A 1,153,433-nucleotide genomic window follows, 5' to 3' on the forward strand; every position below is an offset into this window, starting at 1 on the left:
CCATCTTTTATGACCCAAGCTAAAATGCCCAACCCACAGGAATACCACTATTTATATATTTTCTCTCATCTGTGCCCTCGAGTCAATAGTCTAGGCTATTCACCAGAACCGTTTACCTCTAAAAGTGAATTTACCCTAAACATAAAAGGACTTCTACCTCCGCTCGTGTCCTTACCAACTTTGACAATACTAGACAATACTTCGACGATACTAAACAATGCTCAATGCCCTCCCTCACACCCACAGTTGCTGTTAGACAGGGTCAATACTTACACTCTGTGGTCTGCTGGCGCTGCTCAGCTGCCAACTCCTCCTCAAGGCGCTTATTTCCCCATCCTGGTTTGCTTGGACTACTCGCTGACTTCGGGCAGGATGATTTCCATGGAGCTCCTTACAACCTTTTCACAAGCACGCATTTTCCTGTCTTCTCGAAATATGCGAGGGTCCTGCAGCCTCTCGGGTTCGGTGGCAGAGGACCCCCAGGTATGCCAGAGGGACACTTGAAGTCAGTGGAGTTGGAGGGCCCAACTCCCCCCCCCCCCCCAGGATGCACAGATGACTCAGTCAACAGCAAGTTCAAACTGCGGTTTATTACAGGCAAAACCAACAAGTATCAGCACAGGAACAGAGAATATCCATGCACATCTCGCTCTTCCTCGGCTTGCAGGGTGGTTTTACTACCCAACGGTGTCAGCATGTTGTCACAACTTGACCCCCTCTGCAGAAAATCTGCTGGGCCAAGGGATTGGGTATTGAGTATGTTATAACCTGTACATGACATTATAGATGTTGTTCTACTGGCCCTCGCATGTCAGTTGGCTGGCCTATTCCATCCCCAAGTTACTTACTGTTGCAATGTTGTGGTCTTACCATTGGTTCTTGCCTGTTGCTACCCACACCTAGGGTACTAAACTATGATTGGCTAGAGCTGACGTCCCCAGGCCTGGGATCTGAAAAGATTCTCAGCTCCTCACTGTGTACCTCTTCGAGGTAATAAGAATGACTATGGGCCTCATTACGAGTCTGGCGGTAGCCGTGCTGGTAAAACCGGCAGGCTGCCGCCGGACTCGTGTATTTTTTTCGGCGCCTGGCTTCATGGAAACACTGGGGGATTACGACCCCGGTGTTCCTGGAAGTCGGGCACCAGAAAATGTTTAATTCCCATTCCCATTTGAGTCCCATAGGACTCAATGGGAATGGGGATGACGGAAGCACCGGCACTGTTATTGTTCCGGTGCTTCCGTGAAAGTCTGCGAGCGGCTGCCGTCCCGCCCGCCAGGTCAGAACTGGCAGGCGGGGAGGCAGCCTCCCGCAGACTCGGAGTGTGCTGGTCCGGTAACAACAGTGCCGGTAGGCTTACCAGCACCGTTCCTACTGGACCGGCACACTCGTAATGAGGCCCTATGTGTCTGCATTGTAACTTGTGTGTGTACCACCTTAACTTATGAGAGTGCTCTGCTGATCAGCGCAACATGTGTTACATGTTGTTGCATATTTGTTGCGGCCCGTGTCTGGCTGCCTGGGACCAGCTCTCCTTTCCCACCGATGTCCATTGTCTGCTTCGGCCGTGTCACGTGTTCAGAGAACCACAAATTTGAGCTCTGCAGCTCTGAATTATGAGGATATATTGGTAGTTTCTGCAGCTGGTCCCTTTGCCATCTGGGGATCGAATTGTCATCCGTATCGCTTGACCTTGGCTGCGGGTCCGTTATCACATGTCTTGCTCTCTGGCCATCCTGAATTAGATCAGCTTGTCTCTTGCTCAGAGGCCTGAGGCATGCTGTAATTTTCCTAAACCTTATAATGCGGTTTCTACAGTGTTCATGCTATGCTACATTTCCATAGGTTAGTCACACTTTGCTCTGTCAGGTCCCATAGGTGCTCCTGCAGTTCCCTAGGGTTATTTGCATGTAAGCATCTGCAAGCTCTGCTCGGGATCTCTCGTTTCTTATGGTTTCTGCATTGCTGCGTTTGGCTAATGGCAAAATAATAAAAGCAATGACAGTATGTCCTCTAACTATAGAACTATACGGTCATGTTCTTCATGTATTCAAGTGCGTGTTTGTGTCCCGAAGTGCGGATGGCACGTGTGCTTCATTTCTAACGCTGCTACGTCGTGGTGTCTCTATCGACTTCAGCAACATGGCTTTGTGGTGTTTAGTTCGAGGTGTCCATACAGGTGTCTTTAATCATAGCTTGTGGCTCTTCATCCACACATGGATAGATCTGTATGTCCCTTGATCAGTATGGCTGGCTGAGGGGATACCTCTTGACATACTTATCAATCATGGGTCCGTTGGGAATTCATCCAAAATAGAATGGGTGATTGCAGTGTTTCCTGGCCTTCTTTCTTGTCATGAACTTAGTAGGAGGGGATGTGGGTGGGGGTGGTGGTGGTGACGGTGGCGGTGGCGGTGGCGGTGGCGGTGGCATGCTTCCTTATCCCTCATCACACTCTACAAAAGATCAGGGCTAATTTGACTGGTTCTTTAGATATTTTTTGATTGTACTCCACTATAAAAGGATCAGGTATGGGCACACAATCTGTTTGAGACGCAAAGTCCAATGCACGTATACACTTATGACGGGACTCCATAGATCATGGAATAATAGGAATTGTACTTTCTTTGGACTGTGCCTTTGCTTTCACCAAACAATCTTGGGCATGTGGGTCTGAAGCTGTAGACATTGAACCTTGACTGGCTTGACAAGCCATATCCATGGCATTAAAAAATGACTATGACCAGATCTTTTTGATTGCCGCAATGTATTTATTTTTTATGTTTCTTTTTCTTTTACACTGCTGATGATTGCCATTGTCATTTGAATGTTTACTTTTTGACTTGGGATTTTTATTGGTGCTGACTTCGGGAGGAGGAATGGATCGCTCTAGAGATGTGGCACAGACTGGTTGTAAAAGTCCAGATGTAGCTACAAGAACTGAGTTGGGTACTGCACATGAAATTTGTGCCAACCTTGCAAGTGCCTCCATTGTTGATAGTGATAATGGGGTATCGTCCAAGCTGCCCTGCTGAAACCCCTGAGTAGTAGGACCAATTCTGGTGACTGAGGGTTCAACCAAGTTCTTCATAGTCTCCATGTTGCCTTTAATCAAGGATAGTTGTTGATTCACATGCTGCACATCGCCCTGTAACGCAGACGAGACGGAGGCTTGGAGAGACTTGTCTGCCTTCATAATATTTAGATCATCCAAAATAATAGAATTCAAGGCAGACTTAAGCCCAACAAGAATTAATTTGCATCCCCCTACTTCTTTCGTAAATTCCAATAGGGTGCAGGAATGAGTGAAACCCTCTTCCTTTAAAAGGTCAAAGACATTAACTAGAGAGGTCAGAACAAAATTCAACAATGTTGAATGGGATTAATCAACTTGAGCCTGGGGTGCCTCTTCAGGTGGCAAAAAACTGTCCCCTCTTTCAAAGCAGTCTCTCTTTTGAAGCACTTCGCAGCACGTCAACGATCTCTGCAATGACTGTCTTATTAGATGATAGAATAGGACTTGTCGGACATCCATTCATGCAAAAAGGTAATATTTCGGTAATTTTGGTCACATCTATATTGGGCAAAGAATTTCCAGATGATTTGTGTGCCATTGAGGCTATTAACTGTCACATCCCTGGAGTATCACACAACTCCTTCCTAGCCACGAAAGCCAAATGCAGTTGACCCCTCCCACCTAGGTTGGCATGGGGGTCCTGATCCTTGGTATACACAGGCACCTTGAGGCAGCCAAAGGGGGGAAGAGGGTTAGGGAGAAGTTTTGGATAGGTAAGGGGTGTTGGGGCCACCGGAAAGAGGGTTAGGAAAATTGCATGAGGATAGGTACAGGGAACATAAGGGAAAAGACTGCATGTACATATACCTGAACCAACTTATCTCTCAGAACTAAACAAGTAGACCCTTCTTAGTTAGGATCTTACCTGACTGCTGTATACCTAATACCACTTGAAGTAGCAACACATATAAGCACATGTAACATTATTGATGGCCATAAACAACGTGTAGCAACAACACAAGATGAAAAGATGTAACACAATGAAACACATAACTTCTGCCAGCCTGGCATACTCCAGATATGCTTTCAGAATCTCCTGCCATGTCTGTCTGTAAGCGTTCATTCCCACATTGACATAATGATTTCATGTAGACAAATAATGAACACAAGAAGCAAGCAGCCACAAACAACACTGTCATTCCCTATATTACCTAACCACGTCTTGCGTGTACCACAGTTTACTGAGCGTTCTTGCTTTGCATGCTGCGGCATGCACTGCATATGCTCATGAGCCCCTGAGCCGGAGCCTGCATGTGCCCCACTCTGTGGAACGGGAGAGAGCGTAATATCAACAGAACAAATGGTGATTCTGCACCCAAACAAGATCCATGCCCACTTGACACTTGATACTAGCACCTCCCAAGGCAATGTAGATTCGGCTTTGGCAGCCACACTGCCGTGTGTGCATTGCTGCCCTTAAGGGCATGCGCTCTGTAAGCATCTTCACCGCCCGGTCTTCCAATATTCAGCGTAAGCCGCTCCAATCCCTCATGAGGGATAGAGCGCTGCAATTCATAGCTGGGGCCCGGTTCCTCCTGAATCATCAGCACGCCATAGCAGCGTTCCTCCTCCGACCCATGCCTGCATACAGCAATCACCAACAAGCAGCATGGCCTGGGGAGAGGCTTATGTAATCACGTAATTGACACACCTGCTCCAACTGCCACATGCTTCATGGGAAATGTAGTCTTGTGCTCATTTCCCTTGTAGTAGCTCTACACTACTTTCTAATGGGCAAAGCCCTTCTTTTCCTCACATTACCCCGTCCTCTAATGCCCTTCCCAGGACCCGGCTTACCAGGATGGGATAGATGAAACAGTCTTACCAGATGGTCTGGATGTACTGCCTCAGCGGGTTCCGAAGAATCGTCCTCAGGGCTGCACCCCACCCAAGATATCAGATACCACAGTTTCGACGCACGCCACTTGGAGTCCAAAATGTGTTGTACTTTAAACTCTTCCTGACCGTTCTTCATCACCCCCGGAGCCTTTCTTGTCACCACACCAGGAGCTGCAGGTTTAACCAAAGAAATGTGAAATACTGGATGAATCCACATAAGAGAAGGCGATACACACAATAGTATAAGGCCCAATGACCCGGGCAAAAACTTTCGAGACCCAAACAGTTTAATGTGCTGTGTAGATAGCCACACATGATCCCCCACCACATACTTAGGACTTAGTTGTCTCTTGTGATCTGCTTGTCTATTATAATTCACCTTGGCCCTATCCAGATTTTGGCTTACCTTCTCACGTATTTCAAGAAGCTCCCGTGAGCATTCTGACACTGCCGGAATCCTGTTGAATTTAGGAATTTCTTCTGGTAGCATTCGGCAATCTTGCCCATATATACAGTAGTGAGGCGACATTCCCAAAGAGTCATGCTTTAGCATTATTATAACAAAACTCTCTGCCAACCAGAGAGATCGAACCCAGGAGGTCTTGCCTTCGGACAAAAAACATATGAGGTATTGCTCCATTGTCTGATTTACCCTTTCGGTCTGCCCATCTGTTTGCGGATGGTAACTGGTAGAACACACAGAAGATTGCAAGTAATTTGCAGAAGGCACGCCAAAACCGAGAGGTGAATTGAGACCCCCGGTCGGATACTATGGTCCTTGGTAACCCCTGTAATCTCACTATGTGCTGCAAGAATAAATATGCCAGGGAACTCGCGCTTGGAATTCCATCTCATGGTATAAAGTGAGCCTATTTTGTCAGATAGTCCACTACAACCAAAATTGTGTCACAATTCTCATCCCGAGGCAACTCAGTGACAAAGTCCACAGACACACATTCCCAAGGATCCCGGGGCATAGCTAATGGCTGCAACAATCCTGCCTTTTTCCAATGGTCTGCCTTAGAACGTACACATCTCACACCTTGCCACATAGTCCTCTACCTGAGTGGCCCACCCCTCTCACCAAAAGTATCTTTGCACCATATCTTGGGTCTTCCTGATTCCCACATGTCCTGCCATGGGAGAATTATAGCACCAAAACAACACCTTCTTCCTCAGTGTCTCAGTAGAGAGGAACAACTTCCCTTCATGATAAGCCAAATTTTCTCAAATGACTCTGTCCTTTCCCATTTTCACCCATTCTGACCACCCCTCCTTTTGGAAATTCTGGCGTATCTCTCCAAGCACCACCTGTGTTACTGCCCCACAATCTTTTCTACTGGACTGACGCTACGCTCCACTTGACACTGCCCTCCCACATTTTCCTGCCTGGACAATGCATCAGCTTTACCGTTGCTCCTACCCGGCCTATATGTGACCACAAAATCAAACTTTTCAAAGAATTGGGCCCATCTCATTGCCGGGACCTCAAATTTCTCGCAGACCTAAGATACTGTAAATTCTTATGATCAGTGATAACCAGTACTGGGAGGCAAGCTCCCATTAAATAGTGGCGCCATTCCAAAAAAGCCTCTCTGATTGCCAACAGTTCCTTATCCATGATGGCATAATTTTGTTCACATGTTGTCAACTTAGGAGAAAAGTAAGCTACAGGGTCTATAATGCCTTCTCCATCTACCTGAGACAGGATTGCCCCTACAGCCAAATTGGAGGCATCATTTTCTACCTGAAACTGCTTCTCCAAATTGGGATGGCATATTATAGGGGTCTCTGTAAATGCTGTCTTTAATCTTTTAAATGCCTCCTCCTCCTGATCCCAGTGGAACTTGGTTGATTTTTTCAACAGTCTAGTAATGGGAGTAATTATAGCAGAAACATTGTTTATTAATCTCCAGTAGTAATTAGCAAACCCAAAAACTATTTAATGTCTTTCACACATTGGGGAGTCGGCCATTTGGTAACTGCCTGTACCTTCTTGTCATCCATAACCACTCCTGCCGGTGTCAAAATGAAACCCAAAAATTCCACTCTAGTGACATGAAACTCACACTTTCCTAATTTAGCAAATAAATGGTACTCGTGTAGTCTCGCTGACACTGCCTTAACATGGTGTTAGTGCTGTTCCAAAAATCAAAATATCATCTCTGTACACAATTGCAAACAAGTCCAAATATTCCTGCAACACCTCCTGCATGAAATGCTGAAAGGCCGCTGGGGCGTTGCACAAACCAAACGGCATTACCAAATATACCAAACTTTGTATGGAAAGACGTCTTCAATTCATCCCCCTCCTTCACCCTGATGAGATGGTACGCTCCCCTTAAATCCAATGTGGTATACATTTTAGCCATCTTGACCTGTTCTAATAGGACAAAAATTAATGGTAATGGGAACCGATTCTTAATGGTTATCTGATTCAATGCTCTGTAGTCGATGCACGTCCTTAAGGTACCCTCCTTCTTCGGTACGAAAAACAAGGGAGATGACACCGGAGATGTAGAGGTTCTTGTAAATCCACAGGCCAACATCTCATCTAGATATTCCGGCAAATGCTGCGTCTCATTTTCAGACAGGGCATACACCCGGCTACATGGTAACCTAGCCTGTTTTTCCAATTCAATCACACAGTCGTATGGCCTATGGGGTGGTAACTGTGAAGCACCACCCTTGTCAAAAACCTTAGCAAATTCCTGATATCTTCCTGGCAGGGTAGTAGCCACCGCCCCTACCTGAACTGACTGGGGTACTCCTTCCACCAAATATGTAGTAGGTCCTCCAATGCCTGTCAAATGCGATGCACACAAATCATCTTCAAAAGTCAAAGTCCTTCCTTGCCAATCTATGCAAGGATTGTGTGTAACCAACCAAGGCATTCCCAAAATCACCCCAAACTGGGGCGCCGCAATCAAATAAAACGTGATCTCCTCCTCATGACCCTCACCACACCACATCCTTAGCTCTTGAGTCTGCATGGTAATCGGACCGGAAGTCAAACAACAACCATCCACTGCCTGCACCAACTCACTCTCCTTGATTCTGGTGAGAATTCCTAACTTGGTAGCCATGCAATACCTATGAAATTCCCTGTGGCCCCCGAATCCACCATTGCCGATAACATTTCCCTACTGTTGGCAAAAATCAAGGTCACCAAGAGGTAGATATGGGGAGTCTTCACCTGCATGGTATTGGCCACTATAGGCGGGAACTCTGTCTCCTGCTGGCTCAGTATAGTTGTTCCCCTACTTAATGAGCCCCTTCTTTTCCTGCCTCCACCTTCTTCCTGTCCCCCATGGGTGCAGGCATATTTTGGCAATTCCTGATATAATGCCCTGCCTTCTCACAACACAAGCACAAATTACCCGACTTCCTCTCCTCCGTTTCTTCAGCAGTAAGGGGACCCCGATCACTACCTATCTGATGGGTTCGCCCTGATCCCCACCAGCACTGCCTCCTACCTCTCTACTTTGATTTACATGCACAAAAGGGGTTATATCTGTCTTCCTCCTTTCATCCCTGTGCTTGCTCAGACGATGATCTAATCGCAGAGCCAAATCAATGAGTGCACTACATGACTCTGGTTGGGGTTCCACATGTGTGATAGCATCATTCAGCTCGTCCTTTCATCCTTGATAGAACAACACTGCTTGCTCAGGTTTCGGCCAGGCCGCCTCAACTACCAAACGATTAAATTGTGTCACATAAGTGACCAAATCCTTCGTACCCTGTCTCAGTGCTAATAACTCCTTATCCTGAGCCAATGATAGATTACGCCTGTCAAATAGCCTTGCAAATTCCACTGAAAACCCTGCCCAATCATACAAGATAGGCTCATCCTTTTGAACTGGATAGCTCAGCCCTTTAAGATGATAAGCAATTACCTTGGAGATGGATGGGGATGCAGATTTTTAGTCATACATCAATAATCAAAACAACTCAGGTAATTGGCAAAAGGAAGACTGTTTTAATATCAATTATCTAAAACAGGGAGAATAACGAACATCAACAAATTTGCTCGATCCTCTTACTCAATGCATTCTAGAAGAAACTGAGAATTTATACACAAAACTCGTCATTAATGACGTTGACCTGTGTCACTACCAACGTCATCCTACGTGGCAAACTACAAAAACCTAAGAGTATGGGTGATTGGCTCGGAGTGAACATCTAAGTATACGATCCATACTAGTCTGAAAAAAGGGCGAATATGTGATTGGTTACTTAACATCAGGTGGGATAACTAAGCCCTCCCCTAAAAATGACCACTATGAACGTCACAAAATACACAACGTCCCATTGGTTTACACAACTATAGGACCCCTAATTATGCGGTCCGTTACAATTGGTTGGCACTCTAACCTCCGTCAGAACTTTTCCATCTACGTCTTGCAGCATGCAGGCTGGCCATCCAGGTGCAGGTGAGCTCGCTTTAACTATCGCTTCCCACCAATTAGCATATCAATCCATGATCACCTCAGTGGTCTGTCAATTAGGCTTTGAAGCTCGCCCTTGAGATTTTTCTTAGCTCGAAGAAATTCAGGGAGTGAAGGCTCGCTCTGCCCTCATGCGTAGGTGTGACCATCTTGCTCGTCCAACTTCATCCTTCCATGTGACTAGAGACCACAGAATCTAGTTTCTAGTGCATTTTAATACTATTTTTTAATAGACCTCTGACGTCTTCTCTCTCAGGTTCATGCCTTCTGAACAGGAGTTCTGTTCTTTGACACGATTTGTATCCAATGTCAGTTTACTCCAGTTTGATAAGACCTTGGCTTCTTTGGCTCATCCTGCCTTGTCTGCTGAGATTCACTTTATAATTCAATTTGCTTTTTAACTGTGACACACGGAAAATGAGGCTTTCTCGGCCTTCTTCCTAAAGTAAAGCCCTGCTATGATGCCTAGTGGAAACATCCATCCTTTACTTGTCCATATGCCTATATATGTATTTGCACTTGCTGCAATCTAGTCACTATAAAGCCAGCCTTAAGATTACTTTGTCTGCTTTTGTTTCTTTTGCATCTATACACGTGTAACACAGCTTAATGTCTTCATCTGTTCTGTGACATAAGCTTCTTCACCTTGACCCCAAGATGTCACTTATCCTTGATACTTTCTTGATGCCTTATAGAATATCTGCACTCTCTGGTCTCTGCATCTCTTCTCGGCATGTCAGCTCAGCTCTGTGTGACGTTTACTTAGCGATGGTTGGTGACGTCACCATTCGTCTTGACCCTTCAGTTGCTCTGCTTCTTCAGGAATCTCATTTAAACAACCATCATATTTCCTCGTATGCAAGTATGGTTTCCTCAATGGGAATCTTGCCTCTAGGAATCCTTTTTGCCTTTGTCCTTTCAACTGCTCTGTGTATGTCACATACTCTGGTTTCCAACATACAGACAATAGGGGTGGAACGGTTGCGGTGAGGGCACTTGGCTCCTCCTCTACACTCCCCCATCTGGGCGATTTATCAACCACTCTCTCATCATCCTTTACATCTAGACAGTTCTGAAGAAAAGCTTCTTTGGGAACCATATCTTTATGACACCCTTCAGGCATCTGGCTGTTTTCATATGCTCCTCTTTGTTCCATGTCATGAGACTGCATTGTCCATTTGGACTGCAATAGATCCATCACCCCACATACTACTTATGATTCTTTGGATACAGGAACTTCGTTCCCTTGGGTGGATGAATACTGGCCTTCACAAAGTCTCTGATTTCTTCATCCGTCAGATCTTTGGCTTTCCATCCTGGTTCAACATTGATCATGATCTTCATCCCTATGGCTTTCTTTGCTGTCTTCTTGCATTGTGAGATTATTAACTTGATTACACAGAATCCAAGTCATATCATCACTATTAGGGTGTAACGCTCACCTGGCTCCCATGGAGGCGCTGGTCTGGTCTGGGTTGCTGTGGCCTCTTCAAGCGTGATGTGCAGAATTCGGACCACCGATTGAACAGGACCCCCAAATCTTGCTTGTCTGGCCCGTAGGAATATCCTTCTGCAGATGAGAAAGGGGATTAACTGTCTGCTTAATAATGTGCTTGCTCCCCACTTTCCCCCTTCGTTCTCCTCTGACTTCCTCCAAAACCCCCGGTTTAAGCTCACCTTATGGTTTGGAAGGATGAACTCTCCATCCTGCTTCTGATGCAGGGGCGCGCATTCGTCCAGTTACTTCACTGGTTTTCAGAATGGCGCTGGCAAATCCACTTGACTTTACTGAGCGATACGCCGTAAGTAGGAAGATGCAAAAGTTCAAGTGTGAGCCTCCTTTTATGTTGTCTTTTTCTGTCCTTTATTTCAGGTGCAGAACAAAGGCGATGCATTGAGGGGTTAAATTGCCGGGGTAAAATCAGGTGAGTCGGTGATGAGGGCGACCCCTCTAAATGTCTTTATAATTCCCCAGTAATGTCTTTTGTCCTTTCCCCATAGGGGCCGGGCCCAGAGATGTGGCGCCGACCCGAGATGTGGAATGGCTCACCAAGAATAGCCGGTAAGTAATATGGCTGAAAATCCGGCTTTCCTCTTGTGTTCCCTGGCTCACCTTTTGTCTCTTCTTCTCTCCCTTAGGTGCGGTGCAGAGATGTGGCGACCGGCACTGAGAGCCGCGATGGAGCCAGGCGGCGTCTCGGGAACAGGTGAGTGAAGCGCGGCGCTGCAGCGAGCAACGCGGTGCTTTTAAATGGAAGTCTTCCTTCAGGAATGCTGGCGTGAAGATTCCGGATGCAGGTAAGAAGGTTGAAATAGTTCTTGGTTTTCACCTTTCTCTTCTCTTATTCTCTTACAGGTGTTCCAGGTTCGAGGCAGGCATGGCTGGAGTCCAGGTGCAGGAGCAGACACGGTGAGCGTTCAGCTGCTGGGATGCAGAACAACGTGAAGCACGTGTGGCTGTCCGGGTGTGGCTTAAATAGCCTTGGAAGAAGTTCCAGGTGAGTATTCTTCCACAGCCCCACCCAAGTAACAAAATAGTTCCCTCAGAAAAATAGTCCCTCCTAAGCCTCATTTGGCTTGGTTCTTCATGCAGCATGGTCTGCATCAGGTGAGTGTGCAGCATGGTCTGCTTCAGGTAAGTGCACCAAACACTTCCCTTTATGAGCCTGGCGCCTATGGCGCCAGGACTGATGTCCAACATGAGCCTGGCGCCAACTGCGCCAGGACAGAGTCCAAAGAGCCCCTATAAAGGGCTGCTGGGCTTTTACCCGGGGGCGTGATGCCTGCTCCCGGGGGTGCTGGGCCTGGCGCTCCGGGGGTAGGCATCATGACATATAGGGCTCCAAGGAACTTGAAAATGTCTGCCATCCATTGTGGAACCCAAGAAAAGAGTGATCTAAACCAGCTGGCATCAGCAATGTCTTCAACTTCGTCTATCATCTGACCGTGGAGCTTCGTCAGCATGTCTATTGCCTGTCAAGGTTACATTCTTGTCATCATGAGAAGGTATAAATGTGCAACATGATTCTTCAATTTTTGCACAAACACCTCCATCCATAGCTGTAATCGTATCCAAGACATATCTATTCTGAAGAGTCATCAGTCGTATGGCTCACCTCTCTTCTCTGATTGCATTGAACCCCTTTATGGTAGTGTTGATCGTTTGTAGCAATTCCCATCTGGTAATCTGCACCCATTTCGTATTTTCTCCAACCTGGATCCTCGGCATGAAAATTGTCGTGAACACTGATGAGGTCTGGCTGAACAGCCTGTGCTCATATGGAATACCATCAAAAGCTTCTGATTTTTGCTGAAAAATAGTTCTCCCTCTTCATTCTTCTCATCAGCTCCACAGGTCTCTTCTTCCTCAGGTGAGCATCTGCTTTTGGAAAACTGTCAAGGTGTAAGTCACTTTTTGGAATCACCAATGCTGGATCATGGATATTTACTGTGGAACACATTCCTCCCCAGTCTGCAGACAATCTTATATAAACTCTGGCTCCAGATACCAAATAGTGATCCATGATCACTGAAGTACCAATGCTCATTCTTGGTGCATCAAAAATTCTATCACAGTTCTTATTCTCTCCAACTTTTCTTGTACCATTGTTTCTAAAGAACAGCTTTGTTTTCTCCAATGGTACTATCTGCAAGGGTCCTCCTCTGTCTTCGACCCAGGTTAGTAACTTGGCAATGCTCTTCCACAGGGGCTTGCATAGCACCTTTGCATTGCAAACAGTCGATTCAGGACGATCATACACCATCCATGTTCTGCAGATAACCATTCCTTCTTCCCATCCAACTGGTGATAACACTGATCCCCAGATCTGCATTTGGCCTCTCTTCTTCCATATGCGAATTTCTGATGCAGATTTTCCTGGACTCTCCAGTCTTTTGTTTACCTCCCATCTAATTCCGGCTTCTTTACTCCAGGCTTTTCGTATCTTATCACATGATTCTTTGTGTGAGCTCTGTTTCTTGTCTTTGTGTCTTGGATGTAGTCATCTTCATTTGGATCCGTCCATTAAGTTGCCCATTTGAGGTAGGCATCTGGGCCCATGAACTGGCCTCTTGTTTTGCAAAGTGCTATGTGTGAAAGACAATGAGCTGTCAGAACATCTATTTCAATAGCTAGGAAGATCTTGGATTTTTCCCATACTTTAAGGCAGGAGTGCACACACAAAGCATTCCTCCTTCGAAGTCTTCTTCCAACTTCCTTCATATGTTGGTACCATATTTTATTTCCCAGGTGAGCTGTACTGTCCAGGTAATCATTCAGTTCGAAATCATCCTGTTTGGTACTTCTTTTAGGCCTCTTTCTTCTCATGTGACTTTCCATAATCATTTCATGAAGTGTGTTAACATAATTCCTTCTAGCTGGATCAATTATAGGATCACCTATCCGTGCTCCCTGAGTAGGAGAAAGTTCAGATAGTTTCATCCTCTCAACATACCATTTAGGCAAGAAAATGTCTCAAAGAATCTCCATGTATTATTGTTTTTTAGGAATCATCCTTGGGTCATTTATCAGAGGACCAGGTGTAATTGCATGCATTACTTGTGTAGGCTCACCTTCTATCAGCCCCTTTTCCTGCCTCTCTCTTTCGTCCAAGGAGAGTCTCTAAGACACTTCTTGCATGTGAATGATTGTTAGTGACACTTATCTCAATTTCAGACAATTTGTCATCTTTCTTTGGAACAGGAATAACTACATAGGGTCTTGGCTGCCTAGTAGTTGCCACAATCGTACTTTCCTCCTGCTCAGGAAGATTCACAGGAGTCTTAGCTCCATGTACATCAATGTAGTACGATGTGCGTACTGTGAGTGAAAGCAGTATGATTATGAACAAAATGCAAGCGTAAATAATACATAGGACATCTTACCTCACCGATTTTGCGGACAACGTGAACGTCTCTCTATATCTGGCATAATTATGTTACTACTGATACTTCACATCTTTATTGCCTAAGGAAAAAAAGTAACTTTAATAAATCAGAATTATGTACTGCTTCTGGAAGCTGCTATCTTGACTCAGCAACTTCTCCTCGATCAGCTGTCTGCTTACTGGATACCAAGAATCAAACTCCTCAATGTTTCCCTTGAACCAGTCTTTAACCAGATGAAACGTGGATGCCTCTCCAGCAGGAAGAAAACCAACTTCAGTAAGTCTAGATAAGTTCAATGACATACACCAGTTCCCAGTCGATTCCTCGAATCTGCCTTAGACCAGATGACATGATGAATTTCTTTCAGCATGAAACAAAAGTTCTGTCTGACCAGCAACCTCTCGATCTGTCCCTCAAAGGAAAGTTTCACTCGGACCTCAAAGTTCTAGCAGAATAAGCATTTACTTGCAAAATGACGCCTCTCAAGGTTTCATTTAGCACTGCATTGTTTCTCGGATCCCCTAGGAATGTATCTACATCCGTGTGTCTTCCAAGAAGATGTGGGTATTCTTCAATCAGATGATAAAAAAACCACACTGACCAGTCTGTGTGCGTCATCAGCGGATAGGGGCATTTGTCCTTTCCTCACTATACTCTGGTAGCTGCAGAATTTGCTCGATAATTGCTGTGAGCAACCTCCTTACAATGGGACCATTCTTAGGAACTTGCAGAAAAACATGTACGCTAGTAGTTCTCCCCATGATAGCTGGATAAGTTCGCAGAATGAAGAGAAAAACTTCAGATATGATCCTTGAAATGTTGTCATTGGGAATCACCATGGGCAAATCCAAACAAGAACTCAGTGAGAAATGAATCAGGGTACTGTACCCTCTTGCAATTGTTGAAAATGAACTCAGAATTTGCCATATTTCTCTTCTTATCAAGGCTTAAAACATGCCTCAGTCCAAAGTCAACAAGCTCCTGTGGCTTTAAGAACAAAAGATCTTCCCTTAACTCTGAAATGACTGCACAGAGTGTTCGAATCAGCTTCCCTTAATTCTTTTATAAATGGCTAAACGAGTGTCCCGAAATAAGCCACAGTCCGATTAAATCTTTTCTTTTACTCAACAGCCTCTGTGTCCTTCTTCCTCGTCATAGACCTTGTCTGCATTTTCTGAGGTTCTTCCCCGATGCTTGCATCCGAAGAGGGTGGGGCAGAGGGGTTTCTCCAGTGTAAACTTTGACGTCGCCTAAAAAAGTCCAAGCGCGTTTGCCTTGCACTCTGACTGCAGATGGCGTGACGTCTTCCACAATGAAAGGGCCGTTAAATCTGGGCTCGTGCCACTTCCTTGTGAAATTGCGGATTAGAACCGCATCTCCAGGGAATAATTTGGGAAGGCAAAGTTCTTGAACGCCACTTGTTGACGCATCTCCTTCTGTGTTCTGTACTGCCCCACACCCTTTTCATCGTAGCTGACCTGAAATGAAGAAATACTTTGAGTCATAGACATAAGATAATCACCTAGCTTCATTCCTAACAGTTCTGCTGTTGGCTGACCATCACTTCTAACTCTGGATGGAGGCATGAGCGGTGTCCTCATCTGTCTCCCTGTCACTATCTCATGGGGGGCGAGATTGTGGTCCGAACCTGGTTGGTTCCTCAATGCATATAATGCCAGTGGTATGCAATGCAACCACCCTTTCTTCAAGGTAAGCTTCAACTTGGCTATACTCTCTTTAATCAAGCAGTTCACAGATCCCATTTCCTTGTGGATGATAGGCCGAAGAAAGTTTGTGCTTTATACCAAGCAACAAGCTGATCTGCTCAAATGTTTGATTCACAAAATGTGGGCCATTGACTGATCTCATTAATTCACATACTCCCCATCTAGGAAATACTTCCTGCACTAAAAATGTGGCTGCACAGGTAGAGTCTGGGTGTATTCACTGACCAGCCTCAATCCATCGTGAAAAGGGACAAACTACTACAATCATGTATCTATATCTATTACATACTTGCAGCATGTCGGCATAGTCGATATCCAAGTTCTGAAAGGGGCCATTGAGTCTCAGAATCACTCCCCTAACTGTGCGCAGTGTGTGCCCAGCCGTGTATTTTTGACACACGATGCAGTTCACTACATAGAACGCACCATGCACTAACAAATTTGGTACAAACCAATCCTCTGCAATAGTTGCAGCGAGGTTCACCCTAGGTGTGTGCGCAGGGTAGTGTAGCTGTTCCAGCGCCACCCTTAATAAGGCTACAGGCATCATTGGTTTACCAATGCTGTCTTATCACCACAATGCTTCAGAGGGGTTTAAAGAACACCCTCTTCACGTTCATAAATCCTTCTCATCTTGAGGTGCTTCCCCCTGGACCTCCATTAATTGTGTCTTTGACAAATCACTATATCTTTCAGACACGTTCATCATTACAACTATTTTCTCACTTACATCAGGCGTATCAAGTGTCGTTACATTTTCGGAACATGCAGTGAGTTTTGCTTCATTGTCTGCTGCTTGGTTTCTGCGTGAGATAATGTCTGACCTTTTAGTATGTGCTGTGCATTTAACGACTGTGATGGCTACTGGGAGTTGCAGTGCCTTAATAAGCCTGTCCAATAATGCAGCGTGCTGCACTGACGTGCTATCTGCTCAGAGGTAGCCCCTCCTTTTCCAACGTGCTAACCCTGCATGCACCATTGACGTCATATAATCAATTTCAAATAGGAGATGTGCCAACTGAACAAATGAATGGAACCTAGAATATTTGTATCAAAAGTAAGAAAAGAAATACATTATCAAATCTGTTAGTAGCTATTAAAAAAACAAAGATTTTGAGAAGAAAAATCAAATGTGCTATCAATTTGAAACAGAGGAATAAAGATATCAGGAAAATGTTCCACTTTCAAGTTTTTACACATCTTTGGAGAAGTCTAAAGCCAAAATCTAGATATGTTGTACAGTGTTTTTTACTTTTTAAAGAAAAAGTAATAATTAAACAATAATTGCATATGAAAAGAAAATTGTTCAATTTTGTATTGAATTATCTTAAGAAATTACTTAATGTGACTACACCATTCCATAGAAATATATAAACAGTTTGTGTACTTTTTTGTAAGTTCTGCACAAAAATAATAATGTTCAAAAACAGATCAAGATGCTACAGAGAATTGATGACTGTGAAGTTTGTGAAAAAAAAGGACTTTGGGGACACTCTCTAGCTTGTCTTGATAAATGAAGATGTAAGAGTCAGTTCCATCATATGTGGATGCTGACTGCACATTATACTAAAATGAGATACCTTCTATTTAAACTATATGAGTGCAAAACACCAGGTATGTCTCTTGCACTTCTGAACGGAACTGTAGAAAGTTTAGTTTCTCCACCGCAAATGATAAATATAATGGATTTAAAAGATTACGTGTACGAAGATGAAAAACTTACAGGAAGGGGAAATGATGATTCTATACTTTCAAAGGATCTGAATGTTATGTCAGTCTTGAAGAAAACATAAAAATCAAAGTGAGCATTTGATCTAGTGAACCACAAAATTCTATTACAAGACCATTCCTCCACAACCCGCTTCTCTACCAAAGCCATAGCCTGGATCGAATCCTTCCTATCTGATCACACAATGAGAGTCTTCTCCAATATAGTGGCTGCCGCGCCAGCCCCAGTCCCTTGTGGCGTGCCGTTTGACCTTTTGGATGAACTAGGCGTTTCCTACACCAATTATGAGGATGATACGCAGATCCTCTTGTCTATCTCTGGGAATCACAACAAGGACACCAACGCCCTCAACAAAATCTACCAAATCATCCAAACATGGATGGCACAACATGAACTTTGTCTAAACGACAACAAAACAGAACTCCTGTTGGTAGGGACCCAATCCCGACCCAACAAATTGGATGCCAACTACAAATCCTTCTCTATAGACGGGAACTCCATCACCGTCCTGAAGGAAGTGAAAACGCTAGGGGTCTCTAGATTCCTCACTCTCCCTAACTAGACAAATCAATGCAACGGCCTCTGTAGCGGCATATACTGCTGAACGTAGTAATGCCCGCAGACCATTCCTAGCGACAGATAGCTGCATCACACTAGCCAGATTCCTCATACTATCCAGACTAGACTACTGCAATGCCCTCTTCGCGGGCTCCTCCACAAGCAACATCAAAAAATGACAAGTCATCCAGAATAATGCCCTGCGAGCAGCACTAAACATCTCTAAGAAAGAACACATCTCTGCAGCCAGACGGAATGTCCATTGACCCCCCTGTACAAGACTGCATCAGATTCAAAACCCTGTCCATCATGCACAAATGTCCAACTAACATGGCCCCAAATTACCTCTCTAACACTCTAGCAAAACCCCAACCCAACAGACCCACTTGGGCATCTACCTCACACCTCCTCACTACGCCCAAATTCAAAAGAGCTAAAGCAGGGAGACGCAGCTTCCCAGTTGTGGCCGCTAAACAATGGAATGCCTTCCCCTTGTCCCTCAGATCTGACCCCTCCCACTGGTCCTTCCTAAAAAAACTCAAAACCTGGCTCTTCACACAAGACCTATAGACCACAATGCATCCTATCTTCATTCTCAGTGCCTATTGTTGCTTGTTTTCATGTATGTACTGTTACCAGCACCCAGATCTTAGGGTTCAGTGCGCTTTACAAATTCCAAATAAATAAATGAAATACACAGTATAAAAAAGTATTGCAATGTTTGAGTTGTCTTCTACTGAAAGACTTTGACATTGCTTGCGTATCTTGCCAACATACTTTTTATAAGTCTCAAGTGCAACTGGGGTACATTTTGGAGAAAATTAAGCAGTGTAGAAGATGTTTGGAAAGAACTCTATCTGTGTTAGTAGAAGAATGATTTGACACAAGTGAGGCACTTTCTGTTTGTAGACCCTGTGTTGTGTTTTATAATCCAAGAAGTTTCTTGAACAACATGGTAGGGCCTGATATCCCTGTCATGGTTCAAAAATTGAACATGTTTAAAGTGAGTTCATGGCAGAATGTTCATCCTTTCCAGGTTATTGTTGGTTTGGAAACAAAGATGTCAAACCTGCCTAAAAAAATCAATAGTGCAGGTTGTGAGATGCAAAGTTGTGTATTTAACTCTCAAATTAGAAGAAAATGTCAACACTCTAGGAGTGAAGCGTACCATTGCAGATTCGTTGTTTGATTTAGTAAATGGTGTTGCCACAAAAGATAAGAACATTTGGCAACAGCTTATAGATATTGAGAAGGTGAAAAATGCATTGGCGCTTTTATTGAAGCACAATGATTTATACAAAGGCAGTCTGACTGTACCAGACTTATCTATGCTTGATGTTGAGTCAACAACCAAAAGCAGTGAAGGTCAGTGCCAACATCTATCTGTTACAGAAGGGAATAGTTTGTATGAACATTACACTTTTCATCCTCTACACTCATGTGAAGTCATAGGCAACAGTTTAGAATTGTGTCAAATGAAAGCAAAGCAAGGTGCACCAATTGTGTCTGGGAAAAGATGTTAGAAGCTTGTTGTTTCTCTGTTTTTTCCTACTGGAACAGGAACAGGAGGTTAATTAGATGATCAGAAGGTTCCAATTTCTTCTTCAGAATCTCGTACACAAATGTATTCTGAAGATTCCCGATTCTGCACAAATGTGGAATATATTATTCACTTAGTGTATGAAAGTGAATTTTCAACATTGTTACATTGTTGCTCATATGTCATGACCCTTGCCCCTGGCCATCACTGGCAAGTCAGCCTTCCAGATAGGGCCAGGTCAAAGGCCTTAAAACCTCATCCAAGACTCTCTTGCAGTCAGTCCTGGCGCCTTTGGCCTCACTTGTGTCAAATCATTCTTCTACAAACACAGATAGAGTTCTTTCCAAACATCTTCTTCACTGCGTTTAATTGTCTCCAAAATGTACCTCAGTTGCACTTGAGACTTATAAAAAGTATGTTGACAAGATACGCAAGCAATGTCAGGTCTTTCAGTAGAAGACAACTCAAACATTGCAATACTTTTTTATACTGTTTATTTCATTTATTTATTTGGAATTTGTAAAGCACACCGAACCCTAAGATCTGGGCGCTGGTAACAGTACATACATGAAAACAAGCAACAATAGGCAGTGAGAATGAAGATAGGATGCATTGTGGTCTATAGGTCTTGTGTGAAGAGCTAAGTTTTGAGTTTTTTTTAGGAAGGACCAGTGGGAGGGGTTGGATCTGAGGGACAAGGGGAAGGCATTCCATTGTTTAGCGGCCACAACTGGAAAGCTGCGTCTCCCTGCTTCAGCTCTTTTGAATTTGGGCATAGTGAGGAGGTGTGAGGTAGATGCCCGAGTGGGTCTGTTGGGTTGGGGTTTGGCTAGAGTGTTAGAGAGGTACTTTGGGGCCATGTTAGTTAGACATTTGTGCATGATGGACAGGGTTTTGAATCTGATGCAGTCTTGTACACGGGGTCAATGGACATTCCGTCTGGCTGCAGAGATGTGTTCTTTCTTAGAGATGTTTAGTGCTGCTCGCAGGGCATTATTCTGGATGACTTGTCATTTTTTGATGTTGCTTGTGGAGGAGCCCGCGAAGAGGGCATTGCAGTAGTTTAGCCTTTGGCGCCAGGCCAGGCCAACCATCATGAAGACCAACATTAGAATGGGACTACTTAACTTGGGTGGGTTCAGCCAGGGGAGTTGCTAGGTCTGGAAAAGACCCGGGGCTACGCTGATGTCGGAACTGTTGGGACTGGGGGCTAGCTAGTCTTTTGGCTGTAGCGCCTGAGATTCTATCTGGGGCTACAACCAAAAGATCAGGGGCTATAGCCCCCTTCGCCCCCCCCCCCCCTAGCAACGCCCCTGGGTTCAGCCAACATGGAGGCACACACACATAGCTCAGTTACAAGGAACTGAGATATGCGGTCTAGTCTTTTGGGTGTGGCAGGCCTGGGACTATTTTACCTGGACTACTTTACCTGAGACTATTTAAACCACACCCAAACAGCAGAACATGCTTTGTGATATTTTGCTGTGGGCAGCGTAACGCTCACTGTGTCCAGTTCTTTGATGCTAGCTTACCTGAAACCAAGGACCTGCAGAGAGAGAAAGAACACTACGAAACTTACCTGGAACAGTATCCTGTCTTCAATCCATCGCTGACTTCAGTTCCACTCACCTGAAGGTACGAACTCCATCAGCCGGCACCGCATGCATCCTGGAATACCATAACCTTGAAAGAGGAGAAAGAAAGACAGCATTAGTAAGTGTTTACTCAAGTTTCCTCCTGAATGAAGAAAGCCATCAATTCTTACCTGGGTAGTCATCTCCTGGTCAGTATCATTGCTTGAACATTACGGCGCTCGGCGAGAAACATTGCAACCTGCAAGGAGAGAAAAGACACAGGTTAGCAATATAAAAGTAGAAACAGTGCCGCACATCGCGCATTACTCACCGGACAGCATCGCGCACACCACGCTTTCACCTACCGGCCCATGCAAATACCTTTCCATACCTAAAAGGAAACAAGCAAGACCTTATTATTCGAACTAAGAGGAACATAAGAACTGCATATAAAGACTGTAAAGCAGCAAACCTACAGAGTTGCAGCAGGCCTGGATTCCCACAGGGGCTTGCACCAGTGAAGTAACTTGGTCGCTGCTCGCCATACACATCTACGCACCCGTGCCACGAGGAGCAGGATGGAGAATCCACCTTTTACGATATTAAGACCCATCTTTAACCAGAGGCATTACCAAGGGACCAGGAGAGGGTTTGAGAGTACAAATCATCCAACCAGGGCTGGCATCCCTGTGGATACCAGGTGAGCGTAACAGAACACAAAGCCTCAATAACATTATCCACCTGGGCGTCATGGAGACTTCAGAGACTGACCAGTTAGTTCAGTTGTTCGGACAATTACGCGCTGAAGTACATTCAGCCAGGCAAGAAACCAACGCTCTTAGGAGGGATTTGATTGTTACTAAGGATCGTACCGACGAAATAAGTAGACAATTGCTCCATTCACAAGCAGGACAGACCCCATTGCCTGGAAACATTCCGCCAGCACCTGTACCAACTTCTTCCACCAATCATGTACAAATAAACCTTCCTGGGGCAGCTCCTTTAGCTCCACCTGAACGATTTACAGGGGACCCCAAGAAGTACGCAACATTCATGAACCAGTGTCGTCTTAATTTCCTTTGCAGACCTGGGGCTTTTCCTAACGACAAAGCGCGGGTTGCTTTTGTCTTGTCATATCTGAGTGGCAGTGCTGCGGATTGGTCGTACCATTGGTAAGTCAGAATAACCCTTTGTTACATGACTTTGGGGGTTTCCAGATAGAAATGGAAAAACTCTTTGCTCGTCATACCCAAGGCCAAGCATTAGACAACAAACCTTTGTCACTCTGTCAAGGAAGTCAAGACTTGCTTACATATATAGCAACATTTAACAGACTAATCGGTGAAGCTGGGTGGCCTGAGAAAAAAAGGCCCACACTATTTCATCGGGGTCTACGAGGGGAACTAAAGGATGTCCTTGCTCAAGTGGTTAACCCACCTAAAGACTGTGGTGAATTCATCAACAATGTGGTGCAATTAGATCACAGATTACAAGACCGAAAAGCAGACCGGATAAGGTTAGACACTCGGGCTGTGTATGTCCGGTCAAAGGATAATGTTCCACGTACATTGGAAAACATGGTAGAACCCATGCAAATCGGAGGTGTACAGCCCCCTTTAACTAAAACTGAAAGAGGCAAGAGAAGACAACAGCAATTATGCTTATATTGTGTAAAATCAGGCCACTTCCTCAAAGAATGTTAAAGAATGTCCAGCGAAACCACCAAGGAGAACTGTTGGAGCCACAGAGAAGAAAGATAATAACAAGGAGTCGGAAACTACCAAGCCCGGCAAGCATAGAGGTCCGCTTGTCGAGCGAGAAGGATGAGCCACAGAACTCACACTTTGCATTACCAGTAATTTTGATCAATCACCAACAACCGTCTCGGATGCATGCTGTTGAAGCATACATAGGGCCTCATTCCGAGTACGGCGCTAACCAATGGCGCTATTAACGCCTTGGTTGACGCCGTACCCGGACCGGCAGCGCCTTGGTGGTTGGCGGAATTACCGCCCCATTCCAAGGTTGGCGGGGCGGTAATTCCCCAATCCCCATTTACCCTTCCCCATTCCCATTCTTGCCCCATAGGGCATAATGGGAGTGGGGAAGGCGTCAATTACGCCACCGTAAATTACGGTGGCGTAATTAACATCAAGGTCCCTTAGCGCCATGGTATTTAACGCCTGCTAAAAGCAGGTGTTAAAAGCACCATGGCGCTAAGGGAACTCGGAGTATGGCGGTAAGGGATTACCGCCACCGCTCTCGTTAGCGGTGGCCGCTATCCCTTACCGCCATACTCGGAATGAGGCCCATAGACAGCGGAGCAGTTGGGAATTATGTACACCAAGATCTGGCAGCAGAGATGGGGCTTCCCTTATGCTCTAAGTCGACAACTGAAAAAGTTACTACTGTTGATGGGACAGAAATAGCTTCAGCACCAGTAACCCAAAGTACAGCAGCACTAACCCTACTGTGCCAGGATGTACACTGAGAATCTATTGCATTCGATCTCATCAGAGCTCCTCAGTTTCGACTAATCTTAGGGATGCCATGGTTGGTAGCTCACAACCCTCTAATAGATTGGCGTGCCAAGAAGTTGGCCTTTTCCGATGATTGTGCTCGCACCTGTTATTACCAAGAAAAGGGGAAAACAGACTTATGTACATCTGCTACTCCCAGTACCGCGGCAATTGTACTAGGTGTGACTAGTACTCTACCAAATGAATACCAAGATTTTTTAAGATGTGTTCCAGAAAGAACAAGCCAATACACGACCACCGCACAGGCACTACGATTGTCAGATCGACCTCATACCTGGTGCGCAAATTCCTTGTGGTCGAATCTATGCCCTTACTGAACCAGAAAACCTCCATTTGACATCTTATCTTGATCAGTACCTGGCAAATGGATTTATCCGCCCATCTAAATCACCAGCACCCAGTCCCTTATTCTTCGTACCAAAGAAGGAAGGAGATTTGAGGACTTGCATCGACTATCGTGCATTAAACCAGATCACAGTAAAAAAACGTTATCCACTGCCCCTTATTCCCGAATTGTTGGATCAAGTCAAAGACGCACAAATCTGTACCAAACTGGACCTTAGGGGGGCGTACCATCTTGTTCGAGTGAAGAAAGGAGACGAATGGAAAACCGCCTTTCGTGCCAAATACGGCTTCTAGGAATATCAGGTAATGCCTTTTGGACTTTGCAACGCTCCTGCTGCATTCCAGTACTTTATGAATTATGTTTTGCGGGAGTTAATCGACGTTTGCGCCCTGGTTTACATTGATGACATCTTAGTGTATTCTGCTACAAAAGAAGACCATATCAGGTATGTCCGCTCCGTTCTTACTAAACTCTGCCAACATAAACTGTATGCTAAACTCGAAAAATGCTCTTTTCATGTCACAGAAGTGGAGTTCCTCGGTTTTATCCTCACACCAAAAGGTATCAGAATGGATAGGCACATGGTAGATGCCATTCTTAACTGGCCGTCACCAACTTCATTTAAAGGAATCCAGAGTATGTTGGGCTTTGCAAACATTTACCGCCGATTCATCACAGATTTTTCCAAAATAGTGCATCCAATTACATCACTATTGAGAAAAAACAATAAAAAGTTCCATTGGACCAAAGAAGCAGAGAAGGCCTTTCAAGAATTTGAGAAAAAATTCACTTCTGCTCCAGTTCTACAGCATCCTCGCCCAGACCTCCCTTATATAGTTGAAACAGATTCCTCTAGCATGGCTATGGGAGCTGTTCTATCACAAAGGGACCCAGGGACTGGCCAGTTACACCCTGTGGCCTTCTGGTCACGAAAATTCTCACCTCCCGAACTCGACTATGCTATCACAGACAAAGAACTCTTGGCTGTAAAATCAGCTTTCAAGGCATGGCGACACTCTCCTTGGTGCTAGACATACTGTCACGGTCATAACTGATCATCGAAACCTGCAATACCTAAAAACAGCAAAGGCTCAATCATCCCGTCAACTGCAGTGGGCACTTTTCTTCTCTGAATATGACTATGTGATCACCTACCGGCCAGGAGTACAAAACGGAAAGGCTGACGCCTTGTCCCGCATGGGTGTTGATGAAAAGGTATACATAACTCCAGATCCAGTAGCCATCATTCCAGAAGACAAACTCCTGGGACTTACGACAATGTTGAAACAGGGTGAACTCCAAAACAAGATCCAACTCTTAATGGATCACACTTTCTCACAAGAGTGGTGTACTCAAGGAGAACATTACACCATTAAAGATCAGTTACCATATTTTAGGAACCGTCTATACTTGCCAAGTAAAGATTTACAAGAGCAGGTTATTTCAGGGTATCAACACTCCCTGATTGAAGGGCATCCTGGAATTGCCAAAACTCTAGCTAAAGTAAAACAAAACTATTGGTGGCCCACATGGCATAAAGACATCATACAATGTATTCAATCTTGTGGTGTGTGTGCACAAAACAAGTCCCAAAAGCAGAAACCAGCTGGTCTTCAACCATTGTAAATTCCTCCCGCAGCATGGCACACACTGTCCTTTGATTTCATTACAGATCTACCTCCCAGTCAAGGATTCAACACCATCTTAGTAGTTGTAGACTTGTTCTCTAAAATGACACACTTTATTCCTTTTAAGGGTCTTCCAAATGCATCCAATTTAGCAAAAGTATTCCTAGAGGAAATCGTACGGCTACATGGCTTTCCATCGGTCTTGATCTCCGATCGAGGTAGTCAGTTCATATCCAACTTCTGGAGGAAATGCTATTCAATGGCCCAAATTGACATTCGACTATCCACAAGTCACCATCCTCAAACAGATGGCCAAACAGAAAGAACAAAACAAACCCTCGAGCAATACTTACGTTGCATGTTACATCAAGTGGAAAGAAATTGGAAGGACTTGTTATGGATAGCTGAGTATGCCTATAGTAATTCATTACACACCAGCAGTGGACAAACCCCTTTCTACACTATATATGGTAGATATCCACGTACTTCAGAATTGGATCTCCCAACGCCTTTGGAAATGCCAGCGGTTAAAACCCTACATATGACTATTTCCCAGGCCTTGAAAGAAGCAGCAGAACATTTATTCCAAGCCAAGAACAGACAAAAGAAATTTGCGGACCAACATCGTAGTAAAGCCCCTGACTATCAAATTGGAGACAAGGTCTTGTTAGCATCAAAATATGTGCCCATAAAAGGGACTCAGACCTTTTGCCCCCGATATCTGGGACCTTATTCTATTGAATCCATAATAAATCCAGTGGCAGTTAAATTAGCCCTACCACCCACTATGCAGATTCATCCTGTGTTTCACGTATCACTCCTGAAACCAGTACAACCCGGTACTCGGGTTACAATACCACCAAAACCAGTATTAGTTAACGGAGAACCAGAGTTTGAAGTAAAGGATATCCTAGACTCAAAATACACCAGATCCAAACTATACTACTTAGTTGATTGGAAGGGATACGCCCCTCAAGACATATATAGCCGGTCAAGTGGCACAGCGAGTAGAGCGCTCGCTTTGACATCAGTGCAGAGCCTGCAAATGCAGGTTCGAATCCCGGCAGCGCCAAACTCAGCGTTTCATCCTTCCGAGGTCGATAAATGAGCACCACACACCGTGGGTAATAATAAGCAGCGCTCAGATACCTGAGGGTTCGTAGCGCTATATAAATGCCAAATTATTATTATTAATTATTATTATATCATGGGAACCTAGTGAATACATCCATGCACCTCGCTTAATTAAAATGTTCCATCGGAATTACCTAGCCAAACGAGGACCAGGCAGAAGTGCCACCGTGAGAGGGGCCTTGGGGGGGGTGCTGTCATGACTCTTGCCCCTGGCCCTCACTGGCAAGTCAGCCTTCCAGTTAGGGCCAGGTCAAAGGCCTTAAAACCTCATCCAAGACTCTCTTGGAGTCAGTCCTGGCGCCTTTGGCGCCAGGCTCATAACCATCATGAAGACCAACATTAGAATGGGACTATTTACTTGGGACTACTTAACTTGGGTGGGTTCAGCCAACATGGAGGCACACACATAGCTCAGATACAAGGAACTGAGCTATGCGGTCTAGTCTTTTGGGTGTGGCAGGCCTGGGACTATTTTATCTGGACTACTTTACCTGAGACTATTTAAACCACACCCAAACAGCAGAACATGCTTTGCGTTATTCTGCTGTGCGCAGCGTAACGCTCACTGTGTCCAGTTCTTTGATGCCAGCTTACCTGAAACTAAGGACCTGCAGAGAGAGAAAAAGAACACTACGAAACTTACCTGGAACAGTAATCCTGTCTTCAATCCATCGCTGACTTCAGTTCCACTCACCTGAAGGTACTAACCCCATCATCCGGCACCGCATGCATCCTGGAATACCATAACCTGGAAAGAGTAGAAAGAAAGACGGCATTAGTAAGCGTTTACTCATGTTTCCTCCCGAAAGAAGAAAGCCACACAATTCTTACTTGGGTAGTCATCTCCTGGTCAGTATCATTGCTTGAACAATATGGCGCTCAGCGAGAAACATCGCAACCTGCAAGGAGAGAAAAGACACAGGTTAGCAATATAAACGGAGAAACAGTGCCACACATCGCGTATTACTCACCGGTCAACAGCATCGCGCACACCGCGCGTTCACCTATCGGCCCATGCTCATCTTCAAACTGCATGACCACACCAAAATACCTTTCCATACCTAAAAGGAAAGAAGCAAGACATTATTCGAACTAAGAGGAACATAACAACCGCATATAAAGACTGTAAAGCAGCAAACCTACGGAGTCACAGCAGGCCTGGATTCCCACAGGGGCTTGCACCAGTGAAGTAACTTGGTCGCTGCTCGCCCCCACATCTACGCGCCCCTGCCACGAGGAGCAGGACAGAGAATCCACCCTTTATAATATTAAGACCCATGTTTAACCAGAGGCATTACCAAGGGACCGGGAGAGGGTTCGAGAGTGCAAATCATCCAACCAGGGCTGGGTGGAGTCCCCGCGGATACCAGGTGAGCGTAACATCATACACTTCCGACCGGAACTAGATTTCAAAATCCTTCTGCATGTGAGATGCTGCAACAGGTGAAATGAAGTTTTAGAGGGTAAACTTAGCAATATTCTTGCAACAATGAGAGGAACCAAGGAATATTGGTATATGAGACACTCAGAAGTTAAATGCATGATCAGGATCTTGGGCCCTCCAACTTGGTTTGTGGCTTTAAGTTGTGCTGAGTATGGTTGGGATGATCTTGCAGAGTGGATTTGTGAAAGTAATCCACAGAAAGAAGACATAGAACACATGACACCAGGATAATTGTGTTGCATTGACTCTGTAAGTGTCTCGCTGTTCTTTCATCACAGATTATTAGCCATGTTACACTTTATATGTAATCAAGAAAATGGTCCACTAGGAACTGTGGAAGATTTCTTTTGGAGGAAAGAGTACGAGGCACGTGGGGCTTAACATATACATATGCTATTGTGGATTAAAGATGCTCATTGGTTTGGTCAAGAAAGTGATGGCTGTGTGATCGAGTTTATAGAAAAATATGTTACTTGTACCATTCCTGCTCAGCATGTGAATTCTGATCTACGGAACAAGGTGGAAAGATTTCAATGGCACTCATGTGATAAGTACTGTCAGAGAAAATACTAAAGTAAAGACAAGTGCTACACTCAGTGCAGATTTGGCTTTCCAAGGCTTGTGACACTTGTTGGTCGAGTGAATAGTTTGATGTCATCTGTTTGACACCATGTTACTGGCAAGTCACAGAGAAATACCTGTCATTTAAAAAGTGATAAGGAATGCCAATTCATTAATAATTACAGACCATTAATTGTTCAACTTTGAAATCCCGATACTAATGTACAGTATATTGCTGATGATACAACAGCTGTTGCTCATTATGTTACAGCATACATGATAAAAGCTGAAATGAGCAATGTAGCTGAGGTATGAGCAGACTTATCAGCAGATAAGTCTTAGTAAAAAACATCTAAGCTTCAGTCTGAAGATGCTCTCACATAGAGAGTGTGGTAGCTGCGAAGCTGCAGATCGACTATCTAGTTTGCCTCTGTTTGGATGTAGCATTAATGTACTTTGGTTAAGTCTTGGCCAAGCTAGTACTAGAATTCGGGAACTGAAGCCTTTGAGTGAATTTCAGCAGTTAGCTGAAACAGTACCTGACAATACAGAGATTCAGAAAACCAACTTGATTGATACATATTATCCAAATCGATCGGTAGAGTTGGAGGATCTTTGTTTATATGAAGCAGCAGAACGCTACTCATATTGAAATACTGACGCAAGCAGTGACAGAGGATGGTTTAAAGTACATGGATGTACTGGTTGTCTAGTGAGACATGAGAAGGCAAGTCTCATCAACCACATGAAACTGTCTTGCCAAACTGCAAAGAAAAAAACATTGGGCCTCATAAGTTTGCCAGTCCGGAAACAAGGGTGCCGGTACGCTCACGGGCACCCTTGTTTCCGGACTGGCAAACTACAAGTCTGCCTGCCAGAGCTGCTGTGCCCAACAGGTCTGACCCTGCCGGGCACAGCAGCCACGGTAGGCAAACTTGTCACGGCAGTACTGGCACCATTGTTAACAGTGCTGGTGCTCCTGTGTCCTCCCTCCCATGGGAATGGGGATTAACAAAATTACTGGCACCTGACTTCCCGGTCGCCAGACTTGGAATAGCTCGGTGGCACCGCGAAGTCAGGCGCTGGTAATTTTTTACGGGTCTGGCAGCAACCCGCCGGTAGCACCGGCAGAGCTACAGCCAGATTCGTAATGAGGCCCATATTTCAGTATTGTTTGTTCCCATGGCGTGCAGAGAGGGATTTGCTTTGAAGTTTTAAAACTTTTTAAGAATCATTGTTTTGCTAAAAAATAGCTTACTTACATATGCAAAGTTTGAGCAGTACTTGGAGTTACTGGAGAAAGAAATAAGTCAAGAAGAACTTTTGGCAGCTGAATTGACGAAAGAGACTTCTGCACCAGGAAGTCAAAATGTGCTTGGTGAGCCAATTATTGAAACTGTAGTTGAGCTTGCCATGGAAGAAGTAGAAAGGGAAATGCAGCAAACTAAAGTTGCAGATGCAAATTATGATGAAATAGTTAGTAAACAAAAGTTTATAATAAAATCAAAGATTCTTGCATGTTTTACAGCATGACAAGCATGATTGTTCTTTTTTCCAATACAAACGTCTGTTGATGTATATTAGTGGACCAGCAGAAACAGGTACATCTTTAATTCATGCAATAAGAGTTGTATGTAACTGATTTCTTTTTGCCATGTATTGTAGCTGCTCTAACAGGTTTAGCGGCATTCATTGTAGGAGGTGTTACTTTACATCAACTGTTGAAACTACCAGTGGATCATGACAACAAACTAGAGTATCAAAAACCTGTATAAAGTGTAGCACAGGAAGTAGGAAAAGTTGTAAGAACATTTTTCGAATGTCAATCTGAAATTAAGCAGGTGGAAATCAACCATTTTATCAAAATACACACGAAGATAGTCAAGAATTTGTAATTACTGTTGTCAATTTATTACTGCAGGAAACTGTTAGTGTAGATAGATATGTAGGAAATAGTTATTAGTGGAATCATATGTCTCCACAATGTAAGAAATATTATACTACTCAGGATATTTCTGAAAGATTTGTATATGTTCCCATCCCTGATCAGAAAAGTGTAATGGTTTCTGATCTTCTAACTAAAACATTCCATGACATGTAAGACTGTTCTAGTTTTTAATAAGTATGTATTGATTATGTTTCAAAAAAACAGTGTAGATGGTAGGAAAATTAACACGTCATCAATGAATTTTGTAATTAGTCAAGTTTCTATTAGTAAGAAAAGTTTTAAGACGTGTGCAATTATTGTTCATGAGGGGTCATTCATTCACTGTGGTCATTTCACAAAATGGGTGCGTACAGAAGTAGATTGACTTGTCTGTAATGACTCTATCATCACACACCAACCTAGATTGCCAAGGGGTTTAAAGAATGCTTACTTACTGCTGTTAGAACCAAAGTTTTAAAATGTGTTTTATATTTTTTGTGAATATAAACATTCAAAATAAAACTTTGAAAGGAACAATAGGCTAATAAGTGTTTTTTTATAAGGTAGAAGGTAGATCATTTCTAGGATGTATTTTAAAATCAGTATGAAATAAATATAGAGATAACATTCTGAAGATTGCATAAATTAGGATAGAAAACCCCATTTTGCAATCTTCTACTTCTGTTTTATTGTGTAAAACAGTGTATATTTTAATATATACAACTGTTCTATATGCGTACTAGGTTACATAAGTGGTTCCATGTACATTATTTTGAGCGTTAGGGAGTGTAGAAGCTCATGATTGTTTACATCTGAAACAAGTAAACAGTAGGATGTAGATACAAAAAAAAGTAAAGTGCAATGTTTCTAAAATAAATGACATCTAACTACTAATAAGAATTTTAGGGAAGGATTTCGATATTGTGTCTTAATTCTTGTGTGTATAGGTGGCCAAAATAAGGATAAACATCAACATTTTTAAGAAGTATTAGAATTAAATAAAAAAATGACAATAGCTTAGTTTATGTATTAGTTTGTTTAATGTGTAAAGATCTTCTATTTGCAGTGTGTACGTTTTCAGAAAAGTTGTACAATGTGTTGTGTCATTATTTCAAAAAGCAAAAAGCGTGTGCTGCAAACTCTCATCTCAGAACAGGTTATCATGCCATGTTCAGAACAGGTTATCATGCCATGTTGTTTCTGGAGAGGAGCGCCTGCTACCTTTTTGGAAATATTTGCAAGGAACTTGGGGTTGGTCACCCTGAGTTACCTGGGGGCAACCAGACGTGGACTCCCTGCTCACTGTGCTTAGAGAGGCACAGCTTCACCTCACTGATGAGGCCCAACAAGGCTGAAACACGTTTATGGAGTTGCTGTTGGTACTCTTGTTCAGAGAGGAATTGCCATAGCATTTCGGTGCTGGACTGCCCATGTGGGTGGGACAAAGACTGATATGCAAATGGATATTTTCCATCTGTGAAAGGTACAGTGAGCAAAAAGCGTGTGCTGAAAACTCACATCTCAGAACATCTCAGAACAGGTTATCATGCCATGTTCTTTCTGCTACCTTTTTTGAAGTGCTAAGTCATTACACTGTGCACTTTTTCGTTTTTTATAGTAATTCATACAAAATTGTCATTAGCTTCTTAAGTGTGTTGGTGGCGGCCAAAAGAAGGATGCACACCAATTTGAAAAGTATTCTAATGGCAATGTAGAGATAATTATTAGATTTTAAAATGAACTTTGATTTCTTTAAGAAAAAGTATTCCACAGTGCACAACTACTAAATAACAATTCCCATTTTTTTTTAAATTTCAAATATAATGTGTAGATTTTGAAATGTCATTATTAACTTCTTATGTGTGCATGTTGCCAAACAAAGGACACACACAGATTTCACAAAAAGTATGGAAATTATATTTGTTAGGTTCTTAGTGTAGCTTGTGGTAAGTGTTAATACATCTACACACACACGTTTTTATTGTCTACCTATTATTTGAAATATTGGAGTGACTAGACGTAAAAAAGATTTATAATCAAAATAATGTTACAATGTTGGCACGTCTTCATACATTTATTTGTAAAACTGAAGACACCCTTAGGTTATATGTCTTGGTTTCCTGGTTAAGGTTGGATACATTAATCTGCAAATTTTACATTTAATATTACATAATATTACGTATTACATAATGTTTGCATAAAATGGAAACAGAGCTTCATTGTAGGGAAATGCCTTTATAGGTGCACAAACTATTGACATTGTGGGCAATTCTATTTAGAATTTGCTGATGCAAAACCAGGTTCGTAGCTACCTAAATGGTTAGTGCAGTTGAGATAACCATGCAGCATTTATTTTCTCCTTGAAACGGTTATTCTTGCCACATTTCCTGCCCTCCCGTCCCCCATTGTTAGCCCCCTACTTCCTTGTATCTCTGCTTCCCTCACTGTGCACTTCCCCCTACAATTTATAAAGTGCTCTGTTGCTTACTGATGCTAGGTCTGTGCTCATTAAATACCCCAATAATATTAATAATAACCCATGGATGGAGGATCTACTGATGCAGGCGTAAGACAGAGGAGCTCATGTTTGTGGTGGCGTAATGTGAATGGAAGGCATAACAGCCTTGAGTAAGGCTTTAACGCCTTCCATTCATACCACGCCACATTGTCATTCATTTGCATGGTGGAGAGGAGGGGCAGAACACAAATTGTGCTTCTACCACCTCCTTCCTCGCCACCATACAAATGCACAAGCATTTGCACCTGCATGGATTTTCATGCTGGAGAAAATACTAGAGATCACTATGGGGTCCGCCTGCTTTATGCAGCAGCGTAAAGCAGGCGGACCCCATAGCGATCCATTGTAAACGCTGCCTGCCATGCTCTCATGGCATGCAGCATTTACAATTACAATTAAACTGAGCCAGACATGCTTGCCTGTTGGGCTGGGTTTGATTGTAATTGTGAACATTGCTTACCATGCACGCATGGTAAGCCATGTTCCCAATTGAAACCCTGCCCAGTTTAATTGTAATTGTGAGCGCCGCTTGACATGTGTGCAAGGCAAGCAGTGCTCACAGTGAAAAGTAAATTCTGCCTGGCATACTTACATACCAGGCAGCGTTTACTCACTTTACACTGTGGAGTGAAAAAGTGCAGGGCAAAAGGCGGCGCACACACATGTGCTGTCTTTTGCCCTGCACTTTTGCACTCTGCAGTGCAAATGACAAAAATGTGGTGCTGGGGAGACGCCTACGTGTATGTCAACACGTAACGGCTCTCTGCCACCAAATTACTCATTTGTATAAAATGAGCTGAAAGAATGATTTAATCTAAGGCCAGTACACTTAGCCTATATGCCTGGCTATTGAGAGGTTGAGGTATGAGGAGTGCAGGCTTGCCAAACAGGTTCTTGGTGTGATGCTCTCTTCAAGGTGCCCCTGCGCCAAGTTTATCTATGCTAGCCGCTGGTGCAAGTTTCCAAGTTGATGCTGTGATAAGGGTATTGATCCGTTGTTATGCCCCATCAGCACATTTCTTGAGTTTCTTCTTTTCTTGGCTAAGTCAGGATTTAATGTTGGAACCATTAAGGGTTTTCTGGCCACACTCCATTTTTAAAAGAATGCTCAAATTGATGCTGTTTACTGGTCCCTTTGGACCTTCAGTTTATTAAAGGTTTAACCAATGCTTTCCCTCCAAATCCATCTGTTTTACACCTTGGGAACTAAACCTGGTACCAGCATATCTTATGGCGGCTCCTTTCAAAGGCTTTGCATTCTTCTTCATTGCGCATTCTGTTTTTCAAGATAGCCTTCCTTGTGACCTTAAATGTGGCCAGGAGGGTTTCACAACTCTAAGCCTTGTCAATTATCCTCCATGTTTGCAATTCTTCAAAGACAAAGTGACATCACGTTTAAAGGCCTCATATTTACTGAAGGTAAACAAAATATCCCTCTTAGTCTTCTTTTCACCGCCTCATCCTTCCAAGATGGGCTCTGAAATTCCATTTCCTCACAACAAACAAATATTCCCTTGCTGATCTGCTGTCCATTGTGCTGGCTGACTGGCTGGCACCAGGAAGAAAAAAACATTTTATCTGCAGACCATCTTGCGATGGATTGTGCAATGCATAAAAACATGCTATGAGATGCAGTGAGCAACCACCGGTGAAATGTTGGGGGCGGGGGGGGGACAATATTGCCATATGCATCTTTTTGGATTTCATTGTCGAAGTGATTTACCTTGCAAAAGTATTGGGAAGTCTCAGTTGCACAGTAAACTTGTCGCGTACAGTGATAGCTTTGTTGCATCCCGCAGGAAGGAACAAAGGAGGTGTCTCCTGTAGGAAGGAGGGATTCAGTGAGGACTGTTTCTGCTTTAGGAACAATGTGTCTTTGAGATCATCTTTTTTGGAAAGCATGAATGCAGGTGACATCAAACTCCATAGACAGCCAACAGAAGGATTGATGGGCTCTAGGAGTTTTCTTGGAATTCCCTGTATTCCTCAGGCAAGATAACCGTGGCAAGGGCTCCAATAGTACCTGCCACATCCAAAATGGCCTGACACGGACCGAGAGGTTGTGGAGAGCGTGTAGTACATTGGCTAAGAAAGTGCAGTGAGTGGAATTCCAAAGTCCCTTTACACCATTCCAGCGACGGATTGTGGAAACATAGCCAGGGTAGACCTAGAATGAGATGGTACTGTGGTGCTGTGATGACATCAAAGGAAATAGTCGCTACGTGACATCCATTGGTGGTCATCTGTACATCGATGGCCTGTTCAGTATCCAACCCAGAAAGCAGCGTTGTGCCATCCACTGCATTAACGAGTTCAGGACAGGACTTGGAGATAAACGGCACTCCCTTATCTTTGTCAAAGACGGAATCAATGTAATTTCCCATGGCCCCAGAATCCACAATGGCTTGGGCTGTCCATGTCTCCCCAGTAGGCATCGTAAAAAAAGTAACTGGGACAGAAAAGGGGCTTGAATAACAAGAGTCGGAAGGTGCTACACCCGGCAACTGGATTCCACTCATTGCCAGGCTTTGGCATTTCCCTGCTTCTTGACAGCCTTTTTTGGGCATGACTGCAGGAAGTGTTCGGGAGACCCACAATAGAAACATAGGTTGTTTATTCTTTGTGATTCCCTTTCATTGGATTAGAGGGCACCGGTCAAAGCCCCGATTTGCATGGGTTCTCCATTCCCAACAGGCAGGGATGGAACGGCCTGGGGTGACGATGATTGAACCCAGTGTTCGCCCCTTCTTTCTGTTTTCCGTGCATCGATCTGCAAGACAAGATCCAAAAGTTCCAGGAAAACAGTGGAAACGACAGGAACCGTGGACAATGTGTCTTTCAATTAATCTGAAAGCCTCTTGTAAAATAAAACAGCTCGCTTCTCATCCGGCCAACCTGTTTCAGATACCAACTGATGGAACTTGGCTACATATGAGAGTAGGGATGATTTACCTTGTTGGAGGTTTAACAACTCCAGATCAGTGGTCTGGGTCCGATAACGTGTATCAAAAACCCTCCCTACGGCCATGATAAGGGCATCACAGTCATACAATAAATGACTCCCTTGTTCTAACAAGGGGTTTGCCCAAATTGCTGCCGTACCGCCTAAGAATGACAATACAAAGGCCGCTTTGGTTGTGGAATCGGGGAACGATGCCGGCCTACACATGAAATGCAGGCAGCATTGATTAATAAACGTACCAAAGGTTTTAGGGTCTCCCGTAAAACGTTCGGGTGGAGCCAACGGAAACTGCGCAGACATATACACAGTTCCTGAATCCTGCCTAGATGCCTCTGAGCTAGGACCGGCTGCCGATATCGGGGGGAGCTCACCTGGCAGCTGCATACCGGATTGCAGGTCAGCAATTTGCCTCTGCGTGGCTGAATGAGCAGAAACCATATCCGTCCTAAGGTCTGCAACCAACTGGGCCAATCAATGTGGTCAGGGGGTCCGTTGTGTCAATTTCAGGCTTCTGATTTTGTCAGAACTACCTCTGCCACGTCAAATCCTAAATTGGGTCCAGATTCTTGAACTAGTAGTGTAGAGGAAGAGTTCTTCCTAATAATGTACCACTCTGCCGAATAACAACAGCAGAGCAATCAATTAAAAGAAAGACGTGGAGGCACACCACTGGAACGCCGCTGACAGCAAAGGAAAATACCAGTTAGTAACACAAAAGGCAGCAATAATACGTACACACTAGAATCAACAATGCTCACCTTAGCAAACCCAAACCAGGTAGTAATACAAGCAGTTGTAGTGGTCAGTAGTCTCCCCTCTAAGATAAAGAAATAACAACCTTAGTAACACGTATATGCTGTCTCTATCTAGGCTGATAATAAAGGAAGACTAAAACCTACCCACGTGGATGGAATGTTCTGGTATCAGGGTATGATGATTCTTCTGGAGAGTAGATATAATGTCTAAGTTCCAAGGATACTTTTCCAGAGAACCATATTCCTGACGGCACGAGTACGTCTAGGTAATAGTCCAAACCAAATCCGAAATGTCTAAACAATCCAGGAAGTAAACCTACACGCGCCGGCCCTCGGACACCTGGTCTTGACTTGAAGAATGGATCCGATAAGGTAGGACAGAGAAGACACGGTTCTTTACTTGAAGGCAGACGTACCAGCACAAGACGAGAAGATTCATGGAGCAGCAAGGGTCCAAAAGCGTAGACAAGAAACAATCCGTAAACAGGCTGAGGTTGGCAACAGGCGGTAGCAACTAATCCAAAGGGCAACACAAGAATGTCCAATACGCAGGCAGAGGTCAAAAAACGAGCGGGCAGTGATTAAGCAGAAGGGCGTAGCAAACGAAGGTTGGGTAACAAGCAGAGGGTCAGTAAGCCAGGAAATCCAAGAACAAGATCCAATATATGCAGACTACTGTAACCAGAAGCAAGTACTGACGGGTGAATGAACCCTTTAAACATTTGAGGCAACGTTACGCCGTAAAACATCTGAGGCAACGTTGCGCCGTGACATCAAGTTCCGGTTCCTCCTGCTCGCCCCGCCTGCGTTCCAGCGTCTCCTAGGCAACCACCAGCTGGAACGCAACGCGCACTTGCGGGCTAAAGCACTAGCAGGGAACCATGTAGCAGCCCATAACGGGGGTCTCTTGGCAGTATGATGAAAGCGTTTCTTTTTTAAGAATGAAGGGGAATGTGACATGGTCTGTGCCACAGCATTAGAGATTGTGTTCCTGACACTTTCATTCTTTCTAGAAGCTGGGAACTTTTCCTGTATGAAGGATGGCTAGCACAGGATTTATTTAGGGGAAGTACAACTGGCCACATCATTTTTAAGCCTATGAGGTAGCTTGGCAAGTTAAGCACTTCCCTTACACATTTCTATGTAACATAGAGAACACAGTTTTGAAAGCCCCCCCAAGTCAATTCAGCCCTTTGCCAGGTGAGTTCTATACATTTTCTTGAGCTAAAATGACTGTTAACATTACCAGACTTACAGGTGGGAAGAAACCACCTGCAGGGTCTCCTACACAAAAAGGGTGTTTATAATCTAGTAGTAGCGAACCTCTCAAAACAATATAGTTCTCTGGAATTAGCGCATGAGTACGTATCCCCCCATCTATCCAGCTGGAAAGTCCTGAGTACTGTCACGTGGATACAAATGTTCCCCCTCCCAGACAGGATGGGCTGAAGTAGTTGGCCCTGGAATGCAGAGCCTTACACCTTGATTGCAGGATGGGCTCAGTGGGTCAGAGCACCCATAGCAAGTTGTTCACCTCAAATAGCGGATTGCTCCAATTAAACAGAAAAGGGACAAAGGATTTAACAAAGAAACAGAGCCTCCCGTTTCTGAAAGCCGATGGATTCAGGGCTGTGCCCAGGGACATGGGGTATGTCAATATAATCTCTAGGACTGAATGGTTTTCACTTATTGGCATATGGATTGAGATCCATACCAGCACCACCCTTAATTAAGAGTGGGTGCATTCATGAGAATTGCATGTGGATGCCTACATCAAAACCCCAGAATTTCAAAGACTCAAGACAGGAAATTATCTGTTAATTGCTTCCTGGACCCTTTCTGAAGGCCTCACGTTGAGGTTGTTGAGTTCACCAGATCATCCATTCTTCGACCTCTCTGAGGCATGAACTCTGAGTGATTTTGGATGCTAGGCCAATGCAGTAACTGGCCTATTACTGCAAAGGCTCCTTTGAAGATTAAGTGTTCTGTATTCATGCACAATTAGTCCTTGTTCTTTCTCGGGAGGGGGCTCATCCAAAGATAATGTGTACACTCTGTCTCCACATATAACTCCTTGTATCAATCAACGCTCCCTCAGTGGGACACCTCCCTCCACCTTCTTTGCCTGCTCTGCTCTGTGCCCACCCCTTCCCATGACCCCCTTTTATAGCCATCAGCATCACTCTCCCTGCACTTCCCCAGTCCAGTGTAGCTGAGCAGTTAGGCTCTCAGAACGGCATAACTTTATTATCGTAACATTCTTGCTGCATTAGCTGACATGACAACATTGAGGCTGTGAGCATTTTATGGGCTATTGGTTTAGGAACACCGTGGGAGGAACAATCGAAGTGAAAACAAGGAAACCCGCACTGCACAGAAAAACCGGGTCTTGTGAGAATCCCCAAAGCATTTCTTTTTATTCCTTCATTTCCCTGAACAGTTTCTGAATGGGCAGGCTACTCGTCTCATGCAGTTATTTGTAGGATTCAGAACTTGGGACAATTTTCTTTCAACACAAGGGTGAGTTGATGTGTGGGCTGTGGCCAAGGACAGCTTGTCTCTCTTCTGCCTCAATCTTGCATCTGACTGGCACTGGCTTTCTCTTTCTGACTTGGTGGCCTAGCACTTTGGTAAGCCAGCAGCTTGCACCTGTGTGCCATCAGACAGTGCTGGGTGAGCCTGCCCAGCTCCCAAACATTTGTATCTATTTTACCTGGGGCAGACTCACGTCATGGCAGGCCACTGTGCGGCATGCTGTGTGCTGATTTTGTAAAGTAACAGTTAGCAGCAGGCAGTCAAGGCCTAAGTAACACAGTCACCATAAGTCAATATAGACAGTATCATGCTGAAAGAAACATAAGGAGATTTGGATAGGTTCATCATCAAAACAGTGTTATTGCCAGAGCAGCACAGGACTTCAGTTCAGATTAATGTCTGTGTGCCAGTGTCATTACACAATATGAGGGAGGGGCTGTAAGGCCTTCTGAAAGCCTTTCCCAAGCTACTCAAAGAAGTGTGTACTGCACCACAGAGTCGGAAGCTGATCTTGCCAATCATGCATGTGCATTGCGCGTGACGAACTGATCATGCTGCCACAGGGGCACACCATGTACTGCACTAGGTGAATCAAACTTGAAATCTTTCAGCAAGCTTTGAAACAAGGGAGTGACACCTGGCCCCAGAGTCCAAACATGTCAGCCACCACTGTGCACAGCCAGTAACATTATCATGTGTAAGCCAATGGCAAACGCATCTTTTTCTTTTGTTGCTGGGGTCGGGCGGGGGGCACATGACAGCAAGTGAACATCTTTAGTAGCAGAGCATTGATATCTCCCAAGAATGAACGCACGTGACCATGCATAGTGAGGGAGCCCCAAATAATGTTGGGAGATTACCGCCTGAGAACAATTTTCAAATAATGTGTTGACATTTGGAATTTTACAGCACAATTTTTTACAAAAAGGGAGTTAAAGCCCATACAAGTTACAATTGGTTCTCTATGAAGGTAACAAACGGAAAATGCAGCACATAGCTAATTGAGGCTGGGTTGGGGGGGGCCTCAAACAAGGGGTGTGGTCTACAGAGTAATGGGCATTGCCAAAAAGGGGAGCCACATACGCCAAACAGTAAATCATGAGGTCCTGCAAACTTGCATTTTGTGTCACTCATCATGGTCCCAAGTGGTCTGGTTTGCATAAAGTCTGAATATTGTAAATAACACTCTTGTCAATCTGGAAAAATGAATACCCTTCATTTGAATGATAGACGTAACTTGATGGCCGTGGGCCAACCGTCTTATGCACCGAATTTTAGAAATATAGACTGTTATGCTAGACCAACAAGCGGCCATTTTAAACGTAGCAGAATCGCCATTTTGCTTGTTAACCATTGCTCATTGCTTTCTGTCTAAAAACTGCTTTGCAGCTTTCAATTTTTGCGGATTCTTCTTACTCTGCTCAACTGTTAACATTGTTGTCTGAATATGAAAGGACAAGGTGGGGGGACTGAAGAGTGCTGAACTTCTCATGAGTAGCCCAGAAAGGAATGCCCACGCTCCCTCTCCGTAGACTTGGGAGGAAGCTGGAGGGCATTTAATCACTTCACAGCTGCCAGCCAGTCTCGTACAATGGTAGAATATGTTAGAATAATACAGTTAAAGGCTTGAATTATGCTTCTCTTACGGCCCCCCTTCGCAAAACCCCTTAGAACGTGTCGGCTCCCAGGACACGAATAGTACCTCATAGATAGCAAAGCTTGGAATGTGGCTCTTCCCCCGTGTGCAGATTGCTTCCAAGAACAGAACCACCGTGTTCTAAAAGATCCCTCCGCACTTTCTAAATTGCACATTGTTACTAGAATAGACATCGAAAGCATTATGATCGTCATACTCGTCGGATATGTCCATCGTCATCCCGAGTTCAAAGGAACTTAATACAGAGGGGTGTTGAACATGACTTTGCTGATTGTATGATATGCATTTTGTATATATGTAACTGATGTACGTAATTCACTCTCTTGCGTCCCTCGAGGTCTAGGAAACTCAAATCGCGGGGCGTGAGATCAGAATTGACGAATTGATACTATCTTTTGCTTGCAATAACCCTAGCATTGGGATTTTGAAACCTCGTGTCTGGCGCATCTTTTCGTGTATGGTCATTGCCTTGTTTCCATAGCATGAGGGACCCCTAGGGGCCCCTTTCAAGATGGTACCCGAATAGGGACCCTCCCCCACTTGCCCCATCGTATACGTTGTTACGGAGTAAAGGCGGAAGAACGGCGAGGACGGGACGGTCGAGCCGGGATCAAGAAGTGTACGGGGCGCCCTGTAGAAGAGAGGAGAGATTCCTTCCGCAGATCTGCACACATCTGATCCCTGATCGACGTACCGGGCCAGAGGGCAAAGGAGGCGAGGGTCCCGAGACGAGGCAGAAACCAGAGAAGCGCAGACACGACGTGGGGAGAGGGTGCTTTAGAACAGGTGACTTGTTTTATCAGGTGAGTCATTCCCCGATTCAAAGAGAACCCTGATTTTTGGTAGAGTGTTGATTTTGCAAACTCAAACGTCCAGGTAAAGTTGGCTAACCAAAGGGGAAGGTTAAAGAAACATGCCTTGAGTACTGTCCACTTTAGCGGGGCTTTTCAGCTGCACCGCCTGGGGGAACGTCGGCTTATGATATGTATGCGAAATATGGTGTGGGTGTGATAATATTTTGTGAAATTTGGCATAGGCAAACTAGAAAGCAACCCAACCATCAGTGGCCGGTTAATGGTAGTTTTGAGATGGGGAGGATAGATAACCTAGAGAGGGTGCTGATTAGAAAGAAAGCGCGACCTGCAGCTTTTGAGACCGTCAAAGATTGGAGGAGGGAAGCGATGCTCCGATTTAAGGAGTAGAGAGAAGCATGCTCGTAGGCATAAAACGAAGCTTGAGATAGCAGAAGAGAAGGAAGAGGAGGAGTGGACTGAGAGTCTAAGACGGGAAGGGAGACGGGACCGGATGAACATAGACAGAATATACCCGCAGCGGGAACTACACATAGCAGATTAATTAGTGGAACATTTGTTAACTAACACGGGTCGAGGCCCAAAACCAGAATCGAAACCAAACACGCCAGCAGTGACTGCGCGGGCCCAACCAATAGCTCTCATACCCTCTCCCGTAGCCCAAGCACTTCCCCTCACGCAAGCATTAACTCAAGCCCCACCCACAGCTCGAGCCCTCCCACAAGCGCAGACCGCGGACACACAATTTCCCAGCACCCAGCAAGGCCCTTCACAGTTGCCACCTGTGTCACTTGTCCCATCCGTACCTCCCGCTTTAGAGACAGATTCAGCACCATCCGCCCCTCCCGAAGTCGAGATTGAGACTGGGGAGGCGAGAGGCGGGGCTGAAGGAACAGGATTTGGACGGGTAACTCGAAGCGCGATCAGCAAAGAGAGAAAGATTGAATTACGGCAAGAGGCAGAAATGTACATAGAAGGAAATGACGAGACGGCAGCATTGGCCTCATTGTATGGGTACCGAAGAAGAGACGAGAGAAAGGTAGTGTTGGAATGCATGGGGGAAATTCTGGTGGGAGAGTGGAAAAAGATACTTGGGAATTTACCACCACAGCGGTTGTTAGATTTGAATAAGTTAGCACGTAGTGAGCAAAGAGATGAGGATGTAAGAGAACATGTTCACAAACTGATTGAAGTAAAGAATGAAATGGAAGACAGATATGCTGAAATGTTTGCTACACCTGAGTATAGTAGAGAGTTTATTAAGAAAGGTAGGAAGGAGGCGTCAAGGTTGAGTATGAAAAAATCATGGTCGAGAGTTTTTCCAGGTAGTACAAAGCATTTGCCGATACCGGGACAGATAGGCGATAAACAAAGATTGCAGGTAAGGGTAGGGGAAACAATGCGATGGATGTCGAACAAAAGAACGTCAGTAAAAGAAGTAAGTGAGATATGTAATGGGTACCCATTGGAGATGAGGAAGGAAGCGATGCAAACAATAGTAATGGTGTTGCTGCAGCAGGTCATTGGATACAATAGAGGTAGAGGTAATGCACAAGGCCGGGGAAATTTGAATAATATGCACGGGGTGTCATTGGGAGTAAATCAATGTGCAAACTGTAAGGAGGAAGGACACTGGCGAGCGCAATGCCCGCACCTACAGAATAGAGGTGGGTTTGGTCAGAGAAGGCCTCATAGAGGACATCAGGGGTCAAACGGCCCAAGCAGAAGTAACATGCAGCAGCAGCAGGGATATACCAATGGAGGTACTCAAACCCAATCATATGGCCAAAACCAAGCACAGCAGAACCAGACATTGAACCAAAGCATTTCAAACCAAAATCAGGGCGGGCAGGGCCAACAGAGAAATGATCAGAGTGGAGGACATCGAGGGGGAAATGGGAATATTTTTGATACACAACCAAACACGTATTATAGCAGTAGCGGTGACTACACATCGGACGATGTGTTATTTTCGCGATAGGACAGCCCACGACAGGGGTCGGAACCAGTATCTATTCCCGTGAATCAGAGAGGACCCTACGTAGAAATGAGAGTCGGGAATAAGGAACACCGTTTCCTTGTAGATACAGGGGCACAGAAGTGTTCGTTAGACCACCACTTGTTTCCGGAGATACCACTGTCGGGGCAAAAGAATGTTTCTGTAGGGTTCGCAGGTACACCAGTAATTAACCCCATGTCCGAAGCTGTCCCAATTACAATAGGACCATTTACGGAACAGTGTCCATTTCTTTTGACAGAGAATTGTGGAGAGAACTTGCTAGGATTAAATTTGTTGAGAAAATTGGGGGGAGTCATACATTGTATGGCAGACAGGGTGTTCCTCACGATGTGGCCTCACGATGCACCAGTGACGGAATTTATGTCAAAAGAGTTTCCAGAAGAGCTAAGTAGAGTACCAACCTGTCTGTGGGCAATGCATGATAATGATGTAGGATGCTTGAAAATAGAGCTAGCAAAAATAACTTTGAAAGAAGGTGTAACACTACCACGAATTCCCCAGTATAAGATTTCTGTTGAAGGTGAGAAGGGATTGAAAAGCATTGCTACTGACCTGGTGAGATTGGGGGTGGTTGAGGAAATTGCAGGAAGCACGTGCAACAGCCCGATTCTTCCAGTTTACAAGAAAGGAGGCAATGAAGTACCCTATCGTTTCATAATTGATCTGCGCGCATTAAACAAAGTGGTAGACCCACAATTCCCTTTGGTCCCAGATGTCACAACAATACTGACAATGATACCGGCCACTGCAGAATACTTTAGTGTAGTTGATTTGAAGAACGCATTCTTTAGCATTCCAGTGGATAAGAGCAGTAGATATCTGTTCGCGTTCACTCTAGGAGGTCGATCATTCACATTCACACGCATTCCACAAGGATACACAGAAAGCCCGAGCATTTACAGCAGAGCGCTAAAAGAGCAGCTAGACATGCTAGAACTACCCGAAGGTTGCGTACTCTTGCAGTACATAGATGACTTGTTATTAGCTGCTGACACGAAAGAGATCTGCAAAGAAAGTACTGTATTACTCTTGACACATTTAGCGACCCATGGTCATAAGGCAAGTTTGAAGAAATTCCAGTATAATCAAAAGGAGGTGTTTTATTTGGGATACCTACTTTCGAAAGAAGGGAGAAGATTAACACCAGAACGCATAGAAATTATTTCTAGTATGCCTATTCCAAAAACTCAAAAAGGAGTGAGAGCTGTAATAGGCATGGCCTCTTATTGCCGTGTAACGCTCACCTGACTCCCACGGAGGCGCTGGTCTAGTCTAGGTTGCTGTGGCCTCTTCGAGCGTGATGCGCAGAACTTGGAACACCGACTGAACAGGACCCTTAAATCTTGCTTGTCTGGCCCGTAGGAATATCCTTCTGCAGATGAGAAAGGGGATTAACAGTCTGCAGAATAGTGTGCTCGCTCCCCCCTTCCCCCCTTCGTTCTTCTCTAACTTCCTCCGAAATCCCTGGTTGAAGCTCACCTTATGGTTTGAAAGGATGAACTCTCCATCCTGCTTCTGGTGCAGGGGCGCGTGTTTGTCCAGTTACTTCACTGGTTTTCAGAATGGCGCTGGCAAAATCCACTTGACTTTTCCGAGCGGAATGCCGTAAGTATGAAGATTACAAAAGTTCAAGTGTTGAGCCTCCTTTTCTGTTGCCTTCCTAACCTGTGATCTGTCCTTTATTTCAGGTGCAGAATGAAGGCGATGCGTTGAGGGATTGACTTGCCGATGGTAAACTCAGGTGAGTTAGCGATGGGGGCGATCCCTCTTAATGTCTTTATATTCCTCCAGTATGTCTTTTATCCTTTCCCCATAGGGGCCGGGGTGCGGTACCTGCCAACATAGCGGCGCCGACCCGAAATGAGGAATGATCCACCAACAGAAGACCGGTAAGTGTTATGGCGGAAAATGAGGCTTTCCTCATATGTTCCTTCTGCTCACCTTTTGTCTCTTCTTCTCTCCCCTAGGCGCAGAGATGTGGCGACCGGTGCAGACAGCCGCGGTGGAGCCAGAAGAACTCCCGAGGACAGGTGAGTGAAGCGCGGCGCTGCTGCGAGCATCGCGGTGCTTTTAAATGAAAGTCTTTTCTCAGGAACGCTGGCGTGAAGGTTCCGGATGCAGGTAAGAAGTTTGATAAAATTCTTGGTTTTCACCTTTCTCTTCTCTTCTTTCCTTACAGGTTTTCCAGGATTGAGGCGGGCGTGGCTGGAGACCAGATGCAGGAGCAGACACGGTGAGCGTTCAGCTGCTTGGATGCAGAACAACGCGAAGCGTGAGCTACTGTCTGGGCGTGGCTTAAATAGCCCCCAAAGTAGTTCCAGGTAAGTATCCTTCCCTGGCCACGCCCGAGTGGCAAAATAGTCCCAATGAAAAAATAGTCCCTTTCAGGTCTCAGGGAGGCCTGAATCTTGCAGCATGGTCTGCTGCAGGTAAGTGCACAAAACACCTTCCTTTATGAGCCTGGTGCCTATGGCGCCAGGACTGATGTCCAACAGGAGCCTGGCGCCAAAGGCGCCAGGACAGAGTCCAAAGAGCCCCTGTAAGGGGCCGCTGGGCTTTTACCCGGGGGCATGATGCCTGCTCCCGGGGGTGCTGGGCCTGGCCTGGTGCTCCGGGGGTAGGCATCATGACAGCACTCCCCCCCAAGGCCCCTCCCAAGGTTGTTCCCTCTGGAGGTTTTGGTTTGTTTGGGAAATTCCGATGGAACCTTTTTACCAGCCGAGGTGCATGTTCGTGGTCGCTGGGTTCCCAAGACCTTTCCTGAGGCCCGTACCGTTTCCAATCAATTAGATAGAAAAGTTTTGATTTTGAGATCTTAGAATCCAAAATGTTCTTCACCTCGAATTCAGGCTCCCCATATATCTGGATTGGTTCTGGTGGCTTTATTAATCTGGTTCCTGGTTGTACTGGTTTCAAAAGTGACCCATGAAAAATGGGGTGAATCCGCATGTTAGCTGGTAGATCGAGCTTGACTGCCACTGGGTTAATTATAGCTTTGATCGAGTAAGGGCCCAAATACCTTGGATTAAAAGTTCGAGGTCCCTTGAGCAATAAGTGTTTGGTAGCCAACCATACTTGATCCCCTATTTGGTATGGAGGCGCCTCACTCCGATGCAGATCCGCATTCTTTTTGTATTTCCCTTTCGCTTGTTGCAAATGTGCAGTTGCATCCTTGAAGGCTTGAGTTATCGTGGAATGCAAATGGTCCACTGCGGGCATTTCAAGGCTCAGAGGTGAGTCCAGGTCTGAAGTACGAGGGTGATGTCCATATAGGGTATAAAAGGGGCTTTGTCCAGTTCCAAAGTGTACCGAGTAATTGTATGCATATTCGGCCACCCATAAAATATCCTTCCAATTACCCTCCGATTGGTGCAACATACATCGTAGGTATTGTTCAAGGGTCTGGTTCGTTCTCTCCGTCTGACCATCGGTCTGTGGGTGGTGGCTAGTTGAGAGTCTTATGTCGATTTGTGCCAGTTGACAACACTTCCTCCAAAAATGAGAAATAAACTGGCTTCCCCTGTCGGAGACTAGTATGGACAGGAATCCATGCAAACGGATGATATTTTCGAGGAATTCCTTGGCTAGGACAGAAGCTGAAGGTAATCCTTTCAACGGAATAAAATGGGCCATCTTGGAAAATAAATCCACCACAACCAGAATAGTATTGTATCCATTACAAGGGGGCAGGTCCGTGATAAAATCTAGTGACAAGGTGTGCCAAGGGGCTGGTGGAATGTCTAAAGGCTGAAGAAGACCGGTGGGTTTTGTCTTTTGGCCTTTGTTTTGGGTGGAAACTCCACAGGACATCACAAAAGATTTAATATCCTTTCGCCAGGACGGCCACCAGAATTGTCGTTTAATTTATTTCCTCAGTTTTGGCAATGACAGGATATCCTTCCATCAGGGTATCATGATGATGGGAAATAACCAGTTCTTGCAATTCCTTTTCTGGCAGAAATAAGCGTCCTTGGAAGAAAGGTAGGCCATCGTTGACCGAAAGGTAAGACCCTCTTTGGATCCAATCCTGCAAGGCTGTAGAGTCCAGGAGTTGTTTTACCCGTGCTTGAATGTCTTCAAGGGTTTGTAAAGAGGTTTTCCCCAAAATTCTTTGTTCGGGAATTATCGGCACAGGTTCTGAGTTTGGGCCTCATTACGACTCAGGCGGTAAGGGGTTTACGGTGGCGTAAACAGCGCCGACCCTTACCGCCTGAGTACGAGGTCCCTTAGCGCCATGGAGGTTTTAACACCTGCTTTTAGCAGGTGTTAAAATCCATGGCGCTAAGGGACCATGGAGTTAATTACGCCACCGTAATTTACGGTGGCGTAATTAACGCCTTCCCCACTCCCATTATGCCCTATGGGGCAAAAATGGGAATGGGGAAGGGTAAATGGGGATTGGGGACTTACCGCCCCGCCGACCTCGGAATGGGGCGGTAAGTCCGCCTACCACCATGGCGTAAACATAGTTTACGCCATGGTGGTAAAGTCACGGCCCAGGCGGTAACTTACCGCCTGGGTCGTAATGAGTGTGTCTATTTCTCCCATTCCTATTTGAGATAGTGCGTCCGCTTTGCCATTCTTACAGCCGGGGCGGTAAGTGATTACAAAATCGAACTCAGCAAAGAAGAAAGCCTATCGGAGCTGACGTGACGATTGAGCCTTGGCAGTTTTTAAATATTGTAAGTTTCAGTGATCAGTGATCACGGTGATGGTATGCCTGGCGCCAAGAAGATAATGCCGCCAAGCCTTAAAGGCAGACTTAATGGCTAATAATTCCTTGTCGGTGATTGCATAATTTACCTCAGGCGGCGAGAACTTTCTGGACCAAAATGCTACGGGGTGCAGTTGGTTGGTTTCAGGGTCTCTCTGAGACAGGACAGCTCCCATGGCTAAACTGGACGCGTCGGTTTCGACTATATATGGGAGATCGGGACGCGGGTGCTTCAAAATAGGTGCGGACGTGAATTTAGCTTTCAATTCCTGAAAGGCCTGTTCGGCTTCCTGGGTCCATTCGAAGCGTTTATTTTTCCGCAAGAGTGCAGTGATGGGTTGTACCACACGTGAAAATTCCAGGATAAATCTGCGATAAAAATTGGCAAAACCAAGCATGCTTTGGACACCTTTCACCGAACTAGGTGATGGCCATTTGAGGATGGCATCCACTTTTCGTGAGTCCATTCGGACCCCTTTAGGTGTCAGGATGAATCCAAGAAACTCAACCTCGGTGGTATGGAAAACTCACTTTTCCAGCTTTGCAAACAGTTTGTGCTGGCGCAATTTTTCAAGGACGGCCCTGACATGTTTTTTGTGATCAGATTCCGAAGAGGAGTACACAAGAATGTCACCGATATATACGACAACACAAACATCGATGAGTTCCCGAAGGACATCGTTCATGAAGAATTGGAAGGCAGCAGGCGCGTTGCACAACCCGAAAGGCATCACCTGGTATTCGAATAATCCATATTTTGTACGGAAGGCCGTTTTCCATTCGTCGCCTTCTTTTACTCGCACCAGATGATAAGCCCCCCGGAGATCTAACTTGGTGTAAACGCAAGCGTCCTTCACCTGGTCAAGGAGTTCAGGGATCAGAGGCAGAGGGTAACGGTTTTTAACAGTTATCTGGTTCAATGCGCGGTAGTCGATACAAGTTCTAATGTCGCCTTCTTTTTTGGGCACGAAGAACAAAGCCGAGGATGCCGGAGACTTTGACGGGCGAATGAAACCATTGGCTAGGTATTGATCTAAATATTGTCTCAAATGCAGATTCTCAGGTTCAGTAAGGGCATAAATCCTGCTACAAGGGGGTTGTGCACCGGGCACCAGATCGATTTGGCAATCGTACGTTCTTTGGGGAGGTAACGTGTTGGCCTGTTCCTTTTGGAAGACGTCCTGATAGTCTTGGTATTCCGGAGATAGTTGCATGTCGACAGAGGTTACAGACGCTAGACTAATCTTCAGATTTTCTGGGTAGCAGGTTTGTGCACAATCCGGGAAGGTTATTCTCATCGCTCGCCAATCAATTCGAGGATTATGTGTTTTTAACCAAGGGATTCCGAGAATAACCTGAAACTGTGGAGCCTTGATTACATCAAACACAACTGCCTCCCGATGGCCGTCCGGACCTATAAGTGTCACCTCAGCAGTGGAATGTGTTACCGGTCCTGAGGCAATTTCGGTTCCATCGACTGTGGTGATGACATCTTTGCTGGTTTTAGGACGCAGAGGGAGGTTAATCCTAGAGACCAATTCACGATCCACATAATTTCCTATAGCCCCACTATCGATGTATGCCTTTATTGCATGCAACCGCTTAGGCTGTTCCGGATCTACGAGGACCATTGGCACAATGAAATGCGAGGTCTGAGAGTTAGTTTTCAAGCTCGGCAAGCGGACCCCTACGCTTGTCGGGCGTGGTCGTTTCCCGAAACAGAGTCTTCATGGTTTTTATCAGCGGCTCCTACCACCTTCTTGGGCGGTTTTGCCGGGCAATCTCGTAGAAAGTGTCCAGAGGACCCACAATAAAGACATAATTGCATCTGCCGTCTTCTTTCACGTTCCTTTTGAGTTAGAGGTCCTTTAACCCCTCCGATTTGCATTGGCTCAGAGGCTTCAGCCCCCTTGAGGTTAGCGTGGGTCTTGACCAACACCCGGGTCTCAAACTTGGACCGATCTGCTTTTATGTTTTGCAGTCTGTGATCCAATTGGACCACTAAGTCTATATATTCTGTGCATTCTTGGGGCGGATTTACAACTTGGGCCAGGACATCTTTAAGTTCTCCGCGTAGACCTCGATAAAATAATGTGATTCTTTTATCCTCTGGCCACCCAGTTTCCACAATTAGTCTATTAAAGGTTGCAATGTAGGATAGGAGGTCCTGATTGCCCTGTCGCAGAGATAGGAGTTCGTCATCCAGAGCCTGCCCCTGAGAGTGTCGAGCAAATAACCTTTCCATGCTTGCTTGAAATCCTTGAAAATCACAGAGAATCGGGTCATCTTGAGTAACCAGTGGAACTGACCAATCGGCAGCACAGCCGCTGAGATATGACAATACAAAGGCTACCTTGGTCTGGTCATTAGGGAAGGCCCCAGGTCTGCATAGGAAGTGCAAACGACACTGATTCATGAATACGGCGAATCGTTTGGGGTCCCCAGCAAAGCGTTCGGTGGGGCCAGCGGCAAGTTTCCAGGTAGATTAATCTGCACAGGGTTACTGGGAACCACAGGAGCGGGGTTCCCCCCGGAACCGGGTAGAGGAGTGTGTCCAACTTGACCTTGCAAAAACTGTCTAGCCAGGTCATCAGTTCTTTCCTTTGATACAATCACTTCCCTCCTGAGAGCATTAGTCTCTTGACGAGCGGCGTGTACTTCGGCCCGTAATTCCCCCAGTAGTTGGGCCAACTGATCAGTCTCAGAAGTTTCCATAGCGCCTGGGTGGGAATTTGTAGGAAGGCTTCGCGTTCTGTAATGCTCACCTGACTCCCACGGAGGCGCTGGTCTAGTCTGGTTTGCTGTGGCCTCTTCGAGCGTGATGCGCAGAACTCGGAACACCGACTGAACAGGACCCTTAAATCTTGCTTGTCTGGCCCGTAGGAATATCCTTCTGCAGATGAGAAAGGGGATTAACAGTCTGCAGAATAGTGTGCTTGCTCCCCCCTTCCCCCCTTCGTTCTTCTCTAACTTCCTCCGAAATCCCCGGTTGAAGCTCACCTTATGGTTTGAAAGGATGAAATCTCCATCCTGCTTCTGGTGCAGCGGCGCGTGTTTGTCCAGTTACTTCACTGGTTTTCAGAATGGCGCTGGCAAAATCCACTTGACTTTTCCGAGCGGAATGCCGTAAGTATGAAGATTACAAAAGTTCAAGTGTTGAGCCTCATTTTCTGTTGCCTTCCTAACCTGTGATCTGTCCTTTATTTCAGGTGCAGAATGAAGGCGATGCGTTGAGGGATTGACTTGCCGATGGTAAACTCAGGTGAGTTAGCGATGGGGCGATCCCTCTTAATGTCTTTATATTCCTCCAGTAATGTCTTTTGTCCTTTCCCCATAGGGGCCGGGGTGCGGTACCTGCCAACGTAGCGCAGCCGACCAGAAATGAGGAATAATCCACCAACAGAAGACCGGTAAGTGTTATGGCGGAAAATTAGGCTTTCCTCATATGTTCCTTCTGCTCACCTTTTGTCTCTTCTTCTCTCCCCTAGGCGCAGAGATGTGGCGACCGGTGCAGGCAGTCGCGGTGGAGCAAGAAGAACTCCTGAGGACAGGTGAGTGAAGCGCGGCGCTGCAGCGAGCAACGCAGTGCTTTTAAATGAAAGTCTTTTCTCAGGAACGGTGGCGTGAAGGTTCTGGATGCAGGTAAGAAGTTTGATAAAATTCTTGGTTTTCACCTTTCTCTTCTCTTCTTTCCTTACAGGTTTTCCAGGATCGAGGCGGGCGTGGCTGGAGACCAGATGCAGGAGCAGACACGGTGAGCGTTCAGCTGCTTGGATGCAGAACAACGCGAAGCGTGAGCTACTGTCTGGGCGTGGCTTAAATAGCCCCCAAACTAGTTCCAGGTAAGTATCCTTCCCTGGCCACGCCCGAGTGGCAAAATAGTCACAATGAAAAAATAGTCCCTTTCAGGTCTCAGGGAGGCCTGAATCTTGCAGCATGGTCTGCATCAGGTAAGTGCACAAAACACCTTCCTTTATGAGCCTGGCGCCTATGGCGCCAGGACTGGTGTCCAACATGAGCCTGGCGCCAAAGGCGCCAGGACAGAGTCCAAATAGCTTGCAGCATGGTCTGCATCAGGTAAGTGCACAAAACACCTTCCTTTATGAGCCTGGCGCCTATGGCGCCAGGACTGATGTCCAACATGAGACTGGCGCCAAACGCGCCAGGACAGAGTCCAAAGAGCCCCTATAAGGGTCCGCTGGGCTTTAACCCGGGGGCATGATGCCTGCTCCTGGGGGTGCTGGGCCTGGCCTGGTGCTCCGGGGGTAGGCATCATGACATGCCGGCAGTGGATCAGTAATTTTGCGTTGATTGTGAAGCCGATGATAAAGTTGACAAAAAAGTATGCAGAGATGCCTTTACAGTGGGATGAGGAATGTCAGAAAGCGTTTGAGCAATTGAAAGCTGCATTGTGTGCTGCACCAGTTTTAGGCACTCCTAACTATAAAAAGATCTTCAGACTATTTGTGAGTGAGAGTGAAGGATGTGCATTGGTGGTTTTGACACAGGAACAAGGTGGAAGAAATAGGCCGTGTGGCTATTTTTCTTGCGCGTTGGGCCCTGTAGCGCGCGCACTACCACGATGTTTGCGATCCGTCGCAGCGGCTGCTGCGTCAGTGAAACAAACGGAAGGAATGGTATTGGGGCACACTTTAATTCTGATGGTGCCACATGCTATAGACGTTCTATTATATAGGACGCAGACGCAACATCTCACCTCAGCTAGACTGACAAGATATAAGCTCATCTTGTTTGCACCCCACATCCAAATTATGAGGTGTAGCGCATTGAATCCTGCAGAATTAATGCCACTGCCATAGCAGAAATTGGTGACAACGAATCACCACCCCATGATTTTTTAATGATCACTGAAGAAGAAACAAAGGGAAGGATTGATTTGAGTGATATCCCGCAAAAAGAGCCAGATGGGGAGTTATTTTGTGATGGCTCTTGTTTTAAATTACCTGATGGCACATCAACGGCTGCATACGCAATTACTACCCTAAAGAGAGTTGTAGAGAGCAGAAGGATCCCCTACAATTCAGCACAAGCCGCAGAAATAATAGCACTGACCCAAGCCTGTGAACTCTGAGAATCTGAACGTAAATATTTATACTGACAGCCAGTACGCCTTTGGCGTGGTTCACAATTTTGGCCGACTTTGGGCTGAGAGGGGTTTCTTGACATCACATGGAGCCAGGATTCAGCATGGCCCTTTGATTGTGCGATTGTTTTCTGCGCTCACGTTTCCAAAACGCCTAGCTATAGTAAAGTGCGAGGCGCATAAGAAAGTAATATGCAGAGTGGGAGAGAGAAACGCGTTTGCAGACAGGATTGCGAAGCAAACAGCCACAGATTTGGGGAATAAAATGATGACAGTACAGACTGAGGAAGTACCTTGTATGATAGAGAATGGAGTTGCCACAGTCAAAGAAATGCAGGCTGAGGCCACGACCGAAGAGATTCAGGGGTGGGCTAAGGGCTCTGCTGAGTTAGATTTGGAAGGATGTTGGGTGGACAAGGAAACAAAGAACTGGATGTTGCCAAATTGTTACGTAACTGCAATGGTTATAATGGCTCATAGCCCTACCCACATTTGCGCAAAGAAAATGGTACAGCATTTATCCACAGTATGGAAAAATGAGCACATAAAAAAGAATGCAGAAAGGCTAGTGCAGAATTGTATCACATGCCTGCAACACAATGTAGGAAAGGGAACCGTGACTCCAGCAGGTAGTTTCGGCCAACCCTCTATGCCGTTTGAGGTAATCCATTTTGATTTCATAGAAATGGAAAGGTGCCAGAATTACAAGTACGTGTTAGTGGTAATCTGCATTCAGCAAGTGGGTGGAGGCATATCCTTTAAAAGACTGTACTGCCATGTCCACAGCAAAAGTAATGCTGAAGGAGTATTTCTCCCGGTTTGGGTTGCCTCGTGTCCTGTGGTCAGACAATGGCCCCCACTTTGTGGGCGCAGTAGTGCTACAGATCTGTGCAGGTCTGCAAATAGAGAAGCGGTTCCACAGTTCCAGGCATCCCAGTTCTGCTGGGCTTGTGGAGAGACACAATGGAATCCTGAAGTCAAAGATAGCGAAAATGTGCGCAAGTTGATTTGGGTGGATGCGGTGTCCAGTCATTTGGTCGAATTAAAACTGGTCGAATGACATTTGGTCGACGCAATTTGGTCGAAAACCAAATGGTCGAATTTTTTTTTTAATTATATATTTATTTTTCGGGTTTTTGTTTTTTTAAAAAAAGGGTTTTTTAGAAAAAAAAGGGGGTTGGCGGGGGGACCCCCCCCCCCCAAAAAAAAGGAGTGAAAATAAAAAATAAAAAAAATTCGACCATTTGGTTTTCGACCAAATTGGTTCGACCATTTGTCTGGTCGACCAATTTTTTTTCGACCAAATGTCTGGTAACCATGGATGCCATTACCCCTAGCGCTGTTGTGTATGCGCACGTCTGTGCAGGCTAAAACTGGGCTCTCCCCTTATGAGATTATAATGGGGAGACCAGCAAATGTATGGTGCGCACCGCAGCCTAGAAAATGATGTGAGGTCGAGCATCCTATGTTAAGCACTTACTGTGGACTTTTAATACAAAAGTTGCGTTTGATTCATCAGCAGGTGCAGGAGGCGTTGCCGATGCGATATACAGGACCAGGACACTCACTGGAGCCTGGGAGCTGGGTGCTAATCAAGAACTTTGAACGGAAGACAGCACTAGCACCCAGGTGGCGTGGCCCCTATCAAGTACTTTTGGCAACACAGACGGCCATCCGAGTGGACATGCTACCCATGCCAAAAGGTTCCCAGCGTCACTGAAAACTTTGCCTGATCCAGACGATGAGAAAAAGACAACGGTCTCGGAAACGAAAGAAACTATTGCCAGTCCAGCGCCACAGCATCAGCCTGAGCGAGAAGTGAAAGTTGAAAACAAAGCGCAAACGAGAAGTGAAACTCGAAACAGAGTTTGAGGAGGCTGCCAGTAAGGGGGAAGGGCGAAAAGTGACCCAACGTTGCTCAGTGGAAACAACATCACTGCCGAGTGACACAAACCCTGCATTGCAAACACGAGCAGAAACAACGCGTGTACCCCTTTGGCGCCCACCAGTTCTCGCAAATGCACCAAATCCAGAGAAAGAAACTACATCATTGCCACGACGCCCATCGCTGCCCATCATTGTGCCACAGGCTGACACTGGAAATACAAGGGCACTATTCACGGATCATACAATAGCAGGAGTGAATCGATACAACCTGCGACAGGCAAAGTGATCCACAGATCTTTGGTGCTTTTCTTTTTGGCCTTTGGTTATACTCATGGATGGAGTAGGAACCAGGGGCGTAGAGGAGAGAAGTGTGAGAATTGTGCAAGTCGGACAATTCAAAACTAACGGCTCCTCGGTGCGCTTATAGAGTACCTGTGTCCTAAGCCAGAGCGGGACAAGCTGGATGCACATGGTACTCTATCAATAAAGAACTGTTCAGAAATCGTCTGAGCAGTGGGAGAAAGAACAACTAATCTTGCTCGGTAGTGGATAAATGATCCAGGCTGTGAAAAGACTGGGAGAATTGAACTGTGACATTTTTCGTTGAACTTTTCTGGCATCAAGAACGAGAGACATTCACGGCGAACTTCGCCAGCAAGAAGAAGGACGATGAAGAACAAGTCAAGACCGGTTTCAGCCTCCTCCTGCACCCCTGCTGAAAAGATAATAGATTTAGAGACTGTAAATTTAGGGAAAAAGCATGATGAGAAGAATAAGGTACTAATTTGGACATTGGTCCTATGTTTCTTAAGTATGATGGTATCAACAATAACAGCTATTACATTATGGTTCCTGGAGTACGTACACCCATTAGAAACACTTTTGCCAAAAACAGCTACTGAAAGCCCGGTTCATGTAATCACTGATACTTTGTCCCCAGTGGAAGAAAGACATAGAGAAGGATACGACAACAATACATTGTTGCTCATCATGAACATGACCCATGCGGTGTTAAAGAAAAAAGATTGCTGGGTTTGCGCCCATTTACCACAGCACGGTGGGAAAGGGATAGGCTGGTATGCACAACCATTGCCATTGATTTATTCCTGTGAAGTAACGTTAAGTGAAATGTTCTTTGGGAAATGGAACAAGAGTAATACGGGTCAGCTAGATGAGACCAATATGAATGAATTTGAGGAGGTAATCATGAGACCTGTGGGTTGTTCCATATTCCAAAAACCTTGCGTATTTGCACTAGAACCCGTGAGAAAGAATACACGAAAAATAACAAGACTACATAGATTACATAGGCAGAATAGATCAACCCCTCCAGCAGAAAGAGCATCAGTAATGACATTTCGGATGAGGGATGAATGGAACAAAGATGCTGTGCCCCTTGCCTATGCAGTGGATCACAGCCCCAAAATTGCTCCCCTATGTTTACAGAAAAAGGGTTCCTATAAAGTACGAACGTTTAGTAACTGCCTAAACACAGTGGTTTTAAAACATGAAATAGAACCCGTGTACGTGGGAGACCCTGTTTATTTTATATGTGGAGAAAAAGCATATCCATGGTTACCTAGGAATTGGGGAGGTACATGCTACCTAGGTCTACTGCTTCCAGGAGTGTTCCTCTTGGAGACAGCAGAAGTAGCCAGACGAACAAAAGGTAGAACTCAAAGGAGTAGTGAGGATGGAATGATAGCAATGGATATAGCCAAATCATTTATACCGTTCTTGTCCCAAATAGAAAACTCTTACAATATAAGAAAACTGTCTGGAATATTACAAAAAACAATAGATTCCACAACGGATATTTTATTGAATATGACGTTAGAAGAAAAAGGAATAAGACTGATGGCACTTCAGAACAGGATGGCTCTCGATATAATATTAGTTGATCGTGGGGGAGTTTGCAAGCTCGTAAAAACTGCATGCTGTGTGTATATCGATGATTACTCCCCTACGATATTTAAAGCAATTCGGAAATTGCATGTCATAAGTTCCACACTCTCTGCTGAAGCAGGGGGTTGGGGGAATAGAATCCTGGTTATGGGGATTATTGCGGTCTTGGGGATGGAAGTTAATTTCAATACTAATGATGGTACTTGGGATATTCATAACATGCTTTTGTTGCATACAATGCTTACCAATAATATGCACTGAAATAACTGATGGATGTACTAAGGGATGTATGCACATGGTGTTGAGAGGAAAACAAACGCATGGCCGGAAAAACAGAGACACTGAGGAAACAAAAATAGTAAAACAATTCATGGCGATAGACATTAATGATAGAGATGATTCAGATGCAGATACCCCAGACTCCTCCTCAGAAGAGGAGGATACAATGAATAAATAAGACATTTGGCACATGGCCAAAAGGAGGGTTTGTCAATCTGGAAAAATTAATACCCTTCATTTGAATGATAGACGTAACTTGATGGCCGTGGGCCAACCATCTTATGCACAGAATTTTAGAAATATAGACTGTTATGCTTGACCAACAAGCGGCCATTTTAAACGTAGCAGAATCGCCATTTTGCTTGTTAACCATTGCTCATTGCTTTCTGTCTAAAAACTGCTTTGCAGCTTGCAATTCTTACGGATTCTGCTTACTCTGCTCAACTGTTAACATTGTTGTCTGAATATGAAAGGACAAGGTCGGGGGACTGAAGAGTTTGCTGAACTTCTCATGAGTAGCCCAGAAAGGAATGCCCACGCTCCCTCTCTGTAGCCTTGGGAGGAAGCTGGAGGGCATTTAATCACTTCACAGCTGCCAGCCAGTCTCGTACGATGGTAGAATATGTTAGAATAATACAGTTAAAGGCTTGAATTATGCTTCTCTTACGGCCCCCCTTCGCAAAACCCCTTAGAACTTGTCGGTTCCCAGGACACGAATAGTACCTCATAGATAGCAAAGCTTGGAATGTGGCTCTTGCCCCGTGTGCAGATTGCTTCCAAGAACAGAACCACCGTGTTCTAAAAGATCCCTCCGCACTTTCTGAATTGCACATTGTTACTAGAATAGACATCGAAAGCATTATGATCGTCATACGCGTCGGATATGTCCATCGTCATCCCGAGTTCAAAGGAACTTAATACAGAGGGGTGTTGAACATGACTTTGCTGATTGTATGATATGCATTTTGTATATATGTAACTGATGTATGTAATTCGCTCTCTTGCGTCCCTCGAGGTCTAGGAAACTCACGTCGCGGGGCGTGAGATCAGAATTGACCAATTGATACTATCTTTTGCTTGCAATAAACCCTAGCATTGGGATTTTGAAACCTCGTGTCTGGCGCATCTTTTCGTGTATGGTCATTGCCTTGTTTCCATAGCACGAGGGACCCCTAGGGGCCCCTTTCACTCTGGCCCAATTTGCAAATATATTGCTGTATGTAAATAAAACACTACACTACTCAGTGTATAAACAACTCAATCAGTCAGGCACATTTTGTTCAAAGTGGTAATTGTAGCCAGGTATTGGCATTTACATGCTGTTGGGTAGCCTGCATGCAATTTTACATTGTTACAGAATGAAGTGTAAAATGAAATAGTAAATGTAGGTACCTTCACTTTCATTTTACTCTCAGTTTTGTAAGATAATACAAAGGTTGCCGGCAAATGACAAAACCCAGGCAGATTCCATAGGAATCCACTAGTTTTAAGCCTGCATGAACTTTTCATGCAGGCTTAACACCAGGTGGTTTTTCAGGCTGAGTGGGCATGAAGAGCAGGAAAGGTATTTCCCCCTCATGCCTCCCATGCTGCCTGTAAAAGATTTGAAAAAATGCTTCAGGGTGCTAAAAGATGTGTAAAGACTGGCGTCAGCATTTTATGCCTGGTTTTATTACACTTATTTTACTGCCCCACAGCTTTTACAAATAACCCTAGTAGGTAAATAACCCTAATTCTGTAAATAAATCACCACTGACGAAAGGTGAGAGGGACAGTTAGGACCTTGCTGCTTTCCATAAAATTAAAGAGCATTTCAGGAACATAAGAATAACCACAGCGTTTTAAGTTTGGCAAATATGTCTATGGTTTGGTTTGGTTTATTATTTATATAGCACGCACCGCCCTCAGGCATCTTGGCGCTCATCATAAGAAAGTGGTTACAGTAAGTGCAGTAAAGACAGTAGCATACCTGGTGTACAAAGGCCAGGGAAGTGCAGTTGATTACATTGAGATACAAAATAGGCACAATGTGTAACATATACTTGGATAAACTCACCTCGTGTTATGGGGAGCTACCACAGGTACATCTATGATAGTGATTTTAGCGGAATTGTTTCTGCGCACATAATGGGCACAGGTTTTGGTGTACATTTCATTCACAACACTCATCCTCACAGTAACATGTCTACAAACCATGGCCATCTATATTTTGGACAGTTTTTGCTCTTAGTTGTGTTGTTTGGACTCACCTGCTAAAGTTACAGCCGTGCCTATATGAATTCCGGAAGCTCTTTTTTACCCGGTTACCTTGCGCTGGTCATTAGATTGATTGGTATCTACACAAAAGATTTTACTTCAGTGTGGTTTTATTTAGTGTTTACAAGTGGTTAGCCGACACGTGTTTCAACCCCCTAGGGTTCTTTTCAAGGCTAGATATTTAATTGTTGTGCAACATCTTATGGATCATGAGTCAGACGTTTCCTGCTGGCCTGCTGGGGGCTATGTGCTGGTTAGCAGTGCACTGTGGTAGTGTACTGTGGTAATTAGTGGGGGAAAGATGGGTGGAATATTTGGGGTGATCGAAGGTAGTGCTTCATATTTTGGGGGTGTCAGGATAACTTTAACCTCCTTGTAGTTGTGGCCATGATGAGATGGCATAAAAGGAAATCCCAGAAGGTCTTTGGGCCTCATTACGAGGCTGCCAGAGAAACTGTTGGCAGGTTGCAGGTTTCCGGCAACCCCGTAAAAGCTGTACCGCCGCCTGATATCCCGATGTCACCGGGATATCACAAGTGGCAGCGGTAACGATTACTCCCCATTTTCATGGAGTCCCATAGGGCTCCATGGAAATGGGGTCACTGAAGCACTGGCACCGTTTCTAATGGTGCTGGTGCTTGAGTGACAAGTGTCAGTAAGGCCCTGAATTCCCGGTTGGTCAGGTCTGCCGGGAGTTCCGTGACCCTACTGGCATTGTTGTGGTATGGTGGTCTGGAAAGGGTGCCGACATGTTGCTACTTACACCCTTATTCGCTGAGTTTGCTCGGCCGGAAGACAAGCAGTTACTTCTGCTTTACCGAGGTGTGCCCTTTAGTGTAGATTTACCGAGCTGCTTTGTGGACCTATGTGCATACTTTCCCAAAACATTATCGCTTGGATTCCCTTGTTGGAGAAGTTGCTAGGGTTGGGAGGTCAGTGTTCAAAAACATCCACCTGTGCATGTTGATGATATCACTTTCAGCACATCGATTCAACGGTGGAACTGCACACTGCCACCTGGTTGATGTTAAAATCATACTGGTTGTATCTGTGCTGGAGTTCAAGGAGGAAGCATCTATGGAAAGAATTACCCATACATCAGAAAGGACATTACTTCACAGTGGGGGCAGGTGAATTGTATTCTTGAAGAGCTGTGAATATTTCCCACAAATCTGTGTGAGAGACTGAGTGAGGGAGCCTGAAATGAGCACGAGGGAATTACCCGCTGCACAACAGTTTTCAAAATATTCGGCACAATTGTGCATTTTGCAGCCCTATTTTTGTGGGAAATTGGGTACAAAGCTATATAATTTATAATTTGTTCAGTAGGGTAACACATTAAAAAAAATCCTATAGCTGCCAGATCACCAAGAGTACAGAGGAGCATTTCCCAACACTTTTCCATGATGCCTTTGCCCACAATATATTCCTGTATTCTGCCAGTGTGAGAAGACATTTTCATACCGGCTGTGGCAGTCATCCCCTTGTGAATAAATTCCTGCATGCAGGCTGCTCCTTTATGTTTCTGTGTGCCCCACGTTAACAACACATTCATGTTTGCTTTGCCCTTTTAGCCAGTAATGTCATTGCAAGTAAACATCTTCATGATGGCTGCCCCAATATGTGCCAGCATTTTGACCCTCACTGTCGGCACCGCCTTCACTTACGAAGCACCCAAGCTTCCAGCATCCGGTCATTTGTGGCTTAACTGTTCGCCCGCATTCATTCACTGAAAACATTCAGGCGCATTCGTTCAATCGCACCTTCTCCCACATTCATTCACTTGCAGTTTCAATGGTCCCTGTTATCCATCCCGCATACACTCTCAGGGTAATTCATAGAATTTCGCAGAAAAGTGTCGCAAGCGGCTGGCGCAGAGTGTCCGCGTGCGATTGTCTGCGCCAGGCACGTGCGCTAAAACCGATTTCCGCGCACAGCGTATTCATGGATTTTAGGCTCCCAAACCAGCCGTGGCGCAGAGTATCGCAGCGACCCTGCAGCAGCGCCAGTAACGCCCCCAAGAACGCCCTCGCGCAAGGAAAAGCCATCAAAATCGCTAAATCATCGCAAAGGGCTGCGCTAACCCTGGACCAGTTTACAGGGCTGCCAAACAAGGAATGCAAAGCGGGTAACGTGCATTTCAGGGGTACGCGTGAAGTTATACACGCGATTAGCCAGGGTACGTGTATTTCAGGGGTGCGCGGGAAGTTCCACACGCGAATAGCCTGGGCGTGTGTTTTTCAGGGGTGCGCGGGAAGTTTTACACGCGATTTCAGCAGGGTACGTGTATTTCAGGGGTGCGCGGGAAGTTCCACACGCGAATAGCCTGGGCGCGTGTATTTCAGGGGTGCGCGGGAAGTTTTACACGCGATTTCAGCAGGGTACGTGTATTTCAGGGGTGCGCGGGAAGTTCCACACGCGATTAGGCTGGGTGGGTCCTCACAGGTGTTACCTGTACACCCTCGACGGCCCCTGCAGGCAGCCCACAAAACAGGGGACTACCCTGCACACCTGCTCATGTCCCCCTGCACCCCACCCCCCAGCAGTGCAGGGGCAGCCTCCAGCAGGCCCCCACCCAAGTCTCCCACCACCCTCACCCCCCAGCAGTGCAGGGGCACCCTCCACCAGGCCCCCACTCATGTCTCCCACCACCCCCACCCCCCAGCATCCAGGGGCACTCTCCACCAGGCCCCCACTCATGTCTTCCACCACCCCACCCCCCAGCAGTGCAGGGGCACCCTCCACCAGGCCCCCACCCATGTCTCCCACCACCCCCACCCCCCGCCACCAGGGGCAGCCTCCAGCAGGCCCCCACCCAAGTCTCCCACCACCCCCACCCCCCACCATCCAGGGGCACCCTCCACCAGGCCCCCACTCATGTCTCCCACCCCCCCCACCCCCCACCATCCAGGGGCACCCTCCACCAGGCCCCCACTCATGTCTCCCAGCGTGCTACGTGTATTTCAGGGGTGCACGGGAAGTTCCACACGCGAATAGCCTGGGCGCGTGTATTTCAGGGGTGCGCTGGAAGTTTTACACGCGATTTCAGCAGGGTACGTGTATTTCAGGGGTGCGCGGGAAGTTCCACACGCGAATAGCCGGGGCGCGTGTATTTCAGGGGTGCGCGGGAAGTTTTACACGCGATTTCAGCAGGGTACGTGTATTTCAGGGGTGCGCGGGAAGTTCCACACGCGAATAGCCTGGGCGCGTGTATTTCAGGGGTGCGCGGGAAGTTCCACACGCGAATAGCCTGGGTGCGTGTATTTCAGGGGTGCGCGGGAAGTTCCACACGTGAATAGCCTGGGCGCGTGTATTTCAGGGGTGCGCGGGAAGTTCCACACGCGATTAGGCTGGCTGGGTCCTCACAGGTGTTCCCTGTACACCCTCGACGGCCCCTGCAGGCAGCCCACAAAACAGGGGACTACCCTGCACACCTGCTCATGTCCCCCTGCATCCCCACCCCCCAGCAGTGCAGGGGCAGCCTCCACCAGGCCCCCACCCATGTCTCCCACCACCCCCACCCCCCAGCAGTGCAGGGGCACCCTCCACCAGGCCCCCACTCATGTCTCCCACCACCCCCACCCCCCAGCATCCAGGGGCACTCTCCACCAGGCCCCCACTCATGTCTCCCACCACCCCACCCCCCAGCAGTGCAGGGGCACCCTCCACCAGGCCCCCACCCATGTCTCCCACCACCTCCACCCCCCAGCCACCAGGGGCAGCCTCCACCAGGCCCCCACTCATGTCTCCCACCACCCCCACCCCCCACCATCCAGGGGCACCCTCCACCAGGCCCCCACTCATGTCTCCCACCACCCCCACCCCCCACCATCCAGGGGCACCCTCCACCAGGCCCCCACTCATGTCTCCCAGCGTGCTACGTGTATTTCAGGGGTGCGCGGGAAGTTCCACACGCGATTTCAGCAGGGTACATGTATTTCAGGGGTGCGCGGGAAGTTCCACACGCGAATAGCCTGGGCGCGTGTATTTCAGGGGTGCGCGGGAAGTTTTACACGCGATTTCAGCAGGGTACGTGTATTTCAGGGGTGCGCGGGAAGTTCCACACGCGAATAGCCTGGGCGCGTGTAATTCAAGGGTGCGCAGGAAGTTTTACACGCGATTTCAGCAGGTACGTATATTTCAGGGGTGCGCAGGAAGTTCCACACGCGAATAGCCTGGGCGCGTGTATTTCAGGGGTGCTCGGGAAGTTTTACACGCGATTTCAGCAGGGTACGTGTATTTCAGGGGTGCGCGCGAAGTTCCACACGCGAATAGCCGGGCGCGTGTATTTCAGGGGTGCGTGGGAAGTTTTACACGCGATTTCAGCAGGGTACGTGTATTTCAGGGGTGCGCGCGAAGTTCCACACGCGAATAGCCGGGGCGCGTGTATTTCAGGGGTGCGCGGGAAGTTTTACACGCGATTTCAGCAGGGTACGTGTATTTCAGGGGTGCGCGGGAAGTTCCACACGCGAATAGCCTGGGCGCGTGTATTTCAGGGGTGCGCGGGAAGTTTTACACGCGATTTCAGCAGGGTACGTGTATTTCAGGGGTGCGCGGGAAGTTCCACACGCGATTAGGCTGGGTGGGTCCTCACAGGTGTTCCCTGTACACCCTCGACGGCCCCTGCAGGCAGCACACAAAACAGGGGACTACCCTGCACACCTGCTCATGTCCCCCTGCACCCCCACCCCCCAGCAGTGCAGGGGCAGCCTCCACCAGGCCCCCACCCATGTCTCCCACCACCCCCACCCCCCAGCAGTGCAGGGGCACCCTCCACCAGGCCCCCACTCATGTCTCCCACCACCCCCACCCCCCAGCAGTGCAGGGGCACCCTCCACCAGGCCCCCACTCATGTCTCCCACCACCACCACCCCCCAGCATCCAGGGGCACTCTCCACCAGGCCCCCACTCATGTCTCCCACCACCCCCACCCCCCAGCAGTGCAGGGGCACCCTCCACCAGGCCCCCACTCATGTCTCACACCACCCCCACCCCCCAGCAGTGCAGGGGCACCCTCCACCAGGCCCCCACCCATGTCTCCCACCACCCCCACCCCCCAGCCACCAGGGGCAGCCTCCACCAGGCCCCCACTCATGTCTCCCACCACCCCCACCCCCCACCATCCAGGGGCACCCTCCACCAGGCCCCCACTCATGTCTCCCACCACCCCCACCCCACCCCCCACCATCCAGGGGCACCCTCCACCAGGCCCCCACTCATGTCTCCCAGCGTGCTACGTGTATTTCAGGGGTGCGCGGGAAGTTCCACACGCAAATAGCCTGGGCGCATGTATTTCAGGGGTGCGCGGGAAGTTTTACACGCGATTTCAGCAGGGTACGTGTATTTCAGGGGTGCGCGGGAAGTTCCACACGCGAATAGCCTGGGTGCGTGTATTTCAGGGGTGCGCGGGAAGTTTTACACGCGATTTCAGCAGGGTACGTGTATTTCAGGGGTGCGCGGGAAGTTCCACACGCGAATAGCCGGGGCGCGTGTATTTCAGGGGTGCGCGGGAAGTTTTACACGCGATTTCAGCAAGGTACGTGTATTTCAGGGATGCGCGGGAAGTTCCACACGCGAATAGCCTGGGCGCGTGTATTTCAGGGGTGCGCGGGAAGTTCCACACGCGAATAGCCTGGGCGCGTGTATTTCAGGGGTGCGCGGGAAGTTTTACACGCGATTTCAGCAGGGTACGTGTATTTCAGGGGTGCGCGGGAAGTTCCACACACGATTAGGCTGGGTGGGTCCTCACAGGTGTTCCCTGTACACCCTCGACGGCCCCTGCAGGCAGCCCACAAAACAGGGACTACCCTGCACACCTGCTCATGTCCCCCTGCACCCCCACCCCCCGCAGTGCAGGGGCAGCCTCCACCAGGCCCCCACTCATGTCTACCACCACCCCCACCCCCCAGCAGTGCAGGGGCACCCTCCACCAGGCCCCCACTCATGTCTCCCACCACACCCACCCCCCAGCATCCAGGGGCACCCTCCACCAGGCCCCCACCCATGTCTCCCACCACCCCCACCATCCAGCCACCAGGGGCAGCCTCCACCAGGCCCCCACTCATGTCTCCCAGCGTGCTACGTGTATTTCAGGGGTGCGCGGGAAGTTCCACACGCGAATAGCCTGGGCGCGTGTATTTCAGGGGTGCGTGGGAAGTTTTACACGCGATTTCAGCAGGGTACGTGTATTTCAGGGGTGCGCGGGAAGTTCCACACGCGAGTGGATAGCCTGCGCGCGTGTATTTCAGGGGTGCGCGGGAAGTTTTACACGCGATTTCAGCAGGGTACGTGTATTTCAGGGGTGCGCGGGAAGGTCCACACGCGAATAGCCTACGCGCGTGTATTTCAGGGGTGCGCGGGAAGTTCCACAGGCAAATAGCCTGGGCGCGTGTATTTCAGGGGTGCGCGGGAAGTTCCACACGCGATTTCAGCAGGGTACGTGTATTTCAGGGGTGCGCGGAAAGTTCCACACGCGATTAGACTGGGTGGGTCCTCACAGGTGTTCCCTGTACACCCTCGACGGCCCCTGCAGGCAGCCCACAAAACAGGGGACTACCCTGCACACCTGCTCATGTCCCCCTGCACCCCCACCCCCCAGCAGTGCAGGGGCAGCCTCCACCAGACCCCCACCCATGTCTCCCACCACCCCCACCCCCCAGCAGTGCAGGGGCACCCTCCACCAGGCCCCCACTCATGTCTCCCACCACCCCCAACCCCCAGCAGTGCAGGGGCACCCTCCACCAGGCCCCCACCCATGTCTCCCACCACCCCCACCCCCCAGCCACCAGGGGCAGCCTCCGCCAGGCCCCCACTCATGTCTCCCACCACCCCCACCCCCCACCATCCAGGGGCACCCTCCACCAGGCCCCCACTCATGTCTCCCACCACCCCCACCACCCACCATCCAGGGGCACCCTCCACCAGGCCCCCACTCATGTCTCCCAGCGTGCTACATGTATTTCAGGGGTGCGCGGGAAGTTCCACACGCGAATAGCCTGGGCGCGTGTATTTCAGGGGTGCGCGGGAAGTTTTACACGCGATTTCAGCAGGGTACGTGTATTTCAGGGGTGCGCGGGAAGTTCCACAAGCGAATAGCCTGGGCGCGTGTATTTCAGGGGTGCGCGGGAAGTTTTACACGCGATTTCAGCAGGGTACGTGTATTTCAGGGGTGCGCGGGAAGTTCCACACGCGAATAGCCTGGGCGAGTGTATTTCAGGGGTGCGCGGGAAGTTTTACATGCAATTTCAGCAGGGTACGTGTATTTCAGGGGTGCGCGGGAAGTTCCACACGCGAATAGCCTGGGCGCGTGTATTTCAGGGGTGCGCGGGAAGTTCCACACGCGAATAGCCTGGGCGCGTGTATTTCAGAGGTGCGCGGGAAGTTTTACACGCGATTTCAGCAGGGTACGTGTATTTCAGGGGTGCGCGGGAAGTTCCACACGCAATTAGGCTGGGTGGGTCCTCACAGGTGTTCCCTGTACACCCTCGACGGCCCCTGCAGGCAGCCCACAAAACAGGGGACTACCCTGCACACCTGCTCATGTCCCCCTGCACCCCCACCCCCCAGCAGTGCAGGGGCAGCCTCCAGCAGGCCCCCACTCATGTCTACCACCACCCCCACCCCCCAGCAGTGCAGGGGCACCCTCCACCAAGCCCCCACTCATGTCTCCCACCACCCCCACCCCCCAGCATCCAGGGGCACTCTCCACCAGGTCCCCACTCATGTCTCCCACCACCCCCACACCCCAGCAGTGCAGGGGCACCCTCCACCAGGCCCCCACCCATGTCTCCCACCACCCGCACCCCCCAGCCACCAGGGGCAGCCTCCACCAGGCCCCCACTCATGTCTCCCACCACCCCCAACCCCCACCATCCAGGGGCACCCTCCACCAGGCCCCCACTCATGTCTCCCACCACCCCCACCCCCCACCATCCAGGGGCACCCTCCACCAGGCCCCCACTCATGTCTCCCAGCGTGCTACGTGTATTTCAGGGGTGCGCGGGAAGTTCCACACGCGAATAGCCGGGGCGCGTGTATTTCAGGGGTGCGCGTGAAGTTTTACACGCGATTTCAGCAGGGTACGTGTATTTCAGGGGTGCGCGCGAAGTTCCACACGCGAATAGCCGGGGCGCGTGTATTTCAGGGGTGCGCGGGAAGTTCCACACGCGATTAGCCTGGGCGTGTGTATTTCAGGGGTGCGCGGGAAGTTCCACATGCGAATAGCCTGGGCGCGTGTATTTCAGGGGTGCGCGGGAAGTTTTACACGCGATTTCAGCAGGGTATGTGTATTTCAGGGGTGCGCGGGAAGTTTTACACGCGATTTCAGCAGGGTACGTGTATTTCAGGGGTGCGCGGGAAGTTCCACACGCGAATAGCCGGGGCGCGTGTATTTCAGGGGTGCGCGGGAAGTTCCACACGCGAATAGCCTGGGCGCGTGTATTTCAGGGGTGCGCGGGAAGTTCCACACGCGAATAGCCTGGGCGCGTGTATTTCAGGGGTGCGCGGGAAGTTCCACACGCGATTAGGCTGGGTGGGTCCTCACAGGTGTTCCCTGTACACCCTCGACGGCCCCTGCAGGCAGCCCACAAAACAGGGGACTACCCTGCACACCTGCTCATGTCCCCCTGCACCCCCACCCCCCAGCAGTGTAGGGGCAGCCTCCACCAGGCCCCCACCCATGTCTCCCACCACCCCCACCCCCCAGCCACCAGGGGCACCCTCCACCAGACCCCCACTCATGTCTCCCACCACCCCCACCCCCCAGCAGTGCAGGGGCAGCCTCCACCAGGCCCCCACTCATGTCTACCACCACCCCCACCCCCCAGCAGTGCAGGGGCACCCTCCACCAGGCCCCCACTCATGTCTACCACCACCCCCACCCCCCAGCCACCAGGGGCACCCTCCACCAGGCCCCCACTCATGTCTCCCACCACCCGCACCCCCCAGCAGTGCAGGGGCAGCCTCCACCAGGCCCCCACTCATGTCTACCACCACCCCCACCCCCCAGCAGTGCAGGGGCATCCTCCACCAGGCCCCCACTCATGTCTACCACCACCCCCACCCCCCAGCAGTGCAGGGGCAGCAGGCAGTCAGGCAGCAGCAGATGGCAGATGGGAGCGTGCTCGGGGCTCTGGGGGGCAGTAGTTCGGCCTTCCGGGCAGGAGCGTGGTATTCCGTGTGCTTACGCGTGGCCAGCTTGGTACGGAGTGATTTGGCACGTGAAAATCCTGCACGTTAGCGTGAAAACCGAGGAAAGGCCCTAAGCGCGTCAGCACGCATACGCGATTCTATTGGACCAAAGGCCCTCAGCGCGTAAGCGCGTCTGTGACGTGACCCGCACGGGTGTTTCCCACACAGCACGTGATGACAGAGCACACGTGGAAAGACTGCACGTCAGAGTGTAATCGCGTGTGATTGGTGGAAATGGCCCTACACGCAGAAGTGACAAAGCGTGTAATTGGTGGAAATGGCCCTAGCGCGTACACGCCGCGTAAGTGACGGTGGACGTGTGGGCCTGTATAAAAGGCACGCGTAGAACACCATTTCCTTGTACATGCTTTTCGTGGAGAGCGAGTGGGTGAATTCTGTACTTCTTGTCGTTTCACACGCGATTTACTTCACGGCGTTTCAAGTTCGTATTCCCTGTTACCTCTGACAGCTTTTTCTCTTTTTTCTCTTTTACTGGTTTACCTGGGCCTGTTCCCTCAAACAGTGCTCCCTTCTACTGTTGTCCTGTCTCCTCAGACAGCGTACAAATCTTCTTTTGGCGGGGGTGTTGCCAACCAAACGCGCTCCTTTTTCACGCTCTTTTACCTGGCAGACGGTGAGTCACGCACGTATCTAACATCTGTGCTTGCCCCGTGTGTAGCCTACCCCTTCAGAGGTCATTCTAGGCTGCGTGTGACACGCATACGTTCATTCTTGTGTTACTGGGTGCCACAGCGTAGTGCAGGTTTTTCTTTCTGCACACGTGGTCTAGGAGGGGTTGCGTGCACGTCATCTCCCTTTTTTGGGGCTCCTGTGCGTAGCGTGACCCGTCATCTTTCCCCAGGGGTTACAATCAGCCTTGCAAGAGCACTAGGGTCCAATTACCATCTGGTACCCAACCCCTTTGACCCCCAATTGCCCAGGACAATATTTTACAGCCACTCCCATACGCACATTAACATCAGTGCCATGGCTGGGAGGCGAGGATTCCGTAAGGGTGGCAAAGGTGGAAGAGCTACAAGTGGTGGCCGTGGTGGATCCGGTAGGGGACGTGGTCGTTACTTGCAGGGTGAGCCTGTCCCCCATGTGTGGAGGACCAGTCAAGGGCACCCATAATTCCCCCCCCCTCCTGTTGAGGCTGATGTGGCTGACACCATCCATGCTCAGCCCTTGTTGGACCAGCCCATTGTGGCACCAGACCTGGCTGACTCCATGGCTGACTTCCAGGTCAGCAGGCCTATGACACGTGCGCTGGTGCACGTTGATGTCACCATGCCACGTGCATCTGGGGCAGCAAGGTCATCTGCTGCACCAAGTAGGCAGGGCGGAGAGGCTGCAGGGGCAGCTGCGGCTCCATCCACCCCAGCCCTCACACACCCAGCCCAGACAGTGTCGGTCCTAGTCCATGCTGCTGACATTCCCCCTGACACCATCACACTAGAGCCAATGCCTGCACCAACTCCCATGCTGAGTGTGCAATCCCACACTCCTGATACAGAGTCCACCAGGGCTCCTGCCCCTAGTGTCCAGAGCGGCGCAGGACACTCAGGATCACCACCACCTTCCAAGCGGAAGAGGAAGAGTGCTCGTCCGACACAGGCTGATGCCCCAGACACGGCTACACAGTCCGGCCCATCCAGGAAGCCCAGCTTCACGGATGACGAACTGAATGCACTTGTCGAGTATGTGTCCGCACATGACAACGAGATGGTCATTGTTGCAGGATCCAAGACCACACCTGCACAACGCCAGGCACACTGGCAGACCGTTGCGGACATCGTAAGTGCCCTTGGAATCGTGAGGCGCACAGCCAATGATTGCTATAAGCGCTGGAATGACCTAAAGCGCAGGGCAAAGAGTAAGCTGGCCTCAAGTCATGCCGCCACTCTAGTGACTGGAGGTGGGTCTCCAGTAGTAGACATGGAACTCACTCCACATGAGTCAGTCGCTGGGACCTACGTCACGGAGGAACAGATCCAAGGCGTGGGAGATCTGGCTGATTACGAGGCATTGTCCGGTGAGTGCACATGCATGTGTGTGTCATCCATGTGCATGGTGTGTGTGAGGGCTTCTGTTTGTGTGACAGGTGAGAGTGTGTGCGCCTGAGTCGTATGGGTCAGCCATGTGCTTCATGCAATACATCCTGCGCAGCTGCATTTGGCCATAGCAGTATCCCTTCTGCCAACAGTAGACATCTAGCCCAACTGCACGCCAGTTGCCCTTGAAGTGTCACCTTGCCACAACATTGTTGCTTGATTTTTCACTGTTCATTTAGTCAGATTGTTTGCATTCCACCACTATTACTAGGCATGTCGCAGTCCTCTAGTCACATGTCTGACATGGCTATGGTAAAGTGGAGTGACTTTGTTACCTGGATATCATTTGTACAAACATGTCCCTGTGCAATTGCACCATTTCGGACTGGCAGCTCCAGGTGAAGAATCTGACCTGTTTGAATTAGAAAAGCTATTACATGCGGGAACTGGACTGAATGAATAGGTGCTGCCCTCCTCTCCATCTTCACTCAATAGCAATGGTACATGCCATCTGTGTGATGGCATGTGTGTTTCACCTGCCAATCACAGGCCAATGTGTGATGCCACTGCCAGGCAGCATGCAGAAAATGTGTTCATCTTCCATCTTGGTGTCATCAGTGTGTGCCATTTGCCTGCCCTTCATACGCAGTGAGGGTGCATGCATGGGAGGGTTTTAGTCATGTGGGACATGTGTCAAACAAGTACTGGTTCTCTTGCTTCTCAGCCCTCATTGTGTGCCATGGTGCTAATGCCTGTTTCTATTTCTTTGTTTTAATGTCTTTGCAGGGGAAGACGCACCTGATACTGCTGGGGTTGTGGAAATGGTGCAGACCCAGGAGGGGTCCGAGGGCCGACCAACCACCAGTGAGGGACGTGGTGTGGTGGTGGGTGAGAACCCACAAGTGCTGCAGGTCCTGCTCTCAAGGGGTGTCTCTGGCTGCACCTCCCCCGAGCTGTACTCAGGTGTTGATTCGGATGAGACCTACGTGCCGTCGCAGGTGAGTGTTCCAGGGAGGGATTCCGTTCTGTCTCACCCACCTGCACCAGGGTCAGAACCCTCAATGGGGATGTCAGTGTTGGCAGCTACGCCTTTGGTGGTTACGGATGCAGGGTCACACTCCGCGACATCTGATCCTGTTCCTGGGCCAGCAGATCAGAGGGGGAATGCAGTCCTGCAGCCTCAGGCAGTGCCGGCACAGCAAGGCGCAGTTCGCCTTGCCCCAGACAGGTGTGGTGCCCGCCGACGTGGTGGCCGTACGCCACCTGGCAATACCGCATGGGAGCAATCCATTTACGGTATGGCAACCCAACAGGCAGCATCATCCGAGATGATGGCTCAGGCCATGGATAGGGTGGCCACTTCCATTGTCCCCCCTGAAAGGCTGATGGAGCGACTAGAGCAGGCAACCGACTCCATCTGCCAGTCACACAGGGAGGTCCAACAGGGACAGGCGGGCGGCACTGGTGACTCTGCAGGAGGCCATCTCCATTGAGTCCCAGGGCCACAGGGAAGCCCTGAGGCAGGAGCTCCTTCACCTCAGGACGACTCTTGTTGAGCTTGAGGCTTCAACACACCAAAGGACAGAACAGCAGCTGGAGCGTCTCACCCGTACGCTCTCAGCTGAGATGCAGGCAACGAGGGCGGAGGTCCGGGCATCCCGTGAGTTGTTGCATGGGGACCTCCGCACACTCATCCTCCAGAACCAGACCTACCACACCCGCATGCTTGCAGCCATGGAGGAGCAGACTAGGGCCTTGCGTGGGCTGCCTCCCATAGTGCAACCACCTCCGGATGCAGCTGCACAGGGTGATAATAGCGACAGCAGTGATACTCCCACAATAGGGTAGCCGTGTGGGCCATGAGCCCATGGAGGTGTATTTTTTTCCCAGGATCCACGCAGGTGGGTTCTGGTGTGCATCCTGTCCTCGGACCTCCTGGGTGGCCTCCCCAACCCCCCCGGGCCCTTCAATGGCCATTTTTGATTTTTTTTTATTTTTATTTTTATTTATTTTATACCCTATTTTTTTGGGACGATTTGTTGGCTTCCGTGGTTCCTGTGGGCATACGCTGCATTGTGGCTGGGCACAGGCAGGCTTGTAATGTATTTGGTTCAGATGCTTGGGTTTGAGTCACACACACCCCTCCTGCTTCCCGTTTCCATGGGCTTGCAAAGGGTGTGCCCAAGTGACAGTGAATTACACAGTGACGTTGGACTCCCATGAGCTGTGTGGGCAGTCTGTAGTCAATACTGTGTATACATTCCTAGTGCATATTGCTGTTGTGTTGTACACTGCATGTTGCATTGATGTGTAACTCATCTTCTGTGTCTACCTCCCAATTTGCAGGTCCCTTCCTCATGCCTACACAAGGACCTCTAGTCTGGAGATGTGGTCCATGTTGGCAGCAGTGCACCTACAACTCTACATGGCGCCAACACTGCACAGTTGGTAGTGGTGGGAGTGCAGGCATTTTCAGGTGGTGAGACTACTAATATTTAACATTAGTGATGTCATGTTAATGGTAGTATGTGCTCAAGTTTGTTGTTGGTCCGGCATTACTGTGAGCATTTCAGGTGTTGCAAGTATCTAATAGGGACACTGTACATTGTGACACTAGTGTCATGTTGTGTGGATTACTTTGTTTACCTGCAAATAGCATGACATGGCACGGTGTGTGGTGTGGCGGTGCTGGGGTTGGGTTGGCTGACATGGCACTGCCCTCTTGTTGCATTTTGCAAGTGGGTATTCATTTTAGCTGCTTGAATGTGCAACTTCACAAAACTGCATTGGTGGTGTCTGTGTGGGTAGGGATGCACACATTGTGACACTTCCAGGTGAACAATCTCAGGCTGATATGGTTTTCACGGTTCTTTCTCCAGACATTCAGGGTCAGTGTCAGGTTGAGTCATCATTGATTGTCAGATGGAATGTGGCAGGGCAGTGTGCACTCCACAGGGGTGTGATTTCTATGTGAAGTAATTAGCCACTAGCTGTGTACGGGCTGCCTCCCCCCGTGCCCTTTCCCCTCCCATGCGCAGCGGCTGTGCATGTGGTTGGGGATGGGGGGGCACCACCATGTCCACGGCCAGGCCCCGGCGTGTTGCAACGTTGTGCAGGACACATGCTGCCACTATGATCCTGCACACTACTGGGGGAGCGTACAACAGCTGCCCGCCAGAACGGTCAAGGGAGCAAAAGCGTGACTTCAGCACTCCGAATGTGCGCTCCACTATGCCCCGGGTTGTAATGTGGCCTGCGTTATATCTTACCTGGGGTGGCGTGGTGGGGTTCCGAATTGGCGTCATCATGTGGGGGCTGAGAAAGTAGGCACTGTCCCCTGTGGAGGTAGTGATTGGTATCATTGGTGGGGTTGTGACCTTGCTCAGTATCTGACATGCATGCTTGTGCAGTGGCATTCATACTCACCAAGCAGCCATGTATCGCCATGCCGCCCAGCTTCTAGGTCCCGGCTTAGGGTGGACATTCGGTAAATGAAGCTGTCGTGGGTGGACCCGGGATAGTTGGCATATACTGAGGTGATGATCCCCTTGGCATTACATACTACCTGCACGTTGATGGAATGCCAGTGCTTGCGGTTCCTATAGATGCGCTCAGATGCCCTGGGGGGACGTAGAGCCACATGGGTGCAGTCGATGGCACCTAGCACTTTGGGGAATCGTGCCACAGCGTAGAAATCCAGGGCGGCAGCATGCCTTTCTGCAGGGGTTCTGGGCAGGTATATGTGCCTGCGGACTGATGGGCGTGCAGTGATGATGTTCAAGAACTGGTGTGGGCAGCGTGACTGGGTGGCCTGTGATACACCACCCACAATGGCACTTGTCCGCTGAAATGATCCAGTGGCTAAGAAGTGAAGTACATTGAGGACCTTCTCCAGGGGGCTGAGTGCTTGGGAGCACAGGGTGGGTGATGTGAGGTCATCCTCCCACTAACTCACCAGGTCCAGTATGATGTGTGGTGGAAACCTGTACCTCCCATGCACCTGGTCATCAGGCATCCCGAAAAGGCTGGTTCTGGGTGTGAATATTCTGGCCCTGACTATCCTCCTCCTCCTCCTTTGGTAGGCCACGCCCACTGCTGCTAGGAACGGTATGTTCATCCTGGGTCTGAGCTTGTTATTTTTTTAGCGCGCAAATTAATGCGTCGCGCGTGTTGTAGGCGAGCGTGTGACCCGCGCACCCCTGAAATCCAGTACCCAGTCCAATAGCGTCCCGCACACACCGGTATGTGTCCGCGCACACCTGATATACACGTACATAGGACAATCGCGTGTACGCGCACTTTTGTCCAATTACACGCGATGACACCCTGACGTGCTGTCCAATTACACGCAATGAGACTCTGCCGTGCTGTCCAATTGCACGCGATGACACTCTGACGTGCAGTCTTTCCACGTGTGCTCTGTCATCATGTGCTGTGTGGGAAACACCCGTGCGGGTCACATCACAGACGCGCTTACGCGCTGAGGGCCTTTGGTCCAATAGATTCGCGTATGCGTGCTGACGCACTTACGCGCTAAGGGCCTTTCCTCGGTTTTCACGCTGACGTGCAGGATTTTCACGTGCCAAATCACTCCGTACCAAGCTGGCCACGCGTAAGCACACGGAAGACCACGCTCCTGCCAGAAGGCCAGACTACTGCCGCCCAGAGCACGCTCCCACCTGCCATCTGCTGCTGCCTGACTGCCTGCTGCCCACGTGCACTGCCATTTGCTGCCTGCGCATCAGCCAGGGGTGCTGTTGCTGTGACCACCCCTGCTGGAACCGAAGACTCCCGACTGGAATTCCATCGCTCCACAGCCCAGCCCCAGGACCCAGTTGCCCACCCACTCCTGCCTCTGGGGTTGTCATGTCGGGGCAAACACCATCTGTGACCACTGACAACCCCCGGCCAGAGAGGCAGAGGGGCACCAGCTTCAGTGCCACCGAAGTTGGTGTCCTGGTGGAGCAAGTCCTGGGGCAGTATGATGCCCTCTCCGGAAGTTCCCGCGGCGACAAGGAAGGACGGACTCGGATCTGGACTGACATCGTGACTGCCATCAACGCGGAGGGGGTGGCAGTCCGGGACTTACAACATGTCAGGAAGCGCTGGGAGGACTTCAGGTCCAGGACCCTGAACAAGGCCCGGCGCCTCTTGAAGGCAGCGGATGCCAAGGGGCGCCGGGGCTACTTGTCGGAAGAACAGATGGGGGTCCTGGAACGCATATCCCCAGCCCTCCACGTCCAGGTCCTAGAGAAGCAGACCCGTCTGGAGTCGAGCGGTGAGTGTACATGCATCCTGATTGTGAGCAGTGCGTGTGGTGATTATTCGGCATTGTGCCGGTTGCACATCTGTTTGTATGGGGTCGAGTATGGGTGGGGGTGTACAGGGCCGTGACACATGCGAGGGCTGTAATGTGGGAGACATGGATGGTGCTTGTGTGTGTGGGCTTGCATGGCAAATGCAGTTGTGCGTGCACACATGTTTGGATGAATGTGTATGTAAGTAGACATGTCCGTGATGTCAGGCATGTATGTTGTTTTCGGCTGCATGTATGAGCACTGTGTACATGTGCATGTATGTGTATTTGTCAAGGGTGCAACAGTGATGCAACATGGATGCATGTGACAGCGGTATGTGGAAGCCTGATTGGCAGATGTGACATGGATGCCCGTCTGAACAGTGCAACACTTGGCAGAGGTGTAGACATGCATGCAAGTGTGGTGCTGTGTGTACATGTGTGGTGCACTTCCTGTGTTGCATGTGATGTCTGGCTCCCCTTTGGCTGCTGATGCTGTTGTATGTGTAGGGATGGTGGTGGCAGTTGCGATATGGCTGTGGTATGGCTCATGTGTGTGAGTTTCAATGACATGTGTGTTGGGGATTGTGATGACATGTCTGAGGTTTGCCAATGCCACTCATGTGCAACTGTCATGCGTGTATGTGTCCATTGTACAGTGCCCTGATGCCTGTGTTTTGTTTCTCCCTGTCTGCAGCGTCAACTGATGAAGAGGGCGGAGAAGGTGCTGTGGAGCACAGCGCCGGGGATCCGACCGCCAGCCGGAGACGCAAGGCCCGGCTCCCCTCCCGTGTTGTCATCTGGTCGGGGAGTGAGGAGTCCGGTGCCGCGTCCCAGGCCGCAGCTGCCGGGAGGAGGTCCAAGAGGCGGAGGTTGCAGTTGGACTCCTCGGCAGCAGAAGGGGCAGCTGGGACCCCACAGGGCCCAACAGGGGAAGATGGCACAGAGTCATCCAGGTTGGTGGGGGGTTTGGTGGAGGAGGGGGCCGTGCAAGCACCAGAGACGGGGTCTGTTGGTGGGGATCCCACTGGTGCTAGTGGTGCAGTGCAGGACCAGGCACAGGAGGCAGCACAGGCGGCCTTGGAGGTGCCTGTGTGCAATCCTGTCCCCGATCCTGTCCCTGCATCATCTTGCACCAGCAGGGATGCCTACGTCCAGACCCATTTTCAGGCAGGGGATGAGCTGACGTCAACTGGCCTTCCTCTGCCTGCGGACGTGGCCATCCAGGTCTGGGTTGAGCCTGTCCTGGCTGGTGTGGCGTTGCGTCAACGGGCCACGCGAGGTGACCTGCAGTCTTTTCATGGAGAGACTGCACGTCATCTCGAATGGCTCGTTGACCACGTCAGCCTGCTGGGACAGGTCACCCAGGCCGATTCCTCCATCTGATGGGGCTTGCTCTAACCCCCTCCGCAACTGGACCCCCTACGCGCCAGTCGTCCTCTGTGCCATCTTCCCACCCATCAGTCACCTGGGTGCCCTGTGGAGCTGCCTCTGACGGTGCGGCCAGGCTGGTGGAGGAGGCATCCCTGCCACAGTCGGGAGTCGGAGGTCCAGCAGGGGTGGCCACATCAACAACTGCACCCCAGCCGGCGAAGAATGTGCAGGCAGCAGGAGGCAGTGCACGGGCAGAGGCAGAGCAGCAGCAGCAGCAACATGGTGGGAGACATGAAGGCTCGGGGCTTTCGACATCGAGGGGCAGGCATCGGCCGGAGGGCAGGGGGACCCAGGACAGAGAGTGTCTTCCGTGTGGCAGCGGTTGGGCCACGCCTTAGGTGCGGAGCGGCGGCGGGCGGAAGAGGCGCGGCTCACAATGGTCAGGGCGGAGAACTCCATGCGGAGGGCCCTGAGGCGGGCCGAGTGCCTCGAGGCAATCCGCAGGGGGTTTGAGGAGGACACGACGTCGTCCCTGCGGACCTCGGGGCCATGGAACTGGACCGCCTCCGGGACATCGAACAGAAGTTCGATGATGCCCTGGCCCGGGACACCACGGAGTGAGCCGCTGGACTTGCCCGCCGCCTTTGTATATAGTTCTTTAGTTTTAGATTTCCTTTCTTTCTTATTATGATTTGGAGTCGACGGACACTGCTCCACTTTTTGTATATAGTTGATTTTTAGGTAGGTTTTTTAGTAGGTTTCCTTTGTTCAGTTGGGCTCATGGACCCTTGGTAGTTTTTTACATAGTTCTTTATTGCATGGAGATTTTTTAACTTTTGACTTTGGGCAAATATTTTTTGGATTCTAATTTTCAGTTTTGTGTTTTTATACGGACATGCAGCTTCTTTTTTCTCATTCACATTGTAGTTTGTTTTCTTTCTTTAGCATTCTTTATTTTTTTCAATACAATTTTGTTCCGATACTTCACTGTGTGGTATCATCTCATTGGTTTCATGCATGTCATGTTGTGTGTTTTCCCATTCAATTGCAACCATTGTGTGTGACGGACATGGGTTCATTAGCTTAATGAACATTGGGGGTGTAACATGTGATTTCCATTTCCATGTGGGTGAATGGGTTACTTGGTAGGGCTTTTTGGCTGTTGAGGCTGTCCATTACGCACATGATTGGGGATTGTGAGGACCTGGTGGGTGGGGGTGGTTAGAGACATGAGTGGGGGCCTGGTGGAGGGTGCCCCTGGATGGTGGGGGGTGGGGGTGGTGGGAGACATGAGTGGGGGCCTGGTGGAGGGTGCCCCTGGTGACTGGGGGGGTGGGGGTGGTGGGAGACATGGGTGGGGGCCTGGTGGAGGCTGCCCCTGGTGGCGGGGGGGTGGGGGTGATAGGGGACATGAGTGGGGGCCTGGTGGAGGCTGCCCCTGCACTGCTGGGGGGTGGGGGTGGTGGGAGACATGGGTGGGGGCCTGGTGGAGGGTGCCCATGGTGGCTGGGGGGTGGGGGTGGTGGGAGACATGAGTGGGGGCCTGGTGGGGGCTGCCCCTGCACTGCTGGGGGGTGGGGGTGGTGGGAGACATGAGTGGAGGCCTAGTGGAGGGTGCACCTGGTGGCTGGTGGTGGTGGGAGACATGGGTGGGGGCCTGGTGGAGGCTGCCCCTGCACTGCTGGGGGGTGGGGGTGGTGGGACACATGGATGGGGGCCTGTTGGAGGGTGCCCCTGGTGGCGGGGGGGGTGGGGGTGATAGGGGACATGAGTGGGGGCCTGGTGGAGGCTGCCCCTGCACTGCTGGGGGGTGGGGGTGGTGGGAGACATGGGTGGGGGCCTGGTGGAGGGTGCCCCTGGTGGCTTGGGGGTGGTGGGAGACATGAGTGAGGGCCTGGCGGAGGGTGCCCCTGCACTGCTGGGGGGTGGGGGTGGTGGGAGACATGAGTGGGGGCCTGGTGGAGGCTGCCCCTGCACTGCTGGGGGGTGGGGGTGGTGGGAGACATGAGTGGGGGCCTGGTGGAGGGTGCCCCTGGTGGCTGGGGGGTGGGGGTGGTGGGAGACATGGGTGGCGGCCTGGTGGAGGGTGCCCCTGGTGGCTGGGGGGTGGGGGTGGTGGGAGACATGAGTGGGGGCCTGGTGGAGGGTGCCCCTGCACTGCTGGGGGGTGGGGGTGGTGGTAGACATGAGTGGGGGCCTGGTGGAGGCTGCCCCTGCACTGCTGGGGGGTGGGGGTGGTGGGAGACATGAGTGGGGGCCTGGTGGAGGCTGCCCCTGCACTGCTGGGGGGTGGGGGTGGTGGGAGACATGAGTGGGGGCCTGATGGAGGCTGCCCATGGTGGCAGGGGGTGGGGTTGGTGGGAGACATGAGTGGGGGCCTGGTGGAGGCTGCCCATGGTGGCAGGGGAGTGGGGGTGGTGGGAGACATGCATTGTTGATCAGTAGTGCAAGGTGACATGTGGGTTGGCTGGGGGGTATGCCCATGGTGGATGGGCTGCCTGCGGGACATGAGCATGGGTGCAGGGTAGTCCCCCGTGGTGTGGGCTGCCTGCAGGGTCCGTGGAGGTTGTGGAGCGTACACCTGGGAGGGCCCACACGGCCAATTCACGTGTGCTACTCCCCAGAACCCCTGAAATACACGTACCCTGCTGAAATCGCGTGTGGAAATTCCCGCGCACCCCTGAAATACACGTACCCTGCTCGCACTGGGCCAATCGCGTGTGGAACTTCCCGCGCACCCCTGAAATACACGTACCCTGCTGGAATCGCGTGTGGAACTTCCCGCGCACCCCTGAAATCCACGTACCCGGCCAAATCGCGTGTGAGACTTCCCGCGCACCCCGGTATACACGCACACGTATTTTTTGTCAGCGGGTGTCCGTGTTTGTGGGTACCCCTTTGCAGGTCATTTGTCCTGGAGGGCCACAGTATAGGACATTCATCATGGCAGTATATAGGTGCTATTTGTTGGCGCACCTTTTGGCGCACATTTCTTACAGCCGCAGAGACGCTACCGCCTGCTTTCTTGTGGCGGTCGTGTTTGTGCCTGTGCGCTGGTTTGAGCGTGCGCTTTTTTGCCCTATTCTATTCCATGAATACGTGTTGTAGGCGAGCGTGTGGGCGTTCCGCGCACTTGTGCCCTGTACTTCCCCCGTGACGCCCACGTTTTGGCAAGTTGTTCCCCATTCCCAGTGTTACGCCCGTGTTCCGCCTATTTTTGTTGCGTGCGCCGCGCTATATGCGAATTTCGCTGTGGCCTGTGCGATTTTCGCTGTGACCTGGCGCACGCTGTTAGATGGCCTGTGCGCCAACGTGCGCCACACACTTTTTTATCGCACATCCGCTGGTTTTCTCGCGCACGGACTTCCATGAATCGACGTGCGCTGCTTTTCGTGCGATTTTCGCACTTGCACTGCGATTTTCGCTATTCCACTGCGATTCGCACGTTTTTGCCCACTTGCGCTGCGCTAATTATTCCATGAATCGGCCTGTCTATGCATACACCTACACCCGTATACATATACACACACACGCACGCACGCACGCACGCACGCACGCGGTTTATGATTATTTGCTCACCTGGTCCTCCTCTGTAATTACATCTACTGTAAACCACTGACATTTTCAAGCCACTTGACTTGGTTTATCTTTACATATTCTTTCTTTTGTATCACAAGATTTGGTTTTAGACTATTTGTTGTCAAGCAACCTTGGTTCTAATTTGTCCTATACCCCCCACGTTTGTATCTGTGTCTTCTTTAGTGATGTTAGCATACATCATCCAATGTCCTATTGTTACTGAAGGAAACTTGAGGTGGATTGCAAAGCAGTGTTTTGATGCAACTTCATACCGTTGATGGCGAACAGGGAGGGCATTCAAAGGACCACACTGATAGATATCCTATTCCTTTTCTTGGCAACCTGTACCAGTTTATGATAAGGACATATTTTGCCAGTAGCACTATTTGCATTGTGTTATGTTTTTTTTCTTTTGGCCTATGTAGCGTTTTCTAGAGAACAATTAATGAAAGTAATTACCGATGGTAAATTGTAGGTGAGTGCGGAAAGCAGAGTTGGATAGGTCAGCTGGAAATAAGAGTGAATTGCAGAATCACAGAGGCAGACAATAAAGTGTGAGTGACAAGTGGAGTGCTCTCAGGGGTGAGATAAAATGTTAGTACTAAAGGAAGGTACTAGGTCATACGAGGAACTCTTCATACGAAGGGCTCTATATAATTGGGCTAAAAAGTGAAATAATTAAAGAGTAGGATATGTGTAGGCTGTTGAGCTCAATCATTTAAAGGGAAAGCATGACTGTATTAAGACACTTTAAGGGGGAAGTGGATGTCAGATTTGGGAATAAGCAACAGAAGGAAATAGTGGTTCACGAGCAGGCACTGCCATATCTGGTTTGGATTAATCTCTTGATTGGGACATGGCATGGCCATGACAACTTGAAAAATCAGTGCATGAAAGCCAGTTGGACTCATTACAAGTTTTCCGGTGCGGGATAAGTGCAGGTAAATGTGGTAATTCTGTGACCAGCATTTTTACCGCACTGCAACACTACAAGTTTGCCTTTGGGGGTCATCGATTTACTTCCAGCCAAGAGCTGAAGGTAAATCAGTGGCCCTCACCGGCAAAAAACTGCTGGTATTACCGGCACCAGTAATATCGGAAATCCCCTCCATGAAATGGGGATTTACTTTCCGCCACCTGTAATATCGTGGAAATTCCTGGATATGAGGCGGTAGAAACGGTAGGTCAGTTTGCCGGTATCCCGCCGGAATTACTGGTGGGATCCGGCAAATTTTTAATGAGGCCCAGTGTCACTTAAAGTGTAGCTATAGGTTTTGTGAAGGTTAGACCAGAGTTAAAACTGATGCCAAGGCTGTAGACCACAGAGGAGTCACTGACATCAAAAGGAGACATACAAAGTCAGCTCTCCAGGGACACATTCTCTCAAGATACATCTCTGTAACCTTCTCATCCATCTCAGCAAATTAACCAAAAGCACCTAGAAACATCCTGGTGAGAAACTGAATAAACAATCTATCAGCATCTACCAAGTGCACATTATAACAAAACATTTCTCATTGTGATCGACCTGTTGGCTGTGTCCCAGATCTTTTTTTGATAAAACATTTTTATTGTATTTTGTGACATGACCAAAGCGGCCACCGAATCAGGGGCCAAGCTCAAAAAACAACAAAAAAAGAGGGGACAACAAATTAAAAGCACTCCAGTACAGCATCTTCAGTCACATGTTTACATAGTATTATAGTATCTCTCATCGCCATGGGTCACGGGCTATCCGTCCCAGCCACCTTCTGTTCATGTGGAGGCCACCACTGCATCAGGACGTCAAGGCCCAGTTTCTTCCCATTTCCCCCATATCTTGGATGCTTTATTCGGGCATCCTCTTGCGCCATAGACACGGTGCTCCGTCATGGCACATGAGTCCATGTCGAGTATCCATTGTTCCAGTGTCGGAGGGTCAGTCACTCCCCATTTTGTCACAATGTTGCGTTTCACTAGGGCCATCGCAGTGTTCAATAGCAGTTTTTCCCATTTATTAGATTCAGACATGTCCGGTACACCCAATATTAAGACCTTCGGATCTAGTTCAATAGGACAAGTAAGGGCTCTGGACAATTCCGTACAGCATGCAGTCCAATAGTCACGGATCCGAGGGCATGTCCAGAGGATATGATAGAAGGTGCCTTCCTCCTCTCCACAGCGGAAACAGTTCGGACTCACTGCCCTCTTCCAGCCATATAAGAGAGTTTGAGGGTAGTACACCCTATGCAGGATTTTAAGTTGCACCAGTCTAAGTCTGGAGGAGATGGCTGCCTCCCGTGGGTGCATTAGGACCTGGATTCAGTCCTCAGGGTCTATTTCCCCACCTCCTTTTCCCATTTGGCCTTTAATCCCAATAGCTCGGGGGTTGCGAAGGAGGTGATAGCATTATAGAGAGTTGATGTACATTTGCTGGGGATATACTCGGGTATCATATTGCGTTCTATCGGAGTGTAGTGGGGGATTGAATCACCTGGGCGTATATGGGTTCGGAGGGCATGGATCAATTGCGGGAAGTGATCTCGCTCGGTGTTGGGCAGTTGGAATCCACCCTGCATGTCTTCAAATGAGGTTAGTTTCCCAACTTTTAGGATATCTTCAATTCTAAGGATTCCCGCTCTTACCCAGCACGGACATGGTTCAAGTTTCTCGATTTCCTTCAGATTGTTGTTGTGCCATAGGGGTTGTGCTGCTATTTTATTCTCCCACCCAACAAACACATGTGCCTGTCTCCAAATCATAGTAGTGTGGGCCTTAATTGTGAGCGGGGGGGGCCTACCCGGAGATTGGTACAGCTCCTGCAGCAGGTCCGCACCCTGCATGGGTTCCACTTGTGCCCTAATGTGAGGTAGCGCCCGGTCCCCGTGGAGCAAGTCAAGACCGGTTTCAGCCTCCTCCTGCACCCCTGCTGAAAAGATAATAGATTTAGAGACTGTAAATTTAGGGAAAAAGCATAATGAGAAGAATAAGGTACTAATTTGGACATTGGTCCTATGTTTCTTAAGTATGATGGTATCAACAATAACAGCTATTACATTATGGTTCCTGGAGTACGTACACCCATTAGAAACACTTTTGCCAAAGGTAGCGCCCGGTCCCCTTGGAGCAGGTCATTGACCACCGAGAGTTGTGAAGCCCAATAGTAAGTCTGGAGACGGGGTAAGCCTATCCCACCCTCCCAGACTGACCTCTGCAAGGTACTTAGTGCAATGCGTGAGAGGCCTCCCCCCAGATGAGTTCCCTAAGGAGGGTTTCTATACAATTGAATTCAGGGGCAGGGATCGCAAGCGGGGCATTCTGCAAAACATAGAGGAATCTTGGTAGTGACATCATTTTAAAGAGTGCGGCTCTCCCCATGAGAGTCAGAGGGAGGAGTTTCCAGTGGTGGACGTCGTTGACCAGCCTATCCATGATCGGCTGGAGGTTGTGTCTTGCATATCTAGTGAGGTCAGGTGTTACCCAGATCCCCAAATATTTAAGCCCTGGCGTTCAAGCCGGTATGGACAATTCGGTAACTCGGTCTGCTCCCCCCCTTCACTGAAACATTACGGATTTCTTCCAATTAATTTTCAACCCACTGAATTCTCCGTAAGTGACGAGTATTTGAGTTACTATGGGGCAGCTCCGAACTGGATCAGCCAGGTATAATAGAAGATCGTCTGCATAAAGAGATATGGGGTCTTCATGCCCTTCGGGCCACTTAAATCCCTTCCATGCCCCGCTTTGACGAAGCCACAGTGCCAATGGTTCAATGGCAAGGGCGAAGAGGAGAGGGGAAAGGGGACAGCCCTGCCGCATGCCTCAACCTAAGGGAAAGGCTCTGGAGGTTCATCAGTTCACTTTAACTTCTGCCCGGATGTTTGTATAAAGCAATTTTACCCAACCTAGGAAGCTTTCTCCAAATCCAATTCGGGCCATGATTTTCAAAAAAAAATCCCAACGGACAGTATCAAATGCCTTCTCAAAATCTATTGCCAGCAGTGCTAATGGGGTATCGAGGATGGGGCCCTGTTCTAGCGCCAGGTGGAGTCGGCGTAGATTCATCCTGGTTGATTTATGAGGCATAAAGCCACACTGGTCTGGATGTATAAGTGTATCCGCTAGCAGTTGCAATCGGTTAGCCAAGAGCTTGGCCAGGACCTTGGCTTCGCCATTGATTAGCGAGATCGGCCTATAAGACGCACATTTCTCTTGGGGTTTACCCGGCTTGGGGATCACCACTATGGTGGCTTTACATAGGTCGTCCAGGAGGGAGCCCCGCTCTAGCATGGCCAGCAGCATCTGATGCAGGGGAGGTGCTACGTTTTTACCTCCCAGTTTCTGCCATATTTCTATGGGGAATCCGTTTGGGCCCGGGGTCTTCCCCGGCTGCAGCTATTCCAGGGCTTCTACCAGCTCGGCCTCAGAAAGATCAGAGTCCAGCATCTCGCGTTACTGCGCCGATAGAGTGGGGAGCACCACTTCATCAAGAAGGGTCCGGTCCAGCGGTAGCTCCGGGGCATGGTATAGTTCAGCATAAAATTGGGCGAAGGCTTCTGCTATTTCGGCGTCTGACCGACAGATCTCACCCTGCGGGGTGATGATCTCACGGACCGAGCGCCGACCCTCATCCCTCCTCTCAAGCCAAGCCAGCAGCTTACCGGCTTTATCCCCAAGCTCGTATATCCGGGCTCTGGATTCCCAGTGGGCCTCTTTGGCGTTGTCTAACATAAGGTTTCGGAGGCATTCACTGGCGCGTTGAAGGGACACGTGGGTCTGTGGGGTAGGGTCTAGGGTATGCTCATTCTCTCTGTGGGTTACCTCCTCCTCTGCCTCAGCTATCTTCCGGAGCCTCTCCTTTCTTTGGTTCGCTGTCCAAGAGATTTTCTCTCTCCGCAGCACGGCCTTGTAGGCCTCCCACAGCACCATCGGGTCGGTTTCATCAGAACCGTTAATCTCGAAGTACTCGGTTGAGACCTCCATAAGGCGGTCCACCAAATCCGAGCTGCCTAAATAGTAAGTGTTCAATCGCCACGTTCTAGGGGGGGCCGTTCCCTGCAGTCACTTTTCCACCAGGAGAGGCGAGAAGTCCAAAACCCCCCGGGGGAGCAAGTCTGCCGAGAGCATATTAGACAGGTCTGTGTGTAGAACAAATAGGTAATCAAGCCTGGAAAGGGAGCCATGGGCCCCGGAGTGGAACGAATAGCCTCTGGTTCCCGGGTACAGTTCCTGCCATACATCACCAAGACCCAGGGCAGACACAAAGTTAAACAGCTTCATGGGGAGGTTCGGGTTGCGTTGTCTAAGGTGCGAGCGATCTAGGGTGTTACACATGAAGTCATTGAAATCGCCTCCCAGGAACCACATGTCCGATTGGTGCCTACCCATCAAGGAGGTTAGGTCATCAAGGAGTTCCTGCCCCAGCCCAGGTGGGGAATAAATGGAAACCCCAGATCTTTGACTATTCCCGCCTCCTTGAATGTCTGCCTATCATGCAGCACTTTAGGCTGGATCATGGACTGATACCGCTTGCACTTTATGGGATTCCCACAATCTAGTGCAATCTTTCTTCACAAAACCTTGAAAGGAATGTCCATGCCAACCCTTCGTTAAAGAGCCATGTATGTGCTGGTGCCTAGTCCTGCTTGCTATACTTTAAGACACCACCCATCCTTTGTCTGCTGTAACTTTCATGAATGCCTTCTGTTCACCTGGCCAAAATATGCTAAAATCATGAACCTCATTCTTCTGCAGAAATCTTGTTTTCATATCCACTGAATTACATAATATAGTAACGAGATTTCTTCCCAAACTTTCTAATTGGAACCATGTCTCGCCTGCTGTCCAGAAACTCCATTTGCTTCTGGTGACCTATTGAATGAAACGCAAAGCCCTCAGGATAACAAATCATCCTCAATGTTATGTAAGGTCCTCATCATGCAATTCCAAGATGTGCCATTATGACGCCCACCAAGCCCCCGCCTGGCTATATTTTCCATTTCGGAGTTTCAGTTTCTTTCTGGAGAGCACAAGTTGGCAGTAGAGCCTTCTGAACCAGCACTCTTGTGGAACCATCTTTAATTGTAGAAAGCTATCAACTTTGGTATTTTGGCTGGATCTTGTTATTACTATCAAGGACTCAATGAAGACTTCAGGTCTCAGTGGGTTGAGGAGCATTAGTCCTTCGATTAATGGCAAGAGGTGTATGTCTGCCTTCAAATCCCATGAATCTTGATTGTTTGTTTTTAATTTTGTTTAATTTAGAATGCTCTTTTGATCACAAAAGAACGCTCAATAGATAAGAATTCAGATTTGAGAAGAAGCAGTGAGCTTCTTACAATGGGGCGGGTTTGAGTGACATTCTGACCAGGTTGTGGAAGGGAATAAATGGAACAGTCACCGGGGACAATACGTAAGTAGACATACATAGATTAAGGACAATGCACATTGGACATTCTTAAGTGCAGGTAGTCATTAATACCAGCTGTGCTCAGGATGTAACCATGATGGGTGAAGTGCTGCATGTAGGCAGAGGAAGTTAGGAACAGAGGCAGGCTAGAGGAGAGGGAAAACTGTTAGCTGCCAGGCAGATGAGAGGTAGGTTAGGAGGATAACACAGAGGTAAGAAGGTAGGCTTTTAGTTTGGTTTTGAACAAATCTTTGTGGACTGTTTCTGTTTTTCGGATGCCCGGTGGAAGAGAATTCCATGCAAGTGGAGCAAGAAGAGCAAAGGAGCTGGATCAAGAGGAAGAACAGGGAAGGCAAGGAGCCACAAGGGTAGCGAGGATGCAGAGCACAGATTTTGCGAAAGGCACAGTGAGAAAAAGCAGTGGCTGCGAACTCTCAAGTGGTTAATAACCACTGAACAGGTTATCACGCCTTGTTCTATCGAGAGAGGGGCGCCCGCTACCTTTGTAAAGCAGATTTTGCGAAGGCTTGCAGAGGTGGATAGATACAGTGGTTTCTTGCCATGGACAGATTTGTGAACCACGATAAGAAATTGAAACCTAACTTTGTTTTGCATCTTTAGCCATCCAGCCTGATGACGATTCAAGGAAGTAGGTGTGAAGTGAGGGAGTTCAAAGAGAGTCCTGGTAGAAAAATGAATGATCTTGTTGAAAGGACAGAAAGTGTAGCTGGGGGAGACCAGAGGATTCTGGCAGAGTAGTCCAGTTTAGAGAAGACAAAAGTGGTCAAGAGATGCTTGGCAGTGTTGAAAGGAAGAAGGTGCCTGATTGTCCAAATATTTAGGAGGTTGAGGCGAGTTGCTGTTCCAGTTTTGAAGATGAGGGTAGAGAAGGTGTGAGAAGGGTCATTGAGGATGCTGAGATTTCTAGCTGAAGAAGAGTAGGTGAGAGTCTCAGTTAGGAACAGGATAGGCAGAGGAAGAGATGAGGGAGAGCTTTTGGCCAGGAAGAAGGGCACCTCTGTTTTGGTAGAATTTAACATCAGAGAGTGTAAAGCCATCCAATATTTAATGGCAGAGAGACAGTTGGAAACTTTGATAGAGAGTTCAGAGGAGGGTTCAGAAAGAGAGAAGATCTGGTTGTCGTCCATGAAGAGTTGGTACAAGAACTCAAAGGAGGAGATTAGTGCCCCAAGAGAAGAGGTGTAGAGTGTAAAGAGGAGCGGACCCAAGAAAGAGCCTTGAGGAACACCAACATTTAGAGGAGTGAGTTGAGAGGTGTTTCTCCTGAAGACATAGAATTGGCGAGGTGCTAGGTAGGATTCAATACAGGCAAGGGCTTGATCACGAATCCCAAGAAGAAAGAGAATATTAAGGAGATCAAAGTGATTGACAGTGCCAAAGGCAGCAGACTTTGTGGGGCTTAAAGGCATTATAGAAGGATGTTGGTCATAGGTTGCATCAGCAGAGTATTAAGGTTAACTGTTGAGTTAATTGGGGCTTGAGAAAGGAAAGTGATGGGAACACAAACACACATGAAAATATATTTGCTTATCTCAAATCAAACCCGGAAAACCAGAAAAGCACAAGGTTCAAAGCTTCTTCAAGACGTTCAAAGGTTTCTGAAACCAAAAAGGTAATCCTGCCTATTTAAGTCAGGGAGTGAGGGGTGTTTTGCTTCATATTAGCATTTTATAACAATGCTCAATGCTAAGCCTTTTTCTTTCCTGGATGAAAAAATGACCAAGAATAACTTACCCTTTACCTGAATTATTGAAAATAAATGTTGGTTCTGATGCTGCAGAATCTCTTGATCATAGACAAAGTACTTGAAAAGTGTTAATGAGAAAAGGAAATAAAACAACAAAATATGTAGTGATTGTCAGCGTTGGTCTTGGAGCAGAAGAGAACAAGCCAACTGTAGGAGCCTGATGGACATTACACAAGATCAGGGACTGTATTGAAAGGCAGAAACTGATATAGTTTTTCTTACTTTTTTAAAACAAATTTGTATTGTTTTTATTTAACATGGTAACATATAGACTGACATTCCAATGTACAACTTTGCCTTAAAAGGTTAAGTCTGTTTGTCCCCCGCTCCCCCAAACCCCCCCTCCCGCCTACTTGCATCTAGTAGCACAAATATTTTGCAACTGAATTTTACTGCGTCCCTTATTTTCAATACCTTACACTGTCTTGCCTACCCACTCAACTAGTATCATCATACCCGGTGCCAGTTATATCCATTAATATCTTTCTCTAAGCCTCCAACCCTGTATTGCTCTGTTCCGGGTTATGACTAGCTGCTTCTTGCCAGGCCACAGTCTCTGCGTTCATCCATTTCAGGAGATCCGCCCACCACCCATGTGTCGCAGGCCCCTTATGTGCTTTCCACCCCATCGCTATCCTACATTTTGCCAGTATATATGCCAGGTCCTTTAGCTTATTCACGTGTCTAGCTTTCTTGGGTCTTGCAAAGCCACCCAACAGGCAGGCTTTTGGTGATCCAATGTCTAAGGTGATACCTGCCCGTGCTAACACTTGGGCTATCTCGTCCCAAAATTGTCTGATTTTCCCACAGGCCCAGAACATATGAACTAGATCTGCATTAATTAATCCACATTTTGGGCAGGATTGTGCTGCCGCGTGCTGAACTTCGCTATTGTTCCAGGGGTCAAATATTCCCTATGTGTCACATACAATTTGATCCGCTGTAATCTGGCATTTCTGGACACCTTCTTGTGATAAGCCATAGCCCTGCCCCACATTTCATCTGACAATTGTTCTGTCTGACCTGCTCCATCCCACATCCCAGCCTGTCCATCAATAGCTTGTATATCCTTGAAACCTCATGTCCCCCCTCTAAAATGTCATACAGCATCTCTAGCTTTTCATCCTCTTGTGACTCCCCCTCTACCGTAAGCCATTTCAACCTAATTTGGGTTAGCAGGTGGGAGCATCTGAGATGTTGTCCCAGGTGTAGCCCAGGGTCTGCCACCAGTTCACTGAAGTCTAGTGGCATCCCTTCCTTCAGCACATCTCCCACTGTTGCCATTCCCCTGGGTTCCCAATACTTCTCTATTCACTATACAGTGTGACCAGTGGGATCTGTGGAGAATATGGTTCCACCCTCCCTAGCAGCTTGCAGGCCCATCGCCATACCTCCCATCCCAGCTTCAATAGTTGATGCGAGCAAGATTCGCAAGGTGCAGTTGTCCATGCCACTTCTTTGAGAAAGTACGGGGCTGCCGCTGCTTGCAGCAACCGTGACTCCTGTGATGGTTCATCTGTCCGCCATTTGGTCATAAATTGTAGTTGGCTAGCAACAAAATATACCTCGAAATTGGGCACCCTTATCCCTCTCTGCTCGTACGGGTTGTACGGGTTGTGCAGCTTCTGTAACGCCACTCTGCATCTCGAGTCACGCCACAGGAAGCTCCTACACTTTCCGTTCAACCTCCCAAAAAACAGTTTTCGGGATATCGTGCAGGACATTGACAAAACAGTGAAAGAGTCTCGGTAGCACAACCATCTTAAGCAGGGCTGCTCTACCCATCATCGACAATAGCAGCCTGGCCCAGAAAGACGGGCCTCATTACACGGTAGGCGGTGAGCCATGGCGCTATTAGCGCCATGGCTCATGCCGGTAAAATACCGGCACCGCCTTGGCGGAAAGGGGATTTACCGCCCCATTCCAAGGTTGGAGGGGCGGTAAATCCCCTTTCCGCCATTGCCCTTTCCCATTCCCATTTCTTCCCCATAGGGCTCTATGGAAATGGGGAAGGCGCTAATTACGGCACCGCAATTTTGCGGTGCCGTAATTAGCTCCGAGGTCCCTTAGCGGGTTGGATTTTAACGCCTGCAAGAAGCAGGCGTTAAATCCTCCAACCCGCAAAGGGACCTCGTAGTACGGCGGTAAGGGTTAACGGTCACCGTTGCCATTAACGGTGACCGTTAACCCTTACCGCCTTCCGTGTAATGAGGCAGTTCTCTATCTTGTCCTCTACTCTCTGTGTATTCTGCATGTGCTCGGTCTTTGGGTCATGGTCTGTATCTACCCCCAGGTACCTGAAGAAAAGTGATACAGTTGTCGAAGCTTTTCAGGTAATGGAACTTGAAGGTGAATGAGTGATTGAAGAGCAAAAGTGATAGTCGATAACAGAGAAGTAACCTTGTGAAGTTATTTGTTGTGACAATGTTTAGCATAACGGGTAATAAGTGAAATATTTAGTATTTTTGTCTAGTTTTTTATTTTCCTTCAACTTTTCAACATAATTCAGAGGTGAACTCAATTCAGTTTAAATATCTCTAAAAGCTCAATGACAAAAAGTAACAACTTGAACACAACATAGCAATGCCAATGCCAGTTCTAACCTTTTTGCGGTTGTCTTTCATTGTAGTCCTACTCTGCAGGACTACAATCATGCCACCTTTTGGGCTCCAAGAAGGTGAGTCTATCACAGACATCAGAATGGATGGCAAAGACATTCTACCATATGTGGATCTTAACACGCATGTTGAGCTCGTCTGCTAGGGAGCTGTAGTCCACAAAATCTGCCCTAGTTGGAGACTAATGTACTCTACCTCCTAACAATTGTTCCCATTTAATTAAGCTGGAATTGTCATCATGTTGTTGAGTTCCTTCACGTATTTTGCCCTGCCTTTATTCAGTGTGCCTGAAGGTGTGACGGTTTTATACAGATCCCATTCATTTGGTATAAGCAACTCTGTATATTGTTGGTTCTCCTAATGTCTGCTATGCGTTGCACTGCGCTGCAATGGCATGTGATGGACAAGAACTACCTGACTATGGCATAACCATCTCCAAGCGGAGTGCTTGTACCGGGTAGATTGCTCTCATACTTACAGGACATGGGTTATTGAGAGCAGCGTTGTCTTCTATGGTGTAAAGCTGGTTTTCTGTACCCCCCCCCCATTTGGCGGGTGCAGAACCACCATAGTTTGATACATTAAAAAACATTAAAAAGCACACTTTTCTTAAAGCAGTTCTGAAACATAATGCAGCTTGGAATTTAAATGTGAATCGGAGCGTTCACTCTTAAGCACAGCGCATGGCTTGTTTTTCAGCAAGGAACATTTGCCACACAAAAATGCATCCACCACAGACCCGGACGGCTCTTAGCTGTGTAGGCAGCAAGATAGTTGTCTGAAATTGTCCAAAATATCCAGATCAGTGCATTGTATATACACATGAGCTTCCCAAGCATTAGCAACCTCAAGGTATTGCACACTAACAAGTTTTTTTGATATCTCTTCAATTCATCTTCTTTGATGGAATGTCCTTCGAAGAGGCTTGAAGGCATGCCCATGTAGTCCTTTCCTAATGATCTCTGTAGTTGAGTTCCCAATTCAGAGGGACCCTACCAGAGACAAGCCGAGTAGTTTCTCCTCTACACTGCTAATTTCTGGGTATTCCCTGCTATGTTCCATGCTATCAGAGCCTTCATAGCAGCCAGAATCTCTAGGACCGTCATCCTTGTGTTCCGAGGTCAAGGGGCGGCTCTCTGAACTGCTGCTCCCATCTTCAGTTTCGCTTCCGGCTGCAATACACAAATCAGAACAGCATTATATTATGGACTTTGAACCTTATGATGTTCAAAGAACTACATTGCTCCAAGCCTTGATGACGTAGGGTTAAACATGACAAGTGCAATGAAAGTGCAAGGCAAAAAGATAAAGCACTTTTAAAATGTCTGTTTGAGATAGACAAAGAAGATTGGATACAGAACAATGGGCAAGGAGACACACATTGTCAATTCTAATGGAAAGCAAACCATGAAACACAAAGAAGCAGAAGAAGAAAAAGTGTTATTTATTTGCAAACAACCACAGATGTCTTGCTTGGAGATATGGTCGAAGCCAAATCCATCAAATTTTTCCGGCCCAATTTGGTAGCAAAATATATGTGGTGGGTGGGTAAGGGTCGTAATTAAGGTGGGTCTCCCCCCACATATATTTGCGGCCACATGGCTTAAAAGATAAATAAATCGAGGACACCAGGGCCCGGGCCATTTGGGGGAGGGGCTCCTCACATTGAGAGCATCGAAGAAGTGACGATCAACACAGGGCTGCGGGGAGAACCGTGGGGAACCAAGAAGGTGGAGGCACCCCCCCTCACTAACACATAGATGGCCAGAAGGACTGGAAGGGGCTCCCCCATCTGGACAACGACTCTGGGGATTTTCGGAAAGGTGGGATAGCCAAGATACCGACCGCACAAATTGGGCATGGGCCCCCCGAGGCACAGGATAAAGGAAAGAGACCCCCCCTGGGGAAATAAATTAAGAAGTCATCAACCCGGCCTAATACGAGAATCAGCGGCGAGGAGAAGACCCCCCAGCAAGGAAGGGGAACCAGGGAACCAACCAACTGGCGGCTAAGCAAACGCGTGCCCCACCTAAAGGGGACCCCACAATCATACTACGGGGGAGGGACCATACCCCCCTAAGAGGGGTAGAGCCCTGCAGGAGGGTCTGGCTACTCCCAGCCAGCCAAGCTAAGAAGAGCAAACAAATTGGAGCACAATTCACTTGAGAGCAGTCAGGGGTGAGGCCCCCGAGGGGAGAAGACACTACATAAGGAGACGACAAGGTAAAAGTGGCAGGGGGAGAGGTGAGGAGAGGTGTACCCCCCACTCCCGTACACCCTGGGGGCACAAGGTCCCATTGGAAGGGCTGATTGGGGTGGGGGCCTCCGGGACTAACCCCTGGACCGGGTGCCCACACAGAGGAAACACCAACAACGGGGGGCACAGACCTGAGAGTCAACGCAAGACCTGGCGATAGTGGGCCGGCCTTAGCCTCAAGGATGGGAAGAGGGGTAAAAAACACACAAGCCACCCCATTCTGCTACAAGGACCAGGCGGTCCCGGGTGGCGACCTTTAAGGACAGCATAACAGGAAAGAGACGGTACTCGGGCCCTCAGAACAGAGGGACCTGATCCCCACCTACAACCTGTGCATCAGGAAAAGGCGAAGTGGAGGCCTCCATCCCCGGGCCCCCAGTGATATCCAGTGAATCCGGCAAAGGTGAGGGCCCCCAGGAACCACCAATGGGGCGTGTGCCCACCTTGGTGGGAGCCAAATCATCGAAGAACCTCACAGTGAGGGCAGTGTGCGGATAGGGATGGGAGTTGCCAAACCCGGGAGGAGGCGGGAGGAACCACCCCGCACAGCTGGCCCCCGCACACGAAAGGCAGAAATAGCATACACAACGAAGCTGAATGAAACGGAAGGCACCCCTTCAGGAATTCCGCTTCCAAGAAGTCACAGGGCACTGAGGCAATCCGGTCCCAGGAAGAAAAATGGATCAGACTGGGCAAAAAGCAGAAGACTACATGTCCACAAAAAGAGATATTGCAACCATACTGCAAGAAATAAGAGACATCGGGCACAGGCTTGCGAAAATGGTCCAGAGACTGGACAAGGTAGAGGAGAGGCTACACAAGTCGTCAGTCAACATCTTGGAAATGCAGATTGACACCAGACTGTCCGTCCTGAAAAAGAAGGATGAGGAGAGGGCCTTGCAAATGGATGATTTCGAGAACAGGGAAAGGAGAAACAATCTGTGGTTCTTTGGCCTTCCAGAGGGGGAGGGGGGAGATGGAGAGGGACATATGTTGAATGGTAAAAGATGTAATTTGCCTTCTGTTTGGGAACGAGGTAACAACTGACCCTATGATAAACAGGGCACATAGGGCAGGGGGCCGAGCGGGGTGCCCTCGCTCCATCCTGGTGCGCTTTCACTACTACGCAGAAAAGACAAACATTTTGGAGGAGGCCAGGACGGCAACACCATCACATACAATAATGCAAGAATATCGATCTGCCAAGACCTTTCTGCGGTTACCCTGGCCAGACGATGTCTGTGTAACCCGCTGACACAAAGCCTACCTGAAAAGGGGATCTGGTATTGTTGGGTTTACCCCTTCTCGCTGTCCTTCGAATACATGGGCCAAATATCACGGCTGGTCACCGAAGACGACATCAAGGGGGCAATCCGAGAGTACTTGCACCCTACAGGGAACCAGAGACAGCCCACCGGGGAAGCTGTGGGAACAAGAAACGAGAAAGGAAACACGAGGGACAGGATGCGGATCCTGGGATAGAGAAAATTTAAGAAACTGAACACCCCCTCACCACCCCACAACGACAGTCCAGGAAGCTCCAACGGGCGAAGATGGACACGGCCTGGGCAAAGGGAACAGTCCCAGGACAGGACCAGGAGATGGCTCACACCCCAGGTTAACAGCAAGTATGGGGGGACTCATCGAAGGGGGATATGCTATAAAAGCGACAATCACAATGGGTGGGTCAGGGGGGTAGAGGGGATCCAAGACCGGGGGGGGGACATGGGTGCTCTACATATGAGGTGTGTATAAAGAAGGGCCCTGAAGAAGTGGGCGCACTGGTGGTCCAGTCAAGTTCAAGGAATGGTCGAACTCGTTGGCTGGGTGCAGAGGGAGGTGGGTGGGGGGAGACAGAGGGAAGGAACTATGGGCAGTTGGGGATAGGCTCTACCTGGGGTGAGGGGGCCAAGGGGGAGGGGGAAAGAGGGAGAACAGAGTTAGTGGTTCTGAGAACACAGCAGGCCCCAGCGGCATGACAATGGCAAGGTGAAACAGGTCACGGGGACCTCCCATGAATACATAACGAAGGTGGGGAAGGAGACAGACCCATACCATGCAATGGCTGATCAACTGCCCGTCCTGGAAATAGATTCCCTAAATGTCAGGGGGATGAACTCTCCTACAAAGAGATCTCTCCTATGCAGAGAATTCTAGCGTGCACAATTAGACCTGCTTTTCCTCCAGGAAACCCATTGGGAGAAGGGAAAAGAACTGGGCATTCAAGGGGGAGGGATAGGGGAAGTGTTGCATGCCTCCTATAAAACCAAAAAAAGGGAAGTGGCGATTGTAATGGCTAACGATCTGGGGTTCAAAACGGAGGCCTCAATTAAGGACCCGGAAGGCCGATATCTGTTCATTAGAGGAGGTCTACAGGGAATCCCAATTACTCTGGCAGTGATGTATGGCCCGAATGAGGGTGAAGCAACATTTTGGGAGGAAGTAGGGGAGACATTGAGATTTTTTACGGAGGGCACCCTCAGAGTGGCAGGGTAGTTCAATATGGTAATAGACCCCTCGAGAGACAGGAAGAGGATGACAACACAGATATCCAAATCAATAGACGACCCCGCAGCCCGGAGTTTCTGCAAAATTAACCACGAGTTGGGCCTAGAGGATACGCTCCCTAGCTCAGCCATAGGAGATCCCCCATACACATATTACTCAAAAACAGACACAAAACATTTTCAAGGACAGACTACATCCTGGTGGATGGTGCCTTACTGGCCCACACACAGAACCTAAGGGTGGATCCGGTCCTCTGGTCTGATCATGACCTGGGGAGGGTCACACTGATGGGAGGTTGGCGTCGCCGACAAATGGGGAGGACACTGTCTGTTGAAGGACACTGTAACAGCCCAAACGGTGCTAGAAAACATAACACAATACTTTGAGTTGAATGGAGGTAAGCCCACACATCCTATTGGACACATTTAAGTCTACCATTCGGGGGGGGTCCTAATAAAAGTAGGGGCACAAAAAAAAGTAAAGGGGCAACCAGGAAAAGATTCTACGAGAGAGGATAGCAGAAGTACAACCGGGACGAACACTGGGTGGGTCCATCATCCCAGACCAAGCCGTGGCCCTAGACCAGTATAAAACCCTACTTAAGGATCTACTTTTGAGCAAGACCGAAAAGAACCTACTGTTCCGCAAACAAAAATACTCCGAAAAAGGGGATAGGGTGGATAGAATACTGGCTTGGAAACTGAGGGAGCCCCAGAAAAGCGAAATGGTCAAAGCCACGAAAACTGACAAAGGAGCACTGAGATATGACACCCCGGGGGGCCTTTAAGCAGTACTATGAAAAGTTCTACAAATCAGAATTTAATGGAAATGAAGCCCTCATAGAAGACTTCCTACCCAAGCTATCCATACCGGCTCTCGCGCAGGACAATGCGGAAAGATTAGAGGCACCGATATCAGAGGAGGAAATAGTTCAGGTAATAAAGGCAATGAGGGGGGTTACAGCAGCAGGGGAGGATGGGTTTTCGGTGAAGTTCTACAAACTATATCGCTCCACTCTGGCCCCACATCTAGCCATGGTTTTTAACGCAATTCTCCATGGCGACATCTTGCCTGAAACAATGATGGGAGCCATTATGGTGGTCCTACCAAAAGAGGGTAAAGACCCAACGGAATGCTCTTCTTACCGCCCAATATCTCTGCTAAACATAGATGTTAAGATCCTGGCAAAGGTACTCAGGAGGAGGTTGGAGGGGATTATGCTCACGCTTGTCCACGGGGGCCAAGTGGGCTTCATTAAAGGGTGCCAGGAGTCGGATAATATCCAGAAGATCATTGACCTGATCCACTATGCACTGCACAGGAGACTGAACTCAATCCCAGCCAGCTTTCCCTTACTCGGAGGAAGCCTTCGACAGAGTGGAATGGAGGTATATGATGCTGCTTCTACAAAAAATTGTATTTGGGGAACACATGAGAAAATGGGTGGGCACTCTGTACAGTGCCCCTGAGGCGAGAGTGCAGGTGAATGGGGAACTTACGACCCCCTTCAGCCTCTCACAAGGCACAAACAGGGAAGCCCTTTGTCCCCTTTAATATACGCTCTTACGATGGAACCCCTGGTGATAGCTGTGAGGAACCACCCGGGAATACAGTGGTTTCTAAGGGGTGAGGCAGAATTCAAACTTTCTCTTTTCGCAGACGACATCTTGGGATATCTAGTGTACACCCTCACGACGCTCCCGGCCCTTTTGTCATTTATCGATAATTTTGGGGCCTTTTCAGGCTTGAGAATTAAGAAATCCAAATCCAAGCTCCTACCTCTCTGAAGGACCCGGTTCTAGACCCTATGAACAGTCTCTTAGGGTTCAGGGTCAAGAAAATAGCACTCCAATATCTGGGAGTACCCATTACCAGAAGCCTACCGATTCTAGCAACAGCCAACTATCACCCGTTGCTATACACCATTAAATTAGATTTGAAACAGTGGGGCAACATAATCCTATTATGGTATGGCCGAATGACGGAGGTAAAGATGAATATCCTGCCGAGATTACTGTACTTGTTCACTGCCCTCCCCACGAAGGTCCATGAAGCTACCTTTGAAGAACTCCAGACAGCAGTGCCAAGATTTATCTGGCAAGGCAAGACCCTGAGGACCAAGAGATGCACTCTAAACCTCCCCAGGGAGGAGGGGGCTTTGGCCTACCCGATTTCCATCTATATTATAAAGCTGCCCAGCTTTGAGTGTTACTGGAACATATGCGGGACGAAATGGGTACAAACTGGACCTATTTAGAGGATATGGACATGCACCCGGCCAAGGTGAGGGACCTCCTGTGGGCACCCCATAAGGACATTCCATGAAGACTACTCGACCACCCCACTGTAGGAGTATTGTGGTCCCTGTGGAGCGGGGGCGCATATTCAGAGAATCTCTCAACATGGCCCTCCCTGATGGTCTTGCTCTGGGGCCCCGTGATAAAACTGGGGGACAGAGGTTTCCTGAACACGCAAAATTGGTCAGAGAAAGGTCTGGAAAGGGTGGGACAGCTATTCCAAGGGGGGAATTCCAAACGTATAAGGGAGTGGTAGAGGCCTTGGGAGACGGCGGGATCACAGTTTTCGAATACCTCAGACTGAAGGGAAGCCTTTGCGACCGGAAGGGCGACCGGAAGTGGGGGGAGAAATTCAACAGACCGTTAACCCCTTTCCAGAATGTACTAGACTCAGCTAGTGGCAGGAAAGGGATGGTGTCCAAATTGTACAAAATTATGAATACTAGTGACAAAAAAGATAGGCAGGGTTGCCAACAGTACTGCAATGACCTGGTGGGGGAGGAACTCTCAGAGGAAGTGTGGGGCAAAATATGCAAGATTGCTTTTCACAGGAACCTCTTTATGGACGCTATAGAGCACACTTTCAAAATGCTCCAGGGATGGCATAGAGACCCCCTCAGGATCTCTAAGATGTTTGCGGGGGCTTCCCCACGGTGCCTGAAGGTGTGTGGCCAGGTGGGATCGAGAGGGCATATGTGGTGGCACGGTCCACGGTACAGGGATATTGGGAAGACCTACGGGGGTGGATCACTGACGTCATAGCGGAATCACTCCTGCAGGACCTGCTGACAATGCTATTGGGGATACCACTGAGATCAAGGTCAAGGTTGATCGATGTCGATGTCTATGGTCATTTCCAGTGGGCTTGCTATTTTGCTGTGTTAGCAAAGGGGGCCGTGATGCATTGTGGGAAGTATCTTGTAAGGACATTGAAGGGGAAACTCGTACACCCATTGTTGATTCTTTGGAGTGCCTGAGATAGGAATTACATATGACTAAAGATGGCAACCTATTTTGCTATCATTGAGTATTTAGTTAAGGAGTACACTATATCTAGAAGGAACTCTAAGTCAAAGAGGGAAGGCGGCAGGTCTTCCATCTGTAAAGGATCAAGAAAATCCAAGGGCAAACAGGTCTTGCCCTGGTAGGAGAGCATCAAGGCTATAGAGCTCCTGACATGTCAAAATCAAGAAGTGTCCTGGCACACTTAAAACTCCCCTGAGACTGTCAGTGTTTTAGACAACACTGGTGTGACCTCCCAAGATCCTTGTACACTAGATCAGGGACTGGCTATCAGTCTCAGGGTGCTAGGTCTGCTTAAATAAAGGCCCTTCACTGGGCTGGATTTAGCTCTTCTACCCTACCGCGGATGTCTTAGAATCTCTTCTTTTGAGTTGGTTCAAGTCAAACTCTTCTGGTTGCTAGCTACTAGTACTCCCCTCTTACCTGTCTCTTAATGGGGAAGGCACTGAGGTGACCTCCATGTGCCACTTGCAAACGCTGGACGTCACTGGAATGGTTGGCAAAGCACAGATGTGTCCTTCATGTGCCACTTGCAAACCCTGGACCTTACTTGAATGGGTGGCAAGAACCACTAAAACAACATGTACATGCTGTACTCCATCAACATTTTTTTGCTCACTTTAAGTGTGGCTGTACCTCCATTCTTACAGGTGTATATTTTGGGTTACTCATAATCGTGTACTCCATAACATTTTGTAAAATCTTATCTTTGCGTCTGGCCTCCATCAAAGTCTCCTCTGACACCGTTGACACATACAATACCCACAACAGTAACTGCTTCCTCCTCGTCCTTCCTATCGCCCTAATAGTCACAGTCTGGCAATGGTATCTGTGATAAGCTATCAATCTTAACATTCAAATAAGTAGATATGTAATCCACACCATATACAAACACATGCAATCTTTCTGCGAACACTTTAAGCCTTGCTGACAGATTTTCGGAGCCACCTCCGTATGTAGTATAAAATAAATTCAGCCCCACAAACATAACTTTTAATACACAGGCCATAACCCCCCTTTCCATGGCCATATAGGGCCATTGTATGCTTCATAATGTAAGTAAAGTGAGTACAGGTTCCTTGTCTCAAGCACACTGTAACAAGGTAGCCTCCGGCCCACTTGCACTAACTTTCATCTACCATTCACATATATTGTAGATGCGTCATATAGATCTGCAAGGCAAGTGTCACTGTTGCAGCTTTTATATAGAATCAAAACACTAAGGGCCTAATTTACAGAACTTTTTCCAATGGGAACGTGGCATTGTAAAACTCTTTTGTAAATCAGGCCGTAGTTGTTTCTGTCATCCCTTTCGTAGGTTACATTTTCTTTTTTTTAGCAATGTCCTGAAATGTTCAGAGGTAGATGAGCTGTGTGGACATTTTCCATAATATGCACACAACCCAGCTAATTATATAATTTCTTCCCTGATTGCAGATTTAGGAGCACCTCGGAGAGCCCTGACCAGGCCAGCTGTAGACTTCCCTCCTTTTCCTGCAATAGAATGCCCGGAACATTCTATTGATCTCCTTCAGAATACTCACCCTTCAGTGTGATGAATATAATCAGCACGATTGATTCTGGGTGCAAGGGACTCTGATGGTATGTGGGCCCAAAGGACAGGGTAGTGAAAACCTTTCTTTGCACACTCTGGTAACAATGTTTTGTATTTCTTATGTTATTAGGATTTCAACCGTGCACCACTGCCATTTGCATGGTCTCCGGCGCTCAGATGCATCTACAAGAGAGTGGGTGGGGTTGGGTAGTTGGGGGCAGAGGAAAGTTGAGATTGCAGTGGTGCTTTCGATAGAGGTTGAAGAACGGAAGCACGCAGAGCTCTATGTGTTTGTGAGTTTTCTAGGTGTGAGGAGTGGGAGGCATCAGCAGCTTTGTGTCCTGAGGGGCAGCCTCGTGCCTATAATGTGAGACTGTGTTCACCAGGGGCTGAGTATGTCAGTTGTAGTTAGAGGTCTATGGTTGCGATTATCAAAGTCTAGGGAGCAGATCTTTTTTAAAGCTGTATATGAAAGGCTGCATTTGTATTTATGTGGTGAGTATCTGGAAAGAAATTGAGGTTTAGTCATAAGGTGGGTAGAGATGATGTGGTTTCCGATGTGCTTTACATTATTGACCTTGCTGTCACTTGTCTTATGGTGAGAGGAGTTTGGCTTTAATGGTTGATGGGTGTAGATGTCCTGTTTTGAGGTATAGAGATTCAGATATTCAGGGAGACAGGGAAGGTGTTCTCTTACAGTATTTGTGGTGCCTTGAACTGATTTTTCTAGTTTTGATCAGTTTCTGAGTGTCATGCAATGTGTTCTATGCAGAGCATTCGGGAGCTTGTATGGCATTCCCTTAGGTTTTACCTGTGCACGGAAGTCAAACTACTGATAAATGTTTGCTGGGCTTGGTGGCTCCTGGAAGAACTGTCTGTCTGTTAATTTCATGTTTTCCTTTAGGGTGTAGATTTCCATTGGTAGTGCATTCCAGTTTTTGTCCACAACACCGGAAATAGCAGAAACCACTGTTTCTTTTTCTGGAAAATCCTTTCGTTTATAATAGTATCTGTATACTTGACCTTAGGTCTCTGGCTTGTTGGTAGAGTGAGATGCTGTTTTGGAGGAAATAGGCAGCTGGACCTTCAAGTGCTTTGCGGGAAGTGCAGAGGGTCTTGACATGGATTTTTATTTAGTCGTAGCCAGATAAGCGATCTGAGAGTTGGGGTTTTGTGCTTCCTCCTGTTGAGCCTGAGTAGTTGTATAGGTGATGTGTTTTGGATACCGTGACTTTATTTGTGAGACAGTCCGGCATACCTAGGTAAATGCTGTTGCGTAGTCAATTCTTGAGACAATCAGCCAATAATCTGTGTGCAAAAGAGTCATTTGTCAAAAAGAGTGGAGATGGTGGAAGCACTTTTTGACTATTGCGTTGACTTGAGGGTCCAGAGTCAGTCTGTTCTCTGTTAACATGCATGGCTACTTTAGGTGATTTAGGGTAGTTACTCTTTTCTGAAGTCAAGGTGATGTTTTAGAAGTGGCGTGAGACGAGATTATCATTATTTCTGTTTTGTCCGGGTTGACCTAAAGTCAAAAATGATCGACAATGGTCAGATTGCACTACTCTTGCTGCTTGACTTGTCGGCAGCTTTTGACTTGGTTGATCACGAGCTGCTGATTAATATACTTACTACAATTGGAAAATATTCTGATAATGTGGTTTAGATCCTTTTTGGGGGCTAGAAAAGCGAAAGTCATTAAAAATGACTATCAATCCTCCTCTGTACTCCTGAATTGCGGTGTTCTGCAAGGATCCTGCCTCTCCACCCTGTTATGTAATATTTATATTATGTTTTTATGTGACCTTTTGGAAAGTCCGGGCGTTCAATTTGCTAATGAGGCTGATGACACCCAGATTATCATCATTAATCTGTCTTCGAAGTACACTCATTTTTGGAGTGTACTTGGAAGACATGAAAAGAGTCCATCAAGATTTTTGGCATTGCAGTCATGGATGGCAACTAATTCTTTAGCATTAAGCAACAAGAAAACTGAGTTACTGATCATTGGAACTAATGCAAGGCTAAAGAAGATGGACCCGCAGTACAGTCAATTTATGACTGCAGGTAATGTAATTCATGTGGCAGAGCACGTTAAAACGCTGGGAGTCTATCTTTCATCAAACAAGAATCTAGCACACCTGAGCTCATCATGTGCATATATGACCAGATTGCTGTGGCAGATACGCCCATACATATCAGATCAGAATAGGGCACACAACTTGACTACTGCAATAGTTTGTTAGTTGGTACCTCACAGCACAACATGAAGAGATTGCAAACTGCCCAGAATGGAGAAGTCAGTGCAGTCGGTGGGCTGGAGAAGTGAGTGCATTTATCGGGGGCTTGGCGGAAGCTACATTTGCTTCCTGTGGAGCAGAGTGCGGTACAAAGCAAATTCTCTTGTATACAAATGTCTGTCGTGTTTGTGCCCCGTGCATCTTAGCTCTTGAATCTTGAGCTTTGTGCTCTCAAAAGGATGCACACCTGGTATGTCCATGCTTTCAGCTAAAAAGGTGTGGCGGCATCGGCTTTGATGTATGGGCTTTGATGTTGTGGCATGCACTGCCCTTGTTCCTTAGGATGAGTCCCTCACTGGTCCTTTTTAAGGAAAATGTAAAGACCTACTTCTTTCATAAGGGTAAAGACTAAGAAATTGCTGGTCTTTAGAGTTTGACTCTATGTTTTGATATCTGTCTTGTCAATGCTCAGAGGCCTTTGGGTGTGTGGCACTATAAACAAAATAGAAAGATAGATTAGGTGGGTGGTCGTCATCCTGGTGTTTCTGTTGTTAGTCATGTTGTATATGATTTACATTTCATCCGCATAGTTGTAACAGGTGAGCCCAAAAGATTTTGTCATCCTCATCAAAAGGGTCATATAGATGTAGAAGAGGTGGGGAGAGAGGCTGGATCACTGGCGGACTCCATCGGTAACAAGTTGTGGTTTGGACCTGATCTGCCTGTTAGGAATAATCTCAACCATTGTAGCGTTATGTTGTGGAGAATTGTTTCTTCAAACCTTCTCATTAGTGTACTGTGGTTAATCGTGTCAAAAGGGGGAGAGATGTTGAGGAGTACGAGTGTTGTGGTGATGTCGTCATGTGAGGTTGTCCCAAATGGAAATGAGAGACGATTTGGTGCCTCACATAGGTCTAAAATCAACTTGTGAACAATCCTTTCAGTTATAAGACTCTACATGTTCCAGGATTTGGCTGTACATGTAGCTCTCTAGCATTTTGGCTGGGTCTGGTATTTTTGAGATAGGACGAAAGTTGGAGGGGTCGTCTGGGTCTCCAGCTGTTTTTATAAGAAATGGTTTTATGTAGGCAAGATTTCTTGTACAATTCCTCTTTCAATTAATCGAATTGCAAAAGTAGAAGGATGGTGTTTCCTTGTTAAGGATCGCTTTGTAGATATTCAGGGCTCAAGTATTCATTGGCGACACGGCTATGTTGCTAGGTTTCACCAATAATTTGAAGTCTGGTTCAGGTATTGATTTAAAGCTGTTCATTGGTAGGCTGAATGACATTGAACATAGTTTGAATTTTGCTTCCAATTCAATTCCTTATCGCTTTGTTGAAGGATTGCTGTATGCTTAGTGATTTGCTTCTGAAAAGGCTGGTGATATTGTGGCATAGTTTTTGTATGGGTGAACATACTTTGCTGCATAGAGCAGGGTTTTTCATGTCATTAATGATTTATTTAACATATTTCTCTGGACGAGGCGCATAATTGATTAGGTCGAAATAGTATAATTTGTTTGTTTTAAGGATTTCTGCTTTGTAGTGACAGATCTGTCTTTGGTAGCCGACCGTGCCCTGTGGGGTGTAGTGTTTCCACCATGTTTTTTCAATGTTCGAAGGGAGGTGTGAAACATTTGGCTAAGGTCTTTTTTATGAGTAGGTGATGGCCTTTAACTGGGAGGAAGTTGTATAGTGCTTGGGTTATCCAGTTTTCTAGTGTCACTAAAATGAAGTAAGGTTTCCAGATCATTGGGGTTGGGATTGGCCTCTTCCAGAATTTGTTGGAGTTCCTCCAGGTTTAGTTTTACAGCTTCTCGTAGAGGTAGTTGAATGAATGGGCAGTCAGCACTTTGGCCTGGGATGGCAAACTGTATCAAGATCTTTACATATTACCTAAATAAAGGGAGTTAGTTATTATGCTTTCTTCACAAAATATTGCATCAACGATACGGCCATCAGAAGACGTTTGTTTGAGATAAAAGCTGACTTTGTGGGAGGTTAAGCTTTTGGGTGCTAATTTTGATCGATCCTCGAACCAAATGTTGAAGATGTTCATGTGGTGTGAAGTTGAGAATCAGAGGTGTTCCTTGTGCGCCACAGAGATACCGCTGCCTCTTTTGCTGTTCCAGTTGGCTAGGATGTGCTTGAGGTTGGCCTGGATGCGTTCATGTGTTAGTACCTTTCAGTCATCTGACAACCAGGTTTGCCGTAAGGGATGACAGTCAACCCATATGGATACATTCAGGCAGCGTACATTGATGCAAAATGAAGTCACTCCATTGGGCTTCCACATAACTTCAAATGGTGACTTCTACTAGGATTGAGGAGACTGGTTGATATACTCACCAAACAAGTTGCATAATAAACCTTGATCCATACTCAGCTGGTACTGCATTCTCCTCATGCTATAAGAAATAGGTAGGGCCCACTGTTGCAACTTTATTAGGTGTACAGATGCATCCCATTTTCATAAACCCTCCTTGAAGGCCTTAACAGTTGAGAAAGAATCTCAAACAGACAGAGCCAATAACATGAGTGGGAGCATTTAAGACCTATTACAGGCTCACACTGTAACACATCAGCCTAGCTCGCTGCCCCTCCGTATCCCAATCATGTTCTCTACCGAAGCAGCACATCTCATATTGAATAGATTCCTTTTCCTACACAAGTATAACCTGTATTTTCTGCTAATTCCCTTTAAATCCCCTGCCCTCAAAAGGTTTTCATGGTAATAATCTTTTTTACCACCAAAATATATAGAAGTGAACGAAAGCGCAAATGGTGATACAAATCTCATAGGACATTTCTTGACATAAACATTTCAGTCTATTTCTCTTCTGCTGATTAAGGATATAGAGAAAACTACACTTGGCTGCCAGAGGTTCACTCTTACTGTCGTAATCCAACAACAATTCGGCTGCAGTGAGTAGTTTGGCGCTGTGCTGGGGATCTGTGATGTTCAGTTCTTTTAAGTGGGTTTCACTCAGGTCCTTGAAATCTTCCAAAGTCTGGTAGCCATTCAGTAAGAGTGTGGATATGTGCTCCTGTGTCAAAGCAGGAAAAAGCAGAGCATTACCAACACAAGAATGCATTATAGGTACTATTAAAAGGCCACTATAGATTTGCAAACTTTACATCTCAGCTGTTAACACCAATTCTTTCATGTGTTTTGCTATACGTGTGTCTCCCCAGGAGCAACTGTATAATTTTGGCGATTGCTGTGCAGTGCAGTCCCTCAATATCACAGTAAACAGACCATGTATGCACAACAGGTATACCCAAAGTTGAACTGTCTTGGTCAATATGAGTATTTTGAGCAATCTACAACAATGAGAATCTATCATGTGCTAGTTCTCAATTAATGAGGATAGGGAAATATTTCAAATGTTGCAGGAGTTTGAGATGAGGCCCACAAATATCTGTTTAAAACTGAAAGTAATGTAATAAAACAATGCACCAGAAATCCGAAACCCTAATCCCTTTAAAAAAAAGAAAAAAAACATTCTAGCATCCCTCTGTAGAAAGATGTATTGCTGATTCCCTGAATATGACCAGGTGGCGCCTCTGTCATATGATGTAATGTTATAGTTGACATATTAGACATTTCATGCAACACATACAATTTGACAGAAAATCATGAATGGCTGACACATTCCTCGATGGCAGTGACTTCTTGTTATCGAAACATTCCTTCATAGTTTTAATGTCATCTAGTTCCCCAAACAAAGCTTTCAGATAAACCCCAAAGTACTCAGAAGAAAATATGGTTTCCTTTTTTAATTAATCATCGATTTCCAGCATGCGGCGATCATTCTGTGTAAAGCACTTGAGTTATTGAACATCACCCTTCCCCAAGAAGTTAACATGGCAGGCTGTTAACAAGAAGCCAGCAATGCTAAATTGTAAAAAAACATTTTTCTTTGATATTACCTGTGAATATCAAACCCGATGCAACCCGGAATTCCAATGGGACCGTTGCTGCTCAAGATAGACTACACTCTCATGGTGGAAGAGAAGGCAACAGATTCCAGCGTCTATTTAAAAGAGTTGAACTCCATAGGCCCTACTGATAGTCAAAGTAATGAAATTACTTTCAGTTTGTTCCCTGTTTTGCAAGATTTTAAGGGCAAATGACTGTGTAAATCGGGTTAGCTGTCTCATGCGATGAGGCCACTTATCTGAAATATCTTAGGAAATCAGTGCATATGTTAGGATATTGGAATGGGTGAACTCCATTCAGGGCAAATAAAACACACCCCAAAACAAGATTCATACAATTATTTGTATTGGATTTGTTGACAGATGAGAGAAACCTCATTTTAATAATTCCAAAATATAACAATCTCCACCCCACATGCTTGGCAAAAAAGCAAACTGTTTTGTAAAAATATTTTTTTTATTTAAAAATAGAAAATGGTTTCAATTCAGATGATTCCCACCTCGCAATACATGAAAATGTCCCTGAACCACGGCTGTTGAATTCAGACTTTCACTAAACATAAACAATGTGCAGTGCAGGCTGACTGTATTTATCTTTCTAATCAGAATTAATAAACCACGAAGAACCGAAATTACATGATATATTCTAACATAGCAACAGCATTTAAGTCATTGTGTGAATGATTATTCTGAAGAATATATTGGTACAATATTTTCACTCACTTTGAATGACAAGTGCATCAATTACAAAATCCTTTAAAATATGTGCAAATCTGATAATTGAACATACAATCGCAATGTAGCCTTTTTTAATTCACTTAAAAATTGTTCTTTGGAAAAGTCACTATGTAGAAAATATGCTTCTCAAGAATATGGGGCCAAAGTACTGACTTATGGTCAGACCCCTTAATATCTATGATGCATTTAGGTCAAGACCAATTAAATGGTTGGTTTTACAGAACATTTGTTTCTGAGACAAGTGAAAGTGGAACAAACCTGATTTAAACCAAAGGTTTCCTGGATCCTATTCCTCCTATTCAAGGCCCTGCCCATCAGCCTATGGACTATGTAGAGAGATGATCATTCAGGACATGTAATTAGACTTTTCACAGTGCTGAAGATCAGAAATCTGCTTGCTAGCCAGGGATTGCATATTCAATGAGACCCTATCGCTTGCAACCACCTGGGAACTAAGTTCACTACATCATGATCACATTAGAAAAGGAATACACCTTTTAAGAAACACATGGAATTGTCATTTTGACTTACATTTTTAAGTCTTTGCTATAAAACAGGACAGGGGCGGAGCACACACGTTTGGGCCTCCATTGTCTTGAACTCTGTAGGGCTAAATCAAGTAGAAATCAGAGAAGCAATTCACTCCCTTTCTAGGCACTGTATCTGGGTACTAGAGCCCCCCTGCTCTGTTCCAATTTAGATCAGGTCTTCATGCCATATCTCCAAATCCAGATCTGCTTTAGTTTCCATATCTCTGTACCCCTTCTGTGTCTCCCTCTCACCTTCTGTCTGTTTGGAACTCTTTTTCTGAAACTCAAAGTGTATGGTTGTTGGTATGGAATTTCTTATCTGAATGTATTGAATGCTTTCCCAGTCACATATATAGCCCTCTAACATTCCCAGAGCAGAGTTAGTCTGAGGTGAGATCATTTCTTTTGGTTCAATGCTATAATTGGGCAATCTACCGACAGCACTATTAATAGGTTAGCCTTCCATTTGGTAAGGGTATTGAGAAGTAATGCAGCCCGCTTCTGCCTTTTTGGAAGGTCAAATACTTAATTGACCCACACCCTTTGAAAGTACACATTTGCAGAGATATCACATGCATATTCTTGCCAAAGTATCTAAATTCCATAACAAGGGGGATAGTCACATCTTTCTCACTGGCTGCCGGTGAAGCAGAGAATCCATTTCAAGTCTTTATGCATTGTCCACCGGGCTATTCATGCCCAGGGTGCTGAATTTCTACAGACTAAATTCACTAGATATATACCGGTTCGGGATCTCCGTTCTGCGAGCTCTAACCAGTTGATCGTTCCTAGAGCTTATCGGAAAAGGCTCGGCGGCAGAGCATTTTCTATTGCCGCGCCCAAACTGTGCAACAGTCTCCCCCCCGGTACTGAAAGCCATTGCCGACCATCTTGGTTTTAGGAGAGCTCTGAAAACCTAACTGTTCTAAGCTTTGGTCTTCCATTGGTTCTCTCTTGGCTGAGCAGCCTCCTTTTCTAGTTCCATGATGCCTCTGGGTGACCGTGAGCTTTACAAATTGCAATAACATAACATAAAAACATTTCTGTGATGCAAAAATGTGGAAATATTTCATTTAACTGTGTGTGCATAAACGTGCTCTGATTCCTATGCTATTCTAGAGAATTTTTATAAGGCGCCAACTCGCCCGCAGGCCACAGAGCGCTCACAGACAATACAAACACAGAACACAAATAGGGAAACCATGGCAGTGAACTGCAGTAAAGGAAAAAAGGGGGTAGAGGAAGAAAAGATGACCTAGGTTCCTCCACCATCAAACAGGTACGTTTTCAAAGCTTTCCTGAACTGGGCAGTCGACGGAAGCTGTCTAAAAAAATGGAGCAGATCATTCCAGACCTATGGGCCCCAGGCCCCAGGCATTTAAGCTCAGGTCTCCAAATCTCTTGAGTTTAAAACGCAGTTGCACTAATAGGTCCTTGTTATTGAACCACAGCGTTCCACTTTGAGGCTGTCTCGTAATTCGGGGCCAAGATAGCTAGGAGCAATACCTGCGAGGCATAATACACCAGACAAGATGTTTTAAAGTGAATCTTCTGATGGACAGGAAGCCAGTGTAGTTTCTTGCAGGCATTGGAGACAGTCTCTACGCCCTATGCCGCATACAGCTCTGACAGTCCCATTCTAAATAGTCTGCAATTTCTTCACGTTTGCTTGTGAGGTGCCAACTAGTAGCCCATAACACTAATCAAGCCTAGAAGTAATGGTAGCTGTGTCTATCAAGGCCCTATTTCCTACTGCCAAATATGGCGGTATCTGCCATAGCAGTTGTACCATGTAGGTACAGCTAGAGCTTAGGTAGGAAACATGTTTGTTAAAGTTTAAGTTGCATTTACATTATATATAATAGTAGAGCGGTTTCTGCCCTTTAGTTAAGGTGAGTCAGACTCCCATAGAAAACCTGAATAAAGAATTGCTAATAACTTTTGACTCATGCGGCAGATGTGGCACAAATTCTGAAGCCAATTAGGGACATGTGGGCCCCTTTGGACTGCAATGTTTGGAAAAGATTCATTAAAAAATGTTATTAAGAAAAAAACCAAAATATTCAATTTGCGGGCACTTCCCATTCATTTTTCTATAGACAAAGAAGGTACATTTTTGCTGTACCCCACAGTCTAAACCGCTGGATGAACTAGACCATGTTCAAAACAACTTGGGCACAAAGTGTTGACTTGACGCCTTTTTGTGGTTTGGAGTTATTCCGTCTAGAAGTTTTTTAAATATTTAATGGAGAAAGGGGTGCCCCTTCTCCAAAATTGATAGCTATATCTTGGATAAACAGCCACCATCTTTTTTTTTTCTCAATGCAAGAACATGAAATGCCATCAGTCTAGAAGTGGGGGGGGGTTGCATAAGAGGAAACCAAGTGAAATTTGAGAGCTGGAAGGGGTCTAGACACTGAGTTTGAAACACCAAGCTTTTCTGTTATCTCGGCTATATCCATCAATAGCTGACATTTCATCGCAAACTTTATTACGGAACCTGGCGTATGTTGTGGGGGGAATGCGAGAGGGCAGGCGGAGGTGAGGATGCCCTCATGGGTGTGTGGGGAGCAGGCACAGAGGAGGGGGACACTTAGTGAGTACCTCGGGGGGCAGGAAAGCATTTTCTTACAACGATGTTTCCAATATTCGTGGCTAAAATATGACTACCGATAGCTGAGAGTATCTGTAGTTCTGCATCCAGAGCTATAGAAAAAAGCTTTTGTTAAAAGATATAGATTTTTACAGATACATTGATGTTGGGGTGAAAAAGCACAGCCCACTGACATGATAGGCATACAGGCACCCATCCATGCAGTAACCAGGATTGATCCTGCTTAGCTTCAAAGCAAGGAAGAGGCCCGGGCCCCCTCAGGCCATGTTGCCTAATAAATGAGCTCACGTTACAAGATCACTTAGAGCAGCTGGCCCTTTCCTTGCTTTGAAGCTAAGCAGGGTCCGTCCCAGTTACTGAACAGATGGGAGACAGTTCACAGTCCCGGATGCTGTGTGTTTTCTTAGTTTTAAATATCTTATAACACACTTTGGAAAACTATTCCCACATGACAAAAACCACTCTGTGCTAGAATTAGAGGCCCTGGCCATCAAATGGGCCATCACCCATCTAAGAAAATATCTCCTAGGAAGGAAGTTCACACTTGTCACAGATCATTCTTCATTAGTGTGGATAAGCCAATGAAAGGTCTCGAGCCCTTGAGTCATGCGATGGTTCCTAGGCCTGTAACCCTACTGTTTCACTGTGGAGCACCGAAAAGGTAAAGACCAGAGGAACCTCGATTTCCATTCCCTGTGAAACAGATGCAGCTACATTTCATAGGGGAAGGACACGTGAGAAACCAGACGGTGTCTCACCAACTAGTCTCCAGGGACCTGTCATCAGGGGAGTTGCTAGGTCTGGAAAAGACCCGGGGCTAAGCTGATGTCGTTACAGTTGGGACTGGGGGCTAGCTAGTCTTTTGGCTGTAGCTCCTGAGATTCTATCCGGGGCTACAACCAAAAGATCAGGGGCTATAGCCCCCTTAGCCCCCCCTAGCAACGCCCCTGCCTGTCATTCAGGTGGCCAGGACACGTCCATCGCTTTTGGATCTAGTTCGTGGGGTGGACCAGTGTGGGTGTGGGACACTGGATGGTGAGACGCCCTATCCCCTTCCCTATAACACCTTTACCCCATCCTACCAGGTAGGATATTTAGGAACTCTACCCCCGCCCTTTTACAATACAAACCCTTTCACATGTACAGCTTGCTATGGGAGAAAACAGACTAACACCCGAGCAGTATACCTGACGTGTCCCAATACATTGGTCAGGCGAGGTCAGGCAATTACTGACCATCACACACACCTGACTTCCATTAACCTTCCCCAAACAGACAAAAGGCGGAGCATGAGAGCACACTCTGAGCGAGGCAAAGCACATGAGAAAACAGCAGTTTTGAGATGGCAGCCGGACGAAAGGAGAAGGCAAAACAGAAGGGGATCACAAGCAGGGAATTTCCCTTGACCTTTTCAACAAGGAACCGTTACTTTCTAGAAACCTCGAGAATACAAAGTGTAATACTAGGAAACCAGGCAGAAGAATCCTGCATAGTGTGTCACAGAAAGCCGGGGTCCTCCCGCGTCAATAATCAAGGCAGGGAGAAGCAGCAGCAGCTCCAAGAACAACGCAGCATCAGTGAAATCAACACAGCCAGTGAGTTGGGGAGACCAATACAAGACCGATCTGTGTTGTAGCCAAGGTTGCAAGCAGCAACATTGTATGGCGAGCACTGGAACGAACATTGTTAAAACTCGGGTGACAAGAGATGCAAGTAAAGTTGAACTGCTGATGAGTGATGGAACTTTAAAGCAAGATACAATTCTTTTGACGGAGTGGTCCGGCACCATGTGGATGCTCAATCGAGGGTCTCTGTGAGCTTAGTAGATATATTTGGTCCGAGCCCACGAGGGGAGAACAATTTAAGGTTTTGTGTTAAAGTGGTTCTGGGCCTGGCAGAGGAGGACCAAGGTGAACAGAAAATCACCTGAGAAGTTGTACATGTGAAATCCTAAGAAGAACAGTACTTTATTGTTTGTTGTGTTGCATCAGGCCTCTGAAATAAGAGACTTTGAATAACAAAGAGACTTTGGCACAGAAGGCCCTGATGTTGAGGTTTTGAACTGCATCCTCGTGCTAGAGAAGCCAGAGAGTTTGCTAAGCTCGAGTGTGCCGCATTGTCCCTTGCTGAAACGTGGGGAAGGGAAGTCAACAGCTTGAATATCCTGACGTATAATTTCTTGAACACTTTTCTTCTGCATGACATTGTTTCCTGCAGTATTTGTACTTAGATGTAAGGATTGTCAATAGGTTTATTAGTATAGACCCTTTTATTTTGACAGACTCGACTATGACTGCGTTATTATTATTTGATGGTGTCAGCTTGCTCCCATGTTTAGATTTAGGATTAGATAGGTGATTTCCAAACCCAATGGACGTTCAATAAACACCATTGAACTGTGATCACGTGTGTCTGTCTTACTGTTTGATATCATGCCTTCCTTACAAGAGCCATGGCCTTCAGCCATGGCTAGTGTTGCCATGGTTTATTACATGGCACACGCAAGACAGGGATCTTTCACCCAACCTCCACAAACACCCTGTGTCACAATGGGCTAGGAACCAGGTCGGTATGTATCAATAAGATGTTTATGAATGTATTATTTAATGTCAAATGAGAATAAACAGCTTACATCAGCCAACAATATTGTGGCAACACAAAAACAAAATATCCTTTTTGATGAAGCAGTATAATGAATGAGATAACTCAAAATTCACAGTAACAACGATTTCCTTTTGCTTCTTTCACCACTACAATCAAAGAACAAAACCCACCAAGAAAATGAATGTAAACAAACAGGAAAGTACATGCGCACAAAATGACGTTTGAGTCCCAGCAACCCTCACCTTCCCTGCTCCCCAAACATCCATTTGGGTTGTCAGTTTTAGATGGAAGGCAGTGGCAAGGAGTGGGAACACAAGGGAAAAATCGGATTCGGGATACAGTTCACAGAAACAATATGGGTAGCAAGCAAAGAATGGGAAAATGTGTTTTACGCGCGGAATGGAAGAATGGGGTTTTTAATTATTTATTACAACTGCTTATGGGAAAGAATAGAAAGACATGGAATTCATTTGCTTATACTTAGAAAGACAGGCTTGGCTTTTAGAGAATACTAGTCAGCACACAAGGGGAAAATCTGTTTTAGGATATTGAACACATGGGAAATGGGAAAGAAAAGGCAAATGGAAATTCGTTTTTTTTTACCTCACAATGTGGAAAGAGGAACCGAAGGGGAAAATCATTGTTTTGGGATGTTGAGCACAATTTCAATGGGAAAGAAAATGCAAATGGAATTTGTTTTTACTGATGCTTAAAATGACAGGCAAGCTCTGGGAAATGGGGTAGCTCGTAAAAGGAAAATCGGTTTTGGGTTAGGATGACAGATGCAATGGGAAACTACAGCTGCAGATGGACATTCATTTAGCAAGGCACAAATGAAACACAGGGACAAATTTGTTTCTCAGATCACAATGGGATTAATTCTTTTGGGCAACACTTTATGACTATACCTGTTCACAATACACTGGGAAAAGATGGTTGGCTTCGAATTCCAACAATACAAATCCGGTGAAATAAATGGCAAAATTAATTGATTTGCTTAGAAAAATACACTAAGGATTTACACAGGCAAATGGGGATTCTTCAATGGGGCAATGACTTAAAATGCACAGACAAACAGGGGAGGGTATTTTCAATGGGAAACTCTCTAAGGCAATGGAGGTCTGGACTGGACATCAGGGAGAGTGAGAGCACCACTGCTGGGATCAGCCAATGGGGGCAGTCAAGGATTTCCTCTTTCCTCCAAGGGATCCCAAGTCAGATACTAAGTCTACTGGGTCCTCTCCAAGATTAGGCCTCACTGTTAATGCTGAGATGTTTCTCCAGATTTCGGCAGCAGCACACCTCAGGGGTTAGTGGCAAGTCTCCTGATCTGTGAGAGGGGATTGGTGGAGTGTCACTAGTCCACTCCCATCTGTGTGCTGATAGGTCCAGAAAATGTGGGAGTGCTTTGGGACACCAGGGGAGGAGACCCCTCCATCATCTTACTTTGACAGGGGGGCTTGGTCTGGTTCGGGGACATAGAAATCTCACTGCATGACAAGTGCCCTTAATCTCCATGTTTTGACAAATATGAATGCATTTTTGAAACCTATATTTTGCTGTGACTCACATGAGCCTCATCGTGTGTCTGTAGGTCACTCATGTGCAGAGCTACAGTTTTTCCTCATTTACTTCAGCATTATATCAGTGAACACTATGGCCGTTGGTGGGTGGCATATGAATCATATTTTGCATTTTGTAATCAACCTTTCATCTCTCTCACATAAACAAGGAGGGCCATATTACATTTTCTTAAATAACATGGGTTGCGTAGGTCCCACAAGCATCATTTTGGGATGCCCAGAAGGAATGAGTGGACATATTTCCAGAGATCCCACAACGACTAGTGTGGGGGTAAATATTGTTGATTTTACACAATGAAAACCATTTCTCCCATTTTACACACTGGACCAGCCAAAGCCACTCCTTGGCACTGGCCCCCACCCTTGCAAGTCCCTGTTGCTGGCTGTGATGTCAAGAGGGGTTCTGGGTTGAGATTAGGTTACACATTCCAAGGGCTAATGACCAGCTAATGCATGTTTTATTGCAGCCTGTTTGACCTGGGCCATAAAAGCTGGAGAGCAGACCTGACCTTATCTTGTCCACACCGTGAATTCAATCTCTAAGCCTCATATTCTTTGTGTATTTAAGTTACAGGCCTCGCCTCTCTAGGTTTCCAGGACAACCAAGGAAGGAATTCAGTTTCACATTTGAAGAAATCACAACAAAGAAAAATTCCCCCTCTTTATCCAAAATTGACTTTTAACTCACATTTCACTTTAAAATGAACTCTTAAAAGGCACACCATTTTAACATAAAGGTGTTCCCTGCATACAATGTTTAAATAAGGGCATCATAATTTCATTTTTAAAGGCTTTGGTGCACGTCTAGCTTTGCAGCTTGTCACTTTGGAGGCAACATTGAAATGTAATTTTAGTTGATTTCAGCAGTGAAAGGCCTTCATTTTACTGCAGCGCTTTAAACCTAGTTCAACATCTTAGTATGGCAGAAACCAAGTTCATATTTTGAAAGACTTGTGGACACTTTGATTAACATTATTTTAGTTTAAAGGGAAAAAACTAATATTCATGCATTTGTTTCTTTCACTGTAAAAAATAGTTCATTTTGCTGCGAAGGCTTGAAAACACAATGGAGGTCATTACGACCCAGGCAGTAAGTACACCAACTTTACCACCATGGTGTAAACTACGTTTACACCATGGTGGATGGTGGATTTACAGCCCCATTCCAAGGTGAGTGGGGCGGTAAATCCCCATTTCCCATTTACCCTTCCCCATTCCCATTTTTGCCCCATAGGGCATAATGGGAGTGGGGAAGGCGCTAATTACGGCACCGTAAATTACGGTGCCGTAATTAGCACCAAGGCGGTTTAGCGCCATGGATTTTAACGGCTGCTAAAAGCAGCCGTTAAAATTGGAATCAGGCGTTAAGGGTTAACAACGGCGTTAACCCTTAACGCCAGAGTTGTAATGAGGCCCAAACTCTGCATTTTCCTTTAATATTCTGGGCACTGCTGTTTCTAAGAATGTTACTTCAACTCTCGAGTAATTTGGCAAACCTTGCCACATGTCTTTCCAATATGCCAGGCAGTTGGCATCCTTAAGTGTCTTGGCGACTTGAGGCCCAGTTTCACTCCGTTTCGCTTTGATTTCATAGCCTAATTTTCCACATTATTTTAGCGCAGGCCTTTAACTTAGGGGAATGTCCCCCACTGACTCTGGCCTTTTAGTTATGGCATCCACGGGCTATTTCACCCCACAGTGTCCACGGCCTTTGGCCGTGCTCACTGTATATTTTCAAACATTAACAGACTCCCAGCCATGGCTTAATAGCGGTCTGATAGTGTTCTAAAATATACAGTGGGCACGGCCAAAGGCCATGACTAGCTGTTCTAAAATATACAGTGGGCGTGGAGGAAGAGCGTGCCCACTGGCCATGGCTAGTGTGACCACTGTATATTCCACAAAACTAACTAGCCACTAGATATGGCCTTTGGCCATGGCCGGTGGACATGCCCTTCGGCCATCCCCCATGTATATTCTAACACATTAATGGGCAGCTGCCATGGCCTTCTGCCCTGGCTAGTGTCTATGGCCTTCGACCGTGCTCACTGTACATTTTCCAACACTAACGGACCAATAACCATGGCCTAATAGTGGTCTGGCTGTGTTCTAAAACATACTGAGGGAACGGCCATGGCCAAAGGCCATGGCTAGTGGTCTGGTAGAGTTTTAAAATGGACAGTTCGCAAAGCCTGCCATCTTGTATACATAAAGGTCAAAATCAGTCTGTGATTGATGAACGTTTGTGAGTGATAGGTTGCACGTTTTTTTAAATATAGAGTGGGCATGGCAAACGCCATGGCTAGTGGTCTTGTAGTGTTTTAAAATGAAATGCACAGTGCACACTGTTAAAGGCCATGGCTAGTGGTCTGGTAGTATTCTAAAATATTTAGTGGGCACTGCCAAATGGCGTGGACTTGGCCATGGCAGAATAAAATCTATGGAACAACACCCTTGGAATTCAAGGAAAACACTTTAGTTGCAGGGACGTTAAGGTGAGAACTTAACGCAAAAAAAACCTCTGAAGTTCAGCTAAAGCCACATTAACTTCGTACCCCCTTGTTATGCAGCCTATGACCCTAATGATGACATCACAGATGACATCCCTGTTGACATCACTGGTGTCATCACTATGTCATTTTTAAAACATCAACTCCTGATTAGTTTATAGGCAGCTCTAAATGTTATGTGTAACTGGTTTAAATGTGTACTTTTTTCTTTCTTCTCACCCAAGCAGGCGTTGTGATGGAAATGCACCTAAGGGCCATACATCTGCTGATTAATGTCCATTGCCACAGGTGACAGTAGAATACTAATCTGTCTACTTAATGGGTGTCTAAGTGGCAGGTAGAATCTGGTTCCCTATCCTGTAGCAAAAGAGGCTGCCATTCTCTTGACTTTTTCTGAGATGACCGGTTGAATGATACTATCCAAGCATTTTCAATTAAAACCAACATGTGATCCTGCATTATTCTCATTTTGGAACCATTTTGGAGGGGTGCTTCGATGGAATGGTGCAGGGAGGGCGGTGGCGTGAAGGGGCTTTTTGCCACACAGTGGACAGGAGTAATTCTAAAGGGGGCATGAGTTAAGTTTACCCGACAATAAGTCTGTGGAAATTAATAGAGTGACAGTCTCAGTTAAACGGTTCACATTGTTTCTTGGGATTCAAGCACTACTATTAAACATAAATATTGATATCTCACTGGGGTAATCATATAGCATTGGTGATAAGTAGGTTGAGTAATTTCTTCGAGTTTGTAGGTGTTGGAAATTGTCTGGAGTTCTTGAGTTCACTGGTGCGTTTTTTTCTGCTAAGGTGTTCTAACGCTCGTTTTTCCTTCTGAGTTCAATTAGAGCGTTGTTGAACCAGGGGTTGCTGCGTTTGGGTTTTGGAAGTTTAGATCTGAGAGGGTCTACTTCCTCAATGGATGTTTTCAGACTGTTGTGGTAGTGCAGTGATATATTGTCAGGATTGTCGTCAACTGCTGGATGTGTATTGAGTAATTTGATCAGAATGGGGGTTAAATTTTCTGGTGTCAGTTTTCGTGCGTTTCTCAAGGGAATGGAGGTGGCTGGACTAGGATCATTAATCGTGATTATGTTGAACGTAATTAGTAAGTGGTCAGTCCAAGATATCTCTATGATATCTTCAAGTGTGATTATAGCATTCAATGTTAGTATCCAATCTAGGATTCTACCTTTTGTATGGGTTGGGGTGTTGACAATTTGTATAAATCGCATTTCTAGGAATGTGTTATCGAAGGCTGTGGCTTTATGGTCTGATATGTCGTTGTAGCCCAAGTTAATGTCTCCTAGGAGGATGAATTTAGGTTTAAGGAGAGGGGTGATGAGTAGAGGTAGGTCAATATCAGGGTTGTTGGTTGAGCTGGGCGCTCTGCACACTATTAGAAGATTGATGGTGGTTTTGGGGTCAGTGGTTAGTTTTAGGGATTAGTTTGTATCCTGTTAAGAATTCTGTCTTGCATTCTCTGAATTGAAGGTTGTTTTTGGCGATGATGGCAACACCTCCGCCAGTGGCTTCATGGTGGTCGGCTCTGAGTATGGTGTATTCAAGAGGGGCGTTTGAATTTGTGGTGCTTGTGGACGGGGTAAGATGTCACCCTGTGTTTTTTGGGTTATATTAATACGTTTGGGATGTGGAGGAGTGGAGATGCCGGAAGGCTTGTGGGTACTGAGCGGTTTGATGCTTGTTAGTGGCGGTATGGTGTGAGTCTTGGTGATTGCTGGACAGTAGTGTGTGCGAGAGGAGAGTCTTGCTTTCCTTTTAGCTCCTAATATGGATTTTGATAGTATGAGAGTGTTCTGAATTCTTGATGATAGACATGAATGACGTAATGCGCCTAATAGAGGCAAGTGGGGTGTTGTTTAACAGAGGTTTCATACCTGCTCTACAGAGTATAATCAGCCCTTCATACCTGCTCTACTCTACAGAGTGCAGTCTGTAGTTATACCTGCTCTACAGAGTGCAGCCTGCCCTCACGCCTTATCCCCAGAAGTTTTCTGCACCTCACATCTGCAATACAAAGTGCAGGCTAGCCCCCAAATGTGTTATATGGGGTGTGGACTGCCCCCTTACACCTGCACCGGAAAGTGCAGTCTATCCCCCACACCTGTTCTACACAGTGCAGTCAGTCCCTGACATGTGCAACACCTCGTCATGTTGCTTGACTTTTCATGGACCCTTTTCATTTATTTTTCTGTTCTTTGTCAGTATTTCTTTGCTCTACTCTCTCTCTCTCTCTATTGTGTCTTGTTGTTTTCTGCTATCAGATCTTACATTGTACCAACCCATTCATTTTATAAAGCGCCTTGGCGTAAGGCTCTATTGAAACAAATAAACAAACAACACACTTGCACTTTAGAGTGCAGTGTTCCCAAACACCTGATTCGCACAGTGCAGTCTGACCTCACAAACACTCTGAAGCCTAGAGCGCTCCTTAAACATGTTCTCGTGAATGCAGTCCTGTCTTCTCTCACACTGGCTTTACATAGTGCATTGTACCCCAACCTTGTAACCTATAGATTGCTGTCTACTCTCCCCCTACACCACTGAATGTGACGTGTTCTCTTTCTCTTACTATGCAGTGTTGTCAGCCCCTCACAACCGCGCCCTATAGTGTAGTGTGTCGCCCAACTCTGCTACACAAAATTCAGCTTGCTACTCACATCTGCAGTACAAAGAGCAGTTTATCCCTCAGACATATTCTAGGGAGTGCAGTCAGAGTGCAATGTGTTCCCGAACCTGATCTACAAAGTACAGTTTACCACTCCCCTGTGCTCTGCAGATTGCAGTCCACCTTCACACTAGCTCTAAAGAGCCAGATGGCCCTCACATCTGCTCTACAGTCCAAAGTGTTACACTCACCTGCTGTACAGAGTGCAGTCTACCACTCACACCTGTTCTACAGAGTGCATCTGCCCTCACATCTACTCTACACAGTGCAGCATGTCCCCAAACCTGCTCTACAGTAGTCTACCACTCACATCCGCTCTTCGGAGTACAGGTGCCTCTCACACTGGCTCTTCGAGTTGCCTGCACTCATGCCTACTCTACAGAGTGCAGTCTGCCCACTGTATGGGGCAAATTCTGCTCCTCACTCTGCTCTTGAGTGCAGCCTGCCCTTACAAATGCTCTGCGGTGTGGTCTGAGCAGTCTAGCCCAAAACCAATTGTGCAGGGTGCAGTCTACCCCTACAACCGCACTACAAGTGTAGTTTATCCCGTAAACCGGTTGCACAGAGTGCAGTCTGCTCTTACACTTTTGCTACAGAGTCCAGTCGGCCTTCACGTCTACTATGGACTTTAGCCTAATGCTCACATCTGCCCTGCAGAGTGCAGTTGACCTCTTTTGTCTGCTCCTTACACCTGTGCTAAATGTGACACTCTGCTCCTCAAACCTGCTGCTCGGAATGCAGATTGACCCTTATACCACTGTGCAGCATGCAGTCTGCACTGCCCTCAAACCTAGAGAGTACAGCTTTTTTTTTTTAGCAACTACGGTATAGAGTGTAGTCTGACGCCCACACCACAGACTTCAGTGCACTTTCTCGCACTACCACTACAGGGTGCAGTGCGCATTCACAAGTGCAGTCGGCAGTGCCCATCACACCTGCAATGTGCGTGCAGCCCGTCCTTTACACCTGTGCCACAGAGTGCAGCCTGCCCCCACAACTGCACTAGCCACCTAACACTCTCTTGATACACACTGCGGTCTGCCCATCGTATCTGTGCCACAGAGTGTGCAGGCTGCTCCCGGGAGCCTGCTCTTCCACGGAGTGTAGCCCCTTGTGCAGAGCACCATTTTTTACTCTGTTCTAAGGAGTCACCGCTATTAAACCATAACCACAATTGATCTCTTTACCCCCCCCTTCTGCCTGGGGGTGGAGGCTCCAAGCTGGCTGCCGCCACACCACACAGAGTAGCCCCATCCTGCTCAACCCACGGGGCCGTGTGATGCTCCCATCCCACGGCCATGGAATCCCAGGGACGGATGACGGTACTGAGCCTGGCGCTGGGGTGGGGCTGGTCTCGCTGGCGGCTAGCGCTGCTCATCAACTCCATCTGCAGTGACCACTGGTACCGTTGCTTTACTTACTTGGTCAGCACTCGGCAGTAGTCAGCACGTCACTGTCCTCGGTCACCTGTCCTGCGTGCAAGGTTGCACCAGGGATGGCGCTATCACTAATGTTACAATATGTAACATGAGTGCAGCATTCACTGACTCATATAATTCCATTGAGTCAATGACTGGTCGAGGGGGCACGTGCAGTGCTTGGTGGCATGCTAATGTGCGTTGCGCAGGTTCCAGCGGTGCTACCACGCCCATGCCACTCCTGACCCTGACCCGACCTCAAGACCTAACCTTCACAGTCGGCGGCACCTGGTCTGCTGCTGCTGCAGGCCTGCAGACAGTGTAACAACAGCAGGACCGGTGCCATTCACTACAGGCAAGGCAGTAATTAGTGTGGCGCTGTTAAAGCAGCATTTTGACGCTCTAACATTTCCAACGTATAGGCAAGCGCCCAACCTTGCCTAGTGATAGCACCGGCCCTGCTCTCTGGCTCGTGGATCAAAGAGAGTCACCACACTCATTAGTATCGAAGCCTCTGTCTCAGCAGGCTTTCCCTCCTGCAAACGATATGCCTCATGCACAATTAGCTGGGGTACGGATTTGTCGGGAGGCACTTAATCAGTGATGGAGACCTTGAACAAATCCTCTCATGTCCTAATATCCTACTGTAGATGGGAATCCCTGCACCCTCACATTTTCCTCCTTGTCTTGTTTTCGGGATACTTAATCCTGATGTCTGCCTCCACAATATTCTTCACAGCACAATAACTCTACAGTGAAAACCTGTAGATCCTCTAATTTCACAAGTGCCTCCACCACTTTTGCAGTTTCCTTGCCACATCCATTAAAAAGCTGTGCATCTGTATAATCCTCTCTGCAGCTCACTCAAGGTACACTCAGATGTGTTTTGCTTGGTCTCAATGCCGTCCAATCTTTTAATGAGAACTTCAATGGGCTTAGGAGCAGCTTATCTTCTGACATGAGCTCCTGGCCAGGTTATGCCTCGCCACCTCTGTTGACTTAGCACTCCCAGTCCCTCGCTGTTGGCAAAAGGTTCCAGGAGGTCTATTTACCACTGCCAATCAGCCACTCAAACAAACCTCCTCTCCTTTGAACCTGTTTGTTCACTTTAGGGTTTGGGGCTTGTGGAAAGAGATTGTAACAAGCAACGCAAACTCACTATGCCCCACTTGTGATGCTATTCTCCCACATCATTATAGTTTGCTAACATTGGGTATACAACACACCCTCAGCTTTCAGGCATCACACCAGCCACATTCTTTAGCACTAGAGCCTTCTGCACCTGACAGTGCCACACCTCCACCCATCAACGCTATCAGGACCGGTTAGCCGGTTTACCATTTATGGTGTACATTCCATGTACTGAAGCCAACCGTGCCATTCCTGTGTGTCGTTTGTCATAGAAAAGTACTCAGCAGGAGTGAGTCTTGGCAGGGAAAAATACTTTCTTCTAACTATGAGGAATTGCTTGAGAGCCATTTAGGTGAGCCAATCACTGGCAGCCACTCATAAAGGATGGGATACCATATTCTTGATTGGGTCAGAGAAACTACTCCGACTGTGGAGCAGTGCTAGACTGTGCTTGAGACACACGCTCTCTATTGAACAGCTGTCTCTGCACCTCCACTTATGTTCTATTTCAGTTCATTAGAGCTCTAAGTTAGGTAGTTGCTTCCTGTTTCCCACCAGTAAATAATTCATATGTTCATATTTGCCATCCCCGTTCAAAGAAGACCACATCACTATTTGCAGTTCTCTAAACGGGTTATAAAAAGTACAGCAACCGTTGTTGGTTCCTTGTTATATATTGTCTGAGTCTCTTTGCGTTTTTACGAGTCTCTCTGCTCCTTTTAGTTTTCCTTTGCCTTGCCCCTACCTTGATCGATAATTTTAGTCTGAAGCCAGGACACAACCTTTTACACTTCAAGGTGACCCTTTTAGTGTTAGCAATGAAAACCATGATCCAATTAGGATGCTTTGCATGCTCTATATTGTGATGCCATCTTTATGGTAGTCTGTTGTAGTTAATAGATTCCTTCAGTTGGTGGAGATTTTTATGCTTGGTATTTTTTCAGGCCCTCTGCTAAATATCTAGCTACAGTGGTAAGTACTAACCATGTATGTTTGTAAATATTTACATTTACTTTCTGTATGATGTTACCTGTATGCCAAAACCGGACTGCAGCCTTTAAGCGCAGTACTGGGACTAAGTGCCCAACCCTTGCTGCTCAGGGTAGTCCTGTTTACAAGACTTGACCGTTGCCCCTGAGCTACATTCCCTTTGCTTCCCTTCCCTTCTGTTCCTTTCCCTTCCCTCTTCTTCCATTCAGCCAGAAAATAAAACTACCGTATCTTTGTATCTGTTAGGGTATGAAGTTGAACTTGCATATTTCAAGATGTTTATACGTTAGTGTAGAGGAGCAGCCAAATGCCACTGCAGGAAGCACCGCCCCCTACTGCCTGTATGTTGGAAGCCTAAAACTGCACAATTCTTGACACCAGTAGTTGTGAACATAATGCAACGAGTGTTCGAGAAAAGGTATCCGTTCATAAAGCCATACCAGATGTATGCCTGAAGAGATGACAATCTCTTGGAAGAGGTCCTTGAAGGAATATGAAAACAAGAGAAGAAGAAGCTGGTGATGTTACAAGAAGTGAGAGTGACACACTAAGTAAATAAGAAGAAGAAGATGTATGGACCTTATAGCAACTGATGACGAAATAAGGAATTGAGTGAACGTTCCTATGCAGAAAAGAAGATTGCATGTGTGTGTGTGATGAACTGCAGAAAATGCAAGCCGTTCAATGAATATACAGATGTAGCAACGCAAGTAGACTAAGTAATCATAATAGCAGACTATACGTAGTGAATAGACTGCAGGCGAAGCCGCCATTATATGTGTAGAAACTGGACATCAGTGTCACAAATTTAGTAAACTCTTACCCCCGGAGCAAGAAGGATCGAAAACTGTGTCGCAGCAAAGAATTAACTGGGAGCATGGAAGAAGCGGGAAGGGCTTTCTATCCTCAAAGAACAGTGAACGTGAGAAGCTGAGTCATCCCTTATTAAGGTGCAAGGAAAGAACACCATGAGTGCAAGTTTGTTCATTAAAGACAATTAAATGCTATAAAATGGGCCAAATTGTGATCTCCTGTCACGCGAGCCAAGGATGGAAATAGGAGTTGGGCATGCAGGCCAGAACTGTGATAACTGTGTACCCATACTCCTTTATATTCCCAGAGAAGAGAATCTTCTGCAAGGCAAAATTCAAAGACAGTCTGCATGGCAGAAGGCATGGACGATGAGAGATGTGGGGCTAATTGGGCGGGGAGGTGAAGTCAAGTTCACCCCCTGGCATCTGGGGTATGAGCTTATGTGCTGCTAGTGAGCAGAATGTTCCAGACATGGTACAAGCATGCCAACACATTGTGGCGGGCCATATAACGAAGGGCCTTATAGTATTCTGTGTGCATACGTGTTGAGGGTGACTTGCACTAGAGGCAGGCTTAAATTGTCCGCCTGCCAGTAGATGCCCTACTACAACTCACCCCCATATATAAAGTATACTTAGATATTCCCTTTGAGCCAACCACAATCCCTCATAGGTTTTTCTTATTTGCCACAAAGTATGACATCACTTACGATTAATTTTTAGTATATAAATGTGTTTTTTATGTGAAATGAACTGAGAGCTCGAGCGAACGTCCGTCGATGTCCATTGTAACTCCCTGTTTTAGACAATTGACATTAAAACAGTTAAGTTGGACTTTGCCAACTCCCTGAGTCGGTCTGAATTTTTGGTGTAAGAGTTACTCTGCATATCATCCTTTGCATGACCTGTTACTGATTAAAGACCTTATGTTCATTAGGCAGATGCTAGAAAAGACCAAAAATCTTAGCAAATGTCATCATAATGATATGTAGCCACCCCTTTAGTATGGTGGCTAAAATACATTTTAAAAGTATATTTTATTGGTCATTTTCTGAAAGTTACGTGAGATCTGGGCTCCTATCGACCTACTCAGTTTTGTATTATTACATGCCAGGGTTGCTTTTGCATAGCAGGAAATAGTTCATAGTAATTTCAAAATACTTACTTAAAATAGATCGAAATGAATACATTCTAAAGAAAAGGGAAGTGCACATTCTTCCTCAATGTAAACTAATAATGATGTTTGGCAAAGGAAACGTACCACTTTTTAGGATACGTGTCCTTGATTTTTTACTTTTATAAACAAACTAGCAGGAATAGCCCTTCTCAAAACGGGGTCTGTAGACAGACAAGCTAACATGGATCCTGTAGGTCACTGTTCTGATTCGCTTATCACTTGCAGTAAACTTCACTGAGAATGGGTGCGTGTGGCTGTCTGACAAACCCCGGAGTAGACATTGAGGGAAGGCGAGAGTTGGTGTGCTGCTGCATACTGGGACCTTCTATGCTCTCTCCCCATCTGCTGCCTCACCCTGGCGTGGTGCAGTTTGTTGTGGTGCACTGCAGTGCAAATATCTTGGAAACCATGCATTCGAGGGCCTGGACCTTGAGTTTTGTTCCTTGTGTCAGGACCGGTCCTTCTACGACCACATTGATGCTTCGTCGATTTCAGGCCACCATCTCATGTGTGAAGGTGCTGAAATCCAGGGAAAGGGGCGGGGTGTCCAAATGTCATGCAGCTAGTAATGTCCGGAGAGTCCAAACAAGTAACTATGCAGAATTTGGAGCAGATTGGTGAAACGGTGTGGTATTGTATAAGGAACAATGCTTCGCCAAACAACAAACACAGAAAGAAATTTTGACTTGTGCTGAAATCTGGGGAAAGGGGCAGAGTGTCCAAATGTCATATAGCCAGTAATGCTCGGAGGGTCCTAATAGGTAACTATGCAAAGTTCAGTGCAGATTGGAGAAACAGTGTGGAATTTTATGCAGAACATCGCTTTGTCAAGCCACAAACCCACAAACAAAGGCTGGCTTTGAAGTACAACTCATGGTTACCCTCTTGAGGCACACACCCTGCACTTGCCCATTTATCTGATGCCCTACAGCGTGTGATTCATGGGCGGTGGTTGGCTCTGCCCCGGAAATCCTCAGCACATGCTCTAATTGACAGATACTCATAATGTCTGTGATGAGCTCATCTTTTTGGTTGAAAAGGGTACCATATAAACATTGCAGAGAGGCTTGCATGAGGCCATGAGTGCAACTCGACAGTATGGCCACGGGCAACAACAAACAGAGGCTAGCACTTGCTCTTCTGTGCTCTCCCTCCACGGTTGCCTGTACCAATGAGAGATGGTGAAATGGAATAGAGGGTGTGGGGCTTCACAGTAGCTGCGCATATCTGTGTGAGTCAAGGAAGCACTGCTTTTGCGGAAGAACAACCGTACCCACTTCTTATTTGAACAGATCTATACATTATTAATTTCCAGATCTGGATGTTTTGATTGAGCATGCCCACTGTCTTTGTGTCTATATAGATCCCTGCCTGCCCATCTACATTATTTCTTATTATCTTTTTAAAAGCTTATCATGGTGGGGCCATGGAATTGCCCAGAACCGAGATGGTTTGTCTTCTTCGTACTCTAGGGAGTTATTATGTCAATTTCCAGCGGTTTGGTGACCCTTCTTGGTCACTTAGTGTGTCGGCTGGTGTGCAGGAACTATGCTGGAGTAAAAAGAGATATTTTATAAAAGGAAGATGGAACTAGCTGCTGTGCTCTTTGGGAGGATACAATGGTGGCAGCAGCCAAAAATGCAAATTGACGAGATGGGGAGATCTCGCAGGGCCTTCCCCACCATGGTACAAACTTGTTGCGAGAGGCCCTGTTGGTAAACCCAACCTCGGGAAGTATGAGGTTTGAAGGGTAGTCAAAGTTGCCCCTCCTCTACAGTGCTTCCTCTTCCAGATCAGGGTGGAGGATACGCTCTCCAGCATAGTTGGGGCCTTCCCAGGACAAGGCCACGTAACCAACGCTGCTTCGGGTGGACCAAGCTAAATCGGAGGTACCCAGACAGTAAACAGAGCTTCCTTTGACTGCTGCTTGCAATGCATGATGGAAAGAGACACTGAGTAAAAGCTTTAAAAATAAATCACTGTCCTCTCAGTTTGCAGGTGGTTGAGAGCCCCGTTCTACACCTGTATTCCTCCTCTTGTCCCTGTGATGGCAAAGTGTGTGTCTCATGGCACCATCCTTACCCCACAAGACTGCAAGTGATGGAGGAACCATCAGACGAGCAGTTTGACCAAGAGGTGCAAACATCTCTATCACATAGAGTTTGTGATCACTCTATTCCTACTCATGAACCTACTGGGAAAGCACCTCACTGCAAAGTAGGCATATCCATTATTCTTTACTGAACGCAGCCTTCTTGAAGTTTATACCACTTGCACAAATCTCCCTCCTTTATGGGCTTAATCACCACCATCTTGGTAACTCTGTGTGTTACCATAGCCCTTTACTACACACATAAATACATTGGAGAAGCCCTTGCTCTTTCAATACCTCATCCTCATGTTCTGCTGGAAAGCGGATTGATTGCTGTGTATCACATCGTAGATTAAAATGTGTCCGTCATGACTCTCCGCAAAACCAAAGAGCAAAAAGACCAAAAGGATCAACAGGAAGGTGGTTCTCAACAACATCACATATTCAGCTCTATCAAAGACATGCTAGTCCCCTAGAAAGACTCCAAACATGATGCTCCAAACTATGTCAGTGTTACCCTTGTGGCGTAGATCCATGACCCTCTGACTACTGGGATGAATCAGACCTAATTACTAAAGGTGATATTTTCCTCCTCCTCAGCGAGCAGAAGCAGCATATAGGTGCCACTGGGCAATTTATCCAAGATAATCCAAGAACTGGAAACAAATGTCATGGCAATGGAGAAACAAATGTACGAAGTTGAGATTTAAATTTGAACTCATGCCTATTAACAAGCGGTTTTAAAATGTTGAGTCTCACAGCAAGAGACGATCCGTCAACTATCCGAAAACAGGACGATAGCGAGAATAAAATGAGGCACAATAACATTTGGATTGGGAGAATGCCTCCTGAGGTACCATGGAGAAATTCAAAGAGTACATGTAAGACCTCTTTTTAGAAATACTTGGCAGAAAACTTGGGGTAGACCAACATTAAATTATACTCATAGGGTATTTTTTAAACTCAACAGGCAAAGAAACTGACTCTGGGCATGTTCACTTGGATCCATTTATTTCGTTTTAAAGAATTTATAATCTTCAAAATACGAGGGGTGAACTCTGTGGGATGTCTCAACCCACTCATCCAAGCCCTGCAACATTGCTGAGCATTGCTGGCAGCAGAAACATCAGAATGGCCACTGGAAAGCATGCTGCTCGCTCAAAATCACCAGAAAATGTGCAGGGAAAACCTGAAAAACAGGCCACTATCCACTTTTGCCTATCTTAGTGAGCACAGGAGACCACTGCCGAAAACCACCATTGGGCTACCCACAAGGTAGCATGAAACCACTTGGAAATAGCAATGCTGATTGCAAAAGAAACAGAGCTAGTTTCCAAAAAAATCAGTTTTCTTGATTGTCAAAAATTGCTAAAATCATGGATCACAAAACCACCAAAAAGATCCAACCTTCTTGTTGGGTGCTCCACATTACTCTACTGCAAGAATCCACATCAATACAATATCAGCAAAGAATCATATGCTATTAGAGAAACATCCCCTTTTAAAGATACTGATGGAAAGACAGCTGTCAAAAATGGGTGTAGTACCGTTGCTCACCTCTACCAGAAATCCGGCGTTTTAAAACCAGTTCTTTGTAAAGTTGAACATGGAACCCCAAACTATGCCAAAGAAAGACTTGCTAAGGGGTGGAGACAATTTAAAACTATATTCTAAAATGACTTGAAGGAAGCAATTGTTTAATGTATGTATTAAAAATGTGGGTTATATTGTAAGAAAAAAACAATTTGTAGACATTGGTTGCAGAGTTAAAACGTTTCCCACACTGGGATCAAACAGATTCCACACCTTTTCCCTAGACAAAAGAAGCTTCCTTCTGCCCTTGGCCAAGAGATTGACAGATTGGTGTGAACAGGAACTAGCCAAGGCACCCTGGCATGTTGCTCTCAGTCAAGACAATGGTGGCTTTGGGATGAATAGGGATATGCTGATTTGGGTGTGACTGGTCAACAACTGCTCTGGGAGAGACAGGACATGTGACCTCTGAATCAAGCCAGATCTGGGGGTGGATACAAACCATTGTGGATTCAGGTAGCCTAGCAAATATATGTTTTATAAAATTGCGTCTAACAAAGTGTACCAAGCTGACAAAAATATGAAACTTTGGGATTCTTAAAATGAAAAGTTCACTCACAATTTAAGACTAAGCTGGACGCTGTGTGATGTTCTGAGACCAAACCCCTGAATGTATTAATATTGCAGCTTCAGTGTTGTTGCTATGAACATAAGAATTTACAGTAATATGCCCAGAGAGGATCTGCATGCATGTGTAAAATTTGGTGCAGAACCAATATTGGGAAACCCACCAAAAGCACGAATAAGTTGTCATTTCTGAACTAAAGCTCTTAGGAAGATCAGAGTTGGACAAGAATGTACCTTAAGTACTTTGTGATGTGTATATGTATTATGAACAAGTTTTGCACCTTGGAAATATGTTTGTTATGAAAAATTGATTTTCTAAGTAAAAGCAAAGGGGAGTTTCTTCCCTAGATTGTAAATGGCAGCCTCATGACACGCTGATCCTTTCTCCAGTCAGGGGATAGGAAATCCTCTAACCTATCAAATCCTTAGAGGGTTGGGCATAGAGAATCAGCCTACCTACCCACTTTGGAAACCCATAAATAGAGACTGCTTAGGACAGATAAGACACACTTTTTCCCACTACTCAACGATTCCTGTGAAGCACTCTGCCAGACCAGATCCAGACAATATCCAGACAGAGACTCCAGACTCCAGATCTAGATCCGGAGACCAGAACTCTAGAACCCAAATTCTAGAACCTTGAAGCAGAGAGGCCTCAACTAAAAGCTGAATCCTTTTCAGCAGGCTTCAGAATCTTTTGCAAACCTGATTCTCACATTCAACAGCCGGGCTGAGCTGTCTGCATCTAGCTAAGAACCCTGTGCTAGAACCGAGGTCCAGACCCAGAAAGCAGTGCTGTAATCCAAGACCCGTCAGATCCAGTTCAAGAGGCTGCAGACCGCCGTGCAGTGCTGAACGCAGAACCCAGTTGGCCTGAGACCTGTCCGGTGGCGAGAGTGAAGCCAAACCCCTTGACGAGATCTTTGACAAGGCCCATTCCATTCCCAAGCCTAGGAGTGAGTATCTCATCTAGAACTGTCCATAACCAATCTCTTAGTTTAAAGTAATACTCTTTTATCCATTTCAACCTGTCCAGAACTGCATTATAGAATCTTGTGTCCATCCTGTTGATTCCAAATCTGTAACGCGCAATCTGTCATTTGAAATCTTGACTTTATTTCAGAAAATCTACCTTCACAAAATCCTCTGTAACTTTCGAACCGCACGTCCTAGAAGCGAAATTTAACTAATTTTAAAGCTAAAATCCTAAGCTTTTGAACAAACCCAAAACGACATTCCAATACAGAATTGTTTTTCCGTAATCGCAATTTACGCACGCAGAAAAATTGCAGCGAATTGCAATTTGGCTCAATTTGATTTTCTGTCAAAATGGCTGTTTCTTGCTTTCCACTGCTGAATTTCATTTTCAATCTGATAATCATTCATGAATCATTGCTAGTGTTGATCTGAACCAATCCAAAGTAACTATCACTTATTGTGAATATCCTTTAGTGGATTAAAATCATTTTAGCATATTTTTCCATCCATTGCAATGACATTCAAAAGCGTTTTGACCTGTGTTTTAAAATAATACCTGTTTTCTCTAAGCTTGCTGGGGCGAACTAGAATTGAACTGCATTCTTGATTGTATTCCTGAAACCTGTGTGCCCTCATTTCCATCTCTTCATATTGCATAGGGGGGGAGTGAGTAGTCACAGGGGGAAAAGTGACCATATTATCTTTTGATTGAAATCCTATCAAGTTTATTTCTGTGTTGCATTCTTTCCCATTATTGCATTTCCTTGAATTACATAAAGTATTCTCTGCTACAGTATCCTCCATATTCATACTTCTAAGTGATTAAAGAGAGTGTTAATTTTGTAATATTACCCATTGTTGATTACCATCCATATTCATAAGCGTGCTATTCAGATATTATTTTGTTCATAAAAGTGTGATATATATATTTTGTTTAATTGTTCAAATAATCCTTTTAATTTGCAAAACAAACCTACTTCTTGGCTCAGTGAGGTCAGGGGGATTCAAAGAGAGGGCCATTATATAAGGGTTCATCATCCAGATTTAAAGAACTTTGACATAAAAATATATAAATAAGGGCTTCCATTGGGCATCCCAGACTAGGCATTGACTTAGTTGGAGTGCTGCATAGTAGTCACTTACAACTCCATTCCATTTAGAGATGCTTACATTCTGTTGTTTCAAGACTTGGCCCTCTCGAGTATTACTAAAATAAAAGAAATGTGTTCTACCATGGCCTGATTGAGAGACATCAACCACCTCAAAGACTGAAGCTAAATCAATACTGGACCTTAGACAAGTTGCTTCGGACAAGGCTGATTCAGGGGCTTCAAAGACTGGTCACTCATCATAGACCCAACACCACTCTTGGGAATGGCAAAAAGGTCTAGACTGCGTTCTGCAACCCATGTAGGATCTCAGGAACCTGGGGGTAGCGGGTGACGGCTAATAACTCTGAGTGGGATTTTCCTCTTATTTTGATAGTGATGTTTATAATCATCAGTGTTTCAGTTGCATTTGATATGTTATGCTTTAGCCTCATTGTAAGAGGACTACTCACTTGCATGCTTGTTTCTAGGTTTACGTATTTTCTGCCCAATCGAATTAGGTTGTATTTCACCACTACAGAAATTAATATTCTACTTAGTAGCATTATCTCGCTTTTGCTCGTAATTGTCATGCTTATGATATATTCAGGTTTTAGGCCTTTACACCCCCCTCCTTTTACTTATATAGTGTTGGACATAGAGCTGTCTATGTTACTGATCAACTTCACCCAAAGGCATGTTTATGTCCTGTGGCAATTGTTTCCCCCAGCCTTGGGGTGCATTGGAAGTTATGAGTGGTGGGTTTCTCTCATTCAATGGCTTTCTGTTGGATGTGTTTTTTTATGTTCAATATTGTAGTTTATTGTTTGTTTTTATTGATTTGCAGGGATAATATAATACACAATTCGATATGGATTGGTCTGTACAGATCAGACTGTGAGGTGGTTGTAATGAGCTCTGGGTGGTTCCATGTCATTTCCATGAAGTACATTATTTCATGGGAAATTACTTTGACAGTTTACATCGAAATAAATTGTGTTATGTGGGACCCCCCCAAATTCCTGTTCCCCCTTCACTACAACCCTTACCCCAACCCCTGCCCACCCTCTCTTACCGCTTAACCGACAAATAAATACATTTCGATGTAAACTGTTGAAGTAATTTCAACAAAGTAAATTTCCATAAAGTAATTTACTTAGTGGAAATAACGTGAGACCCTCTGGGTTGGGACTAATGCCCTTCACACTTTGAAACTGCAAAATAGAAATGGTGGTTTTGCCCATAATGCCAGTAACCAATGCCATGTCACTGTAAGGAAACATGTCCATACTGGCTGAATCAATGTAGGACAGTATGCCTATGTAAGAACACTCACCATGTTGGCGTTGCTCATAATGCCAGTACAAAATGCCATGCTGGGCTTCTGGGGCTGGTGGGAGTTCCCTGAACAATAAAATGGTTTTGCGGTGGGGAGGGCGGTGATGGGGTAAAGAATTAGGAGTTCTGAAAGTATCCCATGAAATAGAGGATGGAGGGGAAGGGGAGCAAGATGCTATTGTGTTGTCATGCTGCAGCAGGCAAGCCAGCTCATGACCTGTGACACTACACCATGGAAATGTATCAATCACTGTTTTTTTTTTACTATACTACCGCTTTGATATTTCAATAAATATTGTTTGTAAATAATCAAGTACTGCAGCCCACTGTTAAGGTCAATGTGTATGTGATCTCCCTTCTTCCGATGGCATAAAGAGGCATGTAATGCCATTTCAACTACCTTTGTCTTCCGAGGAAACAATGCCGCTGTTTTCTGTGCACATACAGCAAGCACATAGTTATGCTATCGAGGCCCTTTATGCGATTGCTCAGCTTGAAGACATGATAGCTTGCTGCCAGACGGCCTTGCCTGCATGCTGTACCAACCTGCAGGTTTATGCGTTCCAGAAGCTCTTGTAAGGTCTTGGGCTTTGGTCGCCGATTTTTTCCCTGCGTGCGGATTTTCTTGGGCTGTTCCTGCTCCTCTGGCACAATGTCCACGTAGATGAATTTAAAAGAGCCCATCTTGTTGTTCAGCAAACCTGTCCAGGTGCCAACGGGGGGCTTCTCAATAATATCTATGAGGTCCCCTTTCTGTCAGACAAAGACAATAAGTGAGATTTGGGGGTCACTATGGCAGGCCATTAGGGACACAATTAATTAATAAATATATACATATAAACTGCATAGTGAAATGCCTTTATTACATACTGAGATGCATACATTATATACTTACATATATGTGCTGCACAATGAAATATATATATTTCATACTAGGATGTACATACATTTCATAAGGAGGCATACATTATATATTTAAATATAAACTCTGCTCATTGAAATACATACATTTTATAGTGAGATGTTTATACAGTGTATTAAAATGTATACATTAGATGTTGAACGATATACGCACATGCACTGCACACCGAGATACATATATTGCATAATGAGATATGTATTCTGTTTATTGAGAGATGCTTGCAATATATATTGAAATATGTATGTGGGTGCTGGGACAGGCCTTTAAAGTGCCCATCATAGTGAAGTGACAGAAAATACAAGCATGCCCATCCCTGTTTGAGGAATAGACATGTAGGTGGAACAGCAGCTGTTCATACCGCTACTGTTCCACCTAAAATGAAATATTCATTTGACGAGGTCAGGAATGACCCTGTTATGCAGTGTGCATTCCCCTGCACCTGTTGCAAACAGGAACAGGGGAATGTGTTGTTTTCCTGTGCATCCCATTTCTAATTTAGGGTGTGCATTGAAATACGCAGAAACGCCCCCTTATTTAAGCAAACGCACACAGGGTTGTATAGGGCATGTGAATGTTCACATCTCTGATGCACACTTTGACAATGGGGTGCAATCTGTTTTGGGAGGAAATTATGAAATTCATTAATGCATATCAACACTTGGGCTAAAATTCAGAGAATCTTCCGCATTGCATTTTGAGATACATACATTAGACATAGAAATCCATCCTTAGCAGCTTGAACTAAATGTATTTATTTATTTTATTTTTACATTTGTATAGCGCACAAACAGCCCTTAGGCATCGAGGCACTGTTACTTGTGGAGTACTTAGTTACAGGGTACGTACGGCTGGGAAATGCATTTACATGTTGTTCATTGATACATTAGGATACATTGTCAATTTATAAATACATTTTGAAGTTTGTCAAGCGATGCAGGTGATTATGGGGTGCGTCGTTTTCATGGCTTTGCGGAATGACATGAGAGATACCTCGCCTGGAAGGGTAGGAGGTAGGGCATTCCAGTGTGAAGGTGCGAGGTAGGGGAAGCTAGCGCCCCCTGCTCTGGCTCTCTTTACGATGGGCACACAAAGCATGTTGGCGTAGGGAGTTCTACATTGCATTCTACACCAAGCTATAGGCGTTATATAGTGAGATGTGTATGCTGAATGTATACACAGTATACTGAAAGGCATACATGATATAACGTGACATTGCGTGTGCTTTTTGTAGCATATGGTATAGTGCTTGCTACATACATACATGGTAAATACATGAGGCAGGACTGATTCGCACCTGCCTTTGCAGTGCCACTTCCCACGTTGCACCCCGGCACGCTGCCTGCCCACAGAAACGACACTCTGTGTATCGGAGTATCAGGCACACTGCTGCAGCCAATACTTAGTTATGCATGGGGGCTGGGCTGCAGAATATTGCACTGCTTTCTTGGCCATCCCAAACTGGGGAGGTTACTGATATAAATTAGGTTACAGGTGCATGTTTTCAGCCTGCGCACTCTACAGTGCAAGATTTGTGTTGCATACAGATGTGCAGCCAGGTTTGTGTGAGTCGTGCCAAAAGTAGTGTTTGGCATCCTAAGAAATAGTTCCCAAAAAAGCAAATATGTCAATACACAAAGGGGAGATCCGAACGTAGAGAAGATGGTTGGCTGTGGGGAGAGAAGGGCGCCACGCCTTGACAGAAGGTGAAACCAGCAGGGCCAGTCCTGAAGATGTCATGTTTATGAAATGTATCGTTATACCCTGTGAATGTTTTCAAATAAATGTGGCTGCCATGGGAGTCAGTGGTATACTCATTGGGTGTATGGCTGGGAAGCACATTCTTTTAGGCCACACCCTTTTTTTAAAAAATATGGCACTGGGCACAATAGTGGGGCAGATTTACATCTTTACTTGCATTTTACAGAGAAAAGCACCGATCTCTTGAAATGAAGATGTGCGCATGCTCTGTATGTGCTTCATGCACGCACATCTAGGAGAATTAGTTTAGTATTTTTGCACACCATATTATTGTGAATGAAAAACCATGCTTCTACACCCACAACAGGAGGCGCCTTACTATCTTTACTGTGTCAAATCCAATAGGAAAAGTAGCCTCTGAGCCCCAAAGGTGTCTTCCGGAAAAAACAGGTAAACACACACTTACCCTGAGCTTGAGGGAGTCCTTGTCATAAGGACTAGGGGTGAAGTCTGTGTGGACCCGAGCTTTGCCACAGAATGGCCCAGTATACGGAATGCTTGTTTCTTCCAACCTCAGGCTGTCTCTGTTACTGGTCGTGTATGTTGGACTGTACAGCTCACTGCCTGTGGAGAGAAAGGTGATTACTATGACAGGGCTTTCATAACAGGGGCTACAGAGTACAACCTTCGTTCACAGAACAGTACAGAAAGCATAGCACAGCGTCTGACCAGCAAATGTGGATACCAAACAGCAAATTAAATACAGACCGGGACAAACATAGGAGAACAGCAGCAATAAGTAAGAATGGGGCAAGACCATGGGCCTCCTTACAGAACTTTGCACCTTATGGTGTAACTTCTTCGATCTGTGCTTTGTTTTCCAGGCCTGTTAATCTGTATTGTTTTACTATACATGTGTCAATACATACGTGAATACAAAAATGTTGAACTGTATTAGCACGGTATTCCCTCAAAAAAGAATGATAAAATAACGAGGGCAAAAACGCAGTTTTTAAAATCAAATATTTTGCAAAAAATAGATGGGGGGTTAGGTAAGGGATTACATTAAGTTATGGGTAATGTAGGGTGCGGGGGGTGCGGGAGGTCTCCCCCTCACAATAAAAATTTAAAAAGTCCCAAAAACAAAAAGACATTTTTGAAATTCGAGTGAAAATAAATTGGTGTTTTTGGCCTCGTTTTCAATTCGGTATTTTAACGTAGCATCCATTAGCACTAGGGCAAAAGTTTGACCTAATGCTAACTCATGCAAAATTGCGCTTGCACCTGTGCAAAGGTTCTGTAATGGGGCACCCAGTTGGCTCTCTTTTTAGGTCTATTTTCTGTCCTGTTGAGCCATAACCTACAAAATGAATAAAATTCTTGAAAAATATTAATTTACAATGAAATATGATTTCATAATGAATGGCACATGCCAATGTTTTTTGGGATTTGGAATTAAAATAGAATCGCTCGTGGGGGCGCTATTCATCACTGTGATGTGAGCCTCGGTGGGGCTAGGCCACGCTGCAGCCCGCTGGTTGCTGCGCGTAAAAGCAAACACACACAGAGACTGCTCTGTCACGGTCCGGAGCAGGAACTGCCGTCATGGTGCGTCCCGCCTCCCATTTATTTACTCATCCACGTGACCCTTGTCACGTGGACATCACATCCCTCCTCAACTTTGGATAAACAAACTAAACATTTGAACATCAAACAATAGCCACACGCCGCCCTTGGGGGATGTGGCGACAAAGTTGTCTCAGACAGTTCAGTGGATCTTCTTTCGTTGTTCAGCCTCCTTTGCACACGTAGATGCCATTCAGTACATATCCTTGAAGTCTGGCGGACGGCACTAGTCGCTTCCGGAGTGAGTAGTGTTCTCCTCGGTCCCTGTAGTGTGTTGGGGGTGTGGCTGCGGTCCTCTCTTCTTCTTGTTGGTCTGGGCCTTCCCATCTCGGGTTCTCACCTGGCCTTTCCTTGGAGCTGGGGATGGCTTCCTTTGAAAGATCGGCACTTGTGGGGCTGGCTTCTACGTTCCTTTCTTCCCACAGATCTTGCAGGACTTTTTGGAAGTGTGAGACATTTCTGGTCACTGTCTCTTGTCCTCGGGTGGCCAATGCAAGGCCATGTTCCCGGTGCAATATTGTCCACGGTGCTGACTCATAGGGTAGTGACATCTTTCCTTCGTGGGTCCTGTTTTTCACCAGTACTGTGTCTCCTATCTGGAGCTCACTGGGTGTGGCCCTTCTGACTTCGTCTTCCTTGCCTTGTGTCTGCCTCTTCTGGTTTCTACCTCTTCCAGGTCTACCTGTGGAGGTTTCCAGGAGGGCTGTTGGGGCAAACTTCCTTGGATGGGTACCCCAAACATCATGGCTGCTGGGCTGGCACGGGTGGGTGAATGAGGGTTCAGCCGGTAGGCCCAGAGGAATCTGTAGAGCTTCGGGAGCGTCCACGGCTTTTGTCCTTGGCAATGCTTACAGTTTTGTTGATTGAGGCCATGAATCTCTCATCGTCCCGGTTAGCTTGTGGCCAGTACGGGGTAATGTGGTGATGGGGTATTCCTAGACTATCTACGAAAGTTCTGAACCCTTTGCTTGTGAAAGGTGGCCCATTGTCGCTTCGGATCAATGAGGGTATGCCATGTGTCGTGATCATCTTTTCCAGAGCTGTGGTCACTGATGTGGCGTCTGTGGAGGTGATCAGGGTACCCTACCGGGTGTGTTCATCGATTGCTACAAGTAGGTACATTTCATTTGTGCAGAAGTCGATACTTATGATGGCGTCCCACCTGTAGTCGCTCCGGAAGGGGGGGGACACTCCATGGGTTCCGGTAGCCCTGGCAGGCGTGTGGACAAGCAAGCCATGCATGCTTCTACGAGTGCTATTACTTTGCATTGCCTGTGCGGAAGCCATATGCAGGACTTGAGAAATGCTTGCGTTTTCACTATCCCCTGGTGCCCCTCGTGCGACAGTCTGAGGGCTCTCTCATGGAGGGAGGCAGGTATTAAGATTCAATGTCCTTTCAGAATTAGGCCATCTAGTGAGATGGATAGTTTGTGGCGTAACTTTGGGTCTCACCCTAAATTACTAGGGTAATCCAGACGTGGACCCCTTGCTCACTATTCTTAGAGAGGCACAGCTACACCCTACTGATGAGGTTCAACCAGACTGAAACACGTGTCTGGGGTTGCTGTTGGTACTCTTGTTCAGAGGAGAATTGCCTAGCATTTCGGTGTTGGACTGCCCCAGGGCAGGACAAAGACTGATATGTTTGGGATATTTCTCCTCTGTGAAAGATAGTGAGCTAAAGACTCTGGGTAAGGCTCTTGTAACCAGGATTTATGTCTGGCAGAGAGTCCCCCAGGACCCCCCTTGTTATTTGCATAGCCCAAAAAGAGCCTGTATGAGGTCTTGAGCTGGGGCTGTTTCCCATGTAACCACTGTCAGGAAAGTACATTTTCCATTCGCCTGATAGGGTTGCTGCCTTTGCAAGTTGTAGACACGGATCCGTGTGCGTTTTGACCTGGATTTCTTCGACCTTCATTGTTCTGGGCCTGGCACATGCGATAATTTGGCACACATGTTCTTCCGTCACTTTTGCGGCTTCATGTTCGGTGGTGGTGGTCGGGCGAGGGTGTCATGATAGGTAGTCTGCCGGATTGTCAGCGCCTGCTCGGTATTGGAAGTTTGGACGTCTAGGTCAAATTGTTGTAGTTGCAGTAGCCAGCGCTCGATCCTGGCCGGGGGGAGGTGTTGTGTGGATGCTCCGAAGATAGGGATGAGTGGTTTGTGGTCTGTCATCACCTTCACCCGGTGCCCTAGGATGTACACATGGAAGTGTTTGCACCCCAGATGATCGCCAACGCCTCCTTTTCAATGTGGGTGTAGTTTCTTACTGTTGGTGTGAGCGCCCTGCTCGCAAAAGCAATAGTGAAGACTGTTCCTTCTTTGTCTTTCTGTGTTAACACTGCCCCTAACCCCAAGGGACTAGCGTCGACAAGTAGTTCTGTTGTGCGGGATATGTCAAAGAATGCCATGGTGGCGTCCCCGGAGAGGGAGTCCTTTATCTTCATGAACGCTTGTTCTTGTTCCGTGCCCCATTCCCAGGGGGCTTTGGCTTTCGTAAGTTCGCGCAGGGGGCGGCGGAGGTGGCTAGGTCTGGAATGAAACGACCACAGTAGGTGGCCATGCCTAGAAAGCTGCGGACGTCCGTCGCCGTGGTTGGGGCTTGCGCTTGCTTGATGTCGCTGACTTTGCTTGTGTCGGGTGACACTCCATGCTCGTTGAACACGTAGCCAAAGAACCTCAGTGATCGTTTCCCAAATTCCCTGAGTCCTCTAGTCGTTGAAGGGTCGCTGCCAGTCATTTTGTGTGTTCAGCTTCCGTCCTGCCGTAGACTAGGATATTGTCGCTGAGGTTCGTCACTCCTGGTAGATCTTGTAGGACCTTTCGTATTTCGTGTTGAAAGACCTCTGCTGTCCTGACGAGATGCCGAAGTTGAGGCAGCGGTAGCGTCAGAGACCCAGGTGTGAGGAAAACGTGGTAATGTACCAAGAGTCTTTTGCCAGGCAGATCTGGTGGTAGCCCGATCGGAGGTCAAGCTTGCTGAAGATGGTTGCCCCCGTTAGATGAACAATCAGTTCATCTATAGTTGGCGTGATGTGTCTCTTTCGCCCTATTGCGGCATTGGGGAGTCGCATGTCAATGCATATGCGGACGGCATTGGGTTGCTTCGGTTTGGCTGTGACCACCATTGGTGAGACCCATGGGGTGGGCCCTGAGGTTTTCTCAATGATTGCAGATCCTCTAGTTTCTTGAGTTCTACTTTTACTGCAGCTCTCATGTGCAACGGTACTCTCCTGTGACGCACCGCCCGTGGCTCGATGGTGGGGTCAATTCGAAGCTTCACTGGCCTGCCTTTGAGACAGCCGATTCCTGTGAAGAGGTGTTTGTGCTTCACCAACAGGTATTCTATGTCCACTGATTGTACTGCGAGGTTGAACTGGATGAACTCTAGGCGTTGTGCAGCTGAGCAGTGTCTCTATGCCGGCCTCTACTATGTGGATGTGGGTTCTGCAGCTGATCCCCCGGTGGGAGAGGGTTGTCTTGAAGTAGCCCGCATGGGGAGGGGCTTCTTGCAGCAGTAGGCGTAGAGCAGGACTGAGCACCATGGAAGCATGGGTTTTGGGTCAAGTTTGTTGAATTTAGACGACGGCATGACGTTCACAGTGGCTCCTGTGTCAATCATCATCGTTACTGGGACTTCCCCTACTAGTATGGTGCACTGTCGTGACCAGGTCCCGTTTGGTTGATTCTCTCTTCCGGGCTTGACAGCCGAGATCATGTGTACTTTCTCTCTTCTGTGGTTGCAGTGCTTGTCAGTGTGGCTCGGAGATAGTTCCCTGCTGGACTGCTCCTCTTCGCTTCTGAAACTGTCGGTGTTGTCATTGTCAATGGCTCGGGCCCATCCACTTCTGCCGTTGCATTGTCTTGTGTAGTGAGTAGTCTTTAGGTTGTCTGGAACTCAGGCACACCGATGCGTAGTGTTTGAGTTTTCCACATTTGTGGCACGTGGTGCCATATGCTGGGCATGGGTTGCTCCTGCCGCCGTGCTGCCCTCTGCACCAAATGCAGTCCTTCGGCCAGGTGATGGGTTGGCTTTGTCGGGGTCTCTGTTGGCTCAGGACGTTGATTGTCGTGGTGTCGTTCCTTGTCAGCTCTGTATCCAGTGGTAGGCGGCTAATGATTTTCTCCATCTCAGTTGCGTGTTCGTCCGTCTGCTCTCGTAGTCGTCCCATGGACAGGATGGTGTCTAGTGGAATGTCTGTTTACGCAAGAATTGTGCGTCTGAGTTTTTCAGATGACAAACCGTGTATGACTTGCTGTCTTACTGAGAATTCGTCATTTAGGAAGTCGCAGGTTAGCGCCCTTTCTCTCAGGCAGCTGTGGAAGTCGTCTATGCTCTCCCGCGGGCATGGCCTGGCTTGGCTCATTTTGAATCTCTCAAAGTCGGCGCTGTCTTTGGGCTTGAATTTTTTTGTAAGTACATCTTTCGCTGTCTCATAATCATCCGACGTCCCACGGTTTGGTAGGGCGTTGAATATGCGGAGTGCCATTGTGCCCAGGTTGAGCATGAGGAATGCTCTCTTCATGTCTTCACTGTCGATTTGTCGTGTGAGGAGGCAGAGTTCGAATTGTTGCATCCACAACTCCCATCGGAGGCCAGTGCGTGGTCCAAAGGGTTGGAAAGGCTGCATAAACATCCCTTGGGTTGTGTCTAGCAACGTGCTGGTGTCAGGGTTGCGGCCTTGTAGCCTTTGCGGGGTTGCAACATCATCCGTCCTGTCGTGGTGGGCCTGGGTCCGTGGTCACTGTGCTCCTTTGTCTCAGCACTCTGCTAATGTCTTCGCTGTTGTGGGTGTGCAGCAACAGTGGCCTGATGTCTGTGGCACTTCCTTGGACAGTGGGCCTATTGCTGGCAAAGCTGGAGTTGGTGCGTGGTGTTATTGGCATGACAGATGCGTTGCTGGTGATTTGCCTTATGCCCTCTTCCGGGGCAGTCCTTGCTGGGCTGGTGTGCCAGGGTTTGAGTTGCCTTGTGGGGATGGCGTCTTTGCTGTGCTTGCAGGGCACGTGCTTGCAGGGCATGTACACATGTCTCCTAACTGCTGGCCATGTGACACAGGGTGAGAGCGTGAGCCTGTGGGCGTGTGACTGCTGCTGTTGTGCACGGCTCACTTACTGTAATGCCTTACTGTAATGCAGTCGCCAGTGTGATGTGAGCCCCGGCGGGGCTAGGCCATGCTGCAGGCTGCTTGCGCTGCGCGCAAAGCAAACATACACAGAGACTGTTCTGTCACGGGCCGGAGTGGGAACTGCCGTCTTGGCGTGCCATGCCTACCATTTATTGTCACGTGGATATCACAATCACTTCCCATTAGCGCCACGTCTAGGGTGAACCTTTGGAATATAAATCCCTCTGAACTATCCTCCATATAATAGCAGGGGCTAAATTATCCCCCCTGATGTTCTAATATTCAAAGCACCTGCGGTTCTAAAGACTGACCAATGTGAGGGTGAGACTCAGAATGGGCAGCAGAAGCTCGGGGCACTGCTAGGACTACCAGAACTGAGGCAGATGCCTGGAACGAGAGAGGTGCTAGGAGTGGACAAACTATGGAGACCCCTGCAAGGTGAGGATGTGATAGTGGGGAAAGCAAACCATTCCCAATCAGATACAAAAACGATCCACTGCCAGTGGCGTAAAGGTGCAAAGATAGAAACAATCATGGGCTGACGCGAAATGAAGTGAAATGACTTTCACCAAAATGCCTTGGGTAGCGCAAGTGACATCACACACCGGATGACATCACGGGATGTCATATGACATTTGATCTCAATGCCATGACATGATACTTAACTCGTTGTTAGCATCTAAAGTGACGGACAGGTATATAAACACACACAACCTTACATTTCATGAAATATCAAAGACATCAGACTTTTTTCAGATACAACATTTTAAGAATGGAGCAGCCTTAATGTGCCGGGGGGGGGGGGGGGTCATGTAATGACAGGGCTAGACACAATAGAACCAACATAAGCCAGGGACACTGCCATGCATATGCTACTTTAGCCTCATATGGCAATGTATTGCCAACTTATACCAATTATTACTGCACATGTGAGGTCTGGTAATCATATGCCAAGTGAAACCCCACATTCCCGGGTGCTGCCATAGTATAGAGTGGCTATTGCAGCCTTTGAGGATACTGCCACCCCATGTGTGTTATAGCCTAACATCCTATGTATGGGCAGAATATGTAAGTTACAGCTGTATATATCCAGCTGCTTCTTTCATATGTAAAGTGCATCTTTGAATATCCAGTAATCCCACCCATTATCAGTTAATGACTCATACACCTTTTATGGGATACGGTCAGAGGAAATGCCAACTGACACAAAACCCCACACACTGTATTAGGTAACAAAGAATCCTTTATTTCTTCTTTTTGATCACAGAAAGACTTTCATCATAATATTAAGGTCACGTTTGTAGAGGCAATATAATCAATCAAATTTTAAATCAAAAGTTCATACACAAACTGAAAGGGAATACATGGATGGTTCATCATCACCACACCATTGTACTACTATATGGCGCTGACCGTATATGTTATTAACCATACATGTCTGAGCTATATGGTAAGTGGCATATATGGTTGAGTAGACCTTGCTAGGATTCAAACCTATGACTGGCAGAACACACATGGACCCCAGCAGTGAGCACTTAACCCACTGAGCTATCTTACCAGCTATTTATCCTTAAATGTGCATACCACAGCATTTGGTAATGCATTAGCTATGGGGGTTACATTTCTTATTAACATAACACTTATTATCACGGTGCTTAGAAGAAGCAAGGTTTATATCATGGCACACTAGTAAACCTACAAATAGTATTGCTATATTCATTTAGAAATGTCTTGCGAGGTTGGTGGGTAGATGTCCTCATAAATGTTCCTTTTTAACTTCACAATTGATTCTACACATATTGTGTCGCAAATGGATAGCTCTGAGAGTTACATCTTATGGCTTTTTTCTATTCCTGCTGTAAAATGTGGTGTAAAATGTGTTGTTTCGACCTGGGGATGGGAACAGCTCCCATGCATCACTCAGTGTGGGAATCTCTGCCACCGTAGAAAAAATCAAAAGTTGTCCCACATTAATATATGCACAGTAAGCAAACATATCTTAAAGTGAAATATACACATGTAGTTTAGAAGAAAGTGCAGAGGTACAAATGACTTGTATAGAAATGTTTTGTAACTTTGCTCATGGTATCATTGGCCATCAATTTACAATTGAAAGTGTCATAAATAGGCATGCCAAGGTATATATAGCGTGTTACAGTTTCAAATGCGAATCCCCTCAATTTTCAATGAAACATTTCTAGTTCTAATCTCTTTCTTGCATTAATAACCATGATTTTAGTTTTCCCCAGCTTAATAAGTAATCTATTCAATTTAGAGTAGTCTGGAAGAGCGTTTAAGCTGCGCAGAAGTACGGTCTATAATGGCTGTGTCGTCTGCAAAGGACAACCAACCAATGGATTGGCTTCCAATTTTATGGGGAACATTGTGGCAATTGTTTAGTGAGTCATCTAGGTCTGATAAGTACAAATTAAATAACACCAGGGCCAAAGTGCACCCCTGTTTTAAGCCATCATTTGTTGGGATAGATTAATTCTTATCTGAACCATGGTGTCCGAGTACAGTGCCATTAATTATCAAGTGAGAATAGTAGGGTCAAGTCCCCAACTGTGACATGTTAGCCGTGGTCTATGTCTCGAAAGACTTCGTGTAGTATATGTAGCAGATATATAAAGCTTCTCTTTTTATAGAATGTGCAGCACAGTTATTGGAAATTGGCCTCTCTCACTTTATTTTTCCAGTGTTGATTATGTTTGTTTTTAAACTGCTTGTATTTATAGGATGATGTGAAGTATGTATTATGTCATGTGCTTGTATCTTCCTTTTGGTTAATGATATATTTACCAATAAACCTAAATAAAAATAGAAAAACTACAATAACAAAGTATAAAAGGTGCTCACCTTTTAAACCCAACAATATATAATGAAGTATTCCAAGGAAAACAAAATCCAAACAGGAGACCTGTGCTTTGATGACACTTCTATGTGGTCTTGTGGGTGAGCGTCTGCACTGGAAACATGACGATCTGGGGAGAAATCCTAGTAGCTGATTGCTTAATCCATTAACTTTTTTTAATATAGCATTTAATTAAATATCCTCTCGATTCTAAGCACTATACCAATAGTTTTTTTTGCCCAAGGCAATCACTCTCCATTTCATATTTTCGGGCGGCTTCAGGGACTAATTGCCTATTGGGATAAGACATTCTAATGTGCAAGCTTGGCCCCTGTCAAAGGTTAGTGTTAAACCGTGATCTTTTCACAATACGAAAATGCATAAACAATCAAAAGTACATTCCATAGGACTACCCCTTATACACACACACTCTCCCTTCTCGACAATAGGCAGACAGGCAAGTGTTTTGGGCCACATTAGTGTACCGGGGAAGGGCGTTCCCCTTGCAGTCAGTTTATGAAGTGTCTTATTGCCCTCCCCCTGTATCAGGGAGGAGTAATTCCTATGGCGGTGTCCCGTGGTGTTGTTATGTCCTGGCATCTCTAAGGGCCCATTAGCTATGCTATCTGAGTATGTGTGTTTCATTGGTGTTTGCTGCAGACCACATCCCTATGATAGCAACTTATGACAAGCCAGCAACTATTCCACATGCTGAGAAAATGCGTGGAAACGGTAGTGGTGGATGGCCTAGGATCCTCGCAGAAGTGCAAGTATTGAAAAGAAGGCTTTGCCTTTGTATTTTGTCGCCATGCAGCTACACTGCACAACAGAGAGAAAACAAAGATTCTATGCATGGCTGTGGTTGTCCTTGGAAAGAAGAGTTATTATCAGTTGGTTATGGCATGCTTGTCCCGTAAGGGTGCGAGGCTACCAAATATATGGACCATCATATGTTAGAGGTTATGAAAAGTTACAGTTCAAATAAAAGGTCACCATCCCTGTTCAAATGGTCCTGAACCAGTTAAGAAACATCGAGTGCAACATTAAATTCCCTGCAAAAATTCTTAACTAAAGTATTAACAGAAAATTGCAGATATATGAGCGTGAACGAAGGCTATACACGATCAAGGTGCTTTGCTGTTCACAGCCATTTCAACCTGAATCATGGATTCATAGCTTATTTTGGTTGGTACAGAGGGAGATTGAAATGCATAGTAGCACACTTAGCAGGTGTGTCAGCCAATCAGGTTACTAACCTGGGCTGAATCCAACGACCCAGGCTCGGGTTTGGTGCAACCTGAGCGCCTTACGCATCCGCCGGCCATTTTCCCTTAAGCTCCCCGACACCGCTCCAAACCCACCCTCCACTTACCAGCGGCTGCCATGGCCTTGCCACCTCTGCGGCTCTCCGCTCCAAACCTCACGCTCCTGCCTGTCATGGAAATGGAAGAGGGGCTCCGTATGGATCCCCGCCCTCTATTTCTGTGGCCGACATGTTGATGTGTTTGTAAGAAACAATGGGTCGAGTCACTGGGAACTATTGTTTCTCACAAATACATTGCTCTTAGCACCCCAAGGATTGGCCTCGGGGTGCAAATAGCAATAATCACCCATTCGGGGGGTTTCACTGGCTGGTAACGGCACAGGGCCTGGTGTTAAGGGCCTCGCTTCGCTCTGGCCTGCAACTTAGGCCCTGGGCAATCATCAGCTGGTGAAGCCCACCAGAAGGGTGCTTGTTGATTAATTAAACTCGTTCTGTGAATTTTGTTAACCATTTATAGACAGAATATAACAGTATGAAATAACTTCAATGCAAAATCTTCCTGAAAAGCTTGGCGCCAGTGGAAACTTTTTTTGAAAAGGAGGAAGCATGAGACATCCATTTGCAATATGAACAAAAAAAAATGTACCTGAACTCCACAGGGTACATAAAAAAATAGGTTCTCACTTCTGTGAATTGGTAGGACCTGTGAAAATATCCATACTAATCTGCATGAAGAGAATTTACAAGCGTGTGAATTCAAGGGTTTGCACGTAAGGTAGCATGCCATTCAGGTTCCCTGCCTCAATAGAAGTGCATCCCTGATTGGCTTAGCACATCCCCATGAGGTAATTGTATTTACACAAATCAGGCTTGACACAAATGAAAATTGAATCCATGCAATAGTCAATTGTGGCCCCATCTATGTCCCCCACTGCGGGCAGATGCTGCCATTCACGACATATGAACTACTAACAAAAATATTAACTTCTACCCTTTTGACATGGGGAGAAGAAACTCATAAAAAGTCCCTGAAATCACATATGTCTTGGGCTCCCTGGCACATGGCCATGGGCAAATTAATATTTGGCATCATTTGCTCACTCACCTAACCCATATTTTGTTTGTAGGTTTTCTGTATTGAGATGTGCAAGCATTCTCATAACAACATCCATGCTTCCTTTGTGCATCCAAACCTCTGCACCATTTGCACAAACCTCTGTGGGCCCCATGAACCAAGTTGACCGTGTCTATCAAACGGTCTTCATAACAAAATTATCCTTTACTATGCAGACCATAAATTATAGTGGATGAGTACTCACATGGTTCCTGCTAACTGGGAGTAAACTATCTGTTTATAAAACTTAACCTGAAATGAACTAACTGCCTACATACAGCTTGCCATTCCCATTGGGTGGGTATACAAAGACACGCCTGCTAGGCTGGCACCATTCTCATGGAGGTGTGTAAGGAATGAGAAAGTCAGGTCACAATCTAAGGGCAACTTCATCACTCACTCACCGCTGGATGCCTGTCGACTCACAGGAGTGTGAGGGTTTTCCTCAGAATTACCAAACCACAGGAGCATCCTCTCACTTGAGTGCCCATCGAGGTTGTCATCCAGTGATATTGGGGAGGCAGAGCCCTGTTCCGTATACTCCCCCTGTCCCTGGAGAAAGGACAAGAGAAAAGGCAAGTGTTAAGATGTCATAACATTCCTCTGAAACTCTTTTCAAGTCTACACTGTTAGGTTCTATTAAAAGGCTCCAGAAAATCCTTTTACAAATGGTAATGACTGCATGAGGGCTACATGTACCTATGTGGGAAAATAACCGTTTCTTTCTGGGTAGGCATGACCATGACTACTCTGTGTTGAATACAATAATATGAGAATGTTACGAGAGGCGTTGGGTTGTCTCCATTGGATAGATCATTCTCTCACAAATCCCAAATGTGCCAAAATAATGTTATGGACTTTATAACACAGAGCAAGGAGTGGACATCTACCGCCCATAAACATCTAAAGCGAAAAGCAAAATGCTACACTCAGATATCAGAATAGTGCCTAAATGCAATTAGTTGCAAATCAAAGAGGGAAAAGAATGCTGTGAAACACAAATCCACATTGTATTAACAACTCAGAATAGCACGCAACTGTAAGAAAAAACTGATAGTTTGCCTAACTACACATATTTATAAAAAGCACATCTAACTAAATATTACATGCATTTTACCACGTTTGATACTGATGACAGATGGAATATACTATTCTCAACGCACCGCATGTCAGTTTACATAGCAATCAAGAATTTCCTAGATACTGTTTTTGAAGGTCAATGAAGACCACCCATATGAAAACTAACTTAATATGTCGACTGTAAAAACAAAAGTCATGATGAATTTTAACGCAATTGTACACACTCATTTTGAAATTGTCAAAGTCAAGGCATGATGTAAATGAGGATATGGACATTTTTTTGATTTCTTTTTCTTTTTCTTTCATTTTATTTCCTTTTTTGTAAAAAAAATGGTTTGTATATTTTATATAAAAATTCTTATTGTAAAAGTTGATTTTTCAGTTATAAACAATAAAAAAAAAAATAATAAGCACATTTTGGAAAAACAGACATTCACAAGAATTGACAATATACAAAGGCCTTCTTTTAGTTAAACAGTGCTGAGTAAGAGCCAACGCCTATTTTGGCAAAACAAGATAACATGGCTGAAACTCCTGGTTGCAAGCAATCACTGTGAAACTTGCATGGCAGATGTAGAATAATGAATTACGCATGTGTCAATTATGAAAGCTACGTAGACAAAGAAGACGGAAGACATTACAACACACGTGGGCATTTTAGGAGCACAAATGACCAGGGGCAAACACGCATGACGTGGCTTACAAGGGAATTCCAAAATGCTAATTTAAAATGCTAATCTAATGGGATATGTATGACCAGAAAGACGTGTCCATTTTCCTGGCCATTGCACAAGCATTATGTGCTTCTTATGAAACCACCTTGGCTTAATTTAAGAAACATAAACCTAACTGCCCAAGCTATGGACTGGTACTTACTTTGGCACAGGCAGAATAATTATAATCTCATACATCAAACCAAGCTGTCATGTACCAATAATGAAACGCATGTGCTTGAGTCACATGGGATTACTCCCCACTTTCCCAATTAATCCATCATCTCCTATCAGTCCGGCCATAAGCCAAAGGGTCCCATCTGTAGTTGACCATGTAGCCTGCTCTCTGTTCTGTGACATTTAAGGGAGTGTAAGCACACCACTATCTTAATTCGAAGTTTAATGAATAGCCCTTGTTTCCGACTTCTGAATCACATGTGAGGAGACCGCAAATTTGTCCATTTTGGCCTCTTATTTACTGTTATTTGATTTAATTTATACTGGGTGTTCTTGCTTCTCGGCCTCGAGAGACTTGCTCACTCTACCTTGTCTGGAATGTATACACTTTTAATTATCCAATACTTGGCTCTTGCAGATGTTTTCTTCTTCTTTAATCTAAGAGAAATATGTTTTACGTACATGGCTTATCCGTCTGCCTTCCTTGTGCCTTGCATTTATTCCTTAAAATAATATCCTTGTTCCCAGACCAACATTGACTCCTCTTTATTTTGCACAAAATACGGTGTGCCCACCACCTCCTGACTCTGCAACCCTTGTCTGTCTCTGAGGTAGCTGGATTAATAAGAGCCGGCATCCATCTTCCCATCATGGCCGTCCCAGCCATGTCCTATTTTCCGCTATAGCAAGCCTCTCTATGTCTCATCTATCTTGTGTTACTGCATATTTACACTTATTGATCAGCGAGTTATTTATTTATTTTATTTATAACATTTATAGCAGCGCACCAAACCCTAAGGCATCAAGGCGCTAGTTACATAGTTGTAGCAGGGAGCAGGCAGTACATATAGGACAAAAAGTGACAGTTACATGAATCAATCTACAGACTTAAATGCATCCATTGCAGAAAATGCGCTATTCAAATGGGTTACTGTACATGGTGTTTTGTAGTGCCATGTGCAAGCGTCTCCTGTGCGAACAGAAATGTTTTGAGGTTCTTACGGAATACCCAGTACAATGTTTCAGTACTAAGATAGAGGAGAAGGGCGTTCCAGTTCTCAGAAGCAATGACCAGAAAGCTCACACTCCCGGATCTTTTATGCCTGAATCTTTGGGTGACCAGTTTGTCCATGTGAATTGACCTTGTGGGTCTGGTTGAATTGAACTTTTGGAATTTCGGCGAGAGGTACCCAGGGGCAGTATTGGCTAGGCATTTGTGCGTGATAGCCAGGTTCTTGAAGATAATACGTTGTCTGATAGGAAGCCAAAGTGCTTTTCTTCTGGCCATGGAGATATGCTCACATCTTGGGATATTCAGGGTAGTCCTGAGAGCATTATTTTGGATGACCTGGAGTTTGTTAAGTTTCTTACTGGAGATGCCCACAAAAAGGGCTCTATAGTAGCCTAGCCTAGACCCTATCAAGGCACAGGCGATGTTCAGGCAACTATCCGCTGAAAGGAAAGGTCTGCAGACATTAATCAGTTTCGAATGTGGGCAGAGGCTGATGCAATAACATTGACCTGTATGTTTAAAGAAAGTGTGGAGTCGAGATAGATGCATAAGGTTCTGACAGAGCTTGAGACTGGTATCGTGGTACCATTAATGGTAAAGGACTTGTATTTGGGGTCAAGTTTGTTGAGTGTAGTTTGTGAACCGGTCAAAAGTAATTCTGCCTTTTCATCATTGAGACATAATGAGTTAGCGACCATCCAAGCGTGGATAGTTAGGTAGATGGAGTTCAGTATGTTAGAGTCAAGCGTGTAGTTGCCCGTGAGGGGAAACAGTGTATCCACGTATCATCTGCATAGTTCATCTAGGAGATGCCCAAGTCATCTAGTGTTTTGCATAGGGGCTTGGTAAATATATTGTTGAGTGTGGCAGAGATACATGAGTCTTGTGAGACACCACGGGAGGTGGGTACAGGAGGGGCTGCCGCTATATCTGAGAAGACTCTAGAACATCTATTGGATAAAAGAGGAGGCATGGTTTGAGACGTGGGCTTCTGTGGTCAGATATCGGCACAGTGTTTGATGGTCCACAAGGTCAAAGGCTGCTGACAGCATCTTTGACTTTGTCAATTTGAGTTTTTAGTAGGTCTAAGAGGGGGCAGTTTCATTTCCATGGTCTGGTCTAAAGCCAGATTGTCTTAGGCCAATGAGGTTGCTATCCTAGAGGAATGCCTGAATTTGGATGTATTCTATCCTGTCAAGTATTTTCTTCAAGAATGGGACAGTAGGGATATGGTGATAGTTTGTGGGGATGTCAGGGTCAAGTGAGGGTTTTTCTAGCAAAGGGAGGACTCAGGCATCCTTTAGATTAGTTGCGACAGTGTTCGAGGTGAAGGAGGCTTTTGTCAGTGATGTAATGAAGGGAGATAGTGCTTCTGCACAGTCTTTGATCACAGAAGATGGGCAGATGTCTCCTTGACATCTTGACAGGTTTTAGGCCTTGATGATTTGTAAGGTCTCGGTTACTTGCAGAGGTTTGAAGTTAAAGACTGGCAGGGCAGCAGCTACCTTCCCTGTGAGGTCAATGGCCAATGTTTCTATTTTTAATGCAATTTTGTTCAGGAGCAAGGTCAGTTTCACCAGCAGATCGTTTTGGACATTGATGCACCATGTACTGTCATTAGGGCAGCTCAGGGCACAAGGCATGGGCGTTTCTAATTCCTGTAGAATGGTGAATAGCTCACGGGAGCTGAAGCTGGCCTTAGTGATTCTGTCGTTATAAGTGGATTTTTTGACTAGGAGGAGAGCTTTCTTGTAAGATTTGGCTATGGTGTTGAAGGTTGTTTTGTTCACTGCAGAAGGGTAGTTTAATCATGTCATTTCTGCCTCTCCTTATTTATTTATTTATTTATTCATATTTGTAGAGCGCGCAGCAGCCCGGGGGCATCATGGTGCTTGTTACAGACAGTTTTCTTAGTTACAGAAGATTGAAAAACAGATGCAGTTTACAGTACAGGCAGTAAGAGAGTAAAGCAATCAAAGATTAGACGAAGACAGAGGTTTTGACTTTTTTTCAAAATGCGAGGAGTGAGTTTTCTGTTCTGATGTCAGTGGGTAGTGCGTTCCATAACTTGGTTGCAATGTATGGGAAGCCTAGCCCGTCAGCTTTAGACCTGTTGATGCGTGGGATGTGAAGTTGGTTAGTGTAGTGAGTCCTAATGGGCTGTGTGGCTTGGACCTAGATAACGTTTCTGACAGATAGGATGGTGCTGAGAGAGTGAGGCATTTGTGGGTGAGGGTGAGGATTTTGAAAGTGATGTGCTCTTTAACTGGGAGCCAATCAGCTGTCTGTCTGGTCTGGAATATATGTTCACTTTTGGGCATGCTCAATGCTGCTCGTAGCGCATTGTTCTGTGTGATTTGGAGTCAGTATAGGTTTTTTTCAGATGTGCCTGCTAGAAGGGCATTACAATAGTCTAATTTGGCACCAATGGTGGCTCTTGCTATTGATAGACAGTTAGGCTTGGATAGGTCTGGTTTTATGGCGTTTATGAGCTTGGTGGTGTGTGCTGAGGCAGAGGTGATGGCGCTGACCTGCCTAGTCATGGATAGTGTGGAGTCTATGTAGACCCCTAAGGTCTTCACGTAGAGACAGGAATAATTGTATTATCAATGGAGAAATTAGAGTAATGCTTGTCGAGTTTGTCTAGTGTGACTTTTTGACCTAATATGATGATTTCAGTCTTTTCCCCATTGAGGCAGAGGCCATTTGTAGCCATCCAGGCCTGGATGGTAGAGTATATTAGGTGAATTGCTTCTGAGTCTTTGTTATACAATCCGGTGAGTGGGAGGAGTACCTGGGTATCATCAGCGTAGTTAGTATGCGCGATACCGAGTGCGTCGAGCTTGTCGAAAAGGGGCTTTGAGAACAAGTTGTCTAGTGTGGGTGATGTGCACGAGCCCTGTGGGACTCCGCAATGGATGGTGGTAGGGGCTGAGTTGGCTATGTTAGAAAATACCTTAATTGCCCTGCCTTCCAGGATGGAGGTGACCCAGAGAGTTGCTCCTTTAGAGAAGTTAGCCGAATGGGTAAGGTGTGATATGAGAGTCTTGTGGTCTACTAAGTCGAAAGCAGCAGAGAGGTCTAGGAGTAGCAGTAGGGCTGGCTTTCCGTTATCCATGATTTGGGTGATCTGATATTTTAGATTCACAGGTGCTGTTTCCGTGCTGTGTCCTTTGCGGAAGCCAGATTGTCTGGATCCGAGGATGGAGTGAGCTTCAAGGAAGTGTTGAATCTGGCTATATGCGGCTTTATCCAAAATCTTAAGGAGGAAGGGCACAGTGGTTATGGGTCGGTAGTTGTTGGGCTGTAGGGGGTCTAGAGTAGGTCTTTTTAGAAGGGGGCGAACCCATGCCTCTTTTAGGCTGGCAGGGATGATGCCTGATCTGAAGGAGGCATTGATGAAGGCTGTCAGGAGCGGTACGAGCAGGTCGGCACATTCCTTGATGAGCTTAGGTGGACATATGTCCCCTTTGCACATGGAGGGTTTTAGGTTTTTGAGGAGGTTGATAACTTCTAGTTCAGTGATGTCACAGAAAGAGAAGAGGGGTTTGGAGAGGTTGGTTCGAGAAGGAGTGGAGGTTGTTTGATTGGGTCCATGGTGATGAAGTAGGGTTTTGCAGTGATCCTGGATTTTTCTTTGAAGGAGATCGATTTTGTTTAACATGGCATATTGAATACTGGCACACCAGGCTTCATCTTTGATGATCTCATCTGGTGTGTTAGGAGGTGAGATGAGCTCATTGAAGATGGCGAAGATTTCCTTAGATTGTGAGTTGCCATTTGAAATGCGGATATTAAAGGAGTTAGCTTTGGCTTTGGTGATGTCGGATTTGTATTGGCGGGAGATTAAGTTGCAGTAGTTTTTTGCAGTGTCGCTGGGGTTAGATTGCCAGTTTCTTAGTGCCTCCCTTTTACGGGAGCCAAGGGACTGTAGTTCTTCTGTGAACCAGGAGTTGGCGTGCAAGGACTTTTTTTCTTTTTTACTTTCAAGTGGTGCTATTGAGTTGATGGCTTTGGTGAGGGTGTCTTTGTATAAGTCTGCGAAGGTGTTGGGATCATTGGAGAAGGGGGGCTAGTGCTGGTCGTTCAGGTATGGGCAGAGGTTCTCCTGGTGAGTTTCTTGGAGCTTCCTACTTTTGCTGCAGGGGCAGGGGTGAGGGTTTTGCAGTTAGCGGCGATGGGAAGGGAGAATTCAATACAGTTGTGGTCGGTCCATGGCATGGCTGTATTGGATGTGATGGTGGTGAGGCAGTTATGGTCTGCAACCCAGTCTGGAGTGCGGCCTTTTGGAGTGTGTGGGGCTTGAGACTTTTTGTGTGAAACCTAGGTCAAGGAGTTCCTTGGCGAGAGATACAGCAGCTTTGTCTTTGGTGTCATTGAACCCTAGGTTTAGGCATGGGCGTAATTTTAGGGGGGGACAGGGGTGTTTGTCCCCCCCAACTTTCATGGCACACATTTTGTCCCCATTCATTTGACTGGGGCACCTTTTCTTCAGATAGCATGTCCCCCCCAACATTTTCAGCAAAGTTACTCCACTGGGTTTAGGTCTCCAAGTAGTAGAGTCTTGATGGAGCTTTTTAGGTTGTCACTGAGTAAATGGATAAGGTGTCCCTGAAAGTCTGAAGGGAGACCTGGGGGGCGGTAAAGCACGTGGATGTTGATGGTGCTATTAGGGGACAGCGTGAGCTCAGCGGACAGAATGTCAGAGTTGCTGGCCGGGGGGGTTTGTTAGTTTGTTTGTTTGTTTATTTCTAAGGCACACCAGATCCAAGGGTATCAGGGCACAACAGTTACAGGATATGCAAAGCTTAGGTTCACCAGTTACACAATAAAGTAATTACAGGGCATAGACAGATCAAATATATACATTATTACACAGTGGAACTATTACATGCAGAAAAATCAGATATATACAATAGGTGAGAACCTTGTCTAAAGCAAGGTGCTCGCATGGAAGGGGCTAAATATCGGAAGACTTGAGCCAATTTATATAGTTGAGTCGGAATTTCAGGTACGGTTGATTTACTCTGATGGTATGTGGTAGGGAGTTCCATAGTTGGGCAGCTTTGACGGGGAAGTTACAGCCGCCAACCTTTGAGAGCTTAAATCTGGGGATAGGGAGACAGTTGGAATTGGAAAGTCTTGTGGGTCTATTAGAAGTTCTCCTATGGAATCTATCCATTAGATAGATGTGGGCTGCGTTGTTTAGTGCTTTGTGGGTGAGGGAAGCGGTTTTGAGCTGAATTTTGTTGAAGGTCGAGAGCCTATTATTTTAGCGCCTAATTATAGTTATGTGTGATTTTCCAGCCACAGCGAGAGCCGCTCTTAAGGCGTTGTTTTGGAGGATTTGTATCCTCTGGATGATCAATTTGTTGGCCCTGACATAGAAAGCATTGCAATAATCGAGTTTGGAGAGTATAAGGGCTCTTGCCAGGATAATGCAATTTTCGTTAGAGAGAAAGGGTTTACCAGTTCTAATGATCTTGCAAGTGTAGGCTGTGGCAGATGCCATGGCGTTTACTTGCTTGGTCAAAGAGAGGGTAGAATCAATGTAGAAGCCAAGGGTCTTAACCTCCTCCGCAACCTTGATGAGGTTGCCATCAATTAGGAAGGAGGAGTAGACCTGGTCTAATTTCTTGACTGATGAGTCTGAGAGGGAGTGTATCTTTTGAGATGAGTGCTACTCCGCCTCCTAGGCAAGCTAGTCTGTCTTGTCTGAGGATGGTGTAACCTGGTGGGTGAGAAAGGGCGACAGTTTTTGTGATGGATAGTAGGTCGAGGTTGACATTAGTTAGAAGATTGTGTATTTTTATGGCATGGGCTGGGATGCAGCGAACATTAAAGAGCGCACATTTGATAAGTGGTGTAAGTGAGGTTTTGGTCTCTACGGTAATGGGTGTAGTGGCTGAGTCAGAGGTGAACGGTGTGGGCAGGATGAGTGGCCTACTCGGGTGAGAGGGTGTAAATTTAGGTATGATAGGGCGTTCGATGTGTGGGGTGTATCTGAGGGTGGAGCGGGAGCCTAATCGTAGATTTCTAGATGCCGTAGGTGTAGGTAGACAGCTGTGTTCTAGAGGATGAGTTCGGGCTCTGAGTCTGTTAAGTCTGGTAGCTGTAGAGGGGCACTGCAGCAGGCATGATGTGACTGTATGCAGGTGGTGAGGCTGATGTGTGTGAATGGAGGTGGACGTAGTGGCGTGGCGAGAGAGTGCTGGAGTGGTGTAATGTGGTGGTGGTTGTGTGCAGGTGGGTTTGGGGTCAGTTGTGATGGGAAAGAATGCAGAGAGAGTGAGAAGGAGTGCAAGCACAGTGGGTGTGATGGGGGAGCTGAGGTCCTTGCTAGTGACATTTGACAACATGGTGTGCCTGGGTTAGAACAGCAGGCAGTAGTGTGGCCTGGCGAGTGCTAGGTAGCACCATATAGTGATGTATAGGAAGGCAGTAAACACTTTACATTTAGCAATCAGGACTATAGTTAACAATTATAACAGGTGGTAATGCGACCTAGGCAGGGCTACAGCGCTAAGCAATCAACACTATAAATGGCAATTATCACAGGTGGTAGTATGACCTAGGCAGGCAGCGCAATATAACGGCGTAGGGATGGGCAGCAGCAAATGTGATCATTCATATGGTGGTCAGGAGGTGTACATAAAATATGGCAGTGAGATACTTAGCAGTATATATTTAGAAATAGGCTAAGTTGAAGAAGTGGCAGTTAGGTAAGGGAGGATACAATTTGGAATGTCTGTACAAAACAGGCAATAGCAGTGGTCTGGCATTCGAGAAAGATATCTAACACTGCGTGTCTAAGTAGGCTGTTTTACTCTATAGCAGCACAGTGCAACAACTAAAACAGTTGTCTTGGTAGAATTAGGCTATTTCCGTGTTGGAGTAATCGATATAAAGAGGATGTAATATAATGGGTCGATGGTCGTACACTTCTGGCGTGACAGACAGCTGCTGTTTACCAGCCGAAATGGATAAGCGACATAAGATATTAGACTTTGGTTAGGCTCACAGCGGTGAATAACATACAGATTACAGTGGGAGATAGTCCTGGCCAGTTACTTGAGAAGGGCGTTCATATAGTTCTGAACAGGTGGTAGGAGGACGTTCCAAGGAATGTATGCGCTAGGCAGTTCTATGTGGTACCTGGAGTTTAAGCGAGCCAATGTGGGACGAGGGAGGGATGGCGGGAGTCTCCTCGCAGCTCTGACACGGCGGTAGGCAGGCTGTTGACAGGTGTGGGCCTTATTATGCGGGCCTTAGAGAAGAAGGGCCGGCTCTCGCCATCCGGTGATGATGCCGTGCACAAATAGATTCAGGTGGCCAATCAGGGGCCATATCTCAGCGAGTAGGTTGCTTAGGCAACCCTGCTAACAATGATGCACGCGGCCATTCACGATCGGCACTCGTGTCAGGTAATTGCGGTAGCTCACCCTGTAAATCAGGAGCATCTGGAGAGGTTGAATGGCTTCCTGGGCAGGCTTTGCAGAGAGCGACGAAGGTGCTTAGTCGATGGGTCGTCTCGGGTGCTTGTAATCAGAGGGCCACTACGATGGACCTCATGGCAGCGCTTCTGTAGAGATTGATGGGTCGAGTAATTTCCTGCCCTCACCAGGCGACTAGACGGGCTAAGCACTTTTAGGCGTAGGGCTCTGAGGTGAGGGGTGAACCAGGAATTGCATTGTGATATGGGGTTGGCTTTGTGCAAAGTGAGTGGGGCTATCGTGTTGATTGTAGCCATTGAGGTGTTAAACAAAGTCACCAGGGTGGTTGGGTCTGTCGTCATAGGTGGAGGAGAGGTAATGATGTGTAGGAGTGGTAGGATGCTGGAAGCAGTTATGTTTTTGGAGTTCCGCAGTAGCATAAGGGTTTGCTTGGCTGCACCGGTGGAGCTTGGGCTGGGCGTAGGATTAGTGAAGGTTATGGTCATATGGTCTGACCATGGGCAGGGTGCATTGGAGATGATAGAGATGTTACAATTTGATTCAGCTTGCCAATCAAGGGTCTGAAACTTAGAGTGCGTCAGGTTCAAGATACTTTGGTGAAGCCTGAAGCAGTCAAGACATTCTCTAGCGATGAGGGCATGGGCATAATTTTCATCATTTAGAGTTTAGAGTTAGAGTTTAGGCCCCCTAGGAGAAGGGTCTTGGATAAGGGTTTGGTATTTGTGGCAATGATGTGCAAGATTTCCTCTTCAAAGGATAGCGGGGGTCCTCGGGCTCTGTAGATAAGGTGAATCATCAGTGAACTGGTGTGGGAGAGGGTCCACTTAGTTGACAGTAATTCTCCTGAGGACATGGGTGATACGTTGATTTCTCTGATGGCTAGCATATTTATAATAGCCACTCCGCCACCTCTGCAGTTATGCCTCTCCTTCCTAAAGATTGTGTAGTTAGGTGGTATGGCTAGGGAGAGGGTTGGGCCTGATTCTGGATGCAACCAGGTTTCAGTGATAGCTAGTAGATCCAGTGCAGATGCATTAATGAGGTCTTGGATCTCTACAGTGTGTTCCGGCAAGGATATGGCATTAATCAGTGCTCATCATAGGGTATGTGTTGTTGAAGTTGTTAGCGTGGTGCTGTATTTAGGGGAGGGTGGAGTCCCTGGGTATGTGGAGAACGTTGTTTGCATAGTTCCTGTGGAGGGTGGTTTGCTAGTTGTTGTTTCAATATTGTGGTTTGGGGTGGAGTAACGCACTTCAGAGCCTGATTGGAACTGGTACGAACAGGGATTCATGGATAGTCTGGTGATCGTTGGCAGGAGGGCATTACCATTACTTTCCATAAGGGGGAGGAGGGTGATCTTCAGGACATTTTGGGACGCTGCCAGGAGACCAACTCACTAATAATACACACACAAGACCAAATAATATTCTTAAAAATAAACGAGTCCACCTGACTCCCGTGATTATAATAGGGACCTAAACAACAAAACGTCAAACAATGGGGCCACACAAACATCCTCCTTATTCCCAAACATGTATAATTTCTACCAAGAGCAGAATGCAGTGGAATTGGAAACATATGATTGTGAGAATATGGATTTGAGAATGGAGAATGCAGGCACCCTCTCTGTATCAACTTGTAAAAAAAATGTTAAAAAATTGTAAAAAACGCTATCACTCCTACTGACAGATGATTTTGGGGTACCATGAGCATGCTTTGCTCAGGTCCCACTACACCCAATATTATCATCAACAGCTAATCAGCCTGTTTGCATGGGAATAACAGCTAAGGGTATGTACGAACATAGTAAGGCATTCAATTGAGCAAATGGGACTTCTAAACTTGAACCCTGTTCATGTGACAAACACATGGTTCCATGACCAAATGTAAACATCATTGAAGCGACTCAAATCAGATTAACATACAGCGCGGACTCAACAGTACACAGAGCCACAGACGGACGAGATCGAATGCAGGGTCCACAAAGCACACCCACAAGTTAAAAAGTCACGGCCTTTCTGGGTACTTATACCCTAAGCATAAACCAAAACGATGCAAGAGAAGATTTCTCTCCATCTTCACCATTAATGCTAATGTGTACCTAGTTTAAACATTAAACATAGATAACGTGTTACAGCCAGTGCTGGTCATTGGGCCGGCTCTCGCCGGAGCTGAGATCCGGCACCAGATGCATAGCCGGATCTCGGGAACTGGCCAGAGTCAGCCGCCCAAGCCCATGGACCGCGCTGGAAAACTTAAAAAAGAAAAAAAAATCACCTGCGACTGCTTCATTGCCTTTTATGACGGCTTTGGCACTGGTGTGTAATGTACAATGCTTGCTACATGTACAACTGATTCCTTTCAGTTGTACATGTAGCGAGCATTGTGCATTACACACCAGTGCCAAAGCTGGCGGTAAAAGGCAATGCTGCTGTCGCGGGCGCTTTTTTCTTTTTTTAATATTTTTTAAATATTCCTGCTTTGCTGGATGTCCACTGCGAGCCTCGCCCCCTCTAGACCACACCCACTCGGTCACCGCCCCCACGCCAACTCCTCCCCCACCCCGACCCTTGTGTTGTGGGATCCCCCACCACATTTTTTCCATTTTCACCACTCGTTAGAGCAGTAATATCATATCATATCATATCATATACCTAAATTCTGGAACAGAGATTGTCGGCAACATAATTGCTTTCACACCTTGCATGATTAACGTTAAAAGGATGCAAGAGAGGCTTTCTCTTCATTCTTACCATGAATACTAAATGACTAGTAAAAAGTTAAACATGAATAATGTGTTGCAGTCATACTTACATTTGCAAACAATTGACTGCCGGAAATGTAATTGCCTCTGCACCCTAAACAATTAACATAAAGTCAACAAACTGCACGGCAAAACAAGGGGATATAAACCTCTCACATGCTCAAGCGCACTTCACAAATCTCTGAATTCAAATACCAATTAACCAGGTCCCTGCCCCCAGTCACTGGGAACCTAACCCAACTGCCAGGGAGAATAAATAAGACAACACTCTCAAGGGGCACGGCGATAAAGATAGCACTCACAAAGATATTTGAGACCTAGATCACAAAAACAAAAGAAAGAAGGGAACTAACAAATCAATAGTTTCCCTACTTTTGAACCACGATTTACCACGAATTAACTACCAGTAGGAAATTAAATCACAGGATCCTGCAATATAGAAACCACTCACAAATAGTCACCATGAAACGCATGCAGCGGGCAAAACACAGGAGAACACTCACTAGGACAAGCCCACGCCATAACCAATCGACTACTAAATATATGGCAAACAAAATCAATAAAAATCAATTAAATGCTCAACAGGGCTTATATGAATATCGCACCTAAACTAAACAGTTACACTAATCCAAGCTCATTGTCTTAAACCACAGGGGTTGACATAAGCAGCTACAGACAAGAGTGACACATGCCAGAAGATGGATTGCAAGCAGGTGCAGCCATCCGACCTCTAATCAGTACCCCAGAATAGTGAATTGTCACTCGATACTAAAGGTAAGCATCTTGTTTACATCTCAATGACTGAGCAATCAGTTAATACCTTAAATGCATGGTGCTTCTTTCCTGTGCACCAGCAGCTAAGACTAACTGAACCTCTCCAATCCCTAACTCCTCAGAACTACGGAAGTTTGTTCATTCAGGAAATACAAGAAAAGAAAAAAAAAACAATTTCTGAAAACAATAAAATGTATGTGTGTCATATCAAAGAAATGTATGCATAAAATGTAAATATGAATCAAATTGACACACCAAACAAATTATCAAGTGCCTTGACAAAGTCCAAGGAAGGGAGAAACAATAGCACGTGCAGAGAAATGTGGGCACAAATGTATTTAAGAATGATGTAATTTCACCTAAAAAGTCACTATGAGTACACGTTCAATAATGAGTAACACTAAATTAAGCATTTTGCCTTTCTATGTTTAATGTGAAATCAACTGATTTAACACGTAACATTGTATAGAAACACCAACAAGTGTGTACCTCACAATCATTACAATATTGGGAACCTGTGAGGACAGCCGATCTGAATGTGCATAGGAACATAGGAAACCCTGCCCCCTCTTTACGCACAGAAAGTTGGTGCCAGAGGACCGTTGAAGTCTAGAGGGAGAGTAGTTAGTAGGAGAAAGTTGCAGATAGTGTGGTCCCAAGCCCCAGACAGCCTTGTGGATGATGCAGAGGGAGAATTGAATCCATACTGCAACTGGGAGCCAGTGATGAGTGTTTAGGGCAGAAGAGATGTGGTTCCTGGGCTAAAGGCCAAGGATACGTCTTGCTGCCCTATTCTGGATTAGCTGGAGGTGGTGTAAAGTGGAAGAAGGTAGATTGAGGAGAAGGATATTGCAGGAGTCAGGTCTAGAGAGAACCAGGGCTCGGGTAACATTGAGCTTCTGGGGGAAAGTGAGAAAAGGGAGAATTCCTTTGAGAAGGAAGAGTTGAAAGTGAGACTTCCTGTGTCCTGAGTGTGAGGGAGGAAGGAGAGATGAGACGAATATGACTCCAAGGTTTCTGGCTTCAGAAGAAGGAGCCGGGGGAGAACCCATAGAGGATGGCCAGAGTAAGGGGAAAAATGAGGGAGGAGGGGTCCTCAGTGGGAGTGATCTCAGTCTTGCTGGCATTGAGGCAGACATCGTTTGAAGTACACCAGGACTGGATGCCAGATAGGCAGTCAGGGATGATGGAAGATGTAAGAGGGTCAGCAGGGAGTTTGAAAAAGAGTTGTGTGTCATCTGCATAGCACTGGAAGTTGGCAGAGAAGAAGGAAATGAGGAGTGCTAGCTGAGCAAGGTAAGTGTTAAAGAGCCAAGGGGAGAGGTTTGAGCCCCGGGGTACACCACAGGTGGTGAAGGAAGTAAGTGAGGAGAAGGTGCCCAAAATGACTTCGGACGAATGGCCAGTTAGGAAGGAGGTAAGCCAGTTAAGTCGTCTAATGAGGATGAATGGTAAACCGTATCGAAGGCAGATGAGAGATTGAGTAGGATGAGGAGAGCTGGAGAGTTGGAGTCCAGAGATGCAAGCAGTTGTTCACAGGAGTTCAGAAGAGCAGTTTCCGTGCCTCTGGATGCTCAAAACCCAGATTGATGGTTGTGGAGAACACCAACAAGTTCAATGTGTGACGTAAGTTTTGGAAAGACGAGCTTCTCCAGCAGTTTGCCAAGGAAGGAGGTGATAGAAATAGGGCAGTAGTTGGCTGGACAAGTACGGTCTTCTGAAGGTTTTCTCAGGAGAGGAGCACAAGGGAGTGCTTGAGGGAGGATGGGAAAGATCCAGTGGCAAAAGAGTGGTTGCAGATATCAGAAAGTGCAGTGGCAAGAGAGTCAATGTTGTCCTTGATGGTTCTGGAGGAGGAAGCGGAAACCTGTTTTGAAGAGACCTTCATGGAGCAGACAACTCGCTGACTTCTTCCGCTGTGACAGGTGACAAGGAATAGAGAGAGGAAGAAGGAGGGTGAGAAGCCGTACGAGGCGAGGGAGTGACAGAGGGATTGGGCATGAGGGTAGCAAGGGTGCTCATGATGTCCAGAGTTTTCGTGGTAAAGTGTGTGGGCAGTGCATTGCAGAAGGCCTGGGATGGAAGAGAAGAGGAGGAGAGTGCAGAAGGGGTGGCTAGTTGCCTGCAGATTCTAAAGAGTTCAGCCGTGTTGTTGGATGCACCTAATACCTGTGCCTGGATGTGGGCCTTTTTCCTGGCACAGAAGGAGAGTCTGTATTGCTTTTGGAGCAGGAGGCAGGCCAGTTTGTCAGAGATTGAACCTGAGGTTAGCCACTTCTGTTCCACAGCTCTACACTCGCGTTTCAGGGCTGCAAGTTCTCAGTCGTACCAGGTGTTACGTTTGGAGGCGGTTTCAGGCAGATCCTCATGACAGGGGCAAGTATGTCAAGGGTCTTGGTAACGGCCAAATGGAGGTTACTGAGAGCAGAGTCGTGGTAGAGTCTGGGGGTGGGGGAGAAGGAGGGATGAAGGTGGATGCGAAGGCAGCATCTGACACTCGTTTCATCAGGCAGATGTTTGTTAACCAAGTTAGGGCTTTTGGAGGGGCAGTCAAAGGGCCAAGGGGACCCAGGTGCGAGGAGAGGAGAGAATGGTCTGACCAAGAGGGTGGAGTGATCAGAGGGGGGGAGAGAGAAGACTGAATGAATGAAGGCATCCAGAGTGTGTGCAGCTGAGCGGGTTAGGCCAGAAGAGAGAATGGCGAGGGGTAGTGATGTGCAGAGGTCAAGGAAGAGAGTGGATGCTCTGACAGGGGAGTCAGTTGGATGTTGAAATCACCCATGAGGAGGAGATTAGAGGTGGTTGAGATTAGGGCGGAACAGAAATCAGCCCATTCAGAGAGGAACAGGGTGGTAGTGCCAGGAGGCCTGTGGATGGTAGCAATAGTCAGAGAGGAGAGAGATATGACCAGCTTGCAAACCAGGCTCTCAAATGAAGAGTAGGGATGGGTCGGTATGATGGAAGAAGGAACCCACTCAGGGAATATTAAGGCAACCCCACCGCCAGCAATCACAGTGAGGTAGGGGCTTGGAGATGATCTTGATGCCATCAGGGAGAAGGGAGTCAAACGCAGTGGCTGAGCTAGCATTGAACCATGTCTCGGTAAGAGCGAGAATGTCGAAATCAGTGTCTTCAAGAAGGATGCAGTTCCGTCCAACCTAATGCCAGTTCCACTGCTTCCCCTAGCCCCCAGACTTCCAAAAGTAATGTGGCTTTAAACACACTGTGTCACTGTCTCCAGTAGCCTGTGTTTGAATAAAGGGAGGTCTTATATTGCTCACAGTTTTTGGGATTTTTGGCCATGATCTTTTCATGCAGTAATCTCAGGGTCATGGCAGTATTTGGGCGTTGCTGCTTACTTGCGGTAAAACCTGTAGATTTTCAGAAATACTTTATTAATTATTTCGGAAAATATGCATGTCACCTCACATTCATTAATTTCTGCTACAGTACTTTGTAGAATAATGTACGGTAGGGTGACACCGATTGGGGGATCAGCAAAGTGCTCATACACCGCAATTGGCATACCAAAAGAGGATGTATTTTGTATGCAACACTGGTGTAGGAGTAAAGGTATGAACAACCAAGTCTTCATTAACTGTTTAATGGGTCCAAGGGAAATTTAACTAGTGCCACTGTAGTCTGAGGTAAAGACCATAGTCCTGGGTCTCAAAGTTCTGTTATTTAGTAGTTTGAGGTCAGGGCAAACTCTCCTCACTGATGTCTCTGAGTCACATATGTGGGGTCTCCAGAACACCACCTAGCAGCTGCTAGCATATGGGGCACTCTGGCATTGCTCATTCAGCTGGTCGAGGACAGTCTTTTTTCCCCATCATCCAAGGACGATGTAGCCACAGGATTGGTGAACCCTGCCGGCTCTGGTTCTGCAGAAACCCACTTAGTCTTAGGTTTTTTGTTGTGCTGGTTCCACCATAATCAAGAATAGGGATCTTGGCTAGCCTATTATTCTCACATGTACTACTTAATTCTGCTTGGGCCTTCAGTCTTGGCTCTTGCCAGTCACCGGTTTTAGGCCAACAAGGCTCTCAGCTCTCGTGGCCCTGCTAAATTGGCTGGTCTCCAGCTCAGGTCCCACTAGTATAGCCTTCGTCATCCTTTCCAGTCAGTGGTCTTCTTGGCTTGGCCAATGCTAACAAATATTACTGGACCTCACTTCCATCTTCCTCCAGCACCGGTCTCTGGGCCTTATTACAACCCTGGCGGTAGCCGTGCCTTATCAACAGTGCCTGTGCATCCAAAATGCTCTGCATCCAAAATGCTGTGCTCGCGAGTGCCTTCATTGAACCAGGTCAGACCTGGCGGAATGAAAGGCACCCACAAGGACAACTTGGAGTTTGACGGTCCGGATACAACGGTACCGGTAAGCTTACTGGTACTGTGTATCCGGACCGGCAAACTCGTAATGAGGCCCTCTGTCTCCAACTCTCCTGTGATAACTTCCTTATTCCTTATTCCTTTGCTCGCCACTACCCACCTCATCAAGCTTCTCTGTCCCTCTTCCAAAGCCTTCCTTCTCAGCCTCTTTCCTCACTTTTCCACTCTCTGGGTCTTACCCTCCTCCAACACATTCCTTTCTGTCATATTTCCTCCTACCTCTGCTGTTTTAGGGCCTCATTACACGGAAGGCGGTGATGGTTAACGGCCACCGTTAATGGTAACGGTGACCGTTAACCATTACCGCCTTACTACGAGGTCCCTTAGCGGGTTGGTGCTTTAACGCCTGCTTTTTGCAGGCGTTAAAAACCAACCCGCTAAGGGACCTCGGAGCTAGTTACGGCACCGCAAAATTGCGGTGCTGTAATTAGCGCCTTCCCCATTCCCATAGAGCCCTATGGGGCAGAAATGGGAATGGAGAAGGGCAATGGCGGAAGGGGGATTTACCGCGCCACCAACCTTGGAATGGGGCGGTAAATCCCCTTTCCGCCAAGGCGGTGCCGGTAATTTACCGGCATGGTCCAGGGTGCTAATAGCACCCTGGATCACCGCCTTCCGTGTAATGAGGCCCTTAGTCTTTTCCTTCTCCAACATCCATTCTCCTCCTAGCTCGCTCTGCATTCCTCTAAATTGCCAAACTCCTACATATTTGCCAAATCCCAGACTCCTTTTAGTCTTCTGATCTGCCAGTATTTGCAGTTTGAAGGGCAATAGAGAAGACACTTGTGATTGGCTATTAGCCCACTGTGGGATTGCACGAGGGCCACATATCTCACCCTGTGCCCATGTGTGAATGCTAGTGTTTGAATTCCCAATTGCCAATCCACATTTCCTACGGCCATGGGTTTAAAAGGGGTGTCCATCGTCTTTGAATTGGGTTGCCCTTTCATGACGGACACCAGATTCTGCAATGGCTCCGAAAAATTGTGTGTGTTTGGATTATCTCCCTTGGATTGTATTCAGTGTTTGATTTCAATTTCCATTATCATGAAAACCAGGTGATCTTGCGGTCATGGTGCAAATCAATATATACACTCATTTGCCTTCTCTCCATGTGAAGCCGGATGATGGGATTGCAAAGTTAGTTTGTTAATCGGAAGCACTGGAGATGCTCAGATTGGACTAAGTCTGTCTGGTGACTAATGGCCCAAATAATAGGGTTTAGAATTAGGAGAGGCTTGCTAACACCGCAAGGTGACCCTCGCCTCACTACCAGACTTCAAAAATAAAAATGAATCGCAAGGATTGGTAATTACAATTCTGTGAATGAAATGGCTTCAGAACGTTCCTATATTATTAATGACTATGGGTGAGAGAGATACAGACGTACAATTTAACGAATCACAAAGGTCCAGATATACCTGGCTTGGTAATTGTGGTACAAGTGATGGTCCAAGCTCTAGATGCTATTTGTGCTGTAAGCGACCAGGAGCAATACATTTATATAAGCAAAGGAAAGACCTTACAATGCACAGAGCAACAAATTGTGTCCAAATTCAAAAGTACATGCATTTATTATTGTGAAGACAATTGGACATTTCATTTGTTTTTAAACATATGCGTAATCAATAACATTGCATACATTTTGCAAATAGTGTAAAATACATAAACATGACTATGAACAAAGATATGTGATGCTGACATGCATTCCAAAAAGGGAGGACATGAAATAAGCCACAGCTATGTGTAGATATTCAAGATAGAATCCTCACTCTTTAAAGGAGTTTTTTTTAAACCAGCACTGCCACTGAAAAGAGTCCAGGCTGTCAATACCGGTGGCATATCACAACATTCCAAAAGTTGATGAATTGAAGAACAAAATAATTTGTTCTGGTAAAATCTTAGTTTCTAAGAAGTTGTATTTTGATGAGTCTACTTAAGCACTTTCGGTTTCGGCTACCAGGAATAATTCCTTCTGAACCAAGCCTTCATCAGGACGCCATGACCACATATATGGTCTTTTGGAGGTTAGATAATTCATTGTTCATGTTAGGTAGTGCTCCAAATGGCTGCAGACAACATGTTTGCAGCAGTGATTGTGGATCTTCAGCATGAACCACCCATCCTTAGTTAGCAATTGAGAGACACTATTTGTTCAATGGTGTGGCTATGCAATCAAAAGTGAAGGGACATAAGTGCCTCTGATATCACTGTGTCAAAGAAGGGACATGTGCTGTATCAGCTAGTGATACAATGTAACAGGCAATGTCACGTTGGTAATTGTGCCACCATTTGGAATCGATGTTTGTGTCTTGTGCAAAGTTTTCCTCTGATTTACCGGTATGTTGTGAATATGTCATGGTCATGAAGTCAGGGGCACGGGCATGCAGGGATCGCATGCACAGGAGGCCTGGGTGGACACTGTCGAGTCGTCTTTGGTGCCAGACTCATGAACAAAAGTAAACAATAACATCCATTTAACACCGAAAAGCTTTTATTATGGACATAGCACTTCAGATGCACTAACCTTGAACATTCCATCCATTAAGCAGCCCCAAGTGTATTCTTGGGTGTGGCTGCTAATGGATTGCCTTCGCACGTGCTCACTCTCTAGGAGTGGCAGGGTGTGGCTGGTAAGCCGGCCCTAATGGGCGTACCCACGATCTCAGCTATATAAGCTGCCCCGATCCTCAAGACAGACGCTTCGCGTTATTCTGCACTTGCAAGCAGCGTAATGCTCACCGTCGCCTGAGGTCAGTCTTACCTTTGAAGATCCTGCTTCATGGACATCCTGCTTCCTGCCAGCATACTTACCAACTGGGGGAAGCTGTTCTTACCTGTACATCTCTTGGGCGAACCAAGTATCCATCTTTACACTTTCCGGAACGCCAAAATCTTCATCTTGGCACTGCAGGACGACACGCTCCATCATCGACAGCAGCACCTGCAAGGAAAAACAGAAGACAAGGTTAGACATCGAAATAATTGTCAGTTTAAGGTTGCGCTTCGCCATACTTCACGCTTTTCCTTAAACCATCCCTTACCTGCTGTCGAACATTGCGGTAGCATCCATCTTCCATCCGGCCGCGTCTCGCGTCTCACGTCTCACAGCTGCATTGAGGCCGCATTTCCATCTAAGAGACGAAAACAGAATTGAGACATTATTGCAGGCATAAATAGGAGCAACATATAAAGACATTAAACACAACGAACAGCATCACAAGAGCTCAAGAAAGACTTAACAATCATAAGGAGAAGCATAGTCACAGCTGGACTGGACTAATCCTTATCAGGGATCAGTGAAGGAACTAGATCCCATTCAACGCGCCCTTGCCAGAATTAGCAGGACAGAGAGCTTATCTTCCATAATTCACAGGAGCAGTATCACCACGTACCACCGCTCACAGCTTTTCTACTGAGGGAGAGGCCTGAAGGGGGTGATTCAAGTTCAGGGAGGGCTGCAACCGTGCCCCAACTCCTCCGCAGAGACCAGGTGAGCATAACAGGATATGTACCCACTAGCCAGACACTTGCACTGTGCTGCACCAAAATGCCTTCATCACACAGGGAGCAACTAGAATGCTTGTTTCACATTGCAAACATCTAAATTAAAGGAAAAGGCACAGAAGGGCACATTTATCAATGCATCACCAAACATGCCGATTTTTCTTAAAATATTGTGAGCTCTCTGAAGCACTTATTTCTGTAACTTTTACTAAGCATTTGTGTTTACGGAACGCCAAAATCTTCATCTTGGCACTGCAGGACGACACGCTCCATCATCGACAGCAGCACCTGCAAGGAAAAACAGAAGACAAGGTTAGACATCGAAATAATTGTCAGTTTAAGGTTGCGCTTCGCCATACTTCACGCTTTTCCTTAAACCATCCCTTACCTGCTGTCGAACATTGCGGTAGCATCCATCTTCCATCCGGCCGCGTCTCGCGTCTCACGCCTCACTGCTGCATTGAGGCCGCATTTCCATCTAAGGGACGAAAACAGAATTGAGACATTATTGCAGGCATAAATAGGAGCAACATATAAAGACATTAAACACAACGAACAGCATCACAAGAGCTCAAGAAAGACTTAACAATCATAAGGAGAAGCATAGTCACAGCTGGACTGGACTAATCCTTATCAGGGATCAGTGAAGGAACTAGATCCCATTCAACGCGCCCTTGCCAGAATTAGCAGGACAGAGATCTTATCTTCCATAATTCACAGGAGCAGTATCACCACGTACCACCGCTCACAGCTTTTCTACTGAGGGAGAGGCCTGAAGGGGGTGATTCAAGTTCAGGGAGGGCTGCAACCGTGCCCCAACTCCTCCGCAGAGACCAGGTGAGCATAACAGGATATGTACCCACTAGCCAGACACTTGCACTGTGCTGCACCAAAATGCCTTTATCACACAGGGAGCAACTAGAATGCTTGTTTTACATTGCAAACATCTAAATTAAAGGAAAAGGCACAGAAGGGCACATTTATCAATGCATCACCAAACATGCCGATTTTTCTTAAAATATTGTGAGCTCTCTGAAGCACTTATTTCTGTAACTTTTACTAAGCATTTGTGTTTAAGCCACTCCAGTTAAGGTCTTAGAGAATGTACATACTGAAGTTATGTATTAAAGCATAACAAAGATCAGATGTAGGTCTGGTGCACTGCACTTATCCTGTCAAGGGTTTTGACCCATGTTGAACCAATAGACTGGGTAGATGTGGGGATGAGCTGTCGCCGCCCATCATTCCATCCCAGAGTCCAGGAGAACTGCGCAGTTGTGTGCACACCAAAATAATCGGCTGACCAGCCACCCACCAGTGCGAGCGTGCTGGGCCAGAAGAGCCATGGGTGAAATGGGGTGCCAAAGAGAAAAACAGCAGTGCCTGTTAGCTAAAAATCACTTTAAAAATCACCCTTTGTTTCTCTGAATGCAAGCTCGAATGCCCATTTCAAACATTGCGAGATATCCAAAAATCTCACTGAACACCAGCAGACATGTGGCAGAATGAATTCTTGCGTGCCTACTAAATCTGGAAAGATGAAGAGCCCAAAACAATGTTTATAACAAAACTGGCTGAGCTGTGGATGTCAGCAGCTTAATCGAAATTGGATTTAAAACCACTAAAATCGAAATGTTTAAATTAAATGAGTGACCTACTTTTGAGTGTCACATAGTTTGCAACTGTTAAATGTCATGGTTTTGGACTTAGAATCAGCATTCTAGCTGCATGTGTAAAAATTGTAAGTTTGATTTAAACTGGGAACAAACAGGACATTTAGCTGAAGCTTGGCTTAAAGAAATTGAATTCTGGCTGACAACTACCCACAACAGGAGTTGAACTGGCTCAACAACTCTTCCCAGGCCTGGCTGCATCCTGCTGCCCCCACCAAAAGGAGATCACACCTCTCTCTGATTGAATTAAGGGAGGGGTACCTGCAGACTGCAGGAAATTGAACAAAGCCCTGTCCTGGACTCAGGCGAATGTTATATTGGGAGGGTCGTAAATGGCTTCCTCTTGGGAGAAACTGGGAGGAGCAGTGCCTGTGAGAGCCAGCTGAGCTTGGGGGAAGTGGATAAACCAGTTATTCCACCATGTGATGTGGGAAACCACACCCCTTTGGGGCCAGAGCATGATTTTAAAAAGATGGATAATTCACAGTGCGTACTTGTCAAAATTATATAAATAACATAATCATTCTTGTGATTTTTCTGTGCACATTTTAAGAGGTGTTAGGACCCTGTGGTATGTCTTGGGGATAGTAGCGGAAAAAAAGGTTGTTACTCCAAATGTATGCATGTTAAAAATCTGACACTTTACCATCTGAAACCCATATCCCTGGTGCACATTTGTGTAAAATCTGGAAAGGTTTAGAGGTTGTTATCTGAATGAAAAGGGGAGAATTCTGTCATAAGTGGACACGGCATCGTGCAAAGACAGGGATCGGATGGTTTGGTGCTACAGAAAATATGTTAACTGGACCCATAATATTAGAAAAATGGTACATAGATAAATATGTGTTTGGGTCAGAAATAGATTTGTGTGCAATTTGACAAGGGGAGGTTCCTCTGAACATAAAACCTACAGCATCACTCTGACAATCCATTTCCTTCCCCCAATCATGGGAGAGGGGAGAATTGGGCCAATGACTAGTAGAGAGGGGCAGGCTTAGTTATGACCAACGCACACACCCACTTTCTAAAGACATAAAAAGGAACATTGAAACCCAGGTAGGGACATTCACTTTCCACTTTCTTGCGGGACGCTTTGCCGGGAGACTTCAGACTTCACATCCAGAGATCCAGACTTCAAATCCATCAATCTCCAGAACCTGTAGCAGAAATTAACTCCAGAATTTGTAGCAGAGAGGCCTGAATCCACAAGCTGAATCCTCTTCAGCAGGCCTCAAAACCAACCAAAGTATTCAACAGCTGGGCGAGCTGTTTGAATTTTTTGCCAAGAACTTTTGCAAGAACCTGTAGCAGTATCCAGAAAGCAGTGCTGTATCCAGAACCAGAGAGAACCACAAACCAGACCGTTGTGAGCAGAACCGGTGCTTGACAGACCCAGAGAGCAGAGCTGACCCAGATAGCTGGGACTTCAGAACCACCCGCCGGAAGTCCCGTCCAACCTGACCAGACCTTGACGGCTTATTTCAAAAATATAGTGTGAGTACTCACTGTGCCAAAACCAATCTCTTAGTTTAAAATAATCTAATCCAAACTATTTTAGCCTATTAGAACTGCCTCCTAGAATTGTGTCATTCTGTCATCTATAAAACTGAAAACTGTCATCTGTCATTCTGAGCTTTAAAATTTCAAATCCGAAAAACAACCTTGACTAAATCGGCCATATCTCCGGAACCGTTTGTGCTAGGAGCGAGTTTTAACTGTCATCTTAAAGCTAAGATTCTAGGCTCTGCAAAGGACCTAGAACCGACTTGCTACTCCTTATAGGGCCTCCGTAATTACGCTCGACGCACGTGATTAAATTTGCAGCGATTTGACATTTTGCACAATTTCAGCCACGTGTAAAAATCAGCAGCTCCTTGCTTTCCTTTGCTAAAATTCATTTTAACCTGCTAGTTACTCATAGAGCATTGCTAAAGTGATCCTGAACTAATATAAACTAGATATCACCTACCCTGAACCCCCTATAGGGAATTAAAAGCCTTTTTAGCATATTTTTCACTTAATTGCAACCACATCAAAGTATCTTGCCTGTGTTAAAACTCATACCTGTTTTCCTCTAAGCTTGCTAGGGGGGAACTGAATTATATTTGATTGCATTCCTGAGAACTGTGTGTCTTCTTTCCATCTCCTTATATTGCATAAAGCGGGGAGTGAATTGTCAAGGAAAAATGATTACATTGTCTTTTGTTGAAGCCATATCAAGTTATTTTCTGTACTGCATTTCATTCACCATTGCGTTTCCTTGAACCATATAAAGCATTCTTTCCCACCTCATTCTTCTGTTCCTATTCATAAGTAACCAAGAACTGTGCTACTGTAGGATTACCTCTTGCTGATTACTGCTCATATTCACAAGTGTACTATCCATTATCAATTTATTTATAGAAGTGTGATATATATATATATATTGTTTAATTTTTCAAATAAACCTTTTAAATTTGCAAAACAAGCCTACTTCTTGGCTCACTGGGGTCAAGGGGGATTCTAAGAGAGGGGTGTTATACAAGGGTTCATCATTCAGATTATAACTTGCCATAAAAATACATAAATAAGGTCTTCCCTTGGGCATCCCAGACAAGGCACTGACTTAGTGGGATTGCTTGATTGGAGTCACTTACAGAGTTGGGGCTCGTAGCCGGGATATTCTGGATTAGATTTACCACTTGTGCAGCTTAATACAGTGTGTCAACTGACCGGATACACATATCCGGTTAGATCACCGCGCTGTTTTACACTGTGAAAGCACCCCTCAAAGGAACGCTCTAAGGAAACGGTCTGTTTCGCAAAATAAAATACAAACTTATGTAAGTCAGGAAGGAACTCAAATTCCAGAATGACGACACTGGTAGACATCAAAATAGCCAGAGAGCACTTCTTACATAAGCTATTTGTGAGAGGTGAATGGACTGAGCAGGGCCAGTATGCGTGGTTGCAGGCAATCACACGACAGGTCACTGCAACTGGGTTAGATATCTGGAGAGATCAGGGTCCCTAACATGTGGCCCTGGGTGAACTATACATGGCTCCTAAAGCTAAAGATGAACACGACAAGATGGTTAGGATTGCGGCATATTTGTATCTATATATGGGAGCCATGGAGGACAAATGTGCTGAAGGCCAAGATCTGGCCAATAGGCAACAGATCGCGTTAGAGAAGGCCCAATCTGACCTGGTCTCTTCTGAGCAGAGGATGCACAGAAGCCAGGAGTCAGAAAATGAGAGCAGACAGTATCTCATTAAAATCAAAGAGGACATGTGTATCCTGCAACAGGAAAAGTCTGACCGGGATACCAGATTTCTGGCCTTGCAGAAGGAGTACCAAGAAGGTTTGGACTCCCTACTGCAGATCAAGAAAAAGCTGGAGCAACTATTAGATTTCAATAGGGCATGTGCTGAGCAGGTAGTCACCCTGCAAAGCCACCTAGATAGGGAAAAGGCAGAGAGCAATACACTGATCCTGAAAGACCTGGATACCCAGTCAGAGTTTGATCAGGAGGGCCAGAAAGCTGGTGCCCTTCAAAGGCAAAGGGATGACCTGGCGGCACAGATGCAGACTCTTAGTCAGGAAAGGGACACCTTAGGCCAGGAAGTCTGCCATTTAAAAAGAAAAACTGAAGAAAATCACTTGGCCCTCCAGGGGCTGGGCTGGGTGAACTCCAAAAAGAGCATCAGAACATGTTAGAGCACACCAGGAGGGTGGAAGAGGCTCTGGCAAGAAAGGAGCAGGCCAGTAGGGATGGGACTCAGGAGGTAACCCTCCTACAGCAAAGACTGGCCCAGTACTCCAGGACCAATCAGGAGGCACAGAGAGAGAATGAGGCTCTCTGCCAGCACAATGATAGGCTCCAGAAACAGGTAGCCATGGAGGAGAGAATGATAGAGTCTAGCAAGGCCTTAATTTAGGAACTGAAAGCACAGGCTCTTGCATTGCAACAGGGAGCAGGGGCTGATAGAGATGAGGTTCGCTGGGAAAGGGAAACGCCTGAGCATAACCTCAGGAGCCCTAGTACCAGAGGCCTTCATCTCTCCCAGTCCCTGGACTCTGCCACCCCCATGTCCCCTGGCGCACATGAGCACAGGGCCATAGGGATGGCAGATTACTATCCAGCCAAAAGGATGGGGGTCATACGCCAGTACCACCCAGGAATGGATGGGCAGGCATCCGGGTATGGGCACCTAAGTACAGTGCAATTTAGTGGGGAACCCCAGGAGAGTAGGCCCACTAAGGGCATCCTGAAAACCTCTGCCCAGTTAGGTCAGTGGGGGGGGGGGTACCCATTAAATCCTGGTAGCAAGGAGGGATCTGAAGACTCCTCTGAGCGTCACAGGACACAGGAGACCAGGTCCCCACATTCTGCCAGCTATTCCTAGGCTCGCAGAATCCGGGAAAACCTGGAAGATCAGACGAGCAGCTCTGGGAGCAGTGCTTCTGAATCAGAGGATGAATGGACCAGGGTTACCCGAACCAAAAAGGCCAATAAGGTGAAAAGGGCCTTGCTTAAGGACCCCTTAAAACAGATTAAGGCAATCAGGAGTGTTATCACGCCTTATCATAAGAACGCCAAGTATTCTGTTTGGGAACACTTGGAGCTCTATGAGCAAATGATGGAAACTTTCCATTTGAAGGACAGCAGTAGCTGCATCCAGTACGTCAAATGGACATTCTCCCCTGAATACTCCAGTTTCTTTGCGGGGCTGGAGAACCAAAACCATTCAAGATGGTCCACATATAGGGCGGCCATCTTGAAACATTTTTCTGTACATAGAAATCCCCAAGAGGCTCGCAAGGCAGCCTACAATTTGCAATGTGGGGAGGATCAGGCCCCACAAGAATTTGTGCAAGAATTGAAGCGTGCCTTTGCGCAGACCACCAAAAGGGTGCGCACAGACAGCAAAGAGTTTGTCAATACTTTTTTCCATGCCTTGCCCAAATACATCATGACCCAGCTAGTGAGAGATTTTCACGAGAAGAGGTCACTAGACTGGGTCATTGAACAGGCTACCCGGATCTATGAGGTGCAGAAGCCCATAGAAAATAAAAATAATGCGCAGAAAAACCCCAAAACCAACAGCACCCCTGCTGCTGCCAAGGTGGCAGAGGTAAAGGTTGCCCCCGTTTTAGATTTGGGGGGGATCCGGCCAAGCACATAACCCAGGGAATTTCCCTCCTAACTTTCCCCAGGAGGGCAGAAATTCACCAAACCCTGGGCAGAATTTTTTCCCCAGGTATCCACCCAACTTCCAGCCCCAAGACCAGGTCCAAAACATGGCCCGGGATCTGGGTCACATGCTGAGGGCGCAACAGAACCCTCAGATGGGCATGCCGGTACAGAACGCCCCAAACTCTGGACCTGAACAATGACGGGGGCAGCACCCCGATAACCCACCGGTTCCCAGGGAGGTGGCACAAAGGGAAGGGGGGTGTAAAGCCTTGGAGGAAGCTTCCTTCCTCACTTGTAAACAGCCCCTGGAAACCCAGGAACCGGAAACAAAATCTCCTGCCCCTGAAAGTCTGCCTCCAAAGGAGCAGAGGGGGGGTAGGAGAAACAAAGTACCCAAACAGGCCCATTTTGTGGAGGAGGTACAGATCTTCCAATCTGAGGGAGAGGGATCCTCAGAGGATCCTGGGAAAAGGATCTTCTCCTTTAGAGATGGGGGAACTCCTCCCAAAGAAAAATGGGTCCCAAGGGATTCCAATCCAGACTGGGGAGATATGGAGACTGAGCTAACGCTGCCCATCATCTCATCCCAGAACCCACAATACCGAAATCCCCTGGTTCAAACCCATCCTGGTGACTGCCTCCAAAAAGGGGTGGGGGCGGCCCAGAACCAGAACCAGGGGAACCCACAATGGCTCTGATCTCCAGTTGCCAACTTTTTCTTTTAGATTCCCAAGGCTCTCCACAGAATTCTGCCCAAATTTCTTCTCTTGCAATGTCCAAAACCAGAAAATTGGCCCACCAGTTGTCCAAAAATGTGCATTATCTGTGCCCCCTTGAGGAGAAGGAGGGAAGATATTATGCCCCGGTACAAGTACAGGGGCAGGGTACAATTTCAGCGCTGGTGGACACTGGATCTCAAGCTACCCTTCTGTCCAAAAGGGCCTTTGATGAACTAAATGCAGGAAGGGGGGAGAATTACCGTATTCCTCTCACCTCTCTTCCTGGACAACTGCAGAACTTTGACGGGAAGGAAATTCCTGTCGAGGGGACTGCAGATTTGGACATCAAAATTGGGCGACACAAGGTGAAACACCCGCTCATAGTAGTGACTCCAGAGGGCACCCCTTTTTTACTAGGGAATGACCTCCTGAGAAGGTTGTCACCCCTAATAGATTGTGTAAACAAGGTCCTCTGGACCCAGACTAGCCGACCAATAAAATTAAAACAGAGTGTCAACCATGTTAGTTTAAAAGGCACCTGCCACATGGTTGAACACAAATCTGACCAAGTAGAATTTCACTTCCAGAACAACCAAATTCCAGACGTGACAGTAATAGCAGTAGGACAACAGACTGGTGGTGGGGGGTCCTCTCTATTTCTGAAAATCAACCTTCCTTCCAGTTTAAGGTGGTATTCCACACTGGAAGGAAACACTCTGAAATTATTTACCAATCCACAATCAGACACTCCCACTCCTATAGTCCAGAAAGATGTGAAATCAGCTCAGAGCCTGGCTGATATTCAGCAAATTGGAGATCAGTTGTTCATCCCTGTTCAGTTAAATGATGGGAAGGACTCTGTTCTCGCTTGCGTGTGTGTGAACAACGGTAAGAGTTTCATCAGCGAAGCCATGTTCTGCCAACTCCCGAAAGATCCAGCCATTCCCACATTCAAACTGATAGATAAATGGGAAATGGACCTTGGAGCACCCAATTCCAAACATCTCCTGCCAAGCAGGTGTATGCTCAAAATCTCCATTGGCAACAAAAGCATAGTCGATAATTCTTGGGTCGTGCGAGACGTCACTGCCGCCTTTTACTTAGGCAGTGACATTCTCAATCGCTTTGCCATTAGTTTGGACCTAATAAACTTCAAAGCTTGGTCCCGATTAGCGAATAATCCCATGGGCTTTGATGATTCAGAAAAAGCATTTAGGTCAGCTCAATTGCTACCTAAAGTAGTTGAAATTCAGATTAAAGAGGAAGTCACCATCCCAGAAAGGACCCGACAATTCTCCCTGGAAGTGAAATTTAAAAAAGGACAAAAATTGAAAAACCCTGATGCTTATATTCATCTAAAGGCTTCTCTCCAACAGCAAGGGTTAGGGGTAAACCCAACACCATTAGTCAACATAGAACATGACACCATTCCAATAGAGGTGGATAACAGCGACTTACAGAGTATTACTCTAGCCGCAGGCACCATCATTGGAATGGCGGTTGATGACCGACATTTCTCCATTGATTTAGGAAATGAACTGTTAGGACAAATCCCCAAGGACTGTTTTGACAGTGACAGTGATGACAATACAACACCAGACAGGATTTTCACCCGGCATGAGGGGAACTTCCTGGTGTACACTTCTTGCCCTTATGGTAAGGAAGATGTGACTTGGACTTCAGGAGGGATGAGGTGATGTTCCAGGTCCATGAGGGCTGCCTTTCCCACCTGAAGCCTCCAGTCCAAATCAGCACTCTGACAAGGGACTTCTCCACCCAGCTGGAGGAGGCCGCTGAGATAGCAAAACCAGAAGTCTTTCCAGGCTTCAGGCAGATGGTGGAAGAGAGAGTCAACCTAGCTGATGCCTGCGTGACTCTGGAACAGAAGCAAAAGTTGAAACAAGTTTTCTTGGATTTCCAAGATCTCTTTGCGGTAGACTCATATGACTGTGGTCGCACCGACATCCACACCACAACAATTCCGACGGACCCTGGAATGACTCCAGAGTTTGTGAAGCAATATCGTTTGTCTCTCGCATCCATGGAGTCCCTTACTGAAATAATTAAGAACCTTGAGTCCCGGGGAATAATCCGTCCAGTACACAGCACCTTCAATAATCCGGTGCTGGGAATATTGAAGCCAAACGGCCAGTGGAGACTCTGCGCCGACCTTAGGGAGCTCAACAAACGGGTCCATACTTCCCGATGGCCTCTGCCCTACATTGACCAAGGGCTGGCCCAGATTCAGGGGTCACAGGTATTCACAGCAATAGACCTGACCAATGGATACTGGACTGTGTCTGTCAGTAGGGAGGACCAATACAAACTGGCTTTTACCTTTGGGGGCCAGCAGTACACATGGACCCGGACTCCCTTCGGATACCTCAACTCCGGCAATGAATTCAACATTTTCCTACATAAGGCCATGCCCGACCTGGGTGCGAGGGGTAACCTGGCTTATGTAGATGATGTCCTCATCAAAAGTTCATCTGTGGAGGAACACATAGCGGAGATCTGTTATGTTCTGACACAGTTGAGGGCCGCCGGAGCAAAACATTCCTTTCAGAAAGCACAGTGGTGTAGAACCCTTGTTAATTTCTTGGGGCATGAGATTACTCCTCAGGGTCTCTGTCCCCAGGAAAAGAAAGTGGAAGCACTCCAGAAACTGAAGGATCCCACAACTCTGCGGGAACTAAGGAGCCTCCTTGGACTGACTAATTACAGCAGAAAGTTAATTGAGGGCTACGCAGAGATCACTAGACCCCTGATTCATCTCTTGAAGGGGGAGGTCAAGTGGGAATGGGGTTCAGAACAATACAAGGCAGTAAAACAACTCAAGAGAAGCCTCTCACAAGCGCCTTGCCTAGCTTACCCTGTCAGAATCAAGGAGTTCTTCCTGGAGACGGGGTTCTCTAATACGTTCTTGACGGCAGTATTATACCAAATGCATGACAAGGTCAATAAAGTAATCTCCTATGCGAGCAAAACGTTATCCTCTGTGGAGGAAAAATTCAACTATTGTGAGAAGGCACTCCTGGCAACGGTGTGGGCATTGAAGAATTACCGCCCTTTTATCCAGGGGGAACACATCATAGTGGAGACTCCACACCAGCCTCTGCAATATCTCCAAAGTGACAGAATCCGGGCCGGAAATGTGAGTAATTCCTGAATTACTTCCTGGATTCTGTCAATGCAAGGCTTTCTTGTGGAGGTCAGATATGGCCAAAACAAGAAGAGTCCCCTCGCGCAAGGCCTGGCTGACTTGCATGATTGTGCCAGAGAAAACTGTCTCGAGGACGAAAGTCTAAAAATCAAGGACAACATGGAGGCATACCTTAATTCCCCACACAAAGTCTTTGAAGAAGACAAGTGTGAGGGAATGCCCACTGTCTATGTGGATGGATGCTCTTACCATGTTGACAACAACGGGGAAAAAGAACTTGTGGCCGGCGTAGGGAACGCATGGGTGAATGAGTCCCCAGAACCCTCCGCTGGTTACAAAATTGGTCCCTGAAGTAGTCAGGTGGCAGAATTGATGGCTGTGCATCAAGCTATCCTTACTGTTGTCCAACATCAACTTCACGAACTGGTCATAATCACAGATTCGGATTATGTATGGAACGGGTTCGTGGAGCACCTGGTTAATTGGAAAACCAGAGGCATGTTATGTGCTAATAACAAACCCTTGAAACATGGGAAGTTAATTCAAAACATTGATGATCTGGTCACCTCGAATGGGATGACCATCTACTGGCAAAAGATCAAGGGTCATTCAAAAGTAGAGGGACCAGACAAAACTGGAAATGACTTAGCTGATCAGCTGGCCAAAACCGGGGCCATCCAAGGGGAGCTAATAGAAATAGAGTCCCTGTTGGGGGAAATCCAGGTCACTGCTATCACCAGGTCCCAGACAAATGCTCACAATGATCTTTCAACTGCCCAATGGAGTAAGGAGACCCCTGATGCTGATTTAATTACAGCTCAGAAGGGGGATCCTATCATTGGTAAGTTTTACCAACACCTTGAGGACCCTGAGAACTTTCCCCTGACGGATACCGATTACATTGGGAAAGAGGACCTAAGAGTGTTGATGAAATGTCCAAAAAGGTTCCGAAACCAAAACGGTTTGTTGGTAAGGAAATCCCAAGCTGGCCATGATCAGTGGGTCGTCCCTACCTCATTCCGAAGCCTGATGTTAAGTCACGCCCATGATGCGGCCACCGCCGGTCATAGGGGGTTTCACACAACACTGGAAATCTTAAGAGAGGTTGCATACTGGCCACACATGGGGCAGGACCTCGACCAATACTTGAAGGGGTGTCTTGTGTGTGCACAATTTCAGCCATCATCCCTCACACACCGTGCGCCTCTCCAAAAGAGGGGGATGACACTGCCATGGTCAGATTTGCAAATCGACTTTGTAGGCCCTGTAATTCGCTTGTCTAGAGGAAACAAGTACATGTTGACCGTCACATGCTTGTTTACCAAGTGGGTGGAATGTCTCCCGGCCCCAAACTGCAAGGCAGAAACAGCAGCTGCCCTGATGATTAACCACATCTTTTCCCGTTTTGGTCTACCTCAAAGGATTGAGTCAGACAGAGGTAGCCATATCACCAGCGAGGTAATGACAAAGATGTGGGAGATACTGGGGGTCAAAAGGAAGTTACATATTGCTTACCGGCCAGCTTCCTCTGGGGCAGTAGCACGCTACAACCAAACCATTGTGAGCATCTTAAAAAAGTTTGTGGCAGATTCTGGGCCAAGTTGGGATATCCGACTACCTCTGGTCCTAATGGCCATCAGATCTACCCCTTCATCTGCAACTAAAATGTCACCATTTGAGTTGATGACCGGATGCAAGATGGTGCTTCCCCTGCATTTGCTCTACAGGACCCAAGAGCAGACGTTGATAAATGCCTCCACAACTCATGAGTATGTGGAGAATTTAAGGAAACACCTTCAACATGCTTTTGCCTATGCTCAGCGGAATCTAGAAAGATCAGCTGATAGCATGAAAACCCACTACGACCTGAAAACCACCAGGAAAGTATACGAGGTGGGGGACCGGGTCTATCTATACAATTTCCAAAGGAACCAGGCCAAACAGCGAAAATTTTGCCTACATGGAAGGGATCGTTTGAAATTATAGACAAGATCTCCCCTGTAGCGTATAAAATCCGCATCCCCAAAGGTAGTCTGGCGGAAGGGGAAGACAAGTGGGTATATATAAATCAGCTAAAGTGTTGCCATCCCAGGCACACTCTGCAGCAACTGGAGGAGTCCTCTGCAATACCAGAGGGGACCGCTCCAGATTAATTCAGTTCCCATCTTAAAATATCCCACATATAGTCTCTAAAAATGTTTCATGATGATATCTTGTTTTTCAAAATAAGAATGCTATGATCTATTCTCGTGATTTATAAAATGTATATGTCGCCCCACTATATCAATAGTGGTGGAAAAATGTCTATGAATAGGTATTGCCGCTTTTGCTTTGTCGTCCTAGGAGAAAGAAAACCTGGATACTGGCCAAGGAGGACGACCGGGGACCGGGAGCAAAGATCCGAGGGGCCCGGGGTACCGCCCAATATTCCCATCAGGACCGGCGAGGAGAACCGATCGATCAAACTGGGTGGAGGAAAAGATGCTGAACTGTGCCATCTACAGAATTGGAAGAAGATAATGCGGACATACCAGCTCAGGGCTCAAAACATCCTTTGCACCTGACTTCCCCTCGACTCAATCAAAGCGCAGTCGGGCGGGGGGGTTTGTCAAGGGTTTTGACCCATGTTGAACCAATAGACTGGGTAGATGTGGGGATGAGCTGTCGCCGCCCATCATTCCATCCCAGAGTCCAGGAGGACTGCGCAGTTGTGCGCACACAAAATAATCGGCTGACCTGCCACCCACCAGTGCGAGCGTGCTGGGTCAGAAGAGCCATGGGTGAAATGGGGTGCCAAAGAGAAAAACAGTAGTGCCTGTTAGCTAAAAATCACTTTAAAAATCACCCTTTGTTTCTCTGAATGCAAGCTCAAAATGCCCATTTCAAACATTGCGAGATATCCAAAAATCTCACTGAACACCAGCAGACATGTGGCAGAATGAATTCTTGCGTGCCTACTAAATCTGGAAAGATGAAGAGCCCAAAACAATGTTTATAACAAAACTGGCTGAGCTGTGGATGTCAGCAGCTTAATCGAAATTGGATTTAAAACCACTAAAATCGAAATGTTTAAATTTAATGAGTGACCTACTTTTGAGTGTCACATAGTTTGCAACTGTTAAATGTCATGGTTTTGAACTTAGAATCAGCATTCTAGCTGCATGTGTAAAAATTGTAAGTTTGATTTAAACTGGGAACAAACAGGACATTTAGCTGAAGCTTGGCTTAAAGAAATTGAATTCTGCCTGAAAACTACCCCCGACAGGAGTTGAACTGGCTCAACAACTCTTCCCAGGCCTAGCTGCATCCTGCTGCCCCCACCAAAAGGAGATCACACCTCTCTGATTGAATTAAGGGAGGGGTACCTGCAGACTGCAGGAAATTGAACAAAGCCCTGTCCTGGACTCAGGCAAATGTTATATTGGGGGGGTCGTAAATGGCTTCCTCTTGGGAGAAACTGGGAGGAGCAGTGCCTGTGAGAGCCAGCTGAGCTTGGGGGAAGTGCATAAACCAGTTATTCCACCATATGATGTGGGAAACCACACCCCTTTGGGGCCAGAGCATGATTGTAAAAAGATGGATAATTCACAGTGTGGACTTGTCAAAATTATATAAATAACATAATCATTCTTGTGATTTTTTTGTGCACATTTGAAGAGGTGTTAGGACCCTGTGGTATGTCTTTGGGATAGTAGCGGAAAAAAAGGTTGTTACTCCAAATGTATGAATGTTAAAAATCTGACACTTTATCATCTGAAACCCATATCCCTGGTGCACATTTGTGTAAAATCTGGAAAAGTTTAGAGGTCGTTATCTGGATGAAAAGGGGAGAATTCTGTCATAAGTGGACACGACTTCGTACAAAGACAGGGATCGGATGGTTTGGTGCTACAGAAAATATGTTAACTGGACCTATAATATTAGAAAAATGGTACATAGATAAATATGTGTTTGGGTCAGAAATAGATTTGTGTGCAATTTGACAAGGGGAGGTTCCTCTGACCATAAAACCTACAGCATCACTCTGACAATCCATTTCCTTCCCCCAATCATGGGAGAGGGGAGAATTGGGCCAATGACAAGTAGAGAGGGGCAGGCTTAGTTATGACCAATGCACACACCCACTTCTAAAGACATAAAAAGGAACATTGAAACCCAGGTAGGGACATTCACTTTCCACTTTCTTGCCGGACACTTTGCCGGGAGACTTCAGACTTCACATCCATAGATCCAGACTTCAAATCCATCAATCTCCAGAACCTGTAGCAGAAATTAACTCCAGAATTTGTAGCAGAGAGGCCTGAATCCACAAGCTGAATCCTCTTCAGCAGGCCTCAAAACCAACCAAACTATTCAACAGCCGGGCGAGCTGTTTGCATTTTTTGCCAAGAACTTTTGCAAGAACCTGTAGCAGTATCCAGAAAGCAGTGCTGTATCCGGAACAAGAGAGAACCACAAACCAGACCGTTGTGAGCAGAACCGGTGCTTGACAGACCCAGAGAGCAGAGCTGACCCAGATAGCCGGGACTTCAGAACCACCCGCCGGAAGTCCCGTCCAACCTGACCAGACTTGGGGATAGTAGCGGAAAAAAAGGTTGTTACTCCAAATGTATGCATGTTAAAAATCTGACACTTTATCATCTGAAACCCATATCCCTGGTGCACATTTGTGTAAAATCTGGAAAGGTTTAGAGGTCGTTATCTGGATGAAAAGGGGAGAATTCTGTCATAAGTGGACACGACATCGTACAAAGACAGGGATCGGACGGTTTGGTGCTACAGAAAATATGTTAACTGGACCTATAATATTAGAAAAATAGTACATAGATAAATATGTGTTTGGGTCAGAAATAGATTTGTGTGCAATTTGACAAGCGGAGGTTCCTCTGACCATAAAACCTACAGCATCACTCTGACAATCCATTTCCTTCCCCCAATCGTGGGAGAGGGGAGAATTGGGCCAATGACAAGTAGAGAGGGGCAGGCTTAGTTATGACCAATGCACACACCCACTTTCTAAATACATAAAAAGGAACATTGAAACCCAGGAAGGGACATTCACTTTCCACTTTCTTGCGGGACACTTTGCTGGGAGACTTCAGACTTCACATCCAGAGATCCAGACTTCAAATCCATCAATCTCCAGAACCTGTAGCAGAAATTAACTCCAGAATTTGTAGCAGAGAGGCCTGAATCCACAAGCTGAATCCTCTTCAGCAGGCCTCAAAACCAACCAAACTATTCAACAGCCGGGCGAGCTGTTTGCATTTTTTGCCAAGAACTTTTGCAAGAACCTGTAGCAGTATCCAGAAAGCAGTGCTGTATCCGGAACAAGAGAGAACCACAAACCAGACCGTTGTGAGCAGAACCGGTGCTTGACAGACCCAGAGAGCAGAGCTGACCCAGATAGCTGGGACTTCAGAACCACCCGTCGGAAGTCCCGTCCAACCTGACCAGACCTTGACGGCTTATTTCAAAAATATAGTGTGAGTACTCACTGTGCCAAAACCAATCTCTTAGTTTAAAATAATCTAATCCAAACTATTTTAGCCTATTAGAACTGCCTCCTAGAATCGTGTCATTCTGTCATCTTTAAAACTGAAAACTGTCATCTGTCATTCTGAGCTTTAAAATTCCAAATCCGAAAAACTACCTTGACTAAATCGGCCGTATCTCCGGAACCGTTTGGAGCGAGTTTTAACTGTCATCTTAAAGCTAAGATTCTAGGCTTTCCAACGAACCTAGAACCGACTTGCTACTCCTTATAGGGCCTCTGTAATTACGCTCGACGCACGCGATTAAATTTGCAGCGATTTGACATTTTGCACAATTTCAGCCACGTGTAAAAATCAGCAGCTCCTTGCTTTCCTTTGCTAAAATTCGTTTTAACCTGCTAGTTACTCATAGAGCATTGCTAAAGTGAGCCTGAACTAATATAAACTAGATATCACCCACCCTGAACCCCCTATAGGGAATTAAAAGCCTTTTTAGCATATTTTTCACTTATTTGCAACCACATCAAAGTATCTTGCCTGTGTTAAAACTCATACCTGTTTTCCTCTAAGCTTGCTAGGGGGGAATTGAATTATATTTGATTGCATTCCTGAGAACTGTGTGTCTTCTTTCCATCTCCTTATATTGCATAAAGGGGGGGAGTGAATTGTCAAGGAAAAGTGATTACATTGGGCCTCATTACGACCCTTGCGGAAATGGAAAAATGATGGCGGAAATGCAATACCGCCATCGAACACCGCTCGTTGCGATCATGACCCGTCACCGTAAAGTACGATGCCATTAGCGACACCGCAGTGAACGGCAACGCTAACTGCACCAAGTACGCGCATGCGCGCCTTGCAAAACCGGAATCACCGCCATGGCGCAACGGTACGCGAATTCTGACCCTAGCGGACATGTACTGAACGCCATCAAGCACGTCGTAAAGTACCATTCCGCCATGGCGAGAAATACGGCAACGCGAACCAACCGTAAATGGCCCACTGAGTGCCTGTACTCCACTCCCTGGCCTCATTGCACAACTCCTGGCAGGCGCAATGTACTCACACTATGCAACCAGTGAAATCCACAATTCACCCATGCATGCCAACGTAGAAAAGCATGCAGGGGCTCAAAGCGCCCCGTGAGTGGGCATCCATGTACGGCATGTCACCATAGCCGTACTGACGCAGCACAGGCATGTGAAGGTACAACACATCAAAATGAAAATCAAGAACACATGACACAAAACAACAGTAGTCCCCCATCGCATGCCACCAGCGCAAGGCAACATCCAAAACAGCATCCTGAGGGGGATTGCACCAGCCCTGTACTCATGCCAGTAAACAAACCAACCATCAGCAGAAGCATGTACCACACAAGTCGGCAGAGTGACTGAGCAGCCAGGCTCATCCCAAGAGGGGCCGATGGGAGCTGCAGGGCACAGATGGCATCAATACAGAAGCCATTCCAATGGACATGACCCCAGTCCCCCTCCAACAAACGCACGCAAACACAGTCACCTGTGACCAGCCACATTCTGAACAACCCATCATTCCACCAATCGACCTGGCTGACAGGCACCAGTCGGCCAAAAGCCAATCCCCCGCCCCTGAACAGCACATCATGTAAACAGTCACAATGGCAGCCTCTATCCGTGACCATACTGTGCTACGTAGGCAAACGCGGCCAGTACTGTACCACACAACTCAACTCAGAAGGCGGAACACAATGCAGATCATCACGCAATACATACCGCCACAAAGCGAAAATCGCCACATCACCTGCAAAGAACAACGCAACACGACAAATATCGGAATACAATTTAAATGCACATCCAAATGACAAAGGCCCCACAGCAATTTGCAAAATAACACCAAAACAACCATCATCACCGAGGGCTGCATCTGCAATAATTGACCGGCTTCCACTTGTGTGACGCCCTGTACCATCATGGCACACAGGGCTTACATCAACGTTCCAAAAGGCAACATGGAAGCGGCAAGAACCGCAGGTCCGTCCCATGAGGCAGGCACTAGTCGAGCTGAAAGGCCGAAATGTTGCACCTAGCCACCAGTACAGCGTAAGGGCATGTGGCCCATTGGCGATCGTCCCATATGATCGAAATGGTGCTCCACTGATTCACCCGAAGCTGCAGGAGTCGAGAGTAAAAACCATCTGGAGGAGTGGCGTAGAGATGGCATCTGCAATAGGGCAGGAGATACCTGTCACCCAAAAGAAACACAAATCAACCGATTGCATTACGGGACTCATGATGCATTACAATCTTCATTCAACACACCAAATCCACACCCATATGCATGCTAGCCCACTCCAAAGGAATATACACACCCCTAAATCAGTATCGAATCACAACGAAACCAATCGAGCTAAATACACCATTGGCAACGTCGGTTACTGTGCATGCGTCCGTCAAGATAGAACCCATGACATGGGATTAGTAACGTGCCTAGACACAAGTGTATGAAGGCGCGTCGAGACAGGGAGGATCCGACAAGGGCAGATAGACGTATGTCCCACTATGGCAGCCTTGCATCACATAACGCAGGGGAAGGGGAGTGAACCAAAAAACCCATGTACATGGCAGACCCTAAACGGATTCATCAGTCCATGCATCCACACATCATTCCCTCATCCCGCAATGAAAACGCATGAATATTCACTCACATAATATGTGAAACTTCCATCGAGTCTGTGCGTAATGCAGTCCGCAAAAACCACTGTGCCCCTGGCCGGATCTGTAGTGTTGTGAAGCAAGATGGATTTGGGAACGTCCTGCCTTATCGTCCACTACGCTATTGCGCATCCCATTCAATTCATATCATTCATTGCCTGCTCGTTATGGGCCATGTCCCAAGGACATTCTACAATAGAACGTTACATTTCCAGCCAGACCTGTGGGCGTATCCTCGCCGCTACTTCAAAACCCAAAATGCTGGCCTTCGAATTCCTCACTTGCAACATTACGTCGAAAAGGCTTCTGTGAACGCTTGCATTCACAATTACATCAATGTAGTGCGGCTGTGTGTCATGATGCTAACTGGCTGCAATCACAAATGGGACGCCACGCCCGTCGGTGAATTACGTTACTGTGCTGCATGAGGGTCGGCCATCGATCGAGCCCTACATACCACTGACTCTTCACAGGTATGTAAGCGGCTGCAATCATAGCATGTGTAACAATGGGAGCATAGCATGAAGATCAGTCAAAGTACATCACACTGCCATCGGGATTAGATACATGATTCAAATCCCAAGATGCCATGCGGCCAAATGCAGCCTTACGTGCGGGACGTGCTCGACCAGAAGGGATTGCATCTGCCACAGATTCATTCAATCAGCACAGGTGGAGGCCATACAGGCCGACAGCACATATATTGCAGACCCAAACCCCTCCCACAACCACTCCCACTCCAAAATGCTACCGGCAGGACTAGCGATGTTGGGCCTGGGGTACCAGATAGCACTGCAAGTGCTACAACTACAAGAAGACGACGAACAACAACAGGTACAACAACCGGGCGCACAGGGGAGACGGAGGAGAAGGAGGAGGAGGAGGGCAAGGCAGGGTCAGCAAGGCCCACAAGCACTGCCACTACCACCACGCAGGCGGCCCGCAATCCCACGCCTCCGAGCCGATCCGTTCAACCTCACTGCTGAGCAGATCCACACCCTCTACCGTTTGGACCGGGACACCATAATCGCCATTGTGGACATGACACATGCTGACCTCGTGAGCATGATAGATAGCCCAACCGCCATCCCACCCCTACTGAAGGTGGTGTCTGCACTCCACTTCCTGGCCACAGGCACCTACCAGCACACAGTGGGACAGTTGCATGGCATTTCACAGCCACTGTTCTCACGGACCCTCTTCCAAGTGCACGATGCCCTCCTGAAGCACGCCGACGACCACATCACACTACCACGCACGTACCAGGAGATTACCAACGCTAAAGTGGGATTCCATGCACTTGGCGGCATCCCGGGTTGCATTGGTGCCATCGACTGCACCCATGTTGAATTGGTTGTCCCACATGCCATGGAGGTCCAGTACCGCAACCGGAAACAATTTCATTCAATCAATGTGCAAATGGTGTGTGACTCCAACAAGATCTTTACGCATTGTTGTGCCAGATTTCCAGGATCTACCCATGATTCTATGGTCCTGAGGAACACAAGAATACCACGCTACATGGAGCGACACGCAGGGCACAGATCCTGGCTACTCGGTGAGTCTCATTCCATGCATGACATCGTGGCCCATTTGATGCGTCAATGACCTTGCAGGGGGGGGGGGGGGCTACTTAGCACTATCATTCCACTGACACCCTTTATTCGTCTCATACAGGTGATGCCGGGTATCCACTGAAGAGATGGCTCCTTACACCAATCCGGAACCCACAGGACGAGCATGAGGAGGACTACAACCATGCCCACTCACGTACCCGTGTGGTCATTGAACAGGCATTCGGCCTACTGAAGGCTCGTTTCCGCAGCCTCAGCAGGTCTGGCGGGGCACTCATATACAGCCATGAGAAGGTTTCTAAGATGGTCATGGCATGAGTCATGCTGCACAACATGTGCATACGTAGGAATGTGCCCATGCCCCCTGACGCTGTACTGCATGCACCTGAAGATGATGATGATGATGAGGGTGGGGATGTGGAGGCACCTCAAGGAGTCCATGAGGCACAGGATACACGTGCAATCCGACAGAGCATCATAGATGCATGCTTCTAGCAACCACGCATGGTGCCTATTACACGGAAAGGGGACCTGTGGCACTGTGTGTGTGTAGTACAGGCACATTGTGGACTGTACGCCTATGAAGGCCTCGTACGCAAATATCAATGTCCACACATGTCATTGGATGATAATGAGGTGCTGTATTGTTAATGTGATTTGATTTATACACCCTATGGACCCGCCACCCAGTGAAGCCCAACACACCCCCTCCACCCTACTACCTCCCCCCCCAACACCAGTGTCCAAATATGCATGCTGTCCGTGGGTAGACGCTATTGCAAGCCCCCTCTACGGGTATCAGGGGCACCCCTGCCCGTGGAGCGCAGGTTCCTGCCAGATCTGCGTTGGGGGCTGCCCTGGACGGAACTTGCCACGGATGATGTCTCTGCCTGCTCGCGTCCATGCATGTCTCTGAGGGTTTGTGAGAGCTCCGAGAGCACACGGCGCACAGCAGCAAGTTCAGCACAAACGTCTTTGGACGTCGCATGCAGTTCCCCCCTCAGGCTCTCGGTGCTTTTCTCCATTTGTGCTCTCAGGCTCTCGGTGCTTTTCTCCATTTGTGCTCTCAGGCTCTCGGTGCTTCTCTCCATTTCTCCCCTGAGGCTCTCACTACTTTTCTCTATTTGTGCCCTGAGTGTCTCGGTGGATGTTTCCATGGCTGCCCTGGAACCCCCGCATTCATTTGCATGGTCCTTGAGTAGCGTGGACGCTTCCTGCTGTTGCTCGATCAGCAGGTCGAGGGACTGTTGCCTCTGCTGGGCCATGGACATTTGCGGTGGTGTGACAGGGGGGCTGCTCAACACATGTTGCCTTGGCACAGGACTTGTGGGGGTTGGCCAGTCGTCGTCTTCAGGGTGCCCCTGCGTGGTTTCGTCATGGTGTAGGGGATGGAACATGCAGGGGGATTGGGAAAGGTCATGGATGGTACCTACGTCGCCAGCACTGTTTTCCGTGTCGGAGCATGCTGGCATGACAGCTGTGTCACCTATGGTGCTGCTACCACCAGAGGCAGTGCCATCAGATACGTTCTTTGGGGGGACCTGTGGTGCTGGGGTTGTGGACTTGCTGGCTGCTGGGGTGCCTGTTGCAGTCCCCTCCAGTGTGCTGCCACTTGATTCCTGCTGCTGCCGTGTCTTGATCCTTGCACCTGAGGTGGAGGCTCTTGGGACGTTGGTCCTGGCCCTCTTTGCAGGCGTGCTGGTAGGGGTGTCCTGCAGCTCGTCGTTGGTATCGGACCCTGTGGTGGAGTAAAGAGGGGCGAGCGTTAGTTATGGGTCTGTCGGATTTGGAATGGCAACGTATCAATTGCATTGGGGTGGTACATGAGGCTGATTTGGGACTGGGCCTTGGAGGTGGTCTCATTTTCGTGTGGATTGAGGATGCATTCATTTGGCTGCCTGCAGTTAGGGGGTGCATGCTGCACATGTAGGGGTTGTTTATGGCTTCTTGATTGATTTGTTTGTTCATTCTGACTTTTAGAGGGCGCTGTCAGGGCAAAGTATGTATTGCACTATGGGGTCACATGGTACTGCACATGTTCGTGGTTTGTGGATTTCGCATTGTTTCTCTTGGCCAACCTACCTGATTCTCCGGATGTCGGCACTCCTTTCTCCATCCCTCCGACTCCCTCTATGCTCTCCATTCCTATGGTGGAGGCGCAGATTTCCTCCCAGGGGGTCAACTTGATGGGCGACTCTGAACCCCCCCCGGTAGCTGTGGCGATGTTCCTGTTCGCAGAAAGTATGCTGCGTACGCGGATCCGCAGGTCGTCCCACCGCTTGCGACATTGCTGTGGCGTGCGGGGTGTTGTCCCCACCGCACTTACGCGCTGTGCCACCAGGGCCCATATGGCCTTCTTGTTGGCAAGGGCCGTCCTGGTCATTTGACTGGAGAAGACGACGGCGGAATTTTCCTGTAGGGTCTCGGTGAGCACGGTCAGTTCCTCTCGGGAGAAGTGTACCTGCCGCTTGCGGTCACACGCTTTCTTGGCTACCTTTCCCATATTTATTTTTTTAACTGGGGTTGCTAACGGGTTGGGATGTGTGTCAGGGTCGGATTTTTTATGGTTGTGTTGGGATTCGGATTTTATAGTTGTGCGGCGTGCTGTTTCCCGTTCCGGCCACATGCTTTTACTTCCGTTTCCGTATATTTACGGTGGCCGTAATTTGCGGTGCACGCTCGTTACGGTGACCGCTCATTACGGTGACCGCTAAGATGGGTGGCGGTATTGCACCTGGTGCAGCGTACGGCGGCGGTAAGGGCCGTTTTGGGGTCATTTCCGCCATCGCAGCCTTTCGGATTCCGCCATGGCGTAATGCTCGTGCCCGATGGGTCGTGATTGGCCGCACTTTGCTCCTTCGTGCAATGGCGGAAACGCTATTTACGCTGTTGCGGTCCGGTCAGTCACTTTCCGCAAGGGTCGTAATGAGGCCCATTGTCTTTTGTTGAAGCCATATCAAGTTATTTTCTGTACTGCATTTCATTCATCATTGCGTTTCCGTGAACCATATAAAGCATTCTTTCCCACCTCAATCTTCTGTTCCTATTCATAAGTAACCAAGAACTGTGCTACTGTAGGATTACCTCTTGCTGATTACTGCTCATATTCACAAGTGTACTATCCATTATCAATTTATTTATAGAAGTGTGATATATATATATATATATATATATATATATACATATATATATATATATATATATATATATATATATATTGTTTAATTTTTCAAATAAACCTTTTAAATTTGCAAAACAAGCCTACTTCTTGGCTCAGTGGGGTCAAGGGGGATTCTAAGAGAGGGGTGTTATACAAGGGTTCATCATTCAGATTATAACTTGCCATAAAAATACATAAATAAGGGCTTCCCTTGGGCATCCCAGACAAGGCACTGACTTATTGGGATTGCTTGATTGGAGTCACTTACAATCCGCTTTGGTGTATAGAATATGTAGGACGGTGATGGCCATACATTTAGATGTTTATTCGACATATTTAAATCAGCTTTCAGGGAGCTTTCATTGCAGAGGATGGGGAGGGAAATTGGTATTTCCTGCAAAACTGCTCAGGTCTAGTGAAGGTAGCATGATTTTACAGATGGCTCAAGGAATACTTTGAGTCTCAGAGACGGTTCAAGGGCTTTTATCACAAGATTGCTTTTGGACCTAGGGCAATACCTCTCTCTCATTTAGAAAGCACCAACCCACCCTAGCACAGACGTCTCTACTCTCTGAGTTAGCATATACAGTCTATTGAACCCCTACTGCCTAAGTTCAGACTTATACTAAAGATGTGATTTGCTTTAGTAGAAGAAGCAGTTCTCGAAGAAATGGTTTCTGGATTCAAACAAGCTGGGCATCAAGCATTCAATGGTCTATCTTGGCTTTTTAGTAACCGACACCCCAAACAATCTACAAGCTTGGAATTACTATCTTATGAAAATTAAACAAAGTATTATCCAAATGCGATTTGTCCATCGAAAGTTTGGCGCTTTTTCAAGTTTACCGACTTTTAGGTATTATAAACAAAAAGTCATGCCAAAAATTTCCTATGGCTTAGAATTCTTGTTTATATCAGGTAGAATGGACCTGAATAAATTAGAAGTAAGAGGTATGACTTATTGCCTACCAAAATGTGTCCCATTACCCGCTTTGCGGTCTGTTGGTTTCCAGTCACTACAAAGTGTTATTGAATGGGGATGTCTTTCTCTTTATCGAAATCTTATAAGAGAAAATGGGGTCACCTTGTACTCTGATTTGGGGTGTCATTTGAAACAAGATATATACAAATCTACCTCCCTCATTAAACTATTGGTCATTTTCAAACAACTACTAAAAAAGGTGGGAGTAACACAGTGTACGTTATTAAATAATTCCAAAAAAGTTAAACAATTACTCCAGAATGTAGATTGGGATAACACAATTCAAAAACTGACTAATTTTAGATTATACGCCCATATGGTTTCACACTTTAAAAGTATGGGTTCTCGGAACCATATCTCATCCGCTTTCCTAATAAAACCAGGAGAAATGCGTTCATGAGATTCCGCTTTAACGTACTGCTTACTGGTGAAGTTTTAATAGCACGTGATAAACTACTGGCTCCTAATATTGTATGTAGACATTGCAAGGAGGAAGGTGGCATAGAATCATCGAGACATCTTTTGATAGAGTGTTCAGCCTTATCCTTAACTCGTCCATGATACTTCAGTCGCTTTGTAATGGAATCGAATAGTGTGGATCTTGAACTACTATGGAAGCGGATGTTATATAATAACAAGACGTCTCTGCAATTGGCGGTTGTTAGATTCTTAAAGGTAGAATGTGAGTTAGTCTAGTTCTCATACATCATGTGAATTATCTTAGTGAATAGATATTCGTTGATTGACAAAATGTATTATATACAATTTTAATTCTGTTGAAATTTTGCTAAATTGTGACTTCCTTATGAATTAGGTTCTTTTTGATTGTTTAGTAATGTTTTATGTAAATTTATGGGAGAATTGTGGTTGTGTTTTTGCTTTCTGTATCTGTGTAATTTTCTGTTTCGTATATTTTGTAAAGGTTTTTTAAAAACCATATACAAATAAATTAAATAATATACTAAAGATGGAAACCTAAAGGCTAAATACCTTATCTGTCCAACCTCCCTCAAGGACTTCCTATACAGACCCTACACTATCCATTGGTTAGTTATCTAACAAGGGATAATGGGTTTCGCTTTTCAGACACTGCCTGATTCAGCCTTCTTCCTATCATGCCCATGTACACCTCTACCTTTGACTTCATGATGTTTCTCTCCTATTACTCTCCTCCCTCCAAATCCATCCACGTCTTCTTCTTCTACTCCCTGTGTCTGCCTCCTCTGTACCTCAATGTGTCTCACTACTTCAAAGCATTGCCTCCACCCATCAATGTTATTATACTCTCCCCTACACTACTGCTCCCTCCTCCACATTACTACCCTCTCCTCCATGCTACCACTATGCTCCACCCACTCTTCAAAACAGGCACCCTACCCATCAGTCACACAAGCACTACAAATTCGCTCTTTACACTCCCTCTTCTAATTACACTCACCAGCCTTTCAGGTAAACTTACAGTGCAGTACGACTTGCACTCACTAACCAATGTCTCACCTGCTCTAGAAATAACCTCTGTAATCCACTCCACTGTCCTTCCTCCTGCCGGTCTCTTGGTCTGCCACCTCCTCCTCCTCAGACCTCACCAGAGCAACCCACAAAGTTCTGCTTTCTTGGGTATGTTTTAACTGCCCCCTATCCTCTGATTGGTCTGCTGTCCTTGGTCCTGTCTTCCTCTTCCACAAGGTGTTACAAACAACAACGTTTACATATAGTGTTTTACGCTGGCCAACTTTCTGTGCATGGGGCCACCATGGGATAACAATGGTGGTTTGGTTTGTACAGTGTTCAAGTTCAGGGGGAGCGTCTGGCCTGGCTGTCGCTAAGGTAAGTCCAGTCTTTATTTGGGCTGGTTTTATTTAATTTTATTACTGGTGTTCGAGGTGAGCTGCACCTGTCTCGGTCCTGAGTGGGCTGAGGCTGGCATGCAGGGTGTGGTATTGCTAGCCACCGTGTTGGAGCTCAGGCTCCTGCTTCTGTTGCATCTCTTCCTGCAGCGCCACCTGTACGCCACTCGTGTAGGTTTTATGATGGTGGAGCAGGGCCTCTAGCTCTTTTCAAGTTAGCTCTCCCTCTCAGTCGGAGTATACAGAATGTTTTGCATGGGGCGCTGATGATTCTATGTCTTGTGGGTGGTCTTCTTTTGTAGTTTGTGTTTTGCTAGAATAGAAAGATAATACTTGGTCAGCACCTGGATTCAAAGGTATGGGGTGATGCAAATTACTACTGCACATATATAAGTTGGCATGTGGGTAGGGGACAGGAAATGGGGCCCGACCAAACTGTCACTGACCCCATCTGGGGTAGGACAGTCCCTGGATACCTCCATGGTAGGCCTCCCACCCTGGCTGAGAGGGGTTCCCATCCCCATTGGCAAGGTCATGGTACCGATCTTGTCACAAATAATGAAAAGAAAAGTATACATCTGCTTAAGAGACAGGGTGGTTTGTAAGCGCTTGCTAAATAAAAAAGTCTCAATCTTGTCAGCCAGGTATAGCAGCTAGAAACAGCCTGACTTATTGTGCGCTGGTATTGCAGAGATGGATACGTGAATGTTTGTGTGTCCATGATGAAGGGTGTGGTTTCTATACCCTTCAGCACATTGACACATTGGTGGCAGGTGCAAACAATTATTGGCAAAGCCTATCGTTTTTGGCATTTGCAGCTTATTGCATTTACCATTTGGGAGTTGTGCTGCAGAATGGTGGTGTGGCAGGGCTGTGTGGAGTAGAGGTGTGGTGGTTGGGGAAGTAAAGGTGTGGAGGCATGAAATGGTGGTGTGATGCCATGGAGTGTTGGCATAGAATGGTATTAAGGTGTGGTATCAAGGTGTGGTATCAGGAATGATATGGAGTTGAGAGGGGGGTGCAGTGGGAGTTTGAAATGGGGTGTTGAGTTGAGGTGTAAGTATGTGGAGGTTTGAGGGTGGTGTGATGCTGTGGTGTGGTCAGGGAATGTGGAGTGCTGTGGTGGCATGGAGAGGTGGCATGAAGTAGTGTTGTGGAGAAGTTATGGTGGTGTGGAGTGGTTGTGTGAAGTGATGGTCTGGAGCCAGGGTCTCTAACCAGTAGATTGTGAGCCACTGCTAGCTCTCCTGACGGTTCCCAGTAGCTCCTCGCATCAGACACCAACATGAGCAATGTGTGTTTTTTGTTGTTGTCTGAAGTGCATGTGCCTCTTCCCCTGCCTCTCCTCTTCCTGCAAAGCAAACAGTACAAATAAAACTGTGTGCACAGTGAGAGGAGGGGCTGCATCTGGGCTTGAAAGGCTGGGGGCAGTGTCCCAACAAGGGATTAACTATCAACAACAAAAGTAAATGGGAAATGTGTGTTCTGACCATTGTCACCAAGAGGTGCAAATGATGGCTGAGTGGAAAAGGAAGGGTCCATACATCTGCATGCCAACTGAAACAAAGATGTGCATGTGATAGGTTCAGTCTCACTGTGTTTCTGTAGATTTATTTCAGTTAGCATTAATTTGTATGCTGGTAATTGAAGGCTTTCAATCAGAATGGGTAAAATAAAGATACAGCTGTAATCGTTTTTGCTCAGTGTGTGTGTGCGCATGCATGTGTATGTGCGGATAGAAAATCTGTATGAGTCCCAGCTTGCAAGAAAAAAAGAACATCTAGCAGTACTTGTTGCTCTTTATGGTAAAACTGTGAATTATTTTTTTTATTTGAAGATACTGAAATCTCTGTTTTAAGGCAGTAGTGCCCCTCTTGAATTCAAGGTTAAGATGGAATTTTATGTGATATGGAGGAACCCACCTCTATGTGTGTTCCAATACAAAAAGCTAACAGCCATTTTAAATTTAAGTACATTTGGACAACTACCTGCTGCACTGCATTCTGGTGCTTGGCCACTTACATTTATAAAACTAAACAGGAATGTACAATGGCATGAGCTATCAATGGCAGGACTTAAAAAACTGAATTTGAGAGTTCTGTATCAGACTATGTTTTACGAAACAAGAGTACAAATTAAGAAATTGAGGTGAAAAGTGAGCAGTGGGTTGTATGTATATATTTTGATATGTTTAGGATTTATATAGCTTACACCTAGTTACTAAGTAACAGAACACTGTACAAAACAGGGTGGTGAATACAGGGAGAGAACCCTGAGGAGAGCCATGGGATTGGAGAGCAATTAATTAGGTTGATCCCCTTTGGCTATGCACACAAGCCATGAGATCTAGAGAACCTGTGGGGAACCTGTATGCATATGTTCAAATTCTGGCTGGGGATGTTCAGCCTTTCAATATTGGGTTGAAATGGCCAATTGATGTAGACTGTTTTTGCTAAAATATTTGGGCAAAAGAACCTACAATTTAGAAGCAATTCTCTAACACATGGAACATTTCAATTGATGCCTGGTCACCAACAGTCCGTGGGGTATGCCAGCACTGCCACCGTAAAAAACATGTTGATGCCATTGCAAACAGTATGTCATAATTGTCATTTTAAACCATGTTTGCGATGTTGGAGCTCTCAATACGTCAGAGAGCTGTACTTGCAAGCCAGGCATGGCCAGTTGGTCATGCACCAGAATGACATACATGATTCTTGTAGGGAGGGACAGCGCTCCTGTGACTGTTTTGTGATGCTGAGTGCTTCATAAAGAGCACATGGGTGGCAGGTTGCCACCCATTATGAATAGGCAATTCCTCGCTACAACCATACTCTCTTTGGTCAAAATGTTAATATAATGACTCACATATTGTTTAGTTGGGTTGGTATAAGGTTCATGCACGTTTTAAGTCATCGCTATGAAACTGAATGTTATTTACACTTTCTTTGAATCTATATTCATCACACGATTTCCACATGTTCATCCAACAAAAGGCAAAAGATATACCATTCCTATCCAGAGTGGGAAACATATTTTTTTCTTCCAGCATAAAAATAAAATGTGTATCTTTGCCCAAGTCACAGTGGGAAAAAAAGAGTAATGTTGAGAGGCATTTTGCATAATACACACAAAGTATGAAAATAATTTGCCCAACGGAAGCTGCATGAGATCTTAAAAAGTAGTGTTTGGAAGGGATGGTATCAACAGTAAAACAGACACAAGTGTTTATTGAACTTTAACAAGGGTGTGATAAACACCCATCTAAACCTCAACCTACAGATGGGCGCAAGCTACGACCATCAAATAATAATAATGCAGCCCTAGTGTCGTCAAAATAAGAAGGCCTAAACTAAAAAAGAAACTATTTCCAATCCTTACTGCTAAACATACATACTGAGGGGTGTTCATAAAAAAGAAAGAAGTGTTCACAAAATGACATGTCAGGATGTTCAGGCTGTTGGCCTCTCTTCCACCACGTTATCAGCATGGGAAAAGGTGGTTCACTCAAGCAAAACAGACACTTTTTCAGCACAAGGACACAGTTCCATTACCAGCATCAGGCCCTTCTGTGATGCAAGTCTCTTAGCTTTTCCAAAGTCTCTTGACTCAGAGGGCCTTATGTACAAGAACAAAATAAACATAAAGTTCCTCTTCTCTTTCAAGTGTTCACCCTAGATCCCCCTCAACCGGGCTCATTTCCCTTTTTATATCACAGTCGGTATCTTGGATCCCCCTCTTACGGACTCAGATCCCCCTCTTCCTATGTTCAGAGAATACTATTTCACCGCAGACCCACCTCAGCCGGGCTCAGATCCTCTAGCACAATCAGTGTTCCTCTGCCGGGCTCAGGCCAATTGTAGCACGTATTCAACTATCGAAGACTTTCGAATGTGCACAGGATTTAGCTTGACCCGTTGCAGGACCATTTGATCTCAAATTTCCCCTTTTAATAGTTGCCAATTAATTGGATATCTGACAGAGACCTTTGAGTGAGCACACACGGAACGCTGGACCACTCTGTCTATGGTATTTTATTTGCCCTCCCAAAGTTCAATCACTCCTCTGGTTTTCCATTATGTTTGCGTACTTCATCACATACGTTTCACACACTATTCTCTTTAGATTTCTTCATACAATGTTGCCGATTGCAACCTTGGTTTTAACACAGGCTGGTGGGGTAACAGTCTCTCCGACTAACCTGCTGTGATGTCTTTACTGGCGCTGCTTTGTTGTAGGAGCCAAGGACAGTACCACGGTGGAAACCACTCCTCCGTGCCTTGGTTATCGATGCGGGAGAGCCCAGGGCACCTCTGACACACAATGCAGGTTTGTTCAGCTTTAGTTCCTGGTCTTAGGTTTCTTACTTTCCAAGGTTTGTGAAAGTAATGGTCTGAAAAGGTCAGGGGCACTTCCCTCCTTGCAACCCTCTCTGGTCTCACTGTCTTTCTCCTCGTATTAAACTGCCATCTGGGAACGGCTGTTTCCTTGTGTTGTAGAGGAGCAGTTGAATGCCTCTGCAGGAAGTCCCAGCCTCATTATTCCTATATGCTGGAAACCAGAAGTCGTGACATGCACGACACCAGTGATTGTGCGAATTTCACAGAGAGCCTTCGAGAAAAGGTATCCATTAAGAAGACCATATATGATGTACCCCCGAAGAGATGACAATCTCCTGGAAGAAGTCCCAAAGGAATATGAAAATGAGAGAAAGAAAAGCTGGTGACATCACAAGAAGTAACCATGACGCACTGAGAAGGGTGGTCGAAGAAGAAGATGCATAGCCTTATAGAATCTGATGACGAAATAAAGAATCGAGTAAGCTTTCATATGCGGAATGAAGATTGCACGTGTAAAAAGCACTGCAGAAAACACAAGTCATTTTATAACTATACAGATGCAGCAACGCAAGTAGACTAAGCAATCATAAGGCTGGCTACATGTAGTGAATAGACTACAGGCAGTGCCGCCGTTATATAGATTCTGGATATTCGAGGTCACAACTTTAGTAAGTTCAAACTCATGGAGAAAGAAGGATTAATGGCTATGTGTGTGTCACAGCAAAGCATTAGTTGAAGAACAAAGAGAAACCGAGAAGGGCTGTCTGGCCTGGTATCAAAGGCTGAAGCGGCCAAGAACTGGTTATCTATTCTTAAAACCAGTAATTGTGGGAAGCTGAACCAAGATACAGAGAAAGAACACCATGGTTGCCAAGTTATTCATTTAAGACAATTAAAGGCTATAAAATGGGCCAATTCACGGTCTCCAGTCACGTGAGCTGTGGATGAAAACAGAAGGTGGGCATGCTGCACCAGACAGAAGAAAGCGTGTGCTCACACTCCCCTGTATTCCCAGGAGCGAGAAGCTACTACAAGGCCAAGTTCAAAGACAATTTTATGGCAGAAGGCATGAGCAATGAGAGATCTGGGGCTAATTGGGTGAGGGGGCAAGGTCAATTCCAACCACTGACACCTGGGGTACCATCTTACGTGCTGCAAGTGAGTTGAATGTTCTAGAAGGGTACAAGCATAATAACCAATTGTAGAAGTCCATACAATGAAGGCCTTATAGTTTTAGAGCCAATGGCATACTGTGTATCTTATAACTGATAAAGATGACTTGCACTAGGGATGGGCATAAACTGTTCCAGTCACAACCCGATCCCTTATAGAAAGTATACTTAGATGTTCCCCTTAAACCAACCACAATTCCCTGTAGGTTTTTCTTAGTTTGCCATGTAGTATGACATCACGTAATATGAATTTTTAGTATATAAGCATTGTTTTTCATGAAATGCATTGATCGAGCTTGTGCGACATCTCTTGATGTCCGTTGTAACTCCCAGTTTTAGAAAATTGATAATGAAACAGTCGGGAGAGACTTTTTGCCAACTTCCTGAGTCAGTTTTATTATTTGGTGTTAGAGTTATTGTGCATCCCATCCATCGTATGATGTGTTACCTAATTTAAGGACCATAAGGGTTCACTTGGTAGCATGTCGGATGGTTGGAAATAAGATCAGCTGACCTGTACACTCCAGAGTTTTGGACGATTGAACATCTTTCGCCATCTAGCCGGAAGATCGCTGGGCTTCCTGTAGAGAGCGGCCAATATAGAATTCTTGAAAGAAAAATCGATACGGTGGGCAGGGTCCCTCTTTGACGAAATCCCTACCTGGCTTCCACAGGTGCTTTGCAGACGGAAGGTGAAAATGGTCGATTGGAGGAGGAGTCGATACTAAAGGCTACGAGCTAAACAAGCGAATGGTGAGTAGATTGAGGGGATGGCAAAATAAGGGAACGGTGTTGTGGTAATTTAGAAAGTAACGGAAGATTAACAGGAAGTAATTAAAGTAATGAGAAAGTAACAAGAGATGTTTATTGTGTAATGAGAAAGGGAAGTTCCTAAGATTCCTAACTGAAGGGGTTTAGAAGAACTTGTCTCACAGTCTGATCAGAGTAAAATGGGCTACGTGCAGGACAGGTCCGCATAAGGAGAAAAGTTAAACTCTGTAACCCGCGTATTGATTAGGGGCAAGATGATGAGGGTGATCACCAATGGTTAAATGTAAAAAGTCGACTGGTTTGTCTGTCTGATTATATGTCTGTGTTGAAAAAAGGTGTTGAAGAGCAACATACATGTGAGAACATTTTCCTCCATAGCTTTTCCCACTCAGTTTTCTCTATTTCCCTGCCCAGTATGCTTTGCCACCTTCCCATATACGCCCATTGCGGCCTAGGGGTTGCGTCATCCAGGATCTTGTAGAGCTGCGAGATGAGGCCCTTCAAGCCATCATTGGTCATCAAGAATTTCTCAAAAGGAGTTGGCGGTCTGATGGCCGCTTCCCTGTTCGCGGGGTGTAGGAGCCAATGCCGCAATTGAGAGTATCTCAGCCTTTCGCCCTCCCCCACTGCAAAGTCACTTTTGCACTCCACGAAAGTGCTAATTTCCCCTCCTACGAACATGTCTCGCACCCACTGGCAGCCTCCCTCTCGCCATTTCCTGAATGCCCCTGCCTCCAGCCCGGGAGTAAAGTCCTTATTATTAAAGATAGGAGTAAATAGGGATGGATAAGTTGTGATTTCCTTACTTTGGACCAGTCTGTCCCAATTGTCCGCGACCAACCTGGTGATAGAGCTCAAGTACATATGGCCTGGCCGATGGTGTTTGGGTAGCCACAGGACCTCCCCCAATGCATGCTGCGTGACTGCTCTGTCCATCTTGACCCAGTGTTTTCCCTCCCCTTCCCGAAGCCATTCCCTAATCACCCTTAGCTGGGCCGCCTCGTAGTATTGACGGAAGTTGGGAAGTGCTAGTCCTCCATCCCTTCTTGGCGCCATAAGCAGCTGTCTGCTGACCCTTGCCCTTTTCCCCTCCCATATAAAATCGTTCGTTATCGGCCAGAGCTCCTTAAAGAAGCTGGCCGGTGCGGCCTGGGGGATAGCCTGGAAGAAGTAAAGGAGTCTCGGGAGAGTAACCATTTTTATTGCCTCCAGCCTCCCCAGCCAGGAAAACCGGAGGTTCCTCCACTTAATGAGATCCTTTTTGATTCTCTGCAAGAGAGGGGGATAGTTCGCCCCATACCACCCCCTAAGAGCCAGAGTGATTCTCACCCCCAGGTATGTGATTGCGCCGGGCGCCAGGCAAACGGCGTTGACATTCTTAATTGCTCCCTCTCCTCCCTTGCCAGCGTCAGGTCCATTAATTCGGACTTGTGCATGTTAATGCGCAGACCGGATGCTTCGCCAAAGTCCTCTAATAATAGCCTGCATCGCTCACTCGACTCTATGGGGTTGGTCAGGGCGAGCAGCATATCGTCTGCGAAGGCCGCTACCTTGTGCTGTCTCCCCCCAAACGGAATCCCCTGAATCCCTTCCGATTCCCGAATTACCTGTAGGAGGGGTTCTAGGTAGATCGCATAGAGCAGGGGCGATAAGGGACAACCCTGCTTTGTGCCCTGTTGGAGTTGGAACGCTCTAGATAGGGTTCCGTTGACCACCACCCTCGCCCGAGGCCCCTCATAGTTCGCCTTAACCATCTGAAGATAAGCGCCTCCCAGCCCCATTTTTTCCATGACCCTGAAGAGGAAGCACCACTCCACCCGGTCGAACGCTTTTTCCGCGTCTAGGGAAAGCAGCACTGAAGGGGTACCGGTCTTATCTGCTTTTTCCACTAGATGGGCCACCCTTCTGATATTATCCGCAGTCTGCCTCCCCTTCACAAATCCCGCCTGATCCTGGTGGATCAGGTCCGGGAGGAGCCCCTCAAGCCTGTTCGCTAGAATTTTAGTGTATATTCTTGCGTCCACATTAATAAGTGCTATTGGCCTGTAGGAGGATCTCTCGAGAGGGACCTTGCCCGCCTTCAGAATCAGAGAGATCTTGGCTACTTTCATATATGGAGTGATATGCCCGCTACCTTTAAAGGAGTTGAAGAGGTAGGTCAACTGTGGTACCAACACCCCCGCAAAGGTCTTGGAGAAAGACGCTGAGTACCCATCCGTGCCCGGGGCTTTCCCTGCGGGTAGCTTCCGGATGACCCCCCTCACTTCCTCCTCCGTTATGTCTTGCTGAAGACTGGATTGGGCCTCCTCCTCTAGTGTGCGCAAGTTAACGTCTTGCAAGAATTTTTCCTGGGCCTGGTCGCAGGGGTGCTGCGATGTATATAAGGTCTCGTAAAATTCAGCCATGGCCTCTCGAATGTCTTCTGTTCGAGTGACCCTGCCCCCCATATCTGAGTTCAACGCTGTGATTGTATTCCTTGAGGCGGCTCCCCGAACGAGGCGGGCCAGCAGTACATCGGCCTTGTTCCCCTTAGCATAGAATTTTTGCCGCACGAAGAGTAGGGCTCCCTCTGCTTCTTTAGTATGGAGGACCCCTAGCTGTCCCACCGCCCTTCTATAGTCCCTCTGATTGGACCTACTGGGATTCGTTGCCACCCTACCCCTCGCCTCCTCGACCTCTGCCTTCAGCGGGGACTCCAGTGCCTGGAGCTGTTTCTGTCTTTGTGCCTTGGCTGCTATGATTTCTCCCCTCATCGTAGCCTTAAATGCATCCCATCTTATACCCTCTCCCGTGTCCCCTCTCTTGTTGCTATTAAAGAACTCTCTCATCTCGCCCTCGATCTCCTCCCTTACCAAAGGATCTCTCAGCAAGTGTTCCAGGTATTTCCAGCCCCGTAGTCCCCCTCTCCTCACTCCCAGTTCCAGCTGCATTGACAATATTTTGTGATCAGCTATTCCCATGGGCCCCACCTCCACCTCCTTAACTCTACCCACCAGGTTGGCCGAGACCGAGATATGGTCTATTCTAGATTGTGTCCCGTGGACTTCGGAGAGAAAGGTGTAGCCGTCTGCATCCCCCTTCAGTTCCCTCCAGACATCTCTCATACCCATGTTCGCCACTTTATCCCTTAGTTCAGCCGAGGCCACAGCCCCACCACCTCGATTCCTAGGTGCTCCTGATCTATCCTTAGCTTTGTCCCATGCAATGTTAAGGTCGCCCATTATAACTATCTGGCCCCTTGCCCAGTCGCCTATTCTCCCCATAAGGTCGCGGAGGAAGGGGTCTTGCCCCGTGTTAGGCGCGTAAATAACCCCTATTGTGAAAAACTCCTCAGCGATTTTGCCTTTCACAAGTACAAACCTACCCTCTTTATCTTTTAGGGTGTCCTCCATGCGAAAATTCTCAGTGCCTCTGATAGCCAACGCCACCCCCCCCTGCTTTCGTGGGCCCGGACGCCTGAAATACCTGGTCGAACCCTCTCAGCCTCAGGCGGCTCAGATCTTTACAGAGTAGATGCGTTTCTTGCAGCCACAGAAAGTCTGGTTTACTCCGCTTCGTGAATTGCTCCAACTTTTTTCTTTTCAGTGGAGTATTGAGGCCCCTGACGTTATGTGTTACCCATTTGAATTGTGAATAAACTGGCACTCTCGCCTATCATGACCCTTTGTCCCATACTCTCCTCCCCCTGTTTGCACCCCTCTAGTTCCTCTGGAGCGTGAACCACTTTTATTTCACCCCTTGGACAGCACCTGAGAAGAACCCCCCTCCAAACCCCCTTCCGGCCGCCCCTTTCCCAACCCCTGGTGACCTTAACGCTAGGTCTTCCCGCCTCCCTCCCTTCCTCTCTAGGCTCCCTTGCTCTTAGAGATCCCATGATGTTTGCTTGCAGCTCCTTCTCTCCTCCTTGTGTTCCAATACAACCTTTTTATTGTCCACCACCCCCTAAAATCAATCGAACATCAAGTCAGTCCTCCTTGACCCTGAGACTCTCCTCCTCTGCTGGCTCCATTGCCCCCCCGGGGGGCCTTCGCCGTGCGGGTCTCCTCCTTTTCCCCTCGCCTGCCATCGACCATTCCCATGGCCTGGGTCGTACTCCGCCGCCTGCCTCATGCGAGCCATTCGGGACCGCCACCCTCCGGCCCTCGTGCAAGTCCCGATCTAGGTCCAATTGGAGTATGTCCGCCCCCTCCTGCATCGCGGTTATCCGCCTCTGGGAACCGGCTCATTCGAAGACTAGGCCGAAGGGCAAGGTCCATTTGTACCTGATCCCCTTTTCCTTTTGTTTTTGCGGTGAGTGGTCCCCATTGTCGCCTTTTGAGCAGAGTGCTGCTAGCCAGGTCTTGGTACAGTTCGATGCGTTGGTCGTTGAAGGTGATCGGCTCTTTTTGTCTGGCGGCCCTGAGAACTGCTTCTTTTTGAGCATATCTTGTAAATGCGGCTAATACATCCCGCGGCCTGGACTTAGGGTTCTTGTTGAGGAATCCCACCCTGTGGACCCTGTCCAGCTCGATCCGATCAGGCGAGGGCTCCCCCAGCAGCTCTGCATTTATCCCTTGAACCGTCTCCTTCAGGTCCCTATCTTATATCGTCTCTGGCAGAAATTTCAGCCTGATGTTGATCCTTCGGGACCTGTTTTCCATGTCTTCCATTCTAATTTCCAAGTTCCGCGTTGCCATGTCGAGCCTCTCGATCGCTTCGCTGTTCTCCGTGGCTTCCCTGCCTACCTCTTGCAGGCCTTTTTTCACTATATCAGTTCTCTCCCCCTGCTGAGTCACTTCTTGTTTGATTTCCGCCATTGCTTGATTAATGTCCGAGCGGATCAACTGAAATTGTTCTTGAAATGTCTTCCCCAGTGACGCTTGAAGTGAGAGCAGCTCCCCGCGCAAGTCCTGCCGCGAGATCGATCCGGCCGCTTCCGAGGTCTCCGTGTGCTCCTGCTCCACGGTTCCCCCCTGTGTGGTCCCTCGGCCATCAGCTGCATCCTTGCTTGCCCACAGAGTTATAATGTGGCTGGGGGCCTTCCCTTGGGGTTGTCTGCCTTTGTTCCCCTTGCTTTTGTTTTTGGCTGCCATGGTTGCGGGACCAGGGCCCCGTCTGCCCCTTCTCCTGAGTCCGCTACCGACCAGGCTAGGCCAACCTTGTGCCAGGGGGAGCATGTCTCAGCCTTGATCACTACCGTTTCTCGGCGCGTGGGCGCGCTCCGTACTATGCTGGGGGGGGGGAGCAGGTGTTGGGCCCGGGCGCCCCGGTGTCTCAGCGTGTGGCCAGGGCCACAATGAGGTGGGGGGCAGATGTTAGTCCCGGGCGCCCCGTTCCGTGCTGTCCCCGGGGGAGCGATCTTCAGTCCCAGACACTGCCGTAGGTGGAGGACCCTCCGTGCCTCGAGTAGAGGCCCCCCTCCGCAGCTGTGCCCGACCCGAGGGGCCAATGTGAACCGGGTCCCGCACCCCCCGCCGCTTACTGCCTTTTGGTGCTGCGCCTCCAGCCACCATCAGTTCAGGCCGCTCCACTGCCTAGTCCGGTGTCGGCGTTCGCCTGAGGCCCCGCTGGTGGGCGTCGCCGTGTTTCGTCTGCCGGCCGCGCAGCTCCCAAGGGCCGCCGATTTCCCTCCTCCTTGCGGCCGGATCCGACTGCCGCGGCCCCCGGGGGGCGCGGAGACGCGCCGATCGCCTCGCCCCCGCTGGTTGGTGAGGAGGTGCCCAATACAACGGGGGCTCCGACCGCTCCCCCGGTACTGCTCTGCTTCTTCCACTGCCTGGGGGGGAGCGGGAGCGGGGACTCCGTTCCCTTCCCGCCTTTGTACGCAGGGACCCTCAGGCCCGCGGGATTCAAGTGTATGCCGGGTTGACAAACTCTGCTGCTATCCACGGCTGCCCCCAAGCGCGGGGGCGTTCAAACCGCCCAGGCTCTCCGCTCTTTAACACGTAGGGGGTGGTGGAACCGCCAAAATAAGTTGAAGGGACAGGAGCGCCGTTGACACACGTCTACCTGGTGTCGGCGGCCATCTTGGAATAATCATAAAGCAGATATTTGATAAAATGCAGATTTGCATTTGGACTGTAACTAACCATGGTCACTCTTTATAGATATTATTGGAGGAGTGTGAATCTTTGCCAGGAGTAACAGGAATGTTTGAAAATGAACTTTAGAAATATAATTAAATATCTCGATTATGCTTAAACGACAACATTTGGTTAAGAATTGGAAACGTGAACAGTATCCCGATTCTTTTTTACTGAATATTTGTTTGGCTGAGTTTAGTTTGGTCCTCACAGAAATTGATGTGCATCGTCTATATATTTGCTATTTTTGTGTTCATTCTTCAAACTTATCCTGCTCTTGTCAGAAGAGATGTGGACATCCACACTTTCTTACAAGATCCCAAAAATGGCCCTCTAATCAGAAGATTGCTTTAGTAATTGCTCTACTATTGCTATAGTAGAGCAATTACTACAGTTACGAAATATTTTACAGTTACCAGAGTAAGGTGTTTTTTCCTTCCTTAAATTGCAGTAAAAATGAGAAATGTTGAAGCTCATGTAGTTTTGGAGAATGAACAAGCTCACGAGATTCCAGAGTGGCATACGTAGTGGGGATTAATATGTTGGATTGCGATATACATATGCACAGTTATGTTTTGTGTCCTTCTGTTTCTCGTGACTTGTTTATTATTTTGATCCAAAAAAGGCAGAAGTCCCTTTGATTCTCCCCACTCCAGGGACTAATGTTGATTTACCCATTAGCAAGGAGTCAAAACCCTTTGTGTTGTCTCCCCAGAGCAAAGCTACTTTAGAGTTGTTTCCATGGGCTGCTAACATTTTGAGAGGGAGACACAGGAGAAATATAGAGGAAACCAATGATGCGATAGACACTTATCTAGATAGTAGAGCACACTTGGGTAATAACCACATGAGAAAGGTGGGAGAAAGAACATCTAAGGAGAGTTGCTACATTTGTGCTCTCATACCTTATGCTAAGGGGTCTTCCAAATTACTCATAGCCACAGAGGTATCAGTGCAAAAAAGCCCATTGCCTGACGCATCTCGCACTTTGCCAGATAAGAGGACAGTTCCAAGGGAAAACAGCATCCTTGGTGTGGATAAATAAAGAGACATCTCCAAGAGAAGATAATTATGTGCAAGATCTAAAGACAAGAGGGAAACCAGAAACATGCCATCGGATAATTAGATATGAACAGCCTGAAATGGGTGGAGTAGGGATCAGGATGGAAGAAACAAGATGCTAAATTGTCAAAGCAAGAACAAAGAAGTGATACAGAGATTTTGGGAAAGAGTTCAGTTGCAAATCAGAGGAACAGTGCTGACCACAGATGGATGGGTTGATGGCCTGATTGTATGCAAAGCAGCAGCATTAACTCAACAGTACAAACCAATTATAGACACTGTGGAAAATGAATGCAAGAATCAATGGTCAAACGTTATGAAGTTGCTGACATGGGTTGATGACAAATAAGGACTAATACAGATAATACCTTTAAAAAGTGAATCCTTGTGTTTCAGAAATAATGGTACGAGGAAAGTTGGAGAGAATCACAGGTGTGGTCGAATGTTGGATGTGCCAGGAATGAAAGATGGAACATTAGTCTTGATGGACCATTATTGGGCTTGTGGGCCCAGAGCCTACATGAAGCTGCCCAAGGACTGGGGAGGGATGAGGGATTCCAAAAGCAGATGCCCACTTGAGGAAGAGAAGATCACTCAAATTCCCCAATTGAACAAGGGGGGCGAATTATTTCTCAACTAAATCGATAGAAGCTTTTGATGCAATTCCATATGAGCACAGACTGTTCAGCAAAACTGCATCAATCTTCACGACTATCTTTATGCCTGGGAACCAGATGATGGACAATGCAAAGTGGTTGCAAATGACTCACTGGGAGCTCCTGCAGACGATCAATACCACCATAAAGGGATTCAATGCGATCAAGAACAGATATGTCCTTGATATGATCACAGCAATGGATGTAGGAGTTTGCCCCAAAATCGGGCCATTGTGTTGCACGGTCATACCTTCTCACGATGACGAGAATAGGACCTTGACAGAGGCCATAACGTTGCTGACGAATCTGCACGATCAGATGAAAGAGGAGACAGAAGACATTGCGGATGATAGCTGTTTCGCGTCCATATTCTCATGGGTTCCACAATGAATGGCGATCAGTTTCAAGCTTTTGGAGAAATACTGGTGATGAAGATGTTTGGATTCTGTGTGATCAGGATAATAATTACACAGTGCAAGAAGACCGCAAAGAAATCAGTAGGAATGAAGATCATGATCGATGTCGAGTCAGGGTTTGGGCACAAGGAATTGACAGATGAAGAGATCAGAAGATATATAAAGGCCAGCATTTTAGCACCTGAGGGAACGAAGTTCCTTCATCCAAGAAACCACAAGAAGTATGTGGTGCGATGGGTCTACTGCAGTCCGAATGACCAGTGCAGCTACATGACCTGGAGTGTTGATGAACATGTAAAATCATCAGGGTCCCTAAAGGGAGTGGTGAAAATCTGGACTCCGAAGAAGCTCTTCTTCAAGAGATGATGTCTGGACGTGAAGATCGATGAAGGTGTGGTTGATGGATCCACCAGAGCGGGGAGTATAGAGGAGCAGTTGAATGCCTCTGCAGGAAGTCCCGACCCCATTCCTCCTATATGCTGGAAACCAGAAGTCGTGACATGCATGATACCAGTGATTGTGCCAATTTCACGGAGAGCCTTCGAGAAAAGGTATCAATTAAGAAGACCCTATATGATGTACTCCCGAAGAGATGACAATCTCCTGGAAGAAGTCCCCGAAGGAATATGAAAATGAGAGAAAGAAAAGCTGGTGACATCACAAGAAGTAAGCGTGACGCACTGAGAAAGGTGGTCAAAGAAGAAGATGCATAGAGCTTATAGAATCTGGTGACAAAATAAAGAATCAAGTAAGCTTTCATATGTGGAATGAAGATTGCATGTGTAAAGAGCACTGTAGAAAAAAAGTCATTTTATAACTGTACAGATGCAGCAACGCAAGTAGACTAAGTAATCATAAGGCTGGCTATATGTAGTGAATAGACTGTTGGTGGTGCCTCCATTATATAGATTCTGGACACTTGAGGTCACAACATTAGTAAGTTCAAACTCATGGAGAAAGAAGGATTAATGGCTATGCATGTGTCGCACCAAAGAATTAGTTGAAGAACAAAGAGAGACCGAGAAGGGCTGTCTGACCTGGTCTCAAAGGCTGAAGCAGCCAAGAACTGGTTATCTATTCTTAAAAGCAGTAATTGTAGGAAGTTGAACCAAGGTGCAGAGAAAGAACACCATGGTTGCCAAGTTCTTCATTTAAGCGAATTAAAGGCTATAAAATGGGCCGATTCACGGTCTCCAGTCATGTGAGCTGTGGATGAAAACAGCAGGTGGGCATGCTGCACCAGACAGAAGATAGTGTCTGTTCACAGTCCCATGTATTCCCAGGAGCGAGAAGCTACTACAAGGCCAAGTTCAAAGACAATTTTATGGCAGAAGGCATGAGCGATGAGAGATCTGGGGCTAATTGGGTGGGGAGTCACGGTCAAGTCCATCCACTGGCACATGGCGTACCAGTTTACGTGTTGCTAGTGAGTCAAATGTTCTGGAAGGGTACAAGCGTGCCAACCATTTGTAGAAGTCCATACAACAAAGGGCCTTATAATTTTAGAGCCAATGGCATACTGTGTATCTTATAACTGATAAAGATGACTTGCACTAGGGGTGGGCATAAGTTGTCCACCTGACTATAGAGACCCAATCACACCCTGATGCCTTATAGAAAATATACTTAGATGTTCCCCTTAAACCAACCACAATTCCCTGTAGGTTTTTCTTAGTTTGCCACGTAGTGTGAAGTCACGTATGATGAACTTTTAGTATATAAGAGTTGTTTTCATGCAATGCATTAAGCGAGCATGTGCGACGTCTGTTGATGTCCGTTGTAACTCCCTGTTTTAGAAAATTGATAATAAAACAGTCGGGAGAGACATTTTGTCAACTTCCTGAGACGGTCTTATTATTTGGTGTTAGAGTTATTCTGCATCCCATCCATCGTACGATGTGTTACCTAATTTAAGGACCATAAGGGTTCTGTGTGCCGTGCTCAGAATGTGCTTTCATGCTCCACCTTTTATACGTGCGGGGAAGTGTGATGGAAATCAGGTGTGTGTAATGATCAGTAATTGCCTGATGTTGCCTGACCATTGTATTGGGGCATGTCAGTATGGGGCTCTGGTGTTAGTCTGTTTTCGGTCACAGTGAGCTGTCTGTGAGAAAGTGGTTGTGTCGTGTAAGGGGCGGGGGGTGAGTTCCTAGGTATCCTACCTGGTAGGATGGGAAAGGGTGTTATAGGAAAGGGGATAACACGTCTCACATTACAGTGTCTCCCTTACACTCCCTGAAGACCCCTCAACCAGGTGATCCTCCCGCACTGGCCCACCCCCAGGAACTGAATCCAAATGCGGTTGCCGTGTCCTGGTCAAATGGATGACAGGCCCCCGGGGTCTAGCGGGTGAGACACCTTCTGTTTCTCACAGTAGGTAGACTTAATATGGCAATGCAAATGCTGTTACAGGAGCATCCTTCTAAGTTGCTAATTATTTGATGAAAAATAAATGCAGTTTTACAGATGGTGCAATTGTGAAGGGTGCATTGGCTCCCGTGGCTGAGTCTGTCGTAAGATATTTGAAAAACTGTCCTGCATTTATGTCTGCCATGTTAGGTGTGCAGTTAGGTGATGATACTATGGCAAGCAGGGTATCTGCACTATCAGCTAATGTTGACACCTATCTCTGCCAATCTGCCCTTTTCAGACATGAACATCCTGAAATAAAAACTTTGATCCTTTGTGGCAGCATGGGAGTGCTGTTGCTGTTTCAAGCTACACACCTGATTACTGAGCACTGGTGGATGGCATGCAGTGTCAGCCTTCACATTGAATGTCTCGACTGGTTTTGTATATTCTGATATTCTTGACAGTCTTTATGAGACAGCTACTAATAAACAATTATGAAATAAAGATGTTTCTGAAGTTATTAACATCATGGTAAAAGCATATGTTGTTCCTTTTTTGTTGTTCCTTTTTTATATAAAGATCAAATAAACGGCCCAAAGAAATCCTGGTACAAATTCTCAAACTTATGGATATCACCACCCCAGTACCTCTCACCAGTAGCTCACACTTATTGACCTCAAGTAGCTCTTGCTAATGTAAAGGTTGGAGACCACTGGTCTGGAGAATTAGAGTGGAGGCTAGTGGTTTGGTGCTTGGAGATGTGGAGGTGTAGGAGTGTGGAGGGATAGGTGTGTGGTGGAAGTGGGGTGTGATGGTGTGGAGTGGTGTGGAATGGTGGTGTGGAGGTGTGCTGTGCAGTGGTAGTGTGGTGTGTGAAGTCAGAGTATAGACGTGTAAGGCTGTGGATGTGTGGTGATAGTGTTGAGTGATGATGTGGAGTGCATGGCTAGTGTGGAAAGGTGTGGCAGCATGGAGTATTATGGACAGTAAAGTGGTATAGAGGTGTCCATGTGGACGGGGTGTGGGGCGGTGTATTTGAATAAGTGTTGGTGATGTTGACTGATGTGGTGCTGTTGATCGGCATGGTTGTGATGTAGGGTGGTTTTGTGGAGCGGGTGGTATAGAGGTGGGAAGGAGTAGAGGTTTGGTGGTGGCCTTGGAGTCAAGTGGTGGTGTGGAGTGGTTGGGAGTAGCATGGTTTTGTGGGCTGGTGGTGTTGTGTGGTGGTGTAGCAAAGTGGAGGAACAGGGATCGTGGAGTAGTAGGAATGTGGCAGTGTGGTGGTGTGGACTGCTGGTGTAGAGTGGTGGTGTGGTGTAGGGTGGTGGTATGGAGAAGGGGTGTGATGGATGGATGGGAGGTGTTAGGATGTGGAGGTGTAGGGATGTTGTGGTGGTGGTGTGGTGATGTATAGGCATGCTGTAGAGTTGTGAAGGCATTGAGTGGTGTGGCTGTGTGGAGTAGGTGTGTGTTGTTTGGGGGTGTAAGAGTTTAGGGGTGTGGTGGTGGTCTAGATTGGTGGTATTGAGTAGTGGTGTGGGGATATGGAGTGGTGTGGTGTGGAAGTGTGGAGTGAGGTGTTGGTGAACGCCAGACAGCAGAATATCCCTACTTGGCACCCTGCTTCCCTACCCCCTACTTGCTGTCAAGAGATGGGAGAAACAAAAAAAAACAATCTCTTAGCCATCTCTACTTTTGTAAATGTGGCTTTTACACATTATTATAGTTAGGGTTACCCCTTCATTAAGTGTAATCTGTCGCCCTGATGAAATAAGAACCCACAATTGGCTTCCTTTTTCCCTTCCTTAGAAGCAAACGAGTGGCCCATAATGAGTGTTCACTGGGACCGGGTTTCTTTAAGCTGTGTGTTGATCTGTACCAGTGGCGTAACACAAAATGTGGGCCCCCCCTGCGAGCCATGCTGAGGGCCATCCCCAACTCTGCAACAAATCACGGGTTGCGCCACACTGTGGGCCGGCCTAGATTAGGAGAAAGATGTACACTTGTGTTTTAATGCATTATACAGCACACTTTCTGAGAACAATTGGCTAAAAGGCCAGAGCGTTTGCAATTGTTTTGCAGGATAACACCAATGTTATGTTATGTTATGTTAAAGGTACTTATATAGCGCACCGTCACCAACAGAATTGTTCCCCAGGCGCTCTTGTGGATCTGTAAACAGGAAGGGTGGGTAGGGTTAGTTGGGAGGAGGGGAGCAGGAGAGTGAGAGAAGTGATGTGCTGTTGGCAGCTTCAGCTCGGTATACACTGAGTGCTGGGCTTTGGTGCTAGTTTCGGATCGGGCGAGACCTCGAGTGCTGTAGGTGATGATTATGTGTTGTTGATGCAGTGTGGTAAAGTGCATGCAGATTGCTGGGAGAGAGATGGTTGTGTGGCTTTGTGTGGTTTAAGTATGGAGACGATTGAGGGTTGGGTTAGTGGGTCTGTGTCCTGATTCAAGTACTTCTGATTCAGTTAGAGTTGTATCCTTGTTGGTCGGGTTGATGCTGGTTCCTCGTGGGCCGACTTGCTTTGTTGGTGCTGCGCTGACCCCGCTGTTTCATAGTGATTATTGTTTGGATTTGATATTCTTCGGGTGTGGGACTGGGATAGTAATATCTATTCTCTTGTTATCTAGTGTGACACTGGTCAGTTGGTCAGTTGAGCTTTTGAATGGTTCAGGGTCGGAGTGGTGTTGGTGTGGCGTTCTAGTCAGGGGAGTTGCTAGGTCTGGAAAAGATCCGGGGCTAAGCTAATATCCAGGCTGTCAGGACTCGGGGCTAGCTAGTCTTTTGGCTGTAGCTCCTGAGCTTCTATCCGGGGCTACAGCCAAAAGATCCGGGGCTATAGCCCTCTCAGCCCCCCCCCCCTAGCAACGCCCCTGGTTCTAGTGCTTCCGTCTTGGTGAGCCTGTGTATCCGGTCGTTCGTTTCCTCCTGTCATGACTGTCTTTCTGTTGGTTCTTTGGTTTCTGTGGGGTGAACATCCTTTGGGCTGTTGTTTAGTTGTAGTTTGTGTGATGGGGCATTGTGCTTCCCGCTGTGTAGTCCAATACATGCAAGTCACCAAAAGTGCACAGGAACATGAATGCTTTCATTAATATAATGCTTTGCTATTTAAAAATGCCATGCCACAATGATAACCTGTCCAGCTGGCTGCACAGTGTAGACCAGTCTATTCACGTAATAATATATTACAGAAAAGCATGGCAGGCCATATTTAAACACACCTAGACTGGTTGCACCAAAATGCCAGTCGAAGCAATAACACTTATCATGGTGATTTTATTACACAAGAAAAATATACAATGCTGCAGTAAGAAATGGCTAGACTGGCAAAACACAAATGCCAGTCTAGCCAGGTAATTACACTTAGCAGGACTGCTTCATCAGAGATGCACAGTTAAAAAAAAGTCAAGCAAAATTAAGAAATTACTAGACTGGCTGCACCAAAATGCCTCTCGAGCCACTAATACCACATAGCAAGCCTGCTTAGCCTGGACATGGATGGCCATTATGATTTTTCACACAATCCCTATCCCACCGCAAACCCGCCTCCACAAATCCCCTCTCCCTCCCACCCCCTACCTCAACCCCCAAAATCAGCTTCTCGGCCCAGAATTACCTCCACGTCCCTTTTCCTTGTCCCAATGCTTACATATGAGGCTCCTTGCCTCATAGTTAAGTACTGGAATGAGGAAAAGTGGGACTAGGAGTAATGAGGATTACAGGTAACCAAGCAGGCATTACCTCTATGTCCTTCAACATCATCCCAGTACTTGTGTATGAATCAAAGTGCCTCATACACAAGTACTGGGACGAGGAAGACTAGGGCTATGAGTAATGAAGATTACGAATAAGTAACCACGGGATTAAAAACAAGTAGTGGCACAACACCATTGAGCTGGCTGGGCTTCAGCCCTCCTCCCTTGACCTTTTGGGCTATGTTGACTCCTCGACCTGGCTGACCTACAGAGCAGTTGCTTGACAGAACAGGACACAGATGTTAAACGGCACCTGGGTTTCGCTGTTAACAAAGGCCCAGCAATTACTAACGCAAAGCATTTCACTGTTAGTACCTGCATTCAAATGCATAATTCTTTAGGCAATTTAAATCTTAATGAGAGTTTAGTACTTGCATGCCAGGGAAGTGATTGGAAGGGTAGGGAGGGGACAGGAGATCACTTATTCTCACAACAGTCCATAAGTGGGTGCTTTAAGTTAACCGCTTGGAACATTGAATCTGCACTAGAATAGTCTCATTAGAATTCATAAAGAAGTTAGATGCTGAACACAAATAAGTTTGCCCCCTCCCCACCGCCCGCAAATTTAGCACCACTCCCAACACTTGAAGGGTTAGCACACCCCCTCTGAAATGTAGGTTTCCTTGCGCCCTTGAACACAAGCACACACACCATTCAACACACACACGCACACCCAACCACCCATACATTTAAGTGTGTACCTTTTCACCATACAGGCACACCCAGGCAGCCACCCATACATTTAAGTGTACACCCTTTCACCATACAGGCACATGCAGGCAGCCACCCGTACATTTAAGTGTGCACCTTTTCACCATACACTCACACAGGCAGCCACCTATAAATTTAAGTGTGCACCTTTTCATCATTCAGGCACACCCAGTCAGCCACCCATACATTTAATGGTGTACCCTTTCACCATATACTCGACACGCACACCCAGCTACCCATACATGTAATTGTGTACCCTTTACCATACACTCACACTCGCAGCCACCTATACATTTAAATATGCACCCTTTCATCATACACTCAACACACACTCCCAGCCACCCATACATTTAATTGTGCACCCTTTTACCATACACTCACAAAGGCAACCACCTGTGCATTTGAGTGTGCACCTTTTCACCATACACTTGCACACATCATGGGGTCGAGGGGAGCCCTATTACTTCAAAAAGAAATGGTTTCTTTTTGAAGTCAATCCGACTTCATAAAGAAACTATTTCTGTTAAGGACCGAAACATAATGGAAATAATGTATTTATGAAGGCAGAGTGACTTAAAAAAGAAACTATTTCTTATTTAAGTAATAGAGTTCCCCCACCCCATGACATGGAGGCCTCCAGCCTAGAGGCTTCAATGTCATGGGGTGGGGGGAGCCCTCAGACTTCAAGAAGAAAGTTTCTTTTTGTAGTCACTCTGCTTGCATACAGAAATAATGTATTTATGAAGGCAGAGTGACTAAAAAAAATATATACTTTTTTAGTCTCAGGAGCCCCTCCCCCCCAACCCCACCCCCACCCCCTGCAGGCCATGTGGAGGCGCCCCCCCCCCCCCACTGCCAGTGATCTGTACTATAATAGGTGGATGCATTTTATTTATTTATTTATTCCACGCTGTAGCCCACAGGCATCAGGGCGCCCACAGAGAGTAAAAGACAACACATGAAGCATGGGACGTGGCAGAGGAAGTGGCATGCATGCGTTCACATTGTGTATGTTTGGAAACAGTGGCTGATGAAGTGACTCAGAAGTAAAAAAAAAAAAACAAAGCCCATAAATACTTCACAGCTGGAATTCCTGCCTTGTTTTCTTGTTATCAAAAGCAGCATGGCCTTGACCTTCCCCTGCCCTTCTGACCTGTGCGCTGGCCTCATATTGGATGCCGTGACCGTACCATCAAGACCAAACCAAGGAAGGCATTCTATGGAAGATCATTGCTGCCCATCCCTACTCCACCCCCTGTCCCCAACGGTTGTGCTGGAATGGGAAGGTCAGAAATAGTGGTGAGGTAAGGAAAATCCCACTCTCACAGCTGGGCTGCCCAACCCCCACCACAAAGAGCGTCCCAAACAGAATGCTGAAACGAGCGTGTGCATTGGAATACGGCTAGAAGGGAGATGGGAAATGAGGAGGGACGCAAAGCTTGTGGATGTGGTTTGGTTATTTCTCCACCCACTGACTGCTCATGGTCGTACTAATCCATATGGCCATTCCCACCTACTTTGCCGCTCAATACACATCCTCCTAGGATCTCTTTGATCTAGCTTTACCAATCAGTGCCATCAAACTTGGGGTCACAGAATCTGCCAGTGTTATTGCAAAACAGTCTTCTGAAAGTGAATGCCTTAATTGTAGCTCTCATCGCGCTATGTGATGAAAATGTCTTAACCAAGTGTGCCTTCGGGCACTTGATTTATAAGCATTAGCTGTGTCCTCCACTGAAGTCCTTTTAAAAACAAGCACTGGCAAAGCCAATAGTTTTGGATTGTACATAGCAATTAGTTCTGCATTTACCTGACAGTGCTATTATATGCCCAGATACCAACACCATTTCAGGGACATCATTTAGGGGTCACCAGAGGTCGCAATTTTCTTTCTTTTATTTAAAATTCAAGCTACTGGCTTTGGCCAGCACCATGTGGCTCTTTACTTCTGGAGTGGCTGGCTTTCTTGTTCAGGCCCCTTAAAAAAAGAACAGGAGTGCCACAAGTCAAACACTCTCAGCACTGACCCTAAATAAGAAAGAGTAGGAATACCAAATACTGTGTCTTTCTGGAATTCTATACAATAATTGCTAGACTCATTAAAGGTTAATTTCCGGCACACTTCACGGGGTGAGAATTTATACAAGGGGTCCAGACAGCACATCTTTGCGCTACAGTCCAGCCCCTACGGAAATGTTCACAGCAATGTTTTGCAAGTGAAACGAACGCATTATCTGCGAGCCTGTTATTTGGCTCTCTGTGTCATGCATGATTTCAGGATGTTGATCGAGGCCTTCTAGTTGAAACAAACATTGGTAAGACATTTTGTTGGCCCAAGAGGCCTTTGCCCTCATGGCAGCTTGCCATTAGATCTAAAACAGAGGGGGGTCTGAGAAACTCTCTACCAGCACGAACACAGCCCATTGACTTGTTCTTGGGTGGATGGCCCCTGGGAGAGTCTCAACCAAGTCTTTCCCAGACCCCCCTCTGTTTTGCATACTAAGTAACTTTGGGTCTCACCCTACGTTCCCAGGGGAATCCAGACGTGGAGCCCTTGCTCGCTGCTCTTAGAGAGGCACAGCTTCACCTCACTGATGATGCCCAACTAGGCTGAAACACGTGTATGGGGTTGCCGTGGTACTCTTGTTCAGAGGAGAGTTGCCTAGCATTTTGGTGCTGGACTGCCCCTGGGTAGGACAAAGACTGATATGCAGGGAAAGTTCTTCTCTGTGAAAAGAACAGTGAGCTAAAGACTTGGTTGAGACTCTCCCAGGGGCCATCCACCCAAGAGCAAGTCAATGGGCTGTGTTCATGCTGTTAGAGAGTTTCTCAGACCCCCTCTGGTTTGCTATTAGATCTATACTGCAGAATTTAGACAGAGACGGAGCTTTCAAAAACAGTGGCTTGGTATACATATATTTCGATGTTGCTGTAGTTGCTAAGGCTGGCAGCGTCCAATGAGTATTTCCAAGGATAGCTATTGCTAGCGCTGCATTTAACCCCTTAGGTGGCAAGGACGAGTATGCTCGTCCTTTTTGCATAGACTTGCACAATAGCCTGGCAGTTACTGTATCGTATTTGACAACATTTCCTTTATTATGCCAAGCCAGGTTGCTTTCTTGGGACTAAATAACTCGGGCCATGGCTGTAGATGTTGGGTCTGCTTTGTAATGGCTCGGTTTCCTTGATGCTGCTACTACATCTTTTGTAAAGGCTACCACATAAACTGCTCTAATGGGGGTATTATGCCTATAAATCAGAAGTTTCAGAGGAGAGTGTTGACAGAGTCTGGACATGTTCCATCTCCAGTCCCTACACCACTCCTAAAGTGCAACACATCAAGTTGTGTCCTTCAGACACTTGTTGATTGGTATGTTCTTCTTTCATTAGCTTATGGATTTAAACTTGTCTGGATTGCACACAAAAAACCCTTTCCAATGATTAGCAGATTACACTATTTTATATTTCATCATATTTAAGAGGTTTATAATTCAACCCAGGAAACATATTGCTCCTGAAAATTACTCATGACAAAACTGTTTGATGGTTTTCAAGCTGTGAGAGGGGCAACTTCTCTTGGTTTTTTGAAGGTGCTATCTCACTCGGATATTGTGGATTTTCCTAGAGATTAAATAATGGCAGCCCTTGCACTTTTACTCGAGGAATCACCAGTACGCCCCCTCTGCACCTCATAGCACAGTGTGCTTTTTACAGAGTATCCCTCACATTTCTATGCACTTCCCACTGCAACATCCTCTTGCACTCCACAGCACTTTTGTGGTAATGAACAAACATGGGCACTCTTGCATCGTCCGATATGGGGGCACACACTGGAGCAAACGTAAAATACACTACAACTCACCAATCCACATGGTACACTCTAACTCAATGTGAGTACCCGATGTTTTAACGGTCCGGTGTTGTGAAACAAAAGACGTTACCGGGAATACATATGCGATCACTTTTTGACAGTAATGACAGTTCGGTCTTACTAAAGATACGCATATCCACGGCAAGAAATGTCACCGGGGCAAAACACACTTAGCACCTGAGTTAACCAGAGAGAGTTGGGGGCAAAAATCATATGCAATACTTTTGTCAAGGCAGACAGAATCAGAGAACACTCGTTGACAGAAATTCAAGAGTCAATAGGCCAGAACCAGTGTCAAGTGGAACCGGGTTCCTGTTGTCGAGGATCACACAGTTGGATAGTTCAAGATTCAATGTTGCCAGGAGTACTTAGATATTGTCAACAGAGGAAGCAAAAGTTATAAGAAGGAGGGAAGACAAGGGCAAGCCTTGGAGGCGACGAAAAGGGATTCACCCTTTTTCCTCAAGCAGAACACACCACCTTATTCAATGAAGAAGCTGGTGCCACGGCAGTTGTTCCTGGTAGTTTCCTGCAGACCCACGGTTCCGGGAGCTTTGGTACGAAGGAGGACGTCTGGGGGGTCTGCACCACACAGGGATGAAGCCGGCAGCAGCGACGGTGAATAAAAGGTGCGCTCCTTTAAAAACAGGAGAGGCTCTCCAGCCCGGACAACCACCTCAGCCAATCATGGCAAAGTGCGACTTGGGTTTCCTAGGATACCCTGTGCAGAGGGTGACTACACCCCTCCCTCATATTCAGCCCACCTAGACACCCAGGCGCCTGGCGGAGGGCTTCTTGGCAGAAGCCCGCCAAAAGACAGTGAACAAAGAAGGCACACCTGGTTTGCCGCGCAAAATAAAACACAAGAAGGACTTTAACAAAAAGAAATGGCGAATAAACCTGACCGGGGCCAAAACAAAGAGTATTTGTTCAAGCGGGTTTATGTTCGAGGCTAATATAATAGCCTAAAACGGTACCACGTTTATATAGTATAAACGCGGTAGAAAAGTTAGGGTAGATACCACTGCCACCAGCCAAGTCTAAATGTTAAAAGAGCGAAACAATGCTCTAGGAGGTACAGATAAAAAAGGGCTAAGCAGTAACCCTTTCCAGTTATGTTATGTGTCTGCTTCTATAGCGCCGGCAGCCCGAGGGCATCAGGGCGCTTTACACGAAACAAAGACAAATCAAAAAAAAGATAGATGTCCTACACTGCGGGATGTCTCCCAATGCTGGTTCATGGGATGGGAGTGGTCGATCCTAATGGCCGGAGGTTCAGTTAAACAGAAAAGTTTTCAGGGTTTTCCTAAATGTTAAGTTACTTTCTTCCAGTCTTAGAGCTTGAGGAAGACTGTCCCACAACTGTGGCGCAAGCACCACAAATGACCTGCCCAGCCCTCTTTTCAGCTTATATTTGGGCACTACAAGCAATCCTTTGCCCTCTGATCTTAACCTTCTCTGTGGAACGTTCCGCTCCAATCGTTTTTTTAGGTAGATGGGAGCTTTGCCAAATAGACACTTGTGGACGAGCGTCAAGGTCTTAAACTTGATTCGCTCCTCTACTCTAAGCCAGTGTAGCGATTGTCTGGCTGAGGTGATATGATCATATCTTCTTAGTTTTTTTACAATCCTTAAAGCGTTATTTTCTAAGACTTGACATCTCCCTAGGTCTTTTGCCGTTGCGCCCACAAGGAGAGCATTACCATAATCCAATCTGGATAGTGTGATAGCTCTACCTATAGTGGCTATGTTACCTTCATCCAGAAATGGGCTAATGGCCTTCATTAATCGTAGATGGTAAGCTGAGTTCTTTAGTAGGTAATTTACCTGAGCTTCTGCATTCAGTGCTGAGTTTACCATCATTCCCAGGGTTTTTACCTGGTTTGATACCTCGATTATGGCTTCATTGATCGTGAAAGACCCATTCTCCTTGCCCAGTTTATCAAGAGAACTGTTGTGTCCAAATTACATGAGTTCTGTTTTTGTGTCATTGAGGCACATCCAGTTCTTCTGCATCCACTCATTTATTACCCTGCAAACAGATGCGATCTTCTCGCTGTCCTCATTATATGATCCTTTTAATTCGATGATCAGCTGCGTGTCATCCGCGTAGTTTGTGAAGAACACGCTTGCTTTCATTAGCATATCGCACAGACTGCGCATATAGATATTGAATAGCATAGGTGATAGACTTGCACCTTGTGGGACACCGAACATTATTGCCATGGGGTCCGAGAAATTATTCCCCCAATGTACTTTAGCTTGGCGGTCGGTAAGGAAGGATACTAACCACCTTAATGCCGCTTTAGAACAGCCCACATTATACCTCAAGGCTTTAGCTAACAGATCGTGATCAACCAGATCGAAAACGCACTTAGATACAACAACATCAGAATCCCTGTCTTTCCTCTATCCATCAGCCCCAACATATGGTTCTGGAGGTCTAACATTGCAGTCTCGGTGCTGTGAGAGGCCCTGAAAACCTGATTGTTGTGGATGTAATACTTCCTGTTGCTCTACATATTCTTGTAGTTGCAGGGTGGCAATTCTGTCCATTATTTTAAGCAGAAAGTTAGAATTTGTGATCGGACGGAGGTTTGCTGGATCCTTGGGATCCAAGCCCACTTTTTTCACCAAAGGGGTGATTGTGACCCTTTATATTTCTTTAGGTATCACTTTCAAGTACTCCATGTAAGATGGGGTGTACTGGATCTGTGGTTAAATTACTGTTAATGGCAACTTTACCCTTTTCCGGGGGACAGTAGTCAGCCTCAGAAATGGAGTCGGTGCGAAGTCTAAATGACAACCCTGTGTCACTGCACTGAGGGTGCTGAGTGACACACAAAAGAAGGGGACTACTGAAGTGGTGTACTCCAGAGTCCACAATCACAAAAACAGGTAAAAGACACATGGCAAAACATGGGTAAGAGTGGGGGAAAAGCTCACACTCTTACCAGGTGAAAGAAAATAAATGCCAGAAATCCAGCAAAGCTGCTGGGGGACTGTTATGATGTAGTACTGTCTCTACTCCGGCGGAGTAGAGAATGTTCCCCCCCCGCGTTCCAACACGGAACGTGTTGAAGCATTCCCGATGATTCCCCACTGACGTTTCACCGCAAGCACATAAGAGACAATGAATTCCGTTCCGACGATGATGAAAAATCCGCCAGGAGATTGTCGAAAAGAAATCGTAGGATCATCCGAAACTTCAGCAGTGTCTACGTCTACTATTAACCAGTAGCTGCCAATTCTTGCTACATACCTTTAGCCAATTATCCCACCCCATCTTTCCTTGTTTCCCCCCCTCTTTCAGCTTTCGCTTTTCCTTAGATAAGGAGATGTTATGATGTAGTACTGTCTCTACTCCGGCGGAGTAGAGAATGTTTCCCCCCCCCGCGTTCCAACCCAGAACGTGGTGAAGCATTTACGATCATTCCCCACTGACAGCCCTCGCCTCTGGGGGCCGTAAATAAAGGCTCAGTTACTTACCCACATCAGCCTCTTAATTTATTACATTGGCGGCGAGGCTTCCCACGGTGAGCATCACCCAGCCCCCGGAGCTCCCCTGTCCGGTTCCTGCCACCCCCAGCGACGGCGGTGTCCCCGGCAGCCCCCGGCGACTCTTCCCCGCCGCCGCTCCCGCCTGCCTCCCCAGCTTTGCTGCCCTGCGGGAGAAGGGGCCGCCCGGCGGTCACAGCAACGGTGACAAGATGTACCGATTCATTTTCTTTTTCAATTTGGGCCATTAATCCCCTTTGGCCGCCGCGGGCGCAGTGCGCGCGCATGCATCATATGAATCAACACCAACGGCCGTCAGAGGAAAGGACCTCACTACGTGCCCTACGTGCAGCCATTTTGCCTGGGCCTGCTTTTGTTTCCACGGCAACGGCACCGCCGTTTCCCGTCAGCTGTGCTTGGCGGCCTCGGAAGCGGTTTAAAAAAAATAAAATAAAATACATCATAACGCCGCACTGTAGCCAGCTCCACAGCCAGTTTGATTGGAGAGTCCAGCCATAATCCAGATTGGCGGGAGCAAATTCAACGATGACCTCAAGGAGGCGACCCTCCTGAACTGCATAGGGACCGAGGGCCTGAGGCTATTCAGAGTGCTTCCGGAGCCAGATGGTGCAGGGGCTGACGGCAATCGAAAGTTTGACACTGCCTTGGCTAAGCTCACCAAGCATTTCGGCAGCAAGACAAATGGGGTGCTGGAAAGATACAAGTTCTTTTCACGGAAACAAGCCAAGGGCGAGTCAGTTGATGCATACCTAGCTTCCCTCAGAGTGCTTATGTCTACGGCCCTCATTACGACCCTGGCGGAAAGTGACTGACCGGACCGCCACAGCGTAAATAGCGTTTCCGCCATTGCAGGATGGAGCAAAGTGCGGCCCATTCCGACCCATCGGGCACGAGCACCACGGCATGGCGGAAGTGCAAAGTCCGCGATGGCGGAAATGACCCCAAAACGGCCCACACCGCCGCCGTACGGCGCCCTAGGTGCAATACCGCCACCCATCATAGCGGACACCGCAGTGAGCGCCAACCGGAAAGTACGGTGACCGTAAATATACGGAAACGGAAGTAAAAACATGGGCCCGGAACGGGAAACAACACGCCGTACACCTATAAAACCACAAAATACACACAACCACTAAAAACACCACCCTGAGACACATCCCAACCCGTCATCCACCCTAGTGAAACCAAGAAAAATGGGAAAAGTAGCGAAGAAAGCGTGCGACCGCAAGCGGCAGGTCCACTTCTCCCGTGAGGAACTCACGGTGCTCACAGAGATCCTCCAGGAGAATGCCGCCGCCGTCTTCTCCACGCAAATGACCAGGACGGCACTTGCGAACAAGAAGGCCCTATGGGCCCTGGTGGCACAGCGGGTAAGTGCGGTGGGGACCGCACCCCGCAACCCACAGCAATGCAGGAAGCGGTGGGACGACCTGCGGATACGTGTCCGTAGCATACTTTCTGCCAACCGCAACACTGCCACAGCCACCGGGGGAGGATCGGAATCACCCATCAAGTTGACCCCCTGGGAAGAAATCTGTGCCTCCACCATTGGAATGGAGAGCATAGAGGGAGTCGGAGGGATGGAGAAAGGAGTGCAGACATCCGGAGAATCAGGTAGGTGGCCCAAATAAAACCATGCCAAATCCACAATGTCCAATCATGTGATTCACATGTGTCCACATAGCGCAACAGCAACACATGGCCAGGAGAACGTCCACACACATTGGCCTGATAGCGCACGTTAAAACTCACAATAAATACATAAATAATTAAAAACCCCAAAAACACCCACTACACGTGCAGCAGGCACACCCTAACTGCAGGCTGCCAAACAACTGCACCCTCACTCCACACACAAATGAAAGCACCTCCAAGGCCCCGACCCAAATCACCCTCAGGTACCACCCCAATGCATGTGATACATTGCCATTCCAATTCCCACAGACCCATTAATAACGCTCGCCCTCCTTTACTCCACCACAGGGTCCGATCCAAACGACGAGCTCCAGGACACCCCTACCAGCACACCTGCAAAGAGGGCCAAGACCGATGGCCAAAGACCCTCCACCTCAGCTGCACGCATCAAGACACGGCAGCAGCACATATCAAGTGGCAGCACACAGGAGGGAACATCAACAGGCACCCCAGCAGCCAGCATGCCCACAACAGCACCACCACAGGTCCCCCCAATGGATGCCACAGAAGGTACTGCCTCTGGTGGCAGCAGCACCATAGGTGACACCCCATTAATGGCAGCATGCTCCGACACAGAAGACGGGGATGTCGAAGTCAGATCCATCCATGACCTGTCCCAATCCCCCTGTCTGTTCCATCCCGTACACCATGAGGATACCACGCAGGGGCACCCACAAGACGACGACTGGCCATCCCCCACAAGCCCTGTGGCAGGGCAACATGAGGCGAACAGCCCCTCTGTGACACCACCGCAAATGGCCATGGCACAGCACAGGCAACAGTCCCTCGACCAGTTAATCGTGCAACAGCAGCAACTGGCCACGCTCCTCAAGGACCATGCCGATGGATGTGGGGGCACTAAGGCAGACATAGAAACATCAACTGAGACACTTAGGGCACAAATGGAGAGTAGCACCGAGAGCCTGAGAGTCCAAATGGAGAGTAGCACCGAGAGCCTGAGAGTCCAAATGGAGAGTAGCACCGAGAGCCTGAGAGTCCAAATGGAGAGAAGCACCGAGAGCCTCAGGGGGGAACTGCATGCGACGTCCAAAGACGTATGTGCCGAACTTGCCGCAGTGCGCCGTGTGCTCACTGAGCTCTCACAAACCCTTAGGGACATGCATGGACGTGAGCAGGCAGAGACATCATCCGTTGCAAGTTCCGTCCAGGGCAGCCCCCAACGTAGATCTGGGAGGAACCTGCGCTCCACAGGCAGGGGTGCCCCTGATACCCGCAGAGGGGGCTTGCAATAGCGACTGCCCACTGACAATGAGCATCTTTGGACACTGGTGTTCGGGGGGGAGGTAGGAGGGTGGAGGGGGTGTGTTGGGCTCACTTGGGTGGCGGGTCGATAGGGTGTTCAACATGATATCACATATGCCATAAACAATGCACGATCAACCAATGAGATGTGTGGACAATGATCTTTGTGTACTAGGCCATCATAGGCGTACAGTCCATATTGTGCATGTACCAGACACACACAGTGCCACAAGTCCCGTGTCCATGTATCAGCCACCAGGCGTGAGTGCTAGAAGCATGCATCTATGAGATGCTGACGAATTTCACGGCCCTCCTGTGCCTCGCAGACTCCTTGAGGTGCTGCCACATCCCCACCCTCATCATGACCATCTTCAGGTGCTTGCAGTTCTGCGTCAGGGGGCATGGGCACATTTCTACGTACGCACATGTTGTGTAGCATGACACATGCCATCACCATCTTTGCAACCTTCTCATGGCGGTACAGGAGTGCCCCGCCAGACCTGCTAAGGCACCGGAAACGGGTCTTCAGTAGGCCGAATGCCTGTTCAATGACTACACGGGTACGTGAGTGGGCATGGTTGTAGTCCTCCTCATGCTGGTCCCGTGGGTTCCGGACTGGTGTGAGGAGCCATCTCTTCAGTGGATATCCGGCATCACCTGTATGTGGACGATAAACGAATTATGTGGAATGCCATTGCTACGTACGCACCCCCCCCCCTTCCTGCCAGGTCATTGCTGCATCACATACCCCACATCATCATGCATGAAATGAGACTCACCGAGTAGCCAGGATCTGTTCCCTGCGTGTCGCTCCATGTAGCGTGGTATTGTAGAGTTCCTCAAGATCATAGAATCATGGGTTGATCCAGGGAATCGGGCACAACAATGTGTAATGATCCTGTTGGAGTCACACACCATTTGTACATTCAGAGAATGAAATTGTTTTCGGTTGCGGTACTGGGCCTCCATGGCATGTGGGACGACCAATTCCACATGGGTGCAGTCGATGGCACCAAGGCAACCCGGTATGCCGCCAAGTGCATGGAATCCCACTTTTGTGTTGGTAATTTCCTGCTCCGAGCGTGGTAGAGAGATGTAGTCGTCTGCATGCTGCAGGAGGGCATCGAGCACTTGCAATAGTGTCCGTGAGAACAGTGGCTGAGAAATGCCATGCAACTGTCCGACTGTGTGCTGGTAGGTGCCTGTGGCCAGGAAGTGGAGTACAGACACCACCTTCAGTAGGGGTGGGATGGCGGTTGGGCTATCTATCATGCTGACAAGGTCAGCCTGTGTCATGTCCACAATGGCGGCTATGGTGTCCCGGTCCAAACGGTAGAGGGTGTGGATCTGCTCATCAGTGAGGTTGAACGGATGTGCTCGGAGGCGTGGGATTGCGGGCTGCCTGCGTGGTGGTAGTGGCTGTGCTGGCGGCCCTTGCTGGCCCTGCCTTGCCCTCCTCCTCCTCCTGCGTCTCCTCCGTGCGGCCGGTTGTAGTTGGTGTTCGTCTTCTTCTTGGAGTTGGAGTACTTGCAGTGCTATCAGGTCCCCCAGGGCCAACATCGCGAGTCCTGCCGGTAGCATTTCGGAGTGGGTGTGGTTGTGGGAGGAGACTGGGTGTGCAATTTATGTGTTTTCAGGCTGTATGGCCTCCACCTGTGGTGATTCATTCCACCTGTGCAAGCTGCTCTCCCCTTTGGGCGAGCACGTCCCGCACACAACGCTGCAATTCGAGGAATGGCATCTTGCTATTACAATCATGTATTAGTACCCGATGGCCGTGTAACATTGGTTGATATGTACATTCGGCTATGGTCCCATTGTTTCACATACATTCTTTGCAGTCGCGAACAGACTTGTGAAGGGTCAGTGGAATGTAGTACTCGAGTAACGGTGGACCCTCATGCATCACTGCACCGAGGTTCACCGACGGGCGGGGCGTCCCATTTGTGAGTGAAGGCAGTTGCCATTTTCACACACAGCCGCACTAGATGGATTAATTTTTGATTTCAAGCGGCCACAGATGCCTTTTCGACGTGATGTTGCAAATGAGGAATTCGAAGGGCGGCGCTTTCGGTTTTCAGCTAGCGGCGAGGAGATGCCCACAGGTCTGACTGCAAATATAACGTTCTATTGTTCAATGTCCTTGGGACAGGGGCCATGGCGAGGATGCAATGATTGATATGAATAGTTTGGGATGCGCAATAGCGAAGTGGACGATGAGGCCGGACGTTCCCAAATACATGTTACTTCACAACACTGGAATTACGGGCTGGGGCACAGTGGATTTTGCAGGCTGCATAACGCACAGACTCAATGGAAATTTCACATGTCATGTGAGTATGGAAACAGGCGTTTTCATTCCGGGATGAGGGAATGATGTATGGATGCATGGACAGATGATTTGATACAGAGTTTGCCATGTACAGGGATTCTTGGAATCTATCCGCCTCCCCTGCGCTATGTGATGCAGGGCTGCCATAGTGGGACCATCGTCTATCTGGCCTTGTTGAGCCCTCCCTGTCTCGACGCGCCTTCAGACACTTGTGTCTATGCACGTTACCAATCCCATCAGATGGATTCTGTTTTGACAGACGCATGCACAGGTACACTCGTTTGTGATAGTGTTTTCACCTCGATATAGATAGTTATGATTCGCAAGTGGTTTTTGGGTGGTGATGATCCTTTGGAGTGGGCTAGCATGCATATGGCTGTGGATTTAGTGTGATCATTGAAGTGAGTTGTTCGAATGTAGTTCTGATGGCCATTCTATTCTTTTTCTTTTCTTTTGGTTGACAGGTATCTCCTCCCCTTTTGCCAATGCCATCTGTATGCCACTCCTGCAGATGGGTTTTACTCCCGACACCTGCTGCTTCGTGTTAATCAGTGGAGCAGCATTACGATCTTATGGGACGATCGCCAATGGGCCACATGCCCTTACGCAGTACTAGTGACTCGGAGCAACATTTCGGCCTTTCAGCTGGACTAGTGCCTCCCTATTGGGACGGCCCTGCGGTTCTAGGCGCTTCCATGTTGCCTTTTCGTACGAGAATGTAGCCCCTGTGTACCATGAGGGAACAGGGCGTCACACAAGAAGTAGCTGGTCATTTATTGCCGATGCAGCCCACAATGGTGAAATGTGTTTTGGAGTTCATGGCCTAATGGCTGTATGGGCTTGGTGAATTTGTTGTGCATTAAATTTCTATTCTGATATGGGCCGTGTAGCGTTCTTCTTTGCAAGTGATGTGGCATATTCCTATTTGGGGAGCGATGTATTGTGAGGAGATCTGCATTGGGTTCCAGCTTCGGAGTATAGTTGCGTGGTACTGTGCTGGGCGCGTTTGCCTACGAAGCCCAGTGAGGTCAGGGGTGAGGGCTGCCAATATGACTGTTTGAATGATGTCATGCTCAGGGGCGGGGGATTAGGTTTTGTGTAACAGATGCCGGTCAGCCAGGTGGATTGGTGGAATGATGTGATTATCGGAATATTGCTGGTCACAGGTGCCTGTGTTTGCGTGCGTTTCTTGGTGGGAGACTGAGGTCATGTCCATTGGAATAGCTTCTGTATTCGTGCCATCTGTGCCCTGCAGCTCCCATTGGCCCCTCTTGTGATTCATTTGTTCGTTGGCATGCATGGGTGACTTGTACATTTCACTGGTTGCATTGTGACTTCGTTGCACCTACGGGGAGTTGTACTATGTGGCCAGGGAGCGGTGTACAGGCACTCAGTGGGGCCATTTACGGTTGATTCGCGATGCCGTACTTCTCACCATGGCGGAATGGTACTTTCCGCCGTGCTTGATGGCGTTAAGTACATGTCCGCTAGGGTCGGAATTCGCGTACCCTTGCGCCATGGTGCTAATTACGGTTTGGCATGGCGCGCGCGCGCGTACTTGGTGCAGTTAGCGTTGGCGTTCACTACGGTGTCGCTAATGGCATCGTACTTTACGGTGACGGGTCATAATCGCACCGAGCGCTATTCGATGGCGGTATTGCATTTCCGCCATCGTTTTTCGATTTCCGCCAGGGTCGTAATGAGGCCCTACGTGTGATTTCACAGGTGTTGGTGAGGAATACTTGAGAGACCAGCTTGTGCTCAATGTAGCTGATCCCTGCATACAACAAAAACTATGGCAGACAAGGAATCCCTCGCTAGACCAAGCTACTGAAATAGTGAGGAGTATGGAATTTGGGGACCGTTGCATGAAGGAGAGACTGGTCCTAGAAGAGGGCGTTGAGGTGAAGTCCATGGAAGGGAGTTCTGAGTCTGACCTTGACGGAACCTTGGTGGCAGCTGTGAGGAATGCACCTCAAAACACAAGAGGAAACTCCAGAAGAGGGAGAGTCCCAGCGTATGACAACCAGAACCCCACACGCTGTCAGAAGTGCGGGTGGTATAAACGCCACGACGCTGGGAAGATGTGCCCGGCTAATAATGTTGAGTGCTACAAATGTGGCCAGTTGGGTCATTTCGCCAAAGTCTGCCGAAACACCCGAGGGAGACCAGGAAGATCTGGCAACACCAACAGACGACCCTTCAATAGATATGGATCTGTGAAGACTGTGGACTATGACCAGATGTCAGACAGCATGTTGTCCGTCAATCAAACATGCCCACAAGTGCAAATCCTCACTGTCACCTCTTTGCAAGAATCCAGCGGTCCATGGGTCAACATGTATGTCAACGACATACCCTTGAAGGTGATGGTGGACACAGGGTCCACTTATACCATGGTAGACCTTGAAACATTTGTGAAGGTGCTTTCTGGTAAAGTCCACAATCTACAGAGCTCCCTGGTGAAAGCCACAGGATATGGGAAGACTCCTATTGATATCATAGGCTACACGTGGATCAAACTCAGGTTTCATGACAGACAAACATACTGCAAGTTTTTTGTAGCTAAGAATGGATCCTCGGTGCTAGGTTGGGAGGAACAAGCAGCCCTCCGGATGAGAATCTACCCCTGGGAGGATATCCCTGTGCTGAGTGTGTTCAAAAGCAATACCGACATCAAATCTAATTTGGCTGAGCAATTCCCCAAAGTGTTCTGCAACAAAGTCGGACTACTCAAGGGCTTCCAGCATAAGATCATACTAAAAAGAGGTGCTGTTCCCGTGGTCCATTGAGTGCGTGGAGTCCCCTTTGGGACCAAAGCGGCACTAAAAGACGAACTCACACGTCTATGCATTGAAAACATCATACAGGCCATAGAGAGTTCTGAATGGCTCGCCCCCATCGTTCTAGTAAAGAAACCCGACAATTCCATACGGATGTGTGTTGATCTAAGGGACCTGAACAAAAACATATGGGTCGACAGACACCCACTTCCCAACATATCCGAACTTCTCTCGACCATGGAACCGGCAAGTTTCTTCAGCTCCTTGGACCTCTCCTCGGCATACCACCAGATTGCTTTGGACGACAGCTCAAAAGCCCTCACTTCCTTCGTTACATGTTTGGGAGCATACATGTTCAACAGAATGCCCTTCGGGCTCGTATCAGCGGCGGCTGTGTTCCAGAGACTCATGTCACATCTTTTCGGAGGCCTCAATGGAGTACAATGCTTCCAGGACAATATTCTCATATCAGCCAAAACTGAGGTGGAACACGATGCCAAACTCATGGGCGTCTTGCGGATAATCCAAAAAGGTGAACTCACCCTTAAGTTGGAGAAATGCAATATAAAGTGCAGCCAAGTCTCTTACCTCGGCCATTCCATTGACGCTAGGGGCATCCGTCCCAAGAAAAAACTCCTGGACACCATATTGAGCTTGGCTGAACCTACCAACAAAGACCAGCTGAGAAGTTTTTTAGGAATGACAGAGTACTACTCCAAATTCGTGAGTAACTGTGCCAACAAGACGAAAGATATGAGGAACCTCATGAAAAAATCAAACAGATTTGAATGGTCCATAGGATGTAAAAACGAATTTGAGAACCTCAAGTCCGACATCAATCGAGCTCCAGCTTTAAGCATGTTTGACTGCCAAGCCAAGACGATGTTGTCAGTGGATGCCAGCAAGATCGGCCTTGGTGGAGTACTAGAGCAACAACAGGACGGTAACACCGTGACCATAGCGTTCGCATCCAGAGTGCTAAGAGGTGCTGAGCTGAATTATTCCACCATCAAGAGAGAGGCCTTGGCTGTCAAATGGGCCCTACAAAATTTCAGGAACCTGATTTGGGGCCTGCCTATCCTCCTGAAGACCGATCACAAACCTTTAGTGAACATCCTACAATCCAAAATGCCACACCTTATATCACCGAGGATCAGGCGTTGGTTTCTAGACATCATGCAATACAACCTTCAGGTTTGCTACACCCCTGGTCCCCAAAATCAAGTAGCCGATTGCCTTTCCAGACTACCCACCATTCAAGAGAGACAAGATGTCGAGACCGAAGACCCAGATGAAGACATCATAGCCACCATAAATCCCGCTATCCCCGCCGATGAATGGACACGCACCACCAAAGCCGACACAGAACAACAGGAAATGAGAGGAGCCGTGATGAACGACTGGGTGGTGTTGGACAAGAGTTAGCAAACTTTGCACCTTTTAAAGACGAGATATCCATGGATGAAAATCACATCTACAGAGGAAATAGAGTAATTCCAGCTGTGGCACTCAGAAGGAAACTACTGGACCTGGCCCACGAAGGACATCTGGGAAGGAGTTTGACAAAGAACAGGATGAGGAACAACTACTGGTGGCACAACATGTGGAAGGAAGCGGAAGAAGTAGTCAAGAACTGCTGTGCCTGCGCCTCCAGTGACAAATCGAAAACCCTAAGAAAGACCCCACTCCAGCCTGTGGAACCTCCCAAACAAGTATGGTCGAAGCTGGCGATAGATATCATGGGCCCCTTTGAAAACCTAGAGGCAGTGAAAATATTCATCATTGTGATCGTAGACTATACCTCCAAATGGACTGAATGGGGTGTGGTAGAAACCAGCGCAACCACAAAGAAGGTCACAGACTTCTTAACCGAAATATTTAACAGGGAAGGTGACCCCAAGGACATAGTCTCTGACAACGGGTCCCAGTTCACATCAGCGGAATTCCAAGAGTTCCTCAGAAGCAGATCCATCAACCACATCACCATGTCACTTTACCATCCAATGTCCAACGGATTAGTAGAAAGAATGAATAGACTGGTAAAAAGCGTGATCCAGCTAGCCACAGCCAACGCTCTACCATGGAGAGAAACCCTCAAGGGGGCTTTATACGCATACAGAACAATGCCACACTCCACCACCAACTCGGAGCCGTTCACCTTGATGCGGGGCAGAACCGCAACCAACCAACTGAGACCAGCGTGGATCTTCATGGACACTGGTGAGGCTAGAATGAACATGGGACTGAAAATAGATAGGGAACAAATCCAAGAAACCATAAGGGAGAAGCAAAAGAAGTACAAGACATATTACGATTCGAGGAATGGAGCTAAACAGATGTTCCTTCAGGAAGGAGACTGGGTCTGCATCAGAGAACCGAAGAAAACACTCAAGGGCGAATCCAAATTCAGGTCCCCGCAAAGAGTCGCACATTGCCATGGAAAATCTGTCACTTTGCACGATGGAAAGAGATGGTCCCATGATGATCTTGTGAAAATAACCAACGACACCTGCAGACCGAGCACTTCCAAAAACAATCACAATGACACTTGGTCAAGAAAAGATGTGAGGGAAACAACCAACAACACAGGCAGACCCAGCACATCTACAGACTTAGATGATGGTGCTTGGTCAAGAGATGAACACTATCCTGAGGAGACGTTTCACCGCAAGCACATAAGAGACAATGAATTCCGTTCCGACGATGATGAAAAATCCGCCAGGAGATTGTCGAAAAGAAATCGTAGGATCATCCGAAACTTCAGCAGTGTCTACGTCTACTATTAACCAGTAGCTGGCAATTCTTGCTACATACATTTAGCCAATTATCCCACCCCATCTTTCCTTGTTTCCCCCCCTCTTTCAGCTTTCGCTTTTCCTTAGATAAGGAGATGTTATGATGTAGTACTGTCTCTACTCCGGCGGAGTAGAGAATGTTTCCCCCCCGCGTTCCAACCCAGAACGTGGTGAAGCATTTACGATGATTCCCCACTGACAGCCCTCGCCTCTGGGGGCCGTAAATAAAGGCTCAGTTACTTACCCACATCAGCCTCTTAATTTATTATATTGGCGACAAGGCTTCCCACGGTGAGCATCACCCAGCCCCCGGAGCTCCCCTGTCCGGTTCCTGCCACCCCCAGCGACGGCGGTGGCCCCGGCAGCCCCCGGCGACTCTTCCCCGCCGCCGCTCCCGCCTGCCTCCCCAGCTTCGCTGCCCTGCGGGAGAAGGGGCCGCCCGGCGGTCACAGCAACGGTGACAAGATGTACCGATTCATTTTCTTTTTCAATTTGGGCCATTAATCCCCTTTGGCCGCCGCGGGCGCAGTGCGCGCGCATGCATCATATGAATCAACACCAACGGCCGTCAGAGGAAAGGACCTCACTACGTGCCCTACGTGCAGCCATTTTGCCTGGGCCTGCTTTTGTTTCCACGGCAACAGCACCGCCGTTTCCCGTCAGCTGTGCTCGGCGGCCTCGGAAGCGGTTTAAAAAAAATAAAATAAAATACATCATAACGTCGCACTGTAGCCAGCTCCACAGCCAGTTTGATTGGAGAGTCCAGCCATAAGACACATTATGCAATCCAAGATACAAAAGCATTCCGCACCGAACAACAAATTGATACCGAATAGCAGTGCACAGATTTTCTAATACACTGAACTGAGGGTGCACCAGACAATTGCACTCAAGCACACTACTGAGGGTGCACTGGAAAAACACACACAAGCCAAGTCGTCCACAGTACCAAGGCACACTGTGGCTGTGAACGCTGGGTGGAGAAAGAGACCAGCCCTTAAGTTGCACTGTAACACTAATCACATCGCTGTCCCGACAACTTACTTTCCTCTGGCAGCGCAACTTTACCACACCCATCTATCCACACTGCTCACGCATACAGGCCAGCCATGCAGAACGTGCCGCACCCCACCAAGTTTCTTCCCTGTCCTGGAACCCCAACCTGCCCTCGGGAGCAGTGGCTAGACAGCTTCCAGATATATCTCAGGGCGATTGGCGGGAGCAAATTCAACGATGACCTCAAGGAGGCGACCCTCCTGAACTGCATAGGGACCGAGAGCCTGAGGCTATTCAGAGTGCTTCCGGAGCCAGATGGTGCAGGGGCTGACGGCAATCGAAAGTTTGACACTGCCTTGGCCAAGCTCACCAAGCATTTCGGCAGCAAGACAAACGGGGTGCTGGAAATATACAAGTTCTTTTCACGGAAACAAGCCAAGGGCGAGTCAGTTGATGCATACCTAACTTCCCTCAGAGTGCTTATGTCTACGTGTGATTTCACAGGTGTTGGTGATGAATACTTGAGAGACCAGCTTGTGCTCAATGTAGCTGATCCCTGCATACAACAAAAACTATGGCAGACAAGGAATCCCTCGCTAGACCAAGCTACTGAAATAGTGAGGAGTATGGAATTCGGGGACCGTTGCATGAAGGAGAGACTGGTCCTAGAAGAGGGCATTGAGGTGAAGTCCATGGAAGGGAGTTCTGAGTCTGACCTTGACGGAACCTTGGTGGCAGCTGTGAGGAATGCACCTCAAAACACAAGAGGAAACTCCAGAAGAGGGAGAGTCCCAGCGTATGACAACCAGAACCCCACACGCTGTCAGAAGTGCGGGTGGTATAAACGCCACGACGCTGGGAAGATGTGCCCGGCTAATAATGTTGAGTGCTACAAATGTGGCCAGTTGGGTCATTTCGCCAAAGTCTGCCGAAACACCCGAGGGAGACCAGGAAGATCTGGCAACACCAACAGACGACCCTTCAATAGATATGGATCTGTGAAGACTGTGGACTATGACCAGATGTCAGACAGCATGTTGTCCGTCAATCAAACATGCCCACAAGTGCAAATCCTCACTGTCACCTCTTTGCAAGAATCCAGCGGTCCATGGGTCAACATGTATGTCAACGACATACCCTTGAAGGTGATGGTGGACACAGGGTCCACTTATACCATGGTGGACCTTGAAACATTTGTGAAGGTGCTTTCTGGTAAAGTCCACAATCTACAGAGCTCCCTGGTGAAAGCCACAGGATATGGGAAGACTCCTATTGATATCATAGGCTACACGTGGATCAAACTCAGGTTTCATGACAGACAAACATACTGCAAGTTTTTTGTAGCTAAGAATGGATCCTCAGTGCTAGGTTGGGAGGAACAAGCAGCCCTCCGGATGAGAATCCACCCCTGGGAGGATATCCCTGTGCTGAGTGTGTTCAAAAGCAATACCGACATCAAATCTAATTTGGCTGAGCAATTCCCCAAAGTGTTCTGCAACAAAGTCGGACTACTCAAGGGCTTCCAGCATAAGATCATACTAAAAAGAGGTGCTGTTCCCGTGGTCCATCGAGTGTGTGGAGTCCCCTTTGGGACCAAAGCGGCACTAAAAGACGAACTCACACGTCTATGCATTGAAAACATCATACAGGCCATAGAGAGTTCTGAATGGCTCGCCCCCATCGTTCTAGTAAAGAAACCCGACAATTCCATACGGATGTGTGTTGATCTAAGGGACCTGAACAAAAACATATGGGTCGACAGACACCCACTTCCCAACATATCCGAACTTCTCTCGACCATGGAACCGGCAAGTTTCTTCAGCTCCTTGGACCTCTCCTCGGCATACCACCAGATTGCTTTGGACGACAGCTCAAAAGCCCTCACTTCCTTCGTTACACGTTTGGGAGCATACATGTTCAACAGAATGCCCTTCGGGCTCGCATCAGCGGCGGCTGTGTTCCAGAGACTCATGTCACATCTTTTCGGAGGCCTCAATGGAGTACAATGCTTCCAGGACAATATTCTCATATCAGCCAAAACTGAGGTGGAACACGATGCCAAACTCATGGGCGTCTTGCGGATAATCCAAAAAAGTGAACTCACCCTTAAGTTGGAGAAATGCAACATAAAGTGCAGCCAAGTCTCTTACCTCGGCCATTCCATTGACGCTAGGGGCATCCGTCCCAAGAAAAAACTCCTGGACACCATATTGAGCTTGGCTGAACCTACCAACAAAGACCAGCTGAGAAGTTTTTTAGGAATGACAGAGTACTACTCCAAATTCGTGAGTAACTGTGCCAACAAGACGAAAGATATGAGGAACCTCATGAAAAAATCAAACAGATTTGAATGGTCCATAGGATGTAAAAACGAATTTGAGAACCTCAAGTCCGACATCAATCGAGCTCCAGCTTTAAGCATGTTTGACTGTCAAGCCAAGACGATGTTGTCAGTGGATGCCAGCAAGATCGGCCTTGGTGGAGTACTAGAGCAACAACAGGACGGTAACACCGTGACCATAGCGTTCGCATCCAGAGTGCTAAGAGGTGCTGAGCTGAATTATTCCACCATCAAGAGAGAGGCCTTGGCTGTTAAATGGGCCCTACAAAATTTCAGGAACCTGATTTGGGGCCTGCCTATCCTCCTGAAGACCGATCACAAACCTTTAGTGAACATCCTACAATCCAAAATGCCACACCTTATATCACCGAGGATCAGGCGTTGGTTTCTAGACATCATGCAATACAACCTTCAGGTTTGCTACACCCCTGGTCCCCAAAATCAAGTAGCCGATTGCCTTTCCAGACTACCCACCATTCAAGAGAGACAAGATGTCGAGACCGAAGACCCAGATGAAGACATCATAGCCACCATAAATCCCGCTATCCCCGCCGATGAATGGACACGCACCACCAAAGCCGACACAGAACAACAGGAAATGAGAAGAGCCGTGATGAACGACTGGGTGGTGTTGGACAAGAGTTAGCAAACTTTGCACCTTTTAAAGACGAGATATCCATGGATGAAAATCACATCTACAGAGGAAATAGAGTAATTCCAGCTGTGGCACTCAGAAGGAAACTACTGGACCTGGCCCACGAAGGACATCTGGGAAGGAGTTTGACAAAGAACAGGATGAGGAACAACTACTGGTGGCACAACATGTGGAAGGAAGCGGAAGAAGTAGTCAAGAACTGCTGTGCCTGCGCCTCCAGTGACAAATCGAAAACCCTAAGAAAGACCCCACTCCAGCCTGTGGAACCTCCCAAACAAGTATGGTCGAAGCTGGCGATAGATATCATGGGCCCCTTTGAAAACCTAGAGGCAGTGAAAATATTCATCATTGTGATCGTAGACTATACCTCCAAATGGACTGAATGGGGTGTGGTAGAAACCAGCGCAACCACAAAGAAGGTCACAGACTTCTTAACTGAAATATTTAACAGGGAAGGTGACCCCAAGGACATAGTCTCTGACAACGGGTCCCAGTTCACATCAGCGGAATTCCAAGAGTTCCTCAGAAGCAGATCCATCAACCACATCACCATGTCACTTTACCATCCAATGTCCAACGGATTAGTAGAAAGAATGAATAGACTGGTAAAAAGCGTGATCCAGCTAGCCACAGCCAACTCTCTACCATGGAGAGAAACCCTCAAGGGGGCTTTATACGCATACAGAACAATGCCACACTCCACCACCAACTCGGAGCCGTTCACCTTGATGCGGGGCAGAACCGCAACCAACCAACTGAGACCAGCGTGGATCTTCATGGACACTGGTGAGGCTAGAATGAACATGGGACCGAAAATAGATAGGGAACAAATCCAAGAAACCATAAGGGAGAAGCAAAAGAAGTACAAGACATATTACGATTCGAGGAATGGAGCTAAACAGATGTTCCTTCAGGAAGGAGACTGGGTCTGCATCAGAGAACCGAAGAAAACACTCAAGGGCGAATCCAAATTCAGGTCCCCGCAAAGAGTCGCACATTGCCATGGAAAATCTGTCACTTTGGACGATGGAAAGAGATGGTCCCATGATGATCTTGTGAAAATAACCAACGACACCTGCAGACCGAGCACTTCCAAAAACAATCACAATGACACTTGGTCAAGAAAAGATGTGAGGGGAACAACCAACAACACAGGCAGACCCAGCACATCTACAGACTTAGATGATGGTGCTTGGTCAAGAGATGAACACTATCCTGAGGAGACGTTTCACCGCAAGCACATAAGAGACAATGAATTCCGTTCCGACGATGATGAAAAATCCGCCAGGAGATTGTCGAAAAGAAATCGTAGGATCATCCGAAACTTCAGCAGTGACTACGTCTACTATTAACCAGTAGCTGCCAATTCTTGCTACATACCTTTAGCCAATTATCCCACCCCATCTTTCCTTGTTTCCCCCCCTCTTTCAGCTTTCGCTTTTCCTTAGATAAGGAGATGTTATGATGTAGTACTGTCTCTACTCCGGCGGAGTAGAGAATGTTTCCCCCCCCCCGCGTTCCAACCCAGAACGTGGTGAAGCATTTACGATGATTCCCCACTGACAGCCCTCGCCTCTGGGGGCCGTAAATAAAGGCTCAGTTACTTACCCACATCAGCCTCTTAATTTATTACAGGGACTCACTAGGTCAGGAAAATTAGCCATAGAATGAGAATTCTCCCTAATACCATGGCACATGCAAGTCTACAGACAGTGTCTGTGGAAGACAGCATAACAGCAGTTAGCCGCGGAACCTTCCATTGCCCCACATCTTTAACACATCATACACATCCTTTGTGACTATTCTGTAGCTTTGGAAGTTGCCCTTTGTCATGCATGACACTTAGAGCCAGTCCTGGTTTTCCCATTGCATGCTGGCACTTGTAGGGCCAGGCTTACAAAAAAGAAAACGTCAAGTCCCAGCATACACTGAGAAAGGCCCGGGCAGGCTTGAAGCTTCACACATGAGACAGGGCAGCTTAGCAGGCCACTATGCAGTGTCTGGAAAACTGTTTTGCATCATATATTTTTCAATTTATCCTTATTTTAAAAAAAACTTAGGTCCTGAGGCCACGCCATGAATTGACAGGCTGCGTCACATTTTATGTACTTACGCAATGTTTATCGAGTTCATTGTCCATTTTCTATAATTTCTCTCTTATGCCTGCTCTCAAGCCATGCACTAAAGAAATGAAATACACATGTTGTGCATTCGCATACCCCCGTGCCTATAATAACGCATTGGAAATTGCCCTACTTGTTACATTTCTTATGTCATATCAAAATGTTCTCCACTCCTACAGAGCTTTCGATTTTCCTATGCGCCTAGAAACACTTGTGTACAGGCCTGACTTATCATATCATATGCTGGACGCTTGGAATCCCAAGGACACGAAAGATATATGAAAAGCCCTTTTTTTCAAATGTAGCATCTTTCTCGCAGCTGCGAATGTAAACACCTGTTATGGACCAGCAAGAGAATCAAAGAACACATTGTACATTGCATCTTTTGTATAGATGTACTATTAAAAAGCAAAGCTAGTAGCATTTCATGAAAATTAATTGATTCTTCAAAAGTAACAGTCCTGGAATTTGAAAACTGGGACATAGTTGATTGCAATGTCTGCCAAATTCATTTGCGGGAGCACAATAGGCGCACAGTTCATGATGCTCTCACTAGTCTTGAACTGGCACAGCAATACTGATTGCTGCCTGAATCGACATGGCTTCAACCCCGCTCGCCATAGTCGCTTCAACAACGACTGAGAATTTCAATGCCTTTGTTCTTCAAAGAGCTGCTACATCACACACATTTGCAACAGAGCCTCTTGTGCAAAAGCCTTAAAAGAAGCACTGGTTGGTTCTCCAGTACCCACAATCCCTTCCCCTGAAATGGCCTACATGAAAAGAAAGAGCAATCAGTGTGCTTAAAAATGTAGTCAAAAAGTGAGTGGAGAAACGTTTTCAAAGAAGATGGCTGTTGCGTCTAGTCTTTCCTTGCACCCCGCCCTGTATGCTTGAAATGCTAGGAGTGACTGCCATGGAATGCTCTGTGTGAGAATGTTATGTTTCGAATGGTTCTATGAGTGTCAGTTGAGAAGATGGGTTGACTGACAGAGGATGCTGGTGGATGTCTGTCAATGTAACTTACCTGCTATGGCCTAAATGTATTCCTATGCCCAGTACCCAAAGCTGTAACTCAGTAAAGATATTACCTGTTCCTACACCAGTGTTACTGTCATGTTTGGCCAGGATCCCAACTTAACAATGGTGACGAGGATGGGGATCAAAAGTGAATGGTCAAAGGAACACTGATCTGCAGCAGCGTTTGCACTTGAGGAAGCGTCATCGTACCGAATGGTATTGTGGGACTTAATGTGCATTTTTCTGGGCTTACTTGAAGTGCTGTAGAGAGCAGTGTGTTCGGCGATCGGCTCGGAGTACAGCGGGCATACGTGTCTGTGATCTGTTGTTCCTTGGGGTTTCTTCCCGAGTCCCAACTGGTCAGAGTGCCGTGGGGTTGTTGGAGGGTGTTGGAGTGGCATTCCCGAGGGCTCCACTCTCTGTGAAGGATCCAGGAAAGTGATGACACCATTGAACATTGGGCGTTTGGAAGCAACAGGCTTTCAATCGAGAGCAATGTGCCCATGTTACTGGGTACTTTCTTCTAATATCTTCGATCCAGGGAATGCCGCACTGGTGGCTGTAGTAGCTCTGATGGAGCTGGTGACCAAGAAGGAGAAGCGCTTGGGCGCAGAATATTGTGGGGTCATGGGGAAAGAGTACAGTGCCATAAAGAGAGGCACATCAGAGAGCGATAATTTTGGCTCTTGTGAAATCCCAGTGAAACGGGCTAGCTTTGATAAAAAGCAGAGGGAGGAAGTCGGCCCCAACAGGAGCTAGGGCGATGTCGAGGGAGTCCGACTACTCTCCCTGAGGTACTGTGGGAAGTTATGTGAGAACTGGGTTGGGTTCCAAGAAGCAATAGTGGTAGGGAAGGAGAGTCTTAACTCTTGCTTTTGCTTCATGTGTGGCACTGTCCTGATGGTGCCAGGCAACAGTCACTCAGTAGCTCTGCAGAAACTTGATCCTGATTTCCTGAATTTCTTCAGGGAGACTTAATTTGAGCATAGAGAGGCCTACAAGCTTCATGGTATTATGTTGTTGTGTTCTGTTAGAACCTTGATTATATTTGATTCTTTTGGGAATAGTTGTGATGTGAGGCCTGTTGTATCTCTTCAACTGTTGGTGTGTTTTTGGCAACAGTGGGAAGTATCTTCTTGTGAGTGACTGTATGTAAGGGCTGCATTTGGGTGTGCAGTTCATCGTGGAAGTCGTGGCCTGTGTGCAGAGACTTTTTGAAGAGCAATTTTGAACTTGCTCCACGGTTGGACATTTTGAACATTAATAAGGACATTCACTTGATAACAGTCACATATTTCTTCTTCTCACAGGTTGGATTTTTTGAAGACATTCAGTTTACAGCAAGATTTACTTGTTTTAAAGTACATAGCACTAGTGCAAATATGAAGATAAGAAACGCAATGTTGCAATGTTAAGTGTTTAAGATCTTTTTAAGTCTAATAATGAATTACATGCAGCAAGTTTGAGAATGATGCTGTTTAACATGTTGGCATTCGCTTGATGTTGTTTTGGTATGTGTGGTCGGTTGTTGGTTTTTCATTTTGAGGATGATGTGTGGCCCACTTGCACAGGCATGTTGTGGGGTTTGAAAAGCCGGAGTAGTTGGAGTGCCTTGTCTGTGGGGTGTCGGATACTCAGGGTCAGGGTACTTGGAGTACTCTGCCGTGTTAGTTATGGGACAAATGTTATGGTGTGGCGGCCATTTGATTGCATTTTAATGGTTAACGTAGTATTTAGGAGGCTGATCTTTGTTCATGGTATGTTGTGCGTGTAGTGGGTGTCTTGCTGATCCTGTGTGTTTAGCTGCTCTGGGTAGTGTATCTAACAGGTTGGGTTGAGTGAGGTGCTCGTTGTTGATGAGAGGAACATAGTTGTGGGTTTTGCTTTTAGTGTTTCTCTCTTACCCAGTATAAATAGAGAAGGGCACTGTTGGAGTAAGATGTTGGAGTCTCTCTCTCTCCCTCAGTAGAAAAGGAGAGAGTCTTTGCTTAGTGGATTGGTGGTTTTCCTGTTGTTGGGTCCCTCTTTTACTTGGTGGAAAAGGAGAGGGGCGCATGTGTGGGGCTGCATGTGAATGTATGTCTGTTGCTTCTGGGGGTGTCTTGTGTTGTTTAAGGGGGGAGATATTTTGTGTCTTGTCTTTCCTTGCGCCCTGCCCTGTATGCATGGAATGCTAGGAGTGACTGACATGGAATGCTGTGTGTGAGAATGTTATGTTCCGAATGGTTCTGTGAGCATCAGTGGAGAAGATGGGTTGACTGAGAGAGGATGCCGGTGGATGTCTGTCCGTGTAGTTTACCTGATATGTCCTACATGTATTCCTATGCTCTGTACCCAGAGCTGGAACTCAGTAAAGATGTTACCTGTTCCTACACTGGTGTAAGTGTCATGCTTGCCTACGACCCCAACTTACCAACGGCACAGTACTCGACAGATAGGTAAGAGGATTTTAACGTGTTCACTGTATCATCCAGTGGCAAAGCTAGGCTATGGGTCCCAGCACTTTTAGTACAGTTTTGAATGTAGCTACCTGACCACATTTACATATAAATGATTCATGCTGTTTATCAGCAGTGCATGAGTGTTTATACAACCCTACATTGGAGTGCCAGAGCGATAGACCATCACTAAAACTAAGCAGTTTTGCTTTCTAAAAGTTGTGTTATAAATTGCAGGCAGTTGTGGACAACAGTGGCCATGGGAATGTTTTTCAAAGAGGCCCTAGATTGCACACTTCAAGTGATTGACCACACTTTTGGTCTTGTTACCCAATGTGTTCCTATCCATAAGGGAACACTGTGTTATTGTTCCCACTTATATTTTGTCTGTGTATGACAAATAAACATATTCTAAACTAATTCAATGGGTTGCCAACTAGGTCTGAATAGGCACATGTTCCTATAAATAAGGATCTACCAGCTTAATCCAAGCCTTTCCTTTACCAGGTTGAATCCAGGCCTAATACCCTAATGACCATTATCCCTTGCATAGAAATATCAAATCCCACACAAGTGAAGCCTACAGCCACCACAGTAGTCTACAGTTTTTGTGTCTGTGAATTTCAGCTCATGTGCCTTGTGCTTTTTCTCTGGTTAAGAAAGCCAGCAGTCTAGAGATATGGTATTACTACTGCCCATACATAAAACAATGCAGGTTAAATGGATCACATCAGATCAACATGTACTTGTCAAAAAAATGCCATGCTACAGTTTCATAGCTGATAGCGTAAGCAGTGCCGTGTGCCTAATCATTACATGTTATGAAAGAGAGAGCCATGTGCTTGACCCTCCGAAGGTGTGTGCCCAGGGTATGTGCCACATTTTCACTCACACAAAGTCACATATTGGGCATTAGTGGCAGCCTGCTTGCAGCCATCACTGCAGCAGAACGTGTGAACGTTGCATGCATTACATTATGGAAATTGGTATTTGAATTCTGTGGCATGGCACAGAGGCTACCCATTAAACCACCACAACTCTGTTCTTAAGAGTACTTAAAAACATTGTTCTTGGCATATGGGTTTGATGGTTGTTGTGTTAAATAGTACCTGGGCTAACAAGTTTATTGTACATGTTTCAGATCCTAATTGGGGCTATTATGCGCTATTATTCGGAGAGCTCAGTATTTAGTTTTAACACGGGCAACACTGCATGTAGACGGTTAGAGGAAAGACCCTCCCGACACCAGTTGGCATCCCATCTCCCACAATAGCCATGCATCTTAGTCGCTCACTCAGACACTCTTGGGTAAGTAGAGGTCAGCGGTAAGAATGGCTTTATTACTGTATGTGATGCTATGTTAATAGTTCTTATACTGTGCACTGTGGCCACCGCCGTGGTTTCTTGGTGCTCTGGCGGATCTGTAAAGCAAGGTTGGGCAGAGTTTGTAGGACCTAGGGGGAGAAAAGAGTAGGTGAGCTGTGATATGCTGTTGGCAGCTCCAGTTCAGTTGACAACATTCGCTGAGCGTAAGTGTATTTTTTCAGTCGGTAGCCACTATGTGTTGTTGGGCAAGGTTGTATGTGGTTTGTTTATTTGTTGTGGTGTAGTGAAGTGCGTGCGGTTTGTTGTGTTGTAGATGTCTGGTTGTGTTTAGTTCAGGGTTTGCGAGGTGTATGAAGAAAGATGATTTTTTTTAGTAGGGTTGGTTAGTGGCAGTGTCCTATCATACCCCTTCTGTTTTGATTGACTGGGGCCCATATCCCTCCCCATCGCACATTCCAATGTCCTACAATTACCACTCCTATGATGTGTGCAGAAATGTGGGTCCTCCTGTCGAACAGGAAATCATATTATACCCTCTAGATCGTATGTATATATATTGGCCTAGGCCAAGTCGCTCTGCGAGGAAATCCGTGTTGCAAGGTCCTGACTTTAGATCTATGTTAGCTGCCATTTTAGGTTCATCCGCCATTTTTAGATTCTCACTCTAAAGTCACCCTGTGTTCTAAGATTGTGGACAGTGTCGTTTTGGATGTAACATGGCCGTCTTGATCTCTGTGTACAAGTTAATATGTAAACTGCCCGCAGGCCAAATGTTAGGGTCATGTACTGAGACCATGTCCTTCGTTGACCTGTGTATAGAGGATTACCTGTTCCAACGAAACTAATCTATGAACATATATTGTGCACAATACTGTTTGAGCATCTAATGTGAACACTTGTTTAACTATATTGTATAAATGTGTACGAAGGCTCAATATGAAATCCAAAGACACACTGTTGCTATTGTAACTTGTTGGCGAATGTATTAAGGATAACCCCTAAATGTATGGATGCATAAATTAGGAACAATCTCGGCACGAACCCTAGCTCCAAGATTCATTAACTGTCAAGTGGGTTGGACATCATGTTTTGAAGTGTATAAAAGGTGCGAATATTCTGATGCACACCCCCACTCACTGAACACACCGAACAGGGCTGGTATTTCCCTGTGTTGTACTGAGGGCCTGATAGCTATCTGTTGCTTTATCCTTTGAAACTGTTCAGTTGTAGAATAAAGATCTGTGTATCTTTTCAACCCGTGTTTGGTGTATTTCCTTTTGGGGTACTCAGCTTCGATATATTCTTTTTGCTTTCACACTCCTAAGGGCTATTCAGTGGTAGTACCTTTTCTACCCACAGTGTTAAGACTAAGTGCTGCCCATATTTCTTCTCCTTTAGTATATTTTGGTGTGTAGGAATTACCACACTGGTTTCTCCATGGGGGATGTGTTCCCTGTGCCCTGTAGAGAAAAGAAGGTTATTTTCACCGTACCAATGCCCTTGTTATGGATAGACATATGGAGAATATATTGATGAATGTCAAGAAGGCAGTTATGGAGTCCCAGAACCATGCTCTGACAGACTCAGAGTACCTCCTTCCCCTTCCCATGCACTTGCGTGATCTGAATGACACCTGGCCTAGTAGGATTGCTTGTCTGTCTTCCCTCTGTTCCCCCTCCCTTGCCTCGTTGCGCCTTTAAACACTTGTGTATAGGTGCGATATAAATGCCATATCATATCATATCAAACTGAATATGAATGGAGAGGCACATTTTTTGATTTGACTGACGCCTCTGTAAAGAGTTCTGTTGACAAGACTTTTTAAATAAGAATGAGTTACATAGGCTTTTGATGACACAATGGAGAGAGCCTATACCAGAATTAGCCATGTACTTGTTCCTAGGGTGAATGAAGGGTCGGGAGGGCTATTGCTGAAGACACAGGGACCACTATTTCAACAAGAAAATCCCCCACTGAGAGGAAGTATCTATCACAGAAGGGAGTACTGTGCAGTGCTTTGCCTTGGCCCTATAAAGCCGGGAATACCATGGAATCGGGACAGAGAGGAATGCTTCATGCACTCCGGTGATATTCTGGCCTCTGCGAGGTAGGAGCCAAAATGGTTCAAGGTACATCGTCTGGGGAGGATTGGATAGCGTACCCTGGTCTTACCCTTTAATGTTAGCTTAAAATATGGAATGGGCTAAAAATCAACTGTGTTCTCAGCAAGTTGCAACTACAAGGACTGAAATTCCCTGCACTGATGGGGATGAAATATTCATCAAAACCTGGGACTGCCTTCCTGAAGAGAGCATGAGACTTGAAAGTGCTTGAAGGAGAACACCACCTGAGTTGCCAGGTACACTGAGAACTGGAGTGCGCCCTTCACCTTCTGTAGTACATTTCATTTTTGGGAGATCCAGACTCCAGAAGAGCAGCACCGGGGATACTCCATCCCATTTAGGAATGCTCCACTGCCAGTCTCACCCCATCACCCCACTGAGGTTCTGCTTCTATAGTAATGGGGTAGTGTCTGTTCTCAGCTTCTTGCAACTACAAGAACCAGAATTCCCTGCACTGACGGGGTAGGAAATAATCATCAAAACCTGGGGCTGCCTTCCTGAAGAGAGCATGAGGCTCAAAAGTGCTTGAAGGAGAACACCACCTGAGTTGCCAGGTACACTGAGAACTGGATTGTGCCCTTCATCTTGTGTGGTACAACTACTGTTCCCTTATTTATATGCATTCCTTATCAAGTGCATTCTCCAACTTATGACTGCATTCAGCAAAAGAAGTTTGTTTAGAATGCAAGTCATACAGAACACTGCAGTGACACTGGTGGGTGACATATGAAGCAAACATCATGTCTCATTGATCAGGAGATCAATCCATTGGGCTCCCATGAAAGCCCATGTTGATTTTAAAGTAGACTATCTAGTTCACAAGTGTATCTATGACTAAAACTCCTGCTGTTTGAAAAAAACAATAACTTATATATACTTTTGCATGTCCATTTTGGTCACAGGAACATGGTTTAGTATTGATGCCTGCGTGGAAATAAAAACCAAGCTGAGATGTAGTGGTTTTCGAATGAAGGCCACCCTGCTGTGGAATAGCCCTCCTGGTGATTTATGGTTGTACAGTGTGCCATCCTCATCCTGGAAAAAAAGCAAAAGGAATGTCATTTTACTAGGTGCCTCTGCAGTGTGTTGGTGAGCCTTTCTCAGTGTGATTTAAGGGCGATCAGTGCCTTTAGGTCTGCGTGAGTACATTTTATAAATCTCATATTCATTGATTCATTGTCATCACTCAGGACCTTTTAAATTCCTGGCCATGCATGCAGGTTGCACATGTTATATTGTCAATCATATTATCATTTTAGGCAGGAGGTCTGCCCTTATTTGTAGAATTTAACATCCATATATCACACATTGATCTCAAATCCAGTTGAAATAACAGTTTTGTTTGCTACATACTATAGAGAATTTCATGGAAATCATAACCCTCTTCTGCTTGGATAAAGAAGTGAGAAATGATTTAACTGCTTTGTTCTCTGAACAAGAAGTGAGAAAAGCTTTGCATGAGATGGCGACAGGAAAATACCATGGGAAGATTGCAGCCCTATCGATTTTTAAAACTCTTGTGAGTCACTGATTGTGCCTCTATTGACTACATTTTATACTGTGGCAGGTAGAAACAGTGCCCTCTTGAATGAATTTAACAATGCCCGGGTTGCTGTTTTTCCTAAACCAGAAGCGATGATGCAAAATGCAGTAACTTTAGGCTAATTTCTGTTGATATCAAGATCATGGCCAAGGTATTAGCCAATCGATTACAGCCATATCTGCTGTTATTGATTGACCCCTCCCAGGTATTCTAGGCTCCCAGTAGAATAGCTAGAACTAACTTTAGATATATCCTTCACATACTTTGGAACATGCAGGATGTCGACTTCTCCCCTCGGGTCCTTTTACTAGATGCTGAAAAATTCTTTGACAGAGTAGAGTGGGGGCATGCTCTCACTAAAACTAGAGAGTAGGGTTCTATGTTTAGGACTTTTGTCCCATTTCGGCCTAGCTAAACGTTTTATAAACAAGGTAGGTCTATTGTTTTCTGAACCATCTGCTAAAATACACTACAATGGATATATTGCAACTGCTTTTCATATAAAAAGAGGAACTAAAAAAGATTGTCTCTCATCACCCATTTTGATTATCCTAGCACTTGAGCCACTTTCAGCTGCAATAAGGCAGTGACCAAATGAAGAGCATCAAATTATTAACTGAAGAAATGCAAATGAAATCATAAGAAGATGGCATTTTATTTAGGCTTACAGATAAAGCGAATTCAATACTTGAATTAATGCAAACCATAAATACTTTCCTACCTTTTAAGAGTATAAAATGAACGGACAAAATGTGCAGCAATGACTATATCCTGTGTTACAACCAAGGATGATGTACATCAATAACCTTTTCACTGGATTCCCCATGGGATGAAATAACTCTGAATTAGGTTAAACCGGGCATACAAAATACTGTATGAGAAAAATGATCTCCTATCTGGTATAACATTGCTGCAGATATCGAGCATTTGCAAGCATTAAATCTGTCTTTCGGGATCAAAATTCAAAAGTGAAAATGAATATAATACATACATTGAATCATGTATTGTGCATGCTCTCACTAGAATTAGAAAGGTCTTGTGTTACCTTACTGGTGAAAGTGATTATAAACTTAATCTGGAGCTCCCTAAGCCATAGAGTTAACATAGGCAAACCCTTTGCTACACCTGCCATGGAAGCTTAGTTTCCTAGTGCAAACTAAAACCCAACTTGGCTTACCTTGGAGAAAGGCCCTTCAGACTCTGATCCAGTTGTCAGTGTACAGAGGGCTGAAAATGACTAGTTGGTTGTTGGAGCCAATCCACAAAATTGGGCTATTGTACCTTTTTCTGCCTGCCACAAAAGGCACAGAAGGGTCCCCTTAGAGGCGGACTGTTAATCAATGCAAACCTGGGAATCACTTGGAAACAAATTAAGATGAAGTCCCCAGATCTATTATGCATGGCACTTGGTTTCAAGAGGGGCCCTAATGTTCTGATTACCTGAGACAAAATCAGCAAGCAGTCTCTGCATTTGAATATGCATTAGCTGAGATAAATGGATCTCAGGAGATGACCGATGATAGAGTCCTGATAGAGTCCTGATAGAGTCATGATACCATTGGGGCACTTTGCCAAACTGAGCATTCTAATCGACCATGTATTGATCTGTGCACATACAAAAAACAAAAATGACCAAGGCCTTTATGTCACCCCCAATTACTCCTGATCTGTTTCTCATCAATGTCTTTGTGTTTTTTCTTTCCAAACTATATATTTATTCATGTACATTTTAAAAACAAACCTTATTTAAACAATTTCTCAATCAGCCCACTGATACTACCGCGAAACTCTATACCTTGTGGGAATCTGATTGGAACTTACAAATCACTGAAGAAATGTGAACTAAGATATAGCTGCAATGCTTTTCCACTTCCGTTGCTGCAAATCTCACTCAATCACACTATTTCATACTACATAGAGCATATTTTACACCACAAAGGGTTGCCAAAATGTCTAACTCCAGTCAAAGTGCATGCTGGTCCTGCCAATCTTCTCCTGCAGATTTCATTCATTCACTCTTTAACTGTATTTTTGTTTTTACATTTTGGGCTCATATATGGAAATGCTTACAAAAAATGTTTTCATTTCAGGAACCTCTCACATTATGTAATGTCATGATTGGAGCTGTAGCAAATCCCTATATGTCACATATTACTTCGTCTGATTTATTTAATTTGCTGGTATATGTTGCCTTCCATCTCGTGACTTATTGGAAAAATGCTCAAAAATTAACTTATGATTTATGGTGGAACTCTGTTTGCTCTTTTCACAGAATTGAAACAATGTATGCCTTATCAACAAAAACTCTACCTAAGTTTCATAACAAATGGAATGCCTTTAATGATTACTTAACATAAAATGGTCCTTTTATTGCATTTATTGCTCTTGCCTCTCCCTACTCTTCCCTTACCGTGTCGTGTCTGTCCTCCCCTGTTTGTTCCAAACCATGCTATGCTTTTACTTCATATTTTTATAAGGTTTATTATGTTTTACACACACAAACAAAGACCCAGTTGTTCTAAATTGAGATCTATATCCTGCATAGATCCGTACTCTATACGTAGTCAGTGAACAGAAACCCAGATATTTTACAAGGTTGTTTCAAAACCTTATTCTTGCTTGACCTGCCCTTTATTTGCAGAGTCATTATTATTTCAAAGAAAAATCGACACAGTGTGTCTCAGCCATCTCATGAACCATGGATGTGGTTATTAGAAACGGTGTGTGCTATCTAGTTGCATATTCTTCCGGCGGGAAGGAGAGCTTACCTTTCTAGAGCACTGTGTGTCTCCGAGCTCTGTTGATCGCTGTGTGTGCTGAGCTCTGGCTCAGGCCCGTTGCTAAGTAACAGAGCCCAACAAAGGAAACCACAGAGACCAGCTAATATGGACCCTATAAACGCTGTGTTTTGTGGTAGCAATTCAAATAAAGGATATTATCAGTCTGACTTTTGTTTCACAATTTATTTAAACCTTTTTTTCTAACCATTTATTTCAACGACAGAGGTAATTTAATAAATAAATAGGTGGTGTAATGGAACCCAATTTAAGTAAGAGTCCAAAGACGAATATCTAGTCTAATGTGCCGAGAAGATGAAATCTGGGATATTCCACCACCCAAAGTTACTCCCCGGTCTTGTAGATACCCATTTGTAGTAGAGGTCAGGGATGTCTATTTACATGGCCTAAGACTGTGCAATAGTCGCTTTCCGGGCGATTCACCAGCAAAATCCAAGGATCGTATGTATGGCAAATCCATTCTAGCTGATTATATAATGGTTAATACGGCTTATTGGGATCCCTTAGAGTCTTTTGAAGTTATCACACAGCTGGAAAGTAACTATTATCCTTTAGAAGCATTTTCTACACACAACATGATTAGAACAGGTCTAGATACTTTACCTTTCACATTTTGGTAGGGTGGATTATCCTAGATACACCAAAATAGTCAAGAGGGCTAGTTTTCTAGATTAAAATGTATTGCCAAATGTATACAGGAGTTTATTACCTTTACTGGATGAATTTGCAGTCATCTACAGGGCTTACATTCCTAAACTTCTATGACATTTTGGTAAAAAGCTTATCCCATTTCCTGATCAAAAATTCATGTACACAGTCTTGTGTCAATAACAGTCAAAAGAGGTGGTACAACACATAGTGTAGACGGGCTAGACATACACTTATATTGGCATTAAAGATCAATGAAGGAAGGGATCATGATAACATTAGTAGCTTACGAAATGACTATAAGAATGTAATGGGCAAGAGGAAATCTGAGTTCAATGAGTATAGCTCATGGAAGTAAAGTACTCTGGCGTAAAGTACGGACGGGTAGTAAGGGGAAGGGTGGACAGAGACCTAACAATATACAAGCTGACCAATGGTTAGCTCACTACCAATCCCTATATGATGCTGTGGACCCTTTGTTTCATCCTCAGCGCAAAGCCGAAAAAAGTTCCTTCTAAGAAGAAATGAAGGCTCCTGTTGATGGTGCATATGAATCACTGTTTTCAATCATGGAAGTTGAACGTGCCATCTTATCAAAAAACGCAGGTACAGCACCTGGCTCAGATAGCCTTCATTTGGATCTGTTCAAGACCCACCCAGAAATATGGACCCCCTTTCCTGTAAAACCTTTCAACAAGGTTTATAGCACGCTTGTCCTCCCTCCCACAGAATTGTATGGGGGCAATAATGTTGCCAATTTACAAGAAGGGGGTCAGAGAGGTTCTTGCAAATGACAGGCCCATTTCCGTTATAGGTTCTTTGGCAAAAATCTATTCCAAAATATTGTGCTTTCGTTTGGAGGAATGGGTAAAAAAGGTAGATATCCTCTCTCCAGCCAGGCTGGCTTTAGGAAAGGAATCTCATGAACTGACCAAGCCTTTAGATTTGATCTTATTCAGCAGAAATATGAAATGTTGTTCTTGTTCATTGTTGACCTTCAAACGTCATTTGATACGGTTCTGAGAAACCAACTGTGGGTAACACTTGATAGACTCCAGGTCCCGGTCAACCTTTACCATGCAATAAATTCCCTATACTCTAAGAATTTTGCACATGTATGCTGGGGGCTCAATGGTCAATGCACTGACTCAGTGTTCATTAAGAAGGGTGTAAGACAAGGTTGCATGCTGGCACCCTTATTATTTTTAGTATACATTCATAAAATTGCACTAACACTCCTTTCAGGAGCAATGGATGCCCCAAGATTAGGTTCTTGTAAATGTGGTCTCCTCTTGTTTGCTGATGATGCTGTTTTTCTTGCAAAGAGTGCGAGGGGCTTTCAGCATCAGCTCACATCTTTTGCAGGGCTTTGTAAGAAAAAGGGACTAAGCATTAATATAGCAGAAACAACCCAGCTGTTAGAGCCCATCGCGCCTCATCCAATTTCTATTTGAATAATATTGTTCTAGAATCTGCAGATTCCTTTGAATACCTAGGCATAACATTTCCTAGCACTATGCATTGGAAGTCACAGAAACATAAGTGTGGTGCAACATCATCTGGACATGATGGCGCTGTAGCAGAACTCTCAGTCCGTTTCGGGGGAGGAATGCTTTCCTTTGCCAAGAAGGTTCATAAGGCTCAAGCTATCCCAGCTATTACTTTTGGAGCAGAGCTCTGGGGTTACATTCCATTTCCTTCATTACAAGTAGCTGTGAACAAGTTCCTCAAATGTCTTTTGGCCTTCCAAACATTGCTCCTTCAGCTTTGGTTGTTTTCAAAGTAGGGCATACAGAGATAAAATATAACATAATGATGAAACTGTTAACGTTTTAGCTCAAAATGTGGATCACGGTTACCTTACTATCTTGCAGAGAAGGGCTTATTGTTGTACTTCACTGGAATGGCGGTACAACTCTGGGATGGTGCAATTACATACAATGGCCCTCATTACGACCCTGGCGGAAAGTGACTGACCGGACCGCCACAGCGTAAATAGCGTTTCCGCCACTGCACGAAGGAGCAAAGTGCGGCCCATTCCGACCCATCGGGCACGAGCACCACGGCATGGCGGAAGTGCAAAGTCCGCGATGGCGGAAATGACCCCAAAACGGCCCACACCGCCGCCGTACGGCGCCCTAGGTGCAATACCGCCACCCATCACAGCGGACACCGCAGTGTGCGCCTACCGGAAAGTACGGTGACCGGAAATATACGGAAACGGAAGTTAAAACATGGGCCCGGAACGGGAAACATCCCGCCGTACACCTATAAAACCACTAAAACCACACAACCACTAAAATCACTACCCTGAGACACACCCCAACCCGTCATCCACCCTAGCGAAACCAAGAAAAATGGGAAAAGTAGCGAAGAAAGCGTGCGACCGCAAGCGGCAGGTCCACTTCTCCCGTGAGGAACTCACCGTGCTAACAGAGACCCTCCAGGAGAATGCTGCCGTCGTCTTCTGCACGCAAATGACCAGGACGGCACTTGCAAACAAGAAGGCCATATGGGCTCTGGTGGCACAGCGGGTAAGTGCGGTGGGGACCGCACCCCGCACCCCACAGCAATGCCGTAAGCGATGGGACGACCTGCGGATACGCGTCCGCAGCATACTCTCTGCCAACCGCAACATTGCCACAGCCACCGGGGGAGGTCCTGAATCACCCATCAAGTTGACCCCCTGGGAAGAAATCTGTGCCTCCACCATCGGAATGGAGAGCATAGAGGGAGTCGGAGGGATGGAGAAAGGAGTGCAGACATCCGAAGATTCAGGTAGGTGGCCCAAATAAAACAATGCCAAATCCACAAAGTCCATCCATGTGAAGTACCATGCGTCCACATAGTGCAACAGAAACACATGTCCAGGAGAACGTCCACACACATCGGCCTGATAGCGCACGTTAAAACCCACAATAAATACATAAATAATTAAAAACCCCTAAAACACGCACTACACGTGCAGCAGGCACACCCTAACTGCAGGCTGCCAAACAACTGCACCCTCACTCCACACACAAATGAAAGCACCTCCAAGGCCCCGACCCAAATCACCCTCAGGTACCACCCCAATGCATGTGATACAATGCCATTCCAATTCCCACAGACCCATCAATAACCCTCGCCCTCCTTTACTCCACCACAGGGTCCGATCCAAACGACGAGCTTCAGGACACCCCTACCAGCACACCTGCAAAGAGGGCCAAGACCAACGGCCAAAGACCCTCCACCTCAGCTGCACGCATCAAGACACGGCAGCAGCACAAATCAGGTGGCAGCACAGAGGAGGGAACATCAACAGGCACCCCAGCAGCCAGCATGCCCACAACACCACCACCACAGGTCCCCCCAACGGATGCCACAGAAGGCACTGCCTCCGGTGGCAGCAGCACCATAGGTGACACCCCATTGATGGCAGCATGCTCCGACACAGAAGACGGGGATGTCGAAGTCAGATCCATCCATGACCTGTCCCAATCCCCCTGTCTGTCCCATCCCGTACAACATGAGGATACCACGCAGGGGCACCCACAAGACGACGACTGGCCATCCCCCACAAGCCCTGTGGCAAGGCAACATGAGGACAACAGCCCCTCTGTGACACCCCCGCAAATGGCCATGGCCCAGCAGAGGCAACAGTCCCTCGACCAGTTAATCGTGCAACAGCAGCAACTGGCCACGCTCCTCAAGGACCATGCCGATGAATGTGGGGGCACTAAGGCAGACATAGAAACATCAACTGAGACACTTAGGGCAGAAATGGAGAGGAGTACAGAGACACTAAGGGCACAAATGGAGAGTAGCACCGAGAGCCTGAGAGTCCAAATGGAGAGAAGCACCGAGAGCCTGAGGGGGGAACTGCATGCGACGTCCAAGGACGTATGTGCCGAACTTGCCGCAGTGCGCCGTGTGCTCACTGAGCTCTCGCAAACCCTTAGGGACATGCATGGACGTGAGCAGGCAGAGACATCATCCGTTGCAAGTTCCGTCCAGGGCAGCCCCCAACGTAGATCTGGGAGGAACCTGCGCTCCACAGGCAGGGGTGCCCCTGATACCCGCAGAGGGGGCTTGCAATAGCGACTGCCCACTGACAATGAGCATCTTTGGACACTGGTGTTCGGGGGGGAGGTAGGAGGGTGGAGGGGGTGTGTTGGGCTCACATGGGTGGCGGGTCGATAGGGTGTACAACATGGTATCACATATGCCATAAAAAGTGCACGATCAACCAATGAGATGTGTGGACATTGATCTTTGTTTACTAGGCCATCATAGGCGTACAGTCCATATTGTGCATGTCCCAGACACACACAGTGCCACGAGTCCCGTGTCCATGTATCAGCCACCAGGCGTGAGTGCTAGAAGCATACATCAATGAGATGCTGACGAATGTCACGGCCCTCCGGTGCCTCGCAGACTCCTTGAGGTGCTGCCACATCCCCACCCTCATCATGACCATCATCAGGTGCTTGCAGTTCTGCGTCAGGGGGCATGGGCACATTTCTACGTACGCACATGTTGTGGAGCATGACACATGCCATCACCATCTTTGCAACCTTCACATGGCGGTACAGGAGTGCCCCGCCAGACCTGCTGAGGCAGCGGAAACGACCCTTCAGTAGGCCGAATGCCTGTTCAATGACTACACGGGTACGTGAGTGGGCATGGTTGTAGTCCTCCTCATGCTGGTCCCGTGGGTTCCGGACTGGTGTGAGGAGCCATCTCTTCAGTGGATATCCAGCATCACCTGTATGTGGACGAGAAACGTATGATGTGGAATGCCATTGCTACGTACGCACACCCCCCCCCCCTTCCTGCCAGGTCATTGCCGAATCACATACCCCACATTATCATGCATGAAATGAGACTCACCGAGTAGCCAGGATCTGTTCCCTGCGTGTCGCTCCATGTAGCGTGGTATTGTAGAGTTCCTCAAGACCATAGAATCATGGGTTGATCCAGGGAATCGGGCACAACAATGTGTAATGATCCTGTTGGAGTCACACACCATTTGTACATTCAGAGAATGAAATTGTTTTCGGTTGCGGTACTGGGCCTCCATGGCATGTGGGACGACCAATTCCACATGGGTGCAGTCGATGGCACCAATGCAACCTGGTATGCCGGCAAGTGCATGGAATCCCACTTTTGTGTTGGTAATTTCCTGCTCCGAGCGTGGTAGGGAGATGTAGTCGTCTGCGTGCTGCAGGAGGGCATCGAGCACTTGCGATAGTGTCCGTGAGAACAGTGGCTGAGAAATGCCATGCAACTGTCCGACTGTGTGCTGGTAGGTGCCTGTGGCCAGGAAGTGGAGTACAGACACCACCTTCAGTAGGGGTGGGATGGCGGTTGGGCTATCTATCATGCTGACAAGGTCAGCCTGTGTCATGTCCACAATGGCGGCTATGGTGTCCCGGTCCAGACGGTAGAGGGTGTGGATCTGCTCATCAGTGAGGTTGAACGGATGTGCTCGGAGGCGTGGGATTGCGGGCTGCCTGCGTGGTGGTAGTGGCTGTGCTGGCGGCCCTTGCTGGCCCTGCCTTGGCCTCCTCCTCCTCCTGCGTCTCCTCCGTGCGGCCGGTTGTAGTTGGTGTTCGTCTTCTTCTTGGAGTTGGAGTACTTGCAGTGCTATCAGGTCCCCCAGGGCCAACATCGCGAGTCCTGCCGGTAGCATTTCGGTGTGGTTGTGGGAGGAGACTGGCTGTGAAATTTATGTGTTTTCAGGCTGAATGGCCTCCACCTGTGGTGATTCATTCCACCTGTGCAAACTGCTCTCCCCTTTGGCCGAGCACGTCCCGCGCACAACGCTGCAATTCGTGGAATGGCATCTTGCTATTGCAATCATGTATTGGTACCCGATGGCCGTGTAACATTGGTTGATATGTTCATTCTGCTGTGGTCCCATTGGTTCACATACTATCTGTGCAGTCGCGAACAGAGTTGTGAAGGGTCAGTGGAACGTAGTACTCGAGTAACGGTGGGCCCTCATTCATCACTGTACCGAGTTGCAACGACGGGCGGGGCGTCCCATTCGTGGGTGAAGGCAGTTGCCATTTTCACACACAGCCGCACTCGATGGATTAATTAGTGTATTCAAACGGCCACAGATGCCTCTTCGACGTGATGTTGCAAATGAGGAATTCGTAGGGCGGCGCTTTCGGTTTTCAGCTAGCGGCGAGGAGATGCCCACAGGTCTGACTGCAAATATAACGTTCTATTGTTCAATGTCCTTGGGACAGGGGCCATGGCGAGAATGCAATGATTGATATGAATGGTTTGGGATGCGCAATAGCGACGTGGGCGATGAGGCCGGACGTTCCCATATACATGTTACTTCACTACACTGGAATTACGGGCTGGGGCACTGTGGATTTTGCAGGCTGCATAACGCACAGACTCAATGGATATTTCTAATGTTATGTGAGTAAATATTCAGGCGTTTTAATCCCGGGATGAGGGAATGATGAATGGATGCATGGGCAGGTGATTTGATACAGAGTTTGCCATGTACAGGGCTTCTTGGGATCTATCCGCCTCCCCTACGCTATGTGATGCAGGGCTGCCATAGTGGGACCATCGTCTATCTGGCCTTGTTGAGCCCTCCCTGTCTCGACGCGCCCTCAGACACTTGTGTCCATGCACGTTACCAATCCCATCAGATGGATTCTGTTTTCACACGCGCATGCACAGGTACACTCGTTTGTGATGGTGTTTACACCTCGATATAGATAGTTATGAGTCGCAAGTGGTTTTTGGGTGGTGATGGACCTTTGGAGTGGGCTAGCATGCATGTGGCTGTGGATTTAGTGTGATCATTGCAGTGAGTTGTTGGAATGTAGTACTGATGGCCATTCTGTTCTTTTTCTTTTCTTTTGGTTGACAGGTATCTCCTCCCCTTTTGCCACTGCCATCTGTATGCCACTCCTGCAGATGGGTTTTACTCCCGACACCTGCTGCTTCGTGTTATTCAGTGGAGCAGCATTACGATCTTATGGGACGATCGCCAATGGGCCACATGCCCTTACGCAGTACTGGTGGCTCGGAGCAACATTTCGGCCTTTCAGCTGGACTAGTGCCTCCACATTGGGACGGCCCTGCGGTTCTGTGCGCTTCCATGTTGCCTTTTCGTACGTGAATGTGGCTCTGTGTACCATGAGGGAACAGGGCGTCACACAAGTAGTGGCTGGTCATTTCTTGCGGATGCAGCCCACAATGGTGAAATGTGTTTTGGAGTTCATGGCCTGATGGCTGTATGGGCTTGGTGATTTTGTTGTGCATTAAATTTCTATTCTGATTTGGCCCGTGTAGCGTTCTTCTTTGCAAGTGATGTGGCATATGCCTATTTGGGGGGCGATGTATTGTGAGGAGATCTGCACTGGGTTCCAGCTTCGGAGTTTAGTTGCGTGGTACTGTACTGGGCGCGTTTGCCTACGAAGCCCGTGAGGTCAGGGATGGGGGCTGCCCAATGTAGTCATGCTCAGGGGCGGGGTATTGGGTTTTGTGTGCCAGATGCCGGTCAGCCAGGTGGACTGGTGGAATGATGTGATTTTCGGAATATTGCTGGTCACAGGTGCCTGTGTTTGCGTGCGTTTCTTGGTGGGGGACTGTGGTCATGTCCATTGGGATGGCTTCTGTATTCGTGCCATCTGTGCCCTGCAGCTCCCATTGGCCCCTGTTGTGTTTCTTTTGTTCGTTGGCATGCATGGGTGACTTGTACATTTCAATGGTTGCATTGTGACTTCATTGCACCTACGGGGAGTTGTACTTTGTGGGCAGGGAGCGGTGTACGGGCACTCAGTGGGGCCGTTTACGGTTGATTCGCGATGCCGTACTTCTCACCATGGCGGAATGGTGCATTCCGCCATGCTTGATGGCGTTAGGTACATGTCCGCTAGGGTCGGAATTGGCGTACCCTTGCGCCATGGTGGTGTTTACGGTTTGGCATGGCGCGCGCGTGCTTGGTGCAGTTAGCATTGGCGTTCACTACGGTGTCGCTAATGGCATCGTACTTTGCGGTGACGGGTCATAGTCGCACCGAGCGCTATTCGAAGGCGGTATTGCATTTCCGCCATCGTTTTTCGATTTCCGCCAGGGTCGTAATGAGGGCCAATATGTTTTCACCTCACCTCAACCCCTGGTTTACACCACAGCTGAGAATCTTACGCAACAAAAACAGAATCTAGAAGCGCGTTGGAAAAGTAATCCCACTGAAATAAATAAAGCAAGTATTACCCTAGCCACTCTTAACTACAAAGAGGCCATACTTCAGCCGAAAAAAGACACCTATAACAAGCGTATCGAACAAGCTAAATCAAATACTAAAGAGTTACTCAGAATACTAAAAGAATTGGAATCCTCTGTCACCCCACCTGACACCTGCACCAAAGACAGTACGTGGTGCACCAATATTCAAAAGGCGCTTCTTGGGAAAATAGCTACTCGCCAAACCAAAGTCCATGACAAAAAATCCTGTCTGCAGATTGACCCGCAACCTAAAACCCCTATGGTCAGAAACAACACCAATCTCGACTCGCTGAAACCATTCAGCTTTTCACCCCTCTCAATCACTGAAGTTGAAAATATTACTAGCAACCTCAAACCTTCGAACGGCCAGGGTGACCTATGGCCTGCCCCTATTATTAAGGAGGCCTCTCAGAATCTAGCTCCTTTCATTAAAACTCTCATAAACTCCTCATTTAGCTCTGGAATTGTCCCTGACAACCTGGAGGATGCCTGGGTCATCACGCTCCTTAGAAAACCACCATTGAATGCAAATATACCAACCAATTACAGGCCCATCACTACGGTGCCATTCTTGCTAAAAATTCTTGATCGAGCTGCCTATTTGCAGATCCAAGATTACTTGGAATCCAACAAACTCCTGGGACTGAGGTAATCGGGGTTCCGTCCGCAACACAGTACTGAAACTGCCCTTATTGATCTTAAAACACAGATTGAAGACCTAAAAGATAAGGGTAAACTGGCCCTACTAGATCTATCTGCAGTGTTTGACCTTGTAAATCACCAAATACTTTGTCGATATCTCAAACTAGCTGCCCACTTTTCTGACAGAGCAGCAGCCTGTATCAGCTAATTCCTGGATAACAGATCCATGAGGGTTTTCTCCCCTTCTGCGGCCGCGGAACCCTCGCCAGTCACTTGCGGGGTACCACAAGGATTGTGTGTTTTCCCTACACTCTATAACATGTTTACAAAGCCACTATTCGATATCCTGGATTATCTGGATGTCACCTACACTAATTATGCCGATGACACCCAGATTCACATCCCCATTACAGGTGATCACACAACTAACACTCTTGCCGTTAACTCCATCTACCAAGTCATCCAAGACTGGATGGCGCAACATGAACTTTGTCTGAATGACGAAAAGACAGAGCTTCTCATTGTAGGCTCTCACCAAAGACTCAACAAACTAGACCCCACGTTTAAATCTTTCATCATTTGTGGTAATATCATCAAGGTCACACAGGATACCAAAACGTTAGGCATCCATATCGACTCCACCCTCTCTCTTGCCAGACAAACTATGGCAGTATCCTCCGCTGCAGCATACACATGTAAGCTCATCACAGCAGCCCGTCCTTTCCTATCACCAGCCAACTGTACCACACTAGCCAGGACACTGGTTATATCCAAAATTGACTATTGCAATGCCCTCTATCTTGGCACCAACCTCAGCAATATCAAGAAGTTACAGATCATCCAAAACAATGCCATTAGAGCTGCACTAAATATCCCCAGGAACCAACACATTTCTGACACCAAACAGAGCATCCGATGGCTCTCAGTAACTCATAGAATCTCTCTAAAAGCTCTGGCTCTAACTCATAAATGCCTCGCCAGGCAAGCGCCCAGCTAGCTTGCCAATAGAATCTCTATCCACACATCCAACAGACCCCTTAGAAGTGCTCAGACTAAATGCCGCTCCATACCCCGTTTCAACCTTCAGAGATCTGGCGGGATCAGTTTCCCAGTCTTGGCCGCGAAACTTTGAAACTCGCTGCTGAACCCATTTAGAGCCGAACCCTCCTTCCTGGCATTTAAGAGCAAGGCCAAAACCTGGCTGTCTGCCCAAGACCTGCCCTTGAATCAGACCGCTTGCTAAGCAACCTCTCATGCTCTTGCCTGCTGCTCACTCTTGTGTAAATATGTAATTAACTGTCTTTACAATCTGTATCTGTATATAATTCTGTAAATGCTCTCTTGTTTTATGCTTACACCTTGTTGTAACCCAAGTGATGCCCCCGGATGCCCGTGGGCCTGGTGCGCTATATAAATAAATAAAATACAAAATACAAATACAATCTATGTTCTGAAATTTCAGACTGGGAGCTTTATGGTTGGACCCAAGAAGATATGGCTCGCAATCCAAAACTGTGTTAGAATTGTTTTAGTGAGTGGTTGCTGAAATGCGGAATGATTGACTGCCTCATACAATGTTTGTCGCATCGCTACATTTAGCTTAAAACCAACGTGAATATCGAGCCTTATTTAGACTACTAAACAGAGAGATAGAAGAAACATCTATACTCCAAACTACAGTTGGGCATCCTACCTCTTACTGCCTTTAACGTAAATTGGAGCAAGAAGGTATCATCCGAATGTCCATTTTGCGGGGGAGGAGTAGAAGATGCATTGCAGTTTTCCTACGACTACCCCTTGTACACTGCCATAAGATGTAAATGGCTCAAACCAATAATTAATCGTTTTGGTATTAGATACAGAGTGGAGGCGCTGCTCCATATGAAATTCTGCTAATCTCTTATGGTGTTCAAGAGTGTCACTTTCTTCTTGGTTATAGCTATGCACAAGAGAATTATGCTTATGAATAGGTGCCTGGAGGATTAATGACTATTCTATTTATGTGGATTGGAACCAAAGCTGGACATGAGCCTTGAATTTATTAGGCAGCCATGGCTGCTTTAATGATGTACATCTTTGTGAGATTTTTTATATTGGTATGTATTTGCTTAACCTCGATTGTTATGGTTTTTATGGTGTATGCTTTTATGACATTTTGCCGAAAATAAAGTATTTTTGATGATGATGACAAGTAATAATCCTATATTAGACTGTAGAATACAGAGTTATTAGATGACACACAGGCTACTGTGTGAAGATCCCTATATACATTTCTGAAGCACCCTGGTGGCATACTTATGCTCTTAGAATAGCAGGATGTGTGTTTTATTGCTGCAAAGGGTATAGATCCTATACTAGATGTGTGGCATGTAACCACCTCCACAACGGTGTATTTTACAGTATTACAGACCTGCCTTCACCTTTTACACATGTTATAGTATGTGGGGTAACCCCTACTTCAGCCTAGTACTTGGGTGCAGGCTTAATAGATTCAACAAGTGAGGTCTGTCCTAGTGGGACTTGTTCACTATTTTACAGCACACACTTTACATTGAATCGATGGGCAAGGATGCCAACTTACTTAGACAGCCATAGATTTTAATACCTGCAACTGCGAAGTTCCATGAATACTTCAATGTCCCATTTTCAAATCCACTTATCTAGTTCTCCTCTTGTGGATGTCCTTTCTAAATAGGTAACAATCGAAGCATAGCTTTGACATGTTATGTATCTCTCATTGCCACCAAATGAAAGACAATGTTAAAAAACCATTGTCTCTTAAAGTAAAATTGAAAAAAGAATTGGGTCATACATACTCAGAAAAACAGTGGCTTCAAATGCGGTTCCAACACAATGTAGGTATACATAAAGCATGGCTGTAATTGACACAATTTAAAGTACTGTACCATTGGCACTGAACACCTGGTAGATTTTTTTTTTTGTTGAACATTTTTATTGTGAAGAAAGATACAAACAAAAAGAATGAGGAAACGTGTATGCTCTACTTGTTCTGGTGCATAAAATGCCAACAAACAGTCCGAACACACAGTTCCCATTGCTTCCCAAGTACAATAACGTCTATTACATCAGTGGTTACTATAAACTCACAAAGGTCACAGTCCACCAACTATTAACTCTAATCTGAACATTAACATAAACATTTGGCCCAAGTATATGCCACAGAGCCTATAGACAAGAGTAGTATAATTATGCTACCAACGATCGTTCATGCCAACCCTAATTATCATAAATGTTAGGCATGCTTAGGAGTAATAAAAGTGACAGAGAAGAAGAAAGAAAGAAAACCCAAAGTATAAAAGGTGGAAGACATCACACCCTGAGAGAAAGATGGAGAAAGAGGAGGAAGGAGAGATATAAACCAGTAACATTGCTAATCATTCAATAGTTCTGCACCAACATTTAACTTCCAAAATAGGCTCCCAGTTCACACAGTTATACACAATGGTTGGATCATATCAGAACCCCAAGACTCCTAGAAAGGAAACAACACAAGAAGAGAAAGGTAGCAGGCATCCCACCACCCGCCATTCGCACCCATCCACCCACGTCATCGTGCTATGATACCTCTGTCCACACCCCTACAGTGTTATTGTCATGCCAAATATTAGTATGGAGTTTTCTGGGAACTCAGCCGTGCACTAGGCAAGCTAATAAGAGCTACAGCACTATTGATCATACTGCATGATTTCTTGGACTCATATAAGATGTCTGTGGACTGGCAAAGCTGGTTGGTTACATCCCTTATGGTAGCTAAGGTAAACAGTTTTTGATGATGCATAGGCCCCTCAGTGGCAAACCTCGAAGACTGCGTACAATGACTAACAATGTTATATTTGAATATTTTGCTCTCAGCTTGTAGCCCTTATCTTGTGTTGTAAAATTCTGTGAAATTCTGAGCTCAACGCTCTTGGGCCTCAACCTTCCAAGCATTCTTCTGCTGGTAGTCTACCGGCCACCTAATCGGGGACGTAACTTCACCTATGAGTTTCTGGAGGGCCTGCTAAATCTGTTGCAGAGCTCGACCAGAATCTTGGTGATTACCAATCAAGATCTAGATTTCAAGGACAGCATCGATCCAAAGCAGCCGATTTCTGCCTAAATGCTATATATTTTGCTCCACTCAATCAGTCACCCCTCCAACTCACAGAAAAGGTTACATCTTGTATTGAATTCTACCTTCAACAGAATTATTAGAGACTAGTCGGATCATTTAGCTTATTCTATTCCAGCCTCTGCAGAGGCCATTTTCACCTAAGATGTCTTTTATTTGCTTCGAAGATAAGTTGAGTTTGACAGTAGACCTGTTATCATCTCTACCTACAAGTTATTTGCTGTCTGACAGGTTTTTGATGGACATTTCTGACCCTTTGAACCTCCCCAAGGGCTGTCTCTCCCGTACCAATAACCACTTGAAAGAAACTGTAAGAAATTCACTCGTTGATAATAAATGATGTGCAATCAATTTACCAAGAGATGGCAACAGAACTCAGGCACACAGAGAGGAAATGGCACAAAGACCCTTGCTCCTTTACATTTCATAAACTGACATCTGATTGAAAAGCTTAAAGCTGCTATAACGTAAGCCAACAAACTATATAAGCAAATTACCTGAGCAGGAAATTCCAGACGCAGCTCTTGTTCATATGTTGGAGTGGAATTTATAGCCTTGTGCCTAATGCATAAAGCTTATTACAAAACAGGTTCACCCTCAACAAGGACCCATTTCATACAGTATGATCCTGATGACATCTTTGCTCCACCTCCACTAAACTCTTGACCATCCCAAAATTCAAGAGACATAGATTGGGTGTCCGCATCTTCGCTGTCCAGGCTTCGACTCTTTGGAATTCTTTGCCCTTTACAACTTGGGATGAGTCTGAAGATCTGGCTGTTCCCCTTAGTTTCACTCTTTACTGGTGACCTGCAACTAAGAACTGTTCCAGTGCCTTGATGCCTCATCTGAGGCACTCTGTTGCACTTGATAATTATAATTGTTAACACGCATAATACCAAAGAGGTTTCTAAGTGCAGACCCGAGATTCGAACCTGTGTTACTCTACGTCATCTTGCTTCCAAGAAGATTGCGTTGCCACTCAGCTTTAATACCCATGCATTTTTTCGAGAGTTACACTTACACTTACCTACCTACCTGTCTACCTACCTTCCCACATGTTACTGCATATTGAAAACCTGTGTTTTGACCAGCAGGCACAGACAGCTTACAATGAACATTTCAATTAATTACTTGATTTCGTCCCAAAACCTAAGGTTTACCCACAGATGTTGGAAGAAGCTGTGAGACCACCCAGATTTAACTGCAATCGTATTACTCTTTAACAGACTATTTATGTAATAACTGTTATACATCCAAGTAACTGCCATGACAATGCCTATCTATTGGCACTGATAAAGGAATGTTCAAAATGGTCAACAATATTCTCAACTGCTCCTTCTGGAATGTGTGGTCCCTCAGTGCCTCTGGCAGGCCTGGATTACTGCCGCCTGAAAAAAATATTTGTTAGACTCCTCACTGCAAAATGTTCAGATCCATCATGTATCTCCTTTTTCTATTGTAGATTCTTGATAAGGACCCTCTTGTTCAGTTGTAAGACCATATAGAAGAACAGAAGCTCTTCAGCGATTGACAGCCTGGCTTCAGGCAATATCGAGGGGCTAAGAAGGCACTCCCAGATGTAAAATATAATCTATTAAAAGTCTTGGAAAATGGTCATGGCAGCCTCTTAATGATGTGAGACCTGACTCGGCAATAGAGGCAGTAACAGGTGTGCCAATGGAGGCTTTGAGCTGAAGTCTTTTTCTGCTATCACGATAAGTGATAGAGAGTAAACCTTGATTCCTTCGTCTCAACCATCATCAGAGTGCCACAAGATTCCTGTTTATCCAACCTCTTGTTGATTGTATATGTCAAGTCATGACGCGACTTAATGTGTCAGTGTGTCAGTGTGTCAGTGGGGAGGGAGTCCTTTTCCACAAGTATGCTGATGATACCCGGATTGTTTTGGATCACAAGAAACCCCAGAGGAAAACTGCAACATAATAAAAGGTTCGATTGAGAAACTCATGCGATGGATGCAAAGTAATGCACATAACTCTTGCTCTCTTGAAAAGCAAAGCTAAAACATTCCCCCGCTATTTCCCTTCATGACTCAATAAACTGAAGTTGTCAGAGACTCGAGTTGGGAAAAACATCTCTTTGCAAAATCTTTATGAAATGTAAACTTTTAAAGATAAATAATCACATAATGCGAGCACGTTTCAGGCCAATGATCCCTCCAATGCTATGCAGAAAATGCATTTGGATAATATTGTAGAAGTTATTGGTTTAAAAGTGTTGAGATTTTAAATATTGATTAAGAGCCCAAGCTTCACCTAGCCCAGCAACACATTCTATCAGAAACTGAGCACGTACATCACATGATGGCTGATTGTAATGTCATTGTAGCAGAAAATAACTCTGGTTAGGTCCAGGGTCGATCCTGGGGCATACAACTGGCTCAGATACCAATGGAAAAGTGTCCCACGGTCGCAAATGGCAATGCATTCTTTATATGACAGAGGTGTTTGGTGCAATGTTCTGCAAACTGCACATTTTAAAGAATCTTTGTTCAGTAACACTGGTCAAAACCACAATATGCACTGTGAAGTAATTCCTCAAACAGGCCCAATTTGTTGGGAAAAAAGTGGGCCCACTTTGATCACATAACCTGGCCCACACTAGCATGTTGGGCTTGCACTTCGGGTATTGTCCTGTTGCCGTACTGGCCAGTCCAAGTCTGCTTAGTTCCATCTCCTGGTTCACAATTCTTGGCTGTAGCTAACATCTTTTGAACATTATTGTGAAAGAAAACATATAACCAAAGTGAATCCACTGTCCCGGTAAGATGACAAAAGCCCAATAAGAAAATAAAGCCTCAAACCTAGCATTGCAGTCGGACTAATTAGCACTTAGAAACTGGGAAACAAACACATTTTTCTGTGGAATATTGGATACATTGGGCCTCATTACAACTCTGGTTGTAGCCGTGCCCTTATTAAGGGCATGGCTGCCGCCGGAGTTGTATTTTTTCCGGCACCCGCAAATGGTCAAGAACCGGGTCATGCCGAGCTCGGCGGACCCGGTAATTGCCCATTTACGGGTGCCGGAATCAAGGGCCTCCCGATCCCCATTCTGCCCCACAGGGCTGAATCGGGATGGGGAGGTCGGATGCACCGGCACATACAGAGTTGTGCTGGTGCATCCGACGTGCTCTGCTCACGGGTGCCATTACACCCACCAGGAAAAACCTGGCGGCTGAAACGGCACCCGCGAGCAGAGCACGTAGTATGGCAGTCCGGGAACTACGGTACCGGCATGCTTACTGGTACCGTAGTTCCCGGACCGCCATGCTTGTAATGAGGCCTTTTTTCTAGAAAGCCTGGATGCAATCTTGCAACGTAACAAAGGTTACGTCGGCATATCTGAAAATATCTGTAAAGTTTTTCTGGATTCCAATGAGACATAATAGATCAATCACGCTGATTGATATACCTTCACTATTCCCTTGCCTTTCTCTGTTTGATAGATGTGTTTCCTACATTCTACTGTGTGATTTCTACACTATAGATTTTACTCTTGACTTACAGTTTTTTAAAATCCCAATAATGATGTATACAAATTAAAATTCCAGTTAGCTATTACAATGTAATTGACATTTTGACTGTTGTGCAGGTGCACAATTGTGAGTGCGCTCATCCTGCTGGATATCTCAGGCTCTTTTGACACCATCAGTCACAATATCCTCCTACAAAAACTAGAAGATATTATTATTCAACAAAAGACTCTACACTGGCCCACTACCTTCCTCTTGGATAGAACAGAAACCGCTATCTTGGTCCCCTACAAGTCCTGGCTTCACTATCCTAACTGCAGAGTACCCCAAAGATTGAAACTCTAACCTCTACTTTTCAACATCTACATGACACCCTTACTAGTCCTCATTAATGCATCTGGTATCTCCTGCTACAAAAATGCACATGGCACACAAATACTCCACCAGTTTGGAACTCAACCACTGATCACCAAACACTTCAGACATTAAAGATTGCCTTGCACAGGTTTACACATGGATGACAGCAAACAGTCTAATACTCACTCCTAGCAAAAGTGAACTGATGCTCTGCAATCTTACAGGGCCTAATTCGGCCACAATATCTTGGCCAGGCGAGATGGGCACCTTGACCAATCCCTTTATTCCCAGTAAGGAATCTTGAACCCACTATGGACAACACTACCGCCCTTGATCTCTAGATCAGAACTATCTTCAGCAGCGCGTTCACCCAGCTTCACAGGCTATGCCGCAGCTTACTTGACTTAACATTCATCCACAGGGCCAAGGCAATAATTTCTCTAGTACTATCCAAACTAGACTATCCGACATCCTCTATCTCGGACTCTGAGGGTACTTAATGAGGAAACTTTGAAGAGTTCCAAATGCAGCATGCAGGCTACTTCTCAGAATCAAGCAATGCAAACAAATCACGTCAGCATTACGTACTCTCCACTGGCTGTCCATCAAAAATAGGATTCATTTCAAAACCTTCTGCACCGCCCATTATTCATAATATGGAAGGGGCCCAGGGGCCCTTCCTCCTTCATAAGTAAGTTTCAAAACTACACTCCCTCCAGAACACGTAGGACCAGCAATGCTACACTAATACCAGTCCTTAAATTCAATAAAAAACAGAGGATCCTTTTTTTCAGTTCTGGCCACTAAATTGTGGAACACCCTACCAAAACATCTCCACCTGGAATTATACCACCTGACTTTCAGCTCAAGACTAGGCCCTTTAGTAAATTACTTTGAAACGAATGAAAGGTAAAAGCAAACGACTAAAAACTGTGCACCACAAACTTTGGCTACTTTACGACAAGCAACTCTGATACTCATTGCATTACCATCTGAGGGAAATCAGTTTTACAACACCCTAACCCTCCATGCCCTCTCCACCCACCATTCTCAACCCTCGGTCTAGCTCCTAACTACTAAAATATGCAAGCACTACACTTCCCAGAACCCTTCAGATGACCTACAAGGTCGAGTGTACTGAATAGATTCAGACTGTAACTATCTTCTATCAACAACCTTTCTATCAATTATGAACTCCACAAGCCGGGGGCTTCCCATACAGCTATCTTGCTCGATCCTTACCAGCCACAAACAGAATAGAGATTTGCATATCGGCACATAGGTAGCAGGTACGTCTGACACTGCATCCATCAACACCAAAGGATTCCGAATTTGACATCCCGCTATCCAACTAACACACCCTGCCTGCATTTCTTACAGAGCCATATGCAGCAAAGCCAAACTTTTTGGTAGAATGGTACTATATAAGACCACTTTTTGCTCCTTTCCATTACTCAATTAATTGGTTCCTTGACATGCCAAGCACTTTTTTATTACGTCATCGACATGTCAGATTCCATTCCGTTGTCTTCCCATTACAGTCATTTCTGAGTTTTTCAAACGATGTAGTTTCCCTTTTTAATGAATTCTGGCTGGTTTGCTGTTAAAGATTTCCAACTTCCAAGCTATTCAGGCTCACTGACATGAACGGTCAAGATACATTTATTCCGTGATTGTTTCTGTAAATGAAATGTGTTTTTCAAGCTCAAGGTGTTATCTTTCAGAATAATTCATGAATACACACATATGCAGTACATTGATGGGAAAAAAAAGTGGCAGAAGCAATTCAATGGCAACCACTACAGAGGTGGATGTAAACAGAAACACCTCAAAGCCAGAAACGCTTATTAACACGTTTGTGAAAAAAGAATGAACGAAAAGAGTGAGTGACTGATGAGAGAGCCAACCAACAAACAACCAACCAGAATTAATGGATATTGAGTTATCCACTCAATGAGGAAATCAAGATCGACTAAATGATTTCAATACAAAAGCAAACCTCGAAATCCACTGACACCCATAGACAGCTTTGCTGCAAACTGCATGCCTCTTTTAAGGCATGCCATCTTCTCCAGAATAAAGCCTGCTTAACCTGCAGGAAACACTTTAAGCAGCAGTTTTGTGATACCTTTTAGGAGCGTTTTATTAATGGATTCATGTTAGAGTGACCGCTTAGAAGATGTTTCTTACCATTTCATCAGACAGGGCTTTTGCTGCCATCCTCCCCATCTTCCTGTTCATGGTGCGGGAAATGACCGCCCTCCACTTCTTGCTGAGTTTGCCTCCGCTGCCCTTGCTGGCGTCCTCAGAGTCCAGACACTTTGCTTCATCCTCCTGGATCTGCGGGGGAAAACAAGAACAGGTTTGATGAATGGGCCTCATGGGAGTTTCCACTGCACTTCACAAAGCTGTGCCATGTTTCCACCTCATAGGGCTGTCCTTCGGTCTGGTGCCTGCCTAAACATGGGGGCTGGGAACTCTGTCTATGTTTCCTCCTTCAACTGACTCGCCATGGGGGCCCGCTTCACTGTTAAAGTCCTCCACCTTGACCAGAAGTCGTATCCTTATGCAACACCTTCTACTGAGTCCCTCTTCGATGCAGGTGGATCCAAACATACCTTAATGCACCTTAACCAATAATGTAGCCACATCTTTAATATGGGCAATGCATACTTGTTGCCCTTCATCTATCCAGTAATGCTCCACCTTGCACTGTGAATTGTAAAGATCTCTATAACCTAGCCCTTACTTGCCCCTATCCTATCTCCTGCAGTTACGTTTTATCAGTTGTACTGCAATCTGTAAAACTCAACTGAACATATCAAATATATTATGGGGTGAAGCATGAGAAGGCCTGCTTGCCAGTGTGTTTTCTTGGGAAAATAGCCTCTGCTAGTGCCAGGGTTTCCAGAAATATGTTAGACCGTCAAGTGGGCAGAGGGACAAGAGGCTGACAATAAAGATATTTGTAATAATAATTACTTCAGCAAGATCATTTCACTCTAAAATCCTGCTGGAAAAGTTGTGCTTCAAAGGTCTTTAAAAGTGAAACATCCAGTGCTATATTGTGCTTGCTCTTGTCGTCTTATGTGGCCATGAAAGAACCACAGGAAACTGATGATGGAACCCTGCAGAATCGAAATGTTTAAACTTGTGGTGGCGATCTGAAGTCTGCTTATGCTTTTTTTTAAATACGACATTTGTTTTGATCTGACTTTCTCCGACATGTTGCTAATCACCTCAGTGTACTGTCCTCAAATCCTATCAGGTGTTCTAATCTTTTCAGGTGTCTGTGATTAACAGCATCACACACCACTCATAGATCAACAGGCACCAGAATAACTAGGGAGCTCTTGTGCAATGATGAAAACATGTTCTCTCTCGTCAAAGGGATAGTTTCTGTGCTTCTTTTAGGGAATATCTAGGACCAAGTTGTTGTTGGCCTTTGAGGTGTTTAAAGTAGTAGTGTGATTTGTGGCCGATTTTAGAGCAGGATGTACATCGCATTTAGTTAGGGACATGTTGCAGAATGCTGTCAGTGGTTGAGTCACCGTAGTAATCAATGTGTTGCTTACCATGACGAAGCAGTGGTAATAGGGTTGGGAGATGCCTTAGGGTTTTTTGTCACTTTAATTAAGTAACCTATGGTTATTGGTTTTAAAGAAGAGCAATTGGAAGTGGTGGTCCTGCCTATTCTAGAGAAGGGATTAGATCTATTGTGTCTTTGATATTGGTTCGAATGTCTGTAACTTTCACCGGGAAGGCTGCAGACAATTTAGGGGTTCAGCATAAGTAATATTTATTTGGTGCGGCCGACTCAATTAGCTATACGTTTTGAACACCTTTTTATGTTTGCACTGTGCTGTAGCTGTCTGGTTTTGTTCGACGAATGTGAATTTTTACAGGCTAGTTTGTCAGATTGCAGGTGGGATTTTCACCCCCATAAATTCAAGATTTTCTACCAGTTTCATTTAACCGTGATTTGATGTTATTTTGATTTCAAAGGTACCAGCACATCCAGCATTTCCCCTATTTTTTGGTCAAGGGGAAGACCGTGGCCACGAGGGCAATCATAGGAATTTTGTTGGGAAGAATAAACATTTTGCCCAATATTTGCTTTTAAACATTATTTTCTTGTTTTTGTCTCCCTTGCAATACTTGGTGGTAAGGGTGGTGGCTTCCCATTCATTCACAATGAATTGATGTTGAGGGGGGATACAGTCAGTACTCTCAAAAGGGATATTAACTGTATGCACAATGTCTATTCAATGTATGGATTTCTTGATCCAAGGGCAGAAACCGAAATTGCTCATGGCTTGCATGGCATTCTCAGAGAAGAATTAATCAGGGCCATCCGGTGAATAGTCCCCTGATATCCGGCTCTTGTTTGCGGAGGAGTGCATGCTCAATTACCTATCTCACCATTTGGAAAAGATGATAGCTTGTTTCCTGGCTGTTGCCTAATGGGCAATGCAGCATGAGTGCAGTGGTGGTAATCTGGTTAATGCTATACTTCCATACTATATTTGTGCACCACTGTAATGGATTGGTGATTGCAGGGTTCACTAGGACAGCTTTTGGTGTAAGTTAGGGAAACCTCTCCCCTTTTGTGTTGACTCTATTAGCTATAGAAATGTGACTCACTCAGTTGTTATAGTTGCCTGAGAACCAGTTTCTCTATGATATGACATTTGTTCATTGCATTTCTTGCGGGTAATTTACAGTCTAGGGCACTCACAATTGGCTGGCCTTTTATTTTGACTTTTTTTTTTAACTTTTGATGACATAGTTGCTTGATTAATTTACGTGTGGCAGAGTAAATGCTGGTTGCATTATTAAACCGTACGTTCTCTGCATTCAGATAAGTATTGAAAATGCCATGTTTTTTTCACACATATTTTTATTCGTTTTACAAAAAATCCAATCAATCCATCTCCACTTTTTTCTCCCTCCCCCCATGCCAGTTATGGGAGAACAAGTCCTTCCTTGTTGATGATGTTGGTCGATACACTCAATCATATTAGTCCATCGTTTTTTCAATGAAATAACACCCTCATAGCTCTTGGTTTGAAGCAGATCAGATCTGTAGCGCTCAAATGTTGAATTAGGTGGCACCATACTGCTTCGTATTTCATCGCTGTACCTCGGATTAGAGCAGTCAGTTTCTCCATAGCCGCAATCTCTCATTGCCTTTGCAGTCACTTTCCCACCAAAGGCGACTCCCTTCTACACTACATTGACGTGATGGCCAGTTTTGCTACCAGCTCTATGGCTTTAATTATCCTAACTTGCACCTGCAAGTTGTCCCACTCTCCCTCTTGCGAAAGCCCTAGCATGATGAAGCTTGGTGTCAGCCTGCAATTGACCCCCCCCGCTCCCCCCAACCTGGTGTATAATATCCGTAGGAGCCCTCCATAGGTCTCCCAGCTTCGGGCATGTCCCCAGAATGTGGGTCAGGTCAAAGAACCATTCTTACCACATCCCTTCAAACAAGCTTTATCTGCACCTGGCCCAACCTTCTGGAGTTTAATCGGGTTGTTCAAGACTTCACCTGTATTGCCTTATGTTGAGTGCATATGGAACCTTTCGTAGTACTACAATATATGGCTTCCCACTTTTGCAGGGTAATGTGTCTCTCTAATTCCTCCTTTCACTTCTTTTGGATGGGCTACCCCATCTCCTTCTGGGGGTCCGCTATACATGTATAGAATTTCCTGATCAGTCCCTTCATACTGTCAGCCTCTTGGAGTATTTTCTTGAGCACTGTAAGCGACCTTGTAGCGCCATTTTTCATAGAGGGGTTGTGAAGCCAACGCCTCAGATGTTGGTATCTAAATCTGTCCCCCTCTTCCAGACCAAAGGCTTCCTTACATTCTTTAAATGATACCCTTTTAGCCAGATCCCCTATTTTCTGACATCCCTTCCTTTGCCAAACCTCAAACCCTCTATCTCGGAAAGCCGGTGTAAAGTCATCATTGCCATGTATCGGTGTGAATGGTGACGTAAACAACACTAGGCCCCATTTTTGAGTACTTTGTCCCACGCTACCAACGTTCCCCAAGAAATTAGGTTAATGTACAGCCCCTTGGCCCTTTGCTGCTTATTTAGCCAAGGCTGCTTCCAAATATGCTTCGCCATTAACCATAATGCTAACCTTGGGGGAGTCATAGTTCATCATTATCATATTGGACATTCTAGGGCCCAGGCTTATTTCCCCCAAAATCTTCCTCAAGAAGGACCAGTCCTCCTGGTCAAAGCCTTTTTCGGCTTCAAGAGATAAAATAATTGTTTGTTCTGTGCCTCTATTCGCCCTATCAACAAGTAAGGTTATTTTCCCACTATTATCTCCCGTTGACCTATTGGTAACAAAACCTGTCTGGTCCGGGTCAATCAAAGTCTGCATAAAGGGACCCAGCCTATTAGTTAACATTTTTGTGTATGTTTTAGCATCAACATTGAGTAGGGATATGGGTCTATTAGATGTACATTTGGTATTATAACTATTTGGGCCTCCAACATAGAGCCCGACAGTTTGCCCCCCTTCTTCCCTACAGAGTTGAAGAGTGCTAGCAAGGTGTCTGTCACAATGTGGGCCCTAACCTTGTAGAAGACCACCGATAGTCACCCGGAACCAGGGTTTTCCAAGATGCCATCCCTTTGATTGCATTACTCACTTCTTACCTCTCTATGTGTCTTTCCAGCCACTCTCTATTTTTCATGGGAATAGTGGGAAGCTCTACAGTTGATAGGTAAGCCTCTTGGTCCTACCCATTAACCTCTTCTCTCCTTGTGGTTACCCTTCATAGTTGTGCCACAAGCGCTTGTTCAGATCAGGCATCCCCGCCCATCATCCAGGACAAAGAGGATGAACAGACTAGTTTAGTCTCTCCCATTAACTCACACTCTACGCGGCACACTCAATCTTATCAGCCTATACTGGCTGCTTCAGACGCAACGGGCTTACCTATGGGTACAAAGGTGGTAGAACATCCCCCTTTAAAAATCTGCATCTTGTTATACTCACACACAAGCTGTCATGCTTGTTGCTCAACACACGCTCTATGATCAAACACGCTGCCGAGACAGCAGCACATATTGAGGACTCAGACACAGACATCTGTGCCTTTACTGAAACATGGGCACACAGTGCCACAGGGCCCTCCCTCAACTTGGCCATTCCAGCAGGCTACTCTATGCTCAGAGTAGATAGAACCAAGGGCCGTGGGGGTGGGGTTGCGCTGATCTTCAAATCTCAGCTCACTATCTGGGGCAACTCTGCTAATATATCTGAAGGTATTGAATCCATTCAGGTGACGATAGGCTTTAATTTTGAGGCCACCGTGAACCTCCTAATCTATAGACCCCCTCTCACACTGATGTCTTTATCACTGCTTTGTCTAATCATCTGGTTGCCTGCCTCAAACCTCGCACCAGTTTTATCATTCTAGGTGACGTTAACCACTGGTTAGGGCATCAGGACGACCATAGAGGGGCAGATCTCAAATGTGCTCTGTCTGCATTGGGTTTTACCCACCATAATCGCCTTTCCACCCATCAATTAGGTCATACCATAGATTGGGTGGCCGCAACCAATGTCACTTTTACAGACTTGACTGTGAATCCATGCCCATGGTAGGATCACCATTTTGTCAATTTCGTCATCCACTCAGCCTTTCCAGGGAAAGCCAGAAATAAAACACTGATGGCTACGAAGGGCAGAAACTCCAAGTCACTCACCTTAGGAGGAAAAATGAATCCTTTAGTGAGTCACCCATCGAATGTCTTGCCCACAGACTCCACTGAAAGCCTGGCTAAAGTCCTCCTAGACACTTTCACTGATATTATCAACCGGTTTGCCCCGGAGAAATCCTGGTTTACCCCTCCCTTACGCAAACTTAAAACCTGTATGCTTAAGCAATACTATGAGTGGAAAAGGAACCTCTCCTCCATCTCACTTGCGGACTATCAACAATCGGCCAGAAAATACAAAAGTGCTCTACTGGAAGCCAAGAAGAATTCCTTTAACAATAGGATTGTCTCGGCTAAGTCTGAAACCAAGGAGCTTTTCAAAATTCTTAAAGAGCAAGAGTCCACTGTGGCCTCAGAGGCAGATGATGTGCCTAAAGATAGTGCCTGGTGTCAGTAAATACAGGATGCCATGGGCGCCAAACTCCAGGGCATTAAGTCCAACATACTTATTAAAATAAAAAGCTAGGGATTCTAATGAGGATATCTCGTTAAACTATGATGACCCCATCAGACATCCGACTATCCCTGAATTCTCATTTTCTGCAATCACACTAACTGAGTTGACAGAGGTTGTGAATCACCTCAAAACAGCCAGCTGCAAAGGTGACCCTTTCTCTGCTATTATCATAAAGACATGCCCCCCTATTCTGTTGGAAGCCATCCTCCAGTTTGCTAATGCGTCTTTCAGAGAGCACTGTGCCTGATAATATTAAACGGTCATGGGTGACTCCTCTGCTAAAAAAGTAGGTCTCTCCAAAGAGGACCCCCTGAATTATAGGCCTATTACTAACTCGGCATTTGAAAATACTTGATAGGGTCGCCTACAAGCAAATAGCCAACCACCTGGAAAGCTTTCCCATTCTCAACTGCCGGCAATCAAGCTTTAGAGCCGGGCACAGCACAGAAACTGCCCTTCTCGGACTTAAATCTAGGCTCTTGACTAACATGGACAAAGTAGAAGCCTCCCTGCTTATGCTGTTAGATCTTTCCGCTGCTTTTGACCTGGTTGACCACAGGCTGTTGGTCACCAGGCTCGAAAAAGTGGCTGCATTTTCCCCAGAGGCTTCTCTCTGGGTAGCCTCCGTTCTCCAGAACAGGGTAAACTGTGTATGCTCAGAAACAGCGGAAGCAACCCCGGTAGCGATCGAATATGGGGTCCCGCAAGGAGCAAGCCTGTCTCCGTGTTTTTATAACATATTCACAGTACCCTTCTTCACAATGCTCGAACAAGAAGGCATTTGGTTCACAAAATTTGCGGATGATACCCAGTGTATCATCCCCTTGACTGGTAACCATGCAGAGGACGAAGCTAGGTTAAACAAAGCATACGCCTTTATCGAAAAGTGGATGATCATGAACGGTCTGGCCTTGAACAGGTCCAAGACCGAACTGATGATTGTGGGGTCACCCAACACGCATTCGAAAATGAATTCCCTGTACATAAACTTTCAAAGCGGTGATGTCAATATTAATACCCTAAAGAAAGTTAAGTCGTTGGGGGTAATACTAGACCAGCACCTCTCCATGAAGGCCCATGTGGGGAGCATAGTTTCAGAATCATCATACTATCTAAGACTTTTTGTGCATCCGCGCCCCTGGTTTCCCCGAGTAATGCGGAAACACTGGAATGGGCCATCATGGGAGCAAAAATTGATTACTGTTACAGCCTCCTGATATGCATACCAATACTGAAATACATTGCCTCCAGGTGATTCAAAATGGGGCCGTAAGGGTAGTTTCGGGTCTGGCCAGACGCGACCATGTGACGCCTGCACAAAGAACTCTGTACTGGCTCCACGTGGAGGCAAGAATTCAATACCGCTTCCTGTTGATCACATTTAAAAGCTTACAGTGCAAAATGCCTGGCTATCTGAACGATCTCATTACGATCAAGACCTCCTTGAGATCAGTGAGATCCCATCAATCCAAAATGCTTGTGATTCCTAGAAGCAAATCCAAATGCAGCTCTCTGCCTTCTTCTTTCCTGGTTTCATCCACTATTTATTTTGGATGAACGAACAGTCTCCCCGTTTTCTCAATCCATTGGGCCAGAAGCGTGTTAGCTTTCTCCCCTTTATCGTAAAATCTCTGTTTAGATCTCAAGAGTATCTTCCTTGCTTTATCAACTCTAATGTGTTAAGCTCCCCCTCTCTGTGCCATGAACTTCCTTTATACAACCTTATTTTGCTTTGGTTTGTACTGCCATTCCAGTTCTTCTACTTCCCCTATGAGGTTGCTTTCCTGTTTCTTCCTAATGCTGTTTAGGGGGAAGCAGCCAATATCAATGACCCCCTCATCACTGCTTCAAGGTGTCCCAATGATTCCCCGTCAATGTGTCCAGAGGGGAGCCATTTTCCATGAGGTCAGGGAGGTGAGCCCACTACCTGGTAGTGCCCCTAGGGGTGGTATAATGTAGGAGGATCTCATGGGGAGAGACTCCCCCCTCCCTAGGGAGAAGGAAGATCGTCTAGGGTATATCCCTTATGAGAACATCACACCCCCACACTAGCCTCTCCATTGTCTGCTAACTTCTTTGTAGACATTAGACCTATGTACTGTTGTAAAATTGTAGACTCAAGGTTCGGGAAAGTACTTGGATGAAGAAGAACTTCAGGAACATAGGTAATCCAAGTACTGGGATGAGGTGGGACATAGGAACAATGAACAACAATACCAAGAAGGAACTGCATCGGTATAGACTTCCACAGAGGCGTGGTTCTTCTTACCTCATAAAAATCAATGAAGGACTGCCTATCAGGGAGACACAGCCAACCAGGAAGAGAGACTGTGAAACTTGGGAAGCACGAAGGAGCCAAAGAGAAGGCCAGGATAGAGCAGAGAGCAGTTTGCTCCCAGAGTCAAGAGGACTATGGGACTCCTTTGCCCGACGGCGTCCAGATCGTTACAGGAGGCTGGCAGATGGTGACGCAAATGCAAGCGGCAGCGTCCATACTGTCAGTCCAAGGGCTAGGCAGGCGAACCATGAGGTGAAGGCATCAAGACACAGAGATGCCTGCGCATAACACAAAGTAGGAGAGAGACCACATTAATAACCAGCCACACATCCTGAGAACAGACAATGTAATGGGCGAGGCACAGGGACTGGTGGGGGCTGGAAAGTACAGGAGGCAAAAACACTGTATGGACACATTGAGCAGGAATATCCTCCTTGTATCAGTACTTGGCAATCGAGGCAGCTAAGGGGACATAAATAGAAGGAGAGAGAAACAAGGGTTGGGGACCCAAACCATGAGAGTGATACAAGTCATCTTCCTCGTGGCAGTGCTTGGCAGGGAAGTGAACCAAGTGGGCCAAACCAAAGAAGAAGATAAACCGTGGTTGGGGACCTAAACTAAGAGAGTGATATGAGTCATCTTCCTCGTGGCAGTACTTGGCAAAGAAGTGGACCAAGTGGGCCAAACCAAAGAAGAAGATAAACCGTGGTTGGGGACCTAAACTAAGAGAGTGATATGAGTCATCTTCCTCGTGGCAGTACTTGGCAAAGAAGTGGACCAAGTGGGCCAAACCAAAGAAGAAGAGAGAAACCAGGGTCAGGGACCCTCATAACACTTAAAGTTGGGTGTTGTAAGTGTGAAACCTAATGAGGTGAAGGCCCGGGTAAGGGAGTCATTCCCCCTGGTTGTAAGAGATTGGTTTATGATTACCAGGAGAATGGAGTCATTCTCCTGGTAACTCAGACCGGGAGGAAGGTCCAACAGGCCTGGGAAAGGGAGTCATTCCCCTGGGCTAATTTGAGACTAAGATCGAACATCAGGAGAAGGGAGGTATTCTCCTGGCCTACAAAGTAAATAGTGTTTGGAACTTTGTGACCTGCAGAAAGGAGTCATTCCACCAGGTTACCAGGTTATCAGAGATTGAACACCAGGTGAAGGGAAGCATTCTCCTGGCCTACAAAGTAAATAGTGTTTGGAACTTTGTGACCTGCAGAAGGGAGTCTTTCCCCAAGGCTATCCGAGACAAAATACCAGGAGAAGGGAGGCATTCTCCTGTCCTACCAAGAAAATATTGTGTGGAACTTTGACCATAAGCCAGGCGAAGGGAGGCATTCTTGGGACCAGAACAGTACTGCTTTATTCTTTAGTTTATAGTGTAAGGGACAGACGTAAGGTATACTTGGCACATGACAGTGGACACTTTTACTTTAACAGATATACTGAAAGTCCTGCTAGATCTTTAGTTAAGGCAGGGAAATCCCTCTTAGGAATAGGGAAAGATAGGTTTTCTTTTGCTTTATTATCTAATAAAAGTCTTTAGCCCCAAACATGCCACCTTTGTGTCAGAGTCCTTCTTCTGCACCCTTTTACAGGTTTCATACTCCTCCTCTTTGTGAAAGTGAGCTGAGTGACATCCTGAAATATCTGGACCTTTGCTCCTATAAACTCGATGGCCCCCTCTTCCTGGCTTCTCTAAGCAGGCCTCCTTGGTCGTGAAACCTTAGAGCTTGGCTAAGACATCCCTGGGTGCCCCTCCTTGATCTTTGCATGTCCCCACTCTATGAGCTCTGTCAATCCTTGTTGGGGTATCCACAGGTTCCGAAAGCAGCATAGAGAATAGCTTCAAGATGCATACCCTGATGTCAGTCCCTTCCACTTCCTCTTTCAGATATTTAATCCGGAAAGTGTCCATCAGAGACCGATTCTCCATGTCATCACATGTGCTCTGTAGAACCACATAGTTATCTGAGAGGCTTCGGATTTCCTGGTTGATTAGAGTGGCACCAGCTTCCATCGTAGCAATAGATCTTTCATTTCCAGAGACCCGATCGCCCAACTCGCTGATCTCCTTTTGGTATCAACTAGCGACCTCCTAAATTAATCTTTAATCCCTGCCACTCTCTGGGCTCTTCCATTTTCTTCACTCTGGATCACATAACCGCTAGCTGGCTCACTCCCTTTGACCCTCCTTCGATGTCTGAGTCCTGTACTCACTGGTCCCTCTGCCCCTTCTGATTCTGGGAGCACGTAGCACTCAGCGAAGCTCAGAACATGTCGGTCTACCTACTATGTCTGGGTCTAGCTGTGCGCCAATTCAGTCATGGGTGGCCTCCTATCAGTGCTGGGTTATCCAGTTTCCACATCTTTGGGATGCTCGGGCCCAATGTTGGCCCACAGAGACCTCAAAACTCCCCGGTGCAAGGCTTGTGTGCCCCCCGTGTGTCTGCCATTTTAAGATCTGGCACACCGCTACTCTCTTTCTCGAGCGGTCATACCCACATCTAAAGCACCGGCAGCTTTCCAAATGACGGTCAGCACTTCTCCGTCAATGCTCTGGGCTAGTTTTGTCTCCCGGGTGTCATCTTGCAATCTAGACGCAACTTTTCAGTACATAGGGTACGGTGGGTTGGAACTCACACCCAACTGTCCGCTGCCATCAGCCATCTTGGATACACAACAACGTCATGCTTTTTAACTTGAATAGAAACAGTAAAACTGAGTCTCTTTGTGCAGCTGGCCACATGCTGCACCCCTACGCTCTAAAGCAGGGATGTCTCAACACACTGGATTTCTTCTTAAGGTCTTCTTGACTCTTAGATGTATTGTCATTCTGTCACTGATTGCCTGTTAAGATGCCTGCTGCTTCGTTGACCTGTTAAATGCTTTTGAAATAGGTCCATAAAGGAATAAACACATACAAAGATTATTTATTCAGTAATGCAGGTCAGACCTGGCGGGCGGAATGGCACCCGCCCGCAGAGTTTCACAGAAGCACCGGCACCTATGGGATTCCATGGGAATGGGGATTTACAAAATTATCTGTGCCTGAATTTGCGGCCACCGGGGTCGGAATACCCTAGTGTTACCGGGAAGTCAGGCGCTGGTAATTTATTACAGGTCCGGCAGAAAACCGGCACAGTTACCGCAAGACCCATAATGAGGCCCATAGTAAGAAGCCACCAGATACATGTGTGTACTCCTCCTGTATACTCATGCAATGACTCCTTAAGACATTTAAAATTCATTTGTATTGTTTTTTTATCCAGCAATTAATACCAAAGAGGTTTCTAAGCAGGGACCTCTACGTTGTCTTGCTTCCAAAACGAGCATGTTGCCACTGAGCTATAATATCCATGTCATTCCTGTCATTCCTGCCATGTTGCCCTGATCATTTGCTTAGTAGAAATGTGCAATCGCAACCACCACTGCAACCCCTCCCCAATGGGGTGCAACCATCCGGCCACAGTCTGATGAATTGCACTCCTTCAGAGGGTATCAGAATCAGCCTACACTAGCACATGCACTGCATCCTGTCGTGGGCAGTGCATGCACATACACGCGGCTGGCTGCATCGAATGGTGCAATGCACAGACATGTATAGAAGGAAGCATTCCCAGGCAATGGACAGGAAAGTTTGCCCTACAGCTCCCTTCTGAATGACCCTCTAATGCGTTGATGCATTTTCAAGATTGAATCTAATTGTAATATTCATCCTATTACACGTTTCACCACTGTGTGGTTGTATTTAACACTGTGTGGCCGAACTTAGAGAAATGCCACATGGGCCTCAAGTAGTTGCCTGCTTTATGCCCTACTACACTACTTCACCCAAGGAAGGGATCTAGCGTGTTACATGTGTGTGCATATTGAATTCAGGAAGATGTACAATAAGTAGAGGCTCTCAAATAATGGGGGATGGCTGTATTGTCCATTGATACTAAATATTAAATGCCACACACGTGTATGAGCCATGCTGCACTCTAACTGGGTATACTCCATGACTTAAAGAAGCACTTATATATGTTTTGGTACACGAATTCAATGCTTTTTCTACATTGTAAATCAAACAGTTAAAACAATCTGTTCTTTGCTGCAAGCCACTTGGTGATGGCTGGGCCAAGGATGGGCTTTTGTTGGGTAATGAGTTTTGTGGGGCAGGTATTCAGCGGAGAGCCACTCCTAGCATGCGGCTTTCTACCGTACAGGAAACGAATTTGATTTAGGGACATGTATACCATTTCTTAACAACGCGTACCATATTCTGGACTCATTTTTCCTGCAAAGTAAGAATGCGCTAAAGAGTATGCACCATTTGTTTCCCTAAGGCCAGTTCAACTAAATAGAGACAACCAGCCCATCGATTTAAGGAGCGTAGAGGGTCTGCTGCTTTTGATTGAGTATGGCACCATCAGTATGGTATGGTAGAGTATGGTACCAGATCATTAACTCCTCTACCGATTTAGGCATTGACCCATCCACTTTTAAACAGGCTGGAATTGTGCCCCAGTTCAAGAATTCTTGCTGGATCTGGCACATTCAGCCAACTTTCCATTATGTTCCTACTAGCCTTCATAGCCAAGGCCACTAAGAGTGCGGACACCTAAAATCAGCTTGGCCCTGCCCAGGTGGCATCTTCAGTGCTTCTCTCAGTGCTTGATGATCTTCATTGGAAGAGAGATGGCAACATGGCCATTGCCTTGATCCTGCTGGACTGCTTTGCAGCCATCATTGAGCACCCCCCCCCCCCCCTTGCTAGTTTTTGGGCTGACCAATTCTAAGGTGGGTAAATCCAATTCAGCGTAATTTCTCTCTGTACCATTCCATTCAGTTCCAACTGCCCCTTTGAGATCAGATACATTCCTCATCTCATGGGGGATATTCCAGGACTGTCTCTGCTACACTTTAATGTTTACATCCAGACAATTTTCCACATGGAAGATAAACAAATCCATCTCTGTATGGAGGAGTGCAAGCTATTATTGGCTTGTAATGTACTGAATCACATGATGGCCCTGACGCCTGAGCTTCTCATAGTTGGGGCAACTACAACCTATCGTTCTCACTGCGGCTGAAAAAGAAAATCTCAGGTGAACTCTGTCCCAAGTTTCTGCTTTTACCATATGTGCTTCCTTTAAGGAAATTCTCTCCTTTCTACCACTGGCGGATGAATCCCGAGTGGTGACTGCAACTATTTGATCGATGTTGCTTTACAGCAATTGATATTGATATTTTATTTGCATTGCGCTAGTACACAAGTGTTTCAGTGCGCGACAAGGCAAGGGAGGGGAACAAGGGAGAACAAAAAAAAACGATCTTACTAGGCCCAGTGGCATTGAGAACGTGCAAGCGCATGGGAAAGGGAAAGGGAAAGGGGAAAAGTGCATGGAAGGGGGAGAAGTGGAAAGTGCAGAGCAAAGGAAAAATAGATACATAATAAATAAATAAATAATAAAAGGCAGCAAACAGTGGTATTGCAGCCAGCAAGTGGCAAGTGCTGGGTATAAGGCAGCAGACAGGGAATGTCTGATAAGTGCAGGAAAAAAAAGGGGGGGAACTGTATGGTTACAGTTACAGACCCCAGTGCAAGGGATTGCCCAGAGGCAGTGCGGGTGGGTGGCAGGGTGAGCAGGTACCTGGGCCCGGAAGACAGAGGGTGGGCCAGGTGCACCGTGCCGAGAGAGAGAGAGGATCAGCAGCAGCAGGGGAGCGGAGGGGCAAAGGCAGAAGCAAAGAGGAAGGTCTTGAGGTGCTTCCAGAAGCAGAGATTGTTCTCCTCAAGTTTCAGAGTGGCAGAGAGGCTGTTCCAGAGGGAAGCCCCAGCGGAAAACAGATCTCCACCCCGAGCTCATTTCTTTGAAAAACAACTTACCCTGAGGGAGTTCGAGGTAGAGGAGTGAAGAGCTCCAGAGGGGAGGTATTTACGGAGGGATAGCTGATGGTATTTTGGTCCCAGGCCCCAGAAAGCCTTGTGGAAAATGCAGAGGGTTTTGCATTTAATCGTTGTATCCATTGGGAGCCAGTGGAGAGATTTCAGGGCTGGAGATATACGATCCCAGTCCTGTTCTGGATGAATTGCAAAGGGCGCAGAGTAGAGGCAGGTAGATTTTGAAAGAGGCTGTTTCAATAGTCCAACCTAGCGAGAACTAGGGCTCGAGAGACAGTGAGCTTCTGGGGGAAGGAGAGGAAAGGCACAGTACCTCTGAGGAGGTGCAGTAGGAAGTTTGACATTTTAGAAACATCAGAGATGTGGGCAGAGAAGGAAAGCGTGGAATCAAAGATGAACCTGAGGTTCTTAGCCTCGCAGGTGGGGGTAGGAGGAGGGCCAATTGAGGCCGGCCACAGAGTGAGAGGAAAGGAGGGTGAAGGTGTGCCGATGAGGAGGATCTCCGTCTTGCTGGCATTCAGGCAGAGATCATTGGCGGCACACCAATCCTGAATGGCAGTTAGGCAATCAGAGAAAAGAGGAGAGGAGGTGGCCGAGGGAAGCCTGAAAAGGAGTTTAGTTTTGTCAATGTAGCACTGGGAATTGGAGCAGAAAATGGCAATGCAGTGGGCGAGAGTTGGCAGGTATTGGTTGAAAAGCCAGGGCGAGAAGTTAGACCCCTGGAGAACACTATAAGTAGAAAGGAAGATAGATGAAAGGAAGGACCCCAGTTAGACCTGGGAGGGTCGATCAGAGAGGGAAGAGGTCAGCCAGACCACAGCCTGATCAGTGATACCCAGGTAGTCACAGAAGTGGTTGAGCGGGATAGTATGGTTGACTGTGTCGAAGGTAGAAGAGAGATCTTGTAGGATGAGGACAGAGGGAATGTTGGAGTCAAGGTTGGAGAGCAGATCTTCACTGGTGTTCAGGAGAGCAGTTTCCATGCTTCTGGCAGCTCTAAAGCCAGATTGATGGTTGTGGAGACAGCCAAAAGAATCAGAATGAAGGTTAAGCTGAGAGATGGCCAGCTTTTCCAGGAGTTTGCCCAGAAAAGGAGTGATGGAAATTGGGCAGTAGTTAGCCGGACAAGAAGGATCAGCTGCGGGTTCCTTGAGAAGAGGATGCACAAGAGAATGCTTCAGAGGGGAGGGGAAGGCTCCTGAGGCAAAGGAGAGGCTGCAGAAATCGGCAAGGGCGGGAGCGAGGGTATCAATGTGGTCCTTGATGGTTTTAGAAGAACAGTGATTAACCTTTTTTGACTAGGCTTTCATAGATCGGACTTGTGAGCGACCTCGTCAGGGGAGAAAAGAGGAAAGGACGAGAAAGAGGGTGGGGGGTGGCTGAAGGACGGTCAGCATTCACAGAAGGAGAAGGAGAGGGGAGAGGAGGGGCATGAGAAGAGAGGGTGGACAGGATGTACTGGGTTTCTGAGATGAAGTGAGAGGCAAGGGCATTGCAAAGAGCCTGGGAGGTGACAGTAAGGGTAGAGACTGCAGCATGATTGGCCAGCTCTTTGCAGATTTTAAAGAGTTTGGCCGAGTTGTTAGATGCTGCTGAGACAAGGGCTTGGATGTGGGCTCTCTTCTTGGTGTGGACAGAAAGTCAGTATTGCCTTTGGAGCAGGCGACAGGCCAGTTTGTCAGAGGATGAACAAGAAGCCCTCCATTTCCTCTCAACCGCCCTACACTTACGTTTAAGTGTAGCAAGGTCAGAGTCATACCAAGAATTGCACTTGGGTTTGGACTTCAAATGGATCCTCATGACAAGGGCAAGATTATCAACAGTATCAGAAATAGAAGAGTAGAGAAGAGATGGGGCTGTGCCAGGGTGTGAGTCAGCCAGAGGTGGAGGGTGAGGAGAGAAACTATGCACAATAAAAATTGCGACTAATGCTCAAACTAATTAAAATACTTCATTGAATCAAGACAAATAACATTTCACCTAATAATTTCAAGTTCTTTGAACAAGATGCTAATATTAACAAATTGAATTTGTATAAAGAAATTACAAAATATTTTTGAATCAACCACTGGTAGGAAAACACCTCTCTATGTGTACCAGTTATCCTCCCGAGTTCCTACCATTGTAGGGGACACCACTCCTGTACTCCAATTGGTAATTACTAAAATGCAATGTTTGGCTTTCTTATGAGCTCAAGATGTGCTCCAGCCTTCCAGTTAAATCCTGCAGGATTTTGACCACTGTTTGCCTTTTAAATGTTCCCACTGGCAAACTTCTGAATAGTAATTCGGAGCTGCCAAGCCAGGAGGCCAGATCGGGCATGGTCTAGAATAGATTGTGTGAAAGTTGAATATAATTAAAGAACAAAAGACTGCAATGGATCTGTGGAAACATTCTAGGATATGTTGCAAGCATGGTTCTCAGAAAGAGCAAAATCATTTGATTTTCGGATAATATATTGGATGAGAGTGTAGTTGCTACAAAGCTCAGGGTTCCTTCACAGGTGGCAGCCTATGTTACATGACTTATCTCTGCAGTTAAGCCTCTCTCATTCATAGAGGCAATAAAGACATTGCTATTCCTCGGCTATCCCCTTGCTAGAACACATTACCGTGGTTGTGTTTACAGTCAGTCCCAACACCAAAAAGAACTCTGGCTTTTTTTTACACTGTTCAAACCTCATTAAAATTTAAAAAAAAATTCAAAATTCAGGATTGCGGATTGGCCTTTTTGCATGTTGAATAATGATCTTGACAAAGCATGTGATTACGTTTTGGATTTTATTTGTTTAAATTATTACAATACCTGGATTTGACAGCTACTGTATATGTGTTGGTTGGTTAGAAGTAGGTATGATGATGTCGTACTAAGGGTGAATGTGGAGTGCGAGGAGGGTGTCTTTTGTTGTGGGGTTGCTTGGAGTGCATGTTCTTGGTATTGTGCAGGGACTGGAAGGCAATATTAATGTTTTATGTATATGGATGATGTGAATGCAGAACATATGCATGACTTTTCATTGCATACATCTGTGAGGTGCATACTACAATTCTATTTAGTCTTGTGTCAAAAGTTAATTTGTACAAATTAGAAAATAGATATGGCTATTTGTACAGATTATATTATTATCATAAGAACAACATTTGATGCATAACTAGTAGGTTTAAAATCATGAAGGGGAAAGGTTGTGCAAGTAACACAAACATCTCAATGCTGTAAAAGGAGATAGTTATCGATTGAGAGGAAGGTTATAATTTTGAAATCCATGATTTTGATTTTTTAGAATCTGTAATTTGCTATTTTTACTTGTGTCCTTGAGGAAGATTGAACAGTTTGCTCTGTTCAAGCGATATCTAAAAACGAGTTCACAAGTTGGCGATTAGCTGCTCTGCAAGAATGAAAGCTTAACAGGGTGGGTGTAGAAGGTACATCATAATGATGATGTTTTATTTGATAGAGCACATGTTCACCTAAAAAGGCATCTTGGCACTAGAAGAAAGATGTACCCAATATAAAAGAGCAACATATGAGAACAAGCAACAGATAAACCTTGGAGTTCATATGTCCATGATGACAACAGGGAAATAGAATCAATTCGACAAACATCCAGCAGGAAGGTGGAACCAACAGTGTAGGTCTCGATTGATAGTCACAAGAGTTTAATTGGAAAACCTCAAAAACACGTGGTCCTCCTCCAGCAGAAAACCTCTGATGGGGTATAAATGCAGAACTGTCTCCAGAGGGAAGAACTCCTTGTCCAGGATAGTCATTATTCCCTACTCCCACACTTAGGGCCTTTTGGATACACGGCATAGCAGGGCCAACTAATTAAGGTGACAAACCAGGAAAGGAAGCCTTTGTTGTCTTGTCTCCAGCGAAACGTAGAGATTGCGGGCCTGATTCATGGAAGTGTTTTTTTTTTTTTTTTATTTATATTTGTATATAATCAAAATTAGATTTTTACAAAAGTCGAGATTTTTTTCTTTCCTACTTAGTGTTTTTATAATGGTGCAATCCCATAGGAAAACGTTCCATGAATCAGGCCCTATGTGCTGTACTAATTAATAGCAATGTGTTTTGTTTGATTTTCTTGTATATTAAGAGGGATAACATGACGTGAGGCCCACGCATGGGACTTCCGGTGTCATAATCACGAGTGTTGATGTGGGTCGAGGTCACTTCCATGATATTCCTGGTGTGAGACTTTCTTGGTGTGCACTCTTCAATGTTTTAAGCTGTGTAGGTCCGCTTCACGGGGTCTGCAACACATATGTGCCAGTGGAACAGGCTGTGAACAGGGGAACTGTGTCTGGCCCCACTTCCTACACCTGACTCTAGCAAGAAAGTACTCTTTGGATAACTGTAATGCAACACAAAGATCCCTGTATTGCATACATTCTGAGGTCAGGCACGCAGACGAATCCTTAAATGGCCACTAATTTGCTGTAACACTAGCAATTGAAACTAATGCATTCCACCAATATAGAACTCATCAGCGAATCCAGGACACCATCACGAATAGGAATGGGAACATTCTAGGATTCGAATATGACCACTACCCCGGTGGTGGCACTTAAATTGCTGAGTGGTGCGCATCCTCGTCCCTGAAAACAAGGAAAAGGGTGCTTTTAAAACACGGAGATCTACTTCCTTGGAATACAAACAAAAGGGTTGCTTTTTTGTATACGCAAGCTGGCACCTATCAAGGGTTTTTACATGTCGTGATGCTGAATTCATAACAGGGCTTCACAAGCCCCAGAATATTACCCAGGTCTGTTTCACTGAAGACTTATCTTTTATTACTAGGCTGGGGCATACACAAGTGTGAAATAGAGTGTGCTAATGGCACCTTTCTCTGATAAGTCACAGCTCACTGGGAAAGGGTCATTAGCATTCCAAAGGCCCTCATTCTGTTTACACTGCGCAGTGCATGGCTGCACCACATAAAACTGATTTGTCTAGCTAGTCAGTGATGTGTCTAATTTGTTGACATGAAAACAGTGTGGTAATAATGCAGGCACATTTTTGTCCCAAGATGTGTGAAGCAATTCTGTGATGTGAAGACAGATGGGGCAATAAACAGATGTCTGGTTCCCTTTGCAGGTAAGAGATTTGCAAGCATCAGGCTTTTGAAATTATGTTACATATTCCTTGATTTCGGCAATAAAGGGGTGCTTAAAATTAATGTTGAAAACAAGGAAAGGGGGTGTTTTTGGGAGTGCCACCAACGGGGATCATCGATTGGAGTACAGTTATAATCGAACTCGTACAAAAATGTCGACCTGGGAACTGCGACGGCCGAAAATGCTGACTTCTTTTCTTCTTTTTAACCCCTCCCTTACACCATATATATATGTGGGGGGTTTAAGTGTATAATATTAATATCGGGGGGGCTGCTGGGGGTCACCCCCGCATACATATGTGGTGTAAAGGGTTAAAATAAAAAAGTCGACATTTTCGGCCGTCGCAGTGATCACATAGATCCTTATAATCTGGGGACCATAGAAGCACGTGGCTACTAGGTTGACCACACATCATCATGTACAAAGGTTCATGTAAATGATCAACACCGTGCTAATCTGTGCAATTGCAGCAGGTCACATTCATTCGACCACCTACTGCTTGCAAGCAACAGTGCATATTAGCTGGATCCGTACAGTCAGATACTGTTTCAAAATCCAAAAACATGAGCCTAGTGGTGGCATAATGCTGCATACATGTTGAACTGACTCATCATCATACTTCTGACATATTGAAGCCACACTTCTGTTGCCTTGATCATAGATGTGATTTCGTGTCTCATGAAGCCGGGACCCAGATTTCATCAAAGACCTGCAGGGGGCTCTACAGCCCAGGAAAGCCAGCCTTCCATGGTAACATCACCAGAGCCATGACCTTCAAGGATACAGTACAAGATGGGAGCAGGAGGGCTCCGTCCTTGATCGGCGGCATGCCCTGCCTTAAGTGGTATGGCCTCAGATGGAGAAGACTTAGGATATAGAGTGCAACTCTTATGTGATAGGCAGAGTTCTCTGGTGCTAGCACAGTTTCTTTCGTATTGCGTTCTATGACCCCACACACCCCACTAATAAGCAGCTTACACATTCAGTTATCATGCAGTAACGCCCACATCACGATATAAACCTGCAGGACTACGTATTTCAGAAAGGATCCTGAAGACAAAATGGGAAACAGAGCTCGATGCAGCGAGGCCCCTCACTCTCTGGCCGGCCTCTCTTGGCCCTCCTCCTACCCCCACCTGCGAGGCAAAGAACCTTGGGGTCATCTTTGACTCCTCACTTTCCTTCTCCTCCCACATCTATTAGGTCTCTAAAAAGTCAAACTTCCTACTGCACCTCCTCAGAGGTACTCTGCCTTTCCTTTCCTTCCCCCAGAAGCTAACTGTCGCCCATGCTATGGTTCTCTCCAGGTTGGACTATTGTAACAGCCTCTTCCTAAATCTACCTGCCTCTACTCTCCGCCCTCTGCAACTAATCCAGAACAGGACTGCAAGACTTGTCCTTGGCCTCAAGCCCTGGGATTGTATCTCTCCAGCTTTGAAATCTCTCTGTTGGCTCCCAGTGGATGCAAGGATTAAATTCAAAACCCTCTGCATTGTCCACAAGGCTTTCTGTGGCCTGGGTCCAAAATACCTTCAGCTATCCCTCTGTAAATACCTCCCCTCTCAAGCTCTTCGTTCCTCTACCTCTAACGCCCTCAGGGTCAGTCATTTTTCAAAGAAACGAGCTTGGGGTAGAGCTCTGTCTTCGGCTGGGGCCTCCCTCTGGACTAGCCTCCCTGCCACTCTAAAACATGAGGAGAACAATCTCCGGAAGCACCTCAAGACCTTCCTCTTTGCTTCTGCCTTCGCTCCCCCTCTCCCCTGCTGATCTACTCTCTCTTGGCACTGTGCACCTGGCCACCCTCTGTCCCCTGGGCCCAGGTAGCTGCTCACCCTGCCCCCTCCTGCACTGCCACCTGGCCACCCCTTGAAATGGGGACTGTATCTGTACCCATACAGCCCCACACCCTCCCCCCCATTTTCTTTCTTTTCTGTACTTATTCAGACCTACCCAGTCTGCTGCCGTAAACACTGCACTTGTCACTTGCTGGCTGCACTACCGCTGTTTATTACTTCCATGCACTTGCTCCCCTTTCCCTTTCCCATGCACGTGTGCGTTCTCAATGTCACTGGGCCTAGTAAGATCGTTGATTTGTTCTCCCTTGTTCCCCTCCCTTGACTTGTCGCGCTCTGAAACACTTGACATGCATTACCATACATGCACTCACTCACACCTACATACCCACACTCACACACTCTCACCCATACCCTCTCACAAATGCATTGATGCACAATGACAGACATACACATACAAGCAGAAAAGAACACACACACACACACACACACACACACACACAAATTACCAGATGGTGCTGATTCTAAAATATTCATTGTCCCAAAATGTTCCCTGCTCAGATTGGTCGGAATGGTCCGGTCCAGATAGGATCATGCTAAATCTCTCTGTTTAGGCCTCCCTCCGAATGAAATGAAACACCTTCAAGAACTAATAAATATAGATGCCACACAAGTAAATGGCTTGAAATGGAGTGCTCATGTCCCACCTTTTATAAAGGGTACCCGTGGCTCCGGGATTTAGTTCAAGAGCCGGTATCTTATGCTCACAGCTAAGGGCCAGCAAGATGCTCTGTTCCTATTAGATAAGATAAAGGGTTAATCACGTCCTCGAGATTTTAGATCTATTAACCAGTTGTATTTACAGACCTCCAGATGCAATAGGGCCCGCCTCAGAGGTAGGACCTTTGGTTATCTTGCCTTACATACACATTTATTTATTTATTTATTCAATTTATTTAGTGTGCATTTGAAAGTGTGTTTCAAAGCACCCACAGGGCAAAGGGGAGGGAAAAAGAGAGCAAAACAAGACGATGGAATAAAGTAACTATGATGCGCAAAAGGCAGAGGCGGTCCTACTAGGCCTTGTGAGCATTCAGAGCGTGCAAGTGCAGAGAGAGAGACGGGACAGGGGAGGGGAGGGGGGTAAGTGCTTGCGGTTCCACAGAGGGGGAAGTGCCAGAGAGCCAGTTGCAGGGCAACTGGTAAGTGCAGGGTAGTGACCACTTGGTAGGAGAGTGGTCACTTGCAAGTACAATAAGTGCTGTTCTGTGAGAATAATTTGAATGACTGAATATGAATATAATGAATTGCTGTCCTTGAGGAATATTGAACAGTTTACTCTGTTCGAGGTATATCTAAAAATGTGCCTCTTCCAGGCTTACTATATCCGTTTCCATGTTTGCTTTTATTCATATGCTCTGTAGCTCAAAGAGTCCACAAGCTAGAGTTTAGGCACCCTGCAAGCATTAGAGCATAACATAAGAGGATATTTGTAGGTGGTATATGCTGATGATGATATATTATTTCATAGAGCGTGGTATATGCTAATGATGATACAATATTTCATAGAGCACACGTTTGCCTAAAATATTAAACATGGCACTAGTATAAAGCGGTATCCAATGTAAAAGATGATACAACAAAAGAGCAACATATGCTCTCCTGCGGACAGGCAGTACTTGGCAAAGACTGGAGAGCGGGGAGATGGTCTGCAGAGAGGGCTAGACCTAGGGGAACCCAGAACAAAAACCCTGGGGTCTCGAGAGCAGAGCTGGTAGGGAGATGGAGCTTATGCCTGGAGTCAAGATGGAGTCTACACTGGTTGCTGATTCTGGAGGCTGCAGACCTGCAGCGGCAGGAACAAAGAATGTCCCAATTATCAGGCAGTCAACGCACTTTATTCGGCATACAGCCTTGAAAGCTTGCAACTCCAAAACACATACAAGATTAGATTGTTAAAAGGTTTGTAGTACAAAAACATTATTAAAAATATGCAAGAAGTACACAAAATGCATTTCATGGTTTGTACTGTCTTCCCTCAACCAGAATTCATAATCGTTTTTCATAATTCGTGCTTAAAGTGAAACAACGAACATTTCCAAAATTAAAAATACATATACTTAAAGGTAAAAGATGCTAAAATCCAGCCAGAAATATTTCATTTTGGCAATTATATATTCGGATAACGCACGACTGATATCATAAAGGCCATTTACAATAATAACATTGTGCCTAGAATAGAAACTAATAACAGAGGGGAGAGCAAGCTCGCAACCCCATGGATGCCCGAGCGCCTTGCTTACACATAGGACACAGGCCAAGTAAAGGTTTAAAACTAAAAGTTGAACTAACCAGACAGCCCCTAGAACACCAAGGAGAAAAACATCAGTGTCATAGAGATCAATGATCAGTATCACGTCGCTCCACCTCCCTGGGGCGTTATCCTTCGACTCCTGAGTAGCCAAGCCCAGTGAATGAATGTGGCTCCTTTATGAACAACTTTCAGGTCTCCAGTCCCTCTGCAGAGCGCCGATGCTTCCCGGATTGATCGAGTACCCGCTGCTCATAAAGAGGGTTTCAAATAATACGTTCTCAAGGCACTTAACTGATCACAGAGGAACACCACATGGGCTATTGTTTCCTCGTCTAAGCCACACAAGGGGCCAATTACCCATACTGGTGTTGTTCCATGATTTCGTAAGTGAGGCTAACCTGAGGGTACCCATCCGATAGCGCTCGCGCATAATGGGTTTGACAATGTCCAAGAATCTTTCAAACCCAATATTTTATTTATTTAAAAGGTAAAATGGGTCCTAGCTTCAGTCTTTTGCAAGTTTCTTCCATATTCTTTTACTATAAATAGTTATGTTTTTTTTAACCCTATTGGACGTAGCTTTGTTCACACTCGCAGGGTTCGACCATAGGGCAGACTCATTCAATATACTGAGTTTGTTTTTCACATGCTTTAGCCACGGGATAAACAACCCCCTTCCGAGCCCATTATATAGGCCAGGGCTTCTTGATAGTTCTCAAGGCCTGCAGCATGCCAAAGCCTTATCCAATACATTACTCGTCTCATAAGAGCTCCCTCCTCAATCGGGCACACATCAGCCTCCATATGAAAAAGGGCATTTTGTGATCCCTGCGGAAGCAAGAGCAGGTTCCCCAGAAATTTGCTTTTCACTTTTGACAAGTTTAGAACATTAGTCCCATAGTTCTGCCCCAAACAAGAAGGAGGTGATGGCTGGTTTTTTATACAGTTCAAGAACAGGTGAAGTTGTACCCCTTCCATGTCTGTTAAAAAAAAACCTTGCTGCACCACTAAACATTTCGAACGTGATGCAACGTCCACTTGGGCGGACCAGAAACCATTTTCGTGGGACCTGACCCCCAGGTATTCATAGAACAAGACTTGTTCCAGCATACACCCTGCTACTCTGAAATCTATATCATATCGTTTAAAACACTTGGGGCCAAGTCTTCTAAAGTCTTGGGTTTCAAGTCTTTGCATTTCTTCAAGAAGGATGCCAGAGTTACTTTAAGTCCCTTCAGTGTGGTTGGCAAAAGAACAGCATCACCTGCACAAAATAATGCCGGTACCTATCAGAACCCATTGTATGGGGATCTAAACATTCTGATAACAGTTCTACAATAATTTCCTCAATATATACAGAATAGGAGGGGGGCCAGGACACAGCCCTGTCTCACGCCTTTAGTGACATTAAATGGGTCTGTGACCTCTCCCGCTCCCGCTAATCCCTAATGGGCCACCGCCTTGCTATAGAGACTGCACAATCGAGACCAGTTGAGGGGGCATTTTCCTTTTGTCGAGGACCTGCCATAGTAAGTTACGGGGGAACACCCCATCAAACGCTGTCTCAAGACCCACAAAGACAGCGTAGAGCTTAATTTTCATCAAAACAGTGTACTTTTGAACAAAAAAAAACAGTCTAAAACTTTTGTCCATCATGCTCTTACCCTTTTGAAATTATGCATGCAGATTGCTTATAATCTTGTTTTCATCTGCCAAAAGTTCTATGTGTCTTAAAATAACTTTAGCAGAGGTATTTATTTTCTTTTTTATTGTGATTTAGTTTAATAATAAAACAACGTTTTACACATCATGTCAATTAATTAATTAAACCCAGATATTTCCCAAATCACGGTCCTTTTACTTAAAATTAAACGAAACAGTGGCCAGACAAGGACTTTTCCAGTTCCATCTTTTAGACGTTGTTACTTGTGCTGGCCACACTACCTCCACGATTCCCATCATGATTAATGGATTCGCTTTTTGCATCATGATCATTCATTAGTTTGTCCAAACAGTTAACACCTGCGAGCACCAGACAAGGGTACCTTCCTTGTATAAACTCGCACCACCAATCTTTCTCTGTCTTGGACTTAAAGGGCCTGATTCATGGAACGTTTTCCTATGGGATTGTGCCATTATAAAACACTTCCATGAATCAGGCCCAACGTCTTTAAGAAAGTTAATCATAAGTTGTGTTCTGATTTCTTTTAATGCTGGACATTCAAGTAACAAATGTTCAACCATCTCCAGGTTTCCCTGTCTGTCACAGCATCTACATATTCCGTCATTTGTGCCTCTCTTTACTTTTGCATGTCGATATTCGTTTGTAGGGTAGACATTTAGGCGTATCTGTAGCAATTGGTCACAGTGGTATTTGCTTGGGAATTTTGTTAGATAATCAGGTAGGGTGTCTCTCAAATGGTGCTCTTGAGCCGAATTAATTTTGGAGTGATTTATATTCCAGCTTTGTTTCCTGTGTCTTTATCCAGTCTTCTCATTTAAATTTCTCCTTGACTTTCTCGGAATTTGTTAGCAGTTCATCGATTGAGGAATCAAGCTGCTCAAGTTGTTGCATCCATTTTTCTTTCCAGCATTCAGGGTTACTGCTCCTTTTCCTAACCCATTGGGTGTAAGAATTTTGGAGCCAACAATCAGGTCCGTCAACTTGATCTTTCTTAGTAGAGCCAGCGATTTCCTTATTATTAAATTCCGATACTGCAAGCCTAACTTGCTTCTTATTGCGACTATTGGAAGACCTCTTGGCAAGTTTAAAACAGATTTCCAAAATTTGCCATCCATCACTAACCATATCCTCCATGTCAAGTTCAGGCCGGCTTTGCCTCCATAGGTTAGGATGTATATAACTTTTTTTTGTTGAAAATTCAGTTTTATTGACATTTTTAGGTTAGGACATTAAAAAACAACAGAGTAACCATTAGAATAAGCATATATTCGATCACAACCTTTCCCTCTCCCCCAACCCCCTGCTCCCCCCTCCGTCCCCCCGCCATGGATGCTGGGATAACAATTATAACAGGGGTCCAACACGGTATGTTGTGATAAGTTGCAAACAAAGGGTAGTCCACATACAGGTGCTCAAAACCTAGGACCCAGCATTCGGAAATTGGGTCCTCTGCCCCGTCGGGCCCCTCCAATCCTTGGGGTGGGGTGCTCCGAGGCCGGTGTTCAGGTCTAGTGGTCTATCCAAAGTGTTCCATATCCCTCAAACTGCTCTCCCATATTTGTCGAAGAAGGGGAGCCATAGGCCCTCAATATTAGTTTTAGATTGATCAATCAGTTGGGTCAGGAATTCCATATCATTTATGGCACGTAGTTTAGTGACCCACTCCCTTTTACCCGGAGGTCAGGCTGCCCATTTTTGGGCCCAACAACATCTGGCAGCGACTAACATGACCTGTAACATGTGACCATGTGTCACTTTCGAGCCTCCCTCTACTTCAATGCCAAACAATATTAACCACGGGGATAGGGTTCTTTCAATTCCATCGACCTCCTTTATCCAGGACAGGACCTCACTCCAATAGGTTTGCACCACGTGACATTTCCACCACATATGGATGTAGTCCCCCCTTTCAGTGTGACATTTCCAGCAGTGTGGGTCGCAGCCCTTTATCATCCTAGCTATCCTCAGTGGGGGATAATGCCATGTGTGGATCCGTTTCAGGGCTTGGTGGCGATATTGGGGCGCAGCTGTGGAGCGGTTGGCTTGTCTGCAGATCTTGGTCCATCTCCTGTCGGTGATGGGGGTGTCTAGGTCTTTCTCCCAGTGAACCTGGGCGGGCGGGGGATCCCGTGGGGTGGAGAGCAACAAAAGGCCGTAATGCTTCGATATCACACCTTTGGTCCACTTATATGTGATTAGAAATTTCTCAAAGTCTGTTAGGTCCCTCCTAAGGGTGTCCCCCCACTTGTTTTCAGTAAGGGCTCCCTTCAGTTGTAGATATCGGAAAGGGGAGAGGTTGTTGAGACCTAGAGCCTCTTTCAGCTCTCCCAGGGATATAAATGTCCCGTCTACCCAAAGCTGCCCTGCCCTGCTGAGGCCTGCTTCATACCATTGTTGGAAGGCTAGTGGTTCATCAATTCCGTCCCAGAGTGGGGGAGCCCAGATACAGCTTAGGGGCGAGGGCTTGAGCCACCTAAGGTAACCCCCCTCTTTCCATATGGACCACAGTACTCCCAAATTCTCCTCGGGATGCGCATCTTGGGAACCCACAGCCATTCGTCCAGTGTAACCGGGGAGAAAAGCACATTGTCCAATGCTGCCCGCTGTTTCTTTGGGCCCATCACAAAGTGGTCAACCAGAATTCGCAGTTGTGACGCCTTATAATATGTGTCTAGGTCTGGAAAGTTTACTCCACCCTCATCTTTGGGCCTTGCCAATGTATCATAGGCGATTTTATGGGGCTTTCCCACCCAGAGGTAATGCAGGAGGGCCCGTCTATCCTCAAGGAGAAATGGCTTCGGTATCTGGGTCGGCAGCATTTGAAATAGGTACAAGATCTTTGGAGGATAACCATTTTAATTGAGTTAAGGCGTGCCATCCATGAAAGGCCAGATTTTGACCACAGCTCCAAGTCACGCTTAACCTCCGACCACAAGGGTGGGTAGTTAGCACTGAAGAGATCGTCATGATCCACTGGTATCTGGATCCCCAGGTGACAGAATCCCTCAGCTTGTTTACAGAAGGGGAGATCCTCAATGTACTGCCTCTCCACCTCATTGAGCTGTCCTGCCATAAATGCAACTGACTTCCCTAGGTTTACCTTGTAGCCCGCGAGGGCCCCATATCGTTCCAGGCTGTTCAGCACCTCGGGGACAGAGTGGGATGGGTTGGTGAGATATAGCAACACATCATCAGCGAATAAGCTCACCTTACAGTTGGTGTCCGCTATCTTGATACCTTTAATTTTTCCGTTCCCCCTAATCGCTATGGCCCTAGGTTCCATCACTAATGCATATATGAGGGGGGATAAAGGGCACCCCTGCCTCATACCCCTGCCCAGTGGGAAGGTTACTGATTCACCACCGTTTACCACCACCCTGGCTGAGGGGCTAGAATAAAGGGCGGACATCCACCCTCGCCACTTTGGCCCCATCCCCATGGACGACAGAACCCCCTCCATAAAAGCCCAGCTCACCCTGTCAAATGCCTTCTCCGCATCCAGGGATAGGAGAAGAGCACCCTCTGTTCTGACTACTTTTGAACTTAATATATGGATAGTTTTGCGCATGCTGTCTGCCCCCTGTCTGTTTAGCACAAAACCAACTTGGTCTGGATGGATCAGTCAGGGGAGACACTTTTCCAGGCGTGTTGCTAAAATCCTGGCAAAGATCTTTGCATCAGTGTTCAAGAGAGAGATGGGTCCTTGCCAGGCTTTGGTATCGCCATGATCATGGCCTTTAGGAATGTTGGTGGGATGGTCTCTGAAGTCTTAATTTGGTTAAATAGCTGTGTTAGCGGTTGTATCAGCAATGATTGATATTGTTTATAGAAGTCAGCTGTATATCCATTCCCTCCTGGGGTCTAACTCACCTTCAGCTGTTTAATAGCCCACCCCACCTCTTCCTCTGATATTTCCCTTTCCAAGGCCTCCCTCTCTGGTTCTGTGAGCTTGGGCAGAGGGTGATCCTTGAGGTATCTTCGGATCTCATCTGGGGATTCACCTTCCTGTTTACTGTACAGTTCCTTATAGAACCCCGCAAATAACTCAGCTATGTGTTCAGTTTTTGTTTGAACATTGCCCACCCGATCCCTGATTCCCTCGACCCGTCTACCAGCTCTTTTTCCCCACAACCTGTGTGCCAAATGGGTCCCAACCCTGTCTCCCTTTTCGTAGTTCTAACACACAAATGGGGGGTCCCCCAGATGAACCATTAATCAAATCGTTTAAAGGCCCAGTTCTTTCACCAACTCGGCTCTGTCCCAAGGGTTAATGAATTACCTCGAAGAACAATACACACAGAGAATAATATTTATATTATGTTAAAAATTCCATAATTTATTATGTAGGCCATGGGTCCTACCATTTCAACATATAAAAAATGGATTAAATCTTATTTGTACTTATATAAATTAATCATAGCACAGATACATAGACTAATGTCAGAGAAAACGTGCGTATACATCACAACATTTTTATCATAAAGTTTTTTTTGTTTAAATATAAAACAATTTTAAACTTCAGTGACACCATGTGATGATCAGGTTGGAGGAGACACAAATATAAACTATCTTAGTTGCCCTATCTGTCTAATAAATCACAGATTTCCTCCGTCAGACAGTGTCACTTGGTTTGCATTCAAAAAGAAACATAATTCATGACCAAAAAACACATCCCAGGTCCCTTTTCGTAGTATCTCTGCTTTGTGTATTTAATTCTTTTACCACCTCTCCAATTAAGACTCTATGTAGGGCTTGTCTTTTTTCTCTCATTTCACCCAGGTGGTTTTCACGATCTACATTCCCCTTAGTGAGCTGAGCCCTCATGACCCGTAGGTCCTCGCGGAGTCTGGACTCCATCAGTGCCCTTTCCCGTTTCCTCCTTGAGCCCTCCGCAATAAGGAGGACCCGGAAGGTGGCCTTTGCCGCCTCCCAAACTGTGGCCATTTGTGTCTCCCCTGTGTCGTTTGTTACAAAGTAGGCTTCTATTTCTGTCCTTAGGAATTCTTTGAACACCTGGTCTCTCACGAGGGCATCGTTGCAGCGCCACCTGTATGACTTCGGGGCACCTTGCAGTCGCCAGTCCATGATGAGAAGCTCATGGTCCGACCAAGTTACTGACTCAACTGCCGGGTTTCCAATCTCCACCCCACCTTCCTCTGATACCAATAGTAAGTCAATTCTAGTATATGTTTGGTGCAGAGAGGAGAAAAACGCGTTTCCCCCCTGAGTGTGCCAACATTTGCGCCATACCAGTAGTATTCTTGTAGGAGGTCCCTCATGGCGAGGTTATCCTTCGTGGGTTCCTTTGGCCCTACGCCTTTAGAGGACCACCAGTCTAGTGGGGGGTCTGTGATGAGGTTCAAATCTCCACCCAGGATCATCTCTCCCTCCGCCCCTTCGTCCATGACCTTAAGTACTCTACGGATGAATTTGACCTGACCAGCATTGGGCGCGTACAGAGTGGCCAGTGTGACCTGTGTACCCTGAGATAGCCCCTTGATCCCCAGAAATCTGCCTCTGAAGCCCCTTTTTGTCTCAACCTCTGTAAGATATATCCATTTTCCAAGAAGAATACCCACTCCATCCTTCTTAGAGGATTTGTGTGAGGCCCAGAAGTTCCTTCCTATCTCCTTCCCTTTTATTGTCGACTCTGCCCCCCTCCTGTAGTGTGTCTCTTGTAAAAATAGGACTAGCAACTTATGTTTGCGGAACATGTTGCTTGTGAGAGAGTGCTTATTCTGTGAATTTAGGCCCTTAACATTGAGCGTACCAATCCGTCCCTCAACCATGATCGTAGCTACCCTTGTCCTGTAGAATTCCAGTGTGGTTCCCCTGGACCATCTTTTCGCTTAGCCCGCAGCTCCATGGCATAGTGTCCCCTTTACCTTATCCCTCCCCCTGCCCATCCCTTGTCCCCTATTTCCCTTACCCATTTTGTAAGGCGTTCATCTCCGTCACCCAACACACGTCGGGGTTAGTCAACGAACCGGTGTGGGACGTTCCCTCACATCCCCCGCTCAGGAGCGTTTCCCGATTTCAGTTAACATCGGGGTCTCATTGCCAGTCCCCCGGCTGTGTTTCCCTCCATATGCCCGAAACGTGCAATTTGCCCCCCCAACTGTGAGCTCCCTAGCACATTTGGCATTTGGTATGAGTCAAAGAAACTCCCTCCAGGTATGGAGGCTGAATGCAAAGACCCCAAGATACATGACTTCCCAAACCTCTCATCGGGTGGCTCCCTTGTCTGCGCCTCATGCCCCTTGAACAAAAACAGGGCAACATGTGTTTTCCCCAATTTGAAAAACCCTCAGGGGATCGTGCAAACAACTTCAATACAGGGATTAGCCTCGTGACATTTCCATGGCCCGGCGGAGGGTGTCTAGTTTTCTGGAACTTCCGAGTGCCTTTCACCTTGGGCTTCCCCTGGGTTAAATCGGGGCCCCGTGGGGCTCGGCTGGGATCCCTGTCAGTTCCACTCTGATCTCTAGACGTTCCTGGGGGATCCCCAGCCAAATCGTCAATTGCCCTTTGGATGTCTTCTTCCGTTATGAGCTGCACTGTAAGGGCAGACAGGTCTTGGTAGATTGCCACCCTGGAGTTGCCATATTGTATGTCTCTCAGAGTCCTCGCCCTTTCCATTATCCTTACTTTATCTCTATAGTAGTAGAGTCTCGCTAGCACTGAGCGCGGACCCCTTCCGTCTCCACCAGCCCGATGAACTCTGTCAATCAGGACTGTCTCTCCAGAATCAGTTCCTAGGACAATCGTGATGATATCTTGTACCTTGCCCTCTGGGCCCAGCTGGGTCTCCCCCTCTGCCTATGCCAGGCCGAAGATCCGCAGGTTGCTTCTCCGTTCGCGGTTTTCCATATCGTCGACCCTGAGGCGGAGTTCCTCCTCCCTGCGCCGCATCTCTCCGAACCTCGCCTCCATCTGAGCTTCCATGAGGTCAGTGGACACTTGATTATTTTCCACCCCCTCCATTCGGTCCTCGAGGGTGGAGACCTTGGCTGTGAGGTCGGCCAACTTGGCCCCCATGTCTGTTCTCATCCCCCTTATTTCGTCGAGGATCGTCTGGATGTTGTTCTGCATGGTGTTCATGTCCAGAGCCGGAGTGGAGGGGGTTCCAGTCTCCATCTCTAGGTCTCCAGGTGTAAATTGGTACTTCGCTAGAGCTTCTTTCCAGCTCATGGGATGCCTCTCCCCTTATACTTCTGTGGCTCCTTGGTGCGCCCGATGGTGTCGCCCCGGGACCAGAGCCCGCCCCTTTGCCGCCACCCTAGCCCGTATGATCTTTTTCATGATGGGGAAGTCCTTGGGGTTTGTTTCACGTGTTCAGGGTTCCCACAGGCCACTGGACTCAACTTCACGATCGCCTCTGCGCTGCGTTCCTTCAGACTTCCAGGCCTGGGCGGCAGTGGTTCCTTGAATTTGGGTCTGCACCCAGGGGATACTCAAATATCTATGATAGTGGTCTGAACGGGGTCCCGGGTGGTTCCTTACTTGCTCTCCAGAGTCCAGAGTCAGGTGTCTCCCTTTATTTTGGCACCCCCTGCACACTTCCAACATGCCTCCTGAGTGTAGTGCGGAGGGGCAGTGTCTCAAGGGGGGTGATCTGGGTCTCCTTTCCTGCAGTCTGTTGCTACTCACGGTTGGGCCACCTTGGGCATGTAGGACCGGGTGGAGGTCCGCCGGGCTGGAGATCCCCCGGGTGCTCACCAGGGCTCGGCGGTCTGCGGTGGTATCCAGGGACGCTTATTGGGAGCGGGGCAGGGTGGTAGAACAGGCATCCTCCTCACCGGGGCTTCTTGTGTGGCCCCTCAGTGGGGAGTCAGGCTCCTATATCCCCAGCATCACCCGGGTGGTCGCCCCAAGCAGTCCACGTTGCGGGGTGTGGGCGGGCGGAGGAGGGCCCGGGCGCGCTCCCGCGTCAGCCCAGGCCCGCAGAGGAGCCAGCTGGAGGGGAGGTTGGCCACCCAAGTGGCCGCGGCGTGATCACCGCTGTTGTGCCGCGGCTCCACCCGCGACTCCACACCGCGCAGTCTCGTCTGGACAGCCACATCCCCTGGTGTCCAGGGAGACCTCTTCGATGGTTTTGCGGTGTGAGGCCCACGCAGGGAGGATGGGAGGGGGCCCGGGTGCTCTCCCGCATCGGCCCGGGCAGGTCGAGTGGTCCACCGGTGGCGGCGAGGAAAACGAGGCAGCGCCGCAGTAGCCCGTGGGCTGCAGGGGCCTAGGGGTGTCTCGGGTCGAACAGTGTCTCGGCCCAACCCCCTTCCCAATGCCGCGTAGGCTCCTTCAGACTCCCCGGAGGCGGAGTGCAGGTAGGTCTCTTGGCGCAGTGGCTTTCGTTTGGGGTCCTCTGGAAGGCTCAGCTCCACCGCAGGGTGTCCCGGCAGGATCGTAGTCGGCCGGACAGGCAAACTAGATGAGGCGTTGAACTCCTCCCCTGCGGGGTGAGAGGCCGCTTCATGTTCCTCGGCTCGTGAGTGTTGCAGGGCCGGGTGGGGGAGGGGAAGCGCCAGACTCCTCCATCGAGTATCTCCATGCCAGGGGCGCCTCCAGCTTTCATTCAAGTGTCCTTGGATTCCCTACCCACTCGAAATCCGATTCTCATGGTTTGGAGAGGGAAACGTTCCTTTTTATAACATGTCTCCGCGTTTATCCCGGGGCCATTCAGGGAGCTGATAGATCAGGCTGCCATCTTGCCTCCGCCCCCTGGTGTCCTCCTCGTGTATAACTTTTTAAATATAGAATAAGCACAGTGGCGTCAGGGAAAACTTCTCATACCTTGAGTTTAGTATTGCCCCTTGACAGGCCAAAGCTTTCAGTTTTGAGAATAACTCTATTTGCCATCTTTGTTCGGCTATCAACATGTTAAATTGTATTCCCAAGTAGTGGATATCCTTCGTCTTTTCGAGTTTATCCTTTCCGATCTTCCACTGAAACGTTTTTGTGCCTTTCTTTTGTTTCCCTCCAATTTCCATGATCTTAGACTTGCTGGTGTTAATGACAAGGTCATTAGATACCATATACACTTGCAATTCCTCAAGCAGGTGTTGCAGACCAATTTGTGTTTAGTCCACTAAGTCCACGTTATCAGTGTAGGTTAACAGTGATATTTCTTTGTTATTGAGTTTTGGAGGGAAGTGCTTTGTTTGTTTCAGCACATCTGGGAGATCCGCAATATACAGTTTGAAGAGAGTTACTGCTAGAGGGCAGCCTTGCTTGACACCTGTTTTTATAGCTCCCAATAGAGCTCCTTTGATGTTTAGTCTTACGCGTGTAGTTGTGTTTTGGTGTAGGCCTTTTATCGGCTGCAGAATCTCTTCTGGGCAATGCCAGGCCTGAAGTTTATGGCATACTTTTTCTCTGTTCACCCTGTCAAAAGACGGTTTTAAGTCAATAAAAGCTAGGTAGAGTTTGTCTTTGCTTCTTAATGCGTCCAGCTTCAAAAGTGAAGGATGAACAAGTTCAGTTCTGTGACCGTACCTCTTGTAAACCCGGTTTGTCGAGTGTCAGTGATCTTAACTCTGTCTGACCACTTGGTCAGATTAACTTGAAGTATGGAAGCAAAAAAGTTTCCGATCACCTTTGTCTTCATCTATGGACACACAGGCACCAGATACCTCCAGGGTGATAGTCATCCTAGAATCTTTTTTTTTCATTTCATTTTGGTATAGTTTACCATATATATCCTAAACATCATGATCTAAAACACATTACAAACAATACATTTCATCAAACATTGTTAGCTCTTAACAATCTCAAATTAAGTAAATGAAGTTTCTCACTCAGTATTCAAAATTTTAAATGTGCAATTATCAGAGCAATCTGTCTGCAGTTAAGACAACCCATCCTGAGATCTTCAGGTTTAAGCACACAAGAATTATACACAAATCTTCCCAAAAATTGAATCTGTAATGAATCTAATAACTCACAATAAATGATTACAGGTGGCATTGTTTTTTGATAGACCAGTCTTTTACAGATGTGATAAGTTGTACATTAACATACATACAAAGGGCCTAATTCACAGGCAGCAATTGTAAAGCCATCCACGGGGAGTAACTAGTCTAGTTTCTACTCCATATAAATCAATGGGTGTATTTATTTGCTTATTTGCGTTTTTCAATGCTGTTAAGGAAAAACCCATGGGGGGGCATTATTAATTCCCCCCATGAGAGGAATGACCCGTTTAACTTGTGATTGAATAATTTAATGGGCATTAGTACCCAGCAAGGGACAATCCGGTTGTAAAAAACTATCTGATTTGCCCTTGCCGGGCCGTTATCAGCACAAGAAAGACTTACTTGATTACGAGGGGCATGAGTCCCTTAAGTTCCTTCCCTTTTCTTTGACTGGCCACCATGGAAAGGGAGAAGGGACCACATGTAGAGCATTCTCCCCGATCCCTGGCAGCCATTGTTTTTGATTTTTTTCTCAAGTTGAGAAACAGTCACAATGCTGTGTCTCAACTCAAGAAAAATTACTATTACAATATGCCGGGGTACTAATAGCAATAGAACCCTCGGATGAGGAGCAATTCTGGTCGGGTAATTTCTAGGATCTTTCTTTAAAGCTCTTGCTTCGCTCAGGCTTATAACTGTCGCCCCGGGGGCATTACCCAACCAGTAATGCCCCCCTGCCCGGGTTCTATTGCTTTAATCACTTCTCTCACCAGTGAAAAGGAGATCCAAGGATCTATACTCTTTCACATCTTCACCATCTATTTTTCTTCAGTCTTTGTTTGCTAGTAACTTGCATGATTTTGGTTTTCGCCTAGTTCAATTCCAGTAAATGTTCTGTAGAATATGAGGTTACATTTGCTCTATCTAGGCCAATCTGTGTGTGATCCAATAGGATCACATTGTCAGCGTACATCATCCTGATAATATGTAATGTTCCTAATTAAGGAGCAAATGTATATTAATCCACTAAAGACCGCAGCATATCTGAGCATACTAAAGACCCCAGCTTATCTAAGCACTCTCTTGTACACTCCCTTCTAAAGAAGCCCACGTCTGATCCTTCCTCTCTGGCTAACTATCACCCGATCTCCATCACTCCTTTCGTGGGCAAACTCTTGGAAAAGCTGGCCATCTCCCAGCTTCATTTACAGACTGAATCTGTCTATTCCATGACCACCAGTCTGGCTTTAGAGCTGCCAGCAGCACGGAAACTGCTCTCCTGAACACCCTTGAAGAATTGCTCTCCAATCTTGACTCTAATCTCCATTCTGTCCTCATTCTCCTTGATCTATCCTCTGCTTTTGACATGGTCAACCATGCCATCCTGCTCAATAGCGTCCACGACAACCTTGGTTTTACAGATCAGGCCCTGGCCTGGTTGACCTCCTTTCTCACCGACCAACCCTCTCAGGTCCAACTGGGGGTTTTCCTCTCTTCTATCTCTATCTCTACTTGTGATGTTCCCCAGGGGTCTAAACTCTCTCGTTGGCTCTTCAACCACTACCTGGCACCTCTTGCCCACTGCATCACTACTTTCTGCTTCAATTTTCAATGTTCTGCGGATGACATTCAGCTCTCTTTCAGGCTCCCCTGGCTGCAAGGATCAACTTCAAGACCCTCTGCATTGTTCACAAGGCTTTCTGGGGCCTGGGACCGCTCTAGCTCCAACTTTCTCTTCCAGAACATCTTCCTTCTTGAGCTCTCCGCTCATCCACCTCCAACTCTCTGAGGGTCCGACACTTCTCCAAGCAGAGAGTTGGGGGCAGATGTATCTCCTCAGCTGGGGCCTCCCATCCTCTCTCAAACTTGAGCAGAACCACCTCCGGTTCCGGAAGCAACTCAAGAACTTTCTTTTCGATTCTACTTTCTCTCTTCCTCTACCCTGCTGATGCACCTGACTGTTCTACGCACCGGTCTCCTGGTCACTCTCTGAACTCGGGCCCAGGATTCTGCATGTCCAGTTGCCCTACGGGCTCCCCAGCACTTAAGGGTCTGTATCAGCAATCCTACAGTCCCTTGTCTCTGCACTTATGAGCCACCCGATGGACACACTTGTGAGTTAACTGCACTTCCCCCTTCCCCTCCCCCTGCCACTTCGCTCCTTCCCTCTTACCCGCACTTGGGTAATCTGAATGACACAATGCCTAGTAAGAGTTATTTTGTTCTCCTTTTGTTTCTCCATCCTTGTCTTGTCACACCTAGAAACACTTGTGTAAAGGCATGTTATAAATGCCACATCATATCATATCCTTATAAAGATTAAATAATTCCAGACCAAAATACATCCCTGCCCCAAACAAGACTGGCTTTCAAAACAGCATGAAGAAGCCCCACTAACAACTTCAACAATCGCGAGTCAATCTCCCATTTTAGCATTTTACACCATAGCCTTCTACAATACAGCTGGTCAAATGCAGTCAAATAGTCGAGGAAAGCCACGTAGCAGAGGGTGGAGGGAGGGTAACCTGGTAGCAGGGCATGGTGTGTAAGTAACCTTAATAGCAGTCCATTATAAATAGTTGGAAAGCCTTTCCTAATTCGATTTGCAATCGAGCTAATAGACCCATCATCTCCCTCCATCTGGTTTTATCCCTCAACAATAATGTGGCGAAGCCTTTACTAGAACCATTTAATAGTGGAGGTAACCAATAGTTTCTTGGGTCTTTGTGACAACCTTTTTTTTTATAGATGGAAGTTAGTAAGTGGTTCATCCATAAATCAGTTATATTAGAACACACAACAACCTGATTGCTAAGATATATAATAGTGTAGACTAATCTTCTGGTTGTTTCCAAAGTTCGACATTAGCTAATCCATTAGGATAGGAAAGTCAAGATGTGTTCATATGTAGTACACATGGAGATTGTTATTGACCTCGTCCCAGGCAATCAGAATGTTTAGGGTGCAGTCAAATACTATGTATATTGACTGCGTTCTGAGCATTCTGTCCGCAAAAGCATACAGAGAAACAAAAATGCAATTCCTAAGCAAGATTTCTTTCAACAAGGCTCCCTTTCTGGGAGAACCTTTCTTTTTCTTCAACATCCTATTTAACACAGGGAAGGGAAAGCTAAAACATGGGGAAAGGTTTTCACTTTCTTGTGGAGAAACAATGTACTTTTATATGACCCCTGATGTATGCTCATGTTAAACCTGTTTCAGTTCAACCAATTGAACAATTCAATTGCTTAACTTGTGAAGAAAGCCTTGCTGTTTAAATACTAGAACATAATTCCACAATTTACTAACTCAGTTTGTCTATTTACTTTACTCCCTGTTAAAGTGAAATGTTTTACTTCACCACCTAAACATAAATTGCTTTTACTGCTACATGCTAATAGCCTTATATACCTCATGATGTATTATTACCGCTTCAGATGATGACCCTTCTCCAACTTATGGCCCGAGGCAAACTTGATGGCGGGTCATTATGCCGCAATACGTCCCCTCCTTCGGTATGTAAGACAATATTATATTATGGATAACATGTATACTAAATAGTGTGTTAAAACCAGTTGGTTTCCATTATTTACAGTTTTCACTAAACTCTGCGTCAATATGGTGACGCCATGATAATTATAATCTATTTCTTATATAGCGCTACACACCCATAGGTCTCGGAGGGCTGAAATAACAGAAGACATTATTATCCCACAGAGCGGTACTCAATTTATCGACCTCGGAAGGATGAAAGGCTGAAACCGGCCACAGCAGGCTGCGCAAAGATATCGGGGACAGGGGCTTAGCTCACTGTGCTATCTGACATCGGCCTGATTCACAGAAGCGTTTTATGATGGTGCAATCCCATTTGAAAACACTCTGTGAATCAGGCCCCTATCTCTCCACTTTTAAGATTATGTACAAAGGTTATGATCAACTGGGCTTGGTTTCCACTTAGAATGCATGCATCACACTGCAGTCAGTTCTTATGAGGGTGTTTCTTATTTTGGAAACAAAAATACATAGCTTCTTGTATGTGATGAAACATTCATGTACATCTTCGATGTTGCTTGTGAATGTGCATCAATCCTTGCCTCCAGCTAGGAAAATAGCGTTTCCTGCGATCATTTCCGATCTTATTTTTTGATTTGTGTTCCGTGTTGATTTGGCTCACCTGACAGTGAGCTGCTTCCGGTGTCTGTGGATATTGACACTGTCTGTTAATCTAAGGGACTGATTCTGAGGTGCGTGCAAATGTAAGAAAGTGTTCCTCCATTCCACCTAACTTACAAACACCATATTCTGGGCCTGATTCAGAGGTGCGTGTAATAATGGAAAAGTGCTGTGAGACACTTTTCCTTGAAGGCATGTATTCCGATGTGGACAATAAACAAAGTCTGCCACTCCTGCAAAGCCCTGATTTACAGCATGGCAACAGCCTTGCCAACCACCTCACATGGGCTGGCAAGGACTATATTGAGAGGCCAGTACACTGAGAGGTGCCATTTAACTCCAAAGCACGCTTTCTCCCATTATGTACATAGCATTTCTCAGACTGCTGCACCACTTTTCTACTAGTTCAATGAAAGTTTAAGAAAACTTTCTTGAATTAGAAAAGTGGCAGCCTTTTGAGAAATGCTTGCTAAGCCACTGGAGCACATGCTGCCCTCACAAAAATGGATTTAAGCAGCTTTTGCTGCTGGAAAGCACCACATTTCCCCTCCAATATTTGCACCCATCTCAGAATGATGGTGTTGGAAAATGGAGGGGAGAATGTCGTATTTTGCACGGGCTCAGAATCAGGCCCTCTGGTGTAGAAAGAATGTGGTGCAGGGAAATGAAAGCTTCTGCTTTTGCATATGCTTGATTTACGGCTTGACAACAGCCGTAGCAACCATCAGGAATGCAGCGCAGCCACACGGAGTGGATTCTCTGCCAGCAGCCTGGTTTTGCATTACAAAAAAGGAGTACAAATACATCTTTGAAGTGTCGTTCAAGACCACTGCACACCTTTTCCCTTTATAAACAATGCATTTCTTAGACTGCAGCACCACTTCTCTACTTTAATGAAAGTTCAAGAAAACTTTCTTAAATTAGAAAAGTGTCAGTATATTAAGAAATGCTTGCAATGCACTGGAGCACATGTTTCCCCCACAACGTGTGAGTTTAGCAGATTTTGTTGCTGAAAAGCAGGACATCTCCTCTCCAATATTTCCACCCACCTTAGAATAATGGCGCTGGAAACTCCACACACTTTTTTATCACGTGCTGAGAATCAGGCCCCCTGTCTATGGAGTGTACAGATTCATTGAACACTGGGTGGCCCACACAGTCTGAGCATTGAAAGTGACTTTCTAACGTGCTCAGTGCCACTCATAAACCGAATTAACCTTTAGTGCTTCCACTGCCTTTAGTGAATACAATAGGCATTGTGCCAAATTATGTGAGAACTACGCAACATTGTAAAACATACGTGTTCAGTTAAAACAAGTAAAAGCATAACCTTCGCTAAAATAATGCCTTCCTCATTTCAACAGCAACAAACAATCAGGTGAGAATGCAGAACGTATTGTGTTTGGATTTGCAAACTTCCCAACCCTGTGGAGTTCTCGGGAGAGGCTGTAGGCCCTAGAATTCTGCATATACTGCAGACAGCCTTCTACTAAATATTTAAAGGCTTGAAATGCCAGTACACTATCCTTAAGCCGTATTCTCTAAACAACTCATACCAAAGAAAGGCCATCCAAAAGTGGGTTGATGGAGTCATTTAATTGGTTCGTGTAAATCACATGATTTGCAGCTTTTTGGATCGGTTTGAACTTGGAAAAGAGACATACAAGGAGGAAACACGTGAAATGCAGCAAATGTGTACGAGCCGACCGAGGACTGCAGTCTGTGAGTCAAGGGCACGGCTTCCACCAAACACTGCACGTGTAAAAGCAAGGTTTACTCAAAGCAGGTTTTATAGAGAGGTCACGGATTTATAGAATTCTTTAAAGCGATCCCATATTAATGGGTCCTGTCGGGGATTCACACTATGTTAGTATCAGCCTCCCACACAGCGACATGCATATATAATGAGGCGCGGACACCAGGCTGCATTTTACGCTTCGTGATTCTTCACCTTACAACATGTACCCTTTCCACCCACCCCATCCCTGTGCCTTCCGGCGCCCTCCCATGTCAGCTGGTCACGCACATAAATTATGAATAACACACAACAAAGCCATCATTATAAAAGAATGTCATATTACTATAGGTTTCCAAAAGCTTGACTTAAAAGTATGGAATGGTTTTTCGTATGATTTCCTTATATGTTTATGTGGGAGAAAGAGTTTGGCATTGTGTTAGTCCAGGTGTAAAATCAAGCAAAATCCAAGTTTTGATGCCTTTTATTGCACAAACAAAATGTTGTGCTAAGATGGTAGCTCCATAAGCTTTCAAAGTACCAGATACCTCTTCATCATAATGTAGTTATACCAGACACATGTGAAACAAAAGAAAACACACATAGCTGAACATCACTTTTACATGGGAAAAAAGGTAGGGTTATTCCCCCACTTTAAACGCCATTGGTTGCAGGAATAAAGTATTCCAGAAGTTCAGTCTTGCAAGGCCCTGTTACCTGAAGGTTCATACATTGTGCATGTGTTTGTTTTCATTTACGAACACTGAGAGCACATTTCCCCTGCTGAGGAGTTACATTTCAAGCAAATGTTTCTCAGTGTGCAATGTGCGTAGTGTCTAATGTGTTGACGCTAGCATAAAAAACAGTAATGCTATTGCAGACACATTCCAGCATGTTAGATTCAAAGGCACACAGGTTGAGAAGGAAACGGATATGCCTTTTCACACCTTCCCTGATCAGTAAGGTGTTTTACATGTATAGAGGTATGATTTTTCTAATATTATACGCAAACTCACGTTTTTCCAGTTAAGGGTCTGATTCATGGAACGTTTTGCTATGGGATTGCGCCATTATACAACACGTCCATGAAGCAGGCCCTAAATGTGTATACGCATTTTGCTGCCAGTCACAGACAAATTATTGCTTTCATTGACTGTAATGCCCACCTAAGAAAATCAATGTGCACTAGTGCGTGATGCCTGAAATATGGTGGCTGCATGTGTCTGCAGCCTGCATGCTGTGCTAGGGTAGTACATAGGTTAACCTGAGTTGTATGGACCAAATTGTATGCATATGGTGGACCTAATACAGAAATATTCCCTAGGCTTCCAAGTTGCTACGTCCAAATTTATCATAGTGGTGCCTCATATTGGACAGTGTCTAAATGACTTGCATACAAAGTGACAAATACAAAAATGCTCTAGCACTGTTCCAATGGTGAGGCTGGGCATGCCTCTTCTTTAATAACGGGTACCAATAATTTCTGCTCAGACATCCAAAATTGCCATAGATGATGCCCGTGTCCCTACCCATTCAGGGATCTAAACAGTGTGCCTGAAGGTTGTATGGGAGAGGTAGTTGCGGCAGGTCATGTTCAGGTACTGTCAATGTGGTTGCCTTGAAGGTCTGTAGCTCAAAGTTGGCCGTAGTGTGACATAAATACAGGCCCAGAAGATTCATGAAGGACGTTTCAGCCCGTGGGGAGACAACTCCTCCAGTTTGTTGATACATGGTCCTCCTCAGGGGCCTGCCTCGCCCTATCATTGCTCCCCATGAGTCTCTTCATTTCAGTGCAGGCAGTGTGGAAAATTTGATAGGGATAGGAAGAGAGTCTGTGGGCAATTGCCAAAATATTTCAAATCTGAGATTTCCAAAATATGTCATTAATTGTGTGCTTATTAATACATTGCTTTTTCCCCTCAGGGATACTTTTCAACGCAATTTATGGGCAGTACTTCTTTCTTTCATTACTTGTGAAAATGTAATTACTGTGAGCAGCAATGAATTCATTACCTGTAGTTCCTTTACTACCAGTGAAAACCTGACAGTATACCACTTACTGCCGTACAGTATTTTACTTTGCTGTTAATAGGCAGTATTTTACTGCCTTGGATTGGTCACAGTGGCACAAAAGCAGTAGTTCCTGCACAACATAGTTGAGGAGATAGTGTGACAGTAGCTGCATTCTCTGCCTTAGCTGACAATTGTAATACTCAACACACAAATACTTTGTCTATTTTGAGTCAAGAACCATTTCCTTTGGCAATGCTTGTTCAAGCTGGGCATGTGAAAGAAGTAACCAGTTGTCATACGATGAATCCCAGGCAATGGTTCTTTATGGCATTGTATTGTTCTGGAAACTAAGGCCAGTGTCCAGAGTTCCCATAGTACCTCAAGCAGGAGACAGTGTGACGAGGAACCATTTTGGGGTCAGTGGTTAGGGTATAGAGCATTTTCAAGAAGAAAATGTGTAGCAGTGGTCCTATTTAAATGAGACACTTTTGGAAGGACTGGGTGTGGCCAGTCTGAAGAAGGTATTTCAGCTACTGCATTGTCCATCAAAGTTGTCAGATGTGGGGAAGGAAAGCAACAGGAGAAGCTGCTGTCAACTGTCATATGATTCCTAATAAAGTTTTCTTAGACACAGAGTTTTATAGGGTCTGATGGAAACACTGATGGTGATTTGAAGGAACGCATAACTTTAATGTGTGTACGTTTTATGCAGAGACCTGGGAGGATAGAAACGAGGAGGCAAACATGGCATCCTGCCATCTCCTCACAATGCCAAAAAGGCAGGATTGCATCTGGTGTACACCCCAAGGACAAGAAAAGTCCTTACCGAGAAGATGTAGGAGAAAGGTGCTGACAGGGATGAACCTGGAAAAGTATTGTAACTGACGACAGAGCCTTGCAGGTGGTTGCGATGAACTAGCTGGTCAACAGGGTGCCCATTGAGTAGTGGAGGTTGTAGAAGACCAGCTTCTTATCTGTTGTGGTGATTTGAAACACCAATAAAGAATCTACATGGAGACTGTGTGTTTCTTTATGGTGGTTAATTTAACCTATCAACTTACTTCTTTAGTTCCTGGGTCAAATGAGGGACAGGAGATGGGAGCGGGGAGGGAACCCAATTCCCTTCTGCTCTGCAGTCCACTGTTTACTGGTGCTCACTCGCCTCGCTCATGCACCCATGCACTTTCTCTAAGTGCTGCCTCTCTGAGTGATGAGGAAAGTGGGGGCAGAGCAGGGGAAATGTTATGCACATACACCAGACCACTCGTGCTCATCTATTTCATCAGTGTTGCCACAGCAAAGAATAACATTGATTATGGCCAATACAAGCACTTTATTCTCTGCCAAAATAAGCAGTACTGGCAATGGCAGTGAGCACGACTAACATTCAGAGGATTTCACAAAGCGGTCTGACTGTGCGCTTTCTGCACCACTGGGTAAGTAATTGCATAAGGCAATGCGATTGATCAGCTTTAAAGAACGGTCGAAGCCAAGAATCACGTGGCAGATCTTTCACAGGAACCTTGCATGGATTAAAGCCAAAGCATTCCTGAGCAGAGCATTGTGACTTGCACTAGTCCATCTGCAACCACATCTTTGGATTGCTGCCCACCTGTGGTGGGAGACCTTCCGCCAGAAAAGTAGAAAACGCTGAGATGAAAGCCGCTGCATATAGATACTTTGCCATTGACAACTGAGAAGTCAATAATATCACATGCTGTACTGGCAAGAGAAAGCCAGGACTGCATTCCACTAAATACGTGCTGGAGCATCGAAGGACACACCACTATAAGGACAAGCTTTGGCAAAGACAGCAAGAGTTTTGACTTTTGTGTAGGCATGGGATAGACATGTTACGGCACAGCCACAATCGTGCTACCGGGCCATAGGATGGCAACAGTTGGCCAATGATGTTGGTACATGGGTATATTATGCAGTGCCTGGCAAATGCCTATACAGGTGATTGATTTTAACAGGACTTCCGTGAAAGGAACAGATGCAAGGGCTCATATATTGCTTATGAATCAAGTGGTTCAACACACTCTTGGTTGAGACATTTTCATTACACAAAAAGCTGGTTTAGAGCTGCAGTTAAGAAATGACTTTTCAGAAGACTGCTTACAAATAACATTCTATCCCCTTAAAAGCACAGAGCTATCTCAAAGAGATCCCTTAGCAGGAGATTTATTTGGGCAGACAGTAGGTGGGAGTGCCAAGGGACTAGCAGGTAAAATGCTAAACAATACCCTGAGTCTGTGTGTTCCTCTTCAGCGACCATTTCTGTCCTATCTTCTTTACTTTTACTTTACTTTAATTTGTAATGCCACCTGGGCACCCAGGGGCTTAAGTGCGCTACATACAAACAGACAATCTGAACAGTTATGAAGGACGAGGCCAACCAGTCTAGGGAAACGTCAAGAGTTATCTGAATAGCAAGGTCTTTCACTTTTTCTTGAACATGACTGTGGAGCTCAGTTCGCTAATGTCAGGAGGAATGACATTCCAGGCCCTTGGAGCTGCCATATAAAAAGCACATTTGGACGTCTGAATCAAAGTGCATTCGTGGGATTTTGAGTTAATTGGTATTATTAGATCGAAGGTTTCTCATGTTGGATTTTTCGATCAGGGCTTCCTTCAGGTATGCAGGACTGTAGACCACCATGCATTTATGTGTGATCACCATAAGGCGGAATTCAATCCTGGCCTCGATGGGGAGCCAGTGTAGATTGTGTCTAGCATTAGATACGTGGTCTCTCCTGCCAAGATTGGTAATGACCCTAATGGCGTTGTTCTGTATAACTTGTAGCGTAGAACATTCTGATTTATTGAGTCCCACCAAGAGGCTGCTAAAATAATCAATTTTTGAGCAGATAATAGCTCTACCCACAGTTTCACAGTTGGCTCTTGAGATTTAAGGGCGAAGTTGGGCTAGTAGCTTAATATAATAGGCTGTGGAAGAGACCAGGCTGCTTACCTGGGCATGCATGTTCAGATTTTGATCTACATGAATCCCTAGTGTTAACTTTAGTCTTAGTTTCAATTTCACAGCCTACTAGCGTGAAGGACTTGTATTCATGTCCTAATTTGACCACTCCCTTTTTCTTACCTACTACCATAGGTTCAGTTGTTTCCCTATTGAGCGCTAGGCCATTCTCTATCATCCAGGTTTGAATCAGATCATATATTTTATTTATATTTTTAACGTCTGCCTCAAAGTTGCCAGAGAGTGGGATGATACACTGCGTATCATCCGCATAGTTGGTAAATACGATACCTTGTCCTCCAGCAGATCAAAAAGGCGAACCGAGAAAATATTGTAGAGGGCGGGCGATAGGCATGCCCCCTGTTGAACTCCATATTGTAGTGGAGCTGACAAAGCCTCCGCCACCTCACTACAAGCTCTACAGCGTCTATTGCTGAGAAAAGATTCAATCCATCCTGCAGCCTGGTCTGAGAAGGCAGTCACTTCTTTGAGTCTGTCTTTTTGTATTTTATTAATATTTTATAACGCGCCTTAAGCCAAAGCGCTGTACATTTTATAAACAAAGTGCGGGACAAAAGAATGGCAAGCAGTAAACAATCAATCCTGGTAGCCAACATTCAGGGATATTGAAGGAGGTGGGTTTTCAAGTAGACACGAAAGAGAGAGTAAACAGCGATAGGCCGGAGAGAGAGAGTGGAAGGGCATAGCATTGAAGGGGAGCAAGAAGGTGGAAAGATCGGAAACGGGACTGGGCACATGGAGGAAGGGGAACGTTGAGTCTGAAGGGGGAGGAAGACCGGAGAGAGCGAGACAGAGTGTAGAAAGTAAATCCATTGCTGTTCCTATATTTTACAACCATTTTCATCCTGTCCTGAGGAAGACGACTGTTAAGCCATCCCTCTCTTTTTTCGAAAAGAGACGGACGCCTTAGACAATTTTTGAGACTACCCAATCGTGACACCAGTGTGACACATGAGAACGGTGGAAGTCACACAAGGTGCCGGTGGTTGACTGTTTAGGTCGAAATGGTGACAAGTGTTGCAGGTGGCACCTTTTACATATCTTGCACTGCAAGCTTGTCCATTAAGTTGTATAAATAATTTTTGTCACTTTAGAATATGATACTGGAGAGGTGTTGTTATTTTGTAATTTTTGCATTTCTACAATTTTTCTTATTCTCTATTCTTAATTGTTGGAATAGTTGCAGCTAGACTCAGAATTATTTTTTTGGACTGTGCATGCATTTCGAGATTGGGGTTAGTATTAGGACCTTAATAAGGTATCCCTTTTTTTATTCTTATGCTCCCCTTTTCACTCTTTGCCCCTTTTCAATCTGCGCTGATCCTGCCCGGTAGATTGGTTTCCCCTTTCCTTTCTCCCTGGGGGGCTATTGCAACTTGCACTTTGTATTCATCCTGCATTGCAGGGAGCTTAGGTGATTGTTATGCACTTTATCTGTATATATATTCTATATTGATTGTCTGTTTTTATGCTGTTTTATGATGGATTCAGTACCATATGTTATGTGATTTGATATGTAAACAATAAAGATTAATTGATTTTATTATCCTTGACCTGGCCTATCCCCTCATTTGGGCTCCCATACGATGGTTACTTATTTTGCTTGAGTGTCTCAGCAATTTGTCCCGCGTTACCCACATCTTCTTGTTTAGTTGAAAGATAAAAGGGCAGCAAGGTTATCACGGGCAAGTCCATAGAGGGATTGAAAATTAAATTTGATTTGTGAGGGTAACCAACCAAGTGAAGTAAATGAAGAGGAAATAGAGTCTCGACAAGAGAGAAGACAAAGTAGACAAATAGAAGAATTGTAGATTGATCTTAGAGGGACAAGGCGAGAGCTTGGAAGACCAAACAGAGTAGTGGAACAGTCCGGAGAATAAAAGAGTATGAGCTACCAAATCGAAAGCCGCAGACAGATCCAGCACCATAAGTAGTGCGGTCTGTCCTTTATCAATGATCTCAAGCAGTCTCAACTTTGGGTCAAGTAACGCAGTTTCAGTGCCATATCCTATCCTGAAGCCCGCCTGCTAATTATTTATAATGATGTTATTGATCTTTCCATGCCAATAGTTTCAACTCAAAGACAGCACTTACAGCCAAGATTAATGGTGGTGAACTCTTTAAACAATAACATCTGCAGCTGTGGACTGGAATATTTGAGAAAAGCCTGACAGCACTAGTTAGCAGGAAAGCAAAGCGAGTGCTTGGACTATGGCTGTAGCAAGTTTTGTCATTTTATCAGGCTGTACAGCCTGCAGCCAATGGTGTAAGTAGTACTTAGGTTTTTTAAAATTTATTTTGCATTTTTAAAGCGCTCCTACAGCCCGCGGGCATCGAGGCGCTGTTACAGGAATTGTTTGTTTTTTCAGTTGTCTAATGGTTTTTATTTTTTTGTCTTAGTTGCGTATTTATAACGCGCTTAAACACCCAGAGGTTTCTAAGCGCGGACCCGGGGATCGAACCTGTGTTGCTTTGTGTCGTCTTGCTTCTAAGGCGCGCACGTTGCTGTTAAGCTATCTTCCCAGGACGTAATTGCCTGGGTGAGTTGATTTCACATTTGTAAACTTGCTTATTTGTATCTTGTATAGTTTCAGCTATTCATCACATCACAGCTTGATCTGCAAACAAACAGAAGGTTCATATGCATAGCGGCACAGTAAAGATCCGATCCGAAACATCACAGATTTGGAATCTGTCTGAGCTGATCTACCGCAGCTGTGTTTAGTCCCTGTGAACTGTCCAGGAAATAATTCTGCCAACAATAGGGGTGTTACTGAGGTTCATCTCACTCCTCGCGTATGTTAGCACGTGGGTCCGGATTGTAGCATGCCTTGTGCTTATAGATCCTGTATCAATCCAGGACCTCCGCATAATACCATCTAAATGTATAACCGTGTAACTTGTTCCAAAAAAGGAAAAGTAGAACAATGCTTGAGGACAGTTGGGGAAATTCAGAACCATTGGAAATTATGTGAAGGTGTTTGAACTACTATCTTCATGAATTCCAAGGCACATTTTTGCTTTTGTTTGATTTGGCCTTTGAGGGTATATAGAATGTTACAATGAATTGACTAACGTAAATGCATGTATATTTGCTGTGAAAAATCTGAGGATGTCGTCCCTTCTGCCCTAGGGTGAGACCTTTCCCATGGGGCCAGTGCGGTGCATCCACAGTACAATAGCCTCACTTGGGGTGGTGCACCGAGGGAGGATCACATGGTGGAGGAACCCCCTTATGGGTTTAGGGACGACCATATTCAGAGAACGTGGTATGCCCCTGCATTAGTACACCTAAACCCTTCTCCAATGTTCAATCCATCCCTCACTTCTATTGATAAAGCTGATATCTGTTAATGTCAAGTTAGTCAACCTAATATACTTGACAAGATTCAAACCTTAGAAAATGCAAAGTATGTTACAGCTGACTCTATGGCATGTATTGAGAAGAAGAAGATGAGTGAGCGCTCCAGCTTCTCAACAAATGTGATTGGCTCAAAGCAACTCCCTTTTCCAATGCAGGAGTTTAAACATCCCACAGCTGAGATGCAACAGGAAAGCTATCCTCCAAGGAGGAATCCGGCAAGGCCGTGCAGCAGCGAAAGGGACGCGAGCTAGCACGAGGAAAGCCAAATGCAGAGGACGAGAAGCCAAGCAGGGTCCGATAAGCAATGACGGCTTGGCCTGTTACCGTGTGAAATCTCCAGGCATCCAGTGCACTGGGGAAGTCTCCATTAGAGAGGATGCACCACCGGGGAGAAGCAGATGCCAGGATAGCCGCTGAAAATCGCAATGAAGCCCAGAACGCTACCAGAGTCTCAAGACATGCAGCAGCTGCTCAGGAAACAATGGTACCTACCAGAGAGAAGCAAACGGGTATATGGGTTACCTGAGTGGTACTGGAGGTCCAGGGGAGCAAGAGGGTGAAAGCGGAAGCTAGATAAAGAGGGTTTGGGACCCTAAGAATAAAGTGGAAGTCTGAGACTCACACCCATATGAGAAACTGAAACAAAGCCAAACAGAATATTGCGAGTCTGGGACCCGCACCCAAAAAGAGATAGTCCTCATTGGGACTGTTGCCTGGCAGGAGAGTAAACCAAGCAACTATGACTGTTATGAGTCTGGGACTCACACCCAAAGACGGGCAGTCCTTGAGAGGACGGATGCTTGGCAGGAGAGTATACCAAGACGGTTTGAATATTGCGAACAATGCACCCAAATAAGAAGTTAAAGAAAAGATAACTGCTTGGCAGGCAAGTGAACCAAGCAGTTATAATGCGAGTCTGGGACTCACAGCCGATAGAGGGACAGTCCATGAGAGGACATTTGCCTGGAAAGCAAGCCATTTCAAATACTGTGAGTCTGGGACCCGCACCCAAAAATAAGTGAAGAATACATTGTGAAAACAAGTCCTACGCTTGGCAAAAGGGGTGTGCCAAGTGGGTGGGATAGACAGGAGAAGCATAAGGAGCATATTCCTGTGGCCTGCCTATTGACCTCTGCAAGCAAGTACAGGCTTGAGAGGCCACAAAAGGAGAGAAACACTGTAAGAAGAAATCTGGGGAAAGGATCACGACCCTAAGCTTGGAATCCTACAGTTTGAACATTTCTTTATTTTTGCCACTTGTAAGAGATTGTAAACTTTGTTGTTGGTTGGAGCTACAAAGAAGACTTTCCTTTAGGAAGAGAGCATCCTTGCACAGTTTGTTTAGGTTATTAGTGTTAGGACAGAAGTAGGCTTTTTGAGACACAACAGGGATGGACTTTATAAGGGACAGAGAGGCCTTTTTCCAACCCTTTTTCATTTAATACAAGTTTCAACCCAAAAACATGCCACCATGTTACTGAGCCTTAATTCTGCACCCTCACGGTGCCTACCAAAATGCTCATACATGCATAAATACATGAAGTGTAATATTCCATATTTGTATGTTACGTTATCTGACAATATTTAATATCATTGAAGTACACATATGACACTGGTAAACCGTATTCGCATATTACTGCCTTGTTGTGAATATTGGCCTAAGCCCATTCGCGCTACAAAGAAAACCGCATCTGAAATGTTCAGCTTTTCGATTGATGCCACCGCCATTTTAAGAATCGTCTGCCATTTTGATTACAACTCTTGTTTCTGTGTTCTTAAATGGTGGACTGTGTTTTCAACTTGCAGCCGAGCCGAGCAACCTTTGAGTTCTGTTAATGTTTAGGCTGACCGAGAGCAGACTGTTTGACCAATGTAAAGAAAGCTTGTGACTCGAATGAACTGCCATCCAAGTGTTGTCTACGATCACAAGCCTCATCCTCATATAAACAATGAGAAAATGGAAAACAAAACTCAGATCGTGTCTTCTGGCTGAACTACATTTTAGCGATTCTTGGACCAAGGCTTACCGTGGATCAGAGAACCAACAAGCATCATTGTGACTTTATGGACATGCAAACTTGTTTAATCCCTTGTACAATATTGTAATATTTGTCATATGAACTGGGCACAAACTCTAGCCAGTAACTTATTAGCTCGGAGAGAGGCTGGACAATGTTTCAAAAATGGTATAAATATGTCTGTGTTCAGATGCCCAGCACTCTCACCCCTCATTGTGTCTGCTGGTACACACTGCGAGGTGTTGGGAGCCAGATAACTATCTGTTTTGCTTTGATACTGTACAGTAATAAAAGATACTTGTATCTTTTCAACCTGTGATTGGCATATTTCATTTGTGATACTAAGCCTCGATATTTCTTTGGTCTTTCAAATGGCGCCCGAATAGGGACCCTCAAGATTGATGTCACCTCTCTGAAGAGAAGACGCGGCTATCGGACCGGGATCGGAGAGTGAGAAAAAGGGAGCCCCTTTGTATGAGACACAACACCTCGACAGTACTGCACCTTCTGATCCCTGAACGGTGAGCATGCGGTTCAAGAGGGCATCTTGACGAGGGTCCCCATATTAAGGCAGGCTGTTTTGCCGAAATCGCCAACCACAAGAGTTCTTTGTAATCCGATCAGACCTGCTTAGTCCTTTGTAATCAGGTGAGTCGTGACCCAATTCCTAGAGGGAAATTATCTGCCTGTTTCATGGGTTTATTCTATAGAGACAGACAATCTTTGGAATTTGGCCGACCGGTGCCACAGGAGAGGTCGCCGGCATGTACTATGTACTGTAAGTACGCCATTGGTAGTATAGTACTCAACGATATTTGGCACAGACAAACTAGACATGCTTCCGAATTTCAGTGGCCAGTTCATGGTAGTTTTGAGATTGCTCGTATAGAGTATTTGGAGTCTATATGGTTAAGGAAAAAAGCTAGGCCTGCAGCATTTGATGTAATTCAGAATTGGTAAAAGGAAGCTATGCAGCAACTTAAGAGTAAAGAGAAACATGCACATCATCACATGTCTAACTCAGAGAAAGCTTTATTGTATGATCAACAAGAAACAGCCAGAGTCTGTTAGAAATATGGATAGGTCTTTCCAACTTGGTGTACAGAAAATATATCCATCTAAGGATTTCCATGCCTAAAACAAACTAATTGATAAGCTATTAAATGAGCGTAGGACTGTAGCTATTGCACTTACTCCCTATTTGCCACTTCCTGTTGCTTTACCTCTTCCCCATGCTGCACCTCCGCCTGCTGTTATTCCTGTGCCTCCAGTTGGTGCCCCTCTTCCTGTTGTTGCTCCTCCTTCTGCATCTCTGCCCTTACTGCCAGTTGTTGTTCCCTTAACTCCGTCTTTACCGCCAGCGGTAGTGTCTCCACTATCTGTTGTACAGGATTTGTCTGAACTCTCTTTTCAAAGTGGCTCTGCTCCACTTGTAGCAATTGAAGGGGCGAGTGTCGATTCAAAACTAGTGACTTATACTACAGTTTCAAAAGCTAGACACACCAGCTACCACTATTGAAGCTCACTATGTTTCACAATTTGTTCATGTCCCGTTCTCTAGACAGCAAGTAAATACTATTAGACAGTCGATTCCAGATATTAGGAAAAATCTAACAGGGTTTTATAAAGAAATAGAATCTGTCTTGCATTCGTCAGTTTTCACTCTGGGTGATATAGACTTGTTATTCCCTGTGATCCTACCTGCTGATTTATGGAAACAGAGTAGAACTGTAGATGATCAGGCAGGGCTGGGTGACACATGGGTTAACTTGGTACGGCTAGACGGAGAAAGGAAAGCTGGTGAGAGACCACCACACATGATACTAACACTGCCAGACAGAATAGTAACTAAATTCAAGACTCTAGTTCCAGAGAGAAGGATGGTTTGGGACAAGCTTACTGCTTGCAACCAGGGGAAATCCGAAGGTGCTTCCGAATATTTTAATCGGTTCGAACAAGTATTTTTGGATTTTAGTGGTCAGGATTTAAGTACTGAGTCAGGGAAAAGGTTGTTTGTGGACAGATTTGTGCGTGGATTGTTGCCTGATATCCAATCACAGATTATGACTTCCAAAAGCACCTGGCAAGCTAAATCACAGTCCAAAGTATTGCATATGGCTCAGTATTACGAAAATAGAGTCAATAATGAAAAAGAGAGGATGGAAAAGAAGAAGGGAGACTTGAAAACTAAAGTATTGTTTCAGCAGATAGTTAGAGCAACCAGAGGTGGGAGTACACAGTTTAGAGGTCAGTTTGCTCCACAGAGTAATGCGCAGATGGGTCCTGTACACATGAACCAATGTGCTTATTGTAGCCAAGAAGATCATTGGCGAGCACAAAGCCCCATCCTTCAGCAGAGATCGAATAACACATATGGTACCATGGGTAGACGATCGGGAGGCTGCCCTGGGATCAGGGGTCCTGGTAGAAGTCAGTTCGCTCAGAATCCACAGTCATTCTCGCAAGATAGTCAGCAATATAGTGTTGATAATAGGAATATTTTTGATAATTCTTCGACTGCCTATCTTTCTGAGGATCTCGTATTTGATGATATATTGTTCCGTTAGGACAGCCCGAAGCAAAGTCTGGAACTGGTGCCTATTCCCGTCGATCAGAAAGTGCCCTACGAAGAAATGAAGATGGGGAATAGGAAGCATCTATTTTTGATCGATACAGGAGCATAGAAGTGCTCCATAGATCATTCAAAGGTTCCAGATATTCCACTGTCAGGGCAAAATAACATTTCTGTAGGGTTTTCTGGCATGCCAGTGATTAGTCCGGTTTCTCAGCTGGTACCGATTTCACTGGGGCCATTCACAGACCAATGTCCATTTCTTTTCACAACAATTGTGGCGAGAATTTGTTGGGGTTGAATCTGTTGAAAGAATTAAATACGGTAATTCATTGTTCTCCGGATGGAGTACATTTGACAATTTCACCTCAGCAATTTTATGCTTCACAATTTCTGACTAGGCCTTTACCGACTGAATTGGATAAAGTTCTGGCATGTTTATGGGCAGTTGACGATAATGATGTTGGCAAATTGAACCTGTTAAGATTGTCCTGAAACCAGGCTCTAAGCTGCTACATATTCCATAATATATGATTTCAGTTGACGGTGAGCAAGCTTTAAAAAGTATAGTTTCTGATTTGGTACATCGAGGAGTGATTGAGGAAATTGCAGGAAGTTTGTGCAAAAGTCCGATTGTACCGCTGTATAAGAAAGGGGATAATGTGATTCCTTTCCGTTTCATTATTGATTTACGTGCTATCAATAAGATTGTTGCTCCAAAATTTCCAATTGTGCCTGATGTGACTACAATATTAACGATGATTTCAGCTTCTGCTACTCACTTCAGTGTTGTGGATCTTAAGAATGTCTTCTTTAGCATTCCTGTACACGTTGACAGTACATATTTGTTTGTGTTCACCCTAGGGGGACGTTCGTTTACATTCACTCGTGTGCCACAAGGGTACAATGAGAGTCTGAGTATTTACAGTAGAGCTTTGAAGGAGCAGCTCGATACACTTGAGTTGCCTTCCACTTGTACATTGTTGCAGTATGTTGACGATCTTCTTTTAGCTACAGACCCAGAAGTTGCTTACAAGGAGGGCACCGTGTTGCTGCTTATTCATCTAGCAGAGCATGGACATAAGGCTTCATTGAAAAAGTTTCAATATTGTCGACAGGAGAACGCCTATTTAGGCTATCTCCTGTCAAAGGAAGGAAGAAGACTGACACCTGAATGGATGAAAAACACCTCTAGCATGTCTGTCCCAAATACACAGAAAGAGTTCGAGCTTTGATAGGCATGGCTTCATACTGTAGACAGTGGATCCCTAACTTCTTACTAATGATAAAACCAATGTTGGCATTGACAAAGAAGGGCATTTCTTTGCCATTACCGTAGAACTTGGATTGCCAGAAAGTTTTTGATCTGCTCCAAGCTGTGTTATGTTCAGCACTGGTTTTGGGCGCACCAAATTATGACAAGGCCTTTGTTTTATATGTGCATGAATGTGATGGATGTGATTTGGCTGTGCTAATGTAGAAACATGGGGGGAAGAATAGATAGTACGGTCATTTTTCCTCCACGCCAGATCCTGTGCATGCACTTTGCCGAGATGTCTCTGAGAGCTGTTGCTGCTGCATCTGTAAAGCAAAGTGATGGTATGGTTTTAGGTCACTCTTTAACCGTGATGGTACCCCACTCTGTAGACGTTCTATTGAACAGAACGCAAACGCAACTCAGATTGTGTGTTCTGGCTGAACTGCATTGTAGTGATTCTTGGAACAAGGCTTACTGTGGATCCGGAACCAACAAGCATCATTGTAACTTCATGGACATGCAAACTTGTTTAATCCCTTGTACAATATTGTAATATTTGTCATATGAACTGGGCACAACTCTAGCCAGTAACGTATTAGCTTGGAGAGAGGCTGGACAATGTTTCAAAAATGGTATAAATATGTCTGTGTTCAGATGTCCAGCACTCTCACCCCTCACTGTGTATGCTGGTACACACTGCAAGGTGTTGGGAGCCAGATAGCTATCTGTTTTGCTTTGATACTGTACAGTAATAAAAGATACTTGTATCTTTTCAACTGTGATTGGCGTATTTCATTTGTGTTACTTAGCCTCGATATTTCTTTGGTCTTTCAACGCCACATGTTAACTTACCAGCAATGCTCATTGTGCCAAATCTGACCTTTTCTGCTCCTGTCCTTCAAAGTCCATGCCAGGGGTAGATGGATCCATGATTTTGTATTTACTTTTTGTTCCAGCTCTATTTTAATTTGGTAAACATACACCTAGCCTCACACATGGAAATAGCTACATTGCTCAAAGACAAAAGCCATTTAGGAGGGTGGAGAAGGAGGGAGGCCAGGGCTCTGATGTAGGGTAAGGAAGTATTGAAGATAACCAATACATAATCAGCACAATACCACCTTTTTCCTCTTTCTTGTCTCTGCACTTACAAAATGAGAACAAAATAAAATCAATTCAACATCTTCGTCAAACACCACTCAAAATCTACTCACGTCAAACACACATGTCACAACATTCTCAGATTCACTAGAAGCAACAGCCAGACAAAAAAAGCAATGGCAAAGCGGCCAAGTTTGGCTTTTGTGTAGGCTTGGGAAAGTGTGGTAATAGAACAGGTGCACTCCATAATAAGGTAAGAATTAAGCTTTAATGAAGACAAGACCCCATGCGGGTAAATAGCCAAACGAGTCAGTCAGGACGAATTGTAACTAACTCTCAATTGTCACAGAAGCAGGTGCGCATGGGATGGCATTCCAAAATGGAACGTTGGAATGCTATTGCATGCGCAACAAATACAACAGAAAGCCATTTACCAGGCATTGTCACAATTGTATTGACTGGAGATAAGGTGGTAATAGCTGCAAAAAGGCTTGAGTACCTAAGCATATTATAGCAGTGCCTGACAAATGCCTATGTTATACAGAGGAATAAGCGAAAAACATTTGGCGTTGCAAATGCTTGTTTTTAACAGAACGTAGTGAAAAGACAGAATTACTGCTGTCCGCTAAACACTAAGTTGGTTAAGACATTGTTATTACACTAGTATCATAGTTAAAGCTGACATTAAGCCATTAACTCTCAGAGGAATGCTTTGAAATAATATTGGCAGGCACTTACAGCACAATGTTTGATGTTACTGTTTGAAAAAGCTAGTTCAAAGAGATCTTGAGAGGATGTGTTTGGGCAGTGAGGGGCAAGGAATGGATGGGAATGGCCTTACAGATTAAGATGGCATGGAAAGTCATTGGGTGGGAAAATAACCAAACAACACACACAAGCTTTGCTTCCTTTCTCACATCTCATTTCCCTTCTAGCTGTATTCAAATGCAATCGTTGTGGTTTATAGGTGACGCTTTAACGCCACCTAACAGCAAAAACTAAAAAGTGGGTAGATGTGCTGTGGGTGCAGAAGACATTCACACTGCTGAGCATTGGAGAAGAACTTTGGTTGGAGATCCAAATAGTGACAGAGACTTTCAATGTCTACTTGATGCTTCAATGACTTGTGGTATGCCTAGTTAATTTTTGTATTACGATATTTGTATTACATAAACGGTTCACATTAACGAGCAAAACAATTCAGTGATGTCACATGTAGTTCATTAGTGTGGTTTCAATATTACTTTAGGAGTTCACAAAATATATCACCTGGAAAGTATTTCAGTAGTTAAAGGTTATGGGAAACCATAGAATACATGCATGTATATAAAATTGCTCCATCATATCAGGAGGTGGGGGCACCTATGGTCAACAGAATTACGGAACAAAAAGTCACTTTCCCAATGTCAACACGCTAGTGAAAAAGACATCCATGTGTGCAGTCTAAATATTGCTGCCTTGTTCCCTCATGCAAAGTCAATTAGGGGGTATCTATTTTTTCAAGTGTTATGTAATTTGCTTTTAATAATGGCCATATCGCTTTCCATTGCCACCACCTGCTAAATGAGGGACCACCATATAATGATGGGTGGAGATATGTTTGACTTTCAAAACAGAGCTACAGAAGAACTAAAAGAAGCTTAATCAAAGTATTCCTCGTCCCACCAAGGAAATATTCTTCATCCGCACCACCCCGGAGAACAACTAGAGGTGGCTGAGCTGAGGGTTTACCTCATTTACCTGCATTATCTTGGCAGCAATCTCTTTCCAAATACCTTTATGACTGGGCAAGACCGTGATATATGTAATAGGGTTCCTCGTTCCTGACATGGCCTCCAAAAAATAGGCAAGAAGTTTGTTCACTTGAACAGGTCTGAAATATCATCTCTGAATAATGTAAATATGTTTTCTTTAATGGAGGAAGGACATCTAGATCATATATTCATCAAGGACTATGCAGATATTGGAGTAGCCATTAAAAGGATGTTCCTGCCCAGAGCCCGGTTCTGTATTCATGGAAAATGTGGAGAATTTCAGGGTTGTGTTTGAGAATGATTCTTCCAGGTGCGTACAACCTCTGGTTGCTTTTGATGCGCTATGATATGATAGGTTATTTACAACACGCTCAATTGTGGATCGAACCTGTGGTGCTCTGTGTCGTCTTGCTACCAAGGCGGGCACGTTGCCCCTGAGCTTAGAGCTGAGATCAGAGTTTAGTTAGCAGCAAGCACGTCTCACTATCTCATAGGACAACATTGGCTTTACACTGCTCATAATCTAAGGGGATTTCCCGCTGGTTGAATTATGGATTCAATGACTTGAAACATCCACTCATCCAATTGATAAGAGTGTTATATACTTCGAGCTTGGGGAAGATTTAGAATTTTTTTAAATGGGTTCAAAAGGAGAAGACTATGAAGAGACAGCGAATTTAGCCTATGCCTGTCCCCAATCATGAAGGGTTGTCATTCATGGCTATGAACGGTTGTGCTGCTGTGAGCTCCACTTCTGCATACTAATAAAATCATTCAGAAATAACAAAACTCCGACCAGCTACAGGAAGAAAGCAGCAGAGCCTGGACACAACCATACATACAAATTAGATATGGGGAAAGCAAATAAGAAGCAGCATCTGATCCAGGACTTCACACCTCAGAAGACACAAGTGAACACATACCCAGTGTGACGAATAAACTTCTGGGGCACCAGTGGTCCAGGGATGAATATCGGTTTCTAAACCATCAATCAGCCCCACACCACTAGTACACCAGAAGTGATCCAAACAGATTGGAAGTACAAGTAAATTATAAACCTCCTTGTCCAATTTTGGTAACGTGGACAGAACGGTAGGCTTATCTCTGCAAGGTTGTGGATCGTTGGTTAGTTGCAACACAGCGGAAATACTATTATTACACAATGATAAAAGGGACTGTGTAGTCAAGGTTGTATAAAAATATCTACTTTTTTATTATTACAAAAGACAGTTCTAGCACACTACAAAATACAGACCACCCTGTAAAGGAACACAGAGGACATACAGTTTCATGAAGGAGAGGGATGCACTCTGGATACTGACAGGAGAGTAGTCGGTAAAGCAATCAGTCTTAACTGTTCAAGGTTATTTGGTTTCAGCACCAAGGGAGCAAGGGGCCATAAATGTCACTAGGGGCCTTCGGAGAAGGACCAGGGGGCCTGATGCTTGAGATGATCTTGATGCCCGACAGCATTGAGTCGGTTCCACAATGCTTTGCAGCTCCTGTGACAGGAGGCAGTACGGACAGCTGCAGGCTGGCCTACACGGCGGCTCAGGGTTGAGAATCGCTGTCTCTGTGCTGGCTGGCGGATCTGGAACCCTGGTCGAGGCGTCTCGGATGGCTTTAGTGACTGCCACGTGACAACAGTCAGTGGTGCAGCCGGTCGCGGTTCGAGGGCTCGACTGTCTAGAAAATGTCCTTAAAAGATGGATGCTGGTTGATGCTTGTTGTGGCACTCCTCTTGGCTTTTTTGCAGGGCTCGTGTCATCCTTTAAGGCGGAAGGCCCAAAGCTGAGCAGAATGTTTGCAGACAACAGCCTTGTCCTTTTTTCAGAGACTCTCTGGCGCTAGGAAGCTAGCTGGCAGAACCTGACAGGGCACGATGTGTGCTGCATGGATACCAGTTCTGGAGCTTCTGGTTGGGTCCTCTGAGTCCGGTATCTCCCCCTGTTCCCTGGGAGATGTTTAAGGGAGGGATCTTGCTTCCCTCTTGGAAATCCTGCCCTTCCTTCACTAGCTAAATATATAAGGCAGACTGTACCTCCTGCCCGGGTGCAAAGGAGTTCTTCTTCTTACTCCTTTCAAAGTCGTTGGATGATCTACCAAGTGAGGGGCTCAGCCCTCTTTTAAAGCCAAATGGGCCCCAGTGATTAGTGCGCAGGCTAAGCCTACCTTAATGAACCAATCCTGGGTCCACACCAACAATCTTCTGTTATGCATGAGGTCATAACCAGAGTGCTTTTCAACAGGAAAGATAAGGGGTGACAACATGTACTACTATGTCCCACCCATCTTACTGCCTGTTGTGGATCAAAGTGTCTCTCTGGTTAATTAAGCTCTCTCTGACTCTTGATCAAAGGACAGGTCTCCCTTGAAGTTTGTGGTGAGAACAGACTTCTGTCTCCCTCAATTCACATACTTCTTCCCTCTGAAAGGGGGTTGCCTGCAGGAGTTGCCTACTGTAAATAGTTGTCCAAGAGATGCCATTCACTGCCCTTCATACAGGGGGGTGGGAGCTAGCTTCAAGTTGACAGGTTGCATATCAAAGAGGTGTTAGTGTCCTGCCTCCTTTTGTCCGTTCTGCGCTCAGGCCTATTGCAGGCCTGTTTCAATGAACTTTCATCAGTATGTGCTGCCACCAGCAGAACTTTAGACAATAGAGAGGGCAGATCCATGGGGCCTTTGATTTGATTTTTTTGTATTTGTAACGTGCACCAAACAAGCTTAATCGTATATTGGCACAGATGACATCAGCAGTAGTAGATGATATAAATCAAAACCAGGCCCCCAGAATACAAAGGGCCATCTACCTAGACAGAAAAGTCTTCAGTGCTTGGCGAAATTGCAAGAGTGAGCTCATTGTCCTGAGTTGTAGTGGTAGAGAGTTCCACAACCTAGGACCAAAGACAAGAGAATCTTCTGTCACCTCGGGATGTGTAGACTGAATGAGGAATGATCAGAAGATGGCTGTCACTAGAGCGTATTTGTCTCATCGGGTGATATGGCTGAATTAGCTCTCTTAAATATAGAGGTGCACTGCCATTTATGCATTTAAAGACAATGCAAGCTGTCTTAAACTGAATGTGGTCGACGATTGAGATCCAATTCAACTCCCGACGAAATAGAGACACATGGGCAGATTTGTTTAGCTAGAATATCAATCTAACAGCCGCATTTTGTGCTCTCTGAAGCTGCTGGCACTGTTTAGAGGGAATGGCCAACAATTGACTGTTACAATAGTCAAGGTGGGCACTAGTTAGTTCCCCCACCATGATGCATGATCCTCTTTAGGTATATAAGGGAGTGCTTGATGTAGCATTCTTAAGACAAAGTAGACTGCTTTAGTCTTAGCTCCCACCTGTGCTTCACTACCGAGATCTTCTGGCCACATGAAACCCAGATTTTTGATTTTAGATACACATTTTAGACTTTTGTCCAGCAGTGTCGGGATAGGCAACTTCTTGCAGCTGTCAGCAAGTGTTTGGGTCCGAATAATATGAGTTTGGTTTTAGCAGCATTATGCTGCAGATAGTTCTTTGACATCCAGCTGCTTACTTCTTCCAGGCATTGCCCTAATTTACTAAATGCTTCCTGGAAATTAACAATTCATACAAATATCTGGGTGTCGTCAGCATATGAGTGGAAATCCAGCCCATAGCATCTTAAGATTCCAGAAGAGGCTGAATATACAAATTAAACAGCAGTGGGGCCAGGGAGGATCCCTGCGGGACCCCGCAATTCAAACAAATGAGGTCTGACAGGAACTCCCCCAGTCTCACACGTTGTTGACGATTGGTCAAGAAGACCTAAACCAGCCCAGTGCTGAATCAGAGACTCTTCCTACCTCCTGTAGTCGTTCCAAAGGGATTTCATGGTTTACTGTATCAAAGACCGCGGAAAAATCCAACATTATCAGGAGTGTAAACTCCCCTTGGTCCACGGCCTTTAATAGTTCATCCTGTACTACTTACTAGGAGGGCAGTCTCGGTTCCGTATTTTGGTTGGAATCCAGATTGGAGTTTGTCCAGTAATAGTTCATGTTCAACAAAGTCCTGGAGCTGGTTGGTAACAACCTTTTCGAGAGTTTTTGCTGGCCATGGCAGTCCTGCGATAGGACGGTAGTTTTGTAAAACCTCTACATCTAATGATGGCTTTTTCAATAGAGGTAAAACATTAGAGAGCTTCAAACTCCCAGGAACAGTCCCACTCAATAGTGACTTGTTGACAAAGGTGGTAATGAATGGAGTGAGCTCATGTGCCAATTCCTTGCCTACATAGGCTGGCAGGGGAGAGAGAGAAACAATCATAGGTTTGAGAGTCCTAATAAGGTGAAAAGTATCTTTTTCAGTAACTGGATGAAAATCAAAAACAGATGATGAAATATGATTTTGTAGACTATCTAACTTGGTTACTAAAGGATTACTTACATACGGGTGGGTTTATAGAAGCTGCCTGTTCAATGTCTGCCATTATTCGTTCAATCTTATTTACTAAGAAAGAGTTGAAAAGATTGGCTCATGCCTCAGAAAAATCAGGCACTGCATTTTTGCAGTTTGGATTACAGAACCTGGATATAATAGAGAACACTTCTCTTGGTTGATTGCTGACAGATTGCAACTTTTTTCCCCAAGAAGTCTTTTTTGACCAAGAAAATAGTGAACCGATATTCCAACAAGGTGTTCTTAGCTTGAAATTTGTTCTCTAAAGTTGGCTTCTTAAGGCAGTTCTGATTGGTCCTAATGATCAACTTTCGTAAATCTTGCAAGTTAGTTGAGAACCAAGGTTGAGAGACCTTCTTGGCTTTTGGTTTTAGTTCAGCTATTTTGTTGCAAATAGTGCTCAAAACTGAGGATCCCATTGCGAAGAAATCCCTGCATGGAACTGTGGGGTCAATAGAATCAAGAGGCCCAGCAATTTCAATGCCAGTAATTTTATCTAAGTCCCTGGCTTTCTGAGAGTAAGGAGCCTGTCTGGTACTGGTGTTAAATTTGGCCTGATTAGATGTGCTGAGCGCAAAAAATTTAACAAAGTGATCCAACCAATGAACTGGCATTATATCCTTCACAATGGTGCATCCACCTCGTGTTATAACCACATCTAAGCAGTGGCCCTTTATATGTGAGGGACTAACTCCCAGTGGATGAAGATCATGAATATTCAAAAACTCCCAGAGTTCTTTAAACTCTGGTTTTGTTTGGTCATCTAACCATATATTCCAATCACCCACTAGGAGCAGCTCCTTGTATTTAAGCATCTGCATTTTCTAGAAATTTTTTACATGGTTGATATTTCAATTAGGCTGGCCATGGCAGGGGGAACGGATTGCCTTCTCCCTACCTGAGATGCTTTGATGTACCCATGGCTGTCACATTCCAGCTGAATGTGAAAGGAAGGACTGAACCTGTAGGCTGTCACCCCCCGGAGTACACTTGACTATGTTTTTGTTGTGCGGTGAGCATAGGAAAATGTGTGCAGATTAGCCCCACGCATTTCCTGAGGTTGATCTCCCATCATTCATTTTAATTACAAAACTTTAAAAAAGCCCAGGTGAGCGTACACTCCCCATGCGGATGGTCGCATTCCTCACACCCAGCCATATCACATGAATGTGCCCACAGGCGGATGAACACTCCAGTGGAGCTATGAAACAGCTGGTGCTGGGCTGTTCAAAGATCCTCAAAGAAACAAAAGACAGCAGAGACATGGTGGTCACAAAGGTTGACAACCAGGCAATCTAGCTAGATATGCTCCAATAGAGAAAAGATGATGTAGCCGAAAAGGTTGGGGATGCAAAAACCAGGTAAGAGATACCAGTGACCATGTAGTGGTACTGGAGAAACAAGTGAAGAGACTGACTAATCCCATGAAGGTGTGAGAGATTAATTGTGATACAATAACCGCCTTCTCTTCCCAAATGTCTTCCATATTCTGGTCTATGGCAGCTTTTAGTGTCTGACAGAAAAATTATTCATTTGACGTTTCTCACCTCAGTTAGCATCCCCCATTATTACAACTTGCCAAAAGTAGGAGTAATCTGTCAGCATTCCAGGATTGATCTACCATTCCCTCACTCTTCCATGTCATTACTCTACTCTATTTGTACTGTAGATCAAAAGATATATTGTGGTGTATCTTGAAGTATTACCTGCCACACATTAAAGAGTCCAAAAAGTGTAATTTGTTCCTTCAGACGGACTTCTACCATGAATGTATTAAAGGTGAGGTGTCAAACCAAGAGAGAAAGGTAAGAAGAAGTAACATCTGAATAATTGGGCTCCCGTAGGTGACTTTTTGAGGGCCATGGAGCACTTTACAGAGAACCTAATACAAGATGTTCTTCTGATGGAGAAAATTCAGATAATGTCCTAGTAGAATGGGAGCAGAGGTGCTAGGACCCCATCCTCCTCCTTGGATTTACCAGGCAAATAGTCACAAAACTGTTAAATTTACAGGATCGAGACAGAATCCTTAAAGCAGCGCAGGAGGTTGTGATGGTTACATTGAACAAATGTAAGTGGTGAGAAGAGAGGGCACAACAACGTGATGTATGGTGTGTAGCACTGATGTGACTGAGAAGCTGGGATGGAAGATTGTGGGGAAGGATTTACAAATACATCCACATGTTGGGGAAGCAGATGAAGGAGGGCTACTGTTGAACGTTACAGCAATTTCACAGGAGTAAAAGAAGGATCAACAAGACACGGATGGCTAGGGCAGGATGGCCATCAAAGATATGGCATAATGTGAGAGCTACAGAAGACATGACAGTGCACAGTACTGTGATTGATTGTGTAGTGTACTATGAGGACAGAAATGGACAGCCCAGTAAAACAGTATGGAATTGAGGTTATGTAGACATGGCGGTTGAAAGTAAAGAGATAGGATTATTAACCTGGCTTGTGAGAGGTCTGAACAGTAAACTGAAACAGCATGAGGTTCTGTTATATCTGCAGAGAAACAAGATTATGGTGGCACTACTTCAGGAAAGGAACATAACAAAAAGAAGGGAGCAAGCTAAGATTGTGGTGAAATGAGGGTACAATCAGATATTTTGATGAATTTAGGGGTGAGAGTTGTTGCATTGCTGATTTATAGGACACTCAAATTTGCATAGGAGGAGGTAATAATATATGGCGATGGGAGAATAGTGGCTGCAAGTGAATGACTTGAAGGTGAGGAGGGGTTAATGCATGAGTCTCGTGGGACCAAGGGACTGAAGAAACAGATTACATTTCTTTGACTCTTTGATGTGTGGTTGGTCATGCATCAAGATACAAAACAATCTACCTATTGATCTATGGTACAAATAGATTGGAGTATGATGAACATGACATAGGAGAGTCATGAAATGTGTAATGCAACCTAGAACACTGCAGATCACTCCCGTTCTGGTCAGTTGGAGGATCATGGTACCACGTTATGACGGTGGGGGCTGGAAACTGAGGTCGGAAAAATCAAATGATTAAATGTTCAGAAAGATAATCTCAGATTCCATACACCTGAATATGGAAGTACATTGACCAGGGAAGGCAGCTATTGCATCAAAATGTGATGCATTAAATGCATCCATGAGAGGAATGTGTCTGATGATGGGAGGAGAAACGCTGAAAACAATCCACAAAGAGTTAAACACAAGCTGAACAGGAGTTGAAAGAATTGTAAAAGGAATATGATATACAGTTATTGGGCACAACCTTATCTAATGTCTGATAAAGTAAGGACAGGTTCAACTCTATAACAGCGAGGGAAATTAAATGTATGTACATAACGGTACTGACACGTTGATACACAAAAAGAGACTGGGGTGTGATTTGACTTGAATTATCAAAGCTGAGAATGGGAATATGATTGGCATGGACTGAGGGGTGCCATGGCTGAGGGTATCAGGAACCTAGCAAGAATACTGGAAGAATTTCAAAACATTTACAAAACCCTGTACCCCCATAAGATAACAATCGAAGAGCATGAGGTAGATGGTTATCTAGATAGGCTGGAGCTGCTGTGTACACCTGAGAGAGATGCATTCAACTGAGAATAGCATAAGAGAGAAGAGATCCAGTGAGGGATAAGGAATTAGAAGGCTGGAAAAGAGCCCGGTCTCAATGTGATTGGGATAGAGTTTTATATAACTTTTGTAACAGTACTGGGACGTACATTGGCAGAATTATTTGAAAATTCATGATTGGGTGATTTCTAGAAGTAAAGAAAGCAAATATTATGTTTTTAAAAAATCTAGCAAACACCCCATGAAATGTGTATTGTACATTCCCCTCACCCTTCTGGATAAAGTTGCCAACCTATCTGTCTAGGAGGTAGTGACCAGAATTCAGATGCTCTTACTAGGAAAATTACTGGACAGGAAGGTTGGTTACTTAAGACCGGGAATCCTCCAACCTATGGGAATTACCTATATCGTAGAGTATTTGAAGGGATGGAGCCACATCTATCGTGGATTTAGAATGCCAACAGTAGGTCCCTGTTTACCGTGCCCACATTGCGCCCAAATCCAAGACAGCAGCATGGCAGAGCTTTCCTCTGTCATTGTGGGCTCAATGAAACCGAGATCCTTGTTCATGTTATATTGTTTTGCTTCAGCTGCTCACATCTTATTTATTTTATTTATTTATTTTAATTTTTGTAACGCGCCACATGCCCATAGGCCTCAGGGCACACACAAAGACGAGACAAGAACGGACAAACAAAAGAGGCAGAAGAGGAGGAAGAATCATAACAAGTTATTCTAGGTTGAAAAAGTGAGTTTTTATGGCGCGTTTGAACACAGTATAGGTCTGGATCTGCCGTATCCGAGCTGGTAGTGTATTCCAAAGAAGGGGACCCTGTGCATCAAGAGTGGTACCTCCAAATTTAGCTGTCCGGAATCTGGGGTGTTTAAGGATGACCGCAGTGGATGAGCGAAGATTCCTCTCATTTGGCTTGGTACTAATACATGCTGACAGATATGTAGGACTACTGAACCTCAGGCATTTGTGCGTCGTAGTTAGCACCTTGTGTGTTATATGATGCTTGACCGGAAGCCAATTAAGTTTTTTCCTAAAGGTGGAGATGTGGGTGCGACGAGATTGGTTGAAGATATTACACACAGCATTATTCTGGGCCACTTGTAATGATTGAATGTTGGAGGCTGTGGTACCAGCTAGAAGACTATTACAGTAGTCTAATCTGGAATTAATCAGTGCCGTGGACATGAGAGCCCAGTTTTTTCAAAGATAAATGGGCGGATGTATCCTATTCGCTTGTTAATGAGTCCGCAGCTAGACTTAATGCTAGAGACGTGGGACTTCATGGAAAGTTCTTCGTCCAGGACAACTCCTAGGGTCTTGACTTTCTTTTGTACGGTGATGACATTATCTGCAATAGGGAAGCTGGTGTAGTTAGGATCAAGTTTAGTCCAAGTGCTTTTAGATGACACTATTAGGAGTTCAGTCTTTTTATCATTCAAAGCCAGGGAGTTGCAGGCCATCCAGTCCTGTATGGCTTTGTATATGTTATTGATGGTTCCAACATCATTGCTATAAGAGCCACTCAGCTGTATGACTACCTGAGTATCGTCAGCGTAGTTTGTATATTGCACTCCTAATTTGCTTAGGAGGTCGAGAAGGGGACGGATATATAGGTTAAAAAGCAGAGGCGACAAACAGGAGCCTTGAGGAACTCTGCATGTCTGGGAGATGGTGGAGGATTGATTGTTACCTACGCAAACCCTTACCATTCTAGGACCCAGAAAGGAGGCAATCCATCTAGATGCTATTTCGGAAAAGTTGGCGACCTCTCCGAGCCTTGACACCAGTAAGCTGTGATCGACCACATCTTAGGGCATTCTTGTTAGTTCCACTGTTAATAGAGCCTGGGTTGGATTGATCCACAAAGCATTTTTCTTCCTGCCTTCTGGCTCTAGTGAAGTCCTAGTCTTAGCCACCTTGCAATATTTAAGTAGCCAGCAGCAGAAAAGGGAGTGCAGGAGATTCGTCAGAAGTGAAATATAGTTATGTTCATATTGTTTTATCAGTTCATTATTATGTTTTGTTAAAATTGTTTTAAACTTCAATTTTTAAAGACTTTTATGATGTTCTAAAGATTGTATATGTAATGTGTATTGTGCTATTTGTCTTAAACTACCTGATAATTAATGTTTGGATTTTTCACTTGCCAGCAATAATACTTCCTGATCAGTCAGCGTTCTTAAGCAGCTGTTTCACAGCAGGAAACATTACAAAATTGTTGCATGTGGAGAGCCAATAAAAAGTGGTGGTGATGCCCCTTGACAATGTAACGTATTCAAATCAGTGTCCTTCATCGACCTTAGAAGAAGAAATAGACTAGGGGATAATATATAAAGTATAATCAACCTACTATACAGGGTCCCAGAATCTAGGGTTAATGTGATTGTCAAGAACTCCACACAATTTAGCCTTTGCAGGGGCCTGCTGCATGGATTTTATCTGTCTTCCCAGCTTTTTGCCTTTTAATGGACGGTTATGATGCAACAGGAGATGGAGGGTAGGGGTATGAGGGTAAATGGTGTACAAACTATGATTGACACATTTGGGGCTCGGAATGCCCCCAAAATTCAAAAATGTTTCAAATTTCTCAAAACATGACTCTTTCAACAACACCTGGCCAAGGACTAATTCCAAGGCACGCACCTATCGATGCACTGGCCTCACAGTATTGCACTACTGTTAAAATATGCCAGCCCAAATGCAGCTACCCACACCTCTGTGTACAGAGCTCCGCTGTTCTTGAGCTAGGTCTGTGCTTTAAACAATAAAATAAAAACAATACATATACTGTGTCCGAAGAGACATTGGTTGAAGCCTGAAATTTCAGGTTTCAACCAATGGAAAAAAGCTACCTTGCAAATAGATCTGTGGCCATTTCAGACAGCCTATTATGCCATAAGATACCTTGATGCTGAAATACAAGGAATTCTGCATGACGCATTTGGAGTGAATATGGTTAACTTGTACTTAACCAGGCAGGGCTGCGATTTCCACTTATCCTCCATCCTAGGCTGCATAGTATGACACGTAGACTGGGCTGAAGATTTTCATACAGCATATTGCCATATCTGCTTTTGTTCCTATCAGGATTCCATCTGCGGCAGCTCTGGAAATCTCATGGGCCTGTTCCAGTGGTTGTTGGAGCTGTTTGCCATAGCTCTGGTAGTTGTCTGACCCAGTGCTAAAAAGAGTTTCCACATGCACAGTTCCACCGGTAACTAACCCTCAAACATGAAGTAATAGGGGGAGTAACCAGTTGCATTGTTGTGAGTGAAATTGAATGCGGCAAAGCAACATACTGGCTCCAGCAAGACCTATGTTCGGTAATAGAGTGGATGCATGCCAAGCAGAGTCCTGTCAAAGTGCTCGGCCTAAGCATCTTGCTGAGGGTGATAGTGGAAGGCCCTGGTTCTTTTGACAGCCACCAGCTCTAACATTTACCTGATTATGTGTGATTAAAAGCCGGGCCCTGATCAGAGTGGATCCTCACTGGGCAGTCATAGTGTTCAAAGAACCTCTCCCACAGAATCTTTTGTCACAGTCAGTACCTTTAGCTCTTTTGTGGGAAAACGCCTGGGTGTAGTAGGTGAAGTGGTCATTTATCACCAAGATGTTCTGGGTCCCACTATGGTCCATCCCAAGACACAGGTGTCCAAGTTGGTTGTGCAGGCCAAATAGGACAGTAGGTCTAAACTTGTGGGGCAGGATCAGGCGGTGGAGAACACAGTCTAGGATGTGGCTTTCCTTGTACAACACGCCTGTCTAGTACAAAGGTCTTCCACTCCCGGAGAAGGCTGGCATGCTCCAGCTCTCTTCTGAGGGTTCTGTGGTTCAATGTGCCCTTCAATCTTGGCCCTTAGAAAGGGCCCAATTCCAGGATAAATCTCTTGGGAAGTTCTAAATTCCTCACAAGTCAAATGGGGTACCTGACAAGCTCTAAACTGGCCACATTGCAGAATATCACAGCGGTCCTTCCACCACCATCATCCCCCATAAGGTCCCTGTTGCTCGCCATCTGTCAGATAGCTTAGATCTTAGATTGAGTGAATTCCTCCCATTCTAATTCGTGAGTACTGGCACCTCAGTCAGACTCTTGATCAAGGTTTTTGAATTCCTGCTGGCACTGCTCTCTCCGGCGGTCTCCAAAGGGGCCTCATACTTGGTAGAGAGGATCCTTTGTCAGGGGTTTCGGGCGGAACCTCTTCTGTGTGGAAGGGTACTCTTTGGTCAGTTCTACCAGTGGCCTGCTGCCCTTTGGAAAATGTGTCACAAACCTTACTACAGAACCATTGGTAGCTCTGCAGGTCTTTCAGGTTGTTTGGGTATGGCCATGTGAGTAGAGCCTCGACCTTGGCTGGAGCGACTGAGATACCACGCTGGGAGAGGACAATAGCCGATATAGTTTATGCTCATGTGGCAGAACTGGCACTTATTGAGGGAGATCTTTAGCTCTTGTTCCTGTAAAAGCTCTTTGAGGGTACTTCCCAAGATGATGATGTCATCTAGGTAGACCAACACCTTGAGGAGGTTCATATCCCCAACAGACTTTTCCATCAGTCGATGGAAGGTGGCAGAGATCCCTGAGTTGCTCTGGGGCATTCGGATAAACTCTTAGAATGCCAGCGGGCATATAAAGGCAATCTTCTGTTAGTTATTGGGTGTATTGTTTTTTGGTAGTATCTGCTGTGAAGATCCAATACACTAAACCACTGGGTCCCAGTGAGACAGTTGAGAGCCTCGTGCACAATGGGGGTGGGGGGTGGGTAGTGTGTTGGTTGGGCATCGCTCTGCTGTTCGGTTTTCTGTAATCAATGCACATTTTGAATGCCATTGTTCTTTTTGAATGCACGATTGGGGTGGCATATAGACTCCTGGTTTAATGGATGATCCCTCCCTGTAACAGTTCTTCGAGGTTGGCCCTGACATCGTCAAGGTCCACAGGGGCCAGTATGGGTGACCATTCTCAGAAAGGCGTGTCATTCTTACCCAGATTCGGTGCAGTATATCATGGGCCATTCCAAGATCCCAATTGGATGTGGAGAAAATGTCACCTCTTTGCACCATCTGTTCCCGTATCGGTCATCCAGCAGTGAGCCTCCAAAGTCTATCTTTTGAAGGTCAATCACTGAGATAACTCCTTGCGTGGTGGTAACATGAGCTGTAGTGGCTACCAGATTAAACTGGGTTATGACCAATAACCCAGGAATGCAGATGCTACTGCCCGTGATGTTGTAGATAGGTACCCTTACATTATTCATGTCTGTGAATGATTCACTGAAGATATGATATGATATAGCATTTATAACGCACCTGTACACAAGTGTTTCTAGGCGTGACAATACAAGGAGAGGGAAACAAGGGAGGACAAAATAATGATCTTACTAGGCCTTGTGCCATTCAGATCTTGCAAGTGTGGGGAAAAGGGATGGGGAGAAGTGCTAGGGGGAGGGGAAGGGGGAAGTTCAGTTAACTCACAAGTGCAGCCAGCGGGTTGCTCATAGGTGAAGAGAGAAGGGACTGTAGGGTTGTAGCTACAGACCCTTAAGGACTGGGAAGCCCCAGAGGCAGTGCAAGGGCAACTGGACATGCAGGAGCCTGGGCCCGAGTTCAGAGGGTGATCAGGTGACCAGTGCGCGGAGCAGTCAGGTGCATCAGCAGGGGAGAGGAAGAGAGAAAGCGGAAGCGAAAAGGAAGGCCTTGACTTGATTCCGGAACCGTAGGTTGTTCTGCTCACGTTTGAGAGAGGCAGGGAGGCTGTTCTAGAGGGAGGCCCCAGCCAAGGAGATAGATCTGCCCCCCAACTCTCTTCTTGGAGAAGCCTCTGACCCTCAGAGAGTTGGAGGTGGATGAGCAGAGTGCTCGAAAAGGAAGATGTGTTGGAAGAGAAAGTTGGAGTTGGAGCGGTCCAAAGCCCCAGAAAACCTTGTAGACAAATGCAGAGGGTCTTGAAGTTGATTCTTGCAGCCATGGGGAGCCAGTGAAGAGATTTCAGAGCTGGAGAGATACGATCCCTGGGCTTGAGGGCAAAGACAAGTCTTGCATTATTGTTCTGGATAAGTTGCAAAGCTTGAAAGAGTGGAGGCAGGAAGATTTAAAAAGAGGCTGATGTAATAGCCCATCCTAGAGAGGGCCAGAGCTCTGGAGACAGTGAGCTTCTGGGGGAAAGTGAGAAATGTGAGGTGGTTCACTGGATCAGCAGTCCACCTAGAAGCTACACTTTCTCAGGGTCCACCATCACCAGCTTGTAAAGCATGAGGCTGGGGGTGTGTGGATCATGTTGGATACCATGATATCTGTTCCAGAGGCACTGTGGTCGGTCCATAGTGTGCAATGCATCCCTCCCCCAATAGGCTATCAAGCAGAGGCCTTGACTATAGTTCTTTATGCATGCAGGCCTACTTACACAGTGGCAGCACAAGTGGCTGATGTAGTGGGGCCCAGCCAGACACGGACACAGGTTGGCCAGACCTCCAAACATGGAGGAACTTGGGCCAAGGACCAACAGTGATATGATATGATATGGCATTTATAACGCCCCTATACACAAGTGTTTCAAGTGGGTCCGGATTCTACCTGCAATGTTTGCAGACTAGAGCCAGCATGTCCAGAGGTGTCTCCACACCAGCAATGTCCCATGGCAGTCTAATTTGGATGGGAATGTACCCAAAGTACTGGCCCTCGTAGTCCCCTAGTGCAACCAAGCTCAGTACTGATAGTGGCTCCAGCAAAATGTGGTTCAGGTGTCTCAGGTAGAAAGGCTTGTAGACGATGGTGGCCAGGAGACCCACTGTCCAACAGAGCTCTGATCATGCTTACTTCCAGAATCACAGTGACAATGGTTTGTGGGCTGATCAGTCACTAAGGACTGGCCCGTCTTTTGAGCTGTGTTGGACCATGGTCCTTAGCTGGCGGGTGAGCCGGTAAATTCCATAGCTGAAGCGGCTCATCCTGGAGTTTGTATGCAGTCTCTACCACTAGTATTGTTCCGAGAGGGCCTGGCCTGGAATTGACACTGGTGGATGGTAAAACGCTCATGAATGGCTTTTGCCAAAGTCTATGCTCTGATGCAGCAGCAGCTGGAGTAGAGGCAAAGAGCACTAGCCAGATGACGGAGCTGTTCTCTGTATTTATGCCTTTGCAAAGTCATTCAGCTGAACAGGCAATGCCAGTAAGTGGTGATGCCGAGGGGTAGATTCCGAGTGAGGGACAGGATCAGACTCTATAGTGGTGGCCCTGGATATTCTGGTCACTTCAGTGTAGGCTCTTGCTGGAGTCACTCATATGTCTTCAGTGCTGGCCTAGGGCATGGTCTTAGCTGTGGAGCTGGCAGGTGGAGCTGATGTGCTGTGGCCAGTGAGTTGCTTGATGGCTCCAATCACTGCAGTGTCAGGAGCGACCCCAGTGACACAGGGTCTCTGATGTTCACAGCTTGCTGGTTGGTTTTATTATTTACTTATTTATTATTATTTATTCTGTTCTCCTCTTGCTCCACACTTTCCACTTCTCCCCCCTTTCTTGCACTTTTCCCTTCCCCCCTCTCCCATGCACTTGCGCATTCTCAATGTCACTGGGCCTAGTCAGATTGTTGAAACACTTGTGTATGAGCGCGATATAAATAAAATATCAATTCAATTCAATTTCAACTTCAGTTCCCTTTTGTAGGTTAAACAAGGGTTTTCATCAGTATGACAGTTCATTCATAGTTTACAGGACTTCTGCATTAACTAGTCTTCTATATCCCAAAACCACTGGCATTTGTAAGAGTAGTGAATACTAATGACCTTTATGAGTCTAGGAGCGGCCGCAGAGTAAATGCATTTACACTTGAGAGGGTCACATAAGGCTTACATATAGGCTGAACAAGCCCTAACCTCTTGGGAACTGTCTAAACACCCAAAACAATATTCACATCATTGGAAACAGGGCCATATATACATTCAATAGCAGAAGGGGGAGTTCTAGTTGTGTTTTTAGGTATTACACTTACACTAGGGGCCTGATTCAAGGAATATTCTGCATGGAAAATCGGCACTTTGCGTGCCATTCTGAATGCAATACCCTGTTCTTTGATTCATGGAATCGATTTGCATGATACTTTTCTTGGATTTGCGTGTAGTTCACGCCGGGCAGAACGTCTCTGTGAGTAGTCGAATGCCTTGTGTGAGACTCCAAGTAAAGTGTGGGCCGGACATATGTAGCACCCCAAACAGGGGGTGGAACATGCAGAATGAAAGAACACGTGAAAATGTGGGTGTGTTGAGGGACGGTCCACGGATAAGCAAGCGCACGCCCATACCAATGCAAAGACAACCGTATTCATGGATTTCAACGCGGAACGTTGCGTCGCGAAAAAGCACATGCAAACCCTGTGACCCATCCGCCACATGATAGCAGGCGTAAACTTCAACGCACCAAGGAACCAGTGCATATAAAGCATGCAATACACACCAAACCAACTTCTACAGCCATGATGAACCCCGCAATATTCAGAGCTATCGTGCACAGACACTGCAGGAGGATCTTCACACCATGCACCACGCTATTTGGGATACTGGATGACCAGGTATATGCCAGGTACAGGTTCCCACCTATATAACCCTAGACCTCGTCAGGGAGTGGGAAGATGTCTTAGCATCACCCACCATCTGCTCCCAGGACTTTGCCCTCTAGAAAAAGTGCTCACTGCACTGCATTTCATTGTAACTGGGTCAATCCAGCGAACCACTGCAATAGTTGGTGGAATATCACACGCCACCCAATACGTCTCTCTACACCAGGTATTGGCATGCATAGCAGCAGGTGCATGTGTGGCAGGCACATGTACATGCCCCGAACACTGGTGGAAAGGCAGGCAGTGATTCAGAAATGTTATGCAGTAGCACACTTCCCCTGTGTAGTAGGTGCAATTAACTGCACACATGTTGCGCCATGGCCCCCCCGAATGCCGGAGCACATCTACCAGAATCTAAAGCACTAGCACTCCATTAATGTGCAGCTAGTGTGTTATGCCAGTGGAATCATCATGGAAGTGTATGCCAATTTCTTGGGCACCACACATAATAGGTACATCTTCCGGCAGGCACCACTGCACCAGGCCCTGGCATCTGGAAAACAAGGAAATGCATGGCTTATCGGTGAGTATGAACGTTTACGCAGGCATGCAGTGTGCATGCATGTGACACACCGAACAATAGACCCTGGCAACAAATGACAATGACAACCATGTACACATTCACAGTGGACAGTGCCTACCCGCTGTCCACATTCATGATGACACCAATCAGGAATCCCACAATACCATCTGAAGTGAGATACAATACAGCACATGTAGCCACTAGGGCCATAATGGAGTGCACATTCGCAGTGCTGAAGTCACGGTTCTGCTCCCTTGACTTCTCAGGTTGGGTGTTGCTATGTGCTTCACTGGTAGTATGTAAATCATAGTGGCTGATGTGTTCTGCACAATGTCGCCACATGGCATGGTGTACCAGTGGAAATGCAGGTGGGACACCACCTGCACCCACAGGCACCATCCTTACTCATGATTGGCCAAAGGGCACATGGAGAGGCTGCACGCACCCAGTTGGTGCAATCATACTTCACATAAATAGCATCCCCTGTGGAGCACACACACTGAAGCCACATCCCTTCGTGCCCACAACAACACCCTGAGAATGTGCCTATGAGAGGGCAACGTTATGTCCGTCCATTAGACAGAAAACAACATGCACAAACAGACCTGTAAGTGGAAGTATACCATTCCCACTTTGCAAAGTTGGGAGTAAAATTAAATGTACACATTTAAAAATACATAACCAAGTAAAAACATGTTGCAACAGAAAACGTCATCAACTTGGCAACCTTCAATAGTTAGCAGCTAGCCATTCATGGACATCAAAAGCAACATGTTCACTTATTCCAACAATCAGCCATTCAAAATACCATTGTACACCTGTGGGACCACGCGCACTACAGGCTCAAACCTATCCATGTTGCTGTGAGCGTGAAAGCAGGGGTGCAAGATTCCACTTGTTACATACATACTGTGAATAGGGAGACTTTATACCCCATATTAAAATTATTGCTGAGTATGAGCCAATTTATAAGTCAGCAAAAATGATTGATGCACCTGAAGGGCCTGATTCACAGAAGCGTCAAATAATGGCACAGTCCCATGGGGAAACGCTCTGTGAAGCACGCCCCAATCTGTTTGGCTGTGCACAAATCACCAACACAGTCATAGCAGCTTGAACCAACAGTGTCCATGTAGTACACCCAAAAGCACACAGCACAAACAACGAAGTCCCTGACCATGTTACATGGACAACAACTGTTGTGCACATAGACACCAAACCACACACATGCAACCACAAGTAGGAAGGCATAGTACAAAATGGATGCAAACTACAAAGACATCTGAGGACAGCCCAGGACCCAGTGTGCGTGTTACATAACAAGAAACAGATTGAGTGGGCAACCAATTGCCTGACAAAACCTATGCTCACAATACACAGTCACATCAAAGCTGTCATGTAGATCCAGAAAAATGCAAGTGCATTGCAAGAAATATGCACATGGCTGTCCCCCTCTATCAGCCTGGAAACCACCAAACCCTGATATTGTGTCCTGCACATGCATACAGCAGCAACTTCACCTTTAAACGCAGCAACAATATTCACATGCAGAATGCCTCTGTAGAGAAAGACAAAACTATGTGAGGGCAGGCAACACATCCATGCACCCAAACATACAGCAAATGTATGCCCCCCTGAGTGACATGTAACAAATGCAAACAATAACTCACCAACCACCCATCACCATGTGTACTGGCACCCATGCAGCCAGACCGCCCACCTTATGCCAATTCAACATGAACACCCCACACAGTGACATCTTACCCACCCACAACACCTACCTTGCCTTACCCCCCGAGTGCCATACAGTGAAAGACCATGTAACACTTACCCATTATCATGCTGATAGGACATTTTGAACACTCACATCTAGCCACAGTCAGTATGACACTGAGAGGATCCATAAAAAGAGACCACTGAGAGGGAGGAAACCCAGGATCACCTTGGAAGCACTCCCAGGGTCACAATATGGCATCCCCTCATTAACATGGCACTGGGACAGTGCAGTAAACACTAGCAGGGGAGCCGATGATGCAAAGTACAAGAAGATGTGATTGAAACATATCACTAATTTCACAGAAGACAGGATCCTGCAGAAGGCAGCACTTCACAGATAGAGCTGTCACACTGGAAGGCAGGGCACCTAGGCAAATTGCATGAAGCACACAAGCAGACATGGGAAAGCAATGAGAAACAGAGGCCAAGGACAAAGACACACAAAAGTGCACAGGCAACAAGAAAGTGGAAGGGAAGGCAGACTTCACCGGAACTGGATTGAATTGGGTCAAATGTGCTTTGAAATGAAGGTAGCATTAAGATGCACTCAGCAGCAGTAAACAGGCCTCACAAAAAGTGATAGTGTACCATGGCAACCAACAAAGCCTGGACAATGGTAGGTGTGTCTGTGGAAAACATGGCATCCCACAAATGGCCAGCAATGATGTTTTTTTTAATTTTTTTATTCCTTTATACTGTGTTATTAGATGACTAGCATCTTTTTCACACTTACATAAAAAATAATTTTTAAGTTTATCAACACATTTTATGATTCATTCAAATACACATATTAAAATACATTTTCAAGAAAACATTTTTAAAACAAGAATTTTCTCAGGTGTCTCGATCTTAAAGTCACTATATGGTTTCTTCCTCTATTATGGCAAGTTTTTTGGCAATTAGCTCCCATACGTAGAACGCTGCATGGTTTAAAACCGACGACTTCGCAGCAAATAACTCGCTCCAAAACTGGTCCAAGTTAGGATTGCAGTGATTGGCATACGCTGATTTGTATTCTGTCTCCAGTTCTTCACATTGGGTCAGGAGGTGTATACTCGTCTCCAGATATCTTCCACATAGTCTACACTCCATTGTTCTCGAGGAATACCCCTTCATGCAGCCGTATTTACCAGTACCTTGATAGTTTGTGATCTTAATGTAAGAATGAACCTGGTCATTCTTGGGTATCTCTTCCTGGTTAAATATAAGCACGGGCTGTTTCTGTCGAATGCCTGTTTGGAGTATTCTTTATATTTACTCAGGGTGCCAAGGTGGGTCAATGCGGACTCTATGTCATTAGTCCTGGCCTTTTCAGGAATTTTGGCTAAATTATATAGTCTAGCCAAGTCTTTGGAGTTTGCGTTAGGCCATTTTTTTGTAGGTAGTTTGTACTACTGGCCTCTAGTTCGTTAAACCATCTGCTCGATTCATATCTCCTTGCATGTTGGATGGTGTGCGACAATAGGCTGTCTGGTCCAGTTAGGTTGAACTTTATCTTGGCCCATAGGTTGCATGAGGCCAGTGACCAGCGCATGCCAACAGTTGCAAGTCCCAGCTCCAAACTAATGGCCTGCACAGGCGTGCCAGGAAGGAGGCTGAACATTAAGTGCAAGATCTTTCTTTCCAGCTTCTCAATAGGCGCAACCCATTTCCAGGGAAAAACTTCCAGAGCATAAATGATGGATGGAACTATTGAGATTTTATAGGCTAGAAGTTTAGCTTCTATATTCCTGCCGCCTTGACTATCGATGAGTTTCCTTAGAGCTAGCCATTTCCCCCAAGCTTTTTTGGTTGCCGTCTCTAGGATCAAAGTTGCCATGATTTTGGTTGTGATATTGATTCCCAGATCCCAGGCTTGATGGACAGCTCTTGTGAGAACGAACATAATGTTGTCAAAGAATTTTGTAGTCCGACTTTGGTTCTATCAAGAATCACTACGTCGTCCGCATATGCAATACATGTCAATCCCTTGTTGCCATATTGAGGTGGGGTATTATGGGAAGCCCCCAGTCTTCTCGCTAACATGGAAAGGTATAGGTTGAAGAACAGAGAGGCCAGTGCACATCCTTGTTTCAGCCCCCTCCGAGTGGGGATACTTTCTGACAGGGCCCCTTCCTGGGACAACCTGATTCTCACTGTCGTATCCCCGTAGACGGCTTTTATGAAATATAACAAGGAAGGATCTATCTCCCACTCTTCAAACATGGACCAAAGTTTGGCCCGGTCTACACTGTCAAACGCGGCAGTGTAATCCACAAAACATGCTTTCAGTGCCATCCCAGGTTTTGCATCCAGGTCGGATATCAGGGTTAACAGGTGGGATGAGTTGTTGAACAGCCCTTTCTGAAACCTGTTTGGTGGCATGTTAAAATGCCCTTTCTGTTGCCCATGCCGTAAATTGTTCTAAAAGAATGTTAGCAAATACTTTACTACTACAATCTAGCATGGCTAAAAGGCGGTAGTTCTTGGGCCTTTCCCTGTCACCTTTTTTAAACACTGGAATCAGGATGGCCTCTTTCCACGAGTCCGGGATCACCCCGGATTTACAGATCTGTGTGAACAGTTGTCTTAAAACACTGGCCCATAGCTCCGGGTCACTTTTCGTGATCATGTTATTTAAGCCGCCAGGGCCCGTGGCACTTGAAGATTTTAATTTCTTGATACTTGCCACTAGATCTGTTGTTTTCACCAACTCACTTACTTTTGAGTTATAAAGATACTGACATCCATGACAACTCATGTAGGGAACAAGAAAATAGGCATGGACCACCCAGTGTTGAAGGCTGACAGAGTGCAAGAGGGAGATCGGACACAGAGTGACAATTGCGTAGCAGTGGACTGGAGACAGAGAGAGAGAGAGAGAGAGAGAGAGAGAGAGAGAGAGAGAGAGAGGGACAGGTGAAAAGTACTGCAAGGAGGAGACTGGTTGGAGCAGAGATGGGGATGATATGTCTGACATCACAGTGGGTGAGGGCAGAGAGAAGTTGTCCAAGTGAGGAAGACGGGTGCATGAACACCTTTGCAAGAAACAGCCTGGTCAAAGAGTCTGGAAGGAACAGAGATAGAAAAGTACCACATATAGTGGACCATGAATGGCAAAAGTGGGTGACGGAGAAGGCCAGAGTGGCAAAGAATGGGCACATGTGAAACATCAATCATCAGCTCTACATCATACAAACCACCGGCAACACCCACCATGGCATGCAAATCAGAAAAAGTCCCATGCACGCTACATGCCAGCAAAGAAGTGCCTACAACCACATACTCCTACCCTACACAAACCAGCATTCACCCCTGTTGGACATCACTGCAAATGGACCTCCGGACAACATGCATCTTTTCACTCACCCCCCCAACAGACCACATACCCTGACCCTGATTGGGACTGTCTCAGTAAGTGTGCATGGATTTGAGGGTGCACTCGCAACTCACACGGGGAGAACAGATGAAGACAAGCTGTGGGTATTGGACAATGTTACACATGCATGGGCACACAACGTGCACTCACTGACAGAGACGGGTGAGATGAACAAGGAATGGAAACCAAAGAAATGCAACACACCACGGTGTAGATAACCGACATAAACAGACACTGTTCAAAAAGTGACCTGATTGGGCAGCGCAGAAGCAGTCTGTCAGGGGTACACATGCTCATATCTGTCATACCCAACATGCAGCAAGCGTGAGAAATCTGTCCTGTCGAGACAATGTACACAAATGGCCAGAATTGTGTCACCAGAGAGTAAGTCATGAAGCGGTGCAGCAGAGGATGAGCATACCTGGCAATCAACGTGTGTGGTACATGTGGAACAGTGGCATGGCAGGGCAGGTCATGTAAGTGGACAAGGGAGTGGATTGGGAATTTGACAGGTCAAAGAGTAGGATACACAGGGCCAGGAGGAACATAAGGGTGTTAGTAAGGAGATGTCATCACAGTCAGTGAGGCAAGTGTTGGAGAACCAAAATACACAGGGGGCAGATGTACTGAGAATGCATACCGTCAACTACTATGAACATCCAGAATTAATGAAACACTGCCAATGGCTAAAGTGTGAAAAGTGCTGCCCAATCCCTTCCATGAATTGCGTTGTGTAAGTGCATCCACCAAAACAATGCACCTGCATAGAAGTGTAACTGCACATACACCCACATGCATGTGGACATATGCACATCTGGACAGACATTTAATGTGACTCAAGGATTACCACCCCAGCTAGTAAAAATGTGTCATGCATGCAAAGACCATGTCAACCAATAATACAGACATAACCCAAGAGACAGTGCACATGCTTACCTGCTGGCATGATGTGATTCCCTCATCACCTCCACCGGGAACTGAACCTTTAAATTTGTGAAAGGAGGGTCAGTGCCTGGCAGAGGGCATGGGGATTAGGAACGTGATAGGATGCAGGGTAGAACTCCCATGGAGTGCAGTTACAGGATGAATCAGGATCACTGCAACAACATGGGACATTGCATTTCACCAGCCATATCTAACAATCATGCACACAGCACAAATGTGTCAAGATTCCATATACCCATTGTCACCTGCACATCCCATCCTGTGGAACTCAAGGCAGCCATGGCAGTTTACCTCACTATGAATGGCTGCATATCAACAACTGCATTCATCATGCCCTTGCGAGGGCAACTGTACATCTCAAGCAGAAAATAAAGAAAAAGAAAAAGAGTCCACCTTCGAAAGTGCAAAACAAAAACACATGCCACAATCCGGGCCAGGGGTATTGAAAAACAATAGAAAAGTGTCTATGCCGAAACTAGGGGCCAAGAAAAAAAATAAAAGACCACACCGGTCATGTCCAAACGAAAAGAAAACAGTCCATCCTACACTGGCAGTGCGGGGGGAGTCCACCATGGGGGGGAGGGGATGTGCATGTAAATATCCACATAAGTGGAAATCCCCCCACCCCAAAATAAAAACCTCCATGGGCTCATGGTCCTCATGGCAACTGTGAACCAGGAGTCTGGTCTTGCCTGGGACCCCCATCCTGCTTTTGATCTGCTGGTGGTTGTGCTGTTGGAGCCCTACCATGCAGTGCCAAGGCTTTGTCTTCACTGGCCAAGACCAGCCGTGACACGGTTGAATACACCAGCACAGTAAGGATGGAGAGGTCTCCATGCATGTCTTCGTGGATGGCTGCAGAGTCTGTATGCCCACTCACCCATGATGCATTGAGTTACTCAGAGAGTGTCTGCTTGAAGGCATCCATTCCTCGTGGATCAGTGTACTTGTGGCTGCAAGTTCATCATGGATTGCAGTCCTCGTGGCCTGCATCTCAAGCTTCAAGGCCTCTCTGTGTGCCTGAGCATCTGCATGCAGGGACCCCTGATGACACCACAGATTAGCCTGTTGTCCCTTGATTTTGTCCTCCATGCGCAGTCTGTGGGAGAGGCATGAGGACTGCATGACTTGCAGCTGTTGCTCTACGCAGACTGCTGGTGGGGTCATAGTCTTGGCCATCTTATCCATGCCCTCTGAAATTCTGTCCAACACATTGCCATGTCGGATGGTGGCATGCAACATATGTTGCTCCCACTCTGTCTCCCCAGGCTGCACACGTCCACCACATGTGCGGGTCCCACAGGGGCCTGATGCAAGGGACCATGCCCGTTGCTGTGGTGCCACTGTCATTGGCTGCAGGTCTGCAACCCTCCCTTGGACATCAGCTCCAGGACCTGATGCCATTTCATGTGAAGGTGGCTTCCAGCTGTAACCACCACAGAAAGGGGGCCCATCACTGACTGGCCTTGTGAAGACAGCTGCACCATCGCAGACTCATGGGCCCCATCTGATCCACCCATTGGGGCACTCCCCTTCACCATCTTAGAGGCATACACTTCTGGTACAGCATCAAAGCCAGATGAGCAGTCCGAAGAGACCGCAGCACGACTGGGGTGGTCTGGAGGACCAGTGGGTTCTCTTGACATACAACCCCACGTCCTCCACTGGTGGTCTGATACACAACTAACTCTTCTTCCTCCTTCTCTTCTTCCTCCACTGCATCTGGTGCATCCTCACCTCCACATGGACAGAGAATGACATATTGAGCGATGTACAACGAGACACAAATTCACATTTCCATCAAAGTGCACTCAAACAACAAATGGCAGGAAACACAGGCATCAGACATTGTGCATTCACACACTATGAGCTGTAAGCAACGGATGCATGGTATTTTCTGACTAGTGCCCCCCACCCCCACATCTCCCGCTCATGTCCAAGCCGTCAGTGGACACATTGATATACAAAAGTGGCGTAAACGCACCATGATGGGCCATGCAACTGTCATGTCTCCATACATACCAGGGAAAAGTATTGCACAGGTGACATTGTAATGCTGAAGGACATCACATGGCAACAGTCAGCCACTCATATCCACAGACACCCCCACAGTCAACTTATTACACACATATCAGGATTGGAACAGAGAACTGGAGACATTGAGGTCCTGGGGGAAGGTGAGGAAAGGGAAAATGCCTCAGAGTAGGTTCTGCTGAAAGTGGGTCTTCTAGACAAGGTTTTTGAAGTTATGAGAGAAGGAGAGAGGATTCGAAGATGACAACAAGGTCCATTGACCCACAAGAGGGAGCAGAGTAGGCCCATGGAGTGCAGCCATAGTGTGGGAGGGAAAGAGGGAGCAGGTGTCCCAAAGAGTAGGCACTCTGTGTCACTGGCATTGAGACAGAGGCCCTCATTACAACCCAGGCGTTAAGGGGTTAACGGCGCCGTAAAAGGTGGCAGCGCCGTTAAACCCTTAACGCCTGATTACGAGGTCCCTTTGCGGTTTGGAGAATTTAACGCCTGCTTTTTGCAAGCGTTAAAAACCAACCCGCAAAGGGACCTTGCTGCTAAGTACGGTGCCGCAATTTGCTTCACCGTACTTAGCGCCTTCCCCATTCCCATTGAGCCCTATGGGGCAAAAATGGGAATGGGGAAGGGCCATGGCGGCATGGGGAATTACCGCCCCGCCAACCTCGGAATGGGGCGGTAATTCTCCATTCCACCATGGCGGAGTCGGTAAGTTACCGGCATGGACCATGGTGCTATTAGCACCATGGTCCAACGAACGCCAGGGTCGTAATAAGGGCCAGAGATTGGTAGCAATACACCATGCCTGAATAGCAGACGGCCAGTAACGTATGAGAGAGGATGAGGGGGATGCAGGGAGTGAGGCTTGTTTGAAAGCTTTGTCTCATCTGTATTACAGTGGCATGGCCCTGCCCTGTTGCTGCCCTGTTGCTTCCGTTCCAACCATGCTCATAGGGAGGCTGTGTTTGTGCAAATGTGGAGTGCATAGAACATATCCCGAGAGACAGTATTTGGACATGGCGATGAAGGTTATACATGGACCATGAGTGACATGAATGTGCAACAATCAATACCTACAGTAATGCCTTCGGCATCGATGTTCTCGTTGACAATGCAGTCCCGGTAAATGCACAACATTCCCCAATGCTGTGTCAAATGCTCATGGGCGTGCACACTGAGACTGTAAACCAGCACTGCCTCAGATACCTATCACATTAAACAAACCATCATGGCACATCTGGGTGTGCAATGTAGCTGGCATGTCTGACCTTATCAGACAGATGACACAGGTGTGGGGAAGTGTGCATGTATCCAGTTCACAGCCAGGCCGATGTCTGTGCAACTGCATAGCACAATGATGGAACTGACAATGTATGTGCCTGTCAAGTATCAACTGAGGAACACATACAGGCCTTTGACGCCAGATAGGGGCCTTAAAAGTTAAGTTGCTTGACATGTTTGAACAACTACCACACATGCACAGAATGTAATGAAGCCAGGCACACTCATTGCAATTCGTGATGTACATGGGCTGCCTACGGCCATGTCATTTTCATGTTGCAACGATTCCAACCTCTGCATGACAACCCAACATGAGCTTTTTTTCACCATATAAAATTGCATACGCGATACCCAAAAAGCTTCCGAAAGTAAAAAAAACTGACACGCCATACGCAGAGGCACCCAAAAAACACAGAAATTGCATATGCCATACCGAGAAAACATCTGAAAAAAAAGTGCACACCTGCCACACTGTAGGCCTCAAAACGTTCCCAAAAACATGCACATATGCACAGAGGCAACCCCACCACCCCCAAAATGCGGTACGTGGTACCTGAAGGGAAGGATTGCATAGCACCCCAAAATACATCTGCAAAAGTCGTCAAGATAGTAACCTTCACACGCACAACCAGTGATGTGTGTTGTGTGTTTTATATCAACCTGTCGTGCCACGTATGTGCGCTGCGTCACCATGCACAGGATGTAACTTACGCGTTAAGGACCTTTACCGTGCAAGACACACACCACTGTTCCTCCTTCCTACCGTCTGCTGTATTTGCCTCCTCCAGCCTACTTTGCCTCCCTCTCTCCTATACTGCTGCTTCCTGCTTGAGAGTGAGTTTTTACCTGCAACCAGCACTATCTTGGTGTGCCAGCTGCCCCACATTTGCCTGGACTCCTGTGTTGGGCCTGAAACCACCTTTTCTGTACTTGCCAGGACTTCCACCTCTGCCAACACCACCAAAGCTCCACAGCACCTACCAGGACCTAGGAAGCCCATAGTTGTCTCGGGGGTACCATGTCTGCCCCTTTTACGTCATGCGAGGAATGCAGTACCCCACATCGAGGCAGAGGGCTGCCAACTTCACCACCACTGAAGTAGGCATTGTGGTGGATCGGGTCCTGAATGCCTATGATGCCCTCTTAAACCCAGCTACGTAGCTGGGCAGCAACGCAAGGCTGAGGATCTGGGACAAGATTACGGCTGCCATTAATGCAGAGGGGGTGGCAGTCTGCCCCAGGAACACGGTCCAGAAACGTTGGGACAACCTCAAGACCCGTAGGCATTCTAAGGTGGTGGCAGCCACCGGCTCACCCAGATAGAGCTGCAGGTACTTGAGAGGTTCTATCCATACCTCCACTCCCAGTTCTTGGCCTGGAGAAGTTGTCTGGATGCCGCTGGTGAGTACCCATGTGGGACAATGCTCTATGGCGATGGAGGGGGTGGTGGAGGAGGAGGCAGGTGAAGGCCAGCACACAGGGTCGGGTGGGAGCAACTAGGAGGGTGTTCAGGCTGCATCCCTGGGCCAGGGACAGGAGGATGTGCAGTGCACTGTGGAGGGATCTTCCCAACCGCCTGTCCATACTTCATCTGATGCAACAATGACCATCGTCGTGGATGCATCCACCCAGAACGTGCCACCCCTTGGGGCCAGAGGGATCACCCCTGAGATGACGCACGTCCTGCTGGCTGGGATTGCACAGCAGATGGTCTCAATTCATGAAGTTATGAGAGCTCTATGTTCCAAACACTCACAGCATAACAAATCGATGGTCCTCTACCTGGGCCAGCTGACATGTGCGTTGCTCTTGGCAGGTCTCTGTGCGCTGGAAGATTCAGTTGTGTTATTTTAATTGCCCCCTTCTCCACTGCCTCCTCTGTGCCCCAGTTGTCCTCAATGGGGGCCTTCCTTGCCAGTTTCCATCACGGCCCTCTCACTCCAATCTCATCCATACCATCCTGTCTGGTGGTCCGCACATCCCTGCCTCAGGTGGAAGTCAGGGCAAGTAGAGAGGTGGTGGTTGCTGTGCCTGAACACGCACCTGCACAGGATCAGGCATCAGTGGGACTGCTGGCACATAATGACAGTGCTGGTACTGTACCCCCGTTGTACAACATCCAGGCAGCGTGGGTACTCGCATAGTGTATGCTTGGCCAGGCAGTGGTAGTATAGGAGTGGCCTCGGCCAATCCTCGCAGGGCCCAACAACATCAAGGAGGCAAGCGGGCAGCAATGTACAGTCACCTGAACGGAGGAGCGCAGGGGTTTTAGCAAATTGCTGTGCGTCCAGAAGGACTTTAGGGTGCAGTTGATGGCGGAGAGGCAGCGGGCGATGATGGCATGGGTTGCTAGGGCAAGGGCAGAGGTGATGGAGGGAAGGACACAGAGGCGGGTTACCATACTGGAAGAGGCTTGCTGGGATGCAGAGGAGGAGGTGTGGAGATTGAGGGAGAGCCTGCAAGCTGCCCAGGACTAGAAAGCGGCCCTCTTCCAAGTGGAGGACGATGAATGTGACTCTGCCCTGGAGGATGTCATGAGAGACTACTGAGCATGCTGCCTATGTTTATCATTCATTTTGTTTTGAGTTTTGAACTTTTTTACATGTTTACCCTTGTACATTTCTCCCTTCCGCGTAGCTTGTCATCATAGTGTACATATTTCTAATAGAGGTTTCTCTTTGTTCATCATACAGTTGTTGTTGTCTGTTCATTCAAGTGTTGCATTTTGTTTGGTTTCATTTCCTTATGCATTTGTTCTGTAACTGTCACATGGGTTGGGGGGCCTAACTGTGGATGTGTGGTGTGTTATTCATTTATCAACTGTGGATTTTGGGGGTGGCTTGCCTCCTAATGCATGGCCACCCACCAACACACATCAGCTGCCAGCCAGTGGGTGCTCTCATGTCAGGCTGCACATCTGCCATTGGAATGCTTCATCATCACATGTGAGTTTGTTTATATCTGGCCGTACACCTCATCCATGTGCTTGACTCACACCCTGTCAGACCTCCTTTACTTCACCATGACACATGCTGTTCAACTTGTATTAGTTGCAGGGCCTTGGAATGCTATGTTTTCCTACCTGAGTCCCTTCATTCATTGATTGTTGCTTGCTACTCTGCACTCACATTACATGTGACTCTGTCCTATCAGTGATGTCTTGGACTTATGTCCTCCTCGGTCATTCACCTACGGCACTTTGGGCCATTGCATTGGCAAATGGGCACAATGATTTCACATTGAATTCCACTTTGTTGCTGGTGCTACATTCTGCTGCCCTGTTGCTGTGCCACTGGTTGTGATGTACCAGGGAATCTTATGATGGATTCTGCATCAGTGCCCCCAGTTGTTATGTCTATGGGTGGGTATGTGGCCAGTGTGCTTCATGTTGGTGTCAAGTTAGTGGAGTTCAAATAAGCTGTTGTTCAACATTGGACTAGTAGGGGGGTTATGTGGCAGGTCCAGGCTAGGGTGCTGTCAGAGTTGGGGGAAGCTGGCGGGTGGTGTGATGACCAATGGGCCTGCCTCGGGGCGGTGTTGGAGGTGAGGGGGGTGGTTGGTGGTGTGAGGACCTGTGGGTCTGGCTGGGGGTGGTGTCAGAGGTGAAGGGGACTGGTAGGTGGTGTGAGGACCTATGGGGCTGCCTGAGGGTGGTGATGGATGTGAGAGGGGATGGTGGGTGGTGTGAGGACCTGTGGGCCTGCCTGGAGGGGTGTCAGAGGTGAGGGTGGGTGGTGGGTGGTGTGAGTACCTGTGGGCTGCCTGGGTGTAGTATTGGAGGTGAGAGGTACTGGGGTAGTGTGAGGACCTGTGGGCTTGCCTGGGGGTGGTGTGAGGACCTGTGGGTGTTATCGGAGGTGATGGGGTGGTGGGTGGTGTTAGCACCTGTGGGTCTTCCTGGGTGTGGTGTCAGAGATGAGGGGGGCTGGTGGGTGGTGTGAGGACCTGTGGGCCTGCCTGGGGGTGGTGTCGGAGGTGAGGGGGGCTGGTGGGTGGTGTGAGTACCCGTGGGCCTGTTTGGGGATGGTGTCAGAGGTGAGGAGGCTGGTGGGTGGAGTGTGGACCATGTTTGGGCTACCTGTGGGTGGTGTCGGAGGTGAGGGGGGCTGCTGGTTGGTGTGAGGACTTGTGGGCCTGCCTGGGGTGGTGTTGGAGGTGAGGGGCGCTGGTGGTGGTGTGAGGACTTATGGGGCCTCCCTGGGGGTAGTGTCAGAGGTGAGGGGGCTGGTGGATGGTGTCTAGGCTTGAGGGTGCTGCTGTACAGTCTGGGGATTTGGCAGATGTTTTTTAGTATAGGGAGTAGGGTCGAGGGTTTACAGGATTGCAGGTGTGCAGCCGTTACTTGTGTGGGGTAACGTGCAGTTTGGCTGGGGTGCTGACGTTACTTACAGGGGAGCTCACGCAGGTTTGAAGGGGTTCAGCTGTTACTTGCATGGGGCATCACGCAGATTGGCTGGGGTGCGGATTTTATTTACATGGGAGCTCATGCAGGTTCTCATGGGTGCAGCCGTTACGTATGCGGGAGCTCGCACAGGTTTGCAGATGTGCAGCCGTTACGTATGTGGGAACTTGCACAGGTTGCAGAGGTGCTAGGTGTTGATTCAATGGTGGACGCAGAGGTTTGCAGAATGGTTAGTCTATGGCTCTGTTTTTGGTTTGCGTGGGGGCATATCGTGGGCGTTCATTGCGCAGCACGGTTTTGGAATGCGCATTTCAATCCATGAATACGCAAAGCACCCATTGGAAACTTTGCACATAGGGCCGCACAGAGCCGTTCTCCGCACGCAGGCTTTGCGGGATCAATTAGCACTTTTCCATGAATTGGGCCCTAGATCTCAGAATGCATTACACAATGGAAATCAACTGCTTAGGTTTCTGCACCAGGGTTGAGCAATGCACATAGCTGAAAGCATAAACATATGCACATGGAAGAAGGGGGAAACGCAAGGGGTACACCGGGGAATGCTGCTGACAATTAGAGGTGCTGCAAAGAGAAGAGTGTCCCCAGGAACTGGGAAATACTCACACATTTACTTTTCCGGAAGCTGGCACATGTAGCTGAGGTGCTCAGATGAAGTGAAGAGGCCCAGCATGGTCCCAGCAACGACAAGGTGAAGAGCATCAAGGCTGCACACAGATGATCACAGGGCCTTTCAGGGGAACAGATCTCCAGCAGCATGGAGGGCTGGCCTCGGGCAGGACTAGCCACAGCAGGGACAAGCCAGAACACAGGCGGGAACATTCTCTCAAGTGGAAAAGCCACCCCCAAGCCCCGAATTCTGAGCGTAAATAACCAAAGGGACAGTCCAAGTGGATGTGGTTGCGGAGTGCTAGTAAAGCCTACTAAAAAGGAGTAGTTAATTCATATCTGCACATAAAAACGTGCAAATCAAGAGGCAACTGGATAACACGCATTACAACAACACTTCTAATAGTACAATGATACAATGATGCAATGTATAGAACCGAATGAGGGCCCATAGCAGGTCCATAGGAAGAATTGCAGTTTAAAAAGTCATTTTACATAAATGTTTTTCTTTCAGGCAAAAACAGTCCAATAGTGCACATTTGCTCAATCGTGTCTGTTCAAGCATTTTACCTGGGACATGCCTTGTCTATCTATAAGTTACACAGTGCAAATGGGCGACTGGCCAAAACTCCACTTCCATAGAGCCTGTGGCCCACCCAGCAGATCAGCTACCAGCTCGTTAAAGAGTATTACAATTGACTAGTGATCAATCTACTTGTCTAGAAGCTCCAGTATGGCCAGCTGGAGAATGGGGAATCCTTACAGACAATGCTGCAGTTCCAGTAACAGCTAAACAATCTATCGCCACAAAATGGAAGGCAGGATTGCCTGATGTTAAAACATCTAAAGGCTTGTACAGAGAGAGCACAAGCTCCTTGTTCAGAAAGGTAAGAAAGGACATCTAATCCAGCCTGTTCCTTAAAAGATATCCAATGCACTTCACAAACTGCTTGAGCTACCAGCATAAAGTAATAGAGGCCCCGCCCTTCTGATTAACATACAGAGCCTTTGACACTGTAAACTGTAAAGGGATATCTAGGTGGGAACTCTTAATTGTGGGGTTCTGAGAAAAGCCTCTGCCAGTCCCACCCTGTGGTTCACCCGCTCACTCCCCTTCCAGTTAGGCAACCTCCAAAGGGATTTCTTGAGCTCACAGAAGGTTAAAACCCAGCTTTTCATTTAAATTCCTATGATGGTGTCACCGGATGTCACCATACTTTTTAGTTGCAAAATGCGGTGTGAGGTTTCACAGGAACTGATGTGGCTGAAAAGCTCACATTAACTTTCATGAAAGGAATTAATCAGAACTTCTGTATTAGGGTCTCTCCAACATATTATTTAGATTGTGTTTGCTAATTAAGTACAACAAAACTCCAGTGGTAAGAGAGTGGGTGGACTGTTGATTGAAAGAAAACCTGTGATTTGCCGAATGTCTACATGTAACCGTGTAACATGTACATAATATAACCCTATGGACCGAGGCAGGGATCATTATTACCGGATAAGTTACTTGCCCCAAAGTTATGGTCGGACACGAAGCTGAGGGGAATACGTTGGGGAAGGATACTTATTCCAAGTGATAACCTCAATTCCTGAGGTCTAAGAGCACTTAGTGCTAATGGCACTTTAGTGTTTTGGGCTGTGGTGAATAAGTAAAAAAGGTTAATTTATTGGTGAGTTAAGTAAATAGGAAAATCATGGCAGTAAAATAGAGGTTTTGTTTTGTAGTATGCAAACCACTTAGTTGTGTTTATTTGGTAATTATTTGAATTGTGAACTTGGTTGAATTGTGGCAGATTTTAGAAGTCGTATGCACTAGGTGTAGTGTAAAAGTGATGCACTGCTGTGTAGTAAACGTAAAGCATTCTATACATGTTTTACTTTTCGCAGTGAATCGTTAAATTGGATGCTGCTGGTTATGTTGAAGGTGCAGTCATAATAGATCCTCCCAGAGAGAGAGTGCCCTGTTTTGCATGCAGGCGAGTTGAAGTAATGGTGGACATGTTTTCCTGAAGTTCAGACTCAGTGCTCTCTTGCTTAGTTTGTATAAAGTTGGTGACATGATGTTGTTTTTACACCTGAGTGGTGCATGATTGTGTTTTTTTTTATGTTTAATGCTGATTTTTTCCCTTGTGTCAGATAAATGTTCTCTGTTGTTTTCTTGTCTGATTCTAAAGTCAGTGTGTTTGGTCAATATCAGTCATTATTGACGGCATTCCAATAAGATTGGTTGAGTGGAGGACAATAATGATCGCCATGTGATAATGGTACGATATACAGTTTGGATATAGTTGCAGGGAGGACTAGCAGATGGTGGCATTTAAGGGCAATACTTGAACATTTTGGAAGGGAAGTGGAGGGAGGGGGCAACCAGCTGAAACATAAAAGTCACAGTTCCCTTTTTTTTAAAGTGAGACCATTTAGACGATTGTTAGGTGTGCTTCCTTCTTGGGCACATTCTACCAAGGAGTTACTAGTGATAAATATAGTATTTGCATTTCTATTGGGGTCCTTATCCAATAGTTTTTACACAACATTTTATTTCTCCAATTGGCTGATTACGAGTATGGCGCTGTGGGAAAAAATAGGTGGTATCGGAATTACTGCCACTTTTCCCGCTCTGCCAAACTATGAGTATGGTCCTGAAGTGGGGGATTTATCTGCAGCATAATGCGGGAGGTAAAGCCTCCCACTTTCCACCAACAATTGTAAAAATCGGCGGAAATGTCCACAGTGGTAATTGCACCAGCAGTAGTTCCGCTAGAAATGCCCCATAGAGTCCAATGGACTCTCAAAAAATGGGGATTAATTCTGCCACTGCCACTTGTTATCTGGCGGTAATTCCACCAGCCCAAGTGGTGGTATTAATTCTGCCACTGCCACTTGTTATCTGGCGGTAATTCCACCGCACCAAGTGGTGGTAACAGTAATTCTTTTGGGCGGCATTCCGGCAGATTTACACCCAGAACACAGCCCAACTCGTAATGAAGCCCAATATGTTCTCATTTGACCAGCTTAAAAGGAAAAGAAGAAGTTGAGCCTTGTTTACTATGATTCGAACACGCAGATTTTGCACAATTTCGATATCTCGTTCTGCTGCTAAGGTCTTAAAGTAATGCCAAACATGGCTCGAGTGTTGTCAATGTAGCAGAGATGCGACCGTATGTAAGAATGAAGATGAACTTACGTCCGTTTCTAAGTTGAATTCCTTGTCAGTCACCAGTGGGGAGCTTGGCTTTGGTCTCACGAAATCCTTAAAACTACTGGACCGCTGAAGAGACAGCTGAAGGAAAAAGAAAAAAAGATCAAGAAAAGAGAAACTTTCCATGATTTAGGGAATACTAAGGAGGGCGCAGAATAACCCTCACTAACCTGAAGCAACAACCAAAGGGTCAGTATTTCAACAATTGATGTGTTCTCTTGTGCCTGTTTTGTAGATGAATTATTTGCAGGATGGGCAAGGAGCATTAGCTCTTTCCTGAGAGGGGTTACTTTGTAAGTAGACATGAGTGGGGAACTCTAGCCAGGCTTAGGCCATGAGCCTCTGTGGAGCTATAGTGGGTTCTTCCTTGTTCAACCATTCTTCCTGAAACTCGCAAGAACCCAAACAATCTCCCCACTTCTCTTAGAGACGAAGGGCCTCATTACACGGATGGCAGCGAACCATGGCGCTATTAGCGCTATGGTTCATGCCGGTAAAATACTGGCACCGCCTTGGCGGAAAGGGGAATTACCGCCCCATTCCAAGGTTGGCGGGGCGGTAATTCCCCCTTCCACCATTGCCCTTCCCCATTCCCATTTTTGCCCCATAGGGCATAATGGGAATGGGGAAGGCGTTAATTACGGTACCGCAAACTGCGGTACCGTAATTAGCTCCCTGGGTCCCTTTGCGGGTTGGTTTTTAACGCCTGCAAAAAGCAGGCGTTAAATTCCCCAACCCGCAAAGGGACCTCGTAGTAAGGCGGTAAGTGTTTACCGGTACCGGTATTTTACCGGTACCGGTAAATCCTTTTACCGGTAAAGGTAAAATACCGGTACCGGTAAACCCTTACCGCCATCCGTGTAATGAGGCCCGAAGCAACTACAAAATATTTAAGTGAACCCTTAAAACAACATTGTTCAATTCATTCTTCCTGGACACCTAGAATAGCCACGCAGAGCTCCTCGTCCAGCCACTCCTGAGAACCACCACCTGGCCCCTGACATAGCCTGAGAAGTGCAACTTTAAAGATCCCGAGACCCAACCAATGATGCAATGATGCACTTACAGTGTTTCCTTACTCTCCGATATGCTTTGTTGTCAAATAGGGATGCATTCTATTCTGTTTGATGCCTGGATTGCTTCAATGTACTACCCTGTTCTTTCTTCCCCTGTTTATGTTCTAAATTAGCTTAAAACAAAGCACAAATGAAATGAAAACATTACAATAAATAAAAGATGAGGATCTCCCGAATATGGTCTGCCTCTTTGTGTTTGAGACACACACAGATTTTTTAATGGGGTAATCAATAGCATGTCCACCTCATAATAAAACGCAATGGCATTAGACTTGCATGATCTCCATCTAACTGATAAGTTCAATCACAAGCAGTTCAAATGGCAAATCCTAAACTTGTTAAAAAGCAGAGCAGAACAGAACATGCACAGCCCATATCAGCCAGCAGCAGTGGCGTAACACAAAATGTGGGGGCCCCCCTGCGAGCCATGCTGAGGGGGCCCCCCAACTCGGCAACAAATCACGGGTTGCGCCACACTCTGGGCCGGCCTAGACTGTCACGCTTGCACAATACGCATGAACGTGCTGCTGAAGGGGTATGCCGCACACTGCACTAGGAAAAAGATATAAATATGTGTTTTAATGCAATATACAGCACACTTTCTGAGATAAATTGGCTATAAAGCCAGAGTGTTTGCAATTGTTTTGTAGGGTAACACAATCCAATACATGCAAGTCACCAACAGTGCACAGGAACATTAATGCTTCCAACTGGGTGCACAATGTAGACCAGTGTAAACACGTAATAACATTATAGTACAGAATGCCAGGCCACATTTAGACAAACCTAGACTGTTTCAGCAAAATGCCAGTCAAAGCAATAACACTCATCAAGAAGAGAGCACACAATAAAGCATGTGTCTCCATGGCCTCGAACAACATGGCCAAACTCTTTAAAATCTGCAAGGAACTGGTCAATCCTGTTGTGGTCTATACCTCTTCTGTTCCCTCCCATGCCCTCTGTTCAGCTCTGGCCTCTCATTTCTCTGCTAAATCTCAGGACATCCTGTCCTCTATGTCCTCTTCCTCTCTCGGCCCATTTTGGCCATCTCTTCTCTCCTCCTCCTTTTTCCTCTTTCTCTCTGACAACACCTGACAAGGTTTCTAGACAAGTCTGATCTATGAAAGTGTCGTCCAAACAGGTGCTCCGCTGCTCCTCCAGAACCATCAAAGCCCATATTGACACCCTCGCTCCAGCCTTGGCCGATTTCTGTAATCACTCTTTCGCCACTGCAATGTTCCCCTCTCCCTTTGAGCACTCCCTTGTGCACCCACTCCTCAAGAAGCAGTCTGCTGATCCTACCTGCTGGAAAACTATCGCTCAATCTCCACCTTTCCTGAGCAAACTCTTGGAAAAGCTTGCCATCTCCCAGCTTACTCTCCACACTGAATCTGTTGGTTGTCTCCATGACCATCAGTCTGGCTTCAGAGCTGCCAGAGGCATGGAAACTGCTCTCCTTAACACCTGTGCTGCTCTCTAACCTTGATTCCAGCATTCCTTCTATTCTTATCCTTCATCTTTCCTCTGCTTTCGACAGGGTCAACATCGCCATCCTGATCAATCGACTCTGTGAGAACCTGGGCATCACAGATCAGACCCTAGAGTGACTGACCTACTTCCACTTGGACCGCCACTCCGCTCCCAGGTCGATCGTGGTCCCATTCTCTCCGCCACCTCTCTCTACCTGTGGCATTCCCCAGGGCTCTATCCTCTCACGCTGGTTTTTCAACCTCTACTTGGCCACTTTGGCCTCCCTGATCTCTACCTTATCCTCTAACTTTCAGTGTTGTGCAGATGACTCAGCTTTCCTTCAGGCTCCCCTCATCCTCCTCTCCTCTCTTGCTCATTCCTGACTGTCTATCCACGATTCAGGATTGGTGCGCCTCCAACAATCTCTGCCTTAATGCCAGTAAGACAGAGATCCTTCTCATTGGGACCCTTGCCACTGTGTTTCCTCTCTCACTATAGCAGACCACCTTGGGCCCTCTTCCTTTGCCTTCCTGCGAGGCAGAAAAACTTGGTGTCATCTTCAACGCCACACTCTCTTTCTCTCCTAACATCTCGGACATCACCAAGAAGTCCCACTACCAGCTGCTCCTCCTCAAAGGGACTCTTCCCTTTCTCACTCTCCACCAGAAGCTCACTGTCTCTAAGCTGGACTACTGCAACAGCCACTTTCTCAATCTGTCTTCCTCTAGTCTCCTTCATCTGCAAATAATCCAGAACAGGACTGCAAGAGTTAGCCTTGGCCTCAAGCCCTGGGATTGTATTTCTCCAACCCTGAAATCTCTCCACTGGCTGCAAGGATCAAGTTCAAGAACCTTTGCATTGCCCACAAGGCTTTCTGGGGCCAGTGCCAAAACTAAATCCAATGCTCTCTTCCAAAATACCTTCTTTCTCTAACCCTTCACTCAGCTACCTCCAACTCTCTATGGCTTAGACATTTCTCCAGGCAGAGAGTGGGGGTAGACCTCTCTCCTCTGCTGGTGCCTCCAACTGGAATGGCCTCCCTGCCCCTCTCAAACTTGAGGCGGACAACCTGAAGTTTCGGAAGCAGCTAAAAGCTTTCCTCTTCTCTGCTGCTTTCGCTCTCTCTCCCCCCTGCAGACCTACCTGACCTACATGTCTGCTGTACTGACTGGCTGCTTGGCTACCCTCAGAGTCTCTCTGAGTCCAGGCTCTTTCTTGATTGGTCACCCTTGCACTGCCTCCGGGCCTACCATGCACTTAGGGGCTGTAACTGTAACCCTGCAGTCCATTGTTCTCCTTGCACAACCAATAGCTGCTCTGCCCTGGCTGCACTTACTGAGAGCATTGCTGCCCTGTTTTCCCCTCCCCTCTCACTTGCACTTCCCTGCTCCCTTTTCCCTTGCACTTCTCGTTCTCACAATGATACAAGGCCTAGTGAGATTGTTTGTCTTGTCCTCCCTCTATCATCCCTCCCTTGTGTACACTTGTGTACAGGCGCATTATAAATGACTTGAATCACATCATATCATTTTATCACAGATGCCCAGAAAAATATACAATGCCGCAGTAAGAAATGGCTAGACTGGCAGCACCCAAATGCCAATCTAGCCAGGTAATTAAAGTTAGCAGGACTACTTTATCAGAAATGTCCAGTTAAAAGAAAGTCATACCAAACTGAGGAATGACTAGACTGGCTAAATCAAAATGCCTCTCTAGCCACTAATACCACATATCATGCCTGCTTAGCCTGGACATGGACAACCATTATGATTTATCACACAATCCTGCCCCCCCCACACATCCACTCTCCCTCCCACCCACCACCCCAACCTCCACAATCAGCTCCTTGGCCCAGAATTACCTCTGTGTCCCTCTTCCTTGTCCCAGAGCTTTCGTATGAGGCTCCTTGCCTCATAGGTAAGTACTGGGATGAGGAACAGTGGGACTAGGAGTGATGAAGATTACAGGTAGCTAAATCAGGCATTACCTCCATGTACCTCTACCTCTTCCCAGTACTTTTGTATGAGGCAGTGTGCCTCAAACACACGTACTACCTCGTATATAAGTACTGGGACGAGGAAGAATAGGGCTAGGAGTAAGCAAGGCATTAAACACAAGTAGTAGCGCAACACCATTGAGTTGACTGGGCTTCAGCACTACCCCCCCTGACATTTTGGGCTACATTGACTCAACTTGGCTAACCTTTAGAGCAGTTGCCAGATCGAACAGGACACAGATTTTAAACGGCACCTGGTTTTTGCTGTTAACAAGAACACAGCAATTACCAACGTAAATCATTTCACTGTTAGTACCTGCATTCAAATTCCACATTGTTTAGGCGATTGAAATCGTGATGTGGGTTTAGTACTTGCATGCCAGGGGAGTGATTGGAAGGGTAGAGAGGGAACAGGAGACTTATAGGAGAGAGTTAACTGCTTGTAACATTAAATCTGCACTAGAATAGTCTCATTAAAATGCGTAAATAATTTGGATGCGCCCACACAAATAAGTTTCCCCCTCCCCACTGCATGTGAAGTTAGCGCCTTTCCCAACATTTGAAGGGTTAGCCCCCCCCGAAATGAAGGTTTTCTTGTGCCCCTGTACACAAGCACACACACCATTCACCTTATACACACCCAGTCATCCACACATTTAAGTGTGCACCCTTTCACCATACACTCACACAGGTAGCCACCTATACATTTATGTGTGCACCCTTCACCATGCAGGCACACCCCCACAGCCACCCATACATTTAAGTGTGCACCCTTTCACCATACACACACAGGCAGCCGGCTATACATTTGAGTGTGCACCCTTTCACCATAGACTCATACACGCACACCTCATGGAGTTGAGAGGGGGCCCTATTACTTAAAAAAGAAATTGGGGCTCATTACGGGTCCAGCGGTAACCGTGCCGGTGCTACCGGCGGGTTGCCGCCAGACCCATAAAAAATTACTGTGGCCTGACTTCCCGGTGCCACCGTGCTATTTCAAGTCCGGCGGCTGGGAAATCAGGTGCCGGTAATTTCGTTAAACCCCAGACTCCACGGGAATGGGGACACAGAAGCACCTGCACCATTGTTAACGGTGCCGGTGCTTCCGTGACAGGTCTGCCTACCGTGGCTGCTGTGCCTGGCAGGGTCAGACCTGTCGGGCACGGCAACCCCACCAGGCAGACCTGTAATATGCCGGTCCGGAAACAACAGTGCCTGTAAGCTTACCAGCACCGTTGTTTCCGGACCGGCATGGTCAGAATGAGCCCCATTGTTTCTTTTTTAAGTCACTATGGCCCTCATTACAACTGAGGTGCTAAGTGCACCAACTTTACCACCATAGTGTAAACTACGTTTACACCATGGTGGATGGCGGATTTACCGCCCCATTACAAGGTGAGTGGGGCGGTAAATCCCCATTTCCCATTTTCCCTTCCCCATTCCCATTTTTGCCCCATAGGGCATAATGGGAGTGGGGAAGGCGCTAATTACGGCACCGTAAATTACGGTGCCGTAATTAGCACCAAGGTGCCTTAGCACCATGGAACTTAACGCCTGCAAAAAGCAGGCGTTAAGGTGGGAATCAGGCGTTAAGGGTTAACGGTGGCGTTAACCCTTAACGCCTGAGTTGTAATGAGGGCCTATAACTTCATTAAGAAATTATTTCAGTTAAGGACCGAACCATAATCAAAATAATTTCTTTATGATGGCTGAGTGGCTTCAAAAACAAACAATTTCTTTTTGAAGGCATAGGGTTCCCCACCCCCCCACCCCATGACATGGAGGCCTCCAGCCTAGGGTCTTCCATGTCATGGGGTACGGGGGCCCTCAGACTTCAAAAAGAAAGTTTCTTTTTGTAGTCACTCTGCCGTCATAAAGAAATTATTTCTGTTACTGAAATGTTCTTTATGAATGCAGTGAATTTCAAAAGAAACTTTTTTTTTAGAATTTTTTTTTTTTTTTTTTTTTTTTTTTTTTTTACTGGGGCCCCCTCCCAGCCATGTGCTGGTGGGGCCCCCCACACCGCGGGGGCTGCGGGGGCCCCTGTTACGCCAGTGGCCAGCAGAGAACACTACCTTCCGAGAGTTCCTACAACAGTCAGACATGGGCCTCATTATAACGTAGGCGGTGACGGTATGAACGGTGCCATTAATGCACCGGCACCGTTCATACCGTACCGCTGCATTACGAGTGCTGCTCGCGGGTTCCTGACAGCCCGCCAGGTCTTAACTGGCGGGCTGTGCGGCACCCGTGAGCAGAACTCGTGATTGCACCGGCACCACTATCAACGGTGCCGGTGCAAACATGCTCCCCACCTCCATTCTGCCCTATGGTGCAGAATGGGGATCAGGAGCCTGGCATTTCCGCCACCCACAAATCGCGGGAGGCGGTGCTGGTAGCAAGGATGGCGGTAGCCGTGGCTCTATGGCAGGCTGCCATGCTCGTAATGAGGCCCGGTTGTGAACTCTCACACCACCTTGCACAGTCTCGCTCACATGGTGCTTTTATGACAGATATGTGAATTTAGGACCTCGGTCTGCCCTCCTTGGCTGAGACATGTTGGGAGCAAATACTGTGATTTAAAGTGCCATAGGATGGGACTTCCAACGAGTGTTTATGCCTCAGAGACATTTCAGATGACCATTGTGACACTATTTATTATAATGCACATTACTGCGTAATGTCATCACATATTTTTTTAAGTGCCTTTAGTGTCTCATTTACAGCTCTATGGCTGGTAAGTAATAGGTGTATGTATGGTGTACCAAAGAATGTACAGGTCTTAAAATAAATAGTCATATGTTACTCAAGTAATGTCTTCTTTTACTGTTCCAGAAAAAAAGAGATATTAGAGAAAATCAGGAAAGTTTATTTCCATCCTACAAATAAGTGCTTGTTTAAAATAATTAGAACTTTTAGAATTGCAGTGCACACAAAGCAAGTAAGGTCTCAATTGAGAGGAATACCAATTGCATGTGGTAGTTATAACAGATGTCAGTAATGCCCACGCATGGCTTTAACCTACGACTGGACATGGTCCTTAGAAAAGAACAATGTCCAAAGCATGGTTAACTCAAAACTGTACGCACGCATGTCGCACGCATGTCTGAAAATGATTATATTAACAAAGAAAACTGACTTGCCCATGGAAACGTGCGCTACTGTGGGCCTAATGCACAAAGAATCTAATTTTTGGAGTAATTGATGGTCCAGCGACTAGCTGTAGTGGGGATCTCTGACCAGGTTCTGAAATGGTTCTCTTCCTTCCTTGCTGATCTTTTCCAGTCTCTCTTCCTTTCCCCATTTATCTCTGCTCCTTGTCCTTTGACTTGGGGAGTCCCTCCGGGATCTGCTCTTTCTCCCCTTCTCTTTAATATGTATTTTCTGCCTTTGATCTCCTTGGTACATTCCTTTGGGTTTAGGTGTTATTCTTATGCTGACGACACCCATATTCTGATGCGCCTTGATTTGGCGCAGCAATCGACAGCGGAGCGCTGCCGACGTTGCCTTTTTGATATCTCGGTCTGGATGTGCGCCAACTGGCTCCGGCTCAATGGCGACAAGACCGAGGTCTTGGTCTTTGGGGCTCCACTTGAGACTCCTCTCTGGTCAGCTGATTTTTGGCCGTGCGAGCTGGGCCTTGTGCCACAGCCAGTCGCTGCAGTAAAAAATCTGGGGGTGAAGTTCTCGGCCTCCATCTCCATGCTCCCTCAAATAAGCTCTGTCTGTCAATGGGTTTGCTTTAAGCTTCACACTCTTTGTAAAGTTCTCCCCTTTCTTCCCATTGGACTTCGCCTACTGGTGGTCTTGTCTCTGGTTGCTGGCTCACTGGATTATTGCAATTCATCATACCTGGGCCAACCGGTCTATCTACTGCGGTGCCTGCAGATTCGGCAGACCTCTGCGGCACGGCTTGCCACAGGCATCTCTTGGTCCATCTCTGTTTCAGGTGTACTCAAATCGCTGCATTGGCTCCCGGTGGCCAGCGGTATTAAGTTCAAGGCAATGTGCATTGTGGCCCGTGCTTTTTATGGTATTGGCCTTGAGTTCATTCAGGAGAAATTTCGCTGCAGTATGTGCCGGCTCGCTCCTTGAGGTCGGCAAATACAGGTTGTATTTTGGTACAACATGTTAGACATGACCGTTGTGGGGGGCCGCTCCTTTTCTGTTGCCGCTGCACGGTTGTGTATTTCTCTGCCCACGCCCCTTCGTCTTACGGAGGATCATCTCAGCTTTATGCAGGCTGATGAAAACTTGGCTTTTTGCAGTCTAATTTCTGATTTTGGTGTTTGACTTTCTTTGTCTCAGAATAGTGTTGCCTTAGCGCCATGATGCCCGTTGCGGTGAGAGTTTGCGCTTTATAAATGGTTTAATATAACAACATAAGGTACTCTTGTTGCAACTCACACCAGTGACTGGTTGGAACTTACAAACAGGATTCACACGGAAATCAGTGGTAACTTACTACTGTGAAATAATGTGTCAATTACACCTTGTTCACAAAAATGGACAACTTGCCATCAGTACTGATGGTCTAGCGTGGTGAAACCATACTCCCAGGAATATTGCATGCCACACTGGAATGTTTTCTTTCACTGTCTCAATTCACAAGCATAATGTGGACTAAGAACATCTGGTTGTAATATAATTACAAGCAGTTAGACTCAATGGCACCATTGGGACTGAATGAAGAATTCTATGTGGGTCCATTTCTGTGATAGAGGCCATTAGTATTCAGTTTATCAGAATGTACTGCCTATTCCTGCAGATTGCAAACCTAGGAGTTTAGAATGTGAACTCACCTGAGGCAGTATAGACTAATAGCACAACATACTTATCTCTTATGCCACCTTTGGACCTAAGATGTTCATTGTATCCTAGAGGATGACATTTAAAAAGAACTTGAGCCATTACAAACAATGTTATTCATGTATGAATCTTACACAAAAAGTAAATAGCTATGCAGATTGTGACTCTCCAGAGACAGTGAGGACCATTTATCAATCTTCACCTAAGAGGTTTATCGTGTTTAGCAGGATTGTGGCTAAAAAGGACTTGATCAATTTTATACAATGTTATGAATTAATGAATCTTAAACAAAAAGTACATAGCTTTGGATATTGTGAACTCTTCAGAGACAGTGAGGACCATGTATCCATGCGTATGATGTTGAAGTTGACAACCATGGTCGTATATGGGGCTTCTTACCACTAAACAATCCTTGAATTGAGGATCTGTGAATTATAGGTGTAGATTTTCACTGTGATTGGTACATCAGTGTAGGAGCCATTTACAGCTGATTATATGACTTTAATATATTTATTCCATCTCACCTACTGTGACACATATGAGAATATGAGATTTGGTGATCATTTCCAAGTATCACTTACATCAGATAAACATGACTATGGCTATCAGATAAACATGACAAGGCTATCACTTTTATTAGTACCCAGCGAGGGCTCAATCAGAATGAAATAGCCATTCTGATTGGCCCTCACTGAGTCGTTACCAGGCCGGGAATCCCTCCGTCAGGATTCATCGGCCTTTGTCCCCGGCGGGGGGCGTGGCAGCCCCTCAGCCAATGAGGAGGCTCGAAGTGGGGCCACTTGGGTCCTCAATATCTTCAACTCTCCCTTCCTAAATACCTTACTTCTCGAGCTCTCCGCTCATCCGCCTCCAACTCCCTCAGGGTCAGTCGCTTCTCCAAGCAACGAGTTGGTGGTAGATCTCTTTCTTCGGCTGGTGCCTCCCTCTGGAACAGCCTCCCTGCCTCCCTTAAACTTGAGGAGAACCATCTCCGGTTCCAGAAACACCTCAAAACCTTTCTCTTTAGTTCTGCTTTCTCTCCTCCTCACCTCTGCTGACCTCCTGGCTGAAACCTGAACCACACTGGCTACCTGGACACCCTCTGATCTCGGGCCCAGGTCCTTCCCCTGCCATTGTCTCACACTTGCACTGCCCACCTGGCAAACCCTGCAGTCGGGGACTGTTTCTGTTTCCCTACAGTCCCCCTATCAGCCCCTGACACCTGTTGCCCGCACTTACCCATGGACTTGCCACGTGCTGGCCACTACTCACTTATTGTTATCATCTTGCACTGTACTTGCCACATTTCGGCCGTTACTTACTTATTGTTATCATCTTGTACTGCACTGTCCCTGCCCCCTTCCCATGCACTTGTGCGATCTCAATGACACCTGGCCTAGTAGGATCGTTGTCTGTCCTCCCTCTGTTCCCCTCCCTTGCCTCGTCGCGCCTTGAAGCACGTGTGCATAGGCGCGTTATAAATGCCATATCCTATCATACCATATCATATCCATTATTCCAAGATTCTAACTTACATAGGTGCCCATTCCCTATCATCCACAACATGATACTTTTTTTCTCTTTAGATCTTACCACCACGTGGTTTTCCTCCATTATACCGTACACATTAATGCAAAGCAACAGGATGAGCCATTTTCAATTTTATTTTTATGTTGGTTGGTTAGCACTGTCTAATGGCCTGTTTTACAGTACAGCTTAGATTTTTACACCAAGTTTTTTCTTGCACTTTTGACCCACTGATCCTGCTTTTTGGGGACTGAAAACAGAAAGGAAGTGACATTTTCCATTTTATGAATGCCTCTAAGGTTGGCAGTTTCCCATCTCTAAACAACTAAATACTCACTGTATCGGTAGTTAACCATCCACGACCATGTACCTACTTTATCTTTGTTTAGCCACATAAGCATTGCATATGCTATTGTTATCACAATGATGTTCCACGATATAATTGAACTTTGTTGTACACAGATATCATTTGTACCATTGAATATTGAATATAATTCTGAAGCACCTAGAAGATTACATTAATTCTAGGTACATTGAAATTTAGATTATATGACATTGTGGTTTTGAATCATTCTGTACAATTTACCTAAAACTTTATTATTTGATATTTTTTTAGATATCATTTGAATAAAGCCCATGATCAAGAGAGTGAAAATCTCGAAACGCGTTGGGCAATAGGAATAAAATGTTTTATAATAAAAAAACAAGTTGTCATTTTGAATATGTATGGTGCTATATAATTTCAGATTAAGAAGTGCTACAACCTACGTAAAGAATGTTACAGCTGCCCATTCATTGGGTCAGCGAGTTTTATAAAAAGTTTGGCTTAGTTTCTGATCCTCAGAAAGTGCTCAGGGTACGCAAGTTCCCCTAATTTGGGAACTTTATCAGTTTGTTCCATTTTGTTGCGGCCCATATGCCATTGTTGGCATTTTCTCCTCTGCACCGCAAAATAATTTCAGCATACTTTCCTAACACATCTAATTACCCAGAATATTTATAACCATACACACATTGAATAGGAGTGTAGAGTATATCGGTCTATACTGTAATATAATTGTGTTAACATTTGTTGCTTAGACACATTTTGGCTTCTATGAGTACACTTGAAACTACACTTGTTTGTGCTTAATTGCAGTTTCTATTCTCACACACCACCGCCTAGGTTTGAAGTGAACAGTGTTACTAACTTGTATGCAACCTTATGCGAATGATGAGCCCGTAAGCAAATAAGTGGCTAAGGCATAAGGATGGACTGACCTGTATGGCACCAATGTGCTGAAATTCAAATCGTTTTTAGAAAAGGAATTCAAAAAGTATAATATGTTCATGGCAAACCTAAGGTATGGAATAGGGCCTCATTACGAGGTTGGAGGCTGCCTCCAAACTCGTTCCGACTCTGCCCTGGTGAATGAAGCAATTACCGGTCCATTCCAAGGTTGGCGGGACCAGTAATTCCCCATTCACCAGGGCCATTCCCCATTCATAGGGCTCAATGGGAATGAGGAAGCCGCTAATAACGGTACCGCAAATTGCGGTACCGTTATTAGCTCTAGAGTCCCTTTGCGGGTCCCGTCCTTAACGTCTGAAACAACCAGGCGTTAAGGAAGGACCTGCAAAGGGAACTCGTAGTAGGGCGGTATGGGATTACCGGCACCGGTGCCCTTACCAGTGCTGGTAATCCCTTACCGCCCACCTCGTAATGAGGCCCTGTCTTTGGGTTAATTTTATATCCCAAAGTTTCATGCATCACATTATCTAAATATTATAATCCAATTAAGCTTTCTTTGCAGTGCTTTGTGACTTATAATTCAACCAAAGTGCACCTTTGCTTCGGGCCTCTGTCTAATAGTATATGCGCGTATTACACTGGTGTAACTGAGATTTGCCCCAGGTACATGTCACAATTATTCCTAGAAAATGTTTTTATGAATAGGCCCCGCATGGATGCACTGAGAACTGTAAAAAAGCATATCTTAAAGTTCTTTTTTTGTATTCGTTTTTCCTTTTGTCGTTACCTTTTTCCCTTCCTACAGACGTTCTGATGCTAATTTTACAGCAGATTGTGTACTTCCTCACTAACAACCAGATCACTTGGTTGTAAGCTAGTTTGCTGATAAGTGTGGGCAAAGCATTTGCAAATGATCCTGAATACACACGCACGTCATGAATTTGAGTGACATTTTCTATGCCATCACCTTACACCTCCCTGACATACTTTTTGCTGTCCTGGTACTAAGAAACGTGTCATATACTCATGTCATGTAAGTTACCCATAAATGAGCACGTTCACACAAGGTGCCTTGTTCCATGAATCATTTGTAACTGAATTTGTGAATAGGTAGTAGCATACACACATGGAATGTAGAACTATTTTCAGGAGAACAGAGTAGTTACTCATGAAAAAAGATGTATGAATCGGCTCCTGCACTTAAATAGATCTGAACTCAGGCATTTCACATTCCAGCAATTTCAGATGTGTGGTTGAGTGGTACTCCAAAGGTATCAAACCCGTCCACCTGACAGTTTCACCTTCTGTCATTGGCGGGACTAGAGGCGCAAGCTCGTTCTGCTTGTCTGACCGAACCTCAACTTAAAAAAATATGTTCCTTTGAAACTTTTTGAACCAAAAGTCTTCCATCTGCACAGCCATGAAACAAGCTGTTATTTGCAGCAACGCATGTGTTGATGCTCTCTACAACAGCTTTCATTGTTTAGCTTTGCAAATATCCCTAAATAAATGTTTATGGTTAGTGAGTGTTTCATGTGGATAGTCCGACATGACATATATATAAAAACATTCAGTGAAAAACTTTGTTAAAGGGACGTTATGGTTAAGTTGCACTAATAAAAACCTATGCAATTCAGTGAAAAAACTCTGTTATGGTTACAAGTAAAACGGAAAACCCCCAGAAATTCACCAGTTATGGTAAACTAAGCAACCATAACTCCCACCACCACCATGCACTGCTAAGACTAACAACCAGGACATCAAAGATAACCTCCCAAATGGCCTCCCTGCCCCTCTCAAACTTGACCCGGGCCACCTGAAGTTCCGGAAGCAGCTCATCAAGCAAGACCATCCTATTCTCCTCTGCTGTCTCTCTCGTCCTCCCCTGCTGACATGACTGGTTGCTTTGAGGTCGTTGCTGATGCTCCTTGCAAATGTTTGCTGCAATCCTGTCCAGCACTTCGTCACAAGAAGAATTTTTTTCCCATTCAAACCTATCCCAATTTCGAAAGACTTTACCACATAGCCAGTTCCTGGTGGCCATGCCCACTTAAACCCCATTGCCGGTCACTTGTGGTCATGGCCAGTAGCCCGTTATAAGCCATCAAATAATGTTGAGACCCCCTCTAATTTTACCCCCTCCTGCCAAAATCCCACCAAACCTTGCAAAAACATAAAAATCTGGGTCTAAAATCGTTTTGCAAACTTTTGTGCAGATTTGTCAAATGGCACCCAATGTATAAGCCTTTCAAATATTTTAGGACCCCCCCACCCCCCTTTAATTTTGTTCCCTCTTGGCGAAACAGCAACACACTTTGCAGAACTATTCAGGGTCAGGTCTAAAATGATATTGCAAAATTTCATGTAGTTTAATTGTGTGGCGGTAAAGTAATAACCCATCCACAAACTGCTTTCACTGACCCTGTAATGCAGAAATATTCATGTTCGTGAACATCACAGGAATGTCTCTGGACATCTGAGATGTTCGCAGACTTCATATATAGAAGAAATAACACCTGATTTGTGGCTTTTTATCACCATATCCCTTACCATCCTCACCACATCCTCACCTCCCCAGTGATTGTTTCATTAGTTTGACAAGTGCAAATGCCTCTGCAGGAAGTCTCGCCCCCTACTACCTATATGCTGGTGGCCTGAAATTGTGTCATGTGTGACACCAGCAGTTGTGACTATTCCGCGTTCAAACTCAGAGAAAAAGCTTCCACTAAGAGAACCCTATCAGATGTATCCCAGAAGAGATGATAATCTCTTGGAGGAGGTCCCAGAAGGAACATGAAAAGAGCGAAAGAGAAGTTGGTGACGTCACAGAAACAAGAGTCACGCGCTGAGAAGACTGGCTGAAGAAGAGAATGCATGAACCTTATAGACATTGATATTTTACTACAATCTCACCAACCCTCTAAACAATGGTATTTACGCTACCAAATAGTTCAAATCATAATAATCCATATTGCGGACGGACATGCATTTTAAAGCTAACTCACTCCCTTCTTACAACCTTAATGGAACTGCGCCAAAACCTAGCCATGCTTCTGTGAAGTACTTAACGAAATATACTTTATGGGCACCACATTTAATAAATGCTTTTCTCACACATTCCTTGACAGGGTGAGCTTTGATGCAAATCATTCCTTCTCCCATGCAGCCCAAGAGACTCTGGCTTGGGAGGTCTTGTCCTCATTTCAGCCTTCATTTCCATTATGAAAAAAAAGTTCTTCTACGACCCTCCAAAACCAGATCTTAACATTTTCCCATGCAATGCCTAACTGTTGTCATTTTTCTTTGTATTCTGGGATTTGCAGTCCTGCATTTAAACACTGGAAAATCAAAAGGACAAATTTTACAGTGAAAAGAAAAACAGGACTCTATGACAATTCACCCATGTATGGGGACACTAGATAGCTCTGCTAAATACCATTCTGGTCCAGTGCGTTTCAATATTAGGCTGAAGCATTTCAGGTCAACAACCTCACAGGAATAAGAACAATGCTTGCCCAGAAATCCTGCAGACCTCTCAGGTTTCCCCTTACAGAGCATGAGAAGATCATTCAATCCTGTCCTTTTCTTGGAATTCTGATCCTTCTGTTGTTCTTTCCCATTCATTCTACAAGTTACAGAATTCCAAGATTACGCAGGAAGGACGAGTTTCTCACACATGGGGAAAGTAAGGGAGGTCTGATCCTGGGACCAAGCCTGATTTGCATATGGTCTATCCCCTTTTGTAATGGGTTGGCAGGTGAAGGACGATGGTCAGGAGGGTTGTGCAGAGCAATGTCAGTGGTTAGGATTAATTCCAAACCTTCCAGCCATCACCTCTTTTGTTTTGTGTAAATCACTCCAAGTGGGACGGGTATGCCCAGACGTGGGCCCCGTGCCTGCTGGGCCTAGAGACTAAAGCTACTGCTCACTAATGAGGCCGAATAAGGCTGAAACATGTTTGGGGATGCTTGTGGTCTCGTGCAAAAGGGATGTGACCAAGCAGTTTGGGCTGGACTGCCCCTTTTGGGGTGGGACCAAGCCTGATGTGCATATTGTCTTTCCTTCTTTGTAATGGCTTGGCAGGCGAAGAACAATGGTCTGGAGGGTTGCCCAGAGCAATGCCTGAGGTTAGGATTCATTCCAAACCTTCCAGCCATCACCTCTTTTGTTTTGTGTAGGTCTGATCCTTATACCAAACCAAATTGAAACTGACATCTTTGGCATAATAGAGAATAAAGAAGAGATGGAGGTTAATATAACTTTAAAATGTTCCTTGTCTGTGTGGTGTGTAATTATAGTCATATAAATGTTACAATGGGCCTCATTACACGGTAGGCGCTAAGGGATTACCGGCACCGGTAACGTCACCGGTGCCAGTAATCCCTTGGCGCCCTACTACGAGATCCCTCAGCGGGTCCCGTCCTTAACGCCTGGTCTGACCAGACGTTAAAGACGGGACCCGCTGAGGGACTTCAGAGCTAATGACGGTACCGCAAATTACGGTACCGTTATTAGCTCCTTCCCCATTCCCATTGAGCCCTATTGGGGCTCAAATGGGACTGGGGAATGGTATTTGGACTGGGGACTTACCGGGTCCTCCAGGGTCGGAATGACCCGGTAAGTCCCCATACCGCCTACCCGGACCCAGTACCCAGTAAGGGTGTAGCCATGCCGCGAATGCCGGCATGGTTACCTCCTACCGTGTAATGAGGCCCAATGTCTCATCACCTCTCTAAACATTTCCTTTACACACCCATGTCTCTAGGACAAACAGGTTTCATTAGCTTCATGGGTATGTACTTCTGCCATGAAGATTCATCTGTGACTGGCGCTGTGCGTGTGAGAATGCTGGTGTTCTGTCACTAACTTAGTTCAATACGCAGAATTGTGCATTTACCTCAGGAACGTAAGAGTAAAAAATGCACTTTTATTTATTTTTTAAAGGTCTTGTTTTTATTGTCATGAAAGTCTGGTGATGGAGCTTAAAAATGCTGCACAGGTTCTCCTTGGCTAGTCTCAGTGAGCCCCTGCCAATGCTCTGCCTCAGCAAAAACATATAAGAGCAGCAGAGGCGGGGCTAGGGGCCAATGAGCCATGCAGGAAAGGATCAAGTAAAGCCCAAAAACATGCAGGGCCTGCAGACTAAAAGATGACGCTGGGCGTGGCTCACATGCAATGGGCCTCATTACGAGTTTCTCGGTCTGGATACAATGGTACCGGTAAGCTTACCGGTACCGTTGTATCCGGACTGGTAAACTCCGAGTTGTGCTCGCATGTGCCTTTCATTCCACCATGTCTGACCTGGCAGAATGAAAGGCACCCGCGAGCACAGCAAGCCTGTAGCACCGGCATGGTAATGAACCGTGCCGGTGGTAGAGGGCTCCCCATTCCCATTGAGCCATAGCAGCTCTGGCACCCACGAAAGGGCAATTACTGGGTCCGGCAGGGTCAGAATACCCCGGTAATTGCCCATTCGCGGGTGCCATATTTTCTTGCCGGTTTGGAGGTAGCCTTGCCGGTTTCACCAGCAAGGCTACCTCCAACCTTGTAATGAGGCCCAATGTCTTTGAATTCAAAATCTAGTGCCTGAAATCACTCTTGCTAAGGACAGGTTTATTATACCAGAAGCTGGTTTCAGCTGCAATTGAGCAATTACCTTTCAACAGGCTGATCAGAAAGCACAGAGTTAGCTCAAAGAGACCCCAGTGGGATGTATTTTGGGGAGACAGGGGCAGGTACTGGATGGCAATGGACATACAGACTAACATGGTCATGGGCAATCAATGGGTGGGTAAATAACCAAACAACACGGACAAGCTTTGTGTCCCTCCTCACATGCCATCTCGTTTCTATCTTTACTTCACATGACGAAGGTTTAGGCTTATAGGCAAAACCAAACATTGATTCACCTGGGTTTTCTATGTCCACCCCCCACTCATGCTACTTCACATTTTCATTCAGTGGCTTGGGACCTTGAAGACTAAGGCCTTTGATGCAAAAATACCCCCAGACCCTACCTAGATAGCCAGACAGTAAAGCTTTAAGTCAGTCCTTAGTACCCTAGGATGCCCCCCACACTGCTCTGTGCAATGTTGAATATTGGGCCAGCTCCACTAGGGGTCTTTTTGATAGAAGTATAATCATGGACTCCAAGATAGTCCATCAGAATGTCAGAAACCTGGATGGTTGGAACCTCTCATACCTAGCTCCATGCCTGTTTCCTTCGCCTTGGCATTGTGATAAGGTCCCAGTGCAGGAAACCTAAACCTACTAGACAAACATCACCAGCAGGGGCATCATACATTATTACTGGACTCAGACAAAGGCCAGGAGCCATTTACATTTGCAGCAAGCGGTTTCCTCCATGTTTGAGATTCCCTTGAAGAATGTCATAGGCTCCTAAAAATTCTTTTGAAGTCTGCAAAGTAAGGCATGTGGTTAATACAAGAGTTGTCTTTGGTAACCATTAGGTTTTTCAAAGACTTGCCCTTTTTAATATACCAAAAAATTACTTTATCAGAGAGACACACTACCTGTGGTTTTGCAGCCGGTCCTCAAACGTGGAATTGAGTTGTGCATAAGGAACGTGGCAGTCAGTTAACAAGTCCTTGCCCCAACCCTAAGAAGATTCTTAAGATCTTATAATGAGGCACATGGCATGCAAGCTCTGGTAAACCACCTGAACTCAGAAAAAATGGTATATGAAAGTCCATGATAATTAGTTGATATATTTTTCTTTTTTTAGCCCAGTGGCTATTGCTCATTTTCAGTATTTTGGCCTATTTCAGTTAGATTTTGTGTAGTTTTAGTATTTTAAGGCGACTTTAAAGTTACCTTTATCAGGAAGATTTTAAGTAATGAAATTCATGTCATCAACGGTTGCAGTTACCATCCAGGAGATTCTCTACACTGGGATAGATCCGCACATTCATAGATGACTAGTGTCATAAGGTGCTCGTGCTCTGTGGAATGTTGATGCTTCCTCAGCAATCAAGATTCCACAGTGGCGGTTGGGCTGGACTGCTGAAGGAAGGAGCCTGCGCTTGTGGGGTCCAGTAAATAAACCTTTACCTTATACTTGGTGTCCGTGGATCTTGTCAACTAGTGTGTCTGAAAATGTCCAAACTGGAACTGACTAGCAGTTAGCATCTGCCATCAACTTAGTGTTTAGAAGTTTAAAACCTCCATTGCATTGTCTTTGGACAAAATTATTTAAAATCAAATCTTTGGCAAACCTCCCAGAGAAAATAACTCAAAGTATGCTAAAGACAATTCTACATGTAGGTGTATCGTTGCAGAAAAACATTGCCTGCTCTGGTTATGTTGTGGTCACTTATGTAAAACCAAAGCCCAGAAAGATTTAGGCACTGGAGAGAAGTGCTAAAGAATGATATCAAGACTAAGGGCCTCATTGTTGGTGTGGTGGTAATGGCAAAACAGGTTTTACAACACAAGTACCATCTGTTTCAGTGCCAACCACAATACAAATATTTCAAACGTAAATACCGCCCAATTACAAGGTTGGATACTGCCTTCGAAGTCCTCCAATTTTTACCTCAATCCCAAGGGTGAAGGTAAACATTTTAAAAGGTCCCTGAACATTTTTTAAAAAGGTTTTCTAGCACAGACTAGAATGGTTCTAGATCATGCCATGCGCCACCGCCTCCCCGCCAAACCTCCCCCTGCATCTTTTCTGTTTGTCCCACCTTGCCTCACATGACACCCCTCTTGCTTAGCCCCTGATTTCTCTTCTGCTCCAGATCTCCCCCCTTTTCCCTGACCCCTTTAGGCACCCCTTCCCTAGCCTCCCAGCCCAAAGCAAACCACTTACCTTCACTGGCACGTCCCCCTCCCGGACCCGCTGCACATCCCGTCTATTATGTGTGGCCTTCTCTGGACGGTCTCTTATAGAGGTGGTCCAAGAAATGCGGTCCAGAGACCTGACACCGAAGGGAAGCACAAGCAATGCCCTTCACGACTGACAATATTCCTTTTACCCAGAGACATGGAAAAGGGATGAAAAAGCGCACATCTCTAATATCCATCTACCCACCACTATTTTGATGTAATGAATAAATGAGTCAGATGTGACTCTCTTGTGTATTAAAAATGGTGCAGTAGCGGTATGTTGAGCTACTGTATATATGAGGTTGGGCATGCATAACAACATCATTAAATAATGCATGTTGGGAGTATTCCTCTAACTGGGCTGATTTCCCGGATTATTGCCGGCAGTAATTTAGCAACAATACAAGGATCCAAAGGCTGTACGGTTTGATAATGGCCCGAGACCGTGTTAAAATCCTTCCAATTGTGCGTGTTAATATCCTTCCTTTGTCCACTGTTACTGTATTCCTTTGTTGTAGAGCACTCTGTTGTGTCAAAGCTAGGTTTGTGCTATAAACGAATCCATGCACATATATACCCATACTCTTCCAACATATTATGGGTTACCAGTTCAACACTGTATCGCTATGATATGATATGGCATTAATAACGCGCCTATACACAAGTGTTTCATGGCTCTCCCACACAAGCAGTTTTACATTCCCCCTTGTAAAACTGTAAGTATTAAATGTATGTATTACTGCTGAACTATCGCAGAGACAACACATACTGACTCTTCAACCGGTTGTATACTAATTGACCTTTTCACAATTAACCTTGGGAGGATTGACCTTCGGGAGAATTGACCTAATTTAAAAGGTCAATTAGGACATATATGCGGGGGGAAAACCCCCCCAAACCCCCACCCAATCCCCTTATATTATTTATAATCCAAAACCAACCCAATACATACATCAAATAACTAAAATACTATAAAGGTCAATTGTGCAGAAGTCCAATTAGGGCCACTATAATTAGGACAATTAGGACCAAAAGTCAATTGTAAAAGGTCAATTTGGGTAATACCTTCCAACCCCTCTCCACCAAGCGTCCCCCATTTTCGATAAAAGATTCATGTTTTTGGTAATTCGGGTAATTTGTATTTGTGGGAGGGTACTTTGTGTGACAAAAGCCTATTCATACATATCTGTAAGATCGATATATATATATATATAGCCTGTGAAAAAACTTTTGTTAAGAGAGAGTTAAGATGTATGATGTAATTAGTGACTTCACCAGTGATGTCATCTGTGATGTCATCATTGTGGTCATATGCTACGCAACAGGGGCGCAAAGTTAAGGTGGACTAGCTTCAAATGCGAGTGCTGAATTTCAAGGGTTTGGTTGCGTTAAATCTGAACTCCTTAACTCTCTCTTAACCAAGCTTTTTTCACTGAATTTTAAGGGTTTTGCTGCTATGTTTATTTCACTTTAACCCTTAGTTCTCTCTTAGCTAACATTTCTTCAAAAATGTTTAAGGGTCTTGCTATACTGTACTTTCTTTGGGGCCTACTAGCCATGGCCTTCGGCGTTGGCCACTGCACTTGTTGCACCAATAGGTTTCTTTGGGGCCCACTAGCCATGTCCTTCAGCCATGGCCAGTGTACATGTTGCACCAATATGTTTCTTTGGGTCCTACTAGCCATGGCCTTTGGCCTTGGCCACTGTACCTGTTGCACCAATACGTTTCTTTGGGGCCCAGTAGCCTTGGCCTTTGGCCATGGAGAGTGCGCCACAAGCCATGGCCTTCAGCCTTGGCCAGTGGCCACAGCCACAATAGGTTTCTTTGGGTTCCACTAGACATGGGCTTCAAGGTCCGATGGTCAAAGCCTTCCGCCGTCGCCACAGTACATGTTGGACCAATAGGCTTCTTTGCGGCCCACTTGCAATGGACTTCAGCCAAGGCCAATGGCCACCATGTTGCACCAATATGTTTCTTTAGGGCCTGCTAGCTATGGCCTTTGGCCGTGGTCTCTGTACATGTTGCAACAATAGGCAGATCCTCCAGGATACTGCGGCATGAAATGGAAAAGTTTGCGGCACAAAAAAGAAAAAATGGAGGCGCACAACTGCATTTTTTGTGGCAGTTTTTATTGTTGAAAAATACATAATTTAACATATTTTTTATCTTAAAATAGAGAACATGAACAGTAGAGAGTATTGCATATTGAAACAGGAATGTTTGAGGTGATGTGGGGAACATTCAACCTTTGAGATAACTTTATCAAGCATTAGCATCAAACTGTGAGCCCGAAGGTCCCGTCAGTGTATTTTCGAAGCAGTCTTCTGAGTTAATGCCTTCTGCCACTTGATTTATAAGCACTATGAGTGTCCTTCACTGAAGTCCTGCTAAAAACAGGCATTCGCAAATCCAACAGTATTGACTTGTTTTTAACATAACCTTGTATAGGAATTGCCAGGTGGTGCTATTAGTTGGTAACTGCAAGGCCTTTGTCAGTGAAAAACATTTGTGTCCTGTTCTGTGTGGCCACGCTCTGTAGGACAGCCAGGTTGAGTCACTGCAGCCTAACATTTCGGGGTGTGGAAGGGGGAGGGGGACTAGAGCCTGATCAGCTCCATGGAAATGGTGCTATGATACTGCTTCCAGCAGACATGTGAAAAGCAAATAAACAGAGGGGCTTGAATTCAAAGGTATCAACCCTGGTCCACACTTTGAACTGAAGTTCCTCAGTTTATTTGCTTTTCACTCGTCATATGACCCCAGGAGAGAGGGGTTTACAGGACCAATTCTATATTTCTCCATGAAAGTCTTTCATGCAGCGAGCGCGGCGGAGGCATTAGTGTAAAAAAGACACATTAAGCTAATGTGTCCTTTTTGCGCCCATTTAATGATTTATAGCGGCCATAGCGGAAAAAGGCAAATTTTGCTGTTTTTTTGCAAATCGCCAAATCGCCATAAGCTGGATGGTCTGAATAGGTTTCTTTGGGGACCACTAGCCACGGCCTTCAGCCGTGGCCACTGTACATGTTGCATCAATATGTTTCTTTGGGCCCCACTAGCTGCCTAGTAGATGTGATCACTGTAGGAGTACAGTTTTCTTTTTTTTCCACTCTTACGATTCCCGGATTCACCGATATTCCCCTGATAACGGAAACAAACTACACATTTAAAAATATTTGCAGTCCTCACAGGCACTCATCAAGTGCCCCCCTTCTCTTTCCATGATCCCAACACTCCCCAAAGCTGCTTTTTCCCCTCCGTGGTCCTCTCCCATTACCTCCCTATCACTCTTTGATTCGTGTGATGCCTTTTCTTTTCCAAGCGCGTCTTGTGTTATTGCCGCAGGAATCTAATGAGATTCGCCCAATATTCCTCCGATATTCCCCATATAATCTGAAAACGTTAAAACTGTAACTGGCTCCCCAGACCACCCAAGCCCCTTCAATTTTACATGGTATTTCCCCCTCCCCACATTTAGCCTGATGCATTTGCATTGCCCTGGTATTACACCGGTAATTGCTTGCATCCAGTAAAAAGAAAAATGTTGGCGTTTCATTTCTGAAAAGCCTCCCTATGGAAAGCACCATGGGAGATATAGCTATTTTGGGAGCAGGGGGCACCCGCTTCTACGTCAAATATTTTGAAAACTACTGGATGGATTTATCCAAAACCTGTCCTGGAAATTAAGTCAACGATTCGTGCCCAAGTTGTTTCTTATTTAGTCCAAATCCATCCAGCACTTTTTTGCACTTCGCCTTTACCAAATTTGGACCTTTTCTGTATGGGAAAATGAATGGGAGTAGGCCAAAACAAGCATTTTTTGCTTTCTTATTAACTTTTTGTTTTTTTAACGAAATTTCCAGTCTGGGGAGTTGGAGGGGGTGAGACAAACTTTTTGTTTGGAAAATATCAGTCAATTCCGTCCTGCAGAGCAAAAGGTATTACCAATGTAATTTTCAGATTTCCTTTGGCTCATAGGTATCACCTTAACTATAGGGCGGCAAAACATATTACTTGAGATGGCCCATTAAAAGTTATCACCCCCCCCCCATCAAAGAGACAATTTTTTTAAGGGTTTGATCAAACAAAAGGGAATTACAAGAAACGGATTACATCCTCTGTGTTCTGCAAGCCAATGTGTCAAAAACTAGTAATGGAAGAGGAGTGGGGTAATTCTGTGATTCTTAAGAATCAAAAACACTGATGTACAAAAATGCGAAAAAAAGCCAGACATTTCTGTCTCAGGCAGACATGCAATTGTATTTTTTTCAATCTATAATTCGCGCTTCTCTAGCTGATTGTAGCTGAGGCAGAAAAAGTGCAGATTCTTTGTGTAAGTGTGGCACAGTGTCATTAAAATGGCAAACAGATGTGATGTGAGATTATGCAGCTTTACAACAAACCAAGGAACTGAATGAAATGAGCTGTTGAAGATCAGAGGAACATTTCTGAGGGCGAGGAAGAGGGATTTCCTGGCCACGCTGCATCATCATGACTTAGCAGATAATTGCGAAGCTTTTCCAAGAAGCAGTCGCCACTCCCAAGGCAATGGTTTTGATTTACAACTAGCATGTGGATGTGATTTACAAGGCATCATCTGTTTGACTGCGTTCTGAGTGAGATGGAAGAAGGTATTTAAAAATAATGTTTATATGAAAACTTCTGATACGAGATGCGCCTTTTAATGGGGGCAGGGGGCATCTGCACGTGTTGGTATACTGTCGTTGCAGAGCTGGTTCAAGTCTCTACTACTTCATAGTGTAGGATGGTTAAGATGTTGGCAGTCTCTATTTCCTGCTTAAATTCTTAGATTATTTCTTTTTATTGCAAGTCCACGCGTGACACTTTTCTATGTCGACTAAACGCTCTTAAAATACTTCTTTGTCAGTTTCAACCGCCCCATCCAGATGTGAAGTTGACTTTTAGAAATGGTCTGGCACAAGCCATGCATCTAAAAATTCACTGCACATGGAATAACTCCTTTTATGTCAATACAGCAGTGTCCAAATATTTTGCCCCACATTTTGTTTAACTCAGACAAATTGGCTGCAAAGGAAGCAAAGCATTGCACACCCTAAGGACAATACAAATAAAGAAATAAACAGATCTTAACCCACCAGAGGTTGGCGCAGGAGAAGCAATTTTAAATTGAATCACAGGTCCCCACACATTTCCCAAAGGTATTCCAAGTGTTTTGTGGGGGAAAGGTGAACTAGTCATGCCGTATGAATTTTCATCTGAGATTTTGACAAGATGGAAAGAAGTTGTCCGGCCTCAAATGTTCACGTAACAACTGGAGATTATGTTAGTGATTCCTACAAAAAGCACTTAAAAAGCAAACTTTAGAGACAGGGTGGCTGGAGAACGAAGACATTGAAAGTTCAGAAAACAGGAAAGACAACAGAGTAGTAAGATGGTTTAGTGGGTTAGTGCTCCTGCTGCAGAGGTGTGTCTGTAACCTGCAGATCACAGCTTCAAAGTCAAGCAAGGAGGTTGTAGCCTCCCATCCTTCTGTGATCAATAAACTAAGCGCCGTTGAGTTAGGTGAAAAGAAATGGGAATATTTATTTTTAAGATGAATACAGCTGAGTTAGAGGGAAGCGATATCTCGCTCTGGATTTCTTCCACCAAGGTTGACACAAGAACCATTCAGTCGGAAATGGGGATCCTTATAGGTTTGGAGAGGGGGATAGGTTTGTGAAAGAGAATATATGAGGCTAAATTGATGCAGGCATTCATTATTCTGTGCTTCATGATTTGAGTATTACTGTGTTGCAGAATGATAACATAGGAATCATTCCAAGCTGGAGACCTTAAAAGGTGGTCAGGCCAGGGGCAGAGTCAGTCATATGTGAGTCGTGCTTGGCTTAGACTTTGACCCTGTTGACATTGAAGGACTTTAAACTGTTGGGATGCATTTCCAGATCACCGGCCCTCCTAAATGATTTAGATTGCGAAAAATAAATTAGAGTATTGAAATGAGCACAGGACGCTATAGGGACAATTGGTGGGAGCAGGAAACCATAAAGGAGAAAGTTAATCAGTAGTGCTGCAATAGAATTATGTAGGATATAGTATGCATATATAGATGATAGCCATAACACAAACTAACACTGCATGTAGGAGTAGGCCGGAATCCTTGCAGGCCATGTTTCATAGAAACATATAGCAATAAGGCCATATTCCTTGCCTCATCATTGCATCCCAATTCCAAGGCGTGGCAAAGAACACACATATGCCCCCACATCAGCTAGGCCTTTGAACTAATTAGAGAGGAATGTATGCAGTCCAAGAAGTGGAGCACTGCGGCCTAGTACCAAGGTCATATTCCTGAGGGTGAAGGCAGATGTCTTGGGATTCCAAAACATGAACCAAGATTTAAGGCATTAGCGCCCCCCAGAATGATGGTCACTTTATTTGAACTACCAGGGGAGATTGGCTCTAAATCCTTTGTCAAGTGAATTGATTAGTGGGATGCTAGGTTCACTCTTGGGGAAGGGAACTGATAAAGGGGAAAACATAGAAAGACATGATCTATGTTTTATGCCAAGGATGATGCCCATACAGTGGGGAGGGCATGATGGGGGTGTCAACGTGTCTGGGATGAGAAAAGGGCTGCTTTGTCTGCAAGGACCAGGCTGATCTCAAAATTGCCCACTGAGTTCTCACTGATAACCAGGTGCATGTCATAAGGTTATAAAAAAAAGTAGGGTGGTGCCAGTTGATGTTACAGCATTTCATGATGGATGAGGACGTTATCCAAGTGTGATGAAGATGAGCGAGAAGACAGTGGAACCAATTGGAGAATGGGCTATATGTAATCATTAGCATGTATATAGGCGGTAGCCAATGAGGGTGGGGGATTACCGCTGTATATCGATTATGTCATGAGTGCGGATTTGTGTGTTTATAACATGAACCATGTACAGAAGACATCAGAGAGCTATGTGGCAGAGGACTTTTAATACCCTGTCGCCTTTTCCTTTTGTATGCAAAATAAAATTCTTGTCTTTCTCAAAAGTGGGTACACCTAGTCTTTTTCCCTAGCAGGTTGTATTTTCTTGGTCTGATCACTGGGAGTTGCCCTGCAAGACTTGTGGCAACCCTACCACATCAGAAAATGTACCAGTTTGTAAAAACCGCTTTGATTGTGTTTAATTCACCACTCATACTTGGAAATGAGATGGGTTTGTACACAACCTTCAGAATAACATTCAACACCTGCCGAGTCTGTTTGACATTCTGGCTGTGACAGTCTCACTACCATGCCAACACTGTTCTGAAATGAGCCAGTGGCACAAAAATGTAGGACGTGAAGTAGTTTCACCTATTTTGGGACACTAACTGTCCTTCAGATGGTCCAGTGAGTATCTCTGACACCTGGATTAGGGTGACTGTTGTCCTGTAGGTAGGCTCCATTGGAGATCTCATGTGTCTCCTCTTTTGCTTTGCCTCACAGGACCCCAGAGCCAGGTTAACGTGCCAGCAGTGTCTTTAGGCACAGCATCATTTTCAGGTACAACACCGTCAGGTACTTCAGCAGAGTAAGGGCCCTATACTGCAATACAATGCAATTTAAGCAGTTCAGACTCGGGTAAGGATAATCTGGGGTATTTGAGCTCTTTATGATTTCCTGTGGATTTTTGTCAATTGGCTTGTCAAATAGATCCGCCTCTTCATTCTTGACAAATAACTGCTGTACCACAATACAACATTTTGGATGAACACTGTGATGCTGCTGAGCCGTTGCCTCAACAGAAAAAGCCACAATGCATTCATGCAAACATGGTGTACACTCTATCGTTGTGTCCATAATTGTATGCACATGTAACAACTAGAGCATGCCCCTGCCTACATTTTAAAGGTGAGCCCCACATGTACCTTATTCATGAACAGGGCCACACTCTCCCCAGCCCTAATAGCACCATCCTGCCATTTAATCTCTCAATTTGTTTAAATCAACTCCTGAAACCTATTTTACTGGTTTCTTTGGCTGTGTATTATCTTGCCTTTTGTCTTTTTTCACTTTAAACTTATTCATGGTTTTAGATATAGGTATTTAGCCATAATAGCAGTAATGACTTTGTCATTACTAATTAATCTTGTATAACATGCTTAACACCAGAAAGCAGTCCCTAAGCACGAGTCCAGGATACAAGCCTGTGTTGCTCTGCATTGTCTTGCTTCCAAGACAAACGTGTTGCCCCTGAGCTATCCTCCGGGCCCGATCCAGCCATGGCCTTGTGTGTGATTCCTTTCACTACAAAGAGTAATGCTTGTTGAACAACACTTTTAGAGCACACCAGCACCCCAAACAGTCTTGGGCTGCTTGGTCACCTGAATGAGAGTCAAAAAAGAATGGTCTGAAGGTTGTCAGGGAGTGTCATATTTGAAACGTGGCAGGAAGGAAACTTCAGGTTTTGGTGGCTTGGACGACATACTGGTTTGAACTGTTTAGGATAGAGTAGTTTGTTTATGAAGAGCAAGTCTAGCAAGATCCTCTGGATCTATGAGGAGTCTTGCAGAATCTAGGGTGTGTGGGAGCAGAAATGCGCATGTTCCAGAGCATGGACATTATTAGGACGCATGAGCTGGGGAGCAGAAGCTTCATTCTGAGATGAAGAGAGAAAAGTTTGATAGGCGCTGTCGAAGTAAATGCATCTCTTGGACGACTAAATTCATTGTGTGGTCCATTCACTTTGTGGATTACAGTCATTGCTGTGGTCGGGGAGTGGAATGTGGTTTGGTGTGAGATCCTTGACCTTTGATGCTGAAACCTGCTCCTTCATAAATTATTCGGTTCTTGATGTGTATTCCAGTGGGGAGATCTAGTGGCTTGGTACTATGCTAAACTGCTGTCATTGTGGTACCTAGGTATGACATTCAGCGAATGGTGTGCTTGTATTTTCAGGTTGTTGAGTGTGGTAGTCTCCAATGTAGAAGGCACGACAAGCGTGCAGTCCTCTGATAGTTTGGTGCTCTTTCCAGCTTCTGCCACTGTGCTGCAGTACTGGGGGTGCTTTGGGCTGGACTCCTGTTGGATCTTGATAATGGGCTTTCATTGATTAACATGTGTTGAAAAGACAGGTCTTTAGTGCTTTCCAGATCATAAAGTGATTCTGGATTGCACAAATGCCCTTTTTGAAGTAAATGCCAAACTTTGTCTGATCCTCAATGTTTCTTTCTGAAGTAGTGCTGGGTTTGTAGGAATGCATTGTTGCTGCATCTCAAAGTTCTCATTGGCTGGTATAGAAGGATCTTTCTTTGGTTAAATTCGAAGAGTCCAGCGTCTGGTGCAGAGCGCTTTGAAATGCATCCTTTTCTTCTCTTGACTGGTAGCCAGAATAATGGTCTTATAGCAGATGCTAGGTATAGTAGTCTTAAGTCCATGCTTTGGATGCCTTGTAGTTTCTTACAAGGTGAAACAGAAGGCTGTGATATATGCCATTGACATAGTTAGATCTTGTTAAAGCCCGGGACATGACTGCAAGGCTTCTGTGTGGAAAGCCGAGGAACTGTATTTTGTGCCTGACTGAGCCCAGGTGGTAGAAGCATTTCCCAAGTCCAGGGCTATTTTGTGGATCCAGGGTTAGTGCTCTCTCCATCAGAATCTCTACTTAATATTAAGGCCTTAATAATAACGTAAAGGTCATTGCAACATCACATTAATTTAAACAACACAAAGGGGGAACAGCATACTCTTTAAAGACTTTGGCGGCAGCATGATAGTGTCAACCAAAAATGTTAGATTGTGGTATTGCAATTATTAGCCAGCATTAGGAAGTGTGAATGTCTTTCTATGGACGTAAATGGTGGTATTTATACCAGTTGTTATCAAGAGTAAAGAGCCCGATTCATTTTGCTAGAAAACTGACACAAATCCACCTTAAATCCTAAAGAGGACAAATAATCCCACATTAGCCCTGTCCTCATTGCCTGTCAATCACATTTTGGAAAATTTAAATTGGCACATGCATGTGCCAGTTTAACCTCCTTACATACGTTTCCTTTGTGAATCAGCTGCCAATCCTATACATAATATCGATGGCCACTCACCATCAATCCTTAATCAGATGCCCACCATTTTTAAATTTAATATAATGTTATGTGCATTGCAATAGGACTTAAATAAATCTACTTCAGTTCCAAACGCAAATGCTTCACCGAAGCACTGCCACAAAAAAGACTTCTAAATTGTGTCACCAGGTAATGAATTGTTGTCTTCTCTCAAATAATTTGCTCTGCATCAGTTTAAAAAGTATATATTGCTTTGTATCATGATCACCATATTGAGGTTAATATACATTAGTACCCAGAAAGAAGAAAGAAAAGCTGAAGGACTTGAACCTGCTATCTGCCCTGTGAGCGCAGACCTCATCAGCAAGCACCTAACACAATGAGCTGTCTGTCCTGCATCGGAACATGAGCTCTGTAGGTGTGCTGACTAGTGGCCAGCCCTCTGTTTACACTGATGACTGTAGAAGGACGGTGCTGCAGAAAATCTAAGATTCCCTTTAGTTTTGTTGATCTCAGGGGTCAAGTCCTATAATAAAAAGTGGGGGGACTCATTAACATACCAATTGAATGTAGCAACACCAGAAATTCGCATATCAAGGTGCCCCCATCCACCCGCGTGTCCCCTCGACTCAAACCCTGGTTAATGTTTGTTCATTTAGTCAATTAATTTATTTCTGTTGAGGCAGCCCTCCACTTGAGAGAAAAGAGAGGCGAGTGGTGATCACATGCAGGGAGGCAAGCCTAAATGATCAAGTGACCAGCCAAGGGGTCTTTGATGCTGCTGGCCCACTGGTTGTACCCCCGACCCCCAACGCATTTAATGGACAGTCTGCCCATGCTTATACCTCTTTATGGATGCTGCAACAGATTTTGGCAGAGTAGTGGTCGCCTCTGCCTCAAGTGCCAAAGCAAATCCATTTGCAGCTCTATTGGATTCTATGTTTTTACTCATTTAAACAGCCATGACCCCCTCACCAAGCAACTGGTTTTCCAGTGTGACTGACACACCTTGGTATCTTCCACACAACCACTGCCCAGATGGAAATGTGGGCCTTGAATGTATCTTCGTGTTATTCAAACATTGTCTCCTTAGTGGTCATGAAGAGGGGGCAGTACGTGCTCATCAGTCTTGTCGTTTTCTGAAAAGGCTTAAAATGTCATCATGTTTCATGCATGCTCTTCCGGTACCACCCCCGCCGATCAATATGGGTCCTCTCCTCGGTAACACACCCACAGATTGATAAGTGTACTCCTACCATGGGCTCTGTCCTATACATGCAATTCCAGTAACACACCCACAGATTAATATGCATGCTCCCACCATGGGCTCTTTCCCATGCATGATCTTCCTGTGATACCCCCACAGATTAATATGTGTACTCTTACAAGGAGCTCGGTTCCTCAAACTTTGAACCTTCGCCTTCCACTTTCTTGTTTACTTTGCTGTTCTTCATTTTAAATGATTCTCGTTTCCCCCCCACCCATTTCCTGTTCTTTTTTAAGCTCTGAGAAAGATCAAAAGCTTTGAGAAATGTTCCTGCTCGAACTCAACCCAACCCTCTGTAGCACAGACTGTCACACTTGCGAGTCCTTGGGTCTATTGTCTACGACTATGACAGTTATGCCTCAGATCTAAACCTACAGGGATAACAGAGAGAAGGAGTTGGTAGGAGCATCGAGTAACAGAGAGAGATTCCTTTTCTCATCAGTAGAATCAGACCGAGGCAGAGCGAATAACTCAAAGCAACCCCTTGGAGGAAACAGGAATAAGACTTTCTTACTGGATTACCCCTAGAGTTCGATCACAATTGCCTAGTCCACAGCTGATACAAAGCACTGGAGGAGCAAATCCCGAGCCAGTCTGCAATTCTCTGTGTGCCTTAAAATGGACAAACACAGCTGCCATGCAAGAAAACATCATTCCTGGTGAACGTCAGCGTTACTGTTTTTTGCATGTATATAGTTTTCTCTTCCCACATCAAATATGGAATTGGAGTCTGGACTTCATCCTTTGAATGTCAAGTCAAGGCCTTGAGTGTGCAAAGTCTTTTGAGACCCAATAGTGGTTCAGGCTGCTTTGGACTGCCCAGTTGCTTCTCTTAGGCACTGTAGTGATGTCACCTATAGTGACGGACCAAGTATCCTTTTAGGTGATCTTGTAGTAGAAGCAGTGGTCGAAGTGGTCGGGAGCTGTGCTCCTCTACTTTTTTAAATTAGGTTTTACTGTTCCTATTCTTTTATTTTGAAAAGAAACCGTTCCGGAATGGTTTCATTTTAAAATTAAAGTGTAGGAAGAAGTTGAAACGTGCACTTGAACAGCAGGTGCATGTGTTTGGGGATTTATATTGTGCGTGGGAGGGCGCATGGCGTGAGCGGTGGCAGGTCAGTATGGAATATAGTTCTGCTACTTCTTTTGTACACTTCCACCACTGAGTAGAAGCAGAATGTCATCTACGGATCTCTGGTGCCTTGGTGGCTGGTGCTGTCCCTGATATCAGTGCAGATTCTGGGATCCATGACTACATTGTTCAAAGTTAACTCAGCCATTCCTGTCCAGCTGTGATTAATTAAGTCCATTACATTTCCAAAATGACACCCTTTCTTGCCCTTGTCCAGCTGTGTTGGCTCCTTTGCAATGGCCAGCTCTACTGCACCACCCTCTATGACTACGCTGATGCCTAAGGGAGTTGATGGGATATGTGTGCCTCATTTTTATGAGCATGCACCTTTCAGGTGGTCAGTGCTACTTCAGCACTGTTTAAATGTGAGCTTGTTTATTTTTTAATTATTTCTGTGTTTTCATTAAGCGTGAACCAGGAATCCGAGAGAGGCAAGAAGCATCTTATTAGAGGGGGAGGAATGGGATAAGGGTTGCAAATAATACAAAGACAGAGGGCCTCATTACGAGTGAGGCGCAACGGATTAACGGGCTCCGCTAAAGAAGACGGACCCGTTAAACCCGTTCCACCTCATTACAAGCTCCCATCGCGGGACCCGGTAAGTAACGCCTGGTCAAACGAGGCGCCCTTACAGGGTCCCGCGAGGGGAAGAGGGAGCAAACAACGGGCCGCTCGTAATCGGCCCGTTGTTTGCACCCTCTCCCATTCCCATTGAGCCCTGTGGGGGCTCAGATGGGAATGGGGAAGGTCCGGGCCCGGGTTCCTGGAGGGAGGAATTACCGGGCCCTCCGAACTCGGAATGGCCCGGTAATTCCCCATTCTGGGAACCCAGACCCGATTTCAGCGGCAGCCATGCCGCCAATAGCGGCATGGCTACCGCCGAAGTCGTAATGAGGCCCAGAAAAGTGTAATGTACCATGGGGCAAAGTAGTATAAGGATGACTGGAGGCTAGAGCGCCCACTCAGCCATCACACTTCTACAAACCAAGAGCCAACACAATCATAAAGGTATGAGATAACCCTCCTTTGTCTTTTGTGGTAATGAGGGCAGAGCGAAGACTATACTTTCAAGAGGGGTGTGAACGTGGCTCTGTAGCAACCCAAATAGCAAGTATAACAGTCCAAAATAAAGGACTGTCCAATCAAAGTTCTATAAAAATATATACTCTGATCAAACACACCATTTACAATAATAAAGGAAAACGCTGTAAAAACTCACCTCTGCAGAAGAAGCACAGAATATGCAGAGATGGAATAGATGCAGCACCCTGGGTAGTGAGACCGGGGTAGAAACTGTATTCAAAAGAGCACACTATTCAAAGGATATGTTGTTGAGGTTGCATATGGAATTAAAATGAAGTATCCAATCTCTAGGGCCTAAAGAGGGACGGGGGGGGAGTTATTAGCCAATAATACTTTTCCCAAGGTCTTGATGGTTCGATGGTGCTGAATCAGGCTATTCGGTGTCAATTGCATGTTCTCTTTGGTTCGAAAAATGCAGCAGTTGCAGTGGTCCAGCGGAATGCTGCTATCGAGTCAGGGCCGAAAGGAAGGTAGCTGAAGTCTTAAATCATCTTTTCGAGCTATTTGGGTCGGGCGGTCACCAGTTTCAGTTCGGCGGTCGAGGATCGACGACAGTCGAGCTGGTACCGGGATGTGTAGGTGAATCGATTCTATGTGGGGGCTCGGAGGTCATGGTTCAGGAGACACCAGGGTTGGGGCGATCGACTTACAGCAGCTGTGATGAAGAGGATGGTGCTTCGGACGTAGACTAGAGCAGTTCAAGTCAGCAGTACCAAGGCAACGAGACAATTCAACTGGCACTGTGCGGCACAAACCAGTTAAACAGGCAAATGGTAGTTCTAAGTACAATGAATGCCAAAGGTAGCTTTGAAGTGTCCTGATAGTGCACTCGGTGTCGAACATGTTCGGATCACGGCTCGCAGCAGGTCGACGTCGAAACTAGGATCTTGGCTGTTCTGGATTCCAGGTGCCGTGAGTCCCACTTCAGGGTCTCAATGGCTAAAGGTTAGTCCTTTCTCAGGATCCGAAACACAGGGGAGGCTGGAACACACCTTCAGGGTCCCAGGCCACAGGGAGGCTGGCAGAGATGCAGTCTTGGTCCAGCATTAGAGTTCCCCTTGAATGGTCCCTGGGGATGGTTAGGGGAAAGAGCTCACCTCTGCCTTTGAACACCTTTTCTTGACCTCGCCTCTGGAGGACTCTCTCCCAGCAACGTCCAAGGAAATCATCTTTCAGGATTGGAGTCCAAAAGGTGATTCAAAGAAGTGGTGGGAGACCCCTTCCTTTAAAGGTAAAAGTCCACACGTGATTGGACTAAAGCGAGCCTGCTTTAAGGGTCCAATCGCTGCTCTTGAAATGAGTGGATTTTCCCCTTCTGACATCGCACCCAAAGTGCTTTGTGGTACAGGATGGGGAGGGGATAGGAAAGAGAAAGAGAGGCAGAGAGAAACAAGATGACAAAATCATTCCCAAGCTTTACAGAGCCCCCCCTGGCTACACTAACCCTGCTCCTTCCCATCTCAAAGGAATCAAATGCCATTAGAAATGCAGCACCCAGGAGTGAGGCCTAGCCCTTTGTCAATGGGTGTGCCTTTTGATTCCTGTTGCCAGGCCAGGCTCCTGTGGAGTGGCTGTTTCTGGGGAAAGGGTATTACCTGCCCTTGTAAAGGAACAAAGAGAAGCAATCCCCCAAGACTACAGTCCTGCCATTTGGGCAGGGGGATCCTTGTCCGTAAAGAATACACATAACCCTTCCAAAGCTGAACTGGGCCCACAAGGCTTACACATGTGTGATATCAATTTAATGCCACTGGGATAACTAGGAGGAATGCTGGCCACCATACCCTAACTCAGGTATGGCTTGTTTTTACAGTTTACAGTACCACCATGACAGGATCTACAATGACGCCCCTCTGCTGCAGAGACTTGGCTCTCACTGCATCTGTCAAGAGGGCATCTGGGACTTCTGAATCTACTCTGTGCCACTGGTAGAGCAGCTGATGGAAATCAGGATATTGATGCAGCAGGGCACAGGCACCCATTATGATTTTGGCATGGAGCTTAAGAAATGGGAATCTGATCAGCAGATTGCCCTTCCAAAGATGGAATTATCCACATAATTTTATTAATTAAAAAGAATAAAAAAAGCCAGGGCTTCTACACGCTTTCCAGATGGTAATTCCTCACAGTGAATTAGAGAGAGGCGAGATGCATCTCAGTAGGGGATGGGGAAGGGCACAAGTGTTATGTGCAAATAATGCAAAGAGAAAGGAGTGCAATATAACATGCAGCAAAATAAGGAATTCTCACAAGAGCAACACTCTGGAGGGATACAGTATGAAGCGATGGAGCAGTGCAGGGTTTCTGGCCCTAGTAGTGGGGCTGCAATTGGGCATGAAGTTCATCAGTTGGGAGTGGGGGAGAGCAGGGATTTTCAGTTTCAGGATCGTCTCAAAGATGTGCATGCTGTAAAGCCTTAGATAGTTGTGCGTTTTGAAGGACTAGGGCACATCTGCAAGTGAGACCAGAAATGCTTCTAGGAGTAGACAACATCATGCAATAGCCTCAGTGGTAATTTAGGGTGGATGGGTTGGTGATGGCGATGACAAACACAAGTTGAGTTGTAATACTACAGCTAGGGTGGGCCACACAGGTCAGGGCCTTTAAGCAGCTGAAAAAACAGTGGAGCTTATTTTAATAAAAAATCATAAATTGCCCTGAGGGGCCGATTTACATTTGCGCTGATGTGCAAACAGTTCCCTTTTGGCAGTGTTCATCGTTTGTACTGCAGAGTGCAAAAGGGAGGTGTAAAATGATGGTGGAAGCGCCTTCGCAAATCTATTTAGAAAATGAGCTACATAATGAGTTCCAGGTTCCCCTAGCCACTAGCCACTTCCAAAAAGACCAATTTGATGTTTTCAGTGTCTTGAAGTTCTGGAAGGGAAACTCTGGAAGCATTTCCATGTGTAGTTCCCCCTTGCTTACGGTGGACATGTGCATCTGGATGTCATATCTTCGTTTATGTGGTACTCTGGGAAGATTCACATCAAACAGGATGGTTTATCTAAACATGCATTAGGCCTCTACAGGGAGCCAGTGTGTGGTTTCCTGAGTATGTATTAATGCAGGTATTATTGCTTTGCGTGGGTCTTGTGTGAGTGCTTACCATCCTGGGGTTGCTGGTTCAGAGGGCTTTCACTGTGTCGGTTGAAGAGGACATTGAGTAATAGGAAACTGCAGATCCGAGGTCTCTATCTTGCATCTTTAATAAAGAATCTGCAGAAGGTCGCCAAAGGTCAGGCGTCTTCATTTTCGGCCCTTAAAATGCTCAAACGCACAAGGTTTTCTGGATAATCATTACCTATACAAATAGATTCACTACACTGAAGGGTATGCAGTGTGGATACCCGGAAAGCATAGAGTGGGGATTGGTTCTCTTGAGGACTGGCTCTGGAGGCAATTGACCCGAGCCACAAGCTTTGTCCTTTCATAGTGAGAGGAGACTAGGCTGGGGGTGCTGAAGTTGACCAGCTGTGCCCGATGCCAGCTGTGCTACTGCATGATGTACGGCGTTTAATGAGGCAAGATGGGTTTTGGGAGACATCCCAGAAGAGCATTTCCATTATCCCAGACTAAACAGCTAAATGCATACACCACTTTTGAGAGATGAGCTGCTTGGATCTAGTTTTTTTTTGTTTTTATTAGGGGACAAAGCTAAACTTGGGCATCTTTTACAATGCATTTTTGTATGTGTTGCTCGAGGTCGAGCTGCATTCAAAGACAAAGCACAGGTATTTAGCACTTGGTAACTCACGTCTGTTAAAAGGATTGATAGTCTGAATTCGGAATGGAGAATATCGAGGATAAAGGTAAGAGCAGGTGATACTTTCTAGGAGTTTAATTTTAGTTAATAGTCTACCATCTTTTTCAGTATTTTCTCTAGACATGCAGCTGTCACTTTGAGATGCAGCCAGGTATCAGGGGTCTATTGTTACGCCTGCGCTTTCAATCAGATGCCTAAGGTCCTCCATGCAAAGGTTAAGGTTGGAGCCACGTGGGGCCACATAAAGTATTGGAAGGTACATCGTAACAAGTTCCTGAGGTTTCGCCTCGATGCATATACAACAAAAGAGATGATGTTGTTGAGACATTACAGAGATACAACGGACAACATATGCAGGTTTTCTATAAATGCATCAGAATCGTTGAAACATCTGATTACTGAATGCAGCAATGTATCCATCCAGCGATCATTCTTTTTAGAACACCTTGGCCTGGCGCATGAACAGATTGAAGACTGGTGGTATACCCTAATATCTGGAAATCATTTTGCAATAACCTGTGCCTTGGTAGACTTTCTTGGAAGCAGAACCACTTGAAGGACAATGAAATAAACAGCTTATATTCAGTTAAAAAATGGGTTGTGACGCCATTTAGATTGGCAACTGAGAAAGTGTGAGATGAATTTGTGTTTGTAATTAAAGTGTTGTACATAACTAATTGTTACAATAACAAATAAATAAAAAAAAGGATTGGAAATGCTAGGGATTCCCCACTCCACCTCCGCTGTATAACGGATTGGCCTCTATTGTGTAAGGATGTAGCCAACGCATGTGTGCGATGTTAAGATGCTTATGACTGTCTTAGGGATACAGGGGGATCCATCATGCTGGACACATAATGGGGACGAATGACAGAGATGGCCTATGGCGTGACACCTGTCTCCAAAAGGATCATTGAGTGTGTGTGTGTGAGTGTGTAAAGTCAGAAGTGAGCCGGTGCGGGAGGCAAAATGAGCATCATGGGAGCTACAGCGAATGGCAGGCCACGTAGGGAAGTCTCTCAAATGGGGGAGTGACTCTTGCCATGGAAATGGTGAAGGACAAGAAAGGGAGATATATTCAGGGAATGCTGACAAGAGAGGAGTAGCTATTACTCAGACTGTGATGGGTGGAATTGTTGCTGGGAGCCTTATGACAGCAGGTAAGAATGTGATAGGGCACAAAGCCTACAGTAGCAACAGACTGGAGCAAAGCCCTGCTCAGTAATGTGGTAGAGGTGTTATTAGGATTCCATTAGCAGCAGACTGGCGTCAAGCCCTGCTCAGAGTGTGACAGGTTTGGTTTTAGGATTCTATGAGAAGTTGACTGGAGTACATACCGGCTCAGAGTGTGGCAGAGGTGTTATTAGGATTCCGTGAGCAGCATACTCGAGTAAATCCCTGCTCTGAGTGTGGCAGAGGTGTTTCATGAGCAGCAGACAGGAGAAATCCCTGCTCAGAGTGTGACAGAGATGCTTTTAGGATTCCGCGAGCAGCAGACTGGAGTAAGAGTAAATCCCTATTTAGTAGTGTGACAGGTCTGTTTTAGGATTCCATGAGTACCAGACTGGGTCAATCCCCTCTCAGAGTGTGACAGAGGTGTTTTTAGGATTCCATGATAACCAGACTGGGGTAAATCCCTGCTCTGAGTGTGGCACAGGTGTTTCATGAGCAGCAGACTGGAGAAATCCCTGCTCAGAGTGTGACAGAGATGCTTTTAGGATTCCATGAGCAGCAGACTGGAGTAAGAGTAAATCCCTATTCAGTAGTGTGACAGGTGTGGTTTAGGATTCCATGAGTAGCAGACTGGAGAAATCCCTGCTCAGAGTGTGACACAGATGTTTTTAGGATTCTATGAGAAGCTGACTGGAGTACATCTCGGCTCAGGGTTTGACAGGGTGTTATTATGATTCCATGGGCGGCAGACTGGAGTAAATCCCTGCTCTGGGTGTGGCAGAGGTGTTTTTAGGATTCCATGAGCAGCAGACTGGGGAATTTCCTGCTCAGAGTGTGACAGAGGTGCTTTTAGGATGCCATGAGCAGCAGACTGGATTAAGAGTAAATCCCTATTCAGTAGTGTGACAGGTGTGGTTTAGGATTCCATGAGTAGCAGACTGGAGAAATCCCTGCTCAGAGTGTGACAGAGATGTTTTTTGGATTCCATGAGCAGCAGACTGGAGTAAGAGTAAATTCCTATTCAGTAGTATGACAGGTGTGGTTTAGGATTCCATGAGTAGCAGACGGGAGTAAATCCCTGCTCAAAGTGTGGCAGAGGTGGTGTCACTATTCCATGAACAGCAGACTGGAATCAATCCCTTCTCAGAGTGTGGCAGAGGTGTTTTTAGGATTGCATGAGTTCCAGACTGGAGTAAATCCATGCTCAGAGTGTGGCAGAGGTGTTTTTACGATTCCACGAGCAGCGGACTGGTAGCATTCAGGCTTTATGGCATGTACTGGGGACTGGCTGAGCCTGTCTAAATGTTAGGTAGAAAGCGGGCCCCGGTGAGTGAAACATGATATTGAGTGTAAGGTACAAATTAAGACCACAGACCCTGTTAAAACCTGAATAGGGAATATTACATATTTTCCTCCCCCCGATTCGGAGGGGCAGGTGCTCACTTAATACTCTTCAAGGCTGGAGATTATATCCGATAACAAGTAAATCTTTGTTCCTGTTGCATAATGCACGGTGTTTTCCTGTGAATGCAGCCTGCATAGGTCAAACTGCAGCAGGTCCTGGCTCCATCATTTTAAAAACTAGGTTCCAGCACTGAAAAAATGGACTAGTTATGTCTGTGTCCAGTGCCCTGGAAAAATACAAATACGAATAAGTGTAAATCCGCGTATCTAGGTGCAAATAAGGGTAGGTTGAGATACATTTATACATTAAAGGCACATACAGAAAGAAGAGTTGGGATGGGAACTAATCGAGGAGATCAGGTGATGCATTCATGTTCCCAGTGCTGGACTACAGGGAACTCTGGGGATTTCCCAGTGGCCTCTGCACCCTAGGCCTTTTTTGTGTGGTTATCTATTATATTTCCAAATGTTCTCACAGGAAAATTGTTGGGCTTGCTCAAAAATATGTAACATGTGGCCACTTTGAAGATTATTTCCAGGGACTCTTGGTTCCCAGTCAGGGATGTCATTTCACTAAAATGCCTGGGGTAGCAGAAGTGACATTACTCAACCCTTGACCTCTGGTGACATCACAGGAAGTTATGTCATTTGACCCCACCCGAAGTGACATCACGGGAAGTGATGGAAGATGACCTTTCACCCCTTGACAAAACAGGAAGTGGCATCACATAGCATTGTTTCTAAGCTACCAAAAAATATGGTTATGATCGCTGTAAAGTGATATACATTTCATACAAGAATGGATCCCCATATGTATCGTTAATATCAGTGCGTATAGGCCCATATTACCAAATTACTGTGAATGCAAGCATACGTCCAAGGCCAAACGATAATGATGTGTTATTATATAGCACTTATGCTTAAGCGCTTCATATAGAACAAATATACGTACAATATCACCCAACCTGTTTTAGTACTCATTTATCAACCTCAGCAGGATGAAAGGCTGAGTTGACCCTGCCGGAGTCAAACCTGCAACCTGCACATCACACACACACATTGCAGCAGTGAGCGCTCAACCCACTGAGCTATCTAAACACTATAGCTATCAGAAAACCAGCCACTCCAGAAACAAACAGCCACATGCTGCTGGCCACACACCACAAGCCTCAATTTAAAAATGTTTTATAATAAAAACACTTTTATTTTGTAATTTATTTTTTATCAGTAGCAAGGGAGACCACATGGGTAGCAAGGGAGACCTTGGGGGGTCGCAGGTGCGTCCCCTAAATGACGTCAATGTTCCCAGTCCACATCTGCATGTTCCCCTTCTTTTGACAGATGGACAGGTGCGCACCAAATCTTCCTAGGTGGGTCCCTCTGACCACACGCAGTAACCACTGAGCCCTTTGCCTGAACGTTAAAAGAACATGTATACTTAAGTAGACAAGCGTCACCATGTCCGTATGCAATGATAATTCTCCTGAAAGCCTTATGAATGCTCCATCCATCCTGCCGCATGCTTTTGGGACGTACTGAGTTTGTTGTGCACTTATGCAGCTATCGATCCATTACCAGAAAGGAGAGGCCGGTGGCAGGACAGTACTTGCTATGGTCAGAAGGTTCAGGTTAGGTGCAATATATATATAGTCTCGAGAGGATAGCTGAGGGGCAACGCGCTTTCCTTGGAAACAAGACGACACAGAGCAACACATGTTCGATGCCCGGGTCCGCGCTTAGAAACCTCTGGGTATTAAGCACGTTATAAATAACCAATCATGTCATAACCATTTTCTTATGAAATCTGTAATTTTTCAGGAGATTATGAGAGTTGCAGGAATGAAAGCCTACGGCACGGCCCCCAAGGGTTTTAGGGTACCAGGGCTGAACATGGTGGAGCGCCCAAGCCCCTGCCGCCCGCCTCGGGAGCCGGGTTCAGAAGAGGAAGTGTAGCGAAAAAGGGACTTAGGTACAGGAAGGGGTGGAAGCCCCCTCCCCTGGTTAATCCCCTGATTGGAGGGCAAAGATAACATCACACCTCCAACACATGAAATCGGGGACACGTTATAAAATCCCAACTAAATAAAACGCGAACGAAAACAATAAAAACGTCTGCATTGCAATGTTTGTAAAATACCTTAAAAGCCTTTTTTTGTTCCACATTAAAATTCAAGACTCTAGCGGTTTGCAACAACTGCCAGAAACAGTGTGCATATAATGTGACGGCGACGCACTGCCCGTTTACTGCATTGCCTCTCTCTTTTCTCTGTCCTTGCCAGGACATGTTACGAGGCACACATCAGGCTGTGCAGGTTTCATTTGAAAGACGCTGTGCTAACATGCCTTTCTGCTTCTGCAATCGTTATCTCGTTGTACATTTTTCAAGGGCTCGGGTAACATTATCAGTGCCTTTTTAGCCTATTAATAGTAGATCTTCATTGAAGGTCAGGCAATGGCATTCCAAGAATCGATGGGTGACACTGCAGAGCCAGGCATCAGGCACGTACTGTCAGAGCCAGAAATCGATTGCTTAGTTCTGCCCGCCTCTGGGATGGCGACATTGTATCTTTGGCTCCAGAATCCACAGCATAAATGCACAGAATTTCTTGAAGAAAAGGGAATAAACTCATTTGCTTCTGAGGTCAAAGACCCGAAAATGCATGGATGGATTGTAGAGCTGCTAATTATGGTTTTGGCTATGTTGAATGTTCCTTTCTGAAAGATTGGAAAAATGAAGTAATGTTAAGGGGTGCACCCCTCTGTGTAACAACAAAGATCCTGAAAATGTGGTTAGTTGAAAACAATGTATGGAGCACTGCAGAGAAAATGTCCCTGGCACCTGGCCACTATCATATGCATAATGGAATACTCAGAGAACCTCCCCCGATGCTGCGTGCTCATAGGTCCAAAGAACCCTTTTTCACAATATATACACAAATTATTTATAACATCTCAAGATTGTCACAGGTATTCAAAGAGGCTAAAAGCTAAAGAATATCAACACTTTCATTATAATAGATTCAAGTCAGATCTAATGAGCCAATGCTTTTTGGACCAAGTCCATCATCAGGGCATAAACCTACAAAGCAAGGAAATAACATTAAGCAAGACTCAGGGCCTCATTACGAGGTAGGAGGTAGCCATGGTGCTATTAGCACCATGGCTCCTCCCTTACCGCATTCCGGGTCCTCGGAATAGGGACTTACCAGGTCATTCCAACCTTGGAGGACCCGGTAAGTCCCCTTTCCGAGAACCATTCCCCATTCCCATTCGAGCCCCCATAGGGCTCAATGGGAATGGGGATGGAGCTAATAGCGGGCCCGTTATTAGCTCCCTGGTCCCTTAGCGGCTCCCGCTAAGGGACCTCATAATGCGGCAGTAAGGGGTTAACGGCAACGGCACCCTTACCGTTGTCGCTAACCCCTTACCGCCGACCCCGTAATGAGGCCCTAAGAAACTATGCAGTACATATAGATGTGTATATACAACTTCAATATAGCAGGCACAGTTGCGGCATTACTCACTAAGAATCTGAATCACCTGTCTTGTATCAAATAAGGACACATATCCTGCACAGATGTGTAAACATGTGTAAAAACTATCCCAGTTACTGAAAACAATATAGACACAAAAGTACCTGTGACCCTAGTGAAGGCCACTAAAGTAATCCAACTCATAAGGTTGCACAGGCCGCTACTTTCAAACTGTAAGTTAGGACCAGAAAAAAGGACATTAAGAATACAAAAAAAAACTGAAAATATATTAAAATGAAAATTAACTTAAGAAATAAAATGTATTCAATGCAAAAAATAAGGATCATGGGGGGCAGGTAGAATAATCCCTTACCTACCAAGGCTGTCCAAAGGTTCACTGATCTTACACCAAGGGCCATGAGGAAGGATTCACTTTCAGCCGTTTCAGAGTGCAAATTTAAACAGAATAAACTAGGTGTGCGTCACGCGTGAGATGATGTCATTCCACGAGTGACAACATATTGTTCTGAAGTGTGGTGATGACTTTGAAAAGAATAGATTAAAAGTTGAACACTCGGTGAAACAAAACAGAACGGATTTAGTGAGCCATGAGACAGGAAAGAAAAAGAAGAGTGAAAATAGCCAAAATAGTAAGAGCCCAAATGAACATGTCAAATTGGCATAAATAAAAGAAATGAAAAAAATGAAAACGAAAATGAAATATAAGAAATACAAATAACAATACAAATGAAATAAAATAAGCATGAAAAATGATGGTATGAAAACATATTAAGAATATTAAAAATAATATGAAAAAGTGGAAAAATGTGAAAAAATAAATAATGATATTTAAAAAACTGGAAGCGAATTATAGAGATGCAGATCACCAGTGAAAAATGATAGAAGTATTTATAATAACAGAATAGAAGAATATGCCATGGAGTAGGATGAAGTACAAATTCTAAAGCCAAACTTTAAACAAAAAATATAGACCAAAAGGAATTCAAATGGAAGATCAGAAGATGTCCATGTGATATGGAAAGCATCAATATATTAAAGAAAGCAAGCAAAGTTAGTCTTTATTCATCCCTACTGAGATGAATGAATCCAGCCTTTCGATCCAAAAAATCTCTCTGCGATCGAGGCAACTGTGTATGTCATCATGTGCTCTTGTGGTGACCACTTCATTAATCTGAAAACTAATTTGTGCAAGCTGGTGCTGGCATTCGTGGAAGTGACGTGTCACTGCTGAGGTTTATTACTTCATACACTACACACAATCACAGACACGGAAACACACAGACAGACACACACACACACGTTATTGCCTTTTAGTAAAACATTCAATTCCATGAAAAGACAGATTTTTCCACTGATAAAAAAAGAAAAGTTAAATGAAATGTTTGCCTCCTACTTTGCATAATTCAATCCAATATTATTAAGCAGTATTTTGACAAAAATATGACTGCAAGCACTCAGCCTCCCATGTCATATCTGATAAGGGGAGGACCATCCAATATTAAGAGGTTGTCTGGTGGTGGAACAGGCATGATGTGTCTTATTTATGTCTTACACATCAGACTTGTGCAAGCTGCTGTGAAAAGTGGGCCTAGGGACAGTTTCCTTACACAGATTCATTCTTCAGAGGCAAGTCCACCAATATTTGAGAACCTTGTCTTCCTTTTGTACCTTTCTCTGCCACTGAGATCCCCAACAGAAGGTCGCAAGGGGAGTGCTAAAGTGACCAGGCCTTAAGGGTCGCAGCTTCAACCTCTGAAAACCCTAAATTCCCCGTCTGTCACCTTATATTTGCTTCCTTCCTCAATATTATGGACCAATTTCATCCCACACTGCACATCAGAAACTGAATTATTGCTTAGCATTGGAATAATAGCCTAGGTCTTCTTATAACCATTGCTACCTCTGAGATTGCATTCAGATCAATCATGTGATGTGATACCATAACTCAGAGGGTTGTTAGTGATGTCTAGATACATGAATCACTATATATACACATGTTATGACAAGGATAATTGCTCTTTCCCTTACAAAAGGGCAATGAAATCTGGTTCAGTTCCAGTACAATCTATATATTTCACATTTCAATCATTGTTTTGTAGCCGTGGCAACATTTCCTCCAAAATTGGGGTCGGTGCCAATTCAATGTTTAGCATATGTTGACGACCTTGTGATTATGGCTCAGACACAGATAAGTTCTCCAAAGGGCATTAGGAACATTGGATGACTTTTAAACCCCTAATAGTCTCTCAATTAATATTTCAAAAACCAAAGTAATAGTGGCATCTGCAACCTCGAAAACAAAAATAAACTTCTCCTGGTTTGTTAGGAATACGAAGACTGATGTTGTTAGTGACTTCAAAGACCTTGGTTATAACATCTTTAGAAGAAGTAGTGCAAAGGTGATTACCAGCTATACAATGTTATAAAGCCAAGGTTATCCCTGTTTGCTCTCTAGGGCCAACATTTATTTCAAAATGACAACAAAAAATTGGCCGGCTCTGGAAGGTTTTATTTGGAGAAGAACTTTGTGGTTGCCCAAGGATGTTTTCATAGAAATGTTGAGGAATTAGCTGGCATTATCAGCTGCTTCAAAATCTATGGAGTACATATAGTGTACACGGGTAGCCACAGATACACTGTACGGCTCTCACATCAGCCCTGTACTGCATCGCCTCCATTGGTTCTCGGTCAAACAGAGAATAGCTTTCAAGTCCCCTTGCCTCGTTCATCGGGCCTACCATCAGTTAGGAGCTGATTTTCTCTGTGATAAATGTCAACCCTATGTTCCTCGTCGATCGCTAAGATCTGCAAGTGATCGCCTGGTTCAGGTCCCCAAATTTTGCCTTCAGCGAATGGGTGTCCGGGCCTTTTCAGTGGCTGCTAGTAAACTATGGAACAGTCTCCCCATGCAACTCAGGATGACTGAGAATCATCTGCTTCACCGCTGCTTGCAAAAAACAGAGCTGTTTGTTTAGTATTGAGTGCAGCCTCGACTATACTGTGCACATACTCGTGCCAAGATGCCCCCGGGTGAACATGCGTGCTAGAAATATTAATAACATAACGTAACAACATAACATCATTAACCCTAGCTGTAATGGCAGGGTGGCGATCCTAGCTCTTTTTAGAAAAATCCTAGATCCCTTTCCAAACTCTGTGGCTTTTCCATTTTGAATGCTCTTCTCTGTATTGGACACATCAATATCCTCATATCCTCACAGATTTAGTGAGATGTTGTGTTGGTGCGTTCAGTATCAGTTCTTTAAACCATGATTTTGTTATATCTAATCTGGAATTGGTTAAAAAGAAACGTTGGGAAAATGATTGGTGTTACACAAGAGATTCTTTAAATGGCTTCAAATAAATTAGTTTTGTTGGTATTGAGAAAAAGAATTAAGGTATCACCCCCCTGTTTAATAAAAACAGGAAGTGGGAGGCTTTGGTTTAGGTTTATTGAATTGCATTTTAACACATAATATGCATGACATTTTTGGGTGACTGATGTGGTAAGACACATACAATTAGAACTTGTCGACTTGGTAGGGACTACTGCTCCTTGGAATCCTGGAAGAATTTGTTCCTAACCTGTGCCGTGCATTTTGTACAGGATGTGGCTTTTTTGCCGCTTAGGATTTTTGGAAAAGAGTATTATGCGGGAGATAGTTTTCTCTTATAATGGCTGCTTTGGTTTTCATCGAAAGGATTTTAGGAATTTAAAAAAAAAGATTTTTAGAAGACTGCATGGTTCATAAAGTACAACTGTATATATGTGATGTTATGTTAAGTCATCTTATACTGTGCACCGTTACCACTGGAATGGCCTCCAGGCGCTCACGTGGTTTTGTAAGAAAATGGGTTGGGTAGGTATGATAGAGGTTGTGCTTTTCTGTTTGTGCTTGTAGGACCAGGAGGAACTGGCGTCTGGTGCGGATCTGCTTTTTAGGTGTGCTTGGATTGTGTGCACTGGGGCTACTGTGTCCAGAGGGTGGGGTACACGGCTAGTGGTTTGTCTCTCCAAGTCACGTGAGTTGAATGAAGTGTGGCCTGCCATAAAGTCAGTCTGTCCTAAGTCTGTCATGTCGGGTGTGGGAATCCTCTCTGGTCCATTTTTTTGTCTTAGCAACATGATGTGTGCAATTTTAATTGGATTTGAAATATGATTTCAGTCGCATAATGCAAATTAATCAAAATGGAAATGGCATTACAAGGATATGTATCATGTGTTATAGTAAAAAAGAAATAAATAAAAATGTAATCTCAAAATCCATATTCTCTCACTCAAATCCACACACTGATGCCCCTACAACCCTGCTCATTCCCATGGATAGCGGGGCCCACTGTATGGGACTTGTGGGGTACATTTGTCCCCGCAGGGAAACCAGTTGTGCACCCCTGCGTTAGATCGTGTGAAGTAAGCGTGGGGTATGCTGGAGAGGAGTCAGGAGTGGGGAGGGTTAGTATTTGCTTTGCTGATTTGTTTAATATTTGTATAATGCATTATTGAAGTGTTGGTGATTCCAAGTGTTTTTTAAGATTGTTTTGTATAATGATGTCTGCCCATTTGTTGTTGCTGTGCAAAACATTCCTGGTAAATCATAATGCCCAATAAATACATACAATAAATCAAAAACGATAATGCCAATATGCTTCCATGACGATTGTAAAAGAGCTTCAGCGACCGACTTCTACAATGGTTTCTCTATGGAAATGTGTGTGAGCGAACTAAAGCGTCTAGATGGGAAAATGTGCAGCGATTGACGAGCATGCTGGACTCTCACCAAATGTAGCTTCCGGAAAGAGGTAGCAACACGATGAGTGTGGGGACAGACTGACACTTCATAGTGTGGGATGTAGCTTAACAATCAGGTAGTTTACTTCTTGAATAGTTTAGTGAAGTCAGCACTTATAAGAACGCACCGGGAGTGGCTGCACTGCACAGGCCACTGCACTGCATTGAGAGGTGGGTCAATAGGGTCATGCTTACTGATCACACTGACTTATGGGTCGCGGCTTGGATGTTGCTTATCCAATAAGACAATCTGGCGGTTTCAGAAATAATGTTGACTGTCTTATGTGTCTTCAATTGAGCCATCCATCCCTGGTAGTTCTTTAGTTGCTACACATCAAAGTGCTGTGATTATGCAGGCTAATATGTGGAGTTTAGGGATGTGTTATCCCCTAAACTATGTGAAAGGTCAGGTGGAAGCTACTGAGCTAAGTGCCTCCATAAACCCAGAGACCAGCGCAGCGGTATACATGTCTTCAGAGGGGGCTGTTGCACTGCTACATTTGGTGTGCATCAAGAGAGGGGGCTGTTGCACTGCTACATTTGGTGTGCATCAAGAGAGGGGGCTGTTGCACTGCTACATTTGGTTTGCATCAAGATCTGGTGCCACATTCTAGGATACCAAGTAGGCACCCCCCCCCCCATCCAGTGTATCCTAAGGGTGCTTTAAAACAGTATTTACTTCTTGTATAAGCGCATAACAAGCAAACAATAAATAAATATTGAATCAGAACAAATGAGAGGCACATAGAACACAACAGTCTGTTGTGAGCTGCGTGGGAGTTGTGACTCAGCAGTGTATTCCCCCGGATTCTGTGTCTCTCCTCTGATCCATGACTGTTTCATGGCACAGCTGCTGCAGCAGTTCCCAAACAGACACCTTTGCTGGAGCATGTACGGTGGTAAGTACGGTGGTAAGTCTGCCTCTGTGCATCCGGGAAAGTAATAATGTGTCCACGTCTGTGGCATCCTGCTTTCCACAAATGCCTTCCGCTTCTGCGGATTCATTCATGCAGGCGCGCGCAGCACTGTCCGAGAAGACCAATTGTCCTTTACTTGCGCATCTTTGCCAAATGGGCTCCTTTTCCTATTTTCTTTCCTCCCAGGTTGTGGGTTTGCTGTAAAGTGTCTTGAACCATGACTTGAGTTTTTTATGCATGCTTATGCTTGCCCGTGTTGGTTATACATTTGTTATGTTATTGGACCGACGTGACTTTTTTGCATCCAAAGGTCCACTCCCAAATGCGAGTCTACTCATAGCGAGACTGCTTAAAGTCATCCTCCCAACAGGCGACTATTCATTTTTTAATGATGATGCCCTAATAATCAACTTATAATAGTTGACCTTTTCCAAGGTGTGCCCTGTATTTTTTTTATTGTTTTTTCTTATTGTTATCCCTAATACTATCCTCATTGCTTACATTGGTCGATTTCTGAAGCCGATTTATTTTGGAAGTTTGACCTTTGGGTTGTGACCTATGACATTCTAACAGTGCTAATTTTAGAAATGTAAGACTTTTGTCGGAGGCATTTACAAATATACAGACATTTACTGCACGTTACACTTTTTGCTAAACAAAATGACAGTAAAAACAAACATTCCATTTCAAAATGACAAAGACATATTTTAAGTTCTCTTCATAAACATGTAACTGAGGTTGGAATGCCAACGCCTCAAAACACTTAGAAAACGCTTTAGAATTGAAATTTAAAAAGTAGCATTTTCATTGATAATTGTTCAGTATCTGGCGGGTTTTTGTATGCTAGATCAGGCAATACACATCTGGATCAAGCTGTCAAGCGACACGATCTGTGGCAGGTCAGGGCCATCCCGTGCGCCGCTGAGGGTGCTAGATGATGCCAGACAAAGACCCAGGCTGTTTGATCTATCATCTAGCGGGCACACACACGCTTCACCCACTATACATCTGGCAGTTAGTTATATCAAGGTACGTCATTTTAGTGCGCAAGAAGCATCAATGAGTGCATTGTTTATTTAAGTCGAGAACCCAACCCCAAGAGACAATCAGAGCATTACGTGAATTTTGGTGTCTACCAATGAACTTGCTAAAGAACAGGTAAACCTGCGTCTGTGCACTTTTGAGAAGCCCTTTAGAATCCTGCTGGCTTCATGCAGATGTAGAATTGCCCTGTGGGATCCCGACATGTACTGTCGTGTCTGCATACTATAATCACATCAATACATATGCCAGGGTGCTCAGTGGGCCCCTTTGTACAGTGACAATAGCTGCAGAGACTATCAGCAGGAGACGTCCTGAAAGTGCCAGGCACTTGTTGATGCCATTACTAAACGCCATAGACATTGGTGGCCTCTTTCAAGGTCGGCAGCCTCTAGAGGTGATAGCAAACGGCAGCCTGCCCCACTTGTCATCATCGCCTTTGACTGCCTCATTAGAGGACACCCAGCGAGGGACTACGTTCTCAGAGTGTCAGTGGAGGCAGTTGGCAGCAATGGCAGGTGCAGCAGTAGGAAACGGTTGGCAGTACAAATTGCGGCCTCCTTGCCTAATGTTGACATTGAAGTAGTGTAGTCCGTTCTCCTTGCCATGCAGCAGAAATTCCTAGGCATGCCACCAGGGAATGAGATCTTGTATTTGATGAGCATAGTGCCAACATTAGGGGTAATATTTTGCAAAAGATGACATCTGAGGACATATGACTGTGGCAAGCATGTTGCAGAACTCAAACATCATTTGGGCACTGCCATTATACCCCTGACTGATGAACCCAGGGGTAGTCTGGAGCTTCATCTCCACCGGCTGTACCCCTAGCCGTGCAACAGGTAGTTTACCTGCTATAGTAAGCTGATCTCTCCCCTCTGTTCTCATCCACACACGCCATCTGCGACCCTTCACACCTGTGCTGATCCCTTCAATTTAGCTCCCACTTTTCTTCTCCCTCAGCTGATGGTTTCACCTGTTGCTTTGCCTCCAGAATATGGAAAAAAACAGGCCGTCCCGATTTCTCTGCCATTCTCTTTCTGTCCACCCCCACACCCATACCTTTACCTCTCTTCTGGAATGTTCTCTCCCGCACCGACGGAGCTGTCACCCATTCTCTCTTCTGCCAATCCAAACTTTTCTCCTGCTGACCACTTCCCACTGCAGACAGTAAAGGAGCTAGGACCTGCTCGCACCTATCGCCTCTCTTCAACCTGTCACTTTCCTCTTGGGGAGTGGTGAAGCCAGCTTCCAATCTGTAGGGGGCTCAGAGGATTACTTAAAAGCTGTTCCTAGGGGTCCCCCAGTGCCCCTTTGGATTGCCAACAAACCTCATCTTACATTTTTCATTCAGTATTTTCATGTATTAATGTCCCCGGTTTCCACATGCCACCGAGTGTGAAAACAAGGGGGCTCCTGGGAGTCCTTCTGCCGGCCATTAAGTCCCAGTTTTGAGAGTCTTACTCAGATTCTTTAGCTCACTATCTTTCACAGAGGAGAAATATCCATAACATATCAGTCTGTGTCCTGCCCTGGGGCAGTCCGGCACCGGAAGGCCAAGCAATTCTCCTCTGAAAAACCCCATACACATGCTAGAGACATTTTAATACGCCCAGGTCTGGCCAACCATGCACACTCAACATTTATTTTTTTTTTGGATTTGTAGAGCGCACTACAACCCACAGGCATCAAGGCGCTGTTCCAGGAGAATGTAAGTAGGCTTGATTCAGGGTTACAATGAATGCGGCCCAACAGTAAAGTTACTTAGTTCATGTTACTTTGATACCATTACAGGTGGTTGGTAAGATTCATACCATACAGATAAAGGTGGTTGAGTATTTGGCAAATTACAGTTACACACAGAGAAAGGTAGGTTTAGTGTTAGGCAGATAGCAGTTACAGGTGGCTGAATAGAATTCAGACAATTTCTTGAGGGATTTCATATTCCATAGGGATAACATCAGCCCCTAGGCACAATCAAAGGATGCAAAGGGGTATGTAAAATGTGCAGTGTCATGCAAATTGCTGAGTCTTAATTGCTTTGCGTAAGGCTAAGTGGGAGTTAAGCAACCTGATATGAGAGGGGAGGGAGTTCCATTATGTAGCGGCCATGGTAGGAAAACTGGTACCGCCAGCACAGCCAACATATCCCAGAAACACATCCAATGCCAATGGACAGCCTTTATTTCTAATGTGCATTCGACATATGCCTGGAACAACTTCATAGGCCAAAGTTCAGTCTCACAAGCCCTTGTACCGCTACTGTATAACATCACCACAATCCAGGTTGAGCCTCACATGTCCATGGTCAGCTCCATAAGCCTAGGTTTAACCATCATATATATTGAGAACTTTGCTCAGATTTCCATATTCCCATATTCCATTACCATACATTACCTCATGTATACGGAATAGTTTCACATGCCCCGCCCAATGTCATATGCAGGTAGGTCACATACACAGGCAATTATGCCCATGCACAGACATGTATGCCAGCCACTGCTTCATATGTCTAGGTTCAGCCTCATATCCTCTGGTACAGCGATACCCAAAGAGTCACACATTGATATTCCAGTTTCTACATTGACGCCAAGACATTTCACGTGCCATTTTCCAGATGGCAGGGCTAGCTAGAGCATAGACAGCAGCAACACCATGTTCACTCATGCTCTCTCTGCAACGTCACCTGCTTGTGGCTGCTCAAGCTCCCCTCATTAACAGACTAGAGCCAGCACAGTTAGCAGAACTGCTAGCATTCCCGAAACAAGAGGCCCCGCTCCAGAAGAGGCAGCAGTGCACGCTTTACTCCACAAAACTGGTAGAAACCGTGAAAACCTGCTTCCCAGGTGCAGAAATGCAAGTTTCACTTCCGCAGCACAGGTCGATAACAGGGAACAGCTATGCAGTGGTTGTTTGGCACCCAACGTCTACAGCATCCGTAATAGCAGTGCAGGGTCCCAACACAAAAGGCCATCATGGGTAACCGCAGTGCATGGCTTCCAGCATGGAATGGTGGTAGCATGTGAAGCAGTATTGACAGCTTATGTTACAGCAGTGCAAGGTTTACTACTGCAACATATACAGCATGGACATGTTACAGCATCAGAGGCCTCTTGGTGGCAGCACAGCAGGAACCTACATTTCTTCCTAATCCCACCCACACTTAGATATGTTCGTTTGTGAGTCTCTTTGTGGCCAATCACATTAAAGTGGGTGGAGTTTTACTTCTGCTTCTCTGACATTTTCTCTGACTCACAGTAGAAGAGTGGGAATGCACACAACAAATTCAGTGGCATGGATGTCAAGGACAAGCACTTTGGCTTGGTCTCTGCCCCAGCATCCACCTGGAAATCAGATCTCTAGCACGTTCTGCCGGCTCCCTGCTAACCATTTCCCCATCCAAACCCTCCCATCTCCCTGAAGTCGTCTGACATACCTTCCTTCACTTCCTCACTTCTCTTCAATAATAACCTGCTTGTGTGTACTGCTTGCTACCGGCCTTAATAGTTAAAGACTTTACAATTAACAATCACAACCTAACTCATTTCATCATCTGCAGAAAGATGAAAAGCAGAGATGTCCTTACCACAATTCAAATACAGGGTTGCAGGTTACACACAGATATCTGCATATCTCCATATATTTCTGGAGATCTACATATATGTGAACCTTGGGAGCATGGCATTTCCCAAGACCACAAAGGCTAGAAATGCTGAACAAATGCTGCCCACGCTTCTCACCTAACATTACCAGTTCAAATCCGTGATTCGGGAAACAGGTTGCAAAAACTTACAGACGGGTTCCTTCAGTCCTAGCTTTTTAAGAATGTCATTGTGTAGTCTCATTCTGTCCTACAAGTACCACAATCCATTACGATGTGAGCCTAAAAGCCAGGGCTAGCTGATTATAACACACCTGGGATGTCACTGTTTTGTTACACAGGCGGTCACCATAAGTAGTAAATGAACATGTAGCGAATGGACCCAGGTGGAGAAGGGACAACTTATGTCCACAGAACTATGAAGAAAGTAAAAATATAAAAGAAAGTGTCTACTTTTGGAATAAGTTTCCCAGCGAGTTGCACCTCCACAGAATATGAATATGACAAAAATTCTATGCGATGCATAAAGCCTATCAAAATCATAACTCTGAAGGAAATTCACTAGACCTTCGCTGGGCTTACTGGCATGATCAAGAGACTGCTAAATAGACACATTTTCAGTACACGAATAAAGAGACACTATTTGAGAAAAAGACAAACGTCTGGTCATCTGAGCAGAATTGTGAGGGACGTCTTCCCTGTTTCTAGACCCAAAGACTAGGCCCGAGCCACGTGGCCAATCAGATATTCTGCTTCACGGCCTAGGGCCAGGATTGTGAATTTGCATTTGCAGCATACGTGCATTTCAGCAATGCCGGTCTCCGGACATCCAAGAAGAGCCAATCCATGGGAGTAGGAGGTGGAGTCTATCAACGCAAGGCCTCACATCCTGTGGGCTTCAATAGGAAAGATCACCTGCTTCAAGCCAGGAAGGGGAGCTTGTCTCCTGGGAGAGCTGACACCAAGGAACAGACAGGAAACAGTGCATGAGAGAGAGAGCGAGAGAGAGCAAAAGGGACAGAGAGAAAAAGAGGTAGAGAGCACGAGAGAGAGAAAGAACAAGAGTGTGGAATTCTGGGTTCTGGTACAATGACTCTGACATCATGGTGTGGATGAGAAACTTCTTTATTCAGTTTCCATGTATAACATCCAGTTTCTAGAGTCATATTAATCAAATGGTAGATTCCAGTTCATATGGGCAAGCACCGGCATCCTCTCTCCCAGGCTTACATCTCCAACTGCCCTCCAGAGAACACCAGTCACACATAAACATTCTATCCAGCAGCATTCCAATGTCAGTCAAGTCTCTCTTCCCAAGGTTCTACTAGGATGCAAATGTAATACAGATCCTTACATATCTCCACCCTAAGGAATATTAAAATCGCGACCAACTGGGCCTAACACACATACACACCAACTCAACAAATTCAATGCACATGCATCATACCTCCAACAAGACAATCAGCTAAACAACCTCCAAAACCATGGGCGGCCACACCACAATGGGACATAACTTTACACCAATGCCCCTTCCCATTTCTGCTAAGTGAAAAAGAGACATTATGAACCACATGAAAATACCATAACCAGACCTTGCAAACACTGAGGCACCCAAACCTCTCGTCCTTATATACTCTCCAACAGTCCACAACGAAACAAACACTCAAACTCCCTCACACCCTTCATTCACAACACCAAAGGGTGCCTAGACACACCACTCCCAACCAGGCTGAGTATATCCGATACTCGGGTAGCTATTACACCAAACTCAAAGACCCCACTACCCCTCAAGTGCTCGTTTTGAAAGACTCTTCACACAAAAACCTAACTCCGGGAGCACTACACTACTTGCACACCACTAGCGTAACACACACCACTAGCATAACACTCATTTTATACACACCACACTACCTACATACCACTAGCTTAACACACACCACTAGCATAACACTCACCTTATACACATCACCTCATCTTCATATATAAGGTTTATAACATTGCACTTATTCAGAACATTGTACACACTACTTTAAAAATCCTAAAACTCTAGCATGTATAAACAGAGCCACCTGAAAATTTAAAACATTTGTAAAACCCTGGCATTTTAACTAAAATGTTTCCCACTCTCCACCAAAATGTCCAGCCTGGAAAAGTAAGTTATTAGTGCAGCAAACACATGACATTTCAATTTGAACCCAATACTCCTACAATTCCGGTCAGTCAATACGGCAATTCACTTTTGAGTCCATCTGTGCGCAAAACAATTTGATAGACATGTCAATAACACTAAATATATCATTGTGCTACACCCCTATTAGAACCAGACATGTATACACTTGACAGAGGCTACAACAGTTACTCTCATTCCATACATATCAAGTCTCCCAAAGATCTCTAAATTACTAACAAGCCTCAAGTGACATTTATCCCCAAACTAAACTTAATCTGATTTACTACTAATAAAGAAATCCTCAAAAGCAAATGAAAATGAATAACTCCGTTCCTTGCTCATCGTGTCCACATCTTTAAACTAAAAGCACCTTCGGGGACACAGGCCGTCTTCCGGCTCAGTGATGCAGTAAAGTCATGTCCCTGGTGAGGTGAGCTTTTGCAGTGGAGGGGCCAGGAGTGGCTAGATATTCCACATTTGTAATTGGAATTTGGCTTTCTTGGCCACCATGTTCACTTGCCGTGCAAAGGGGAGGTGCGAAACCAAAAATGACATCAAGGATCCGGGCTTGGTATGATATAATATGATATAAATCATTTATAACGCACCTTTATACAAGTGTTTCTAGGCGCGACAAAACAGTGGGAGGACAAAACAAATGATCTTACTAGGCCTTGTGTCATTCAGATCATGCAAGTGCGACAACACCAAGTGCAGGGGAAGGGAGAAGGGGACGTGCAGAGAGAGGGAAAGAGGAAGTGCAACCATGGCAGCAATCCTCTAAGTAAGTGCAGCCAGGGCAGCACCGCTCCAGTTAAGTGCAAAGAGGAAGGGGACTGTAGAGGTTACAGTTACAGCCCTTAAGTGTGTGGTAGGCCCGGAGGCACTGCAGGGGTGACTGATCATGGAGGAGCCTGGTACCCAGTGAGACTCTGAGTGTAGCCAAGCAACTAGTCAACGCCGTGGCCAGTTGGTCAGCAGGGAAGGGAAAGAGAGAAAGCAGAGGAGAAAAAGAAAGTCTTGAGCTGCTTCCGGAACTTCAGGTGGTCTGGCTATAGTTTGAGAGGGGCAAGGAGGCCATTCCAGAGGGAGGCACCTGCAGAGGAGAGAGCTCTACCCCCCCACCCTCTGCCTGGAGAAGCCTCTGAACTCTGAACAGAGAGTTGGAGGTAGCTGAGCAAAGGGCTCGAGAAGGAAGGTATTTTGGAAGAGAGATATTAATGTAGTGCGGGCTCCAGCTCCAGACAGCCTTGTGGACGATGCAGAGGGTCTTAAACTTGACTCTCGCAACCAACGGGAGCCAGTGGAGAGATTTCAGGGCTGAAGAGAGATGGTCCAAGGATAAGTCTTGCAGTCCTGTTCTAGATTAGTTGCAGAGGGCCGAGAGTAGGGGAAGGAAGATTGAGAAAGAGCCTGTTGCAGTAGTCCAGCCTAGAGAGAATCAGGGCTCGAGAGACAGTGAGCTTCTGTGGGAAGTGAGAAAAGGAAGAATACCTCTGAGTAGGTGTAGCTGGTAGTGGGCCTTCTTGGCAAGAGTCTGTGATGTGCAGAGAGAAGGAGAGGTTGGAGTCGAAGATGATACCAAGGTTTTATGCCTCAGCGAAAGGTGAATGAAGAGGGACCAAGGAGGGCGGTCAGAGTGAGAGAGGCAAAGCGGGAGCAGGGGTCTCAATGAGAAGGATCTCTGTCTTATTGGTTTTAAAGCAGTGCTCGTTGGAGGCGCACCAATCCTTGATCGCTGATACACAGTCCAGAATGAGCGATAGAAGAGAGGAGGCTGAGGGGAGCCTGAAGGAGAGTTGAGTGTTATCCGCATAACACTGAAAGTTAGAGGAAAAGGTAGAGTTCAGGTGGGCCAAGGGGGCCAAGTAAACATTGAAGAGCCAGTGTGAAAGGTTAGAGCCCTGGGGAACACCAAAAGTGGATAGAGATGTGGTGGACAGAAAGGACCCACGTTGGACCTGGGAGGGTTGATCCAGGAGGAAGGAGGTCAGCCACTCCAGAGCCTGATCCATGATTCCCAGGTTCTCACAGAGTCGCTTGATCAGGATGGAGTGCTTGACCATGTCAAAAGCAGAGGAAAGGTCAAGTGGGATGAGGACAGAAGGAAGTCTGGAATCAAGATTAGCGAGCAGTTCTTCACGGGTGTTCAGGAGAGTAGTGTCCGTGCCTCTGGCTGCTCTGAAGCCAGACTGATGGTCATGGAGACAACCAACAGATTCAGTGTGGAGATCATGGGAGGAAAAATGTCCAAGGTCGTCAGCCTTGGGAATGTTAACGAGTTGGTAAACAATATGATAAAGAGAATGATCTGTGCTGCTTAACAGCTCAGACATAGAGCGCTAGCTGCCAGATGCAGGCAGTCATCCATCCATCAGTCACCATTTAAGGGTTCAAAATCTGAAGATGGATGCCTAGGGTGGAGCTTATTTCCTGCCACCTCATTGGTTTGGGACAAAAGGGACCAAAATGAAGTGGAAGGACTACAAAAGTGAATGCCTTTCAGGCTGAATTGGCAATATACTTTGGTTTTCTATGAACATTTTTAAAATTACCAGGGATACCCAGTCTGACGATGGGGACTAGTCAAACATTTGACTCTATGAAAGATACCAATGCTGGAGAAATACACTTACAGGTAGGTAACTAGGACTTTTGAAATACATTGGAAAGAGATGTTCACTGAGATGGTAACACACACAGTTGCCATGGAGGGTCCTACATTTGTTCCTCCCCATCTACTTCCCTGTGTACTCTTTCTTCATGCGCTTTTCTTGGTTTTAATTTTGACTGATTTTTCTTTTAAATGTGTATGTCCCCCTCCAGACCCTACTTCTAGCCCACAGCCCTACCCTCAACCCCCAAAACCTCTCCTACCACCACACACACATTAACATCTACCAAAAAAGAATTCAGTTAAAAAACGAAAATCGAGGAAAGGTGTACAGAGAAAGTGCACACCGGCAAATGTATCACAAAAAACAAACGTAATATGTCCAGGGAGTAAAAATATGTTCAGGTGAGCATGACCCATAATCATTTTCCTTTGCCAATATATAGGTAACAGTAGCACAATTCGTCTGTGCTGTCCCTTTTGATGCTCATAGCTACTTCCATCAGGTTTTTGTAGCAACCACTGTAACATGTTCTCTTTTATAAACATCCACCAATTAGACTGACCCTGCTGCAAATATGACCATATGCACAGTGCTTCTTGTCGAAACACTACGTTATTTTGAAAAAGTAAATACATTTAAATAAAGCGTCAAACATTATTTAATTCCTGATCTTTCCACCTTGTCTCCAGCATGAAGGACATGGATATCTTTAAAAGCAAATGTGGGACCACCTAATCAAAAGTACTCTGCTGAACATCATAAGCCTTTTGTTTTTATGACATTTTTGCCGATGGATTGATGTGAAATTGTGATACAAGACTGTCCTAAAGCCAAGCAAGAAGAAGGAAGTTTGGTGAAAGTCGTGGCTTGACCCTGAATTGAATAATTAGAAAAATGTTTAGTGAAATTACCAGGTTACTCACCATAGTGATCACCTTACTCCTAGTCCATAGTCCCCTTTCCTCCATACTTATGGGACATCTCTCCGTCCTGTGGGATGGGACCGGAGCACTTTGTAAAAAGCATCCACATTTTTTCCAAAATGTGTCCTTCCTCTCTTTCTTGCGTGGGGCCTGGCACGCGGCTGTACCCCGCCCATCTTGGCTCCTCCCCGCGCATCGCCCATCAGTCCTTTTCTATCGCCAGGTCAAAGACCCATTAGCAATAACAGAGGACCTTATTAGAGGGGACCGCGGGCGGGCGTATGGAGGAAAGGGGACTATGGACTAGGAGTTAGGTGGTCACTACAGTGAGTAACCTGGTAATACTCCTACGTCCCGTCCCCTTTCCTCCATACTTATGGGAGATTCCCAAGCACTCCTTACAGGAACTACTGGTGGATGGAAATACCCCTCACTGAAACAGGTTCTTCAGCACAGCCTGAACAAACTGAGCGTCAGCCCTTGAGCTCATGTCGAGACAATAATGCTTACAGAAAGCAGATGGGGAGGCCCAAGTAGCTGCCCTAGCGATGGACTCCCAGGGGACATATTTCTGAAAAGCAACCATGGCTGCCTTGCCCCGCACCAGGTGTGCATGAATACCCTTAGGAGGTTTCAGTCCTTGGACGGTGAAAGACTCTGTGATGCAGGCGGCGATCCACCGAGAAATAGTTGCCTTAGACGCCTGATTGCCCTGAGGGTTACCGAAGATCACGAAAAGTTGAGAAGAACTCCTAAGCTTGGAAGTCCTGTCCAGGTAGAACTTAAAAGCTCTTTGGACATCAAGACAGTGCAGAACCCTCTCAGCCTTAGAGGCAGGGTTCGGAAAAAAGACCGGTAGGGAAATCGACTGATTCAGATCGAATTCGGTCACAACCTTCGGCAGAAAGGCCGGGTTTGTCCGAAGGACTACCTTGTCCTTGTGAAAGACCAAGAAGGGATGCTCCACTGACAATGCCTGGAGCTCACTCACTCTCCTTGGCAACGTAACGGCGACCAAAAAGGACACTTTCCAGGACAAGTACTTGAGGTCCACAGTAGCCATTGGTTCAAAGGGTTTATGGCACAGCGCCATCAGGACCACATTTAGATCCCACGGCGGGTGCAGATTATGAACCGGAGGGTAGAGGCGTGTCAAGCCAGCAAAATGCCTCTTCACCACTGGGTTAGTCAGGGAATAAGAACACTGGTCTGTAGAAAGATAAGCAGAAACCGCTGAGAGATGAGTCCTGCATAACAGAACATGAACCCCTGACTCTGCTAGGGAGGACACGAAGGACAGCACTGTGTCAACCGTGGCCACCCTTGGATCCAACTTCTTCTCCAAACACCAATGACAGAACCTGAGCTATTTACTCTTGTACTGAGATCTGGTTGAGGGTTTCCTGGCTGCTTGGATAATACGCATGTTATCCGCAGACAAATTCAGATGCTCTAAAGACTTGAACTCAGGCACCATGCTGCCAAGCTGAGGGATTGAGGGGAGGGGTGCCACAGCTGCTGTTCCCCTTGGTGAAGGAGATCGGGAGTTACTGGTAACCTGATCAGCGGATACACCGACAGGTGTTGAAGCTCTGAGAACCAAAACCTGGCCGGCCACCACAGGGCTATGAGTAGAAGGGAACAGTTCACTGAATTCTTCAACTTCCAAATTGCCCGGTGAACTAGAGGCAGATGCAGAGGCGGGAAGGCGTAAGCTCTCATGTTGTGCCATGGAATCTCGAGAGCATCCCCCAGAGAGGAGGCTCCCAGCCCCCCTCTGGAGGCATACTGAGGAAGCTTCTTGTTTACCGCCATAGCGAAGAGGTCCCCAACACGAAAAAATCCATGAGAGGACCTCCGCCTTCAACTCCCACTCGTAGCTGACCACTGTCCGCCGGCTGAGGGCATCCGCTGTGACATTCAGCTGGCCCAGGATGTGTACCTCAAGCAGCCAGACACCATGAAGCACGGGCCACTCCCATATCTGGATAGACAGGTCCACGAGGGGGGGAGACTTTGTTCCCTCTTGCTTGTTGATGTAATACATTGACACCACGTTGTCCGTGCATATGCGGAGCACCTTGTTGGCAATGAGCAGTCTGAACGCCTTGAGCGTCAGAAAGATCGCCAGAAGCTCCAAATGATTTATGTGCAGGAGCTTGTCCTGAGGCGACCTGAAGAAGATCTAACATTGCACCCCACCCCAGAAGGGAGGAGTCCGTCGTGATCGTCACCGTGGGGGCTGGGTCCTGAAACCCCGCACCCACCGACAGGTTGCTGAGAGATGACAACCAGTCCAGGTCCACTCTCATGGAATCCGGAATCATTATCCGCTTGTAATCCGGGTCCACAGCCTGACGCCAGGAACTCCGAAGAGCCATCTGGATCCGTCTCATCTTGAGACGAGCAAGAGGAAGAGCCAGCACGCACAAGGCCATGAGGCCCAGAAGCCTCTGGAACCACCAGGCCGACATGCTCTCCGACTGCGCAAACATCTGACACGTGGCTAACAGATCCGCCATTCTGTTCCCGGTCAGGTACACTCTGCAGTTGATCGTGTTCCAGCGAAAACCCAGGAAAATCAGGTCCTGTGAGACCATCATGGAAGATTTCCGCCAGTTCACAGACAGCCCAAGATGGAACAGGAGCTGAAGGAGAGACTGGAGATTGCCCGCTGCTGCTAGCGGACAAGGGCTGCGTAGGAGCCAGTCGTCCAAATACGGATTCACATGGATACCCAGGAGACGAAGATAGGCCGCAATCACCGACATCATCTTCGTAAAGACACGCAGCGCCGAGCTGAGGCCAAAAGGAAGCACTCGAAACTGAAAGTGCTCCTCTCCCGAAGAGAAGCAGAGATATCTCCTGTGTGGGTTCCAAATCAGGATGTGCATGTACGCGTCCTGAAGATCCACAACGCTGAGCCAGTCGTCCGTCTGCAAGGAGGAGCGTATCTTGCTGGGCGTAAGCATCTTGATTTTCTCTTGGGGTAGGAAAAGAGTGAACTGGGAAAGGTCTAGAATGGTGCGCAGGCCCGCCTGGTTGGGTTTGGGCACTGTAAACAGCCGGGAGTGGAAGCCCTCCCCTTGCTCGCCGAGGGGAACGGGTTCCACAGCTCTGAGGTCCAGAAGTTTCTGAACCTTGGCTATGAGGGAGGGCGAGCCCGACAGCTGAAAAGGAGGGTTGCGGGGTGGGGTAAGGGGTAGAGGTAAGCGGAAGCCCACTCGAGCGACTGACAAGACCCATCTGTCTTCTGTGATGGCCTGCCACGCCTCCCAATGAGACGCAATGCGTTCTCCCACCGGGGTTTCGTGCGAGCGCTGAAAACCCTTATTCAGTAGGTTTATCGATGGCGGTGCCACCTGAACCTGAGGAGGAGGCTGAAGAGCGGGAGAAAAACCACGTCCGTTATTGCCTGCAGTGGTTATTCTCCGCAGGGGTATCCACTCTGCGAGATTTGCGGTCGAGGAAGCCCCTAAAGCCAGAGGAGGGTCGACCTTGTGACAACGGTCTCTGGGTTTTGAAAGGAGCCTTAACCAGGACAGACAATGACTTAGCTTTCTGAGTGCTATCCTTCGTCTTGGTGAGCTCTACATCTGTAGTAGAATGAAAGAGCTCCTTACCATCGAACGGAAGGTCCAACACCTTGTCCTGCACTTCTTTTGAAAATGTAGTGGCATGCAGCCACGTCTGCCGTGAGGTATCAACCCCCAGCATAAGGCCCCGAGGCGAGGTGTCTACGTGATGAGCCGCAGCCTCCAGGAGATCCTGGGCCAAGACCCTGGCATCGGATAGGCCACCCTTGAAGTCTTGCAACTTCTCGACTGGGATGTGCTCCTCAAACTCCCGCAGACCTTTCCACATCCGCATATTAGCCCCCGCTAATATCAACTCAGCATTGGCCTGCCTGAGCTGCAAGGCCGAGTTGGCAAAGATTTTCCTCCCTAGGGAGTCAAGGAGCTTGTCCTCCTTACCCAGGACCTGAGTAGCCGTCGTGGAAGAGGATGCTGCAGGTCTGGATTGCAAAGTGGCCGCAGCCACCACTGTGGAGGAGGAAGGCGGACAAGACGACAGGGCCACCTCTTCCGAAGAATGTAGCCAGTACCTTGCGTCAATCTTCTTATTGACAAAAAGTCCCGAGTACGCTCCAAGGGAGACAGGGTGAACGCCCCAGAAAGCACGCCCTGCTGCGGAGTGGGTGCCTCGGGCACCGGAACATCTAAGAAACTCATAATGTCCAGTACCCGGTCATGAAAAGCTCTGATAGAGCAGGAAAGGTCCTCGTTGTCCTGATCGCCTTGAGGGTCATCTGACAGGTCAGGATCCTGCTGAGCCGTGTCAGGCACTGCCTTGTCCACTGGGGACAATGAAGGCAAAGGCGGAAGAGCCGAAGGAGGCACCACGGGCAAGGGAGGCCCCGGCGGAACCACCGGCGGAACCACCGGAGGAACGGGTGGAGCCGAAGTCGTAGGTGGACATATCTCCCTGAAAAGCCCTTTGAAATATTCCCTCATGGGGTCGGTGCGCATAAGCGCTTGAAATCTACCAAAAAAGGCGTTCTCCGGAGACTTGAGGAGTTTCGGAACCTGAGGAGGCCTCTCATGAGGTGGACAAATCCAAGGACGTAGCGGGGAAGGGTGCCACACCGGCCCCTCCATCGACGTATCCACATAAATCAAAAAGGTGCCGCCCCGCGGGCAACAAAACATTGTGCGGAAGAGGCATTCGGGCGTTCCAATCATAAACCGGCTGGTAAGGATGCGCAAAAGGGACCTTAGGTTCACCCAAGGGACCAAGCCCTACACCAGAGGCCGATGGCATAGTTGTAGGGGTAGCACCTAAAATGGCCGCCGAGGTTGTGGCGGGAACGGGTGCCATTTTGTCCTCATCTGAGGGGAACTGCGGCATGTGAGGTAGTGAGGCAGGGGTCCCCGTCGATGGATCAGGGGACTTAATCTTAGCCTTAACATAAGGAACCTCGGCAGAGCCGGTACTATGAGGCCTGGAATGTTTTTGTGACATACCAACCGCCAACTGAGCCTTCGAAGGAAGGACCTCGGCACTGCCGGTAAAAGAAGAACTTTGCTTCTTTGCCCCCTCAACAGGTCTGGTGTCACCACAAGAGCGGGAACGGTGAGCAACAGCTTTCACCGACAAAGCCTTGACCGGCCTCTCAGAACTGTTGGTAGCTTTAGCCTCTGAACGAGGGACCTCGGACCCAAGCCCGGTAAAAGCCTTATCTGCGCGGGCCTCGAACACCCGTTCGGTAACAACAAGCTCAGCCAAGGCCTCGGGGCGTACCCCGGTCTTATCTTTGAGGGAAGCTGACAGAGAGGCCTCAGAGCAAGCTCCGGTACCCCACGACTCAGTAGAACTGGGTCTACAAATATCCCCCACAGGACGAGCCTCTGTATTCACAGGCCCCTTACGGAGACCCTCGGAGAAAACTCTGGTAGAATTATTAGGCCCGAAGGGCACCTCAGGGCGAACCCCAGTGACAGAGAGATCAACTCCCCTCCCGGCCCGAGAGGAACCCGGAAAGGGATCCCCCGGCCGGGGTGTACTGACAAGTAAAGAACTTACCGGGAATTTCTTCTTCTCGTCGATGAACGCCTGAAAATGTGAAGGAGGAGTTTGTCGGAACACCTCCTCCCACCGCTCCAACCGACTTTGAAGTGCCCGGACCGAAAGGGAGTCACAGTAAAAACAGGAGTCTCAACGGTGATCCGGACCCAAACACTCTAAACAAAGAGGATGGGGATCCACCCTCGCGAAGCGACGGTGACACGATGAACAATCAGGAAAGTCTAGCTTGAACGACATAGACAGACCAGTAAACGAACGCTAGTGAGAGCCAGAGAGGAAACAAGGGAAGAAAAACTTCTGAGGATGCAAGTGCGTCCGGCCCCGATCGAGTGGAGAAAAGGACTGATGGGGGATGCGCGGGGCGGAGCCAAGATGGGCGGGGTTATGGCTGCGTGCCTGGGCCCGCACAAGAAAGAGAGGAAGGACACATTTTTGGAAAAAATGTGGATGCTTTTTACAAAGTGCCTCGGTCCCGTCCCACAGGACGGAGAGATGCCCCATAAGTATGGAGGAAAAGGGACGGGACGTAGGAGTATGGCCAATAGTGCAGTGCTTAGTAAAGATGGCGCTAAATTGTGCACCTTATATCCAGCAGAGCTAGAAAAATACGCAAAAATACTTAATATTAAGAAATAATCCCACTAATTTGCTCATTTTACTTCAGGTAATAAATCCACCAAAAGGAGTTGGGACTGTGAGTCCCTCCGCTATCCTTGCTGGTCCCGAGGGGTTTTGAACTTCTTCCACCATCGGCAAAAAATGGCATGAGGATCCATGTGGTTCCTGCTACCTCTGCCCAGATGTACTGGAATCACTTCTGTTGGCACAGGTGTACCATGCCCCACTCTGTCTAGGCTCCACATAGAAAAGGCTCAGAGGTGGAGGAACATATGGCGAGCTTGTCTCTTCATCTGTCACTGCCTCAATCAGGGATCAAATCCTAAAAATTAAAAAGGGGGACTCCTCAACAAATGCAATGGGATGTGACGTCGCTAGAAATTAGCATATCAAGGTGAAATATGCACATTTCATTAAATTGGCTTTTCATAACCACGCAAATTGCGCAGGACGAATGGCATTTGACTTTCATAAAATCAACACACACACAAAACCAAGAGAGGATATTTAATTCTAATAGTGTTTTTGAAAACATTAAAAGGTGTGCATGTTTTAAACTCCAAGAACCAATACAAATGTTTCCCCTGGAACATGCAGTACCATAATGGGACATTTCACCTTTAGCTTTTTGTTATTTTTAATCAGGTTATATGGTGCAGTGGTGACGTGTCCAGCCTGGAAACCTGACGACTGTGTTTCGATCCCCGAGGTCGGCTTTAATTCAAAAATTCTAAATGTAACATTGTGAAAGCCAGCAATTGCCCACCCTACAACAATGATACAAGTAGCACCCTCTTTAGCTAACAACCAGGGAAATTACAACCCATTAATGTCAAAGACATAGCGAGGAACACATTGAACACAAGTGGTGTGGTACGGTAGGTAATCTGGTAACTCTTCCATCAAAAAGCACAGTGGCAAGGAATCCACTGAAAACAATCTCTGGTATTAAGCGCATTATAAAAGAACTATTATGAAAGTAGAAATACATATTAATTGACACACAACGGACAATTCCTAACTAGTTAACAAAAGTGAAAGATGGACCACGTTGTTTTGTTAGCGTTCTTTTTTTTGCTGAATTGCACATGTAGGTATCATAGAAATCACACAGCAAGAATGCAGCAATGATTGATCCACAGAAAGTAGTAGCCCACTGCATGGTTATATAAGTTCTCAGATGGCTATAGCAAGTTCCAGGTTGCAGAGGGGAGAAGTGACATTTTTGGGATTTGTAATCCATCTCCCTTCAAGTTTGAAAGATACTGGACTGATGTCTTCAAGGGAACACACATATTACAATGCCAAATATTGATTGCTTCAAAAGAATTGCTGACGTGTAAGTGATTTCATTCCAGCAGTTCACCTAAGTCAACGCCTAGTGGGTAATGCACAACTGAAATCCTTATTTATTTGTGTCTAAATGTTCTTTTATTCTGAACGATGTACCACTCATATCACGCCCTTCTCTTGGAACTGCCCAATCACACTGAACCAGGAATTAGGCTGGTTTGTAAAGTTAAAATATTTATTTATGTATTCACATTATAATCACACTATGTTTAATGGGTATACAATAATCACCAATGGGATGATGTAACACTAAGCAATCTCTTTAATCATAAGGAGTAATAGTGAGCAAAACAATTCAGCACAGAAATAATACTTTTGTGTGTGTTCAGTGGAGTAACTTTGCTGAAAACATTGGGGGGACATGACATCTGAAGAAAAGGTGCCCCAGCCAAATGAATGGGGACAAAATCGTGTTCCATGAAAGTTGGGGGGACAAACACCCCTGTCCCCCCCTAAAATTACGCCCATGTGTGTGTTCAAATCAAATAGCAATGTGGTTACTATTTCCCCCTGCACACCCCTCAACCCCACAAAAGACAATATAAAGAGGAGGAGAGAGAGCAGGTTTTCAGGAATTGCAGAATTCAAACAGAATATCAATCCCAATCTCCCCCCAGCAACACAAGAGAAAAACGGAATTGATTGGCACACTATCAAAATGGTTTTAAAGTTATCTTGGGAATGGATTGGGTAAAACACTAAGGGCCTCATTACGAGGCAGGCACTCACGGAATGAAGGGGGCCGGTACGGGACGGGCCGCCTTCATTCCGTCAGGGCCGATTACAAGCTTCCCATCGCGGGACCCGGATTGCACGCCTGGTAAAACCAGGCGTGCTTTCTGGGTCCCGCGAGGGGAAGAAGGAGGTAACAACGGGGCACGTATAATGTGCCCATTGTTACCTCATCCCCATTCCCATTGAGCCCTATGGGTGCCCAAATGGGAATGGGGAATGGTTCCTGCAAGGCGGAATTAACGGGTCCTCCAATGTTGGAATGACCCGGTTATTCCTCATTGCAGGAACCCGGTAAAAAAGCCCGGTTTGGTGGCAGCCATGGAGCTAGTAGCTCCATGGCTACCGCCAAACTCGTAACGAGGGTCAAAATATGGTTTAAATTGTTAAAATTGTTTAAATTCCTATGGGAGCCGCTTTAGATAGTTGAGACAAACCTTAGCAATGATTTAATACTAATAAGCAATGTGAAATCTTAAAACTAAGGTCGGAAGCAATCAAGAGCTGTTTTACACATGACAGAAATTTCCTAAAACAAAATTTGCGGCAAACTTTTCCGCCTGCGTTAATCGCGATTGCGGGGGAACCGTATGGAATTGGGATGCGGTTTTAGGTTCTATGTAAAGCTGAGGAAGTTAGCTACAAGCAGAAGTTGAAATGTTGTTTCTAGCATAACAACTGATGGACATTTTAGTGGAGGTCATTTATTTTAGATAGGCGCAAGTATGGGGAAACAAGAATGCACTTAAAAGACAAAGAGGATTTATTTTTTACACGATTATGACTATAGAAAAAGACAATGCCACACATGAATCTCCACAGTCCTGGCCAGGGACCCTTCACATGGTGGATACTCACTTTCTTTTTGGGATTCAATTTATTTGTTCACAACTCTAGTGATTTATGATTTTAGAAAACAGATGAGAGAAATTTAGCGCAAGAAAAATTCTGACAATTCAAAAATACTTCTATCACTACCGGTTCTGAATACAAGATAGGATGGGTTTAAAACAGGGATTACTATGGAGAGTACATATGCTTGTGACACAATCCTATCTATAGATACTCACTATATGGGTTTCAAACGGAACTGTCAGGATTCTGGTCCGTGAAGATTTCTGGTCAGGGATTCTGGTCAGGGATTCTGCTGGGCACACCAGACTGGACTGGGTCTTTTCGCAGCATGGCACAGGACTGGATCGGGTCTGCAATGGCTCTGGTCACAGCACAGCACAACTGGATTGGATCTTTTGGTTCTGGTAATAATTCTTTTGGCAGGAAAGCAGTTACAGCACAGCCCGGCTGTTTCTTTTATTCCCCTTAGGTTTCTGGGGTGGGTTCTGGAATCTTAAGGCACAGCTGAAAATGGTTCAGCTATGCAATGAGCCTTTCTGCTTGCCAAGTTTCCGGTGTCTGGAGCAAGTAAGATGGATGGTTCTCTAGCAGAGTGCTCCGCCAGCAATCGGTTGGTGGGTGAATCTGTGTGTCCTCTTAACTCCTCAGCTGTCTCTATTTATGCTTATGATAAAGGGTGTGTGTGCTGGTTTATCCTAAGCGCGCCCCTTAGGCAGGCAATTGGCTGGAGTCTCTTCTCGCCCTTGATTGGAGGAGAAAACAGAGTGTCACCATGATGATGTGGGTTTATGTGTCAGAGAATCCTCCCCTTGTCCCTTTGAACATAAAATCTACTTTTGGTACAGTACATATTTACATGTGTGCAATCTCTACAACAATAACATATATAGATTACATATTTTGTATAGCAGATACTCCTCCAAACCTCATTGCTGTAGGATCTCGTGTCTGCTTTTGACAGAATTTTGCCCTTTTTGTCCGGAACACAATATCCAGTTTATCAGAAAATTTGTACAAATGTGCGCATTGAATATGGGCATAAGTGTATGAAGTTTCATGCTTTTGGCATAAATACATTTGGTGTAAAACCATATCTTCCGCTGTTACTTCCCAGAACATCTCACAGAGTTCTGGCGCCTCTTAAAACATGCCGGCAAAAATTAGGTTCACAAATCAGTTGTTTACATATTTTTCACAATTTTACACAGTAAATTAATGTGCTTTTGGACTTTGTTAAACAGCAAATGGTTTGTCTCCGCCTCCTTCTTCTCCTGGCAGCTCAGAAGCGTCTCCTCCCAGTTCCTGCTGGGCCCAGGCCATTTATGACTTTTCACACTTCGCATTTCCTTTCGGCCAGAGGATGTCCATTGTCTCCTTCCACTGCAGCCCCAAATTTTCCTCCCCTGTTCTAATCATCACAGAGGTGTGATTTCCTGGTGGGGTGAAGCAGAAGAGAGATGCCTGGCCTCCGTGGGGGAAGCTGTTGGACTGGTTTGAATGCTTTTAGGCAGGCTTAATTTCAATGTCATTCTGTTACATTTTTTTCTTGGTTTAAAACAAACTTGTAATTTCAAAACAAGCAGCTAGACCACTTATTCCAGATTCTAAGCCATGGGATTAAATAGTTACAACCTAGGTTACTCTCAATAACAGCTCACTTAGTTTTCAGACATTAGATTTCACTTGTACAAGTTTAAATTCTATGCAGGCTTCTGACAGCTGTCATACAGATGGCTACGGGTACTGCGCCCAGATTTTGACAGATTTCACAGGCAGGCACATTTTTGCTGTGAATATTTTGATGACAATTTCAGCTTTTCCGGACATTGTATGTTCATAATGATTTCTTGAACTAAGTGAATTGTAGCACCCAGCAAGAATATTGGATGTTTGAGGGTGTTTTGTACTGGCATTCTGCAGTTTAAGCAACCAAGAAAAGGATTTAAAAGCAAGATTTTGGATTTCTTTCAGCAAAGCACTGCTTTCCATCTGGGCTCCATTTGTACTTGTTGTGAAGGCCAGTGACATGTTTCAGGAGTGAGATCTCCGTTCCACCACTGACAACATGCATGGTAGATTTGGCAGCAATCTTTGCGTGTTGTAAAGCGTGATTTCCATAGGTTTTGGCGCACACAGGCGTTTTTCAGCCATTTTGATCATTCTGGCACCATCAGAACACAGGCATGCTGCAGGGTAGAGCATAAGTGGGTTAATACATCCCACAGACGCTAACCCCATGTTCAAATCGAGCTGTATCGTGCAAAGGGATGAGTCAATTTTTTCAAAATGCATTGCCCATGGTCAAAACAGTAATATAAATAATGTGTAAATATATTCCTTAATGGGACATTGAGAACCTTTTTAAAAGAAATATGCCACTTAGCCTCCACTGGAAGAACAGTGTTGAAGGGAGACAGGGTGAACGCCCCAGAAAGCACGCCCTGCTGCGGAGTGGGTGCCTCGGGCACCGGAACATCTAAGAAACTCATAATGTCCAGTACCCGGTCATGAAAAGCTCTGATAGAGCAGGAAAGGTCCTCGTTGTCCTGATCGCCTTGAGGGTCATCTGACAGGTCAGGATCCTGCTGAGCCGTGTCAGGCACTGCCTTGTCCACTGGGGACAATGAAGGCAAAGGCGGAAGAGCCGAAGGAGGCACCACGGGCAAGGGAGGCCCCGGCGGAACCACCGGCGGAACCACCGGAGGAACGGGTGGAGCCGAAGTCGTAGGTGGACATATCTCCCTGAAAAGCCCTTTGAAATATTCCCTCATGGGGTCGGTGCGCATAAGCGCTTGAAATCTACCAAAAAAGGCGTTCTCCGGAGACTTGAGGAGTTTCGGAACCTGAGGAGGCCTCTCATGAGGTGGACAAATCCAAGGACGTAGCGGGGAAGGGTGCCACACCGGCCCCTCCATCGACGTATCCACATAAATCAAAAAGGTGCCGCCCCGCGGGCAACAAAACATTGTGCGGAAGAGGCATTCGGGCGTTCCAATCATAAACCGGCTGGTAAGGATGCGCAAAAGGGACCTTAGGTTCACCCAAGGGACCAAGCCCTACACCAGAGGCCGATGGCATAGTTGTAGGGGTAGCACCTAAAATGGCCGCCGAGGTTGTGGCGGGAACGGGTGCCATTTTGTCCTCATCTGAGGGGAACTGCGGCATGTGAGGTAGTGAGGCAGGGGTCCCCGTCGATGGATCAGGGGACTTAATCTTAGCCTTAACATAAGGAACCTCGGCAGAGCCGGTACTATGAGGCCTGGAATGTTTTTGTGACATACCAACCGCCAACTGAGCCTTCGAAGGAAGGACCTCGGCACTGCCGGTAAAAGAAGAACTTTGCTTCTTTGCCCCCTCAACAGGTCTGGTGTCACCACAAGAGCGGGAACGGTGAGCAACAGCTTTCACCGACAAAGCCTTGACCGGCCTCTCAGAACTGTTGGTAGCTTTAGCCTCTGAACGAGGGACCTCGGACCCAAGCCCGGTAAAAGCCTTATCTGCGCGGGCCTCGAACACCCGTTCGGTAACAACAAGCTCAGCCAAGGCCTCGGGGCGTACCCCGGTCTTATCTTTGAGGGAAGCTGACAGAGAGGCCTCAGAGCAAGCTCCGGTACCCCACGACTCAGTAGAACTGGGTCTACAAATATCCCCCACAGGACGAGCCTCTGTATTCACAGGCCCCTTACGGAGACCCTCGGAGAAAACTCTGGTAGAATTATTAGGCCCGAAGGGCACCTCAGGGCGAACCCCAGTGACAGAGAGATCAACTCCCCTCCCGGCCCGAGAGGAACCCGGAAAGGGATCCCCCGGCCGGGGTGTACTGACAAGTAAAGAACTTACCGGGAATTTCTTCTTCTCGTCGATGAACGCCTGAAAATGTGAAGGAGGAGTTTGTCGGAACACCTCCTCCCACCGCTCCAACCGACTTTGAAGTGCCCGGACCGAAAGGGAGTCACAGTAAAAACAGGAGTCTCAACGGTGATCCGGACCCAAACACTCTAAACAAAGAGGATGGGGATCCACCCTCGCGAAGCGACGGTGACACGATGAACAATCAGGAAAGTCTAGCTTGAACGACATAGACAGACCAGTAAACGAACGCTAGTGAGAGCCAGAGAGGAAACAAGGGAAGAAAAACTTCTGAGGATGCAAGTGCGTCCGGCCCCGATCGAGTGGAGAAAAGGACTGATGGGGGATGCGCGGGGCGGAGCCAAGATGGGCGGGGTTATGGCTGCGTGCCTGGGCCCGCACAAGAAAGAGAGGAAGGACACATTTTTGGAAAAAATGTGGATGCTTTTTACAAAGTGCCTCGGTCCCGTCCCACAGGACGGAGAGATGCCCCATAAGTATGGAGGAAAAGGGACGGGACGTAGGAGTATGGCCAATAGTGCAGTGCTTAGTAAAGATGGCGCTAAATTGTGCACCTTATATCCAGCAGAGCTAGAAAAATACGCAAAAATACTTAATATTAAGAAATAATCCCACTAATTTGCTCATTTTACTTCAGGTAATAAATCCACCAAAAGGAGTTGGGACTGTGAGTCCCTCCGCTATCCTTGCTGGTCCCGAGGGGTTTTGAACTTCTTCCACCATCGGCAAAAAATGGCATGAGGATCCATGTGGTTCCTGCTACCTCTGCCCAGATGTACTGGAATCACTTCTGTTGGCACAGGTGTACCATGCCCCACTCTGTCTAGGCTCCACATAGAAAAGGCTCAGAGGTGGAGGAACATATGGCGAGCTTGTCTCTTCATCTGTCACTGCCTCAATCAGGGATCAAATCCTAAAAATTAAAAAGGGGGACTCCTCAACAAATGCAATGGGATGTGACGTCGCTAGAAATTAGCATATCAAGGTGAAATATGCACATTTCATTAAATTGGCTTTTCATAACCACGCAAATTGCGCAGGACGAATGGCATTTGACTTTCATAAAATCAACACACACACAAAACCAAGAGAGGATATTTAATTCTAATAGTGTTTTTGAAAACATTAAAAGGTGTGCATGTTTTAAACTCCAAGAACCAATACAAATGTTTCCCCTGGAACATGCAGTACCATAATGGGACATTTCACCTTTAGCTTTTTGTTATTTTTAATCAGGTTATATGGTGCAGTGGTGACGTGTCCAGCCTGGAAACCTGACGACTGTGTTTCGATCCCCGAGGTCGGCTTTAATTCAAAAATTCTAAATGTAACATTGTGAAAGCCAGCAATTGCCCACCCTACAACAATGATACAAGTAGCACCCTCTTTAGCTAACAACCAGGGAAATTACAACCCATTAATGTCAAAGACATAGCGAGGAACACATTGAACACAAGTGGTGTGGTACGGTAGGTAATCTGGTAACTCTTCCATCAAAAAGCACAGTGGCAAGGAATCCACTGAAAACAATCTCTGGTATTAAGCGCATTATAAAAGAACTATTATGAAAGTAGAAATACATATTAATTGACACACAACGGACAATTCCTAACTAGTTAACAAAAGTGAAAGATGGACCACGTTGTTTTGTTAGCGTTCTTTTTTTTGCTGAATTGCACATGTAGGTATCATAGAAATCACACAGCAAGAATGCAGCAATGATTGATCCACAGAAAGTAGTAGCCCACTGCATGGTTATATAAGTTCTCAGATGGCTATAGCAAGTTCCAGGTTGCAGAGGGGAGAAGTGACATTTTTGGGATTTGTAATCCATCTCCCTTCAAGTTTGAAAGATACTGGACTGATGTCTTCAAGGGAACACACATATTACAATGCCAAATATTGATTGCTTCAAAAGAATTGCTGACGTGTAAGTGATTTCATTCCAGCAGTTCACCTAAGTCAACGCCTAGTGGGTAATGCACAACTGAAATCCTTATTTATTTGTGTCTAAATGTTCTTTTATTCTGAACGATGTACCACTCATATCACGCCCTTCTCTTGGAACTGCCCAATCACACTGAACCAGGAATTAGGCTGGTTTGTAAAGTTAAAATATTTATTTATGTATTCACATTATAATCACACTATGTTTAATGGGTATACAATAATCACCAATGGGATGATGTAACACTAAGCAATCTCTTTAATCATAAGGAGTAATAGTGAGCAAAACAATTCAGCACAGAAATAATACTTTTGTGTGTGTTCAGTGGAGTAACTTTGCTGAAAACATTGGGGGGACATGACATCTGAAGAAAAGGTGCCCCAGCCAAATGAATGGGGACAAAATCGTGTTCCATGAAAGTTGGGGGGACAAACACCCCTGTCCCCCCCTAAAATTACGCCCATGTGTGTGTTCAAATCAAATAGCAATGTGGTTACTATTTCCCCCTGCACACCCCTCAACCCCACAAAAGACAATATAAAGAGGAGGAGAGAGAGCAGGTTTTCAGGAATTGCAGAATTCAAACAGAATATCAATCCCAATCTCCCCCCAGCAACACAAGAGAAAAACGGAATTGATTGGCACACTATCAAAATGGTTTTAAAGTTATCTTGGGAATGGATTGGGTAAAACACTAAGGGCCTCATTACGAGGCAGGCACTCACGGAATGAAGGGGGCCGGTACGGGACGGGCCGCCTTCATTCCGTCAGGGCCGATTACAAGCTTCCCATCGCGGGACCCGGATTGCACGCCTGGTAAAACCAGGCGTGCTTTCTGGGTCCCGCGAGGGGAAGAAGGAGGTAACAACGGGGCACGTATAATGTGCCCATTGTTACCTCATCCCCATTCCCATTGAGCCCTATGGGTGCCCAAATGGGAATGGGGAATGGTTCCTGCAAGGCGGAATTAACGGGTCCTCCAATGTTGGAATGACCCGGTTATTCCTCATTGCAGGAACCCGGTAAAAAAGCCCGGTTTGGTGGCAGCCATGGAGCTAGTAGCTCCATGGCTACCGCCAAACTCGTAACGAGGGTCAAAATATGGTTTAAATTGTTAAAATTGTTTAAATTCCTATGGGAGCCGCTTTAGATAGTTGAGACAAACCTTAGCAATGATTTAATACTAATAAGCAATGTGAAATCTTAAAACTAAGGTCGGAAGCAATCAAGAGCTGTTTTACACATGACAGAAATTTCCTAAAACAAAATTTGCGGCAAACTTTTCCGCCTGCGTTAATCGCGATTGCGGGGGAACCGTATGGAATTGGGATGCGGTTTTAGGTTCTATGTAAAGCTGAGGAAGTTAGCTACAAGCAGAAGTTGAAATGTTGTTTCTAGCATAACAACTGATGGACATTTTAGTGGAGGTCATTTATTTTAGATAGGCGCAAGTATGGGGAAACAAGAATGCACTTAAAAGACAAAGAGGATTTATTTTTTACACGATTATGACTATAGAAAAAGACAATGCCACACATGAATCTCCACAGTCCTGGCCAGGGACCCTTCACATGGTGGATACTCACTTTCTTTTTGGGATTCAATTTATTTGTTCACAACTCTAGTGATTTATGATTTTAGAAAACAGATGAGAGAAATTTAGCGCAAGAAAAATTCTGACAATTCAAAAATACTTCTATCACTACCGGTTCTGAATACAAGATAGGATGGGTTTAAAACAGGGATTACTATGGAGAGTACATATGCTTGTGACACAATCCTATCTATAGATACTCACTATATGGGTTTCAAACGGAACTGTCAGGATTCTGGTCCGTGAAGATTTCTGGTCAGGGATTCTGGTCAGGGATTCTGCTGGGCACACCAGACTGGACTGGGTCTTTTCGCAGCATGGCACAGGACTGGATCGGGTCTGCAATGGCTCTGGTCACAGCACAGCACAACTGGATTGGATCTTTTGGTTCTGGTAATAATTCTTTTGGCAGGAAAGCAGTTACAGCACAGCCCGGCTGTTTCTTTTATTCCCCTTAGGTTTCTGGGGTGGGTTCTGGAATCTTAAGGCACAGCTGAAAATGGTTCAGCTATGCAATGAGCCTTTCTGCTTGCCAAGTTTCCGGTGTCTGGAGCAAGTAAGATGGATGGTTCTCTAGCAGAGTGCTCCGCCAGCAATCGGTTGGTGGGTGAATCTGTGTGTCCTCTTAACTCCTCAGCTGTCTCTATTTATGCTTATGATAAAGGGTGTGTGTGCTGGTTTATCCTAAGCGCGCCCCTTAGGCAGGCAATTGGCTGGAGTCTCTTCTCGCCCTTGATTGGAGGAGAAAACAGAGTGTCACCATGATGATGTGGGTTTATGTGTCAGAGAATCCTCCCCTTGTCCCTTTGAACATAAAATCTACTTTTGGTACAGTACATATTTACATGTGTGCAATCTCTACAACAATAACATATATAGATTACATATTTTGTATAGCAGATACTCCTCCAAACCTCATTGCTGTAGGATCTCGTGTCTGCTTTTGACAGAATTTTGCCCTTTTTGTCCGGAACACAATATCCAGTTTATCAGAAAATTTGTACAAATGTGCGCATTGAATATGGGCATAAGTGTATGAAGTTTCATGCTTTTGGCATAAATACATTTGGTGTAAAACCATATCTTCCGCTGTTACTTCCCAGAACATCTCACAGAGTTCTGGCGCCTCTTAAAACATGCCGGCAAAAATTAGGTTCACAAATCAGTTGTTTACATATTTTTCACAATTTTACACAGTAAATTAATGTGCTTTTGGACTTTGTTAAACAGCAAATGGTTTGTCTCCGCCTCCTTCTTCTCCTGGCAGCTCAGAAGCGTCTCCTCCCAGTTCCTGCTGGGCCCAGGCCATTTATGACTTTTCACACTTCGCATTTCCTTTCGGCCAGAGGATGTCCATTGTCTCCTTCCACTGCAGCCCCAAATTTTCCTCCCCTGTTCTAATCATCACAGAGGTGTGATTTCCTGGTGGGGTGAAGCAGAAGAGAGATGCCTGGCCTCCGTGGGGGAAGCTGTTGGACTGGTTTGAATGCTTTTAGGCAGGCTTAATTTCAATGTCATTCTGTTACATTTTTTTCTTGGTTTAAAACAAACTTGTAATTTCAAAACAAGCAGCTAGACCACTTATTCCAGATTCTAAGCCATGGGATTAAATAGTTACAACCTAGGTTACTCTCAATAACAGCTCACTTAGTTTTCAGACATTAGATTTCACTTGTACAAGTTTAAATTCTATGCAGGCTTCTGACAGCTGTCATACAGATGGCTACGGGTACTGCGCCCAGATTTTGACAGATTTCACAGGCAGGCACATTTTTGCTGTGAATATTTTGATGACAATTTCAGCTTTTCCGGACATTGTATGTTCATAATGATTTCTTGAACTAAGTGAATTGTAGCACCCAGCAAGAATATTGGATGTTTGAGGGTGTTTTGTACTGGCATTCTGCAGTTTAAGCAACCAAGAAAAGGATTTAAAAGCAAGATTTTGGATTTCTTTCAGCAAAGCACTGCTTTCCATCTGGGCTCCATTTGTACTTGTTGTGAAGGCCAGTGACATGTTTCAGGAGTGAGATCTCCGTTCCACCACTGACAACATGCATGGTAGATTTGGCAGCAATCTTTGCGTGTTGTAAAGCGTGATTTCCATAGGTTTTGGCGCACACAGGCGTTTTTCAGCCATTTTGATCATTCTGGCACCATCAGAACACAGGCATGCTGCAGGGTAGAGCATAAGTGGGTTAATACATCCCACAGACGCTAACCCCATGTTCAAATCGAGCTGTATCGTGCAAAGGGATGAGTCAATTTTTTCAAAATGCATTGCCCATGGTCAAAACAGTAATATAAATAATGTGTAAATATATTCCTTAATGGGACATTGAGAACCTTTTTAAAAGAAATATGCCACTTAGCCTCCACTGGAAGAACAGTGTTGAAGAGAAGAGCAGAAATGAGAATGCATCTGAAATCATGATATACGTTTCTTGCCTCAGTAGTTAAGAATCGTTTTGATAGCATCATTCAATTTCTTCCCCACTTCTTCCACCTCCATTGGTCTTGCTTACTTCTCAATCCATGCACATCGTGTAAGTTATGAATTAAGGGCATGGCCACACTATTCATATGTATAGATTTACTCATTTTCTTTCTCCAAAATGTACTTCTTTTTAAACTTGTTTTACACTTTGTTATTGTAACTGGTAGGGATGTACATGTCAACTATTTCCTTGAGATCTTGAACTTATAACACTTCGGTCTTGTACATGTGTGTAAAGGGGAAAAAAGCCCATAGCACTTGAGGATCAGGAAAGAACAGATATTTTTCTTTAATGAGGTCAGAGGCACATCTTATATAAAACCAGGTATTTTTTTGGTTGATGAAAATATCTTATTATTAAACAATTCATCCTATTACACTATCAATCGAAACAAAATATAATCTCATCAGCAAAACAACAGCAACAAATGACCTAGTGCACAATAACACCACAACAGTATAACTATCACAAATTCTATTGGTACAGAAGGGCACTGGCTACCATGCATACAGAAACAGAGAAATTAGTTGCAACGACTAGTTCTGACAACCAGGGCCACTCTAAATTCAGAATATGTAAACAGATAATCCTAGAGCAGCAAACCCGCTAATGATCCTCAACAAGCATACACCCGAAGCAAAACTAGTGGTTATCAAGTCACACATGATAGAGTGAGAAGATAGAAAAAGGCAACCTTTTCCCCACCCCCATTGTCGTCTAAGTAAATGGGAACTTTGTTGGAATTTCTGTAGACTTCATTGACACTGTGCCAGTTCAAGGTCATGCACTCATGCAATAGCCAAGGAATTAATGTCTTGTCCATCAACTGAACCATTAACTATAGGTATTGCGATACACCCTCAGTCTGGGTACTAGAAACCATGCCGCTGAAAAGCAAATATTGAACCAAACTGGTATGCGGGACGCTTGAAATAAGTTTCAAGAGTGAAACAGTGAGGATGAATAGAAAAGAGCAAAGAGGAAAATGAACAAAAGAGGAAAAAGTAGAGGAAAAGGATAGAAGAAGAAATGAAAGAGGGGAGGTGAGTGGGACTCACCTGCCAGGAGGACACCAACTGTTACGTTTGAGCAATCCTGTAGTACCCAATCCTGCGCACATCCCAGGGTATGAACATATGGACCAATCCAGCTCGGCCGCCTGGCATCTTACCACTGAGACTACCTCTTTAGTTGAATCATCTTACTAGAACAGGTACTTTTTAGAGCCTGGAACCATGTGAGTGTGAAATTAAGAGCAACTATTTCCAATGTATGAACTCTAATTGTTTGAATCAGTGATTTTTTAATTTTAGTGATTTTTTAGAATGGATTTTAATTCTATTTCTCTGTTTTTCTTTTTTCTATGGATTTATAATTGTCATAATGTTATTTGAGATGTGTGTAAAGTTCTATGGGACTATATCACAATAAATATCAATAAACAAATAAAAATAAAGAACAGGTATTAAAATGGAATGACAATGGTGTATTAGCTCTAGTTGGAAACTATTTTAAGAATACACCTAGGAAACCCCATAAAGTAAACCTACAACTTTAGATAGAATGCATGAATACACAGACAAAGCTTTAAGTAGAAATCAACCCAAACTGACATACTAACCTTCTGCACATTATAGATAGTGTGGGATGGGAGCACCAGTCCACTGCTGGCTGTACATGCAGTCTAAAGCAACTACATTCAAAACATGTACATGACTGCAATTCCGAGCTATTCCCAACATTAATAGTTTGTGCGGAATGACCATGGGAACCTGGCCAGTTCTACATCTGAAATAGAATGGTGAACCAAATAACCATCTTCCCCCACTGCCTGGCTCGTAGCCAGGAGTATATATATTTTGGGACATAGCCCCCAGTAATGAGGGCAGGGATTCTCCCGAAAGATTGTTTTTTCTTTTTTCTTAAAATTAAATGAAATATGATGTGATGTGATAGGTCATTTATAACACGCCTGTACACATGTGTTTCTAGGCGTGACAAGACAAGGAAGTGGGGACAGAGGAGGACAAAACAACAATCTTACTAGGCCTTGAGTCATTCAGATCGCGCAATTGCAGAAAGTGGGAGGGGAAGAAGTGCTGGGGGGTGCAAGTTGTTCGTAAGTGCTTCAGCTGGCGGCTCATAAATGCAGACAGTCAGGGGACTGAAGGGTTGCAGTTATAGTCCCTTAAGTGGTTGGGAGACCCGGAAGCAGTGCAAGGGCAACTGGTCGTGCAGGAGCTTGGTCCCGTAAGTTCAGTGGGTGTCCAGGTAACCAGAGTGCGCAGCAGACAGGGACATCAGCAAGGGAGCGGGAGACATAAAGCAAATGCGAAAAGGAAGGTCTTGAGTTGCTTCTGGACCCTTAGATGGTCCTGTTAATTTTGAGAGTGGCAGGGAGGCTGTTCCAGTGGGAGACCCCAGCCAAAGCTAGACATCAAACCCCCACTCTCTGCCCGGGGAAGCGTCTGACCTTCAGAGAGTTGAAGGTGGATGAGCAGAGGGCTCGAGAAGGAAGATGTTTAGGAGGAGAACGTTGCATGTAGTGTAGTCCCCGTCCCAAGAAAGCCTTGTGGACAATGCAGAGTGTCTTGAACTTGATGCTTACAGCCACCGGTGGAGAGATTTCAGGGCTGGATAGATACAATCTCTGGGCTTCAGGCCAAGGACAAGTCTTGCAGTCCTGTTCTGGATAAGTTGTAAAAGTTGAAGAGTAGAGGCAGGCAGATTTAGAAAGAGGCTGTTGCAGTATTCCTTCCAAGAGAGGACCTGGGCTCTGGAGACAGTGAACCTCTGGGGGAAAGTGAGAAAAGAAAGAATGCCTCTGAGGAGGTGCAGCTGATAGTCTCATTCTTGAAGACATGAACATCCTCTTGGATACTACTAGCCCCTCCTCTGACCGCTTTCGTAACCTCTGCGATTCTATCACTCTATTCTACCCTCTGGCCCGACTCACTCTGCGGGGCACACCCTGGATCTTCTGATCTCATCAGACCTCCCCCTCGCCAACCCTCCCACCACTCCTCTCTCTTGGACTGACCACTTTCTTCTCTCCTCTCACCTTTCGCTCTCTGTCCCTCAGGTTAAGCCGACCCCAGCACTACCTCTGAGGAGGTGCAGTTGATAGTGTGAATTCTTAGAGACATCAGAAATGAGAGGAGAGAAGGAGAGGGTGGAATCGGATGACCCCAAAGTTCTTAGCCTCACAGGAAGAAGCAGGTAGAGGGCCCAAGGTGGGTGGCTAGAGTGAGAGAGGGAAGGTGGGAGCAGGTGTTCCAATGAGGAGCATCTCGGTCTTACTGGCATTGGGGCAGAGATCGTTGGAGGCACACCATTCCTGAATTGCAGACAGACAGTCTGGTATGAGAGAAGGAGCAGAAGAGGCTGTAGGGAGCCTGAAGGAGAGCTGTCTGTCATCCGCATAACACTGAAAGTTAGAGCAGGAAGTAGAGATGCAGTTGGCCAGAGGTGCCAGGTAGTTGTTAAAGAGCCAGGGAGAGAGGTTAGACCCCTGGGGAACACCACAAGTAGAGAGAGAGATAGAAGAGAGGAAAGACCCAAGTTGGAACTGGGAGGGTCGATCAGTGAGAAAGGAGGTCAACCAGGCAAGGGCTTGACCAGAGATACCCAGGTTGTCACAGTGTTGATTGAGCATGATGTAGTGGTTGACGTGTCAAAAGCAGAGGATCGATCAAGGAGAATGAGGACAGAAGGAAGGTTAGAGTTAAGATTGTAGAGCAAGTCTTCACATGTGTTCAGGAGAGCAGTTTCTGCTCTGACGCCAGACTGATGGTCATGAAGACAACCAACAGATTCAGTATGTAGATTAGGTTGGGAGATGGCCAGCTTTTCCAGGAGTTTGCCCAGGAAAGGAGTGATGGAGATTGGGCGATAGTTTGCTGGAAAGGAAGGATTGGCAGAGGGCTTCTTAAGAAGTGGTTGCATAAGAGAGTGATTGAGGGGGGAGAGGAAGGTTCCAGTTGCAAAAGAGCGATTGCAGAAATCAGCCAACGCTGGAGCAAGGGTTTTGATGTGATCCTTAATGGCTTTGATGGAAGAGGGGAGCACCTGCTTAGATGAGACTTTGATAGATGGAACTTGTCTAGAATCATCATTGGGAGTGAACAGGGGGAAGAGGAGAAAGGCAGAAGATAAACGGCCGGAGAGGGGCCTGGAATGGTAGAGGGAAAGGGAGAGGAGGTAGAGGCAGAGAGAGTGGGCAGGATGTCCGGAGTTTTAGTGGTGAAATGAGATGCCAAAGCCGTGCAGAGTGCCTGGGAGGGAACAGGAGAGGTAGAGACTACAGCAGGATTGGCCAGCTCCTTGCAGATTTTGAAAGGTTCGGCCAAGTTGTTAGATGCCGCTGAGATGCAGACTTGGATGTAAGTTCTCTTCTTAGAGAAGACAGAGAGTCTGTATTGCCTTTGGAGCAGGCGGCAGGCCCATTTGTCAGAGGGGGTGCTTAATGCCCTCCATTTCCTCTCAGCTACCCTACACGTGCGCTTAAGGGTGACGAGGTCAGAATCGTACAAAGAGTTATACTTGGATGCAGACCTCAAATGGATCCTCATCACAGGGGCAAGGATATCCAGAGTGTTAGAGATAGAAAGATGAAGGTTGGAGAGGGCTGTGTCAGAGTGTGAGTCAGCCAAAGGTGTAGGAGCAGGAGAGCGGCGAAAGCCTCCACTGACACACGCTTCATGGGCCTGATGACCGAGAAGGTGGGTGGTAGTGCTGGTGTCGGCTTAACCTGAGGGACAGAGAGTGAAAGGTGAGGGCAGAGAAGAAAGTGGTCAGTCCAAGAGAAAGGAGTGGTGAGAGGGTTGAAGAGTGGAGGTCAGATGAGATCAGTACATACAGGGTGTGCCCTGCAGAGTGAGTCGGGCCAGAGAGTAGAATAGAGATAGAGAGAGTCGCAGAGGTGGAAAAAGTGCCCAAAGGAGGGGTTATTAGCATACAAGTGGATATTTAGGTATCCGAGGAGGAGAAGTTGAGAGGTAGCAGCAAGGAGGGAGGAAGAGAGGGCAGACCATTTGGAGAGGAAGAGGGCAACCTGGCCAGGCGGCCTGTAGATAGTGGCCACAGTGAGAGAGAGGCCAGGAGAGATAGAGAGCCTGCAGACCAGGCATTCAAAGGAGGAGTAGGCCTTCATAGAATTGACAGAAGTAGGGATCCATTTCGGGAAAATCGGGGCTACTCCCCCGCCAGGACTGTTGGTTCTGGGTTTGGAGAGGATCTTGTAGCCATCAGGGAGAAGGGTGTCAAAACACGTGGCTGGCCGTGAACCAAGTGTTGGTGAGACCGAGTACATCCAAATCAAGTTCTTTCCAGACATGGCAGATGTCCGGGGAGTATTTGACATCTTTGCGAGACTTAAGAGTAGCGATGTGGAAAAGATTGCCACCTTTGCAAGACTTCCGTGGAGGGGTACAAGCATGAAATTTGCCCTGTGGAAGTGTTGAAGGTGCCCGAGAATGGGCAAAGGAGGAAGGAGGAGAAGCCAGGGTAGTCAGGGCAGAGGAAGAGGGTGCTGGAGAGGTAGCAGAGGGAGGAGAAGGCAGAGCGGCCAGAGAACCAGTGGAAGGAGCCAGAGAAGTGGCAGAGGAAGGAGGCGGCAGAGAGGTCAAAGAAGCAGTGGAGAGTGCCTTAGAGGTGTTGGAGGCGGGAGACGGCAGAGGAGCCAGAAAGGGGTAGATAGGAGTAGTAGGAGTGGAAAGGAAGTTGGTGAGACACAGAAAGCATCTATCAAAAAGGAGGAGATTGGCCTGAGGACCCTGGACCAAGACGGTACATTAATGATGTTCTTGGAGGAGTGACAGGGGGCCAGGAGGGCCTCCCACCAGGTGCCACCATTAATGGGAGAGGAAGAAAAAGGAGAGAGAACAGAGGCCATATGAGGGGTTCATAGGCCTGGAGAGGGAACGATAAAGAGGATGTCAGTGAGGGTCTGTCTGGAGGAAGCACTGGTGTAGGTATCAGCGATAGGGAGGCGTGGGTTGGAGACCAGGATGTGCCTTTTGAGCTTCTCCCTACCAGACGTAGTGCGAGGGACAGGATAGTAGATAGAATAAAAATTAGAGAAGATGGGGGAGACAGGGAACTCCATAGTGGGTGCGGGTTGAAAGTGAGGGAGTCAGGGGGATTAAACAATTGGGGCAAAAAGGAGGGAGGCACACAAGGGGGTCACACAGCACAAGAGGGGCAACAGGTGCATGCACCACAGAAAAAGAACACTGGACCTTGCAAGGTCTTAGCGTGGGAGGAGAAGAACAGTGCAGGCAACAAAAATACACTATAATGGAACTCAAGGTAGTGAGAATGCAAGTAGAGTGCAGGAATACAAAACAGGAAATCAAAGGGGCCCTAGAGGGGAGGAAGAGAAAGGCAAGGATGCAGCACGTAACCCCACAGGCAAAATCACACACACAGATGGTACACAGAAACTTGGAAGCAAGAGGAAATGCAGGAAGTGCAATGGAATGACAATACAGGAGTGAATACAATATAGTGGAATGACAACACAATGGTCACGGAACGTAAGGAACAGTTATGTGGGGAGAATGTGGAGAGAGATTCGTGCGAAGCAGTGCAGCGAAGGATGCATGGGCAGCAGCGCCGCAATGGATGTATGGGGAGCAACGCAGTGAGGAATGCGTGGGGAGCAACATAGCGAGGGATGCATGGGGAGCATGCAGAGAGGGATGTAGGGGGAGCAATGCATGAGGGATGCCTGGGGAGCAACAGAGAGAGGGATGCATGTGGAGCAACAGAGAGAGGGATGCGTGGGGAGCAACACAGAGAGAGATGCGTGGGGAGCATGGCAAAGAAGGGTGCATGGGGAGCAATGCAGAGAAGGATGCGTGGGGAGCAACGCAAAGAGGGATCTGTGCGGAACAACGCAGACAGGAATGCCTAGGTCAGGGGAGCAGGGGCAGGTTGCGAGGGGGCACAGGCATGAATGCGGGGGGAGCAGGGCCTAAATTGTGAGGGGAGCGAGCAAGGGAGGTGAGAAGGGCGGACGCGCAGGTGGGGAAAGCGTGGAGCAGGGGGAACAACGCAAGTGCAAGACGAAGAATGGGACAGAAACGCAATATCAGAGGGGTAGCGTGGAATGTAACAATTCTACTCTGCCTCCCAGAACCCTCTTACCTTGTGGCCACAGAAAGGAGGGTGAAGTCATCTGCGCTCACAATGTGCGCTGGTACCCCATCGTCATCAAACACCTGCATCCCTCACCACTGCAGCCTTGTGTTGTTGCGCAGCATCTCCTGCGCACCTGTGTCACTCCACACTGCAGCCTTGTCCTGCAAGGGCTTTGCCGCAGGGGGTCCAAACCTCGGTTTTTAAAGGCTCGGAAGCATGTACGTAGCGTAGCATGCTACGTGTCATTGGGCAGCGTCTCCTGCGCACCTGCGTCATTCAACACTGCGGCCTTGTCCTGCATGGGCTTTGCGTAGAGGGTCCGAACCTTGGTTCTTAAAGGCTCGGAAGCATGTACGTAGCGTAGTTTGCTACGTGTCATCGGCATCATCTCCTGTGCACCCTCATCACTCAACACCGCTGCCTTGTCCTGTGAGGTCTTTGCGCAGAGTGTCCAAACCTCCGTTCTTAAAGGCTCGGAAGCAATGTACGTAGCATAGCAGGCTACGTGTCATTGGGCAGTGTCTCATGCGCACCTGCATCACTCAACACTGCAGCCTTGTCCTGCGAAGGCTTTGCCGCAGAGGTTTCGAACCTCGGTTCTTAAAGGCTCGGAAGCATGTACGTAGTGTAGCATGGTACGTGTCGTTGAGCAGCGTCTCCTGTGCACCTGCGTCGCTCAACACTGCACCCTTGTACTGCAAGGCCTCTGTGGCTGAGGGTCTGAACCTCGATTCTTAAAGGCTCTGAAGCATGTACGTAGCGTAGCGTGCTACGCGTCATCGGCTTCATCTCCTGTACACCTGCGTCGCTCAACACGGCGACCTTGTCCTGCGAGGGATTTGCTGCAGAGGGTCCGAACCTCAGTTCTTAAAGACACAGAAGCATGTACGCAGCGTAGCATGCTACGTGTCATCGGGCAGCGTCTCCTGCGCACTTGCATTTCTTAACACTGCAGCCTTGTCCTGTGAGGGCTGTGAATGGCGCAATATTGTTTGCTTTTACACCACAAATAGTTTTTTTTTTTTTTAGATGATGGCATTTGTGTAATGCTCTTCAGCCTTTGAGGCACAATGATAAAATGGCCATCACTCCTAACTTGTCGAAAGGGAAAATGTATTGTTGTGCCTGGGACATTAGAACAAACGTGCTGGAATCTACGGTTATATTATCGTCACTGATTAATACATTTTTCATCATCCAAAAAATGCCCTTTGTTTTTTAAACCTAATATTGACATTCCTCTATTCGCTTTTTGCGTTTGTTTACTCTAATTCCACCTTTCTAGTCCTTTTTTCTTTTACCATGCAATCACACAGCATCAGGTTTCCGTTGCTTGATTGCAATTAAATGGCTTTATTCGGATTCAAAATGTAACAGTGCCACTATTTCTATTTCCTTGAGTCCGTATGAGAAGTCACTGCAAGAGCACTACAATGCACACAGACACGTGCAGTAAGATGCTAAAAGATAGCTCAGGGGACACGTATTTGTGTTGGAAGCGAGACAATGGAGAGCAACACAGTTTTGAATCCTGGTCCCATGCTTTGAGACTGGTCTCCAGTATTAGGTGCGCTACAAAAGATTAATTAATATTTGTGCTATGTTATGTCTCCCGATGATTCATACAGGGATCTGCAACCTGTGGCTTTCTAGATGTTCTGGGCCACAACTCCCATAACACCTCACCATTACTAATGTCTGCTATGGATGATGGGAGTTGTAGTCCAAGCCATCTGGAGAGCCAAAGGTTACAGACTCTTGAAAACACAATTCCTACTATTACAGCCAATATCACTCCTTGTTGAAAAACAAAGTTTTATATGTCACAATAGTACATCTTCAACCAGAAACTCACAAGACTGGCCCTTTATACAAAACAAAATCTAAGCAACAACTTAATTAAAAACTGAGTTAATATGACCAATAAATTGAGTGTATGTTTTATTCACATCAGAGAAACACAGGCATTAAACTGTGTGTGAGCTTTATTAAAGGAGTAAGCCCTGAGCAGGCTGTTTCATTCAGGCTTGTAACTTTGGGCCCCTGGGCATTACCTGAAGTGGTAATGCCCCCCATGCAGGGGGCATATTGTTATTGGTACTAAAAGCATTTTTGTTTCTGTTCCGAAACGCTCTAGCATTTTGGAACAGAAGAACAGAAAAAAAAAGTTACAAAAATGGCCGCCGGGGAAGGGAAAACAAAGTTTGTTTACCCTTTCCATGGCGGCCATTGAAAACAGTAAAATAAAGTAAACAAACAAAATGTCCGCAGTGGAAAGGGCGAAGGGACTACATGTAGATGCTTCTTCATTTCCATGGCAACCTGTTGTAGATTGGGAGCGGACACGCTGGAGACAGAAATGTTTCCAGCCCGTCCGCTCCAGATGAGGAGCAAAAAAGAAGGTAAGAGGAGGGACGTGGGGGAGGGAAGGGAAATCTGTGGAGGGCGAGGGCGGAAGGGATCTAGGGAGTACTTACCTCATTCCCCGGCGGGGGAAGATGGCAGCTTCCAGCTGTGAGGCGGCTCAGAGTGGGGGGATTACCGCTGGTAATTCCCCCGTTCCGAGCCTCATCATTGGCTGAGAGGCTGCCACACCCGCCTCGCCGGGTACTAATACGACAACAATGGATGGAATTCATGGAGAGTCTAAGCAGTGATGAAGTCCCCTGCCTTATTTTGGGGACATGTAGTGGAGTGATCAAGGGGACCCGGCAACACCATGAACTAGTGCACGATAGGCACAGAGATTGTATAGGGAGGATCTTCTGTCAACCGCACTTTGTCCCTGCCTCTTGGCACATGCATAGCCAAAATGCTACTGGCCCTTTAAATGAGAAAGCTTGGGAAGAAAGACAGCATATTAAGGACACCACAAATCCTTTTTTTCGAGAATTCTGTGTGAGGAGTTATCGTTCAGACTCTTTGCTGGGCTCAACTACTGTAAATAACTTTTTATAGATCAATATCTATTTTCAGTGCCTCTCTTTTTGCAAAGCATTTGCTCCATAGTTTAGAGAAAGGGTCACAACATTTAAATGCTCTGAATTTATAAAGTGGGTTTAAAGCCCAATTCATATGATTAGAGTCAAACTTTACAGAAGTATGTGTCATTGTTCATTATTCTTCTCAATGCTTTTGAAAAATTCTTTGGCAGAGCTAAAACAAATGGGGATTGATCATGGTCTGTACACTATAATTTGAACAGTGCATCCAAACACCTGGAGCAGGTGAAGTCAGACAGCTGATGGACAAACAAAAATTGACAACAGCATTAAACACAGCTACGTGGAGATTCCTCTGATGTTCAACCACTCCCTAATAGGGGGCTTGCACCTGATTCCGAGCATCCTCATAAACATACCAGCTCTTTATTTTATGTACCAAGGTGAGGATTGCGAGGCAGGATTGCGAGGCACGCTGAGTCCTTCGTTCTTCGCGTGATGAAACACAAATTCTTCTGCGTACCTCTGGAGTTGCGGCCTAAAGCAGCGAGGTTGCGCCAGAAGGCACCCGACACGTTCAGTCAGCTGGCCAGCTGTCGCGCAGAAGACACTCCGGTAAACGCGACATTACATTCAAAATTAAAGGTACAGCAACATATTTAAGTACTTTTAAGCTTACACAAATATATTTACCCATAATTTAAGCTGGCTAAAAATATTGACTGCAAATGGAGAAAGTAACCTTCCTTTGGCTTATATTACTTGAAGTATGATTCATGTTTGCGGATCTTTAAACATGAAGGAGAATCTCATGGCTTTTGCAAAACATTTTTAGTGAAGGGATTTGGTAGTCTGCCTGTATGGATGTCTAAAGTTGAATGAGCTGACACAGCTTCTTCAATCTAATTGGTACACATGAATTTCTAAACATGGATACTTAAAATTAAGTTCTTTTGGCGCATGGGTATGAAAACCTACACAGAAAAAGGCTGTATCACTTTTGATTAGTATATGAATGCGCTCATGGCAAAAAATACTTAAAGGAAAATTAGTTTTCCTTCACTTTAATTTTTAAGAGGCGTGTTTCTCATCATTAACTAAGCTCGAGGCAGAAGCTTTATATATGCTCAACATTATACATACAGCCTCAACATGGCCTCAAAGAAAGGACTTTCCAAGGATTTGCCATCAACGTCTGCTAGTAATGCTCCCAAAAGACACAAATGTGACTCTCCTACACCAAAGGATGACACGTGACCCAGTTATGCAAGCTAATTTTGATGAAATAAAATCACTTAAGCCTTTAATGGAAGCTACAACAACTAAACTGCAATTGCTTGAGGACAAGTGGTCCTCATTTGAATCAATAATAAATTAAGTGGAAAGAAGGGTCAGCAATGCCGAAGATGTTGCAGGAAAGGTGATGTTGCTTGAAAATGCAGTTACTTCTCTACAGAAGCAAGCAGAAATTCTAGAAAATAGAAATAGGTGGAACAATATGCGAACTGTTGGAAACTATTGAAAAAGACAAACCTATTAAATTCCTATATGACATGCCTCCTCTACTTCTGGATCTTCCTGCATCCTTGCAACTTAATATCCAAAGAGCCCATTGTGTTGGACCTAAAATACCATCTAGGAATGCTCTGAGAACTCTAATCTTCACCTTACTTGACTATACACACATTCTACTCATCCTACTCATCTTGGACAAAGCAAAACAGAAAAAGGTACTCACATGGGAAGGCACCAAAATCTTTATAACTCAGGATGTCTCCAATGCCACGGCAGCAAGAAGAAAAGAGTTATTGGCGTTTAGACCAGCGCTAAGGCAACTCAATGCCAGATTTGGGATTATCCACCCAGCATCCCTAAAGGTCACTCTCAGTGGTCATATGTTCACCTTTCAGAACGCAATTGACTTGCACAATTCTATCCAGAGTCACAGAAGAGACGAGATGGACACCACCAGACCACCATAACATGATCCTCTCACCGGGATGTGGCGTGAGGCAGGCCGTCCAGATCTGGTTCTCCACCCTTACCATTGATTGACTTCTTGTGGACATGGGTTGGAGTGGATGTATCCTGTTAGCCACTACTTTGTTCTGCACCAGTTGTTTTGTATAGAAATCACAAAATTCCATGTTCTTCTTGTTTGTCATTCCCTTTCCCTTGTGTTTCCTTCCCATGTGTGTTTCCTTTTACCAGTGAATTGCTATTGACTACAAGTTTGTTTATACTATCACCACCATTATCCATGACACTTAACATTACCACATGGAATGTCAAAGGGCTACATAATCCTGTTAAATGGCAGAAAATTATCTCACACCTTAATAGAGCTAAACCATCCATTGCATGCCTACAAGAATCTCACCTCTCACAAGCGGAAGCTAACAAATTGAAACGCTTGTGGGTAGGTCAAGTCTTCTCGAGTGCAGCAGATTGAAGGAAGAATGGAGTTATCATTCTTATTAACAAACATCTTCAATACAAGGTCTTATCAACAGAGTCAGATGATGTAGGAAGATGGATCATGGTTAAACTCCTTATTGATTCCATAGAATAAAAATGTATATGGTCCCACTAATTCTGACCCTACTTTCTGGACTCAGTTAAGTAACCACATTCTCAAATTCTATCCTAATAACCTCTTTGTATGTGGAGACTGCAATGCAGTCATAGACCCTCTCCTTGATAAGAAGTCCAATGTGCATTTTAAAACTACTAAATACCATTTACAATTTGCTAACTTTGTCTCTGAATTAGGCCTCATTGATGCATGGTGTATCATCCATCTCTCAGACTAGATTATGTCTTCTACTCCCCTGCTCATTACTCCTTTTCGAGAATTGATTATGTCTTTGTATCCAAATCCTTGACTAACCGATTATTAGATGCCAAGGTAGAAAGTATTACCTTGTCGGATCATGTTTCTGTTCATATGAAACTATCCAATGCACAAACTATACATCAACATAACAGATTTAGATTCAATTCAGCCCTTTTGAAACACAAACAATTAGTGAAATGTATCCATCAACAGCATATCAATTTTTTTGCTGAAAACTCTTCTGCTGATACATCTGTACATAATAACTGGGAGTGCTACAAAGCGATATTAAGAGGACACATTATGTGATATACTGCCACTAAAAAGAAAAAACTCAAAAAAAGAATTAGAAGATATTCTTAAACTTATCAAATCCCTACAATCAGAACACATTCAGACTAATTTTGCTCCTATTCTTCAAGAAAATCATTAAAATTAGAATACAGTATAATAACTTAGTGACAGAAAACTCATGTGCTAATCTTTTAAAGTATAAATCCAAGATTTATCATTTTTCTAATAAATCCAGAAAATCATTAGCATCATATCTCAAATCAAAAAAAGACAAAGCAAAGATTGCTGTTATTAAGAATTACAATGGTAATAGAGTCATGACTTATAAGGATATTCTACACATGTTCTCAAACTTCTATCAAAAGTTATACTCCTCTGAAGCATTGCCCGATAGCACTCATGCAACTGACTTCCTTAAGCATATACATCATAACTCATATTTAAATTCCAATCTCCAATCATTAGATACTCCCATATCCTCGAGTGAAGTATATAGTGCTATTAATGACTTTAAAAAAGGAAAAGCCCCATGCCCAGATGGTTTCTCAATTGATTATTTTGCCAGCTTTAAGGACATATTGGTTCCTAAACTTAACGAATGACATACCTCCTTCATTGCTCACGAGAGAGCTGCTGGATCTTTCTCTGAAGCAATGCTTATTGTATTCCCCGATCCCACCAAAAACCCTGAATTGGTTCAAAAATATAGGCCAATATCTTTAATTAATACTGATTGTAAGGTTTTTGCCACAATCATAGCTAATAGACGTATCCCCTTCCTTCCAAACTTAATTAAAAAATACCATGTGGGCTATGTCAAAGGTAGACTATCCTCAGCCAATATTAGACTCTTTACTAACATTCTTAACATCATTCAAAATTCTCCTAATCCAAATTTATTCAATTTGTTTTCTAATGCTTCTTGTATCTTGTTTGTTCCTCTTGTAAAGCGTTTTTGATTAAAATGCTATATAAATTCAATTAAATACAAATACAAATGTGGCAATAGCACTAGATGCCGAAAAATCCTTTGATAAAGTAGAATGGAACTTGATGTTCGAAGCTCTTCCTTGGCACAGAATTCCCAATCCATTTATATCCATGGTCAAAGTACGCTACTCTAAACCCGCAACATCAGTTTTTATAAATAATCATTTGTCTCTTTTTTTTTCCTCTTCATAAAGGTACTCGCAAGGTTGTCCTCTTTCTCCCTTTCTGTTTATTCTGGCATTGGAACCGTTTCTAGAAGCAATACAACAGGATGACAACATACTTGGTATTCAGTGTAAAGGTATCAAGATTAAAACGGCTGCTTATGCAGATGATGTTCTACTTTTATTGAATATTACAGATACTTGTCTACACCATCTGACTCATATTATTACACAATTCTCTATGGCATCAGGTTATAAGCTTAATATAGACAAATCAGAGATTCTACCACTTAACGTACATTGCACCAAACACCACATTTCAATTTCTGGAATGAGATGGTGCCTCGCAGGTATTAAGTACCTAGGTATTCATATAACGCTCTCAACTAAGAATATTATTAAACAAAATAGAGCAAATATTCTAACTAGGGTGAAGGAATTCATAAATACATGGTCCGCCCTTTTCTTATTGTGGTGGGGTAGACTTGAAGCTGTTAAAATGATGTCACCGATTATACTCTATTCTTTATTCATGCTCCCTATTCATATCCCTGCTTCTTTCTTTAAATCATTAGACTCCTGTATCCTCAAATTTCTCTGGGGAAAAAAGAAACAGAGAATTTCACTGTGAATACTCAAGAAGCTCAGAGCGGAGGGAGGAGTTGGTTTCCCGGATTAGAAAAAATACCACTCAGCCTTTGTTCTACGACAAGCTCAGTTGTGGTTTATCCCCACCAATCCTAACATGCCCAACTTGTATGTTATAGAGAGAGCGATGGTCTCCGCCCACGTTCCTATGGACTGTCCCTACATCAGAAATAACAACAAATGTTTCACTAGTACTAGTATTAATGTTACTATTATGTACCTCTGATCATACTTGTTCTCATTAAGATCCCAGTTTATATCACAGTATATTTGGATGAATCCCCTGATAAAGATAAACAAACGAACTGTATGTTGGAGACCATGGTTATCTCTTGGCATTAAATATGTGGGGCAGATATGCACCCGGTAGCCTCCGGGCCTGGTTTGCGCTATACAAATAAATAAAATACAAATAAAATACAAATGCAAATACAGCTGTTCATTCAGGGTATTCCCCTCACCTTTGATGAGTTCATAACTAAATTTCATGCGCCAGTGTCTTTTCTACAGCAATATGTAAGTTTAGTAGATTCTATTATGGAAAATGATAATATGTCAATTTGTAATGCAAATAATTATCTAGCTTAAATATTACTTCATCTATCTAACCCTAATGTTACAGCGTCTATGTTCTACAAAGACTGTTCCCCCTCGTCAACTGATGGAGTTCAAATGTCCAAAGGCTTGGAACCAAGACTGCTCTCTAAATGACTCCCAAAGGGTATGGCCCTATGTGCGGACTAATATATCTAGGGCGACTGTCTCAGCAATTCTACTTCAAACATTGTATTTCTTCCACCATAGGGCATACATCACTCCATTAATGCTTTTCAAAGGGGGACGCTCATGGGATGACAAATGCTGAAGTTGCCTTTGCACTCAGGGACTTTCAAATATATTGTATTTGAATGTGTTCATGTCAAAGGTTTTTGGAAGAAGATTTGGGAGACTGTCGAGCATATTTTTCAGCTACAGTTGGTTTTTTCCATTATTGTTCTGTTTCATGGTAAGAAAGTTATCCAACCTGCCATTGATCAGAATAAATGTTATCTGTTTGATCTCTTCATTGTCATATCAATCCAGACTAGTACTTCCAACTGGAAATATCTCAAAGGTGCACATTTCAAATTATGGTGGAATTTGGTATGCAACATTCATAGGATGGAAAAATGTAATGCTATCTCCCCAAGAATGTAGTACAAGCATGAGTTAAAATGGCAATCATTTCTGGATTTTTTAGGTAATGTAATGCCCAGTTAATGGAAAAGATTATTTTGCTGGAACCATTTACCTTAATAATGAATGCACCTTCCCCTCCCTTCCTTTTGTTCATGTCAGTCCTGTGTGTAGTTGTTTGTACTTAATTTTTTTTATCATAAATGCCTCATACAACTATGAGTTCACTTTAATTTGCATTTTGTGCATTAGTGCATAGCATTTATATTCTTCATATAAGGTTCCTATATTGTTCAAACATGTTGTAGATGAACACCTTGCTTTAGCAAGTACGTAATGCTTACATTGACATCAATATGATGTTCTACTTACTGTATGGACCTTGTATACTTCATGAAATTTAAACACAACCAGTACCTGACGCATATACCACAAGTCCTGCCAAACACTCATAATGTATCTTTCGCCAAGCAGTGTAATTAGCAGGTCCCTGTGTATTTTCAAAAACATTGAATTTTATGTTATGTTATATTTAGTTATATAGTGTGAACATATAAAAACAACTTAATTCAGGTAACCAGTGACTGAAAGGTAAAGAAGTACTGTTAGAGGGAGGGAGGGAGGACAAGAGAAACAAGCATTAGCAATGCCAATGGTTTGGGCTTTTGTGTCGGTATGCAAAGGTACTTGCCAGACATTGCCGCAGTGGTATTAAATGGCCATTGATGGTAGCAGGTACAACATGGTGGGAGTACCTGTGCATCTAAAAGCAGTGCCTGGAAAATGACAAATATCTCTACACAAGCAAAAACTGTTAGCTGTGCCAAAGCTTGTTTTTAACAGGACTTCAATAAAGGACACGTATAGTGCTTATAAATCAAGTGGCAAAAGGCAGACCCAGTTAAGACATTTTTATTACACCAGTAGGTTGTTTAGAAAACACTGGCAGGCACATGAGAGCAACGTTTGATTGTAATGCTTGATTAAATAGAGCTGAAAGAGAACCCATGAGGAGGTGTTTTGAGCAGGGAGGGCCTGGAACTGTTTGGAAATGGTCATAGGAATTAGCATGGCAATGAGCAGTCAATGGAGGCATGAAAAAGCAACTGTGCGATGGCCTACAAGCCACAGATGCTCAGCTGCCTTAATCCCATAGTCTCTCGTCAGTTTCAGTGGAAGTGAATGGGACGCGACAAACACATGTGGCGGCTTGGAGCCACAGCAAGGATGGAGGCCCCTGGCAGCCACAGGGGTCTGTGTGGAAGCTGTGAGGAGATTGAAAGGATCCAGAGATAAGTGGGGTGAGGAAGGAGAAGTGGGTACTGTGGAAGGCATCCCGTCACCAGGATGGCTTGACAGCAATTATTGCTCGGAATACATGCATCCTGAGTGGCTGTCAGAACGTCAGCTCTCTACTCTGTGCGCTAACAATCTTTAAACAACATATCGCAAAGCAGCATAGATATCAAATCAAAATTATAGAGCACAACACACTCTGTTTCGGAAACTCTGAGCTATTGGGACTCTTTCCATTTAATTGACAGCCGAGGCAGCCAATCCCAACTAAAGTACACACACTTAGAACATCCACCTTTCAGAAAATAACAATACCCGAAACAATCAAAAGGAGAGAATAAGAACCCATCACTAAGCTGGAGGTGTATTCATACATCAGCCACTAGCCACACCTCGTGGCATCTGTCTCATAGACACTAGGTGTCGCTAAAAGAAAACCTTAAGAGCCAAAACCTCAAAAATAATCCTAGCAAATGTTTCCCAATGTATTCCCAACCACCAGGAACCCTAGAGACCTTCGCTCATGGCAAACAGTAGATAAGGAGCAGAAATCAGGAACTCCCCTCCTTCAACTCAAGCCTCACAGAGGTCTCACTTCACAGCGCTAGTGAAGTGTGATCGCTTGTGGCAATAGTGGTAGTTGTGGTGGTATTATTGCTTTTATTAGCAGTAGTGGTGTCCACTTTTGTGAAATGTGTATTGTGTATTGTGCCAGTCCCTTGAAAAGGAATTTGGTGATTTGACATGCTTGAGCGAAATGAACCTTTGCTACTAATACTGATCGCTTGTGGTTGAAACATATGGCAATTAGACTCTGGCGGGTGTGTCTGGCAGCTTCTGGTGATTGACTGAGTCTGGTCTGGGTTGATGTGGGTCTGCGGGGTCCTTAACTCTGTTATTGGGGCCTGATCCGTTTGCGAGGATTTGAGGAAGGCGTTCGCGTCCCCAACAGCAAGGTTTTCGTAACAGGAAGTTGCCCGTACAATTTCCACATTTGTTTCAAAGTTGTCCTGTACAAGCTCTGCAGCATTAATCTCTCTGGTGGTGACGCCCCTGGGACGAGAATTGCAGAAACTTTGCACTGGAACAACCTCATTTTGCGCTACATTAAACCTATTCTTTTAGTGCATTTTGGTGCCATGGCAATGTTTTCCATAATGGTAATATAGAACAGTATTAGCACGAGGGCAAACTTTGCCCTGGGGCAAAAATGTATCAAGGTATTTTACCCAAAGGCAATAATACCTTGAAAAATTGCCCTTACAAAGGTGCAAAGTTTATTTATTATGACCCTAAACACTTGTCTGAAATCTGAACCTCCAATGAATATGGCGCACACTTCCAATTCCCTTTCCCACTCTAAGCAGAATGAAGGATCTGAGTTTCCACTGGAGGCACATTTCATTCAGGTGCAGGCATCAACTTAATGCGATAGGAAGAAGGTGTTTACAGCGCGCTTGCACCAGTTGTTCTGCTGAAAATAATAGGTGTTACTATGACCTAATTCTATGCACAATTAGCATTTACCTCCCAAAGATGAAACAATGAGAGGACATGCTGAATAGAAAGAGAGCAACGGGTGCATGAACCATCCCAGCTATGCGTCTGGCAACCAGCCCCTATATGTGCCTTGAGCGTAAACGTTTCAGGACACAGCGACTTGCAGGCATGCTGACTATGTGAGGAACGTGATGGGCCTGCCACGATCCTTGTTCCGATCCGAGGGGCAGCTCATGTTGGCTGGATCCCCGTCCTCCACACTGGAACTAGTGGAACCACGCTCTGGAGCCCGTGCTGCAGGTCCCCACTTCTGAGACCTGAAGCCCTTGTTCTGGAGCCTGAGCCATCGCCAACAGGCTTTGGACCCCGAGTCCCTGTTCTAGAGCTGTCAGAGCCCATGCGTGTTCTGGAGCTGTCAAAGCCCACGCTCTGGAATCCTGGCGGTCTCACGCTGAGGTGTGTCGACAGTGTTCAGCCGCTAATCCTCACCATGGCAGGGGGAGGATGCAGCCATTGAGCAGGCAGGGGCGCCGGAGGAGGTGTTGGAAAGGTGGAGGGAGCGCTGAGAAAAAGCGGCTGCGCTGCCGTCCATCTCCTCTAGAACAAGAGCTGTGCTGCAATCGGACGCATGTTTGGTAAGAATTAGTGCAGTCCAACTGGTGTGCGAGTACACAAGACTTATCTTTAGGTATTATGTAACCCACCTTTTAATATAGGTCTGTACTACACAAGTTGGTAGTGTGATTGAGCAGCCAGGCTTATTTTAAGAGGAGTAATGTGTGCTGTAGAGCTGTACAATGAAATCAGTAAACACAAGTATCCAAGTAAACCCTTAAACACACCTAAAGTTCCAATTAATTATTTATTTATACACAATGATATTTCAAGCATTCTTTAAAAAGCAGTAATTAGCTGTAACATTAATCCCAAGTAGGATTCAATTCAAGAAGTGAACACAGGTTAGTAATTCATTCATATTTTACACATGTTACAGCACGCAGAGGTGACATCATTTGAGGTCAGTATAGCATTTATATAGTATCACCTTTGCAATATTTAGTTGTTTAAGGAAAGGAAGGTTTAGGTTAGATCAGAACAGACTGATAGGTTATACGAACAGTGAGATTCCCCTAAAGGGATGCAGGCAGTCAATTATCCCAGCATTAAAGTGTTCAACATTTAAAACCTGTAAGGGAAAAAGCACTGCCAAAGCCAATCAGTTCAGAAGGAAGCCTTTAGGGAACCAGGACAGCAGAGTCAATGGACAAAGTCAAAGTTCTGATGCTCTTCTTCAGAAATTGTTCTTAAACAGTCAGTGTTCAAAATAGAAATCACAGCAACTCAAGAGGAGTCACCTTTAGAAAGCACAAACTGTAAGGCCAGTGCAGGTAAGTTGAGGTCAACTTAGTGTAGGGTTAAATTACACTCCCAAAGATAGGAAGCACCCCAAATGGCAAAAGGATAATATACCCCAAGCCCCACAGTACCTTTGAAATGAAGATGTTGTTCCAGCTTGTTGCCTTCATGATGCAGTGCAGTAGACCCTGGTTTCTGGTCTTTGGCCGTGGTGACGAAAGGGAGGATGTCTGGCAGGCACCTTCAGCAGCACTCGAGAGAGGGTCTCAGCAGCAATGGATTTCCGTCGATTCCGCATCTCTTTGTGGTTTTGGCACCTTTTTTCTCAGCGCCAAATAAGAACGAAAAGCTCTGGTTAGGATTTCCTTGATCCCTCGGTCCTGGACTCGGGTGAGGGGACTCTGGGTGCAGATTTCTTGCTTGTGTAGGGTCCTCTGAATGCCCATGAAGATCAGGCTGGATTCGGACTTCCGAAGACAATGCACTCACAAGTGGTCGAGGTACTCTGGGTATTGGGCTTCTGCAGCCTTGGAAAGTCGCAGCAAGTCGAGGGTTGCGCCGAATTGAGTTTGACTCGCAGCTAGATGGTCCCACCATCCTAAGAGAGGAAGTCCTTTATGGGTCTTCCTTGTCGATTTGAAAAATGGTTCAGCACAGCTGCAGTGCTTCACCTGGTAATTTGCGGTCCTGGAGGTTGCTGCTGGAGTCTTCTCTCATCTTCTGCTTTGGATGTTGTCCTCCAGTGGTCATCTCTGTTCTTAGTCCCAAAAACCTCTGTTTTTATGCACATTCCAATTTATTCTCAGCCCTAGGCTACCAATCACACAGCAGGGTGGCTGTCCTTTCAGGGCAGCCAGCCAGCCAATAGGAACTGGTTTCACTCAGGCACACCTAGAGACAAAGGACAGGGGAGTTTCGGGACCCTACCTCACTTCCTGCCTTTCTAGACACACTGGAGCTCGCCAAAGGCTATTCATACAAAGGACTCAAACCTGATGCAAACAACAGAGTAAAAGCCCAGAAGAAACTAACAAGAAATGGCGAAAAAAGAACACAGGGGCCATTTTGTGAAAATGGTCACCCTTTTGGGGCAGCACTGCAGCTGAGGTATCAGCCTGCCGATACATGCCGATACATGTCACTCGATAGTACAAAAAGAAACCACTGCCAGCAGCCATTCAAGTAAGTTAGTGTAACAAAATGCTACATGAGGAAAAAATGAAGTTAAGCATTAAGAGAAGTTCAAGGTACTTCTCAGTGGCACAGCAGAAAAGGTGTTGTGTGTCACAACGCAAAAGCAGATTCCTATGGACTTTGCCAGACTCCAGAAAACAGTAAGGAACATAGAAAATCATAGTCAGGAAAACACATGGTCCCACTCACTCAGGAGTAAATATTAAAAAGTCCAGCAAAAGAGCTGGGGGTCTCTAAGGTTAAAGGGAATTGTCACAGAAATGAAAATTCTCTCTAACACTGCACGCGTGTGGCGTCACCATGTCAGAAACGGTAGTAAAGTCGTAGCCTGTCCCGCAATGTCTAGCTTCAGGCCTCGCCCAATGACCTAATTTCCGGCCCATTGTCACAAGCAAAGCTGAGAGTTTCTTGTGTTGTCGTTAATAGTTACTGCTGTGGGGTATACTTCTGTGGACGCCAAGCTGCTGCAGTAACCTCAATATTATAATTTCCCACTTTTCGAAAACCAACTGGTTGTCTTTTAAATACTTTGTTACATAATTATGCAATGAACATAGGATGCAAAATTAATGTAACAAAGAGGAAGATATAGAAGCATCCAGGTGCATGTCTACTTTAGCTATTTTAAAACAAATTCTAATTTTATTTGGAAGATGCATGGTATTTTTCCCATTCAAAGATGGCTGCTAGTTTCTGCTTGTTTCCATAGAGCTTCCTTAGAGACAATCATCCAAGATGGCTTCCTCCATCTCAGAACTCAAAGAATTCTAAGATGGGCAGGAATGGGTGGGATAGCCATAGGGATTAGCATGGCTAGGGACATCGAATGGGAGGGATTAAATAACCTAACAACACCAACTACACTGTGTATCCCTCCCTCCATTGAAATGCATTACAAGCCCTCATTCAAAGCCCATATTTGAATCTCTTATGTTAAAGCTCTTATTTTAATCACAACAGTTTTGGCTTAAAAGTAGCGCTTTTAGCACCACCTAATAGCCCAACCTAAAAAGGAGGGACCATGCAATTTTATTCCTAGATAAACCAGAATCACCATTTCTGAAAGCGGTAGTGCAAATAAAGCAAAAGTGTTGTCCGAAGATAAGTGTGCTGATATTGCAGACAATAAGGTCACTCCATGAAAGGTAACCTTATAAAGAGAAGGTGTGATCCAGGAGCTTCTCTTTTGAGGTGTTTCTTGAATTGTGATGGGTCTTCAAGTTTCATTAGGTCCTGTTCCAAGTTACTGTGTGCCCTGTGCTGATAAATGTCTAAGTCCAATTTTTGTTTTCTTGGAAATATTTGGGAGAGTCTACCCTGAGGCGGATCCAAGTTTCCTTCATGGTATATATTGAGTAACAAGGTGTGTGACGTATTCCGGCCCGTTTTTCAAAAAGACCTTCTAAATCCATCAAAACTGTATGCAAATGACATTCTTGTGCTGGACTGGATGGAGATTGGGCTTCAACATCATCTCCTCTGTCTGGACGAGTACTACCATAGCAACTGTGTTCAAACCCGCCAGTGGTGTTTGGCTGAAGGAGTTAAAAATGAAGTGGTCGACACTAGTTGTGTGTGGAGCAAATCAAATACTACAAACATCTGGTTGGCTTATTAGAAGAAATTAAACATCAACAATTTTGTTTAGGCGGGCCTAGTCTCCTTTCTCTAGTAAAGACGGGGTTTAAGGGAGCTAATAAAAAGCATTAGAGACAGAGGAGATTCCTACTGTATACCCCTCTAAAATGTAAAATAGCTGGGAAAGTCCCATTGACGAATCATGGGGCTCTTCATAGCAAACCCTCCAACTCTCAGAATCTCGCTCACAGGCCATACTATTACAAATCCTTCTCTAAAAACTGCCACCCAACCGTATCAAAAGCTTTTTGGTGTCTAACAGCCATGAAAGCTGATTTTTTTAATCCGTTTATTTAGCTGATAGCCTCCCTTTGTCAAACCTGATCTGAAAAGGCTTCATCATGGCCAAGAGGATCTGTTCCAATCTTAGAAAAGAGTTTACATTCTGCATTAATCAAGCGGTTTTGGCAATACCTTTGAGCTAGTAGAGGGTCCATGCACACCTTGGCCAGCACAGTTATCATGGCAGCTCAGAAGGTGATACCCACTTTTCCCTCCTGAATAAGACAATTGAAGAGATGCTGACATTTGGGATCCAAAAGGTCAATACAGTACCGAAAATTGATTGAAATAAAATATGGCACATGGGATGTACCACTGATGAGGTGAAATATTGCTCTGTACTGAACCGTTCTAAACTACTCAAAGATTCTACATCAGATCAAATCCCCCTCTCTAGAATTGGCTTCTATACTCCCATCAATCAGAGAATCAGGAAGTGAAGATTCCAGGGTGCACAGGCCCTTACAATAAGGCACAATTATCCCAGCTACTTCAGCATGAGTTCTTACCACTACACAATGATGTCAAGGATTCTGACAAGGATTCTGCTTGCAAACATTGAAAGGGGCACAGGCCTATACATGTTTTTCTTCATATACGTCATCTCCGACACCCCGATGGAGATCCAGTTTCTAAACCTCATGTTTTCCTCTCTGTGCCTTACATGGGCTACCAGTGATCTCCTAAAATAGATCTGAATACCCTGCTACTCAAAATGTGCTATTATTGTGTAATGTGCTAATCTTAGAAGTGATGCGAGGCCTCAGATACACAGTTTTATGTTTATGTTCACCGGATGCACAATCCCTGAACAGACCTTTCCCGAATTGCAAAGTGGATATAAGTAATGTTATCGAAGTATATTTGGGATAAGAAATTAAAAATGAAAAAGAAATGACAAATAAAGGAATGTTCTACACGGCCGAGCGATGCCATTTTCATTTAAAATAAATACATTGCATCCAGGGTCTGTGTTATGCTTGATTTATTCTTTGGGCCTCATTATGACCCTGGCGGTGACGGTATGAACGGTGCCGGTAAGGCACCGGCACCGTTCATACCGTCCCGGTTCATTACGAGTTCTGCTCGTGGGTTCCTGACAGCCTGCCAGGTCTTACGTGGCGGGCTGTGCGGCACCCGCGAGCATAACTCGTAATTGCGCAAGAACCTCATCAACGATGCCGGCGGAGCCATGCTCCCCACCCCACAGGGCAGAATGGGGATCGGGAGCCCAGCAATACCGCCACCTGCGAATGGGCAATTACTGGTCCATTAATTTTGTAATGCCAAGCCTCTCAGCGCATACAGAATCACAAACCTGACAAGGGATTTTCTGAGTTTGTCACCATCCTGGAACATATCATACACAGTAAACGCTAGCAGCAGCAACAACATTGTCAAGGCAAAGCCACTAGTCTGGGCTTTTGCAGTTGTCATTGTTTACATTTTAACATTTTAAATCGCTAGCTGAGGCGTAAAACATTCATTTTACACAGCTTGCTACAAAAGCCCATAACATTATTGTAATCTCTGTACCATCCAGCATAGCATCACAAGTAATATATATAATACACCTTCAAATCCCAATTACCATGGGTCAGAACCGTGTAACCCCTAACTATCAGTTTACTACAGGGCTATAAAGTAGGACTATGCCACTCTGAAATATCACATAGAACTTTTGTATGAAGGCATGCACTGCTCGAGAACTATTGTTTAGATCAATGAGAGAATATTGTTTTGTTCCATGAAACAGCGCTAGTTTACTAGGAATGCCCATTCAAAGCGGGCATTAAGATTCATGTAAATACGCTAGTTATAACTAATGTAAGGAAGAGTCGATAGTGGGAAAGCCGTCTGCCCTTTTTCATCTTAAACACATTTGAGCAGAATGCAAGATTTACCATTTATCCCTGCTACAACTGGAGCAGTTGCTCTACTCAGTCCCTGCCAGCAAGTTACATGCTTAGAATATAATTTAAGTCATGCACACCTGAAACCCTGCAACCAAGCAAAGCCCCCTTCTGTAGAATTTTAAAATACCAAAAGCAAATCCATATGTAGAATCGGGGTGAGAGTGGAGGGGATGTTTAAGCATAACAGAGCTACATTCTCATACATAAAATCACATTTTATGATTTCAGCGTCCACTCCCATGCAAAATCTCCAGGCAGCCTTTAATTCTTTCTTCGGGTTCTCTTTTGCCATATTTACTTCGAAGGGCACTCAACTTTGAGCGGAAGGGAAAGGGAGGAAAAAGTGATAGCAGGCAGGAAGTAAGGCGAGACAAATAGCGAAAGAGAGATATAAAGAGAGAGATAGGTTGTGATGAAGGAGAGGGTCTGTAATGACGGAGAAGGACTCTGATGAAGGAGAAATACTATGATAAATGAGACTTTCTGTGATGAAGGTGGAAGAACTTTGACGAAGGAGAAGACCCATGATGTAGGACTGTGGTGACGTATAACAAATGTAACAAATGAGAAAGACTGTGACGTAGCAGGAGGAATGTGATGTAAGACAAGGACTGACTGTGACGAAGGAGAAATACTATAAGGAAGAGGAATACCTGTGATGAAGGAGATGGACTGTGAGGAAAGAGAAGGACTATGATAAGGATAAGGAATGTGACAGCGCAAGAGGACTGCAATAAAGGAGGACCCTGAAGAAGGACTTTGATGAAGCAGAATAGCTAGGTCCAAGGATTAGAAGAAAGAATGATGAGCAGAAGGACACAATAAAGACCACAATATGTACCCCAAAAAAAGCAATACATGATGCACACACCACGCTTGAATGCATTCGGACTAGGAATGAAAAAGATAAATACATTACAATAACCAGTCCCAAAACCAATATAAGTAAGAATACTTTTTCAAAGTTGGTTTCACTGACTTTCAGCCAAAACTAAAATGCTTAAATGTACTGTTTTATCTCTTACAAACTATTTCTTATAATATATTGTCTCACGATTGAGCTGCATTGCATGAATACTTGTAATGGTATATATTTGATGTTACCTTTTATATTCCTTGTACCAATTGCCATTTTTGTTGACATCGTTTTACAATTAAATGGAAATGGCTTGCTTAGTCCTACTTTTATGTTTCTCTAATGAACGGGTGGCCTGTTGGTCCTTCCTGCATCACACAATAACTCCCTATGCCCAACCCCTATTCCCCATACATTCCTTGTTCCCTTCCTTCAATCACTTATATAGCGGGACTTATCTTAATCCCATGTTGATTATTGGAAACAGATGATATTTAACTACTTGGTAGAGCTGTTTGCATATGCGCATGTATGTGACATGTGGGAGTCTCTGAGCATGCGGCTTATGTGCATATCAGCGACTCACACTCTCAATACACCTTAAGGCCGATTCATGGAATTAATGTGCGCTGAAAAAACGGCGCACGTGTGCGAAAACGTGCGATTCGCAGTGAAATAGCGAAAATCGCAGTTCGCACAGAAAACATCGCACATCAATTCATGGAAGTCCGTGCACGCGCAAAATGTGGGATGTGCGCTGAAAAAGTGTGCGGCGCACGCTGGCGCACGCTGGCACACGCTGGCGCACAGGTCATCGAACGCCGTGCGATAAGGCCACAGCGAATTCGCACATAGCGCGGCGCACATAACAAAAGTAGGCGTAACACGGGGCGTCACACACAGAATGGGGAACAACTTGTGAAAATGTGGGCGTCACGGGGGAAGTACAGGAGGCAAGTGTGCAGAACGCCCACACGCTCGCCTACAACACGTATTCATGGAATCAAATAGGGAAAAACAGCGCACGGCCAAAGACGCGCACAGGCCCATACATGTCCGCCACACGAAAGCAGGCGGTAGCGTCCCTGCGCAGGAAAAAAATGTGCGTCAAAGTTCTACACGCGTGAGAAGGCCCACACGCGATCGGGCCTGGGGGAGCGTGTGCGTGTATCTCAGAGGTGCGCGAGAAGTTTCTCACGCGATCGGGCCTGGGGGAGCGTGTGCCTGTATTTCAGGGGTGCGCGAGAAGTTCCACACGCGATTGGCCTGGGCGCGTGTATTTCAGAGGTGTGCAAGAAGTTCCACACGCAATTGGCCTGGGCGCGTGTATTTCAGGGGTGCGCGAGAAGTTTCACACGCGATTGGCCTGGGCGCGTGTATTTCAGAGGTGCGCGAGAAGTTTCACACGCGATTGGCCTGGGCGCGTGTATTTCAGGGGCTCGCGGGTGTTTTCACACGCGATCGGGCCTGGGGGAGCGGGGTACGTGTATTTCAGGGGCTCGCAGGTGTTTTTACACGCGATCCGGCCTTGGGGAGCGGGGTACGTGTATTTCAGGGGCTCGCGGATGTTTTTACACGCGATCGGGCCTGGGGGAGCGGGGTACGTGTATTTCAGGGGCTCGCGGGTGTTTTTACATGCGATCGGGCCTGGGGGAGCAGGGTACCACTCACCGTCTGCCTTGCGTGTAGAAGAACGCGTAGCCAACACCCACCCGCTGTGAAGTAATAGTGTGTGAACCCCAACGCCTGCAAAACACATGCACCGCACCCCACGAAAAGCAACGCCCGTGCGCGATACGTCACAGACACGCATATGCGCTAAGGGCCTTTGGTCCAATGGAATCGCGTATGCGTGCTGACGCGCTTACGCGCTAAGGGCCTTTCCTCGATTCACACGCTGACGTGCGGAATTTTCACGTGCCAAATCGCTCCGTATCAAGCTGGCCACGCGTAAGCACATGGAAGACCACGCTCCTGCCCAAAAGGCCGAATTACTGCCCCCCAGAGCCCCGAGCAGCCTCTCACGAGCCATCTGCTGCTGCCTGCCTGCCTGCTGCCACCGTGCCCTGCCATTTGGTGCCTGCACATTAGCCATCTGCAGGGGTCCAGTTGCTGTGTCCACCCCTGCTGGAACAGAACACTCCCGACTGGGATACCATCTCTCCACAGCCCAACCCCAGGACCCAGTTGCCCACCCACGCCTGCCTCGGGGGTCACCATGTCGGGGCAAACACCATCCGAGACTACTGGCGACCCCCAGCCAGAGGGGCAGAGGGCCACCAGCTTCAGCCAGAAGAAAGTTGGTGTCCTGGTGGAGCTTGTCCTGGGGCATTATGATGCCCTCATCGGATCACCACGCGCCGACAAGGAAGGATGGGACAGGATCTGGGACGACTTTGTGGTTGCCATCAACGCGGAGGGGGTGGCAACCCGCAACATCAAGCAAGTCAAGAAGCGCTGGGAGGACTTCAGGTCCAGGACCCTCATAAAGGCCCGGCGCCTCGTGGAGGGGGGCCGGAGCAGCATGAGTACCATCCAGCTGAGGGTCCTGGAACGCGTACGCCCAGCGCTCCATGCCCAGATCCTTGAGAGGCTGACCCGTCTGGAGTCGAGCGGTAAGTGGCCAAGCATTGCTGTGTGAGACAGGGCATGTTGCAGCGTGCTGGTTGTCTGATACTTGCCTGTATGTGTGACATAGGACATGTACGCGTGTGTGTGTGCAGGGACATCATGGTCATGCATGTGAGACCAGTAATGTGTGAAGCACACGGTTGGTGTATGTGTTTAAATGTAACATGGGGAGCCCTATGCGGAATGGACACATGAGAGCATGCCAGTCTCTGTTCCTGGACATGGGTGTGGGTGAGGGATGGGTGCTGATGCCATGTACATGTATGGTGTCCATGTCTGTGTTTCTGACCTGCGTGTCTGTGACTTGTGGATGCCATGGATGCATGACACATGTCTGTGACAATGTTCAGATTCACTGATGCAGCCCAGTTATCCTTGCATCCACTGTGTCTGGGTTGTACGAGTCCAGATGGATGAAAGTACGTTGAAGTGTGTGCATGTGATAGGCATGACCCATGATGCATGTGAGTCCAAAAACAACATTGTATGCTTCAAGAGTCCGTTGGACATGTTTGCTTATGTCCATAGCATGCGCCATGCCTGTTACTGCATGTGTTTTGCCTGCACTGACCCATGTGTTGTGGAGGGACATGATGGAAGTGATCTTTGACAGTGCCACTCATCTGCTATTGCTTCCTGTCTAGGGGACCATTGTACAGTACCCTGATGCTTGTGTTCTATGTCTCCCTCTACACAGCGCAAAGTGAAGAAGAGGGCGGAGACGGCGCTGTGGAGCTAAGCGGCGGGGATGCCCCCACGGCTGCAGCGGAAGGGGTGGGTGAGCCCCCACAGGGGCTTGCAACGGCAGAAGACGGTGTGGAGCCATCCAGGTTGGTGGTTTCCACGGAGGAGGAGGAGGCCGCTACTGAGCCGCACATGGGGCCTGGTGGGGGCATCCCTGCTGGTGCAAGTGGTGCAGTCCAGGGTCAGGGGCAGGAGGCAGCACAGGTCGCCGTGGAGGTGCCTGTGCATGTCACTGTCCCTGACACTGTGACTGCACCACCATGCACCAGCAGGGATGCCCCATCCCAGGCCCGTCCGCAGGTAGGGGGGATGTCCATGTCATCTGACTCCCCTCCACCTGCGGACGAGGGGACCCCTGGCCGTATGAAGAAGGTCCTGATTGGTGTCGCGTTGCGCACGGCTGTCATTCGTGATGAGGTGCGTGCTTCCCGGGGGGAGCACGCACGTCATCACGAAGAGCACCGTGCCAACGTGGCCCAGTTGGGAGCGGTCATGGTCGGGGGTCTCGTACATGTGTCGGGCACTCTGGCGACCCTCTCTTCCTCTGTGGAGGCTATGCGCCAGTCATACTCCATGCTGTCTTCCGGCCCAGATGCCACCAGGGCCCCCTGTGGACCTGCCCCGACCAATGCAGCCACCTCGGTGGGGATCCCGTCCCTGCCACAGTCGGGAGTCGGAGGTCCAGCAGGGGTGGACACACCAGCAACTGGACCCCAGGAGATGGAGGATGTGACGGCATCATAGGGCAGGGCACGTGCACGACGGCATTGGTGGTTTCCATCAGCCTGGATGCCGTCGTGCTGGCACAGGCAGTTGCGTCGGAGGCAGCGGCAGGCTCGACGTGGGAGGCATCATGGCTCGGGGCCATCAACATCAGCGGTGCAGGCATCGGCCGGAGGGCAGGAGAACCCTGGAATGGGAGTGGCTTCCGTGTGGGAGCGGTTGGGCCAGCAGATAGGTGCGGAGCGGCAGCGGGCAGAGGAGGAACGGCTCACAATGGTCAGGGCGGAGAACTCCATGCGGAGGGCGCTGAGGCGGGCTGAGTGCCTCGAGGGTCTTCGCAGGGAGTTGGAGCTGGACACTGCATTATCCCTGCGGGACCTCGGGGCCAGGGAACATGCCCGCCTCCAAGCCATTGAACAGGAGTTCGATGATGCCCTGGCCCATGACAACAACCAGTGAGCCGTCGGACTACCCCGCTGCCCTTGTAAATAGTTATGTAGTTAGTGTTAGGTTTCCTTTGCTTTTTTATTTATTTTGGACCTTTTGGACAATTGGCCACATTTTTGTATATAGTTTTATTTCATTAGGTAGTATTTTTATGTAGGTTTCATTTCTTCAGTTGGGATCATGGACCCTGGTTTGTTTATCTGTATATAGTTGACTGTTGGATTTTTTTTTTTTGGATTTACCCATGGAGCAATGGTTTTCGGTTTTGTTTTTACCTTGGATTTACTTTCTTGAAGTGTGACTTTGGACACCTTTCCTTTGGATTATGATTTGTCGTTTTTCATTATTTTACGGACATGCTGCTTTTGGTTTTTGATTCCCATTGTCATTTGTTTATTTTTAATTCCATTTATGCTGTTTTTAATAAATTTTTTTCATCAAACTTCAATGTGTAGTATCATCTCATTGGTATCATGCATATCATGATATGGGTTTTGAGATTCACTGACACCCATTGGGTGTATGTGAGGGCCATGTGTTCATTTCCAAACTTGCTATTGGGGTTCTATCATGTCATTGCCATTTCTAAGTGGGTGGATGCAATACTCGAGTGGGTGTTTTGCATTTGGAGGCTGACCATAAGGGCCAGGGATCTAGATTGTGATGACATGTTGGCTGGGGGACATGTGTGGGGGCCTGCTGGCAGGTGCCCCGCAATGCTGGGGGGTGGGGGTGCAGGGGGACATGAGTGGGACATGAGTGGGGCCTGCTGGCAGGTGCCCCGCAATGCTGGGGGGTGGGGGTGTAGGGGGACATGAGTGGGACATGAGTGGGGGCCTGCTGGCAGGTGCCCCGCAATGCTGGGGGGTGGGGGTGCAGGGGGACATGAGTGGGACATGAGTGGGGGCATGCTGGCAGGTGCCCCGCAATGCTGGGGGGTGGGGGTGCAGGGGGACATGAGTGGGACATGAGTGGGGGCCTGCTGGCAGGTGCCCCGCAATGCTGGGGGGTGGGGGTGCAGGGGGACATGAGTGGGACATGAGTGGGGGCCTGCTGGCAGGTGCCCCGCAATGCTGGGGGTGGGGGTGCAAGGGGACATGAGTTGGTGATCAGTAGTGCAAGGAGACATGTGCCTTTGCTGGGGGGCATGCCCATGTTGGGTGGGCTGCCTGCGGGACATGACCAGGGATGCAGGGTAGTCCCCTGTGGTGTGGGGGCCGTGGAGGGTGTACAGGGGACACCTGGGAGGACCCATACTGCCAAATCACATGTAGGACTCCCCGGCACCCCTGAAATACACGTACCCTGCTGAAATCGCGTGTGAAAATTCTCGCGCACCCCTGAAAGACACGTACCCTGCTGAAATCGCGTGTGAAAATTCTTGCGCACCCCTGAAATACACGTACCCTGCTGAAATCGCGTGTGGAACTTCTCGCGCACCTCTGAAATACACGCGCCAAGCCAATCGCGTGTGGAACTTCTCGCGCACCTCTGAAATACACGCACACGCTCCCCCAGGACCGATCGCGTGTGGAACTTCTTGCGGACCCCTGAAATACACGCGCACAGGCCAATCGCGTGTGGAACTTCTCGCGCACCTCTGAAATACACGCGCCCAGGCCAATCGCGTGGGGAACTTCTTGCGTACCTCTGAAATACATGCACACGCTCCCCCAGGCCCGATCGCGTGTGGAACTTCTTGCGCACCTCTGGAATACACGCGCCCAGGCCAATCGCGTGTGGAACTTCTTGCGCACCCCTGAAATACATGCACACGCTCCCCCAGGCCCGATCGCGTGTGGAACTTCTCGCGCACCTCTGGAATACACGCGCCCAGGCCAATCGCGTGTGGAACTTCTCGCGCACCCCTGAAATACACGCACCCAGCCCGTTCGCGTGTGAAACTTCTCGCGCACCTCTGAAATACACGCACACGCTCCCCCAGGCCAGATCGCGTGTGAGACTTCTCGCGCACGCGTGTTCCCGAAACCCGTAATACACGTTCCCCGCTTTGCGTTTGCTGTTTGCCAGTCCGGTAAACTGGTACAGGGTTGGCGCAGCCCTTTGCGATGGTTTTGCGATCTTGATGGCTTTTCCTTGCGCTAGGGCGTTCTTGGGGGCGTAACTGGCGCTGCTGCAGGGTCGCTGCGCCACTATGCGCCACGTTTGCTTTTGGAGGCGAGAATCCATGAATACGCTGTGCGCGGAAATTGATTTTAACGCACGCGGCTGGCGCAGACATTCGCACGGGCACGCTGTGCGCCAGCCGCGTGCAACACTTTTGTGGGGAATTCCATGAATCGGCCTGCTTGTCTGCAAACCAATCTGCCTCAGCCAAACCCCATGAAAGGCTCTTTTATAACTACAGAACCCACGAGAAAACCTCACGAAATCTGGCTACAAACATACCATAATGTAACTTGCAGGGTCCGACTTCACACACACAAAGATTACACCCTGTTCTGCAGACAATATTCACCTCAGCCCCAACCACAGAATGATTGTTTACTACCAGAGGAACTACCAGAGGAACTACTAGGAACTTTTAGAAACCCTCATGCACCGCACCAAGCAACATAACATAATGTAACTTACACAGGTCAGGTTTCAAGCAACTGAAAAGAAGCCCCTGGACTGCACATCTATCCGCCTTAGCCATGCCACACACACGGCCCCTTTATAAACCCACCAGGAACCCTCCTGCAACCCACCGATCAACATATCGTAATGGAACTTGTACAGGTCCGACTTAATGCAACTAAAAGAAACCCAACATTTACCACCAAATTACTCCAGCAAGCTGCCCTGTTCACATCTATGACATGTACACATCTTCTTGGTACCAGAGGATTCTTACTTAATGTTGATCCATTCCCATTCCACCACCCCTACCCTGTCTGTCTATCCCCCCAACTAACCAACCACCTTCTAAATCCTCGCCCTTCCACCTTCCTTCTCACATGAATATCCCCCTCTTCTTTCTTCAGATCTGTCACACTCCCCCACATTAACGTACCACAATGCCTTAAGCACGATTTCTCCTTCAGTTCTTGGGCACTTCCCTCAGGTTAACACATTCCCAAAGGACTCCACCAATCAGGTAGTAGCACACCATCACAGAAGAAATGGGTACTTATGACCTGATCCCATCAATAACACATGCTTCGCATCTGCCTTTCCAGCTATCTCACTAACAGCCCACCCCTCATTTCCTCTACCGAGCCACACAAAATGGGACCAACAAAAAAGGCAGAATGGTGCTATACAAAACCATATTATTATTAATATAATTAGTATTGCTACATGGTTCAATTAGCTGATTATTTAATGGCAACACCTGGCGCATGAGTGGAATACCATACCAAACAAATCTGAAAGGTCATTTGACCAGAGTTTCCTATCATATGATGGCAATATCTGGCATATTATATGCATACATGGGTATCTGACTTCGAAATTTGTTGCCAATATCTGACATTCTGTGTTTTCTGGTCATATGATAGGAAACCGTCGGCCTATTTGTGACTTCCTGGATATATCATAGCAATGTCTTGCATAGGAGTGGAGTCCCAGGGTATATGAGAGCAAGAAGGAAAATGGTGGGAGCACCTGATTGAAGGAGATCAAGACCTGGCATATGCTGTGAGTGCCTGGACATTTAGGCCGGTATCTTCCAAGTGGTCTAGGGCCTCACTACGAGAAGGAAATGTTTGCCATCTAGTGTGATTACCTAGGCATACATGCCCTATGACAGGAGTATCTTGCCTGCATTATGGTACGACTGAGCATAAGATGCAAATACCTTATTCATGCTGGATGTACATAAACATGATGCAAATAACTGGAATTCAGTTAAAGTACCTGTCAAATTAGGGCAATACCTGGGATTTGGTGTGAGTATTCCTATCCGCTCTATTACCAAAAGCATCATGGTGGCACATTCAAAGCTTCTCAACGGATACATTATATACAGCCTTCACACCCCACCCCTCTCACTCCCACCTTTCCGCCATCACCCATTGACCCATGTCACAGCTGCCATGAGGATGTGGGTATCACCATGCATATTGGTGTGTGTGTGAGATTACATCGTTATGGTGATCTATATCAGTGTATGCATGTGCATTTGTTCATGTGTGCCTCTGTGCGTGATTACATGACATGCATTACTTACCGTAAAAGCATTTCTGATGATTGTATCTGCTTAGATTCACATGCTGTGCATATAGTCCGACATCCAGTGGTAACCGCAGAGTATTGCATCTTGTCTTTCGGGGACCGAAAGGGGACGTCGGCATAGGCGTGTCTGAAACACTATCCCTATCGTGACGTGTGTAGTACCCAAAATCCCTCACGCGCCAAGGTCGCTCCGATTGTATTTTTTCTGCCATGAGGGAGCCCAAGGCTATAGTGAGTGAGTACATGAAGAGAGAAAGTAGTAAAAAGTCTATGTTCCTTCCACCCCGAGCGGGGAGGCAGGGAGGGCGCATGTGAATCTAAGCAGATACAATCATCAGAAATGCTTTTACGGTAGGTAAGTAATGCATGTCTTCTGATGCTTGTTAATCCGCTTAGAATCACATGCTGTGCATAGACTAGCGAGCGGTACCCGGAGTTGGAGGTGGGTTGTGAGAAGGAACAGTAGAAAAAAGATGTCTTAGTACTGCTTGTCCCACCTGAGAATCAGACCTAGAATGAGTGTCTAGGCAATAGTGTTTTGTAAAGGTGTGTACAGAACTCCAGGTTGCCGCTTTGCAAATGGATTCTAGGGGAACATTTGCAATGAATGCTATGGATGCCCCACTGCCTCGAGTAGAATGTGCTCTAGGCTTGAAGGGCAGTTCTCTCTTTGCAAGAGTGTAACACAGTGTGATGCATTTGACAATCCACCTTGATATTGCTGATTTAGAGACAGGATCCCCTTCTCTACCAGCTGCCACTGAAACAAAGAATTGTTTAGTCTCCCTCAGTGGTTTAGTTCTATCCATGTAGAACATGACTGCCCTGCGCACATCTAGTGTGTGAAGGCTTCTTTCGGCCATGTTAGTAGGTCTCTGGAAGAACGTGGGTAGTTCGATTGACTGGTTCACATGGAACTTAGAAATAAATTTCGGCGCAAATCTGGGATGTGTGCGCAGAACTACCTTATCTTTGTGCAATGTAACAAAGGGGTCCAAAACCGAGAGGGCCTGTAGTTCGCTAACTCTTCTGATAGAAGTGATAGCTACTAGAAAGGCTGTCTTGTAAGTCAGGTCTTTCAGACTAGCTTTATGCATAGGCTCAAAAGGGAGTCCCATGAGCCTAGTTAAAACCACATTTAGATCCCACCCAGGGGCTGGGTGAGTGATGGGGGGATACATTCTTTTAACCCCTTCCATAAAGGCTTTAATCACAGGTATTTTCCACCACGACACCTTCTGCTGTGACGTGGTGTAGGCTGACAACGCCGCTAGGTGAACCTTTAAGGAATTGAAGACTAACCCAGAGTCCAACAGATGGGTTAGATATAACACAATGTGTGAAGGCGAGCAATCGGTGGGATTGACGCCTTTGGAACTGCACCAGATGACAAACCGTTTCCATTTGCTGGCATAGCAATAACGTGTGTTAGGCTTTCTTGCCTCCCTCGGTATGTCCATGCATCTTTGAGGGAGTTGCAGATGTCCAAACTCTATGACCTCAGGAGCCAGGCTGCTAACTTCAGAGTTTGTGGGCATGGGTGCAGAGTCCCCCCCCTGTCCTGAGACAACATGTTGTATGGGCAGGGCAGCTTTGTTGTACGGGCAGGGCAGCTTGACTGGTGGGGAGAGGGACATTTCTATTAGGTGCGCGAACCAAGGTTGGCGGGCCCACATGGGAGCCACCAGAATCATGGTGACTGGTTCCTGGTGCATTTTGTGTACTATCTTGTTCAGAAGGGAAGTCTGGGGGAAAAGCGTAGACAAATTTCCCCGACCAAGTTATCCAGAGACTTTTCCCCTTGGATCGGTTCTGGGGGTACCTGGAGGCGTAATCTTGGCATTGGGCGTTCTCCTGGGTAGCGAACAGGTTGATCTCTGGAAACCCCCATTCTGCGAAGACGTTGGATATAATGTCTTCATGCAGTCACCATTCGTTCTCTTCTGGCAGAGGAAAATCTCTGCTGAGTACGTCTGCCAGAAGATTGAGTTCCCCTGGAACATGTTGGGATATCAGGAACATCTTGTGTTTGAGAGTCCATATCCAGATGTTTTGGGACAGCTTGGATAGCCCTGGAGAGTGAGTGCCCCCCTGTTTGTTCAGGTAATACATTGCTGTTGTGCTGTCGGTTAGGACCAGCACCGTCTTCCCTTGCAGTTGCTCCTGAAAGGCTTTCAATGCTTTGAACACTGCTAGTAGCTCCAGTAGGTTTATATGGTTGGACGCTACCTGAGGGGACCACACTCCGTGCGCTGTCTGTTGAAGCAGGTGAGCCCCCCCGACCCGTGAGAGATGCGTCTGTCGTGAGAGTGGCTTCCACTGCAGGGGTGGTGAAGGTTTTCCTCTTCAAGAGGTTCTTCCTCGACCACCACTGCTGAGAGAGAATGAGGGCTGGCGAGACAACTAACAGATCTTCCCGTTGTCCGCTGGCCTGACACCACTGGCTGTTGAGCCACTCTTGCATGGGACGCATGTGCAGCCGCGCGTGGGGAACCAAGTATATGCATGATGCCATCATCCCTAGCAAACGCATAGCTTTGCGTACCGCCACCTCTCGACTGGCTACATACTGAGGAACCTGAGAGAGCATGTTCTGAACCCTCTCGCTGGAAGGGAAGACTAGACCGTCTTTCGTACGAATTAGAGCCCCTAGGAACTGTTTTACTTGGCTGGGGACTAAGCTGGATTTCTTTTCGTTGATAGAAAATCCCAGGCTGAACAGTAGGTCTACTGTTTTTTGGGTGTTCGAAAAACAAACTTCAAACGAGTCCCCCGTGATGAGCCAATCGTCGAGGTAAGTGTAAACTGGAACTGAAAGTCTGCGCAGGAGTGCCGCTGCCACTGCCAGGACCTTAGTAAATACCCTTGGCGCCGAGGCTATGCCGAAGGGGAGTACCTTGAACTGGTAGTGTTTGTCCTGAATCACGAACCTTAGGAATTTTCTGTGCGCTGGCAGCATTGAAATATGAAAGTATGCATCTTTCATATCCAATGTTGTCATGAAATGCCCTGTTTTAGCAATGGGATCCCCTCTTGCAGTGTTACCATGCGAAACTTCTGGGGCTTTATGAACTTGTTCGCTGGGCGGAGGTCTAGCACAGGACGCATGGTGAGATCCTTTTGGGCAGGCCCGGCTCCAGAATGTATCATCTAGGTGGGCCAGAGGTGTTATTGGGGGGGCCCAATTTTCAGTTGGTGTGAGAGTAGCCTAAGCCACCCCGGAGCTACATTATATAGCCTTCCAAGCCTCTGGCACAAACAATACACGGGTTAGATTCTGTTTCCATACAGGCACTATGGACAGTTATCCAAACTGCATGAGCTAATGAGGATCAGTACTTTATAAACAGCCGCAGCCATGACATCCTCTGGCCGGGCAATCTTCCATACTTGTTTGGTCAGAAACCCTCTAGTAAGTACGTACGACAGAAAGCACTAAAACACGGCCCATACTCACCATCTTGCCCTAGTCCCTGGCAGGCAGGGCAAGCTGCTAAACCCGCCCTAGTACAAAGGATACATTCTGATTAGGTAGGAATCATTATGAGATGTACCCTTAGAGTGAAGAGGAACAAAGTCATCATTCTTGCCTTGACACATTTTTAGGCAGGGCAGGCTGCCTGACACCCAAGTATAGAAGAGACATTCTGAAAGTCCCATTCTTGGCATCTTCAATTAGGGCAGGCATCAAGCATTGTTATTAGGTTGGCACTCTGCATGAGTAAAAATGAAGAGCTCTACAAAGTCCATACCTGCACATCTTACCCATTTTATTTTTAGTTTGGGCTATGATGTGACACCTTTAATCTGAAACTATTGTATTTGAGTACAGCAAAGTGGGAGTTGGCAAGTGAGAAAGGACACACCCACTACCTGCTCCTAACCACCCAAAACACATCCCCCGTAGATCTCTTTGAGCACACTCTATCAATATGAAATTTCACACTTTTGTCTGCCAGAGTTATTTCTAAGCAGTCTGCTGAGAGTGTATTTGAGAAGTAAATGGCTAATGGTGTAATAAATATGTCTTGACCAAGTGCGCTATTGGCCACTTGATTATTATCTGTTCCTTGCACTGAAGTCCAGTTAAAAACAAGCATTGACAAAGCCAGGTGGCTTATGTATAGGTATTATATAGGAATTTGCCAAGCACTGCTATCAAATGTCTAGGTAATCACATAATTTTCCCGGCACTGTTGCAAACCTTTGGCCAGGTAGTACCACCATAGTAGCAGTGCCTAGCAAATGCCTGCCACATACCTAACCAAAAGCTCAAACCGTTGGTTTTGTCCTTGCCTTTTTATTTAAGCAGCCCATCTGTGTTCTTTCCATTTTTTTTCATTAGTAGAATTCAAACTGCATAAATATTAATGATTAATTAGGTTAGATTTAAGGTGTACTCCCCAAAAACAAAAATACTTTGAACAAAAAACAATAGAGGAAGAAATTAGCAAGACATGAATTTTATTCTCCAAAAAGCTGTATTCTCGACAAATGAGAATAGCCCTTTGACAACTGGTTTAAACTAAAAGGGTAATTTTCTCTTTAACTTTTTAAACTCCCTTACAAAGACATCCATGCAAAAAAGCTGTATTCTTGACGAATGAGAACAGTCCTTTGGCAACTGATTTAAAGGGGTAACTTTCTCTTTATCTTTGAAAACTCCCTTACAAAGTCATCCATGCAAAGATTTTCCGTCAGTTCTTTCTCCTATGCTAATGCTAATATGGTCAGATTTTCTTTGCGATCATGAAGCATTGAGCGCCAAAAGGCTGTGACTACACGGGACATAGTAGAAAATGAGTTCTCACAGGACGCAGGTGAAATGCCTATGACCAGTGCAGAGACATATATTTCAGCAGTCCTGGAAAAGCATCTGCATAATTGTTTAGCACTTTACAAATTGTGGCAATATTTGAACCTGCTGTGATTTTTTTGTTGCAGCAATGGTTTTGCCAGTGCACGGCTATCTCCTAAACAGCTGAGCTCTCTCGTGTAAACCCTGTCTCGAGTCCCTGCTAGCTAAATTTGCTCTCTGAACCTACCTCACTATTACTTAAACTGCTCATTCTCAGTGTACTTCTCCTTCTATGACTACAACCGCCCCATTCACCCTACTGTCAAATTCACCACACTCTACTGCAGCGCCTCCTCCCATTTTTCTTCCTCACTCCCAACCCCACCACACATTGCTTTCTCGCTCATGCAATATATCTCTCCCTGCACCTCATTCTGACATGTGGTGTATCTCTCCCAAAGAAGCACGGCACCTCTCCCTCTGCACCCGTCACTTTCTAACCCTACACAGCCAAGATAGCAACAACAACAAACAAACTACCAGCCACTAGCCCACTACTGTGTCTCTCTGTCTACCTCCTGCTGCAAATACAAAAGCCCAGAAGGGCAGCAGAGCTACAGTGCCTGGCACTGAGAGCATCAGGCTTTCCTACCTTGTTCCCTGCCAGGCCAGTCTGTCCTTCGTTCTCACTGAAGCTGGTAGCACAACACCAGAGTGTGATTTAGTCTGTGATGGCCTGTTCCCTCACTGTGGTGAAAACTCTTCCATAGTCACAATTACAGTATATTGGAATTTCCAAGGACTGTTTGCGTTGCATCAGATTTTGCACTCTCTTAAAAAGTTCCAATACGTGTAAAGTGCGTCCTGCTGCTTTTAATTTAAAATCATCTTTTTTTTTAAAGTAAAAGTGCATGCCTTTAAAATATATTTGTGCAATATTTCCTATTTAATTCTCGGCCATGTGTCAACTAAAGCCGAAATTAAACTGTTTTTTCTTGGACTAAACTTGGAAATGTTGCACAGAGCTGTTTTTATTGCGATCAGCATGTATCTCGGAAAGCACAGGCTGCCAGTAGAGTCTACCGGCTTCAGTGAGAAGGACAGGCAGTCATTTTTTCTCTGATGTACCTGACAGACTGTCAGTCCTGAGTCTTCTGCCAGTGCCCTGACTGCCAGTTTCTGGTTAGAATCTCAGTGTGCCAGTGCCACATACTTGCCAACATTCTGTGACCAAGAAGATGTAGGATTTTTCAAGTTTCAGAAATAATAATTCCCATAACAATGACATCACAGGAAAATAAAAAACATACATTGTTGGCATCATTGAAGCATTCTAAAATTAACAACCCATCAAACAGCACAAAAATGGAAAGATGTTGAAATGTTAAAAATGTATAATTATGTGTTGCATGCTTGGTTCTGCAGCCTGCCGTAGAGTCACATAAATGACTGCTCGCCACTTTAAAAAGCAGTAGGCTCTGTCACTGAAATCAACCCTACAGATTTAGGCTGTAGGCAGTAGGCTGCTACTTTTTAAAGTGGCGAGTAGTCATTTATGTGTCTCTACGGCAGGCTGCAGGTTCAGATTATCTGTAGACTGTAGGACTGCTTAAAAAGCAGTAGTCTACTGCCTAAATCCTAAATCTGTAGGGTTGGCAAGTATGCCACCCCGGGGCTACGGCAGACTGGCCACTGCCTCCTCCTCTACCACTTACTTTTAACTGAAATTCTACCCTCTGTCTCCAAGTCCAACTGACTCCAGCCTTGGAACTTGGGAAGTTCCAACGTAGATTGTAGGCACACTGACACTGCAGCTGGCCCGACCCTTGTCTGCATTCACTGCATTATGATGTTTGTGCCAGCAAGGGAAGGGTGTTTAGGCTTGGCCCACTCCTGCGCATAGTGAGGGCACGTGAAAATGCTCAATCAATGAGCAGGCACATGGGCGTAATTTTAGGAGGGGGCAGAGGTTTTTGTCCCCCCCAACTTTCATGGCACACTATTTTGTCTTCATTAATTTGGCTGGGGCACCTTTTCTTCAGATGTCATGTCCCGCCCAACATTTCCAGCAGAGTTACTCCACTGCGCAGGCGTGGGCCAAGGCAGCCTGTGCGCCGATCCAGCACCAGCTGTGCAGCCTTGCTCTGTGTTGCTCTGCGTGCGTGCGCTGTGAGTGATTTAGCCACTTACTGCAGTGCTCCAGGGTTAAGGGCAAGCGGGCTGCTGCGGCTACTTTTTGGAGTCCAAAAAGCGGCTTCATCAAATAATAGCAGCCCGCCTGCCCTTAACCCTATTCTTGACCACTGTGCGATGTGCGCGCTGTGTGCATGTACCGTTTTCTTTTGTTCACGTTCATTAATGGAACTAAAAGAAAACGGTACGGCACACAAGAAGCAACAACTTTTAGTCCGAGCAGAGGCCTCCTTTCTAGGAGGGGCCAGAGCAGTTTCTTGGGGGGGCCTGGCCCCCCTGGCCCCCCTGCTGGAGCCGGGCCTGCTTTTGGGTACAAGGAAGTACACTGAATAGATACCCTCATTTACCTGAAGAATCGGGACGGCTTCTATGGCGTCCTTTCCCAGCAGTGGTTCCACCTCTTGGATCAGGATCTGCAGATGTTCCGGTAAAATGCGTTGATGTTTCGGCGGTCTGAACTGTGGAGGTCGGGCGAATTCCACGCAGTAACCGTGGGCGACCGTCTTTAAGACCCACTGGTCTGAAGTTATCTCCTCCCATGCCTTCAGGAAAGATGTTAATCGTCCCCCGACCGGGAAGACATGGGAGGGGACCTGGACTTGGTGGTCATTTCTGACCCGAAGTTGACACTCCTCTGGAATTGGAGCCTCTGCCTCTATTCTAACCACGCTTCTGACCCCTCTGGGGGTAGTAAGTGGGGTTTGCAGCAGGTTGACTTGAGTTGACATTGCCCGTGCCGAAATTGTTTTGAGCGGCGCGGGCTTGTTCTCAAAAGTACCGCCGAGAATTACTGCCCCTCTGTTAACAGGGTTTTTGGGAAATTTGGTGCAGCGACTTAATAGTCTTTTGCTCCTTCTTGGCTGTCTCCAACGCATCGTCTACCGCCTTCCCGAAGAGGTTGGCCTCTTCAATGGGTTTGTTGATAATGGATGCCAATACAAATGTTTTCCCTGGAACATGCAGTACCGAAATGGGACATTTCACCTTTAGTTGTTCGTTATTTTTCATGTTGTTTGTTATTTTTCATCAGGTCATATAGTGCAGTGATGAAGTGTCTTGCTTGCAAACCTGACGGCTGTGGTTCGATCCCAGAGGTGGGCTTTAATTCATACATTAAAAGAAGACTTTCAATGTTTCTCTTTTTAGCTCACCCTCTGAAAAAAGTGGGTGGACTGTGTCCAGCCGAGTGTACCCTAGACTTGAGCCCTGAGTAGATTTGTCCAAATGTTCTTTAGATGACCCATTTGGAACCTGTTTTAGTAAAAGAAGCCTTTCCGCACTGCTCAATTTAATATGAAAGGTTTTGGGACACTATTTTATTACCACCAGTTTAGTTTATGTCCCAGTCTGAACCTGTGTGGACGATGTTATTATTAAGACTTAACTGGCTTTCTATAGCAGTAAAATGTGAAAGGGCAGGCATGCACAGGAGAAATTAAGTACAGCTGGGTATTTTCCTGTAAGGGGGCAAAGGACATATTCAAAGTATAAAATACGCATGTATTCTTTAACAGGCTTTGCTTCTGTTGAGATGTTTCCTACCCGCCCAGATTCCCCGCTCACAGACATGCTCTGCATAGCAGGTGCAGGAAGTGGTGAGTCGCTCGGTGCCGGAAATAGCTTCACAAACCACCCCAAACTCTGTCTTCAGAGACGATGTGTTGACGACTTGTGTGTACATGTTCTTCGTTCTTGCCACAGAACCGAAGAGCTATTTAGCAACTGCAATTGTGCTTAAACTAGGAACCCACAGAAACACAATTTGCATTTTTGTCTTTGCAGGTGCAGCATTTGAAAGACCATTTACTATCATATTACTGTAACTCTGCCCCCTAAACATGATTTTACTTCTGAACAAATGATGCTGATTCTAGATTGGTGGTACACGATTTCCATGATCAATAAAGGATGCTTTTGCAATACATGCATTTCTACTGGTTTAGAATCACTAACTTTCCGGGTGAATGTTAAAAACATCCCCACCCAGGGTAAAGGATAATCTGGTTCTACTGAATCCTAGGATTTGTCAGTCTTTTTCCTGCTTTTTTGGTAGACTTTGGGACCCTGTACTCATTTTCAATATCCTGTGTTCTTTGTGTAATGGTCTAAACATGCAGTAAAAGAAGATGCCTGAGGCTTAGCTAGAACATTTTTTTGATGACGGAGCCCTGTGCCACAGAAAGCTACATTGCGTTATCCAATGGTCATCCTTCAAGATGCAGCCAGAAGTACCTTACCACTTTTAGCGTAAGTAGAGAAATCTTGTCAGTCTTTGTAAGAAGCCTGCGTGACCGAAGAGGTCCATTCCAGATTAGCCAAACATGGTGGCTTCCCCAATGCCTTATAACCTTAGTGCTGCACAGCCAACCTAAACTCTAACATGATTTTGCATTGGCTGACCTCACTTTAGTAACCTGTCTCTTCCTTTGAGAACTCCAAAAAGCTATGCAAACCACGTAAAGTATTAGAAGTAGGGTGCTGCATGCTTTCCCCAACAAGAACCAAACATTACCTCATTGCAAGAGCACAGAGTGCAATACATGCCACTTGGGCAAAGGCATCAACGAGCCTGCATCAGCCATCTTCAGGCTTTCCTTGACAGGCAAGTTGCCGCCCATTTCCTGTAGCATTGCCACTGTAACTAAAGGCCAGTTGATATCTGCATTTATGAATATGTCAGGCACGCCTCTTTTCCAACTGACTCTGAAAATGTATGGCATTCCATGGAAGCAGTCATTTTCACTAAGCCACCCTCATCCTCCCTCCGGGGTCCCTTTGCCAGTTATCTGAAGGGTCAGCCTCTCCTACCCTTAGTACATTCACAGTAATGGGACATGAGATTTGATTGGGTAGAAAATCATTGCGTGCAGAAAGCAGTTTTACCAGAACTCTGGTAAATGGGAATGTACAAGGTTTTACAAGATGTGCTTGGGTACTTTCAGGGCTATAAAGTATGCCAATGACGTGAGAGGGTTCCTTTATAAATACCTGGCACTCCTTTGCACATCTTTAAGGGCTGAGCACCCAGCCAGCAAGGGATTTTACTTGTCCTTGTGAGGAATGCGCTTGCTTGGGATTTTTTGAAATTTTGTAGTGAAATTGAATGATGGGAGATCAACCTCTGGAAAATGTGCGGGGCTAATCTGTGCCCATTTTCCTATGTTCCCCGCACAACAAACACATAGTCCCGTGTACTTTGGGTGGACACAGCCAACAGGCGCAGTCCTCCTGTCATGTTCAGTTGGAATGTGACATCCACGGGTAAATCAAAGCATCTCAAGAAGGGGCAAGGCAAAACCTTCCTCCTGCCATGGCCAGCATCCTTAACTGACAAAGGTTCCATGGCTTTGCCATATCGTTTGTCTGCCCTGGTGGCGGCACATACTGATGAGAAGTTAATTAAAGCAGGCCAACGAGAGGCCTGGTCACAGGACTGACAAAGGACAGGATACCCAACACCCCTTTGATATGCATCTGTGTCAACCTGAAGTCAGCTCCCACCTCTTAGTTTCAAGGGCAGTGAAATGTCATGTCTGAGACAACTGTTTACAGTGGTCATCCCCGCAGGGGGACCCCATTCACGAAGGTATGTGGTTTGGCGGCAGCCATATGTCTGGTCTGACCGTCGCTTCAAGGGAGACCTGCCGCTTTCAATCAGGAAGCACATAGAGCTAAATTAACCAGAGACACTTTGATCCGTAAACGACAGAAAGATGGGTGGTACTTAATAGCACATGTTGTCACCCCTTTACCTCTCCTGTTGCAAAGCACTATGGTTATGACCTCATGCTTAACAGGAGATTGTTGGTGGGGACCCAAGATTGGTTCATTAATGTAGGCTTAGCTTGCAACAATCACTGGGGCCCTTTTGGCTTTAAAAGAGTGTTGAGCCCCTCTTTTGGGAGATCATCCGACGACTTCGAAAGGAGTAAGAAGGACTCATTTGGACCCTGGCTGAAGGTACAGTCTACCTTACAGCTTCCACCAGTGAAGGAAGGCCAGGATTTCCAAGATGGAAGCAAGATCCCTCCCGTAAATATCCCCCAGGGAACAGAGGGAGATACTGAACCCAGAGGACCCGTCCTGCAGCTCCAGGATCGGTACCCAGCCAGCACACAGAGTGCCAGCAAGCTTCCTAGGTGGGAAGGGCCAGACAGTTTCTGAACAAAGGACAAGGCCATTGCCTGAAAACTGGACTTTGAGCCGTCTGCCTTAAAAGACGACATGAGCCCAGTGAAGAAACTAGGAGGAGTGCCACAACAAGCATCAACCAGCCTCCATCTTTTAGGACATTTTTGAGGCAGACGAGTCCTCAAACTGCGATAGGCTGCACCACGGACTGTTGTCACGCTGCAGTCACTAAAGCCGCCAAGATGCCTCGACCAACCAGCACAGAGACATCCATGCTTGACCCAGAGCCACCGTGTAGGCCATTCTGCAGCCATCCGTCAAGCCTCGCTTGCCGAACTGCCTGGTGCCTGATACCCGCAGCTGGCTTCCATCTTGAACTCTGTCACAGGAGCTGCAAGAGTCCTGAAACTGTCTCGACAGTGTCAAGCACCAAGAACATCCCAAGCACCAGATACACTGTGGTTCTATCCCCCTGGTCCTTCTCTAAAGGCCTCCTAGTGACATTTTCGACCCCTTGATCCCTTGGTGCTGAAACCAAATAACATTGAACAGTTACGACTGATTGCTTTATCGACTGCCCTCCTGTCAGTATCCAGAGTGCATCCCTTTTCTTTGGGAAACTGTCTGTCCTCTGTGTTTCTTTACAGGGTGGGTTGTATTTTGTAGTGTGCTAGAACTGTCTTTTGTAATAATAATACATTAGATATTTTTATACAACCTTCACTGGACAGTCCCTTTGATCATTGGGTAATAATTGTATTCTCGCTGTGTTGCAACTAACCAATGACGCATGATCTTGCAGAGATAAGCCTGCCTTTCCATCCACGTTACCACAATTGGACAAAGAGCTGCTTTATAATTGACTTGTGTTTCCAATCTGTTTGGATCCCTTCTGGTGAACAAGAGGTGTGTAGCTGATTGATTCTTTAGAAAACAATATTCATCCCTGGACCACTGGTGCCCTGGAAGTTGATTCGTGACATTGGTGGCAAGTGGTCGGATCAGTTGGAACCTTGCGCCCAGCTTAGGCTGCCAACAATTAAAGTACTGTTGCAGGCAACGTTTAGTCACTGCTAGGTATTAGTAATAGTCATGGATCTTGACATGGAGACTGTAAAAGGCATGACCAAGGATATCCTGCGTGACTTATGTCAAGAGAGGGGACTTCCCCACAGCACTAAGTTTAATAAACCTGAGTTGCTGACCAGCCTCCAAGCTTTGGTAGAAGCAAGGGGGGTTGGAGAGAAGACCCTAGGGGAGGGGCTAGGCCCCGTGTACCCGATCAAACAAGATCTTCCGGATGGTGGAAATGACAAGGACGACCACATGGGCAGTTTTTTCTGCCAATCATCATGCCTGGGGGAAAGTGTGTTTTCTCAACACTCGAGAGCGTCAGTGAGGACAGGGGCTAATGCGGCATCCCACAAATCTCAGGCCTCAGCACAGTCTCTAAGTGGCCAAATAATTGTTTGGGTTATTAATGAGGTAGCAGCTAGGAGAGGAGACTAGCACTAGATGAACAGAAACAGAGGGACAAGGTCACCATAGAGCTGCGCAAGCTTGCGCTTGAAGAGAAGAAGGAAGCCAACAGATCCACCTTCAGTAAAAGCAGCATTAGTGGCCAAAGCCAGAGTGCCCAGGATAATCCCGGCGACCCATCCCCAAAGACTTAGTGCAGGCTAATGAAGTAGGGCAGGATATTTTTGACTGGTTTGAAGGGTTCAAGCTGGCTTTCCAACTATAGTAGGTCGATGAGGTAATGTGGGGTACAGCCCTGATGAGTCGCTTACCAACACCAGGGAATGATCCAATACTTTAGTTAACTCCTGAGGAAAGGCCTGTTCATGAGTGCATGAAGACGGCCTTCCTCAGGAAATTCTGTAAAACCCCAGAAGAGTATCTCAAGAGCTTCAGAGAGCTCAGAAAGAAAAGTGGCGAGACATTTGAAGCTTTCATACACTTGTCGTTGAAATATCTGAGCAGGTGGGTGACTGGTAACAAACTTGACACATTTAAAGGGATGTACAATTTGATTGCATGTGAGCATGTATTGAAGAATTGTGAGGTTGACCTACACCAGCATCTTGTGGACAAAACTATTACAGAAACCTTGGCAGCTTGCGAATGCTGCGACAGGTTTGTGAGTACTCAAGTCCAGAAAAAGGCTCAGGTGAGCACACCCAACCCAGAAGAGAAATAAGCAGACAAAAAAGTAAACAAGGATGGGAAGAACAAAGGTCCAACCCAATCCTATTCGATGTCATGTCCCTAAAAGAACGAAGGGAAATCCCAAAATTCTAGTTCAGCCATGAACACCGAAAAGAAGAGCGCAGGCACCCCTACCACTGGCACACCTGCGTTCTCACCACCAAAAGGTTGTTTCGTGTATAAGGAGCTAGGCCATAGGAAAGGGGATCCTGCTTGTAAGGGCTTACCCAAATAAGCCATAGCAAATGTTGGACTCATGGAAGAGGCCATCATTAGTTTGGGCCTCTTATAGGAGGACTTCCCACTAGGACAGGGGGTGGGTGAATGTGCATTGGTTACACTAGGTGGGAACTGTACCGGGTCTCCAGAAGAGATCCCAGTTCCCAATAATGCTCATACTCTATTGAGAACATGTGTATATCAATGGACACAAAACTCCTGTGGTCCGAGACACTGTAACTAGCATCGCTGCTGTCATCCAACAGTGGGTACAGCTAGGCCATTATATTGATGGACCTGATTGTAGCGTCAGTGAGTTTGATAGAAAGAGTAAGTCCCCCTTGCCGATAGTAGTGTTCAGCTGGCGAGGTGAGATCACCCAACGCCATGTAGCGGAGAAAGACTCCATTCCTGTCCCATGTCTGTTGGGTAATGATCTTCCTGATACCAAAATAGTCGCAGCAGCTACCCGATTGAGGGCCAATGAGATCAGCAGATTGACCACTCTCACAGTTTTAGGGCTTGGAGTGCTTCCTGAGGGCTTGTTGGAAGGAACGACATGGCCAGTAGCCCCTAGTCCAGTTGCACAGACTGCTGAGTCGCCAACTCCTGCGGGAGAGGGGCCAGTAGCCACTGAGGACCCTACATTGGTAGCAGGGGACTCAGTGACTTCAGAGTTGCCTAGCGTACTGCAGGAAGCTGAGGAGGAGGACCAGGTGAGTGCAGATCTGAAGGGTCTGCCCAAGCTGGATGAGTTTGCCTCACCTGGGTCCCAGATCAGACTGATTTCTTCACAGCCCAGAAAGAGTGTCCCACTCTGGCGGGTATGCAGAAGCAGACGGAGGAGCAGACAAAAGACGAGGGCCCCTGGCTTGTTCAGAGTGTATTGGGAGGATGGACTCCTGGACAATGAGCCAAAAGACTCAGAGGATGAGGGCACCAGAAGGTTGGTGATTCCCCAATGAGACAGAAAGTTCCTTTTGAATTTGGCACACCAAATTCCTTTAGCGGGTCACTTGTGAGTGCCTAAGACATCAGACCAGTTTTCTGCACACTTTTACTGGCTGCAGTTTGGTGTAAAGATTAAGAATTTTGGCCGGTACTGGCTGACTTTTCAAGCTTTTGGCAAGTCAGGTGGTGCCACATAGGCCCCTTTAATTTCACTACCCATGGGTGGGCGGCCTGTTGAGAGAATAGGCATGGATATTGTGGGTCCTTTGGATCCTCAAACCATCTCAGGGAACACATACATCTTGGTGTTGGTAGACCAAGTCACAAGATACCCTAAGGCTGTCACTCTGTGGATCATCAAAGCCTCTGTGGTTGCCAAGGCTCTGATTGGTATATTCTCCCATGTTGGATTCCCCCAGGGAAGTAATTTCTGACAGGGGATCAAACTTCATATCAGCGTATATGAAGGCTATGTGGGAAGAGTGTGCAGTGTGGAGTCACCTCTGGTTCTCTGCATCCTTCTATCCACAAATAAATGGGCTTGTTAAGCGGTTCAACAAGACCCTGAAAGGCATGATAGGTGGCCTGGAAAAGCACCTTAGGAGAAAATGGCATATTCTGCCATGCCTTCTGTTCGCCTACACGGAGGTGCCACACAACGGAGTAGGGTTTAGCCCCTTCAAGCTTCTGTTTGGACTGTCTGTACAAGGTCCCCTCAGTCTAGTGAAAGAAGGATGGGAGAGCAAACTGGTGGACTATGTACTTGGCCTTCGGTCTGGAATGGCAAAGTACGTGGAACAGTCAAAGAGAAACCTAAAGGCCAGTCAGGAGCTGATGAAGAAATGGCACAACCAGAAGGCCACAGTGACAGTCTATTCTCCAGCCCAGTGGGTGTGGATTATGGAGCCTGTCAAACCCAGTGTCCTTCAGGACAAGTGGACTGGGCCTTACTGTATGCTGGAAAAGGTCAGTGAGGTGAATTATCTCATTGACATGAAAGGACCTTAACAGATGTGCAGGGTCTTTCACGTCAACCAGCATAAACCCCATTATAGCTGGGATGACTTGTCATGACATCACTGATTGACAGAGAGACTGAGGAGGAACCCAATCCCCTCCCAGACCTCCTGAACACTGAAGCCACACATGGGTCAGTTGAAGGTGTTAACCTTGCAACCGACCTGTCAGAACAGCAACTGACAGACTGGCGGTGTTTGCCGGGACAGTTTGCTGGTCTGTTTACATAGGCCACCTGGTCAGTGGAGGTAAGAAACAACCTCTCGAAGTATTGGGGTGTGAAGTATTGGGACATCCCCACCACACAGACGCTGGTGAGAGCCTTTCGAGATCTCACCGGGTACTACCAGTCGTTCATCAGAGGATATGGGACCATTGACAATCCCCTGAATGATGTAATCTCCAAGAAAATGCTGAAGAAGGGAACGTGGACCCCTGCCTGTCAAACCTCCCTTCAGGGTTTAAAGGATGGATTGTGCAGGGCCCCATTTCTGAGAGTGCCAGACTATGGTCAGGAGTTCATTATCCAGACACCTGTGATTTCAAGATTGCAGCAGTATTAGCGCAGCTGAACTCTGAAGGGGTAGAGCAACCTGTCGCCTACATTAGGAGGTGGTTAACAAAAAGGGAAAGGAACAGGGGTGTCGTATAAAAAGAAGTGTACCCGATCATGTAGACCATAAAGAAGCTGAAACCCTACATCTTTGGGTCTGACTTTACGATTCCGACAGACCACCAGCGTCTGCGATGGTTAATAGCCATGCAAGGAGAGATCCCTAAGCTTTTGCATTGGGCCATATCCCTACATGGATTAGATATAGACATTCATCACAAGCCAGGCTCCCAGCATGAAAATGCAGATGGCCTCAGCCGGTACTTTTGCCTTGATGACTAACCAGACCCTCAGTAGGGTGGTGGTTCACATGTTGAGGATGGAGGGCATGTGAGGAATTCGACAATACACAAGGGGAGTGTGCGCTCGCCTGGGATTTTTTGAAAGTTTGCAGTGAAATTGAATAATGGGATATCAACCTCTGGAAAATGTGTGGGGCTAATCTGCACACATTTTCTTATGCTCACCGCAAAACAAACACATATTCCTGTGTACACTCGGTGCACACAGCCTACAGGCGCAGTCCTCCTGTCATGTTCAGCTGGAATGTGAAAGCCACGGGTACATCAAAGCATCTCAAGAAGGGGGAAGGCAAAACCTTCCTCCTGCAATGGCCAGCCTCATTAACTGACAAAGGCTCCATGGCTCCGCCTTATCCTTTGTCCGTTCTGCTGGTAGCGACGCATACGGATGAGAAGTTAATTAAAGCAGGCCTGTGCGAGGTGTGGTCGCACGACTGACAACCAACAGGATACCCAACACCCTTTTGATATGCATCTGTGCCAACTTGAAGTCAGGTCCCGCCTCTTAGTGTCAAGGGCAATGAAATGTCATGTCTGGGACAACTGTTTACAGTGGTCATCCCCGCAGGGGGACCCCATTCAGGAAGGTACAAGTATCTGGTTGGGCGGCGACCATACATCTGGTCTGACAGCAGCTTCAAAGGAGACCTGCCACTTTTAATAGGAACCAGAGAGCTCAATTAACCAGAGAGACACTTTGATCCACAAAAGACAGGAAGATTAGTGGGACCTAGTAGTACCTGTTGTCACCCCTTTACCTTTCCTGTTTCAAAGCACTCTGGTTATGACCTCACACATAACAGAAGATTGTTGGTGGGGACTCATGATTGGTTCATTAAGGTAGGCTTAGCCTGCACCAATTACTGGGGCCCATTTGGGTAATGGAGTTGTAGTTGTATTGCAAAATTTGTATCAGAGTCAATCTGTCTTGTCACAATAATACTATCCCTACATGGAAGCACACCCTGTCCCTATCAGCAGGTGCTCGCCATAGGACACTGGTGGTGCACTGCCTATTTAAATTTCAGTATTGAGTCAAGTTAATCTGAGACTCACTTTCTAGACCTACAGATTCTGGCACAGGAGGGTCAGCTTACCACAAAAGTATACAAGAAAAAAACAGATCGCAATTCACTGCTGGCATATTCAAGCTACCATCCTGAGGCATCAAGGGACAACCTACCATTTGGGTAATTCCTCCGGTATAGACAAACCTGTACTCGTCCTGGTGACACAGTACACAGGCCAGCATACTAAAGCAAAAATTGATACAAAGAGGATATCCTAAGAGGATTGTGCACAACACCTATGAACGAACCAGGAATATCCAGAGGGACGTTACTTTACAACAACATCCAAAACCAGTTGATCGAGGAAATATAACTGCAGTGTTAAATTATTCCCCTCTCTTTCACAAATTAAAGGAAGAAATAAAGTATCTCTGGTAGATAATGAATACTGGCACCTACACTATTGCTCAGCCAACCTTTGCAATAAAACAGAGACAAAACTTGAGGAACTGGTTAGTCCATATGCTGTTTGAAAATGACAAGAGAAGAACACGCAACAGACCATATGGGGTAGTAGGCCCCTTACTGGACATGCACCATGTGGAAAGTGCACCATGTGTGCTCCTACCACACAGAGTACTCATATCGACATTGGATGGAGGACACCATGGGTACAAAGATCATTCACCAATTACAATGGCTCAGGTGTGGTATACCTTCTTACGTGCCCTTGTGGAATAATATATGTAGGCATGACAGCAAGACTGATTAAAAGATTCATTGAGCACAAATCATGCATAAGAACCACGAGGTTGACGACCCGCTCGTGTCACATTTTGTGGCCATGGGCCACACAGCGGAAGACTTCAGATGGACAGTCCTTCAGAAAATTCATCTCCTGCGCTGTGAAGAGAACTATGCTGACCTCCTGTTCAAATGTGAACAACTCTGGATCTTTCATCTGGACACTTGTAAGAGTGGTCTCAATGAAAATATCCAATGGCATGAGCTAGCCAGGATGAAATAGAAAGACAATACTGACCGGCACATAGACAGCATCTCCCCTTTTGAACAGGAGAAGTGGACTGTGAACCTCCCCACTGGAGCCCATATGATAGTGAGAGTATAATCATCTAACATCACACCCCTACGGATCCTTGAGACCTAGAAAGGGCAAGTCCCATATGCCGATTTATCAATGACCAATTATAAAGCCATATTGGGCAATTTGAACCATGGCGGTGGTCTACCCTTCAAAATACCAACATGTGTGTTTTCTTAAAAAAAATACGTATTCTTTTCATTTATTTTTCTTTTGTTGTTTTTTATACCTTCATAAAAGCAATAACTACCATAATAATCTATATGTTGCATTTATCGGCATAGCGATGGCGTTGAGTCACTTTCACTCCCCCTCCCGGCCTATGGCATGGCGATCATGCAGTGACTTTCCCCCATCAATGTAAGAGAGGGGGACATACATCCATGCCCCAACAAAGTTGGCCGCAACACGAGCCGTCCCCATAATTGGCCACGCCCTTGGGAGTGTAAGGCCAGCATGAGAAGAGCAACGAGATATATATATATATATATATATATATATATATATATATATAGTATGTATATGTATATGTATATACATATATATATATATATATATATATATATATATATTACATGGACGCGGTAGGGTCCATGTAGTTATGGTTAAATTGGTGTTTCCATAGGAAGAGCATTTTTTGGGTGGCTTATAACTTTGCTCCCTCTGGACGAATCCTCACAAAACTTTGCAAAAAAAGTATATGGCCCACTCTGGAAAGTTTGGTGAGGATTCGTCCAGGGGGGGAAAAGTTATAGGGGGGTCCCAAAACTTGTGTTTTTTCCTATAGACATAATGGGAAAAAACTTTGCGCACGGCCACAGGCCAAACCGCTGGACGGATTTACACCAAATTTGTGGCAGGGCTTGGTCCCGAAAGCGTGCTTTTGCAAATTTGGTGTAAATCCGTCCAGTAGTTTTTTTATAAAAGGACCAAAACGTAAGGCAAAAAAATTAGTGATATCTGTGTTCGCTTCGCGGACAGCACCCCGATTGGCCCATGGCCTTGCGTCATGTCCGTGGACATGCGACGTGTTCGCTGATTGGACGGCGAGGGGCGTGGAGCGCGTCAGATTTTCTGTGGCGCCCGCCATCTTGCATTCGCGGACGACCGCGGACAGCGCGGTGAAACGTGGATAAAAAATTGTATTTAGTGCCGTGTGTTGGTATGTAAGAGTGTTTGGGGAGGGTGGGGGAGTATGAGATAGGTTCAATGTTTTGTTTTTTTATGTGCTAGACGTTTTTGTTGTGTTCGATTTGTCCGCAGAGAACACGCTGTTCTGACATTTTGTAAATAAACTAAATGGTGGGGTGTTTAGAGGACGGAGTATGTGTCATTTTTGTTTGCAAGGAAGGTAAAAATGAGCTATCAACACTCGCGCTGTACTTAATTGTTCGCAAATACACAAACTGGGGGTGTCCTCAGGACGCTGTCCGTATTGTAATCTGTCTAGTTGAATGTGTTCTAAGAACACTTGCGGTGTCCCGAAATGGTTGCAATTACACACAATGGGGGTGTTCTGAGAACGTTGTTTGTATTGTTCGTTGTCAGGGTGAAAGTGTTTTAAGACCACTCCTTTTGTCCGCTAATAGTACAATTTCCTATTGGCGTCAACCAACTTTTTGTCCACTAAAGAAACGATAAATCCGGCTGGTGTGCGCCGACATTATGTGATAATCCTATGACTGGCGCTATTGACCTGGCTGACTTGCTTTTGCGACACTAAATCATATCTCCCGCCCCTAAGCCTGATATTATCAAAGCATTCATATTCCCTGCCTCTCTCCGTGACGTTACAGGGTGCGTCATCAAACGCGCCCAGTCCTCTCCCGTCCTAAGTGACTTTACACAGAACCCGGAAGACAACACATATTATGTCACAACACAGCGCGCCACAATTCGGAATATGAAACAGTGATTTAAAAGCAAACAGCAAGATTGTAAATTTTGTAAAGTACATTTATTTGACATCAAATGTTTAGAGAATATTCAGCAATTTGCATTTGTCTTTGTTGTCGATCCGCAGAAGTTCATGTTGAGGCACGCGATGTTCCTTTGCGATACAGTGGGTGTTAGATCAGTTTACAACTCAGTACGCCACAATTCGGAATATGAAACTGTGGTTTAAAAGTAAACAGCAGGATTGTACATTTGGTAAAGTACATTTATTTCACATGAAATGTTTAGTGAATATTCAGCGATTTGCTATTGTCTCTGCTGCCGATCAGCAAAAGTTTATTTTGAGCCACGCGTTGTTCCTTTGCGGTAGATAGGCTGTTGGTTTATGATAAAAGCAGTAAATGGTCGCTCTGATAATCGGAAGGTTGATCCAACAACGAGCCATTAGACCACCCTATTGGTTGGTATGTTGTTTGTAGCCGCTAGTACTGCGTAAGGGCATATTGGTCCTTGGTGATTGTCCCATAAAATGGTGAGGGTCATGAAGTTGCATATTTGGACCTGCACCTGGCAGTTGAAGACCCCATCCGCTGGAGTCTGTAAATCGTGACATAGGCAAAATGGGGTGACATACCTGTTTTAAAAAACATAAAAATTAGTCTCACCAGCCGATCTTCATTAAAAATCATCATTTTATTTATTAGGGCGTGAAACTATTTGCTATCGAAGATAGTGCAACGGAGTATGTTAATAATAAAATAATAATATTTTCCCATTCATATAACGCTAAGAACCGTGAGGTATCTAAGCAGTGCTTATTATTACCCACGGTGTGTGGTGCTCATTTATCGACCACAGAAGGATGAAAGGCTGAGTTTGGCCTTGCTGGGATTCGAACTTGCGTTAGCAAGCTGTGCATGGATGTCAAAGCGAGCGTTGTACTCGCTGTGCCACTTGACAGGCTACAGTGAAGTGGCACAACGAGTAGAGCGCTTGACCGCCTATAGACCGGTTAAATTATTTCTATTAACCCACCCTGTGTCATCTGCCTTTTTCAGAGCCCTCTAAACAACAGGGGATCAATTTGGCGGTGATAGTGCACGGTAGAAAACATTATGCCACTTTCAACGAACAAGTTCAACTTGAGCGGTCTTTAATGCTACGCTATTGTAATTATATTTGGTATAAAATAATCTAAAGGGTTACTTACAGTACAATTGCAATTTCCATTGTCTACGAGTAGTGCAGTCCCAAAATACGACTCTGCATGTGCGAACGATCTTTCGCATAGTGATATAATATATAAAAGTGGTTTCGTTTCAGAAATTTCATCCTTATCTTCTATTACGTTTTAGCAACACTCCTTCAAGAGAAGTCTTTCATCTCAATCTCTGTCTGTCAAGGTCAAAACACAATACAACCTTATAGTCCGCTTCGTGAGCCTCTCCGGGGCCCGAGAAAAAAATGGAAGCAGCTGACCTTCACTGTGAACGAGCATAAATTCTTACTTTGCAACATTCTGTGTAAAGCCATCTGTGAGAAGTTGGTTTTTGCACGCCATGTTTGTATATTGTTTGCGTGATATTAAAAAAAGTTTGTTTAAGGGACGTTATGGTTCTAAGTACAGCCGAAAGACCCTTGAAAATCGCAAGTTATGGTAAGCTATGAAAAACAACTTGCGCCACCACCGTGCACTGCTAAGACTAACACCCAGGACATCAAAGATGACATCGCAAATGTCATTGATGAAATCACTGATGACATCACATGTGTATGTACTTTTCATGGAATTTGTGTACTAGGGATTTTTATTATAATGTTGCGAAAAAAGTGTCAAGGATATTGCAATAAATATTATACCGTTATTAGTGCTTTGAACAATGCACTGATATAAATAGCATTGTATTATGGGATTCTATCTAGTATACTGAGCTACTAATGGAGAAACATAGCATTGTGTGCAGAGTACAAGATGAAAGTATAATATTTGTATTGTTAATATGTTGAATAATGAAATGATAATTGTCCTGAAATGTTCGAAAATTCACAAAATGGGGGTGTTCTGAGGACGTTATTCGTATTGTGTGATTGTTTAGCTGTATGCAATGAGGGAATAGCACAGAGAGTAAAGTGGACGCCGTCCGCGGACACCGCGGCTGTTCGTGGACAGGGCGTGCTACATCCGGGTTTTTCCAGGAAATCCAACATGGAAAGAAGACTGTACGGATCAGCCAATCAGATGTCGAGGTTGTGGATTTGTGTTGAAAGAGACTGTGTGTAGTGAAGATGGCAGAAGTAGAGAAAGTCAGGGTGTTGGTGCTTGGAGATATGTTTGTGCATGGTTTACAACAGTACGCTCAATGCAGGCATGTTGCAAAGAACTTTGATGTGAAAGGAGTGGAGGTGGTGTGGAGCACTGTGCCTGATTGCAATGTACAGGGAATTGTACAAGTTTGTGAGGATATGGCCACGATGAACAGTCCGCATTTGGTAGTTTTGCACTATGGTGCTTTCCATTTGGGCAACGTCAGTGCCCCTACTTTGTTGGCTGATTTGGAACGCTTGGTTCAGGCCGTAATGAAGATCCTTCCAAATGCGAAAGTTATTTTTTCTGGATTACTACCTAGGGCAATATGGGACAATAGTTCAGTTTTTGTCCTCAGCAAAACATTGCTGGGTGTGTCATCAACCGAGGCATGTGTGCCTGCATGCTTAGAGCTGGTATGTTCTTCTGTAATAATGAGAATATTGATGCCAGTAATGCTGTTAATTTTAAAGAAGATGGCATCTCTTTATCTTTTACGGGAAATACCTTTCTATTTTGGAATGTAAGGTTTGCTTTGGAGAAGGTTATGTGAAGATTTTAGGAGTAAAGTAAGAAAAAAAAACAAGAAAAAAAATACAAAATAACAGGTGTCTGTCAAGCATCTGTGAAAAAACCAAAAAAAACGGCGCTTTTCAGAGCCAACTTCAAAGGGGAAATGGGGCACACTATTTAAATTTACATTCACCACTCTCAGATTTTCGATCCGCGGACATGAAAATCACTACGAGCGGGTTAATATGTTCTATGTTACATGTATATGAAGTCAGGGATATTATGGTTAAGTTGTGCTACTAAAAACCTATGAAATTCAGTGAAATAGCTTTGTTAAAGGGACATTATGGTTAAGTTGCGCTACTAAAAACCTATGAAATTCAGTGAAAAAACTTAGTTAAAGGGACGTTACGGTTCAAAGTAAAACCGAAAAACCCCTGAAATTCGGCAGTTATGGTAAGATAAGCAACCATAACTCGCGCTACCGTGCACTGCTAACACTAACACCCAGGACATCAAAGATGACATCACAAATGTCATTGATGGCATCACTCATATCTAGGCCACATGGTTTTGCTCAGTAACAGTCAAGAGGCCTCATTACGACCCTGGCGCTGAGGGATTACCAGTACCGGTAAGGGTACCGGTACCGGTAATCCCTTAGCGCCTGATTACAAGGTCCCTTTGTGGGTTCCCACCTTAACGGCTGGTTTTACCAGCCGTAAAGGATTGGACCCGCAAAGGGACCTTGGTGCTAATTACGGTACCTTCACAGTACGCAAAACTCTAATAAGAAAGCAGCTATCTTTTCACTATTCAACATGGCAAGATTATGAATATTGCACCTTCATCATGTATGCTGCACACACTGCCTATGTTTCTGCATGAGTAGCTTACTATACTGGATAGAATTTCATAATAGAATGCTATTTATATAAATGCATTGCTTAATGCACTAATTAGCTCATGATATTTATCCCATTGATCCGTGACAGTTTTTGGTCAGCATTATAAGAATCCCTTGTACAGAGTTTTCATGAAAAGTACATACACATGTGATGTCATCAGTGATGTCATCAATGACATTTGTGATGTCATCTTTGATGTCCTGGGTGTTAGTGTTAGTAGTGCACTGTGGCGCATGTTATGGTTGCTTATCTCACCATAACTGCCGAATTTCAGGGGTTTTTCGGTTTTACTTTGAACCATAACGTCCCTTTAACTAAGTTTTTTCACTGAATTTCATAGGTTTTTAGTAGCGCAACTTAACCATAACGTCCCTTTAACAAAGTTTTTTCACTGAATATATATATATATATATATATATATATATATATATATATATATATATATATATGCAAAACGCAGCGTTCGCAAAACGGATGCCATCCCTTAAGAGCTAGCAGACAGGTTACGATACGGTAAGCGTGGGTTCCCTTTTTATAAAGTAAGGATGTTGATCTGTGCCGGCATATAGCTGTAGACAAGCACACAATCGTGCAACACGCAGGCATGCACACAGTTGAACGGTGCAGTTCTATCTGTAGAGGCGGCCTTGGCACCATACTGAGTGGCACCTCCCTTTTTGTGCTTTGTCTCCCCACAGTGAGACAAGACAAAAGAAGAAGCGGCTCACCGGGCTGACAAGCCCGTACCTTCGTGCCAATGGAGACCCCATCATGGCCTTAAGATATGCCACTCTCTTTATGACACTGAAGTAGTCTGACGTTGTCACCCCTTTACCTTTAAAGTGGTATTGAGCCTCTATTATGAAAACTATAGAATGAGAAGTTATGTTGACATATTGCAGCATCAAATAAGATTATAATATAGCATGTCATAGCTAGCCATAAATGAATATAAGTTCACCCCACTACCCCAATGTGAATAAAGCACATTGCCCCCCCCCCATCCAGGTCACGTTTTGGCTGCCAGTCCAACAACAATGGATGACAGTGATTGAGTCCTTTTGTACAAATTGCTGGTCCTGAAGAAGATGACACCAACCACATAGTCATCGAAACAGGTCGACCTTTTTGTGTGCTGATATTAATTAAGGGAGTATAATACGGCAAAAAATAACCCTGGTGTCACACCTGCTTAATGATGTGGAAGCAGGTCTCTTGTAATTAGATGGCTTTAGCTGTGGGCTAACACAGTATTTTTAAACAGTGGCTTGCCCCTGCCTAGAATCAGATGCACATACTTCAGTGTGGGTGAATAAATTATGCACTTTTGCAATAGAAATAGTCCGCTCTGGAAACATACAGGATGTTACAAAATTGTATCTTTTGGTATTGAGGTGTTGACAACCACTTTGGTTTTAATTGTTTTATTCAGAGCCTTACCCTAAGGGCATTATGTTTCATGTGATATAGCAATAGGTAACGTTTCTGTTCTCTTTTCTATTAGATAGGCAGCGCACCACCAGTGCCCTAGGGCGAGCATCCCCTGATAGGGACAGGGTGTGCTTCCATGTAGGAATAGTATTATTGTGACAAGACAGATTGACTCTGATACAAATTATGCAATACAACTTAAACTATCTCCATTACCCTTTTCTGTGTGCTAACCAATCTTTGGTGTAGAAGGGTGGAGTTAATACCCAGAGAGGTCTCTCATAACATGTTTAGTCCCTGACTGTGTATGTGAAGGTACAGTCAGCCTTACAGTTTCACCCACTGAAGGAAGGCGAGGATTTCAAAGAGGGAAGCAAGATCCCTCCCCTAAACATCTCCCAGGGAACAGAGGGAGATACCGGACTCAGAGGACCTGTCCAGCAACTCCAGAACCTGTACCCAACCAGCACACAACGTGCCCTTCTAGGTTCTGCCAGCAAGCTTCTTAGGTGGGAAGTGCCAGAGAGTCTCTGAACAAAGGACAAGGCCATAGCCTGCAAACACTCTCTTCAGCCTTGGGCAGTTGTGACTTGCTTGTGCCACGACATTCAACAACCAGCATCCATCTTTTAAGGACATTTTCGAGGCAGTCGAGCCCTCGAACCGCAACTGGCTGTGCCACTGATGGTTGTCACGCTGCAGTCACTAAGACCGCAGAGATGCCTCGACCAGCATTCCAGATCCGCCAACCAGCACAGAGACACCGATTCTTGACCTTGAGCCAATGTGGAGGCCTGCCTGCAGCCGTCCTTCCAGCCTCGCTTGACAAACTGCTTGACACCTGAAACCCGCCGCTGTCTCCCATCTTGAACTCTGTTGCAGGAGCTGCAAGCATCCTAGAACGGACTCGACCCTGTCGAGCATCAAGAACATCCCAAGCACCAGGTACATTGTGGTTCTGTCCCCCTGGTCCTTATCCGAAGGCCCCTGGTGACATTTATGACCCCTTGCTCCCTCGATTCTGAAACCAAATAATCTTGAACAGTTACGACTGATTGCTTAACCGACATCCAGAATGCATCCCTTTCCTTCATGAAACTGTCTGTCCTCTGTGTTCCTTTACAGGGTGGGTTGTATTTTGTAGTTTGCTAGAACTGTCTGTTTTAATAATAATACATTAGATATTTTTGTACAACCTTGACTGGACAGTACATTTTATCATTGGGTAATAATTGTATTCTCACTGTGTTGCAACCACCCAATGATCCACAACCTTGCGCAGATAAGCCTACTGTTAGCAAAATTTGACAAGGAGATTTATAATTGTCTTGTATTTCCAATCTGTTCATATCCCTTCTGGTGTACTAGAGGTCTGGGCTGATTGATGGTTTTGAAACCAATTGTCATCCCTGGACCACTTGTACCACAGAAGTTGATTTGTCACAGTCCTAAGGGTCTTTTTGGAGTGGAAAGCATGTCCCAGGGCAGAGCTGGCTGCTTCTAATTCGGCCACCTGGTACCTTGTGGCTGTGGGCATTTCAGCATAAAAGTGTGGTATTGCCTTTCTTCCATAAGATCCAAGTATTTGGAGACCTGTGAAGCAGAGCTCGAATGATGTGGTGACCGGCCTTTCTAATTATATCAGAGCAGAAGCAAACACAAATTTGGGGTGAGAGATCTCCCAGGCAGGTTTCCATCCTCGCTGCATGGACCACTGAGAATCTTTTTACTGTGATCTGTGAATGCTGCTGCCCCAACCTTCATTGACCTTCTAGCTCAATGTTTTTATGATGTTGGGGCTGGAGGTGAAAAGCAGGGCAGAGGAATGGCATATGTGCCAATGCGCTACATGTGAATAATGTTTTTGAGTTCTGGGATAACTGCCAGGTCTCCCACCCCTATTCTGAGATGAAGTGAAATGTAAAACTGAGCAGGGTGATAAGAAGAGGAGTTAAGGGGATATCCTGGCAGAACGGTAGTAGAGCTAGCCAGTGTTGTGCAGCAGTACATGGTATAATTAACAAGTGTGGGAGCCCCTCTTATAAAAAATGAACAGAGTTTAAATAACCTGTTTTATGGGTGGTATCACACTTAGGAGGGCCTACAACCACATTTGAGCTCACACCGTCCTAACAGACAAGAAATATCATTTGCATATCAGTCAGGTCCCTCCCACAAGGGTAGTCCAACACCAACATGCTGGGCAATTTTCCTCTGAGCAAGAGTTCCATCAGACACCCCAAATGTGCTTCAGCCTTGTTGAGCCTTGCAAGTGAGGTGAAGCTGAGCATCTGCAAGACACAGTTAGCAAGGGTTCCTAGTGATTCCATCGACAGCCAAACCATCGACAACCATACCATTGCGATCCCTAATCGAGGCTGCACCTAATGCAGCCAGTAAGCTCTTTGATATTCTCAAATCCTATGAGAAACCTAAATCCATGTCCCCCCATACACTCCAACGAAGGAGGACTGTGAAATTGTAAAAAAGGCCTTTGAAAATAAAACTCAAAAAGCCAGAGAAGCCACCATCCTGGCCAGAGAAACCGCCAAGGAAATCCATCTTCCTAATGCGGCTAATTTACAGCCCTACGAATTGGACAATTTTAACTTTCAACCAATCTCAGAGGCTGAGATGGTGAAGGTGCTAGCTAAGATGAAACCATCTTCCTGCGCCGAACACCTAATCCCCCCCGGAAATCATCGTGGAAAACAAAGAACTGTTTGCCCCAGTGCTATCCAAGATAATCAATGCATCCTTCCATGAAGGTAAGATTCCTATAGCCATAAAAAAGGTGACCATCACACTGCTGTTAAAAAAACCAGGCCTGGATCCAAGAGATCCCAATAATATGCGCCCTATCACTAATACCAATTTTGTACTAAAAATCATGGACAAAATTGCTACAGGACAACTGCAGGCACACGTGGAAGCCAACAACATCCTGCATGAGCAGCAGTTGGGCTTCCGTGCTGCCCACAGCACGGAAACCGCAATGTTGGATCTCCAAACACACATGCTTTCCATAGTAGATAAAGGCAAAACAAGGATCCTAATGCTTTTGGACCTAAGCGCCGCCTTTGACCTTCTTGATCATACATTGCTACAACAAGTTTTGGAGAAAACAGCAGGGTGCTCCAAGGCAGCCCTGGCATGGTTAGCATCCTTTCTCAGAGACCGTGTAGTCAGAATACACTGGAAAGAGAAGTTTTCAACATCTACCCCTATAAGCGCAGGTGTACCACAGGGAGCTAGTATCTCCCCTCTTCCCTTCAACCTATTCATGAAATATATATGTGTACTCCTAGAATCCATCAGCGTTCATTTTACTAACTACGCTGATGATACACAGCTCGTGTTTGAATTGGAGGGAGAATATCAATTAGATAAGGAAAAGATTACAACCATCTACAATCTGATAGACAAATGGATGGAAGACATTTGGATGTGCTTGAATAGTAAAAAAACAGAACTTATGATTTGCGGTTCCTGTCAAGCAAGGGGTAAGCTCGGTAAAGATTTCGAAGAGTTTTCTATCAAAGACTCATGCATTAAGGTGGTCCCCCACGTGAAAACACTTGGGAAAATGCTGGAGGCGTCCCTGGGATCAGAATCCCAAACAAACTATCTTCACAAAAATAATGCATACTATATCAGGCTATTGAGACCTATATGCCCTCTTCTAACAGAAAATAAGGCGGCCACAATAGCCAGGGCCATTATACTGGCACGCCTTGACTATGGCAATTCACTGCTGCTGGGAGCTTCTAAAAAATGCATCAGTAAATGCCAGATAATGGAGAATTATGCAGTCCGGGTAATAAAAGGGATTGACAGAAGAAGCCATGTGACAGAGGCCAGAAGATCCCTCCACTGGCTTAGAGTTGAGGAGAGCATCCTCTTCAAATCATGGCTCTGGTACACATATCTTATCTTAGAGCCAAGTCCACACGATACATCCCTAATAGGGCACTAAGATCCCAAACATTAGGCAAGTTACAGATACCCCAGGCATCCCGAACTATGGGTGCTGGGAAATCATTTCCAGTTCGAGCAGCTCAGCAGTGGAACAATCTTCCAGTTACCCTGAGAGCAGAGCCAAATCTGTCAATTTTTAGGAAAAATCTGAAGACCCATCTCTTCAAACAACGTGCCACTCCCTAGCCTCCCACTCACCTTTCGCCTAACATGAATGTGTCTCTCTGCGCCCTGATGCCTGCGGGCTACCGGCGCATTACAAACAAACAAATAATAATAATAATAATAAACCATTGACAAAACAAAATCTAAAAAAAACCCATCAAATGCATTTTAAAAAAAAATATTTTTAAATGGGGGACCGCCCCAACCCTACAACCTCCCTTTTTTAAAGCATTGAAACCCATTTTTACTAAACTAAACCCTTTACCATTTAAAAAAATACATTCAATGTTTTTTTTCGATGCATTTTTTTCAATGGTATGGTCTGTCGATGCTTTGGATTCGATGCAATGACCGGATACCGTGAGAGGCAAGCGGTCTACATCAGTATTGCCTTTAGTGGTTTAGGGTAAAATCAAAATTTTTAGAACATGTACAAGTGTGCACCAAATTTAATTAGTGGTTGATCAAAGGTATGGAAAAACAGCTGATGGTTTTATTCATGGCATGTCCATTCCATTATATGGGGTGATATTCTTGGTTCATCGATTGGATTATATTGTGTGATCTTACATGTATTTAAAAGCTAAATATCATTCATCAACCTGGCAGGTTCATGATTATTCGGTGACGTGCATACACGTTTGATTTCTGTAGCTGCATTTTTTCCATTCCTGGAATGGTTTTACATTGGGACATAATGCACGGTTTTGGGGACAACGTGAGTGTGACATGATGTTTTTGTGCTGATGACAAGGTCGCCCTTAAGACGGATTTGATCCGAAATTCATTGGCAGACGTTTCAATTTGTGCATTTTCCTCCTCTATTCTGAGCAATAAATTCTGTTAATTCTTAGCTATAAGTATACTTATATTTGATTAGTATTGTGATTTACATCTTACTTAGATTGTCACACACAGTGTTCAGAGTTTAAACAGCCTTTAGCTGATTGTTCGAGCACTAGGTTTTGAGGACGTTCGTCCTAGGATTTTGTAGATATGTAAATGACACAGTAACTGACTAAAGTGAAATAAATCCCAGACAATTAGCCCTGGAAAATGAAAAACTGAAGTGATCCCTAGAAACTGAGAAACAAAATGAAAGAGAGAATGGGGAGAGCGTGATAGCAGGATGCTACATGCGTGTAGCAGGGAAACACTGAAGGGTATACAGTGGTGTAATTGAAAGAAATTTGAAAGTGATACATTTAGTCGACCTACATTTTGTTGCGGCAGCAAAAACTCTCTCTTAGAATTGCCCTCTTTGATTTACAATATTTTTGGCATGCACTTAGGTATTTTCATGACTTGATGCACTGAAAAAAATTTGACAATCGACCTGGCCTATTACGAGATATTCACAATTTAAAATGCATCTATGTATTATCCATTCACAGAATGAATGTGCATCTTTTATACAAACTGTACACGTATATGTAGAAGATGTATATTTCGAACATGTACACTACTATACAGATGAAAACTGATATCAAAGTCAGGTCTTACTTTGATATCAGTTTTTATATGTATGCAAGATGTACAGGAGATGTAAATTGTGTCCATGCATGAAATGTAAAATTCTTGCACATCTCTTATACATATTACTAACTCAAATCAAAGTTAGATCTCACTTTAATGTGAGGTTTTTGTACTTAAAGGAGGCATTAACTCGGCAGGATAGCTCAGGGGCAACGTGCCCGCCTTGGAAGCAAGACGACACGAAACAACACAGGTTTGATCCCCGGGTCCGCGCTTAGAAACCTCTGGGTATTAAGTGCGTTATAAATAACCTATCATATCATATCATATACAACATTAGCAGAACAAATGTACATCCTATATACAAACAGTGCATGTGAATGTGGGAACTATATATTTCGTACATCTTCACTAATATATGTCTGAAACCTGACATCAAAATCTGGATTAACTTTGATGTCAGTTTTCAGGAGATGTTAATTGTGTTCCTATATGAACTGCGCAACTCTTATATGCCTCCTATATGTATAAGAACTGACATCCAAGTCAAGACTTAAGACACTCACACTTACAACACATACTCTTATGACACACGCACACACTTGTGTCCCACGCTCTTACAACACCTGCACTTACAACACTCACAACACACACACACACTTATGACACCCACTCTTACGACACACACTTATGACAAATATTCTTGCGCTATATCTTCTTATGAAGCACACACTTATGACAAACACTATTACAACACACACACTTGAGGCACAATCTTATAAAGCATGCTCTTACGACACATGGGTTTACTGTACACCCTCTTTTGACACATGCATTTACAATACACACACGACACAAACACACTTTTGACACTTGTTCTTATGACACATGCTCTTACGACACATGCTCTTCTGACACATGCTCAGAATCAATGTACATCTTCTATACACAAAATACAGCAGCCCTTATGACAGATTGTCATAATATGCCATCAAAAATGAGCAACCCTGCTAAGAAGTGCTGATTCTATTCCACGAGTAAACTAGCACTGTCAAAGTCAATAGGTCTTTGTTGCCATATGTCACATACAACATCACATACCCCACTAATGTCACCATAAGCTTGGTATAGTCATATTATAGTCATATTAAGCTAAGATATAATTGCACTTGTCCAGGTGCAGGCATCATATGCTAACTGCGGTCTTGGCAATGGTGACAGAAAGAAACCCAGAAATGCCACATCTAATTTCTTATGCCAGCTAAGTGGAACTAATACTCAAAGTATACATATATAACTGAAACCAACGACTTAAAAAGGCACTTGTAGTGTGAACATTTGTTGACAATGTGTTTTTCTTGAGTTGATTGCTATGTTTTAGTTTTGGCTGGTGGTGCTTTAGTGCCACCTACAAGCCAACACGATTGACATAGGACTAATGATAGGCCAGAAATTGATAATGTTATGAGGGAAACAAAGCATGAGTGTACTGTTCGGCGTTTTACCTGTCTATTGAATGCCAATCACTAATGCCATTTACACCCACTGCCCGCACATCCCCGAAACCCATGCATTCATGGGATCTCTGTCAGGTCGCTCTTACAATAACATCATTATGTTTACTTATATATGTCAGACAAGCCCAGTAAGTAATTAAAAACTAACATAAATGTCTGCAAGTCAGTGTTTGTAAAGTTGTAACAGTAGTAATAGACTTTGCAAAAAGACTTTGAAGCAGCAAGATGAACAGAAGTCTTTTATGTTAATTCGGTTGCCATCTATGCTGCAACCTGATCTGCCATTGAAGGCTGTAAAATAATTGAGCTGTAGTGTAATAAGACAGTAAGTTGGATAACACTAAACCATACTTTCCCCCTCTAATTACATCAGATACACTATGAATTGGCTGATTACTTTTGATCACTTGCTGTGATTGAAATATGACTTGAGTGATTATCTTGTTTACTACTGTCCAAATCGGAGAATAACATGGTTATTATAAAGAAGTTAAATGACTAATCAGATATTTATTTTTAATACTTCCTAGGGTTCCATTCAGCAATGTTGGGAACAGTGCCCTGTATGTTAGTGGAAAGGAAGAGATACAGGAAAGGAAACAGAAAAAAATAACCAAAAAATTATTTGACGAAACAAGGCAGCAAGGTACTGCAACAACTTATTCAGAGCAAAAGATAAGAAAGGGAAAGGAAAGGCAAGGAAAAGAAAGAGGAAGAGAAAATATAACCAGCTGTAATTACAAGATCAAGACATAGCCCGAGATTTGAGGGGGAAACAATGAACCAGAAATAGTCCTCAATCAATGTGATGTACCACTACAGGATATAGGGAGTACTGCAAAAAGGAGTATCTTTTTCCCCCAGTATAGCTTTTGATTCTATCAGTGTGTTTAAAGACCCATTAAAATTTAGTGTACACTTAAGCATAAGAATTGGGAAGGATTCCATTAATTCAGTCACAAAGTGCTGTCAAAGGAAACTTGATACCACTGTTAAAGATGTGAAAGTTATGAATATTATTTTAACTTTAGAAAATGACACAACTATTGATCTGGAAGAATTGGCTTTTCATTGAACTGGGATTCATATAAACCAGCTGATACTAGTGTGAACCAAAATCTAAATGTATTCCTACCATACCACCAGAAAACCACAGCAACATGTTCTTTGAAATAGTCAATAAAGAGCTCAGACATGTGATGAGAGTACGGGCCCACATACTTCAAAGATCAGAAAATCTGCCAAAAGTACACTGTGAATCATTGCATGACTTATCTAAGGCCTATTAAGAAATCTGCAAATGTCGTTGAGGAATAATGTAATAATGGCCATTTAGAAAAGTCTTAGTGTGCATAGGCCATTCAAAAATAATGCATAATATCCACTTAGAAGTTGCACAGTAATACAGTATTCTAAAGCTTATTAACAAGAAGATTTGCTTTCTTAGGTTATTCTTTGTAAAAAATGTATTAAAGATTATGAATTTTACAATCTAGTAGGCCCTTGCATTGTTAACCTTTAGACTTGGTAGCACTTAGCGACTTTTAGAGGTGCATAAAAATCTTGTGTGGCTGCCATTTGAAGATGTGGAAGATAGAAGCCACTTGATGCACCTAACAGCAATATTTCTGGGAATTTGCTTACATGTATATTTAGGCTGAGGCACATCTGTTGAATCTCACTTTTAATGCTGTTTCCCCTGCATTGCATCAATCTTCTGTATCAACCTACTGGCATGGAATTCTGTATCTCACCTCCCTCAATTGTTTAATTCCTGCCCTCTGTGCTGGAAGGGGTCAGACTGAGGAGAATTACAAAACAGGGATAGCCATCAAGAAAATTGTACAAAAATATTTGTGCAGAATTTTATTTCCCACTATGAAATGTCATCTTTCTAATTGTTGTAATGGTTGATTGAATTAGACAATTGATTGAGACATTTATATCACGCATCTACACGCACCAGATCATATCAAGAGATGGTAATATGACTGGGCTATTATGTCCCAGCCGTAAGATATCACAACTACTCTCTTATGATGATCTGACTGCTAGGCCATTATTGAAACCGAAACATTAAAACATTTTATGAAATGATGTCAAGGAGTCACGTTTTCTCAGTTCCAGAGGGAGACTATTCCAAAATCTTGGCCCAAATACAGAAAATCTCCATTTTGACGCGAAAGGTGTTCGGTTTAGTTTTTATAAGCACATTATGACGAATACATCAGCAAAATGAGTGTGCTGCGCTTTACATGGAAGGTGAAACATCAATGCATCTCCCTGCTGTCTCATGTTTCAGCAGAAGGCACTGTGCCCTGATATGCATTTCATTGGACTAATTCCAAATGATTTCTACTACATCCAGTTACTCAGATATGTGTTATTGTTCCCGTCTTGACTTGATATAAAAAATGCTTGAGAGGTGATTTCACCTTCAACAAGGCACCGCATGTTGACTCTCACTGTATAAACCTATCTATACACATGTAAAAGTTACAATAACCCTCTTATCTAGCAACTGATTACATGGTAAATATACATTTCTACAACTGGTGCTCAACCTCCAGATGTATGATATTGGGAATGGAGCATGTAATCTGCAGGTTACTCACAAATATCTGCAGCACATGTACAGCTTTACGCTTTTCCTCCATTCTCAATCCTTCTTTCCCACACTACTTACCGTTCTTGCCCTAACTTCTCAAAATACCTTTTCCCTCCATGCTTCTCTCTTGCTCTTTCTTTCACTCCTTACTGCCCCACGTTCCCTTACTCCTTGCAGACTCTCCTTTCAATGTGTAGGCAAAAGCCAAGATGGTTGTCTTTGGCAATTTTTGCTTTCCTGGATAAAGATGAATAAAAGGAACGCCTCACTTCTTCCTTTGGCAGAGCTAAGCTGTCAGAGCTCTATATCGACCTACTCTTTCCCCTTGTAGAGGAGGTCCCGGATATGGCCTGCACCCCATCCCCTCAGCTCGAAGTACCAGGAGCATACTCGCCAAGGTATGTGACATATGAGGAGCAAATGAATCAACAAAGATCTGCACTGGGACTCTGCCCAGTATACATCAGAAGATCCAAACCTGTTGAAGCGCCCATAACCAGACAACCCTGGGCAGCACGGTACCCCATCAGACAGCCGTACCAGCCGCTGATACGAAACGAAGAGTACCTACAGACGGTCCATGAAGAGACCCAAAGCGCCCTAATGGAAGGCCAGTGGAAACGACACAGGGGCCTGAACAGACTCATGAATGAACAAAAGCGGCTATCAAAGACAAGCACGCCAGTGCGAGCAACTACGAAAATAAATGTAATGGACACAGAGAAGAGACGGTGTTAAAACGTGAGCAGACGTTGCTACGAGACAAGATGGAAGCACCCAACCTGTTAATCGTGTGTAAATAGGCTTGAAACGCAAGAGGCTAAAGAAAACGATACTGCTTGCAATGCTTACTAGAAGATTAGAGCGGAAAGCGCCAACTATATATCTACCTCAATAAGGCATATTCTACAAGTGCGACTCCATTTTGTAAAAGCAGAAATGTACCCAGGTTGCCAGAGGCCTGACAGACCAAGTTTCGTAACCCAGCCAGAGGCAAGAGAAGGAGCGGAATCGAAACTCAACAAAGAGCGGCTCATGCCTAGGAAATCGAGGTCATCCAGAGGAAGGGAGGAGAGCGTCAGCTAACAAGACTCAAACTTCAGAGCATATCAGCCTGTCCCATGAAGTTCAAGATAAGAGGGGCCCATGCAGGTGGCGAGGCTGAAACAGAATTAAATGCACTAAAAGCTGGAAACTGAAGCAGAATCATGGTGAACTAACACGTGACCAGCCAGGCGCGAAGAAGTACCACCGCCTGATGTCATCCAGGACCTGACGATGCCATAACTTTTCCCGATAAGAGGCTACAGTTTCAAGGCCATACCCAGCAAACTAATTGACACATAGCCCTAAGATACTGATTGGTGGAAGGGAGGCAGGGTGAAACTTGGGACACCAGGCACATGGGTGTCCATTCTGCATGCCGCTAATTAAAATGGGGATTTATGTCTGGGGGTGTAACCTGCCCAATCACAATGGACCAAGTTATCTGGAGTCCTATAGATAATAGAACCAATAGGATGTCGTACTTGTAGTGACGTCAATCACATGTGATGTAGTGGGATGGGCGTAGACGCATACCCGATAAGAATTATCCAATCCGCATACACTATTTACATATACAGATATAGCATCTATACTTAAGTTACCTTTCCTAACCAATTATATTGCATATCGAGTTTTGTAGAGTTAGACCTCAATGATGACGAATATTGCCTATAAGAATTGCTGTTCAACTGAAGTTCGAGGAAGTTGGAGCGAGACAGGTGATCGCAATGCTGCTGATTTCCTTTTATTTCTCTGTTTGATGTACTAGTCATTAAACGGACTTCCCTTTGCCAACCTACTGAGTCCTCATTATTGAGTCGTGTTGGACTAAATGAATCCTGCACCCCCAGTCCTCACATGGTGCAGCTATCTTGCCTTACAAGTACTAAAGGGTGCGCACTGATCTATGGGTCCGTCAGTGAAACCACGCTCCTCTGTACACTTGGTAGCGTGAGGATGGTTTCGGCCATTCATTATTGAATATATAATACTAAGACACCTTAGACTGATGGCACAAAGTAACTCCGGGCCTTCGGCAATATCACGAGACCTTTCGCCATTCCGGCTGAGTAGACTGAGAAGCTTCCCGTGGACAATGATAGAGTAAAACTTCAAAAACGGCAGTGGGTCTGAAGGAACCTGCCTTCCAAGCATAACCCTTCTCATTCCCACAGGCAGCCAATCGGACGAAAACCCTTAAAAGGCTGGAAGAGGAAGGGGCGGTGATCCTGAAGCTCCAGAGAGGAAAAGATGCGATCGGTGAGTGAAACTATAAACTCGCTACTTTGGCAAATGTCTTGTAGGCATTAAAGCAAGTAAGGGAAAGGTAACGGTGGGTGGCGGAGAAAAAATGTAAATAGTTAGAGGTAGAGAAGACTGTATATATATATATAGGGGGTAATGACTCAAGCATAAGAAAAACAAGTGGTACCAGGGGGACACCTGAGATAAAAACGAAGGATTACCGGGGGGACACCTGAGAGAAAAACAAGGGGTGCCAGGAGGACACCTGAGATAAAAACGAAGGATTACCAGGGGGCACCTGAGATAAAAACTTAAGGATTCGCCTTGTTCTTGCGCTTTAATACAGCGGTCAGAAGAAACGTGAACTCATAGCCCATATAATAAGGGACAAATAGACTACAGTAATGTTTAAAGACGCATCAAAGGAGTTTGTTTAAGCTCCATGACGGGGTATTGATTAGAAGGCAGGTATATGTATGACCAGCTGGTTTCCGTCTAGTCTGTCAAGTGTCTGTAATATGTGTTTTGGTGTACGTCCAATGTAAAACATTTGTATTATTGATTGTGTGAAATGTAACTTGGCTTTACGCGATTCTGTAACTAAGAGGGAATCGCCAACAAATTGATAGTTTTCTGAGAAAATTGATAATATAAATTTTGGCGGGAAAAGATTGGATCGGAGCTTGTGTATTTGGTGCTTGCTCATACTATTAGAAGGATAAAATACTGTATAAACATTGTTAGTGACGAAATCAAAATGGAGGAAGTTACTCCACTTGCACATTTGTGCAAGCAGCTACCCAAGCATGCACCAAAACTCAAGAAGTATAGCACAAAGTGGGTTAAGGGTACCGCCGACAAAATGTTCATGCCTTGGCCACAGAATGGGTCCCTTTCTAAGGCTGTTTTACAGCATATGACGACCTTCCTACACGCCACATATACAGGCAAGAAGCTAGAGAAACGTCTTGCTGTTCTAGAATTGTGGAAGTTGTTTGAAGAAACGAAGGTGGAAGAACCACCGACAGACTGGATACTAAATGTATGTACGGAGGGGGGCGAGACGCCTACCGCACCACCAGCCCCGCCTGAGCCAGTCATTGAAGGGAGTAAAACAGAGGGGCTTTACCTGCTAAGAGAACTTAAGGCAGCCATGGGGTATAGCAACCCCGCATATGAGTCGCCTACATACAGTAGTGACGACAATAAGGGAAGGGAACAGGAAAACAGTATTGCCTCTTCGGTCCTGAGGGACAAGGAGAAACGCGAAGATGAAGGAAAAGATTGGGCACAGAGTTGTGCACATCCAGATAAGGAGAAAGAGGGGAAAAAATGTAAGGGAAATTAAGGTAGAGTTGATGAGGTAGCATTCGCGAAAGACGAATGGATGGGAGGTCAGATATTACTAAAGTTGGATGGAAAAGGAAGAGATGATATGAGGCCAAGGGAGAGGTCTGATGAGACGCAAAGGAGAGAGAGAGAGAGAGAAAGAGAGGGAAGTAAGGGATGAAAGGACAAGAAAGAAAGATAGGCGAAGTCGAGAACAACTATATCGCGAAGAGCAAGAGAAACAGCTCGATCGCAGACAAGAGTTAGCCTGCGACCGATACAAACAGACTAAGCAAAGGATGGAAGAAGAGCAAAGGGTACGTGAGAATAGAGCGAAGAGATGAGAAGAGGAGGAAATTAGAAGGGCAAAGGAACCTAGAAACGAAAAGATGAGGGAGGTAGACAAAGCTAGAGAAGAAGCGAGGAAGCACAAGGAAGTAGATGAGGAAACAGAACGGAAGCACAGACAGAGGGCACGGGATCTTGAATATCCGGAGCAGGAAGTTAAAAAACCCAATCCTGTCATAGAATGGGAAGACGTAGAAGAATTCTTTCCTGCGAGTGACTCGGTGCAAGGTATAAGTGGGACAAATATTGAAGATGACTTCGACACCAGAAGCATCGGGGAAACGATTGATAAAATATACAATGAGATGGGGCTAGAACAGATATCGATGGGGGAAGGGAAGATGAGCGCTTGGTGAGCACTCAACTATACGACACTGAGGATGTCACTCGAAGTAGTGGGAGCAGGGGACTGTCCCTAGACAGGCTGGAGATTGGGCAGAACGCAGAAGATGCAAGGAGTTGTGTAAACTGGGAGTATTCAGGATCTGACTCCGGTGGGGAAATGGAGGATGTGGCACACAAGGAAGGGAGACAGTGGGAAAAACGGCACCCAAGAGACCGCGGGTATGATGGTCAGACGCTAGCGAGTCCACAAGTAGGACACCGAAGTCTGCCGCGCAGTCCGGCCGACATGAAGGAACACCCCACGGTCAGAGGGGGGTGTCAGCACCTACTTATGCAGATAGATTAAGGGCATTGCCAGGAAGACGGCAAGGCGGGAATGCCACCGCCGCGGTAGACAGAGGAGCTATGGGGAAGGAAAAGGAAGACTGCGCATTCAAATTTCCGTTGCTAGAAAAGGGTGGAGCAAGACCACAATATATTCCATGGCCACACATGGACCGAGAAAACCTAAAAAATAAGCTTCCAATGCTGACATCGGGAGCGGGGAAATGGACACATGAGTTAGAGAAAATGACGGGGGGTGTCACCTTAGCTATAGGGGACATTAAGGGCCTCCTAATCGCCATACTTGGTGAAAGAGCAGACGATGTATGGAAACGGGCAGGCTACCCTAGGGTAACCATAATCGACACCTCCCATGACGGAGCACCATTTAATAATTGTAGAGCAACGGTGTGGAAAGCGCTGCGAACGCTTTATCCAGACACTTCAGATATGGGAGCCATAATGACTCGGAAAATAAAAGAGTCAGAGGATCCGTTGATTTATATCCAGAATCTCCAAGACAGGTGGGTGCTCGAAACGCATGAGTCTTGGACGAAATCTATCCCTGTAATCTACCATATATTATGCCAAGGGTTGCCTGAACCGGTGCAGAAGCAGCTAAAAAAATTGGTAGGAGTAGAAGCAAAACCATGGGCCAAAATACAGTTGACAATTGCACACTACTGCAGATTGTTGCAAGAAAAGAACCGGAAGAAGGAGGCAAATCGTAAGGGTGAGGAAGCAAAGCTGGTACAAAAGAAACTCTCAAAGTATGCTCTCGAGGGAGCCATGCTGACAAGCTCAGCTGAACCAAGCATGCAATCAGTAGCAAACCCATCCCAGAATAACCAAGGTAGTGCAGGATTTTACCCGAGGGGAAGGGTTTTTGGAGGAAGAGGATGGCAGAGTAATCAGGGTGGGTTTCGAGGTAACCAGGGAGGCTTTCAGAATACTCAAAGTGGCTAAGAACGCACAGATGGACAGTCCAGCTACACCAGATGGACAGATGGCTCGACCACCTCCAGTGTGTTGGCTGTGTGGAATGACAGGACATGTGGCCCACGTGTGCAGAAGCCAAGGCATGTGGCAAATTAGCCAAGGGATTTTGAATGGTGAATCAGCCTGCCATCCCGCAACAGGGCAGGGCACACAATCACACAGTGCAGCAGCAGGCGCCAGGCCTGCAGCAAGGTGCACAGAAAGTGGTTCAACCCCCGCACATGGGGAACGTACCGCAGGGACAAACCCAGCAGACACCACCGCAAATGTCAAAGGGCACTAGCTATGGAGGGGGAGTCAACCCTGGGGTTGGGGGAAATCAACAAGTATACAGTGGGCCGAACTTATATATGAAATAGGACAGCTTACGGGGGACTCTGATGTGTTCTATACCTATCAGTGACCCCAGACCCTAATAGGGAACCTAGGGTGAATGTCGTCATAGGGGGTAAAGAATATTCCTTCTTAGTTGACACAGGAGCGACGCGCTCGTGCATACGAGAAGGCAAATTTTCCTTGTCCGGCGAGGCCATAGATACTCAGAGTTTCACGGGAGCTCACAGTAAAGTTCCCTTTACAGACGCACTAGCTGTCTCTGTGGGAGAATGCAAAATGAATGTACCCTTATTATATTCACGTCAGACCCCAGTAAACATCCTGGGTCGGGACTTAATGACTAAGTTGAGGGGACAATCTCGTTTACCGAGTATGGTATAGTGTGCTCCACTCCCGGAATGCATTATTCTAACGTGTGCAAAATGATCAGAGCATACTCAGGGCTCATAGCCATGAGAGCTATACCGTTAGAGCCAGAAGTCTTTGCATATGGGATGCGGGTGCTCATGGCATGATTACCAGGCCTCGCAGATAGAACTATGAGGACACCAAATGAGTTTCTGTTCAGATCCAGAATACCTATGCACGAAGAGGAGGGACAAGTATTTCCCTTAATGATACAATCTGCCGCAGTGTGAGGGAAAGTGGTAATGGTCAAAGGATATGATGACGAAGGCAGACAATGGTGTGCGATTATCGCCATCGAAGAAGGGTATCGAGTGACTGATGACACTGATGACGATCTGTTCGAAGAACACACTGACCTGGAAGAGACGAGGGTGGAAGTAAGTCTCAGATTATGGGTCAAAATGATGAATCGAGAGGTGCCACAGAGAATTATGTTGGCGCTAATATGTCCAGAATACTTTGATGACGACATGGCCCAAGTGCCTGCCGCGGTATGGACTACAGGGCCATATGACGTAGACCTCCTGAGGGGGGCAGGTGAAGTGAAAATCAGGAGCAATTTTACCAAGAGCACGACAATATCCTATGTTCAGAGAGGCAGATGAAGGAATCGCAAAGACAATTTCCGCCATGATGGAGCAGGGCATTCTAGTGACGTCAGAATCACCTTGCAACACAGTGATTTACCCTGTCAAGAAATCAAAGGGAGGGTCTTGGCGTTTAATCCAAGATTTACGAGCATTAAACGATATAGTTGAAGCCGAATTCCCTCTAGTCCCTAATCCATCCATAATTCTGTGCAACATACCAAATGAGGCAAAATATTTCACAGTGATTGACCTGAAAAATATGTTTTTCTCAATCCCGTTGCACTATGACTCTCAAGATCTGACGTCATTTACTTTCAGACAAATGCGCCTGAAAAGCACGCGTTTGCCACAGGGGTACTGTGAGTCTCCATCCATTTTCAAGAGAGTCCTGCAGATGGACCTAAACAATTTTGCAGTAGACAGTGTTGTTTTGCAGTATGTGGATGCCATTCTGATCTGCAGCATCACTGAGGAACAATGCAGGCACTACTCTGTCCAGCTATTGACTAGTCTGGTTGATAAAGGATATAAAGTTCATAAGGAAAAGTTACAATACTGTCAGTGAGAGGTGCTGTACATAGGCCAGCTAATCTCTCACGAATGGAAAAAGGTAACACCAGAAAGGGCTGAAGCTATCATGAACATGGCTAAACCACTCACGGTAAAACAAATGCAAAGCTTCTTAGGCTTGTGCAACTATGTCAGAGCATGGGTCTTTGACTACAGCTCGTATACCAAGCCCTTGCTTCAGGCACTAAGGAAGGCCCAAGCGACAGGGGAAAAAATCGAATGGACTGAGGCAATGGAAAAGGGGTTTGCAGAACTCAAGGGGGTGATTTGTATGGCCGCAGTTCTCGGGATTCCTAATTATGCAGAGGAATTCAACCTGTTCTCACACACCACTGGTAATTTTATGACGGCAGTGCTTGCACAGCGAACCTCGCTGGGGTACAAGCCCTTAGCATATTACAGCAGGAGTCTGGACCCGGCCATGAAGGGCCACTTCCCATGCGAACAAAATCTAGCTGCTGCCGCGTTCGTCATTGAAAAGGCGTCATCTATTGTGATGGGGTGCTCCATGACATTGTACGTCGAGCACTCGTTATTCGCCATACGAGAGAAGCCAAAGGAAACGCTGACATCACAGAGAGCATCTGCCTATGAGGTGATTATCTCCAACCCATCAATCAAAATAGTTTGATGTAAAACTGTAAACCCTGCTATGTTCATAGCTGAGCCAGTCACAGAAGGAGAACCTATACACGAATTATGAGGAATTCTATGATGAAATCCCCAGGGTAAAGGAAAACGCCCTGGCGAGTGGTGAAATCGTGTTCATTGACGGTTCATCAACAATCGACCAAGAAGAAGGACAGAGATACACGGGCGTGGCCGTAGTGAAACACCTGGTGAATGGGGAGTTTTGGGTACTCGTCAGTGCGCGAATAACATCTCACTATTCAGCTCAAGCTGCAGAACTAGTGGCTCTGATACTCGCCATTGAGAATCATGCATACCAGGAAGTAACGGTGTACAGCGACTTTGCCTATGTGACATCTACCGTGCACGCAGGCTAAGCACGCTGGAAAAGGAGGGGCTACCTCCGAGCGGACGGCGCGCCAGTGCAACATGCAGCCTTATTGGACAGGCTGATAAAAGCACTACAGCTCCCAGTGGGCATAGCGGTCATGAAATGCGCCGCCCACACCAAGGGGACAGATTTCGTGTCACGTGGAAACCATGAAGCGGACACGGAAGCCAAGCGCATGGCATAGAAAAATGAAATAATCATGGACGTGGAGATGGCACGTACCCATGAGAGGATGATGGTAGCGCGAGCCACACCTGAGGCCTATAGTAACATGGGGCGGACTCAGCTAGTGGAACTCCAAGGGGAGGCACCCCAGGAGAAGAACAATTTGTGGAAGCGTCGAGGGTGGTCTTTAAACCCCTCTGACGGGTTGTGGAGGCAAGACAGCACTGGTAAACCAGTAATGCCTGTCTCCCTGCTAAAAGTAGCATTAGAACAACTACACTACCCTATACACACGTCTAAACAAAATATCGCTGCAATGCTCGCAGAAGACTGGTTTACACCGAATTTAGCAGAGCACGTTGCGTTCTTCATGGTGAACTGCATAATCTGCCAGCAATTCACTGCTGGGCACACATTAAAAGTTATGAGAGGAGTTATCCCCCGGCCAAATGGCCCATTCCAGCACTTGCATATCGACTATGTCGACATGATTCAAGTATGCAACGGGTACAGGTATTTAATTGTGGTAGTGTATCCATTCTCTAGATGGATAGAATCAGGTCCCTGTACACACCCAGATGCTACCTGCGGTGCCAGATTTCTAGTGAGGGAAGTGTTCCCTAGATGGGGGGTGTGCAAGGTAATGAGATCAGACAACGGGGCTCACTTTGTTAATGCAGTTTTCGAACAGATCAGCTTATTACTTGGTATAAAGCACAAGTTCTCGTCGGCGTATCACCCGGAGGGAAATGGAATATGTGAGCGGTTTAACGGCCTGTTAAAGGAGAGGATAGCCAATTTGAAGCTCACATTAAGAAAGGGATGGCTGCACTGTCTACCACTGGCATTGTATGCACTTCAGAACAAACCCGGCTCCGAGCATCATCTTACGCCGCACGAGATAGTTACAGGCAGAAGGATGAGGACCCCTCTCACCCCCCGAGATAGAGCTAGATGTGATGCCCAGCAAACTAAAGAGTTTCTGGGAACTGAGATGCAGGAGTACCTTAACTGTATGACATCCAGCGCCTCTGTCATTTCAGGAAGTGCTGAAGTTGAGCCCGCACAAGGTCTACATGCGCCCCTCGTCTTCCCTGGAGACAACGTGCTCATGAGGAACTTTACCAGGAAGAGGTGGGATGAGCCACGATTCAATGGCCCTTTCGTCGTACAGGACTGCACCCCTTCCGCCATCAAGCTCCAGGGCAAAAGGGCATGGATCTTCATAAATGAAATTAAACCTTATATAGGGGAGAGCCCTCCTGCTGCATCCAACTGCAAAGAAACCACAGACAACGGGGAAGAACCTCAGCACGTGCAGACAAGATCCATGGTGAGGAAGAAGGACGCATGAGCAGCACAATAAAGGCAAAAGGAATACTGATTTAAATTGTGGCTTATAAACAAGACATTTTCTTAAACCAGTGAAAGATAATAAAGGTCATAAAAAGAACACTCTATGCATCCCAGTTGTAGGGTAAAGAGAAGCACATCCAAAGCCACAACAACATTGATAAAATGTACTTTAGAAAGCACATCATGCCCAAGTAATACAAAGAATCAAGACTCTGATAGACTGCAAACAAAATATTTTTGAGAGTGTAACACAGTATCCTGAAGCAACCAGTATCGAGACTTTGTTCACAGAATTTATGGTACATTCCAGCAAAAGTCTCAAGTGGGATGTACTCACCTATTTTCAACTCGTGGTGTTATCTTATCCGTCACTCATAGGGAGAGAAGCCAGTGTCACAGACTTTATCCAAGATCCAGCCAACAAAAAAGTGATTAGGCAACTGCTGACTGTCATCACGGAAGCTTTCACCGAGCTATCCGAGCACAGCGAGGAGGACACAAATGCTTCCACCGCCAATAGACATTGGTGAACTCACATTTAATTTGTTCTTTCAAGTAATCGAGAAATGCCCAGGACTTGTCGGGAGAACAACTGACACACACACTTTCATCAGAGACCCAAGAAATCTAGCTAAATTGAATCAGCTGTGGACTAAACTAAATTACGTGGTCGCAATCCACGCAGCAGGAAAGTGTAAAGACTGCTCACGTCACAAGAAAGGCCTATGATCTAGAAACCAGCCAACACAGGACAAATGTCCCTATCACCCGAAGACACCCAGCTGGCACACAACGTCCTGCTTAGACTAGTCACAGACTATCCGGAAATGGTGGGAGGCCTGCAGATGTTGACGTCATCACCTTCCTTAGAGATCCGGCCATCGCCCCACACATGGGCACACTCCTCCACGGCATAATGCTCCAGGTGGTGCTATCCAACTTCTAGCGAGAGTACCTTAGGAGATTCCAGTAAGACTTTCCACCGTGGAACAAACCAAGGACAGAGACACAGTTCTTCAATTTTCAGCCGCAGGACAGATCGAGGAGAGCAAAGACACGAACTACAACGTCCTATATTTCTTTGTACTTATCCACTACTTTTCCTTAATTTTAGTTTTATTTTATTTTTGTTTTTATTTTTTCATGTTCGCTTTTGTTTTTATTTTACTTTTATTTTTACAACATTTTATTTTGTGTGATTTTTAGCAGTTCCATCTTTTCATTCCTTTGCATTGAACAGGTTCCAGCATGTTCTCAGGAACAAAAGAAATTCGAGGAGTGCACTGGGACCTTACCTACTATAGATATGCATAATGAATGTTATGTACCAAAGTGCTAGCCTAACCCTTTTCCATAGTGTAGCACAGGAACTGTACTGCATACCCGGAGACTACCGTCATCACCCACAAGAGGGGGGACATTTGGAAAGCACTTGTCACTTTAATAGTAATGAACTCTCCAACTACGAGATCAGAGCAAGAGAAGGAATAAATAACTGACTATGAACTCATTCGAAATGGGGGCCCAGAACAGTAACTTGGTTTTACCCCCAGCAGAAGGGCACCCCCACTTCCCTGGAAGAAAATGTTGCAAATTGTCGTTCCGAACGATTATGTGTATATGTATAATTATTATTATGATGGTTTTTCTGTCGTTAACAATCGGAACTGCTTTCTTTATTGGTGAACGAAGTGTCCCAAGTTTAGTGCATCCATCAGATAATGAACGTCTGGGGCCTACGAAAGCACCCAGACCCTATATAGTCATTCCAGTCCCAAGAAAACCTGATGGTAAAATTAACAAACTAAAATTAAATGTAATTAGCAGTAATTTAGACACATTTGAGGTAACAAATTGAGAGAAAAGCTGGAGACAGGGTCAGCACGGAATGAATGAAGACGCAGCACTGACCACTGCACGCACCCATACACAGGATGCACACAGACAAGGGCAAGTGTCAATGGCTACAGGGCCTCAACGAAGGCTGCAGAGAGGGGGAGACAGCCTGCCGAGCAATCGGTTCCAAAAAATAGTGGAAGTGACCAAGAGAAGTCAAGTAAGAAACCCAAGAGAGAGGACATAGCAAATTCCCTCGAAAGAACAGAAGTAACCACAAAGGAACTCACAGAGAAAACACAAACGCTGATAGATTATTTGTTCCCACTCATAGTCAGAGCAACAAACTGCATGAGGAGCTGAAACATAGAACTGTAGAGACTATAACGACAAGCACGTCAGCTCGAACACTACAAACAAGCACCAGATTTATGACTCAGCCACACGTTGAGGAGATGGTGAGCCAATGGCGGCCAGAGAACCTCAATGAAAACCTACAAGAGGAGAGGAAGTGAAACAAAAAACCTTTTCCTACCACAGCAATGCAGCAAAAGGATCCTGCTCCACCAAGACGCACAGAGTGGAAAAGCAGCACAGATGCATTTAGAGACATAGTCATAGTAAACTATAGAAAAACTCTGAGAATCAAGAGAAGCAGACAATGAGCTCAACGATTACCTGAACAGCACAGCCCATCTCGGAAATAACATATGGTACCAGCACATGAAGGAAGTAGGACAAAGGCAATCAGAAGGACAATGCTTTGTCTGTGCACTCCTACCATACAGTATGGGAAAATCAAAGATCTTTGTGGCTGTAGAAATTGATGTCCAGACAGCACACTGTATGTCACATGTAGCAATGTGCAACACCAGAGGACAATTTATGGGGAGAGACGCCTCATTGACATGGGCCAACGAAAAGAACTACCCGACTAAGACGGCTACGTCCATGACATTAAGACAAGAAACAGGGCTCACACAAGGAATCACGTGATCAGATACAAAAACCCTGGCATCAAAGGATCAGGGATAAGATGGGAAATAAACCCAAGACTGAACGTTCAAGGAAAAACTGCAGACGAAGCTCAAATCTGGAAGAACAGAGGCCAAATGCAGATTTGAGGAACAGTGGCTTCCCCAAATGGATGGGAAGAAGGAGTAGTAATCTGCCGAGCTTGGATGGTCTTTGGAGCCTGCCGAGAAGCAATAGAGAATTCGCATAAATTGTGCAAACCCCTATGGCCAAAGCTAGTAAAGTTACTGACATGGGTCGAAGATAGAGGGGGACCCCTGCAGATAGTGTCACTGGAGAGCCGAAACTATGCTTCAGAAACAATGGCACAAGGAAGATGGGGGAGAATCGAAACTGCGGATGAATCTTTGAAGCCCCAGGAATGACACAAGGAACCGCAGTTATTATGTACCACTACTGGGCGTGTGGATCCAAGGCATACATAAGGCTGCCGAAAAACTGGGGAGGCATATGCACAATAGTGAACATCCACGTTCCCGCGCTTGTGATCGCTAAGAATGACCTGAAGTTGGACAGTTTCCCGAAAGCAGATGCTCATCTAAGAAGAAGGAGATCTGTGGAACTGGTATCCAGAATGAAGAGAGAAAATTACTTTTCTACCAAATCAGAAGAGGCATTCCATGCAATCCCATAAGAACACAGGCTGTTCAGCCTCACCTCAACAGTATTCACCACGATGCTCTTGCCACACATCCAAATTGGAGTGAATGCTAAGTGGTTGCAGATAACCAAATGGGAGTTATTGCAGACCATCAATACCACTATAAAAGGATTTAACGCGATCAAGGAAGAGCTGAGAGCAATCAGACTAATGACCCTCCAGAACAGATAAGTGCTTGACATGATCACAGCAATGCATGGAGGTGTTTGTGCAAAAATTGGAGAATCATGTTGCACATTTGTACCATCACACGATGAAGAAAATGGGACCTTAACAGAAGCCATAAGTATGTTGACAAACTTGAAAAACCAGATGAGCGATGAAAGTGATGAAGTGGACGATGACAGCTGGTTTGGAGACCTATTCTCATGGGTCCCACAATGGATGGCAGACGTATTCAAGTTTCTGGGAGCCCTACTAGCAATGGTGTTGCTAGGATCCTGTGTTATCAAGATAATTGTCACACAATGCCCGAAAACGGCAAAGAAAGCCATAGGGATGAAAATAATGGTTGATGTTGAACCAGGGTGGAAGCCCAGAGACCTGACTGATGAAGAAATAAGAGACTTTATGAAGGCCAGCAAATTTGCGCCAGAAGGAACAAAGTTCACATATCCTAAGAAACGAAAACAATATGAAGGAAAATGGATCTACTGCAGTCCAAATGGACAATGTCAGCTAATGACATGGAACAAAGACGAACATGTGAAAACAGCAGGGAGTTTGAAAGGGGTGATAAAAATATGGACTCCAAAGACTCACACATTCACACCATCATGTACAAACCCTGATGACGATGAACATGACACTGAACAACCAAAGGAAATAAGTGCAAAAGAGATCGCAGAAGTGGTCGATGAACCGACCAGAGGGGGGAGTGTAGAAGAGGTCCCAGATATGGCCTGTACCCCATCCTCTCAGCTCGAGGTACCAGGAGCAGTCTCGCCAAGGTATGCGACGTATGAGGAGTGAATGAATCAACAAAGAGCTGCACTGGGACTCTGCCCAGTATACATCAGAAGATCCATACCTGTTGAAGCGGCCATAACCAGACAACCCTGGGCAGCACGGTACCCCATATGACAGCCGTACCAGCTGCTGATACGAAGCGAAGAGGACCTACAGACGGTCCATGAAGAGACCCATAGAGCCCTAATGGAAGGCCAGTGGAAATGACACAAGGGCCTGAACAGACTTGTGAATTAACAAAAGCGGCTATTAAAGACAAGCACGCCAGTGCGAGTAACTACGAAAATAAATGTAATGGACACAGAGAAGAGACAATGTTAAAACGTGAGGAGACGTTGCTACGAGACATGCTTGAAACGCAAGAGGCTAAAGAAACGATACTGCTTGCAATGCTTAGTAGAAGATTAGAGCGGCAAGCGCCAACTATATATCTACCTCTATAAGGCACATTCTACAAGTGCGACTCCATTTTGTAAAAGCAGAAATGTACCCAGGTTGCCAGAGGCCTGACAGACCAAGTTTTGTAACCCAGCCAGAGGCAAGAGAAGGAGTGGAATGTGGAATCGAAACTCAACACAGAGCGGCTCATGCCTAGGAAATCGAGGTCATCCAGAGGAAGGGAGGAGAACGTTAGCTAACAAGACTCAAACTTCAGAGCATACCAGCCTGCCCCATGTAGGTCAAGATAAGGGGAGCCCATGCAGGTAGCGAGGCTGAAACAGAAGTAAATGCACTAAGAGCTGGAAACTGAAGCAGATTCATGGTGAACTAACACGTGACCAGCCAGGCGTGAAGAAGTACCACCGCCTGATGTCATCCAGGACCCGAGGATGCCATAACTTTTCCTGATAAGAGGCTACAGTTTAGGGGCCATACCCAGCCAACTAATTGACACATAGCCCCAAGATACTGATTGATAGAAGGGAGGCAGGGTGAAACTTGGGGCACCAGGCACATGGGTGTCCATTCTGCATGCCGCTAATTAAAATGGGGATTTATGTCTGGGGGTGTAACCTGCCCAATCACAATGGACCAAGTTATCTGGAGTCCTATAGATAGTAGAACCAATAGGACGTTATACTTGTAGTGACGTCAATCACGTGTGATGTAGTGGGATGGGCGTAGATGCCCACTCGATAAGAATTATCTAATCTGCATGCTCTATTATCATATACAGATATAGCACCTATACTTAAGTTACCTTTCCTAACCAATTATATTGCATGTCGAGTTTTGTAGAGTTAGACGTCAATGATGATGAATATTGCCTATAAGAATTGCTGTTCAACTGAAGTTCGAGGAAGTCGGAGCGAGACAGGTGATCGCAATGCTGTTGATTTCCTTTTATTTCTCTGTTTGATATACTTGTCATTAAACGGACTTCCCTTTGCCAACCTACTGAGTCCTCATTATTGAGTCGTGTTGGAGTAAGTGAATCCTGCACCCCCAGTCTTCACATGGTGCAGCTATCTTGTCTTACTAGTACTAGAGGGTGCACACTGATCTATGGGTCCGTCAGTGAAACCACGCTCCTCTGTACACCCTCATCATCTTTCTTGATTTAGGAATTGGCCTGCAAGTCTTAAAATATTATAAATATTGAAGTAAGGGGGTCATTCTCTTCTATGATAGTTTTTGGATCACATAAGGGGGATTTGTATTGCAGTGGCTCAATCCCCTGACAATCCAGTTATATAGCAAAGGAAATGGTACCCGCCTTGTCATGAGTAATAAGGCTTATGTCACTTTTATCCCTACATTTTCTACTTCTGTACGTTTTCGGTATCCAATTGTACCATTTATATTCAGAAACCCTTAATCCCCAATTTGACAGTTTACACTTTCTGTGTTTTTTCAAGATTTTATTTCAGAATCAAGCTTTAAAGCATATTGTCAGAATATTTGTGACTTGTCCTGTATTCAACATAGTTGTTGAAATAAGAGTTAGACTAGATAGTACGGTAGATGGTGCCTCCGTCACGGAAGTTGCTGTTGCATAGGTCATCACTGTCTCTGGTGTGCATTTTTGGATCACCTATTGGGGAAACAAAGATCCCAGATTTTAAGTAGAAGACAACTCCCACTTCCCAGAGGGTAAAAGTATGACTGTCCAAAATTGCAAGAATCGGGTGTTGCACTGATACCCGTTGCCCCACTTTACGTTGCCCTCCTAAACCTGCAGAGTTGATTTAACATATCTAAATCACAAAAATTGTGTGAGGATTAATGCAGATCTTCTGCTGACTGTGCGTTAATATTAACATTCTGCTCATTTTTCTGCATTTTTCTCATCACTTTCAGTCCTGGTGGAAAGATGTGAGACATATTATGCAATGAACCCTGTGCTTTTTCGGGACAGAATATTGTAAGGAAGAACTCCAGGAGGCAGCACGTACGCTCACTCAGGTTCCTTTATTCATGATGTTACATGTAGGTAGCTCAGTTAGGGGGCAGAGCCCCAGAGGAGACCCACTGGCACCCACCACCCAGGCTAGCTCTCTCCAACTTCCTGAGTGGGACCACTGTTCAAAAGCAAACATTCCAAGCACTCATCAACATTCTCATTGTGACATCATTCACTTATGCATCCAAGTGATCCGGACATGACACAAAGTTTCTTGAAAGGATTTTAGAAGAGCCCTCCAGTGTATGCAGAAGGCTATTCGTCATAGAGGAATTTAGATGCCTGCTCCTATTATATTTGTTGGCAAATTAGTTGCCATAAGTATTGCTCTTACTTTGTTTAACAGGGTGTGTGGTCCTATACACCAATAACTTGTGAGATTTTGGAATTGTTTCAATCATTCACAGTTTATTTATCGCTTTTGCATTTTCTGGGCTCGGATGGAGAAATTTGGCAATACCGGATTGATTTTTTTTTCATCACTCTTGTGCTTTTTATACTTCTTCCATCAAATACTGGTTTCGTTTCCGACGTATATTATCCATGTTAAGGCCTTCAGCAATTGATTCTATTAATTCAATCTGTAAACATGTCTTTCCTATTTTGGTAACATTTATTCACCATAGATAACTGCACCCTATAATGCTCGGCTGTAGCACTGTTTTAGCCTTTGGATCCCAGTTTCCACTTCCCGTGTTTTCATCTTTAGGGGCAATGTTTGAGTCTGTACTCAATCAAGTATTCCCCTCCTGAACTTAACACATGTTCTGCCGAGTTGACACTCACTTCAAGACTCTGAACATTGACACTGTAAGAATCAATGTATACTCCTGCAAGCACAGTATAGACTGATCAGCAATGTGCAGCCTGCACTTAAGGTGTGTGGCACTGACAGAGGGTTAAACTCGCATCATTCTCGGTAAGCAAAAGTAACTAATAGAGGACGAATGCTTGCTAGTATGGATTACTTGGAGGTGAGCAATAAAAATATCTCGGTAGAGATGCACTGGAGCTGCAATGGTGAGCGATCTACCCAGCACCTGATTTCCACTTAATTCCATTTCCCCGCACATCCACACACGTGTAGTTAAAAAAGAAAACAAGCATTGACAAAGTCAATAGTGTTGCCACTTACATATGTTAATTCTATTTTTGCTAATAGGCATGCATATGTGTAGATCCCATAAAGAATGGGCCCAGATCAAAGAACATGCATGGCGTATGGCCACTCATCATGTGGCTGTTATCATGTCAGCTGTCAGTCTCTACTGGATGATTAAATACTTCTAACGTCTAACAATGTACATCAGTAACTGAGATACAACGCCTCTGGCTTACACAAGCTGCGACGCAGGCCCACACAATGCTTTTGATATGTGTACCATCTGGGTTGGCATTCTCAATAATGTTAAAACATACATTGCAACCCAGTTGCCCAGGCACGTAAATTATGTCCAACAGAACAGTGTGATCGTTAACAATCCATTAATTACAGGCCAAACAGCAGGACCGTGCCATAGAATATACACATACATAGAATATGAGACAGCAGTGGTAACTCTTGTTTGCAGTAAGATGAGAATATTTTGACATACAAATCTGTCATGCATGTGCAAAACGGGTATCAGCATTCATGAAGCATGCTACTTAAAACTGCTGAACCAATAGTGTGAAGCCATATGCCCATTATTGACTGAAGAAGAATTGGCAGCATAAATGTGTTGCAATTTACCCCCTGGACGACTAAAGCAGCTGCACAACTCAGTCTTTGCTTGCAGGTTTCGTGGTTAATATGAAAGCATATGGTCCATGCATACCACAAACACTCCAACCAAGCAGGGCCCCTATTTGCGAAATGTAGAACTACCACACAGAGCCATGTGCAATATTAGGGGTAGATTGTTTCAGTATAACAGAGCAAAATTCTTGTAGATCACAACACACATTAATGCTTTCAGTAGTCTGTCTCATACAATCTCTCCCTTCTGCCCTTATTTGTGGTACTGGCATAGGCGACCTAATGCCAACTTGACCTACTCTCATTTGACCACATCTTTTTGACCTAATTGGGTAGGTCAATTGTAAGGGAATAGGTTGAGGTGAGGGAAGTTGGGGGGCAGAGCGAGGGTGTAGGGGTTCCCCCCGCATTAGGGGGGTTGCTTGAGGTCTCCCTCCGCAGTAGGTTAAAAATAATTAGGTCCATAAAATTAGGTCAAATGGGCAGTAGGCGATTGCTTTTAGGTCAAACAACCCATATCCCTTATTTGTTACTTCAACTTCTCTTGCACCATTTCCATCCTGATCAGCACCCCATATCCCAGTGAGAGAAACCGAAAAACATAGAGAGAAATAAAAGACAAGCAGAAAGAGAAAGACAGGCAGATAGAGAGCGATAGAGAGCGAGAGTGAGGAAGCAACAAGAGCTATACAGAGAGAGAGGGGGACGTATGAAGGGAAAAAGAAGAAAAGATGGTTGATACAATAGTGACAGGCGGAACAGAAAGATACTGACTGAGAGGCTGTGCCCATGAGACTGATTAGGACTAGGCATAGGAGAAGGTCTAGGATGAAGTAGATGTGATGAAGTTCTAAAACTAATGACTAAGGACTACCACCAGGACTAAGGACTAAATCAAGGACTAGAATAATGACCACGGCTAGTTTCAAAGACTAGGACTAAGTCTAAGGAGAAGGACTGGTACTAAGGAAAATTACTAAGATGAAGGGGAAGGACTACAAGGAATGACAGGAATGGGACAAAGAACTGCACAAAGGTGAAAGATTTTGATGAAGGTGACAGCCAAAAATGGATGAGAAAGTACTGATTGAATGAGAGGAATGGGATAACGGAGATGGACCCGGGCAAAGGAGAAGGACTAGAACCAGTGACAAGTAGGACTGGAATGAAGGTGAAAGAGAAGGAATGTGACAAGGGGGAAATACAAGGACTGAAAAGTAGAAGGAGAGAGACTGAGATGAAGTAGAAGCACTTGGAGGAAGGCAAAGCACTTGGATTCAGAGGAAGAAAAACTGGGATTGAAGGAGAAGGGGGAGGACTGTGATGAAGCCATATTGGATCAAAAGAGAAGGACTGGAATGAAGGAAAAGGAGAAAGACTGGGATGAAGGAGAACAACAATGATGAAGGAGAAGGAAAAGGACTGGGATGAAGGACAAGGACTGGGTTTTATGAGAAGGATGACTGGGACAAAGTAAACAAAGGATTGGGATTAAAGAGAAGGATTTGGATGAAAGAGAGGAATATGATAAAGGAGAAGGACTCGATGTAGCAGACAGAAAGGGACAAAAAAGGACTGGCACAAAGGAGGAGACTAAAATTAAGGACTAAGATAAACACATTCAGGAACTTAGAAGAAGAACCCCCTCTGCTTGTCAATTAGACCAATATGTAATCCCAAATGTATCCAAACCAGAAGGAGAATCTGCTGCGGGTGACAGTGAAAACGTAAGTCCCTGTGCCCAACTGGACCCTGACAAGACAAACGTTTTAAATTATACACTGTCACACTGCGCTGATTGTTGATTTTCAATCAACAACATTTTAAGGGCGCTGTGCCCATATGTGACATCTGTAAAATACACAGCCGATAGGTGTTTTGACCTTCACAGTCTTCTTCTAGGCTGTATGCACAATTACCAATCACAACCATCAACATGAACCAAGAATCGCTACATCATTGTAACATTACCCCCATAAAGGTCATGATTCATGACAATCAGACCAAATTCCAAACATGATAACTAATGTGTCAGAACAACAGAATTTAACACGAAAAAAGAAGAATCTATCAATTGGTCATAAACGATATTATCACAGGACAGGAGGACTGGGACCAAGAAAAAGGTGAAGGACTGTGACAAAGTGGAATTAGAATGACTGTGGCACAGGAGCAGGATTTAAGCAAAAAAGGAGAAGAACAAAGAGTTGAATGAAGCAGAAAGACTGGGACAAAATGGGGAAGGACTTTGAAGAAGAAGAAGAAGGACTGGAACAAAGACGGGGAAAGGATGGGGAGATGAAGAAAATAATATGGGGCGAGCAAGACGGTCTGGGGTGAAAGAGTAGGATAAGGACTTTGGGAAAAAGGAATTACTGAAACAAAGAAGCAGAAGGACTGGGATAAAGTAGTGGAAGGATTAGGATGAAGACAGAAAAACGTGAAGAAGTAGAATTACTGGGATGATGGAGAAGAACTGGGACAAAGGAAAAGGAAAAGGGCTGGGATGAAGGAGAAACACAATGACAAAATAGAAGAACTGGGAAAAGGGAGAAGGACAGGGATGAAGGAAATGAAAAGGATAATGACTCAGATAAAAGAAGAGCAGAGGGACTGGCATGAGGGTGAAGAATGACTGGGATGAAAAAGAAAGAGACAGACTAGGATGAAGGTGAAGGGAAGGGAAATGACTTGTGCAAAAGACAAGAAAACTGGCATGAAGTAGAAGAACTTGTCCAAAGGAGAGGGACTGGGATGAAGGAAGACTTGGGCAAAGGAGAAGGCGCAGGGCTGAGACAAAGGAGCAGGACTGTGATAAAGGAGAAGGAGAATTATTGGGCAGAAGGGGAGGAAGAACTAGGATGAAGCAGAAGGACTGTCACAGAGTATAATAACTGGGATTAAGGGGACAGAGGACTGGGATGAAGGATAAGTAGGAAGACTGGTATGAAGGAGGGTGACTGGGACAAAGGACCCAAGATGAGAGACAGTCTGTGTCTGGAAAATGACGGTAAATTACAAGGCAATGAAGTTTTCTTTTGTTTACGTGAGCCTACCCTGAGACATGCTGGCAAAAGAAAGAATGTTGAGCAGCAGGAAACAAAGAATGTTGAGCAGCAGGAAACAAAGAAGCTCATTGGCTACATGCGCACCAGAAAGAAAACATGCACCTGTGCAAGTACATCAAGTACTGTTTGCTGTTCGGCCACGCTGAGCGACTCTCTATAGCTTTTCTTTGACCTGCATTGGACTTCGGGACTTCACCTAAATAACGGCCAGGAGGACGTCTTTGAGAGCAACACTGCCCCGTGCCTGTCCTTGGAAGAAGAGAAAAAGAAAAAGGACAACAGGTTGTCAACCCCTCCCCAACTCCTCCTTTGTGGTGGACACACCTCCACTTACCCCTTCATCTTCCTGTGAGCCTGCGCACCCGCGCAAGTACATCAAGTACTGTTTGCTGTTTGGCCACGCTGAGCGGCTCTCTATAGCTTTTCTTTGACCTGCATTGGACTTCGGGACTTCGCCTAAATAACGGCCAGGAGGACGTCTTTGAGAGCAACATTGCCCCGTGCCTGTCCTTGGAAGAAGGGAAAAAGAAAAAGGTGACTGTGTTGGCATGTTGTGCCGGACTCTTGTATACTGTGCTCTTGGTCTAGTGCTCGCATGCTTTGTGCCATTTGGACGTTCCGCCCGCACGCTTTGTGCCTTTTGGACGTATTGCCCATGTGCACTGTGAAATAGTCAGGGAAACACTTTAACATTTCCTACTTTTGTGTTTAATCCTTTTATTTTTATTTTTTTTTCTTATTTTTCAGGACAACAGTTGTCAACCCCTCCCCAACTCCTCCTTTGTGGTGGACATGCCTCCACTTACACCTTCATCTTCCTGTGAGCCTGCGCACCCGCGATGCGCACCTGTGCAAGTACATCAAGTACCGTTTGCTGTTCGCGGTGCATGGCGCGGGATGCGGGGCCAGTTAATTCTTATTTAACATTTGAGTGGAGCAGTGCAGAGGTGCCCTACTGTTGCTAAGAGGGGTTAAAATTGTGTAGTCCACTGTATGTCATTGACTAGCTTCATCGCGTTTAAAGCGGTGTAGGTCTTAGAATAAGCTTCGTTTGCCTGCTTTTCATGACATAGTGCCTCGGACCCGATCACCCATAGTGATCTGTCTGCGTACTGCCTGTGTACTCCTTCTGAGTATACTGCTTTAATTTCCTAATTATTTTGTGGACAAATAGCGAAGATTTGAACTAAATTTCAGCATTATTACGAGTGTCGGTTCTTCAACATATTTAATATGTACAGACTGAAAACTGATATGCCTCAGTCCATTTAAACACTAAGTGGAACTCCATTGGCTACTCAAAAACAGCCTGTTTGTCCATCCCAGGCGGTAATCATGCTTACACCTCATAATCCCCGGAGAACAGGCATTAGCCTGAATAATCCCTTTTCTGAGTGTTTCTCCTTTCAAAATACGGAAATAAACAAGGGATTATCTTTGACACCTTTTAGCCATGTGGAGGAGCAGAGAACTCCAGGTGGCCGAGTACCCTTACACAATCATGTATCGGACCAAACCATTCTGAAGTCAGTCAAAATAGTCTGAGCTGCCACTACTAATTCTACTCCAATAGCTTCAACTCCTATTCCTTTTTGTTTAGGTTCATGTGATGACTCTGCTATATCAATATATGCCTCACAATGCCAATCACCCATCTCTATAATGCATGAAATAGAAGCATGTAAGAGCATGATTGAATCTGTTTCCTCCTCAATATCACTATCACGTACTGCTTCACGTTCCTTTGTTCATCCCACTCCGCGAGCCTGCCACAAACCTTTGGCATTTGCTGCAATAAATTCATCAGTACAGAGTCTATTCAGACTCTTTGATACATTAGAACATAAATTTAATAAGCAAACAGCGATATTGGAGGATCTGGCCAATGGCCTGGTTGCCAATTGTAAGCTTCTTCAGGCACTAAGTACAAAGTGCTTTGAATTAGAGCAGGGTAATCATTACTTAAGTAATCTAACAAACGGAAATGGAATGGCTACTGAGGGTTTAGAGAGTGAGCGCGGTATCTGCAATGAAGTTCCTGTGACATCGTTACTGCTGATCAAAGAAATTATTCGCTCAGTACAAAGCCCTGTAGTTGAGGCATTCCGACATGTCATTGAAGATTCATCGTATATTGATCTATCATCACATGCGGTTGACCCTGAGATAGTTAAACCTAATTCTCAGGCAAAATCACAAATACGAGTTAATTAGCGCTCAAAAAAGCCCTCTCGTACGAAGCCCAGTATTATCCAGCCCAAAATCAAAGGCTTGAGAGTTATGACAAAAAAAACGAAAAATATGCCCAATATCAAAGGGCCTAAAAAAACGATGAATGCTTTTTTCAAGGCCATTGGTGGTACAATTCCACCGTCACAATCTACAGCACCTCCCACAAATACCAAGCCACATAACACCGATTTGTGGCCAGAAACTGAGCTAGTGGATCTTGTAACTAACATTAACGCACCAAATTCTGAAAGAAGCAAACCTACAGTGATATTGCCTCCACTAAATACCCCCTTGAACGAACTGATTGATGCTTTAACATCAGCAAAAGAGCCTATGAAGTTACTTCCAAGTGTCCCACTAGTGAATATCATACCGTTGGCTCCCATTGACTCTAACACAATCCCGCACAAACGAGAACACACGCAGAACATGGCTGCATCGATTAAACAAATGGTTGATACATATTTGCTTGAACATGGGGGTTTAATCAATGTGGTTGGCCAGCAAACAGAGCGAGAGAATCATGAGAGACTGGTGGAGGGAGAATATGGCATGGGTTCCCCCGCACAGAAAAATGAGGGTGACCTGATTTCTGGGAACCCTAATAAGGCAGGCTTAGCCCCCGTGCAGTTACCACATACACACAAAATCCCACTCAATGGGACTGAAGAGTGCCTGTCCAATCAGATATCCAACAGAAAGACTCAGTGAACTCTTTCATTTTGAAGTGTAGAGATGGTAACTTCCCCTCATATGTACTCAATCGTAGAAGTGTGTTGAATATATTTGGTGACATTAGAAACTTGCGCAACGTATCTACTAAGGATATTGCGCAAATTGAGTTCATTTCAGAGTTCACCAACTCTACAATTAGATTATGGTTGCACTCTGGAGTGGTTGCTAACGTAATCTGGAGAGAGAAAATTAGCCTTTTTAATATGGCCTTCTTGTTGGCTATGGAACCTGAGCAAGTGGCCCCAAAAAGCTATAATGCGTCTCTAAAACCGAATATCTATGTGAGTACATGTAACTCTGCAGGCAGAGAGGATGCTCAGATAGGGAAAGAGCCATACTAACCACCAACATCCTCTACCCCTTCCATTTTAAATTTTGCGAGTTGGAACACCAGAGGTCAATCTCATTTACGTTCATTTTTCAAAGAGTTTGGCATCAAATTTCATATCATCGCACTTCAGGAAACATGGCTGACATCTATGCCTATTTGGGATGGTTATGATGTTGCTCTGCTTCCAGCCATAACAACAGGGGGTCGCCCGTCATGAAGCCTTTTGGTGGCTGGGAATCTAAAGATGGGTGTGGAAATTGATGAATGGTTCACGGAAAATGCTTTTTTGCAATTGGTAAAAATTAAAATGGGGACATGGTGCTTGGCTCTGAAAATGGGGACATGGTGCTTGGCTCTGGTTAATCTATATCGCAACCCTATGGGGCTTACCGATGAAGTATTCTATGGTACCGTAACCAAGATGCTGCACCTTATTAACATCACTAGCGTTCTAACACACACAGTAATCTTAGGTGATTTAAACCTAGATTGCTGGGCTTCTACTCGTCATCTGAGAGAAGTGCGTAGATGGACAGCCTATATGGAGGAAAGGCATTTTGTTATGATCAATGGGGCCACCCCTGGTGATATACCAGCAAGTACAACCTGGTTTAGAAACAACAGTCGCAGTACACTTGATTACATCTATGTTGATTCTGTATTTTTCATTCTGTGACGAGTCTAGCCATGTATGCTTCCCCAAATAGTGATCACAAATTGCTATCGCTAAGTATTAGAGGTGATTTCGCTATACACAAAAGATCTAGCGGATTGCAACCAGTGTTAACTAACACTGCTAAAACTCGTGTTATCTGGTCCCCTAGAACAGTGACAGTTTATGGTATGTCTGTATTGGAGAATGCTGGTTTAGCATCACCTCTCCAATACACTGAATTATTACTTCCCTTTACATATACCTTCAATAAACAGCCTAATTCACGTGGCAAACATTGGCATGCCTTTGACCATGACATTCAGGCTGCCTGTGTCGCGTATCGCAAACAAAGAAGAGCTATTATTGCCATGGGAGCGACAAGCTGTTGGAATGATCTAAGGCATGCCAAATGCATTTATAAAAATTTGATTAAATCATGGAAACATCTTATATACCAACGTGACAGTGAACACATGGCTTTAGCCATATACAATAAAAACTCGGCTCAAATATGGATACTATTGAACAATCATTCCGGCTTCGCGCAAGCAGATGCCCAACTCTCTACTGTTAAAAAAAAAACACATGGGTCGAATATTTCTCTAGACTGTATGCCGATTCTGAATTTGTTGAATGTGACCATATTCCTTCAGACCCTACAGGTTGGCATTTAGACTTCTCTCCTTCTTCCACTGAAGCCATGATTCATCAAGCAAGCTCCTCGCGTGCTGCTGGGCCTGATGGTATATCCAATATGACGCTGAAAACAAATTCCTATGAGTGGTCAGTGATATTGGATCACATTTTTAAACAAGTATTACAATCTGGCAGGGTACCAAATTTGTGGAAAACATCAATAATTATTCCGATCTTTAAAAAAGGAGATTGTACCCTGCCTGTAAATTACAGACCCATTGCTCTACTAGATGCCCTGGGGAAATTATTTACCAAAATATTGCTTCAAGAATTCAATAGCTCGACTGCGAAAAATCATCTACGATACCCTTGTCAGTCTGGGTTTGTTGTGGGAATGGGGACCAATATTAATTTGATCTGTTTAAATGCAATTAAAGCTAAATCTCTTGTTATGAAACAACCAGTATTCTATGCGTTTGTAGATCTACATTCAGCATTTGATTCAATCTCAAGGGTTTTACTGTTTAGAAAATTAATCAGAGACCGTTGCCCCAAGGTGCTTTATGATCTGATCTATGCTCTACATTCAGACACCTCCATTCGAGTCAGACTCTCGCTGGATGGAGTGGTATCCACAGCAATAAAAACAGCAAGAGGACTTAAACAGGGATGTCTGTTAGCCTCATCCATCTTTAATTATTTCATACATGATCTTCAAGATGCACTCATCGACATCTTGCCCGATTCTCCAAAACTGGGCTCTAAACCATCAAAGTACTCATGTACGCACATGACTTGTTTCTAATTGCCAAACCCCAGATTGGCCTACAAAATCTTCTAACAGCCTTTCAACAATATATCCATCTGAACCAGTTGAGCGTGAACACCAAAAAAACGCAAATTGTTACCTGTTGCCCAACAAAAATAGGGTTGAGGCGTTTCACATGGACAATTGATCAAGTAGCATTACAAATAGTTCCATGCTATACTTACTTGGGCATGCGCTTTGAGGCTACCAGTAATGTTAACACCCAGCTGGAGTGGCTTGAGAGAAACCTGTACACAGCAATAGCACAAGTTAATTTAATCATGGCAAAATTTGGGAATTTCTCCATCAAACCAGCGTGGATCTACTGGATTCAGAAGACAATCCCGGCCTTATTATATGGCCTAGAAACGCTACCCACCACCACAGACTTCGAATTTGACAAATGGGAAGCCAAATTCTGGAACAGAATCTTGCACTTACCAGGTTGTGTGCCAAATGCTTGGATTAGGTACGAGCTGGGCCTAGTCTCTCTTCAAGCCACTTACAATTGGAGATTATGTGAATTATTTAGGAAATGTTTGCTCTCAACCTCAGTAGAATCTACCTTGCAATCCTATACAACTTATATGTTTTCAACTAAGGATAGATTTGTTACAACTTGGTTGAAGAAAGTTAACTGCATTTTGTGTCATGCTGATTTCACACTTGAACTCTTATTCACCTTCCCATCCAAAGCCAAAACGAAGCTGTACAAGGCGGACTGGATAAATACGCTTGACAAATCCTTACAGTATAAGGGAGGTGACTATGATAGATTTCTAAAAATTCTGCCCCCGTATCTATTAAGATCCCCGACCCCGACATATAGGTACGCAATCATGCGTTTACGCTTCAATCTATGGCTGACTCGAGAGGTCCTAACGAAACGACACCAAATGCCGGTAGGCGATAACATCTTCCGGTTTTGTGCTGTAAAGGGCGTTTCTGAGACCTTGAAGCATCTTATAAACCAGTGTCCTTGCCTGATTTCTCAGAGACAGACACATTTTGGCAAATATTGTCAATATTTTTCAAATCTTAGTGAAGATACATGTTGGACCATCATTCTCAGCTATAATAAGCCAATGATACAATATGCCACAGTTAATTTTTTATGGAGTCTGAACTTAACATCAGAGCCTGTAGAATAGTGCCTCTCGTAAGACGGGTAAACATTGAGTGTCTGACCTATTGTAAACAATTGCATTACTAGTGACTGTAAATGCATGTGAAGAAACAGTTATTAACAAGCCACGAATTAGGAATTTATTGGGAATGAACTGTGATTGTGTATATATGTATAGATCATGAGTTGGAAACATGTACATACCAGTTTATTTCCTATGTTGGGTCTAGCATTTTTCTTTTCCTTTTAGAAACTGTTTAAATGTATGAATAGAGTTATGTAGTATGTGATATTGTTTGATTGTTATGTTACTAATATTTTTAGTGTAAACTTATTTATCATGCATACATTTTATTATTGTAAGGTTGATTAAATTCAACTAATTCAATAAAAAAAAAAACATCAAGATAGAATGCATGCACTGAGCTTAGACACATGCACACAAAGAAGGTAACAGGCAGCTACAAACAGTGTATTCTTACACCAATCCCAATGCTGGCCTTCACAGTAATACTTCAGCAAGGGTACCTTTCCCAACTTTCATCCAGAACTAAAATGGAGGCACACGTAAACATGGTACAACAGTGCAGTACTCGGCTAGCCAGTGCCAAAATCTCCCTAGATTTGCCTGTTACAAACTCCACACTTTGGAGTAAAACATAAACCAACAAGGGGGTAGAGGTGAGTAGGGAACAAGGAAGAAGGCTGTTAAACTTTACTATTGCTGTACCTCTGGGAACAATGCTCATGCAGCACTCAGCCCCACAAGGCTCCAATGTTTCCTTGGGTTTCCCTGCATTCCTGCTCCCGCTCACCCCAGCTCTCCACTGCTGTGATTTAGACTCCAGCGTAAACTCTAACTCACCAGGTTCAGCGCAAGTCCATCTGTGGCTCATTGCTTCACTTAGAACCGATTTATGTTAAATGTTAAAGGTATTTATATCGAACACCGTCACCAACAGAGTTGGTTCACAGGCGCTCTGGCGGTTCTGTAAACAAGAATGTGCGGGGTTGGGTTAGTTGGGAGGAGAGGGAGTAGGAGAGTGAGAGAGGTGGTGTACTGTTGGCGGCTTCAGCGCGGTATACACTGTGCACTGTGCTTTGGTGTAAGAAATGGACCGGGGCGAGACCATGAGTGCAGTTGGCGTTGTTTATGCGTTGTTAGTTTGTTGTTGATGCGGTGTGGTGAAGTGCATGCGGTTTTCTGGGCGAGAGTAGGATGTGTGAATTTTCGGGTAAATTAGGTATGCAGAGATTTGAAGGTGGGGTTAGTGGGGAGAGAATCCTGATTGTGCCACATCTTGTGCGCTTTAAAATTATATTACTAGCAGTGGGATTAGTTGCTACTATCCTTTCTTGACTGTCTGACTGTTGCGGGTTTAGGGCTGCGCATTCCCTGTTATATTCTAATGAACTAAGTATAAGGTGATTGGTGTGTCTATTCTCCTCCTTTGGTATCGAAACAGGGGATGGGTGGCCCCTTATCCCTACTATATATGTGAGTTGGTCTTATGGAATTTTGGGTATGGTACGGGTCAGGATGCTTTGGATGAGTCGTCAAAGTGCTTCCGTCTAGGTCTGTCTATGTATTCAGACTTCAGTGGCAGGGAATGTTGCAAGCTGCACTGCTGCCACAGACACACCCTTTAGCATCAAGCAACATTTGTGAAGCAAGTACCTAAACAGTACAAATGTAGGACAACTTTAAGCTTGCAGACTGATCTTTACATGTGGATTATTAATGTAATGTGTAAATTGCACAATACATGTGTGTTCGGTACATGATCTGCAACTCTTACACATTTAGTTCTTGACTGCCTGTGCTGGACGAATGTAAGTGCGAGGCACTCCAGAGAGCTCTTACTCTCCGTCCTGTATGATAAGAAGAGATAAAGAGCAGAGGGAACTCCAGGAAAGGGATTTATTTTTAAATTTTTTTAATTTAAATTTGGTCTGTGAGAGTTCATAGGAACTTTCCACATCATTCGATTAATTTATACACATCAATTTAATACATATTTGTAGTACTAAACACGTCACTAAACACCTTAAAATACAGACACTATATCAACAAAAGAATTCAGTTTTAAAACACGTTAAACAATTCATATAGTTTATCAACCATAGTGAAACAGAGACTAAAACACTCCCTGGCCTCATTACTAATTTAAACTCTTTTCAATCTGTTTCCAAACTCGGTACAGTGCAATCGGTAGGGCTGCGTTATTCTAATTTAAAGAATATTGACAAAACTCATTAGATGAATGTTATCATTGTTTTGCACATACTTCCCCAGGCTGCTCATATACACGTTGCCCATATCCTTACTGAGGCATAGACAGGTTAGGGCCTGAGCAGGCAAGGTCCGCCCAAAATCTGTAGCGCTGTGTGGGCATTTGTTAATGTCACTGCGGTGGGCCCAACAACATTAACTTCAGGACCCACTTGTATGACAATCCTGGCTACGGCACTGTATCATTACACGCAGTCATAACGTACGTTTCTCTTCGGGCATTCCTAACTGGGAAACCTCTTGTTGACAATGAGGGAAGGCGATTTAACCTTAATAACAAAACAAATCTACGAACAGACGGTGATGGAGCTATAATCGTTAATTCTTTGTGTTCTATCTCACTTCAATCCGATGTAACAAGTCACATCGTTCTCGGAGACAAAACGCACACTATTACCTTAAAATGCACCTTTCAGAAAACTCTGCCATCCACAAAGTAACAACTCCACATGGTAGCTTTGCTGATCGCACAGTAACTGAGAAAACCCACGTGGCTGAATGGGTTCACACATCACGTGGCGTTTACCAGTCGGTGAGTTGGTGGGGGGCGTTTGTTTGCGGTAGGGTAGCTGTTGGTGTGGATTGGTGGGTTGTGGTTGTTTGCGGTTGGGTTGCTGGTGGTGTGGATTTGGGGGTGGTGGTTGATTGTGGTAAGGTGGCTGGATGTTCGTGTGGAAGTGTGGGTCTCGCTCGGGTTGGTCGCGGTGGGTGGGCGGCAGCACGCAGTGCCTCGCCTGAAGCACATGTGTAGGCGTGCGGGCTGGGGTCTCGCGGGTCTGCGTGCCGGTCTCCGGGCTCACTGGGTGGTGTGAGTTTGGAGTGTTGTGACTGTTGGTGTGGATTGGTGGGGTGTGGTTGTTTGCGCTATGGTGGGTGGTGCTGTTGAATTGGGGGTAGTGGTTGTTTGTGGTTTGGTGGCTGGAGGTTCGTGTGGAAGTGTGGGTGTCGCTCGGGTTGGTCACGGTGGGTGGGCGGCAGCCCGCGGTGCCTCGCCTGAAGCGCATGTGTAGGCGTGCGGGCTGGGGTCTCGCGGGTCTGCGCGCCGGTCTCCGGGGCTCGCTGGGAGGTGTTTTGAGTGGTGGAGGGTGTGTGTTTGCAGTGGGGTGGCTGGTGGTGTTGGATTGGGGGGTGTGGTTGTTTGTGGTTGGGTAGCTGGTGGTTTGTGTGGAAGTGTGGCCTGTGTGTTGATTGGTGGGGTTGGTGCACATCATCCTTTAGGATGGGGAAGCGCCTGCGTGGGTCCGCCCACGCATTCGATAATTAAGAAGAAGAAGAAGAAGTGTTTACCAGTCACGTGACAGGAGGCAGAGGGAGCAAGACGGAAACTCGGAGCTCAGCTAGAAACCCCAGAGCCAAAAGAATTTGAGAGAACTGGAATGAACACTCCCTTCCAATGTGGACCCATGAGGCGGAGGATTAGGAGAGGAAGATTGTTAGAAGGCAGTGAGCATTTTTGGGAGAAGGTGGAGAATGCATTGTGGTGCTATACTATAAATCTGTACAGTGAGCCTCCGACCCCAGGACCTGGCTGCCATGTGGGGATTCTGATACTTGATGAACCTCCAGAGAACTCTGAAAAACCCTTGAGCATAAGAGGGGTGCTGAGAACCCTGAAAAGTACCTAAAACCTAGGCAATGCACAGAGCACCCTGTAAAAGCATCGGAAGTCTTACATAGGCACTGAGAGCCACGTAGACATCTAAGGACTGAGAGGGGTGCTGAGAACCCTGAAAAACACCTCGAATCCCATATGAATGCTGGGCACGGGGAACAGGAGAGTTAGACTTTGACTGAGAGGCTTCCCTGAAATGACTCACTGACTTCTTAGCACAGACAGAAACTCAGCTGGACTACAGCAGGCTAAACCACTAAACCTACAGCCCTTGTCATTAACATTTAAAATATTGGCCCCAACATGATGCACACTTTGACCCTTTTCTCGGCAAGTGATCACTGGCTGATTTATTTCTATTTTACCATCTTCAACAGGTCTAAAGTGATTCTAATGGCAACACTCCACTCCCTCCACAGTGCAGTGGTCGAAGTGGGCCAGAGCGGTTGGGAGCATTGATCCTCTGCTTTTTAATTTTTTTTTACTCTTCTTATACTTTTACTTTAAAAAGAAACCGCTCTGGAATGGTTCAGTTTTAATATAAAAGTGTAGGAAGAAGTTGAAACTTGCACTTCAGTACACTGCACTGAATATTCCCTTAAACTGCAGGTGTGTTTGTTTGGGGGTTTGGATTGCACGTGAAAGGGGGCATTGTGATGGGGTTTGTGGAGGGTTGGGGGCAGAGCAGCAGGGAAAATAGTTCCACTGCTTCTTTTCGTACACTTCGACCACTGCCACTGCCACAGTGTTGCACTAGACAGAAACTGTTCTGCCTTTGCACATGTTGTTGCCTGACAATAGTGCATAGTGATGTATGAGCATGTGTGGATGCTTCTGTACGCTTTCTCTGGCTTTTTGCTTTAGAAGTTGGTAGTGAAGTGGCCTAAGGCTCTTCCTTCTGATAAGGAAAATTCAAGAGACCTTGGTTCGAATCCTACCTCCTCCAATGCCTTTTTGAAATGGCCGTGGGTTTTTTATTTAATGTTGGTGCTTTTCCTTATGCATTGACGAATAGATCAAATACCAATTGTAGGTGAAATTTGGTTGGAGCTTATGTATGCTATAAGCAGGAGGATTTCTCATGATTGGTAGCTAAGGTGTTATGTGTACCCACTGGATAGGTTGAGCCCCTCCAGGAATCGAAAATACAAAATATTATGGGCGAGACAATTCTGGGAGAACCAACATTACTGCGTTATATGACAGCTCCTCTCGACCAATCCCCTTCGAGGCACCATGCGGTGCATGATGGGCCTGGTGTTTAGTAATACCGACTTGTGACATGCAGCTGATATTGAATGGGGTCAGGTGTTAGCATCCTGCAAAGTTCCCGGTACGTACGGTCTGTTCTGCTCTAGCCTTTTGTCTATTGGAAAGGTTTGCGTTTGCACCTTTTCAGTGGGTGATTTCTATGCGCCCATATTCAAAGTGCATGCATGTGAGACCCATCTGTACAGTGTGTCACTTAGCGTAGCTACAGTAATGGCCATTTAAGGATAGCAGTTTATAGCAGTAAGGCCATGCATGTGTTGTGTGGGGCAGCACCCACATCCAGCTTAATAATAATGTGCTGTGTGCAAGGGCAGGTGCACATTACAAAATGGCCTTGTTTAATACTAGTAAATAGAAAAACCTTTTCAAGGCTCTGTGCGAAAGCAGGTGAGTGAGGAAGAAAAGTATACAAGGGGCGTCAGCAGAGTATCCACAACCATTTGTTATCTTGTCCTTAATGTGCTGGGTGTGATACCCCACAAGGTAGGCACGCACAAAGGTTAGTATGGTGGGCCTTAGGTTAAAAGGCAGAGATGCCTTATTTTCCTACGTTTCAGAGTTCACTTTCTTGTACCATTCTTGACACTGTTCAAAGAAGATCAGGTGTTTAAACAGTAATCATACCATCTAACCTGGGCATTGATTGCAGTTGGTAAAGGAGACATGCTCCTCCTCCAGGGTAATGGCTTGCAATGGGTAGTCATTCTTTTCTTCCTTTGAGCCATGGGGTGGGTTTGTGGGATCCAGGCTACCATGAGTAACAACCATGTCAAGAGGGAAAAAGCAGGAATACTGGGCTGCCGACGTCCTGAAACAGTTTTGAGAGGTTTGCCCAGTTTATGAGCCATTCATCAGGCTCAACCCCTGTTCTCCAATCTATTAATAGAACACCAGGTAGGCGCTCAGCACTGCAACCACCAATGTTACAGAGAAGAATGGGTACCAGATCACCTATGTGCTTGAAGAGATGTCTATGTCACACTCTCCTCCCTTTCACAGCATGTTTGTGGTCAGGGCCAGAGCAGGCAGGTGCGTGTGCTTTGAGCCCTGTTAAATAACACGTAGGCACTGAGTGGTAACCCGGTGAACATGGGCCTCATTACGAGGTTGGCGGTAATCCACCAGTGCTACCGGTGGGTTGCCACCAACCTCGTAACACTGTTCCGCCACCTGATATCCCGGTGCTACCGGGATATTACAGGTGCCAACGGGCCGGGATGTCAGGCAGCGGAAACTGTAGGTCCCCATTCCCCAAGGAATGGGGATATGGAGGCACTGGCACTGTTGATAACAGTGCCAGTGGTTCTGTGAAAACCATGCCTGCAGGGGCCAATACTCCCAGCAGGTCACAACTGCCGGCAGATCCTGCCCCTATAGGCAATCTCGTAGTCTGGCAGTCTGGAAAGGGTGCCGGTACGTTGCCACCGGCAACCTTATTTCCAGACTGCCAGACCTGGAATGAGGCCTAGTGTCTCAAAGGATGTGCTCAGAATCTATCAGAGATAAACTGGGCCCAAAATAGGGATGAGGTGCGTCAGTAAGACAACCAATCAAGACGATAAAACAGAGCGACTTGTACACATGTTGCCCTCATGTACAGTAGCTTGAAAAGTAATGCACACTAAAATATCATATTTATTCTATGTTAAACTCTGGATTTTGTTTCTTCCACTTCTCAAGTAGGTTCAGATGTTCATGTCTAACCCTGCTATTGTTGTTAATGTTTCAACCACAGCGTCTTTCTTACTTGTCCATGGGAATCAATTAGTATTGAAACATGGACAGGTAGGGATGACAGCCTTGTTATCATTGCCAAATCATTTGTCAGAGTTGAGGCAGCCATGCATAAACTAATCCCCCAATGTCAATTTCTGCATTGCCAATGTTGTTTTGCCAAGTAGATGTTGCATTTCTTTCATCCACTAGGATCGAAAGGTTTGTTTACTGATTCTCTTGCTAATCTTATCTTTAGCATTGCAATTGACACAAGCATCAATGCACTGAAAGGTCAACCAAATCTTTCTACCGCCAGCAAGGTGTTGGCAAATCTAGAAACTATCCAGTGCCAGTCCACTCTAAGGGTTACACACGCACACACCACCGATGTTACAGAGAATGATGGGCACCAAATCACATATATGCTTGAATAGATGTCCACACACACACACACACACGCGCGCGCACAATAACATAATTCACCTCATCTAAGGGCATTCAGGTTGCACAGAAAACTGTTATGACAAGGACCGACAGGATTGGCATCCTTTTCGCCCATTGTATAGGCTGCTATTAGAGCGCCATCTGCCCCACATTGAAAGATCGTGGTGCTCCACAACTACTGTCTAATTCTTGGATTATATAGTTGCCGATGATTATCTGGATATTCTACACTGCAAGATCCAACACATTCATCAACAATTTTGCCATTCAACAAACACGAGATTTTACAATTACTTATGTCTTGCTTGTGTAAGGTGATATTGATGAAAAGACAACTGGAGCGTAAGAGGTTCATTTCATATGACCCTGATACGAACACCAACTAACAAAGGCATATGCACATAAAACATGATCACAAGAGATACATACTGGAAGCCCCAGCTTCACAAAGTGAACTGAAAGAGATCATGAATTACTTCTATAACCCATCTTCATTAAATGAGTAGTATCATGCATCACTCCTTTTTGTTCAATGAATTAATCACCAGTGACACCTTGGGAGAAGCAATCCCAATAGAGTGTATGTAAATATCTAAATTACACCCCAAAATCCGTCCTAAAATTGCCTCCCCAGTGGAGGTGTAAAGAGCCATTTTAGAATTAATCTTTGCCACTCTGCAACAGATGTTACAAATTGAAAAACAATACATCGATAACAGGAAGCAAGACATTTTTCAGCTGAGGCTACATCCGAAATCAAAGTAAATTAAATACAGGACAGAACAGCTCTATAACAATAGTAAATGTAGGTCTATCTCTCTAGAGGTTTATGTGTATGCAGGTGTTTGAGCATCGAGTTGTTTCTGTGCAGAGATGTGCAGACAGTAGTGTATTTGCACAGGGGAGTTCTCACGCAGGTGTGTGTCCAAATGCACAGGTGCATGTACACACACACACACCCACACATGCACATACTTTAGTGCGCATGAAGTGTGGGAGAGCACACATGTGTATGTGTGTGTACCTGAAGTGATGCATGAATTGGTGTGTGCATGCACTGGTGTGTGCATGGAGGTCTCTGTGCCTGTACAAAAATGCGTGCCTATTGAGGTTTGTGGGTGCACCTTGGTTAGAATGTGCTTGATTTGTGTGTGTGTGCATTAGTGTGTGTGTGTGTGTGTGTGTTTGCATAATGATGCGTGTGAATAGGTTGCTGTGTTTGTGTATGTACATTGATGTGTGCCAAAGCATGTGCAGGGATTTGTGTACTTGTATACAGCAGCATGTGTGAGAAATAGGTGCATGCACACATCGGTAGGTGCTTGTATAGAGTTGTGTATGTGCAGGCATGTGAGCAGTTGCACAGCACTGCATGTGCACACACACACACACACAAACACACTCATCCTCATACAAACACACCTTCATGTGCATAAGTTGTGAGCACCGAGGAGGTGTGTAAGTGCACACATGGGTGTATACTTGTGTCCACAGAGATGTACGTTGGTGCATTTGTGAACCTGTGTTATGTGGTTTCAAAGAGATGTATGAGTGTGAAGGAGTGTGTGTGTGTGTTTATACAATTGTATGTGTTTGTGAGTCTACATATGCATTGATATGCTTCTATGCACATGTCAATCTGTGTGTACGCGTTGCTGTGTGTGAACCCATTGGTGTGTCCAAGAGCACGTTCTTGGATATGTATATGTGGAGGTGTATGAATGCATAGGTCTGTGTGCATGCATGCAGAAGATGCACACACACATTTGTGAACACACACACACAAACATCTCTTTCCAAACACACCTCACTGCATGTGCAAACCCTTGTGTGCACTCACACCCTTGTGTGCATTCAAACCCATGTTCACATTTACATTTCTTTGCAATTTTTCACCCCTGCACAACACACAAATGCTGCTATTTCATATACACATATACACACACCTCTCAATGGGCACAAACACACATGCATACATATACATCTGTGAGCTTAGGGCCCATTAGGAACATGCATATGTAATGGATGGGATCATACAGAATAACTCTGAGTCCAAATAACCGAACCAACTGAGGAAGATGGCAGAGTACTGATTTATTAACAATGATCTAAAACAGGGAGTTTACAACGAACATCAACGAAAGTATGCTCAGTATTTATCAGTTATATTTACACAAATAATAGCTTTTATACCAAAAATAAGTCAGAGATGATGTCATACTATGTGGCAATAACGAAAAACCTATCAGGAATCGGGATTGATAAGGGGAACATCTAAGTATACTTTCTATAGGAGCTGGGATTGTGATTGGCTGTCCTCTACCAGGTGGACAACATATGCCTACCTCCAAAACATGCCATCTTCAGAAACATTATATGCACAGTTTCTCATTGGTCTTCAAACTATAAGCACCTTCGATATATGGACTACTACAATTGGTTGGTACGCTCGTGCCATGTCTGGAACATTCAGTTCACTTAGCAGCACGTAAGCCCAGACCCAGGTGCAAGGAGATGGGGCATGACACTACCTCCCTACCTAATTAGCCCAGCATCTCTCATCACCCATGCCTTCTGCCATGAAGATTGTCTTTGTACTTGGCCTTGCAATATATCCTTGTCTTTGAGAATGTACCAGAGTGAGGGCACTCACTATCGTGTCTAGAATTCCAAGTTCGAATTCTATTTTCATTCTTGGCCTACATGACAGGAGACCTGGATTTGGTCCATTTTGCAGGTTTTAAATGCTCTAAATGAATTAAACTTCGCACTCTTGGTGTTCTTTCTTTGCACCTTAACAAGGGATGATTCATAGTCCACACGTTCACTCATTTCCAGAATAGATGGCTGACCTTGGCTGTTTCCGTCTATACTCCAGGCCAGACAACATTGCCATGCACCTCCACAATTCTGCCTATTCTTGCTGCAACAGTTGTCCCTTCCCGCTTCATGGGTCCTGGTTTACTGAATTCATGATATCGATGTCCAGCTTCTATATAATGGTGGCTTTGCCTGCGTTCTATTCACTACACATAGCCAGCTTCTATGATGACTTAGTCTACCTTGCACTTCAGCATCTGTACAGTTATTTAACTGTTGATTTTCTGCAGCACTTTGTGCATGTGTAATCTTCTTCTTTGTATTTAAAAGTTCACTTGATTCCTTACTTCATCATTATTTTCTTTAGGATATATACATCCTCTTTAATCAGTATCTTGGGACGTTGTGCATACTGTTTACGACATCACTAACTTCTTTTCCTTTGCTCCTTCTCATATTCCTCAGGGAGCTACTCCCTTAGGTTGTTATCATTTCGTGGATACATTTGGTAGGGTTGTCTCAATGGGTATCCTCTTTTGAATACACACTACGGTATTGGCAGAACGGCTGGTGTCAAACACAGCACAGTCTCATGTCTTCAACATATGGGAGGAAGGGGGAGCGGGGTCTACTACAGAGGTATGCAGCTGCTCCTCTACATCTATTTCTGCCTCTTAACCACAAGGATGTACTTATAGACACAGTAGTCTAGTACATGTTCTCACATACACACACACGCACGCACGCACACACACACACACACACACACACACACACACACACACACACACACACACACACACACACACACATATATTATAGTGTCATACACATGCATTCATACACAATGTTTTTTGCTCAATGAGGGATTGAACCCAGGAGACTTAAATTATGCATCTCATGTTTCTTCTCAATGTGGAGCCTGAACCCACAATGATGAGTTTAAGAATCTCAGGATCTACCAATTGTGCTTGCTGGTCTCTTGCTTTGGTGTAATGAGTAAGCCACCACTCCGTCTACTTCTGGATTGGGGCAGGGGGCGGGGTCAGAGGCAGAATAAAGTGCTTAAATAGTTGTGAGCTTGTTTGTGATAGGTGCAATAAAGCCAACTAAGAGGAACTATGTGAAGCCTGTGCAATGATACCACAAAGATGGCTCTTGCCTAAATGAAACCAAAGACAGGATAACCCATAAGATCAATATAAAGGTTGATTAACAATACATTCTTTATAGTGTTCCCCATTGCTCTCAGGCAACTTCCATAATGCTACTTTCTCTTATTTTTTTATTGTTTTGGCTGAAAAACAACCTTTCAATTTATGATAATTATCTATTCAATTTTTAAAAAATCTAAAAAGCCGGCAATACATTATAACCGAGATACAGAATACAAAAGATAAAAACGTACATGAAACAAAAGATAAAAGGCAATTCACAATTAATACATTAAGATCTCTCTTAAAAGGTAACACATTCCAGGCTCAGTAGCTAGTTACAATCTAGTTCATTTAGAAAGCCAATAGTAGCTAATTTAACAGACATACGTTTATCACCAAATACTAGCAGCCAGAATTCTTCATTCTCAATAGAACTCAATTGACTAAAAAAAGCGTGCAAAATATTTACAGCTTTTGGCATACAGTTCAGGGCAATATGCAACAATATGCTTCAGAGTTTCTGGATAGTTGGTGCATTTACAAAATCTACAAACATTCTCACTAGATGCCAGAATCTTTCATCTACATTGAATGTCCTTAGTGGGCCAGAAGTTGATACGAAACCTCATGTAGTCCCCTCTAAATTTATGTGAAGGGTATTTCATTGGATAGGAACCTCTTATGCCCAAATTGAACAGCATTCCAAACTTTATAACATGAACATAGTTCTCTGGTGTAGATCCAATCTATTTGGTAAAATTTTACTTTAGCACGATTGGGATTAGTGATTAAAATATTGATTGTAATGTGGGCTTCAATAAGTATGTTTGCAGCCACATTTCACCAGTTTGTCGGGAAATGATTATTAGATTGTAGCAAATATTGCACCAAAATCTGAGAAATTTCCTTGTATTGAATGGAAATTAAACACTTTCTCAATAAAGCAACCAGTTTCTAGGCGATCAAACTGTACAAGGATAATAAACCTAATTCAAAACGGATCTGAGCAATGGGAACACATTTTGGTCAATTAAAAATCGAACGCCAAAACTTACCCTCCAATCGATCCCAAAAGGTACGTGATTTAGGGACACAAGATTCAGAGCCATAAGAAACAATAGGTATCACTTTCAGAGAGTAAAAGGACAGAAGATGGCTACACGAGAATTTGCTAAATTTATAAAGAATGGCTTTCGATAGGGAGATTAAGGCCTGGAGTTTTGAATTTATGTCAGCTAGATGACTAGTATCACTCTCAGCATTGTTGAACGTAACTCCTAGATATCTGTACGTTGGTGTTGTAAAAATACGTTTCTGACCAAGGGGCCAAATAAATTGCTTCCGATTCTAGAAGTTACCGTTATGACATTTCATGATCTGTGCTTTGGCCAAATTAATAGTCATGGTATTTTCAGATGCATAAGATGTTAAACCGCTGATCAATCTTTGCAGACCTGCTTGAATTTTTGATAAGAGAATAAGATAGTCTGTGTAAAGGGCCCATGGAATTTGATGGGGGCCTAATTTCGGGGCATCAGAGTTAATGTCTTTAAATTTTTCACCCATTTCAAGAATAAAAAGATTATAAATAGTGGCTGCAAGGATACATCCTTGCTTAAGGCCCCGGAATGTAGGAAGTGGTACGGTAAATTGTCCGTCAAAGGAAAGCCTGATGCGCATAGAGGTGTTTGAATGAAACATCGAAATCAATTTAACTAATGAGAAAGGGCAGCCCATGGCAACTAGTTTATGCAACATTAGGGTATGATCGATGGAATCAAAGGCTTCCTTAAAGTCGACAAAAGCCATATATAGCGATTGTCTATGTTGCTGACAGAGGGATTTATAACTAATAGTGGCTATATTAATAGCAGTGCCCTTTCCGGCAATGAAGCCGGTCTGTCTGAAACATGTCTTGCATATTTTTAGAATCAATCCAAAGTTGTAGGTCTCTCAAAATCAAAGATGCAAACATTTTCCCAGGAGCATCAAGAAGGGCGATAGGCCTGTAATTGGCTGGATCATGCCTATCGCCCTTCTTGAATATAGGGATGATTAAAGAACTGCACCAGGAGGACGGAATCTTTTGAGTAGGCATACTTTGAGTAAATATCTCAAATAAGATAGCGGTCCAGAGCTCTGGAAATTGTTTCAGCATCAGGTTAGAAAGACCGTCAGGGCCGAGAGCTCTTGATCTGCTGGCATTCTGAATGTAGTAAAGAATATCTTCAGCAGAAAAGGATAATGAAAATGGCCCCTGCATATTAGGGAAGCGCAAAGACGAGTTTGAAAACAGGTGCCGCATATAAACTGGCAAAGTGTGCGAGCCATTGGGACGATGAAACATCGTTGATTTGCATAGAGCATTGGGAATGTTTGTTAGTCTTGCTAATAAGCGCCCATGTTCCCGCAGTATTTTTCGAAGTGAATTGTGCCAACATAGTCTCGTCGTCTAACTGAAACAGGGAAGCCTGATAAGATCGTCTCCAATTTCTGTACTTCGTCTTAATGGATTTGAATGTAGACCAGCGAAGCTCAATCGGTAACAATAGAGCTAATTTCCTCTCGCTCTGAAACAATGCTTTTTGTTTCTGTATATTCTGATCAAAGTTATGTAAAGTTGTTCGATAATGCTACTTTCTCTCCTCCTCTTGCTCCTTTGGCTGACTCACACCCTGACACAGCCCTCTCCAACCTTCATCTCTCTATCTATGACACTCTGGATGTCTTTGCCCCTGTCATGAGGATCTGCTTGAAGCCCAAATCCAAGTGCAACTCTTGCTACGATTCTGACTTTGCCGCCCTTAAATGCAAATGTGGGGTGGCGGGGAGGATGTGGAGGACATCGGGGGCACCCCTTGACAAACTGGCCTGCCGTCTGCTCTGGAGGCAGTACAGACTCTTGGTCCTCTCTAAGAAGAGAGCATACATCCAAGCCCCCATCTCTGTAGCATCTAACAACTCGGCTGAATATTTCAAAATCTGCAAGGAGCTGGCAATCCTGCTGCAGTCTCTACCTCTCCTGTTCCCTCCTAAGCCCTCTGCACGGCCTTGGCCTCTCATTTCACTACTAAAACTCAGGGCATCCTGTCTACCCTCTCTTCATCTAGCCCCTCTTCCTCCTCCTCTACCACTACTGGCCCGTCTGGGGCCTTCTCTCCTCCTCCTTTCTCCTCCTTTCCCGTGTTCACCCCTGTTGATGTTTCTATAAGTCCGATCTATGAATATCTCGTCGAAGCAGGTTCTCCCCTGCTCATCCAGAACCATCAAGGACCACACTGACACCCTTGCTCCAGCCTTGGCCAATTTCTGAAATCACTCCTTTGCCACTGGAACTTTCCCCTCTCCCTTGAGCACTCTCTTGTACACTCCCTTCTAAAGAATCCCGATCATTCCTCTCCGGTTAACTATCGTCCGATCTCTATCACTCCTTTCCTGTGCAAACTCTTGGAAAAGTTGTCCATCTCCCAGCTTAATCTACATACTGAATCTGTTGGTTGCCTCCATGAACACCAATCTGGCTTCAGAGTTGCCAGAGCACGGAAACTGCTCTCCTGAACAGCCGTGAAGACACCCACTGCACTGCTACTTTCTACTCCAATGTTCGATGTTATGTGGGTGACACTCAGCTCTCATTCAGACTCCCCTCAGCCACCTCTGCTTCTTCTCTCATACAAGACTGTCTGGCCGCAATTCAAGAATGGTGTGCCACCAATGATCTCTGCCTTAATGCCAGTAAGACTGAGATCCTCCTCATTGGGACACCAGCTCGCTCCTTTCCTCTCTCTGGCCATCAATTCTGGGCCCTCTTCCTGCTCTTTCTTGTGAGGCTAAGAACGTTAGTGTCACCTTCGACTCCACCCTCTCCTTCTCTCCTCACATCTCTGACGTCTCTAAGAAGTCAAACTATCTGCTGCACCTCCACTGTCTCCAGAGCTCTGGTCCTCTCTAGGCTGGACTATTGCAAAAGCCGCTTTCTAAATCTTCCTGCCTCTACTCTTTCACCTTTACAACTTATCCTGAACATGACTGCAAGACTTGTCCTTGGCCTCAAACCCAGGGATTACATCTCTCCGGCTCTGAAATCACTTCAATGGCTCCCCATGGCTGCAAGGATCAAGTTCAAGACCCTCTGCATTGTCCACAAGGCTTTCTGGGGCATGAGACCGCTCCACCTCCAACTTTCTCTTCCAAAACATCTTCCTTCTTGACTTCTCCACTCATCCACCTCCAAAAATCTGAGGGTCAGACGCTTCTCAAAGCACAGAGTTGGGGGCAGATCTATCTCCTCGGCTGGGGCCTCCCTCTGGAACAGCCTCCAAGCCTCTCTTAAACTTGAGCAGAACCACCACCGGTTCGGGAAGCAATTCAAGGCCTTCCTTTTCGCTTCCACTTTCTCTCTTCCTCTCTCCTGTTGATGCACCTGACTGTGCACTGATCACCTGGTTACCCTATGAACTCGGGTCAAGACTCCTGCATGTCCAGTTGCCCTCGCACTGCCTACGGGTTCCCCAGCACTTAAGGGTCTGTATCCTCAACCCTACAGTCCCTTCTCTCTGCACTTATGAGCCACCCGTTGGCTGCACTTGTGAGATAACTACACTTCCTCCTTACCCCTGGCACTTCTCCCCTTCTCTCTTCCCCGTACTTGTGTGATCTTAATGACACAAGGCCTAGTAAGATTGTTATTTTGTCCTCCCTGTGTTTTCCCCTCCTTGTCTTGTCGTGCTTAGAAACACTTGTATACCGACGTGTTATAAATGCAAGATCATAACATAACATATCATGTCTGAGCATTTTCAGGATGCGCCTGTGACATCACACTCTAACCTTGTGGAAAGAAAGAGGGTGAGCCCATCATGTTGCTGTGGACCCCTGAGGGTTTCATGTAGTGATTTAACACAGACATTCTCCTTTTTGGGGGAAACCCTGTTATTAAATCTGTCCTCATAAGGTATTAAAAGGGTGATCAATAGTGGTTTCTTCATATTGAAAGGGAAATCATGTGACTGAAAATCCTTCCATACCATTTTGCTGAGTCCATTCATTCCTTGATGATGCTTGAATCATTCAGTCATCCAGGTATGAATATACCCACAGCACACTGTTGGGAAGTACAGCTCCCAGAGTACTGGGAATATTTTAACACTCTCCAAATGGGCTTTCTTGTGATGTACATCTGCAATGAGCAGTTATTTCTTCAGCAGTAACATGGTCAAAGGAAAAGCAGCCAAATGATATGATAGGAGCACTTTGTACTTGGACCATACTTTGGTTAATAAAATGTGCTCAAGTACATGGAGAAGATGCATAGACACACAAATAAGAAGTAGTGGTAGAAAATGCAGGCCTGTCAGGTTCCCTTGCATCCCCACCAATTCTGCTACTTGTAGAACCTACTTTGTCTCTGGTTTTACTTAAATCCCTACTGCCCTTTCTGAGTTAATTTTGATTTAACATATTCCTTGCTGGCCACCGCTTTTCAATATGCTTCTTGTTAAAATGTAACATATGCTTTTCACATTCTTGATCTTGTCAACACTTTAGAGGCCAACTCTATGAAGAAGGCATCAACCTGAGCCCTATTCAGGTCGCACATGCTTCAAATAAGCACATCACCTATTTAAGGCTAACCCTATAATTGATTTCTCATGCTCGGGTTTAGGTGCTACTCCTTCAAGCATGTGTTTTTTTAAATGTGGACAATTAGGGGAGTGTTGTTTCTTATCTACCCTCATTGCATTCTTTATCCTAACCTGGAGGACTGATAACATTGTGTACCATAGGGTAAAAGGAATTAACTGTAGAGGGGCAGTTGGACGCATTATCCCTAACCTCACCACCTCACGCCGTCATACTGGAACAGTAGGAGAAGAGCTCTGTATGGGACCCCATGTGTAGTTCCTATACTGCATTGAGTGTATGAGAGATGATATAGACAGCCGTACCGAATGTACCCTTGAACTGAAAGTGTGGAAGGATGCCGTGTGGAAGGATGTCAGCACACACCATTGCACATCATGGATCAGTGAGTGAAACCTGAGGGCAGAGTGATGTCATAAAGCAAATATACAGAGGCATTTTGAAACAATTTGAACATACTTAAGAGAGACGATGTAACTGAAGTGACAAGAGAAACATGTATGAAATGATGAAGTAATCATGAATACAAAAGAAGACAAAGTAACTTTGCTGACCAATATGTGTAAATACGTAGTAAGGCAAGGTAGAAAAGACATAGAGAAGCTTGCTATAGAGGAATATATAATGTGGCTAGGAAGGCCATAATTGGAAAATGGACGCAAGCTCGTATCAAGATTCCGTTCAGTTACCTCAGAAACAGACCAGGGTTAAAGAATCAGGAGATGCTGGAAGAACATCTTCATTTGCAAAATAAAGAGGAGTCTATGTTGCCTTGGGATCAAGGATGCTATTTTTAAGGAATAGCTGCCAAGCATGAAGGGAGACAGACGGATAAGCCATGGTCGAGACATGTTTCTCTTAGATTAAAGAAGAAGAAAACTTCTGCAGGAGGCCAAGTATTGGGCAATTAAAAGTGTATAAAGTATATACAAGATGGAGTGAGCAAGTCTCTAGAGTCCAAGAAGAGCAATGCCACTCAGTATAATTAAATCAAATAGCACTAAATAAGAGGTTGAAATTGACATTAGCCTATTCATTAGGCCTCGGATGAAGATAGTGTTGTGCCTTCACTCTCTTGAATGTCCCAAAACAGACAGCAGACTACAAGGTCAACTACAGATGGAAAAATGTGGCTTGTTTTCTGACTGATGAGAGATTATGGACTAATTGGGAAAGTGGGGAGTAGTCTGACGTGATTAAAACACCTAGGTTTTGTTTCGCTTATCTGCTGCCGATCCGAATGTCAAAGGTTGGGTGAGAATGCCAACCTATCAGTTGGTCTATGCAACCTGCAATACAATGTTGCATAGACCAATCTGCTGCCATTCTGTTCCCTATAATCAGTATTATTGGTATTAAGAGATAGTTTGAGGCGTGCCGTGTGAGTGTGCGAGCATCTGTCCGATGTCTGCCAGTTGACCCTGCTTTATTACATTGAAAATAAAGTAGTACTTTGCCATATTGTTTGGGTCTGTCCAGTTATTTGGTCTCAGATGTTTGTTGGTAAATCCATATAGCACAAGAGACGCTTCAAGGTGCTAGAGCACATCACTCTGATCATACTTATAAAGTGGTGACTATAGCTTTCAAATCCTATAGCTTTACAGGGATACTGTAAGTGATCATTCGTTTGGTACACACGTTTGGAAACTCCATGGTGTAGGTCAGTGTGAAGTTCAAACACCCTTAATCAATAATTCACAGTGAGTAGATTAAATTAACATTTGTGGGTTTTCGCAATCAAAGAAACATTCCATTCAATGACTATTCTGTCCTAGAATACTGGATTACGAGAAGACGCTTACATTATACAAATCGATGCCCCCTCATGTATACGCTTAAGGCAACATAAAATAATAAGCCTATAAAAAGCTTGGCCCACTGACATAGTGTATCTAAATAGAATCAATATAATTGTTGAATTAGCTCATAGTGTTAATTTGGTAAACTCAACAGGGGAATACTTTTGGGGGGTTATTAATATATGTTCCATAAAAAAGTGGTAACAAATAAAAATAATTATACTATTATGGCAGGAAAGATGACATGGATGGGTAAGGTAAGTAGCTAAGGTGTTAATGAGCACAGCGGTTAAATTAAGCCAGTTCATCAGCTCCATTTGGAAATGGGAATGTTCCAATCATGATCAATCTGATCTCGAGAACGTCTCACTTGTAAGGGTGCCAGGCTTTCAACATATGCTGTAATCTGTCAGTCAGCCCTTAGCTCCCCTTTTATCCTTAATTTAGCCACCAACATTTACCTTTTTTTGCAGTCAAATCTTTGCAGTCCAGTCCACTCAGCTGTCAAGCATGGCAGTTTCAGAATTAATATTCTGGAGTATGACTTGTGGTATAAATTAGAAGGCACTCCCAGACAAATGAGCCACCAAATTGTTTAGGATTGCCTGAGCACGTCTCAAGTCTTTCATGCATACAAATAGTCAAAGCCTATTAGTCAAATTTGTCCTGTTTTCTGCATCCCTCTCCTTCGCCTAATCGTGCCCCAGCCTGCCCGGATTGGCTGCAATGCGCACTTAAGGTAAGCAATCACAGCCTGTGGGCATGAGCCGGCCCACCTGAACGGAAGACCCGCGAACGCAAGGCCATCTCCTGTCCTTGCCTGTGTTGCACATCAGAGGATCCTCTGGAGGAGCATGAACAACAGGTGTGCTGCTGAAACAGCCACACCAAATCCTGAAGACGCCCGAATGGGCGCCTCACACAGATGGTGAGCAGCCACTACTCACATTAGGGAGGGCTATTTGCCACCCGCACGATCGCCCAACTTCAGCATCTCCCTCATCCATATTTCAAGGGAAATCATCTGCAACATTTTAGTTGCTTACTGTAGCTCACGCAGGTGCCGAGACCTGCTTCTCACAGAAATCGCCATTGCCACTCATGAGGAAGCCGACACAGCCAAGGTGGCCGCCCTGTTTTCGGCAGCCCTCTCCTTCACCTAATCGTGCCTCAGCCTGCCCGGATTGGCTGCAAGGTGCACTTAAGGCACCAATCACAGCCGGTAAGCGTGAGCCGGCCCACCTGAACGGAAGGCCCGCAAACGCAAGGCCATCTCCTTTCCTTGCCTGTCCTGAGCCGTCCGGACCGTCGGCCAGGCATGCTGTTCAATCCACCTTCTTTTCATGTAAGTACATGATCGCCTACCAGACTGACTGTTATACTAAATAGCATGCTACGCCGCCCGCTATCCTACCTCATGAGGCCGTGAAGTCATGCGATGTCAAGCCAACCATTTCACAAGACTCGCACGATTTCTTACCCTATCCTCAGGTCGAGTAACCGCACCCACTATCACCTCCATAAACTGGCACCATGCCTCCACGCATTGAATTGTTTGTGCCCTGCACACCACCTTGAATTTACCATTGCTAATGGCAACACCCCCAAACTGTCTGTTTACGCCCTGATCACGTCGCCAAGTATCACAGATTCCCATCGATGTACCCTCTCATTCTAACCTCTTACCGCTGTTAATACATCATTGCTAAAGCCTTGCCAACACCTCTAGGTGCCATTAAAACGTATGCTTACACTTGTTCATTACATATTAGCCTACATTGTGTGTAAATCGAATCTAGGCGAGTCGCCCTTGTTGACACTGCCGGCAGCCTTGCATCCCAGCTCATACTTTGCAAATTGACATTGCCTGTATTTTAGCTCATATCTTGCAAATCGAATCTAGGCGAACCCATATGCTGTTATCCGCCTCTGTTGACATTGCTTCGCATTTTAGCCCATTTATAGCAAATTTACCTTGCCTGTATTTTAGCTCATATCTTGCAAATTGAATCTAGACGAACCCATATGCTGTTATCCGCCTCTGCTTGACATTGCTCTCAGCCTTGCACTTTAGCTCATATATTGCAAATTGAAGCTAGGCGTACCCCCCTGCTGCTATTCAACTGTTTGCTTAAGAGCACACACTGCGCAAACTGAAGATAGGTGTACCGCCTTCTGCTGATACTGCTCTTAGCTGCCTCTGCATTTTAGTTCATACTTTGCAAATTGATTCCTCTGCCTTTTAGTTCATACTCTGTAAATTGAATCTAGGTGAACATCACCGTCGAAATTGCTCTCCTCCATAAGCTTAAAGCTCCTTAACTATATATCTAGTTGCCCATTTGTCCTGGCGTGACTGTTATTGCACTGCATACTCAGCTGTACAACTCCCCCGCCAGTGAATGTTTTTGCTTATCCAGCTACTTAACTGCCATGCTGCAAATGCTGGACTCCTACCCCAAGTCATACAGGGCACCCAGGAATCTACTTGAATAATTACTATTGCATTAAAGTAACCTAGGCTGTCCTATGTTGAAAGAAAACACCCAGCCCTAACCTAGTCTGCCTACCCAAATCGTAAATAACTATGCCAGCCTGGACTATATTCATCATGTTTCCCCTTTGCCTGGTACCGCTCGACTTACCGTGCACAGGATCGCATTTCCTCTCCCACCCTAACGGTCTCAGCAGGCCAGCTTGTCCTAGACATCATCCTATCCCATGTCCCACTCCTTTCCTACTCAATCTGAACCCATTCCAGCCTTGCCACAGTCAACCCTACCCCATCGCAGATACTTGCACCATTCAAGAAGAAACTCATGACACTATTCCGAGCACTCCTATCCGGAATAACAATCTCATCTGGAATTCCTATCCAAGCTTAGGCATATTGAGACACAACCGCCTCATATCTAGGACACACACCACGTCGCCTTCTCCCAACTCGAGTATGAGCAAAAGCAAACTCAAACTAGCCACTCCAACCGCACATGCAACAGCATCTCCCGAACAGACTACTCCCCATTCCAATGCCTCATCCCCCTGCACCTTGAACAGAAAACCACGCCAACCCACCATTGAAACAATCAAAGGCGCACTAATTAATGCAAGATCATTAGTCACCCATGCCCTAGACATAGCCAATATCATCTTGCTAAAGGATCTAGACTTCTTAGCTATTACCGAGACCTGGCTCCACAGAGCTTCAGGTCCCACACTTGCGTTAGCCATCCCTAATGACTACACCATCTACCGCATGGAAGACAAACAGCCAAAGGCAGAGGAGTAGCCTTCATAGCAAGACGTTCCTTTAACATAAGACACGTATTAAACCAAACTCTCCCATCTGCAGAATCACTCACCATCAAACTATCTGCCACTCACTCAAGCACTATCCCCATCCACCTTATTTACAGGCCGCTGGGCCCCATTTCTTCTTTTAACGAAGATATAGCGCTCCTGCTCTCCAACAACGTCAAACCCAACACACAGATACTCATATTAGGTGACTTCAATCTGGGCTATAATGATGAGAAAGATGATAAAGCAAGCGCAGTAGCAAACACTATCTCTGAATGAATACTCCTCCACCACGTCACTCAACCTACACAAAACAAAGGCCGCACTTTAGACTGGATCGCAGACCTTAACTGCAACACCTCCATCCTTTCCAATACACCATGCGCCTGGACTGACCACCACCTGATCACCTTCACCATCAACAAAAACAAACAAACACCGGCACAACGAGAGAATTAGCAAAGCCAAATCCAACACTAAAGAGCTCTTCAATATCCTTCGAGACCTCAAGTCCCCATCTGCCATACCCGACACATGCACTAAAGATATCTCTTGGTGTACCAACATACAAGAAGCACTCCTTGGTAAAATTGCTATGCTACAATCCAAAATTGAGTCAAAGAAAGAAAGCCTCACCTTTGCTAACAATCCCACTTCACCCACCCACACCACACGCTCGGACAATAATAACCTATTTGAATTCTCCACCATCTCTACAAAGGAGGTTGAAGATATAATAAACTCTCTTAAACCCTCCAAATGTCAAGGAGACATCTGCCCAGCCCCAGTTATCAAAGACGCGGCCAAACATCGTGCCCCTTTCATCACCTCTCTTATTAACTCATCCTTCACATCCAGTATAGTACCCAACAACTTAAAGGACTCCTGGGTTTTACCTCTACTCAAGAAACCCACTTTAGACCCCAACGTACCCACCAACTACAGATCAATTACTACTGTGCCCTTCCTGCTAAAAATCCTTGATAGAGCTGCATACCTGCAGATCCAGGACCACCTATAGAAAAACAATTTGCTAGGACTAAGACAATCGGGCTTCTGTCCCAAACACGGCACGATCTGGTAAACCACGATATTCTCTGCAAACATCTTACCCCAGCAGCCAAATTCTCTGACAAGGAAAACGCATGGATCCAGTCCTTCCTGAACAATAGATCCATGAGCGTCTTTGCTCCAACGGCAACCGCTGATCCTGCCCCTGTCACTTGCGGCGTCCCCCAGGGCTCCTGTGGTTACCCCACATTATACAAAGTGTTTACGAAACCTCTATTTGACATACTGGACCATTTGGGTGTCATCTACACTAATTACGCAGATGACACTCAAATACTCATCCCACTAACAGGTGACTATTCTGCTGACAACTCTGTACTCAACAACATTTACTCCATTATCCAAGAATGGATGCCAAACACGGACTCTGCCTCAATGACGACAAGACCGAGCTTCTTCTTCTAGGCTCCCAATCCAGACTCAACAACCTCAACAAACTTTACCAGACATTCAACATTGACAGGAACAACATCCCGTTCTCCAACAGTGTTAAAATTCTGGGGATTTATCTCGATTCCTCCCTCATACTGACTAGACAAATCAACACCATCTCCACCGCCACTGCTTACACATGTAAGCTCATTAATGCAAGTAGACCTTACCTCTCGACCCCTAACTGTACTACGCTAGCCAGAGCACTAGTACTTTCAAATGTCGACTGCTGTAACGCTCTATACTTGGGCACCAGCCAAAAGAACATCAACAAGCTCCAAGTTATCCAAAATAACGCACTAAGATCAGCATTGAACATACCCAAACACGAGCACATCTCTAACGCTAGACTCTCCACTCAATGGCTATCCATGCCTCAAAAAATCGAATACAAAACACTCTCTCTCACACACAAGTGTCTATTTAACCAAGCACCTAGATACCTTTTGGACAACCTCACATTCGACACTTCATCTTGCCTAACCAGATCAGCCCAAACACAGATCTTAAACATCCCCAGATTTAAGCTCCAAAAAGCAGGTGGTACAAGCTTATCTGTGCTCGCCTCAAAACTTTGGAACTCCCTTCCCACCAATCTCAGAGATGAACCTTCCCTTCACCGCTTCAGACACAGAGCCAAAGCATGACTACTTGCCAAAGAAGTCTAAAACGCTAGATCATCACATACACCTTTACCCCACAAATGCTTATATCCAATCTGTGTTCACTGCCTGTATATATCTTTGATGTCTATACGAATTTTCCTATATGAGAAACTGATTGCACAATGTCCTTATGACTGTATTGCCTGCTTTGTACCATTTTGTGTAAGTATGTAACCTTGCTAAGCACCTGGATGCCCCAGGGCCAGGCAGCGCTATACAAGTACTAAACTAAACTAAACTGTGACACATTCCAGTTTACCTTGTACTCATTACAACCATCTTTTCTACGTCATAAATTCTATGATCGAACTAATAGGACTGGCATGAACCCATGCTATCACAAAACATTCCTCTTCCCCGCATCATTTCTACCTTCTTTGTCTGTGGCACTTATGCCATTTTGCCATCCTCTGACCTTCAGTCTGCTCCTTTTCCTAATGCAGAATAAGGTCTGGATAATCCTGGCAGGGGTGCAAAACAACAACTCTTGGACATGCCTAGGCATTCTAAGACTACTACAGTGGTGATTTAGCATAGTTTAAATTAAAAAATGACATAACATAACATATGACCCGCTGCAACTGCTTTTGTTAGATAAAATACGTGAGGTAAAGTGTGAAAATATTATTGCTGTGGAAGACTGTGAGTCTGAATTCGCCCATTACATTAATGGGTGGCTTTAACTGAAGATGTTCACTGAGTTCTTGGGAGGACATTGACAAGAGAATGCTAGATGAGGAGTTGGGCATACCCTACCAATTTATAAACCAAGTCTGACACAAGGGTGGTACATTGGTTAGAGTGTTTTGAAATGAAAAACTTCAGGTGCTGAATGGTAGCTTTTGTGAAGACATACTACCACAATTCACCTGTATGACTGATTATTCTGCAACACTGATAGATTCCTTTTTCGTGTTAAGACATGACTTTCTTAAAGTCCATTTGTAAAGAATCATTCCTCATCTGAAAAGTGATCATTAAGCATTTTTGTTAATACGGGAGTCATCTTTTACACTGCATGCTTCCCCAGTTATTACCAGTTCATTTGAGTGGAATTCGTGTCAGTCAATAAATGGCAAGGTTACTTATATATATTTGGAGAGGATATGTAAGGGTGCGTGGTTTAGAACAAATAATTATACGGATCTACTGAATGAATAGGTGACAATAATTAATATATTTACTAAATCCCAAATAACGGTTAATACAAAAAACCTGTAGAAGAACTGATTGTAAGTTTCGAAACATTGTGGACTAGTTGATTGGTATCAGGGTGTGGTAATAATTCTGAATTCTTAAGATTCACAGAAAAAAAAACAATAATACAATGAACAAATTCTCACAGGATTGCCGTGGTTAGCTTACTTTTTCAAAGATTTTTTTCAACAGTTCAGTGTGTGGTATGCTCATTGTTATAGAATAGAATTAACACAAATGAAAAAAGTGCATCCTCTGTGCTTTTTTCATTTGTGTTGATTTTTAGGTTCTGTTACAGATCGTAGGGCTTTGTCACTTCTCCCTAAAGGGGAGCCCTTCCTTGTGAGGCTAGGGAGGTGAGCCCGCTACGCAACATTCCCCCTAGGGGTGGCGGTAAGTGGGACCTCACAGGGAGAGACTCCCTCTCGGGGATATTGACTTCTGTTCCATCAAGGAACTCTCTAAGAACCTCTCTTGTAGACCACCAATACCATCTACACTTCAGAGCAACCTGTCGGATCAAGCAAATGTGGGTGCATTTCCCATATCCGAAATGTCAGAGGAAGAAAAGACAATGTTATTTGTTCGAAAAAATAACATTCAGTTTTTGTTCCTTTGGCCATTTCGGATACCCCTATCCCACCCACCCCCTTACTTATCCATCAGCGGCACACTCCGCTGTGTGCCGCTGACTCGCCGTGTCCCTGCGACACCAGTTCCCAATAACAGAAGTGATTGTGAATAGGCGTTGCAGGGCCCTTTTCTTTGTTTAATTAACTTTTTGCAAATAGGTGCGGGGTACAGCCCCACAAACCCTGCTGACATTATTGTGAACAAGAGTGCGGGGGACAGCCCTGCATCCCCCGCTCCCCTTGTTCATCATAATACAGCAGAATTGGGCAAATGTTCCATTCATAGTTTATTATGAAGTCTTTTGGGGTGTTTTCGGATCAAGCTAATGTTTGTTATTTACTATAAGCCCCAACATACAGACTGAAGAGAAGTGTACCACGCATATTGAGACTAGGAAGAGAGATTAGCGAGTAATACTGATCGCTCCATGTTTGACATACATTCAGACTGTGACGAAGAAGAATGCCTGTGCAGAGGAGATACAACAGAGCGAAAGGACTTTAAAGTTCCCTTCTGGAGGACCAAGGATTTCAATACAAAAATGAAAGAAGGACAAAGAAAAATGAGTGAAGGCCGGGAAGTTCAAACCTGGGGAAGGCTGGGAACTGCCAAGGACCTTGTGAGTAGCTGTAACCTAGAGTCACCGAAGAAGCATACGACTATGCTGTACATGGGACTTGATCCCCAAAGAAATGAGGAGGGAAGAGACGCTGGCGTGATATGGAAAAGGTAGACTGCCCAGTCCAATAACAACGCTGATACCGTTACCGCTGTGGCTCCACAGGACCAAGCAGAAGAAGCGAGAAGAAGTAGTATAAACGCTGAAGCTGTTCCAACTTGTAGAGTCGACCGGACCCTGGAGTAATATCCGTCGATGGTACTCCATGGATACATAGGTAACAGGAAAGACGGGAGAGCCGGAAAGGGCTACAGGGAATAGAGACACGCTAATCATACTCATCCCAGTAAACTTACTAATATTTACTAGTGTGAGAATAATTACAGGACACAGCCTAATCGTTCCAGTGAACTTTGAATATTTACAAGTGTGAGAATAACTACGGGACACAGTCTACTCATCCCAGTGAACCTATAAATATTCACAAGAGTGAGAATAAATACGAGACTCAGTCTACTTGTCCCAGTGTAAAGAGCAGAGATGTTATGTTACCTTCATTTATAAAGCGCACGGTCGCGCGAAGGCATCATGGCGCTGATGAGGAAGCTACCGAGCAGGAAGAACAATAGTAGGCAGGGAGCTAAAAAAGAGTTGTTTTCAGGGCTTTCCTGAAAGCCAGGTGGTTAGAGGTAGACTTGAGTGGCGGTGGGAGGGTGTTCCACAACCTGGCCGCGGCGATGGAAAAAGCTCTGCCACCGAGTCTTTCCTGGTTGTACCTAGGAACCACCAAAAGGTTGGTGGTCAAGGAGCGAAGATTGCCTTCCGGGATATATCGGACAAATTTGGTTTGAAGAAACTCTGCTCCTAGGCCCTGGATTGCCCGGTGGACAATACACAGTGATTTGAATTTAACTCGCTGAGCCACCGGGAGCCAGTGAAGTTGGCGAAGCACTGGCGAAATATGTGCTCCATAGAGAGAGCCTGTGGCCAGTCTAGCTGCCAGGTTTTGCATGCGTTGGAGACGCTGGAGAAGGCCCACTGGCTGAGCGAGATACAGGGAGTTACAATAGTCCAATCGTGACAGGACTAGTGCGGCCACCACAGGAGGGCGCATAGCTTCTGGGATCATAGCGAGGACCTTCTTAAGTACCCTAATCTGGTGGTGGGCGGATTGGCAGACCGCTGAAACCTGGTTAGACATGGACAGGGAGGTGGAGAGACTGACCCCTAGGTTCTTAACTTTGTCCACCGGACAGGGCAGGGGGCCCAGAGAGGTAGGCCAGAAAGCGGGGGTCCATAGTGCTGGGCTAGGAGAGCAACCCACCAGCATCACCTCCGTTTTGTCGCCATTGAGCTTGAGCCAGTTTTGGTCCATCCAAACACCGACTGCTTTTAAACAGCCGTTAAGACAGGCTGAGACCTCGGTGTGGTCCTGATCCAAGCGGATCAGGATCTGAGTGTCATCCGCGTAGGAATAGCAATTAAGTCCATACGAGCGGATAAGGCAGACAAGCGCCCAGATATCAATGTTGAACAGGATAGGGGAAAGAGACGATACCTGGAGGACACCACAGGTGAGAACACAAGGGGAAGAAAGGAAAGGGGGCATAGCAAGGGTCTGAGTGCGGTCTGCGAGAAAGGAGGTGAACCAGGCCAGGACTGGACCAGATATCCCGATTTGTGCCAGACGTGAGAGAAGGATAGGATGGTCCACCGTATCAAATGCGGCGGACAGGTCCAGCAAAATTAGAGCTCAAACTCCACCTGCATCAGCAAGTCTGGACATATCGTCTTGCACTGAGACAAGCACACTCTCTGTCCCTCTTCCTGGCCTAAAGCCTGCCTGGGCAGGTTTGAAGATCTTAGAGGATTCTAGGAAGGAGGACTGAAGGGGCATGACCAGAGATTCCAAGAGTTTAGACAGGAACGGGAGCAGGGATATGGGGCGGAAGTTCGAAGGGATAGTCGAATCCAGTGTCGGTTTTTTTAGCAGGGGAATGACCCTTGCAGATTTAAGTTCTGGCGGAACCAGGACAGACTGGCAGGAGTTATTTATAGCCGCTGTAATGACGGACCGAATGTCTGGGGCAATTGTCTTCAAAATGCTTGCCGGAATAGCATCTTCTGGGGAAGAAGATTTAATTTTGAGGATCGCTGCTAGAACCTCAGCCTCAGTAAACAGAGGAAAGGTAGACCAGCTAGCCGGGGGGTCAGTGGGGATAGGTGGCACAAAGCTAGTAGTGCAGGGGGATTGCATGGCGGGGGATTTAGCGATGTTAGATCGAATCGTGTCGATCTTCGTGATAAAGAAAGATGCCAGATCATTACATAGCTTTTGCGAAGGTTTAACCGTAGACGTAAGGGGCTCAGAGGAAGCAAGTGACTGGACAATAGAGAATAGTGTTTTGGGCTTACATAGAGCACTATCAATTTTGGCCAATTTGACATTGGCTAAGTAAGTAGAAAGACTAAGCTTGTACAGATCTTTAAGTAAAGGGTCATAACTAATCCGCCATTTACGTTCAGCTTGTCTAAGTAGCAGGCGGGCGCTTTTGAGCTGATCAGTAAACCAGGGCTGAGAGAGTAGTCTCCGGCTTTGAGCAAGTTTAGATGGAGCAAAGACGTTGGCGGCAGAAAGCAGCGACATTGAAAGCGTAGATAGAGATCCCGGTCCCAAAGAGGTGCACTTTGAAACGATACAGGCAGCAAGTGCCTTAGGATCAACTGATCGCCAAGAGCGAAGTAGCATCTTGGGGGGGGGGAACTTTACAGACGGGAGAGACTGGTATAAAGGAACATGAGATCAAATGATGATCAGACCAGGTCACTGGCTCAATAAGGCCCAGGCCAAGTAGAACATCATTGGCAAATACCATATCCAGAGTATTTCCATGTAGGTGCGTGGGTGCGAAACAAGGTGGAGAAGAAACAAGGCGGGTGCGTCTAACTCAGAACGTTCTAGATCATCTAAGGTGGGCAGCTCAATGTCCCCCAATGTGTCCAGTATGTCTTGACCCATATCCTCCCCCGTGTCCTCATACAAGTGTCTGTAAAACTTAAGGAATTCCTCATTTACCTCTTTCTGGGTGTTGCATATGCAACCTCCCTCGCCCTGAATCTCTCTAATCACCGAGCGGGGGGTCTAACTCTTATACAGCCAAGCCAGCAGTCTGCCCGGCTTGTCGCCCCCTGCATGTATCCTCTCCGTATATTTCCTGTAGCTGAGTCTGCACAGTCTATCCCAGAGTGCGCTGCAGGACAACTGTAGCTCCTCTACTTTGGTTCTGTTATCATAAGCGGTGCTCTCGCAACGCGTGAGCTCCTCTAGCTCCCTTTCCGCTTCCCGGAGCTCCCTTTCGACTCCCCCCTGTAGCCCCTTAGCTTGGGAAATGGCTACCCCACGCACCACCACCTTAAACGCTTCCCACAGTATGCCCACAGAGCCTACGCTTCCCGTATTTGTATCAAAGTATCCTTCAATGGCATCCCTCAGGCCCTCCCGAAACCCCTCATCATGCAGAGCCTCGGTCCTAAGTCTCCATGTAGGGATCCGGGGTCATGGGGGCTGGTGTCTCCAGTCTACCACCAAGGGCGAGTGGTCCGACAGCACTCGGGCCTTGTATTCCGCTCCTTCTATATCTCTCACTATCTCGGCTGCTACAAACACATAGTCTAACCTTGTGTAGAAATCATGGGGCACTGTGTAGTGTGAGTACTGTCTATCCGTGGGATGTAGCCTTCTCCACGCATCCTCTAGGCCTAGGTCTTTCAGTAAGGTACTCAGCGCTTTAGCCACCGGTGCCGTTTTTCCAGCCCTGTCCTTGGACCTGTCCATTCTGGGGTCTACGGTACAGTTAAAGTCCCCCCCCACACTACCGTACCCTCTGGCAGGGGGCCAAGTTTACCGTAGAGGGTCCTAAAGTAAGCCGCTGTATCGTTATTGGGCGCATACAAATTTATGATGTGCACTTCTCTGTTTTCCAAGAGACCCGTTACCACCACCATTCTACCCTCCGGGTCCACCGTAGAATCAAGCACCCGAAACGTCATGTGGGGCGCCACCCAGGTGACAACCCCTCTGGCATACGCCGAGTACGCCGCCCCCACAACAGTGCCTGCCCTTCCATTTCCTCCTGACCACCTCCAGCCTTTCCCTAGTGAGGTGGGTCTCTTGCAGCAGGGCTATGTCTACGCGCATCTTCTTTAAATACAACATCACTTTGTTACGTTTAAGGTAGCTGTTGAGGCCCCGTACATTCCAGGTCACGATTCTGAGATTCCCCGATGCCATCCGGTCTGTCTATCTCCATCCCGCCCCTTCCCATTATGTTCCCCACGTAGGGTTGTTTCCTGGCTCTTTCCCTTCTATTCACGAACAGTGCCCCCTCCCCCCTTCCCCAACCTCACACCACTGCACATAACTCCCCCCCCCTCCCCGCCAACCCCCAACAATAGCCCATCTCCATCCCTGGATCTCAGGCCTACCCACGTCTGGACCCGTCTCGTGACCAAGAACAAGGACCCCGCGGGGTGTCACCAATCTAACAGTGACCTAACTAAATATACTACTATCGGGTGCAGAGGTTGCTCCCCAGGAGCTCCCAGTCATCTATTTAGGAGAAGTGAATTCAACGGGACCCGCCGGCAGATGCCGTGACTTCCTCCACACAAGCACAATATCAAACTATATTCCAGTCCCAATGTCATAGCTATGGCCTCATGGGTGCCTCTGCCACGTGCTACTTATCTCCAGCCGCTTCTGTCTGGGCATCCGATTCCGGAGGTCGACCTTGCATATCCAACCATTCCATCGCTTTGCTCGGCGTCTCAAAGAAGAGGGATCTGTTCTTATAAAACACCTTTAACCTGGCGGGGTAAAGCAACATGTAGCGGTGGCCTGCTTCTCTAAGCCTCCTCTTCACCGTTCCAAAGTTCATTCGACTCCGTTGTACGAGCAGCGTATAATCCGGATACGCCGTTATATTCGCTGACCCCCTTTCTATCGTGCCTCCTTTCCAGAAAAATTCGAGAATCGTCTCGCGGTCACGATAGTTCAAGATCTTCGCGATCAACGGCCGCGGGGGGGCTCCTGGGGCCGGTCTCCTGGTCAGGGCCCTGTGCACCCTTTCGACCGGGAACCCCTGGGTCAGCTCCCCGCCTGTGATCTCCTGCAAAAGCATGGTTTCAACGAAATCCGTGGGGTTCAATCCTTCCATTCCCTCCGGTACCCCCACTATGCGAATGTTGTTGCGCCTGGCGCGCCCCTCTGCCTGCTCTGCTCTGTCCTCCAAATTGCCCACTCGTTGCACAAGGGCATGAAGCTCCTTGGCGTGTGTGTTGCACGCCTCCGTGGTCGGGGCCAACTCCTTCTCCAGTTCCCCAGTGCGCTCCGCAATCGTTCGCACATCCTGGCGCAACAGGTTCACCTATTCTCGGACCGCTCCTATCTTAAGGTTTAGGCCCTCTTGCAGCTCTTTCATGGCCAGGCCCAGCTTCGTCTCCCAGGCCACCTTCAAGTCGGCAATTGCTGCCAGCACCTCCTGGATAGTACCCGGTGGGTCCGTCGCCGCCGCGGTGGTTTCTTTGCTCTTGCCCCCTTCTGCGCTCGAAGGCGACCTAACGTAGGTCTCCATCGTGGGCTGTTTGATCCGGGGTCGCACCACCTTGGAGGACATCCTGCGGCGTCGGTTGGGCCCACGCGCCCAGCTGTATCCTCGCGGGGTTCGCTCGCCGGCCTCTTCACAGCGAGGTTCCGCTGGACCCGGGTTCACTCTCCTAGCCCACCACGATCCAGGGCCTCTTCAGTGTGGGCTCGCCCTTATGTTTTTTGCCTTCTGCCAGAGGTGCATGCGACCCGTCTGTCTGGTTGGGCTTGCCCACGTTCCGACCAACTTCCTCAGCTCATCGGACCATTTATGGCCCTTTGTCCACAGACGGCCATCTTGGGTGCTCCGCTTCCTTTGCGCGACCGCCACCTTCTTCAGATTCTAGTTCCGTGGATATGCAGTCTCGCTGGTGGGGAGGGCACTCACCATGTGCCCCCCACTTTCATACGCCTTTGGTTACACCGTGGGATCGAAAGTCCGCCAAAAACCATCACTTCTTCCCAGGATCAGGATCGGATCATCGGGAGCTCCTCCAAGGAACGTCCTCTCACGTAGCCATCAAGCCACGCCCCCCGTGTGAAGACTCAAATTCACCCACATTTCCACACATGCATTTGCAGATCTGCACATGCTGCACATTCTGAGTGACAGAGAGATAAAACACACAAGGGAGTGAGGCAGTTTATTCTAAGGCTGCGGATAAATCAGCTCCCGGTATTAGCTGTAATTGGGTCTCGCCAGGGGGTGGCACTGGAATATAGGACCTGTAGGATCTGTTAGTTGCCTGGCATCCTGGAATCAACAAGACATGTTCTGACTTTATGCCCTAAATTAGGACCGCTCTACATGACCACCTTTGGGAAATGGGTTTATAGATATGAGGCTATAACTGGTGACTCCTTTTGGGACTTATGTTTAAACTCTGAATCAATGGCTTTTCAGCTTGCCTTGTATAGTCTGTGGACAAACGTTAAGTCTCTAGTCCCTGATTTAAGTGCCTAAGGACTTTTCTGATTGCTATGGAAAACATGTTATATAATATATATGTTTGCCATTTGATTTGTCTTATTTCAGCTATACATATGTGTGGTTTGTAATTATAGGGATTTGTACTTTGCTATCTGTCCATGAGACTATCTTAAGGTTTCTCAGTTTTATGTTACATAGGCTACATATTGCAATGTCTTATGACATGATATATGTTTTTGGTTATGTCTTTTATGTCTTCTATGTTTCTTTTAGGACTATGCTTATGTTTGTGTAAAGTCCACATTTTGGATTGTACCACAATTAAGTAATTATTATTATAAAACACACAAATCCTTAAGAGCAAACATTCATGTAGACATGTACGTGAGCACCCCTTAAAGAAAAAGAAGTCTTCGTACTCAACCCTACTCACATTGGAAGCCCCTTAAAGGAAAAGGTATTTAGAAATCTTTTGAATTAACGAAAATGTATTTCTTTTCCACTTTGGGCCTAAAGAAGGTCCTGCATCTCAGCCATGTCTACCCTTTAGTGGTTCGTAATCCAGCCATACACAGAGCTTTCTCTTCCCAGTCATTCAGTGTAATATGAATGACTCCAAACGATCAGCCTATTTTCTGACAGTGGTCAAGTAAGTTGGGCACACATAATTTGGGCCACTTCTAACTCCCCACACTTGTTCTTCCCTTTTACTTTTTTTTATCTGCCAAAGTTTCATTGCTGTGGCAACAGCAGGTTATGCAGTAAACTTAGCTGCTTTGCCGCGAATATCTGGATTCCTAGTACTGCCACATGTTACCTAAGTAAGAAACTGCCACTCAGGTAAGTGGTTAGAAAAGGGGTGGTAAACAGTATGTGCAGATTATTCCCAGAGGTGCCTAGCAAGTGTCTAATAGGGCCCCTGCCGCCACAATGACCTGGGAATCCCCTCGGACAGCATCATCTGGACTGGATTCCCATCAAGCAACCTATATACTGAAGGCCAACTTTACATGGACATTTCTTCAGAGTTACCCAATTATCCCTACTATAGAACTAGCCGTTTGGGGTAAGGGACCTTCCAGTGCAGTATATATGGCAGAACAGTGTATACATTTTTGCTGTGCAGCTTCAAAGTCATCCTTCATGCTCACCCTCAGTACTATTTTTTTTGTATTCACATATTTATTATAATTTGAGAAATGACAATGGCCCTCATTACGACCCTGGCGGAAATCGTGGCGCAAAATGCACCATGGAGCACGGCGGAAAGCTGCCGATAGCGCCATGGGGGTTGGCGGAATTACCGCCCCATTCCGACCTTGGCGGGTCGGTAAATCCCCATTCCCCATTTTACCCTTCCCCATTCCCATTTTTGCCCCATAGGGTATAATGGGAGTGGGGAAGGCGTTAATTACGCCACCGTAAAATACGGTGGCGTAATTAACAACAAGGTCCCGTAGCGCCATGGATTTCTCCGCCCGGAAAAACCAGGCGGAAAACGCTCCATGGCGCTACGGGAACTCGTAGTAGGGCGGACGGGTCCGCCGCGAATACCGCTGGCGTAAACCCACTCCGCCAGGGTCGTAATGAGGCCCAATCAGTATTACATCACATTTTACAAATACAAATATACATCGACTTCACAGTAGTAGAATAAGCATCAGCATAAAGGCAAATAAAGAATATAGACACTGGAGCATATATCACAAGTTCAGAAATCTTTCCCAAATTCCTTAATATACATCTCTTTTATTGTTCCTATACATGATCACCCTCTCTATTTTTGACATCTGCACCAAATCTGTCATCCATTCTGAAAAAGAGGGTGTTTGCTCACTTTTCCAGTATCTCGATTTTTTTTTTGCTGAAACCGAAGCTCTAAAGAACCAGCACCTCTGCGGAAATGTCAGATCTGCTATCAGCTCCACCTCTCCTAGAATTATGCTTTCAAAATCATACTCCACATCAATCATCAGAACTTTATTCATTGCCAGTGTCACTTCTTTCCAGAATCCTTTCACACTTTCACATTCCCACACCATATGTTCAAAGGATCCCACTCTGTGTTTGCATTTCCAGCAAGCCTCTGACTCTAACAAGCCCCTTTCATATAATTTCTGTGGAGTCCAGCACGCCCTATTCAGGAACTTAATCTGTCTTGCTCTTTCCCCTAGATTCATCTAGGTAAATGTCACATTCCGGCATATATTGTTCCATCTGCTCACACTCATTTCAGAGTCTATCACCTTTGACCATTTGTTCAACAGTTTCTCATTGGCTACCTTATATTGTGCTAGGTGTTTATACACCTTGGAGGCAATGGCCCTCATTACGACACCGGCGCTAAACCATGGTGCTATTAGCACCATGGTTGGTGCCGGTTTTGTAACGGGTCCGCCATGGTTCAATGGGGAATTACCACCCCATTCCAAGGTTGGCGGGGCTGTAATTCCCCATTGAACCATGGCCCTTCCCCATTGCCATTTTCGCCCCATAGGGCTCTATGGGAATGGGGAAGGAGCTAAGTACGGTACCGCAAATTGCGGTACCGTACTTAGCACCAAGGTCGCTTTGCGGGTCCCTACTTTAACGGCTGGTCTAGACTAGCCGTTCAGGTCGGGTCCCGCAAAGGGATCTCGTAGTAAGGCGCTTAGTGTTTAACAGCGCCGCAGCCTTTTACGGTGCCGTTAAACACTTAGCGCCAGGGTCCTAATGAGGCCCAATGTGTCTATCCAGCTTGAAATCTCGCAAGCAATCCAACCAGTCCTTGCATTCTTCAGGAATTTTATTCACCACAGCTTTTTTCAGATTTCTATATTCCCTGAATGTGCTATTCTCTAGCTTCTTTTCCATTTTCAATCTTTCAAAGGTGATCTATTTTCCCGCTTCAAAAAGACCACCCAGCTATTGGATACCGCTCAAATACCAATTAGGCCAAAAACAGTGTTTTCCCCTGCAGCTTAACTTCTGGGTTTAGCCAAAGGAGTTACTAGAGCTGGAGACTTCTTTATTACTATGCTTCATATGCCCTTTCCAGTACTCCCTCAAACATTTTGTTGGAGCATTTGATGTGCATCTTCTGACGTTATCATCGCCCTTGGAGCAAGTGGTGTACATCTGCAAGTTTCTGCCTGAGTCCAAAGATCCATTGAAGTCTCAATGGAAGGTAGCAAATGTCTGGATCCATAGGCCAGACGATAATTTTCGAAATCTGGAACCGCCAAACCTCCATTTACCGATGATATTTGTAATTTCCACAGCTTCAGCCGAGGTTGTTCCCCCTCCCACACAAATGACTGTACTAGGATCTCTGTCTTCCTCATTAACTTCTTTTTTGCTATTATTGGGATCATACTCAGGATATAGTTAATACTTGGAGCCAAAGTCATCTTGATTGCGTTCACTCTTCCCCATAGAGTCGGCTTCAGTTGATCCCATATGCGCAGGTCATTTTTCAGATTCTCAATTACTTGATGCAGATTAAAATCCATCATATGATCCATATCCTCCATCAACCAAATGTCCAAGTACCGCATTTTCTCCGAACACCATCTGAAGCCAAACTAAATTAGCCGTTGATTAGTACAAGCCTTTGATGCCGGCATCACTTCAGATTTAGACCAATTTATCTTATATCCAGAGTACACACGAAAGACATTGGGGCCCTCATTACGACCCTGGCGTTGGACCATGGTGCTATTAGCACCATGGTCCATGCCGGTCTCTGCCATGGTGGATGGCGGAATTACCGCCCCCATCACAAGGTTGGCGGGGGCGGTAATTCCCCATTCACCATTTGCCCTTCCCCATTCCCATTTTCCCCATAGGGCATAATGGGAATGGGGAAGGCAATAATTACGGCACCGCTAATAGCGGTTGCCGTAATTATCGCCAAGGTCCCTTTGCGGCACCCACTTGAACGGCTGGTCTACACCAGCCGTTAAGTACGGGTCCCGCAAAGGGACATTGTAATCGGGCGCTAATGATTTAACGGCGCCGCCGCCTTTTACGGCGCCGTTAAACCATTAGCGACTGGGTCGTAATGAGGGCCTCATTATGAGACTGGCGGAATGGATTTACTGGCACCGGTAATGGTGCTGGTGCCGGTAAACCCATTCCGCCCTATTACGAAGTTCCCTCGCGGGACCCGGAACAGATGTCTGGTAAAACCAGACGTCCTTTCCGGGTCCCGCGAGGGGACCAAGGAGCTAATAACGGGCCCGTTATGAACGGGCCCGTTATTCATCTCCATCCCCATTCCTATTGAGCCCTATGGGGGTTCGAATGGGAATGGGGATTGGTTTTGTGAATGAGGAATTACCACATCCTCCAAGGTTGGAATGACCCAGTAATTCCTCATTCACAGACCCCGGACACAATTTTGGAGGCAGCCATGGTGCTAATAGCACCATGGCTGCCTCCAAACTCGTAATGAGGACCATTGATTTGATCCATTGTTGCCAGGACCGATGAGTCTATTCCTTGTACCATCAGAAACATATCGTTCGCATACAGCCATAGTTTTGATGAGGCTTGATGAGGCTTCTCCGAATTGGACCCCTTGAATCACCTTTGTCTCGGGAGGATAGCTCAGCGGCAACATGCTCGCCTTGGAAACAAGACAACACGGAGAAACACATGTTCGATCCCCGGGTCCGCAATCTCTGGCTATTAAGCGCGTTATAAATAACCTATCATATCTGATCCCCTCTGTTTTTTGCTGCCAATGGTTCCATAGCAAATGCAAAGAGCAGCAGTGAAAGTGGGCACCCTTGTCGTGTTCCTCTGCCCAATTCAATACTGTCAGAAGAAATCCAGTTAGTATTTATACTTGCTGTTGGTTTTGAGTATAGCAGTTTAATCTGTCCAAGTATGTTTTCTCCCAGTCCGAAGCCTTCTAAAGTGGCCATTAGATAATCCCATTCAATGCAATCAAACGCCTTTTCAGCGTCTAGTTATAGTACCCCCACCTCAGCTGTTAACCGCTTGATTTTATATAGGGTTAATATCAGTCTGTGCATGTTTTCTGAAGTATGTCTCCCTTTAACAAAGCCATTTTGTTCTTGGCCACTGAGCTCTGGTAGCAAGTTTTCAACTCTCGTTGCTATGGCTTTGGCAAGGATTTTATTATCTGTGTTGAATAGACTTATTGGCCTATAACTAATCAGGTTCACTGACGGTTTCCTTGTTTTACAAATAATGAGATGTTGGCGTGGGGGGAGTAGGCCCTTCTTCTGTGAGGAGTGCAACATGGCCAACATCAGAGCATATACTTCATCCGGCATAATCTAGTATAATTCTGCCAGTAATCAACGGGTTATTTCAGTAGTTCCAGAGTGAAGAACCATGTTTTGAGGTGTTTACTGAAGGCCAAGTAGGAACTTTCGGATCTTAATGATGCTGGTAGGTTGTTCCATTGTTTAGCAGCCACCACGGGGAAGCTGCTACCACTGGCGTTCTGCTGCTTGAAGCGAGGTATGGCGAGACAGTGTGCATTAACTGAGTGCGTAGGCCTGATGAAATGATTGGGTATGAATTTATCAGTGAGATATTTAGGTGCTAGTTTGTTAAGGCATTTGTGTGTCATGGCAAGTGTTTTAAATAGGATGCGCTCAAGGATAGGTAGCCAGTGAGTGTTCCTTCTGGTAGCTGAAATGTGGGACCTTTTAGGTATGTTCAGAGCTGCTCTCAGAGCATTGTTTTGGATCACCTGGAGTTTATTGATATTCTGGACCTTAGTGTCTGCATAGTGAGCATTGCAATAGTCTAGTCTAGTCAATATGAGGGCTCTAGCTAGGGTGATGCTGTTGTGGGGTGATAAGAATGGTCTACAGGCAGTAATGAGCGTGGATATGTAGGTTGTGGCTGATGCAACAGTGTTAACTTGTCGAGTAAGGGTTAGGGAGGAGTCTAGGTAAAAAAACAAGGGTTTTTACTTCTTTTGAGACCTTGATAATGGTGGCATCTATGTTAATTGATTCGAAGGAGTTGCTTAGTTTGTTGAGACAGTGTTGGGAGCCTACGAGGAGGAGTTCTGTCTTATTGATATTGATATTGAAATTTTATTTCTATCGCGCTCGTACACAAGTGTTCCAGAGCGCGACAAGGCAAGGGAGGGGAACAGGGGAGAACAAAACAGCGATCTTACTAGGCCCATTGACATTGAGAACGCGCAAGTGCATGGGAGAGGGGGAGGGGAAAAGTGCATGGAAGGGGTAAGAAGTGGAAAGTGCGAAGCAGAGGAGAAACAGATAAATATCAATAAATAAATAATAAAGGCAACAGACAGTTTTAGTGCAGCCAGCAATTTGCAAGTGCCAGGTTTAAGGCAGCAGACAGGGTAGGTCCCTGGGTAGACCCCAGTGCAAGGGGTGGCCCGGAGGCAGTGAGGGATGGTGGCATGGTGAGCAGGTAACTGGGTCCGGAGGACAGAGGGTGGCCAGGTGCATAGTGCCAAGGGAGAACAGATCAGCAGGGGAGAGGGGGAGCAAAGGCAGAAGAAAAGAGGAAGGTCTTGAGGTGCTTCCGGAACCGGAGATGGTTCTCCTCAAGTGTTAGAGTGGCAGGGAGGCTGTTCCAGAGGAAGGCCCCAGCCGAAGACAGAGATCTACCCCCAGCTTGTTTCTTTGAAAAACGACAGACCCTGAGAGAGTTGGAGGTAGAGGAATGAAGAGCTCAAGAGGGGTCGTATTTGCGGATGGATAGCTGAAGGTATTTTGGACCCAGGCCCCAGAAAGCCTTGTGGACAATGCAGAGGGTTTTGAATTTAATCCTTGCATCCACTCGGAGCCAATGGAGAGATTTCAGAGCTGGAGAGATACATCGTTGAGGCATAATCCATGTAAAGCCATCCAGGCCTGGATGGGTTGATAGATTTTATTCAGGGAATCAGACTCCGTGTCATGTGAGCCGGTGATAGGTGTGAGGATTTGGGTGTCATCTGCGTAATTAGTGTAGATGACACCCAATTTCTAGGCTTCATGAATATGTTGTAAAGAGACATGGAGACGCTTGAACCTTGGGGTACTCCGCACGTAACCGGGGCAGGTGCAGCCGCTGAGAGCAGAGAGAAAACTCTCATGGTTCTACCCGTAAGGAAATATCGTATCCATTGGTTCGCGTTGGGTGAGAAGTGGGCTGCCGAGGCAAGGTGATTGCAATGTATATTGTGATTGACTCGGTCAAACGCTGCAGAAAGGTCTAGTAAAAGGAGCGCTAGGTGACCATTGTCTTTCAGCTCATCCATTTGTATTTTGAGGTTTAGTAGTGCTGTTTCCATCCCTTGTCTTGGGCGGAAACCAGATTGTCGGATGCCAAGGAGATTGTTAGTTTCCAGGTGGTTTTGAATCTGGAGGTAAGCTGCTCTATCGGGAATTATTAGGAGAAATGATACAGTGGTTATGGGTCTATAGTTAGTCAGTGAATTGGGCCTACAGTAGTTTTTTTAACAGCGGGAGGACCGAGGCATCTTTGAGATTGGATGGAACTGTGCCGCTATTGAAAGAAGTGTTCATTAATCTAGTGATGTAAGGTGTCAGTCTTTTCCAGTTTACACCATATTGATGCTATTCTGGCATTGGCAGCAGTTCTTTCCCCCTGAAATTCTCAATGTATCAATCTCTCTCTCATCCTTGAATAGCCGATCAGATTTAAAGGTTCATGCTAATTCCTCTCCTTAAACACTCTGGCCTGGACTCCACAGACTTTTAAAACTACAGACCTACTCCAGGGATTTTGGATCTACGTGATCCAACCGCGGCTGATTTTCCCACGGCCGAAATGTTTGCATGTGAAATGTACGAACCACAAAAGGTTTGTACATTTCCCATGCGAACACACGTTCAAAACCCCTACATACCCACACCCCACCCACAACAGACCCAGAACACCCCCCGCCACACCCTCAACACACCCCAACCCACACCCCCAACATAAACAAACCCTACTTACCTTTTCTTCAGGCTGTGCCCTGCAGCGCGAGTTCCCTTTCACTTCCGTGATCAGGACCAGCGCTGCAGGGTCCTTTTCTTTTTTTATTATTACTTATTTTGTTCGGGTGTGCTGCGGGGGTGTCCACTGCAACACCCCGCTCACTATACCACACAGTATAGCGAGCGGGGTGTAGCGGATTACACCCCCGCTGCCCGCAGTCCTTTTTTTTATACTTACCTACAATGCTACCACCAAAGGTTCAAACTTTTGGTATATGAACCTTTGGTGTTAGCATTTTTGGACTTTTTATACAGTCAAACCTTTTGTTTTCAGTGCGATCGTACAATTCCGGGATTTCATGGGGCTTAAACATCCTGAAAAAAGTAGCGACAAACAAGTCCAAGAACATCTGCATTCTGCTTTTATCTTTGACCTGTTATGATTCAGATATGTCCCCAGACATGAGACTGAAACTGCCCTTCCCATAGTGTGAAATTATATACTCTTGTAGGCAGATCAAGCTGTTCTTTCCCTTCTGATAATGTTGGAACTATCCATGGTGGTTAAAACCTAGAACCACAATTTGTCACTCGAATGTCTGTCTGAGCTCACTAGGTTCATGGTATTGCCCTTAATTGCTCTTCTTCTTTTTTTGGAGGGAAGCAAACAGAGGGTACACCTAGGTCACTTTCAATCGTCATTTCTAATATGTTTGTACAGGGTTACCAGTCCTATTTAATATTTATCTGAGGATGCTTTTCAAGATCCTCCACTTTTTGAAGTTTCCATACCACTTGTATGTGGATGACACAGCGATTGTTTTGCGAGTCATGGGCCTCTGCAAGACTTTTGCCAGGGAGCTGCACGAAAGAAAGTGGGGGCCATTGTAGAATGAAATGGAGCTTAATAGGAAAGCGTAAAAGCAGTTTATCCTTTCCTTTGATACTCCCTAGAATTTACAGCCGCACTGAAGCGTGGGAGGGCAGCAAAGTGGAGATAGCATCTGCGCTTTCCTTTTATATGTCTCAGGAGTGCATTTGACTTTACACCTGCATGAGATTTTCATGCAGGTGTAAAACCTAAGATTCCAATGAATTTACCCTTGCTTACACCTGGTGTTTAGCATGTAGATTCCATTGGAATCCATTATAAAATGCTGCCTGCAAACTGTATTTGCAGGCAGTGTTTAGTTTCTCTCAAAGTGGAGTGTAAAAGTAAAGATTAAAATCAAGTTCAACTTGAATTACTCTTTACTTTTACACTCTGTTTTGAGAGTGTTGAAAATTGTATGCAGGGGACCAGCAACACATACGTGTAAGCATCAGCATGCATCTACTATTTTTTAAATCTGTATTCATTTATATACAGGAGGAACAATACTCATTTTTTTATATACACGATGGAGCAATGCTTGTTTGATCACAAAAGAACGTAGAATAGATAAGAAAACAGATTTGATGGGAAGCAGTGATCTTCTCACAATGGGGTGAGTTTGAGGAACATTTTGACCAGGTTGTGGAGGGGAATAAATGGAACAGTCACCGGGGACAATACATAAGTGGACATACATAGATTAAGGACCACCAACATTGGACATTTTTAAGTGCAGGTAGGCGGTATGGCCAGCTGTGCTTGGGATGTGACCATGATGGGTGAAGTGCTAGAGTGGAGGCAAAGGAAGTGAGGGCCAGAGGCAGGTTAAAGGCGAGAAAAAATGTTTGCTAGCAGGCAGATAATAGGTAGGTTAAGAGGGTAATACAGAGGGGATAGGCTATTAGTTTGGGTTTGAACAAACCCATTTGTACCGTTGCTCGGATGTCCAGGGGAAAGAGAAGTCCATGCAAGTGGAGCAAGAAGAGGGAAGGAGCGGAAGTGAGCGGAAGCACAGGCAAAGAGCCACAAGGGTAGTTAAGGACGCAGAGTGGAGATTACGAGAAGGCTTGTAGAGTTGGATAGAGCACAATAGATGGTGTGGTGCCTTACCATGGATAGATTTGTGAACCAGAAGACATTTAAATCTGACCCTGTTTTGCATCGTCCGCAATCCAGCCTAGTGATGGTGCAAGGAAGTAGGTGTGAAGTGAGGGAGTTCAAAGAGAGCCCTGGTAGCAAAGTTAATTATCTTGAGAGGGCAGAAAGCATAGTTGGGGAGACCAAAGAGGCTGCTGGCACAGTAGGCCAGTGTAAAGAAGACAAGAGTGGTTACGAGATGTTTGGCAGTGTTGAAAGGACTGAGGTGCCTCATTTTCCTAATATTTAGGAGGTTGAGGTGATCTGCTGTTCCAGTTTTTCAGATGAAAGTAGAAAACGTGTGAGAAGGGTCATAGATGATGCAGAGCCTTCTAGCTGAAGAACAGTAGTGGAGTAGTGGAAAGTGTCAGGTGGGAACTGGATAGGGAGAGGAAGAAATGAGAGTGAGCTTTTGGCAGGGAAGATGAGCACCTCTGTTTTGGTAAAGTTTTTTTTTTTTTTTTTAAACTTTTATTTTTCGTTGCACACAGTCAGTACAGTTGCTTAGTTATATCATTGACACATTCACATAATGCACAGTTGCAATAACATTTTCTATTCATGATCAGGGCTAACTTGCTCGACCCTCTCGGCCAAGTATGCCTTGTATCTGCCCCATATATTCTTGGGCCTTGAGCTGGGAAGCACCGTGTCTATATACACCTCCTCCATATCGTTTGCCCACGCCATGTCCCTGATCCAATCGGCTTTAGTTGGGGGATTCGCACTTTTCCACTTGAGCAAAATCGCTCTCTTGGCCAATAGTAAACTTAAGTTCAGTAGTTTCCGCCATATCGGGTTCATTTTCTCACAAGTCCCCAGCAGGCACATTCGTGGAGTCCACTCAATGGGATGGTCGGCCATCTCATCTAGCACCTGGCATACTTCCTCCCAGTAACCCCGCAGTTTTACACAGGCCCACAACATGTGGTAAATGTCTGCGTTGTCGGCGTGGCACCTCGGGCATTTCCCTGTCATTGCAGGGTATATGTGTTTAAGTCTCATTGGGGTGTAGTGTGTTCTTTGTAGTATTTTATAATGAATCAATCTGTATTTGGAGTTGCAGGAGATCTGTTTAACAAGTGCACAGTGTTGGGACCATTCAACATCTCCCATCTCCTCCCCCAGGTCTTGTTCCCATTTGGCCTTAGCTGTACGTTGCTCCGAAGGGCGTGTCTGGAGTATAATTCTGTACATACCCGATGCCGTTATCCTATGAGATCCCCCTGCGAACACGTATCCCAGTGCCATGTTAAGTGGAGGTTCATCAGGAAAGGCTGGGTACATGTTCTGGGAGGCTGCCTGCATACGGATGTACTGATGTCTGGTCACAGGTGTGTTCCCCACCACGTCCCTGATGTCCTCCCATTGAATAAAGTGCCCACTGGTAAAAAGTTGACCCCATTGTGCTATGCCCCTAGCTGTCCATTGGTGGGCTGCCTCTCCCTCTAGGTTAAAGGGAGCCTGCGGGGCACCCCAAAGTGGCATACTTGGATGATATATCTTGTTAGTGCCGTATATCTCGACTATTTTGGCCCATGCCGTGATTGTCACTTTAGACGGTTTCAGTGAGTTATAATGTTTGCAGGTGGACCTCGTGAGTTGGTGAAGCGCTAGCATGGCCTCTTTCTCAGGTTGAGTTGGCGTAGGACCCACCGGATTATTAAATGTTGTAGCCCAAAGGGAAGCATATTGTGCCTGCGCAGCCAGATAGTAGAGTTCAAAGTCTGGTGCCATCAGACCGCCCCTGGAGTATTCATTGGTCAGTGCCCTCCAGCCCACCCTAGGGTGACCGCCCCAGACAAATGTAGCACACGCTCCCGTGATCTTAGTAAACAGCGCCCGACCTGGCCAGACCGGCACCGTGCTGAATAAGTAGAATAGCTTTGGGAGAATTATCATTTTCACTAGGGCGATCCTACCCATCATGGAGATAGGAAGAGCCCCCCAGCGCTTCAATTTCAGACATATTGAATCCCCCAGTTGGTTATAATTCAATGCCCGCGACAACTGTGCCGTCCTGGCTACACACACTCCCAAGTACCGTATATGCGTCGGGCACCACTGTAGGCCATACAGGTCTTGGGGTTTGACAGTGGCCTCAGTGATTGGGAACACTTCTGATTTGTTGGGGTTGAGTCGTAGGCCCGAGATTCTACCAAATTGTTCCACAATGGACAGGACCCTCCTCAATGTTCTGTCTGGTTCTCTCAGATACAGCAGGATATCGTCTGCGTATAGGTTTATAATGTGTAATGTGGTGCCCATTTTTAGCCCGCATGCAGCGGAGTGGAGCCTCAGAATATCCGCCAAAGGCTCAATTATTAATGCAAACAGTAATGGCGATAGTGGGCAACCCTGTCTAGTGCCCCCGCGCAACTTAAGTTTTTCTGTTAGTGAACCGTTGACTCTAACTCTGGCCTGAGGGGACGAGTATAATAACTTTATCCATTTCATGAATTTCGGCCTGAACCCGTAGTTGCGTAGCACCCCGAACATGAATGGCCAGGACACCGTATCAAAAGCTTTACGCATGTCTAATGATACAGCTATCGCCTGCTGGTCCGGCGGTGCCGTGGTCATGACCTCGTGGCATCTTCTGATGTTAGAGGCTGTGGACCTGCCGGGGATGAATCCAGCCTGATCCTCGTGGACCATGTATGGCATCCAAGGTGTTAACCTTGTGGCAAGTATTTTGGCTAATAGTTTTGCGTCCGTGTTAATTAACGATAGAGGTCTATATGAGCCACAGTCTTCCGGGGGTTTCCCTGCCTTGAGGAGCAACATTATCACTGCCTCCCTTGTAGTCTCAGGGAGCTCTCCCCTTTCCAGCGCTTCGGTCCACATAGCTAGCAATCTAGGGGCTAGATGATTCTTAAACTCTTTGTAGAATTCTGCGCTAAGGCCATCGGTGCCTGGGGCCTTCCCATTAGGGAGAGCGTCAATTGCCTCAATAATTTCTGCCTCAGTTATCGGTGCCTCCAGTGCATCTCTTGTACTGTCAGCCAGAAGTGTTGTCGGGATGCGGGTGAGATATTGATCAATCTCCGCCTCCGTGGCTTTGGATTGGGGCGAATAAAGTTCCGCATAGAATGTATAGAAGGTGTTGCGAATCTTGGCCTGATCTGTGGTGACAGAGCCGTCTTGTGTGAGTATGCATGGGATATCCGTTGACCCCCTCTCTCCCCTGACAGCCCTGGCCAGCAACCTCCCCGGGCGTTCACTTTCACCATAGCGGTGTGCAGCTGCTGGTCTGTCGAAGTAGCGGATCTCCTGGTCCGCTGCTTCAGTGTATTCCTCCAGTTTATTTTTTACATCCAACGCGAGTTGTGGCGATGGATTAAGCTCATATTGGGATTGTGACACTGTTATTTGCGTCTCGAGCCGTTGCAGCCTGTTTCTGATATCTTTGATGATACCACTCTCCTTAGATATGGATACACCTCTTATAAACACTTTGAAGGTCTGCCACAGTGTCGCAAGGGAGGGCACAGAGTTTTCATTAAATTCAAAAAACTCAAGTATATGTTGGTCTATTGCGTTCTTATAGATCAGATCGCGCAATGCGGCTGGCTTGAACCTCCATGGCGGCCTGCACTTTGCCACGTCGGGTATGTGGAGCTCCATCAGGATGGGGGAGTGGTCAGAGTAAGTCCTGGGTAGCATCCGAGTGTCGGTCACCCAGGCCAACACCGCGCTATCTGTCAGCCACATGTCTATCCTGGAGTGCATATCATGCACAGTGGAGTAATACGTATATCTCCTCTCGGCAGGATGTAGTGTCCGCCATACATCTTTCAGTCCCAGATCAGCCATATGAGCGATAATCGCCTGAGCGGCTCTAGACAGTGTCCTCGTTTGTGTCGAAGTGCGGTCTATGCCCACGTCGAGAATGGTATTAAAGTCCCCTCCACAAATCAGGTGAGCAGTAGGGTAGTGTGCCAGTTTCCCAAAGACCTCGGAGTAAAATGCCGGGTCATCGACATTGGGACCATACACGTTTAGGAGGACTACCTCTTTGTCCCGTAGAGTGCCGTGGACCAAGACATATCTGCCCCCGACGTCGCAGTCCACCTCACTGCAGGTAAATCGGAGAGTTCTGTGCACCAAAATTGCCGCACCTCTAGCCTTCTTCGAGTAGGTCGTGAAATATTGGTGAGTACCCCAATTTGGGACCAACTGTTCCCCATGTTGTGGACCAATGTGTGTTTCCTGTAGGAAAAGAATCTGTGGGTTATGTCTGTTGATATATGCTGTGATTTTCCGCTTCTTAACCCTAGAGCCCAGACCTCGAACATTCCAGCTCATTATCATAATATTGTCGGTGTTTGTGTCAGCCATTCCTATAAGGTGTTTGCGGGTTTGCGTCTGCAACAAATTGTTTCACAACGTTTTGACATTTGCTAACGTACCATAACTGTGTGCTTTTTATTTTCTCCCAATGCGTAACGTAACTCTTTCCCAACAGATCAAACTCCCCCCCTACCCCCACCCTCACAGTACCCCGAACATCTACTGTGCTTTTCGGATCCCACTCCCCACCCCCACTTTTCTGCATATGCACCTGCTACAGGGGGGCCTGTGGAGATGACCAGGGCAATGCTCTTAGAATCTTTACATACGAGTAGCCGGTTCCGGCGTTGCTCTCACACATGTGGTAGGCCACGGGTACTGTTTCCGGCAAGGCTCATCGTACAAATAAAATTCTGCCCACCCTCAGCCATTGTAGTCCCCCTACGGGGAAGTAAATCACATACAGCGAGTGACATTCAAACTAAGTAACTTCATACCAGTCAATCTTGACCGTTGGCTTCAGAGCTCCCCGGCAACGCGGGAATATGTGTTTCAACAAAATTGGCGGCTTCCTCAGGGAAGGTAAAGAAGTGAATTTTGTTTTTGTACTGAATCTTGAGTCTTGCCGGATAGAGCATGGCGTATTGGACTTGTCGGTCGCGGAGCAGTTTCTTGACACCGGTAAATTGTTTCCTCTCCTGCTGCACTGCAAGTGTGAAGTCGGGGTAGATCCGTATCACGCTAGTCTCCCATCGTAGCTCCTGCTTTTCCCTCGCCGTGCGTAATATCAGATCCCTGTCTCTATAGTTCAACACGCGTGCAATTATTGGTCTGGGGTATGCTCCCGGCTTCGGCTTCGGGGCCATGGATCTGTGAGCACGCTCGATAATGAACATGGGTGACCATCCGGGGTCCCCCAGCACCGTACGAAGGAGGGCCTCCACACCTTTCTCCATGGAGCCCTTCATCGCCTCCTCAGGTACCCCCAAAATGCGAACATTGTTTCGCCGTGACCTCGCCTCCAAGTCCTCGCACTTATTCTTGACCGTTCCCAGCTCAATCGCCAACGTGGATACCGTACTTTTCAGGGCCTCGAGTGCGTCCTCCGCGCCCGAAATTCTAGTTTCCGCCTCCGTAACACGTGCCGTTGTTTTGTCCATTTTCGACTTAATGGAGGCCACATCAGCGGTAATCCCATCAAGTTTGTCGTTCAGAGCTGAGAACCCTTGCTGCATAGCGAGGAAGACCGCTTGGGGGTCCATCAGAGTGGACGGTGGGCTCTGCTGCTCCATCTGTGTCGTTGGTTCCTCAATCCCGGCTGCCGAGTTCCTCCGGGTAGATGTGGTGAATTTGTCGATCGTCCCCTTGCTCTTCTTGGGTCCGTGATTCTTGGGCATTATCCCGTGGTTTCCGTACTATCGTGTCTGCCTGGGTCGTGCAGCGCTCCGTCCCCCTCCGGGCGTCCCACAGTGAGCCGTCGTGATGTGTGCGCTGCCCCCCTGGCCCAAGCAACTCGGCCCGCGTTAGTCAGGCGGCTCCGACCCGACCGCCAAACCTCGCCCAACAGGTGGGCCAGCCGCAGAGCCTCCGCGAGCCTCTAGGCCCAAGCGTGAAGTATCTCGGGGGGGCCGCGCTCCCCAGCGGATAGCAGGAACCGCCCACGCGGCTGTCCGATGTAGAGGCCCTCACCGCGAGCCGCTCCAGCGTCTTTCCCCAGCCGCTGCGCTTATCCGTGTTGTTTTGGCCGGCGTCCGCAGCCCCGTTGTCGTAGTTCGGATGGGCGGAGTTCCCCCGTTCAGCAGCCTCTGGCGGTGGGTGGCAGCGATGGACCGCGAGGAGGGAGATCTAGCAAGCGCCCGGCGCGGAACGGAGCGCCCAGAGCGGGCCCGAATGTCGGGATCAGAGCGCGGATTGTGCCTGTCGCACGCCGAGCTCCTCCCCCCTCTCAGCGCCGGCTCGACCCAGAGGCCGGCGTAATCTTCGTGCCGCTGTATTTTCGAAGTCCAGCCACCACTGACGCTCAGATTTCACGGTCGTGCTGACCCGTCGTTGCCACACATTTCCTGCATCGGATTTGTAAAACCGGATCCGTTTAACGGTGATATTTGCAGAGCGGCCCTGGTTCTCTCCGGAGCTCACACGGGAGCGGCCATCTTCTCCCGTGGGCAACAGCGCCCCCCGTTTTGGTAAAGTTTAACATCAGAGAGTAAAAAGCTATACAATATTTAATGGCAAAGAGACAGATGTTGACAGAGAGATCAAATATCAGAGGAGAGTTCAGGAAAAGAGAAGAAGATTTGGGTGTCATCTGCGAATAGTTGATACGAGAACCCAAAGGAAGAGATTAGTGCCAGAAGAGCAGATGTGTAGAGTGTAAAGAGGAGCAGACCCAAGACTGAGCCTTGTGGAACACCAACATCTGGAGGAGTGAGTTGAGAAATGTTGTTGCTCCAGGAGACAGAGAATTGGCGAGATTCAAGGTAAGATTCAATCAAGGCAAGGGCTCGATCGCGAATCCCACACAGAGAGTATTAAGGATATGAGAGTGTTTGAGAATATCAAAGCCAGCAGACAGGTCAAGGAGAATTAGGATAAAGGATAGGTTGAAGAGTTTAGCAGAGGCAATGAAGTTGGACACATTCATGAGAGCAGTTTCTGTGGAGTGACAGGAGCGAAAACCTGCTTGTAGGGCTTTTTTCAAGGTTGTGGATATCTAAGAAATTGGTAAGATGGTTGAACACATCCCTTCAGAGCACTTTAGAGTGGTGCAGAAGGAGAAACACAGGGTGAAAGTTAGACGATAGGTTCAGGTCTGCCCCTTGCTTTGTTAGCCCGTTGCATTTCATTTAATAGGCCCTCCCGTGGATTGAAACTAAATTCCTCCAAGACAGGGGTTCTTTCACTTTGACCACATCATCTTTTGAATAACCCTGCTGTTTTCTCCACCACCTTTCCTTTTTGGCCATCAGATGCAACCCTTTGGATTATCTGGGGGGCCAATCTCAACTTGAAGGCATATTGAAGTATTTACGTCATTAGTTTTACCTCATTCTGCATATGCAACATTGTAAAAGAATCAGTGCCAAGGCATAAGGGGCATTATTTTGTTTAATTTCTTTAAACGTATTTTATAGGGCCTCATTACGAGTTTGGAGACAGCCATGCCCTTAATAAGGGCATGGCTGCCTCCAAACTCGTGTCTGGGTCCGTGGTCCCTGAATGGGGAATTACCGGGCCATTCTGACTTTGGGTGGCCTGGTATTTCCCCATTCAGGGAACCCAGACGTTCCTCATTCCCATTTTAGCCCCCATAGGGCTCAATGGGAATGGGGAGCATACTAACAACGGGTCCGTTAATGACGGGCCCGTTGTTAGCATGCTAGTTCCCTTGCAGGACCCGCAAGGGACGTCTGGTCTGACCAGACGTCCAGAGCGGGTCCCGCAAGAGAACCTCATAACAGGGCAGAATGGGTTTAACGGCGCTGGCACCTTTGCCGGCGCCGTTAAACCCATTCTGCAAGGGTTGTAATGAGGCCCATAGCCAATGCAGTCAACTTTTAATACTCCTGTCATCCAATACAAAAATATAATTATCACATTTTACATTTAAAAAAGGATTAGACCAACCTTTCCACACATTAGAACATACAAGAACAGACCTATAACACATTCAGTGTTTTCATGCTAGGATTTCCAATGTAGTCACAATTTATCTCCAGAGTATTGTCAGAAATATAAAGCACCCTTCATGATTACCATTTACATACATTGTCCATAGGGCCACACCCAATAAGGGTCCGTCTATGCCAGCTGCTCTGAATTCTGACAAACGTAATTCCAAGTATTCAGGACATAGGGTCAATAGATGTTTTGCATACTCCAGTTTGGGTTCACCACATAAATAACAATATTGGGCCTCATTAAAAGTCTGGTGGTCTGGCAATAAAGGTGCCAGTAGTAATGTACTGGCACACTTTCCGGACCAGGGCCGGTGCCCCCGGCAGGACTGACCTACCGGGAGCACCGGCATGCACTGCATGCATGGTTTTCAGGGAAGCACTGGTACCGTTAGCAACAGTGCCGGTGCTTCCGTGTCCGTATGACTCCACCGAATGGGGACTTACAGTTCCCGCCGCCTGACATCCTGGGCCACCGGGACCTGTAATATCGCAGTGGCACCGGGATATAAGGTGGCAAAAACGGTGTTATGAGGTCAGCGGCAACCCGCCTGAAGCACCAGCGTGTCAGAGGCCCAATGTCTGAGAACTCTTGGTATCTTCAACCAGGCTCCCACAATCTCCAGCATTTTCACCAAATTCATTTGTATTTTAATGTAGTCCCAAACCATGTTGCTACCTACAAACTGCTTGATGTACCTTGGAATATTAATTATTTCCTGTCTGCATTCTACACACGCTGAGGAATTACTTTTAGTGGCCATGTCAATTAATAGTTGTCCACGTGAGACGGTAGTTATTATCACCTTCATAGCTTTCTTAAAGCTGTTAAGTTGAAGTGTCAAAGCATTCTCCGGGACCAAGGCAAGCCATCTAAAGGCAATAGATTTCCTATTGGCAATACAGCTACAGGGCATATAGCTAGTCTTGGTTAGAATTACTTTATGCAATAGCCCACGCATGGAGGTTTCCAAAGCATTTGCCATCTTCCAGTACATATTCAAACAAGGCAAATAAATGTTTGACCCGTAGTGGCAAAATGGCAAATTCTAGGTATACCATGTCAATGGAGGTCCGAGGAGGCAATCTAAGCAGTCCCTTTAGTTTCATGGACTGTATTTTGCTAACTTCCGGTATGATTTTCGTTGCCCAGGTTTCTACTCCATATAACATAATAGAGGGGATTTTTACCTGGTAAAGCTGTAATAGAATGCCCAGTGAGTATCCTCCGCCCTTCAAAGTGAAAGAACCAATACTTCCGCTATCTTCAGAACATTTAGGCTTATTTGTTCAAGATGTCTTTTGCCGAAAAGTTTGTTGTCTAAGTTTATACCCAGGTACGTATACTCAGAAACCACTTTGATCGCTTCCGCATTCATATTCCATCATACTGCTTTCTCCTTTTTGTGATTCGGTGTGAATATCATAATTTTAGTTTTTGTTGTATTCACAATCAAGTTATTCAGTTGTGTGTACTCACTCAGCCTATCCAAGGAGGACTGTAACCCGCAGGGTGTCAGGTCCGGTATTGCTATATCATCTGCGTAGCCCATCCACTATATTGGAACATCACCCAATTTCGTAGCAATTGATGAGCTATTTGCGATAACCTCACCCAGAATCGACATATAAAGAGTGAACAACATTGGTGCTAAAATTCGTCCTTGTTTTAGACCTTTCTTGGTGGGTATCCAGCCTTATGTTCAAACATGTTGATCCAACTGTACCTTAACCTTATTATCGTTGAGTAACAACATAATCATCCTCACAAGGCCTAGTGGGATATTCCAACTCAACAGCTTTTGCCACAATCTTCCTCTGTCGACCTTATCAAATGTGGCACTAAGATCTACAAATGCCACATATAACGTAGAGTTGCGTATCATCCACGCTCAATTATCATGACCAATGCTAGTATATTAATCGATGTGCTAAATTCTCCATGGAACCCAGTTTGATTAAGTGGCATACGATTTTTTGCCTCAACCCATTCTTCAAGCTCATTCAGCAATACCCAGGCAAAACTTTTTGCCGGGGCATCCAGCATCGCCAACAGGTGATAGTTTCGAGGATTGGAATGGTTGCCCTTTTTCTTTTACTGGGACTAGGATACTGGTACACCAAGAAGTCGGAATAGCTTCAGTTACCCCAATCCAATGAAACATCCAATTAAATGTTGTTGGCCAAAATGCAGCATCCAATTTGAGCAAGGTACTGCACATTCCATCTGGGTCTGGTGGCCTAGGGGCTTTACTGGCTAAAATTAGCCTGTGGACATCAGTGGCTCTTTTTATGTACTGCCACTCAGCAGTCATCCACATGTGTCACCCAAGCCTGTTGTGGAATGCCGTTAATATCTCTAACGAGATGTTGATTACCATTAATAATCATCCAAAACATGGAGGGTTTATTGGGTAAGGATGAGTCCACCTAGGCCTTCCATCGCTTACATTCTATTTCATACTTATGGTTTCTGAGCCATTTGTAATACTCTGATTTTATGGTTTTAGCATAACAGGCGGGTTCACTGCAATTTAACGCTAAACGTGATATACAACATAGCTCTTTACCCACCTCACTTTTGTTTTGGATCGGTTCTTCAAATGCCTTTTGATTTTTTTTCTTTGGCCCACATCGTTTCGAGAGCGTATACCAGACCTAATTAGAGCACTAGCTCTATTGCTCTCAACACAAGTTTCATAATCAGTGATCACTTGCAGAGCTGTGATCATCTTAGGCTTTTTAATGGAATGCTCAATAGCTGCCATGTAATTGGCAAGAACGGCAACGCCTTGGTGGAGGCATGCCCCGACCTACTGTCACTCCAGGAGACTAGATTAAGAGCAGGATTGACGCTCAAGGTCCCTGATTGGACACTTATTTTACACTGTTTCAAAATATCAAAGCATACAACTAACGGACAATAGTCACTTTCTTCACGTATGTCTATGTCCCATTACCATTCACAGTGAAAATGTAATCAATTATGCTGCTAGAGCTGTTCCCAATCCTAGTGAACTGTGGAGGGGTATCAGATGGATAAGCACCATTCACCCTGCTAAATCCAGCTAGATAGAGTACAATTTCCCAGTCCACGCCCCACTTACAGGTTTGCTCGAGCCCTTGTTGGTGCGGACACAAACTCTCATTCCTGTTCCCCCAAGTACTTATTATTCAGGATTCTAGAATTAAAATCTCCACAAACCAAGATAGGGTGACAACCGGTTAACTTATCAATAATTATCTGCACCTCCTTTATTATCACACTATGGCTGTTCTTATATGGGGGATCATTATAAATAAATAATAAAAATGTCTATCCCTCGTACGTTGAACAATGGCCCTGAAAATGTGAGTTTACCAATCAAGATATTTTCAGACCCAGATGGGAGTTTCACCAACTCCAATGGTTGTTTTACTCCCAGCAATAGACCACCTTTAGGGTGACCTCGAGCCCCTTGGACTGCAAGAGAAGAGATTGTATTCCACCCATCTATAACCAATGCTTCAATCACCCATGTCTCTTGTAATGCTATGATTGAAAAACTATCAATATACTCCAAGAGGCCATCCTGATTAAGTAAATGCCTGTGAACAGGAGTATTCCAGTTTAAAAAGTAGGAAGGAAAGTCGGATATTGTATTAGGAATATGGCTTCCCCGTTGTTCGACCATTCGGGCTAGCCAATCCCAGTGAGACTCATTTGTCCTCACCCTCCGTGTCTCCAAGCTTTCTGTCTTCGGTTGGTCACACAAACTTCTTCCCCTCTCACATGGCCCTTTGTTATCAGCCTGTCTAACTTTGTGACATACAATAGCCTGATCACTTTTTTCGCTTGAGCCCTCATATGTGCTATCACATAGTCCATCAACCTCAATAATTGTACATTCATAGCCCAGTCTACTTAGCGACAGAGCATGGTCCATAATGTATTTACGCATATTATCCGCAAAGAAATATACAATCGAGGTTGCATTCTTGACATAAGGAGTAGTATTATCGATTAGAAAAGAGGAGGGTATAAGGCTTTTTTCTCATGTGGTATACTCGATGCGTAAGCACCAATGCTTTCACAAAGTTGCAAAAGCACGAGGTTAAAGCAATGATATAAAGACGTGAAACCGACAGACAGCACAAATTGTAGAAGTTGTTAGAGATTCTCTTTTGAACTAATAGTGACTTTTCTGTTTATTCCCAGAAGAGAATTTGCAGGTAGTATTTGGTGCTTTAATTCTAAAATTCAAAATTGCACTATGCCAAGTGTCGGTCTTCCCTCTGCTCATATTCAGAAGCTGCAATCTTTGAACAATGGCACTATCCAGTTAATTTTAGCCTTCCAACTCTCCTTTCTGGCATGTACTGCATAGGTCGCCTATCTAGAATTTCATAGTTTTAAAAACCTGCTTGGTGGTTTTTAAATATCTTCATGGTTTGTATCTAGCCTATTTACCATGATCTGGTCAGGTCCTTGTGATTGCAGATCTTCCTCTCCTGGTGGTTTCCTCTTCCAGATTCAAAAGTAGAGGAGACAAGGGTTTTTCCTTTCAAGCTCCAGAGGTTTGAAATGCCTGCCCCCCTGAGCCTACACCTTTTTCCTCATCCGTTTTCATTCCAAAAATTCACATAAAGCTTATCTTTTTAATTAAACCTCAAACTCAACACTACGTTCTCAGTGGCGTAACACAAAATGTGGGCGCCCCCCTGCGAGCCAGGCTGAGGACCCCCGCCCCAACTCGGCAACAAATCACGGGTCGTGCTACACTCTGGGCAGGCCTAGATTTTCACGCTTGCACAATATGCATGAGCGTGCTGCTGAAGGGGTGTGCCGCACACTGTACTAGGAGAAATATATAAATATGTGTTTTAATGCAATATACAGCAGACGATTTTCTGAGAACAATTGGCTAAAAATCCAGAGTGTTTGCAATTGTTTTGTAGGGTAACACCAATCCAATACATGCAAGTCACCAAAAGTGCACGGGAACATTAATGCTTTGCTATTAAAAATGCCATGCCACATTGAAGACATGTCCCACTGGCTGCACAATGAAGACCAGTGTAGACAAGTTATAACATTACAGTAAAGCATGCCAGGCCACATTTAGACATACCTAGACTGGTTGCACAAAAATGCCAGTCGAAGCAATAACACTCATCAAGAAGAGAGCACACATTAAAGCCCGGGTCTCTGCTGCCTCTAACAACACAGCCAAACTCTTTAAAATCTGCACGGAACTGGTCAATCCTGTTGCGTTCTCCACCTCTCCTGTTCCCTCCCAGGCCCTCTGTATGGCTCCGGCCTCTCAATTCTCTGCTAATATTCAGGACATCCTGTCCACTATCTCCTCTCTCTCTACCTCTTCCTCTCTTGGACCCCCCTTTGGCCATCTGTACCTCTCCTCCTCCTTTCGCCTCTTTCTCTCTGACAACACCTGACAAGGTTTCTAGACAAGTCTGATCCATGAAAGTGTCATCCAAACAGGTGCTCCCCTGCTCCTCCAGAACCATCAAGGTCCATATTGACACCCTCGCTGCACCTTGGCCGATTTCTGTAATCACTCTTTCACCACTGGAACGTTCCCCTCTCCCGTTAAGCACTCCCTTGTGCACCCACTCCTCAAGAAGCCGATCCTACCTGTCCGGCAAACTATCGCCCAATCTCCATCACCCCTTTCCTGGGAAAACTCTTAGAAAAAAGCTCGCCATCTCCCAGCTCACTCTCCACATTGAATCTGTTGGTTGTCTCCATGACCACCAGTCTGGCTTCAGAGCTGCCAGAGGCACAGAAACTTCTCTCCAGAACACCCGTGAAGATCTGCTCTCTAACCTTGATTCCATCATTCCTTGTGTCCTAATCCGCCTTGATCTTTCCTCTACTTTCGACACAGTCAACCACGCTATCCTGATCAATCGACTATGTGAGAACCTCGGCATCACAAATCAGGCCCTGGAGTGGCTGACCTCCTTCCTCTTGGACTGCCCCTCCCAGGTCTAACTTGATCCCTTTCTCTCCGCCACCTCTCTCTCTACCTGTGGCATTCCCCAGGGCTCTATCCTCTCACCCTGGTTTTTCAACCTCTACTTGGCCCCTTTGGCCCACATGATCTCTACCTTCTCCTCTAACTTTCAGTGTTATGCGGATGGCACTCAGCTTTCTTTCAGGCTCCTCTCATCACTTGCTCATTCCTGACTGTCTATCCGTGATTCAGGATTGGTGCACCTCCAACGATATCTACCTTAGTGCCATTAAAATGGAGATCCTTCTCATTGGGACTCCTACCCCTGCTATCCCTCTCTCACTCTGGCCGCCCACCTTGGCCCCTCTTCCTTCGCCTTCCTGCGAGGCAAAAAACCTTTTGTGTCATCTTCGACTCCACTCTCTTTTTCTCTCCTCGCATATCGGACGTCGCCAAGAGGTCCCAATACCTACCAGCTGCTCCTCCTCAAAGGGACTCTTCCCTTTCTCACTTTCCCCCAGAGACTCACTTTCTCCAGAGCCCTGTTTCTCTCTAGACTGGACTATTGCAACATCCTCTTTCTCAAGATGCCTTCCTCTACTCTCCACCCTCTGCAACTAATCCAGATCAGGACAGCGAGACTTATCCTTGGCCACAAGCCCAGGGATCATATCTCTACAGCCCTGAAATCTCTCCACTGGCTCCTGGGTGTTGCAAGAGTAAAGTTCAAGACCCTTTGCATTGTCCACAAGGCTTTCTTGGATCGGGCCCACACTACATCCAACACTCTCTTCCAAAATACCTTTTTTCTTGAGCCCTTCCCCCGGCTACCTCCAACTCTCTAAGGGCTAGACGCTTCTTCAGGCAGAGAGTGGGGGTAGACCTCTCTCCTCTGCAGATGCCTCCCTCTGGAATGGCATCCTTGACCCTCTCAAACTTTAGCAGACCACCTGATGTTCAGGAAGCAGCTCAAAACTTTCCTCTTCTCCTCTGGTTTCCCTCTCTCCCTCCCCTGCGGACATACCTGACCTACCTGTCTGCTGTACCGACTGCTTGCTTGGCTACCCTCAGAGTCTCACTGAGTCCAGGCTCTTTCTTGATCAGTCACCCTTGCACTGCCTCCGGCCTACCACGCACTTAGGGACTGTAACTGTAACCCTACAGTCCCTTGTTCTCCTTGCACTACCCAGAGCCGCACTGTCCTGGCTGCACTTACTCAGAGCATTACAGTCCTGTTTTCCCCTCCCTTCTTCCTTGCACTTCCCCCTTCCTTTCCGATTGCATTTCTCTTTCTCTCACTTGCACGATTTGAATGACACAAGGCCTAGTAAGATCATTTGTCTTGTCCACCCTCTATCTCCACTCCATTGCTTGTCGCGTCAAGAAACACTTGTGTAGAGGCGTGTTATAATAGACTTATATCATATCATTTTATCACAGATGCTCAGAAAAATATACAATGCTGCAGTAAGAAATGGCTAGACTGGCAGCACCCAAATGCCAATCTAGCCAGGTAATTACACTTAGCAGGACTGCTTTATCAGAAATGCACAGTTAAAAAAAAGTCATACCAAAATGAGGAATAACGAGACTGGCTGCACCAAAATGCCTCTCTAGCCACTAATACCACATATCATGCCTGCTTAGCCTGGACATGGACAACCATTATGATTTATCGCACAATCTCGCGGCCCACACATTCCCTCTCCCTCCCATGCCCTACCCCAACCTCCAAAATCAGCTCCTTGGCCCAGAATTACCTTTACTTCCCTCTTCCTTGTCCCAGAGTTTACGTTTGAGGCTCCTTGCCTCATGGGTAAGTACTGGGATGAGGAAGAGTGGGATTAGGAGTAATGAAGATACAGGTAGCTAAGTCAGGCATTACCTCCATGTACCTCTACCTCATCCCAGTGCTTGTGTATGAGGCATAGTGCTTCATACACAAGTACTGCCTCATACACAAGTAGAGGGACAAGGAAGAATAGGGCGAGGAGTAATGACAATTACCAATAAGTAATTAAGACATTAAACACAAGTAGGGGCTTAACAATATTCAGTTGACTGGGCTGCAGAATTCACCCCCAGAAATGTTGGGCTATGTTGACTCAACCTGGCTGACCTTCAGAGCAGTTGCCGGACAGAAGAGGACACAGATGTTAAACGGCACCTGGGTTTCGCTGTTAACAAGGGCCCAGCAGTTACCAACGTAAAGCATTTCACTGTTAGTACGGTGCCGGTATGGGACCGGTACCGTTCATTACGGGCTGCCTGATTACGAGGTCCCTTAGCCGATTACCGGTCCTGCGAGGAACCAAGGAGCTAATAACGGGCCTGTTATCAACTGGCCCGTTATTAGCTCCATCCCCATTCCCATTGAACCCTATAGGGGCTCAAATGGGAATGGGGAATGGTTCTTCGCTTGAGGAATTACTGGGTCCTCCAAGGTCGGAATGACCCAGTAATTCCTCATTCACAGACTCCGGTATTGGAGCCCGGTATGGAGGCAACCATGCTGCTAATAGCACTATGGCTACCTCCATACTCGTAATGAGGCCCCTTATTTCTGTTACAGAAATAATTTCTTTATGAAGGCAAAGTGATTTCAGAAAGAAATAAAAAAAACAAAAGGTTTTGAAAAAATCTTTTTTTTCATTTTTTTTCCAAGTGGGGCCCCCTCCCAGGACATGTGCAAGCGGGGCCCCGCGCTGCGGGGGCTGCTGTGGCCCCTGTTACGCCAGTGTACTTTCTCTGTAGTCCTCTTTGCACCTAGAAGCAATTCGTTGTGTTGTCTTTGTTTCCACCTGCATATTATAAAAACACAAGCCCCATCCAATCAAACAAAATCAATATATTACAGTATATTATCAGGATATTACACGTTTCCCTTCCACTGCACCCATCCATCAGTGTGTCCATGCAAGTATGGCCCCCTGGGTGACGGCCCGCACACCTGAGTTCTCTTCCCCTGTGTGTTCACCTCATTCACCTTGCATGAGTCCACTCTGGGCTCTGTCACTTGTGAAAGTCATCTGGCCAGTCGGAGATGAATCTTTCTGGGGTCTGTTAGGTTACAGTAACACCTAACAGACACACAAGCCTCCACTCTTCAAAGGTCCACTTGAGCACATCTCAAGCCCAGAATGTCGGTACTTCCCTGTAAAATACTAGAAACTGCCCACACAGAAATATACTCGTCACAGGAGCATTCAGCATTTGCCCTTTTCATGTTTTTCTGTTTTTTTTAATAAGTGTGATTTAGCTAAACCACTTTACGCATTTTATTGAACAAGATTAGAAATATACATTTACATTAAAAGAACGTAAAACACACACAGCATAGTCTTGAGTTACCTTAAACATTTCTTGATTATCTACATTGTGTATTTCTCTAAATGTGTATGATACATGGAAACTGGTTAATTAAATAAGGAATTGATGGAATAATACTCGATACAAGACTTCTCAAGATGACCACATGCCCCAATTAAGTGACAAACAGCGATATTATGTAACTCCGTAGGAAGTCAAATGCATTAGACAGACATCCACTTGCCTGAGACGCAAAATAACCAAAATATATCTGTACCAATCACTGAGGATCTATGAGCAAATCTCCTTAATAATTTGACATTCTGCGCGCGAAGGGGCGGGCCCTGTGCTCACAGATGTGTGCTCTCAATAGCCAAAGGAGATGCACAACCTCTCCAAGTGAATGTATTCCTGGGCATACCCTACCTATCAGCTAAGACCGACAAAGAGGGCAACTGATTCAAGCGTAGCAGCGTAATACCTCTATACAATGTTCTGCTGGGGCCCAATAGAAATATGTCTGAGGTTGTAGAAATATAAATACTTGCTTTGTGTATTCAGTGTAAGTTTTCTTCCTGGCAGTGTACTTTGAGGTTTCTTTTTTCCCTTGTCTGATCAGGGCTATGCTTTGATCATTGTAAACTGACTCTAAGATGTAATGTTTTAATACACATCATTTTATGAAATGTAAATAGAAATTTAACAAACGAGTGAAATTGATAATGATGTATTTTGTATGTTGACTGTGTGAGATGTTTGTTTAATCACTGTGGATTTTGTTGTTGTGTTATATGTTGATACAGTTGTTAAGGTTCTATGAACTAAAATGCAACCATAATAATATATAAATGAATAAACAAACTCCAGACTCTAGCGCCATGATGCCCAAGGGCTGGTGTGTGCTTTATAAATGCAAAAAAATAAATACATAAATAGACTGCTGCAAACTTCCACACACTACACCCCTATCTCTCATTCCTTTCCTAACCTCTACAACAGTTTCTTTTCTAGCCATGGTCTAGAGACGCTTGGGGTCGGGGGAGCAAAACGCACTCTAGGTGCAAGAATTGGCGCTGTTAGTGAATGGTGAATGGTGCAGTATAAAAAACGCTTAGCACATCATGCTAACATACACACACTAAGACACTCTCGCTTAATAATATTTATTTTCTTTATTTTCACTTTTCCGTTGTAAGAAAAGCATGATTCTTTAATGTGAATCACTGGGGGTCATTACGACCTGGGCGCAAAGGGATACCGGGCACCGGTAATGACACTGGTGCCATTAATCCCTTTGTGCCCTATTCCGAGGTCCCTTTGCGGGTCTTTCCTTAACGCCTGGTTTTAGCAGGCATTAAGGACGGGACCCGCAAAGGGATACCGGGGTCAATAACGGTACCGCAATTTGCGGTACCGTTATTGCCGCCTTCCGCCATGTGGAATGGCATTTCAAATGGGGACTTACCGGTCCCGCAAAGGGCGGAATGGACCAGTAAATCCCCATACCACCACGTCGGTGGCGGTACCGGTATTGGTGCTAGTCATGGCGCTAAAAGCGCCATGACTAGCACCAACCTCGGAATGAGGGCCAGTGACAACTTCAAAACTGTTGCACCTGGGGGAAAGCTGGTGCTCTCTTACCCCTATTTAAAACATTTAGGGGCTCATTTTCATTGAGCCGCAGGGTAAATAAAAGCCCTGAATAAGGCTTTTATACATTTCATTCACATTACGGCTCATTTTGAACAATTAGCATTGCGAAAAGGAGTGGTGGATAGTACCTTACGATTCCGCCTCGCCCTTCCTCTCCGCCAGTCAAATACTCGAGCATTTGAAAGAGCATGCTGGCGCAAATGCTCTGGATTCCTGTGGACTGCACTGGCTTTTTACACCTGTAATCCACCTTTTTTACACTACACTTTTGAACTCCACTGTAAACAGGTTGAACATTACGCGGAGGGGACCTGTGTACCTCAAGGTGCAAACGTAACATACCCGCTCTGCGTAATTTACAGGGACTTTCAAAACTAGCCCTTACAGTTGCAATGCCCACTCGGACCTAGTCTGCGGCCGAGAAAACCTAAAATATCAAATACAAACCCCCCACATCTCCTTGCATTCAGGAGAGTCTCAAAGACAGACGGCAAAAAGCCATGAAATATTGTCCTTCTGATTTGCCCCGTTTCCTTATTCAAGTGGTCCATTAGCACTATATGAAGGCAGATCTTTAACCTACACCAGACAACAGTGCGTACGTGTCTGCCAGGGAGCAGGGGCTCTGGACACTACTCACTTATGAAAAGGTTTATGCGCGATGTAATGCTCAACATGAAAAATGCACGTAAACTATTGAGGAATGGATTGCTGAGATGCATTCTTTAGCAGATATGGAGAGAGTGCTGTATTGGAGAGAAAAGAAAGATGCATTATTTAATAAGATCTGGGGCAAAATTCTGTTACTGTATTAGATTTGTTTTATTGCTTGCATTGTGATTCCAGGGGGAGAGCGGGGTGTTTCGTGTTTCTGATGTATATAGTTAATGTTGATTTGCTGTGATTGCATGATGTTTGTATTTTGTTTGTGTTTTTGTTCATATGTTGTTATGATGTGATCTTTTTTTAAATAAATATTTAAAAAAAATAAGAAAAAAAATAAGAAAAATGCACGTAAACGGAAAACACACACACCTGTGAACGGTACCAGAAAGATAGCCGTTTATTGAAATAATGCGCTGAAATGCGCTGAAAACGGAGGGTTAAAGGCTACTTACTGCGCCACATCGCGGAGGCTTGAACCGCTTTACTGTGCACTCCTGAGGGATAATGTTGCTCAGTAGGTAAACCGCACAACGGTTGCTAAGATCGAAGCAGACGTTTAGGACACACGTAGATGCAATTCTACTGTGGTCAACTGGCTCATATGTATACGGCCAGGACAGCTTTATGTAACGGTGCTAAACAAGAGCAGAATCAGAGGTGGGCTGCATCGAACTCTATAGAAAAATCCAGTTACCCTGGCACAGGTCACACTGCTATTGTAACGCCGGTAGCAATGCTCGTGCCAAGTGTCCCCGATGGAGAGCGGCTTTTTAAAATGTCTTTTATTTCAGCAAACATGGTTTCAACAGCGGTGCTTTTTATACAAAAACTCAATAACGGCACCCCCGTGGTCCTATTCTGTACCCAGACCTCTCAAGCGAGAGCCTTTTTTCTCAGGGAAGAACCCAGATACAGTGATCATGTTATTTGCGAGAACATTCCGTGTGGCGTGCGTGCTGTGAAAAGGTTGAGCTAATATGTAAAAGAATACCAAAGGATGATTTTTTTTGTGCCAATGTAATCTTTTGGGTACCACTTTTTGAGGCGACTGCGTTCTATTTATATTGCGCTACGACCCCCCAGGCATCTGAGCGCTGCTTATTGTTACCCACGGTGTGTAGTGCTCGTTTATCGGGCTCGGAAGGATGAAAGGCGGAATATGGTACTGGTCGGAGGCGAACCTGCGTCAGCAGGCTCTGCACAGATGTCAAAGCAAGCGCTCTACTCGATGTGCTATCAGACCGACATCTGTTGAAGTGCCGCTGTGTGATTTTGAATACCTAGTATTCATTGATCCTGGACCAAGAGTGTTGAGGGTGACTGTCGGGCAGCGCCACAAAGAGGATGGTTCGTCATGCCTGTCTGTGGTGCTGCTTTAAAAAACGTTTCAACCTATCCTCTCGCCTAGAAACACTTGTGTACAGGCACGTTATAAATGCCATATCATACCCTGGTGAAAATGATTACGAATGCTAGAATGCAAGCCTGCAGGTTTCAAAAGTCACTTACCTTCTTTTTCTGAGCAGTTTCTTTGTCGCCTGCATTGGATGGTTTTCTACGCAACATGTCTTTATATCTTTTATATTTTAACGGAGAAATAAAAACCCAAATCTTCGGCCTGTGGCGTGTATGCTTTGCACCTTAGCAAAGCGTGTGCTTGTTTCTTACAGGAAACGGGGTCACGTGGCCGGTCTTTGCAGCAATTGCGGCTGTGTTGCCGCCATAGACGAGGATGAGGGAACCTGTGAACCAGGAAGGAAGTTACAGCCTCTGCGAGTCCTGCGACCTCTACGGCATCCTCGGAGAGGTGTTTCGAGACCGAGCTAGACAGCAAAGCGTTGAACGCATGTCCATGTTTACCGGGCAAAACAACAACCACATCACTGGTAGCAACTACTGACATGACAGATGGCGGCAAACATTGCCCCAGGAAAAGGAGAAGTCTACCAGGAAGCAGGCGCGTTTGGCTTCGTGACAGGGAAGCATGGCGTGTCACCCCCTTAGAAGGAACTCCATGATGACCTAGTGTCATTCACTTCCTGCCTCTAGAGTTATATGCTGTTTTTCTGGGTCTCCGAGTGGGCAGGACGTTTCACAATTTCCTAATATGTGCCGTGGTAACAAGAATGCCCACACGACTGCCCTTTTCCAGTATGAAGCACATATGCTCCAAAAGCTCCCTTTACGAGTTGCAGACTTGTTTTTTTCAAGGAATGTGAGAGAGGGCTTTTTTGTTTTGACCCCGAGGTGCTTCTTCTGCACCACTTAGGTAGGCAACACTATTGGCATAGTGTGCAAAAAGAGAGCTGGTATTCAGGAGGCAGAACTTTCCAAAGGTGTCTTTCACTTGCTTACTTTTGGCAAGTGACAATTTAGAACCACCATTAGTTTTGGCTCCAGTGTCTGCTTAGCACCATCATTATTTTGAGCTCAGTGGCACTTAGTGCATTGTTAGCTTTCGCTTACAGGGGCGCTTTAGTTAGTTGGGCCTCAGATGGCTCTTTTGCATTATACCGTTAGTTTTGCTTTATACCTGGCGTTTTAGTGCGGATACGTTTGTTTGTTTGTTTGTTTATTTATTTGTATAGCGCTCCTGACCCAGAGGTATATGGGCGCTTAAGCATCAGGTTACAGGCATAGGTAGAAACATTTGTACAATTGTGCAGCATAAGTATAGTTACAATTATGAGAGCAGTTATAGTAGAATTAGTGACATGCATACATACAGTGCTAGTTAATTGTTAAGTAACCAGGTGATGATCTGGTTACTGACGTAGATGACGTAGTTTTGTCTCTCAGGTAGTGCTTTAACCACACATTCATTTTGGCTCACATTCAGTGTTTTATGGTCACTTAGCCTGGCTAAAAAAATGTGGTTTAACTGTGGTACATTAGAGGCACCAGTAGTTTTATTTCCTAGGTGGCGCTTCAGCACTACGTAGAGGAAGCCATGGATTACTGAAATAAAATACTAGGTGAGGCAGACAGATGTGATTGGGGCTGGTGGCATGGAGGGATGCTGCACTCCTCCCTTCTTAGAGTGCTCCCTTGGCCATGGCTGTTGCCTACCTGGTCTCTTTGTCTGGGACCTGCAAAGTGACCTTTTTGGCCAAGGGAGCTCCATTTATCAAAGCCAAAACTGTTGTTCATTGTTTTTGGTAAATTGTTAGGGGCCACATGGTATGTAAGCCACGGTGTGGAGTACTCACTGGCCACAGTTAGGTGCTAGAAGAGGTAAGAGGGAAGGAGTGAAACTTCAGCTCCCACTACACTTACAAGAGCACCACCTTTTTATGAGACAAAATTAAGAAGAGGGTGGGTGCCCCTCTACTGAGAACGAACATAGCTCAAACAACCTGTTCTATGGAAGGAGGGTCTACAAGCACGATTTAGCTTACTAACACTTCACAGTGGAGAAATATCCATTTGCATCTCAGTCTCGTCCCACCCACAAGAGCAGTCCACCACTGAAATGCTAGGCAATTCTCCTCTGTACAAGAGTACCACCAGCAACCATAGACCAGACTGATATGCAAATAGTTATTTCTTCATCGTGAAGGGTGCAGTGAACCAGGAAGGAAGGCCCTTCCGAGTGTAATACATTCCACTCTTTGTTTCTGAGTAAAGAGCTAACATGCAGTAGTTAATGGGCGTCCTGCTGCATGTTAGCTCTTTACTCAGAAACAAAAGGAGAGGCAGACCTACCCAGCTCTCCTACTATTTCTGAACAAAGAGACATCACGTAGCAGGTTTTTCCAACACGCTGATTGGTTACACGGCTGACTTCTGGTGTCAGCATTTCGGATTATAAAAAAGAAAATCCATTGTTTAGTTTGCAGACAGGCGTCTAACCGTTCAGTGCCTGGCTAAATGGCTGCCTGAGAGGTTGGTGTGGCTGGGGCTAGTCGGGACGTGCCGTGGAAATCCTTTTCTCACACTAGGCATTCATCCTGAAAGTAAAAATACTGATTTAAATACATGGTCTGTACTTGCACATACCCTTCGAGGAGTACTTCCTCAGATTTGAAATTGGGGCCGAACGGATGATCCCACCTAGATTATTATTTCATGTTTTTCTGCTTTACATGGCACAAACATACCCACATCTGACCCACAGAGACCCATCCCTCATCAGGTTATTAAGCAATGCCAGAATCCGTCTGGTGTTGAAACGATTGTTTTTGCAGCACTTGCCCAATAATATAGAAGAAGAACTCAACTAACATGCTCAAACTATAATATTGCGATTTTGAGGCTTTTCAGGTAATTCTAACAGACTTCCAGAACAACACAGGGGACATCCAGCACTACAAAAAATGGGAACTGTAATTCAAACTTCTGTGTTGATGTTTTGTGCCTTCTGTTGTCTTTACCTCTTTGCATTATGCAGGATTTTATTTTCGCATGCACATGCTTTGAATCCTACCAACGCAACCCCTATCCATGCTTTTACGAATGCCATATCTGGGCAGATGACTAATGCTGCCTGAAGGGTAAAACAATTTAAATGTAGTGCAGACGTAAACATTGAACAGGTGAATTTGAATCTAACTGATTCAGCTCATGTGACAAACAACATGTGGTACAAGCACATGACCAAGGTAGGGAAAGAAACTACGAAGGAGAACTGCTATGTATGCCCTCTGATCCCCTATGCCATGAGTAAAACCCGAACATTCGCAGAAAATGCCTAGCCCCAGCCCACTAAAAAAGCCTTGTTTATGAGGCAAACCTTCAATCTTCATATCACCAAGACTGTGACCGCAGTGAGCATATCCATCCTTTTCCACTATGCCGCCGGAGTCCCCCAGAATTTCCAAACAGCAGCAAATGGTGTGCAACAAATGTTTTTCATGTCGTATAGAGGTATACATTTGAAGCAACTGCATTCATGTATGCTAACAAAAGCACGTAAAAGCTCAAGTAAGGTGTGGTCGAGTAAGAGAAATATATGTGACGGACACAACTAGGATACAATGTTATTTGTTTTTACTCAAGTGTGTTATAGTTAATATTTAACTTTACACACATGTAAATACAATTTAAAAACTACATTTATACAATCCAAGTAAAATATTCCAAATGTATAAAATATAACACATTACCTAAAATTACATTCCATTTAATTTAGTTTGTTATAACATAGTTCAAAATTGAGATTCGATGAGACAGAGCTAAAACCAGCTCCTGGGAGTCCGGCATCATCTTGTATGCAGGAGCTACCACAGGGGAACCAGGAGCTACCAGAATTGCTCCTTTAACATTTTGTCCTTTTTGTATGAACCATTACATTTAAATGTATATTAGATGTGTCCTCATTTTTTTTATTAACATTCTAAAATACTCCAAGTTAATGCCAGATTTACATGTTTGGAAGGCACCAGATGACCCTAGGAGCCAAAAGTAGCTCCCAGAAGCTGTTGGTTTTCAACTAACCAGGCTCTACCAAGCTAGTAACAGGAGCTAACTAGCTCCCAGCTCCCCTCAATTTCTAACCCTGTTATTAACTATGGTCCACATCTTCACCATGGCTATGATTAATAAGATTTGATAGTGAGCCAGACAGTGGACACACAATTCATCTGTTAAAATAGTTTCATACTTATATACAAATGTGTCAAATATATTACAGCGCATCTCCATGTCCGTTGTTCCCTCTGCAAGCCCAATGTGGTCCCAAAATTGATAGGCATGGTAATTGATTTAGCCTCAATAACATATACAGTTTTCTAATATGGGGAGCCAAAACAATAGCAAGTGTGAGATTGCCTTCACATTTTTTAGCCCAGGCAGCAGAATTAGTGGCTCTCATAATGGCATTAGAAGCATTCAAAACAAGGAGGCTGTAGTGTATTCTGATTCGGCCTACGTGACATCTGCAGTACACGCTGGATTGTCACGATGGCAGAGGAGGGGCTTCCGACGTGCTGACGGCACACTAGTGCAGCACATGCCACTATTGGGCAGACTCATAGACACACTATAACTCTCATCAGCCATAGCGGTCGTGAAGAGCCAAGCACACACGAAGAGGGAGGACTTTGTCTCACATGGCAACAAAGACACAGATACAGAAGCAAAGCATGCAGCATACTTCACGGAAATAAATGAGTTTGACACCCCATCCTACACATGTATACGCATGCGCAATCTGATTTTGAAGGACGGGTACAGCTTGCTACCTGCCACTCAGATAATGGCATTTCAGGGGAAGGCACCATAAGAGGAAAATAATTGTGGGTAAAGAGAGGTTGTTCAATATCCCCTACAGATGCATTATGGCAACATGAACGCACAGGCAAGCTAGGGATTCCAGTAGCATTGTTGCAGATTTCATTCATGCAACTGCATCATCCCACTCACTTAAGCAGGGACGTACTTGCTGCACATATTGGGGAAGAGTGGTTCTTTCCAAATATGGCAGAGCATATAGCTGCATTCATGGACATTTGTACTGTTTGTAAAAAATGTAATGCAGGCTATACATTGCGAGTAGGGCGAGGAGCAATACCCCGCCCAATTGGGCCTTTCCAATATCTTCATGTAGATTATGTAGACATGATTCAAGTCTGCCTAGGCTACCGTTATATGATAGTAGTGGTTTTCCCATTTTCCCGATGAATCAAAGCTGGTCCATGTTCACACCCTGATGCCCTTAGGGTGACCAAATTCCTCATTAGAGAGGTGGTCCCATGATATGGGGTGTACGAGGTCCTGCGGTCTGACAATAGAGGTCACTTTGTAAAGGAGACTTTTGAACACATTATGGCTCTATTGGGGATTAAGCACACGTTTTCCTGTGCTTATCACCCATAAGCAAATGAAAATTGTGAGCGCTTCAATGAGCTGCTAAAAGAGAGAATAGCTCAAATATAAGCCACATTGAAAAAGGGATGGCTTCATTGCCTGCCCCTAGCTTTGTTCGCATTGCGTAATTAACCTGGATCTGACCACCATTTAACACCACTTGAGTTGGTGACAGGGCAGCACACGCAACTCCCACTTGCTCCTGCCACTACAGCACTGACAAACAGCCATAGTTCTGCTGTTGTCTTAGGTGATGAAATGCATGATTACCTTACTTCGATGGTGGCTAGTGCCTCTTTTATCTCTTGACAGCTACAATCCTGGTGGGAGAGGTCAACGAAGGCTGTGTAAGAAAACACACCAGAAACGAACACAGAGCTACTGAAGCAGCCACCACTTTATCCTGGAGACTCTGTGTATCCACGAACATTCGTTAGGCCTTGGTTCAAACCTAGGTTTGAGGGACCTTTTGATCTAGAGCAAGCAACTGATTTGAAGGAAAATTAATTGGCAAGAAAGCCTGGACCGGTATTGGAGACATCAAGCCCTGCCGAGGTGAGACCTCTTCCTGCGAAGTAAAATTAATTGGAAAGAAAGGCTGGACCGGTATTGGAGACATCAAGCCTTGCCGAGGTGAGACCTCTTCCCGCCAGTTTGAAGACAATTTGATGCAAGGAGAAGATTGGCACAATCTATGACATGAGTTAGGGAAGAACAAAATACAGAATTAGATTAAGCACACTGTCTTTTCTCACACTAGGTATTCATCGTGAAAGTAAAAAGACTGCTTTAATACATGGTTCTGTACTTGCACACACCCTTCGAGGAGTACTTTCTCAGATTTGTAATTGGGACCGAACGGATGATCCCACCTAGATTGTTATTTCATGTTTTTCTGCTTTACATGGCACACACATACCCACATCTGACCCACAAAGACCCATCCCTCTATAGGTTATTAAGCAGTGCCAGAATCCGTCTGGTGTTGAAACGATTGTTTTTGCAGCACTTGCCCAATATTATAGAAGAAGAGCTCGACTAACACCCTCAAACTATAATATATATTTTTTGAGGCTTTTCAGGTAATTCTTACAGACTTCAAGAACAACACAGAGGACATCCAGTACTACAAAAACTGGGAACTGTAATTCAAACTGCTGTGTTGATGTTTTGTGCCTTCTGTTGTCTTTACCTCTTTGCATTATGCAGGATTTTATTTTCGCATGCACATGCTTTGAATCCCACCAACTCAACCCCTATCCATGCTTTTACGAATGCCATATCTGGGCAGATGACTAATGCGGCCAGAGAAGTAAAATGATTTAAATGTAGTGCAGACGTAAACATTGAACAGGTGCATTTGTATCTAACTGATTCGGCCCATGTGACCAACAACATGTGGTACAAGCACATGAGCAAGGTGGGGAAAGAAACTACAAAGGAGAGATGCTATGTATGCTCTCTGATTCCCTATGCCATGAGTACAACCCGAACATTCGCAGTAACTGAAATTCCAACCACCAGAGCACAATGCCTCATGCACTGTCGCTTTGCACAACCAGAGGCCGATTTCAAGGGAAATGGGCTACGCTGATATGGATGTTGAGGAATAAGTCCCCGTATAAAGACAGTTATATCAAGACTGAAGAGATGATAGATAATTACTGGAGCACTGACAAGAAAATAGAGTACCTTCCTCATTGCCCACACAAAGGAGAAACCAAAATAGTGACACAAAAGGAATTACAATGCCCTAAAACAGGACAAAAGGAGATAGGAGGAATGCAAGGATGCTGGAAAATACCTCAATTACTAATATATGGACAGGTATATACATCTTAAGGATGGAGAGAGGGAATGGTTGGGAGAAAAACACATGCGCTCCTGACAGTTCTAGTGGAAATAGTACAAAAGGAAAATGACAATTGCCTCAGGGAATGGGAAGCAAGCGCACAATTGCTCACCTGGGTGGATTATTAAGCTGGTCCTATGACAATTCTACCATTCAAGAGTGCTTCATTATGTTTCCAGAATGATGGTCCAGTGAAGGTTGGAGAGAATGAAGGATGCAGGCGAATATCGAAGCTACCTGGTATGAAGGTCAGCACAGCGGTACTAATGGACCACTAGTGGGCCTGCGGGTGACACTAGTAGTACCTCGGAAGGACATACAAGTAGACGGGTTTCCAAAGATGGATGCTCATTAGAGGAAGAAGCTGACGAGAGTGAAGAGAGGAAACAATGGGTAATCAAAGATGGAAGATGCACTGGACACAATACCACCAGAACATAGGCTGTTCAGCAGAACCGAGATGTTCTTTGTGTCCATGGTTCCCGCAGTTCAAGCCAATGTGAATGCCAAATGGCTCCAGATCACACGATTGGAGCTGATGCAGATGATAAGCTCAACCCTTAAGGGTTTTCATGCCTTCAAAGAAGAATTGAGGGCTGTCAGATTAATGGTCCTACAGAACTGATACGTTCTAGACCTTCTGAAAGGAGGCGTTTGTGCCAACATCGGGCCTTCCTGCTGTTTATACATTCCTTCCCACAATGAAGAAAATGAGATCCTAAAAGAAGCCATCACTCAATTATCAGACCTGCATGCTTAAATGGAGGCAGAGACGAATGCTATATTGACAGACGACGACTGGTTGTCATACATCTTTTTCTGGATACCATCATGGTTTGCTAATGGATTGAAAGTGCTAGTAGCAGCATTGCTACTGGTGTTATTCGCCTTTTGTGTTCTCAGACTAGCAATATCACAATGCGGGAAGACTACTGAAAAGACTATAGGGATGAAAGTATTACTGGACATAGAGACAGGAGAGGACGAAGAAACAAAGACTCATAATGCGCTGAAACAACTGACGTAGTGTCCTCTGTTCCTGCCAGGCACAGTGTTCAAGTTTCCTTTCAACTCACATGACTATTTGGGAAAATGGGTATGGTGCAACCATGGTGGAGATTGCAGCTATATGACCTGGAGTTTGGATGACCATGCAAAGTATCATGGACATCTAGGAGGAGTGACAATGTTTTGGCTCCCGAAACTGTACGTGTATAGGGAAGGTCGTCTGGGGAGTGTGGTCAACTTGTTGACCAGAAGGGGATTGAAGTGTGTAGGCATGGACCTTTAGCTCAACTCTTTACCCCTAATTAGGCCCACCTCTAAAATTAGTAAGTGTGCCTTTTGTCCATAAAGCAAACTAATCCTGGTCTCTCAGAACCATACAAAGAGCACGTTATATACAGTTTACAACAGTTAATACACTCCCCCAGATAGCGTTATTGTAGGCGTGGACCTTTTGCGCCACCCCTTAACCCAAATTAGTCCCACCTCTAAAATTAGTAAATACGTGTTTTGTCCATAAAGCAAGTCTATTGTACAACAGCCGGGAGAGGGGCTTGGATGACATCTAAGAGTCATACTAATTCTGGTCTCTCTGATCTAAACAAAGAGCACATGTTATATACAGTTTACAACAGTTAATACACTCCTCCAGATAGTGTTACAAAATCATCCCCCCAAACATGATTGGTTGCCCTGTACAGAGAAATCTAAGTTCATTGTTCATTGGACACAGACATTAAAACACAATACCCTAAAATGTATAATTACAAGGTTTACATTTTCAACACACCCCTTCCCAAAAGCCTCTCCATATTTGGTGACAGCCTTGCCTCTTAGTTCCAAAATAACAGAATTCCTATTGATGACGCACACAGAGGAACCCCAAAAATACCTAAGCACATGAAGATGAGAGAAAGACACGTAGATTCCCTTTGATCTACATGTTTTTGCTAACCGCATTACCCAGACCTGTCCAGTGTCCGATTTCTATGACTCTTACGTGGCTGACCTTTTCCTATTCACATGAGTTCCGCCCACTCCCTGGCAACACAATCATTCTCCTAAAATGTATTACTACTGGTCTCCACAAGTGCTCCAGGAGAGCCACCTGCTTCAAACAACGCCATGATTTCACAAGATGCCCCTCTCTTACAATAATGAGATCTCCAGTTCACCAGAGATCATATCTCCCCTTGCCCTCCAGCACTTGAGCCATCTGCAAACTGACCGCAAACACCCTGTTGACCAGCTTACAAACCTGTTCCCTGACTGCTGACAGTCCTTTGAAACCTTTGTCATGATGGCGAAATCACCCTTCTGATTAATCCAGAATGCAGAGACACATGATACGCAGAGCAATCCCACCTCATATAGTTCATATCTTTTACTACATTCGAAAAACACTTCCCATAAAGGTATGCCATTATGTGTGCATTTTATACCTACTATGATCTTCCTCTCATGACCGCCATTCATACAGTTAAACTCCCCATGCCCATATTAATCGCCTGCGTTACCTGAGTGTGAATGGGCCCTCCGTGTGACAATGTTTCATCGTTATGTTTCTGCGCGCATGTAAATCTACAAATGTATCGCCTCTACATAAAATAACACAAGGTAAATGTAACACTTATCCTATTTACCATAAATATTGTAATATTTGTAGCAATTTGCAAAAGTGACAGAAATGACGATGATGACGTGTCCACCCCCAGTCAGTGGTATGGCGCGCAAAGTTTCAATTTTTCCAATTTCCCAATAAGTCAAAGACACAAATGTGGCCCTCGTACCCCCACCGACTTGCAGCCCGTAGGCAGAGGAATGAGAGATGTACATCACTTCTAGGCCTTTCAGCGCCATTGTTGATGTAACGCAGGTGTGAGAAAGGTTATCCGCTCAGTCAGCCATTCAAATCGTACCCGCGTGACAATATGGAAGAGATACAGTTGTCATCGATCAAACAAGTTGACTATAATCTCGAGACGCTTTTGACGTCACCACTGACATTATGACGTAGATGCGTTAGACATGAAGCATACAGGCATCCATGCATGTAGCTATAGAAACATTTTAGTTTATTGCAGATGGGCACGAAACAAATGCTTATGACTCATAGGTGATAGAGGACTAACAGAATCACCTCCATATATATCTTTAATTACGCGTAAACAGCAAGATGCCAATAATACGTACAGTTAGCTTGCTTATGCTTAATTGGTGACTAACATGAACTGCCATAAGAACAAAGATGGAAACAATAAGTGCATTGAAATGAATGGAGAAAGAAAGACAAACTTTGAAAACATGGAGAGACTGACAGCCTGATTCAGCTAAAGCAGACAGACTGAGCTTCCAGCGCATGACACGGTGCAGATCCTAGACAAGGACCAGCAGAGACGGAAAGTTTCCAGTTTACCAAGGTGATAAGACACCTTCAGAGAATATAGCTTAACATCCTCATAACTACAAGCAGGAGAGCTCCATTTCGTGGTCCATAAACATGTGACTTGGAAGAATAGGACAGTGCCTACTCATTCAAAGCAGATGGAGGAAAGCTGTTCCCATCGAACCAGTGGTGGAAAGATACATTTACTACACAGGTTCAAAGCTGGATGTACGCTCTCAGGGCTTAGGCGATCAGAGATGGCAACTTATTGGGAACACACAGCACCTTTGTGATTGTTCCCTTGAATATCTTCGCTCAGCCTGGTAGCTGTCCAAGGTCCCAAGGCTGAAAAGACCTGTTCTCTCTAATCCTTAGCTACCTTTAACTTTAAGCACACTATGTTGCAGTGACCAACAATTTCCCTGTTAACTTGAAACTTTGTAATTGTAAAATTTAGAGGTGGTTTGAGGATGAGACACCAGATATGGCAATCCAATAACCAGAGCAACCCTTATGTATTGTATATATAGTTTTCCTCAACTAACCAATTCCCATCCCTGATAGATTTTGTTGGCACGTAACTTTTCTTATGACAACACTAGCCTTTAAAATGGTGTAACCCATGTTTGGAGAGCTAGAGCCTCTGGATCGATAAGGTGTTCTAGTGGTATCCCTGTCATTTGGATTGATAATAAAGACAGCAAACGTTGCTCTATGGTTGAGTCCTCCGTTCTTTTTGGTGTGGCCCAAGTACCCTCTTGCTGTAATCGTGGTAGCTGCTACGAGTGCCCTTGCTGCTCGTTTACTCCAGCCCTATGCAAGATGTTCCATAATCTTTCCAATATTCTGTGACGTCCAAACATTCTACTACCTTGAGTGTTAGTACATACAGGTCCAATGTTCTTCCCTTTTTTGCTTAACCTGACCATTATGCAGTGTAAGCATTAGTGCTGCATGGTTGCTATTTTTCTTAGAAATGGTGTTCAGTTCTACCACCATACGAACATCTCTTAATGTGATGAAGAAATAATCAATGATGGCCTTTTTGGCACCAGATTCCCAGGTGTCTTTGCCAGGGATGCTTCCTGCTACTCTCCCAGTTTGCAAACGCATATGATAACTGGCAAAACATTTCAGCCTTCTTGTTCCTTGCTATTTATTTTGATTATGAACACACGTAACTGCTGGTAAACCTTTGCCGAATAATATGCGTTAGTATCTCATCAGATTAAATTTCAGCGTAGTGCGCGTTTTGATCTCCACCTACTAGTATCATCAAATCACCCTCAATATCATGGGCTATAGATATAACCTCATCAATATAGCTAATTATTTCCTCAATCATGTCCCCACGTTGTTGATCGTACACGTTAATCAGTAAGATTGTTATATTCTGTGCAAGTGTTACCATGACAGCCATAGCATGCATGTTTTCCAGGTTAGTTACGACTTCATCGCTTTCTATATCACACTTTGCACCAATAAGCAAGCCTCCAAAGGGTCATCCAAATTTGTCTTTGCCTGATTCCATAATATATAATTTATAGCCACCTATAACCAAATCACCTGACAGCCAACTTTCTTGCTACTAGAAAGATGTCTGCATCCAATAATGGGCAGCTATCTAGTTGTTTATCCAATACATGTTTATACCTTCTTGTAGGACTTTTACGGCTTTGGTATGTATATTAGGGGCAATTTAAAAGTGCAGTTTGTAAGGCCCCTAGTAGCCAATCCCAATCCTCAGTATATCATTTCTCAAAACACTGGTTTGTATTTTGTATATATTATGTATTTTTGTATTTATATCCCGCAAATCCCAGGAAGGAGCCTGGTAGTGAGCTGCATCTGGGCTCAGATGACATATTAATCAGTATAGGTATCAGATGACCCAGAAACAAAATGACCTAAACAGATACATTTTTTGTTGTTTTCTAAAAATGGTTAAAGAGTCAATTTGCCGTAGCTGTAAAGGAAGGAAGTCCCAGGAATAAGGACCTACTGAGGAAAAGCATTGTAGCATCTGGTGATGCTATTGGGAATGTTGTAAATGTAATATGTGGAATGTGGAACTGACAAGGGCGGAATGAGAATGTCAACATTTATCTGGTCAGTTGAAAGGAGCTGTGGACAAGGCCGGTGGGGCACATTGCAGATTTTAAGTTCATATAAATAAATAATCTTCTCTGCCCTCCTGTGTGAAAAGAATAATTTCAAGTATCTATCACCTCAGGTAGTTCTAGAGGATGGAGTTACTAAAAGGCCCTTTGTGCAATGTGCGAGTGGGGCGGTTAGTTACGATCCTTGAGGTCAGATAGGCTGGGGCAAGACTGTGAATACACTTAAAAGCAAGACTCAGAATCTTGAACTGTATTCACTGCTGCACTGGGAGCCAGTGAAGACCTTTTCAAAACTCTAAGATCGATGTCCTTCGTGGTAGTGAGAAAATCAGTCGCACTGCAGAGTTTTGAGTAACTTGGGGACACTGAAGTTGGTATTTAGGTATGCACTACAATAATCCAATTTGGTGTTAGCAATGGCTCCTACCATCAATGAACAATCTTTCCCAGAGATTAGTGGAAGTAGAGGTTTTAACAGTTTCATTTGGAAATAGCAGGTTTTGATGATTTGGTTAACCTGTAGGTTGTAGCTCATACTGGGTTGGCAGATGCAGCCCAGAGTTTTTACAATTTTTGTGTGTAATTAGTAGCTACTCCAAATAGAGTTGGACAGGAGACCAGCTCCATCACATTTTTAAATTTTTTTTTCTGGACCAAAGACAATGGGCCTCATTACACGGATGGCGGTAAAGATTTACCGGTACCGGTAAAATACCTGTACCAGTAAATCCTTACCGCCTTACTACGAGGTCCCTTTGCGGGTTGGGGGATTTAACGCCTGCTTTTTGCAGGCGTTAAAGACCAACCCGCAAAGGGACCCAGGGAGCTAATTACGGTACCGCAATTTGCGGTACCATAATTAGCGCCTTCCCCATTCCCATTGAGCCCTATGGGGCAAAAATGGGAATGGGGAAGGGCAATGGTGGAAGGGGGAATTACTGCCCCACCAACCTTGGAATGGGGCGGTAATTCCCCTTTCCGCCAAGGCGGTGCCGGTATTTTACCGGCATGAACCATGGCGCTAATAGCGCCATGGTTCTCCGCCATCCGTGTAATGAGGCCCAATAACCTCCGTTTTGGAGGAATCCAACTGGAGTCTGTTGTCCAACATCCACATCTGGATTTTTCTGGCGCATTTCAATACTCGCTCCACTGCCTCCCATGGTTGATTCAGGCAAACATATATCTGCATATGGTCTGCATAAGAATGATAGCGTAGATTGAATTGGGCAAATATATCAAGCAGTGTCCGGATATATAAATAGAACAGTGAAGGTGACAGGGATGAGCCCTGCAGAACGTCACAATTCACTGAGAGAGCTTCAGACAAATATGAGTCTGACTTCATCTGTTGAGAACGATTGGTCAGAAATGACGTAAACCACTGAATGGCTTTGTCAGACATGTGGGCAAGAAATAGTAGTCTTGATTGAAATATATCAAAATCAACAGTGCCGAAGGCTGCCGACAAGTCGAGCATGACAAGCATGCTAATATCACCATTGTCGGCAGTCTCAAGCAGATCGTCCGATACGGCAAGTAGAGCGGTCTCTGTCCCATGACCCGTTCTGAATCCTGATTGGTAAGTATCTAAGATGTTATTTTCCTACAAAAAACTCTGTGTGGTAGCAATCTTCTCCAGGATTTTTGCAGGACACAGACGACCTGCAATGGGACGATAGTTAGCAAGTATATTAAGGCATCAACGTCGGCTTTTTTTTTTTTAGCAATGGGGACAGATAAGACATTTTTTTTAGCTCATCGGGTACATAGCCTTGGGAGAGCGAAGCATTCACCAGGATTTGGACAGGTTTGTTCAAAACATGAGCATGCTGTTTAGCCAGACAGGCTGGGATAGGGTCGCTCTTGTGATTGGTGGGTTTCAATTGGGTAATTAGTGACTCAATAATTTCTGCTGTGACCATGGAGAAAGTGAACTCAGGCACAGTCACTTGATTATCAGGACCCAGAATCTCAGTGCCATCCTCGGTACAGAGAGTCTTTGTTTGGGCATCAATATTGCTTCTGATCAAATCGATAATCTGCATTTTAGGAGTGCCTAGGTTATTCAATCTATTAGCATCAGTAACAAATGATATGTCATAACGCATGCATAAAAAATGTATCTAATTGGGACATAATGAATTTTGAAGTATTTACCGAATTACAGTGTACAATAGACGTTTTTAAAGAGTTTGGGTGGAGCAGGAAAACATTGCCGGTTACAGAATTACCGCCAATATTCCCGCTCTGCCATACTATGAGTATGGCCCTGCAGTGGAGAATTTAACTCCAGCATCATGCTGGAGGTAAATCCTCTAAACCTCCACTGAAAAATCAGCTAAATTGGTAGAATTACAGCCACAGAATTACCGCCTAGGTAATTATGTCAAAAAAGCCCCATAGAGTCCCATGGACTCATAAAAAATGGGGATTTACACCGCCACAGCCACTTGTAATCCGGCGGTAATTCCGCTGGATCAAGTGGCAGTAACATTTATTCAGTTGGGTGGTACTCTGGCGGATTTACTGCCGGTATAACGTCAAATTTGTAGTGACGCCCTTTGTTTCAATGTGTTCAACCCACTCTATATCTATTGATTAGATGACTCTCAGTACTGGGATCATTGATAGTAGTGTCAAAATAAATGTCCTGTTAAGGATGTTGCTATCCCCCATCATGCAGAGCACTTGCATTTTTTTTAATTTTTTTTACAAACTTTATTTTCTTCTCATGGACTGAAGTCACAGACATGCGTGTAGGCGGGACATACAGAAACTTTGCGTTGTACTTTTATACATTCCTCCCCACTAGTCCTCTTTTCAAGTCTGTTGGAAGTCCATGAGTTTTAACATCATAACACCCCCCCTCCCTCATTTAGTCTGTAGTAACATTATTAACATGTATCCCCTTTCGTACCTCCCTCCCCCCAACTGGGCTGGTTTCCGTTTTCTTACACCGTTGGGTTGTGCGTTTGTAGTTCGGGCTTTATTTGCCTGGGTCTTTGGTTGCTGTGGGTCTCCTCGAGTTTCGGTCTTATCAGGGGCCTTAGTTCAGGATCGATCTCAGCAGGTTAGGTCTGTGGAAGTAGGCTTCCCTGTCTATGACATAGTCTATGAATGGGTCCCACACTTCTCTGAATTTCAAGTATTTGTTGTCTTTTATGGCTCCTACCTTGTCCATTAACAATATGTGCCATATTTTGATCCACCAGCACGCGACTATTGGGCATTCAGAGTTTTTCCATCCTTGGGCCAGGGTTGTCTTTGCTGCGTTTAATAGCTGCGTGATCTGGGCTGTGTTGTTACCTGCCTCTGCATAGATGCCTTCCACTGCGGCACCCAACAGTATTACCTTTGAGTCGTAGGGGAGTTGTCTCCCAGTGATTTCTCTTATGTGTCCCAGTATTTCTTTCCAGTATATTTCAGCTTTAGGGCAGGTCCACCACATGTGTTACAGGTCCCCTCTGTTACCACATTGTCTCCAGCAGTTGGGGGGGTAGGCCGGGTTCATTTTATTTAGTCTGTGTGGGGTTAGGTACCATCTTGTATATAGTTTATATGAGGTTTCTTTGATTGTGGTTTATTTGGATGCTTTCTGGGCCCTCTTCCAAATTTGTCCCCATTCCTCCTCCGTGATAGGAGTTCCCAGGTCTTTCTCCCAATTGTCTCTGTATGAGATTCAGTCTTCGATTCGTGCGCTGTCTAGTAACTTATAAATTCGCGTTATTGCTTTGGGGGATTGGCCTTCGTGTAGAGTAAGTTCCAGCCCTATGGGAGTTCTAGAGGCTGCCTTCTTCACCCCACCCTGGGAGATCCAGTGCCTGATTTTTATATATGAATCTCTCGCTTTTCCCTATGCCAAATTTCCGTTTGCATTCGCCGAAATGTAGTGGGGATCCTTTGTGGTATAATTCTTTTAGGAGGAGCGGGTGTGTTTGCCCCCAATGTGTCCAGAATCTGTCACTTTTACCCGGGGTGAAATCCTGGTTGTGTGCCATCGGTGAAAAGGGGCCTAGTCTGGGAGCTACATGGTGTTTTCTGAGTGCTGTGTCCCATGCTCTTAGTGAAGTGCGGGTAAATTGTAGTAGGTGAACCTCCGCCCCCCTGGCCTCTGTCTGTAAGGCATGTAAGTTCCCCAGATGGATGCTTGTTTCCCCTTGTTCCCCCCCACCCCCAAACAATTTTTTTTTTTTTTGTCCAAACCGCCCCAGGGATGGCCAGAAACCGGCCCCACTCCCCAGGGACAATTTCGGCCAGGCCATGGGCCGAATGGCCGAGGGGCCGATCCAACCCTGCCTTTGGTGTGGGCTGTGACTCCATTAGGGACAACACAAAGACAATAGGGACGGGGCCTGATTTACTGCGAAGACTATACGAAGACTATAGGGCAGCATGTAGGTGCAGCACAACACTCAAGTCGCTCACTTTTATAATACCAGAATAGTGCTTTACGTTGTTAAATGGAAAGATCCTAAAGCCAGAACCTCGCACTGCAGCACTGCAGACTGCTGACTGCACTTAATCTGTGCACGTAGTCTGTGCGCATAGTCTGTGCGTGTGTTGTGTGGCATTCCCTTAAATGCAAAAACAATGATGGGGGCGTGTTCACCAACAGCTATGTCCCCAAATAGCTGGATATGCTCCACGGAAAAGCTCTCCACACACTGCTGACTGCACTTAATCAGTGCACTTAGTCTGCGTCTATGGATGCAATGTTATGTGCCCAACATTTATTTATTTGGTATTTGTATAGCGCAGCAAGCCCAGAGGCATCAGGGCACTGGTTACATAAGGTACAGGGGGAGACATTTCCATAGAACATGGAAGAGGAAGGCAAACAGAAGCATAGTACATATAATAATTAATAACAATAGCATAATATCTTAGGTAATTTGCTTGGAGAAAATGTCTTACAGCAGAGTTCTGACACTCCTAATTAGTCTTGGGAAAAGAGCCAGGTTTTGAGGCCTTTGTGGAAGGAACTGCCGGGAGGACGGCCCGGGCCTTAGAGGGGGCGGTAGTGCGTTCCATTGTTTCGCTGCTTACTGGGAAACTTGTCCCACCCGATCTTTGTAGCTTGAATCTAGGTATCGAAAGGAGATGGGTCTGGGAGGACTGTATAGGTCTGATGGATAGTGGTTTAAGACTTTTCTGGTGAGATATCTGGGTGCCGTATTGGGCAGGCATTTGTGTGGTTTGGATAAGGTTTTCAATAGAGTGCGCTCACGCCTTGGCAGCCAGTGTAGGATTTTTCTGGCTGTAGAGATCTGGTCTCTCTTAGGGATGTTTAGGGCGGCTCTCACGGTGTTATTCTGCATGGTCTGAAGCCTTCTAATGTTGGCTGTTGTAGTTCCACTGAAGAGTGCATTGCAGTAGTCCAGTCTTGAGACTATCAGGGCTCTTGCTAATGTGACACAGCTCTCGGCAGAGGAAAGGTCTACTAGCAGTGATTCGTTTTGTGGTATATGCTGCTGCTGAGATTACCTGTCTCGATAGGGACAGTGAGGCGTCTAAATTCACACACAAGGTTTTCACTTCTTTAGAGACTGTGATGGGGTTGCCATCACTGATGAAGGAGTTGTATGCTTTGTCTAGTTTATTCAGTAGGAGTAGAGAGCCGACCAGGAGCAACTTCTTTTTGTCATCATTCAAGCATAGTAAATTCATGGCCATCCAGGCTGGAATGGATTGGTAGATCCTGCCTAGGGTGTCAGTGTCTACATTATATGTGCCTGATAGAGGAACGAGGATTTGGGTATCTTCCGTGTAGTTCGTGTAGGAGATACCCAATGAATCTGGGTTGTCAAAGAGAGGTTTCGTGAATATATTGTATAAAGTCAGGGACACCCAGGAGCCTTGCGGGAATCCACAGGAAACCAGGGCTGGCTTGGCTGAAGCAGTAGAGGAGAACACTCTCATAGTTCTATTTGATAGAAAGGTTGTAATCCAGGCTATGGCTTTCAGGGAGAAGTGGCCTGCTGACGAAAAATGTTGGCAGAATAGTTTATGATCTACCAGTAAGAGGAGGAGGGTGAGTTTACCTTTGCCTTTCAATTCGTCTGTCTGTATTTTTAAGTCTCTAACAGCTGATTCCATGCCGTGGCCCAGGCGGAACCCTGACTGGTGCAGTCCTAGGAGATTGTTGGCTTCGAGGTGCTTCAGGATGTGTAGATAAATTGCTGTATCCAGAATTTTAAGCAGGAGCGGTACAGCCCTGATTGGGCGGTAATTTTTGGTAGTGTCTGGATGTAATGTGGGCTTTTTAAAGAGTGGCAAGACCCAGGCATTTTTAAGGTTGGAGGGCACAGAACTGGCAGCGAATTATGCATTGATAAGGGCATTAATGAAGGGTGCCAGTTTATGGAGAGCAGTCTTTAATGACAGGCTGGGCATATGTCTCCTTGGCATCTGGATTTTTTTTAGACCTTGGATGAGTTTCCAGTTCCGAGATTGGGTTGAACTCAAACTATAGGATCTGAGAAGTGCCCGGAGCAGGAATCAGTTCACTTGAGTCCAGTAGGACTTCAGAGGGAGCCAGCTTGTTTATTTCTCTAATATTTTATTTTGTAGAATGTAGATTTTGGTGAATAGGGCATTTTGTATGTTCGTGCACCATGCTATATCATTAGAGCAGTTGGAAGGCAGAGGGGCTGGAGATTCCAGTTCTCTTAGTATGGTATAGAGCTCAAGGGAGCCGGAATTTGCTTTAGCAATTCTTTCATTAAAGGTGGAGCTTTTGGCTAAATGTATGGCCTGTTTGTAGGTCTTAGCCATCAAGGTAAAGTTATCTTTATTTGACGGTGATGGATCCTTTTTCCAACGACTCTCTGCTGATTGTTTGGATGAACAAAGTGATTTAAATATAATGCTTGGGGTAAACCAAGTGCTTAAATGGGCTAGAGGCTTTTGTTTTCGATTAGTCAGCAGAGCTATTTCATTCATTGCTAGTATCAAGATTTGGTTGTATAAGTCAACCAAGGTAGTAGGGTCAATTGTTGGGAATTGGAATGCTGTGAGTGGTTTCGGAAGAGGGAGTATGCAGGAGGCAGAGACATTTCGAATGATTCTCGAAAGGGCCGCTGGAGCAATTCCAGGGACGTCATTTAGGGGTCGCCAGAGGTCGCAATTGCGACCTCTGATGTCTTCCTTGCGACCTCTGTGGTCTGCCTTGCGACCTCTAAAAAATGTAATGTGAGTTCCTGGGCAGTGGCTCTTTACTTCTGGAGTGGCTGGCTTTATTGTTCAGGCCCCTTAAAAAAAGAAGAAAAATAAGAACAGGAGTGACACAAGTCTAACACTTAAAGCACTAACCCTAAGTAAGAAAGACTAGGAATACCAAATAATGTGTCTTTCTGGAATTCTATACAATAATTGCTAGACAAATTAAAGGTTTATTTCAGGCACACTTCAGGGGGTGAGTCACTGATTTAGTCTGTTCTTAAACACCTCAACTCAGCCTTTCATCCTTCTGAGGTCGATAAATGAGTAGCAACACAGGTTGGGTGATATTGGGTGTATATTGTTTCTATATAAAGCGCTTAAGCTTAAGTGCTATATAATAACACATCATTATCATTTGGTCATGGACGTCTGCTTGCATTCACAGTAAGTTGGTAATATAGGCCTACACACACTGATCTTAACGACACATATGGCGATCCATTCTTGTATGAAATATACATCACATTATAGTGATATCGTAACCATATTTTTCGTAGTGTACAATGCTATGTGATGCCACTTCCTGTTTTGTCAACGGGTGAAAGGTTGTGTTCCATCGCTGCGGGGTGGGGTTAAATGACATCACTTCCTGTGATGTCATCAGGGGGTCAAGGGTCGTGTGATGTCACTTCCGCTACCCCCGGCATTTTGATGAAATAACATCCCTGAGCAATTCTAGTTGGAAGCTTCAATTCATTATTCGTGGGTTTGATAAATGAGATGATATTATGGTTTGACCATGGGCAAGGCTCGTTGGAAAGGATGTCTACATTGCAGTTAAGGTCTGCTAACCAGTCAAGGATTCATTCGCCCCTTCTCATGGTACAGGCTAGAGATTTGTTGAGTGAAGCTGAGAGCTTCAATGGAATTTGTGAGTGCAATGTTATTTGAGTGTAGTGGGTCATTAAATCCTAGGTTTAGGTCACCTAAGAGCACAATTTTAGAGGAAGGTTTAGTGTCTGTCGAGATGAGTGGCGAGATGTAATTTCCGAATGATAGAATAGGGCCCGGTGGTCTGTAGATTAGATGTAGTGTCACAGTAGCATTGTTGGAGAGTGTTATTTTCGGTAATAATGATTCCCCTGATTGCAGGGTACAGTTGTATGATTCTCTAAGTACAATTGTGTTTTTGGCTATGATTGAAATGCCCCCCCCCCACCTCCTTTGGCATCTTGTCTGTCCTTCCTTAGGATAGAATAGTTATTGGGTATGGCTAAGGAGAGAGCCGAACCTGCTGCTGCATGCAGCCAGGTTTCTGTGATGGCAAATAGGTCAAGATCCTTGTTGGATATTTATTTATTTTTTATTTATTTTAATTTATATAGCGCGCTTGCAGCCTGTAGGCATCGAGGCACTGTTACATAAGGGAAAGACTTAGTTACATGGACAAATCATTGCTTACTGGTTACATTAATGCGCTGCAATGTTGTGGAAAGTTACAAGAGGTTCCAGGTAAGTGAGACAGGTTACTTCGGGGCGCTGTTAGATAAGGGGAAAACTTAGTTACATGGACACGTCATTGCTTACTGGTTACATTAGGCATAGCAATGTTGTGGAAAGTTACATGAAGTAGGTGAGACGGGTTACATAAATGGTACATTAACGTTCATCATTTGTATGTGTAGTACAGTCCTAGGGGATGAAGTGAGTAGGAGTAAGGGGATTCAGATAAATTTGTATTTTTGTATTTGTATTTATTAGTTTATATAGCGCTTTACACCAAAACGCTGCACAATTGAACAACTTGATACAAAAAACATAAACAATATAACGGTAGAAGCAAATTGCAGTATGAATCAATCAATCAATAAACCAGTAAGAAGAGCAATTTTTAAAAAAAATGTTTTTAAACCTTTATTTATTTGACTTGACAACTCACAAAGGAACAGAGATGACCACCACGTAATCTACATAATATACCTTTATACAACGCATACTTTACAGTAAAGTGCTGGCATTACATTTACATTACGATGGGGGTAGGACCAGGGTAGTTACCCAGCGACCGGGTCCGAGAATTACAGTTCGCTGGTAAGTGTTAGTGGGGGGAGAGGACAGGGGTAGAGGGTTCCGTGCCCGAGTTTGATGTCATGGTGGACATATAAGCACGAAATTTCTACCAAATGTCCCTCGGTCTTGAGTGCGGATGTTGCAATATACTCCAAGCCTCTTCTGTATCGTGCGCCCATGTGACTGTCCTGAGCCACTGTGCATATGTGGGTGTTCTAGGGCGGAGCCAGTTCATCAAGATGCAGCGTACAGCCAGTACCAGGCAGAGAAAAGCTAGTTTCTCCGAGTCACGTCCCAACTGAGGGAAATCGTGGAAGAGGCATCGCGCTGGTGATGGGTCTATCGTGTGATCCAGTATGGCTGACAATGTGGGGCATATTTCGGACCAGAATTGCATGAGCCGCGGGCAAGACCAGATCATGTGAATGTAGGGGGCTTGTTCAGACCCGCATCTAGGGCAGTTGGAGGGGGTCTCACTGAACATGCGGTGCAATCTATCTGGAGTGTGGTGATATCTATGCAAGACTTTAAATTGTATTAACTTAAAGCGGGAGTTGTAGGAAACGTTCTGGGTGTGCGCACACATACGGGACCAACGCTCATCAATGATCTCGACTTCGAGGTCCTCATCCCACCTTTGTCGCAGTTTAGTAAAGGAGGGGACAGCCCTGGTCTGCAGTAGGGTGTAAAGCCTTGACATTTTCCCTTAAAGGAATCACAGGAGCAAAGCTCCGCAATTATGGGCTCGTCAGGCGGGATTGTAGGGAAGTTGGGGTATCTGGCTTTGAGATGTTTCCGGAGCGACGAATATTGTAGCCATGCTGATGGCTTCCATTTGAGGGACGATGGGAGGTCCGCCCGTTCAATAAAGATGCCCTGCTCAAAGACATCGCGGAGTGTGAAGAAGCCTGCGTTAGCCCATCGAGATACAATGTTTAGTGGAATGTGTGGGACATCAGGGAAGAAGTTCCAGAGAGGAAGGTCTCCATGAAAGGGGTGTGGGGCGTCCACCAGTTTCCAGATCTTGGTGATGGCAAGGGATATGCTAGCAACCGGGTCCGCTGGATCAGGGTCAGCCGGAACAGGTTTGAGAATTAGGGAGCCATTTACTCGGTTGCTGACTGTTAGTTTCTCTAGCCGGACATGGGGGGGGATCTGTGGTATTGAACCAGTGAGTAGCAAATTGGGACTGGGCTACCAACCAATACCTTAAAAAGCAGGTGCGCCAAAGCTGCCTAACTCCATAGGAGCGGCTAGTGTTGTTAATTTGAGTCGGACTGCGCCAGAATTCCAGAGGAAGGTGTTTGTTATATGGCGTAGTGATTGAAAGAAATCATCACATGGCCAAAGGGGGAGGTTAGTGAATCTGTAGAGGAGTTGGGGTAGCACCAACATTTTAAGAATTCCTATGCGACCCGCTAAGGAGATGGGGAGTCTAGTCCAGCTAGCAGTTTTGGTGGCTAGGTTTGTGAGGTAATTCCGGTAGTTGTCCACTCGCAGCTGGTCGGTGTAGTGGGACACTAGCACCCCAGCTAAGTGGAGCTGGATTGGGACCATGTGAATCCCCCTAAGTCAGTAGGAGGTTGAGTGCAATCTGTAAGTGGGAATAGGACAGATTTACAACAATTTACTTTCAGACCGGAAATGTACCCGAAATGTGCCACATCCTTCAGGATCGGGGCAAGGTTGATTTCTGCGGAGCGGATGTAAAGGAGGGCGTCGTCCGCATACAGGGAGACAATATCGGATTGGCCAGCCGTGCGCAATCCTCTATGAGAGTGTGATTGTCGCATCATATCAGCAAAGGGTTCCATGGCTATTGCGAATATTAGAGGGGAGAATGGGCAGCCCTGTTGCATTCCTCTGGCTATCTGGAAGGGGGCAGGGCACCTATCTTCGGTGCGGACTCTGGCCAATGGGCTGGTATATAGCAATTTAACCCAGGTACGAAAGTTGTGACCGAATTTGCATTTCTCCAGGACCATCTACAGGTACTCCCAAGACACTGAGTCAAATGCCTTCTGCATGTCTAAGGTGGCCGCCCCTCTCTGCACTTCTGGATCGACCCTATTGATCACATTGAAAAGTCTTCTCAGGTTCAGCGAAGTGGATCTGCCGGGGACAAATCCCGCCTGATCGGGGTGAATGATGTGGGGCATAAATGATGCTAATCTGGTGGCTAGTAATTTGGCATAAATCTTGACATCGCAGTTAATTAGCGAAAGGGGGCGGTATGAGCCACATTGGGTGGGGGGTTTACCGGGTTTTAGGAGGACTGTTATCATTGCCTCATGTAGTGAGGGGGGAAGTATGCACTTCTCACATGCCTCCTCCCATAGGGCCAGCAGGTGTGGAACAAGTAGTGGTTTAAATCTTTTATAGAAGTCAATGGGGAGGCCATCGGGCCGAGTTCTTCGGGAGTATACAACTTCTCCAGGGAACCACTAGCGTCAGAGGAAAGGACCGAGAGAGGGAGATTTTCCAGATAGGAGTCGATTTCTGCTAACTGGGGGCCGTCAACTTTGGAGTTAAGGGAGGAATAAAATGACATACATTCTGAGTTGATGTCTTGTGCTGAAATGGCCAGAGTACCATTGGGTCTCTCAATAGCCGGTATGTTGGGGGCTCCAAATTCTCTGCGTATCAGCCTGGCCAATACTCGACGCGGGCGTTCTCCCTCGCCATACCTCCTTACCGAGTGAGGGCTATCAAGGAATTTGACCTCACGCTCGGCCAGGCTGCGAAAAGCATCTAGTTCTGACCCCAGGAGTGTTAATGTTTCAGGGGATTGGTCCAGGGCTTATTGGGACTCAAGGGCAGCTAGGGTCAACTCACTGCTAGCGATGTCCGAGCGGATTACTTTCAGGATACCACTCCCTTTAGAGATGGCAATGCCCCTAATATATGCCTTAAAGGATTCCCAGAGGGTGGCTTGTGATGATACCGAGTCGGTATTGACCTTAAAGAACTCCTCGATGGAGAATTCAAGTTCAGAGGCAAAGACGTTATCGAATAGCGCATGGGGGATCATCCTCCACTGCCTAGTTCTATTGTAGTTGTGTCCCCAGTTCAATGAAATGGTCACTGGCGAATGGTCGGATAAAGTTCTAGGGAGGATCTCTAGGTGTTATAGGCACCTGACCAATATGTCTGACACAAGCCACCTATCTATCCTAGAGTGGGAGTTGTGCACTGAGGAATAATAAGAGTATGACCGGGAGTCGGGGTACATGAGCCGCCAAGCGTCCACCACAGCCAGACGAGGGAGAGTTATCAGAATAGCATGGACTGCCTTGGAAAGTTGGCGAGGTCTAGAGCCAGATCTGTCCAGGTTGATATCAAGGATTGTATTAAAGTCGCTACCCCACAAGATAGGAACCAGGGGATAACCCTCCAGGATCGAGGCCAGGTGAAGGTAGAAATCTGGGTCGCCTATGTTTGGGCCGTAGATATTCAAAATGGCCGCCTCTTGATTTTGCAGTCTGCCGTGGATTAGTATATATCTCCCCTGCGGGTCTATCTGCGAGTGACTGCATGAGAATTTAAGGCTTCGATGTATCAGAGTGAGGACACCTCGACTTTGGGTGGAATAATTGGTGTAGTACCTCTGGGGCCCCCACTGTTTGGCAAACTTTTCACATTGTTCGGAGTGGGCATGGGTCTCTTGTAAACAGAGGATTCCAATGCTGTGGCATTCCGCATAAAGTTGGATCTGCCGCATCTTTTTGAAGTTACCTAGACCCCTCACATTCCAGCTCATGAATGCTAAGCTACTACCAGCCATTTATACAGAGGTGTTGGTTAAGTTCTGGTCTGTAGAGTGGCAGTAGCCAAGGCCAGCCCAGCTGGGGTGGGCTTTCCGTAGCATCTGTATGCCTGTGAACTCATATTGTGGCTCGTGTGACATCTCTTGTGGTCGTCAAGTCTTTTTTACATAACTTCTAATCCCCCCCCTCCCACCCACATCCTTCCCCCAACCAGAGGGATGAAAACCCGGCACAACCATAACACCAATGAACTCTTTGGCATCAACGCCTGGGGGCCTAATAGCTGGCCTAGCGGTGATGCACCAGACTGGGGGGAATATAAGGAGATTTTCAATACCAGTCAATTAACCATTGTGATTAGCATGGGTAAAATAATCGGATCAACAGTTCAGGAGGAAGACAAACTCAAATTGTTAGGGAACTCCGGTGGACCATAGTCTCAACTGTAATTAAGGCGGTAACGTGCCCGTTCCCGGGCATGGACTTGGGGTGCGATGATCGGGAATCGTTAGTAACGTCGCCCGGTTGGGGCTCAGCCTGGGAAATGTTCGTCGATTAATTTTGAGGCCTCCTCTGGGATCGTAAAGAAGAATGTCTGATTCATGTGTTCGATTATGAGTTTGGCAGGGAATAGCATGGAGTATTTAACCCCTTGATCTCTGAGCCTTCTTTTTACTGCTACAAAGGTTATGCGTTCCTGTTGCACTGCCACAGAGAAGTCAGGGTAAAGATGGATCCTTGCAGCACCCAAGTGCAGCTCACCCTTGATTCTAGCCGCTCTCAGGAGAGCATCACGGTCCCGGAAGTTTAAGATTCTGGCTATAATGGAACATGGAGGAGCGCCAGGCTTTGGTTTGGCTGTTAAGGAACCGTGGGCTCTTTCTACTGCAAACTGTGGGGACAGTTTCAGAGAGTCTAAGAGTGTCATCAACATGTGTTCCACAAAGTCTTTCATTGGCTCATTTATATTGTCCTCGGGCACCCCGACAATGCGCAGATTATTGCGTCTCGAGCGGGATTCTAAATCATCGTTCTTTTTCTCAACCGCCAGCACGCGAGTGGAAAGGGAGGATACCGTGGCCCGTAGGGAACCCAGCTCGTCCTCAGTGGCTCCCACTCTGGTTTCTATCTCGGCCACACGGCCATTAGTCTTCTCGATATGTGCCTTTACAGATGAGATGGTGCCATTCATATCATCTAGCTTTGAGTGTAAAGCGGTAAATCCCTCTTGAATATATTCTAGCATCTTCTGCGAGTCATCCGGGGCTGGCGAGGACGATGTTGCAGGTGTCTCATTTATTGTTTCGGTCGTTGACTTAGCTGGGTTCTTTGCAAACATATTTAGGAAGCTCTGTTTCTTACCCGCACCTGCTCCCTTGGTCATGGTGTCAGTAGGGGGAGGTTCCGGGAACGCGAGGCAGTATGGGTGTTAAAGGCGTCAGTTATTGCCCCTCCGTGTATAGCAGGATAACATAGGCCGCCTTGGTCGGATAGCTAGGGGGGGCTGTGATGGGACCCCACGAGAGTGTTATGTCCTTAGTTCTTTCAGGGGGGCTGTTTCATACCCGTGCCCGCTCCCTTGGTCCTGATGCCGATGGGGAGAGGTTCTGGGGTCACGGGTAGGTGTGGGTGGTCAAAGACAACAGTTATTGCCCCTTCGAGTATAGCAGGATAGTAATACCACCTTGGACGGTCAGGCAAGGGGGCGACGCTGAGATCCCCCGAGTGCGTTATGTCCTTGGTTCCTCCAGTGGTTGTAGGGATACTGCATGTGAGGTTGTACCCTTGTGCCACCATCCAAGAGTTTCGTGTGTATTATAGGGGTAGGCAATTTCTGAATGGTTGTGCGCAGGATAGGTGACCACCTAGTATTGGGCTGGGGCTGTAAGTGGAGCTAGAGCTAAGGTGGTCTCCTGTAGGGTGCTGGGACCGAGGGTACAATTCAGTGTAGTCCGGTAGCTCCTGGCAGCTTTATGGGCTGAGGTGTACAATGGGGGTGTTCGAGTGTGCCCTCAGGAGGTAATCTGCCCCCAGCGTTGGCAGGTAGTGAGTAGCGGGGGGGAGAGGGCCACAGACGCACCAGTCCCCAAGAGAGGAGCCGGACCGCTCCCAGCTGCAAGCGTGGAAGCGGAGAACATCCACCATTGTCAGCTGCCGAGTGAGGCCACACCACGGTGAAAGGGCGGCAGTTATGCCCCCCCCCCGTGAAGACCAAGTCCGGTAAAGCCCCTACCGTGTCTTCATGTTCACGGGCACACTCCGGCAGCAGGGGACGCGGTGATGAGCGGGGGGTGGGCCTCTCCGGTGCTCCGTGGTCCCACACGGCGCTGCAGGCCAGCAGCAAGCCAGTCCCCTCGGTCACCAGCAAGGGAGCAGGATCAGGATGTGGGGATCTGGGGGGTCAGCGGCAGTCCGGGTGCCCCAGCAGCAAGTCAGCAGGGCAGCTCCAACTCAGGGTAGGTGCCACAGAACAACGTCAGCAGGCTCAGAGCAGCGTGGGTCTGGGGAGCCCCTCCCCCATACAGGCCGCCGTGCCACAGCGCAGGGTAGATAAGGCAGCCGCGCACACCAGAGCTGCAATGCGTTGAGAGCTGCCGGGTTCCCCTGCCGATGTTAGCCGCGCAGTATCTTTCGCCGCCGGGGGTCCTCGACGATCGCGGCTTCATAAATTCAGGCACCAGATGTTTGAGCGCGGTCCGCAGAGTAGTGAATGCAGAAAGAGCAGTTATTAGCCGGTTTATCTTTATGAAAAGGTCATCCCAGTCCGGAGCCCGGCGCCTATGCTGCCAGCTTCATCTCGCGCAACAGCGCCCCCAGAAAGGCAATTAAACTGGAGGGAATAGGGAGAGAAAAGCAGTTGGAATGTGAGGGAGAGGAGGGGAGGATAGGCGTGTTTTGATGTCTAGCGGAAGGCTATGTGCGACGAGATGTTTCTAAGCCTGGGAGGAAGGGCGTTCCATTGTGATGCAGCATTAAAGGGGAAGCTTGAGCCTCCTGCCGTTGCTCTATTGACCTTGGGTATTATGTGGAGGTTGGTGTAGGAGGTTCTGGTTGGTCTTTCAGTGGTTGGTTTCTGGTGCAGTATGGCAGTCAGGCAAAGAAGGTGATGTTATAGTGGGGCATTCTCTGTCAACTTTACTTTTATTTTGGCTAAGTTAGGGTGGTGATGAGTCCTCTTTGTACGTGTAGCTATGGTGGCATATTCTTTTTCATTAGCGATAGCCTTGGTCAGCATAGAAAGGTGGCAGAGTGATGTAGAGTCAGCTGCAAGGGACACTCTCTCTGGCACAGTTGCTAACATGGGCACATTGCTCTCTGGTACAGTTGCTAACACGGGTGCATTACTCTCTGGCACAGTTGCTAAAATGGGCGCATTATTCTCTGGCACAGTTGCTAACATGGGCGCATTACTCTCTTGCACAGTTGCTAACATGGGAGCATTGCTTTCTGACACAGTTGCTAATATCATCCAATAAAACCCCAATCTCATTAATCAGTATGCTATCTTCCTGAATTGGCGCAGCCAATTGCACCGTTCTTTTTGGGCCATGAGCTGGCGAGATCTGTATTATTGCTGTCTGATTCGACATTCTTCTTCCCTATGCTTAATATCACTATCACAATCACAATGTCAGATTCCGTTATACCACCCCGTTCCACCTCCTCACCTGAATCTTCCTGTAGGACGTCTGGTGCCTTTTTCTTTCGGGTTCCTTTAATCTCCTTCTTCTTTTTCTCTTTTTTCTCGTGCAAATAAAGACGGGCCCCCTCGTAGGCCACCCTGACCTATCGACACACAGGTTCAGGAGGAACCCCAAGGAGCAAGCCCCCAAAATGTCCAGGGAAAAAGCCAATGTGGCAGAAAAAACCCTGCTGAGATGGCCGTACAATGTAGGCTGTTGAGGTGGTGTCTTTGGTAGCAGCAATCTTCAAGAACCTGGATACTAGGAAAAAGTCTTTATTACCCTGCAGAGAGGGTCCTTCAAGTATCAGCCTTGATACCAGTAGTAAGAGTAAATTCTGTGGTATCTGGTTGGAAGTGATCATGATAGACCTCAGTCGTTCCGGCAACTTCCGATTGAACTTGTAACAACAGTGCGGCGTCCAAACAACACAGCCACCGCAGACTGAAGGAGTATTAGAAGGCGAAGAAATGAGGACAGGTAAGAGAAATAATAGAAATAGAAAGGTAAGTGAGATTGGAAAGCAGATCCAACAAGTGAACGGTGTGCGAGGAGTGGTCTCCGTAAGATACTGACGAAACAGAAGCGTTCTGAGACCGGAGATCGGAGCGAGAAATACCAAGGTAAAAGATAGCAGAAAGGATGTGAAAAGAAAAACACCTATTTAAATGTGACAAGGAATGCTACAGAAAAGAGCTGCAACCAGGGAAGAAAGTCCAGAGAACGGACAGACATGGTAAGCTAATAAACCCGGACCTAACGAGAGACATTAATCCGTGGAAAACGAAAATATGAAAGAACAAGAAAACCAAGGAAAGTAAAGACAGAGAAACTGGGGGGAAGGCTGACAAGGAAAAAGAATGCAAGGCAAAAACGGAAGAGTAGCGAGTCAAAAAGAAGGTGAAGGAAAAAATTGGGATAGCACAAATATACGCTAGTACGAGCGGGGCGTACGAGCAGCAAGGGTCCTTAGACGGATACAACGTGAAACGTATCCGGAAGTAACCGCCTATAAACAAGCGGCGGCCATCTTGGGTGTACACTAGACCGCTGCAGCTGGTTAGTACACACAATTCCTCCTTCCTCCCAGCCTTCACTGATGCCAACGCTTCCAGGGACGAAGTGTGACACACAATCTCTATTCACTATTCTCCCAGAATATGCATTGTGAATGAAGTGCCCCCAACAACCTTAAGTTTGCCGTGCCCCTCGATGGGCAAACTTTACTCCGGTCTAGTGTACTAAAGTGCTATGGTGCTTAAAATGCAAAAAATGCAAAAATACAAAAGTGCAAGGTGCAAAGTGCAAAGATGCAAAACGGGAAAAATACACTTATAGTGGTTAGAGCGACTACAATTCTCTACTATTTTTCAATTTAGCATACCTTGTGTAAACAGAAAAACATACTAGCCCCCATCAGACCGCATTAGTCTATAAAATACTTATAAAAGCCAACGAAAAACAATAAAATAGAATTAATACCAAATTTATGTCCAGCAGAAGGGAGAGGCCTTTTACAAAGAATTAACATATGCCTAATTGTGCCTCCATGCTGGATCAATGAGTCAAAGAAAGTCAAGAATAATAATAAATACATCTGTTGTGCTACACTGTCAGAGGAACACCTGAACGGCTTGGGTGGGCCCTTATTCCCTCACCCCCAATCTAACCACAGGTGTTGGTGCTGCGCACTGTCATCATTGTTATGATCTGCTGGTGAGTCGGTATGTACTTCTGCCTTACTTCATTAGATCTTACACCCTATATGTACTCTAGCCTTCTATTACTGCCAGCTTCCCAACCCAATATCCCTCCTGGCGTTTGGTGTGCTCCAATAAAAATCGGAAAAGCAAGAGGGCAGGGAGGGCAAGGTGACAGGGAAAACCCAGCTGCCAAGAGTTATTCAGGCAATATACATATACAAATGATCTCCTCATCAGGAACTTCTGGAGAACTCGGGTACACGCTGTGCAGCCCAAATTTCCTGCAATCGCACCCGAAACCCTCTTATAGCCACAGATTGCCATGGATTGCGGCAATGGGAAGGAACTTCCTCCAGGAGTTCTGGGTCCTCCAGAAGCTGAATCCCACAAGTGCGACCTCGTGCAAGATATGGCTCCTACTTTGTTTTCCAGCCCAGTAGGCACCCACTCTTATTTCACTGCAGGGTTGTATCAGGATTTGGCACCCAGCAATGCCAACACCAGGTAAACAGCCTGCCCTGCCAGTCGCTTCACTCCTGACACTTATTTAAGCTCAGGGGGAAGCCAATACTGGGCAGCAGTAGGTAGGTGTAACATCAATGAAAATATGCTTGTCCTAGAGATCAAGCCCTGAAGAGCCAATCATCCAAGTAGGGAAAGATATGTACTTTTTCACTCTGCCACCACTGACTTCTGCTTGCAAAGACCATCGGACAGAGGTTAAACCGAAAGGCAGAACTGAAAATTGGTAACCAGTGATGTCTATCATGAACTTCAGGTACTTACTTTTCTTCGGATGCAGAGGCACCTGCAGATAAATATCCTGCAGGTGCAGTGACACCAGCCAATCCTGAAAGTCTAAGACCTGAAGGATCAGGGTATAGTCACTATCTGTCCTTCCTGAGGAACATGTTAAAGGCCCTCAGCCCCAAGATTGTTCTCATACCCCCATCCTTTTTGTAGACCAATAAATAAAGGGAATACGCCCATCTTCACTTCTCTGCTGCTGCAACTCGCTCTATGGTAGCCTTGTCCAGTAGAGGTTTCCTATTCTCTAGGGCCAACACGTCCAGTGGGGATGGCTCTCAGGAAGGGGGTGGTTTTCAAACCTTTTCAGGAAGGGAAAGCAACATCCCTTTGACACTGTTTGTAGTGCTGATGCGTCCAAAGTAGTGGCGTGACACTATTTGATATGCTGAGTTATTCTCCCACTACTCATGTCAAATGGGTTGAGGACACCTCAAAGAGATTTTAGGTCTGGGTTAGAAGAAGAGATGGTGGCACTGCTGAAGGGACCTTTCTGAGATCCTCTGCCTCATTTTGGGTAGGTGCATAACCTTTGAGAACCTTTATTCGCCTATGTGCAAAAGAGGTTCATTATCAAAAACCATAACCCTTGTAGAAGGATGAAGACAAACCGATGGAAGAAGATGGATGTAGATGCTTCCTTGGAAGTTTTAAACCTTCCCAGTTATATGTCTGACATTGCCTCAAAGAGGTTTACCCCATCTAAGGGCATGTTCATCAATTTTGCTTCGATGTGAAATGCAAACCCAAGGGTCCTCATTAAGCATAATGTATGATAAATAAAGCCATACACATAGAACGAGCCACACAATTAGCCAGACCAAGGCCCGACTGTAGGGTTTTCAGGACCCCTCCCTGCCATCTGCATCCAAAGAATTAAAATCAACTCGAATGTCTCCTTCTGGCAGTTGCTCTGCCACCTCTGAAGTGGCATTCCACATAATATGGGAGTAATAAGCCAGGTACATGAAGTATTTATGGCTTTAATGGCAACACTCCTGTCCCCAAAAATATTCTTTTTCACAACATCCAACTTTTTGATTTACTAATGTCCTAAAAGACAGATATCTACACTCCCGCAGGGGCTTCCTAACAGGCTCAACTCTATTCAGTTGTTAGGAATCTATTGGGGTTGTAGATAGTGCTCACAGGCACTTTGATACATTCAATCTTCGCTTATCAAGATCTGTTTTACCTCTCCCTTTACTACTCTTTATGCTGATCTACTTGTCTCATTCCTCTCACCACTCTACTGTCCCCATGATGTTCTCACTCCTCCTTGATACTGCCTCCACCCTTTGATGTTACTCCTCCTTACACTCCTATACTCTTCTCTCTACCACTTTACTATGTCCTCCTCACACTACTACTCTCTTCTCCACATTACTACTCCACCGTCCTGAACTACTGAGTCACCCTTCTTTCACCCAGTCCCATTAGCTTCCCAAAAGCTCCTTACAGTACCTTGTCTACTCACTCTTCATACAAACAGGCACACTAAAACTGCAGAACCACATTCACTCCTTATCTAAGTGCTTCACTGCCTGCCTCCTGTCCTGAGTTTAAATTCCACTCTCATTGCGAGGATTAGTCACCATTACTAGCCAATCTGGCCCTGTCTTCCCCAGCCGGGGATGCATGTGCGAGGGAAAACTTTGAAAAGTGGGCTAAGCCCCACCCACTCTGCATGGGCTTGCTGTGCCCCTAGGATGGCAGCCCAGGACAGTGGGTTTCCATACTCGTGTTTTGTGACTGTAGGGTTTCAAGTCTCTGGTAAGCCTCTTAAGGGCAATGGGTTTCACTTCTCTCTTCTTTACCCGGTTGTCTAGTGTGACTGTCCATTCCAGAGTGAACTTGCTGTTGCATCTGGGCAGTGCCACATAGCTCCACGGGCTGCCATGCGAGATGCTTCCTTTCTGTAACACTCTCTCTCTCTCTCTGTGGCTTGTTGGCGCTGAGGTGTTTTGGCGCTACTCTCAATGGGCTTTGCTGTGATTCTCTGATGTGTTGTAGGCTGGTCTGGCTCTCTTGATGGTTGTTGTGGTTTTGAGACATATCAGATAATTCTCTGTGACAGAAAAAGAGGACTGTCAGGTTTATTTGACAAGAAGTATGGTTTCAGTTAACAGTGGTATGCAAGCTAACATCTCGGCACAAGAGGGAGGACAGGAAATGGGAACCTCTCTACTGCCACTGTCCACCTCATGCATACCACTCGCTCTGGATGGCTCCCTGGTAGGCCCCCCATACCCTCCTGAGAGGAGTTCCTGTTCCCTCTTGACAAGGCAAAATGTTTGGTCTTGTCACATGGCATGCTTAGAGAGAAAAACTGGATCCAATCACTCAGGTCTTTATTTCATTACCAATATCGTACCCATCGCCACAGTAAAAATGCATGCTATTAAATGTTGAACATTAAGTCCACAATGGTGTCATTAAAAATAAGCAAAGTCTCCCTTTGTGGATCCTTGTCCCTGACGTCAGTTAATTCAAATTAAGCTACTGGTCTTCAAGGAAGCCCTAGTTTGGTGATTGAACACAATGGCCCTCATTACGACCCTTGCGGAATTCGGAAAACGATGGCGGAAATGCAATACCGCCATCGAATAGCGCTCGGTGCGACTATGACCCGTCACCGCAAAGTACGAAGCCATTAGCGACACTGTAGTGAACGCCAACGCTAACTGCACCAAGCACGCGCGCGCGCGCCATGCCAAACCGCAAACACCACCATGGCGCAAGGGTACGCCAATTCCGACCCTAGCGGACATGTACCTAACGCCATCAAGCTTGGCGGAATGTACCATTCCGCCATGGTGAGAAGTACGGCATCGCGAATCAACCGTAAACGGCCCCACTGAGTGCCTGTACACCGCTCCCTGCCCACAAAGTACAACTCCCCGTAGGTGCAATGAAGTCACATGCAACCATTGAAATGTACAAGTCACCCATGCATGCCAACGAACAAAAGAAACACAACAGGGGCCAATGGGAGCTGCAGGGCACAGATGGCACGAATACAGAAGCCATCCCAATGGACATGACCACAGTCCCCCACCAAGAAACGCACGCAAACACAGGCGCCTGTGACCAGCAATATTCCGAGAATCACATCATTCCACCAGTCCACCTGGCTGACCGGCATCTGTTACACAAAACCCAATCCCCCGCCCCTGAGCATGACAACATTCAAACTGTCATATTGGCAGCCCCCATCCCTGACCCCACGGGCTTCGTAGGCTAACGCGCCCAGTACAGTACCACGCAACTAAACTCCGAAGCTGGAACCCAATGCAGATCTCCTCACAATACATCGCCCCCCAAATAGGCATATGCCACATCACTTGCAAAGAAAAACGCTACACGGGCCAAATCAGAATAGAAATTTAATGCACATCAAAATCACCAAGCCCATACAGCCATCAGGCCATGAACTCCAAAACACTTTTCACCATTGTGGGCTGCATCCGCAAGAAAAGACCAGCCACTACTTGTGTGACGCCCTGTTCCCTCATGGTACACAGAGCCACATTCACGTACGAAAAGGCAACATGGAAGCGCACAGAACCGCAGGGCCGTCCCAATGGGGAGGCACTAGTCCAGCTGAAAGGCCGAAATGTTGCTCCGAGCCACCAGTACTGCGTAAGGGCATGTGGGCCATTGGCGATCGTCCCATAAGATCGTAATGCTGCTCCACTGATTAACACGAAGCAGCAGGTGTCGGGAGTAAAACCCATCTGCAGGAGTGGCATACAGATGGCAGTGGCAAAAGGGGAGGAGATACCTGTCAACCAAAAGAAAAGAAAAAGAACAGAATGGCCATCAGAACTACATTCGAACAACTCACTTCAATGATCACACTAAATCCACAGCCATATGCATGCTAGCCCACTCCAAAGGATCATCACCACCCCAAAACCACTTGCGACTCATAACCATCTATATCGAGGTGCAAACACCATCACAAACGAGTGTACCTGTGCATGCGTCTGTCAAAACAGAATCCATCAGATGGGAATGTTAACGTGCATGGACACAAGTGTCTGAGGGCCCGTCGAGACAGGGAGGGCTCAACAAGGCCAGATAGACGATGGTCCCACTATGGCAGCCCTGCATCACATAGCGTAGGGGAGGCGGATAGATCCCAAGAAGCCCTGTACATGGCAAACTCTGTATCAAATCACCTGCCCATGCATCCATTCATCATTCCCTCATCCCGGGATTAAAACGCCTGAATATTTACTCACATAACATTAGAAATATCCATTGAGTCTGTGCGTTATGCAGCCTGCAAAATCCACAGTGCCCCAGGCCGTAATTCCAGTGTAGTGAAGTAACATGTATTTGGGAACGTCCGGCCTCTTCGCCCACGTCGCTATTGCGCATCCCAAACTATTCATATCAATCATTGCATCCTCGCCATGGCCCCTGTCTCAAGGACATTGAACAATAGTACGTTATATTTGCAGTCAGACCTGTGGGCATTTCCTCGCCGCTAGCTGGAAACCGAAAGCGCCGCCCTTCGAATTCCTCATTTGCAACATCACGTCGAAGAGGCATCTGTGGCCGTTTGAAATCACTAATTATTCCATCGAGTGCGGCTGTGTGTGAAAATGGCAACTGCCTTCACCCACAAATGGGACGCCCCGCCCGTCGTTGCAACTCGGTACAGTGATGCATGAGGGCCCACCGTAACTCGAGTACTACGTTCCACTGACCCTTCACAAGTCTGTTCGCGACTGCACAGATAGTATGGGAAACAATGGGACCACAGCAGAATGAACATATCAACCAATCTCACACGGCCATCGGGTACAAATACATGATTGCAATAGCAAGATGCCATTCCCCGAATTGCAGCGTTGTGCGCGGGACGTGCCCGGCCAAAGGGGAGAGCAGTTTTCACAGGTGGAATCAATCACCACAGGTGGAGGCCATACAGCCTGAAAACACATAAATTGCACAGCCAGTCTCCTCCCACAACCACACCGAAATGCTACCGGCAGGACTCGCGATGTTGGCCCTGGGGGACCTGATAGCACTGCAAGTACTCCAACTCCAAGAAGAAGACGAACACCAACTACAACCGGCCGCACGGAGGAGACGCAGGAGGAGGAGGAGGCCAAGGCAGGGCCAGCAAGGGCTGCCAGCACAGCCACTACCACCACGCAGGCAGCCCGCAATCCCACGCCTCCGAGCACATCCGTTCAACCTCACTGATGAGCAGATCCACACCCTCTACCGTCTGGACCGGGACACCATAGCCGCCATTGTGGACATGACACAGGCTGACCTTGTCAGCATGATAGATAGCCCAACCGCCATCCCACCCCTACTGAAGGTGGTGTCTGTACTCCACTTCCTGGCCACAGGCACCTACCAGCACACAGTCGGACAGTTGCATGGCATTTCTCAGCCACTGTTCTCACGGACACTATTTCAAGTGCTCGATGCCCTCCTGCAGCACGCAGACGACTACATCTCTCAACCACGCTCGGAGCAGGAAATTACCAACACAAAAGTGGGATTCCATGCACTTGCCGGCATACCGGGTTGCATTGGTGCCATCGACTGCACCCATGTGGAATTGGTCGTCCCACATGCCATGGAGGCCCAGTACCGCAACCGAAAACAATTTCATTCCCTGAATGTACAAATGGTGTGTGACTCCAACAGGATCATTACACATTGTTGTGCCCGATTCCCTGGATCAACCCATGATTCTATGGTCTTGAGGAACTCTACAATACCACGCTACATGGAGCGACACGCAGGGAACAGATCCTGGCTACTCGGTGAGTCTCATTACATGCATGATTATGTGGGGTATGTGATTTGGCCATGACCTGGCAGGAAGGGGGGGGGGTGTGCGTACGTAGCAATGGCATTCCACATCATACGTTTCTCGTCCACATACAGGTGATGCTGGATATCCACTGAAGAGATGGCTCCTCACACCAGTCCGGAACCCACGGGACCAGCATGAGGAGGACTACAACCATGCCCACTCACGTACCCGTGTAGTCATTGAACAGGCATTCGGCCTACTGAAGACTCGTTTCCGCTGCCTCAGCAGGTCTGGCGGGGCACTCCTGTACCGCCATGAGAAGGTTGCAAAGATGGTCATGGCATGTGTCATGCTCCACAACATGTGCGTACGTAGAAATGTGCCCATGCCCCCTGACGCAGAACTGCAAGCACCTGATGATGGTCATGATGAGGGTGGGGATGTGGCAGCACCTCATGGAGTCTGCGAGGCACCGGAGGCCCGTGACATTCGTCAGCATCTCATTGATGCATGCTTCTAGCACTCACGCCTGGTGGCTGATACATGGACACGGGACTCGTGGCACTGTGTGTGTCTGGGACATGCACAATATGGACTGTACGCCTATGATGGCCTAGTACACAAAGATCAATGTCCACACATCTCATTGGTTGATCGTGCACTTTTTATGGCATATGTGATGTCATGTTGAACACCCTATCGACCCGCCACCCAAGTGAGCCCAACACACCCCCTCCACCCTCCTACCTCCCCCCCGAACACCAGTGTCCAAAGATGCTCATTGTCAGTGGGCTGTCGCTATTGCAAGCCCCCTCTGCGGGTATCAAGGGCACCCCTGCCTGTGGAGCGCAGGTTCCTCCCAGATCTACGTTGGGGGCTGCCCTGGACGGAACTTGCAACGGATGATGTGTCTGCCTGCTCACGTCCATGCATGTCCCTAAGGGTTTGCGAGAGCTCAGTGAGCACACGGCGCACTGCGGCAAGTTCGGCACATACGTCTTTGGACGTCGCATGCAGTTCCCCCCTCAGGCTCTCGGTGCTTCTCTCCATTTGGACTCTCAGGCTCTCGGTGCTACTCTCCATTTGGACTCTCAGGCTCTCGGTGCTACTCTCCATTTGGACTCTCAGGCTCTCGGTGCTACTCTCCATTTGTGCCCTTAGCGTCTCTGTACCTCTCTCCATTTCTGCCCTAAGTGTCTCAGTTGATGTTTCTATGTCTGCCTTAGTGCCCCCACATTCATCGGCATGGTCCTTGAGGAGTGTGGCCAGTTGCTGCTGTTGCACGATTAACTGGTCGAGGGACTGTTGCCTCTGCTGGGCCATGGCCATTTGCGGGGGTGTCACAGAGGGGCTGTTGTCCTCATGTTGCCTTGCCACAGGGCTTGTGGGGGATGGCCAGTCGTCGTCTTGTGGGTGCCCCTGCGTGGTATCCTCATGTTGTACGGGATGGGACAGACAGGGGGATTGGGACAGGTCATGGATGGATCTGACTTCGACATCCCCGTTTTCTGTGTCCAAGCATGCTGCCATCAATGGGGTGTCACCTATGGTGCTGCTGCCACCAGAGGCAGTGCCTTCTGTGGCATCCATTGGGGGGACCTGTGGTGGTGGTGTTGTGGGCATGCTGGCTGCTGGGGTGCCTGTTGATGTTCCCTCCTCTGTGCTGCCACCTGATTTGTGCTGCTGCCGTGTCTTGATGCGTGCAGCTGAGGTGGAGGGTCTCTGGCCATTGGTCTTGGCCCTCTTTGCAGGTGTGCTGGTAGGGGTGTCCTGAAGCTCGTCGTTTGGATCGGACCCTGTGGTGGAGTAAAGGAGGGCGAGGGTTATTGATGGGTCTGTGGGAATTGGAATGGCATTGTATCACATGCTTTGGGGTGGTACCTGAGGGTGATTTGGGTCGGGGCCTTGGAGGTGCTTTCATTTGTGTGTGGAGTGAGGGTGCAGTTGTTTGGCAGCCTGCAGTTAGGGTGTGCCTGCTGCACGTGTAGTGCGTGTATTAGGGGTTTTTAATTATTTATGTATTTATTGTGGGTTTTAACGTGCGCTATCAGGCCGATGTGTGTGGACGTTCTCCTGGACATGTGTTTCTGTTGCACTATGTGGACGCATGGTACTTCACATGGATGGACTGTGTGGATTTGGCATTGTTTTATCTGGCCCACCTACCTGAATCTTCGGATGTCTGCACTCCTTTCTCCATCCCTCCGACTCCCTCTATGCTCTCCATTCCGATGGTGGAGGCACAGATTTCTTCCCAGGGGGTCAACTTGATGGGTGATTCAGGACCTCCCCCGGTGGCTGTGGCAATGTTGCGGTTGGCAGAGAGTATGCTGCGGACGCGTATTCGCAGGTCGTCCCATCGCTTTGCGGCATTGCTGTGGGGTGCGGGGTGCGGTCCCCACCGCACTTACCCGCTGTGCCACCAGAGCCCATATGGCCTTCTTGTTTGCAAGTGCCGTTCTGGTCATTTGCGTGGAGAAGACGACGGCAGCATTCTCCTGGAGGGTCTCTGTTAGCACGGTGAGTTCCTCACGGGAGAAGTGGACCTGCCGCTTGCGGTCGCACGCTTTCTTCGCTACTTTTCCCATTTGTCTTGGTTTCGCTAGGGTGGATGACGGGTTGGGGTGTGTTTCAGGGTAGTGATTTTAGTGGTTGTGTGGTTTTAGTGGTTTTATAGGTGTACGGCGGGATGTTTCCCGTTCCGGGCCCATGTTTTTACTTCCGTTTCCGTATATTTCCGGTCACCGTACTTTCCGGTAGGCACACACTGCGGTGACCGCTAAGAGGGGTGGCGGTATTGCACCTAGGGCGCCGTACGGCGGCGGTGTGGGCCGTTTTGGGGTCATTTCCGCCATCGCGGACTTTGCACTTCCGCCATGGCGTGGTGCTCGTGCACGATGGGTCGGAATGGGCCGCACTTTGCTCCTTCGTGCAATGGCGGAAACGCTATTTACGCTGTGGCGGTCCGGTCAGTCACTTTCCGCCAGGGTCGTAATGAGGACCAATGTGTAGCATTGTGGTTCCCATAAGTGGAGCAGTGCATAATATGTAGGTTGCCAACTTTTCCAGACCATTGGCATCCTTCAGCTCTGTAGCCCACAGAATCAGACTGTGGGATGTATTGACCCACTCTGCTATACTTTGAGGCCTCACTCTGTTATCTATGGTGCGAGAAAAGCAAAATGGCGGCAAAACCCTTTGTGCGCTAAAACCTTTAAAACCGCGTTTCAACACACAAAATGATGGCTGCACAACCTGCCACCGTTGGTGCATGTGTGGTGGAACAAAGCACATGATGCAGAAAAAGTGCCAGTGGACTCCATGACAAGCAAACATGGAGTACAAAGGGAGCAGCAGCGCTTTGCAAGTAAAACTCCAAAATCTGCCTGTAAATGGCATTTACTTTGCTGCTAAAACTCCAAAATGCCTGTACATAACATCTTCCAACACTCAAAATCTTGGTTGGCGCTAAAATTCATTTAATCTAATGAAGCACTGTGAATTTACCAAGTCCTAAAATGTTAGAGCAAAACATTTTCTCAGCAAAACTCGATTGCCTGTGAATGACAGTTCCTGTTAAAAATCTGTGTGCAGCCACACTGGGCTACCTGAGTGAAAGCTCCTGTTAAATGGGCTCTCCTGATTAAACTTTAAAGTTATCTAAACAAAAAACCTGCCGGATTAGCAAATATAAAAGTACTGTGGCTGAAAGAAACACACATCTCAGTTGTTTTTGATCCCACAAGTTTAAAGCTAAGAATGTAATTTATCTAGGTCATCTGATGCAACAAGTTTGTTTTCTGCTGGATTTCAAGTCAAGAAATTAAATTTTAACTTAGGCTAACTGGGCCTCCAAGAAGTTGAAAAACAGGTTTTCACCCAAGGGGAGGGCATTCCTCTTAGCAGATCCTCACTGACATATGATAATTGTGGGGTAGGACAGATTTTTGTCTGCAGCTAGAGACTGAACAATGGCCGATTCTCCAGGCCAGGAAATGGATGTGTGAAGAGGTCGTAAACTTGGCTTGCAGAAGGTTCCCAAAGGTGGGGGCTACTCCTTGAACTCCAGAGACAGACAAAAGGCGGACCATTGTCACGACCCTTAACCAAAACCCCCACTGGCATGTCCACATGCCAGGTAAGGTCAGGGTTCGGGGTTCCATTAGGGCCTCGGGAGCCTTATACTACCTTCCAAGACCCTCTTGGAGTCAGTCCTGTCGCCTTTGGCACCAAGCTCATGTTCAGTATAAGAAACATCTTTGAAGGGGACTACTTTCCCTTGGGCCTGCAGCCAACATGGAGGCACCCACAAAGTCTAGTTCCCTAGAACTAGACTGTGCGGTATAGTGTTTTGGGTATGGTAGCCTGGGACTACTTTACCTGGACTACTTTTCTGGGAGGCTATTTAAACCACACCCAAGCAACAGAACACGCTTTGCGTTATTCTGCATCCAGCAGCGTGACGCTCACCGTGCCCAGTGTCCTTGATACTGGCAATCATTGGAACAACGAACCTGCAGAGGAGAGAACCAACATCATTAATAGACTCTTACCTGTGAACTCCATCATGTATCCGCCCAACGCTCATCCATGCTTTTGCTGCTCGCGGTCACCCATCCAGCAATCAGCATCTTCTGGACACTGTGTACGCACCGGAACAAAGCAACCTGAAGGAGAGAGAGAAAGACGTTAGAAAAGGTTACTTATGGTCTAAGCCTCAGTCATCATGAGAACCTCACCTGGTTGGCCACCTCTTGGCCGGCATCGTTCCGGAATACCACGCTCACCGGAGAAGATCATCGCGACTTGTAAAGGGAGAAGGAATTTTGGAGAAAGTTTGGAAATTGTTTTCATGGCGAAATGGACAAAATCTTTAGTGCTATTTTACCCTGTCTATTTGCAAATCATCATTTTCATAGTCATTTTAGTTGTGTAACTCTCATCCAGAAATCCCACTTTGAGTGTGTGGACTGGCTCAATCAGTTTTGATGATAGAAATGAAATTTCAATTCCTACTGGTACCTAACATTCATAGCTACCTCTACAACCCAAATTGCAAAACAGTGTGATTGACCCGTTTTTATCCAAAATCGCAGAGTGAAAGTTTGCTGCAAATTTCCTTTGTGCAAAAGTTTTACAGGTGTGAATTGCCTTTAAATTATTTCCCACTTTGCCTTTGAGATTTCAAATGTTTTCTTTTGGTTAAATGATTGCTTGTGATTCCTTTTATCTGTTCAAAGCGGCTCCCATAGAAATGTATAATAATTCAAGCATTTCTGACCACATTTAGTGTTTTTGCTCAACCAATTTCAAAGCCATCTTGACAGTTGAAAAGTCAAATACGTTTTTCTCTTGTGTTTAAGGGGGGAAGGTGGGAGTGATATTCTGTTTCATCTGTGTTATTCCTGAGTACCTGGTCTCTCCTCACATCTATTTAAATTGTCTATTGGTGGGTTGAAAGATGTTGCAGGGGGAACCTCTAACCATAGTGCTATCTGTTCCAAACCAACCCAAAAGTATTATTTTCTTTGCTGCCTTATTTTTGCGTTCATTACCTGATTCCCAGTGCATTAAAGATCTTATTCATTGTTCTTGTCACCCCTTGGTGATTGTTGTTACCTATTAAAATACATTGTGATTTAAATTTTAAATAAATAAACAAATATTTACCTTTGCAACTAGCCTGATTCCTGGTTCAGTGTGACCAGGGGGGCATCAGGAGAAGGGTGTGATATGTTTGGTGTATCATTCAGAATATTGAACTTAAAGATACAAATAAATAAGGGTTTCATTTGTGCACTACATGCTGGCCGAGTCCTGGGTGTGTGCCTAATTGAAATCCCTCTTACAGCTTGGGGGCTCGTGTCCGGGATCCTGAATTTGACCTACCGTGACAGTCTAACACAGCATACTAGCCGGCAGCGTACATACACCTTGTTGGGTTGGCAGACTATGCTACACTGTGCTACACTGTATAAGCACCCCTCAAAAGAAATACTCAGAAGAATTGGGCCTGCTTGCAAAAGTAAATTAACCCTGAGATAGGGCAGAAGGAAATTCATATTTCTGGAATGGCGACCCCAGTGGAAATTAATATTGCTAGGGAACACTTCCTGCGCAAATTGTTTGTCAGGGGTGAATGGCCCGAACAGGATGAACAGGTATGGCTGCAGGAAATCAAACAACAAGTCAATGCAATCGACCTTGATATCTGGCAGGTGTTGGGTGTCCTGACCCACGTTTAAGCTATCATGCCACAACATTTGGTGCTGTGGGCTTAGAAAATTCAAGATGGCGGAAAACCCACATGTGCGCCGAAATCCAGGAAAGCTGCGCAGTTTGTGCGCACACCAAAATGGTTGCCTCACTTGCCACCCACCAGTGCGAGAATGAAAGGCCGGGTTGCCATGAGGGAAATGGGTTGCCAAAGGAAAAACAGTAGCGCCGGTTAGCTTCAAAGCGCTTTAAAACCACCATTGGACTACCCGCACAGTAGTCTGAAACCATTGGTAATGGCAATGCTGATTGCCAAATGCAACCTAGAATTGTGGGGAATTCATTTCTTAAATCCCAAAAATGGGTGCAGTACCAGTACTCACCGCTATCCAAAAGCCGGCGTTTTAAAACCACCCTGTGTTTCTCTGAAGGCAGGATCAAAATGCCTAGTTTCAAACATTGCAATATGTGCAAAATATTCACTGAACACCAGCAGACATTTGGCGGAATGGAGTTTTGTGTGCTTACAAAATCGGGGAAATGAAGAGCCCAAAACAATGCTTATAACAAAACTGCTATGGAGTCAGCAGTTTAAGTTGCACTGGATTTAAAGACACTAAAATCGAAAATGTTTAGATTAAATGAGTGACCTATGTTTGGTGTCACATGCCTTTGCAATTGTTTAAATGTCATAGTTTAAACTTAGAATCAGCATTCTAGCTGCATGTGTAAAATTGCAAGTTAATTTAAAAAGCAACAAAAAACATGACAGTTAGCTGAAAGTCTGGCTTAAGGAACTTGATTCTGCCTGGCAACTACCCCCATCAGGAGTGAAACTTGAGTCACAACTGTGTTCCCAGGCCCATCTGCCTTTTGCTGGCCACACTAAGGATATGCCATCTATCTGATAATTGAATTACCTGTGCTCTACAGGAGCTCTGAACAAAGCCTGTCTTGACTCAGGCAAAGGTTTTATTACAGCGGTCGTAAAATGTAGCTTCCTCTTGGCAGAAGCTGGGAGGGGCACTGCCTGTGAGAGCAAGCTGGCTTGGCAGAACTGGATAAACCAGTATTTCCACCATGTGACCTGGGAAACCACACCCCTTTGTAGCCAGAATATTGTTTAGAAAAAGATGAATAACTCATGGTGCGGACATGTGAAAATTTTATAAATGATACCATAATTCTTGTGATTTTTCTGCCCACAGTTTAAGAGGTTTTAGAACCGGTGGTATGTTCAGGGGGGTGTTAGCGGAAAAGTGGATATTACTCTAAATGTGTGCATGTTAAAAATCTGAAACTTCATCAGTTAATGTCCATACTCCCTGCGCACATGTATGTAAAGTTGGGTCAATGTCAGAAATTGAAAAATCAGTTAAAAAGTCAATTATGTGCCATTTCTGAATGCAAGCTCTTAGAAACAGCAGATTTGGACAGAGACATGGCTAAATTCAGCCACACCATGTATATGTAATTTCAAGCAACTGTGTAACTGTGAAATATGTCTTTTGTTATCAAATATAGAATATGTGCAATCTGACAGGGGAGTGTCCTATCTGCAAGCCATAAAATGACATCACTCTGACTCACAGTTCCTTCCCCAATCAAGTGAGGAATGGAAATTTGACCAATGACAAGGGAGAGGGGCAAGTTTAGTTATGACCAACACACACACCCACTTGCAGAACATATAAATGGACCACTGAAACTTAGGTAGAGACCTTCAATTCCATCTGCCGCTGGAAGCTCTGCCGGAAAAATCCATACTTACCTCCATCAAATTTCAAAGAGCCAACACTTAGACTCCAAGATAAACAGAGACTTCAGAACCTTAACCAGAAAGGCCACTGCCAGCAAGAGTATTTGTCAGCAGGCCTCAAAATATTTTTGCAACTGAACTCTTCAGACAGCCGGCTGACGCCGTCTGAATTTTGCCAAGAACTTTTGCAAGAACCCGGTGACAGAAATATCCAAAGAGAAGGCAGGACCCGACCCAGAGAACCGGTGCCGAGCAGAGACCAGGCCATTGTATCCAGAGTGCTGACCCCGATGCTGTGAGCAGTTCCAGAGACCAGACGCTGTGCCCAGAGACCGTCCGAAGTCCAGACCTGTTGACCAGATCGTGACAAAGCCGCCTTCCTGTTTAAAATCTCTTGTGAGTACCGCCAAACTGTACCAAACCAAAGCTCTTAGTTTAAATTCATCTAATTCAATCTATTTAACCTAAGTAGAACTGCCTGATAGCTCCAAATCTGTCACCTGTCATTCTAGCTGCAAAATCTGTTCAGACGGCGTCAGCCGGCTGTCTGAAGAGTTCAGTTGCAAAAATATTTTGAGGCCTGCTGACAAATACTCTTGCTGGCAGTGTCCTTTCTGGTTAAGGTTCTGAAGTCTCTGTTTATCTTGGAGTCTAAGTGTTGGCTCTTTGAAATTTGATGGAGGTAAGTATGGATTTTTCCGGCAGAGCTTCCAGCGGCAGATGGAATTGAAGGTCTCTACCTAAGTTTCAGTGGTCCATTTATATGTTCTGCAAGTGGGTGTGTGTGTTGGTCATAACTAAACTTGCCCCTCTCCCTTGTCATTGGTCAAATTTCCATTCCTCACTTGATTGGGGAAGGAACTGTGAGTCAGAGTGATGTCATTTTATGGCTTGCAGATAGGACACTCCCCTGTCAGATTGCACATATTCTATATTTGATAACAAAAGACATATTTCACAGTTACACCGTTGCTTGAAATTACATATACATGGTGTGGCTGAATTTAGCCATGTCTCTGTCCAAATCTGCTGTTTCTAAGAGCTTGCATTCAGAAATGGCACATAATTGACTTTTTAACTGATTTTTCAATTTCTGACATTGACCCAACTTTACATACATGTGCGCAGGGAGTATGGACATTAACTGATGAAGTTTCAGATTTTTAACATGCACACATTTAGAGTAATATCCACTTTTCCGCTAACACCCCCCTGAACATACCACCGGTTCTAAAACCTCTTAAACTGTGGGCAGAAAAATCACAAGAATTATGGTATCATTTATAAAATTTTCACATGTCCGCACCATGAGTTATTCATCTTTTTCTAAACAATATTCTGGCTACAAAGGGGTGTGGTTTCCCAGGTCACATGGTGGAAATACTGGTTTATCCAGTTCTGCCAAGCCAGCTTGCTCTCACAGGCAGTGCCCCTCCCAGCTTCTGCCAAGAGGAAGCTACATTTTACGACCGCTGTAATAAAACCTTTGCCTGAGTCAAGACAGGCTTTGTTCAGAGCTCCTGTAGAGCACAGGTAATTCAATTATCAGATAGATGGTATATCCTTAGTGTGGCCAGCAAAAGGCAGATGGGCCTGGGAACACAGTTGTGACTCAAGTTTCACTCCTGATGGGGGTAGTTGCCAGGCAGAATCAAGTTCCTTAAGCCAGACTTTCAGCTAACTGTCATGTTTTTTGTTGCTTTTTAAATTAACTTGCAATTTTACACATGCAGCTAGAATGCTGATTCTAAGTTTAAACTATGACATTTAAACAATTGCAAAGGCATGTGACACCAAACATAGGTCACTCATTTAATCTAAACATTTTCGATTTTAGTGTCTTTAAATCCAGTGCAACTTAAACTGCTGACTCCATAGCAGTTTTGTTATAAGCATTGTTTTGGGCTCTTCATTTCCCCGATTTTGTAAGCACACAAAACTCCATTCCGCCAAATGTCTGCTGGTGTTCAGTGAATATTTTGCACATATTGCAATGTTTGAAACTAGGCATTTTGAGCCTGCCTTCAGAGAAACACAGGGTGGTTTTAAAACGCCGGCTTTTGGATAGTGGCGAGTACTGGTACTGCACCCATTTTTGGGATTTAAGAAATGAATTCCCCACAATTCTAGGTTGCATTTGGCAATCAGCATTGCCATTCCCAATGGTTTCAGACTACTGTGCGGGTAGTCCAATGGTGGTTTTAAAGCGCTTTGAAGCTAACCGGCGCTACTGTTTTTCCTTTGGCAACCCATTTCCCTCATGGCAACCCGGCCTTTCATTCTCGCACTGGTGGGTGGCAAGTGAGGCAACCATTTTGGTGTGCGCACAAACTGCGCAGCTTTCCTGGATTTCGGCGCACATGTGGGTTTTCCGCCATCTTGAATTTTCTAAGCCCACAGCACCAAATGTTGTGGCATGATAGCTTAAACGTGGGTCAGGACACCCAACAAGCCCCCCCACGCGACTGCACTTTGAATTTGAGTCGATGGGGAGTCGCGTGCCCAAGGGTTTTGACCCACGCACCGGTCTGTCCGCATAATCTTCTTCCTACTCTGTAGATGGCACAGTTCAGCATCTTCTTCTCCATCCGGTACTGATCGATCGGTTTTCCTCGCCGGTCCTGATGGGAATATTGGGCGGTCCACTGGGCCCATTGGATCTTCGTTCCCGGTCTCCGGATCGCCCTCCTTGGCCCGTCTCCAGGTTTTCTTTCTCCTAGGACGACAAAGGAAGAGCGGCAATACCTACTCATAAACGTTTTTCCACCACTGTTGAGATAGTGGGGCAGCATATGCATTTCATCATGACGAAACATTACATTCTTATTTTGATAAAAAAACACTATAACTAAGAGACAGTTTCATGCAAATCACAATATTTAGAGACTAGATGTGGTATGTTTTATGATTGGAACGGAATTAGTCTGAGACAGTACCCGCTAGGATTCCAGAGGATTCCTCCAGTTGTTGCAGAGCGTGCCTGGGATGGCAACACTTCAACTGGTTTATATGGACCCACTTGTCTTCCCCCTCTGCCAAAGGACCTTTGGGGATGTGGATTTTGTAGGCCACAGGAGAGATCTTGTCGATGATCTCAAAGGGTCCTTTCCATGTAGGCAAAAATGTGCGCTGCTTGGCCTGGTTCCTTTGGAAGTTGTATAGATAGACCCGGTGTACACCAGGAAGTTCCCCCCATGCCGGGTAAAAATCCTGTCTGGTGTTGTGTTGTCATCACTGTCACTGTCAAAGCAGTCCTTGGGGATTGGCCCTAACAGTTCATTTCCAAGATCAATGGAGAAATGTCGGTCATCAACCGCCATTCCAATAATGGTGCCTGCGGCTAGAGTAATACTCTTTAAGTCGCTGTTATCCACCTCTATTGGAATGGTGTCATGTTCTATGTTGACTAATGGTGTTGGGTTTACCCCTAACCCTTGTTGTTGGAGAGAAGCATTTAGATGTATGTAAGCATCAGGGTTTTTCAAATGTTGTCCTCTTTTAACTTTCACTTCCAGGGAGAATTGTCGGGTCCTTTCTGGGATGGTGACTTCCTCTTTAATCTGAATTTCAACTGCATAAGGTAGCAATTGAGCTGACCTAAATCCTTTTTCTGGATCATCAAAGCCCATGGGATTATCCGCTAATCGGGACCAAGCTTTGAAGTTTATTAGGTCCAAACTAATGGCAAAGCGATTGAGAATGTCACTGCCTAAGTAAAAGGCGGCAGGGACGTCTCGCACGACCCAACAATTATGGACAATGCTCTTGTTGCCAATGGAGATTTTGAGTATACACCTGCTTGGCAGGAGATGTTTGGAATTAGGTGCTTCCAGGTCCATCTCCCATTTGTCTATCAGTTTGAAGGTGGGAATGGCTGGATCTTTTGGGAGTTGGCGAAACATGGCTTCGCTGATGAAGCTCTTACCGTTGTTCACACACACTCGAGCGAGAACAGAGTCCTTCCCATCATTTAACTGAACAGGGATGAACAGCTGCACTCCAATTTGCTGAATATCAGCCAGGCTCTGAGCTGATTTCACATCTTTCTGGACTATAGGAGTGGGAGTTTCTGATTGTGGATTAGTATAGAATTTCAGGGTGTTTCCTTCCAATGTGGAATACCACCTTAAACTGGAAGGAAGGTTTATTTTCAGAAATAGAGAGGACCCTCCATCACCAGTCTGTTGTCCTACTGCTATTACTGTCACGTCTGCAATCTGGTTGTTCTGGAAGTGAAATTCTACTTGGTCAGATTTTTGTTCAACCATGTGGCAGGTGCCGTTTAAACTAACATGGTTGACACTCTGTTTTAATTTTATTGGTCGGCTAGTCTGGGTCCAGAGGACCTTGTTTACGCAATCTATTAGGGGTGACAACCTTCTCAGGAGGTCATTCCCTAGTAAACAAGGGGTGCCCTCTGGGGTCACAACTATGACCGGGTGTTTCAACTTGTGTCGCCCAATTTTAATGTCCAAGTCTGCCGTCCCCTCAACGGGAATTTCCTTCCCGTCAAAGTTCTGGAGTTGTCCAGGAAGAGAGGTGAGAGGAATTTGGTAATTCTCTCCCCTTCCTGCATTCAGTTCGTCAAAGGCCCTTCTGGACAGAAGGGTAGCTTGAGATCCAGTGTCCACCAGTGCCGAGATTGTACCCTGCCCCTGTACTTGTACCGGGGCATAATATCTTCCCTCCTTCTCCTCAAGGGGGCACAGATAATGTACATTTTTGGACAACTGGTGGGCTAATTTTCTGGTTCTGGACATCGCAAGAGAAGAATTTTGGGCAGAATTTTGTGGAGAGCCTTGGGAATCTGAAAGAAAAATTTGGCAACTGGAGATCAGAGCCATTGTGGGTTCCCCTGGTTCCGGTTCTGGGCCGCCCCCCCCTTTTTGGAGGCAGTCACCAGGATGGGTTTGAACCAGAGGATTTTCTTGCTGTTGGTTCTGGGATGAGATGGTGGGCGGCGGTAGCTCAGTCTCCACATCTCCCCAGTCTGGATTTGCATCCCTAGGGACCCATTTTTCTTTGGGAGGAGTTCCCCCCTCTCTGAAGGAGAAGATCCTTTTCCCAGGATCCTCTGAGGATCCCTCTCCCTCAAAATGGAAGATCTGTACCTCCTCCTCAAACTGAGTCTGTTTGGGTCTTTTGTTTCTCCTACCCCCCCTCTGCTCCTTAGGAGGCAGACTTTCAGGGGCAAGAGATTTTGTTTCCGGTTCCTGGGTTTCCAGGGGCTGTTTACAAGTGAGGAAGGAAGCTTCCTCCAAGGCTTTACACCCCCCTTCCCTTTGTGCCTCCTCCCTGGAAACCGGTGAGTTACCGGGGTGCTGCCCCCGTCATTGTTCTGGAGCACCAGGTCCAGAGTTGGGTGCGTTCTGCGCCGGCATGCCGATCTGAGGGTTCTGCTGAGCCCTCAGTATGTGACCCAGATCCCGCGCCATGTTTTGAACCTGGCGCTCTAACTGGGAAACCCGCTCAGGCTGATACGGGGCCCTGTTTTCTCCCCTGGGCTGATCCCGGGAAGGGTAGCTATCCCTCCTCTGGTAATACCCCGGGTTGGGAAGATTTGGGTACCCCTCCACCCTTGGCCTCCCCTCTCCCGGATTCAGTGGTCTGGGCTCAGGGAATTGGGGAAAGAAGGATGGATGGTTTTGGGGCTGGAAATTGGGTGGATACCTGGGGAAAAAGTTCTGCCCAGGGTTTGGTAAATTTCTGCCCTCCTGTGGGAAGTTTGGAGGGAAGTTCCCTGGGTTAGGTGCTTGGCTGGATCCCCCCCCTTGGGCTGGAGGAGTCCACACATAACCCAGGATGGGTCGATTTCCCTTGTAACGGGGACTTACATAATCAGGAGAGCGAGGGACCCCATTTGTGGGGCTGCCTCCTTGGCTCCCTGTCTGTGACTGACCCGAGGACCTCCTGGGCCTAGCATTATTAGGTGCAGGTAGGTTTTTAGGCCCCCCCATCTCCAAATCCAAAACGGGGGTGACCTTTACCTCTGCCACCTTGGCAGCAGCAGGGGTGCTGTTGGCTTTGGGGTTTTTCTGGGCATTACTTTTGCTATCTATCGGTTTCTGCACCTCATAGATCCGGGTAGCCTGTTCAATGACCCAGTCTAAAGATCTTTTCTCGTGAAAATCCCTCACGAGCTGGGTCATGATATATTTGGGCAAGGCATGGAAAAACGTATTAATAAATTCTCTACTATCTGTGCGCACCCTTCTGGTGGTTTGCGCAAAAGCACGTTTCAGTTCTTGCACAAATTCTTGTGGGGCCTGATCCTCCCCACATTGCAAATTGTAGGCTGCCTTGCGAGCCTCTTGAGGATTTCTGTGAACAGAAAAATGTTTCAAGATGGCCGCCTTATAGGTGGACCATCTTAAATGATTTTGGTCCTCCAGCCCTGCAAAGAAACTGGAGTATGCCGGGGAGAAGGTCCACTTTACATACTGAATACAGCTTTGGCTGTCCTTCAAATGGAAAGTCTCCATCATTTGTTCAAACAACTCTAAGTGCTCCCAAACAGAATACTTAGCGTTCTTATGGTAAGGCGTGATGACGCTCCTGATCGCCTTAATCTGCTTTAAGGGGTCCTTAAGCAAGGCCCTTTTTGCCTTATTCGCCTTTTTGGTTCGGGTAACCCTTGTCCATTCGTCCTCGGACTCAGAGGCACTGCTCCCAGAGGTTCCCGTCTGTTCTTCCAGGTTTTCCTGGATTCTGCGAGCCTGGGAATGGCTGGCAGAATGTGGGGACCTGGTCTCCTGTGTCCTGCGCAGTTCAGAGGAGTCTTCAGATTCCTCCTTGCTGCCAGGATTTGATGGGTACCCCCTCCACTGACCTAACTGGGTAGAGGTTTTCAGGATGCCCTTAATGGGCCTACTCTCCTGGGGTTCCCCATTGAACTGTACTGTACTTGGGTGCCCATACCCGGATGCCCACCCCTCCATTCCTGAGTGGTACTGGCCTATGAGCCCCATGCTTCTGGTTGGATAGTAATCTGCCATCCCTGTGGCCCTGTGCTCGTGTGCGCCAGGGGACATGGGGGTGGCAGAGTCCAGGGACTGAGAGGTATGAGGGCCTCTGGTACTAGGGCTCCTGAGGTTATGCTCCGGAGTTTCCATTTCCCAGCGAACCTCATCTCTATCCGCCCCTGCTCCCTGTTGCAATGCAAGAGCCTGCATTTGTGCCTTCAGTTCCTCTGTTACGGCCTTACTCGACTCTATCAGTTTCTCCTGCATCGCTACCTGTTGCTGGAGCCTCTCATTGTGCTGGCAGAGAACCTCATTTTCCCTCTGTGCTTCCTGATTGGTCCTGGAGCACTGGGCCAGTCTTTGCTGCAGGAGGGTTACCTCCTGATTCCCATCCCTACTGGCCTGCTCCTTTCTTGCCAGAGCATCTTCCACCCTTCTGGTGTGCTCTAATAAGTTTGCATGCTCTTTTTGGAGATCACCCAGCCCCTGGAGGGCCAAGTGATTTTCTTCCATTTTCCTTTTTAAATGGCAGACTTCCTGGCCTATGGCGTCTCTTTCCTGACTAAGAGCCTGCATTTGTGCCGCCAGGTCGTCCCTCTGCCTTTGGAAGGCACCAGCTTTCTGGCGCTCCTGATCAAACTCTGCCTGGGTATCCAGGTCTTTCAGAATCAGTTTATTGCTCTCCTCTTTCTCTCTATCTAGCTGGCTTTGCAGGGTGACTACCTGCTCCGCGCATGCCCTGTTGAAATTGATCTGTTGCTCCAACTTTTTCTGGTTCTGCAGTAAGGAGTCCAAACTGTCTTGGTGCTCCTTCTGCAGGGCCAGAAATCTGGTATCCTGGTCTGTCTTTTCCTGTTGTAGGATGCCCATATCCTCTATTATTTTAATGATGTACTGCCTGCTGTCATTTTCTGACTCCTGGCTCCCCTGCAGCCTCTGCTCGGAAGAGACCAGGTCAGATTGGACCTTCTCTAACACCACCTGTTGCCTATTTGCCAGATTTTGGCTTTCAGCACATCTATCCTGCATGTCTCCCATATATAGGTACAGGTATGCTGCTATCCTGGCAATCTTATTGTGTTCCTCTTTGGCTTTAGGAGCCATATATAGTTCACTCAGGGCCACATGTAATGGACCCTGATCTCTCCATAAGTCTGACCCTGTTTCAGTGACCTGTCGCGTGATGGCCTGCAACCAGGCATCCTGGCCCTGCTCAGCCCATTCACCTCTCACAAATAGTTTATGTAAGAAGTGCTCTCTGGCTATTTTCATATCTACCAAGGTCGTCATTCTAGAGATTGGTCTCTGTCCTGACTTACAGAAGTTAGTATTTTATTTTTGCAGAACAGAACTTTTCTTGGAGTGTCCCTTTTGAGGAATGCTTCACAGCGTAATGCAGCGTGGTGATCCGACCGGATGTATGTATCCCGTCAGTTAGCACACTGTATTAAGCTGCACAAGTGGTATTCTAACCCAAACGTCCGGTCGAGCCCCCTGTCTGTAAGAGGATTCAATTCAACACTACAGCTAAGTCAACGCCTAGTCTATAATACTGAATGAAAACCCTTATTGATATATCTTTATGTCCAGTTCATGCGTTCTGGATGACTACCCCTATATAACACCCCTCTCTTGGAATCCCCCTGACCCCACTGAGCCAAGAAGTAGTTCTGTTTTGCAAGTTAAAAGGTTTATTTGATAATTTAAACAATATATATTATATCACGCTTTATAATAAATTAATAATTGAATATCACACTTAATCTGATATGATAAAGATTAACAACGGAGAATCTGGCACTAACACGCTTCTCTATAATCAGTAAGGAGTTGACATGAAATGGATAAGGTAGCACAGTGGTAAATAGGTACAGAAGTATAATGTGGTAGAGAATGCTTTACAGGGTTCAAGGAAATGCAAGGTTGAATGAATGAAGTGCAGTATAGAAAATACTCAATATGATTTCAACAAAACAATGTAATCACTTTTCTCTGGCAATCCCCTCCCCCCCTTGATACAATGCAATGAAATGGAAGGAAGCACACAGTTCTCAGAAATGCAATCAATGTAATTCAGTTCAATCCCCCCCCAAGCGCGCTTAAAGAAAACAGGTAGGAGTTTTGAAAACACAGGCAAAATGCTTTTAAATGTGCTGGCAATGAAGAAAAAAAAATATACTAAAATGCTTTTAATTCCCTGTAGAGGTTCAGGGTGAGTGGTACCTAGTTAATATTAGTCCAGGCTCACACTAGCAATGATTCAGGGAATTAAAAGCATTTTAGTATATTTTTTTTTCTTCATTGCCAGCACATTTAAAAGCATTTTGCCTGTGTTTTCAAAACCCCTACCTGTTTTCTTTAAGCGTGCTTGGGGGGGATTGAACTGAATTACATTGATTGCATTTCTGAGAACTGTGTGCTTCCTTCCATTTCCTTGCATTGTATCAAAGGGGGGGGGGGATTGCCAGAGAAAAGTGATTACATTGTATTGTTGAAATCATATTGAGTATTTTCTATACTGCACTTCATTCATTCAACCTTGCATTTCCTTGAACCCTGTAAAGCATTCTCTACCACATTATACTTCTGTACCTATTTACCACTGTGCTACCTTATCCATTTCATGTCAACTCCTTATTGATTATAGAGAAGCGTGTTAGTGCCAGATTCTCCGTTGTTAATCTTTATCATATCAGATTAAGTGTGATATTCAATTATTAATTTATTATAAAGCGTGATATAATATATATTGTTTAAATTATCAAATAAACCTTTTAACTTGCAAAACAGAACTACTTCTTGGCTCAGTGGGGTCAGGGGGATTCCAAGAGAGGGGTGTTATATAGGGGTAGTCATCCAGAACGCATGAACTGGACATAAAGATATATCAATAAGGGTTTTCATTCAGTATTATAGACTAGGCGTTGACTTAGCTGTAGTGTTGAATTGAATCCTCTTACACAGGACAAGGGTCCATTACATCAAGCGCTTAGCGAATTATACATGGCCCCAAAAATAAAAGAGGAGCAGTGTAAAATTACCAAAATAGCGGCCTACCTGTACCTACACATAGGAGTCATACAGGAAAAGCATGCAGACAATATATATTTGACAAAGAGGCAAGGGGAAGACTGCAGAAAATCCAGACTAATCTGGACTCTGCAGAGCAAAGGCTCCAGGATAGCCAAGAATCTGAAACAGAGGCTAGGCAGTATATCACGAAACTCCAAGAAGATCTGGCTTTCTTACTGCAAAAGAATGCACAACAAAATACTCAGTTACAGACACTGCAAAAAGAATGTCAGGAAAGGCTCGGCTCTTTACAACAGAGTCAACAGAAACTGGCACAACAATTAACTTTTAACAGAGCATGCGCAGAACAGATAGTCACATTAGAGAACCACCTGGAATCCTTGAAAGAGGAAAACAATAATTAATTATTAAAGCCATCCACTCTCAAGAGGAATTTGATGAGGAGTGCCAAAAATCTAGTGCATTTAAAAAACAGAGGGATGACCTGGCTGCACAGAGGGGCACTGTAACTCAGGAGATGGATGCCTTAGGCCAGGAAGTCAGCCAATTAAAAACTAAGTTGGAGGAAAGAAAGATGGCCCTTCAGGAAGTTAGTGAAATTAAAACTGATTATGAAAAGCTACTAGAGCACACCAGGCGGGTGGAGGATGCTCTGGCAAAGAACACTCAGGCCAATAAGGACCAAACTCAGGAGGTGAGTCTCCTGCAGCAAAAATTGGCCCAGTATTTCCAATCCAGTCAGGAAGCACAGAGAGACAATGAGGCTCTCTGTGAAAAGAATGACAGGCTCCACAAACAGAAAAGCCATGCAGGAGCAAATCATTGAGACCACTAAGGCCTTAAGAGAGGAGCAAAGGGGTCAGATTTTGGCATGTCACCAGGGAATAGAGGCTGAAAGAGATGGGTAAGAAGGGACAGAGAAACCCCTGAGCATAACCTCAGGACCCCTGTCATCAGGGACTGTAATCCCTTCAGTTCCATGGACTCTGCCACCCTCATGTCCACTGGCTCATATGAACCAAGGGCCACAGGAATGGTAGACTTCAGCACAATGGGAAAAAATGAGACTGACAGATAAGCGCCTCCCAGAAATGGATGGGCGGGCATCTATGTACAGATTCCCAAATATTAGGGCTAGCCTCTCTGATCAGGAAGACTCCAGTGAGGGGATAATCAGAGAATTGGATCCTGAGAAATATCGCCTACCAAGGGATCAGACCGTCAAATTTGGTGGGGAACTCCATGAAACTAGACCCACCAAGAGTATCTTAAAAACCTCTTCCCAGCTAGGGCAGTCGGGGAGAGGGTACTCAGCCAATCCTGGGAGCAAAGGAGTGTCAGAAGACTCATCTGAGCGCCACAGGTCTCAAGAGACTAGGCCCCCACATTCTGCAAGCCATTCCAAATCCCGCAGAATTAGGGAGAGCCTAGAGGATCAGATAGCGACCTCCTGTAGCAGTGCCTCTGAGTCAGAGGATGAGTGGACAAGGGTGACCAAAACGAAAAAGGGCAACAAAATTAAGAGGGCCCTACTGAAAGATCCTCTGAAACAAATCAAACCATTAGGAGCGTCATAACTCCCTATCATAAAAATGCCAAATATTCAGTTTGGGAGCACCTCGAGTTGTATGAGCAAATGATGGATACTTTCCACCTGAAGGATAGCCAAAGCTGCATTCAATATGTCAAGTGGACATTTTCCCCTGAATACTCCAGCTTCTTTGCAGGGCTGGAGGATCAGAACCACTCAAGATGGTCCACCTATAGGGCGGCCATCTTAAAACATTTCTCCATACATAGAAACCATCAGGAGGCCCGCAAGGTGGGCCTACAATCTGCAATGTGGGGAAGACCAGGCCCCACAAGAATTTGTACAAGAGTTAAAACGTACCTTTGTGAAGTCCACCAGGAGGGTGTGCACAGACAGTAGGGAGTTCATAAATACCTTCTTTCATGCACTCCCTAAATACATTATGACCCAGCTGGTGAGGGACTTTCATGAGAAGAGATCACTAGACTGGGTCATTGAACAGGCAACTCACATTTATGAAGTGCAGAAACCGGTAGAAAATAAAAGTATCAATAAAAACCCCAAACCAACCAACACCCCTGCTGCTGCTAAGGTGGTGGAAGTGAAGGTTGCCCCCATTTTCGATCTGGAGATGGGGGCCTAAAAATATTCCTGTACAAAATCATCCTATCCAAAGACCCAGAAGGCCCTCGGGCCAATCCCAAACAGGTAGTCAGGGAGGTAACCCCACAAATGGGGCCCTTAACTCCCCTAACTATATCAGCCCCCGTTACAAGGACAGCAGACCTATCCTGGGCTATGTGTGGACTCCCCACCACAAGGGGGGAATCCAACGAGGTAGCTGCCAACCAGGAAACTTCCCACCTAACTTTCCCCAGGAGGGAAGTAATCCCCCAAATGCTGAGTTGAGTTTCTTTCCCTGGTACCCGCCAAACATCAACCCCCAAAACAACCCTTCTTTTTTTCCCCACTTTCCTGAGCCCAGACAGCCCAATCCGGGAGAGGGGAGGCCAAGGGTGGAGGGGTACCAGAACTATCCCAACCAAGGGTATTATGGGAGAAGGGACAGTTACCCTTCCCGTGATCAACCTAGGATGGACCAGAGACCCCCGTACCAGCCAGAGCGGGTGTCCCAACTGGAGCGCCAGGTCCAGAACTTGTCACTGGATCTGGGTCACATGTTGAGGGCTCAGCAGAACCCTCAGATGAACATGGCCACTCAGAACCCCTCAAATCAAGGGTCTGGTGCTCTAGAGTAATGATGGAGAAAGAACCCCAACAAACAACCGGTTCCCAGGGAGGAGGCGCAGGGGAAGGGGTGTGCAAAGCCTTAGAGGAAGCTTCCTTCCCCACTTGTGAAAAACCCCTGGAAACCCAGGAACCGAAACCAAAATCTCCTGCCCCTGAAAGTCTGCAACCTAAGGAACAGAGGGCGGGAAGGAGAAATAACGGGCCTAAAAAGACCCAGTTTGTGGAGAAGATTAGAATCTTCCAATTTGAAGGAGAGGGGTCCTCAGAGGATTCAGAGAAAAGGATCTTATCCTTCAGGGATGGGGGAACTCCTCCCGAAGAAAAGTGGGTCCCGAGAGATCCTGATCAAGACTGGGTAGATGTGGGGACTGAGTTAAAACCGCCCATCATTGAATCCCAAAATGACAAACCAGAAAATCACCTTGCCCAAACCAATTCTGGTGACTGCCTCCAAAAAGGAGGGGGGCAGCCCAGAATTAGAACCAGGGGAGCCCAAAACTGCCCCCATATCCTACTGTCAACTTTTTTTTGCAGATTGCCAAGCTCTCACACAGGATCATGCCCAAACCTATTCTGGGCACTGCCTCCAAAAAGGGGGGGTGGCCCAGAACCAGAGAAAGAAGAGTCCTTAGCTCCCCAAAGCCATTCAGAAGACTGTCTCCAAAAAGGGGGGGGACAGCCCCGAATCAGAAAAGGAGGAGCCCGAGACTCCTCAAATCACTGAGTGTGAAACTCTGTGCTCAGATTCCCAAACCACCCAACTCCATTCTGGGGAACTGCTCCTAGAAGGGGGGGGGCAACCCAGAACCAGTCAAGAGGAACCCCAAACCTCACCAACCACTTCTGTTGACTGCCTCCAGACAGGGGGGGCAGCCCAGAAACAGAACAAGGGGAGCCCGAAACTCCCCAAATAGCGGTGTGTCAAAACTCTGTGCTAGATTCTTCAAATCCAACACTGTCTTTTGACCCAACTATCCCAGTGTCAGAGTCAGAAATTAGCAAATTGACCATCAAGCTTACCAGGAGCACCCATTATCTTTGCCCATTGGAGGAGATGGAAGGTAGATTCTACGCCTCCATCCAAGTGCAAGGGCAATGTGCAATTCCAGCACTGGTGGACACTGGATCCCAAGCAACTTTGCTGTCAAGGAAGATCTTTGAGCAGCTAAATTCAGGAAGGGGGGAAACATACCAAATTCCTCTCACCCCTCTTCCTGGACAGCTCCAGAACCTTGACGGGAAGGAAATTCCTGTTGAAGGGTCTGCAGATTGGGTGACACAAAATGTAGCACCCAGTCCTAGTCGTGCTTCCTGATGGAACCCCCTGTCTATTAGGGAATGACATCCTCTGCAGGCTGTCTCCCCTAATAGGTTGTGTGAATAAGGTATTCTGGACCCAGACTCATAGGCCAATTAAATTAAAACAAAGCGTCAACCATGTTAGTCTAAATGACACATGCCACATGGTTGAACAAAAACCAGACCAAATCAGGTTCTACTTCCAAAACAATGACATACCCGACGTCACCGTCATAGCTGTGGTACAACCAACTGGTGATGAGAACCCCTCTCCATTTCTGCAAATCAGCCTCCCTTTCAGTCTCAAGTGGCATTCCACTCTGGAAGGGGGTACATTGAAATGTTGTACTAATGTACAATCAGATAGTCCCAAGTCCATAGCCAAAATTGATACCAAAACAGCACAAAACTTACCTGGCATTCTGAAAAAGGGGAAACAGCTCTTCCTCCCGATCCAATTAAATGACGGGGAGGAGTCTGTCCTCGCCCGAGTTGACTTGAATAGCAAAGAAAGCTTCATCAGCGAAGTATTATTAAAAAAACTCCCAAAACACCAGACCCTACCCGCCGTAGAGTAAGTGCAGCAATGGGTATGGGACCTGGAAACGCCCTGCTCCAAACATCCTCTGCTTAGCAGTTGCATGATCAAAATTTCTAGGGGTGACAAAAGCATAGTACATACTTGTTGGGTTGTGCGAGGTGTTCCTTCCGCCTTTTATATGAGCAGTGACCTGCTCAACCAATTCGAGATTAATTTGGACCCTAGTTTTTGCCAAGCCCGGTCCCAACTGGAGAGTAAATCTCAGGGTCTTGGCAAACCTAAAGAAAGCCTTCCGGTCAGCACTAGTGCTACAGTAGGAAATGGAGTTTCAGAAATGGAGGAGAGGTGACCATCCCAGATCTCACCTACAAAATCCACCTGGTAAGACCATTAGTAAACTTCGATGGGGAATATTGCCAATTGTTGGGGAATGCAATTGTCTTTCCCACTGCTGAGATCCCCCAAAGATGTGTGGGCACAGTAGTGGGAACATTTTCATAACGTGATATGTTCTGTTTTCTAGTATTGGCACTAAATCTCAAGAATCATCAAGGAGGACCACTCGGGGACCAGGAGGAAAAACCCAAGGAATCCGGAGTATTGTCCCATCCCAACCTGACCCGGCGAGGAGAGCGTGTCGCCTCAATCGCTGACGGGAGAAGCAAGTGAATTTTTCCACATGGACTGAAAAGAACATCCCAATCGCCCGAATCCCCCTCGACTGGAAGTCAAAACAAAGTCAGGAGGGGGGATTTGTGGGATGTATTGACCCACTCTGCTATACTATGCTGCCTCACTCTGCTTTTTATGGTGCTAGAAACAGCAAAATGGCGGCAAAACCCTTTGTGCGCACCAAAACCTTCAAAACCGCGTTTCAACACACAAAAAGATGGCTGCACAACCTGCCATCCATGGTGGAACAAAGCACATGAGGCAGAAAAAGTGCCAGTGGACTCCATGACAAGCAAACATGGAGTACAAAGGGAGCAGCAGCGCTTTGCAAGTAAAACTCCAAAATCTGCCTGTAAATGACATTTACTTTGCTGCTAAAACTCCAAAATGCCTGTACATAACATCTTCCAACACTCAAACTCTTTCTTGGTGCTAAAATTCATTTAATCTAATGAAGCACTGTGAATTTACAAAGTCCTAAAATGTTAGAGCAAAACATTTTCTCAGCACAACTGGATTGCCTGTGAATGACAGTTCCTGTCAAGAATCTGTGTGCAGACACACTGGGCTACCCGAGTGACAGCTCCTGTCAAATGGGCTCTCCTGATTAAACTTTAAAGTTATCTAAACTGAAAGCGTGCCGGATTACAAATATAAAAGTACTGTGGCTGAAAGAAACACAGATCTCAGTTGTTTTTGATCCCACAGGTTTAAAGCTAAGAATGTCATTTATCTATGTCATCTGATGCAACAAGTTTGTTTTCTGCTGGATTTCAAGTCAAGAAATTAAATTTTAACTTAGGCCAACTGGGCCTGCAATAAGTTGAAAAACAGGTTTTCGCCCAAGGGGAGGGCATTCCTCTCAGCAGATACTCACTGACATATGATAATTGTGGGGTAGGACAGATTTTTGTCTGCAGCAAGAGACTGAACAATGGCAGATTCTTCAGGCAAGGAAATGGACGTGTGAAGAGGTTGTAAACTTGGCTTGCAGAAGGTTCCCAAAGGTGGGGGCTACTCCTTGAGTTCCAGAGACAGACAAGAGGCAGACCATTTGCTGTTAAAAAATATGTAATGAACATTTTTAGAGACTCATAACTTGTTCACCATTTGCTGTTAAAAAATATGTAATGAACATTTTTGGAGACTCGTAACTTGTTATCAGAAATGGTAAAAAATATATAAAGGGCACACTTGTTAGTCTAATTTTTGCCACTACATTTCAAAACTTGTTGGAACTGTGTAACATATTCTTAACAGGAATGGCAATATTTGTGGTTTTATGGGAACTGTATTTATGCTAGAATTGTTAAACTTTGTACACACATTCCTATGGTAAACACACATATTTGTGGAAATTTGGAGAAAGTTTGGAAAATGTTTTCATGGCGAAATCGACAAAATGGTGCAAAAAATATATGTAATCCTTGTGTGTGATTTTTGTAGAGGTTATAAATGTATAAATATGTATTTAGGACAAAATTCGATTTTGATACTAGTGGCTAGGGGAGGTTTCTAAGGATTGTAAAAACCGAACCATAAATTTGACATCATCTGTCTCTGATCCAATCACTCGATTGAAAGGCGGAGATGAGGCACTGATCCAATCCCAGTTCACAGGGGCAAGTTTAGTTAAGCCGGCCCATACACCCATTTTTGTGATGTCATTTAAAAGGATAAATAGGGACAGCTGACAACACATAGGACACACTCGCTCTTCTGATTCCAGTGAAGCCCTTTGTTCCAGCATTCAACATCCAGCTTAACATCCTTCCAGATCCAGATGCCAATCACCAGGCCAAGCAGTAGCTGAACCATTTTCTGCTAGGCCACAATCCTCAACTTATCCTTACAACCCAGTGAAGCGCTGTGGTGTAGGGAGGCATCCTGAAAGTATCAGGCTTGCTACCACAAGGCTTGCCTGATGAACCTGCAATCCCACTGATCTGAAATATCCAGAAACAAGAAGGGCAGATCCCGTGCAGTTCTGGTGACCGGCCTAGCTGATCCTGTCCCGCACCTGATGTGCTGTCCTTCCTTGATAAACCCGATCCATTGACCAGACTCTTGACGGGCCTAAAATCTTAAATCCCAGTGGATTGTGAGTATTAATAGGACACTAGAGAGCTATTGTATACATTGCCTTATCTTGTTCCACCTAAATCTCTGAACTATCCCTACTTTCATAGCTAGTAACAGTGTAAAATTCTTTAGTGCTATTATACCCTGTCTATTTGCAAAGCATCATTTTCATAGTCATTTTAGTTGTGTAACTCTTATCCAGAAATCCCACTTCGAGTGTGTGGACTGTTCCGGCCAGGGAAGGTGCTGGGGGATCTGTTACTGAAGTCAGGAATCAGTCAAAACAGTGCGATTGACCCGTTTTTATCCAAAATCGCAGAGTATATGTTTGCCGCAAATTTCCTTTGTGCAAAAGTTTTACACGTGTGAATTGACTTTTAATTATTTCCCACTTTGCCTTTGAGATTTCAAATGTTTTCTTTTGATTAAATCATTGCTTGTGATTACTTGCATCTGTTCAAAGCGGCTCCCATAGAATTTTATAATAATGTAAGCATTTTTGACCACATTTAGTGTTTTTGCTCAGCCAATTTCAAAGCCATCCTGACAGTTGAAAAGCTAAATCCGTTTTTCTCTTGTGTTTGAGGGGGGAAGGTGGGAGTGATATTCTGTTTGGTCTGTGTTATTCTTAAGTACCTGCTCTCTCCTCACATCCATTTAAATTGTCTATTGGTGGGTTGAGAGATGTTGCAGGGGGAACCCTAACCATAGTGCTATCGGTTCAAAACCAACCCAAAAGTATTATTTTCTTTGCTGCATTATTTTTGTGTTCATTAGCTGATTCCCAGTGCATTAAAGATCTTATTCATTGTTCTTGTCACCTTTTTGTGATTGTAGTTTCCAATTAAAATACATTGTGATTTAAATTTTAAATAAATAAACAAATATTTACCTTTGCAACTAGCCTGATTCCTGGTTCAGTGTGACCAGTGTCACTCATATCACACCCATCAGGAGAAGGGTGTGATATGAGTGGTATATCATTCAGATTATTGAACTTATAGATAAAAATAAATTAGGGTTTCATTTGCGCACTACATGCTGGGTGAGACTTGGGTGTGTACCTGATTGAAATCCCTTTACAACACCAACATATTGTATACAAGCTTCTTGGAAGTCCGTCCCTTGGGCACCTCAGTCACCTCTAACCCAAAGGATATCTTTCATTGCCAAAAATCTCTCTCATGGCTTCGATACATCTTGTTCTTAGAGCGAGAGCATAATGGTTGGTATTCTTTGATAGAGGAAAAAAAAACACTTTCTAAGGTGTGGAAGACTTTGGCAACACGATACTCGGGCCGGCATCAATCGGCCGACACCAGGCTTCGGCGTTGAAGGGCTCTGACAATTTTTGCAATTGGAAGCAGGGGCCAAATTTATAAGCATGCAGCTACCAATGTTCCCTCTAATTATTTTTATCTATGTGCAAAACTGGTTGGCTGTTTTGTGCACATTATTTTCCATGTGCGCAACTGACTAATGAGGTAAGCCACTTTGTGAGCATGTGTATTTAGTGAACTACTGTCGCAGAAGAGAGTTTGAAAAGGAATTTCCTCCAACCAGCCACTGCAATTCTTGACAAATCTTACAACACTTTTTCCAAACACATAGGCTAAAATAAAATATGGCATAAGTGATTATACAAGAAAACCCACCAACCAGTCCAAGACTTCAACATCTGCCACAGTACCTCATAAACGTTTTATGCCTCTGGAAAATCACTCATGTGTACTACAAAACATTTCTTTGTCATAACTGATGAGGCAGTCAAGAAATTCAGACAGAAAACATTTTCTGATGGATTAATGGCATTTAAATGTGGCAAAAACATGCTGATAGGAGTTCAAGTGCCACTTTAATGAAGTAATTCAAGGGCCAGGAGAACATTCTTCTAATAATTTGTATAAGGATGATAATTACATCAGAATAACTGCACCTCAGAATATGATGACTAAAAATTCCTGTGCCTTGATTACTATCCTCATTACGTTCTCCTGTGGGTAGTTATAACAACAGCCTACAGCTACGAGACACATGCACCATCGATTTTTACTTAAATTAAAATGTGCCTAACAAAAACGAGAAACAATGAACATATCGTTGTTTCAACACACAAAGCTCCACTGATATTTTTTCGAATTAGTGACCAGTAAAGCACTGGCATAGAAAGGAACTATAATATTAATGCCCGATCTCAAGAGAAATTTTAAGGGGAAGAACATCTTTTAATAAACAGAAAGTATCTGTATTGGCAAAGCTTATTACTTTTTTACTCCCTGAAAAATCATTTGACTCCAAGTAGGAAGCAACATCTGAATAACAGGACACATAATAAAGTCTATAGTTTTTCCCACCCTTCCGCACCACAGCCTAGACAAAATTAAACAAGAGCCATATTCAGGTTTATTATGGAACCATGCTGAAGAAAATGACATATATATGCCTTTTAAGTTAATAGCATCAATTCATCAGAGATACAACTTATTGAGTGCCTTCTTCAGTAACTATGGATGCCTCTTTTGTAATTCTTTGTTATTAGTTAAATAAAATGGACGAGGATGTTAGAGATGATACACACAGATCACATTGTTATATTGAAAAGCCCTCAGCAGCTGAGCATGGAAAGAAAAAGAAGGTGCTGTTGTCTAGACGGGTACTAGACTTTCCTACCCTTTAGCAAACAAGCAACACATTTCCTTCAGTGTACTCCCGAAACGTAAGACTTGTTTTTTTTAATTTGCTGCTTTGTCCATCACCCACAAGGAGTAAATGACCTGTGCTCTTCCACCCATACCCTTCCCCGGCCCTTGTGCTATCCTCCAATACTGGTTGATCGAGTACTGTAAAAAGTGAGAGATTGTAGCAGTAAACACTCGCTGGGATATTTGAAGACCCACAATACTTTGTAAGCAAGGCATATTTAATGCCTCAACATATTATGTGCATTTTAAGAATGTCATGACTCTGTATGTACACAATTATTTTGCAGTGCATACAAGATTGTTTGCAGCATACCCCACCCTTATATCATTGTGTGGGTTTATACAGTGTTCAGTGAAATCTTTTATGTATAGCAGCGATTTACCATATAATGTAAGAAGGTCTATGCCTAAAGGAACTCTGAACACTTGGAAACGATGCAGATTGTGTGAAAAGCATTCTCCTGTCTGAATATCCGCTGCAGTGATACTATGGACGAGTAATCCCATGCATAGTCCATACCCATTATCCATTGTAGGCAAAGTAAATTATATTGCAATGTTGCTCTCCACTTATAGGGTAATGTTAGTGATGCTAAAGTAGGAGACGCTGAGCATTACATTTGTCTTCTCAAAATCCTTAGAGGGTAAATGAATATTTGAGTTTTATAATGCGTTAATTTGCAAGGGGGCCGCTTCAAAGCACTTGCATCACATGTGTACAAAGAAGAGGAAGTATGGGATAGCGTTACACATCCAAGAACCTGTTTACTTACAGTCATCACTCGATATTTGAGCTAGTAGTTCGATTGTATATTGTGGGTGACGCTTTTGGTAAGGCACAATGAGTAACAGGAATTCTGGCGTGTGAACGTTAGAGCCAAGAGAGGAAGAGTCAAGGTTGTCTGGTAGTATCTTAATGTGTTCTGGGGCAGAAGTTAGAGTCATAAGGTAAAAGTGTGGTATAGTCAAGTTTAGGAGTCATGGGTGGCGAGGGAACATTATTTGGTTAATGTGTGCAGGCATATCTAGGTTAGGTTCTTCTGTTCATGGAGCCAGTTTTTCATATTCGTTTTTAACCTCTTGTGTGTGTATTTTGCTGTTAGGGATTTTAGCTGTTTCCGGTCACCCTTTCATAGTAGTGTAATGCAAATGAGCAGAATAGCAAAACTAGTTACTTATTTTAAGAGAAAGAACATTTCATGTAATTACTGTGGCTTGTGCCTTATTAAATCTTTTTGAATAGGTGAGAATTGTCTGTGTGCGCTGCTAAAAATATTCTGAGCGGCACCCACAATGAAACTTGGCAAGCGAGGGAACATTGGCAGCTACTAACTTCTGAATTGCCTCTGCACAATTTTTAAATGCTTGGAGGGAAGAAAGTATGGGTCAGCTTCAAGGCCTTCTCAAACATTTCTATAATTTGTTTTCTAAACAGTTCCTACTGCGTAGACGAAAATGAAGCAGTTGGACATGTTACCTGCCACCCTGATCTGTCAGGCATCCTCTCTAATCTCTCGATGAACAGCATTTTTATTTTGTGAAATGAGAAGAAAGAGGGGTGCAGGATTAACACCTTGAATTGGATATTTTATGTTTTTTGTGTCTCTTTCTCCACTATCTCTCTGATGAGGGGCTTCTTTCAGGAATGGCTTGATTATTGGCTATCCCTCAGAAAATGGACTCTTCAGTGGGGGTGACCCATTACATAGATGGAGGCCGACGGAGGGACTGCTTTTATGCCTGTTGCTGCAAGGCCTTTGGGATCATCTACTGGCAAGAACCACACTCCACCACATTGTGTTCAGCCCCCAGACACCAGGGGCAGATGGTAGGGGGTCTGTGGTAGACATTTTGGATCTGCAGTCCTAGAAATGCTTACATTCTTTGGCCTTTGCAGTATCCATGTACTTGTGCAGTCAAGAAATGCTTTCCTCAGAGAGAAAAAGCATTTGGGTACAACTTGTTTAGCGCTCAGAAAAAAGGAACTGCAGTCACCAGGCATGGTGGGCTCTGTATGTAGGCACGTGTGGTGTGGTGTCATTTCAGGAGTCACAAAGGTGGGCCGTCGGAGGAGGTCAATCCCGAGGTATACTACGCCCAGTGCTATTCAATGTTTCGGATGCCAGCAGCAGCATATTGAATATCTAAAATGAGGAATCTGCAATTAATTAGAAATGACCTATTAGGCAAACAATAGAGTTTGTATGCCTCTTCTGAAAGGTGTAAGGTTGTTGATGGACTAAACTTCCAAGGGAAGGGCATTCAACAGGGTATGAACCAGGACTGAAAAGGCTAAAACTCCCTGCACTTGGGTGTTAGAAGGTGGCAGATACAGGTTCCAACAACAAGTCCTTCACATTGAAGGTGTTACATTTCAATGTGCTGTGTCTCATCCAGGTACAGTCCTCTTTGATTCTGTAGGATAAAGAAGAAAAGCGCTCTTGAAAGCTATCAACAGGCAGACAAATCTGCATATCATCAGCATAGTCATAATATTTAAAAGCTGAGATGGCCAAGATCCGCTTGAGTGCTAAGGGCACCTATGTTCTTCCTGAATTCCCATAAGGAATCATTGTAGGCTCAGCCCATTCCAGCACTTAATTCTAATGGACCCAAATATCACTTACACAAAAGGGTGAAAGCAGGGGGCACTGAGGGAGTGCACACTTCACTGTCATAGATGGAGATCAAAATTGGCTAATATGTAACCTTTGATGACAGTTGTTAAGAAAAGAGTGACAAAGGTCCAAAGGAATATTCACATAAAAAGGCTTTGTCAGTTTTGGAATTTTAATTTTAACAAATGGGTAGTCTCGAAACCTATACCCAACAAGGATGATAAATAGCAACCATTGCTCAAAGTAGAATAATTGCATTTATGACAACGCTTGTCACTTAAACACCAACACTGAGAATACACGGAACCAGGACATTTTTGAATTAGTAACGAGAGGACATTTTGGACACATAAAATACATTCTTTTGTGAAGTAAAATCAAGGATACCAGTGAATCATTACCAAACCAGAACTGATCAATAAGTATAAATAAAAAAATAAAAAATGTATAACTTGATCAGAAACAAAAAACAAAGCATCACAGACATCAATACAGTTGGTAAGGTTATTGATAGAGTAGATTTCTTTCTTTGTGTGAAATGTCCACTCTCTGTGAGTCCCTGAGCACTGTTTTGTTGAACACAATTCTCCTGGTAGAGTGGGAATCTTTTTCCCCACTCACCCTTCCTTTTACTCTAGGGCTTGGAAACTTTTGGACCACTTTTTGGTATTCCTATTTGGAGTCATGCTTTCCTCCAACTTTCTGGCATCTTTCTTTTACTAAGGCAGCATACCACACCTTCTGTGCAGTGTTGCTGGAAGCTCCTAGAGCTTCCCCTCCATTGTTTCTTTATTTCTCTGACTAGCTCCTAAAGTTACCAGGGCAGGGGGATACTTTTTATTCCATATGTGTTTTATTTTGGGAGAACAGCACCCACCAACCTTAAGTTGAGTGCTGAGGGGAGACATTGTATCCCTTTCCTTGCCTCTCCAGTAACGTTGTGAGACTGTGACAGGTATATATGTGCAGTCTGGTGGCAGTGTACCTTTTGCACGACTTTTTGTCTACTTGTATCGCAGGCTGTCTTTGCAGTTGGGGTAGGGGACACAAGGGACACCATTTACCCAAAATGGTGGTTTTACTTTCTAAAGCCCTGAACTTGATGACTTGTCTTTTTTGGGTCCTTCTTCTACCTATCTGGGTGGGGAAGGATGTGCCTGTCCCTTTGTCTTCACCTGGCTTCCCAAGGAAAGCCTGCAAAGGGTCTCTGAATGCTTGTCAGGCCACAAAGTTGGGGAAGGTGACCAAAACTCCCCTGTCCTTTGTCCTGCAGTGTGCCTGACCGAAATCAGTTCAGACTGGGAGGCTGGCTGGCCCCATTGGACTCCAGTGCCATTTTGAACTTCATTAAAAAATATAGCAGACCCTCAATCTATTTCAGCGCAATCATAGGTAAAAGCTGACTCTCCTGATAATCTAATTTTCCGATAGTAAAGATGGCCGCCCATTCAGTACAGCTGTTATTTTAGGCAGCTCTCCTGTCAGTCCAGCAGCACATACAAATAGGATAGTCCACATTATGGTTTCAGGTTTAACAAAAATAGCTCACTTGGCATACCTGTAAACCGTTAACTAAATGATCTCTCGCTGGGTAGAAAAAAAAATCTAAATACCATCCAAATATACAATTACAAATAGGATCAGCAAACCAAAACCACTATTTTCCACAGAATCATCTTGAAACTAGCTTTCTCAGGTTTAGCAGAGTTGGTCACACACAATCTCTCTAGAACTGTTGTTACACAACCTCTCTGCTGCTGTTATTAGGTAGAAAAGATAGAAAATGTGATCCAAGTTTGTAATTACAAAAAGGTTAAAGAAATTAGAAGCAATAGTCCATGAAACACTGGAAGAGTAATGGGTAATAAAGAGACTAAACGGCAGTGGCACTAATTTATAATACTCAAATGGTGCCCTTAATGCTGTCTTTCACTCAGCACATGGCTGATGCATAATAATTGATATGCTCTCGCGAATCCTGGCCTTGAGTTTTTGCACTGCACGCCCCTATCCTTCCAGTGGACAGCGCTACAGACAACGTTACAGCAAGGAACAGCCCGGAGTTGACACATGTCGTGGCTCCCCCCAGCCGAACACCACTGAGGGATTGGGAAGACCCACAACTGCCCTGGGGCTCACCCCCGAAAGACAATTGACGAACCACACTTGACTGCTGCAAAAGGTTCACTACGATACTCGAGCCGGTTGGTGACTCAGTGGGGCGGGTGACGCATCCTGTGTCCCTTTCATCTCGCCCCACCACACCACACCTGGTGCACCACCGAAAGTGAAGATGGGCAAGGATAAAAGTAAGAGAACCACCACACAGAGTACGATGGACCAGTATGCCTCGAGTTCCTCCGCCGCAGCTCCTGGTGCGGAAACGCAATCGACCCCAGCACCACCAGACGACTCCCTGACTCTGAAGGACATGATGGCAGCCATCGCCAACTCCTGCTCCTCAATGGAGAAGAATATGGACAGTATTTCTGCCGAGGTGTCCTTCCTCCATCACGATCTCCATAAACTCTCAGCCCAAACTGGAGAGGTAGAAAATCGTGTGTCCGGAGTGGAGGACGGCTTTGGTGGGGTGCAGCAACAACTAACACAGGCACTAATGCGCCTGAAAACGTTGGAAGCTCGTGTGGACGAGAGTGAGGGATGATCGCGCAGGAGTAATATCCGCATACTGGGCCTTCTGGAGAACACCGAAGGACCCAGTATAGAACTCTTCTTGGAGCAAAGGTTGGTGGATCTTTTTGCGCCTAAAACCCTCTCAAAGTTCTTCACTGTTGAGCGGGCCCACAGGATCCCAGCGCGCAGACCAATCCCTGGATCATCCCAGAGAACGGTTATCGTCAAACTTTTAAATTACTGCGACAGGGATGCAATATTGCAGATGGCCCAGACAAAAGGGTCGATCACAAAAAACGGCAACAAGATAGCCTTTTTCCCAGATTACACCTGAGAGGTTCAAGGGTCAGGCAGTCATTTGAACACCTCAAGAGGAAGCTGCATTCTATGAACGTGAAATATGGGCTTATTATTCCCAGCCCACCTCAGGACACAGCACCAGGGCACTACTGTCCATTTCACCAACCCACAAAAAGCTTGGAAGTGGGCCAAAACCCATATTGACGGAGACTGGTCAGCACCGGACCCTGGGAACAGACCACAGAACAGACCACGTCAGGAGAGATACCCAAGACAGCCCATTCCACAGGAAATACCGGAATTGGAAAGAAATGCAGAACATTGAGGAAATTCAAATATAAAAGGTTTCATGAGGCACAGCAAATACCTAATAGTCGAACTGGGGTGGATCGCCATCCTGCCTGCCACCAGCCTCATCAACGCCTTACCCGCCTACAAACTCTGATGTCGGTGGCCAAGCTGGCTGCCAAGTAAACCCCCCAGAACCGCTGCGAGGACAGTAAGTACCGGGAACAACTGAGTTAGGAGAGTTTACCTAGTTAATTAACGCTGTAGCGTTAGTTCCCCAGCACCAGCTATGTTCGGGCAACAGATACTTCAGGATGGGGAGGAGTATAAGGGTGGGGTAAGGGGAAATGTTTATAGACATATTCACAGGGTAGTTACATCAGTTTTATTGCCACCCACAAGGTCGCCACTCACTCTATCCTGGGTATACACACTGCTGTTCCATGTGACTGCTATGTCTACTACTGCAAATGCACCAAACGCTCATCGCACATGCCACCATATCCTCCACAACATAATTCTCGACGCAAATTTCTACTGACCACACAACGGATGTACAAACTCCACTAACAACTGAGGACCGCTTCAAATCCTTTAAATTCCTCATCTGGAATGTAATTGGCATGGGATCAAGCATTAAATGATGCCTTATTGTTCCGTTCCTGAACAGGCGTTGCCCCGACCTGGCCCTCCTCATTGAGACCCACCTAGCAGGCTCGACATGCCAATTTTTACACAGAACTAATTATCTTCAGGCGTTCCACGCGGGGTACACTGTGGGGTCCCGGGGAGTCCTGATCCTCCTCCATAAGTGTCTCCCATTCGAGCTAAGTGCGGTGGAGCAGGATCCCAGCAGCCGGTTTGTGCTGGTGTGAGGCATGCTTTGGGGGGAATCACTAGCAATACCAGCAATATACTCCCCGCCCGGATTGGGGGAAGGGCTGCTAAGAGAAGTGACCACCTTACTGGCTCATCATCAGCCGGATTTGTGGATCCTGGGGGGGGATTTCAACGATATGCTATGCAACAAACGCGACCAAACTCACATTTGGAATCGCAACCCCAACTTTTCATCCGTGATAGGCCTATGTGACGTATGGAGGAAACTCCACCCCACAGATCAAGGCTTTTCCTTCCACTCAGGAGCCCACGCAACCTTGTCCAGGATTGGCTACTTTTTTCTCCCAACATCCGAGGCGTGTAGAGTAATTAAGACAGAAGTGCTACCTCGAGGGATCTCAGATAATTCTCCCCAAGAGAAGCCGATTCGCACGAGTCGGCCACTGCCCCCCAAGATGTGGAGTCTGTATAACTATTATCTGGGTCTTCCTGAATTTGTAGAGTTTATCACTGAGAAATCTGATGAATACTTCGAAATAAACACAGGCACTGTAGAGACCCAGTCATACTGTGGGAGGCACACAAGGCAGTGCTGAGAGCTGAGATGATTGCCTGGACGAGTAATAGAAGGAGAGAGCACCTCCGGAAGGTGGCCGAAGCAGAGGGGAAGGTGGAAAAATGGGAAACCAGCTATATATTAGATGCCACCCCAGAGACACAGCGCTCTCTTATAAAAGCCAGGGAATCCCTTCACAATACAGCAATAGCCAATGCAAAACAGGTGCACAGGGAATCAAGGACTAGGTTCTACGAATGTGGTGATAAGGCAGGCAAGTTACTGGCCTGGTTGGAGAAACATGAGGAGGGACACAGATATGTCAGACAGATTGTCGACAACTGAAATAGAACGGCCCAAACAGACTCGGATATAGCAGAGGCATTCGCTAAATTCTATGTCGATCTGTACTGGGCTCCAGTTGGCCCAACAGATCCGTCCTTCCTGGACGAAATTGTGATCCCACAAGTATCAGAGCAGCAGAGAACAAACCTCGATAGGGAGCTAGAGGAAACCGAGATAGCGGAGGCCATAGCCCAGTTATAATTCGGGAAGACGCCGGGTCCCAACGGTTTCCCGGCTGAGACGTGGAAGAGACTGGGCAGCGACAAGTTGGCAACACCCCTTCATAAAATGTTCCTCGCAGCTAGAGAACATGGGACTCTCCCCATGGACCTTAGGAGGGCCAGCATAGTGGTAATCCCTAAACAGGAAAACCCCCCTGAATCATGTTCATCATACAGACCATACAGACCAATATCACTTATTAACGGCGAGGCCAACATTCTCGCTAAAGTATTAGCCACCAGGCTGCAATCGGTCATATCCTGTTTGGTTCATCCAGATCAGTGCGTCTTCATGCCACACAAGTCGAATCTACGCCGACTCCACTTATTAAGGGAATGCGTCCCAATTCTCAAACCGCCACTCGCTCTTCTAGCAATCGATTTTGAGAAGGCATTTTATTCAGTGATATGGGGAAGTCTGTGGGCGACGATGTGACACATGGGGATCGGGGAAACCTTTATTAGATGGCTTCAGCTTTTATAGGAGGCACCACAAGCAGAGGTCAAGGTAAACGGCTGGTCCTCCAGAACCTTCCCGCTAGGCTGTCGCCCCTCCTCTTTGCATTGGCAATCGAACCACTGGCACAGTGGCTTCGACAGGTCACCACATCGGGTGGGTTCTGATGGCCGGAAGGATGAGAAGATAAGGTCTGCCTCTATGCGGATGACCTGTTACTCTATTTGAGCGATCCGAATCTTGTATTCCCCAAAGGCTGTCAGCATCCGGGCCACTATCATTTAATAGTGGCCCGGATGCTGATGGCCTTTGGGGATTTTAGTGGTCTAAAAGTAAACTGGGGCGAATCGGTCCTCTTTCCAGTAAAAGTAGGAGACTGTGCAATTCCACGAGATGTTCCCTATCGAGTGGAGAGGGAGGGCTTTCGCTATTTGGGCATACAGATATCTGGGAACCTCTCGGCCTACGTGTCCCGTAACTTGCATCCATTAACGGATCACTTCGCTGAAGATGTGAAGCACTGGATGCTTCTCCCCCTCACGATAATGGACAGAGCAGTGTTCTTCAAGATGCTGGCACTTCCACATTTTCTATACGTGCTGTAGAACGCCCCACATGCAATACCGGAAGCAGAGTTCGCCCGAGTGGATTGCCTCCCTAGGAAACTGATATGGAAGGGCGGGCAACCCCGGATCACGCTAACAAAACTACAGAGGTCCATTTGGGAAGGGGGTATAAGAATACCACACCTCCGGTTCTACTATTGGGCCACCCAGCTAACAGTGGTCAACGACCTGCCTCATGGGGACCATGAACTCCCACACATCAAGGCGGAGATGTCCATCGCACAGGGCACCCCACCACTCGCCACACTATACCTGAACCTTCCCAGGTCCCCGCCGCAAACTACTTCTGCACACATCACAGTCATTCGGATGCAGGCGCATACACACATAGGCTGGGGGAATAGACTAACTCTGGTGCAACCGCTATGGCACAACTACATGCTCACTGAAGTGTGGAAACTTGCTATAAAGACCCGGATGGTGGAGGCAGGGATAAACACAGTTGGGGATGTAATGACAGATGGTTCCATTCTCCCATTTGAGACGATGCAACAAAAATTTGGAATTCCCGAGAATGAACAGTATCGTTATTTGCAATTGAGACACGCCCTCAGTGGTCACAGGCAGGCACTCACGGACGCACCAGAATGCCGCCCTCTGGAGCATAACCTGCTTCCACAACACATTCCCACATTTGCTACTCCGGAATTGGCTGGCCTTAAAACTAAGTGGGAAAGGGATGTAGGCCCCATAGAACCAAAGGACTGGATTCAAGTACTTATGCACCCATGTGAGATTGCCATAGACTCCAAAATCCAATTGGTACAACTCAAAATATTGCACCAAGTCTACTACCCCTGAGTGGCCCTGTTCGGATGGGGGCGAGCCTCTGACCCCAACTGTTTGAGATGCCAAAGAGAGGAGGGTACCTTCTTTCATCTGCTATGGGAATGTCCCCGGATAAAAACCTTATGGACGTATTGCTGTCAAAGACTGACAAGGGTCTTGGGTCGCACAGTGGCACTGGAACCTGCGAAACTGTTATTAGGGGTCCCAGATGAAAATGACTCCAATAAATGGGAGGGTATATTCCTGTCTAATGCAATGGGTTTGATAAAACGTGATATTACATATAAATGGGTAGCCCCGGACTGTCCAACCCTGGCCCAATGGTCTGCCGAAATGGATGCCTGTGCAGCGAAAGAACACAGAATATATACCGCAAGGGGGTGCCCAGTGAAGGCCATCAAGATCTGGGAGAGGTGGGAAGAGGGTGTGAACTGAAAACCAGTGTGATGAAGTGGGAGGATGAAAGGGAGAGTATTCAGTAATGTAGCATTTGGTTGCACAGCTGCGGAGACAAGTACGAAGTGGCACAACAAAACCTGACGGACCTGATATGGCGGCAATGAAGCTGGTGAGGGGTGTTTATATTTTGTGTGTTGTATATTGTTATTAAAAACAATAAAATGTGATATAAAAAAAAAGTTGTGGAAGACTCCTTCTTTTAAAGGCAAAAGGCTGAGTACAGTCCCTGTTCTTGAATGGAGTGGAATCTGCCCTTCTGAAATCACACCCAGAGTGTTTTGCTCTAAAGGAAGTGGAGGGGACACGAAGGAGAGAGAGAGAGAGTCAGGGAGAAACAAAATGAGGGTGGTCTTCAACCGAACACAGTGCTCTTGCTTACTCTAACCATGCTCTTTCCCTAGTCACTGGGATCAAAGGCCTGCACAAATGCAGAGCTCTGGTGTGAGGCTACTCCTCGTGACTGGGTATGAGTATTCTTCTTTGATGCTTAGGCCGAGGGCAGCTGCTTGCTGTGTGGCTGTCCCAGGCAGAGGGATTTACCTGCCTTACAAAGTGAGATCAACGAAGGCGCATAGCCATTCTGGTTCGTGTCCTGTCATTTTGCAGGCTCAACCCATGTGGCCCGAATACACATCACCTTCCACAGCTGACTTGACTCAAAGGAGCTGACACGTGTGATATCGAATTAGATGTGGCTGCAGGGATTGTAAATGGTACCATGCACTATGCCTTAACTCAGGCAAAGCTTTATTCTTATAGTTTAGCCTGCCACCATCATGGGATACATAGGATCATTATAGTTTTGGTACAGGAGTGCATATCTTAAAAGCAGCCTCATGCACTGCAGAGACTTGGCGGCACTGCAGCTGTCAAACGGTACTGTGACATCTGAACCTACTCCGTGTCACTGGTAGAGCAGGCACTTCAAATCAGGATATTGATGCAGCAGGACACAGATACACACTGTGCTTTTGGCATGGAGTTTATGAAAGGGAACTCTGATCAGCAGATTACCCTTTCAGATTAACTGCATCATTAAATTAATTAATACAAATCAAAAAAGCCAGTGCTTTCACATCCTTGCCAGATGGCACTTCATCACACTCACCTAGCCAAAAAAGGACCACCATTCTAATGCTCAAGCTCATACTCAAGACGAGAAAATAACTGAGCACCATCTGCCCTAGCATTTTGAGGTCCAGACATAGGTAGCATCTCCGTTTTAGCTCTCTGTAGAGTAATGTCCCAATGCCCAAGCTCTGGACTCTTCACAACCATGACCCAACCCATCATCCACCTGAGAAGACAGGTAATGGACTAATCAGCAACATCTAGGCTCAGCTGAACTGAGTGCATTCCAATTCCAGTTTTACGGGTGCTTGTCTGGTTTTAATTTCCCTGCCCCTCGGCAAGGAATTCTAGAACTGGGGTCCTGCTTAAGCCAGCTTTCCAGCGCTGGAAAGCAGTTTGTCAGGCAGAGGCCTGCTGACTTTCTGTGTTGCCTGCACACCCACAGAGATGACGGGATCCCCTGTCAGTCATGACATCTTAGGGGAATCCCACATGAGTAGTTACTGTTCCTCTCACATGACCACCCAACTACAGGTAGTGGATTTAAAGGGGTCCGGTGTTAATATAAATAAAAAAAAGCCTGGGCTTTCACATCTTTGCCAGGTGGCAATGGATCACATTTAATTAAAAGACTAAATGAACAAACATCATGGTTGTTTATTGTATGCTTTTAAGGATATTAGTTCTAAAATAAAGCAGAACTCAACTGAACTCAGTATTGTAATGCAACTAGTTTTGGAGCCCTTGCTCTCTGTGCCAATAGAATAAGCAATACTTCACTGTTGATCCGCAATGTGACAGAAACACCAGCCGCTTGCACAGAAGAGAAATTGTCTGGTATTTCGGGCTGCACTGCCCTAATGGGTGGGTTCGGACTGACACACAGATATTTCCCTCTTCATGGCACAGAAAGCTAACATGTGATTGTGATCATCCTGAGCGGTTTACAGCCCACACAGATCAAGTGATTTGCGCTTTTCTTTGTTCACCATAGCACATTGTTTGCTGCTTAAAACGTGTTATGTAAGAAGGAATATCCAGTGCCCTACTGTAGGTCACAGAAAGTCTTCTTAGCAGACAACTCATGATCGACTCGACCAAACATTTGGTGGAAAGGTGCCACAAAAGTAGAATGTTTTCTAGTAAAACATTACCCACCATACCAAATGGTATTGCCCAGGCCAGGCTAATGTAAAATCAGTTAGATTACCTACGCTATAACCCACCTTCATCCAGTCAAAGTTAAATAACTCACACAAAAGAGAATACTTCATCATAAGGAATCAAGAAACTCCTTAAGCCTGACTGGATTACCACACAAATTAGCCCAATTGATTTCTGTGCTCCAGTTCCTACCCCTTGGCTACTGGACCACCATTGACAGATTAAGAAGCGAGAAGGTCAGTGCGACAGAATGCTAAATGTGAGGGCAGAATAGCCTGAGCTTTTTTTTTATTCAAAATTATGCGAGTTGCTATGTCTTTAAAAGTGAGGTCTGCTCATCAGACCCCAATTTCATAATGATTCATGCTTAAAGGTATAGCACAAACATGTAACTCTAGTGAGCCTGTCTACTGACACCTCTCAGCACCTGTCTTGTAGTTACAAAGTGACATGTGCATTCCTGCTAACAGCCAGGTGTAACCGAAAGTTCCAGCATCCAGGGTCTGTCCTTAACCATGAATAGCCCTGATACAAAATTATATATTTGTATTCTCCCAGTGCCTGCTGGTAAATGAAACGCTAAATATATGCTATGCCTAGTTTTGACGTGGTTGCTTCTGGGCATCTACAATTATACTGCCATAAACCTATTGATGTCAATTTATTGTCTAGTGACTCATTTCACTGACAGGGACTTATGTATATCAGCGTCTAGGATCAAAAACAACCATTTAGGCCCAGATCAAGAAGTCCCCTTTTGATCTCTCTGGGAAGACTTGTCACCTTCACAAGAGGACAGGACATTTCCCTGAGAGTGTTACCTGGGAATATGTGCTTCAAAGGCAAGTCCACTTCCTTGATTCTCCCAGGGCTCCTACACATCTTGTACTCCCTCCCTACTTCTTGCAGACGAAGCCATCTGGGACTGACATCACCAGGCATCTTTAGACGGATGCCTATTTGAAGTAGTGAGACCGCCGCCTCTGTTGAATCATCTTTGGACTACCAAAGAAGAATGATTTCACCTGGATCTTTTTTGGAGGTACATTATTATCCAAAGTCCTCTTCCATAGAGGTGAAGATAAAGGCGCTAAGTATTTGATGGCAAAGAGCCAGTCTGACATGTTTGCCCATATCTCGTCAGATTAGGAGGGAAAGAAGAAGACGATCTGACTGTCATCAGTGAAGAATTAATAGAAGAAGCCATAAGTGTAGATCAAGGTGCCAATAACAGAGGTACAGAGGTTTTGTACGATCGGACCAAAAGAAAAGGTCAGACCGTACAAAACGACCGAAAAATGCTACCACCAAAGGTTCAAACGCCAAAAGTTTGAACCTTTGGTGTTAGCATTGCAGGTAAGTTAAAAAAAAAAACTGCAGGGGCTACAGGGGTGTCTCACGCAACACCCCGCTCACTATACTGCGTGGCATAGTGAGCAAGGGTTGCGGGGGACACCCCTGCAGCCCCCATAGTATGTAAGTGTGTTCGCATGAGAAAGGTGCAAACTTTTAGTAGTTTTCACCTTTCTCATGCGAACATTCCGGCCGCAGCAAAATCAGCCGTGGTCGTATCACTTAGAATCGGTACAGAGAGTGAAGAGAAGTGGACCCAGGACTGACTCTTGGGGAACACCAACAGTAAGGGGGTTGAGTGGGGTGGTAAGTCTGTTCCAGGACACCTGGAAATGTCTGGGGGTGCGATATGAAGATAACGAAGTGAGGGCCTTGTCCATGATGCCAAGGAGAGATAGTGCTGTGAGAAGGTCAGAATGGCTGATGGCATCGAAGGCAGAAGGAAGGTCGAGAAGGGTAAGAATAGATGAATGGTTAGCATGACAAGTGCTGACTCAGTAGTGTACAGCGGTCAGAAGCCAGATTGAAGAGGATCCCCGAGGTTGTGTGTGTCAAGGAACTCAGTGAGTCGGTTGAAAACTACATGCTCTAGGATTTTGGAATAGTGAGGTAGAAAGTTGGTAGGACAGTTCGGATCTAGGCCAGGCTGACTTATAGGAGGATGGAAATGTGGCTTTGTCAAGAGAGGAGGTGAAGAGGGGGGAGGATATAAACCAACACAGGGAGCAATGAGTTTCACTATGTGCGGTGATAACGGGTCGATGGGTACACATGAAGGGTGAGTGTGTAGTCATTGCTGATGGATCAGACTTTGCACCAATCAAAAGAGAGACGATAAAAGCGCTTATAAAGATAAGCAATTTTTCTTACGAGACAGCCTAGCGCATTTTCAAGTGGTACTTCATGGCTGTGTAATTGACTCAAGATCTACTCTTACCAGGATTACTGACAGAACTGCCAGCACCAAGATGTGACCATATATATATAAGCAAGTGCAGGGGACACAAAAACTGAGAAGCGGGATGGGAAGAAGGGAAAATGGATACTTCAAGAGCGATACTATACAGACCATAGATTAGGATCATAGATCGCAGAAATGTGTCTGAAGGAAAGAGGAATATTTATGTGAGGGCAGTTTCAGAGCGATAAACAGCTATCTGAAAGGTCGTATATGGTTGTGTGAAGAACATTGGAATGTTGTTTAATTTTTCCCACAAAAACTTGAATGGTGTAATTTTGGCATGTGGACAGTGAGCGCCTTAGCACCCTGCCTATGACATTATGCAGCATTAAAGACTAGTGAAGAACTGGTGAAGTCGTATGCTTACCGGAAATTGAAAACATTCCAGACTCTTGATTTCCGGAGCCGCCATCAGCTAAATGTGAACTCAACATAATTTTATATTCTCCTTAAACTGGAAGTCCACTTAAAGGACATTTCTTGATCACGCCCGTGAAGGAAGATGAACCATGTAGTTCTGTTGTTATTTTCCTACTATTAGCAACCGAGTAACTATAACTGTATCCCTTTTCACATCACTTGGGCGACAAGTGTACAATGCACAGATTATAATAAAGTACATATTTATAAATGTATATACACATTCCAGTAAATGAGCCTGAATTGCAATGGAAACCCCTCGCGTATTTCAACGAAAATGAAGTAGCGACATAAAAGTGAGAAATTATTTAAACAGGATGCCTTAACGCAACCCCTGCTCTCCCGGGTCCTTCTTCACCCTCACAGTTTAATAAGATGCCATACTCATCCCACTGCCTCTGCAAACCCCCAGACATGAGATAGAGCATAAATTTGATATTTTCTATCAGTGGTCAGACTTAAGCCGTTTCTCATTAACAGATACTCTGAAGCATTGCAGCAACAAAGCTTGCTTTTTTCTTAGAAGTACAATTTGCAGTATTTCCTGTTTTGTTCCGTATAATATGAAGCAAAAAAAAAACCTCAAACATTTATTTAAAAAAAGGATGGAAACTGAAATTGCTTTGATATAGTAGGAAGCATTACACACAGCAGGTCATTTTCTTAAAAATGCTAATAGCATACAGGAGACCACCAACGCTTACAGTTTCGTGTTGCTGACTCCCAGCATGCAATTGTAAACACTTCCAGAGCAGGGTGCAAAAGCAAAGAGTAAATGAAGGGGGGATTGCCTTTACTCGTCATTTCTACTCTCTGCTTTGGGAGAAATACAATACTGCCTGCAAATACGCTTGACAGTGTTTTATAATGGATTGCAATGGATAACAAAATGACCACCTCGGGAGGATAGCTCAGGGGCAACGTGCTCGCCTTGGAAGCAAGACGACGTGAAACAACACACGTTTGATCCCCTGCTCCCGCTTAGAAACCTCTGGGTATTAAGCACGTTATAAATAAACAATTAAAATTACACCTATCTTTGCACATCACAAAGAAGGGGTTAATATGGCTCAAAGCAATTCTGAGCTCTATCATTAATGCCAAGTAATCAAAGAAATGGGGCATGCATAAATAAGCAACCCGTAGCAGAGTCATAGAGGACCACCAAATAGTAACTGCAATATCTATCAGAACTGAAAGCAAATGGGGTTCAGCCACAACGTAATAATAACGTCTTTCATATGACTTTTACACATTTCATTTACATTACGGCTCATTTTGAACTATTTGTATAGTGAAGAGGAGGGCGAATAGTTGGTTACGATTCCGCCAAGCCCTTCCTCTCCGCCATGCAAATACTTCAGCCTTTGAGCCAGCATGCATTTTCATGCTGGTTCAAATGTTATGGATTCCTATGAAATCAACCTGCTTTTACGCCAGCAAAAATCCAGAGTCTTACATAGGAATCCATGTTAGTGCTGCCTGTCATGCATAAATTGCAGGCAGCGTTGACTCATTTTGTACGGTGGAGTGCAAAGGGTGGTGCACAAGCGAGTATGAGCTCCGAGGGGAGTGTGATGCAGCACCACACCTGGGTAAAAAGCCATGATAAAAAGGAAAAACTAGACTTCAGATGGCAGTTTGTAAGCTTTGGTAGTCTAGCACTGAACATCATTATCTCAGGCACTGCATAGTGTATAGCATGGGAGCTATTTTGACCCAAAATGTTTTGTAGAAGTCTGTTGGTATACCATTAGAGACCGTGATTTCTTATTAGGTACTTTTCTATTTTTGTTGCTTATTCCTCCAATGTATGATCCACCCGCCTCTGTGGCGGTCTTGTGAAACTTGTAGCGTCTATATTGCTCTCAATTACAGCTGTGCTATTTGGCTCTACCTGGTAAAGTGTGGTGTAAATCCCTGAAAAGCTTGCAGTAATTCAGGAGTTCCATTCAAATATTGGCTGTCTGGTCCCTACTGTGATTCTGCTTTTGCCCCACTTCTCTCAAGTTTGTAAGTGAATGCAGTTTTCCTATTTGGTCTGAGGCCTTTTGTCACCAAACTTTAGCTTCACGCCGAAACACCCCTACTTATTTTTGTAGCTTCGCTGTGTACTTGACACACACTGCTTTTGATCTGTTTCTTACTACTGAAACATAATGCTTGCAATTTCCAATTCTGCCTGGAACGACAATGACTATAATTACAAAGATGTTTGCAGCATCACTATTTTGTCACCGTATAGGGCCCCAGCAACAGGTACTATTTATCTGATCGGTGTAAGGCAATACTGAATTTTATATATTTTTTTTATTTATTGCAATATGGCTTAATTTAAACCTTTGGCAACAAAGCATACTTACAACAGTTCAACCAAACACAAATAATTAATTATATTCAATTTACATTCATTTAAAAACAATGTTTAGAAAATGTAAAGCAGCTAAACTTAATTCAATGTTTTGAGGATTTAAAATACAGTGCCAACAGTAATCAGTAGAACAGTACATTACATTCTTTGCATATTTCAACAATTTGATTTCTCAAGAGGTAAGATGTGAACATTCCATAATTATGTGTTTCAAAGTTTAAACTATTTCCTGACATAATCTACAGATTCTCCTCAATCAAGGAACCCCCGATCATGCACCAATAACTTTGTTAGTTAAATATAGATTTAATCTAAATCTTAAGAAATGTGCTGTAAAACATGAGAGGGATGTTTAATTAAATACAGGGGTAATATGTTAAAAGCGCTAATATAAATAAAATGGTTAAACAACCGATAATTACAGATCCTCATGATTATCTGTCCAATTCATTTCAAACAATTTACGCTTAGCCCTATGTGTTAGAGCCGCAGCATTAGTTTCACTTTTCAGTAGAAGGTTCTTACAAACATCTTCACACTTGGTTAACACTTTACAAGATTTTAATTCTTTTTGGATTCACATTTCACAAAAAAGAGAATGAATAGGCGGGGTCAATACTTTTGAATAGAACTGTAATGTCTGCCAAATAACACACATTTTCATTGCAATCAGGCCTAATTCATGCTGAATAATACCAATTGGGACTCCCTGTGGCAAGGACAAGGTCTTTGTCCACAGTGCAACTTCAATTTGATCCCAGGAAGTATTCTTCTCTAGCATTTCTGCATCATATATAAGTCTCAGAATAATCTTTTGATGGTACATTTGCAATAGAGGGTTGATCGAAAAATCTCCCGAAGCGTTCATCTAATAGTCGTAACTGGGTTTTTGCGTGAGCCAACTTACTACGTGTTACTTATGATTGATTCCTAACTTCTTGGAATGTCACACCCAAGTATTTAAACTCTGACAATTTTCAATTTGTGTACCATTCAAAATAAAGTAAAGATTATAGCTTCTGTTAATAGCTTGTTTATAAGGTTTCAATTTCCTCACCTTGGTTTTTAATACATTGGCTGACAAATCCAGATAAATTTAAAAGCATCCCATGGAATTCAGACACCGTTGGAGCGCTATAGTAGTCAGATCACATACAATAAAATCATCGGCGTATGCCAAATATTGTAAATGGAACAGACCTAGTCATGTTGGAGTAGTATTTATATTTTTAAAAACAGATCCAATATCATGAATATAAAAATTAAAAAGAAACAGTTCCAGAACGCAGTCATGCCTTAATCCACAACTGGTTTGTATCCATTGACTATAATTACCCTTATGATCTAAACTAATACGTAACCTTGTATCAGCATATAATGCAATTAAGATATTGAGTACTTTTGCAGGACAATTCTTTTTTCTCAATTTCTGCCACAACGTTTACACAATCAAACGTCTGAGTAAGATCTAAAAAGGCAAAAAATATAGGATTGTGGTAAAAACTAGCTATCTTTGGTAAAAGCTGTACAATTAAACCATTTTGGGAGGTACCTATTCCCTTCCTAAAACCAACCTGGAAGACATCAACTACACCAACTTTTCTGGCCTATGCTTCCAACTAGTCCTTAAGCAGAATAGTTGAACAAATCTTGCTGCTCACATGTACTAAGGAGATTGGACGATAGTTTTATATTTTAGACTTTTTGAGTCATTGAGTCATGATCACTCCAAAAAAAAGGCAACAGGCCTCATTATAAGTTTGCAGGTCCGGTAAGTACGGTACCGGTAAACTTGTCAGTACCATAGTTACCAGACCGGCAAACTACGAGGTCTGCCCGTGGGTGCCTGTCAGCCCGGCAGGTCTGACCTGCCGTGCGGAACGGCACCCGCGAGCAGACCTACCCAGTAACGCCGGCACTGTTATTGACGGTGCCGGCGTTACCGGCTCCCATTCCCATTGAGCCCTATGGGCCAATCCTCTAACGTGCTGCAGACAAGCAACGAAGGTCAGGCCTCAGTCCCTCCGTCAGGGAGAGTTAGTATGCTTTCTGAAGGTCGATCGGCCGCGTCGCGGGCTTTCCAGGGTAGGCCTCTTCCTCTGATGCTGTATATGTATGGCGGTTCAGGCCACAGGTTCCTGTGTCGGGTGCTCCCTTCGGCTCGTGTTGTGTGGAAGGGAGTCCGTCTTCTCCGATGCAGCGTAGGGCCGGGACAGAGCTTCCTCCACCCCCGGGGCGCACACACACCGTCCTTGTTTGCCCCTCGAGGTGGGCAAGTCTTTGCTACCCCAAAAGATGAGCAGTGAGGGGCTGGGGGGAGTCTCAATGTCAGAGTTGTCACTCAGGTGGGCTGCGGGTAGCGCAGCCCTATGGGCTCAATGGGAATTGGGAGTAATAAGTACCGGCACCCGGCAATGGGCAATTACTGGGTCCGGCGGGGCCGGAATGGCCCGTAATTGCCCATTGACGGGTGCCGGTAAAAAAACAACTCCAGCGGCAGCCATGCTGGTAATTACCGGCACGGCTACCACCATAGTCGTAATGAGCCCCGAGGACACTAAACTGGGATATTCTCATAAAAAGCCTTTCCCACGTTTTTAACATTCCTTTAGGATTGGGAAGGGGAAACTGGATCATGTATTCATTATATTTTACAAGGAAGATTTTATGCTGTGAAACATCACCACTTTAGTTGTTTCGCAGTGCCAAGACTTGTCAGGGGCTTGGCGCATTCTGCACTAGGACTGTGGTCTGTGGAGGAAAAGTAGGTAATTATGGAATGAGTCCCAAACCGGCTGGTGTTAAAGGACAGTAATGGCCTGGGCACCAAATTACAGGCCCGAGCAAAGTAACTGGCTGGTAAAGTCCCCCTCAAAGGGGCTCTTATTAACTCAAGGAAACCAGCGTGGCATGCTCGAGTTCTAATTCAGGATGGGTGAGACTATGCTTGGTGAACAGTAAAACAAAGATACGACAGCCGAGGACGTGGCAAGGAAAGTGATGGATGAAAAGGGAGAAGATACAGAGTCAGCGTCGTCCTAGAGTCCGAAACCAACCTGACGTGCAGAGGGGTGGACACCGGAAGGAAGAGGAATATCGCATAAGGGTCCAGAGTGAACATGTGCGGCCGTTTGCGTGGAGAGCAGCACCAGCATATGTGAGCAGGGCCAATCAACTTCACCCAAGAGAAGAAACTGCAAGTGCTTCTGATCCAAAGGGGAAGCAAGGATGCCCCTTACTGGGTACTAATACACTGTTAAATAAAGTCCCTTGATATTACCTTAGTAAGGTATTACCCAGTTATGCATTTAGCTAATTTGTAATGTAATGATATAAATACAACTTTAATAACATACACTGTAATCATTTACCAAATGTATGCTGTAAAGGAGCATTTGATGCATGTCTCGTTCTAGTCTTCTTTCTTTTAAAACATATTTTCATGCAGGTTCTCTTACCAGTGCCATCTCCCCATACTAAACATTTTTAGTTTTGTCTATTAGGTGGTGCTTTAAGTGCTGCTCATGAAGTGAAACTATTGTTGTGGTATATTAAGGCAGTGTAGAGATGGATGTGATGGTGGACCCACATCCTGCAGGTGCTGCTTGCTTTTTAGCCACCAACTGATTTCTCACAACCACTCTAGTCCCTACAACTCACTACTGGCTGGCCGATCCCACATCCTAGGGTGTTTTTAAGATAATACTGTGCTTTGTGAGCAGTCTTCTGAGAGTCAATGGCTTAATTGCAGCTATAAATCAGCACCTAGAATAATACAAATGTCTTAACCGAATGTGCCTACAGCCACATGACATAAAAGCAGTATGTATATTCGTGCATCTGTTCCTTGCACTACATCCTGCTGAAAAAGAAGCATTGCTTAAGCCAGCAGTTTTGCTTCTTTGCCAGGCACTGCAATACTATGTACAGGTATTAACAGCAGTAGCCAGCTGTTGACATCTTGTACCCAATAGTCAGGGATGTAATTTCAACAAAATGCCAGGGGCAGTGGAAGTGACATCCCATGACCCTTGACCTCTGATGACATCACCGCTAGTGATGTCATTTGACCCCCACCCCGAAATGACATCACGTGAAGTAATGGCACATGACCTTTCACCACTTGACAAAACAGGAACTGTCATCACATAGCATTGTTCCTAAGTACACTAGGAAAAATATAGTTGCTATATCACTGTAATGTGATATATATTTCATACAAGAATGGATCACCCTATGTATCATTAATATCAGTGTGTATATGCCCATATTACCAAATTATTGTGAATGCAAGCAGACGTCCAAGGCCAAATGATAATGATGTGTTATTATGTAGCACTTTTGGTTAAGTGCTTTATATAGAACAAATGTACAAACAATATACCCCAACCTGTGTTGGTCTCAACCTCAGAAGGATGAAAGTCTGAGTTGGCCTTGCTGGGTTTCAAACCTGCAGATCTGACACACATCACAGCAGTGAGTGCTCAACCCACTGAGCTATCTTACCTGCTATGGTGAAATTAGCAATTACATGTCTGAATGTTCTCAAAGTCAGTAAGCAAATTACACTCTGTAGTGGATACCATTAAACTGGTTACTGAGATTTCACAGCAGGCCAGTTCATCTGCAGGTCTGGTGCAAATTTGGCAAAAGGTCATGCCTGCATGGATCTACTTTTCAGACTTCAGAGGTTGGCAAAATACATACCAATGGGAGGTTTAATAACTGTGTATTAAAGAATTTAGAGTAACTGGGCACCAGGGGGCGCATGGATGAAGTCCTCCTCCACGTGAGCTCCTAGACTGAGGGTCCTGAAAGAGGAATTGAGCCCCCGCTTTCGACCCCCCGGCCTACAGTGACCGTCCCGTGGGCTGTCTGACACTCGAATGGGGAAAAAAATGATGAAAATCCGACACTGAACGAGTGAGAAATGGCGCCTCATGTTATGGCTGCAAGTGAAAGTGTTCTCTGCCTGGAAGGAGACTGTGTGACTTGGTAGGCTGCTGCACTACCCGCAGCCCACCTGAGTGACAACTCTGACATTGAGACTCCCCCCAGCCCATCACTGGTCATCTTTGGGGTAGCGGAGACTTGCCCACCTCGAGGGGCAAACAAGGACGGTGTGTGTGCGCCCCGGGGGTGGAGGAAGCCCTACGCTGCATCGGAGAAGACGGACTCCCTTCCACACAACACGAGCCGAAGGGAGCACCCGACACAGGAACCTGTGGCCTGAACCGCCATACATATACAGCATCAGAGGAAGAGGCCTACCCTGGAAAGCCAGGGACGCGGCTGATCGACCTTTAGAAAGGATACTAACTCTCCTGACCTTCGTTGCTTGTCTGCAGCACGTTAGAGGATTGGCCCCTCGACCAGCGATGCTGCAGGAAGGCACACAGTGAGACAAGCTTCCAGCTGAGCCTGGAGGCTGCCACTGGACCTCAGGTACAGTGAGTCAGTTACGGAATACGCCACCAGTGCGACCTGTGATTGAGAGGCTACCACTTCCCCCACACCTGATCTTCGGGTGACTGCCCCGGTCAACGAACCCAGCATTTAACAGTGCATACACCAGAGCGAGGGAGAGGTCCCCTGATTCAATGGCCCCCTCCCTCTGGAGGCCCTGCCGTCCAGGCACAGCCACTTATCCAATCCACAGAGGGAACACTTGAGGACAGAGTAACGGGATGGCCCTCCTTTGTTCAATGCTCCCCTTAAGCCCCCCCAACATTTACCTGACTCCCCCCCCCCAAGGACTGTTCTGCATCACCCCTAGAAGTAATGCAGACCTCCTTCAGCGCAAGGTTATAGGCGCGAACGTAACATCCACCTGGCTCGAGTGGAACACATCAATCTGTCCAGCGGAAGGACCTTACTCACAACCAGCCCCTCGACTTCTCTGGAGCACTGTCATATATGTGCAAGGAGAGCAGACACGGGCACAAAATGGATAATATGGACTTAAAGGACACCATATTTGAATGCATTCAAAGCTTGAAGCTCCCATGTACGTAAACGGGGTATCAAGAGCAGCGCACTCATTCTGAGGCACTCTAGGAGTGGAGACACTGGAACCCCATAAAACCGTCAGCCCCAAGCAACATATTCATCACCACAGGTACGGAATCCCAGAGCGCAAAGGGTAGTCCTTGATAAAGAACCAAGAACTGACGAATCTCATCCGTTATAGATTCGCTCCACTGCACTGAAGCATTAAGGTCTTCAAAGAGGTTTGGGCCCCCGAACACGGGGCGTGTGCCCTCCTCTGAAACCAGTGGTAACCTCATCCCATGACATAAAAAGCCTGATGAGATTGTCGGATCCCCAATGAGACCACCCCGATACGACTGCTAACTACTCACTGTTACAAAATGAAAGGCAAACCCCCAGCAGACTACATTGCCTCTCCCTCACTGCTCAACGTTGAACTGAGTGCACTAAGGGGTTGGGTCCTCTCAGAGAACAGAGAGGCGTGTGCCTCCCTTGGGACACCACACTAATAGTGGAAGACGTAAGGGGGAAACTTCTGGGCGCCGAGGAAAAATGTACTGTGCTTCACAGAAAGGCCATTGTTGCGGACTATCCACCTCAAAAACTGACAAAGCCCGGTGAGAAGAAGAATCTGGCACCCCACGTCTGAGGCCTATGGAACGAAAAACGCATGGACACACGCCAAAAACTCGCAAAATACCAGTACTCCCCATTACACTCCAAAACAGACCCCAGGTCGGGTCCTATCATGGCAACATCAGGAACAAAAGCTCCCGCAACAAAGGCTGATTTGGCGCCTCTCCTTAGCGAGATGAAGAGCATGAGGGCGGAGATCGGGGGAAAGATCGATAAGATAACAAACAGAATTGATAAGCTTGAGAGGCTTGATGGGCTAGAGACCAACCAAACCTCGCTAGATACGCTTGAACCCCAAATAGACCAGAGGCTTGCAGACATCGAGGCGAGGGAAAGAGGAGTGTCGCCTGAAAATGGACGATTTGGAAAATCGCGAAAGACGTAATAATCTGATGATCTTTAGGTTACCAGCACGAGAGGGGGAAATGGAACAAGACTTGAAAAGGTCCCTTCATGCGATTCTAAAAATCTTATTCGACGATGACACAGTGGATGAGCCCAAGATCGACCGCATACATAGAGCGGGAGGGACTCCTGGGGGCCCAAAGATGGTACTGCTGGGATTCCATAATTACTCAGATAGAGCGAGAATTCTGGAGAAGGCTAAGAACACCCCCCAAATAATCCATAACACAGCTAGTGTGATGATTTTCCAAGACTTATCATCGCTCACTCTGAACATGCAGAGGGAATGTATACCCATGACCAAATGGCTCAAAGAAAAGGGAATCCGATATTGGTGGGAGTACCCTTTCTCCCTCACATTTGAACACGAGGGAAGTACAGTTCGGCTGCAAACAGAAAAGGAAATACGGGCCTGCATAGCGGACATGGTGGGCAACCAAGCTAATGAACAGAACCTGGAAGAAGGACCTCATGAGGATCGACGATGGAGACTTCAGGGACCCAGACGCAGGGAAATCCCGGGATCTAGGAAATACAGGAGGATGAACGCCTCGCTAGGCGTAGAGCCCTGATGGTAACAAACGTCAAACGGCGGGGGCCAGTGGAAGTGCCACACTGGAGGCCAATAGATTTTCAAGAAGGAGGTACCACTGAAGATGCTGGGGCCTGAACATGGCTCCTGCTGTAAGATGTTTCAGGTGGAAGATGAAGTTTATGGCGGTTTGGACCATGCTAAAATACTGTGGTGGTGACAGTCATGGTGAGTTAACCCATTTGGACCCAGCCACGATACTTATGATCAGATGTTTACCTCTAGGAAGGACGTCATGGAAATAAAATACAAGGGGCGAGAAGGCCCGCGTGTGTGGGATTATATGGGGGGGGAATGTTAGGGGGGCTCATGGTTAGTTGTGTTGTTTAAGGTTTGGACCGTGGGTTGCACGTTCTGCACTGGTGGTCCGAGGCTGGCTGGGTGATATGTTCCAGCTAGGTCGGATGCCAAGGGGGGTAAGGGAGTGGAGGGATGGAGGTGGGGAAAGGGATTGGGCAGAGTCAAAGAACCTGAAAGACAGGATCAAGGGTACGGAGAAATCAAACAGCGATGGTTGCAAGGGACATCCACATAAAAACATGAAAAGACGAAGGTACAATGGCGGCACCACCCTCAGTTAGTGTCCATGGGCTGCTCAGGATTGACACGCTTAATGTGAAGGGCTTGAACTCACCGAATAAAAGATCCTTGGTGTGCCGGGAATTCAAGAGAGCACACCTGGATGTGCTCTTCCTCCAGGAGACCAAATATATACGGAGGGAAGAACGCAAAGTTTTATACACCAGGATGGGCTCTGAATACTGGAGCTCTGGTCCCTTGAGAAGGGTAGGCATGGGTATACTGGTTAGAAAGGGGCTTAATCTTGAGGGTTCCAAGACTGGACCGATCAGGAGGGCAGAGCCATCTTGCTGGTGGGCAGAATTCATAATACTACCCTTACTCTAGCAACACTATACTCCCCTAATGCCGGTCAATCCTGCTTTCTGAAACGCACTGTCCCGAACCTGATGCTCGAGGCAGCGGGAGACGTCATCCTAGGGGGGACTTTAATCTATGGGCAGACCCCATCATAGATAGACAGACAGGCAACCCAGAGACCGGTACTCCACCGGACGGTGGCCGAGCCGAAGTGATGGAAATGATGGGAGTGTATGGTTTGCAAGACACCTGGCGTAACTTACACCCCAATGAAAAAGGGTTTACTTTCTATTCAGCCCCACACCTAACATACACTAGGATTGATTACATATATTTAACAAAGGACATCTCTGAGGTCACCAACCCAGCCGATATAGTCCCAATCTTATGGTCAGACCATGACCTAGTTATGGTTGGTATTAGATTGGCGGCCCTACCAACCAAAAACAAAAAATGGAATGCAATGAATCGCTATGGAAAGATCCAATCTTTCGCACGGAGATGCCAGCGAGATTGAAGACTACTTCAAAATAAATGACACGGGAGACGTCTCAAAGAGAACGGTGTGGAAGGCTGGAAAGGCAATATGGAGGGGTACCCTGATTAAGGAAGGGGCAGCGAAGAAGAGGGAAAGGGTTATAATTGAAAAAAGGCTGAGGGAGGAGATCACACAGCTGGACGCAGCAGCATGGAATAATGGGGAGGACAGGGCTGAGAAAGTTGCTGAGGCAGTTCAGAAAAGAGAGGAATTGAGAAGTCTAGAGGAAGGCCTTGTGGTGCGCAAACTTCAGTTTCTCAAGCAGTAGCACTATGAGAAGGGCGACAAGGCAGACACATTATTGGCGGCCAGGCTACGGGGCAGCGGGCAGAAAGGTGGGTCATGACCATTGAGGAGGAAGATGGGACACAGATCTTGGACCCAGAGGGAATCTGGGAGGCCTTTGCAAAATTCTATGAACGCCTCTATACATCAGAAATAGGGCTTGCCCAGGAGGAGGTTGATCAATACTTGCAGGGAGTAGACATGCCGAGACTTCCTCGAGAAACAGTAGAAGAGATAGCATCGCCAATTACGGCCGATGAGGTTGAAAGGGCAATCAAAAGGCTTCCACTGGGGAAAGCACCAGGAAATTACGGCTATATAGTGGGATTTTATAAGACCTTTATAACCCCCCTCTTTCCCTTTATGGTAGATTTATTTAACAACATCTTACAAACGGGAGTGGCTCCTGAATCCTTTTCCCAGGCTTTAATCTCAGTGATCCCAAAAGAAGGCAAAGATCCCAAACATTGTGGATCCTATCGTCCTATCTCCCTTCTTAACATAGACGCAAAGACATACACCCGAGTGCTGGCTGCCAGGTTAGAAACCCATATGCCCTCAGTGATTTACTCAGACCAGGTTGGTTTCATATTAGGACGACAAGGTGCAGACACGATGCGCAAGATGCTTCACCTTATTCATGAGTCGTAGAGAATGGCAGACAACCCGGCGCTCCTGTCTATTGATGCCGAAAAAGCATTCGACAGAGTGGAGCAGAGTTTTCTGCAAGCAGTCCTAGTGAAGATCAGAATAGATAGATCCTACCCTCCGTAGAGGGTTCAAGGCAGTATATACATCTCCTAGGGCCTCTGTTATTGTAAATTCTGAATACTCCAGGTGGTTTGATTTGAGTAGAGGTACGCGGCAGGGCTGCCCACTCTCTGCGATTCTGTTCGCCCTTTCTGTAGAACCCCTTGTTCAAATCTTAAGGGCAGATCCCCAAGTGTAGGACCTACAGATGGCTGGCGGAGAATACAAAATAGCCCTCTATGCAGATGACATGCTACTTCACGTCAAAAACCCACTGATGGCCATACCCAGGTCCATACTCCTGATTGAGGAATATGGTGCTCTCTCGGGCTTTCAAATTAATAGGTCAAAATCGATAATATTCCCAATGAAGGAGCTCACTCCCGATGGCACCTCCGCCCTCTCCACACTTGGACTGGTGCTGGAGAGTAATGCCCTCCGGTACTTAGATTTGACCAGAAAATTAGATAATAGATATGAGGCGAATTTCCCCCACCTCCTGGCAGGCTTCCATAATGACCTAGCGAAATGGCAAAAGCTTACGATCACCTGGATAGGTAGGCTTAATGCGATAAAGATTGTTTGTCTTCCAAGATTTTTATACCCATTCCAAATGCTCCCCATAAAACTCCCTGACACATTTGTTAAGGAAGTGAAAAGAGCCATCATTAAATTCTTGTGGCAAGGGAGAAAGCCTAGGATATCATATGAAATTCTCATCTTACCCAAAGAAAAAGGTGGAGTGGGCCTCCCCGATCTTCAGCTGAATTATAAGGCAGTGCAATTGAGGGTGCTGGTCCCCCATCTAAGAAGGAAGAAGGACCTACAATGGGTACATCTGGACAACCCTAGCCTAACCGCTGTTACATTGACGGAGTGGCTGTGGGTCCCTAGACACACACTGACACACAGACTCCGGACCCACCCGATACTGGGCACAATATGGGATATCTGGAGAGAAGGTGCAGACATGAAAGGAGTCACTACGTGGCCCGCCCCCTTGAGCCACATATGGTCCCCGGGTATACGGGAAGAAATCCACGACCATGCTAAATTCCAATCATGGTATGATGCGGGTCTGGAGAGGGTTGGACAATTGTGGAGAAACAGGGTTTACCTTACGATCACTGAGCTTGAGGAAGCACTTGGGATCCACCCACTATTGGTTTTCCTCTTCCTGCAGCTAAAGGGCACCCTCATGAGGAAAGAGAGGACTGAAAATCCAGAGAGATCTTACCCCCTTTGAAAAACTTTTGGATACAATGTCTAGGATCAGGGGCACGATCTCCGGCATGTATAGAGCATTACTGGAGGTGGGGAGGGGCTCCACCGACAGTCTGAAACATAGATGGGAACGGGACCTGGGCGTAGAGCTAGACCCAGAGGATTGGAATCGTATCTGTAGGGGAGCATCCCAATTATCAATAGCAGTGCAATACAAACTCCACGCCATTAAACTCCTCCACAGGTGGCAATATGACCCTCATAGATTATCAAAAATGTTTCAGACAAGGAGCCCAATTTGTTGGCGTCAGTGTGGGGAGATGGCGGACTATTGGCATGTGTGGTGGGGGTGCCCCCGCGCCCAGACATACTGGGAAGAAGTCCTCAGTTGGATTAAAAGAGTGGATAGGATCTCTCGAGAGGCCACACCACTCCTGGTGTTGTTCGGCCTCGAGCTGTCTGAGGTTGAGATGACCAGAGTAAAAGGTATAGTGGCCCCACTACTACTTGCCGCAAGGGTATGTTTGTTCATAAAGTGGAAGGCGGACCTTGTCCCCAGCCTGAGAGAGTGGGTTGGAGATGCGACCAACATATACACGATGGAACGAATTACTGCTGCCCTCCATGGAAAAGCAGCCCAGAATGAGATGATGTGGAACAACTTTGTGGAGGAATACTTGCCTGAATCCTTTCGGAACACTGAGTCGCAGAAGCATTAGTAGATGTTCTGGTGTGTAGCCCTAATACTGTCTAATGTGAGATATTCCCCTGGGCGGCCCGAGCCTCTGAATCTAGTGACTCTATTGCTACCTAAACTGGGCAAAGCTTGATGATAATGCAAAATATGGGTACCAAGCAACAATTATGTGCACTTGTGAAATGTAAAATTCTCTGTTGAAACTCTGCTCGGGTGGCTGGGGGGAAGGGAAGGAGAGGGATTTAAACGGACCAGTTGGAAAGTTAAGTTACCTGTTTAAAGTTGAACTTCGTTGGGAAACATTGGGAAAAATCAAAAATGTAAACAAGTATGGAAATGACCCGATTGTAAATGTAACCCAACTACACTGTTTGGTGGAAAACGTAATAAATGCAGAATTTAAAAAAAAAAAAGAAAAAAAAGAATTTAGAGTAGCACAGGGAAGGCAGCGCACTCACATGTCATCCCGTACTCTGGGCACTCGTTACCTCTGACATGCAAACAAACATCCTGAACAGCTTCCCAGGGAGATAGGAAAGATAGAGACAGTACAACAAAGTATTAATTGTGGCACAATGAAATCAAGGGTCACTATCTGTTATGGTCCAACATTTTTACACTGTAAACAAGCTTTTAGGCACAAGGATTTTGTCAAGTGACCGAGGACACCGTGATGGAATGTTTTGTGATGATTGTAACAGAGACAACGGCAGAAAAACACATGCTATAACCGCAACCTGCAAAAAGCAAAAAAAATAGTCTGAAATTGATGCTTATTCTACTCTAAATGCGTTTTGGAAGTTTGTGCCTGCATTGTGAATTTTAGGTGTTTAAGAACAGACTAAAGCATTGACTCAGCCCCTGAAGTGTGCCTAAAATAAACGTTTAATGAGAAACACTTGTGTATAGGCGCGTTACAAATGCCTTATCATATCATAGTAATTATTGTATAGAATTCCAGAAAGACAAATTGTTTACTCTAGCTATTCTCTCTTATTTAGCGTCACTGTTACATTTGTGAAAACCTCCGTTTTTTTAAGAGGCCTGAACAAGAAATCCAGCCACTCCAGAAACAAAAAGCCACATGGTGTGGGCCACAGCACAGGAGCTTCGGGTTGTAAAAAAAAAAAAAAGAAAAAAAAGAAAGAAACGTTTTTTTAATGGGTAGCAAATGAAATCACAGGGGTAGCAAATGGCAGCAAACCGGACCACCGGGTTAGTAAGGGAGACGACAGGGGTCACAGCTGCGACCCTTGCTGACCCCAAATGACATCCCTGTCAGTAGTATCATCAGCGAGTAGAAATTGACGTGCTATTCCTACACAAAAGGCAAAAAGGTTGGCTTTGCCCGTACCTGTTTCGTACATGAAAGGATCATGATACCTGCATCTGTTTGTTCGCATGCTCATTTTCTGTGTAAATCGACTACTTGTAAGGCGGGTAACAGGCATATTCTCAAGGCTGATAGGATGCTTCTCCTTTCTGGGCGGAAGGGTAAGTTTGCCGTGTATTTCACACATACATGTCTCAGCCTGAAGCAAATGCAATGTTTGCATGACCAGAAAAACAACCGTGCGATGTTGCGAGCTTTCTTTCTCGAGTTTTGCATGTGCTATGAATATATGTCTGGCTGCCATCCGCACCTGACTGCCACCAGCAGTCACTTTCTGCAAGCGGGTCGCGGCACCGGAATGGAATCCAGACAACTTATTTCAAAGGCAGAAACACCTATGAAGTTGCACACGCATTTGAATGGTGTCTGTGCCACCGGGGAATATTGTGCCCACATCAGAAGAGTTTCAACTTTCAATGACCAGTTCGTTGTGCACGCACTGCTGTTGGAACGTTAAAGGTAACGTCCAATTGCAATTTTAATAATCTGAGTTGACGTCCAACTCCAGGCCTCGAGTGCCAGATCCATACTGGGTTTTCAGGATACCCCTTATTAATATTAATGAGACAGATGTGCATACAAGGATTCTAAATGTATGCACATTTTACCTCATGAGTATTGATGAGGGATATCCTGAAACCCCGTCAGGATTCCGGTCCTTGAGGCCCGGTGTTGGACAACCCTGCTTGAAGTTTTCCCACTTCATGCATGAAAAGTTCATCCCGTCCAGGTTTGTTCTTTGTATTCCAATACTCGCAGTTTTGCTTTTACCATTATACATGCCGGGCTACAGAGTCCAGTATTGAATTAAAAATGCAAGTCACGCCATATGCTACAACTTGAGAAGTCTGTGTTCATGACACAGAACCCTCCCTTCGAAGACCAAAATGCAAGTGCTTCTAATGTTCCATAAGAACGTTTAAAGGGGCATGTCTTTTGACAACTTTATGGAACGTGTAGAGTACACCAGGGAAAATACATTGATGAATATCATAATAAGCTTTTTTCCGACAAATCTATAAAAGCACAACAATACAGATGCAAAGACTAATGCCACAAAACATATGATGTACATCATGTTAAACGCATTAAAAATCATCAAAAAAACACATCACCGAATAATTCATTATCTAAATCTTTGCCAAAATCCATATAATTCACAGTGCATATGACTGTAGGAAAATACATTGAAAGCAAGGTTCTCATGGATGTTCAGGTCCAATTCAATACAGAGAGTGAGGCAAGGTTAGGCCAATATTTCTGTTAGGTATTTGGTATAGCGCGTATCTAGCTCAAAGAAGCCTGCTTTCAACCAGCTTCTCAGAAAAGCATAAAGTGCTTCTGATTGCTCTGTTTCCTGATCGGCCATTACTTCTTGACTTTTTGATTGTCGTGTGGACATTACACCGATCTCCACTTGAGAGATTTCTGCAATTGAAAGGCCATTTGGGGGTCAGGCAATGGACAGACCGCAATGCATCAGCTGCTCTGTGTGACTTAGCTCTTGACAGGAAACACGTTTTTCAGAACATGTACATGTGCCAACAGAAGGAGCACAGGATTCTCTGGGAGCAAGGTGCCCAGCTGTCCTTGATTCAAAAGGGTAGGATGCCGAGTGAGCAATGTTCCCAGATCTCTAAGATCTAACAACCTCATATTCCTTGCCACGCCTCGCTACAGAAACACCAGAGCGGGAGGTAGCAGCTTCCAATACCTAGCTCCCAAACACTGGAACTCCCTCCCACTTAGCATTAAAAAAGAGGAATCCCTCATGGCTTTTAAAAAGTCGCTCAAAATGTAGTTATTTAACCAATACGAATAATGCTCCCACTGCAGTACCTGTAAATATTCTGTACCTTTTTCCTTATCTGGTTTATGTAAATACTTTTACGATTGATTGACTGTAAATTCGCTGCAATGTTTCACTGAATAATATGTTAAAAAGCTGTCTGTAACCTCGCCGTGATACCCAAGGGTTTGGGCGTGTAACAAATGTAATAAATACAAATAAATAAATAAAATAAATAAATAATTATTTTTCTCTATGAGCGGGACTGGTTGGCTGTCACGCGCACATTATTTTCCATGGGCGCAACTGACTAATGAGGTAAGCCACTATGTGAGAATGCAGAGTTAGTGAGCTACTGTCTCTGAAGAGAGTGTGGAAAGGAATTTCCGCTTCCCATCCACTGCACTTCTTCACAAATCTGTGTAAAAGGTGCAACTTACAACATGTTTTTCCAAACGCATAGGCTAAATAATATTTTAGATGTTATTATAAAGACCACTCATCAACTAGTCCAAGGCTTCACGATCTGCCTCAGTACCTAGCAAAAGTACTCCTGTACACAGAAAACTGTGTTTTTAAGCCACTGGAAAAACACTCATGAGTATTAAAAAACCCATATTGCACCTAAGGTGGTCCTGCTGGAAGTAGAGGCAGAGGGAATATACGCAGCATCGGGGCATATATCCACGCTAATAACACACTTACTATCAGCAGCACGAATAACATTAGCACAAAGGTGGAAAACACTAGAGGGCCCGGCGACACCATGGTGGTGGATGAAACTATGGGGAGTAATGGCAATGGAGAAGGTAAATGCCATAAGAACAGAAACATATCAGAGATACCTATCCATATGATCCCCTTCAGAGACTTTGTTGCAGACAGGGAAGCCCACTTCTATAAACCACGAACCCTCAGAAATATATCGATCACTTAACACCAGAACAGAGAAAGAGATAGAGAATCAGCACGACGAGAAAAGAGAACAAGGAGGGGAAAAATAAAGGGGAAGAGGGAATTAACTGTGTAACATCTACACCCAAGAACTTATGTATGAAAGAATTAGACACTGCAGAGACGCCGGTCCACTTGACCCCCCCTTTCAAAATGTGTAGCTGGGAAGGGAGGGAGGAAGGAAGTTAAGAATTAAACGATAAAACTGGGAGATACCTACTGTATAGTAACAGACAACGAAATTATAATGTGGACTCATAATATCAAAAGTTATACTCCTGCACATTTGTTTAAAGTCAAAATATTTTTACCTTTTCAAAACTGTTACAAAAGTTATAAAGGGACAATGGGGAGGAGGGAGGGATGATGATTTACAGATGAAGAAATTGGAGACAATTTACGCAGCAACGGGTGACGTTGATCCTGAATGGAAAGTTGGTCTATGCATTATGACACCAAAGTGTAACGATCATATGTTGTAATTGAATATGTCTCCATTGAAAAATAAAAATTGTTAAAAAAAAACATATTGCACAATTGATGTAGCTGTCAAACTATTCAGACAGAATTCAATATTTACAGGTGGGATAATGGCAAAGAAAAGGAATGTGTCACAACACATTCTAATAGGAGTGTGTGTGCCACTTTAAGTAATTCAAGGGCCAGGTTAACATGCAAAGTTTGTGTAAGGGTGTGTGATAATGAAAATTGCATCAAACTAACTGCACCTCAGAATATGATGGTCACAATTTCTGGGCCTCTGCTTAACAATCCACATTTCAGTGTCCTGTGAGTTGTGACAACACTTACGCAAAACAAGCTTTATAGCTAATAGACATATACACCATCCATGTGTACTCCCTAAAAAACAGAAAATGTGCCCAACAAAAATGGGAAACAATGAACATATGGGAGCCTAAACCCTGCTTCTACCCACAAAGCTGCACTGATATGTTTTCAAGTTAAGTTACCAGCAGAACAGTGGCATAGGGAACAACTCTAATAGTGGCACAGGAAACAACTCTAATAAGATTGCTGCCCGATCTCAAGAGGAGTTTTAAGAGGAAATAGCATATTTTAATAAGCATAAAATATCCTTATTGGCAAAGCGCATAACTTTTTTACTCTCTGAAAAATCATTTGACACCAAGTGGGGTGCAACATCTTATCAGAGCTGTGCTTGCAACCCTGACATAGGAAGTGAAATGACAGGGCTCAAAATACAGCCTATAGGTGTGCCCTCCCTTCCTCACCACAGCCAAGACAAAATTCAGCAAGTGCCTTACTGAGGTTTCTAAAGGAGCTGTTTAAGAAAATCCCATATATATATAACGCCTTTTAACTTAGTAGCAGCAATGCTCATCAGTACAACAGACTGAGTGCCTTCCTCTGTAACCAAGGACCCCTCATCTATAATTCATTATCGCTTAAATAAGTTGCAAGGGGATGCTTGAATCATTAAACGGAAGAACACATGATTGTATAGAAAAGCTTCAAGAGCGGAGCGTAGATAGTAACAAGGTGCAGTTTCCTACCCTTCAGCAAACAAACAACATATTTCCTTCCCTGTCCTGCTGAAAGGTGTGACTTGGTTTATTTAAGTTTGCTGATTTGTTCTTCGCCAAGGAGTGTTCTCCCCTGCCCTTCCACCTATACTCCCTCATCCCCCAGCTTCTGTGCTACCCTCCAATACTAGTTGACAGAGCACTGTAAAAAGTGAGGGATTGTAGCAGCAAACACTCACTGGTATATTTGCATACCAACTATACTTTACAAGCAAAACATATTTAATGTCTCATTATGATAGTATGTGCATTTTAAGAAAATGTCATTAATCGACATGTACATAATTATTTTGCAGTGCATACAAGATTTCTTGCAGCATACCCCACACCTACAACCCTGTAATATTAAACAAGTGCTCAGTGAAGCTGTTTCTTGATACCAGCGAGTTACCATATAATGTGTTAATGTCTATGCCAAATGGAACTCTGAACACTTGGAAAGGAGGCAGACTTTGTGAAAATCATTAAAGTATCTGAATATCCATTGTCGTAATATTATAGAGGAGTAATGCCAGGCATAGTCGATACCCATTTTCCTTTGCAGGCCAAGAAAATGATATTGCAATGTTGCTCTCCACCTACAGGGTATTGTTAGCAGTTTTAAAGCGGAGATGCTGAGCATAACATTTGTCTACTCAAAATCCTTAGATGGCAAATTATTATTTGAGTTTCATAATGTGTTAACTTGCAAGGGGACGCTGCAAACCACCTGCGTGACATATGTACAAAGAAGAGGAAGCACGGATGAGGCTACACATCCAAGTAGACTGCCTACTCAAACGCAGAAACCAATTTTTGGCTGATAGTTGGTTTACATATTGTGGGGGATGCTTTTGGTGAGGCGCCATGAGCACCAGCAATTCTGGTACTTGAACGTTATTCATATTACAACAAATATAAAACAAGTGGATGTCGGAACAAGTCTGGTAACCTTTCGTAGAGCCAAAAGAGTAAGAGTCCAGGTTGATATCTAAATGTTTTCTGGGGCACAAGTTAGAGTCACAAGGTAAAAGCATGGTAAAGCCAAGTATCGGAGTCATGGGTGGGGAGGAAACATTATTTTGTTAATGTGTCCAAGCAAATCTTGGTTAGATTATGCTGTTCATAGAGCCACTTTTTCATATTAGTATTTAACCTCTTGTTGGTGTAGTCTGTTGGGGTTTATAGATTTTTGCGGTCACGCTGCATAGTAGGGCAATGCAAATGAGCTATGCCAGAATATTAAGATTAGTTAGTTATTTTAAGGGAAAGAAAATGTCAGGTAATTGTTGTGGCTTGTACCTTATTAAATCTTTTTAGTTAGGTGAGAATTGTCTGTGTGCACTGCTAAAAATCTTCTGAGCAGAAATGTTTTGAAAGTGGAAACAAGAGCTTTTCTCAAAACAGGAGCAGAGTCTCTGTTGAGGAAGGGCTTCCGCGTGGTTGATTTGACTCGGCAGAATGGGGTTCTGGGCAAGCACCACTTGCCTATATCTCCCTTCTCCTGTTCACATGCAAGGTCTGCTAAGTGAAGTGCTCCACCAAACACCTTCTACTACCTCAACCGAGAGCTGCCATGCTGCACTCCACATTAGCCTAGCCAGTTAAGCGTATATTCACAAGCTGCAAGCAGGAGACCCTCCTCCCATGAAAAGAGCCCACCTAACACAGGAAACTGCAGGGAGCACAATGAGAGCACGCAGCACGTTGAGCATGTTGTGTGAACGCAGTCTGAGGTCGCCAGAAAATGCTGAGGCTTCATTTGAGACATTTAGTGCAGCCTTCACACGTTAGGTTATGTGTGTGGGACCAGTCTGGCCAGAGAGCAAGCTCCTGGACTGGTAAGTACCATATTTTGGAGGTTTACCTCCATGTTTTTATGTATTTGATATGTTTATATACAGATATCCGACTGCTCTTTTGGCAAGTTACATCAGAGCTGTCTTAGAGATGGGGACCTTCCTCTCTAATTCTAATGACATGAGTATCAGGGTATTTGATGGCAACCCTAGGCTGTGGCCTCAGAAGCAGGTCATTGCATGTCAACAGCTGGGTCCACATTTGAGCATGTAAGCACTTAGCAATAGTGAGACTATTGGGCAAGCACTAGCAATACCTATCAATGGTAATTCACGTTTAGTGTTCTAGAGCAAACATAATTATGAAGAAAATGCCCTGCACAGAGTTTATAGTAAGTGGACAATGGACAATGGACAATCCGTGTTTACTCTGTCCCATACCCCCTTGAGTGAGAAGGGATGCACCGCTGGCACCTTGATATGGACATCTCTGCTGGGGAATGGGACTTCACCCCCCTTGCATGTTTACATACATCATAGCTAACAGGGGCCAGATTACTGAAGCATTGCACCGGTAAAAGTGCATAGTATTAGCACATTGGAAAACGTTGCTCAACTTCCAAAAACTATTCTTTCAATGCATTTTTGCACCAGGGAAAGGTTTGCCCTAGTGCTCATACCTTTTTGCATTAGCACATGGGCACACTTAGCCCTCGTGCAAAAAGCATTATAAGAATAGGTTTAACTTTGCCCCAGTGAGATTCTGTAATTTGGCCCTATGTTGCATGACCTCATTGAAATGGCTGATCCCTTCAAAAGATGCAGAATTGCCAAGAAGTGACTCCAGTTGGATGATCTGATGGCTATGGAGCAAGACTATCAAACCTGAAGTTCCCCAGAGACCAACATAGTGCCCATCTATGTGTTCTGGCATCTGAGGCCAGGATCTAAGGTCAGTAGTTTAGAGACTGTGGAGCCCAAAGTTATGTTTGATGAGGTGTTGGGGATGAGCTCTGGCTCACAGAAATAGAAAACAAAGGAGGACATATCCCTCTACAGCAGTAGCCAATAGAATAAAAGAGCCCAAAAAAGAGGAGCAGGGAGACAAGGCGGGACTGTAGTTTGACTACAGCCTGGTCAGGGAGGAAAAGCTTCCCACAACTTGTGTCAAAGCATGCACCCGTATAGTCCATTTATATGGCAGACACAAAGGATGGATGTCTTCCTGAAAATATTACCTATATGAATTCCTGGGAAGGGCGCCGCCCCTCCGGGAGTCCTTCAGTGACTGAAATCTTGAGTATGAATGGACAAACCAGTTGTCTAAGTATGAATGAACCAGGATACCTTCTGAGTGAAGTAGACTCATGAGCAGGGCCGGCATGATTTGTGTTTATGCATTTCTTTGCAAGTCATAAGCCACATTTTCTGTTACAAAGACTTGCAATCATTAACATATTCAGCAAGGATTCTTTGGTAACGCCACCACTTGTCCCTACAGAGATAGAGAAAACAGGAAACATGGAGGGTATGTGTACCAGAAATGGAGGCATGTGTTTTAAGCACGCAGAAGTACTTTATTATGGAAACACAGAATACAGAACAGAGAATACAATGATTCAAAACAGCATGGCTACTTGTTAAACACATGTTATTCTGAAAAGATTAATTACAGAAATGTAATCGACGTCTATTTACATTCTTGCGCATAGCAGAGCTTTGTAAATTGTAAAATGTAGAGTTTAAATAATCCTGACTTTAACAGATCCATGTTACAGACAAACTGAGAAATCTGCCCTTTTGAAATGTGATTTTATGCAAAGAAAAACATGCTTTCTCATACACTGTCGGTCATAACAAGCCGATGCTAATAGGCTGCAAATTAGTGGTTGTACATGTCCTATTCTGAAGATGCTTATGTAAACATATGGCGGAATCCATGTTAGTTCCTGTGAAGTCATACTAAACGTTGTGCACAGTTTTGAGATGATCTGAAGCAGCCAGAAATGTTTTTCCAATGGGCAGAGGAGCTATCATTCTCTTCACTTTATCAAGGACAGTCGATAAGTGACCGAGGTGAGCGACACTGGTCTTGGCTTCCCTAAATGGAACACTATTGTGCCTAGTTTTCTGGGCTGAGTTTCATATTAACCCTTTAAGTACTAGGGCAAGTATGTTCCTCCTGAATTCCTATAAAGAATGATTGTAGGCTGCATCCACTCCTACACTTAACTGGCCGTGCAGCTGACAAAGTACAATCAACTTCAATCTTCAATTCAATGGAAATGAACAGGAAGACCAGTGCAACAGATTAAATGATTGGCACCCACTTGTTAGGATTGGATTGGATAACGGGAAACAGGGAGGGGGACGATGAGCTGAATCGGAGGCATTAAGCCTTTTTTTACCAGCAGGGCAGACATTACAGAAAGCAGCAGAGGCTGCATCACTCCGCATCTAGATGGGGGAAGAGCTTGGTGGACCCAGATGATTCAACTGGACATGACTCCCTGGTCATGCATCAAGCAGCTAATTTAACAGGTAGGCCATGACTGCAGTTCTAGTGTATGGGCTAGTATTGGCACTTTGCCAATTCTCCCAAATGTTCATATGTGTTCTAGAAATTGGAGGCAAAACTATATTACAGCGCTGAACTGATTTGGAAAGAAGACACAAACAGCTTTAGCCAGAGACAATAAATTGTTCCTGAGCTCAAATATGAAACTTTAACAATTTTTCCAAATTCGAATTTCTTGATCGTATCAATGTTTTTGGGGCTGAAATAAGCCATTTTCACAACGTATATTATTTTGACCATGGTTCCACTATTTACACCAGTAAGAGACACTGTGATGTAATGTTGTTAGGTAAGCCTTGTGTTGGTGACACACTTAGTTTAGCCTGGTACACTTTTTAGCACAGCGCATGAAGATAGCCTGTGCTGCCTCTCGTGCTTCTTCGGCCAGGATAAGTGGATACATCAAAGCACAGAGAAAGTAAGAGAGGAATCCTTTAAGGGGGGATTTAAAATGCTTTGCTTTATCTGTAATGTTTCTATCCATGACTATAGAGTGCTTTCAGACTGCTCATAGTTAGCTACCCATAAACACCATAGCCTTTTGACAGGGTTTTTAATCTTTTCCATATGATGGGTTATTCAGGGGCTGGTACGTATAACATCATATGACCCAAAGCTCTCCAATCCATATATTCATTTCCACCTGATAAAGTGGCTTAAGCACCATATAATTCCTCTTCTCCTCATCTACAGGAAAAGCCTCCACCTATTCTCTGCTGCTCTTAACTCAAATCACCCTACTTCACTATTCCCATTAATACACTCTGCTCTCACTCACACAAACTTTCCTCCACACTCTAAACTATGCCATCATACCACTGTATTCCTCTACGCTTTCTGCTAATGATTCGTGCCATTACTTCTCTTCCAAGATCTATAAAATCTGGGTTACTCACCACTCTTCTCTCGTGCTTCTTTCTCTCAACTCGTATCCTCCCCACTTGCTTCCCACGCTCCTCCCCTTTGGAGTAGAGCTCACTGTGAGCACAGCCATCAGTTTGTGTGCCCCTTTTTACCAGTTTGCTCCACAGATGATTTAGAAAATTACGCCTGCTCCTGTCAGTCTTCTTTTTTAAATGCCTCCTTTTTTCTTGATGTCTTTCCTACCTGCTTAATGGTAACTACAGTGCTATTGATCCTAAAAAAGCCTCCTGCCTTCCGCTGACCGCAACAATCCCAGAAAGGCTTGTCTTTAACTGGATTTCTACCTTCCTTCACACTAGAGTTCCAATGAACCATGGCCCTCTCTAGTCCCTTTTCTGAAGCCATCATTTCATCAAACAGCCCTCATTCTTGTCACCAATTCTCTGACCTCTGCTCTCCATTCTAACTATCATAAATTCTGTTCTATCCAAATACTTTAAGACATCTCTGCCATCTTTGATTCTGTGGATCACCCATCTCTTCTTCAGACCTTTGCAGCCCTCAAGATTCAGGATAACGCTCTTAACTGGATTGACTTCTGTCCCTCCCATCACATCTGTCCTCGCCCAGTTACCCTTCACCCTTTCGAAAAACTTAAATTTGAATGTTCGTTCTATGCCGCTAAAATCGAGCAAGCCACAAACTCCCCCAAGAAATATTTGACATTTTAGAATCCTTAAATAGAATAACTTATGACATCAAGACTCCGAACCCTCAGTTGACTTGTGCAACTCCACTAAAACCCATTTCACGATAAAATTAATAAAATCCAAAATCAATGGACGTAGTTCTACAAAGATATTCAATCTCAGTAATACATTACTGAGCCATGCTGGGTCTGACTCTGTACCCCTTGGTCACAGCTCTCTGCCTGTTAATGTTTCCTTATATTTTTCTACCATCATTCCCCAAAAAACCCTCTCCATTCCAAGTCAAATCCTGGCATCTGTCCTAACGACCCTTGTCTTTCCATTATTTTCTAAAATTATAGCGAAGAGATCAAGCACACCAATATGAATGAGTTGTAATTAGATATTCTATATAAGTGAACCGAACAAAATGCCCATGGTTAATGGACACTCCAGGCCCCTGCACACATAAATATACTGAAAGGGAACTTTCAGTCAGAATTCAATAAGTAATTTCAATCTATTAGCAATGTACATTTAAGAAATAAACCAATTATATCAATTTTTAATCCAATATTCAATCATATCCTTAATACAAATTCATTGAATTTTGCAATTGCCATGTGTCTTTCATTTGGTTTATACAACAATATTTTCCACATATTAATTTGTGTTTAAATCACAGAAAGAACAGAGGTAAGTCAATTAAAATAAACATCAAGAAAATCTAAAAATGATAATAATAATGAAGCTCTATGCTTTTCGAGAGAAATCTCTCTTCTTCAGGAGAAAAACATAATTCACAATCTTATATAATCCAAAAGGGTACACAATTCTAGTGCATTCATAGTAGTTCATCATCCATTTTTCAGAATTAACTGTAACTTGTATGTCAATTACTGATACCGATGTGAGATAATAGGTACATGTCCTTGATGTGATGGCAGCTGAGTTGGCCCAAAGTGCATTTTACCTAAAGGATGTATAATGAATCTGAAAAAGATTTTCTTATCAATAAAAATCCGATAACACCTGTTTTCTACGGACTTCCTAAAGTACACAAACATCTTAGTAATCCACCGTTTAGACCTATTGTGGCAGCAACGGAAAGTGTATTCGACCCTCTTTCTAAATATCTCGACAAATTGCTTCAACCCATCATTCAGTCATCATTAACTTATTTACGGGACACTACACATTTTCTCAACATTCTGAATAATACTGAAGTTATTGGAGAATCATTGTGCGTTTTTCACTCTTGATGTCCAATCATTATATACATCAATACCACATGAAACAAGGTCTTTGCAATCGAACTAGCCAAAATTATTTTGTATAATAACTTTTTAGGTTCCAGGGGCAATATTATCTTCAGATCTTGGGCACCTCGATGGGCTCAGCAATGGCGCCAGCCTACGCTAATACAGTCATGTTCTACTTTGAATCTCTTCACATCCTAGAAAACTCCACATGGTCTAGCAAATTAGCCATGTGGAGACGATACATGGATGTTATTTTTGGAATTTGTAAAGGACCTGCAACAGAACTAGAGAATTTCTTAAACTATCTGAACATGTGTAATCCGAAAATTACATTTACCCTAGAGGTTCGGAGCCCAGATGTTAATTTTCTGGATGTTAAGATTACTCCTAAAAACAATAAACTACACACGAAAATCTACAGATGTCAATAACAGCCTATAGTACACAAGTCATCATCCACAACACCTGAAAAACAACCTTCCACTCAGTCAGCTATTAAGAATAAGACATATTGTCTCAGAAGATGAGAAATATAAAACAGCTGAAGAGGAGCAAATAAGAAGATTCCAAGAAAGAGGTTTCCCGGAGATTATCTTATCAGAAGCAACAATGAAGTGCCATCTTAAAAGCAGAGCAGACTTACTTGCCCCACAACATAAAAAGATCAAAGAGGATCCACCACTGATATACTTGTCACTATACTCACAACAGAGCTCCCAAATCACAAGTATTTTGAGGAAAAATTGGAAAATCACAAGACTGGATCTTCAACTGAATACATTGTTCCCAAAACCACCATTAATGGCATATACTCAGGGTAAGAACTTGCAACATTTGCTGGTGAAAGCGGAGAGAGTAGAGAAGAAGAAATAACTCTTCCTTACTAAACCCAAGAAAGGCACATTTCCTTGCCTAAATTGTTGCCATTGCAAGAATGTACAAAAAGGGAAGGGCATCAGGCACCCATACACGGGTCAAAAAATAGAATTACATGACTATGCGACTTGCGATAGTAAACTGGTAATCTACGCACCTATTTGCCCATGCAGACAATATTACATAGGTCAAACCACAAGGAAACTTAAAGAAAGGATTTCGGAACACAAATCCAAAATACGGACAAAGAACGAGAAGTCACTGGTGGCAAGACACTTTGCAAACAAACACCATTCACTTTCTCAGTTTAGATTTGCAATCTTAGAAACCATCACCAGACCAGCAAGAGGAGATAATCTACAGATGATTGTATCTCGCAAAAGAAACATTTTGGATTCACAAGTTGGACTCTCTTGAGCCACGAGGCATGAACGAAGAATTCTTGCTAACGCATTTCCTTTAACCAATCATCCTGAAGAAACAGACATTTAGTGAAATCACTGATAGTGAATTAACAGAGCTAGACTAAGCGTCTAAGGGTATTCTCCACAGGGGGATATCAATAATAGGAAGTGGTCACCTAAAATAACTGCATCCTTTTGGTGTCCTGAACAATGAGAAAATGGTAGACCAGCAGGTTGTGTGTAATAACTATGTTGAAACACAAAATATTTAATAACTTCTATATGTTGTACAAACTGGGGCACTACTGTGAATTTACAAACAGAAATAATGCTTTGACACTGTCTAAATTAAACTTGTATGAGCGCCAACAGGATTTGAATGTAAATTATAGCACATGCAATACCTTTGTGAAATAATGGATACATCATTGTCCATATAAAGATTTTGTATGCTCTATTTAAATTGGATACACTTAGTTGTGATAACATCTTTAGGGAAACACAATTCATTTCAGTCTCCATAACATGTAAGCACCAGAAGGGGACAGTACTTTCTGTAGATTTCTGTGTGAGTATCCACAGAATATCGCTCTGCACTACATTATCCAGAATTCCCAGCGGTTGGAATGTTGTCGGTCCAATCTGGCAGCACGAAGACTGTATTAGATTTCGTTTCACATGAATTGTCACCTATAGTCAACAATAGTCGTTAGTATCTAGATTCCTTATTTGTATATCAATCCGGTTTGAGAATAACCCTGTTACAAATAGACATATCTTCTTTAGAACTACGAAACCTAGAATTCTGCATAGTCGTCACGTGACCACATGATACATGCAGCACGTCGACTACAAAAAGACTCTGTTGCTTAGCAACACATTTTCTCACTACATGACGGCGGTAGCTCTGTTTGTGCTGAAACGGGATTCCATTTGAATGCTGTGACGCTAATTCATGCAGAATTGTAAGTTGAGAGTTATTGATTATATGATATACTTAGTAGAAGGACGTTTTTCACGAGTACTAAAGTGTCCTACCCGCAGATATTGACACGTCCATGACAGATGAACATTGAGTAGCACCTAATATTGCCACTGAAGCTAGAACTCACTAGGTGAGTATTCCATCCATATACTACTAGACAATTCTCAAATACCAATATTGTAGGGATCTAAATACTTGTAGATTCTAATTTATAATATGCATACTTTCTAAATAGGTTGGGTACCTTACGAGATTGTCGAACAACACCAGCTGTCGTACCTTAAATTTTGATCTTATCTGCACGGCCTCACAGGTAGCGGTTGAGTCACATGATTAAGTACCATAATTAGTGAATGCATAATCTTGATGACAAGTAGATGCATTCAAATACAAATATATTTACATTGTAGGGCACTTTACTTCACTCCCCAGATGGTTTTATGAATTTTTGACATCGCTGGTAACAAAACAGAGTCGAGTCCTAAAGAAAATACGAAATTTGGGAATCTCTAGGAGGCAAAGGTATCATGTATTTCTAGAATACCTAATTTTGAATGTTACACTGTAGATTTATAACTCAGATTCATTATACATCCTTTAGGTAAATTGCACTTTGGGCCAACTCAGCTGCCAGCACATCAAGGATAAGTACCTATTATCTCACATCGGTATCAGTAATTGAGATACACGTTACAGTGAATTCTGAAAAATGGATGATGAACTATTATGAATGCACTAGAATTGTGTACCCTTTTGGATTATGTAAGATTGTGAATTAAGTTTTGTTCCTGAAGAAGAGAGATTTCTTTCGAAACACGTAGAGCTTCTTTATTATTATAATTTTGTGATTTTTTGATGTTTAGTTTAATGGACTTACCTACTGTTCTTTCTGTGATTTAAACACAAATTAATATGTGGAAAATATTGTTGTATAAACCAAATGAAAGACACATGGGAATTGTGAAATTTGATGAATTTTCATAGTGTATATGATTGAAATATACAAAACTTTTTCTTGTTGAATAAGAGACTTGAGTTGAATATTGGATTAAAAATTGATATAATTGTTTATTTCTTAAATTTATATGAAGTATTGTTGCTTATAGATTGAAATTACTTATTGAATTCTGACTGAAAGTTCTCTTTCAGTATATTTAGGTGTGCAGTGGACGGTAGTGCCCATTAACCATGGGCATTTTGTTTGGTTCACTTTCCATTATACTCTGCCATAACCAACCGATTAATTCTCCATTTCAGATGCACATATTTCCAGCATATTGAAACACGCTTAGGTCACCCCTTTCTTTAAAAAAAGCCAACCTGGATCTGAGGGTTTGTTCGAAAGGTTGTTTGAACTACCGGTCTATTACCAACATCCCTTTTCTGCTGAAAATACTGGACAAGGCTGCTACCAATCAATTAAAGGCCTTTTTCAAACAGCATGCTCTTTTGGGACACCGACAATCTGGTATCTGTCCAACCAGAACTTGCCCTAAACAATATTAAGGACACCCTCCTTCATATAATCGACAACAGTGATGCCGGTCTGCTTGTGCTATTGGATTTGCCTTTGGCTTTGATACCCTGGACCATTACAGCTAACTTGAAATATTCCAAAATATCTTTGCTGTCCACGACTATGTCATCTGTTGTATCAAATCTTTTCTTTCTAACATCTACTCCATTGTAAAGATTTGGAATGTTAAATCCCATCCTGAATTCATTTCTGGTGGAGTTCCCGAGGTCTTGTGGGTATCACTACTATTGTTTCGTATAAACATGAAACCCCAGCGTGACCTCTTGACCGACCTTTGAGTCATTTTTCAAAACTGCGCTGATGATATTCTTCAACTCATCTTCAAGCTCAATAAGTATCCTGAAGCTAACATGAAAGATGGATGACTGATAACCACTTAGGTTTAAAGTACGGCAAAACAGAACTTCTTGGTTCATCCCCCTAATCCCTTCCTTTTTTTTCTTCATTATATCCTGAGGTCCATCTTTCAGGTTTTCAGTCCCGATCTCTAAAAGAGTGAAGAAGCTGGGTGATATGTTTGACTCCCCCTCACTATGAAATCTCAAATTCATTCTGTCATAAGCACAACACACTATTAGCTGCTCTTAATGAGGCAATTGCAGCCTCCATTCTCTGTCTGAGGCACACTGTCAAAAGCAGCTCATCCATAATGGGTGAGGGGGGCCTGACCTACCAATACCTTCACCCATCATAGAGCTGCTGCGCCAGCCCAGGGCAAACACTGAGAACTCCCTTTGCGGCTTGCTGCAGCTGAGGGAGCAATGCTGGGCACACATAAACTGTTAAAGGAAAACATTTGATCCCTTTGATAATTTAGTTCCATTACACACATGTTCAAACGACCATACAAGGCCTGGGGTGTTTTGCTTCCCCAGCCTTGTGTGGCCCATTGAGGACACAGGTTGGGGATTTACATGTTTGAATATGCGAGCGGGCACTCCTGTGCCTCCTCGCACATTCATACAGACTGGGGACCATCAATGGAGTTCTCCAGCTCCTGCACACGTTTGTGCAGGAACCAGGAAGTGCTCTTTCCATGCTGCTTCCTGTTCGTGCTGCGTGGGAGCCGGAGGGCTTTGTGAGGCACTGGCGCAGCGGAGTAGAGTCTGGAGCGGGGCTGTAGGTAAGGTGAATTAATTATGTAATGTGTGTGTGAATGAATGAGTGCATGATGCATGGGGGCTGATGTGAATGAGTGAGTGAATGTTATGCCATTCTGTGTGTGTCTTTGTGCTGGGCTAGGGAGCTGATTTTGGTGGGTGGCGGGTGGGTGGCAACAATAGGATGCTTTCCTGGGCATCTATAATAGATGCCTAGGAAGAAATGCAGTTGATAAAGCAAGGACTATATGTGTTATTACGTGGCTAGACTGACATTTTGGTGCACCCTGTCTAGCCATTTCTTACTGTGGCATGTCATTTCTTACTGGAATCTATGAGAAAGCAAACACGATAAGTGCTGTTACATGGCTAGACTGACACACATCGGTGCAGCCAGCAAGGAAATGTATGGGCACAGCCAACGAGAAATAGTTTTTATACTGGTATATATTGTGGGAAAAGGCATCAAGAAAACACATTGGGAAATGCTCCTGTGAAATGTTGGTGACTTGCATCTAATGCATTTTTGGATTGGAGTTACCCTACAAAACCAATTATAAACTGTCTGGCTTTTTACCCAGATTTTTAAGTGTGCTGTATAATGCATTATTCCAAAAATGGTTTTAGGGAGAAAACCACCTAAAACCTCCCATGGTTTGTGCCCCTTTGCTTTGCTGGTTGGTTCTGGCATGTTTGTGTGAAAAATGTACACCTCTCCAATTAAAAAATTCACCAGCTGCTACTGCACCACTCTATCCAGAGCAATCATCGGTTCTGTAATCAATTATTGTAATGCTCTATAAACAGGCGCAACAAAATATGTTATCAATATTCTTCAAATACTTAAAAATACAGCAGACTGCAGTGTGTCAAATACTCCCAGACACATGCATTTTGTCCCTGTGCTTAGGAAACTCCACTGGCTACCACTGAAATGTCGTATCAAATTCAAAATCCTCACACTGGCCATAAATCCATGCATGGACATCCCTCTCTGTATTTAAAATAAAACTCCTCAAATGTATCCCCCAGCTTGCTTCCTAAGATCTAGTTCTTCCCTTGGTACATAGAAGCCCATGAAGTGGATCATCCCTGCGTCCTCCTAACAGCTAAATAGTGGAACTCTCTTACAGTCAGCACACGTTGCATGGAAAACTGTTTCCTTTCAGAAAGAAAATTAGATGGCTACTATTTTAGTTGCCCTTATCCCCCATCTGTTGTTAAAGGTCGAGCACTGAGATACCTCTGGGTCGTAGGGCCCTTACCCTAGAAATAGAAATAGGTATCATACCTGTTTGGACTCACAAAACCTTCTTTTATTTTCCAGCTCTCACTCCTGATTGCGATAGATATTTTCGTCTCACAGCCATTCTCCACTTTATGGCACTTCAATGTCTCATGCTCAACTTCTCAATTAACAAAACCATCTTCCTCCTGACCAGAGGTGTTGCTAGGGGGGCTGAGGGGGCTATAGCCCCGGGTCTTTTGGTTGCATCCCCGGATAGAAGCTCAGGAGCTACAACCAAAAGGCTAGCTAGCCCCGAGTCCCGACAGTCCTGACATTAGCGTAGCCCTGGATCTTTTCCAGACATAGCAACACCCCTGCTCCTGACCACCAATGACTCTTCTCGCCTTCTTTCCTTTCTCCCTGACCTGCTTTACGCATCCCCTCAGGCACACAAGCCTGCAGTCCTTTTTGACTGTGATCTCTTTGTTCACCACTTTATTACTGCTACTTCTACTGCTGCCAGAATTACGCTCCTTAACATACATCAGGAAACTCAACCCTCTCCTCATCTACCAACCTGTCAAAACCCTCATACTAACCCTGCAACTGAGTTGCTTCAACTACTGTGCTAACTTCCTCTTTGGCCTCCCCTCTAAACCTTCACTCTGGACACTTCATACTTTCCCCCACTCTCCTGTTACTGCCTCCAGACTTTCTATGTGTGAAAAACATTCCCTTTTCAAAGACTTAGTACATATTTTTAAATCTATCTATTAACTTTCCACTCCATCTATGGCAGATACTATATCCCAATACTCACCTCCATCCAACCTCAGGTAAAACATCCTCCCTAATGACTAGACGCCAACCTACCCACCCTGAACATTTTATCGCTTTCACTCCTTCGCCATTCTTGCTCCTCACTGCTGCAATCCCATTTCCATGTCAAAAACATAATTTCAGTCCACTGCTTTAAAACTCCACCTCCTGTGCCCAAAAGTAGCACTATTTACTCCCCGGGTCATTACTCCTCCACCATGGCCACTGCATTTAGGACCTTGGAAATATGCATTACCTAAACTTGTACGTTATATGGTCGGTGTTCTGGGACTGGCTGGTATTTCGGAATGCCAGGGGTCTTGGGATGGAGGCATTTAAATGCTATTACTTAAAGTTGAAACGGGGAAGATCTGAGGCTTGGGATCTCCTTTGCTGTGATCGCTTTTTACCGAGAGCTCTCAGCCCACCACGTAGCCTTGCAGGGCGCTTTCCTTCTGGGATACGGAATGTTAGCAACATGAGACAATGGATGCTCTATAAATCTCTGCAGCTCTGGCCTTTCTGACCGGTGCCCAATCATCAACCTATTCCCGCATGCATGCATTTTGTTTCTATGTGTTTAACTCTGGCCTGCAACTCTGGCTTTGACACCTCGATTCCAACATGGCTGCAACTATCCAAGATGGCGTTTATACCCCATGTATGCCAGAGTAAAAACGTACACTCCCTCCCCATGTAATAGCCTCTTACAACACCCCCACTCCCTGTACCCTCCAAGAGCCCCTACTGCACACACACAGGCCTCTGCCTCATTTGAAAGCACCGGGGGCCTGGGACGAACTTCACTCCTTCCCAACATTAATAATAATTTCCTCTTTTGCAAACATTTCTAGTCGAAACAACTCGTCCCCTCAATAAAACCCCAAAACAACACAAGTGGTGTGAATAACTGAATGATGTGAGTAGCTGCCCTATGATTTCATTAACTGGGGCATGACAATGTGGTCGATAGCTGGCTTTTGATGCCAATATCGTTCAATGACTTGAGCACCAGGTGCTTTTGCTACCAATACCTGGCAATGGTGCGAGCACCCAGGGTTGTCATTGCCATCCCTAAAATTGGTTTGAATGCCTGTGCTTTTGATTGCAATACAAGGCAATGGTGTATGTAGCTGGATTTGAATGGCAGCTCCTGACAGTGGCACGTGTAGCTATGCTTTTAATGGTTATTTCTGGCACTGGTGTCAGTACTTAGGCATTTGACGGCAATCCAGGGAAAGGGTTTGAGTAGATGGACATTTAGTAGCAATGCCTGGCCATTTAATGGCAACGCCTGGGAATTTCGTAAATCCTGTGCAGCATGTGAGTACTGGCAACTTTAAGCTTGGGGGCAAGTGCAATTGTCTGGCCCATGGTAGAGTGCTTCAATTCCACAATGCAACAGCCCCAACTTCCAGGACAACCAAACTCAATACTAACCTATCCCATATTTACACGTCATCAAGTATACGTAGCATACCTTATTGCCATTACTTTATTTTTCTGCAACATAGCTTTCAGCTATAAGTGTGGTTTATTAGATGCTCAGACACCAGGGAACCTGGGTATACATGAAAATACAAACTATATGGTGTGGCTACCTGTCAAATGATTTCAATATCTGGGGTATGGAAATGGTGTAGGTACCTGGGCATTATATAGAAATACACGTGACTTGTGCATGCTTCTGGCATTTGTTGCAATATCTGACAATGGGGTGAATGCCTGGGCTTTTCCTAGCAATCCCTGGCAATACCAACTCTTTTGACTCCAATGCAAGGCACGGTTCTGTGTAACCAGGCCTGAGAGTGGAGAGAATAGCTGGGTATGACATGGGAGTATGCAGCATATGGTACTCGAAGCTGGGTATATGATGGCAATACCTGGAGCGTAATGGTTGTAGCTGGTAGAGCACAGGAGTACTAGAGCATACTATGTGACTTCCTGGGTATATGGTGTGGCTTTATGGCTGCATTCCCTGGCTGTTTCTGCCCACACAGTGGCAATGCATATATGCTACCCAAAACATGACCTACTGGATTAGAAACATGTGCTTTGTGTACGGAAGGATCAGACGAAGTGACGCAACACCTATCAAATGGTGGCAATAACTGGTATACTATGAGCACCGACGTATATTATGACAAACGGAATTAACCGCACATGGGAGTGATTGGGCATCTGACTGCGTTTCCTTACATACTGTTTCAGCAATGGGCATATAATGGCATACCTGGCATGTTGGGGGGAATGTTTGGTCATTTGAGTACACTACTTGGGCTTTAATGTTAGAACCTGAAAATGACATAACTACACGAGCTATAGTGATATTAACTGGGCAGAAAATGGACCTGCCTGACACAGACATTGCCTAGACATTTGAAAAAGTAGCGGGCCCCATGATGGCATGACATGGCCGTATGAGGAGCCATTTTTATTTCTTATGCCCCTTTGCTTCTCACATGCAGTCTTCTTTGTGGTCATCCACTATGGAACCCCCTAACCCATGCTTCATACCATTTTCTTTCCACTAAGATCTTTTTCCCCCATAAAAATGCAAACCCATTGGCTTTGTTAATATTGTTATTCAATAAGTGGTTGATATATGCATAGAAACACTCCCTGGAGAAAATCACTACCATAATAATTAGACCATTGATATGACAGACGAATTAGAGCAATCATAGCGTAATGGTGGCAACTTAGGACACCAACTTCGTTGCAGCAGGAAAGAAAATGGCCAGAATAAACGGGCCTTGCAGTGCTTTCTCCATCTCCCTTGAGTGCCTCCTCCCTCCCCCGCCCTGGAATTAGAGAGACAACCATGCTCAGTAGCAGAGACCTATGTAGAGAAGACCAGGACTGGCAAAAAGGATATCCTGATGCAGTAATGTGGCCCCTTGATACCATTAAAATATATCACAACACCTACAAAGGTTATTAAAGATAATGTCAAAACACACACACACAAACGTGCACACACCGACACACAGGCGCACACACACAAACACACACACATTCCCTCTCTCTCTATGTTGAAAATAATACAGACAATAAGTTTAATTTACGAGATGGTCTCCATTTCAAGAAGTGAAAAAAGACAACATTTTCTGATGTCACACAAAATTTATTTCAGCGGATATTTTAAGTTTAACTGCTATGAATCACCACTGTTTACAAAATCAGCCTTCAGTGTGTATTGAAAGGTTGTTGCCAATTATTTAGTCACTACTAATATTAGTTATAGTGTCTGTTGTCCTCCAAACATGTCCGGATTTGTGTTGCTGGATTGAGGGATGAGTCTCGTAGGTTGAAGGGTTTTGCTCACGTGCTTTTATCTTTACCCATATTAAAGGGTGCCTTGTATCCAAGTGTGCTCATGTTTTTTCACTCTTTTGTATTTTTTTTATCGATGGTCTCATAAATGTTTTACCTAAGAGCATTTTGGAATAAACACGTAATGATTGGAAACTCCCTTCAATCGGAAATCAACAACGGCTCACAATTTGAAGTGTTTCTACAGCCTTTGCCCCACTCATTTTTCAAAAGTGTACTTTCTCCAGTTATATATGATTAAGGATGTACATCGTCTTTTTAGAATTTTTTCCCAAAAAAGGGGAGTTGTGAGGATGCCCACATCGTGGACAAACGTACAGAAGTATAAAGCTCGAATATGTGTCAAGTTGGTACATTCCACAACTAAGTGCTTAAGAGACTCCACGTTTCCTACTTTTTTTTACAGAAACGACATGTCCTCTCCAAAGACTCTAACTTGCTTCTGACCTTTTATGATCTCCATGGTTGCCAGAAGGTTGAGCCAGAGTCTCACAAAGAAAGCTCTATAGTGGGCATTTGGTGATTGAATTAGAGTTGGGTAACTGGCTTACTCTCCTTTCATCATAGCATAGGTGACAAAGCAACTTATTTGATCTTTTCTGAGGTTATAAACCAGACCACCAATACCACTTTTTTCCTCACATATAAAGGATTAGTAATTAGATTTTCTTTTTTTGCATGTATCCTTGCCAGAATGTCAGAACAGCGCTGAGTCCAATAGTTAAGAGTTAAGCATGTACCATATGATACCAGCCCAAATAAATCGCAACACAGAGAGTTAGACACAGATGTTAAAATCTTGGAATAGATAGTCAAATTTCTCCACTCTACCATTGTCTTGATATAAGTAAGAGCCAATTCGATCTAATCACAGCAATAGGGACGCTTTGGGATAACTTCAATGCATGACGCCAGTGTTTGCCCTCAACTCTGTCCCAAGGAAATTTGGTGTCTTTGAATGTTAGTCAATACATCAGAGCAGGAATTAACTTTTCTTTATACATTTTACAACGGGCAAAAAGGAGAATTTCCCATACTTCTAATAGAATTTTCCCATCTGGGCTGCACAGTCTATAAATCGGGGAGACATTGCGTTTAATTCAATTATATTACAATATTTTGATTTTATTGGAAAGCCAAGATATCTCCACGAGGCCACCTTGTCCAATTCAATCTTATTAGGTTCCATTTTAGTGAATCGAAGTAAACACATATTATTGTTTGCCCCGATTCATGTTTTTGTAAATCACAATCTGTGTATCCAAGTTTGACTCTATTAAGACATATGGAAGAACGTTGATGCTGTCTGCTCCCACCTATGCTTTGCAAAGGCAGATGGCAGTGCCTCCTTTCTCTCTTCCTGCCACCTTCTAGAGGAGCATGCTAACTAAAAAGCTGCCAATCAATGTGGCCACCGATGCCACGGTTAAAGTGGCTTGCGAGAACGGCTCTGTGTGCCTCATCAGCCATTCATGCTCTTCCTCCAGACTTTGGCTCTTCAGCTCCGGCCCCATGATGTCGCGGATTGTCCTATAGTGCCGGTCTAGATATTCGATCTGAAACAGAAGAATAAGAAAAGGACTGAAGAACTGATACACGGAATTGGGATCCAGTCATGAAGGATTTCACTCTGGTTCTTCAGAGTATACATGGTATACATGGCTGGTTCTTCAGAGGTCTACATGGCTGGTCACAATTAATTGGACCCATAGGTAAACTATGTACAACAAACACTCTTACTAACACGTAGATTCCAATGTAGACCCCCGTCACTCAATCAGAAGGCACTGCAAGCAGTCTTTCATCTCTGGTATACTCCTTATTTCAAACGTTCTGACTTGAGAAGTAGCTTGATAAGAAGCACTGAAACATTTGCCTCCAGCTGTGCAAAGACACCGAGGAGCACTTGTAGTTCAAGTGCCCAATTTATTGTTACTGGCCTCATGTTCATTAAATTAATATTACAAATTACGTGTGTGTGCTAATATGTTTTCCTAACAATAAAAGCACTTTCCTTTTCAGTTGCACATTTCCATGTACTAATGGCATAATGACCTTGGCGGGGTAATACATTGTGTGCAGGTCATTATCCTGTGATAATGACTCCCTAATGCTACAAGGTTTCGTTAATAATGGGTTCCCTAATAAGAACATTGTGTTGGAATATACTTTTAATAAAGTATAAGATGAAGTGCAGATGGCACCCTGCCCTACGTATATTCCCATCACAAACCCAGAACCTCTCATCTCCCACTGATCAGTTGTGTAGTGTGTCGATATATGTGTTTGTGTGCTTGTGTGTGTTCCCGCACAGGGGAAGGACCTTTTGTTTTAGGTCAAGGGAGGGAAAAAAGGTATTAGTAACAAACAAACTTAGGGGAAAAGTATGAGGAAATAAAGAGAACATGGCATTCTGAAAGATAAAGAAAAAACCTTTATGGTGATGAAATATGTATGGAAAAGAGATGGAGAGAAAGACACGGGCAAGGACAGCAAACGACTGAACATAAATGACCTCTGCAGAATCTGAAAAGTGAAGGAAAAAATGTCAATAAAAGAATGAAAGAACAAGGAATACAAAAAGAAACCTAGCCTCTTCACATCACGAAACACTCCAGTGACTTGCAATATCATATCGGTGCACCCGTTTGGGGTACATCCTCCCGTGTTCACCAAACTCCTAGTGATCTTGAGAATGTCTTGCTTAATACTAGCTGCTCATGGTGTCAGAAATAGCACATATTTACTTATTGCATTATTATTATTATGAGTATTCCGAATATATGGTTGTGGTGGTTTATATGGTAGAGGCATGTCGCCTTCACCCCAGTCAGTAGTCTTGATAGTGATATTACACTGCCAGGTGTCAGAGTCAGCCCAGAGTGTAAACCTATCTCTATGAGAACTGTTGTTTCTCTGAAAATCTAACTTTCCCAATTGATGTGAAAACATGTAATCATAATTATTTCATTGTTTTCCTTTGGGGTTTTGGCACATCACACCCTATTTATTTATTGGGTATTTATAATGCTCCTACACAGCAGAAGTTGTTTCAAGGCGCAACAAGACAGATGGGTGGGGGTTAGGGGAGACAGAAGATGACAAACAGATTGGTCCTCCTAGGCCTTGTGACATTCGGATTGTGCAAGTGCAGAACAGGAAGTGCAGGGGAGTGGGGAGGGGGGAGGGAGTGCTGTTCCGAGCGCAAAGTGCTAATGCGAAGGAGGGAAAGGAAGTGCAGGTCAGAGCGGAGAGTGTGCAAGTGCTGGGGAGGGCAGGAGGGGCCCCTGGGCTAGGCGAAAGCTAAGGGAGTGCCAGGTGGGGGAGTGCCAGGGGAATGCAGAAGTGCAGGAGAGTGAAGGTCCACAAGCAAGTGCTAGGATGTGACTGAAAGGGCTTAGGTGCTGCAGGTCCAGCCGTGCTAGTGCAGGGGAGGGAGACCAGATGGCAACGTGCAGATTGGGGGGGGGGGGGGGGGGCAGGAGAGAATAAAGTGCAGGGGCAGACTGGGCGAGGAGGGCCTGGTGTCCTGTATGAATCACAAGGAACCAGGCAGCCAGTCACGATGCGGCAGAGGAGGGACATTATCAGAGGAGGAGGAGATTGAAGGAAGAAGTGAAAAGGAGGGTCTTCAGAAGCTTCTGGGATTTAAGGAGCTCCTGCTCAGGTCTGAGAGGGGTAGGGAGGTTATTCCAGAGGGAGGCTCCTGCTGGAGAGCGAGATCTACCCCAACTCTCTGCTTGGAAAAACCTCTGATCTGCAGAGAATTGGAGCTAGAATATCAAAGGGCTCTAGCACGGAGGTTTTTAGGGAGAGAGAGTTGGATGTAGAAGGGTCCCAGGCCCTAGAAAGCCTTGTGAATGATGCAGAGGCTCTTGAACTTGATCCTCGCAGCAACCAGCAGCCAGTGGAGAGATTTTAGGCCTGTAGAGATGCGGTCCCTGGGCTTGAGGACAAGGATTAGTCTTGCAGTCCTATTATGGATTAGTTGAAGGGGTGAAGGGAGTAATTAGGCAGAATGAGGAAGAGAGTTCTGGAGACATTTAGTTTTTGGGGGAAGGTGAGGAAAGGAGGAATGTCTCTGAGGAGGTGCAGCTGAAAGTGGGCCTTTTTGGCAAGGTCCATGATGTGAGAGAGAAGAAGAGGGAGGAGTAGAAGGTGACACCAATGTTTTTTGCCTCACAGGGTTAGGGGAGGGCAGCCAGTGAGGAGGGACGGAGGAAGCTGGGGTCCCAATGAGAAGGATCTCAGTCTTACTGGCATTAAGGCAGAGATTGTTACCGGTGCACCATGCCAGAATAGCAGACAGTCAGGAATGAGAGAGGAAGAAGAGGAGGCAGTGGAGGGAAGCTTGAAGGAAAGCTGCATGTCATCTACATAAGACTGGAAGCTAGGAGAGATGGCGGAGAGCAAATGGGCCAGAGAGGAAAGGTAGGTGTTGAAGACCACAGCAAGAGAATAGAGCCCTGAGTTACACCACAGGTGGAGAGTGTGATGCAGGAAAGAAAAGGGCCCAGTTGAACCTGGGAAGGTTGCTCAGACAGGAAAGTGGTTCACTAGTCCACAGCCAGGTCTGTGATGCCAAGGGTATCATGGAGCCGATATATAAGGGTGGCATGATTGGCCATATCAAAGGCAGAGGACAGGTCAAGAAGGATGAGAACGGAAGAAGAGTTGGAATCGAGATTAGAGAGCAAGTCTTCACAGGTGTTCAGAAGTGCAATTTCAATGCCTCTGACTGCTCTGAAGCCAGACTGGTGGTAGTGGAGACAACCAACAGATTCAGTGTGGTGGATAAGCTGGGTGATGGCCTGATTCTCCACAAGTTTGCCCAGGAAGGGGTAATGGAGATAGGGCAGTAGCTAGTTGGACAGGAGGGTTTGGCAGAAGTCTTTTTTAGGGAGCGGGTGCACAAGGGAGTGCTTGAGGAGTAGCGGGAAGGAGCCAGTGGTGAAGGAGTGATTGCACAAATCAGCCAAGGCTGCAGCAAGGGAGGACATGTTGTCCTTCATAGTTCTGGAGGAGCAGAGGAGCACCTGTTTGGATGAGCCTTTCATAGAGCGGACTTGTCTAGAGATCTCACCAGGTGATAAGGGAGAAAAAGAGCAGAGAAGGAGGGAGGAGGAATGGGGGGACAAGGCAGGCCTGCGAGAGGGTGAGGGAGAAGGCAGTGATGTAGAGCGGAGTGAGGACAGGATATCCTGTGCTACAGTAATGAAGTGAGAGGACAGTGCAATACTGAGGGTCCGGGAAGGCCGAGTAGAAATGGATACTGCAGTAGTATTGGCGAGTTCCTTGCAGATTTTGAACAGTTCAGCCATGTTGTTAGTGGCCCCTGAGATGCAGGCTTTGATCTATGTCTTCTTCTTTGAGCAGATGGATAGTCTGTATTGCCTTTGGAGCAGGCATTAGGGCAGTCGGTCAGCAGATGTGCTTGAAGCGTGCCACTTCCGCTCAGCAGTTCTGCACTATCAGGTGTTGCACTTGGAGGCATGCTTCATGCAGATCCTCATGAAAGGGGCAAGGATGTCCAGAGTGTTGTAGATGAAGAGTTGAAGGTTAGTAAGGGCTGTGTCAGTGAGAGAGTCAGTGGTAGGAGTGCGAGGGGGGATGAAGGTGGCGGCAAAAGCAGCAAATTACACTAGCTTCATTGGTTGAAAGATGGAGAAGGAGACTGGCAATGCGGGCAGGGGCTTAGCCGGGTGACCCAAGAGGTCCAGGTGAGAGGACAGGAGAGCATGATCAGACCAGGAGAGAGGTGCAGTGAGAGGGTTGGAGATGGGGATGTCTGTTGAGATGAGAGCACCCTACGTATGTCTGGCTGGGTGAGTCGGACTGTAGTGAAGAATGGAGAGAGAAAGAGAGTCACAGAGGTTGCAGAAGAGTCCAGAGGCTGGATCAGGGGAGTCAAGGTGAATATTGAAGTCTCAGAGGAGGAGGATCTTGGAGGTGGAGGACAGGAGAGAAGAGGTGAGATCAGACCACTCTCAGAGGAAGATGGAGACTGGACCAGGCAGCCTGTAAATGGTTGAAAGAGTCAGCGAGAGGATATGAGAAACACCAAACCTGCAGATGAGGCATTCAAAGGAGAAGTAGGACTGAGTGGTTATGATAGTAGCAGGGAGCCATTCAGGGAAGAACAGGGCCACTCTGCCCCTGGACCAGTTAGGTCAGGGCTTAGAGAGGATCTTGTAGCCTGCTGGGAGGATAGTGTCAAAACTTGGGACAGAGGTGGCCGTGAACCACATTTCAGTGAGAGTGAGGACTTCAAGGTTCAAGGAGGTGGCAAGGAGGTGGCAGATGTCAGAGGAGTGTTTAATGGCAGATCGAGAGTTGAGACTAGCTGAGTGGAGCTGGTTGCCACTTTTGAAGGTCTTCTGAGGAGGGGTATAGGAATGTGCTACACATGTTGGTGGTGGCAGAGGGGCCATAGGGGTGTTTGAAGGAGGGGTGGCAGGAAAAGGGAGGAAGTTGATGAGAGATGGAAGATGCATATCAGGAAGGAGGAGGTTGGGCTGAGAGCCCTGGACCATGACAGTGCCATTCAGGTAGGTGTTAATGATGGCCCTACAGGATGGGAAATATGCCAAGAGTACTTCCCAATGAGTGCCACCATCAATGGGTGAGGAAGAGAAAGGGGAGGCATTTGATATGGTTGATAGGAATTTACTGTGGGGAAAATTGGATGCCTGGGGAATCCCTCCTGGGTTACTTTCTATTCTGAGAGAGCTGCATTCCAACAATTACATGCGGGTCAGGCTTGGTAGAGCGGATCTGCTTTCTGATCCAATTAGGATTACTAGAGGGGTACGACAAGGTTGTTTATTAGCTCCCCTACTTTTCATCCTCTTTATAGCAGATCTATCTAACTGGTTGAAGGATATTGGTTTAATATCTCCTTCCATTGGCAATGCAAAAATTAATTGGCTAGCATATGCAGATGACGTAGTAGTGCTGGATTATTCACAAGTGGGGCGCTCAACATCTGCTGACCGCATTAGAATCTTATGCTACGAGCAATAAATTAAGTATAAACTCTTTAAAACTCAAGATTCTTCTATTCAAGAGACCAAATAAAATAGTGAAGAATTTTGCTTGGAAGTTGGACCAGTCTCCGGTAGAGGTTGTTTCAGAACTAATTTATCTGGGAGCTGAATTGAGATCTTTTCCATCAAAGTCAAAGACTAGTCTGCTGTCATCTATTGATCAAAATTTGGTGAAACTAGGTGCTCAGATGAAAAAAATTAATTCTAAGTTTGGCAAATTTTCTATCCTTCCCCTTATAAGATTCTATATTGGGAAGGTAGTTCCCATAATTTTATATGGTTTGGATTATAACGCTGTAGCTTTGGATTTAGAATGGGATGTTATAGAATCTAGGATTTGGAAACATACTTTGGGTCTGCCAGACTGTGTTCCCATTGTCTGCTTGCGCTATGAACTTGGCCTCTCATCACTCAGAACATGGCTAGAGTGGAAGTGGTTGACTCTCTACAGATTAATCCTAGATCCTCCTAAGAATTCCTTCTTTGAGGAAGCAGCTATAGAGCTGCATCAAGGGACCAATGATTTTCTGTACAGATTAGGTCAAAAATGTTTAGAACTATTGTCTGGCTGTGACTGTGATGTTGTGTTGCTTCTGCAGAACCCTTTAAAAGTGAAAGAAAAAATTAAATTGGCTGATTGGATCCACACGATTGATGATATGCGAAGAACCAAAAGATCAGCCTATTTGACACTGCTGGATAAACGCTTATCATTAGTGCCTGATTATTTAAAGAAGTCCCCTAACCCTCGGTTTAGATCTACTTTTCTGAGATTCCGTTTAAATTTACTTCCTACTCTAGAATTATTAGCTATTAGAGATAAAGAAGGGAGGACCTTATCAATTTGTGACAGGTGCCCTAGTAGTGAAGTCCAGACTATTAAACATTTATTCTCTAATTGTCTTGGGACCTGGAGTATCAGGGCCAGACTTTTTGGTAGATTTGTCCATGATGAGTCTCATATTAATACCGATGGTTTTTGGGCAAGATTATCTTCTGGTAATGAGATGGCTTTATCAATTGAGGTGGGAAGATGTTTAAGGGAATTGAAGTTAGTAACAGATTGAACTATTTGTGTTGATTTGAATTTCTTTTCCATTTTTGTTTCTCTTTTATGAAGTGTTTTTTTATTTAAAACTTGATATTCCTTTTTTTACTGTTTTTATTTTTTTGTATACTACACTATATGTATACTATATTTTTCTGTATACTATATGTCGAAATGTGTTAAAAGTCAAATTTTGGCTATTGCTCCATAAATAAAAAAAAAGAAAGGGGAGAGCACTGAGATCATATGGGGAAACCAAAGGTCCGGAGGGGGAACGACAAAGAGGAAGTTAGTGACAGTCTGCCTGGAAGAAATATTGACATAGGTGTCAGCAACGGGCAGGCCTTGATTGGAGACCAGGAGCTCCTTCTTGAACCTTTTCCTTCCAGACATCAAAAGAGAGTTAGGATGGGTGATAGAGTAGCAGTTAGAGAAGATAGGGGAGATTGAAAGCACAATGGAGGGAGAACCCAGAGAGAAGGAGGGGGGAGAAAGAGAGGAAGGGAGAACTGCAATGCACAACGCCCGCCCAGCTTAACACAATAGCAATGCAACCATCTAAAATCAAGTGTCCAGGATAAAGGGAAAAAGCCCTGGTTTCAAAATACAGCAGAAAAAGCAAAAACAGCTAATTGCCAGTTTCCTGGATAGAGTGGAAACGCCCAGGTTTCGACATACAACAGAAGAGCTAAGACACCTAGATCTGAGTTTCCTGGATAGAGGGAAAAAGCCTAGGTTTCAACATACAGCAGAAAAAACAAAAACACCCAGAATCGGGCTAGTTCGATATGGCCTAAGTACCAGGTATGGACAACATACAATTGTGGGCGACGTGCAGCAGACAACAAGCATTTTGGCAAAAGGAGTAATAAGAGAGAGGGGCAGTTTAACAGGGAGCAGTAATGTCTGTTCCCCCTACCCACACCCTGATTACTTGTCAGTCACTGCTGGTTGACGTCTTCGCAGCAGGCTCCACCACCCAACAATGGCAAACACAATCTTCTGCTGCTACTGCAGGTGCTGTCGTTTGTCTTGGGGCCCCTAGCCGCAGAGGCTGACACGGGCAGTGGGGCTGCCCTGGGTGGAGGTCCTGAAAAGGGCCCTATGGCCTAATCAGACTCAGGTTGGAGGCACCGGGGGTGGGCAGGGAGGAAACTAGGACATGCAACGGCCCGAGGTGCGCAGATGACCAGAAAACACGTGTAAACACTAAGCTGGTCCGCTGTTAGCAATTTAATCAGTAACCCTCACCCAAAGAATATCAAGCAGAGAAGCGCTGAGGCCAAAACAATCGTTCACAGAGAAAAGAAAAAATGGAAAGGATGTTACGAAGCAGACTATTTGCTTTGCATGGCAACTGTGGTGGAAAACTGACCACACATGATTCCAGTGGATTGGTGAACAATGTATTCATAACATAGCAATAACAAGCCAAAAATAAACCAATGGCAGTGTGGGATTTTGGCGCAATTGAGAGCACCCTCTACCCCTATTTGCACCGTTCTCTTATACCCAAAGGTACACCTGCATTTCAGTCGAAGGGGTTGTCCAGTCAGGGCAAGTTATCATCCTGAAACAATGTTGCTTGCAGGGAACAAAGCCTCATTATACAAACCTTTGATACCAGTTGCTTTCTTTCATGTTAGTCAGTGTTATCATAGAGGACAGCATATCGTAATCATTTAGTGAACGTGAATATACTCCTTAAAGATTCACACCTGCTCTGAGGCAGACGAGAACGCTTGTAATATGATGACTTCTGTCTGCTAATGGAGGTTGTCCTAAGAAAGTGAGACCCTAAAACACCCTTACATATTTGTTAGGAAAGATTTCATTTTATATGTAATTTTCCCTCCAGTTGTACACCCCCAAACCTTTTGCTGCAGTTTAAATACCTTAGTCTGACTTTGCCAGGGGAGCACAGCCTTCTGCTGCAATCCTCTGGGCTTTCGCTCACTTTTTATGGGGAAACTGACATGCCCTTAAAACAGTCAGTACTGGGAGACTTTGTTTCCATTAGTCCTTTTCTAATGTTGCAACTTTTCTGCAACATGTAACAAGTGTACAATGTACCTTACAGTACCGTGCACTTGGGTCTCATAGTCATTTCCAAAGACCCTAGAGAGTCTCGTAGGAATTTTTAGGAGATGTGCAGATGTGTCATTTACAGGGCTAGTGCCAGCTTATCTTTTCATTTATGTTTAACCCTTTCCTGCCATTTAGACCGCGTTACCCGCGTTTGGCACGAATAGGTGGCCTGGCTCCAAAATGGCCATGCCATGAGGTACTTTGTCCTATCCTTTGGCCATCTTTCCCCTTTGCCTTCCCCAGGACGAGCCGACCCGGGTCAGTCCTTATTTGGTCATGCTGTTTCCCACAAAACGTCAAGCTTTCGCAGGCTTCAGCTGGCCTTGTGTGTGTGCCTCCAGGATGTGGGCTGGGGTGTCTGCCCTACTACACATCCTGGGTGCCAGAGAGTCTGGAGTGCTGTGAATGCCTGGGACCACCGTGGTCCATGATTAGTCCATGTATGGAGTGTGTGTTTGTGAGCAGATCTCCCATTGAGTCCTCTTTGTTTTGGCGTGAAGGAGACTCTGGATAAGAGGAGGCCCAAACACCCATACCATATCGATCTCTCACTGAACGAAGGATAGAATCCAAGTATCCTAAAACTAAGAAGCCGAGTCAAGGAACCGCTAGTGAACCACTGGAAGGTTTGGCACCCTGAGCCCGCTGTCGTCCTGTGGGACCCCTCTGCATCTGGTCGTCCTAGAAGGTCTGCGAAGACGCTTCGACCCATTAGAATAGTGGGACCAACTATTCTTGGCACCTTCAACAAAATCTGCAAGTAAGCCTTCTCGGAAGTGTCCCTGGGCCAACCAGTGGGCTGACCAACTTACACAGGACCTTTTCTCTGTCTCCGCTGTCGTTTTGAGGAGGCCCTCAAAATTTGGTATATTGCTAGCTCTGTGTACCCGGCACCCTTACACCAAATTTCAAATACTTGGCATTCCCAGGTCTGAAGTGAGACAAGTGCGCCAGAACCGGAGTAAACGTGGTTACCGTGTTGTCCAGCTGCAGCGACGATCTTTGCAGTTGTGCTGCATTTGTGAGCCTCTTGCCCCTGAAGCCTTCTGAAGTGAAACTGGCCTGATCCATCCATCAGGAGTGGAGAAATCGCCACTGTCCCATTTGGGAATCATCACTGTATCTTCGAAAGTGAAAGCCGCAGAACCGTCATATTGCCGCATTTAAACCTGCAACCGAAGTGGACTCGACTGGCAAAGTTTGGTCTGGAGTGCGCCTGGGGCCGGTGAGTAACCCTAACCGGTGGCCCCTAGCACCTCCATCCATTTTTACGCACGAGTGGCCCATGGGGGTCCCTCTCCTTTCCACTGCTAGTGCAAACTAGCGAATTATTCCCGAACCTTGGAATCACCTCTGCCTTCAAGTGGAGGCCCTCCTCAAATAGTGGGAGTCTATTCTTCATCACCTCACGCACCTTCCTGAGCTGCTAGAGACCCCTGAAGAGACCCTGTTTTGCCCATTGGAACAACCGCGTGCGCCTGCACTGCATGTACTATTGAGCATAGGGCTCCTCTCTTCTTAGGGTTTGGACTGCCTCTTAGGCGTGTGTTTGATGTTGAAAGGGACTAAAGACTATCTGCACTGCCTATTATTCTTCCCCTCTAGGTTGTGAACATATTTCGTTCCTTTAACCCTAACCCTTTAGACCCCAATGGTCGTGTATATATCTTGCATTGATTGTGTTGTGTTGGTTTGATAGTATTACTGTGATTCTTTTACTGTGTGTTGAGTTACAAAGGCCTTGTAGGAAATGTGTTTATATCTTTGATATGTACACTTGTCTGGGAGTAATTTGTAAGTGTCCTTGCTCTGTGTGCTCATTCAGGTCTTTCAGTCACCCACACCCCTCCTGATACTTAGTCTTGACCGCAGACCATAGCTGCCTTGATTGGTCTGGCTTGTCCAGAGGTTACCCTGTTCCAAGAAACTAGGCTGGCCTTCTGAACATCTGTCCACCAGGTCAGAGTTCCGAAATCCGTCTTCAAAATATGCCAAAAAGGAAATGCGTCAGATGCGATAGATGTGAAGGTGAGCATTCCTACATGCTAGCAAAGACATCCACAGTAATATCTAAACCCTTGCCTCGCACAAGCAAGAAACAGTTTTTTAAACATGGCAGTTTGCAGAATCTGCTCAACACTATAATGCAGTGATGTGCAAGAGGAGTACATACAATTTTCAATTCCCAAACTTTCCCCCACACAACTGATAATGCTGTTGGTATGCTTTGGCCACACCACAGATTGTTATTTGTTGCATCCTGACGCTCCCCATTCTTTCTTATGCTAGCATGCTTTCCCAATGCAGGCAAGGGTAGACAAAAGAAAACATCATAGCCCTGTAATGTATTCTGTCTGAGTCACAATTCCAGTTCCTCTTCATCTTTTACATCCATTCCCCCCTCATTTTCCTCAATCTACTCTCTATTCACTGTCCAGTTCGTCGTCTCTTCCTAATCCTTGTTCTAATTTCTTTTATTTTTTTTCATAGCACCTCTTCTATTCCTTGTCCCTCCCCTCTCCCAAACCCTTGTCTTGTTCTTAGTCCCTCTTCCTAGTCCCTCATTCCAATTGTAGTCACTCTTCCCTCTCATAGTCTATCTTTCTTGTACCCCTCCCTCCTCCCACTTCCTCTTCCTCCTCCCCTTTTCCCTTGCCCGTTATAATTCCTTGTTTATGTGCCCCATACTAGTCCCTCTTCCTTTTCCCTTTGTCTCGTCCTAGTCCCCCCTCTCTCTCTCTCTATCGTCCTTCATTCCCCTCCTAATCTTTCTCTCTCTTCCTCTTTCCAGTATACACTTCTTAATAACCTCTTACTTATCCCAGTCCATTGTCCTAGTACCTTATCCTTGTCCCTCTTATTTATACTCAACCTTCTTCATCTTCCTTGTTCCTCTTTCCTCTTCTGCATCCTTGTTCCTCATCGTACATCCTTACCCTTGCCCCTCTTCCTCATCCTAGTCCCTCTTCATATTGTCTCTTACTCATCCTTCTCTTCTTCCAGATCCTAGTTCCTTTTCCTGTTCCTCATTGTATTCCTCGTCCTAGTTTGTCCTCATCAGAGTTTCTCTTCCTAGTTTCTCTACCTCATACTCATCATACTTACTGTGCCTTGTATGATGGCCTTTTCCATGTCCTAGTCCCTCTTCATCATCTGCGTCTCTCTTCTTCATTCTTGTCCTTCACCCTAACTTCTCCTCCTCTTTCTAGTCCCACCTCCTCATCCCTTTTCCTCACCCTGAACCATCTTCTTCAACCTAGTCCTTCTCCTCCTTACAGTCCCTCCTACATTTCCTCACCTAGTCCCTAAACCTCACCCTCATTCATCCCTTGTCCTCATCCCATTTCCTCATCCTCATCCTGCTTCAGCATCATCATTCTCCTTCCTCTTCCCTCTTCTTTTTCCTTCTCCCTATTTCGCTTCCCCTTACTTGTCCCTCTTCCTCATCCTACTACATTCTCCTGTTACATGTCCTATTTAATTCCCTTCTTAGTCACCTTTACTTATCCTAATACCTCCCATTCCCTCTTCCCCATGCCTTGTCCTCCTTCTAGTCAATGGTCCCAGTCCCTCTTTCTCATCCTAGCAACTCTTTCTCATCCTAGTTTCTCCTTGTATTTCTCATGAATCTTCATCTTCCCATTCCTCCTTCCTTGCCATGTTACCTTTTTCTCATCATAGACATGCACGCCAGTTCCTCCCTTATTCCTCATCCTAGTTCTTCTTCCCTCTTCATCATCCTAGTTCACCATCATAGTTCCTCAACCAAATCTCGTTCTTACTCACTGTAGTTCATCTTCATCGTCCTAGTGCCTCTTTCTCATTCAACTTCCTGCTCCTCATCCCGCTTTCTGGTCCTGCTTCTTCTCACACTTCCTATTGCTTCATCCTAGTTCACCCTCCTTCTTCTGGTACCTCTTACTGATCCTAGTGTCCCTTCTTTGTCCTAGTCCTCTTGTTAATTATAGTTCAAAAACGTCTTCCTTGTCCTACTCATTCATCTTTGTCTCTCTTTTTTGGGTCCCTTTTCTTCATTCAATCGCTCTTCCTCGATTTTCCTGTGGCCAGGTAACACAAAGAATTCTACCAAAAAAAACAGCACAGCACCAAAAATATTTAGAAAAAGCATTTCTCAACTGATGAGCGGTTGTGGGTTTTTGCCTAATATCTGTCACATGACTAAAGGATTCACCCTGAGATATTCAATGTATTTTCTTGGACCTTGGAGGGGGCCTATGTACCAAGCTGAGAAATAGGCGTATTTCTACCCTGTTGGATCATACCATTTACTTTTCGTTAGTCCAATCATGGTTAACCCTCCACCCTTTCACCCTTTCCATTTCCCTTATACCTCTTTTACCTTGAACTGGCCAGTTTACATGCAACAATTTAGAAATCAAAAATAAATAAAAAGGAAACGATATTCTTGAACTAGGGAAATGTTCTGGGATTGTGTACACAACACAATGCAACACTGCATTGCTCTGCGGATGCCTCAGATATGTTATCCTTACCTTTTTGTCAAAATATTAGACTTTTTGCCCATGAATTGACCAAAGTTATAAAGGTTTCTTCAGGTGCACCAGCCTGAGTCTCCATGAACAGTCCTCCCGCAACAATAACTTATTTTAATTGTTTATTCTATGAATAAAAAGGCCTGAAACATTCAGGCTAAATGTTTTGACCTAGCATTTGAATGCCTCTACCTTATACAATTAATCAAGAGTACTATAATTTGTGCACACAACCTCTACTCACCTGTTCATCTGATATCATACTTTCGTTGATTAGCTTTCGGTCATAGGGGACTAGTGAAACCGGCTGGAAGGTTAGATAAGGTTGCCCTCCAAAGATGTGCTGTGGATCAGAGAATGCAACAATGATTAATCATGTCACGGAATAACTGGAAGGGTAACTCAGAGAGCTGAACTTATGTTAAAATGTGCTTGAAGCCGGAAACACTCACAATTTGAGCCATTTTGATGCAGGTGTAAGCCAATGTGCCATGGTATTGCTTGTTGTGTTCAGTGTGCATTACAAATGATAGGCATTTTTTCTCTCTTTGAATATTGGAAAAGGTCTTCAGATTGGTCATGCGGCCTCATTACGACCCTGGCGGTAGCTGTGCCCTTATTAAGGGCACGGCTGCCGCCGGTATTGAATTTTTACCGGAGGCCAGAAAAGGGCAATAACCAGGTCATGCCGACCTTGGTGGAACTGGTAACTGCCCTTTTCTGGGTGCCGGTAAAAATGAATCCCCATTCCCATATGAGCCCCATAGGGCTCAATAGTAATGGGGAGGATGCTAATAACTGGCCCGTTAATGACGGGCCCATTGTTAGCATCCTGGTCTGCTAGCGTGTCCCGCTAAGGACGGCTGGTCTGACCAGGCGTTCCTTAGAGGGACCCACTGTAGACCTCGTAATAGGGCGGCCCGGAATGAATGGTGCCAGTCCCTTACCGGCACCGTTTATTCTGGGGCCGCCAGGGTCCTAATGAGGCCCATGGTGTTCTATGTCGCCTCTGCATGCATGCACTATCCCCCAACAATATTTGATAGAAACGTAATTAAATTGTATGCCAGCCAAAATATCTCACACAAATATATGAAGTTATCAAAAACTCTTTGTCAATTAGAGATGTGGTTTGCTTTGTCTTCCACACTCTTTGTAGCTTTCATGGTACCAGACCATCTTAACATCATCTACATCAGTCATCCAACCACAGAATAGTATGGATAGGGCTTACATTTAATAACATCTCACCTGTCAGCAAGTCGCTGGTATTGCAAAGCCTAGTCATCACATTACAATTCAATGCTAACATATCCATCTCAATTGCAGTTATCTGCCCCATTTGAACCCTAATTCTAATTTCACTTCTTCAAAGGAGAGTTCAAAGAATTATTTTCTGACATCATAACCAGTCCTGGCAAGATATTTCTGCACTTGAACTTCTGGGTGGACAATTAAGACTGTTACTTAGGGCAAAGCATTTAAGAGTGCATGAACACACAAAAACGAACAATCGGTCATCATCGAAAGGATCCAAAAATACTAGTAATCACACACTAGGAAACAGAATGCCCCACCCTGCCCCCAAACAAGATCTTTGGCGAAGGAAACACCAAGCCTGTGCATGTAAGTGTCAATGGTGAAAATCAGCAATAATCTTAAAACCACAAGATGCTTTTCCGTGGAATGTCTGATATTGCTTAACACCCCTGCAAAGGTTGTGTTTATAAATATTTACCCAGTGTGATAAATGTACTATAGCTCGAGTGACAAGGAGAGAGAGTAGGGACCTCTGGAGGCCACCAACTCTGCAATGCAACATCTGGAGTTGCAAAATGGAGGATGCCCCCAGAGATCCTCCTGTTCCCCAAGGAAGGCTCCAGCAAAAAGTCAATGGAGAGTCCATATCTGAGAAAGACAGCTCAATTACATACCCAAAGGATGATGGACCCAAACCTTCTACACAAACTTTCCCAGTAGATCAATGGGCCTGGATGAACCATGACACTTTTATCTGATCCTAAAATGGTGGGTAAATGGCCTAAATCCGTAGAAACCTCTCCTTGACTGGAGCTAAAAAGAGGGTGGGTTATGCACACGTGGAGGAAGTGGACACAAAGATCCAGGGTTTATCAGGGTCAGGGAAAATCAGGAAACAACTGGCCTGACAATCAGAGCCTTGACTGCCCAAATCACCATATAGACAAGAGTATAAAAGGCCCCACCTATTTTGCAAGATTGATACCATGGCAAGAATGCTGAAGTCTAGAGTCTGAAGGAGTTTTTTTGGCTCAGAACCATAGGAAATGTTATGGCCCTCATTACGAGTTTGGCGGTAGTTTGGTAATTCCATCCAACTACTACCAACAAATGAGATTACTGTTACTGCCACGTGGTCCCACAAATTTACTGCAGGATTACAAGTGGTGGTGGGTGGTGCAAGTTCCCATTTGTTTGACTCCACAGGACTCTATGAGGATTTTGGCAGAATTATGGCGGCAATTCTGCCAATTCTGCTGAATCTGCTGATTAATTGGCAGTAAGGTGGAGGTAAATCCTCCACTTCAAGTGACAAAGGTGATGGTAATCTGCTACCACCAATTGTTTTCTGCCAAACCCAGAATGAGGCTCTATATAAGGCCAGATGGACACGCAAAAGACACACATAACAAAATGGCAGGAGGACAGTGAGGATCTGCGCCACGTAAGATGCGAAGAGGGGCCCGCTGAAAAATCCTAGCGGAAGACTCACCAAATAGTTGATCATATTAAGTATTGAAATTCATTTTTACACACTTTTGCGTTTTGCTTGAATTTTTAACATGAATGAATGAATATGTGTATTTTCTATATTATGCTACAGTTGATTTTGCAATATTAAGGCTTTTCCTTGGCGCTTTACTTTAGCAATGCAAGCAGATCTAAGATGTAACCTATGCAGGCATGTTTTACTGTGCTAGAGGGTTACGACATCGAACTCATTTTCCTAAACTTGCTAACCAGCACCTAGAAACAAATCATATATGTCAATATACATATGTGTTTGTGACATTTATAACAATAAAGGAAGAAGGCTGCATACGCGTAAAAAGTAACTGAAGTTGTATTTTAAACACAAAACGCTAAACGCTAGAAGTAAATTGTACATATATGTTTTAACGATAAACTCTATCATAAAAAAACTATACAGCGTGTTTTATTCCATGTGACGATGCCAGATAAATAATGAATTCATACAAAAGCTGGACCATGGTGCATGCTTGCCTAAAAGAGAATAGATAAGATACATTCTATTTCCTAAACTAGGAGGACCTTAGAGATAATCCACAGACCTGCAGTATTAACACTTATGTGAATCCTAGGCTATCTATATAATAAGAGGTCCACAACACATTGTTGTGAGTAGGACATTTGTACAAACAGCAGAGGGAAGAGAGGTTTCCATGCTAAATGAAGCAGAGGCCCAACCCTACCTTATGTCTTGTTTTAGAATACCCCACTATTTCTCTGCCTGATATGCTTCATCACAGCTTTGGGTACATGTATATCCGCCTCTGGAAGTAAAAATGGAGGCACTAGCTGGGGGGTTGATCGTTAGATTACACAGTGGATGGAAAGGAAACTGTAATCACCTCTGTTGCAGATGACAAGCACATTCTCGAAGATGAAGCTGGAGTCAGCACCCTGGTACTACTTGACTTGTCGGTTACTTTTGACACTGTTGACAACACTATTCTCCTCCCCCCCATCGATTCTGTTGGCATCATGCACCCTGCACACTCCTGTATGGCCTTGTTGCTGTCCACAAGAAGCCATAATCTTGCATTTTCCACTTTCCATTCCAAGCTCCAATCACTCAGTTGAGTTATTCCCCAAAACTCCTTGCTTTCTCCCTTCTCTTTAACGACTGTCAGCACCCATGGCTTCTATCATTCCCCCTTTTGGACTAACTTCCTTTTCCTATGCTGACCAAAGCCAGATCTTAAACCAGATGGACAAACACCATGATTGCACCACAAATATTTTCCATGTATGAATTTCTGCTATCCATAATTGGATGAGTGACAAATGGCTGAAACTCAACAGCGACAAGGCAGCGATCATCCTCACTAAACACAGCCCCAATACTTGTCCCTGTGTTTTCCTCCATTGGCCACTTTCTACCATACTTTCTACCATACGACACCCAGACAAAAACGTAGGACTCAAATGTGATGTTGACCTCTAATGCATTCCCAATAGTCAGGTGTTTTCCCCATAAACAAAGTCCTCCACTACTTCACGTTCCAGCACAAAGTGAGTTGGTGAATGCCCTCATCTCAAGACTTGACTGTGGTAACAGTGTTGGCCTTATCCATGGTTTAAAACCTGTCTGTTGGCCGTTTTAGTTTTTGGCTATCTTCCTGCCTTGTAAAGATGGAAAACATTGCAAAAAGGTGTGTGGTCCACAGTTGAACAATGCCCCTCTGCAGGCTCCAGCTGTGGACATGCTCGTACTGGCCTATAGGGCAATGCCTGAACCAAAAATCCAAAATGCTTCTGTGGGCCAGTTTTTTGGGTCAAAGTGGGCCACTTTTGTGGCAAATGTGGGCCAGTTTCATGAGTTACTTCACTATGCGGCTAGTAGTTTTGACCATTGTCGCTGAATACATATTCTTTAAATTACACAATTTGCATCACATTGTATCAAAAACCACCCCCTTGGATACTATTCAAACACTCTGTTACAAAATGATTGAATTGTCATTTGCAACTGTGAGTCACTTTTTCATTGGTGACCCAGTCCGACCCTGGCTGTGGACGGCAAGTCATCATTGCTTTGTGTGACTGGAACTGCTTGAAACTGGGTCCTAGACTGTCTGGTCCCAATCCACATTTCTCCCAGTGGATATCTGTTGCTGGGCAGATGTGAAGTAGCTGGCTTTCCAAAATTGGACAGCCACTACCTGTTTCATCCATAATTGGAAAGCCACTACCTGTTTGAATGGTATTGACACTGTGCCAGGTTGGAGTTTGGGAGTTGGGGGATCTTCATCTTGTGGTCTCGGAACATCATTGTCTACATCATCTGCTCTGCATCCTGAAAAGGACCCTTCCTGGAGCTTGGCTTCTGCCACCTCCTTAAACGGAGCCTGTCAGCGACCACTTACTGGGGTTTCCACACTATTTCACCTGCTGCATCATGGGGGTCAATTTCCATCATGAGAGTTGCAGTGGTCACTCTTCCAGTTTGTATCACCCATTCTGCTGAAGCTCTTCTCGAACTGCTCTTGTCCAGAGATCATAGCTGCCATTTAGCCGACATCTCCTTCAGTCACTGCATTCATGGCCCCGGACCTTCTACAACAGGACTAATGAAATATGTACGTGGGCCCAGTGATTCTGGATACCCTAAGGGGTGGTTATTTCGGAAATCGGTGTTTGTGACAGAAGTGTACAGATCAGAAGTGTATATACCACTCTTGTGCGACCCTTGCCCTACAGGGATTGCACAGGTGTTAAGTTTGCTCCCTAACACTGCCATTGACTGGCCATGGGCTGGGGATTTCTGGTCTAGGATGTCCCCCCTGGATAACTCCTAAAGTGTTGTAATTGGGAGTGTACCTCTAACAATTTCCTAAACCTGTTTTCCAGAAGGCGTGCTTGTAAGCTACATTTTAGTTTCCCTTTGGTTGGGGTAAATTCATGTGCAGTGGGATTTCTAAGACTTCTTAAACCCCTGCCTAGATAATTACCTCCGGGCTGAACTCTTGGATCATTTAAACGTTATTTCCTCGTAAAGGAAGCACAGTGTTAGCAGAGACGTTTTTATGGGAGGGCAAAAGGGGCAAGGCTGCCTGATCTAAAGAAGTAATATTCCTTTGTTCACCAGACTTAAATAGCAAGTATATTCTGCCTCAATCAATTCAACATGTAATGCTTTCTGTGTTCACTGTGGTATATATAGTTTGTGTGTTCCTTGCGGCACAACTCCTGTAGCATTCTTTCCTTCCTGTGGGAATTATGTTCATCATGTGCAATAGCCAAATTTGAAATGCATATTGGTAAATTGAATGCCGCAATGGTTCAGAAATTAGCTCATTGTGTTAAGCACTCATTGCAGAGATATGTGTTCCTATGCAAGATTAGAATAGCACATTCCTGTAAGGCTGGCTGAGCCTTTCCTACGTTTGAAGTTTATAAACCTGCTTGTGTATGTACTTGGTCTTGCAGCACAACAGGTGCTATTATCAGCAATGTACCTGTACCAGGTAGGGGTTGCTATAAAAACTAACATGTCATCCTTATGGTGAAGGTCTAGAAATTGGTTTTATCAGATGGGGTGCTGTAAAACCTAGGCAATCACCTCCAGCGATTTGGAACCGAAGCATTCATGCTTGTATCCTGGCTTTGCCAGCAGACAATACAGTGATCCTGGTCAAATCATCTAATATCCTTTGTTTATAGTTAGAAGATTTCACCCCCTTTCTGGGATAGAGAGATGGAGGGCTTGCAGGAGAGATCCATAAGACCTGAGTAGCAGAATTCATTCGGCCGCAGGGGAGCTTTCATGATCATGTGGCAGTCCTGACTGTGTCTCAGTTTGTGGATCAATTTGACAGATAGGGCTGCAGCGGGACCCATAAAAGAACCTGCCAACCTATTTTAGGTGCGTACCATCACCCAACAAACCTTTCCCTCTCACACTCCAGGGGGCAAAATATGGGCATTTTCTGTTCAGATGTTGATCCTCATTGCCCACATCTAAAACACCTGAGCTAGGTTGCAGATTTGACAGGATTGTGTGTTGTTGGGATTAGATATTATTGTCATGTGGTCCATCTGAATATTTACCTTCTCAGATGAATGAGAGGAAAGCCTTGGGGGTAGGAAAACTCACTTTAAATTCCAGAACAGGAGGCGCCTTCAGTCGTGTATCTGCTTGGAACCGCTGTGGCTTCTCAGTTTATTAGGGAGACATCAGTTGCAATCAAGCATGCAGGATCCAGTTAATGAAAGGGTAAGTCCCTCGTTCCCCAACAGTTTGCCTGGGGTTGCCCACCAATGAATGTCATCCTTGACATGTTGGGAATGGATCTTTCAAGTTTTGGGGGTCTCATTCCTTATTTCAGCTGGTGGCGAGATGAGGTTGAGTGTTCCACATATATAGTCTTGCACGGGGCATCATCAGCACACAAGAGGACATGATGCCCAGCATCCTTTGGAAGGAAAGTGCTGATGCAATCACAACCTTAAGGTTTTCTGTAGAATGCAGTCGTTGAATTCCTTCCAAGGAGGAAAAAGTCTTCCTGATGTTGTGGCCCATTGAAATCCTACATACAGAAGAGGCTGAGTGGTGTCAAAGTGATGTCCTCATTGTCTCTGAAAAAATATAAAAATAAACCAAATAGTTTTTTTGTAATGCTCTTTATGCCAGACTACAGCCTCCAAGCATGGGACCGGGTATCAAACCCATGCTATTTGGCACTGTCTTGTTTCCATGATGTGAGTTTTGCCCCTGAGCTATCCTCCCAGCCTTTCAGAGACCTAAGTAGTTCATTCGATCCAGTGTCGGCTGGATGGAGAAAAAGGTTTTTCACCAGATCCTTTGCTGAAATGAGCCAATCGTCATATTATGGGCATGTGTGAACTGTTGTCAGATGAGGATAGACTGTGACAGCCATCAGGACCTTGATAAAAACTCTCAGAGCATAACTGAGGCCAAAAGGAGGCACTCTGAACTGGTAGCGTTGGGTAGTCATAGCAAATCTCAGGAATGTCTTGTGGAAGGTGAAAAAGGAATGTTTAAGAAATCATTCTGAAGGTGCAGTGTGCAGAGCCTATCCCCCTGCTGGAGCCCACCCAGAAGGATTTCTGCGGGCATGGCCATCTTTAATGTCTCCTTTGTCAGCAAAGTGATGAAGTGTGAAAGGTCCAAAATGGCCTGCAGGCTCACCTTGTCTGTGCCTTGTTTGCAACAGTGAAGAACCTGGAGCAAACTCCTTCCTGGTGACCATCTCTATGGCCCTCATATAGAACAACTTGTGAATCTCCTGAATCAGATTCAATATTAGTTGTTGGGGGAGGAGAGTGGAAGAATGAGGATGAGACAAATAGAGGAAACCAGGATACTGACCTCACTGACGTCATTGGTTTTCTTTTGGTTCAATACGTCATCTGTAATAGTTGCATCTGCTCCTCATCAAAGGGTACAGCATTTACATTTATCTGAGCCTCTTCAAAATGCTTAATGCACTTTACCCATGCCCATGACTGCATACCTAGGCTCAGGCATATGGCCACGGGTTGCAATGTTGATGTGACCCTCTGTAGATTCCAAAATGCCAATGGCCACCCACCTGGCACCTGCAATGCCTTCAATGAATGCTTCATTCTTGTCCTGTGCTTGTTAAGTTGCAACTCTTAACAATTTAACGCAACAAAACCCCTGAAATTCAACTAAAGCCACCTTAACGTTGTGCCCCCTGTTGGTCAGCCTATGACCACAATGATGACATGACAGATCACATCACTGGTGACATCACTAATTATACTACAACAGTAACTGGCATTAAGCATGGCCATCAGCCATGGTCAGTGTGCATGGCCAAATATATTTTAACACATGAATGGGTACTAGCCATGGCCTTCAGTTATGGACAGTGGTCACAACATTCACTCATGTGCACTGAGTATTTTAAAATACCAACAGGATACCAACCATAGATATTGGCCTTTACCAGTGGATACTGCTTTCAACCGTGTCCACTGTATATTATATACAATAACCAGCCACTAGCGATGGTCTTCAACACTATACTAACCAGTGACCACAGTCTTTGGCTGTGCGGACTGTCTAATCTAACATATTAATAGGTACTGGCTATGGCCTTCAGTCATGGCCACTGAGTACAGCTTGCAATGTTGCCCATGATATATTTGAAAACAATGATGGGCTACTAGGCATGGCTTTTAAGCATCACATTGGTATTTTTGAACACTAACCGATCATTAGCTATGGGCTTTGGTGCTGGTCAGTGTCCCGAGTCTTTGTCATGGCCAAGTCCACAGCCTAAATTGTTATTAAGGTAATAAATGTTTTCATGAGCTAACTTATAAAGGAAGTGATGTCTAATTCCATTATTGATGTAATCAGTTATATACAATGTAATTAGTGTTGTCACCAGTGAAGGCATCAGTGATGTGATTTTTAATGTCATCATTGTGGTCGTAGGCTGTGCAACAGGGAGTGCCAAGTTAAGGTGGCTTTAGCTGAATTTCAGGGGTTTTGTTGTGTTAAGTTCTCACCTTAACATCCCTGCAACTTAACTTTTTTTCCTTGAATTTCAAAGGCTTTGTTACAAAGTATTGCTCACCTTAAGGTCCCTGCAACTAAAGTTCTTTCCTTGAATTTCAAGGGTTTTGTTATTCAATTTTCTTAGAATGCTTCCAGACCAGTAGCATGGTCTTGGGCACGGCCTCGTGACCACTGTACATTTTAAAATGCTACCAGACCACTAGACATGGCCTTCGGATTGCAGGCTTTGAGAGCTCACAATGTGTTTATGCAATGCGCAGTGAGATTAAATGATGTGCCATGGACCACACACTTTGGTTAAGCAGCGTGCGCAAAGTGGTACACCCCTTTCCGGCACTGTAATTTCGCTGCACGCCAATTTGGCACGGCCATTTTGCTGCAGCGCCCATTCCAGTGTACTCTTTTCAGTGCGAAAGCCATTTTGGGGCTGTTATTTTGGCCCAAGGGATGATGGACGTGGCTGACATTGCACCCACGTCTAAACATCCTCATGCCAAATAAAATCACATGACTGCACTGAAACAAACCTCGCCACCTCCCAGCTGCATGGTTTTTATTTTAAACAAATTAAATTAGTTATTTTTTTTTTAAAAAACATACATCCTTGAACCCTGGTCTGCCACAGTTTAAGGCCCATCATTTAACCAGTAGGCCCCCATGGCTTGATGCATACATTACATACTTAGCCTATCATTTAATATGTTCAATGATTAAAGGCTAGGTATGAAACTTGTGAGAGTCCAAACAATAACATAATTGTAGCATAATGGTTAAGTGCTGCATCTCAAACTCCTGCAGGCCAGGGATGGCAGTGTTCAGCACAAATGTGATTTTTTAAAAAATGTCATTTTTATGTTTTATAATGTTGCACAGAGACAGTGAATATAGGTGCAGTTTAAGGGGGAATGTGTGGTGTGAGGGGGAGCATGTTATCTGAGAGGGTGTGCATGCAATGTGTGTGTGTCTGATGTGAGTGTGTGCATGTGTACGAGGGTTTGTGCGTGCAGTGTGCATTTGCTCCATGAAGGCAAGTGTTAGTGTGCACCCATGTGTGTATGTGAGCTTTGTGACATGTCAAGGTTGAGTTTTCAGTGTCATTGTGTGTGTGTGTGCATGTTTCCATGCATTTCGGAAGATGCCCATCCAGTTCTTGTTTTTTTGTGCATTTTGTGACTTGTAGTTTTGTTTTGTCCATAAAGTGTCCTGTACTACAAGTCCCAAAATGCAAAGTAAAAAGGAAATCTGAATGATCATCTTCCAAATAACAAGGGACGTGAGGCATATAACAATATATACAAGGTGTATAAAATGGCTATAATCATGATTTGTCCTGCACCTCTATTTGTCTCGGTAGAATGGCACTAGAGGATCTGTATGTTGTTTAAGGAGGAGGAACATAGTGTAGAATCAGAGGAAGGGGAAAAAAGTTAAATATGTTTTTTCAGCTGGGGAAAGGGAGAATAAGGGGCTGGAGAGGAGTGGTGTCTACTTGTCCCCGCCATTTTGATAGTCTAAAAGTAGCGCAATATATTAAGGGAATAATGGGACTGTGTGGGAAGCCCCCCCTTGAGCTGCAAAGAAAGTCTTGTGTGCACTGGTTCACGTGCAATGGAAGATGCACAACTACTATTAACCTTTTGGTAGTGCAGCTCAAAAGACCTTCTTAAAATCATGCAGTGATTGGATGAACGTTTCCATGAAGGGGGCCACATGGATCAAAGGCAAAATATAGTTTTTTCCATTTTTTAAAGAAATGTCTGTCTTGAACCCTGGTCTGCCAGAGATCAAGAACCAGCATTCAACCACTACACCACAATGGCTTAGTGCTTATTGGTGCATACATTTCATACTTAGCCTACAATTTAATTTGTGCAATTGTAAAAGGCTAAGTATGAAACTTGTGAGAATCCAAACAATATAATTGTTGCATAATGGTGAAGTGCTGCATCTCGAACTCCTGCATGCAAAGTGCCGGCAGGTTCATGCCAATTGCGACCTCTCACACCAAAACCTCCTTGCACTGAGAGGTGCAAAATGCAAAGTGCCTGCAGGTTAATGCCATGCCAATTGCGACCTCTCGTACCAAAACCTCCTTGCATTGAGAGGTGCAAAATGCAAAGTGCCTGCCGGTTCATGCCATGCCGTTTGCAACCTCTCGTGCCAAAACATTGTTGTGCCCAATGGTCGCACCATGATGGCGTGCACCTAACTGGCCTACAACCCCAACCACCACATTTAAGCACCACAGAAACAGAAAAATAATTGACCGGCTGCAAGAATAACATATGCCCAGGTACTCCCCTGCACTTGCGTGATCTCAATGTCACCTGGCCTAGTAAGATCATTGTCTCTCTTCTTCCCTCTGTTCCCCCTCCCTTGCCTCCTCGCGCCTTGAAACACTTGTGTATAGGAGCGTTATAAATGCCATATCATATTATACTTTCTGCACCCATAGAAAAAATCAAAAGCTGGCACCCATGGTTATACGCACAGTACTGATTAGCTTCAAAGTGAGTAAGGGGCATGTTGCTCTAAGTGGTCTTGTAAGTTTGCCTCACTTATTAGGTACCATCGCCTGAGAAGGCTGCCCTTTTCTTCATTTTGAAGCTAAGCAGGATCATTCCTGCTAACTGCATGGATGGTGATTTTTCACCCTCGATGTCACTGTAGTTGTAAAAATATCTATTTTTTCTATTATTTATAAAAGATTGCAGGCTTTAAGGACTCCCAATGATTTTAGTTAATGCCCTGTGCGATTAAATTATTTACTGAGTATCACACACTTTGGTTAAGCAGTATGCTACAAGCCCCTTGTTTGATGGCTGGTCTCTTGGTGTCTGTTGTCATACATTGCACAACCCCATCTAACTGCATTTAAGCAGCACGTAAAAGGGAAAAAATTACCAGCTGCAAAAATAACATATGCCCAGGTACTTTTGCCACCATAGCAAAAATCAAAAGCTGGCACCCATGAATATAGGCACAGTAAATTAACATATATCTTAAAGTGGAATATACAGATGTAGTTAAATAAACACACCCCTTAGACAAATGTGTGCAAGACAAAATAGCATTGGACTTTAAAAAAAATTAATGAACACCAGAAAAATAACCTGGGAGAGGAAATATTCCAGAAAAAAATGCTGGCAAAGTATAAAAGGTGCTTACCTTTTAAACCTAGCAATTTGTCATGAAATATTCCCTGGAAAACTAAATTCCAATATGAAGCACGTGCTTATGGTCTTGTGAGTAAGCATCTGCACTGGGAACATGAAAACCTGAGTACATTCCTGCTAGCCAAATACTTGAGCAAGCTTGCCAACCTCAAAAAACCCCAAGGGGGTGCATCTGCCCTGTGAAAAAAAGGTACGCTGTACTCCCACATGTGTCCTTTACTGGTGCCATGAAAAGCAGCCACAATCAGGGGAAAATAACTGCACCAGTGTCCAGGATTGCAAACTCTCTTGCCACATTGTAAGCAAATACTCATGACTTACTTTCCCTCTCATCATTTCCCCCTCCTAACCCCATGTCTAGCTTTCAAAAATACTCTGCTTTATAAAGCTAACTTGAAAAGTAAACATGCCATAGTGTCACTCAAATATATAAATCCTTATAGAACGATGTTAGGCAAAACATGTACAATTGTGGCATTATCCCCCCACCCCATCCTGACTGTGAGACTACAACTACCAGAATGCAATTCAACAAAAGGCAAATAATGGTCTCTGAGTGCAAAACTTTCAGGGTATAACAGTAGCACGTTTAAAAAATAATAATGCGGATGCCGTGTGTTATGGGCTATTTAAAACTAAGAAAATACATGGCATTTGGGACTGTGGACTGTCTTCCATGTATGAAATTAAATGAAATTAAATTAAATGATATTTTATTTATATCGCGCTCGTACACAAGTCTTTCAGAGCGCGACCAAGCAAAAAGGGAGGGGAACAAGGGAGAGAAAAAAACAGAAAATACAGCGATCTTACTAGGCCCAGTGACATTTAAGAAAGCACAAGTGCATGGGAAAGGAAAATGGGGGAAAAGTGCAAGGAAAGGGGGGTGCGGGAGTGGAAAGTGCGAAGCAGAGGAGAGAAAACATAAATAAATATTAAATAGAATAAATAATAAATAAGGGCTTTAAACCATGGTAGTGCAGCCAGCAAGTGGCAGGTGAAAGTTAGTCAGAAAGGTATATCTGATAAGTGCAGACGAAACGTGGGAGGGGGACTGTATGGGTACAGATACAGAACCCTAGTGCAGATGGTGGCATGGAGGCAGTGCAGGAGGGTGGCAGGGTGAGCAGGTACCTGGGTCCGAAAGAACAAGAGGGGGGCCAGGTGCACAATGCCATGAGAAGAAACAGATCAACAGAGGAGAAGGGGGACAAAGGCAGAGGCAAAGAGGAAGGTCTTGAGAAGTTTCCGGAACCGAAGATGTTTTTCCTCAAGTTTCAAGGTGGCCGGGAGGCTGTTCCAAAGGGAGGCACCAGCCGAAGCCAGGGATCTACCACCAGCTCATTTTTTTGCAAAACGACTAACCATGAGGGAGTTAGAAGTAGAGGAGCGAAGGGCTCGAGAGGGGACGTATTTACGGAGGGATAGTTGAAGGTATTTTGGACCCAGGCCCCAGAAAGCCTTGTGGACAATGCAGCAATGTAGTAACTGGGACTGACCCTGCTTAGTTTCAAAGCGAGGAGCGATCCAACCCTGTTAGGGACTCTTTTTGTCTGTACTGTTTTTGGCTGATGAAAGATTCACCCTGAAATATGCACAGAATCTGACATGGATTGAAGGTCGACTAAGGGTCAATGCTCAGTGATGATTAGATCCTGCACGAGGAGGAACTAGGATGGATGGAGTCATGGCTAGACCCCCCTCAGCTTAAGGAGAAAAGAGTATTTTATGTATAGGAACTTTGGGCCCCCTCGAGCAGGAGTCAGGTAGGAAGGGGCCCCATCTCTACAATGCCAGGCCCCTCAACTGCAAGGCAGGTGAAAGGCCACCGAATCAAGCCTCCTGGAGGGAGCCCAGAGTTAGGCTCTGTCCGATGCTCCACTCAGATGTGGGTATCAGGAGGATTCAATGAACCCTTCTTGGCCAGATAAGCCATCAGAAATGCGTCACCTTGTTGGGGTATCCTAGTAAACAAAGGTTGTCCACTTTAACCTTTTCTTTTCCATACGCATCAAGAAATTGCTATGAGGTGAGATGCTGAAGCTGAAGAGAGATATTCTGACTAGGAAGTGTGCCACAAAAATCACAAATATAGATATATTCCAGGCCCAAATACCTGAAACAGAGTGAGTGAAGGTATTGCTCCATACCCGGCCTAGACTCAAGAGTGATGTAAAAGAGAAAAATGTAGACCTTTTTAGGAATCATTTAAACAGAAAACGTGTAGCCGCATACCAATGCTCGCGCCCTGTCCAGGCAGAGAAAAGGTCTGGTGGTAGGGGCTGGGAACTGTGTGCCAGAGAGGCACATATGCTGCTGTGTCTCTGCATGGGTACTGGCAACGCAATGCTGCACCATGCTCTAGTGTCATCCCTTCCTGGGAATAACATCCCATAAGTGACAGAACGTAACAATGTTAGGATCATCAGACAATAACTGCCCCTGCATCCTGCCCTCTATGTGCCATGGGGCCACTCTAATGGTGAGCATTGTGCTGTATAAACACTTCATGATGATGATCCACTGATGTCCCTCTAGGCAGGAAAGCTGGCCAATGGGCATACATTCACCCTGTACCCTCCTTGGTGCCATTCCTAATGGGGACATGGTAAAATCTGGGCGTCGGAAATGTCACCACTATTCTGCCTTGTTCTCTCGCATTTCGCATATACCAGCCCACTCCCTTACTGATGTTGAGATTTTCAGATCTCACCCCTCTTTTGTACCTACATCGGGAATTCAAAAACCAAATTGAAATCCCCTGAGCACATGTTATGTAAGTGTACCCCTCGCTTAGACTTATAATACTACCTGTGTGTCACAAACATGATGAAGGCATGTCTCATGGCCGCATGAGTCCTCCTTTACCCCTTCTCATGTGAATCCACTGCAGACCCGCCAGATTATAATCTCATGCAATAGTTACACGGGGCCTCCACTTGCCCAAATTCATTGGATGGAGTACGAGGCCCACGCTGGCAAAAAACATTTCCGTTTTCCTTTTTACTTGATGAAATAAAGACCACAGGCATAGTTTTATGTGGTTGCCATTTTCTTCCACAGTAATTGATTTAACATTTTAGGTTGCTTCTGCAAGAGAATTTACACTTTTATTTATATTAAATGTAACGGCCAAAGTCTCAACACTGATGCTGATGTCGTTTACAACATCCCTCTCGACGCCCCAACCCCCTCAACTATCATAGAGGCAGCAAACGTTTAAAAAAAACCAAATACAATGTCTTTATATAGACTGATCGAAGAGTTATCAGCATTTTACCACCCCCACCTGCATATCCTGAAACGTATCTTTCCTTTCCTCAATAATCAACAAACAGTGGAAGGCATTAGAGCCATGGTATTGGCTAGACTGGTCTATTTTAATAGCTTGCACCTGAGCCCTACAAACAATCTAATACATGTCCAGCAGCAGCTTCAAAACAGGGCCGAATGACTAATCATGAGACTAACCCCCCATGATCCCATCGCACCAGCCCTGAAGGCTTTGCGTTGGCTGCCTCTCAAGGAAAGGATTGCCTTCAAATCGGTATGCATTATACAGAAGGCTTTCTCAGGCAGCGCCTCTGCCTTCCTCTAACCATATATCCATAGGCACAACTCCCTGCGGGTGCTGAGATCGTCACTGGCCACGAGACATTCCTTCTTACTTCCATGAAAAAGAGACTAGGGGTGTGGACCGTTGATTAGCCTCCCCACTGAAATAAAGCACATGAACTCCAGGCAGATGCTTAACACCCATATCTTGATTCTGGGGTGCCCCACGGACTTCCCCAATCTCTAGCACTTTTGTCTGTTATTATTCTTTGCAGCCCCCTTACCCGTGGCCTCTTCTCTTGTAGGATGTCGTAGAATCTGCTTCCCTTTCCCCCAGCTGCACTGTTTTTGTTGAATGGCTCTGGCACTTGTTTGGTCGGTAGGATTCCTGGCTTCACAGCTTTCCCCCCTGCTCGCCTCCCCTCCTGGAATGAATAATCCAAGAACAGTATGTGGCCTTTCATTCTTGACCCTCCTTTGTCTTTGTTGTCCCCTTACTCCCCGGTGTTCCATGAAGCAATCTGTGCATTGCAGTGGGTGCCTTACAAACCACCAATAAATAAATAAGTAAACTATAGCACTGTATGAAGGAGTGCCTTACCTATCTGTGCACTTTTAAACATCGTGTTGAAGCATGCATATTTCTATAGTGCTGCTCTTGGAGGACACTAGTGTTTAAGTTGAAGGCCTGCAGGCAGAAATATTCCATCCCCGCTCCTCAGTACTGGGAAGTGGCTTAAAGCGCTACACAAAACACAAACATGATCTCCTTCTCATCTAGGTGCAGGCATAACATATTTATTTTATTCAGTCTATCCATTGCACTGCATGGCCTTCGGAGACCAACAATATTCACCTTTGCTCTGTATTGCATATCTCCTGTTCCATCTTTTCAGCTCGTTTATCCTGGGACAGAAGGAGGGCAATGTTGCATCGCTGGTCACAGAGGGCTCACACAACAGCCATAGATTCAGGGTTCAGTGTAGAGTGTTTATTTTTCGCCTTGAAACACATTGTGTATAGGCGCATTATAAACACCCAATAAAACACCCTAATAAACGAAATACTGCCTGCTGCCCGTGGGTGTCATTTCATAGGGCACACAGCCTCAGTGCTGTTAGATCATTGTGATGGTGGCTGGTGGAATGAGAAAGAAAAGACAGGGGCCCTCATTACGACCCTGGCGGAGATCGTGGTGCAATATGCACCATGGAGCACGGCGGAAAGCTGCCAATACCGCCATGGGGGTTGGCGGATTTACCGCCCCATGCCGACCTTGGCGGGGCGGTAAATCCCCATTCCCCATTTTACCCTTCCCCATTCCCATTTTTGCCCCATAGGGTATAATGGGAGTGGGGAAGGCGTTAATTACGCCACCGTAAAATACGGTGGCGTAATTAACAACAAGGTCCCGTAGCGCAATGGATTTCTCCGCCTGGAAAAACCAGGCGGAAAACGGCTCCATGGCGCTACGGGAACTCGTAGTAGGGCGGACGGGTCCGCCGCGAATACCGCTGGCGTAAACCCACTCCGCCAGGGTCGTAATGAGGGCCAGGGTATATTAATGGAGCTCTTACAGGCAGCATTCCAGAACTTTAGATTCTGCACACTCGGAAGCCATTTTCCTCACTTTTCAGGGATTTGCAAGCTTATATTTTGTATTACTCATCCCCAGTTCTAATTTTGTCAGCTTGATTAGCAAGGGACATAGGGAGGGCAGTATCACATTGATGTCTTGGTCACAAATGGCACACACACAGCAACTGCACAGTGTGTGGGGAATTTGATTTGCCTCTGTGCGTGTGAATGCTATGCCATAGGGCAAATCCGTAACCTGTGCAGTTATGAGTGATTTGGGGGTATTGGTAATTCCCAATTGCTCACAAAACCCAGTGAGGCGCCACCTCCCTCAAAGGCTGAAACACACCCCTCCAATGGACCCTCACACACGCCACTATCGCACACCTACCTCTTCGTGGCTTTAGCACATTCCTGACTTTGCCCACTTTCACATTCCCTTTTCTTATGCCCACTCCTGTTCTCTCCTCAGACCAAGGTCTGGGCAACCTTGGAGAGGACACAATACACCTAGTTCCCGTACAAGCCAGACACGATCAGCCCGCTAGGGTGGTGATTAGGTGCTGTATAAATGCTTCATAACATAGCATGAAAAAACATAGCATAGCACAACATATCCATGCCACCTCTTTAAGCACGAGGCATGTCAGCCCGGGCCCTTTCTTGACCGAGCTGTCCCTGAAGGGGAGGTGTATACTAAAAGGCAGAACGCTTGCTTTCTGTGCAGCCACCACTTGTCTCGTGGCTACCATCCACTGGTGACAGATATTCAGTTTGAGCTCCCAGGTGTTATTGAGTGCTACTTCCCCTTAACTCCCGAAATTCGTTCTCAGATTCACGAAATTCATTCTCATCGTGAATCCAGCCTACTTTGTCAAAACATGTTCGGGCCTTTCTTCCATTAAATCAGAATAGTCAAACGGCGCTGAACACACCTGCACTGCCTCCCCGGCAACCCTCGCCCTTGGGGACTGTTTTTCTCAATCCCTACAGTCCCCCACCTGCACTTGAAACCTGTTGTCTGCACTTACCCTTTGCACTTGCCACCAGCTGGCCCTCCTTCTCTTATTGTTTTATTTATTCTATTACCCCCTGTACTGCACTTTCCCCACCCTCCTCCACTCCACACTTTTCCTCTTCTCCTGCACTTGCACGATCTGACAGACACTTGGCCTAGTAGGATGGCTGTCTCTGTCTTCCCTCTGTCCCCCCTCCTTTGCCGTGTCAAGCATTGAAACACTTGTGTATAGGCGCGTTATAAATGCCATATCATATCATATCATATCATATATCTCTGTAAATGTTTCACAGTAAACACTTAAACATATCTTGAAGGGTGACATCCAATTAGCTATATTCATTGGGACTCATAGAATGAGAGAACTTTCCTTCTCCCCCTCTGAGACCTATCTTTGCATCACAGCTCCTGGGCAGTAGCTTGAATATATTTTATTATTTATTTTTTACATTTATAAAGCGCTCACACAGCCCGCAGGCATCGAGGCGCTGTTACAGGAATTGGTTGTTTTTCTTAGTTGCGTATTTTTTTTTTGTCTTAGTTACGTATTTATAACGCGCTTAAACACCCAGAGGTTTCTAAGCGCGGACCCGGGGATCGAACCTGTTGTTGCTTCGTGTCGTCGTGCACGCTGCCGCTGAGCTATCCTCCCGGGAATGTATATCAATACATTCTCAATAAATTGTGCTTTATGGACACAGCGATCTGTTTCCTGTGGTTTTTTAATAACCTTTATCGGGCAACTTGTACAGTGATGTGTACTCTGATCACTCTCTTATCACAACCACCTACTGTGCTGAACATCTAGAGCCCTACTGCCCTGAATGTCACTATCCCAGACACTGTCTGTCTTTGCCTCCATGTGTACTCGCCTGCCTGCCATCATTTTACATCTCCTGCTACTTTCACAGTGTTCTTCACCTGCTCCTCCTTCAGTGGTGACCAAACCGCAAGCTCCAGGGACCCCTTGCTCCTGTTCCCTCATTAGCCCCCTCCACTTGCATTCTGTACATTTCAAAACCCTATGCCTGTCCCTAGCCCATTTTGTACTTCGATCACTGAGGGGCCATCCAGCAGTTTGCCCCCTTTCATCTTCACCTGCAGGAACCCCTGTCAGTCCTCTCCTGCCTCTCCCTGTTGCATTCTACGTATTTCAGCTGCTTTTGTCCAGCACACCATCAATCTTCTCCACACCTGCAACTCTGCAGTCCAACACCTCGATTTTCCTTTGACCTCCTTCAGTATTTTACGTGTTTGCTGAGGCACAGTGGCATCCCTCCATGGCCTTCATCTTTCTGGTGACTGCTGTGGTGTGCCCCCTCATGCTCATACTTCCCTCTTCTCCATTAGGGCATGCACCCTAGCCAGTGTTGACAAACATTGTGAGACAGGATGCGCTCGGCTCTGGCCGTGCCACTCTGCCTACCAATGTGGCTGGAGCCCTACCCTAGCTGTTCCCTCCCACATTCCTGTCAGATCACCCCAATTTACAGTTTTGCCTCATTTTCTGCAGTTGCTTCTTTTCCCTCCCTCTTGCCTTCATGGGTGGGGACGTGCAGCCTGTTACTGGTGCTGACACCTCCATTGATGCAGCCCCTACAAGCGGGACCTGCCCTGTGCTGCTTTGCCAACATCACTACCTTCTCTCTCTTCCACACAAAGTCCTGCACCTGTCCCTCTCCAACTCCCTCCAGGCATTCATTTATAATCTCCCCCTCCCTTAGCTCCATGCTCTGTACATGTGGTGGAACTGCCACATTCACCACCAACAAGTTGTTCATGTCTGCAGCCATTTCTAGGGCTGCCTGCACTGCATCATTGATTAGCGCCATCCGGTGGACACGTAACTAAAAGCAAGAGATTGTGCTATGGTGGCCGCCTTACAGGGATGTGTCTCTGAAATAAGGGGGGAGTCCAACACCTCCAGGGCCCAATCATGCCAACTCCTGAGTAACCAATCACTGGCCAGAGATGTCTGTGCGTGTGCTTCAGTCACTGCCAATGTCTCCGGAAGAAGCAGAGAAGAGATGGCGTTCCCTAGGGCCTCCTTTGAAGGTGGCAAAGTAAAAAGGGAATGCCAGAATCATCTGGTCAGTCCAGCGGTTGGTGTGAGTCAACATGTCCAACATTGTAGGAGAAAAAGTGTGATTCACAGTACGCACAAGCTTATATAGTGTTGCTAATTTACCCATTTTATCTGAAGGTGGTCTCTACAATTTAGCTCCAGCATTTTTGTATGAGGGAAATTATGATCGTGCTACTCAATTTTGGATTCCCTGTGGCCCAAAAAGCACAGTAAGCTAAGTTTTGGTTAAACAAAATGTCCAAGCTGCAAAACAATGAATAGGTTAGGAGGAATGTTAGCAGCATGTTGGTAAATGACCATGTGAGGGATCACAGAAGATGTGCATTGAGCACCGAACAGCATACAGCTTGCCCTGAGCATTTGGTAGCACTTGGAAAGCTAGACAAGCTTCAGATGTTCAAGCATGCACAGCACCTCCTGAAGCACAATGACAAGCAATCACCTCATTGTGCATGCATGGTTTGCTGTAAATGCACCTTGAAGACATGCATAGATGGCATGCACAGAAACATGTGTGGATAATTCATGTTCTGCCACTCTTACAAATGCTCTTCAGGAAATTCGGGGAACACGTTAGAAGCCTTGATGGCCTTCAACACATGTGCAAATGAGAACTAGCAGAAATGAGCAATGTGCAATCCACAAGAGAACACACTAGTGACTAGCGCAAGAGCGTGCATGGAGAACCGCAATCGGTCTGGATCGCTGCAGATGAGCCATCATCTAGTTTTTCTATTTATTTGCATTAGGTATTTGTGAGATCATGTGGCCACCAGAAGTTCATGCCCACTAGCTCTGCCCACTCACTGGCAACTTTGGATGGATGGATGCTAATTACTTTTCCCCATATTGTTAGCTAAGGAGTAGGCGAGTCATTTAGTAATGCACTGTTAAAGCCCATAGCTCTCCCCGGAGCTGCAGAACATAGGCATGCTGCCTTTAAAGTAGATGCTGCCAGTGTGGACATTCCATCATTGACCTCTCTACTGTACTTTCTAGTTTTCTTTGATTGGGCGCTTTACGGTCAAGTATCTGCCAAATGTGATGTCCCACCTGCCTGGCTCCTTCAATGACAAGCAGGGCTGGATTAGGGAGCCTCCTCTTGCACTAATACACATGGAACAGGTGAGTGCTTTAGTGATAAGTAATACTGTCAAAGGAAACATTTCCTTAAGGGCTTGAGAAGACAGCAACACTGATCCCGAAACATGGAATTAGGATGCAGGAGAGGGTTAGGCCGGATGGATAAGGGAGGCCAAGAGGAGGTGAATACCTATAGGATTTCTTGATAATTAAGTATGTTCCACTCCCATGGAATGCCAGGGGACCACCTAGAGGTCATGACAGATGGTAATAATCAGGGGTGGCTATTTCCGCATTATTTATGCATACTTTCACTGAGGATTTTTTAGCTTGTCAGTGGCATTCAGTGAGGTAAGTGAATTAGGGCTTTACCGTCTGGTAGTGCAGAGGGCCAGCACAGGAGTCATAGGGTAACTGAACATAAAGGGGGTCATTTGTCACCGGGTGGTGCAGAAAATGGAGAAATAAAAGCAAGGTGTATACCTCCGCTTTCCACTGTGCCCCAGATTCGTGCTGACAGAAGGTGGAAGAGGGGCACGCAGCTGTGTTAATATCTCTGCCATGCTTTCCTCCTCCGCCTTGTTTGAGCACTTCGTTTTACGCCTGCATGAGAAATTAATGGATTCCTAGGGAATTCCCCTCACACTAGCACCTGCTAACGAGCCAGTGGATTTCTTAGTAATCCTTTAATAAATGCCGCCTCCAAAGAGTATTTTGCAGGCAGCATTTACATTTTTGCCAATATGGAGGCTAAAAGTAAAGAGTAAAGGTGACTTTGCCTTATTTTACTATTCTCTCTGGGACTCTGCCTTGAAAAAGTTGATAATTGCACACAGAGGCACCACATACACATAGGCTTAAGTGTTGGTTATTCCGAGCACGCAATTTGCATTTTTTTTAAATGACCTTGTAAATGTACCACGCACTTCTGCCACCATCCTCCACCTCTCATTGTCACACTGCAAAAATAGAAAGCATGTGGTTCCTCTTGTCAGCTTCCGCCCTCCTTGTATCCCCTACAAAGGAGATACAGATAACTCATACGCAGCCAAGTCTCTCACCTCTTACAGTTAGGTATCCTGCCGCTATCCCCAACAATGATATGATATGGCATTTATAAGGCACCTGTACACAAGTGTTTCTAGGCGCACCAAGAAAGGGAGGGGGAAACAGAGGCAGGACAAAACAACAATCTTACTAGGACTTGTGTCATTCAGATCGCACAAGTCCAGGGATGTGTAAGGGGAGAAGTGCAAGTGGAGGGGGGAGGGAGAAGTGAAGGTAGCTCAAAGTGTGGCCAGTGGGTGGCTCGGTGTAGGTAAATCACAAAGTGCAGCAAACGGGTGGCTCATAACTACAGAGAGGAGGGACTGTAGGGTTGAGGATACAGACCACAAGTGCTGGGAGAGCCCAGAGGCAGTGCAAGGTGCAACTGGACATGCAGGGACCTGGGCCCAAGTTCAGAGGGTGGCCAGGTGACCAGTGTGTGGAGCAGTCATGACGATATCAACAGGGGAGAGGAAGATAGAAAGTGGAAGGGAAGAGGAAGGTCTTGAGTTGCTTCCAGAACCAGAGGGGATTCTGCTCAAGTTTGAGAGAGGCAGGGAGGCTATTCCAGAGGGAGGCCCCAGCCGAAGGTAGAGATACATCCCAACTCTCTGCTTGGAAAAGCGACTGACCCTCAGAGAGTTGGAGGTGGATGAGCGGAGAGCTCGAGAAGTGAGATGTTTAGGGAGAGAGAGTTGGAGGAAATGCGGGCAAGGCCCCAGAAAACCTTGTGTACCATGCAGAGGGTCTTGAACTTGATCCTTGACACCACTGGGAGCCAATGAAGAGATTTCAGAGCTGGAGAGATACGATCCCTGGGCTTGAGACCAAGAACAAGTCTCGCGGTCCTGTTCTAGATAAGGCGTAGAGGAAAGAGAGTAGAAGCAGGAAGATTTAGAAAGAGGCTATTGCAGTAGTCCAACCTTACAGAGGACAAGAGCTCTGGAGACAGTGAGCTACGGGGGGAAAGTGGGGAAAGGAAGAATACCTCTGCGGAGGTGCAGCTGATAGTTTGACTTCTTAGAGATGTGAGGAGAGAAGGAGAGGGTGGAGTCGAAGATGACACCAAGGTTCTTAAACTCACAGGTAGGACCAGGAAGAGGGCCCAGAGTGGGCAGCCAGAGAGAAGAAAGGAGGGAGCTGATGTTCCGATGAGGAGGATCCCAATCCTACTGGCATTAATAATAATACTAATAATAATTAGGCATTTATATAGCGCCACGAACCCTCAGGTATCTGAGCGCGGCTTATTATTACCCATGGTGTGTGGTGCTTATTTATCGACCTTGGAAGGATGAAAGGCTGAGTTTGGCCCCGCCGGGATTCGAACCTGCGCTAACAGGCTCTGCACGGATGTCAAAGCGAGCGCTCTACGCGCTGTGCCACTTGACCGGCATAAGGTAGAGATTATTGGTCGCACACCATTCCTGCATTGAGGCCAGGCAGTCTTGAATGGGAGAAGGAGACGAGGTGGCCGAGGGGAGCCTGAAAGGGAGCTCTGTGCCATCCGCATTACACTGAAAGATGGAGCAGAGAAGCAGCAATGCGGTGGGCAAGAGGTGCCATGGATTGGTTGAACAGACCCCCGGGGAACACCACAAGTAGAGAGAGAGATAGAAGAGAGGAAAGACCCCAGTTGGACCTGATAGGTTTGATCAGTTAGAAAGGAGGTCAGCCAGGCCAGGGCCTGATCAGTGATACCCAGGTTATCAAAGAGGCGATTGAGCAGGATGGCATGGTTGATCCTATCAAAAGCAGGAGAAAGAATGAAAGAAGGAAGGTTAGAATCAAGGTTAGAGAGCAGGTCTTCATGGATGTTCAGGAGAGCAGTTTCCATGCTTCTGGCCACTCTGAAGAGAGACTGGTGGTCATGTAGACAACCAACAGATTCATTGTGCAGATTAAGCTGGGAGATGGCCAGCTTTTTCAAGAGTTTACCCAGAAAAGGAGTGATGGAGACTGGGCGATAGTTAGCTGGGGAGGAAGGATCAGCAGAGGGCTTCTTTAGCAGGGGGTGCACAAGAGAGTGCTTAAGTGGGCAGGGGAAGGTTACAGTGGCAAAAGCATGATTGCAGAAATCGGCCAAGGCTGGAGCAAGAGTGTCGATGTGGTCCTTGATGGTTCTGGGTGAACAGGGAAGAACCTGCGAGACTTTCATAGTCCAGACTTGTCCAGAAACTTCGTCTGGGGTGAACAAGGGAAAGGAAGAGAAGGGGGAGGAGAGGTGGCCACAAGCAGACCAGGAGTGGAGGAGGAGGAAGAGGAGGAAGAAGAGGAGAGGGTGGACAGGATGTCCTGAGTTTTAGTGATGAAGGTGCAGAGGTCCGGAGAACGGCTGAAGGCACAACCGATGAGATGGAATGCTGCAGGTAAGGCCTTCACTGCTGTATTGACTCCTGTTCTCTTTTCTTTCTTCTCACAGGTACCGATGGATGGATTTTCTGGACGAGCGTGGCTGTAGCAGTTCAAGGACAGGACAGACACGGTGAGCGTTACGCTGCAGGAGTGCAGAATAACGCGAAGCGTGTTCTGCCTAGAGGGTGTGGCTTAAATAGCCTTGTAAGTAGTTCCAGGTAAAGTAGTCCCTAAACCACACCCTGCCTTTCAGATAAAATAGTCCCTCAGCCACACCCTGGATATACAGCAAGGCTTAGCCTAACTAGACTGAGTAAATAGCTCATGCAGGTCAACACTTATTATGAGCCTGGCGCCAACGACACCAGGACTGAGTCCAGGGGGTCCTCGGGCACCTCTTAGGGGCTTGATAAACCCTTATAGGTGCTTGTGACTGGGGTGGGTCCATCAGTTCTGGGGTATTTGGAGCATGCATCATGACAGCACTCCCCCCCAAGTCCCCCCTAATGGTGGGTTCTCCAATTGGTCCCGGTTTGTTCGGGTGATTACGATGGAACCTTTTTAATAGCCGAGGAGCATGAATGTGTTCACTAGGTTCCCACGTTCTTTCATGTGGTCCAAATCTTTTCCAGTCTATTAGATAAAATAGTTTTGGTTTGATGACCTTTGAGTCCAGGATATCCTTAACTTCAAATTCAGGTTCCCCGTCGACCGTGATCGGTTTTGGTGATGGCTGCACTCGGGTCCCTGGTTGTACTGGTTTTAACAGTGAGACATGAAACACAGGATGAATCCTCATGTGCGGGGGCAAGTCCAGTTTCACAGCTACCGGATTGATGATGGCCTTAATGGTGTATGGACCTACGTATTTGGGATTGAAGGTACGAGTTCCTTTCATGGGTATGTGCTTTGACGCCAACCAGACTTTATCTCCAACTTGATACCTTGGAGCTTCACTTCTATGCTTGTCTGTCGATTTCTTGTATCTTTCTTTAGCTAGTTTCAAATGGTCTATTGCTTTTTTAAAGGCTTGAGTAATAGTATTCTGCAAACTTCGTACTGCTGGCATTTCCAGAAGCTGAGGCGGGTCAAGATTAGAGGTTCGTGGATGCATCCCGTAAATGGTATAGAAAGAGCTTTGTCCAATGCTGGAGTGTAGGGAATTGTTGTAGGCGTATTCGGTTATCCATAAAATATCTTTCCAACTGCTTTCCGTTTGGTGTAACATACATCTGAGGTATTGCTCCAAAGTCTGGTTGGTCCTCTCAGTCTGACCATCAGTCTGGGGATGGTGGCTGGTGGAAAGTCTTACATCGATCTCAGCTAGCTTGCTGCACTTTTTCCAGAAACGTGAGATAAACTGGCTGCCACGGTCTGAAATCAGGTTGGAAGGGAATCCATGTATTCAGACTATTTGTTCTAAGAATTCTTTTGCCAGGATCGAAGCTGAGGGTAACCCCTTCAGTGGAATGAAATGGGCCATCTTGGAAAACAAGTCCACCACCACCAAAATTGTGTTGAACCCATTACAAGGAGGAAGGTCAGTTATATAATTGAGTGACAATGTATGCCAAGGTGTAGGTGGGATATCCAGTGGGTGCAGTTGGCCTGGTGATTTCTTCTTTAGAGCCTTGTTTTGTGCACAGACTCCACAGGATAGCACAAACAGTTTGATGTCTTTACGCCATGTTGGCCACCAAAAGTGTTGCTTGATCCTGGCTTCAGTTTTAGCGATCCCAGGGTGACCTTCTACCAGAGAATCGTGATAATTTGAGATTACCTTTTCTTGAAGTTCCTTGCTGGGCAGATAGAGACGTCCCTGAAAATATGGTATTTGGTTTGAGACTGAGTGGTGAGCACTTTTGGCAGGCCAATCCTTCAGAGTGTTGGTATCCATGAGATGAGTGATTTCCTTGTGGATGTCATCTAAGGTTAGAGACGTTGTAATCCCTAAGATTTTTTCTCCAGGAATGATGGGCACAGGGTCGGGATTAGTGGACTCCTCGTCTACTCCTATACAAGATAAGGCATCCGCCTTACCATTTTGACAACCAGGGCGATAGGTGATTACAAAGTCGAATTCAGCAAACAATAATGCCCATCGGAGTTGGCGAGATGATTGAGCCTTCGCCACCTTCAGGTACTGTAGATTGCGGTGATCAGTGATTACCGTGATTGTATGCCTTGCTCCTAAGAGATAATGCCGCCAAGCTTTGAAGGCCGCCTTGATGGCCAAGAGTTCTTTGTCCGTAATGGCATAATTCAGTTCTGGAGCCATGAATTTCCATGACCAAAAGGCCACTGGGTGAAGCTGACCAGATTCAGGATCCTTTTGCAAGAGGACCTCTCCCATTGCCAAGCTGGAAGCATCGGTCTCAACCACGTACGGTAGATCCGGACAAGGATGTTTCAGGATTGGAGCTGAGGTGAATATCTGCTTTAAGTCCTGGAAGACTTTCTCTGCTTCCTCTGACCATTGAAAATGTTTGTTCTTTCGTAGTAAAGAGGTAATGGGATGCACTAGCTGCGAGAAGCCTGGAATGAAGCGACGATAAAAGTTCGCGAATCCAAGCATACTCTGAACTCCTTTAATTGAGGTTGGAGAAGTCCAATTGAGGATGGCATCCACCTCCCGCGAATCCATGCGTACACCTTGAGGGGTTAGGATAAATCCAAGGAACTCGACCTCAGGAACATGGAAGAAGCATTTTTCCAGTTTTGCAAATAGTCTGTGTTGTCGAAGTTTGTCCAGAACAGCACAGACGTTTTTCACATGTTCTTGTTCAGATGAGGAATATACCAGAATGTCATCGATATATACTACGACACACACATCAATCAATTCTCGCAGGATGTCATTCATGAAATACTGGAACGCCGCTGGGGTGTTACAAAGGCCAAAGGGCATCACCTGGTATTCGAATAGCCCGTATTTGGTGCGGAAGGCGGTCTTCCATTCGTCCCCTTTCTTGATTCGTACCAGGTGGTATGCTCCATGGAGATCTAACTTGGTATAAATTTGTGCGTCTTTAACTTGATCCAAGAGTTCAGGAATCAGGGGCAAGGGGTAACGGTTTTTAACAGTGACTTGGTTCAATGCGTGGTAATCGATGCAAGTCCTAAGGTCTCCTTCCTTCTTAGGCACGAAGAATAAGGGTGAGGCTGCCGGGGACTTGGACGGGCGGATAAAACCGCTAGCCAGATACTGGTCTAGATATTTCTTTAAGTGCAGATTTTCAGGTTCAGTGAGTGCATCGATCCGACCGCATGGAATCTGTGGGCCAGGTATGAGGTCGATCTGACAGTCGTACGATCTATGGGGAGGGAGAGTGTTGGCTTGGTCCTTCTGAAAAACATCCTGATAGTCTTGATATACCGGAGGTAGCGGGTTAGTCAGACTCATGATCATTGTCACTTCCTTAACCAGAGGTTCTTTTACTTGATAACAGGTATGAGCACATTCGCCTGAGAAGGTCAGCCTCTTAGCACGCCAGTCGATGCAAGGATTGTGTGACTCTAGCCATGGCATTCCCAGAATTATTTGGAATTGTGGAGCCTTGATTATATCGAACACAATGTCGTCCCGATATCTGTCTTGGCACAAAAGTGTCATCTCTGTCATTGAGTGCGTTACAGGACCCGAAGCGATCTCAGTCCTGTTGACAGTGGTGACTAAATCTGTTGTTGCCTTTTCGCAGAGAGGAAGATTCATCCTTGTAAGCAATTCTTGATCCATATAATTTCCAATGGCTCCGCTGTCGATATATGCTCTGACTGCATGCATTCGAGATGGCTGTTGGTGACGTATGAGGATCATTGGCAAGGCTAGGTGTGAGGTCTGGAAGTCCTTCTTTTCACTCGACAAGCGGACCTCTACGCTTGTCGGGCCGGGTAGTTTTCCGACTCTGGCTCTGCTTCAACTTTGCCAGCAACCCAACTGCTTTCTTGGGTGGTTTTACTGGGCACTCTCGGAGGAAATGGCCGGATGACCCACAATACAGACACAACTGTTGTCTTCTCCGATCTCTTTCAGCCTTGGACAATGGCCCGCGCACCCCTCCAATCTGCATGGGTTCGGCCAAGTCGGTGGTCTTAGACGCATTTTCCTTTGGGCGCACAAATACCTGAGTGTCCCTTCTAGCTCGGTCTGCCTTACGGTTCTGTAGTCTATGTTCAAGCTGAACCACCAAGTCTATATATTCAGCACAGTCTCTTGGAGGGTTGACCACTTGAGCTAGAACATCCTTTAACTCCCCTCTCAAACCTCGGTAAAAAAGCATTGTTCTTTTGTCATCTGGCCAGTCGGTTTTCCATTACCAGCCTATTAAAGGTTGAAATGTAAGTTAACAGATCTTGATTGCCTTGACACAGAGACAAGAGCTCATTATCCAAGGCCTGGCCTTGGGAGTAGCGGGCAAACAGCTTCTCCATGTTCAATTGGAACCTCTGGAAGTCCCGCAAAATAGGATCGTCCCGATTGACTAGTGGTACTGACCAGTCTGCCGCACTGCCACTGCGGTACTATAGCACAAAAGCCACCTTAGACTGGTTGTTTGGAAAGGCTCCTGGTCTACATATGAAATGTAGTCGGCATTGATTTATAAAGACCGCATACCTTTTTGGGTCTCCTGCAAAGCGTTCTGGAGGTGCCAAAGGTACGTCCCCTGGAAGGACCACCTGAATTGGATTGCTTGGTGTTGTCAGAACCGTTGACCCCAATCCTGGTAACGGTGTTTGCCCGACCTGTGACTGAAGCAGTTGTCAAGCGAGGTCATCACGATCAGTTCTCTCCTCAAGGCATTGGTTTCCTGCCGAGCTGAATGGACCTCGGTCTGGAGTTCCCCCAAAAGCTGGGCTAGCTGATCTGTCTCAGAGGTTTCCATGACGCCCAGGTAGAGAATTTGTATAAGGCTTCGCGTTCTGTCACGCTCACCTGGTCTCCACGGGGGCGTAGCACGTGGCTGCACAAATGATGTCTGCACTGGCGTGGCACTCCATGGATGATGATGCATGCCGTGACTTCTCCCTTGTTATCACCCCAAGAGGCGTTTGTCTGGAAGATTGAAATAAGATATTAGCTACTTCCCTGCTCCTCTTTGATCTCACCTTAGAGTTTAAGGAGATAGGCCCTCTGTCCTGCGGTCTCTAGCAGGGGCGCAATAAGCACAGTCTTTCCTGGATCTAGTTGCTTCACTGATCCTGTGGGCGATTGCCGAGTCTTGGAAAGCTGGTTCAAACAAGTAAGTCTCTATGCCAATGGTTGCTTGGTTTAGGTGCTTGAAGTCTTTATTTTCCCCAAATTTTTTACCTGTATTTGTCTTTTTTTTCAGGCGCGGTTTCGAGCGTATTTTTGAATGGAGGTTCGACTCTTATAAAATGCTGAGCAGATTTCCCTCAGGTGAGTAGTTGCGCGAGAGAGTGGTGCTGAATGTCTGAATAACTGTTTTCCCTTCCGTGTGCGACTAACCTGCTGTTTTCTTTTCCTTCTGTGCAGATGTGTCGCGGCTCCGGAATGGTGAATGGAAGAACCACTCTGACGTGTTCTGGAAGATCGCTGACCCCGGGTGAGTATTGGATGCCTGAGCGGGTACCTTTTCTTCTGCAGGTGCGGTGGTCCGGAGAACGGCTGAAGGCGCAACCGATGAGATGGAATGCTGCAGGTAAGGCCTTCGCTGCTGTATTGACTCCTGTTCTCTTTTCTTTCTTCTCGCATGTACCAATGGATGTATTTTCTGGATGGGCGTGGCTGTAGCAGTTCAAGGACAGGACAGACACGGTGAGCGTTACGCTGCAGGAGTGCAGAATAACACAAAGCATGTTCTGCCTGCAGGGTGTGGCTTAAATAGCCTTGTAAGTAGTTCCAGGTAAAGTAGTCCCTAAACCACACCCTGCCTTTCGGATAAAATAGTCCCTCGGCCACACCCTGGATATACAGAAAGGCTTAGCCTAACTAGACTGAGTAAATAGCTCATGCAGGTCAACACTTAATGAGCCTGGCACCAACGGCGCCAGGACTCAGTCCAGGGGGTCTTCGGACACTTAAGGGCTTGATAAGCCCTTATAGGTTCTTGTGACTGGGGTGGGCCCATCAGTTCCGAGTTTTTGGAGCATGCATCATGACAGTGTCAGAGGGTGCACCTGATGCCCTCCACTTCCTCTCAACCACCCTGCACTTGCGTTTGAGGGTGACGAGGTCAGAATCGTACCAAGAGTTGCAATTGGATTTGGGCTTAAGCGGATCCTCATGACAGGGGCAAGTACATCAAGAGTGTTAGAGATAGAAAGATGCAGGTTAGATAAGGATGTGTCAGGATGTGAGTTCGCCAAAGGTGCAGAAGGAGGAGAGAAAGTAGCGACAAAAGCCTCACCTTGAACACGCTTCATGGGCCGGATGAACAAGAAGGCAGGTGGCAGTGCTGAGTCGGCTTGGCCTGAGGGGTAAATGGAAAGAGGTGGGAGAAAAGGAGAAAGTGATCCCTCCAGGAGAGAGGAGTGGTGAGAGGGTTGGAGAGGGGGAGGTCTGAGGAGATCAGAACATCCAGGGTGTGCCCCGCAGAGGGAAGAATATAGAGAGTCGAAGAGTTTGCGAAAGAGTCCTGCAGAAAGACAGGTAGCATCCAAGCTGATGTTAAGATCTCCAAGGAGGAAAAGTTGAGAGGTAGAGGCAAGGAGGGAGGAGGAGAGGTCCACCCACTAAGAGAGGAAGGAGGCGACCTGGCCGGGAGGCCTGTAGATAGTGGCCACAGTGAGAGAGAGGCGAGGAGAGATAGAGAGTCTGCAGACCAGGCATTCAAAGGAAGAGTAGTCCTGCATAGGAATGATAGAAGCAGGGATCCACTCCGGGAAGATCAAAGCTACACCCCCATTAGGACGGTTGGTTCTGGGTGCAGAGAGGATCTTGTAGCCATCAGGAAGGAGAGTGTCAAAGCTTGTGGTAGAGCTGGCCGTGAACCATGTCTCGGTCAGACCGAGTACATCAGAAACATTTCTTCCAGGAGACGGCAGATGTCAGAGGAGTGCTTAACAGCTGAGTGAAAGTTAAGAGTAGCAATGTGGAGCAGGTTGCCCACTTTGAAGGACTTCCGTGGATGGGTTCAGGTCAGAGGTATGTCCTGCGGAAGTGTTGCAGGTGCCTGAGAATGGGCAGAGGAGGTAGGAGGAGAAGGCAAGGTAGCCAAGGAGGAGGTGGGTGCCAGAGGGGTACAGAGGAAGGAGGCAACAGGGTGGCCGAAGAAGCAGCAGAGTCAGCTGTAGAGGTGGCAGAGGATGGAGGCAGCAGAGGAGCCATAGAGGGGAAAGTAGGGACAGCAGGAGAAGAAAGGAAGTTGATAAGGCACAGGAAGCGTCTATCAAGAAGGAGGAGGTTGGCCTGAGAGCCTTGGACCAAGACAGTGCCGTGTTAGGTAGACCTTAATGATGGTCTTGGAGGAGTGAAAAGGGGCCAGGAGGGCCTCCCACCGTGTGCCACCATTAATGGGTGAAGAGGAAAAAGGCGCGAGAACAGAGACCATATGGGTGGGGGAGTCCATAGGGCTGGAGGTGACGGTAAGGGTCTGTCTGGAGGAAGCATTGGTGTAGGTATCGGCGATAGAGAGGCGTGGGTTGGAGACCAGGATGTCCCTTTTGAACTTCTTCCTGCCAGACTTAGTGAGATGGATATGATAGTTGATAGAAAAGCAGTTTGAGAAGATAGGTGGAACAGAGAGCACCATAGAGGGTGTAGAGAGGAAGAGTGGGGGGGAAGAAGGGAGGGTGGTGGGGGGTAGCACTGGGAAGCAGGCAGGCGGGGGAAACACTAGGGTAGGGGGAAACCGAAGGCGGAGGGGCACACAGAGGAACAATGACAGAAAATCAGATGCAGTACATAGACAAAATTCAATCGTCAACGGAAACTAGAAGTAGAGAATGGACACAGCAGGGATGCAGGCAGTACAGTGTAAGCAAACAATCATGGAGAAACAAAAACAACAATAACGATATGATCACAGAGGAACCTAGGAGTAAAGAATTAACACAGCAGGGATGCAGGCAGTACAATGTAAGCAAACAACCGTGGAGAAACAAAGAATAACAAAAACAGAACAATCACCAAAGGAACCTAGAAGAAAAGAATGAATACAGCAGGGATGCAGGAAATGCAATGTGAGCCAGCAACCGTTGAGAACAAAACCTCAAGAACAGTACACAATAGGTCAGGGGAAGGGAGCTAGGAAAGTGGGGGAGGGAGAGGGCCGTCGGGGAATGCGGGGAGGGTAGCAGTTAGGAGAAGGAGGGGTTTGCATGGCCGAGTAGAGAGAGAGCGCATGCTGTCTAGATTTGTGAGGTAGCACACGCAGTATAATAGGCGAGGTGGTGTACATGGCCTAAAATGCGAGGGAGCACACACAGCCTAGGGTTGTGAAGGAACATGTGTGCCCTAAGATGCGAGGTAGCGCATGCAGCCCAAGATACGAGGTAGCGCACGCATCCTTGGGTTGCCAGGGAGCACACAGGGCCTAAGATGCGAGGGAGCGCAAGTAGGCAGGGTTGGGGGGAGCTGGAGCAGGTCACAGGGGAGAAAACAACGCAAGTGCAAGAGTGATAAGGGGCACCAGGTCAGGGGGGTTGCATGGAGTGACGCAAGCTAACTATCCCTGAACCTTCTTACTTGGCGGCCGCAGAAAGGAGGCTGAGGTTGTCTGCACTCACTGTCTACTCCACAACCCCATCGTCCACAAACACCTGCATCTCTTAACACCGCGGCCTTGTCCTGCGAGGGCTTTGCCGCAGAGGGTCTGTACCTCGGTTCTTATGGGCATGGAGTCATGGCAAGGCAAAGCATGCTACATATAGTTGGGCAGCATCTCCTGCGCACCTGCTTCGCTCAACATCTCAGCCTTGTCCTGCGAGGGCTTTTTCCTACATGGTCCCTGATTCTAATTAGCCTAAAATGCCTGATATCCTTCAAACCTCCCTTACAATCCACCCTCTACTCTCCAATGTATTGTGCATTTTTCATGTTCTAAGAAGTAGTCCTCATGCTTTTTAGCCGGATGCATTGCCCAACCGCCTGCACTACTTCTGTTTCCCTTGTGCCATAAGGTGGTGGGAGGTGGCACCACTGCAAGGGACCTCAGTTATTAGTGCTGCCTTCTGGATCTTGGGTTGCAGATCTGTTTACAGCCAAAGCCACTCCTTTGGTTTCATAATTCAGGATCTTCCCAGTGGCATTGACACACAGAATTTGAGAAACTCTCAATCAAGAACCAACAACATCTGAAATAACCTGTGCTATGGGTTGTGGCCCAAAGTCTCAATCACTCTTTAGTTCACAGAGAAGACTATGCATGTGCATATTAGTTTGGTCCCACCCACAAGATTAGTCAAGCACTTTAAAGCTAGGCAATCTCCTCTGAAAAATCATACAACTGGCAAAGAGCGCCAAGAAACCATGCATGTGGCGACAGTGCGGGTTTTAAGAACCGCTAACATAACATAACCTTATATACATGTCACTGCATGTTGGGCGTCACCAGTGAGGTGCAGGTTACTCTCTAGGAAACCGAGAGCAGTTTTCTACATCTGGATTACGCCCGCACACTTAGGGTAAATCCCCATCTCCTATTATTCAAAATGGAGTTTGAAGGGTCTTGCTCTATCCATCAGAAACTACGTTAGCATTCCGCAATATAGGCCTTTAGATCAGGTAACTATAAAATAATGATTCCAACACTTTGTAGAGGAGTGTGTTGCATCAATGTTCATTCTCTTAATGTACATGAAATGAATTAAACACCTTGGCCCTCATTATGAGTAAGGCAGATTTTGTTTAATGGAAAAACTGCATTAGGTAATTAAATATTGAATAATGTGCTATTTCGTGAAATCCACATAACAATGAACAATTCTCCAGAAATCCTAATTTTCGTATCCATTTGTACCCTCAACGTGAGGATGGCAATGAATGGATTGGTATGCGGTAGAGGTACATATCAAAAGTATGCAATTATTTTAAATGCACAATATGATCTTTCCTGACTACTCGGGCTTTACATGGCAAGGGTGTTCACAAGATGGGCATCAGAAACACCCCCTTTTTCACACCCTTTGATGTTCTCCATACATAAACATGTTCTGCGGCATTGAAGGGAAGTGCTTGGGCTTCCAAGGTAAAACGCTTAAAAAACATCTTGGGAGTTTTTAAATGTTAGCCTCCACCTCCTAGGAGGAGGCAAACATTGGTGCTTAATTATGAGATGTTCAATTATAGTGGTAATTAATGTACGCAGCATTGCTAGGATGCAGTCATTCTGACAGGCCCATAATCAAGCAGGCAGCATTTGTAAACACATCCTACTTTTACTGTTTCAGTCTTACTCATAAATGTGGGACTCGGTTCTTGCTATGTGGGATGTGCATTTTTATAATTTCAGAAATACCACACAAAGCATATTTCACATGTTAACATTCACCTGTGTTTGAGCTTCTACCACCAGGACCACATCTTCAATGCGGATACCGAAATGTCCAACATGATAATATCCCGGTTCTGTAGAAAAAAGAGCAACGTTTTTACTTTGGCCAAAATGTTTGAGAACATGTTTTTTGTTCATTATTGTCTGTCACTCCACAAAACTTAGTTTCCATAATCAGGGTTGGACTGGGACAAGAAATAGGCCCGGGGACCCAAGAAAAAGTGGTCCACTCTGCGCCTCAAAAAAGTGTTCCACCCCTTTGCCTCATGACCCTTGACCTCTGATGACATCACCAGAACTGATTTCATTTGACACCACTTGAAAGTGACATCCCGGGAAGCAATAAAACACAAACGTTCACCCCTTGACAAAACAGGAAGTGCATCAATTAGCATTGTTCCTAAGTAAACTACGAAAAATATGGTTATGATTTCACTAATGTGATATACATTTCATACAAGAATGCATCACCATATGTATCATTAATATCTGTGTTTATAGATCCATATTGTCAAATTACTGCGAATGCAAGCAGACGTCCAAGGCCACATGATAATATGCTATAATGTAGCACTTATGCTTAAGATCTTTTCTTATAGAACACATATGCACACATTATCACCCAATCTGTGTTGGTACTCATTTATCAAGATCAGAAGAATGAAAGGCTGAGATGGCCTTGCTTGGAATCGAACTTGCAACCTGCAGATCACTCACGCATTGCAGCAGCAAGTGCTCAACCCACTGAGCTATCATATCAGCACAATTATTCTGTAGTGGATACCATTAAACTGGTAACTGAGATTTAAAAGCAGACCAGTTAAGTTCATCTGCAGGTCTGAAGCAAATATGTTAGCACTATATACACTATTTGCATACCAGGTGTGAATTCCAACAGCAATTAACTGCATTAGTCTTCGTGTAATGTGTTATGAATTATCAGTGTTGTCATTCAAGTTGTGCTCAGCACTCAAACACAGACCAGCTGTGGAGCCATTGGTTTGTCCAGGTGAAGCTTTATTATACATAAGTACAAATGTACATGGACCCGTTACTCCTGAGTATTTACAGTGGCACATCAGACTAGACAGGAAACAGGGATAGGTAGTTTACATGACATACAAAGGAGCAGATCCACCGGCCATCCTATCATACCCAGCTCAGCCCCCCAACTGACACCCATGGAACAGTCACTCGCAGACCCACTCAACATTCTCCTGAGCTGCTCATCATTCATGCATCAACATTCTAATAGCAAGCACTCCTGGCCCGTGACTAAAAAAGACTACATCACAACATCTCCTTTCATACCAGATCACAACCACAACATCTTCCTTTCATACCAAAACCTTCCAACCACAACTAACACACTGGGCCTCATTACGACCCCGGCGCTAAACCATGGTGCTACTAGCACCATGGTTCATGCCGGGGTCCGCCATGGTGAATGGCGGAATTACCGCCCCATTCCAAGGTTGGCGGGGCGGTAATTCCCCATGCCGCCCTGGCCCTTCCCCATTCCCATTTTTGCCCCATAGGGCTCAATGGAAATGGGGAAGGCGCTAAGTACGGTGCTGCAAATTGCGGCGCTGCAAATTGCGGCACCGTGCTTAGCACCAAGGTACCTTTGCGGGTTGGATTTTAAAATCGCGTTAAAATCGCCAACCCGCAAAGGGACCTCGTAATCAGGCGTTAAGGGGTTAACGGCGCTGCCACCTTTTGCGGCGCCGTTAACCCCGTAACGCCAGGGTTGTAATGAGGGCCAGGATCCATAGCTTGTCCTGTGATGAATGTAGACAGTGTCTGCCTGAGAGGAGATGTTTGCGTAAATAATCTGATCAGTGGGAGTATGTTTTTGAGAATACATTTTATTGTAATCGCTGGTGGAAGCTGCCCATCTTGATGGACTATTTAGAGCACTTTGTTATGTGAGCTGTTGCTCCTAGAATCCCTAAACATGAATGAGATGAGGTGTCAATATTAACTTCCCAAACCTCTCACCTGGAAAACAAACATGTTAGCATAATCGTTTTGTATCTTTGCAGATCGTTGGATCTTTGCAGCCTGTCTGTATTTCTCGGCTCTTCCTCTCTTCGATATGCGGTCACGAGATTGGTGAGGCACGTGCAGGAAGAGAGTCATGGGCTTGAAAACACATGCAACAAAGTGCATCCAAGTCTGAGTGAAGGGCCTTGTCAGCGCTGCACTGTTAGTACTTGAAATTATAACTGACTACCTGACTAACTCATTTGATTTCTGTTCTAAAAATACATTTCTTTTGTTTAAGTTTATTTCTGTTCTGACAATACGTGGGTGTTGTCTATGGGCCTCATTACAACCTTGGTGGTAGCCGTGCCATGCCTGCTTTGCTCACGGGTGCCTTTCATTCCACTAGGCCAGACATGGCAGGCTGAAAGGCATCCTCAAGCACAACTCAGAGTTTTCCGGTCCAGATACAACGGTACTGGTAAGCTTGCCCGTACCGTTGTATCCGGACCGGCAAACTCGTAATGGGGCCTTATGTGTAATTTTAACACATACATTGTTCATGTGATTGTAATCAATGTTGATATCCAGCCCTGAGGAAGACCTTCAAATGGTTGAAACATGTGTTGGCGAAAGATAGATATCAAACCATTATGAATCTCAAATTGGATGATGGTATTTGTTGGTTCATGCATTGTGGAAATGCATCCTCGAGAGAATATAGAAGGGAGACAGGAGCGCAGGTGTCTGAGCGACACAAGGAGAGCTATTAGTAGTTCACGCAGTTTGACTTAATTTGCACTTTGCAGGGCATGTGGCTACCCCTCCTATGGCAAGTTGGGGTGGGTTGATTGTCCTCCTCTAATGGTAGATCCACCATTGACAGAACCATATCGAAATATTTCATCGGAGGCCAGTTGCTCATAGAACACCTTAAACTGATAGTTACTCCAAGCACTTGCAATCACAACAACACTCAAAGTGTAACGAATGATAATAATAGCGCTAGTTTTATATATTGTTAGCTCACCCGAGGGGATCAAATCGCTTTAATAACAGTTGATATCGTGGTACTCAAGGTATTGACGTCAGAAGTATAAAAGGCTGAGCTTTCCTCAGCGGGAGCGAACCCATGTCAGCAGGCTACACACAGATGTCAGAAATGAGCACTCAGCTTGCTGTGCTATCTGACTGGCTTATTCAACAACAAATAAGGCTTGCCTCAGCCTGACTATGCAATTCCCCTGTACAAACCTTCTTAAAATGTATTTGCACTAATGTGCATCATACATTCTAATTTGCCTTACGTCATGCTTGTAATGAACCTGGTGGGAGTACTCCATTGAGTTATGACACATAAGAACCAACCTAACATTATATACTAATGACAGAACAAAGAAAGACCCCATAGATGGAATGATGCAGGTCTATAAACTGTGGAATCAACCTTCCTGATAGTGTAGTTTGCAGGACTTAAGTCAAACATATGGAAAAGGTTGTAATTTATGACATTCTGTCGGTGTGCATCTCTGGCACATATAGAAAAAGAACATGTAGTAATATAGACAGATTACAATTGAGATTTGGGGGCGAAAAAAAGTAAGCAACCCATTTGACGAATTGACTTCTGCCCTGGCAAAAGTGCCTCAGCCCTTACATGTCACCAAGAGTGAACGACAATCATAAAGGTAAAACAGGGATAGTTAAGAGCAGTGGTCGAATTGAGCGGGAGCGGCCGGGAGCGGTGCTCCTCTACTTTTTTCAATTAAGTTTTACTGTTCCTATACTTTTATTTTAAAAAGAAACCGTTCCGGAATGGTTTTGTTTTAAAAGAAAGTGTAGGAAGAAGTTGAAACGTGCACTTTCAGTGCACTACACTGAACATTCCCTTAAACAGCAGGTGCATGTATTTGGGGGTTTGTATTGTGTGTGGGAGGGGGCGTGGTGATGGGGTTTGTGTGGAGTGGGTACAGGCCAGCAGGGAACATAGTTCCACTACTTCTTTTCATACACTTCAACCACTGGTTAAGAGATATACCCCCTTTGCCGTTTGTGATAATGTGGGCCGAGGGAAGGCTATACTTTCAAGAGGGTTGTGAATATGAAACATTAGCAACCCAAACAGTGAACTATAACAGTTCAAAATAAAGGAATGTCCACTCAAGTTTCTATAAAATATATATACTTTAATGATACACACCATATGCATTATTAGCTAAACAGAAAAAAACTACAAAAACCCACCCCTGTAGAAAGAACTCAGAATAAGTACGATAGCAAGATACAGCACTCTGGGTAACAAGACAGAGGGAGAAAAGGCGATAAAAATACAATTTTAAAAAGGGATTTTTTTCTTGAGTTGTAAAAGGGATTATTGTCACCTAGCCAGTCGTTAGGGCCCAAAATGGACCAGGGGCACATTTATCGAGCACTAATACATTTTCAGTGTCTTGGCAGTTCAGCAACGGTGAACCAGGATTCTTGGTGCTGTTCAGCTGTTCGATTCGAATTGAAATGCAACAATTGCGGTAGTCAAGTGGGAAGCAGAAATCGAGGCGGGATCGAACTAAAGAAGGCTGTGGTTCGAGGGTGATGCTCAAGCGATGTGGATCGTTTGACCAGGTTTTGTTCCATGGTCGAGGTCTGACGGCAGAGGGCTGATGACTGGATGTGCAGACGAGTTGGTCCATTGAAGGGCTCGAACAGTGCAGTTTGGAGAGTACACCAGGGTCATTTCAATCCTCAGATGGATTGGCGATGAAGAGGCTGGTTGTTTCAATGGCTGTTTGAGTGATGTAGGTGCAGCAGTGCTTCTTTGTTCGAGCCAAGGCAATGATGCACTTCAGCTCGCACGGCAGAGAACTTGTTCGAAAGGGTGGAACTGTGGTGTGAAGGTTGGGGAGTGGCAAAGGCAGCTCCGGAGTGTCCTATTGGTTTGAGCAGTGTCGAACAGGCTCAAATCACGACTCACAGTGGTTAGATAGCTAACATACAGTAATCCTGACTGTCTTAGCTCTCAGGAGCTGTGAGTGCTACTCCAGGGTCTCAATGGTGATAGTCATCTGTTTCTCATGCTCCCAAACATGGGGGAGGCTGGCACACACCTGCAGGGATCATCCAGCACAGAGGGGCCCTGGATGGTAGTGGGGCTGGCAGAGAGGCAGGTTTTGTTCCAGCAGCAGGTCAGCACCTATGTTCCCTGGGGAAGACTAGGGGACAGAACTTGCCTCTGCCTTGGACTACCTGTATTCACCTCACAACTGGAGGACTTTGGAAAGGTCTGATCCCCCAACAGGGTCCAACAAAATCTTCAGGGTTTGAAGTTCAGAGAGAATCCAAAGAAGAAGTGGGAGATCCTTTCTTTTAAAGACAAAAGTCTATGTGGATTGGATAGAAGATATCCTGCTTTAAGGGTCCAATCCCTGTTCTTGGAACAAGTGGCATTTGCCTTCTGACATCACACCCAAAGTGTTTTGAATTAATGGTAGTGGGGGGACAGGAAGGGGAGGGAAACAAGATGGTGGAACCTTCTTGTAGCTGGCCTGAGCTATTCTGCCCACAATAACCCTGCCCCTTCCCTTGTCAATATCATCAAAGGACCTTTTTGTATTCAGCACTGAGGTGTGAGGCTAGTTGCGTTGTGCAGGGTGTGCCCTTTGATTCCTGTTCCCAGGACAGGTTCCTTTGGAGTGTCTGTCTCACTGGAGAGGGTGTTGCCTTCCTTCACAAAGGTACCAAAAATGGGGGTTACTGCTACATTTAGGGTTGGGCACACAAGGGTTGTACTAATTAGGAATCTCCTTGGGCCAGCCACTGGTTTATTTCAAACAACAAATTAATTATTAGTTTTTATGCCAGAAAGAACACAAATAGACCATCTGCACTGCCGAGCTGGAGCTTGCGCCACTTTCGGGCGCTGCAGAGAAGCAGTCTCCCCCTTCACGATATTCAGCCTTCTGTGATGCTCAGGTAAGCCAGAGGCTTAATACGAGCCTCCTCCAGCATACCTGCATCCTGCTGCCCTTGTGCGCGTCGAGCCCGCAGCTCCACACTGTAAATCCTACTTATTATTTGCTGGGTGTCTAACCCCCAACTTCGCTGCAAGATTACCATTCCTCGCAGAATCGCCGAACATGCCACAAGGTTTTTACTTTTCTAAGATGGCTGCCGCCATATTCTGTTAATTTGCCTGGCCCCAGGCCCCCTGACGCCGCTAGCATCCATTGGCAACTTCGGTATTTCTGTGCCCTATCAGAGAGCACCAGCAGGCAAAGCCGGCACTCCGCCAAGGCACTCACTAAGGCTCCTGACCTGAGCCTGCTCACTCATCTGCATGCCGAGCTGGGGCTCGCACCACTTTCGGGCGCTGCAGAGAAGCAGTCTCCCCCTTCACGATATTCAGCCTTCTGTGATGCTCAGGTAAGCCAGACGCTTAATACGAGCGTCCTCCGGCATGCCTGCATCCTGCTGCCCTTGTGCGTGTCAAGCCTGCAGCTCCGCGCTATAAACCCTACTTATTATTTGCTGGGTGTCTAACCCCCAACTTCGTGGCTGGATTACCATTCCTCGCAGAATCGCTGAACATGCCACAAGGTTTTTACTTTTCTAAGATGACCTCTGCCATATTCTGCTAATTTGTCTGGCCCCAGGCCCCCTGATGCCGCCAACATCCATTGGCTACTTCGGTATTTCTGTGCCTTATCAGAGAGCGCCGGCAGGCGAAGCCGGCACTCCCCCAAGGCACACACTAAGGCTCCTGACCTGAGCCTGACCAGAGGCTGCCAGAGCCCAGGCCCTGAAACTCTGTTTGGTTGTCTCCTCGCCCCTTCCTACACGAGCGCTGCAGCTCTCATAGGTAGACCAAGGTGCCCACTGCAAACACGCCCATTCAGCTGGCTATCAAGACCTACGCCACCCGACAGTACGAACTGTGAGTAACACGCAAATCACCTAGTTCGCAAGAAGAGCGACTCCACGACCTGTATGTCTGATGGAACAACCCTGAACTCTCCTTAGACTCTATCGGCACACATGCTTTGTAAACACGCATATTGAATGACCACTGCATACGTGTACCCATATATATCCAATCCTGCCCACAGGCCCAAGCTCCACTGTATGTAATTAATATTATTATTATCAACTGCATCTGCCTGTTCCTCATCTGCCAGTACAGCACCCCTCCTGATACATCTCCATAGCACATTATATCGCTGTTCCACATCTACACTGCTCGCTACCTGAACTGAATTTACGGTGCCTTACCCCTAACCTAGGGCCCACTAACCAGACCTTCCTGCCTACCTGATTGGCCACCTCCATTATCCTGTCCCAGCTGCAACACAATGCTCGCACACATTTCTCCGATCCTTGCCCCCGCACCTCTCCCAGTGAAAACCGCACTGCTAGGCAGTGTACATCAGAACTGTAGTTTTGCATTATAAACCAGAGGCTGCTATACTATATTCTTAGCCTAGAATGTTACTTCAAATCTAGATGATGCCTCACTGTATTTTAGCCTAGAATGTTACATTTTTAGCCTAGAGTGTTACTTCAAATCTAGGTGATGCCATATTGCATTTTAGCCTAGAGTGTTACATTTTTAGCCTAGAGTGTCACATTTTTAGCCTAGAGTGTTACTTCAAATCTAGGTGATGCCTCATTTAATTTTGGCCTAGAGTGTTGCATTTTTAGCCTAGAGTGTTACTTCAAATCTAGGTGATGCTTTACTGCATTTTAGCCTAAAGTGATGCTGTCTATTCTAGGTGATGCCTCACTGTATTTTAGCCTAGAGTGTTATATTTTTAGCCTAGAGTGCTACTTGAAATCTAGGTGATGCCTTACTGTATTGTAGCCTAAAGTGATACTGTCTATTCTAGGTGATGCCTCACTGTATTTTAGCTTAGAGTGTTACATTTTTAGCCTAGAGTGTTACTTCAAATCTAGGTGATGCCTTACTGTATTTTAGCCTAAAGTGATACTGTCTATTCTAGGTGATGCCTCACTGTATTTTAGCTTAGAGTGTTACATTTTTAGCCTAGAGTGTTATTTCATATCTAGGTGATGCCTTACTGTATTTTAGCCTAAAGTGATACTGTCTATTCTGGGTGATGCCTCACTGTATTGTAGCCTAGAGTGTTACATTTTTAGCAAATGTAGGTGATGCTTCACTGTATTTTAGCCTAGAGTGTTGCATTTCCAGCCTAGAGTGCTATCTCAAATCTAGGTGATGCCTTACCATATGCACATGCCACTCTTAGCCATTACTAAGATAACCTTATAGGCCAACCTCTAGCCCAGGTTACACCTAGCTATATGTGAGCCTCTAACCTGTGCTGCTCATCTATGAGCAGTTAGCCAAAGATATATCAACCCTCCCTAGCTCTACAACTTAGACCACCTTGTAACCTCGTAGCCAGACCATGTTCACCTGGTTCACTCTTATCATGTTCCCCTTCTGTGTCATGTAGGACAATGTACCTTGCAGCGGCAACAACTTCATAGCCTTCAAGGATGGCCTAGCCAAACTTGGATGTCCAAGACACTAACCCATCCTCTGCCCCACACCCTTCCTACCATCTTTGCCACCCTTCCCACATAGCTACCACTCTAGCTACCACTCTAACCATACCACCTCCAAAGACAATGGCCACCCAGTTGACTTCCTAGTCAACACTATCTCTAACAGAATCTTGGGTCATCTTAGACCTAGTGCTCTAGGTTTGACAGGGGGCGCCTCTCCTAGCACTAAACCTAACCATACCAAACCTAATGCCAATCCCTCCGCACCCAAGTCTCCAGGACCCACATGCTCAGTCAACCCCAACCTTACAGCCCGTAACAATAGACTAGGCACTAGACTCATCCTCAGGACTAGTAAGATTTCTGCCAAACTCCACACCAAGACCAACAATAAACATATAGCCCCCAACAAGCCCAAATGACTCCCCCTAAAAGTAGCCTTACTTAATGTCAGATCCATTGATGCCCACCCAACTGAAATCGCGGACATCATCGTAACTAACGATCTTGACTTCCTCGCGTTAACTGAAACTAGGCTACATGAAGCATCAGGACCATACTTAACGCTCGCTATTCCTGACAAATACTCCATCCTCAGGGCTGACGGACCCAATGCTAGGGGAGGAGGCATAGCGATCATCTTCAAATCATCATTAGACGGCAGATCAGTCTCCTCCTCCTCACTCAAATCTTGCAAGATCCTCACAGTCAAGCTGAAAACCTCTCCCAAAAGCACAATCTCTATTCACTTTATATATAGACCCCCATGCCCTCCTGGAGTCTTTGAAGAAGACATCACCTCGCTAATTGCTGAAAATTCCAAGCCACTAACACAAATTATCATCCTCTGAGATTTCAATCTTGGTTACAATGACCCCAATGACACCCCAGGTTCCTCCTTAGCCAACGCTCTGACTGAGCATGGACTGACCACTACCTCATCCCTCTAGAAATTAATATCAATCATGTAGCACCAAAAAGGTGCCCTATGGCACCAGCCTGTCCGACCAGAAATAAAAGTAACATTACTGCCGAAGCCCTAATACCCCTGGTCCTCCCCACCCTTAACGCACTACCAGCCAATGCCGATCCAAACCTATTGATCCACACTTTCAACGACTCCATGGCCAGTGCCATTGATACCATCGCCCCACTGAAAATGTGTAAAGGTAAACCGAGAGCTCATCTGAACTCCTGTTACCCCCCCCGAACTTAAAATACTTAGAAAAAAGAAAGCTAAGTCAGAACTACTATGGAAAACAAATCCATCTGCTGAAAACAAATCCAATCTTACGAATATCTCCTCCCTATATAAAAAGGAGATAATTTGCACTAAAAAAAGATGCCTATAATGTTAGGATAGATCAGGCAGGATCCTGCACCAAAGAACTATTTAAAATACTAAAGGAATTAGAAAATCCCAATCCACCCATAGACACCTGCACGAAAGACAAACCCTTGTGCACCAGCATCCAGAACGCCCTTAACAACAAAATCACAGGACTCCAAACCAAAATTGAGGATAAACGTCAACAACTTACCAGTAGTAAGTCTACCAGCCCTAGCTCACCAACGCCCATCGACTCCAATGTAGGCTTCACATTTAAGAAGGTAACTATATTGGAAGTTCAAAAAATCATCACCTCTTTAAAACCTTCCAACTGCAAAGGGGACAGCTGTCCCGCCCAGATCATAAAAGACGCAGCCAGAGAGCTATCCCATTTAATCACCAAATTAATTAACCTGTCTTTCTCTAATAATTCAGTCCCCAGCAATCTAAAACAATCCTGGGTTCTCCCACTCTTTTTTTTTTTTACTTGTTTATTTTAAATCAAGGCAGGTTGATAATTACAAAACATTGTCAGCAACAATCATTCAGGCATGTTGATCCCCAGTCCTTTTTTCCTCCTGACCTCCTCCCCCCCATCCCCCATCCCACCTTCCCCTCGGTCCTCGGAGGCGGATTCCTCCCTCCTAGATCGCCTATTTTGTGCCTCAAAGTCTATGGGTCTCCCTCAGGGATCACTTGGTCTTTCAGGATCCATCGAGCCCTGGTGGGTTTGTAGGTCAGGGCGGGGAAGCGCTGGTCGTATTCAAGTACTGGGGCCCAAATATTCTGGAATCGGTGGAGAGTTCCCGCCTGCGCTGCCGTCACCTTCTCCGCAATCAAAATATCCCAAAGCTTAGTCCACCATTGGGGCATGTGAGGGCCTTCCGGGAACTTCCAGGAGCGGGCCAACACCGTTTTCCCTGCTAGCAGACAGTATGTGAGTAGTTTCGATCTGGTCCCGGAGCGTGGGTAGATCGCGGGAATCAGAGCTCTCAGCAAGACTGGCTCTGGTTCCAGCGGGATCGCCGTTCCGGTGATTTGCGCGATGGTTCCCAAACACGTCTTCCAAAATTGCTGGATCTTTGGGCAAGCCCACCACATATGAAAGAAGGAGCCTGAGCGGCCACATCCTCTCCAGCAGGAATGGTCTAATTGTGGATTTATGTGGTGGAGTCTAAGGGGCGGGTAATACCACCATAACATGATCTTATATGCGCATTCCCTATTGGTGATGCAGGTGGATGAGGCGTGAGTTCTGGTCCAAATGTCTACCCAGGTTTGGTCGTCTATTGGGTGACCCAGATCTGCCTCCCACTGGGCCATGCAGCGAGTTCTTGCGATCAGGAAGTCACCTAAGAAGCGCCTATACAGAGTGGATACTCTCCCACGAGCTGGAAGATCTCCAAGTGTGAGTTCCAGGGCGGTGGGAGGGCATGTCGCTGCTTGCAGAGTTTGAGGGTGCGAGCACCAGTGGCGCAGTTGGATATAGGTGAATCTGTCCCTTTTCTGGAGTTGGAACCTTTTCCTTACATTGCTCAAATGTGAGGGGCATCTCTCCCGTATATAGCTGGCCTATAGTCTCTAACCCGCCATTTATCCAGTTCTGAAAGTTGCGGGGGTGTGCTCCAGGTGAGAATGCCGGATTATGGAAGACCGGGGATCGTGGGGTCAAACCTCTTGGCACTCCCTTACGCTTCAGCGCCCAGTCCCAGGAGCTTAGGGTATGTTTGTTTGATAGGAGGAGGTCTCCCCAGTGCGCTCTGATGGGGGGTGGGATGTGTGGCAAAAATCGCAGGGGTAGGGGCACTTGCGATTGTTCCAGTTCTACCCATCTAGGGCGATTTGTAGTAGTTTGCCACGCCTGGACCTGTGCTAGTTGAACCCGTAAGTCTGGGACCCCCAACCCTCCCAGTCTGGAGCCCCCTAGTAAAGTTCTGAGGGGGATTCTTGCTCTCTTACCTTTCCAGATAAATTTCAACATCTTTCTCTGGATATCGCGAAGAGTTGGTGCAGGAATTGCTACTGGAAGGGAGGCGCAGGCGTACAGGAACCTTGGAAGGAGGTTCATTTTACAGGCTGTAATGCGCCCCAGCAGAGAAATCTCCTGGGTCGCCCAACGTTTCAGGTCTCCTTCCAGTTCTTTGAACAACCGGGCGAAGTTAGCTTTATATGTGTCTTTTGGGTCAGCTGGGATACAGACCCCTAAGTAGGGGATGGCTCTTTTTTCCCATGTTATCGGGCACATCTTGGCCATTGGTTCACGCTCTGCTGGGGTGAGGCCAATGCTTAGGGCCGATGATTTGTCGAAGTTTACTGTAAAGCCTGAGACCTCACCATAGCTGGCTATTTCTTGTAGCGCATGTTTCAGGGATGAATGGGCCTCCGAGATCGTGAGCAGTACGTCGTCCGCATATAGGGTGATTTTGTGTTGCGTGGGGCCACTCTGTGGGCCTTTGATCTGGTTGTTTCACCTGATTCTCTGAGCAAAGGGCTCCATGGTGAGTGCAAAGAGCAGAGGTGATAGTGGGCAGCCCTGTCTGGTTCCGCAGGACAGGGGGATCGGAGCCGAGCTGTGCCCGTTGATTCTCAGGAAGGTTCTTGGTCTGCTATAATTAGCTAGAATCATCGTTTCGAATGCTGTCCCGAAGCCGAAGGCCCCCAGGGTGTGTTTCATGAACACCCAATCCACCCTATCGAATGCCTTGGCCGTGTCCAGTGCCATTAAGACTAGTTTCTGGGAGTTCCGGGAGGCAAGGTCTACCAGGTTCAAGGTTCTCTGAATGTTATCTCCTGTCGTGCGGTGTAAGATGAAGCCCGCCTGATCGGGGTGGATAATCTCCGATAGGACGTGACTCAGGCGATTCGCCAACATTTTGGAGTATATGTTTGCGTCAATGTTCAAAAGTGCAATCGGCCTATAGGAGGTCAGGTTTCTCGGATCTTTTCCTGGTTTTGGCAAGAGGATGGTGGTTGATTCCTGCATCGATGGGGTTACTGATCCCGTTTCCCTGAAGGAGTTGAACAAAGTTACTAGGGGGGGAATCAGCTGGGATCTGAATAGTTTATAGAATCTGGTTGAAAAGCCGTCCGGGCCCGGGGCCCGTGTTTTAAGTGATTTAATGGCCTCCTCAACCTCTTCCTCTGTAATGGGCTCCTCCAATTCGCCCTTCATCGTGTCAGGGAGACGAGGCAATGCTGCCTTCTGCAGGTATTCTATCTGTTGCGGTAGGTTCCGTGGGGTTGCCGTCATGATTTGGGTCAGATGGTCTGTTGCTAATCGTTGCTTTTCGGGTTCTGAATATAGTATGACCCCATTGGGATCAGGCAGGCCGGTGATCGTATTAATGCGTCTCTGCTTGGCCAATTTGGCCACCAGGAATCTGTTTGCCTTGTTGTTCTTCGCGTAGTATGACTGTTTGGCTTTCGCCATCAGCAGTGCGGTTTGTTCCGCATAGTGGGCTTCTAGTTTTTTCCTCGCCATGCGTATGATTCGCTGCGTCTTAGGGGACCAACCCTTTTCCCTGAGGACTGCCTCAGCCTCCCTCAGCTCATCTTCCAGAGCTATCCGAGTCTTGTCGCCTATCCCGGTGATAGGCCGCTCCCTGGGCGATCAGGGTGCCTCTAATCACTGCCTTCATGGCGTCCCAGTTATTCGCCAGCGAGGTGTCTGAGGCTGGATTCTCGTCAAAGAAATGTCTTATCCCTTGTGCGATCTTGTCTCTTGTAGCCATATCATTAAGGATTGTGTCGTATAAGGACCATTTACGTAGATTATCGAGTTTGGGGTTCTGGGCCCGGAGTTCCAAGATCACTGGGGCGTGATCAGATATGACTCTTGTGCCGATGGATTCCTCCTTGATGAAGGCCAAGGTTTGCGGGGAGGTCAAGAAAAGGCCGATCCTCGAAAAGGTTCGGTGAACGAATGAGTAAAAGGAGTAGTCTATTTCGGTGGGGTGAAGCACCCGCCATGCGTCTACTATCTCTAAGGGCCTGAACAGCTGCAGGAGGCTTAGTGCTTTGGCAAAATCGCTTGGAGTTGGGGGGTGCGATCTGTCCTTGGTGGGGTCAAGAACCCCGTTGAAATCGCCTCCGATTATCGTTTGGCCCTCTACGAAACGGGCAAGAGACGAGCCCAGGGTGTCATAAAAGTGCGATTGACCAGTGTTAGGGGCGTACACCGAGATAAAGATATATAGGCATTTGACAGCTGTATATCGGCCTTCCGGGCATGTTTTCATTTCCAGAAACTGCGGGTTCAAGTCTTTTCTAAAAAGGATCGCAGTGGCTCCCTTTTTGCTTGCTCCAGAGGCGAAAAATTGAAGCGGAAATAGCCGAGAGCGGAGCCGAGTAACCTCCGCCGGCAGCAGATGAGTTTCTTGGAGCATGGCTACCGCAGCATCTTCGTGCTGGAGTTTTAGTAGAATTGCTTTTCGCTTGTTAGGAGAGTTCAGTCCATTAACATTTAGGGAGAGAAGCCTCAGGATTTGGTGGTCTGATGTCATTTCTCTCTCTATTACTTGGGTTGGGGGGGAGCCGTGAGCTGGTGATTCAACTGCCATTTCCACTGTGAGTCTTTAGAGTATCATCCTGCGCTTGAGGTTTTAACGCGGGACCCCAACAGGGGGCCACAACTTTAACTGACGGGTGGGCCGACATTGTGAGTACGGACGCACCCTTGGCCAACAGGGCCAACTGTCCCATCGAGTATTGTGTACTGTGGGTTTCCAAGGAACCAGAGGTGGAAAGTATCCTTGGAATGGGTATGAGCCATGGGTATAGCCCGCCGCCTCCGTCTTTGAGGCTTATCAGTTTAAGAGTGAGGTGGTGGATCCAAATTTAGGTGAGGCCAAGTTGAGTCCAGGCTAGGATGATGTTAGTATCTGGGGACGCAGAAGCGCCTCTGATCATCTCCTTCTGTTGTTCCGCTGTGTTGTCGACCATGACGATCGTCTAGGCTTTGGGGAGGGGAGTGGTTCAGAGTCCCCAGCCCCCTCCGGGTTCGGCGTGGAGGGCTCTCGGGGCGAGGTCGGGTGCATGATTTTCTCTGCGTCCTCCAGGTGGCTAATCCGGCGCAGGGTGCCTTTGTATGTGAACTGCAGAGCCGTCGGGAACAACCATCTGCTGGTCCTGGAGGAAAAGTGCCAGGGGTCGGAGTGCTCTCCTTTTCTGTAGGGTGAGTAGTGAGAGGTCCTGGTAAATCTGAAGTGGAGTGCCCTGGAAGGTGATATCCTCTCCTAATAACATCTGGGGGGGATCTGAATCCACCCCCCGGCGCGGGTGTAGCCTGTGGGTCCGGTCTAGCAAGAGCTGAGATTTATCCAGGTCCAGGAGTAAGGCCTCGAAGAAGCTCCCCACGTAGTCTGTCAGCTTGTTGTCGGGGACGGAGGCTGGGACACCCCGAATGCGGAGGTTGTTGCGACGTGCCCTGTTTTCAAGGTCCTCGTGTTTAAACTCCAGGATCTCGCATTTGTGTTGCAGGGTATTAATGGATCTCTGCATTTCCCCTAGAGTGGTAGTGTGATCCCGAGTCTGGTCTTCGACTTCTCCGAGTCTCTGTTCGACCTCCGTAACCCTCTGGTCTGTCTGCTCCACTTTGGTGGTGAGTTCTGAGAGGCACGAGCGGAACTCTGACTTAATGTCCGCCATGAAGGCTATTAGGCCCCCTTTAGTAGCGAGGGCTCCCCTGTCCTATTGTGGTTTCTGTGGGGTCAGTTTAGGAGGATCTTGCTTCTTACTTTTATCCGGTGCGGCGAACATGGTGGATATATCCGTGCCCTTGCCAACCTTTGATTGCCTGGACATGATGGTTGTGCTGAGGGTCTTGGCCGAAGAGTCGCGGAGGGGACTAGGATTGTGGGAGGTGACTCCAGGGGTGAATATCACTCCAAGCTCCCTGCTTGATCTGGTCCCGGAGAGTCCAGAGAGTCGTTTGGGCAGTAGGTCGTGTGCTTCCGCCGCTGGCTGTCAGGGAGTATCCGAACGTAGAAGAGAAGCTGACGGGGAGCAGCCGTTGCCCCGCAGTGTTCCAGGTCACTGGGTGGGTGGATGGGCCGGGGCGCCCCAGGAGGTGTTAGTCCGGGGCGGACCTTGGGTGATTGCTGGGGACCTCTGCCTCTTCAGCAGGCTAGGTCCGGTTCAGGACGGCCAGTCGTTGCGTGGAGGGGGGAGGGTGTTGCTGCAGTGAGACCCGCAAGGCTGGGGCCTCTCTGGATGGCAGGGGCGACCTTGGGGCCCCTGTTCATTCCCCCCTGTCCCTGCAGCAGGTCGGTCGCTGGGGAGACCTTGTATCCCTCCGTACGTTCCCAGCGTGTGGTTAGTAATGCCGTTGGCTGGTGCTGGGGGGAGGACCAGTGTCGATCTTAAGAGTGGGGGTGAGGGAGATCCACCTGCTTCCCCGATGTGTGCTTCAGGGCCCCGAGTCCGCTCAAGAAAGGAGGGGGGAGAAGGATCCAGCACCCCGCTCAAGCCGAGCATGCAAGCGCAGCGCGCTCCAGGCACAAGCCACAGAGGAAGCCCCTGCCGTGGACTCCGGCTGCCACTGGCACGATCCGGACGGTTCTGTGTTGGCGGGTCTGCGGGCCCCCGAGGAAAGTAAGGCGTCCGTCCGCTCCTCCTCCTCGGCACTCCACAGCTTCGCTACCGCGAGGCACGTAGTGTCCTGCTAGGCTCCGGTGTGGCCGCCATCTTGTTTCCTTCGGCTGGTGATGGGGGTAGGGTTCAGCAGCTAGATTCGGGTAGAACGGTCCTGCGTTCGAAGATCATGTTGGGCCAGGTTGTGCTGTGTAGGTTCCGGTCGCCTCAGATGGTATTGGCGACTCAGTAGCCTCAGCGGAACCACCAGAATTTGACGGAGGCGGCGGGCATCTCACGGGCGGCTTCAGAGGAGCGACCGCATCGATGGCCACGGGTTCTCCCACTCTTCAAAAACAATCACTAGCCCAGCCATACCCACCAATTATATACCCATCACCACAGTCCCATTTATGATAAAAATCTTGGACAGAGTCGCTTACCTGCAAATTCAGGACTACCTGGAATCTAACCAAGTGCTAGGAATACGTCAATCTGGCTTTCGACGTCAACATGGAACAGAAACTGCCCTTGTTGACCTCAAAAGTCAGATTGATGAAATCAAAGATAAAGGTAACGCTGCCATCCTACTCCTTTTAGACCTCTCAGCGGCCTTCGATTTGGTCGATCATAAAATCCACTGCAACCACCTATCATCCGCAGCTCACTTCTCCTCTTCTGCCATCATATGGATACAATCCTTTTTGGCTAAAAGAACTATGAGAGTTTTCTCACCAATAGCAGCAGCAGACCCCATCCCCATCACCTGCGGTGTCCCACAAGTCTCTTGTATCTCTCCTACTTTGTACAACATATTTACAAAGCCACTCTTCGACAAACTGGACCATCTGGGTGTCACCTACACCGACTATGCAGACGACACCCAGATACTCCTCACCATCTCAGGTAACTACAACGCGGACGTCATCCGGATTAACAAAATCTTCTCCATCATTCAGGCATGGATGGCCATACACGGCATATGCCTGAATGATGAGAAGACGGAGCTTCTCCTTGTCAGCTCTCCCAGTAACTTGTCGAAACTTAGCCCTAACTACAATAACATTATCATCGATGGTAACACCATCCCCATTGTTAAAAGTGTGAAAACCCTCAGCTTTTACCTTGATGCCAACAGTAACCTTTCCAAACAAATCAACATGACCGTGTTAGCCACTGCCTACACTGGCAAGCTGATCAGGGCCAGCAGACCCTTCCTATCCTCTAATAGCTACCTTACATTGGCCAGGGCCCTCATACAGTCCAAATTGGGCTACTGCAAAATAACTCCCTACGAGCATCACTAAACATCCCCAAGCGAGAGCACATCTCCACGGCCAGGAAATTGTGCAAATGGCTCTCCATACAACAAATTATCAACCTGAAAACCATCTGTCTCACATATAAGGCCTTAAACCACCTAGCCCCACCATAGCTCACCAATAAATTAACCATGAAACCTGCCACCCGAATTACCAGATCCTCCAATACCTTATGCTTGACAGTGCCTAGATTTACCTTCAAAAGAGCTGGAGGTTCCAGCTTTACGGTGCTTGCCTCCCAACTCTGGAATACCTTACCACTTAACATTAAAACTATTGAGTCCTTTCAGACTTTTAGGAAACATGTTATTGGATGGCGACTGAACAAAAATGTATATTTATCTCGTCTCTCAAAATATCTGTGGATACTGCCGTTATTTAACTATGCTTCCATCTTGTAAATTGTATAAATGTTTGTATAATGAAAAATGTATATATCATACTATGTAACCGCTTCCTGAAGCACCCTTCTACCTCTGGGTCTGGGGCCCTATATAAATAATTAAAACAAACAAACAAACAAACCATGGGGTTTACCATTATTTGCCCATATATATTTGTTTTACAAATGTAAAGATACATGAATTCAGACAATAAGAAAAATTAAACAAATAGTGATAATTGGATTGAAAATAAGTGTGAAGATTTCAAAAAATAGAAACACAAATCAAGTTCAGGCGTAAACAGACTAAATGTCAAGTTAACCAATTACCAGAATATGATGCAGGTTCACATTTCAAAACTACGTCAAATACCTGAGTTTCACATAACAATGTCCAAAAATGTGACTAAAGAAATAAATAGGGAAAATTGTTGAGGTATCAAAACTGAAATATCTATTACTAGTGGTTGTCAGTGTGCAAAGGAACAATCAAGAAGAGACCACTTAGTATGTCAAATAGTGAAAATTGAGGACTGATTCACTATGCAGTCATTTATGATAGTACATTTTTGATCATCTGGATGAGAACTGTTTCTCAAAACCGACTGTACTCTGTCAATGAATGGAAGCAAAATACTGTCCTGTTGTTCAGTCCTTAATGTCAATGATCTTTTTTCTCTTCTCTCTCTTGCCCTTGAGGATGAAAATGCCTCTCGAGGTGGGGTCTGCCAACGCAGTGGGGGGGGGGGGGAGAAATAGCAATCAGTTCGATGGAAAAAGGTTGGCTGTGCCCCAAACTGTAAACATACAGCCTTTCGTAGAAACACTTTCAGTCCCCTCGCATATGTGGCATTTTGGCGGTAATGTGGATAGAGATCCTCATGTTCGCCTTCATCAGGACATTGAATAGAAGACCCTGTAAGTGAAAAACAAAATAATTGGGTCTATTTTGGTTTTCTGGCATTTGTGCAAAATCCAATAAGCGAATTGGAACAACCAAGGAAAGTTTTAAAATGGATAAAGGCAACTGTCACCGTCCCTTCCTCTGTGGTAACCAAAATAAATTTGAAAGGACTTACCACAAGAAAAAATAGGGAGGGGGCAGATTTGAAACTTCTCCTTATGCCCACCCTCACATCAGGAGCACACCAAACGCCAAGAACATCATATCCGTCCGTATTGTATGTTTTCTGCAGAGGCTCAAAACTATCCTGTGAAGGAAGATGAGCTTTTTTCATCTAGATGTTGACTTAATTAGTGCAGTAGCACTTTGAGACAGACTTATATTGGATATATTCACAAATGAAAAAAGTGGGGAGTACATTGGCATCGGCGGCAAACATATAGACAAAGTTGAGAAAAGTCAAAAGTCACCTGCTCGTATTGTATGTGCTGTCTCCACCAGGTTTATGGCGTGCACAAAGGATCAAAGAAAGGAAACCCCCTGGGGGTAATACACATTACTCTTCCACAGCTGAGCTGGGCTCACACGTTTGACACATGTGTGGTATCAAATTGCGGTTGCTTTGATCTTTATGAGAGATACGAGCCACCATACCTTAAATTCAGGTATGTCTTAGATTTACAGATTAACGTGCCACCAGTATAGCATAGTTATGCCGTTTTATGAGCAGGGGTGCATGTAATAAATGCAGCTCCTGCAATCCAGAGACTTGGCTGTCACTGCAGCTGTCAAGATGGCACCTCTGACCCCTGAACCTGGTGTGTGCAACTGGAGAGCAGGTGCTGCAGATCAGGGTACTGAGCCAGCAGGGCACAGGTGTCCACTATACCTTTGGCACAGAGCTTGGAAAAGGAGTTTCTGATAGCAGATTAGCCTTTCTGAGATGGAATTACCTGCATCATGTTATTAATGAATACAAATAAAAAGCCAGGGCTTCTGCACCCTTGCCAAATGGCACTTCCTCACATCCCACAAATGTGGATACCCTCAAGAACAGGGACCACTACTTTTGTTATTTGCAGCTATTTATATCAGAGTATAAATTGCTTCTCCTTATGCTCTCTTATTCTCCTTTAATTCGCTCTACAATGTTAGCCGTCTTGCTTTGGTTTCGGTTTTCGTTCTATTTTTGCACCAGGTTGGCTAAATTAGGAGCAGATTTGGCCCCTATAGCCACTCCCTTAGTTTGTAAATAAAATTCTTTGTTGAACAAAAAGTTATTATGTTCAAGCGTGAACTTTAAGAAATCCTTAACCATATCAATATGCTCAAGGTAAGATGCTGATATTATTTTTAAAGTATAATCAATAGTCTTGATTGCCAAATCATGCTCAATTGATGTGTAAAGACCCTTAACATCCAGCATTGTCAGTAAAATGTCAGGCTGCCAATTTACATCTTGTAGGATCTGCAATACACGAATAGTGTGTCTGATATAAGAACGCAGAGTGATAACTGGTTCCTCACTCACATTTTCAATATATTCCGATTGTATGTCCATGGCCCAATCAATGCAACTCATAATCGGTCATACCTCTGCTAAGGTGTCAAACTGCTTGTAAAGCTTAGGAAGGAAGTACATAGTGGGCATGGCTGGATCTGTTATAGTAAGACAGTGTCTTTCAACATCTGTGAGGAGTCCTTTCCTGTACCATTTAAGAATGAATATCTGCCATTCTGCAATCGGCTCTTTTATTGGGTTACATTTTAATTTTTGATAGCATACTGATGTTTGCAAATGTGTGTTCCCCGTGTCAATGTAATCCTGTCTATTACGCACTATTATGCTCCTTCTTTAGAAAAACTTTTTATGGGCCAGTTTGAGGAGCCCTTTGCCTTGACCAACAATGAATTCACCTCAAACGTTATCATATGGTGTAGATGCATTGATGATGTGATATTGGTCTGGCCATGTACGTAACGTTTTCATGAATTTGTGAACGTTCCCAATAATAACTCTTTTGGTTCGGAATTGATTGGTCAGAGTGATGGTGCAGCTATCATTTTCTTGGATCTCCACATTTATGTGGAAAAATGGAAGTTACAAACTAGGACATTTAGGAAGCCAACACAAGGCACTTCTACTCTTTTTGCAACAAGTTGTCACAGGAAATCGACAATAGATATCATTCCTAAGGGTGTGTTTCCTAGGACCAGGAGAAACTGCATTGATGACAGAGTATTTCAACAGGAGTGTGAGATTATAACTGAGAGATTCAGAAACAGAGGATATTCCATGCAATCTGTTACCAAAGCGCAGAACAAGATTAGCAACACTGACAAGCAAACAACATTAATGACGAAGACCAAAACAACAACAAAACCAAATATTAGAATCATAACACCATACACTAAAGATACTAAAGTACTGTACCAACTAGTGTGTAAGCACTGGCACCTTTTATTGATGGATCCTGAATTTAGAGAGGTTATAGATTTAAAACAGGGATTTATTTTTACAAGAGCCTGTTCTATCAGAAACAAATTAAGTCCATCTTTTTTGAGAGATACTGATGAGAAGGCAGCAACTGGTAGATAATGGTTAAAACCACCGTGTAAAGTGTTCCAGTAACTGCATTATGTATAGATATGCTCATAGCAATACTGAGGCATTTTATAATTTCTTGGGAGATCAGGTGCACATTAACAAGTTTATTAGGTTTTGCAGAAAATTCATTGTATATGCATTTGTATGTGTATGTCAAAAGATGTGCATTGGAAGCACAATTTGTGAGTTGAGAACACGTATCCAAGAACATCTCTCCACTCTCAACAGTCCAAATCCGAGATTAATACTTGCTCTGGCAGGAAAGACATCAGCTGGATGATAAGCAGGACATTAGATTTAATGTATTTCATCAGGAAATCTGCAGCAAAAGATGAGGGGAGCACATGTTGTTGCTGTGCCAAATTGAACCCAGGATAATTTCGCGCTTTGAAACACTTGTTTATAGGCGCGTTTTAAATGCCATATCATATCATATCATATCTAATTTGTAGACTACGGAGTACATATACTGGTCTAAACAAAGAACATGAGATGAATGTATTTTTGTGGACCTTTATGAAGATGTAAGGCTTTGTGCAGCTGTACATTGCATCTAGGACATATTGAACCATTTGGTCTACAATAATAATAAGACATGTACTAGCTTATGCTAAATGTGTATAATCGCTTACAATACTTTTTGTTGAGGTTGTCTTGAACTACGAGATATTGGGCCTCATTACACGGATGGCGGTGAACCATGGCGCTATTAGCGCCATGGTTCATGCCGGTAAAATACCAGCACCGCCTTGGTGGAATGGGGAATTACCGCCCTATTCCAAGGTTGGAGGGCGGTAATTCCCCCTTCCACCATTGCCCTTCCCCATTCCCATTTTTGCCCCATAGGGCTCTATGGGAATGGGGAAGGCGCTAATTATGGTACCGCAAATTGCGGTACTGTAATTAGCTCCCTGGTCCCTTTGCGGGTTGGTTTTTACCGCCTGCAAAAAGCAGGCGTTAAATTCCCCAACCCACAAAGGGACCTCGTAGTAAGGCGGTAAGGATTTACCGGTACAGGTAAAATACCGGTACCGGTAGACCCTTACCGCTATCCGTGTAATGAGGCCCATAGACATTTTAAATGAACGCCATCAATTCACATTGCTGTTTATTATCTCTTACATTATGCGAAGGGGCAGATGTGATGGATACAATGAGGGATCTTCTCTCTATGCTATTTACATTATATATGCTTTTAGCACTTGCTTGACAAGGACACTACCAACAATAATTGACAATGTTCAATTAAAAATATGTGTAAAAAATCTGTCCTATTTAGATCAGTCTCAACTGTGAATAAGAAGCCAATGTATATATTTTAATGCATGATGTCACCAATCATGGGATTTATGTAATCACTTCCGAATATCACTAATTGCAATAGGCAATGTCATATTTGAGACAATTAGAAAAGCACCATACAATATGTGAAAACAACACAAACAAAGAAACGGTTATATTGGCCATGTGACAATCCTACCGTGCAAGTGCATGACAAGGTGATAAGTGCAAGCTGTTGGGGGGTGAAGGGAGAAGTGGAAGAATGGGGGAGCCCCACAGGTGGGGGTGGGCAAGTGCTATTTAGGCCAGGGCAGCAAGTACCATGGGAAAGGGGGGAGGGGAAGAAAAGTACAGCAGACAGGAGGACTGGGTTGGGATAGTCTGGGAAAGGACGCCCGAGGGCAGGCGCTTGCATAGGAAGTTGGCAGGGACTGGTAGGGGGGGTGGTCTGGTCCCTGATGACTCTGAAAGGACCAGGCCACAGTCGCAGCAGCAGGTGGAGAGTTTAGCACATGAGGGGGAGAGGGAAGAAAGAGGAGAAAGGGAAGGTGTTGAGAAGTTTCCGGAACTTAAGAAGAAATGGCTCAAGTCTGATGGGAGGAGGGAGGCTTTTCCAAAGGGAGGCACCAGCTGAAGAGAGGGATCTATCTCCCACTCTCTGCTTGGAGAAATGTTTGACCTGCACAGAGTTGGGGCCAGAGAATCAAAGGATTCTGGCTGGGCGGTATTTCAGGAGGGAAGCTGGATGTAGACAGGTCTAGGCCCCAGACAGCGTTGTGAATGATGTGAAGGATTTTGAATTTGATCCTTGCAGTTACCGGGAGCCAGTGGAGAGATGATTAGCACTCTGAATTTTGTGTGGATCAATATCGTTTTATTTATGTATAGCACAGTAAGGAGGATCAAAACAATGTATTTACCGGTACAGATCTTATGTGTGTACGAACTGGCGGATGAACACAAAACCGTTTGCAAGGGATGTAACTCCTGTGCTGTAAACAGAGAAGGGAACGTTTTGAGAGATGGAACCCGCTGATGATGTCACTCTATTATTAATAAATACAACCAAAAATGGTGCCTGCAGTGCGAAGACGTGGGACGCCCGATCTCGGCAGAGTGCACCTTACAGGACGCTCTTATCTTCCATGGTAAGATATTAGTCTGCTCAGAAACTCCTAATATCACTGACAAATAATGCTAGAATGCATTTAGAAATGCACAATTTAATTGTTTTTATATTGATCTATGACAACAGAATCGCCGCCTTATTATGCAGCTACACCCCTAGTATCAACTTTCAGAAATCCAACTGGTGAGAACCATGTTATTTCACTCGCAATCCATTAAATCTTTTCACGGACGAACTTGAATATTAACAGTATCCAATACCGGCTTCACAGGTTTCGTTCACAACGACTTCTAATATAATTGCCAACCTAAGAATTGCAGAGTGGCACACTGATTTGACATTGGTGAGTTCACATTCAGTTCAATTGTTAACTCCGTTGATTATAGACTTAAACTGTTGCAATCAGATTGTGATTGGTATTTACACCAACGCAGTATATAGAAACAGAGCATTTAAGAATAATTCATATTTATCATACCATAGACAAGTAAACTAATTACCATGGCAACACACCCTATAATCATGCAGAGGTGGCATTAATGGAAATTATTAGCAGCACTGAAAAGATTGGTGCTGTCTGTTCTGGAGTACTGGTTTTGGACACTACACTCCCTGGGAACGTGTGCGTGTGTGTGTCATCACCAAGGCAGCTCAGCTTTGACAAACTTGCAGATTCAATAACGTTCAAGTGCACTACATTACTTTTATGATTTTCTTGTTTCTTTACTTTATTACCTCCTTTTTTTGTTTTCAAACTATTCAACTCTATCAATGATCTTCTTTAAAGATGGCTTTTCTTTTTCTATTACTCGCCTCTTTTGTTTCCCAATGGATGTGATACTTTGTATGCTTTAATGATGGGTATACCAACAGTGCTAGATGAATCAGTGTATATTTTTGTATTAATCTCTTGCCATTGTAGAGCCTTGTAAAAGACCATAATTGGTCAAACACGTGTCGGCTTAGCTAGGGCATAGATCTAGACAAGACTAGTGATTCAATACTGATCCCAATTGATTGGTTATATTAAAATCAAGCATTATTATTGGGTTCAGCACAGTGTCTTTGGTGTATCATTTCCAGTCTAGTGCACTCAAGATGTCACCAAAAGCTTTCTAGAGGTAAAATAGTTTTCGGAAGGGAATTTGGCCTAAAGATCCTGGCTGTGATGTTTGCTGGCTGAAATTCTAGCAGTGAAGGCTCAATATTAGGGGTGCTCTAAATAACACTACAGCTCGTTATGAGTGTCTAGCATGGGTGCGGAGGAGTGCTAGACCTTTTTGAGATGATATCACTCCCTGTGATGACAAATGTATTAAAGCTTCCACTCTTAGGCGGATCCCCACATACAAAGGTGACACTTTAAGTACTATCATCTCTGAGTTGGGAGTAGTTGGGTAACAAGCCCTGGTGGGAGTGGGTTAGAAGGGGAGTCTTGCTTGATACTTGGAATAGTCTGGTTGACTGAGGCTGAAGCTAATTAGTAACTGGTGTACAGAGGATGCTAATCACCCTCCCCACTCATGAGAAGGGAAGGAGTCTTGATTGGGTAGCAGATTTAAACTGCAACATCTCAGTAAACAGCATTACGCCTCAAACATGGACACACCATTACCTTATCGAGTTTGAGCTTACTACAACCTCAGCTCACAACAAAACATGCCCCACAGCACCTTCATGCCTCACCAGAAACAAGCGGAATATCACGGCTGAGGCAATCACGCCCCTTGTTATCCCGACTCTTAACGCCTTACCTAACACAAGTGACCCTACCATCCTTGTAGACACCTATAATGTGTCCATGATCAAAGCTATTGACTCAGGAGCACCTCTCAAAATGCGCAAAGGAAAACCAAGAGCCCATGTGAATTCTTGGTTTACCCCTTAGCTAAAAGTGCTCTAAAACTGAAAAAAGAAAAGTAGAAACTCTTTGGAAACTTACACCATTCCATGAGAACAAAACTAATCTAGTTTCCATCTATACCAAATATAAAAATGAGATAATTCGTACCAAACGGGAGACCTATAACAACAGAATAAATCCAGCAGGTTCTAGAACCAAAGGACATTTTACCATCCTGCGTGAAATAGAGTCACCCAACCCACCCTCAGACATATAAAAGACAAACTTTGGTGTACTAACATCCAAAGTGTGCTTACCAATAGAATTACCAATCTTCAGACCAAAATAGCGAATAAACGCAAACTACTTACCAACCAAGCAGCTACCAAACCCCTCATGGAAGCACAGAACCACCCAGCTCCTCCCCCATTACCTCAAGGCTTCAAATTCTCAAATGAAACTATACCGGATGTACAAAAAATCATTGCCTCTCTGAAACCTTTCAACTGCCAGGGCGACAGCTGTCCAGAATAGATTATTAAGATCGCAGCCAGAGACTTGGCACCATTCATTACTTAAGTCATCAACTCTTCCTTCACCAGTGGTGTGGTACCTAGCAACCTGAAGGAATCTTGGGTACTCCCACTACTCAAAAAACAAACTCTTGACCCCACCATTACAACCAACTACAGACCAATCACTACGGCCCCATTTTTACTAAAGATTTTGGATAAGGTTGCATATCTGCAAATACAGGACTACTTTGAAGCTAACAAACTCCTAGGATTTTGACAATCTGGTTTTAGACCTCAACATGGGACAGAAACCACCCTTATTGACCTAGAAAGCCAGATTGACGACCTGAAAGATAAAGGTAGATTTGCCATCCTGCTCCTTCTAGATCTGTCTGCGGCCTTTGACCTAGTTGATCATAAGGTACTCTGCGATCACTTGGAAACGGCAACCTTCTTCTCCAAATCTTCCATCACATGGATACGATCATTCCTAAACAAAAGGACTATGCAAGTCTTTTCTCCCGCCGCAGCAGCTGACCCCATTCTGATCACCTGCGGCGTACCCCAAGGGTCCTGCGTCTCAGCCACTTTGTATAACATCTTTACAAGTTGTTTGAGAAACTGGACTGTCTGGATGTCACCTACACCGACTATGCAGATGACACCCAGATACTCCTACCCCTGACAGGTTCATATGACACAGATGTACTTCGGGTAAACAAAATTTACACCATCATTCAGGCATGGATGGCCACCCATGGCCTATGCCTGAATGATGATAAAGCGGAACTACTGCTAGTAGGCTCCCCAGGCAACTTAAACAAACCTGGCCCCAATTACAACATATTCAATATAGATGGGAATAAAATTCCAATCGCCAAAGTAGTAAAAATGCTTGGCTTCTACTTTGACGCCACCTCTAACCTTAGTAAACAAATAAACATGACCACCTCAGCCACTGCCTACACAGGGAAAACTGATAAGAGCCTGCAGACCTATGCTATCGTCTGATGATTGCCTCACCCTAGCCAGAGCTCTTATAGGTTCCAAACTGGCCTATTGTAACAGGCTTTATCTAGGCACCAACAAAACAATAATTAACAAACTCCAGACTATGAAGAATAATGCTCTCAGAGCTGCATTGAATGTACCTAGGAATGAACACATCTCAGCTACTAGAATACAACACAAATGGCTTTCCATAAATGAAAAGATCAAACTCAAATCCTCATGTATGACCTTCAAAGCACTGAACCACACAGCCCCCCCTACCTCACTGACAAATTCACCTGGTGATCATCCACACGCATCACCAGATCTACAGACACTTCCTGTCTGACGGTCCCTAGGTTTAACCTAAAAAGATCCGGCGGTTCTAGCTTCACGGTACTGGACTCTCAACTCTGGAACTCCCTCCCATCAGACATCAGGGCCTTACAAGTATTCAACCACTTCAGGAGAAGAGTTATAGCCTGGATACTTAGCAAGAACTAAATAACCACTGTGTATTACATGTGCCTAGACAAATACCTCTCGTTAGTTGTCTAGTATTGAAGTATGTATTTACCAATGTATGATACCCACTTGAATGTATGTACAAACTGCTTTTGCCATTCTCATGTAACTGTACTTCTAAGCGCCCAGATACCTCTGGGTCAGGTGCGCTATATAAATAAAATAAACAAACAAACAATAATCATTGGGCCTGCAGAGGCAAGACAAACATAGGGAGAAACTGGGATATGTCTTTTTTCTTTGGTTTAAAGGTTTGGCACAAGATCATTCATAAGATTATAGGTCTGTAATCTGAAACTTGAAACTATGGGCCACATGACCAGTTTGTCAGTATTTCCGTAAAAAAAATAAATACTGTCATGCTCAGTTACTGTTACTGCCACTTGTTCTGGTGATAAATCCATCAGGTTACTAGGGTGCAGTAGTGTAGTGTTAGTAAGCATTCATGACGCCTACAGGATTCTGTTATGACAGGGTTTCAGGTAATATACTTAAAAGGATATGCTGTCAAGCTGTTATGTAGATCAGGTTACTTTATTCAGGTACTTCAGTCCATCAGGTCTCATCGGGTACATTTGGAGATTGGGAGATTAGGAAGTACAGACATAGGAACCCACTGGCTCCCACCACCCAGGCTCACATCTTTGAACTGCTCTGGGTGGAACTCTATTCACACATAAACATTCCATTCCTTCAGCTAACATTCCACACATGACATCACTCCTTACATACACCTCATACAAGCAGGATAAATGACAGCTGGCTGCACACAGTGTCAATTCATACACTATTGGGAAGGGAACGCTGACACCATGGGTCTGCTCAAACTGTCATTTACGATGACACTGGGGCATCCTTGACACCATTTACGTTCTCTGGGACTTCCAGCATGCATCCCAGGTAGTCTCTCCTCAATTCTGCCTGTGTGGGTAGCCACTTTTCCTGAATTTAATATGTCACAGGCACCGTTACCATGTACCACAAATTCTTCCCCTTAGTGCCTTGCAATACAACTCTCTAGTTTCCTTTGGTTTGACAGCCAAAACAGTCACAGGCACTACTATTAATGCTGGATGCCTTCAAGGACCAATCACCTCCCTTGGCCCCCCTTTCTCCTCCCTGGATGTCTACCACCAGGGCAGCCTGCTCTTTAATGCTCTCTGGGTGTCTACCAGAGCAGCCTCCTTTACTCTTCCATGGGTGGTGGGACTCACATGGGGGCAGTGGGTTCTCTCTCCTTTATAAAAGTCTCTCAACTTCAACTTCCTCCTGTTCTGCACCCCCTGCAGCAGTGTCTCCTCTCTCCTTTCCCTGGACCACAAATACAGGTACCTGTTCTCTCCAGAGTCCATCCAAAAATCCTCTACAAGACCAGACCTTGTTGTCAAAATGTTATGACAGAGTTTCAGGTAATATACTTAAAAGGATATGCTGTCAAAAGGGACAGTGAGCTAAAGACTTGGTAGAGTCTCTCCCAGGGGTTATTCACCCAATAACAGGTCATTGGGCTGTGTTCATGCTGGTCAAGAGATTCCAAGACCCCCCTTTGTTTTGCATAAATTAACTTTGGGTTTCACCCTAAATTAACAGGGCGATCCAGACGTGGACCCCTTGCTCACTGTTCTTAGAGAGGCAACAGTTTCACCTCACTGATGATGCCCAACAAGGCTGAAACACGTGTATGGGGTTACTGATGGTACTCTTGTTCAGAGGAGAATTGCCTAGCATTTCAGCGCTGGACTGCCCCTGGGCAGAACAAAGGCTGATATGCAGGGACATTTTTTCTCTGTGAAAGGGACAGTGAGCTAAAGACTTGGTAGAGTCTCTCCCAGGGGTTATTCACCCAAGAACAGGTCATTGGGCTATGTTCGTGCTGGTAGAGAGATTCCCAGACCCCCCTTTGTTTTGCATAAATTAACTTTGGGTTTCACCCTAAATTAACAGGGCGATCCAGACGTGGACCCCTTGCTCACTGTTCTTAGAGAGGCAACAGTTTCACCTCACTGATGATGCCCAACAAGGCTGAAACACGTGTATGGGGTTACTGATGGTACTCTTGTTCAGAGGAGAATTGCCGGCATTTCGGCGCTGGACTGCCCCTGGGCAGAACAAAGGCTGATATGCGGGGACATTTCTTCTCTGTGAAAGGGACAGTGAGCTAAAGACTTGGTAGAGTCTCTCCCAGGGGTTATTCACCCAAGAACAGGTCATTGGGCTGTGTTCGTGCTGGTAGAGAGATTCCCAGACCCTCCTTTGTTTTGCATAAATTAACTTTGGGTTTCACCCTAAGTTAACAGGGCGATCCAGACATGGACCCCTTGCTCACTGTTCTTAGAGAGGCAACAGTTTCACCTCACTGATGATGCCCAACAAGGCTGAAACACGTGTATGGGGTTACTGATGGTACTCTTGTTCAGAGGAGAATTGCCTAGCATTTCGGTGCTGGACTGCCCCTGGGCAGAACAAAGGCTGATATGCAGGGACATTTCTTCTCTGTGAAAGGGATAGTGAGCTAAAGACTTGGTAGAGTCTCTCCCAGGGGTTATTCATCCAAGAACAGGTCATTGGGCTGTGTTCGTGCTGGTAAAGAGATTCCCAGACCCCCCTTTGTTATACTTAAAAGGATATGCTGTCAAGCTGTCATGGAGATCAGGTTACTTTATTCAGGTCCATCAGGTCTCATCAGGTACATTTGGAGATTGGGAGATTAGGAAGTACAGATATAGGAACCCACTGGCTCCCACCACCCAGGCTCATATCTTTCAACTGCCCTGGGTGGAACTCTATTCACACATAAACATTCCAGTCCTTCAGCTAACATTCCACACATGACATCACTCCTTACATACACCTAATACGCGCAGGATAAATGCACATGAAGGAAAGCCAATCACAACAGACTCCACAGGGGATTTGAAGGAAGTGGAGTGGTAAAGTGGTGGTAAAGTGGCAGTAAATGTGTTGCTGCCACCACTTTTCCTGCACATCCAAACTAGTAACAAGGGCTAATGTGTCTTTCTGGATTCTGTCCTTGTTTAAATGAGCTTTTCTTTTTATTCTACCATCACTCCTTTGACCCCTACAACCATGTGACTGAATTATCCTAATTATTGTTAATAGTTATTTCATGTTTTCGAATTTTGTCTTGGTTGTTTTTTTACTGCATTTGTGGTTTTTTAAATGTTATTTTCGATTGTACCACCAAATATCATTTCCAATGTTTTCAGAAACGGAGTGGCGAGTAGAAAGACATCTGTACTGGAGGAAACTGATCTCCATGATATTGCTAAGAATCTCTGGAGATTGCAATACTTTTTTTAAATTAATTTATTGTGCAATAGCCAATTTGACTTTTAACACATTTCGACGAGAAATAAAACAATATGCAAACCAACAAAAATTTACATATTCTAAATAGAAAACAGCAAAACATCTTGAATAAAAAGACAAGACAAAAGAAAAATAAACAGGAATACAGATCACCATTAACAATTCAGTCTAAAACTAACTTCAGTTCCCTTAAACACCTTACAACCTCAATTGATAAGGCCGACTCATTTCCAGAAGATAGTCTTGCCCAAAACTCCTCGGAATTAATATAAGACTTATCATAAACAAATCTATTAAAGAGACCGGCCCTAATGCTCCAGGTCCCAGAGCAACTAGATAACAAGTGCTTGGTAGTCTGGAGATCACTACTAGGGCACCTATCACAAATCGGTACAATCACTCCTTCCTTATCTCTAATAGCTAACAACTCTAAGTAGGAATTAAATTTAAACAAAACCTCAAGAACGTAGATCTAAACCGAGGATTTGGGGACTTCTTTAAGTAAGCCGGCACGGTTGAAAGGCGTTTATCTAATAGTGACAGGGAAGCTGATCTTTTCGTTTTTCGCATATTATTGATGGTGTCTATCCAATCGATCAATTTCATTTTTTCTTTCCCTTTCAAAGGGTTCTGTAGAAGGAATTCTGCATCGCAGTCACAGCCAGATAAGAGTTTTAAACATTTTTGCCCCAATCTACATAGGAAAACATTGTTCCCTAATTGGTACTCTATAGCGAATTCCTCAAATAAGGAATTCTTTGGAGGATCTAAGATTAGTCTGTACAGAGTCATCCACTTCCATTCAAGCCATGATCTAAGTGATGAAAGACCTAGTTCATAGCGCAAACTAACAATTGGAGTACAAACCGGCAGGCCTAAAGTACTTTTCTAAATCCTAGACTCTATTATATCCCAATCTATCTCCAAAACTATAATGCTATAATCCAATCCATAAACAATTATGGGAACTACCTTCCCTATGTAGAATCTTATAAGTGGGAGGATAGAGAATTTGCCGAACTTAGAATGAATTTTTTTCATCTGAGCACATAATTTCACTACTTTTAGATCAATAGATGACATTAAATTACTCTTGGTAGGAAATTATCTTAATACGGCTCCCAAATATGTTAATTCGGAAACAACCTCTACCGGACACTGGTCCAACTTCCAGGCAAAATTCTTAACTATTTTATTTGGTCTCTTGAATAATAGGATCTTAGATTTTGAAGGGTTAATATTAAGTTTATTGCTCCATGCATAGGATTCTAAGGCGGTTAGCAGACGTTGTAGCCCCACTTGAGAGTAATCCAGGACTACTATATCATCCGCATAAGATAACCAATTTATTTTGGTGTTACCAATATATGGAGATATTAGACCAATATCATGCAACCAATTAGTTAGATCTGCCATAAAGAGAATAAAAAGCAAAGGAGCAAGTAAACAACCTTGTCGAACCCCTCTAGTTATCCTTATTGAATTAGAAAGTAGGCCCGATTTGCCTAATCTAACCCGCATATAGTTGTTAGAATGCAGCTCTCTCAATATAGAAAGTAAACCAGGAGGAATACCCCAAGCATCAAGTTTTTTCCAAAGTAAATTCCTATCAACCAAGTCAAAAGCCTGGGAAAGGTCAATCCAGGCTCCAAAAAGGGTAGGGCCATCCTTGGTAGACAACTTTACAGCTAAACAATTTAGAACTAGCCCATTCAATGAAGGAGATAGATCCTTCCTGAAGCCGGATTGCTGCTTTGGTATAATTCCCTTGGTTTTAGCCCAGGCTTCCAATTCCCCTAGGATGATGCCCAAAAAGATTTTACTATCTGCATCTAACAAAGAGATAGGACGGTAATTAGAGGCCAATGACCTATCACCCTTTTTGTAAATAGGAATAACTATGGAATATTTCCAGGTATCTGGAAAGATCTTCTGTCTAATGACATTATCAAAGAGTATTTTTAGAACTTTCGCCCAGGTGATTGGATCCTTTTTCAGAATTGAATTACTCAAACCATTCAGACCAGATGCTCTAGAGGCTGAAGATTTCTTAATTAATAATTCTAGGTCCATGACATTAAAGACTAGATCCCAATTAGATGCTGGGGCCTTCACCCCACACTCTGGAGCCTCTGAGTCATAAACCATAGTAAAATGATCAAGCCACACCCCCTCCTGAATTACGGAGTCTTGTTTTTGATGGTTAACTACCACATTCATTCCCACCATTGACCAGAAATTACGCGAATTTCTGTGAGAGAGAGCAGAAAGCATTCTCTCAGCATCCTGTTGCACCACCAGATGCTTATGGGCTCGAAGCCAATTCCTGTAGTTGTACTTTAACTTAGCTACTTCTGCCCTATAGACTTCCAAACATAAGCCTGAATTCTTTAGAGCAGATCTTTGATACCTTAACTCTAATTTATGTGTTCTGATTTGATCATTAAAAGAATGTTAATGAATCTTATGGGGTTTCTGTGATACAGACACTACTGGAGTCAAATAAGATAACAAATTCATAAAGAGCCCTGGCATACACAACTTGGATAATTGCAGAGACGATAGATCATTCACCCTGTTTCTCAAGTCCTCATTTAGTAATTGACCCCCTTTTGGAAACTTTCTAATTACATTCCCCGCGTTGTTAATGAGCAGCTCTTGGTCATAGCGGGGGACCTCCAGAGCACTCTCATAAGAAAGGGCCACCTTCAACATAGCATGATCATCATTATTACCATCCCCAACATTCAAACTACGACAGCTCTCAAAAATATTTTTCGATGCAAAAAGATAATCAATCGTAGAGAAGGAGGAGCCTCTATGCCAGGTAGCAGAATTTGGAATATCCCCCCTAATGTTACCATTCAACATAGAAAGGTTCCAATCCTTCATAAACTCTGACCATATTTTGCCATTACTGGACTTTTGTTTACACTTTCCCGACCTGGGATCCACTGTAGAGATACATTAGGAATTAAGGTCCCCGGCAATGAGAATATCATCTGCCGGGAATCTTAGGGAGCACTCCACTAAACCATCAGACAGAGCATGCAGAAACTCTGGTAACGGACAGGCATCATGATGCCAATATAAATTTACAACTATCCAATTTGAACAATCTGAGGTACTTTTTCTTGTCAATCTCACTATTAAGATCCCCTGGTAACTGTTTACAATAATAACAGAGGATTTAAAAACTTCATTGCTAGAAGCCACTAAAAGACCCCCCCTTGGTCTGCCTGCCCCTGTACCCACAGCCAACTGTTGAAGAATAGAGAAGCCATCCAAACCCATCTTACAAGTTAACCATGTTTCTTGAAAAATAATTAAATCAAAAGAATCAAAAATTTCAGACTTTCTGGGCTCCTCACAAAATGAGGCATAACCTCTAGTATTCCAAGATAGAACATTAATCTCGGTTACCCCTAAATCTTCGGTTGGGTCATCCCCATTTTAAGAAATACTTGTGAAATAACTTCGGGGAGCATATCCCACATATTCAAATGAGTAACGGCAGGAACTGCCTTAAATGTGGCTCCCCTTACTTGCTCTAGATTCGCTGCCTGATGTAAGTGGCCAGAGACAGGTACCGGACAAGATAGAGAGAGCTCCAAGACTCTCTGGTCCCAGGCCATCTCTTCACTCATAATTGTATCTAAACCCAACCTAGACTTCAAAACTATTGCAGCCGTATTCGTGTCAGGGCTAAACAGAAAACCACAGCCTCAATATCACTTGATGAAAAATACTTCAAAGCAGGAATAGTCTTCATTTCCGAAAGAATAGCAGATCAATTTAAGGGTGAGTCATTTCTTATAGACGGAATATGGTTGCCAGTCATTTGGTCGAAAACAATTGGTCGACTGGACAACTGGTCGAATCAATTTGGTGGAAAACCAAATGGTCGAATTTTTATTTTTTTTATTTTTACTCCCTTTTTTTTTTTGGGGGGTCCCCCCCAACCCCCTTTTTTCTTTCTTTTTTTTTTTTCTACACGAAAACCCACAAAACACATATATAAATAATAAAAAAAAAATTCGACCATTTGGTTTTCGACCAAATGACGTCGACCAAATTGCAGTCGACCAGTTTGTAGTCGACCAAATGACTGGACACCACGGAATATGCCTTGACAAAAAGATTCTCAAGTCAGGATTCAGTTTATACAAATTATTGTCTGAGTTCTGAAGTCCTGAGGAAGTATTGCCCGTCCTTGGAGTAACTCCCACACCTTCTGCAATTGCAGGACCTGTAACAGGCAGAAGTCCATTCTGTAAATTCTGTGGAAGACCAAACGGCCTATGAGGATCCGAACAATCTAGTAAACAATTAGTTGCATCAGTAGTCTTAATTTGAGATTTTTCAGCATTAGCTGACACGACCTTAGAACCCGAATTTATGGTCGTCCTCTCCGATTTTTTCAAAAAGATTGGAGCTATTTTCACCAAAGGAAAAGACAAAGACCTTTTCTGTTTAGCTAGCAAAAAGATTGGAGCAATTTTCTTAGATTTTTCTAGAGAATCAGTTTGACTTCCCATAGTTGATTTCCCAACAGGCCCTAGACTCTCGGACGAGGTCTGCGCTTTTTGATCTTTCGAATTAAAGACTTTCTTCCCCTTTTTAAACTCAGGGGACCTTGGTACCTGATCCTTTTTGGATTTATCCAGGATCTTTAACCCATCTTTTAGCTTGCGTAGGTGCTGATTAGTGTCCGAGGCAATCCTTCTTTTATTCCGTTTGGACTGTTTCTTGGGAGGAGAGATGGTATCATCCACCACTATCGCCCTTCTTTTTCTTTTCTTTTTAGATTTTCCATTCAGTTTCTTACAACGTTGAACTCCCAAGTCTGCCTCAGAGGATGAAGTATTTATTTGGGAACCCCCCACCGGGGCCAAGAGTTGGATATCCGAGTCCGCCAATGCAGCTAATCTCAGAAACTCTTCCATTACAGAAGTAGAGAGAGGAGTATCATCCAAAATACTCTCGGGTAGAGTGGGGGCAAGGGAAACTGGTGGACAAACCTGATTCTGTTGGTCATAATGATCAACTTTTTCTAGTAGAGTCACGTCACGGACACCTTTTTTAAGTCCCCACAAAGGTCAGTCAAGTGATCCATTTTCCTGGCTTGATCTTTTACTTCTTTGTGAAGTTCACTCAAGAATCCTCCCAGTGATTCATTAACGGCTGATTTTAGAGCCACCAAAGTTATTTCATTTACTTCCAAATCCTTCGTGATCTCTAATGGTATGCCCGTGTGTTGGTAAACCTCTGTTTTCAAATTTTCAAAGTCCTTAACCAAGGAAGATAGTACAACATTTAAAGCCGTTATAGTTGGAGGCACAGGCTCGTCAGAGGTGTACTCAACATCACCAACAGATCTCACATGAGCAGAGGAAGCATTTAATAAATCCTGAGGCTTCCTTTGGGGCCTATCTATATCCAGTTGCGAAGCCCCCCCCCACATAGGAGGCCGAGACCACCGCTTCCAGCTCCAACAAGTCATCATCTCTCAGCTCCTCAAATTCATCCTGAGGATGAGTCAAAAGCACCTCTGGATGAACTATGCCCTCCCCAAGAACCAAGAGAGGAGGCGAGGAATTAGACAGACATGGTTCTAAAGTTGAGGCAAGATGGTTTGCAATCACCTTCTTCATGGTGGTAGTCCTCAAGGTAAAATCCAAATTGTTTTGGAAGAGGGCACAGATAGGGTGATTCAGAGGCGTTGATTCACCCTCCTTTTCCCCCATCTGCAAGGATAAATCCTGAAATCCCGAGCCAGTTGGGGACTGATTGTCCAAAGGGTAAACACTAGGGGGTGGAAGGAAGATGCCCCATCCTGATTTGTAGGGTTTGAAAAAAGACGCCCTGTCCCTTTCCTTCACCTTGCATGGGGGTGTCTCCCCCTTTTCAGCCTGGGCAGTTTGCAAAGAACCACGGGCTACTGGAGATAGAATCGCACTCCGAAGATCATACATTTCACTCTTTTGTATGAAAGTAATTAGATGTAATTAGTTGAGCACAAAATTGCTCTTCCTTAGACTTGGGTCAAAGGCAAAGAACGGCCCGCAGTCCCCTAGTCAGAAAAAAAAAAAGAGTGAAATAAAGGAAGATGAGGTGGTGTTCAGCACTACCCCAGTGAAAGAATAACAAAAGGCTGGTAGCAAACAAACCACCAACCACCAAGCGTAAACACTGGGGGGCACTTATACTAAGAATACAAAGCGGAACTTCATCTTAAAGCTATAGAGTGGCAGCACGCCGGACACTGGCCGGACGCACCATGCAGGGCAATCCACCGTAGTCCACCACAGCCCAACACCACCAGCACCACAGGAACAATCGCGGGATCAAGGACACCGCACTAACAAAAGCTGCCAAGCGCAAAACTGTTTTAGATACCAGACACTTCCCATGGTTTCACATATTGCAGGCCCTACAGAAAGCATCTTCAGTATTCCAGTATAACAAGGGTGCAGGGTGATGGGTGGTCGTTTCCAGGATAGCAACCTGTTATGGTTCGACCACTCCCCAAGTACAATGCTTTTGTAGAGTGTTTCTAGAATGGCATCATTATTTGGACTATAGAACAGTCTGTCTATCCTTTCTACAGCTTGTTGCGTCAGAGGACAGAAACAGATGACTTCTGTATCTGCTCTCCTGCCAATAACCTGCACATTTAAAGCCCTGAAAAGGAAGACGCTGAAGATGAAGAAAGAACAAGTAACCTAATAAACTGTTTATAGATTTGAGGTCTCCTGAGTCTTTTAGTTTATAAGACTTACTGAAATTGTGAATGGGACTTCAAAGAACAATAATGTAGGGACTGATTTCTGCTGAAACACTGGTCATGTTCTTACACTGGCAATTGATGCTTCGTGTCAAAATTGTCAGTTTGGTAGAATACGTGGGAATACATGGAATGGGGGCGACAGGGGTAGATGGCCACCCGATAAGGGAATTGCCTCATGGTGCATGAAAGTAGATGTTGGAATAGGTGGAATCGGTGGAAATGGTGGACTGACAATGGAGAATGTTGTTGGTGAGCAAGAGTCTGAATGTGCCAGGATCAGCGTAAGAAATACAAGAGATCTTAGTGAGGAGTGGGGATGAGAGGGTTGGGGTGTGGGCATGGTCTGGGAAATTACAAAGCCTGGTATGGTGGGTCAAAAAGTACGAAAATGGGATGAGCTTCACTGTAAAGACATAGGGCCTCATCACGAGTTGGGCGGTATCCTGACGGTAATTGCACCGGGATACCGCCAAATGCAATTAGCGATACTGCTACTCAGTCCGGTGCAATTGATGTCAGATCACTAGTAGTGGTAAGGCCGTAAATCCTGGACCCGATGGGGGTTTCTCAGGGCTATTAGTACTGGCACAATTAGCGGTGTGCTAATAGCGCCGAAAACAGGTGGAAAGTGGAGATGTTTACCTCCAGCTTCCATAGCACAGGCTTGGAATCTTGCATCGAACCAGAGGGTGCCCAGAGGATATTATCTGTGCAGCTCAATGCCATTAGGGGAATGTCAGCAGATCATTGTTGGGAGGGGGTAGCAGAGCCAGTATTTTTGCTTAGTCAAGGCTGACTTTCCATCACCTCCTGAGGATCTTATTGAAGGTATGTACTACTGGCAAAGAGCAGGAAAGTTGAATGGCGAGCAACATAAAATGCGAGATCTCCCCCTGTTGTTATTCCAGGATGGAGAAGCTACTTGCAGAATCCTACAGGTCCACCCTCTTGTGTCTAAAACAAAAGTTGTCTTGAAACTCATTTACCTGTGGAAGCATAAAAACTGGTGTTAATACATACCTATTGAGGTGAACATTCCTTTGGTCATTGGAATATTGTTTGACTTAAATCCTACAGGCCCTGAAAAAACAGAAGATAATTTATCAGAGTATTTAAGAACTTACTGCCTTGCTAAAGTAATTTCTACACTTCTGCACTCACGGCCCACTTATTTGCAATGAGAGAATTGGTATTTTCCTCTTCTGTGACCTTTTCCTCTCCCCTCTTAATTATTAGATATATTCAGTAAAGCGAAGATCATCCCCCAAAAATTACTTCAGAGCAGAATATACCTGTTTTACCTTCTTTTTACTAAAGCAGGTTCATTTTCAATACCAACATCATCATCTGTACATCACTTACCACAGGACATGGAATCTGATATCTCATTAGCGCCCTAGAAGGAGGCTCTGGCCAATCTGGATGCTCAGAACGCGGGCTGTATTGTTTCATACAAGTCCGTGTTCTGAGCAGCATGAGTGCTGCTGAAAAGCGCTGCCTTCCATTGCCCGCTCCTCTTTCCTTTCTCCTCCCTTCCCCTCACTTCTTAGCACCTCTGTAGTTACCTATGCGGGTCCTGAGAGTGTGTTTTTTTTTAAAGAAAAAGAAACATAGCTTTTCTGGCTGGTGCCGCCCCATGATTCCCAGAGTCCTTTTTCAATGAAGATGAAGTCACAGTCATCAACAGTGAAAATGGACTATAAAACAGGACACGGCACCAGGCTACACAGAAAAGATACGCTTCTTTTTTTTCTTTCAATACACACTATTAACACCCACGAAGGTAACTACATAGGTGCTAATGATGATATTACCCTTGTCTGCGGGCTGACCCTATTGGTAACGGCCCCATTATAATACATGGCAGCCTGCAATATCTGTATAAAAGCCTGGCAATACGTTTCTCATTGCAGGTCAGTTGTGACATCGCAACTGACCTGTAATAACAAAATTACATCACAACTGCTCTTTAATCAGTTATTACGCTTTGGTTGTGATGTCAGCAGAGAGAATTCCAGCTTCCACTGCAGAAACTAATTAAAGCTGTGAAAATCTTTTCAATTCCTTGCTTGCAGAATAGTTTTCCGTGTCACTTTACTGCCATTAATTGACCAGAAACTGTTTATGGTAGAACGTTTAATGTGTGCACAGCTGAAGTTTAACACACATGAGCAAGAATCTGCATGTTATTAAGTGCCAGGCTATTATTGAAGTCTATGTAAAAAGGACAAGTATACTTGTCCTTGGCACTTAGCACAAAATAAAACTTTTTTTCAATACATTTTTATTAAACTGTTTGAACCTTTTCCCTGCAACACATTAGGAGCTGCATTAAAAAAAATCCAAACATATTCTAGATTGATTATATGGATCAGCTAAGGGAAGATATCTTTCATTAGATTATGCAAGAGACATGTTATTAAAGGGAATGACTGTGTATGGCTATGTCCAACTTGGTCCAACTTGGGTCCCTCCTCTCTTTTATCTTACTCTCTACCTGTGGTGTTTCCCCAGGGGTCTAACGTCTCTCCCTGGTTTTTCAACCAATAACTGGCATCACTGCATTGCTGCTCTCTGCCCCAATGTTCAGTGCAATGCGGATGACACCCAGCTTGTTTGTCAGGCTCCTTTCTGCCACCTCTTCTCCCTGTCTCATCTCTGATTGTCTGTCTGCAATCCAGGAGTGGTGAGCCACCAACAAACTCTACCATAATGCCAGTAAAACAGAGATCCTCCTCATCGGCACACCTGCACCTTCCTTTCCTGTCACCCTCTGGCTGGCCTCCCTTGGCCTTCTCCCTGCTCAAAACTGTGAGGCTAAAAACCTCAGGGTCATCTTCGACTCCACCCTTTCCTTTTTTCACACATCTCTAACATCTCTAAGAAGTCAAACTACCAACTTCACCCCCTCAGAGGTATTCTTCCTTTCCTCTCCTTCCCCCAGCAGCTCACTGTCTCTAGAGTTCTGGTTCTCTCTAGGCTGGACTGTTGTAACAGCCTCTTTCTAAATCTGCCTGCAATTACTCTCCGGCCTCTTCAACTCATCCATAACAGGACTGCGAGACTTGTCTTTGGCCTTAAGCCCAGGGGTTGTATCTCTCCAGCCTTGAAATCTCCTCATTGGTGCCCAGTGGCTGCAAGGATTAAGAACAAGACCCTTTGTATTGTCCACAAGGCCTTCTGGGGCCTGGGTCTGTAATATCTTCAACTCTCCCCTCGGAAATACCTTCCTACTCAAGCTTTTCGCTCCTCCACCTCCATCTCCCTCAGGGTCAGCCGCTTCTCCAAGCAACGAGTTGGGGGTAGAACTCTTTCTTCGGCTGGGGCCTCCCTCTGGAACAGCCTCCCTACCTCTCTGAAACTTGAGGAGAACGATCTTCTGTTCCGGAAGCACCTCAAGACCTTCCTCTTTGTTTCTGCCTTTGCCCTTCCTCTTCTCTGCTGATCTCTGTCTGCTTTGGCTTTGGGCACCTGACTACCCCCTGCCTTCAGGCTGAAATCCCTGCCCACCCAGCCACATACCTGCACCATGTTAGTGCAAGAAGGGTTTAATAAATTGTTGATATTCTAACTAATGGAGATTCAAGGGAGTGCACCACCGGAAGAGCAGTAAATGTGGAAACCTAGGGGTTGTTCTTTATCCCCCATAGAAGCATTATGGCAACAAGACAGCACTGGAAAGCTGGTGATGCCAGTAGAATTATTAAAGGGTGCGCTTGAACAGCTGCATTTTCCCAGACGAGCTTGGCTTCACCTGAGAGACCTAAAAGCCTATAAAGGTGTGACCCGCCCTCCCACCGATGTTGATCTGGAAGCAAGGCAAGAAGAAGAATTTCAGTGTGTGCAGACTCAATCGATGACAAAGATGGATGATAAAGCAACCAGCTGCTAATGCACATTTTTGTATTTGAACTGAGATTCAGTGGACACTCCTTATAGATATTTTAGCAGGAGTGCAAAGACTTGCTGAGAATTTCAGGAATTTCAAAAAATAAACTTTTAGAAATACATTGAAGCATCAAAGTTATGCCTAAACGTCAGTTCTTGATCAGAAATTGGAAATGAGATCAGTATCCAGATTCATTTTCTGGTGAATACCTGTTCTAAGGAGTTAAACATATGGTACTTACCGACAGTGATGTTCATCGGCTTGTGCTTGCTGTCTTTGTGTTTATACTACGAGCTTATCTTGCTCTTGTCAGAAGAGACATCGATATTCACACTTTTTTACAGGTCCCCAAAAATGTCCAGTGATAAGAAGGCTTCTCACCGCAATAATTTAGCAGATTTTACAGTTGCAAATATAAAGAAATGTGATGATTGTATTAAAGATGATAAATGTAGAAGCTGGCATGGTTCTAGAGAATGAACAAGTGCAACAAGTACCAGGGTGGCGCAAAAAATTGATATCTATGTTTTGTACATAATAAATGTCTGTACAATTACTCTCTTTGTTCTTCTGTTGGGATAAATACCTATCTAGATAATGCAGCACACCTGGGTAATAACATGTGGTACCAGCACATGAGGGAAGTAGGGGAAAAAACATCTAAGGAGAGTTGCTACATCTGCGCTCTCATCCCCTATGCCATGAATACAGTACAAACATTTATCTCCAGAGACGTCCCAGAACACGATGCCAGGTTCCTCTTTCATCTTGCAGCATATATGACCAGAGCACAATTTCAGGGAAGTTGGGACACTTTACGATGGAGATCAAAATAGTCGTTTCCATTCAAGGATGATTATATCAAGACTACACAGATGGAAAAGGAACCTGGATGGGAGAGCAAGATGCTTGTGTATCCTGCAGCAGGACAGGAAGAGGTAGTCATTGAAGACATGAAGAGAATGGATTGCTCTGATGTAACAGAAATAGCTGGATCACCTGGATGCTGGGAACAAATTCAAGTGTTAGTCTATAGACGAGTGAAGTCCAAGAAGGGATGAGAAGGAGGAATGATGTCCAGTGCAGCTCATCTACTGAAGCCAGAATATGTGCAGAGAGTGACCAATCAATGTTTGAAGTCATGGGCTAAACATGCCAAACTACTGACATGGGTAGAAGGTGAGTCAGGTCCACTGGTTGTGATCCCATTGGCGAATGCGACATTGTGCTTCCGAAGACACAGAAAGAAGCATGTGGGAGATAACAAAGGCTGCATAACTACAGTTGACATTTCTAGGATGGGAGCAGGGACAGTTGTTTTGATGGATCGATATTGGGCTTGTGGGTCTAGGGCCTACATGAAGCTGCCCAGGGATTGGGGAGGAACATGCTCTTTGGTGCTTATTCATGTTCCAGCATTAGTGATTTCTCAGAGTGACCTGAAAATTGGAGAATTTCCAAAAGTAGATGCCCATTTGAGGAAAAGAAGATCGTGTTTGAATTTCTCAATCAAACCAGAAGAGGGAATTACTTCTCAGCCAAATCAATAGAAGCATATGACGCCATTCCTTATTAACACAGGTTGTTCAGCAAGACTGCTTCAATATTTAGGACTATATTCATGCCTGGGATCCAGGCGATGGCCATTGCCAAGTGGTTGCAGATTAGGAGATGGGAGCTTCTGCAAACAATCAACACCACCATAAAGGGATTCAATGCTATCAAAGAAGAGCTGACGGCCATACGACCATTCGACTAATGACCCTGCAGAACTGAAATGTCTTTGATATGATCGCAGTGATGGAAGGGGGAGTTTGTGCCAAAATCGGGCCATCATGTTGCACATTCATACCTTCTCACAATGACAAGAATAGGACCTTGACAGAGGCCATAATTGTAGCATTTTGGAGAAATGTTGGTGATGCTGATCTTTGGATTCTGTGTAATCAGGCTAGTGATCGCCCAATTCAAGAAGACGGCACAGAAAGCGGTAGGATTGAAGAGCATGATCGATGTCGAATCTAGGTTTGGACCCAAGGAATTGACTGATGAAGATGTCAGAAAATACATAGAGGCCAGCATTGTAGCATCTGAAGGAATGATGTTCCTGTATCCAAAGAATCATAAGAAGTATGTGGGACGATGGGTTGATTGTAATCCGAATGGACAGTGTGACTACATGACCTGGAGTATAGATGAGCATGTCAAATCAGCCGGCACCGTGAGGGGGGGTGATGAAGATCTGTCTGGACTTTAAATAAGCACTTCTTCAAAAGAAAATATCAAGATGTGGAGACCATTGAAGAGGTGCTCGATAACTCAACCAGAGGGGGGAATGTAGATGAGCAGTTACATGCATCTGCAGGAAATCCTGCCCCCTACCTCCTATATGTTGGAAGCCTGAGATTGTGCTTAACACCAGCAGTTGTTCCACAGCGAGTGTTTGAGAGAAGGTATCCTCTGAGAAATCCCTATAAAATGTATCCCTGAAAAGATGACAATCTGAGGGAGGAACACCCTGATGGGATATGAAAAGGAGCAAAAAGAGGAGCTGGTGACGCCATGAAGGACGAGCGTGACGCACTGAGAATACTGGCTGAAGAGAATGTACGGATCTTGTGGAAATTGATGATTACGTTAAGAATCAAGTAAACTTTCATATGCATAAAGAAGATTGCACGTGTGCGAAGCACTGCAGACAATGCCTGCCATTTAATAACTACAGATGCTGTAAGACAAGTAGATTAAGTAATCTTAGAAGCTGGCTATATGTAGTGAATATACTACAGGCAAAGCCACCATTGTATAGAAACTGGACATCGGTGTCATGAATTTAGTAAGCCAGGACCCATGGAGAGAAAAGGCGAGAACTGTGTCGCAGCAAGAATAAGTTGAGATTGTGGAAATGAATGGCGAGGCTGTCTGGCCTAGTGCCAAAGCTGAGGCAGCCAACGTGGGTTATCTATTTTTAAAGGCAGTGAATGTGCAAAGCTGAATCATCCTTTGTTAAGGTGCAAAGAAAGACCACCAAGCATGCCAAGTTTTATTAATTTAAGATATTTAAATGCTGCAAGATGGACCAAATCGTGGTCTCCTGTTACATGAGCCTTGGATGAAAATCGAATTGAGCGTGGAGTCCTATAACAACGACAGTGAATGCCTGTACTCCCATATATTTCATAGACAAGAATACTTTGCAAGGCCAAGTTCAAAGACAATCTTCAAGGCAGAAGGCATGGGTGATGAGAGATGTTAGGCTAATTGGGCAGGGAGGGAAAGTCAAGTTCACCTCCTGGCACCTGGGCCTGAGCTTACGTGCTGCTAAGTGAAACATATGTTCCATACATGGCACAAGTGTGCCAACCAATTATAGAGGGCCGTATAATGGAGGACATTATGGTTTGAGAGCCAATGTTATACTGTGTACTTAATAGTGTTGAAGATAACATGTTTTAGAGGTAGCCATAAGTTGTCCACCTGACAGTAGATATCCAATCACAATCCCAGCCCTTAGATGTTCCTCTTGAATGTATCACAACTCTTCATAGGTTTTTTTTTTTTATTTGCCATGAAGTATGACATCACAGCTGACATATTTTTTGCATATAAAGATGTTTTAGGAGAAATGCACTGAGAGCTCGAGCGTACGTCTGTTGATGTCCATTGTAACTCCCTGTTTTAGATAATTTTTAATAAAACACCTTTGCCCTCTTCCTGAGTTGGTTCGATTATTTGGTGGCAGAGTTATTCTGCATCCCCATCCATTGCATGCACCACACCCAAAGGGCCATTTGCTTACTGCGTTATGCCCCAGTTGGCTTGCCGAGCCGGGTTGCATTCCCACTATGCCCAAACAACATACACACAGGTTTAAAGTGGACCACTACAATGATTTGAAGCAGCGTTAGTGGAATACTCTAGTTATCAAGTTTGGTCCAGAGATTATTAAGAATGACTGAATCAAAGGCTGCACTAAACTTGATGAAGCACAAGTAAACCTTCCTTTTCTTCACCCTTTACTACTTATGGGACACATCATTCAGTGTCAAACAATCATGGATCATAGATCACCGTTTTCAAAAGCCAAAATGGAGCCAGGGATTCGGTCGGCCTGATCTACCAAATGCTGCAGGTCATTCAATTTTACTTTATAAAGGGCCTTTACATATTCATCTAACAAGGAAAACTTTCTATGATTCTTCAGACCTTGCCTGTACCCTCTCTTTTGAATTTGTGTGTATTACCTAACCGAGAAACACGATACCATCAAGAAAAACACCTTTTGTAAATACATGCAATGCAACATTTGCACACTAGCCTGATGTGTGTTCAACTTCTGTTAAACCATAATGGAAATCTCTGTCTACACATCTCTAGCAAATTTTAGGCTAGGTGTTTGGGACATTTGTTAGTCCCAACAGAGATAGTCATTCAATATGGGGACCCCAAGCCTCTTCCCTTACAGAGGGGAACAGGTATTTCATGGGACATACCCTGCTCCTTAGTTAACATTTTTGAAAACCTATGTGAGTTTTCATTCTGGGTGGCCCAAAGAAGTTACCACATATGATTCAAAAACCGTTTTTTGTGTTAAAAACATTGTCATTTTCTAATGGATAGGCACTGATTTTTGCAGAGGAGGGAAGATTTTAGGTACATCTCTTTCAGCAGTAAAACAACAGTTCTCATTGGAAAACCTGAATCTACAGCTACGCGTGTCCCTAGCCCCAGATTTAGTAAGGACACACCCTGGATCACTAGACAAATTCTGTAATTATGTAGCTGTAAAATGGGTTAGGGACATAAGAAAAACTAGAGCACCCTATCATATTATTCTTTGAGGTGATCAAGATGGCCAAAATATGTAAAAACATTTGGATGCAATGTCGTGCCACCCCCTGGTGCAAAATGACAACAGCGCCCATTGAAGGACACCACTGTGAGTATGGCGATTAAAGTTCTCCTTACAGTTTGGGCAGATATTTTAGGAGAAGTCATGCTGAGGGGCATTGACATGACCACCGCTTGTAATCCACAAGAACTGCACAATACAGTACTGTACTAAACCACTTGGAATATTATTTTTCTATCAGAGGATTGTGTACAGTAGAGGTTTGTACATTTGTATTAATGCCCAAAAGTTTGTATTCTATTTGAAGCATTACATGTGAAAGGCGTTGAGAACGAGAGTATACGAAATACATTTTTTCACTTCCCTTGAGAGACCTTAGACAAAAGGTTGTTTTCCTGTATGGAAGAAGTTGTTTCCATGTACCGAAAGGAAGCGTCTATACTCTCCTCTGTGCTATACTGAAATGTTTAAAAACTCCTGGAGATTTATTAAAATGTTTACTTCCACCTCTGGGGAGTATGGATGCATTATACCACCTTATAACATAGCAATACTTATCCAGGAAATGTACTACCATACTTGCAATATGGTGAGTGCTAAAAAAGTTGCATTACATTTCTTTGATCAAAAACATGTTTTTTGGCAGACACAACAAGTAAACATTTCTTAGTATAGTTGCACACTTATTTTCAAATGTTCAGGCCAAATGCATATTGTGGCAGTTGATTCCATATTTGCAAATATTAACTTCCTTCCCCATAAATGTCTGACTTTTTTAATATCTACATTCGTTTTTAAATCATTTTTGGAAAATAGAGAAATTGATTAAATGTTGGGCACCATTTGATGAGATTTGTTGACGTCTAGGATTCATAACTCTTTCTAATGGCCCAACGAGGGATTTGTGCCATGAATGTTTTTTTAAAATCACTGGCTATGAATAGGCATTTATTTTTAATACCACTGAAATTACATTTACCCTACTTGCTTGATAAGGCTGCAGGTAAATTTGACTAATGATGACAGGGGCTGAAGCCCCTGTAGAAATCATGTTCTTAAAGTCAGATACATGCATATGTCCATGAGATGGTTCCCTCTAACTGAAAGGCAGAAAAAGAACATACACTCGTGGACAGCGAGGAAATTGCCAATTCCATGGCCCGTTCCGTGACCAAAGTCCAGCCCAGCTTGCCACAATGCTCGTCGTGCAAAGGACTCCAGATTTATTCCTGTGGCCAGGGACAAAAGGATGAATAAAAATAAGTTTGAACATGATAAAAGACAAAAGCAATCGCACACTCCGTTTTGTGGATGGTCAAATCTCATTAACCGTCTCACGCGATCATGAATGCATTCTATTGATTTGATTAATGATGTGTTAATGACTTTCGTTACTGGTAAAATGAAAAAGGACATCTTCCTATAAATCGCAAGTTTTGCATGTTCACCTGTATCTAATTTAAATCAATTAACCCATTGCTATTCTCAGTGTCTACAAATCTACCTGCTTCCAAATTCATATAAATAAACACAAGTTATAATGAAAGCAGGCCAACAAGGGCAGGAAATGCTTCAATCTCTGAAACTTTAGTATGTGTTACATTAATTGTACTTCTAATGCATTCCTTTATTTGTTATGACATTTTGTCTAATAATGGACTGATCACTGTGTGCTTCAGACCAGAGAGCAGGCACACTAGTAGTGACATGTGTAAGTGAGCAAAAGCAAATCATATCGTACAATAATCAGGAGGGCAGCATCAACATCTTGATGGAAACATGAGCAATGAATGAATGATCATGATATCTGGCCAATGATTGTACCTGTGATAGTAACTAGAGCAATCACTGGGAAGCAGTCATGAAACATATGGAGCCATCTAAGAGTGAGGGCCTGAATTTTATTGAAACTACACTATTGTAAGAGAGGTCGGTGGAAGGAAGACATTCTGCCATTACCATAAGTGCAGAATAGAGCATCCTGTCTTGTCCTGAGTCTAGGCAAACCTGAACATACCCCAAAGGCCTTACGGATTGAACTTCAAAGCACTGTGTAATACCTGAAGAGCTGTAGCGGCTCCATTGATGCGTCCCGCCTGAAATCTTTTACTTTTCTACAATAACAGATCCACCCAACCGAGCTACCAGAGGAAACGCTTAGATGCTCTGTTTCTGAGGCCAAAAACGTTGGCACAAGCTTCCCAAAGCTCTCCAACTATCTCAGACTCAGGAAGGCATTGTTCATTGAGCCATTGCATAGATGAACAGCAAAACATATCAGACCTTGATTGTTACTCATTGTTAGAACTGTGTATTGCTTGGGTTTTAGAATGCAAACTAAATGTCTGCCACCAATGATATCCACGTTTATTCGCATCACCCCGTCTTGTCCTCCTCTCCTCCTGCTCCTTGTAAACACAACTGATTAGGATTGTTAAGGACCTAAAACCAATATTTAGCAGGGATGACGAGCTGAGAGACACCATCAGAGAATCTCCCCAAATTGCATACAATCAACAGAGAAACTTAGCACAGTCTGTGGTGGGCTGTACCTCTCCAGTAGATCAAGAATCAAAGAGGGCCTGAAAAGTACTGATGCAACATCAGGAGATGCAAAATGTGCCAGCACATCTACACCACATCTGCCATAACAACAACACATTATTGAACAATACAGATACAAAGGCATACAAAGGCATATCATCCACGCTGGATACCTCATCCAGTGAATAAAATGCACACAAGGAAAGTATGCAGCTGGGCCCTGCTAGGAGCTGCGTGAAAGGATTACCCTACATAGATACACCATCTCGAACTACAAAACAGACACTCCAGTGGGCTGTGTCAACAATGACATAACAAAATGCCATTATGAATGACATGAAGTAGCACTCTGAGTGTCATTTCCAACACCCGCCAGATTACATGGGCTTTATTGTGATACGTTGCTTCCCCTTAACTGTTTCTTAACTAAAGTTTGTTCACTGAGTGTACACACGCACGCGCACATGCACACACAGGGACACACACACAGACACAGCGATCTCCATACTATGAATACTCACTAATTCACTTACATTCACTCCCTGTGCAAGATGAATCAGAATGTAAAGCATGCTTACCAGATGACCCTGATGGAAACACCAGGGTAGTCAGGGCAATATTTCCTATTAGGACTCGGGTGTAGGTATCCTTTGTGTAACGGAGCAAAAGAAAACGAATTAAAGAGTTTAAAATGCAGACATGAAACACAGAATGCTCGTCAAAATTCATTGTATAAATCTGAATTCGGAATGTTCATTTATAAAACACTTAACACTACTTTCCATTAACTGCAACAGTCTTGAACACATATCTATTTTATTTCAATTGTGTACAGTCTTATAGAAGGAAAACTTGGCACTGTTTCCATTGCACAGACTCTGCACGTTTCACTGTCTTTACCTCGGTGCTATTACACCGGTATGCATTAGTAACAATGTTAAAGCATGAGTGCTAGAGCTTCATTTGTTTTCTGTGCACCAATGGGGAAATTCCAATACCGCACTTTTTTAAACCGATAGCTCTTACCCCCAACATATCTATTTAGTTTACGCACTTTAAAAATAAAATGATGCACCAGGACCTATGCTGTTACTTTGGTGCACACCTACGTAAAAGCGTCTTTGTAAATACCAAAGATGGGTAAGACAATGAAGGCTTGAACCTTACGTAAGCCACATGTCAGGCTCTGGCTCGTCACTAGAGTCTGTGTGAATGGAGAGCCAAATCCGAGCCGAGCCAAGCTCTCACTTTTTGCATATCACCTAGTTTTGTAAAGGATTATAGGCATATCTATTACAAGTTTGCAACATGTTTAACATGCATTAATCAGAGTTGTCATTGGAAGAAACATGTACTCCAGCTCCCATAAACTAAATTGTGGAAAACCAGACATTTACCTTCTCAAAATCTGTTGGCGTTCCCCAATGCACTGTCCTCGTAATGTCAGTTGTTCCCTCCCTGTGGAAGAATGAGAAGCATGAGATGCTTTCCAAAATGGCTCCTACAGTGACACTCCACATAGCACAGTATGGTTACTACTGGCATAATTACCACCTGTGTTGCATCAGCACCAATTCCGAAATGACCGGAATACTGTCATATGTGCATTCTTCTGCTCTTAAACAATGTTCACAGGTACCAAAACCAAAATACAAAATGTTGGTGCAAAACGTTCACTTGTGCTGATTTGTCAACACAATAATAAGGTTGCCAATGCTGTCTTGCAATAGAATGCTGACACCTTTTCCTTAAATCAATTAAAATGGTAAAAAATGTTTCCAAAGCTAAGATCCCCCACCCTCAAATCCTGTTGTTAAATGGACATTAAACACACATGGGTTAAGGCAATTGCATTTCAGTTGAGGGCAGATCAGTGGTTGGGAGGGTGGTCCAGGAGATGCTTGAAGGAGACAGAGGCACTGCAAGACCACGAGGTAGAGGAGCTATATACTTGGAATGGGAGCACAGCAGGGTTGAGCCTATCATAGCTTTACCCACAGGGAAATATTTGTCATGGGAAACTGAGGAGGTCATCACACTAGCACACAAATAAAGGGCTGCGTATTTGCTACTCCTCCACGTGACTGCCATCTTTCATATATTTACTGCTTTTGCTTCTATAAAAGACTTCAGCACATTAAGCGTGAATCCATAGGTTCCATCATTTAGTTGAATTTCCCAAATGGACTCCAGAGTACACCCATTGGACTGTCCCACACTAGGAAATCGGAAAGGGGAACCCACCTGGCTCTTATATGCAATGCACGGAAGGTCCAGCAACTTCGAAGCCACTAGTTGCACACAGCTATTTTGACACATCCCTACATAAATCACTGTGCACTTTGGGGTATAATAATCCCATACACCAGTCCGATAAGGATCTTATTAGAAAGTAAGCGAATCTTGTTTGGTTTTGAAATGCTAAGAACTTATATGACATCCTAATGCCTATTGAATTTGTATAATATTTAAATACGCTTTTTGTAAGGTCTCATAGGATCCAGATAGGGTCCTTACAAGAAGATCAATAAGACATGTTTGCCTGGTGAGATATTTTGACAGAGATAGGAATTTATATGTTAAGCACATGATTTAACAAAATATCTCCATTTCAAGGATACCCAGCAGATCCTTTGACTGAATGCTGAGGTTCGATGACGTTTGTGGCATTTACGGCAGCCTGTAAGCAGAGGTTTTGGCAGACAGGAAGACCAAAGTAGTGCTCCTTTTTGTAGCCCAGATTAAAATGTATCATTGCTTCTAGAACTATTTTTAGCTTAGATCTATTTCTAGATGGTTATATTTAAAAAATGTTTACCTGCAACTCTGCTCCAATTTGGAATTAAACCTCAAGTGTGAGCCTCAAACAACCCACATATGTTTTACTATGTTAAGCCTGACCTGGATATGTCAGACAAGGAATAATCAGAATAGAAAACAATTTACCTATGCTGGAAACTATCATTGTATCAGTGTTCCCAATGACCCCCAGCAACTATTGTCCCATCACACACCCTCCATTCTTCGGTAAGACCCTCAAAATAGCTATATTCACTCAACCTCAAGCACACATCAACTCCAACAACCTCCTACAGACCTACCAATCTGGCTTCTACTCCACTAACCTATGGAGTGTGATAAAAAGTGATGAAAATGTTTTTTCCTCTTTCTTTGTCATTGACATAATCAAGACTAGCTTATCCAATAGTACCACTACAAACACTCCGAACATTATGTTTTTAGAAATCTTTACAAATTTTTGTTTTTTGAAGCAATAATATTGGGCTGAGCCCGGCAGCTGTCCAAGGCAGCGTTTTACAGATTATGACTGTTTTTGAGGAGGAATACATATTAATCAACTTTTGCAGTAAAGCAAGCCATTGATGTCCCTAAAATACAACATTTGAACAGTAGGAGCTATTCAGAATACCTGGGTATCATTTAGCTTAAAGTAAAGCAAATATGTGTCTTCTTATATGCAATTCAAATTAATGGTTTGGCAAGGCTCATTTGATTGGTAGGGTTAGAATTGTAAACACTTGCAAAGTTAGAATTATAGAAAATCAATTATTCGCTGTAAATAGAAAGAGCAAAGAAGGCAGGAATTGTGCCAACACCGGCACAAATTTAGAAGGGCAGGAATTGTACCAACCGCCTAAACACACTTGGAAAAGCAGGGGGTTCCAAAGAACTTAATTATTTCACTGCATGCCATTACAAGACTTGCACTTAGAAAGGCAGAACCTGTATAATACAACTACATGTCCATATAGCTTAAAGGTAGCAATTAGACACATATTAAACTGTATCAAATGTTGATGCAAATTGGATTCTATTGTACGATGAGAAATGTCTATTTTATCACAGTACAGTAATAAGGGCCAGATCATTCATGTGGTTTTTGGCTCGCACCTCAGAGATGTGCAACACCACTGCTAAGTCCAAACATCACAGAGAATGTAAATAAGCCTTGCTTAGGTTTAAAGGCAGATAGCAGACTTTTGCAAAACAGATAGAAAGTCTATCACAATGATCCCCAGGTGCACTTTAGACAAAATATTCCATCATTGACAATTTCCATAGCAAATTTAGTTTTCTAAAATCCAAACAGGCCCCAAAGAACTTCCAGAGTTATAGCAAATAACGTATGTTTTGATCTAATGGCTTTAAATACCCTCTCTTTTTTAAACACTGTCCTGTCCAACCTGCACACAGAGATAAGAGTAAAGATTAATTGTGTATATATCCAAAATGAGATGCTGAGATAGGGCTAGAACACGCTGAATTTCCAGATGCTTGGCAGGTGGACAAAGGTCTCTTTTGAGGATCAGCTGGTGGGTGTGCGGATGGCAATGATTCTTAGATGGTTCCGATGGAATTCCAAGCTCCTTCACTTTTCAGTATGCCAATTTAAGCGAAAATTAGCACAAGATGTTTAGATTAAAAAGCATATGATTCTGTTTATCCTACGTTTATCCTATGTTAGTCTGAATCAAAGGGTCAGAAGATTCTGTTCTGCCAGTTTCCAAAGTAAGACAGGTGCTATTCAGATTTCAAATAAATAAATGTTCCTGTGCCCATTCGTAGTTGATAGTGAATTTAAAAGTACAGCACTTTTTGATAAGTGTTTGCTTTGTGCTATGCAGTTTGCTATGTTTTTAGATAAACACTGTCTTTTTAATGAGGAGGCCTAGGCCAGACGTAATCTAAATTGAAACAACTGAGTGCTGCCTGCACTTGTCGTTGCACCGAACTGATGCAATCGATTTTGAGAAATAGTTTAGAGGGTGATATGTTTTAGAAGCCATTTTTTAAGAAGTATACAATGTAGGCTCGTTTGAACTTTGCTTTTAGATTGACAGCTCATGCTATGTATTGATTGCTTCTAGAAGCCACAAGCAAAGATGTTTAATTTCTGAGATGATTAGAATTGCAACATCATTGTTTTGGAATCAATTATGATGTTTAGTGAGAGATACACTGAAAGGGGTGAGATAGCATTTCTAGGAAGAACATCAAAGCATTGAAGAATGTTTTATTGAATGGTAATACTTAAGTTTGCTAAATTGAACTAAAATGTATTAAATATATATCGTAAAAATACTAAATAGTGATTCTTGACGCCTTCATGGCATACTTGATGAACAAAAGAGTTGAATGACTATCTTCTTTGTCATCAATAACCTACAAATTAAAATGTGCTCATACTAAAATACAGACTGAATGAAATCCACACTCTCCCATTGACAAAAAAAGGTGCTGGTTTCAGAGTACGTGCATGCTGCATTTAGATTCATGCGTTGCAGTAGAAGTAGGGAAAAGCAATTAACAGTGACTCATTTTTATTTTGGTGGGATAAAGCCATTTTGTGTTTAACACTTTCATTGATATGCCTCAGCCAAAGGGTTCAGGGTTCGTAGAGGGTAAAATGTCAAAATAAAAGCCACAGGTAAAAGTACATGTCTTGTATCTTCGCCATGAGGAAGGTCCCTTTCTTCAGGGAAAGAGCATGAAAGATCACCTGAGGAACATATGTGACAATATGAAGAAAAAACAAATGATACTGGTTTGTAGCTGAGCTCTACCTTTGCTCCGGGAGAGTCTCAATTGTGAGAAAATGGTTATTACAGGCGTACAAGAAACACAGAAACAGGACAATTTATCTTGCCTTAAATATCAAAAGAATAAGCACTATCTCTTAAATGATTGTTCAGTTTATAACATCTGTTGATCAACCTGCAGATAAAGTAGAACGGGAAAGGGTTTTTAAAACAATGTAATTAAATGGTTTCCTAGTCACTCAACAATTGAGCTTAGATTTAACACTGACTTCAACTTGCAAAAGTAAATCTTTATTGTAACAATGAACACCCCATATGTGCATATTAGTAAAAGGAACACAATTTCTTATCACTCTAACAAATCCCAGGATTTTATAGTCTTCAGAAATGTATAAACAGCCAATAAAACCTTAGGGACAACTGTGGGCCCATGTTGTCTATGTAAATATATTGTTGGGCAGTTGTCTTTTGTTTGATAAATATGGTTCACTCTAAAGAAGCATAAAATAATCCCAATTTAAGTGTGCTTCAAAGAAAAGTATAAAATATCACCAGACATAATAAAACAAAACAATGCAGAGAATGTTTACTGTTTCCAAATAGTTTTGAATAGTTCTAATGAGTTTGTACACCTTATAAATGCAATTCTATGTAACTGCACATTTAGTGCTCATAATAAATTAAGGTGTTTTAATATTTTCATAGATCTAAAGGCCTAACACAGGGAAGGTCATGATCCAAGAGCATGAGATTTTATTTTCACTAGGCGAAATCCTGCTTTGCTAGAACTCCCTGGGCCTACAGTTTACAGGACTCTGCTTACAATGCTACAGACCATCTGGAGAACTATGAGTGGCTCCCAGAGGAACATGAGCTTGACCGGGGTACAAGCAAGTCATTTCAGATCCAGGCTCAACCCGACACTTTTTCCAGTCCACAATGTCATCATTATCTCCTGAGTGCTTCATACTTGCCACCTATGGCCTCCTTCCTTGAACACTTGACTGACTCCTTCAAACGTTATGCAAATTATATTCAACAAGTGTATGAAACCAAACCAATAAGTAACAACAACATTTCAAACTTTCTAACAACCTTTCAAAAATATTTGCTAGATAACAACCTCTGTTTCCAAACAGACACAAAAGTTAGCATTAGATTTCGGGGCAATCCTGGCAGCCACGTTGCTTTCAAGTTGCCTGTCTCCCTGGCAGCCCAAATGGTTCCTGTACAAACAGCAATAATATAAATCAGAATATCCTATGAACAACACACAGATATTAATGGAAAACAGCTCCAGTTTACCTTTCACAATGGCACTGGGGAAACATGAACAAAACAAGAAGGAGCTGTATCTATATCCCTTTCTACCCAAGGGCACAAACTGTGGCGTAAATTGACTCCAGACATTCACCAAGATCACAACCAAAGACATTTTTAATTATCATTTAAAAAAAAAAGATTTGGGAAAAGAGTACAATAAACCATTATATGCATCGTATGCTGAAACTTTCAGTGCTTTAAACTCTCAAAACGTAGGAACAGTAGTGATAATTATAATGAGTGGATCAGTTGTCCATTGACATTTCTTTCTTGCTTTACTTTTCTGTTTTGTACATACCCAGTTTGCTGAAAGGGAAACAGCTTTAGAATCATTACATTACGTTGACTGAGTTATTGCCCATTTTCTTGAATTATTCTTATCCATTGGGATGTTTTTGCATTTAAATTGGCATAGCCAAGTTCAAGCAGTGGTTTTCCTTCCCCACCAGAAGGATCATGTAAATGCATACATTTATTCATTTAATACATGTATTAGTCACTACATGGATGACCATATCATTGACAAAATATTTGATTAAACTACATGGTTGTGTTGGAAATGAAATTAATATTGCATCACTTGTGTAAACTTGAAACACTTGTGTATAGGCGCGTTACAAATGCCATATCATATCATATTATATCATCTGATTTATGAACATTAATAACACTAATCTTAAATGAGGACATCAGCATACTGAAAAGTTGCTCCAGTTCCCCAAATGATGTTCCGGGTCATTATGTTTTGCTATATGTACGTTTGCTGTTGATACTAAACAATGAACTTCTAGATGTAATTTTTAACCATTGCAATGACTTCCATTAATTTAATGTAACATCAAAAAATACTCACATGTACTGTCCACCAGAGTCAACGAGGTAAATTTTATCCATTGAAAGCTTCCGGTTGACGGCATCAGATGGCCTAGAAAATAAACAAATGTTATGTAAGAAAAACTCAATGAGACCGGATATCCTCATAGGAAGGATTCCTCAGGCTTCTATTCCTAAGAAAGACTGTAGGGAAGAGCATCCTTCAAGTGCTCCCCTTGCTCGTTTATCGGCAGAACAGAATGTCTTTAATGAAATGTAGTCTGCAGTTACATCCATGGATTCCACAGTAATCCGACCAATCAGAGGATTGAACACTTTGAAGAAAGAGATGCACAGACTGAAGGAGCTTCTGTTTTTTTAGTAATATTGCAACATGCTCAGGAAGTGCAGCTTTTTGCTGCAATATCAAATTGGAGGACTTTGAAAACGATCTTCTGTGGAGCAGTCTCTGTGTACTAGGCCTGAACCAGGGTGTGGACAATCCAAATATGCAAAGATTTTGTAGACCTATTTTCTAAAGCTTTTCCTAGCTGGCCAGTTAGGAACTTTGCCTTGAAAGTTTAACATGGTCATCAATTTATGTTTAAACCAGCAAAGCAGCGCAGGACATAAGAGTGATAATGCATATCTCTAAGATATTTCGATCCACTTCACAAACACATGCTGCATGGAAGATGACATTTTAAAAATTGTCAGATGACTTACTCCCTTAAACACAGAGGAGCTGCATTTGCCTTCATGAACTTGCTGTACTGGCACATGAAATTCTGTCTAGATGATGTCTGGGGAAATTGTGCACAAATTGAATAAGTAAATATGAGTTAACTATGCCCTCACAACACAGCTACTTTTAAGATGGAAGGTATGGCTCAGCAGACATTTCTTTTAATATTTTAATATTCCATTATAAATGACTTCATTAATGAAATGAGATTTACATGATTGTCATGGGCCTGTTTTTACTTATGTAATTCTTTTTGATTGATATGCTGCCTGATGTTGTCTCTGTATACGCACTGTAGAGAAATTCTCTAAAAAGGCTTTCGCAAACCAGTAGCACTAGGGATGCGGAACGCATACTCATTTGCCATTCAGACCCCAGCAGGAGCCAAGCGGAAGACCCTACATAATAGCCCAATTCTATCGTGAGAATGTGGCTTAGGATGCAGAAGCGCGAAGGGTGTAGGGGATAGTTGAAAAGTGAAGGAAAGTAAAATTGGTGTTTTGAATTTATTTTGGAACAAAAGGGAAAGAAATTGGAAAATTAAAGGTTTCAATGTGTAATGTCTTCCCAGAGGACATTATGCCAGGGTGCTACTAGCCAGGGTGAAGGATTTTATCCCTTGTTAAAAGCACGTGTTATGCTTGGGCCTGTTCATTTGGCCTTTAAGCTGTTAGCTCCAAGAACGGCCTGCCACTTCCTGAGTATTGCCACTTCCTGTGCATTACAAGCCACAGGGAGAAGAAAACAGCAAGAGAATCAGAGTGCATGGGATCAATACACGGTAGCAGGGAGCTAACAAAGGTGGAGGAAGAGGGCAGGCACATCTTCAGCGATGGATCGTTAAGGAACCAAGAGAGGAAACAGCAGTGAGCCGATCACCCAGCCCAAGGCTAGGTGGATAATGGAGGAGGTTAGACCCCTATTTGTTACGGAGGAGCCTTAGCTTAGGCTGAGTATTTTAGAGCTTTCTCGCTTGCGCAGATCTTTCATTATTTTTGGGAAGTAAACACTAAATCTATAGTTTTAGAGTTTTAGATTTTAAAGTTATACGGGATAGTGTGCAGGCTGCTACCATTTTGGATTTGAAAGATGTCTGTCAAAAGCTTTTTAATATAAGTCATTTATCAAAAGAAAAAGAAGACTAAAAATACAAGAAGATAACATGAAAGCAGAATACAACAGCACTTCTACATGAGTAAGCTTGTCTAAGTACGAATAATCCTAAATCTATTCATCTTTGCCTGATGAACTTGAAATGGAATGACTCGATTTCTTACATTATTTTCCTTGATGAATTGTAATTACCCCTTTCATGTGTGGATTTTCCTATATTATTGGATTTCCCTTTTGAGTTTTCAGATGGGGAGAACGTTTATTTCATGAATTATTTCTGTTATGTTGGGATCTCGGTGGTAGCGGAGGCCATTATCTCTTTCAAATGCCTGGTTACAGTGCAGCTCATCATGGCCATAGGCATTCTTTCCCTCATTTGTTACTAAGGTTTCTTTGGCACTCATATCACATGAGCAGACCTGTGTTAAGTCTTCGCCATTTTTCTTCTTAATCTTGGCCACTTGTAAACTGTTATTCTGTAGACACTCTAATTGCTTTTAAAAAGGTGAGGTTCAGGGGGTAAGATTGAGATATTTGTGAGGATAGAAAATCGGATTAAATGGCATTCAAGCGAGATTCCTAGCATTCATTACATGTCTTCTTTTTAGTCAATGTTCTGGTTGCTTGCAAGCTCCTTTTCAGGATTGCCTTTGTTGTTTAATTTTGCAGCCCGGGAGTTTCGACCTCTTTTAGGTGCAGTGTTACTTGCAAGGCTATTCGGCTCTTCGAGTTGTGCTCTTCTCTAGCGAATTCTTTCCAGCTGCGGTCTACAAGGTTGTCCTCCATACGTATGCGTCTTTTGAAGGAAAACAGCGTTGGGGCACATCTTAATCGACTCACGATGGAAGTATATGCAAGGCCTTTTTCGAGAGTTACTGTTGATCATGCTTGGGATAAATTTTGGAGTCATTTCCTAAATGTTCTTCCAAAAAGAGCAATCATCTCTACCCCCTTCGTATCACCTCATATAAGTGCCCGATAGGAAATCCTATTTTGACATCAACAACTTCATGCGACTTGAAGAATTAGATCCCAATCTTCCAGCAAATTGCTTATCATGCTTTGCCGCTTTTCCTTTTTTACGAAAATGATGAAGTGATGGGTCTTTCAATTATGTTAATTAGTCATAATCAGGCTCACGTACGGGTAAGATTTTACATTTTCCAAACATCTTTCTGTTGATTATGAAAGTCATGTTTTCTTCCTTTTTTTGCTTGGATCCCCTTATTGCACTGTTTTAGGTGTATGTTTTTTACTCTAGGCAGTTGTTCTTGTCTTGCCAATATCATAAAGTCATCTGCATGCAGCAGGGGAATAACAGTTACTCACAAGTCCTTCGTAAAAAGCTTGAATAATGCTGGATCCATGAGACAACCTTGTTTTACTCTTATGGCTGTCTGAAGGAGTTCACATTTCTAGCACTCAAATCCTATTTTTCTGGGGTGTAAGTATTGATATAGAGATTAATAATTGTTTTCAGGAGTGTGGGGTCCATCCTATATTGCTGCAACCTAGTCCAGAACCGTAAAAAAGTTCTTTTTTTTTGTACCAATTTATAAGCCCATGCGCCTGGTTCCTAATACAATTTGGGATTGTGCCGCAGTTAGTGCGGGGCAGAAAAAGGGGGACCATACCCCAACCCCTTGGAAAAACAGTAGACAGAAAAGCTCCACACTTTAGGAACTGCGCCACACTGTAGTTCAGGTGAAAAAAGTATATATTTAATATGTTGCCCTTTCCAGATAACACGTGTTTCGACACACAAGTGTCTTCTTCAAATCAGGGCTAATCGAAACTGACATAATGTAATAGCATATATTAACAACATTATAAATTGAGGACATTGAAAAACCAAAAATACAAACAATAACCAAAACATCCATCGTCGCATAAGTGTAAAAAAGATGCCACCAAATACCATGATACAGTTTAAAGTCACAGAAAGTCAGGGAGGGGTGAAAGGGGTGGAGGTTTAAGATATAAAAGAAAGAGAGAGAACAGCAAATAGACAAAGGCAAAATATAATTATTAGTTCGATTTATATGAATGTTTCATCTCAACATAACATGACCACTTCTTTTCTTACACAAGGTTATATAAGGTTTAGTTCATGGGAACCTTACCTATCGTCCATATCTAGGTTTCCAATTCAAAAAAGCACAAAATGTCACAGGATGAATCCCCCTATGTGAGATCAGAATGCAAATCGTGGGTTAAATGCCAGTTTATGTGCGCTGTGGTATTCCTAATGATACGAGTCTACGGCATCTTTAGCCATTACAAATCTTTGGCTGACAGAGAAAAAAACAAAGTATATGTTTGCTCTATTGAAGGTAAATGGATATACAGAAAATGAGAAAGTCTAACGATTACACTGTATTCATACTCCTAAAACCACTTAAAAATATGCAAATTGCTTTTCGCTATTTGAATATACAGAACATTAGAGAGTCAAACGATTTTGCTGTATACGTACTCATTAAACCACATAAATATATGTATACTGGTTTCCGCTGGAAGTTTAGATACCCCGGTGTTATTGTACATTCAAATCGGATCTGCGTTGAGCGAGCACCTCCGCACAGCCTTCGCGCAACCACAACTGCGGCACCTCATGGTACTACGAAAGCGGCCGCCCAAGCACCGCCCGGATGCACCCCTACACGCGGTCCTGCATTATCGTGTTATTGTATAGTTAGGGAGCCTATTTATTCCAGCATGTACCGCTGTTTGGGCTTACCTCAGTACCATGCAAAGTATCCTGCCGTCTGGTCTTGAAACCGGCTGCACTGCCCTGTGTATACATTGGTTGCCATGGCAACCCAAGTCCTTCTTCTATTTTGATCAATATTTCATCCTATGTATCGGAACGCTGGGTGCCATGTTGAAGCTTTCTTTAGTATATTATGGGTTATACAAAGTGAAAGACCATATCGTAAGGTCCCATTGTCCAGCACATTACAGTATATGATGTCTTATCTGTATAAATAAATGCATGTGATCACATATGTAGAGCAAAAAAGACACTATGGTCCCTACATCATTCTATTATTAGTTTTGTGCTGCAGGTTTGGTGAGTGAAGTGTATGTATTTTGTAATAAGTGTATGGCCAGATACTAGAAAGGGCCATAAACAGCATCGAGCATAGCGAAAGAGCCCATTACGTGGGGGACTGCCTGGACACATATCTTGTGTGCTAGTCGGGCATGACTGGTTAGAAGTATAATTACACATGTTAGCATAAGAGCGAACATAAAGAGGTGACTAGAATTGAGAATTAATATTAGGTGTATCAAAGTGAATGAGTTAGTATAGCCATACATACGTAGTTCAAGTATAGATTGGCTTATAGTATTAAATATACATATTCTTAATTTCAATTAGAGAAAATGGCCCTCATTACAACCCAGGCGTTAAGGGGTTAACGGCGCCGTAGAAGGTGGCGGCGCCGTTAAACCCTTAACGCCTGATTACGAGGTCCCTTTGAGGGTGGCACTTTAACGCCTGCTTTTAGCAGGCGTTAAAAAAGCAACCTGCAAAGGGACCTAGGAGCTAATTACGGCACCGTAATTTACGGTGCCGTAATTAGCACCTTCCCCAGTCCCATTGAGCCCTATGGGGCAAAAATGGGAATGGGGAAGGGCCATGGCGGCATGGGGAATTACCGCCCCGCCAACCTCGGAATGGGGCGGCAATTCCCCATTCCGCCATGGCGGAGTCGGTAAGTTACCGGCATGGACCATGGTGCTATTAGCACCATGGTCCAACGCCTGGGTCGTAATGAGGGCCAATGTCCCATCTCATGCTCTTGGTTGAGTCCAAAGTCAGTTGCTCTAAACTTGCAAATGAGACGGGCTTCAAGCTGGCGAAGGAGGACTTCTCTGTTTCCACCTCTTTCCCCCAGAAGAGCCTGTTTGAGACCAATGAACCTCAACTTCATTTTGTCATCCAATTGATGTTTGGTTTTCCAGTGTAGTGCTAGTGGCAAGGTTGTATCCAGTTTACTGATACCATGGTAGTGTTCTCGTATTCTAGACCTAAGCTCACGGATAGTACTTCAATGCATATCCGTTCGCATGTACATATGATGGCGTATACAATGTATTTGCTGCGACAATTAATTGTGTCCTTGAATGTGATGGTTGTTCCCCTTGAGTCTGTGAACGACTCTGTGTTAGAGTGCGCGTGTTTGCGCATGCTACATGATCCACACTTCCTAAATCCTTTTGTTGCACTTGATAGGCCAAACATATACTTCGTTTTTTTCTCTGTCAGCCAAAGATTTGTAATGGCTAAAGATGCCGTAGACTCGTATCATTAGGAATAGCACAGAGCACATAAACTGGCATTTAACCCACAATTTGCATTCTGATCTCACATAGGGGGATTCATCCCGTGATATTTTGTGCTTTTCTGCATTGGAAACCTAGATATGGACGATAGGTAAGGTTCCCATGAGCAAAACTTTATATAACCTTGTGTAAGAAAAGAACTGGTCATGTTATGTTGAGATGAAACATTCATATAAATCGAACTAATAATTATATTTTGCCTTTGTCTATTTGCTGTTCTCTCTCTTTCTTTTATATCTTAAACCTCCTCCCCTTTCACCCCTCCCTGACTTTCTGTGACTTTAAACTGTATCATGGTATTTGGTGGCATCTTTTTTACACTTATGCGACGATGGATGTTTTGGTTATTGTTTGGATTTTTGGTTTTTCAATGTCCTCAATTTATAATGTTGTTAATATATGCTATTACATTATGTCAGTTTCGATTAGCCCTGATTTGAAGAAGACACTTGTGTGTCGAAACACGTGTTATCTGGAAAGGGCAACATATTAAATATATACTTTTTACACCTGAACTACAGTGTGACGCAGTTCCTAAAGTGTGGAGCTTTTCTGTCGACTAGTCCAGAACCGGTCTGTACATGGTCTCAAATTCTTGGCTGTAATAAAATAATCAGGTATAGGAGTAGAATTATAATTGTTCTTTTATATTGCGCAAAATACCAGAGATTGGTTTCTAAGCGCAGGATCGGGATTCAACCCTGTGCTGGGCTGCGTTTTCTTGTTTCCAAGACAAACACATTGCCGCTGAGCTATCTGAAGGACTCTTCTGTAGCAAAGGTGGAGTGGATTTTTTGAATCCACTTTGTTGATATTGATATTTTATTTATATCTCGCTCGTACACAAGTGTTTCCGAGCACGACAATGCAAGGGAGGGAAAACAGGGGAGAAACAAAACGATCTTACTTGGCCCAGTGACATTGAGAACGCGCAAGTGCATGGGAGAGGGAGAGGGGAAAAGTGCATGGGGAGAAGTGGAAAGTGCGGCGCAAAGGAGAACACAGATAAATATTAATAAATAAATAATAAAGACAACAAACTGGTAGTGCAGCCAGCAAGTGGAAAGTGCTGGGTTTAAGGTAGCAGACAGGGTATGTCTGATAAGTGCAGGAAGAAATAAAAAAAAGGCAGGATGACTGTATGGGTACAGATACAGACCCCAGTCCAAGGGGTGGCCCGGAGGCAGTGTGGGAGGGTGGCAGGGTGAACAGGTACCTGGGCCCGGAAGACAGAGGGTAGGCCAGGTGCACGATCCTGAGAGAGGGAACAGATCAGCAGGGGAGAGGGAGGCGAAGGCAGAAGCAAAGCAGGAGGTCTTGAGGTGCTTCCGGAACCGGAGATGGTTCTTCTCAAGGTTCAAGGTGGCAGGGAGGCTCTTCCAAAGGGAGGCCCCAGCGGAAGACAAAGATCTACCCCCAGCTCGTTTCTTTGAAAAACGACTGACCCTCAGGGAGTTAGAAGTAGAGGAGCAAAGAGAGGGGAGGTAGTTACAGAGGGATAGCTGGAGGTATTTTGGAACCAGGCCCCAGAAAGCCTTGTGGATAAGGTAGAGGTTTTGAATGTAATCCTTGCATCCACTGGGAGCCAATGGAGAGATTTCAGAGTTGGAAAAGTAAAGAGGATGAACAAGGAGAGTCTAGATTAATATTGAGGTCACCGAGGAGGAGAAGTTGAGTGGTAGAGGCCAGGAGGGATGAGGAGAGGCCCACCCACTTAGAGAGAAATTAGGTGATTTGACCAGGAGGCCGGAAGATAGTACCCACTGTAAGAGAATGGCTATGAGAGAGTGCCTACAGACAAGGCATTCAAAAGAGGAGTAGGTTTGAGTGGGAATGATAGAGGGAGGAATCCATTCAGGAAAGATCAGGGCTACCCCCCCACCAGACCGGGAGGTTCTGGGTGCGTAGAGGATCTTGTAGCCATCAGGGAGGAGTGTGTCAAAGCTTGTGACAGAGCTGGCCGTGAACCATGTCTCGGTAAGACCGAGGACATCAAGGTCAAGTTCTTCAAGGAGGTGGCAGATGTCAGAGGAGTGTTTGACAGCAGAGCGAGAATTGCGAGTTGCAAGATGAAGATGCCAGCCTTAAAGACCTTCCAGGGAGGGGTACAGATCAGAGGTATGCTTTGCTGAGTGGAAGGAGCCATGGGAGGGGAAAATGAGGGGGGGCGAGAGAGGGCAAGGTAGCCAAGGAGGGTGATGAGGAGGCAGCAGGAGGTGAGAGGAAGTTGTTGAGGCAAGGGAAGTGCCTATCAAAGAGGAGGAGATTAGCCCGAGGGTCTGTCTGAGGGTCTTTCTGGAGGAAGAATTGGAGTAGGTGTCAGCGATAGGAAGACCAGGGGTGGAGACCAAGATATCCTTTTTGAACTTCTTCCTGCCAGACTTAATGCAAAGGGAATGATAGTCAATGGAGAAGCAGCTGGAAAAGATAGGTGAAACAGAAAGCGCTACGGAAGTGGAAGCTATGACAGGATGGAGAAGCAGGGGGGACTAAGGCAGGTAGATGTGGAACAAAAGAGAGAGGTCAGGTCACTGTGCCAGCAGGTTACAGAGAAGCAACAGTATACAAGAAAAGTAAAGAGAAATTAGCAATGGGGTAGCAAAGTTTGGCTATACAGCAAAACTCTAAAAAAAGGCTAAGTTTGACTTTTCAGCAAAAAGCATAAAACAGCAAAGTTTGACATTCCAGGTTTTTAAGAAGCACTGCATATCAGAATGACAACATGGGAGAAACATACAAAAACAACGGTGATAGTCAGGTGACAGGAATCTATATTCTGTTTGCCAAACCTGGAGGATGTTTAGAATCCTAGAAACATTTTTGTAAAGAACATTTGACCAATATCAATAAATATTCTGGTTCCTGAGGGCCCACATTCTTTTACGCCATTGAGGCATTTCGGTGGCAATGTGTTTGCTACTGGAGTTTTGTTATAAGCCAACCCTTCTAATGCTTAGCTTTTTTTCTTGCTGGTTTGAGCTGCTCATTCAATTCCTTTGGCTCCTATATCCAAAGACCAAATGCTCATTAGACTGGGCATCATCTCAAAAAAAAAATCTTCCTGAAGTGGTTTAGCCGTGTTATCTTTACATCAACGCCCCTTTTGTAGATTTGCATGCCTTTTGTTAGCACATTCCAAAACCAATTATTATCTTTTTCCTATATAGCCTCTGTTAATTCAAAAATGTCCATGTCTCACTGCCCTCCTGGATTTCTTGTTATGTGGCACTCTCTTTAGTCTTGAAATAGTTTGTACTTCTCATAACATTGTGAATCGAAGCACTCTTTTGTTCATACTTGATTTTGCAGTCCTCTTAACATCCTCCACACATGGTTCTTTTTATCAATGGCAGTAGTCAATTTAAACGGGACCCATAATCATGGATGCACATCCTGTGAGTTTCATCTCTCCTAATTTGGTTTAGGGTAGCTTGCACCATTTCATAAAACACAAACCTAGCTGGGAAGCAGAGGAGTGCTGCACATAGGGCATGCACCTAAGGGGTTACATGAAGGAGGTTTCAATGGTAGCAGAGAAGCTGGCATGGGTAGATGGAGCAGGGAAGGGGGAGCTCCAGAGGGGTAAAAGTAGGGTTGAGTGGAGATTTAAGATTAGGGTCTTCAGGTCTTGCCTCTCTAATCTGCATTGGTAATTTGATCCACTGACAGGGTGCATTGCAAAACATGGCCTCTTTCCTATTCTTTCCATGTTTTTGCCTCTTGCAGTCTTTTGTTTCCAATTTGCTGATGTTGTTTTTGGTGGCGGCCTGACCTCTAGAGATGGTCAGTTTCTTAGACAGGTGGAGGGGTGTTTTGGTGGTGGCTCCTTTGTAGTTGATGCAGGCTATGTTGCACAAATGACACATGCCTGAATGGAGGATAGCCAATGCGACTCCTTGAGGGGGTGATGTGGTTGAATGATCTTAGTCTTATGATGAGTGTGAATCAGAGTGTTGGAATCTTTCACAGGGGCCATAGTGGCACGTTGATCTTCTGTGAGTAGGGCATTGCCAACATCCTTTTTGAGTAGACCAAGGCTTGGACAAATGTTGTGAATCTGGGTGCATGGATGAAACACCTGACTTTGTTTTTGTTTTTTTATAAAACAGTTTTTATTGATTTTGTAAAAGAATAAAACAAAATGAAAGAACGAACATACGGTACTATTCATTCGCAAACCCTTGCCTCTTAATTACCATTTCCATCATGGCTGGTCAGAAGCCTCCCTTTTCCTCCCTTCTGTACCACCTAAGCCACCCGCCCTTAGGGTTCTCTATCCCTCCGCACCATACTTTACATCTCACCTCGCAAGCCCTAATTCTGCGTGAGATCATACCATGTCGAGCCAATGCCCCCATATTTTGAGATGTTTTCTGGGACAACCTCTGTCCCTAAATATTCTCAACAGTGGTCCATGCCTTCAGTCCATCTACTTATACTTGGCTTTGTCCGAATGGCCGGCCCTGCTGCCACATCTCGTCTGCCCACCATCTGTGCTGTTTTAACCAAGCTCTTTTCATTAGAGTTCAAGTCTGTATCTCCCCGACGTGCAATAGAGCCAAATTGGGTCTTTCTGGTATGTGTGAGCCTAAAGCCATTGATATCATATTGAATATTGAACCCTAGAAAGATTGTATGTTGGGGCATTCCCAAATCGTGTTCATGAAGGTGCCCACCATCGCCCCACACCTCAGACATATGGGTCACCTGATACAGTAGTGTAAGGGCTTTTCCTGTCATTTTCCCATCCAATAGGTTGACTTTTATGGGGAGCATTCCGTGATATCCCTGTTATCTCTACCTTCATGCATTATTGTGTTTTTCAACCAAATGTATGTGAATGAATCTCTGTCAGTTAAATCATAGGTGTCTTCTAGGTGTCTGAAGGTTGCCAAATGTTTTTGGTTCATGATATGCTGAATTTTCCTGATACCATTTGTATACCATCACGTCATTTCCCCTATTTTCCCAACTTCAGGCAGATCCTGATTTCCACATATAGGTGCTTCCAGTATCACCATCCCACCCCAGCCCATCGCCCTAGTCACATCTCTCTGTACTTCAAGTGTGCGCTGGCCTGGCTGTAGTATTTTAAGTCTCTGTGGGCTTCCATATATCTCTTGTATTGGGGGCTGATCTCCCATCGCTTCCCGCTGCAGCCTAATATGTGCCTTTTGCTGTTGCCAAACACCCTTCATTAGCTGCCAAGAGGTGGGATGCCCAATAATACTTCTTAATGTCGAGAAGTCCCAGTCCCACTTCCCATACCAATCTTGTCATTGTTTTGAGCTTCATTCTTGGGGTGCTCTTAGCCCATATTATGTCTCTCTGTATGATTTCTATAGTGCAAAACAGCTGATGGGGGATTTTTGGAAAACATAGAGCAGTATGGGCAGAGCCTCATTTTGAATAGATTTGCTTTACCCAATAAAGAGATCGGAAGACTTGCCTAGTATTTGGCATCCTCGTTTGTTCACATTAATAGTGGGTCCAGATTATTTCGCAGGAAGACACCCACATCTGCTCCAATTTGCATGCCCAAATACTTAATCTTGCCCATAGCGATAGTGAGAGGGAAATTCTCTGGGACAGCATCCGCCTCACCCTTCACTGGCAAGAATAAGTCCCACTTGACTCGGAGGCCACAATGATCCTCAAATCTATTCATCACCTCCATCACTACTGGCCCTGATTTCTTGGGGTATTTCAGAATATCATCGGCATATAAAGCTACATGGTCTTCGCTACCCCCTGGCAATCTAAATACCTTCATGCGAGGATCCGTCAAGACCTGACTATGTTGAGGAGTGCAAACTGGTCCCATGGTGCTTGAGTCTTGTTGTTACTGTTTGTTTTGAAAGTGATGTCACAGTTGACCATGAAGTTGAGTGATTTTGCACTGTGTACAAGGTGAGGCATGAGTCCAACAGGTTCATGTGAGTCAGCCAATTCTGGAACTGGGCATGCTTGGTACATCAACCATTGTTGCAAAATCCCTTCTTTCACTTCAGATGACTATGTCAAACTTGTGTTTATTGTTTTGAGTGACCCATATTGCAGATTCTGGATAGTATGGTGGCCTCTGGAAAACCAATGTATAATTAATGTTCTATTGCCACGTTAATGTTTGTTCATGCTCTGAAAGTTCTAGAATTATGCAACTTCCTTTTGGGGGCACATAATACAATCAATCACAGAGGTTCTGGCTGTGGAATGATAAGTTGGAAGTACATTTTGTTCTCCACTTTTGGTGTTAGGGGCTAAGAGGAGATTGCGATCTGCAAAGAAGATTATTTATTTGTGAACCTTTTTTGTCAATCAGTGTGTAGGGATGTTTCCGAATTGGCGCTGTGAAAAGCTTTCTCCTGCTCATGTAGGTTTGTTTCTTAAGGATGAACTCCCCTTGTGTATGCTTGGGTGCTAGCCGCCTCTTTTTCTGACACTATTCATATCAATAAATAACATGACATCTATAAGGCAATGCTTTACTGTGATTAAGCTGGACACCATGAGAATTTATTAAATGTTGCTGAAGTATTATCAATATTTCAAGCTGGAGATAAAAAAAAGTAACAGCTACTTAAGACTGACCTAGGAAGCACCCTAATATCTTTTCTCTGGACTCTACACTGGGGTGTATCATACTGATGGGCGAAGGGAAAAGGAGAAATGGAGCCAAAAGTTGGGAATTTGGAAATGTGTGGTGCAAAAGTCAATTTCTAACAGGACCAGCTTAATAGAAGCCAGATCATCAATCACACTTCTTACAGATTGATATTTGTAATGATTACGTAACAGGTGAACAAGTGCAAACACTACTCTCCTTGCAACTCAGAGGACATGTCTGCTAAATTATCAATTTGGAGCTCTACAGACTGAAGAGGAACATACAATACAGAGAAGAAGGCAGGAGAGGCAATCGCTGATTGAGACTAAGGGACGCCGCAACAGATCCTTTAGAAAGGTGCCATAATGTGGGATTCACAGGAACATAGCTTCAAAAAAGCACAGCAACAGATCCAACCAAAATTCATCAGGGCTGGATGCACCTTTCCCTCCATAACCTTTGTCATTGGCTTTTATCCCTCTTTAGCCCCCCATGTCCTTCCAAGCATACCGTCAATAGTCTACCATTTTAATTGTATTCATATGTTTGTACCCTTTTGCTGTATCCTCTTGTTTCAAAGCATTGCTTCACAGCTAGGGCCATGCTATACAAAACAGCAAATATGATAGACCAATTTCATAAGACAACTTAATCTATATATATATATATATATATATATATATATATATATATATATATATATATATATATATATATTTGGTAAAAGTTTGTTTGTATGTTCGGGGTTGACTCCAGCCCCATAAAAGTTGGTGGGCTGAAATGATGGCCAAAGGTCAGCATACCAGTCTGGGTTGTAATGGCGATAGTGAAAGGTGACCAATCCCACCCATTCACCCTGCACAGGGCGGGGTCCAACCCTGTGCTATTAGTATGGGTGATTTCGGGAGATTGACAATTTTGCAATTGTTGGCACGAGCCCCACAACAGTTGGTGGGCTGAAGTTCTGGCCCAAGGTCGGCATACCAGTCTGGGGTGTATTGGCGATAGTGAAATCTGACCAACGCCACCCATTCGCTCTGCACAGGGTGGTGTCTGGCCCTGTGCTATCAGATTTATGAAAGTTTGTTTGTTTGTATGCTTGGGATTGCCTCAGCCCTATAAAAGTTGGTGGGCTGAAATATTGGCCCATGGTTGGCATACCAGTCTGGGGTGTACTGGGGATAGTGAAATTTGACCAACCGCACCCATTCACCCTGTACAGGGTGGGGTCCGGCCCTGTGCTATCAGTATAGGCGATTTTGGGAGATTGACGATTTTGCAACTTATTGAAAAATAGGAAGTTAGGATACAAGGAGATCGGCTTACCAGTCTGGAGTGTACTGGCAATGGTGAAATGTGACCAACATCACCCATGTGTCCTGCACAGAGGTGGAGCAGGGTACTGCCCTGTGCTATTAGTATAGGCGATTTGGAGAGATTGCTGATTATGCGATTTTTCAAAAATAGGAAGATAGGACACAATATAACATACACAAAGCTATAGAAGACCCGCATGTGCATGTCTGATATACATTTATTATTTTCATAGAATAAATAATAAACCAATTAAAACAGTGACTCTCTTATACAAACCAAATCACAATATTAATGACAATCCATAAACTTTATCCATCAAGAACCCAGAAGAAAAAAGGAAGAAAAATAATAATAAAAAAAAACATCCCTACACCCCCAATACACCCCAGAAACTTGACTAAAATGTCCAAATTAACTATCAGTACAGTACAAGAATGTAACAAAGAAAAGGTTTTTCACATCATCTGAATTACATAAAGTAATGAAAAATTACTTATCTGTCTTGCATCCTGCAAACTAAACACCCTCTATGACAGGTTTAAGTCCAAGAATGACCCCCAGATCTTCTGAATACTTGAAGCCTTCTTTTGCACCATGTAATTTACTCGTTCAATATTACAAACTTTGTACATTTCCTCTAGCTAGTAGCGCCAATTCAAAAAGTCAGTTGTTTTACAAGCCTTTAATACCGATTTCTTTGCCACTGCTGCTCCTTGTATAATCCAGGTGATTTGATTTTTGTTCAAGTCATCCAACAAGACAGTTTCACCCAGGATTATTGTTGCAAAGTCGTATTCCAATTCTTCACCTATGGTAGTATTCATCACCTCCATGATCCTGCTCCAGAAATTCTTCAACTTAATACAATCCCACAACATATGTTCTAATGTCTGTGCCCTTGAGCACATCGCCAACAAGAGTCTGAGTCCAGTAGACCATGCTTGAAAAGGCAGACTGGAGTCCAGAATGTTCGGTTAAGTATCTTCACTTGACGGTCCTGATCACCAATGTTCAGGGATACTTCATTAATGTTGCCACACACGTTCGACCATCGCTGTGGGGACATTTCCTCTTTCAAAATAGAAGACCAAGTCAATAGGATTCTATGGTCTGGCTCTAGAGTCACTTAACAAATTGTACATCTTGGAGGTTAAGTGTTCTTTCCCACTGAAATTCTGAATACTGGATATTGATGGAAAATCCTTCATAGTTGGCAAACTCACCTCCCTTCTCAATTTTCTGTAATCACCATATGAACTAACTGCAAGCTTGAATTCTGTCTTTAGTTCTCAGAATGTTTTCCAGCTTTGGCCCTTGAACAAGTCTCCAACATTCTTAATCCCTGCTAAAAACCAATCGCTCAAGAATATCACCTTTTTTCCATTTTTTATTTTTGGATTCAGTCATATTGAAGAGTCTGCATTCCTACTAGGTTTTATTCTGGCTGTGAGCTCATATGACCGCCAAGTTGTCCTTAAGAAATCGTTCAAAGCATGGAATGGCACACACATCCAATGGGCCTGCCCTCTCTGCTTCAGCTCGAACCCAGTTATCTTCCAATGTTACAAAAGGAAAGATGTGCTTCAAGGTGAACGCCTGGTGGAATCTTTCAAAATTCAGAATGTTTAAACCACCTTTCTCTCTGAGTTTTAATCTCAGAAATTTCCCATTCCAAATAAAGGACTGTAGCATACAATCTATTTTCCTCCAGTCTGATTTTCGTACCTGGAGTGGGACCATGCCTAAAATGTAAGTAATTTTTGGTGCCAAAGTCATTTTTATTGCATTAACCGTGCCCTCTAAGGATAGCTTTAGTGAAGTCCAGCGATCAATTTCCTGCTTTATTTTCTGTATGCATAAGTCCATGTTGACTTTCCTAAGTTCATTGATATCCTCAGTCACCAGGATACCCAGGTATTTCATTTTATTTGCGCACCATCGGAATCCAAATCTCTTAACCACATCACAAGTTGTGTTGTCCGTACACGGTAGAGTCTCCGAATTTTGCCAATTGATTTTATAGTTTTAGATTGCTCCAAAGTCATTCAAAACCCTCATCAGCTCTGCAATTAAGTTTGAGAGGTCTTGTACCACAACCAATAAATTGTCTGCATACAACCAGAGCTTTTGGCAAGTTTTACCATAGTTCACTCCCTTAATTTGTGAAGCAGATCTAATTGCTTCCGCCAAGGGTTCTATAGAGATCACAAATAACAATGGAGACAGTGGACACCCTTGACGAGTCCCCACTGTAATTCAAATTCTTCAGAAAGCTTGCCGTTGGTGTTGATCACTGCAGATGGGCTATTATATAAGACCTTCACCCAGCTCATAAATTCCATTCCAAAATATTCATCTTCTCCATTTTATATTGCAAAAAGTTCCAGTTCACCCTTTCGAAAGCCTTTTCAGCATCGAGGGAGAGAGCAACTGACTCAAGTTTCGATTTCTGACACTCCTCCATGGTTAGCAACAATCTTCTTAAGTTCGTAGATGACACTCTCCCGTTAATAAAGCCGGCTTGATCAGGATGGATTTGCCCAGGGAGGATTTTCTTGAGTCGGCCTGCCAGAATTTTAGACAAGACTTTATTGTCTGTATTCATCAGACTAATGGGTCTGTCACTCGCTGGATCCAACTCTGAACCGTCAGGTTTTAGCAATAAGAAAATCGAAGCATTATGCAAAGAGGGAGTAAGAATTCCTTTTGTTTTGCTCATACGAAACATATCCCTCATTAATTCCATGACCCCATCAGGCATCACTCGATAAAATTCCGAGGGCAGACCGTCTGTCCTAGGGCATTTCCCAGTGAGATTTCTGCATCCAAAAAAGATTTCTCATCCTCATTCATTTTCTTCAAGTTAATTGTCCCAAAGAATTCTGAAATCTTTTGTGCATCAAATGTGCACTTCTCGCTATAGAATTCTTTGTAAAAGCTTGTAAACACTTTGTTGATTTCAACTGGATTCCTGGTCACCCCACCTTTTTTTCCTATGGTTCATATCACCCTAGTAGATTCCCTTGTTCTTAATCTATGGGCTAATAGTCTACCATATTTTTCACCACCCTCACAGTATTTTCACTTTAATCTAAATAATGCATGTTCTGCCTTTTCACTAAGGATCTTATTAAGCTTATGTTTCATTTTCATTAATTCAAAGTGTCTCTCATTGTAGAAGTGTCTCATGAGCTCCTTTTCTAAAGCTGTCACTATTGAGCTCACTTCTTTAAGTTCTGCATCTCTTTTCATGTTCTTAATCCCTTACACTTTCATAGCCACTCCACACATCACACACTTAAATGCCTCCCAACTGATCTCAACCCCAACTTCTCCATTTAAATTGGTTCTTAAATACTCTGATGCTTCTTCAACTAACTGTTTCTTCAAGTCATCATCATTTAGAATTCCTGTGCTAAATCTCCGCACTCGCCTTTTCTGATGGATAATTCAATGAAACAACCATATTTATTGGAGCGTGGTCAGAAATAATTATACTCCTTATTTCACATTTTTCAACAATTCCTATGATCACCCCTGATGTTAATACATTGTCAATTCGAGAGTATATATGGTGTACATTTGAATAAAATGTGTATTCCCTCCCCGCGGGGTTCTCCAATCTCCATACATCAGACAGCGCAAAATCATCCATCAACAGTTTCAAAGCCTCTCTGTCCTTCCTTCTACCATATCTGATAACCTGATTATTCCTATCCAAATAAGGGTCCACCGCCAGGTTAAAATCTCCACCCAAACATTCTAAATCCATAAGACATCATCCTAAATCGTTAGGTGCATAGATATTACACAAAGACATCACCAGGTCTTGTATCTGAATCTTTACCAGTAACCACCTTTCCAACTTGGCTGCCTTATAATCCAATATATTCCCTTGAAAATCTTTCTTAAACAGAACTGTTACCCTTCTAGAGCTCGATGTGTATGATGAATGTAATGCAATACTTGGCAAACTTTTCTCAAATGCAACAGCCTCATTCTCCGTAAAATGAGTCTCCTGTAAAACAAATAACATCAGCTTTATAATGCCTTAGATGTGTCAAAACCATTTTCCTTTTGATGTTATCCTTCAACTCATTAACGTTCCATGAGAGCAATCATAACGAGTCCCTAGCAAGACTGCTTGAATTCATTCTATCCACTATAAATTCCTTGGAAAACTCATCAACTCATCAACTCGTCATCCACAAAAACTTCTCGGAAAAAAAAAAGGGCGGACAGTACAAAAACTAATACTCTTAAAAAACCTATAAATGTAAAATAAACAAAAGAAACAAATTAAACCCAAAACAAACCATAACACCACACAGAGACGCACTGAGAGGTAGAACGAATAAAACCTTACAAACCTACCCCTGATTGAGCTCGCCCCCCTGTATCTAGTACAATATGGATCCAACTAAAGTTGTAAAATACTGATCAGCCTCCTGGCCAACAGTAATCCTTCCCACCACCCCAGTCAAATTACATACAAACATAACCAGATTCTTGGAGCAAAAACTATGTGCCCTGCAATTCAATATTCCCTATAAGCGTAACCCTCAAGATCAAATTATATTAAAAGAACCTCGTCTCTCAATCAAAAGCCCTCTAAAAATAAAAACAAATGAAACTCACGAAATGGTTTCAGAAGGCCGAGACAATTTGCACCCAGCACACATTCCAATGCAAACTCTGGACCGTCTGAATTTACAAACGAACAATTGTTAAAAAAAAAGTTCCCATCAGATCTAATACCCTACCAATCCACCCCAACCTAACCACAAGTGCAATGACAATAAGAGTGGGGTCTCTGGAATGAGTACCAAGCTCCATCCCTGGATGAATTTAAATCAAGCCAAGGATAAGGAACCAATATCCTAGGGGCTATAAAAGTATCTCCTTCTAAATGTATCATCCATGTTTGTACAACTTGCGGGATGCCTATGGATTAAGCAATTGTGCTGCTGGATCCTAATACTGCCCCTTTAACAGGGTGTGTGAATGTAAGTAGTGCGAAGAATGGGAATACATACTGGAAAGTCAACAAAACTCCCACAACAATGAATCCAACAACTCAAAGCGTCTATATGGTCACCTGATCAAAATATTTACCTGACATCCTATTTTAGTGCAGAATTTAAAAGTCACATCCAGCACTGGATAATGCTAACCAAATGTAAAGCGTTCGAATCGACATGGTGATTCACTCAAAACGTAAGCTCTGGGCCCCAGTTTATTTCACTTAAGGACAGTGTAATGTCATTCCCTTCCGTGTGTGGCTATTTTGTTATTGCGGAAGTTCTTATCAGAATCTAGCATTTGTTATGACATAAATGAAAGTTACCGTATCCGACCGACCTTCATTGCCATCACTTATAATCCACACAGCAATATTCCCTTTCCGTGTCATCACAAAGGACAGAACCAATGACTGCCCCTCCACGCCATACACCGTGCGTCGAGTCTGACATAATCGGTGGCTCAATCAGACACTAACATGCCACATCGATCCTCTTCCCAGCACAACCGCCATGCCCCCACTCCACAGTCTTGTCCCCTCCTTCCGCATCCGCCGCACGTCTATGAAGTCATCACACACATACATCCCCCTTTTCAAACAAGACGAGGCCACGCTAATATTAGAAAAAGGAACACAGCAAGCTTCGGAGTTTGAATGGAAGCACATTCCGATCAGCAAATCCAAATGACCCACATTCCAAAACGTTATTGACCACCATTGTGTAAGCCTTAAAGTCAATGTAAATAAAAAATTACGAATTTCAGAATCAAATTAAAAGGGAAATCAACCTAAATTAAGTACAGGACCAGTTGCCTACACCCACACCCCATACAAGTGAACATTCACACCTAAAATCAGATCTAGTAATAGGTCACCTATGCTGCATTTAATTTATAATTTAGGATCCAACTCCTACCTTCCTCTGGATCTTCAGTCGACCTAAGACTACTTGGGAAATACAATTTAAGTACGGATGGGGTGACTAGAATCATTTTAATCTCCTTATCCAGTTTTTTCACATCCAAGAAAAGCTTTTGTTTTTCAACTAGATCTTTAGGGAAGTCAGGAAACACAGCTACCTTAGATTTGTTGTAAATCACTTGACCTTTTTCCCTGGCTGCTTTAAACACTCTCTCCTTAGCAGAGATATTATTAAATACCATCAAAATTTGTCTTGGCTTGGTATTATTCATCTTCCCCACCCTACAGCCCATAGGCAAAGTCCAGATCTCTTGGTAGCAGAATACTTTGACCATATATTTCGGAAATTATCTTAATTAAACTGCTACACAGCTGACCTTCATCAGTTAAATCTTCTGGAAGACCTACCAATCTGAGGTTGTGACTCCTAGATTTCAAATCCAGCATCTGATTTTTAACCTTAAGATTCTCCATTTTCTTTTCAAATCATTGTATGCTCTGTAACTTCCAGAAATCTCAGAGGCGATCCCTGCTGAATCCTTCTCCAGCTGTCCAACTCTACCTTCCCGGTTAGTCTCCTTACCAGAAAGATCAGCAAAGGAGATCTTCAAATCTCCCAATACTGTGAGACCTTCAACAGCAACATGTAAACATCTTGACCACCGGGATTGTCTTCCATCTCTGCTTTAGTTTTCTTGGAGATTGGAGTTTCCAAAGAGTCAATTTTCTTTTTTGAATTCATTATCATTGAAATATCCATAGCAGGGGACAGCAGCTCTTGATTCAGCCTGCTGCCTGCTCAGCCAGCATTCCGGAATCCCTCATGTGCATGTCAGCTACAGACATGTCAGCTACAGACATCTAAGACCATGAGACAGAAGTGCCATTAATTGCAAAAATATTCTACGTAAAATAATTGTGTGAATCGACAAAGGCACTGCCACTGCATTATAAAATGTCCTACCCTTCGCTCATCCCAAACGACCAGATATGCAAAGGCCTGAAAAGGAGGCCTTATCCGATGGCTATATATGCACACTGCTTTTTACAAAAGCATGTCATGCATCATAATTCAGTCCCACGCCGTGCCTAGAAGTAATTCTGAGTTGGCACGTTACAAAATGATGTAAAGCCTTTATTCTGTTAGTAGCATGATGGATGAAGTGAATAATGAATTGATGAGTCCGATTGGCTCAGAGCTGCAGATCCGATGACTATGTGTACACTGCTTTTTACAAACGTATGCATTGCATCATAATTCAGTCCTGCACTACGCATAGTAATTTCGAGTTGGCGCGTTCCAAAATGATGCAAAGGTTAAATTCTGTTAGTAGCATGATGGATGAATAATAAATTCATGAGTCGGTTTTGCTCAGGTCTGAAGACTTACTTCCACCGTTCAATCCACTTAAAATGCATACCAGCCTCGGCCTGGCCCTTTCTGTAATGGCTTTTTAGGCTGAAATGGGAGGGTAAGGTTGCCAGAGCTGCTGTGCCAGACCCATTGGTCATGGTTATGAATGATTAAACACATTCCAGCCATTGCCATTTGGGTTTTGCTATGGTAATGAGACTGATGAGTGGTTGCACTCACTGTTTATGATGTGGGGTTTTTGGTTCCAGTAGTTCATGAACTTTTGATAAATGCACAGTATGTTTGGCAGTACCACATGCACGAGTGTATGTGCACACACACACACTGTGGTTTTGCAATAGCAACACACCATTGTTAAAGTTAGACATGACTGCCACTGACTCATAGGAAAAGGGGAACATATTTTCCTGTGTGACATTTGAAATTAAAGTTTGCCAAATTTGTTGAAAAGAAAGTTTGGCCCTTCCACCGTACACACATGCCAAACATGGAGAAAATGTGATGATTGTTTTCATGTTGAAAAAGTTTTTTTTTGCATTGGATTTTTCATGGTGCCACAAAACTGTTTTTGGGGGCTATGATGGCGAAACTGACTCCTTTTTGATTTTAAAGATATTTGGCATATAGGCAGCTAACAGGAACTTGAGGCAACATTTTCCTGTCAGTGCTGTGCTCAGTCTGTTGTTCGCTGTCACAGCGAATCTCAGCGTCCCACCAGAGCACCAGTGTGAACCAGGCTCTCTGCAGCCCCATATGGATCTTCCTATAGTTGAGTTGTTATGTTTAGAGCACCTGCTTATACAAATACCTATAATGTGTTCTGGCTTCTGGGGAGCGTGCCCTGTATTCTGCTACTCATAAACTGAAATTACACTGTGAAGAACAAAACAACAAGTACCAGAATGCAAAGAAAACAAATAGGTACGGGTTCTATCCAGTTCAATGCACTGCACTAAACCGATGCAATCTGTGGGTGTCTGTCCCCATGGGAGAGAGATGGCAATTCATTCCTTCTGTGAAAGACTGCTTGAGCAGTACCCAATGCCAAGGGGGAAGACAATTGATAAAATGTGATGTAAATTGTGCATTTTAAAGAACATTTATTCAGTAATACTAGTCTAACATACTAGCCACAGGCAGCATGGTGAAGTAATTTAGCAAACTGGCCCACAAACAAGTGCCCGACTTTGACTTTGACCCAAAAACTGTCCCAAGCTGGCTTTTTGATGTTTTCAATAAACATGTCAGCCATAAAATCCAGCATGACGCAGGCAGCAGCGCCAACCACATCTACACCACATGTGCTGGTTTTCTAGCAGCAGCGAATGGAGTCTATTTAAAGTGTCCTGAATGAGCTTAATTGTCCTGCATTAGCATGGCATGGTTTAGGGCGGCGGTGAGTGTGGCCACCCCACAACAAACCAACATTGCCTGGAACTGTTGTTTTCCTTATTTTCCATGTAAATTGAACTGAACTCTGTAAAATGCATTACCAAGAATGAAACGTCGCCTGTGACAGATGTTCAATTTCCCCACGAGCAATGGCTCAACAATGATTTTATCATTCTGTTTTGCTCATCACCTTTTTAGAGAGAGACACTCTTGTTGCAGCTCAATTTGAATCACTGGTAAGTCAGCTGTGAAAACATAATTAAAACATGCACTAATCTGCAGTGCTTTCCTTCTCTTGCTGCAGGAGTAGGGAATAATAGAGCAACATGAATCCAGAGTCATCTGCTAAACCAAAAATGTCTGATGCCAGAAGATGAAAACAGGTCAGCAAACTGAAACTCGTGAAAGCAGCAACATCCTCTACAAGATCCAGCCCAAATGTTCCACTGGCAAGCAGGAGCACAGGTCCATTATTGCCCATTCAAATGATGCCAATGTTTTCTAACACACTGAAGGATGTTATTTTAGTTACAAGATTCATTCAATCCTTGCTTTCAGAACTCAGCAGGAAAACCTCCTTCATTCATTCACTCATGCTTTTGCTGATGAAGTTCTGTCTACTGCTTCTCCTCCAATCACGATACAGTCCACAGATCGCCCATCATGCACTGACATTCCTGAGCATCCGCAATACTCTACTGAATCTACAGAGGATCCTGATCATGCAACAGACAGTGTTACCCAGCCTGAAGTTACATTTGGTTGCACAACTGGTTTTCATGTTTTAAAATCACGGCAAAAATGGCTGTGGACACAAAATATCACTGCAAAAAGGCTGTGGTTTTGCTGCTGCAATCCATGTAAAGGATGCAGGGGACAACGCAGCAACCTCTGGACCCATTATACCATTTAGGGGCAGCGGGAGACACCCTTTAACGGGTCAAACCACACCATTTTTTTCCCTGATTTGGTGTACAGGCAACATTTTTGCAGCGATTTTATCACTGCATAAACACAACTGCTGATTGCACTAAAACTGTTGAAGATAACAATGTTTGCACACAAGTAGCACAAGACATGGATACTGAAGAACTTGGGGAATGCAGTGGGAATGTAAAAATGCAGGTTGCACTTGACATGCAGCAAGATTACCCAACAGATCCATGCATCTTTCAGAACAGGGCAAAGTCTACACCTTTCGTTCGAGCACTTCTTGCAGCCGGTTCATGTCAGCCTGGATTATGGCTAAGCAAAATTTCCATACAACACCAATTTTCCAAGATTTAGGCCAGTTTGGTATAAAGAAAAGGTTGCAGGTGCATTCTCTGTTGCACGGCAGAGGTTAGTGTGTTCTCCTAGGCGTAACTGTCTTTTTTGCTTCGCATGTTGGCTATTTGCAGATAAAAGAAATGAGCACTTTTCTAATTATTGGTCTGATCCCAGCTGTGGTTTTTCCAATTTTAAAAAAGGAACAGAAAAAATTCAAATGCATAAACTTTCTAAGATACATTTTGAAGCTGACAAACAGCTACAAATAGCCACATTTAGAATTAGCCATGATATAACTATTGTTTCTAAGCTAATAAAAGCTGAAGGAGAACAGACAGAGAAAAAAACTTGGTATTCTAAAACGACTGCTTGATGCTATATTGTACCTCCTCAAGCAAGGAATGACTCTCCGTGGACACAGGGAACACGCAGGATTGGGAAGTACATTCAATAAAGGACATTTTTTCTAGTTGCTGAAGATGATGACACTGTTTGAGCAGAGCATATGGCTCATGGTAAGTGGAATGAAACCTACTTGAGCCATGTCATTCAGAATGATTTCATTTGTGCACTAGTGAAATAGACAAAACGTGTTGTCCTTGAAGAAGCTAAAATAGCCAAATTCTATAGTGTCATTGTTGACTCTACAATAGCAGAGATGATCAATTTTCTTTATCTCTTAGGTATGTGACATCATCTGGTCATGCAGCTGAACATTCTGTAACATTTGATGTACTTCCTGGAGCCGGATCGGCAGACTTTTAAAACTATAGACATCGACTTTAGAGTCCCTGGAACTTGATGTTTCCTTAATTCGTTTGCAGGGGCATGATGGTGTAAGCACTATGCCCGGATGTATTGCTGGACTACAAGCACATATCAAAGAAGTCTCACCCAGATCTATATATGCTCACCGTTGTGTGCCCAATTAAAACCATGTGCTGATTGATGCCTTACACTCATGTATGAAAAGAAAGTTATTTTTTTTATAAAAGGAAAGTTATTTTTTGGTACACTTGAGGGACTGTACACTTTCCTTACCAGCAGTCTGCCTTGCATGAAAGTTCTGCAGGAAGAGCCACAGGAGCATGACCTAAAGGAAACACCCCTCACATTAAAAAATCTATCTGACAATAGATGGACTAGTCATAAAAGGGTAGTAGATTCTGTGAAATTAGTACAGCACTGCGCCGAATATCCACTGGATGAATTTGAAGTCCAAATGGAAAAGCACTTTGGGATGCACTGGGGTTCTGGAGCACAATTGAAAGTTTAAATTCTTAATATGTTTTGGCACAAAGTACTGCAAACTGTGCATACACTGTCAACATATTTGCAATGTAATTTACTTAGTGACTGCAGAACGCATGGTTATGACATGCTGTAAGGAACTGGAGAAGCTTGTGCCAGATTATATATTTGATTGGTTTGAAACAGATGCTAGAAACATGGCTGAAGAGTGTGGGCCATCAACACACTTTCAAGAGAAAAGGAAGAGGGCTAAGAAAAGTTTTCATGATGAAGCAGCTGCGGATAATCCTTTAGAGAGTTGGAGGCAGGCATTCAAAATAGAAACCTATGTTCTTTTTGATACCTTCGTTGCTCAGATGACACTGAGGTCTCAAGATTTTAGAAATACTGCGTATAAATTCTCAGCACTGGTACTAAACATTTTATTAGCTCAGATAATTCTGATGCATTGAAAGAGTTAGTTACATTTTATGCAGGATATGTCTCTGTGCCCGATAGTGTGGAAGAGTATTCTTCTTTTTGTGCACTGAATAGGGAAATATAAGCAGTTAATAATAAACGAGGTTCTGCCTTTCTTGCTAGCCAGTGATATGCAGGCTGTTTACCCAAACCTTGCTAATTTGTACAGAGTATTTCTCACTTTGCCTGTAAGACGTTCGGCTGCAGAAGTTTTATAAGTTTTAGCAGGCTGAAGTTAATGAAAACTTATGGTCAACAATGGGTTAAGAGAGACTTTTAAATTTAGCCTTCCTAAGTATTGAAAGAGACTTGGCTGACTCTGTGGACATTGATAAAGTAATTCAGACATTTGCTGCAATGAAAGCACGCAGAAAAGCTTTGTAGCACAGATGGTCCATAGGTGTATTGCTATGGGAGAGCAGTCTCAGCAGAGGGCTTATTGATCCTAATCTGTCACAGCAAAACATCTGCAAGCACATTAGTCTTCCGTAGGCTACTGCCGCTTGGGACAAAATCTCACCTTGCATTTGAAGGAACAGTTTGTGTGTATTTATCGAGCCATTGTTATGCAACAAGCATTGATATCAGGGCTATTTATTTTCAGCTCAATTGTTTGGGCACATGTTGGCTTTTTGGTACTAAGTTACAGACCCTCCAACTTATAGCAATTTTGCGATCCCGCAAAATGCCCCAAAAACTGCCGTAAAACTGAAAACCTCCAGAAATTTGTAAGCTAAGCAACCATAACTCGCGCCACCCCCGTGCACTGCTAAGACTAACACCCAGGACATCAAAGATGACATTGCAAACTTTTCTGCACACGGTAATCGTGATCGCGGGAGAACTATAAGGATTTGAAATGCGGTTTTGGGTTCTATGGAAAGCTTAGGATGTTAGCTACAAGCAGACACTTTGTTTCTAGCATGAAGAAGGTATGGACGTTTTCGTGGAGGTTGTTTTTTTGAAATAGGTGCAACAATGAGAAAACAGGGATGCGCTTTTAAAAGACAAACAGGGTTCTTTACGCTAGGGGAGACTATGAAGAAGCAAATACTACATGACAGCACAGCCACCAGACCAGAACACCTCTGGATCAGGATTTTGCCTGCCGAGAAGCTTGCCTTCACCAGATTAAATATATCAGCGCAAAGATCGGTTTAACACTACCAGTACAGAAAGAGATAATAGGGATGAGATAAAGGGTTCAAGCAAATCAAAACTATTCTAACAATGCAGTTCTGGATATTAGATAGGATGGATTTGAATAGGGATTGCTATACAGTACATAGGCTAATGACAGTCCTATACTATGGATACTCACTATATATGTTAGAACAGAACCGTCAGGAATTCTGGTCAGGAATTCTGCTGGGCACACTGGACTGGGACAGGCTGCTGGGCGCACTGGACTGGACAGGGTTGGCAATGGCTCTAGTTCACAGCTATCTAGTCAAAGCATGGCACAGCACGGCACTACGGGTTGGATCTTTGGATTCTGGTAATAATTCTTAGCAGGAAAGCAGTTACAGCACAGCCCGGCTGTTCTTTGGTTCTTTGTGCAAAAACAGCATCTTTAAAAAAATATATATATATTTTTTTTACATTTTATTTAAAGTAATTTGCAACAATTACTGTTTTGAAAAAAATAATGCTCAGGGTGCCAGGTTCTCAACTTTTTTTTGCACAAGAAATGCGCTAACACATCTCATCACTTGAGCCCCAAAAAAATGCTGCCCAATCCACAAGGGACACATGAATGGCCACATTTTATATGCGCACCCATTCAGATGGCCTTTTTCACCTTCTTGATCAAATAAAGTGGCGTTTCTGTCAATTTAAAAGGACATCCCTCATTTCCAAGCAAGATGCACTTTTAAATGTGCAGAAATTGTAGGCAACCCTACGCGCACGGGATGTGGGGCTGCCACTGCATGACAGGGTCTTTCCTGACCCTGTCATGCATATCTTTTAAGGTATGAACCGCTGCTGTGTCGCTTGCATTTCTGTTCCTCAAACAGGATAAAAATGCATTTTTTGGGTCGCATTTTACAGCGGCAGGCACCTGGAGGGCCTGTCCCTGTGAAAGGCGCTGGGAGCTTGCAGAACACTGTCGGGAGAGCGATTCTATTAAAAGTACTGCCCATTTTGATGACAAAAATCTAAGGAATGTTACAATTTGACCTATTTCGTCCAGTACTATTCGATCGATTTTTATAAATACTGAACATGTGTTGCGGGGGTGTCACCCGCTCCCCATGTTCTAGGGTGGTTGCAGAAGTGTTTTCCCCTTTTTCCTCAAAATTGGAGGCAGGGACAGAAAAAAAAGAAAATAACGAAAAAAGGACCCTGCAGAGTCGGATCCAAGCCGCGTTAGAGGGACGGATCTGGCACCGCAGGGTTGCAGGGGAAGCGGCAGCGACCAAGCAGTTAAGTAGGGGAGGGGGCGGTGGTGAAAGGTACATTTTGGGTTGTTTGGCTGAAGTGCAAATTAATTTGCAGCAATTCCACTTGAAAATAATTACACTTCGGTCAAACAACCCAGAACACCATTCAAGGCAGCTGGCCAGCGCACAATTTGCGCTACAGCTCAAGCCTGTGGAAATGTGCCAGTCACCTTTGAGAATAAGGTCACCTGCTCATTTCCAAAAATGGGTTGTCTAAAAATAGCATATCCTCTGTTCTTTTTTTAAATGCCCCATTATTTGAGGAACTGGGTCAAAATCTACATTTAAAAACATTTTTAAAAATGGTTACATTATGAGAGAGAGGGAGAGTGATGGGTGAGATGTGCAGTGATAGGCAAGAAAGCAGAGGGAGAGCAGTGGGTCAGAGGAGGAAGCGCTGCACAAGAGAGCAGAGGAAGCAGTGATGCGGTGGGCCAGAAATCTGAGAGCGAGCAGAGGTACAGAAAGTAGAGGGAGCGTGTGGTCAGTGAGCCAGAAAGCAGAGAGGAAGCGGTTGGCCAGAAAGAGGCAGTGAGCTGCAGATTGGGAAAAAGGATGAGGGAAGAGTGCGATAGAATGGGAGAAAGGATGCAAGATGCAGAAGCAGCACAAACGAATGAAGGACTGTATATTGCAGGAGGAATTGTAGAGTGTAAAGGTTTGAGTTGGGAGTATGATTTGGAGTGTGGCAGGGGCTGGGCATGCAAATTGTGACTTGACAGTGTGACATATCACGTGAGTATTTGTATGACAGAGTGAGAGGTTAAGGAATGTAAGCTGTGATGGAGAGTTGGTGAGATGTGTGTTGGTGAGAGAGGTGTGTGGGTGTTTGGGGCATTGGAGAACATAGAAGGGGAATATTTTCAGCCTTACAATTGATAATGATCAATTTAGTTAATACTATTAAATAGGCATGAACATTAAACCAGAAATGTAGCCAAATCAAACACTGTTCTGCCAAGCCAGAGACATCTGGGACTCTTCCTATTACATTAATACAAAGGATACATAATAATGATACCCTGGCTCTCTTGTAGCCTTGCACTCTGCCTATTTCCTGCAAGGTGGCAATCTTACACCCTCCAGTTAATACAAAATGACCCACAAAATTGCCGCAATAAATAAAGGTTTGTGCCGCAAAATTTGCCATTTCATGCCGCAAAATCCTGGAAGGTCTGACTAAGAAATGTTTACTAAAGATATTGCACTGATGCACTCATGGAAGAACGACAAGTACATTGAAAGATCTATACAATTGTATGTAAGTTGTTTGATAATGTTTAGCTTTGTTTCAGGAGGATCCACATTGCTGGGACAATAGGTCATGTTTTGTACCACTCCCAATCTGGTACAATATTGGTAGTTATATTATCAGATTATTTTATTTTAAACTCCAATGTCTGGACAAAAGATGGCTTGTTTATGCCAGGCAGACAACCTTGTTGTCAGAGAATCTAGGGAAATGATTAAAACATATTTCCATTGCAGTCTGTGGTTTTGTATTGTTTGATCCGGTTGCTATGATTATAATTTAGCATTCAGATAGCGCTACAAACCCTCAGGCATCTGAGCACTGCTTATTATTACCCAAGGTGTATGGTGCTCATTTATCGACCTCAGAAGGATGAAAGGCTGCATTTGGCCCTGCCGAGATTCGAACCTGCGTCGGAAATCTGCATGGATGTCAAAGCAAGCTCTCTTCTTGCTGTGCTATCTGACGAGCTATGAGCACAGCATGGTATATTGGTTGCTTGTGAATGTTTATTGATGTGTTCTTTTTTGCCTTGCTAATGGATGTATCTGATTTAGATCTCTAGATTTCATTGTCAAATTGAAATAAAATTTTAATTGGATGTTCCCTCCATAACAAATGTGTGGGGTGTAATTGATAATGGATGTTGTTTGTAGAAGTGTAGGTTTTATAAATGAAATATATATCGGGTAAAAAACCTTGTCAATTTTTCTTTGAATATTAAGCGTCAACAGTTCCTAGTTATACCTGCAAAATTAAGGAAATGGTAGTGACCCCCGGGCCAACGCCTCTCTGACCCGACTGCCATGGCAGCACCCCCATGAGCGGCACTTGGTCCCCCCCGCATCAAAGCCTGTCTCTGCCACTGCTGCTATGATCCTAGTTATAATCATTCTATCAGATTTTGCACTGGGATTCCTGTGCACCTCCTTCATTTACTATGCATGAATGATTGGGAATCGTTAAACCCAGACAGAGCTCTTCAGATGCAATCAAAGTTTATATATGCAAATTTGGTCATCATTATTTCTGTTCAAGCAAACAATGACCTTATGAAAGCATAGCTTTGGCCGATTTCTTACCTGTAGTGAGGAAGAGCTGCATTCAGTCCACTAGCAGAGATAGTGTCAAAACTGGGGCCATCACAATTCTTTTGCTTCCTGAATAAATGGAAATGAAAATGAATGACTTTTTTCATGTCAAAGAAATATTTGGACCCCTCCTCGCTCTACACAATGTGCGCATCCACCAAAATGACGATGACACGCAGCTCTACCTCAAGATATCCTCCATCAAAGTCATTCACAAGGAGTGCCTCTCATTGATTCAGTCGTGGATGTCCACAGTGGATGTCGACTGCTTACCTGAATCTCAACCCATCCAACAATGAATTCCCACTATTGACCAACAACTTCGAACACCCTGATATCCAGACCTGGCTCTCTGCTGTGCACCTCGAGAGCTTCACACCCCAGCTTGCCACCTGCACCAAATTCTTGGGGTTTGACATCTACAGCACCTCTCCTTCAAACAGCATATAGCAAGAAAGACACAAATGGCTAGGTATCAACTTTCTCACCTGTGTGAAATTAAGCCCTTCATCCCAGAAAACAACTTTAGCTCTGCTGACCAACAACACCGAACACCCTGACATCCAGCAAAACAAAAGAGGTGATGGCTGGAGGGTTTAGAATTCATCTTAACCTCTGGCATTGCACTGGCATCCCTCCAGACCATCCTTCTTCCTTCACCTCCCAAGCCATTACAAAAGGAAGACACAAACGACTAGGTACCAACTTTCTTTTTTTATTTTTTTATTTCCTGTGCTTTAGTCGAAATGTTAACTTTTAACACAAATTACAAACGTTCGATATAAAATGCTCAGACATGAAACATTCACTTTACATAACTCTTACGGTTATCAAAGGAGAACGAAAATATTAAAAAAGAAAAAAGATAAAGAGAAGATAAAAACATTAATCAGCAATCATAAAAGAATCAAATAATACATAATCTAACATAAAAATGCACTTCAATTTCACATCTTCTCATATTAAATATCTCCATTACCATCCAGACTTAAATCCTTCAGGATTCTGACCACTTCAGCGGTCAAGAAAATTGTGTTTCCTGATGATAATCTGTACCAGAATTCATTAGTGTTTAACCAGCGAACATCATGGACAAATCTCTGAAGTCTTGCCATTCTCAGGTCCTAAGTACCAGTACAATTAGATAACAGATGCTTAAGTGACTGACGTTATTTCTCATCACACTTATTACATATGTCATTGGTACACCCTTCTTTATCCCTTATTGCCTTAATCTCAAGAGTTGGGAAGAGGTTTAATCTAAATATTAAGAAGAGCGTTTCAACCGTTCTTTCATTTTAGAGGGGTTTTGGAGAAGCAGGTCAGTTGTACAGTCTGCACTAGTCAGTATATCACAGCATTTCATTTTCAACTTCACAAGGAACCCATTATCTGCGCACTGCATTGAGAGTGCCACATCCTCATAGAGAGAGTTCTTAAGGGGGGTGGGTCTAAGATTAACCCATATAGGGAAATCCACTTCCACTCCAAGCAAGATCTTAAGGAAGACAGGCCCAATTTGTATCTAAGGCATGCTACTGGAACACAGTTAGGAAGATTGAATGTTTTCTTCCATAGTTTTGCCTATATTAAGTCCCATTCCACATCCATCGATATTGAGTTTGTATCCAGACCAAAGAAAATAATTGGGACCACCTTACCTATATAGAACTTCACCAGCGGGAGTATGGAAAAAGTACAGAATCTAGATCTAATCTTTTTCATTTGGGACCCCAGCTTCATGGCTTTAAGGTCGATGGCTGAGAGGAAATGGCTTTTCGTTGGAAAGAATTTAATTGTGGCCCCCAAATATGTCAACTCTGATACAATTTCTATTGGGAGTTGATCTAATAGCCAATTATAGTCTTAACTCCCTTCCTTTGATGTTTAAATATCAGTACCTTGGATTTCTTTAGGTTTATAGTTAGGTTGTTATTACATGCCTAATCCTCTAATGTGGACAACAAACGTTGCAGCCCAATCTGGGAATGATCTAGGATCACAACGTCGTCAGCATATGTCAACCAATTACTTTTAGTGTTTCCAATTTGTGGTGTTATTAAACCTATTTCTTGCAGCCATTGATACAAGTCAGGCATTAAAATAATGAAAAGAAGAGGGGCTATCAAGCAACCCTGATGCACTCCTCTATTGATCTTAATAGGATCAGACAGTAGCACTGATCTAGTTAATCTCACTCACATCATTGTGTTCAGTTCAAGTTCCATTAGGATGGAAAGAAGGTTCAGAGGGATGCCCCAGGCATCCAATTTCTTCCACAGGAGATTCCTGTTAATAGTGTTGAACGCCTGGGATAGGTCGATCCACGCCCCAAATCCACGCCCCAAAGAGAGGAGCGCCACCCTTCTGGAAAGAGCCCGCACTCAAACAGCTCAGGACTAAGCCATTCAATTATGTAGATAGGCCCTTCCTAAAGCCTGTTTGTTGCTTAGAAATTATTCCTTTAGATTGAGCACACATCTCCATCTCTCCAAGATTAAGACGCCAACGGTTTTACTGTCGGCATCCAGGAGTGAGATCGGGCGATAGTTTGATGCCAAAAGCCGGTTCCCCTTTTTATAAAATGGAATGCCCACAGACTGTTTCCATGACTCCGGTAAATTCTTGGATGAAATTATAATATCGATTAATGATCTTAGGACCCTCGTCCACATTGCTGGGTTCATTTCTAAGATCGTATTACTGAGGTCATTCGGCCCCACCGCCCTGGAGGAGGAGGATTTTTTTATTAGGTTTTCAATATAAGTGTGGGTAAATACTAAAGACCATTTGGCAATCACTTCTATTTCTGTGAGTGATTGTTCTGTTGACACATAAACCTCTGAAAAATATTCCACGCAAGTCTGTTCTTGTATGATGATTTCCTGATTGTGAGAAGCGGAATCATGATTCAATCCAACAACAGTCCAGACATTTCTGGAATTCCTCAAGCTTAATGCGCTGAGCATTTTTTCCCCCGTCTTGTTGTGATATAATATGCCTGTAGGATTGAATCCAGTTTCTGTACTGACTATTGAGGACTCTCAGTGCATCCTTATATCAGGATTTGATTTTTTAGGGCAGCCCTTTGTTGCCTTATGCCTTTCTTTTTCTGTAGAATTTGAACATTGAAGGTTTCTTTAAGTATCCTATGGGGCTTCTGAACAACTTTCTCTCCTGTGGAAAATTAAGCCTTTCATCCCAGATCTGCTGTCCAAGCCTTGGTCCTCTTCCACCAGGATGGTGACAATGCCCTTTGGAAGACCTTCCAGTGACTACCCTGGCACCACTCAGATGTGTCCAGCATTATGCAGCACAACTTATCAAAGAACTCTGCAAATTCATCCACATAACCAGACCCTCATCACACTGCCTCAATCTACAAGGTTTTCACCCTGATGTTCGTAAGCTACCCCACTGAGAAACTCACAAAGTCAGCCCCAAGACTCTGGAACCTACTCCTCATTAACATCAGACTCACTCCATCACTTCTACAGTTCAGGCAGGAGCTCAAGACCTTCCGCTTCAAGGGATGGCTCCCCCCTAACACCTAGGTCCACACAACCTTCACTCCTCACCTTAACTGTAACTCAGTGATCTACTCCCAGCTGTTTCCTCCTCTGGTTGCTTGTAGATCCCTTGCTGTCAAATGGCCTGCCCCCCCCCATGCTGTTAGCTCCAGGCTCCCTTGTTTTTATGCTTCCCTCACTGTGTTCTTCCCCTTATGATTAAAAAGAGCTTGTTGCTTGCAGGTGCTAGATGTGCACCCAATAATAATAATAATAATTCAAGTTGGTTGCTTCAATGTGATCTTACACTTTTTCATGAGTATAGTGAGGCTTGTAGGTCTAGACCTGATGACTTACCTTCATAGTACCTATACAGTTTCAGATTCACAGAGAGCTACAACAGCTTAACTTTATATGTTACATTTTCTATAGCTAGGGGTCTTGTTTGTGGCAATGTTATGTTATGGCCTTGTTATACTACATTAGTCACCATTGTGGTGTTCTAACATGGCTGATGTTTGTCGCAATGAAGAGAAGTGCATTAGGCCCTCTCTCAGGCAATCATAATACACCCATATTTGTATGTTGTTTTTGTTTTTTTTGATTGTTGGGTTCTTTTCGACCAGAAATGATGTACAGACGAGTCAGTACAGGATACATATGAAATCTCTGCGTAGGGAATTTTTACAATAAGAGCAAGATTGCCCATTTTGAGAAATTAGTTTGTGAGGGGGTAGGGTGATGAGGCATTGAACTGGGACATTCAATAAAATGCACACTGAAAGCCACAGCCATAGCAACTGGTATTAACATATTTACACATTTACAACTTGGACCATAACAGAAGGGCCTACAGGGTTAAAGTAAGAGGAGGATCCTTCGTTGTCAGTAGGTTGAGCTTGAGTTGGCTTTTGAACTTTTCAGTTGATGGGATAGCTTTGACATCAGGGGAAGGGGACGTGCCAATATGGGATCACTAGTTGAGTTTACTGAGTACAAGAATAGTGATTAAGGTTTTGGTCAAGGTGTGAGTGAGATGGTGGCCAATTTATTTGTTATTTGTAAGGTTGACCCTAAAAGCGGCACAGGTGGACATTATAAAATGTTGGAGTTTCAGGTCAGAGTCAATAATCATACTAGGTTTGCTCACCTTGGGTGAGGGTGAAAGCTTGTCCAGAGTGATGGAGATAGGAGATGGGAGAGTGGGATAAGGATTGGCGACAGGTAGGGATAAGATTTCCATTTATTTTGAAAGACTTTGGCAGCAGGCAGAGTAGAACCATCCGGTGTCCGGTGGCTCTGGGACAACTGGTGATGTACTGGGAGATGGCATGGGTGAAGGGGAGAAAGAAGAAAACCTGGGTGTCATTGTCAAAGAGGTGGTTGTGGAAGCCAAAGCAGGAGATAAGTGTACCCAAGGGGTTGGTGCAGAATGTAAAAAGGAGAGGGGAAAGGGGAGATCCTTGGCGGACACCTACTGGAAAGAGTGTAGTCGAGGAGATTTTAGCAGTACATCACATAGAGAAGGATTAGTCAGAGAGCTGAAAGTCGACCAGTTAAGCCAAAGGAGGCAAAGGTTGAGAGGCATCTATCATAAGAATATGTATGCTACAATTATCACTGACAGATCCCTCACTATCAGTGTGTGTTACTTTTGCCACTCATCTGCTGATTCACCTCCCAGGTGAAACCCCCCTATTGTTATTCTATATCTTTTTAAATTTGACAGACAGGTGGTGTTTCGTGCCACTTGATGCCAAAACTATTGCTATGGAAAGTAGAGAAGAGATGCCATTTGATCCTTCATCACCACGCTCCTGGCATTATAATGCTACCTGTATGTGTTTGGTTGCTTTCACCTTGATAGAAAGATCTATGTTAGCTTCTACAGAGGATTATTTGTTTTAATAGCTTCAAAAAACTGCCAGCTCACCTTTTGGCACATTAAATTGATTTGCGCCAAGGCAATAGGTTTTAACATCTCTGAGATTGAAAAATCTGCCTAAAGAAATGCACAGATGATGATGCAGCGTGCAGTAGACTTGAGAGCCATCATAGAGCAGAGATGCACAATGAAAATGTGCTGCCTGTGGTTTTGAGTATATGCGATGAGAATATATGGCTTTCACCCCAGCAGTGGGGGGCCACTAGCGGCAGTAACGGCTCACCAGCCCAAGCCGGTTCTATGTGATAATTTCGCCATAAAATAGTCAACGGATAGGTAGCTTTTTTCCACTGACACCTAAAATTCTTTCCTCAAATATTCTCGGAGGATTATTATTATTACCTCCAATCCTACAATATTCGGGGAAAGATTTTGATTGGCTGGAGGGTGCATTTTTAGGGAAATGTCACCACCTGGTGGCCATTTTTACATCAACATTATCACTGGATACGCCTGAGCCAAGGTAGGTTCGCGCGAAGGGGGCCCACACTTGCAAATGGCAATGTGTTCCTTTGGTGACAGACTGACCAGTACCCAAGGGAAAGTTTCTTTGGCAAATCGTGTATTTAAAGGAACATATGTTAATAGCACTGGTCCAAACTACAAGCTGCATAGTTTAGTAACTCATCAAATTGGACCACTTTGGCCAAATAACTGCCCCACTTTGACCGAAAAACTGTCCCACTTGGGCCACAAAACTGTGCCAAACACATTGCCCAACTCTAATACGTACGGCATGCAAATTGGGTATTGCCCTATAGGCTAGTCTGAGCCCGGCTCCTATGCTCATAATCTTTTCCTTCTGAATCCTTTCATTAGGTGTCTTTTCTCCAGTGCTTGTTTTCACACTGCCTTCTTCTGTCCCTCCTTATTGCATATTCTGTCTAGTGTCTTGCTTAATGATGTGAGCCTGTCTCTCTCTATGCTTGACAGTGTTTGGGAGGAGGGAGGGGAAGGCGGGTAAAGGGAAGATGAAGGCGTAGAGAATGCTTTTGCCAGGAAGGTCTTTTTCCCCAGCCCACATAGTAGCACTACCTTGCAGCCCTCTGTTGATGCATTGTTGATCCCCCCAAAGAGTTGCTAAAGGCAGTGCCACCAACTGCACAATCTCACACTCTCCTATATTTGGTTTACTGGTTTTTTTCCAGTTGGTAGCAAAGGCACACGCTGCATCTAAGGAAATACACACAACATCAACTTACTTCAAGTTCCCAACTGTAGCAAAGGTTAAACCATAGCCGTATCATATCAACAAATTCATCCATACAAATATTGCGTGCACTGGTGCAGTGTGAAAAAATGCAAAACATCAGAACAAGTAGATCAAAGCATCAACGCATGTCCTCTCGCTTGACATATCCCATCCACATGACAAGATCATGGGAACATACATGTTGCTTAGGAATGTTACGATGATGTCCCAGAAGGAAACTTCCTGGCCAGCCATAAAACCAAACATACTTTACTGGAAGTGGAATATATACACGTCTTACTTTCTTGCTCAAGGATACCTGGGATTGCCTGACAGATACCGTCAGGTGGGCCAGTTTCTGCCTCATTATAGAGTATCCATATGAGTTCAGGAACTCCTGGGTTACTCCGTATGCCACTACCCAGCATGCATAATGCCCAGAGAAGGCGCATGGCAGAGGTTTTCAGTAGGGTACCCATTGCGACCCTCACTGGAAATGGATTTTGGCAGATTGCTTTTGCAGGTGCAGCAACCCGGGCACCATGCAACAGGCTTGCCCTGCATCGTGAGCTTTGTATCTCCATTCTTCACATGATAGCATATTTTTCAGTTTCGGGAATTTATGGCAGTCGATCTGAGTAAAAATCACCCCCCTCCCCCTCCACCAATAGTACCGAGCTGCTGTATAAAATGCCAAGACCATTGCTGGTGCCTTTCTTATTGTAAAGTGCTCTCGAGCTAGGTTTGTGCTTTAAGTAATAAAAAAAGAAAAAATAATTTTGACATCCTACGTAACATATGTTATTTTAGGTTATGGAACACGTTGGGTTTATAAGCTGCACATGTCAAAATGATTTGGGGTGTTAGACAAAAAACAATACCTTAATTTCACAGATTTGATCATTTTTGGCCTGATAACCAGGACTCATTGCTGAGAGTTTGGATTGCATTACTCACATTCGTAGCCCATCCACATAACGTGCGCCTGATCGCTCATCCACGGTGCCTTTGGGGACATTCTTCTCCAACCACACCAAGTACTGAATTACTGCGACGGCATCCCGGACCTGTAGAAAAGTGACAGTGTCCCATAAATCACTCCTCCAGACCAAAGCATGACAAATGTACAATGGGGGTCATTACGACCCTGGTGGTAACCGTGCCGGTAAATATCGGCTCGACTGCTGCCAGAGTCATTTTTTTTCCGGCACTGGCTATGGGCAATTACCAGGCATTGGCAGACCCAGTAATTGCCCATTGCCGGCTGCCGGAAAAAAGGCACCTCCATTCCCATTTGAGTCCCATAGGACTCAATGGGAATGGGGAGGACGGATGCACCGGCACCGTTAATAACGGGCACGGCTACCGCCAAACTTATAATGAGGCCCCTTGACTGGGAACTGCTTTGTGTCTGATCCAGGCAGCCTTGGAATGGATTCTTTGAGGCAGTATAAGGCTGGTGCAGAGAGTTCCATTCAGTGTAGAAACATGTGGAGTCGAGCAGCAGCAATTGCTTAGCGCAGAAACTCCAATAGGAGATGCCACCATAATCACGGAGGGAGACGAGGAAGGCATTTACAGTCATCAAATAAGGGGGAGGAAAGGGAAAATACGGCATGAACGTTTGAGTTTAAAAAGGAGGAGGAAAGGAATGCTCAACATTTCAGAGAGCGAGCAAGAGAGAAAGAGAGAGAAAAAAGTGTTTTTAGCAGATTTCGCTGTTATTGCAGTTTCCAAATCATGGCCATTTGTTGTACCCTATTTAGAAGGCGGTTACTGCCAACAATGTGTCACTTATCCAGGGCCTGTTGGTTTTCTTTGATGCCACCATGTAAACATAGGGAACATATATGGTGGTCTGCAATTAGTGACACTACGCTGTGGGCGTCCAATATATAACAAAGGCATAATGAGGAGATTGGCAGTACATCCCAAGGAGTAATAGTTGGCCTCCTAAGTTAATTGGCTAAAGTGCAGTGGGTGGAGAGTGTGCAGCTCGCCTTCCATTTTCAGGGAGGGCGAGCACCGCAAGGGAAGACAGCACTTGCCCTGAGGAAGTGGCCAGCGTTGAGGAAGGCTAGGTAGGGAGAGGTGCTAGAAACATCCTCGGTCCCTCTTTTCTTCTTCTTGTCCTTCCTGCCTTTCAGTACAGCTTTGAGGTGGGCTTAGATGTGAATGCAATATATCAGAAATGTATCCAGCTCATATATCACTATTCCAATTTTGTGTTCATACATTTTGAAAACATATACAACCTACATAACACGTTCCTTTTCCTTTCTTTACCCCAAAAGAAGTTTTGGTGCCTGGGCCATATACTGTGAACATGAACTGAAAAGTTATTGATGGCTTGTGAATGTCCAGCCAGTTGTTTAGATGGTGACTTTGAGCTGGAGGTAAGACAATTTGCACTCAGGGAATGTGCCCATTTGCATGCCATTAGCACCAGGACAAAAACTACGCAATTGAAAAAAATGTATTCTTCCAATGTATTTTTTCACCCAATATTGGCACGGGGCCACTTTTGCTCTCGTGCAAAAACTGCATTGAAAGAATACACTTTTGGGCACTTGTGCAATATTTGCTGTAGTGCTAATACCGTGCAAAAAGGCCCTTGCGCCAGTGCAAGGTTTCTGCAATACGTCCCCGGGTGTAACAGTTGGCCAAGAATGAATGTATTGCATTGTCTTTGCTGCCCCTAGCTTGAAGGGGACTGGAGGTTGATCGCGTGCAGACTTGGAGTCTTCCATGCTGCAGGTCGAGCGGGCAAGGGCCAAACCACCCGTGCCTGGCACTCATTAATCTTTGTACCAGCAGTTAAATGTACATTTGTTTCATTGTCTGTTCATATTTAAAAGAAACAACAACAAAGGAATAAAGGTCAAGTTGAAATCAAGGCTACTGAAAGTATGAGGGAGGAGATGTGGTCTAGTGAGTGCCTGAGTTACTCACAACCTCTCCCCTTAATAATATTATGCGATCATGTGAGAATCCCTTTCAGGCATACGTATCCCCTGCTCTTGGATTTGCTAATGCAATATTTGTGATGCATTACAGTTTGCAACCATCATTAGGAATGTGCAGGCTGTGAACTTGCTGTAAGTCGCACTTCATGTATGTGAAATGCACTGAATGGTTAATAGGTGCACAGGGCAAATAGTCAGAATTCACAAAGGGATGCTTCTGATTCCTATCTGTGGGGGTGCCGGGCAAGAGAGATTCCCCCCTCAATATGTCTTCATTGAAACAAATTTCAGCTACCCATTAGAAGGGTCAGACTGGGCCATAACATTGTCTCGGGCATCAATAAAAAAGTGGTCCACAGTTGCAAATGGCTATTCATTCCTTTGTGACACTGTTTGAATAGTATCCAAGGGGGAGTTTTTTGATACAATGTTATGCAAATTGTCAATTTTAAAGAATATTTATTCAGCAACACTGGTCAAAACTATTAGCCACATAGTGAAGTAACTGTAACAGGCCCACATTGGGCAAAAAAAATAGGCCACTTTTTAGCCCAAAAACAGGACCACGCCAGCTTTTTGCATTTTTGGTTTGGCCATGTGCCTATTGCCTTGTAGACCAGTCTGAGCCTGCCCATTAGTCCCTGAAAAGTAGTGGACCTGTCTCCACTTTGGCCTTCCCTCTTACTCCCCTTACTCTTCTGGTCACTTCCATTAATTTGTTTTCCTGCAGGTTTCCGCTTTGAGTTTCTCATACTTGCCACCAGAGGATGGTGTGGTAATGCAGACTACCTCCATCGCCTCTCTTAGATTCCAGTGAATATTTCACTGCCTGCATTGAAGACTGTCCTGAAGAAAGTGGTTATAATAACCTTACACCACTGAAACCGGCAGACAGCGGTTGCTGCATTTAGGTAATATTCTTACCTAGCCTAGCAGCCCTTACTCCAAGCTCCTTGAACATGAATGTTATCCATCCGGAGAGAGCTGTGAGTTAGTGTCTTCGCCATAGCAAACTAAGGCTATTGTTTTAGCAAATAACCCTGTTTGTAACTGTAGAGAATCTAACGAATAATAAATACTCAGTAAGTCTATAGGTTAATAAAATGATGTGTACCTACAAATAGACTGCTGGCACAAAGCCAAAGATGTTCTCTTTTTATGTGTGAATGGAAGAGAGTGGTCCAAGAGGGAGTTCTGGTAATGACTCACAAAACAAGTGAGATTAGAAATATTCACCTGACCAATGTCCTGTTTTTTTTTCCTTCTTTCTACTTTTAGATAAGCGGCACACAGGCAATTCCTAATATTAGTTACAAGACAGGCCGTTTTAGATACAACATCCCGCTATCCTTGTGTCTCTTTATATGGATGTACTTTGAGTCCCTTCCACGATCACTTTGTGATTGAGAAGACTGTTTTCTAGTACTACTGCACAGATGTTATGCCTTCTTGTGTGTTAAAACGTGACTGTTAGGCCATACACTGTTCTACCTGTTTTTCAGGCCATCCTTTGTGTTAATTGCACTCCCATTAATGCCTCTTGTTGATGATGCTGTTATGGAGATTTCTTGATGTGATGCTTTGGGCCTTCTCCCTGGTTTTTGGGGTCACACAATCATGTATTCTCTATTCATGATCTTCTCTTTTGGTTTGCTGCGCCCACATACCTACCAGGTGCCCGTAACAGCTTTGCACGGTCAGAAAGCTTGACATCGACCTGGTGCTAGTCCATCTTGTCAAAACGATTACTTAAAATGTGCTATGTATCTGCAAGGCTCAAGAGAGCGCACAAGGCCTCGGCTTGCGCCCCCTTTCCTCTGCTACCCACAGAGTTACGTGTATTGAAACCAAAACGTCTAAACAATGGGAGGAGCTTTAACCAGCCAAGTACAAAAGCCAGCTGTAGGCGTAAACTGCAAAACCACAGCATATCAGAGCAAGAGGTTTCGCCAAAACATAGTAGCATGTACAGTTCTGGCAACAAGAAAATGAACAGATGGCCTATGTCCCCAGGCGTAAGACATGCATGAACAATGTTTACATTTTTTCTTTGATGCAAACACAATTTGCTTTTATTCTAGTCACCACAACGCTTAAGCTTTGGAGATGTCAAGAAGAGTCAGAAATCCAAAATAAATAAGAAAATAAAAAAACATTAAAATCAAACTTTTATTATGAAGATGTATTATTTTACCAAGCTGTGTAGATGAATCCTACTAGTGACCTGTTTATTACACTGCAATAAGTGGTCTGATTCTATTTCACATATAATTACCCCTACTAAGAGTCATACAATCCAACACAAAAGATCTATCACCACACACTAAACTAAAGACTTATAGAGCACAGTATAGAGGAGAATGCACACTTGCATTAATACATTTCAGAAATACAATCAGGAAAGTTTTTAATAGTAACCTGTCCACTCACATGGGCTTTCCTCATTAGTTCTTGCTCTTTGGCATTTTTTACCGCTTTAGTCATCATCACAGGGGAATATTTGTCAGTCAAGAGTTTTTCCTGCAAATAAATACAAAATCATAAAAATCCAGAAGTGGAAATGCAGTCAGAATGTTGCTGTGCTGTGTCACATGCAGACGCAGTTAGCATTAGCCTTGAGGTTGCTTTCTAGAAATAGAAGAGGGGCCTCGGGAGGTGTGCGCTTATTTGTGAATGTAGGTGGTATCCACTGGAGGGGTAGCTTATAGGAAAACAACGTAATGATCTTGGAGAAGAATAAAGTGTGGAGTGGTAAATGGTTCACCGGGTTGCGCAAGTCAAAGTATATTGGTTGCATCAAGCATCTCCATTGCGGAGATAGTCAATAACACCTCAGTGGTTTGGATCAGACTTAACCCTCAGTTGCTGCTTTTAGAAAGAATATGGAATGTCCATTGGGGTGGGGCAGAGACTACATTATAACTGTTATTATCTTTCTTTCATTCTTTTTCTTATTTTATAGTGATTTAAGATACAGTGTGCTTATCGCATAATGGGCAATTCCATGAACATTTAACTGTTCATGTTAGAAAAAGAGAAAGCAAAATTCCATCACTTTCTAATTTACCTTCAATGTTCATATTTAAGTGCAATACATATATCATCCACATAGGGATAAGTTTGGGGGGCAGAGAGCGAGAGGTTAGATGGGGAGGGGTGGACACAAACTCTACACAAATGTATAACACGTATGAATAGTGTAAGAGTTCATGAGTAAAGAATATGCCTCAAGCCAGGATGTTATTAAAACGGTACCTTCCCTTTTACAATCTATCTTCCCAAATATCCCCTTTTAGTTACATACCCTTCAAAGTTATGCTTATGTACACTTTTTACAAAATCGCAAGATCCATTTTTTAAATAACATTTCTTGATATTTCTTAAAACAACCGCTTTTATAAACGACAGATGAGCATTATTGTATTTATTTTGTGTACTGAAACGAGACAATGCCAACAAAGGACGCACCGATAGCCTACCCCTCCTGGTTCATTGGGAAAGTTGTGGTGAGTGGTGACAATTAAACTCTGACAACATAAAAAGAGTTTAATTACATAAACCTTTATTTCTGGAACCTTTACCACCTCACTTGTCAGTATTGTTATTTCTAATAACGGTCTCTTCCCTCTTATGGCCGTGTCAATCAAACAGTATCAGTTGTATTTTACCAGGTCCTTCACATTGACTTTTAGTTATACCCTTAGACCCACAACTCGTCTAATATCTGTTCCTCTGGCTTTTTTTTTGTTTTGAGAACATCTGGCTTTTTTCTCCTGGGTCCCACAGTGCCAGCAGAGTGTTTCAGACTTGGTTTCTTCTACTCATTTTGGTCTTGTGAATTTTTTACAATCTTGCAAACTCTCCCTCTGGAAGATTAATTGATGCAGGTCACTTGTGTACCCCAGACTGTCAGATCTTATGATCTTATTGTGATTCCATACATGCAGACTTTTATTGTATTAGCGGTCTCCCCCTGCCCCCCGGTGTTGCCCAGGTCTGAAGCTGACATGCACGTCGGGTTCTGCTATATATATGTGTGCATGCTTGTATATGTTATATTGTGTCCTCACTGCCTATTTTTCAAAATTTGCAAAATAGGCAAACTCCCGGAATCGCCTATACTGATAGCACAGGGCTGGACCCTGCTCCACCCCTTTGCAGGGGGAATGGATGGGGTTGGTCAAATTTCACTGTCGCCAGTAAACCCGAAACTGTTATGCCCGCCTTGGACCGAAATTACAGCCCACCAACTGTTGTGGGGCTGGAGCGAACAATCGCAAAATCGCCAATCTTCTGAAACCACCTATACTGATGGCACAGGGCCAGACCCCGCCCTATGCAGGGCGAATAGGTGGGGTTGGTCAATTTTCACTATCGCTAGTACATCCCAGACTGGTATGCCGACCTTGGGCCAAAAAACTTCAGCCCTCCAACTGTAATGGGGCTGGAGCCAACCCTGAACATACAAATACACTTTCACAAATATATATAGAGATTGGCCTCTGCAGGCGGGAGGTGATGTTCCCACCAGGTCTGACCTGGTGGGTTTAACACCGCCCGCCTGCAGGCAGACGAGGAAACACCGGCAGCATTACGAGATGCTGCCGGTGTTTCCATGATCCCCATTCCCATTGAGTCCCAAAGGACTCAATGGGAATGGGGATTAACACCATTCCGCCTCCGTGATTCCCAGGAAACCGGGGTTGTAATGCCCCAGTAATTCCGGGAATCACGGAGGCGGAATGGTAATACGAGTCTGGCAGTAACCAGGCAGTTTTACCACCTCGGTTACCGCCGGACTCGTATTGAGGCCCCATGCCATGGCACACACTGTCAAATCACGTAACTTTAAAGATATCACTCCCCAGATTTGAATTACTTGCGCAGATTTTCTCATGAATAAAACAGACAACCTCGATGACCCAGAGAGACTTATAAAAGTCTACAACGAAGTCATGTTGGATATGTTGGATAAGTATGCCCCAATGAAAGATAAAATGGTTAAAGACCTGCCCAACCGCCACAAATGGTTTTCTCCTGCACTTGCTCAACTTAAAATCAGCAAAAGACAGGAGGAACATACTTGACATAAAGATAAATCTAATGAGAATCTGTTGGCATGGAAACTCATTGAGAAACAGTACAAGAAGATGATCATAGAGACCAAGACATCTTTCTATGATGATCAAATAAATCATGCTGGAGATAAGACAAAGGACATTTTTCACCTCTTTAGAACATGGGAGAAACCTATGGTCTGCAACCCCTCTATTAGACCAACCTCTGACAATTGCAATAGAGTCCAGAAGGCTTTTGCTGAGAAGCTCTTAAAGGCCAAAAATAAAATTGAACAGGAAACACTAACACTCCCATTGTCAAACCCCCTGCTTAAGCCTAATTCACCTAAAACAGCTACTTCCATCAATCTCCCAGCTAGTTTTAACTGAACTGAAATGTTGGAATTACTAAAAAATATGCACCCCACAAACTGCCCGGGGGAAATCTTCCTGTCTAAATATATACTGGAACATCAGGAACTGTTTGCACCTTTTCTTTGTCGGTTTGTCAACTCTTCTTTCCGCACCGGCTCTATTCCCCACACTATTAAAAATGTGGCAGTCACCGCCCTACTAAAAAAACCTGGTTTGGACCCTTTGGATGCAGCTAATTTAAGACCCATCACAAATACCCTATTTTTTCTCAAACTTATTGATAAGGCAGCTACTACACAGCTGCAATCATATGTACGTGATACTGGTAAATTGCACATGAAGCAATCAGGATTCCGGAGCTTCCATGGAACCGAGACCGCATTGCTGGACTTACAAACACACATGCTCGGTAAACTGGAACACAGCAAGTCAGGGCTGCTGATGCTGTTGGATTTATCTGCAGCCTTTGACTTGCTGGGCCACAAAATCTTGCTCAACAGGATGGCTACTGTTGGCAGACTCTCCAACAATGCCATTACTTGCTCAGATCCTTTTTTGGAGGGCCGCCAGTCACGTGTCTCTTGGGGTGATTGTGCCTCCGAGTCACAGACTATAACATGCAGAGTTCCCCAGGGGGCATGTCTCTAACCCTTGTTGTTCAACATTTACATTTTTCCTCTATGTGTTGAACTGGAATCTCTGGGGATCTTTTTCTGTAATTATGCAGACGACTTTCAGTTGGTACTGAATATAATCGGGAATCATGACGTTGATCAACAAACCCTGGCCGCAGCTTACCATGTCATAAAAAAATGGATGTCATCGAATTAGCTCTGTTTGAATGCTGCTAAAACTGAGTTGATGCTCTTTCAGCTCTCAGCATGCTCAATCCAAACTAAGCCAAAATTATGACCATTTCATCATCGAAGGCATTCAAATTAAAATAGTGCAGAAAGTCAAGACCTTAGGCACATACATGGAAGAAAGTCTTGATAGTGAGGCACATGTCACAGCTATTGATACCAACACTAACTACCATCTAAGGGTACTTAGACAAGTATCCCCGCTAAAATCGGTGGAAAATCGTATAAAACTTGTAACGGCAGTGATACTGCCACGTGTGGATTACTGCAATGCCTTACTTGGAGGGGCCAATATGGCCGATATCCACCAGTTACAGAAGATTCAAAATGCAGCCGTACGGATCATCTTTGGGATTTCAAACCTAGTTGGCCCTGATGAAACATATTGGTGAAACATGTGCAGTGGGCCCGAAGAAACTATAGTAGAACAAAACCCTTGAAATTCAGTGAAAAAACTTTAGTTTGGTCAGATTTAACACAACGAAACCCTTCAAATTCAGAGGATGTGGGAAGTGATAAAGGTCTTAACTCAGTGTCCCCCGCTATAAAGCCCATGAGCCCATATAAACTATAACAGAAGTGATTCACAATGACAAAGTTACATCAGAGAAACATCTACAGAGCAGCGACAAGTTAAGATGGTCATCACCTTCCACGTCCGCTGGATTTGAAGGTTTTATTTTTGCATTAAATCTGAGAGATCTTTATTTACTGTCATGTATTAGGTTGAGGATAGGTGTAAATGTCACACCTCCTAGATATCAACAACTTGCAAGTAGTGCAGCACACAAGCGGTGGCAGACAGATGATTCTTCGCAACCACGATCTGTATGGAATCTTCACAAATGTGCTTATCCATCCAAAAGAACTTCACTTTAGTGTTGCAGATCCAAGAGACTTTGTCCCCTGTGCTGCACCAGAAGGACCAACACAAACTGAACCTGTTACTCTGGGCAGCATCAAAGGGGCAGTCTGTGTAATGGTTTAGCCCCTATCCTCGAATCAGATCAAATGTACTCTTGAGTTCAGTTTCAAGCATGCCCATGTTCCTGTGGGGACCCTTTCAGATATCTGTAAACATCATACTGGACTCCCCCATTTGCAACCTCCCACTAGCTGTGATGCACCACTTACTGCTGCTTTACAAACTAGACCAGTGGTGCATAATCAAGTAGGCTCTTACAGTACAGTGACACCTTAAATCAACCCATGTTTCCATGTGACAGAACGCCACCTGAAAAGGTGGATACTCTAGAGATGTTTTACAAAGTGAAGATTATATCTGCGGGAAAGCGCTTAGCTGTCATACTGTCTCTAAATGTTCTGTCCTCTGGCTCAGGATTTAAGTAAATTAATCACTTCCATTCATATAGTGGATACACGATTATTTCTGCAGAGCACAGTCCAAAGGCACACCAGCACCTAGGAAGGGTGAAATGGCAACCTTCTATATACAAGGTGGCATGCAGCCTCAAATGCTCAGATGAGAAACTGTATCATAGCTTACTCATGCTATATTTTTTAAGAGCCCACAGGAACTAGAAAGATGGTCTAACATTATATAGCTATCCATAGGCACCTTTGATCTTATTGGTACCGAATGATATGGGCCTGGTAAAATATAATAATAATAAGGACAGTCTGCTAAGGCCCCAAATCACCTGGCAGCACTGAGGAAATCACCAGGCAGCATTGAGGTTTTATTTCAATGCATAATACTCTGTATTAAAACTGATTGCTATGTACAATGTTCAATCACACCTAGTGGCAGTTTCCTCAAATTCTACACCTACTTAACAAAACTAATGATAAAGCAACATAATTCTGCCAACGGAAAATTTGGTATGGTTAAAAATAATGTGTGTCCTAAATGCCCTTCTGACTGATTGGCTCATAAAATGAAAGAGCAAAATGCTGGAAAAGTGACCCCTCTTCCAGGGCTTTTATTTGCTGATTCAACCCAAGCCAGGAAAGCATGTGTGTTCTGAAGTGACAGATTCACACTTCAGCAACGTATGAAGTGAGCACTATTAAAGAATCGACTGAACACAGAACAGACCATTGAAACCTCTTCATCATGGTGTTGTTTGGGCATGGAGAGGAAATTGCAATCAGGTTCTTTTGTTTTGGGGGAAATGGCTCAAGCAGAGTCAGCATGGAATTCCTTCCACCATGTCGTAAACACTGTATGCTTAGATTTTACCACACAGCAAATTTGACAGAATCAAGGCTCCCTGTGAATTGTTGCAGAAGAGGGAGAACACTTAACTAGAGAGATGCCATCTTTGGATCCTTGCTGTGGGGTACATTTATCAGCCCAGCAGAACTCCCCTACCTCACCAAACAACATTTCAGCAGTTACCAGCAGAATGGCTGTGCTGGCTCCGTAGAGCACGATCGCCTTGCCTTAAAACTGTGTTTTGCACTCACCCAAAATAATGGCTGCGCTGTCTCACCAGACACATGTGGGGCAAGAGGAAACACAGAACACCTTAAGAATTGTTGCCAGTAATTTCTTCATTTGCACCAGAAAAAAGAAGTCAAGGGCAGCGCTGATACGCTGCCAGCTCAGAATTTCCCATTGAAAAAGAAAGCATCTGCATTTTAAAATGACTGTGCGCTGATGCCCTGCCCATCCTTTCAACTGTACACAATTTGGTTCCAGTAAGACCTAGCTATGTTCATCCACCATCAGGTTGTGCTCCAGCAAAAGGGGGCATTCCTCATTGAATGACAGGCTGTGTCAGGCAAAATCTGTGAAATAGCAAAGAACTGCACTCCAAGCCGTGTGGCGAGTGTTTTACTATTTTGCAACAAAATATCACAAGCAAACTCTTCCAAAGTGCATGTCAGTTTCAAAGGACCTTTTATTTGAACAGCTGCCTAACGCGCTGTTGGGGACGCAAACGGCAGGAAAATGTAATACATGGGAGAAGTATCCATGGTGCAACTTTGGAAATTAATGCAAACATGCTCTATGATAATCTGTACACATATATAACATTGTAGAATTTTAGGTGAAATGGTTGCCACTAAAAATTGTGAAAGATTATTAGACGGACGAAACAATATCATAAGGACTTGGGAATTGGAATGACAGGATATGTGTACAATATGTCATTTGCCTATGTGATTTGCAAAAGCACAACTGTAAAAATGTGCAATTTATGTCATAATTGATTTTTGTCAAAATTAACTGTGGGAGGGCCATATGCATTGTAAGCACACACCATAAAACTGATGTCATGTCCCTGAAGTCCAACCGGCTGACAGAAAGGCGGTGACAGCCACCCCTGACCAATCCAGTTGTTAGAGGCATGTCCAGCCAAAGCCTGCCCTTAATAATATAATCCTGTGATGTCATCCTCCTTATAAAAGGTGGAGGCTCAGAGAGACAAAGCACTGACTCACCTGATTTCCAGCATCAGCATATCCAGAGATCCAGACATTTCATACTCACCCTGCAGATTCCAGATTCCACTGCCAGGAAAGGGACAGCTGATCCAGACCCTCCTATCCAGGCAGAACCATCACCACAATCCCACTAATTCAGGGAGAAAGGGGAAAGGTGGCTGAATCCTCATTGGGATTATCCAGCACTACCTGTTTGCCCTGCTACCTGCTACCTGTTTTATACAGCTGATGTGCCACTGTGCCGTGACCAAACCCTTGTCCCGCTGTTCAGATACCGGTTGCCGGTCCATAATTCCATATTTCAAGTGCTTATCGTAAGTATCACCCCATCCGATAGCAAAATGTAGGATATCCCATTTTGATACCTTGCCCTTTGTTCTAACCCTGTAAGTAATACTGAAGTAATACTGAAAGTACTGAAAGTACACTAGTAACTGCCTCCTATTCAGTAAGGGTAAGCAGATTTTAGTTCCGATTGTTGCAGTGTACCTGACTCCTTGCTACATCTCCCCATCCATGCAAAGTTTGATTAATAAGTTGTTGAGGGAGTGTTGCAGGGGGAATGATTAACTGTGATACCATTTAAAAATCCACTCAAAAGTTATTTTTGCCTCCTTTCAATTGCGTAGTGTTTATTTTACATGAAAAGGTCTAACTACGTGCATTCCAGCAATTTACCATGTAATTATCACCCCACTAGTGATTGCTGCTCAATATTACATTTTTGTGATTTCATTTGGATTTTAAAATAAATAAATATTGTATTACCACCCACCGGCCTGGTTCATGGTCCATTGTGGCCCGGGGTATTTGTAAAAGGGGATGTGAGACAGGTTGGGTGCCATCTCAATCTGAATTTTTAGTATACAAAGTGTTTTAATTGTGCGCTGCAGTCTAGGCCAGTATCAAGAGTTCTGGTCTGGTGTGTGACACCCCATTAGAATCCTTAAAATTGTGCAAAGCTTGGAAGCCACTGTCACCCTGCTATGATTTATATATAAGGGGAGAATTGGTTCACTGTTGGAGTAAGTGATAGCTCAAAGGCTCCTTCCGTTGGAATGAAGATAGCTGTCCAGGGGACTGTAGTAGACCTTTCCGTTAATGTTCCCAGGGACAGGGTGGGCACTTGCTGTAAGAATGTGGACCATTCCTGCCACTGAGGAGCAGAGACCAATACACCTCAGTATCCAGAGAGAGCCAGTATCCTGGCAGTTCATCAGCTTACTTCAACCCGCGGGAAAAACAACAGAAGAAAGCTCAAGTTGCATGTGGTTTACTGGAAAAGATCTTCAGCTTCCAAAAGATTTAAGTATTTCTTACGAAAACTGCTGGTGCTCAGAAGAAGGTGAACTTCAAATATGCACAGAAGTGTAAAATGTTTTGGCAATGTAATTAACCCTTTTATATCGCCCCTTCAGGTGGAAATATGACAGAAGGGCCCTCTCTAAAAACGACTCAAATGTAGATAGTGATAGAGTAGATGATAGAATAAAAAATGGTATAATTACAAATGCGGATTAGCATTTGCGGCAATAGTATTTTCTGTAATTTTATTTTTTGCTGCCTTGTACTAGACATTTACTTTCATATTTGGGAATATAAAAGAGGGGGGAGTGGGGTAAGCCTGATATGAGAAGGCTCAAGCCTCATATGGGCTGGAGTTACAACAATTTGGAAACATAATGGCTCTGTAAATGACAATCTCACTACCTTGTATAAAAACCGAACTGTCAAAACCCCCGTTTTTTCACTTGCTGCTATAGGTTTAGGCAATGATAATGAGACTAATGAGTATGATGGTGATTATTCCTGGGTCGGTGAGCCTGACCTAACATATATAAATGCACATACAATCACAGAACCTACCTCACAAGGCAATATAGTGCACTTTAGCTCTGATACTTCAACTACCCAAGACACTCCAGTACCACAGTCTTGGCAAGCTGCTAGTGAATTCAGTGATGTAACATGGGCAGATGTCTTTCCCCAGGAGAGTGAAAATGATAAATAAGATGGAAGGGTGGGGGGAGGAGGAGACTGAAAAGGGGGGCGGGAGGGAAAAGGTATGATGTATACCATGGCCTGGGACTAGATGAGATTGAAGACCGCTGTCACCCAGATCAATCAAACAAGTGGTACTCAGACATGAGTGCAACAGCAAAGCAAGCCACGAACGAGAGCTGTTATGTCTGCTCTCGCATAACGCACGCATCAGGCACACCTAAAATACTCATACCTCAAGAATTGCCCTTGTCGGATGCCAAATGTTTAATTCATCTCATATTGTGTAGGATTCCGAGCACTTTCCAGTCACACACAGTTACAATAGGAATGCTGCAGATCGAGAAAACCTGCATGAGTAAGCCGCAAGGAGTGATTTGCATTAAAGAACTATTTTTTGTTATCAGAGAGACACGGTTCACAGAGAACAAATGGCACGACGAGACTATCACGTGCAAAGCAGAGGCACAGCGAGGACTTACTGAGGAGAACTTTCAATGGGTCAAAGAAACATGCACTCCTGTCTGGTCCCAACACATTACAAAGCTCACATGGGTCACAGCTCTCGAGAATTCCATCAAAACGCAGAAAGAAAATGAACGCAAACTCTGTTTCCATGGCAAGGGAAACATGCAAATGGGCTTGAACAGAAAATGCAACAAAACAATTATCATTCCAGACATAAAAAAGGGCACAGCAGCACTCATGGACATGTATTGGGTATGTGGCAAACAAGCATACCTGCATCTCCCACCCTCCTGGAGGGGTACATGTGCCCTGGCCACACTGCACTCAGCGCTAATGGTGATTCCAGAAAGCCATATCCAAGGGGGGAAAAATGTGGCTGACATATATATCGGCAGCATCCCAGCCAGCAACAGCAGAGCCTTCCATGTACGACATCCTGTCTGAAAACGAACTGCAAGACATGGTATCTCGCACATGACGGTCACCCAACTATATCTCCAGCCAGTCATCAGAACTCCTGGTTGAGATTTCTGACAAATATAAACTTTTCAACTCTGCTGAAACTTTCTTTGCTTCCCTCCTGATGCCAGGACTCCAAGCACGGACAAACGCCAATTGGCTGCAAATAGTGCGCTGGGAGCTGATCCAACTGGCCAACAACACTGAAGAGGGGTTCAATGTAATAAAAGTGGAACTTCGCGCCTTGCGCTTAATGACAATGCAGAACCGGTATGTCCTGGACCTCCTCACAGCAATGGATGGCGGTGTTTGCCGAAAAATCGGGAGTGTATGTTGCACATTCATACCTTCTGAAGACGCAAACAATGGGACCCTCTCCCACGTCATCTCGGCTGTGCACAATTTGGGGGAGAGAATGCAGAAGGAGGGAGGAACAGAACCAAGCAACTGGCTTGATGACATCTTCAATTGGGTACGATCGTGGTTCAGCGTCATGATGAAAATGTTTGTTCCAGTCATCGTTTTTCTTTTGCTATTTTTCTGTGTGTGCCAGATGGGCATACGGTGTTGTGCAAAATCCATGCCTAGTTCAGCAATGATGATGGTAGCAATGGGCAAATCGACAATGGTAGCAACCATGATAGATGCTCAAATACAGACTGGGGAGTCAAATACACCAAAATATCGCCTGACAGCTGTATATCACCAGCATGGGGACAGGGTAGATAACTTATACCACACCACCATTAAGGAACCACAGTAGTTACAATGGTACAGGGAGGTGTGGGTGGACATGGATGGGGATGGGGGAATATACATGACATGAACACCAGATGAATATGCGAGGGGGGGGTCAAAGCTTACGAAGTGTTTGCAGGGCTTGGATGGCAATTAAAGGGACACCCGCATGGGATGAAGCAGTGCAAGAAGCAGAGTACTATCGAAATGAAAATAACAGTAAGGATTAGTTCATTACTTTAGACGTAACGAAAGGGGGGACTGTTTGGGAGCGAGGGGTTGTTTGGGCCCCCCTCACACATTCTGCATGTTATGGACCACTTGCTCGTGCAATAGCGGGGGACGCCTCCATTGCCCATATGCTAACATTAGCATAAGTGGGGCTGTTGCAGGACACACTTGGCATCCATTTTGTGTGCCCTTGATTCCATCTTTGGACTAGGCCTCACTTCGATAATACGAAAAGGCTTCTCTCCCCCCTGCAGCGCCACGCACAGTGCGCTCATGGCCCCCAACTTTTCTCCCCTGTCTGAAAGCTTCACAACTCCCTTTCTCATGGATGCGCCGGGGATAGTTGAAACAAATGAACAAATGTATCATCTCACTCTTCCTCCGTGATCACTGTCCTGTGTGTGAACCGGCTTGAACCATGCCTTGTAGCTCATCCATCTCCACAAAACCTGCCCCTGATTGCTTGCCCCCGCTGTCTGAAAATTACTACTAATGTAACCTTGTGCCCTCCTAAGGTATTCTCTTAATGTACCAGAAGTGTGACCCTGCTGTGCAGCCCACTCCACAGTGCCCCCAATAAACCCAGCCCTCTGTCTCAGTATATAGTGCCCTAAAACCAACACATGTCATTACAACTCCCCACTTGCCTTGATGTACTAAGAACCACCCAGTCACCCAGGTTATCACAGAGGACAAGCCCTCTACGCCTTGTACCCAGTAAAAGACCCAATGAAGGATGATATAATCTCATGCATGCAATTTATAGGCTTTCTAGATTTTATCAAAGGTATACTAATGATCATTGTTTATTGCATGTCTAGTGGAAGTTTTTTCATGCTAGCTTAGTTAGTGTCTGCTATATCTCACTGTGACCTAACCCTCACCCCGCCCGGACACAGGTAGATGGACCTTGTGACACTCACCCTCCTGCCAACTGAGCAGCCAATCCGGAGACAGCAGCGCCTAAGGATACATATGTTGCTCTACTCACCACCAATCTTGAACTATTGTAATCCCTTATGTAACGATGTCACCGATGATGCTTTTTCCCTTTATAAGTTCATGTAATTGTAATGTTTGCCAGAGCGCTCTCCAGGCAGCAGAGTTCACTGGATGCCAACTTTATATAAACTTACTAAATCTTGCAACCTGTTCTCTTAGTCTCATTCCCCGTTGGGGTGTCTTATATTTTTTGGATATGCATGTGTAAGTCAGGGAGTGAGCCTTTATAGGGTACTGCAGCCCACCTTCAGACTGCTGTCAAATAGCAAGACAAACTCATTTAATGGTACGTGCCTGAACCTTAAAGTCTCAGTATGCACGTCAAGCCCTTGATTTGAGCCAGCTGAGCATACTCACTTTGTAGCTGCTCACAGCGCAATTAAGCCCCATCAAGCCGCCTTGCCAATATCGAGACACCTGGATTGAACCATCAGCTTTCCACAATCAAACTGCCATTGAGAATGTGGAGCCTCCCGACTTGGAGACACAGCCTCATTGCCTGAATTAAGTTGAGTCATTGAACAGTCCTTTGATATGCCACAGTAAACAATTACCATTGAGCCAATTGAAAGCTATCAAAACACTTCTCAAACCCGTAAGAACCTGTGAAAAATGCCCTGAAGAATGGCCTGATGCTGTCAAGCAAACAGTACAGATGCTAAGGTAACGATCCTATGGGCTAGCTGTCATTCCCATGTAATCTAGGCATCCCGATCCCAAGGCCTTACTATGAGTCCTTATCATGTAAACCTTGTAAAATATATTTCATATAAAACATTGATTACCACAGGTAAGTGTACCTGACACATTCTCAACATAAAACATGCATGAACACCTTTCTAATCACAATCACCATTTAGTACATCTTTGGAATGTCTAATGACTCAAAACGTACGACCCCTAACACTTTGAGGGGGGACTGATATTGGTATTGAATTGAACATCAAATAGTAATAAGTGCCCAGTGTATGTGACGGACACTATATATATATATATATATATATATATATATATATATATAAATATATATATATATATTAAAGTCGACATGACTGTGTTTCAGCCTTTAGCCTATTTTGAAGGCTGTAAGTAAGATGGCCTTCATCAGGACCAGTGATCGTGGTCTGGGTTCTTCACAACCTCTCCTTTGGTGTAAGTCGTGCCTCAGTAATGTAGCACGCAATGTCAGTTGGTCCTGCGCTGCTTGCTGCGGCCACGCCGTTCCACCAGTGGTGTGTGCGTAATTGGTCTTTAAATGTCCTCAGTTATGACCCCACTTGTGGGTGAAATTCCATCCGGATGATACGCTGAAGATACAATATTACTGGAGGGTCCTCAAGGGGGGGGTCCACACAATACAGTGTTTTCAGGAGACTTTCCACTAGAGAAGCACCCAGGTCCGCTGATCGAATGAAGGCACAGGGATCACTTGAGGACCCATGAAGACCCTCCAGTAACGCTGTATCTTCAATGTATCATCCGGATGGAATTTCACCCACGATTTAGCACAAGCAGTAATTTCGCCACAGTGAATCCTCAAAAATCTGCCACTTCTCCTACAAAGTCAGAATTTGGCAGTGCAGTAAAACTGGCTGTAATTATGTTGCTTCCAAAAAGCTACTAAACTCGTAACAAGGCTTTGTGTGTTTTATGATCCTTGCTTGGACCTTCCTTTTTTTCTAGTAGTTAATGTATTGTTTGGACGCTTCTGCTGCTGATCTACCTCATTTGATAGCATATCATGTCCTCTCCCGATTTTACCGAAGTAATGCAAAGATGGTATCCAATCTACTTTGTCTGTTTACCTTTATAGCAAGTACCTCTGTTCCATGTTGTGGTATGTGAGAATCCTCTCATTCCTACTCCCCTTGGATCTTCTGCACAGGTGGCCAGGTAAAGGCCATCATTTTTGGATCCTGACCCTGGGGGTGGAGAAGTGAGGGAGGGTCACTTGGGTGAAGGGCCTTTGAGGATTGAGAGTGGGGTGCCCTTGGGCGAGACATGGTATTCACCTTTCCCTATTTACAACCAACTTAACCCTCCCCCAACCATTATGGGCTATTATAAGCCAGCTCCCCTCATTTTCCCACATGTAACCCCTGACAGTACTGGGACGAAGAAGAAGCAACTAAGAGTAATCAAGAAGCCGGAGGAAGTAGCAAGAACCACCAGGGAGAAAAACATAAGGCTGGTGAGTGGCAGACAGGCTCCTATAGGACCACAAGTGAGTAACGGCCTACAAAAGAAAGTCAATAAATATATATAGTGAATACCTAACTACATGGAAACTTAACATTGAAGCAAAAAAATGCATATTGTATACTGAACTAGATAAAAACTTAACATTGAAGCAAATAAGTGCAAATAGAATATTGAACATAATTAAGCAACATAAGTGCCTTTTGAACACCAAACTGAAAGTAAATGATATTGAATAATATGTGCCACACCAATTTAATTCAAACCTTGAATTTAAGTACATTAAAGGGTGAAGGAAGACAGGCAGTGAACTTTTATGAGTGAATATAGTGTGGCAATGTCAAGGTTTGGCATGGGGTGTGTGACACATGGTGGCAGAATCATGAGGCTATCAAGGAGAAGCCAGAGGAGTCCAAGATTACACACTAAGCCAAGAGGACAATAAAAGGAACTAAGTAAGGTGCACAGGAGCAAATGTCAAGGGACCTATGTGGGCTGAGGAGACCAGGGAGACCAGGGATCCTGGTTGCGTGACCTGTGATGGGTGGACTGTGTGGTCTGTCAACTGTACCTAGACCAGAGAGCAGGGAATGGTGAAAGCTAAAGACACCATGAAACAGCCCAATAAAACCACTGCAAAGGAACTGGCAAGGTAAGCCAGAAAGAGGGCCAGGTTGACCTGGTATTTTTGTCAAGACATTTGAAAAGACAGAAGCAAGTGTAAACAATGACACATTGAAGTCTTGGGGAAGGAGACCCAGAGACTTAAAGGACTACACTAGTTGTCTTGGGAATGGAGTCTCAAAACACTTTTGTTTTGAATTGTGTTACTTGAAACTTGGGGAAGGGAACCCCAAGGATTGGTTCTGAACTGTATCACTTTAACTGGAGAAAGATACATTTTGAGACTTTTTCATTGAACTTTCTTATGCTTGGGGAAGGAGAGCTGAAAGAAAGCTTTGAGCTTGAATACTATTTACTTTAAATTCGACATCCGTACATGCATGTTAGCTTTAGTTGTGAGGGCAAGGATAGGTTTTGGACACAGAAATACATTTAAGTTAAACTCTTTGACTCAACTTTTCCCTAGTATTGTTCAGGTTCGGGAATCTCACCTTAGCATAGGGAAAGTTAGGCCTTTAACCATCCTAACATTTCAGTTAATAAATATCTTTTGTTTGAACGTTAAGTCTGTTGTCTGTGTCTGTCTTTCTTCACAATGCCTTCACAGGTACGAGTTTGATTATAGAACTGTCAAGAAGGAGTCCAACAACCAAATTGGAACCAAAATGCAGTTCATTGATATATTGAGGCAAAACGGTAAGAGGGATGATTTAAGAGCATAAACAGTGTCATAGTAGGTAAAACAATATGGTGTATCCCCTGCTCTAGAAAGCACTATAGCTACAATCCACAATTCAAAAACAAAGATCCTAGGTTGTCCCCCTCAGGACATTGTCCCACAAAGCTACTCAGTAGCAGGAGGTTATGGTGGTGTCCCAGCACAACTTCTTTAGTGGTTGTGGGGTTTGGTCCTCTGGGAACACGGTTCATTGCACAGTGCCTGTGCCTTGGCCACATTCCTCCTAGGATGGTGAGATGGCGTCTGATGGCTGATTAAACCTTCCTGTTTTCAGGGTTTTGCAGTGGCTAGGTATGCAGTTCACCCAGTTGCAGTATGATATGATATGATATGGCATTTATAACGCGTCTGTACACAAGTGTTTCTAGGCACCAACACAAGTGTTTCTAGGTGCTAAATGCAGTAGCATTCACCTGCATTTGGCTAACCCCTAGGAGAACCCATGTTGGTATGTATCCCCCCATCATGGATCCTTCAGATGGGATTTTCTCCTCCAAGTCTGGGTATTAAGAAGTGGGTCTTGAGGTCGGGCAGATGGCCTTCTCTTTGCCAGTCTAGTCTGAACCCTGTCTCTCTGGTATGCCTCTTCTGGGACTTGCGATATCCCTCTGTGCTTGCTCAGTCAACCTTACAGGAATGTATCACACCTAGCTCAATTATGCAATCTTTCTACTACTCTCTGTCTTGCCAATGCTAACCTCTGTCCCTAGGTCCTACTATCTCCCAACCTAGTCCCTGGATCACTGTGGTTCCCAGGAGTTGACATGCCCTGGTCACTGACTCTGCCCCCAGGTGACCCTCTGGCCAGAACACTCCAGAACATGCCCATCACCTCTTGCTCTTACTCCTGCACCTTCTACTGCTCTGCTTCCAACGCCTCTGTCTCATCTTGCTCTCATTCCTGCACCTCCATCTACTGCTCTCATTCAGGCTCCACCATCTTCTTGTGCTCTTGTCCTTCTCACACACTTCCCACAACAGAGTGTCATCCTCTCTCCCATACATCTTGTGGAGTACTGCTGCCTTTTATAGTGTGGGTGATTGGACAACACAGGCTATGATAGTCTCTGAAAGGTTTGAATGGGTTCCTCTCCCTCTTGTTATTCCTGGCCTTTGCAGCCACCTTGTCCATTGTGAGAAGACCATTCCTTCCTCATCTCCAAGTGTGGGTAGCTCTGAAAAGATGAAGTCCATCCCCGGTGCAGTGTTTGGAAATATATACAGAAGAAATGTATGTAAAGAAACAAAAGCACCATTTTAAAAACAAACATGTGAGATGCAGCCTGAGCACAGCATCTGTAAAATGACAGTTGCAAGGAAAAGTGCGAAGTTAGCAGCTCATCTATAACAAGAGTAGATGTCCAATAGTATATGACAATGCACAAAAAGAAATACTTCTAGTTAAATATCCAGCAACTTTTTATTAGAATGGAAACACAGTCCAATCTGCGATGGAAAGCACAACATTTCATAGCAGAGCCAAAATCAAGAGGGCTGCTGGTGTTTGTTTTTATTTCCTTGCAGCACTGAAAATCAGCTTTGTATAAAGAAGCATCGAGAGATATTACAGCTATGTCTTTGATAGGAGCGTGAGTGTAAATATATGTTATGTTACACTGTTTAAAGTGACAATTGCAACAGGGAAAATACAATGACATTTAAAGGCTGTATTGAGGAATAAAGACAGCAACATGGCCTGGATAGACAAATGACATTCCTGCCCCAACAAATAAAGATAGGGGGATGACTTGCTACAATGAAACTCAGGCTAGAGGATGGGGCATAAAAACCTAGACACTCTCTGGAATTCAGCAAAGGACCAAATGTTCTCTTACTTTTCAAATATAGGGATTGCAGGGGAAGACACATTCCATACAAATACATTTCATGTATTCAAAGCAGTGGTTTCATCACAAGTAATTAAATCCCCCCATCAGCTAGGAGTAGGAAATGTTGCACCTTTGGAGACTGTGTATGACACAAGGACAAGCTAGATCCTGGATTCAGTCAAGGGACAGAGCTATATAAACATGCAGATTTGAGAAACTAAATCTCAACTAAACCTCAAGAGACATTGCACCACGGCAAAGAGCATTCTCAGCAGTCATAAATAGCCTGTATCGCAGATACAAAAGAACTAACAGATGTTCTACTTTCTGGCAGAGGGACTGGAGATGCCATTTAATATTTTATAAATAAAGAAATGTGTGTGTGAATTTTACATTTGAAATCAAAATATTGCTTGAAAAGTTTGAAGGAAGTGTCCTACAGACTTAATTTTCTTTTAGAAATATTCAGGGAAAAATGCTCTATTGGTTGAATGTGAAACAGGCCTTTTATGTTTATTTCATTATGTAAATTAGGTGAAAGTGGATATTTATGCACCGAAATGGCAAGTACCAATGATTCATATGTCCTAGCATTCATACCGACAAGTCTGTTATTTTGACCTGGGAATGGAATGTTGTTATAAAAGTGTCCAAAGGAAAAATAAGAAAATCTACAACACATTCCCCATATGTTGCGCCGAGATGAAGGTCGCATTTTCCGGTTAGTCCATAGTAAACTGATGAATAGATTAGTAACTCGATCCTGTGAGCAGTATGGTGCTTCAGAAAATTACAATAACAAAAATACCTAGTCCCGGGAGGATAGCTCAGCGGCACCGTGCTCACCTTGGAAGTAAGACGACACGGAGCAACACAGGTTCGATCCCCTGGTCCACGCTTAGAAACCTCAGGGTATTAAGCGCATTATAAATAACCTATCATAACATATCATATCATACAATTGTTTAATGTAGAAATCTCCAAGATGTCATCACATCAAATGGGAGGGCAACTGCGTTTGGAAGTTACTCCCAATTAGACTGCCCTCTTCAGTCATATGTCCAATGAGCATTGAGGGGATGGTTTAATGTGTTGTCACCTGTGGAGCACTGTCCAATTACACAGATTGACCAATTAGATTATACAAATTATACACACTTCTGAAGGGAGTGGTTTCTGATCTATAAAAGTCCAAACCCTTAGATTCTGGGGACACACTCACTGACTGTCTGGTTGGTGGAGGTGAAGAAGGAGATAAAGAAACATTGATGAAAACAGAAAAGAGAAGGGAATAGGTTGCTTTCTTTTGGACCCATGTTGGATTACCAGCAGCAGCTGTAAGAGAGGCCTACTTCGAGTTAAAGATCCAGGCCTTCTTTAGTGGAAGACATAACATAGATGCCCAAAACAGAAAGAAGTGTACCAGACTGTGGAGGGAAGCTGACCCCATCTTTCTGACTGATGCCCACCTGTTCCTAGAAGGGGAGAGTTGAATCAGTCCTTAAGAGGGCGCTCATCTGTCTGGGAGACAGCCAAAAAATTGCTTATGTAAGTATAATGTCAAGGGGAAACCTCATTTATAGTTTAAATATTCCAATGGGGAATAGATTAAATCCTGGTCCCTGGCATTTGTAAGTACCGAGGGGTGGGGGCATATAGTTTGACGGTACACATGCTGGGAAATTAGTAAATATTGTGCTAGAATTTATTTACCCAAATGGTGTGTCTATTGGGAGATCTCTGACCCCTTCTCTGTGCAATGGCCAGGTGCAGACTAGGACCTCAATGATATTACACTTTGTGCATTCCTAGACGGGTAAGATAATTGAAGTCATTTATTGATTACATCACCAATCAGAGTTTGGTTACTGGTGCTGATCCGCTCAACCAAAAGGGGGAAAGGGTTATTAACTGCTACCCATTTCCTATCTTTAAGTCGCCCATTGAAAATTACAAATGTACACTGCGACACAGTAATTTATTTATTTATTTATTTATTAGCATTTGTTGAGCGCACAGCAGACCGAAGGCATTGTGGCACTTGTTACATTGGTGCTCATACTTAGTTACATACAATTCCGTCGGTGTTACATTGGACGAGCTTATTTCTTTACATACATACATTGAGAGGTAGGTAACTAGGAGCACAAGGTTAGTTGAAGAGGGCAGTTTTGAGTTTTTTGCGGAAGGAGAAGAGAGATGTTTCAGCTCTGAGGTCAGTGGGAGGGAATTCCATAGCTTAGGTGCGAGGAAAGGGAAGCCTATACCTCCTGCCTTAATCCTGTTGATGCGAAGTATGGTTAGTTGATTGGTATATTGTAGTCTGGTCGGTCTAGTGGATTGAGATCTACATAAGGTGTCAGATAGGTATGAGGGTGCTGAGCAGTTCATACATTTATGAGTGGTTGTGAGCATTTTGAAGGAGATGCGGTCCTTGACTGGGAACCAGTGAGCTGTCTTCCTGGCTTGTGTGATGTGGTCTCTTTTCGGTATGCTGAGGGCTGCTCTAAGAGCGTTGTTTTGAGTTGTTTGGAGCCTAGGTAGGTTTCTTTGGGAGGTGCCGGCTAAGAGCGCATTACAGTAATCTAGTTTGGCTCCTATGGTTGCTCTAGCGATGGAGAGGCAGTTATCCTTAGTAAGGAATGGTTTTATTGCATTGATGAGTTTAGTACTCAGTGCGGAGGCCGAGACTATGGCGCCTACTTGTTTGTCCATAGATAGGGTAGCGTCTATGTGAACCCCCAGAGTTTTGACTGAGGATAATACTGGGATGACGCAGTTATCTATGTTGAAATTGCAGGTTGAGGTTGGAGAGTGTGGATTTCTGTCCGAGAATCAGGATTTCGGTCTTGTCCCCGTTCGGGCAGAGGCCGTTAGTAGCCATCCAAGCTTGTATGGTAGAGTAGGTTTGCTGTAGGGTAGTGGCGTCTTGATGATAATGCCCCGTCAGGGGAAGGAGCATCTGGGTGTCATCAGCGTAATTTGTGTATATGATCCCAAGTGCGTCCAGTTCATCAAAGAGAGGCTTGGTAAAAAGATTATAGAACGTGCGGGCAGCACAGGAACCTTGTGGGACACCGCAGTGGATGATGGAGGGTGCACCATGAGCTGTGTTTGAGAACACTTTCATGGCTCTGACCTCTAGGAAAGAGGTAACCCAAGACGCTGTGTCCTTAGAGAAGTGCGCCGCATGCGTAAGATGACTGGTAAGTGTGATATGATCTACCAGATCAAACGCTGCTGAAAGGTCAAGGAGGAGGAGGAGTGCAGGCTTGCCTTTGTCCAGGATGTTAGTGATTTCATTTTTTAGGTCTAGAAGGGCGGTTTCGGTTCCGTGCCCCTTGCGGAACCCAGATTGTCTTTTTCCTAGGATTGCGTTCAATTCAAGGTATAGTTGAATCTGTTTGTGGGCGGCCTTGTCTAGTATTTTCAGAAGGAATGGAACTGTTGTTATGGGCCGGTAGTTATTGGGGTTAGCAGGGTCTAGCATTGTGTTTTTTGAAACAGGGTGCACCCAGGCCTCTTTAAGGCTGTCTGGGACTATGCCCGTTTTGAATGAAGCTTCCTGCGCAGTCCTTGATGATTTTTGGGGGGCACACTTCACCCTTACATTGTGTGGGTTTGAGGTGTCTTAGGATGTCAATGACATCGGCTTCGGAGATTTCGGTGAATGAAAACTTGGGCAAGTTGCTTTTTTTGCATATGGTTGTGTCTGTGCATGAGGGCTTTTCTTAGGTAAGGGTTTGTAGTGGTGAGATATCTTGTTTTGGAGGAGGTTTATTTTTTCAAGCATGGCTGATTGTATGCCTGTGCACCATGCTTCGTCTTTGACAATCTCATCAGGGCATGCAGGTGGTACAGTTAGTTCTTTAAAGATACTGAAGAGTTCTTTAGTGTGGGAGTTGGCAGAAGAGATACGGTGGTTGTAGGCTTCAGATTTACCAATGGAGATGGCGTCTGTATTTTCTGGCTATAGATTTGAAGTTATCTTTTGTGGTGTCACAAGGATTGCTCTGCCAATTTTTGAGCGTCTGACATTTGTCTTTGCGCAGAGTCTGGAGTTCCTCTGTGAACCAGGAATTGGAGTGGAAGGATTTTTATCTTTTTTGGTTTTCCAGTGGGGCAGCAGTGTTGACAGCCATAGTAATGGTGTCTTTGAATATCTCTGCAAGGATGTTAGGGTCCGAGGAGAACAGGGGCGCTAGGCATGGCAGATTGAGGTGTGCGCTGACATTGTCCACAGTGAGTTTTTTGGCACTTCTGGCTATGTAGCCGGCGCTGTGGTAGGCACTTTAGTGCATGGTGAGACTGGGATGTTGAATTGGAGATAGTTGTGGTCTGTCCAAAGGAGGCTAATATTGGAGGTGATGACTGTGTTGCAATTGTGGTCCATTATCCAATCTAGGATGCGTCCTTTTGTGTGAGTAGGCGATGTGATTTTTTGTGAGAAGCCTAAGTCGTGGAGGTCTTTGGCTAGAGAGATAGCAGTTTTGTCCTTGGGGTCGTTGAATCCTAGGTTTAGGTCTCCTATAATTAGGGATTTAGTGGGTTTCTTAATATTGTTTCCTAGTAGGTGATTGACTTGACCTATGAAATTGGCGGTGGGGCCAGGTGGTCGGTATATGATATGAATATTTATTGTGCTGTTTGGCGAGAGTGCTAGTTTGACTGATAGAATGTCTACATTTCCTTCCCCTTGGTGGGGTATGGTTCTGATAGATAGTGTTTCTTTGTAAATAAGAGCTACGCCCTCCTAATTTGGCGATCCTGTCTTGTCTAAGGATGGCATACCCTTGCGGTAAGGCTAGTGTGATGGCTGGGCCAGATGCTTCGTGAAGCCAGGTCTCTGTGATAGCAAGTATGGGTGGTGATTAGGTCATTAACTTCTAGAGCATGGGCATTGAGGGAGCGTACATTGATTAAAGCGCACTTGTATTGCGTGGGACACAGGTTCTTTATAGGCATGGTAGGAGGGTCTGACTTGGGTGTGGAGGTACGTTGAGTGTAGGAGTTGCCGTTAGGTGTGGCGTGTGTTAGCTTTGTGTTGTGGCATTTAGAGGTATTGGCGCAGTGGTGGTGTGACAAGATCTGGTGTTTATTTGGTTGCCTAGGATGGCTTTTACCCAAAGAAACCATGCCATGTGGGTCCCACCTCTCTTTGAACCCCTTAAGAAGGTTGACACATCCACCAGGAAACAAGAACTCTCTCTTGTGGGCCGGTGAGATGGGGTGTGTTCAGCTGAGAACCAGTGCTTCAAAGGCAGCACTGTTAGTACAATCGGCAATTGGTGCGTGAGCTAAGTCGGCAGTTTCTGTGTGGTATGAGTGTAGGGGTGGCATGGTAGTGGATGGGGAGGGTACAGGATCTGAGTCTGACCAATCTCAGGCTCAGGTTAGGCACCAGTGTGTCTGATATGTTGTGTGGAGTGTGTGAGGGCTTAGGCAGGATGTCCATAGTGAGGGGACGACTAGAGGTGTAGTGATCGTGGTAGTTGAGATCTAGGCTAGGGAGGTTAGGTGAGGTCATTTCAATGAGTAGCGCGCTTAACAGGCATACGTAGAGAGGCTGGGTGTACATGCTGTAGGTGAGTTCGCTGTGTAGTTAGGTATGTGGACACTGAGGTAAGCATGTTGTTCACAGGATGGGAGCAGGTATCACAATGGACTAGATGCAGTTGTCACAGGATGTCAAAAATGGACTAGATGCAATTATCACAGGATGGCAAAAATGGAATAGATGCAATTATCACAGGATGGCAAAAATGGACTAGATGCAATTATCACAGGATGGCAAAAATGGATTGGATGCAATTGTCACAGTAATGTAATAGAAACACAACTGAAGGAAATCTAGCAAACATATATTTTTATTTTGTGAGTGATTCACATGCAGGAATGTTAAGTAGTTGCGTTGCAATTGAGTTTTCTAAAACGCTGTTTGAAGTTCTGACATTTCCATTGAATGGGAGGGGCACATTTTTTTTTCAATGAATAAGAAGCAGAGAGACTTACATAAGAAAAGATGTTCTGATTTAATTGGATTTCTTTTCAAATTACATTCACTGTACAACCCGTGGTGGATGTTTGCTCAGGATAAATCAAATGTGCATATGGTGATGCGTGCTACAAAAGTCTCCATTCATATAAATGTAGCATACAAAAGCGATGCGACCAGTCTATTGATAATTTTTCATTGTAGTTACCATTTGACTATGAAAGTTCATAGATGCCTAATGGGTTGATATTCAAATTGAATAATTTATTTCTATTTTATTAATAAATAGACCTTCTTTGGAACCTTGTGTGTTTCCTGTCCGGAAAGTAGAGGGAGGCTGTGGGGACTTTGTTGTTGTTATATTATGGACCCAGGTTCATAAGAAGTACTTAAGTCAATAAATTAAAACATTCCACAAAACGGCCACCATGAGCATCAGGCAGGGGACTGTGTCGGCATTTCGTGCTGGCATTAAATCTACATTTTTTGTTGTGAATTTGTGCATTCACTCTTTTCTCTCTCATTGCGTGCCACTGACTGAAAGTCATGGTTGGTGAGCAGGCAGCAAGTGTGAGTTCCTGATTCCTTATCTGCCGTAAGATATGCATTTAGGTCTGATCAGTGATCCATGCTCAGATTGATCCCCCTGACAGGGGCAGTTCTGTAACTACCACTCTATACGTGAATTAACAACACCCGTTCAGGCCAGACAGTGCATTTGTTTCTGCCCTCTGCTGTCTTGGTGTATGTATATCTGCGTTTTCTTCCTCTGGCTAAGATGTCTCTGCTGGATGTGTGAAGAAGGTATGTGTTTTCGATTTTTTTCTTGCTATAACTCATCCATGAGTCACGGGACAGAGTTGGTGGTATCTCCTCCCCCACCTGTGCGGACCCCGTAAGTCCCCATTCAACCAACCATTCCCCATTCCTGTTTGAGCCCCCATAGGGCTCAATGGGAATCGGGAAGGTGCTAATTACGGGCCAGTAAATTACGGGCCTGTTATTAGCACCCTGGTCCCTTAGCGGGACCCGCAATGGGCGTATGGTCAGACCACACAGCCTCTGCGGGTCCCACTAAGGCACCTCGGAATTGGGTGGTAAGGGTTTAACATCACTGGTCTCCTTACCGGTGACCGTTAACCCCTACCATAGAGTTAATTAAACAATACAACATGCAAATAAGTATCTAAAAATGCAAGCCAAAAATCCCAGCTCTGTAAGAAGAACACAGAAGTTGCAGATAGTAATGTATTGCACTCTGGGTACTTGAACCGGGTGAGCAGGTACGGAATTGTGGCAATGTCACGGTTCAGAAAGGAAATGTCTTTCAAGCAATGGATTGAAAAGGGAGCTTATATGTCACGATGGTCCCAAATGTGAATTGGCGACAGGGGCTCTTAACAGTACCCTATTCTTGATCTTGTGTAGTTTATCAAGCCATGCTTCTCTTCACTTTCCATGTGGTCAAGCTGGGTTGGAAATACTGCAAGTTGTGCTCATCCAGGCGGCAAGTCAGTGGTGAGCCAGCATCAAGATGAGGCTCTGTGCAGTTGGAGTCAACATTTGATGCAGTGAGATTTCAAGGGTCCTAGAGGTTCGGATCTGGGATCGAATTGGTTCGAGACGATGTTACTGCTGGGTCGAGTCCACTTGTGACACAATGGCTTCTAGAAATTCAAATCAGTGTAAGAGTCATGTTGAGCAGAGGTCCAGTTTGTTTGATGAAGTGCTCAAAGAAGCAGTGAGTCGATGGTTTCGATATTGGTGAGCAGGTGTTTCAGTCGAGGTGGCGAAGAGTGCTACTGGTGTGAAGCAACGTTGAGCCAGTTCAAAGATGCAGGTTAGTAGTTTGAAGGGGTGAAGTGCCAAAAGCTGCACTGCAGTTCCTATGTCAGCATGAAAGGTGTAGAACACATTTCAAAAGTGGATCAAAGTTGTGCAAATAGGTTTCCAGTTGCTCCTGGTCTTTCTGGTTGGCGGGAGTTCCAATCCATTGGCTCTAGGACAAGGTGAATTCTTGTATTCTGTACTCCTACTCCAGGGAGCTTGGCTTGCACCTACAGGGGATGATCAAAACAATAGCCACCCCCACTCTTCCCGGCGGTTGGTTAGGGCACAGCGCTCTATCTTTACCTCACTGTTAGAGGACTTTGGAATGGACTTCAATCCCAACAGAGGGAACTTGGATTTTCCTTATCTACTTGAAAGTCTACAGATGAATGAATCAAGGTTGGAATGGGATACCCTTTCCTTATTAATGCAAAATGTCACAGGGATTGAGCAAAAACAAGCCTGCTGTAAGGGCAAAATACCTGTCGCTGTAACAAGTGAACCTTGCCTTCTTGCATAATAGCAAGTGAATTGTCTTTTAGGAAATAGAGGGGACTGGAAAAGGAATGGCCCTACAGAAAAGCAAGATGATGAAACCCCTTCTCAGGTCCAGCATTTCCTCGTTGATTAGTTTAATCCTTCACCCTTCGTAAGCAAATTGACTTCAAAGGCTTTTTGTTGTGCAACACATTGGTATAAACTGACCGCTGTTATATGAGAGACTCTTTTCAGTACGGTTCCCAGGAGATCTAGTGACAGCTTTGGTGTCTGAAGGAGGTGTTACCCTTCTTCCTGGGGAATCAAAGCAGGCCAGCATCCTGCCTATTGTCTCACTTGCTAGAGTGGAGACAGCAGGCTGCCATTAATACACATTGCCTTCATATACCTGGTCTAGGCTCACAGGGTTGACTATTGTATAATATCAAATTGGTGTGGCTTTGATAATTATGTGCTCTTGTCTGTCACAATACCATAACCAGGTTTGGCTTACTCTTAGAATGTACCCTGCCACCAGACTGATGGGGCAAAAATGATTAGGTTTGTCGTTCAGAGTTGCAGGAATTAAAGTGCACCCTATGTCTACAGGGACTTGGTGTCCCAGCAGTTGTATGGAGTCCACCTGTGACTTTTGAACCTGCCCTGTGCCACTTGAGAGCAGGGAGAGTAGATGTCAGGAGACTGGTGCAGCAGGCCGAAAGTATATAACGTGCTGTTGGCATTGAGCATTTTATGAAAGGGGGGTCTGATTAGCAGGACTCCCTTTTAAGAAACAGGATTACCCGAATGAGTTTATATTTTTTAAAAATCAAAGAAAGCCTTGTCTTTCACTCCCTCACCAGATGAGGTTCCATCACACATGGGCTACAAAAAACTGGTTAACATGACATCACACAAGGGAACAAGAGAACAATCACCCTTCTACTTACTCCCTAGCACCTGAGCGGCCAAACTCTCTGGAGAGTGGAGCTGTGAGGAACGATGGGTACTTTTAAATGAGGGTGAGTTTTGAACTGTAGCTCCTCTTTGAGCAATGACCTGGAAAGGGCTGCATGGAGGTTCTTGGGCCCTGCTGGGAGCCTTATGGGGATGGTTTTAGGCACAGATTCCTCTTGGGCTGAGGGTGAGTTATTATGGGAGTTAATCTGCATAATGCAACCCAGGTCAAACAAAGCCGTGTACTGTTAAATTAGGGCAGCAGGGAGATCTTCGATTCAGCAGGATTCTAGGGCGTTTTCATCAACTTTCACTTTTCGGTCTATTTTGGCACTTGGGACCTTTTAGTGAACTGATCCCTGCTTACACGTGTTCTTTGTGTATTTTGGTGTTTTGTGGAGTGATACAGGCCACCAGCCTTTTCAGCCTTGTATACATCAACATCAGAGTAATATGGAACAATATAACAAAACATGGCATAATATAAACGTGACATAATACAACCCTGTCATAACCAGCTAGTATGACATAAATGACATTGTATCCACACAAATAAAATGAATGCTAAGGGGGCTTGAATAAATACGTGAAATAAAAATGAAATGTGCAAAACGTCCATAAAAAGTTATTTGCTTTCAAGAAGGAAATTGGGAAAGGGAAATTAAAGAAAGAAAAACACAATTTTAGAATGTTGGCCCCTCTACATGCTGTGTGGTAGGCCCCTAAATAACCACACGGGAGCCGGGTACTCCATTACTTCCCTTTATTATCTACTTTCCAAGACTGCCCTTCCTCCTCCTTCTCCCCTCTCCTTCTTCCCGCCTCCTGCTCCCTCCCACTGTCCTGTGTCCTCTTCTCCTTAAAGGGGCTCTGCCCTCATTCACTCAAAACACCTCCCCCCCACTTAACATTAGGCTTCCCAGGCTACATCTGCTCGATCAGCCATTAGGGTCTCTTTATTGTTCGATGAGGTCTGTTCGGCGGCTCCTGGGACTCACCCGCATTTTCTCGTTGCAGTGCTTCATATGTCCCTCCGCTCTCTGCTCCTACCATCTCGCTTGTTCCCTCTTTCAATGGTTTCTGTTCCTCCAGGTATAATTTGTGGAAGGGGGAGGCTTTTGGCATCATCTCGCTGTGGTCCTTTATTGTGGTTATCACTGGTTCTTTGTCCCCTGTGGCTGGCTTTCCTTGTCTCTCCCATACCTTGCTCGGGCGTGTGGTCCTTCATCTGGGTGACTTCGAATGATCTATAGTGAATGTTGATGAGGGCGCACTGTAGTGCTGTTCGATGACTGAGACAGTTGTGCCCTATGGCGGGACTCAGTAGCATGTGGATGGCGGCGGGTATTCTGTGGTTTTCCTGGGTTGGCTCGCAGCATGACCATCTCTTTGGCTGTACCGGCTGTTCTGTTCCCCACTGGAATACATGGGCTTTGGACTTGCCCAGGGAGTATGCTTGCTCGTTTCTGGTGTTTATTGTGGCTTCTGCGCACCCCCCCCCATTTCGTCATCTCGTAGGGTCCTTGGTGGCTTAATTCCACATGGAGTGGGTGTCCATGCCTGTGCGGTCTGGGCGGGATGGACCCGATGACGGCTGTCTGCGATGCCAGTGGCATTCGGTATCTCTCCTGTGTCAGTGGTACCTGGAAACTTCTGTGTGTTGGCTGGGTGTCGGTCCCTCTTGATGGGTCAGGACATCTGGTCAGGCTTGGTGGTGGTGCGGGTCAGAATGCTGGGTTCTGTCTCCCCCTGCACATCGCCTGAAAGTGGCTTTCTTGGCCACATCGCCGGCCTCTCCGTCCGATGGCCGGGCATGGTCATCTGTGTGGGACCTTCAATCCGCACCTGTGGCATTGCGTCTCGTTCAGAGTTTGGTATTGTAGGTTTCTGAGTCCTCGTCTTCTCCTTGGTCTCGTAGGCCCAGGGTATCCGGGCTGTCCTTCTGTGAGGGCCGCAATGGAGACACTTTCGTTTTTACTTTCAATGGTGGCTAACTGCGCGTCAACTCGCACATACATATTTGCCAGGCCGAGTATCTTTTGTAGGGGTAAGGGCTTTTTGAGAAGGTGTTTCCTGAGTATTGACGAGGTGCACCCTTCAATGATCCTCAGCCATATTGCCTCCTCATCATTGAAGTTGTCGAAGTCGCAGCTGCTTATTTTCTGCTGGAAGCGGATGACGATCTCACCAATGGACTTGTGTGGAAGCTGCACGCATTGATTGAATGCGTAGCGTTCGTATTCCTTGTTGGTGTGTATAATCAGCTTGTCGTTGGCTGCTACAAGAAGGAGTTGGTATGTGTTCCTTTCCTGCGTGGGGATCGTTTTCATGATGCCTTTGACCTCCTTGCCTGCTAGGTTGGTGAATATGGTCATTTTGTTTGGTGAGTCACAGTCCCCTAGTGCCCGCATGAAGTCCTAAAATTCTTCAACCGATTCCTCCCATCTTTGGCCTTGGTCATGGAGCAGGTGGAGGGCCAATGAGTTGGGTCTCCGTAGGACGAGGGTTTAGGATTCCAATGTTGCAGTTGCAGGGGTCCGGGCGCTGGCAAATGCTGCTCTTTTTGCATCGTCCGTCACGTTGGTAGGGTCGTGTGGGGGCTGGGCACTCTGGTGGTGAGTGTTAATGGTGAGACCAGAATCCTGTGCGTTTCAGCTGGTTGGGTTACAAGCTCATTTGTGGCACAGTTGTCATGGGCTTGTGTCCGTGTCTCTCGGTGGTGCTTCCCTTCACTGCACCACTTTCCTATGTTTCCTTGGGGTTGTGGTTTAGCGTTGTGGCTTTGCTGTACCTCAGCGGCATTTGTACCTAGTGTCCCTGGAGGTCTGTGTCCTCAATGCCTCTTTCTCGTGGGCGGATGATGCTGGGGTGGTGCGTGTCGCCTCTGCACAGCTTTTATGGTGCTGTGGTGGGTTGTGCTGGGGGGCTGCGTGTATCTGCTGCCATAGGATAGTTTCATGCAGATCTTGTCCTGCTGTGTTCATAGTTTTATCTTCGGGCGGGCTGCTTTGATGGGCCTGCGCAGCAGGCCATTGGCGTCTTGCTGTACACAGTTGCTAGTGCAAGTGGTCTTGTAGCGCTGTTGATCCCTGTTTATTGGCAGCATCTGCGGTAATGGGCAGCCGGTAATTGGGCCTTGTCCTGATGTCGCTGTGCGCTGGTTGGGGCGTTCCACCGTGGTGCATTCTGTGGGCCTGACTGTGGCTTCCGCTGTGGGAAGAGGCTTTATTGTCCTGTGTGCCTTCTGTGCTGTTGGCATATGAATGGTTTTAGCTACTGTGTCCCTTTTGTTTATTTTCACTCTGTATTCCCTTGCTCCTCTGGGTCGGATGGATGGGCCCCGGTCTCCCTCACCGTCATTTGACGTGTTTACTGGCTTTTTGCTTTCGCTGTGTCTCCAGTGCTGTTCGCTGTAACTGGGCTTTCAGTCTCTTTGTCTGCCTACCAGATCCCTCCTGCACTGCGATGTGGGTCGTGGGCACCCTACTCTGGGTTTTTGGGTCTGCACTTCTGCTGGGTGAACCAGTGCTTTCGCTTCCCCCACTCGTGTGCGCTGGGCTGGTCTTCCTCACTGGGCTCCTCCTCCACTACTTCCGCGGCTGGGTGCCTTCCATCCATCACTCTGCGGGGTCCTCCCGCCCTACTGCTGCTGGGCTTTCCAACCCTCCTCTACACTGGAGAGATCTTGCTGCTGGGCTCGCAGGCCCACCCTCCTGCAGGGGTATATCCCCCTTGCTGCTGGGTGCCGTACGCCCGACAGGACACCTTGTTATCTCCGCTGGGTATGTTCCGCTCGTCGGCCCTCTTCAGTGGCACTTTGCGGGTGCTGCTGGGCTCTGCACCCTCACCTTTCCCGTCCTCCGTGTTGTGGCTCCATGTGGCCGTCGTTGTTATACGCTGCTGGGCACCTTTACACCCTCCTCACTGCTGGGCACATCCGTCCCTTCGATGCTCCTCTTCAGCATTGCTGGCCCAGCGCGGCCGCCACTTTTCCACACTGCAGGGCACCTTGCCCGTTGTTCTGCTGGGCTCACCCAGTCCAACTTCTCACGGCGTGGGGCGCATCTGTCTCAGCGCCAGTTGTTTGCCCCCAAATAACCCCATGGGAGCCGGGTACTCCATTACTTCCCTTTATTATCTCCTTTCCAAGACTGCCCTTCCTCCTCCTTCTCCCCTCTCCTCCCCTCCCCTTCCTCCCGCCTCCCGCGCCATCCCACTGTTCTATGTCCTTTTCTCCGTAAAAGGGGCTCTGCCCTTATTCACTCACAACATAGAACAGGATTAGGTATAAATACAGAGAGGATGAAGTGGAAGTCCAAGATGGGTCTATGGGGGGATAAACGCAAAGAGAAAATAACATGACACGGAATAGCGTAATATAACATGGCATAGCAAATGAAACCTAAGAAAGAATATCTTTTTAAACTGGTCAAAGCATAGCAAAGACAGCAAAGGACAGCATAACACAACCACATAGTAAAAACCTACGAGGCGTACCAGACAAATAATAATGTAACCAGGCATGTCAGCAGTGCAAATGTGGCACAACCAAAGTAAGATATATGTCCAGGGCCTGGAAGTAGGTCTGGCCCAGCGTGATATGGGACTACAACCAGGCTAGAAAGACCCAAGAACCAGAAAACATTGTGTGACAAGCATATGTTCATCTCACCATACTTAAGCACTTCATTCTCTAAACACTCTTATGGGACCTCATTACAGATGGCCTCTCGGCATGTCAGGCACAGAGATGTTCTAAATGTAATACTAACCTTTGGGATAACTTCATAAAGCCCATACGTGGTATATTCTTTGCCAATCCAAACTTTGACATTTGCTTTGCTGTAATCCCTCACATTGTCACGGACGCGGCTGTAGTCTACGAGTTGCACACAAAGGGGCTTGGTGCAGTTTGTGTTGAGATAGCTGTGAATTTCAGGTGTGATGCGACTCTCATTGATGAACAACCTGAGAAAGGAAGGAACACAATGTCAACACGTTTCAGCCAGAGCACAGTAAGGTTTAGAAGTTTAGAGTGAACTTCCTTTTTGGCAATTTGTTTGTAGCCAGGTCGAATATGTTGACAATGGAACAACAGTAGACGGCAAGAAGGAACCAATTAAACTCAATTTTTCCAGGTAGACAAATCCCCTCCTTATCTTCCCTTAAATTCACACGATGTGTTGATTTTCCCAGTCACCGAATTAGAAGATGTCCTAACAAAAGTTAGAGCTACTTTAATCGGAATGTCTGCCTGTTACATATTTTATGCCCGTTTTAAAATCCTCCCCTTTTCTACAAAACAGGTTTAATCCTCTGTAGCTCACAATTGTCAGACCTGTGATAATGTATTCATACTTAGCATACATACGCATTGCAGATCTCTTTAACTAGACAAATAATGCATTTAAACCCATGTAGTTTTGGTGCTTTTAATAAAAACCCTATTTCCACAACCATGGGTAGGGTAATGCACAGCCTTATAGAGAAAGCTAAACACCTGTAATTGCTATGACCCATCTATATCATTTGAACCTTCTGTTGGGCAATTAAATAAAATACCCAGAATTGAGCATAATACAAGATGTACATGATTAAAGGGAGTGAGGTGTCAAGATAATGAGAAGATTTGGTTATTTAAAAATGTGTAGAGCCTTCTTGGGAATTCTTAACCTCTTAGCAACCAACCTGTTATATTAGTATCCAGTGAGGCACAATCAGATTGTTACAAATGATCTGATTGGCGCTCGCTGAGTCGTTACCTTGCCGACAAAGACTCATCTGCTGTGCTCTGGTGTCCCACGAAGTTCCTTTCTTTTCGTCGTCCAGTTGCCATAAGAAGGGAGAAGGGATTACATGGTTGCCATGGAAAGGGAGAAGGGACTACATTTAGTCCCTTCTCCCTTTCCATGGCAGCCATTTTCTTTGTTTTCTTTTTTGTATCTTTTTAATGGCCGCCATGGAAAGGGAGGAAGAACTATGGGTAGTCCCTTCTCTCCGATCCATGGCAGCCATTCTTTTTGCTTTTTTTTGCTGGATTTGAGAAACGGTTGACACGCTGTTTCTCAACTCGAGTAAAAATACTATTTTTACCCCGGTACAATGTGCTGGGGTACTAGTTGCAATAGAACCCTCAGAGGGGGGTATTACCAGTTAGTAAAATGCCCCCAGGGATATATTAAAGCCCTCACATCGCTCAGGCTTGTAACTCTCACCTGCCTCCTCAGGTTTGATAGCTTTAGTAAACAATAAAAAATGGCCACAGCATTAAACCAATGGAATCTAGATGGAAAATAATACATCAACGTAAATTATTATAGTTTAAATCAAGCATTCAGAGATATTCTTTGCTGTACTCACAGTATCTACAACATTGGCTGTCTGGAAATGTTCTGCCTATATTAATGTGACGCTCTTACTTTGCTAGGATCACATTTTTTTAAATGTGTGCTTCTAGCCAGAATGTGGCAAGTCACCTTCAGCCTTCCAAAAAAATTGTAAAATGCAACATGGCCCCTGGGGTATTATGTTCCACATTGATATGTACAAAACTATAAAATGTGTGATGTGTTTATCAGTGTGCTGTGATGAAACCTGAGAAATCATCACAAGAAACTTGGTATGGGTCGTGTCTCCTGTGGCTAGCGATTGGCAACTGCTACCTGATCCTTACGCTGGGGGTGGTTTCACGATGGAGGATCACGGGGAGGAGACTCATGCTGGGAAACAGAAGGGGTTTCTTTACATCACTGCCCCCCTTAATGAATTACCAATGACTTATTGTAAAGTGGAACCACTTGATATCCCTCATTTTCTTAAGAACTCCAATTCCCAGAATGCCAAAAGTACTGGGATGAAGAAGAGGAACTCAGAGGACCTGCAGACCCAGAAGTGTGATTATCCAAAGGTGTGGTCTAGTTGTTGACAATTCAAGCACCTGAGGAGGATATTATAAAGCCCAGGATAAGAGTCAGCTGAATAATTGGTGGTTGTGTTGTGATGAAGTGGAAGCAGAGGAAGAAGCAGTTTGGAACCATATGGGAGGTGTAGCAGAAGAATCTCAAGCCATTCACAGTGCACTTGCAGACGAGGAGAGAAGCCTGCCCGCAGAAGTCACCCCAACAAGTGAAAATCCGAAGAACTGCAGAGAACGCACACCGGAAGATGGCATACTACCAAGAAGCCCCTCTGCGAGGAAGACGTGATACCGACGCAATGTAAAGCAGACTGAAGAAGCCGCGGGAGATCCACTGAGATTGTATTGCTCCCGGAGACCGCAATACTGTGTGTTGGAGGCTCGCCGAAGCGGCAGAAGGGACAGAGTAATGTCCGGAGCAACCCAGCGAGACCTGGCATCTGAAGGGAGCCACCGCGAAGAATTAGTGAGTGTTCAGCGAGAGAGTACTAACACCGGGCGCTCTGTGAAAGTAAGTTACATTTTGAATATCGAACACTTAATGAATCTAAGCAGAACATAATAAATGAGTATCAATTCAGGAAAATAAACAAAGATAAGTGGCAAAGAAGAAAGTCTTTGGGTAAACCCCCAAAGCGGAACGGTTGGAACCAGTATTACCAACAGCCAAAAGGCTGACCTAAGACTTTGTGCAGATCCCAAGAAGGGAAGGATTGGAACCAGTATTGTCAACAGCCAAAAGTCTGCTATAAGACTTTGTGCAAACACGTGAAAGTTATAACCATTGTTGTCTACAGCCAAGAGTCTGTCAGGAGATTGTGGGCCAGTTCCAGTGGGGGAAGTTTCTAATCACTATTGTTCATCGTCAACATGTAAATCCAGACAACCAGACAAAACAAGGGAATAGTTCATATCCAGTATTGCCTGCAGCCTAGAGGGTATAAGAGACTCTTAATAACACAACCAAGGAATACGTTCCCATTCTAAGAGATATAATTCTGGAAATGCTTGCATCTCACGTTGCCACCAGTCAAGAAAGTGGGGAACTATGTGAAAACAGAGGTTTTGAGAATACTGGATTCAAACCAACAAGTTGGATGTTAGTGGTAGGAGTTTTTTCCTGGCATGCAAGTATACCAGGAAAGGGCTTACAGTAGTTAGTCCTGGCAGGCGAGTGGACCAGGAAAGAAGTTGGTAACTTGATAACCTTGTGGCAGAAATAATTGTGGTGGAAAGAACCGTTGTTGAATTAAAATAACGTACATGCTTAATTCAATATTTACCAAATCATTGCATCAATGGAACAAGTTGTTGTTTGCTATCCTGACAAAAGAGTGCTATTTTGACAAGCACAGGTTTTCTATGATAACAGAGTAATTGCACTTAAGGCAGACAACTTTGAATTTGTATGTTGGAAGAAAGTCAAGCATGCTAGAAAATAGACTTTGTGGAAGACATTGGGCCTCATTACGACTCAGGCGGTAAGGGGTTTACGCCGGCGTAAACAGCGCCGACCCTTACCGCCTGAGTATGAGGTCCCTTAGCGCCATGGCGTATTTAACACCTGCTTTTAGCAGGTGTTAAAATCCATGGCGCTAAGGGACCATGGAGTTAATTACGCCACCGTAATTTACGGTGGCGTAATTAACGCCTTCCCCACTCCCATTATGCCCTATGGGGCAAAAATGGGAATGGGGAAGGGTAAATGGGGATTGGGGGCTTACCGCCCCGCCAAGGTCGGAATGGGGCCCATTGTGTTGTTTGAACGAAAAAAGAACACTTGTTATTTCTTCAAGATTCTTCAAGAAAGACTTTGTGGTTGGAAAAGACGATCCTATTTCTCCCAACAGAATTATAATTTTAGTATTCCTGAATTGATCCACGGGAAGGAAATACAGCCCTGGTCATAAGGAGTGCTTGCAAGACATATTTGAGTATGAATTGCAAAAACAATACTTTCTTGTTGAAACCAAATATCAGCCATACTTCCTTTGTATAGTTTGTTTGTATGCATTAGTGTGAGAGCCAGGAGGACTTTGGACATTAGACCGTTTTTAGTTGTTTTAGTTTGCTAGCTAAAGATCTCTCTTTTAGGTAAGTGAAAGTGAGGCATTTATCAGAATCCTTTTAACTTTGAATAAATGGCAAACTTTGAGGAAACTTTACCTTTGTGCCCGTCTCGCATTTCTGAGTGCTCACAGTGCCAATCAAAGGTAAATAGCATGTTCATTTCTAATGACACATGTAACTGTGAAATAGTTCAAATGAGCAGTTTTAGTGTTACCATCTTTCTTCAGAGTAGGATGCTCTGCCATTAAAATAGCATTTCTGCTACTAAACACTGTTAGTTTTCAAATAAGAATGACATCATTGATGCACCTTAGCAGCATGGATGAATGAGAGAAATACACCCCTTCATGTACTATTTGTTAATGGATCAGGCTCATCTCCCCTTGGGTCCAGAATCCGCTGACCACCCTTTCTGAGTCTGGCTTCCTGAAGTACTCCAGTCTCCCTCATTCACTTGCTACAGATCAGCTGCTGGCGGCCCAGGGATCTCCATGCCTTCTCTGATGCCTTGGGCATCTCATTAGTGCTGACTCCATATCATCCACATTATAGGCTTTGACTACTCCCTGTGTCTTCTCTGTAATGGATGTGCTGGTACCGGGGAGATTCCATCTGCTCTGAAGTATGGGATGTCCTCATTGTTCGCACTTCTTTCGTTTTCTATGTTGGTCTGTGTGGTTTGAATCTGCTTCACCCAAAATATGCAAGAGTCAACTCCTTGACCTCTTTTAAAAAAATCGTTTCCATGTATTTTGACACCATATTCCTCTTGCACTCTTACTCTCTTCCATATGTGCCTTTCTCTATTTCCTCCGTAGTGCCTGCAAGTGTCATGTTTTTGCACATGACACTATGTTGAGTTGAGTGAACTCCCCATCTTGCTATGTGAGGGTATGAGCCACTCAAGACTTGCTTGGTCTGACTGCTATCAGATGCGTTTTCCAGAGGGTGATAGGTGTGGGATTGTGCAGGCTTGCAAAGTTCTGTAAATCAAACATAGAGGTCTTCCAGATACCTGCTTCCAACCACCCAAGGAAATAGCATTGATGATATATAACCAAAACATGGAACAAGACTCAGATATTGCCATGCCCAACATGCTTTTAATGTTTGAAACACAGTCACAGCTTGAATGATACAGAGTGGGGAAACCAGAGCTGAAGTACGCAAAAGGTAAATAAAGACGTTACTTACTGAATGCAGGAGTCAGATAATCACGGGCTTCGCAGTTGAAAAGAGAGACAGCGGGACACAGTGAATGCCGGCATGAGCACTAAAACATTTCCAAGATGGTGCCAACATTGCAAGCCACAATTAAATGCATGGAACTAACTAACTAATTATAGGGCCCAAGAAAAATAACAAAACGCTGTAAGATCTATTTAAGATGAAGAGACACGTTTGGAGGGAGTACTTTGGCCGTAAAGCTTGGGATAGAGGGTTGATAGGAATCTGCTACATTTCTAATCTGGCCCTGGACACATGGGGAACCCGATACCTGGAACGAGATACCTTACACCTTGGCCAGCCTCTTGCAGTTACTCTGGACAGTACTAACGCAGGAGATTGGCCCACATGAGAGTTGGCTGCTAAGCAAGGAGGAAGGCATGACAAGAGGTCACTCACACAAGCCAAAGGATGAGGTCTAAATGTGTAAGTCCTTCCTAAAGAAGAACGACCCATGGCAGGAGATAATAATACCATTGTCTGCCTGAAAAAGACCCCGAATGAAAGCAGTAGAAATGCCCATTAAGGTGAATTCAGAGAAAACAAGGTGGTGGTGTGACCTTGAGTGACTGCTGAAAAACCCAAGGTCTAGAAGAGACATTAAGTGAATGCTAAGAAACCCAGTTGGTGGAACAACCTGAAGTGAATGCTGAGAAATACATACTCTGGGAGAGAGATACATCAAATGCAGAGAACGTAAAGGCCTGTACGAAGCCTAAAGTGAATATTCGGAAAACCAAATCTGGGAGAGACCAGATGTGAATACTGAGGAACCTAATCCCATAAGGTGGGTTGCTGGAAAACAAGGTAGTGACTGAGGTGGAACCCAAAAGATGATGCCTGAGAAGCCTAATTCTTGGGAGACAGCTTGTGAGCTGTTGGCGAAGGCAGGAAGAACGAGGGGGTATCCGGAATGCAAGTAGGCCCAGGAAGAGACATCCCAGGAAAATGTCTTTGTTTATTTTTGTTAGAATAGGATTGTACATTTGGAGTTTAAGCTTTATGAATATTTTGTTGGGTACATTTTGGAATATTTGTGTTGCAACCTTAGGATAGTCAGATGGCTAAAAAGGCTTGTTAAGAAAAGGTTTGGAACATTCTGTTGGCCACATCACTCGTATACTGTTTTATTGAAAAGGGTGACCCGGGGAAACAAGGATTTAGGAGTAAGTTTAAGAACTTTATGATTTGGACACTTATCTTTTGGAGAAAACACCACTTACTTTAAGTATGTCCTTCCCTGACACTGTTTGCCTAGGGAGAAAAGATAGCTCAGGGGAAACCGTTTGTATGCAAAGATATCGCCGTACCTACTTCGCTGCCTGTAGCACCTTATCTGGCCACATTGCCACCGTGGTCTCTCTATGCAAAACTAGCCTTCACCTAGCTAAAAGGCGATTCCAGCATGGCCGCCGTATTTCCTACCAAGATTTGAATTTGCTGCACTTGACATTGCGACCAGATCTGCCTCCGGATTGGTCGAGCGCAGCCTTAACCACCAATAGCCTGAGCCATCGGGCAGAAGCCGGACGATTGATGAAGGGCGGGGGAAAAATGCCTGTCTGTGCCTGTCCGGGATGGAAGGGTCGTAGGGGCCTCAACTGACTGCTCCTCTATCATTAGATCCTGCTATAACAAGTCTGCCGCACCTTCACAGCATCCACTTGGTCTGTGGCGAGCAAGTTCTTTGTGTACGTCCCGTGACATTGACATTGTCCTCTTACGGTAAGACCCCAATCTGAAAGATAACATCTGCTGCCTTCCGTATCGTTGCGACTCCTCTTCTGTGTCTTATTACAAACTCACCAATCTGCATGATATCATTTGCTGCGGAGAACTCTGTCACCAACTCGTCCTATTTCTTTTCACTGTTATAGCTAATTCGCCACCTTACTTCTTTCATGTAACTTGCCCTTTGCTTCGAAGGAAGGTCTGCTAGCTACTCCCGGTTGTGACTTACAACCTCCTGATACCCAAGCTGGCTATCTATACGTATGCGTATGCTAATGCCAATCTTTTTTTTTCGCATTGTGACTGTGCGAAGTAGCATAAATAGACGTCCATGCTCCAGCTGAATTATGCCTCTCAGAAGGTTCACCTACTTCTATGTTAAATGCATGATTTGTGCCACTTTACGTTTATTGTCACGTAACTAATTCTAATTTAACACCTCACGCCAGACCCAGTACCTCTGGCACGGGCGATGAGACAATGACATAGCTATCTTCCTGGATACCTCCTACTGGATCCTGGTAACCTTCTTCTTGCAATCTGCCTTTAGTCATACTCTATCTTTATCAGATCTTGTCAGTCATTACGACTCATATCCAGAGGCCTCACACCTTAATGGAGCATCACATCACCTCAGTCATGCTCCGGGGCTTTACAGTGACTATTGCTATAGCATTTTTAACTTGCTCCCTTAGTTCTGCCCTACCAGCAGGTCCTACACTCATCTCTAAGATGAACCATTCAGCGCCTTCGAAATTAAACCATACGTTTGACAGAATGGTTTGTTGCTTTCTCACTAGATCTCGTACCTTACCTCAATCAGATCAAATCCGATCCACATACTTCCTGCCACCTTTGCTCCCCACTCTGAGTATGTCTTCTCCAGTGGGCTTCACAGGCAATAACACTACCTGCCCACTGACCCCCTCCCAATGGATTTACCCATTTGCCTACAAACCCACGCCTACTGAACCATGTCCAAACAGCATTAGAAACTATAGGCTGGGCTCCAGATTCTACAATACCTCCTTGCCACACCCCACTGTGAGCAGATTATTGAACCAGCACCGACAAACACCCTCTCTACTTAGCAAAAAGAATAAAGTTAACCTCCCCGAAACTAAGCAAGCTACTTTAAAGCAACATATAAGTGTTAACCCGTCTATGTGGCAAAATAGTGGGGCGACTTTAAAGTAGTTCGAAGCAACGAGCTGGGGGTAGATCTCTCTCCGCGGCAGGGGACTCCCTCTGGAACAGCCTTCCTGCCTCCCTGAAACTTGAGGAGAACCATCTCCGGTTCCGGAAGCACCTCAAAACCTTCCTCTTCACTTCTGCTTTCTCTCTCCCTCTCCCCAGCTAAATTCTTCACCAAAACTGCACTGATTCTGCAACTGGGCCACTCTCACCGACCTCGGTCCTGGGCCCAGTCACTCTTCACTTGCACTGCCTCCCTGGCAACCCCTGCACTGCGGGACTGTCTCTGTATCACTACAGCCCCCACCCCCAGCACTTGTCTGCACTTACCTTGCACTTGCCACCAGCTGGCCCTATTTATTTATTATTTTATTTCTATTCTACTTATTTGTACTGCACTCCCCTCCTCCCCCTTCCCCTTGCACTTTTTCCCTTCCCCCTACCCCTGCACTTGCGCGGTCTGAATGACACCTGGCCTAGTAGGATCGTTGTCTGTCTTCCCCTTGTTCCCCCCTCCCTGCCTCGTCGCGCCTTGAAACACTTGTGTATAGGCGCGTTACAAATGCCATATCATATCATATCATATCATACCCCAACAGATGAAAACTAAACCTAAACTTCACCTAAATTTCTCTACTCCGCCTGTTACTCAAACACAACCTCACCTCCTGGGCGGTCGAGATAAGAACCTGCCAGTGATCAGAGGCGCATTCATCAATACCAGATCAATGGTAGCTTATGCTATGGATATCACCAACCTCATCCTGGTAAATCAGTTAGACTTTCTAGCCATAACTGAGACCTGGCTCCACCCAGCAGCAGGGCCCACCTCATCCTTAGCTATCCTAGAGAACTACTCTATCCTGAGAACAGACATGGTATTATCGAGAGGAGGAGGAATTGCCTTCATCGCTAAAACTACATTGGGTCTAAGTGCTACACAGCATCCTCCTTTCCCATCTGGGGAGCTCCTGTCAGTAAAACTACCATTGTCAGCATCCGGTATGATCACCATGCACCTCCTATACAGGCCACCTGGCCCCCATCTCTACCTTTGAGGAAGACATAACTGCCTTATTCACCACTAATATGAAACCTGGCTCACAAATTTTAATACTCAGGGACTTCAACCTCAGCCTCAACGATCCAAACGATGCAAATGCGTCCTCCCTTGCGAGCACTGTTTCAGAGGCAGGCCTTACTCATAGGATTGACTTGCCCACTCATATCAAAGGTCACACCTAAGATACGCTAGCAGACCGTAACTGCAAAACAACTATTACTTCAATTGAACCTTGTGCTTGGACTGACCACCATCTGGTCTCCTTCTCTATTCAAGACAAGCCCCTTCTCAACTCTACCTCCCATATGGCCCCAACAGCCTTATCCAGATGCAAATGTAACTTTACTATTAACAACCTATTACTGCTTCTCCATCCTATCACCAACCCCACTAATCTCAGCATAGACCCAGCAGAGCTAGTAGAGCTTTACAACTCAACTCTTAACCAAGCGATAGATAATATAGCTCCTCTAAAATTCTGCAAAGCGAAACCCTGAACTCACCTGAATTCATGGTTTACTCCCAATTTGAAATATACATGGAATGAAAAATGGTGGCAGAATCGTTGTGGAAAAACAACCCCTCAAATCAGAACAATAAAAACCTTACGAAAATTGCCACGAGATACAGACTTGAGACCATCCAAGTGAAAAAACACACCTTTAACGAGAGAATTGCCAACGCTAACTCAAATTCAAGGGAACTCTTTACTATCCTAAGAGAACTCGATTCCCCCGATAATCCACCTGACACCTGCATTAAAGACAAAACTTAGTGCACCAATATCCAAGAGGCGCTATGCAACAAAATCTCACTACTTCAAGATAAATCAAAGCTAAAAAAACCAGCCTCTTACCCAACGATTTACAGCCGCCAAAGTGTCCTAAGGCCTCCAACATACAGCTCAATCAGTACCCCTGTCTCCATCCAGGAAGTGGTGAACATAATAACGTCACTTAAACCGCCCAGAATAACGTCACTTAAACCGTCCAGATGCCTAGGAGACTCCTGCCCACCATCTATTATCAAAGAGGCTGCCAGGGATCTAGCTCCTTTCATCACCAATCTTATAAACTCCTCCTTTGACACATGTTCAGTCCCGATCAATCTTAAAAGATGCCTGGGTTCTTCCTCTCTTAAAGAAACCAAACCTAGACCCTAGCATTCCCACTAACTATAGACTGATAACTACAGTACCTTTTCTCCTGAAAGTATTGGACAAGGCAGCATACCTACAGATTCAAGCCTATCTAGAAGCTAATAATTTGATAGGTCTCCGCCAATCTGGCTTTAGACCGAGACACAGTACTGAAACTGCACTCATTGACTTGGAAAACCAAATGGATGAGCTCAATGGATGAGACTTAGCCATCCTCGTCCTATTAGACTTGTCCGCCGCTTTCGATTTGGTGGATCACAAAGTGCTGTGAAACCACCTTACTTCAGCTGTGCATTTCTCCTCTGAAGCTACGGACTGGATCCATTCCTTCTTAGCAGTGGTCGAAGTGTAGAAAAAGAAGTAGTGGAACTATGTTCCCTAGTGACCTGCATCGCTCCCTACAAGCTCCACCGCCCCACCCCCTCCCATGCACAATACAAACCCCAAAACACATGCACCTGCTGTTTAAGGGCACGTCCAGTGCAGTGCACGGAAAGTAAGAGTTTCAACTTCTTCCTACACTTTTATTTTAAAATGAAACCATTCCGGAGAGGTTTCTTTTTAAAATAAAAGTATAGGAATGGTAAAACTTATTTAAAAGAAGTAGAGGAGCACCACTCCCGACCGCTCCTGCCCACTTCGACCAATGCTTCTTAGACATGTGCTCCATGAGAGTGTTCTCTCCCACGTCTTTGGCAGAACCAGTACCAGTAACCTGCAAAGTACCCCATGGCTCCTGCGTCTCCCCTACCATGTATAATATGAAGCCACTATTTGATGATCTTGATAATCTGGGTGTCTCCTACACCAACTATGCGGACGACAATCAGATTCTCATTCCCATCTCAGGAGACTACGCCACGGATGTGGCCCTGATTAATAAAATCTACCTCATCATACAAACCTGGATGGCTACACATGGGCTCTGTCTTAATGACGATAAAACAGAGCTCCAAATCATCGGCTCATCAGGAAAACTCAACAAACGTAGCCAGCACTTCAAATCCTTCTACATTGATGGTATTAATATTAACGTTTCCAAAGCGGTTAAGACCTTAGGCTTCTATCTGGACTCAGCATTAAACTTGAATAAACAAGTCAATGCCACTGCCTCAGATACCAGTTACACCTGTAAACTTATCAATGCCTGCAAACCGTTTCTCTACTTGTATAGCTGCATTACACTAGCAAGAGCTCTTATTCTGTCTAAATTAGACTACTGTAATGCTCTTTATCTAGGAACGAGTAAACACAATACTAGTAAAATACAAACACTTCAAAATAATGCCCTGAGAAGGGCGCTCAGTATCCCAAGAATGCAACACATTTCGAAGGCCAGGCACGCCACTAAATGGCTTGCCATTAAGGATAGAATTAAGCTCAAATCCCTCAACGTCACCCAGAAATGTCTCATTAACCTTGCCCCCAAATATCTAGTGGACAAAATCACAAAACATACTTCAGTACGCCCCATCAGAACAATGCATGCCAACAGCCTCAAGGCACCCAAATTCAAACTCAAGAAAGCAGGGGGAAGCAGCGTCCCAGTCATGGCAGCCCAGCTGTGGAATTCGCTGCCTGCGCCCTTAAGAGCAGTCCCTTTTCTCCATACCTTCAGAAAAGAAACGAAAACATGGCTATTCTCACTTGATGTATAACATAGCCTGCTGCTCCTAGCCTGCACTGCAAACTCAAAATACTCTGTCTGCAGCTAAATACTCTTGTAAATCACTCATGTATCAGTCTGTAATTGAATTCGATGCATTTCACTGTATGCCTGTCACATTTCCGTGGGTATATGTTGTAAATAACTGCTACTAATTTCCTGTAAAGTATTAGCCTCTTATATTATGCAAATGTTTTTATGCAACCATGTAAAATGTAATGCGCCCAGATACCTCAGGGTTAGGTGCGCTATATAAATCAAATAAACAAACAAACACACAAACAAGCAACACAGGTTCGAATCCTGATCCCGTGCTTAGAAAACACTTGTTGGTATTAAGCATGTTATAAATAAACCATTTTTCAAAAGAATATGGGGAAACACCATTCTTGCATTCAATATATATCCCCAAATCTTACAGGCATTTATTCAAACCTCATCCCTGAACTAAAAGGTAATTTATGTGAACGGCATTCACATTGTGTCATGTGTGTTATTGCGCTATCTTATCACAGACACTTTAAACATACTGATATAGATAAAAATACCACTAACTAAATAAACTGCAGTCTGCATGCATAGAAAAGGTGTTTAAGGCATTGGTTACTTTTCTGATAAAATATTATTATTTCTGCTGCCCTTATCCAGCAATTTTAAATGTATTGTTGCGAGTATTTAGTTAATACTTATCTATTTAATATGTGACCAATATTTCAAATGTAAAAGTGTGTTTTTTATGAGGACTCTACTTTAAATTAATTGCATCCCTTAGAATGATATGGAGTCAGTCTATGTTTGGCATATATTTGTATGGTGCTGATCATTCCCAATTTTGAGCATCCTTAAATCGTTATATTTGGTTTAGGGTGACAACCAGTCAACAAGACACATTTTGAAAAGTGTGACAATGGGCCTCATTACAAGGTTGCTGGTCCGGTAACAACAGTACCGCTAAGCTTGCCAGTACAGTTGTTTCTGGACCGGCAAACTACGAGGTCTGCTCGCGGGTGCCTGCCAGCTTGGCAGCCCGATCTGCCGGGTGGAACGGCACCTGCGAGCAGACCGACACGGTAGCGGCAGCACCGTTATTAATAATGGTGCCGACGCTACCGGCCTCCCCATTCCCACTGAGTCCTCTGAGACTCAAATGGGAATGGGGAGTAATTATATCCCCATTGCCGGGTGCCGGTAAAAAACTGATTCTGGCTGCTGGTATTTACTGGCACGACTACCGCCACCCTTGTAATGAGGCCCATGTAATGAGGCCCAATGTTCCATGTTTGAGGCTAAAGAATATGAGTTTGGATCACTGCCCACTGCGTGATGTAGGCCCTTATGCAGTATATGGTGGATCCCCCGGGCTGCGCAACCCATTTCTAGCATCATCTGCAGTCCCCATAATCCTGTCCATGTTCAACCCTGGCATTATAGGGCTATGTCACAATCGGGGTAATCTAATAGAATGATGCGTAATGATCAAATTGTCCATGGAGTTGTAACCATGGCCATCTGAGAACCACTCATTTTCGAGTCGCCAGAGCATAAATGGAGGCAATGAAGGCAGGCGTAACATGCTTACATTAACGCAACAGGGGTTTGTCATGGTTCTTTAAGGAGGAGGGTGGGGGCGGAATGGGAGATCTGTTTCTGCCTTCCTTGTACCCACTGCCTTCAAAAACAACTTGGTTTTACATAAAAATTAGATGTTGGAAAACCTTACACCCAATTACATCTCCTACTGGTTCTGAGGCCAGCAGTGCTCATGCATTCTTTTGTACACACAGCGGTTCACACAATCCAATACTCTGACGTAGAGCATACCTGATAAAATCCATGCCCAGCAGGGAGTAGGCGTAGAAGTAGGGATTATAAGGAATGTCTTTTCCCCGCAAATTAAATAGCCCTGCGGAAAAGAAGAATACAAAGTTACACTTGAACTACTTTCCCTCTCTGTCTTTAGCCCTAAGATTCATTAACTCTGGCGATATATATGTACCAGTGATAACATGTGGGTAACCCATAATTCACCAAGAAGATGCATTAGTCTTCCAAACAGCTGACTAAAGATGCAACACACACGGCACACTCAGACGTATTTAGGCACTTGAATGATATGTGTTATTGGTCCACAATGGTGTTCATTTTTATCACCATGGGGTACTAATCTCACACACATTGTAATCATACCAGGGTCTCTCCCAATGCAAACATCGCCTCATCAATAATCTTGATTTCACACAATAGTGCACTGTACCATACATATTGACTTGATCATGAAGATCCTATAGCCTGATCTAATGGCCACCATTCCAGAAGGATTGTAAGCAATTAACAGAGAACTGAACATCAAACCTTTGACGTTCAGGAAAGATTTGCACCAGCAATACCTTGAAGAGAGATACAAAGATTTACATTGATGTAGCCCGAAATAGAGTAGAGAGGGGTCAGGCGAGACTGGGCTATTGAAATGACTAAATTACCTAATAATAGAGTGCAAGTGACCATGTGTGAGCACAGATATGACACTAAAATAGGGGACTGCAACGTGTGGCTCTCTAGATGTTTTGGACTACAACTTCCATGGCCCCTCACCATTGACTAGGCTGGCTAGGATTGATGGTACTTGCAGTTCAAAACCCCCTACTCTAGAACAGGACATCATATAACGAGAGGCTCAGGGGTAACTTTAGGATGTCCTTCATGGAAAGCCTTGTAAGCACATTCCACTGTCTTTCCGCAATAGCGGTTTAATTCTGCATGAGTTAAACGCAGGGAGGCATGGTGGATGGGAATGGGCAGCGACAGTCCTGGTAAGTGACTAGCTGTTGCCAGAACATATTTACAATTGAATTTTAATGGCTTTCTGACTTGATTCTGCTAGTCACTAGATGCCAGAGAGGAGCAATTGCTTCAATGCAACATGTGTCTGTGGGCGTTTGGAGGAATGATCAACAATCCCCAACACTAAAGATTGCAGGATGCCTGCTTGTGTGATGATATCTGGTTGGGGTTTGAGACCTCTTGGATGTCATTCCCTGCATAGCCCCCATATAGAATGTGTAGAATACGTTGACAAAGTGTTATTCCTCTCACATGCAGTTTCATCCAGAGCAGACAGCAGTACAGCTGTAGGTTTTTTGGAATGGCTTTTCATCTGATTCCTTATTTCTGAAACCTTTTCTTGCCAAGTTCTTCCTAAAACATAAAGAAAGAAGGGACAGCACAGATTACATATCACCATTCATAGCCTGGAGATGCTCTCTGCTATTGATGCTTGAGGGGCCTGAATAGCACTCCATGCAGAACTAGGTGGTCACAGGATTTGCAGAGGGCCAGTGACAAGTCATCATCATTAAAGCTTTGATTGTTTTATAAACCAACCATTCTCTCCCAAACCGAAGGGGAAACAGTACACCTTAAAACAGATACTAATGTGGTTAAAAGAAAAACTGCTATAAAAATACTAAAACAGGAAAATTCACACTATAAAGGAGTGTTGATATATCAGAGCAGAAATAGCAAAAGGTCTGCAACTTGTGGCTCTTCAGATGTTTTGGACTACGACTCCCATGACCCCTTATTAACTGTGCTTACAAGGGCTGATGGGGGCTATTGTCCAAAACATCTGGGGAGCCGAAAGGTTGTATACCCCTGACCTACAGTATCATCCAGTGAAATAAGGTTCCACATTGTTGAACCTTCACTAAAAAACCTACATCTATTTGACTTATAAGCTGGCCGCACCTGTGTAGCATGCAATACTCAAGTCCTTTATTAACAGAAATCCTGTACAACAAGTCCTGTATTTAATGTGTAAGAGGTGGTTGTGTTCAAGAGCCCTGTGTTTTCATTGGCTTGTTCCTCATTGTGGGGGCGCCAGGAGAGAGGTTGGCTGGTGAGACCATGCAGTTGTCGTGTGTAACACGGTTAAAATAACCTCTTATATAGAATTTCTTTTACTTAGCTCACTGCACCATTCACAGTGGAGAAATATCCATTTGTATATCAGTTCCGTCCCACCCGCAAGGGCAGTACAGCACCAAAATGCTAGGCAATTCTCCTCTGAACAAGAGTACCATCAGCCACCACACACATGTTTCAGCCTTGTTGGGCCTTCTCAGTGAGGTGAAGCTGGGCCTCTCTAAGCACAGTGAGCAAGGGGTCCACATCTGGATTACCCTTTGTTAATGCGGGTGAAACCCCAATCTCAAGAAAATTAATGTGTGTGTGGTACTCCCTCTAATGAGAATGAACATGGTTCAAATAACCTGTACTATGGAATTTCTTCTGCTCCTTGTAAGGATGTGTCTTAAAAGAACCGCAGTGCTCACGATCATCTACCATTACGTAACATGTATTAGTACCCGACGAGGAACAATCAGATTGTTACATGCAATCTGATTGGCCGTCGCTGGGACTTTAACCGACCGGGAATTCCTCTCCGGCATTCCTTTCCTTTGTCCATGCCGGGTTATGTGTGGCAGCCCCTCAGCCAATGAGGAGGCTTGGAACGGGGTAATCCCCGCTCCGAGCCACCACACGGCTGGAGGCTGGAATCCTCCAACCCCAGGGATTCAGGTAAGTGTTTTCTCCTGCCCCCCATCCAAACAATCCCCTCCCTGCCCTCACAACCCCACTCACCTTTTTTCTGCTCCTTTTTCAGGAGCAAGCACGCTGTGAACACTTATGTACCCAGCGCGCCCGCTCCCGATCCGCAACAGGCTGTCATGGAAAGGAAGAAGGGACTACATGTAGTCCCTTCTCTCTTTTCCATGGCGGACATTTTTTTGTTTACATTTTTACAATTTTTTTAATGGCCGCCATGGAAAGGGAGAAGGGACTACATACTCTGTTTTCCCTTCCCCGGCAGCCATTTTTTGTCTCTTTTTTTTGTTCCGAAACACTGCAGTGTTTCGGAATAGAAAAAGAATGCTCTTAGTATCCCGGTCTTGCGAGCTTCGCTTGGGCCTGTAACTATGGGCCCCGTGTCTTTACTGGTCTTGGTAATGCCCTAGCGGCTCAGGGCTTATTGCTTAATGTTCTTTTGGAAGGAACATAAATACGTATTGTGGGATATCACTAAATGTGAGGAATAAGCAAAGCTTTTCATTATGCAGTAATCAAAGTTATAGCATGTGAAAGTTGGCTGTTAGGCAAAGTAACCAAACACCATTCTGTTGTTGACAAGGAATACACAACGAATTAGTAAAATCACGCCGACTGTCTAGACAATTGTTGGACAAATTCTAAAATTTCCAATCAATATTTTGTAGGAGAATATCTTCATTTGTGCACCCAGAAATTGCTTTTGTTTATTCAGACGCCCATACCCGATTGTGATTTGTGTTTTCTCTTCTTATATTTGTAGGAGCAAAACGTTTGCGTATTGGCAGTAAAAGTTCAAATTAGTATGATCTTGAATTGCCTGCCGTAACGTGTTAAAAGCAGTTGGTTTCTACACGATCCCAGAAGCTGCTTTTGGGGCAGTGGGCCAGTGTTGTAACCGTCCGGACCCAATGCTAAACATATTACTTTGGCAAAAAAAAGAGGTGATGGCTGGAAGGTTTAGAATAAATCTTAACCTCTGGCATTGCTATGGGCAACCCTCCAGACCATCTTTCTTTGCCTGCCAAGCCATTACAAAAGGGGAAAGACCATATGCAAATCAGGCTTGGTCCCACCCCCAAGGGGGTAATCCAGCCCGAACTGCTAGGTCACATCCCTTCTGCACGAGACCACAAGCATCCTCAGACATGTTTCAGCCTTTTTGGGCATCATCAGTGAGGAGTAGCTTGGATCTCTAGGCCCAGCAGGCACGGGACCCACGTCTGGGCATACCCGTCCCACTCGGGGTGACAATAGCAAAACAAAAGAGGTGATGGCTGGAAGGTTTAGAATAAATCTTAACCTCTGGCATTGCTCTGGGCAACCCTCCAGACCATCTTTTTTTGCCTGCCAAGCCATTACAAAAGCGGAAAGACCATATGCAAATCAGGCTTGGTCCCACCCCCAAGGGGGTAGTCCAGCCCGAATTGCTAGGTCACATCCCTTCTGCACGAGCCCACAAGCATCCCCAGACATGTTTCAGCCTTTTTGGGCATCATCAGTGAGGAGTAGCTTGGATCTCTAGGCCCAGCAGGCACGGGACCCACGTCTGGGCATACCCGTCCCACTCGGGGTGACAATAGCAAAACAAAAGAGGTGATGGCTGGAAGGTTTAGAATAAATCTTAACCTCTGGCATTGCTATGGGCAACACTCCAGACCATCTTTCTTTGCCTGCCAAGCCATTACAAAAGGGGAAAGACCATATGCAAATCAGGCTTGGTCCCACCCCCAAGGGGGTAGTCCAGCCCGAACTGCTAGGTCACATCCCTTCTGCACGAGACCACAAGCATCCCCAGACATGTTTCAGCCTTTTTGGGCATCATCAGTGAGGAGTAGCTTGGATCTCTATCTCTAAGATATTACTTTGAAAAAACATGCTTTATTTGCTACTTTCATTAACCAACAAACCGATACTGGAAGAAACTGAATTCTCCTAAACCTTGTCATTGGAATTTACTCCAGGAACACTGTTTGTATAATGCATGACGAAGATAGAGGAATTCGTTATTTCCAAGGGGATGAACTATGGCTATCATCATCATACACGTTAAGCTTTTTTTTTCAGAAAATGTATTCAATCAAAGCAAAAAAATGAGAAACAGTACAACAGACAAAAATATAAAACAGTCTACCTGAGACCACAAAATCCAAACAACATAATGTAAATGGAGAATCTCGTCAAATAGATTCATCAAATTACAATATATAAAGGAGTAAAATCCATGCAGCCATAATTCTGAAACTCCTAAATCAAATGTTGTTGATCTTTGATAATATGGGGTCACATTGGGCACTTACAGTCACCTCAATATGTTCAGTTCCTAGAAGAAGTAGCACGTGGCAAAATGCTTAGGCGGAACAACACATAGAGGTTATTTCTTTAAAAAGGTTCCACTTGATCCAAGTGGGGCTCAATACCAAAAATGGTGCTTAATTGTGATAAGTGTGAAAAAGTGGAGAGGGTTCCTATAAAATCGTAAACTGTCCAAAACAAATTATAAAAGTGCTGATTAGGTGCTCTTGTAGGTAAATTATAACAAAGAGTATGGCGTGTAATTCAGGAATGCATTTATTCGAAATATATTAAAATCAATTAATTCTTTGAAAATTTACAAGCAAGTTGTTGAAAGTAAAATATAAAAAAATACGTATGGTGACAAAAAGAGGTGAAGAAATACATTCACTCAGTCACATTTATATCACTCACCCGGAACACACAAAAGGAACAAATACTAAGTCTGATCATTATTATGTAAAGAAGGGAATAATCATAAAGTAACACAAAACAAATCCTTTGAATGAAACCACATTATCACGTGGATTCTGTACTATTTGAACAATTAACGGAATTGCTCCAACTATGAGGATTCTAAAAATACTTTTTTTCTTCAGTTAAGGTCACAATGAAGGTAAATATTAATCAATAATATTTTTAAAAGAAATGTAGAGGAACATTATAATAAACTACGTTTTTCAGAAGCATCACAGACAAACAAATATCCACTTTCCCCTTACTAATAAAGCTAAGAAAAAGAAATTAATTAGTTTGAATAATTATTGGCCCAATAGTTTCCAAAACTTCCTTTCAGAAAAACATTTAATAAACTGGGCAGACTGGGCTTTAACTCGCAACAATATTCTGTGCCATACCCTTTGGTAGCAGCGCCATCGGACGCCACACATCTGCAATGTTTCTATTCAGAAACATACATGCTACATTCTGAGCCCACAGTTTGCTTGCATTACATTGTTCTATGATCATTTCAACCCATAGATTCATTGTTGCTAAGATAGACTGTTATTGCACTTGGAGATTGATTTCCTTTCATAGACTGATGTAACACCCATAGACTGATTTTGCTTCCCTAGACCTCTGTTGCACAAACCTATTAATTGCTACGTTCCACATATCGCTCCTTGATTGCTGCACCTCGTAGATTATTTTTGCATCCATAGACTGTTGTTGCACCCATTGATTCATTGACACACCTCATATACCACGCCTTGAGTGTTACACCGAATACATTGGTTGCTGCATTAATAGACTGCTGCTTCATATAGACGATTTTTTTCCATAGACTGATGTTTCACTCAAAGATTGAATTGCTGGGTCCGTATATTGTTATTGCTTCAATAATCTGTTATCACATTAATATATTGATTGTGTCCCAAATAAAGCATCTTGATTCCTAAACTCTAGGCACTATTTGATGAACGCATGTACTGTTGTTCAACCCGTAGACTGCTGCTCATTTCCTTCAAACTCCTGCTGACCCACTGCGACAACAGGGAGCAGCGACTGAATTTACCTTGTATTTGCTTGGATTTATTTACTCACATTTATCTACTCACAAGAATGTCATTTTGAACAGACCTGAACTACATAGGATACGTTACAGAGAGAAGATGCATTCCCTAGGCAGGGCGACTTTACAGTTACAATAATGTTCTTGATGAGAATACACTAGGGGGTAGAGTGGTTCTATAACTGAATATAGACCCTAGACAGTGACTATGGTTCAGACATAAACAAGGTATATGTTTAGGGCCTTGTGCTAGTAATTACACAGTTACCCCTTTTCTATATGCACCCATTTGTCACATAACCAGGAAAGGTGTTTTTCATGTCAGTTGGAAACGGGTAGGATGGGGGTAGCTTGTTAGCTAGCAAGTGGAGCTTGACTCAGGTATTGAATAATTCCAGTGAGTGAAGAGCTTTGCTGGCTGAGGGGAACATTCCAGTGTAGGAGGCAAGGATGAGAGAAGGTGCAGAAGTGGGAGGAAGAGTCCAGGAGGCAGATTAGAGGGACACAAAGTCAGCACAGATATGAGGGAAAGACCATGGATAGATTCAAAGAAGAGGAGTAGACATTTAATGAGAGAGTGTTTTTGCACAGTGAGCCACCCAGCATGGTGTTGGTATGATGAGTTAGGAGAGAATCTGGGTCGGCTTTAGATGCATGAAGCTTGAACAGTAGTTTAGATTTCTGATCAATGGGGAAGAGAGCAGTGATTTTGTTGATTTTTGAGTAAGGGGGCTGCAGATCTTGCCGGGATAGGGAGGTTTCATTGCAGGAGAGTTGGTCGAAGCCAAATTCATCACATTTTTTCATCCAAATCTGGCCGCTAATATATGTGGAGGTGGGTAAGAGGTAATAATTAAGGTAAGGGCAGGGCAAAGGGGGGGAAGGTGGGTCTCCCTCCCGCATATATTTGGAGCAATTTGGCTCAAAAGAAAAAAAAATAGATGGATTTGGATTCAACAAAATCTCCTTGATGAAATCACATAGAACAGATCTTCCCTATGTTGAAAAGGTTAATCCTGCCTTCGGTGGAAGTGGTCATAATGAAGTGATCAATTTTAAGGGCGCTGTCAAAGAGGACCCAAACGTTCAGAACCATGGGAAAATGAAGCTATGAATTTAAGAGGGAAGGAGATTGGAAATTGTAATGTGGGGTTAGCCTTCCACATCAATGCCTGCTTTAAATCCAAACACAGCACAGGCTTCTACAACCTACTCATATATGGTACCATGGATTTACTTTTCTTCATCAAAATCTGGTAACAGTTGATCACTCTGCAACAGTACACACGGTTATCCCATCAGAATACAAGATCAAGTTTATCAACTGCACTTGCAAAGAAGGAGCAAGAGTCACACTGGTGCACAGGGGCTTGATCGATACAAAAGTATCAACCTCAGATACCATCATACACTGGGAATCCCCCATATTATGTCATTATTATGTTATGTTCTGTTATTGAGATTTGTACTGCACACCAAGATTATTTTCATTGTCTCCAGGTGTTCAGGCGGATCTGGAAAGGAAGGCAGGTTAGAAAGGGTTAGTGATTGAGATGGAGAGGGAGAGCGCAAGAGACTTTTTGCTGAGCTGTTGTTAGCCTCAGTTTGGAAAAAAGCAGTCACTGTGTGTTGGGTTTGGTTCTAGTTGGTAGGGTTTGGAGTTGTTTGGTGTGTGAATCTGTATGGGATTGTTTTGTGTGCCTGTGGTGTAGTTCTCTGTGGAGATATGTGGTGTGCTGGGTCGGGTGGTTTATTGGAGGAGTGTGCAGTTTGCTTTATTGTTTTTTGTTTGTGCTGTGGCAGTGGTATGTTTTATTTGGTGGTTGAGGGTGATTTTGTAGGAAAATTGCATGTTTTAGTAGCGCTAGTGGTGTTAGAGGTCTGAGTGATCTTGTGGGTTGGTTTGATTATGTTAGGGCCAGTTCCTTTTATGGTAGATTGGTGTTTATTGCTTTCTCTTTGTTCGGTTGGTTTGGCTTTGGTTATACAATGGTTTGTGGTGTCTCTCCATGTGTTGCAATCGTGTGTTTCTCTTCAATAGTATTTTCTGTTTAGGTGGGTGAATTAAAGAGACAGATTTGTAGTCATTCTCTGAATTTTAGGTGCTCTCTTGTTGTTCGTACTTCCTTGAGGAGTACATTCCAAAGTTTTGCTGAAATGTAAGAGAAGGCTGATCCACCAAAGGCCAGTGTTGAATATTGCTTTGGTTCGAGTCAAATGTCATTGCTGGATCCCTGTAGTCGCTTCAGTCTGCAGATGGAGATTTTTTTCCTGTACGAATTCTGCTCCTTTGCCATGGATTGCTCTGTGATTTATGCAAAGGATTTTGAAGTAGATTCGTTTTTTGACTGGTAGCCAGTGTGGGGTTCTCCTTGTTAGTATGATGTGTTCCCTCTTAGTGAGTCTGAGGTGTAACCTTGGGAAGGTGAGGAAATGTACTATCCGATTGATTGTGCAGTTTCACTGGATAATGGATGTTTGAGATTAGTTGGTAGTTGGTTAGGTCGTCCGTGTTTCCTGAGGGGTCTTTGAGGAGCGGTTTAATGTATGCCACTTTGAAGCTGTGTTGTACTACCTCTGTAGCCAGGGATGGTTAAAGGGGTTCTGGAATTATTCTGCAGGTGTCTCTTGGGTGAGGATAGTCTTGTAGATGTCTGGTGGGCAAGGGTCTGCTGGAGATTCTGCTTTATTGCTTTGATTCACTATGTTGGTGAATATTTCTGTCAACATTTGTGAGAAATAGTTTAATGTTTTGGGTAGTTCTGGAGTTGGATGGTTTACGTTATTTATGTTCTTTGGTATACTCTTGATGACTTGCTGAATTTCTGTGATTTTGTTTTTGAAACGGTTTGATATTACATCTCATTAGGTCTAAAATGTTTACACTACTTCTCTCTTTCTCTAAATACCATTTGTAAACAATTTCACACGTGTGCAATCAAACTCCACAGTGGACTACAAACTGCTCATTATCCTTGGGGATTTCAACCTTTGCCTGAAAGAAAAGTAAAACAGTGCAACCAAATTCCTCTCAGCAAACCTGGATGCCTTCCTCCTCAGACAATTATTGAGAGGGCCTACCCAAAGAGTGGCACATACATCGGACAGACTTTTCCTCAATGAGAATGTCACAACAGTGGCAGCCCAGCCCTCTATTCTGGGGCAACCATCTTGCTTTTACATTTACCATAACAGACAGACTGTTGTAATCAGTTTGGTCTCATTGAGTCACCTGCCATGTCAATACCCCTCCCGTCCCCACTAACCTTCTCAAAATGTCCTATTCTCACCTTTTCCTAGACACATGGATCTGCTACACCCACAGATAAATAGTGCAGCCTAATGCAAGCAAGCACCCATCACCATTTTATTAACCCAGCGGTGTCACTTAGCTCTTTCACTGCATGACTCTGAAACACATCCGGGCTGTACTGGACATACATCCCAGATCTTCTAAACTTGCAGCCCTCCTGGTATACCCACGCTGGTAGCAAACTGACAAAGTTACTGAAACAGCATGTGGTGTTTCTCCCCTCTGGATACAGAGAAAGAGAGATAACGAGATAGTGTCATGGGCATAAAAGAACTGGAAACATTCCAGGAAATGCAGAAATCGGATACTTTTAGCCTGCAGCAATCAACACTTCTATTGTCATACCTACATTGCTCTCTCCTCCCCCTAACCATTCTCTCACATCCCACTTCTCTTCCAGAAGCATGCACCAAGTAGTCGTAATAATATTATAAGGGCGCTACATAAGACCACTTTACATTACTTTCCATCAACTCTCATGCCCATTTTATGCATCAATACTATTGTCAGATTCAGCGCACCTCTGTCAATGGGCCCCAGTGGCTCACATTACATAGCTCCCTTATTGTTGTTTTCAATAGTACTGTAATCATTGTTCTAATAGAAAGCGAATAGGAAAAGCTAGATACTTATATTTGAGATGTTTTTTGAAGCCCGTTCCCCTAATGATCAATGTTGTTAATTGCAAAGTCATAGCAGAAGGCAAGTAAAGACGATTGAAAATGGTCTACCACCTCAATACATTTATGTTATGAAAGATGTAAATAACGGAAATGATTGCTCAGCTATGCTTATGCACCACACAGTGGATTCTAATAATCTCAAGACTTGGTATTTTACCATCTTGTTCCGAAAAGAGGCATTCCATACTAGAAGCTAGAAGCACAAACACAATTGTAATGTAGGATTTACACTTGAAATAACTCTTTAAAAAAAAAAAGATAATGATTCATATACTCCTTGGTCTATTTGCCCTTTTATAAATTAATATTGTCAAATTTGATTGCATTACATACTTTGTTCATCTGTTCCACTGATGAATACATAATTTTCCACTTAGCTGCTATTTCATAAAATATCATTGGAATTGTAAATAATGAAATACCATGCAATTATGGCTGGGGAACTAAGGGGATTGGAGGGGGGGGGGTTAAGAGTGGGAACATAGGGAGAAAAATAAAGCAGAGACTCCAGAATCTAGAAGAAATAGGGATATAGGGTGGTGTTGGGTGAAAGCATAAGGAAGAGGGTGAATGATGTGAGATATGAAGGAGACCGAATAGCAAAGTGGAAAATAAGGAAGCACATAGCAAAATATTAAGACAGATGTGCACGGGAGACTCACTAGTGGGGAAATAAGAGGCAAGAAAAGGGAATTCTGCTGAAGAGAGCCATGCAAAATAAGACAGCAGAGAAGGAGAGTGCAATTTGAAAAATGCAAGACCAGTGAAATCTGGGGTAGGCAAAAGAAAGCTGGGATACAATCTGAGGGAGAGTAACATCTGAAGGAGAGAAGCGAAGGAGATTAAAATCTAAGGAAGAGAGGAGGAATATAGTCTGAAGAGGAGGGAAGAGATGAGAAATGCAGTCTTAGGTTGAGAGAAGTGAGAGATGATATTGAATGAATCAGAAGAATTGAGAACAAAGAGTGATGATGGCTGAATAGGGTCTATGGGCAGTAAGTATGAGACATTAGAAATATATTAGGCATATCATAAAGAGCAAACAACAAGATTAAGAAAGCTAAAGCTGAAAACGAATTAGAGACATTTGAAGATTCAGACAGAGAGTGTATAACAATAGGCATTCTTCACTCCAAGCCAATGACCATAAAGAGTACACTATAGCAGGCCTTAATGTCCAAAGAGAAGTCAATACAGTCATGTCAGCAGCTTTGATACTGTAGGTGAGCCGTCTTTCTATTAGATTCTGATACACTTATTTAAAGAGATTTTACCTATGTAATCGTCTTGAAGTTGGTAGATTCTGCTAGTTGGTGTAGGTCTCTTTTCTTTCCATATCAGGTCTACGAGGTTTGTTGCTATGGAGACCAATTTCCTACCAGTTCCTGCTAGCTCTGTGGAGTAACCCTCCCAGCTCTCTGTAAATGAAGCAGAACACAGTAGAATGATTGTCATCTTTAAAAAGCAACTTTCTTCAATTCCTCTGGTTTCACAATTTCTACCAAGAGCAACTGCATGCTTATTGTAAACAGTATGTTAAGACCATCCTTCATATTGTGAGTTAAATGCATCTTGTCTAAGGTGTGGAAGGCATGTATAGCCAATGTGGATATGATGGGAAATGAAGGAGTGAACTTCTCCATACCCTTACAAAATTACATTCACACCATAGGGAAGAATGCAAGTATTGTCATGGGGGACAGTTCAGTAGTTAGTTTCTCTCTGTGGCTATACTATATTTAAATCTTAGGCACAAATGTATGTACACTGCTCAGGCACACCTAAATAGTCATTGAAACGTGAAAGGCCTTTTGCTTCACACCTCGTCAAAACCACACATTTGGCATAATACAGATCCTCTGGTATAGTGCTTGTTGGACTGTGAAGAAATCCTGTAATCATGATCCGTTGTGGGCAAACTCTCTCTCTTCCTTTATGCATCATTAGGTGGGATTGAGTTTCCCCTGCTGTTGCAGGGCACAGCTTGCAATGGTGGATGCAGCTAAAGTGTGTCTAGTAGCAGTAGCCAACCTGGGTGTAGAGCTGTGCAGAGCTGTGATCATATGGAGGGTTCTATGCTTCAATGCACATGTTCTATGCTTGTTTTTTCCACTCTCAATTACAGAGGAAACACCATCCAATGTATGGTAACAATGTTGATTTAAATGCATAAAATACAAAAGTATGTAGCTAGACCCAATTAAAAACAGAAATGTATTAGCATACATCGGTTTGGGTTATTCCCAGGCAATTAGCAGATCAGCTAGCCTATAGGAAATAATTTATTTGGAGAAACAATAGGCACATACACCAAAGGTTATTGTCGGCTTATTTACAATAATTTGTATGTCATTTCAAATCTAATCACATCGTAAAAAGATACTGAATATGCAGTTATATTCAAAGATGATTCACTCAATTAACCACAGAATGTTAATCAAAAAATGTGTATGTATTCATTGTGGAAATATTCAAACACTGAGGGAACTATTGTGGGGAGATAATTTTGTATATTATGTTTGCTTGGGAAGTGTTTGATTGCATTGATGGAATGGGTGGTGATTCATGAGAATTTGGGAATGGGATTGTTATTTGGCAGTTTCTAGTAGTTGGGCAAAACACTTAAGATGTAGGTTTATCTTCTGGTATCTTCTGCTAATAAAACTGATCTTGACATCCGGATTCCTCGTTGTAGTGGCCATGAGGACAGGAGAATTCCATTACATTGCAGGATAACACATCTAATTATTTTGTTGCATTTCTTGTGGATACAGAAAAAAGAACCACCTAGTGATGTAAACGGTTTGGTACGGTAATCGGAGGATCAAGCCTGTAGATGGCTTTGCTATTGCCTCATGAATTGTGCATTACATTGTGTAATAAGCAGTTATGAATAGTTTCTGCCACTCAGTGTGTGTGTGTGACATTTTTAATTTTTAAAGAACATGTGTTGCAGGGCAAGCCTTTGATTTGCTTAAAGGGTAGCCACTTTTATTACACCACGTGGTTCTCTGTTGACCAGCAGCATTGCCTGCATGTTTCCTGTGAGAGGACGAAAGAGCCTGTTCCTAATCGGGCAGTCAGTGTATATGTGCCTGGTTCCATCTCTGCTGGAGAAGTATCCCAGGAGCACTTCCTGAGTGGTAAATCTGCGAGAGTTGGACGTGTTCACCAGCCATCCAAGGGAACCAATGAAGTGGGGTACAATATAACAAGTACACAAACATATGCCAACCCCTATCCCAGGTGAAATATTGTGATTGGCTCCTCCACAACTGCAGATCTGGATCCCAGTTGGAGAAAGGAACTCTGGAACTGCTAGCCATTGTGAGAACAGCTGCAGTACTTCTGTTTTATCCTGAGTTTGATATTGGTGGAGAGCTGTGGGTAAAGTGTGGGGGTTCAAATACAGCTCCAGACAAAAAAGGGAACTGCATTGGGCTACGTTGGGCCTAAATGCAGAGCACTGAAAACACACACAGATGACTGCCAAACTGAAAGGGAAGCAGTTCATTCCCAACTGATACACTTTGGAATGCTGTTTACATAAAAAATATAGAGTAAAAAAGGAGCCCGGCATGCGATTGTCAAAGTCCCAAAACCAGAGGCCTACTTTTCAATACATGCACTTTTCCCAAAAGAAAGATGCCATGGAGAAATGTGGGCATTCTGCAGCTTGGAAGGAAAGGATCTGTTTAACTCTGTAAAACCTCCTGGCCAGAAACATTCAAATGTATATCATAAAGTGAAGTGATCATATGTAAAAGGATGATATGTAAAAGGAATAGCAATATTTGAAAACATTAGTTGTCTGTGCATGGAAAAGATGCGGTTAGCCCAAATAGACCTTTTCTTGTGAGATTCACAGGCACATAACTGTTAACTTCCCAATCAGGTCGAAGGGGCAAGCTCTGTTTATCTATCTCCCTAAAGATCTCTTTCCAGCTTCAGCAGAGGAAAATTGTGCTGGACTAAGGCTTTTATGAGGTCAAAATCTGAATACTGTAACAACAGAAGGGTCACTTAATGAGTTGAACTCTGAATAATTACCCAGAATTCAAGAAATGGTGTGGTCAATCCATCGGCTGGCTGGGCGATGGCCTGCAATAAAGAATGTCAAACGCTGCTAGAGACCCATCTGTCTTTTGCAGACCTTTTGACTTGCAGGAGTGCTAATGGACTTTATTGCAGCTAGAGTTAACAAAGGATCCAAGAGCTAGCCACCAATTAAGCTTGAATGGATTTAATGGAAATTGAAGGTAAAATATGCTGTAATCATTTTGCCATGGATTTTCATTAAGAATCATATTGTGTGGAATATCACAAGATCCGTATGTCGCAGAAAGATAACCCAGATATCATTGTAAAGATTATGTGAAGACCCTTCTATTGACACCACTCCTCAAAAACCTTGGGAACTAAAGTTATAATCTGACATGTGATGATAGCTTCTCAGAAATGTTACAAAGCTGAAATTGTGGAATATAGTAGTGTATGGAAGTAAAGAACAGTGTATAAAGTATTGTGAAATTGTTCAAACCTGCTACCTTGTGCAATCATGGGACTCATTTTGATAGCTCCGGCATTGGCAGACCATTTTCAGGCATGTCTATATATATTGTTATGCTTAGCGGTAAATTTAAAATATTTGCCATGTTAGAGTTTTTTAAGTGCAAAATTGAAATGTGGAGAAATGTAATTTCAAGTGGGAGGACTTGCCCCTCCAGAATTCTTCAAGCTTGGTAAACTGAAAGGGACAATCAAAGAAAAAAGGCATTGGGTAAATAGTTGTCCAATCCAGAGCAAGAGCCAATAAGCTGCCATATGATAATTTAGACATTCTTGTGGGAGTGGTGAAAGTTTCATAAGGGGACGCACAATGGAAATCAGGGATCTGTCTTTAAAATGAATGAAAGGGACTGACTGAAATCATCTGGTGGATCTGCTGACCAGATTGCTGGAGGGACAGAGGCCGGAGCCTATGACCAAGGAGAGGTAAACTAGAGGAATTGAGACGGGGAATATCCATGACTGAGGTGGCATTTGACCAAGGTCCCTCTCCTGTACCTGAAGGATGACCAGAGGCTTGATGCCTTGTCCTTAGTGCTACATCCACAGAAATCCTAGGTAAGTAACTTGTACCACACAACCAAGTCTTGTGGGGTTTGTTTGATGTAATTTCTCCCTTCATAGATTGAGTGGGGCTGACAAAGTAGACCCCAAGCATTTTCTTACCACATAACATTTTTATTCCCATATAGCCAAATAAGAAGGGCGATTTTATTGAAATTGCAAATCAATAACATTGCTCCAGTGTGGATAAAAATATAGTCTGTACAGTAATTGGGTACTCCTATTTCTTTTTGCCAACTCCAAAATTCCCTAAAGGGAGGGGTGTATAAAAATACAGCATTCCCTGCCACTTTTAATTCCATTGAACCCTGCCTTCAAGTAGGGGGGGTTCCAAATGATCACCTGAATACCTGGGTTTTTGTTTTGTGTGCTAGGACAGAACAGTGCCTTCCCAAAGTTCAACAGAGTAAATTCCCTGAATTGAAAAAAAACCTTTGCTGCAGAATGTGGGAAAGTGTTTCCTGAGAGAAGGGCGATTTTGCATTGCAGAGTGGTGATGAAAAATGTTTCCAAAAATAAATGAAAAGTGTTTGTTTTGTAAGCATGTTGCACAATCACCCAAAATCACATGATAGAGTTCAATATTAAGAAAATGACTGCCGAGCCGGCAAATTACTTACACTTTCTGTGTACTCTTGAGGGAAAAGAGGGCAGATTTGATGCCCCAATAAATGTACAGGGTTAGTAAGAGGAAAAACCGGCCCAAAGCCTGACCGACATTCAGAAAAAAGGTCAAACACTTGTCGTACCCCATTCAGATAAATGAGGGGGAGGGGCCAGTACTCGCCAGAGTATGCCTGAATAATGAAAAAAGTTTCATCAGCAAAGGATTAATCAGGAAACTCCAAAGAAATCACACCATTCCCATATTTAAATTGATTAATAAATGGGAAATGGGTCTGGAAACCCTAAAACCTAAGCATTTCCTGCTAGCAGGTGTATGCTAAAGATTTCCACTGGCAACAAAATTATAGAATGCAATTGTTGGGTCGGTAGAGATGTCTCCTCTGACTTTTATTTGGGCAGTGACAATCTAAATCGATTCACAATTAGTCTAGATTTGATCAACAACAAAGTATGGTCACCACATATACTTTGACAACACCGAAAATGAATTCCGGTCAGCTCAATTGCTGCCTTACACGGTTGAAGTTCAGATGGGAGAAGAGGACACCATCCCAGGACAGGTGCAGCAATTCACTGTTCCTCTCAAAATTAAGCAAGGACAGAACCTAAAAGATAAGGACGCCTATATAAACTTGAACTCTCACATTCATTAACAAGGTTCATATTTGCATCCAACCACTTTATTTGATCTAGAAAACAACACAATTTTGAATATTAGTGGATAACAGTGACCCACAAAGTATCACTCTAGGTGGGGACACCTCTGTAGGAATGGTGGTTGATGCCCAACACTATTCTATTGATTTAGGTAATGAGGCAATTGGGCCGATTCCTTACTACAGAAACGTTCTTTACCTATCATGGGGTTGGGAATTTCTTGGTGTACTCTTCATGCCCTTATTGGGTGGAAGAGGTAACCTGCTGTTGTGCTGGAGTGCGGGGCCTGGCGGCAGTGGTGCTCCAAAAACCCAACAGGCAGCGCTCCAAAGAAGCAAAGAAGGAACGGAATGAAGATCTGTTTCTAATTTTATATTAACATCTGGGTCGCAGATTGTGGGAGAACTATCCTTTAGATCTCGCTGCTCCCAAACGAAACAAAACAAATTAAAATAGAGCTGCCTCAACACGATCGTTGTCCACTGTGAGTATAGGGGACCTGCAATAATAGTGGGGGCGGAAGTGCTGTGATAAACTAACGTGCTCAGCGTGCTTGGCAATTGAGGCCAGGTGTCTGGTCTTTCAGATAGTAAGTGCTTTACTGCTTACAAACTGATTACTCTGGAGAACCTATCACCACTCGAGGACTACAGAATTCAATTTTTCCTTTGACTCGATTTGGTGTGTTGGGAGCCATACCGTTAGATCCATCTTCTATTCCTTCCTCTCTACATGAGGGGTCTAAAGGAAACTACCATGGCTAAATCATATAATCTATGTAGTGGCCAGGATATGTGTCAGACCCAGGTGGGGTCGGAGGGGCTGTACAGAAAGGAGGATCCATCCCTTAGAGCTCGAACTACAGGTGGGGATATATTTATACCTCTGCTAAGTACCTATCCCAGGGATGGCCAAATCCCGATGGGCTCAGGATTAAGCCCAATCATGTTAAAGGAGGTGATTGAAAGTTCACACTGTACACCAATAAATATTGTGGCTAAAGATTGACTGTTGACAAACTTGACTTATACAGTTGCAGCAAATATGATGAAAAACACTATAAAAGATCATTTCCCCATTCAACCAATGATTCCTCATGAAGATTTTTGCCAAATACCAGCGGAGATAAACCTAGGAGTTATGCAGCAAGCGCTAGAACTGAACGAGCAGACGGTGCAAAGTGTGATTCAGCAATTTATAGGCGAAGATCTGATCATTGCAGCTTCTCAAGTAGATCTATCCTTTCAACTGAATAAAGTTCCGGATGTGTGGCCTCTTACAGAGGATGGTTTTGATAAGGTCCATGTACCAGGAAATGGGAATACTACTAATCAGGCTAAAGGTATAACCCAAATTACTGATCTAGGGGCCAACTTGGGCCCTCCAACAATAGTGGCTTTGAACTTTATCTTGGGTTCCCTGGTCAAGGTTTTTGAAGATATTAAAAGAGAAGTGGACCAACACTCAGATATTCTTCTGGAGCTAACTAAAGAGATGGACTCAGTTGACTCCAACTTGGTGGCTTTAAAATCAACCACAAATGATGACAGAAAAAATTAAATGGATTTTCTACATCTTATCCAGAAAGATCAATTAGGAAAATTTGATATCTTGGTTGATCAAGGGAAGGAATTAAAAATTGCAATGAATAGGATTGGCGAGATTCTGGATCAAAGAATAAATAAGCAGGGGGCTGCCTCCCCCCATAAAAGTGTAGAAAACATAAATGAGGAAAGTGATTGGGAGGACACACCATTGTCCGCTTCTCTCATGGAAGAGTTTTTGCGACTAACACAGTTTGCGGATGATCAAGTTCATAAGTACCCTCGAAAGGCGTATCTGCAGAAAAGGTTGCATTGGAGGAATTGTCAACAAACAAGAAACCCAATGGCAAAACAAAAAAAAGAGGAAAAGAATTGAGGAAAAGCATAATTTGCAGTTGATCTCAACTCAGTACCAGAGACAAAGGGATGTAAATTCCCACCAACCTTCGAGTAAACGATTCTTAAGAATAATGAAAACAATCAGTCTGGAGCAGGTGGAAAAGGCCGAACACAAAGTGTACAAGAAAGAGTTAAGCCAAAGTAAAGACTAGTAAATCAAGGGAGATGGGTGATAATAACCCTAAGGAAATGGCCTCTCTGGTAATCACGAAGGTGATGGTGAGTAGTCAAACTGACTCAGCTGTTGCCCTGAAGAAAATAGCTCTGATGTTTTTAGGGTGGAAACAACAATCTAAACCCTATCTGCCTATTTTGAAGATGAGGCCAATTTTCTTGAAAAAAGAGGAACGCTTGCTGCAAATAGGCAGGCCGGGTCAGTGGGGTTGCCGGAACAAAATGCTTACTCCGGGTTTAAATATTGATCCAGCAAGGGAAGGTCCGATGTCTAAAGAAGGCAAGGCTCTTTTGGGTGCAAAAAATGGAGTCTCAGTCTGGCTAATAACATCTGGGGCGAATTGTGGGGCTAATAAAAACTCTGTCACTATTTCAATGTCCCTAGATGTTTATATTAGCCAACTAGACAATAGTAAACAAATTAATCCCTTAAACCAGCCTGCTATTCTGAAGGAAATTAATTCAATAAATTGAGTCTCTTAAGATACTTGGTTTCAGGAGATATAGAACGGGTTAGTTTTCTGGATTATCCAAAGACTTCTACTGTAAAACTATTGATGGAAACAAGGCTAGCCCAAGAAGCCATGATGAACTCAACAGAAGAATGGCAGGCGAGAGGCTTTGTAATATATAAAACTGGTCCAATTTCGGTGGGAAAAACTGTAGTGGGTCCGCAGCAACATCCACCGACAGTTGATGCTAATAACTGGAGAGGGATGACAAAATTATGGGAAGTGGTGCCGGAAATTATAGCGCAAGTGATTCAGAAAATTGGTGTATCTGAGCAGAAGCTCTAGCTGAATGGGAAATAAGATGTTTGTCTTGGAACACAAGGGGTTTTAATTCCTTTTCTAATGTTGCACAAAGACATTTTATTTTTGGTAATTTTGATTTAATTTCATTTCAGGAAACTTGGCTAACTGAAAAAACTGGGATTGAGGGATTTTCTATATTTAAACAAAGGGCAACTCAGAATGTCAGAGGTCAACCGAGTGGTGGCTTGCTATTGGCCTGTAGGGATATTGTGTTTTCTGAATGTTCATTGATCTCAGATAGACTCAAAGGTCTCTTGGCAGTTAGAATACAGGTGAGAGATCAAAGACCCACCACATAGTGTGTTGTGATAATAATGTATTGGAACCCGGTGTCTAGTGAATTATTAGGTTATCTGCATTTCCTATCTGATCTACCGGTGTTAGTCTAAATTTCCATCAGACGAACTGTTGATTTTGGGCAATTTTAATGTGCAGTGTATTCCCTCAAACTTGCCTCTCTTACAGACAAAGACTATAACGAAAAATGGTTATAGGTGGGTTGATTTCTTGAGAGATGGAATATGATAATGTTGAATGATAACATGAATGGAGAGGCCTTAGGTGCTCCACCTTGGGGGAGAGGGCTTGCGTTCTCTACAATTGATTATTGATTATGTATGTAAAACAGATTCTACATCTTTGACCTCCTCACCTCTGACAATCCAGACCTGGTTTTCATCACCAAAACTTGGTTCTCTGATGACTTCCCACAAATAGCCAGTGAAGCCTTCCCCCCTGACTACTCCCTCATCCCACTGAACCGTCCCTCTAGAGGAGGGGGAGTCGCATTCGTCTACAAGTCTTTCTTCCACGCCTCAATCATTGACAACCAACCGTCCATTCCCTCCTGCGAATCACTCCTCGTTAAACTATCCATCTCCCCGTCGCTCTCGCACAGCTTCCTAATAATCTACAGGCCTACAGGCTACGATAGACAATTTGCAAACAACCTCTGTGACTCAATCGCCACCCTTCAACTAAACCATCCCAGCCTCACCCTTCTTGGAGACTACAACATTTGGCTCGACATCCCCACCAACCCTATGACACACTCTCTGGTTGACGGTTTAGACATAATTAACCTCCAACCCCACATAAATGGCCCGACTCACTATAAAGGACACACTCTTGATGCTATCTTCAGCTCCAACACCCGGATTCATTTAAACCCCCCCACCCCCATCATCTGGTCCGATCACTTCATTCTCTCTTTCGCCATTCACTCACCCGACCCCACTCCCATACTCGAATCTGAACCACCAAATCTACGCAAATGCTGGAAAAAACTAAAAATCGTCCCAGACCTTGCCGACACAATCCTCCAATCTCCTCCACCTACCTACCGGCTGACTAAACAACTGACCCCCGATGCCTTTGACTCATGGCTCAACGCATCTCTGATGCCGCTCACAGCCCCTTGTAAACCATCATCCCGCCGTGGCCTTTTCCCCAGATGGTTCACTCCTGAGGTGAAGACCACTAAACAACTATATAAATACCTGGAACGCAAATGGCAGAAAGACAAAACCAAGGAGAACAGGGCCATCTTGGCCCGACACCTCTATCAGTACAAGGCTGAAATCCGGAAAGCAAAAAAAGCCCACTACAACTGCAGAATCGTAAACTGCAAAAACCCAAGCAAGGGACTCCACAAAATCATCTCCAAGTTCACCAAACCGGCATGCACCACGGCTGTCCCAAACCCCTCACAATCACTGTGTGACTCACTCTCCCTCTACTTCTACACCACGGCTCTCGAAAGAACAAATACACCAAGCTGGCTCTCTCACAGCCACCAGGCAATACTCCCCCCTTAGCGGCCAACCCCCCAGCTGCAACCACTACGCAACCAACGTTCGAATCCTTTAGTCCAATATCACCAGAGCAATTTCTCAAACTTCTATCTGCCCGCAAACCATCTGGCTCCCCACTGGACCCTTGCCCGGCCCCAACCCTCAAAGAAGTGTTTGCTTCCACCTGCGCAGGAGAACATACAAGATCCATCATAAATGCCTCCCTTTCTTCTGGTATATTTCCTGACTCATTCAAAACGGTTCATGTTAAACCACTAATTAAAAAACCTTCTCTCGACCCTCTCCAGCCCAAAAACTACCGCCCCATCTCAAACACCAGATTCCTTGCAAAACTCATTGACCGAGCTGCCTACTCCCAACTGAATGCCTTTGTCGAAGCCAACAATCTCCTAGACCCTGCACAATCAGGTTTCAGAGCCCGTCACGGAACCGAAACCACCCTAACCTCAATCTGGGATGACCTTAAAATGACGGCAGACTCCGCGGGATGCGCAGCACTAATCCTTCTTGAGCTATCCGCCGCCTTTGACAAAATCAATCACTCCATCCTCCTAGACCACCTCCACTCCCTACGAATTTGTGGAACCGATCTAAAATGGATCGCTTCATTCCTCAAAGATAGGTACCAAATAACGGTACTCTCCACCTATACCTCCCAAGCCCGACCAGTCGATACAACGGCATCCCACAAGGAGCATGCCTATCTGCACTCCTGTTCAATCTCTACTTGGTCACCCTCCTTCCAATAGCTCGTTCACACAACATCCTGTGTTGCTACTTCGCTGACGACACTCAACTAATTCTAAAACTAATGAACTCAAATCCCAACTCCCGACCTGACCTGGCCTCCTGCCTCCTCGACATTGAACTCTGGATGACCAAAAGCCACCTCTTATTAAACCCCTCCAAAAGTGAAATCATGGTATGTGGCAACTCCAAGCTTCTTCCGCAACCACTACCCTGGCCACCCGCCATGGGCAGCTCACCGACCCCCTGCAAATCAGTGAGAAATCTTGGATGCATCCTTGACTCTGACCTAACACTCTCTCGCCAAGTGAACAATGTCTCAAAATCCTGCCACTACCACCTTAAAACCCTTAGGCGCATATTTCCATATCTCTCCTTTCCTAACAGACTCTCAGCGGTCCAATCAATCGTTATGTCAAGACTGGACTATGCAAACCCCCTATACCTCGGACCCCACGCGTACCAACTGAATAAACTCCAAAGGGCACAAAACGCGGCAGCCAAATTGCTGCATGCGCTCGGCCCAAGAGACCACATCTCCCCAGCCCTTAAGACACTGCACTGGCTTCCAGTGCCCAAAGGGTAACTTTTAAAACCTTATGCATCTCCCATCGAGCACTGCATAGAACCGGACCTCAATATCTTCAAAACAAACTAAAACCATATCACCCCCCTCGCACCCTAAGATCAAGCTCAGCCGGCCTCCTAGTCATACCTAAGACAAACTCAGTCAGATTAGGTGGATCATCATTCTCAGCCTTGGCCCCCACCCTGTGGAACTCACTCCCACCCCACATCCGCCAAACTGAGGATTTAACATCCTTCCGCAAACTGCTGAAAACCTGGCTCTTCCCCTAAAACCAACCGGTAACCAAACTAACCCAAACAGACAAACAGCATCTCAACAACACCAACCCATCAAACTACCTGAGACGAGAAATGGACAGCTGACAACCCTGAATATAAACTAGAAAGACAAACAGAATTAAACGAGTAAAGTACATCAAAACAGTGAAGTGGATAATAAGAATAAATCATATGAAAATAGTAAGGAGATGTAAACTGCTGAAATGCACATAATGCACGTGGAGGGAACGAAGTGAATAACATCAATGAAATAGTTATAATGGATGAAGCGTGTGAACAGATGAATGCACTGAATGAAAGAATGCATGAGTGGAAGAACAGATGACTATATAGATTGGATACATGTGTAAATCGATTGAGTAAGTACATCGGATAAGTGTATAGAATGGATGAACATGTTAAGCGCCCGAGTGTGTAGAGTGGTTGAGTGTAAACAGTTGAATGCACTAAGCGGAAGAATGCATAAGTGGAGGAACAGATGACTACATAGATCGAACAAGTGCGTAAATCGAATGAGCATGTGGATCGGATGAAGGTATAGAATGGATGAACATGATAAGCGGATGAGCATGTAGAATGGTTGGGTATGTATATCAGACGAGCGCGTATGGCGGACGAGGGCATAAATACAGAGAAGCGAATGTTGAACTGATGATTGCACAGAACGTATGAGCGTGTAGAGTGGAGGAGCGTGTAGAGTGGGGGAGCATGTAGAGTTGGGGGGCGTGTAGAGTGGGGGGCGTATAGAGTGGGGGGGTGTAGAGTGGGGGGGTGTGTAGAGTGGGGGAGCATGTAGAGTGGCAGAGCGTGTAGAGCGGGGGAGGTGTAGAGTGGGGGAGCGTGTAGAGTGGGGGAGCGTGTAAAACGGATGAGGTTATAGAGAGGATGAGGTTATAGAGCGGATGAGGTTATAGAGCGGATGAGGCTAGAGAGCGGATGAGGTTAGAGAGCAAATGAATTTATAGAACTGGACTACTGCGTACTAACAAATGACTCTAAGGGGCTGATGAGTGCACACTAATGTTGAATGCGGGGAAAGCATGAGTGCATAGAGTGGATGAGTGTGCAGAGCCTGTGAGTGCAGGGAGCTGGTGAGTGCCGGGAGTGGGAGAATGCGGAGAGCGGGTGACTGCGCACGGTGGGTGAATGCGAAGTACAGGCGCAGACGGGGTGCATGCGAGGGGCAGACAGGAGTGCATGCATGGGGCAGTCAGGAGTGCGCGGAGCGGACTGGAATGCATGAATGCATCGAGCAGATCGGAGTGTGTTGCACTGACTGGGACGCATGGAATGAATAAAAGTCCATAGAATACAGAGATACTATGACACCATTCGGTACAACTGTTCTCATACCAACACCCCCGCTCACTCCCCATCACTCTAAGTAAACACTGCTGGTTACACACCCCCCAGCCAGGCGTTCTCCTCAGGCCTAACGCAGCCACAGTCGGTCTGGATAAATCCTGCCAGAACGAACACATACCCCTGACCTCAACCACCACACCTACCGCTAAGAAGCAGCTATTTAACGAATACCGCACCAGCTGCACACATACCCGGTGCGCACACGCGCCGTTGACTCTCCCTACTCTCTCTACTGACCTGAACTTCGGTTCCCATGGGCGTTCAACCTACCAGCACCTTCAGACCATACCGATGGTATATAAGGTGCTATATAAGTGCAAAATAGCATAACATAACATAACATATGTGTTTCAAGTAATCTGTTTAAAAAATGCATAAAACTGAAAATGCTTCAAACCAACGATAGTGATCATAAAATGTTGGATTTTGTAGTTGAGGTGTGAAATGGGATAAGAGGTCCGAGGTATACCCAGGCGTTAGCTGCTAATATGGCGGGTAATAAAGTGGTAACATTTAAGCAAGGGGCCAATCGTTAACCCAAAGTATGGAAGGGGCTGTAAATGTTCTTTCTAAAGATCACTGAGTGAATATTGCCTTCCAAACACCTATATTAATTTTCTGTGGGGCCTAAATACCCCTATATTGAGGAACAAAGATCCTCCCAAGAGGTATAAACACTCATTTGATTCTATAAAAAAAAGAAATCACTGAGAGCTGTGAAATATAGAATTAGTAGAAATATAAAGGATGGTGAAAAGTGCAGTGTCAAATTAAAGCAGGTAACAAACCTATACAAATTGAGTGAGATCATATAGGTTCCTTTTATCTCATAGAGATGGGAAGAAATGTTAAAATTGGTCTCTAAGAGGAATTCTAGGAATTTTTGGACTATTGTTAATTTGGCCCAGTCCTGGACAGATTCTACTCAAACTTCATACATAGAGGAAAAGGTCTGGGTGGAATATTTTACTAAGATCTATGCCCAGGCCGGTCCTTTAGACTGCTACACTCTGTCCAAAACGAAGTGGCAGTTGGGGGTTTCGGAAGATGATATTGTGCAACTAATAGGGAAACCCTCTAGTTCTAGAGCATCGGGGCCAAACGGCCTTTCGAATTCAATTTTGAAGAAGAATCCTATGCTATGGGTAAAGTTTCTCAAATCCCTTTTGATAACATAATAGAGTCACAAACGATCCCTGATTCATGGAGAAGAGCAATTGTGATCCCAATTTATAAAAATGGAGACCGCCTTTTAGCAGAGAGTCATTGCCCAATCTCTTTGATGGATGCGGATTGAAACATCTTTAGTGGTTTGCTCCTGCGGCAATTGGAGGCTTGGGCTACTCAGAAGGATATTCTCCCAAATGAGCAGACTGGATTTAGAAAAGGAATCTCAATGATCTTAAACATCTTGACTCTAGGTTGTATATCTGTAATCTCCCTTGTACAGGCAGGCTCCCCACTTTTCTGTGCTTGGGTGGACCTATCTAGAGCTTTTGACACTATTAATAGATCTAAATTGTGGTCTAAATTAAAGAAGTGGGGCCGTCCAGATGGTCTACTGAATATTCTGATTCATCGCTATCAAGGATCAGAGCTTAGAGTAAGGCTTGGGAAATCGGGTTTACTTTCTAGTCAGTCTACACTGAGTTGGGGGTTCATCAAGGCTGTCTACTGGCCCCTTTTTTATTTATCCTGTTTATGGCAGATCTGGGAGAGTGGTTAACAGGAAAGGGTTTGGTGGCTCTGAAGATGGCTTGTGATAAAGTGAATTGGCTGGCCTATGCCGATGATATTGTGGTCATGGACCACTCTCAAGTCGGCTTACAGAGACTATTAAATGCCTTGGCCAAATATGCACAATTGAACGATCTGATAAGTAACCCAAATAAGTCAAATATTATGATTTTCAAAAGGACAAAGAAAAACATGAAATCTTATGTGTGGACCTTGCAGAATTTGACCATCCCTATTGCTAAGGACATTACATATTTGGATATTCAGATTGGCGCCAATTCGGCCCAGGTGTCGGTCTTGGCTATGATGGAGGTTAGACTAAGAAAAGGGTGTCCCTGACAAAGAGAAATATTGTCGGTTTTCAATCCTGCCCTTGATGAAATACTATGTGGGTAAGTTTGTTCCGTCCCTTACATATGGCTTGGAAATAGACTTGCAGGCCTTTAATGCCAACTGGGATAGACTAGAAGGTAAACTCTGGAAGGATGTATTGGTCCTTCCGTCTTCAATACCTATTGCATGTGTGAGATATGAACTTGGTCTTAGTTCTTTGTTGGCTTCTCTGGAATGGAAATGGTTAAGTCAATATATGCGCAACTTAGAGCCCCCAAAAAAGTCACTGCATGTAGATCTGAAACAGAATAATAACATGTTTCTAAAGCTATTATCAGAAAGATTTAGTAAAATCTTGAAACACTCTGAATGCTCAGTAGATATTCAAATCCAAAATCCAGTAAAAACTAAAGACCTGTTGAAACAAACAGATTGGATTAGAACCATAACAAAAATGAGAGAGGCTAAAATATCCTCATCCTGGTCGGAGCTGGATAAGCCTAGAGCAACTGTGTCTGCTTATCTGCAGAAAGGGATTAACCTGAGTGTTAGAATGGATTTCTTAAGATTTCGGTGAAATTTCATTTAACATTGGAAATTAAGAAAATTAGAGATCCAATTTCCTTTCCATCTAACATTTGTGACATCTGTGAAGAGGGGGAAAACAAACTATAATTCATCTCTCATCGGAATGGGACGGAACTTGGTGTATTAGACAGAAGAGATTAACAACATTTTTTTATGATGGTGCAATGTTAAATACAAAGCTGTTTTGGCAAAGGCTAAGCCAGGTACACAAAACTGTCTTAACAGCAGAAGTGATAGCGGTCCTGAAAGAATTAAAATGTATTGAAAGTTGAGTTTAGCCTTGATGAAGGAGAATGGATAGACTGTGAAAATTAGGTATAAGAAGGAAAGAAGTTGTGTTCTCATTTTCTTGTCTTGCTCTCTTTTTATGTCCTGTTTTATGGTATTAGTATGTTTCTTTTATGATGTTTTTCATTTATTTTCTGTGTAAAAAAGTCATAATGTTTACCGGCACAATTTCCAGAAATACCAGACCAAGATACGTACATGTCTTCTGTCTTGGTGTCTTTGTTTTGAAATTGTATACAAAATATCCCCTGTTGCCTATAAAATCTGCATCCCAAAAGGAGAACAGATGGAAGAGAAATGGGCCCATAGCAATCAGTAAAAAAGCTGCCATCCCAGACAAGCTGTAAAGTGATTGAGGAGCCCACTGAAATTCGAGCCAAGAACCATCTGAGGAATGAAGGTAAGATCAAAACCCTGGATGGAAACTAAAATACGTAAGAGGTGAGTAATTAAATTTAAATTATAATTTATGGATCATGATTGTCGATGAATATTGTCTGTAATTGAAAAAGTAATGTCTTGTTATGAAATGTCATCCGGGGAATGAAGATTTGGACAAAAATACTTAACAATTCATTTTACTCCTCTCTTTAGAACAATAACACCTCTTCATTCCAGACTGGGGATGGGAAAACAGGAGTCTGAGGAAGACTCCTGGACCCCGGGAAGGATAAAAGGCGAAAAGAGTAAGGGGCTCCATTACCATAACCTGGAACCCAGAATCTGGAGGTGGTGACCAGATCGCCCACGCCCTGGGGAAGAAAAGAGAGCAGGACATGCTCCATCGAAAAATTTGACAAAAATCCCACTCTTCCCAGCTTTTTATCCAGGAGCAAAACCATGATCAAAGAGCTGGAGGAGAGGAAGGGTGATATCTGTGTGGTTCAAATACAGCCCCATACAAAAAGAAAACTGTATTGGGCTAGGTTGGGTATAAAATGCAGAGCATTGAAAACACACAGAGATGACTGCCAAACTGAAAGGGCAGCAGTTTATTCCCAACTGACACACATTGGAATGTTGTTTACATGAAAAATAAAGAGCACAAAATGGACCCTATATGCGATTGTCAAAGTTCGAAAACCAGAGGCCTACTTTTCAATACAAGTGACTGAGGCCCAAAGTGCACTTTTCCCAAAGAAATTATGGAGCAATGTGGGCGTTCTGCAGCCTGGAAGGAAAGGAACTGTTTAACTCAGTGAAACTCCCTGGCCTGAACCATTTAAATGTATATTATAATGTGAAGTGGCCATTGATGTCGTTTCTATGCATGTAAAAAATGTTTTAGCACAAAATGACTTTTTCTCATAAAATTCACAGGCACTGTACACTTCCCCCAACAGATCCAAGGGGCAAGCTCTGATCAATGAGCATCCTGAAGATCTCTTTGAAACTTAAGCAGAGCAGACTTGTGCTGGACTAAGGCTTTGATGAGGTCAACAGCTGACCCCTGTGACAACAGAAGATTCACTTAATGAGTTTAACTCTGAATAATTCCCCATAATTCAAGAAATGTTGTGGACTAACCCTGGGCTGGCTGGGAGATGGCCTGTAATAAAGAATGGCACATGATGTTAGAGACCCATCTGGCCAGAGAGATAAGGTCCCTTCTGTAGACCTTTTGACGTCACATGAATGCTAAAGGACATTTTTGTAGCCAGAGTTAACAAAGGAGCCGAGAGCCAGACCACCAATTAAGCTTGAATGTAATGGATGTAATGAAAATTGAAGTTCAAATATGATGTAATTATTTTGCCATAGATTTTCATTAAAAATCATATTTTGTTGATTATCTCAAGATCCGTAAATCCCAGTAATATACCATGTGATGGTAGCTTCTCAGAAAATGTCACAAAGCTGACATTTTGGAATATAGTAGCGTATAGACGTAAAGAACTGTGTTAAGAATTTTGTGAAATTGACTTTTAACATTTTTTTAATAAATCAAGAAAAACCTGTGTTGGAACCTGCAACCTTGTGCAATCAGGGGACTTATTTCGATAGGTCCGGCATGGGCACACTGTTTCAGGCATATTACATGGCCACAGTAGTGGGCATGTAGTTATGGTTAAGTTGCTGTTTCCATAGGAAGAGCACTTTTTTGGGCGGCTTATAACTTTGCTCTCCCTGGATGGATCCTCACCACACTTTGTAGAACCAGTATTTGGGTCACCCTGGATGTCTTTGCAAAGTTTGGTGAGGATTCGTCCAGGGGGGGGGAAGTTATAGGGGGGGTCCCAAAACTTTTTTTTCCCATAGACTGAATGGGAAAAAGATTTTGCTCGCGTCTACAGCCCAAACCGCTGGACGGATTTTCACCAAATTTGGACCAGGAGCAGCGGCTTGGTCCCAAAAGCGTGCTTTTGCAAATTTGGTGAAAATCCGTGCAGTAGTTTTTTTTTAAAATGACCAAAAAGTAGGTAAAAAAAATTAGTGATATCTCTGTTCGGTCCGTGGACACACTTCCCTGTTCGCTCCGCGTACAGTGTCCTGATTGGCCAATCGGCTTGCGTGATGTTCGCGGACATGCAACGTTTTCGCTGATGGGACGGCGTGGAGCGTGAAGCGCGTCAGATTTTCGGTAGCGCCCGCCATCTTGGATTCGCGGTTGTCCGCGGACAGCGCGGTGAAACTTTGTTCAAAATTTGTATTTAGTAGAGTGTGTTGGTATGTAGGAGTGTTTGGGGAGGGTGGGAGTGTATGAGATAGGATAAAAGTTGTGTTTTTATGTGATAGACGTTCTTTTTGTGTTCGATTTGTCTGCGGACATCACAGGTGTTCTGAAATGTTCTAAATAAACTGAATGGGGGGTGTTCTGAGGACTCAATATGTGTCCGTTTTGTGCGCAAGCAAACTGAAACTGTTCTAAGAACACTCGCAGTGTCCTGAAATGTTCTCAAATAAACAAAATGGGGGTGTCCTGAGGACGCTGTCCGTATTGTTCATTGTCAAGTTGAATATGTTCTAAGAACACTCGCCGTGTCCTGAAATATTCGCAAATACACAAAATGGGGGTGTTCTGAAGACGTTGTCGAACACTCGCTGTGTCCTGAAATTTTCGCAAATATGAATGGGGGTTATGGCTGACAAGTTGAATGTGTTCTAAGAACACTCGCAGTGTCCTGAAATGTTCACAAATAAACAAGATGGTGGTGTTCTGAAGACGCTTCTAAGAACACTCGCGGTGTCCGGGGAATGTTCGTAGGGGGTGTCCTGAAGACGCTGTCCGTATTGTTCTCTGTCAAGTTGAATGTGTTCTAAGAACACTTGCGGTGTCCTGAAATGTTCGCAAATAAACAAAACGGGGGTGTTCTGAAGACGTTTCTAAGAACACTCCTGGTGTCCTGGAATGTTCGTAGGGGGTGTCCTGAAGGCGTAGTCCGTATTGTTCGCTGGCAAGTTGAATGTGTTCTAAGAACACTCGCAGTGTCCTGAAATGTTCACAAATAAACAAAATGGGGGTGTCCTGAGGACGCTGTCCGTATTGTTCTCTGTCAAGTTGAATGTGTTCTAAGAACTCTCGCGTTGTTCTGAAATGTTCGTAGGGGGTGTCCTGAAGATGCTGTTCGTATTGTTCTCTGTCAAGTTGAATGTGCTCTTAGAACACTCATGGTGTCCTGAAATGTTCGCAAATAAACAAAATGGGGGTGTTCTGAGGACACTGTCCGTATTGTTCGTTGTCAAGTTAAATGTGTTCTAAGAACACTCGCGGTGTCCTGAAATGTTCGCAAATAAACAAGATGGTGGTGTTCTGAAGACGCTTCTAAGAACACTCGCGGTGTCTGGGGAATGTTCGTAGGGGGTGTCCTGAGGACGCTGTCGGTATTGTTCTCTGTCAAGTTGAAACTGTTCTAAGAACACTCGCCGTGTCCTGAAATGTTCGCAAATACACACAATGGGGGTGTTCTGAAGACGTTGTCGAACACTCGCTGTGTCCTGAAATTTTCGCAAATATGAATGGGGGTTCTGGCTGACAAGTTGAATGTGTTCTAAGAACACTCACGGTGTCCTGAAATGTTCACAAATAAACAAGATGGTGGTGTTCTGAAGACGCTTCTAAGAACACTCGCGGTGTCCGGGGAATGCTCGTAGGGGGTGTCCTGAAGACGCTGTCCGTATTGTTTTCTGTCAAGTTGAATGTGTTCTAAGAACACTCACGGTGTCCTGAAACGTTCGCAAATAAACAAAATGGGGGTGTTCTGAAGACGTTTCTAAGAACACTCCTGGTGTCCTGGAATGTTCGTAGGGGGTGTCCTGAAGGCGTAGTCCGTATTGTTCGCTGGCAAGTTGAATGTGTTCTAAGAACACTCGCAGTGTCCTGAAATGTTCGCAAATTAAACAAAATGGGGGTGTCCTGAGGACGCTGTCCGTATTGTTCTCTGTCAAGTTGAATGTGTTCTAAGAACTCTCGCGTTGTTCTGAAATGTTCGTAGGGGGTGTCCTGAAGATGCTGTTCGTATTGTTCTCTGTCAAGTTGAACGTGTTCGTAGAACACTCATGGTGTCCTGAAATGTTCGCAAATAAACGAAATGGGGGTGTTCTGAGGACACTGTCCGTATTGTTCGTTGTCAAGTTGAATGTGTTCTAAGAACACTCGCGGTGTCCTGAAATGTTCGCAAATAAACAAGATGGTGGTGTTCTGAAGACGCTTCAAAGAACACTCACGGTGTCTGGGGAATGTTCGTAGGGGGTGTCCTGAGGACCCTGTCCGTATTGTTCTCTGTCAAGGTGAATGTGTTCTAAGAACACTTGCGGTGTCCTGAAATGTTTGCAAATAAACAAAATGGGGGTGTTCTGAAGACGTTTCTAAGAACACTCGCGGTGTCCTGGAATGTTCGTAGGGGGTGTCCTGAAGGCGTAGTCCGTATTGTTCGCTGGCAAGTTGAATGTGTTCTAAGAACACTCACAGTGTCCTGAAATGTTCGCAAATAAACAAAATGGGGGTGTCCTGAGGACACTGTCCATATTGTTCGTTGTCAAGTTGAAAGTGTTCTAAGAACTATTGCGTTATTCTGAAATGTTCGTAGGGGGTGTCCTGAAAACGCTGTCCGTATTGTTCGCTGGCAAGTTGAAAGTGTTCTAAGAACACTCATAATGTCCGCGGACATTAAAAGTTTCCATAGACCATAGTTCAAATGTTTGACTCTATGGATGTGATATGCTGCGGTGCCATTTGGCCATGCACCCAAGACTCTATGCCCTGGCAACAACCACTGCAGCATATCACATTCATATTTGCTTATAACTTTGGGTGAAAAACAAATGTATAAGGAACAAAGGTATTAGATACTATGGATGTGATATGCTGCTATGGTTCTCCTTATTATTGTATACTTACTGTTTGGTCTAGTAACCGGAGTACATGTATTTCTTGTTAATTTCTGTGATAAAAGAAAATAGCATGTTAGTATTAGTATTTTGTAATGACTTATTACATTGTATAATCAATATACTTTTTTTTTTTTGGACCCTCATATTTAGTAGATTACAACTCAGAGTACTGTGCTTTGCTCAGTTTCTGTATTTGTTGCTAAAATCATTGGGTAAGTGGGAGAAAAAAAAATCCATGTTGGATTAAAAAAAAAACTTTTTCTGTTATGCTACAGTTTATTTGTTTGTTTGTTTTCAGTGTTCACTTGTTGTTTCTGGCTAATGCTTTATACTTTGGCTTGTTGTATTTTTTTGGAGCAGTAACATATTATTTATTTGTTTTGATATTATAAAATTTTGGAGCAGTTAGATACCAATTGGCGTATTCTAACTGTCTATTTTTTTTAATATATTTTAATGGTATTGATTTATCTATTTGGATATTGTTAAATTTTGGGACAGTTAGATACCAATTGGCGTATTCTAACTGTGTATTTTCTGGTCTAATTTAGTGGTATTCATTTATCTGATTAGTTGTTGTAGAATCTTTGAGCAGTTAGATAGCTTTTGGAGTATTCTAACAGTTTATATTTTCTTTAACACAAGTTTACTTAGGGTTTAAATACAGTTTAGTTATCAAATTTTGGTTTTAAGAACATCAAATAAGCGTTTGTAAGATTTCCTGGTAATCTCTGCTTTAGAGTAATGGTACTATCATTACATTCAAACCGTCCACATTTCTTTTTTATATATGCAGTGTAGTGCCCTGAATTGGTTGTGGCTCCTGCGTGGTAGATTATATCTATTGTTGTGAAGGTTTTCTTACCAAGTGATATTTGACCATGTGTGAATCCAGTCAGCTTGCAGTTGTTTTTGGTAACATCTGCATTGTAAAGTAGAAGCATTAGTATTATTTATTTACTATGTGTTTGTATTACTAACGGGGAGCAATTATCTGAATTGCAGGTACAGCATAATCTACCATGGTTTGCATTTTGTACAAGTCGCTGAAATGGAATGGATTCACAATTTGGTATTGAAATATATATGAAACATTCATTGGGGATTTCTTCTTGTGTCACATTGTTGCAGAGAGTGCATGTATGTTTCCACACGTATGAAATCTGAAAGATTTAATTTATAGGTATGTTTTTGTTTTCCAGTACTTGTAGTAAGTACATTAGAAATTCTTGTGGATCTTCCTGTGAATTTATAGTGAATTTCACCATTCCAGCACAGTAGTCCAATTGTTGTCTTATTCCATAAACACTATACGTGTTGTCAGGATTATTTGCTGCATTTCTGTGAAGTACTAACATTTGCAAACACAATGGGTCTGTACTGTGTAAGTAAATGTTGTCAACAATTGGTGGTAATTGAAATAGAATATTCATTGCTACATTTGCTTAGCAACTTACACCAACTATATTTGAGAATTTAAATGGTCCAGGTAGTTCTGTATCTAACTGCTTTTTTTGGAGTTTGTCTTCCTTCTTTAAAGAAGTACCTGGTTTACTTTCCCTAATTGATTCTTTTTTGCTTGTAGTACTTGATGAAGTATTAGTTTCTTTTACTCTCTTTGGAGGATTTGCAGTGACATCCTGTTGCATTTCTGTTTGATTTATTTTTCTTTTATAAAGTTTTACTTTTTGTGGAACAGAATATGTTTTTAGGTGGGGGGTGTATAGTGAGCGAAGTCTATTGTATTCTAAAATGCAAGGAATATCAGCGTTTATTTTAGTTGCATCAAAGTTGATTAGAAATAGACCGTCAAGTGTACGTAAGCGTGATAGTGCTACATAGCTCATGCCTTCTTTAAAGACTGTGTTACCAATATCTATCATTGCTTTGTCTAGGGTAAGACCTTGTGATTTATGAATCGTGACTGCGTATGCAAGAGTTAGAGAAAATTGTTCTCTGCGTACATACATATCTTTGAAGAGAAGGAATCTAGCTGTTGAGCGTCCTATCCTTTTTACTTCTGAAAGTTTGTCAAAGAGTATATTGACAAACTGAATTTTATTGTCGCGTGGGTATGTTTGAAAGCCAACAACTGTACCCAGTGCTCCAATAACTAGTCCTTGGTCCACGTCAAGGTTACGTTTAAGCATTACTCTGCAATTTAAGGATAATTTTAATATCTTTTCTAAGCCTGCTGTGTTTGAGATTGATTTTTCTAAACTATTTAGTCTTGTTGTGGCTTGGTCACACATGGGTAGTGCCATACCATGTACATCTAGTTTGTCTGTTGCGCTAATTTCCATGATTGGTTGCATGATTTCATTGAATTTGAAACAGCTTGCAAGAGTTGGCATTAAGGCCATACAATTGACATTTTTGTGGGCTAATTGTTCCATAACATCTGTAGCACATGCATTATCGCCATAAAGTGCATTAATGTGCCGGGTTTTCAATATTGCTTCTGCTTCTTTAGAAAGTATACCAACTCTGATACTTTTTAAAATGTTGGCATAAGTGCGATCTGCAGATTGCCGCATGTTTTCTGTTAATTCTCTGTATTGGAAATGTTGCCAAAGGTTGACATTTCCAATGCTGCCAACAGTTTTACGGCAGAGTTTGTGTCCTAATGTTTTAAAAATAGGCTCACCTTTTACTGGTGTTAATTGAAGCAGATCTCCAAAAACAATAATGTGTTTTCCTGCAAAGAGCTCTTCATAGTCTGTTTTGAGTACTTCTTGTAATCTGAGGTGAATCAAAGCTAACATCAGGTTGGAGACCATGCTCACTTCATCTATTAGTAGCATTTTCATTTGTTTCAATACTCTGCGCAATTCCATTGCAGCTTCTGCAGAAAGTTTGTAATAGTCTAATTTGTTCTGGTGTTCTACTGGTAATAGTAGTAATCGGTGTAATGTAACACCACCTATGTTGTAGGCAGCTAAACCTGTGGGGGCAGTGACAACAGCTGACAGTTTGTTGTTTGTCAATTGTTGAAGGAACTTACTAATGATTTTGATTAGGAATGTTTTGCCAGAACCAGCTTTACCACTAACGTACAGTAGTATAGGTTTATAATTATGGCAGGAACATTCTTTATTTTCATGTTTTACACCATGTGCAATTCGTTTTGTTACTTCTTGAAAAATGCTACTTTGCTCATTGTTTAGTTTTGATTGTAGTATAGTTAAGTCTTCCTTATCTTCATTCTGACACATGGTGTTTTCTACTTCTATCATAGCTAATGCTGCCTCATTTATTATTAGTGGTTCTCCCAGTGGTTCTTGGCTTCCTGTTACAGAAGGTGGACTACTGTCAGGAGTGTCCTTATCTAGTTGGGCTTGGAGTTCTTCTTCGTGTTGCTGTTCATTGTGCAACATTGTTTTGTACTGTGTAAAGTTTACATCAGTTATAGTGCTTTCATTTGCTTTGAAAGCATCCTCATATGAGTCATAGTTATCTAGTAATTGTTCTTTTCTCCATGGTTTGAAGAGTAGTAGCAGGGACATGTAATATACTTCTTTATGTTGAGGAGTCTTTAATGACAATTTGATATGATTAATTAAATTTGGTTTAGTGAGTTTAACTAAGCTGCCTTCACAGTTTGTCACTCTATATTTACCTTGTTTTTCATCAGGTTTCATATTATTTTTGTATGTGTAGTTTTGGGCTATGTGGTATAGACACATGTTTTCCAAAGTATTACTTCTGTTTGGGTAGTATGTGTCCAATAAATTGTTTTTTAAAATGTCTTGGCTGTTGGGATCATGTTTGGCTATTGTTTCTATATCTTCATATGATTTTAGAACTCTTTTTCTAGATTTAGCTGGACCAAGACTTAGCCATACTATATTTTCAGATTTACCATACAATGCAGTACCAGTTAAATGATCATCTGCTTCATATGATCCACATTCTCTATGGGTGAGCATTTTTATGCCCAAGCTGTATAATTTCTGAGATACTGTTTTATCTGATGACAGGTCATTCAGAGGTCTTGTAGCTCTGTATTTTCTGCTTTAGTAGTAGTAGTATTTTTCTTTTTATGTAATATGTATTTTTAGGTGACTTACCTTTAACACTATGTCGAACTGAAGACATGAGGTTGTTCACTTGACCTGTATTTGTAACTGGTGTAGGGAAACCAAATCGGCATTTGGTGTAGTATTTCCCTTTGTTTTTGTATTTGCGACGACAATATTTTCCACATTTGTGTCTTTGAAATTGTAAAATGTGTGCATGAAGATCACTATTTGTGGCTTCTGATGGAATTTCACAAGTGACATATTTTTCAATGAACTGTAAAACAGTGGCATCACTCTCTTGACCAAGTTCAGGAGCATCTTTAATCCATAAAAGCTTGTGGATATGTGGTGCTCCTCTGGCTTGGTATTCTTTTCTCCAAAAGAAGTGTTGCACTTCTCCAAGGGGAGGAACAGTTTTATTACAAATAAAATGTAGCATAGCAATGAAGCGATGGTGAAAATATCTTGAAACATTAACAAGATCCAAAGAACAAAGTTCTCCAAGTGTTAGTATATCTATGTTTGTTTTGTTTTTATTTGATATGCGTAGGAAATCATGTAAATCTTCCCATGCATATTCTGCACAACTTAATGTAACAAACCAAGTGGGTGGGCCACGGTTTCTGATCATACAACGTACATCTCCATGACGTCGAAAACAGTACTCTTTAGTACCACGCATATTTGCTAATAGATTTGTAATATTTGATTGTAAAACCTCATCCTTTTGTTGCACTTTTTCTAATAATTGTGTAGCTGTCATATTTTGAAAGTGTGATCCTGATTTTAATATGTGTGCAACTCCGTAACATAAAGTTGCTAGTTCACTTTCAAAGAGTAGGTGGAATATGGATTCCACATTTTGTCTAAATCTGGGATCTTCAGAATACATCCGTAATGAGCGGTATTCTGAAGCTGATATTTGAATAGGTCTATCATCCTACCTTCCTCCTTTGCCAGTAGGAAAGAGTAGAGGAAAAGCACGTGCTTCTATACTTTTTTCCCATATGCTGATTGGCGATCCTTTTGTTTGACGCATTTGGTAAGTTTCCAGTACATCTTCTACGGTGTCATTACAGTGCAAAGGATGAATTGTATAATGGCCTAAAGTATTTGATATTGTAGCAGGATCTAGTAGCTCAAATTGACCAGCTTCTTGTGTTTCTTGAATTATTTCAGTTGTATCGTTCAAGTTTTCTTCAATATTAATTTTTTTGTAACATTAATTATTCTCTTTAAGATATTGGAAGGCTTGTCTAACTTTATATAAATCTACCAGCTGTTGCCATATTTTTTTGTCTTTTGTAGGTAGTCCATTTACTAAGATAATTAAAGATTGCTGCATTGGACGTTGCACTGCTAGAGTATGCACATTTTCTTTTAGATCTAATGATAAATAAACTACTTTTCCATGAATGCCTTTTACCAACTCAGAGGGAGGTAATTTTGCTGTTTTTGGTTGAAGGCGTATTATTGCTTGAAATGGGTGTACTGTTTGAATTATGATGCTCTCATATAAATTAAGTTGTTGTAGGGGTTTTGGTACTGGGTATAATTCCAAATTATTTGTGATAGCACGTGAAGGAGTTTGGTTGTTGTCAAGTTTTGTAGTGCAGTAACTGCAAACTATTAAGGGCTCAGTTATTTCGTATTTGTTTTCTGCTACAAGGTAGAGAGCTAATTCAAACCATTTAGAATCTTCATTGTCTTCTATTTTGTATGATAGGTCTACAGTTTTTGTGTTACTTTTATAAAAGGTTCTATGGCAACATACACATACATGGTTTGGTACTTCAGCTGATGTACTTTTAAATTTTTTTATTTCTTTTTTGCATGTGTTTAGCAAAAGGTTGCCATGTGTAGAATTGTTGCTTAATTGGTTTAAAGCTATTTCATTCTGTAAATGGATTTCACTTCCAAAATATTTTTTCTGGATATAGTGAATTTCTTCAAGTAGGTCTTTTGCTGTACCATGTAGAAGGATGTTATTTAACTTTGCTAGTGCTAAAGCAGGACTTTTAGCATAGTACAGTTTATAGACTAGATTTCCTATAGTTGAATGATGTGTTGGTATCCTTTTGATATCATGGAAAGTGGTTTTACAAGTAGGTCCTGTAATGCAGGCCAATGAATGTCCTTGTAGTCCTGTGTACTTGCGCACTGGACAGGTATCCATATTTTGCAGTAATTTAATTTTGATTTTGCCTTTGCTTTTTAGATATTTATTGTGGAATTGGCGTAAAGATTTGAAACATTGTTTGTGAATGTTACACATTGACGTGCATGGCCATTTGTACACTAGATGTTCTGATTCAGTTGAATGGAGGGGCAATTCTAAGTTTTCAGGGCATATTTTTGTAAGGAGTACTTCTTGTTCCATTATGGTATTATTCACTTTTTCATAACCTCGACCACTGCTATGTATGGAAATTGTATTTGTTTGCTTTTGTTTGTACGCTTCTTCATTAAAATATGGTTCTGTGCTCCTAGTGTGATTCTATTCACCTCCGCAGATACTTAAGAAGTTCTTTCTGTTGACATTTCGCTTATTGAGAAGTCTTTTTTGTAATTTAGTTATTAGTTTTGTTAGTGGTTTTATTTTGTTTAACAGTAAAATAAATAACTTTCTTTTCAGAAGAATTGCACTGTCCATCGACGCTTCTAAGATTAATTTCCTACGATAGGTTTTAAGCATTGAACCTGATTTCTCTCCTGTTTTTATAAGATTTTGAAGGACTTTGTGATGGTACATTTTGGCAAAAATACTTTTCTTGGTATGCTTACTTTGCACTATATTAAAATTTGAAGAAGTAGTTTTATCTGTACTGATAGCTGATTTTCTTTTAATTGTTTTTTGGTTTGTTTTACATTTTGATAGAGGAGGCAACGTTTTTGTACTTGAAACTTCTTGTGTTTCACTAAATGACTGTATTAGCTGTTTTGTTTCAACTTTTTTTACAAATTCTGCTAGAGATGGATGCTTATGTTGGACACTTTTATTTTCATTTGCTCTACTTTTGCGTTGCTTTGTACGGACTTGACTTTTGGTAGGCATTCTTTAGGGTCTGTTGAAAAAAATAAAGAAGATATGGGTTGGAGTGTTCTGGAATGTATGTGTGCTGTGTGCATGAGTGTTTGAGTAAGATGATAAAGATGTATGTAATGGTGTGTGATTGTGCATTGGGAACTACAACTAGTAGGGATAGGTATTCTTGAATTTATGTGTTACTAAACTGGGGTTCAGATGACAAAAAAAGTAAGCTAGTGGTGCGGAAAAGTACAAATAGTAAATCTAATGTATACAATTAAAACAGTTGTTTGTTCTATAATATGAAATTTGTAGCAGTTCAGTTGGGTAATTTGTGTGTCCAAAAATAGGAATTTGTAGGCCATTCTGGCTGTAAATCGCTGTTTAAGACATGGAGATTTTTGGACAAAATGGTACACAATCTCTATTTTTAGGCACCGAAATAGCTTATATTGATGTTATAGTATGTTTGATTAATAATACAAATAATATGGTGATATTCTGCTTACTTTTTTTCTTAAATTAACAAGTAACTTCTTAGTTCTTCTTTGTTCTTTGAATTCGGCTGCTTCTTTTCAGGACACTGGTCTTCACTGCAATTGTAAAAGCTTCAAATTAGTAACTTTGTTTGTATATAGCGCTGTTTTTAATTTAGATATTGATTTTTTTAATTGAAATCCTCAGTGTCTTCTTTAAAACCATTAAACTAATTTATTTACATAAGATACATTGCATCAGTTCAGTACATATGATATGTTATTAATGAACAAATTGTATTGAATGACTAACTGTAGCAAAAAAAATATCTTTACTATGTCTTGTGAAATTTATAATATACCAGTGAATACCACTATTTCTGTAAGTAAGCTGTTCTAGGTAATAGCGCCTCAATGTCATGTCTAAATTAAAGTAATTAAGTAAATAAATAAATAAAAACAAAAAAATATGAAATTGTATAAGTATTTTTTTAAAGATTTAAACATAGATTGTGCTTGCATGCAATTTTGTTTGAATATATGTAGTCTATATATTTCATTTAAAAAATGTTAGTTTAACATAATTTGAGTGTGTGTGTATAAAAAAAGTAAATAGTATAAAGGTTTATAAGTGATTGTTGATTTTAGGAAATTGAAAAAAATACAGTAAATTCATTTTACAAGCTAAAAGTCTGTTTGAAAATGTGTTCATCTACTGTACAGAATATATGCATACCTGAAGTTTGTGTTCATGCATATGGATATGCATGGAGCTGCAAGTAGAAATCTTGGAGACTTGTACAGTATTTCTGGTAGATGGTGCTTGCCAATGATATGACACTTGTACTCAGAGAGATTCACAGTACATTTGCAGTGCTGATCTATGATGATGCAGTTAGATGTAGAGGTCTTGAATGTGATTGGTGCATGGTCATGTGATTTCTTAGCTACATCCAATGAGGGAATGGCAGAGAGAGTGAAGTGGAAATGGTAGAAGGGCTGTTCATGTTACGATATGTCCGCGGACAAGGCGGTAGTTCACGGACATTGGGAGTTACATCTGGGGATTTTTGGGTTCAGAAGTCATGCAAATGAGAATAAGCACTGAAAGGGATTGGTCAGGAAAGTTTAGTGGGTGTGTTGTGCCATGAGAGAGTTTCTCAGATACTCTTTTTGCTGAGAGAACAAAAGATAGCTATGGCTGTGTGTTTCAGAAAAGAGATTGTTTGGATTTTGGGAGATTTGTGGATACATTGGTTGAAGGTGCATACAGAAAGCTGTGGAGTAGCTGTAGATCTTGGATTCCCACATGTAGAAGTACACTGGCATGGAGTACGTGGAATGAAGTGGTTGGACTTGCTACCTCTCTGTGCTACTTTGGAGACAGAGCAACATCCAGACATAATTGTAATTCATTGTGGAGGGAACAGTTTAGGACTTGTGACTGGAATATTTTTGCAATTTGCTATGAAAGAAGGACTTGGGAAGGTTATGGACATGTTTCCTAATTCTCAAGTGATATTTTCACGGATTGCGCAGAGACAAATGTGGCTTCGTTCTTCTTCATTTGGTCTACAAATGGAAAAAGCAAGGCGCAATGTTAATAAGGCTGTTTGGGCCTTTCTAAGAGATTTTGGCATGTCCTCTTTTCACAATGAAAATATTATGTTTCGTAGTACATACATTTTTCGCAGAGATGGAGTCCATCTTACTTATGCTGGCCATCAGATTTTTCTGAGAAATGTACAAAATGCATTGCAAACTTTTTTTTTGGAATTACAACAAACATTTTGAAGTAGGTGTTAAGCATTTATAATTTTTGACTTACAAACACCTCCCAAAGGCTCTTTTCAGAACCACCACTTCCTCCCAGAGAAAATTGCAATGTTTGTGATGGGGTAGCAACCCAGTTTTTTAAATGTTCACGAACTGTCCGCGGACTTCTAAAAAATACAAAGGGCCCTGCTTCGTTTATTTTCACTTCTTTTTTTTAACTGTGAAAGGCGGCTCTGAAAAGAGCCTTATTTTTTTTTGATTTTTGTATTTTGTATTTTTTTTGTTTTTTTATACATGACACACTAGGAGAGGAGGGGAAGGAAGGTAAAGGGGGGGACACCAACCACAGGGATAAGAAAGGGCGAGCTGAGAGAGGAAGATGTAGAGTGGGTTTTATTTGGATAGTGAGCAGATCTTCTCGTGCTCTGAGACGATAGTCTCAAAAGCACTACGAAGTCGCTCCCCCCTGCAGAGTACTGTGTCACAGTACATACATACAACTGTGTCCCTCGAAAGGTAAGGGTCATCAGCATTCTGTATGGCCTGTGAGGCAGCATGAGGAAGACGCTGTCCCACAGAGGTGGTCCTTGTGGTGACAGGATCAGAAACAGAGGATGAAGTAGAGGAAATCAACCTGCTACGTTCTTCGCAAGGTACAACCCTGCAAATAGCCCAGAGTGAAATGACCTCAGGTGTCGCTTCATAGTAGTGGTCCCAAAGCGCTTCATAGTAGTGGTCCCTTACCGTGCTTCCCGCGACTGAGTATCATTTTGCACTCATTGCAGATAACACGGTTCGCACGTGCCTTAGGAACATTCCCATGAATGGTAAATAACCGCCACACCCAAGACTCATGCATAGTGCGGGTAGTAGGGTTTTCCTTTACCTCATTCTCATCATCCTCTTCTTCCTCCTCCGCATCCTCACTCCTGTTCCCCTCTTCAGGCCCTTGAGGAGGTGGTGGTGGTGGAGGGGGCGGGGGTGGTGCTGAAGCAGGTGCAGCACCAGGTGGCAGTTCTGCAGCCAGGGATGCCATCTCGATGGTGCAATCAGCAAGTTGCTGGAGAAATAGCTGTGCTCTGAAGAATAGCCAGAAACACAATGAGAATAAGCTCTAGGGCGTGGTCTTTTATAGGGATGCTTGTGCACGGTTTGCGGACATGCGCGCTGTCCGCGGACAGATCGAACACAAAAAAAAGTTTGAAAAGTTTCAAAAGGTATGTAGAAACTCAGGATTACTATGTGGGACTTGTGCCATGGTGAGATTTTATTGAAAAATATTATGGATTAATTGAAAATATACTTTTAATTTGTTCGGGGACCCGAACAGTGTCCGCATTCAGAACACGCGATCAGCGTGGGCGCGGCCATATGATCCGTTCACGAACAAGTCTGCGAAGGAAGCGCATGTCCACAGGACACCAAATGCACAGAAATTGGCTAGCGCATGCGCGTTGATGTTCTACGGACACTGTTCGGGTCCTGAACTAATTAAAATTGCGTCACACGTGAAAAGAACATTTCAGGACACTGCGTGTGTTCTTAGAACATTTTAAATTTGCTAGCGAACAGTAAGGACAGATATAGTGTTCTTCAGGACACGTTCAATTTCGTTTATGTACGAACATTTCAGGACACCAAATGTGTTCTTAGAACATTTTCAACTTGCTAGCGAACAGTACGGACAGGTATAGTGTTCAAGACACCTCCATTTTTGTTTAATTACGAACAATTCAGGACACCGCGTGTGTTCTTAGAACAGTTTGAACTTGCTAGCGAACACTATGGACAGATATAGTGTTATTTAGGACATTTTAATTTTTTTTTTTACAAACATTTCAGGACACCGCGTGTGTTCTTAGAATAGTTTCATCTTGCTAGCGAACAGTGCGAACAGGTATAGTGTTCTTCAAGATACCTCCATTTTCGTTTATTTACGAACATTTCATAACACCTGCACTGTCCGCGGACACCTACGTTGTTTTAAAAAAAAAAAAACTATTTACAACACAATATAAAAATTAAACTTTATTTAACATATATTAATAATTTATGATAGAGAAGGTGAGGCAGAAACAGAAACAAAAACAGGAGAATTAGGGGTTTCATCATGATTGTTATTAGGTGAAGAAGGGATGGAAGTGTCATCAAAAATGTTTTGGGTTATGAAGAGGGTTTGGGTATAATTGACTGGGATATGGTGAGGAGGGACAAGTACATATGGGGCAATGGTACAAGGTTTTTGTTTTAAAATGATCTTCCACTAAAGTTTCCAAATTATTAAAATTAGTCAACAATAAATCCATTTTTTCTTCTATACTGTGAAAAGTGTTATCCATAACAGGTTTTTCTGAAGTATTTTCTATTTTGGTATGCTCTGTACAAAAAATATATATATATATGTTAAATGTATACAAAATAATAATAATTAAATGGTTTATATTATAAAGTGTTTACCATTAGTTTCACTATCTTGTGACATTTCTTCATGTGGAAAATGTTCCTCTAGCCATTCCAGAGTACTAGACATTTCTGTGAGAGAATAAAAAAAGATAATATATTTTTTTATCTAATACAGAAAGTTTATAAATATATGAATAAAATTAAGTACACTTACTATTTCAGGTAAGATATGTCCTATGTACTCAGTGGGTCTGCTCTTGTTCTCAGTTCTGTCGTGTTTGTGAGGTAATTATGTTGGAAGCCAATTTATTTTCTTGTGGTATATTCCATTTTAGAACATAGTGCATTTAAATGAATGGTTAGTGTGTTGTATATATGGGTTACATTTCTTATGTATTAGTACATATAATGTAGATGTGTGCTTTTTTTTTAAATGTGTTAAATGTTCCTATGTTATGATATAACAATCAAACATACCCCCCCAGAGTTTTTAGGTAGTTGTACTGTTCTTCGAACATGTCCGCGAACATTAAATGAGTTTGCGGACATCAAGTACAGTAGAAGAGATTCAGTCAGTTCCATATGATATGTATATAAAGTGAAAGTCATTATTGTTAAGTTGCACTACTAAAAACTTATGAAATTCAATGAAAAAACTTTGTTAAAGGGACGTTATGGTTAAGTTGCGCTACTAAAAACCTATGAAATTCAGTGAAAAAACTTTGTTAAAGGGACGTTATGGTTAAGTTGCGCTACTAAAAACCTATGAAATTCAGTGAAAAAACTTTGTAAAAGGGACGGTATGGTTCCAAGTAAAACCGAAAAACCCTTGAAATTCGCCAGTTATGGTAAGCTAAGCAACCATAACTCACGCCACCACCGTGTACTGCTAAGACTAACACCCAGGACATCAAAGATGACATCACTAATGTCATTGATGACATGAGCAGAAAACCCAGAGAAATTCTAAGCAAGTAACTTTTACAACCTAACCAAGTCTTGTGGGGATTTCTTTGATATAATGTTTCCCTTTATGTATTAGGTGGGGCAGACCAAGTAGACCCCGAGCATTTTCTTACCAAATAATAATTTAATTAATTCCCATATAGCCAAATTACACAGGGAGATTTTATTGAAATTCGAAATCAATAACTTCACTCCAGTGTGGAAGAATATAGTCTGTAAAGTAATTGGGTACTCCTATTTCTTTTTGCAAACTCCAAAATTCACTAAAGGGAGGGGTGTGTAAAGCAAAAATATATTCCCTACTTCTGAGAGAAGGGAGGTTTTGCATTGTATAATAAAGGTTTCCATAAAGTTTGTTGTGTTTGAGATTGTCAGCATTGATAAGAGCGCAGCAGTGCCAGTCACATTTCTTTTATCATTGTAAAATATTACATGTCATTTAAACTAAACCATAATGAAAAAATGTGTACCAAGTGCGCAGGCAGATAGAAATACAGATCGCTGTGTGAGTGAAATTGGTTTGGGACAATCCAAAAGTGCTACAAGTTATTAAAAAATATACCGCATGCAAAGACAGTGTGCAGTTTAATTGTTCTGTCATGTTCAACGTGCTTCAAAATTCTATACATTAAAGAGCATTGTGTGAATGACCCTGGTATCTCTCATATACCTTACACATGTGCTTCTATGTAACCTGGGTGCAAACAAATTCAAAGAATGAATGCTGTATATGATGTTGGATTAAAGAGTCTTTGATTTATGTGATTTTAAACCAATTGGTGTTGTTTTCCATTTGTATAAAAAGTGAACTGTTGAGAAAGAAAGGCCTATGTGCCAAGTAGAATGTGGTGTGTCATTTAATGTTATGTAAATAATATATTTTCCATAATATCTCTCTCTCTCTCTCTCTCTCTCTCTCTCAATATATATATATATATATATATATATATATATATATATATATATGCCTGGACTAGTTGTCATGCCTTTTCCCTGCTGAGACTTGATTCCACGCCTCAGATGCTCTTGGGAGTGCAACCCGTTGGATTTTGCCTTGTTTCAGGGCATTATTTTCGTTTTGAAAAAAAAAAAGTATATATATAAAAGTCAAAATGTATCTGTTGGTATGTGTCGGGGTATGTGGGTTTGTCTCTTGGTGAAGTATTGTTCCTGATACAATTCCACACCGATTCATCAATCTGCACCAAATTGTGCATAGTTACCTGATAGGACGCACCGGACAATACTGGCTACATGAAATTTGGACACCCCACCCTTTTTCCTGGATTTCAGTACAAGTCAAGATTTGTTGGTGGGTTTGTTGATGGCGAAGCATTGTTCCTTATACAATTCTCCACACCGTGTCACCAATCTGCACCAAATTTTGCATAGTTCCCTGTTAGGACCCTTTGGACATTACTGGCTAGATGACATTTGGACACCCCACCACTTTCCCTCGATTTCAGCAAAAGTTAACATTTGTTTGTGGGTTTGAGGCCTTTGTGAGAAACCATGAGGTGTCTCCCCCGCTAGGCTCTGGGGATATCTCTCTCTGGTGGCCAGGACGCGGCCTCGCTTTTGGATCCAGACCCTGGGGGTGGACCAGTGCGGGAGGATCACTTGGGTGAGGGGTCTCTGAGGAGTATGACACCTGATGGCGAGACACAGCATTCCCCCCTATAACACTTTTACTCCATCCTACCAGGTAGGACACCTGGGAACTGTAGATCTCCTCCCCCTTCCCTACACACACACTTTCACATGGACAGTCCGCTCTGGGAGAAAAAAGACTCATACCTGAGCATTGTACCTGACATGTCCTACTACTATGGTCAGGCAACGTCAGGCAATTACTTTTAACAACTCAGACCAGGCTTCCATTAAGCTTCCACAAAAGGAGAAAAAACCAGAGCATGAAAGCACACTCTGAGAAAGGCAAAGTGTGATGCTGGAAATGCATCGGAGCGACAGGGCCTCCGTATCCTGGTCCTTTACTGTTTTTTATCGTGTGTTCTGTCATGTTTTCCACGCAGGAGTTCATGTGGGACTCCTGGTGGTGCAGCTCTCTCTTTTGATTTGGTGAACAGACCCATGGGATACCCTTATGGCACCCATGGGTGGGGGTACAACCCTGTGCCCCTAGTGAATGTTTTTGGGCACCTGGGGGTGGCCCACAGAGCAGGGTATGGGCTGGTGGCAGCTCCATGCTGAATTTGACAGGTGCTCTGAGTATCCTCCATTTTGGGCTATCCAGGCCCTGCCATTGGGATCAGTTGATTCCTGATAGGAAACAAGATGGCTCCCATGGCCTCTTGCTTTCTATTGCCTGTTACCTTGTTTTCCCAAAGTCCTAGGAAGCCCTGACTCTGTCCCTTCCCCCTGACTGGCTGTTGGGTGGAAGTTCCGTATATCGTAGTGTGGGGAAGTGCTGACCAGACTGGCTGGAGCCTTCCCAGCGACCGTATGTTGTGGGTACGCCTGTGGGTGGGACCTTGGTGAATGGAGTGTGTAACAAATACGCATTCTATGTTGTGGGTGTCTAGTATCTGGTGGTTGACACAATGACTGAGACAGCCCTGCCCGAAACTGGTATGAATGCAGTGTGGAGTGTTGAATGTCTGGGTACTTGTTCCAAAACTTGTTGTGAGTGTCTGGAGAGAAGTGAATGGACTGAATGCACTGTGGGCCTGATTGGCTGCCTGCCTCCCTGCATGAATGCCCTTCATCGTGATTGGATGCTTGAGTATGAACCAGCGGAATTAATGGGAGATCAACAGTGTATCTGCGGACCTCTCACTGCTAGGAATCGTGTTCAGAAGCTGAAGAGTAACTGGAGTGAAACTGAAGCTTAACCTTGAAGCCCTGCTGGAAGAGAAGAATTGCTGTTGCTCTCCTTCACAATCTGAAAGCGGCTTTGTCTCCAAGAACTGACCCAGAGAGGACATGGTAAGGCGCCCTCTTCCCGAGCTACGAGGGACCATCGTGCACCAGCTGATCTTTGCCAAAGCTCCCTGGTAGAGGCTGCCGAGCCGAGACGGGGACTGCTGCGGAATCCCAAGGAGAAGCGCCCGGACTGTTGTCCGCCACTGTCGACGACCGCCATCGCCGACCGGAGCCGCTGTGCTCCAGTTTGCCTAATAGCTTCATTTGATCCAAGGATGCTCTCATCCGCATCGTCGCCGGTGTATCCTGCTGGAGAAGGCCTGACCGTCGCTGCGCCGAGGAGCATCCACCGGTGGTTTCCCGCCACGCAAAGACCACAGAGATGCCGATGACTCAACGCCCTTGCTGGGCCACAGTTCTTCAAACTCTTTGCAGTCCAGAACTAACGACACCGAGGTGCCACGCATGCCTCTTCCTTGCAGGACGTTTACGCTTCCCGTAAACAAGCACCGCTAGGAACGAAGCTGCCACTTCACCTTTGTAGCTCAACCTGTTCTCCATCAGACGTTCGACAACCCGTGACTCCTGCCTTAAAGGGAGGGCACTCAAGAAGGGCCGTCGATTCCCCGACGAGGAACGCTACAACGCCAGGTACTTTGGGGTTGTAGAACTATGGGAAGTCTATTGTGAACAATATATGTATTGGGCTTGTATCTTTATTCTACAGGTTGACCAGGTGGGGGGGATCTCCACACAGAGCTGTGTTTAACGGTAGCAACCAGTATTCTGCCAATTGTTCAACCATCTTGCTTTCCTTCTTCTCTCTACTGCTGGTTTCCTCTTTATTGATCTGTGTGACATTTTGACAGTATAGTTGATGCACTTTCATGAGATCTGATAATCTTTGTGGTACCACTGTAGAACTGTATATATTGACCATTGCTGATTTTCTGAGCACAAAGTGAGTTATTATGATAGTGTACATAACCTTGAATATTAATTATATAAAGACTGTGTTTTAACTGATACAGTGTGCGGACATTCCTTTGTGGGTGCTTGTACTTAAGAACCAGCCTGCATCACCTCCTGAGAAGCTAGGCCTTGATTGCTCGACCATGATACCAATAATAGAGAATCTTGGCTGGGGTCCTCTGTGCCTCTCCTCTACCATATAGAGAGCAGAACTACAGACATCCCCCCTCCAGTCTTTACACAAAGCACACGAAGGAACAGCGTTTTCCAGATGGCAGGCCCTTTTATTTTGACAGAGGCTCCACTAGGACTGCACTATTATTATTTGATAGCCGTAGCTTGCTAACATCCTTATATTTAGGGTTAGATATGCGTCCAATCAACCCATTGAAGTTCAATAAACATCCTTGGACTGTGATCACTTCTGTTTGTCTTCACTGTTTGATAACATGCCTTCCTTACACCTACCCATGAAGCCGTAAACCATGATCACCGGGAAGGGAAACAAAAAATGTTTTAGAGGCGAATGGCCCTAAGAGGCAAAGGTGAAGGCTAGTAGCATTCCAGAAGTTTCCCAAAGTTTGCTTCATCAGTTGAAATTACGTTTCCAGAGGATTTTTTTTGCGAGATGATGTCTGCCGACAAAGCTGTAAACCATGTTCACAGTGAAGGGCAACAAAACATGCTGTTTCTAAACAGCTTTACAATGCCATAAATCATGTTCACAGGGAAAGGAAACAAAAATGTTTGCTGCATCAGGTGAAATTACTTTTCCAGAGGATTTTTGCAGGATGGTGCCTACCGACGAAGTCGTAAACCATGTTCACCAGAGAAATAAAAAATGTTGTTTCACAACCGGTATGGAAATGAGTAACAAAACTCGGCACCTAGAAAAGCACATTTAAAAGCGCTAGGATGCACGGTTTCTGAGATATTTGCACTGCAATGCACTGCTACAAACTGCACCATGCCAGGGTGAGGTGGAACAGCGACTTACAGGATCATTTATTTTCAACAATTGAGTGTGATCATGTCTGTCTACAGAACCCATTCGGAGAACAGGTACTTTTGCTAGTAATTAATACAAATATATTCTTTCTATGGACTGGCCCGCTTCTTGGCTTACCATTGCTAAAGGGTGAGGGATTTACATGGGTCTAGATGAGTCACAGACAGAACCAGACTGAATTTAAAGGTCTATTGGTGTGGTGCTTTTGATTGGGGAGGGAAAGTCTTCTGTTTTTTAATCGTGGTCCCATAAATATATCTCCCAGAAAGTTACACAGCCAAGTGATACTTTCATATCTATTTATGATGCTCTCCAGTGTTTCGACTGGCACCCTGCATGGCTGCACAGTCAAGCTTTCCACATGCATATACACTAATGTTAGTGATGTAACACAAAATGTATGCCCCCCCCTGCGAGCAATGCTGAAGGGGAGCCCCCCAACTCGGCAACAAATCACGGGTCGCGCTGCACTGTGGGCAGGCCTAGATTACCACGCTTGCACAATATGCACGAATGTGCCTCTGCAGGGGTATGCCACACATTGCAGTAGGAGAAAGATATAAATATATTTTAATGCAATAAACAGCACACTTTCAGAGAAAAATTGGCTAAAAATCCAGAGTGTTTGCAATTGTTTTGTAGGGTAACACAAATCCAAAAATGCAATACATGCAAGTCACCAACAGTGCACAGGAACATTACTGCTTTGCTATTACAAAATGTCATGCCACAATGAAAACATGTCCAACTGACTGCACAATGGAGACCAGTGTAGACATGTAATAACATATTAAAGTAAAGCATGCCAGGCCACATTTAGACATAGCTAGACTGGTTGCACCAAAATACCAGTCGAAGCAATAACACTTATTATGGTTATTTTATCACAGATGCCCACAAAACTATACAATGCTGCAGTAAGAAACGGCTAGACTGGCAGCACCCACATGCCAGTTTAGCCAGGTAATTACACTTAGCAGGAATGCTTTATCAGAAATGCTCATTTAAAAAAAAGTCATGCCAAACTAAGAAACAACTAGACTGGCTGCACCAAAATGCCACTCTAGCCACTAATACCACATATCATGCCTGTTTAGCCTGGACAGGAGGACCATTATGATTTATCACACAATCCTGCCCCCACATATCCCTTCTCCCTCCCATCACCTACCCCAACCTCCAAAATCAGCTCCTTGAACCAGAATTACCTCCACATCCCTCTCACTTGTCCCACTGCTTACGTATGAGGTACCTTGCCTCATAGGTTAGTACTGGGATGCGGAAGAGTGGAACTAGGAGTAATAAAGATTACAGGTAGCGAAGTTAGGCAGCCATTAACTCCATGTACCTCTTCCTCATCCCAATACTTGTGTATGAATAAGACTGCCTCATACACAAGTACTGGATGAGGAAAAATAGGGCTAGGAGTAATGAAGATTACCAATAAGTAATGAAGGCATTAAACGCAAGTAGTGGAGCAACACCATTGAGCTGACTGTGCTCCAGAACTCACCCCACCCCCTGAAATTTTGGGCTACGTTGACTCGACCTGGCTGACCATAGAGCAGTTGCCAGACAGAACAGGACACAGATGTTAAATCGCACCTAGGCTTCGCTTTCAACAAAGGCCCAGCAATTACTAACGTAAAGCATTTCACTGTTAGCACCTGCATCCAAATGCATAATTTTTTAGGCAATTGAAATCATGATGTGGGTTTAGTACTTGCATGCCAGGGGAGTGATCGGAACGGCAGAGAGGGAACAGAAGACCGCTCATTCTCACAGCAGTCCATAAGTGGGAGCTTTCAGATTTAAAGGAGAGAGTCAATTGCTATGCCCACAACACAGAAGCACTCCAACTAAACAACCGCAAAACAAAACAAGGATAACAAAACAAACCTAACCATGTCAAAAAGATCCATTGCAATCTAATCAATATTAAATCAATGTCCAAGCTTGCCACCGAGGTTTACGACCTCCTCTGCGACAGAGGTATTGACATCTTATTCATAACCGAAACATGGCTATACCACAATTACAAAATTACACTCCACAACTGCCTGCCTGACAACTTCAAGTGCTCACAAGCAAACAGGAAAAAAAGAAAGAGGAGGACTGGCGATAGCATACAAGGAACATCTGAAAATTGGAACTGATGAACTATTAAGCATTGAAAACTGTGAAAACCCTAAACCTTCCCCTAACAGCAAACCTCCAAAAAAACAAAAATTCATCCTGGTATACAGACCACCGACATACGATGCAACCTTCGTGGGCGCCTTCACTGAAGCCATCACCAACCTAGCCATAGTGCAGGAACACCTGATAATCCTTGGAGACTTCAACATCTGGTTTGACGAACAAACCACTAACACAGAAATCTCTAGCCAAACAACGAAGACAATGAAACTACATCAACTAGTCAAAGGAGAAACTCACGCAGCGGGACATACACTAGATGCAATCTTCGCCAACAGAATCCTCTTCACCACAGTGCCACCAATACAGAGCCTCTGGAGAGACCACTTCATCATCCCCTTCGTGATCATACTAGCCACATAAATAGCCAAACAACCCGACAAACAGGCCCACTATCATAAAAGAAACTGGAGGACCATTGGAAATAGCAACTTAGTAGAACTACATGAAATCAACAAACCACTGGTAACGACTCTGGATGAAGTTGACCTTGACAGAAAAACAGAACTACTGCACAAATGGGTCACCAGAACAACAGACGAGATCTCCAAGGAAAGACCTTTCACTGCATTGTGCAAGGAAGCAACATCAAAATGGTGTACCCTGCTAATCAGCGCCATGAAAAGAAAGAACAGGAAGCTTGAACTAGGATGGAGGAAAAATAATGACCTTGTAAAGAAATTCTAATTCCAACGACAAATCCACTCATACAAAAAGGAAATCCATAAAGCCAAAAAGAAATACTACGACAACAGAATCACCAAAGCCGAAAAAAACACAAAAAATCATAAACAAAATGAGAATCCACCCTGGCTGCAACAACACACCAATACTTTCACTGAAATTATGCAACGACCTTGCAGACCACTTTAAAACAAAATCAGCACCATCCAACAGATCATACATAGCAGACCAAGCAACTGCAACATGTAACCTACCCAGCCATCTGAGGATTGCCAGAACAAGCTCCGAAGCTTCCCCCAAAATATCAGCAGAGACATTTGTTAAGCTGGTAAGAAATAGCATCAAAGCTGGCTCCCCCATGGATCTCTGCCGCCCAGACATACACAAATCAATCCTCACACACCCATGGAACACTACAGTAATCTTTTCAACCAATCACTTTCAACAGGGAATGTACCCAGCAAAACTACTCAAAATATACATCTAAAGAATAACACAATAATTCATACAAGAACACCTACTTCTAGATCAAGCACAAGTAGGCTTCAGACCAATGAGAGGAACGTAGACGGCACTGCTCTCAATCTGGGACGATCTAAAGGCTAATGCAGACTCAGACAAAAGCACAGCTCTTATACTTTTAGATCACTCCGCAGCATTTGACACAGTGAACCATGACATCCTCATCAGATGATTGGAAGAAATAGGAGTCACCGGCCTAGCCCCACTATGGATTAAATCCTTCCTAACAAACAGAACAGAAATCATATGGATCAAACCTTTCAAATCTACTCCAAGTGAATCCACCAGTGGAGTACCACAAGGATCGTCCTTATCCCCAATGTTTTTCAACATATACTTGAAGTCACTAATCAAGCTCATTAAAAAAACAAGCTTCACATGCTGCAATTACACTGATGAAACACAGATCATCTACAAAATACAAAATACACAGAAAGGAAACCCAACGCTGGAAGACTGATTACAAGAACTCTACAGCTGGATGAATACTAATAGCCTCAAACTCAAAACAGAAATAATGGTCATATCTAAAAGCAGGGAAACAATCACTACATCGCAGGGGTGACGGAATCAACAATAGTAAAGAACCTTGGGGTCTTGATGGACGATGAACTAACACTTAAGCCACAAGTAAACGCTATAATCAAGAAATGTTTTTTCTTCCTACACTTGATAAAACTGTCCTATCATTCCTCTCTGTCACCCACAAAACACTTACCATCATCGCACTCATCATGTCCAGAGTAGACTATGCCAACAGCCTGTACCTAGGAATGCCAGAATGTCTATTAAAGAAACTTCAGTGCATTCAAAAACGAAGAGAACACATTACCCCATCACTGAAAATGCTACACTGGCTACCAACAAAACAGCATATAAAGTTCAAAACGATATGCATAACGCACGGAACAATGCATGGCCAAGGAACAGAGTTCCCAAATGAGAAAATAACCGTCTGCCATCCGACAAGACCACTCAGATCAAGCAATGACATACGAGTAGAACCAAAACCATACAATAAAAGACAATTTGGAGAATCATCTTTGTTTCACCTGGCAGCAATAATCTGGAATGATCGTCCAAAAACATATGCAACACAAGGGATCATCTGGAGTTCATAAAACTACTCAAAACGAAAATGTGGCTCTTTGAACTGAAACCAGAAGGAAACCACTAGGAAGCATGCACCCAGCAGGAAACAAGAATCCAAGGAGTAACCCATGAACCCTAAAATAATCTTCACTAACTGGAGGGCGGGGGGAGAACACCCCAACAACCCATGTCCACATACAGCTAGTCCACAGAGGAAACCTAGGTAGGTAAGGACCCCCCACGGGACAGGCAAGGAGTGACCAGAACCCTCTAATCCAAACACTGCCAACCCAGGGCAGGGGAACAAGCATGCATCAGCCAGATACACATGCCATCAGAGTAACACAGAGAAAACTGCCACTCCTCAACATGCGTGCCAGCTAGATGGACAAAATACAATACCAAACACACAGAATAGTCATAGATGTTGAGCGCAGAAATGCAAAGTTAAAAAGGTAAGAAAAAACCTGGTATCCCATCTCTAAAATCTCTATTTTCTGCATACACTTCTCATACAGAAAACTCACACAACCACTTCTCTGCATAGCAATCCGCACATACTTTCCCACTTTGCAACAACAGACAAACACCACATAACTTGGCACAACAGCACACTGGAAAGTTGGACCGACCCGAAAACCGCACTTAAGCTCAGCAAATGGTGCAAACCGACATCAACACTCTCACTTTCCTATTCCCACTAACCATACCCCACTCCCGACCTTTTCAGATCCACCAGAGCACCTGGGGACCACTCCAGTGGTGACAGTGCAAATACCTTTAACAGTAAAATTAAAATACACTCACACAGGCAGCCACCTATACATTTAAGTGTGTACCCTTCACCATGCACGCCCACGTCATGGGATTGAGGGAAGCCATATTGAAATAATAAAGGTATTTTATACAGCATTGTTTCCCTTTGCTATGTGATATAACGATACTGACACATGATTAGAGTTATAGCATCTAAGGCTTAAGGCGGTAACTCCTATCCACTTTGCTATTGAGTTAACACGTATTGTATTACAATGCTATGTACCCCACATTGTGTTATTAACTGTAATACATGTCCTGATGTTAATTGTAAACTGTATACATTAGATCTTGGGTAATTCATTGTTTCATCTTAGAACTGTCACTCACTTACCTGATTGAGCATTCACCCAATGGCCACTTTTGGTGGTCCCAGCCGAGGATGCAGTTCCTTACCAAAAGAGAACCTGAGGTGGATGACAAAAACTGATCTGTTACCCCTCTTGTGATAGCGCTAGTGGTGCAGCCCCCTGGCTAATTTTCTAATCCGAAGTCCACCAAACACAAGGAGGGAGTGAGCAGAAGGGATTTATTTACCAGGTGAGGGATCGTTGCTTCAGTAGATCTGTCAGGGTCTCATTAGGCCCTCCTTAGGCCCCTGAAACTGTGTAGGGAGTTAATGGCCGTGAGGTGCTCCAGGGGGCAAGCAGATCAGAGACCGAAGAAGAAAAGGAGAGAAAGGGAATCACAGAGAACTCACCAGATGAGGGAATTTCTGGAATCAAACATTGCCCAGACACTTTCCTCTCTCTTAAAGCGCCCCTTTGTGTTCCAACTAGTCAGTGCATTCAGGCGCTTGGCAGAAGCACTGAAGACATGAGAATTGGTTTTGGAACAAAGCAGCCTCCTGTCATTAGGTGATGGTGGGCTGTGGTGTTCCATCCTCGTAGCCTCATAAGAAAAACAACAGCAGTCTGCTAAAAATAAATAACAGAATGTCGCCTCAGACGTACTTAATTAAATCAGCCCTCGATGTCTCCATGCCAAAGCACATACTTTATTGACCCGGGTTCTTTTATTAGACTCAGGCGCAGCGTGCATGTTTTTATATCAGAAACGACTGCCCACTAAACCTGGGTCGGTCCTTACGTCGCAATCCAGGTTAAAAACAATGGTCTACCAGTGGGCACATCTCACTCCCCAGTGCACGATTCTATGCATGGAGAAAGAAAGACATAGGCCTCATTACGAGTTTGGTGGTATCTGGGTGGTAAATCCACCTAGATTACACCAAATTGTATTATCGTTATCGCCCGTTGGTCCGGCGGTATTACCGTCCGATTACAAGTTGTGGCGGTGGTGTAAATCCCCATTTTTTTACACCATAGGACTCAATGAGGCATTTTTGGAGGAATTACTGTGGCGGTACGTCATCCAGGGTAATTCTGACTCAATTTGGCAGAAAGCTGGTGGGTTTACCTCCAGCTCATGTCTGGTGGTGAATCCTCTTACTTTCCGCCAAACCTAAAGTTGGATGGTGCGGTAATGTGGTGATATATGGTAATACCACTGCATTTAACCTGCACCACCCAAGTTGCAATGAAGCAGAAGGAAGAGGATCTCACTTCCCCCTGTGTGCCGTGCCCAGCTGCAGCGCTATTAAAGAGCTCAAAGTGTAGTTCTTCCAGAGGCTGAGCAGTGTACCTAAGGCCCGCATCCCCATTGTCTATGCTGTTTGTTACCCTGGACTGTGCATGCTGAAGTAGCCAAGCTCCACAGTTTTCCCTGGACAGCTCATAAGGCTACTTAACTAGCAAAAAGGACTCTGTCAGGGCCCTGTGCTCAGTTAGCGATTCAAAAGAAATTACAGCAATACTGCAGAAAGCATTCCAAATCCTGTGCAGACCCTGAGGTCCAGCCACGATGTCCTTGCCTAGGTAGTCTACTAGAGAACATATTTGTTTTCCAAACCTGCTGGCCTTGGCTATCCCCACAAAGGTGGAAGTGCTATTAAAAAACAAGATCTGCAGAAAGCTTCTGGGACTCACACCTATCCTCGTATGAAAACGAAATGGTAAGGAGCTCTGGCCCTGCCCTGACCTGTAGCAACCTGCACTAATTGTGGGCAACAGTGCTACCGCAAGAGCAATCAGGATGCCAGCCATCTCCTATCAGTAAGCATTCCAGAGCAATATGAGCTTGCATCCCCAGCCAAAGAAGAATATTCACAATCAGAAAGAAAATGCAGCACTTACATTTTATCTGATGGGTAGCAGAGACCAGAACCAGTTCTGTACAGAAGAAGAAAGAAGATTCATTCATCTAGAATAAAGAAGCAGCATTTGGCCTAAGCCCCACTGGGCAGCCCTCTTGGCCAGCCAGCTACTGCATCCAGAAGGCCATTACAGCCAGTACACAGGCAAAGGTATTGTAAATGGTCCAATAAGCATGCTTACCTTTAATTTCCATGTTTGGGGCAATCTAAGGTTTATTTTGTTTTTTTACCCTTTTAGTTAGTACTAGTTTTTCCCAGTGTAACATACGCCATTCTAGCATAGCTTGAAGGTCAATATCAGACGGTAATTCATAGGGTCACTTCTGTCCCTTTTCCTAAATATCGGAATTACCACCAATCACTTCCAGGAAGGAGCCATAGGTTCCTGTGACTTATTAATGGTCATTGAAAAGGCTAAATGTATCAGATGGAGTGAGAGGTATACGCAGTATAAGAACAGTATCTGAGTTCCATCGATCAAACGGGCCTCCATGATGTGTCTTTGTAGGTGCGTAATTGTCAAACTTGTTACATTGCAGAGTCCTTGTGATGGCATACGATTGTGTGATTATATGTATGTCGTTTCTATGTGGGGGACACATTATTTACTTAATGAATTTTTTATAATCAACTAATTGTATATGACAAAATGCTTTTTGAGTATGGGGTATCAGGTGAATGCGTGCTCAGGCAAAGTAATCTCCATACAGATCTATAGGAAAGATGACTGCCGCAAACCAATGCAACTGTTAGGTTACCCCAACCTAATTCAGAATGCAAAACAGGCTGCGTAGGTTGGTATAATCTTTGCCAATCTTTGCCAAAGATTGGCAAAGATTGTACCAACCTACGCAGACATTTGTGATTAAACAAAGGACTGTATTGTGTGATTTGCTTGCTCTTTTCACTAAACATTTGTGACAGTGCATCTCTGTGGAACAATAGCCTGTTTTGAATGAATTAGATTGAATTCTCTTATGGTGACTGCACATATTTCTTGATGCCGCTTTAGGATGTGCTGACACTTGTTCTCAACAACATTGGGTTCCAATAACTATTCATGCAATAGTTGCTGACCCAATGGACCCGATACAGCTCTATATATGTTTCCGACAAAAGCCCAGATAACCTGAAAAGGGCAGAATGTGCACTTCCTCAATAAGGTGATGAAAAGTGAGATGCCCACAATGCCTATTAAATGACATTGTGGTGGACCTTCAAGAAGCACAGTGTTGAAAGGATCGCTTCATCCTAGCATAAGGTGCCTTACCACCTTTTCCTTATACATGGGACACCATTCCTACCCATGACTGAGCTTTGGCGTTTTCAAAATACAATCAGAGGAGTTTAGGTGGAATGCCTAAGGGTCTGAGTGACAACAAATACATTTTGATTTTTGGGACCTCAGTAGTGGAACACCATTGGTGTCTAGAAGGGGTGCTGTGCTGTTTGTCAGTGAAAAATCTCACTCTGAATAGGAAGTGTTATTTCAGGAATCCCAGTTTGAAGTTCTTCAACTTCAATTTTACTGCAAATGGAGTGTCAGACGACCTGAAAAAAGTAGCTGTGAAATAAAGTTTTATGGGGATGTTGAACTTTTGTGGGTGGTGTATCCCCAATCTAGCTACACTCGCTGACCATTTGTGATGATTGACCAATACTGGTCATGGACGAAAGAGCACCACCAAGCCTTTCAAGACCTAAATGACGCCCTTGCAGCGGAAACCACAATGGCACATTTCAATGGAACTTTCTTCCCCTAAACATGTATGGGTGTCAGTCTCCAAGGTCTTAGAACCGCCTTGCTGCAGGCCAGATAAGTCGGGGACACCTACTTTGGTGGCCTTTGCTAGTGTGGCGCTCACTGGCAAGGAGTAGAGGTATTTCTTAATTGAAAAGGTAGCCTTGGCAGTACTGTGGGGAGTCACCATGTCCACGTATACATTTATACTCATCCTGATGGTAATTACAGACAATGGGCCCCATTACAACTTTGTTGGTATCCTGAATTACCATTACCGGCACTTGGTCTGCTGTAATTAATAGCATATTTCAAGTGCCGGTAAGGGTAGTTACTTCATTGGAGTCCTATAGGACTCCATGGGGGGAGTTGCCATTATTACTGGCACGGGTAACCAGCACCAGTAATACTGGTGCCTGTAATACTGGCAATTTCTGCTGGTGGGATGGCAGAATTACCTCCAGTTGTTGGCTGGTTGTAATTCCGGCCACTGCACCGGCAAACTTGGAGTTTGTCGGTACAGAAACATGCCAGTAAATGGAATTACTGGCACGTTAATTCCACAACAGCAAACTCCTAAAGAGGCCCAATGTCCTTCAGCGAGATCACCAAGGTGACTATGGTGAGGGCTCCCTCATCACTGAAAATGCTCTTCTTGACCACAACTGGAGATGTTTCCAAGCATTTCAATCTCATTTGACGGAAGAGGCTCAGATATCCTTAAGGTGCATGTTCGTAGTCAGAGATAAAATCGATACAAGAAGAAGGATTAGTGTTGAGGGACTCACAAATTCGAATACCTTGGAAGATGGAGCTGAAAATGATAAGGGTTGCTGAATATGGGCACTAAGGTAAGGTCTTAACAAAGGTGTGAGTTGGATGAGGTGGAAGAAATCTCTTTGTTGTGTCAGGCAACAGGTCTAACAGAAAAGCATGCTCCCTCGGCTATCTCTTACAGAAGCAACATGCTGTGGTAGAAGCACAGCATAGACTTTGAAACACTCCTGAATAGTTCTCATTGCCTAATTATTACAGATGAATTTCCTTGCCACACAGAGGTGGGGTATGCATCAGCAATGACAGTCATTACTGAAATCTGTAGTAAGTCAGAATCAGGACTCGGACGCCGTGGCTTTGTTTTAAGGGTTTTATTTTTTTCTCAAGTTAACCTAATCTTTCCCTAAATCTACTAGCTCCAGCCCTATTCAATAACAGAAAGTCCAAAGCATGCTTGTCAGGATGTCCCTAAGCTGAAAAAGTCCTCCGTCCAGAATCCTATTCTAACTAACCACTTTCCCCATCTTCCAGAAAAATGTTCTAGAACTATTACTCTGGAAGGGATGGCTCCTGCATTCTAACCCCAACCATGTCCCTTTTTAGTAAAGGCCTTTGCCCATGGTTCAAGTTCAAGATCAACATTTCCTGGTGCGCAGGAAGGCTATTATGGAGCTTTTCTCCTTCTTCATCCCAACTCTGGGGCTCTTCTCCTCACTCCCTTCCTCTGGTGTGTTCCTCATCTTTCCTCAATCATGGATTTCTTTTCGCTTCCTCTCTCCTTGGAATGCCACCCTCTCCACTGGAGCCACTGTGTACCTGAATAACAGTTTTCCTTGGGAGAGACACGTATGCATGTCTTCTGCCAGACTCTGCTTCAGTCTCCTGGGGTTTGACTCTCTCACCCAGGCCACTCGATTGACACAGAGTCGCTTATGTGACTTTTCCGCTGGGCTGTGCATCAACCTTCATGGACTTTAACTTATTTTCCTGTCACTCGGTTGGTGCAGAGTCGCTTAAGTGTCTTTTCAGCTGGGCTCTGCATCGGCCCTCCAATCCTCCTCTTTCTTGTTCTCGCAGCTCGGTCGGTGTGGAATTGCTCATCTGACCTTTCAGCTGGGCTCTGAGTCTTCCTGTTGATACTCTCTCTTGTTCTCTTGGCTTGGTTGGGGCAGAGTCACTTATTCAGCTTCTTTGCTGGCTGTGCGCCATCTTACCGAGACTCTTGTTCTTGCAATTCGGTTGGGGCATAGTACCTTATGAAACTTCTCTGCTGGGTTGTGTGCCGTCCTATCGAGACTCTCTCTTGTTCTCTTGGCTACGTTGGGGTGGAGTTCCTTATGCAGCATCAATGATACGCTCTGTGCCATCCTACACAGAATAGCTCTCATTCTCTCAGATTGGTTGGGGCAGAGTTGCTTACGTGGCTTCTCCACTGGCCTCCGTCCCATCCTACAGATACTCTCTCTCATTCTCTTGGCCTCTCTGGGATGCTCCGGCTGCTGCCAGCTGCATGTCACTGCAATCTTCTTGTGCTTGTTGCGATCCTTCCTGCTGTTCTCTCCCTCTCTCTGGCTACACCTCCTTTGGCCTCCTCGACACTGTCCAACTCTGCGGAGCCTGCTCAGCCTCCTCTGTGATTGGTTGCTCCAGGGACACTCTTCCAGTGGGCTGGTTCACTTATCTCTCCTTAGATATCAGGAGATTTGTCATACCTAGGGTCAGAAGCCAAGTCAGCCATTAGAAAAGGGTGCACATGGTAATCGCAGAATCCAACCCCTACATATCCTACGAAGGTTTTAGTGCCTGGGGGAGGGATGTTGGCTTCTCCCCTTGTTTGAGTCACTATCCTCTAAAGGTGAGTCACCTCCAGAGGCATCCTGTTTACCCTGTCTGCAAGGGTGTGTTAAGCATAGCAACCTCACCTCCTTAGCTCCAAGGGACATGCCTCCCCCTTGGGGAGAGGTGACAAACCCCTTGGAATCATCACAAATCACATTACTGGAGAAGGCTGTTGTGACATATGGGCTCCCAAATCCATCTGCTCTGATAATGTTCTGCTATTCCAAAAATCGGGATTTCGAAACTTATCTTACTCAAATAGGAATCACACACACATGAATCACCTCTTGTTGGTTGCCAATTTCTTTTCATGCAGACCCTCAACATGGTACTTAGGATTGTGCAGGAAAGCCCAGAGGGGGCATTAAGCAATTGTCCGCGAGAATACTGCACTATTTCACATTCATCATTTGGATTGTCCCATGCTAAATCCCTAATGTAATGTCTAAAGATGTCAACAATTCTTCCCTACTCAATCTGGACCATTCAGGTGATGGATCGGGCATCATACAGTAAAAGAGAAATTAAGCGCATTGTAAGGAGAGTGTGCAAAGCGGGGCTAAATTGTCACGAATCTAACTTGGTAAACATGTAATGGTCACCATCAGGAGGCCTCAAAACAACTTAAATCTACCCTTCAAACCATTGCCAATGGTATGGGTAGCTAGGGATTGTGATCACTGTCAACTGCGGTAACCAGAGTGTTACTTGAAATGTAAGTAATTTTGAAAGCGTAAAGCTAGAAACTGAAGTTCTGCCAGAGACGAATGGCGCGCCGGGAGCCTGAAATGAAAACTTGTTGCTGAACCTGCCGGGCAGCCAGAGACACCAGAAGAAATGAACAATCCATGGAGTCTTCTGCTGAAGAGACTGCTTCCAAAGTACTGGAACAAAGCTCTGTGGAAAGATACTACCTGGAAAATGATTGAGCAGACCACCTTGTTTCAGAGACTACTCACTTGATTATGACAACAGTGGTGAATACACTGCAATCTGGGCCATTTCTGTATCAAAGATATTTGTTGGTTTATCTCTTTGTTTTGGGAAATATGTTATGCCTCACTAATTTTAACTGGTGCCATGCAAGAACACCCGGTCTAGCTCGCTGGGCGCAGTCACTCACGCACTTAGTGATGTAAGGAAAATGTTATTTCCAATTCACACCCTTGTGTTGGAGTCAAAGCAAGGGAAGCAAAGGCATCAGTTTTGCCTGTGTCATGTGATGCATTTAGTGCTGGTGAAATGCAAGAGGTGGCTAGATGAACCCTAACGGCCAGAAAAAGTCATAAGTTGCATGTTTCAACCCGCGGAGAAGGCTTAAGTTCCATCTAATAATGTCCCTGCAAAAATGTCTCTTGAAAAAAATGTCACCGTTTTTTGCAGGTACATTATTACATTGAACATGCAGGGAACACCCCCGCAACCCCTGATTTTTTTACAAATGGGAGCAGGGGACATCCTCTCAACCCGTCCCCATATATAATGTCCCCATATATAATATCGCAAATGGCTTTTCCCGGCGACATTATGTATGGGGATAGTATAGTATTAGCTGATACTGAGGCATATGGAGGATCCCAAAAACACTGCTGTCGGCATTCAGGAGCCCCATCACATGCTTTGCAGTCACCCGTGCAAGGGAAGTTCTGTAGTATGTCCCAACAGGAAATATCTCTCACGGGGGAGGAGTGAAAGTCGCTGGTACTAGTGTCATAGGAAGGAAACTAAATGATGAGAGAACAGACCCTGAGAAAATCCGCACAAGGAAATGTTTGCCATTATGACACAAGTAGGAGATTTGCAGAAACATCCATGCCCTGTTTGCAAGGCCACACATGGAGCAGGACTCTGTAACAATGCACCTACGATCTGGAAGCCTGAGCTTGGATCCAGTAATGGACACCAATGAGAAACATGGAGCACCAATTAAAAGAGCACAGACAAAGTATATTCACATTGCATGTGTATTTGGAGAGCCTTGGCAGACTATTTGAGCACTCAGGCCGGAGGGATCAAGGAGCAATTTGCATTCGTTTATTAGAGAAACCACCAGAACTGTGCTTAATTGAAAACACAGGGTATGTACATTGGGGGTCATTCCAAGTTTAGTGGTCTCCCGCTGGTAAATCCGGTGGTATACCACCAAATGGTACTACCATTTCCACCGCCTGATATCCCGGTATCAAGGGCTATTAAAAGCATTACAAATACTGGTAATTCCTCATCCCATGGACTCCCATAGGATTCCACCGCATAGGACTCCATGGGGGGAGTTTCCTGTATTTCCGGCACCAATAATATTGATGCCTGAAATACCGGCTGTTTAATGGCGGTGGGGGCCTGAGTTACCACCAGCTCCTGGCTGGAGGTAAGTCATTAAATGTTATTACCAGCAGTTTTTTTCCAGACCTGCAAAGTTATGATGAGGCCCATTGAGATGAAGTTGGACCATTTGGCATACACCAATCACATAACCGTAAACACATGGGGAAACTGTCCCACCAATGAGGGCTCTCATTGGAACAAATAGTGCCAAAGTCAAACTATGAAAAGTGCAAGAGGCGTCCGGGGTCTGAGGGGGCCAGAATGGCATCTCAGAGATTTGGTGTTGTTTCAGTAAGAGATGCAGGAGGGAACATGAGGGGGCCAACCCAAGCAGGCCATACTGTGGGAGAGCTGAAAAAAAAGAGATGGCTAAGCTAAGTAAACCACACTATAATGAACTCACACTTACAATTAAGTGTTAGCCAGCCGTTCCAAGGGCTGGAATGGGTGGTAACGGCCTGGTGCCCAACGATCTGAGCGTAGTGAAGACGTTTAACGAGGGCCCCGGGATGTTACCACCCGCTTCAGCCCTTGGAACAGGTGGTTAACGTTATTAGCACATGTCCCATGGGCTGGGACAGGGCTAATTTAAAGTATTTTCTTTCCGTGAACGGGTCGCGTAGCGGCATCCCGTTCATGGAAAGAAAAGACTGTACAAAGGTGGCCACCATTAAATGGGAAGGCAGGGCTCGTATGGAGCCCCTCTTCCCTTTCCATATCAGCCATCCAGGGCAGAGAAGAAGGAGTGGCTGCTGCAGCAACACTTGCCGCTGCCACAATGAGGTAAGTGGGGAGCGGAGGGGATTGAAGAAAAAGGGAACAGAGGGTGGGGGAAGAAGATGGGCAGGTGAACCAGCCATCAGGTGGCTTGGAACACGGGCTAAGGTCACCAGTTTCAGCCCACGTTACTGGCCTCCTGATTGGCTGGCTCCCCACTGCAAGTACTAATAGAGAATATAGCAAGGAGCCTGGTAGGGGCCCATCAGATATGCCTGCTGTGAGTGCTATCACTGATCCTGGTGGTAAAGACAAAGCCACCAGGATTGAAGAGGAATTCTACCAATTTGTCCCATCCTAGGGGAGCTGCACTGGCTTCCAATACCAGGAAGCATACTCTTTATGACTGCCTGCATTACCTACAGGGCAACCACTACTTGCACTCACTCTACACGCAAACCTCTTTAGCTCTGGTGGGTTCATTCTTCTCCAGGCACCAGACCATTGCTGTGTTTGAGTTGAAACTGGCACGCAAAGAAAGAACAGGAAACACGTCATCTCTTCCTTCTCCCCTGCCTACTGGAGCACCATTTCTGTGGAAATCCCAAAGATACTTGCATTTCAGGAAAGAACTCAAGATCTTACGCTTCAGTCAATACCCAGGTGCCACTTTGGCTCCTTACAGAACTACATGACATCCATTCCTACATATTGCAACCCCCTTTCCTTTCCTTATATGTTACCCTCAATACATGTACAGCTCCCCGTTGCTTTCTAGTGTGCAGAATATAAAACCCAACTACAAATACAAATAAATACAGAAGCATTGAGCTGGAATATGTGACCAGGGCCTATAGATGGCTCAATTACAGGAGGGCTGCGCTTGCCTCAACATCTATAAATACTATCCTGACAAGGACCCTAGTGTGGGTGCTACCCAAAGAGACGACTAGAGGAAGAGGGTGAAAACATCAAGAGCTTGGCTTTGCAATAATGCAAAGAGACCTGTGAAAATAGAAGGGGGAAACTGAAAGGTCTTGTAGGAGTGCATCACAAGGCCAGAGAGCCACAGTAAAGAGAAGACATGCTGACTCAATGGCAGCGAAGGAACTGAGAACTCTTTACTGAGTGCAGACACCAGAAATTTTGTGGATTGGAGTAGAGAGTGGACTTAGAGGCTAAGGCCACTTGGCTCTTTCAGCTTAGGACCCCTTTCACTGCTTCTGAATTATTCCTTCATTCTGAGGTGGTTGCCTGAGAATACCTTCTGATGGAGGCCCTCCAGCCGCTTCCACCAGAGAACAATGACAGGTGTTGAATCTAAAGTTCTGTGTTTTGCATTTTGTTGTGCCCACACAGAGACATTCAGCTCCAGCATCAATCTTTTTTACACAGATAAGGCATACACACATTTTGTTAAGAATTCAAAACATTACATAATACGAGAATACATTTCGTGTCAATCTGGGTCCTCGGCTTCGGCTTTGTCTGACAGGTATTGTTTGTATCTGGCCCATATATTTCTGGGTCTGGAAGTGGGTTGTACTGAGTCTATATACAGTTCCTCTGTGTCATTTGTCCATATCATGTTTTTTTCCCAATCTGCCTTCGTAGGCGATGTATTGCTTTTCCATTTCAGCAGTATTGCCCTCTTAGCTATCAGCAAGCTCAAGTTTCGAAGTTTCCGCCATGTTGGGTTCATCTTTCCCACGGCCCCCAGGAGACATAACTGCGGTGGCCACTCGATGGGCTAGTCAGCCATTTCATCTAGCACTGTACAAATCTCTGCCCAATACTCTTTCAATTTTATACATGTCCACAACATGTGGTAAATGCCTGCATCTTCAGATTGACATCTCGGGCAGGTATTCTCTGTTGTGGGGAAGATGAACTTGAGCCTAGCAGGGGTGTAGTGCGTCCTGTGGACGATCTTATAATGTATAAGTTGGTATCTGGGGTTGCATGATATGTGTTTGGTCAAAGTGCATATCTGCAGCCATTGGTGGTCCTCTATTTGATTCCCCAGGTCTTGTTCCCACTTAACTCTGGCTTTATGTTCTTCTGTTGGGCGAGTCTGAGCCATAGTATTATACAGTGTGGACGCCCTGATTCTCCCTGCCCTTTCGGTGAACATGTATCCCAATCTCAGGTTTATCACTGGTTCTTCTGGAACAGCTGGCCATACGTTCCTAATTGATGCTCTGATGTGCATGTAGTGCAGTTTGTGTTTGGCCGTGTCTCCCACTATGCCTTTAAGGATTTCCCAGGTTACAAAATGTTTGTCTGGGAACAACTGCCCCATTGAACAATTCCCCTGGCGCTCCAGTGTGTAGCGGCCTCCTTGTCTAGGGTAGACGGTATGTGGGGGTCGCCCCAGATCGGCATGCTTGGATGATACAGCTTATCTGTGCCGTATATGTCGGCAATTCTGGCCCATGCTGTAGTCGTCACCTGCGTAGGGTCGATGGAATTGTGATGTTTGGGGCGTGACCTCGTCATATTGTGGAGTAATGTGGTAGGTTCTGGTGTGTAGCGTTCATGTCGTGTACTTTTAGGGTTGAGGAAGTTAGTAGCCCACTGGGCAGCGTAGTGTGCTTGTGCTGCTAAATAATGGAGTTCAAAATCTGGTGCCGCTAGACCGCCTTGAGGATATGGGGCCGTTAATGCCCTCCAACTTAATCTGGGATGCCCCCCCCATGTGAATGTGATGCAGGCACTTTTTATTTTTGCAAACAGTGCTCGACCAGGCCACACCGGTACTGTATTGAATAGGTAGAAGAGTTTTGGGAGAATTATCATTTTGATAAGGGCTATTCTTCCCATCATTGAAATAGGTAAGGCGCTCCAACATGCCATTTTCACGCACAGGGCATCGGCCAGGGTGTTGTAATTTAGGGCACGGGATAATTGGGCAGTCCTAGCCACGTATCTTCCTAGTTATTGGATGTGTATCGAGCTCCAAATGAGTCTGTGAAGATTGTGAGGTGCTACTGTTGTTTTTGTGAGTGGGAACATTTCAGATTTGTTAGCATTGAGTCTTAGACCAGAGAAGTCGCCAAACTTCTTGACTTCCCCCAGAACTCTGCCGAGCGTGTGATCTGGATTCTTTAGGTACAACAAAATGTTGTCAGCATATAAAGTGATATCACTTTCCCTTCTAGCCTCAGTCCATATGCACTGTAGCGAGTCCTAAGTATGTCCACTAAAGGCTCTATCACCAATGCAAATAAGAGCGGCGAAAATGGGCAGCCTTGTCGGGAGCCTGCCAGGAGTTCCAGTGTGTCTGATTAGATGTCGTTGATACTTATCCTGGCATAGGGGCGTGTGTATAGTATTTTGATCCATTTGATGAAATTAGGAACAAACCCGTAATTCTGTAGTACTCTCAATAGGAAAGGCCAGTATACTGTATCGAATGCTTTTTGCATGTCTAGAGATACTGCCACCCCTTGAGTTTCTTTGGGTATTGTCGCCAAGATTTTGTGGCACCATCTAATATTTATTGCTGTCAATCTACCTGCAACAAATCAGGCTTGGTCTTCATGGACCTTGTAGGGCATCAACGGGGTTAGCCGGGCTGCTAGTATTTTTGCAAAGATTTCAGCATCAGTGTTTATTAATGATAGCGGTTTGTATGAGCCGCATTCATCTGTTTTTTTTTTTCCGGGTTTAAGTAATGACGCGATGACTGCCTCCCTGGTGGTTTTGGGTAGTTCCCCTTTTTCTAGGGCCTCTGTCCATAGTGCGTGTAGCTTGGGTACGAGAAGTGGACTGAACTCTTTATAGAATTCATCCCCCAGGCCGTCTGTGCCTGGTGCTTTCCCATTGGGCAGCATCTTTATAGCTTCCGATATCTCAGCCTCAGTGATTGGGTTTTCAAAAATGTCTCTAGTGGCGTCAGCTAGCAGTTTTGTTGGTATGCTGGAGAGTTATTGATCTATTTCTTCATCAGTGGCGTTGCTCTGGGGGGAGTATAACTGCTTGTAGAAGTCATAGAATGCCCCTCTAAACTCTCTACTTTCCATGGTCACTTTGCTGTTTGTTAGTTTTATGCATGGGATGGCAGCAGGGCCTTGTGCGCCTCGCACCGTTCTAGCTAGAAGCCTCCCCGGGCACTCACCTTCCCCATATCATCGCGCTGCTGCAGGTATATCAAAGTAGTGTATCTCTCGTTCCGCTGCTTCCTTAAATTCGTCTAATTTAGTTTTAATCTCCAGACGTAGTTGTGAAGATGGGAATTGTGCAAACTGAAATTGTTTATTAGCAATGTCTGTTTCTTGGCGCGCCAGATTTCTACGTATGTCTTTGAGGACACCAAATTCAGTGGACATTGCGTTGCCTCTGACACAGACTTTAAATGCTTGCCATAGTCTTGCTTGACTGGAAACAGAGCACTCATTTGTGTCAAAGTATTCCTGTATGTGTTGAGCTAGTGCCGTCTTGTAGACCAAATACTGGAAGGCAGCCAATTTAAATCTCCATGGTTCTGTTCATTTTTATCTCGGGGATTCTTCTTTTCGTCAGCTGTATTGGCGAATGGTCCGAGTATGTCCTGGGGTAGATATGAGTGTCGGTAACCCAATTTAATGCTTCACTTGCGACTAGCCATAAATCTATTCTGGAGTGCATATCATGCATGGTGGAGTAGTATGTGTACTCCCTTTTGGTGGGATGCATTGAGCACCATGCGTCTCTTAGGTTTAAGTCAGCCATGTGAGTGAGTATTATTTGGGCAGACTTGGAGAGCGCCCTTGGTTGATTCGATGTGCGGTCTAGGTGCACGTCTAAAATGGTACTGAAGTCACCTCCGCATATCAGGTGGGCCGCGGGGAATTTTGCAAGTTTTACAAATAGAGAGCAATAGAAGTCTGGGTTATCTTAATCCGGGCCATATATATTAAGTAATGCCACCTCCCTATCATGAAGGGTGGCATGGACCAGAACATATCTTCCCTCAGGATCACATTCAGTTGAGACAAGTGAATTGTAAAGTTTTATGTAGGAGGGTCGCTGTCCCCCTTGCCCGACTCGAGTATGACGTGTAATATTGATGTGTCCCCCAATTCGGGGCTAGCAGCCCAGCTTGTTGGTGTCCTAGATGTGTTTCCTGTAGGAAAACTATCTTGGGGCCCTGTCTGTTAATGTATGCTAATATTTTCCTTCTCTTAATCTGGGATCCCAGCCCACGAACATTCCAGCTCAACATTTTAATATCCTCGTTACCAGCATTAGCCATCGTCTCGGATGTGGGTATGATTATGTGTAATATGTTCCATTTTTGATATGATATTGTCTTTGATCGTGTCAATCACCTGCGTGCATTTTTGTTGTAGTAACCTTCCCTTTAATAAACTATGCCCCAACAAACGTGCTCTGTGACCCACCCCCTCCCTCATAGTTCCCCAAACTTCGACTATGCCCGCTTGTCCCTCCCTTTCCCCACCCATTAACTTATAGTGAACCTGCTACAGGGGATCTGCAGCGACATCCTGGGCCACAGATATTTATGTCCTTTCTCAATGTGGCCAGTTCCGTATGTTGTTGCTCTCACTCATTTGGATAATAAAGGGGAGTCCTCATCCTTAACATATGCAAACAAACTTGGATGTGCCCTCTCTATGAGGCCGCCCGGGGGGGCCTCCATGTCACTTCATTGTTCGTTATTCTTGTGTTTCCACTGTTGTAAAGACCCTCCCCTCAGGGGTCCTGTTCAGTTCCAGGAGGAGGAGTCGGCATTGGGATGTGAGTTTCCACGAAGTTTGCCACCTCTTCAGGAAATGTGAAGAAGTAGGTTTTGTTCTGATGCTGTATCTTTAGCCTGGCTGGGTATAGCATGGCATAGGGAACATGTTGCTTGCGCAATAGTTTTTTGACCCCAGTGAAGAAACGTCTTTCTTGTTGCACCGCCAGTGTGAAGTCTGGGAAAATGTGTATAGTATTGGCTTCCCATCTCAGTTCTCGTTTTTCTCTGGCAGTTTTCAGCACTAAGTCTCTGTCCCTATAGTTCATCAAGCGTGCTATGATGGGCCCTGGGTATGCTCCGGGCATGGGTTTTGGTGCAAGGAATCTGTGTGCATGCTCCACAATGAACACAGCTGACCAACGGGATCTCCCAGCAGATTGCGCAGAAGATTTTCCACCGCCTGCTCCATGGGTCCCTTTAGGGCCGCCACCGGCAAGCCTATTATACAGATGTTTTTCCGTTGTGACCTGGCTTCTAAATCCTCGCACTTAATTTTTATCGTTCCCAATTTTATTGCCATTGTTGATACTGTGGACTTTAGTGCCTCCAACGCGTCTTCTGTACCAGAAATTCGTGTTTCGGCTTCTGTGATTCTTGTTGTATTCTTGTCCAGTTGTGTTTTAATGGAGGCGACATTGGCTGTTATCCCATCTAGTTTTTCATTAAGAGCGGAGAATACTTGCTGCATGGCCAGGAAGACCGCCTGTGTGTCCATCATTTGGGCAGGTGTGTCGGGTTGTGTTTGAGGTGACGTTTCCTTAGACATCGTAGGTTCTGTTTCTCTTCTTGTTGTTGTTCTATATTTTTCTATGGCTCCTTTCCCTTTCTTGGATCCGAAGCCCTTGGGCATTGTATTCGGCACCGCCGGGGTTGGTTTCTGTTGATATTTGCTTCGGATTAGGTCTTTGCGTTGCACCAGGGTCGTGGTGTACACAGTGGCTCTCACAGCATGTAGTTGAGGTGGGTCATATCCGCTCGTTGTGAATGCTTGTATGAGTTTCGCTATATAGTTTTGTTGGGCTGTCCACCGCCCCTGTCCGTTGTTTCCCAGTGGTTTTATTGATGCCTTCGTTATATTGTGCCCAGTAGGTAGATAGTTTGCAGGTCTCGTGGAGAATTGGGCTTTGTGTGTGTCCTGTGTACTTTCCGCCCAGGCGTCTCTGAGTATTGCAAGTCAGGCTTGGTGGTAGCGCAGGGTATTAGTGTCCTGAGGTCAGAGTGGTGGCGAGTTATGCCCCAGTGTGGTTCTTCCCTGCACACCGTGATCTGTCCCGAAATGTAACTACCCACGCCTGTGTATACTATCCAGAGTTGAGTTGACACAGAGAAGGCGTGATGTCCCCTTGTTGTGTGCACTGTTTTTAGGGTGCTTAGTGTTGGGGGTTCTCAGGTTGGCATCGGGTGTGTTCGCCCCACTGTATGAGTAGGGCTCCCCACCTCTGGTCGTGGATAGGTATGCCGTATGCACCCCTTTCTCTGTATTTGCTTCTTGTCCTGTAAGTGTTTCTTGGAACCCCTAACTATGACTGCTTTACATTGGGGCAGCCATGGGAGGGGGGCTTTGTGTCTCACTGCTGTAGTCGAGGTCAACAGGTGCTGGAGTGGCTTGTCCCAGAAGCAGCACTTAATGGGTTTTCCTTCCTGGTATGGATCAGCGGCAGGCCGCGCGCCTTGTTTCAGTGTGCCTTATCACTGGGGTGGGCAGGATCTCTCCGTTTCATGGACACCGCACAATGAGGTTCCCTCAGAGCGGTCCGGTCCATCGCTAAGGCAGTATCAGGTCGCCGTGGTTGTAGTGATTTTGTGCAGTTGCGTTGCGTGCACTCATCTGTCCCGCGGGGATGCCCAGCCCCCCAGCCGGCGCGGGGCCCAATATATGAGCCGCAGGCAGAGGGGTCTTTAGGTAGTTAGCGTTGTAGTTTCTCTATTGCTGTCGGGTGCGGGTCTGGTGTAGCCACGCGTCCACGATGTAGAGCCGAGTGTCCTGCTCTCACAATCCTCCTCTGCTATCCCTCTCAATGTGGCGGGGGTGGAGGTCGGGGCGGCTGCCGACGGGTCAGCTCCGGGGGGGGGCGGTTCGCCACTGGTCCCGCCGAGATGTGTAGACCCCCTCTCCTCCTTACCGTCCGCTGCGCGGGCCCTGGGTCCTCCGCTCCACCATCACCCCCGCCGGGACAGCTGTATAATTGGGGTCAGTAGGCGCTCAACGGAGACCAGAGCGCCCACGACCCTTCGTTGCTGGCAGGCCCTTCAGCTCAGCCGCACAGCCCTCGATTCGTCTTGCTACTGGCCTCCTCCTCCCGCTTTGAGGCGTGTGCTGCCTGGGGTCTCCCGCTGTTCGCGTGGCAACTTCTCCACAGTGTATCGCCGGATTACTGCAGGCCATTAGGATCAAACTTCGTGAGGTTGTTTTGTAGATCTGGTGGGACACTTCTGGCAAATTATATGTGGGACCGGCTCATCTGGGCAATTATATGAGCGTTGCAGCCCAGGATGTCTGGAGAGCTTACACAAGAGCATCCATCTCTCCACGTGCGCAACAGCGCCTCCAGCTCCAGCATCAATCTTTAGCAACTTGCCTTAGTGCTCACAGGCTCACTCTAATGACTGCACTGAACATCACAGACACCATAATGTTTGAGACTTACCATGTAAATTCGGTGTCCAGTGGTAAGAAAGGTAAAATGGGTCCATCTGTGAGGGAGCCAAGCGTCTGGAGAAAAGAAAGGTCATGTTTTTCAATTGTGTCTGGGAGGAGCTGACTTCAATGACAAAGAGTAAAGTTTAGTGCCAGAAATGTGTTGTGGGGGAACATTGCACATGCTTGTGCATGAAGAAAAGTAAGAGCAGTATGAGACGTTGTATCAGTTGAATCGTGTGAAAATGTATTGTTGTAGGCCACCAGTAAGAAAGAAAATGGGCCATTGTGGACTATGGTTGTAGGTGATACAAGCAGAGTAACACAAACTGCCACAAACTGTCAACGCCCCCAGACTCTGGAACCACTTCCTGTCAACACGAGACTTGCCCCTTCAAGGAATGGCTTGTCCCGAGCACCTTGGTCCGCACACACTCCCCACCTAAACTGAGACTGGGTGTTCTTCTCAACCCTTAATCCACCCATGGTTTCTTGTAGATCCCTTGCTGCCAAACTGCCTGCCCTCCTCCTTTGTTAGCTCCACGCTCCTTTGTTTCTCTACTTCCCTCATTGTGTACTAACTCTATGACGTGCAAAGCTCTCTGGTGCTTCCTGAAGTTCGTGCTCAATAAATAACATAATAATAATAATGATAATAATAAAGTGTTGCATACTTGTAGTGAGCACCCCAAAAGTCACCTTGCTTCAATACTATATGGAAAATGTTTGAGGAATTAAAAGTAATTTCTCTTAAAAATAAGATCAATATATTTGCTAAGAGCATAGATGTTAGGAGAGTTCTGAAATCCACCTGAATAAAAATTAATCTGGAACCTAGAGGTGCACATATTCATAAAGGAGAGATTCCTCCATTCTAGAGATAATCATATGAGGTTTATCATATGCACAGTAAACAATCTGGGGTGATTAGAATATAGCATTCACACATCTACCTATTATAAAGTAGAAATGGTTGCAGAGCGATACTTGGTTATCCCAGAAAGCAAAATGGATTGTTAAATGTGCTAAGGGACACATTATGAGTATGGTGGCTGGCAATGGTAGAAAGATGTTGTATAAAACATGTGGTATATTAAATACCAACTGTATTTAAAACAGTACCCATTTATGACCAATGAGACATTTACAGCATGGGGTCTATAGAAAGAATTGCATTGGGTAAATATGTGTTGAATAGACCTGCAACAGTTTAGCTGGCTTTTACTGGGAGGGTTTAACTATTTAATTCAACACATATTCTTGAAGGTTAACATCCTGTCCAAAATGCACGACGTTAGAAGCATTACCACATTTTGAGTTTGGTGGTGTTAATAGTGCTAATATCAAAAAATACCACTGGTGGTAGAAGTGGTATTTCCACCTAATTATGAGATTACCTTTTCTCACCATTCCGAAATCCTATTTGCTTTCATTAGAAAATGCAGGTATTACCGGCGATGGTACCAGCATCGTCACAATTACCTCAATGTTTCAGGAGATAATGCATTAAGGATGTTTTCCCACTTATGGGTTCGCCAACACATAATTGGGTTGGACTGAATGAACAATAAGTAATTGTGCAACACCTGTTTTTTGGCCCTTTAACCAAACACGTAATGATGCCTTTCATCTCTTAGCGCCAGGAAGGACTCGAAGAGAGAATTCATAAGGCTATATGATATTGGCACTATCAAGCTTAAAGAAACTATGCAAGGGTAGTATTTGGGCCCATGTGCACCTTTTCTTCGATCTTCTGAAGTTCTGTTAACTGTAGGCCTATATTCACTTCATCTACTTCTCACCATATCGGTCTTCATTAGAGATTGTGATATTTGATTACCTCTGTGACACCTTTGGAGATATACACATGTTGTTATCTGCCATTCAGGCTAAAATCAATTTCTGCCATGGTTCAAAGGCTCATGCATTGTTTTTTGGGGGACATGACTGCCATTAGATATTTAAAAGATAACATTTTTTATGGAGATTTTATTGAAAGCAAATGAAATGCCCTTGGTGTTAGAACATGCAAGGGAGGACATGAAGAAAGAATTGCACATGATATTGGATATCGGTGCTATAGAACTGAAAGAATCATTGACATTCTGGCATTACAATGTAGATGCTGTTAGCTTAGTCTATTCTTGACATGATGCGAGAGATGATGGCGAGCATTCTTTGCGTGAAGGAGAAGAAGGGAAGTGTTTTCTTATCATGTGGAGGTGGATGGAGTATTTCCTAACTACTGTGTTTACCTGTGAATCTAATCTTAGCTCGTTATCCATTAGGATTCCAAGATTTTTTACCACCTTGAATGGTTCTGGTGGATTGCCTAGTTCGGCAGGCCATGGAATGTGCTGATAGTTTGCCATGCCATTGGGTGTAATGATTTTGGTTTTCTCCGGTTTGAGTTTAAGGCTGTTGGTGCTCATCCATTGGTTTAGTTCAATGAGGCAGTTGGTTAGTGCCGGGTTTTGCTCTTCATTGGTGTTGATTTTATAGATGATTTGGGTATCATCTGAGTAGTTGTAGCAGATGAGGCCATGGTTTTTCATGAGGTTTATCAGTGGAGTCATGTGGATGCTAAAGAGTAACGGTGAAAGTGATGAACCTTGTGGGACTCCACATGTTAGTGGATGGAACGGACGATGTGATGGAACAAATAGAGTGGACAGAACGGATAGAGTAAATAAAACGGCTTCAGCAGATGGTACGGATGGAGGGCTTGGTCGCAGGCGCTTTACTGATAACCACCATATCACACAACTATGCTTACTCACTCCTATACACTATCACTGAACTAGAACACAGCTATACTATGACACATTCGGTATAGCTGTTCTCATACTAACATGACCCACAAACTCCTCATCATCCTAATTAAACACAGCTAGCTGAGCACATACTGCTAGCTTAGGCATCTCCTCAGGCCTACTGCAGCCAGAACTCAGTCTGGGTGTCCACCCTCCAGACCGAACACTTCCAACTGATTTCCTCACCACCACACCTACCGCTAAGAAGCAGCTATCATGCAACTACCACACCAGCTGCACACATATCCGGTGCACCCACGCACTATACAACACTCTCTCTCTCTCTGCTGACTCGAACTGCGGTTCCCGAGGGCGTTCAACCTACCAGCGCTTTGAGGTCATACCAATGATACATAAGGCGCTATATAAATGGCAAGTAACATAACATAACTCTTAAAAAAACATTTTTGATTTACCTCCAAAACATATATTGCTACTACCGCCATGTGCGAATAGCCTTATAGACCTCAGATGGGGTCATTATCGCTGGGGTAATGACCCTTCCACAACGTATGGCCTTTAGCTTTGCTTCGGATCATAACTTGCTGGCGGGTCATTACTCCATGCTAATGACCCCTCCCTCAGTCTTTAAGGCTATAATAATAATATTGCTTTTTATGTAATGTTCTCTGTCAGAGACTGTGATGTTTGATCGCTGTAAGTCATAGGTTTTACTATTATCCACCTTAGTGTTGATCATTTCATCAAACTTGGAAGGACGAGAGGCTACACACACCCTTCCAAAGTTGATACATTAAAAGCTGAATCTTAACCGTTGAACCAATTGTCACCGCTTTTGCGTAACAGATTGGCAGTATTGATTTGATACAACTGTAACCTTGTGTGTATTGCACATCATTTTAGATGCATATTGGGACTGCACAGCTGACATAAAAAGAACTGGTAGCTTCACCAAGATCACTTGTATTTCAATCTAAAGTGTTCTAATTAGTTTGATTAATATAGAAGTGATAAGAAAAGCTTCCTTAATAAAGAACTCTGGAATTATCCCCCACAGCGTTGTCAAGCCTACTGATCTATGCTCATTGCGTCCAACCGCAGGCACATGTTTTCCTGCTGGCATTTCTTCTGCCTTCTGCAGTCACTTGAGTTGATTGATTCTTCTTAAATGAAGTGTAGTTTTACTCCCAAGAACACTTGGGTGAATCCCATCTGAACATCTCTCACATAGGAACCAGGTGTGTATGCTGTCAAAATGGTCAGAGGTATTGTTGGGTTTTGTTTCTTATCGTTAATATATGCCGGTTATCTCCTTATTACGGTACAATCATTAACTTTTTGCAGGATTCCACAAGTTCACGAGAAGTTAATGAAGGATGTAAACATGTGTTATATTGCATTGAGGTTTGGCAATCGCTAATCCAACGGAATTTCGAGGAGCGTCCAACAAGAGATAACCAGCACTAAGCCTGAGTACATTGACCCTGCCTTCAAGCTACCCTGGCACTCTGATCAGCTGTAAATCTCTCAATGACCCTTCCATGAAAATCGAGGAAAGAGATCCTTTGCACACTCTCTGTACCATTTTCCCCCGACATACAGGTTATACGGAAGGGGAAATACATTGTTTTGATCTTTGCTGCTGTTCTATGAAAGCACACTTTTATTTGACATGTTCATGCTGTTATGATGCCTCTTCCTTTTTCTGTATTTTCCCAACTCTGGATATTCCCACACCAAGAGTAAAGGCAACATGCAAGGCAACATGCAATACTAGCTTGAAAACGAAAGGCCAAATGTCCCCTTTTCAGTTATACCCTGACACATCAGACCTTGACAAGCTAATGAATACGCTGCCATATCTGTAGGATGTTTACAAACTTTTATAAAATAACTAAAATTAAGCCCAAAAACGAAAGAAATTCGACCTGGGAAATGTGTACAATGGAACTGGTCATACTTTTACCCTCAAAGTTCGTCACACAGACCTACCGATGGAGAAGAGGAAGGGATCAATGCCAATGTCTTCTCCTGGTCGGATCTCATTCAGGATCCACTCGGCAGTGGAACTGACCGTAACTGCAAAAGAGGAGATGTTGAAAAGTTGTTTTCAAATGATCAATTACTAGCACAGTTTATTCACTTGCATCTGCACCAACATAAAGGTGAAATGGATATGCTAGATTCATACAAATGATAGTATACGAGGCACTTGTTTTAGTAACGATAAATTCATTGTCTCATGAACACAGGGGAAGTGCTTTTGCAGAAAGCTTTTCTTTCATGTTTCTAGTTTTTGTTTGTGAGAACAATTTGGGGAGGTAGCAAACCAACACTTTTATTCCTCAGCGTCAATCCCTTGTGGGACTGGTGCAACCTTTTTTTTTTATACAAGAAGCAAAGCATCGGTCTTCATTCCTTTAAGGATGTTTTTGTGCAATGTAAAGAGGTTTTTTAATGTATCACATTCTCTGGATCCAACTTACTCTTTCCTGTAGGAGAATCTTCAATTTGCATTGAACTAAAAAAAAAAATATGGGAGAAACTGGCTAAAATCTTTACTTATTTCCTCTTTATATGTCTTCTCACTCCAATAAAGATGTTTTAGTTTTCGAAACTGAAATCTCTCTGTGTCAATTCCTCTTCATTACGCTGAAATAACACTGAATCCATGCAATTTAAAACAAACACTTTAGGCCTCATTACAAGTATGGCAGAGCGGGAAAAAATTGGTGGTAACATTATTTCCGGCAATCTTCCCGCTCCACCATACTACGAGTATGGCCCTGGTGTGGAGGATTTGCCTCCAGCATTGTGCTGGAGGTTAATCCTCCAACTCTCATCCGAAAAAATCGGCAAAACCGGCAGAATTTCTGCTGCAGTAATTATGCCAAAAAAGCCCCATAGAGTCCTATGGACTGATAAGAAATGGGGATTTACATTACCGCCACCACTTTTAATCGGCCAGAGCAAGTGACACTAACAGGAATTCAGTTGGGTGGTATTCCTGCAGATTTACCGCCAGAATACCGCCCAACTCATAATGAGACCCTTTATCTGTATAAAAGAAGGTGTTCTAAGCACATAGGCTAACGTGGACCTTTACACTGGCGTGGCCCCTCCACGCCCCTTGGCCCCCGCTCCACAGGTACTGATCAGCGGGCTCCAGAGTTTCTCCTGCCTCAATAGTCAGGTGACTGTTTTAATTCAATAATTCACTGGGCCTCATTATGAGTTTGCCGTTCTGGGAACTACGGTACCAATAAGCTTGCCGGTACCGTAGTTCTCGGACCGGCAAACTACGAGTTGTGCTCGCGGATGCCTTTCTACTCGCCCTGTCGGACCTGGTGGGCAGAAAGGCACCCACGAGCACAGCATGTCGGATGCACCGGCACCGTTAGGAACGGTGCCGGTGCATCCAACCTCCCCGTTCCCATTCAGCTCTACGGGGCTGAATGGAAATGGGGAGCATATTTTTTCCGGCGCCCGCAAATGGGCAACTACCGGGTCCGGCAGGGCCAGAATGACCCGGTAATTTCCCATTTGGGAGCGCCTGAAAAAATAGTACGTTTGGCGGCAGCCTGCCGGTTTTACCGGCAAGGCTGCCACCAAACTTGTACTGAGGCCCACTGTCTTGGTATTCCACCTCCTCTCCTGCAGTGGCTGCATCCTGTTGCACACCTCATGAATGTCTACCTAAAAAGCTGTGACCTGGAACTGAAGACTCATTTATACAACCTCCCTTCCCACGTTGAATCAGTAAAAAATATTGGGTGAATATTTCTACCACTATCTCCCCTGAATTAGTGGCAGATGTAGCTCTGTTTTTTTAAAGTTGAGAACTTTAAGAAAAACGGATGCCACTAATCCCTACTAACATGAAGGGCCCAGTGCTTGCCTGCACAGTTATGGGTATTTTTCACTATTGCATTGCCACTGGACAGCTAATTGTGACGAATCCAGGAGATTCACCCCTTCTCGTCAAGGGGAGGCACTCCCTTTGGGACTAGGGAAGTGAGCCTGTTACGCAGGATACTCCATGCGGGAAAGGGAAAGCAGGATCTCACTGTGGGTGAAAGCCCTTTAGAGGACAAGGAATTTCTGAGGGAGTTCACTAACATTTCTTTTGATATATGCAATTTGGACCATGTTATGAGAACAAGGCCCCTCTAACTTAACTGGGAATAGCATGGCTGCTGACCCCACCCTGTTAACCTCTGTGCAAGAAACATGGAACCAATCCTGTTTTCTCTCTTGCTATACTGGGAAGCATAAAAGGATACCTGATGATACCTGCAGGGGAGGAAGAACAAGTCTGAACCAGCCCGGATGCAGGCAGAACTTATGTCGTTACGTGTGGCAGATCAAACCTGGAGGCAGGAACACGTCCACTACGTGGTGGATGGAGGATTCCTAGGGTCCCACAGAATGCTGCCGAGCCCAGGCGGGCAGGACGTCTGACGATCCAAAGTCTCCTGAAGCAGGAGACTGAACCAGAGAAAACAAGAGGCACTTGCGCTCTCGAGCAATGACGGAGAATCGACGGAGCACTGCAGGAGAGACAATGAGGGTGTGGCTCTACAGTCTCTGGCACCTTTCCCGAGCCACACCACCAAGATCCAGGCATGCAGCTAGTACAGAGAAAGGGGAGGCAGAAGGTTAGGCTCTGAAGGACTCCTGAATGGGTTCGCGACATTGCCATACCAATATGGCCAATGAGGCCAGGCAGCCCATGAGAGGCTAGGTGAACTATGACCCCTGGAGGGGGTGAGAACAGTGTAACAAATATACGGCCTACCAGGCCAGGCAGCCAAGGAGAGGTTGGGAGTACAAAGACCCCTCGAGGGGGTGAGAACAGTTTAACAGACATATGGCCAATGAAGCCTGGCAGGCCACAAGAGACTGGGAGAACCAATATCCCCAGAGCAGGTGAGCCCAGTGTAACAAACATAAGGGCAACAAGGCCAGGCAGCCCAAGAGAGGCTGAGTGAAACAGGACCCCTGGAGGTGGGTATAATAGTGCAACATACATACGGCTCATGCAGTCAAGCGGGCCACAGGAGGCTGAGAATATCAGGCCCATTGAAGAGGGTAAGACCTTTGATAAACTAGGGAACCAGATTCTTCAACTAGAGAAAGAACTTTGTGCCCTTACAAGAATCCGGCTGCAGGGGTCAGGTGCTCCCTTCTAACAGAGTGTCAAGTAAAGCACAGAAGCTGTTTCATTTTGAACAGTGTCCCGGTTTTGCTGAGGGGGTCAGGAGTCCTCCACTTTGGAATAACTATGAAACATAGACTATTATTTTGGACAACTTTACAGATTCAGATTCAAACACTTTAAAGAACTGGAACTACCAGGTTGTGCGGGTCAAGCGCCAGCCATCCCAAGCAAGGAGGGGAGCAGAACACTTTCCTAGGCTGATTTATATTTCTTTATTATTAGTGGTAGGGCAGGAAATAGGCCACAGTAGGATTAGGACAGAGGACTATTGTTATTTTGAAGACATCCTGACGAGCACCTTCTTTATCATTCCGTAGAATAGGGAACCACCACCAGTTTTAGAAAACACTAGAAATGAAGAAGCCTTTGAGAAGCTTCAGTGAAAAATGTGACTTTAGTTACTTTGTTAATATGAGTTGTCATTGAAAGGTAAGTACCTACATTTCTACCATATGATTAGGCACCGCAGTGGCTCCCAGATTTATTGGACAGATGTTCAAAGATCAGCTAAGCGATTGAGGGCTGCAGAGAACAACCTCTGTTTTGGCTGCATTGAATTAGAGATGATTCAGATTCATTCATCTCTGAACCCCTAACATACAACACAGGAATTTAGAGTCTAGGGTTTCATTGGGAGCATCCAGATTCATTATGATTTGGGTGTGGTTAGAATATATATAGAACAAACATAAGTCCAACAAGGTGCCGGCGCTTCCGTGATGGTCTGCCTACCATGGCCATTGTGCTACGGTAGGCAGACTTGTAGTTTGCCGGACCGGAAACAAGGGTCCCGGTAATCTTACCGGCACTGTTATTTCTGGACCGGCAAACTTGTATTGAGGCCCATTGTCTCCAAGATCATTTTGTAGGACTTGAAATGTTTTTTAAAGCAGTTGATTTATGACTAGAGAAAATGATGTCACAATGATCTGATCAACATAGAGGTTGTGGTTTAGCAACCCGGATAGAGGTACTCAGTGACAAAATCTATCTAGGGTTAGACCCTAAAACTGAGAAGGCTCAACTAGCAGCTGAATAAGAGAGCCTCTAGGATATTCAGCAACAATGTTTGATACTTTATATTGAACTAACTGACACATTATTCTAACAATGAACAATAATCAATCTTTTAAACGCAAAAATATAATAGAATGGGGAGAATGAACAAGAATTGTATTTTTGCATCTAAGGCTGGAATGCAAGGAATGCAGTGATGTGGTGATCTGATCTGACAACTTCACGTTTACACAACAGAACCTTTAGCTTGAAGGCAGAGCAGTTGGAAATATTACACTTCTTGAACAGTGCTTGCATTAAAAAAAAATACATGGTTTATTCTACAGTTTGAATGTATGAGTTTTGACTGAACATTTGCTATACATAGATTAAGCAGTCCAGCCGTTTATGCATTTCCAAGTATGTGAGATATGCTTTTTAAATGAGGGCGCTGTGAATTAGAAAATATGTATAATTCTTTTCATGATAAACATGTCTCAGAGTGAAAGGTTCAAAAAGGCAGTGAATTCATATGTTATCATTTTTTCGAACCTTGTGTGATGTATTCACATATGTTTGTTTACTGCATAAAGGGTATCAGGATTTTATTATGATCATACAATGAAGCTAATGTGAACCATTGGATTTGCTCATTAAGTCGGCTCTCAGTGGGATTTAATGGTATATCCACCTTTGTTCCTTTTCCAGGATGGTACACTCCAAATTCCCTCCCCTCTAGGGTGCACTATTAGAAGGATGAATCACCCAAAGGCTTCGCTGCTATGTCTTTCATTGATATAATGCTGAACCAAGGGTTTGGAAATATCCCCTTTCTTGATATTGGAGCAGTGTTCTCTTCATGCAGTAATTTTCCTTGAACTCATCCCCATATGTAAATGTGCACATTGGCATTTTATACCATACACTTGGAAAAGTCCCATGAATGTCATAGAAAGTTTTATGAGAAAATGTTCACAATTGGCCAACAATATATACTACCGGAGTTAACAAAAGTAATGCAAAGAGGATTTAAATGAGTATTCATTATCTCAACAATAATGGTCACTAGTGTCCCTAAAAAACACTGGTTAATGTTCTAGTTCTTTACTCGCTAGATATTACGGTATGTATCACACATCACTGTGTACATCACACGTGATGCCGAAAAATATGCAATGATGTCATGCCATGGCATATATCCTCAAAGAGACCTGTTTAACATGTATTGAATGCAGTAATCCTAATGACATAAAACATTTGAGATGTTCCCCACTAGGTGGATGAAGAGTTTAGGAAAACATGCGTAGAGTATACACTGTGAGTACTTTTAGAGTCAAACTCATTCAAATGTTGTAATGTAGGTTTGAACAATTTGTATCAGAGCTACTCATGTGCCTGCTTTTAGGTGGCCTCTGACAGAGATACATCATCCATAAAGGATAACTGACTGTATAAGCAACACATGTAGAAAGTGTAATAACCTGTTTTCTTCAATGTTCCACGAAGCATGTATGAATATGATTCGGCTGGAACCTAAGAAGCATGTATGGATTATGTAGGCATGAATATTAAGGCACTGCATTTTTTACCCTAGGTGATTCAGATGGAGATTTTCTAAAATCATTGATTGTGGTCAGTGTGCAGAATGAAAGCGTTAAGCTTTTTAAGGATTTCAATGAATTATGTCAGTCACTGAACTGTACATGAATGATTGACTTAAAGTCCATCTGAAACATGAAGGGTGTCTAGAACTACATGAATTTCTTAAGTAAAATGAATTATTACTAGTATAGTAATTGTTGCGGTCAACAAAAAGTTTGAAAACATTTCTGTGAATTTTGAAGCCAATTCAGTGGCTGAGATTCTTGAGGGATGTAGCGTTCTGGGGAAGACCCTAAACATTAACATCCAAAGGAGCTGAAACATGCATGTAGACACAATGATGATGTAGCATCCTTTATGACATTTTGGGGTCAGTTCAGTTCAATATTGGATTTTACATATATTTTAACTGTATTTAATGACCGTGAAAATCCTCTTTATCTTTTCTGTGCAAGTAGAGGTTTTTTGTTTAGGCATGGCACATCATTTTCCTGGTACATCTGTACTATCACCATGAACATTTATATTACTATAATAATATTGATGTTTTTATTAATTGTATATAAGTATATTTATATCTGTCAGATAAGATGCTGACAACAATGCCATTGCTTGCATGCCAGCCTTGAATGGAACATTCTCATGATTGTTTCTCTTCTATAACTTGGCTTTTTACCATCTGATGGAGAGGATATATGTGACTACAAAACCACATGCATCATTCCATCTCTGCATATTATCTCAGTTAGTACAATTAAGTGTATCAAGTCAGTTTTAAAAAATCAGAATACCATGACGACCCACTATTTTTTAAGGCTATGCAAGAAATTGTTAGCTGTATGTTTTAAGGAACCCTCCAACCAATAATTAAATTAATCAAGTAGGTATTCAGGAAGCAGAGCAGACCCACTTTCATATTTTTAATTAAATCATACAGTTGCTAATTCTATTTGATTGATGTCCAAGTGTTTAGTACGTAACCATTCTAATATGTACTATTCATTGATTTGAGTATGCAAATATGTCTATAAGTCTGAATGTCAGGTTTATGGCTAACCTATAAGCCCTAATTGTATAAGATGTCTAGAGTATATAATGAAGTGGCTACAGCCAGTAGTTTATGCCTTGGATAGTTGGTTGATGAAGAGCCAATGTTTCTTGCCCAGTGCCCAATGCAAGCCCATATGGACTTTTCTCCGGTGCGCTTCAGGCCTGCCAGCCTTGTGTCTACTGCACTTATCAGCTGCACAGCTTTGATGCACATTGCCACTTAGGCAATGGAAAGCACAACATATGCTGCAAAGAAGGAGCATCGTCTGCCACCTAGGATTGAACATCCATCTAATTAATTTTACAATTAAAATAAAGTGGTGCCAGGCACCCCCTGGAGTGTGTAGTACTACAAATAACTTAAGAGAGAAATTGAAACAAAGTAAATGAACAAGTTAAACGAAGGAGCAAACAAGAACCCATGCAGCTAGCCAAGTCTGATTGGATGCTGGTCGCACAGAACAGCTGCAACCTGTTCTTGTCCATGAGATAACGGACTGCACTTGATTCACCTCAAAGAAGGAGGACTGCCTGCCCCCTAGGACTGGGCGGTCATCTCAGAATGGTGAATACAATTAGAATATAATTTAAATCACTAATGTGCGTTGCTTCTAGGCACTCCCTAGATTGCCCATGGACTCTACAAGAAAATCAAGAAGAAATGATTTCAGATTAATTATAACATTAAAATAAGGCCAGGTTGGGCACAATCTGGAGTTCATACCCCACGCATGAACCAAACAAACAGGGAAATTAAAACAGGCTAAAATAAAATGATAAAAGAATGATTAGCGAGGAGCCCAAGGTGCTAGAAAGTGAGACGCATACTGGGATGTCACAGGGAACAACTAAGCCACACACTGGCCCCCAAGGTAATCTGCCGCAAGTGAACCGCTCCAGAAAAGATGGATGACCCCCACTACATATGATCAGGTGGCCATCTTGGAATGATGAATAAAATGAGAACAGTACCTAAATCACTCTCTTTTGATCAGAGTGGGAGATCGTCCAAATTCCCAAATTAAGTAGAAATGATTTTTGCTTAATTTTAAAATCAAAATTAGAAAGGAATACACCCACTGGTGTTTATGTTTATTCTCCTACAAAGAACCGAACAAACAGAGAAATTAAAATAAACTTAATTAAAAAATCTAAAGTATGGGCACTCCAAACCCATAACGCCACCAAGCCTGGCAAAAGGCTGGTTCTCATAACGCTGAAGCAATTTACTAATAATCTAGTTTGAAATCAATCATATGTACAAATGCGTTACATTTGTTGTAGATATCTAGACAATCTCACTGGATTGTGTTATTTAGTTGCACTAAAAATCAAGCACTACCAGAGACATGGGAGTGCTTTTTTAGCATTGGCTGGAAATGTTGACTAGTTTAATCAAACATTTATTAGACTTCTGTCCAAATCATGCTAACACAACATCGCTTGATATTAGACTCTGTGTCCCCTGTCACGACTGGACTGGAACAGGAAATAGTCCGGGTACCAAATAAAAGTGGCATGCATTTGCACGCACTTCAACACTTTTCAAGGAAACTGACTGAATAGTAGCTTGGTGCTCATTTCTATCAGCAACGTAGTGAAAGATAGTATATTTAAAACACATTTCCCTTTTGTGCTATGGGCTAGCTTTCTGAGAATGGGCATATAGGTTTACTCAAAGGTTTACCCTGGGTGGTGTAAAGAAAAGCACAAGGACATCTGCCCGGTTTTATGAAAAGGAGCTCCCTCAGCACCTCACTTGTATCAAATGTCTATAAACATGAACAACAAACATCTGACGTAGTAAATGTTTTTACGACAAACATACTCACATATTTTGTGTAGCTCCCAGTTGCAGTCCATCTGCCGCTCTGCTTGGTCCCAGTACCGACTATCTGTCCACAGCGCGGCCTTTGTCATTGTCACAACAGCAGACCCTGCAATGCAAGTATGCAAGTACCAATATCATCTCACTGGTTGTAGCAAAAGTTTATTTCTATATATAACTGTGCCTTGCCTTCTTTTCAAAAGAATTTGAGAAACTAGACATAGAATGGACAGTCCAATTCCCTTCACAGGTCTTCCATCAAAACCAAATTGGGGAAGGGGGCGAAGAGGCATAGTTTATGGACACAGCTGGGCTATTGAGAGTGGTGTGGCACACTGGTTAGCACAGGCAGGATGTGTAGAGCTCGGTTGCATCTTTTCGGGATTTGGCAGCGATTAGAGGAATTCATCCAAATATCTATTGATTTTAATGTTGCTATTTATTATTGAAGTTCTATACACTGCACAGCAGACTATAAGGGGCGCCAAAGTGCTGCATGCGCGGGATGGGTGGCATTCAAAAGGAATATGAATATGGTATGAGTTGGTAATCGTAGCCACCTGCAGAACATATTGATTCGGCTGGAGGTGATGCATGGTGAGCGGGTGGTCACAATTATTATATGGGTTTAATATTTTATCCAAATATATTTAACTGGGATTACCAGTAATAATCTCTTTGCAATGTAACAGTGGCAGACCAGAAAAAAAACACAAGAACACTCTCCTGCGTGTACAACAGAGCCAATCGCCCCTTGTGCCACCTGACTCGCTAGACGCTGCCTGCCCCTCTCTTCCCAGCCTCTCGGTACAGCTGTACCCCTCCTCTGTGCACCTTTGTATCTTGCCCCCCGATGTATATCTGTTTTCTTGTTACCACTGAAAAGTGCTCCGTTATGCATCTGTAATTTTGTACACTTGTGTAAAGCGCTCCATTGTATATCTCTATTGGTGTATACCTCTGTAAAGCACTCCGTTGTATATCTCTATTAGTGTATACCTCTGTAAAGCACTCTGTTGTATATCTGCATTGGTGTATACCTCTGTAAAGCACTCCGTTGTATATCTCTATTGGTGTATACCTCTGTAAAGCGCTCTGTTGTACATCTCTATTAGCGTATACCTCTGTAAAGCACTCCGTTATATATCTGCATTGGTGTATACCTCTGTAAAGCACTCCGTTGTATATCTGCATTGGTGTATACCTCTGTAAAGTGCTCCATTGTATATCTGCATTGGTGTATACCTGTGTAAAGCACTCTGTTGTATATCTCTATTGGTGTATACCTCTGTAAAGCGCTCCGTTGTACATCTCTATTAGTGTATACCTCTGTAAAGCACTCCGTTGTATATCTCTTTTGGTGTATACCTCTGTAAAGCGCTCCGTTGTATATCTGAATTGGTGTATACCTCTGTAAAGCACTCCGTTGTATATCTCTATTGGTGTATACCTCTGTAAAGTGCTCTGTTGTACATCTCTATTAGTGTATACCTCTGTAAAGCACTCCGTTATATATCTGCATTGGTGTATACCTCTGTAAAGCACTCCGTTGTATATCTGCATTGGTGTATACCTCTGTAAAGTGCTCCGTTGTATATCTGCATTGGTGTATATCTGTGTAAAGCACTCTGTTGTATATCTCTATTGGTGTATACCTCTGTAAAGCGCTCCGTTGTACATCTCTATTAGTGTATACCTCTGTAAAGCCCTCCGTTGTATATCTCTATTGGTGTATACCTCTGTAAAGCGCTCCGTTGTATATCTGAATTGGTGTATACTTCTGTAAAGCACTCCGTTGTATATCTCTATTGGTGTATATCTCTGTAAAGCGCTCTGTTGTACATCTCTATTAGTGTATACCTCTGTAAAGCGCTCCGTTGAATATCTCTATTAGTGTATACCTCTTTAAAGCGCTCCATTGTATATCTCTATTGATGTATACCTCTGTAAAGTGCTCCATTGTACATCTGTATTGGTGTATACCTCTGTAAAGCGCTCTGTTGTATATCTCTATTGGTGTATACCTCTTTAAAGCGCTCCGTTGTATATCTCTATTGGTGTATACCTCTGTAAAGTGCTCCATTGTATATCTCTATTGGTTTATACCTCTGTAAAGCACTCCGTTGTATATCTCTATTGGTGTATACCTCTGTAAAGCGCTCTGTTGTACATCTCTATTAGTGTATACCTCTGTAAAGCACTCTGTTATATATCTGCATTGGTGTATACCTCTGTAAAGCACTCCGTTGTATATCTGCATTGGTGTATACCTCTGTAAAGCGCTCCGTTGTATATCTGCATTGGTGTATATCTGTGTAAAGCACTCTGTTGTATATCTCTATTGGTGTATACCTCTGTAAAGCGCTCCGTTGTACATCTCTATTAGTGTATACCTCTGTAAAGCACTCTGTTGTATATCTCTATTGGTGTATACCTCTGTAAAGCGCTCCGTTGTATATCTGAATTGGTGTATACTTCTGTAAAGCACTCCGTTGTGTATCTCTATTGGTGTATACCTCTGTAAAGCGCTCTGTTGTACATCTCTATTAGTGTATACCTCTGTAAAGCACTCAGTTGAATATCTCTATTAGTGTATACCTCTTTAAAGCGCTCCGTTGTATATCTCTATTGGTGTATACCTCTGTAAAGTGCTCCATTGTATATCTGTATTGGTGTATACCTCTGTAGAGCTCTCCGTTGTATATCTCTATTGGTGTATACCTCTTTAAAGCGCTCCGTTGTATATCTCTATTGGTGTATACCTCTGTAAAGCCTATGGTCGCCCACAGACCACATTTCAGCTGTGTTGTGCCCTTTGGTCGCCCACAGACCACATTTCAGCTGTGCTGTGCCCCTTTGGTCGCCTACAGACCACATTTCAGTTGTGTTGTGCCCCTTGGTCAAAATGCTCTTTTGTGATACAGACTGCCCCAAACTGTCCTGATTTACTCTGTGATCTGACCTTCTGTGTTTTTGCACACTTACATGTACATCCCTTGTCTACCAATGCAGCCCCCTAGCCCACACCCCAAAGCGCCTACATACCTCCCTTTCACTTTTTCCATCTTTCTCACATCCCTCTCCTTTCTGGCCACCTGCAACATGCTGCATGCGCACCTAGACCAACATGCCCACCTTCGCCCCACCCCTCCAGCAGACCTCATACACAACACACCGTCATTTGCACTCCATCCCACACTCAACTCCCTTACCGACCCGGTCGGACACCACCCACTCCACCTCAGGCTCTGCAGACTGAGAACTCGCACTAAACACCTCCTTACTCTCCGCAGTACTCCACACTCCACATTCCTTAGGAACTACAGACTCAGCTCTCGCACCCATACATCAGCCGCCCAGACTTCCTTCCCTGACCACGCTCACTACCTTAGCTCTCATCACGCTGCATGTGCCACGACCAAGCCTCACACACCCAAATTCACACCGCCCACCCCCAGCACCACCAACACACACACTCTACATCCAAACTTAAGATGCGCCCTCATCAACGCGCGCTCTGTCCATGCCCATGCCATTGAAATCAATGACCTTATCTCTACCCATGATCTCGACATACTTGCCATCTCCGAAACTTGGCTCCATGAAGCCTCCAGTCCTTCCATTCACCTCGCTCTCCCTGAAAACTATACCATCCTTAGACAGGACCGTAAAAACTTAAAAAGTGGTGGCGGCGTAGCCCTCATCTTCAAGGACACCCTCTCCATAAGAATGTGTAATCAACAATGGGACAATAATGCTGATCTCCTCACTGCCAAACTAGCCCTTTCACCTAATTGCACCATAAACTTCTTTATCACCTACAGACCACCAGGATCTCCTCTTGACTACCAAAAGCAACTCCCCCAAAACATAGGCAACAACCTCAAAAGCACCACCAAAAGCATCCTACTAGGGGACATTAATCTTGGCTTAGCTGACCCAAAGGACAAAGCAGCCGCAAATTTAGCCAAAGAATTATCTAACATGGGATTCGAACACAAAGTTACTGCACCCACTCACAGCAAAGGCAGATCCATTGACTGGCTAGCTGATCACAACTGCTCATCGACAATTACCTCCATCTCAGCCCTTCCATGGACGGACCATCACCTCATCCAATTTACCATTCCTACCACGCCTACTCATAAAACCTTAACCCATGCCCCACCCGCTAAAGTAAGAAGCTCCAAAAAACTCACTGCTGCCAACCTCGCCCCTCTCCTTGATACCTCACAACTCAAGCACCCATTCCCCACTGACCCTACATCTCTAGCCAACATCTATTCCAGCACACTCACTCAAGCCATCGATCTCATTGCCCCGCTAGAAGAAAAAAAAGGGAAAAAATCTATGCACTGCAACTCCTGGTTCACTGAAGAACTATCCGTCCTACGCACCAAGAAACGCAAAGCCCTAACCAGGTGGCAAGCAGCGCCTAATCAATCCTCGCTTAAAGACTTTAAAGAGATCTCTCTGACCTACAAAAAAGCCATATTCCTTGCTAAATCCGAATCCTACAACCAGAGAATCACTAATGCCAGTTCCAAATCAAGAGAAATTTTCTCCATATTCAAAGAACTCACCACACCAGCCTCTAGCCCAGACAAAATCATCAAGGATGAAGCATGGTGTACAGGCATCCAGGCTGCTCTCCTCAACAAAGTTAAATCACTCCAAGACAAAATAGCCTCCCAACGCAAAGCTCTCAACACCCCCACCTGCCCGCCCATACCTCACACCAACAACTCCCCATCACAAACACCCCTTTTTGCCTTCAGAGAAGTCTCGGAGACGGAAGTCAATGACCTCCTTAAAAAAATCAAACCCTCCACTTGCAAAGGGGATATCTGCCCACCCTCCGTAATCAAAGAGAGCGCAGAATACCTCACCCCCATCATCACGGCTTTTATCAATGCCTCTTTCACATCTGGAAGTGTACCACAATGCCTAAAAGAAGCCTGGGTCCGCCCGCTCCTAAAAAAACCTTCCCTTGATCCTTCCTCCCCTAACAACTACCGCCCCATCACCACCGTCCCCTTTCTCCTTAAAATCTTGGACAAAGCTGCACACAATCAAATCCAACACTACCTGGAAACAAACACCATCCTAGGCAAAAGACAGTCAGGTTTCCGCAAAGGCCATGGGACTGAAACTGCTCTTCTAGATTTAAAAAATCAGATTACTAAAATAATGGACACAGGCAAACCTGCCCTCCTCCTCGACCTTTCTGCAGCATTCGATTTGGTCGACCACAGCATTCTCACAACGCACCTCTCCAATGCTGCACACTTCTCTCACAAGGCTACCACATGGATCACATCCTTCCTTGAAGGCAGGGCCATGAAAGTGTACTCTGACCAGGATAGCGCCCCCCCCACCACTATCAATTGTGGAGTCCCACAAGGGTCCTGCACCGCACCGACCCTCTACAACCTATTCACCAAACCCCTCTTTGACCTACTGGACTCCCTCAACATAGCGTACACCAACTACGCTGATGACACGCAGGTCCTCCTCCCCCTCTCTGGAGACTACGACCTTGACTCAGAAGCCCTCCTCAAAATCTACTCAACTATCCAAACTTGGATGGCTATCAATGGCCTCTGCCTAAACGGAGACAAAACCGAAATCATCATCCTAGCCCCTAACGAAACTCTAACCAAACTCAGCCCCAATTACTCGCACTTGATCATCGACAGTATTAGCATACCTGTCTCCTCTGCCGTCAAGACCTTAGGAGTCTACATTGACGCGACACTCTCAATGACAAGACAAACCAGCGCCATTGCCTCAGCTTCTGCTCTGACTACCAAACTCATCTACGCCATAAAACCCTACCTCACCACGCCCAACTGCCTCTCCATAGCCAGAGCTACTATAGGAGCCAGACTGGACTACTGTAACGCCCTCCTGGCAGGCACCTCATCAAAAAACCTAAACAAGCTCCAAATAGTGCAAAACAATGCCCTCCGTGCTGCACTACACATGCCCAAAACTGACCATATCTCACAGGCCAGAAGACGCGTCCATTGGCTCTCAGTCAAGGAAAGGATCAACTTTAAAATCCTCACCCTCACACACAAATGCATTAACCACACAGCACCCCCCCTACCTATCTGAGACTATAACCAAGAACTCCTCCATCCGCCCCAGAAGAAGTCACCACGCCAACCAACTCCAAGTACCCACTGTAAAAAGAGCCAAAGCCGGCGGCATTGGCTTCCCTCACATAGCACCTAAGCTATGAAATGCCCTCCCCAACGCGCTTAGAGCAGAACCATCTCTGTATCTCTTTCGCAAATCCCTCAAAACCACGCTATTCAACTAACTCCACCTTCCCTTCACCCACCTCAGCTCGCACACATCTGATACTAAAAGTGTTCGATACGAAATGCTTCCTGTAATGTAAATTGCTTTGTAACCATCTTCCTTCCATTGTAACCAGACTATGTATGTATTCATGTAACAGCGCCACGATGCCCCCGGGCTGATGTGCGCTTTAAATAAATCTGAATAAATAAATAAATAAATAAAAGCGCTCCATTGTATATCTCTATTGGTGTAAACCTCTGTAAAGCGCTCCATTGTATATCTCTAACGGTGTATACTACTGTAAAGTGCTCCGTTTCTTGTCAAGCTAGGTGCACAGTCAATAAATACCATAATAGTAATAGTAATAATAATAGTAATACTAATAATTGTGAGAGTTGCGAGAGCAGTGGATCCTGAGCACAACATTAAAAAAGGATTATTTTAGGGACATCCATATTATTTTCAACCTCAGAGTCCTAAACAACTAGAACTTGTAACCAAACATGGCACTGTATACCATAATTCCTGGCAGCCACCACGGGAGCACTTCCTTAACAACGCCTGTGCCAGCAACAGGCAGGGTACTTCAAGTAGCTGTATCACGTGCCCAACACATCAAATCTTCTAGCTTACCACATGTGATCCACCCAGTAATTATCTAATTATCTTGTAGCAAAAACCTGGTTCATCCATCCACCACAAATATTACATTACAGAACTATTTCCTTAGCCCATCTCCACAGTCTTGGAGACAAAGTCACTCGCTGTGGAACCAATCCTCACATCTTCATTTACGCATTGTTTCCAATACATTATGTAACTGAAGGAAAGCTTTGCAATATCACTAATGTACATAGCACCTGACATAACTAATATCAGTGTTCTGCCTTTAATCCAAGCCACCGATTGTACTTCTTTGGTATAATAGTGAATTCACACAAACTAACACAGACGCATGGAAGTCAGTTATTTAAAACCAGGAAATGAAAGCTTCTGAATAATTCCTGATTAGACCAATGTATCCAAAAACACAAAAAAGAGACAAAAAAGAAACACAAATTAACTTTGTTGAAAAAGTTCACTGAAGCCTCAAAACCAGCTTTTTAAATTCCTATACTAGAGCTTTGAAATACACCTTAACACTTGTATTAAATGTTACAAAATAACTAATATAGAAAGACGCTGCCCACTTGCTTCAGTTGGAAACTCATCTCATCAGTGGAAACACGATATAAGCTTCTATAACAATAGTAATATTATATGAGCTTATGAACGAGGCCCAGTGTGTTTGAAGAGCCATTCTACTCCAACTAAAAAAACACAAAGAAGGTCTACCTCTCACCAGCGACACACCAGTAATAATTCCTGGTTAACTATTAGTATAACAGAACATATGACATGCCTTACCACCCTTGCTTGAGGACCTGGGGAAAGCAACATATCAAGGACAGCAGCACATGAGATAACAGCAGAATCCCGTCGAGCAGCCGGCCTGGATATTGGATGGATTCTATTCCCACACAAACCGTACCCGTTTGCAGTTCACCATGTGCCCTAACATCTGCGTAAATCAAGATTATATTCAAACAGAACCCACTCACTGATAAGGTGAGGTTCCTCATAGTAGCAAGCCCTTCAAATAGTCCTTCTAAATGTTCTATTAATGCACTTTCACAGCGCACAATACTTCCTCGTTATCATTACCAAGAGTGACCTTCAATTCCTGGACCTCGTGGAAACCTTTTTCATCACATGCTTGAAGAAATCCTCTGACCAGGGTACCGACTCATTTTTATAAAGTTATGATTAATAAGTGCAGAGGGAGTACTTCAGTGTACTCCACAATCCCATCATCATCACAAGATGTGTAATCAATAAATCAATCTCCTTCGTTTTAATGGTCGTCTATCAAATTCCACGCTACTACCTTCAATTCTAGACGATCTCCTCGAAATGTCGCTTCACCCACTGAATCTATAGCATCGAAAATGTGATTCTGGGTGATTGCAAACTATGAGTCTTTAACCCCAAAAGCCATACAAGCTTCAGACATAGGGCCTCATTACGAGTATGGAGGTAGCCATGCCCTTATTAGGGGCATGGCTGCCTTCATACCGGGCTCCAATACCGGGCTCCGTCAATAAGGAATAACCGGGTCATTCCAACATTGGAGGACCCGGTAATTCCTCCTTGAAGGAACCAATCCCAATTCCCATTTGAGCCCCCATAGGGCTCAATGGGAATGGGGATGGAGCTAATAATAGGCCCGTTTATAATGGGCCCGTTATTAGCTCTTTGGTCCGCTCGCAATTGCCTCGTAACTGCACATCCCGTAATGAACGGTGCTGGTCCCGTACGTGCACCTTTCATTACAGGAGCGCAAACCTTGTAAAGAAGCCCATAGTGTATAAAGTGATCAAATGGGGGTACTGCAGGCACGTATTTGGCCCCCTCATAAGTGAGTATCCAATGTAGACCTAATATTCACAGAGACCATTGAAACATCCAACCATACTTTACATCCGCAACTATGGTCAGATGATCCTCTAATCACCCTCTTTCTTCTAAATATGAAAAATAAGATTCAACAACAGAATAAACAACAACCTATGCCCATCAGAACCAGAGAATCCAATAAAAAGAGCAATCAGAGTTCAATCAATGTGTCAAAGCTGTCTGTCTCAGCGCTTCCCACTCTTCAAATTCAGAGATTCTTCTCGAAATACTCCATCACCACATACTAAACACCTCTGGCGATTTAGCATGTCTTTGAAAGGAAATAAATGAAACGATTCAACCAAAAATCCAACAAATGCCATAGTGTACAGCTGGCTCAACTGATGTGATTGCGTTAACCAATGGTTGAAATGCACACCTCTCTTTTCTTTTCAGATTAACGTGGTATTACTCAATCACGTCAAGACTGTTAGGGTACTGCGGAGAGAAACATGGTTCTGACACAATTGAACCATCTCAACAATGAAAAATATATGAGTAGTGTCCTTTGTTGATGGACACTCCTGTCCCCTGCACACCTGTAGCACTGTCTATAGTGGCAGTCGAAACTTTGTTCCTGAACATTTACCAGAATTTTTAATACAAGTTCTTATATAACCTGAATAACTGCTGAACCCATATGCATGCATTAGTAATGGCCGAACCCCAAACCCTCACCCATAATGATAGGCTCACAACTTGTTTCAAGTGTTGGCAATAAAAAGGCTGTAGGATTTTATTGTACAGATATGGGTTATGACAATAACAATATCACATAACATTATGGTATCATACTTTTGGGCACCGGGTCCTGAGGTTACCCCCTCGGACCTGTACCGCCTTCTTGTGTCCCACGACCTGTTGTGGGCACCGTACAGTGCCTTGTACTTCTTTTTGTTTTTCTCCCCTTTTGTAAGGTGGGTGGGCTCTGTGGTAAAGAAGCAAGAAGATTTGGAGGACACTGAGTAAACAGTGAACCTCCTGTTTGCTTGGATCCCCGTTCAGGGTCCACAAACAGATTGTGTTTACTCTGAGCATGCTGCTCTCATTTATAGGACCCAGGGAGGCCCTGGGTCTTTGTTGTGTATGTGGTGGGGGCCGCTGTTGTCGCAGCCCCCGGCCGGATTGCCGACTGTCTGACCCCCTGGTGGGGGAAGATCTTTGAACCTGGGCCCTGCCTGATGTTTGTTTCCTTATGGCGCTTTAGCACCTTGCTGTTAGGAGGAAGGGTGCGATGACTGTTCGCACCTTACCCTTCCGTGGCTTTTGTGCTGCCGAGACTGCGTGTCTCCGTAGCTGGGGGGAAGGAGAGGAGCAGGCGCGGGGGGTTGGGGTTGCCCCTCTCCCAGCTGCCGATGGTAACAGCAGGTACCCTGCCTCGCTTGTGGGATGCCCATGCAGCATTGCCCATAACTGCTGAACCCATATGCATGCATTAGTAATGGCCGAACCCCAAACCCTCACCCATAATAATAGGCTCACAACTTGTTTCAAGTGTTGGCAATAAAAAGGCTGCAGGATTTTATTGTACAGATATGGGTTATGACAATAACAATATCACATATCATGATGGTATCATACTTTTGGGCACCGGGTCCTGAGGTTAACCCCTTGGATCCGTGCCGCCACACACGGGCAGGTTCCTGGCTGACCGTGATCCCCCAAGAGTATGCCCTAGAGACAGCCCCTGTGAGCAAGAGTTGTATTGATTTCCCGAAAGAAATGCTCCATGCCCTGGCTAGACAGATGGGTGCCGTCATGGAGAAAAAGGTCTGGGTTGCCTAGTGTAATGGCTGGGTGTTTTATAAAACCCAGTCCTCTTGTCATACAGAATCTCTCTATCGTCCTGTTCAGTTTTCTTGTAGATATGTCTATAGATTTGTAGCAGTTGGCCCCTAGCCATTTCTTTCTTGGTAAGATGGCTGAGAAGTATATTTCTGTCCCCCTCCAGTTGTGTGAAATGCCTGCTAGGGAGGAACAAATTTCTTCGCATAGGATGCGTCTAGCTGTGTTAACTAGATCGTTGCCCCCTAGATGGATGATCAGGAATTCTGGGGGGTCCCTGTATGCCACCAGTTCTATTAGTGTTTCATGGACATCAGCCCAGCATAGGCCTTTGTATCCCCACCATGAAGTAATGGTGTTTCTGAACGGTGGCCCTTCTTTGGTCTCTTCAGCCTATCTGCCTGTCCTGAAAATGAATGAGTGGCCAGCTATCCATGCTGATCGTAGTGTGGTCCTTGATTCACCTGTTGTTTCTGTGGTGGTGGGAGGTGGGGAAAAGAAAGAAAATTTTAGGGCAGAAGGCTATATCAATTTTGGTCTGATATATCTTTTATAATAGTCTGACTTCCATCCCCCTATGTTTTTAGTAGTTGCAGTGCTAAACCTCCTTGCCATGCTGCAGTGGCGGCACCTATCCTGAAGGAGTGTGTGCCAAATTGTTTGGGATCCCACCCTGCTCTGCTGATTGCTTTTATCAGCACTCCTTTAAATTGGTAGCGGCTTAGGGCCGATGTATCCTTGTGGATTAAAAAACTGCCCCCTACTTTGAGTCGTTGCGCGTAATAGAGGTTGGTGATGCAAACTGGGCAGTTTGTTGCCTCATCGATGCAACAAATATTGATGGTTCTTTTTGCACCCGTTTTCGACTGTTGCATTTCTATGTTAGCACTCTCTTTCCTCACCCTGATTTCCATGACACCCAGGCCGTTTGTGGCCGTGGTGCTGGAAGCGATGAGTTCTCCCACCCGGAAAGCCCTGAGTAGGCTAGGGAAAAAGCTGTTTTAAATAACGTTATCTCGTATCGGTGCCAACATATGGCTTCCAAATGGCTTGCTATCTGCACCAGTTTGCTGAAATCAAGGGGTCTGCGGGTGTCCACTTGTGGAGCCTCTATTCTGCCCCATCCCTTCATTGTGTAAGAGATGAGGGCATTCTGGGTGGGGTCTGAATCGCCCCAAATTTTTGTAAAGTATGAAATTGCCACCAGGTGTCTTTTTGCCCAATCCCTTTTGAAACCTTGTTCCCAGGCCCATTTTAAAAATACTACTATATCTTTAATCGTTATGAGTTCTATGTGGTTTACACCTGTGGCCTTAAATACTGTTTGCAAACACTTACTGTACTGCGTTGCAGTGGTGCTTGCCACCGCCCTCTCTGCCATCTCTGTTAGGAAGCCTGTGAGGTTGTTGGCACCCGTTGTTGATGTGCCTGATTCTTGTTGGGCATCCCAGCCAGGGCTCTCTGGCGCTGGCGTTGATGCCAATGTGTTGCTGGAACCCCTTTTAGAGGTGCCTGCTTTGTATTGGTCCTCCCGGCCTGCACTCTCTGGTGCTGGCGTTGATGCCAATGTGTTGTTGGCACCCGTTTTAGAGGTGCCTGCTTTGTATTGGTCATCCCGGCCTGTACTCTCTGGTGCTGGCGTTGATGCCAATGTGTTGTTGGCACCCATTTTAGAGGTGCCTGGTTTTCGTTGGGCATCCCGGCCTGTGCTCTCTGGCGTTGGCGTTGATGACGTTATTCTTGTCTTCCCATTATTTTCCAGCATTCTGCTGGTATTGGCGTCATCTGTTCTTGGGCGTGCGGCGCTAGCTCTCAGAATCTTGTCCACTGGAAACAAGATAATTCATCAGCAATGTTATTATCTGCCCCTGAAATGTGCTTCGCTTTGAGTACAACGTTTACTTGTAGTGTGACTGTTGTAATGGCTCGTAATACTTTTAGTACTAGAGGGCATTTCGTAGAACTTCTGTTTATGGAGCCCACTACAGCCATGTTATCGCACCAGATCAAAAGTTCTGTATTCGCTAGTCGCCTGCCCCAGATGTGTAATGTTAGCCAGATGGGGAATATTTCTAGTAGGGTGATGTTTCTTGTCCACCCTGCTATTTGCCATGAATTGGGCCAGTGTCCTGCCACCCATTCGGAATCTAGTATGGCTCCAAACCCCTTGCTCCCAGCTGCATCGGTGTATAGGACCCTGTTTGACCGGGTATTTAAAGGCGTTCGCCAAAGTAAAACCCTGTTGAAATCTCTGAGGAATTTTCCCCATGTTTCCAGGTCTTGTTTCACCTCTCTGCCTAGCCGGATATGCAAGTGTGGTTTGGTGAGTGATTTGATTTTGAACTCCAGGCTTCTGGCAAATTTCCTTCCTTGAGGTATTATTTTGGATGCGAAATTGAGGCCGCCTGCCAAGGATTGTATTTCCTTTACAGTCCCCTTTTCTCTCGTTATCAGGTTTTATATTTTTGCCAGGAGTTCTGATATTTTTGTTTTGGGGATTCTGCAGAGTCCATTTGCTGAGTCTATTTCGATGCCCAGAACAATTATGTCAGTGTCTGGTTTGGTGGTTTTTCCCTTCGCTAGGGGAACCCCCCACTGTGCGGCCATGTGCTCGAGTTTTGCTAAAGCCCGGCCGCATTCCTTGGAGTTTGGTGGCCCTATGACCATGAAATCGTCTAGGTACTGCACTATTTTTGTCCCTGGTCTCTGTTTTAGGAAAGCCCATTGAAAAAAGGAACTGAATTGTTCAAATAGTGCACAGGATACTGCGCACCCCATGGGGAGGCATCTATCTACGTAGAATTTTTTGTTAAAAGTGAAACCTAGCCACTGCTGTGACTCTGGGTGGACTGGCAAGAGTCTGAAAGCAGGTTCGATGTCCAGTTTGGCCATCAAAGTGTTTCTGGCGCACTCTTGTATGAGCCTTACCGCCTCTTGAAAATGCGTGTAAAATACCGCGGATTCTGTGTGTGGAATGCCGTTGTTTAAAGACTGGCCTTTAGGGTAGGAGAGGTGATGAATTAGTCTCATTTTTCCGGGTTCTTTTTTGGGGACCAGGCCTAGTGGAGATATTAAATAGTCTTTTAAAGCCATGGAGTCCCAGGGACCTGCTACCCTTCCCAGTTGCAGTTCTTTCTTGATTTTGGTTTCTACTATCTGGGGGTTGTCCCTGGCTGACTTTAGGTTCATCGGGATGTGTTGTGACCCAGTGCCCTTAAATGGGATGAAAAACCCTTTGGTGAAACCTTGCAATATTATCCTGCTGGTTTCCTTGTCGGCGTAGCTGTTTAGGGCGTCCCCAAAATTGCCCGGATTGATGGGCTTTAGTCCTGGTTCTAACACTGGGATATCATTCTTTCTTGGCTGGTAGCCTGGTGCAGTTGCTTGCTGCATGGTCGCCATTGCAGCTTGTGCAGGCGTGTTTGTACCAGCATTCTTTGCCCCATGTACACTTTTGTTCCCCAAAATATCTGCATGGGATGTTGGATTTGACAGCCTGCTGTTTGTTCTGTCTGTGGGCATTATTTTTAGCTGCCCAAGGCTGGTTCCTCCGAAAGGGCTGCTCCCCTTTTTTGGATTTATCATCGTCATGGGATTTGTTTACTTGGGGATTTTTGCTATTTTTGGAAGAAAACTGCATGGTATCTTCTTCCTGGGGAGGTTCGGCGTTGAGGGTGTATAAATCGTTCTGGACTTCATCCCACTCAATGGCCGGCCTTTCTGACATGCTCCTCCTAAATCTAATGTCGTATGCAAGCCATGTCTTCCCCCTCTGTGCTACTTTTACTTCCCTTATTTTATCAACGTATGCCCAGATCTTCCTGCCATCCAAAGGGAATTTTTCTTTGTATATTGTTGCTAAAATGGCAAAGGCCTGTAACCAGTTGCCCCAGTTTTGTTCGACCTGGGCGTTTCTGGCAATAGATTTTTCTTCTATTTTTTTGGGGTCTCTGAAAGCGTCTTTCCCTTTGCGCTGGGCTTCTATTAGGGAAATGATTTCTGTAAATTCTTTGGCCCATATGGCTTCTTTGATTGTGGTATCAATGTTCTATGCCAGGCATCTTTTGTATCTATTTAATATCTCTGTTTGGAAGGATTTCATTTTCTGGTCTAATTGTGCATTACAGATTGTTACAATGTCATTTGTATTACTGCCGGGTGTCCCTGTCGCGCCTGTGTTGTCTGTGCCTGGGGTTGTCCATGCTTTTAGGGCACCTATTGGATCAGTTGCCAGAGTTGTAGAGGCTGTTGCATTTATAGCTGTGGGGGCTATTGGCAACTGCTGTGCTTGTTGTGGCGGGGTTGCTATAGGTGGTGTTACGGGTGGGTTGACAACCGTTATTGTAGGTTCTATTGTGATGGTGGGGTTTGAGGCCCCAGGTTCCCTTGTGGGCGGTATCTGTTTCCCCCTTATTTCTACCATTAGATGCTGTAATTCCGCTACATTCTCGCATAGTTCTGACAATTTTTTGGTACCTTCTCTGGCGCCTTCGGATATTTTCCTCCTTGCTGGGTGGGCTGGTAATTCCTTCCCTGGGTAGGCCGTACATGTTTTCTCTAACCCATGCCCATCCGTAGTGCTCTGCCGCTTCAATGGCTGCTAGAAATTGTGGTGATTTGGGTTTCTGCGCCGGTGTTGGGGGTGCCCGTGTTTTCCGTTTGGGCCCCATGTTTTTCTATGCCTGCTATGGGAAAAAGAAAAAGGGGTTTTATCAAGGAGTTAAACCGTTGTTATCGGCAAGTTCTTTGCGCCTGTTCTATTTGTTGCCCGTGCTGGGTAACTGTTGACTGGTGCCTTCTAGCCCGGTTTCAGAAAAATGGGTAGCAGTCTTTGGGCCCGCCGCGCTTGGAACTGTGTTCGCTAGCTCTATGTGGTTGCAAAGCAAAGACGAGCTCCCAAGCTGGCTTGTGACTCTGCCCGAGTTTAAAACTGCCTTATGTTATCTTGCCCCGTCTACCTTATAACACGGGGGTTCCGGTCCACTGTAATAAAACTTCCGGACATAAATGTCTATTTATCCTCCCTCGTAGCCCCAGCGCGGTGGCTCACCTTAAAAGTGCTGAATCGGAAGCCGTTCGCGCCGTGATGTTCGTGTACCGCTTCTCCCTCGTTCGCACTGGTTTTGGGGATGATTACGCAGCACGCGTCTTTGTTTGTTTTGTTTTAGACACGCTCGCCGCTCGCTTTTCGTTCTATGCCGAAAATGTTGAAGTTTGACAGCGTCCGCGCTGGCCGTTCGGTTGCCGCTTCTTCCTTCGTTAAAGCTGTATTGCAAATGCTTTGAACGGTGCAATGTTCGGGAAGGAAAAAGACACTGCGATGTACAGCGAACTTCAAGAATTGCTAAAGTAGCAAGAAGATTTGGAGGACACTGAGTAAACAGTGAACCTCCTGTTTGCTTGGGTCCCCGTTCAGGGTCCACAAACAGATTGTGTTTACTCTGAGCATGCTGCTCTCATTTATAGGACCCACGGAGGCCCTGGGTCTTTGTTGTGTATGTGGTGGGGGCCGCTGTTGTCGCAGCCCCCGGCCGGATAGCCGACTGTCTGACCCCCTGGTGGGGGCAGATCTTTGAACCTGGGCCCTGCCTGATGTTTGTTTCCTTATGGCGCTTTAGCACCTTGCTGTTAGGAGGAAGGGTGCGATGACTGTTCGCACCTTACCCTTCCGTGGCTTTTGTGCTGCCGAGACTGCGTGTCTCTGTAGCTGGGGGGAAGGAGAGGAGCAGGCGCGGGGGTTGGGGCTGCCCCTATCCCAGCTGCCGATGGTAACAGCAGTTACCCTGCCTCGCTTGTGGGATGCCCATGCAGCATTGCCCAATAGAGATGGCAGATATTGCACCCAAAATCAGACAAATCACGGACTTGAAATGCAGAAGAGGTTATTATAGAACCAATGTCAGAGCCACATCACTCTACTATGTACGCTAAGAGGCAAAATGAAGCCACTAATCAAGCAAAACGATATTTAGTGTGCTAAGAAAAAAATGACCAATCAGGAGAGGTTAAGGAACACCCCACACTCATCGTGTCATCTTCTGGCGTTTATTTCCCTTGTCTTACTCTACAATTACTAATTTCAGAGAAACCACAGCAAGCAACACAATTCCTGGTCCATGCCGGAAATGGAAGACGCTCGATGAACAGGTATGGGTCAAAATGTCAAAACCAATGACGGAACCTGTCAGCTTTACACGTTCAGGAATTCTTCACAACACTAATTTCCAACATCTTAAACATGCAATCATCAATCCCTCTTTGATTAATATATTCCTCATCCTACGGGGTTGGCTAAATACTGTCCCATCTCCAACCTTACGTACCCCAGAAAAATTGCAGAAATAACAAGAATTCAGTGTCCATCTTCACAGCCAGCAGTCTGGCTTTAGGTCGATGGAAGGTTCTGAAACAATTTAAGGGAATATCAGAGATGATTTTATTACCAGACTAGATGTAGGCCTTCATGCTGTTCTACCCTTCTTGGGTCTTTCTCAGGCTATGATATGGTAGATCTCAAAATTCTACTAGCAAGAATAGAGGAATGTATGAGACTATCTAGTTTTGATTTGGACTTGATCCAATCATTCCTCCACAACCACACCCAACAAATTTAGAATGAGCTCAGTGGATTCCTCGACCCATATGGTAATGTGTGGAACGCCACAGGATTCTTCAATGTCAACCCTGCTATTCAATATTTATATGCACCCTATTATGACCAAGTACCCACCACCAACTCGAGAGTCTGAAAGTATGGTTCAAAGGGGTCTATTTTTCAATAGAAGTATGCCCAGAGTTTAGGGTGTACTTGATGTAAGAATAGAGGATAATCCAGTAAATCAAAGATTGGAAATTCTAGATTCCTTAAGGACGGTAGTCCATCAGTACAGTCATGTTGTCCCTTGAGCCCCACTTCCTGGCAGTTAAATGAACGTCACTCACAGCCTGTGGGATTCCATATTTACCTGACACGTCTTTCTTGTCTTGGAAGAGTGGTTGGTCTTTCATTGCCTTTTCAGGATGTTGGTTTTGCAATCAGGTAATTTCACCATTCTGGGCACGTGTGGCTGATATCTCATCTTTCATGGTTTCAAAATATAATTGAATTTGCACAAGTTCACCCTAGTCCTGGGGCACAGAAACCAAATTGCCTCTGGTAGACTCTGACACCATCTCTGTAAGCATTGAACTGGAAAGCATCCTGTCAGATGGGTTCCTGGACCTCTCCACCATCTCAGGCTTGCATTTTTCAGACCCATCTGCTTTGCTGGTGATTTCACTCCTAGTACATCCCAAAGCCCTACAATGATTGGGTCCCCTTTAACTTCCCTCTTATCAAACCTTTATTGTCTCCTCTGCCAGCAGCCCTCCACACAGTGGCTGGCAGGTCATCTTTATATTCATGTGTGCTCCATTAAAAAGCTAGGAGCCCTACACAGGTAAGTTGGTGAGTGTTCTTTGAGCCTTTGTGAATTGAGCGGTTGTTGTTTGTTTGGTGGTCTTGAGATCTGAGGTCTCACACTACATTTGTCTGCAATTCTCTGATGCTGGTATGTGCTTGATAGGCAGGCCCTTACACCTAACCCTGAAAACACAGTTGTTGTACTGGAAGGCACACTATCCTCTGGTGCCAGCGATTCTCCAAAAGAAGTACAGTAGCATTTTTGTTTTTTAGGCACAATGGGGGTCTGAGCATGAGTTTGACGTAGGGACTTTGGGAGGTGAAATAATAGGTTGAGTTGGGTAGACTGAAGGAATACTTTAGTTAAAGGCAACATATGTCTTCCCTTCCCTGGCAAGTTGTTCATCCTTCCCAGACCCATTAGATGTTTCTCTTCAACCAGGGCCTGTGGGTACCTCCAACTGTTCTGAGGGATTAATCCCCAATGAGTGTCTCTCAGTGTTGAGGGGGCACTATATTAATGGCAATTTTCCTAAACACCCTCAAAGCGTCTGAGAACATATTGGTATAGTGGAATCTGAATTGTCAATTTCCTCAACATGCATTCTTGACACTGGCAGCCCACTTTCTATCCCACTGTTCGAGAGCCATTTGCAAGAAGTCAAAACTATTTTAACACGAGAGGGTGAATGTTCAAAATGTCAGAATTCCAAATTCGTAATGATTTATGGAAAATAAAGACTTTGATGAACTAATAATTGGATGAGCTACCCTCCCCATTTGCAAAATTGCTACTTCTAAAGGATTTTGAGAGATCAGGTGGCGAGATTCAAGAAACTATATCACATTCTGGGTTATTAATAGCGTTAAAAGGGCGGAATAATACCAGTGTGTGGTCATGTGAGTAAGTAAATCTGAACACTAAAACTAGCTCATCTGCTGCAAATATTCAAGCCACGGGACACATTTTTGCCGTTGACGCACATATAACATTTCATGTAATCAAACAGTGCCTGCTTCTTCTCCTAGCCAGTCTCAGGATGCCTGACACATTAACACTACCACTATGATCAAATGGATTTGCCCAAGTTTGAGACTAGTGTCAAAAACCTGGTGGGGTAAAAACGCCACCTGCATTTTGTCCAAAAGAATGTGTGGGAGGACTGGGAATTAGAACTGCTGTATGGCTATTTAGCGTTGGGGGACACTGAACCCTCTGCCCATACAAAAAGAAACAGATTGACAATAGTAGCTGCACGGTTCTCTAATACGTATGTAGGCCCAGAAATTCGGAAATCAACCAGTAGAGTGATGGAAGCACATTTATTGGCTCATGTAGAGGTGCAAGGTGCATATATTCGTCAATGCCAGGATATTTTTAAACACTGATATACGGCGGGTGTTTCACAAGCAGAGCCTTGAAAAAAAATCTAATCTCGTTAGTGGCTTATCCTATGCAATCATGTGATAATTGAGCCTATATTGGATCTTAGGTTTGGAAATCCAGCCATCAAACTTAGATAATGAAGTAGCTATAAAGAGTTTATTGTGCAAGGGCTGTTTAAAGGAGCAGCGGTGCAGAGTTCATTGCCGGCATTTGCTGTGTGAAGACCGTGTAGGGCAAGCAATTTTGTCATAATATGGGACTCAATTAGCACAACCAATGCAATACATTTTCGTATGTTACTCTGCTGATTGATCTTATTATATTGATGTTGATTAAATGTCCTATTATGCCACAAACCATGCTTTTGTTTAATCACTAACTATTACATCTCTAGCACACGGGAATACATATGTTTTGTGTGATTTTACCTTGTTATAGCAGCATGCCCCAATGGGCATTAAAATTACTACAGCATAAGCTTGAATGCATCTGTGCATAAACCGGAGGAGGATTCCGAATCAGCTCTGATTGACACATTCGCTTTAGAGACTGACCTGTTGCCATTAGTTGGATGTGGTCCCAATCACGAGAATTGCTATAGCAATTGGTAAACATTGCTTTAAGCTGAATTAAAGCATCTTTTTCCTATGAGAAAGATTTCACGAACTGAGGTGTTAAAGATATCAGAAGATGTGGAAGTCACATTGTTCCGGAATAAATTATTGGAGGCTACCCCCCATTGTGAGGTCCTGAACCTTTATGAGCATATTCAATCCAGAATTTATCAAATGACTTTGCATGCTTCCCCAGTTCAAGGGAATACTTTTGATTCAGTGAGGGCTAATGCACCCTGCGTTGACAGTACATGCAGACATTTGAAATGGGCAATACATGCAGCCTCCTCTCAGTGTAAAGCAACCGCAAGCCATCATTATCAAATGAAGAAACTGTATAATAATTGATTTAGGAGAAAACGCTGAATGTTTATTGAGGCTCAGTGGGAGCATGAGACCAGAGGTGTTGCTAGGAGGAGGGGGGCTGAGGCAGCTATAGCCCCGGGTCTTTTGGTTGTAGCCTCAGATAGAAGCTCAGCTGCTACAACCAAAATGCTAGCTAGCCCCGAGTCCCGCCCGTCCAGGAATTAGCTTAGGCCCTGATCTTTTCCAGACCTAGCAACACTCCTGCATGGGACAAACCAGCCAAAGGAATTCTGTGGTTTAGTAACAAGGGGGTTGAGGGTACCAAGATAACAGATGTAGGCACTACCGACTCAGAACGGTGGGTTACGTATTTCAAGGGGATATTGTGGGACTCAGACAAAGGGGCATGTTCCCCTAAAATTATTTGGTCAAGAGAGAGTCAGGGCAGATTTTGTTTTTTACTCTTTCTGAAATTGAAGTTCAATTAAAATCTTTCAAAAAAGGGAAAGCGGCTACCTGTATGGGCTTAGAGCAGAAATGTATGGTGAAGCAAGTGATTGGTGGACCCTGATTTTGGTTCGGGTTTTTAATTCTTTAGTGAAATGCTCCTCCTATTGCCTGGAAAAAGAGCTTAAATTCACCTTCTTTTTAAAAGGCGATCTATTAGATCCTCACTACTATCATCCAATCACATTGATTGATGCATCGTATAAGATGTATGCTGATTGTTTGGCGGAGGGACTTTAAGCCTGGGCTAGTGAGAATGAAGTGATCTCAGATTTGAAGGCAGGCTTCCGCAAGGGGGACCCGGGGGGAACGCGAAGCGTTTCCCCCCAGGGAGTTTTTTATCGCTGCACACGGCCAGCGAGTGGCCGTGGGGGTGCAGAGCGCCCCTCCGGGGGTATTTAAGGGCTCAGGGAAGGTTCGGGAGGCAGGCGACGGTTGGGACTTGGCGATTGTCCCGCCCTCCCACCCCTTCATTTTGTTTAGGGTGATGTCAGTATGGAATAGGGGGGGGGCGTTTTTTCAGGGGATTATGCGGGGGGGGTTTATGGTTTTGGGGGGTCTGTTAGGAGGGTAGGGATGGTAGTTTTGTGTGACAGGTCAGGGCATCGTGAACGGTGTTGTAATATTGTTGCTGATGTGGCAGGTCAGGCTGGCTGCAGGTCACAGGAAGGGGGAGTTTGGTGTAGAGGGGAGTTTAACGGGGTTGAAGTGGGTCGGGGCGCCGGGGGCATGGCCCCTTTTGATGTGGGGGGAGGGAAGCACAATGGGGGAATGACACGGGAAAGGAGGGGGTGGCGCTGTTTGCACAAGCAGGTCACCCCGGGGGATCAGGTATTGAGCCTGGAGGGGCATGGCCCCTGGGGAGAAAGCGGGACGCCTGGAAAAGGGGCAAGGATACGGTAGGATCCAAGGGATCATTAGGGAGGAAATTGGTTATTTAATTATTTAATTGTTGGGGGGAAAATGAAAATGTTTAAGTTATTTAATTGATTGTTCAAATAGCTATTTAGCTTGTTAGGCCATGGAGCCAGTTAAGCGTTTTGATTGTAAGCTTTGACCTGTCATATTAAAGCGACCTTTTCCACTTTTAAATGAGTCTGGGTTTTTGAGCAGTAAGCCAAAAAGGATTTTCAACTATCAATCAGTGCTTTATTTTAAATGCGATAGTTGAGAACTATGTTAAAAGAAGGAAGCTTAGACGCTTTTCGGCCTTTCTTGATCTGTCCAAGGTGTTCGACTTGATCAGCTGTATATTACTATGGAAGAAGTTAGAATGTATTGGGGTGCCTTTTGGGCTCTTGGAGGCTATAAAGGCTTTACATGTGGTCTCCTGTAAGGTGTGATGGTCAGTATGGATACTCGAGGGAGTTAGCAGCAATAGGGGGGTTAAGCAGGGATGTCCTCTTGCTACACTTTTATTTTCATTATATCTCTGTGATTCTAACCCCTAGGCCGCTCAGACATTCTTAATACCTCCATCTTTAAATGTTATCAAACTGAGTGCATTGCTATAAGCAGAGGACACAGTGCTGCTGGATTTAACACCCAAAGGTTTACACCTGAGTTTTGTAATACGCTGATATGTATTTTAAAACCAATGGTTTGACCTTTAATCAGGCAAAATCAAAACAATTCTGGTTTTTGAGCAATTTTAAGCGGTCACTTGAAAACCAATCACTTGAGTGATGTAGTGAGTGAATATACATATTTGAGTTGGCTCTTTGCCAGCAACGGGTCCTGGAAAAGTCATATAAACACAATATCTAAGCAGGCTTTGGTGGCATTTGCCAGACTCATGTACACCAATTTGGTGCCAAGCATTTGGATAAATGTCTGCAGGTAATGCAGGCAAAGATCAATACGGTGATCCTCTATGGCGCTGCAATTTGGGGTTTTACCCCAGGCACATGCCTAGCAAATTTGCAAAACAACGGCCTAAGCAGGTTAATGGGCCTCCCTGCAAGCACTCCAGCTGACGCTGTGTGTTACGAATTAGGGTTGGTGAATATTTATTTTTTAGCTGAGCAGCGTTTTTTAGATTTCTTTTTGAACTGTTTATATGCCCCCTTGACGAATTCCAATCTAACAGAGCTTAGTATGCAATATATTAAAGACAACGAAAGCTGGTTTACTAGCGGGATTAAACTAATGTCCCGTTAGGGACTGACAGCCGAGGATCTATGGGGTGTCCATCTAAAAACGTGCAGTAAATGTTTACTTAGTAAGAGGGTGATTGAGCTGGAAGTGGGATCCTTCCAGGAATGTGTGGCTATGTTATCTTCATCAACATTTTACGATTCTGTTGTAGTGTCTACAAAATCCTCTTCAATATTAGTCAAACTACATGCTTATGATAGCCGTAGACTACTGCTTGTGGCATAAACACACGTTTTGCCTCTGCAAGAAAGAGTACCACGGCTGAGGTTAGAGAAGATTTGCCCTTGTGGCTAGAGGCAGCAGGAGGGTCTTATTTTTTAACGGTTTGCAGGTTTTTAACTCATTGAAGGAAGTGCTGGCTTAGGCAGCAATTTGATAGGAATAATATAAGACCATGCATAAGGGCAATGATTTTTTTAATGAATAGTAATGATGAAACAGTTTTATCTGATGTAGCTAATTTAAAGTTACTCATAACTTATGGTGGGATGGGATTTAGCTTATGTGACATTCTTAATACTTAAACTTGATAATGATATTTTATGTATTGTTGTGATTCTAGTTTTGTTAATGGATGCAATGTACAAATACAATTTTAAATCCTCTAAGTTGAGCTCAGGAGCCTAAGAAATATATATTAGAAAGTTGACAGACTGTCATCTTCTGAGGCACCCTTCACCCTGCCCCTCACATCTCAACAACATCTGAAAGCACACTGAAAAGATATTAATTCAGGAAACTCTCTTCGTTTGTTCTCATCCAAATACACGTCGTAGTCCAGAAATATATTGGCAGTAGTAAAATATCTTAATGTGTTAAAGTGCTTTAATATCTCCACTGCATGGACCTAATACCGTCTTTACAGAAACACAATCAAGACATCAGTTGCAAGGCTGATCAGCTTCCTCTAATGAATCAATCTTCGCTCTCAAAGATTTCACGATATTAGCATTCTACCTCCACCCCCTCAATAGCCCAGCCCAATTTTCCACCTTAGATAAATATTTACCAAATGGAGTGATCCGCATTGTCTCTTTCAGAGTCTTTATTATACAATATGAGGGTCCCCACTTTGTATAGAAGTCTTGGACACATGCAACAATATTTTGTTCACTATTAAGAATGTATCTGGTTGTGTGGATAATGATATCACAGATGTATGTGCATCGATAATCACCATCATGGCTACTGTCTCGCTTATGAAAGTCATCGGGCCTCATTAGGACCCAGGCGGTAAGGGGTTTACGGCGGCGTAAACAGCGCCGACCCTTACCGCCTGATTCCGAGGTCCCTTAGCGCCATGGAGGATTTAACACCTGCTTTTAGCAGGTGTTAAAATCCATGGCGCTAAGGGACCATGTTGTTAATTACGCCACCGTAATTTACGGTGGCGTAATTAACGCCTTCCCCACTCCCATTATGCCCTATGGGGCAAAAATGGGAATGGGGAAGGGTAAATGGGTTAATGGGGACTTACCGCCCCGCCAACCTCGGAATGGGGCGGTAAGTCCGCCAACCACCATGGCGTAAACGTCCCAGGTACGCCTGGGTCGTAATGAGGCCCATCCTCTCAAAGAAGAAGCGCATCATCAGTCTTGTAAAGAAACCAAGCTTTACCTATTGGTCGTTGGCAACTAGAAACTCTTTTCATCATGGCAGAGCTGCTCTAAATCACGGACAAAGGCAGAGCAGACATGGCTGTCCTGCTAAATCCTTCTGCTACTATTCACGGAGTGAAGTTGGTGCTTCCGACTTACCTAAGGTCTCTGCTTGTATGTGCTCTTAGGCACTGTACGTTTTCAGCTCCTTGCCAACTAGCAGATCTCAGGAGGGCCCTTTACTGCTTACGTTTTCACTGTCTTGTTCAATCACCAATTAAGACATTCATTGGCACTTCACAACTAATGAATGATTAGGAGAGGCTAGCTACATTAAAATCACTAAGATCATATACCACCTATGCTGATTTGAGCATACATACTCAATACCGTAATTTCAAATACCCTAAAAAAACATTGGAGAATATTCATGAAATGTAGGTTTGGTTAAGTTTACATTTTAAAATGCAAATATGGATTAAACTTGATTATGCCCGCGTGCCTAGGGGAGATCGAAACTATATAACAGTCATGTTATGTGCCACTGGTGTAAAAACCGAGGGGAGACCACTACACTGGCAAGGAAAAGGTGAGATAAACACAAGAAACACCTCTGGGTTTTGCAGTTCGTAAGGTCGGTTAGGTGACATTGTCTATATCATAAATGATACATTTGTTTCTGTGAATGTGTACATTGAGCACCATCTAGCCCTATCTTTTATATTTTGTGTGCGTTTCAATGCAAACATTGGTGTTTCCTCATCTGGCATATTAAATTACACTAATGGCCAATATTATTTGATAATGGTCTTAAGCTTAGTGTTATTGGCGAATGTGTAAGAACACATGTCATACGATTTTGATTATCCTGTCCTGTTTTTCCCAAAGACTTTCCTGTGGGGTGAATCTTGCTCTGTGTGTGTAATGTCACATTTTCAAAGCCATGCCAGGATAATCTACCTTTCCTACTTTTGTGTAAATGAAATAAATATCACTGAGTAGGCTAAAATTAAGATAACATCCATTTAATTGTAGGCCTTTGGCTCTTAAAATTGAAAAGAACTAGGACGCAGTTAGATGCGTGAAAAGCATGCCTGACCAAGCCCTGCTAACTTGTGAAATGAACAGTAAATATAATGAATACTGATGAGCACAGTAAAAATAAAAAAGCAATCATTAAACACCATTTCTTTAAAAAGGTGGATTGGCTCAAGGTAGTCACGTGTGCAGTGCACCTTGCTCAACATGTTATCCCGCTGAGATTGATAAAACGGCCTCGTGCAAGTGACTGACTCTTCCTGCAGCCTTAACGCTCTATCAAGATATATCTCCATTTGCAAGTAGGATGGGGAGTCTCACAAACAAACACACACACATGCACACACACAATTCTTCCCTTTTTTTGGAAGCAAGTAGAGTAACAGAACAATATCATCATTTCTACCTAATATTGCCACTATCATATTATACTAAAAATGTTTTAGCCAGTTGGGGACTGTGGCCATGCTCACTGTTTGCAAGAAGTATGGTGCATGGGGGGGGGGAGGTGGCGCTCAGGTAGATTTGTCAGAGAAACTGGTAGGGCTTCTGGACTCTGCTTTACTGCCCAGAAGAAGGCCTAACAAACGCTGGCCACTTCCCTGACCGGCGAATTTCAGGTGTATGATGGATGTTTGTATGTAAGTATGAGTGCATGTAAAAGTGAATTATGCAATGTATGTAATTGAGTGAGCTTATGGTGGTTGTGTGCGTGCGTGTGACTGAACAAGTGTTTGGTGTATAGTTGCTGGTGTGAATGGAGTAAATGAGAGACTGAATGTTGTATGATTGGGTGCCCATGTGTGGTGTGTGTAGTGCTGGAAATTGGCATGGGGGAAATTAGATGGGGGGCGGATTGTCAATGGTGTGGGTGAGACTGAGTGGTGGAGCTAGGTGTCAAATAATGTGGGTGCCCTGAATATGGGATGCTTGGTGCTTTGCATAAACAACAAAGTGCATTTTGGTAACATAAGAATGACCACCAATTTTTCAATCATAGCTGTGATAGTAATTAAAATGTGCTTTTCTTCTGAGCATGCAATGCACACTCAGTGAGATTTGGTGGCAGGGAGGGGGGCAGTTTGTGGGTTGCGAGGGGTTTGTGCATTTTTGGCATCAATCCATAATAACGCAAGCTTCAAGCATGATAAGTTATCACCTGACTAGATTGGCATTTGGGTAGAGGCAGTCTAGCCATTTCTTACTGTCGGATGACAATTTTTAATGGACAGCCTTCCATCATTAAGCAATCTTGATATGTTATTGCACGATAAGTCTTATTACGTGAGTAGACTGGCATTTTTATGCAGCCAGTTTGTTTTCTTAATGTGGCATGGCATTATGAATAGCAAAGCCAACAGGAGTATGTCTTCCGCAGGGATACAGACATTTATTGGCTGAGCCAGCTTGGTCATATTTTCTTATAGTATCATTATTGGCATGTTGGGTAAAGCAAAAATGAATATGTTCTTATGTGGGAATACTGGCACATGCATAGGTGCTATCAAAGTGGACATGTATGGGCACAGCCAGCGTGAACATCTTTTAATACTTGCATATATTGTGGGCAAAGGCATGATGGAAATTCTCCTGTGCACTGTTGGTGAATTGCATCTGTTGGATTTTTGGATTATAACCTAGTGCACATTGTTTGGCTATTTTACCAGTTTTTCACAGAAAGTGTGCTATATAAAACACGTTTTTTAACCTAGTATCCAAAAACATTTCTCAGGGAGGGAGGGAACCTTCCCCACCGTGAACCACTTTTGATTGGTTCGGACTCCCTTGCTACGCTTGCATGCTCTGGGCATATTTGTTGGAAATGTTTACACCCCTCCAATTCATTTAATCACAAGCCTCCAATGGGTGAGTGGCTGGTGGGTGAATGGGTATGCATGTGTGCATGCAAGGCTGGGTCCCAGGCAAGGGGCACTATATCATGGATGTTTTCTTACATGTTTTACTGTTATTTTTGGCCAAAGCCAATTTGATGAATGTTATTAAATGGAGGAAGGGTGGGGATTTATAGCACAATGGGGCAGTCAGACTGTGCATTGTCTTTCTTTGGCATGGCATTTATTACTCAAAAAGAGGGAAAGGCCAACATGATGTGTGTTCTTAAATGTGGAGGTTGGGGGCACTTGTGCAGTCAGCAAGTAAATATTTTCTTACTGTGACATTTCATGTTTTACTGGCATTGAGGGCAAAGTCAACATGCTAATTCTTACATGGTGGTGCAGGGGTTGGGCAAGCAATGTGTGCAGCAGCAGTAACATGTTCTTCTTGTGGCAGTAGTTTGACTGGCATTAAGGGCAAAGCCCACAACAGAATGTTCATACATGGGGATACTGATAGAGCAAGCATGAACATGTTTTCTTATGGTATGGCATAGCTGTGCATAATGTTACTGGTCACACACAGAGTTGGCTGGTACATTTGGGTGTCAAGACTCACGAGCCAGGCACAGCGCCCTTATTCATACACTAGGTGAAAGATGTAACGCTTGATTAAAACACATGATTCCATCTAGCTCAGCGCACAGCATTTGCCTGCAGAAGCATGATCATCATGCACATTGTACATGTATGATGGTCCAGGCATGGCCAGAGAGTGGCACGGCCTGTGCTTTGTTGCAGAGCTTGGGGTGTGGGGGTGCAGCATGGATCGCAGGGGGGACCCCACATTTTGTCTTATGCAACTTCATAAGGTGCCATGTCATTTCATCGCAGGATGTTTTTCGCAGGGTTTTTTACTGCGGATTTTTATACGAAAAACGAATCGATTTTTTTTATTTTTGGGGGTTGCCCCCCAAGCGCCCCATACCCTTTAATTTTTTATATATTCCCAAACACCCACACCCAATTTATATATTTTTCTAACCCCCCAAAAAAATTTGATGAGTTTTTTCAGCAAAAAATTAGCAGTAAAATACCCGGAGAAAAAAACTTCCCATGATGAAAGGACGTTGTACCCTGCAAAGATGGGCTCATTTTAAATGTAGTGTTTTATTGAAAGCATGTCTATGAAGCGTGTATTAAACCTTTAAGCATGATTTTTATGAACCGCCACATTTTCATGGGTTTCGATAGCAGACCAGGGACATGAATCCGTAATTCGCTAATCTGCCACGCCCATCCACTCTGCCATCGAAATCCCACAGCCCCTTCCATGGCATCAGACTTTGATGCAGGCAGAAAAGCAATTGATTCCAGTGGAATCCACCAGCTTTCTGCACCCCCTCAAAACTGTCACGTTCCATAGGAATCCATGCCAATCCATACACGCACATGGCGAGAGGAATTTACAATTCTGTGCACTAAGAAGTGTAAACATGCACGGAAACCCGAGTCAACCCGGATTCCTGTGGATTATTTGCACTTCGGAGTGCAACCAATCAAATTAGCACAGTGAGGACTGAACGCACGTGTAAGTGCACACGTATGTCATGCGTCTCAACTCACAAGCTTTTGGCAGGTGTCATCCGCCACTTAGGCAGCTCTCTCACCCGCCAAGCTCGCTAGATGCCCATAGGAATCAATGGGCTTTCATACATCAAATGTAAAATAGGGTGTTTTCACCCGCCCAAGTGCCATGGAAGGTTGAGAGCTATGCATATGTAAACCCCTCTGTGCCAATTATGGGGACCTCAAACATGAGGCATCACATGTGTGCGATTTGACGATGGCAGACACCCTCCCACACCGAGGGTTATTTCCCGTCAGGCTATGGTGTTGTTGAAGCTAGCTACATTAGGAATGAGCGCTGGACCGCGACATTCAGTTCATGGAAGGCAGAGGGCAGACAGTGGCAGAAGGAAGGCGTGGAATTAATTGGTCACCTGCAGAGCCCGTAAATCCTGACATCCAAGCTCTCCTGCCATCGCGCGTACCCTGTAAAAAAGGAAACAAACGAATCGTTATTGAACAGCGAAGTAGGCCAGGAGGCTTTGTCGCATGCGCATTCTGCCTCCATGAATGGAGTTATTGCCCCCTGCAGGTTATTTGGCACAGCAGCAATACAGATGCATCCTATCGTAAAAAGAAAGATGTTTTTCTTTCATGCCTCAATGCCGTGAACTTCATAAACAGGTACAATTCATTTTCTTAAACACACTGCATTTTTTAAGGCATTTGGTCAGAACAAGACATGACTACCCCTAGAAAAGGCACGAAAATGTGCCTTGTGTCATAGCCAGTCGCAAAGGTTTCAGCAGAACTTGAAAGTAATTCTAATGAAGTGAGCGCTACGAATAGAACTTAGAACTAGGATTTAATAAATACAAGCTATACTTAGCAAATCATGCGCCAATCGAGCTTTCTAATTTCTCTCTCTCCCTCCCTCTCTGTCTCCCTTTCTCTTCCTGTCTTTGTGCTCTTTCATTCACTCTCTTCCACTCTGTCTCACTCTAAGTCATTACCCCTCTCTCTCTCTCTCTCTCCCTCTCTCTCCCTCTGTAAATCACATTGCCAGCTGCGCCTGTGCTAGAAGCACCCCAGGTGCTGCTGACAGCAGCATGACCAGAGAATAACATATCTCTTTCATTGGGTGGGTGAGGTTGCTGTATTTTTTTATGGTTAAAAAGTAGAATCAGAGCAGCCGACACAGAGCCATCCCGTAAGGTGGGGACCGGCTTAGTAATTGGAGAAATACATTGCTATTACATGTGTCCCGCAGAAATGTCACCATCACACTAAGGGAGCACTTTCCGGACGAGAGAGGGGACAGGAACGAGGTCCTGGTGGTGTACCCCCCTCATGGGCCACAGGCGGTTGGCCCTGCTTTGACATCTACTTGGTCCTCTGCCTTTTGGTCTGTGGAGCTAGGTCCATGCCCTTACCGGGCTCCTGAGTTCAAGAATCTGGGTGTAATTTTTTCTGCCTCCCTGTCGATGGATGGGTAAATTGGGGCCATTTGTAAGGCAGGATTTTTTCAACTCCGAGTGCTTCGTAAGGTCCTACCGTTTCTTCCTGTCCGACTGAGGCTGCTAGTCACGGCCTCATTAGTTCTAAGTCGGCTGGATTACTGTAACTCTCTGCTCCTGGCTCAACCTCTGCACCGTTTGCAGCTCCTTCAAAACTATGCTGCACGCATCTGCGCTGGTACCCCATATGGTGTTCATATCTCTCCCACGCTTCAGTCTCTGCACTGGCTCCCAGTTATTCAGCAGGTTCATTTCAAATCTCTTGTGATAGTGCATCAGGCGTTTTATGGCTCAGGTGCTGAATACCTTCAGGAAAAATGTCAGCCTTATGTGCCCGCCCGTGAATTGTGGTCTAAGGGTTCCTGCCTCCGTATAATTCCCTGCTACAAGTTTGAGCGGGTGGGAGGCCTCTCCATTTCGGTGGCGGCCCCTAAGTTGTGGATTTCTCTGCCCGCACCTTTGAGAGCGACAAATAATCGTTTGGTCTTTTGTCAGCTGTTAAAAACATTTCTGTTTTAACTATCTTATTTACTGTTAGCTAGTATTCAAGTCCTCCAGTTTCTTTTTTAGCGCCAAGATGCTTCGGTGAGCATGCACTTTATAAAAGCAATTAACATACCAACATTAACAGAGGTGAGGGAGAAGTGGATACACTCTGTGGAGCTGCTGGCGTTCAGACAGAGGACCAAGCTGCAGGGTGCACAAGTGCTATTGTTATTTTCTATGTTTGTGTTTATTGTTAGTGTTTGTGCATACAGAACCGATGCAAGGGGTCTGCAGCACGACCAATCAATCAGTGGTACACATGCAAAATTAAACATTGCCTTGATGCTCACAGAAGAAACAGATCATTGGTTTAAATTTGAGCGTGCGCTTTGCAAGAAAAAAATGACAATTTGAGATATAGAATAGACGTATGCTGGGCAAAAGAAGCAATTAAGAAAAAGGAAATGAATCAACTGGTCTAGCTCATGGAAGAGCCCCTTTACTATTTCCAGGGCGGCATATGGATGATGACAGGGCACCAGGGTGCACCAGATGGTGGCAGAGACACATTGAGATATCGATCCTTTTCCAGAGGGTTGAATATATTCCAGGAAAGTCACTCATTCTTGCTGCCCTAAGGATTGGTTCAAGCTTTGCTTATGCCCTCCCCTTATGCTGACACATTTACATGTTTGCCATGGCCATGAAGGTGTGCTCCCATTTCAACTGGACACAAAGTTCAAGGAATGTTCTACATCTATTTCTAGTGTTCTACAAGCCTGCTGCAATTCCACACTGTATTGCTGGATACCTACGTAGGCAGAGCAATGCAGAATGTGGCTACTGCAACAGTCACAGCCACGCTTTTCACACCAAGTCAGTAGCATCTGCTGCCTAACATCCATTCATATTCCCATTTGAGAAATTTGCCAACCACACGGTGAGGGAAGTCAACATGGCAGATAAGGCAGATGGAGAATAGGTTATAAGGTAACTGCTGTCCGCCTTGTGTGTGAGTTCCCAACTTGTCATCATGAAAGGAAATACAGAATTCTGTTTGTAGTTGCTTCCAGATGCACACTTTTATGTGAAACTTTGCATTTTTCAGCATCATGATGGTGAGGGCTCAGGGAACGAAGACGCAGAGTAATATGCAGTCAAACCGCACAAGCATTCTCTGCTGAGGTGATTTTAAGAGCAGTTTTATGAAGCACGAATGGTGCGAATGACATGCAACACCCTATGAGCCGCACGCTATACCACAGCTACCATAAATGCTGTGAACAGGTCGGACCTGCCCATTATCACCTACACCTGAGTCAGGTTCAGGGTACATCTCTTCACACTTCTGGCAGTGAAGACAATAAGGTGCCCCATTCCCAGAGATAGGGTTTCTCAATGTGCAAAGGGCCGGATACGTTGGCAGACAGACAGTTGCATGCATTTGTATTTATTTATTTATTTATTTATTATTTATATAGTGCCTTACGCCAAGGCGCTGTACAAAACCAATTTTACAGTACAATAAAAATAAGCATGTGGTTACAATAATACAATATAGTTCACAGTGAAGCTTGCAATACAATTAAGGCAGAAGTAAGAAGGTTTTTAAGGCAGAACGGCAGGTGGGGTAAGATTGAATGGACCAGAGGGAGAGAGGAAAAGTATTCCAGTAAAGGGGGGCCAGAAGAGAAAAAGAATGGAAACGAGAGGAAGCACAAGGGGGAATGAGGAACAGTTAAGAGAAAGTGGTTTGAGAACGAATAGTGCGCAACGGGACGTAGAAGGAAATGAGAGAGGCAAGATAAATAGGAGCAAGTCCATAAAGAGATTTAAATACGTTACAGAGAAAATAGAATTTGAGCTGAGAGTGAAAATGTAGCCAACAGAGAGAGGCCAAGGAAAGGGAAATGGAGTCACAAATAGGTAGGGAATACAAGAGACGGAAAGAGGAATTGAAAATAGATTTAAGGGGGACTAGACGGGAGGCCGCAAGACCAAAAAGAATAACAGAACAGTAAAATAATCGAGAGAAAATTAAGGAAGAAATTAGAAGCTTCATAGCACTGAAGGTAAGGTGAGGTCTAACTTTCCAGATGTTAAAAAGATCAAAGCGGCAGGAACAAGCTGTAATTGAGATGTGATGATCAAAGGAAAGATTAGTATCAAGATGAAGACCAAGGTTGAGGGCAGTCAGGAAAAAGGGCGGATGCGAAAAAAGAACAAATGGAGGGGAAACAGGAGGTGGGATAGTATTAGCGGGAAAAGGAGAACTTCAGTTTTAGATGGATTAAGAATGAGAAAATGGTCTGACATCCAAGTTCTGATTGCAGCAAGACAGGCTGAAAGATTTGAGTGAATATTAGACGTGAAAGAAGACAACACAAAAGGAGAGATAATCTTAGCTAAATGAGAAGTATACAAAGAGAAGAGAAATGGACCAAGGACAGACCCTTGTGGGACACCTTGTAGAAGAGGAAAGGAACCCGAATTACCACCAGCAAAGCATTCTGAGAAGGGACGATTAGCAATGTAGGATTGAAACCATGAAATTAAAGAGCCAGAAAAACCAAAGGAAGAAAGAGAAAGGAGGAGTAATGAGTGATCCACTGTGATAAAACCAGCGGATAGGACCAAAAGTATAAGAATAGAAGAGTGTTTTTAATAGCGGGCAGAAAGGAGAGTGTCACAAACAGATAACAGAGCAGTTTCCATAGAGTGACGAGCTCAGAAACCAGATTGAAAGCGAGGTAGAATAGAATTAAAAGTGACAAAAGAAGAAACCTGATTTTAGATGAGACGTTCCAGTAATTTAGAACGATAAGGAAGAAGAGAAATAGGACAGAAATTTGATGGAATGGCAGGATCAGAAGAAGGTTTTCTCAGAACAGGAAGAATAATGGCATGTTTCAATAAAAGAGGGAAAGTAGACGTAGTGAGAGAAATGTTAAGAAGACTAGTAATGCAAGAATTGAAAGAAGGATAGATTTTAGAAATTAGAGCACATAGAACAGGATCTTTAGGAGAAGCAGTGGGATGTGCCCAAGAGATGAGTAAGGAAGTGTCAGAATTAGAGATAGATGAAAAAGAGGATAGAACCACAGCGGGGGTGGGGGAGTGAAACAGGACAGGATGAAGACTGGGGAGCAGGAAGAAAAGCAGAACGGAGAGAATTCCGTTTAGTGAAGAAATTAGCAAAGTCAGACGCAGTAAGTGTGGAAAGAAGGGAGTGATCAGGTGCGGGGGAGACAGTAGACGAGAGAGGGATTGGAAAAGACGACGAGGGTTGGAACATTGAGAGTGCAAGAGATCAGAGTAATAATTTACAGTGGATGCATAATTTGCATATATACCTATACATGCCAACAGGGAAGGGATGATGCTCAACTACAGTATTGGTTAAATAAATGGTCTGTGTATCCAGCAACACTTTCACAAGTGGTCAATGAAAGACTTATCTTCAGCTTTGAAAGTGTATAGTCCAATTGTCTTTAGTGCTGCTGAGGTTACAATGTCTGCCAACATGAAGGGGCCCTGTGTGCCCCCTCCAAAACGACTGTTATTTATGATAATGAAAGGGAATCACATTGTGGCACACAACAGCAAGTCACTGTGCACCAACCCCAACCATGGGAAGGTGGACACAATTCCAGTTGTGACCCCTGAGGTCTCCCTTGCAAACTAACATTTTTCTTTTTTAAATATTAGCTCCTGGAATGGGTCCAGTGTCATGTGGCTTTTTTATTTTTGGAGTGGCTGGCTTTCTTGTTCAGGTATCTTAAAAAAACAGGGGGTTCCACAAGTGTAACACTTTGAACAGTGATCCTAAATAAGAAGGAATAGGAATAACAAATAATTTGTCTTTCTGGAATTCTATACAATAATTGCTGGACTTATTAAAGGTTTATTTCAGGCACACTTCAGGGGGTGAGTCACTGATTTAGCCTGTTCTTTAAAACCTCAACTCAGCCTTTCATCCTTCTGAGGTTGATAAATGAGTACCAACACAGATTGGGTGATATTGTATGTATATTTGTTCTATATAAAGCGCTGAAGCGTAAGTGCTATATAATAACACATCATTATCATTTGGCCTTGGACGTCATCTTGCATTCACAGTAATTTGGTAATATGGGCATATACACACTGATATTAATGATACATATGGTGATCCATTTTTGGACGAAATGTAGATCACATTATTGTGATATTGTAACCATATTTTTTGTAGTGTACTTGCTTTGTGATGCCACTTCCTGTTTTGTCAAGAGGTGAAAGGTGATGTTTCATCACTTTCCGTGATGTCACTTCGGGGTGGGAGTCAAATGACATCACTTCCTGTGATATCACTAGAGGTCAAAGGTCATGTGATGGCACTTCCGCTACCCCTGGCATTTTTCTGAAATGACGTCCCTGTCATTCTCTTTCTCTTACTGGCCACCTAGAACTTCAGGGGGTATCACATCGTGGCTCGAGATTCGAGCGGGAGTTTGAACCATCACATGTGCAGGCATTAATTTAAGGTGGCCTAGATCTAGTTGCGATTTCATCTCATGTGTTTGCTGAGTGTGGCATTTTGAAATGTGTTTGTGTATGTAGCCATTATTTCCAACTAGTACTGGGAGCCCAAGAGGGTAGTCTTTTAAAAAAAGAGACGCTGAATACAGAGAGCCATATTCACAAAGCACAAAGCATTCCCAAATGAATCACTGAATGCGAGCATCCTACATGGGTCCATGCGGATGCCTCATTTCACATTTGCACATTCACCTAAACACAGTTGCATGGGGGTTGTGGCCATACATGTTTATGCACCCTCCACATTCATGAACGGATGTGCATATACATGCACTAAAATGCCTGACCATGACATATCGCCTGTTCCAAATTATGGGAAGACGGATGGGTGAGTGGATGGGTAAGTGAGTAAACGGATGAGTGAGTATATGGCTAGCTGCCTCAGTGAACTGATCAATGGAAAAGTAAGAGGATGTGTGGGAGGAGTGATGGACCTGTGTCTGAGTGAATGAGCAGGAATGTGGAGTGGTGGCTAAGGTGATAATGTTTGATATGCTATTTTATGCCGGATTCATCTTTCTTCTAAGCACTATAAAAACGGTGTTCAAGGTATGAGCCTGGCAAGGGCGAAAGACTGAACCCTGCCAGGATTCGAGTACATCTCCTGCAGGCTGAGCACAGATGGCTGAGATGAGCACTTTAGTCAGTGAGCTATCTTGCTGGTTTAGGGGTGGATGGATGTGCGAGTTAATGGATACGTTAATGGATAGGAGATTGACTGTGGGGATGAGTTGTTGAGAGAGTTAAGGGATTAGTGAGTGGGGGATTATGTAGGTGAGTAAGGAAATGGCTACGCGAGCTAGTAATTAAATGGATGAGTGATGATATGGGATATGGATGAGTTATTGAGTGAGTGACTGAATTAATGGGTGAGTGAATGGAAGGATGGGTAAGTGGATGAACTGATTGATAGATAAGTTAGTAAATGTATGAATGGATATATGGGCGAGTAAGTAAGTGACTTGGTGGATGAATGAATTAAAGCATGGGTGAGGGAAGATAGGTCAGGGAGAGTAGATCAGTGAACACATTGGTGACTGTGTGTACTTGTATTTGGTAGAGAACAGATGGATGGGTAATTGGGTGGATGACTAAAGGCTAATGGATATCTGGGTGACTGCACAGGTGGATGAGTGAGTGAGTGGATTGATGAGAGTTAACAGGTGGGTGAATACATATATGGATGGGTGAGTTAGTATATGGTGTGTTAGTGCACACTTGAGTGTGCAAATGATTGCACAATGAGAGCGTAGATCGATGTGTGAGTGTGTTAAATCGATATCCAAATGGATAGGTCGGTGAATGGGTAGGTGAGTATATGTGTAATAGAGTGAGTGCATGAAGTCGTGGGAACGTTCATGAAGGCATATCTGACTGGGTGAATGGGTGAGTGAGCAGATGGATGAGTAGGCAAGTCAACAAACTGTTGAGTGGGTGACCGTACGAGTGGATACACGGATAGGCATGTTGGTGTGAACATGGTTAAATGGGATGGTTGGATGGATCAATGGTTTGACTGGTGGATAGATAGAGAGTTAGGTGACTGGATGCTGGGTGAGAGAGAGAGGCAATGGGTGGTTTCTTGAGTGGATGCATGGGTAGGTAAGTGAGTTGATTAGTGGTTGAAAGTGGTTGAGTGAGTGAATGCAAGAGCAAATGGATGGATTTAATGAGAGTGAGCAAGTTGATGGATGGATGTCTGGCTGGATAGGGTCGTTGATGGATGGCTAGGTTGAAAATGAGTGGAAGGCTGAGTGACCAAGTGGCTCAATAGAGAGATGAATGAATGAAAGAGGAAGGGAGGAACTTAGGGAGTGCATGAATGAATTAACGAGTGCATGTGTGAGTGAGTAGATGGACACGTGAGTAGATAGATTATTCTAAGTGTAAATGTATAGAGTGACTTATGGTTTTGCTAGTGGATGAATTGATGGTTTGGTGGGCGAGTACATGAGTGGTATGATAGATGAGGTTGTAAATGGGTCAGCGGATTGAGGAATTGTTGATTGTATGGATGGGTGAGCATGTTGGAGGCCGAGTTAAGTGGTGAGTAAATGGGCAGATGTGAAACACGGGGATGATGCACGTACGGTTGGATATATGGAAGGGGGATCGATGCATACATTGGTATATAGATGGATTGGTGAGTGGGCTGGTATGGAGAGTAGGGGATGCATGGGCAGATTAAGTGGGTAGGTGGTGATGGGTCAGTGAGTAACTGATGTATGCATGTGATATAAATGAGAGTATACATATCTGAGTGGGTGGATGAAAGAAAGATGAATCGTTAGGTGAGTGAGTGGATGGTTGGGAACAAGTGTGAGTGTGTGAATGGGATAGAGATTGAGTGGATATAGGTGCTAGATTGGATGGTGGCTGGATGGAATTACAGCTGAGTCAGGTGATTGATTGATGAGTGTTAGAATCAGTGGGTGTATTTGTGTTCTTGGGTGAGGGGGAGGATGGACCTTTAAGTGAGTGTCTTGATGAGTGAATGCATGGCAGTGAATTATTAAGTGAATGCACGTGGAGAGATGGATGGGCGAGGGGGTCAACAGGTGAGTGAGTGGTGTGTTGTGTGAGTGTGCGCAGGAGTAACATAGGGAGCATAGTGTGTTAGTGGATGATTAGAGTGGAGAGTTTGCATGTCGATTACAAATAAAGGATCGCCCCTGAACCAAATAACAGGCATAGCTTCCACTTACACAGGCAGGCAAAGCATCCACTCACGCACAAAATAGGGAATGGATGGGCGCTGTTTTTGCTTTCTCATGCTTGACGATCTAAGGCATTTGAAGACGTGCTGAACTATACTATATTTGCTACTATCTAGAATGATAGTTGTCATACGCCCTTACATGGGACCTCTTCTCATTGAATAGAAACAAGCTCTGCTTTCAAGGAGCAATGTTAACAGAGATTATTGTTTTTTATATTTTCCCTTGCAAAATATCCTGCACCGCAATGCTAGTCAATTTGTAAGTACATTACTGCCTGGACATTTCAAAATATTGGTATGTAATAAAACGTGTGTCTCTAATCACAGATGCACATTACAATAATAGGATTCAAAATGACCAAACAGAGCACAGCTTAATTCTTAAACCCGTCACATGCTACACTTAGTCCCCAGCCTGCTGGCCACGAGCTCCTTTCTCTGCTCAGGATTCCTTTCCTCTCGAGCCAGTCTCTCCTACTCCCATTGCACTGCACACCAGATGGAGCGCCTCTGTGCACAGGCCGGATGTCCCCCAGTTTCTGTGTCCAAAGATAATTACGGGGTACACAGCAACCTTGGGCACCAGGCAAAGCACAGAGCCTTTGCAGATCTTGTATTGACTGTCCCTCCCCCTCATGCCCAACATTATTATCCTTCATCATTTATTTATTTATAAAGTGCTTAAGCCCATAGGCGTCAAACACTTTGAAATCTAATGACAGCCTCTGGTCATTTTCTTGCGTTACCATTTATGCTTTTACCGCCTCATCCCTTATCTACCGAAATCCAAAGGAAAGGAAAACTCGAGAGAATCTTTGTAAGAAACTGTATAATATTGGTGCTGGGCTAAGGCGTGATAATTGATCATATGTGATATCCCATAGTTCTATTTGCCTCTGGCCATGCAGTTTGGTGATCGTGGTAGGTATATTTCGAAATATCTCTTGCTCTCCCCCTCATCTCCAGCCAACATCAGACTCAAGAATGCTCTGTCTGGTCGTGGATGCATATACTGTGCTACATTCAAGTGTTGTAAACACAAATGAAAACTGACACTTCCTGGGATCGTTGAATATAAGATCCTAAAATGTCACTATATTACTTTTAAAAAGAGTGGTAAATTGCAAGATGAAAATTGGCAAGTACAAGACTAAACACAGTTCATCAAATCCAAATTGGTACTGTGCAGTAATATCATGACTGTACCCCCATTCAGTGTAACATTTCAACCATAACAAAATATGCAACAAATTTCATAGCTGGAAAAATCTTCAATGCCACCTGTGAAACAAAACACCCAGCTGAGGAAATCTTCAATCACTCATGTGAAACAAAATCCATGGCTGAGAAAATCTTCATTGCCTCGTGTGAAACAAAATCCATGCCTGAGAAAATCTTCAATGCCTCGTGTGAAACAAAATTCAAGGCTGAACAATCTTCAATGCCACATGTGAAAGTCATGGCTAGAAAAATCTTCAATGCCACATGTGAAACAAAATCCATGGCTGAGAACATCTTCAATGCAACGTGTAAAACAAAATCCAAGGCTGAGAAAATCTTCAATGTCACGTGTGAAAGAAAATCCATGGCTGGGAAAATCTTAAATGCCGTGTGTGACACAAAATCCATGGCTGAGAATATCTTCAATGCCTCGTGTGAAACAAAATCCATGAAAGGGAAATCTTCAGTGCCACCTGTGAAACAAAATCCATGGCTTAAGAAACCTTCAATGCCACCTGTGAAACAAAATCCATGGCTGGCAAAATCTTCAATGTCTCATGTGAAACAAAATCCATGGCTGGAAAAATCTTCAATGCCACGTGTGAAACAAAATCCATGGCTGAAATTTTGAATGCCTTGTGTGAAAGAAAATGCGCAGCTCGGAAAATCTTTAATGTCACGTGTATTGGGCAGCAGCCCTTCCTCAGGCAATAAGCCAAATCCAATCCCTAACGTCCCTCAGGGACATTGAGTGCAAGGAAATGGTGAATGAAAAGGAGAAAAGGAGAAAAGGAGAAAAGGAGAAAAGAAGAGGAGAGCAATGGTAGACGTAGGGCGTCTAGACCGCTAACCGCTGGTAAGCACGTGAACAGAAAAATCCTCATATTGGAGCATTAGTGTCAAAAACATAATTAGGGTATTGAAGTGCTAATCTTTTGGAACAAAATTGGAAATATAACATACAGCCTAATTCTACTCAATATACAGAATAAATAAATAACCACCAATAACCTCCATTCTAACAAAGCCAGAGTATGGTACCTAACACCATGACTCGTCCATAGATAAAGAATATAGACAAATAAGTGCACCGAAAAAAAACTGGGGAAATAAAGGAAATAGTAAATAAGAGGGGAAAAAGAGAAGGGACACACACATTGACCCGAAGGAAATCAATACAAAATCAAAAAAGGATAGAATTGTAATCGTATGTTTACAAGTTATTTAAACAAATTTAAATCACTATCAATGTTTGGTCTTAAGGTGAAACACCCATCTCATTCACTGTCTCTCCACTGATGATCTACATCACTGACTCTACACAGGGGCCCAACTTTTGGATAACCAATTATTACATATACATGGGGTCTGATGAATGTCTCTAAAACTATCTTGCGATGTGATAACGCAAATCAACATTACAAATATATTTATGTGTGTTTTTAACATCCTGATTCTGGAATCAATATAAACCAGTCCGCATTCACATGTGAGGATAGATCCACACATGAATTTAAACAATTATTCATTTCATTTTGAGTTGCACTTTGTAATATTTAGAGAATTTATAATGAAACAAGGTTTTCGGTTGGTCCGTATAAATGCAAACAGAACAATGATGACTGCATTTGTGGAAAGCCAGTGATTGCATGGTAAACCACGAGGAACCTACCTGGAGTCTCCAAAACAACTCTCATATGTGCTAGCAGGTGTGCTACATTCACTTTCTCCAATCAGAAAGCAACACAAAAAAAAGAAAATAAGTATGCACACTAATTAATGAGAGAGCAGATAAGGGTGGAGGAGGAGTAATTTTCACCAATGCCCAATATAATGACATGGTGCTGGATGGAATTACTGGCTGATTGTGAAAGCTACCAGGTCCTAAGAAGGGATCCCTCCCCTGAGATTAAACAGGAAAGATTAGAAACAACCCAGTTTGGTGTCGATAAGGGTTGGATCACTAAAGAAGAATTCGAGTTCTTGAACTATTCGGAACAGAGGACTCCAACTTTCTATGCATTACCGAAAATGCATAAGGATGCCTCCAAGCCCCCTGGAAGCCCAATAGTGTCTGGCTGAGGCTCCATTTTGGAGACACTGTGAACATTTGCGGATGTCTTCCTGCAACCTACTAGCAGATACACTCCTACTTATATCAAGGACACAATGGCAACTATCAAACTCTTTGAAGGGCTTGAATTCGACAGCAACTCTAGCCTTGGACATCAAATTGTTGTATGCAAACCTCCTGCAGGACCAAGCTATTGAAAAGATAAGGGAACATTTGGTCCATGGTGGCACGCAACAACGGGTACCACAGGAATTCATTATTGATGCAAAAACTTTTTAAAATATGCAAACAGATTTTTCCTACAGATTAGAGGCAACGCTATGGGCTCAGCTTTTGTACCTAGTTTTGCCATACTGTTCATGTCATCATTTGAGAAAGAATGTGTTCTCTCTGAGACCAATCCGTTTGGATCCAAGATTGGAAATTGGTTCTGTTACATCAATGACATTATCTTCATTTGGACAGGGAGTGAGGAATCACTCAGTGACTTTGCCAACTGGATTAATTCCTGTCATCAAACCATTAAGTTTACCATGGAATTCAATCGACCAAAAATATTTTTTTGGGATCTGGTGTTAAACGTTACAGGGGGTAATTTGTCCTGCTCGCTATACAAAAAAGCTACCGATAGGAACACCACTCTCCACTTTTCAAGTTTTCACCCGAGGATGTAAAAGGAGAACCTTCCCTTTGGCCAGTTTTTGCAACATAGGCAGAATTGTACCTCCACACAAGACATAACCAGCACTCGAACAACATCAGCATCTGTTTAAAGAAGAGGAGTAATCCGAAAAAACATATTTATCACTTTTTGAAAAAAGTACGCGTCATACCAAGAGAAACTTTTCTTGAACCCAAAAAGTGGGACGAGACAGAGAAGAGATTAACTTTTTTATTTATTTATTTTATTATGTATTTACATTTAGAAGAGATTAACCTGCATCATGACTTGCAACACAAACTCCTTCCAGATAAAAAAAAAATGATAAGGAAGCATTGGCCCTTATTGGGTTCATGTCTGTCTAATGCACCAGTACCCCTCTTTGCTTTCAAACGGTCAAAAAATCTGAGGGACAAATTGGTCCACTCTATGGCAATACAGGATAGACCTACCATCTCCAGCAGGGATTTGCGCCCACTTTGTGGCCACTTCCCATGTAGTAACTGTAAGTGGTGTAGATCCACCCAAAAAATCGAATCCTTCATGTTTGAGGACAGAAAAGGGGAGTTAAGTTTCCTGTCTCACTGAAAAGCCACTAATGTAGTGTATTGCATACAGTGTTGATGTGAACTTTGATATGTAAGCCAGACCTCAAGGGCAGCCCATATAAGAATTTATGAACATCGGTCCAGAATAAGATGCAAGAACATCTCCACCCCTGTGGTTTCCCATTTCTTTGAATACCAACATAGAGCAGATGATATGCTTTGGTGGGTACTTGACATTGTTAAATATGTGTCAAATCCTCAACGAATACTCCTGCATAAGAAAGCACAGTGGATTAATCACCTAAACTATCTGCAAGCAGGTCTCATTGAAGAGATGTCCCAGATTTAGTAATTGCTACACTTTGTGGATAGACTCAGTAGCTCTATAATTGTAGTACATTTGACTCTAGCTTTCTTAGGAGCCAGCTACCCTAATTTCCTCACGTATGATTTTGTGGTTTCTTTCAAGTTGTCGGTTTACATTCCATTTGTGCACTGGTGTATGACAGTCTTGGTTCCATACCTCAGTAGTAGGCCAAGATGGTCTCCCTCAAGACATCAGGTATATTTTCAGTTAGATGGCTGGACTTGCTGAGCATAACAGTGATGCTTCCATGGAACTGGACATATTAAACCTGCAAACATGGTGGTATGCTTTGCATTTTGAGGCATATGTGACGTGCCTGATTAGCGGAGTGTCGCGGTATAGATCGTTTACACAAGCTGATGTTGCCTAGTGCAGTTAAACAGGTCACACATTCATACAGCTGGACCGAGAAGTCTTTTTGGTAAGTGCAGGAAAATATATATATATATTTTTTTTATTGTTGCAGGAAACCTTAAACAACAGAAAACGACATAATATACAAAGACACAAGAAAAAGAGACAAATTCCATACAATTCATAAAAATAAAACATAAAATCAAACATTCAATTTCAATTCATCTAAAACAATATTCAGAAAGTTATTGAAAGCTAAAATTAAAGAGATCTTTTTCAAGCATTATATTATGCTCCATGACCCACACATACGTGTTCTTGTTAGCAATTTTCGCGGGTGCGTTGTATTTCGTAAAGGTACTTGATTATCCTTGTTGACGAGCTTGGTGTCGCGCAGTGCTGCTATCAGTGTAGTCCATTTTCCATGTTGATGACTGTTCATGTGTGGGTCATGGAGCATAATATAATGCTTGAAAAAGATTTCTGACACTACAGAACAGAGACCGGCTTGATACACATAGGATACCCAGAGAGGGATTGAAAAAGAGCCTTGAGACTCCCCACAATCCATTCAAGATGCCCTACTCCAAATAGAGAAACGGAGCGCAAGACAAGAAATTCAAAGAATATATCTTTTAATTATCAACTGTGACTATGCTTACCACAGTCTGAGTCCTGAAGAAAGTGGAGAACTGGAACCATTCTGCTGAAACCGGTTGACCAATAGAGGGCCGGGTTGATTACCCGACTCCTCTGACTCAGCATACTCAAAAGTTGAGCTTGTTCGAATTACATTTAGTTTTTAGTTTTTAATGTGCAATTAAAAGTAAATATTGACAATACATATGGAATGATCCAATTAGTCCACATGAGCTACCCCTCCATATGAACGTTTCTAAATAATTTAATAAGTCACATTAGTGGAAGCAATACGAATAAAAGCAGAAGAATCTGACTTCCACAAGTGTGCACTTACTCTTAGTGATTCAGGAAAGTAGTGAGAGAGGTTAGGGCAAGTTCTCTCTTCCATCCCTTAACCTTGATAGGCGACACACCAGCGCACTACCAGGGTTGGTTACATACACATAGGGACATGAAGAATTTGCTGTAGGGACATTTAGTAATCTATAGGGGATCAGGTTTGAGGAATAATATGTGAAATCAATTGTTCTGTCCACATACAAAGAGGCTTTAGAGAGGATAAGACCAGTACATGTCTAATGACTGCATTAGGTTTAGCCAAAGATGGCCTAAGACCTCGTTCCACAGCTTGCCTTGTATGATGTTAAGCAAGTTGCCCAGATCGTGAAGACACATATCTAGGCTATAGAGGATCACAGGTTCTATCTTTGCTAGATAAAAGCGACGTATAGGTAGAATAGAGAATTTACACAGTCTAGACAACAGACATTCCATTTGGGGGGCCAATCTTTTCACTTTAGCATAGAGGATAGTTTTCCATGCTTCCACAGTGGCCTTGTTGTTGAGGTTGTAGCCCAGACACGTTACTGAGAGTGCCTGTTCTACTCTTTCGGGGATCCATGGACCAATGCCTAGCTTTGAGTTTAATGCCCTTCGAAAAAACAAACACCTTAGATTTTGAGGCATTCGGGGGCAAATTATTAGCTAGTGCACATTCAAAGAAAAGATTCATCTTACATTGTAAGCCCCTGGGAGTTCTATCAAAGAGTATGAAGTTGTTGGCAAACCTAACAAGTCAAGCTTGATACTGCCCAGCCGTGCCGATGAGATAGAGGGCTCCTGCCACAGACACTCCACGTCACTTACATACAAATTGAAAAGTATCAGGGCCAAAGTACATAGGCCTACATGCGATTTTACAACTCTCGACAAGGATCCCTCTTTGGTCAATCGTACTTGCAGTGCTGTATTAATATGGAGAAGAGCAAGCAGCTGTACCAACTTCCTGGGCATATTAATGCCCAGATGTTTAGACCACAACCTAGGTCTAACAGCACAATCAAAGGTGCTTGAAATATCCAAAGAAGCCAAGTGTACATCCCCTAGATGTGAATGATGAGTGTGATCTCATAAGTGAACCATAATAGTAGCTATAAGGGTAGTTCCCGAGTCCTGCCTGAACCCTACCTGGAATGTGCTCAGTAGTTTAGATCATTTGTCAACCTGATTGAGGCCCCTCAAGAGCAGTATGGGGAAAACTTTACTGGTGGCATTGATTAGAGCGATCTGCATTTAGTTGCCTTTAGAGTCCAGAGCACCACCCTTTTTAAAGATGGGGATAATAATAGATTGAGCCCAGGAAACAGGAATAGCATGGGTTAGATAGATTTGTTCGAACATAGGTTTCAAGAGCTTGGAACAAGTATGCAGATCTTCTTTCAAAACAAATGGCGCAATACCTTCAGGGCCCGGAGCACGAGATGGCTTAAGTCTACCAATGGCCCAAATTATGTCGTCTATGTCCCATGGACAAGAACCAGCAGCAACAGGGCCCAGGTCAAGGACATACGAATCATGACAGCTTTCTGGCAAAGAATATTTCTTCTCATAGTAGTGAACCCAGGATTGTTCCTCTATAGAGAACTCGGTGCCCTTGCCCTTTAGACATACAGTCTGATTGACGGTGGCCCGCATTTTTTTTTCCTACCATTACAGAGTTGATAAAGCGTGGACTGGTGGGTACGTAAATGATATTCTATCCTAAGGGATTTAACAAAATGCTTGTGTGGTTGATACCATACAGTATAACAAACAGTAGTCTAGCATACAAAGGCACTGCTTTCTTAGCGCAGCCAATTTCTTGCGTTTAAGGCTCTTAGCCTGCAAGATTCTGCTATCTGAAAGATATCTCCTAGTGCACCAAGAGAAAAAGAGTGTTCACGACTAACTCTTTTGACACAGGCCATTATAGTTTGGTATCATAGATTAAAAAAGTCATTGCTCACTCTCCAATAGTGGGAATTTGTACTCAAATTTGACAAGGAATTGGTCAATTGCTGGCTCAGTCTGGCCACCATCTTTTAATTCCAGTTAAGGACACACACCATCTAGATTCAGTCAGACCTACAAGATCAGGCCTGAGCTCAAAGATGGGAAAAGGAGTCTGGCAAAAAGATAGAAGTAAGTGATCGCCCAAGTCAGGATTAATATGATTCAGGTAAGCACAGTCAGGCCTTAGAATGTTTGAGATATTGAAGTAGTCTATCCTAGATGTTCTATCTTCTCTTTTCCAGGTGTACAGGGGGCAATTGGAAGATGGACAGCAGTCCAGGAAAGACATGTTCCATTCACAGAGAAAGTGATCCCAACACCTGCCCCGATCGACATTGCAGTGCAGAGAAGAGGGAATAGCTTCAGTAGTGTTCCAAAAAGAACCCTGTGCGCAATGGAAGCTAAAATTACCCCTTAGAATTATTCTGTTCTTGTTACCCTCTTCAAACCATGCTTGGAAGATGTCAATCAGAGAATCCTGTATTCTCTCAAATGAAACTCTCCGAGGATTCCAATAAATATTGGCTAATAATAAAGGCAGCTGTCCCAAGCCCAAGACTAGCTTGATCACCAGCAACCATTTGTTCCAACAGATCAGTTCCCATTTAATCCCAAGGTTATGATCTATAGCCAGTACCAGGCCTCCTCTAGGCTGTGCCAGTACCGCTTTTACTGCTGGGCACATAATAGTGCGGAAGCCCTGGAGTTCAAAAGGAGACGTGAGCATGGCTTCCTAGAACATGTAAATGCGCAGCAGTCCATCGTCAATAGGTGTGTTGATAAATTTAAATAGATTGGTACCCCCACACACATTCCCAGAAATCTGCTCGACCTTAATGTTGTCAGGGTTGATCCAAGCCTTGTCTGTTGAGGGCAGGTTGTATCTATGACAAATCCTGGCCATTTCCGAAAAGGGTTGCAATTAGTGACATCACATCCCCGGGCCCCCTATTGCTTTGAAGGCCACGAATATTTTGGCTTCATCCAAACTTTTCAATCCCATAAATTCGTAACGTAGGAATAAGAGGTTCTCCCTCTGTTCCCAGACCACATTTGCCACTATTTCTGAGTGAAAGTCGCAAATCATGTGCTGATTATACACAATAGGCAATGAAATACTGTCAATATCGTCTGTTGTAATAGACCTCAAAAGGGGGATCTTTTGAAAGATTACCAGTACTCTAGATCTATTTAACCTCGTTTGGTTGTCAGATGGATTCTTTGCAACCCAAACTAAAATATTAGAAGTGCATCGATTCAACTCCTCTTTCGCTGTTCCAAATACGGATTGTACAGATTCAACGGAAACAGCCTTCCGAGTTGGTATAGCTATTTGCAAAAACTGTCTAGCCAACATCTCATCAAGCTTTTGATGTATGTTAACACTTATTGAAGTATTCAGTAATGATACAGGTGCAGGGCCCCCCTGTATCACAGCAGTCCCATAGCCACTGCCGTAGGCTATAGAGTCCACAGAAGTCTGTGAAGCATTGTCACACGAGCATGGGTTGCACTCATGATCTTACCAAAAGAAGTGATCTAGGTTTGCTTTGTTTGCAATCGATCAAAGGATCCTACAGCATGCTCCTTTGCTGATAAACCTGATACTACGTTCTGTAGGGAACCTCTCCCCATTGCATATCCCAAATTGGTGCTAAATGACTGTTAGGAGCATCAGATAGAACATTCTGTCTGGCTGTGCGAGGCAGCATGGATATAGCTGGTGTATTGTCAATAGCATCTAGAATCATCGCAGAGGTCCTAAGTACATTCTCTGCCTCTTGATCCTCTTGCGGATCTCAATTAATCAGTTTATCTGACCCTGATATTTGATGTATACATTGTAGATTAGAGTTACACCCTTTCAGCCTAACTTCCGGCATTTTTTTTTTTAGGTGGCTCTGTTTGCCTTTACATTTCTTACCCCTTTTTTTTTGTTATTAGTTGTTATGTCAGGTACATCTCGCGAAAATCCACATGGACAGTCATAAACATCTGTTTAAGAATTAGAGACACCTTGGCATCAAGGTTTGTGAGTCTTTGAGTATTCTCCAGTAAAGAGTCTTTAACTTGTCCTGTTTGTTCGCTTTGTGGGACCATCCTCCCCACAAATCCTTCCAGAAATGCCATACGGTTCGTCAGTTCATTGAATTCGGTTGGCTGACCGGTTAACACCCGCCCAGATTGTCTTACATCCCAGCACAAGTCTTTAATGCAAGATTTAGGCTAATATGCAGATTTGATATTAGTGAAGATACTAGAACTTTGGATGGAACTCCCGGAAGACCCCTGTTGAAGAGCAGTCTTGATTTATGGACAATTTGGATCCTTACCTTGATATTTGGGCCATGTTCCCAGAAGAACCATTTGTGTCACCATACTCATTGGTAGACTCAACCTGGGGCAAAGGTAAGAGACCCTTGCTCTCTTTGTGTGTACTGTATGTATCAATAGTCACTGTAAGCTTTGCCATACTCTCCTCTGTTTTTTTGGATAGATTGTGCTGGGCTTGGTCGTGTGCTACGGATTCCCAGTGTACCCGCAGCCTGTTGCCTTTGCCACAGGTTTTCCCCAAGCAGTCGAATCCTGTTCCTTTTGTGGGGAACCCAACCTCATTTGTCAGCCCTTCCATGAGATTACTTTTATGAGACACTAGGGGAGCTAAGGCTCCCAGTATTAGCCTATGGCCTTGTGTTCCTGAGTCCTCCAAAATAGAGGGCATATTCATATCTATAATGTCCCTCAAGAGCTCCCTATTTGCTGTAGGAGCTAAGTGAAAGGAGTCCTCAATGAAAGAGCCATCCTGTTCTAAGCCGTGGGTCTCTCCCTCCCCACCTGACCAGACAAAAGGAGAGCCAGAAGTGCCCCAACATCAAGCTGAGGGTGAGGCACAGGCCTATAAGGAATATCACTGCACACATTACCAAATACAAACACTTTGGGGGACCAAAAACTAGGAACAGAAGGGGAGCACTAGGATTGACTTTGCAGGGTACATGGAATCTTACCCAAGACTGTCAGCAATCTATTATTTGGGGAAGGAGATCTATTCTTCTTGTTAAACTGTCCAGAATGCTGGGGGGTGGAAGCATGGAATCTTACCACCTTCCTAGTAACCATGATAGGTGGTGCAGATAAACATTCCTGCAGGCACTCTGAATTGCTCAATTCCAGTTCAACCCTGATGATTTGAGTATTCTCCAATATTGTCATTGTATTTTTTCAGGCAGAAACAGAGGTCCCTTTGGGGCCTCCTCGTGCCCATTAGTTATCAACATGTGGATTGCAATCTTTTTACCCCCCCATTGACTTAAAGCTTTACCCTGACCAGAACCACTCCTCAAGTTAGGCATGCTCTTGATCTGAACCAGGCTCCACTAACCAATATGGAAAAACAGTAGAGTTCTATGGTCTGCCCCAAAAGAGTAGGAGAGCCAGATTAACCTAGAGCAAAACAAGGTAGCCAATGACAATGTAGAAAGAAAGCAACACAACAGAACCCACAGGCAATGCAATGTGTAAGTGACTTCAATCTAGCAATCCCACTAAGTCAATGCCTAGTCTGGAATGCCCAATGGAAGCCCTTATTTATATATTTTTATGTCAAGTTCTTAAATCTGGATGATGAACCCTTCTATAATGCCCCTCTCTTTGAATCCCCCTGACCTCACTGAGCCAAGAAGTAGGTTGTTTTGCAAATTAAAAGGTTTATTGGAAAAATTAAACAATATATATATCACACTTTTATGAATAAATGAATATTTGATAGCACACTTATGAATATAACAGTGATCAACAATGGATAATCTACAGTAGCACAATTCTTTAATTACTTAGGAATTAGTATAGAAAGGATGATGTAGCAGAGAATACTTTGTATGGTTTCAAGGAAAAGCAATGATGAGAAAGAATGCAGCACAGAAATAACACTCGATGTGGTTTCAACAAGAGATAGTATGATCACTTTTTCCCTTGTGACAACTCACTCCCCCCCTTATGCATTAGAAAGATATGGAAAGGGGAGCACACAGTTTTCAGGAATATAATCAAAATGCAGTTCAAATTCCAGTTCCCCCAGCAAGCTTAGATAAACAGGGATGATTTTAAAACACAGGCCAAATACTTTTAAATGTGATTGCAATGGAGTGAAAAATATGCTAAAAATGAATTTAATTCCCTATAGGAGATTCAGGGTAGGTGACAGCTACTTTGAATTAGTTCAGGTCAACACTAGCAACGATTCATGAATGATTATCAGAGTGAAAACGAATTTCAGCAGTGAAAAGCAAGAAGCAGCTATTTTTACAAGTGGTGAAATTGAGCCAACTTGCAAATCGCGGCAATTCGCTGCACTTTTTCCGAGTGAATGAACTGCGATTACGGAAAAACTGTAAGGAGATGTCGTATTGAGTTTGTTGGAAAGCTTAGGTTCTTAGCTTTAAAATGACAGTTAAATGTGGCTTCTAGGACATACGGTTCCAAAGATATGGACGTTTTTGTGGAGGTAGATTTTCAGAAGTGAAGTCAAGATTTCAGAATGACAGATGACACTTTTGCAGCTTTGAAATCACAGAATGGATACACAATTTCTATGCAGTTCTGGACAGGTTGAAATGGTTTGAATAAGATTACTTTAAACTAAGAGATGGGTTCTGGACAGTTCTAGAAACTCACTCCTAGTTTTGGAAGGGAATGGACCTTGTCACAGACCTGGTCAGGTTTGGACTGCGGTTCTCTCTCCACCGGACAGGTCTCAGGCCCTCTGGGTTCTGCGTTCAGCACGGCCTCTGGTCTGCTATCGGCACTGCACAGCGGTCTGGTCTGGGTCTGGATACGGCACTGCTCTCTCTGGATCTCGGTTCTGGCACGGGGTTCTGGATACAGCTCTGCTTTCTGGGTCTGGTTCTGGCATAGAGTTCTAGCCAGAAGCAAAACAGCTCACCCGGCTGTTGAATAGTTTAGTTAGGTTGCTGGATTCTGAGGCTTGCTGAGAAGAGTTCAGCTTTTGGGTTAGGCCCCTGCTTAAGGTTCTAGAGCTGGGTTCTAGAGTCTGGTCTCTGGATCTATCTGGGTTTGAAGTCATCCGGCAAAGTGCTGCGCAGAAATTGATTGAAGAGTGGAAAATGAATGTCCCTATCTGGGTCTCAGTGGTTCTTTTTATGTCTTTTGAAAGTGGGTCGGAAGGCTGAATTTCTATGCCCAACCCTCTGAGGATGCTGATAGGTTAAAGGATTTACTGTGACCTGACTGGGGAACGGAGGAATGAGTCATCAGGTATCATCTTTATGGCTCAAGGAAAGGACACTCCCCTTTGTGTCCATACAGCATATCTTCTTTTTCATAAAACACATAATTGCAAGATACACAACTTGTTAATATTACCCAAATTGCATGACCGATTGCTTAAGGTACAGTTTGGTTCAAGTCACATGTTTCTACGAGCTTGGGTTCAGAAATGACAACATTTTGCGCTTTTAATGGGTTTTGCAATATTAATTTTACATTAAATCTTACACGGAGGTACACACCCTCTCTGATCATATTACTGTAAATTCCTAGGTTTCTAGCATAAACACTGCAGTGACAATATTAATAATTATGGGGTTTGGCCTCAGAACATCCCACAACGTCCAGCTTAGTCTCTAATTGTGGGTGCCTTTTTCATATTAAGAATCCCAACTTGTACATTTCTGTCAGCTTGATACAATATTTTATAAGCAATTTAATAAAACATACATTTGCCTCCACTGCAGTACACCCATTGGTTTGTCCCCGCCCCTAGAAGTTTGGCTCTGACTCATAGATCAGATGTCTTGCCTTCACCCAGAGCAGTGTTGACAGTTCACACCCAAAATCAGCACACCCTATTCAGCTGAAGGAATCCTTTGTCCTGTTTTTCCTGCTAGCAGGGCATCAGTCCAGGGTGCCACTCTCCATCTGATTAACAGAACAATGTGATTTCCTGCCTTCTTGCTGAGAAGACTAGGTGTGAAGACTTCCTGGGGACAGCAAGCCTTTGAAGTCTCAGCTAACTCCGGATACAGTTTAGCTTTAGAAAGACAGGTCTCCTGTCAGAATTTAGATCGCTAGCGCCGGTCAGTGTCAAGCACCGGTATTGCACCCATTTTTGACAGCTGCCTTACCAGTAAGCAATCTTCAAAATATACTTTGTTCAAATATAGATGCACTTCTGTGGACCTCAGATTCATGTAGATTCTTGCGGGAGAATGATGTTGACCCCCCAACAAGGAGGTGGGATCTTTTTAGTGGTTTTGTGAGCTTTGATTTTAGCAATTTTTGACATCAAGAACATGGATTCCCAAACAGCTCTGGGTTGCTTTTGGCAATCAGTATTACTATTTCCAAGTGGTTCCAGGCTACTGTGTGTGAAGCCCAATGGTGGTTTTAGTCAGTGACCTCCTGTATTAACACTGACAGAGTCAAAAGTGAATGGTGGCCTGTCAGTCAGGTTTTCACTGCGCACCTTCTAGTGATTTCTGGCCAGCAGCATGCTTTCCGGCGGCCATTAATGCACAATGATGTTTCAGGGCTTGGATGCGTGGGTTCAAACATCCCACAAATGATAGTATTAGATCATGAGAACTTGTGTCCAAAGCCCCAGTGTCCACACGCCCCAACCAGATTTAAGTAAAGAAAAAGCAAAACAAAAGAAAATTAGAGAATAGTTGCAGAAAAGTTATAGCAGATAATCAGTATAGGCGAACCACTGGGGGCATTAGATGACGCAAATGCCCTAGGTTGACTCTTAGAGTTACATTGTCCTCAGTACTACATTAGAGGTGTATTAAATAGTAAAGTTCCAGAGCTTATTTTGAAGCCCGAGATGGCTCCAAGGCAAAAATGCCCACAGTCACTGTCCAGAGTAAATTGGCAAAATTGTAAAAATATTCAATTTGTAAAAAATGCCCACAGAAGTAGACCCCAAAAGAATATGCTATTCGCAAGGATAGAAAAGAAATGAAACAAAGAATAACACCTTAGACCCCACAGATGGGTCAGATCAAATAAAATAGTAAATCACAGAAAAAGAGGTCACAGTAGGGATAAAGAATACTCAGGAAAATAATAAGGGGAGGCTATAATAGCATTTTGAGCATTTCATAGCGCAATTGGAGCAGGAGCACTTTCTCACGAGCCTGCATTGATTGTGTCTTTTCTCTAAGGATATCACTGCATTTCTTATCAGATGGGACACTCGCGCATGCAACAATCTACAGAGTGCACACAGAGCTTACATGACGTGCGTGTCAATTTGGGGTAAGCCTTCAACAATTTCACAACAATTTCACAAAATCGGGACCACAGATGGGTGGATAGCGTTTCATAGCATGTTCCAAGTAAGGCAGCATATGCATGAACATATCTCCCATCTTATATCCCCCATTTCCATAGGAAGCTGCACTTCGAGCATTGCAGCATCTTTGGTGATCTATCTAAACTCATTAGCATCATGTAAAAATCTTGTATTTATTTTCTCCATAAGAACAGCAGTATATTTATACCGCAGTTGAAACTTGCATGAATAGTTCAGGAGTACTGGAAATAGGAAGATAAGAACCCTTTAGTAGGTTAAGGGTTAGTCTGTTGGCTCAAAGTGTAATCTCACCATTTGGGTAAAGGATTAAACACTAACTGGATTATGTTGTTATGGTGTCCTTCGAACTGTCTGGTGAGGGCTTCACACAGGGTGTTTACCTTGTGCTGGAATTAGTCTGTTAAGATAGGCAACAACCACATAGATTTTATTTTGGTCTATGAGTGATGTGATTTTAATGTAGTATACTTCATAAAGGCCACACCCAGCAAATACATTTATATCATAGCAAACATTTTGCTTTTCTGGGAGTTTTTCATCAATAAGACATATGACTTTCATCAATTTAAGGACTAGCTTTAGGCTATTTCCCCACATGAATCTTCTCCATAATGTTTCTCTAGACGTATATCACCAAGTGTTTCAACATTTCCAGTTCATTTGGGATATAACAGAATCGACATATTCCAGTTTCAGCATTGGCAACCTTATTATCCCAGTATTGAATTCTTTCATCAGTAGAAAGTCGGTTCAATTTGCAACGCTTGTAGGTTTTTCTTGCTCTCTCACATGGGAATTTCAAGATATACATTGCTCCATCTCCCCATTTCCTCCTAAATTTGGCATATTCATAAAAGGCCTTACTATTACCAATTCTATCTGGCAATAAACACCATTGATAGAGTTGGATTGATTAGAGTCTAGCTCCTAGTTCCTCTTTGGTTACCATTATTGCTGCTAGAATTAAGTTCATTTTATTTGTGAATTTTTAGATGAATGGAGGGTGCCCCTCCATAATCATTTGATGTAATTCTTCATACATCGAATGCTTTGGCGGAATCAACATTTTTGCATTAATATTTAACATACGCCACTGCCATTTAGCGGACAAAGGTAGTAGACCAAGGTCATGACATATCAAATCATTAGGGATGGATAGTGCTAATCCCAATACATTCTTCCACAACTTACCCTGCATAATATCCCAAAACACATCCATCTCCATTGTACATTTGTCTAAGGCATATAAAATAATCGGTTCCACCTTTAAAAGATGAAATTGAATAATAGGAAGTAGGGAAAATGTACAATATTTATGTAGAATAATCTTCATTTGGGAAGTCAAGGGTTTTATTTTGTTGTTGAGTATCTCCTTCCACATGACAAATGAATACCTGTCAGAAAGAGTATAACCCAAATAACAGATTGAAAATGTGTGTGCAATAAATGAGTCATCAAGGGACCAAGTCAATCTTGATGTTTTTCTTTTAGCATCTGCAAAAGAGATGATAAAGGATTTAGAGGGATTAACTTGTAGATTGTGATTGTGAGCAAAACGGGCGAAAAGATTCAGTTTCGTCTGAAGGCCAATAGGCGTTCTGCCAAAAAATAACAAATCATCAGCAGAGCCGATCCAATTTAGGACCAAACTGCCTAATTAAACTGGATATATGATAGCTTGATTCCAATCACAGTCCAAATCAGATAAATACAAATTAAAAGCACTGCAGCAAGATTGCAACCCTGTTTGAGGCCAACCTCAGGACCCCTTCTTTTCTGAGCCTTACTCTATAATTTGTATTTTTATGCAGCAGCGCAATCATAGCAACCCGATGTAAGGGGAAACCCTGCTGTATCATTTTTTCCCACAATACATTTTTTGTAACAGTGTCAAATGCGGCCATCAGATCCAGGGTCGCCATATAGACTGGATCCTTTCTTGAATGCTTTGTCTGCTCCTGCAAGTGGGGCATGAGAGTTGCATTGAGGGGCACCCTATGTCTTTCCGAAACTCCACCTGGAACCGGGACAAGATATTGTTGTTGTTAATATGGTTCTGCAACTCATCCAAAATCAATAAAGTAAATATCTTGGATGATGCATCCATCAGGGCTATGGGTCTAACATTTTCCGGGTCATCAGCCCTGCCTTTTTTGTCGATGGGAATTATATTAGCAGAACACCATGTGGGAGGGATTAAACGTGACTGATGAATATTATCAAATTTGATTTTGAAGATATTTTCCCACAATTCCGGCTACACTTTTAGGAGACATGGCGGAATCCCATCGGGCCCAGCAGCCCTTGAACCCTTGATCTTGTAAACTGCATATACAATATCTTCAAATGACCAGGGAGACTTCCTCAGAATCAGTTTTTTGAGGTTCCTACAAGTATTATATGGAAATCTCAATGGCAAGCAAAATTTACCTTTTACATGTGCTACCCACATCGAGGCAGATATTGGGGTCCCTTATCGGACTCTGGAGAACATGTGATTGTTCTAAGCATAGCCCATACCTGTCTAGTATCGTTTTATGATAGATTGTGCATCATACATTGATTATCTGCTATAAGTAGATCACTTTTTAAACTTTTAATCTTATTTCTATAGGCCTGGTTGATGGTCCGTTTATGGTGCAGGTAGAACTTCAGCTCATAATTGAGTCGACCAAGCTGACGTATATGTTTATTCTTTTCTTTCCTCAAAATTGTCAATTATCGAATTAAAGGAGTGTAGATGCCTTGAAGGTATTGTACCTATTCTCTTTTTATTAGCAATACAGCTAACATGGAAATGGATTCACCTAGCATTCCCCTGCTCCACTAGTGCACTCATGATTACTATCAGTGGGTCAGACCTGATTCTTAGAATTAACTCATGACAGGTTTTCGGATCCCATCTAACCGAGATCGGATGCCTATCTACTTTGATTAGGGTAAAATAGGGCAATGCTTTGTACCGCCAATTAGGAATGTTCAAAGTCAATTGGAGGGCAAATGGTGCCCATATCCTAAATCACAAATATACACTGGCTCCACTTTTCTATAGACCACTGTAGATACAAAAAAAGAATCAATAAATGAACTAAGTTTACCTCATGCCAATGCGCAGTTGTTTATATTCACCTCCGGGAGCACCATTTTAATATCCCAAGTCATCAAATAGTCCACACATTTCTTCCCATTACGCATTGTAATAGACATGGGATACCCCAGATTTATTCCATTATTAACAATTTGACCGTAATAGGTAGAATTCAAATCACCACCCACAACAATTTTAACTCCTGGATTGTGAATCATTGCTCCTTCCAATATCATGTCCAACTGATCAAACATATCACCAAAAGGTACGGTTGTTCTGTTCCAATATACACATATAACCAGAACACACACCATCGGTACACCTTGAAATATGAGTTCAATTGCTAGGATGGCTTCATCCTTATGGATAAGACTGGAAGATAATTTTCATGACTTATCTATCAACACTGCAAGGCCACCCGTTAGTCACCCCAAAGTCTCTCTCGTGGCTTCTTGAGTATATGATTTATAACCTTCCACATCAAAATGGGTCATATGCATGGTTTCCTGTAGCATTATGACTTCTGGTCGTGCCCCTGGACCTAACTGTTTAGCTCATGAAAGAAAACGTCTTAACTCACAGGAGTTCCAGGACATAAACATAAACCTATTGTCATAATTCTACCGGTTTCCTTTTGTCTTCAATATCAAATTGGCTGTGGCCGGCTGTGACCCAGTAATCTCAGTAATTGCAGCTGCAAAGGCCATCAATTGCCTTAACATATCCTCATTGATTTATGGGGGCAAGCCATTTGGTAACAGTTCAATGGCCGGCTCAACAATCTGTAGGGGCATTTCAACAAATGTAGTTGGTTCACATTCTTTGATCCCAGATTAATTTTATAATTATGTGCAAGTGATAGGTGCATATCATGCGATTGTTATGTTTAGAGGATAGTTTTACCCAGTCAATATCGTCTGATCTTAGAGTTCTTAAGGACAGTAAGGCCTGAAAGGCTCTAAGCCTAGATGATCTATTCAGACTGGTTTTCCCATTTATTGTGGTATCACTTGCCCACCCCATTATTGACGGCATATCAGGCTTCAGAGCTTGCTCATACAGGGGGGGCTCTGCCTCAATCTCACGCCTATAGTTATCCACCCCCACAACGGGGATAGCAGGGGTAGAGGGAACCATGCTCTCTCAATTGGTAGGAGCAATATCAATCCCAGGAGGTCCACCACCTTTGGGCCCATTGCCCCCGGCATCACAATTTCAGGGGGTTGTTTACAGGACTTAGCGCCTAATCTTTTCTGGGTATCTAAATCCTTACTCCCCTCCCGGACCGTTGATCATATAGGTCGCCTTAATAATTATAATTATAGGATATGAAATTTGAAATTGCAGATTGTTTTTGGTTACGTGCACAGTACGAGGTGACCAGGGCACATTGGTCGTCATCATTGGAAAGATCGATAATTTTAGGTATTATTTCAGAAGTGGGTCGAATTTTGATCTTATTTTTACATTTTTTTGTAGCTTCTGATCTAGATACCTTTCCTAGTAATTCAGGGACCCCATAGTTGATGTTCAATAAGGCTTTTGATTCGTCATCAAGGTGTTGTAAATCAATGATGACAACATTATTAGAAATATTACATAGTTCTTTAACATAAGAACCATGGTTGTCAGTTTTTTTTTTGCATTAGATAGCATGGTCTTGTTGTGGTGGGCCCTTCGCTTTTGAGCTCTAATGCCCAATTTGTTCTGCTTACGTGTCAGAACAACAATCAGACAGTCAGCACTACCCAAGTTCTGCTGATTGATAGCAGTTTGGGCCTGCATCACCTGACCCTCATCCATTAGATCGATCAAGTCGGTCAGCGCCGAAGGGCTATCCATGAGTTCTCTGGCGTTTTGTGTGGAACAAGGGTTCAACTGACTCTCAACCAGCGGAATATCCGGCTCTTGTGGGTTGACCTTTTTCCACTCCATTAACTTATTCAAGATTTCCTATATAGAATGTGGATTAGAAGCAACCACCTGGGCCAAGTTCATGCTGACCTTCCCCACCTTATTCTTACTGCTAGAAACTTTAGAGGCAGCTATTTCAGCAAAAGACTTAATTTCATTGCCTACCATCCTTGGATAACCAGGAGTTTGAGTGGCTATGACCACTGTCACAACCATTTCTTTATCGCCAAAAGCAAGGGCGCTAACAGCATCACATGTTAATAAAAGCCCTTCAATGTGGTTCAATTTGCACAAGATCTCTGTTAGAGATGCCTCTGTGACACCAATCTCCCAGTGGGTCTGCACGTGGCCTTTATCTAGCAAGTTTAATATCCGTGACAGCACTGGAAAGTCTGTGCCCATAGAAAGAGAATCCAGCGGATGGAGTTCAACAGGAGATCCTAATTCGGGCGCACTAGACCCACACTTGTGAATCAATGTTCCTATGTCATAGTCTGAGAGCGTCATCTGCTCATGTGGTTGCATATGCTGTAATACAGATGTTGGTGAGGTAGATTCCTTGTTATAAGTAACCCCTGTAGGTATTCCATCATTATGAGTACCATAGGAACTTCCCCACCCCCTGGAGACACTGAGGGCCGTGAGGGCATACTAGACCTAAGCTCAGATGGATTGCTAAACATATAGACATTTTCATCCCCAGTCCTCCTTTGCGTGACAAGTGTGGAGGGGCCAAGAGAGAACATCATGCGTTTCCCAAGCTCAGCCTCAATTGCAGGGGCGAGCATTTAAAAGACAGATATTCGGTTCCTAAACAGTTCCACCTCCATCTTTCTCAATGTTTCTGTTCTCATAGTGAGTTCAGCTTCAGAATTTGTTGCGGCCAAAAAAGCCTTGTGATCCAATTCATTGACCTCATTGAGTTTGAATGTAATTGGCAAGCTCTGGGCTTCTGCATGAACCTGCACCACCACAACAGAGCTCGACTGGCGAATAACCGGATCCCCCTCCAAACTCATAGCGGGGATCCTCGGACTAACAGGGGCGGGCTGTGGTTCTGAGCACACCAGAGTGCCTACTTCATTAATATCATTGGAGCAGTTCAATAGGACTGACTCCTCTCTTTCTGAGTTAACAGACTGCATAGCCATATCAGTAGGGATCTCAGAATGAGTCTTATGCAGTTTGGCCACCTCTGAGCCTGTTAACCATGGTTCCAAGCCCAATTGTTTTGCACAGAGTTCCCAATTTTGTTTTACAACTAAATGCTAAATGGCGATATGATAGCAAATTAGGGTCAGGCGGAGGACATTTTCACCTGAACCGATGGTTTACAATATCATGCTTTTTAACAGATGGAAACAACTTCACCAATGACATCAAGCAAACAAACAACGCCAAACATCTCCTCCTCTCTGGTAGATATACACTGTGCCCAAACGAGGCACACAAATGAGCTTGTTTATCAAATAAGGTGCAGGTATTTTTTCGTACAACAATAAAACATAAGAACACCCAAAGACTCACTTCCAGCCCTCCCACCCCAACAGCCCAACAGCCAGGATACTTGCGATACACATCCGGATGCGCACGCGAGATGCGCGTGCACCAGAGATATATAAATGAAAATGAGCGTTAAAACAGTGGGCGGGTCAGGGGGAGGGCCAGCAGGCGGTACTAGAAACGAAAAAGAAACAGGAAGTATGTTAAGGCTCGGCAGCCAGAAGCAACCACACTAACAGCAGTTCCAAGTGGTTTGCACAGGCACACGTGCAAAGTCCAAAATAATTACTTTTGAAAATGTTGTGGACAGGCAGAGTCCGTGTTTCACAGACAGTCAAACTTCCGACTAAACACTTCAGTCCAACAGCCAGGACACTTGCGATACACTTCCAGATTCCGGACATTCTCCCTGCCTCTCTGAAACTTGAGGAGAACCATCTCCGGTTCCAGAAGCACGTCAAAACCTTCCTTTTTGCTTCTGCTTTTTCTCCTCCTCTCCCCTGCTAGATTCCTGGCTGAACTGTACTAGTTACCTGGCCACCCTCGGATCTCGGGCCCAGGTCCCCTCCCCCACCAGTTGCACACCTGCACTGCCTCCCTGGCAACCCCCACACTTGGGACTGTTTTCTGTATCCCTACAGTCCCTCACCAGCATTTGACACCTGATGTCTGCACTTACCATTGCACTTCTCATATTGTTTTATTTATTCTATTTTCTCATGTACTGCACTGTCCCCACCCCGCTCCCACTCCACACTTTTCCTCTTTCTCCTTCCCCTGCACTTGCGTCTGAATGACATTTGGCCTAGTAAGGGCGTTGTCTCTGTCTTCCATCTGTTCCCCCTCCCTTGCCGCATCGCGCCTTGAAACACTTGTGTATATGTGTGTTATAAATGCCTTATCATATTATATCATATCATACCATATCAAGGAACCAGCTGCTCTTGGCCAAATGATTGCAAACTATGAGCCACAAATTGAAACAGAATGCTGCCTCATTAGAGGGTCCGAATATACCTCTGGACGCGCAGCCACTAAATTCCACATTGCGCTTGGAAAAAAACATGCTATCCAAGAAACGGCGCAAAAGAGTGCCAATAAAAAAACGGTGGTCAGCTCAGTCTGTTGGCACGCTTACAAGCTGGCTTGTGGTGAAAGCTCCTGAAAACCCTCAGGGCCCACCACTCCCCAATACCTGCAGCACCAGTAATATACCATCTGAGACGGGTACCAATGAGGAGGAAGTCCCTCCTCGAAGGACACCCGTGCAACTTCCTGAGTAGCAGCAGACCTCTGGTAAGGTGCCACCGGACCATCTTGACTCAAAGAAGTTTATGATTGCTTGCTGTTTAATAAAATTCCATCATTAAGAATTCTGAGCTCAGGAGATTTAGATTTTGTGGAATCACTCCGGCATCAGCAACCGAAGGAAACTAAGGTACATTGCTGTTTACTGGAGACTGTGTTGCTTATACGACACCATCAATCATCTTTATTGCACCTGGGATACGTTCTGGATACCCCAGTACAGGAGGAGGTTACCCCTCGGGAGGGCACTGAGTGTACGCTTTCTCGTGGGAACCCCAAACCATCTAATAATCATAAAAGTGGTATAGTGGCTGGGAACCTTGAGGATGCCCAAGGCTGGCAATGGCTACAGCGCATGATAGCCCAAAAATATCCCCCCGAGTGAAACAACACTGCTCTCAGCTCGAATACTAGGGGTTTAGCCATTGATACCATCTTGGTGGAACCCGGGAATATCTCACATTGTGTGAAATGTTTGCGCTCCAGGCGACTTGGGTCACCTTTGATGTAGCACTGGACGGCTACGTAATATTTCAAACACACGCACTCAAGGGTGATCGTGGACGTCCAGCTGGTGGGCTCATGATTGGAGCTAAAAATGATCTCAATCCTAGACCAATAGTGCTGCAACCCAGAGGTAGTAACATATTAGCGGTAGAAATAAAGGTACCTACCGAGGGAACACAATGCCATAACATGCTGGTTACAAATATCTATGATCCCCCAGGTGCAGATGTAGCCAAGGGCCTGTTTGAGGAACAAGATTCTGTTATGTCGGCCTGGCGCACTAACTCTGTTGAAAATGCAGTACTACTGTGTGGTGATTGGAATTCCAGATGTGTCGATCGAGATGGGGGAGGCACATGTGAAAACGTGAAACATGGAAGATCCAATAATAAGGGTAGGCAGTGGTTGGGTTTACTGGATGACTGGGACCTTATGCTGCTAAATGTTCACACCATGGGAGACCAGCCCGGAAGTGCGACCTGGTTCATGGGAACTAAAGAGGTTACCTTGGATTGCATGTCCGGGAACCCCGAACTATTGGATCGAGTGACCTTGCTAAAAGTGACACCAAATGAGCATAGTGATCATGCGATTCTTCCGGTTAAATATCAAATCTTTGGTGGAACCTAAGAAGGTCATCATGTGTAGAGGGGCTTTGACCAACTACACAGGAAACGGGATTAGCTGGAGCCAAAAAAAGATCACCAAGATGTGTGCAGCAGCCTTCGCCTTCCCCCTGTGTATGGTAGACCACAACAGCCTGAGAGGTAAAGATCCGATGGCTATTGAGCTTTGGATCCACGAGTTGGCCCACTCAATTGGCCAATCTGTGACAACATCAGCAATGGCCAGCAATGATAGGCCAAATAAGCCATTTGATATAAATATACATGACTCTAAGCGTAGGATGCATTGTGATATTAGAGCCCTCACTGCTCAAGGCCGGTACCTGGGTTCCGCATCCCAAGCACAGCCAGCTATAAAGATAGCTAGGGCAAATTGTCGAGCATGGCTCAAACATATCGCCTGTCTGAAAGGAGGACTGCTTGGCAGGGTTTTGTGCAGGCCATGGTCACTCGGGACTGCCGGGATATCTGTAAGAACTAAAACCCCATCTCTGGGCTGCATGGGTGACAAACATCACTGAACAATTCTACACTACTAAGACTGTCACCATAATGGTTGATTCTTCCGGTACCTGGCTTTTACCCCAGAGCCACTGGATCCTTATGGACTCAATTGCCAAACTTAAATCCTCCTGAGCCCTGGGCCCGAATGGACTTGTAGATACAGTAGTGAAAGGAGATCCTGAAAACTGGGCCCAGATACTTTTGATCCTGTTTTCCTGTGTCTGTAGAGCGCGAGTTATACCAGCTGCATGGCAGCAGTCGGTATTAATCCCTGTACATAAAAAAGGCGATTGGACTAAAATCACCAACTACCAGCTGCTGTGCATGCTGGATGGTACAGGAAGATCTTTGCCTCATTGGTGCTAAAGGAGTTACAATCATGGGCATCAAACAACAAAGTTCTCAATCTAGCTCAGACTGGTGTTCGGCCAGGATCGGGCCCTTCTCACAATTTTAGAGTCCTGCATTATCTTGTCCAGGCAACTCTGAGCCGAAGGGATGTCACTTTGTATATCACCTATGTGGATTTTAGAAGCGCATTCGATCAGGTTAATAGAGACACGCTATGGGCTAAGCTCCGGGCCTTAAAATGCTCTGATTGGATTATTCACATCTTGGTCCTCTTACACAGTAAAACAGTGCTCGAGTACGGATGGACCATGGGGGGAGGGGTTACGAACCCCATCCATATTAACAATGGAGAAAAACAGGGGTGCGTTGTGGCCCCCTTTAGTGTACAACTTACATATAGCTCACCTCCTCCCACGTCTCCTGGGGGATGCTACCTGCCCGCCCAGGATTGGAGATCTTCCTGTGGTGGGTATGGTATATGAGGACTATCTGGTCCTCTTTGACCACACCTTTAAGGGCATGAAGACCCTGCAAAATGAGCTCTCGAATTTTGCCTATGAATTAGGCCTAATTATCAACCTTGAAAAGACCAGTGTCAGGCTGGTCACTAGGAACACAGGGAACAGGAGTAGGATGGACACTCTGATTGGCAGCATCAATTGTGTTGCGTCCTATCCTATCCATACCTGATCTGGCTTGGAGATCAGTGCACATGCTGATTACGAGCTGATAATCGATAATCAAATTAGAAGAGCGAAGCGGCTAACGCTCCAGGCGAGGAAGTGTGTTGGAGGATACGCAGGTTTCTTCTTAGCAGGAGTTATTCTGCTTTCCGAGCAATGCTTAGTACCGTTGTTGCTGTATGGCCTTGAAGCAGTTGCAATGCAGGATTTCTCCTGGTTAAATAAACTGGAGGGACTCTTCTGGCAAGCTTTATTGGGCCTTAGCCCTTTCTGTTCGATTGAGTACCTGCGTCTTGAGCTAGGCCTCACATACCTGGGGGGGCATGGCGTGCCGGGCAAGAGGTTGTCTCTATCTAAAGACACGATACAACCCGGTTTGTGAGCTATTGGCAGCAATGGGTAGGAACCATGAAACAGAGAAAATATATAGATGTTCCAACTTCAGGACACTCAAGTAGCAGTTGTTTGAAGCGATTAACTGACGCCCTGACTACGATAGAGGCACACCCTACATCCACTTAAAGAAAGCTTATGAAAAGAAATTTAATAAGTGTGACTGGTGTAAGAATTACACTCACCTGGCTAAATTAAAGGGATCCAAAGCAGTATCTCACGTGGTCCACTGGAATAGGAAAACAAAGCCCTACTTACTCCTATGCCAGGATCCGGTCATAAGGATTTTCATTCTTAAACTATGTACCAATCAACTACTGGTACGATCGAAAACAGGACCACATTTGGGCCTTCTGGAGGAGAATAGATAATGCTGTGTCTGTGATGCTGTACCTATGCCAGAAACCGCTGGACATGTGCTCACACATTGTGTGAAGTTACGGCACATATACATGTGCAGCCTGGGGAGGTTTGTGCACAGTTATGAGGCGTTCTTTTCTGAATCCTTTTGGGATTACTGCTTAAATGCAGACTATATCACCATCCAAATCGCTTTGCATCATGTGTGGTGTCATGCAGTAACTCTGCTGGTTGAGGATTACCCTCCCTTGGGCCCATTTCTAAAAATCCTGAGGGAACCTGGATTCCTCGTATGTGGCATGGTTGGAATTCATTGTATGATTGTCATAGTGATTGGATAATGTTACGCAAAAGAAGAAAACCGTAGGAATTGAGAGACACTTGATGGACAGTAGCTTGATCAATAGTTCATCAACTTATGGCTATGAATTTGCTTGCTGGCTATCCTGCGGATTATTGGCCTGGTTGATGTTTGGCATTGAGTGTGTGGTCAGTGCCACTGATTCCCCCTTCCATCCTTTCCACTCTTTTGTGATTTTTCTTGAGCAGCAACATGCCTTGAAAATGGATATTATGAGTATGTTATGTTAGTGATAACGTTATGTGCGTACTTTTTTAGTTTTTTTATAATGTCAAGTCTACGAATTTTAATGTTTTTAACTGCATTGTAACTCGAGTATTAACCAGGCATATGAGATATTGAGACCTGATTATGGACTCAAATTCGACATTGACCTTAATCTGCAGTACATACGCCTATATGAATCTGCCAAAACCACAATCCAAAGAACCTCTGTTGGGCTATACATCTGTGCCCATTGAAGATATACAAACTTTTACAGACCATGTACATTTGCAAACTCAGTGTCCAGATTGTGAAGACATCAGTGAACAAGATTGGAACTCAATGGATATCCACACCAACTGGCCAGCCAAAAGCATATTTAAACTGAAATCCAGGTTTAATCTTATGTTTAATCCTGGAGGACACATGGAAGCATTTCAAGATTTAGTTATCAATGACTTGAAACACATCAGGAAGAAAAAAGTCCCCAACGGATATAATCGGAGCTTTCTTGAACAAAGAATTCTGACAAAACTCTATACACTCTCTGACTGTATCATCAAACCCTCAGACAAGAGTACAAATATAGTCATTATGAATCGACATGACTATATAAAAGAAGCTGTAAGACAACTCACAAACAAAGATTGCTACGCCATCTTGAAATATGATCCTTCTGAAGATATGAATAATAAACTTCTCAATTTTTTAACAACATGGAAAGCTAAATGAATTCTTGATGACGATATGTGTACATTTTTGCAACCCAAATTCCCTGTAATGCCTACTATATATTTTCTGCCAAACCTCACAAGGGTATGAAAAAACCACATGTCAGACCTATTGTTATCCTTTGTGGAGCCTTATTTGAAAATATTTTGAAACTTGTGGATGAAAACCCAGTGTCTTTTGTGACCTCACTTCCCTCATATCTGAGGGAGACTAAGGATTTCTTAAACCGAACAGATGGCATACCATGGGAATCTACTTTTTTACTAGCCACATTGGATGTGGGGTCTCTGTACATGTCTATCAAACATGCTGATGGTTTACAAGCTTGTGAGTATGTTTTACATAAAGGATCCATGCATTATTTGCAACATGGAAAGATGATCTTGGAAATGATCAGTCTCTGTCTTACCAATAACACTTTCTTGTTCAACAAGGAGTTCTACATCCAACTCCAGGGAATGGCCATGGGTACCACATTTGCTCCCTCATATGCAAACCTGACCATGGACTGGTGAGAAAAATGTGTGGTATGGCACCCAGAAAACAGTGAATATACAGATAAAATAGCCCTATGGCTGCATTACATTGATGATTTGTTCATAATCTGGGATGGTACGCCACAGAATGGTTGAACTTTGTGGAAATTCTGAATGTTTGTTTGTTTATTATTTGTACAGCGCACCACACCCTTGGATATCTGGGCGCTTAACCAGCTAAATCTAAAATTCACTGAAAGCCACAGCAAGACTGCAATCATCTTTCTGGACATTCTTGTTACAGTGGCACAAGGTGAAATCATTATGCATGAGTTTTGCAAGAGTGGTTGCTGAGTGGGATGTCTTGCTGTCCTCACGCTGCTTCATGCTGCTTCAAGACCAAAATACCGTGGACCTTGGAACATTGCTGTGGACTGTTTCTTTTGTAATGTGTCCCTGTCATTGTGGAACTTTGGGCCAAATTGACTGCTTCCTGCCCGCCCACCTTCCCAGCAACCCCATTATATACATCATTGCCGCGCGTTTTCATGCGCGCGTTTTGCAAGAGTGGTTGCTGAGTGGTCAGTCTTGCTGTCCTCATGCTACTTCACGCTGCTTCAAGACCGAAATACTGTGGACCTTGGAACATTACTGTGGACTGGTATAAACTTATATCTGAAGGCCATTGCGGATTGTTAGTTCCAACAAAGCAAATCAGTGTTTTATTTATTTATTTTTTTTTGTTTTAGTTTCTTTTGTAATTGATCCTTGTCATTGTGGAACTTTGGGCCAAATTGACTGCTTCCTGCCCGCCCGCCTTCCCAGCAACCCCATTATATACATCATTTCCACGCATTTTCGCGTGCGTGTTTTGCAAGACTGGTTGCTGAGTGGGCTGTGTTGCTGTCTCGTGTACGAGCGCACTGCGGCTGCCAGATTAAGTAGTAGTAGTGAGTGTTTTTACATTCCTATCATCTATAATGGTCACTAAAAAGTATAATTTGCCATCTGGCATGCTCGTATTCAACCCTGAGCAATTGTTTATGATAGACCATCTGAAAATGGCGGTGACGAAAACCACCTGTCGACCCAATCGTAAGAGTCATAATATGCAACGATCTATGTCGCTTATGTCTGTCATTCGCTCATATTATGTACACAAAATGCTGACTAGCAAGGATAATGTCCCATAGTATCATTGGAGCAAATAACGGATCGGATGATGATTCCGGTGAGCAATATGAGTAAGAGTAGTAAGGAGGATGTTGTGTCTGCACCTGGTGTGCCGGTGACCTCAAGTTTGTTTGGTTGAGGTCACAGACTCAACCATGGTATCAGCTTTTGTTTTGGCTGAGCTGTCTCCCTGTGTGGAGGTTTTGTCTTTAGCTGATGCAAATCCACAGGGAGTGCTGGAGCACATTCGCTGCTCTGTGGCTGCTCAACATTGATTGAGAGCGGTGCACGATGTACTTACGATGGCAGAAGAAGTCGATGAGGAGGCAATGGATTTTTTAAATACTTCGGGGAGGTCCATTTCCCCCTCACCTGATGTACTTTATATCTGCTCAAATACAGGGGATTTAATCCAGCTGCATCCAGATATTACATTGGTTAATACATCAATTCCAGTCAATCATCCATTAGAAGGAGGTCATGAGTTGGAATTGAATCAAAGTTGTCCTCAGGAATCACCAGAAATCGATCATGTGTCTAATTTTAATTGTATAGAGGAATCACCCTCATTTATTGCCCCTACTCCCCGGAGGACAAGATTTGAGGAGCCAATCCAGGAGTCCGCCTTCTTTATTAATAAAAACTACTCTAAGCGTTTTTCATTTCCGGAAGCTCCGGCTCTTAATAATATTTTGAGCGCAATGAACACTGCACTCATAGCATTAGCAAAGTTATATGAAGTATTGGACGGTAAAGTTAATAATCAGACATCATTATTGGAACAATGTTGCACTGGGTTGGTGGCCATATCGAAAGCTACGATTAACAAAACAGTTGATTCTCAATCTATTTATGGTTCTAATTCTAATGCACATGATACCCAAGTTGTTGTGACACCCACCTCTGGTTCACTTGAGGTTACTGAGTGGGCCCGTTTAAAAATCAAGGGCCCCCTATATGTGCTCCACAAGTTGCTATTGGGAAATCATGTTCACCCATGTGTGCTCTAGCTGGTCTAATCTGTGAAGTGAAAAATTGCATTGGGCCTCGCGATAGAAACAACTTACAAATGTTTTCTGAGAATCATTGCCTCATAAATTGGATTCTGATGTATTGTGTGATGAACACCATAACATCAATGTAGTCAAAGATAGGTTGCCTATGGTTGATGCTACTGTGCAAGTATTGGGCTTTGTAACTGTCCCTGGGACGGACCCGGTAAACACAGTGGTGCCGAATACTTATACACTTTTTGCCTCTGCATCTACCAAAATCGATACCAACAAAATTACGGCCGTAGTTGCCGAGCCTGTTTCGATCCTCCATATAAAATCAACTAAGAAGGGGCGAAGCACCAAATTTAGAACAAAAGGGTGTACGTTTATTAAGGTATTACCTCGGCAGGAACAAGTAAACAATGCCAAAGCAGTCGAACAGGTGACCTCTGGTATCAAGCATGCAAAACAAATCTTTATGCCATACGGACCACTGGATCAGTTGGTGACTCTCACTGCTAGTCTGAATTCGTCAGGTGCCGTACAAGCTAATACCTCCCAGAATATAATATGACCTCCCTCTGGTAGCGGACTCAATCCAAATAATAGCCTAGACACATGTAAAGCGGTTAATAACAATATATAGACTAGTTTGCCAACTGGAATGAATTAAGGTTGTTTGGCTCAACCGGTCCTTGTGGAGTTGCGAGAGGAGATTAGAACTTCCATAAAGGCGTATATGTCTCAAGTTCCTTGTGTGCAATCTAATCCATTGTGTAGTCAAAAAAATGTTATCTCGCAGGTCTCTGGCCCTAAAACCCAGGTTATTATTTTGGAAAATCTAGCTACTGTGATTTCTAGTGAGAACAAAGCCCAAACAGTTCAAACATCTAATTCTTGTATCAACCCTATATTGAAAGCCGTCCCATGTGACTTTTAATTGAACCCAGTTATGTCCTTATATCCACCAAATAATTCAGTTATGCCTCTCTATCCACAAAATCATGTAACATTTGCACACACTCAGGTGCCTTCAGATCTGAATTCTGCTCAAACGGTACCTTTGGTGCAGGACTTGAGAAACATAATAAAAACCTCAATTGATGCATATATTTCAGAGACCAATCAGTGTTCTCGGGGTACTGAAAATGTACAACAATTGAGATATCCGGATGTGAGCCGATTGCTAAAGGGGCCGATTCAGTCAGTTAATATGATGGCACCAAAAGATTGTACATGCTCTAGAGCTAATTTTTCATCTGTTATACAAGGCCCTTCTCAAGAGCGAATTCCATCCAATACCAAATTTGTGGATGGAAGCAAACAACAAGCCCAATTCAGGTCCAATTGTCTGGTGCTCAGATGTTGAGAAGATCCTTATCCTAAATATGTATTGAACAGAGCGAGCATTTTAAATATATGTAGTGAAATTCCTACCTTGTCGGCGTTATCATCAACGGAAATTAACTCGGTGGAATTCACTAATATAACTGAACCATTTGAGGCCAGAATATACTTACATTCTACAATTGTGCTGAATATTTTGTGGCAGTCCAAATCTGCTTTATATGAGCTGGGTTTCAATCTATTACGAGAACCAATCATCACAGGCAATGTGGGTGAGAAATCGCAAATCAAGACATATCGAACATACCAAGAACGGAGACATTCATCAGACCATAAATTACACTCCTAGCATATCATCATCACAAGCTTTTGACTCAAGATCATAACATGATGCTATTGTCAGTACCTGCAGCCTACTTTCTTGAAATACAAGAGGGCATAAGCATCTTTTTAATTCAGCGAGTAATGATCTGGCCCAATATGACCTAGTAGCCCTTCAGGAAACTTGGCTCACTGAATGTCCCGTATGGGCATCTCATACTATCATCATGATACCTGCAATTCAGAATGCAAAGGGTCGGACTAGTGGTGGACTCCTGCTAGCCATTAGTAAAGCCTCCGGGTATGTGGATGAGAAACTTGCTTCTCCCTCATTGTATTTCCAAATTGTAAAGCTGCGTTGAAACACTCAAATTATAGTGCTTGTTAACATTTATTGTAGTAAAAGGAACATCTCATCTGACTCCTTTTTTAGGCAGTTGAATTGGATTATTGACTGCTTGGCGTTTGAGCAGAGTATATGTCAGACAATAATAGTAGGGGACTTAAATCTCCATTTATCCCACAAGGTGCCTTAGGATTGGCAGCTGATGAACTGAACTGGCTCAATACCATGAAGGAAAGAGGATTTGCCAAGATGAATGGTGCCATTGTGGAGGATGTCCCAGCTCATTTTACTTGGAGTAGGGGGTCCCAGCAAGCCACCTTGGACTATGTTTATGTCCATAAAAACTTTCTAAATCATGTGCAATCCATGCAGGTGATAGAAACAAACCATGGTGACCATGACAAGCTTGTCATGCGCTACTTGATATATCAAGTAGTAGCCCCGGGTATAAGACAGAAACATGTACATCAACATCTTGTTAATAATAGTGGCATACAAGTGCGATGGAATCCCAATAAATTGGAACAGTTTCATCAAGCACTCTTACAGTCATTTAGCCAATTTGATCATGCACCTACAAACTGTTATGTAACGGTGATGCAGATGTTTAAGCAGCTCAAAATGCCGGATATGGGTGTTAGGCACAAACCTTGCCACCCATTTGATCCTGCATTGCAGTGCAAGAAAGCGGACTTATGTAAAGCCATACATAATTTGCGGTTCTTCCCGGAAGCTAATCGTTCATCAGCTAAAAAACAGCTAAAGACCTCTTATAGTGCATGGCTAAAGGGTCAGCGTCTGCTGTACTACCAATATAGTGGGGAGATAATGTTGCGCCATATCCTCAAGAAATCAGCAAGCGGCATTTGGGCGTGCTTAAATGAAGCCACACATAAAACACAAGAAGCAGTTCAGATAAATGCGATCCCAAATGAAGTCTGGCAGGTATATTGTTGTAAGCTCTATTCCTCACCATTTCTGAATTAGAACTTAAATATGGGTGTTCCATGTATGTCACATCATTTTACAATCTCAATTGATGACATCCAGCTTTGTATTAAAAACCTGAGTCGCTCGCGGGCAGTGGGGCCAAATGGCCTTCATAACGGTACGCTTAAAGATCATCCAAATGAATGGGCTAGGATACTCTATCAGTTATATAGACAAATACTTGCTACAGGAGTCATTCCACATTCCTGGAGGAAGTCTATAATCCTACCTATATTTAAAAAAGGCAATAGAGATGATCCAGCTTCCTATCGACCAATATTGTTACTGGACTGCCCGTGGAAAATGTTTGCACGCCTAATTTTGGATAAATTTAATAAATGGTTGGATGAAGATATTCTTCGTGATCTATTCCAAACAGGGTTTCTTCCAGGTAATGGGACAGCTGTAAATATTACTACTCTAACCAGTATTATCCAGAAGGCGCAACAGCAGCAGCAGCCACTCTATACTGCCTTCATAGATTTTAGAATGGCTTTCGATGCTGTTCCCCGCGAGCTTCTTTAAAAGAAACTAATGGACAAAAGTTGTCCTTGGTCTATTGTAAAATGGCTTATTGATTACATACAGACACCTCAATTCTGATCAAATTGTCAAACGATGGTCTGTTGTCTGATCCGATTAAGACTGCGTGTGGGTTGAAACAAGGTTGTCTGTTAGCTTCAGCATTGTTTACTTTTTTTATCTCAGATTTCGGCCGAAGCTTTGATAACATTGTGGCAGACTCTCCGAAAACTAATTGCGTTGATGTGAAATATCTGCTTTATGCTGATGACATGGTGATTTTTTCTAAGACCCCTAAAGGGTTACGTGTTCTATTGAGTGCTCTGGATGGCTATACTAAGAAAAATTGTATTACATTTAATCTGACGAAAACAAAGATTGTAGAATTTGGCAAACATAAACAACGTAATGCCATCTATAGGTGGCCATTGCAAGACATTAATTTAGTTTCAGCCACCTCATATATATATTTGGGTGTATATATAAGTAATTCCCCAAATAAGCATGCCAATCATCAGCATATAAAGCAGCGATTAATGACCACCATTTCACAAAGCAGATTAATTAGGAATAAATATTGTACGTTTTCAGTAACCCCTTTGTTAGTATACTACAAGTAAAAGTTTAAACCAGTAATTCTATATGGCACAGAGGCTGTCCTAGGTAAATCTTACCAATATTGGGCGATTATAGAAGGGTGCTACTGGAAGCGCGCCCTGAATCTTCCCTTATCGGAACCTATATGTATTCTTAGACATGAGCTTGGACTCCTATCTCTTTATTCAACTTATAAGTGGAAGTTATGCTCATTGTATCGCACATGTGTAATGAGTTTGGATCAACCTGGCCTATTGGGCCCTATATCAGCCCATCTCCTAAGATCTGAAGATGCATTTGCGGTGTTGTGGAGAAACACGCCCAAAAAGATTATTACCAATGTGGGATTTTCTCTTGTATTGCTGTTCGAAAATCCAGATAAGGCCAAAAACGATTATGGGAAGACGACTGGATAAAAACCAGGTCTGCATGCCTACTATATCAAAAATTTAAGAACAATCCATTCGCATTAAAACGATATGGGGAAACAGAGTTATCTAACTATGATCCCTAATTCGCGTCAGCGAAATGATTTTTTGCGATTTCGCCTCAATATTTGGCCTACTAAGGAAGTCCGGTGTGCTCGTACAATTATAACAAGTATTGAAATACGCTGTCGGTTTTGCCAACTTGCCCCTGAAACAATGATGCATTTATGTGTCGAATGCCCAATGTTATTATCAAAACGAATTTTACACTTTGCTCATTTGTTTTTTGGATAAATGACTGTAACACAAACGCGATGCTGTAATTTATTATTTCATAGCAATCTGAGAATTGTCAGATATGCTATACTTAATTATTTGTATAGTTTGGGGTTACCAAAAAACAAAATGATTACCTTGAGTCATTTGTAAGGGGCTGAATGGGCCAGTGTTCTTATTGATGAAAGAAATTGTATATTTATATTTTGTATATTTTGCATATTTTGTATACTAAGTAATACTTTTGTTTTCTTTCTTCTTTTAAATTCTGTAAAGGAAGTGTTTTATGTTGAAAAAATCAAGTTTTCTTGATTAAATCAACTTTAAAAAAAAAAAACATCATTACAGAACTTCACAGAAAACCCGAAAGTTCCAACATACTGTTGCATGCCACAAGCAACCACCCCACATCCCTGAAGTGGAGCATACCATATGGAGAATTTGTCCAAATACGGAGGAACTGTTCCAAGATTGAAAGTTTTGACACAGAATGTGCTCGTATGGCAAACAGGTTCCAAAATCGTATCTACCCCAAAAAAGTCTTGGAAAGGGCTTCCATTAAAGCCAGAGGGAAAGATCAAATCTCCCTCTTAACATCTAATCCAGTTCTAAAATCCAATCAAGAAGATAGAGACACATGCTTGATATTAACCTATGGAAATGGATCAAACAACATCCGCCGTATAATTAATAAACATTGGGCTGTGCTCAAGTTAGATGTATATCTTAGTAATATTTGGGTGAGAAGATCAATATCACCTTTCAGAAATCCACATCATGAAAAGACAATCTTGTATCAAGCTATATGAGCCTCATTATCAACATACAGGCGGAATGCTGGTTAAATAAAAGAACTCTCGGCTTCTACAAATGTATAAAAATGCAAAGCGTGCCAGTATGCCATCAACACCACGAGTTACTGCCATCCTGTTTTAGCAATTGACACTCAGATAATGTCCAGGATTACTTGCAATACAGTTTATGTGGTCTATGTTCTTACCTGCTGAAGTGGGAGAATGGAAGACCAGGCTCCCGTCCTTCGCCTCTCGCGCTTGGCCTAGAGGGTCACGACCCAAACACCCGCCACGAGACGAGTTTGCCCATTTACCAGACGACCAGATACCCTGGTACAGGAACATACGGATGTGTCCATCTGCCTGCCCAGCAGCCCGCACTGGCCATGCCGACACTTGCGGCACGGATCAACTAGACTAAAATCTACACGTCGTTAGAGATGCCATGACGACCTAGACAACGGGAAGCACATCTGTACAAATGTACACACTGGACATTCCCACACCAACCTACACGAAGAATATACTCAGTGCTATGACGTAGGCGACAGGCATATTCACGGACGTGCATCTTTATTATTTTTACATAGGCTTTCGGAATGCAGAAACGCAAGACGCGTCATGAACTCTTCTACTAGCTTGCTCACGCTTCTCTTAAAACCAGTTACCTCCATGAGAAGTATAATGAAGACAATACTGGTCATGAAATTATATGCTCCTATAAGCTAAAGCACCTGTGCACCAAACGGACAACTTATGCACCAGGCCCAAGTAGGCCTCAAACAAGAGCTCCCGTGGACATCAACAAGGCAAGAGTCAGTTGCTGATCCTGCAGAATGAGCTCGGCGAAGCAACCAGCCAAGGTTGCAATGTTGCAAACCCACGTTCCAAGAGCAAATCATCAAAGGCACGATGTTGCAACCTCGTACTCCGCGCACCAACGTTAAAGTCACACCGACAAATTTAACCAGACGCGCAGTAGAAAAACAATATTAATTGTGCAGAAATCTGCCTCTTTCACGGTCCCTCCCCACGTGACCAAGCCGAACCTGACGAGATGCCAAACCCAGGAGAACAGAGGCGTCTGGATCCCTCGCTACGAGACACTACTTGAAAGGCTCAATGGACATCTGCAACAGTGGGAGCGGTCCCCCGTCCAGCTATGAATAAGTCCTCACATTGTCTGCATGTACCCATAGTGAAACATTGTTGCAACTTACAGGTACACCGAGAGCTGGGAACGACGGTGGTCCCAGGCTGGGAAGCTCACGGGCGCACCAATCAGAACATGGGGCTCTTATCACTGACGCCAGCAAATTTAGCCAATCCTCAGGAGTCTTCATGTAACAATTCTCATGTATCTAATTGTAGGGACAACCCAGATATACCACCTGACTACACCTTGTCCACTAATATCTTTCTCTATATGTGTGCTATACTAACCCTACCACTCGAACACCCAATTAAGAGTGGCGATAGGTTTTTTGTTAACTTTCTGAAGTGACGCAAGTAGCGCGTCATAATACAGTAAAAAGGGCCTGCGAGCCCCACGATTGTGTGTGTGTCAGGACGAACGCGTACGCTCCTTGACCCATCCCTGCCGTTTTGTCTAATAAACAGCAGAGTCACCTTGCTCCTTGTGTGCGTCTCATACTCTATCTCATCTCATCTGGGATATACACGGGAGGAGTTGGGGCCTCCCTGCCTGGAGGTCCGCGGACGGCCCGGCCGACCCCGGCAGAATTTCCCCCCCGACAAGTTGGAGGCACTGCTGAGATCTGTTTAAGATCGACTTTTTATTTTTACTTTTTCCGGGCACTCCCGTTGCGAGGAGGCCCGGCGGCGCGGCCCCCTCTGCCGTTGCCCCCTTCTGAGGACTACAGGACCATCGCGGAGCTGCGAGAAGACCGGACAGCGCAATCCGGATATTGGCCCTCGGGAGCCGGTTGAGAAGTATCCCGCCCGCGGTTGGCGAGTGTCCAGACGTGGTCCAGACGAGGGGAGGTGGCGAGCCGCTTGGAGGGGTGCACGCAGTCGAGCGGCCCTGCATCGAGAGAACTTGGTGAGCATGACACGCACAACGAGCAATGCGAAATTGTGAGGGAGGGGGAGGAAGTAAATGAGGGAGGAGGGAGGTATTGCACAGATGCGCGGCGAAGGTTTAACAACTGAGTGTTGTTAATGGAATGAATGGTGACGAGACGAGTGCGAGAGAAGTTGGCTACGTCACGCGAAAGAGGGGGGCGGAGCACGAAACATCACGTGTGGCCGCTCGTAGACATTGATTGGCCTAAATCGCGACTAACGTGTAGGGGTGGGTGTGTGTGGTTTCCTACGATTTGATATTTATTGATCAATGAGTAGATGAGGTTCCCTATTGTTCGAGCAAGAAACTCGATAGGTAGATGATGAGGTTCCCTATTGTTCGAGCAAGAAACTCGATAGGTAGATGACGTTTCCCTGTAGGCGGTAGCTAGTTGCATAGTTGCCCAATACGGAAGATAATTGGCTGGTTAAGCCCTCCTGTTGAGGGGCGTATCACACGCGAGGCGACGCAGTGTGCGCAGTCCGATTATATTATTGATGAGATTACCTTGTTCCAGGAGAGACAGGAAGACAGCTGTAGGGTTAGCGGGGGTAGATTGCAAGTGTATTTTGAAACTAATAATGAGAATGTACCAGTAGCGTAAAGACATCAGTGACGTCACCAGTAGGGATTTAATGAGATATCGCGAGCACAAGGAACATTGGGTTTGAGAGTGGTGGGGAAGAGAAACATGATAAGGGAGCAGATACGGAGATAAACGATAAACGAGTGGATCGGAAGAGGAGAAGGGGAGAGGGGCGTGGCTGCGCACGGAGAACGCCGGCCACGGCAAGTGTAAAAGGGGGAGGAGAACGAGGAATCAGGACGACTGTATAAGATCGTCGTAAGGGGTACGCAGCCACAGGGGGCTGCGTGCGCCTCGGCCGCAGGGGGCCGTAGGGGAATGAATATACAATATAAAATTATACATATATATATTTGTGTTTTATTATTTTTTTTCTTTTTTAATTATTATTATTGCATAATTTGTCAAGGATTGTCGTAAGTCCCCACACTTACGGGGCCAGGTAAACAATATAAGGTTGTAAATTGCAAACTGGTAGTGAAGGGAGGAGTAACAAGTGGGGCACCACTATGTCATATGGGACAGGGTCGGGAGGGTGGGGGAACACCCTCACTACCCCACTACAACACATATGCACCACACTGCCACCCCATAGGGAGAAATTAATTAAGTACAGCATAGAGTGGACCCAGGGGACGGATAACAAAATGTTAACACCATGGCCGCCTAATGGTAGTTTCGATCCATATGCCCAACATTCACTGCTAAACCATCTGCACAATACATACAAGGGGAAGAAGTTGGCGAGCCATGTGGAGGTGTTCAACTTATGGAGGATGTTCCAGGGGTCCCGACCAGGACCAAATGGAATGTTCTCTATGGGAGAAACACCGGAAGCAAAGGAGATTAAGAAAGAGGGAACGGATGGGGAAAAGGGGTGTGAAAGGACAAAGAATACGGGGAATGAAGGAGAGGGAGGAGAAAAGATTGATAAATTAGACAACATAAAAAAGGAACCGAGCAACGAGATACCCATAACACCGGGAGTGAAAACAGAGGGAGAAGGGTTGTACCCTTTAAGAGAATTAGGAGAAATAGAAGGACAGTTAAGGGCGGCTGAAGGATACTCGAACCCGGCATACAGCCCTCCACCATATGTGGCCCATAGGAAGATGACAGTGGGGGAGGGGAGGATTGGAGAAGAGCAGATTGTAGAGATAGGACATGATGAGTGGGTAGCTGCACAGATATTATTAAAATTACGGGGTTCACTAACGGGAGAAGAGAGGGAGGCAGTAAAGAGAACAGACGAGGATAGTACAAGGGAGAGTGAGATGAAGGGGGAGGAGCTATTACGACAAAGAGAAGAGATTTTGGAGGAAAAATTGGCAAAGCTAAGGGATGAGCAGAATGAATTAATAAAACAGCTTGAGAAGGAGGAAAAAGAGAGAGTGAGGAAAAGGAAAGAGGGTAAAGACGAATTGGACAAATTAAGGGAACGAAATGAGGAGCAAAGGATAGAAGCTGAAAGGGTAAAAGCAGCAGCAGAAAGGGTGTCAAGAGTAGTGTTGAGAGAAAAAAAGAAGGAAGAAGAAGATAAAGAAAGGGAAATGGAAATATGGAGGAGGAGGGTAGTATCAGAGGCAGCTAAGAAATATGAAGAGGGGAAAGCAATAGAAAGAGAAAGGGTGAAATGGGAAAGGAAGAAGGAGGATGAAAGAATATTGGAACAGATGAGCAACGAAGTGATGGAGGAACTAAAAAGGAAAAGGGAGGAAAATAGTAGGGAGATGGAGGAGAGGAGTGAAGGGGAAAGAGGAGGGAGTAATAGGGAGAGTGAAAAATGGGGGGATGTATATAGAAGTAGAGAAGTAGCAACAACATCAACACCATGGGGAACAGTTGGTAACAAAGGAAGAGGAGAAATGGAGCTAATAGACTTAGAAACAGTAACAGTAAAAGGGAAAAAGGCAGAGTGGGGGATACCATTTATGACTGATTTTTGCAGTGAGGAGGAAGAAGGAGTAGAGAGGGTAGGAAGAAAGAGTGAAAGGGAAAGCTTAGATAAGCTGTACCTCACTAGAACAAACATAGACTCGCCATGGATAAGTAAGAGAAGGGAGGAGCTGGAACGAAGTGAGGAGAGGGTGCAACAACTAGTGGAAAAACAAACCCATGAAGCCACACCATCGCCATCTCCATCACGCCCTCCCCCATCGCACCCTACATGCTCAACCGCCACACGCTCGCTGCGCACAATAAAGCTTGCGCCCTTCATGGACGAATTGACTCCCTATGCATGTCGGCTTAGAGACCTCCCTAGCCGCAGGCAAGACAGACAAATAAACATACCCATATTAAACACAGGAAATGACGAAAAAAGGGGAAAGGACGGAGAGGGAGGTAGGAGTAGGGGTAGTAAGGAAGAATTTGAAGTGGTAAAGGAAACGGGGGAAGAGGAGGGGTGTGAGGACTCAATATTATGGAGCGTAAAGGGTGACACAAGACACAACTTAATGCCACTGTTGGAGAGAGGAGGGGTTAGACCGCAGTATGTACCTTGGAAGCATACGGATAAAGAAAATATAAAATGTAGGCTCCCATCACTAAGTGGAGGTGCGGGTAAGTGGATATATGAAATGGAAAAACACACCGCAGTACAGAAACTAGCAGTAGGAGATGTGAAGGGCCTGTTAATATCAATATTAGGGGATAGAGCGGACGACATCTGGAAGAGAGCGGGATTCCATGGGGTAACAATAACAAACACATCGCATGATGGGGCGCCATTTGCAAACTGCAGACATGCGCTATGGCAGGCACTGAGAGTACAGTACCCAGACACATCAGACATAGGAGCAATTACTTCCCGTAAGATGCGTGAGAATGAGGATCCTGTTGATTATATCCAGGATATTCAAGAGAAGTGGCGCATGGAAACTAGAGAACAATGGGATAAAACACCAGCCATATTTTACCATATACTAGTACAAGGGCTCCCAGAAGGAGTTCAGAAACAACTAAAGAAAGTAGTGGGAATGGAAGCAAAACCATGGCCAGAAATACAGCTGACTATAGTACATCATTGCAGGATATGGCAAGGAAAAATGAAACAAAAGGAAGAGGACAGGAAAACAGAAGAGGCCAAACTAGTACAGAAAAAACTTACTAAATACACAATGGAAGGGGCACTAATAACTGCGCCCACACCAATGGCCCAAAGCCCCACACAAGTAGTGGCTGCACAAGATCCAGCTCAAATAGCACCTCCACAAAGTATAATACAGCAAGTGCCGCCACTGCAATTACACGCACCAAACGTGGGAGGAGGGTACCCAATGCAAGGAGCTGGGTATTATAGTTATAACAGGGGGAGAGGAGGATTTATGAGAGGGAGAGGATACGGATATAATACCCAACAGCAGGTGTGGGGACTTGGAAATTCCTACCCCACAGGGCAACCGGTATACCAGGACAACACAGGGAGCTTCCCATGGCAGAGCAGGGAACCACCCGTGTGTTGGAGTTGTGGACTAATAGGACACATGTCACGTACGTGTAGGGTCAGGCCAGGAACACCAGCATGGAATGAGCAGGCACAACCTAGGCCATCACAAGAACAGCAGGGCATACAACAACAACAAATAACGCAACAACAGCCACAAACATATTCACTGCCACAATAGCAATTAACACAACAACAGCCACTGCCACAACAAACGCAATTGGGTAGGGTGACGGTCTTGGGACACAACCCTTACACAGGGAATGGCCAATCATTGTACCCCCAATAGGACAGCCCACAGACGGCCTTGGTGTGTCCCATCCTGTCAGTAACACCTAATAGTGCGGAGGAGCCACGCATAGAGGTAACGATAGGTGACAAAAAATTATCATTCCTTGTTGACACCGGGGCAACCCGGTCTTGCATAAGGGAAGGTAAATTTAAGATGACAGGCGAAGCCATGAACACCCAAGGATTTTCTGGGGCTAAAGGATTGGTTCCTTTTACTGATAACGTTCCCTTATCTATCGGAGATTATGATCTGTCAGTTCCACTTTTGTATTATAGTGCCTCACCAGTAAATATACTGGGGAGGGACATAATGAATAGGTTAAATATGACAATCTCCTTTACAGAGGATGGTATAATTTGCTCTACTCCAGGGATTAACATGCTAGCAGCAAGACAGATTATGCAAGCATACTGCGGGCAGATAGCGATTAGGGCGGAACCAGTAGATGGTGAGCTATTCCAGTATGGAACAGACATGGCATTTGCATGGATGCCAGGGATCGAAGGGAAAATATGGAGGAGGCCAGCAGCTTATCTGTTCCGACCAGAAACACCTGTTAATGAACAAGAAGGAAAGGTGTTTGTAATGGACATTGAGAGCATTATTGCAACAGCTGAGTATATTGCTGTGCACACCCAAGACAAAGAAGGAAGAGCATGGAGGGCAGTGATAGCACTAGCAGAAGGATGTAGGTTGACCCAGGTGTCAGATGAGGAGCTGTTTTCAGAAGAAAAGGAGGAGGGGGAAATGGTGTTCATGATGAGTGTAGAAATATGGTTAAGAGTGGCTCACAAACAAATAGCGCAGAAAATTGCGATGGCACTTGAGGCACCTGCATGCACCCCAGTCCCTTTCTTTAAGGAGGATATGTCAAAGGTGCCCAAATCATTATGGACCATTAGCCCTTATGACGTAGGATGCATAAAAAGCATAGGGAGTGTACAGATAAAATTGAAAAAAGGTGCCATACTACCAAGAGTAAAGCAGTACCCATTGTCAAAAGAGGCAGATGAGGGCATATATGAAACTATAACGGCCCTTATAAACAATGGCATATTGGTCCCCTCAGAATCACCATGTAACACGGCTGTGTACCCAGTGCGCAAGACTAAAGGGGGGTCTTGGCGCTTCATACAGGACCTCAGGCCCTTGAACAACATAGTAGAAGCAGAATATCCAGTAACAGCAAACCCGGCCACAATATTGTGTGGCATTCCAGCAGAAGTATCACGATTTACAGTAATAGACCTTAAAAATGCATTTTTCTCAATACCATTACACCCCGACTCACAAGATTTGACAAGTTTCACTTACCGAAATACAAAATGGAAACATACCAGGTTACCACAGGGGTATTGTGAATCACCCTCAATTTTCAATAGAGTAATACAGATGGATTTGGGTAACGTTGAGGTGGAAAGCACAGTGTTACAGTATGTGGATGACATAATAATTTGCAGTATAAACGAAAGTAAATGCAGAGAGGACTCTTTAAAAATGTTGACTATATTGGCTGAAAAGGGGTATAAGGTAGACATGGAAAAAATACAATACTGTCAGGAACAGGTACTTTACATTGGCCAACTGATATCCCAACATGGAAAAAAGATTGCACCACAAAGAGCACAGGCCATCTCAAGCACTCCCATGCCACAGACTGTGAGAGAACTGCAGCAATTTCTGGGGCTGTGCAACTACTGTAGAGCATGGGTATTTGATTACAGTTCATACATAGGACCCCTGCTTGAGGGTTTAAAGGAAGCAAATAAAGGGGAAAAAAAGTTGGGGTGGACTATGAAAATGAGGGAGGCATTTGACGAATTGAAGGACGCAATATCAACAGCTCCAGTACTGGCATCCCCAGACTATGAGCGACGCTTTTTTATATTTTCACATTGCGACTCAGCAGTAATGAAAGCTGTATTGGCCCAAAAAACAAGCATGGGCTATAAACCAGTAGCATTTTACAGCGGTCACTTAGACCCCGTGATGTTAGGCCACTTCCCTTGCGAGCAAGGTCTCGCTGCAGCTGCTTTTGCAGTAGAAAAGGCATCAGCAATAACCATGGGGTGTCCAACTACACTGTTTGTGGAACATGCACTATTTGCAATATTGAACAAACCCAAGTCCACACTAACGACACTGAGGGCATCAGGTTACGAGATCATTTTGTCTAGGGCTGAACTAGCGATTGTTAGATGTAGCACTGTTAACCCTGCAAGATTTCTAGCAGAAATAATTGAGGAGGGAGATTACGCCCACGACTGCACCCAACTAAATGAAATATATTCATGCACTAGAAAAGTTGAAGAAAATGCACTAGAGGGAGGTGAGCTTTTGTTTATTGATGGGTCATCAACTATTGATCAAGGAGATGGGATACGGAGGACTGGGGCAGCAGTGGTAAAAATGATGGAGGCGCCGGTGTGTGTGGCTATGAAGTGTGTACAGTTACCACAGCATTACTCTGCTCAAGCCGCTGAACTAGTTGCACTAATATTGGCATTAAAGGAAAGTTTTAACAAACGTGTAACAATATATTCCGACAGTGCATATGTTACATCCACTGTCCACTCAGGGCTATCAAAATGGAGAAGAAGAGGGTTTAGAAGAGCTGATGGCACTCCAGTGCAACATGCCCTCTTGTTGGCTGAATTAATTGAAGTAATAAACGACCCCCAAGAGCTAGCCCTAGTAAAGTGCACCGCACACACCAATGGTGAAGACCACGTCTCAAAAGGGAATGCAGCAGCAGACGCACATGCGAAATATGCTGCATACTTTGGTGAGATATGGAACCCCACAGACTCACAGAGAGGGAGAGGAAGGGGAATGGCTAGGGAGATGTTAATAAGAGAAGGGTACACCCATCTCCCAGCCACACAGATTATGGAATTACAAGCAGCTGCACCAATGGCCGAAAAGGAAATATGGGTAAAAAGAGGATGTACAATGTCACCAACCGACGCACTATGGCGCCAGAGTGGTACTGGAAAAGTTGTAATACCGTTGGCACTTTTAAATACCGCCCTGAGCCAATTACATCACCCAGCCCATACAGGCAAGGAAATAATTGCAGCACGAATTAGAGAAGATTGGTTCTGTCCCGAGTTAAATTCTCATGTGTCAAATTTTATCAGCAATTGTCTCACATGCCAACAGTTTACGGCCGCTCATACCCTAAAAGTGATAAGAGGTACCATACCCCGGCCAGAAGGACCTTTTCGGCACCTTCACATTGACTATGGGCCTCATTCCGAGTACGGCGCTAACCAATGGCGCTATTAACGCCTTGGTTGACGCCGTACCCGGACCGGCAGCGCCTTGGTGGTTGGCGGAATTACCGCCCCATTCCAAGGTTGGCGGGGCGGTAATTCCCCAATCCCCATTTACCCTTCCCCATTCCCATTCTTGCCCCATAGGGCATAATGGGAGTGGGGAAGGCGTCAATTACGCCACCGTAAATTACGGTGGCGTAATTAACATCAAGGTCCCTTAGCGCCATGGTATTTAACGCCTGCTAGAAGCAGGTGTTAAAAGCACCATGGCGCTAAGGGAACTCGGAGTATGGCGGTAAGGGATTACCGCCACCGCTCTCGTTAGCGGTGGCCGCTATCCCTTAACGCCATACTCGGAATGAGGCCCTATGTTGATATGATCAACATATGTCAAGGTAATAGGTACATGATTGTAGTAGAATGCCCATTTTCTAGGTGGATTGAAGCAGGGCCCTGTTCACACCCAGATGCATTTAGAGCAGCCAAATTCATAGTAAGGGAGGTCTTCCCCAGGTGGGGAGTGTGCGAGGTGTTAAGATCAGACAATGGCCCACATTTTGCAAACGAAATGTTCCAACATATCACAGCCCTACTGAGCATAAAGCACAAATTTGCATGTGCATATCACCCACAGGCTAACGGTGTATGTGAACGCCTAAATGGCTTATTGAAGGAGGCAATTGCAAAGATACAACAAACAACAAAGAAAAGTTGGTTGTATTGCCTTCCGTTAGCCCTATTCGAACTAAGGAACAGGCCAGGGTCCGACCACCACCTCACCCCACACGAGGTGGTTACTGGACGTCAAATGCGCCTTCCCCTAACACCAACGTCAAGGGCATTCACCGACCACGAAAGTTCAGCGAGTGTACTAGGTGATGAAATGTACCAATATGTGTCGTCTTTGATTACTAGTGTTGTGTTCGTGTCTCAACAGCTCGAACGCACGCGGGGCGGGTCCACCAGAAATAAAGAAGAAGGCGCAAGTACAGAATTAGAAAAAGAGAACTTGTGCAAACTTGCCAAAGGTGACCACGTGCTACTTCGCAATTTCAATAGGAGGTGGAACGACAAAAGGTTCACCGGCCCACATCTGGTAGAAGACGTATCACCAAGAGCAGTAAAACTAAAGGACAAGCGTGCCTGGAACCACCCACATGATGTAAAGATATACAAACTGCAGACCCGCCCCAGCGCCAACGACAGGTCCATTGGAAGAACAGCAACAACATCACCGACAGCGGAAGGAAGTTCTACCACAGACAACGACCCAATTGTTCCCTTACCGTGTCACTACCCAGCTACCCCAGAGACAACAACTGACGAAGAAAGGGGTGATCCCTACACTGCCCACCCCATGGTCACACGTTCAAAGAGTAAAAATACTTCCGCCATCTGAGCGCAAAAAACTCCCCCCGCCCATTGACTCCCAAGGACAGTTATAACTTAAACTGAAAGCCACTGGCCGCACAAATACACATGTAAACACGTGAATGTTCTCTTTTTCTCTCGCACATACAGGAACTGCGTATTAGTGTATAATTGCAATTTAAACTGAATGTTCTCTCGCACAAATACACATGTAAACACGTGAATGCTCTCTTTTTTCTCTCGCACATACAGGAACTGCGTATTATTGTATTGTTAAGTAGAGAGCTAATTAACAAGTCCACTGTCCAGGCGTAGATGGTACTCCCAGACGATAATTACCCAGAAGAATTGTCACACCAATTTGTATACGAAATAAAAAGGCCAACATACCTAAAAAGAAGAAGGGTACGTGTCTACTACACAGCCTTCCTCCTGGCCATAGAATATTACATGCCCCACCTCCGCCCATACTTGCCGGTCCTAAGAGACCAATCACTTAGAGTAGCGTGGGAGCAGCTCTTCGCCTGGGCACTGAATGACTATTTGATAGGGAGAGCTTAAATAAAACAAAACTAACATCTAAAAACGAGCATTTCTGAGAATTTTTGCCGGTGAGATTAGCAGTTGTAATAAAAATAATAGGGATTTTGATGATCACCGGATTTTTGGCTGCCTCTGTCTGGCAGTACAGCTGTGCTATCAATTTTATTGCTGCACCCAAACCTAATATACCCCCGTTCCTTGCTGCAACAGGTGTTACGTCAGGTGGTAGTAGTAACATTGCACCCAAGCAAAATAGAGTTAAACGCAGCACATACTCAGACAATAAAGGTATTGATAATTATGTACAAGATTCAGCACACGTCACAAACAACATATGGTACCAACACATGACCCGCATTGGTAAGCAGACAACTGAGGATAGCTGCTACGTCTGTTCATTAATACCATACGCCATGAGTGCTTCACGGACATTTGTTGCCACAGAAATAAATGAGAAGATAGCGCAGTGCGTAATATACTTGGCACTGTTCCAGACGAAAGGAAGATTCCAAGGAACTGTAGTGCACATGACATGGAAAACACGAGACTCATACCCATATGAAAACAACTTCCTCAAGACCTACTTGAGTTACCACAAGACCAGTTTACATGCTGAAGCATTCAAATATATAACAAGTGGCCCTGCAAAAGGAGAAACACAGAAAGTAACACTGCAGTATCTACCATGTGATTGGTACGCCACTGAAGTTCCGGGTAAACAAGGATTCTGGGAGAGGCCGCTACTGACGATAACAGGAAAGGTGTATCTGGACAACAGCTGGGAGATAGGAGTGATTGGCAGCAACATGGTAACAAAAGAAACTATCTCAACCATCGAGACACACAATCACCGATGTTGGACGACGTGGATCAAGTATGTACCAATGCTCACGTGGGTAGAAGAAGATGAAGACCCAATAACGATACTACCGTTGACTGCGCCCAAGGTATGCTACCAGCATAAAGGAGAGGTGGACGTAGGATATAACACCAATTGTGCAAGTGTGACGGAGTTACCTGAGGGGGGAGCGGGAACAGCAGTAATAATGGACCATTATTGGGCCTGTGGAGAAAAGGCATACCATACACTGCCTCCCCTGTGGAATGGTGTGTGCACAATGGTACACGTTAATGTACCATCACTAGTGATACCTAAGAAGCACGTCAATGTGGCGAAATTTCCTAGAATGGATGAAGGGGATAAGAGAAGAAAGAGATCTGCACCACTTCAGGAGGAGCAAGGGAACAGGACCAACAGCAATGACACTGTCCTAAATAGAAGAAAAAGACAAGGAGAGCCGCTGACAGGAAATTACCTGTGGGGAAGGTCGGAAACGGCACTAACATCAATACCGCCAGAACACAGACTATTTAGCAGAGCAGCAATGTTCTTCTCCTCAATAATACACCCGGGACTACAGGCTTACGCAAACGCAAAATGGCTCCAAATAACTAGATGGGAACTAATGATGACCATCAATTCTACAGTAAATGGGTTCAACGCAATAAAAGAGGAGCTGCGAGCTGTAAGGATGGTAGCACTCCAGAACAGATATGTATTGGACCTTCTCACAGCAATGGAAGGAGGAGTTTGTGCAAAGATAGGACAATCATGCTGCACGTTCATACCTGCCAATGATGCTGACAATGGTACACTGACAGAAGCAGTTTCGCAATTGGCCCAGATGCACTCCAAAATGATGGATGAAAGCAACGGTGTGAACAAGGATAAGAGCTGGTTTTCACTATTATGGTCATGGATGCCATCCTGGCTGTCAGATGGACTGAAAATAATAGTGGGCTGTACTATATTGGCTGGAGCTACCCTGATCATAATTAGATTTTGGAAGGCACGGAAGGCACGCACTACTGACGAGTTGCTGGAAATGGTGGGAATGCACCCCTTGATGCCAGCAGATGACGGCCAGCATACAGGCGTAATAATACAGGAGAGGGAGAAGCTGCGCACCCAAATATTTACCAACCATCTAGACCCACCATCAGTGAAGATCGAGAACCCAAGAAACCCCAGGAGCTACATAGGAAAATGGGTATACTGTACTCCTGGAGGTACCTGTGAATATATGTATTGGTCCTTTGAAGATCATGTAAACCACTATGGACATCTCGGAGGAATAACTAAGATATGGCGAGTAAGAGGAGATAACGAGAAGGATATGTTTGTGGTCAACAAGTCGACCAGAGGGGGGACTGAAGTGGGAGAATGGAAGACCAGGCTCCCGTCCTTCGCCTCTCGCACTTGGCCTAGAGGGTCACGACCCAAACACCCGCCACGAGACGAGTTTGCCCATTTACCAGACGACCAGATACCCTGGTACAGGAACATACGGATGTGTCCATCTGCCTGCCCAGCAGCCCGCACTGGCCATGCCGACACTTGCGGCACGGATCAACTAGACTAAAATCTACACGTCGTTAGAGATGCCATGACGACCTAGACAACGGGAAGCACATCTGTACAAATGTACACACTGGACATTCCCACACCAACCTACACGAAGAATATACTCAGTGCTATGACGTAGGCGACAGGCATATTCACGGACGTGCATCTTTATTATTTTTATATAGGCTTTCGGAATGCAGAAACGCAAGACACGTCATGAACTCTTCTACTAGCTTGCTCACGCTTCTCTTAAAACCAGTTACCGCCATGAGAAGCATAATGAAGACAATACTGGTCATGAAATTATATGCTCCTATAACCTAAGGCACCTGTGCACCAAACGGACAACTTATGCACCAGGCCCAAGTAGGCCTCAAACAAGAGCTCCCGTGGACATCAACAAGGCAAGAGTCAGTTGCTGATCCTGCAGAATGAGCTCGGCGAAGCAACCAGCCAAGGTCGCAATGTTGCAAACCCACGTTCCAAGAGCAAATCATCAAAGGCACGATGTTGCAACCTCGTACTCCGCGCACCAACGTTAAAGTCACACCGACAAATTTAACCAGACGCGCAGTAGAAAAACAATATTAATTGTGCAGAATTCTGCCTCTTTCACGGTCCCTCCCCACGTGACCAAGCCGAACCTGACGAGATGCCAAACCCAGGAGAACAGAGGCGTCTGGATCCCTCGCTACGAGACACTGGCAGATACACTTGAAAGGCTCAATGGACATCTGCAACAGTGGGAGCGGTCCCCCGTCCAGCTATGAATAAGTCCTCACATTGTCTGCATGTACCCATAGTGAAACATTGTTGCAACTTACAGGTAGACCGAGAGCTGGGAACGACGGTGGTCCCAGGCTGGGAAGCTCACGGGCGCACCAATCAGAACATGGGGCTCTTATCACTGACGCCAGCAAATTTAGCCAATCCTCAGGAGTCTTCATGTAACAATTCTCATGTATCTAATTGTAGGGACAACCCAGATATACCACCTGACTACACCTTGTCCACTAATATCTTTCTCTATATGTGTGCTATACTAACCCTACCACTCGAACACCCAATTAAGAGTGGCGATAGGTTTTTTGTTAACTTTCTGAAGTGACGCAAGTAGCGCGTCATAATACAGTAAAAAGGGCCTGCGAGCCCCACGATTGTGTGTGTGTCAGGACGAACGCGTACGCTCCTTGACCCATCCCTGCCGTTTTGTCTAATAAACAGCAGAGTCACCTTGCTCCTTGTGTGCGTCTCATACTCTATCTCATCTCATCTGGGATATACACGGGAGGAGTTGGGGCCTCCCTGCCTGGAGGTCCGCGGACGGCCCGGCCGACCCCGGCAGAATTTCCCCCCCGACACTGCCCATGTGACAAATGGTATCACCATTAGTCAATTGAAACTTAGGATGCTCCAACATATACGTGCAATTAAAAATGTGGATTCCACATATCCCATAGGAGTACATTTTAAAACAGTTTGCGCTGGCAAACTGGATGGTTTTGCATACTTTTGGATACGCTCGGTCTCAGAATTAACCACTGGAGGCAATCGAGAACTTTTATTGAGACAGTTGGAGACCAAATGTATTTTAGACCTGGAGGCAAAGAGACCCAGGGCACATAACCTGGATGAGGAACTTTTTTGGGCACCTGAGTATATTCCATTTATTGCTTTTTCCATTGTATTTATCTCTGTACTATGTATGTTTTGAATTGGTTAATCATCTTACGTTCTCTCTCCCTTTTCTTTGATTTAAGTTTCTTTATTCTTTTTTGGTTTTGGTTTCACTTACGGTGGACTGTTTCTTCACTGAACTTGTTAGACTATAAAAAGTTATTTTTGGGGAGAATACTTACTTGGTTTCTGCCTTTATGTAGATTTCTCTTTATAATTGGGAATTCAATTTGTTTTTAGTTTTGTTTTAGGTTTGTTTTCATGGAGGGTTTCTTTATGCACACATCGTGTTCACAATTAGATATTGCATTGGATTGATTGCATTTCAACACAGCCTCTCATGTGATCCTTTAGTCTCGTTTTAAAACGTCATTTTTAAGGAAGTACTCTTACCATTCATGCATTATGTGTCTATCTATAACCTGATTTTAGGTTTGTGCATTCAGGTTTAATATCTTAAATATGCACATAGCACTTTATTGTACATTGTGTATTTTTCCACATACATCCTATATGCCCCTCTTACTCTAAGACACTTATTTTTGTTACATAGCCCCACATTTCTTTGAAGCCCCAGCATTTTCTAATCGCTATTATTGCATTAGACACTTTCTTGTAAGCACTTAGCACCTTATTATGCTGCTACAATTGCATACATGAAACATATCCGGCACTACGCTGAGATTTGCATGTTTTGCACATTAATGCTTTTTTGCACATTGATTTTATACTATATATCATGTTTCGGATTTTTAATAATGTTGGGTAATCAAAATTATAACACTTGTGTACAATACTTACTCTTTTTGTGATCTGTATAAGTGGCAATAATGGATCAAGCACTAAGCACTTTATTTCATTGCTGATTTGCACATAATAGATTGCATTTGGCATCAGTGTATATTTTTGGACTTATTGTAATGCTTGGCATATCTTTCCATACTTTCTTTGCATATTTGCACCCATCATGCACTTCATATACTGTACAAGGCTGCATAATCATGTGGGAGAGCACTGCATGTGGCTCAGCAATGGAGACTGTCAGTGATGTTTTCGCCCGCATTCCGGTTCAGTCATTTTTTCTGTGGCTGATTTGTTCACATGGACGGATTATATATAACTGATCTGCCATTTTTGTACGATCAGTTCTTAATTTATTTGAGCAGGCTGAGGTTGCTTAAGGCCTTTTTCTCATTTGGTAAGATCGATTTTTCCAGAAACGTATATTTTACATTGATGACAATACATTTACAAATACACTTTTCTTATACTGTCACGCAGGCAGTCTCCAATTGCAGAAACACAGCATTGATTCCTATTTGACAACCCACTCCGTGAGCAAGGTTAATAAATGATTATTATCATTTGTTACATCTATTTAGCAATTACAATATGTCTGACGATTGAGTGTTCACCTTTAAGGCTGTGCCGATCTCGAATTCGCAACCATAGAGATGAGGAATTATTTATATGTCCTTTGTTTGTGTTTTAACCTTCTTATATCAACAAGTGGTTTGTTACTGTGAAACGCGTTGTTTCTATGTAATTCTTCCTTTCTACTGCACAAACAAATAAAGATGATTTTGTTACTGTGGATTACTTGGTGTTTTCCATCTGCAACTCTGTGATTTTCACAGAGTTGCTGCCTTTTGGAGTGTTCAATTTTCGTACTATTGTACATTGCTGTTTCTAATATATATATATGTATGCACATATATTTGATGTCATTTTCTGTTGCTCTTTTTTACATGATTGTGAATAATTGTTGATTCTTGTATATTGATTGTTTTGTTTTGTGTAAAGTTCTTGATTGAACTATATCACAATAAAGAAATTATTATTATAAAGATCACAGAAGGCTTGTCAGTACTAGGTATCTCTTCATTTTCTGGGATGTATAGAATTTGAGTTAGGAATTAAACCATGATCCTGACTTTCTTATAATTAGAGGAAATTTGAAAGTTTGTGAACTGATAGAATGCGAAATGAATGTTTGAACATGGAGTGGCTTTTTTCACTATTTCGGCTCCAGAGCAAATCGCAAAAAAGTATAACTCCTACCAGGAAGATGGTGTTGAAATAAAATGAGTATTCCCTGCTTCGCCATAAAATGTAGAATTCAAAAATATATGTTCATGCAGTTATCTGAAAAATAAAGGTATTTGCCATGTAGTGAGATTTAAAAAAACCTCAAATGCGAACATATGTCATTTTGAAATGATGCATCTTCCTCCTATTATCCAAAATACAGACCCTCTAAACTCCTTGCCCTATCAGCTGGTTGTGGGAGGGGGAGAAAGAGATGTCCAATCCGTAGCGTGGGAATAAACATATTATGTACGTGTCATCAGCACTATATAATATCAGTTTTCAATCATCTTAAGTGGGACAGAGAGAGACAGAAGGAAAACAGAGAGGAGAGCAAACAGACAACAACAGGGAACTGACAGAAGGAAGGCTGACACATAGGAGAGTAGATAGACAGGAGTGCCTGGGACACTTGCTGGGGACATTTGGCCTAGAAGCTGGAAGCCATATCTGAGCGAGAGGACTACAATCTGGCTGGAGGGACCTTGCTGTGAATAGAGACCGAGGTGTGAGCTGCCTACCTAATCCTGAACGAGGGTCTGAAATACGGTTGGCCTCTTGGGCTAAGAACAGAAATCTCTGATATAAGTAGATATATCCCAAATGTATCAATTGTGTGGGGAGATACTTGCCTTAATCCTAATTGATTTCCATTAGTGAGTGGGGGGCAACACTGGGTAGACCCTAACCACATTTGACTAAATATATAACTCAATGAATTCCTCATAGAAAAACCCTATCCATTTAAATTGAATTGTATTAGGAACTGTCTGCCTTAATTATATCCATTAATTGTTGGTATGGGGGGGCAAAACTGTGTAGACCTTTAGCACATTTAATTACAGTTAATTCCATTAATTCCTGTATAGAAAAGATAACACAATGAGTTTTTCTACAATTCGAAACTAACACATTTCATAGCCAGTGTGTTATAGCCATCATAGTGAATAAAGTACTTGGGAGAATATACCTTTCTGAAACCCCAAACTTCCTTACAGAAGGGGGGTGTCCATACTCCCAAAATAAGTAACCCTAAAACTCTGACATTCAAGTGAATGTAGAGTGAGCAAAACAACATTTCCCATTTATTCACTGGGATCCCAAATCAGAATCCCAAAGCCCTGCATTTATTCAACAAAATAGCCCAAAACGATTTTCCCATTGTGTTCCTTTCCCAAACCCTGCCTTTCTAATAAAAAGCCAAAATGATTTTCCCATTGAGTTTCTTTCCCAAACCCTGCCTTTCTAATAAAAAGCCAAAATGATTTTCCCATTGAGTTTCTTTCCCAAACCCTGCCTTTCTAATAAAAAGCCAAAATGATTTTCCTACTGGTTTGCCACCCCTTTACCTGCCGTAAAACGAAGGGGTCATATATAACTGATGCCTGGAGTTGGGGTTGTGGGAGAGAAGAGCAACCCAAGCAATAACTCAGTTTTGTTTAAAATGTCCTATTTGTTAATGTGCAAAGAAATCCTATGCGTGTTTTCATTTCAAGTCTTCAAATTCAACCTGTGTTTGTTGTGGTAACTGAAAGTCTATTAAGAAATACATGTCAGTAATTGATGGCAGTGATTTGCATTTGAGATTATTGTGTTGTGCCGCGGAATTGGTCACTGCTGTGCTTGTGTTTGTTTGTTATTCAGTGAAGAAATTTAAATAAATATACACTGTTATTTCTATACACAAGCCTGGTTTCAGGTTTATTGGTGACACAGAGGGTATCTGCTGAATGGTGTTATTCAGGTTGGAGGCCTAACCAAATTTGAATCTGCTAAGTGCTTTGTTGTGTGACACCTTGAAAGTGGGAAAGGAACTCAATGAGTTGAGGGTGACCATCCAATAAAGTGTGACAGCGTGCACAAATGTACGTGTTTGTGTGTGTATGTGTATTGTTGTTCTTAAGAGGGACAGTCTATATTTGTGTTATAATGCATGTGTGGGTGTGTGCCTATATGAGTACCTGAATGTAGGCATGAGAGTGCTTGATTTGATTGATCAATTTAGTCACACTTTTGACTACTTGAGCCTTTTGTGATCAGAACTATAAGAATAGGTCTATATGAACTATGCACAATTAAAAGCATAATTAATATCAACGTATAATAAATACATATACCCAACCCATCACACCTCAATGAACTATGCCAAACTAAAAACCAGATTGATAACAGCTTATTGTGAATACATCCCTATAAAGCAGGGGAGAGGTAATCAATTGTCCAGCCATCCCTTGCAGCCCCTGTATCAAAAGGGAGTAACATCGCCCACAAACCAAGTTATAAAGTTTGAGGTTATATTCTTTCAAGCTGCTCATTATTCCCGGGTTCTCTAAACTTTAGCTAAAAACAGCAGTCATTTTAGTAATGTTCTGGTCAACATCCAACCGCAAGAACATCATTATTGCATTTTGATTGTCCAGCAGACCATCTCTCCACAATAGGGGGGTCAATACATTTGAACTTGACTGTTATATCCTGAACAGAAAAGGAGGTGCATGAGTCTCCTCCTCCGATTTACAGGTCAACTCCCCAGAAAGATTCAATCTTTTCGTTTTGCTTCCATGAGCCAGATGATCCACTCATGCCAGAGTTAAAAGGTGTCTCTAATAAGATTTTAACAATGTTTTTAAATATGATTGTTGGCAAAAGTCAGCCACGTGTATATCGGGCATCCTGGGCAATTTAAGCGTGCAATCTCCCCTTCGATTAGCTGCATGTTACATACTCGTTGCTTGGTTTTTAATTGCAGGAGTAAAGATCTATTTTCCTTTAGATTGCTGTCAGCAGTGGTAGAAGTCTACTAAAAAAAGTAATAGCGATGTGACCCCAGCAGCGGACACTGTAGGAAGGAAGGGAGCAACGTGCCACATATTTTTCAAGGGTTGCAGCCATGATATTTGACAGCCAATTGAATTGAAACAGATTTAATTTTAACTTGAACTGCTATTGGGTGTTAAAGTGTAGAAGTGTGAAAAAAGTAGTGGAACTGTTAACAGTCAAAAATAAAAGTAGTGGAAAGCTGCCCCCGATCTTTCTCGCTCACTTCGACCACTTGCTGTCAGTGAACTCCAGGATACCCACCATAACAAGGTACTTTGATCTTACGATAGTTGCTTCCTGTGGTTTGATATATACAAATATGTAAAGTGCTCCTTCCAAGCCACGTCTACAAGTTTTCTCTTAATGACATGGCCCTTTGTGCTGCACAACTTGCTGGGCTGTCTAAAACACTCCTTTGCTGCCATGAACAGTCAACATCTGCTTGCAATGCAGAGCTCGGAAAGCCTCGTGGCAGGTATAGGAGCTGCTTCCAGAACTTTCTCTCACAAATTCCAATGTTACTGGTGTTTCTATCCAGCCCCCATATTTCTGCTCCATTCTCCACCGAGCTCCAATACGTTGCCTAGAAGACCATTTCTACTTCCAAATCTATTATATTATGATGCTTCTTAAAAAGTTTGGTAACAGCTCTTGCTGTCTTTTTCAATGCTGATGCAATGTGGGATTTCCAAGAGAAAGTTAAAGATAGAATCACACCTAAATTGACAAAGGAGTCTACCTGCTTGATCAGCTCCCCATCTGGTTTGAATGAATGCTCGACCTTCCTGCTTCGTTGTATATTCAGAATCATACTTTTTGACTTAGCCTTATTTAGGGCTAGATGGTTCATTTAAAATAAATTTGTTATGGATTTGTTAGTTGAGCTTCCAAAGCTTTTTGGATTAGGGAAAGTAGAATAAAATCATCAGTGTACAGGATCATGGGCCTCAAGCTGCCTGCATGGACTTCATTGTGCATTTCAGATATTTAGAGGCAAATGAGGACTGGGGCTCATAAACAGCCTTGTTTTACTCCCCTTAATGCTGAATCTTCCACGTCTGACACTCGCTGTAGCCAAAACAGACCTGTGTTGTGGTCTTAGAATATAGAGCCACAACGACATTTAACAGGCTCTGATCAATGTTCATTTTAGCTAGTTGTGCCCATAGACTCTCTCTCGCCACAAGACCAAGTGTCGACGAGAGGTCAAGAAAAGTAATGCAAACGCAAAGGCATGCTTGTGAGCCAGATGCATCATGAACAAGGAATAATACACCGGGGATAGTCCTGATCTAATTACCCCCTTGGACCAGGTTCATGATTTCATTTTGTATTAATCCAGACACTGAGTTCCAAGAGTATAATGCGGCTGATGATCTCACAATCAATGGAACAAAACATGCAAAGGAGACACCCCACATGCACCTATTTAGAAAACTGGGACCTAAAAAGTGGGATCAAATACAAGCAAAAACAGTGTGGAGGTCCCTGCTATACTTAGGAAATTAATACAAATGTTCTGGCAACACAATTTAATAATGATAATAAAGGTTTTAATTATAATGAATATTGTAGGTTACATGAAAAAACCTGACATGCAAAACGTATTTAAATTACATGAAAAAATGCAACAATAAAAATTAAACACAACATTAGAAAAATACCTAAAGGTTATCATAAAAGCATCAAAAGCAGCACTGAGACCGTCTCGAAGCACAGAAAACAGTGTATGTAAAAAACCAGAGAAGCGCAGATAAAGAACTAAGGTTCTGTTAGAGAATTACAACTAGATAGAATCATTGTGTTATGATCACTCTCAACTCTACATTGTTTGTCAACGTTTTTATAATTAGTCCAGTCTTCTATTATGACCAGAATGGAATGGATCAGTGAATATGCTCCTCTGACTGAGAGTGTCTGACTGATTGTATGTGTTTGTGTGTGTGCAAAATTGATTGTCCACTGGTGTGCTTCTGAGTGTAGGTGTGTGTCTGTGTGTGTGAGAGTGTGTGTGTGTGTACCTTTGTGAGTGTATGTGTGTATGTATGTATGAGTGTGTGTGTATGTGTGCATGTATGAGTGTGTGTACACGCTCAAGAGTGATATTCTATATTTGTTTATGTGAGTACCTGTTTGTGTTTGCGTGTGTGCATGACAGTGTCTGACGTACTGCATGTGCTTGTGTGCATTCAAATTGACTGTGCACATTTGCATGTTAGTACGTGTGTGTGTGGAGGCAAGGGGTGGTAGGGTGGGCTTGAGAGTGCTTGTGTATGAGTAGTGGGAGTATATGCATATATCATAGCATTATAATGAAAGGGAATACTGGAAAAATGGTTGTCTACCTAGGCACAGGGGAGTTGGTAGGTCTGGAAAAGACCCGGGGCTAAGCTGATGTCGGAGCTGTTGGGACTGGGGGCTAGCTGGCCTTTTGGCTGTAGATCCTGAGATTCTATCCGGGGCTACAACCAAAAGATCAGGGGCTATAGCCCCCTTAGCTCCCCCCTAGCAACGCCCCTGCCTAGGAATATGACGGAAATATGTATGTACATCATGAGAACACGCAGTACATGTCAAGCAGTAGGAAATATGATGGCACTGTGGCAAATTGTAGTAATACCTGGGAAGATGATGTAAATTCATGGCATGTTCAGGAAGTAACGAAGGCGCTGCTTGGCATATGGTGTGAGTAGCAGGCATATCATGGCAGTGCCAGGGAATATTATGATGCTAATGCTTGATCTGTGGTAGAAGCACCTGAGCATCACCCATCATGTGATGGAAAGGAATGGCATTCATTTCCAGGATCTAGATTATAAATATATTAACACATTCAAAAAGACACATACAAACCAGACATTCCAAAAGCCGCACAGACATCACAACAAAAAAGCATCTCTCAAAGCACACTTTCTTTCCCGCTCCATCGATAAACACATCTATACACTACACATACCCTTTTAAAAAAACAGACCTGTCAGCTTTGTCAATGCTTGTTCACCTTATTCCTATACTGTAAAGGCACACATTGAATGTACACAATGCAGTCTTCTGTTTGCTAGTAAATTCGCTTTGACCTAATATTGCCATACCGGTTCTATTATATTCTCCCCTACAGTAAATGTGACAATACCCCATCATTCGGCTTCCTCAGCACAGTCCTTACTTCATTGAGGCATCGACCTCCCCAGACAGACTCTCGAAACCACCCCTTCCCACATAGACATGGAGGGTTCTCAGGACTGCTTTAGACCTACCTCCTTGTTTATGTATGTTTGGTGCTTTCTTTGAGCCGTTCCTATAAGGTCCCTCCAACCCCTACCCTCGACCTGATTTTTCTCCAAGCTCTTCCAAAGGTATGGGTAGGGCGGGAGGGAATCAGGACTGTGACGAGGAAGAAACAGACTCGGAGTAATGAAGATTACCAGTAAGCAGTCAGGACCTAAGTGTTGTGTATGTTTTGTTTCATGGCACATGTTTTTGCACATTTACTTGAAGTTAATGCAACACATTTATTTCCCAAGTACCATGCACTAAGTATGCGATTTGCAGGCTATTTGATGAATGGAGACTCTATGAAGGTTCTCTGCTACCTTAGCCATACATTAGATTAGGTTTTGGATTCATAAACACTCATTGTTTTAAAGCAGTAGTTGGATGCTTACCATTATTAAAAGCCTATCTTGTTTGGTAGTGATGTAAACTAATTTGCTTCCATGCAAAGGCCTGCCGAAAAACACATTATTTAGTAGATTAGGCGGGCCTTGAGCTCCACTTGCCCTGTATTAGATGCAGTCATGTCTGTGTGTCCTGCTTGGTCCTTTCCAAAGGGCAGGGGTTCACATGTCAGTCATGTATCTTCGATGCAGCGAAATTAAACAATACACCTTAACACGGGAGGATCATAGTCCAAGTCCTCGCTTCGACCTTTGACCCTATCCCACCTTCAATTTAAAGAACAGTCTAGAAAGAAGGTCGGAGCCATGTAGTTAATTAGAAAAAGAACGCGAAAGGGCTGACAGAGCCTGCCCTGCTTACCAGGTGGGCGTCGGTGGCTGGTATGATGTAGGCACGGATACTGAAACGTGTCATTTGCTGGCGCAGATCACTCAGTCTATCTGTTGTGTTTATGACTGTCGAGGGCAGGTACTGCTCACAAAAAGAAAAAAAAAAAACAATTGTATGAAATTGCTATTAATTACTTAATTAAGACATCTGCATTTCCATAAGAATACACTTTTGAAAACGTATATTCGATATCGTCGTCCTCTCTCTCCAACCATTCCAACGCTCAATTGTTTATTAATGCACAAAATACATTACATTTTGAGTTAGATTTCCGAGTGCACACAGGCACACACCAGTAACTGCACTGGCAAAGCAAGTGAACAACTGGGAACCATCCTGGGCCTGTTGAGAAGTCGTCGGGGGAATGCCCTCTTTGCGGGCACGTCAGTAAATAAAATGGAGAAGCTCCAAATGATCCAAAACAGTGCACTCCGTGCGGCCATTGGCATTCCTAGATGGGACCATATATCTTCTGCCAGGAAACAGGCACACTGGCTACCCATCAAAGAGTGCATCCTCTTTAAAACCCTGGCTCTAACCCACCAATGCATCAATCACACAGCCCCTTTATACCTTATACAAAGAATACACAGATCAGTATGCTCCAGACCAACAAGACACGCTAGGCCAATTTGCTCACAGTACCCAAAATTAAATGAGCCAGAGCAGGTGGCACTAGCTTCCCATTCATCGAAGCCCTGCAATGGAACGCCCTTCCACTGCACCTAAGAGCCGAAACCTCCCACCTAGACTTCCGTAAAGCCATCAAAACACTTATATTCGTTTGATCCCATTCTGCTGAAGTTATATGTATGCAATGTTTTTACAATGTCTGCCACATGTCTTTGACCTTGATGCATGCCTCATGTAACTAAGTCATTTCCTTGTAACATCGCCTCGATGCCCCTGGACTGTTTGCGCACTTTATACATTAAATAAATAAATGAATAAATACATAAATGCACAGCTGTGATCGCACAGTACTCTTTTCTGGCCGTGGGTTGGAAAGGCTGACTCGACGATGCTTGGCATGCAACCCACGCATAGGGGATTACCAGATAGAGATCACTCAGTGCAATGGTTTTGACACACAAATAAAAAACCTATTTCTATGAAGCTCTACTCTTTTTCTATCTGAGTGCTTGCTACTGTGTTGTCTTCCAGCTCCCTATAGTGGGAATATTGCCACTATCTAACTCAAGAAGTAAGCCATCTCAATAGACTAAATACAGTAGTACTGGACAGTAGTGCAGCCTACATACCAAAGGCCTGAAATGCAACCAAGCTGCTGTTTGGACCCACTGGTGCTCACAGGTTGTATTAGAAGGGCAGGGAAAAGTGTTCAGGACCAGTGCCATAAGACCATAACAAGAGGCATTGCTAGGGGGGGGGTTTAGGGAGCTATGACCCCGGTGTTTTGGTTTACAACCAAAAGGCTAGCTAGCCCCGAGTCCTGACAGTCCTGACAGTAGAATACCCCCAGATCTTTTCCAGACCTAGCTTCACCCTGACCCTAACTGTTTGGATGATAGTGTTTGTATCGAAAGGAGCGGACGGGAAGCGAATGAATATACTGCGCAACTTGTGTTGTCCCATTAAAAAGTGCTTTGAACTCCACATGATCAAGGTTGCTGTATTAATAAATCCATAATTAATGGGTGCCTCCTGGTTAATCATTGTATTTATGTTTGCAGAATGCCTGAGTCCCGTCACCATTTCCATGCATTTTTTGATCAGGTAGCAAAGCTGGAGTTATGATACACCATGGGCCTGATTCATTGCTCGTTTTCCAACGAGATTGCACAATTATAAAATAATTCTGTGAATTAGTCACTCTGTCTACTCTGAAAGCAAACTTCAGAGGAAAGGGTGGGCATCAGCTAGACCAATCTTGAAGCTACTATGAGAGTTGTTCACTAGCTAAACACCCATGTCTTAAGATGCCGAAAAAAGATGAGCGAGCCAAAAATAGTAGCAAGGTCCAGAAGATTTTGCTCTTTCAACTGATAGCTCAACCTCCCATAGAAACATTGTGAACACTTAGTTTTAACCCTTGTGAAGATTTCACATTTCTGATGGTGTTTATCCCTGAAGGCCAAACCTGTATAACAAAGCAATATATTCACCATCCAGGTCCAAGCACATGAACACCCCGTGGGCCATTAAGATCAGAATGGTGTGGGTGTCTGACTTCCAGTAGCCATACCTGCCAACGATGCTAGTACCTGAACACATGCTGACAGTGCTTGGTATGCCATACCAACATCTGCTACATGCTGTGACACATGACTTTGTGGAACATGACCACTCTACTTGGCCACTGGCTTGCGAAAGCTGTCAATTTGCACGGACACTAGGGTCTATGATGGCAATGCCTGGGAAATCTCACTGGCTGTAAATGCCAAACTAGCACAGACAGAGAGCTCTTCGCCTTGGGCTGTGCGAGCAGAGTGCTGTGCTTATTACACTCAGATCCAGGTAGCTTTTGATTACCATCAGATGACTGGCCTCTGCAATAGGAAGCTTTGTGTTTTTATGCGAGGACAATGACCACCTGTGCAAGCAGAGAAGCAGGAAATATATATGTGACCGTTCTGAAGTTAAGACAAAAAATATTGGTAGGATTTTACTATTGTTCAAAAGGTCATAACATTGCTTTTCTGATGCACGGTTTGCTCTCTAGAAATGTCTATGTTTATATGTATTAATTAGTGGAGCAAATCAAACTCAATTGCCTGGGTGTTGATCTGTTCTCCCTACAAGAGTGCCGGATGTCAGAGGCGCCTGTCATCGACAGGTATTTTGTTATTCTTACAACAGCCATTAGAGGATCTAGGGGTTCCCAGCGGCTGGTCTCCTGACAGGTGTGTCTAAGAAGATTTGGGTGAAGGCAGAGAATTTGGCTAACCCTAATCCGTATGTCCAGGGAATAAATCTTGTGTGGAACAAAGAATCCTTGCCGGGCAGACTCCATACCCTGCTGATTAATATTTATTGGAACAATGCAAAAATCTCCCAACAGGACCTGTTGGACTCTGTCGAAGAGATCCTTTTCACAGGGGGCTTGGAAAAGGGGTACAGTCCAATATATTTTGTGGTGACTTAAACATGTAGGGCTGTATGGTATTAATTCATGGCACTGATTCATGCAAATGCAGATGACAGTGTTTTCAATGGAAGCAACAAAATGGATGTAAGTGCTTAATAGCAGTGTTTTAAAATGACAGTGTTTTAAAAGTAGCCATTACAAAATGTGTGCAGATGACAATGTTTTCAATAGCAGTGTTTTAAAATGGCAGTGTTTTAAAAGCAGCCACAACAAAACATGTGCAGATGCAGCCAGTAAAATTGGTGCAAAACATTTACCAAAATATGGATACAGATAAGCATGTTAATGGAATTAGTCTGAATGAAGAAACGAGATGGGCAGGTGAAATGCCACATTAGGCCTGCAGTGTCAAAGCAGAGTGTTTGCAGAAAAGGCAGTGGGTTCAATGTGTATTATACACATACAAATGATGGGAATTCCAATCTGTGTGAATTGCATTGAAAATAACCCGTGATAACTGATTCATTTCCCTATTAATTATACACAATAACTAAGTAGCTCTACTGATTAACATTAAAGTGCAATTTCAATAAAAAACGGATAGAAATTCTGTGATTCTGCTCTTTCTATCACTTCTTGGAAGGAGATGCATAAAAAATAACCAAACAATGGATGAACTGTCTTTTGTGCAAATTATGAAGTTTATTTTGTTCGCTCTTGTAATGTGATTGGACAGGGGATTCAGAAGCTTAGGAGGTGTCAAACATGTCAAGAGAAAGGCAGGGCTACTCTCGATTGACAGACAGATAGAATATAGGGAGTTTAACTGAGAGGCATGGGAATTCTGTTCCTGCTTGTGCCACTGCTGGGACCTGGGTTTTGCTGGTCTGGCGCTGTAGTCTGCAGAAGGGAGTGCAGAGAGAAGTGACGCACTGGCATTGAAGTCTGCTGGGATCCCAAGGCTGACTCAGAGGCAGTGTGGGGTTTGCGATACTCCTGTGCAGATAAGCCACGGCAGAAAGAGATTGTCCAGACGAAGTGCAGGAGCCTCATAAATAATTGTAAGCAAAGTTTAACATGAGGCGAGCATGGTTTGGGTGCAATTCATTATTAGTCAGTACAGGGGTCTATTTTTAAAACAAAGTGTTTGATGTTTCTTTTCACAAGCACTAAATGACAAAGGGACTGAATGCCATGTTCCATGTGTTGCAATGTCTGTTTTTATTTTCTCTCTTAGGTGAATGCAGCAGTATTGATGTGGGAAAGATTTGGGGAAAACATTGTTGTTAATTGAATTATGTTTTCATTGTAGATCGCATGGTGTTTAACAGATTAATAAAAGATATTAAGTTTGCTTTGGTGTAAGGATTCCTTTTTTGTTTATGTCTCCAAAGTTTTATATTTCAACTGGTGAAAGTACCTAGAAGGCGCTGCAGTATTCACATCACAGTGGTAAAAATAAAATACTGCTGGAAATAAAATCAGAGAAAAGCGGAAATATACACATAGGCAAGGTAGAGAGTTTGGGTGTTGGTATGACTGTGCTTCACCCTGCATGCTAAAGGGGGAGCAGAGCCTTTCAAGGATGTAGGTCATTGATGTAGATAAGTAATTGGCAATTCATATGAAATTTTTTACAAACGGTGCTCTTTTCTGAATGTACTAAGCTTGGGTACTTGCTTATAGACAGCCCGAAGTGTGTCATATTTATAAAGGGGGAAGGTTTGTCTTATCATAGGGCAGTGTTATAGAAGGTATGCTCACCACTAAATTACCACCTAAATGAGGTGAGGCCAATTTACCACCAAAATACCACGATACTAAAATACCACCAAGTTATGTAATAGCCCTAAAGACAAAATCTCTTACAAATAGTAGATATTTGGAGTGGCTACCGTGTAAACGCACCTCCAAGCCAGGAAAGATCTGTAGGGCAAGGGGGCAGGCCTGGAGGATCTTATGGCGGAATGGGGGCCATTAATACTCAATTGGAACATCAATGGTGATGAACTGTCATACCACACCTGGGTGAGCGGAGCCCAAACCAACATACTGGGCTATGTTAATGTTTCAGAAGATATTTACCCTAAAATTGAGTCGCTGTCCATGGTGAAAATTCCAACGAGCTACCACTTACCTTTGAGACTTGCTTGGGACATACCCTCTAGAATGCTGAACCAGATAGCCTATACCTTTGAATTAGATGTAAACAAGGGGGGAAACAAAATAAAGTGGAACCAGTAGTTGGCTTTTAAAAGTATTTTGGCCGCTAGTGGATTGAACACTTATTTTGAAATGAGTTTCAGGGGTAAGGGCACCTGAGCCATCGGGGAATTGATCTACAACCGACTGCCCAAAAGGAAACCTGGTAAAATGATTCACAGACACAAATTTGATCAAGTTATCTTGTTAAGAAAGAGAGAATTATGGCGTTCCCTCAAGGAGATCGTCCAAGAAGATCAAACGGGCAGGAAGCATCCGAAGGTAGTTTATAGGGCATAGTTACGCCATTATCACCATCAGTTGATGCTGAAGGACGCTCATAAAATGTTCGAGGTCCTGGCAAGTAAAAACTCACATGACTTCTAGAATTTAATTAAATATAATGCCAGACCCAAACGGGGTCCCAAATAAACCCGATGCCTGAACAAGCATGGAAGGCGCACTTTATGGAGATCTATAAACTAGAGGGCGACACTGAGTTTGAGTGGATTGCGGTTATGAATAGAATGAACGATTGGGGGTTATTATGGGATCTTGATGATCTGGTACAATTGATCTCCAGGAGTAAAAAAATCTATGGCTCTGGGGCCAGACAGCCTGGCGATGTGTGTTCTCAAAAATAATCCCAAAACCTGGGCAGGTGTCCTAGACAGCATGTAAGGCTCCTATCTGAGCACCTCCATCTATAGGTTGATATCCCCGTTGGATTGCCCAGCCAACATATTCACAGGTCTCAGTCTAAGAGGCATGTGAAACTTGCCTAATGGGAATGGCAGGATGGATTGTTTCCAAACAGGGTTTTCTCAGGGAGTAGGCACTGAGATGAACAGCTTTGTGCTGGTACAGTTATAAAAGGGGGCACGGACAAAAAATAGACCTCTTTATGTCGCCTTTATAGACTTTTCCATGGCGTTCAACATGGTCCCCCAGAACATGTTATGGCCAAAGTGCACAAATGGGGTTGTCCTCCTGCCTTACTGGTTATCTTAATAGCACTACACAAGGACACTTCCATGTGTGTGTGCGACTTGACAGAGAGGGCAGATTAACGGCTCCAATTCCTACAGCAAGAGGTTTGAAGCAAGGTTGCCTACTGGTGCCGATAATATTTATTCTCTTCCTGTCTGATTTGAGTGAGGCCCTTCTGTGTGCTAAATTATTTGCTCCTAAATTAAATGCAACAACAATGAGTTATCTATTATAAGCTGACAACTTGATCTTAATGGATCATATGCCCATCGGGTTGCAGCCTCAGTTAAACGCATTGGAGGCGTACACAACAAAGAATAATTTAATGATCAGTGTCCCTAAGTCAAATATTCTTAGCATGCAAAAGGGACCAGGAAAGGCAGGAGGACAATTTATGTGGTTCACTGGCTGGAAACCCCTAGAGAAGGTGGATTATTTTGTATATTTGGGCTTCCCAATTTTTCAAAATGATAACAGAGCGAGACAGTTCACTGTAAAGAAACAAAAGATCACGCCGTTGACCGCACAGGCCGTCTGTCTAAACAAACGATTTGGGCTCTTTCCGATTATCCCGGTTCGTGAATTTTATTGTAATAAGGTGGTACCAGTGGTGACCTATGGTGCTGAAACAACTTTTTTCTCTATTAGAGAGCAATGGTCAAAGCTCAAAGGAGTATTTTGGAGAAGAATATTAAAGGTGCCAGCCAGTGTGCCAATACCGGTCATAAGGTACGAATTAGGTGTGACCTCGCTAGAAGATCTGGTGAAATGGAAAAACCTAACCTTTTTCTGAAAGATTAACATGGCGAAAGAGGGGTGAAGTTGGGTGATGGTAAAACATGGCCTAGAGTTAAAGTCTCTACCTGCCCTTATAGTCTGGAACTGACAGTGCCTTGAAACACTAAGTGGAGTACCTCTTAAAAAATCCTTTGAAAGTGAAAAGGAGAGTATGGGAATCAGATTGGATGGACACAATTGACCGTGTTAGGAAGCACCATCTGTTCTCTGGTCTGTTGTTAGATGTTAGACCCTACAATACATTGCCACATTACTTGAGGAAATGCCGGGGTTGTACTGGCGTGGACAGTGCCTACGCTTTTGCATGGATTTGTTCCCCACTAGCGAAATCTTGGAGACCCGTAGTGGTATTTCCCGCAATTTAAGATGCTATAGATTTTGCAAAAGGGTCAAGTCTTTTGAAACCATTTACCACCATCAGTTATAAAAACATCAGACATATTTTTCACACCTTTTTAAGGACTTTAAGGAGGTACGTCCAGGTTGGGTATGGCAGTGCTTTTATTTTTATTGATAAATCCTTTGAATGGTCCCTGGCTGCCTTTTATAAATGAGGTTTTAAAGCCTGTTTAAGAATGTGACGGTGACCACAATGGGGAATATTAATCTCTCAGACTTTCATTAATTGGAAGTCTTGTACTTTTAACAATTAAGTATTTAATGCACTGGTAGCTTGTTAAACTTGAAGATATCCACTTGATGTGAAGTTGATCATTTGACTTGCTGTAAAGCTGAGGGTGAATTGTGTTTTTAATATGTTTTAACAACATTTTAATCTGTGTTCCTATGTATGTGATGATGTGTAAAGTTGTGGAAAGTATTTTTCTAATATTTCTTAACTACGTTTTAAGTTGTTGTTTCTACTGTGATGTTTTTAATGTGTTTATATGTGAAAAGTTACTTGTGACCTATAACACATTAAATAAATAAAACAAAATATTAAATAAAATAAAAGTTTGGTGACCTTGAGTGTTGAGGTTTTTGTCATCAGTGTCCCCTTGGACATTCAGCAATCCTACAGTGTTAGGCAGAATCATATGCAGTACCCTTTGGGAACACCACACAATTAAGACTACAAGTGCAAGTACAAATTCACCTTTGGTACGAGCCTGTACTACACAGTAAAGTGGTAGCGGTGGCTGAGCAGCCAGACTTATCTCAAGAGTAAAGTGAGCAGTATCAGAAGTTACACAAAGGACAGCAATTGCTATGGTTCAAACAAACACTGACTCAGGTTTCTGAGTAAACGAATATACATTTATTTACACCATCAGTTATAAAAACAATTCTCTATTATAAAGCAGCAGAAAATCACAATCTTAATATACTACACAACACCCAATTCATTCTCGACAAGTTAAGCTCAAAATGAAGTGTGAGCAAAATATCACTCAAGCAATTTAAAAAGGGAGGGAAAGGCAAGGTTATTCAAAATCACACAACACCAATGAGTAAGTAGGCAGGGCAATCTAGAAAAAGTCTTACTACAACTAGGATTAAAATAAATAGGCCTTGGCCAATGTATATGGTTCAGAGTCTTTGCAGAGGATCACATATTTCAGAGTAGTTCACGGTTAAGTCTTTGCCAAGAGTTCAAAACGAAGTTGGTCAGAGGAAAAGTTATTTAAAAGAGTAGAGAAGGACAAGCCCTTGGATTGGCAAAAGATTTAAAACACCTTCACTGCGGTCGGACCGGATTAGAACAGTACGTTAGTAGAAAAAGATGTAGCTGAGGAAGAAGTTCCTGGCAGATCCTGCAGGCTCATGGCTCCTGGATCGACTGTTTGACTGACAAGAAGGAGGAAGACTGGAGGGTTCTGCAATGCCCAGGGAAGAAACCAGCAGTAGAGCAAAGCAACGAATAAAAGGTCCAGTCCTTCTGGCTATCCGGTTCACTGCAGCGATACACAGCAAATTTATCCAGGGGAGGGAGCCCTTGCTTGGTGTTTGGCAAACTGGTTGGTCCCACCAGCTCAAGGGAAGAAGATTCTTTGCAGATCTTCTCTGTCGTCGAAGTTTAGGAGATCCGGACCCGTAGCAGGGCTTCACCCGAAGGTTCAGTAGTTGCAGTCATACTCTTCCTTCAGCTTCTCTTCAGTTCTCTCTATCCAGTGGCGACTCTGCCCTCCAAGTCCCAGAGACATGCTTTTTATGCAGTTTTCCCCCATTCACACAGCCTGGCTGTCAATCACACAGCAGGGTGGTTGTCCTGGTAGGACAGTCACCTAGCCAATCAAAAAAGAGTGTGACTTGGGATTCCAAGGAGACCCTGTGCAAGGGGGTCTAAAACCCCTCCCTCACATCCTTTCTACCTAGACTCTCAGGCACCTAAGGAGGGCTTCTGTGCAGAAGCCCGCCAAAGGACGGCGAACAAAGGAACCAAACCTGGTTTGGCGTGCAGAGTAAAACACGAGAAAGACCTTTACAAAAAGAAATGGGGAATAAACCCAACCAGAACCAAATAAAAGTAAATGGGGTCCAGCGGATTAAAGTTTGAAGCTACCAACATAGCCTAAAACAGTACCAAGGCTATTTTCATAGACCGCAATAGGAAAGATATGGTAGATACCACTGCCACCAGCCAAATCTTAAAGAAAGGGGAACGAAATAATGTGCCATGAGAAACAGACAAAAAGGGATAACTATTAACCCTTTCCACAACTCTATGGAAGATAGTTTGTACAGGGTCTGTGAATTTAAAAAGACTAATAAAGTCAATGGCAACTTTACATGTTCTGGGAGACAGTAGTCAGTCCCAGAAAATGGAGTTTAATGTGGTAAGTCTGAAAAAGGCAACCCTGTGTCACTGCACTAAAGGTTCTGTGTGACACACAGTAAAAAGATGATGCCTATGGAGTAGGTGTTGCTCCACCGTCTATGAACACAAAAAAGTAAAACACACAGCAAAACACACGTAAGAGTGGGAAAAAAGCATCACACTCTTACCAGGTGAAAAAAATAAATCCTAGAAATCCAGCAAAGCTGCTGCGGGATTCAGTAGGTAAGGGAAATTAGCCATTCTGGAGAATTCTCCCTAACATACAGCAGCATTTCAATTGAGTTGTGTAGATAGGATTGACACAGAGGATGTTGTTGAAGGTAAGTTTTTATTAAGATAGCTATGAGGTTCCATGTTCTAGAGTCTCGAACCTGGAAAGAGCGTATCTAAGATACCGCACACATCTTTCCCCCATGATATTCAATGAAAAAACTTTGTTAAAGGGATGTTATGGTTAAGTTGTGCTACTAAAAACCTATGAAATTCAGTGAAAAAACTTTGTTAGAGGGACGTTATGGTTCCAAGTAAAACCGAAAACCCCCTGAAATTCACCAGTTATGGTAACTAAGCACTCATAACTCGCGCCACCACCGTGCACTGCTAAGACTAACACCCAGGACATCAAAGATGACATCACAAATGTCATTGATGACATCACTGATGACATCACATGTGCATTTACTTTTCATGAAAAGTTTGTACAAGGAGGCAGTTAAGGTGTCCGCAGACAGCACGGCTGTCTGGGATGTCCTCAATTAACCAAAATGGGGGTGTCCTAAGGACACTATACCTGTTCGCAATGTCCTCAATCAAGATGGAAGTGTCCTTAGGACACACAAGATGTACACCTGTCCGTAATTAACCAAAATGGGGGTGTCCTAAGGACATTATACCTGTTTGCACTGTCCTCAATCAAGATGGAAGTGTCCTTAGGACACACAAGATGTCCGCCTGTCCATAATTAACCAAAATGGGGGTGCCCTAAGGACACTATACCAGTTTGAATAGGCCGTAGTCAAAATGGGGGGTGTCCGCAGAACACTAAAGACGTCCGTATGTTCGTAGCTATGCAAAATAAAGTGTCCTAAGAACATTCCCCCTGTTCGCATTGTCCGTAACCAGAATGAATATGTCCGTAGAACACATAGCCCGTCTGCCTGTCCGCAAAGTGGTGATGCACATTTATTTTGGTTGGGGACCTGAACACTGTCCATAGAACACCCGTGCACATGCGTAGCACACCCTTGCTCCTACGAACCTCATTCCTGTCCGCAACTGTCCTCTGCATGTGTGTCGCACTTTTAACTACTTCTGGGACTGGAACACTGTCTGTAGAACACCGGTACGCATGTGTAGACCCGACCCCGCATATTTGGTGTCCTGCGGACAGCCATCCCATTCACCAACGTGTCCTCGATGTCATCATGTGAACACACCCGCGCTAAGCATAACAAACACTGGTCCCCGGACACCTAAAAAGTGTCTTTTTCAGCAATCCAAGGTATTTTCCTGGGAAAGTTCACCCTTGCACATCTCCCACACTATGTCCCTGGCAGTCTGCATACTTTTCAGAATTTATTTAGCCCTTTCTTGGTGTTCGTTTTTGGGCTTCCAGGATAGAGTCTGCTCCTTGTTGCATTGGATTGCTCTTGCTCTTTGAAATGTATGTATGTATTTTTCGGATTTATTTAAAGCGCACGTCAGCCCGGGGGCATCGTAGCGCTGTTACATGAAGACATACATAATCTGGTTACAGTGGAAGGAAGATGGTTACAAAGCAATTTTCATTACAAGACACATTTTGTATCAGACGTATGCGAGCTAGTGTGGGTGAAGGAAGGATGAAGTTAGTTGAATAGAGTGGTTTTGAGAGATTTGCAAAAGGAATACAGAGGTGGTTCTTCTCTGAGTGAGTTGGGGAGGGCATTCCAGAGCTTAGGTGCTATGTCTGGGAAGCCAATGCCGCCAGCTTTGGCTCTTTTTACAGTGGGTACTCGGAGTTGGTTGGCGTGATGGCTTCTTCTGGGACGGATGGAAGAGTTCTTTGTTATAGTTTCAGATAGGTAGGGGTGTGCTGTGTGATTGATGCACTTGTGTGTGAGAGTGAGGATTTTAAAGTTGATTCTTTCCTTGACTGGGAGCCAGTGGACGAGTCTTCTGGCCTGTGAAATATGGTCAGTTTTGGGGATGTGTAGTGCAGCGCGTAGGGCATTGTTTTGCACTATTTGGAGCCTGCTTAGGTTTTTTGACAATGTGCCTGCCAGGAGGGCACTGCAATAGTCTGATCTGGCTCCTATAGTAGCTCTGGCTATGAAGCGGCAGTTGGGCGTGATGAGGTAGGGTTTTATGGCGTAAATGAGTTTGGTGGTCAGAGCAGAAGCTGAGGTGATGGCGCTGGTTTGTCTGGTCATTGAGAGTGTGGCGTCAATAGAGACTTCTAAGGTCTTGACGGCAGAGGAGACAGGTATGCTAATACTGTCGATGATCATGTGAGAATAATCGGGGCTGAGTTTGGTTAGTGTTTTGTTGGGGGCTAGGATGATGATTTCGGTTTTGTCTCCGTTTGGGCAGAGACCATTGATAGCCATCCAGGTTTGGATAGTCGAGTAGATTTTGAGGAGGGCTTCTGAGTCTAGGTCGTAGTCTCCGGAGAGGGGGAGGAGAACTTGCGTGTCATCTGCGTAGTTTGTGTATGCTATGTTGAGGGAGTCCAGTAAGTCAAAGAGGGGTTTGGTGAATAGGTTGTAAAGGGTCGGTGCAGTGCAGGACCCTTGTGGAACTCCACAATTTATAGTGGTGGGGGGGGCGCTGGCAGGTCAGAGTACACTTTCAAGGCCCTACCTTCAAGGAAGGATGTGATCCAAGTGGTTGCCTTCTGAGAGAAGTGTGCAGCATTGAAGAGGTGAGATGTGAGAATGCTGTGGTCGACCAGGTCAAATGCTGTAGAGAGGTCGAGCAGAAGGAGGAGAGCAGGTTTGCCTGTGTCCATTATTTTGGTAATTTGATTCTTTAAATCTAGAAGGGCAGTTTCAGTCCCATGGCCTTTGCGGAAACCTGATTGTCTTTTGCCTAGGATGGTGTTAGTTTCCAGGTAGTGTTGGTTTTGATTGTGTGCGGCTTTGTCTAGGATTTTGAGGAGAAAGGGGACGGTGGTGATGGGGCGATAGTTGTTAGGGGAGGAAGGATCGAGAGAGGGTTTTTTCAGGAGCGGGCAAACTCAGGCTTCTTTTAGGCATTGTGGAACACTTCCAGATGCGATAGAAGCATTGATGAAAGCAGTAAGGATGGGGGTGAGGGATTCTGAGCACTCTTTGATTAAGGAGGGTGGGCAGATATCTCCTTTGCAGGTGGAAGGTTTAATTTTTTTAGGAGGTCCTTGACTTCCGTCTCTGAGACTTCTCTGAAAGCAAAAAGGGGTGTTTGTGAGAGAGAGTTATTTGTGGGAGGTGTGGGTGAGCAGGTGGGGGTGTTCAGAGCTTTGCGTTGGGAGGCTATTTTGTCTTGGAGTGTTTTAACTTTATTGCGGGGGGCAGCCTGGATGCCTGTGCACCATGCTTCATCCTTGATGATTTCGTCTGGGCTGGAGGCAGGTGTGGTGAGTTCTTTGAATATGGAGAATATTTCTCTTGATTTGGAGCTGGCATTAGTGATTCTCTGGTTGTAGGTCAGAGAGATCTCTTTAAAATCTTTAAGCGAGGATTGGATAGGCGCTGCTTGCCATCTGGATAGAGCTTTGCGTTTCTTGGTGCGAAGGTCAGATAGTTCTTCAGTGAACCAAGAGTTGCAGTGCATTGATTTTTTTCCCTTTTTCTTTCTTCTAGAGGGGCAATGAGTTTGATGGCTTGAGTGAGTGTGCTGGAGTACATGTTGGCTAGAGAGGTAGGGTCATGGACGAATGGAGGCTTGAGTTCAGGGATATCGAGGAGAGGGGCGAGGTTGGAAGCAGTGAGTTTTTTGGAGCTTCTTAATTTTGCGGGTGGGGCATGAGTTAAGGTTTTATGAGTGGGCGTGGTAGGAATGGAGAATTGAATGAGGTAATGGTCCGTCCATGGGAGGGCCGAGATGGAGGTAATTGCAGATGAACAGTTGTGATCAGCTAGCCAGTCAATGGATCTGCCTTTGTTATGAGTGGGTGCAGTAATTTTGTGTTCGAACCCCATGTTTGATAGTTCTTTGGCTAAATTTGCGGCTGCTTTGTCCTTCGGGTCAGCTAAACTAAGGTTAATGTCCCCTAGAAGGATGCTTTTGGTGGTGCATTTGAGGTTGTTGCCTATGTTTTGGAGGAGTTGCTTTTGGTAGTCGGAAGGTGATCCTGGTGGTCTGTAGGTGATAAAGAAGTTTATGGTGCAGTTAGGTGAGAGGGCTAGTTTAGCAGTGAGGAGATCAGCATTGTTGTCCCATTGTTGATTACACATTCTTATGGAGAGGGTGTCTTTAAAGATGAGGGCGATGCCGCCACCACCTTTAGAGTTTTAACGATCCTGTCTGAGGATGGTATAGTTTTGAGGGAGAGCGAGGTGGATGGATGGACTGGAAGCTTCATGGAGCCAAGTTTCGGATATGGCAAGTAGGTCAAGATTGTGGGTGGTGATAAGGTCATTGATTTCAATGGCATGGGCATGGACAGAACGCGCATTGATGAGAGCACATCTTAAGTCTGGTCGTAGAGTGTGTGTGTTGGCGTTGGTGGTGTTGGAGGTGGCCGGTGCATATTTGGCTGTGTGTGAGGCTGGGGCGTGATAGATGCAGCGTGATGGGTGCTAGGGTAGTGAGCGTGGTCAGAGAGGTAAGGCTGGGCGGCTGATGTATGGGTGCGAGAGCTGAGTCTGTTGTTCCTAAGGAGTGTGGAGTGTGGAGTGTTGCAGAGAGTAAGGAGGTGTTTGGTGCATGTTCTTAGTCACAGAGCCTGAGGTGGAATGGGTGATGTCTGATCGGATTGGTATGGTGGTTGAGTGTGGAATGGAGTGCAGACGACGGTGTGGTGTGTATGAGGTCAGATGGTGGGGTAGGGCATGGGTGGGCGTGCTGGTCTGGGTGTGCATGCGGCATGCTGCAGATGGCCAGAAAGGAGAGGGATGTGATGAAGATGGATAAAGAGGAAGGGAGGTGCGTAGGCGCTTTGGGGTGTGTGCCTAAGGGCAGCATTTGTAGACAAGAGATGTACAGGTAGGTGGGCAATAACACTGTTGGTCAGGGCAGGCAGTTAACACAGTAGATCAGGGCCGCTGGGGGTAGGCAATAACACAATTGAGCAGGGCCGCTAGGGGCAGGCAGTTAACACAGTAGATCAGGGCCATTAGGGGCAGGCAATAACACAATTGAGCAGGGCCGCTAGGGGCAAGCAGTTAACACAGTAGATCAGGGCCGCTGGGGGCAGGCAGTTAACACAGAAGATCAGGGCCGCTAGCGGCAGGTAATAACACAGTAGATCAGGGCCGCTAGGGGCAGGCAATGACACAATTGAGCAGGGCCGCTAGGGTCAGGCAATAACACAATTGAGCAGGGCCGCTAGGGGCAGGCAGTTAACACAGTAGATCAGGGCCGCTAGGGGCAGGCAGTTAACACAGTAGATCAGGGCCTTTATAGGCAGGCAATAACACAGTAAATGAGTGCTGCTAGGGGCAGGCAATAACACAATTGAGCAGGGCCGCTAGGGGCAGGCAGTTAACACAGTAGAACACAATAGATCAGGGCCATGTAGCATGGTAGTCAATTATGGTAGTCAGGCTGTTGAAAGTTAGACTTGAGCTTGCGGGCAGCGCGGGAGAGGTGGCGTGAGACGCTACGCCTGAGATGTGACAGGGTCAGGGGGGACATTGGCTAGCTGGAGGCTGCATGCGGAAAGATGTTTTGTAGAACATTTTGTAGAAACAGCTCTCCTGATGGCATCCATGGCTGGTGCTGGTGCTACTGCTGTCTCAGCAGCACCCCATCCCCTCCACCACCAACCCCTCCCAGAGGGCCTGCAGAGGAGAACAGGCGTCAGGATACAGAGTAGAGTGATGAAGAGGATGAAGAGGATGAGGTAGTAGAAGTCCCTACTACTAGTTCTCACCGTGAATCTTGGGTGTGGAGGTTATTTACCACTGTTGATGGAGTACCAAAAGCACATGCACATAAGGCGATTTGCAATCAGCGCAAGATGGGGCTGAGTCGTGGGAATCTAGGTTTGTACAGCTATGGTACTACCTCAATGAAGCGACATCTAAAATCGTTCCACGGTGGGGCTATTCATAAGGTGTACCTTGCGATAAACGAAGTAGATTGAGTTCCCCTACAACATCCTCCATTTCCGCTCCTGCCACCACAAGAGACAGTCCTGTGGGGCAGCGCGTCCCTCCAGCTGCCTCGCAGGCCATATATGATGCTGTTGATCCTTACCTTTCGAAGGTCAAAGTATTGTGCATGTATTGTGATGCAGTAATTTGCAGGGGGGTAGAACCTACGAAGTTCTTTCAAGACTGTGGTCAAGGAGCATCATAAGAACTGCTACCTACCTGAATAAGGCCTACCCTACATCTTCCTCTCTCCACCTGCCGTTTCTTATCCCCGTGGTTGGTGTCCTTTCCTTACCCTCCTTTCCCTTCCTTTCCTGCGTGTCGTGTTTAAGAAACAAAAAAAAATATAAAACAACAAAAACCCCAAATAAAAAGGCTCTTTTCAGAGCCACCTTTCACGGTACAAAAAGAGAAGTGTCAAGGAAATGAGCAGGGCCCTGTGCATTTTTAGAAGTCTGCGGACAGTCCACAGACATCTAAAATCTGTGCACTGCTGCCCTGTCACAACCATTCGCTTTTCTCTAGGAGGAAGTGGTGACTCTGAAAATAGCCTTTTTGTGTCCTTTTTTTGTGTTTCAAAAACTTCAAATGGTCATCATCTACTGCAAAATGGATTGCTCTCATTCCAAAAAGGTTGCAATGCATTTTGCATATTTCGCAGAAAAATCTGATTGCCGGTATAAGTAAGATGTACTCCATCTCTGCAAAAAATGTGTGTACTACGAAACATAATGGGCCTTATTACACGGAAGGCGGTGAGCCATGGCGCTATTAGCGCCATGGCTCATGCTGGTAAAATACCGGCACCGCCTTGGCGGAAAGGGGATTTACCGCCCCATTCCAAGGTTGGAGGGGCGGTAAATCCCCCTTCTGCCATTGCCCTTCCGCATACCCATTTCTGCCCCATAGGGCTCTATGGGAATGGGGAAGGCGCTAATTACGGCACCGCAATTTTGCGGTGCCGTAATTAGCTCCGAGGTCCCTTAGCGGGTTGGTTTTTAACGCCTGCAAAAAGCAGGCGTTAAAGCACCAACCCGCTAAGGGACCTCGTAGTAAGGCAGTAATGGTTAACGGTCACCGTTACCATTAACGGTGGCCGTTAACCATTACAGCCTTCCGTGTAATGAGGCCCAATGTTTTCTTAGTGAAAAAAGGACATGCCAACATCTCGCAAAAAGGCACAGACAGCCTTGTTAACATTGCACTTTGCTTTCTCCATTTGTGGGCCAAATGAAGAAGAACACAGTCATGTTTGTCTCTGCGCAATACGGGAAAAAATTACTCTGGAGTTTGGATACATGTCTATGACTTTCCCAAGTCCTTCTTTCATTGCAAATTACAAAGAGATTCCAGACACATGTCCTAAACTGTTCCCTCCACAGTGAATAATAATAATGTCTGGATGACATTGTGTCACCAAAGTAGTATAGAGAGGTACCAAATCCAACCACTTCATTCTACGCTCTCCATGCCAGGGCACTTCCACATGAGGGAATCCAAGATGTACAGCCACTCCGCAGCGATCTGCATGCACCTCCAACCAATTTATCCACGAATCTCCCAGAATCCAGACAATATGCTTTCTGAAACACACAGTTATAGCTATCTCCTCTCTTTGCAGTAAAAAGACTTTCTGACAAACTCTCTGCTCTGTAGTACATGCTGCCCGCGGACAACCACACTGTCCCCGGACACATCGAGAAATCTGAGGGTGGGGAATGAACATTTAAATAATGTTTAAGAGCCTTTTTTTCAGATTTTTTCAGGCTTAGTTTTAGGCTTTTTTCAGATTTTATCTGTTACACGACTTCACAACAACTTCCTAATTGAGGTCTGCATATTACCAAGATATATTGCATGGCCATAATCTGTTAAAGTCATTCCATTACAAGAAAGAATTGCACCATCTTGCAAAAGGTTCTCATTTTGGAATGATGACATGATGACATGCCCACAGAATACATAAAACAAGATATTCCTTCATTAACAAGACATCTTGCTATGTCTTGTTGATGATTAAATACATGACAAGGCATCCAAGCAGTCTTAGGTGGTACTTGTGAAAAGATTATCTTAGCAGATGGAAACAGGTGCATCAGTTCTTTTAGCAACTGCTTTAGTGCACCCAGCAAACTTGTTGCACTCAGATAGCCCAAATACATTGCTCCACAATTTACCACCAGAATATCAGGAGTGTTAAAATTAACCAAATTTCTACAAAGTGTACACACACCTTGCACATTTTTCCCTGGCACATCATACCAGGTAGCCTCCACTCCCTGCATTCCAAAATTGTCTGAAATGCCACACATGGACAAGCAAGAAAAAAAGGACAGGGAACGGGAAAAAAGATTAAGGGAAGATGAGCAAGGAAGAAAAAGCAGAGACTGACGGGAAGAGATATAAAGGAAGGAACAAGAGAAAGACAAAAAATGGCAGAGGAGAAAAGAAAGTATGATAGTAAAAAGAAAGCGATAGAAGAAAGAGATAGGAGATAGAGGAGGAAAGAGGAAGAGGAAGCACAAAGGGTAAAAGACAGAAGGTTACAGAGAAGGAGAGAAGAAGAAGAACGTAGACACAAAGCAAGAAGGGAAGAACGAAGGAAGGAAGAAGAAGAAAAGGCTATAAGGGATGCGAGAAAGTGAGGGAAGTGGATGAAGAGATAAAACAGAATAGAAGGCAGCGAGGCCTAGATACCAATCTCGTTCTTAAGGAACAAATGAGGCCAAGCGAGGAAATACGATAGTACAGAACGACCGAGGTTCTTCCGATAAAGAAAATAGTGTTAGAAACACCTAGGGTGGCAGTAGAAGAGGAAAGATATGATGCGGAAGGCATTGGAGAAAGGATCGATAAAATATATCAGCAACTAAGGGCCTCATTACACGGTAGGCGGTAAAAAACGGGATTTACCGGCATGGCGCTATTAGCGTGTCCGCCCTCACAGGAGACCGCCAATAGCGTACCATTACGAGTAAGCGGACACGCGCATAGGGCCATGCCGGTAAATGCCCCTACCGCCATGCCACAAAAGCACCTTACAGGGGCCGACCAAAGTGCTGATAGCACCTCCGCCCTCACTCTACATGCTAATAGCGGTCACTGCTATTAGCGGTCACCGCTATTAGCATTGACCGTTAAATTGCGGAACCGGAAATAGCGTCATCGCACCGGAACGGGAAAGAGCACGGCGGACATCTTTAAAAACACAATCCATTGCCATCCTCTGCCCCCTGGACCATTTTGGAGTTGGGAGCTGTGTTAAATCATCCCTGACACCTGCATCATGCCCAAGGCCTTGAAGAAAACCTGTGACAGGCAGCGGAAGGAAAAATATACTAATGAGGAACTGGTCATGTTGACACAGACCCTTGCAGAGCATGCAGAGGTAGTCTTTGCCAATGACATGCGCCGTGCTACCTTGCTGAAGAAGAAAGCCATCTGGGAGGAGGTGGCTGACAAAGTCAGTGCCGTGGGCACCAGCACGCGCACTGTGCGCGAATGCAGGAAGAGGTGGGACGACCTCAGGCTGCGGGTGAGGGGCATCCTGGCTGAGAACCACCGCATTGCCAGTGCCGGTGGAGATGGCTCACCAATACGCCTGAAGGAATGGGAGGAGACATGCGCAAACATGATTGCCATCGAAAGCATCGAGGGAGTGGGCAGCATGGAGGTCGGCGTGGCTACCACTTCCGATGGAGGTGAGTGTACACATGACAGGATGCGGTGTGAATGTACAGTCACCCCCATATGTGAGCACAGACCCCACTCATGCATGGACACACATCCACACATGCATCCATCCATCACCATGTCAGTGTCAGACCCAAACACACACACATGCACACATCACCAGAGACAAGTCCCAAACTCAACCATGCATGGATGAGGCACTGAACTGGCACATCACCTGCATCCACAACTGCTAAGTCCCAATGGCCACAACTGCATCATTCCTGTAATTTACATTGAGTATATTGAAACGCAACCAATGCCATCCCCCTTCTCGTCCCTGACAGGCTCACATACAGATGGGGAGGATGCCGCTGATGCATCCAAGGCACCACCTACATCCAAGAGGCCAAGGGCACAGGAGCCGGAGGATACCCCAGCAACATCCAGGGGCAAGGGGGGAAGGCCACACCTGAAGAGTGGTAGCCTACGTCATAGTGCCACTGCCAGGGCAGCAGTAGCTGCACCACCAACTGTGGCCCCACCACCGGAGGCAAACCCACTGGCAACAATGCCAGACACCCAGGGCCCACCATCAGCTGCGAAAAGCTCCGCTGGTGAGGCAGCCGCCACTGGCCCCCTATCTGATCCAGAGGACACCCTAGTCCAGCACATGGAGATGCACACCCCAAGCCACATAGGAAGGCCAGAGTCAGTGGCATCCCAGACCCCTGGTTCTGATGGGACTTTCGAGGACACCAACCCTGCAATCATGTCACCCATGCTACCATCACCTGTTGCATTGGAGCCATCTGAGGGCACGGCATCCAGTGCACGGTCACCCGGCACTGTCCTCCAAATTTCCACCATCCTGCAGCGCCAACAGGAGCTGACCGTGCTGGTTGGCCAGCATGTCGCTGAGGCTGCCAATCTCAGTGAGAACATTGTCCAGACGGTGCGGCACTCCATTAGCGCATGGACGCCAACACGAACAGGATATGCAATGAAATTGCAAGGCTTAGGGAGGTGCTTGTCCGCATGGCAGACACAATGGACCGCCACTTTTAACAACAAGGCCAGTCTGCCCCATCCTCGTCTTCCGGGTCAACACAAACAAGCCCCCTCAGGCGCTCAATGCGAACCACCAGGCGCACGTCTGGCAACCCTCAAGATCCTTCCAAGGACAATGGAAATTAGGGGGTTGATGGGGATACCTCGGTGTGCATTGGCCATGGCAAAAATGGCAGACACATGAGGGACTGTTGTGGGGGGTGGTGGGAAGGGTGTTATGGGTCTGTTGTGGGGGGTGGTGGGAAGGGTGTTATGGGTCTGTTGTGGGGGGTGGTGGAAAGGGTGTTATGGGTCTGTTGTGGGGGGTGGTGGGAAGGGTGTTATGGGTCTGTTGGGGGGGTGGGAAGGGAGGTGGGATGTTGTGGGGCTTGCACTTCTTCACCTTTATGTTAGTCAATACACTGGTTTCTGATGAAAACACAGCCTTGGACATCTTCATTGTGTGTATGTGTACTTCATTGGCGACAGGGTCCATTGCGTGCTCTAAGACATACACCAGTGCATTCCTCCCCATATCCATGTAACAGTACGAAAACATGTTCCGCAGATTGATTGGCTGATCAGATGCTGTCTCACAGCACGTACCTCCTGGCCATCCCCTCTTGCAACACCTGCATCCCCTTCACCTCCGTCCTCATCAACATCATCATCCTCATCAGGTGCATCTATTCCAACGTCAGGGGGCAGTGGGCCATTCCGTCTGTCACACATATTGTGCAGCATGTCACATGCCATGGTGATCTTGGCCACCTTCTCATGTCCATACAGGAGAGCAGCACCAGACCTGGTAATGCACATTCAACGTGACTTCAAAAGTCCAAAGGCCTGCTCGATCAAGATGCGGGTACGGGTATGTGCACAATTGTATTCTCCTCGTGCCTGTTCTGTGGTCTCCGTACAGGTGTGAGGAGCCAGGTTTTCAGGGGATAGGCCGCATCACCTGTATGGGGGGATGAATGGGGTCCTGTACTGTTCACCTCAAGGGCGGCCTGTTCACATCACACAAATTGACATTGCATTGTGATGCAAGTGCTAAACTGAGAGCATACATGCAGATGGTCTGTGTGACAGCAACGTGCAAGTGTGTGGCCGACCCTGCAAGTAGAAATGCCACAATAATGCCTACAACAGCAATTTTGACATGTCCTGGGTGAGGCCAGGTCTTAGGTGTCCCTGGCCCAGGCAAATTTTGTACCACACTGCTAGTGTACTGACATTCTGACACCGATGTTGCCATGCTGTGAAGCATCACTTCAGTGGTGCTATAGGTGTGTGGTTCAGTGCTATGTCTAGGGGTGATCCCTTTGCATGCATTCAAGGGTACATTGCTGGATTGATGCTGTGATGCGCTGATTCTGTATTACCATCTTGACGCCATGTTAATGATTTGTGTAATATGTGGCGTGGCATGATGTGAAATGGGGATGGATGTGTAATATTTTGCAACCTGCATTGTTCTCATAGTCGTGCACCTTCAAATTGCATGTGGGTTCTTCTCAGGTACATCGTGGCCTTCCCTGATGGACATTGGCGTACATCTGTATGTCCATTTTCCGTACGGACGCCAGTCAACACCCACTTTGAGTGTGTGTCTCTCCCCCCCCAAATCACGGTGCCATGTGCTTGCCCTGCTACTCACCAAGTAGCCATGTACGTTGTCCGGTGTGTCGCTCCATGTAGCGTGGGATATTTGAGATCCGCAGAACCATGGATTCATGTGTAGATACAGGAAATCTGGCACAGCAATGTGTGAATATCTGGTTGGCGTCACATACCATTTGGACGTAGATAGAGTGGAATTGCTTCCTGTTTCGGTAGACTACTTCATTTTGATGTGGGACCACCAATTCAACATGGGTACAGTCAATGGCTGTAACGCTCACCTGATTCCCGCAGAGGCGCCGGTCTTGACTGGGTGAATGCCGTATCTTCAAAGGTGATGTGTAACACACGGTTGGCTCTTTGGGCTGGACCTCTGTGCACTGTATGTCTGACTCGAAGAGTAAGATGTCTGCAGATAGAAAATATGGGATTAATGAACTGGGGTTATTGGGTGCCTCTCTCCTCTTCCCTTTCTCTTCTTCTGTAGAACCCCAAAGGTTAACGCCCTCACCTTAGGTAAATGAACGCCAAGCTCTCCATCTGCCTCGGGGCAGGGTGCCGTAACCAGTTTCTTCACTGGATAAGGGTGCAGGCCTCTTGACCTCAGAGGACTGCTGTCCGTCGTTAACTGCACGAACGGTAAGTTCTGGGCACTTCAAATGTCTTAAAAGTCTTTTGTAATGATATCTCTTGTTTTGCAGGGTTCCGGCGATGGCGGATGGCGGGCTGATGAGAGTTGAGGATCGAACCCGCGTGAGGAATAGAAGCGCCTGGAAGCACGTAAGTAAGCGCTTGTAGCCTGCTTCACGATGCGCACTAACTGTCCCTTTTATCTTACAGGTACAAGTTCGGAGCTTTAGAGAAGCTGAAGGGTGCTGGAATACCCACTGGATTCGGCGTGGGAAGGAGTAATGGCACGTGAGTAATAAAGTTGCCCAATGTCTTTATACGCACCTTCTTTTGTCTTTCAGATGCGGGATGCAGCGCCGAAGGCCTCCGGAGCGTGCGAAGAGCTGGTAAGCTTTTGTCTTTCAGATGCCGGAATGCAGTGCGAAGACCTCCGGAGCATGCGAAGAGTAGGTAAGCCTTTGTCTTTCAGATGCCGGAATGCAGCGCTAGGCGTTGGTGACAGCCGATGGACCAGGTAAGAGATGCGCTGCCACTGAAGACCGTAGTGCTAACCTGTTCTTTCTTTGTCTTTACAGGTGCTGCTGAAGACTGGATTCCAGGATGGTAAGCCTTTGTTCCCTTAGGCCCAGGATCAGAAGCAGAAGACACGATGAGCGTTCTGCTGCAGAGAATGCAGAATAACGCAAAGCAAGATTCATCCATCGGATGTGGTTTAAATAGCCTCCTGTAGTGCTTAGGTGTCTCCTTCCACAGCCACGCCTAGGTAAGAAAAGAGTTCCTGCTTTCCAGAAGAGTTCCAGTGTTCTGAACCTAGGGAGTGGCTCCTGCCCCACCCAACAGGAAAAGTAGTCCCAAACAGAAGAGGATCAGGGGTTCAACTGACAGGTAAGTAAGCAGCATGGTCTGCTGCAGGTAAATCCACCCAATCATTATGAGCCCAGTGCTTCCAGCGCTGGGACTGGGCATCTTTATGAGCCTGGTGCCACTGGCGCCAGGACAGGGTCCAAAAGGTCCCAATTGGGACTGGCTGGCACTCGGAACCGGGGTTATGGGTCTGCTTCCAAGGGAGTCGGGCAAGTCCTGATCTTTTGGAAGCAGAGATCATGACAGCACCCCCCCTCAAGGCCCCTCCCAAACCGGGCTTCTCCGGGGGTTTGGGCTTATTAGGAAATGTTCGATGAAATCTTTTGATTAGACGAGGCGTGTGGACATATTCTGCAGGTTCCCAGGATCTTTCTTGGGGACCATAGCCTTTCCAGTCAATCAGGTAAAATAGTTTAGATTTGGAGATCTTGGAATCCAGGATGCTTTTGACTTCAAACTCGAGTTCTCCATCAACTAGAATAGGTTTTGGAGATGTAGTTAGTCGGGTTTGAGGTTGCACGGGTTTTAATAGAGAGACGTGGAAGACCGATGTATCTTCATGTGAGGGGGCAAGTCCAACTTGACCGCTACTGGATTTACTATGGTAGTGGTGGAATAGGGACCAAGGTATCTTGGGTTGAATGTGCGTGGTCCTTTTAGAGGTAGATATTTGGTGGATAACCAGACTTGATCTCCTACTTGATATTGGGGGGCTTCCTTCCGATGTTGGTCTACTCCTTTCTTGTATTGTTCTTTAGCCCTTTGAAGGTGAGAAACGGCTTCCTTAAAGGCTTGGGTGATTGTAGAATGCAGGTGGTCTACTGCTGGTGTTCCAAGATCTTGGAGTGGATACAACTCCGAGGTTCGAGGGTGACTACCGTATAAAAGAAAAAACGGGGTCTTCCCAGTTCCCGAGTGGACAGAGTTATTGTAGGCATATTCGGCTATCCAAAGGATATCTTTCCAAGTTTTTTAAGTTTGTTGTAGCATGCAGTGAAATACTGTTCCAGAGTTTGATTGGTCCTCTCGGTTTGTCCGTCGGTTTGAGGGTGGTGGCTGGTCGAAAGTCTCACATCAATTTGAGCCGACCGACAGCACCTTCACCAAAAATGAGAAATAAATTGACTAACTCGATCGGAAATTGGAACTGAAGGAAAACCGTGCAGTCGGACGATGTTTTCGATAAATTCTCGGGCCAGAGTTGCTGCTGTTGGTAAGCCTTTGAGGGGAATGAAATGCGCCATCTTGGAGAATAGGTCCACGATTACTAGGATCGTATTGTATCCGGAGCATGGAGGTAGATCGGTGATGAAGTCCATAGAAAGCGTATGCCAAGGGCGAGGCGGGATGTCAATAGGGCGTAAGAGGGCGGCTGGTTTTTCCTTTTGACTCTTGTTTTGGGCGCATACTCCACAGGACATTATAAAGTCTGATATCTTTTTTCCAAGACGGCCACCAGAAGTAGCGCTTGATCTTTTCCGAGGTCTTGGTCATACCGGGATGTCCTTCCATTAAAGAATCGTGATAACAAGAGATTACCTTTTTCTGTAAATCTGTGCTGGGCAGGTATAACCGTTCTTGGAAATATAATAGGTTGTTCTTCACCGTAAAGTCCTTTCCCTGTAGATGCCAATTCTGTATATCTGCTGGAGTTACCAGTAGCCTGGCTTTATCCTTAACTTCCTCTATGGATTGTGTGGCGATTACACCTAGAATTCTTTGTTCGGGAATGATAGGTACAGGTTTAGGATTGATCAAATGTTCTTCCACTCCCATCCGAGAAAGGGCATCAGCTTTACCGTTTTTTGTACCAGGTCGATAGGTAATTATGAAGTCAAACTCGGCAAAGAATAGTGCCCAACGGAGTTGCCTAGAGGATTGAGCTTTTGCGGTTTTCAAATATTGCAGGTTTCGGTAATCTGTAATCACAGTAACGGTGTGTCGGGCCCCCAGAAGATAATGCCGCCAAGCCTTAAAGGCGGACTTGATAGCTAGAAGTTCCTTATCAGTAATAGTGTTATTGATTTCAGGAGGCGAGAATTTGTGGGACCAAAATGCCACGGGATGCAACTGATTGGTTACTGGGTCCTTTTGTGATAGAACTGCCCCCATGGCAAGGCTCGAAGCATCAGTTTCAACGATGTAGGGGAGTTCTGGGCGAGGATGTTTTAAGATCGGTGCAGAGATAAATCTAGTCTTCAAATCCTGGAAAGCTTGTTCCGCCTCGGTAGACCATTCAAAACGTTTGTTTTTCTTTAACAAGGCGGTGATGGGCTGGACTATTTGAGAGAATTCGGGGATAAACCTGCGGTAAAAGTTAGCGAAGCCTAACATGCTTAGAACACCTTTTACGGAGGATGGCGATGGCCATCTGAGAATTGCATCGACCTTCTTTGAATCCATACGCACTCCGCTAGGTGATAATATGAATCCCAAGAATTCAACTTCAGTCACGTTGAAAACACATTTTTCCAACTTAGCGAAAAGTTTGTGTTGCCGCAATCTCTCGAGGACCATTTTCACGTGTTTCCGATGTTCAGTTTCCGATGAAGAATAAACGAGGATGTCGTCAATGTAAACAACAACACACACATCTATGAGCTCTCTGAGGACATCGTTCATAAAATATTGAAAGGCGGCCGGGGCATTGCAAAGTCCGAAGGGCATGACCTGATATTCAAATAGCCCATACTTGGTGCGGAAGGCCGTCTTCCATTCATCGCCCTCTTTTACTCGTACCAAGTGGTAGGCTCCTCTAAGATCCAGCTTTGTATATATGCATGCTTTTCTGACTTGGTCCAGGAGTTCAGGGATCAAAGGTAACGGATATCTATTCTTAACGGTGATCTGGTTCAGGGCGCGATAATCTATACAAGTTCTAAGGTCCCCTTCTTTTTTTGGAACGAAGAACAAAGCTGAGGAAGCAGGGGACTTGGAAGGACGAATAAACCCATTCGCTAGGTATTGATCCAGGTATTGTCGGAGGTGAAGATTCTCAGGCTCGGTGAGGGCATAAATTCTACTACAAGGAGGAGTAGATCCAGGTATCAAGTCTATCTGGCAGTCATAAGACCTATGAGGAGGTAGAGAGTTAGCCTGATCCTTCCGGAAAACATCTTGGAATTCTAGGTATTCAGGAGGTAACTGGGGAGCCTCCGAGGAAATTGCTGCCAGTGCAACACCAGGTCGAGGGTGACAAGTAGAGACACATTCTGGAAACTGAACCGTTCTTGCTCGCCAATCGATCTGAGGATTGTGCTTCTTTAACCAAGGAATTCCTAGAATAATCTGGAACTGAGGGGACTTGATCACATCGAACACGATCTTCTCATGGTGTCCATCTTGACTTACTAGCATCACTTCTTGGGTGGTATGCGTTACTGGTCCGGAGGCTATCTCCGTACCATCCACCGTAGTAATGACGTCCTTTACAGCCTTTGGATAAAGAGTCAGATTCATCCTCAAAACCATTTCATGATCCACATAATTGCCGATGGCACCGCTGTCGACGTAAGCTTCAATCGCATGTAATCGATCCGGATGTTCAGGGCTAATGAGGACCATAGGTATCACAAAATGCGAGGTCACGGAACTGGTTTTAACGCTCGGCAAGAGGACCTCTATTCTTGTCGGGCAAGGTCGTTTCCCTGCTCAGAGTTTGTGACCCTGGTAACTGCAGCTCCTACTGCCTTCTTGGCTGGTTTCACCGGACAGTCTCGAAGAAAGTGCCCCGAGTTTCCGCAATAGAGGCATAATTGCAGCTGTTTTCTCCTTTCCCGCTCCTTTTGTGTTAGTGGTCCTTTCAGGCCCCCTATTTGCATGGGTTCCCCGGAGTCTACTCCTTTGGTAGGAGTTGGTGGTTTGGAAAATACTCGAGCATCAAACTTGGAACGATCGGCCTTCCTGTTCTGCAGTCTGTGGTCAATTTGAACGACTAAGTCAATATAGTCCGAACAGTCTTGCGGGGGATTCACTACTTGGGCTAACACATCTTTGAGCTCTCCACGTAGACCTCTATAAAACAGCGTAATCCTTTTGTCCTCAGGCCATCGAGTTTCCACTATCAGTCTGTTGAAAGACGCAATATAAGCCAAAAGGTCTTGATTACCCTGTCGCAATGAAAGGAGCTCATTGTCCAAGGCCTGCCCCTGTGAATGTCTTGCAAACAGTTTTTCCATACTGAGCTGAAAAGCTTGAAAATCATGGAGAACCAGATCATCTTGATTAACTAGAGGGATCGACCAGTCTGCCGCATTGCCACTAAGGTACGAAAGCACGAAAGCTACCTTAGCTTGATCAGTTGGAAAGGCGGCTGGCCGGCATAAGAAGTGCAACCGGCACTGATTAATAAATACTGCAAACCTCTTTGGGTCACCAGAAAATCGTTCGGGCGGAGCCAGAGGTACATTCCCAGGTAGGTTGATCTGCACTGGGTTCGTAGAGGATGTTGAAGGAAGATTTGCCCCTGATGCGAGTAACGGAGTTTGTCCGGCTTGTGACTGTAGCAACTGTCTAGCGAGATCGTCTGTTCGCTCCTTGGAAATAATCAGTTCCCTTCTTAGAGCATTCGTTTCCTGACGGGCTGCATGCACTTCTGCTCTTAGTTCCCCAAGTAACTGGGCTAGCTGGTCGGTATCCGAGGTTTCCATAGCGCCTGGGTGGGAGTTTTGCGGTAGGCTTTGCGTTCTGTAACGCTCACCTGATTCCCGCAGAGGCGCCAGTCTTGACTGGGTGAATGCCGTATCTTCAAAGGTGATGTGTAACACACGGTTGGCTCTTTGGGCTGGACCTCTGTGCACTGTATGTCTGACTCGAAGAGTAAGATGTCTGCAGATAGAAAATATGGGATTAATGAACTGGGGTTATTGGGTGCCTCTCTCCTCTTCCCTTTCTCTTCTTCTGTAGAACCCCAAAGGTTAACACCCTCACCTTAGGTAAATGAACGCCGAGCTCTCCATCTGACTCGGGGCAGGGTGCCGTAACCAGTTTCTTCACTGGATAAGGGTGCAGGCCTCTTGACCTCAGAGGACTGCTGTCCGTCGTTAACTGCACGAACGGTAAGTTCTGGGCACTTCAAATGTCTTAGAAGTCTTTTGTAATGATATCTCTTGTTTTGCAGGGTTCCGGCGATGGCGGATGGCGGGCTGATGAGAGTTGAGGATCGAACCCGCGTGAGGAATAGAAGCGCCTGGAAGCACGTAAGTAAGCGCTTGTAGCCTGCTTCACGATGCGCACTAACTGTCCCTTTTATCTTGCAGGTACAAGTTCGGAGCTTTAGAGAAGCTGAAGGGTGCTGGAATACCCACTGGATTCGGCGTGGGAAGGAGTAATGGGACGTGAGTAATAAAGTTGCCCAATGTCTTTAAACGCACCTTCTTTTGTCTTTCAGATGCGGGATGCAGCGCCGAAGGCCTCCGGAGCGTGCGAAGAGCTGGTAAGCTTTTGTCTTTCAGATGCCGGAATGCAGTGCGAAGACCTCCGGAGCATGCGAAGAGTAGGTAAGCCTTTGTCTTTCAGATGCCGGAATGCAGCGCTAGGCGTTGGTGACAGCCGATGGACCAGGTAAGAGATGCGCTGCCACTGAAGACCGTAGTGCTAACCTGTTCTTTCTTTGTCTTTACAGGTGCTGCTGAAGACTGGATTCCAGGATGGTAAGCCTTTGTTCCCTTAGGCCCAGGATCAGAAGCAGAAGACACGATGAGCGTTCTGCTGCAGAGAATGCAGAATAACGCAAAGCAAGATTCATCCATCGGGTGTGGTTTAAATAGCCTCCTGTAGTGCTTAGGTGTCTCCTTCGACAGCCACGCCTAGGTAAGGAAAGAGTTCCTGCTTTCCAGAAGAGTTCCAGTGTTCTGAACCTAGGGAGTGGCTCCTGCCCCACCCAACAGGAAAAGTAGTCCCAAACAGAAGAGGATCAGGGGTTCAACTGGCAGGAAAGTAAGCAGCATGGTCTGCTGCAGGTAAGTCCACCCAAGCATTATGAGCCCGGCGCTTCCAGCGCTGGGACTGGGCATCTTTATGAGCCTGGTGCCACTGGCGCCAGGACAGGGTCCAAAAGGTCCCAATTGGGACTGGCTGGCACTTGGAACCGGGGTTATGGGTCTGCTTCCAAGGGAGTCAGGCAAGTCCTGATCTTTTGGAAGCAGAGATCATGACAATGGCCCCGATGCAACTTGGGATGCATGCCAGTGGATGGAAGCCAACTTTTGTGTTTGCTATCTCCTGGGCAGTCTGTGGCATGGATATGTGTTCAGGTGCATGCTTCAGGTGTGCATCGGGTACCTGGTTCAGTGTGCGTGGGAATGCTGGTTGTGAGATGCCATGCATCTGTCTCACTGTATGCTGATAAGTGCCTGTGAACAGGAAGTGGTGCACACTCACCTCCTTCAGTAGCGGGGGATGGCAGTTCTGTGTCTATGAGGCACACAATGTCGTCGTGGATCATGTCCACGATGCTGGTGATGGTAGCCGTGTCCAGACGGTACAGGGTGTGTATCAGCTCAGGGGTTAGGTTGAATGGACTGGCTCTGATCCTGGGGATTGATGGGTGCCTCTGTGGTATGATTAGGTGCCGTGGTGGTGCTTGCTGTGCCTGTCTTGCCCTCCTCCTCCCCCTCCTCCTCCTCCTGTGTCTCCTTTGTGCTGCCTGTTGTTGTTGCAGCTGCACTGCAATGAGGTCCTCCAGGCCATGCAATGCTGCCAGGGGTGTGGGAAGGGGTGTGGTGTGCTCCTTTAGAGCTGCCACTGTCTCCATTGCCTCCACCTGTGCTGATTTTGTCCACCTGTGGCAGGTGGGAACACTGCTCAGTTCTCTTAACGGGTGGTTCGCGATGCCGGTATTAGCACCATGGCGGTAAGCGGTTTGGGGGGCTTTACCATGCCGCTATTAGCATGTCCGCTTGCCTTGTGATGCTGTGCTAATAGCGGCACGGCGTAATTTACGGGAAGGAGGGTCGCGCGCATGCGGCCTGCCCGCTATTAGTGGCACCGTACTTAGCGGTGCCACTAATAGCGGTGAGCCAGGTCGTAATTGGCATGGGGATTTAACGTTACCGGTATTCCATTACCGGTAACGTTAAATCCCTACCGCACAACGTGTAATGAGGCCCTAAAACAGGATAGCAAGTATGGAACTCGAGGGAGTGGTAATCGATACCCGGTACCTCAACCACGAACTGAGGAGGAAAACATGTTTAGTGATGAATGCTGAGCACGGTCTTTGAGTAGATTAAATCTAAATAGAGATGAGGGGGATACTAATCACACTAGTTGGGCTCTAGAAATGTCAGAAGAGGAAACAGAGTCAGGCGCATGAGGCAGAGGGAGAGGGGGCGAGCGCCCCTCCCATGAAGCCAACAGATGGAAAATGAAGTCAGGTGGTCAGATATGGAACACCCTAAGGAAAGAACGCCAGATCCCATAGCATATCCTGAGTTCCCCCAAAGGCAATCGTATAGTGAGAACGGACACTCCCCACCTTATGTAAGCAGGCTAAGGTCGTTACCAGCAAGAAGAAAGATAGGAATGATTACCCCTGCCATAGATAGACCACTAGTGCCAACTATGGCATGGGGTTCTCGCAGTTCCCCTTGTTAGAGAACGGGGACGTGAGATTGCAATACATTCAATGGCCCCAAATGGACAAATATAATTTTAAATGCAAGCTCCCTAGTTTGACTTCGGGGGCTGGGAAATGGATATAAGAGTTAGAGAAAATTACAAGAGGGAATACGTTGGCCATAGGGGACAGAAAAGGCTTATTGGAAGCCATTGATGGGAGAGAGAGCTAATGACAAATGGAGGCAAGCGGGAAATACAAGTGTGACAGCACCAAACATGGCGCATGATAGAGCACCATTTAATAATTGCAGAGCAGACGTTTGGAGGTCTTTTAGGGTACAGTACCCGGATACATCAGATATGGGTGCAATTATGACACCTAACATGAAGGAAGCTGAAGACCCCATTGCTTACTTCCAGGATATTCAGGAGAAATGGCAGCTTGAAACTCATGAATCGTGGGAAAAGACAGTGGCACTGTTTTATCATATCTTGTGTCAGGGATTACCAGAACAGGTACAGAGACACATGAAGAAACAAGTAGAGTTGGAAGGGAAGCTATGGGCTGAAATATAGTTAACTATTGTGCTTCATTGTCGGTTGTTGCAAGAGAAGAATAAAAAGAAAGATGAGAACAGGAAGATGAAGGAGGCTAAATTAGTCCAGAAAAACTGTGCCAAATTTGCCATAGAAGGGGCAGTCTTGACAAGTGTGGAAGGAGTGGGAACACAAGAAGTAATGGGTGCGTCACAGGTGAATAATGCACACTCTATGGACCAAGGCGGGTATGGGTTTTCCCACGTGGTAGAGGTACAGGGTTCCGAGGTAGAGGAGGTGGGTTTTAGAATGCCCAAGATAGGATTCAGAATTTTCAGAATGGAAGTCAAAATGCTCAAGGAGGGCTTGGTAGAGAGCCACCCGCCATATGTTGGAACTGTGGGATGACAGGGCATATTGCAGGTGCATGCAGGAGCCGAGGGGACGTACAGAATGGTCAGTTTTCAAAAGGGGGGGCAGCTTATCCACCGCTATACAGCACACAATGAAGAGAGGGCTTTGCCCAGGATCACACATCCTATCAGGCACATGCGCTGCAAGAACAGCAGACGCAACAACAGGGGCAAGTACTAATGTATCCAATGCAAGGCAGTCATAGCAAGCACCTATGCAAACCCAATAGAATGCAAACACAGGCCACATACTGACACCTAGACTAGGGGATATCATGGTGGTAGGAGGAAACTCATTTATGGGGACAGGGATTAATCTGTACTCTCAATAGGATAGCTCACAGAGTGATGTGATGTGATGTGTTCAGTACTATCAGTGACACCAGACCCCCAAGAGGAACCAAGGGTTGATACGACGATAGGAGGCAAATCCTTTCTTTTCATGTAGACACAGGGGCAACTCGCTCTTGTATAAGGGAGGGGAAATACCCAATGTCAGGAATTACCATGAATGCTCAAGGGTTCTCTGGAGCTACGAATTGAGTTCCTTTTACTGATAAATCACCTTTCTCTATAGGAGAGTGTGACATGTCTGCTCCATTGCTATATTCGTGACAGACGCCAGTTAACATTTTGGGTAGAGATTTGATGACAAAACTTAACATGACGATTTCATTCACTGACCATTCACTGACCAAGGAATAGTGTGCTCTACTCCAGGAATACACTATTTAAACATAAGAGAGTTTATACTAGCATTTACTAGACAAGTGGCTTTGCGGGGAATCCCGATAGACCCAGAGGTTTTTATGTATGAGGTGGAGCACTCTCTTAACATGGCTACCTGGATTAGTGGGGAACATTGAGAGGATACCTGATGAATCTTTATTTAGACCGCGAATACCTATGGATGAGGAAGAAAGGCAGACTTTTCCTATAGAGCTGGAATCAGCTATAATACGAGGAGAAATAGCAATGCTTGAAGGGGTGGATGACGCAGGTAGTGCATGGAGGACATTGATAGCTCTAAAGGAGGGTTACAGATTGACAGACATAACTGATGATGACATGTTCAGAAAAGAACGTATAGACAATGAGCTAGTGTTCTTTATAAGTATTACGTGCTGGATAAAGATTGTGAAAAGAAAAGTCCCACAGCGAATGGCACTAGTGCAGCAACAACCAGCATTCTTTTAAGAAGACCTACAGAAGGTGCAGAATGTCCTTTGGATTACAGGCCCCTATGACATAGGTTTATTGAAGGGAATAGGAGATGTTAAAATAAAACTCAAGCCAGGAGAAATTTTACCATGAGCAAAACAATACCCTATAGAAGCTGATGAAGGCATATTTCAGACCATTTCAGCCCGAATGACTCAGGGAATACAAGTGCAATCGGAATCATCATGCATTACTGCGGTGTATCCGATTAAGAAATCTAAAGGGTGGTCGTGGAGATTTATCTAGGCGTATGCCCTCTTAATCAGATTGTAGAAGCAGAGTTTCCTTTATTTCCTAATCCTGTGTCGATATTGTGTAGTATCCCAGTTGAAGCTAAGCATTTCACAGTGATCGATTTGAAAAATGCATTTTTCTCGATCCACTGCATAAGGATCGCAAGATCATACTTCCTTTAAGTTCAGACAAAAACTAATAAAATATCCTTATTTAGCTCAAGGGTATTGTGCGTCCCCATTGATCTTTAACAGGGTTCTACAGATGGATCTGGGCAATATCGATCTTAAGAGTGCTGTGATACAGTACGTAAATGACATATTAATTTGCAATAAAGCAGAGGATGAATGTAGGCAAGACTCTGTCCAACTAATGACTATTCTAGCAGAGAAAGGATATAAGGGTGAGAAGGAAAAATTACAGTACTGTCAGGAAGAGGTGTTGTACAGAGGTCAGTTAATAACGCATGAAGGAATGAAAGTGACACCTGAAAGGGCTGACGCAATCATGAAGACACCAAAACCGAACACAGTGAGACAAATGTAACACTTTCTGGGCTTGTGCAATTACTGCAGCGCCTGGGTGTTTGATTACAGCATGTATACCGAGCCACTTTTGCAAGCGATGAAGAAAGCACAAGTTGGTAAGGAAAAGACAGAATGAACTGAAGACATGGAGGAAGGATTTGAGGAGTTGAAAAGAGCAGTTTGTACAGCTCCAGTTTTAGGCATTCCCAACTACTGTGAGGAATTTTATTTATATTTGCACACAAATGGGGCAATAATGACAGGAGTGCTCACACAAAAGGCAACATTGAGGTACAAACATTTGGCATATTACAGTGGGATTTTAGACCCAGTTATGAGAGGACATTTTCCATGCGAACAATTTTTGTCCTGGGTTGTTCTATGACTCTTTACGTAGAGCATGCCTTATTTGCCATTTTAGAGAAACCCAAGGGCACATTAACGTCACAAAGATCTTTGGCATACAAGGTAATGTTTTCCAGTCCAGCCATTAAAATCGTGAGGTGTAAAATAGTGAACCCAGGTACATTTGTAGAAGAACCTATAGAAGAAGGTGATCATGTGCATCACTGTGCAAACTATGCTGAATTCTATGATGATATATCTGTGTGAAAGAAAATGCTTTGGAGTGAGGGGAGATTCTTTTTATTGACGGTTCTTCGAAAATTGACCAGACTAGTGGTGAGAGGCACATGCAGAGCTGTCAAGCTGGAAAATGAGGGGCTATCTCCGCGCAGATGTCTCTCCAGTACAACATGCACCCCTATTGGACAGACTCATTAAGGCACTATAACTCACAGTAGCCATAGCGGTCGTAAAATGTGCAGCCCATACTGAACTAACAGACATTATCTCTCACGGAAATGAAGCCGCAGACATAGAAGCCGAAAGAGTTGCATATTCTCTAGATATTTTGAGTTTTGATACTGAAGATATTAAAGAAAGTTTGACTAGAAGCATGATAGTTCGAGGTGGGTGTTTAATATGCTGTTAATTGTGCAACTAATAGAAATTCAGGGCAGAGCCCCACAAGTAGAGCAAGAACTATGGAAATGAAGGGGGTGTTCTTTAACCCCCATGGAAGCATTGGAAGCAGTCTCCGCCAGTCTCCTTGAGACACAGGTCCCCCTTCCTTACAGGGAGACCTGCAACCCCATCTGCCCTGGAAGAAGCACTGAATTTGGAGTACTTCCAGGAACATCCAAGATGGCTGCCACTGTGCCTCGGTGCACACCGGGCTCCCAGGCTGCCCTGAGCCTGCAGCACCATGATTGGCTGGTGAATCAGTGTGAAGCAGCCAACCCCCTGTGCCGGCAGGCCAAGCTGGCCCCCACAGAAGGCCAACACACAAGGCCTCTACCAGCAGTCTCCACCGGTCTTGCCCCGCATTAAATGAGATGTTACGCATTAGGTATTGGACTCCCAAACATTTACTGGACCGTGGGCCCTGCCCCACATATTCACTACTAATGCTCAGCAAGGTATGCTAGATAACCTTGTTTTTTATGTACCACAACATGTGCCTGAACAGGCCTCCCCTAGCACTGCAAACAACAATGTATCAAGGATAGCTTTTTGTCCACCTGTTGCACATTCAGACAACATAAACAAAGATCACAATGTGGGACTTCCATGCATTCCAAATACAGTTGTCTTGCTCATTATGCCGCACATACGACTTTACTACCATTCTGTAATCCCTCTGCCACCCCCCACGCATTTCCTCAGATCTGCACTCAACTATGATATAGTCTCCTTAGAACAATGAACAACCACCAGATTGAAACTCAACTCGCTGCTCACACACAATGTTGTGCCTGCGACACTCAGCCGAGTTGCCTTGTTAAACAGTAGACCCTTCCTGAAACACTTCCCCCATCAATTACATGCATCCTCTCACCACCAGCCCCGCGCTAACGCCCGGATCCCATGCACTACAAACTTTCCCGGCTCTCCGATTACCTCTCCCAGTCAAGGACCGCATTGCGTGAATCACGCGTAGTAAACTTCAATCCCCTCAACACTGTGTGAGCGCACACGCGCATTCAGCAGTTCCACCCATGGCTAACGCTCAACTCCCCCTGAACTCTGATGCTGTGCACAGTGCTAACAATACAGCACCTCCCACCATTAAAATGACCACCCTCCCCCTGAACACGTTGGTCATCCACACTCACATCACTAATACACCTAGAGGACTCCCATGCCCTTTCAATGTAAACACCTGCAATACCTGCAATGCGTGCATTGTAGACACATTGCAGGTGAGCCACACAATTAACCATTGCCTGCCGACAGAGCTCTCACGTTTCCTCCATTTCCAGACCGTGCCCGTGAGTACAGCAGGTAGCACGCCCCTGCAAAAATCTTAGAGCCACATTATGTATCTGCAATAAATCAGCCCAAACCACATCCCAAGAAACACACACCAGGAACTCACACCTCAGGTCACGCTCCAGCTTCTATGCAGATGAGTTTCCTGCTGCTCCCCTTTGTCCAGCAACAACCCCCTCAAACAGTAACACAATCAATATGCTACCCCCACTCATCACCTCCAATTTCGCACACAAATGCTATGTACAAGGCAAGGTTCAGTACCCATACGCTGCTCCCAACCCTGTACCCAGCAGAATCTCACCCCCTCACACTTTCCAACACATCATCACTGCATCTCCCATAGCAAACAGAAGTCCAGCCCTAAGTTATCACTCAAAGCTTCAGTTCACCCTTTAACCTACCCTGCTCATCAACATCAAACTGCAAGCAATTCCACTCCTCCTCCTATCACTGGCAAGGACCTCACCAAAATCCACCATAACCAAAACTCACCTAAACAACAGACACCTCCCCCATCTCCCCACTTAGCCTCTCAGAATCAAGCTCCCACCCCTGATCGAGGCTCTGTCACCTTGCCCACTGCCCCTCAGCCCTTCCTGACATGCAGCATGATCAACGCTCGATCCATTCCTGCCCATGCACTCGATATCCAATCGCATCACCAAATACAACCTTGATACATTAGCCATCACTGAGAGCTGGCTTCATGAAGCATCTGGCTCTTCCCTAGCCCTAGCCATACCCATAGAATATACTATTGTACCGAATGACAGACCCACCTCCAGGGGAGGCGGAGTCGCTATGATTGTGAGAGAATTCATTCCCCTTCACACATCCATTGCTGGCAATACTGACCTTCTCTCACTCAAATTCTTGCCATCCCCTACTTGCACTATCACCATTCATCTCATATAGCGCCCTCCTGGCCCTATCTCCAAAGTTTGAACAAAACATACTTCACTTCCTATCCTCCAAAATAACCTCAAAGCTTCCTTAAAAATATTCTTGCTAGGAGACCTCAACATGGGCCTCAATGACCCTAATGTCCTACCTTCCAAATCATTGTCTGACGCACTCAGCACACTTGGCTTCACTCAACGCATCACCAATCCCACACACAACAAAGGCTGCACACTGTACTGGATAGCTAACCACAACTGTCAAATCTCCACCAGTGTCAACAGAGCCTGTGCATGGTCTGACCACCATATTATTCATTTCTCTATCACACAGCCAAACAAGCCAATAGCACAACCCAACCCACTTCCTCCTGCTGTCACAAGGAGCTCTCAGAAGCTCACCAGAGACAATATCCTACTCCTGGTCACACTCCCTGCCTTCAGGCTCCCTTAACCTCAAACCTTATTTCACTAGTGGATACCTACACTTCAATCCTCTCTAAGGCAGTGAACACCTTAGCCCCCCTAGCACCACACAAAGCAAAGATGGTCAGACACTCAAACTCATGGTTTACCCCTGACCTATTAGAATTACGCACCCTGAAATGACAAGCCCAGTTAACCTGGCAAAAACAACCCACCATCTCTGCAAAAAAGGACTTCACCAAAGCTTCCAAATGATGTAAATCAGCCATAATCACAGCTAAGTCGATCTCCTTCAACACTAGAATCAGCAATGCCATGTCAGATGCAAAGGACATTTTCACCATATACAGAGAACTTGAATCCCCTGAAGTTCACCCCACAACCTTCAATAAAAACCATATTTGGTGCTCTAGCATCCAAGAGGCACTCCTACGCAAAAGGAAGATCCTATCTCAAAAAGCGACATTCAACAACGTACATTCAACAACGTACCCATGACCTCTAGCAACAATTGCTCACCTCCCTCCCCTTCTTCCTCCACCACTCAGTTCTTCTTCAGAGACCGATATCACCAAACTTATTAATAGTCTTTGAAGATGCAAAGGCGACATATGCCCTGCACCCCTTGTTAAAGACTGTGCCGACATACTAACCCCCATCATCACAGCTGTCATAAACACCTCCTACTGTTCCAGCTAGCCTCAAAGAAGCTTGGGTACTCCCTCTCTTGAAAAAAACACCCCTAGACCCAGCCTTCCCCTCAAACTACAAGCCAATCACCACTGTGCCCTTCCTCCTAAATATTTTGAACTGAGCTGCCTACCTACAAGTTCAGCAGTTCCTGGAGAACGCCTACCTACAAGTTCAGCAGTTCCTGGAGAACAATCACATCCTAGAGATGCGTCAATATGGTTCCCGCCCAGGGCACTGTACAGAATCTGCCTTGGTCGATCTAGAAAATCAATTAGATGACATTAGGGACAAAGGTAAGTCTGCTCTGTTCCTCCTCCTAGACTTATCGTGGCATTTGACCTAGTAAACAACCAGATCCTCTGCTACCACCTCACCACTCACGCTCATTTCTCACATCCAGCCAGTGCCTGGATAGCATCTTTCCTGAATGGAAGAGTCATGCCTGAATGGAAGATTGCCAATGCCTCTCCCTATCCTATCACCTGCAGTGTGCCACAAGGATCTTGCATCACCCCTATGCTCTACAATATTTTTTCAGGCCCTTATTCCGCATTTTAGATTCATTCAACATAGCATACACTAACTACGCCGATGGCACTCAAATCTTGATCCCCCTCAGGCAACTACATAGAAGACTCTAACACCCTTAACATGATCTATTCCACAATTCAGACCTGGATGGCAGCCAGTCATCTCTGTCTCAACAGCAGCAAGACAGAAATCCTGATTGTTGGCCCACCATGCGCCCTAAAGACCCTCAAAAATCAATATTCTGCCTTCATAATCAACACTTGCTCAATTCCTGTCTCTAACACTGTAAATACCCCAGGGGTCTACCTAGACGCATCACTCACCATGATTAGACAAGTGCCATTGCCTTCTCGGCAGCCTACGCTACCAAGGTCCTTAAAGCAGCCAGACCCTTCCTCTTTATAAACAATTGCCTAACCAATGCCCGTGCCATCATTCGTTCCAAGATTGATTATTGCAATGTCCTATTCAATGGCACCTCTTCCAGAATCATCCTCAAACTTCAAGCCATCCCGAATAACGCCCTCAGAGCAGCCCTGAGCATCCTGAAAAGAGAGCACATCTCGAGAGCTAGAAGAGACGCACGCTGGCTCCCCATCCAGGAGTGAATCATTTTCAAAACACTCTCCATTACCCACAAGTGCCTTTCCAACCCAGCACCACCTTGCCTCTCCAAAAGAATTGCCAAATCCCACTCTTCGAGACCAACTACGACCCCTTACACAGATAGACTAATTGTTTCCAAAGTGAAAAGATGCAAAGCCGGAAGCTCCAGCTTCCCATACCTTGCTGCCAAACTCTGGAATGACCTCCCACCCTCCTTGAGGGTAGAGAAATCCTCCTGGATCTTCCGCAAAGCATTAAAACTCAGCCTTTTACCTAAACCTGAATTCCCCCCTCACGCCTTTTGCCAGGAATCTCCTGCCCAACCGCCCAACTGCTTGTTTTGTAGGATAATTGCCATTTGGTTTTATACATATGTATGATTTTTTATGTTTTTGTATGACAATTGCCATTGGTCATACCTATGTTACCTTGTACTTGTCTGTAACTATGCCTGTATCACACTAGCTTGACTAGTACTTTGTACCTGCAACAGCGCCTCAATGCCTACGGGTTGTATGCACTCTTTACAAATTAAATAAATAAATAAATGGCAACAGGAAAGCACTGGAAAACCAGTGATGCCAGCGGCATTATTGAAAGTCACACTTGAACAACTGCATTACCCCACACATATACCTTTTTTTTTTATTTGTATGTAGTTTGAGAAAAACCTTTACAAGGAACTAAAGTAAAATCCATCCGTTAATACATAAATACATCAGTACAATAAAATCGAGAAAGACGGGTAAAGTAAAAAAAAAAAAGTTAATTCGAGAGGACACATTGTAAAGCTTCTTACATCCCTGAGTCACATTTGACTAAGCAGATTTTCAAATCTTACAGAAAATGTACTAGCCCATACATGAGTTTTCGCTCTGACCCCTGAAACATAGATTTCCACCCATCGTCAGCAGAATAAGTTTGGCGGGCCCCAAAAATTGGGCTGAATAGCCGGGTTTGCAAACTTCAAAGCTTAGGACAGAACAAGATTAGATGTTTAAGAGACTATATTGATTGCTTGCAGAGACGACAGGTAGGATTTGCATTTTAGTTTTTGTTCCAAGTTCTAGTACGATCTTTAGTGAAATACAGATTAAGTCTAAATTGTATGAAAAGCAATCTTGAGTTTTGGTCTAGTGATTGAAGCAAGTAAGGCTGCCGTTTGTCATACACTCTTGCTTTGAAGGGAACATCTCTCATTAGGCAAGAGCTTTGTCTGTCTGAGCAGGTTAATTGCCAGTCTACATTCCAAAGTTTTTGCTTTGCTTTTTCAGGATTTTCCAGCAGGGTTGTAATCTTGATATAATTCGCATTGAGTACCTCGAGACATAATTTGTTCCACATGAAAAGAACCGTGTAATCGGGATCAGTGTCAGGCTTATGTAAAAATTTAAATTGTGGAGCTGGAATTGAGATGATGGTCTTCCTGTAGAGGTTTAGTAAATTCCAACATACTCTTGCGTGTATAGATATCAGGCCTAATTCATATTTTAGGTTACAGGTAGGACAACCTTTGGGTAAGTGAAGATATTCTCAAAGGAACTCCACAAATCGTAAGGGCAGCCTTACATGTTTTCTGCTCTGTAGATGAGAGCCGGAACGGCCTTTTGACAGTAAAAGTTCAGTAGTGGCTTTATGGAAAATTTACCACATTTTTTGTTGATAATAGCTGCCTGACAGGCTAGTTGTCGGCATTCCTTTTTTGTTGCTTTGACCCAAGGACAGTCGTTCATGTTGGAACTTATCAACATGCCCAAGTATTTAATGTTTGTCGAAATTCTTAAAGTTCTATTCTGAAGGTGCCAAACCTGTTTGCTGTGTTCCTGATTATGAGTTAGCAGGTTGCGGAGGATTAATATTTCAAATTTTTGCTTTTTGATACAGAGCCTGTTTCTGCTGACATAAGTTTCCAAAGCATCAAGCTTACGTTGCAGACCAATGGGTGTAGCTTCTAAGAGAATCAGATCGTCTGCATAGATGAGCCAACCAACATGTGAACCAGGAATTTTTGTAGAAAAGGCGGCGACTGCATTGAATGTTGCTTCGATATCTGAGATGAAGAGGTTAAAGATAATGGCCGCCAACGGACAGCCCTGTTTGATGCCTCTAAAGGTTTTCATTGCAAATGACAATATGCCTCCGTGATCCAGTCTAATTTTGATGGTCGTGTTAGTGTGGAGTTCCTTAATGGCGTCCAGTGATGGAGACTCCCAAGCTTTCAGTTTGTCCCACAAAATGTGATGGTCTGCGCTATCGAAGGCGTGGGAGAAATCAATTGCTGCCACGTAGATTTTGGAATTTGTTCTAATTGATTCCATTTTCAACAGGTTCAGCAAGAAGATGTTAAGACCACATCCGACACCTTTCACGAAGCCAGCTTGCCGATGGTCTATGTAGTTGTTTCCCGTTGGCCACTTCAGCAGCATTCGTTGTAGTTGGCTTGCGTAAATTTTGCCCAGTACTTTGTGGAGAGCAATGGGTCAGTAGTCTTTTGGATTTGACGTATTCCCCTTTTTAAAGATAGGGATGAAAATGGCGCTTTTCCACGATTTAGGCGTGACTCGTCTGATTGCGATTCTTTCAAACAGTGTGACGCAAAAGTCTGCCCATGCATCCGGTTTTAATTTGATGGTGTAGTTCGTGAGCCCATCAGGGGCCCACCGGCGCTCTCGATGCCCGGGATTTGTTGATGGTGCTTAAGCTGTCGTCTTTTTCAGGTGACCAGATTTGAAAGATGTTCCTAAGTTTCACCTGTATTTTTGCTGAACATGTCCGTGTAATGTTTCACCCACGTGTCTTCGAAAATAACTGACACTTTTAGCACCTCCTGAGGAGCTGCAAAGTTATTAATGAGGCTCCAGAACTCAGAGGAATTTTTGTTTTTAAGCTTCGTCAACATGTCCTCCGAGTCATTTTGTAATAGAACAGAGTGGTGGGCCTTAGTCCAATTCTTGTATTTCTGAATTGCAAGTTTTCTTTTTGCATAGTAGTGACCTGGATTTCACGTGGTATTTTTCTTATCTCACAGCGCAGATGACGTTTGTGCTGCAGCACTTGGATGTCAAACTTATGTTTATGGCAACACTTAGGCTGTTTAAGATCCTGTTTATATTCAGAAAATTGAGACAGAAGATGTTGGTACTCTGTCATGTCCGATTCTACATTTAACTTAGAGACAATCTTGTTAACGTTGGTAGTTTTGTGATTTAGTCTTATCCTGCCCGATCGAAAAGCAATAGGATAAGGCCAGGTAGGCTGGGTTAGGCTGTTTCTGATGTTAAAGAATAGCTTCAACATGTCATGATCGCTGTGTGCCATCTTTGTAACCTCTAGACGACTTGCCTTTGTTAAAATAGATTCGGAAGCAAACATGTAGTCAAGTATTGAGGATTGTTGATCTCGGCTCCAAGTGGTATTTGCTGGTATGTCGCCAGGAAGGTTCCTGTTCAAAAGTACCATCTTACGAGAGTCCATTTCAGAACACTATGAATGGGCCACTAAATTGTTAGCCTTCCCTCTTCGTGACTTTGTTGTACAACTGATATTGTGATTCAAACAGTCGATGTTCAAGTCTCCGCAGATTATTATTTTAGCACTGCTCGAGGTCTCGAGGAGGTTGTCTATAATAGTTATCACAAGATTGACAAAGGCTCAATTCCTGAGCGACCTGCTTCCAATATAAGTTGATAATATGTAGGTACTCAGATTTGCAGGGTCCGCGTAGCGACACTTTGGCTGTCTGGATGTATGGGGAGACATTTTTAGTCTCCACAATTCTGAGGCAAGACGATTTTTTTATTGCTATTAGCAGCCCAGCTACAGGCCTTCCTTTCCGCTGCTTCGACGCAGGATTTAGCGCTATCTCAAACAGTGGTACAGTAGGGCATTCTGTTAGCCATGTTTCTTGTAGACATACCAAATCAAGATCGAACAGCCAAGGTCTGTGAAACATGTGCAAATCCATGCATATTCCAAGATCCAAAAGTCATAGGTAAAAGATCACAAGGTTCCTGGCGTTACTTGCTCTTCTTCATGTTTAGGGCCGATGAGAGCCAAGCCCAGTTTCCGTTGTCATGGGAGCAACTGCTGGTGCCAGTTGTTGCAAGTACGTCAGTAGTTTCGCTTAGACCTTCAATAGTTATTTTTATTTGCTAGTACGTCAGTAGTTTCGCTTAGACCTTCAATAGTTATTTTTATTTGCTCGCCAATTTTGAGTTTGTCGCAGTCCACGGGCTTGTTTGTGGAAACATTCTCAGGAGGGGCTTGAGACCCGGGAACTCTTAAAAGTTTTTCTTTTTCATCCGTTCGAAGGGACATTGGGTGTTTTTGGGAGACT

The 1,153,433-nt window shown here is 45.0% G+C and overlaps 2 protein-coding genes across 2 annotated transcripts in view; both read right to left on the reverse strand.

Annotated features, from left to right (window-relative positions):
* Positions 1-92,194: 92,194 nt before the first annotated feature.
* On the reverse strand, positions 92,195-609,044 carry SASH3 (SAM and SH3 domain containing 3). The gene is made up of 8 exons (XM_069612974.1): positions 608,556-609,044; positions 367,264-367,359; positions 274,513-274,662; positions 149,918-150,065; positions 137,993-138,150; positions 135,453-135,659; positions 107,410-107,560; positions 92,195-93,803 (listed from the first exon to the last, which is right to left on the reverse strand). The coding sequence occupies exons 1-8, from the start codon at positions 608,610-608,612 to the stop codon at positions 93,613-93,615; spliced, it is 1,158 nt and encodes a 385-aa protein (XP_069469075.1). The 5' UTR covers positions 608,613-609,044; the 3' UTR covers positions 92,195-93,612.
* A 117,618-nt stretch (positions 609,045-726,662) lies between these two features.
* The window catches only part of LOC138481079 (xaa-Pro aminopeptidase 2-like), a 450,117-nt gene continuing 23,346 nt past the window's right edge, over positions 726,663-1,153,433 (reverse strand). Inside the window, exons 3-21 of the mRNA XM_069612975.1 lie at positions 1,109,149-1,109,259; positions 1,039,319-1,039,370; positions 1,009,883-1,009,987; positions 1,001,174-1,001,260; positions 934,420-934,563; positions 923,830-923,931; positions 922,558-922,639; positions 908,483-908,678; positions 876,883-876,972; positions 872,444-872,553; positions 864,832-864,909; positions 834,269-834,340; positions 827,929-827,989; positions 827,110-827,179; positions 825,112-825,216; positions 816,267-816,326; positions 777,217-777,293; positions 741,814-741,912; positions 726,663-728,429 (exon numbers count right to left, since the gene is read on the reverse strand). Coding sequence (XP_069469076.1) covers positions 728,244-728,429; positions 741,814-741,912; positions 777,217-777,293; positions 816,267-816,326; positions 825,112-825,216; positions 827,110-827,179; positions 827,929-827,989; positions 834,269-834,340; positions 864,832-864,909; positions 872,444-872,553; positions 876,883-876,972; positions 908,483-908,678; positions 922,558-922,639; positions 923,830-923,931; positions 934,420-934,563; positions 1,001,174-1,001,260; positions 1,009,883-1,009,987; positions 1,039,319-1,039,370; positions 1,109,149-1,109,259 — 1,887 coding nt within the window. The 3' untranslated portion in view covers positions 726,663-728,243. The remainder of the gene's footprint in view (positions 728,430-741,813; positions 741,913-777,216; positions 777,294-816,266; positions 816,327-825,111; positions 825,217-827,109; positions 827,180-827,928; positions 827,990-834,268; positions 834,341-864,831; positions 864,910-872,443; positions 872,554-876,882; positions 876,973-908,482; positions 908,679-922,557; positions 922,640-923,829; positions 923,932-934,419; positions 934,564-1,001,173; positions 1,001,261-1,009,882; positions 1,009,988-1,039,318; positions 1,039,371-1,109,148; positions 1,109,260-1,153,433) is intronic.

This window comes from Ambystoma mexicanum, chromosome 5p (genome assembly GCF_040938575.1).
Source record: "Ambystoma mexicanum isolate Mex_15411 chromosome 5p, UKY_AmexF1_1, whole genome shotgun sequence".
Lineage (NCBI taxonomy): Eukaryota > Metazoa > Chordata > Amphibia > Caudata > Ambystomatidae > Ambystoma > Ambystoma mexicanum.

Excerpts from the sequence above, each read along its gene's own strand:
- SASH3 (XM_069612974.1), bottom strand. The coding sequence starts at position 608,612 with ATGTTGCGTAGAAAACCATCCAATGCAGGCGACAAAGAAACTGCTCAG. Across the intron at positions 138,151-149,917 it reads GAGTCGACAGGCATCCAGCG|GCAGTGAGCTGTACAGTCCA; the intron begins GTGAGTGAGTGA and ends TTCTCTCCACAG. Across the intron at positions 93,804-107,409 it reads ATTGTTGTTGGATTACGACA|CCGGAAGCGAAACTGAAGAT; the intron begins GTAAGAGTGAAC and ends TGTGTATTGCAG.